We start from the raw sequence: 1,153,433 nt of genomic DNA on the forward strand, positions 1-1,153,433 counted from the left end.
GTGAGGTCGCCCTGGTGCGTCACAGGAACGGATATAGACGAGAAGTTGTGGTTTAAAAGTGCATTCTTTCTCTGTTGCAGCCTAGTTGTAAATTAAAAACCATGGGGGGAAGGGCCTTCTCCTATAAGGCACCAAAGCTATGGAATGCATTACCTGCGTCTATCAGGGATGCTGCTTCTATGGACTGTTTTAAGAAACTTCTTAAGACACATCTTTTTAGTCATGCTTTTAATGTATAAACTTATCTATTTTTTTTATTCTTTTTACTGTAATGCTTTATTGTTTGATTATTTTGTATGTATGCTGTAGCGCTTTGAGTTTGAGAAAGGCGCGTTATAAATAAAATTTATTATTATTATTATTATTAACAATAAACGTTGACAGCTGTCTTCTTACCTTACCTCGATTCACAACAGTAAGCTCATAATGATGATTTATAAATTGAGCTGTCATCTCGGATCTCAGTAGCATGTCAGTAGCAAGCCACGTAAAGATGTTTTTAACAGAGATGGCGATAGAGAGGCAAAAGCTACGTATTGCAGCTTTGAAGATGTAATAGGTGATTTCCTTCAAAAAAAGAAAAAAAAATTGTGATCATGGTTGAAAGTTTCCTCACATCCTGATAGCAATCACTATGTTAAGTGGTCTAAATGTATTTTTACAGTTGGGGTGCGCGAGGCAAAACCTAATGCAGGGTTAGTTGTAACACAGACAGTTTTAATTGTTGCACAAGGTTGAGCGTTTTAGTTTTTCCGGTATTTTTTTCACACTGCCAAAAGACGATCTCCCGCAAATTATTGGAAATGTATAATGTTTTTCCAGAGAGTTATAGATGAAAGAGTGTTTTGGTAGCGTGTAAGTAACTTTTTTGTATGTTTTTTTTTTTCGGTTTTTAAGTTGGGTATGTAAGATACCAAATCCAATGTCATATTAATCAGTGTCTTGTTGCCTAAAACATAGCATCATTTTGAAAAATGTCTGCAGATCTTAGCAACTTTTTTGGTGGGCTTGAAAATATTTTGACCCAGCAGGGTTAATTGTAACGCTTTGTTACAACTAACCCCTCAGCACTTGTGATATGAAAACCGCTAACGTTAAGGTTATTCTTGCCGTTGTTTTAAATAGGCTACACACAAATGATTGCTGGCTGCCAACAAAATAAACGTGCCTGTCTTATCAAAAATCGTGTGTCAAATTTATTTTTGTTCATATCTTTAGATTGAATAAGGTCATGTCAAAGATTAGCCTGACATTATCATACTCAATTCTAGTCAGAATTTGAGTCTGATACCGCTCCATTGAGCTATAATTATGAGGCGTGTCTCAACCGAGTGCCTCTGCACTCAATTGGATAGACCTACGACCAATCAGAGCAACGGAGTGTGTGACGTATGTTGAAATTACGTCTTTTGCAGCCTGACCTTTTCGCTACAATGACACTGATTATATTAAGTCTGAGTTAGCAAACGTACATCAACACCTACTATGTTTACAACATTTCGTTTATATCACAACATGAAGTATTTACTATCTCTTACCATTAGGTGAACTTCATCCACGACGATACCCATTACGTTGGCTTGAAAATATTGGAGCCTAGCATGTCCCTCCACATATTCAGCAACCACGATTCTGGCCTTCCTAAAAGAAGCTGGCAACGACCGCTAATTATATCCATCTCGTCATGCACGCCGAGTTGCATCGCCGTGATACCAATTTCAGTTGCGACCAACTTTTGCCGAATCCCTTGCTCGCGTTTCTCTGTTCCTCTTTTTAAATCAATGCTCTGTCGATATCTTTTAGAACAGACTCAATGTCAGAATTCACACATCTGAATTCTCCAGCGGCAGCAATTTCATTAAACAGATTAAACACACGCGCTCTTTGGTGACGTGGTTCATTACGTTACTGTTGATCATCTGTCCATCATCGTATAAAGCCCGCCCTGACAATTTGATTGGTTCGCCCAACTTTGGGTCTAGCATAGTAGCTCCTCAACGCAGAAACCCCAGACCGATCTTCCCGTTCTCAAAATGTTGTGGGCGGGGCTAAGATCGGCTGGCACCCAGGCTAGTCAAAGATTGAAATCATAATTAAATGAATGGCTAAAATCAGACTTTGATGCTCATTATCTCAGAATTTGATTTTGAAACTGTAGTATGATTATTACAGACTGGATCACATATAAAAAATGTTTTGTCATAATTGTGCTGCTTTTTCTCACATATTTAGACATTTGTATCCATTTATATAAATAATATCCACTGTATGTTACGATAGTTTGTCTGAATGTTACGATAGTTTGTGTTCTCTGTCAGTCAGCATGTGTGTTGATGCGTTAAATTCACGTCGGATGTATCGTATTTACGAGATTAATGTGCATGAACGCAACCACACAGCCCCAAATTTATGTTTCTTTGAGAAACATATGGGAACCAATAGAAGGTACGTTGTAGTTGATTGTAAAGAATATTAAAAATTAAACAGTGACTATAAGGCTGCGTTCGAAAAACTTAGGCCGCTGACTGTCTCATGAGGCAATGACTTCGGCAACATAAAGGAAGCTCTGGGAAACACATGTGGACAACCGTCATAGGCAATGAAATGGATAAACAAAGAGCGCCTTCGTGATAACTTATCTCATATTTGAAAATTAGAATAGTAATTTCTCGCTAGAAATTCAACCAAAAGTGAAAATATAACTTTATTTACACTAAATTTGTTCTCCAGACGCTTTCTTGGCCGCCATTTTATTTTTTCGAACTCGACCAGGTTTGACCAATCACATTCCCCGCACATGCCCATGCATATAATTGTGGGACAAGACGATGAAGGTATCTCAGGAGATCGGAAGTAAATAAAACATTAGATTCAGGCGTGCCTTGATGTCTTCGAATGTTGCCTCCGAAGGATGCAGCCTAAGTAATTCGGGTTTGTTGTGTGTTGAATACACATTTTGGCAATTGTAGTAGGTCAGTTTATAACATTGTGATATTTCAGTTTGGTGATTTGTGATTCAATTACCTTTAATCAAGTAACTTTCTAATGGATTATTTTTGTAATCGACAGTCGTGGGGAATAGCCCATGCTGGTATAAAAATGAGGCTTTATTTTAGCAGTAGTTGACAGAACATTTAAATGGAGAGTGTATGCATGCATTTCTCTGAGGGATTTCTCTCATTGTGCTCGGTGTTAGACGGCGACCTGCAGCTCTCGTGTTGCCCTTTAATGATGAACAGCAGCAGACTCTGTTCAGAGACACAGACGTTAATTAGCTTCAGCCTGCCCTTCACAACACCCAACCGTTGATTTACACACACAGACAAAATCCTGTCCTTACCAATTAGATTCTTGACCAGGAGGAGAAGATCGAGTTGACTACTAAATTCACTAAAGCAGATAAAATAAACGGAGCTGCTGGCTCACAGGCTCAGTATGGCAATAGCAAATAGATAAACCAGGTGCTTTGTTTTTCTTTGATTGGGATTTTGTCCACTTGCTTGGTTTTCTAATTTCTCAGGGTTGAGATAGAGTAGTATCATGTACTGTTGGTTAAAGGTCAGATATTCAAGGACAGATACAACAATTAAGAGTATGATCTGCAAATATTTCAGGAGGTACCAAACTTTTTTTTATCATGACTGTAAAATTTTTATTCAAAGCTTTAAAATGACATAAAAATCTATGTGTCATGAAGGTACAGTATTTGCACATGTCCACATCTTCTGAACATTGGTTCGGAACAAACCAAAAACTAAGGGCCAAATTTACTATCTTAGCCAATGCAAATGCATCTTTTGCCGTTAAAAAAACTACTGTCAGGATTTGCTAAAGACACACAGGGACAAATTTGCGCTGAAAAGGCATAGAGACATTTGTTTTTGCGAGTCTGACGTCATTGCATAGAGTTTCTTTTTTAGGCTTTATGGGAGGAGACTATTTAAATGAATTATGCAATATGATTTTATAGATTTACTAAGGTTTGCGCTTGTCAATTTACTGGTATTTTAACACCTAAATAAGCATGTCTTAAAGCAACACTATGTAGTTTCCATGTAAAAATGACTTACAGCTCCCCCATGTGGTTGAAAAGCGCAACAGTGCCTGGTATCAGACACTCTTCTGCAGGGAGGGGCGGAGCTGTGTGCTCTACCCTCCACTACCACTTTCAGATTGTGCTTGTAGCAGCTAGGAGGTTGCTCAGGTTGCATCAACAGTACAATTTGTCCAGTTAAAAGTTGTTCTATCACTGAAGTAATTTTAGAGACATTATTAAAAGGTAAAAAACTACATAGTGTTGCTTTAAAGGGATAGTTCTCCCAAAAATAAAAATTCGGTCATCATTTACTCGCTCTCATGTTGTTACAAACCTATATAAATTTCTTTGATGAACACAAAGGACGATATTTTATATTCTAATGACTTAATTTGCACTGCTCTTGGTTGTATTGGTCATTATGGAAAATAGATTTTTGCGGCTGCGTTCTTTAACATTAATCACCCGTAGAAATGTCCACTCCCGCTTCATTTTGTCTTTACAAATAAAAGAAAACAACATGCTGATTATAAATACATGAGCATAGGTAAATGATGAAAAAAAAATTTACATTTATTTTTTTGGGCCTCTGTTTTAATAAATAAATTTTAGATTTACTCTTACTTTTAGTGCAAACTTTGAGGAATAATCAATTATTGGAATTTGAGGAATAATCAATTGTTTGGAGATTGTTAATAGACGTTTCTGAGTGGTAAATTTGTGTTTTTTTAATATGGACCTGCAAAATGTAACTGTAACGTCAATAGCAGAAATTTTGCCTTAACGCTATATAGCATTAACTAGCATATAGCGCTAACTTAGCAGTCACAACTTTTAACACTGTAACAACATTGTACTTAATTTTATGTGTAATTTAATATTGGGGGGATTTATCTTGACTGTAACGTCACAGTTGGTGTTATGTTGAGATTGGCCTGTTGTTTTCAGATTATTTTGCATGTACAAAGTTTACATAAAAAGGAGGAAACAATCGTGTTTGAGGCTCACGATAAACCCTTTTACTGTTTGTACACAATAATCAGTGGTGTAGTCTACGTGATACGCAGGTATACGCCGTATACCCACTAGAAATTGTCAAGGATTTCCGTATACCCACTAAAAATAGCTTGAGGATGCGTAACAGCATGGTTTTCTGACATTTCAAACTTTTAGTCATAATTCAGATGTAAAGCACTGACCAGTAGCATGCTAGACTTGCTATTTTAGCGGGTTGAACTGCATATATATAATAGGCTATATATTTGGTGTGTTTGAATTCCTGCCGAACTGCGCGATCCGATTCGCGTATGAAATCAAATTACCATAGCGGCGCGAAAGTGACTGGGGAGCAGACTGGTGTGGCACCAGAAGAACCCACAGGCGAGTGACAGCAAAGTACCGCGAGAGCGATTGCATTTATCACATGGAGAAATCTGCTTTGAATCGCTCTCGCGGTACTTTGACATCACCAAAGGGTCTGCTTACCGCCAAATGAAGTCGAACCTGCAGTGTAGCTGCTCACGCGACACTGTAAACAAACAATCCATGTGAAGTGAACGAGTGCTGCAATATAAAATCCGGAGAGTTAACAACGCACATGTAAGTAAACAACATTTAAAACATCAGTCCAGTTTATTACTTTATCTGAAGGTAAGGCTCCAAATGCAATAAAATAAGCCCGTAATTATATCCTGATGGTTTTAGCTTTCAGCATGTTTGCTTGCGCTTCATAGTGTTAAACTTTCCTTCTCTGTGTTTATTTATATATCTACGTTCAAGATGTATATGATCTTAAACTTCTGTGAGGAAAATCATGTCTGCTTTGATGTTCAGTTCAGACTTGCAAATTAAAGATCATTTTCTTCACTTTGGTGTCTAATATTAGGCTACATGATGGTCTTGTAATAATAAAAGTAAAAGCCTATTTTCATTTTTAGACACTGCTTGTATTATATGCATAAAATAAGCTTTTATTTAAATGAGTATGCACATTAGAGTTAATTCATGGTAATCTTAAATGTGTATTAATTAAAAACATTTACACCATTAAATTACACATGGTAATGTTATCACTAGGTGTCATATAATAGCTATTGAAAGAGTGGATATTTTTTTCTCCTTCAATGCATGTGTTAGCAACGGATTGAAGATTGGAAACAGTTTATTTAATTTTAATTAACAGTTGAGTAACTTTTGGCCCCGAGTTAGATGTTGATTAACACTAAACCAGTCTAAAAATCCATCAAGTTTCCCCAGCTGTAAACCCATTGACTGTTAAAGTCTTTTTTTCTTATAATAAACTGACATGTTGATAACACATTCAGTTTATGTGTTTATGAGTACACTTTCAGAATGCTCTCAAGGCCTACGTGAAGATCCATACTGTATGCATCTGTAAGTGTGGTGGTGCTTATGGGGTGTCACGCTGGGACGAGTGGCATAAGGGTGAGAGGGAAAAATCACAGTATACTCACTACAAAAATCTAGACTACACCACTGACAATAATGACATGGCAACAGATGCTGGCACAGTTTGGCAACGGAAGTATGGCAAGAATCAGCAGTGAAGCAACACAGACAGAGAAAATTATTTTAAAAAGTTGACTTATCAACTTTTTCAACACAGCTACCAGATCCGTGTATACTATAGTGTAGTGGATAAAAGCCGTTAGCGGATGGCCAAAAATAAAGTGCCCAGATACATGTATACGTATTTTAGTATATTATATTGGTTCAACCAAACACAATTTTGATCCTGGGAAACCGTTTTAATAAACTTTCTAAGTTGCTTACACGTTAGAACCAATGGGGAATAACACCACTTCTGTTGCCAAAATGCACTTGCAGGCTATTTGATCACGTGGGCTGTAAAAGGGTCTATATGTCATTGCCATGGACAGAACTCTTGTTATTCATCTATGCCTATGTATTTGAAGAGTTTTGTTGCAAAACGAGATAACTCTGTTTTTTTTTAATTTTTCAGAAATCTTGTTTTTTGGTTGTGCATTCCAATTAATATCAATTCAACTGCAGTTGGTTTGTTTTGATTTAAACCTTCATAACTTAAAAATACAGCTAGGTAGCACCATAAAACAAAATAATGACATCATAACATAATAATAAACATGTTTTGACAAAAATGTTAAAAACGGAGTTATCTCGTTTTGCAACAAAACTCTTCATTTACATTCTACAGCACCTTTAACAAACTTCAATGTTGCACATGAAATTGTAAGGTTCTTTTTATTTGTGTTTTTGCAGTTGGGTCACAACAAGACTGATGATGGACACCGTGGTGATTTAGCAAATCTAAATTATTTGAGAAAAATCTGTGGCCTATGGCTTCTGGTTTTCATTAACAGGCGATCAAAAGGCATCCATCTTAATCCAGGCAACAGTCCTTCCAGCAGCACATTGGCTTCCTCAGTTTTTAACATGTTACCAACAACTACTTAATGCCGGTATGAACAAAAAAGTAATATTAATAATTTTATATACTATAGAATTATTATTGCTGAAAATGCAACTGGTTTATATTAAAAAATGACTTTTTTGGGATTTTACAGTGAATTAAAAACTTTACATTTGACAGATACTTCATATCTTTGGCGAACCCCATTTATCTGATATTATCATCTTTATATGTGGCATTTCAGTGGTAAAAAGTGAGGTACTTGGTCACAACCTCATATACAGGGCCCTTTGTGACATTTTGTCTCATATATTTACCTTTTAATGTTTAGACATTTCTTGAATTCATAGCAAACAATTTTGCCTTTATTGTTCCAATATTTATTGAGGGCCCTGTACATGTAAATTGATTTGTGACACAAAATTAAGGCATTATTAAAGTAAAATCAGAATTGAGTGCATTATGATAAAATATTCAAGCTGATGTGTCTGAGGGGGATTGTTATCAAAAGGCAAAGAGAGGACAGTATGTCCAGTGTTGCAAACATTTCATTAACTTAAGATAACTGGCTTGATAAGAATTCAAATTAAGCCATTAAAAGTCTATGCTGGTGACAGAGGCCTCATTTGTGTCTTATCCTCACTCCCTATATTTACTGTGTCTCTCGCCCCCTCGATCTATAAACCCTCTTCTCTTTATTTTTGATCTGACTCTGTTCTGAATATCAGCCTTTTGTCGTATCTACAATCTGAAAGCTATTAATCACGGACGCTTATCTTGTCATGCTTGTGCAAAATTGTTGTTTTCTGTGTCTGAATTATCTCTAGCAACAGTACTGACAGTATCCTTAGCAGAATTCAACGCAGGGTTACTGAGGTTTTATATTTAGATTTGTCGACATAGAGAGCTGTAAATATATGAGAATCCATTAAAAGTATGGACGGATTCGATTGCAGAATTCAGGCCGTTGGGCTGGAGTTCGGTTTAACCTTGTTTATGGTCTTATTTCTCTTCAGAAGTACAAAACAAATCTTTCTGATCAATGCTGTAGGATGCCGATACGTGTGCAGGCATGGAAATGTTGTGTGCGGGGAGGGAATTGCTCTGGATCTGGACTTGGAAAAGCTGGAGTGGTTCTGTTCGTGATGTGATTCCAGGATTTTTTCCTTTATATCTAGTGTAGTTGGGTAAGTGGGCATCAGTTTTGCCCATCTGCCTCGGTGGCTTTTTCCATTTATGTTTTTGTGTTTTTGTTTTTTTTGTACAGGGAATTTATTTTTAGCCCTTTTGACCTACTATCTATACATCCTTGATGGATTGAATCAGGGTGTAATAACAAAATAGTTCGCTATTTGTTTTGTGATCTGATAAAAGTTTGTAAAATCTATTTGAACTATATAAGAATATATTTAAAAACTAAAAATAATATAACCAGCATACACGTTTCACATTGTTTCTGTTGTTCGATACATTCACACATGCACTAACATTCATGTCCTGGTCTCTATGTTATCTGAATCTATTGAGAAAAAAAAACATGAAATTATTGCCAACCATTGCAATATGCATATTGTGATTATTTCGAATAAATACACATTTGCATATATTTTAAAAATGATTTTAAAACGTAGGCTTATGTCATTTTTTGTAACTGATCATATGGTTTAGAAATGTGTCCAGTAAACAGTAGGAAAACGCGATTTTGACGTGACAACATCAAAATAAGCATTTGCAGTATTTTTTTATTATTTAAGAAAACCTCCTTCTTATTCAACAACTACCCAAAATCCAATATAATCAGATGCAATCATAATCAAAAATAATATTTATTAAAATGTTAATTAAAAATTCTTTGGAATTTTTCTTTGTATGCATTTTACGCAAGTAGGTACATTTTATTTATATAGCACATTTAATGGAAAACACCACTGTTTTTCAATATTTTACTATGTTCTTACACTGCAAAAAATTAAGATGCTTTTTCTTGATGAGCAAAACGACCCAAGAAAATAAGTCTAGTTTTTAGATGAAAAATATCAAATCTAAGTGATTTTGTGCATAAAACAAGCAAAAATAAATAAATAAAATAAAAATCTGCCAATAGGGTAAGCAAAAAAAATCTTGAACATTTTCCTTAAACACTTAATAAAAAATAAAAAAAAGGAAAATTTGCTTACCCCTTTGGCAGATTGTTTTGCTTGTTGTATGCACAAAATCACCCAAAATTGATATTTTTGGTCTAAAAACTGTTAAACTTGTTTTGCTCATCAAGAAAAAGCATCTTAATTTAAGAATTTTTAGATATTTTTACTGATAACAAGTAAAAAAAATTAAGCATTTTTTTTAATTCTTTTTTGCAGTGTGCACTTAATCTTTGTTCAGCACGTCGTGAATGTGTTAGCATTTAGCCTTGCCCCATTCATTCCTTTGAATCCAAACCAGGATGAATTTAGAAGCCACCAAACACTTCCAAGTTTAAAGACTGTTACATGAGTAGTTACACGAGTAAGTATGGTGGCACAAAATGACTTAGTTTGCAGCACTTCGACCTCGGCGCGCAGTGACATCATCACTCCTGACTATTCCCCCTCTCGCCCAAACTTCTGTCAATATTACTGCGCTCAAGGTCGAAGTCCTGCAAACTAAGTGTTATTCCACCATACAATATAGCCTAGTTCTAATTTTTTATCTGCTTAAAAAATCTCCACGTTTTATTTTGTGCCACCATACTTACTCTTGTAACTACTCTTTAAATAGGGAAGACATGGAAGTGTTTGGTGGCTTCTGGATTTATCCCTGTTTGGATCCTAAAGAATGAATGGGGCTAGGCTAAATGCTAACACATTCACAATGCTTTGTACAAAGATTAACTGCACGCATTGAAAAAAGATAGGTATGTATCAACTCGTCCAAGTTGAGGCAAGAACACAGCAAAACACTAAAAAACAGTGGTGTTTTCCTTTAAACAAAGCTATCCAATGTGCAGAGTTAATGACAAAATAAAAACGGCAAAATAAACACACAAATATAATTATATAAAAATGCCAAGGAGAGATAGGTTTTCAACTTTAATTTAAAGATAGTAATAGAGGGTGCAAGGTGGATGTCCTGTGGCAAATGGTTTCATAAACAGGGGGCACCAACACAGATAAAACTCCCTTAGTTTTTAAACGAGAGCAAGAGAAAGATAAAAGAGCCGTGTCAGAAGATCTTAAAAGTCTGGTAGATGACAGAAGAGTTCAGATAAAATGGAGTTTGATCATTAAGAGCTATAAAAACAAACAGTACGATTTTAAATTGAATTCTAGGATGGATCGGGAGCCAATGAAGCGAAGCTAAGACAGAACATTAAGTGAAATGAGGATTTGTTTATACATCAAAATTTGATTGGATTTTGATCGTGGGCTGTGATATTATTGGTTGTCCATCAGCGCCTGTCTCATACTGCTTTCATTTTGCATTCTCACTTGCATTGATGTGAACATCTACTGTAGGACTATCTGGAGGTTTGGACAGATCTGGAAAACAATAAATGAACATCTATCATTGTGAGATGATATGTTGTTAGAGGTAATAATGAGATGTGGGCCTCCTGGAGAAATCTTTCTGTGGGTTTTGTTTTCAAAGTTTGCGTGTGCACAGGCACAGATTTTGTGTGTTTTTCAGAATATGAAACTTTAAATTCCTTGTTTGTTTTAGTTGTGTGTAAATGTGCATGATTTATAGGTGCACATGTGTTGTTAAGTTATCTGTGATATGTTAAATCAACTATAAAAAAAATCTAGTAGCTATTTAGTTTTGATAAATTCTCTTTAGACTAAAAGTTACATTATGTCTACACATTGCGCTTTTCATTTCAAAAATGATTTTCATGATCCTTTAATTGACAGTTTTAAGGGGATTTCCACTAGGAATTAATTTTATCTATTAGATATTTTTAAGGATGAAAGTGTCATTTGATTTATTCCTTCTGCATGTTGGCAAATTGAGTACAGGGAATTGTGTAACTGGTACCGAGCACTCCTAATGAGTTTTGGCTGGCGATGCCTTTTACCAGCACTCATCAGTTAATCAGTTTCAAATTTAATGAAAGTTTAATTGGTTTTGGAAGCAACAAAATTTTTCATCCACAGATATCTCCTGATTTATAAAGACGGTTTCAAACCAGTTAACATGCACTATAAATATGAGATTATTGAGCTCCTGCTGTGGTCATGTGGGAAACCAAATTTTTCTTCTGCCTCTTGAATTTATCATTTACCGTACTACTTACAAGTCTGATGTGTCTTTAAATAATTTATTATTGATTATGCTTTTTTCAATATACTGTAAACACAGCACAGTCACATGAAATTACGTACCTTTAGTCAAGTACATTTTTTTAATTCTTTTTAGTGATACTGTCACAAATTTCTGCGTTTTTCTGTTTGTGTCATTGTCACGTACACTCAAAAAAAGGTTTCAAGCTCTTCTTAGAAATTACTCATTAAAATTGTGTTAAATTAATTTAAAAATACCTCATTAAAAGCAAAAAGTATATATATATATATATATATTAAATTATTCTAACACAAAATGAATATGTACTATAATTTATTGATTTCTTTTTAATTGCATTAAACACAATTAGTTTGAGTTTCAGGTTCTGGAAAAAGAATACTGTTTTTTATCTCAACCTAATTGTTCATAATCATGTTCAGTCCACTTAATCATTTCATGTTGGGACAACATGAATGATTTTTGTTGCTATTACTAACTGGGCCGTGGATCTGTATTTCCCAGCATGCTTTTGGAGAGTAAAAGTGTTATTTTATGCATTTTTAGGTAAAGAGAAAGACTTAATAGTGTTTAATGTTCGTTTTATCTAATTGATTTAGGAGCGTTTGTGTTATATTTTTTCAAATTGTTTGGTTACCATCATGCAGAAGAGTGGCGCTTGTGGTTAAGTTGTGGATGTGACGTATTTCTCTCAATGAGAACTAACTTTGTTAATGCCTGTTTGGAGATCAGTCTCTTCTCACATGCTCATCCAAAGTATCATATGTTATTATTATTAGCATGCTAACATGCTCATGCTAATTAGTATTATATAAAAACTTTTATATAAAATAACTGAATGAGTTATTCAGACTACACTAAATTGAGTTATTTTGACTACACTAAATTGAGTTGAGGCAACTACACTTAATTGAGTACTGCCATCCACTTTAAATTGAGTTGGACAAACTCAATATATTTTAATTGTGTAAAGCAGTTTTTTATGAGTTAGGGGTACACATTCATAATGGATGGAAATCCTGCTCACAGTTTTAGTTAATCCAATGAATTATTGTTTTGCGTGAATTGGTTACTCAACTGTTTTGTCATATTTTCTTACCATTGTCGCTTCAGTTTAGGGTTAGATTTACATAAAATGACATCCTTACCCAAATCCAACTTTAACCCTAACACCAGGCGACAATGTTTTAAAATTTAGAAAATATAAAAAAATAAATAAGAATAAATAGTATAAACCAATACTTAAAGTGACATGCGAACGCAAACACCAAATCTAATGCGAAAATGGCTTGAATATAGGAAAAAGCAGTTGATACGTGACAATGACACATAAACAGAAATTCATGATACGATCACGAAAAAACGCGGAAATTCATGACAGTATCGTGAAAATGAATCAAAAAATTATGTGACTAGGTACATCATTTTGTGAGACTGGGTAGGTTAACAAGTAGTCCAAATGTATAAAATAAGTGTTCAAAATATTGGAAAATAACATAAATGGATGCTCACAACTGTGTTAGGGGCGGGGCCATGCTCGGTGGCTCCAGTGTGTCATCGAGCCACAGTTTTAGCCCCGCCCAAATGGATGCTCACAACTGTGCTAGGGGCGGGGCCATGCTCGGTGGCTCCAGTGTGTCATCGAGCCACAGTTTTAGCCCCGCCCAAACAATCCTGAACAGAAATGAAAAACAATTCTGGACTACATAGTTCACAGTCTTTGTAACGTTTTTCATCAATACATTTATAATGTGTTTAAAAACAATTCTCTGAAATAACTTTGCACAGACTTTAAATTTTATAGAGTTTAAATATAATATATATTATATATAATCATAATCAGCTTTTTTCTGTACTGGCCTTCACTTTGAGAGTGCATTTAATGCATCAAAATGCTGGCTAGGTAGGCAGCTCAGATTACAAAACATAGTTAATGTGTCCTAACACATCAGCAATATAAACCCTATCCACCGCCTCTATTTATCACAAAGCTTCAAATTGAAACTAGCCAGTTGTTCTTGTAAAGCGATTTTGACCTCTCATCTGTGTTTTTTTGGCATTGCTTACACTTTGTATTGTTACGTAAGATCTGATTTGGTCTTTATCTCATATGCGGGCAATAAATACACCGCTCTGTGCTGACAGACTCCTTCTATTGGCCTTTTCTCACTGGCTCATCAGAGTACAATAGCTCATTAGTGAAATAGCCCTTATCTTCCTCCTGGAGGGATTTCAGGATGTGTTTAGTGTATCATGTCTGACTTTAATTATGAGCAGAGCCCTCTCTCTTCACATTTAAAACTGTTAATTACAGTGTAACCCTCACAAAGGGCTGCAGACTCTTAGTAATCTTTTCTTTTTATAAGTCCCTTCTGCAGACAGCTTATTCCTTAATGATCACTTTTCAAAATCCTGATCGGAGTTTGTTGACTGCGCCAAGACAAGGAAAGCACACAGTTGATATTGAAGTGCGTAATTAAATGCTCCTCTGCCTTTGGAGTGACAGAGACGACACGGTGCTGGGTGTCCAAATGCTGGAGAAAGAATGGAAATTTTATTTGATTGGCATATTAGATGTTAGTTTAGGAATCTGAGACCAGGACTCATTGTGAATAACATTCTCAAATGACAGATAGACATTTACTGTAGGCTCCGTCCAAACTGCTGGTTTGCTGTCTACATTAAGGTTGCATCCTAACTGTCATGGAAACGTATACTGTGTTTTATTTATAAGCTCCCAATGCAATATGCAAAATGTAAGATGTTGGCCTACAGAAATGCACATCAGATGTGCATCAAACAGATAGATAAAAGATAGAAAAATAGCACCAAGGTGCCGGCTGGGACTGAGATTGGACCAGATATATAGTTTGCAAATTTAACCAAACTTTTTTTAAGTACAGTAGATGCAGTAGTGGCTTACAACTTTTGTAGCTCACATTTATAAGACCCTTATGCACCCAAAATACTGGAATGGGTCTTATTCAAGACAAAAAATTTGCCGGTCATTTAACCAGAAAAGCAAATTCCCATTGGACCTATAAAAATGTCTGGTCTACCCTTTTTTGTTATGGGAATTGGGGGGATCCTGTTTTTGCTGTGTATTTTTTCTACACTTTAAAAACTTTTTGTTGCACTTAAATTTCAACATAAATTTAATTTCATTTTAACTTTCTTGACTAGTGAGAAGTTGCTATAAATGATAAAATTGAAATAACTTTGTATAATTCATAGCAACTCCTCACTAGTCAAGAAAGTTAAAATGAATTGTAATTTCAAGTTTATTAAACGTAAAAATGTAAGTGCAACAAGGAAGGAACTTCATTGTCCCACCTGGGGAAATTTGTCTTGGCCATCGCCCATGCTGCAGTAATACAAAACATACACTAACTTTGACTGTCCCTGTCCCACAGGTGGGAAATTTGGCATTACATATTGCTTCATCTTAACCGGCAGTAATCTTGACAAACTATATATCATTTGAAAGCTCCCAGATTGAGGTTTTCATCACCGACTGAGAAAATGATTATGAGCCTTAGTAAATTTAACTTTAAATAATTAGTAAATTCTATTAAAAAGCGTCAAAAGTAAAAATAACACAAAAAATGTAAGTAATTCTAAATTAACACATTATTGAGTAAATTTAACTTAATTTTATCATTTAAATCCACCAAATTCGTAAGAAGGAAATTAACTTAATAATTTTGTGTTGAAACTACTTAAATTATTTAATTAAATATAACAACTAGGCCATGGACTTGTACTACCCAGCATGGTTTGCATGGGACTGCGTTTGGATAATAAAATTTGAAATTAAATACTATGTTATGTTAGCCTGACGTTGTCATACTCAATTCTAGTCAGAATTTGAGTCTGATACCGCTCCATTGAGCTAAAATTATGAGGCGTGTCTCATGCCTCTGCACTCAATTGGATAGACATACGACCAATCAGAGCAACGGAGCGTGTGACTTATGTTTATAGGTAGCATTAGCAAACGAGGAAACGCTGCTCCGTGCATTGGAGCTCCGTCGAGTTCATAATCTAAATCCTATTTTCTTACTATCTCGTTCCTATCTATATAATATAACGTACTAGTTTATCTTAGGAATACTTTACCGTGACGATTTTTGAACAGTATTAATAAGTAAAACGATCTATCACTAGTAAACACCTAGTGCTAGCATATAGCCCACTAGCATAAACAAACGTGCCGGTTGAAGTTAGCACTTGCTCACTGTCTGTTTACTGTAAATCTGCCTTTTTCGATCTAATGGCGGACTCATCCGATGTATGTTTTTCAGACCTTTCCTCACCAGAGCGGGAAGCTGTGGAGGAGTTGTGTCCCGGCATTAGCACCAGGCGGTACAGCATGCCTCACATCACCCTGGCTCCAGGCACCCGGAGACGACCGAGGCACGCAACGAGCGAGCACCCATCTCGATGCAGCTTCACGGACCGCTGTCTGGCGAACGGAGACGCCATCGCCCAGCATGAAAACGGTAAGACTCCGCTTGTCATTGTAACCTGCACTACTTGCCACATGTACAGTTTAGCTTCTTCCGTCAGCATAGAGGGGTTTACATGTGCTAAGTGTATTGAAGTAGTAAGTCTGACGGAGAAGGTTGCAGAACTAGAAGCGCGCATCCGAACGCTAGTTGAGGACAGTAAGACCGCTGATGTTAATGTTACAAACACTGTTTCGGGTGCGCCTAGTGTTAAGCGTAATACACATGGCTCGGTTCCGACTTCAGAGTCAAGGCGGCTGACTAACTGGGTGACTGTCAGGCGGCCTAGTCGCATTCGGCATCCAAATCACGTTCCTGTTTTAATATCAAACAGATTTTCTCCACTCAGCAATACACCGGCTGAGACATCTGTTAAAGGTGCCCTGGTTATTGGAGATTCTATACTCAGGAACGTTGGCATTGAGGCACCAGCCACCATAGTCGATTGTATACCGGGAGCCAGAGCGTCTGACATTAGATCCAAACTTAAAGTGCTGGCTAATGCTAACCGTAAGTTTTCTAAGATTGTTATTCACGCCGGCACAAATGACACCAGACTCCGCCAGTCGGAGATCACCAAAGATACTATTAAAGAGGTGTGTGAAATTCCAAAAACAATGTCAGACAATGTAATTTGCTCTGGTCCCCTCCCCGCCTACCGGGGGGATGAAACTTACAGTAGATTAGTGTCTCTTCATGGCTGGATGTCAAAGTGGTGCCCTCAGCATAACGTAGGGTTTATAGACAATTGGAAGCATTTCCGGGGAAGACCTGACCTGCTAAAGAGAGATGGCCTCCATCCGTCTCCGGAAGGAAGTGCTATACTCTCTAGAAATCTGACCAATAGTCTTACTTTTGATATTGTCTGACTATCCAGGGCCCAGGTCAGGAAACAGACAGATCGGCTTACCCATCAGTCTGTTAGCTGCCTTGACATGTCAAGATCACATATATCCCAGCACATAGAGCCTTTTTTAACAGAGTACCAACACATCTCGACTGTGTCTGTTCCTCGAACAAATAAATACAGAGCAACGTTTACCTCGTCTCGCACAAATCTTATTAACATAAAACTAGAACATAATACATTAACAGATGAAACTCAAATGTTAAAATTCGGCCTTCTTAACATTAGATCACTTACCAACAAAGAACCAATTATCAATGAAATAATTACTGACCAAAACTTAGATGCACTCTGTTTAACAGAAACCTGGCTTAAAGCAGACGATTACACCAGTTTAAACGAATCCACCCCACAAGACTATTATTATAAACATGTTCCTCGTCTAATAGGGAGAGGGGGTGGTGTAGCTACAATATACAATAAAATATTCAAAGTAAACCATAAATCCAACCTAAAATTTAATTCGTTTGAAATAATACTGTTAAATATGGAAATAACTGATCGCAACAACAAACGACTTTCGTTCATTTTAGCTACCATATATAGGCCTCCAGGCCACCACACAGATTTTCTTAAAGAAATAGCAGACTTCCTATCTGAGCTTACAGTCACTGTAGATAAAGCTCTTATCGTTGGTGATTTTAATATCCATGTGGATAATCCAAAAGATGCATTAGGACGTGCGTTTATGGATGTTCTAAATTCTCTCGGCATTAAACAAAACGTGTCAGGGCCCACGCATACTCGTAATCACACACTAGACTTAATTCTGTCACTCGGGCTCAATATTAATGACATCGAAATATCACCCCAGAGCGATGCCGTTTCAGACCATTACCTTGTGTCATGCACAATACTTCTAGATAGGACCGCTCAGTCTACAACATGCTACAGATTAGCCAGAACAATAATTTCCACCACTAAAGATAGCTTTATTAGCACTCTTCCAGACCTGTCCCAAATGAAACATGTAGCAGATAATCGTGAAGATCTAGATATTATAATAGAAAACCTGAACAACGTCTGCTCTAGCACGTTGGATGCCGTTGCTCCCATTCGAAAAAAGAGAATCAAAGAAAAACCGCCAGCTCCATGGTATGACCATCATACTGCAGCCCTTAAAAAAGTAGCTAGAAAAATGGAAAGAAACTACCGAAGCACAAAGTTAGAGGTATGGCGTTCAGCATGGAAAGAGAGTGTTCAACACTACAGACAGGCTATTAAAACTGCCAGATCTACCTATCTCAGTACGCTTATTAAAGAAAATCATAACAACCCTCGTTTTCTATTTAGCACAGTTGCGAAACTGACTAGAAACAAAGAACAAACAGAAACCAATAGTAAACTCCAACACAATAGTGACGACTTCATGAACTTCTTTACTAACAAAATTATGTTTATTAGGGAAAACATAGAAACTATGCAAGCAGCCATCACTCTACCCAATAGTACATTTTCCACTAGATTACCAAACGAACATCTTGAGTCATTTAATCCTACTACAATAGAAGAGCTCTCTAAACTAGTAACGTCATCCAAATCATCGTCCTGTATACTAGACCCCGTTCCCACAAAATTACTAAAAGAGGTATTTCATGTAGTGGCAGACACTGTACTTAATATCTTTAACTCATCTCTAGAATTAGGATACGTTCCAACAGCTTTCAAACTAGCAGTTATTAGACCGCTCATTAAAAAGCAAAACCTTGACCAGGGAGATCTTAATAACTTTAGACCAATCTCAAATCTACCTTTTCTTTCTAAAATATTAGAAAAAGTAGTGGCAAGCCAGCTACGCACATTCGTAGAAAATAATAATACATATGAAAAGTTCCAATCAGGATTCAGGCCCCACCATAGCACAGAGACAGCGCTGCTTAGAGTTACAAATGACCTCCTATTAACATCCGATCGTGGTGAAATCTCAATCCTTATATTACTAGACCTTAGTGCAGCCTTTGACACAATAGATCACACAATCTTACTCAATAGACTAGAAAACTATGTTGGCATCAGTGGTCAGGCGTTAGCCTGGTTCAGATCGTATCTAACCAATCGATATCACTTTGTTTATGTAAATGAGGAAGAGTCATATCACTCCCCCGTTAAATACGGCATACCTCAGGGATCAGTTCTAGGCCCTATCCTATTCTCGTTATATATGTTACCTCTAGGAGACATTATCAGGAAACATAACATAAGTTTTCACTGCTATGCGGATGATACCCAGCTTTACATCTCGTCGCATCCTAGCCAAACCCACCAGTTTGCTAAGCTAACAGACTGCATTAGTGATATTAGGGACTGGATGGCACAAAACTTTCTTATGCTAAACTCCAATAAAACAGAGATACTTATTATTGAACCGAATCGCTACAAACATAATATGTCAGATTACAAGTTGCCCATAGATGGCTGCACGGTGGTGCCATCTTCCACGGTTAAGAATTTAGGCGTAATGTTCGACAGCAATCTATCTTTTGATAGTCATATCGCCAACATCTGCCGCACAGCATTCTTCCATCTTAGAAATATCTCAAAAATACGCCATATGCTGTCTGCATCAGACGCAGAAAAGCTTATACATGCTTTTATGACCTCTAGAATAGACTATTGTAACTCGTTACTCGGGGGATGCCATGCAAATCAGGTAAACAAGCTACAGCTGGTTCAAAACGCCGCCGCAAGAGTGCTTACTCGATCTAAAAAGTATGACCACATCAGTCCAATTCTGGCATCTTTACACTGGCTACCAGTTAAATATCGTATACAATTTAAAATATTACTAATCACCTACAAAGCCTTAAATGGCCTAGCGCCTTCGTATATTAAAGAACTACTATCAGAATATAATCCATCACGTACACTGCGGTTACAAAATTCTATTCACTTAATTATCCCTAGAATATCAAGTGTGTCTAAAGGTGGTAGTCCTTTTACTACTTAGCCTCTAAGCTCTGGAATGATTTACCAAACAATGTTCGAGTATCAGACACAGTCGATCAATTTAAATCTAAACTTAAGACATTCTTCTTTAACAAAGCATTCACATAAAATGTCCAGTAAATGTACATTTCCCGCAGTAGTTAGTTTGTCCAGAACAAAGCACTCACATACCTCATATGGGTAATATACTTATGCCGCAATAGTTAGCCTGTCTGGAACCGAGCCGACTTGAACCACTATAATGTTTGACACTTGCATTGCATGCGAACGGCCCCTACGCTAATAGAATTCTGTTTTTCTCTCCCTGTCTCGTCCTCAACCACGAGGACCATGAGACAAACAGACCCAGTTCCGGTTGCTGTGAAGATCATTGCATCACTGATCCACTGGCTGTCCTTCAACGTGATGACCAGCCGATGCCCGACCAACGACCACCGGCTAAACCAGTTTAATTCGCTTACCCGCCTCCTATCCCTACCGTTTCTATATATATATATATATATATATATATATATATATATATATATATATTAATTCCTCCCAAGGGTTTTTGTCCTTCTAGGACTTTTTCCCATTGGGTTTATTTTCCTAGAGGGTTTTTAATCCCAGGGAGAGTCAGCCAACTTTGGCTTAACTTAGCACTTTACAGTATACGTTACTTTATTAATATGCTCGCTTGTACGGTTTAACCGCTTTCTCTACTTCTTATATTATCTATTGATTTTCTGTGTTCTCCTCTACATCTTCTCATGTAAAGCTGCTTTGCAACAATTAACACTTGTGAAAAGCGCTATATAAATAAAATTGAATTGAATTGAATGTTGAAATGGCGTCTTTAGAAGCCTGACCAAACTGCTAGTAATTTCGCTACAATGATACTAACATCATTGTAATTATACTAAGTCTGAGTTAGCGAAGGTACATCAACACCGCTATGTTTACAACATTTCATTTATATCACAACATGAAGTATTTACTAAGTCATACAGTAAGACTATCTCTTACCATTTGTACGTTAGGTAAACTTCATCCACGACGATACCCATTACGTTGGCTTGAAAAATATCGGAGCCTAGCATGTCCCTCCACTTATTCAGCAGTCACGATTCCAGGCTTCCGAAAAGAAGCTGGCAACGACCGCTAATTATATCCATCTCGTCGTGCACGCCGAGTTGCATCGCCGTGATACCCATTTCAGTTGCTTCTTTAACTTTGTCCTCCATAGGAAGGACGGCGAAAACATAAACAAATGCCTTGATCGCGTTTCTCTGTTCCTCTTTTTAAATCAATGCTCTGTCGATATCTTTTAGAACAGACTCAATGTCAGAATCCACACATCTGAATTCACCAGCGGCAGCCATTTCATTGTAAACAGATTGAACACACGCGCTCTTTGGTGACGTGGTTGATACGTTACTGTTGTTCATCTGTCCATCATCGTATAAAGCCCGCCCTCACAATTTGATTCGTCGGACGGTTTTGGTATTCGCATAGTAGCTCCTCAACGGTGAATCCCCAAACCGATCTTCCCGTTTTTCAAATTGTGGTGGGCGGGGCTAAGATCGGCTGGCACCCAGGCTAATGTTATGTGTTTTTAACCAAAAAGAAAGATGTTTTAGTGTTTAATGTTCAATTATCTTTCAGATTTAGAAGAGTTTCTGTTGTGAGTTTTGTGGTAACCCTAATTTAGAAGAGAGGTGCTTGTGTATAGACAATATTTCCTGTCTTCCAGCTACTCAGGTTCATTTGTTTTTGTTACAAATGGTGAGTTACATTACTGACACTCTCGTTTGGAAAAGCAAAAGTCTCTTAATAAAGTAAGAGTTGAAAATATTGGGTTTGCTTTATGTGTATGAATATTAATGAAAGTTAAGATAGAATAAGATATTTAAAAAACTATTAGATTAAACTTAATTTTAGTATGCAGAAAATAAACCATTTAATTGACCTGGTTGCACATAATACTTTTAGTGTACTGAACATAAAAAATAGTAAATTCTACTCAAAATAGTTTAGCTAAAATTATGAATATATTTAATCCAAAACTACTTAACTCTTTCCCTGCCAGCGTTTTTTAAAAAAGTTGCCAGCCAGCGCCAGCATTTTTCATGATTTTCACAAAAGTTTAATGCCTTCCAGAAAATGTTCTTCTTTAAATATATAAACAAACAATATATCAGATGAAAGAACAGACCCTCTGCTTTCAAAAAAAAAAAAAAAAACGTTTCATCCTACCTTCATTAGTTCTCTTGTGGTCACCTCTCAAGCGTGGGTGGGTTTCTTCAAAAACACCCAATTTTGAGCAAAAAGCTGAGATAATTTCATTTTTGCGAAGGACTTTTGATAGAGATCAGATGCAGAGTGATCTTTAAAACATACACGGAGTTCTTTCTCTTTCACGTGAGGCGCTACTTCCGGGTTGTATAAGTTGTGGAAGTGCGCCACCTGGTGGATAGTAGCGGTATTGCGGAAAGACGGAAAATCTCGTCATTGGCAGGGAAGCGTTTTCTCTTAATTGACGAGATATCTCGTCAATGGCGGCGAAAGAGTTAAAAAAGATAAGTACAACCAACTTAAAAAATATATCTGGATTTAGATAAATTTATTTTGTGCAACCCCTTGACATAATAAAATTAAGTAAATTCAACATACATTTTTTCAGTGCATTTTGCAAAAATAATGATATAGTACAAGTAATTTTCTAAAATGTCACTGGCCAACAGGTGGGCTCAAGGTGTTTTTACATATTATTAGATATCCTTTACACCAAAAATATCTTGAAAAACTATATATTGCTGGAAAGCTCTAAGAATGTAGTTTTCAAATTATAAGGTCATTTGATGATAGAAATTTAGTAGTGACAGCCATTGTGTTAAATGTCAGTCACCCCTTAAGAACATGAATTATTTTATTTGTGAAATCTCTACAACCTATATATCATTGGAAAGCTCTAAGAATTTAGGTTTTATATTTCTAAACCTTTTTTTTATAATTATGCAGTGACAGTAATTTATTAATTTTTGATTTTTGAGTATGCAGCAGTTGTATGCAGTTGACACCTAGTGGCCTTAGTTGGTAAAACCACAAAAAGTGTGACAAAAACCTCATTGTTTGTGATTTTAACTTGAAATTTGAGACTTATGGACTTATTTTCATAGCATTTTGGGAGTAAAACATTTTCATTTCTATGTGTTTTTAATATAAAATATGTACTTTATTGCATGATTAAAAAAATGTTTACTGCTATAACTACTTTTTAATTTAATATTTACAACTCCAGGCACTTAAAAAACTGTAAAAATCTGTAAAGAGTCTTCTTTAAAAATAGACCAAGATTTTGCTTCTAGACCAAAGAATGGCAGAGTAAAATTAATTTGAAGGTGCACCTTGAGGTCATGGCGAGTTTTTTCCTTTCTCGTGATAATTGTACGTTTTTGTATGATTTACTTTCGTACAAATTAATACACATAAGCCAATACATACACATTCTCATGAGATCAGACTGGGCTTTCTCATCCTTGTCACACTGTCTACTAGTTTGTCAAACTTAGTTGTCTGATAAGGTTGACAATACAGATCAAAATCATAGCTTTGTTGCAAGCCATGTTGTCTGGTTTCAGTTTCTAGCACCAACCACAAAGTGAATTTAATACACAGCACATCTATAACTTTAATGTCTTTTGCATCCATATTACAATCCAGTGGCATGACTTTCCTTAGACAGCATGTCCATCACACAGTATCTCTACCACACCACAACAAAGCATCATGCAGTCACACCAAGAGTTCTCACAGGAATCGGATACCGTCAGCTGGTGCCCAGCTACACAGGATGCCAATTACCTCGAGTGCACACAGCCGTACAAAGACACATATCGATCACACAGTTAAGATGTCAGATGTAGCCGGAGCGTCCCCAGAGGCTTTTGTTAACGACTGTGTTTGTTCTCCGGCTGTTTATTCATTGGTTAGCATCCCGGGATGGGGACATTGTGCATGTTGTTTGGTAAGTGGCATAGGTTAGCAACACAATCAATAAAAAAGCAGATTTGATTCCACGAGCCTCTTCTCATTCTCTTGAGAAAATCAAATTGGATTCAGAAAGACACGGCAGCGTTCGGATATTGAGATCTGATCAGATCTCTCTGCGTGCTGCTGCTCTCATTGATCGGCTTCTGCGAGTGCTCGAACCGGATGTCATCCCATTAGAAGGAAAACCGTGCATTCTTTACCGGAGAAATATGAGCGCGGACCTTTAAAGGTGATAAAGGTGATGCACGTCTTTCTAGTTGTCATTCTTATGCTGCGTTCCTTCTTTATATCTCCAGGAAACAAAACAATGGGGTGTTTTTAATTAAGTCCTGCGCTATGATATCAATGCTATCTCAAAGATCCAAGACGGTGAATTTCCGAGCAGTGGCGTTTATCCTGACAATCCCTATGGAAATAAAATGGAACGTCGTGTTAGAAAGAAACTATTTACTCTGAGGTGCAAAAGGTTTAATTAAAATTCTTCAACGATTTCCGGTCTGATGTATATTTGCTGGCCTCATGCTGAGTAACTGAACGCTTGTCCCACAAACAAAAGCTGTGAGTCTGAGGACGCTAACGCTTTTCTTTGAAACCATGGGCTGCGTCTAAAATGTAAAATGTTGCCTTCGGAGGCAGAATTCCAAGGCATCAAGGCAAGTCTGAATCCAATGTTTGCTTTACTTCCTGACTCCTGAGATACCTTAGTCATCTTGTTCCACATTTCCATGCGTGTGTGTGCGCGAGTAATGTGATTGGTCGAGCCTGGTCGAAAAATGAAATGGTGGCGAAGAAAGCGTCTGGATCACAAATTTAGTGTAAATAAACCTTTTACACCTTTCGATTGCATTTCTAGTGAGAAATTGGTATTGCAGTTTTTAAATATGGGATAAGTTATCACAAAAGCGCTCTCTGTTTATATTTAAGTTAACAGAATCCCATTACGCTGCCTATGAAGGCTGTCCGAATGCGTTTCCCATGCCACTGAAGTCAATAGCTGCGATTCCATTGCTCTTTAAAATTGCACAAATTGACATTGCAAATTGAAAATAAGGCCAGTGGAAAAACATACATTTTGCAAAAACTCCCATATATTGCAAAAAAACTTTTTACGCTCACATGAGGTGGTTTTTCAGGCAATTCGGAAGATATGTATTTCGCAAAACTGCCATGGAGAGATTTAGCTCAGGTGTATTAAGTAAGGGATAATGTAGAGGCAGCCGGTAGTTATCGGGTCTTGTATCACACTGAAGGGGCTTATTTACCAATAACTACCGGCTGCCTCTACATTATCCCGCTTATTACACGGCTACTTGCCACATAAGAAAAAAAACTGGACATGAATATGAATATTTGTTTTAAATTAACATTTTTATCCTTCCGCGAAACTTTGCACATATGCATAAAAAACGTAATACCTTGTTAAGATCCTCTGCTTCATACTTGTCTGTCTCCATTTTTTTCTTTTTTAGCCAGTCTTTGAGAAGTTTTAATGCCCATTCTGTATTTCTTTGAGTGTTGGCTTCGTAGCTGTCATGCTCTATTTTGTCAAGTTCAGTCTCAGTAAGGTCTTTGTGTCTTGTCGTTGTTCGTTCTTCTATCCACTGTTTAAATGTTTTGTTTTTTCCGTACATGTTAAAATGAATGTCAAAATTTTCCATTCTTAATTGTGGTTGTCCAGTGTTTGTCACAAGATGGCGCCAAACAGTAATCTTTGTTGGCGCGGAGGGATTTAAAACATACAAGTAGTACCGGCTATGTGTTATTACTTTGGAGCGATTATTATTTGAAAAGAACGAACCTGCAAATGTCTCAACTGACCAATCAGAATCAAGCATTCCAGAGAGCGTGTAATGAAGGGAGAGAATATGAGACTAATCATATTGTATATGTTGCATGGCATAATCCATTCATTCAAGAGACAGTGTCATTTTTAGGTGCATGTAGGTTTAACCATATTTATAGGTACCTGTATAGTGCCTATCCAGCAAGCAATTTTTGTGTTTAAAAGATGCCTAATAGCCATCCAAACACAGCCCAGATGTCGAAGCTAAAACAAAGCAAAATTTCAGTGAAGTCAGTGAAATTTGAATAGACGTCTAACCATAGCCCCAAAATCAATAAAATAAAGAAATAAAAAAATGAAACCAAACACCTAGCAATCACTGTTGACTTTGTCTACATTATGAAATATCATAGCTCACAAGAAGTGGGTTACTCATCTATAGTTACTGTAACCTACACTGTAAAAAATAATAGGCTGGATTTACTAATATAGTGCATCATTTTTGCATCCACATCCACTTGAAATTTTAAGCAATTGCATAAGTTGCCTAAAATTCCATTTGGATGCAAAAATTATGCACTACAATTTTAAGCAAATCCAGACATTATTTTTTTATTTTTCTCTATATTCATCTCTCCCTCACTTTTTCTTCTTTACCATCTACGACTTGTCTGCTGTCTTTTAACTTAATTTTGTGTTTGAGGTTAGTAGGGGTCTGTAATAAGGGTTGTTCTCCAGGGACGCCTGCATTTCAGTCTTTAATGAGAGAACCGGAGTAAGGCTTCATTACGCCTCGCCCTCAAGCCTCCACTTGTGTTCAGCCCACTCTCTGTGTCCAAATGTCAATGTCAGTATCCGTCCCATAGTTCGTGATCACAGATGCGAATGCCCTGGCTTATTGTTTATATACACTATGCCTTGAGGGCAATTGCCTGGCTATGATTTGTACAGTAAATGCTAGACTTTTAAAGTAAAGCGGTTATCCGATGGCATATAGCTATTTTGTTTGCACCATATGTTTAAGATCACACAAGTGACTGAACTTCTAAATAAATGCTTGAGTTTATGGGCCGTGTTTTGAAAGGATAGTCTCGGTGGAAATACGGAAACTGTAATGTTTTAAGAAAAAGTGTGATTTTTAGATTAAAATGATCCTCATTAAAATCATCCCCCTGGTTAAAAATCAAAGGAAAGAAATTTGCTGTCAAAATTTGTAGTTATGTCACCTCACACACACAAGCGTGCATCCACCTAACAGCCCGCGGCGAGAAATGTTTATTGCTTTCTTCAATTGAAGTTTCTCTGTGATCTTAGTCAACGCTCGATAAGCGTTGCCATTGGGCTTTGCTGTTGAAAATACATAATTCTTTACAGGAAGGAATTTTCCATGCTAACAGATAATTGTGGAAATGTAGACTTATACTGCGTCTGTCCAGTTGAACATGTACAGTGGTTTACAAAGTCATGTCCTAAATCAATAAGTGCTAAAGCCTATCTAGGCATTTTGATTTCAGACGCTGAGCACATGAGGCATGAAATCTTTGCAACTCTACATGATAAACTGGAATTGTTAATCAAGAGAAAAACAATGATGATGTCTCCATTTGCTTTGTCATTTAATCTTGTTGCCTTCTTACACAAAAAATGCAGCTAAAATAACACAAAATGTGCCTCTGTCCCAATATTTATGGAGCGGACTGTATGTATGTGTATGTAAATGAAGAAAAGCAGAAATCCTTCAGTCGGGCGGTCAGAGAGTCTATGGGCTTGTGTACAGAAGGAGCTTTGGGTGTCCAGCTGAACAACTGTGTGACATGATTTATATCCCGAGAAGCCAGTTTAACAAGCTGGCTACAACATTGGACTTTACTGTTCACTGTCCTCTATTTCTTTGTTGCAAAACAATGGCTCTTGTTGTATTGCACATATGTTGTGCTTTAATTTTGTTAATATGAAAATGTTTTATTTCTGGAGGTCAAATTGTAGAGCATGACACTTGTAAAACCGTGGTCATTCATTTCAGCATATATGTATGCATTATGCTGCGGTAACATTAGACTTTCAGCATACAAAATTGTGTGTATATGAGTGACAACCGGACATGACATCACTTGCTAAAGGTGTCACTGTCCATTTGGCAAAAAAAATATATTTTCATGAATATAAATGCTTTAAATATATTTCTTTAAAAAAAAAATCTAAATATACAAAAAATGGTTAAAAAAATATATGAAGAGTTTGGCTCCAAAACGCAATAAACGCCATTTTTGAAAAAAATGCGTTACTGCCAAAATCAGTATTATATCAGGTCAGTAGTTAAAAGTAAATTCTTAATTTTACGCAAAATCCAATATCCGCCGTGTTATTCTGTCATCTTTTCTCCCTTTTTTCCCAAAATGCGATAAACGCCACTCCTCCTTTTTTACAGAACGCAATAAATCCATTCCTGAAATTACAGCCCACCAGTCACGCGATGTAAACAAACAATGGCGGCGCGCTAATAAGTACATGGAGTCCTAGATTTCCTCATCTACTTTGTACTTCGTGATCAACAAACAAAACAAAATAATACTTTAATTGCATTGCTAAACCTGTGATGGTTTTCTGTGACGGGAAAGAAACGTAAGCCATCAGCATCTAACAGTTAAAAATTTCCGCGAGAGGCACTCGGATGCTTGTTCTCCCGACAGCATCAACCTTCTCATGCTAACACATTGACCCCAGAGGATCTTATGAAAACTTTACATTATTTTACTCAAAGTCAACGAAAATCGACCAGGACCAAAACATTTTACAGCTGATTGCTGTGAAAAATGTAAAGAGACGACGTCAAGTATAACCGCAGCAATGACAGTGTTCTTAAGTAAGTGTTTTGGTTAATGCCATTAATGTTTATTTTTTAATCATTGTATACCACTAGTCAACTAAATAAATATAAAATGGTAAAGATGAATGCTCATTTATACATTGATTTAATAGATTTATAGCATTTTGAAATTAAAAAACTGTCATGGATTTATTGCATTTTGTGGAAAAAAGAATTAGTTTTTATAATAAATCTTTGAAAATCAAGTTATGGATTTGAATTTTTTATGTTTTTATAACCTAAAGATGCTATGTGAAAGTTTGTAACAGAAAATAGTGGTTTTCATCTTGTCACTTTCTTGGTATAGAAAACACGTTTTTACCGAAATTTGTCAAAATTAATGGATTTATTGCGTTTTGGAACCAAACTCTTCATATGTACTGAAATGTTAAAAAAAATTCACCAATATATTTAATATCATGTATTTGTATATTTTGAAATATATTTTAAAAAGAAATATATTTAAAGCATTTATATTCATGTTGCATTGGAAGAAAAACTTATATATATTTTTTATATTTATAAAAAATATATATTTTCAACTGCAAAAGTAAACTGTAAAAAATAAAAAGTTGGTTCAACTTGGTAACACCTAAAAAATGTAAGTTTATTCAACTAAAATTTTTCCACTTAAAGTGATAATTTAAGTTGAATAAACTTAATTTTTTTAGGTGTTACAATTGAAGTAATTTGATCCAACTTTTCACTTTTTACAGTATATACTTATACATTTTTTTACTTATACATTTTATACAAACTATACTTTGGCCAGGCAAAGTATATATATATTTTTTTGCTGTGTATTTGTTGCCCCTGAAATTCATTTGGAAATATATATTAATATATGGTTAAGGTTATAACCTTATAAAATATTTTCAAGGTTAAAGTTTTTCTGTTATTTGAAATGGTCTTATCGATCATCTATTGGTCACACTTCTGCAAATGATGCTAAATTTACAGGTCAGAGTTCATCAAACCTGAATTTCGGAAAGCACGAAATGCTAAATATTTTCACAAGAGCTTGCGTTTCCAGTCTGCCAAAAGATAAAAAGGACAGCATGAACACAACATCAGTGTATCCCTTAATAATACATCCAAAATGTATGTATACATATATAAAAATATCAAATGCAAATGTGTCATTAATTTTGCAAGAATGCAACATTGATTAAATGCATTGAAACATTATAAATCTTAATTGTCAGTTTTATGTTTCAAGTTTCTAATACGCTGCGATTTTAAACTTGATTTGTAACCGTGCTTTATAAAAAGTGACCTTTAAAAGTTAAAATGCTACATTTATATGCAGGTTAAAGAAAACTCTCCCTAAAACAACTTACAACTACCTAACAACTCCAGCAGAAAGCATTTAGGAGGAGGAGAGAGGTTGTCAGTATGGGTATGTTCACCTGCGGGCGTATCAGTGGGTGTCGCGGCCCTGGCCGCACACAAACCAGGAGCCTGAATATTTATGAGAAGTGTTTGGAGAAACAGAGAGGTGCAGTGAACGAAAGTGAGGCAGACAGCTGTCGTCTTTCTTTTCCTGAGACATACCTGGACTTAATGGAGCAGTGGTGACAGCACACACACACAGGGTGAACATACAGAACACAACTAACACTGATGAGATACTTTTTAAAGTTATTTTAAAGTTTATTAAAATACTGGCCATGTGAAATGTCTGTTATTTCTAATAGACAGAATGTGCAATGACATTAAATCAAAAACAATATAAGATTTTAGCTCAAATCCCTACGTCTTGGTTAAAGTTTCAAATGAGATCTTAGCAATGTTCTAAACACTGCACAAATTTGCCTAGATTAAGTCTGCGGTCACAAATCTGCAATTTTTCCCATCAAATTTTTGGAAGCTGTTCTATCAACAATCAAATTGATTTATAGTAATGAACTTGTGTCAGAGTTAAAACCAAGACTGCAGATTAAGGGTTGAGTCTGAGTCAAGACCAAGTCCACAACCAGCTTTATCTGGACTCCGTCTTGACCAGGGCACGCAGAGACCTTTGGAGGGCCACATGGAAAATTACTTGCTGACACACAAATCAATATTTATTTAAATAAAAAGCAAAACAGAATAGAAAAAAAAAACATTTTAATCTAACATTTTTCTTTATTTTCCTCACAAATAGAGTGATACCAAAAAATCTATATAGACATGTGTGTCTAGGAGGCTGTTTACATTTGGCATTAACATGCGTTTTCATCGATCGGATCACAAGTGGACGATGTTAATGCCAGGTGTAAACGGTGTTCAAAACGTTTTGAGCTCGTCCCCTTTAACCACATGCAGAGGTAGTCGAAACTCCTTTTGATCCGTTTGCTTTTGTAGTGTAAACGCACGTGTGGTTGAATGTGTTCGAACAGCCTCACGCGACCACCTTCTCTCCGCCCATTTATCTAATCTGAGGTACTGAACACAATGTTTTACGTCTTTTCTGACTTCTAGCGCGAACACACGGTGAACAGTGCTATTTTCAGCCTGTCATTGATAAAACTAAAGTGGCTAATCTCCGCAGTTTCAATTTGCCAGCGCGTAAAAGTCGCGCAATCCTATTTCATCAATTGCGCTGAAAATTCAGAGAAAGCTCTAACATATACCTGTACAAAACACTGTGCAGCATGTTTGCTTGCTACACAAGCAGTGGACTCTGACATAATATTAGTTCGCGTCCATATAAACTCATCATTACTCCCGCTCGTGTTTAAATGACAGCGGAGGGACTCGCCCACCGTCTCACAGACCGCCCCCTCACAGTATTCAGGACAGAAGCGGTTGAAAGTGGACAAAAGAGACGGATTTAAATACCAGGTGTAAATGTGATGTGTCTCTCGTCCACTTGTGATCCGATCGATGAAAACACATCTAAATACTAAGTGTAAACATGCCTGGTTTTGACTACGACTTGAGTTGGACTCCACTACAATTCTGGTATAGACGGTTTCGGCAGTGACAACAGAAACAAATGGCTTTCGTTAAACAAACGTAACTTTCAGTAAACTCCACTAAGAATCAATAACAACAAAGTCATTTTAGAGCAGTTTATTTTTGATAACATGCAAAATACATTGGTTAAGGTTAAACCGTACTAGCAAGCGTACCCTAGGAGAAAAACCCTGTGGGCGAAAGTCCTAGGAGGGGAAAAACCCTTGGGAGAGAGCCCGACATAGCTGACTCTATAGAGGATATATTATATAATAGGTAAGATTTTTAACAATTTTATGGGGATTAAAACATAATATATATGTGTATATGCACGGATAAGTGGATTAGATGGGGGCAGCTGGTGGTTGTTGGTTTGACATCGGCTGGGCATCATGTTGAAGAAAGGCTAGTAGATCAGTGGCATGATGAGCTGGGTCTGTTAGTCCCATTGTCCTCGGGAACGAGGGCTAGCAGGGAAAGAGAAACAAAATCCTATTAGCGTAGGGGCTGTTCACATGTAATGCAAGTGTCACAAAGTATTGTGGTTTAATAGTTTCAACTATATAATCTATACAGTGTTAAATATAGATCAGCTGCCAAACCTTTCATCAAATAGCGGTAATCCATGATCGCCGTCTTCCCTCGTCGTTAGGAAACCAAAACATTTGTTGTATTCGACGAGGTATTTATTCATTTACGCGGAATTGCGTCACTATACAGCTGGATAGTAATGATAAAATTTTAATCTAAAGAACAACTCTGTGAGCATGAAAATACAGATAATGTAGCTTTAATTAAAAATCTGAATCAAATCAACATAAAATGATTTTGGTTCTAAGTTTCAAACAAACTATAGGAATTTTTCTTCCTCTCATGAATCTGCTTTCGGACACTTGAAAAATCGGACCATCCTAGTTTCCACACAGTTGAATCACAGCACTAGTTGTAAAGTTCTTCATATTTGTGTGTCTCTCTGTGTGTGAGTTGTTTCCCTGCTGCTTTCAGCACCCCAGATGCCGTAACACACTTTAGAAATGAGAGCGTTGTGTTCCTTCTAGTTGGAGAGGAAGCTGCCTGGGAAAGCCAGCGGCATCTGGACAATGCAGTCTCCAGGGTCCACTGCCTAGCAACATCCCCTGCCGCCGCCACGGTAACGAGCATCCCAAATGCAGAGTGACCAGGAGAAATAGTGCCCTGTGCAGATAACCACAGAGACTGATAAAAATAGGAAGACGGTACTGATAGTATAAATATGTGATCTGGAATAAGAGAGCAGTACAGCTGTCCCAGTTCTCATTTGAACAAAGACTACAGAACGGCATATGACTTTCTTAAGCCACACAACCAGAGAGCCATTAAAAAGCTGCTGTGATCCACATTAGCACGAGCATCTGTACACACACCTGTTCTCTACACACTAGATGATACATGAGAGCAAAATTAAACTGTGCACATTTCCATAATGGAGACGTTTTATACAATAGACAGTGGCCTCATAAAGTTTGTGGAGATTTTGGTTAAACTAAATGGATTACAAAAATAGACCCAAGTGTTATATTTCGAGTATTAATCGTCGCTAGAGCTTTTTTCAAAACTAACTTTGCTTTTCTGAGCGTCTTTATGATTTCAAACCAACACAGGTGATTTTTTTTAGTGGTTGTGTTATATAACGTTTAAAATAACTTTCATACATTTTCATAAAAGTATTGTTTAAGTTTCCAGAAACGTCTTCATTGTTAAAAACAGGAAGACATCAGGATGTTAAAGTGCCCCCTAATGTAGCATTGCCTTAAATTTAGCACGGCTAAAATGGTGCTGTTAAAAACTAATTGGTGTGATGTATTCCACATGGAAATTATATTAATAGTGAATGTTCTTCATTTTAACCTGGTGTTAATTGTTTTGCTAAAAGTGATAAGAGCTGGATTGCTCTGTAATGTACACAGGCCACTTTTAATGCAAACGTGATATGTTTAGACCCCAAAGTACAGTTTATGCACTCACATTTATATTTAGGCTTTTAGCAGACGCTTTTATCCAAAGAATAGGAAACAATAAAGTGAGTTTTTCAGTTTCTTTTTTTAACCCTTATAAGTCTATTGGAGTCAATCTTACCCCCAAGCCACTTTTCTTTAGTTAAAAAACATGGTTCCCTTCATCTCAGTGGAATGGATTTTGTGACATTTCCAGATTATCTGTCAATATTCATATAAAAAATTGGGCTTGATTCAGTCCAAAGATATGTACACTAGATGTGCCTTGGCTACGGCAGTTCATTGGACCGAATGTGTCAACTAGAGTTGCCATCTTGAAACCGGGGGACCCCGCATCAGCATCATTGTAGGCAATGGTGTAACAGAAATAAAATCATCATAAATGCGAATTTCTTCGTTTTCTTTTGGTTCATTTTAAACAGTCAGACGTGTATTTAGCGTGAGTCCAGAAAAAAATTAAAGTTTTCATATTATGAAAATCTACTTTTTCTAACTATAATGCATAGTGCTAGTAGGCCTAACATCCATACGCAGCACAAAAGTCCAGAATCGTCCAAGAATTAGAAGTACAGACGGAGATAGCAGCTTTACCTACATACTTCCTATGAGAAGACCCCTGTTCTAAGATGGCGGCGGTTTTGACGCATGCTTAGAACCCCAAGGCGACATCTAGTGTATATATCTATGGATTCGGTCATTCTAAAGATGTGTAAAAAAATGACCCCAAATGAAAATGAATGGGAAATGCAAAAAAAAAATATATATTTATTTGTCAAAAAAAATCTATGCATCTAGAACAAATCTGATAATTTCAACACAAAAACTAGGCCTGGTACTAGAGCACGAATGCAATATAAAAAAGATATGCTTAATCACACCAACACACAAACAGACACACACAAACAAACATACAAAGGTAAGACTGCCACAGAGAGCATTTTTTTACAGAATTTGTCAAAAAAAAAACAGCCACAGAGGCAAAACAAAAATGTAAATTGGTGGGCTCTAATGCTCACACAAGTGTGTGCACACACGCGCACACATACACACACACACGCGTGCACAAACACACACACACACACACACACACACAGGCTCACATACACACACAAAGTCCCAGTAAAACTTACACACACATAAAAACACGGACACACATGCACGCGCACATACATACACACACATACACATACACACACACACACACACACACACACACACGTGTGCACGCGCTCTGGTTTACATGATTTATGGGGACATTCCATAGACGTAATGCATTTTATACTGTACAAACTGTATATTCTATTCCCCTTACCCCAATCATCACAGACCCCAACCAACCCCAACCTTCAAATTTTCAAGAAACATCATTTTGTTGGATTTATAAAATTGTTTCCTCATGGGGACATCAAAATGTCCCCACAAGGTCACAAAAATACTGGTATTCCAACGTGATAATTACCCGGCCGTGCACACACACACACACACACACACACACACTTACATTCAGTCAAGTTTCTATGGCATTTTGTAAAAACAGACATTTCAAAATGCATCGAAAACTAAATAAAGTAGTGATGTTGAGCAGTTGGCCACATCCAGTGAAATGAATGGGTCTCTATGGGCCTCTGCTGTTCAAAATGATTTATTTCTTAAACTGTAATTCTTTTATGTTTTTTTTCTAAACACCTGATGGGCTGATTCAACACATAACATCTAGATCAGTGGTGGCTGGTGACTGCTCTTCCGAGGATGCGCTAATTCAAAATAAGTGATCAGGTTGTCACGTGTGTGGGTCCCTTTTCCAAAATATGTGTCCTGCGTGTGGAAAGATCCTGTGTGCATCACGTGTTTTGTCAAAGTAAGTGCCTGCTGCACACGCGTCAAAACCGTTTATGATAAAAGAGACGCTCACATTCCCTAAATACACGCAAGACACTCCCTAACAGTAAACTCTGATTACGCATGAGATTATGCGAGTATCTGGCAAACGCAAGCGTCTCTTTTCAAGTTCAAGTTCAAGGCAGCAGGCACTTATTTTGGCATGACACGTGATGCACACACGATCTCTCAAAGCGCAGAACACATATTTTGAAATGACGAACCACACACATGACAAGCTACATGCATGTTGTGACGAACTTCACATCGTGCGCTTCAAAAAAAGAAGTCACCAGGCGCCACTGATCTAGATCAATATCTAAAAAATTTTAATTAAATTTAGATCATAATATTATGTGATTTTTCACCGACATTTGATATTTTACAGGCAAGCTAATGGTGTTTTTAAGGAATTAAGTGGTAAATAGGTACAAAAGTACTTCATTTCTTCCGAAACACAGCATTAATGTAAAGATGGGAAGTAAACAAAAAATGATATATACTGTGTATAATTTGAAATGTATATATTTTTTGTAACCCCTCTTTTAAAGACACACTATGCAGTTATTTTACCTTAATATAACAGCTTCAAAGTTATTTCGGTGGTAAACAAAGTAATAGTAAGGCGAATCATCCTCCTGTTGAAGCTCGGGGAGGATGCCGCTACCAAAACCACCAATGCAAGCTTGAGAGAACCGCCCCTGACAAATCTAGCGAGAATCACGACTTGCTTTACGGCAACGACGTCACACACGTTAGGCTTGTTCGACTTCGTGTGGCGCTGCAAGAACCGACCGCCGGATGACGTCAAAGTACCGCGAGACTGATCCGAGACGGCACTTTGACATCATCCGGCGGTCGGTTCTTGCAGCGCTGCATGAAGTCGATCAAGCCCATAACAACAACTACACGCGCGAATTTGAGATGTGAGGCTAAACGATTTAAAAGTTAAAAAAGCGCGTCATTTTTACCCCCATGGAACTCTTATGTATACAGGATAATAGGGGCTTATGAGGGTTAAACTCAGCATTGGGTCAAAAAGGACAAACCCAGACGTTGAGTTAAATTAACAGAAAATATTATATTCGACCCAACATTTGGTTAAACAACCCAGAAGTTTGGCTTTTTGCCATAGATGCTATATTAAAGTTGTTCCCCTACAAGCCAATGATCGACTAGTTTTGGAGTAACTACATATTTTTCATATTTTTGTCATTGGAGCTCCAAATATCACTGCTTTTGGTAAATGAGCGTGTACATATTGGAGCTACAGTAATATTTCACAAATGAATCTCCATTATGGAGAAGTCAACGTGTGCCATTTTACAACAAATCTCTCTTTTTAGATCTACAGTATTTCCTCATAAAAACAATTCATTGCAGTGCATCATCTTTTTCTAAGGCTTTGGCCCAAAAGAAAATAAATGCAGTATTAATATAATTAATTATAACTGAAAGTCTCAAAATATGTGTTATAATTTCTGGAATGAGCTATAAATCTGCAAAGTTTCAACAATTATTAAATGTTGGTTCGAATAACCTTAACATCAGACTTATTTTTAAGCATAAATAAATGTTAATACAAAGCTGTGGTGTTTTTTACTTTTTGAAAGCATAAAAACCCAAAAGAGCCTTTTAGTCTGCATGTGGTGCTTCCAAGCTGTTTACCTGACACCTACACCCCTTATGTTAGCAGAATACATCATTATCCATTAGCCCAGTCCAGGCTTTTAATAGTTTAAACTGGCTCTCATCCACTTTAAATGAAACCCAAATGTGCTTACGTGTGTGTGTGCAAAAAAGGTTTTTACAAAAAATTTTTGGACATCACAACAGATGCACCACATTTTCTCTTACTATCATTCTGATGTTGATGGATTCAGATTAGTCTTGATGAGGGATTTGCATTCATTAGAGTCATAATTAGCATAATACATCTTAAACCATCTTTACATAAGAGCCTTCAGTTTATCCCTACGCCCTCTAAAAATGCACTTTCATCTAAGAGGACACTCACGAAATCTTTAAGTATAAAGCCAAGTACCATTCTCAACACTCACCACTTATATAATACATATAATGTTTGTAGATGTTTTTAAGCAGAAGATTTCCCCCATACATTATTTCTGATACGCTTAAAAACTACTGTAATTCCCATCGGTTATTCTTTTTTTTTTTGTTGCAATAATACATGTAAATGAGCAATCAAGATGTCTGCATTTTCGGATATTTAGTAGACATATACAGTCAGTAAGTATAAACTTACACTGTAAAAAAATTCAGTAGAAATTGCAATTGGGTTGCCGGTAACTTACCGTAGATTTAAATTTATGTTTTTACTGGCAACATTTTGTTTAAAGTTAATTGAACATTAAACATTTACAAGTCTTTGTCTTTATAGAGTAAAACTAAAAAAACAGCATCAAGCAAAACATTCTGGGAAACAAAATCTGAAGTAAAAAACAGAAAAAGGTTGATGATGATTTCTGGTTCCCAGAATGCTTTGCATGAGGCTGTTACTGTATAGTTTTATTCTGTAAAGATAAAGACTTATTAATATTTAAAATTTATTTAACTTTGAACAAACTATTGCCAGTAAATAACATAATTTTTTTACAGTGTATGTTTGCATCATACTAAATCATGCTAAACATGTTAGCATCATTGTAATATTGTAGCCCAGGTTTTGCCGCAGCAAGCGCCACCAAAGTCTCCACTAGGCGTCCATGTTTTTAACGCCTCCGTGCAGTTATTTTAGTCATGTAATGCTGCATTCACACCAGCCATGGTAGAGGCATCAAGTGCAAGTGATTTGAATGTTAAGTCAATGTGAAGACGCATTGACATGCATCTGGAGGTCTCACGGCGGCGAATGTGCCATTTAGCACAGCGCTGTAGACGCAAATTCCGCCTCATTTGTGCGCCTAGTTCGCGTGAATGACGCAAATTGAGCATTGCCACGGGAAACGCGCCAGTTTAAAAATTTTAACTTTGGAGGAAAAAACGCATTGCGTTAACCAATCAGGAACTTGCTGTAGTAGTGACGGGATTACAGGAAGCGAGCGGAGTCACAGAAGCCCCTCCCATGATGCAAATTTCTGTGTAAATGTCTCAATGACTACAATTTCACGCACGGCTTTCACGCAAAACTCAGAATGTTCAAGCGGCAAACTAGACGCGGTAGACGCAAATTTGACGCCTCAAATGCGGCTGGTGTGAACCCACAGTAAGACTAAAGTCCTATCTATTTAAATGAGGAAAGACAGATCTTTAAAATCACATGTTAAAATACAAAACATATTTCTGACTAACAATTACAGAGCCCCTCCTCCAGAGAATCATCAGTCTTTATCGATTGGTTCTTTTAATAAGAAGGCGGGATTTCCATCACCAGAATTGCCATCTTAAGTGTTGCATCATCCTCTTTTCATAGTAATAGCAGTGCTCAATCTTGTTGTATACAATATCGGTACATTCACACGGGACGAAAGCGTTAACGCTTGACGGAGGGTTTATCTGAAGCGTGGCCAACAGCCAATCAGGTTTTCCATAAACGTAATTGGCTGTTTTTTATCATAAGGCGATCCGATTGGCTGACGCAAGCATTGCTGCTTGAAAAGTTGAGAAATGTTTTCGAGAAACGGCAGCGACGCAGCGCCGACAGATCCACAATTCAGTTCAACAACGCATGACGTCACACGTTGAAAGTGAATAGAAAGAGTTAACGCATACGCCCCCATGTGAACGTACCATATCTTTGCCACCCCTCACATTTTCTTTAGAAAATATACCTATTTAGTTAAAAATTCGCTTTGATAAGCTTTAATCCATTGTTGGGTCAAAAAGGGACAAACTCAAATGTTTGGTTAAATTAATCTATGTCCATATTTTTAGACTGTACATATTTTTAGAGCATACATTAACATTACATCTATGCACTTTGCAGACGCTTTTATAAAGTGACTTACAGGGCATTACAAAGCATACATTATATTTCTATGTGCGTTTCCTGGAAATTAAACAAATGACCTTTGCTAATGCAATGCTCTACCAATTAAGCTACACGAACAACTTGTAATGATTTATAATTTGAGCAATAAGCTTCTATTTCGTGGAAAATGTGAGTTTGACATCATTCCATGTAAAGATATGTAAGGTCACCTGCGGTTTTACGTTTCAAACAGAGAAGCAGATAAAGAGGCAAAAGTTACGTATAGCAGCTTTAATAATGTGTGAGACTGTTTTCAAGCAGAAATAATGAATGAGACCCACTGGGGAATTATATCATGAGTGTCTTTGTGTACTATTGAAACTTGTAAGAGCTACAATTTCTTGGCATTTTCTCGTGCCTCGAGCTTATTTTATATTATATGTGTAAATGAGCATTTTGCCATTTGGACACGGTGGTTATTCTTAGCTGTTGACAGGAGATGCAGCGAGAACCCAGTTGGATGACTGGAGCAACACAATAATCTAATGGAGTATCCTGAGGCCAGTATACTGATACCACAAGGCCTTAGAAACATCATCATTTGTCACGGTGTCAGTAATTACAAATAAGTGAATCGAACAGAACGCTTGCATTGCTTTACAATAGAACCTCTTAACATGCTTTCCCTGGAGGTTGTTGTCATATTATTCTGCGGTAATGGTACACCATTATTTCAAAGTCTCATAAAAACACTACATCACTGTGAAGAGGATACAGACAGTCACTGCTCGGTCAACCACGCCTGGTGTCTTCAAAGCAATAAAAAACTGAGCTAAACTTCAATTGGATGTCAAAGGTTAGAAGCAAGCTTTATTACAGAAATGAGAGAAATGCCAACATGGACAGGTTGTGTGGCGTCTTGTCATTCTCTAAAACCATAAACAAACCAAGGGGCGACCCTCGGTCGCTCTTGTGAAGCCAACACGGAAGTCAAAAATTGCAATTCATCAACTGTGCACTAGAGACAGGGTCCAAAAGGAAGTCAATCCCATAGACCCCCATGTTAAAATGTTCAACTTTACAGCAGAAATAAATATGTTTACAGCCTGGCACAAAAAGTGTTTTTGGTCTGTAGGCTATAGTTAATTTAGATTTTTATAACCGTTTAAATTATATTAAGTCTTAAAGTTCTGCATAGTTAAGGGGGTGGCCACTTGGTGGCAGGCAGATTGCACTGCTGTCACTCCCGTCAAGCTATGCGGGCGTGGTTTCAGTAACCAGGCATCTTAGCTCCACCCACGTTCAACCTCTTTGCCCATTTTTGGTTTTCCGCAAGTGATGCGCTGCCAAGATGTCAACGGCAGGCTCCGCCCACTTTGGGCTTCAAAAATGCTCTTCAGAAACCTACAGGTGATGTCACAGACACTACGTCCTTATTTTTTACAGTCTAATGAACAAACATGTGCAAGTTAACTCTTTCCTCGCCATTGACGAGTTATCTCGTCAATTAAGAAAAAAAAATATTTTTATGTTAAATATGGGTATTCTTCTTTAAAAATATTTTTTTTTAGCAAAAAGCTGAAATAATTGCATTTTTGTGAAGGAATTTTGTTAGAGATCAGTTTCAGAATGATTATCAAAACAAGCACAGAGTTTAGAATTATAAATAACGTTTTGGCTTCAGTTTTTCATAAACTGGACAATCGCGGTATTGCAGATAAAGAGTTTATAAGCAGATAAAAAAAATATAAATAGGATGAAAAGTTTTTGTCCCGTTTTGTTTGTTTATTGTTTGTTTGAAAGCAGATGGTCTGTTCTTTCATTTGATATATGTGTATGTTTATATATTTTTTAAAGAAAATGTTCCTGGAAGGCATTTTGTAAAACTTGCGAAAATCACAAAAAAATGCTGGCATGCAACTTTTCCAAAAATGGCTGGTGGGGAATGAGTTTAAGAAAAGTACAAAACTAGACTACATTACACACTTTACTTGAAATGAGGACAAACATGAATACTGCCAGCGAAATTGTTGATGAATCTATATATCAATAATTTGGCATAATAGTAGGTCTGTACTGTCTTTGATTTGACAATATTTTTGTATTTCTTACACTGTACAGGTTCAGGAGTGGTAAATGTCTTGAATTACTGAATAAAGTAGTAGATTGGTTTTAGCTGAAAGGACACGGTTTTGGATCAGAGCTTGTATTGTCCTCTGAAACAGATCGGCTGTACAGCATCTCAGAGCACCTCATTCATCAAACTTTGTCTGTGGGGTGGGAAAAAGAAGTCTATGAATCACGCCGTACAAAGTTCGGAGGGGAAGCCGTTGCCCTTGATAACGGGCAAAATTTGTCAATCTCAAGACGTGTTTGTCCTCGATGGCATCAGTCACCACAAATAGAGATATTATATATTTGTATTGTTTGTCTTGTGTCAAATGTCATTCTGTACTTCTCATGAAAGACGCTGTCACTGAGGTCCTTTCATCGGGATCCCAGTATGACAAAAATGCTCATCAGAAAATCAGATGTAATGGAACAGGCATACTTGTTTATTTGAACTTTTCCTGGACTGGAACTTATAAAAACAACATGATCTCATGGAAAGTCGTTTCACGAAAAATTTGATTAATTTATTTGTGTCCATGGCACAAAATTGAGCACGATTGTTAAATCTGATCTTTAACAAAATTTCTTCACAAAAATGCATTATTTCAGCTTTTTGCTATAATTTTGTATTTTTAAAGAAAATGCCCATATTTAAGAGTTTATTAAAAACTATTCACGCCTGGAGTTGGGGTTAGAGTTGTCGAAAAGTGACAAAAAGTGATTCTAACCCCATCCCAAGCGACAATGTTAAGAAAAAAGAAAAAAACAATGCATAAAATGCCACGAAAAAGAAAGTCGTGCCACGGACACAAAAAACTATTTATAGAAATATGTGCGAGTGACATGAAAAAGACATTCATGCTCAAGCCACAAAAAAGCTGAATTTCGTGCCATGGACATGAATAGATTAATCACATTTTTTTTGTGACTTTAACACAACTTTCCATGAGATCAGTCTGATAAAAATATGCAAGTTGACTAAGAATAAATCAAGAAAATATTAGTTCTTTTAAGAAAACTTTGACTTAAAATGTTCTAGGGAGAGACAAAATGTATTAAGTGTACTGGTGTGCAGACCCCTATTTTATTTTATTTTATTTTATTTTATTTTATTTTATTTTATTTTATTTTATTTTATTTTTATTTTTATTTTTATTTTTATTTTTATTTTATTTTATTTTATTTTATTTTATTTTATTTTATTTTATTTTATTTTATTTTATTTTATTTTATTTTATTTTATTTGTTATTTCCTCATATCCACAATGTAAAAAATACTTTGCTGCCTTAAAATTTTTTGTTGAATCAACTCGGATTTACAAGTCATTTCAACTTACCATTATTTATCTTGACTAGAGATGACTTGTTATAACTACAGGTGAGTTGTTATAACTCATAAAATTAAGTTGAATTTTCTCAACTATATTTTATAAGTTGTGACAACTCATCTCTGTTGACATGACTTGTAAATCTAAGTTGACTTAACAAAAAATTTTAGGGCAGCAAAGTATTTTTTACAGTGCAGCACTGCGGTGGATATACAGGGCTGTTAACTAAAACCTTTGTGTAACAATAATTCATGATGTTGTTGTAATACTCATCACATTGTTTTACAGACTTAACATCCCAAAACTCTTTTCTGTCTGCACACAAAAACTTGTTTGTCAGTCAAACTTTTCTGTCTAATTGGATGGCTTATTTGCATGTGGCCTATTTGAAGTGAAAGTGACATGATTATTAAGTAGTTCCATATTTAAAATGTGACCTCTAACACACACACCTGGAGCATTGGGCAGCTATCAGCTTTAAGGACGACCTTCGGGTTACAAGCCCAACTCCCATACCATTATGCCACAACTGCCCCCAAAGTTTCAATGAGAGAAGCAGCCAATTTGCTCAATGTGGTGCTCGAACCCATGACCCTGAGATTAAGAGTCCGTCGACTTAGCTAGCCGTGCCTATGTTGTAGATAATAGATAGTCTCTCTGTTTCATTACAGAAGGCTGGTTTGGTCAATCGAGCCTATACCTCATAAGACTAGATGGCAAATGAAAAAGCATTGCTAGTTTATAAACAACCAGGCATTATTCATACTGTGTGTAAGAAAACAGCCTTACAACAACACCAAAGAATGGTTTTGCAAACACACTCATTCTCAAATTTACATTGAATGTTTGGGTCCCATTAGGCACCTGTGCTCCTGTCTGCAGCTGGAAAACAGACGCAGGCCTCCTTCCCATGATGCCCTGAACTGCAATGGATATTGATGATCCTCTGCCTCCGTGAAGCCTGGAGCCCTGGCACAGGAAAATCACAGTGATCTATGCAAGCCATAGATTATCAGTCACCACACAGAAATGATTTATAACACTAGATTTGTGTGCGTGCATGCATGTCTGTCCATATCTTAACAGAAGTGACCAAACGTTTCATAAAATAACTAGTTTTCCAAACTATGACTTTTACATATAACAGGATTTCAATACATTTTGCTGCAAAACTAATGAAATTTCTTTGTTGGGTAATTGTGTTGGCTTGCAGTTGAGTAAATCTTTTTTCTGTCGTTTCATTTTCAACCTAGGTTGTGGCTAAACTCACAAATTGAAAGCGAAGCAATTCACAAATTTACGTGTTGCTACTTTGAAGCAACAGAAAACGATTGTGCTCTATTGTCCAACTAAAACCTAGACTAAAGTCAATTTTAAGTGCATATTATTATTACTATTCTTGTGTACATAAAGATAAAAATGCCTAGATGTCATAATGGATACTCAGTGCATGTATCAAAATTACCTGTTTGATATAATCTCTCTGGAGAAGAGCAAAAAACTGAACGCTTTCAAAATAGCAAATCCCGTGGTGCAAGTAAAGAATACCCTGGCAAGTAATTTGTGCATTTATACTGTTTATAAGTTAAGTATTGTTTACAATGTTTGCATAATGGCTTAAAGAAAAAAGGGAAAAAATTGTTGGCAACTACATCAGCAACATGCACCATATACAAAAGTGTTCTTGTCACTTCATAATATTATTATTAAACTGACCTTTTTGGCGATGTCTTTTATTTTTTTCTGGGCTTGATTGGGAAAATCAAACTGCAGTCTATATATATATATATATATATATATATATATATATATATATATATATATATATGTGACAGTAACAAGCCTCCCGATTTTCATCAAAAATATCTAAATAAATGTGTTCAAGACAATCAAAGGACTTTCTGGTTTAGAACAACACATGGGTGATTTATGATCAAATTGTAATTTTAAAAGACTTTAAGAGAATAGACGCGCTTAGTCTTTATTCGCACCTGCTTACTAGTGAGCCACTAATCCTTGAAAGTTACCACCTAAAAAAGTATCCTATCCATCCGAAACATACTGAGAAACTTTGACAGAAGCAATACCATCTGGGTTTTTCTCATTTACTTTTTGCATACTGAGGTTTTGCACATACTGCTCATTTCACTGATACATACTGATATTTGCCTACTATATCATATGGAAATAGCCAATTTCAGATGCAGAACGAATGACTTCACAGATTGTTATCTCATTTTTCAATTTATATGAGTTTACACGTGACTAGAGATGGTGTTCACCTGGAAACCATTTTAACACACTTTAATAATTCTGCTTATCCACATGATGCAGTATATACTTATTTTTCATATATTTCATATCAATATGATTATTATTATATACAGTAAATGAGTGTATTAGTACCACTGAATTGGCCTAAACATATATATTTGTTGTCTTGGAACATGAGATAATCGTATTACAGTTTGTAAGTACACAAACAACAACAGACGTCTTAATTTATGATCTTTTCTGTGTTGTTTCTTATATTCAAAAGTTTTGTTTATGGTTTTAAGAAAGAGGACATATATATGTGACCCTGGACTACCAGCCATAAGTTGCACCGGTATATTTCCAGCAATAGCCAAAAATACATTTTTATGGTTGAAAATTATTTATTTTTATGCCAAATATCATTAGGATTTTAAGTAAAGATCATGTTTGGTGAGGATATTTTGTAAATTTTCAACCATAAATATATAAAAAAGTATTTATTATTAGTACACTGCAAAAATAATAATAAATCTTAGTATTTTTGTCTTGTTTTCAGTAAAAATATCTAAAAATTCTTAAATTAAGATGCTTTTTCTTGATGGGCAAAACGACCCAGGAGGGTGGGTTTAGTTTTTGGACAGAAAATGTCAAATTTGGGTGATTTTGTGCATAAAACAAGCAAAAAAAAAAAAAAAAAAAAAATCTGCCAATAGGGCAAGCAACAAAATCTTGAACATTTTTCTTAAACACTAAATTCAAGAAAAATTTGCTTACCCCATTGGCAGATTTTTTTTTGCTTGTTTTATGCACAAAATCACTTACTTCTAAAAACTAGACTTATTTTCTTGTTTTGCTCATCAAGAAAAAGAATCTTAATTTAAGAATTTTTAGATAGATTTTTTTCTTGAAAATAATTTTTGCAGTGTAATATGGTATGGACTTCGTTTGGACAATTTTAAATCATTTTCCTCCAGCCATTTTTTGAAAAGTTGCCCGTCAGTATTGCCACAAAATGCCTTCCAGGGAAATTTTCTTCTAAAATATATATAAACATACAAATATATTTAAAACCCTATGACCATATGCTTTCAAAAAAAAAAAAAAACAGTGGAAAAAAGTTTCATCATATCTATATCTTTCTCTGCTTATAAACTCTTAAATATAGGTATTTTTCTTTATAAATACAATTTTTGGCAAAAAGCTGAAATAATTGCCTTTTTGTAAAGATTCAGAACGATTATCAAAACATACACAGAGTTTAAAATTTGTAAATAACACTCTGGCTTCAGATTTTCCATTAATGGAACACGTTTTTTATGCAAATGTTTTCTCTTAATTAACAAGATAACTCGTCAATAGTGGGGAAAGAGTTAAATGTCATTTTCTCAATATAGATTTTTTTTCACCATCAACTTCCCGATATTCAAATAGTTGTATCTCAGCCAGATAATGTCCTATCCTAACAAACCATATATCAATGGAAAGCTTATTCATTAATCTTTATAGTATGTTTTTTTTTTTTTATAAATTGACTCTTATGATCGGATTTGTGGTCACATATGTCACATAATCTTTCCATGGTTAGATACCAAATGCAAGATAAATTTGCTTGGAAAAGACAGTAAAAACTAGAGTAAGCATTTAAGTACTGCATTTCTCTTTCCTTACAAAAGCCATTTAATTTTACTATCATTTACTATAGATGGTTTCAGCAGTAACAACATAAACATGCGGCTGTCGCAGTCCGCACGTAACTTCCGGTAAACTCCGCTAATAATAAATAACCACAAAGTACTTTAAACGTAGTTTATATATATAACAAGCAAAAAAAAAAAAAACAACACATAGATTACCTAGGAAACCAAAACATTTGTTATTTTCGACGAGGTATTTGTTCAAGAGATCAGTTTAGCAACTAGTCAGACCATTAAAAAAACGAAACTGGAAGTAACCGATGAAACTGTCTATACTATGCGGTTACATGGTTAGTTTTATTTTGCATTGTTTTACATCAATCTGAACTCGCCTGTAATTCATCGGTTGAGAATCAAAATTTTAACCAAAACGTCACCTCAATATTGTATGATTCTGGCCATCACAGTGTTTTACTGATTATTCTATTTCACACCACCTACAGTCTGCATTGACTGTGTCATAATAATGTATGAGGATGGTGTTGATATATTCATAAATCGAATGGCTATTTATGCCTAAGTCAGCCAGCTATTTCATGCTTTATATTAGCTAAGTATCATTTTGCTTTACTCGCTGTGTCGGAGCAGTAAAAGTAGCAACTGACCTATTAACAAGTAATGGGCTGTACGAAAGCAGTTTTCTGCAGGATGAACACTTATAAAGTCAAGAGTACGACTTAATTGAGAGCTTCTCCTGATGAATGTCCAGCTCTTATCAGCCCGCTGTTGTAACTGGTTACTGAGGCTTTATTGTTCTTGGATGTGTTGGTAATTAAGTCCTTGGAGGAGCTGTAAGTTCGAGATGGAAACGCTGAGGTCAGGATGAGGAACTTCTTGGGTTGTCTCTCTAAAACATGCCATGCCATTCTGCTTCCTTCATTTACGTGATATTAAGGGTGAGTGGGGCACAAACTAATGCGGGATTAATTGTAACACAGCTACTTTATATATTCATACAGCGCCGAACAATCTGTGCTTTTGGTCTTTTTCTCTTAGTGTCAGAAGATGATCTCCTGTGAATTTGTGAAAAATTTTGGCTAAGATAATGAACAAAGAGTGTTTTGGAAGTAAATTATTTCTTCATCTTATGTTTATTTTGATTTCTGAGTTTAGTGTGTAAGCCACTAAATCCAACCTTATATTTTTTATTCACTGTCTTGTTACCTAAAACATAACAGCATTTTGAAACATGTCAGCAACTCCTAACTGATAGTTGGGATTGAAAACATTTTTACGCAGTGTAAATACTATTCATCAAAATGATAACTGTTAATACAATATCAGTGGAAATAACTCACAATTATGATTTTTTTTGGTCTTGTTTGTGCAGCCCTTTTACAAAATCTATTTATATTCATTGATGCATAATACAAGGAGGAATAGATGAAGGATCATGGATGGATGAATGTGTGGATATCTATCTATTATAGACAGATTTATAAACAATATCACCTATAGTAGCCTATATAGACAAAAACACATATTTAATTATTTGTGTTTAAACTAAATTTTCTAGCAGGTTTTACAACAAATCCTCTGTTTGTTACAATTAACCCCACCTATGGGGTAAGTTGTCACGTTTGCACTCCTGTCACTTTTTTGTGTAATTATACAATAACAGTAGGTCCCACAAACAAACTTTAAAGGATTAGTCCATTTTCTTAAAATAAAAATCCAGATAATTTACTCACCACCATGTCATCCAGGGTGTTGATGTCTTTCTTTGTTCAGTCGAGAGGAAATTGTGTTTTTTGGAGGGAACATTGCAGAATTTTTCTAATTTTAATGGACTTTAATAGAACCCAACATTTAATACTTGGCTCAACACTTGGCAGTTTTTTTCAACGGAGTTTCAAAGGACTGTGAACGGTCCCAGGCGGGGCATGGGGGTCTTGTCTGGCGAAACGATTGTCATTTTTGACAGGAAAGATAGAAAATATATACTTTTAAACCACAACTTTTCGTCAAGGTCCAGTCCAGCGCGATCTAACGTAAATGCGTAATGACGTAGGGAGGTCACGTGTTACATATCTAAAACGCACATTTGCGGACCATTTTAAACAATAAACTGACACAAAGACATTAATTAGTATCAGTTGACATACAACAACGTAGGAACGGTCCTCTTTCAAGACGCTTGTAAACACTGGGGCGGAGTTTCGCGTTCGTCTTCTGTGACCTCTTGACTTCATGACGTATTGCGGTGACGTAGTGGGGTCAGCTGGCGCATCACGACCGGATCTACACGACGAGAAGTTGTGCTTTAAAAGTGTATGTTTGTTGTTTTTCTTGTCGAGAATGACAGTCGTTTCGCTGGACGGGACCCTTGTGCCTCGTTTGGGATTGTTTGTGGTCCTTTGAAACTCCGTTGAAAAACTGTTAAGTGTTGAATTGAGTATTGAATGTTGGGTTCTATTAAAGTCCATTAAAATGAGAAAAATTCTGCAATGTTTTCTTCAAAAAACATAATTTCTTCTCGACTGAACAAAGAAAGACATCAATATTTTGGATGACATGGTGGTGAGTAAATTATCTGGATTCTTCTTTTAAGAAAATGGAATATTCCTTTAAGTTTTCTTTTGAAGCAGAGATGTGTGTGTTGATTGTATAAAAAAATAATTTAAGTATTTTTTAAATGATTGAAACAAAACCAAAAAGCTTTACTTTGTGCGCCGCTCTCCCCTACACCAACAATATATTTTTTGTTAAGTGACAGCTTTTGCCTCATTTTAATCACCTTTCCCGTTTCAACAGCAAAGCAATGATGGATCTTATCAGGTTTCATTATGAGGAATATATAAAGGTGAGATTTAACCATTTTTATAACATCTACTAGTCATAGACCAGTAGTTTTTAAACTATTTCATTTTGCGCCTTTTGTGTGGGGTGCATCCCTTTGTGCCCCGCAAAGAAATTTTATAATACAAAACAACACTTAAACTTTAAATGTTAATTTAAAAAAAAAACGTATTTAATTATACTATACAGGAATTTCTGTATTAATGTTGGCCTTATTTCGCTGCACTGCAAAAAAAAATAAAAAAAAAATAACTTTCTTACACTGCAAAAAATGATTTTCAAGAAAAAAATCTTAGTATTTTGTCTTTTTTTCAGTAAAAATGTCTAAAAATTCTTAAATTAAGATGCTTTTTCTTGATGAGCAAAACGACCCAAGAAAATAAGTCTAGTTTTTAGACCAAAAATATCAAATTTAAGTGATTTTATGCATAAAACAAGCCAAAAAATCTGCCAATGGTGTAAGCAAATTTTTCATGAATTTAGTGTTTAAGAAAAATGTTCAAGATTTTTTTTTTTTTTTTGCTTACCCCATTGGCAGATTTTTTTTTTTTTTTTTTTTTTTTTGCTTATTTTATGCACAAAATCACTTAAATTTGATAGTTTTGGTCTAAAAACTAGACTTATTTATTTGGGTCATTTTGCTCATCAAGAAAAAGCATCTTAATTTAAGAATTTTTAGATATTTTTACTGAAAACAAGTCAAAATACTTTTTTTCTTGAAAATCATTTTTTTGCAGTGTACTTTTGTCTTGTTTTCATATCTAAAACTTCTTAAATTTAGATGTATTTTCTTGATGAGCCAAATGACCTAGGAAAATAAGTCAAATTTTTAGACAAAAAATATAAAAATTAAGTGAATTTGTGCTTAAACCAATCAAAAAATCTGCCAATGGAATAAGAAATTTTTCTTGAATTAAGTGTTTATGAAAAAAGTAAAAATTATTTAGAGGAAAATTTTCTTATTCCATTGGCAGATTTTTTTGCCAGTTTTAAGCACTAAATTACTTAAACTTTGTATTTTTTTGTCTAAAAACTAGACGTTTTTTCCTAGGTCATTTTGCTCATCAAGAAAATACATCTTAATTTAAGATTTTTTTTAGATATTTTTCCTGAAAACAAGACAAAAATACTAACTAAGAAAGTCGTTTTTTGCAGTGTGAAGTCTGATTTATGATCAATTAATTTCATAAAATACCCCCCCCCCAGAAACACATATACCCATAGATACAATTTGTAAATACTGTAATGGTATCTCCCGAGAGCTCGTCTCTGTCCTGCTCTTACACACAAAGCCTTTATTTACTTTAACTTCAGCCTCAACAGTTAAGCCTCAACACAAACGCTGTAACAACACGTTGTGCTGTATCCTTTGTGCTGGTTTGTCATTATGTTATTCAGAGAGCTCATGGGATTTGCCAGCGCCTCTGCTAAGAAGCCTTTGGCTGTCAAAATTCGCATTCAAAAGTGGAAAGTTTCATAACCAAGGGATTTTTTGAGACCTCACATTAGTCCAAAAACATCTTCAGCGAGACAGAGAGTGACAGAATATTTATCTAATGAAAGAAACATTTTTGACAGTCTTTGCTGGTGACCGATGAGATGTTGTTAAATTAGACAGGAGCACCTCAGGTGTGCTGGTGTTTGATAGCACTAGATATTACACGGGATGCTTTTAAGATTACTCTATTGGATCTTTGTTAGCTAGATACATATATAACTTTTAACTCAAACAAGTGATCCAGGCATTTTTTCACTGTGATTTCTTTCAGTACTTGGCACGTTTACACCTCATCTGGTTATTTTCAACCCAGCATTGGGTAAAAAAGGACAAACCCAATCCAATTGGTTGTAACTTAATGCTTCTTGTTTTAACCCAAAATTGGGGATCCAAATGAAACGTTTGGGTTTATTTTTCACCCAACACTGGGTTGAAAATAGCCCAAAATGATTTTTCATTAAGCATGCAGTTTTTCATAAAGCAGTTTTTATATACCGTAAGTTTTGGCTTTCAAAGGACAAAGAAAAACATAAGCATCCAAGTTTGTATACGAAGTTTTATACATATATGTAACATATGGGTAAAAACATGACTGACATACATTTTTTCTATCCATTTCAATGTTCACTGTAGATTTACTGACACAAAACAGTTAATTTATTTGATTTATTAGAGATGTTGCTCTCATCTTTTTGCTTTGATTTCAATATTCTGTCACAATCTGCATTTGTGGTGACTTTGATTGCAATATAGATGAGTGATTTTTCTGTGCCGCTCAGCTTAGCATTACGCATCAAAACCAAATGTAAGTCAGATACAAATCTTTCATATGTGAATGTCTCTCATCACAAACAAACTGTTTATCCTCAATTTGCTTGTTCTTCGTTCTTCCCATATTCATTGCTGCTTGGTTTCATTCATCACTATTCAGTTCTGTAATTCCATCCTTTCACACACTTTTCCATTTTGTTAAAATAATATATTTACATTGATCCATTGGCAGACACTTTTTTCAAAAAAGGTATACATTTTACTGTAAATAAGATCCCCCGTGGTGTTTTGCACAGCTATTGCAATGCTTTCTCAACTGAGCTTTTTGATAGAAGGTTCATTGAAACAGAAATAACACAAATAGAATGGAAGTATGTAGTAACAAAAGAGGTTAAACGCATGCTTTCCAAGTCCCGGGTCTGCTGAAGGCACTGACATATAAATGACAGGTTTATTGTCACATCAGAAAAACAGCTGCAGCCGTCAGAACGCTTGTCAAGAGCTTGCGTCTCCATCAGTGTGATCAAATTTCAGAGCTTTAAAAATTCACAGGAGATTCCCGAGTGGTTATTTTTCTCCCCTGAGAGATTGAGCTGTTTTGGGTACGTTGATGGTTTTGATTGATGTACACATACACAGACTCTCTATTACTTTAATTAAGAGGCGGGGCCAAACGCTTACAATCATTATGTCAATACTGGGTAACATACACAGTTCACAAATGTCACCAGCTCAGACCAATTTTGCTGCACATTTAGAAAAGCAATTTTACTATTTTATTTTAAATCATTTTATTGTTATGTAATTGGTTTGGATTGTTGTTGGATTGTCAAGAGTTGTTATCATTTATTATATTGTATACCTATCCACTATTATTATTATTATTATTATTATTACAGTAACTACTATTACTACTACAGTGCCGTCATCGTTGTCGTCATCGCCGTTATCGACATTATCGGCATCACCATTACCGTCATTATCGTCACTACTACTACCACTATCACCATTATCGGCATTATCGTCATCACTATTAGCATTATCGGCATTATCGCCACCACTATTATCACTATCCTTATTATCGTCATCACTATTATCATTACCGTCGCTACCGTCATCACTATTATCATTATCGTCACTATTGCCATTACAATTATCATTATCGTCACCATTGTCATTACTATTATCATTATCGTCCTTACTATTATCATTACCGTCATTACTATTATCATTATCATTATTATTTAATTACTATAGATCGTTTCAGCAGTAACAACATAAACAAGCGGGTGTCGCGGCCCACACGTAACTTCCGGTAAACTCCGCTAAGAGTAAATAACAACAAAGTTCTTTTAAACTTAGTTTACTTATATAACAAGCAAAAAATCTAAACATTTGTTAGTTTCGACGAGGCATTCGTTCAAGAGATCAGTTAAGCAACTAGTCAGACCATTAAAAAAACGAAACCGGAAGTAAGGTTCGGATCCAGACGTGTATCACGTGCGTCCGATGAAACCGTCTATTATCATTATTTTAATTCCTATTATTACTAATATTTTTATTTTATTACTATTATTAATACTATTATTATTATTATTATTTTATTACTATTATTATTATTATTATTATTATTATTATTATTATTATTATTATTATTATTATTATTTTATTACTATTATTATTACTATAATTACTATTATTACTATTATTATTATTATTATTATTATTATTATTATTATTATTATTATTGCATGACAAACAATAATGACTCAAGTCTGACCAAGTCAAGACCTAGACCATAAATAAAGTGCAAAGTCTGAGGCAACACGGCTGGATGTGGACTCGGCCTTGACTCGAACTCGACGTCGGGTCTCTGGTCTTGGTCTTATCTTAGTACAACACTGCTGAAAACCGAATTGTTTGTAATAAGTAACAGTGAAGTTGGTAATATTGCCAGCAACACCCAAAACATTGACTCCCATGTTCTGTCATTATATCACCTTAACTGTACCCACTCATTGTTTTAAATATAGAAACACAAATAAATCATTATGGGTAAAATTTGCAAACAGCGAGGCCATCATGCAGTCAGTGTAACAGACACTGATATCAACCACAGCATGATGAAACACCCTAAAATAATGAGGGTCTCTTAGCCTGTGCATCTACCTCCTCTGCTGATGATGTCGACATGTCCGACCGTTCACGCCCTGCGCACACAGTCTGCAAAGGGCAAGATGTCATTAAGACTCTCTGAATTTCACCCCCTGACATTAAGAGTTAAGGTTAAACCAGCACAATAGCAGAAACTGACAATGCACGCACAGGTTTTTAGAGGATGAGTATATCCCCGAACTGTTGCTATTAGTTTTGCTTCCTAGTTGTTGTTGTTTTTTTATTCATGTATATTCAATAATGACAATGTTCTGTGCTAATTGCAGGATTTGTTTTTCATTGCACTTTTGAGTTGAACTATTTGTGCCAAATGCATATACTGAGTTAATTTAAATTAATTGCTTTATAATAATTATCTGTGCAAGCATCACTGCTCTGGTTAAGTTGCTGCAAAGCAACATCCACCAGCAAGACCAGCACCAGTTAAAGGGACAGTTCACCCAAAAATTAAAATAATGTAATTAATGACTTACCCTCATGTCGTTCAAAACTCGTAAGTCCTTCGTTCATCTTCGGAACACAGTTTAAGATGTTTTAGATTTAGTCGGAGAGCTTGTTGACCCTTCATTGAAAATCTACATTTGGTATACTGTCCATGTCCAGAAAGGTAATAAAAACATCATCAAAGTAGTCCATGTGGCATCGGTGGGTCAGTTGGAATGTGTTGAAGCATCGAAAATACATTTTGGTCCAAAAATAACAAAAATTACTACTTTATTCAACATTGTCTTCTGTTCCGCGTCTGTTGTGGGGCGCATGCGTGAGACTAAAGTCGCGTGACTTCAGTGACGCGGAATACGTGTTATCCTCAGACATATTTTCGAATTTTTTTTTTTTCCAAACTTACAGCGTGCATCTCCCTCAGACTGTAAACGAAGCCCAGGCGCACCAAAAAAAAAAACAGCTGGGGCGCACCAGATAACACGTCAGACACGTCGTACGTCATCCGAGTCACTGCATTCACGTGACTTTGGTCTCGAGAAGACAATGCTGAATAAACTCATAATTTTTGTTGTTTTTTGGACCAAAATGTATGTTCGATGCTTCAACGAATTCTAACTGACCCACTGGTATCACATTGACTACTTTGATGATGTTTTTATTACCTTTCTGGACATGGACAGTATACCGTACGTAGATTTTCAATGAAGGGTCAACAAGCTCTCGGACTAAATCTAAAACATCTGTGTTCTGAAGATATACGGAGGTTTTACGAGTTTGGAACGACATGAGAGCGAGTCATTAATGACATTATTTTCATTTTTGGATGAACTATTCAAATTCATGTCGGTCTGTAGTTTTCAGCAGGTTCCCAGCCTCTACAGCTTTACAACATTAACTTGCAGGTCAGCAATATCAAATTCTTAACTAAACTAACCAACAAGCGGTGGGGTGTGGAGGTCTTCTGACCAGAAGAGGATTAAACTCTCCGTCTTTAATCTGCCCCCTTCTTCATTAAAATGACAAATAAAACCATAAGACGGGAGGATGTTGAGATCTTTTCTTCTGATGTAATTCCTCTTTTATTGGGTGGCTTAGCGTCTTCAGTCCGGGCTGCTCATTAGCTGGCTAAACCGCTGGAGCGAGATCTCAGCCTCATCAAATAATTGGTCTGAGGAGATAGCCGTCTCGCTGACAGATACACTCCTCACCAGGGCTCAAAGGGGGCTGGCGGAGAACAGGGAGATGAAGATGACAGGAACCGGTTGGCAGTTTGTCCCATCGTGTCAGGCGATTGCGAAGAGAGAGTGACCGTAACTGCCAGGGTTGGCAGAACAGATATCGAGAATCGTGACGTGATAAAATGAGATGTTGGCAGAGACGAACTGACACTAAAAACACTGGGAATCAATGTCAAACCATTGCTATCTAGTTCACATATGTTGTTCTTCACTGCATTATGACATGAACACTTGACTGGAGATGAGCTGTTACAACTTAGTTGAAATATGTTATTTTATAAGTAACAACTCATCTCTTGTCAAGATAAATAATAGTAAGTTAAGATGACTTGTAAATCAATTGTAAGTTGATTTAACCAAAAATGTATCTTTTGACAGCTCTAATTTTTTATCATTTTATTTTGGCAGCTATGGAAAATTAAGTGTCTCTGTCCAGTGTCACCCTCCGAAAAGGATTCATGTAGTTTTGTCACATGCAAATTTGTAAGTATACAGTATGTACATTAATGTTACGCTCCTGTATAGTTCTGTGGTAGAGCATTGCGTTAGCAGCGCAAAAGGTCATGGGTTCAAACCCAGGGAATACACATACTGATAAAAAATGTATACCTTGTAATGCACTGATTTTGGATAAAAGCATAAATGTTATGCAGAGTTCACACCAGACACGGTAGAGGCGGCAAGCGCAAGTGATTTACATGTTAAGTCAATGCAAAGACGCGATTAGGCATCCTGTGGCGCGGTACGCGCGAATTAAGCGTTGGCGCGGGAAATGCGCAAGGTGAAAAATGTGAACTTTGGCGGACTTCCGTGCCACGTTAACCAATCAGGACCATTGCTGTAGTAGTGACGTGAATACAGGAAGCGATCCGAGTCTCAGCAGCGTCGCAGAAGCCCCTCCCATGACGCGAATTTCCGAGTGAATGTCTCTATGACTAGAATTTCATTCGCGAATGAAGCAAGTAAACTCAAATGTTCATGCGTCCAACTACACGTGAACAGTGTTTTTTTGCCGCCTCTACCGCAGCTGGTGTGAATGCACCATTATGTTATACCTGTTCAAATGCACTGTTCAATTTCTTACCCAATCTCAAAAAAGTAAGGAACCTATATTCACGTAATAAAAAAAAATTGTGATACTTTCATCACAAATACTTTGTGATTACAAATTTCTGTTTATGTTTCATTGTCACGTATTAGGGTTAGATTTGGTGTTTGCGTTTGGATGTCACTTTAAGTATTGGTTTATATATATATTTTTTTTTACTTTTTCTAAATTTTAAACCATTGTCGCCTGGCGTTAGGGTTTGAGTTTGGTTTGGGTAAGGATGTCATTTTATGTAAATCTAACCCTAAACTGAAGTGACAATGGTAAGAAAATATGACGTATTCCTATATAGGAAAAAATTTGGAAATTCATGACAGTATCACGAAAAAGAATTAAAAAATTACATGACTATAGGTAAGTCATTTCGTGAGACTGGGCTGTCATTTTCATTTTCATTTTTACCCTAAAAAATGCTGTTATATTCAGCCCAGCTTTGGGTCAAAAATGAACAAACCCATAAATGTTGGGTTGCAGTTTAACCTATGCTGGGTTGTTATAAACCAATTTGTTGAGTCAAATATGAACATTTCCTGGGTTGATTTAACCCATCGGCTAGGTTTGTTTCTTTTTGACCCAATGCTGGGTTGAAAAAACTTTTAGTAAGCTTTATTTTTAAGAGTATAAATTGATTTTCCTCAAAAGAGGCTTTAAATCCCCACCAGCCCAACATGGCAACATTATAACTGCAATATCAGTTCGTCCAACCAATTGAAAATGGGATGAAATCAAACAATTCACCTGTAGTTTGGTTTTGACAGCCAACCCACGAGTCAAGCAGCCCACGGGGAAAAGTTCTGGTTCGCCCTGCGGCCATTGCATCCCTGGAAGTTGTGACAGAGCAAGAGAGAGGAAGTGACATCGTGAGGTGATGTGCTGCGTCCACATGTGTCTGACAGAGGAATGAGATACGTTGGGACACGATGACAAGAGAAAAAGGTTTGAAGGAGGTTCCAGGTGTGAAAGGTTAAGTAGATTCGCAGGGACATGCAGCCTCTCTCGAGTGCCGTTGTGGTTTTTTAGAGACGCACAGATATTACATGTCACTCATGCCGTGTCGTGCTGGGTCAGCGTTACGCCGCAGCGTGAGGGAATTTGACACCCTGTGGTGGTTAATTACCGAAGTGAATGAGAGAGGTCACCTTTCACTTCTTATCTTTAGGCCAAATATCCTTTCAACACGTGGGGCAAATCACTAGCTGTCAGGAAAGCCTTATTTGGTCTTTTTCTCACACTCCAGGGTTCTCATTTCTAAAATGCTGGGTAAAATACAATCATTTTTCAAAATCACGCACGTGTGATTCATAAAACGAATGTACGCATAGAAAACGTGCCTATATATGGCTTATATTTCCAAATACCTGCAACAATCGGACAAGCAAGTGTGCGTACCATCAGACCCTGACGTGGCCCTAAGCACTTTTCCAAGTCAAAGACTTTGCTGTGAATTTTTGCGTATGCAGACTTTACGATCAAATCTGTGCATACGCACGCTTTATAAATTATACATACAGTACAGTGATGCAACTGTAGGATTGGCTATTGGGGCTCAAAGTGGGCTAATAACTCTTTTGGCGCTTTTCCATTGCATAGTACCCCACGGTTTGGTTTGGGTTGGGTTGGGTCCGCTTACTTTTGGGAGCTTTTCCATTGGGTGCAGTACGTAGTACCTGATACTTTTTTCATACCTCCTCGGTTGGGGTTCCAAGCGATCCGACCTGATACCAAACGTATGCGAAAACACTGTAGATCACTGATTGGTCTGAGAGAATCGTCACTAACAGCGTCATCGCTATAATGTAAAGATTAGCTTTACCTTCATGCTAGCTCAAGTAAACATATTTGTGCTCTGCCATAAGTTCCCTAACTCACTTTTAGCGATGAAAAACATCCACAGGTTGAGAATCAGGAACACCATAACAGTATTTTTCTAGACTTAAAGTTTGTGGCTGCACATTCGCGATGCGCACGTCCGCATATGTGCTTAAATGCAACTTCAATGAGGCTCAGCGGAGCGCGTCGTCTGACGCCACGGATGTTTGTACTGCGAAGTGATACTAAACTCGATGGAAAAGCTAACCACGCCAAAGTAAGTGAGCTGACCCGACCTAAACCATGGGGTACTATGCAATGGAAAAGTGCCATTAGGCCATTCTGTATTAAATGTGCCAAAGAATGCATTGAAAGAATATGTTAAATTGTTCTTTGATATCCTCATAGAATGTATTTTTCTTTTTATTAACTCTTTCCCCACAATTGACGAGTTATCTCTTGGGCACTTATCCAAATTATGAAAAAACTTAAGTCAAAATGTTATTTACTATTTTTAAAGAAAAATATGCATATTTAAGAGTTTATAAGCAGAGAAAAAAATATAGACAGGAAGAAACTTTTTCTCCGTTTTGTTTGTTTGTTTATTGTTTGTTTGAAAGCAAAGGGTCTTTTTCCTGGAAGGCATTTTGTGATGCTGGCGGGCAACTTTTAAAACAATAACTGGCGGGGAATGAGTTAAGTGTAAAAATTATCCAGAAACGTTTTTACATGTCCATTTACAACCCTAGGAGTTGTCCTTTGAAATAAATGGTTTATTTTTGCCCTATTTGGAAGGGTCGTGAATAATAATGTTGAGCTCTGCTCTGCTCTAAAGCCCGGGATACACTGCACAATTATTGGCTGTCCCAGACAAAAGATTGCCATCGTAAAACTATCGTCGTGATTTCTGTGATCGTGGCTCTCCATCGGTGGTCCTATGTCGTACAGTGAGAGGGGTTCAAAGACGGCCGTTTTCCCGGTCTTGCGTCCAAAGATAGCCTACGATAGTTTTCTGGCAGTGTCAGAAATTCGGCATGATCACCGCACAGTGTGTTTGCTGCTACAACCTGTGCGCCGGTATTTGTTTACCACGAGCGTAAAATCGTGTTTAAAATCGTGCAGTGTATTATGGCTTAAGGCTCATGCCAGTAGCTCACATTAGTAAACAGACCTTATATGTTTGAACCTGTACGTAACCGTAACGTCAATAGAACTTAGCCTAAACGCTAGCATATAATACACATCTTTGTTTTTAGCATTTTAACAACTTTGTAATTAATTTAATGTGTCATTTAATGTTTGGGGTATACATCTCGACTGTGACGTCACAGTCGGTGTTATGTTGAGATTGGCCTGTTTTCCAGCAGTCTTTCACATGCAAGAGGTTTGCATATACATGAGGATACAAACAAACGCTCACGATATGTCATTACCATGTACAGAGCTCCTATTATTCATCTATGCCTAGATAAATAAAGTTTTTTATTCTATGGCAACTTTAAAGTGAATCATCAAATACTTTCACTTCAAATCTGCTTAATCCTGGCCTCAGTCTATTCAGAAATGCCAATTTGTTGTCAGAATCTGTTCATTGTGTTAATTTACAAGAAAACACGTCAGACACACTTACAATATTACTGTAGCTTCAATAATATCTGCACATTTTCCAGTAAAAGGACTTTCGCACATGATAAGCATGCAACCATGACACAACACAACAGCTACTTGAGTTTTCTCGTATTCAAAACCTCTCAATCCCACAAGCCTTCTCCAGACAATTATCATATTGCATTTAATCATTCCTAATTACCTCTCTCGGTGTATAATGGAGAAATCCAAATAAGTGGCAATTATTTTCTTTCTCTCCTATATGCCAACACAAATGGCTTTGTCTCTGTCAGACACACACATATTCAGCCAGCACAAAATGTGTGAAATTCCCTGGAATGCGGTAACATTTCTCCGGTCCAGTTATGTGACTCCGTCAGTGTGTCTTGCCTTTATTTCCTCTATAAAACTATTACAGTGAGGGACCATCATTCTACCATATAAACGTCTGCTTAGCACGTCTCTTTCCCCTTCAAAAATGTAATATTGGTATTTCAATGTAATGAATTCTTCAGTGTCATCCACAGAGCTCCTGGTGTAATAAAAGTGACATTTCAACACCTCCGATGCAATTTGCATTTGGCAAGACTCTATTGGAGGGTTGCTCCATCACAGGCTCTTATTACGCTGTCACATAATGAGCATGCTCCTGCAACTAGCTAATAAAACTAATGCTGAACTTCTGAATTTTGAATGATGTCATGAAACTCAGGCTGTTTCTCAATTCCAAGAACGCAAAGAACGGACTTGCGTTCTCGTGGAGATCGGTTATGCCAGGCGACCTCGGAAGATTGAACTCAGAAGGTAGCGAGAACACAGATCGCAGAATTAAGATGTGTGCGATCTTCCTGTTGGTCACCTGATCTCCGCCATTGTTTTGCCGCAATGACTTCTGGGGCGTAACGCGATTTCCGATCGCAAGTCTGCACTTTATGCATCCTCAATATCAAGAACACATCCGGGTACTTTCATGAGTCCTCTGTACTTACGTTCTTGTGGTAAAAATCAATGTACACAGTGCCCGAAAATAGTCCTCTAATATCATCTAACCATATCTGCCTAGAAAATCACAACTTTAAATTTTCTGTCGGTCTTAGCACACGATTTAACTACAGAAGAGTCAAGTTTTAAATGGAAAAAAATATAGAAACTCTTTGGTTATTTTTTAGCGTGATGCTAATGGTCTAATCAGATTCAATGGATTGTGCTAAGCTATGCTAACAGTGCTAGCGCCAGACCCGGAGATCAGCTGAATGGATTCGAAAACGGTAAAAATCAAATGTTTAACTATAGGGGAGCTGGAAAATGAGCATATTTTCAAAAAAAAGTGGAGTGTCCCTTTAAAAACCTGCCTTTTAATATGACGTGAGCGGAGTCAGCCGTTACTAGCAAAGTGTTATTATATGTTTCCCTAGTGAGAATAAAGATATAAAATATAGCAAGCTAAATTACAGACTTTTTCTTCATGCTAGATCTATGAAAAGAAAGCTGTTCGTTCTGTCCTGTCACCGCAAACTTCATGAAAGAATCTCTCATCATTTCCGGCAGCAGTAGAAAGTAAATCGCAACAGTTTGTTTCTAATTTGTCGAGTTCAGGGTATTTTTGTTACATGCACTCTGGGGGATTGCAGTAATGGGACAAATAGAGGCGGTGTGTATGAGCAATAAAGGAGAAAATGAGACCCTTCTTCACAACAACAGCATCAGTCTGCCCTCCAAGCACTTTTAGTAAACCGTCAACAGAACCATCAGAGAAATCGAAGACGTCCATATAAACATTCTGAGCGGACGTTTAAAGAAACTTTACTCTGGGTGAAGTCTAATGGGCTTTTGTTTACATCTCTAATTGACTTGAAACATTCGCAATGCTTTATAATTTTAGAGAAAAGAAAGTTTTAACCTTTGCAGAGAGACGCCTCATCACTCCTTCGTGGTTTCAAGAGTTCTCAGTTTTATTTAGGTATCAACTTTGTCTTAGATGTTAGAAAATTCATTGGAAAATAATGAAACTATTTGTGACACAATTACTGTACAGAAAGAGTGCAGAGCTGAAAAATTAAGGTGGATATCATAACTCGATTTGTTCTTAAAGTCACAATGAAATTGAAATAATCCAATCAGTTCTCGATGGAGGAATTCAAGTCCCCCCCTACCTTTTGTCTCATTTCAGAAGCCGTTTCACTCGGACATACGCCAGAGCAGGGAAAATAAGACACCGTAGCGATTGTGACTTTAATAAGAATTTGATTAGTAATGTTTAAAAATTCATATTGAAATCTCTTTCTCATCGCAGGCACACCTGTATTAGGGCATGTAAGTGAATTCACACAGTTTTCCTCTAAATCAAGTCGCAGTGGATCATTCCAGAGTTTTTCATCCCGGTCCACGTGAGTCTCGACTGTTGCCATGAAAACAGACCACTTGCTGTGCCTCTGTCAAAAAATGACTCGATTTGATCTCCCAAGGTTGAAAAACTCCCGCTGTTGGGTTTTGCACTGCAAGGACGTCAAAACGTACGCTTAAATAATGTCTGACTAACAAGAAAAAGAAACAAAGACCCATAAGCCTCTATTTCATTTTTGAACTTTCTAGATTGGCAATTCTACATTTCGAACCATAGTGATCTGCCATATCCGTCCAATAAGCATAAAAATACAAATTGCAGTCATTTGAAAATTTCTGTATTGCATGAATTGAAAGTACAAAAAATGCAGTATAAAGTTTAAAAAACTTAATTATGCAAGTTAATTCAACTTACTTTTTAAAAGTATTTTCAATGCGTGAAAGAAAATCTGACATTTTTCATGCTTAAGTGCTGTAAAACCTAACAGTTAAGTTAACTCAAACCATTTAATTAAACCAGTTGCATTAGACCATTTAAGTTTTAAAACACATACAATTAAGTACTGTGAACTTGAGTCATGTGCAATTATGCACTTATATTTAAGTAGTGTGAACTTAAATATAAGTGCATAACTGCATATGATTCAATTTGTTTAAGTTCACAGTACTCAAATGTATGTGTTTTAAAACAAATGCAACTGGTTTACTTAAATGGTTTGAGTTGAGTTAACTTTTAGGTTTTACAGTGTATAATTGGGTCCCCAGTGTTACTAACCTTGAAAACATGAAAAAGAACGACTCAGTAACTTAGATTTGGTAAACCATTCTCTGCAAGCATGTGAACGTGATGTTGGTAGCGAGTCTTATTACAATAATACCACCCCTTAATCTGCACTATCCAACCACAGCACTGCCATTTAGTGCAGAGAGAGAAAAAAAATAATTAACAGCACAATTGAGTTTCAATCTCAACAAACCACCATTATGGTGATCAGTATTTGCATTTCATCAGCTCATTTGCATTTTAAAGGACACACCAAAAACGGATAATTTTTGCTCACACCTACAAAGTGGAAATTTCAACATGCTATAATAAATTATCTATATAATATTTTAAGCTAAAACTTCACATACGCACTCTGGGGACTCCTAAGACTTATTTTATGTTTTTTAAAAAATCTAATGATATGACCCCTTTAAATTTTGACTTGTGATAAGTTGACATACTGTAACTTAGAAAAACAAGTTGAAATTGTTTAACTTAATTTGTTATGTCAACATTTCTCACTTCATGCCTACTTTCTGCAGAAGTCTTTACATCAGAAGATGCCTTAAAATGCAGCTTACTTAGGAAACTCAATCTTAATCTTTCAGGGTTTGAGAAACTAAAGAGTAATAAAGATTTTAAACTTACTATTAGTTTATTGAGATGATTTTGTTGACTGAGATTATTGTGTTTATAATCTGAGCGTGCAATAAGCAGATCTCTGATCAGAAAATAAACTCAACGCTGATACACTGTTACTTAAAAAATTAAGTTAAACAATTTCAATTTGATTTGATAGTATAGGTTGAATTGACTTGCAAAACCAAGTTGTTTTAACTTCATGCTTTATTTTATTTTTACAGTGTACAGATACCACGTCAAACAGACTGAATCATGGTCTGAAAATCACAGAGTCACATTTAAACCTTCTGTCACATCAGAGCGGTCGGTGTAAACCTGCTGTATAATGATGATCTATGATCTGTCAAAAGCTTTACTGATTTCCCGGGTTGTGCTCTAGTTACTTCCAGCACAGATTTTCCTCATCTTCTTTTCTTGGACGAAACGTACTGTTTCTCTGGACAACACATGATGAGTCGAAACAGTCCTCTGTTTGGACTTTATACATATAAATACAATATCAAAGTCATAGGACCTTGAGACCATAGCAAACGCTTTGAGGTTTGGACATCTCTGTAAATTATATCTGCTCTCCTAAAATCTCTTTAATCCGTTGGGTTTTATCAGGGATTTTATGTCCGTGAATGAAACGAATGACATCCAGGTCATTTTTTGTTCTTTATGGTGTTATTGCCCTTCCTACACATTATGCCAACTTAAACTATTTTACCGAGGTGTCAATGGAGGCTGTGAGCTGTGTTAGTCTGCCCTCTGGTGCCCATTAGATGCATTTAAGGTCGGTCAATGGGGTAAAGGAGCTGCTCACCAAGATGGTGCGAGGCTGCGTGCAGATCATTTGTTGCTTAAAAGTTTAAGGATGATCTTTTTTTACGGTTCCCATTTCTTTTAAGACAGTATAAAATGTTTAAAACAATTTGACTTTGATTATTTTCACTTTTTTACATGTGCATTTTTGGCAGACACTTATCCAAAGCAACATACAGTCCTTACGAAAATTAAGCATGGTTTTACTACAGTAAAAAAATAAACATGGAATACCACAGATAATCCATGTTTTCAGAACTATTGTTTTCAAAAACCACACTTAAATATGGTTATGGCTAATAGTAATCAATGCAAATCAAAACGTGGTTAATACACTTTTACCACAAAAAAAAAAAAAACATGGGAGTGCATACAATCTCTACACTTTATCAGTATATATGAAGAGTTTGGTTCCAAAATGCAATAAATCCATTTTGACACATTTCGGTAAAAACGTGTTTTCTATACCAAGAAAGTGACAAGATGAAAACCACTATTTTCTGTTACTAACTTTCACATAGCATCTTTAGGTTATAAAAACATAAAAAATTCAAATCCATAACTTGATTTTCAAATATTTATTATAAAGACGAATTCTTTTTTCCACAAAATGCAATAAGTCCATGAAAGTTTTTTTATTTCAAAATGCTATAAATCTATTAAATCAATCTATAAATGTGCATTCATCTTTACCATTTTATATTTATGTAGTTGATTAGTGGTATACAATGATTAAAAAATAAACATTAATGGCATTAACCAAAACACTTACTTTGTCATATTAAGATCACTGTCATTGCTGCGGTAATACTTGACGTCGTCTCTTTACATTTTCAAAGCGATCAGCTGTAAAATGTTTTGGTCCTGCTCGATTTTCGTTGACTTTGAGTAAAATAATGTAAAGTTATTCATAAGATCCTCTGGGGTCAATGTTTTAGCATGAGAACTTGATGCTGTCGGGAAAACAAGCACCCGAGTGCCTCTCACGGAAATTATTAGATGTTGATGGCTAACGTTTCTTTCCCGTCACAGAAAACCATCACAGGTTTAGCAATGCAATTAAAGTATTATTTTGTTTTGTTTGTTGATCACGAAGTACAAAGTAGATGAGGAAATCTAGGACTCTGTGTACTCAGCGCGCCGCCATTGTTTGTTTACATTGCGTGACTGGTGGGCTGTAATTTCAGGAATGGATTTATTGTGTTCTGTAAAAAAGGAGGAGTGGCGTTTATTGCATTTTGGGAAAAAAGGGAGAAAAGATGACAGAATAACATGGCGGGTATTGGATTTTGCGTAAAATTAAGAATTTACTTTTAACTACTGACCTGATATAATACTGATTTTGGCAGTAACTAATTATTTTCAAAAATGGCGTTTATCGCGTTTTGGAACCAAACTCTTCAAATGTTTCCTGAGAATTGAACCTTTAAACCTTGTGTTGCTATTGCAATGCAACAGAAACCGCAAAACATTTCTCATTAAACTTTGTTGGCTTATCAGCAGCATTGCGTTGAATTCAAATTCAAACCGAGCAAGGGAACCAAGTGTGAAAACAGCCTCCGAGTAACAGATCTGGGTCCACTGTCCGTCACATCAACGCTGAGAGTGAAGACATTCTGACAGCACCGCATGGCTGATTCCAGATCAGTGACAGGCCTGAGGGGCTCAACAGCTTTAACAGACACTTGAGAGATGGGCACTGGTTGTCACACGCAGACAGTGTGAAGTGACAGAGGTGAGGAAACGAGAAGAAATCGATGAAAGAGGAGAAAAAAGCCACCTCGAGTTTACACAAGCCCAATTAGAGGAGCGGCAACGAGCTGCTGACATTTGAAGGGAGAGTTACGTCTCCATGGCCGAGATCACCACAGCTCAGAAGTAATTACGAAGGGAGCAGAGATAGCAAGAGAGCGAGCGAGAGAACGAGAGAGAGAGAGAGAGGATATGAGTGGGAAGCTCTCTCTCTCCAGAGTCACCTTTTCTTTGTATTTTTGAGAATAAACATTGCAGTTAATTTATCATTAGCAGATTGCTGTCACTGATAGTGCTGACATATAATTTATGAAGCCAGAGAGATCTCTTTTTTCCCAAATGCTTGTCCTGGGTCAGATCTGCTCATCACCTCCTAATGGTTTCGGTTTTGGATAATTTATCCTCACAGGAGCTGTGGCATTATGGGATTTTTCAACTAATAGTCCCACATTACGCCCATGCGGTATGCTGATAGAGAACAAACGCAAATTATGTCTCTTTTAAAACACGGTTGTTTTTCCTAGACACCATTGAGATTAAATGGAGAGCAAATGGCTGCTTACTGTACATTTTCCAAAAGTGAAATGTTATTGCTCAAAGGTTGTGCTTGAGGTTTCATGTCTCAGTTGTGTTTCCTCAGAAAAAAATCCATTGCATCTAAAGAGTGTATATTAGTACCTCAGTGGTACATATTGGTAGCAAATGAATACATATCTGTACCTAAATGGTGCATATTATGACCTTTTTAAAGGGTACTGCCCCACTGTTTTCCAGAAATAACAACCAAATTGTTTGTTTGTGCAAGCACCATATTACGAATTCAATGTATGTGCCCTCTAGCAGCCAGAAGCATTTTAAAGAGGACATTTCCCAATACTTTTTTAAGATGTAAAATTAATCTTGGTGTCCATAGAGTACATAAAGTTTTAGCTCAAAATACCATATAGATAATTTATTATAACATGTTAAAATTAGGGCTGTCATGATTATGAAATTTGGCTGACAGTTAATTGTCTGATAAATTGTGACGATTATGACAATTAATTGACTATTTTATTGCTTTGACATTTAATTCTCATACATTTTTTTTATTTGTTTATAAAATAATTTTCACACATTGTTGTGATTGTTTAAATTAAATCTTTTTGCAAAGTTTACCTGGCAGAAAATATTAATACACATAACATATATTTAAAAGTAATCCGATACTGTTTTGTTTTGTACAGGGGCTGCAGCTCCCCCTTGTGTTTTTTAGAGAGATGTGCAATCATTGCGGTGATCTGAAATCATCACGATGAGGTCAAACAATCGCGATGAGATGATTATTTATTAATTGTGACAGCCCTAGTTAAATTTGCCACTTTGTAGGTGTGACCAAAAATGTGACGTTTTTGGGTGTGTCCTTTTAAATGCAAATGAACTGATCTCTGAACAAATGGCAGTGCCGTGGTTGAATAAAGCAGATTGGGGGGGGTGTTATCACCTTCTGACATCACAAGGGGAGGCAAATTTTAATGACCTATTTTTTCACATGCTTGCAGAGAATGGTTTACTAAAACTAAGTTACTGGGTTGATCTTATTCACATTTTCTAGGTTGGCACTGCAGGGACCCATTATAATGTCCTGTTTAAATTTAGACGCATTTTATTTTCTGCATTTGTAAATGTAGAAATAGTTTCATAAACTTTTGTGGTTTTAAAGATATTTTGGAGCATTTAACCCCACCATTACCCTTAACCCAAGCACCAAAAATGCAGCATGAAGTTAAAACAACTTGGTTTTGCAAACAAGTTGAAATGGTTTAACTTTATTATGTTAAGTTAAAGTAACTGATATGCTGATATGATATATTTTTTACAGTGTAGATCTCAAGAGAGATTTCAATAGTCTGAGAGATCTTAATGGCACAATAAAAAAATTCACCATTATATTAACGTTAATTTTATTTTTATTCTTACAGACTCTCAGCTATTGTCTCATTTATGTCTAGTTTCATTCTCCCAAAGAATATTTACATGTAATTTCAGCGACATACCAATAGAGTTCACAATTTTGGATGAAATCAACACATTTATGGTCTCTGCATTTGAAACTGGAATAAAAATAAAAAGCAATAAAAATTTGAGGAACAATAGCTTTCACTGCATAGCTGTCCTTATGAAGCAATATAGAGAATATTGTCAGGTAAGACCTTTCGTATTTTTACTCTTTCTGATGTAGCACTGAAGAAGGTCTCAAGAAAAGTTTAATTGGGAGGTCGAGCCTCCACCTTTAAATCTCTCTCTCTCTCTTTCTTCTCAAAAGCTGTCAGCATTGTCTGCCGAGAATAGCACTGAATGAGAGGTAAAGTGTCTATTTTGAGCAGCTGTGTGTTTTGTGTAGTTTTTTAAGAGATGGATATAGAGGTCATCTGAATAAAACAAAAAAAGAGACACAGACAGTGTCAGACGGAAAGTTTTTTTTATTATTTGTAAAGCCTTGGTGTAGCCTATACAGAGAACACATGCAGGTTAATGCAGATAATGTTTTTTTATTATTAAATATGTGTTAAATATCCACAGAGGAGTCATATAGTGTCATATTTAAAAATAGTGACAAATTATGCCATGGGCCTGTTGAATGCTTTATTCTGATTGGTCAAGAAATGTTTCATGGGTGTTGATTATTTTTTTGTTAAATGCAATCCTGACCTGTCAAATGTCTTAAAATAACCACCAGAGCAATGCCTGTGGTGACCGTGGTATAATAGGAATAATTTACTCCGGTTCTCTGAATTATTTGAAAATAATGCAGTGAAACTCTGCTTTGCGTTGTGCCGCATTAACATTTTGGTTGTGCATTATTTTCAAATAATGGAATGGCTCGTGGTCAGTTATTCCTTACATATATAATAATTTTGTGGGTTTAAATCCGATATAAATGCAGACGTGTAGATGACGTCAGCTCAGGGTTTTACAGCAGGCATGAGTCATGATGAAAAGATGATTCACGGTGGATCCTCTGGGCAGTCATAAGCTTGTGTGTGTGTGTGTGTGTGTGTGTGTAGTTTTGCAGGTATAAATCACATGATATTTTAGGTATCTGTGGCGTCTGGTATCTCACAGGCTTATTGGTTTAAAATGTGACAGGTAAAGCTGATATTTTCCTCCCTGAAGAAATCAGAAATGTGTAGTGTGTCTAGATTTGGTGGCTACTAAGCTATGTTACATTTATTACACCTCTGGAAATATGTGCATGTAAATGATGTGCCATCAAAATTATAAATGCTCTGGTAAAAATGTATCACTGAAAAAGAAAACATGACAGAGAAGAGGAGTTTCACATCTATCCAAAAACACTGAGACGTATGTTATAACATATACATCAAAACTTAGCTGCCAGCCAATCTGAATGTACAGTAAATGCAGTGGCGGTGACTTTTCTTCCGAGGGGTGCAAATTCAAAATATATGGTTGGAGTAGGGGTGGGCCGATCCAGTATTCAGTATCGATATTAGTCCGATATTGGCGAAAATGGCCAGATGGAATATTGTAGAAGTCGGGGAGTAAAATCCAATCCGATACCAACATGGACCTTAACTGTCATGGCAATTTGGCGTAAAGCACGACTTGCTGGGCAACATGCTGTAAAGGGCGACATAAGCAACATGAAGTAAAGCGCAGCGAGTAGAAACCGTAGCAAAAGCATAAGCAATGGATGAGACCTGTCCGTCTTTATCATGTCCGCTGTTTGGAGTTATTTTACAGCCAAGGAAGAAAAAAACAAAGCCGAGTGCAATATATGTAACATAAGTGTTTGAGAGATGACAGTGGTGCAGTTTGAAGGTCAGGCACTCACAGCAATCTCTTTATGTCTAATGGGACACTTGAACCAAATATTTTAGTTTACATTCCAAATCTCTTTTTATTCAGGAGTTGAAGAGTCGAACATTCAGACTTTGAGTTAAATTCATTTTAAAGGGTTAGTTTTATACATGTGATTTACAGTTCAACCCCAAATGTTACACTGTGGAAAAACAACACTGTAATAGTGTCTACTAGTGATGCATGGGGTGTCCCATAACCTGCGGGCCCCGCATGTAACCCGCGGGTCGGGTTGGGGCGAGCAAAGAAATTGTAACTTTACTGTGGGGCGGGTTGAGGCGGGTCATTAAAACCACAATAAAAAACCATGTATGTTGCTTCCAATTCCTTATAGCCTATATTAAATATGGAATATATATTTTCATGTTTTATTAGGTTCCTAATTACGTAGGCCTTTGTAGCAACGTAACTTCGGCAATGTAACTTGCGCAACGTAACTTGATATCCCCAAACCTTAGGCGTCACCTCACGGAAGCACCAAGTAGCTCTCGCTGCCAGCCACAAAACTCTTTGGTTATTTTTGAGCGTGATGCTAATGGTCTAATCTGATTCAATGGATTATGCTAAACTATGCTAAAAGTGGTACCGCCAGACCTGGAGATCGACTGAATGGATTCCAAAACGGTAAAAATTAAGTGTTAAACTCTAGGGGAGCTGAAAAATTTGCCTACTTTCAAAAAAAGTGGAGTGTCCCTTTAAAGCATATAAGTCTTTGTAATCGGAGTAGCTTTTAAAAAAACGTTTGTTTTTTACATTTGATCATAAGAATTATACTGTATGATGTTCTGATGAGATTCTAAAGGAAATAAAAGATTGTTAAAGGTGCAGTGTGTAGATGTTAGTGGCATCTAGCAGTGAGATTGTGAATTGCAACCAACGGCTCAGTCTACCCTTCACAGAAATGTATGGCTGCAACCTAATCTCACAAAGTTTCGTGGGATAGTCACGGAATTTTTTGCGCATTTTTCCGTGGCATTCTCACGGATCTCCGCATTTTTCCGTGGCCCTGCTACGGACTGTCTTTTTCCGTGGCATTCTCACGGATTGGTTACTCAACTGCTTTTTCCTATTTTCAAACCATTTTCGCTTCGTATTAGGGTTAGATTTGGTGTTTGCGTTAGTATGTCACTTTAACTATTGGTTTATACTATTCTTTCTGCTTTATTCTTTTATATTTTCTAAACTTTAAACAATTGTCGCCTGGTGTTGGGGTTAGAGTTGGGTTTGGGTAGGGATATCATTTTTTTATGTAAATCTAACCCTAAACCAAAGCGAAATGGTAAGAAAATAGGACAAAACAGTTGAGTAACCAATCCGTGAGAATGCCACGGAAAAAGACAGTCCGTAGCAGGGCCACAGAAAAATGCAGAGATCCATGAGAATGCCACGGAAAAATGCGAAAAAAAATTCTGTGACTATCCCATGGAAATTCATGAGATCAGGCTGATAGAGAAGCTACGGATGCCGCCACAGGACAAACATGTTGTCTTGGACAAAATACGGAACTAGCGACAAAAGTAGAGCAGTTTGTCCATTTAGGGCTACTGTAAAAACATGGCGGCACAAAATGGCGGGGGACCCGCAGTGTATGTAGATGAAAATGACTATACAGTTCATTATGTAAGGTCTTTATATACCACTGATAATATAATTATGTATATTATATTGCATTTCGGTCAAGAGATCCTTCTAAAAGTTAAACACTGCACCACCTTTAATAATTTATATTTGTGAATGTCATAATAAATTGCAAAATCAAGCAGAATTGGTAAATTATATTTTGCATCAGTTACTCATATTTATTCAATGTGAAAAAAATTTAAAAGCTGTCTTTAAAAGTCTTTTAAAAGTAATTTATTTAATTTTGATTGCAGTCTGACATGTTTTATTAAAATATATTCTTATGTATAAATCTTCCTTCTATGTTATGTGGAAATATGTATATGAAACTAATTTGTTGACTTGGCTTTTAATGGCTTTTGACTCACAAATGCAGACTCACAACCAAGTTTGTGAGTGAAATTTTTTTATTGAAATATGAAAACTGTGAGGCACAAATTGATAAATGAAAGGTAAATGGATGTATAGTATGTGACATAGCTCAGATCCTTTGATCTCTTAACGCAATGTAAAGAAAAAAAGATCCCGGCCCCCAGTTTGAAAACCACTGGCTTACTGTAGCTCTGATCTCTTGCCGTATGTCAAAAATTGTTTCTTATTTCTCCCAAGGAATCCTGAGTCTCATAAATATTTATTTATCAGTTGGCCGCCATTGGTTGTTTTGTTATCAAGCTGCTTGTAGTCTCTCTAACAGCAGTCTCTTCAGTTTGGTTAGCAGTGGATGAGGTTACTAATTGAAATGTGCATCTGTGGAGGACTGCGTGGTTTCCAGTGGCCGGGGTCGGCGTAATTGGATGGGTGGTTTGCTGTCAGGTCACAGCGCTGAAGGTCAGAAACACAGAGAGAGGTTGAAACCGACGACCCTGTTTAATGAGAACAGCGTGAGAGTCCGGATGGATCAGCGCTCAGACGCTCTGATGAGATCTGTAACCGATCTATTGTTTCACCTGCAACACAGACACATCTTCACACATACATCTGATCATGTAAATGTCAGCCCTGATGCGATGCTGTGTATGCAGTCTTTATTTTAAAAAAATTACATTTACATAAGTATTCAGACACTTTGCAACAACACTTGAAAGTTACAGCAGGTGTCTCCCATTTCCCCACCTCTCTTATGAAAGGCCTCACACAAAGCCATGAGATCAAAGCGAGAGCACTAAATGGACTTTATAGTGAGGTAAAAGTATAATAATATGATCTCTTTAGACCTTACACAAGAAGTAAAAAACAATTAAACTGCAGCATGAGACAGAAGCAAAACCACATTGACGTATATGTGAAAAAGATCTTATTCAGACGACCTATGAACCATGTTTTATAAAAACTTTTCATTCAACAGCATCAACACAGTGCATTACTCATATCTATCCTTTTCATCCATCCAAATGTACCTCAGCATGCCATGAGCGGCACAGAGAATCAGGCTTCCGTCTGCAAATGCATTAGCGCACACAATATCAGACACAGAACCAACGGCTCCATCTAATCCCAGCACGCATCTGTACGCCCGCCGCCAAAACCGGCTTTATGAAAAAGCAGTGAGAGGTGAACCAGCAGAGAACCCACGGGAAACACATCTGACACATTCAGCACAGCAAAGCATCATGGGATGTGGAAAATGCTGTTGGTTTTTCCTGTTTTTGTGGTAGATTTCACTTATGGAGATATTAGTGGATGTAGCTGACTTAAAAAGCTGACAAAAACCTACCCTAGAAATGTTTAGAGGTATATAAAGACAAGTAGCCAAGTCATTAATTTTCGATGTGAGCTGGTGGCCAGCTGCGGTGACCAGTGCCGCGTTGCGTTTTGGATGGGGTGGGTGTCGAGGACAGTTGAAGTCTGGTCAACTTTATGGTAATGAGCTATGATGCGGTTCAGTGGCAACCATTTAAAAAATGGGATTCCAGAAATATTTGGTTCCGACCACATAAGTTCCCAAGCAAAATAGAGGAGAAATGTCTCATATAAACTTGTCACTTAAACAACAACACAAAAGCCACACCACACAATTGACTTTTACTTGGTCTATTTTATTAGCAAGCGCAACTACAATTGTTAAGTTCTTAACTTTAAACTATTTGATAAAGTTAACTTATACCATAATTGTGGTCAGTCTGCACAAGGTCAACATGCTTGTTTGCATTGCAGCCCCTTTAAATAAAGTTTACAAGACCAAACATTGGATCGTCAGAGCGTCTACGAATCTTGAGTACAGGGTTGTTGCATTTAAACTTAAAGGTGGTGTGTGTAAATTTTAGCGGCATCTGGTGGTGAGATTGCGAATTGCAACCAACAGCTCACCCCTCAATTTCAAAACGCATATGGTAGGCACCACCATATCTTAGACAACGTAGGGACGTGTCACGCTCTGTAGAGCAGTTTTTTAGTTTAGGTCTACTTTGGAAACGTAAGGGGACGTTGACTTCCATGTAAGGGGACCCACGGTATGTATGTATGGTAAAACAATACAGTTCATTATGTAAGGTCTTTATACACTCACCTAAAGGATTATTAGGAACACCTGTTCAATTTCTCATTAATGCAATGGTGTAATGGTGTGGGGGATGTTTTCTTGGCACACTTTAGGCCCCATAGTGCCAATTGGGCATTGTTTAAATGCCACAGCCTACCTGCGCATTGTTTCTGACCTTGTCCATCCCTTTATGACCACCATGTACCCATCCTCTGATGGCTACTTCCAGCAGGATAATGCACCATGTCACAAAGCGTGAATCATTCAAATTGGTTTCTTGAACATGACAATCAGTTCACTGTATTAAAATGGCCCCCACAGTCACCAGATCTCAACCCAATAGAGCATCTTTGGGATGCTATCCTATCAATATGGGCCAACATTACTAAAGAATGCTTTCGGCACCTTGTTGAATCAATGCAACGTAGAATTAAGGCCGTTCTGTAGGCAAAAGGGGGTCAAACACAGTATAAGTATGGTGTTCCTAATAATCCTTTAGTTGAGTGTAGTTATGTATATTATATTGCATTTCTGTCAAGAGATTCTTCTAAAAGTTACACAATGCACCTTTAAAGGGATTTACCCAAAAAAGAAAGTTGTTCCAAACCTGTATAAATCTCTTTGTTCTGCTGAACACAAAGGAGGATATTTTGAGCAATGTTTGTAACCAAATTGATCATTGATCTCCATTTTTTCTATATGGAAGTCAATGGTGCCCCAAATCTGCTTTGTTATAAACTTTCATTAAAAGTATATTCCTTTGTTTATACAGGTTTGGAAAAACTTGAGGACGTGTAAATTAAATTTTTAGGTGAACTATCCCTTTAAATTAGTCATTTTGACTTTTGTTTTTCCAACAATACGCTTGTATAGCAGGACTGTACAGACTCACCGGACTCTGTAAATGTAGAAAAGGTAAAAGGTAATTTTTCGTCTGGGTGTTTCATAAGGTAATGCATAACCACGTGATTAACGTCATTTTCCTTTGTTTATGACTTGACATCCCCACCTATGAATTTTACATTACTGAGGTACATTTCCAGAACACATCTCCGTATGATGGGCTTTCAAGGTTTACTCACAAGGTTCTGATTGAGTCTTTTTTTTCATGTCCGTTCTCTGGTCTGTAGACTAGGAAAACATATAAATTGATTTTTGAGTTGGTTTAAAGCAGAAGCTCAAGGTAAGCATGATCCAGCCCTTGCTGCTATAACATTATTCTGCAAACAGCTTCATTCTCAGTTGACTGACATTCAAAAGTAGATATGTTTACTGACAAAAAAAAACTTAAAATATAAAACATAAATTATCAAATAGTTCATTACATTCATGTACGTGGCATTAAAACCTGTTTTGACAACACCGGGCCTCATTCACTAAGCATGCGTATGCACAAATTTGTGCGTGAGGAATTTCCTATAAATGTACTCATAAATTCAAGAAAACCTGAAACCACTCGTACGCAATAATCACATATGCTATAATCAAATACTAGGCTATAATTATAATGATGGAGATTTGTGGGATGCACATCCAGGGCACGAAGCTCCCAATCCACCTCATCCCAAAAATGCTCTATTGGGTTGAGATCTGGTGACTGTGGGGGCCATTTTAGTACAGTGAACTCATTGTCATGTTCAGGAAACCAATTTGAAACTAATCGAGCTTTGTGACATGGTGCATTATACTGCTGGAAGTAGCCATCAGAGGATGAGTACATGGTGGTCATAAAGGGATGGACATGGTCAGAAACAATGTTCAGGTCGGCTGTGGCATTTAAACAATGCCCAATTGGCACTAAGGGGCCTAAAGTGTGCCAAAAAAACATCCCCCACACCATTAAACCACCACCACCAGTCTGCACAGTGGTAACAAGGCATGATGTATCCATGTTCTCATTCTGTTTACGCCAAATTCTGACTCTACCATCTGAATGTCTCAACAGAAATCGAGACTCAATAAGACCAGGCAACATTTTTCTAGTCTTCAACTGTCCAATTTTGGTGAGCTCGTGCAAAATGTAGACTCTTTTTCCTATTTGTAGTGGAGCCGAGTGGTACCCGGTGGGTTCTTCTGCTGTTGTAGCCCATCTACCTCAAGGTTGTGCGTGTTGTGGCTTCACAAATGCTTTGCTGCATACCTCGGTTGTTACGAGTTGTTATTGCAGTCAAAGTTGCTCTTCTATCAGTTTGAATCAGTCGGCTCATTCTCCTCTGACCTCTAGCATCAACAAGGCATTTTCACCCACAGGACTGCCGCATACTGGATGTTTTTCCTTTTTCACACCATTCTTTGTAAACCCTAGAAATGGTTGTGCGTGAAAATCCCAGTAACTGAACAGATTGTGAAATACTCAGACCGGCCCGTCTGGCACCAACTACCATGCCACGCTCAAAATTGCTTTACTTTACTCTTTCCCATTCTGACATTCAGTTTGAAGTTCAGGAGATTGTCTTGACCAGGACCACACCCCTAAATGCATTGAAGCAACTGCCATGTGATTGGTTGATTCGATAATTGCATTAATAAGAAATTGAACAGGTGTTCCTAATAATCCTTTAGGTGAGTGTACATTACTATAGCCTACTTATTTTTTCTACACATTTAAAAAAGATACACGTAATGAAATCTTCAGAAAACCCTATTTAGGGACTGTCCACACGGAGACGCGTATCACTGTATACGCATAAATTTGTTATCGTATTGGCGTTTCATCCACACGGATCCGGCGTTTTGGGAGACTGAATCCGCTATTTTTTGAAACCGGGTCCTAAAGTGGATAAATCTGAAACCGACACCCTTGCGGTTTCGTCTGTACAGCCAATCCGTATATTTTGTGAAGCGAAAACGTCATCACATCACGTGTCGGAAGCGTCACACGTAACAGCAACAACAATAACGGCGGACTACGTGATTGTGTTCGTGCTACAGAAGCTACTAAAGCCTACTAGCTTTATTACAGCAAAATCTATTGCTTCTATGCAATTGTGGTGACCAACAAGCGATAATGGACAACACCATACGTTGGTTATGCGCATGCTCAAAGTCTTCTTCTGCGTGTATAGTGTATATCTGTGGCAGAAGTACAGCGCCCCATACTGGTCCGGCATATATACTACACCGCTTTCAGTCGGTTTCAGTGGTTTCGTGTTTACAGATTATTTTTTTAGAGCAAGGAAAAAAAATTATCGGATAGGGAATGCACCGGCTTCGTGTGGACATAGCCTTAATGACAGGTTTACATTGTGACAACTGACCCCACAAATACACAGGGTGACAACACGCCCCAAGTAAACTATATCCTTTTTTCTTCTTAAGCAATAACTGTGAAAAACTCTTTAGTAGCGAAAACAAATATTGCTAATGATAATACCTTGAGGAATATAAAGTGAAGGACTGAAGTACTGTGGAAAAATGTGACAACTAGCCCCGCCTAGTTCTATTTAAAAAAAGTAATAGTAATCACATTAGTGTGGTTTTATTTAAAATGCCATTTGTTCTTATCATTAATCTGTAATTTCCATCAACAAACTACAATAATGTGCTTCACTCAGGACCAGTTTAATTAAGTAAAAACTTGACCCATCAGATCATATGACCCATCCACCGCTGGCCCTTTCTCTCTACAGACCTGCTCTTTACGCACCAGAGAGACGTCACGCTAACACCGGTCTAACAGAGCTCATTAGAGACCACAATACTATGCCGACAGTTCGACAATTAAAGAACTTAATGTCCCACAGAGACTGTACTGAATGCCTGCTGGACGTGTACGTGGCCCGCTCTCTTTTTTAAAAATGCACCTTGCGAATTAACCTATTGCTAAACAACAGCGCTCTTTAGGGAAACGTTTTTTATAAAAGAACCAGACAATGGCAGACCTTTTGACAAAGCCGTGCTGTTAAGTTATCAGAGCGATTGCAAAAAGAAGCTCTTAAAAAAACGTGCACAAAGCAGCATTTTCCAGACATCTCTCTCATCTCCCGCCACCATGAGGAAGATCTGGATTCATCCACGGACGCCTCTCTATTGCTGTGGTCTCTCTGGAGGAAAATGTCTGAACAGATGTAGCGCTGTATGTCGGACGATAGAAAACTTGACATTTATGTTGATGAAAAGAGATTGAACTTAAAGAGGGATGTTAAGAAAACGTGGCATCACTCACGGAGTTCGGCATCTCATTAGCTCAGTCATATCTTGAAACAAATAAAGACCCTTAGCAATCTAATCACTGGTATAGCTGACAATTAAAGTAAATATTGACAAAAAATATATATACGCCTTTAAACTCACATGGACTTGAGCAGATCATCTCTCTCGGGTCCCATGTCCATCACTTATATAAGGAAATGAAAGTCAAAGAGCAAGCGAGTGATAGAATGAGATAAAGTTTTTGTTTGACGTGTTATTGATCTGCGAACTGTGGAAAATCCTTTTTCAAACAGCGTAAGCATCTCATTACAAAAAGAAACTCATTAAGGGTGTGAGGGAACTATACCGACTGCGAAGGACGGCTTTTGTTTTCGGGGCAGGCGACAATTAGCTCTCTCCCTTTGAAAACGCACTAATGAACGGCGGGCCCTGAGACACAATCTCTTTAAATCAAACCCAGACCTCATCTCGTTCCTCGCAGGCCAATTTGCTGAGCATATATTAGTATTTACTGTTCAATTCCACTTGAGCGAATTAAACAGCTGCAAAAACAGCAAGGAGGTTTAGTGAGCCTCACATTTTCCTCACAATTTAATTAATCACAGGATGAGGAATCGTGTTTCTCTGTGCCTCTCAGTCTCCAAGAAAGCCGAATATTAATCAGCTTCTACCCATCGCCTGTTTCTTTCATCCCGGTTTAGGAGATGATAGTTGCGGAAGAGCTTTAATCCCCAACCGACGAAGATACCGATCTGAGTTTTAATGCATTAGCGTAGCGACCACAGACAGAGGAACAGATTACTGGGCCGTCTTCACTTCTCTTTGACGAAGATTACGGCACGCTGTAATTTTTACAATACAATTAGTCGCTAATGATCCAGGATGAAAAGTTGCTCCGTTAGAACTTTGTCAAGATTAATGATCTTCAGCATGCGTTTCAAAACACTCCCGCCTCCTGGCTTTTTCAACATGTCTTTAGAAGTGCGGATCCTTTGAAATCCAAGAATTTAATAGTGGTTTCGATATGAGCATGTGATGAGAGATCACAGCTGGGTTCCTCACTCCTAAAGAGACGCTTCTATGGAGCCATTTACCAACGCTATCTCACATGGCAATTTATACGTATATTACGAGATGGCTAATTTGTATGATCACATTCATAACCGCTGTGACCTTGGGGTTAGGCCTGGGGTTTCTTTTTTTTATAATAATCATAGGGTGACCATACGTGCAATTTTTCCGGGACGTGTCCTGGCCAGGATTTCGTGTGCGTCTTCCGGAAGTCATGTTTGTCAACCGCATAAGTCATAGAAGTTCTCACAATTCAGTTAAAAACATCTATATATTTTATAATTGTAGTTTCATTCTTACCTTCTGAAATAGAACCTAAAATAATAAACCTCGATGACGTATGCCATCGACAAGTACGACTTCCGGAAGACACACCCGAAAATCCAGGTCAGGATGCGTCTCGGAAAAATGGCACGTATGGTCACCTTAAATAATCATATGTTTTTGTATGATTCACATTCATACAAATTAACCAATTCGTAAAATACATACATATTCTCGTGAGATCCTGCCGCGTTTACCAACCTGGTCTCACGATTTTCTGTGTTATAGTCACAGAATATTTAGCTAATTTATATGTGTCATTGTTACGGATCTCCGCATTTTTCCGTGTCCGTAACCCCAAACCCACACAAAAATGGTTTAAAAATAGGAAAAACAATTGAGTAACCAATACCTGAAACTGACACGGAAAAGAAAGTCCGTGGTACGGACACAGAAAAAAGCGGAGATCCATGACAATGACAATAACTTTTTGATCACAGAACTTTGTGAGATCATGTTGGCGTTTACACAACGACGTTTTTACAATTTAAAAATACTGTTTTATTACTTTTTTAATGCTTTTTAACACATTTAACCAGTAACTAGTAAACTTTACTAAAACCAGTAAAGTTTTTATGCGTTTGGCTGTTAATTTACACATTAAACGAAAACGTGAATCTGTGATAACGGTGACGCCATGCGCTTGTGTTAATTCATTCTATAGGCATGCGCGCGTATAACCGAAACAACAATGTACTTAAAATACTGAGTTTATTAACGCTTTTCCAACAAAGTTTACAATATTTTGCCGCTCTATAGTCCAGTCCTCTATAATCACTTTTTACTTCATCGTCAGTACTGTATAAACCAAACTATTTGATGCCTTTGCCATCTTGATTATTTGTATTTATCGCTCGGTAGACGGATGTGTATGTGCGCAGGTGCGTAGTGTTTCATTACATTGAACATTTTCAAATAAGCAACGTCATGTAAATTTAGCTTTAGATATCATTCGCTACTGCTTGGCCCTGTACTGTACTAAAATCATAAGGCAGTGAGTATTAATTTAATCCGACTGAATGTGATTATAAGATTTTGTTGCTATATTAGTAATGTTTCTAATATCATTTCATTTAAAAAATTGTGCTTTAAGATTAATTCATATATCAGAGGTGTCCAATTTGGCTTGACCATATTATTCAACTTAACAACCTGAACTGCATATAAAAATCTCTCATTCTACATCTGCAGAGTGCATGGAATTTAAGAGCATGTTAGTTCACTTCATATTCTCTTTGAATCATTATTGAATAAATGTAATACTGTTTAAATTGGGTAATTGGTCCTTTTGTAAAAATGGTTTTAATTATCTTACTTTTAAAAATTGGGTTGAGTCGTGGCACTGAATTTCACATTTAACATTCATCGTCATCTCCGTTTCAAAGCACCTCCTAAAAGGTAATATTTATTATTTTATTTAAACATTTTAGAAAAGGCTGGTAAAGGATAAAGCATTTTCAAAGTGAATTAATTGTTCCTGCTTAAAAAAGCGTGACTCAGTCAGTACAATTTTTAATTAAAGGCTAAATATTAACCTTTGACCCTACACTGTAAAAAAATCCTTACGTCCCTGCACTTACATTTTTAAAGGGTGTTTTGCAGGTTACATTTTTCAATGAATTTGTGCAATTTGCTTGTTGATAATAAACATTTAAACTGTTATTCATTGTATTTTATGTTGTTGGGTATCACAAAACCCGAAAAAGTATGAAAAAGTACAGCGGTTTGCAATGATTCTCCTTTCCCCCACAACGCACTGTATGACGTCACGCTGGGGAGAGAATTTACCAAAGCCACCTTGAGAGCATTGAGAATGACTATAGAAAGACGAGTAAAGTACAGATCTGATAGCGCAGATAATAGATAGATAGATAGACAGACAGACAGACAGACAGACAGATGGATAGGCTAGTATAGAGAGATAGGCAGACAGCCAGATAGCATAACGTTAGCATATCTTCATGTAGAAAGTAAACAAACAATTAACATACTCGTGCATGCTGGCTTGAGGGGGTCTATCCTGCCTGAAATGGGTGTAACTTTATGCGATCTTCAGCACAAACGGTTTTGGCAGCATGTCTCTAATCCTGGAAGCTGAGTGAGGCACATCACATCTGTTTGCGGGGACCAGCGACCCAAACGCACTCACTTTCTTACAGCCAGTAGCGGAATGGCAATTGAGAGAGTCGGGACATTCCCGGTGGGCCGATCTGATAATAGTTATACATTTTGAGTTAACACCGTCTGGCAGCGTGATGTGCGCCGGTTCCCGCAGCCCGCTGGTCAAACTGTGCAGCCTCTCTGCTCAACAAAGTATATAAAAGCGCTCAACCTGTTCGGCAGGTCCAAACATGTACAGGATTTATAAAAATACGGTGATCAATGAGCGGTTCCTCCTCAAATGGCATAGCCTGTCGTGATGTAAAAAGCCGCCGAACGCCTGTTTATTACAGTATGTATGCGGTCGGATCCGAGTGTGCTGCAGCTGCTGACTGCTGCTGCGTATAAAATGATCGTGTGATTCGTTATAATCGCATAAACAATATAACAAAGCATCCTTTTATTTCACAAAACAATATATTTGAGATATTATTTGATAGACTAGTAAGTGTGGATTAAGGATGTTTAAAAATCTCTAGCCTGGTGGTCAGGACATGAATGGATCAAATCAGCAGATTTACGAAGTTTTATTTATCTCCACATATATCATAAATAATAATTAGCATGGTAGCTTTGCAGTATAACACATTATATATTTCCTACGATGTATACTGTATATGATTTCCAAATTATATACGTAAGTATTAAAAAGCAATAAATGTCTCATCTATCTCTATGGCTCTGGCTGAGGCTTTCTCCACTTCTCCCCGTGACGTCATCGCAGAATTACGTAAAAAAAAAAACTTTAATAGCAAAAACGTAAAAAAGTGGTCTTTAAGACCATTTTTGAGACATTTTAAAAATTATACACATATCTTGAGTGATTTATGTACCCATTAACCGACAGTGGTGGTTAACCTGCAACACGCCCTTTAAGGTTATCCAACTTGACTTAAAAAAATCATTTCAACTTTCTTGACTAGTGAGGAGTTGGTATAAATAAAAAAATATAAAGTTGAATGAGCTTAAGTTATTATTAATTATGATATTATTAACTTTATATTTTATAATTTATAGCAACTTCTAACTAGTCAAAAATGACTTGTTTGATATGACTTATTATATAAAGTTTTTTTAAATTTAAAGTTTATTAAAGTGCAACAAGGAATTTTTACAGTGGTATAATAAAAAATATTTGAATCACAGGAGTAAAATGGGTTTATCTTTCAGGAACAATAATTTTCCTACCAATTATACAATCAGAACAGGATACTAAACTACTATTTCACTTTTACTAACAAATTTGCAAAGATTAGTTGGTTTAACTTAAAAAAGTAAGTTATTTTGCCTTAAAATCTAATCTCAGGGAAAGTCGTGTTATAGTCACACAAAATTTGATTAATTTATTCGTTTCTATGGCACGAAATTCCGCTTTTTTGTGCCTTAATGGTTTTTTTTTCGTGTCACCTGCATACATTTCTATAAATAGTTTATCGTGTCCGTTGCACGACTTTCTTTTTCGTTTTTTTATTTTATTTATTGTTTTCTCGTTTTTTCCTACCTTCTTACCGTTGTTGCTTGGGTTTGGGGTTATACGTAATATAAAATGACACGAAAAAGAAAGTCGTGCTACTGACACAAAAAACTATTTATAGAAATTTGTGCGGGTGACACGAAAAAGACATTCATGTGAAAAAAGCTGAATTTTGTGCCATGGACACAAATAAATTAATAAAATTTTTTGTGATAATACGACTTTCCGTGAGATCATGTTGAAATGATGTGTCACATGTAAAGTCAGCTTTGCTGTCCTCTCAGAGCAAGTCTTGTTTCTGTTGGTTATGGCTATTATGGCAAAAAAAAGTACATTCTTATTATTTGCCATATTTATATTTATGAGAAAATATTGCTAAATGACGACTATTGCTTGCTGGGGACTTTAGTAGGACAGTACAGTGTCTGATCATTAGATTCACCTGAAAACCTTCACCTGAGCTTCACTGAACTCCACAGGTACGGTACACAAAATTATTTATATGACACAGCATGCATGAAAATCTCCAGTCCTGATTAAATCAGCTCTTCATATGAAACAGCTCCAAGCAGAACTTATTGGCTTGATCTTATTTTGATTCGAGATGATGGAGTGAGCACAGAGATATTCATCAATATGAGAAGCCGGTAGACAAACAGTAATATCAGAGACTTCTACCTTAGCAGGTGCATTTATGCCATAATCACAGCAAACATTCACACCAGAAAACAGCCTGAAGGAAGAGAAAAGAAAATCAAAGGAGATCTCTTTAATATCTCAGTTGCGGGATTAAATATATCCAGGATAACTGTGCAAGTTTACGCTTGATCGCCTGCTATGAACACTAAGTTTGTTTGGATATTAAATATGAAGCCTGCATGCTAAATCACAACAGACTGTTGAGTTTGATGGACACAGCTTGAATTTTTTAATGGACGCTTATGGGATATTTACTGTCTAAAACCATAATGCCAGTCAGAAGGGATTGGACGGCTGTATGTAGAGTAGTTAAAAAATTTCCAGAAACCTTTGTAACACCTTTATTTTTAAGAACTGCTGTCAGAAATGTTGGTCTTTTTTGGGATTTTGATTTCATACAGTAAGTAGCTACATGTCATAAAAAACCTGCATTTCTCCATCAGAATGTAGGTCTGTGCTGTTTTCAGAAACCTGTTGGAGTATAAAGAGTCTGTGTGGTAAAGCCTAAGGGTAAACCAAACAACATCCACATTACAAAACTCCTTTTATCCTCCAACAACGCTTTTCTTTCCTTTTTACTTTGTTTTTCTTTGGTTTTCTTTTACACCTGAGTCGGGGAATCTCTCTCTGTTTCAGATTTTTATATATTTTTCACTTCAATTTGTTCCAGCTCATTTAGTTTTTCCTTCTTTTTCTGAAAGGTGCCTGAAGGAGCTTCGAGGAGCCAGACTGCTGAACAGAAAGCCACACCTGATCAAACTCTTACAAGAAAGTTGTCACACGCACACAAAAGCACACAGACTGAATCAAAGTTACACACTCATAGTTTGAATTCAAAGCCACACACACAGCAGCAGGATTCACTTATAAGCTTTAAGCATGTTTTTTTCCTTTTTGTGCTGGTCTGGTATAAGCTGGCCAATGACTGGTGAAGACAGCTAGACTAGTACCAAACCAACATTTAGCTGGTCTTTAAATAAATCTGATTGGGAACCGACCATGAATTTTCATTTAAAGTCATTTTTTAAATAATTGTGTCCGAGATAATCCCTGTAAATTGATTGGATATAAAAAAGTAGGTGTTTCATTCAAAAATGTAACTCGCAGCAGACTGTTGGAGGGGGCCGGGTTAATGGATGCTCGGCCCAAGCCGTCAATCTGACGTCATCAAAGAATAATCGCCATAATTAGATTTGCCTGAAGTTCATGATTTGAAAAAAAAATCCTTAATCCAGAATGAGATGTCCCTCAGGCATCCTGAGATGCGGGCAGAAACCATGGGGTCATCAGGGTGGAACAACAAGTGAAGTTGAGTGTCATCCGCATAGCAGTGGCAGGAAAAGCCATGTTTTCGAATGACAGAACCCAGGGATGTCATCTATATCGAAAAGAGCAGTGGTCCAAGCACGGAGCCTTGAGGCACCCCGGTAATCGAGAAGTTGGGGTTCGAAGACGTCACCTCTCCAGGATACCCTGAATGACCTACCTGAGAGGAACGACTTGAACCATAGAAGCGCTGTGTCAAAGACACCCATAGCCATGAGGGTCAACAGGAGGATGTGGTGATTGACCGTGCCAAAAGCGGCGGATAGATCCAGTAAGATCAGCGCAGAGATCCAGAAAATATAACTTTCAAACATGGTATGGAGCGTCACATTTTCGGCTGACGTCAAAGGTATTCAGGACAATCACAACATACAGATTAGCTGGCCAATCAGGGACACAGCGCTTTTAAATTGATGAGTTTTGTACAAAATCGTGCGTTTTAGGAAGACAGGGATATCTGGAGCTACAAAAATGTACAGTATGTGGAAAATAATGTGGTTTTTAGCAATGAAATAGGTGACATGTAATATTCACATTTTTAAACTGATATTTACACTCCCAGTCTGATGGTTTGTGTGATATTCTTGACTTGCTTGACATCTCTCATTTTGCATCCATACTTTGGGGTTTTCAGTGCTGTGAAAACTAGATTTTTGGAAGCCTACATCCTTGTGCTGTCACGGCAAGATTCTTTTGTGCTATGAGTAATGAATACTTACATGATGGAAAGTTATTCATATTGAAAAATCTGTTGTCCAGAGGGATTATTTCAGACAGCTCACATTTATTTTCAGTTCTAAACAAAAAATAACTTAAAAAACTTGTATTATTGTAGTAAATTCCCAAAATATTCAATAAAAAAACCACCACCACAAAACACCATAAATTAATCCATACAGTATGAACAGGCAGCCTGATTTCACAAGACTTTTATTTTACGAGTTGGGTAATTCATATAAATTTGTACGAAAATAATCTGATAAAAACATACGATTATCATAAAAAACAATAATGAAACCCCACCCCTAACACAAACGTCACGGTGCAAAAGCAAATCGTACAAAAATTATGAATGTGGTCGTACAAATTAATTTAAATTAGTCACCTCGTAAAATCCGTAAAAATAGCATGAGGAACAGAACAGATCAAAATGAATTATAATTTCTAAAAATAATCGCAGGAAATTTAATTCATGTCTGTGTTTAGAATAAAACATGGCATGCTAATGTGCTAATGTTACTTCAAATGAATTTGTACATTACAATGTGAATTGTACAAAAATATATTTGAAAGATACAACGCATGAAATCCAACCCATAACCGCAACATCACTGGGGCAAAAGCAGATCGTAGTAAAACGTACAGATGAGATTGGACAAATTTATTTAAATTATCCACCTTAAAATAGGTAAGTATTGCCATTAGATTGTGTCTGCACTAGGGTTTTACATAACCCAACAAACGGTGACATGCTGACATTGATACTTAAAAATAATATTTTAATATTAGACGTGCTGGCCTAAATAAAGTTTGAGAACACTCGTGCAAATAGTCCAACCATGTTTGAGTATATTCACACACAACTGAAAACCTTTCATTAAAACACATCGGACAGCCAGCAAAGGTTTCTTTAAAACAGTGTTCCTGAGATCAGTATAAGTGTCTCCAGGTAAGAGTCACTGTAGATTGGATCAAGCTCATAGAGACACTTTCGAGAAATGCTGTGGGACCGAGCGGCAGAGAGCCTTATTATTTCTTTCGCACCTCTAATTTACTCCCTTGCATTCAAAGCCTTGTCTCTTTAAGTACCTGTGTAATGGAGAACAGTTACATTGATGCATGCTGAAGAAAGACATCGACGCGCACAGGAAAGGCGTGAAATTAGTACGATTTCTCAGAGGGGTAGGGGACCAAGCCGCGTAAATTGCTCAGTTTCCAATGGTCGGAAAGCAATTTCCAACTTTCCGTGCCGCACAAGGCCTTCAGAGACCAGACCGGGACATTTTTCATAGCCAGAGCACTGCGAGGGCTGGCAGATTACATCTGGAGAGCTCTCGGCCGGTGTGAAGAGAAAGCAAGAGGTGAAGACTGGGTATCATATTTTGTGTGTCGCCTCAATTGTGGATTACAGTCGGTACAGCTACTGTTTAAATCTGAGACAATCTTCTTGGGAACAGAGAAAATGCCAAAGCACATTAGGAATTCATTTAGGGTTAAGGGCCGTGCACACTGAATCATAACTATAACTATAAAATTTGTTGCAAAAATTGCTCTAAATTAAATAGAATAGCAGAGTTCACACCACAACTATAATGATAAAGAAACACTGAACGATGCCGTTGGGACTTTCGAAGCAATTTTTCCAATTGATAAATGATAAACCATTGACAGCCAATCAATATATTCGAAGAGTTCAAGTATTTAAAATGGCCGACGACAGTATTGAAAAGCTCATCACTAAATTCCATTACATAAAATTACCTTAAATGTCTAGTGCTGTTGCAGTTAAAGTGAAATTGACTATAGTCCCTTTCACACATACAGTCTTTACTGGTAATTTACTGGTAAATTGCCGTTAACATGTCATGTGTGAACAGAACCTTTCCGGTAAATCAGTGCTCCCAATTTACCAGTAAGACAGGTTGTAAGATTACCAGTAATTTACCGGTAAACGCTGTGTGTGAACGAAAATTATAGGATTACCGGCATTTAGAACAGACGACGTCACCGTGCTGACAGCTTCGGGCCAATCATAGCGTTTTAATACAGATGACGCGTTTACCCCGCAGTGTTTACTGACATTTCCACACACACATGCTGCTTGAAAGTTGAGCACACCTGAAGTTTACGTCCACATTTCTTCACCAAAGTTGTTTAAAACAGCTTACCGCTGAATTGCCGACGTCCTTAGCACGCCCTCTGTGAAGCCTAAAGTGCAAACAGTACTGTTGTTAAAAACGCATTTTCGGTTTGATGTCGTCTCATTCAATGTTGTTTGGTCATGAGCAACTTCGCGACTGTTTACCACAGACGTGAAAACAACAAAATACGGACCGCGGTTATGAACGACGTGGATTGTTTACAAATACAACACTGAGCTCGCCGCGTGCTACAGGTACTTCCGCTTTCTCAACGAATTTACCGGTACTTTGATACTGATGTGTGAATGATGTCTTACTGGCAAAATAACGGAACGCCACTGCGTGTGTGAACAGCACATTTTTGTATTTACTGGTAAATTCATTCTGGTAAATCATGGTAATTTACCAGAATTACTGTGTGAAAGAGGCTTATGACTATTTGTTCTACTACATTAACTACACCAATAAATAAGATGAAAGTTTACACAAACTAGATTCACTGTTTAGAGATACACAGCATGCAAGGGTCATCTGCTGGTTATAGCCACTGTAAATGCAACAAGAAGAACATATTTACACTTTCAATTAAAGCAAAGTTTTTTTATTTATTTAAGGAAATCTACAATATTAGTTGCCATTGCCATAAAATCCAATTTTGCATGTTAAACTCTAAGAAATGTAGAAAAAGTAACACACAGGCAGCGGAAAACCATGGGGACAAGACCCACCCACATTTTAAGACCAATGATATTGGATCCACTCACTTTTTCTTTAATTTTGTGCATATTTCTGTTTACGGCATCAGTCAAATCTATTCCACTAGAGGAATGCCCTTATAAATTATACTCCTTCCCGCGTTTCAGCTACAACCTTAATTTACTTGCTACTGCTTTCTCAAAACCATTCCACTTTGGTAATTTAGAGTCGACCCATATAAATTAAACTTCTATTCTTTCGCCTGCTGCACTAGAGGTCTGAGCAGGATTGTTTTTCCGTCCCTGTCCCGCAAGGTTGTATTCCGCACCCCCTGCTCCAGCTTAAAATATCTGACCACTCTGTGTTCCCCACTATCTGATAATAATTATTTTTTCCCAACCCGACGGATTCTCTTAAATTTAGATCTCGTTTCCAAAATCTCACATTTATATTTCTCTAACTAAGAGAGAGAAAGATTGGGTAAAACAGGGTATACAAAAAATGTACCTTCATTTGTCTTGTCAAAAAAAATTAAGGTTGTACTGTCAGCAGAGTAGAGAAAAAGGGTCACTAAGAAAAATAAATGAAATATGATGTCAGGAAACCCGTTGGCTTATGCAGAATGAAATCATCTTTTAACCAAACTCTTTAATCTGCACAAAAGAATGTCCCACGACGACCGTCTTATGCTGCGTTCACACCAGCCGCGGTATAGGCGTCAACCGCGAGTGATTTCAATATTAAGTCAATGTAAAGACGCGTTTACATGCGTCTGGAGGTCTCACGGCGCGAAAGAGGCATTTAGCATAGCGCGGTAGGCGCGAATCCGCCTCGAATGAAGCAAATTGAGCATTGCCGCGGGAAACATGCAAGTTAAAAAATAGGAACTTTGGCGGATATTCGTGCCGCGGTAACCAATAAGAAGCTTCTCTAGTAGTCACGTGATTACAGGGAGCGAACAGAGTTGCAGAAGCCCCTCCCATGACGCGAATTTCCACGTGAATGTTTCGAATGACTAGAATTTTACGCGCGAATGAAGCGAGTAAACTCACATTTTAAGCGTCCAACTACACACGAATAGCGCGTTTTTGCCGCCTCTACCACGGCTGGTGTGAACGTACAGTTAGCATTTCTTCTCAAAAAACTGACTAAGATATGCTCTCTCTTTTAAGGTGCACTTATGGCAAAACCGGGTACATATTATCAGGTTCTGAGAGCAGAATTACTGTCAATGTTGATGTAACAGAGAAAAAAACATTTAAAAAGTCACATCACTAAGAATTCTAAACAATATTTGACATAAAAGAAAACCATATAGGCCTACTTTCTATAGACTTGCTATACTGACAATTTGATTAGGCTATATTTTGTACCGAACTACTTCATACATCCGTGCAAGAAAAGAATGACGTTGACTGACGAAGGTTTCAGTACCGAATAGCTCAGTCTGTATAGGTGGTCAGAAAAGCCGCCTTTCCACTGCACACTACATTCAGACACGATTGTCGGAGTTCGCCCCCTAGTGACAGTCATAATGAAGTTTCAGTTTAATGGTAACATGGGAAAGAAGCTCTTTTCATTTTTTTTACGCCCAAGATTATAATGCTTTTACAAAGTCCTGCTCTCACATTTCACAGTTATCATCTGCTGCTAGAGTCTTTAAAAGTGTCACAAAAACTGCACGCCTGTTTTAACCACCTAACTACGCACTCATTTCTCCATTCATGTATAATTTAATCTAATGTTTGCACCCACAGCGGTGAATTTTAAATAGTTACAGTACAACCATTAGATGCAGCGTTCACTTGAAATACGTCTGAGTCAGTTCTCCGAGGCATCTGATTTGATCAGGGAAACCAAACCTTAGTTACTGCTGTAATGGTGGTCAAAATGAAGAAAAGTTGCGGTGATATCGCCTATAATTCAGTGCAAGCACAACATCTATTAGGATATATTGAGCCCTGGGGAAAACAGAGATAGTGTAGGGATAGAGGGGTCAGATTGTACATCGTTGCCCCGTGCTGAGGATTCTGCGGTGGAATGTTCTGGAATCACTCAGGAGATTAAATGGAGAGTTCAGAGACCAAGGAAAGAGAGAGAGAGAGAGGCCATGCGAATCAACGTAGCCTCCGTTGACTTTACAAATGCGATTGGATCTGCAGCGAAATTAGATTACAGGCCTCTTATTTTATTACGCATTCTCCTCTTTATTGTATTATTTCAGAAAGAGTTGGAAACAAGTCTAATAGCTTTTTAAAACAGTTCCTGTCAGTGGCGCTTTAAGCTGCTGTTATTTACTATGAGCGTCTTGGCTGAGCCAATCGATCAGACGCCTTCATTTCAGCGTTCTGCTGTCATTCTCAGATGAGGTTGTGAAAGAGATTGAGGACATGGGACTAGAAACAGGACCAAGGTTTGCTGGCCACAAGATAGCATTGGGTTCCTCTCTGTCCGAGGCATGTGGATCTGTCTTTTTGTATGTAGCACGGGTGACGGATGCGTTTGTGAAAGAGATTGACATTCACAGAAAATAGACTTTAGCTTTTTAATATGAAACGGGTCTTCTTAAACGCTTTGGCAGGTAAGGTGATGCAAAATAACCGTAAGAGATCTGCAAAGATTTGTTTTTATTTTTTAATGCAGCACTGATCTCTGTTCACACTGAACACTCAGGAGACTGAAAACCAACAAACAGCTTCATTTATGAATTCTGAAAATATCAATCTCATGAAACCATGTCCAGGTAGTATTTCCACTCAAATGCAAAAAAATAAAGCATACATGAAAAACATTTTATTTACAAGTTCACATTAACATGTAATCAGATAAGATAATAACGCCTATCTGTCGTGCTTGGTGGAGGCCACCAAGTCCAGAATTTTATCCTGAAAACAGACTACTCACCCTCCTTAACTGGGTACCAGCCGAGAGTGAGGCGATGGGTTGAAGGAGGGATGCTATAAAAGGTAAAAGACTATATATACAGAACAATTTTTTTGTGATTGGTTGGATTGCATGACCATGCTCCTGCAAAACGTGGTTAAATAAATTTCATAAAAATAGTATTTGTTTTGGATTTTTTTTGGTATTGCAATATTTTGATAAAAATTAATTACATTTACAGCGGGGAAAATAAGTATTTGACACATCAGCATTTTTATCCATAAGGGGATTTCTAAGTGGGCTATTGACACAAAATGTCACTAGATGTAGCCATCAAGCCAAATATTGAATATATACAAAGAAATCAGAACATTTAAGTATACAAGTTGAGTCATAATAAATACACTGAAAATGTTTAAAATGGTTTGCAATGTAACACTTGAACTTTCGACGTGATTAGGTAATATGTAAGGTTGCGCTGGAACGTCACACGGCTAGTGCAAGATGAGAAGTTGTGGTTTTAAAGTACATATCGTTAGCCTCATAGCATAAAAGTCATTTTTTTCCAAATTGTGATATCTGCCTACTTTTACTGTCCTTCCACTGCATCATCCTGCCTTTCTGCCTATGTCCTTAGCCAAGCACAACATTTATTAGAATGCAAAAACACTATCCGCCTTAGCATAACAATGTGATTTCAAATTTTAAATATTGTGGGTTTTTTTTGTGTTTTCCAAAAACATTGAAATATGACTTAGGCAATTATGCTATAAGGCTAATGATATGTTTAAAAAAAATGCCGAAAACTACGATAATTTTGCTAAATAAGTCTCTTATGCCTCGGTTGGTATCATTTAGAGCCCTTTGAAGCTGCACTGAAACTTTAAACTGTTGAGGTCCACTAAAATCCATACGGAAAAAAATCCTGAAAAGTTTTCCTCAAAAAAACGTAATTTATTTTTGACTGAACAAAGAAAGACAAAAACATCTTGATCTGGATTTTTTTATGAAAGCGGAAAAATAATTTAAGGCAATGGACTGCTAATCCACTGTGCTCTGCATGTGTGGGTTCGAATGTCATTCTTGGGCTTAGTGGTTAGAAAGTTAGGCTGTAACTCTCTGGGGGATAGTGGTGTTCATTACTCACCAGGATGGGTTAAGTGCAAAAGTTACCATACATTGGCCTTTACGTCACTTTAACGGTATACAATTGATTCTTATTTCTTTACTCATTACAAAACCTCAAAGAAACAGTATTTTAAGTATTTGCAAAACTATATTTATTTATATATGTATAAGAAAGATATAATGTTGGTAGAATTGGTGAGATTATAAGCTGACCCCTTTTCTACCTCAGGTCCTCTCCAATGATTGACAGGAGACAAGCACAGTGACACCACACCAGAGAAAGTGTGTGTATGTGTGTTTCAGATGGTATTGACAGTGATGGAGTTATCCCAGAAGATGACTGTGTTTTTGCATTTGAATTGATGATGAGCCGTTGCTTTGACACAGACTTTGTCGGCCGACCAGGCTGTGTGTGTATGTGCAAGTTTGTCATTTGTCATTTTCACTGGGCAATCTGGGCACAAAGCTTGTGATGACGCTCAGACTTACAATAAGATTTCAGTGTTTTGTTTGGACATTATAAAACACATACTGTTAAAATTTATCTAAACCATGGGTGCCGGAAGCAAAAAAATAATACAAATTTGGGGGGTCCAAAATAATTACTTGAATATATGGTATTTTCTTGTATAAGTTGTATTGCGGTCTTTTAATAAATGGGCCGCTAATTTAGGTGTTTTCAACAATATCAAAATAGTTTTTGGTATCCCCAGATTGTGTCTGTAAGTCAAGGTTGTAGCTAAAAAGTGGAACAGAGTTTAATTTATTAAGGGATTCCTCTGGTGGAAAGCGATTTGACATGACATGAACAGACATGCACTAAATTTAAGAAAAAGTGAGTGTGTCTTGTCCCATTAACATATAATGGTTCCGACACCCATTATCTAAACAGAGAATGATAAACATCTAAGGACCATGTTGCTGGATTTTCGTTGGCTTCGAGTAAAATAATGGAAAGTTTTTCATAAGATCCGCGGGGGTCAATGTGTTAGCATGACAGAAACTTTTTTCTGTCTCCCATGTGCCTCTCACGTAAATTATTAGATGTTGATGGCTTACGTTTCTTCCCCGTCACAGACCAACAAAAGTATTATTTAGTTTTTGGTTGTTTGTTGATCACGAAGTACAAAGTAGATGAGGAAAACTAGGAGTTGGTGTGTATTCAAAGCGCCGCCATTGTTATTTACATTGCGTGGAATGATGCGCTGTGATTGGTTAAGCGGATTTATTGCACTCTGCAGAGAAGGGGGAGTGGCGTTTATCGCGTTTTGGGAAAAAGGGAGAAAAGATGACAGAATAACACAGCAAATATTGGATTTTGCGTAAAATTAAGAATTTACTTTTTAATACTGACCAGATACAGTACTGACTTTGACGGTAACTAAATATTTTTTTTTTAAAAATGCAGTTTATCGCGTTTTGGAACCAAACTTTTCATTTGTATATAGGTATAATACATTTTCATAGAAAATAGGATGTTTGCAGATATTGTTTGCTTGCAGACACCTGTCTGCTTCCCTGCCTATTTTCCTGTTCATCTCCCTCCGAACTTCATTTCCCATAATCCTCCATGCTTCCTCGCCTGTTCAACGTCTGCTATCATCCTCACCTGCCAGCAATCATCATCTCCTACCTTTTTACTCTTGTTCCCTTCTCTGTGGTCTGATCTTAGTGATATGTTGGCTGTAGTGTGTGTTTCGATGCCTGCGCTTTGTGTGATATAATTAAAGTTTTCATTATCGTTTCCTTGAGTCTCCAGTCGTCTCCTTCCACACGCATATGACTTTTTATAGATGGTCAAAAATTACATTCAAAACTGGCTTTTCCGTTTACCTGCATACCAGAAACCACATGGAGATGTGCAATTTTTAGTTTATGAGACCATTTCAGGTTTAAAACAAACTCATAACAGTAATATCTAATTATATTTTAATTACATCTTGTTATATTTTCACAGAATGTTTTTAACATTATGATTTTGTGTAGAAAACAGTAAATCATAAAAAATGGGTTTTCACCGAACGGATCACTTATTATCAGATTTAAGAAGCTCTCATGTGACAAGGTGGGCGGCCCTCTCACCCCTAAAATGCCTGTTTGTAAATAGACACTTGCCTAATTAAGTCTTCACGGTTTCTGCTTTATTGCACACAGATTGAATATTGCTTGCCGTAATTACGAATAAACTCCCATTATGAATGTGTTTCATGCCTTAATTTAATTACGTTTATTAATCAGTGCTGGAGAGCGAAAGAGTCGATGAGAAACGGCGAGAGGAGGGGGACTGGAAAGAGAATATGGCCTGATGGGTTGTTTATTTGTTCTGTCTTAGGTAGAGGGATATTGCATTGTGCTTTGCTGCCCATAATTGGATCTGATAATGATGAATTATGGAACATTTCCAGGAGATAAAACATCACCCAGGCGCTTATTTGAAGCCGAGGCAATATACATCAAAATGAGAGAAGCGGAATAGCCGTCCTCCCTCATCGAGCAGAGGTGGGGAGCCACGGTGGCCCTTCACCATCAATTTCATTTATTTCTTCTGAGGAGACGAGGAATTATGTCTATAAACAATCCAGCGGTACCTGCAGAAAGCCAGATTAGGGAAGAAATGTGGACTAGTTGTGTTTAAAGTAATGAGAGGGAAGGCTGTTTAGTAGATTTAGTACAAGGTCTGCCTATTAGCTCTTTTCTTAAAGGCCTTTTCACACCAAATGCATATATCTGGTGCAAATGTTTGAAATAAACCGATTTTAAAGTGACAGTGCAGTCCTGAGAAGTTCTTCAGCTGAAAAACTTTGGAAATTTGGTGAATAAGCAACACTAATGATGAAGATTTGATTCCAGAGGAACACACAGTGATGCAAAGTCATTTTGGATAAAAGCATCTGCAAAAAAACATAATGTGCTTGAGTAGATCAAAACTATTTCTTCATTAGCTAATGAATTATGTCAACCAGTACGATTTGGGCTTTTGGGATTTGCAATGCATTAGATAACAAAATATTGTAGCATTATTTTAAAGGCCACATATTAGATCAATTTTTACAAGATGTAAAATAAGTCTCAAATGTGCCTAGAATGTGTATTTTGAAGTTTTAGCTCAAAATACCCCACAGATAATTTGTTATAGCATGTCTAAAACTCTTTCACCGCCATTGACGAGTAATCTCATCAATTAAGAAAAAACATTTGCATAAAAACGTGTTCCTGATTCATTTTTATGTTAATCTGCAATACCGCGGTTATTCACTTACCCAATTTATGAAAAAACTAAAGCCAAAATGTTATTTACTAATTTTAAACTCTGTGTATGTTTTAATAAACATTCTGAATCTGATCTCTAACAAAATTCCTTCACAAAAATGCAATTATTTTAGCTTTTTGCTAAAACTTTTTTTTTATTTTAAGAAAAATACCCATATTTAAGAGTTTATACACTGAAAAAAAGATTCATTCAATTTACTCAATTTTTTAAGGTAAGTGGTTGCAATCAATTTATTAAAGCTACATTTAAACAGAAGTTTTTTATTTTATTTTACTATTTTCATTTTGTTTAAATGTAGCTTAAATAAATTGATTGCAACCACTTACCTTAAAAAAATGGAATAAATTGAATTAATCATTTTTTTCAGTGTAAGCAGAGAAAAATATAGATAGGATGAAAGTTTTTCCATTTTTGTTTGTTCATTGTTAGTTTAAAAGCAGAGCGTCTGTTCTTTCATTTGATATATTTGTATGTTTATATATTTTTAGAAGAAAATTTTCCTGGAATGTATTTTGTGAAAATCACAAAAAATGCTGGCGGGCAACTTTTCAAAAAATGGCTGGCAGGGAATGAGTTAAATGTCGCTGTTTTTATATGTAAACCTTTAAACTAGGGTGACCATACATGCCATTCTTCCCGGACGCGTCCTGGCCAGGATTTCGGGTTCGTCTTCCGGAAGTCGTATTTGTTGACCGCATACGTCATAGAGGATTATTATTATTATTATTACAGAAAAGCAACCGTTAAGGTAAGAATGAAACTACAATTGTATGTCTTATGTTTTTAACTGAATGGTGTATGCGGTCAACAAATACAACTTCCGGAAGACGCACCGAAATCCTGTCCAGGACGTGTCTGGGAAGAACGGCACGTATGGTCACCCTACCTTTAACTGCAAATAAGCTACTGCCCTCACTAACAGACAGTGACCACTTTTGGTTAAAAGTAGATCTGATTCCTGTGAATACAGTCTGAGACAATAATATATTTAGCTAACAATTATATATTTTGTGCTAACAAACACATTTAGCAAAGCATTTGGGTAAAATTAAGCAGTCAGTGAGTGGCTGTGGGCGGGGCTTTATCAGTGTGATGTCACATTAACAAAAGAATCAAAACGGCATGTCTAATGAGACTGCTTTGGTTTATTTCATTGTAGGGTTGTTGTGTTCACACAATGCCAACACATATTTATGTACAAACACCTTGTTAGAAGTGGATTTTGAATTGTATGTGCCCTTTAAAGGTGCAGTGTGTAATTTTTAGAAGCATTTCTTGACAGATATGCAAAATAATATACAAAACTATATTATCTGGGGTGTATAAAGACCTTTCATAATGAACCGTTATGTGTTTATTACCTTAGAATCAGACGTTTTTATCTACATACATGAGGGTCCCCTTACATGGAAGTCGCCATTTTGTGCCGCCATGTTTCTACAGAAGCCCAAACTTTTTTACTAAGTTGTCTCAGATGATGACATGGTTGTTCGGTGGCGGCTACCGTAGCTTCTCTATATGTTTCAAAAACGAGAGGTGAGCAGTGGACTGAGCCGTTGATTGTAATTCGCAACCTCACCACTAGATGCCACTAAAATTTACACACTGCACCTTTAAAGAAAGATAGCTCAAGCAAACTTAGAAAAAACAAAAGATACGCGGTTCAAAAGACAAACAGTAGGCTATTTAGCAGTCAGATTAAAAAATATCTTTCACAAGCCACCTGTAGTTGTTCGTATAAACTGTTGGTTAAGACATTAGATGTGTACTGTGATAAAAAAGCAGTAGGGGTGCTGGCCTAAAGGTAAGTTGTGCTTGTGTGTAAAGACTGCTTGTTTAACTTCTTTCCCTATTATGGTTATCGTTACACTGAGTCTGCTTTCACAGAAGTCTAGCGGTAATAAGAGGTTTAAAAGATGCTATTATAGAGAGAGAGAGATGGTAGAAACTGGTATAAAGAGTGCTAAGGTTTGACATTGGCATGATCATACTCAGTCAATATTAAAGATATCAAGTTTATATTTTTGCAGATTTTTCTTTACATTACAGTATGTAAGATGGTTTTATGTAAAAACAGAGCATCACAAATAAATGACATTAGCTGGCTTTTCACAAATGTTTAGTAATGAATATCATAAAGTTTTCCTTTTTGTGTTTCAAGCCCTGATCTGACCTTGCCATTTATTAAAAATGTCAAACTGTCTGTGACTAAAACTTGAAGCTTCCTGAACTTAGCTGTCATCTGACTCACAAAATCCTTACTGTTCAGTGCGTCCGAGGGGAAATCTAAAGAAGTTCATTTCACTTGACAAGTCGTTCATTTGGATGCCCTGCAACATCAAGACTCATTGAAACTCTGATCGGGTTTAGGTAACTAGTACGGCATAGTTGTGTAAAATTAAATGAAATATGTTAAATAAATACTTTAATAAACATACATGTTTACAAGCATTTATTTGTATAAGAGTCATTTAAATTCATTGAATAAATCAATTTATTATCTTCCAAACCTTTACATTTAGTTTATTCTGCAACATTCAAAATTAATATTAATATGATGTGGCTAATTTAGAAATATATTGAAGTGTGTCTTCTTGCTTGCTTGTGTGATTAGTAGTCATTATTGTGATAATGACAACATCACAATATCCAGACAAACAGATACAAGTCATTGATAAAAAAACACACAAAAAGAAATGTACCCATAGATTTGAAGTTTGGCATTTTCTCTGTGCTTTTTTTTCTAAGTTATGTGACATATCAGTGTACACCTGTCTGTCTGCAGATACAGTCAGAATGAAACCTACAGTATTGCATTTAACATATGCATATTAAATATATCTTACATTTTGAACAGATCTGGACCAAAAAAAACCCAAAGAACAAAAAAATCTAAAAAGTCTAAAGTGGTTTTAGTCCACTGTCTTCGTGAATCACGAGTAGCTAATCAAAGAAAATATAATTGTGAAAATAACAATTTGCATTCAAAGGGGACCAATCATAAAAATGTGATGTTTAAGTGCTATAATTGGGTCCCCAGTGCTTCTGTCAACCTAGAAAATGTGAAAAAGATCAACCCAGTGACTTAGTTTTGGTAAACCATTCTCTGCAAGCATGTGAAAAAATAGGTAATTGAAATTTGGCTCTCCTTGTGATGTCAGAAGGGGAAAATACAGCCCTTTAATCTACATTATCCAACCACAGCTCATTTGCATTTTAAAGGACACACCCAAAAACTGCACATTTTTGCTCACACCTACAAAGTGGCAATTTTAACATGCTATAATAAATTATCTATGGGGTATTTTGAGTTGAAACTTCACACACGCACTCTGCAGACCCCAAAGATCTTAAAAATGTCTTGTGAAATGTCCCGTTTAATGCATATACATGATACCTGCATCAGCCAGTTACATTTAAGAAAATCATGAACATGAATCTGTCTCTTTCATGAGCCTTGGCTTGAGATCTAATCCAATTTTTTAAATAGGATGTGTTCATTTTTTACACATTGTTTGTGTTATGCTTGTAACACATTACATGTCACTTTAACAGATGTTTCACACAAGTTGTGTTAAAAGTAACACAAAATGTGTTTTTCAATAATCACCCTTCTGGAAAAACCAGCATAACAGCAAGACCAGCATATGTTGTGTTTTGGTGCTGGTATGCTGGTACCACCAGCTAAACTAGCACCAAACCAGCATAGACCAGCATGGGACACTCATGACAGTAATTGTTTGTATAAGTGAAATAATCAAAGATATAATATCTGGTAAAGATAACATTTTGTTGTTGTTTTAAGATATGGTACTGTGTTAGTGAATTCATATAAGGGTTGTAGTTTTATTCATTTATCCTCAATAATCCTGAAGAGGGCAGCAAAGTAACATTTAGCTCTTACAGCACACTGCTGTAATTCATGGTGTTAGACTCTCCTCTACTGTTCAACCTAAAAATAACTACATTTTCACCAAAACCTAAAAAAGTTCATAATCTAGTTCACTATATACAAACTATTTTACTCGTGTCTGAAGTATTTTATTTTGTTGTTGTTATTTGTTTCATTATGATATATGTGCCCTGAAGCAAAAAACAGCACTGGTATATTTGTAGCAATAGCCAAACATACACTGCATGGGTAAAAATTATGGATTTTTTCAGGCCAAAATTCATTAGGATATTAAGTAAAGTTCATGTTCCATAAAGATATGTTGTTGATATGATATGTGTTGTTAGGACTTAATTTGGACAATTATTATCCTATTCTAACAAACCATACATCAATGGAATGCTTAGTTATGTAGTTTTCAGATAATGTATACATTTTAATTTCGAAAAAATTTACCCTTATGACTTGTTTTGTGGTCACATATTGTCTGCATGTGTTTGGAATTGAACACAGCTTTTGTACTTCCAACTGTATAAGTCAAAAGAAAAGTTTAAAATCACAACTGATATTATTTTTTTTCACGGAAAGAGTTTATGTTAATCCAGGACTAGGCCTTATTTTTATTAAGTCATTTATTAGGGGCAGTTTCCTGTACAGGGATTAGACTAGTCCTAGACTAAAATAAATGTAAGAGCTGTCCAAACTGAAAATAACTTGCACTAACATATCTTAAAATACATCAGTGCCCTTTGTTTTGCCTCAAAATGCACACAGGTAATGTTTTTAGTAAGGCATGTTTGGTAAAACTAATTATATTTCCCAATTAAACTAAGGCCTAGTCCGGTTTTAAACTAATCCCTGTCCGGGAAATCACCCCTTAAGGAGTTTTTACAAACATACCTTACAAAAAAACTGTGTGCATGTTAAGGCAAAACAATTTGGTATATGTTAAAATTAAACAGGACAAGGTGTTTTTAAATGAAAGCAGCTCAAACATGCATTTTAGTTTGGGACTAGGATAAGCCAACCCTATCTCACGGCGAATTCGTAATAATTCAAACGATTTAACCAAGTGGCTAAATCGTATGGAATCATACGAGCTGGCTCGTACGAAATCGTACGATTAGTTCATCGCATTTAACACAGCCCTGTGTTGCAGGGATTTCGTGCTAATTAATACGAATAGATTAAATCGTACTATACCATACGATTTGTTCATCGCATTCAAGAAGCGTGACCCGTAGCCAGAAAAAAAAACTCGGCGTGTGTCACAGGCAGGCAAGATAACTAGAAACGCTGGGGAATTCAGGTGCTGTAAATCCGGTGGACAGGACTCATCTCGTTATAGATCAAGATAATTTATAAAGATCTTTAAACGAAGGATTGGAATATCAGATAGTTGACATGGTAAGCAAGTTAGTTAATCTTTTTAATTAAAAAAAAGGAAAAACGAAATAAAACTAATAGCATACATTATTGTTGTTGCGGTGTGTCACGTGACAATCATGACCCGTCGCCATGGACACAAGGGGTCAGATAAAATATTTTTAACTTACGCGTGAAATGCTTGATTTTAAATATATATATATTTTCTAAGTACACAACAACAGCCCTAGTTTAGTAAAAAAAAATATTGAAACTATAAATAAATATTCTGCATCCATTTTAGGTGTGCTACTGTGGGTGGCTCCCGCACACCCGTGGCTACGCCCCTGCCGTGACCCAAATCTCGTTCGCACATCATCGCGATATTTATCATCTGTTTACAAACGTCGCCACATCTCAGTGAGTATACCATAAAGTGTCTGTTTGTTCGATATTAAATTCATTATATGTTCTTTTTTAATCCAGATCGGCTTCTAAATGTTCTCTGAGTTGTATTGGTCATCTATATTACATTATTTCTAAAAGCTAGTCACGTTATGTTAGTCACCATTATCATAACGTGACAGATCCTCGATCATTTTATTATATTCATATTTTTGGAATTAACAGTTAACTACCAATGTACTTCTACTGTGGTATTTTGTGTATTTGTGTGTATTTTGTTGTATTTAGTACACAAATCGTACCATGTTTTTACCGCAGTTAGTCTACTTCTACTGTGGTATTTTGTAGTACAGTAACAGCAAACCTTATGCTTTTACCACAGGTGTTCAGCCCTTTCATACATAGTTAAAAACAGTAACACCAACAACATGCTTTTAATACATTTGATGTACAATTCAGAAATGTTTAGACATTCAGATCTTTCTTTTTTGGTCAGTTTTATTCTATTGCCGTTTTATTTAATTATTTATCTTATTATATAGTCTTATGATAGTGGGCGGATCTTGGGGTTTGTTGTAAATAGTTATACACATACAATGTTTAGTAAATAAAGAATAAAAAAAAATCAAAAATTTGTAATTCACAATTTTTTTTGTCTTGCAGTTTCTTCACATACATCTCATACTCCTCCATCTACACGCTCCACAACATTTAAACCAACGGCTCTTTTAACAGCCATCACTTGCAAAAGCTCTCCTACTCACTCACTCACTCACTCTCCAACTCACTCTCCTACTAACTCACTCACTCTCCAACTCACTCACTCTTCTATAGGGCTGTGTAGAATGGTCGTCTGTGATTCTCATGCGTGTTTCATCGGTGAGGCCGGTTCCGTGGTTGGAGGTGGGTCGCCGTCGGCTGCTTTCGGATGGAGCGGCATTTATTACACAGAGAAGCTAGGCAAAATTGCATAGATTGTCGGAGTCGGTTTTCCTCGATTTTAAATCCGGTTTTGCCTAGCTTCTCTGTGAACTACGAGTCTGTGTGGTAAGTGCCGCTCCATCTGGGGGCGGCTGATGGCGATTTGCTTCTGGTCGCGGAGCCGGCTTTGCTGATGGGGCGCGCATGAGAATCGCAGATGATTATTTTGCATAGCCCTACTCTCCTACGCACACACACACACACACTCTCACTCTCCCCCCTCTCTCTGTTTGTCCCTCTTTCAATTTGTTTTGCCTATTTCTCTTTGCATTCTTTCTTTTCTTCAATATGGCATCTTCAGGTTTTGACCAGTTATGCCAGGAAGCTGCAACTATTTCAAAGCATCTTGAAATGAAAGCTGACAATGCTGAACTTGAAGCAGCTACCAGAGAGGCTGAAGAAATTCTACAAATGTTCAATCCTCCACTGGTAAAGTTCATTTTATTTCAGTTTTCTTCTTCATTTGGTTAATTTTTTATTTACACTTAAGCTGCTTTAATAAATGCATATTTTTATCTGTTCATAGATTTCCAAGTCCTTACTTTCAGTCACTGTTAGCATTTTATTTTAACATGTTTATTTCCAATTTTTTTCAGCTGAAAAAGAAGACCAAACGAGCGATTTCCTGGACTCAACAGACACAGTGAACTTTGCACTGCATTTCAAAGGTAATATTGGTTATATAAAATATCCGTATATCCACATAAATGGACTCAGGTCCGTAATAGTGCCAATATACATAATATAGTTTTATAAAATTGATTGTTGTCTGTTGTTACATCTGTAGCCAGCTCCTCAGCCGCAACAGCGAGAACCAGAGTTGAGATCAATGTACTGCTGAGAAAAGTGCAAGATCTGTTTAACCAAAATTATAGTAAGCGTATGTTCAAACACTTTTTAAGTCTTGATAACCTAATATACCTTGATGTATTCATGGCGTTATTATCAAATCAATAACTTATTTGTGTCCATCAACCATACGATTATGACACATTACCAAAATTACTATTTACAGCCGATACACTGGCTATTAACAGGATGGGAGAGTCACAATTGTCACACTGTGTTACAATGTGTAACATGTACATGCATGTGTTTGCCCGTGTCTTTCAGAGGATGCCGGAGGTACTGGAAGGCTCCCCTGGTAAATCAAGGCATGACAGTTAAAGTTGCAGGACTGCCCAACAGTCTCAAAAAGCCATCCTATTATGGAAGGAACCAGTTGGAGGCCATTTTGCAAGCTGCTGAGGAGATTTCATTTGAAATCAGTAAGTGAGATTAACAGTGGTTTTGATTCTCCAGCTGAGTTTCAGCAGATCATTTGGCTCTATGCAAAGTGGGAAAAATAAGTTAACTAAACAATAATACGGGCCTACATGTGAGTCTTTGTATAGTGCAGCACTGGGTGGGTTAAGTTTTGACCCATAATGAGTAAATATTGAAAAGAACAAATGCTGGATTGTTGTTATGCAACCATGGGGTATAATAACCCAGCAGTTGGGTTAAAACAACCCAGCATTGGGTCAATATTAACCCAGTAGTGTGTTCTGTCCAATATTTACCCAACATTTTTGAACCCAGCCATTTTTAGAGTGTGGGCCACTGTATTTCTCCATGTCTCCTCACCCCAACCAGTCGAGGCAAATGGCTCCCCATTCTAATCCATGGTTCTGCTCGAGGTTGCTACATATTAAAAGGAAGTTGCCATTGCACTCTCAGAAAAAAAGGTATAAAAGTTGTACCTTTTTGTCACTGGTACACTACCTTTTAAAAAGGTCCTAAAATGAACCATTTAGGTTGAGATATGTACCTATTAGGTACCAGCATGTAGCTTGGCGGTACCAATGTATACCTTTTAGGTACAAAAGTGTACTTTTTGAAAAGGTACTGCCCCAATGTCAACTTTTGTATCTTCATGTACCTTTTTTCTAAGAGTTTGTAGCCTAATAATATAAAGAGTACAGTATGGTCTAGACCTACTCTGTTTGAAAAGTGCTGTGTGAGGTAACTTTGTTATGAATTGGCACTTTAAAAATTAAATGTAATTCAATTGAAACAGATTCAGGTTATAGATTCTGTATGTGTCTATGACAGTTTGTAAGGGATGTAACACTATTTCTCAGTTGCAGTTTCCTCATTAAAGTGGACACATTTTCTAAAAAGGCACCTCTCCAGAATATCCTATAGCTGTTTAGTTGAATTTGACTAGTGATTGTGATGGCCCTTGGCAACAGTTGAATTTTATCTATAAAATTATATTTCTTCATTAATACTGCTGTGTGATGCAGAAAGACAAGTTATTAGTTATGTTTCTAAGTGTTTCTTTTTTTCCCTATACATTAATTAGATGTAGCACAATGCAACTCCACTGACAAAGCAGAAGGAATGTCAGAGGCGATGGACGCAGAAGGTACGCTCAGTTGTTTTTATTTTATCTTTAAATAAATATATAACTTAAACTTAAAAAGCATAGTTTACTGTTATTTACATCTTGCAAAATGGTCTATATGGTTGGTATTCTGATAATTTTACACTTTGAATTGGCTGTTGATATTTAGATGCAAACAATGAATGGTACTGTATCTGTATTTAACCTACAATTTACTAATTAACTATTGACAGTATAAATGTTGACACATTGCATTATGAATTTGTTATATAGATTCAAATGTTGTATTAAGAAAGTTGTTATTATGTTTTATGTTCTTTAGGTACAGAGCTGGAAGAAAATTCCTCTGAAACAGCCACTACTGTAGCTATCGTGATGACTGCAGATTAAGGTATCTTTTCAAATTGTGGTGATTTTTATGTCCCATTGTGAATAATAAGCTCTTCCTTATAGTAGACCAGGCCAAGTAGACCTGGTTTGGAGGCAGCAACATGTATAAAAACAGGTAGTTTCAACAGATTACAATACTTTAACAAGAACAGATATTGGAACAGAACCATAGACCAAAACATTTAATAAGGGAAACAATCCACTACACAGTGACACATCGTGACACATCAGCCTCCAAATTTTTCATTTAGGATCTAACAGCATTAAACTAGATTCACTTTGTAAGTCTTTCAAGGGGCAGTTTCCAGGCAAAACATGCAGAATACATAAACAGAGTTCTGTACATACATTTGGGATCTAATGTATAAAAACATCTTAAAGGGTGTTGTCCAGGACATTGTCTTAAATTACAAATATATAATAGAAGGATAGAAGGTGAGGACACCAACAATTGCTTTTAAAATGATGATGTTCCCGTGTACAAGCCTATGAATGGCTAGAACAGGCCAACCTACGACTGTATGAGTTATGGCATTACAGTTAGTTATGCTAAAGTGGTGGTGAGATTTTTTAAATTGATGATTCTTCTGAATCATGTTTGATTTACATACATTTCTGAAATGGAAAACCCAGAGTTTCCTTGTTTCCGCTTTCTGAAATGTGCCCCAGGAATTCTTCTTTGTTGACCTGCTTGTATCTTATGATTGAGCGTCAGCAATACCCACATTTTAATTTGGCAATAGTTACAAATGAATAAACTGCCTTTGAAATGTTACTTAAAATATGCTCATGAGTATTCATTTCAACTAACTGGCTTGACCTAAATATATTTGTTTTGATAGATGGAGGCAATTTGTGCTGTTTCTGCCGCGTCCTTTCGATGACAGGAAGAAGAATGCTTCAAAGAAGTGGCGTTCATGGTCACAGTGCACAGGGTGCCAATCATGGTCACACACTGCATGTGGTTTTAAAAAAACATGTGCCTTAAATGCCAGTGTCAAGACACCATGCAAAACAGCCTATGGCGCTGCATCAGTGATAGGAAACATGCTAGTTACACAAGATGTTTTATGTTTTAACTTTGAGCTGTTTTTACTTTGTTCATGACCCAATTCCTGCAAACACACACATTTTTTTATGTATTAGGTGCAAATTAATCTTTTTCATGCTAATTTCTTGTAATGATTACACTTACCGGTATAATAAAACAGATTTTTCATTCACTCTAATTTTTATTTATTGTTGTCATTTGTTGCCACCATAAGTGTGGTCCCTTTACCTGGGACATGTGGGGACCAATTAATATCTATTGTACTGAATTTAGGCCACAGGTTGTAAATGATAAGTAGCCTATTGTTTCATCTTTTATCAATGGTTCGGTATGGTTGGGTGTTGGCAAGGACCTCACCATACTTTTCAATACAGTGAGTCAAAGTTCGATTTCATGTTATGATTAAATACTTTAAATAACTTTCACTTCTTTCTCGCAGTCTTGCTGTCACTGAGGGGTATTTGGCAAATTGGATATCGAAAAGTTGGTTTATGTCAGAGCAGTAGTGATACTTGTGGATACTTTGATGTACAACTGAACAGTACAATTTAAACAACTTTAAATATAATAATAATAATAATAAATTTAATTTATAATGCACTTTATATTTAGAAAAATCTCAAAGTGCTACAGGATAATAATAAATAAGAGACAATAAAACAAGAAGGACAATGGTTGCTATAAACGATGATGGGGATGATAATGTTATGTGTATCTGCTTTATCAAAGTGATTTTCCTCCATCATACGGATAAAGTTGAAGCAAATCTCTATTACCACATATAATGTTATGAATGAACCATCATGACAGAAATATATATTTATATATGAATTGAAAGTAATACAAAAAAATTGAGACCAGAAACACATCATGAGTTAAAAAACTGGCTATGCTCAATTGTAAGGAATTTTTTGGAATGATTAAGTAATTTCACATTTTGTGTTAAAATTAGAGTGACAACACAAGTAACAAAATGTGGTGTTCCAATAATAAAACTGATTGTGTTGTTTTAACACATTTTTTAAAGTGTATTTATTACTCTATGCTGTAGCATTCATTAACAAAGTTTTAAATAATATATACTGTATACTACACTTTACTATAGTATGGGTATTTACTATAAATTACTTTAGTACTTTTATGTGGGCAGAATTTTTATGACTGGACACACCTGATCCACATACATTCATGGTAGGCTATAGTTTGCATACTGCTCAGGCCTGTCTTTCTGCTTAGAAAGAAGGAACATGAAACAATACATAGGCTTCCTATACTGTACACATAGCTGAAGCATTCAGTTTCTCAAAGTGACAGGTTTGGAAGGAGGGAAATGGTACTCTAATGGATAAACTAAATAGGCCTGTTTACAATTTTTAGTTGAGCTCAAAAGAAAACATTTAAACAAAAACAAATAGGCTACAAAAGATGCAAGAGAGCATACATTATGTAGCAAACATTGTGTATAATGTTTGCTAATTTGGGTTTTGACAACCAATAGGCCTAATAATCATCTACTAGCCTACAATCGGAGACGACTACCCATCAGACTATGGTCTTATTTATTAATGGTATGTTTTTAATTATCATAGCAGCATTAACATAAATAGATAGTCTATGCATATAAGCCCAAACAGAAATGCACAGTTTGTGTGTGTGGCCAACATCAGGTATTCATCAAGGTATGGGGTCTGTTTACACAGCCAGAAACAAACAAACAAACAAACAGCTTTATTTTATCTAACCCTAACCTTATTGAGCCTTCAAAGTGCTCTCTGACACTACACCTGAGATGGCTTGTGTACTTGAAATGAGAACATGAAAAGTTTGTTGTAGAGCTAAGCCAAATACATCTTTAGAAAGGTCTTGACCTGCAGAATAACATATGTCAGTATAAAGAATCCACATGGCACATGCTTTGAAATATGGACCTTTAAAGCATCACCTTTGTGCATTTTTGAAGGCTTATAATTAGGCAACAAAAGGGGCTATAGACATGGGACAAACTGTTAATGAGAGCTCTTGACCTCAGTTATAATGTCAATATAGTCAACAACTTGTCACTCTATCAAATATGGTTAAAATGTATTTAAACCTATTTAACAATTAAATATTTAAAATCTGATTGTATAAGTGTGTTAACAATCCCCCTAAACACCTTACTGTACTCTCAACTCACTATTTACAACCTCCAATTATAAGAAAAACACAAATGTTTTAAAAAAACTACAATTCCCTACATGTGTGCAATGCAGCTTGATACAAATCAGCACTAAAATTGTAGTTTTTCTGGTTTGCAAAGTAGGGCTGTAAAAACATATATCTACTGAATATATAAACACCTAGTTCAGACAAACTATTAATTATGCTGCATCTAGATGATCTACGTTAAGAAAATGTAAAAAAAGTTGTTTTTTAAAGATATTTAGGCAGAAACAGTGTTTTTTGCTAGATGGGATACAGCTACGCCATTTAGGGTTAAGTTTGGGATAGAATTCGGATGTAAACAGCAGATCTGTCTAGATGTGATACAACTTGTCTTAAATCGCGTGAAATGTTTGGTTTAGGGTTAGGTTTTGGGGATAGGATTAGGATAATAACAGCGCTCATCCGCGAGATTTTGCTGTTGCTGTATCCCCTCTAGCCACAACGCCGGAAACAGCAGAACACGCAAACCCCGCCTTCAACACAATGCACTTCTGTAACCTTCTGCTACCAAAAAACTAAGTTCTCAAAATCGAATTAGAAATTGTTCAAAATGATTATATTGTTGAGTTATCAAGTTTTTGTTTTCTGTAGGAAATGTTGAATTTAAAAAGAAAACACGTCATGCAAGCTACGTGGTTTCAGTAATGGCACCCTTATAGCAACCACCATAGCAACGAACTAACTATATAATACTAAATATAATGGGAAGAAAAAAGTATTAATCCACATCAACTTAGTTCGGGAGAATGTCAAGCCAATATAATGGTTATGTAAGAACATACTGTATGTGACAGTCTGTTTTGTGGATTATGACTGTAAAATCATTTTATAAGTCATTTATTAAGTTCATCACTATTCATTCATCTCTAAAGTGTGCTGTGACAATAGCTGAAATCATGACTATAACTCATTGTGGAAAACATTTTATTTTTTACAAACTTTTACAGTATTTGTTTCAAAGGATTCAAGATTCAATACTCTGTCATTTCAACTTAGCTCACAAAAACAAAACACCTTACACACATTGACCACATTTGTACATTACAGTAAATAAGTAACATCACAATGGTAAACACACAATTTTGTCCTCACACAGACTAGTGTGAATATGTGTGCTTAAAAACAGTACCTACGTTTAATAATAAATCAGATCTAGTAAAGCATCATGTTTGAACAAGTAAGGCGAACATTATATTACACCACCATAAAGGTTTCTATGATATGCTGCAACATATACTATACATTTTACATCTTTCTTTTTACCGAATACAATATCAGACTAGAAATTCAAAAAAAATCTGTAGTGCTAGTTATCCACATTGTCATCATTATCACTCTTATCATTGTATACCAGTGTCTGTATGCTTGGCATGGGGAGGGCCTGACACAAGTGGGGGTTGTCTGCAGGAACAAAGTCTGATACATGTGGGTGAAACATCACAATGGCTTGATGTAGTTTTCTTTCCAGCTGTTGGAATCGTTGAATGAGAGCAGCTTTTGCATGAGTCTTCATATGTAAGGCATCAATCCCTTTAGACTCCTCGAAACATCATCTTCTTCAATCTAGAACACAAAAGAAAACAAAATGCTATGTTATGTTACCAGGTGGTTTCTAATATGATTTGCAGGTAGTTAGTTTGTCAGATGGTTACTAGAGTGACTGCTGTGTGGTTACTAGGGTAAAGTAATTATACTTACAGTGTTATCAAAGCAGAAGTAGACATGCCAAGAGGGATCACATGATTCCTGAAAATCAATTGTCGCAGGTAAGAAGCTCATCTGCGGTGACTATTGAATGCTGTCTCAGTCTATTGTTGGAGCTGGCTACCTGCTTGGAGAGTCTAATGGCAATGCCCTGCCCATCTGAAGCAAAGCTAGGAAACAAGCATGCAGAAAAATTAATGTATTAGTTTGTATTATAGTCCTTTTTAAGTTCAAACCTAATGTCATATTGTATCTACTTATCCACTTATAGCACTATACCTGGATATATTCTTCTCTGGTGGAGGACGACTGCTCTCTCCCTTGATTCAGTTCTAGCCTTGCAGTTGGACTCTGAGCTCATGGTCCACATCTTTAAGGGTAGACTGGAAGTTTGAATCAGACTCTTGCCATCTTCTCCCAATACGGTAGTTTTTCTCAATGTTCAGCAGAGTCCTCAATTCTAATATCTACACATTACAAAAAGTACAGCACAAAAGTTCAGTAGCTAGCAAGCAGAAAGCATTACCGTGGTACACCTGACCAAACATATGTTACAAGTAAGGCCTTGGTGGTAATAGATTACTAATTACACCACATGAAGATTTGCAATAATGCTGCAATATTTTAATTTATAACCACTGGTGACAGTTTCCTTCAAAACTATGCCATTTCTATAATCACACGTTGAAGCACATCAGCAAGGCACTTAAAGGAAAACACCACTGTTTTTCAATATTTTACTACAGGGCTATTCAGATCTTACCCTGGAGGGCCAGAGCACTGCATAGTTAAGCTCCAACCCTGATCAAACACACCTGAGCAGGCTAATCAAGGTCTTCATGATCACCAGAAAATCACAGGTGTTTAATGGTACATAAACTCTGTAGTGCTCCAGCCCTCCAGGGTAAGATTTGAATAGCCTTGTTTTACTATGTTCTTACATCAACTAATACAAATTAATACATACCTATCTTTTTTCAATGCGTGCACTTTTAATCTTTGTACAGCGCTTTGTGAATGTATTAGCGTTTAGCCTAGCCCCATTCATATGGCTCCAAACAGGGATGAATTTAGAAGCCACCAAACACTTCCAGGTATTTAGACGAGCAAGTATAGTGGCACAAAATAAAACTTTTGGTTGGAGCCATAGGAATGAATGGGGCTAGGCTAAATGCCAACACATTCACGAAGTGCTTAACAAAGACTAAAAGTGCATGCATTGAATAAAGATAGGTATGTATTAATTCATCTAAGTTGAGCTAAGAACATATATTGAAAAACGGTGGTGTTTTACGTCTGTAATTACCAAAGTCTTACATAAAAACATTAAACTCTTACTTGAACTTGTAGAACTGAATCAGTCTGATGATGTAGTCCCTTTTCCATCTACAGACAGTGTCTGAAGAAAAGACCACATTACTACCACTCTAATAAAGTCATTCATTTCATGTTACTTCTGTTTCTTTGTTAATAGTATTCATGACATTCTTACAGTATTTAAGACTTTAACTTCAGTTCCTTACTTATTGGTTTCTGTTGGGCTAGCTTTTTTCCATCTCTCCATGTCTCCTTCAGAAATCAACACTATACAACAACAATAACAGAAAACAAGACACACATCAATCCTAAATGCACTTATAAATGGAATGTAATATTCTCCCATCTACAACTAATTGTTACCTGCTTCTTATGTGCATTGTTTACCTGGTGCCTCTCTGATGACAGATGAGATATCTTCTTGAGCAATATTTTCTCTGCTTTGTCTACTCTTTGCAGGAGCTGCACCTCTGAAAAGACAGTTTAATCTACTTATAGTATGCTTGCCATTTTGTGTGTGATCGACTTCACTCCAGAAAATATAAAAATGTATAAACAGTGAACCACCAGCACATAATTTTGAAAGGTTATACAGCAGTAGACACACCTAGGTCAGTTGATTTCCTCCGTCCATAATGCAAAAGGGCATCAGTCAGTAGGTCAAGGCGATGAGATGGAGTCATCTCCTTTGTGACTCTGGCAAATCTTTGGAGGAAAGACCACAGCCTTTCCATTCCTTCCCCATCTGTGAGCCCAAAACCATCAAGCCATCTGGTACTGTACTTAATCTATGATTAAAGCAAAGTGGTAAAATATCACATACTGTACACTGACACGAAGCATGATCCTACTGCTTATAGTGTGATCTTATGTTATTTTATCTTTTAATTTGTAAAAATAGCAAAGCTGTTCTTTTTATTACTTTATATTAATGTAATTATTATACAAATTAGGTAATCTGCATAAAAAGAAACAAAGGAAACCAATTTGGTTATAACAATCCTCTGCTTCTAGTGATTAGTTTGACCCAGACAGATTTGAGATAAACGGTTTCCACTGGATTGTCTTACACATTGCATCTCTGAAACAAGTTTAGACAAATGTCAGGTTGGAAAAATTAGATTAAAGATTATTTTTAGGCATTTCTGGCTAATTTCATCTTTGCAGTGCATAGACAAGAAAATGTGAGACCAAACAGGGAGTGAATGATGTGTGTTACATGTCCTGATATCCCTATAAAGTCAATGAATTACCTGGCAGGGCAATTTGTGTCCATAAACATGAAATGCTGGTAAGTCTAAGGAGATGTTGTGTGATATGCCCTCCCCTGATTTCTGATTGAACACAGTATGACATAATTTTGAGTTAAAGGTCTTTTCTCAAAACAATAATTCAGTTTTACACAGAAAAAAGGGTACTTACCTGCAAATGTGAGGCAACAGCACAGGCAATGTCTAAGACTACTCGCAGGTGTATTTTCTTGTCCTCACATCTTTGTAGTAGTGCATCAGTGACATACAGGGGATAGGCTAATCTATTTCAACACAAAAATGTGAATGATAAAACACTTTATACTGAAGAAAAGTGAAAAATAATTATACAATCTCCAGCATCACATTCAATACCTAAATACTCAATAAGGGCACTCAGAATAATTCTAAACATTTTTCATGTTTTCTTATATAAGTGAATATTATAAAATTGCTGAAAAGTTTCACAATTATATTTGGTGACTAAAAAAATTAATAAAATATGGCTTATGTTAGGGTCATGCTATTTTAGGCATTTTATGAATAGCTAGAATCAAACAGGGGAATTATCATTCATATATATAAACACAAACTTTGGTAGATTTACCATGTTAATAACTGTGGAAATGCATCATCACAGTCTGTGAAAAAAGACCATTATAATACAAAGAGCTTTTCAATTGGTAAATGCATGTGTACAAATAAATACCTCTTACAACAGCCTCATAAAGTCTCTGCATGACTAGTACTGAGTGATGCCTCTGAACGTTGACGTTTTTAATGAAAACTTTTGTGAAGCGATGCTGGCCTCTCTGTTTGTATAATCTTTACTTCACAGTATTTGCAGGTTTTGGAGGCACCGCCAATTTCTTTGTAGCGCTACACTGGCGTGTTCTGGATCCAGGTGCCTTGTGTGTGTCAGTGTGTGAGTGAGTGAGTTGGAGAGTGAGTGAGTGAGTGAGTGAGTGAGTGAGTGGGAGATATTTTTTAAATTCTTTATTTACTAAACATTGTATGTGTATAACTATTTACAACAAACCCCAAGATCCGCCCACTATCATAAGACTATATAATAAGATAAATAAATAAATAAAATTGCAATATAATAAAACTGACCAAAAAAAGAAAGATCTGAATGTCTAAACATTTCTGAATTGTACATCAATAGTATTAAAAGCATGGTGCTGTTGTTACTGTTTTTTACTATGTATGAAAGGGCTGAACTACTGTGCATAAGGTTTGCTGTTACTGTACTACAAAATACCACATTATAAGTAGACTAACTGCGGTAAAAACATGGTACGATTTGTGTACTACTACTAAATACACACAAAATACACACAAATACACAAAATACCACAGTAGAAGTACATTGGTAGTTAACTGTTAATTCCAAAAATATGAATATAATAAAATGATCGAGGATCTGTCACGTTATGATAACTGTGACTAACATAACGTGACTAGCTTTTAGAAATAATGTAATATAGATGACCAATACAACTCAGAGAACATTTAGAAGCCGATCTGGATTAAAAAAGAACATATAATGAATTTCATATCGAACAAACAGACACTTTATGGTATACTCACCGAGATGTGGCGACGTTTGTAAACAGATGATAAATATCGCGATGATGTGCGAACGAGAGTTGGGTCACGGCAGGGGCGTAGCCACCCACAGTAGCACACCTAAAATGGATGCAGAATATTTATTTATAGTTTCAATATTTTTTTTTTACTAAACTAGGGCTGTTGTTGTTTACTTAGAATATATATATATATATATTTTTAAAATCAAGCCTTTCACGCGTAAGTTAAAAATATTTTATCTGACCCCTTGTGTCCATGGCGACGGGTCATGATTGTCACGTGACACACCGCAACAACAATAATGTATGCTATTAGTTTTATTCCGTTTTTCCTTTTTTTTTTTTTAAATTAAAAATATTAACTAACTTGCTTACCATGTAAACTATCTGATATTGCAATCCTTTGTTTAAAGATCTTTATAAATTACCTTGATCTATAACGAGATGAGTCCTGTCCACCGGATTTACAGCACCTGAATTCCCCAGCGTTTCTGGTCATCTTGCCTGCCTGTGACACGCAGATTTTCAGGTGCACACCCAGAGGTTTTTTCTGGCTACGGGTCACGCTTCTTGAATGCGATGAACAAAATCGTATGGTATAGTACGATTTAATCTATTCGTATTAATTAGCACGAAATCCCTGCAACACATGGCTGTGTTAAATGCGATGAACTAATCGTACGATTTCGTACGAGCCAGCTCGTATGATTTCATACGATTTAGCCACTTGGTTAAATCGTATGAATTATTACGAATTCGCCGTGAGATAGGGTTGGATAAGCCCTGTCTGGGAAACCGCCCCATAAAAGTCCTCAAATTCACTGCATTACATTCTTGACATTGTGTCAAGATCAAAAAGTTAAAAATATAGTAGATACCTCCTAAAACAATTAAATGGCAAACAATTAAACTGTGTCAACATTGCTTATGCAGCTGCTAAATTATCACCCACCTTCTTTCTTTCATTTTGAGCATAATGAAAGCTTATTTGTAAACCCTTCTGTAAACCTGTCAAACGTTGTGTGAAATTAAAAAGTGTGTGTGTCAGCCTTCAAACAGATGACAGTTTTTACCATTTTTGATCATTCTGAGAGATTTCCACACCTACTGCCAAATTAAACCATGTTTTACACCCCCAAAACCCACAACTGTGTTAAAGGAATGATGGCAATCTGCTGAAGCGCCTTTCGTAATCCGCTGTTTAGTGTTGGTATAATGTAGACAAACTCAATAAACTCAAATGGAAAAGTGTAGAGAGTCATTAACATCCATTACGAGCTCAAATCAACACCAACACAAACCCTCAGAGGTCAAAAATCTACTCTGCAATAACAAGCACAAAAAACCCTGCTTCAAAGCAATTTGTGCCGTCGGTTTAGCAATACTGAATGTACCTCTGTTGTTACTGCAAATTTATAAATGAAATGATAATGTACACTCACATAAAGGATTATTATAACACCTGTTCAATTTCTCATTAATGCAATTATCTCTGCAAAGGTCTGAGTATTTCACAATCTGCACAGTTACTGGGATTTTCACGCACAAGCATTTCTAGGGTTTACAAAGAATGGTGTGAAAAGTGAAAAACAACCAGTATGCGGCAGTCCTGTGGGCGAAAATGCCTTGTTGATGCTAGAGGTCAGAGGAGAATGGGCCGACTGATTCAAGCTGATAGAAGAGCAACTTTGACTAAAATAACCACTCGGTACAACCGAGGTATGCAGCAAAGCATTTGTGAAGCCACAACACGCACAACCTTAAGGCGGATGGGCTACAACAGCAGAAGACCCCAACAGCAGAAGACCCTCATCTCCACTACAAATAGGAAAAAGAGGCTACAATTTGCACGAGCTCAACAAAATTGGACAGTTGAAGACTGAATAAAATGTTGCCTGGTTTGATGAGTCTCGATTTCTGTTGAGACATTCAGATTGTAGAGTCAGAATTTGGCGTAAACAGAATGAGAACATGGATCCATCATGCCTTGTTACCACTGTGCAGGCTGGTGTTGGTGGCTTAATGGTGTGGGGGGTGTTTTCTTGGCACATTTTAGGCCCCTTAGTGCCAATTGGGCATCGTTTAAATGCCACGGCCTACCTGAGCATTGTTTCTGACCATGTCCATCCCTTTATGAGCACCATGTACCCATCCTCTGATGGCTACTTCCAGCAGGATAATGCACCATGTCACAAAGCTCGAATAATTTGAAATTGGTTTCTTGAAAGTGACAATGAGTTCACTGTACTAAAATGGCCCCCACAGTCACCAGATCTCAACCCAATAGAGCATTTTTGGGATGTGGTGGAACGGGAGCTTCGTGCCCTGGATGTGCATCCCACAAATCTACATCAACTGCAAGATGCTATCCTATCAATATGGGCCAACATTTCTAAAGAATGCTTTCAGCACCTTGATGAATCAATGCCACATAGAATTAAGGCAGTTCTGAAAGCGAAAGGGGGTATTAGTATTAGTATGGTGTTCCTAATAATCCTTTAGGTGAGTGTATATTTATGTATGCAATATGCAATGGAAATGTTTGACACACACAAACATTTAAATGTGGCACTTAATTCTTTTTGTACACAAAAATATAAACAAATTGTATACAGCTATCAGTAAACTATACAAACAAAGTATAGCTTATTTTGCATTAATAAAAACAATTGTAAGGCAAAAAGAAAAACTAATGTCATATTTATGAATGTCTACATTGCATATTTCTAATACTGTTTGCTCCAGACAGATTTAGGATAATTTCTACCTCAACCCAGAAATAATGTCTGGAACATTTTACTAAATGCTTTTAATTTTATGTGGGAAATATCCTAAATCAGAGTTTTCGCAGCAAAAAGCACTTTTGAAACAATGCATTACACACCTTTGTCCAGCTGATGTCTCCAGCATGCATGCATAGCCTTTCTGAGTTATCATCCTGAAGTTTATGTTTTTTTGTTTGTTTGTTTTTTTGAGAGAGAATTTTCTAATCATATAATTTGGTTCAGTTTTCGAATTGTGCAATGTCAATCAAAAACCAAATACAGAATAAAAAGAAACATGTTAAGAACAAATTAGTTGAGACATAAACAGGCCATTTGTGGATTCAAGATGTTTATTTGGTGTACATTGAAAAATGAAAATTAGCAAACACAACCGGATTACCTAGAACAAGGTTTAATGCCTCCAGGCAACTTGGCTGTCCTAATTTCAGTTTTCTAAAAAAGAGAAATCTTTCTCTGCAGACTTCAACACAAAACTTACAGATGAAGACCTGAAACATCTTTCTGTAGTGTAGGAAAAACAATACCAAAACGTGTTAAGAAAACCAAAGCACTACATATTGTAAATACTCGGGCAGTATAAAGTTGATACACAACATTTTGTGTTAAAATAAGAATATCTGACAAAATATATTTTGTTTACAAAACTTTGTTACGTGAGACTACACTTAAAGCATCTGCTAAACGGTGCGTTTATATAATATCATACATGTCCATATTGCACGAGAATCGTCTGAAAACTTGGTCCTCCCTTTGGCACAGACAGAAAGTCGATCTGGTCTGTCTTGACCGGGAGCAGAAGCGAAGGATTGAATAGAAATCATACAAGCATATAAGGAGTACATGTAAGACTGAATAACACAATACTTGGTTTTGTAATGTCCTCTCCTTCTTCTTGTTCTGTCCATGCTTCGTTGTGTCCTGCACTGTGCTTTATCACATCATTTCACTGGTCCTTTGACTCATACAACAACTTGGCAGCCTGTGGAAAGACGGGCAACAGATGCGTAAACAACATAATGGAAACTTCAGCAACTTGCTTCAGAAAACAGTAACGTCGGGAGAAATAGGACTGGGCAAAATATTCATAATATAACTTGAGGCATTCAATAAAATTTGATAGTTTAAATTAAATTTAAATAGTTTAAATTATCCAAATGCACGCATTCACCCCGAACCTACTTTGTGCATGGCGGCGAGCCAGGTGGATGCGACTCGCTTGTCATCAGCGGTCTCCATGTTGAGCTGCTGAAGGTTTTGAGTTCCTGCTGGTTTGTACTGCAGCGTCATACCACTGGCACGGAGCGAACCACCTATAAGAGGTCAAAGATCAGTGGTAGGGTTCAAACAAACCATGACCAAAACTGAACAAACACCATGCAGTCCCTGGGATATATATACATAGATAGATAGATAAATGCATTTGTGTGTATTTTCTAAATTACAAATAAAGTTTAGGAATCAATGAGTGAATGTGATATATAAAACATTGATGCTCAAGATAACTGTGAAATATGGATATGAACATCTGACACGACTTTATGAAATGTCTAATTCTGATAGATAATTTATGTCTACTGTGGACAGATGCAGTGCTTAAAGGATTAGTTTACCCCAAAATGACCACTCACCCTCAAGCCACCATAGGTGATTTTAGCAAACAGTTACCGTATTTTTCGGACTATAAGCCGCGTTTTTTTCATAACTTGGCTGGTGCTGCGTCTTGTAGTCAGGTGCGCCTTGTAAGTCAGTATGAATTTATTTTGACATTTATGAGGCATGAGACAACTTTACCGTCTATAGCCGCGAGAGTCCGCTATATGCTGCTCCTGTATTTATGTAATTCAATGGATTCAGTGATGCAGAATGACGAGTCTGCGAACGCTAGTTGGCTTGTTCGGTTAATTTAGACTATTCAACCTTCCAGGTAAGTTCTGTATGCTATGGTTTATCGTTTAAATAACTGATAATATTACTTTAACGTACAGACATCTATTCAGCCTGCTGTTCGGTCTGCTATTGTTTAGTTGAATAACTCGCCTTTCCAGATTAAATGTCTGTTCTTCGGCTTGGATTTTGTGAAATAATTTTCTAAATAAACGCGACTTATGTGTGTTATTTTGTCTTAATGACGCATTTTTAATGATGCGGCTTATACTCCGGTGCGGCTTTAGTCCGGAAAATACGGTATATTAAAAAATATCCTGGATCTTTTCAGCTTTATAATGGCATTGGATAGTGCCCCATTTTAAACACCAAAAAGTGCATCCATCCATGAAAAATTAATCCATAGAGTTATAGAGACATAAATTTTTCCCATATACTTTTGGATTAGCGCAAAAAATAAGCTCGGTGTTTAACAAATGAAACTTACACTTTTTGTCCAACAAGTTAATCTTCACAGATGAATAAAAAAATTATGAAATTTTAAGTGTAAATGTGTTTACTAGAAATATAAAAAGCAGGATTTTGAATTCAAAAGTAATAAAAGTTGTGTTCATCTGTGAAGACTAACTTGTTGGACTATGGGGCGGTTTCCCGGACAGGGATTAAACTAGTCCTAGAGACTAAAAAAATGTAAGAGCTGTCCAAACTAAAAACAATTTTCACGGACATATCTTAAAATGCACCAGTGCCCTTTGTTTTGCTTCAAAAAGTAATTTTATTATGACATATGTTTGTTAAAACTAGTTATATTTCCTAATTAAACTAAGGCATAGTCATGGCTTAAGCTAATCCCTGTTTGGGAAACCACCCCAAAATGTGTAGTGTAATCTTTTTTTATTAAAGATTATGAGGGCAAGTTAATAAAAATTAAAAATACACAATAAGGCTCACAGATAAAAAACACAATATTACAAAAAAAAAAAATTATTTCAATTTTATTGTGACTTTAAAAATGGGGCACTATCCAAAAAGCTAGGATATTATTTAATATAACTCAGGCAGTGTTTGCCTAAAAAAAAGTCCTATACACTTAGGATGGCATTTTGGGTGAATTAATTCTTAATAAATATTTTTTAATCTTTTTTTAGTAAAAATTAGTAAAATTTACTAATCCATTCATCATCTGTCATGTACACTTATCCATTTGGCCAACTTACTTTTTTATCTTTTAAAAATCAAACTTTATACAATTTCAGATGTGGTAAAATCAAATATAATTTTGGTGCCAGAAGATGAACTATATGAGTGCTATAGCAAGTACAAAATGCATGATGGAAAACCTGTGAAAAATGTGATGTTTTGAAGAGAAAACTGAGGAATCTCAGGGTGCATGCAGCCTTTTAATGAGATTGTACAACTTATCTGGTCATATGTAATGATTGCATGCTGGGTAACTTAAATCATGTATACCAATAAACAACAAGGACAAAGTGAATGGCGCATACACTGGAAAAACAAAAGGAAAACACAAAAGACTGAGAGGAAGAGAGACGCTGACCTTCAGATATTTGACTGTCCAGCAAACTGGTGTAAGAGCATATATCTTTCTCTTAATGCACGAGAGAAACGTATAAGATAAAAAAATAAAAGAGAAGACGATAAGTGTTCATTTAAAGCTCAGGTATATATGCATGCATTAGATGTTAATGTACAATTTGTAGACTTTAATTTATTAAAGCACCTGTTTATTTGTCTTAAAGACCATTCAGTATCATGAAGTGCTTTAATGCACATATGGGTTAATTAACCATTACATAAACAGAAAAAAATATTTTGGTAATCCCCACTACTGTAAGTTTAGTAACAAACCCTACACTGGTTGATGGTGTAATATCCTATAAAGGACATCAAAGAAAGTGGCCATCATTTTAAAAAGCAGATTAAATGCTCAATACTTTTAAAGGCTGTCTATACATAAACATATAAGCTGCGTACAGTCGTGTTTGCTCACAATTAAACTATAATGTTAACAGCAACAAGCATTTAGTTAAAGCATAAATCTTTCTAGCATTTATAAATGAAGCCACATGACTACAGAAGCTTCATAAATTTTATCAAACCCACTGAAGCTTTAAATAAAAAAATAACTAAATTACAAGTAAATAACTACGCTCAGAATCCAAGCGGCTATGTGGAGGAAAACATAGATCAGATTCATGCTGAATCCTCACATTCAGTAGTAAAAGTCATTATTGATTAGAAAGTTACAGGAAGTGATGGGCGTCTGGGATCCATCAGCAGTCCATTACAAGTTATCACATTTTGATAATGATCCTCTGTGAATCACACAAGCTGCATGCATAGACACACACAGCACTGTATTTTAATTAGAAATGGGTCCAGATGGTTGAAAATCTAACCAAGCATTTGCTTTTTTGTAGATTTATTACTATTAATATTTTAGCAGCAATATTTTAAAGAGCACACATTTAGAAATGCCCAATGTGCACATTGGCAATACTAATGCCTCATCCCAATACAAATGTGTGGTCAGTGTTAAGTGCAAATGTGTAATCCCCTAGCAATTAAAGGACTAGAAGAAATAATATGATCTCACCTCCTGGGGTCGAACCTTCAGTCAAAACCTGCATGGTGGAAATGCGAGACAGCTCCACTTCAAAATGACTGTCGCCATCTAAGAAAAGATATCTGGGAGAAATAGACATAATCTTACATTTTTATGCTATATTACATTAAACAAACCCAGTTTGCTTGCATACCTGTGATTATTGGATAAACGGCAGACCATGGTCTCCGATTTCTCCGAGGAACCCACTTTGACCACGAATGTTCCACCTGCAATGCATACATTTTAAATGTTGTGTATTTGACAACACATATCACATATGCATACATTTAAATGTCCATTTTCTGCAGGAAAGTCAATGGCATTGCAACAGTAAACAGCTTCAAAGCTGAGGGAATCACAAGATATTTGTGTTTGATTGGGCCATTTGATTTTCATCATAATGTGCATTTGGGCGTGAGCCGAGTTAGTTTATTTGGTGTGTTTTGCACCTTCGGCTAAAGTCACGTCACCTTTTTTTAAGGCCAATTCAGCATGTCGAATCAGCTGTGGAGCTCGTCTGGGAGTCGGACCATTCTGATTGGCTGTTAGGCTTAGCCAACCAGTGCACAAGAAGAAAAACGGATGTCAAACGACGAAGTCAAGAGGAAATGCACAGATCTCAGTTTATAATCTCTCATTCTAATATGTGAATATTGCTTATGGATATAAGACACTACAGATATATCACAAAAGCGAGCGCTGGTTTGTTTATGTTTTCACTAGCTCTTCCGGTTTCCCGTTATAAGTAGTGAATTCCAATACGGAAAAAGATCTCATCTCAATCATATGCAGGTTCTACATGTCCACCGTTGTACCCAATTGTGCTACTTTTTGGCATTGCTTTGGTGTTTCCCTACTTTGTACCCTAAAGGACCTAAGCCAATTCTGAAGACATCACCAGGCTGTGTCAAGCAATGACATAATTCTTCAGAGTCCAGAACGAGGACAGCCTATTTTGGAGAAAGTAAAGGTGGATGTGATAAGACACGTTTACTTTAATAGGGTCTGAGGAGGATTTACATCTTATTTGAGACATGGCCCGAGGAGGAATGGGAGACAATTTACATTTTACTTTGAGACTTTGTGTGTCAAAACTAACGAATATATTTCCTATGACATGAAGGACCAATGAGAATGGGGCCCTGATCAGTGTTTTCTGGTATGTCATAGATCGTCCTTACACAGTTTATTAGTAAATTATTGATGAACAGCACATGGAAAACTTTTGCTTGGCAAAATAGTAAATCATGTGATTTCAAGGTGAATCTTTTAGCTGATCCTGCAAAATGCAAGAGGGGTTTAAAGTCTAATGCTATTTGCTTTTGTCTAAATGTAGATTTCAACGGCACACACCTACAAGAGGCCACCACATTGTTTTTCCAGCATTTAGAATTAAGCAAATCCTCAGAAAAAGGTTTATTCCTTAAAGCAGTGCTTCTCAATTATTTTCTGACACGCCCCCCCTAGGAAGAGGTAAACAGTTCGCGCTTCCCCAACTCTCCGCCGCGACTGTAAATAGTATAAATTGTCTATAAAATTACACATCTGCAAAACATTGTATCCTTATTAACATTGAGAAAACATAAAAAAGAAAACACAAAAAAAGAAATATCGATTAAATTACAACAAAGAATAACTTTATTAACATTGTTTTTAGTCTGTAACAGAAAAGACTTAAAATGCATCAATTTGCCTGAAATAAAAAAATCAATCCTTATTTAAAGTATAATATTTTTTGACCAATTGATACTGAAAAATTAAATATAATCAATAAATAATAATAAAAAACACAAGCGGCTTATCAGCGTGATTGGGGTGTAATGTCTTTAAAAATCACTTCCTGAAAAAGTATTTTCCCTGGGGTCTCGCGCCCCCCCTGGTGTCGCTTCGAGCCCCCCCTGGGGTCCTGCCCCACTATTTGAGAAGCACTGCCTTAAAGGAACATGTCAACTTTTGGGGACTTTAGCTCATTCACCGCATCCCCCAGAGCTAGACAAGTCCACACATAACCTTTTCATCGTGCGTCCTGTAAGGGCGCACTCACATTATCCAAACCAAACCAAACCATGCCCCAGCGCGATTGTCACCCCTCCCTACTCCCCCAGGTGCACGCACTCACACTGTACTTTGTATCGATCCGAGTCCGGGCGCGCTTTCGTCATTAAGATGCGATTGTTTTGAAAAAGCAGGAAGTAAAGCGCTCTCTTAACACTGGAACCCACCGCAATGTTAAGTCTGTGTTTTTTTATTCGGAGTCGTTTGGTGCGCGATTACGGACAGCCCTCTCACATGTTATCATATTGCTTAGTTGATCTGTCACGTGTGCAGCTCGGACATTCCCGTAACCCCGCTGCGCGAATCAAAAGGTTTTTACGGAGGCAGATGAAGGTGAGTGGGCGCGCAACTGACGTCTTCACCTTTTGAATCGCGCTCAGGCGCGATTGCGCTCACACCACAGCCTTCCGCGCCTGAGCCAAAGTGAACCGCGCTCCGGCCCACCTCTGCAACCCGGCCGCGGCGCGATTAACCAATCCGCGCCCGGGCGCGGAACAGAGCGATCACACTAGTCAAACAAACCAGGCTTTGGGGGTCAAACGCGCCCGAGTGCGGTTTGGTTTGGATAGTGTGAGTGCGCCCTAACTCTGTCTGACGCACGCACCGCCAGCCCAGCTCAGCACAAAGGCTGAAAGCAAACGGCTCCAGCTAGCACACTGTATACATACTGGGAACTACACTCTCAGAAGGCGAAGCACCGCTAATTGGGCGGAGTGATCAGCGCAACACTTGCGCAAACTCTCTATTCCTCACCAGGTGCAAATCACTCCGCCCAAGTAGCAGCGCCTCGCCCTCCGAGAACACAGTTCCCAGTATGTACACAGTTCAAATATGGCTGTGTCTCATATGACCATGTTATTTATACATGCTGTGACTATAAAAATCACAACATATACATAGGAAAATGTTGGTGTTATTTTGTCACTTATTGGGAGCAGTATGCCAGCTGAAGCCATCCACTTCCAGTCCCTGTGCCAAGCCAAGCCAGCGGCGGGTACGCAAGACAGAGTCACAGGACGCACGGAGATAAAAAAAAGGGTTATGTATGGAACCATCCAACTTCGGGGGATATAGTGAAGCCAAAGTCCCAAAAAGCCGGTGTGTTCCTTTAAGACTAGGCGTGTTGTAACATAAATACACTCTACATGGCCTCTACCGGCTTAAATGTTGTATAGCCTATGTATGAACTAAAAAGTTTGAGTATGCATTTGTCGAACCCACCGGCAGTGAGCACTTTAAGTTGTTTGTCGTAAAACTCCATCTCTTTCTGTGAGATGAGGCTGCATTCTGCGCACTGCCTCACCGGATCCACGAAACACATCCTAGGAAGAGCCACTTTCTGACTGCAGCATTTATCACAGAAACACCGGCCACAACGTCGACAGTGATGCTGACGAACAGAGTAAACGCTCATCAATGTCCACTTAAAACTACACAAAGCAGATCAATGTGACCATTTGTTCACAACCATAACCACAAAAATACTAAAAACACAATTTTACAGGAAAGGAAGCAAATGGGGTTTAAAGGGAAATGGGAAGTGCTGAAAGAAACAAATAAAACTGCTGAAACAGCACAAGAAGAGTTTCACACTGATACACCCAAACTGAGAAGAAGGGGGAAAAGTCTTTGCTTACCTTCCTGGTAATGAAGTCAAACTTAGCATCACAATGCATGCATCTCGGGCACTAACGGAACAAAGGATAAAAAAAATTATTGTGTTCTTTAAAGGGAACATATCATGAAAATCGACTTTTTAAGTGCTATAATTGGGTCCCCAGTGCTTCTATCAACTTAGAAAATGTGAAAAGATCAACCTAGTAACTTAGTTTTGGCTAACCATTCTCTGCAAGCATGTGGAAAAAATAGGTCATTGAAATTTGTCTCCCCTTGTGATGTCAGATGGGGATAATAACGCCCCTAAATCTGCACTATCCAACCACAGCACTGCCATTTAGTGCAGAGATAAACTAATTTGCATTTAAAGGGACACACCCAAAAACGGCACATTTTGGCTCACATCTACAAAGTGGCAATTTTAACGTTATAATAAATTATCTATATGATATTTTGAGTAAGAACTTAACATACGTACTCTAGGGACGTCAAATATTTATTTTACATCTTAAAAAGTCTTGTGAAATGTTTCATTTAAATACTCTTAAAACGGTGTATTAAATGGACTAACAGTCCATTACACGTATACATTTTATCAGCACATGTGTTCCCTGAGATTCGAACCTATGACCTTTGCTACGGCAATGCTTTACCAATTAAGCTACAGTAACATTTTAAAAAGCACAAGTCACTTGTATAACTTGGTAGGAATCAATAAAGTTTCAGAAAGTGTGGCAAAATACCCTAGAGACTTTAGCTAAATTTAGCTGTCATTTCTGGGCTTTGCAGCAAAAAAAAAAAAAAAAAAAAAAAACAAGGCCAAAAAGTAACTTTGGCTGACTGACTGACAACTAATGTGTTGGTAATGTAACCTCACAGCAATAACAGTAAGCTTTTAACAGTAAATTTAACAGTACACTAAATATCATCAGTTTAATCATCAACTAATATATAAAGGCATCATTAAGATCTGCTCCAAAAATATTTAAATACTATTCACTCATTTCAAAGTTTGTAAAGCATGGGTGTGTAGATTACAATGGATAGAAACCTATTAACCCGTACACTTGAACTGTATGTCTATTACTATAAATCTAGTGTGGTACTGGTTAAGTTATATAATTTTAACTATTTTCTTCATTGTTTGGAATGAAGTACACTGTCCTAATGTACACGAGAGGGCGTGGCCTGGCTATTTGACAGTCGCGTATTACGTCATCCAGATGCACACACATCTGCTGGTGAAAAGTTGAAAAGATTTAAGGTAACATTTTTGTATCAGTGTGATATTAACTTAAGTTTTCACTTTATAAATATAATCAAATGCATTTTGCATAAATTCTGTTCAAAAGTCTTACAATCTTATTTAAAACATCATCTGATTAACTTATAAAGATTTTGTGATAGCTCTTGTTGGCTTGAGCAAACAACGCCCAAACACAGAGAGAGACCAACCACAGTGACAGGATCATCATCTGTGATAAATATTCATTACCTCTTTATCCGGAACCCACTGCGGTTCGTCCAGCGCAAACGGGCTGTTGAAAGCTCCGTTTTCGGGTACCATACGGAGTCCACTCGGGCTCCGGACCAGCTTCTTTCCGTCAGGCAAAGCGGACATGTTTGTGTTTATGAGTGCGCACTGCGCAGCTGCTGCTGGACAGAAGAGAACAGACATCAACCTCACGTAGAAATTCAACATAAGAGTCCCTCATTTCATCATAAGGGTCCATTACTGTTTTTTATAATTAATAAAAATAAAATTATTATTATTATTACTATTATTATTATTATTATTATTATTATCATGATCATGATCATCATCATCATTATTTTTATTATTATTATTATTATTATTATTATATTTTTATTTACGTTTTATTATCTGTAAATACATTATGTAGTTACTGGAGGGCTGGGATAATAATAATAATAATACAAAAATATAACATTTCTTGTTATTGTTAATATTTTAATTATTTGTATCGTTATTATTATTATTATTATTATATTTTAGTTTTTTTTTTATTATCTGTAAATACATTATGTAGTTACTGGAGGGCTGGGATAATAATAATAATAATAATAATAATAATAATAATAATACAAAAATATAACGTTTCTTGTTATTGTTAATATTTTTATTATTTTTATCGTTATCGTTATTATTATTTTTATTATAATTATCATCACTATTATTATTATTACGAGTATTATTATTATTATAGACGGAACAGTGTGATATTTATTGTACAATTGGGTACAAGCTTTCATTATAGGTCATAATTAAAATTTTGTGTTTTTACTTTTTTGTGTGTGTTTTTAAAGCCTCCCCTGAAACAAAATATTATACAACGTGTATTTGAAAATTGACTGAAGTCTTTCAAAATTTTGGTTTTCAGGAATCTAATGTATGTTCCCAGCAGCGGTGTTCCCACAGTCAGCTGTGTGAATCTGAAACGCAATGGAAGAAGTGCCACCGTGGCCTTAAAAAGACAAACCTACAATTATCTCACCGTGAAACAGATTTTGTTTTATGTTTACGTACATTACAGTGTGTCGCACTCTTAATACACACTATCGTTGTTTGTCGTGTATTTATGTACATATGTATTAAGTTTATTTTATCAGGATCAGTATCTGATAAGCGTTCAATCTGGATCACCGCAGCAACAACGGCACGCGCAGAAGAGGAAAGCGCGAGGAAATCTTCAGGAAAAAGCCCCTTCTGCCCAAATCCAACATGTTCTCAAAATTTACTTCAATCCTGCAGCATGCTGTCGAAGCGGTGAGACATTTTAAAGCTATTTAAGACCACGTTAATAAACAATTTGGCTAAAAAGTGATGGAGTACGTTTAAGTCAGTCAGTTTGTGCGATGGCCTGCTAACGTTAGCCAAACAAACACATGAGCTAACAGAGAAAAACAAAACATTTATAAAGTCTGTAATTATATCCTGGTGTGTGTTTAAGCCTGTCTGTCCTTTTGAGTATGTTTTATTGTGTTTTTATAAACAGTCGGCTTCAAATGAGCTTGTGCCCTGTGTTGTTAGCCAGATGTGCTAACTATTGCGCAATTTGTGACTTGTTTAATTAAAATGTCTTCATGTATGTAAACCTTTTGCGTTTTTAAATTAATATAGTCAAATATGTCTACGCTTTTTACGGTTTTGTGACATATATTGAAAATACGATGTGAAACATAAGTTACACGATATTATTTCGTATTAGCCGGTTAGCATGCTAACAGCTTATTGTAGGATGTAAACAAACCAACCAGCTGTTTCTATGCTATACTCAGGCAAACCATAACTACAAATGTAATGTCATCTTATCATAACTGTAAACGTTAACATGTCAACAATATTGTTTCTCCCCTCAAAACGTCAAAACGGTGTATTTTATTTTAAGGTACATAACGTTACAATATACAGTAGGGTTCAAAGGACCACTTTGACATTTTGATGTATTTTTTTATTTATTTTAAGCTTGCTCCATCACTGCCCTTGCAAGAGGACTTTGTCTATCATTGGAAGGCCATTACACATTACTACATAGAGACCTCAGGTAAGAGATCATCTGTACATTTTCTGTAACTCCTTTGTCCCAGTGCTATGCTTAGTGATTAATGTTTTGTTCCCTTATGTTAATGAAAATGAATGATGGCATTTTGTTGAAGACCGTTGGAAAATACTTTGAAGTAATACAACAGGGAAAACACTACTGAAACCAATGCCATTGAAAGTGGATAAGATTGCTTTTGCATTCTCTAAATTTTTTTTATATAATTTGTTTATATTTATTGTTTTTATCTAGATGATAAAGCCCCAGTGACGGATACCAACATTCCCTCGCACCTGGAGCAGATGCTGGATATTCTGATTCAGGAGGAGAGGGAGAGAGAGTCAGGTGAAACAGGACCTTGTATGGAGTATCTTCTCCACCACAAAATCCTGGAGACGCTCTACACCCTGGGCAAAGCAGATGTGAGTCTTTGGTTGTTAGTTCACTGATTTGTTTGCAACTCTTTTCAGGTCAATTACAATAGAGATGCATAAAACCTAGTGAGTTTAGTACATGTGTAAGCACACATCTGACAGTACCATAGTATTTATTTGTTGAAAATCTCTACACGATTCACTTTGGTCTGTAATATCGTGTTCACTAAAAAAGACTGTCAACTTCTTTGATCCCTTTCGTAACAGCGAAAATGTAATTTTAAAGGCTTTTGCTCAAATGAAATTCAAGAGGTTTTAATAGGAGTATATTGGTAAAGTATTAAACCTCTACAGCATTTGTCTGCTATTGCTGAAATTTTAAAGGGGACATATAATGAAAATCAGACTTTTCCATGTTTAAGTGCTATCATTGGGTTCCCGGTACTTCTACAACTTAAAGAATGTGAAAAAGATCAACCAAGTAACTTAGTTTTGGTAAATCATGCTCTGCAAGCATGTCAGGTAATTGAAATTTGGCTCCCCTTGTGATGTCAGAAGGGGATAATACCGTCCCTTAATCTGCACTATCCAACCACAGCACTGCCATTAGCAGAGATCAGCTCATTTGCATTTTAAACACAAAAACGGCACATTTTTGTTTACAACAACAAATTGCCAATTTTAACATGCTATAATAAATTATATATATGGTATTTATGAGCTAAAACTTTATATATGTACTCTGGGAACACCAAAGATTTATTTGACATGTTTAAAAAGTCTTGTGAAATTTCCCCTTTAAAGGAATATTCCACTTTTATAAAAGAATTCTGATAATTTATTCACCCTCATGTCATCCAAGATGTTGATGTCTTTCTTTGTTCAGTCGAGAAGAAACCACGTTTTCCGAGGAAAACACTGCAGGATTTTTCTCATTCTAATGGACTCCAATAGAGCCCAACATTTAATACCCAACTCAACACCCAACGCTTTTTTCAAAGGAGTTTCAAAGGACCACAAACGATCCCAAACGAGGCACAAGGGTCTTATCTAGCAAAACGATTGTCATTTTTGACAAGAAAAATATCCACTTTTAAACCACAACTTCTCGACTAGATCCGGTCGTGATGCGCTAGCGTGACCCCACGCAATACGTCATGACGTCAAGAGGTCACAGAGGATGAACGCAAAACTCCGCCCAAGTGTTTACAAATGTGTTGAAAGATGACCGTTCCTACGTTGTTGTATGTCAACTGATACTAATTAATGTGTTTGTGTGAGTTTATTGTTTACAATGGTCCGCAAATGTGCGTTTTATATATGTAACACGTGACCTCCCTACGTCACTACGGATTTACGTCGCACTGGACCGGATCTAGACGAGAAGTTGTGGTTTAAAAGTGGATATTTTTATTTTTCTTGTCAAAAATGACAATCGCTTCACTAGATAAGACCCTTATGCCTCGTTTGGGATCGTTTATAGTCCTTTGAAACTCCGTTGAAAAAAACTGTTAAGTGTTGAGTTAAGTGTTAATTGTTGGTGTCTATTAAAGTTGATTAAAATGAGAAAAATCCTGCAATGTTTTCCTCACATAATTTCTTCTCGACTGAACAAAGAAAGACATCAACATTTTGGATGACATGGTGGTGAGTAAATTATCTGGATTTTTCTTTTAAGAAAATGGAATATTCCTTTAATGCTAGAGTACTGGTGGCTCACAACTCAGACCTATTCTCTATACTCTATACCTACTTTTGGCTCTGGAAGTTATTGCCCTATTTGGTGCAACCATAAATCTTGACCCAATGAGCTTTGTGAGATCCACCTGAAATTAAAGTGTAACACATGAGCCAGATATAGCACTAAAAAGTGCTTTAATGGCTATTGAAGGAAGAGTAATATATTCTCAGTTCTTCTGCTTTGACATGAGTATCAATAAAGTTTTTTTTTTCCCCTTTGTGTACTCTCCCTCAGTGCCCACCTGGAATGAAACAGCAGGTTCTGTGTTTCTACACCAAGTTGCTGGGTCGAATTCGCCAGCCACTCATGCCTCACATCAATGTGCACAGACCTGTACAGGTAAGCATAATCTTAGTTCTAAACTATTGCTGCATTACAAACTATCTTCGAATTGCTAGCATTGTACTTACTGTGCAATTGTAGCCTTCGAGTTACAAGCCCAACTCTCTAACCACTATGCCACGGCTGTGCCCAGTGCCCACTCTACCTATTATAATACTGCACAACACGGTTGCACGCTATTATGAACAATGATAGGGTCTCACCAAGCTTACCAGAGAGCCTGACAGTTTTATAATTCTGACTCTTTAATTTCTTGCATTTTATTCAACATTTTATATATAAAAACACAGAATAAACCTCTGGTTACATTTCACAGAAAATGGTTCGCCTGTGTGGGGAAGTTCTGGCTGCTCCTACAGAGAATGAAGAGATCCAGTTTCTGTGTACCGTCTGTGCCAAACTTAAACAGGACCCTTACCTCGTCAACTTCTTCCTGGAAGTGAGTGTTAGGTGATATGTGGTAGTTTGATGTTGTAAAACAGAAATTAAATCCACAGCTTAATATCATTAAGTTTGTTGCAAAGGATTCCATTTATTTGGAAAAGCCATTGGATCGAACGCAGTCCTGCGGTGCCTTAAAATGCTGATTACAGGGTTCCCATGGGTCCTTGAAATCCTTGAAAGTTTGTGAATTCGGGGGGGGGGGGGAATTCAAGGCCCTGGGAAGTTTTTGAAAATATACATACATAGATACAGGTCATTAAAAGTGCTTGAATCTATTTTTTGCAAGAAGTTTTCTGAAAAAAAAAATTCCCTGTATAGTGTAGGATAATATCATAAAAATTAGGGGTGGGCCGACACGGTATTCTGTATCGATATTAGTCAGATATTGGCGAGAATGGCCGGATCGAATATTGTAGAAGTCTAACAAATGTGTTATTAGCAGCTTAATTGATTAAAAGGGTGATAGAGATGGTATTGGATCAGTATCGTGAGATACTCAAGGTTGTGGTATTGACATCGGCATCATACATGAAAAAGGTATTGGCCCAGCCCTAATAAAAATTCTAGACTTTGTAAGCACACATGCAAAAATGTTCACTTTAAATTAGTGCTGGCAAAGATTAATCGCGATTAATCGCATACAAAATAAAAGTGATTATCGGTATAATATATGAGTGTGTGTTGTGTCTAATTATTATGTATAAATATATACACACACATTCATGTATGTATTTAAGAAAATTTACATGTTTATATATATTTATTTATATTTTTATATAATCTATATTAAATATAAATTTAAAAATGATATAATGATATATAAATAAAACAATTCTGAAATGAATATATGAATGTGTGTGTGGTTAAATATACATACTAATTAGACACAGTACACGCACATATATTATGCAAAAAATCACTTTTATTTTGTATGCGATTAATCGTGATTAATCTTTGCCCAGCACTACTTTAAATGCTTATATCTTCTTTATGCGAATGTTGATTCATACCAAAATGCTTTTTTGCATAGTTACATATGTAACTGTTGTTCCCTGAGAAGGGAACGAGATGCTGCGTCTCCCTTGCCATACTTCCTGCGTCCTTGTAATGCCGTCTTTGGCAATATTTTCGATAGCGATATACTTCCTGGCTCCCGCGTCAACCTGTCTTTGTCTTTAAGCCTCACCATTGGTTGAATTTGATATACACATTCAGATGCACTTACCCCTGGAGGCGTCCCCAAAGTGTCCCCACATTTAGTCCTTGAATTTGAGGGTATTGGTCCTGAAAAGTCCTTGAAAGGTCCTTGAATTTGAAGTTAACTAAGGTGTGGGACAGACAGCTTGCTAGGTTTTGAAACATAGCTTACATTTACCATTAACATTTTACAATCTATGTATTTGCATTGTAGAATAAGAACAAACGGCTGGAGGCTGTTAAAGATGATGGAGGGGATTTGGTGAAAGAGGATCCAACTTCTCCAGATACGGGACAGAATCAAATTCCCAGTCCTGTCAGGTCAGCACAGAAAGATGCAGCGTGTAAAGCCACCAGTCCATCAGCAGAATCTAGTCCGTCCTCTGTTCGCTCCAAGGTGGCAAACAATGACAACTACAACCTAGTCAGCTCTCTTCTCAACCTTACCAAGAGTCCGGTGAGTGCAACACATCACCTCCTGGTTGAACGACAGAAGCGATCCTGATGAATCTGTCTTGATTTGTGAAGATTGAACCTGTCTTTTTTTTAGGATGGTCGTATCGTGGTGAAGGCGTGCGAGGGTCTGATGCTCATAGTCAGCTTACCCGAACCAGCTGCAGCCGAATGCCTGACAGAAAACACAGAGCTCAGTCAACTCCTCACAGATCGACTGGCACAGTTTTACCGGGCCCTTCCCCAGTCCATGGATCCCCTTGACATCGAAACGGTGGAGTCTGTAAACTGGGGGTAAAGAAACAGCTATTCTAATCCAAAACCACATATTGCTTAAATTTCAATTAAAAGATTTGAGAGTGATCCTAAAATGGATAAATAGAAATAAAATGCCACTGAATGTTGATTTCTGTGGGAAGTTTTTCAGTGATATTCTTTGATATAACAAAAATCAATCGCAATATTTACCTGCATTTGTTTATACAAAGTATTGTAATATTTGAAAATTGTCCGGATAATGTCACGTATCACTTAATTGGGTGAACTAATTCACAAAAAAGCATTCACCCACCAAAGCAAAGTTATCACAAATATAACTGTATTTGATATATGACTATTTGATATATGGTCCTGCCCTTTGTGAAATCTGATCTGTATGTTTGTTTTATCTGTGTGTGTATGTGTAGGCTGGATGTATACAATTTAAAGGAAGATGCTGCTGCTTTTGCTGGCAAACGTGCGCTCATCTCCTTCCTGTCTTGGCTGGACTACTGCGACCAGCTCATCAAAGAGGCTCAAAAAGTAAAATCCCACAGAAGATGTTTCTGCTAATATTGAGAATTAACAATTAATTGATTATGCACGTGTGTATCATTCATGAAATCTTTTTATTTATGCCTCACCATAGACCGCAGCTGCAGTCCTGGCCCGGGCTGTGAGAGAGCGGTTCTTCGTTGCTGTAATGGAGCCTCAGCTAATGCAAACGTAAGTGACTAATCGTACTGTAAGTTTGTGTTGGCAGGTGAACTGGGGTCAACAGTAAATGTATTTGAGATCTCTCTTGTTTGCATACCTTTTTCACTGTAGGTCAGAGGTGGGTATTCTGACCTCCACAGCCCTGTTAAACAGGATCATAAGACAGGTGACATCAGAGGCATTGCTGCAGGAGATGGTGTACTTTTTGTTGGGAGAGGAGACAGGCCCAGAGACGCTGGCTGGCACCACCCAGCATCCCCTGAGACATAGACTCATCGAACACTGTGACCACCTGTCAGATGAGGTAATGCTGGCAGACATGACTGCATTGCCTGCTTGAATCAAATTATTATTACATTAAAGGAACAGTATGTAAGAAATTTCTATCAATTAATCATAAAATGGCCCTGATATGTCACTAGACATTGAGAGATCATTTTCATTTCAAATACTCACAACAGTGGTCTGGCCAGGATATTGTCTTTTAAAAAGTGGCGTTGCAGCCCTCAACTGATGTTTATGTTGTCATGTTGTGTATTGGCCACCAGTTGTGTGATTGCAGTACCAGTTTTAGCCACAAGTTTTGTTATTGCAGTACCAGTTTTGGCCACAATCCTACATACTGTTCCTTTAAAGGAAAACACCACCATTTTTCAATATTTTACTATGTTTTTACCTCAACTTAAGACGAGTTAATACATACCAATTTTTTCAATGCATGAACTTAATCTTTGTACAGTGCATTGTGAGTGTGTTAGCATTTAGCCTAGCCCCATTCATTCCTTAGGATCCAAACAGGGATGAATTTAGAAGCCACCAAACAATTCCATGTTTTCCCAATTAAAAGACTGCTACTTAAAGAGTGGTTACACGAGTAAGTATGGTGGCACAAAATAAAATGGGCGATTTTTTTTTTTTTTTAAAGTGGACAAAAACGAGAGCTATATTGTATGGCGAAAGTTTGAGCGAGAGAGGGGGTTTCAGGAAGTAATGTTATGATGATGTTACTGCGCGCAAACTAAGTGGGTGATTCCTACGAAAACTTGGTTTTAAAAATGTCAAGCATGAGAATGTAAAAATTGCTTAAATTTACTTTTTTTCCCACCAGACATTGAAAAACAAAGTCTGGAGTAAATGGGAACATTAATTTAAAAAACTTTTACTTATCATTTAACACTTTTTGTAACATAATTTAAAAAATTAGTCCTAAAAAATCTCATTACCGCAACAGTCAGAAAACATCAACACTGACATATTTTCAAAATGACATGACAAACCTGAAAGAACATAATTTGGAGATTCTGCACATGCATTTAAAATCAAAGTATTATGCTTCTATTAATTAAATTAACATTTAATAAGCATCTGTTGCGGTAATGATAATCAAAATGTCGTGTAAGCATTCTGACAAGACAATATTTCAAATTAACTGTAAAAAAATGATCTTACCTGGTAGCCATCTTGAAGTAACTGGTCCATGTGCTTGGTCACTCAAAATCAAACTTTATTAAAATTCTGTATGTGTGCTTAAACTGTTCTCAAAAAGTGTTGCGGAGGATGAGAACATCAGGCATGGACACATAATTTTCCTAATTTTTCTTCATTATTATTATACATGAATATTCAGTAAATATTTTTTCTGTCATCTAAAGTAGTCTAGCAAAACATCCATTTATTTTTTTTCTTAATATTTTTGTGTTAATTTGATTAAATTACAACATAACGCATGTTCAAACACAGCCGGACACATTGCGGTAATGAGAATTTCAGCAGAAAATGAGTATAATTGGAAATTGTATAAATCTTATGTTGAAATCACACATTGTGCAAGGTAGAACACAGTATTGTGTTAATTCTGATACTTTTTAATGTTACTATATTACACATTTTAAAGCTAAAATCATTAGTGCCGTGGTGTTTCAATGGTTTCGTGAGAATCACCCAAGTGCTCTTGCGCCATACAATAGTTATTGGTTTTTATCCGCTTAAAAAAATCGCCACGTTTTATTTTGTGCCATCATACTTACTCATGTAACTACTCATGTGACAGTCTTTAAATAGGGAAAACATGGAAGTGTTTGATGGCTTCTAAATTCATTCCTGTTTGGATCCTAAGGGATGAATAGGGCTAGGCTAAATGCTAACACATTCATAACGCACTGTACAAAGATTAAGTGCATGCATTTAAAAAAGATAATTAATTCATATAATTTGAGGTAAGAACTTAGTCAAATATTTAAAAATTGTGGTGTTTTCCTTTAACTCAAATTAGTAATCAAAAATCATTTAGATTTTCACAAACATGGAAACCTTGTTTTAAGCATAATGTCAAAAACAAATGATTTTATATGCATTTTTGAGCAATATATGAAGAAGAGATTTAATATCAAGTACGGATGCACCAATAAATCGGCTCCTTAATCGGTATGGGCGGATAAAAGCATTTTCCCCACTATCGGACATTGGCTGATTGTTTAAAAACAAACGATGATTGGAGAAGATTATTAGTTCCTGGCATTTTAAAGCAATTATTTTTTTATTTGGTCACAATGACGACAGAATTGCAATTTGTACACTTTGCACATTTAGGATTTCGTAACATAATTTGAAATGAGTAAATATAAACTATTGGGAATTGTCGGTAGATGACCCAGACATTTTGTATTGTGCATCGCTAATCTCAAGTAATGTTTTGTATTGTAATACTTTATTCAATATATCCAGTTTGAAGCGTCCAAGCGCTCGGAATGAGGATTACTAAACAAAACCATGCTTGCCATTGTTCATTCTAATAAGGAAAATGGGAGGAAATATCTGATATGGAATTATTTTTTAAACAAAAAGTTGCTTGAAATGCTTTTGTCATGGCATTTTAATACATGCATCCATTTACATTTATGCATTTAGCAGACACTTTAATCCAAAGTGAGTTACAATGCATTACAAGCTATACATTTTTATCAGCATGTGTGTTCCCTGTGTTCAAACCCATGAACGTTTGTGCTGCTAACACAATGCTCTACCACTGAGCTATTCAGGAGCACCATAATGAATCCATAACATAATTTTTATTATGCAACTAAAACCCATATCATAACCGTAGCATGCCAAACCAAATATTACCTTTTATACAGATTACAGATATATTGTTACAGTCTTTGCATTGTATGCTGATGATTTTGTGGTTCTGTCTGGTTCTAGATCAGCATCATGACACTAAGGCTCTTCGAGCATCTGCTACAGAAGCCATGCCAGCACATCCTGCAAAACCTGGTGCTGCGCTGCTTAGAGGAACGCAACTACATCGAGAACAAACAGCCGGAGGAACGAGAGGAGCGAGAGCACATGGAGAACGGCCAACCGCATGATGCCGTGTAAGAGCTCCCGTCCGCACTGCTGCTAAACTGCTCGATCCTTCTGATCGATCAACTGCATGGTCCTAAAACATGCTTGTTCAAGATCAATATTGTCAATGAATAAACCTGAAATGCAAGTTAAACCAAAGTGATATGTTGATGATGTAAAGTGTTGAATTTGGGAGGGATGCTGTGTAAAGATACCATTTGTAAAGGTGTTCATAGGTAATGGGAAAGTTGTATTAACGGTGTCATTTTTTATTTTCTTATTCCAGCTTTATATACAGATAATTATTAGTAAGCCATTGTTTGGTTAAGTGTACTGAGGCTGTGTGCTCTTGCTTTGTGTTGCATCTCAGTTTGGCTCAGTGTTTTGGGGGAGGAAACCATGTTAGTATAATTATGATACAGGAGGGGAACTTTTTTGTCAATTATTGTTGCAATTTCACTTGGTGTTTCTTGTGCCAAACCTTCACAGTAATTAAAGAACAAAACAATTTAAGCGAATTTGTGCTTGCCAATGGGGTGAGAAATTTTTCCTTGAATTAAATGTGTTTAAGAAAAAAGAAAACTTATTTCAAATTTCTCACCCCATTGGCAGATATTTTTGCTTGTTTTAAGCACAAATTCACTTAAATTGTATATTTTTTTTTGTCTAAAAACTTTCTTAGGTCCTTTTGCTCTTCAAGAAAAAGCATCTTAATTTAAAAAAAGTAGATATTTCTACTGAAAACAAGACAAAAATACTAAGTAAGAAAGTCATTTTTTGCCGTTTAATTGCCTAATAAAGCCCCTACACAATCCTTGGCGTAATAGACCGCCTGCTTTATAGATAATATAACACAATGAAGCACAAAATTTCCACTCATTCAGCAGATGCACGCAAAGTTAAAAAGAATGCACAGCCTTAAGTGGTTTACTGCTTTAGAAATTACAATAAATTTAAAGACATTCATGTTTAATAAATACTTAACTATAAAAATGTATTCATAAAACACAGGCTGTTTACATTGTCTTGCAATTTGGTGCGTTACCATAAAATCGTAGCATTTATCACCCAATTTTCAATGGTTTAGCATGATTTATATCAAATCTAATGTTCATAAAGATGAATATTCAAAAACAGGTCTGATTTATGAAAGTACACCAAACAACATGTATGCCTCATTAGAATCAATTGATTCAGTCACCATATTGTATTGCATCACAACAGTTATACTCATTTTATCTTTAATAGTTGTGCTGTAGGTTTGGTGTTTTTTATTTTTTAATGGGTCCCAATGTGTTCATGTTCTTACATTAAAGTGTAATTAAACTTTGTTGCAATGCGTCCTCAGAGACCTGGAAGAAGACCCTCTGTTCTCAGACCTTTCTCCTGATAACAGACTCTCAAGCCCTGATTGGTTGAGCTGCTCGCCGCCACAGAGCACAGAACACACGAGACCTGATGGGAAGACGGAGGTGCACAAAATAGTTAACAGGTACAACATTGTACACCTGTGCAAGTAAAATCAGTACGCACACATTTATTTTTACATACAGATAAGGGATGCATAACGATTAATCGCGATTAATCTATAGCAGAATAAAAGGTTTTGTTTACATCAAAGATGCGTGTGAACTGTGTATAATAACTTAATGCACACACATGCATGTATATATTTAAGAAATTTTTACATGTGTATATACATATATTTATGTATAATTTATAATATATATATATATATATATAATACTTAATATATACATTTCTTTTTCTTAAAATTATACATACACATAATTATTATACACAGTTCACACACATATATGATGTATACAAAAACTTTTATTCTGCTATAGATTATGTGCGAATAATCGTTACGCATCCCTAATACAAATTTTATTATTTTGTTATGAGTGATAACTTGTAGATAATTGTTTTATGTTCCTTGTAGTTTCCTGTGTTTGGTGCCTGATGAGGCAAAATCATCCAATCACGTCGAGGGCACAGGCTATGACACCTATCTGCGAGATGCACACAGACAGGTGAGGAGTTAATCTGTGCGTCATCATGGCTGTGGCTTCTGTCAATGGATATGTTTTAGGGATGCATAACGATTAATCGCAATTAATGTATAGCAGAATAAAAGTTTTTGTTTACATCATATATGTGTGTGAACTGTAAATAATAATAATTATGTTTATATAAATATGCAAACATGCATGTATAATTTTAAGAAAGAATATATATTTATATATTAAGAATTTATATATAATATAAATTATACATAAATATACAAATGTATATACACACGTAAACATTTCTGCAATATATACATGCATGTGTATGTATTTATCTATACAAGGTTGATATACACAATTCACACACATATATGTACATAAAAAAAATTCTGCTACGTATTAATCGCGATTAATCGCTATGCATCCCTACTATATATATATTCACACCAATATGCGAGTAAGGACTTAACCATAAAGTATAATCGCAATATTGCCAAAATCCTATTATAATCGCATTACGAGGGTCCATGTTTACGTGGCGATGTTTCCTGCCGCATTTGATGTCATTATTCCATTTTCATATTATTGTGTGACTGTATGTTGACAGTTTCGGGACTACTGTGGGGTTTGTCAGAAATGGGATTGGCGCAGCAGTCCTAAACCATTTGAGAAGTGTAATCTGGAAAGTAGTTTTTTTGAGGGACATTTTCTCAAAGTGCTGTTTGACAGAATGGGGCGTATCCTCGATCAGGTATGTGGACTTAAGACTTTTGCTCACTTTTTATAAATAAATAAATCACTACATTTGTATTTGTGAGATGCTTTTCAGATAAATTTCTCCCAAATTGTCATCACTGCAAAGGAAAAAATTATGTTCCTCTGTCTCTCCATCCAGCCGTACGATGTGAACCTTCAGGTGACGTCTGTGCTGTCTAAGCTGTCTTTGTTGCCTCATGCACATCTTCACGAGTATCTGCTCGATCCATACATTAATCTGGCGCCAGGCTGCAGATCTCTCTTCTCAGTTATTGTCAGGGTATGACAGCTCTCCTTCAGATTCAATCACTGCTTTATACACAAATAATGCTGCTCTGCAGTTTTAGTTTATTTTAATGCATTACTGAACTGGCTCTGTTGATTTTTATTTTTATGCAGCATCTAAATTATTTACTGTAACATTATGCGATTAGCAATATCACACTGGTATAGTGCATTTCATTAGTTGAACCTGTTTACATGGATTGTTGATCAGGTGGTTGCAGATCTGATGTTGAGAATCCACCGCATCCCTGATTTCACCTCAAAACTTCTGCTAGTGAGGAAGAGACTGCTAGGGCTGGAGCCAGAAGGCATGAGGTAATAACCCGCTGATCTTCATGTGTGTATTTGTAAAAACCTCATAGTGCCTGCAATGCACTATGCTACCATCAAAATGGAGTTTAAAGGGCACATATTTACCAATTTTTACAAGATGTACTTTAAGTCTCAGGTGTGCCTGGAATATGTCTGTGAAGTTTCAGCTCAAATACCCCACAGATCATTTGTTACAGCATGTCCAAAATAAAATGCCCCTATTTGGGTGGGAACAAAAAAGCACTGTTTTCATAAGTGTACTCTTCAATGCAAATGACATACAGCTCCTTACGCCCTTATCAAGAGACAGTGAGCGCTTTTAGTTAAAAATGGATCTGATTCCTGTGAATACATTCTGAGACAACAGTATGTTTAGCTTTATTAGTGCAACAACAAGCTAACAAACACATTTAGAAAAGCATTTGGGTAAAATTAACCAGTCAGTCAGTGGCTGTGAGCGGGGCTTTATCAGTGTGATGTCACATTAACAAGAGAATCAAAACAGCATGTCTTATGATACTGCTTTGGTTTAACGGGATTAAAAAATTGTAGGGTTGTTGTGTTCACATACTGCCAACACACTTTTATGTCCAATAACCTTTTAAAGTGGATTTTGCCTAATATGTGCCCTTTAACACCATGCAAAAGTGTCTTTGTTACAAAAGTATTTTTGCCATCTCCAAAAATCCAAAAGTCTCATTCCATTGACATTTTTCTATGGGTTCAATCCAGGATTAATCACAACATTATTGCAAATGATTTATTGTAAAATAGCATTTGATTGTGTATTCATTTGGGCATTTTTTAAATGTAAAATGTTATATACATCTATTTAATAAATACAATATTATGCAAAAGTCTTATGCTGAGTTTACATCAATCGCATTTCAGGTGTCAAAATCACGTCTACCGTGCGTGGTTTGCCGCTTGAACAATTTGGATGCATTCGTGCGTGTAGAGCGGGGTAGACGCGCGGAAAAAGCAAGCATTTGACGCGCATCAGAGGCAAACTCCGCTTCTTGTGGGAGGGGCAAGTGCTATGCGGTTGTCTGTTTGCAAGATGACTGATGTTGATTGTGCATTTATCGAGAGTTAGTTTGTATTTGGTAACTACTATAGGGGGAAAATAAACGGCGCGGGTCGATAAACGTCACGTGACTTAAGAGTGAAGTGTGTATTACAACTTATCAGGTTGCCCAAAGTCCTCACTGACACTCTTTCAAGCGAGGTCCTTTTTATTCCTGTCTCTATAGAAAACTTGTGTCGTATAGCTCCGGGTGACTGCTTATGGACAATATCAAGCGTTGGTTGAATGAGTGACTCCGGGCGGGGCTGCCACCACAGCAGCAAGCAGGCTCCTGATTGGTTAACGCTGCGCGAAATTCCGCCAAAGTTCAAATTTTTCAACTCGGCCGTCAGCCGCAAATTCGTGTGAACCACAAATGCACAAAAAGCACCATTCGCGCGTACCGCGCACAACGCTCAATTCGAGGCGGAAACACGTCTGCCGCGCCAAACGCCTCTTCCGGGCCGCGGGACCTCTTGACGCGCGTCAACACGTCTTCACATTGACTTAACATTGCAATCACTCGCGCTTCACGCCTCTACCGCGGTTGGTGTAAACGCAGCATTAGGCCGCCACCAGATTTTTTTAGCCTTTTTTTAGCAGCTTTAATTCCCATCCATATTTATTTGTTGTTCTCTATACACTGTAAAAAGTGAACAGGTGGAACAACTTTAAAAATATCTGGAAGTGAAACTAAAGTAAACTTTTAAGGTGAATTTTTTTTTTAGGTGTTACCAATTGAAGTAATTTTTTAAGTTGATCCAACTTTTCACTTTTTACATTGTTTTAAGATAAAACAAGAAAATGTTGGAAATATGCAAAAAAATGTAAAAAACAAATTTAAACAAAAATTCAGGATTTAGTGTTGACCTCTCTTGGCACTAACACTCTTTAAAATGTATGGAGGAGAATGACGTCATTACATTAGAATTAGAAATTAGGATTTCATTTAATTTAGGTTTAAGTATAAGGAGAGCTCACACTAAACACTTGACACTTTAGCTTATAATTGTATTATTTGTTTTAATACTGCATCTACATTTCTTATTTTCTGGACATAATATTTTCTATATCTTTTGAATACATTGCTCTGATGATGAGGTCATGTTTGTTTTACAGCATTGATCACATGACATTACTCGAGGGGGTCATTGTTCTGGAGGAGTTCTGCAAAGAGCTCGCAGCGATCGCGTTCGTCAAGTTCCACGCTTCCGCCTCCACTTCTCCCTGATGTGATCACGAAACATAAACTGATAATTAAACAGACAAAGGGGGAAACGAAAAAACCAAACCTCACTCATCCCTCAACGCAGAAGCCTGCCCGGCGCAGGACTGACATTCAAGAACTCTTCACGTGTGTTATCTTTGGGAGTTTTTCGTAATGGTGACTGAGCTCACTGTTCAGATACAGATACGGCGGAATGTTTCATGAAAAAAGATGAATGATTTGTGAACAGTTCTGCTTATGTAGCGCTCATACATAAAGAAAAAAATCGAACTAAAGTAAAAACAAATGCGATGCCAAAAAAATGAGTAGATAAAGTCATCTACTTAAATTTGATTGTAGTAATTGACATACAAGACATTTAAAAAGGCTTAGATAAATATTTTATTAATATTATTTGTCGTTTAGAGTATCAAAGATACTTGTCGTCTCTGTTCTTCTAAGATGAAGTCATTAGTACTGACATGAATGTCAAATGCAACAAATTTATTTGTGATTTAAAAAGACAATAACTCAGGATTCAAAGTCTTAGTTTTTAAACGATTGGAGAATCAGAAAGCGTTTTAAGCTCGTCCTCTGTTTCTTTATGTTGATGTTCGTAGCTGTTACTCTTCTTTTAATCCGAATCGAATGCAATGTGGACTCGTGATTCAAGCTGAATTTTACTGATGTGTCCTCGGAGAGCTCCTCATCCTCATCCATCAGTGTTCCTAAACCATTTTAGTTATTTAATATTTTTTGTTTCATGTGTGCCTTGGTATCAGCTATAAAGCTGTGTCCGACCTGTATCATCGTATTTATTATTAAGGTGACACTTTATAATAAGGTGTATTTTTTAACATTACTAAATGCATTAGCTATCCCAAACTAACAATAAGCAATACAGTTTTTGCCATTTATTAATGTTATAGTTAATGCCAGTACAATTTTCATGTTGATTTATTGTACATTAACTAATTTTTGGTTGTAATATTGTATTATTAAATAAAAAATTAGCAAAAACTAAGATTAATAAATGCTATAGATGTATTGTTCATTGTTAATTCATGGTAGCTAATCCATTAACTCTGATGTTAACAAATACAGCCTTATTGTAAAGTGTTACCGTTATTACTTTAAATTTACATAACAAGGATTAGTTTACACAAAAATCTAAGTTTACCCTCATGCATTTCCAATGCTGTATTAATCTCTTCTGTGCAACATGAAAGATGTTATGCAGAATATCCAGGTGCTGTTTTAAAGCTCAAAAAGCATCATATAAGTATTACAAAAGTAGTTATTATTAATATTTAGAGTCTTCTGAAGTCATACGATCACACCCAAATTTATAATCTTGACATTTAGTCCCAATGCTCAGACCTCCTCCTGACTACAATCTTGTTTCATAAAAGAAATAAAATATGGGTTTGGAAAGCAATGAGGGTCAACATTTTTCAATTTTCAGTTTGTCTAGCTCAGAGATGATCAGTTTGAGTTTAGCTGCTTTTTAAAGCGTTATGCATTTACATTATCAGACAGTGTGAAAATATACCAGCAATAGTGTTATTCATCAGGCGGCTCTCTGAAAGGGACAGACTGTCCCAAATGCACACTGTGTACATTTGGCAAAGATGGGGCACAGCTTGAAATATGCGTACTTGTCTTTTTTTTTAAGAGAGCCGGCTGCCTGGGCTTTCCTTTAAATAACTTGACATTGTGGCTTTTATGTAACAGTCTTTACAGGGTTTAAAATGTTTGGTAACATATATTTTTCTTAAACTTCAAACATCAGCTTGCATTTTCCATCCACAGTAAAAACATGTCAAGGTCTGCATTTACAGCCACAGAAATTGCACACTAATGTATATTTGTTCATGTGCATAAACTCTTTATTTTCTTTATAAACCAAAGGAGCATCATAGGAGAAGCATGTCTGTTTCATAAAGAAAAAAAGCAATGCATCTTTTTTTATTCTTGATCATGCACATTTTATACCGAGTTCTGAATGAATTTGGATCTGTGTATATAAAGATGTACAGTTATGACAGTAGCGATGTGTAAAATGCATGCAAGGTCATATGTTAATATGCAGACAAATGCCTATTTCCTCTTCTTTTTGCCTATTTATGGGGATATTTGTAATGCCTTATTTTAAAAGCAGTGAATGGTTGTATGACTGCTGTGGTCTTTGGGTTATGTAAGAAAAATACTGGTGTCCTTTTTTTAAGTTGCAAGGGAAGGTAATCTATTGGTTAAAAAAAGATGTTGGCCTTTTTCCTGCGAGCGTATCTAAAGTTTTGTTTCCTATATCTATGGATTTCATCTGCTTAGACCTTTCACTGTTCTGCTCGACAGATTTCTTCCCATCACTTGTACAGCTTTTGCTCACTCATTTTGAAATTACATATCACTGCCATGGTGTCACAATATGACACCTTTTAGATGCTAAACCGGCACTATTTTAGGGATGAGATGTGATGTGATCTCAGTTGCTTGATTCTGTTAGACCTGTAAATCTATGCCATGAGATTTGCTCTGTCCTGTGGATGTCCTTCCGTCCCAATTAAAACATTTGCTTTCTTCGTATATGTATTGAACTGGTTTTAATTGAAAAGATTTGTTCTGTTTTGAAGAGATTGCAAAATCTGGATCAGTTTTAAAACTCCCTCACATTCTTAAAAATAAAGGTGCTAGACAAAGAAAAAAACCCATGGAGAACATTTAACACCCATTCAGGGTTCCCACGGGTCCTTGAAATCCTTGAAAGTTTGTGAATCTTGGGGAAAAAATTCAAGGCCCTGCAGTTTTTGAAAATATACATACATAGATACAGGTCATTGAAAGGGCTTAAATCTATTTTATGCAAAAAGTTTTCTGGAAAAAAATCCATATTATTCCCCGTGTAGTGTAGGATAATATCATACAAATTCTAGACTTTGTAAGCACACATGCTAAACTGTTCGCTTTAAATGCTTATATCTTCTGTATGAGAATGTTGATTTATACCAAAATGCTTTTTTGCATAGTTGTATTTGACACATGAAAACGTTTTTGGTTACATATGTAACTCTTGTTCCCTGAGAAGGGAACGAGACGCTGCATCTCCCTTGCCATACTTCCTGCATCCCTCACTCTGGAAGTGGCTGGGTTATTTTTGACCCATGGTGGGTGGGTGTTGGACGGAGCGTGTGCTGAGTTGAAGGTTGACCAGATGCTGGGTTGTTTTAACCCAACTGCTGGGTTATTATACCCCATGGTTGCATAAGAACAGCCCAGCATTGGGTCATTTTTGGCCCAGCGCGTGTTCTGTCCGGTATTTACCCTTTGTGGGTCGGGGATAACCCAGCCAATTTTAGAGTGTTCCTGACTGCCGCGTCACCCTGTCTTTGTCTTTAAGCCTCACCATTGGTTGAATTTGATATACACATTCAGACACACTTACCCCTGGAGGCGTCCCCAAAGTGACACCACAGCGACGCAGTGCGAGTTCCCTTGAAAGGGAACTGTAACAATGTATCTTAAAAGGTAACACGATGTAACCTTGCTCTCACTTGAAATGTGTCCCCACATTTAGTCCTTGAATTTGAGGGTATTGGACCTCGAAAGTCCTTGAATTTGAAGTTAACTAAGGTGTGGGAACCTTGCCCATTGAAGCTTTCTGTTTCTCAAAAATGGTGGTTCTGTGGCATCATTGTGAAGAACCTTTATTTTTAAAGCACCTGTATTTTTAAAAGTTCAGATCAGATATAGCTTAAAGGATTTAGACTTGTAATAAAGGAAATTTTATTTTTTAACAACCTGCTCTGATTTGATTATAAATATGTTGTTGTTGTTTTTTCAACCCAGTCTTTAGTCAAAAAGGTACTAATCTTACCTGTTGGGTTGTAATTTAACCTATGATGGGTTGTTTCCTCTCATTGTTGGGTTAAATATAAACATTTTCTGGATGAATTTAACCCAACCACTGGGTTTGTCCCTTTCTGACCCAACGCAGGTAAAAAAATAACCCATCATATTTGTGACCCTGGACCACAAAACCAGTCATAAGAGTCAGTTTTATAAATTGAGATTTATACATTATCTCAACGCTATAAAGATAAACTTTCACTTGATGGAAAGGACAATATTTGGTCTAGTCGAGATACAACTATTTGAAAATCTGGAAACTGAGGGTTTAATGGAATAGTTCACCCAAAAAGAAAAATTCTGCCATCATTTACTCACTCTCATGTTAAAAACCTGTAAATATTTATTTCTTCTGATGAACACGAATGAAGAAAGTTTGAGGAATGTTTGTAACCAAACCATTTGTGGACCCCATTTACTTCCATATAGGAAAAAGATTAACCCTTGTGTGGTGTTCGGGTCTGTGGGACCCGTTTTTAATGTTTACTGTAAGAAAAATTATGTAATCAATTGTTGTTTCAACCTCAGATTCATTGGCCTTGGCTCATTTTCTATAAAGAACATAAAAATAATCAACTTTATAATTACTGTACATTGTGTACCCCCCCCCTACACAGTTATAGTACATATGTGGTGTTCGGGGCCACGGGACCCGGGGGTAATAAGAATGTGACAATTGAACATGCTCTGTAACTTTACTCTGTTTTTCTCCTATCTGGGACTCCTGTGAGTGCATGAGTGTGTTTGTATATATGACTGTACATATGTGATGGGTGCATGTCAGAGTTTTGTCCTTCTACTCTTGCTGTAATGCCGCAAGGATACAACATGTTATATATCATGCATGAACATTTGTTTGCCCACACTGTCCCAAAAACACTTTACCTTTTGTCTAACAGGAACCATTCTACATTTTACCATTATCTCCCTTACAAAAAATCCATAGTTTTACTGTAGTAAAAGAGTAGTAACCGTGGTTGTTTGGTACCATTAGTAAAACCATGGGTTTACCACAAAACCTATGGTGTGTGTGTGTGTGTGTGTGTGTGCGCGTGCGGCCGGGTCATTATCACGTTGTGGGGACCAATTGTCCCCAAAAAGATAGAAATACCAGTATTTTTGTGATCTTGTGGGGACATTTTGATGTCCCCATGAGGAAACAAGCTTATAAATCAAACAATCTTGAAAATGTGAAGTAGCAGAAGGGTTTCTGTGATGGTTGGGGTTACGGAATGGGGTAGGTAAGGGGAATAGAATATACAGTTTGTACAGTATAAAATGCATTACGTCTATGGAATGTCCCCACAAAACATGGAAACCAGAAACACGTGCGTGCGTGCGTGCGTGCGTGTGTGTACCTGGTATTTATCACATTGTGGGGACTAAATGTCCAACAAAGATGTGTGTGTGAGAGAGAGTAAATAATGGAGAAAGTAAAATATTATCCATGAATTCTCATCATTCTAAGTTGTGTTCAATAGCAACACATTGCACAACACATGTGTGTGGACATAAGATGGACACATTATATGTGTATAAAATGCAAGAAATGCATACGCAACACAACTACACAGTAAAATTTTGCTTCTTATGTGTTGTGTTGGCTGGCAGGAACAGGTTATATGTTCAGTGTGGATAATGTCTTATGATACGGCATCTGTTCAGTTGGGGCCTGTGCTGTGTAGACTGACAAAAATGTGTACAATTTCAAAAAGTTCAAAGAATATAACTTCAACAGTGATGAAAAACTTGGTTTCATTTATACTTATTTAAGATAAAATAGTTTTTCCCCCAATATCTGGATCATAATAGAATTTTCTTCTTTTATTTCATATTACCACAAAAAACGAATGGCACTTTAGTTTATAAATAGTCCTCTACAGTGGAAAATGACAAATATTAACCATGAATTCTGTCTATGTTACTTCCAATAAGGCTAAACTAAACATCTGTTAACAATATTACATACATTTGTATGACTGCATTGATTTAAGATACTAATAATGCTCTGGGTCCACCAGACCCACAAACATCGTCTAAGTAACAAAAATATGAACACCACACAAGGGTTAAATAAATGGGGTCCGCGAATGATTTGGTTACAAACATTCCTCAAAATACCTCTGTGTTTATCAGAACAAAAAAATCTAGGTTTGTAACAACATGAGAGCAAGTAAATGATGACAGATTTTTTATTTTTGGATGAACTATCCCTTTAAAGTCCAAAATGAAGTCCATAGCACTGCATCCACTCACAAAACAGTATATACACTCACCGGCCACTTTATTAGGTATACCTGTCCAACTGCGCATTTGTTAATGCAAATGTCTAATCAGCCAATCACATGGCAGCAACTCAATGCATTTAGGCATGTAGACATGAGCCTCTTTCACACAGGAATTCTGGTAAATTACCATGAATTTACCAGAATGAATTTACCAGTAAATACAAAAATGTGCTGTTCACACATGCAGTGACGTTCCGTCTTTTTACCAGTAAGACATCATTCACACATCAGTATCAAAATACCGGTAAACTCGGAGAGAAAGCGGAAGTTACCTGGGCGCGCGGCCGGCGAGCTCCGTCCGTGTCGTATTTGTAAACGGCGGGTTATGACTTAATATCCACGGTTCGTATTTTGTTGTTTTCACATCTGTGGCAAACGGTCGCGAAGTTGCTCGTGACCAAACAACATTGCGTTAGGCGGCGTCAAACGGAACCTGCGCGTTTGCACATTAGGCTTCACAGATGGTGTGCTAAGGATGTCGGCAAGTTGGCAATTGTTTTAAACAACTTTGGTGAAGAAATGTGGATGTTAACTTCAGGTGTGCTCGACTTTTAAGCAACATGTGTGTGGAAACGTCCGTAAACAGTCTGGGGGAAATTGCGTCACCTGTATAAAAAACTTTCTGATTGGCCCAATCTGTCAGCGCGGTCTGACGTTGTCCGTTCTAAATGCCGGTAATGCTATATTTTTCGTTCACACACAGCGCTTACCGGTAAATTACTGGTAATCTTACAACTTGTCTTACTGGTAAATTGGGAGCACTGATTTACCGGAAAGGTTCTGTTCACACATGACATGTTAACTGCAATTTACCAGTAAATACTGTATGTGTGAAAGGGACTATGGTCAAGACAATCTGCTGCAGTTTAAACCGAGAATGGGGAAGAAAGGTGATTTAAGTGACTTTGAAAGTGGCATGGTTGTTGGTGCCAGACGGGCTGGTCTGAGTATTTCAGAAACTGCTGATCTACTGGGATTTTCACACACAACCATCTCAAAGGTTTACAGAGAATGGTCTGAAAAAGAGAAAATATCCAGTGAGTGGCAGTTCTGTGGGCGCAAATGCCTTGTTGATGCTAGAGTTCAGAGAAGAGTGGCCAGCCTGGTTTGAGCTGATAGAAAGGCAACAGTAACTCAAATAACCACTCGTTACAACCGAGATATACAGAAGAGCATCTCTGAACGCACAACACGTTGAACCTTGAGGCGGATGGGCTACTGCAGCAGAAGAACACACCGGGTGCCACTCCTGAAACCAAGGCTACAATTCACACAGGCTCACCAAAATTGGACAATAGAAGATTGGAAAAATGTTGCCTGGTCTGATGAGTCTTGATTTGATGGTAGAGTCAGAATTTGGCGTCAACAACATGAAAGCATGGATCCATCTTCCCTTGTATCAACGGATCAGGCTGGTGGTGGTGGTGTAATGGTGTGGGGGATATTTTCTTGGCACACTTTGGGCCCATTAGTACCAATTGAGCATCCCATATATATACGTTAGGAAATTTACAAAATATCTTCGTGAAACATGATTATTATATAATATCCTAATAATTTTATTTTTCATTTAAAGAAAAATTAATAATTTGGACCCATACAATAACACATTTGAAGTGGATCAATAACGTTAATCAGGACAAGAATGGGTATTGATTTTAAGACAATCTTTAGGAAAGGTTTTGTTGGTCTACTTCAAATGTTGACTAGTGTATTTTTTGGCAAACATACCTGTGCTTTTGTAGCATAAAAACTTTGTTTACCTTGTTGTGTTGCGGTCATGCCGCAGGCGAAAGAAGTTAAAACACGAAATGTAGTTTAAATTATATGGACTCCAAATGAGCCAAGTGGAATGGATTTGAGGAAGCAGCAGCCTGGAAGTCAAGGCTGTAGCTAAAACGCGGAACGGAGTTTATTTTATTAAGGCATTCCTCAAGCGGAATGGATTTAACTCATGGCGCTCTGACAAGTGAACAGACATATGCCCTAAATTAGAGGAATATATTGGTCCAGGGTCACACTTTGAAGTGCAGGTGTGTATTTTAGATTCCGAAAATAATCCAATAATTACTAAGTAACGTTAGTATTATAGTACAGAATAACTGCTGTTTATGTGGCTAATAATTGTATCCTGTTAAAGATCAGTAAGCAGTAAGACTTTACCTCAGGACCCACCCGTCACGAGAACCCTGCAGCTTTATGGTGTTGAATGCGGATCTCTCTCTCTCTCTCTCTCTCTCTCTCTCTCTCTCTCTCTCTTTCTCTCGAACACACAGCATCAGGACCGGACGGTGTTCTCAAACATGCCTGTGCACGGTGAGTGATTGATTATACATCATCATCCAGCTTCTGTTATTTCCGGTAGCTCCTGGCATCACAGTTTTACTTCATGTTCAATAATTTAAGCTCTAACAAACAGGAATTTTGTTTTGTTAATAAGCGATTTCCATCTTTTCACCCAAATGACATATCGATTTACTAACCCTAACTCAGCTCGGCAAAGTACTTGGACCGTTTAATTAACACGAACCAGCAACTGCTTTTAATTCAGGGTCTTGTTTTCACAAAAAGTCCTGAAGAATTTATAATACTTCCTTTTATTAACCAGCAGATGGCGGTAGAGTAGACATATCTAACATGGTAGTGTAAGTCTGATATGCTACTATTGCAGGATTGCTTTATTAATATGATAGCATACGCACTAAATAAAATAATGCGGACAGTCAAATATTTAGCCTACTCATTTAAAAAGCACTGACATTAATAGGGAGTTCCTAGATGTTGAAACATGGCAGCCTGAAACTTAATGTTTTCCCATTAGCGGGCAGCAGAGTTGAGGCGCTGATACCATCCCAAAACTGTTCATCTGTGGTTTGGGCTTTGTGTAGGTCATAAAATTTTAATATGTAGTTTCACAATTTCTGTTTTCTCTGGTTGAAACACGGCACAATCTTTAGAAATGTCATATTTTTGAATCCCAGGGACATACTGGCATTTCTTTTCAAGCTTTTAGTTGTAAAACATTGCTCTGGAGCATAAAGTACAAATAAAATACACAATAAATACAATGGAGATATGTTAAATACACAATAATATGTGACCCAGTCGGTCATCATAGCTAAAGTCAGTTTTGTGATTAACCTTTTTAAACATAAAATCTTACATCATTAAAAAGAACATTTTGTGGATAATATAACCTTAAAATGGCTCAGTAAGATCATGTCAACGATTGAAATCATTTAGTGAAATTAAACTTGGATGCTTCAAATCTTTCATTAGATTATTAGAGAGACTTGGATTTCACAGACATCACATATAGCCTAGTATGTTCATATGTTCAATGTTAAAGGAATAGTCTACTCATTTTCAATATTGAAATATGTTGTTGCCTTGGCTGGGAGCTGTTGGGTCATCCCTCTGTCATCTGTGTGTGTGCACGTGGGCGCTGGAGCGCGCTGCGACGCTACGATAGCATTTAGCTTAGCCCCATTCATTCAATGGTACCATTTAGAGATAAAGTTAGAAGTGACCAAACACATCAATGTTTTTCCTATTTAAGACGAGTAGTTATACGAGCAAGTTTGGTGGTACAAAATAAAACATAGCGCTTTTCTAAGCGGATTTAAAAGAGGAACTATATTTTATGGCGTAATAGCACTTTTGGGAGTACTTCGACTCGCCTGAAAAGTCCGCTCCCCTTCTCACTCTCATAATGGGAGAGGGAGGGTGTTACTGCGCCGAGTCGAAGTACTCCCAAAAGTGCTATTACGCCATAAAATATAGTTCCTCTTTTAAATCCGCTTAGAAAATCGCTATGTTTTATTTTGTACCACCAAACTTGCTCGTATAACTACTCGTCTTAAATAGGAAAAACGTTGATGTGTTTGGTCACTTCTAACTTTATCTCTAAATGGTACCATTGAATGAATGGGGCTAAGCTAAATGCTATCGTAGCGTCGCAGGGCGCTCCAGCGCTTACGTGCACACACACAGATGACAGAGGGATGATTCAACAGTTCTTAGTTAAGGTAATAACATATTTTAATATTGAAAATGAGTAGACTATTCCTTTAAGTGTGATGGAGGTTTGAAAAATGTCTAGGTGGGTTTGTTTAGTAAAGCTCAGCATTTTCACATATTATAATGCTGTTGCTTTTAAGTCAATCAATATATCAGTCTGTTATTGACCAGCAGTCATGTTCTCATGTGCAGTGAGTGAACTGCTTGAAGAAGTGAAGTAAAAACAAGACATCAGTGAGTTCAGCCTTTCGTTTTAATTTTTCGTTTATTATAAATAAATCATTATAATTATATATTATAATTATATAATTTATAAAATATAATTTTTATAATGATCTAGTATACCAATTAAAATATTTAGGAATCCTTAAATGAAGTTTCACGCCATATTTAGACTTGTTTTCAGAGAATATTTCTCAAATCTCATTTAAATAAAAAAATATACTCTAAAAAATGCTGGGTTATTTTTTCAACCTATAGCGTTGGATCAAAAAGGGACGATCCCAACCCGCTGGTTTGTAATTTATCGCATGCCGGGTTGTTTCAACCCAAAACGCTGGGTTGTTTTAACCTACTGTATTGTTGGGTCAAATATAAACAATTTCTGGGTTGAAATAATCCAGCATTTTTTAAAAATATTTTAACATATGTGGTGAAGATTATGAAAATATTTTTGTAGTTTTGTTTTAGCAGTTTTTTTCCTCAGAAAAACACGTTTCAAGAGTAACAACATAAACAAGCGGCTGTCGCGGTCCGCGCGTAACTTCCGGTAAACTCCGCTAATAATAAATAACAACAAAGTACTTTAAACGTAGTTTATTTATATAACAAGCCAGTGCCTTGTGTTGTAAGCTAGTAGCGGTGTCTGTAAGTCAAAATTCCAAGTTGTTGTTGCGTGGATAATATACCAACAGAGTCACTGCTAGGTGCCTGATGTTAACATGCCAGTAGATGCGACGTATACGTTACTAGCCTTAGATTATAATTCATACATGTATCACAGTAACACTGCAAAAATAAAGACAGAAAAACAGATCCAACTAAAATCAAGTTTTATTTATATACAAACAATAAAGAACGCTTTAATAATTAAGGTTGTTGCAGTAGCGGACCAGCTCACCAATCAGGCTTTCTGCCTCCTGGATGAGCGCGCACCCTGTAATGTTTGTTAACCGGCAACCCGTCTATTGCACAGCTTCATTGGCATAAACCATTAGAAGCTCACAGGTTTACATAGTGTACGCTTAATGCATTTAAGTGCACCTATTTCATTGCTAAAAACAACATTATTTTGTGTATTTGGTATAATACAAAGTGTTTGCGTAGTTTATGGTTACATATAATACCGTAAATTTTCGTAACTCCAGATTTCACTCTCTTCACCTCTGACTTCAACCGGAAATGTGATGCTCCTTACCATGTTTGAAAGATTGGCTCGCAATGCAATGCTAACAGGAGTTAACTTACAGGCTGTGAGTCAAAGCAGGAGGAATTATGATAATGTCGGTCTTGTCTACATCACCAATACCAGGAAGTAAACTGTTGCCTACAATCCGTGTATGTTGTAGTCCGAGAAAAGAGATTTACGTTGGAGATGATAACTCGCGTCATAGTTTACTTTGAGGTTTGTACCTTTTGCATATCATTAACGTACTAATACAAACTTACACACCAAAGAAAATGTAAAATTGTGAATCGGACAGTAGGTGCTCTTTAAAACCCAATAATGACACCAGATCAGCCTTTTTATTATAAGTGGTAGGTCTGTCAGTGCCAAATCCTTAGAACCTAACTAATTGTGTGAGAAAACAAATCAGAAAACTGAATGTTTTGCATTACTCTCTTTGCTATATATACCAGAGCGTTATTTGTGACCCTGGACCACAAAACCAGTCATAAGTCGTATGGGTATATTTGTAGCAATAGCCAACAATACATTGTATGGGTCAAAATTATAGATTTTTAATGCCAAAAATCATTAGGATATTAAAGGCGGGGTGCATGATCTCTGAAAGCCAATGTTGATATTTGAAATCACCTAAACAAACACGCCCCTACCCCAATAGAATCTGGACCTTTTTGAAAGACCCACCCCCCACATACGCAACCCAGGCAACAATGTCAGTTAGTAGACACGCCCCTTACTGCTGATTGGCTATAAAGTGTGTTTTGGTAGTCGGCCCGACTCCCTTTTCCAAAGTGTTTTTCAAAAATCACGCCTTTAAGTAAAGATCATGTGCCTTGAAGATATTTTGTGAATTTCCTACTGAAGTGTATATATATAAAAAAAGTATTTATCATTAGTAATATGTGTTGCTTAGGACTTCATTTGGACAACTTTAAAGGCAATTTTCTCATTATTTAGATTTTTTGCATCCTCAGATATTGCAGATTTATAAATAGTTGCATCTCGGCCGAATATTGTCCTGTCCTAACAAACCATCAACGGAAAGCTTATTTATTCAACTTTCAGATGATCTATAAATCTCAATTACAAAAATTGACCATTGAGAGTGGTTTTGTGGTCCAGGGTCACATTTAATAAATATTTTCATGATATAGGCCACCAATTAGCATTGGCCAATTTTTTAAAGACACTATTTTCCAGACAGGACATCAGGATATGATGATAGTTATGATGTGTTTTTGATCTGTGTTTGCATCCATGTAGCTGTGCGGTCCATTCGAGAGACAGTAGCCCTGTTCATCCCGTAACTGCCCCGCCCTGCCTCTGCACCAGGGCAGCTTTTACCTGTTAGACTGCGGCATTAATGGCCTATCCTTGACAACCGGTACCGCGGTAACCCGAGTCTCCTCCTCCGCCTCCTCCCAGTCCGGACACCAGCATGCACACAGCGAGGGCACACTGGCTCAGCACTTTTGTGCATAAGTGTGCATAAGGCTGATGTGTGTGTGCACGTGGCCACGTGTGAATCTGAAATATTGATGAGTACACAGCCTCAGTCTGTCCTGGCGGGCCGTCCTGTGATCCGGAGTGTGTGAGAGTGATCGGGTGCGTGTGTGTTTCTCAGCAGTGATGGGAGACAGGAGTGTCGTGCAGCAGCAGAAACAACAGCCTCCTTACGATGGACTGTGCAACTACGCCCAAAAGATCACTTCCTGCTTCGGGCTCGATGGTAAGCGAGGTCTCGGACCGCGGGAGATCCGTCTCGTTGTCTTCTGGGGTGTGATTTATGTGTGTATCTCTGCAAGAGGCTTGATTTCTTTGTGTCCGCCTTTGATCCGCATGCATGTATCATTGTTTTCCTTTGTGAGAGAGTTGTCTCTTATTTCAGCACTGGAACTGATCCTGCATCAGTTGTGTGGGGTGAATCGAGGTAATTTGCTCTGCTGCAGAGAGCTTTATTCTCACTCTGGGACTTTGTCTTGGTCGTGGTGTATGTTTGTGCTAAGCTATTATACTGGTGGCTCCACTTCCCAGACGAATATATCGGACTATATACAGCACTTCAGCAAACTTCTCTATACAATGAGATAACAAGAGTGGGTATCCAGATGGAAATGAGTGAAGTAAAAAGATTAATGTAGATTGTAAGACATTGGTGTGTTATTTAGATTCTCATTTTCCTAAACATTGTTTGCTTTGTTTTCCAGTAGAGATACCTTTCAATTGACTTAAAGGCATAGTTCAACCAAAAATGAAATTCTGTCATCATTTGCTCGACCTCAAGCTGTTTCAAACCTGTATAAATTGCTTTATATAAATAAAGATATTTTAAAAACTGTTTGTAACCAAACAGATCCGGGGCACCATTCACTTCAATACTATAAATTTTTTTCTACAGTGAATGGTGCCCCAGATCTGCTTGGTTACAATTTTTTTTTTTAATAACTTATTTTATGTTCAGCAGAACAAATAAATGTATACATGTTTGAAACTACTTGAGGGTAAATAAATGCTAACAGAATTGTACGTTTTCGGTGTACTGTCCCTTTAAGAAGCAAAATTGTGCAAGATGTATTTTTCTAGAAGGACACCTCATTGGAAAACAGTTTTAAAAATGTAGCTGTAACATTGTTTAAAATATAACTTATTTAGCAATGGGCTTGTTTTACTTTTTAAGGTTTCTTTATTGGTGAATACAGGGAAGTGTGCAAGTTTATATTGATTGAAGGTAAAATATGGCTACACTAAAAATATCCTGGGTTATTTTCAACCCAGCGTTGTGTCAAAACGAGACGAACCCAACCCGCTGAGTTCAAATTTAACCTATGCTGGGTTGTTTTAACTCATTGTTAGGTCAAATATAAACATTTTCTATGTTAATTTAAAAGGGACATATCATGAAAATCAGATTTTTTCCAAGTTTAAGTGCTATAATTGGGTCCCCCGTGCTTCTAATGTAAAAAAGATCAACCCAGTAATTTAGTTTTTCTGCACGCATGTGAAAAAATAGGTCATTGAAATTTGGCTTCCCTTGTGATGTCAGAAGGGGATAATACTGCCCCTTAATCTGCACTATCCAACTCATTTGCATTTAAAAGGACACACCCAAAACAGCACATTTTTGCTCACACCTACAAAGTGTCAATTTTAACATGTTATAATAAATTATCTTTATGGTATTTTGAGCTAACACTTGCATACGTACTCTGGGGACACCAAAGATTTATTCGACATCTTAAAAAAGTCTTGTAAAATGTCCTCTTTAAACCAACGCTGGGTTTGTCCATTTTTAACCCAACATTTTTCAGATTGTAAGAAAAGATTTTCTTGCATTTTAAAATACACATGAAAATGAGGAGTGTCTGTGTATGTTTCGCTTTGTGTCATTATTCTGTGATATGAGCTAAAAACCGTGTCGTAATTATGCTTGTAGTCATTTAAATCACAGCAGAAGCTTCAGTATTTAAGAGCATGATAAATCTTCAGCCTGTTTTGCTCTTGTTGTGCCAGATTCAAGTTCAAGTCACATTTATGGTGTTATTGGATCTTAATTAGCAATATAGGCTACGTAGCACATTTCGTACACAGATGCGAAAAAGATGAAGTCACATTTTTCTTGTATTTGCTTTGCCTGCGGTTTAGCAAAAAAAGACATAATTTACTCCGCAGTTTATTATTCACCATTTCATGCTTATATCTGTCTCGAGCCTACTTTTAGATATTGGCCAGTGAAAATCACACAGTGGTCAATTACCGCTCACCATATTACTTATCACTTTTGGATACATTTAATGGTTAGTAGTGGCTTTAGTGCGATTGTGCTGTTTCTGTTATGAAGAAGAGTCTGATTTATGATTAATGAAGTCCTAAATCAGCAGAGAAGCAGCATTACAGACACATTCAATCTTGCGTTGAGTGCATGTTGTATGTTTACATACTGTATTTATATGTACATGCGCACACATACAGATACATGCATACTACATAGGCACACATATGGCTCGTACGCCTTTTATTTCTTTGCCTCCCTTACTTTTAAAGTCTACACAAACATTATTTTGCACATTTGTTAGTTTAAAGATTACAAACGTGAACTCTTAACCCATAACATAGTTCATATTTCTCCTAATCCTCCTCAATCTGTTCTGAAATCTATTTGTGAACGTCTCTGTCAGCATCTGGTGCACACAGTGAGTGTGTTTGATACTGTAAACTGCAGAGCTGTCTGATGAATCTGAACACAGAAAAACACTTCATGGGGTTTGACAGAGCAGCACATGTATATTAAATGTGATTCTGCACAATCTGTTCTCCACTGTAAAAAAAAAAATTGCACTTAAATTAACAAGTCATTTTAGTGATGCCTTGCTGTAACTTATAAAATAAAGTTGACATAACTAAACAAATTCAGCTTGATTTAATAAGTTACAGCAACTCACTACTTGTAAATTCTATTTGATTAAAAATGTAACTTAAAAATGTAAGTGCAAAAATATTTTTACAGTTTGAATAATATTAAAGGGGAAAGTTTAATTGGTAACCTAAACCTCAACTTAAATGTTTAAGTAAAATAAACAATTTACCAATTGAAGTAATTTTGTAAGGTGATACAACATTTCAGTTTTTACAGTGTATTAAATTTTTTTTAAGTCATTTCAACTTTCTGTAACCTATAAAATAAAGCTAAATTAGTTATATTTACTTTATTTATTATGTTACAGAAAATAATTACTAGTCAAGATAAAAAATCTAACTTAAAATCACTCAAAAATACCTAAAAAAAAAATGTAACTGCAAAAGAAAAGTTTTTACAGTGTATGGATACACCGATATATTGGCCAATTATCAATATCGGCAGATAAATTTCCCAGTATCAGACATTGGCTGATTGTCTAAAGAAGCTCATGACTAGTCAATATAAAAAATCTAACTTAAAATTACTTAATTACATTAAAAAAATGTACCTGCAAAAAAATGTACATTGTAGGGATACACCGATATATTGGGCAATAATCGGTATTAGCAGATAAATGCGTTTTCCCAGTATCAAACATTGGCTGATTGTCTAAAGAAACTCATGACTAGTCAAGATAAAAAAAATCTAACTTAAAATGATTTAAAAATACTTTTAAAAATAGATTACCGCAAAAAAAACTTTTTTTTTACATTGTAGGGATACACAGATATATTGGCCAATAATCGGTATCAGCAGATAAATGCATTTTTCCCATTATCAGACATTTTTAGGGGAAGATTATATCCTGACAATTAAAAGGGGCATGCAAAAAAAGCAAAACTACTGTATCAGTTGAAGTCATTAATCAAGGTATAGGCATGTAAATTTGGAATCGGTGCATCCCTAGAGAATACTTTGGGTTAATAATTGGATTATTATTATTATTATTATAATTATTATAATTTATTTATTTTATTATTATTATTATCAGCATTTTTTATATTTACAGTAAGTTGTAAGTACCTTAACACTTTTCAAGATATCAAATATAGGCTGCATGCCTGATTTTTATTACATTTTTTGTTGGCATTATCATCATCTTGTCTTTGTTACATTGGATTGATTTGTCTTCGTTACATTACATTTTATCTTTGTGATTTATCTTCCTCTTGGCTAAATTAGAAAATCCCATGATGCAAGATTAAAAGAAATGTTAGATTATTACTGGTCTTAATCTGCTTCTTTTAGTAAGTAAAACACAACTAAATTAAGCAAGGAAACTTGTTTTAAGTGCATTGCATTTGAATTGTATTTATAGCAACAAATGGTTCCCCATTCTCATATTGGATTATTAAGAACCAAAGTATTTTTAGTTGTGTTGGTAAACATCTCTCACCAAGAAGATTGTACAGCTCTGTTCAGGAGATAATCGTAAAGTAGACGTCAGGGTTAATCCTCTTATATGAAGCAAAGGAGCTCTGCAAGTCGCTTTTTGATATCGCACAGGGTTTAACTGTGGTATTCACCTGAAGCATTCAGAGCCACTGGTGTAGTGAATATACTCTTTCCTAAACGAGGACCTTTATATCTGGCAACCACACAGTTATAGGATAAGAGAGCATTTTATTTCTACGTGGTCTTGGCCATCGATTCAAAGGGGAGATTATTTGGAGTCTTCTGTGGACCCCAGCCATGCCCTCCCTTCGCTCTCTGAACAGCCTTGGGAAGCTCTGCGGTTCAGGACGCAGTCAGCAGGTGGACCGCAGTCGCATCAAACGCAGGAACTCGGTCAAGCGCATATCCATCATAGAAGACGGTCATGTGGCAGAAGTTCTGTACCTCATCCCAAAACAGTCTGTGAAGCAACAGCTGCCGTTCCTTAACCCTGATGACTTCTACCTGAGCGAGAGCCTGACATCGGGTATGAATGGTTAAGGATGCTGATGAAGGGTTACATTTTAATATCGGTGGCTAAGTTCATTGCTAGTTGACCTGCTTTAAGAACTGTTCTTTAAACACAAACATCAAACACTTTATAATATTGTGTGGTTAGTGGATGGGTTCGCATGAGGTAGTTGATTTTGGGTGTGCTCCAGTTCTGAATTTTGGAGATGGATTTTCACCCGTGGTCTGTTTAAAGTAGACAATTTGTACATTTGGAAGAATCTTGTGTTCTTTAGTTGTCTTGTGCCTCCAATGTCTCCAATGTTATCTCATTAATATTTATTGTGGTTTTAGCTTGCATTTATATTGTTCAACCTTACCTCAAGGCATTTTGTGGTGTAGTCACAAAATATTTAATGTATTTATTAGTGTTCATGGACAAGATTTTCCTCTTTTTTTTTCAAACACTACTTTATTTTTCATGTCATTTTATGTAGTTTTTTTCTTCTTTTTTTCTATTTTTAAATAATTGTAGCTTGGGGTTGTGGTTAGGATGTCATGTTAAGTATTTGGTTTCAAAATTTATTTCTTCTGATTTTTAAACTATTGTCACTTGGGGTTGGGGTTTGGGTTAGGATGTCTGAAATGTAACAGAAAGTCATTCTAACCCCAAGCGACAATAAAAAATAGAAAGATTTTGAGAAACCAATACATAAAATGACATGATAAAGAAATTTGTGCTGAGTGACACGAAAAAAAGAGGAAAATTGTGTATGAACACAAATAAATAAATCAAATATTTTGTGACTAAATGCCTGAAGATTGAGTTGTATTGTTCACATTTTGGTAGTCATTGTCAGGAACCAAATGGTGTCCTTTAAAAAGGTCCTATAATGTATCATGTTCATTTATGTATTCATTTGATACTCTTAGGTACTAATATAAACTTTTTTTCTTTGGGTGCAAAGGTGTACTTTTTGAAAGGGTACCGCCCCAGTAATAGCTAGGGATCATTTTTTGAGCATTTTTCTGACAGTGTACTCACAAAGGTTAAAGAAATCCCTGAATCAATCTGTTTTCAGAGGATTTTGTCTAAATCAGGTTTTATATTTTAGATGCTTTCTATATGTTAATGGTGTATGTTTTAGCAATTCTCCAAATGAACAAATACCTATGGTTATAAATGAGATCACTTCCCCAAACAGATGTTTAACAGCTGTGTTTTTATTCAGTAAAGATTGGTGTAGGCTAACCATTTGTGTAGGTGGGCTAAAGTAGGTTATGATCAGTCACTGAACATACACTAAAGATACAAATAGGATGAATGGATGGATTTATTTATGAATGCTTTTCAAGTGTTGCTGTGTCTGTGTGTTCATGAGTGAGAGCATTACGGTCATTAGATATTAGTACACACACGCCAAAATTTATTGAAAATCGAGTCATTGATTTGAAATATGAAAATCAATTTATGCCGACTTATCCTCTTATGTAATTGAAAACTTTTAGATGCTTAGGTAACCAAAAGGGGCTTTACTTTAGTATTACATATGAGATAAATCCTGAATGTCTGATTGACTTCATCCACAGTCTGTTATCTTAGACATGTTCTTCAGATTTGCAGGGATTTGCTTGTAAACTCTTGATATAATCTCCTACTCAGTTGAAGCACATGACATAGGTCTGTGGATAAGAAACTTGACTCATTTTTATGCTGAAGGGAGATGTTTTTGACATGTGTTGTCCACCCTGCTGAAAAAAAAAACAATAAAACCATTACAGAAAATTCTAATGGTGTCCATTAAAATACCTGGAACCATTAGCTTTTACTATTAAAACCACTACATTGTAGTGTGTTTTGGGCCATAATCCATTAGAACCAAAAAAATTCCCAATAAAACCAATAGAATTTCTGTGATATTGTTTTTTTTTAGCATGGGATGACATCCTTGTAGACCCATCATATGACAGGTACACATGTTTAACAGCATGATTAAGAAATTATGTAATCTGCAGAACGACAGTAGTGCATACTGTAAATCCAAGTGCACTTAGGTAACTAATAATGAGTTATGAGTTCACGTTTTCAGCACAAGCTGATATGTTCCCAGGGACCTTGAACGTTGACTGCTTAATTACACTTTAATTTCCATCATTTTCATTGGGCAAATAGCTTTTATTATTTTTGTTTGTTTGTTATGGCTAGCCTCCACGAAATTGCCTATCCTACCTTTGAAATGGTCTCTGTAACAAGTGGTGAAAGGAGTCTTCTTAATCATGGTCTACTCTGGCCCTGAGCGGATATACGTTAACAAATTTACCAACACTAATATGAATGTAAATTAAAATATACTGTGTTTTCTTTAAAGCTGAAACATTATCTAAGTTTAATCTTCATCACTTATCATAAACATTATCATTGAACATCACATTATTGCTAAATTGAAGATATTGTTATCGTAGAGTGCATTCAAGTATGTTTATTAGACTTAAAAAAATATTATCAAATTATATTTTTGAGTTGAATTAACTCCAAATTTTATAGCAACCAACTTAAATAATTATTTGTTAAGTTGAACCAACATTTTTTTACAGTACACAATTGAATCGCTTACTGTGAGTAAAAAGTGCCAACAATGCAAGGATCATGGAAAAAATACTTTGCTGCCTTAAATTTTTTGTTAAATCAACTCAGATTTACAAGTCATGTCAACAGAGATGAGTTGTCACAACTTATAAAATATAATTGAGAAAAGCCAACTTAATTTTATAAGTTATAACAACTCATCTCTAGTCAAGATAAATAATAGTAAGTTGAAATGACTTGGAAATCTGAGTTGATTCAACAAAAAATTTTAAGGCAGCAAAGTATTGTTTACAGTGCAACTTTCTTTGAGTCAAATAATATTTTTTGTCAAATCAACTCAAAATTTTAAGGCAACCGAGTAACATGCTTTTTTAAGTTATACCAACAAATCATTGTGTATACTGCAAAAAAGCGCAAGTGTTGCGTGCAAGTTAATTGGTTTTTGACTTGAAATTACACTGTAAAAAGTGAAAAGTTGGATCAACTAAAAAGCATCACAAGCACAGTACAATTTTCAGAATGTTGTATAATAAAATTGAGGGAAAAACAAAAATCAAACAAGCATAATAAATACTCATATACAAAATGACATATATTCACAGTAACATATATACATATACATATAAACAACTAAATAAATCAGAGAGAGTGAAAGGGAAAAAAGTAAAAAAAAATTTTTTTACTGTAGTTGGTATTTTTCATTTAAACGCATAAAGTAGGTTTTTATGTCTTACCAGTTGAAGAATTTCTTGAGAACTTTTTAAGTTTTCCAACTGTTCACTTACAGTGTATTTAACTTTATTTGTTAAATTAAAGTAAAACAAAAACTTATGCTGATATTATTTTTTACAGTGCAGAATATTCATCTTTTAAATATGCACCCAATCAAATCTGTGATGATAAGATATAGTACTTTATTACTTACAGAATATGTCTGTTTCAATGTCTAAGGGTGAAGCTGCCATAGTAGTTTCATATTCAGGTTACCTCAGGTCCAGTCTTCACCTCAGATGTCACATCAACAGATCGCACTTGTACAGTTTCTTAACTGATCTCAATGGGAAGGGCTGCATGGCTGAAATTTACAGTTACAATCTGATTGACTTGGACTACACTGAAAAAAATGATTCATTGAATTTAATCAATTTTTTTAAGGTAAGTGGTTGCAATCAATTTATTTAAGCTACATTTAAACAAAAGTTTTATATTTTATTATACGTTACTAATCTTTTTTGTTTAAATGTAGCTTAAATAAATTGATTGCAACCACTTACCTTAAAAAAATTGATTAAATTCAATGAATCATTTTTTTCAGTGTACTTAACTTCTGAGAACATTTCTGGATACACTGAAAAAAAATGATTCATTGAATTTAATAATTTTTTTAAGGTAAGTGGTTGCAATCAATTTATTTAAGCTACATTTAAACAAAAGTTTTATATTTATTTTACGTTACTAATATTTTTTGTTTAAATGTAGCTCAAATAAATTGATTGCAACCACTTACCTTAAAAAAATTGATTAAATTCAATGAATCATTTTTTTCAGAGTGTAAACTAGAAATCAACAAGCAGAACAGTATATTAAACTTATTCTGTATGTCTTTGAAATAATAATACTAATATACACTGAAAAGAAAGGATTCATTGAATTTGGTAGTTTTTTTGAGGTAAGTGGTTGCAATCAATTTGTTTAAGCTACATTTAAACAAAAAAGATTAGTAACGTAAAATAAAATATAAAAACTTTTGTTTAAATGTAGCTTAAATAAATTGATTGCAACCACTTACCTTAAAAATTTTTATTAAATTCAATAAATCATTTTTTTCAGTGTACTAATATCTCTTATGAACACCTTAGCACCCAAATAGAAACTTAACTGACCAACATCATGGCATTGAGTGTTGCACAACTTTTCATGTTTCGGTTACAGTGAGGTTATTCTGTGTGTTTCAGCTTTTGTCATTTGACAATGGTGGGTTACAGAATGCAAAGGAGGATGGGAGACTGCACAGAGTGATTAGAGACAAAAGAGGGGCGGTGGGGGTGACTCTAGAGGGGTTTATGGATGAGAGGGGTGGTTGTATAGGAGGAGGAGGAGACTTCAGGGGTGCATGTACACGCCGGACCGCCTCTGTCTTTTTAAGAGACGGGCTCTCATTTATGATATTCGGTTTCTTCTCTCATGCGCTGCACACATTAGTTTGGTGGATTTATCATTCAGCTTTGTTCTCGGCTCACTGCATTCGACACCAGCAGTGATTGTTGATTCATCTTTATTTATCACTGATGGTCATGGTCAAGAAGAAAGGTAATTGTGTGTGTGTTTAGAGTCTTTACTGAATCCTCTTTAGATCTGCTCATGGTCACGTTCAGCACTTTTTGGAGGAAATTGTGTATTATGTTCTATGTGAACATGCACTTTCATAATTTCATCTAAGTATTTAAACCAAAAGTCTTGCAACAGAGCGTTAAACAACATGTTGTTTGTTTGGTGCGTGCCGTTCTGACATTACTGTCAGTCCCAGACTAGATTTATTGTTTTATCTGCAGAGTTGCTGGTTTGATATTTAAGGTGATCTTGACTGTGAATGCTATACGTCTGCTAAATTCTTAGCTTGTGGCTACAATGCTGTAGGTTTTATTCGCTGTGTGTGATCTATTCATGCTTAATAATCACAGGAACTGTTATATAAGAGAAATAAAGCTTACCTCTTATGTTTACAGGTTATTGAAACAGCAGCATCAGTGCGATTATGCCGAGTTAAAGTTGTGTCTCCTGGTGTTGTTGTTGTTGTTTCGACCGTCTTGCAGTTTTAAATGGGACGCAAACCCATGAGGTAGACCCGGGCAGCCCGCAGCCGTAACCATAGCAACGCTAAAAGGAAGGTAGAGTCCATTGTTGGGTCTCATCTGCAGTGGCCCTTTCAGTTTAAACATCTCGTCCCTGCTGTGCTTGAGTTTGTTTTTCACTGCAAAGTGTGTAAAGGGATATTTTTTAGGGTCTTTGTCTAACAGACAATGAATGTTTATCCATGTTACATTGAATTTGAATGGCTTGACTTTCATTTAGTTGGGAAAATATTGTTTAATGGTAGATTTGTCATAACATAAGGCTTTCTAGTTTTAAGAATGTGATTTATTTTCGCTGCTTCATGCATGTTTTGTGCACTAAAATAACCAGAATATGAAACGGTACTTTGACTATCCTTTGCGATGATTAACTGTTTCAAAACCTAATTCAGCCACCTTTATATGTAGACATACACTCACCTTAAGGATTATTAGGAACACCATACTAATACTGTGTTTGACCCCCTTTCGCCTTCAGAACTCCCTTAAATCTATGTGGCATTGATTCAACAAGGTGCTGAAAGCATTCTTTATAAATGTTGGCCCATATTGATAGCATCTTGCAGTTGATGGAGATTTGTGGGATGCACATCCAGGGCATGAAGCTCCCGTTCCACCACATCCCAAGTATGCTCTATTGGGTTGAGATACAGTGAACTCATTGTCATGTTCAAGAAACCAATTTGAAATGATTCAAGCTTTGTGACATGGTGCATTATCTTGCTGGGAGTAGCCATTGGAGGATGGATACATGGTGGTCATAAAGGGATGGACATGGTCAGAAACAATACTCAGGTAGGCTGTGGCATTTAAACGATGCCCAATTGGCACTAAGGGGCCTAAAGTGTGCCAAGAAAACATCCCCCACACAATAACACCACCAACACCAGCCTGCACAGTGGTAACAAGGCATGATGGATCCGTGTTCTCATTCTGTTTACGCCAAATTCTGACTCTACCATCTGAATGTCTCAACAGAAATCGAGACTCATCAGATCAGGCAACATTTGTCCAGTCTTCAACTGTCCAATTTTGGTGAGCTCGTGCAAATTGTACCCTCTTTTTCTTATTTGTAGTGGAGATGAGTGGTACCCGGTGGGGTCTTCTGCTGTTGTAGCCCATCCGTCTCAAGGTTGTGCGTGTTGTGGCTTCACAAATGCTTTGCTGCATACCTCCGTTGTAACAAGTGGTTATTTCAGTCAAAGTTGCTCTTCTATCAGCTTGAATCAGTCGGCTCATTCTCCTCTGACCTCTAGCATCAACAAGGCATTTCCACCCACAGGACTGCCGCATACTGAATGTTTTTCCCTTTTCACACCATCTTTGTAAACCCTAGAAATGGTTGTGTGTGAAAAACCGGCCTGTCTGGCACCAACAACCATGCCATGCTCAAAATTGCTTAAATCACCTTTCTTTCCCATTCTGACATTCAGGTTGGAGTTCAGGAGATTGTCTTGACCAGGACCACACCCCTAAATGCATTGAAGCAACTGCCATGTGATTGGTTGATAAGATAATTGCATTAATGAGAAATTGAACAGGTGTTCCTAATATTCCTTTAGGTGAGTGTATATGTACATAAATGGTGCCTTATGGGACCACACAGCCTGATCTCTTTGTTAAAGGGTACTGCCATAATGACAGCTTGGGATCATTTGTTTTTGACAGTGTATGTATGTTTATGCATATTACAGTATTAGGTTGTTAACATAACAACAAAGCATTTATTAGGCACAAACTCACCAATAACAACAAAGCATTTATTAGGTACAGAACTGCTGTTTATGTAGTAAAGCAGCTCAGTAGGCTGTGAAACAGAGCACTGGTGTGAGTGATGAAATACTAGGCTTTCAATGCTGGAGGTTAACTGCTCTGAATTACTGTACTTAATCTTGTTGTCTTGACACTTCAATGTTTATTCAGCATAAAGCAGTTCTTGTGTGGAGGGAGATAAATCAGTCAAGAGGCAAAACATGCAAGTCATGCATAAAAGCTTTTAAAGGTGCAGTGTGTAAATTTTAGCAGCATCTAGTGGTGGGGTTGCAAATTGCAACGAACGGCTCAGTCCACTGCTCACCTCTTGCTTTTGAAACGCATAGAGAAGCTACAGTAGCCATCACCGGACAAACATGTTATCATCGGAGACAACTTAGTAAAAAAAGTTTGTCCGTTAAGGGCTTCTGTAGAAACATGGCGGCACAAAATGGCGACTTACATGTAAGGGGACCCCTGTGTATGTAGATAAAAACGTCTCATTCTAAGGTAATAAAAACATAATGGTTCATTATAAAAAGATCTTAATACACCACTGATAATATAGTTTTGTATATTATTTTGCATTTCTGTCAAGAGATCCTTTTAAAAATTACACACTGCACCTTTAAATCCATATGTAAAATTTAAATTAGAATTGAATCTGTTTTGGTTTGCTTTCATAGGATTCAGGTGTAAATTCCGTACAAGTTTTGTTGGCATGAGTTTTTTTTTTTTTTGCTGTTGTTGTTTTTGCACAGCTAATGTAATTTGATGCTATCCAGCCGTTTAAATCATGGTGTTGGTTAGTATTATGGTAAAACTTTGTTCATTTTTCTACATGAGTCAGCAGCTTATACAGGCTTTGGACTATGAGGGTGATTCTCACGAAAACTTGGTTTTAAAAATGTCAAGCATGAAAATTTAAAAATTGCATAAATTTACTTTTTTTCCCACCAGACATTGAAAAACAAAGTCTGGAGTAAATGGGAACATTCATTTAAAACTTTTACTTATCATTTAACACTTTTTGTAACATAATTTAAAAAATTAGTCCTAAAAAATCTCATTACCGCAACAGTCAGAAAACATCAACACTGACATATTTTCAAAATGACATGACTGTAATGGTTTTGTTCTGTGTTTACTTGTGTTCTGTGTATTTTTGTATTTTGGACTTTTATTTTGATACCCTGCTCTGTTCTGACTTTTATTTTGATATTCATCATGCCATGTCACAGTTCACACTTCCTGTCTGTCTGTATATAAGTCACTTCCTGTTCACCTGTTCCTGGCTGATTATTACATCGCCATCCTGTTTAGTATCTGCCTGTGCCTGTATCTGTATCTGTTTCTGTTAATCTGTATCTGCCTGTTTTTTGACCTGAGCCTGTTTATCTGGATTTTGCCTGTACTGCCGCCTGCCCTGACTCATTGCCTGTATTTTGGATTACGTTTGTTGGATTAACCCTGTTTGGATTTGGTTGCTGGCCCTTTATGGGATTTTACTTAATAAACACCTTTTGCATATGGATTCACACTTTCTCCGCTTTCATTAAAGCACCACGTTACAGAATATTCAGCCATAACCCGGATCCAGCGAAGGTTAGTAACTTCCCACCAGCAACATGAAACCCATTTTTGCCCTGCTTGCACTACGCCAGAACCACCGCCCCATTGAGGAGTATGTTAAGGATTTTTTGGACTTGAGTTACAAGGTACATTTTGATGACATTACTCTGAAGAACCTGTTCTATAATGCTTTGGACGAATGGTTGCGTTTATGTATGCCCCATGATATGTCTGCCTGGTCCCTGGAGAGTTATATTGACTTTGCCCTGCTGTTGTGTGGTTCTCCGTTCACTGTGGGTGTGGTGGATAATGAACCTGGGAATATTCACCACACACCTAGCCATGTTCTGCCCGTTCTGCCCAAACCTGTTAAAGTCATGCCTGATCACAAAATGGCCGCCACCATGCCTGCTCCCAAAATGGCCGCCACCCTGCCTGTCCCTAAAATGGCCGCCACCCTGCCTGTCCCTATAATGGCTGCCATCCTGCCTGTTCCCAAAATGGCCGCCATCCTGCCTGTCTCTGCACTCGCACCTGTTTTGGAGAGAGCTACTGTTATCCCTGCACCTGTATTTCAGAGAGCTATCATCACCACCACACCTGCACTCATGAGGGCTATTAGTCACCCAGCACCTGATGTCAAGATGGCCGCCATGCCTGAACCAACGACCACAGAGGTATGTTTCATTGACTCAATACTTTCTGAATTTGCCATAGCCCTGTGGTGCGTTTGGTCTGCCTTCTGCTCTGTTGTTCCCGAGGTTCCTCAAGGCCCTGAATCTGAACCATCCGATTCATCTGACCCATCCGTCTCATCTGATCTGCCCGTCTCATCTGATCTGCCCGTCTCATCTGATCTGCCCGTCTCATCTGATCTGCCCGTCTCATCTGATCTGCCCGTCTCATCTGATCTGCCCGTCTCATCTGATCTGCCCGTCTCATCTGATCTGCCCGTCTCATCTGATCTGCCCGTCTCATCTGATCTGCCCGTCTCATCTGACCTGCCCGTCTCATCTGACCTGCCTGATTCACCTGATCCGCCCGACTCCTCTGATTCTTCTGATTCATCTAATCCATCTGATTCATCTGATTCGTCTGTCCTGCCCGACTCATCTAATTCGTCTGTCCTGCCCGACTCATCTGATTCATCTGATTCATCTAATCCATCTGATTCATCTGATTCGTCTGTCCTGCCCGACTCATCTGATTCGTCTGTCCTGCCCGACTCATCTGATTCGTCTGTCCTGCCCGACTCATCTGATTCGTCTGTCCTGCCCGACTCATCTGATTCGTCTGTCCTGCCCGACTCATCTGATTCGTCTGTCCTGCCCGACTCATCTGATTCGTCTGTCCTGCCCGACTCATCTGATTCGTCTGTCCTGCCCGACTCATCTGATTCGTCTGTCCTGCCCGACTCACCTGTCTTGTCTGATTCACCTGGCTCAACTGACTATTCGGATTCATCTGGTCCACCACCTGGGACATCGCCACCCTGGGCTTTGGGAGCTTTCCCAAGTTTTTTTTTGGGGGGGGTAGTACCCGGACACAGGGAGGAGGCAGAGGACACCAAGGCGGAGGCCGAAGTGTGCTCGGACCCTTCCTTTCCCTGTGTTCCAGGTCTATTCCTGCCCCATGACCCAGGTCTATTCCTGCCCCATGACCCAGGTCCAAGCCTGCCCCATGACCCAGGTCCTAGCCTGCCCCATGACCCAGGTCCAAGCCTGCCCCATGACCCAGGTCCAAGCCTGCCCCATGACCCAGGTCCTAGCCTGCCCCATGACCCAGGTCCTAGCCTGCCCCATGACCCAGGACCTAGCCTGCCCCATGACCCAGGTCCTAGCCTGCCCCATGACCCAGGCCCTAACCTGCCCCATGACCCAGGCCCGCATCTGCCTCATGTTCCTGGACCATACTGGCCATATGACCCAGGACCTCTCCTGAACTGCCCTGCCTTCGCCAAGAGGTCCTGGCCCGCCCGCCCACCCTCTATTGGACTGTATGTTTTGTTTGTTGGGCTCCGGGAGTCGCCCTTTAGAGGGGGGGTTCTGTAATGGTTTTGTTCTGTGTTTACTTGTGTTCTGTGTATTTTTGTATTTTGGACTTTTATTTTGATACCCTGCTCTGTTCTGACTTTTATTTTGATATTCATCATGCCATGTCACAGTTCACATTTCCTGTCTGTCTGTATATAAGTCACTTCCTGTTCACCTGTTCCTGGCTGATTATTACATCGCCATCCTGTTTAGTATCTGCCTGTGCCTGTATCTGTATCTGTTTCTGTTAATCTGTATCTGCCTGTTTTTTGACCTGAGCCTGTTTATCTGGATTTTGCCTGTACTGCCGCCTGCCCTGACTCATTGCCTGTATTTTGGATTACGTTTGTTGGATTAACCCTGTTTGGATTTGGTTGCTGGCCCTTTATGGGATTTTACTTAATAAACACCTTTTGCATATGGATTCACACTTTCTCCGCTTTCATTAAAGCACCACGTTACAATGACAAACCTGAAAGAACATAATTTGGAGATTCTGCACATGCATTTAAAATCAAAGTATTATGCTTCTATTAATTAAATTAACATTTAATAAGCATCTGTTGCGGTAATGATAATCAAAATGTCGTGTAAGCATTCTGACAAGACAATATTTCAAATTAACTGTAAAAAATGATCTTACCTGGTAGCCATCTTGAAGTAACTGGTCCATGTGCTTGGTCACTCAAAATCAAACTTTATTAAAATTCTGTATGTGTGCTTAAACTGTTCTCAAAAAGTGTTGCGGAGGATGAGAACATCAGGCATGGACACATCATTTTCCTATTTTTTCTTCATTATTATTATACATGAATATTCAGTAAATATTTTTTCTGTCATCTAAAGTAGTCTAGCAAAACATCCATTTATTTTTTTTCTTAATATTTTTGTGTTAATTTGATTAAATTACAACATAACGCATGTTCAAACACAGCCGGACACATTGCGGTAATGAGAATTTCAGCAGAAAATAAGATAAAATTTCCAATTATAAATTCTTATGTTGAAATCACACATTGTGCAAAGTAGAACACAGTATTGTGTTAATTCTGATGCTTTTTAATGTTACTATATTACACATTTTAAAGCTAAAATCATTAGTGCCGTGGTATTTCAATGGTTTCATGAGAATCACCCATGAAGTCTTTGTCATTCATCCCCATAAATCTGTCCTGCTGTGATATCAGAAAGCAAAAGAGCTGTATTGAGTGTCTGTCTGTACTGCATTATGATTGTAAACTGAGCTGTTGACCGTCAGTAAAATAATCCACTGCAGTCTGGAGCATTTTAAAGATGTGTTTTTTTATTTTATATAGTGTTGTTGCTAAGAGATATGGCTTGGTAAAAAATTGGTAACACTTTGCAATAAGGTTGTATTTGGTAACATTGGTTAATGCATTAGCTAACAAGAATGAACAATATTCTTAGCTAATTGTAGAATGTTCATGTACAGCCTTTATTAACTTAAATACATGTTAATTTCTACATTTAATACATTTAAAATATCAATATCATCGATAAAACATTTCTGTAAATGCATCAGAATAAGCGGAGGTATATTCTTTATCCATTGTCCCTGGACAGAATAAGTCACCCTAAAAGAAAATATACTAAGTTAAAACACACAATTAAAAGTAAATAAAAAGTCACATAAACCATAAAACAAACTAACCAATAACTTAACATTATGTTAACATGAACAGTTGTATTGTATTGACATTAAGTACAACCTTTGTTTGATTTAATCGATCTGCAGTTTAAATAAACAATATTGATTTGAGAAATCCCTGACTTCATTTGCACAAGATGTAAATATTATCTGTACTTCCCATCTCTACTTAAAGATGGCGAAAGATGAGGCTTTATTACTTACTTTATTACTTACTTTATTACATTGCATTTACAATTTATTTGTAAATGCAATGTCCTGACAAAGGCTTTAAAGGCCTGTTTTTTTAACATGTTATGAATTTTGAAAATGGTTTTATTTCACGTCTCCAGTTGTTAATGAATTTCACTGTTATAATGTGCATTCTGCGTGTCGTATGTGCATATTTTTTGTTAAAATATTTGTTAAAGAGTACAAGATTTAGTTAAGTGTGATCGTTTCACAAACATCGTAAACATCGCTAATAATTAAATATGGATTCCATGTCTGCGAAACGATTTTTTTAAACTAAATATTGATAACTATTCAATCAAATTGAAACCAAATTGAATCAAAACCATATTGTGTAAATAGGAATCGAATCAAATCACCAATACCCAGTCTAAGGCAACTAAAGATCTCTAATGTTCAATGCTCACTTATTTGATTGTAAAGCGCTTATTGTCCAATCGCATATTAACCATATTTTAGAATAATGCATTTTAAATTCCAGTTGGTGATGCTGACAAAACAGAAATTTCACACTGTAACTTTAAGAAAATGTCCAATAAGCACATTTTCATAATAGAAGAAAGGAAAATAAATATTTATTTTATTTGTCTAATGTTGAGCACTTTCAAGAAATATGTAACAGGTGACGATTGCTAAATATGTTTCGAGTAAAATAATGCTTTAGTTGAGTCTGATCCATCCATTTCTTGTGCTTTGCTTTGGCTGGGACAGGACGGGGTAGTGGAGGATGGAGTGAATGTGGAAAGGGGGCAGGGGAAGTGAGTCTGCTCATTAATATTTATGGAGGTTGGCTTTAAAAAAGTCTGCGCCCTGTGAGGCTTGTATAATCCGACACATGCATACAAGAGTGCAGGGATTTGCTGTGTTTGATATGCAACACTTCAGGACATAATGACTTATATTATAATATATAAATTCCTAAAATGTATTCTTATACCTAAATTGTGTCATGGATAAGAATGATGTAGGGAAGTCTTTATATAATTAATGATATCAACATTCATGCCTTAATAAATCACAGAGATTTTGTGGAAGGGTTGAGTTGCAGATTTGTAGTTTTTTGGTTGTTCTGTCTCTTTAAATCTTAACAAGGGTGTTTTCTGCATCTTCATCAGAGGACATCACAACTAATGCAAAATTAATGAAACCAAATGTACATCACTAACAGTAAAAGCCTTGCATGTGTGTGAGTCTTCTGTGCTGGGATCAGTGCTGAACTCCAGGGGAATGAGAAATGTTCTTTCATACAGTTGTTCCCGGTGCATAATTGATAATCCAGTTTGGTAGACATTTGATCTCGGATGATATTTTTAAATATGGGAATTAAAGCTACAGGCCCAGATGGATTCTGTTGATTTTCTGTGCTTATTGTGGAAAGAAAACCTTCACAGAATCGATTTAAACATGGTAAAATGTGTTACACAGAACTGAGACTACTACACTTTTATTGGTAGATGAATGGATAATCAAATTGTATATGGACGAGAGAGAGAGAGAGAGAGAGAGAGAGAGAGAGAGAGAGAGAGAGAGAGAGAGAGAGAGAGAGAGAGAGTGAGAGAGAGAGTGTGTACAGCTGTATACAAAAACAACATAAAAATCAAACTTTTACTTTTCTATACAGTGGCCCACACACAAGAAACTCACCATCAGACAGAAAAGCCTTTGGTCCGCTGTGCTAAATGTGGAGAGGTGTGCAAAGGAGAAGTGTTACGAGTGCAGGCCAAACACTTTCACATCAAGTGCTTTACATGCAAAGGTGAGTAAATTAATATTGTGTATAGACAGTTTTAATAACATAAACAAACGGCTTTCGTGGAACAAACGTAACTTCCGGTAAACTTACACAAAGAATCAATAACAACAGAGTAGAGTCCTTTAAGATATAGTCACATCATTTTTTTATTCTTTTTCCTCATATTATCACGAATTTCCTTGTTTTATCGTGATCGTATAACGAATTCCTGTTTTTCGTGTGATTATCACGTATTGGTTACTCAACTGTTTTGTCTTATTTTCTTACCATTGTCACTTCGGTTTAGGGTTAGATTTACATAAAATTACATCCTTACCCAAACCCAACTCTAACCCTAACGCCAGGTGACAATGTTTTAAATTTAGAAATTATAAAAAAATTTATCCGAAGAAATAGTATAAACCCATATATAAAGTGACATTCTAATGCAAGCACCAAATGTAACCCTAAACCGAAGCGACAATGGTTTAAAAATAGAAAAAAAGCAGCTAAGTAATCAATACGTGATAATTACATGAAAACAGGAATTCGTTTTACGATCACAAAAAAACGTGGAAATTCGTGATAATATACACAAAAAAAAAAAAAAACGTGACTATAGCACGAAACCTCATGAGACTGGGTAGTTTATTTCTGATAACAACCTAAATGAACAGCAAGTTGATTTCCTTAATTCAAATCATAGCTAAAGCGTATCAAAAACTACACTGAGCTAACATTAATATGTAAAATGTGTACAATATCAATCTTAACTACAGATGCCAAACCGCCCTTCACATAGCAGTGATCCATACACGTCATCTCCCCTCTTCTTTTGGAAAATAAAGCACTTGTTATTTTCAACAAGGTATTCCAGGGACCGGAAGTTAAGTTCGGTCCAAATGCGTAACTATGACAATGAGCGTACATCCGATAAAATCGTCTATATATGTGGTCCATGTAATGTGGATAAAAATGATAAATCATTTTCAGTATCTGAAATGGTGTTAATGAATTCTTTTGTGTCTGGTTCGCTCAGAGATGAAAGTCAGTTTGTAGGAAATGTGTCAAAGGATATTGTTACCAAGTCGATTACTTATTCATTTATGCGTTAGATAAAATTATTCAGTGAATTTCACACTTTCAAAGGAGAAACTCTCATATGCGTGCCATGATGGATTTGTGTAGATATTCTCTTTATAATATTTCTTACTAAAACTTTAAAGATAAAAATATGATTTTACATATATATTTTTATTTATCCATCAAGCTGACACTTTTATGCAAATCTTAAAGGGGACATTTCACAAGACTTTTTTAAGATGTCAAATAAATCTTTGGTGTTCCCAGAGTACGTATGTGAAGTTTTAGCTCATATAGATCATTTATTATAACGTTAAAATTGCCACTTTGTAGGTGTAAGCAAAAATTTTGTGTGTCCTTTAAAATGCAACTGAGTTTATTTCTGCATTAAATGGCAATGCTGTAGTTGGATAATGCAGATTAAGGGGCGGTATTGTCCCCTTCTGACATCACAAGGGGAGCCAAATTTCAATGACCTATTTTTTCACATGCTTGTAGAGAATGGTTTACCAAAACTAAGTTCTTAGGTTGATCTTTTTCACATTTTCTAGGTTGATAGAAGCACTGGGGACCGAATCATAGCACTTAAACATGAAAAAAGTCAGATTTTCATGATATGTCCCCTTTAAAGTATATATTTTATCATTATATATATGAACCCACAACCTTGGTGTTGCAAGCACCATGCACTAGCATGTGTGGTCCATGAGTGTCACATATCTGGCTAAGACTAGTGTGCAAGGTTTACCGGCTTTTTATTGGGACCAGCATCTATCATTGTACTCATATGAACCCTGCAGATGTTTCTTAAAGTCATTTTATTTGAGCAGATTGTGAAGAACGGTGGGTAAGAGAGGAATTGCGCTGTCAATTACATAACAACACTGCAGAGCTGCTTCCAATACATACATGCACACATCTACTATAATCTCACATACTGTATTAGTCACAGCCAATGCTTGGGATAAGATCAGTATTGATTTTGCCAGTGCATTTTAGTTTTGTATTACAAACCCATATGGCAAAAAATATGTTTAAATATATTTCAAAATATGCAAAAAAATTGCCAAAAAATTAAATAAAAATATAATAAAATATATTTTGAAATATGTTTACAAAAATATATTTTTCACCCATACGTGGCCATTATTTGTATATTTTGAAATATATTTGAAGAAATAAATATATTTTAAAGCATTAAAAAAATATATTTAGCCCTCTGAATATTTAATTCCAATCAAATAATATATTCACGATGCATTGAAAGAAAAAACTTTGTTTTTGTTAAAAACCTACAAACATAACAGTTTTTAAAAGGTTAAAATTAAGTATAGTTTCAACTCCAAAAATAAACTTTATAAAATTAACTTGTATTTAGCATATATTTAAAATATTCTTTGTAATACATTTTTGCAATATGGGATGTAAAATTAGAAATATATTCAGTTGAGCATTACTTTCTACAAAATGTATTTAGCATATATTTAAAATATATTTTTGGCCAGATAATATATATTTTTTGCCTTATGGGAAGGGAGAAAGCCTTAGAGATTAAGAATGATATGAAGGTGAGTTGACAATGACGGGATTTTTATTTTAAGTAAATGAAACACAATGAGCACTAAAAGTGGCTCTGAAAGGCTGTTGTTTCAAAGAGCTGAGATTGGACATCTCAAGGTTTCTGTCCATTATGTTTTCTCAGGATCATCCTTGAGTCAATGTCCTTGACAGAGATTTATTCAGAGATAACTATTCCTAGTACGTCAATACTGTTACATTGTCTTGTTACAATAACAGAAACATTACAATTAACCCATTAGCCACTGATTTACAGTACATCATGTTTAAACTCATGTTAGGAAGGATATGTTGTAAAAAGTGACCATATATAGTATGTGGTCTGATGGTTTTTAAGTTTTTAAGCAGTTTGAAGTGGGGGTGTCAAAAGATTAATTGCGATTAATCGCATACATAATAAAGGTTTGTGTTTGCAATGCACTTTGCATAATATATTTGTATGTTTATTGTCTGTAACTATTGTTATGTGTATATAAATACACACATTTAAAAATAATTTTTTTTTTTAAATTATAGCTGTCAAAAGATTAATCACATACAAAATAAAAGTTTGAGTTTGCATAATATTTTTATGTGTACTGTATATATGTTAATACACACACACATGTATAAATGTAAGATTTTTTTATTCATGTATAATTAAAATTTTATTTTTATATAATATAAAAATAGCAAAATCTAAATAAATAAATAAAAATATATGTAAATGTGTCTTAAATACATATATGCATGTTTGTGTGTATTTATATATACAAAATAATTATACACCATGCACACACATTTATTATGCAAAAGTAAAAAAATGTTTTTGTCATGCATGTGTGTGTATTTATATATACAAAATAACAAAATCAAATTTTTATTTTGTATGCAGTTAATCGTAATTAATCTTTTGACAGCCTTAGTGAATAGATTACTGTATACCATGGTAGATGTGTTTTCACACTGCTTTCACGTTATTTGCATATGTGAGTGATAAAACGTATTGGTTTTTACGCAGTAACGTGAAGCATTTTTCCACTAATGTATTTGTATAGTAAACCGCCCACTCCTGCATTAATAAACTACTGAAAAGTACCAGCGTTAATGTGTGTGTGTTTTCATGTAGCATGCGGCTGCGATCTGGCTCAGGGAGGATTTTTCATGAAGAATGGAGAATACCTGTGCACCCTGGACTACCAGCGCATCCACGGCACCCGCTGTAACATCTGCGGAGAGTTCGTGGAGGGGGAGGTGGTGACGGCGCTCGGAAAGACCTACCATCCATCGTGCTTTGTGTGCACGATCTGCAAGTAAGAGCTCAAGGACACACTGTGGTTTACGGTTAGTCCAGCATTGGGAGGAGTTTTAAAGAAGGTCGTTTATTTTATGACCCATAGGAGGCCGTTTCCTGCTGGTGATAGAGTGACATTCAATGGCAAGGACTGTTTGTGCCAGTATTGTGCTGAGCCCATGTCTCCAGGTCCCACCAAAGAAATCACAGGACCCAGCAGTGAGTTAAACCATGCCAAACTAAAGAGCCATACCTATAAACTACAACAAAACTATGCATTTCAACAACTAAACACTGCCTCAAACTCTAAACTACACAGCCATATTTCTAAATTACCTACCATAAAACCCACTTCTTATTGTTTAAATCACTAGCGTAGCCAGGATTCACAATGTGGGTGGGCCCAGAGAAAATCAGGTGGGCCTTAACCCAAAATGCATCTGTTATCAAAATATACAAACACACAACTACACCAGCTTCAATATATCACCGTTTATTAAGAACAAAAGCCTGTATGGGCCCTATTTTAACAATCTAAGCGCAATGTGCAATAAACCAATAAGAGTCTCATCTCCTTTAAAAGCCAGTTGGTGGCGCCATCCCGATTCCATATTTTGGCAGAATTTGTAAATTAAAAAACTAAGCGGAGGAAGAAGACCACCAGTTTAAGATTGATATTAAAAAATTGAGTTGTTTGTATTTGTAATGAAATTGTTAGTTTTTGGTATTAAAACCTTTAAAAGTCGTTTTCTTTCAGTCATGGAAGTAAAAATAGCAGGCTTTTCATTGCTGTAAATGTATTGATAGCCCAGATGATCAGTCTTATCTCAAAGAATATTTTACAAATATGCAATAAAAGCTTTGTACTTTAAAAATACTTTAAATAGAAGCATAATTTGTTGGTATTTAAAGAGTTTCGTTGCAAAAAGAGATAATTCCGCTTTTTTCAGAAATCTAGTTTTTTGGTTGTGCATTCCAATTAATATGAATTCAACTGCAGTTGGTTTGTTTTGATTTAAACCTTCATAACTTAAAAAATACAGCTAAGTATCACTATAAAACAAAATAATAACCTGATAACATAATACTTTGACAAAAATGTTAAAAATGTAGTTATATTGTTTTGCAACGAAATTCTTAATTTAAACTTGTTAAAGTCGTTTTCTTTCAGTCATGGAAGTAAAAATAGCAGGCTTTTCGTTGCTGTAAATGTATTGATAGCCCAGATGATCAGTCTTATCTCAAAGAATATTTTACAAATATGCAATAAAAGCTTTGGACTTTAAAAATACTTTAAATAGAAGCCTAATTTGTTGGTATTTGAAGAGTTTCGTTGCAAAAATAGATACTTTCGCTTTTTTCAGAAATCTCGTTTTTTGGTTGTGCATTCCAATTAATATCAATTCAACTTCAGTTGGTTTGTTTTGATTTAAACCTTCATAACTTAAAAAATACAGCTAAGTAGCACCGTAAAACAAAATAATAACCTGATAACATAATAATTTGACAAAAATGTTAAAAATGTAGTTATATTGTTTTGCAACGAAATTCTTCATTTAAACTTTTTAAAGCCGTTTTCTTTCAGACATGGAAGTAAAATAGCAGGCTTATAATTGTTGTAAATGTATGGAAAGCATGATCGGTGTAATCTCAAAGAATAATTTACAAATATGCAAGAAAAGGTTTGTACTTTAAAAATGGTTCATTTGTAACGAACAGGATATCAATAATTTACAAACGTGCCGTTTCAGCACTAGAACAGCGCCGGGTGTTTTGAAATTTAAGCATTACATAAAAACGGTTCTCATCTCATCATATTCCAACATATTCACAGGTACAAAGTAATCATATATAATACATATGTGGGGTAGCATGAATTTTTTTTTAAATAAATGCCATATTTGCATTTGTTTAAAGCAAAACATTTAATTACTTACCAGGCTACAGGTGAAGCAGCTTTATGCGCCTTCTAACGTCTCATACTCGGTCCTCATTAAGTCAAGACACTCAAATAATAATGTTTTTAAACATTTTAAAATTTTAATCCTTTGATTTTTTCATATTTTAAACGTTTGTGTGCTGCTGCGCATCCATGTGATAAGCAAATGCGCGTTGTCGTCCCGTAGGCGCATATTACTAACGCGCTCATTAAATAACAAATAATAATGTTTTTAAACATTTTAACATTTTAATCCTTTGATTTTTTCATATTTTAAACGTTTGTGTGCTGCTGCGCATCCATGTGATAAGCAAATGCGCGTTGCCGTCCCGTAGGCGCATATTACTAACGCGCTCATTAAATAACAAAAGCAATATTGCTCCATTGACTTAAGAGCACGTTTTAGTTGGTCAGTGACAGTCTATTTTATTTGCTTCAAAATAGCAACTCACCAACAATGCGCCTGATCACAACTCGTTTTCAGACCAGAAGGCTTATGGGCGCAAAAGTGGGCGCAAATGTTATCGGCAAAGACTTTTCTTTTTTTAGCTGCTGAATCAACACCTCATGTTCAGAATCCTCAACGGTAATGTTAAAGGGTGCACCATCAAGCTGTAATAAATGATTCTCAGCGAAGGTCTTCGTGACCTTCATTCTAAGACAATGAAGCAGCGCAGCTCTCATTATTCCATACGTGTCAGCCTTAAACCGGGTGTTCATTTCCATGATCTGGGGTGTAGGAGGGGCGAGGAGGCTGTTCGAAATGCGCTACTTATTGCACTACTATTTACAAAATTATTATAATAGCAAACAAGAGTTTATTTTTTTTATTTTATAGGTCAAGTATAGTGATAATTGCAACATAATTTACTCATTAGGATAACTAATAGGCTTTACTGGATAGGCAGGTGGGTGGGCTTAGCTGACAGGTAGCTATGGGGGCCCACCCATAGCTACGCGACTGGTTTAAATGGTCAGTAGAATCAGGTCTGAGATTATACTGTTTAAGTTTCTTTTACTGGTCTGGTGTTTAATGTATTAGAGTCCTACATATAGAAGTTCCCAAATTGTGTTTGGAATGTACCTGCTGTCATTAAAGTTTTGTGATTTAAAACAGTAATTCATCTCCTGAGTGTAAAAATGGTTTTCTAAGAAAAAACAAAACAATTTCACAGTGACAAATCTATTTTCATTTGTTTAAACTAGGGCTGCCAATAGATTAATCGTGATTAATCACAATTAATCGCATTCAAAATAAATTACACTAACACTTTACTTCAAGGGTTGTAAATAAGACTGACATGACACCTTCATAATCATGACATGACACGTGGCATGAACATGAAAGAGATTTTATGCACATTTATCACAATTGTCATTAAGCGTCATTTGTTCAGTTATGTAATTATTTTTAATGCAAAGATGACATTGTTAAAATGTTCTTTGTTATGACCACTTGACATAAACCAATTCATCATAACTTGTCATAAATCTGTCATAAACGTGACATAGCAGAATAATTGTTAACATTACATTTAAATGTCATTTAAATGTCATTAACCCTAATAAGTCCCTCGGAGTCAATCTTACCCCTAAGCCACTTTTATTTAGTTGGTAAAAAAAAAATGGTTCCCTTCATCTCAGTGGAATACGATTTTGTGACTTTTCCAGATTATCTGTCAAGATTCAAAAAAAAAAAAAAACTGGGCTTGATTCGGTTGTTCTAAAGAGGTGTAAAAATTTACCAAAAGATGCCCTTTGGGGGTAAAAATTACCCCAATTGAAATGAATGGAAATGCAAACAAATATTTTTTACTTGTTATTCATCAAATAAAATCAATGCATCCAGAATAAATCTGAAAATTTTGACACAAAAAGGTGTGTGCATGCCCACACACATACACACACGCACAAACATGCACAAACACACAAACTCACACACACGCACGCACAAAGACACAGTAAAACTTACACACACACAAAGACACAGACACACACAAAAAGAAAAAGTCACAAACACGCACGCACGCGCGCACACAAACACACACACACGGACACACACACAGACACACACACACACACAGACAGACACCCTTACATTCAGTCAAATTTTGTGGCATTTTGTAAAAACAGACATTTCAAAATGCATCAAAAACTACAAAAAAATCTACTATTTGAAATTAATTTTATTTTTAATGACTTTTTTTATGTTTATATAAACATAAATTCACAAAATGTTTCACTAAAGTATTGATGTTGCGCAACGAAAACGGTTGCATTAAACCATTTAAGTTTTAAAACACATACATTTGAGTACTGTGAACTTAAACAAATTGAGTCATATGCAGTTATGCAGTTATATTTAAGTTCACACTACGTAAATATAAGTGCATAATTGCACATGACTCAAGTTCACAGTACTTAAATGTATGTGTTTTAAAACTTAAATGGTTTAAGGCAACCGGTTTCCTTAAATGGATTGAGTAAAGTTGACTTTTAGGTTTTACAGTGTAATGACAATACACATGTTTAATTGAATTTAATCAATTTTTTAAGGTAAGTGGTTGCAATCAATTTATTTAAGTTACATTGTGCCATGTCATGATTATAAATGTTTCATGTCAGTCTTATGAACACCCCTTCAAGTAAAGTGTTACCAAATTTTCTTACATACATGTATGTACTGTATATATACATAATCGCTATTAATCTTTTGACAGCTCAAGCTTTAATTCTTTTGTATGTGTGTCAGGTTGTGCGGGCTGTGGCAGGGATATTAAGAACGGTCAGGCTCTGTTGGCTCTGGAGCGTCAATGGCACTTGGGCTGTTTTAAATGTAAAGCTTGTGCCAAAGTACTGACTGGAGAGTACATCAGCAAGTAAGATACACACAGACAAGCAGATACATACACAAACTAACCAAATCTTTATCTGCACAAAATCATACACACGACTCTTTCTCTTTCTCTTTTCCAAAATTATATTATATATGATTATAACTTTAATACATTCTTCTATATTTAACATGAATTGCATAAGCAGTAACGTCGATATTCTGACACTGATACACAACCATTTTGTGGTTACCAAAATGATGAAAACATGTTCGTAAGAAAAATAAGAGCATTATTTTAATATATATATATATATATATATATATATATATATATATATATATATATATATATATATTTTTTTTTTTTTTTTTTTTTTTTTTTGCAGTAGTGTTCAGTATCTGTTTCTTTGCACTGCAGCGTCTCACTTGTTTGTACACTTGTTATGTTTATGTAAACAGGGATGGCGCCCCCTACTGTGAGAGAGATTATCAGGTCCTGTTCGGGGTGCAGTGTGAAGCCTGTCAGCAGTTCATCACTGGGAAAGTTTTGGAGGTATGAAACAAAGACACACACTGGAGTGTCAATGGTTTAAGATTCAGAGCTGGTAGTAAGCGAATTTAAAAGGCACATATTATGCAAAACTCACTTTTACAACCCTACAATAAAAACAATCCACATATTTTCTTAATCCACATTAAACCAAAGCAGCCTCATTAGACATGCTGTTTGATTCTCTTATTAATGTGACATCACACTGATCAAGACCCGCCCACAGCCACTGACTGACTGGTTAATTTTACCCAAAAGCTTTTCTAAATGTGTTTCTTAGCACATTTTAGCGCTAATGAAGCTAAAGATACTTTTCTGTCATACTGTATTAACAGTAATCAGATCTATTTTTAACCAAAAACGCTCACTATCTGTTGGTAAGGCTTGTTTGCATTTAAAGGTACACAGATGAAAACAGTGCTTTTTTGCTCCCACTCAAATAGAGGCATTTTGCTATAACAAATGATCTGTGGGGTATTTTGAGCTAAAACTTTACAGACACATTCTAGGCACACCTGACACTTATATTACATCTTGTAAAAATGGGCATAATATGTGTCCTTTAAACGTTGATAAGCCCAACTTCCTGTTTCAACAGGAATTACTGAAACACAGGAAATTGCATTAATCGGCTGATTTATTGTTTTTAAAGGCAAACCGATAAATTAGCGAACTGATAAATTAGTGTTCTTAAATAAAAGAATCCTATAGGAAGCAATAGGGACATAGTACACATATGTGATTATATGCAGTACAGTACACACCCAACACATCATCATACTACATTCCAAAAACAGTTTGTGACACAGATGTTAAATACATTTGATCGCAAGCTGATAACCGCTCAGAATTTCTCAACAGTTTTGCAACAAGAGGAAATTGAGAAAGTTTCATCAAGCTCTTAGACTCTGATGTTTAAGGAAGGGTTAATCTTTTTCTTACTGTTTGTTATGATGGGATGTATTTGTCAGCTGCTCTGAGTCTGGACAACAACAGACCTTAAGAATTTTGTGTCGTTTATTGTCCCAAGATACAACCTGATGTTTAGTAAGTCTCTTTAAAGACTCTGAAGTCTGTGTTTGATGTGTGTGTGCGCATGTTTGTTTGTGTGTGCGTGTGTGTGCGTGCGTGTGTGTGTACTAGTACAGCTTTCTTTGTGAGAACCAAATTTTGTAAGACCATTGAAGTGAGGACAAGGAGAGTTAAGTGAGCACATTTTGACTGGTCCTTACTTTCCGACACCCCTTTAATGGGATGTTTGAGGGTTAAGAGTTGGGTTTAGGGTTAGGTTTAGGGATTGTATTACGTTTGTGACATTGACATTTCTGTATTATATCTGATAAGCTTGAGCTTTATGATCAGTCATAAACTATGTATCATCTTCCATAATACATATGCAAAACATCAAGCCATTGGTTTCTTTCATAACGGATATTGAATTTATAGGACTTAATGCATGTGTGTGTTTGTTCCTCAGGCAGGAGACAAGCACTATCATCCCAGCTGTGCTCGCTGCAGCAGGTGTAATCAGATGTTTACAGAGGGAGAAGAGATGTATGTGCAAGGTGAGTCTGTATGTACATTAGAGAAAATGATATTCAACAACAAACAATTATTAAACAAAGATTGGACAAGTTTTGAAGTGTCTAAAAGGAGATGTTCACCTCCAAATAAAAATTTCCCCATATTGTAGTAAATATTTTACACCCTAAAACAATCCCAGGTGTATACAAGTTTCTTTTTTCCGCCAAACACAGTCAGAGGTATAATAAATAATTTTCAGCTTTATAATGGCATTGGATAGTGCCCCATTTTTACAGCTCCAAAAGTATGCGCATCCATCCATCAAAAACTAATCCATACAGTTAATACATTTCTTCTGAAGTAAAGCTATGGGTTTTTGTATTGTTGGGTCAGATGTCAGTCGTTCCCCTTACCTCAACTCTCTCATAAACGTGCATATGATCATTTAAAAAGTCTGAAATATCGATGTTTCCTTACAAAAACCCATTACTTCACCTCGAAGACATTTATTTGCATGGATTCGTTTTTGATGGATGGATGCACTTTTTGGAGCTTTTGAAAATGATATTATGCAGCTGAAGAGCCAGGATATAACTTCATCTGTTTTTGACTGAAAGAATAAATTGATGGTGAGTAAAATATGTGCTAATTTTCATTTCCGGGTGATCCTTTTCTTTGCAATTTAATTGATTTGAGTTTGCTAAAGCAGCCAGAGCATTCATTTCTCTGTAATGCATTATGCATATTGTCAGGGTGTGGTGGTGGATAGAACCCAATCGCAGACAGCTCGTAACTGAAAGACGTTTATTAAATCATAAATACCCTCGAGGGGGCAAACAATGACAATGACTACCAAAATAAACACGACAAGACAAAGCGCACACACGACATGGTATCATTAGATACACAATGAACCGGCACAAGACATAAGACACAATGGCTTTAAACAGGGAAAACTAAACTAGGGAACAATGACAAACATGTGAAGGGAATAAACCAGTCATGAATAATTAACAAGGAAACGAGGGGGCAGGGTCAAGACTTAAGACAGGAGAGCATGCGGTACACAAAGCATAAACACAGACCACATGACTCTCCACACAAAACAAGACAACAGTGAGGGCTGCCATGACCCTGTCACATGAGACACATAAGACATAAAGGGCTGACAGGACCATGACACATATAGCAATAAACATTATAAAAGTCGCTTTTAGCAAAAATGCAGCATGAAGTTAAAACAACTTGTTTTTGCAAATCAATTCAACATACTATATTAAGTTTGGACCTGGGAGTAGTTGACATAACTTATTGAAGCTGTTTCACTTAAATTTTTTAAGGTAAAGTTGCATAACAATTAGGGCTGTCAAGAGATGAATTGCGAAATAAAAGTTTGTGTTTGCATAATATATGTGTGTGTGTAATTATTATGTATATATAAATACACACATACATGTATAAATTTAAGAAAAAAATTATATATATATATATATATATATATATATATATATATATATATATATATATATATATATATATATATATATATATATATATATATATATATATATATATATTTATACATATACATTTATTTTTATTTTTTATTTGTTTGTTTAATAATATTTAATATAAAATCTAAAAAAAATACATACATGTTAATATTTCTTAAATACATGTGTATTTATATATTACACACAGTGAACACACACACACACATATATTATGCAAAAGCAAACTTTTATTTTGTATTCGTTTAATCGCGATTAATCTTTTGACAACCCTAATAAAAATATATGTTGATTTGACAAAAGCTGCGTTTTTTTTACATTGTAGGTATTTTTATTTAACAGTACAGCACTTGAAGGGTGCTTTCAGAAATTGCCCATTTTTATAATTGGCAATTATAATGGCATTATAACCTCCCTGCACTATAAAAAAGAGTCATATTAACATACATTTTTTTTACTTTAATTACATTTTTTGCAGAATTGGGTATACCAACATAATTTGGATTAAATTGATAAAAATTGTTATATTTTACAAAATAAAATTGCGGCGGGTCCGCAGAGTTAAATAATTTCAGCTTGTTTATAAGTTATGTCAAATACATACTAGACAAAAACTTACAATAGTACGTTTAATTGACTTGCATAACCACTTCGATTAAACTTGTACGCAGCACGTGGCATCTTGCTGTATGTTTGTTAACTTGGAAGCTTTGCGTTGCCATCTGCTTCGTTGTGTTCGCAGGATCGACAGTTTGGCATCCAAGCTGTAAACAGTCACCTAGAGCGGAGGACAGACCGAGGGTAAGAGAGTCTGTTCCTTGTCATGTTCACTGCTTAAAACGATGTCCTGTGATGTTCCTACTGTACCCGCTGAGAATCTCCTTTCTAAATATAAACATATCTCATTGTGAACGTCGTGGTTATTGTAGTGTATCCTTGGGTTGAAATCAGGATATTCTGCATTTTGTTCAATGTCAAATCCATGTGTCTTCTTCCACAGCTGTTGCCTGCGTCTTTAGCTCTCGTCAGCAAAACAGAAAGGCAGGTACTGTATTCACTGTTATAGCTGAGCCATGGCCTCGTATGACCATGTGCTGTCTCCTGACTCCATTACTGACAGTATACTGCAGTACTCGGACCACCTGCTCTCAGTTTTAGCCATAAACAACCATCATTCACATCTGGTTTGTTCAGTACTATCACAGATTTGGTTTTTAAAACCAGATATGTGCTTTCACGGCTGGATTCGTCCTGAGATGAGAGACCAGAACAGGTAGACTTAAATAGCCCACTTGTTTATACTGTTGCGAGTCTCAAATCAAGCCAAGTAGCTGTGATCACTCACCGTGTACGCCAGCATTTCAATGTGCTGTGTAATTTCAGACTTACATTAACTTACATTACGATCTTCCTGTCGTCTGAAACCTGACATTACCACGTCGAGTCTCATTCATTGTGTGGGAAGCAAATGAATGATTTCATGATGAAACATCAGATTTGTTATAAGAAGGGGGTGTCATCATTCAGCCTTGTGTCCTCAATAACATTTGTCATTGTTTACAGGTCATAAAAATGTATTGATTTAGATGCTCTAACACACTCTTACTGATTTTGGTGCATTGCTTTGTTCAATTCGTTATAACTTCTGAAAGTTATAATAGCGCTGATCAGCTGACTGTATTTCTAAGCCATGATTGGCTAACCTCTATTTCAATAAACAATGAATATCTTACTGTATCTATTGTCATGTACAGTGGACACCAAAAGTGCAATGCAACTTGTGAAAATGCCTAATTTCTACCTAACTCAACATCTTATTAAAGATAATTTTCATTACAGGCATTTCCTTAAAGGTGCGTTGTGTAACTTTTAGAAGGATCTTTTGACAGAAATGCAATATAATATACATAACTATATTAGTAGTGGTGTATTAAGACCTTACATAATGAACTGTATTGCTTTTATTACCTTGGCTTAGAATGAGCCATTTTTATCTACATACACAGCGGGTCCCATTACATGGCAGTTGCCATTTCGCGTCACCTATACGACAAAAAAGATATTTTCAAATATACAAAAATATATGTGCTGAAATATATTTTGAAATATGTTAACAAAAATGTATCTTAAAATATATTTGAAATTATTTTTTGTAGTATGAGAGGCTAAAAACATGGTGGCGTTTATATTCACACCGTATTAGAAAAACATTGTTTTTAGGTTTGAAAAAATTAAAATGAAAAATATAATTATAGTGTTTTTATACATGCACATAGATTTACTTGTACTTTATACATATTATACTATAAAAACGTAGATTTTGACAGGAAAAATCTATTTTGTGCTGTATGGTTTGTAAAATTAGAAATGTATTTGTTGCCTTTGAAATACTTTCTGAAATATATGGTTAAAAGTTAAAATAAATTTTTCAATATTTTTCATTATTTCAAAAACATTTTTGGCCAGAGAAATGCATTTTGATCCTTGAATTTTGGCCAGAGAAATGAGCTGTGTGGACTGAGCCGTTGGTTACAATTCACAATCTCACCTCTAGATGCCGCTAAAAATCTACACAGTGAAAATTTAATACTGCCAGGTGATTCTGGGCTGTTTGCTCTAAACTTCTGCTTCTTTTACAGCCGACACGCTCATCGTCTGAGAGTATATGTTCCCGACCTGGTTCAAGCATACCTGGCTCACCGGGTCACACTTTATATGTAAGTATATCAGTATAAATACACAATCTGCCCACAAAATTGGCCATTTTTCTCGCATTACGCATTCATTTTCATTTATACTTCAGATGTATTTACACATGTAGATCACTAGTAGGCAATGTCCACAGGCAGTATTAAAGTAAAAGCCGAAGAAGAGGTAACTTATGTACGTTGTTTGAGAAGTATCAGCAGTGATGGCTGTAAAATAAACAGCACCTTTGTTGCAGCTTGAGTTGTTAAATTTAGCTCCTCAACTTTGTCCATCTTTGTTTTTATCGTAAGCAGAAATGCATATACATATATATATATACATACATATAAATAGAAAATGAGACGCATATTTTTTTACCTGACGGGAGGGGCTTTAGCAGACCAATCACAGTGCTTACAGTCCACGTAGAACTGATTTGTTGTTACATTTTATTGAGAGGTGCAAGTAACGGCACGGGGTTAGCGTCTACGCGTAGGCTACGGCATACTATCGACGCAGGAGTGTAAATTGGGCTTTACAGTCCAAACGGTCTATTTTTGCATTTTTGTTTCTAACCCATACTTCTTGTGGAAACTGCACAGCTTTGTTTTGAGAGCTTATCTAGGTTGTGTGTTACATGTGCTGTGTAAACTTCTTTCTGTATATATGTGTGTGTTTCTTTCCTCCTAGGCAAAAGTAGACAATGAGATCCTTGATTACAGAGATTTAGCAGCCATTCCCAAAGTCAAAGCCATTTATGACATTGAGCGTCCAGATCTAATCAACTATGAGCCTCTTTATACCACATCACTGGATGAGTCGGAGGAGATGGAGAGTGTGGGAGAGGTAATGGGATGTCCAAAAAATAAATAAAATAGCATTTTTAGGTCTCACAGAGTCGACGCCGCTCCAGACAGAGGCAGTAAAATTTGTCTGTTTTAAGATAATTCATTTTGGCAAAATTCTGAGCTTTGCATTTGTTTGCTATCCCAGAATGCAATGCGGTGAGCTTGCATTGATGCAGAGTTTAGAGAAAGCCAAGTTTGTCCTTTCAATATTGACAGCGAGAATGGCTCTATTTAAATGTGTACTGTGTCATATATTATTTATGGATGTTACAAACTGCTTACAGTAGTCCACATTAATCATTTTCTCTCATATATTCAGTGGACACACGTGTACTTTATTTTCACATCATCTTCTGTTAACAGCTTCAGAGCTCCAGGAGAGAATGTTCACCCAAGCCAGATGACAGAGTAAGTTAGTCACATGATCTTTCATCTGTGCATTAATAGGCCATCAAATCTCTCATTTATACCTCCAATGTTTTATGTCTATTTTTTTATAATTTTTATGCATATTCTTATTGTAATCCAATAATTTGTATTTAAAATTAACATCACAATACTTTATTTTGTTAGATGTCAAATTCGCCTTCTTAGATGTTACATGTTTCTCTTATGTTATATTTTAAATGCTTTCTCGTTTATTTATTTAATCACGGACAGTGTACGTTAATAATATGTAAAATGTGCCAGATTTTGCCAGTATTGACTAATTTTTACTCGTAGTCCTTATTGCTTTGTATAAATGCATTCTGCATTCAGAAAAAGTAATAAATGTTTTGATTAGTGAAGTATGACCCCAGTTTGTTCATAGCATATTTTTTATTCAATAATCAATTGCAAATGTATTTGACAAATAACATCTTTTGTTTTGACTTGTTTATTTGTGTCTTGTTTCAGACCAGGTCACCTACACCGACTGATGTAAGTCAGATTTAGATTCAGTCAATTTGCTAATGTCTTAAAAATGTTATAAAGCACTTATTCTTTCTTATTCTTTAGGGCAATAGAGAATATAAAGAAAAAAACTACTTATACAACTCGGACATAACTAACTTAGTAAACCAAAATACATTTAAATTTTTAATAATTTTTTCATATTAAAAAACTAGAGTTTGACATCTAATTTTGTGTTAAACGTGAAAACTTATCATGTTATTTATCATGTAATGATAGTTTGAGTTGAGTTGAATTTGACAGTACACACTAAGTTGTTTAAATTATGCTTTAAATGTGTAAAATTACTTTGATAGTTCAATGAATAGCAGAAATGTAAAATCTCTAGCTTTAAAATGGATGTAAATGTTAACACCCACCCCCATACCGCAAAAAAAGTCTATTTTTAAATACATTTTTAAATATATTGAAATAATATACAAAAAAGGGCAAAAAAATATTTGCTGAAATATATTTTGGAATATGTTTACAAAAATATATTTTTCATCTATATATTTGTGGGCATTTTTTTGTATATTTTGAAATATATTTTTTTAAATAAATAAATTTTAAAGTTTAAAAAAATATTTAGCCCTCTATATATATTTTAATCCAAGAAAATATATTCATGATGCAATGGAAAAAAAACTTTCTTTGTACGAACACTTTTTTAAAGGTTCAAATTAAATATATTTTAAACTTCAAAAATATACTTATTTAACATATATTTCAAATATATATTTGGCAAAAAATACATTTTGCCACATGGGATGTAAAATTTGAAATGTATTTGGTTGCCCTTGAAATACATGTTTAAATACTTGTTGATATATGAAGGTAAAACTAAATACTGTATATGTCCAAATTCATTACTTTCTACAAAATGTATTTAGCATATATTTAAAATATATTTTTGGCCAGAGAAATGTGTTTTTTATGCCTGGTGGCACATTTGTATACAAGGCGTTACTGCAAAATAAAGATGCTAAGAAAGCTAATTTGCAGCAATGCCCATAGCACTATTTTGGTTCCCCAACAACCATTTAAAGGAACCATTTTGTTTTTTTGAAATGTTCTTAAAGGGATAGTTCACCCAAAAATGAAAATTCTGTCATCATTTACTTAACCTCATGTTGTTATAAACCTGTAGTCATTCTGTTGAACACAAAGGATGATATTTGTTATGAAGCAGGAAGCAAAGCACCATTGACTTCCATAGTAAGAAAACAATACTACTATTGATGTCAATACAGACAGTTTGGTCATAAACATTGCTCAAAATATCTTCGGCAGAAGAACGAAATGTTTGTTACAACATAAGGGCGAATAAATGATGACAACATTTTTAGTTTTGAGTGAACTATCCCTTTAAAGGTTATTTATGCAACAATACAGTCTGCCTAAAACATTTTAGGAACATTTATTAAGTGTGTAGCTTGAAATATTTGCTGTTTTTGTCTTTCAGGGTTATTATGATATGAGAGAACGCATTCTCCATAGGTCTACAAGTCAGGGCTCCATCGGCTCACCCATTTACAGCCGCTACAATTACACACCGGCCCTGTCCCGCTCACCACAACACTTCCACAGACCTGGTGAGTTACATCCTCACACATAAACACTAAAGTTAGTGTAGTTTGACGGGTTTGTGTGTTATAAATTCTTTCTCACCCCAGTATCCAGATTTAGTTATCCCAGATCCTCTCAAAAGCATTTTAACTCACCTAACCATTGACCTTGTTTCTGATTGGAGGCACTGAGCCGTCCAGCGGTCGGAGTTCTCCAGGTGCCAGCACCCCTCCTCTCTCTCTGACCCCTAAACATTTTCACCTGCCAGGTACTGTAGGTGTCTTCAAGTGGCCCTGTCAATGTCCAGCTGTCTGTCAATCTCAGCATGCACCTCAAAGCACATTTTCACAACACTTTGCTGTCTCTTTTACTGTATGTCTGCTTGTCTTTACCTCTGTCTTTCTGTCTTAAAGGAATATATAAAAAATTGTTGTGTAATGCATCTGAAAGCTGTTTTCAGACTCTCAGTGGTTTCATCAGTCTTCACAATATGACACATGTTGAATTGTAAATTTTAGTTTTAAAAGTGTGCTAAAATGTTTTTGGTCTAATATCTATGTGCAGTTTGTTTGTTAATGTCTTGATATTCTGTTGTTTCTGTTGATATTATATGTGCAATTTCTGAAAACGTGTAGTTATGCTAAGACAAACCTCACCAGTACTATTGCTCATGTTGTCGTTATTACGTTTTTATGCTTATGAGATTAATACTTAAAGTAGTGATGCACGATATTTAATTTATGCACTGTAAAAAATGCAGCATTTTGTCAAATCAACATATAGTTTTAGGTTACTTTAACTTATAAAACCTATTATTAACCTAATCTTTTAAGTTATATCAAGTTATTGCAAAAACTTAAAATAGTAGGTTGTTTGGTAACACTTTACTTGAAGGGGTGTTCATAAGACTGACATAACACCTTCATAATCATGACATGACATGTCTCATGAACATGAAGAAGATTTTATGCACATTTATGACAACTGTCATTAAGGGCCCTATTTTAACAATCTAAGCGCATAATCTAAAGCGCACAGCGCAATGTCTGAATGGGCGTGTCCGAATCCACTTTTGCAAATTTAACGACGGGAAAAATGGTTTGTGCGCCGAGCGCATGGTCGAAAAGGGTTGGTCCTTTTTTTAATGAGTAATGGGAGTATTTTGGGCATAACGTGCAATAAGCCAATGGGAGTCTCAGCTCTCATCCCCTTTAAAAGCCAGTTGCGCTGGCGCAATGTTTAATCCCTATTTAGATGACGGACTTTGTAAAGTGAAAAACTAAGTGGAGGAAGAAGATCCCCAGTTTAAGATTAATGTTAAATAATTGTGTTGTTTTCACTTGTATTGAAATTGTTATTTTTTCATTAAAACCTTTAAAACCCATTTTCTTTTAGTCATGAAAGTAAAAAAGCAGGCTTTTAATTTCTTTAAATGTATGGCTATCCAATATCATCAAAAAATTATTTACAAGTATGTAAGAAAAGGTTTGTAGTCTAAAAATACTTTATTTGTAACAAATAGGAGATAAAGAATTTACAAACGGCTCTCCTCACGTTTCAGCACTTGGACAGCGTCAGTTTTTTTTAAGCATTACTTAAAAATGTTTCTCATCTCACCATATCCACAGGTACAGAGTCATCATATACAATAAATCCGTGAGGTAGCATTTAAAAAAGCATTTAAAAACAGATTCATTTGTTTAAAGCAAAGCATTTATTTACTTACAGGCTGCAGGTGAAGCAGCTCTTTGTGCCTTAACGTCTCATAATAAGTCCTCATTTATCTCCAAGATACTCAATAATAATCTTTTACATTCAATCCTTTAATCTTTCATATTAAAAAAACGTTTTTGTGCTGCTGCGCATTCATGTGTGTGATTAGCAAACCCACGTTGTCGTCCCTTTTATAGCTCATATTACTAATGCGCTCTTTAAATAACAAAAAACATATTGCACCATTGACTTTAGACTTTAGAGCAGGTTTTTGTTGGTCAATGGCGTAGTCTATTTTAGTTGCCTCAAAATAGCAACACGCCAACAATGCACCTAAACACACCTCGTTTTCAGACCAGAATGCCCATGGGCGCAAAAGGGGGCGCAAATGCATTTGCTATTTAAACAATGTGGCGCTAAACGTGAAAATGATCATTGCGCAGGGTGGAAACTAGCAAAAGACACTTGTGTCGCGCATTATTGTAAATCATAACTTGTCATAACAACTTGACATTACCAATAAAACATAAATGATCATTTTTTTACCAGTGATACAAGTTGAATTTGTCATTAAAATGTCATTATACTCTAACAAATTCATGAATATTCTTCAGTTCATTATGTTTTTTTTATTCCTCCAGTGTTTAAGAAATAAAATCTAATAATCCAATAATAATAATTAAAATTGATAAAATTAAATTTTATTGCATTATCTCATAAAGTTAAGTATAATCTTTTTACGTGTCTGTTGCATTTTGTTAAGGTATTTATTTATTGACATTTTTACATTTTAATTTGAACCACTGCAGTTGAGGTCAAGAAAAATATTTATGTTGCTGTTATAAAATTATTTAACATTGTATTAACACTTTTGACTTTGACATTTTTATTACAAGTTCAATTTGTATCACTGTAGTTGAGGTCAAGAAAAATATTCATGATGCTGTTATAAAACTATTTGACAGAGTATTAACACTTAATGACTTTTTAATGTAATGTTAACCCATAAAGCTAGGTAGTTTCTTAAGTTTGATAATTATTCTGCTATGTCATGTTTTTTGACAAGTTATGATGTATTGGTTTATGTCAAGTTGTCTTAACAAAGACATTTCAAACAATGTCATCTTTGCATAAAAAAGACACAACTGAACAAATGACACTTAATGACAGTTGTTATAAATGTGCATAAAAGCTCCTCCATGTTCATGACACGTGGCATGTCATGATTATGAAGGTGTCATGTCATTTTTATCCACACCCCTTCAAGTAAATATGAATATGAATGCCTCTGTATGAATATACACAAAATTTTATTAATGACATTTTTAATATCAACGTGCCGATAGTACTTTGCATCTCTACTTTAACATGCTTTCATGTAACTGTTTGTGTCTTTCAGATCAAGGGATAAACATCTATAGAAAACCACCGATCTACAAACAATATGGTACAGTTCTTCAGACTCAGCACATTAACATTAAACAACAATTACATTTTGAGAGATTTTATAGCATTGCATTGTAAAAATCACATTTGGCTGAGTGCTTAAATGCCAATATTTATTACAACAATGATCTGCAACCTTTTTAATAGACCACTTTTAAAATGACAAAGTGTTTTATTATTGCAAACATTAATGCACAATAAGCTCTGTGTCATATATGCTTAAGTGTTCAATAAGGCTGTATGGTCTACTTAAAGGCGGAGTCCACGATGTTTGAAAGCCAATGTTGATATTTGAAATCACCTAAACAAACACGCCCCTACCCCAATAGAATCTGGACCTTCTGTTGATAGACCCGCCCCACACATACGCAACCCGGCAAGGATGTCGGTTAGTAGACACGCTCCTTACTGCTGATTGGCTATAAGTGTGTTTTGGTAGTCGGCCCGTCTCCTTTTCCAAAGCGTTTTTCAAACATCGTGGACTCCGCCTTTAATACTGACCGACTCATAACAGCAGGGCTTAAACGCTTAAACGGTTGCTCGTGTGTAAAGTGCTAAATAAGTAAAATAAAAATGAATAATCTTAACAAGTATGTGGTAAACAGCTTCGGGTGGCATAAATGTTTTGTTAAATAGGACAAACTAGTGAAAAGAGATTTGATCATGTTGAAAATATTTTCACCCTACTTATAGTATGTATGTCATTTTACCATATTTCTATGTTTTGTTTGTTTTTTATTTGGAAACTGTGAGTCGCTTCACCTCATTAATATCTGCTTGTGTGCTATTGAACCACGTCAATGTAAACATGTAAGTACTGTTTGAAGTCTTCTCAACTGAGCCTATTTCACTTTACATATGAATCGAACAATCTTCATTAACTCTTTCCCCGCCATTGACGAGATATCTCGTCAATCAAGAGAAAACGCTTCCTCGCCAATGACGAGTATTTCCGTCTTTCCGCAATACCGCTATTATCCACTAGGTGGTTCCGCAACTTTTTAAACCCGGAAGTATTGCCCTATGGCAAGCTGCTGCATGTCCGTGTCTGTTTTAAAGATCGCTCTGAATGGGATCTCTATGAAAAGTCCGTCACAAAAATAGAATTATCTCTGCTTTTTGCTCAAAATGTGGTGTTTTTGCAGAAACCTACCCATATTCAAAAGCTGATTACAAAATAACTACTCAAAGTAGGATGAAACGGGGGTTTTTTTGTTTGAAAGCAGAGGGTCTGTTCTTTCATTTGATATATTGTATGTTTATATATTTGAAGAAGAACATTTTCTGGAAGCCATTAAACTTTTGTGAAAATCATAAAAAATGCTGGCGCTGGCCGGCAACTTTTTTAAAAAACGCTGGCGGGGAAAGAGTTAAACATGACCTTTAAAGGGACACTCCACTTCTTTTGAAAATATGCTCACTTTCCAGCTCCCCTAGAGTTAAACATTTGATTTAACCAAAGACTTTCAATATTTTTCCTATTTTGACTCTTGCAACTTTTAATTTTCTGTCGGTCTTAGTACACAAGTTTTAAAAAGGAAAAATTTGTTATTTTTTAGCGCGAAGCTAATAGTCTAATCAGATTCAATGGATTATGCTAAGCTGTGCTAAAAGTGCTAGCGCCAGACCCGAAGATCAGCTGAATGGATTCCAAAGTGGTAAAAATCAAATGTTTAATTCTAGGGGAGCTGGAAATTGAGCATATTTTCAAAAAAGTGAAGTGTCCCTTTAACCCATAATCACCGATAATATCAAACCTTGCAAATATAGTTGTTGCAAGATAGACCTGTTCATATCTGCATAGTACTGCATAGTAACATATGAGTGCCTCCTTTAGTGTTTCCACAGTCATGGTTAACCAATTATGTTTAAGTATTTTTTACTGTATACAGTAAATATACTGTTTTCTCAGTGTATTTCATCTTTTGGATATTATGCTTTGTTAGTGCTTGTGTAAAGTAAAAGTTGCCCCCCGCCTCTCTCTTTAGGATATCATCACTGTATTCGCTTATCTTGTCAGAGACATTTGTACAATGAAAAGCAACCAATTATTCAATAATAATAAAAAATTGTACCTCACATATACATATACATGTTCAACAAGCACTGACAACATTAGGCTACATCTTAAACTGATGGCCATTCTTTACATTCATGATAGCCGTCCAGAGATACACACTGTATACTATAGCATACAGTACAGTGGTAAAAAAGTACGTGAACCTTTTGGAATTTCATAGTTTTCTGAATAAATTTGTCATTAAATGAGTATGACAAACATAATGTGTCTAAAAATAATAACAGAAAATAATTCTGATCTTTCATGTCTTTATTGAGAACAACCAAAATACCTCATAGTGCTTGTGGAAAAAGTATGTGAATCTGTGAGTAAATGACATCAAAAAAGCTAATTTGAGTCAGGTTGTAGCACACCTGGAGTCTTGTTAAGATAATACATTTGGAGGTGTGGACTACAGCTATTTTGACTGATAAAAATCCCTCAAACTTTTGGAGTTGCTCTGCACTAGCCATGCCTCGCTAAAAAAACTTTCAGAGGAGCTACAATCAAGAATTTTACAAAGTTATTTTAAAGACTTTAAAAATTCATCAGTCTACAAATGGAGACACGTTGGGTTGCTACTCTACCAAGAAGTGGGCGCCCAGTCAAAATATTACCAAGAGCCAACGAAGACTCATCATTGAGGTAAAAAAACAACCCCAAATGACAGCCGAAGATTTGAAGGCATCATTGGAACTTGCTAACATCTCTGTTCATAAGTCTACAATACATAAAACACTGAACAATCCATGGCAGGACACCTCTGCTTACTAAAAAATAACATTGCTGCATGCCTGAAGTTTGCAAAAGAGCACATTGACACTCCACTGTGGTATTGGCAAAATGTCTTGTGGACTGATGAAACAAAGTTTAAACTATTTGGAAAAAACACACAACCCTACATCTGGCATAGAGGGCACGGCATAATGAAAACATCATCCCAACTGGTAAAGTATGGTGGAGGAAACATCATGATTTGGGCCTCTGGGCCTGGCCAGCTTGCAATCATTGAGAGGAAGATGAATTCCCAAGTATATCAGACAATTCTTAAGGATAATGTGAGAATGTCTATACGTCAGCTGAAACTATGTAGCTGTGTAGCAACAGGACAATGACCCAAAACACATTAGCAAGTCCACAACAGAATGGCTTCAGAAAAACGAAATCCTTTTGAAGTGGCCAAGTCAGAGGCCAGACATCAACCCAATAGAGATGCTATGGATTGACTTGAAGAGGGCCATACATGAGACATCCATATAATATGACAGCGCTAAAGCAATTCTGCCAGGAAGAATGGGATAAAATTTCTCCTCAATGATGTGCAGGTCTGATCCACAGATACAGGTAACACAGTCTCACCCCATGTCGTCAATATTTGACGACACTTGACCATTCGTCAATATGTGACGCGGAGGGTATACCTTTCGCGTCATTTTTTGACGAACTGGGGACTTCAATACTATTACGTCCGTTGCATTCTCTTCTCCTATTTTCTTACCATTTTCGCGTCGGTTTAGGGTTAGATTACGCGAAATTAAACAGTGTACGCGAAATTAAACAGTTGTCACCTGGCGTTGGGGTTAGAAACAGTTGTCACCTGGCGTTGGGGTTAGAGTTAGGTTTGGGTAGGGATGTCATTATGTAAATCTAACCCTAAACCGACGCGAAAATGGTAAGAAAATAGGAGAAGAGAATGCAACGGACGTAATAGTATTGAAGTCCCCAGTTCGTCAAAAAATGACGCGAAAGGTATACCCTCCGCGTCACGTGTTGACGGGTGGTCGAGTGTCGTCAAGTGTTGACGACATGGGGTGAGACTGGGTTGTACAGGAAGCGCCTGGTTGAGGTTATTGCTGCCCATGGGGGGCCAACCAGTTATTAATTCTAATGCTGGATTCAAACCAAACGCGGTGGAAATGGCAAAAACGCACTATTAGCGTGTAGTTGGATGCTTGAACATTTTAAGTTTACTCACTTTGCGCGTGAAATTCTAGTCATTCGAGACATTCACACGCATTCACATCATGGGAGGGGCTTCTGCGACTCCACTCGTTTCCTATAATCACGTCACTTCTAGCGCAAGCTCCTGATTGGTTAACGTGGCGCTATTTTCTGCCAAATTTCAGATTTTTTCAACTCGCGCGTTTCCCGCGACAACGCTCAAGTTGCATCTTTTGCGCGTCATTGAGGCGGATTTGCACTGCTCAAAATGCATCATTTGCACTGCGAGACCTCCAGACGCATGTCAACACATCTTTACATTGACTTAACATTGAAATCATTCGCGCCAAACGTTCCATTCAATTTTTCCACTGCCATTTTGAATGTTAAACGAATTTGTTCAATAAAGACATGAAAGATCGGAATTTTTTGTGTTATTTTTTAACACATTATGTTTGTCAACACCCTTAGATGAATATCGGATCACAGATCACAAAAGGTTCACAAAAGGTTCACATACTTTTTCTTGCCACTGTAAATCCCACAGCCTATATTAACAATATCAGATATATGTTTTAAAGCCAGCGAAGGTTTCTCACATTGCTGCATGGCTTATTTTGACTAAGATATGGAAGCTGTGCACGTTTTCCGGCATGCCGGCATATAACCAATAATCTCCACTCGCCATAAAATTATCCTAAATAATGAATTTACATCATTTAAGTAGTGAGATAAGAATGTTTAGACGGGAGTGGGTGGTATGACCAAAGTATTCATCATAGTGGGATATACTGTATCACAATATAGTTGTTATTCTTGGAAATTTAGTTTAAAAACTTATATTTAATAACCACATGGCAAAATAAAGGTTTTTAAAGGTTTTCTCATGTGGATGCAATAGAAGAACCACTTTTGGTTTGTCAAAGATCCTTTTCTGTCAAAGCTTAAATGTTTGTGCACATGTGATTACACAAAGCACAAATTATATCTATTAAAACCATCCTTCACTTGACCTGTCATACCGCCCAGCCCTAGCAGATAATAAACAGCTTTAAACTCATGACCATTTGCCTCATATGGCTATGGTAGCATTTCTTTTGGTTTTGCCGCACCTGTCCTGATGGTCCGGCTCCACCCGTTTATTGATCTAGATTCAGCTGCTTTTGCAGCCCAGAGCAAGTCGGCTGATGACATCATCAAATCGGCCAAATTTCCCTCAGCGTACGCCCCGGGTCCAGACAACCCAGCAAAGACAGAGACCGACAACTGGTCCTTCCCCATCTCTCACGCTGTCTTAGGTACTGTGGTCAACCGTGATACATGATCTGTTTTCATAGTTCACCCAAAAATTTGAATGTTAGGATCAGTTACTGATCCTTATATCTGTATTCTTTAATTTTCTCTTTTTAAAAGGAGACCTTTGTAGAAAATAAACAATAAACAGTAAATTATGACACACACTTTGAAAAAATGCTGGGTTATTTTGTAGTGTTGGGTCACAAAAGGAATGAACCCAACTCATTGGGTTGTAATTTAACCTATGCTGGGTTGTTTTTCTGAATTAATTTAACGCTGGGTTGAAAATAAGTGCCTTTTTATTTTTGAGTGAACTATTTCATTAACCCCTGCTACCAAACCCAGACAAATTATCTAAGATTTGAGTCAACAGATGGCAGTAAAATACTTCTATTATTACCCCAGTTATTTTTTTAAATAGTTTATTTCTACACAAAAAGTTTTATTCGTGTGGATTGATATTAATATTCATAGTATGTCTAGTCCTGACTCTGAGATTGACTTCAAACATTTATGTCGTCTGTCTTCATGTAAATGTTTGTCTTTGCTTTCTATGATACACAAATTTCTTGCATGTTTATTTTAAATAGTGAATGTGTTGTAGACACAGAGCTATCATGAGGTATAACATCCTGATTTCATCCTGATTTTGTAATGAATGCATCATAGACTGGATTTGTAGTCCAGCTTTGGTGGCTCAGGTGTTTTTGTGTGTATGAACATGTCCAGTTAATGTGAATTGCTGTTGATATTTTTAGGGACAGACGGGAGGAGAAGATCGAGAGAAGAAGATGAGTTGGAGCAGCACAAACGCAGACAGCTTCAGGAGGAACATCTCAACAAAGTTAAGAGCTGTCTGTTGTAAAATAAAGGCAACGGCGTTCGATAATCATCCGGTTATTTACTGATGTTTACTGCCTGTGATTGTAGATCCAGTCTGGTTTAGGGAAAATGATTCTCAAGGAGGAGAAGGAGAAAGAGATGACCCGCGAGCATCACCCACGGAGCCAGTCAGCACAGCGCCACGACCCTGATCAATCTAATGCTAATGCAGGTGAACTGGACCTCAAGACATTAGATTTCACACTGTACTCCTATGGTGCTTCATGATGCCATAGGAGAACCATTTGAACCTAAATGGGTTTATAAAGATCCTTTAACATTCAGAACCAAAAATAGTACTTTTATCGCTGTGAAGAACCTTTTAAAGCCACAATATGTAAGATTTTCATATTAAAAAATCCAACACCACTCACTCAGTGTGACATATTTGATGCAGTTGTGTACTTACATTATCTCCAAAATTTCCAAGGAATTCTTGAAATTCCTGTTTTAAATAATGGCTCGTCCCATGTAATTGTCACCATTTTAGTGACTTAAGATCTCCACTACCCTCGGATTGGGGGCGTGCACACCAAAGCTTTACCTGCCGGCACATGTTTTCAATTGATTCTAATGGAAACTCTGCGTTTTTCAAATAAGCTAGCAGCTAGCGTTTTTTTTTCCGCGCTAAAAACCGGCGCTCGGCGGTTTTTCCACGCTCGGTGCTGAGCATCGAGAGTTGAAAGAGATTCAACTTCGAGTGAAAAGCTCCGCTCGTCAATGTCAGTTCTCACACGGCCATCCAATCACAATGGAGGAGGGGTGGGACATTACCACAGCAACCAACCGGCTCACAGCTCAAGTATTAGAGCTACCAAAGCGCTCGGCTGAAAAACAGCTGGCATTCGCATCCTCAAGGCGTTTTCAGACGCGTTTAAAAGTTTTGGTGTGTCCAGCCCCTTTCTGGTTATAGAAACAATGGCAACGCGAGTGGACAAATGTGGAAGAGGCGTTTAAACCGCATCTAACATGCAGTTATTGTGCCTTGCAGCTAATCCATTACAATGGCATTAAATAATGTCCAGGTAATAAAGCATTAATTCATTACCTCATCCTTGAACATGATTAGCGAATTCCAAACATCTCTGGATGGTGAAAACAATATCTCCCATCTACTTTCACTCTCTTTCATAACGTCATTAAGCGCGTTCGTTATTGCGTTATTGTGTAACAACGGCCTCTAGTGGTGAAAGCCTACATATTGTGGCTTTAAAGCAAAGCATCATTTGTAATAATTGTTTAAAGGGGACATATCATGAACATTTTCAAGTGCTGTAATTGGGACCCCAGTGCTTCTATTAACCTAGAAAATGTGAAAAAGATCAACCCAGTAACTTAGTTTTGGTAAACCACTCTCTGCAAACATGTAAAAATAGGTCATTGAAATTTGGCTCCCCTTGTGATGTCAGAATGATAAACATGTACTACATTCTAAACATTGCAGATTCACCCTCTAAAACGGGCTCATTGCCTGGATATGGACGAAATGGACTGCATCGGGTAAGATTTGTGTTCTGATGTCATCTGTGAGACTTATATTTCATTAATATAATCCATGGCAGAATATTGTTTGTTTATTCTGTCGCAGCCTCAGTCGACTGACTTCACTCAGTATAACAGTTACGGGGATGTTTGTGGTGGAGTGAGAGGTCAGTCTATCTATTTGTTGTAATGTTTTCTACAGTAATTGACTTAAATCATAAGAAAGTTTATAATGATAGCAGATTGCAATCAAATGTAGGTCTACACTCTCAGAATACATGCAACTTGGGCAGCACCCTTTTTTAAAGGTCCTAATATTGTATGTACCATTTAGGTACAGATTCTGTATGTATACATTTGGTATCAATATGTACCACTAAGGCATTCTTTATAGGTGCAAATGTGTGCATGTGACAGCTTTTGTATCTTTACATTCACATTTTAATAAAAACCTTGTACCTCTTTATTTTTATTTTTTTGCAGAATTTCAGGTATGTAGTACACATAATTTCCTCTTTAAATTAACAAATCCAAATACTATGATGCATGCATGCGATACTAAATTCTTACTGAAATCTTATTTGTAAATGATTTTAAAATGGTGGTCTAAAATGCATCCTTATACTAATACGTAATTTTCTTTGAGAATTTTTTATTTATTTCTGACATGACGTGTTTTGTTTCTAGTATGTGCAGGATTATCATCGTTCAACCACCAGAATGGATAGAGGAGTGTCGATGCCTAATATGCTGGAACCAAAAGCAAGTATCTAATATTTATAATTTTAATGCATGTAAGTCATTTTAGATGTTTTGCCATTTTGTTGTTAAGTCCTCCTGGGATGTTCATATTTACGTAGTGTTTATAATGTCAGGTGCATTTAAGTCACTTTTGTTTGCGCATGATGGCAGTGTACCCTCTTTCAATTTATTTACAAGAAAATACAGCAAGATTTATTACAGAAAATAAAAACCAAAGAATGCTCATCAAGTGTGTTTGGCCTTTTAATTTTTTTATTGTATATTGTAACATTGAATAATAATTTTTATATTGCAGTGGTATCATATTTTGTCAACTTTTTTGGTTGTAGATAAAAGGCCAGACAACCTTTAAAGGCGGGGTGCACGATTTTTGAGAAACGCTTTGACATAAAAGGGACGCACTCTCTGTGCATTCTTTGTTTTTTATTTTCTGTAATAAATCTTGCTGTATTTTCTACTAACCGATACTGCTGTCTGGGTTGCGTATGTGTGGGGCGAGTCTATCAACAGAAGGTCCAGATTATATTGGGGTAGGGGCGTGTTTGTTTAGGTGATTTCAAATAACAACATTGGCTTTCAGAGATCGTGCACAACAAATTATGCATCTAACTTGTAAAAATGTTTTTCGAGTTTTCTAGTGGTTACAAATTTTGAAAATTAAGTAGGCTATATCCGACAATTTATACATTAGCTTTTGCTCAAACTTTCACCATTCTTGAAACTCAGAGATATTCGATTTGCTATACTCCAGGCTGTATTTCGATAATTCAAAGCTTAACTTTTGCAGAATTGTGTATGACTTTTTGTTCAAAGGCATGTTTTTTTTTTTTTTTTAAAGATATATCCGTACGAAATGCTAATGATAACCAGCCGAAGTCGCTCGAAGCTGCCCAGAGATGTTGACAGAACTCGACTAGAGGTAACAGATTAAAATATGAGACACAAAACACCAAACCAATAATATAACTTACAGATATTGGTGTGGGATGAATTCAATGGAAATCTAAAAGTATTTTACTCATCATATTATTAATATAATGCATAAACTCCTCTTTTGGTGATTTATATTTTATTTACCTGTTTTGTAGCGCCATCTGGCTCCAGAGATGTTCTTTGAAATCTTTGGGATGGAAATTCAGGAATTCGACCGCTTACCTCTTTGGAAACGTAATGAACTGAAGAAGAAAGCCAAACTCTTTTAAGCAGGATATAATGCGTCTTCATGCATTTACATTATGTATCATGTATGTTTTAATCTCTCTTGTTCGCTCTCTATGGACGTCAAAGCTATAATCCAAAACTATAGCCGCAAAAAAAGTCAGTGCAGAAATATCATCATAGGATATGAGTTTGTTTTGATTGAAGGGTCTTAAAGGTGCAGTGTGTAATTTTTAGAAGGATCTCTTGACAGAAATGCAAAATAATACACAAAACTATATTATTAGGGGTGTATAAAGACCTTTTTATAATGAACCGTTATGTGTTTATTGCCTTAGAATGAGACGTTTTTATCTACATACACAGAGGGTCCCCTTACATGGAAGCCGCCATTTTGAGCAGCCATGTTTCAAGCCCTTAACAGACAAAATTTTTTACTAAGTTGTCTCCAACAATGACATGTTTGTCCGGCGGCGGCTACCGTAGCTTATCTATGTGTTTCAAAAGCAAGAGGTGAGCTGTGGACTGAGCCGTTGGTTGCAATTCACAACCTCACCACTAGATGCCGCTAAAATTTACACACTGCATCTTTAACATTTACTCAATAGTTTTGTCTCTTTCATTTCCCTGATCCAAAAATAAGTCTTCCTCATGTTCTTTGTTCTTGTAGGATATCTTAGTAAATTTTGCTCATGCAGGTAAGAATGTTGTCTTATAATCTGAATCATTGTAAGTTACACTGTCAGAAAAAAAATGGTCAGAAATGATCCCTAGCTATCACTGGGGCCGTTCCCCCTTCAAAATGTACACCTTTTTACTTAAAGAGTTCATATTAGGACCTCAAAGGTACATATTGGGATGTATTCATATCTGTACCTAAACGTGGAATGATATAGCATTGTTTGAAACTATGTTCATGTAACATAAAAGCTAGAGGGGCAGATTCAAATCTGCCCATATGGCTCTCTATTAGGGCTCGCTGCATTTCCATTTATTACCACAAATTTAAATGGGAAAAAATGTGGGGCGCTGTTGAGCTTGATTACCATACAAACAGTAGCCAACCAAGCTGTGCGCTCAACTTCCAAACATATTCATCTCATTTTACGTAGTCAATAAACTTTCAAATATTTTTGAAAAATATAAGACACATTTACGAGTTTATAAGAGTTCTATATTTTTAAGCGGATTAATATTTTGGTGGGGCACCGCCCCACTTGCCCATAAAGATGAACTGCGCCTGTATTAGGACCTGTTTTTTAAAGGGTTCTGCCCCAGTGACAACTTGGGACCATTTTGTGTATAGTCTGTTTAGTGTCCCACTACAAAATTTAGTTTTCTTCACTTTTCGTTCAGGAAAGGATTGTAGATGCTACGCTGTGTGTGCCTGTGTCTCTTTGTACCCGTTCATGTAAAAGTTTCATATGCTTTTTAACTTAATCCATATTGCCACTAATCCATATATTTACACTGTACTACTGTACCAGCCTCTGGATTTATTAAAGAAATAGTTTACACTGAAATGATAATTCTCATTGTTTACTTCCCTCAAATTATTTTTAAGATGAACCTTAAGGGGTGGTTCCTGGACAGGGCTTAAGCCTAGTCTAAAACTAAAATACTTGTTTGTAGCGAAATTAACTTGCACTTACATATCTCAAAATATATCCGTGCCATTGTTTTGTCTCAAGATGCACACCAGTAATGTTTTTAAGGTCTGTTTGTCCTAATATAAATAGGCCTAGTCCAGGTTTAATCTAGGAAACCGCCCCTAAGTGTTTTAGGATGAATAAACACCATATGGGCTTGAAAGGACATGAGGGAGAGTAAACAATGACAGGAGTTATATTTTGGGGGGAACAGTGCACTGTGTTGTTTGTACACCTCCAGTTGCATTATATGAACCCACCGGAGGTGCAGAAGTTACACAATTCATCTGTTAGCTGTTTGATTACTGCTGATCTTCTGTCTTATATATATTTAAATGACACAATACAAAGTTAAGGTAAAAAATGAACTGCATTTGACTTTAAAGGGTTTAAACTCGCACTGCCAACTGTTTTTCTGAATAACAGGAAATATTTTAACTTGGAAAAACCAAAAGTTATAGTTCCCAGCAGTTATAAAAGATATCTACATTAATCAAATCTGACAGATTACTGTATTGTGTTCAGTTGTTCATGCGCAGTTCATTGGAATTACGGGCATTGAATTTTTAGCAGGACCAAATCAAAACAGAAACTCGGATGGAAACATTCCCATTAAACACAAACAAGTAAAATGACAGGTTTGAATAAAAGAAATACATCCGCTTCCTCTGTCTTTCTCTCTCTCTCTCTCTTTCTTATACATGAGCATATAAACATAAACAATAAAAAAATCATACCGCACACTGCCAAAAATGGTCCCAAGTTGTAACTGGGCATGTACCCTTCATATATATATATATATATATATATATATATATATATATATATATATATATATATATATATATATATATATATATATATATATATATATACACACAAACACACGCACACACACCATTTAGGCACAGATATGTATACATTTGGTAACAATATGTATCTTTGATGTACTATTGTGAACTCTTTGGATGCAAGGATGTACTTTTTGAGGGGGTGCCACCCCAGTGACAGACCATTTTTTTACATTTTTCCTGACAGTATACTGAATCAAATTGTAAACTTTTTAACATATGGACATCGTTTCCTTTTTTAACAATAACAAGTGGCCATGGTGTAAATTGTAAATAATTGTACTATTTTAGTGTGGGAAGATTGCACAGGCACTAAATGTATCATTTTAATATCATGGTATTCAGGCTAAATGATGCGTATAGGAGCATCAAATGTTAATTTCACATTGATTTAAATCTTCAGCATGGCCTTATTCAATATTAAAGATAAACAATGTTATATTTTCACTGAATTTTCTTTACATAATTAGTGGTTCTTTTTTGTATAAATTTCACATATATTCAACATATACAAATGTTTCATAACACCATGAATCAGTAATACTTTTAGCCTTAGTAATTATATATTGTGAACAATATTATTCATATCAAAGATATTAGAAAACTATTTCCAGAAATTAAGGAAAAAGAGGATAAAAACAACAACAACAAAAATCAACAGAGAGGGTATGCATATATACTCAAAATAAAAAGGAGGAATTTAGGTCTTTGTAAATCTCCATATTTGCTTTGCGGTTTGAGAGTCTTTGTAAGTTTTCAAAATTAATCTTCATGTCAGCCTTGAAAGGGGGTGATATTGGATATCATTTCAGACCATTTACATTTGTTTATATGTTATTTACCAAGTAATATTATAAGATTTAACATAAACACATGACTCTTATACCTTTTTTTTGTCATAATAAAGAATAACATCTCTTTTCTCTATCTTAATTTGGATTCCACATAACATATTAAATAAACATTCCACATCAATCCAGAAAAAATTAAAGGTGTAGCGGAGGATTTTCTCGAATTTTAGAAAAGAACCGCCTTCTCCACTTTTTTAAAAAATGCAATTGCGCGACACTCCTGATTGACAACTAGGAGGACCAATAGTCTTGATGATCCACCTGGAAAAAGAAAATCCTCCGCAATACCTTTAACATACGTACAATCAAAAAAAGTATATATAGTTTCAGTATAAATTTTACAGAATACATTCAGAACGATCATTTTTATATTTTTTTTTAGGAAATGGTTTGTTGGATAAATTTTATGTATTATTTTAAAGTGTATTTCATTGACTTTATTATTGATACAATCTTTGTAAATCAATCTCCAATTAATATTTTCAAAATGGTCATTACAAAAGATTTAATGTTGAAATGTTGCAGGACAACGAATCAAACGTCTCAAAAAGGCATTATTACATTAACTGTCTGTACGTCCAACAAAATCTCGTTTTTAAAAGTTGATTGCTATATCAGTGGTTCTTTATTCTAAACCTGTGGAACCACAGCACGTCATGGGCAATTTTTATATCTGACATTTAACTAATATTTTAAACAAATTACTAATTTAAATCATCATCAGCGAAAAGATTCATAAAGTGAACAAGACCTATTGAGGACAGAAAATGACTTAAGTGTATATAAATAAATAAATTAATAAATACATAAATGTAGATATACGTAAATAAATACGTAAATACATAAATAAATGTAGATATATGTAAATAAATGAATAAATAAATGAATAAATGCAGAAAAAATCATAAATTAAATGAATAAATATATAAATGTAGAAATAAACAAATAATTAATTAAATGCATGAATAAATAATATAATGCAGACATTAATAAATAAATAAATCGTTTTTGCACCACTTCATTGGTTTCTACATTTATTTATGTATTTCTTAGGGCTGTCAAAAGATTAATCGCGATTAATCGCATCCAAAATAAAAGTTTGTGTTTACATAACATATGTGTGTGTACGATGTATAATTATTATTTATATATAAAAACACACCCAATCATGTATATCTTTAAGATTTTTTTTTATATTAATATATAAAATATTTATATTTATATATAATATAAATTATATAAATGTATATACAGTATATAAATGCAAATATTTCTTAAATATAACCCTAAATGTGTGTGTATTTATATATACATAATATTTACACACAGTACACACACATATGTTATGTAAACACAAACTTTTATTTTGGATGCGATTAATCGCGATTAATCTTTTGACAGCCCTAGTATTTCTACATTTATTTATTTTTACATTTATTTATGCATTTCTACATTTATTTTTTCATTCATTTAATTAATTACTTATTTATTTCTGCATTTATTTATTTAATTATTTAATTAATTATTTATTTATGCATTTATTCATTTATTCATTCATTCATTTATTTCCATTATGTTTACATTTTTTTTTTATTTACATACGTATTTCTACATTTATTTATTTATTTACGTATTTAAGTATTTATTCATTTATATACAGTCATACTTCGTCCTCCATACTGGAAGAGTTATACGGTTTTCGCAATATCCCTTTCCATCCTGCAGGTCTCTTGTAATAACATGAGCCATGCAGTTACAAATTTCCTAAACATATAGCTTTTTTTTCTGATGAGCAGATACTGAGTTTCTTCACTAGAGGGAAGCGTTTCTTTGTCATGCACTCAGTTCTCAAACATCAAGCTCTTAAGAAGATAAGAGCCTTGTCTAACGTTTGCAACTCTTTGCATTAAATCAGTGCAGCTCCCTGTGACCTCTTAGTCCTTATCAGTTGACCTTTGTGTAAAATACAAACACTTCAATTATGCATAAATTAGTGTGGTAAATCACAACTCATAAAGCTGTCATTAAGGTCAGGATAGACATTCGAGTTAATTAGTAAAAATGGCACCAGTAAATCACCATTAAACTGTCAAAAGCTAAATGAAACATTTAGCAACATTGTTAAGTGTTAGGAAATCTATCCGGTTCATTAAGACGACTTATCTCTATCATATATATCTTTACAAAACTTTAATATAGTGCATAAACACTCTTAATAAGAAAGGTTTGTAATGATATAATAGTGACCTACACATGATATGGTTTCAGGTACAGGTCATTTAGCAAGCAAAGCATTACTGAATGTTAGCTTATTCTTGTCCGACCCCTTCTTCTGTCAGCATTCACTCACCCACACATATATTATAAAAGTGCAGTGGGTGTGTTTGTGCCAGACACTAATCAATTTTGTGACTCCTGTGTGTCCTTGCAAGTTGGGCTATTGGTCCTGTTTTTAATTAAACGCACAGCTAATGTACCATGAGTCAGACTTGTAATAGTTTAGTCCATTTGGCTATCCCTTAAATTGATTTTCCATATTAAAATTACCCCATGATTTACTCATCCTCAACTCAAGAAATCCAAGACACACATGTCCATCATCTTTCGGACGAACACATTTGGAGGTAATTTATTAAGTGTCCTTGCTCTTCCAGGCTTTATAATGTAAACAGGGATCAGGGAACAACTTCTGACTTTAAACCCCAAACACAAGCCTTCACACATGTAATCCACACGGCTCCAAGGGGTTAATAAAGGGCTTCTGGCGGAGCCAGAGAGGTGTCCTGTGTGGCACTGGACCCCCCTGAAATCTGACTGGCTGCACCGGGTGCCACCCCAAATTTAATGCTACTTTCACTCAAGTAATTCACTTCCCGTTAATCTGTATGTTTATTTCGACGTCTAAGTTGCTTGAAGACATGACGTCACGGATACATGTCGTTCTTCCGCCATATTAGATTGAACAGAAACCCCCCCAAAAAAATTCACAGGCCACAAATTTTGTCCGAACTTCACGAAACTGGACGTACACTTGGACCAAGCCTCACAAAAGTTACTAGAAGGATTTTTGATTTTAGGCTCGTTTGCCTGTCAAAGCCCAAACAAAATCTGTGGCGTAGCCGGCAAAACAGAAAGCCGTTTATATCTGACGAATGCTTTCACGTATTGCAACCAAACTTTGTACATGAACTTGAATCTCAAATGTGAGGATGCACAAGATAAAAAAAACTAAAAACTTAATTAATTTCTAGTTCACTGATTTTTTTTAAATCCATATTTCAAACTTTATAAACTATAATAACTAGCTTCTGGTAACAATGCCATCTTGGACTCACATGGTTTACGAGAGTCACTGAACAACGTACCCATTGCAACCAAGGCTCACTACGTTAATTCTCTTGTGAATCGCGTGAGTCCAAGATACCGAAATATTACATATAGAGTTTGAAATATCGGAAGTCGTTTCCTGATCCCTGTTTTATATCGTTATAAAGCTTGGAAGAGCAAGGACATTTACTAAAATAACTCCAAATGTGTTTGTCTGAAAGATATTGGACATGTGTATCTTGAGAGTAAATCATGGGTTACTTTTGATATTTGGCTGGAGTATCGCTTTAAGGTCACAGAAAGTCTATTTGTTTCTCTCTCTCATTGTAAGATCTGAATGTGTTGTATGTTATCTGTCAGATGTTGACCCGGATAAACAACATCTCACAAGCAAACAGGTCATAAACAGTCATAAAGAGGAGAGGGTGATGGTTATTGTCCAGAGCAAACCAGTTCAACAGACACAACTTACTTAATTATCTGTGTGCATTCATTCTGTTCTGGCATTTCTGTGTCTCTCATTTTGCTTGCATAGCATTATTTTTCTTGCATACATGTAGGCCTATATAAAGGGTTAGAAGCAATGCTGTCTCTACTATTCATAAATGCATATGATTTATTCGTATATCTACACATAAAGTGTTGGGTCAAAAATAAACATTTTCTAGGTTGATTTAACCCGACGGCTGGGCTTGTCCCTTTTTGAACCAATGCTGGGTTGAAACATAACCCAGCATTTTTAAGGTTGTATCTTAATTCATGTAGAAGAGGTGTGATGGGTTTAGTAAATGTCTGTAAAGTAAAATGCTGTACAATTTGTGGAGTAGGCTATATGTACACTGAAAAGCAAATTTTCTTTATGCATTAAAGGGCAGTTTCCTGGGACAGGGCCAACTGTGGGTTCACAGCAGACGCGGGTTCAACGATTTGCGCGAGAAGTTAACATGCAAAGTCAATGCAAAGATGCGATCAGACAAATCCTCGCGCGGGGCGATGCGAATGACACGATATGGGTTGCGCGTTTGCTGTGAAAACACATGCTCAAGCGAAAAATTCGCATGACACGAAGTTAAATCTCACGAGTAATCTAGAGCGAGTAACATGATGCCCCGCGTTTGGTGTGCACGTAGCATAACTGTGCGTTCACAGCAGACACGTAAATCACTTGGCTTGCCGCCTTTTCCAGGTTAAGTCAATGGATAGACGCGAATAGGCATCCTGCGGCGCGGTAAGTGCAAATGGCACGGCGCGATTGATGCGGAACGCGCAACGTGGATGGAGCGTTCCGCGGGAATTGAGCGTTGCCGCGGGATACGCGAGAGTTGAGAAAATCTGAGCTTTGGCGGATATTCACGCTGCGTTAACCAAACAGTCGCTTGCTCTAGTAGTGACGTGATTACAGGAAGCGAGCAGAGTCGCAGAATCCCCTCCCATGACGCGAATTTCCGCGTGAATGTCTCGAATGACTAGAATGCGGCTTTCACGCACGAATGAAGCGAGTGAACTCAGTATGTTTAACTGTGGGTTCACACCAGACGTGAGTTCAACGATTTGCGCGAGTTGATTACATACAAAGTCAATGCAAAGACACAATCAGACACGTCGTCACATGGGGCGATACGAATGACGCGATATGGGCGGCGCATTTGTCGCGAAAACGCGCTATTCGCCTCAAACACGTCTTTGTCCATATTGAAAATATTCAACTCGAGCGGAAAATCCGCATGACACGAAATTAAATCCCGCGAGTAATCTAGAGCGAGTAACATGATGCCCCGTGTTTGGTGTGTACGTTGCATAAGTGTCCAACTACATGCAAATAACGCGTTTTTGTCGACTCTACCGCGTCTGGTGTGAACGCGCAGTTATCCGAGTCCCAAACTAAAAGGCATGTTTAAGATGCCTTAATTTAAACATAAATTAAAAAATATCAGTCCCATTGTTTTGTCTCAAGATGCACACCAGTAATGTTTTTATGTAAAGTATGTTTATAAGAGTCGGGCCGACTACCAAAACACACTTGTAGCCAATCAGCAGTAAGGGGCGTGTCTACTAACCAACATTCTTGCCGGGGTTGCGTATGTGTGGGGCGGGTCTATCAACAGAAGGTCCAGATTTTATTGGGGTAGGGGCGTGTATGTTTAGGTGATTTCAAATATCAACATTCTCTTTCAAACATTGTGCACTCCGCCTTTAAATGTCCTAATATAAGGTCTAGTCCTGAATTAATCTAAACCCTGTCTAAAGAACTGCCCCTTTATGTCTTAGTACATTTACCACAATTATTGAATTATATACACTGTGAGAAAAATGATAAAAAATGGTCCCAAGCTGTCACTGGGGCAGTACCCTTTAGCTATAGATACAGTATGTCTACATTTGGTACCAATACGTACATTTATAGTATTAGTATGCACTCTTGGGTACCAATATGAACTCTAGGTGCAGTGTACTTTTTGAAAGGGTACCCTATAGTGACAGCTATGGACCATTTTTTCTTAAGGTGTATATTGCTTCAGTGTCTCACTTCCAGCCAAAACATCATTAGACTTTAATGACAGCATTGAAAAATGTTTTCTATTTACGTAACCACACAAAGCCACACAATTTATTCCTGGACACAAAATTAATGTAAATGTCAGATTTCCTCATGTGCTTTTGACTGTCAATGAGGCCGAAAGAAAGATTTTATTATCTGAGCCGTCAGTTTCTTGAGTCAAAACACACAGAGCAAAACCCACGTCTGCCCAACTTCTCTATTCACAACTAACCCACTCAAACCTTTCCATTTACAGTCTTGTGAATGTGAAGTCTGAGAGCAGACAAAGAGTCTTATTTCACTCAATGGGACTCACACCACAATTGATTCCTCTATTATGTATTTTATCATATGTGAGTTATGTAACGGATTCACTTTCTGACAGCTGCTTCATGTTCATACTTGTTGATATTGCAGTCCTGAGATATGAGACTTTGTGTATACGGAAAATATATTTTAATAAAAACCTTTTAATTGGTTACTCGTGATTAATTATTATTGTATTAACTGTATTCCTTATCTTATACTCTTAAAAATAAAGGTGCTTAAAATGATCTTCACATTGATAACAAGAAGAACCATTTTTGGTTCCTCAAAGAACCATTTAGTCAAAGATGGTTCTTTTATGCCATCATGACGCGGTTTTATTTTTAAGAGGGCAATGTAATCTTTGACCTTGTCTTTATGAGCAACCCTGAGGTTAAATGATGAAACGGTTTGTTAGTATTATTGATTACTGTGGTAGCTGAGCATAAAAACAGCTGCTGGCTCAAATCAAACATAAACCCAGGACTAAATGTGCTCATAACTAGACTGGTCTTACTGTTAATATTATTATTTTACTTTCAAAAACACTAAACTTATTTTTTGGATGTTTAAACAGATGAAGGGTACAATGTAGACAGATTTGCAACATTTAATTGTAGCATTATAACATTTTTGTACATTTGAATTAAAAAGGACATTTCACAAGACTTCTTTAAGATGTAAAATAAATCGTTGGTGTCCCCAGAGTACATATGTGAAGTTTTAGCTCAATATAGATAATTTATTATAACATGTTAAAATTGCCACTTTGTAGGTGTTAGCAAAAGTGTGTCGTTTTGGGTGTGTCCTTTAACATGCAAATGAGCTGATCTCTGAACTAAATGGCAGTGCCGTGGTAGGAATTTGCAGATTAAGGGGGCCGTATTATCCCCTTCTGACATCATAAGGGGAGGCTAATTTCAATGAGCTATTTTTCACATGCTTGCAGAAAATGGTTCACCAAAACTAAGTTACTGGGTTGATCTTTTTTACATTTTCTAGGTTAATAAAAGAACTGACCAATTATAGCACTTAAACATGGAAATGGTCCGATTTCCATGATATGTCTCCTTTAATGAATGCAAGATTTTCCGTTTACGCTTGCTGTTGAGAACTGGGATCAAGATTGCTTTATCAAGGACTGAGTTTGGATCTGTTCCTCGCAATCGTACACTGTAAAAAATACTTTGCTGCCTTACAATTTTTCAGATATACAAGTCATGTCAACAGAAATGAGTTGTCGCAACTTATAAAATATAGTTGAGAAAAGTCAACTTAATTGTATAAGTTATAACAACTCATCTGTAGTTATAACAACTCATCTCTAGTCAAGATAAATAATAGGAAATTGAAATAACTTGTAAATCTGAGTGGATTCAACAAAAATTTTAAAGGCAGCAAAATATTTTTTACAGTGTATGAATTTTAAAGATGTGGATTACAGTGAATTAATAAAATGAACATCGTTTGTGATTTTAGGTTGTGTTTTGGTTTAATTATTATTGCATAGGGGAAACCGCCGTTTGTGTGTCATAAGAAACAAACTTATGGGATGAATTTCCTGCCAAATATATTGATGTTACGGATCAAAAAATAATATGCGAGAATGAAAACGTAAAAGCGCAAACTTTTAATTTAAAATGATAGTGCACAAAATTGAATAACGAATGGAAAGTTCTCCAAATTGCATACAAAATCACATTTTATATTACTCTTTTTTTTTACTTTCTAATATTTTCTTCTCAAATTAAGTTTTTTGTATGCTTGTGCTGTTTTTTCCCCTTGCTTTTATTTCCACATTCTGTGCTTGCTTTTCCAAAAGTTGCAGTTAGAGTTTCATGCAAATCCGGACTGGCTTTAGTGTCACCATTGGTCCACTAGTTTGATATTGACAGCTCCTCTAGCCAAACTGTAATAAATAAGTCAGAAAATACGACTGCAAACATATCATTATTATTTATGAATAGAAATACGTACAAATCTGTACGTCGGTAAAGCTGTTAATACGTAAATAATTAACGTATTAGTCCTGTCAACACGTCAATATTTAATTTTTAGTGTGTATTAAAACGTAAATAAATGTATGTGTGGTACAACAGATACACATGTATTCTCATGAGATCAAGTTGTTGAAGCAAGAGGATATGGGTTACACACCAGTTCTTTACCAAAAAAACATTCAGTCAAAGGTACCTGAATCATTTTTTTCTTACCTTTTTATCGTCTAAAGAACATTTTGTGAAACACACTTAAAAAAAAAGGTGCTTCTCAGTAGCATAGAAGAAACATATTTGGCTAAATGGTTCCCTAAAGAACCTTTAACATCTGAAAAACCTTTCTGTTTCAGGTGGTGAATAAAGATTCTTTAGATTATAAAAAGGTAAAGAAACTCCTCTTTAAAAAACCTTTGACTGAATGGTTCTTTGAGGAATCAAACGCACCTGTATTTTTACTTTGGATGTTAAAGGTTCTTTATGGAACCAAATAATTCTTAAATGGCATCTTAAAACACCTTTGTTTTTAAGATGTGGACTAAAAACCACTAAAAGGAGAGATCTTATGAACTATTGATTTTGTTTAATATATGTGATTAGACTTTTATTGCTTTAATGATGGCATCTTTAATTAGTAAGAGCGGACAAAGGGTGAGTAGTAAAAATACAAAGATCGTACTTTGACATGGGAGAAGGTTGGCCTGGTAACCCAAACATGGTTAATCCTCTGAGTCATCACATAAGTAAGACAGCTGACAGTGATATATTTCCTTCAGTCAGACGGGGTTAAGTCTCCGGGTCTGGTTCTCAAGCCTACTCGAGTCGACCTTAACAGTCTTTGTCCCTTAGCATCATGAGATAGCTCACTTCTATAAAAACACTTTTTTAATAAAAATAAAAATTAGATATTGAGAAGAAAAACAGTCTTCTAATCAGTCTCCTTACCTTTTCCCATATCGCAATGGCAAGCTTATAGATGGTTTTAGCAGTAGCAACATAAACACGCAGCTTTTGTGGTCATCATGTAACTTCCGGTAAACTCTGCGAAAAATAAATAACTAACAACAAAGTCCTTGTAAAGTAGTTTATTTATATAACAAGCAAAATAAACAAGTAGATTACATAGGAACCCAAAACATTTGTTATTTTTGACGAGGTATTTGTTTAAGAGTTCAGTTACAGCAACTAGTCAGACCATTAAACAAACAGAAACCGGAAGGAAAGTTCGGATCAGACGCTTATCGCGTCACCGCATGTGCGCCCGATGAAACTATAGTTATGATTTACCTGCTTAAGTTGAGCTGTCAGGGATGATTTTGTGGGAAATGTCAATTTGATTTCATTTTATTTTAACCCACTTAAAGATCAGTACATAAAATGACCTGTAACTGTATGTTTCGGATAGCAATAGAGATGAAAAGTTACAGATTGCAGCTTTAATACATACAAATATACGCTTCTTATACATGTAATGTAAGTATTTAATAAATTAAACTTTTCTCATCAAAATAAAATGACATTTTTACATAAAAAGATTAAAAGGGTCACTGGAAGTAGATAGGTTACAATGTGTGAACACGTTGCACATTTACACTAGCTACTGATACTTTATCTGTTTACAGTCATCTCTGTTTACGGATCTTATCAAAAACAAAGACACCTAGTTATCACCCAGTTTATACCCTGGTGAGAGGCATTTATGCAAAACCCGGTGAGGTAAAGAGCTGTGTATGGTTTAATGAGTCTTTTCACCCGTGTACAACACTGACCCCACTGATCTCATTAAGGTTGTGTATGTATTGCTCCTGACACGTCGGGCCATAGGATATCTCACCTTTTGCTTTTGTTTATCAGAACGTAACTGCAATGAATACTGTAATTCAGGTCAGATTAAGCAAGCATAACCTCAAAATCTAGTAAAACCGCAAATTATTAGCTGAGCTTCGGAGTGTTTCATTTGCAAAATATTTTGAGCACAATGTAAGCATTTCATGAGGTGGCAAAGGAAACTGTATAATCTGAATCATACAAAAAATGTATGATTTTTAGAAAAAAGCAAGAATGACGCTTTACCCAAATGCCCAGACTGATCTCATGGAAAGTCGTGTTATAGTCACGAAAAATGTGATTAAATTATTTGTGTCCATAGCACAAAATTCAGCTTTTACGTGCCTTGAGCAGGCCCGGATTAAGAGGACTTTGGGCCCTGGGGCTATAGCAACACCAAGGGCCCCCGTTCATCTGATTGCCAAGCCAGTCTTTTACAACAATACATATTTTTTATTCCTATTAATCAATGCATTTAATTAATGTTTTTCTTTATCATTATTTATTATTATTATTTTTGCACACTAAATAGTCCAGTCTATTAAACACAGTAACCCTTTTATTGGAAAAAAAAACATTTTATTGATAAAACATTTGTACCCCATGTAATGCATTTACTCCAGATATGAACTCAAAAACATAAAGGTTGACAAAATCATCAAAAACATCACTCATACCCATAACGAAAAGAGACGTTTCACAACGTCATGGCGCAAATTGTAGGTTTAATTTGATTGGGCGTATCAGTCAGGCACATTTTCCAATAACTTCTTGTTATTTTATTATACACAGATCAACCACCTATGGCTTGACAATCTCATTTCCTCCAGCCAATCACGGGCCCCCTAATCCCGCGGGCCCTGGGGCTTCAGCCTCACCTAGCGCTTATGTTAATCCGGCCCTGGACTTGAGCACAAATGTCTTTTTTTCGTGTCACTCTCACAAATTTCTGTAAATAGTTTTTGTGTCCGTGGCATAACTTTCTTTTCGTTTTTTTCCCTATTTTTTTCCCCCATTTTCTTACCATTGTCACTTGGGGTTTGGGGTTAGAATCACTTTCTCTTACATTGTTTTGACATCTTAACCCAAACCCCAACTTCAACACCAGGCGTGAATAGTTTTTAAAGCAGAAGAAAAACACGTAACCAATACATAAAAGTACATCCTAACCCAAATCTAAGCCCAACCTTAAGCAACAATGATTTAAAAACAGGGAAAACAATGAGAAAATAATACACAAAATGACACGAAAAGAAAGCCGTGCCACCGCCACGAAAAACTATTTGTGTGACACAAAAAAATACATTTGCGCTCAAGGCACGTAAAAAAGCTGAATTTCGTGCCATGGACACAAATAAATTAATCAAATTTTTCGTAACACGACTTTCTGTGAAATCATGTTGCAAATGCCATACCTAAACCCATCATCTCTTGGGCCAAAACGTACAAATGAGGTTGTACAAATGAATAAGAATTAGCAAACTCTGAAAATATTTGTGAATTGCTGTGAAACTGTGTTTGCAATTACAAAGATTTAAGATTGAAAATGGCTTCATTGCCATGATTAAAAAAAGGTCTTTACAATTATTATTATTATTATTATTATTATTAATAAATGATAATTAGCAAAGTTTATAAACATTTCATATGTTTACAAATACATGCCTATTAAAAAAGAAAATGTGAAAATATATTGATAAATAAATAATTAATAAATCTTTAATATAAGAATACTAATTAGATAATAAAATAGAGAATGCTGTCATTTTATAGAATCATAATGCTAGCAGTATACATGCCTGTCTATAACCCAAAAATATATGAAGAGTTTCGTTGCAAAACGAGAAAACTCAGTTTTTAACGTCAAAACATGTTTATTATTATGTTATCATGTTAATATTTTGTTTCATGGTGCTACTTAGCTGTATTTTTTAATTTATGTAGGTTTAAATAAAAACAAACCAACTGCAGTTGAATTGATATTAATTGGAATGCACAACCAAAAACCGAGATTTCTGGAAAAAAAACAGATTTATCTCGTTTTGCAACGAAACTCTTCATATACCATAACTTTAACAAAAAACAAAAACTCTGCTGAATTTCTGTATGCATACAAAGTAAGGTATCCTTTCTCCTGCAAAGTTACACAATATGAGCAAACATATAACCCAACTATACAAATGTATCATCTGATGTATATTCAAACATATACACATATGCTCCAGCACAAAATATCCCTTATACAAAACACAACAATTCTCAAAATTACATTTTTTTAACTCATGGTTGGACATATGGTCATTTTCTGGGTTTTATTTACCAAACCGTGTGTCGAAACAACCCAGCATTTTAAATATGTAGCTGCATTGGGGGTTGTAACCAAGATGGCCGCCGAGTAAACTGACTTGCTTTTGAGCGACTTTGACTGTAGTTTCCTCTGTAAAAAGGTTTCATTGTGGGTCGTCATGGAGAATTCGCCTTATGGTGCAGGAAGTGAGGGGATTTGTCCCTTTAGTGTTTGGACAGGGGTCCCTGCTGTGGGGACAAGCTGTGATACCAAACACCTTCAAAATGAAAGCTTCATTGCACCTAGAGCTGAATCTCAGGACAATGTTTTGAATGGCTGTCTGTGTAACATGTAAATGCAGGGCCTAGAAAACAAATTTCTTTGTTCAGTGGAGATTTATGAATGCAAAAACATTTTCAGTAAACTACTCAACCTTAATGTTTACTGGTTCGTACTGAATAGGTTCGTGAGAGTAAAACGTTTTATCAATGCAGATTTCTGCACAAACTAGATTAGCAAGATCGTATTCCCTTTTAGGAAAATAAAGGAAATCTCTATTTTAAGCTCTTGTCTACAGGTGCCTGACTTTTTTAAACCCCCATTGAAGGACAACAGAAAGGGAGAGTGAGATTTCAAGGTTTTCTTTATGCACCAAAATAAAGCAGATGGGATTGTAATAACATAAGGTGAACTGACATCATCTATCAATCTTGCTCTGTCCTATCTTTACATTAACCTATAATTACTTTTACAGAAAGAACCATGTTTACATTACTATTCTCTCTCCCACGCAACTGTCATGGCATTTTACTTTACCTTTGTTTGTATTTGTGACATAAGACTTTGTGAGATTAGGATAAAATCAATAAAACGTGCAAAACATGGCAGAGAAACATATCCATGTACCTCAGCTAGCTTAATGGGTACAACCACAAAATTGATTTATTTTTTTGCCAGGTGGATACTGAATGAACATTTAACTTAAATGCATTGTAAATCTACCCTATAATGCAATGAAAATTACTTTGGATTAAGGGTCTATAAAATGCATAAATGCAAATCCAGGACTTCACTTAATACTATAATTGATCGATGAGCTTTGTAGATAAAGATGTTTTTTAATACCACTGTTGTTGTCATAAACTTTGCTGTTCTCACGCATATTAAAAAAAGACTCCATCAATCCCGCATGTGTCTCTTTTTCTGTTTCAGAGATTAAACTCCATTGCAGATCCAAAATCTGCAATCAATCAAATGAAAAAAAAAAAACAGAATATTATTTTATTATCTACAATATGTCGCCCATATTTTTCGTAACCTTCACTATTTTCTTAACCTTTATTATTAAGTTTTATTTTTAAATACTTTGAATGTAACTACACCCTTGCCTCATTTAGTATACACGGATCTATGAATATGCGAATTAGTCCCTGCCTCTTCTCATTCGCACAGCTTAGACCATAAATAATCAGCTCTATTTACTTAAAGATATAATGCATAATTTTTGCGTCCCTCTTTTTAAGCAAGTTTCACATAAAATTTTAAGCAATTCCTTTAAAGATATTTAATCTTAAACTGCTTAAAATCCCATATAAAACTTACTTAAAAAATTGCAATTGCTTAAAATTTCATGTAAAACTTAGTTAAAAATGTGAGTGCAAAAATTATGCACTATATATATATATATAAATATATACTTTTTTTATTAAATCCAGCGTATTATTTTTTTGAGTATAGATATGAATATGCAAATTAGCCCCTGCCTCCATTCAATTGCACTAGGTCTGACCATAGATATATTTGTACAAAGATGCTGCATTCTTTTAAACTAAAAAAAAACTATTTTAGATTCAAAGTCTGCAATCAATCAAATGAAAAAAAAACAACAACAGAATAATTACTTTATTATCTATAATATGTCGCCAATAATTTTCTTAACCTTTATTATTACGTTTTATTTTTAAATACTTTGAATATAACTACATCCTTGCTTCATTTAGTATACACGGATCTATGAATATGCAATTTAATCCCTGCCTCTTTTCATTGGCACAGATCGGAACATAGATATGAATATGCAAATTAGCCCCTACCTCCATTCAATCGCATCAGCTCTGACCATAGATATATATGTACAAAGATGCTGCATTCTTTTAAACTAAAAAAAACTATTGTAGATTCAAAGTCTGCAATCAATCAAATGAAAAAAAAACAACAACAACAACAGAATAATTACTATTACTAATTAACCTTCACTAGTTTCTTAACCTTTATTATTAAGTTTTATTTTTAAATACTTTGAATGTAACTACTCCCATGCCCAGGGATGGGCAGTATTTCAAATACATGTATTTAAAATACGTATTTCAAATACAAAATAGTATTTTGTATTTTAAAGCCTTTGAAAAAAATGAAATGTAATTTGTATTTAAATACATTTAAGATGAGTATTTTTGTATTTTTAAAATACTCAAAATACTTTGAGCCAGTCAACCAGTCAGGGTGCTGTTTTCATGCATCAACTAGTTCAGACCAGACACCAGAGTTTAGGTAAGCAAACATATCTGTGCAGCTTTTAGTGGGCAATAATTGAAATTTTGGAGTGGGAAAAAAAGCAAGGGCGATTGAATTATTAGGTGTGATGTGATTTGTGTTATTATAACTATCGCGAAAGGAAATTCAATTTCACACTTGCACGTTGGCAGGCATTTGCACTTGCACGTTGCACGACTGAGACAGAGTGTGGAACGCTGACAAATAGGCCTACACTTTTGACTTAAAGGAAAACTACCATTTTCAATACTTTACTATGTTCCTACCTCAACCCAGACAAACTAATACATAACCATCCTTCCTCAGTGCATGGAGGAAGAGCACATAGTTTGCAGCACTTCGACCTTGGCGCGCAGTAACATTTTCACAGGAGTCATGATGTTACTACGCCAGAGGTCAAAGTGCCGCAAACCAAGCGCTCCTCTGCCATACAATATAGTTCTCATTTTTTATTCACTTAAAAACCACGTTTTATTTTGTGCCACCATACTTACTCGTGTAACTACTCATGTAAACAGTCTTTGAATGGGGAAAACATGGAAGTGTTTGGTGGCTTCTAAATTCTTCCCTGTTTAGATCCTAAGGAATAAATGGGACTAGGCTAAATGTAACACATTCATGACACACTGTGCAAATATGAAGTGCACATATTGAAAAAAGATAGGCATGTATTCATTCATCTAAGTTGAGGTAAGAACATAGTAAAATATTGAAAAACTGTGGTGCTTTCCTTTAAAGTCCCTTTCACACGTGACGCGGCAAGTGGTGGAAACAGCACACAGTTGCTGATTTCTTTTTAGCTTTATGCAGTTGAAGGCTTGTTTACACTTTTGCAATTCGCATGGCTCTACTCTACGGCGTGAACATGCGGGCTCCTCAGTAAACCTACTAGACTTTTAAGCTTGATGTGCTCTCCGTTGTATAATTCTGTAAATGACAGAGGGCGACTCGTGAGTAATTGTTCTCAAAACCATCAAAAAGCAGCGATGAGAGGAAGTAGTTTGCCGAATAATTTCAACACTTCAAACACTCGTCTCGTGAGAAGTAAATATGTGGATTTCTTCACATATAAACTGTTTAGGTTGTTGGTCGACGACACATGAAAAAGTTTTTTTGATGTTTTTATAAAACATCACTTTACTTGAAGGGGTGTTCATAAGGCTGACATGACACATTCATAATCATGACATGACACGTGTCATGAATATGAAGGAGATTTTATGCACATTTATGACAACTGCCATTAAGTGTCATTTGTTCAATTATGTCATTTTTATTGCAAATATGACATTGTTTGAAATGCCTTTGTAATGACAACTTGACATTAACAAATACATTATAACTTGTCAAGACAACTTGACATTAACCAAGACAACATAACTGACCACTTTTTACAAGTGATACAAATTGAATTTGTCATTAAGTGTTAATACTCTGTTAAATAGTTTTATAACAGCATCATGAATATTCTTCAGTTCATAGTGTTTATTTGGCCGAGTATTAATAATATTTGATATAGTATTAACACTTAATGACATTTAAATCACAGTTTAATGTAATGTTAACCTACAAAGCAATAGGTAGTTTCTTAACTTTGATAATTATTGTTTATGATTTAGAACAAGTTGTGTAGTATTGGTTTGTGTGTCAAGTTGTCAAAGATATCTCAAACAATGTCATCTTTGCATTAAAAATTACATAATTGAGTAAATGACACTTAATGGCAGTTGTCATAAATGTGCATAAAATCTTCTTCATGTTCATGACACATGTCATGTCATGATTATGAAGGTGTCATGTCAGTCTTATGCACACCCCTTCAAGTAAAGTGTTACCAAGTTTTTTTGTAGTTTTTTATTTCCTACAGGGCATGGGAAATCAAGAGGTACTTAAAATAAAATGAACGTTTTTTTAAGCAGTTGCTTAAAAAATCTTTTTGGCATTCAGAAATAGACCCAGATAGATTTCAGCCTAATAGGGATACTTGCACTGAATGAATCACCAATTTCACATGTATTTTGTGTATTTTCAAAATACAAAATACTGTATTTGTATTTAAATACATTTTTCCTCACAGTATTTTGTATTTGTATTTAAATACATTTTTCGACACAGTATTTTGTATTTGTATTTGAAATACATTTCCATGTATTTATGCCCATCTCTGCATGCCTCCTTTAGTATACACAGATCTATGAATATGCAAATTAGTCCCTGTCATTCGCACAGCTCGGGCCATAAATAATTAGCTCAATTTACTAAAAGATATAGTGCATAATTTTTGCCTCCCTGTTTTAAGCAAGTTTCACATGGAATTTTAAGCAATTCCTTAAAAGAAACTTAAGCTTAAACTGCTTAAAATTCCATATAAAATGTACTTGAAAAATTGCAATTGCTTAAATTGCTTAAAATTTCATGTAAAACTTACTTAAAAACGTGGGTGTAAAAATTATGCATATTATATATATATATTTTTTTTTTTTTAGTAAATCCAGCGTATTATTTTTTTGAGTGTAGATATGAATATGCAAATTAGCCCCTGTCTTCATTCAATCGCACCAGCTCTGACCATAGATATACATGTACAAAGATGATGTTAACTTTTTTGGTGTTGATGTTAACAAGTTAAAGCATTTACATTACACATATAAGCAACGGGTGCTCAAGGCGCAAAAGCAAAGCTGATCGTGTCAAGGCCAAACTAAAGTCAACTTTTCCCACGTACGCGAGGGTCCGTGCACAGTGTGCGTGATGCAATTTTCGTCATCAGGAGAGTGTCCGCGTACTGTACCCATACTGCCAGATTTTTTAAACCCTGCGTACATTGTACGCGTAGGTCGCTTATGCGCATACAGGCAGATGATGCATTGAATTTTGTCGCAATGCGCATGTGTCGAACGTCTGCGTACACTGCGCGCAAGTCAAATAAACTATACTTTGCAAGGCTGTGCCCTCGACTGTTTGCGTACATTCGCGTACACATAAAAACTATTCGAAGAAGACTATACTCCGGGCTTCAGACTCCCTGATCCATGATTGGTTGCAAGTTTGTAAGGTAGGAAACCGAGCTGATTTCAAACCACGGTTTTGAGGCTGTCTTTAGAAAACTTCAATTTTATAGAGAAAATACTCGGCAATGGTGTAAGATGATGAATTTGTCATAAAGCATATTAGACATTTAAACAACAATAAAACTAGATTTTCCACACAGGGGGACTTTAAGCATTAAAAGATCAACATCAGAGCAAATGAAATATCCCCTGTTCTGCTGGATCATCAAATGATCTTAGTCATTGAGCTATCAGTAACTAGAATGCTTGAGTACTTGTGTCCACATGTATGTGTAACAGACTGTGACCTTACAATGAAAACACATGTTGGGTAAAACTGCAGGAAGTTGATAAATGGGAACTCGACCCCATGACCTGAACCCTGCACCACCCTGCAGGTACACAGAGTCAGGTCGTCACAGCATTTTACTGCCTAACCCCACCCTATGAGGTCAGCGGTCCTTACCATCGACTAGATTAACCACCGCAGGGCAGGTGTACGGTACATTGAGTTAGAAACCTCATGCACACCGAAAAATCTGAATATCAAGCATCCTTAAATGTAAGAAATGTTATATTTTCTTAAGAAGCAAAATTACAGGAAATATTGAGATTTGTTTTCATAGAATGGCAAATACATTTTGTAGAAAGTAAAGCTTAATTAAATTTGAAATTTAACCTTTATATATTTCAAAATGTATTTCAGGGGCAACAAATACATTTCTAATTTTAAACATAAAATGTATAAGAAAATATAAAATTATAAGTTTATTTTTGCAGTCAAAAATATTTACTTTGAACCTTTTCAAACATGTTATGTTTACAGGTTTGTAACATGCAAAGTTTTCATCCTGAATTTAAATGCTTTAAAATATATTTATTTTTAAATATTATAAAATCTACAAAATATTGACAAAAATATATGCTTACAAAATACATTTCTCTAACAAATTATCGTCGCACACCTGAAGTAAATAGATAGGTGTGTGGGATAAGAGGACAGAAAGTCTCATAACATATATGAAAAGCAATTCCCGCACACTATCTGCTTGCTGAAAAATTTAATAAATGTTGCAACATTTATTACATTTTTAATAAATTGCTTTTCATAAAATAAATTTCTCTAAAAATATAAAAAAATATATTCATTACATATATTATTTGGCCATTTTTTTTTGTATATTTTGAGATATATATAAAATTATATTTTAAATATATGTTTTGCCTTAAAGGATCTTATGTTATTTAAATTAAATATATCTTGTTTTTATGATGTTTCAATATTTTAAATGGAAAAAAAACAGGATGAAAAAATCGAAATAAGAAAATTACAGTCTGATCTCATAGGAATTTGTATGTATTTTACGAGTTGGCTAATTTGTATAAATTTGCATGATGTGAATTGTACAAAAACGTGTGATTATTATAAGAAACAATTAATTCAACCCCACCCCTAAACCCAACATCACAGGGCAAAAGCAAATTAACAAAATTGAATTGAATTGAAAAAACATTCGAATGTGGTCGTACGAATTTGCCACCTCATAAAATAAGATTTGCCAGACACAAAATATTGATGTTGATGAGTTGTTTTTAACCCATGCTGGGTAAATATTAGACAGAACCCACTGCTGGGTTAAAAATGGCCCAATACTGGGTTTTTGTTGCCCAACCATGGGTTGTAATAACCCAGAATTTTTTATCATTATTTTGGATAATTAATTTGCAGTGTATAAATGCACAACATGCATTGTAACCTTAATCATAAAGGTCAGGTTGGGTTTGCCCACCATATCAGATAAAATAACGTAAGCTTTCCACACTGACGCCTAATGTCCATTGATAAATCAAACAAATGACCAGAATGACCAGACGCTGTAACAAAGAAATATGGCTGATGAAATGGGTTTTTTGGCCTGAGGATGTGCCACCGTTCTGACCTCTGTCTGGTTTATATTACTCTCTCAGGCCGTTGACCTTACAAATGAGTCACCTGCTGTCTGGACAACAGTCTGAGACTGACTGACCACTAAAGACAGACAAGAGGTTACAGGTGAGAACAGGAAATGTAGCAATTCTGTGGAGGAAATCACCAGACTGACAGATTTTGCAAGCTTCATATAATGTTTGAAGAATATCTTATATTTATTAGGTTTTACAGTTACATTATACCACGGGTCTGTTGAATGCTGCATTCTGATTGGCTGAGAAATGTTCTATGGGTGTTGATTATTTTTCTGTAAACCGCACACCTAACTTGTCAAATGTCTTAAAAATTGGCACCAGAGCAATGTTTGTGGTAACCGTGGTATAAGCGGAATGATTGACTCCGGTCCTTTGAATTATTTGAAAATAATGCACACCTGCGGCTTTGCGTCGTGCCGCATTACCACCTTGGTGTGCATTATTTTCTTATGATTCAAAGGACCGGAGTCAATTATTCCTTATAATCACAGTGATATGTTAGTTTGATGTTGTTTGAATGTTGTTTTTATTTTAAGTTTTATTTGTTCAGCACATAGCTCAATCAACCCTGGATTACGAAATTATGTAGCTATAGTCAAGTAAATTTGTAAGTCTTATGGGTGACACTGACATGTTTTTCCCGCCTTTTTGCGTGAACATGTCATGTATTTCTGTTTATGTGTTACCGTCATGTATTTGTTACGGTTGTCCTGTTTTCAAGCCATTGTCGCTTCGGTTCAGGGTTAGATTTGGTGTTTGCATTAGGATGTTACTTTAAGTATTGGTTTATATCTTTTTTCATGATTTATTTTTTATATTTTATGATTTTTAAACCATTGTCGCCACATAAATTTCTTTGTTCTGATGAACACGAAGGAATATATTTTGAGAAATGTTCCATTCGTGGACCCCATTCACTTCCATAGTAGGAAAAAAGAATACTATGGAAGAAAATGGGGTCCACGAATGCTTTGGTTACAAATATTTTGTAAAATATCTTCCTTTGTGTTCATCAGAACAAAAAATGGAAAACAGGTTTGTAACAACATGAGGGCGACTAAATGATGACAGAATTTTCGTTTTTGGGTGAACTATCCTAGAGTTGGGTTTGGATGTCATTTTATGTAAATCTAACCCTAAACCGAAGCACAATGGTAAGAAAATAATACAAAACAGTTGAGTAACAAACGCGTGACAGTGACACGTAAACAGAAATACGTGACATGTTCACGCAAAAAGGCGGAAAAACGTGTCGGTGTCACGGAAAACACTCACAAATTTATGTGACTATAGGTACGTAATTTCGTGATACTGGGTTGGGTCAACGGCAGTTGTGTTTAATTGTGTTTTATAAATAAATTGATTGATTGATTAAGGTATTTTGGCAGAAACTATCACTCTGGTAAATATTCACTTTTAAAATTGAAGACAATGCCATAGAAGAACATATTTGGGTTCCCCAAGAACCCTTTCAGTCAGAGGTTTCTATAAAAAAGCTCTCTTTTTATAGTCTGTAAAACCTTGTTACACTACAAAGAAGCTTTTGTGCAACAGAAATGGTGCATTTTCACCGCATAGTACAGCTCAGTATAGCTCACTTTTGAGGGATTTTCCACTGTGTAAAATACCTAAAATTGTACCTGGTACCTTTTTAGTATCACCTCGGTTGAGGTTCCAAGTGAGCTGTACCGATATTAACATGTGATGTGCAAATACTGCAGAGAGAACTGTCACTACCAGCATCATGCTAAATGCAAGATTAGATTACCTTCATATGTTATACAAGTGATGTCATCACCTGCGCTTTGTTGTACGAGTTTCCAAACTATTTTGTATTTTTTTTGCGAAAAACATCCACATGCCAAGAACATAATTTCCAAAACCATCTATATGCTCCATTGCTACTGTGTTTTGCGTTTGTTTGTTTCACGTTTATGATGATGTCACATCTAGTTATAGTATGCAACTATAATCCCACCCACTTTAAGCGGTACTAAACTCCAGTGGAAAAACAAACAAAGCCAAAGTAAAGCGAGCGGAGCCACGTCGTGCCGAAAGTCAGTAGAAAAAGCTCCAACAATATTTGGGTGAATCTTTTGACAAACATGAAAAATTCATCATGAAAATAAAGTGACAATGCAAAACAATGTTCATGATCCTAAAAACAGACTTATGTCCTTATGCAAAATAAAGATAATAACTTATTAAATTAAGATTTGCTTTATCTGGTCAAGACAAAAGTCTGCAAGATATACGATGCATTTTTTTGATGTGAATGATCAATGATCTCATCTTACTGGTAGACCTTGTAAAGAGAAGAACGTCAGGTTCATCAGCACGATAGATCAATAGTTTTTTCTCCACAGATGAGTACCTCATAATAATCAGTTAACCACAAATACATACAATTGATCAAATTTTAAATGAGTGAATGACTGTTAATGCTCATTGTATCGATCCCACCCGTTTATGTTTATTTAAGATTATGTTCTTCAGCAGACTGGCACCAGTGTTTAGTGGAGGACACTGGCCTGATGCCAACGGGCGCCGGTGCAGGAGAGACGCTCTGACGCCATCCTGCTGTGATCCTGTATTACTGTTTACATTGCGCTCCATGGGAAACGTCTGTCATACAGGCAGCGTGAGGTGTAAGCTGTAAGTCATACACACGCACACACATACGCTATAATCCCTGAACCATTAACTGCTGTGTGAGATGATGGATAGACTGAATCTAATGAAACATAATCAACTCCAGATGTGAAGCACTGAGTGTGTTTACTAATGACTCACAGAACTAACAATCTACCTAAACCAAAAACATTCAATTATACAGTCATGCGTTCCTCATACAGCAACAAAAAAGGCATTTTGGGGAGAGTATGACTGCGTAATTGTATTCAAGGTAACTTTAAGCATTTGTGAAATGTTTAATACACAATCAATGAATTTCCATGATGTAATGCACATATGCATGGAAATAATCACAGACTTATAATGATGTAAAACTAAAGGACTATAGCAGTGGTCTCAAATTGGGGAGCTGGCCCCCTTTGGGAGCATTAGATGGTGCCAGAGGGACCCAGTTTTAGGACATTTTTCAATTCATCATAAATGCTGTGCAATTAAAACTCAGAAAAATATAGCTACTAAAGGCACAACATTGTATAATTTAATGTTTTGTTTAATTCAAATTGTAAGTTTGTGATTGTTTTATGTCATGATTTTATTGTAGGGGCATGAAGGAATGCACGGGGTGGAAGCCGAAAAGTTTGAGAACCACTGGACTACTAGTAAGTAAGTACAGTAAAGTTTTTCACAGTAATTTTTTTTTAAAGTTTTACAAACAAAAGATCGTATAAATTGCTGTAGTACGTTTTTTTCAACATGATCTCACGGAAAGTCGTGTTATTGTCACAAAAAAATTTATTTTGATTCCCTTAATAGAAAAATAAGTTTCAATGGTTAAATGTTACACTTGATTCATTTCTCACTTCTAAGAGAAGTTGAACGTGCCGACTTAAATCCGGGTATAAAAACATAAATTCAATTTGACATTCATCACTCCTTTTCAAAATAATAAAATGTAGAGAACTCTGAGATCACACTCTTAAAAATAAAGGTTCATAAACCATTTTTGTTCCCCAAAAAAAATGTAAATAAAAAATTAATAAGCAAACATTTTTCCTTGACAAAAAAACGACTGATGTCACGGAAACTCATGTAATTGTCACAATTTTTGTGTCCATAGCATGAAATTCAATTTTTTTCATGCCTTGAGCACAAATGTCTTTTTTGTGTCACTTGCACAAATTTCTATAAATAGTTTTTCCTTGTCCGCAGCACAACTTTCTTTTTCGTTTCATTTTATGTACTGTCCACCTATTTTTAAATCATTGACGCTTGGGGTTGGGGTTAGATTTGGGGTTTGGGTTAGGATGTACTTTTATGTATTGGTTTCTACATGTTTTTCTTTCACTTTTACAACTATTCTCGCCTGGAGTTGGGGTTAGAGTTCGTTTGGGTTAGGATGTCTAAAAATTTAACAGAAAGTGATTCTAACCCCAACCCCAAGCGACAATGGTAAGAAAATAGGAAAAAACTATGAGAAAACAATACATAAAATGACACAAAAAGAAAGTGCCACGGCCATGAAAAACTTTTTATAGAAATTTGTGCGAATGACACGGAAAAGAAATTTGTGCGCAAGGCATGAAAAAAAGCTGAATTTTATGCTACGACAAATAAAATGAATCAATTTTTTTGTGACTATAACACAACTTATTGTTTCTTAGTAATTTTTTATTTAAATGTTTTTTGGGAACAAAAGGTTTATGTACCTTTATCTTTAAGAGTGTGATCTCAGAGTTCTCCTCATTTTATTATTTTGAACAGGAGTGATGAATGCCAAATTTAATTTACGTTTTAATATCCAAATTTGAGGCGGGATATTTAAATTCTTTCCAAAGTCAGTGTAACATTTAACCATTTAAACCTATTTTTCTATTAAGGACTGCATGTAAATTACTATAATTGGGCATCTGATAAAATTAGAATTTATATTTACAATTTTTTCTGTCTTGTAAAACAATACATTTAAGAATTCATTGATAACAATAAAACTTATATTTTAGCGTTTAAAAATACTACTGTGACTAAAGAGCTTACACATACTGCAATATTAGCATGACAAAAACATGAAACAAAAATTGGTAATCAATTCTGTAAGTTTAGGACAGCTGTGACACAAACCTTACAATGTGTGATGGTCTATTAAATTTGTTAAGCACTGTACATTTTCTTTAAAACAAATACTATTCTGCAGAAGTCTCTTTAAATCAACATCATTAAGACAATCCTGTCTGAGCTGGTTTCATGTGTAGTCAGTGATGTTTTGCATAACGGCAAGGCTATTCTGTATTACTTCGTTTTAAGAGGATGAGAAGAGATTTGCCTGTTTGTTTAGTTTCCCACCCAGACTGTAGGGTGAATTCAGGGTAAAGTATGACACTTTCCCTTTAATTTCCCTGACAGAAACTGTCCCACTTTACCTTAAATCACCCTATAGTCTCTCCATATGTTTTACTGACAGTAGTACATTAGCTAATGACTTATCTGCCATGCAGTAAGTGTGTGGATTGTAAAATTTTTCTGTTCTTGTTTTTTGTTGCAGTCTTTTAAGCCTATCAATCACTGTCACATGCCACAGGTCAGCACTGAGCTAATGGCAATGTCCTTATGGGATTTTATGAGCAGCCAAGCATCCAGAAAATGTTATCTCCTTGTAGGAATTTATGAGACATAATGGAAGAGTCAAAAACAAACATTAAGGTCCGTCTTCAAACACTCGGCTTTAGTGCAAAATCACAACAATAGATAAAAGATGAGCAGATAGCAAAGGATGAAAATGCACACGACAAACTTAGTAAGTCCTTTCTTTGTGTTTGCAGTTAAATCAGGAATTTTATAAATAAAGTGCTTGTCCTTTTTTATATACACATATATGGGTCAAACACAATACTGATATGGGCCTATTGATATCAGTATAGGTTATCATAAACAGAACATCAGAACTATCTACCACTTTTTGGTGTGGTTTCCCAGACAAAGTCAGGATACGCCTTATGACATTTAAGTCGTTTTTACAAACATACCTTACAAAAAAAAAAAACATTAGTGGTGTGCAGTGACTTCTCTTTTGAGGGGCGTGACCAAGCGCCTAATGCCTAAATCTGGTGACTTTTTAAGATTTACTTTTTAAAACCAAAATCAAAACAGAAACATCTTTTTATATTTATTTAGACCGGCATGCGAAACTTTGAGAGATCTGTCATCTCAGAGTTAAGTTACACTAAAACAGAAACAGACTGGATCAGACTTCCAGGCCACACAGGGGTTCACATAGGATGCCCTTTGACCTCTACATGTGACCTCAGATTCAGGACACAGCAGGCAGTAGGGTGGAGGTGAGGAGATGTGTCTATTGTTGCTAGTTTGAGCTATTTACGTTAACATTACAGTCACAGATGACAAGATGAGATCAGTTGTTAAATGCTACAGTTTACAAAAGACAATTTTTATTCAAATTTACTTTGCTTGTGTTTTAATGAATGAGTAATATATGCATAATATTTGTTTTCTGTACTTAACACAAAAATATAAAGCTGAAAAGTTGTTATTGCAAGTCCTTTCTTTGTGGCACTGTTTGATCAGTCGTTCTGTTTTTGGGAGGTGAGGTCATGACAGAAGAAGAATCCTAAAATGAAAGTCCAAAATCAGGACATGTGCCAACACGTCCTGGTTTTAGCTAAGGAGGTCCCAGCTCTTCATTGGCTCGTCCACTGAGACTCTGACACAGAAATCTAGAGAGAGACTTTTGACCCAAAGGACATGATGTTTTCTTCTATAACAAGCACTAAACACACAACCCTAGGAATACAATTTAATTGGATATTCCCTAAAGTTTGAGCAGGTCATGTTGTTTTGGTTCACTTATTTCTCAAAGGTGATAAATAAAATCTATTTCCCCAATTGAGTAAACAGCATAATGATGCTCTGTGCTGACTGGAGGAGCAGATGAAAAACTCAAAAGTTTTCACAAACTGAGACAGCAGAATTTGGCTATGCTGAAACACATTGATATTTCTGACTTGCATTGCATCATTTCTCAAAATATCTTCTTTTGTATTCATCAGAAAAAATAAATTCATACAGGTTTAGAACAACATGAAGATGAGAAAATTATGACAGAATATTCATCCTGTTTTATGTAATTGTAGTTTTATTTTCTAGTATTTCCCAAACATTCCTACTCTACATGTTTATACCTGGAGTGTAATTATTGTCTCATTTTGTTTTTGTCTCCCTCCGTGTGCTTTGTGAATTAGTACAGTACACTTTTTCCAGTGACCTCCCACCATAGTGAAACCTTGTGGTGCCGTTGTAGTATTATGATTAGCAAATATAAAATCTGTGTGTTTATGAGGCTTATCAAAAATTGTTGTTTATGACCTACTGGTAGGTTGCTTCGCAAATGAACTACAATTATAAGATTTCTGCTTTCTGTTTGAAACTGTTAGCAACCCCATTTATTCAGTACAGAAGAGCAAATATACACTGATAATTAATTATGTTTCAAGTTAAATGTAAGGACATTGGCAAATTCAATCAGATTCATACGAATTGTTGGGTTTTCTTGACATTTAATGGCATGTGACCCTTGGGAACACGGTAACATCTTTACCAAGCAAAGTTTACTAAAGACATCAATTGTTGTTTATATTTCTTTAAAATCTTTCTTATAATGAACTAAGGAGACATTTACACAACAATGTTTTCAACCGGGAAAGTGTTTATGTGGTTTGGCTGCATTTTGGGTTCCTAAAAAATGCAAACTTTTGAAGATAGGGTTTGAAATTGAAAGTTTTTGAAAATGACGTCTTGCCATCTTTGTGTAAACTATATAAAGGTGACATCACGTGCATGTGTTAATTCCAACATCACCTCACAGAAAGTTCTGTTATAGTCACAAAAAATTTGATTAAATTATTTGTTTCCATGGCACGAAATTCAGCTTTTTTGTGCTTTGACCACGAATGTTTTTTTTTTCGTGTCACTGGCACGAATTTCTCTAAATAGTTTTTCATGTCCGTGCCATGACTTTCTTTTTCGTGTCATTTTATGTATTGTTTTCCCATTTTTCCCCCCTATTTTTAAATCATTGTCGCTTGGGGTTGGGGTTAGATTTGGGGTTTGGGTAAGGATGTATTTTATGTACTGGTTTTCTTCCGCTTTTAAAACTATTCTCGTCTGGAGTTGGGTTTGAGTTAGGATATCTAAAAATGTAACAGAAAGTGATTCTAACCCCAACTACAAGCGACAATGATAAGAAAATAGTGAAAAACAATGACAAAACAATACAGAAAATGACACGAAAAAGAAAGTATAAACTATTTATAGCAGTAACAACATAAACAAGCAGCGTCCGTGGTCAACACATAACTTCTGTTAAACTCCGCTAAGAATAAATTACAACAAAGTACTTTAAACGTAGTTTATTTATATAACAAGCAAAATAAACAACACGTAGATTACCTAGGAAACCAAAACATTTTTTTCTTTTCGACAAAGTATTTGTTCAAGAGTTCAGTTTAGCAACTAGTCAGACCTTAAAAAAACTCAAACTGGAAGTAAAGTTCAGACCAGACACGTATCGCTTCACCGCACATACATGCAATGAAACGGTCTATAGAAATTAGTGAGAGTGACACGAAAAAGACATTCGTGCCTTTCAGGCACTGAATTTTGTGCCATGGACACAAATAAATGAATCAAATTTTTCATGACTATAACATAACTTTCCATGAGGTCAGTCTGGTTAATTCAGTCTATAACCAAAACAACAATGGCGGCCTACAGGACTATGTTTTTGCTACCCAAAATACTGATTTATTAATATTTCAACAAAGTTTGGCATTTTATAATCTAGGTTTACTTGTAGTAAATAATCCTACCTCATCATCCGTCTAAACGAAACTACTTGATGCTTTTGCCATCTTGATTGTGTGTATGTATTGCTCAGTATGAATGTGTATGTGCGCATGCGTGTAGTATTTCCTTACAAAGTAACACTGCCATCTAATGATCTGGTAGCGTGATACAGCTTTTTGTTGTTTTTGCTGTGTAAACGTGTATCTTTGACAACGTTGTACGTTAAACTTTTAAAAGACACAAAGAAAAGCGTTTGTGTTTTTTACTTCATTACGTAGCCTATAATCAGCCCAATCTATAACACTCCATTTCAGATGGGTTTTTTTTTGAAGAAGCGTTTTTCTCAAAGCTGATGGAAACGGGAGGAACTTGTCAAGCAATGTCAAACTGCATTCATCTTAATTAAGACACTTTATTGTCCCATGAGATGTGTTGTTTTCAGGTGACAAGCTCCATTAGAACTTGAGTTCAAGAGTCTGTGGCTTTCAAGCGGTCATCATAACAAGTTTTATGACCAGTGGATGGGCAAAAGCTCTCACGCGTGCTGAAGGAGATGCAGGAAGAGAGCAGAGAGGTGTCTGATTCTCCTCAGGGGAGATGAAAGTCACCTCCTGCTGGTTCTGAGCTTATTGTCTGCTGAAGTGTTATGGATGCAACCAGGAGTGTTGAAGCTTCAATAAAAACAGAGAGTGTTTCTTTGTCTGCACTTTTAAAAGGCAAAATATTCACCCATGACAGAGCAACAACATTCATTTTTTTTGTTCATTTTAAAAAACACAGACTGACTGTGTGCACAATTTTTTGTGGTACTTTAGATCTTTATTTCAGACAGAAGTCTTCGAGTGTGTTGAAGGAGATGTTAATCTCTCCTTCTCGATTTAGCATATTACCTCAGAGACACAGCTAGAATTCATCAACGCGAGGTGAAGCAGAATAATGTGGTTCTCTGAGGGACGGTCTTTATTTCCTCTGAGGATGACTTTATCCTGAGCTCTTGTGTGATGTGGAGGACAGGAAGACCATCTGCTGCTCTGTCAGCTCTTTGATGTGGCGACACCAGCACATAAACCTCATCCTAGCAGTTTAGGAGCAAAGCCTGTTATCTCTGTTTCCCATAAAACAAAACAACAAAACAAAGCAGGATGCAAAGTTAGTGTTGTCCTGTTTCCTAGTTTAGGGGTAAAGATTCACACTATTTGTTTTTTCTTCCAGTGTGCACGGTCATACTTATCTTTTGTATCTAAAAAAAATACATCTTATATAATGTATCTACAGACCTGAATTTTAGATATGGTGGTCTGGGGCAATAAATAACCATCTACCAACACCATAACAGACTAAAAACATGTAGGGGAGAGCGGGGCACAAAGTAACGCTTTTTTCATTCAAAAAATATTTAAGTTAGATTAATCTTTTTTTTCAGAATTAACACACACATTTCTGCTACAAATGAACACTTAAAGTTTGTTTGTGGGACCTACCGTTATAGTACAATTACACTGAAAGTGACAGGAGTGCAAATGTTGTAACAAACATAATTCAATCAAATTCTGTCTATATACTTAAAGTGGATATTGTTTATATATTTGCCTATGATAGATAGTTATTCATACATTCATTCATCCATGATTCTTCATCTAACCATCATTGTATTATGCATCGGTGCATGTAAATATTTTTTTGAAAGGGCCGCACAATTTAAACAAACAAAAAAAATCATTATTGTGAGTTATTTCCCGTGATATTGTATTAACAGTTATCATTTTGATAAATAATATTTGCATTGTTTTCATTTCATTATCATTGTATAGACCATTTCATCGGACGCATGTGCAGTGACGCGATACACATCTGGTCCAAACTTTACTTTCAGTTTTTTTTAATGGTCTGACTAGTTGCTAAACTGAACTCTTGAACAAACACCTCGTCGAAAATAACAAATGTTTTGGTTTCCTAGGTAATCTATGTGATGTTTATTTTGCTAAAACTACGTTTAAAGTACTTTGTTGTTATTTATTCTTAGTGGAGTTTACCGGAAGTTATGTGTTGACCAGGAAAGCCGCTTGCTGTTGTTACTGCTGAAACCGTCCATACCTGAGGCTTAATTGTAACACAGTGTGACAACTCCCGCTGTGTAAAATGTTTTCAATCCCAGCTATCAGTTACTAGGAGTTGCTGATATGTTTTTTTAAAATTGTGTTATGTTTTAGGTAATAAGAAAGTGATTAAAATAATATAAAGTTGGATTTGGTGACTTACATACCCAAATAAAAAAAATTTACTTCCATGCCTCCAAAACACTCTTTGTTTAATATCTTAACCAAAACTTTTCACAAATTTACATAAATCATCTTCTGACAGTAAGAAAAAAGACCAAAAGCACAGATTGCTTAGCCCTGTATGAATATGTAAAGTAGCCGTATTACAATTAACCCTGCGTTAGTTTGTGCCACGCTCACCCCATATCATCTTAGCAACTGCAAAGCAATGTCCTGGTGAGTGTTGTGCAGGCAAACCATGTAAAAAACTGTAGTATACATCATTATTTACTATGGTAAACTGTAGTGAAATTCCCAGACACAGTAGTGCACATTACAATAATAGACATTAAAGTAAACTACACTATAGTGTTGTAGTCAAGACCACCTAAACCGAGACCAAGTCATGACCAAGACCAAGACATGCCGAGACCGAGACAAGACCAAGACTTTAAAGGGTCGAGACCGAGTCAAGACCAAGACAGGCCGAGACCAAGTCAAGACCAAGACCAGTGCAAGTCACTGCATTAAAACACTTATGATAAAATGTGGAATATGCATATGATAAGGGACTTCTTGTCTGCATTCGTGTGTGCATTCATGTGTGTGTGTGTGTGTGTGTGTGTGTGTGTGTGTGTGTGTGTGTGTGTGTGTGCGTGTGTGTGTGTGCGCGTGCGTGCGTGCGTGCGTGCATTCGTGCGTGTGTGCGTGCGTGTGTGTATGCCATCAGTAAAGTTGATAAAAAAATAATCAAAGGCATTGCAGATATGTGGTAATTTATCTTTGTCTATAAGCAAATAAAGTGAACAAACACTAAAAAGCTGAAATCAACTTAACCCTTTATTCTGAACTGTCTTTCCATGGCTTGCCATCCACTTAACACAATGCAGGTTTTTTTAGTTATAAAATTAGAAAAACTGTCATTGGGAGAAACTTAAACAATGCTTAAACAATGCCAACATCATATTCCAAACCTGAATAAACCGCATAAAATTAATGATAAAAAATAAATTTGTGATGTGCACTGCAAAAAATTATTTTCAAGAAAAAATGTTCTTAGTATTTTTTGTCTTGTTTTCAGTAAAAATATCTAAAAATTCTTAAGTTGCTTTTTCTTGATGAGCAAAACTACCCAAGAAAATAAGTCTAGTTTTTAGACCAAAAATGTCAAATTTAAGTGATTTTGTGAATAAAACAAGCTAAAAAAAATCTGCCAATGGGGTAAGCAAAAAATCTTGAACCTTTTTCTTAAACACTTAATTCAAGAAAAATTCAAGAAAAATTTGCTTACCCCATTGGCAGATTTTTTTTGCTTGTTTTATGCACAAAATCACTTAAATTTGATATTTTTGCTTGAAAAAAATAGACTTATTTTCTTGGGTCGTTTGGTTCATCAAGAAAAAGCATCTTAATTTAAGAATTTTTAGATATTTTTACTAAAAAAAGACAAAAATACTAAGAATTTTTTTCTTGAAAATCATTTTTTGCAGTGTGCCATCAGTTGTGGTCTTGACCGGTCTTGAAATAAAATTCCGATTCCTCTTTGTCCGAGACGAGACCGAGTAAAAATGCGGTTGATTCCAAGACAAGATTCCAAAAAGTGGTCTTGAGACCGGTCTTGAGACCGAGACTGGTCTCGAGAACTACAACACTACTACACTATTTACTACAGTTTATTAATTTACTAGAATACTAGTAGTGATTTCTATAATATACCACAACAAAGTTTACTATAGTACATTTTTCATGTATGAAGCACCAGAAAGTGTTAAAAGTTGTTTAATATGACTTATAATTTGACTAGATAATGTTGAATGATAATTTATAAATAAGAATGAAAATATATTGGTATTGTGTTTTCTTGTGTTAAATAATACATTTTTTATTAAATGCTTCATTTATATTCTGACAGAGTATCAGTCAAGATCAGTTGTTATTAACAGAGTTAACATATGTATTAGGTTTTTTCAATGCTATCTCATGACAATTCATATGTATTTTACAAGGTGGCTAATTTATATGACCACATAGGGGAGGGGTTTGTTTTTTATGATAATTTTATGATTTTTTTGTGAGATCAGGTTATTTTAAGATTTAAGTGTAAGCACAAAAGTTGCAATGTTATTTGCATGTTATTTCCTCTTTATTATATTTCTTTCTATTTGTATTTGTAAATGCTACATGGAACCGTGACTAGACAATTCCCATGGAGTGAGCTGGGATTATGGCTGATCCTGGGAAGTAATCTGACCATTAAACGGAGCATTGACATGAGAATAGAGCTGCATCTTAGTTAATCCATTTCCTGCTATTCTTAAAAGGTTTAAAGGAAGTGGAAGAGAAACATCTGGAGGTTGTTAGAGCTTCATCCAGAGCAGAGGGGTTAGGAGACTCAGTCAGATGGGGCTCTTATGGCTCTGGTCGGGGAGAACACCACCTGTCTGGAGCTGTCGACAGCGGAGGGGTCATAGATGTGCATATAAGACTAACATAATACTTCACTTCCTCTCTAACAAACAACACATTTTCAAGTCTTACTATCATGAGAACACAAGTAAGCTTTGTGAAGACCCATGACAATGTGTGTTTGTGGTCATTGTAATCTCTTTGTGTGAATCTCTTTAGGAATGTTTTGGGTTCTGGAATTTGTGGCATCATGCTGAATATTGCAAAAAACTCTTAAAAAAAGCATAAATCATGATGTTCCTCTGCACATTATCCCACTTCACTATAATGACTATTTGGATATTTACATTTGACACACACACATTTTTATCCAAAGTGACTTACAATGCATTCAAGATATGTATTTTCAGTATTGGTGCATCCTAAATATCGGACCCAAAACCTTTAGTTTGCTACACTGTAAAAAAAGTTGGTTTAGCTTTAAAAAGTAAGTTACCCAACAATTTTTACACAACTTTTTTGAGTTAACTAATATTTTTAAGTTGAAATAACTAAAAATTTTAAAGTAACCTTAATGCAATGCTGTATCAATTGAGCTACATGAACACTGTTTTATCACAGCACTGGGTCAAAAAGGGACAAACCCAACTTATTGGGTTGTAATTTAACCGATGCAGGGCTGTGTTAATCCATTGTGGGGTCAAATATAAACATTTCCTCGGTTAATTTAACCCAACGACTTGGTTTGTCTCTTTTTGACCCAATGCTGGGTTGAAAGTAACGTTTTGTTTTTTAGGGTGCACCCCAATACAGAGATAAACAGATTTCCAATAAATATATTTTTAGAAGTAAACCCATACGGCAATATATAATATATTAAATATATTTCGAAAGATAAAACATTTTCTGAAATATATTTTGTATGGAGCCCCTAAGGGGACAAAATTAAATAAAGTTTAGATTTGCATGCGCACGTGAAACTATTGTGTGCTCACATGAAACTTTTCCGTGCGCACGTGAAACTATCGCTAACTACCACGTTTAGTGTCGCATGCTCACGTGAAACTTTTGCGGGCGCACGTGAAACTATAGCGTGCGCATGCGAAACTACACGCGATATTTTTACATATGCGCACGAAAGTTTCACGCGAAACTAAACTTAAAAAAAATCTGCACATGAAGGTTTTTTTGGAATATGTTTACAAAAATATATATTTTCACCAATATATTATTTGGCCATTTTTTGGATTTATTATTATTATTTTTTTTAAATAAATGTATGTTTAAGCATTTAAAATATATATTTAGCCCTCCATATATTTCAAACCAAGGAAATATATTCACGTTGCATTGGTTTGAATAGGTTTAAATATATTTTCATCTTTAAAAATATACTTAAAATAAATCAAATTAACTTGTATTTAGCATATATTTAAAATATATTTTGGCCAAGAATACATTTCTTGCCATATGGATCGTAAAAGTAAAAATGTATTTGCTTGCTCTTGAAATTTTAAAATATGATTTTAGCATATATTTCAAACATATTTTTGCCTTATTGGAATCTAGATTTACAAGATATTTTAAAATGTATTTTAGTTGTGTGTTAGTGTATCACTGCAATTGCATTGTTATAAACAGTACAAGCACTGTTGCATGATCTTATATACACATCTCATACTGATCTGGTTTTACTGTTTATGTGCTGGTTATTTTAACAGTGTTGGCCCAACTTTATGTCTCCCCCGATACACACAATCCCACAAACAAACACACATTTGGGGGAAGGGGTGTACATGTTCTTTGTCCTTCTGGTAACTGTACATATGAATGGATGCAGGCAGAGACAGGAACCCCTGAACTCATGAATATCAATGGCCTGACAAACAGGTCCTAGTGTTTATTAGAAGAAAGAACTGTGTGTGTTTTATAGCCATACACAAAATAACTCAAGAGTTTGGACACAGCTGACTACATTTATGTTTCTCATGATTTTATTAAAAACTTTAAAACATTTTAATGAACAAAGTATTGCATATATGTGCATTCAATTTTGCACTGGTAGTTTATATGTGTAAATGTAATCAATCATGTTTTGCTTACAGACTGTTTCACCATCTAAAGATTTGTTTGTTTGACTAAATGACTAGGTTTTAAGTATATAAGAATAGGTTGAGCAGTCCTGGCATGTGTGTGTATTTGGCAGTTTTTAGAGAGATCACCTAAAGCTTTTCTCATCATAGTGGTATGGCGTCTTTCAACCTCTGCTTGTCAACACATCCAATAAAAACTTCTCTCGACATACATCTATCTTATGAAAGGTTTTTCACGATTTTTCGTCTTGTTAAGCTTCGCTGAAATACAACAATAGCCGAGTGTCATTCTGTGTGCATGCAGAAATGACAGGGAATGAAACGGGCAGAGAGAGACTTGTAGCATTGCTGGAGGGGACATCTGTTGAAACTGGGTGAATTGTGACACAGATGACAGTGGGCAGTAATATGTGTTTGTAGTAGAGATTACCTCATTACTTAAAGAAAGAAGAGATCCCCTGTGCTTTCCCCTTCCTCCATACTGGTTTTAATTATCACCCGTCTGTTAGAAGGTCACTGTTTCCTCTTGTGGATTCAGTCTCTCTCTCTTTTCCTTTTCCCCCGCTTAAAAACCCTGTTTTTCAGGTCTGTTCCGGTAACATTGTATTAGAGATGTGACATTGACAAAGAGCAGTTAACAGCACACCATTAAACTTAACACAACAGCAAAGCAATATCAGCATAGTCCTGATACATCCAATGTAGAGAAAGCATTGATTTGTGTTATATACCAATAAACTTGTGATTTTAAACTTGTGATTTAGACTTAAGCACAAAATGTAATTTTAGGATTTTAAACATTAAAAATGAAAGGTAGTCTCATTTAAAGGGATAGTTCGACCAAAAATGTAAATTACCCCATGATTTATTCACCCTGAAGCCACCCTAGTTACCTAAGTCCATCCTTTTTCATACAAACACATATTCAGATATTTTTGAAAAAAGTCCAGGGGATAAATAAAGGCCTTTTAAAGGTAATTGATGCGATTTTGTAAGATAAATATACATATTTACAACTTTACAAATGAAAATAACTAGCTTCCGATAACGCCGCCGTGTGGATTACTTTTGCGATCGATGGATTTACATTTGTGGGACTTGAAGGAGCTGGACCCCATATTTATTTTTTATATATAAAGATTGGAAGAGCTAGGACATTTTCAAAAATATCTGAATATGTGTTTGTATGAAAAAGGATGGACATAGGTAACTCGGGTGATTTCGGGGTGACCGGGTGAGTAAATCATGGGGTATTTTTCATTTTTGGCTGAACTATCCTTTTAGAAATAAAGAATAATTCAGTACAATGACATTTTTTAAGGGAAATAAATATGTAAGATTATTTGAAAGCTTATAATCAGAAACATTAGGAACACTTTATAATCATGTACAAACTTGCCAGTTCATGTTGGTTTTATCTAGAAGAGAAAACAAATAATTTATTAACAATAACAAGTATTTATATAAATGACTTTAGATCGTAACACATGGACCGTGTGAACCCACATGAAAAATATTACAGTACACTTTAGTAAGTCATATATATTATATTATATTTCACTACATAAAAGTATAAAATACCGTAGGGGCGGTTTCCCGGACAGGGATTATCTTAAGCCAGGACTAATGCTGCGTTCACACCAGCCATAGAGGCCTCAAGCGCGAGTGATTTCGATGTTAAGTCAATGTAAAGACGCGTTGATGTGCGTCTGGAGGTCTCGCGGCGCAAATGGCACAAATTGAGCGTTGCCGCGGGAAACGCGCGAGTTGAAAAATGTGAACTTTGGCAGAAAAAACGCTCTGCGTTAACCAATCAGGAAGTTGCTCTAGTAGTGACGTGATTACAGGAAGCGAGCGGATTTGCAGAAGCCCCTCCCATGACGTGAATTTCCGTGTGAATGTCTTGATGACTAGAATTACACGCGCGATTGAAGCATGTACACTCAAAATGTTCAAGCGTCTAACTACGCGCAGTAGACGCAAATTTGATGCCTCAAATGCTTCTGGTGTGAACCCAACATAAGCCTTAAGCATAAGTCGCGTTTGAGGGGTCAAATTTGCATCTACCGCATTCTAGTCACCAAGACATTCACACGGAAATTCACGTCATGGGAGGGGCTACTGCGACTCCGCTTGCTTCCTGTAATCACGTCACTACTAGAGCAAGCTCCTAATTGGTTAATGCGGCGAATTTTCCACCAAAGTTCAAATTTTTCAACTTGTGCGTTTCCTGTGGCAACGCTCAATCCGCGCCATTAGCGTGAACTAGACGCGTGAATGAGGTGGACTCGTGTGTACCGCACTAAACGCCTCATTCGCGCCTCGAGACCTCCAGACACGCTTCAACGCGTCTTTACATTGACTTAACATTGAAATCACTCACTCTTGACGCCTCTAACGCAGATGGTGTGAACGCAGCATTAGTTTAATTAAAAAATATAACATGCCTTTCTAGAAACATTACTTGTGTGCATTTTGAGGCAAACTGATGCATTTTAAGATATGTTAGTGAAAATTGTTTTCAGTTTGGACAACTCTTAAATTTATTTTAGTCTAGGACTAGTCCAATCCCTGACTGGGAAACCGCCCCATAATTCACTACATAAAAATATACATTACAAAGTGTAACAATAACTATCATTCACTATACTAAACAGTTTAAGGGTTTACTAGGTTTGTGATCATGACCTGTGTGCTGAACCTGTTCACGTGCTGTATTGTTTTGCGAGTGATTCGAGTGTTTGACTTGATCTGACTGGGCAGCTGGTTGAACTGTGAAGTTGAATGCAAACACAAGGTTAAACTTGCTGGCCTTGACCCGATGTCAAAGAAATACAGCCTGACCCCTGATCTCTCTTCTTTTCTCTTTAATCTTGTCATTTGCTTGATGTTCATTGTCACAGATGTCACTTTGTCTAGCTCGCACAATTGCATCACAGCCATTATTAATGCACATGAACCAATAACTCACTCAAATATGAAGATTCTCAAAATATCTATTGTTTTTCACAAATGTATTGCTTGGCTTCAGAAGACATATATTAACCCAGTAAAGTCATTTAAATTTGATAAAAGATAGATGTGCTTTCTGGAGCTTCGCCATGTTGAGCATCTTTTAATAAATAAATACATTTAATAAGATGCCTTTTAATGAAAAATTCTGTTTGTGTTGAACTAAAGAAGTAAGTCATAATATACAACTTTAATGGAATGAGGATTTGGGTGAATTATACCTTTAACCAAGGCCTTCATAAATACTTAAAGGGCACCTATAGTCCGATTTACGTTTTTACATTTCCTTTGGTGTGTAAGTGTGAATTAATACATATTAACGATATGCAAAGGTGCAAACCCCAAAGTAAACGATGACGCAAGTTATTGTTTCCAACGTAAATCTTTTTTTTTTTGGACTACAACAAACACACGGATTGTAGGCAACAGTTTACTTTCTGTGCCTGATTCGTGGACAAGACCGACATTATCATAATTCCTCTCACTTTGACTCACAGCCTGTAAGTTAACTCCTGTCAGCATTGCATTGTGAGCGAATCTTTTAAACATGGTAAGGAGCGTCACATTCTCGGCTGATGTCAGAGGTATTCAGGACAACGTACAGATTAGCTGGCCAATCAGGGACACAGAGCTTTTCAAATCCGTGCGTTTCAGGAAGAAAGTGAAATCTGGGCTACAAAATGTACAGTATGTGGAAAATAACGTGTTTTTAACCATAAACCACACAAACACATTGTATTAAACCAAATACATAAAATAACGTTTTTAGCGATGAAATAGGTGCACTTTAAAAATTACAGACAAGCACGCCGGACCAGGGTTAAAGCTACTCATTAAGAGTTTTATATGTCTGCAAGAACCAAGAACTAAACGCCACCTTCCTCAAAAATGAGGACTTTTACCGAATATACTTAGAGCGTTTTGCATCTGAACTCGTCAATATGTTTTTGATGTGCCTAATTTGTATTAATTTGTAGAGATGTATGATTACTAGCCTAACCTAACGTCACTGGGGCAAAAGCACATTATCCAAATTAATACGAATTAGCCATCTTGTAAAAAAAACGTACAAACTGCCCAGCCTTGAGAATTCGTACATATTTTATGAGTTGGATAATTCGTATGAATTCGTACAAAGTGAATTGTACAAAAACATATAATTTTGATTTAAAAAAAACGAAACCTCCCCCCAAACCACGTCACAGGATCAAAAGCAAATTATACATAAATGCATTAATGCGGTCATACAAATTAATACCAACTAGCCACCTCATGAAATACGTATGAGATTACATTGAACTTTGTGCAGTAATAAAAGTTATGTAAGTTTACATTTTATACAGCCTTGAGCTACCATAGTGACGTACGTACAAAAAAATGTCCTACAAAATACACAATTTGTTGTAGTGGAGCAGTATGTGCATGTTTCCATGGTAATAAGACCAAGAAGTGAAGTAAATTGTAAGTAAAAGGTGATGAAATTCTAGATTCTTGAGTTAAGCTCCTTTCAACCCAGACTAGCAAAGATAAAACACATCCAGTGGGTCAAAGACCATCTGGTGTGAGTTTATTCAAGCCTAAACCCCATTGAAACTGCTGTGACATGACATTCCTTTGCTGTCCATCATCTGTTTTCTCCTGTAGTCCTTAACCTTATTCAGATAATCCCAAATCATTGACTGATGAGTTGTAAACAACAGAGCTTCAGTCTGGTGTATATGAGCCTTATCACGAATAAAAAGTCTACGGAAACCATTGGCATTTTATTAAATATTTATTTGGAGAGAAAAGTAAAATGCATAGCTGAAATGAATGTGGAAAGCAAAATTTTTATTGAGGTAAAGTATTGTGTTATTTAAAATGGTTGGTTTCATTTGTAGTATTTACACAGCATTTTTGGTAGAGAGGTTTTGTGATATTTTAAAGATATACAAAGATATACAAAGACTTATTTACATTGTACAGTTTCATCACATCAATAAAAGACACAATTTGAAGTACTCAAATGTTTGTCTTCTAAACACAAAATACAACAGAATCTCTCAAATCCTGTGACTTACAGATGTTCACCAATGTCAGTCTATGAAACACAAAAAGTCACTGATCCATTGTAGATACAGTGACTCAAGACAGCCTCCAAATTGTTTGGATCACAAATGCAATGGCAAAGTGAATTGCGTCTGGTTACAAGTTTAGTTAAACTGAGTCCCAAGTTTTCACTACACTAGAGTCATAACCTTAAGTGATGCCGGCTGAAAGCGTCTGATCTTCTTCTTCAGTGCTCTGGATGCTTTGATGCGACAGGCCGGGGGCTCTGAGCGTTGGGGTTGTTGCTGCAAAGAAAAGCCTGCAGCCGTGGGTCCCATGGCAGCCTGGGCCCACACCAGACCAACTTCATTTTCCTCTTCTTCCTCCAACAGGTCCTCCTCATCCAGTGAGAGGCTGCTGTCTGAATCCGTCGCCGTCTGAGAGCCCTGACTGGACTCGCTGTCTCCGAAACGATTCGTGGTGTAGTCGCTCATCTCACCATCGCTGCTCGCCGCAATAGTGGAGTGAAAGAGAGACGCGCATTCGGCAGAGTATTCGGAAAACTCAGATTCACAGCGAGGATGGTAGCGACCGGAGTTTGGAGCAGCTGGATATCTAGATTCCAAGTAACTGAGGTAAGAAGATGTGGAGTGAGAATGGCGGAGAGGTCGTTGGGGACCCCCCCACTGACCTGAATGGGGCCTTGCACTGATACTCCTTATCATGCCTGCTTTACGTGAGATTGGCATCTCTTTTGATCTTTGGGTGTTGAGGGTCGAGGTCAGTTGGATCTCAGAGGCTGAAGGCCACTTTCGGGAACTCTGTTTCTTTCTGTTGTGGTCCAGAGGAATGTGCACCGGTTCAGGGTAATGGATTTTATGAGACTTGTTGGCTTTGGAGGTTTGGCTCTGTTGGAAGTGAGGCTTGTTTTGGATGCAATGCGAGTTGCTCAGGCCATGACGACTGCAGTCCGAGCTCGAGTACATTTGGGACTCCTCCAGATTAGTCACTTTACCTTTGCATGAACTGGACTGCTTCACGTCAGCTCGGGTCTTGGTGCAGAACTCTCTTTCTCGAGACAAGTGTTTTTGCTGCTGTTTCTTTGTTAAAGGTTTCTCTGAACTCTTTTTCCTTAATTTTACAGATTTGGTTTTCTTGTCTGCCTGACGCACCTTCACCCTTTGGGACCCTGCAGGAACAAACTCTGCACGGACAAACTCTTCTGACTGTGGTGAGGAGCCAAAAGTCCTGTCTTCCTCTCGTCTGAGAGTAAAACTCGATCTCCTTTCTACTGACACCTTTGAGACCACAGATGATGACTCCGTTGAGTGTCCACCACCCTTGTCAGATTCAGCACTTGCTTTGGCTGTGGCATTACTTTGGGAAATACAATTTTGGTGAAGATCTCTAGGTGGTGCTGGGTTTGGGTCACTGTGCAATGGTTGAACCTTGACTACATCTGAATTGGACTCATTTAACTGCTGTTGACTGCTGTTTAGTGCTGTAGATGTCTTTTGAGTGTCCATTGTATTTTTTAAGGGCATTGTTAGCTGTTGAAGAGACCCCAGCAGTTGAGAATATCCATGGGTAATTTCCTGAGACCTGGGTCTTTGCTCAAGAGTACTTTTAATAGCATTATGGGCATCATTTCTTCTTATTTCACTTAACAGATTTATCTTACTGGAGCTTCGCTGCAGTAACTTGTTGATGTATACCACAGACTTAGAGTTTGTGGAGCCTTGGTTAGGGTCCTGGGTTACCTCTTCAAGTCCTACCCCAAGCTTTCCATCCTGTGCCTCAGCCACAACCGGACATCCCTGATCACCCGTAAGACTGAAGATGGGGCTTTGTAAGGCCACCGCGTGGAGAGGGCTTGGGTAACAGTACATCTCTGCCCCACTGCTCGACACCAGGTTACTTTGGTATTTGAGGTCTATCGAAGGATTGTGGAGGCTACCACAAAGGGTGGAGGTCTTCACATCAGTAGATCTTGAGGAGCCAATTCCAGGTGTGATCATCCGGTCAAGATCACCTGATAGACACAGAACATTTTTTTAGGATGTAATTTACATTTCAGAAGTTTACTGACAATCATTATACAATAACAAATTTTATTCTCACCAGTGGAAACAGGCCTTTGCCTGGCTCTTTCTGCACTAGCCGGCCCCATTCGTATGCAACTGCTACCCAACTTCACTCCTAGTGGTCGTGGGATGTCAGACTGGGCTGTGCTCTCATCAGCAGAACAACAGCGGGACACACCGGTCTGTCCAGAACCACTACGGCCACGTGTAGCATACGAAGTGGAGAGAAAGGGAAGCAGGTTGCTTTGGGAAGACGAGGAGAGACTTTCACTGTAAACGGAGGTGCATGAGTTGGACAGTGACCCTGAACCACCATCACTGAAATCGTAGAAACCTAAGGGTAGAAATAGACATATTAAGCACTTAATTTTTGTGGATTTCACTGATCACAATACGTTAACATGTACATAAAACATTATAAAGGGAAGTATGTGAACACATGGCTTTACTCACCTGAGCTGGGTCTGCTGTCACTCTCTAGGTGCTCAGTGGAGGCCTTACATACATCCAGTTTCAACTCATTGATTTGTTGATCCAGCTGCTGCAAGTGAGTCTTCAATCCCACATCTTGTTTGCGCAGACGGGTCTAAAGGTATGATGTACATTTATTAGTTCGGCCAAATATATCACCCTTTTATTATGGTACTTGATGCATTGTTAAGTAAGTTCATGTGCAGACTTATTTTTAAAGTGTGCACACTAGCAAAGGAGTGCTAATTTCCGACAAGAAAACACAACCACATAGGTGTAATCGCGATAGCAGCTTTTCAAACAAAACAGTCATTTGAGAACACAGTAAAGACACAAGGATAGATCAACAGTGTTAACTACGAATCTGTCAGGGGTTCCTAGCATGGTGCTAGCAACATCAAGATCATGGCTTTAAATATATGTGCACTCATAATCTGCTGAATTGATCCATATCTTTTCTTTGCTGGTAGATGTAATACGTACTCACGCTAGAAATACTAAACCAGGACATTTAAAACATATTTAAAGATTTGTAAGTAGGGCTGCATAACAATTAATCGCAACTAATCGTTTGCAAAATATGTTTTTGTTTACATCATGTATGTAACACACACACACACTGGTTTCCATGTTTTGTGGGGACATTCCATAGACGTAATGCATTTTATACTGCACAAACTGTATATTCTATTCCCCTTACCTACACCATTCCCTAACCCCAACCATCACAGAAACCCTTCTTGTACCTTAGATTTTCAAGAAACATCATTTAGTTTGATTTATAAGCTTGTTTCCTCATGGGGACATCAAAATGTCCCAACAAGGTCAAAAGATTAATCGCGATTAATCGCATACAAAATAAAAGTTTGTTTTTGCATATGTGTGTACTGCACTGTGTGTAATTATTTTGTATATATAAATACACACTCATGCATGTATGGTATTAAGAAACTTTTACATATATATTAATTGAGATTTTGATATATTTTATATTATATGGATTAAAAAATATGTACATACATAAAATTTGTATTAAATCTATACATGTATGTGTGTATCTATAAAACAATTACACACAATAAACACACAAACTTTTATTTGTATGCGAATAATCGCGATTAATCTTGTGTATATACATTTTTATATTTATATATAATTTTTTATTATTTATAAGTATAAAAAGTTAATATATACATACATTTTTTCTTAAAATTATGCATGCATGTGTGTGTGTGTGTGTGCGCGTGTATTTATATATACATAATTATTACCACACACACATATATATAATGTAAAAAAATTATATTTTGCAAACGATTAGTTGCGATTAATCGTGATGCAGACCCATTTGTAAGCGTATATAATGGACTGTAAGGTCAGTGATGCACACCAAAACTCACTTTTCTTGATGTACGTCGTGATTTGTTAGGTTTTTCTGCACCTCAGTTCAAATGAACCACGGGAGAACATGAATAACTGGACCGCTCTAGTCTAGACATTTACCAGCTGATATGACTCCTGCTGTTATACGACACAGACAAGAGGAGAAAATGCAAAGAGAGGAAGCGAATAAAGTAGAAAAGTGGTTGACTATTAACTAGGCAAGGATAAAGGGTAGCTTGGGGGAAGTGCTGTAAGGTTACTAATCTCTCTCCTGCAGAGGAACTTAAACTATTGTGTAAACCAAATGTATAGGAACAAGAGGAAATGTTTGACTGTAAACCAGCTTTGCAAATTATTTATTTTGGGTCATGGCTGTGATGTTCTAACAGAGATACATGCAAAATTAAAGTGATATCTTTTTACTTTTGCAGAATAGATAGTTACTGCTTAAGGAAACGAAGAAATAAGAAATCCAAATGGAAATAATGACCATGTTATCCAGAGAATTTTCCATTTGCAAAGCTGTCATTGAACGTGATTCGCTGAACGATGTCTTATGTGATTCCTTAAATACAATGCACAAACATATTCCAGGTCTCCTGTCTCAATGCAAGAACATCCCTTGGATCTTCCGATCGAAGTTACTTTGACCACAGAGCACAAAAAGGGTTCAACAAAAGTCCAGAAGGTTCAAACGGCTGCAGGGTCAAATCTGTGTCGCCGACCGGGCCACAGTTCCTCTGTTGCTATTCTCATTAAATTTGGTTAATCATCAGAAACCGAGTGCCCCCCCTGAGAGCTCTTGATTTATGGCCCCTCACTATAACCTCCAGCTGAGTCTCTGATTCAACACTTAAATCTCTCATGAAGGACACAGACAAACCATGCATACAATGAATAAACAGAAACATCTGGCAGATTTGTTTATATTCAAGAAAACTGATGATCACACTGAATTGTTTTCCTACAAAATCCACCAATCTTTGAATGTACTGTATGTTAATGAGATGGACATCAGCCATCTCCTCTGGCGAAAAACAACTGAAACCATTACAGAAGTTCTAATGGGTACAATGGGCATTACATTGTTTTTAATGGAAACTATAATGGTCTCTGTGGGTCTCTACTGGTAATGTGTTAATTGGATCCAGTTCAACACACTTTATAAAGAAACGTTGTAATGGTTTTTTAATGGTAAATAACTGATGATGGTGAATATAATGGAAAGCATTCGAGTTTGTATGTTGCATTTTATAAACAATATGTAAATTGCATTTAAATGCATGATGTAACGTTAGGTAATACGAAGTCTTACCAGCTGTTGTTTGAGTAGATTAAGTGTTGCCTCTAATCTCAGCTCCTCTGTGCTCACATTTTCATGTCTGGATACGTCGGACTCTTCTCCGTTCAGGTTCAGAGCCCAGTGTACCCTGGTACTCTGTTTGTCCCGGAGGAGATGAAGCTCCTGCAGTCCGGCCAGCGCTGCGTGCAGTCTCTCTCCAATTCTGACCCGGTCCATTCCTGCAGCTGACCCCAGTACACCCGATCCAGGTACTTTTCTAGCCAACATTATCAGACGACTTGTTCAGACATATCCAGAGAAACGAAGGGAAAAAATCAGATCCGAGCTTTACTGCGCGTCTTCGGAATGAACTGTTGTGTTTGGTCACAGGCAGCGTGACTCAGTTTACATTATTTGAGTGGGCGGGGTTAGGACAAACTACGCCTACAAATACAGCCCATTCTGTCTTCTGGATATAAACCCCGCCCGCTTCTCGCTGCGTGATTGGCTGAACGATATTACGAGGGGCGATCGATTAATTTACCAATCGTAGTTTGTTACAGGTTTGGCTCATGAATATTAATTAGGTTACGTGACTGGACCACAGACTGGACGCACTATAACGGTAAATATTCATGAGCTAAGTATTAACTTGAGGCCTGCTGTAATGCTTCTTATATTTCCCACAAAAAAATACTACATGTATTTTGTCAATTCAATTAAAAAATATACTTTAAGTTTTAACTATGGTAAAATGCAGTAACATGACTAGATTTTAGACAACACTGTATCATAGTGCATTTTAAACTATACTACAGTGTTTACCACACTTTATCATTTCACAAATAAAAATGCAATAAAATAGTGTAATATACATTAACATAGTGTAGTTATTACTATAGCCTAATAAAACAAAACTATTTTACAATTTAATACAGTTTACTATAGTACACATTACAGTGTATATATATCACTTACATTTAATTACACTGTACACCTTTATAATACAAATGTTAGAAATGTACATATTTTTACACTGCGTTTGGAGAACGAGCTACTCGCGCCCTCTGTTGGACATTAACTGTCATTACAAAACAATTAAAGACATCAAAATTATTTCTTACACTGAATATTAACCACAACTTCCACGAACAATTTAAACACAAAACAACTACAAAAATAGTGACTTGATACTGCTAAGGTACCATGGTTTCTTTGAAGTAAATATGGTATATTTACGAAAATACTATGGTATCTGTTTTATTGGCAGATTGTTTGCCATTTGTCCTTCCACATAAAAAATAAATATAAATAAATTTAAATAAATATGTTTTAAATATATTGTAAATATATTTAGTAGAAAATAAATCTTAGTTTAATATATTTTTTAATTTGAAAATATATTTAGTTTTAACCGTCATATTAACATATATTTCAAAATTTATTTTTAGGGGCAAAAAAAAGATATTTTTCCTGGCCAAAATATAATAGTAGGTATAAAATATAAAATTATAAGTATATTTGCATTTGACATATATATTTAATCTTTTCGAACCTGTTATGTTTACAGGTTTGTAAGTGTTTCTTCCAATAAGACATAAATATAAATGCTTTAAAATATATTTATATTTAAAATATATTTCAAAAAATGACCAAAACATATACTGGTGAAAAATAAATTTTTTATTAAAAAATAAATTTAAATAAATATGTTTTAAATATATGGTAAATACCTTTTGTAGAAAATAAAGCTTAATAAAATATATTTTTTAAATTAAAAAATATATTTAGTTTTAACCTTTCAAAATGTATTTTTATGGGCAACAAATACATTTTTATTTGGCCAAAAATATATTTTTTTCCTGGCCAAAATATAATGGTAGGTATAGAATATAAAATTATAAGTATATTTTGCAGTTCAAATATATATTTAATTTTTTCAAACCTGTTATGTTTACATGTTTGTTAGTGTTTCTTCTAATGAGACATAAATATAAATGCCTTAAAATATATTCTTTTTTTTAAATATATTTCAAAATATGCAAAAAATGACCAAAACATATACTGGTGAAAAAAAATTTAATTTCAAAATATATTTCAGTGCATATCATTTTTAACCCTTTTTTGACAATATATTTTTTTGCTCTATATTGGTAATTATTCAGTAAACTTCTGAATTGGCTTCCTTTAACTTTTATTTATAATATGAATGTTTTAAGTATAGAATATTGTTATACCTTGATTATATCTGTTGCCATAATATGAACAGAACTAAACATTGTTTGATTTGGAAAAAAAAACATTTATATTTGTTGTGTGCGTAGTGATCAATAACAATTAATTCAACAAAGTAATTCACACAAAAAGAATAGCAAAAGACCAAAGCAGGAGCAATAGTCCACGGGTGTTTTAAAAATCTATGTCTTGTTAAAGTCTCATGTAGGCTATACGGGAAAACGTTTGCTGTGGATGGGAGAACAGGGCATCAGATAGCATCACTGTCTTGAACCCTCATCACTGGTTATGGTGATGTGAGGTAAAGTCAGACTCTACCTCAGCTTCGGTCTTAGATGAGTTAACCTCTGTCAGTCACAGGATGTGGGAGAGGAAATGAGATGTGGAGAGATACATAAACTCTGAGAAAAACATAAATAAACCAAACAAACAGGCCTTTCTGTGCGTAAGCCAGACAGCTGACATCTGATCAAGATTAAATGTTTTATCACTGTTATGAAACGCCCAATTGTTTTACTTATTTTCAAGTCAACTGACTACACAAGTGAATCTCACAAACCACGGGGTGTTCACCAGCAGGTGGCGCAATGACTCAAGCAATTTTCAGTTGCACCATATAGTGATTAATTAAGGGTTTATTCCATATTTTAAATAATCATAAATGGTTATCTTTCATTTAAAGCGACTTGCATTGCATTGCTACATATTTTTACCAGTATATGTGTGAGCTGTGGGTTTGAACCTATGATCTTTTGTGCTACTCATGCAATGCTTTACCACTGAGCTATATAACAAACACTGTGGTTTTGTAGTCAAATGTGACTTTAGGGTCAACTTTCATAAGAACCACCCCTCCAATAAAACCTCAAATCTTGATGTGAAAAGAATGAAAATAAAATAAATCTCTGGTAAACACCTTGTTGAGTTTATATCATTTGTGCATGATAAGGATGTTTCCTAAAATGTTTACTCTGTGGAATGACATGTGGGAAAAGGGTCGTGGTCTGATGCTGAGGGTCCGGTGTCTGAGTCTTCTGCTTTGATCAGACTGTAACCCTGTGATGCTGCATGTGATGGGAATGATGTTTATCTTGGCTTGTCTTCGATCTATAGGGTAGATAGAGGTCCAGTGGATATAATAATGCTACATTGTCCCATCTGGACGTCCCTATGCCCTTATCCCCTTCAAAGCACTTCCATATAGTGATGTCATAACAGTTTCGAGTCACCAGTATTCCCCTCTGCTTTTAAGGACACTAGGGAGAGTGTGAATGAACGGCTTCATGCTGTTGTAGTGTCACATAACCATAACGTCATGTCAAAATGTTAGTGAGGACATCTGATAGATTTCCATTGTTTTCATTCCAGGCCAATGACATTTTCAATCCCTTAATCGGACCCCTAATTCTGTGAGGACATTTTAAAAAATTGAGAAAGAGAGAGAGAGAGAGAGAGAGAGAGCTCTCATTCATTCCTGTCCTCTTCTTTCAATAAACAGATTTCAATATCAGTCCTCTGTTTCAGTTTTATCTCCTTAATGCAAAGCTTTTATGTTTGATTTCTTTTAGTTTTCCATTTGTTATTTTTCATTTATCTCTATCTGTCTAACTCTCTCTCCTCTTCATGTTCACAAAAGCAACTACCTGAAAAGACACAAAAGCCTCCAAACACAACCATAGCGACAGACGAAGGTGCCACGGAGGGCTCTTAAAGGATCGGAAACTTTTAGAGAGCAGAAGAAAAAACACTCTGTGATAAGGTGTACCTGCATTCGTGTATCTACACAGGACAATAAAAGAGAGGCCACGAACAACAGGAAGTGTGTGGGGGGGTGACAGGTAAACAACAATCTGTTGTTATATGTGAGGTTCGGACAGGGACTGATACATAAACACAAAAAACAATCATGTGTATGTAGGCGTTCACAGGACTGGATCTGATATCATACACAAGGTATTCTGCTTTATGTGTGTGCGTGTGTGTAAAAGAGAAAGAGAGAGAGAGAGAGAGAGAGAGAGAGAGAGAGAGAGAGTCTGTCTTTGTGGATAGTTTTTGTTGTTTCTCCATCTACCAATTATTGCAACCCAGATGAAAAATGTATTATTAACTATTATTCATTAAAGGTGCAGTGTGTAATTTTTAGAAGGATCTCTTGACAGAAATGCAAAATAATATACAAAACTATATTATGAGGGGTGTATAAAGACCTTTCATAATGAACCGTAATGTGTTTATTACCTTAGAACAAGACCTTTTAATCTACATACAAAGAGGGTCCCCTTACAAGGAAGTTGTCATTTTGTGCCGCCATTTTTCTACAGAAGCCCTTAACGGACAATTTTTTTTTACTAAGTTGTCTCCGACGATGACATGTTTGTCCAGTGGCAGCTTCTCTATGTGTTTCAAAAGCAAGGGGTGAGCAGTGGACTAAGCGGTTGGTTGCAATTCTCAACCTCACCACTAGATGCTAAAATGTACACACTGCACCTTTAAGTATTAGATCTCTGATGTCCTAAAATCACTTAAAAGATATGAAAATTGACACAAATGAAATGATTGTTTACATTCAGAAAACTTACAGACAGTGTTGGGTAAAGTTACTTTTAAAAGTAATGCATTACAATATTAAGTTACTCCCCAAAAAAGTAACAGATTGCGTTACTTAGTTACTTTTCATGCAAAGTAATGCTTGCGTGACCTTTTTAGTTACTTTGCGTAACTTTTTCTTGGCTGAGGCTTGATCTCTTTCAGGCCTTTCAGGTGTTTTTATGACTGAAAAGTTCAGCATATAGAAAGTGCGTAATGTATAATGTGACTATGTCCAGTTTAATTCAGTACATAACTTTTACTCAAATTAATTAAACTACAAAAGTAACTTGCATTACTTTTTAAAAAAAGTAACTCAAATATTTATGTGTACATTTAAAAAGTAATGTGTTACTTTTCTCGTTACTTCAGAAAAATAATATTATTACGTATATGCACGTTACTTGTAATGCGTTAACCCCAGCACTGCTTATAGAGTAGTATAGCTGTAATAACTTCTAACTTTTTGCTGAAACTTATGAAATAATATTGAAATAAGTTCATTCAACTTTATTTTTTAAGTTAGATCAACAGTTGGTGACTTCTCTTCCGAGGGGCGCAAATTCAAAATATGTTTTCAGAGTGTCGTGTGTGTTGCTCGTCATGTCAAAATATGTGTTGGGTGTGTTATGTGAACCATGTTCATCATGCGTCATGTCAAAATACATGCCTGCTGCACATGCATCGAAAAGGGTTTATGATAAAAGAGATGCTCACATTCACAAAATACTCTGATGATTACACTGTAAAAAAAAACTTTGCTCCCTTAGAATTTTTTGTTGAGTCAACTCAGATTTACATGTCATGTCAACAGAGATGAGTTGTCACAACTTATAAAATTAAGTTGACTTTTCTCAACTATATTTTATAAGTTATAACAACTCACCTGTAGTTATAACAACTCATCTCTAGTCAAGATAAATAATAGTAAGTTGAAATGACTTGTAAGTCCGAGTTGATTCAACAAAAAACTTTAAGGCAGCAAAGTATTTTTTACAGTGTACACATGAGATTAAGAATGTGAGCATCACTTTTATCATAAACCCCTTCAAGCAGCAGACACCTATTTTGACAAGACGAGCCACACACGACAGACTAAATGAATGTTTTGACAAGCTTCGCATCGTGTGCCCTAAAAAAAAAAGATTTTAAAGTTGATTTTAAGTCAACAAGGAATTGAATGTGTGCGCTCTTATTGTAAATATGATCATTCATGCATTAACACACACTTCACCTTTAAGTTTCCATCTCATTGTTTAGTAGAAACAGTTACAATATTGATAAGATCTCACTTGTGTTTCTTCTTTCATATGGAATGCTAGTTATTTGTTGTGTGTGTGTACGTGTGTGTTTGGATGTTGTCATAAATGTGTGTGTATGTGTGTGTCTTTTGTCATGAGGGGTTTCCCATGCTGGTTGTCTGATTGAGTCTTGGAGCTTCATTCACTAACAAAACCACAGATATGGGATTTTCGACATCAAAGAAGATTTTCTCTTTACCTACAAACATCTCTCAATCCCTTCATGACTTTTGACAGACCCACGCACACTTTCCCACAGGAGAACATTCATTTATAAACCTCAGACAGAAGCACTTTATTTAACACTTAGTGTTCTTTCTGTTTATTTATAAAATACAGTAGTCCCATAATATATTTAGACATCTGAGCTAAAGTTAAAAATGTATGAATAAGATGAGAAAAGTTAGCCGAGAACACTGGGCTTCAATATGACAAAGGATAAACTTTACCACATTAATGTAAGACGTGCGCAGGTGTGGCCACCCACACAAAGACAAAATTTCAAAGTTTAATAAAAGATGAGAAGTATTATATTACATTTCTGAGACCATTTGTCTGATTTTATTAGTGTTATAAATGTCATACAAAAAAGAGAGGCATCCTTATAAAACATATATCTGTAAACCTGTCAATCTATTTCTGTGGTTAGGCCCTGCATTACCCACAATTCTCTTTGTGCTTAAAAAAGAACAAAGCCAACTGTCTTTGATATGTCAACATAAGCTATGGGCATAATATGTCAACATAAGCTATTATACCCAATGTATAATAATTAAAAAAACGAATGTGTGTGTGTGTGTATCTTTATGAACCCAAAAGCCGATAATCTAAAACATGTTTCTTTGCTATAGTCACCTCTAAAACATTATTTCCTTTTTGTTTATGTGTTACGACACTCTTTGGTTGGAAAGACAATGGTTTATATTCTATTATATGGTCTGTTATTATTGTGTGGTCTACTATTATAATATCAGCACAGTTGAGTAATGCGCTAGTAAAGTGTAATGATAAACTTCCTCTAATAACTGTCCTTCATTTTGTTCCTGTAACTTTCATTTGTGAAACATAAAAGGAGATGCAATATAAGCAGGATATAATTGTTGTTTATCACAAGTCCTATGATGAATACAATTAAATTTAAGTCATTATTCACTATTAGGGTGATCTATACGTTCACTGGGGTACTTGTGCCATCATTTTAATCATTTTGAGTGTGTTTAAGTTTGTTTTTAACAGTTCCTCGCATGAAAAAACAGTGAGGTATACTTTAGTATGTACTATAATAAACTGTAGTGAATTTATATACTTTAGAATATTATAAACTTTGCTAATGTATACAGTGTTCTTGTAGCTATTTAATAATTTGTTGTAGTATACATCATTGCTTACTATGGTAAGGATCAAAACACTGTAGTATCTATGAATTTAAAAACTAAAGATTACCTCAGAATTTTTCATTTGGGCTAAAATTCAGGGCTGCGTTCAGCCCCGACAAAAGCACAACGTGTATTAAACAGAAACGGTGATGCGTTGAACGCCCTGTTGTGATGACGTAAGAGTTGCAACTACGGTAGCTGAGAGGCCATTCTTTGTGTTCTTTTTTAAATGTTTCTGGGGACTGATGAAATCGTTATAAATGTGTGTTTAATACTGTAAAAGACCCTCAATTTTACAGTCACTGACCTTGCTGTCCAGAATGAATAAGACAACATTCCAACTTGAACCCATTGAGCGAGCTGTCTCTTTACTACCGCGTGGTTATATACATCTTGCCGCTGATTGGGCCGACATTTCTGACACACCCACCAAACAAGAGAAAACGCTTCTAAAACCTGTTGCATTCCGTTGCACACCGTTGCGATATACATGAAGGAAACGTCAGTGTGATTTGATGTGTTCAACTTCTCGCGGTGCTGCGCAGACCAATCCTCCTATGACATCAAAGTACCGCGAGATCGAGAGCAGACAGCTCCGAACATGCTCGTGTCGTGTTCTCGGTTCGCTCTCGCGGTACTTTGATGTCATAGGCTGATCGGTCATGATGTCACATGTAAAACAGCGCTGGAGCAATGAGCGTGATAAAAAGGGAGGGACATCAGTCAAATTACAAACACGATTATAACACTTAAAATAACATATCAAATCTTCAAGTTTTAATGACATGTATTTTTGGATAATCTTCGATGAGTTCATTTAGTGGTAGATTTATCAAGTCACCCAAATGGATCTCATGTGCTTGTGGTAACTTAGCCGTCGTAATTAGTTTCCCAGTAATTTTTTGAGTAGAAAATCTGCTTGCATGCAGCGATGAAACATTACAAAACGCATTGATCCGGGAGAGAAGCCCCTATCAGCCCGAAGGTAGCATCTCAAGAGCAGGTAAGCCTGATTGTTACGCCTGACGTGGCACATCTTTCTTGTGTTTTTATGTGGAAGCTGTTGTGCAAGCTCGTATGTGTTTATTGGCATTAGTTGAACAGATGTGTATTAGTTACATGACTTAAGAGAACCTACATACTGTAACACGTGATACACCACCATACCTCTCTGGCCAAAAAACAACATCATTTTTATAGATCTCTCTTTTTGACATGATCCTCTGGAGCAAGCACAAACGTGATTAACATAAACACATTGACGCTCATATATTTTTATTTGCAACTTTATGTATATGTGTTTACTGATCTCCACGCACACTCGCTGGTTTCATCAGAATCGTCACATAACTCAGGGGAGGAGAGATGCCTGCATGCAGCTGTCAGACGTTCAGAGATTTTTGGGAAGGGTTTTCCTGAAAGACTTCTTTTAGCTCTGAGAGATTATGTTTTAAGGGAGAGTATAAAAACGTCAAGGTCCATTCAAGAGTGATTTTCCTCCAGTGGGCTGTGTTCAGTGTTTCTTTGCTCAAAGAGAAGAGCTCTGTCTCCAGATAGCGAGAGAGCCGGGGAGCTTTAAGAGTCTGTTAAGTGTTGGTCCAGGCCGAATTCCATGCGCTGCCCTCGTAAAACGGTCACCTAATTAATGTTAACCTGTTTTTTAATGATGGAGTATCCCACAACTAACCACACTGCTTGGGAAATTTGAATGGCAGCCATTTCCAAAACCTGAGTTAAGGAGGAAAGGTGGAATTCCAAAGTAAAGGCCTTTAAAAACCCTTAAGTTAAACTGTCACCATTCCACAGGTGGGGCGTTTGGCATTACATATTTAAAACAACAATTTCTTAGTCTAAACCTACACTATAATCTTGACAAACTATATATCATTGGAAAGCTCTAAGAATGTCCATATTTTAAAACCTTTTTGCATTAATAATAACGCAGTGAGAGTAATTTATTAGTTTGTGACAAGATTATGCAGCTAACTGTTGACACCTAGTGGCCTTTGTTGGTAAAACCACTAAAAGTGTGACGAAACCTCGATTTTTGTGAGATTTGGATCAGATACGAGGGGCAACCTTCCGATCTCTCTGATGAGGCCGATACGTAAGTGATTTAAACTGCAATTCATCGACTGGCCGCTAGAGGCAGACTCCAAAAGGGAGTTAATTCCCATAGACCTCCAGGTTAAAATGGCCAACTTTTCAGTAGAAAATAATATGTTTACAGCCTGGTACAAAAATTGTTTTTGGTCTGTATAGCTAATTCTGCCCTTCATGACAACTGTGAAGGGGTGAATTTTTTTGTAACTCATCTGTTTAAATGACATTAGCCTATAACAGGGGTGGCGAACGTCGGTCCTGGAGAGCCGCAGTCCTGCAGAGTTTAGCTCCAGCTCTAATCAAACACACCTGAACAGGTAATCAAGGTCTAGAGCAGGGTTGTAACGGTATGAGATTTCCACGGTATGATAATCATCTCAGAAAATATCACGGTTTCACTGTTTGGCGGTATTAAACAATTATTATTATTATAATCATTAGCTATGACCCTTAAATGAATAAAAAACAGATAGGGGGTTTGAGTTGAACATATGGGTTATTATGTCAAACTTTTTTGAAAAAAAAAACACTTTTGAAAAAAATAAACATTGATTCTTAATTTATTACTATTTTTAATTTAATTTTTAAAAATAAAATAATGAAATACTTATTAAATTATCTCGGAGCTGCTCTGGATATATTCATTTGTTCACATCGTCATATACTGAGTGAAATAGTGAGTGAGTATAGTTTTTATTATATATCAACTATAATTAAGTATAATCAACTTAAACTGATCTGTAATATAAATCACTTAAATGGGCTTTAGTGTCTCCTTTTGCAGCCACTCTTCGTCCACATTTCTTGCAAACTGGATATCCATCTTAAAGAACAACCCTGCATTTGTTTTTTGGATACCCAAAGTATTTCCATATTGTAGATTTTAACTTTTTTTCTGGTGGGGCCAGTCAAGCCGAATTAAGTTGCGTGTGTGCAGTAGCGCAGGTGAGATCTGCTTTATTATTTGCTTATACACGGTTTTGGGAAAAAAATGTTTACGGTATGATAATCGTGAAAGTTAATATCATGGTATACCGTGCGCATCATCGCATCAAGAAATATCATTCAGCTCTTTAAAACGGGAGTTTTAAATGCAGATTAAAGCAAACTTCAGACACTGTGGATAAGTGCACTTTAAACACGTCATGTGTCTTTACGGGATCTTTACCGCATCTGTGTGAAAGCACGCACAGAAGCTTTTAATGTTTATTATTAGCCTATCTGTTATGGTCCCGCACATTACTTGTCTGGGAATTGAGGGACATGCAACATAATAGAAGGACAACAACTAGGGTATTCCAAATAAATTATTTATTTAATCATAGTTACAAAAATAACAGACGAAAGAACTAGACGGGGAGTCCTAAAACATAATGAGAACAGAAACTGTAAGCAAACTAGGACTCCCCGCTCCAAACTAACATAGCAAACAAAAACAGAAAGGTGAATGCATGTGGCTGTGCCAATGGCTTCGGCTGGCTGGCAGAGCTCCAAAAGATCCGCCTCCTGCACCTTTATAGCCTCGTTTCCCACCACAGCCAATAAGGAACTAAAGATGACAAACGAAATACAATTATTATGAATTTAAACAATATTTGGCGGACCCCCTACTAACACCATCAAAGACCCCCAAGGGGTCCCGGACCCCCTGTTGAAGACCTATGCTCTAAGAATAATGTTTATTCAGTGGAGATCACCTTGAGACCTAGTTGGCTCTTTTTGAAGATATCTGTCTGTGCTTTATAGGCTTCACACAGGTGTGGATATTTTTGCGTTGAGTTTTTTCCAGCTGTGGGCTTGAGCACCTGCACACTACAAACGGCTGCAGGGCGAGGGGTTTGATGGACAGTCGCTCATCCATCACAAAGATACAACAGGCGCTAATGGACATCCTCATACACATAGCTGTCTCCTTTCCATCAAAACCTGCAATACTTCACAAAACAAAAGGGAGGTGATCCTTAAAAGAAATGTAATTGAAATGTCCAAATAAGTTTGTACGTATTTTCATAACTACCTTAAAATGTAGTATATATCGTATTAAGAGTCACTCAAAGAGGCTTTTGCAGATTTTTGTATGATTTTGCATGCGTACAAGAAACTTTCAAAACTTTATTCGGATGAAAAAATCTTGAATTTTTGTGGTGAAGGACCCTTTACAGGCAAGATCAAAATGTATTTACAGCACAGCTTCTGAGCTCAGACTTAGGAAAGCAAAGACACACACATCTACTGTAGCCTACAAACGTTGTGTCATTCCTGTTTCCCGTCAAAGATTAAGGCCAGTGATTATTCCTGGAATAAATTAGTCTGTCAATAGTGATCCTATATTTAAAACGGTTTTTGTTTTGTTAATATTAATATGGACTGGCTTAATGGAGATCATGGCGATGGAACGATCCTAAATTCATGGCAGAAGTTAAGTTTGGCAAAGTACGACTGCTGCATTGAATGAATAGTTCAATCAAAAATATAAATTCAGCCATTATTTACTCAGAATTATATTGTTCAAAACCCCTATGCTGTTATTTATTATGTGAAACATAGTTAAGAAAATGCTTCATTTTAATAGCAGTTCAGTGCAACCATTTATGTATTGCATAATGACTGAATGATGTCATTGACGGTGTGTTGTAACCAAATGTGACTAGTTTGAGAATTCAATTTGAGAGCTGAAGAAATGGTACAAAGATTTTTATCTGTTCCTAGAGCAGCTTTATATAAATGTCTGTTTATATTAAATTCACCATACAATTTTTCATTTTCAAAGCGATTATGGTGCTTTAAACCCATACATTTGATCAGTATGCGTGTTTATCAAACCCACTGAGCTTATGAGTTTTTGGATATTGACAGATATAATCACTAAAACTTTGTGAAGATTTCCCTATGGGTTGAAACAATATGAGGGTAAGTAAATATTGACATCATTTTCATTTTTTGGTGAATAGACTCAGCAGCAAACCCCTAATAAAATTGGCATTGTAATTTTGCATTAAGCTTTGCAGTTTATTTAGATAGTGTCACCAAGATGTTTTTTCTTTGTATGTTATTGTCTTTGGATAGAAGTGACCGCTAGGGCTGTCACAATGATTAAATAATCGTCTCATCGCAATTGTTTGACCTCATTGCAATGATTTCAGATCACCGCAATGATTGCATCTCTCTCTAAAAAACACAAGGGGGCGCTGCAGCGCCTGTATAAACGAGACCATATCTAATGGCGCTCCTTGACAGACAGTGTAACAAGATACATTGCAAAGCCATTTAATACAATGGTAAAACAGCATTTTTTTTCAGTTTTTGAAAAATAAATTCATTAAACAGTCCTTCCAGAAAAACGCAGAGTTTTTTTGTGATTGTTGCGGGCAAAAATTCTCGATTTTGCGGCACGAATTTGCGGGAATTTGCGAAAATTGCGGAACTTGCGAAAACTGCGGAAACTTGCAAAAGCTGCAATGATGTTCACGTCACTTCATAACGTTCCCATGGCAATAAAGGACACGGCTGCGCTTTTGGGAAGTTAATGCAACATTTTTCAACTTTCTGCTAATATATATGTGACTTTTTGCTACGAAAATGCGGAGATTATGAAATCATGCAAGCCCCGCATATTTTGTGTGCGGAAATATGTCATTAATGCGGCGAAAGTGCGTCGTATTTGGAAAAAATGCAGCCCCGCATAAATATGCGGACTTTGGCTTGGCTGATTATGCAATATATCATGGGATCGCACAATCACGTTTTTCTGGAGGGACTGATTAAATAATTACTTTTAAATATGTTTTATGTGTATTAATATTTACTGGCAGGTAAACCTTGCAAAATATTTAATTTAAATAATCACAACAATGTGTGAAAATTATTTCATAAACAAACAAAAAATCTATGACAATGAAACGTCAAGGCACTAAAACAGACAATTAATCGTCACAATTTATTAGACAATTAACCGTCAGCCAAATTTCATAACCGTGATAGCCCTACACTGAAAAAAAATTTATTAATTTAATTTAATAAATTTTTTAAGGTAAGTGGTTGCAATCAATTTATTTAAGCTACATTTAAACAAAAGTTTTATATTTTATTTTAATTTACTAATCTTTTTTGTGTAAATGTAGCTTAAATAAATTGATTGCAACCACTTACCTTATAAAATGTATAAAATTCAATGAATCATTTTTTCAGGGTAGTGACCGCTTTAGATGCCAATTAATTTACCTATTAAATGGTTGACTTAGGTAAGGGGTATATAGTAAAAAAAGTGTGCATTCAAAAAGTGTTTCTACTGACAGACAGCTGGCAGGTGAAGTGATTTTGATATGGTGTTTATGGCTTAAGCGTGTGGCTGGACATGATGAGGTGCTGATTACCCACAGACAGACAGCAAACAGATCAAGCATTGAGAGACACTTTCATGTAGAGGAATAAAAGTCAAATGAGAAAATAAATGGTTAAGAGGTAAGGATGAACAGCAGAGAGAGGGGCAATGGTAGGACAGACAAGTGCAAATCATAACCTGACCAAAAGCATCTCTTTTCAGCTTGTGACGCAGAGCACCAGGGGTTTCGTTGCTCAGTACAGAACGGTCCACTGTTTATAGAGCCAAACACATAACTGGCCGATGGAAACACTTCTGTGGCACGCAAACCCTGACCCCGAATGGCCTCTGTTGGCTGATGCTATTAGTCTGCAATTTAGCTGATTAATTGAGAGCTGTCACTGGCTCTTAACCTTGGACCTGCAGACAGGTCCTACAACTTACCTGCCATTCATTTTTCAATACGGTTCCTCTTTGAAGTTAAGCAGAGATGATTATTAAAATCATTAAATATTTCAACTCAATACTTCATATGGATTCAAAAGAGAAATAGAACCCCTTAAAATGTATCTTCTAAAAAAATTTTTGTATCTGTTAATGTAAAAAATAATAGAGCTCTTTTATAAGGATTCACAACTGTGTCCATTTTTGTCAACACGGTTTGATATTAACAAAAGCTTTCTTTAAAATATCAGGTCCTCTCTCCATATCTGTCTGCTATTAGATCAACAAGATCACTGCACAGGACATTGGTCGCTTTTGTAAGTTTTATAGTATATTTATTAAAGACAAGAGCACCTATTTCATTGCTAAAAACAACGTTATTTTGTGTTTTTGGTATAGTACAATGTCTTCGTGTGGTTTATGGTAAAAAACAAACAAAATTTTTTTATAGCTCCAGATTTCACTCTCTTCCTTAAACTGTGTCCCAGATTGGCCAGATAATCTGTACTTTGTGATTGGTCTGAATACCTCTGACATCAGCCGGAAATGTGATGCTCCTTACATGTTTGAAAGATTCAGTCACAATGCAATGCTAACAGGAGTTAACTTTCAGCCTGTGAGTTCAAAGCGGGAGGATTCATGATAATGTCAGTTTTTACTACATCACCAATTCCAGGAAGTAACCTTTTGCCTACAATCCGTGTGTTTGTTGTTGTCCAAGAAAAGAAATTTACGTTGGAGACGATAACTCGCGTCATCATTTACTTTGGGGTATGTACCTTTTGCACATCATTAACATACTAATACACACCAAAGGATATGTAAAATTGTGAATCAGACCATTGGGTCTCTTAAAATTTTTTATAATGTTTTGCATTTGCGTTACAAATGTCAAAGAAATAGTTAGACGATTTCTCCATATTTGAGCACAAAATGGCTTCTGGATTTAGTGACTATTTTATCAATAATGTGTGGTGACGATTCAATAGATGAGACTGAAATTCATCTTGTTGTCTTAGTTAACTGAATGCTACTGTAGATTTTTTCAATATTTAGAGTAAATATCCAGTGCATTTCTGTCAGATTGTATTCAGTATGCAAAGCAAAGAATTTTTTTTTTAAAATATATAATCTGTATTGGCCGATAAAAGCAATTTTCACATTATCTGCTGCTAGTTTTAAAACTCAAAAGAGAACGCTAAAATGCAATTAATTTGAGCTCTGTGTATAAAACAATGTAAATAAACAACTACTTTAATGTTCAATAATAACGTCATTATATAAAATAATAACATTCAGAAAATGTTATCTACCGAATTTAGTTATTGCAAGTTAATATAACCACCATCAGTATCGACAAATAATTAGGTTCAATTTTTTATATCGGTGCATCACAGGCTTGTGCACAATGCAGAATTGAATTTAGAATGACTCCTTAATTCCAATTCAATTCTTGAATTTGAATTGATGTCAAAAGAAGGATCTAGAATTAAAGTTCGAATTTGAATTAAAGGAAGCAGAATTGCAATTCAATAAATATTCAAAGAAATTCATATACATATTATACAGTAAGTGAAGTGTTAAAAATGAAGCTTTTAGTATATGTCAGATTAGGGCTGGGCGGTATGACGGTATATTCCGTTACCGCGGAATAAAATGTCAGACGTAACCGATTTTTCTATTCCGCGTAATGCAAATAAGTGGGCGTGGCTAACTGAGTGTGACGGAGAAACATGTAAAATAGTTCACTTATAAAAAATGAACGAGTTATTTGTGTAATTTTTATAATAAGTGCCAGTGAATCCACCGCGGGTCACGCAGCGAGACTCTTTGTCTTGCTCGCTTTCGCACTCTCTCTCTCTCTCTCGCGCGCGCTCTCTCTCCTCATGCAGCAGCCGGCCGGTCTCTCGCGTGCAGAGGTCTCTCTAGGCAAGCGCAAGGAGCTGCGATGCCAAATAAAGAGTTCTTCTTACACATAATGCTAATAGTTGTAAAGTTTTCTGAACTTTAAGCAAACTAAGATAAAACTCGCGTCTATATCAGTGACACGTGCGCTGCAGGAGCGATGTAGTTTGACGCGCCATTTGCTTATACAAACATATTTGATCGGAATGACGAGAAAGAGACGCAAATGTTAAGGTCTAATAGAAAGTAAAGGGCGTCAAGACCTTAAAACAAACTTCATGATCATCACATCATAGCATCTGTCACATTTATAATATCTAGAGCTTCTTATCTCATATACAGGTATTTATCCTTTCTGTAGGTTTTTGCATATATTTATACCTGTTCATTTTACATATTGCATATGTTTAATGTAATGTATGCATAAATACAAAATACAATGAAGCCATACTATAGCTTCAATAGTCTATAAAATTAATAACTCAATTAACAAGATTCTGTCTAATCAGGACTTATCTCTTGTTATCTTCTGAGCATTTTCACCTTAACATTATTAACTTTAAATTGCTCATATTTTAAAACTGTGGTGAGCATTTAGTTAAAAGCTATAGTGAGTGGTGTATTTCTGTAAATTTTTATCATCAAAAAACAATATAAACTGAAAAACTTGTATACCGTGAAATATTCCATTCCGTGAAATAAAATGACTCATTCCGTGAAATAGATTTTTGGTAATTCCGCCCACCCCTATGTCAGATATGATTTCATTACATATTCTATAAATTATATTAGTTTGAACTACTTGTACAGATTACGTTAACAGGAAAGGTTTTCCCCAGCAATTAATGTTAAAAACTAGTCACATAACAAATAATTAAGTTTGATTTTTTTGTAATTGTAATTTTGTGGAACACGATGGAACATGACTTCATTTCCCAGAATGCTTTACTTTAACCAAGTATATAAAATGGCTGCCAAACAATTTTCCAAAGTACCTTTCCTAACACTGAATGTATGTGAGATTATTTCTGTTGTGTGACTGCGGAATTTCTTTGAATTGCCATGAATTTAATTCCACTTCCTGTCATTCGAATTCCAGTTCAAATTCAACTTCCTGTAGGGCGGAGTCAATTAAATTCAAATTCCAATTGATGAATTGAATGGAGGCCAATTCTGAAATTCTGAATTGTGCACAAGCCTGGTGCATCACATTTTTACAGTATTACTGGGTATTACTGGCAACTAGCTGCCAGTACCTTACACTGTAAAAAAATCTGTAGAAATTGCAGCTGGGTTGCCGGTAACTTACCGTAGATTTAAATTTATGGTTTTTACTGGCAACATTTTGTTCAAAGTTAAATGAACATTAAACATTTACAAGTCTTTGTCTTTACAGAGTAAAACTATAAAAACAGCATCAAGCTAAATATTCTGGGAAAAATCTGAAGCAAAAAAACAGAAAAAGGTTCCCAGAATGCTTTGCATGAGGCTGTTATCGTATAGTTTTATTCTGTAAAGATAAAGACTTGTTAATATTTAAAATCTATTTAACTTTGGACAAACTCTTGCCATTGGGTAACATAGATGTAAATCTACGGTAAATTACCGTAAACCAGCTGCAACAACGTTGTAATTTCTACGGAATTTTTTTACAGTGTACTGTAGATTTTACATTTATGTTATTTACTGGCAACATTTTGTTAAAGTTAAATGAAAATTTTCAGTCTTTATCTTCTACAGTAAGTTACTGGCAACCAGCTGCATAATTACAGCAATTTTTTTACGAGAGAGAGAGAGAGAGAGAGAGAGAGAGAGAGAGAGAGAGAGAGAAAGAGAGAGAAATGCAAAGAAGCATAGGTGAATATGTCTGAATTTGTTGAACAAATTAATCCAAATTTTTTTTATATTTTTTTCCCAGTAGTCAAGAATCAGTGCAGTATGATGAAGTTGTTTATGTATTTTGAATTCATGCAGACAGTGTTGACAGTCAGAGACACTCCAGACACGCAGTGTTAGCATGCACACAGTTGTGAGTAAATCTTGAACAGAACATTTGTCTTCATGCACGCCAGCCCCTGCTGATCTGACCAAAGATGTGCATCTGACATTTAACAAAACTGTCGACACAGAATAAATTCACTTTGGCATAGTGTTGCTGTCAAAATCATTCAAAGTTAAATATATTCGCTTACACAACCTAAAGTGATACAGTATGACTTCACTATCTAGGGATTACCCAGGGTCAGGTGCTTTGCTGCAACTGGTTTTCGTACTTTTCAGTATGCGCACAAATGATATAAAACTAATCTTCTAAAGTCTACATTATAATACAATAATATTATGTATAGTATATAATAATAACTTGGCATTTTAGACTTTGATAGCTTTTGTCACCCTTCAATATCCAGGATGTGTTTTGAACAGCATAAGGATGAGTAAATGGTTAATGCTGATAATATTTATGTTTAGGTAAATCATCTCTTAAATAATACTCCCATTATTAAATTAGATGTAAGTTTCCATCTCTGAATAAGGTAATGACAGTACACAGCTGACCACCCACAAATGTCATGGAAACTGTACTTCTCTTAACATCTGTGAATCTGTCATATAAATCTACACAGGGTTTGCTTGCATTGTTTACATGTGTCTTGCTTTCTTGCCAGGGTTGTAAATCTTTCAATGCTGTAAGCTTATGTTGACAATACAGGGCAAGTGGCTTATTCTGAAACTGAAATGCTTATGTTCTGTTTAACTTTATTAAACTGGATCAAGTATTTCAGTTTAATATCTGTGTTATGAAATTTTATTCTGAAGATAATAAAGTGGGTTGATTGCAATTTTAGTTTTGGTGCCTGTATTAAAAGATAACAACTGGCTATGCATGAGCCACAAAGTAGTAAGTAGCATCCCCAATATATTTACAGTAGAACCCCTTTAAAAGAAGTCCCTTTAAGGACGTTGTGCCACTATAGGCAGCCATGTTTGCAACATCTCCAGGCAAGCCTGAAGTCCTATCTACTTGAATGGGGAAAGACGGAAATTTAAAATCACGTGCTAAAATCACAATTAAACATCATATTTGTGCAAAAATATCGGTACAGCTAACTATCACGATATAGTGTATCGATATTTCAAACTCTAACATCGATTATTATTTTTTTAAACCCATCAAATACCTCTGTGTGCGTCAAATGACCTCCTCCGCCGCTGTAGTTGTCACTGTCCAGCTGTCTGCTATATACGGCCATTCGGCCGATGTCTCAGAAGTTAGCGGGAGTGATAAAATGGCAGAAAATGTAAAAACACTTGCAGCTTTCAAAGAGCAAACATTTTTTATAAAAAAAAAAGAAAAAGTATTGCAATGTATCGTAACATGCAACGTATCGCATTGTATGACCCATGTACCGTATCGTATCGGGAGGCCCTTGCCAATACCCAGCCCTAGTTGGTAATGCAAACGATATAATAAAAATGTAAACCGAAGCTTGTATGCACTGTAAGTCGATTTTGATTAAAGTGTATGTTGCAGGTTAACCACCACTGTCGATTAATGGGTACATAAATCACTCAAGATATGTGTATAATTTTTAAAATGTCTCAAAAATGGTCTTAAAGACCACTTTTTTACGTTTTTGGTATTAACGGTTTTTTTAACGCAATTCTGCGATGACGTCACGTTGGGGAGAAGTGGAGAAAGACTCAGCCAGAACCATAGAGATAGATGAGACATTTATTGCTGTTTAATACTTACGTATATAATTTGGAAATCATATATACATCGTAGGAAATATATAATGTGTTATACTGCAAAGTTACCTTGCTAATTATTATTTATGATATATGTGGAGATAAATAAAACTTCGCAAATCTGCTGATTTGATCCATTCATGTCCTGACCACCAGGCTAGAGATTTTTAAACATCCTTAATCCACACTTACTAGTCTATCAAATAATATCTCAAATATATTGTTTTGTGAAATAAAAGGATGCTTTGTTATATTGTTTATGCGATTATAACGAATCACACGATCATTTTATACGCAGCAGCAGTCAGCAGCTGCAGCACACTCGGATCCGACCGCATACATACTGTAATAAACAGGCGTTCGGCGGCTTTTTACATCACGACAGGCTAAGCCATTTGAGGAGGAACCGCTCATTGATCACTGTATTTTTATAAATCCTGTACATGTTTGGACCTGCAGAACAGGTTGAGCACTTTTATATACTTTATTGAGCAGAGAGGCTGCCTGCACAGTTTGACCAGCGGGCTGCGGGAACCGGCGCACATCACGCCGCCAGACGGTGTTGCTAATATAACTCGAAATGTATAACTATTATCAGATCGGCCCGGGAAAGTCCCGACTCTCTCGATTGCCATTCCGCTACTGGCTGTAAGATTGTGATTGCGTTTGGGTCGCTGGTCCGCGCGAACAGTGGTGTCGTGCTTCTCTCACATTCCAGGATTAGTGACATGCTGCCTAAACCGTTTGTGCTGAAGATCGCATAAAGTTACACCCATTTCAGGCAGGATCATGGACCCCCTCAAGCCAGCATGCACGAGTATGTTAATTGTTTGTTTACTTTCTACACGAAGATATGCTAACGTTATGCTATCTGGCTGTCTGCCTATCTCTCTATACTAGCCTATCCATCTGTCTGTCTGTCTATCTATCTGTCTATCTATCTGTCTATCTATCTATCTATCTATCTATCTATGTATGTATGTATGTATGTATGTATGTATGTATTTATCTATTATCTGCGCTATCAGAACTGTACTTTACTCGTCTTTCTATAGTCATTCTCAATGCTCTCAAGGCGGCTTTGGTCAATTCTCTCCCCAGCGTGACGTCATACAGTGCGTTGTGAGGGAAAGGAGAATCATTGCAAATTGCTGTACTTTTTCATACTTTTTCGGGTTTTGTGATACCCAACAACATAAAATACAATGGATAACAGTTTAAATGTTTATTATCAACAAGCAAATTGCACAAATTCGTTGAAAAATTTTACCTGCAAAACGCCCTTTAAAGCATCTGCCAAATGCATAAATGTACTGTACATGTAAACAGGGGCGCCGCTAGCAATTTTGGGCCCTATGAAAGAATAGGGGGTCAGGCCCTCACCATACCCATTTTGCACCAAACATACAATCCAACCTACTGTAGCTATTCAAAATCTTTGTCTGTAATTTAATAATACAGAACTATTTATTTTGCTATTGTTATGACCACAATTATCAGTATTTATAGACACCTACAATGTCTGCAGCTAATTGCAGATAATTTATTGTCCAATGTAAATTTAATTGAAAAATACAGTACATTAATCGAATATTCAGAGAAAATGCAACGTTCTTAAAGATTAAAGATAAATGTGACCATGCCTGTGAAAACCCAGCTGAAGTATTTATTTGTGATTTACTGTTTTCCACATAAACTCATCCTACATAATGTAAAGAACATTTTGTGAAAGTATAAACTTGATATCTTTAATATTGACTGAGTAATGTCATGTCAGCGATTGACATCATAGTGAAATTAATGCTTGAAATTAAACTGTGATGCTTTTTATTTCACAATAAGATTTGAGGCTTTAGTCTGATTTTCACATGCAGTCTCAGTGACATACTTGAGCTGTTACACACACAACATTGTAACATTTAAAAATGGCGAACAACAACAATGCATCTTTTCTATACCTTATGCCTCAAATAAGACTGGATCAACAATGCTTGACCAAAGCCTGTATTATAATTATTAGCATTATTTATAAGGTAAAGAACAAGTTACACACACCAGCAGCTTCAGTAAAGCAAAAATAACGACAGATCATTGAAACTGTGAACTTGAGAAAACAGCTATACTGTCATTAAATGATTCTTCAGACTGTTTTTTAATCAACGGGACTCTAAAATGAAATGAATGACAACTATAGCAGATTACAACATAGATTTCCATTGATTTCTTAAACCTGTTGCAAGGTTAGAAGCTTTATACATAACTGGACTAGTTTAGCCTTAGTTGCATTTCAGTTTTATCACAATCAACTCGATTCACGACTGCATAAAAATACTTCTTTGGCATATTGCGTTGCAAAACATTGGCGTGTGTAACCGATCGCATTTCTAGTTTATGTTAATTAGCTTATACGGGCTACGTTAATTAAAACAGCTTATAAGGGCTGACTTCGCGTTAGAATCATAACATAAAACAGGGAAGGTAAATCACCTTGTGTTTTTTTTAAACTGAGGTGAACAGAGCGAAGGCTTTACAGTGGAAAGAAAACTGCATTGTATTGCTCCAGCGTCACATTGTGTAAACTGCATTTATAGTAAGGAAGTGCACATATGCAGATATAATAGCAAATAGCAGTAAATACACACACCTTGCTCTCTTGTGAAGTTCACGCGCACTGTGAGACCGTGCTAACACGCAGAGTAAAGACGGGGGCGGAGCCAAGAGGGCTCAGCTTAAGGGGGTTGCGTTTGCAGCACAGTCCTTGGCTGGGGCCCTCAAAAGTTCATGGGCCCTTAGAATCGTCCTAATTTTTCCCCCCTTTACGGCGCCCCTGCATGTAAAGAATAATGAAAGTTATGGAAGTCCATGTGAATTGATCATCCAGATGCTGGAAGGTGTGTGACGTTTCAACCCTACCTAAAAGCATTTCACGGTATAGTCATGAAATGTTTGATTTATTTATTCGTGGTTATGGACATGATTTTCCTTACTGTAAAAATACTTTGCTGCCTTAATTTTTTTTGTTAAATCAACTCAGATTTGCAAGTCATGTGAAATGAGATGAGTTGTCACAACTGAGAGAAGTCAACTTAATTTTATAAGTTATAACAACTCACCTGTAGTTATAACAACTCATCTCTAGTCAAGATAAATAATAGTATGTTGAAATGGCTTGTAAATCCGAGTTGATTCAACAAAATTTTTTAAGGCGGCAACGTTTTTTTACAGTGCTCTTTTTTCGTGTCATTGAGCACAAGTTTCTTCTTTGTGTCATTTTATGTTTGTATTTTTTTCCTATTTTTAAATCCTGGTCACTTGGGGTTGGGTTAAATTTGGGGTTTGGGTTAGGATTTCATTTTATCTATTGGTTTCTAAAATGTTTTCTTCTGATTTCTATTTTTTCTCTATTTTTGCTAGGGGTAGAGTTGGGGTTTGGGTTAGGATGTCTGAAACGTAACAGAAAGTCGTTCTAACCCCAAGCAACAATGGTAAAAAAATTGGGAAATCGTGCTTTGGACGTGAAAAACTATTTATAGAAATTCGCGCTGAGACACGGAAAAGACATTCATGCTCAATGACACGAAAAAAGCAGAAAATCATGTCCATGAACCTAAACAGTCTCACGTAGATGCGTATAAATAGCACGAAGTGTAAAAATCGTGCAATACATACGCCAAATTCCACTTTGGCGTGCATGTGATATGCCAGTCCTTCCCATTCACTTAAACGGTGCATCTTTTTTGTCGTTTTATTTAGTTTATTTAGTTTCTCTAATTTTTCTGTTTTTTAAACCATTTTCGCTTGGGTTTAGGGTTAGATTTTAGATTTGCTTAATGAGGTTATTTAATTTACAGGTTTCTCCATGTTTTTGTCCATATTTAAACCATGGTCGCTTGGAGTTGGGGTTTGGGTTAGGACGTCATTTTTATATAACAAAAAGTTGTTCTAACCCTAAACCCAAGCGAAAATGGTAAAAAATTGCAAAAAAAATTGAGAAACCAATAAATAAAACAACAAAAAAGATGCACCGTTTAAAGGAATAGTCTACTCATTTTCAATATTAAAATATGTTATTACCTTAACTAAGAATTGTTGATACATCCCTCTATCATCTGTGTGCGTGCACGTATGCTGCAACGCGCGCTGCGACGCTTCGATAGCATTTAGCTTAGCCCCATTCATTCAATGGTACCATTTAGAGATAAAGTTAGAAGTGACCAAACACATCAACGTTTTTCCTATTTAAGACGAGTAGTTATACGAGCAAGTTTGGTGGTACAAAATAAAACGTAGCGCTTTTCTAAGCAGATTTAAAAGAGGAACTATATTTTATGGCGTAATAGCACTTTTGGGAGTACTTCGACTCGCCTGAAAAGTCCGCTCCCCTTCTCCCTCTCATAATGGGAGAGGGAGGGTGTTACTGCGCCGAGTCGTTGATGTGTTTGGTCACTTCTAACTTTATCTCTAAATGGTACCATTGAATGAATGGGGCTAAGCTAAATGCTATCGAAGCGTCACAGCGCGCTCCAGCGCTTACGTGCACGCACACATATGATAGAGGGATGTATCAACAATTCTTAGTTAAGGTAATAACATATTTTAATATTGAAAATGAGTAGACTATTCCTTTAAGTGAATGGGAAGGATTGGCAAATCATATGCACGCCAAAGTGGAATTTGGCGTATGTATTGCACGATTTTTACACTTCTTGCTATTTATACGCAACTCCGTGAGACTGGGCTGCCATGAACACAAATAAATAAATCAAATATTTTGTGACTATACCACAACATGCCATAAGATTGGGTTGGACGTTTACACCCGAGCAGCATTTTAAGGGTGGGTTTTAGGGCGCCACCAGGCCTGATGCTGAAAATGTGGGTTAGGTTAGGGTTCACATCTGCATGGTTCCTCTATGATAATGGTCAGTCACACAATTAAACTTTTTAATCACTGTCCAAAATGTGAAATAGCACCCTACAGTACTTGGCAGAAGTCAAATGCATTTTAGTAAATAAAGTTTCATGCCACTTCCTGAAAATTAAACTCATCACACTTTGGAAATAAATTTACACATGACCATGCAGTTGTCAGTTTATTAAAGATATATTTCAAGACTATGGTTTGCAAAACTCTCAGGCTTCACACATTTTTGATTTAGTCTAGTTTATAAAGGTTTTGGTTGGGGAGAATCTGCTAAAACAACAATCGTCATTTTTTTATTGGTACATTTAAAAAATAATATCTTATGGTCAATGTCACATCTCCATACAGCCATATGGAAACAATAGTCTCACAAATAGAGTGTTGGGATGCTTTGAATTTTTTTTTAAAGCAACACTATGTAGTTTTTTTTACCTTTAAATAATGTCTCTAAAATTATGTCAGTGATAGAACAACTTTTAACTGGACAAACTGTACTGTTGCTGCAACCTGAGCAGCCTCCTAGCTGCTACAAGCACACTCTGAAAGTGGTGGTGGAGGGTAGAGCACACAGCCCCGCCCCTCCCCCTGCCTGCAGAAGAGTGTCTGATACCAGGCACTGTTGCGCTTTTCAACCACATGGGGGAGCTGTAAGTCATTTTTACATGGAAACTACATAGTGTTGCTTTAAATCTCTTATCCTCCGTGCTCAGGCAGGTTTCCTATCCCTGAGGGAATTCTTGTGAGGTCTATCCCACATTCACGACCTCACCTACCTCCGCTGCTCTGGTACTATCAGATGTTTTTTTGATAAGGGTGGACTCTGTGTGCTGGGTATCTCCTGCTATCTTAGTCATCTGAGCTGTATAAACTTACCGCTGTGGGTCGGTGCGCAAGGCTTCACGTACGGTGCCCACGCTTGTGTTTGGGCACAGGTGCCAAGCGCCTCAACAAAGACTACAGATGCCAAGACCGTATAAGAACAAGGAAGTGAATAATGACTAAATGAAGGGAGGAGTCTGTTGATAAAAAATATATTTCTTCCAAAGCAAGAATGGGCATTGTTCTTTCAAAGGCCTGAAGATACAGGAATGCGTTAGCGATATCCTTACATGATCAAACAGACCTGCTGGGTTTCAGAATGGATGCTCTGTTATGATGAAGCTCGTGTCAGGCTTTTCTAGATGAATCTGTGGTTGAAGGTTTCATTTTACTAATTTTTTGAGGGTATTTTCCTGACGTGTGTTACAACAAGAGCAGACAAAGAAGCCAGGCACAGATCTTCTAGAAGCAAGGGTCGTCCATTAGCATAAATAAAATCAGACATGCTGTTGGTTTTAAGTATTGAAGTGTTGCTAGGTGTGCCATTTTCTGTTGTCATCCTTTTCTAAAGAATTATATAGTCAGCCACTAAATAGACACGCCTTTATCTGACCTTTTTGTCAACACTTAACTGCCAACCACTCTGATGTGTGTGCCAAATTTAAAGTTAATCCAAACACGCCAAGAGCCTTAAAAAAGCCTTAAATAAAAGTAAAGTTTGACGCGTTGCCATGGGAACAGCGTTCGAGATGTCAAAAATTCCTTCGCAATTTAGCATCTACAATGTCTCAGCATCATGTTGACCACTTCTGGTGTCAATCGAATGAATATTCTAGAAGGAGTATTTAAAAGTTCCCTGCATGGAACTGAAAGGCTTCAATATGCCTTTAAAATGAAAGTAAAGTTTGACACGTTGCCATGGTAACAGCATTCCAGATATCAAAAATCCCTTCGCAATTTATCATCTACAATGTCTCAGCATCATGTTGACCACTTTTGGTGTCAATCGAATGAATATCCAAGAAGGAGTATTTAAAAGAACATCGGATGGAACTGTCAAAAAAATCCACCTTTGTGACTGACACACTTCCTGGCGCCGGGTGGTGGCGCTATACCCGAGACTCACAATAGGCACATCGATCCGATCGGAATCTTCAGACGAACAAACACCCTGCATGTCATCACAATAAGACATTTTTTGCCTTAGATATTAGACACTTCCTGTTTCTCTGATTTCGCCATGACTTTGTCGCTTCGCCATGGCAGAACCGTTCGAGATATCAAAAATCCCTTCGCAATTTAGCAAGTACAATGTCTCGACATCATGATCACCACGTTTGGTGTCAATCCCATGAATCCCCTAGAAGGAGTATTCAAAAGTTCACCGCATGCATTTTTTAAACAATCCGAAATAGCCGACTTCCTGTTGGGCGGAGCTTAAATGTTAGAGGGCGAAAGTTGTTCGGGTCGATGAGATCTATATGTGTACCAACTCTCGTACATGTGCGTACATTTTTGCCCGATCTGTGCCCCAATGTTTGTTTTTGAATTACAGGGGGCGCTACAGAGCTCCCTTGCCACGCCCGTATTCCAGCCTTTGCATGAGCCTAGTGGCACGCGACTCTGACGTGTGTGCCAAATTTCAAGACTTTTCGAGTATGTTAAGGCTCCCAAATTAGCACAAGTGTTGAAAAAAAAAAAAATAATAATAATAAATATAGCTGCAAGCAGCAATGGCGGGCCCTCGCACGTTTTTTTACCGCTACACGGTGCGTCCGAGAAAACGATGCACGGTTGGCAAGGGTATCAAGTGGGTAAAATATCAGTGGGCTATTTAATGTTGTTTCTGAGCCATTTGGGGACTGTAGGTAAAAGAAACCCCACATTTTAGACAAACAGGTGCACTAGTGAGCCACTTAAGAGACACGCCTATGTCTGACCTTTTTGTCAACACTTAACAGCCGAAAACTCTGATGTGTGCAGAGATGTATAGTAACGAAGTAGAACTACTTCACTACTGTACTTAAGTACTAATAGGCAGTATCTGTACTCTACTGAAGTATTATTTTTTTCTCCTACTTCCACTTTTACTTCAGTACATATTTTCGATGAGTTTAATACTTTTACTCCAATACATTTTTTATGTGCTGCATAGTTACTCGTTACACTCAAATGTTACGAATCATTCCAAACCTACATTACACCTACATACACATTAGAAACACACACAGATTGTGGTCTAAACCAATAGGAGATAGTGAAGAGCGGACCCCTCCCTCCCTCTCACTCACAAATATGAGCCGCAGTTGTGGACAAATGTGAAGTGAAGAGAGAACCAAAGTGCACGAGAGAGACCGATAGAGAGAGAGAATTCGCGAGAAAGGGCGAGTGTGCGCGAAAGAAGGAAACCTAAATACATTGAAACATCTTGTACCTTTACCCATTACCATTACATCGACTAATATTTTATTAATTCTGAATTCTCTATTGCCATATTAGTTAAATTAATCTGAACATTCCTGTCCTTGTACTCCTGCTACAGCCAAAGCAATTGTGAGTGTCCTTTAGCTTAAACATTTGAAATAATATAAACAATATTATATTCAAACTTTTGACTGTTTTCTTTAATAACTACATTACACAATACTTGTACTTTTACTTTCAGTACTTGAGTAGTATATTTTAAAATAAACTACTTGCAATACTTAAGTACAAAACATGTTTAATACTTCAGTACTTCCACTTAAGTTGTGTGCTCACTTTTTTGATAGAGCACTTGTACTTTTACTCAAGTCTGGGTCCCTAGTACTTTATACATCTCTGGATGTGTGTGCCAAATTTAAAGTTCAACTAAGCACGCCAAGAGCCTTAAACATGCCTGAAATTAAAGTAAAGTTTGACACGTTGCCATGAGAACAGCATTCGAGATGTCTAAAATTCCTTCGCAATTTATCATCTACAATGTCTCGGCATCATGTTGACCACTTCTGGTGTCAATCGCATGAATCCCATACGAGGAGTATTGAAAGGTTCACAGCATGTAACTGTCAGCCTTAAATATGTGTAAAAATGAAAGTAAAGTTTGATGCATTGCCATGGGAACAGCGTTTGAGATATCATAATCCCTTCGCAATTTATCATCTACAATGTCTCGGCATCATGTTGACCACTTCTCGTGTCAATCGCATGAAAATCCTAGAAGGAGTATTTAAAATTTAACTGTATGAAAGGCTTAAATATGCCTTTAAAATGAAAGTAAAGTTTGACAGGTTGCCATGGGAACAGCGTTTGAGATATCAAAAATCCCTTCGCAATTTATCATCTACAATGTCTCGGCATCATGTTGACCACTTCTCGTGTAAATCGCATGAGAATCCTAGAAGGAGTATTTAAAAGTTAACTGTATGGAACTGAAAGGCTTAAATATGCCTTTAAAATGAAAGTAAAGTTTGACGCGTTGCCATGGGAACAGCGTTTGAGATATCAAAAATCCCTTCGCAATTTATCATCTACAATGTCTCGGCATCATGGTGACCACTTTTGGTGTCAATCGCATGAAAATCCTAGAAGGAGTATTTAAAAGAACATTGCATGGAACTTTCAAAAAAATCCAGCTTTGTGACTGACACACTTCCTGGCGCCTGGTGGTGGCGCTATACCCGAGACTCACAATAGGCACATCGATGCGATCGGAATCTTCAGACGAACAAACACCCCGCGTGTCATTACAATAAGACATTTTTTGCTTTAGATATTAGACACTTCCTGTTTCTCTGATTTCGCCACAACTTTGTCGGCTCGCCATGGCAGAACCGTTCGAGATATCAAAAATCCCTTCGCAATTTAGCAAGTCCAATGTCTCGACATCATGTTCACCACTTTTGGTGTCAATCGCATGCATCCTCTAGGAGGAGTATTCAAAAGTTCAACGCATGCATTTTTTAAACAATCCAAAATAGCTGACTTCCTGTTGGGCGGAGCTTAAATGTTAGAGGGCGAAAGTTGTTCGGGTCGATGAGATCTATATGCGTACCAACTCTCGTACATGTGCGTACATGTTTGCACGATCTGTGCATCAATGTTTTATTTTGCATTACAGGGGGCGCTACAGAGCCCCCGTGCCACGCCCGTGTTCCAGCCTTTGCCCGTTTGCAATGACGGACGACTCTGACGTCTGTGCCAAATTTCAAGAGTTTTCGAGTATGTTAAGGCACCCAAAATGCCCAAAAGTGTTAAAAAAAAAAAAAAAAAAAAAAAAATAATAAATATAGCTGCAAGCAGCGATGGCGGGCCCTCGCACGTTTATTTACCGCTACACGGTGCCTTCGAGAAAAACGATTCACGGTGGGCAAGTGCATCAAGCGGGTAAATATCTGTGGAGTATTTCATGTTGCTACTGACCTATTTAGGTACTGTAGGTAAAAGAAACCCCACATTTTAGACAATCGGGGGCGCTAATGAGCCACTAAAATAGACACGCCTTTATCTGACCTTTTTGTCAACACTTAACAGCCGACAACTCTCATGTGTGTGCCAAATTTAAAGTTAATCTAAGCACGCCAAGAGCCTTAAATATGCCTGAAATTAAAGTAAAGTTTGAAGCGTTGCCATGGCAACAGCGTTCGAGATGTCAAAAATTCCTTCGCAATTTAGCATCTACAATGTCTCAGCATCATGATGACCACTTTTAGTGTCAATCGCATAAACATTCTAGGAGGAGTATTTAAAAGAACATCACATGGAACTGTCAAAAAAATCAACCTTTGTGACTGCAACACTTCCTGGCGCCTGGTGGTGGCGCTATACCCGAGACTCACAATAGGCACATCGATGCGATCAGAATCTTCAGACGAACAAACACCCCGCATGGCATCACAATAAGATATTTTTTACCTTACATATTAGACACTTCCTGTTTCTCTGATTTCGCCATGAATTTGTCGCCTCGCCATGACAGAACCGTTCGAGATATTAAAAATCCCTTCACAATTTAGCAAGAACAATGTCTCGGCATCATGTTCACCACGTTTGGTGTCAATCCCATGAATCCCCTAGAAGGAGTATTCAAAAGTTCACCGTATGCATTTTTGAAACCATCCAAAATGGCCGACTTCCTGTTGGGCGGAGCTAATAGGTTTGATTGTGAAAATTGTTCGTGTCGATGGGATCTATATACGTACCAACTCTCGTACATGTGCGTACATGTTTGCCCGATTTGTGCACCAATAATTTTTTTGCATTATAGGGGGCGCTTCAGAGCCCTACTGCCACGGCCATGTTCCAGCGTTTGCCCGGTCCTAATGGCCGATGACTTTGAGGTCTGTGCCAAATTCCCGGTGTTTTCGAGCATGTTAAGGCACCCAAAGTGCATGCCAAGTGCTTAAATATGCCTGAAAATGAAAGTAAAATTTTACGTGTTGCCAATGGAGCAGCATTCGAGATATCAAAAATCCCTTCGCAATTTATCATCTACAATGTCTCAGCATCATGTTGACCACTTTTGGTGTCAATCGCATGAAAATCCTAGGAGGAGTATTTAAAAGTTCACCGCATGCAACTGTCAAAAAATCCACCTTTTGTGACTGTCACCCTTCCTGGCGCCTGGTGGTGGCGCTATACCCGAGACTCACAATAGGCACATCGATGCGATCGGAATCCTTGGCCGAACATACACACTGCGTTTCATCCCAATAAGACTTTTTTTGCTTTAGATATTAGACACTTCCTGTTTCTCTGAATTCGCCATAAATTTGTCGCCTCGCCATGGCAACACCGTTCGAGGTATCAAAAATCCCTTCGCAATTTAGCAAGTCCAATGTCTCAGCATCATCTTCACCACGTTTGGTGTCAATCGTATGAATTCCCTAGGAGAAGTATTTAAAAGTTCATGACTGACACACTTTCTGGCGCCTGGTGGTGGCGCTATACCCGGGAGTCACAATAGGCACATCGATGCGATCGGAATCATCAGACAAACAAACACCCCGCATGGCATCACAATAAGACATTTTTTGGCTTACATATTAGACACTTCCTGTTTCTCTAAATTCACCATGACTTTGTCACCTCGCCATGGCAGAACCGTTCGAAATATCAAAAATCCCTTCGCAATTTAGCAAGTACAATGTCTTGACATCATGATCACCACGTTTGGTGTCAATCCCATGAATCCCCTAGAAGGAGTATTTAAAAGTTCACCGCATGCATTTTTTAAACAATCCAAAATGGCAGACTTCCTGTTGGGCGGAGCTAAAATGTTAGAGGGCGAAAGTTGTTCGGGTCGATGAGATCTATATGCGTACCAACTCTCGTACATGTGCGTACATGTTTGCCCGATCTGTGCACCAATGTTTTTTTTTGCATTACAGGGGACGCTACAGAGCCCCTGTGCCACGCCCGTGTTCCAGCCTTTGCCCGTTCGCAATGACGGACGACTTTGACGTCTGTGCCAAATTTCAAGAGTTTTCGAGTATGTTTAGGCACCCAAAATGCCCAAAAGTGTTAAAAAAGATAAAAATTATAATAAAAAAAAAAAAAAAAATAATAAATCCTAAGAAAAACAATAGGGCTTCGCACCTTTCGGTGCAGGCCATTCTGGCCTGCTCCTCGGTGCTCGGGCCCTAATAAATTCGAGCAAAACCAATAGGGCTTCGCACCTTTCGGTGCAGGCCATTCTGGCCTGCTCCTCGGTGCTCGGGCCCTAATAATAAATTCGAGCAAAAACAATAGGGCTTCGCACCTTTCGGTGCAGGCCATTCTGGCCTGCTCCTCGGTGCTCGGGCCCTAATTACAGCTTAAGTTATTTACTTTTCATGCTCAAAAAAAGCTTTCCGTAGTCCGTACCTAACTGTGGTAAATGATGACAAAATCACGAGATATTTGCCAGGGTTACCTGCTGAACGTGCTGTCATAGCTTGGAATGCAAATGTAGTCAGCGCTCTGAGAAAATCGTTTTGTTACTTTCGTCCCGTTTTACTTTCAACCACAGTTTCCCCTACTATAGGTGTTGACGTTACTGCCTGTTACTGTGCGTTCACACCAGACGCGGATTGAGACAACTCTTAAACAGTTTGAGTTTACTCGCTCAATTTGAAATTCTAGTCATTAACGCGTAAATTCCCATTTCTTAGTGCCATTCCAGCATCTACAGCTTTATTCATGGGGAGAACCAGTTAATCCATACACAAGTTTTATTCAGACTTATAAGTTGATCCATACACAGGTTGGGGGAGAGACAATTTGGTATTTCCAATTTGCCTAACTTGCATGTTTTTGGCCTGTGGGAGGAAACTGGAGTACCCGGAGTAAACCCACACTGACACATGCAGAAACTCCACACAGAAAGGCCACCTGCCCTAGCTGGGGCTCGAACCGGGGACCTTCTTGTTGTGAGGCAGCAGTTCTACCCACTGAGCCACTGTGCCTTACATAGTTCAAATTGAGTAAATTTACCAGATTGTTCGACCTCCTCACTCACTTTCTTCCAAACAAGATCCATTTCATTTCTGTACAAGAGGATATCTTGTATAGCAAAGATGATTGTCCTCCATTGCTGTTTTGTTTTCTGCCTCTGCTCGCTTCGTGTAATCACGTCACTGCTAGAGCAAGCTCCTGATGGGTTAACGCAGCGCGGAAATTTGCCAAAGTTCAGATTTTTCAGCTTGCTCGGATCACACATCAACGCTCAATTTGTGCGTTCCGCACCATCCGCGCCGCAGGATGCCTATTCGCGTCTTTGCATTGACTTAAGGCCGCGGTATACTTTCTTCCACATCCGGCGTAAGCGCAGCTTTCAAAGTATACTCATCATGGCTATGCGCGGATTAGTGCTGCAACGGATCGCAGTGGATCCGTGATCATGGTTCGGCTCACATGTGATTCCCGGATTAATACGCAAATTTAAATAGGGAAATTTTATCATTTGAACATGTTTCAAAGGTTTGCAAATGTTAACATTTCAAGTGATTTTAAACAATTTAACTGCAAAAAGGCGCTAAAGTAAGCAGTTTAAACGCACAAACACATGTGTGGTTGAATGTGTCCGGTCCAGCTCCAGTCAGATGTGATCGTCCTTTAAAGATCAGCAGATTCAGAACTCTTGATGTGTAAACTTTAGAGAGTTGAGTCACTGTATCTCATTATGTAGTGTATTAAAATACATTTGGCTAATACAGCAATGAAAAACAACGTAACGTATTTATGTGGGACGACTATTTATGTTGCGCCGTTTGTAATTCGCCCTCTGCCTGTGTCTGTGTGTGTGTGCGCGCGTGCGTAAGGGCACTCAATACTGCGCACACGGAGAGACGCGTTTTATAGAGCAAGCGAACATAAAATCTTTCAGTTATTGACAGGGCACACAAACAAAATGATCTCCACAGTATTCTTTTTCTAATAAAAACATTTGTTTATGTCTAAATTGTGTGTGTAGATTAGAGTCAGAAACCAGTCTGTGCCTATTTGGTCTTAAAGAGACAGTAACCTCAATTAACCTACTTAAGTCTGTGTCATTAATGTTAATCAAATAACCCAAGACAAAGAGAAAATCACTTCTGAAACTCTAAAAAATAATAATTACATTTAATTAATACAATAAATACAGTGTTATTATTTAATTGATTCGATTTCTGTAACTAATGCTAATTTCAGATCTAACTTAATATGCAATTTTTTTCTTTTTTTAATAAATGTTTGCAATTTCTTTATTTGTTATTAGATTTTTCCCATCTTTTTTTACTGATCCAAAAAAACGATCCAATCCGTGCCTTAAAAACCGTAATGTGATCCGAACTAGGGCTGGGTATCGATTCAGATGTTCCTGATCGATTCAATTTCGATTCTCTGTTCGGTTTACCATTTCGATTCTCGGATCGATTTTTATACTCGATTTTTGATTCAACTCAATGAATATAGATTTAATACAAATACTATATTTATAAAAAAGAATGGTGAACATAAGTTTACAAGTGGGTAATTCATTAAAAAAAATTTATAGCCACAAACCTGTATATTAAACTCTTTTATTTTAGGTACACTTGGGTACATTAAAACAGAACCCATCTCTAACTTTACAATTATGTTAAATACAATACAATTTTGATGCAAGATGAAAAATGTATGCTGAAAAAAGTGAGGGCCCAGCCCTAATCCGAACCATGTGTTTTGTAATCCGTTGCACCCCTAGTGCGGATGGCTGTATTCATGTACGCAATACAAATTATTTCTTATTCAAATTATTAATATACCAGGTCGTGAGGGCAGCACAGATTTGGTGACATTTACAGTACATTAAAACATTTAGGATAGGTGAAGTAGCCGATCCACCATTGCAAACACAGTTAAGAACAAAAAACAAGAAAACAAAAAAACTGGAATTATTTTCACGCCCATGCTCTGTTGTACGCGGACTGTATGCGCACTGTTCACGTGGCCTCAAATTTTGGGCAGAACGTGGACAGCCGCCGACCCCCCTGGTGACATCCTTAGTATACCTTCGGCTTTACCTTCTAAACCACTCGCGATTGGCGCCTCTTCCACGTCTGGTGTGAAAGCACTACAAACCTGACAAATCTCCAAATCCTGTGCAAATGCAATTTTCTGCCTAGACGGTTTATTGATTTGCATGTAACGCATGCACATGCAATAATTATATTACAGTACTGACTATTGATGGATTGGAAACTATAGTAAGTCATTGATGATCAAGAGATTTCTTTCACTTCTGGTTCTGTTTTTTAGTTCTGGTAAATTTGGATCTTGTCTTCCAAGAATGAGTAGTCTGTCAAACCCAATGACAGCTTTGCAATGTACAGTAATATATTATGTCAGTCATATTTCCTCACTTGTAATCAGTATCAACTTGTGTAAATACATATTTGTTTTTCTTCTAATAGCTTATCATTTATTCATCGTGTTCATAATGAATCCCTTTCTCTCTCTCTTGGAGTCTGCGGTCTCATGCCTAATGCAAAAACATAATCAAAATGCAAATGTTAAAGTGAAAACTAATAACCAAAGACAAATATTAAGCATGTTTGGGGAGCGCAGGGCAGGGGCGGGTGGTTGTCACATACAAATAAATCACATGGAGAAGCCAATAAACCGCTGCTCAGCCAGTATGAATGCTTTCTTGTGCCACGAAATATTAGGCCGTGCAAGTAATCTGTTCAGACGACGGATGCTTGGAAAGCGAAGCGGGATCGATGGCCAACACGTGTCAAGCCGTCAGCTCCGCTGGCCCGTGAGACCGTCTGCGCATGATTGATGAAGGAAACCTGCGCAGAATTAATGTCGCGTGCAGTTACGATGCGCATGCGCTAATTTTGTGCTTTTAATTACAGTCTATACATTTTGTTTCTGTGGATCGAACCCTTGACCTTTGCATTGCTAATGCAATACTTTACTAGTTAACCTATGGGAACATTTATCTTAATAAAATCATAATTTATTTACACAATTAATTACACAATGCATAATTTATACAATATCCCTCTCTATTTATAGTACAGAATATATGTACCCATATGAAAAAGTACTGTAGTATACATTAGTATGTAAACTGTAGTATGCTATAGTAATAATTACTATATTTTACTCATTTATACTATAGTGTTCTGTAGTATTAAATATATTGAATTGATAAACTGTAAATACGATACTTTAATATTTATTATGGTAAGGTTAAAAACTACATATAGTTTACTATAGTAAATAATGCTAAAGTATACAGTATTTTACATGCGGGTAGCAGTAATGTAGGTCAAAGTGAAGGGCAAAGCCAAACCTTCTCACAATTTAGAGTTTGTGGACGGACATCTTGTACTGTATGTTTGCTCAGCAAATGTTAGCTTTAATAATTAAGATCAACACTTTTCCACATGCACTGTTTTTGCAGTCTTCTGTATTTTGACAAATTGCACAATGCAAACTTGTTTAACGTATGAAATAATTCATGCAGCTGCATTTTTTGTACGTTATATGGTTTGTGAGGAAAAGTGTATGTTTGTCATCTACAATGTCTGACACTATTCTTTCTCACAATTTGCAAAATAACTACTACCCAATGCAAGCAGGAGGATAAGTATATAAGTATGACATAATTTTAATTGTTTGTGTCTTGGTGAACTATGCTTGCAACCTCATCTTCCTCATCTGTCTCTCTCTCTCTCTCTCTCTCTCTCTCTCTCTCTCTCTGTCCTGTTTTTGCTCTACCAGTGAAAGGCTCTCCTGAGAGAGTGTGGCCGCAGCTTCTCACACATCTGATGAGAAATCTAATGGGTTGGCAAACACACTGATTACCAAGCCTGCTCTGCTGAGGTTGCCTGTTTGTGTGTTTCTGTACAGCAGACTCTTTTATGCAAACATTACAGTACATGCATTTTACTGTTTTGCTGGTGCAATGACTTGGTGCCATATGCTGGTCATATTGTTTTTGTTTCATTTTACAAAAGCATTCCTAAATCCGACTATCCATACAATTTATTAAAAGAGGAAAAATTATAATGAAAAACTAAAATGACTGCCATATGACCCTAATGGCATTTCTTCTTTAAAAAAAAACACCTCACCTGAGCATTAAAACTTTTTTGCAATATATAGAAGTTTATGCGGAATTGCCGTGTTTCCATTGGGCGCATTTTCTATGCACCAAAAGGAAAATTCTTGGCCGAAGTGGAATAAAATCAACCACTCAGCTGAATACCGAACAATTTTTTTTTTATTTTTCTAATTATTTTTCCAATTTTCTCACAAATTACATTTTCACAATATCCATTTTACTATATTTATTTCACGTTATTTAACAATGATTTTTTTTACATTCCAGCAGTCATAGGGCCTTTTTACACCTGGTCACTTCTCTAATCAGATAGCTGACTTGTTAAAACTGTTTTTACATTTGAACACATAAATGAGTCTTTGCTAAACGGATATTAATCCGATCTGTATGTTGAGCAATACGGTCGCGTGCCTGTGTGCGTGGTCAAGCACGAACAGAGAGAGAGAGAGAGACGCAGACAATATTGACAGGAGCATGACGGAGCAACAAGCTTTTGTTATAAACATTTTATTTCTCGTTTAATATAAGCATGTTTGTCTTATTTTATTACATACTGCTGATGCTCTTCATCGTTCTATGACATGAGATGAAGAGCTAAAGTCTCTTGTCTCTGTGCTTGTGCATTCAGGAGACAAATACCAGGATCGCCACCGCTGTATCTTTCTTATATGCTGCATGGTGTTCAGGATGTCTTAAAGGATAAATGAAACTTGTAGTGCTGTATGTTTTCACGTTTTTCTTTGACACTTTAACTCATTCCCCGCCAGCCTTTTTTGAAAAAATTGCCCCCCAGCATTTTTTTGTGATTTTCACAAAATGTCCTCCGGGAAAATTTTCTTCTATAAATTTATAAACATACAAATATGTCAAATGAATGTACAGACCCTCTGCTTTAAAAAAATAACAAAAAACAAAAAAAACACATTTTAAAGTTTAGAATGTTTAAAAATTAGTTTTTGCTTTTAGTTTTTTATAAATTGGGTAAGACCATCTAGTGGATAATAGCGGAATTACAGATTACCATAAAAATTCATGAAGAAAGCGGGCAGTAAAATGGGTCTCATTCAGTAATTATTGCGTACTTTTTTTGTATTTATATGCACATTTGAACTTCTCACAAAAACTTTCTGTCTAATTCACAACACATGCGTACGCACATGAGTTTGTTCTTATACTTGTTCTTACGTAACGTTAGTGAATTTGAAGTGTTCTACATGAGCGTGCACTAGGTTAATAATTTTCATAAAACACGCCCAAACCAGCTACATATAAAGGCTTTCCGCAGCGCTGTTTTTTAAACCATTTTCTCTTGGGTTTAGGGTTAGATTTCACATTTTTTAAGCAGGTTATTTAATATACAGGTTTCTCTATGTTTTTATCTATATTTAAGCCATGGTCGCTTGGAGTTGGGGTTAGAGTTGGGGTTTGGGTTAGGATGTCATTTTTATATAACAAAAAGTTGTTCTAACCCTAAACCCAAGCGAAAATGGTAAAAAAAAACAGAAAACAAATGAGAAAACAATAAATAAAACGTCACGAAACGATTCGCCATATAAGTGAATGGGAAGGACTGGCATATCATATGCACGCAAAATCGGAATTTGGCGTATCTATTGCACGATAATCACACTGCGTGTCATTTGTACGCTTTTTGGTGAGAATGGGTTGCGCAAAATACAGCGGCTATGAATAAACTTTACAAGCGAGCGTATTAATAATTGTAATTGTAGCACTCATACTTATGTAGGTTTACCACACTGAATATCCTCTTTCTTTAACTCTGAAGATAGTTATACGTAATTAACATAACAATAGCAACACAGGTCATGGGTTCATTTCCATTTAATGCACATTCCGATGAAATTTATATCCTCGATGTAGTGGCGAATAGTGGCGGCCAAAAACACATACATGTTAAAGCTAAAGTATTTTAACTAGAACTGAAAGTTGGATGAAGGGAACTCACATAAGATCTCTTTTGCTCTTTTGGCTCAGTGTGAGTAGTTTGGTTTGTTCAAGACCAGAATTTCATCAAGAGTCTGAAATTAAAAGTCTGTCTCAGGAAATGAAAAAAAGAAAACTTGTTGAAGACTGCTGAAGCAAACATGAGTTTGTCATGTACGTTTATTCAAACTCATTTACAATGTCATAGAGAGAGAGAGAGAAAGAGAGAGAGAGAGAATTGTGGATACTTCAGGATGTGATAAAATGAAACATTTTGATTATCATGACAATATTGTTATTTTTGGGTAAATGTTCAAAGGTTAAACTACATTAAAAAGTAACACACATGGATGTTTTGGGCTGTCACTCTTTTTGTCTCTTGCTCTGGTCTCTTCAAAGTCCTCTTTGAACAATATTTGCATTCATCAAGGAATTTTTGTGAGGATTAAAACCTTTAGGATTTTTTTCGGGAGGGGTGAAAGGGGCTCCCTTAATCTGGTTCACACAGTGTCTACCTTTGGTGTTGTGCTGGTCCATCTGAGCCAGGTTTGTATGGAGAGGTGACTCAAAGGATGGAGCGGTGGTGTAAGGAGGTGCATGTGGGGTATCGCACGTTGAAGCTTTGAGGATTAATGGGGTGACTTCTCTTCTGGAATGTTCAGTCGGCTGCCAAGAACCTCCCACTTCGTTGGACAGGTGCATGAAAGGGAAAAAAAGATTTACAGGGAAAAAATAAAAGGGAAAATAATGTCACTCCCACAGAGGCATGGACAGAGTACTTCAGTACACCCTTATATTTTATTAATACCTTTTAACCACGTCAAAGCAAACATAAACCGATCCGAAACCAAACAGACTGAAAGCGTAGTCATTATTTATAAAAACAAAAAGGTGGAAAGTTTCAATTCAGCTTTAATTTATTTGTCTTTGCTACAAATATTCAATATGCAAATGAAAGTGAACCCAATACAATTTTACAGTAAAGGTGGTTACAACTTAACCAGAAAGTATATTTTTGTTGTCCACATCCGCCCCACCTCTCACATGATGTAATTTGCGTCATCACGAGGGTCATCGACACACCCTGTCCGTGTGCAGCCCAATTTTTGAGACCGTTTTTTATGTGACCTACCGTAACATTCTTACAATGCTTATACTCAAACACTTAAGAATGCAAAGCCATTAAGAACCACACATTTAATGTTAAAATGCATTTTTGTATTAAGCCCTTTGCACAGACATTACGGAAAATATATGGAAAATGTGTTTGGGATTTGCCCAGGATTGTTCGATTTTTGGTTCATTCACACTGCTAATGATTTTCTGGAATCTGTGCGTGCATTCACAAACATGTTGTAAAGATCACGTAAAGACACGTGACTCGTCCTGCACTTGGTATTTTTTTTTCTCCGCAGCATCTTAAAATGTCCTTATTATCCATGATTTCTCTATCTGAAAACCTATGCACATGCATTTAGTTTATGATAAGATTATAAAGGGGCATGTTCGGAATGTTTTAGTATGCTAGTAATTGATCTCAGTTTCAAAGTGAATATTTGACGAGCTTCCTTAAGTCCAGTTTGCCGACGTTTCTCATTGTGAATGTTAATCTGCATGTAAATCCCTTCTTTTAAAGACCTGAACCATAACATCTTGTTGTGATGACATGCACGTCCTCACTACGGCACGCCCCTTACGTCATTATTTCTGTCTTTGTGTTCACACACAGCGCTTTCCGTAAATGTTACGGCTATGTTACTAGGTCCCCTTTTCGGGGGCGATCCCAAAACATTTATGGGACTTGTTTGTGTTCACACAAAAGTGCCTTTGCCAATTTTACAGAAATTTTCCGGGATCGAAGTGCTGTGTGAATGGGGTTTTACTGTGGTAGCAAACTTCATTATTCAAGATGGCGATTGAGTTACTTTTCCCACTGTCTGTATTATTAAGCATATGCAAAGCAGAAAGTAAAACTATCTACTTTATAATCTGTAGTATTTTAATACAATCTAAAGAGTGCATATTTGTGGTAAGGAAAGGGAATTTCTCTGCACATAATTTAAGTTTGGGAATGCAATGCTTGCCTGTGCATGTGCTAAAGTTTAAGGATTATATTGCAAAAAATCAAGATACACCACAGTCTTGACCTTGTAGGCAGATGACATTTTTACAGATGTGTCAGTAACTATTCAAAGTTTTCCATTTTAGTGTCATATAACATTGAGATCCTCCATCTTATTTCATTTTTTGAAGTCTAAATATCTTGCTTTCTTTTAAATCTTAAGGCGGTCCTCATTTGGGAAAGATAACAGATTATTGGGGCGTTGGGTTCTTGATAAGGAGCTTGTGAAATGAGACACTTTGTTTTGGATTCACTTCGTGTGAATGGAGCAGTTGTTTGAAGAAAAGGAGGAGTTAGTGCGAATTTAAACTAAAATCTATTGGTCCATTATAGTCCTGATAGCATAATAGCTTTCTGTAAACTCCATGAGCAGATTTGATATCAGATAAAAAGATGGCAGAAAAGATTTCATCGACAGAAATGACCTCGGGCTGAAGTGCCTGAAGATCCATCTCAAGAATCCATCAACACTTTCTTTGGTCTGAAGGTCCTTATCAGTACTGGTGTGACATATCTTGATCAGACCAAATAGTTTTCCTTCTAACCCCTGGGATCGGCTTGACCTTATCAACTTTAATGTCCACATGCATCTCCTGGTAGAGGTGAAGGCCTCGGGTTGTGTGCAGCTGACACTCCCTTGTTTTTTATTATTATGTAAATCTGTTATACACCATCCCCGAAGGTCCCACAGAAGCACATTTTTCTTTAAAGAAAATCAACTTTTATAAAATGTCAAATAAAATGCATCTCAGCACAAAGATCATCCCAAATCTCTATGCACACATATCTTTGTATGGCTCCTGTAAACAGTATGAAGGTTTGTGTTACTGATGTGCGCTCTGGATCAGGCAGGACCACCAAGAAAGACTTTGTTCTTCATCTGGGAAAGCAGTAGATGAAAACTCTCTCTCTCTCTTTTTAAATTACAGCACAACTGCACTTCATCAACAGAGACGCTACTGGAGCTCCTGTTGTCTACAAACAAAGCAACTTCAGTCGCAGTGAACGAATGAATCATCCAAGACCAAAATCCAAGGTTTATTTACTTATTTTCTTTGAGAGGTTTAATCGCAATAATCCTTTTTTATATTTACACATCTCTAACCCGTTATTTCTGATTAAATGATGGGAATTCTCACCATGGCTTTTACTATTGCATATAATTAGGGATTTGAACACACCCCTAAGAAAGTAAATTTACAGTAAACTTCAGCATTACAGTAAACTTCATACAGTCAGCCATCATACACTATTTACTTTGTAAGACTACTTTCAGACTGCAGTCAAAATCCAGTGTTTGTGACCCAGATCAGTCTCTTTGCCTGACAATGTGAACAGTCAACCCATTCTCATGATTTACGTATAAATAGCACGCAGTGTGTAAAGTCATGCAATACATACGCCAAATTCCAATTTTATGTGCATATGATACCCCAGTCCTTCCCGTTCACCTAACATGATGGCATATCTTTTCGTGATATTTTATGTATTGGTTTCTTAATTTTTTCTGTTTGGGGTTAGATTTGGGATTTGCTTTAGGATGTCATTTAATATAGAAAATAAGTTTATTTTTATTTATCAATGATTTATTAGTTTTTTCTTGTGAACATGAGTACCAGCGTTTACAATTACAGTTTTGTAAACTTTGTCCAGAGTAAATACTGGGACTAATAATGATACAAAATGTATAGAAGATGGTAAGAAATACAGTAAAATAAAAAAAAAAGATAAAAAGAGGGAAACAAATATTTTGAGGATAACATGCACAATAAGTTTACAATTTAAGTGAATTTATCCTTAAAACAAGCAAAAACATCTTTCAATGGGTTGAGAAATATTTTCTTGAATTAAGCGTTTAAGAAAAACGTAAACTTATTTTTAGATTTTTTTCTTACCCCATTGGCAGATATTTTTGCTTGTTTTAAGCACAAATTCACTTAAATGTGATTTTTTTTGTCTTAAAAACTAAACTTATTTTCTCAGGTAATTTTGCTCATCAAGAAAATACATCTTAATCATTTAAGAATTTTTAGATACTTGTACTGAAAACAAGACAAAAATACTAAGTAAAAAAGTCATTTTTTGCAGTGTAAATGTTTTTGTCTATTTTTTAACCATGGTCATTTGGAGTTTGGGTTAGAATTGGGATTTGGGTGGGTCATTTTATGTAACAAAACGTAATGTTTTATTACATAAAAAAACAGATGCATTTTCTGTGTTTTTTCCGTAATGTCTGTGTGATAAGAGCTTAAGTTTGATGCTCCTAATCTCAACATTAGATTATGAAACTAAACTGCAAAAAAAAAGATTTTCGAGAAAAAAATTCTTAGTATTTTTGTCTTGTTGTTAGTAAAAAAATATCTAAAAATTCTTAAATTAAGATACTTTTTCTTGATGAGCAAAACGACCCAAGAAAATAAGTCTAGTTTTTAGACCAAAAATATAAAATTTAAGTGATTTTGTGCATAACACAAGCAAAAAAAAATCTGCCAGTGGGGTAAGCAAAAAATTTTGAAAATTTTTCTTAAACACTAAATTCAAGGAAAATTCAAGAAGAATTAGCTTACCCCATTGGCAGATTTTTTTTTTTGCTTGTTTATGCACAAATTCACTTAAAGTTTATATTTTTGGTCTAAAAACTAGACTTATTTTCTTAGGTCGTTTTGCTCATCAAGAAAAAGCATCTTAATTTAAATTTTTTTAGATATTTTTACTGAAAAAAAGACAAAAATAAGATTTTTTTTCTTGAAAATCATTTTTTGCAGTATACACTGCAAAAAAAATGACTTTCTTACTTTAATATCTTTGTCTTTTTATAATTAAGATGAATTTTCTTGATGAGCAAAATGAACTAAAAAATAAGTCTAGTTAAAAAAATCAGTTAAGCGAATTTGTGCATAAAACAAGCAAACAAATCTGACAATGGGGTAAGACTTTTTTTTTAAAATAAGTTTAATTCAAGAAAAAAACTAGAAAATTGTTCTTACCCAATTGGCAGATTTTTTGCTTGTTTTAAAGAGCACCTATTGTCCGATTAACGTTTTTACATTTCCTTTGGTGTGTGAGTGTGTATTGGTAAATGTTAACGATATGCAAAATGTACAAACCCCAAAGTAAACGATGACGCGTGTTATTGTCTCCAACATAAACATTTTTTCTTGGACCACAAAAAACACACAGATTGTAGGCAACAGTTTACTTTCCGGGATTGGTGATGTAGACAAGACCGACATTATATAATTCCTCCCGCTTGGACTCACAACCTGTGTAAGTTAACTCCCGTTAGCAACCGAATCTTTCAAACATGGTAAGGAGCGGCACGTTTCCGTCTAACGTCAGAGGTATTCAGGCCAATCACAACGTACAGTTTAGCTGACCAATCAGGGACACAGAGCGTTCCAAATCTGCGTTTCAGGAAGAGCGTGAAATTTGGAGCTACAAAAATCTACGGTATGTGGAAAACAATGTTTTTAACCATAAACCAAGCGAACACATTGTGTTATACCAAATACACAAAATAATGTTTTTTAGCAATGAAATAGGTGCACTTTAATCACAAAATTACCTTAAATGTTAAATAGACTTATTTTCTTAGGTAATTTTGCTTATCAAGAAAATGCATCTTGACTTAAGATTTTTTTATATTTAGACTGAGAAAAAGACAAAAATACTAAGTAAGAAAGTCATTTTTTGCAGTGTGTGGCCTGGTTTTTACAGACAGGGTCACTAATTTGCATTACATTCACAGCAGCTGCCCCCTAATCTGCCCTTTCTCACTCAAAGAGGCTGCTGTGCCCTCGTCCCACGTCCTTACAATCTCCAAGCTTTTGTTATTTTCTGTATGTACTGTATATTTGGGTGTGTGGAGGCCGTGAGAGTGAGAAATGTGTGTCTTGTAGAGGTATTAAAGAAACAGTCATAAAGATTTTTTGAAAACCCTCCTTTTGTTTCTGTGACAAAGCTTGAAATGGGTACAGAATGACATGAGGGTGACTTTTGGGGCAAATTTGTCCCTTAATGAATATGTAAAGAAAGAAATTCACAAAGATCTGATTCAGAGTAGCGTTTCAGTCCACTTTTGACAAGCTTTGTAAATGCTTACACACACCCACACACACAGACACACACACACACACACATACTACAAAACATTCATCCTTCATCTCCACATCAGCCACTCCTATCAAAGTCTTAGCGCGGCTTGGAGTTTGAGGAAAAAAATGATTTAAATGAAAAAGAAGAATGTGGAAAGTGTGGGAATGAGGAACAGCAGAGCGGACACAAAGGCCCGCCGTGTGTCAGGAGAACTGACCCGATCCAACAAACACAAAAGAACCGCTGCAGTGAGAAATGGGCACAGGTCCTAAGCTACTGATACAGAACGAGAGGGGGGGGGGTGTATTTAACTGTTACAAACCATATGGGAAAGTCTGAGATTTGAAAATTGAATAGTTTTAGGAGGAGCTTATTTATCTATCGCTGTCAATCAAACACAAGGGTACATAAGCATCTGCTAACCTCACTCTTCCTCATTCAAATTCAGCACTTTTACAGGATTAGATGAAGAGCTGATGAATACGTTTGGCATCCTACTTTGTGTAAAAGAAGTGATGCACAAACATCTCAATATTTGACAGCTATTAGATGTTTTTTTGGATGGAATGTGGACTTGTTCAGACATAGTTTGTAACACTTACCATAGGAGTTGTTGACGGGAACACTGAGACAGAGAGAAAGAATGAGAGACTGAGATTAAAATGTTGTATAGATAGAGGAGCGAGCAACGCACCTGACGGCAACCCGATCCGCGTCTGGTTGGCATGGCGATGAGTCTGAGGGATGCTGGTAATGTTGACAGACACAGCGGCATTCGTCCACTATGTCACAACAATCGGACTGCCTTCAAAACAGCCACAGGTGTGCACAGAGGGGTCACCTGACCCCAAACTTGTTGACGAATAGCCCACCTACAGTACATTTCAGCCAGTGACATTGAGCAGCTGCATATCAGGATCCATCGAAATAAAATGCATACAATCATGATACAGCTTAAGTGAATCAATACAAAAACATATTTAGAATGGATACAGAATATATTAAACTAAATATGTGTAAATTGATTGCGTTTACATGCACAGAATGAGCAGATAACTATCAAAAATCTTTCTTGAACGTGGAAGTAAGTGATGCGACGTATTTCCTTTCCAGTTCGAGACTTCTGTTTTAATAGCCAGCCGGTAGAAACCAGTGTAGTGGGAGCAGAGCCGGCGCCAGACCATAACTAACAGGGGGCACTCGGCTTCCAACGGGGGGCACGCAATAGCAACAATAACTTGCAAAAACAAGACATTAAAACAACAAATACAGCAAGCACACACTCATACAACTAGTACAGACTGTCAGCTCATTTCCCGTATAAAGTGCAAAAGACCACAAACTATGCGCAAAACTATTGAACTTCGACCTCAGCGTGAGCACAAGCTGAGCTCCGCTGCGCTCGCGCTTGGCTCGACGCAACAACAAACCGCCCTCGCGCGGCGCAAGCCATTGAAATGAATGGCTTTCATAGTGCAGCGCACACTGCGTCCTAGCTTTAAAAAAGCCGCTTTACCATATTCACGTCGTAATGCTGTTTACGGTCTATAGCCACACTTCACATTTAAGCTTACGTAATTTAAAACAACGCTAACTTACCTTTAAAATAGCTGAAGACGGCGTGTAAGAACATTAAACTTCCTTATAACAGTGTCCTGTAGATTTGTAAATTCCACCTCGACCTCTATAATCTCTGAGTTTGAGCCAGTCTGTGTTTGCATGAAGATGAAGCAGGCGGTGCTGGTTCGTTCTAAATGTTCTAATATCCATATTTTACACGATCCATAAAATGCAGCAAAAAAACACGTTACTAGTATCAAGTCACAAATATGCTAAAGACGTAAGACGGGTGAGACGCGGCAATACATCCAATCAGAGAAACTAGTCTATTTTAATTAAAGAAATAGTCTACTCATTTTCAATATAAAAATATGTTATTACCTTAACTAAGAATTGTTGATACATCCCTCTATCATCTGTGTGCGTGCACGTAAGCACTGGAGCGCGCTGCGACGCTTCGATAGCATTTAGCTTAGCCCCATTCATTCAATGGTACCATTTAGAGATAAAGTTAGAAGTGACCAAACACATCAACGTTTTTCCTATTTAAGACGAGTAGTTATACGAGCAAGTCTGGTGGTACAAAACAAAACGTAGCGCCTTTCCAAGCGGACTCAAAAGAGGAACTATATTTTATGGCGTAATAGCACTTTTGGGAGTACTTCGACTCGCCTGAAAAGTCCGCTCCCCTTCTCCCTCTCATAATGGGAGAGGGAGGGTGTTACTGCGCCGAGTCGAAGTACTCCCAAAAGTGCTATTACGCCATAAAATGTAGCTCCTCTTTTAAATCCGCTTAGAAAAGCGCTACGTTTTATTTTGTATAACTACTCGTCTTAAATAGGAAAAACGTTGATGTGTTTGGTCACTTCTAACTTTATCTCTAAATGGTACCATTGAATGAATGGGGCTAAGCTAAATGCTATCGAAGTGTCGCAGCGCGCTCCAGCGCTTACGTGCACGCACACAGATGATAGAGGGATGTATCAACAATTCTTAGTTAAGGTAATAACATATTTTAATATTGAAAATGAGTAGACTATTCCTTTAAAGAAAACATATATCAACTATATTTTCCTCATTTGATTACATTACAAGTCATGAAACATTCAATGTTTAATTTATTTTAATTATTCTTGATATATATTAAAGTAATAAAAAACTTTGTAGGGGGGCACAACAACCTGTTCGGGGGGGGGGGCACTGCCCGCGAATGCCCCCCCCTTGACGCCGGCCCTGAGTGGGAGCACGCATAAAACATGATTTAAATAGTTAATATTTAAAACACTTGCCATGTATGAATGTATGAGGATAAAATTAAGAAGTGGCTTGATATATGAAGATCTATTCAGTCATTTCGTGTTGTTGATCGGAGGTGACGGGTCTTTAATGCGCAAATATAAAAGCACAGAGACATACCAGTATCTTTACAATGGGAAAGTCAGTCGAGTGTTTCTACATGGAATTTACCAAGACTTCGTGTTTTTAACTTTAACCGAGCTTCACGCGGTCCGACACAGTCAGCAGTATCTTTCTCATTTAACACATTGTAATTTATTTGAACAAACCCTAATAAACATATTAAACTACTACATGTATTGAGTATTGTTTTTGTTTATGAAAATATTATTACATCCCTCCTTACGCAGGTGGAGACATTAGCTTATGAAATTATTTGCTTACTTTTAAAGTATTTGCTTTTTGATTTAAAACATAACAAAAGTATGAACTATTACGAACTATTATAAACATTAAATAAGCAGATTATGTCGTATATATTCTGTACTGTAATCGCATTTTTGTAAAATATATAGTAGAAGAATAAAAAAATCTGCATATTTTTATCAGCATAATATTAGTTGTTTTTAAACAATTATTGTATTTATTGTTTACAGGTAGTTTCTATGAAAGGTTTTACTGGATGGATTTGTAAATACAGATCATGATTGCATGTGCACCACATACACATTCAGCTTTTGTGCCTGGGGTTAAAACAAATGTTTTGTAGATATTTACTGTGTTTGTATTAGCTATTATGGCAACCCCTAACTGCAAAAATTATGTCGGTCTTCCTGGATTTCATAATAAACATTAAACAGCCAATCAAAACGGCACACTTGTGTCCTTCGCAATAGACTACCATTAGCTTTAGTGACTCACCGGAAGTCATAAACCGGAAAGCTCAAAGATGGCGGCGCCCACATTTACGTCAAGAAACAGGTGGATAGAAAACTGTTTTCATGCGTTTACATGCAAATCAATAAAGCGTCTATGCTGAAAACTGTGTTTAAATGGGAGATTTGTCAGGTTTCTCGCAGGCAGTGACGTCACCACCTATAGTACCCAATAGTCGTTCAAAAAGCCGACGGCATATCTGTCTTAGGGGCGGTTCACATTTCGCATCTAATAGTGCATACACACCAAACGCGAGTTCAACGATTCGCGCGAGTAGATTACGTACAAAGTCAATGCAAAGACGCGATCACACGGGTATGCGCGCGGGGCAATACAAATGACGCGAATTGGCCATCGCAGTTGCCGCGAAAACATGCTTGCGGCATTCAAGAAAGTTTAAATGTTTTTAACTCGATGTGGTGTGTGGACATGCCTGGAAAAAACGAGCAAGTCGCACAGCGTGTGCGTCGCTTCCATTATGAGTGCGCATACGTCGCGCTTACATTTGAAATAAAGAACTTGAGCGTGCCAAAGTCGCGATATGTGAATCACCCCTTAAGCTATACTGTTATATATACTGACTTTTCGTGTCTGCAGAACCTGAAAATGTAACATAAGCTTTTATTTTCGCAGTTTGTCTGCCAACTGCTTTAGTCGAGCGGAGACTTTAATGTGTTATTTTATGGGCTTTTCACAATAAAAGAAAACCGTTTTACGCGTTTACATGACCCCACGTGTTATCAGTTTAAGCATAATCGGTTTAAGACTGTGCATGTAAACACACTCATTGATTTAACATTGAATATTTATTAAAATGACTTTGTTGGTGTGATTATAAAATGTATATCATATATATGGCAATGAAAAGAATAGTTTTGGAAAAGCATTATTATGTAAAATAATGGTAAAATACCGGCAGCACAGACGACAGCAATTTATTGCCATTTTTATGGTATTTATACTGTAAAATGACTTTGTAGATTATTACCGAAAATGTAATAAATTTAATAAATATTAAAGTGACGTAAGTGCTCAAATTCTTTACCTTTTTGGAAAACTTTATGTTAACTGTCAAATTAAGTGTGAGAGCTGTACAAATATCAATATGACCGATCTTTGGCATCTATTTAAGCAGTAATGTGTTAAACTGCTAGGAGAAATTTGTTTAAGATGATTTTTGGCGATGTCTCTATTAACTTCTGTCTGCAAAGAGCAGTTTCATCAATCATCAGTTTTCGCCTGCATAGTGACGAGTTTGTGTCCCAAGATATCTGTTGTGCTTCTACTGTATTTACCCAGAATGCATTGCTCCTGTGAACCAAAGCAGCAGGGCCAAGTTGAGACTTGTGATGGGTTTTGACAGTGTAGTGTAGCTTGCCAGGGAAAAGACTGAATGCCCACTTATGCCCTTTTAGTCTGGACAGTGTCCAGGGATCATTGATTTAATTGTATGTTTGTGTGTATGCCTGACACTTGAAATGTGTGGACGGAGTGTTTCACACTACAGCTCTGTTTTAAAACTTGGTCCCCTGCTTTACTGTCTGTTAGCTATTTAACTATCCTGAAACTTTATAAGTGACTGCTTTGGAGTGGAAGCAGCCATCTTAAGGGTCAGTTATGTACAGAATGCATGTTGGCTTCTTTCAGGATAGACAGTGTGTTTAATTTGATACAAATATTAAAGACTTTTGTCATTATTTCCTCACCATCATGTCATTCAAACCCCTGATGGCTTTCTTTGTTTTTCACTAAACCCTGTTTGTATTCTTTCATGACACTTGATATATACGGCACAAGTCAAGTGGAGTTATTTTACAATACTTCTGCATCCTTTTGAACCTTGAAAAGGCAGTCATCATCAATTTCTATTTAAAAAAAAATCTGTCTTTTAGTTGTAAAGAACAAAAAAGCCATCATGTGGGTTTAATTTTTGAGTGAACTAACACTTTAAATCAATAAATTTTAGTATCACTGTCAAAAGAAAATGGTTAAAATATGTACTCCAATGTAGAGGTCTTCTCGGGTCCAAAGAAATGTACCCGACCTGAATCACTTCATACCCGAACCTGACGGGCATAAATCTTTTTTTTTAAGAAAGACCGGACCCAAGACAAACCCAAGAAAATTTCAACCCAAATGTAAACGGCATCCAATTTGGGACGCTGCTCCATTTATTTTCCTTTGTTATCTGACGACACCAAGGTAACCGCTAAAATGTGCATTCAAAATTGATTGACAGGTGTGGCCCAATAAAAATTAACCTGCCGCCAGCCACACGGGGGGAACATGTTAATTTTAAATTACCCGAGCGGGTTCGGGTTTAAAAGCTTCATGTGTGTCTCAGACACGGGTGGGGTAATATCGGCAGCGGGTCTCAGGTTTTCAGATCCAAGTTGACCGGTAAAGACCTCTACCCCAAGGTACCCTACTGGGGCGGTAAAATGCAGCTTTGCACCTAAAGAGTTCATATTATAACCTTTGAGGTACATATTGGTACCAAAGAGAGCTTATGAGTACCTCAAAGATACGTAATGGTATATGTATCTGTATCTATTGGCTCATATATGACATTTTTAAAGGGTACTGCCCCAGTGACAACTTTGGCAAAATTGTAAATTTTATCTCATTTTCTGCTGAAATTCTCATTACCGCAATGTGTCCGGCTGTGTTTGAACATGCGTTATGTTGTAATTTAATCAAATTAACACAAAAATATTAAGAAAAAAAAATAAATGGATGTTTTGCTAGACTACTTTAGATGACAGAAAAAATATTTACTGAATATTCATGTATAATAATAATGAAGAAAAATTTGGAAAATGATGTGTCCATGCCTGATGTTCTCATCCTCCGCAACACTTTTTGAGAACAGTTTAAGCACACATATAGAATTTTAATAAAGTTTGATTTTGAGTGACCAAGCACATGGACCAGTTACTTCAAGATGGCTACCAGGTAAGATAATTTTTTTACAGTTAATTTGAAATATTGTCTTGTCAGAATGCTTACACGACATTTTGATTATCATTACCGCAACAGATGCTTATTAAATGTCAATTTAATTAATAGAAGCATAATACTTTGATTTTAAATGCATGTGCAGAATCTCCAAATTATGTTCTTTCAGGTTTGTCATGTCATTTTGAAAATATGTCAGTGTTGATGTTTTCTGACTGTTGCGGTAATGAGATTTTTTAGGACTAATTTTTTAAATTATGTTACAAAAAGTGTTAAATGATAAGTAAAAGTTTTTAAATTAATGTTCCCATTTACTCCACACTTTGTTTTTCAATGTCTGGTGGGAAAAAAAGTAAATTTAAGCAATTTTTACATTTTCATGCTTGACATTTTTAAAACCAAGTTTTCGTGAGAATCACCCATGTAGATGTCATGATACTGAATGAATATTACATTCTTATATGTAATCTTATACTTTTTGAACAAACCAACTTCTGCCTCTATCTGACTATCATCTAAAAGCACATGAGAGACTCAAATAAAGTTGACAGGAGATTCCAATATGATGTTGGAAAGACAGAGACAGCTGAGCTCTTGACTTTGTCCTTATGAGGTCTTCGTTCGAATAGGAAAATAAACTCGTTGTGCCAGGTGTCGACTTGTTTACACATCTTAGTTTGTTGTTGGAAGATCAGTTTTGTATTGACTGCAGTGGAAGGGAATTTAAAGTTTAACGCAGGTGCTGGAGTAATGAGAAACACATGACATGATACACACATACACACACAAACATAAATACATACAAAGTCCAGAATAAAAAAAAGAGAAAATACAATTCTGACATGTTTTCTTGTAAATCAGCATTTTTTTGATTCGACTCTTAATGGATTCTGCCAACAAAGCGGCATTTCTGAATGACCTGAGACGGGATAAGGCGGATTTGAAGCGAAAGTAACTGTACTAAAGTGAAATTGTGTTACCAATCATTTCATAAAATTGCATAAATATCCCGCATATTCCATGGCATTTTTTAAGAAAACGTCCTGCAAAATCGAGGATTTTTGCCCGCAACAATCACAAAAAACCTACGCATTTTTCTGGAAGGACCACTTGTAATAATGAATTGTTACTAATCTATAAAAATCTTTAAAAAAATTCACAATTCTCACAATTTATTAACGTATTGAAATCTCAGCAGTGTTTTGGTGTCTAGGAAAACAGCGAGTTATGTTGAAAACTATAAAGTGGGCCTTTCAAAAATGGACAAAAAATGGTCAAATAAGGCATCTATGATGTATATATATCTATGGTACAAGTTATCTTTGTATACATCTTTATCAAACCTCAGAAGACCCACTCAGAAACAACAACTCGAACACCTTATCAACCACAAAGTAATGTCCTGGCAACCAACCAAAACACCCTAGCAACACTGTGGCGAGATATTATTAATGTGCGAATAATTCGGAAATTCCCGAGCCTTTCTGCACAACCACTAACACGTTGAGACGCTTGCTCTCATCTTATCTTATCTCTATTTTGCAGCAGTAGACTTCTGAAGGAGGGTTCGAGTAGTAGCGCATGCCGTTTAAAGTCCTTAACTTGTCATCTTTGAAGCGTCAATAACTAATCCCCTCCTTTACGTTCCCTGCAGTGTTAAAAGCCAAGCGAGCGCCGTCTAATCTCGCACATCCAGTGCCAGATCTGCTAATCATAAATTACACATGGAGCGAAAGGAATGAGGTCAATCTGAGGTTATTGAGAAAAAAAAAGGTGTTGAGCTTCAGCCTGCAGGGATCATGCAGGACTGAAGAAAATTATGGGAAAACTGTATGTTTAAACATATAAAGTAGATGTGCACACACACGTGCACAAATAGTAAAAAAATTGTTTGAATAAAAGACACAAAAACGTATATTTATATAAAAGACTTCTTTATTTCTACTCATGAAGCAGTTTCAACATTATCTGTATTTCATTTCACGTGTGGACGTGACTAATCTGCAAGTCCAAACTCAGGCAATATTGGTGTTTGGTGTAAAAACTAAGACGAGGCTTCTAATATTCAGTTTAGATGCATTAAAAACTATCCACATATTAGCAAAGACAAACAAAAAATGTAACAGAACAACAAGGATGACTGTGACAAACATACAACTTGTACAACTTAGAAAAGCATACTTATTTAAGACGCACAAAGGACACATACATTGTATGTGTTAAATTATTATTATTATTCATTTTTGCTGTTGTTGTAAGGACATAAAAAAATCTAATAACTACATCATTCACATATTCAGCAGTCTGTTTAAATACCATATTTTTTCTACAAAGTGAATTTACATTGTTTTAAAGTACAAAGTGCAAAGACTATGGTTTCAGTCGTCGTTTTGGTGTGGGGGCGGGGTCAGCGGGACAGGAGGGCGAGCGATCTCAGAGGCGACTTTAGCCTTGTTTCTTTGCCAGGTTCTGCAAGTCACATCAATATGAACGTTACAGTGACAGATAATGGACAATGGGATTTAAATGCAATCTTTAGGTGCACTCACATTTACGCATTTTTGCTACTTAAAGGGACAGTTCACCCAAAATTATTTGTTCTGCTAAACACAAAGGAAGATATTTTTAGCAATGTTTGTAATTAAACAGTTTTTGACCATTATTTAGTATTTTTCTTTTCTACTATGGAAGTCAATGGTGCTCCTGTTTTCTGCTTGATAACAAATATCTTTGTGTTCAGCTAAACAGAGAAATCCATAGAGGATTGTAACAACTTGAGGGTGAGTAAATAATCACAAAACTTTCGTTTTTGGGTGAACTATTCTTTTACACTGCAAAAATGACTTTCTTACTTAGTATTTTTGCCTTGTTTTTAGTAGAAATATCAAAAAATTCTTAAATTAAGATGTATTTTGTTGATAAGCAAATGACATAAGAAAACAAGTCTAGTTTTTAGACAAAACATATCAAATTTAAGCAAATTTGTGCTTAAAACAACCAAAAATATCTGCCAATGAAATAAGACATTTTTTAACGGAATTTTTCTTGTATTAAGTAAATTCAAGAAAAAAATGTCTTATTCCATTGCCAGATATTTTTGCTTGTTTTTAAACTAAAACTAGACTTATTTTCTTATGTCATTTGCTTATCAAGAAAATACATCTTGATTTAAGAATGTTTAGATATTTCTACTAAAAACAAGACAAAAATACTAATTAAGCAAGTCAATTTTGGCAGTGCACTGCAAAAAATGATTTTCAAGAAAAAAAATTCTTAGTATTTTTGTCTTGTTTTCAGTAAAAAATATCTAAAAATTCTTACATTAAGATGCTTTTTCTTGATCAGCAAAACGACCCAAGAAAATAAGTCTAGTTTTTAGACCAAAAATATCAAATTCAAGTGATTTTGTGCATAAAACAAGCAAAAACAAAATCTGCCAATGGGGGTAAGCAAAAAAATCTTGAACATTTTTCTTAAACACTAAATTCAAGAAAAATTCAAGAAAAAATTGCTTACCCCATTGGCAGATGTTTTTGCTTGTTTTAAGCACAAATTCACTTAAATTTTATATTTTTTGTCTATAAACTACACTTATTTTCTAAGGTCGAATCTTAATTTAAGAATTTTTAGATATTTCTACTGAAAACAAGACAACAAAGTAAGAAAGTCATTTTATATGGACTAATAATAATGCATACGGATCTCATTTTGGGGGCATGTTTGTGCCACAATAAATGAGACATTACATGACTTACATTAATATACCATTACATGAATAGCATATTTTATGTGATATACACTTTTCTGTAACAGAAAAAGGGCAAAATTGACCAGAAATACTGATGACACATTTTGCAACCACAACTTTTTACATTTTTTTGTTGCCATTTTAAAACCAAGAGCTATAACAGATTACACACATTTGGTTTATTTTATTGCTGAAAGAGAGAGAGAGAGAGAGAGAGAGAGATGGACTGGAATGCATGTTGTGAATGTTAACAGGCTCAGACATTAACTTACCAGTTTGCTGGAGGTTGTGCCTTCACCTGTTTTTGCCCCTAAGTAAAAAAAGAGCAATGAGAAAGTTTTATGGGCAGATTCCCAATGCCAGATTTTACGGTCAGTTTACATGACAGCAATACCACACACTTTTACTACTGTACAATGTCATCACAACTTGCAGTACATACAGGTTATATACGTTTATACGATTTTGTAGCTGTAGGAACACATCTGTCAGCATCTACACCTAAGAAAAGCTCTGACGGAGGTTTAATGGCTGCACGATAAATCGTAGTTCACTGACATGCTAGGCAATATCGCATAGTTCACTGACAAGCTATGCAATATTGCATTCATAATCGCAGACAAATCTCGTGCGATAATGAATGCGATATTGTATAGCTTGCCAGTGAACTGCGGCTCTGTGTAGTAAATAAGGGTTTCGCGATTTCAATTTTTAAATTGAAGTATCGAAATTAAGTCACAACTTCGAACTTCGAGTTAAAAAATGTAATTGTCGATGCTGCTACGACCCCAAGTCACGTCAGGTCGCCTTGCCAAGCAGGAAAAAAAACTCATGTTGAGTGCTGCAAGTCAACCTCCTCTAACTTAGATAAAAAGATAGCATGGCAGATGCAGGAGACACTACGCGAGTGCACATCAGAACAACGTCTGTGCCAGGACCGGTCGTTTCTCTAGACTGATATCTGTTTAAGTTTCACAACAACTTATTTTACTTGCTTAAGAGTTATGAAAACAGCATTTAAACATGACTTATTGGGGTATAGTCTCACAATCTCGTCTGACGGTAATAAAACGTGTTTTTAAGGTGCAAAGTACTGACAGGAATGTTCATCTGACAGGAAGTATCGTTTATCAGGTATGTGCGTTTACCATATTTTTCCACTAGCAGCACAACTAACATGGCAGGGCATCTCTGGGTTCAAGTCAGATATTACATTTTATATAAAAGTCTAGTCTAAAAATGGCATAGCATTTTTTTGTGCTTTAAAGAAAATGTCAAAACTGAGAATCGAATCGAGTGTGACCTTCCTGTAGAATCGAAAATGTAATTTAATTGAGGATATAGAGAATCGCGACACCCCTAGTAGTAAATCAGCCCCACCAGGATTTCACGACTTTTTGGGTGATTTTTGCGATCAAAATGACTGAATTTGCAATCGATTTTTCTACCATAAATGCTTAAAATTAAATTAGTTTTCAAGTAAAAAATCAAGTTATGTATATAACCTTCATTGTGTACCTTTTTTCGCCGATGGACATTTTGGGCGAGTGGAATAATATTAACTTTTGGGGTGTGGATACGGGTCGGGATGGAAATCTATAGGCATGGGCGGACTGCGGGTCTAAAACCCATAACAATTTCCACTCGATTCCATACCGCTGATAGACAGCTGTTTTTAAACAGTCCTGTGCTTATTTGTGTTCACGGTCTGTCTGAAGACTAATAAAAGTTTCTATTATAGCGCGATTTGCGCATTCGAGTCAAATGTGCCGGGTAGATTACACAATTAAATTAAATGAATGCTGTTAACGGATAACGGGGTGTTGTGTTAAATATGGGTTTGTACCGTGAATTGTGTGTTCATGAGATTAACTATGGGGTGCAGGGTTGCTAGCCTATATAGCAGTGTGCGTACTAGATGTGCATGTGCGTTAGTAAAATAAGGCCAAACATGTTCACAAAGTTGTCTACCCCGTATCATGACAGAATATAGATCATTTTATTTCTTTTTTAATTTTTGCTATTATTTTTTAGAAATTATGCATAATCGCAAAAAAATAGGTTAGTTAGTTGTCTTACTGTTTAACTTACCCTCTTCCTTAGTAACTCCCAGACAACCCATCAGTTCCTGTAAAGACAAGGCCTTATCGTTGCTTATGTCACAGTACTCCACAAACTTCTTCACACACTTTTTGGGTTTGGATTTCTTGCGCAGAAAACGTTTGAAGGGTTTGATTTCTTTCTTCCCGATGTCGCCGCTGGAGTTTTTGTCAAGTTGGCTAAAATACCAGTGAACAACTCGTTCTTCCAGAGTATGACTGGGGTCTGGCTCCAACATCCTGAACAATGAGAACAAATGCGACATTTTCAGCCAATCACGCACTACTTTTAAATTCATTTTTAGCATTTCTGCACACTTAATCATTCACATAAGAGCGCAACATTTCATATTTTATGCAATAGCATATTTTTTCATAATTATTTAAAACAATGTTTGATGGATATGAATGAAGCTTGTTCTAAACTTTTTTCAGGAAAATCTAAATGTTGACTATGGGGGACGAGAATCACAATCTCAGTCAGTGAATGAACCGAGTAAATATTTTTCACTGAATGCACAAAAGCTTAATATCTAAATTTGTACCTGGCAGCCGAGGCGGGGTCAGTCACTGCATGCACCATGTCTGTGGACAATGCATCCAATACGCTTGTTAGAAACTCCGTCTTCTTTTCACCAGGACATCCTACAACAAAAATACACTTACATGACTTACATGATAAAAACATTGGTGCTGTTTCTAAAACACTTGCAAAACTGCTGATCTTTATGTTGAACTGTTATATTGTATAAAGTGTATGGTCTGAAAATGACACTTATTTTCAGTATTACACTATTTACAGTATTATTTCTGTACATAATGTAAAACTTGCAGCAACATACTGTATTTTAACAGTGGAAGTACCACATTTACAGTATTGTATTTTAACCAAATAAAGTAACACATTGTTGCGTCACATCATTTTTGCTGTGTACACAGATATACATTTACAGTAAAATACCGTTAGAAATTAACAGTTAATTTACAGTAAAGGGTTACAGTGAAATTCAAGGAAACTTGGAACGAGACCAGGGTGAGTATTAAAAGGATTTTTCTTTTCTTTTTTTTTGACGGCAAAATGAAAATCTTTTGTTTCTTCCTGGAGTTTATTAACATTAAGCAGCTGCTATATAAAATCATGTGAGAGAAAGATTAAAGGAAAACAAAGCTTTCATGTGAGATTTTTACCTTCAGGCAGTTATCAGTATAAAAAGCTATGAAACTTTATAAACAGCTGTTGTAAGTGAATTAGCTCATGTAACCGCAGCTCTGCTTCTCATTATTAAACTATATGTTATTTATTTTGTTAACAGTTCACTCTTATTGGAATGGCATAAAGCTGCATTTAATTTCTTATTTTAAATTCTTTAACACGTTTTCAATGTGTTCTGACAATAAGAGTACTGTGACAATACCATGGTACATAGATGTTGTTTTAATACGTTGTTACACAATAAAAAAAATCCTGGGTTATTATAACCCAGCGTTGGGTGAAAAGGGACGAAGCCAACACGTTGGGTTGTAATATAACTTATTAAGCAATAATGCTGGGCTGTTTTAAACCATTGTTGACTAAAATTGTAAAAAAAAAAATTGTAGTCATTTTGCATTTTTTTATCAATTAAACCTGTCAATCAATTACATTAAGTCACATAAATAAAGCAATTTTATAAGAATTAGTGCTTTACAATTGCACATTTTTGTGTTTTATAGTGTTTACACCATGGTACAAATTATTACCATATTTATATATCATGGTATTTACAGGCTACTTTTAAGAGAACCGCTGTGGTAAATGTTAGCCCTATAGGTGGCCCAATAAACATGGAGATGTAAAGTAAACAGACGTTTCACTGTTTTAAAACTAACCAAGTGTAAAAGTATGTCACGGCTTGTTGTCTTTTTTCCGCCCTGTTGTAAAAATCAGACCTCCTCTATCCTGTCTGAGGAATGACAGCTGTCAATCAAAAACAGAACCAGCCGTGCCAGCTGGGTTTATGATCACAGGTAAAATCCTGCAGTGTGGGAATTGTAATCCAAGTCCAACCAAACAATTGCAAAATTACAAATCAAAAGAAGAAAAACAACTACCGAACAAATACTTGTTTAATGTAATGTGATTTTAAAATATAAATTATGCAAAATACATGTTCATGGCCACTAAAAAATATATGTTACATTTATAAAGATGACATGAAAATATAAAACGACATGAAAAAATGTATGATGTTGATTTATGATTTTAAATATCTTTGCACTGAACATTAGCAATTAGTCTCATGAGCAAATAGTAGAGACAATTTTATTTTTAGTTTAATCAGATTGACTTTCTCAATTATTTCACTTTACTATTTTAAATGACTTGTGATGAGTTGCTGTAACTTATAAAACACGTTGAAATAGCTAAACTTCATTTGAAAAATTTAAATTTGTTCAAAAATTTCAAAAGTTAAAATTACTTGTAAGGGATCTTTAAGTGAGTGAACGCATGCACAGATTTCAGAAAATCATTGGCAGTGTGAATGAACCAAAAACAAACGATCACTGGCCAATTCTTGTTTTTGCTTTGTATTTTCCATAATTTCTGTGTAAAAAAAACTTATAAAATTAGGATAAACAGCTTCAACTAGTTTTTATTTGTTATGTCAACTATTCGGTCAAAACTAGTATTTTGAATTGACTTGCAAAACCAAGTTTTTTTAACCCCATGCTGCTGCATTTTGTGTTTTACGCAGAGTGAAGTCAACGTCCAACGTTCAAACTTTTTCGTCAGCTGCACCCCCTTGACCTAAATTATTTACTTGAAGTACCCCCCGAGATTTTGCACATTTGCATGTTTAACTTAAAAAGCAATTATTTTTAGTGCCACATAAAACGTATCTGTCCAGTTTACATGAGTTCTCAGTTTTCTGATATATTGGATTTTTATTGGATACATTTTAAACAAATTATATATATATATATATATATATATATATATATATATATATATATATATATATATATATATATATATATATATATATATATATATATATATATATATATATATATATATATATATATATATATATATATATATATATATATATATATATATATATATATATATATATATATATATATATATATATATTAGGGCTGTCAAAATTAACGCGTTAATAACGCGTTAACGCAAATTCCTTTTAACGCCACTAATTTTATTAACGGAGATTAACGCAACGCGCAATTTCTGTTTGACCCTTGGTCCAGCCCATAGTTGAATGAACAGAGACGCAGACAAATGTGACTCTCTCTAAATGAGTAAAAGGTTTTCATAGAAATAAGAACATTAAGCAAATCGTCTACCAAATCCAATGCTCTAAATGCTCGTTGGACATCTGATATGATCATTTATACGTCTGAGAGGTGTAACGTTACCGTCCTCCTAATGCTTAATCTAATACAAAAATGCGTCTCAATTCATTTTGGTTTCGCTTTTATGCATGACTTATAAAATAGACTGCAGGACTTGCTTGATGTTAAAAGAGTCATTAAGAGAGATAAAGTTCGGTACCTGATTAATGTTAAAGAGTTATTAAGAGCGACAAGACTCAAAAGCGATCCCCTCACGCTGACTGACTGATATCTGAAGCGCGTGCACACAGACGCGCGAGTGCGCGACCCGGATATATAGACATCTACACAAAATTACAGTTTTACAAATATCTGTTTTAATAAGAATTCACGCAGGTAGGATCTATAATCTGTTATGTATTAAGTAAATGTTTGGTTAACTGTTGGGTAAAAGTATCTGATGTGTAACATTATATTAGATCACTTAGATTTTAAGCAGTCTGTCTCAATGTCAATCAAACAAAAGTAAAAAAAGTTGAACATACATTGATGATGTTTTTGCTTTGTGTGTGCTAAATCTATTAGTTTTATCAGTGATTTTAAGGTATTGATGTGGTAATATAATGGATGGATGTGGACATTTTTGTGGTAATTTGACTTTTTCAACTTCAAACACGTGTAGTTCTGTCATATTTTGTTATATTTCAACAAATCATGCATTGTTCTATGTTTTAATAGAGAATGTCAAAATATGAACAACTATTTTTTTTTAAATTTGCTCATTCCGACTCAACTTGCCAGCACAGGTCACAAATGATGCAGCAGCAAACAAAAATGGAGAAAGAAAAACCTTCTGAAAGGGAAATTCATATACAAAACAATGGCTGGTGATTCTGTTAAAATGTAAACAGGCTGTTGTTAACATACATTTCCATAAAGCATCTATATATGTATATATGATTAGAACATTAAAAACCTGAAAAGTGTTAAATTAGGGTAAATTTAGAATGGATAAAAATGTGCGATTAATTTGCGATTAATCGCAGTTAACTCATGAAATCATGCGATTAATCTAGATTAATTTTTTTAATCTATTGACAGCCCTAATATATATATATATTTGTTAGTATTTAGATTTTTTTATTTAGAAATTATTTACATTTTATTATTGAATTGTAATTGTTTAATTTATTCATTAACTCACAAACCCCTACTATTCTCTAGCGAACCACCAGGGGTTTCCGAACCCCGAAACCCTGCCTTTAATTATAAATCATTATTATAAGCATAGTGGTAAGGTGATTAGAACTATAAATGAAGAGTTTGGTTCCAAAACGCAATAAATCCATTTTGACTAATTTGGGAGAAAGTGACAAGATGAAAACCACTATTTTCTATTACAAACTTTCACATAGCATCTTTAGGTTATAATAACATTAAACATTCAAATCCATAATTTGATTTTCAAAGATTTATTATAAAAACTGAATTTTTTTTTATCCGTGACTAGTTTTTTTCCAAAATGCTATAAATCTATTGAATCAAATGTGCATTCGCTGGCATCCCTAGGACGTTTGACAGCGATCAGCTGTAAAATGTTTGTCCCTGCTCGGTTTTCTTGACTTCAAATAAAATAATGCAAAGTTTTTCATAAGATCCGCTAGAGTCAGTGTGTTAGCATGACAGAAGCTTGATGCTGTCGTGTGAGAACAAGCAACATTTTTCCTTTGCCTGAGTTCCTCTCACGTAAATTATTCGATTTTGATGGCTTATGTTTCTTCCCCTCCACAGAAAACCACCACAGGTTTATGAATACCATCAAAAGTATTATTTTGTTTTTGTTTGTTTGTTGATCACAAAGTACACAATGAGGAAAAACTAGGATTCTGTGTTTATTCAAAGTGTTGCCATTATTGTTTACAATGCGTGGAATGGTGCGCTGTGATTGGTTAAGCAGATTTATTGCATTCTGCAGAGAAGGAGGACAGAATAACGCGGCGGATATCGGAATTTGCGCAAAATGAAGAATTTACATTTTAATACTGACCTTATACAATAGTGATTTCGGCAATAATTTTTTTTAAATGGCTTTATCGCGTTTTGAAACCAAACTCTTCAAATGTATAGGTACATACACAGGAGTAGTGAAGACAGAGGTTAAGGGAGTCTTGCAAACTCTTACAGCTACAACGTTCTTCTAAGATTCATCTAACCGGAAGAGAAAGTGTGTGTTTGTGTGTGTGTGTGTGTGAGAAGATTTGCATGGAGCTGTTTACAGTCATGCCCAGAGGTAACAGATGCTCTGGTGATAATAGCATACTGTGATGATGACTGTGAGCAGGTGTGTGTGTGTGTGTGTGTGTGTGTGTGTGTGTGTGTGTGTGTGTGTGTGTGTGTGTGTGTGTGAACAGGTAAACAGTCACGTGAGTTGATGTCCAACGCAGCACGTTTCTACAGATCTACGTGAGCTTCAGCTCTTTACCAAAGTCAGACACAATAAAATGTCTAACCCACCTGTTCATATGATTGCATGCATTCTTCTATAAAAACAACAAGGTTTAGGTAGTCTAGACCCTCCATAGAGCAATCTATTTATTTTTCAAGAGTATCTTATTTTGCGTTTAGGTTCCGAAACAAATATAATTTCTACTTTTTGTGTAAAATTGTCTTATGCAGGTTTAGTCTCGAGACACAAAAGGACCAATGAAATACAAAGTTATCGATGTGCGGCCATATTTGAATTAACTACGTTAATCTGTATGTTTTCATGGATGTGCAACTTATCACTTGCTAGATAAGCTCAAAATATTAATTGTTTACTCTTATAAACACGTTGCTTTATTTTAAAATACACTTATTATCCCACTGAAGTCCTTTGGATTACTTTAATGAAGGGTGTATGTGCTTTTTGGAGCTTTGCCATGTTGACCCCATATAAGAAGATAAAATGATTGCATTTTAATATAAAATTATCTGTTTGTATTCAACTGAAAAAAGATACATCACTTGGACTGTGTGAACATTGCAAGCGTGAATTACCGTCAACCTAAACCTGATTAAAATGTTAGCTGAGGAATCATCAAAGGCCGCGTGTCCCCGATTCATGCCCTCCATCTGATCACATTTCAGTATTGTAGAAACGCAGCTGTGAAAGTTTCAGAAAAACTTCTTGAGAAAAACTCCTGTGGTTTCGGCTTTGGATGTCTAAATGCCAGCAGCCTTCGGCCCCTATCGGTCCTCCACACACCACAATTAACCAGCCATGACCAGACAACTCCTCACACCTGAACACATGCTGCTACCAGACTTTACATTTTAACTCTCACAATAAACACAATAATAATTACTATAATCTAAACTATAACCCTAAAGAAAACATTTTGCATTTTGTAGTAAAAACTATTTTGTAATCGCTTGTAATAAAACATTTTTTATAATCTTTGGGGAAGGAAAGTTTTGTAATGACAAATTTGTCTTCAAAGTATAGCTTAGTTTTTTTTTAAACATGGTGTGGCCTGAAAGCTGCAATTTTTAACTTTTGCCTCTCTATCACTATCTCTGTTTGAAACGTAAAGTTGCAGGTTAGGTTACTTTACGTACATAGGATTAAGTCTAATCACATCAAATTGCCCTTTTTTGCAAATCTGACCTCACAGCTTTAATTATTATCATTATTATAAGCTTATAATTGTGAATCAGGGTAAGATATAACAGGGCTCCAGACTAACTTTCTTCACTAGGAGCACAGTGGCCCCCAACTGAAAATTTTAGGGCCGCAACCAGAAAATGTAGGGGCACACACCGTTAATTAACATGCTAACCAAATAATCACATTTCTACTAATTTCCACCGTATTACTAATAAATAATTTGATAATAGATGCAGAAAGTACAATGTGCTGTTTCAAATTCAATGTCACATCACAAAAAAAGGTAAAATTTACTGGTCGCACATGTGCAACTGGATGTAAAATTCAGTGGCAAAATCTCAAATTTTGGTGGCAAAATGCCACCATTTGGTTGCAGTCTGGAGCCCTGTATAAAGAGGCATACAGTACTTACTCAATAACAAATTTCTGTTTATTTTTAAACAAAAAGTTATAGTTTGCAGCTTTAATCAAGGTGCATTGTTTGCAGTGTTGGGGAAAGTTACTTTTAAAAGTAATGCATTACAATATCAAGTTACTCCCCAAAAAAGTAACTAATTGCGTTACTTATTTACTTTCCATGGAAAGTAATGCTTACAGTACTTTTAAGTTACTTTTGCGTTACTTTTTCTTACTTGGCTGATGATTGATCTCTTTGCAGGTGTTTTTATGATCACAAACCATCTCCGTTTCTGACTCAAACTGTTCACATAGTGCGTAATTCTGTGTTAATATGTTCAGTGTAATTCAGTACATTATTTTATTTTAAAATTGTATTAATTAAACTGAAAAAGAACTCGCATTACTTTTTTTAAAAAGTAACTCAAATATTAATGTGTACATTTATAAAGTAATGCGTTACTTTACTCGTTACTTTAGAAAAGTAATATTATTACGTGCGTTACCCCCAACACTGATTCTTTGTATACTAAATTAATTATATTTTCTATGCCCCAACCAAAGGGCAAACTTCCAGTCTCTTTCGTGAATCCAACACGGAAGTGACTTATACTGCAATTCATCGACTGGCCACTAGAGACACACTCCAAAAGGGAGTCAATCCCATAGACCCCCATGTTAAAACGTCTTAACTTTACATCTTAACTATATACTGTAGCTAATTTTACCCTTCATGACAACTGTAAGAGGGTGATATTTTTGTAACTAATCCGTTTAAATTATATTAAGACTCTTATTAAGGGATATTAAGGGCTCTATCTTACACCCGGCGCAATGCAGCGCAATACGTGACACAAGTGTCTTTCGCTAGTTTCCACCCTGCGCAATTATAATTTTCACGTTTAGCGCCACGTTGTTTAAATAGCAAATGCATTTGCGCCCCTTTTGCGCCCATGGGCGTTCTGGTCTAAAAAGCGAGGTGTGTTTAGGTGCATTGTTGGTGCGTTGCTTTTTTGAGGCAACTAAAATAGACTACGCCATTGACCAACAAAAACCTGCTCTAAAGTCAAAAGTCAATGGCGCAATATGTTTTTTGTTATTTAAAGAGCGCATTAGTAATATGTGCCTGTAAACGGGAGGACAACGCGGGTTTGCTTATCACATAGTACATGAATGCGCAGCAGCACAAAAACGTTTTTAAATATGAAAGATTAAAGGATTGAATGTAAAAGGTTAATATTGAGTCTCTTGGACATAATGAGGACTAATTATGAGACGTTAGAAGGCGCAAAGAGCTGCTTTCACCTTTTTTTAAATGCTACCTCACGGATTTATTGTATATGATGACTCTGTACCTGTGGATATGGTGAGATGAGAAACATTTTAAGTAATGCTTAAAAAATCTTGTGACACTGTCTTGCACTTGAAGCAATTGGTCACAAACCCACACACAGACAGACATTCTCACACCACCTGCTGTTTCAAAAAGCCTGTGTCACTACTTAATCTTAATTAAAGTACGTAGATAATCCTATTAGGAAAGGACTGGTCAGGTTTACTTCACAGTTGACCAAACAAAGGCAAAAAAGCATTTCTCTGATGTTTTAAGACAAACTGTAAAAAGAGTCATGATTTTGGATATGAATTTCGACTGCCATGGTATTCTGAATCTACCGCGAGTCTCTTGGACATCACACTCGTAATAGTTGTAAAGTTTTCTGAACTTTAAGCAAGCCAAGACAAAACTAACATTGTACGTTAACTTTCTACTCTCGCAAATCACTTACTGGGGGTACATACCGAATGCGAATTCAAGGATTTGCGCGAACAGATTACATACAAAGTCAATTCAAAGACACGAATAAAGGGTAACTCGTGCGGAGCGTTGTGAATGCCGCAAATTGTGCGGCCCAATTTCCGCGAAAACACGTGCTATTCGCACTGGATACCCGAGGTAATAATGAGCTTCTCCACATTGTTGTTTGTCAGTTTCAAATATGCGTACAATTTCTGTCAATGTCAATAGTTTATCGTTCATCAAAATTTGCCCAAAAAGTGAAACAATATTGTTCATTGTATCTTTACGGTTATAGTTGTGGTGTGAACTCCGCTTTTCTCTTTAATATTAAACGATTTTTAAAACCTATATTTTTATGGTTATATTATTTTTATAATGTGAATGGCCCTGAAAGTGCACCTATTTCATTTTGCTAAAAAACTACGTTATTTTTTGTATCTGGTATAATACAAAGTGTTCGCGTGGTTTATGGTTAAAAAAACACATTATTTTCCACACTCTCAACAAGATTTCACTCTTCCTGAAACGCACGGATTTGAAAAGCTCTGTGTTCCTGATGGCCAGTTAATCTGTACGTTGTGATTGGCCTGAATACCTCTGACGTCAGCCGGAAACGTGACGCTCCTTACCATGTTTGAAAGTTACGATCACAATGCAATGCTATGGCAAATTTGTATATTCCAAAAATAATATAAACATAAAGCTGAAAAATATCAAGCAACTTTCCTCGTGTTGGAAAAGGAAGTCGTGACTTCTGTTGTCTTTCTGCTTTTCTCCTGTTTTTCATCATGGCCACTCCTCCACACTCATCTCTCCCTGTCATCCGCCTTGGCTCGTGCTATCTATCGTAATCTATCTTCTCTACCTCCCTTTTCCACAGTGAGATGATCTGTTAACATCTGTTGTCTGTGTAGACAGTGGGGTCGTGGGAAACCTTGTGATGGTTTTGGACTGTAGATGCACACACACACATACCTGTCCATGCTTGAGTTCACATGCAGACACATAAAGACACACATACAAATACACACTTGGATCCGATATGCATACTACATTTTCTGCCTTAGGGATGGTGGCTGTAATGGTTTGTTTTTCTGCTGCTGTGCCTTTAAGACTTTAAGGTAAACACCCTCTTCATGTTAAATGAGACGCAGTGTTTTATACCAGGTTATGATTTGCTAAAGTATGTGTTCGATCTGAAATAGTTTACAATTTTTTTATAGCCTCTTTGTAAAGCCTGGACTACATTGTGTCAGATTCACAAAACAATCTGTTACTGTGTGTTCACACCGGACACGAATAAAGCAGAAAATCTCGTTATTCACGCGTAGTTGGTCGCTTGAACATTTTGAGTTAACTAGCTTTGTTTGCACTTCAATTTGGCATCATTCGTACGTGAAATTAAGACATGTATACGCTCAATTTACCGGTCTTTAGCTAGCTTGTAGTCTCAATATATATGCTAAAATTGAGTAAAGAGCGTCTTTTACAACTTACCAGATTGTACGGCCTCCTCACTCACTTTCTTTCAAGCAAGATCCTTTTTATTTCTGTTTCTATAAAAGTACGAAGATGTGTCGTACAGCTCCAGGTTTCCACATACAGCAATGATGATTTTGTCCTCTGTTGCTTTGTATTTCTACATCGTAATCACGTCACTACTAGAGCAAGCTCCTGATTGGTTAACGCAGTGCAAATATCCGTCAAAGTTCAGATTTTTCAACTCGTGCAATTCGTGTGAATCACGCGCTACACGGTTCAAACGCCCCTACATGCTCAATTCTCGCTGTGTCGTTTTGCGCGAATCGCATCATTCGTGCCACAGGATGTCTATCGCGTCTTTGCGTTGACTTAACATGTAAATCACTCGAGCTTAACACTTCATTCACGTCTGGTGTGAACGCACCATTAGTATCAGACTGAAATGATCATGGATCTTGTTAATAAACTCCAGTGACTTGTTTTTAACATTGAGATCCTTTGGAAGGATATGCAGAACAGACATTAATCTCTGCGACTGTTTCATGTTACAGACATCAGAAGTCTAAGCAAATGGTTACGTAAAAAGTCATTTGAGACGGATGCAGTTTTGGGTTTTGAAGGAAACGGGTCGCAATATTCAAGAAACAGTTCAGTGAACACTTGACTTTAAGTTACAATGTATGTTCACGGTACAAGTTGATTCAATTTAAATAAAGAGAAGCTTACCCTGCAGGTGTCTGCCTCTGTAATGGTCTTTCGATTTGATGGGATGGGCTCTGGCATTCCCATCACATTTTGGTTGTTCATATCTATAGTGAAAACGAGAGAGAATACAAAGCATTTTCCTTTTATGCGTTTCTTTATTCATAAGTTAAACAGCTATAAGAAATACACTAATGATTAGAAAAATATACCTGTGCGACATGGATGTTCACAATCATTTTGACAGGTACAGTTTAATATTACACAAAAAGAACATATGACATAATATTTACAAATTATTAAACCAAATAGCGTGTTTGTGACATCTGAACGTCTTGTCGTATCCTAAAACCGAAAGTAAACGAGTTTTCCCTGCGGAAGGTCTGCATTCGTTTAAAATGAGAAAATAAAATATTTCAAATCAATATTTAATGTTCCTTACTTTACTTATGAGGTAAATAAATAGCCGTGTAATAAGCAGGATGATGTATGACCAGCCGATTGTTATTGCAAAATAAGCCCCTTCAATGTGATACAAGACCCTTAGTAGTGTGCAGGGCCATCGCCTTATGCCAATACTCTCAAAAATGAAACTGCCATAGAAGAACCATTTTTGTCTGTATGGCTTCACAAAAAAATATTGTTATCTGTTTACATGTGTGTATATATATATATCTCCCAAGGGTTTTTTCCTCCTAGGACTTTTTTTATTTCCCCGGCTAAAAAGTCCAGGGTTTTTTTTCTCCTAGGGGTTTTTTTAACCCGGGGAGGCAGCCTTCTTGAGCTTAAACTTAGCATCCTCTTCTATACGTTACATTAGTAATACGCTCGCTTATAATGTTGATTCATAGCCGCAGCAAATTTAGCTGCTTATGCTATCGTGTATTATATTGTGCTATCTGTCGTTTTTCTGTGCTTTTTACGGCTTCTATTAATGTAAAGCTGCTTTGAAACAATAAACTATTGTGAAAAGCGCTATATAAATAAAATTGAATTTAATTGAATTATATATTTTTTATTGAAGCTAAGAAAGAAATTATTATTTTAAATACTTTTGACAAAAATGGTTCTTCTATGGCATCACTGTTTTGTAGCACCTTTATTTTTAAATGTCATTGCAAAATGGGAAAATATGAGCTAATTAATTAAAGGAATACTCCACTTTCATAAAAAATCCTGATAATTTCCTCACCGCATTTTCGCCAAAAATTTACTTTAAAACCATAACTCATCTTGCACTAGCCATGTGACATGGCAGCATGACCTTACATATTACGTAATCATGTTGAAAAGTCACGTGTTACATATGTGAAACGCTCACTTGCGGATCAGTTTAACTCTTTCCCACCATTGACGAGTTATTTTGTCAATTTAGAGAAAACATTTGCATAAAAAGTGTTCCTGATAAATTTTTACATTGATCTGTAATACCATGATTATCTACTAGATGTTTTGATAATCGTTTTGAATCTAGTTCCTATCAAAATTCCTTCACAAAAATGCTATTATTTCAGCTTTTTGCTAAAAAAACATATTTAAGAGTCTATAAGCAGAAAAAATATAGACATGATGAAACGTTTTTTTCCCATTTGTTTATTGTTTGTTTGAAAGCAGAGGGTCTGTTCTTTCATTTGATATATTTGTATTTTTAAATATTTTTAGAGGAAAATTTCCATGAAAGGCATTTTTTTTTAAACTTTTGTGAAAATCAACAATGTCAGAATGTTCCTCTTTTTCCACCCCGGTAAACACTGAAGCGTTAGTTTTGTATACGTCATGCGTGACCTTTCGACATGATTACGTAATACGTAAGGTCGCGCATCACACGGCTAGTGCAAGACGAGAAGGTTTTATTTAAAAGTACATATTTATTTTATTTTTGGGCGAAAATGATGATCGTATTGCCAGATAAGACCCTTATGCCTCAGTTGAGATCGTTTAGAGCCCTTTGAAGCTGCATTAAAAATGCAATTTTAGGTCCAATGAAGTCCACTAGCTATATGGAGAAAAATCCTGGTATTTTCTTCTCGACTAAACAAAAATGAAGACATAGACATCAGGGTTTCCCTCAGAAAATTTGTTAGTTAAGATGGTAGGGTTGGGCGAGTGGGCGGGGCAGAGAGCGTGGCAATCAAATGGGCGGGGCGTATGCGTCATGATGAAAATTAAAATATTTTTTTTAAAACACTCAAAAAAAAAACTTAATTTTGAAAAAAACTATTACCGAAAATGAACACATACTAGATCAGTGGTTTTTCAAACTGGGGGCAGCGAGATGGTGCAGGGGGGCCCCAGTTTTATGACATTTTATGAAATACATAAATTTATCATGTATTCTTTGTAATTAAACCTAAAAAAATAAGGCTACTAACCAAAAGTACTACTTTTTTGTATAATTTAATGTTTTTTTATTAAAATAAAACTTCAAATTTTCTTCGGAGGGCCGCAAAGGAATGCACCGTACACAAGTGGGGCCGCACGCTGAAAAAGTTTGGGAACCACTGTACTAGATTATTAATGAATTAAATGTTTAAATGGGAATAGCTGCGTGATGAAGTGAAACTAAAGGGTTAATAAACACAAACTAAAGCAGATGTTGTAGAACGTCTGGCAAATGATGTTAGATGGCGCAAAAATGTTAAAAACTGATTATTTCCCACTATTAATTACATTATCTTAAAGGAGTGTAACTAATGTAGCATGTAAATAATGCAAATAAATAAAGTGAGCAAGAGCGCTTAACAATTATATTTAATCAACAGGCACGTAAAACCTAGCTAGCAGGTTGCTCAAACAACAAAAATCACCAGTTAACTTACTTTAAATTTGCAAGAACTATAGACGAATACAATAACAGGCTTAAATAAACCCAAAACATAAGTCCACTTACAGTTCTCACGGACACGAGTTTTATCAAATGGCTATCCTCCAGACATGACGGACCACGTCTCATTTCGGCCGTGTGGCGTGCATGCACGCTCGCGGTGTGAAGCACGTCCGAGCTATTCTTCGAGATATTTTATCAACTGGCTAGTTATCCTCCAGACAGTGACGGTCCGGACCACGTCTTCCTCATATCGGCCGTGTGGCGCGTGTCCCCGCTCGCGGTGTGAAACGCGTATGTGCTATTGTCCGAGATGCACCTGACGGCCTTTTGTGCAGCAAATTTTTTTTTGGACGACCTAGTTAAGGCGGAAGGGTTTCCAAGCTTAGGCGGGCCGCCTGAACTGTAATGTGCTGTGGGAAACCCTGAGTAAATATCTGAATTTTTTCATGAAAGTGGAATATTCCTTGTTGAAATATTTATCCTTCAGTATTTAACGAAGGCATCTAGAGGAAAGCTTAAGAGAGTAAATGTGCCTCAGTCAATATGACGAGAGAGAGAGAGAGAGAGAGGGCTGATGGGAAGGCAGCACTTCCAAGCATGCTCTAATGCGCTGTCTGGCAAACTGCCTGGCTCTTTGTTAACTCAATACTACATTCGGTGATGGTCAGCAATCCACAGCAACACTCCATAGCACTCCTGTGATTCATTAAAGGTGTCCCTGCATCATTTGCCATTTCCACTGAGCCTGTGTCTCGAACCCCAGACTAACACGCTCAACCACATGAACAGATGTTTGATATCCAACAGTGATGGCCTGATCAGACTTGATCAGCGTGGTGGTGCGACCAACTCATTCAACACATAGAGGATCCTGGTAGCAGATGAATAACTTGATGCTATATTTAGACATTATAGGTACCTCTCTTTTTGACTAAGTGGTCTTGCTACCTTTCCGAACGACCTATGTTAAACGAGACCATATCAGATAGGGCCAAGCTTGGGCCCCTGAGGGACGGCAAAGCTCAATTTTGTACCCCACAGTAAAGGGAATAATGGGGCCCCGGGTGTATATTAGATGTACTGGCACCTACTGAACCATTTTAAAAGGCAAGTGGTGGGTTTTCCCTTTCAATACAAAAAAGAACTGCCTAAGTTGTATTTTGGCAACTAAAAATGGTGGGATTTGTTTCTTCAAGGCGCCAGAAGTATTTAGAAAAAGCTACGTTTAAGAGACTGAAATAAGATCTGTTTGTGCTGGCAGCAAAAAAAATTGACCTCAAATTGTTGGATTATGCCATAGATTTTTACGCAATAAGGTCCAGCTGAAACGGAAGAAATGCGTTACGTATGGTAAGCGTGTAGGAAATTGAGTAAACTGTTGTCACGCATTGTCACCTTGTAGATGTTCCAGGTATGGGCCGCCCAGTGTCCACCAGCACACACCAGCAGTATCCAGTCGAGGGATGACACTGTACTGGTTTGTAGAGGCCGCCGTGTGCGCAATCTGGCACGAACACAGCTTCGTTTTTATGCTGTCTTGCTTCTTCCTGTGCCGTCAGCTGTTCTTGGTCACATGAGGTCGCTGGGGTAAAATAAAACAGAGAGAATGAGTGAAATATTAAGGAGACATGATGTTAGTGTCAATTGTCAATGTTAAGAAGATGACTAATGTTTAAGAGTTCTCTGTTTACCCCTGGTATGAAATGGGACATTTAACAAGACTTTTTTAAGATGTCAAATAAATCTTTGGTGTCCCCAGAGTACGTATGCGAAGTTCTAGCTCAAAATACCATATAGATATTTTATTATAGCATGTTAAAGTTGCCACGTTGAGCAAAAATGTGCCGTTTTTGGGTGTCTCCTTTATAAATAAGCCCCTAAATGGCAGTGCCGTGGTTGGATAGTGCAGATTAAGGGGCGGTATTATCCCCTTCTGACATCACAAGGGGAGCCGAATTTCAATGATCTATTTTTTCACATGCTTGCAGAGGATCGTTTACCAAAACCATTTGGTAACCATTTTTTCACATTTTTTAGGTTGACTGAAGCACTGGGGACTTAATAATTGCATATAAACACAGAAAAAATCAGATTTTCATGATATGTCCCCTTTAAGATGCGTTTTTGAATGCGGATAAATTAAACACAGCTGTGATACTATTGCACACAGTGTTCACTGCACAAACCTGCATTTTATTTTATAAGTTACTTGCAATACAGCATAAGAAGGTGTTGCCTTGGTGCCTGATTTACAAAGATCAGCACTATTTTAATGAATGTTACATAAGCACCAACTGTAAGCAGTTGGTAAACAGAATAATGTTATTAGGAGGTGCTTGTGTAAATGATAATGGTATCACTCTGTATAAAAGCTTCTGCCAACATTTATACGTAAATATAAAAGCACTGTAATAGCAACAATGCTTTTAACAGGTGTAACTGATTCTCCCATTCGTATTGGGAAAACTGTGCTGTCTCCTTGCATACTTTGATTCCTGCGCACACAAACTTCAAATATATGCAATGATCAATAGCCCAAACACATGGAGCGCAAAACCTCGAGCTGTACATCAGGAAGCCATCATCTCAGGCTACAGCAAGCTTGATCAAATGCAAGCACGATTACCGTACGCAAGTTTATAAAATACATTACAAAGAAAAGCGTTATAGGATAACACGTTTTTCTCAACATCTCTGTGATAAAGGGATTATAGCTACTTTGACTGATAAAAACCATGTTTACTTTTCTTTAAAACACCAATGTGCAACAATACAATGTTTAATAACAACAACTATGTATACATCTCCAGTTTGTATAGATCATAAGAGTGTTAATTTTTTTCCATTATGTTTTTTTAAGAGTTCAACATTGACTTCATAACAAGTGATTGGCTTGATAACAAGCTATTTACTTGATAGTTTCTTGTGCAAGTATTGTTAGAGGTAAAACCACAAAAGTTGTGTACAAATGTATTTAGTTATAAACGGATACTGCTTCTGTTGATTCCGATCATTGTGCTTAAAAAACTTAACGGAGTAAATTTTTTTAACGTATTCATGCCTTGCATTTTTTGTACCAATCTGTACGAATTGAAGATATGACGTATCATGCCTTGTAGGACTATATTAGTGATTTAAAGAAAAATTAATGATTCCCATATGGCAAAAAATACATTTCTCTGGCCAAAAATATGTGTGAAATATATACTAAATACATTTTGTAGAAAGTAAAGCTTAATTAAATATATTTTTGAATTTAATAAATATATTTAGTTTTAACTTCATATATTAACATATATTTCAAAATGTATTTCAGGGGCAATAAATACATTTCTAATTTTACAACCCATATGGCAAAAATATATTTTTCCTGGCCAAAATATATAAGTTTCTATAAAATGTTAATCTATAAAATATCAAATTGTACATTTATTTTTGCAGTTGTAAATATATTTAATTTAAACCCTTTCAAACCTGTTATGTTTGCAGGTTTGTAAAGTTTTTCTTCCAATGCGACGTGAATATAAATCCTTTAAAATATATTTATTTTTAAAATATATATCAAAAAAATTAAAAAGTGGCCAAAAAATATATTAGTGAAAAATAAAATTTTGTAAACACATTTTAGCACATATATTTTTAGCCATTTTCTTTGTATATTTTGAAATATATTTGAAATTTTATTTAAAAATATTTATATTTGCAGTTTAGCCAAGAGGCTAATAACAAAACAGGTTTTATGTACAAATTGCACTGCTCTTATCTCAAAATTATGTCATATGTCTCTTCATATTTTAATTCAAATCAATTCAATTTTATTTAAATAGCGCTTTTCACAATTGTTAATTGTTTCAAAGCAGCTTCACATTAATAGATGCAGGAGAAAGCACAGAAAAATTGATGTGCAACATAAGCAGCAGAATAAATCGGCAAAGATTAAACAGTACTAGCAAGCATAGTAATATTGTAACGTATAGAAGAGGCTGCTAAGTTAAGCCAATGTCGGCTGACTCCCAAGGGTTGAAAAAAATCCTAGGAGAAAAACCCTCCTGGCTAACAATCCATGATTTTAACAATCCATGATTTCTAAAGTTATTTGTCCTGTGAAATTTTGTAAAATTTGCATCCTAGTACAAAACAAAAGGTTTAAAGCGCAGGCTCTGGACGTCCATCCCTCACAGCCTCGTTTTGGAATCAACATGGCGACAGGCTGAATAAGGCCTATGAAAAAAAGTCCCCAAAGAATCACACATAATCAAAACCATCAGCCTTCACTGTGCTGGTTTGACGTTTTAAATAGTTATAAATCAGGAGACATTTACAATCGAATTATTGTCACACACGCAAAATTAAGCTAATAAAGAAATAAACTCTATAATGTCATCAGAATTACTGGATTGTGATGTGCAGTTCAGCCCAGATGAATTTTATCAACATCGTGGCTGATTCCTTCATTGGATCAACATGTCAGGCAATCTCTAAGTATAAACACATTTGTGTGAAAACCCAGCTAAAGTCATTTTTTGCGATTTACTGTTTTCTACATAAACTCATCAAACATAATGTAAAAACCATTCTGTGAAAATATAAACTTGACATCTTTAATATTGACTGAATGAGGTCATTTTCGTTGATGCTCCAAATCTCATAATCTCATCTAGTGACTCGCATAACCTTGGTTTTATTAAAGAGTTTGAGTCTTTTTCCACACTACGTTTGTAATTATTCTTCATGCTAGTCAGTGCAGCGAACTCACTTTCACAAAAGTACATAGTCACAAAAGAAACGTCCTAAATTACAATGTGACTCTATGCAAGTGAGACCTACAGTTGTGGTGCAGGTGCGAAAGACAGTGTAATGCAAAGCATTTGTAAATACTGAATTAATGATTCAAATTGTTTCGACTATTTATTTTATATTGACACAAGCATTGTGCTCTTTGTACACAACCATCAACACACGTTAATGCCTGTGATAAATACATAACCATTGTTATGTGCTCACAAAATCATAGTCTCACGAGGATATTCGTGGCATTAGCCAACAACACATTGTATGGGTCAAAATTATAGATTTTTTATGACAGAAAATCATTAGGATATTAAAAAAATCATGTTCCATTAAGATATTTTGTAAATTTTCTATCGTAAATATATAAAAAATATATTTATCATTAGCAATAGGTGTTGCTACACTGCAAAAAATAACTTTCATATTAGTATGTTTTCAGTACAAATATCTAAAAATTCTTAAATCAATATACATTGTCAAAATAAACTTTACTTAAAAAATTCTAGTTTTAGACCAAAAATACAAAATGTAAGCGAATTTGTGCTTCAAACAAAAAAGAGTTTTTTTAACAATTCAAGAAAAACTTTACGGAGCCCCTAAGGGGACATGAAGCAAAACATTAAATAAAGTTTAGTTTCGCGTGCACACGTGCAACTATCGCGTGCTCACGTAACACTTTTGCATGCGCACGTGAAACTACCACGTTTAGTTTTGCGTGCTCACTAGAAACTTTCGCGTACGCACGTGAAACTATCGCGTGTGCAAGTGAAACTTTTGCTTTCATGTGCGCATGCGATAGTTTCATCCGCGCACGTGAAACTGAACTTAAAGAAAAATCTGCACATGAAAGTTTCACATGAGCACATGAAACCACACTGGAAAAATTATTTTCAAGAAAAAAAATTCTTAGTATTTTTGTCTTGTTTTCAATACAAATATCTAAAAATTCTCAAATCAAGATGCATTGTCAAAATAAACTTAGAAAATAAGTCTAGTTTTTGACCAAAAATACAAAATGTAAGCAAATTTGTGCTTCAAACAAGTAAAAAAAGTTTTTTTTAACAATTCAAGAAAAACTTTACGGAGCCCCTAAGGGGACATGAAGCAAAAATTAAATAAAGTTTAGTTTCGCGTGCACACGTGCAACTATCGCGTGCTCACGTAACACTTTGCGTACGCACGTGAAACTATCGAAAGTTTCACGTGCGCATGTGATAGTTTCATCCGCGCACGTGAAACTTAACTTAAAAAAAATCTGCACATAAAGATTTACATGAGCACATGAAACTACACTGCAAAAATGATTTTAGTATTTTTGTCTTGTTTTCAATAAAAATATCTAAAAATTCTTAAATTAAGATGCTTTTTCAAGAATGTTCAAGAATTTTTTTGCTTACCCCATTGGCAGATTGTTTTGCTTGTTTTTTACACAAAATCACTTAAATGTGATATCTCTGCTCCAAAAACCAGACCCATTTTCTTGGGTCGTTTTGCTCATCAAGAAAAAGCATCTTCATTTAAGAATTTTTAGATATTTTTACTGAAAACAAGACAAAAATACTGAAGAATTTTTTCTGGAAAACAATTTTTGCAGTGTAGGGGCTCGGTAAAACTTTCTTACCCCGTTGGCAGATGAATTTTTTGCTTGTTTTGAGCACAAATTCACTTAAATTAAAAAAAAATCTAAAAACTAAGCTTTATCTTATGTCATTAAGAAAATGCATATTCACTTAAGAATGTTTTGTATTATTGTTTTGTTTTTAGTACAAATATCTAAGTAAGAAAGTCATTATTTGCAGTGTAATGATGTCATTTAAACAACTTTAAAGGTGATTTTCTCAATATTTAGATTTTTTTGCACACGCAGATTTACAAATAGTTGTATCTCAGCCAAACATTGTCTTATCCTAACAAACCATTCATCAACGGAAAGCTTATTAAGATGATGTATAAATCTCAATTACAAAAATAGACCCTTATGACTGGTTTTGTGGTCCAGGATCACATTTTAGACTTAAATTGAAATAAAAGTTTATGTACCGCCATTTCCCCCCATTTTGGAAGAACTGCAAATTAATTGTCAACAGCCGTCTCATTTGTGTCTTTCTCATTTCGTTCTGACTTTCAGAAGACACACTTCAGATAAAGTTAATGCTAAAATTAAATCTGTAACAATTCCTGATCTCTGAATAAACGAACTCTAAACAAAAGCATTTTGCTCATAAGCCACTACCATATTCTTTTCTTATACTGTCAAATTCACTCTACTGGTAAGTTAAACAGAGAAAATGTGCTGGAAATGGACCAAGATTAGACATGATGTCAAAGTCTAAGTTTGTTTTAATACAATACATGAGAATAGTTAACATGTTATGATTTTCTGTCTTTTCCTAAATACCAAAATCACCCTACAGTATCTCAAATCATTCTTCTTAACATTTTGTGTTGTAAAACACTAACAGATGTTTGTTGGTAACTCACATTGTGTTTTGGTCCTGTTTTGTCGACTTCGAACCTGTTCTGTCCACAGTGTGGGATACTGAGCGATGATGTCTAAAACAAACACACAAATACACAAAGATTAACTTTACCTTAAACCCTAGTGAACTGTGTATGCATAAAGCATTGGGTTCATTTCTGAGTGGCATCACATACAATGCATACTGAAAGAACTAGTCGCTTTGGATAATGGATTAATATAAACAATAGCTTATTTCACATAATATGTATTTGGGCTGACCAATTAAACCTAAAAACTACCATGACCATACTGGAAGTCCAGCAAACGATCTCAGGTTGCTTTAAGATGTAAGGACAGGTGCATTATCATTAGCTCAATAATACTTACCTTCCTCATCTGCGGACGGCTGCGGCTCCATTACGACAGTGACCGAATCATCTGCATTTAAAATAGAGAAGAGTTTCGAAGAAACTACAATTACAAGAGTAAGCTAGACAGTCACATAACATCATGTAATAATGTGTTTGCACATTGCCCGGCCAGGACAGACTGAAGAGATAGAGAAAGGAAAAGTAAGATACATAAAGGAGGAGAATAAATTGAAGAACGCACAGGTAATAAGAGCTACAGAAAAAGTCAAATGAGGTGTAGTGGTTGTTGTAAAAAAATAACAGTTGAACAGTCCTTGACAGCATGAAACAGTTCAGCGATGTTCTGTACAGAATTCTGTAAATGCAAGAGCTCAAAGTTGTGCAAACTTTACTGGAGCCCTGTAAAATGAAACACTTGTTTAGTTTTGACTCTGAAGGTCCTGAGATCAGGAGAATGGGCATGCATGCAAACACACAAACACAAAAATTGCCAGATGCTTTGGCCGTAGGAATTTTAACGCTGAAAGCTGCAGGTGTGGTTAACCTCAGCAGGGTCACCATTAACTCATCAAAGGGCAAAGAAACTGCACCTTTATTTATTGTTGTGTTTCTCTCCTTTATAAATCAAAAATTGAGCCATTTTGGGACACAGCAGTTGTTGAATTATGCACTCCTGATAGTCAAAAATATTATTGTCAAACAAATCTGTCATTTAAAAAAAAAATATATCTTAAAGACATGTAAACTCTATAAAAATTTCAGTACTCAAAACTTTTGTGGAAACCGATTTTCGAAAAAGATTTCAGTAAACCAACTCAAAATCTTTAAATAAATAATATTTGGCTGCAGCAGGCGCAATGATATTACGCAGCGCCTGAAAATACTCCCCTTGGTTACTTTCAAAAGCAGGGGACTATTTGCGGGCTCTGCGTAATATCACTGCGCCTCCTGCAGCCACGTTACGGCAGCAAAGTCCTTGATTATTACGCCAAAATGAGAGTATAGCCATATCTAACTAGAAAATCACAACTTTTAATTTTCCGTCCGTCTGAGTACACGATGTGACTACAGAAGAGGCAAGTTTTAAATAGGAAAAATACAGAAACTCGTTGGTAATTTTTGAGCGTGATGCTAATGGTCTAATCAGATTCAATGGATTATGCTAAGCTATGCTAAAAGGGGTACTGCCAGACCCTAAGATCAGCTGAATGGATTCCAAAAACGTAAAAATTAGCCTATTTTAAAAAAAAAAGTGGAGTGTCCCTTTAACTGGCAGATTGAATGCCATAAACAGTCCCTTCAGAAAAACTCGATTGTGCGATCGCGCGATATATTGCATAATCAGCCAAAGTCCGCATATTTATGCGGGGCTGCATTTTTTCCAAATATGATGCACTTTTGCCGCATTAATTACATATTTCCGCGCACAAAATATGCGGGGCTTGCATGATTTCATAATCTCCGCATTTTCGTAGCAAAAAGTCACATATATTAGGAGAAAGTTGAAAAATGTTTCATTTACTTCCCAAAAGCGCAGCCGTGTCCTCTATTGCCATGGGAATGTTATGAAGTGACGTGATTATGTGACGTGAACATCATTGCAGCTTTTGCAAGTTTCCGCAGCTTTTGCAAGTTTCCGCAATTTTCGCAAATTCCCGCAATTCCATCGCATAAATTGCTTAAATATCTCGCATATTTCATCGCATTTTTTATGAAAACGTGCCGCAAAATCAAGGATTTTTGCCCGCAACAATCACAAAAAAACTCCGCGTTTTTCTGGAAGGACTGCATAAACCTCATCACAACCACCAAAAGTTTGTAATTATGTTCAGTGTTTGTTAAAATGAGACTCTGTTTGGAGGTTATAAATAAAAATTTTGAGTTAGCAAAGTTCTTTGACTCATTTTTTTTAGATTGTGGAACTTGTTCAACGTACATAAAACTTTTAAGTTGAATAAACTTACAACAGTTCACTCATTTTAAATTAGTATATTGTACTTTTCGGGTTCACAGTGAACAATAAACTTCATATCATCTAACATGTCTACTATGATCAACTGTAACGTGATAGCTAAAATATAAAATAAGACACATATAGATAGAAAATAAAATAAGAGTAAAATATGAGAAATAAAAATCTAGAAACTGGATGAATGAGGTTTGATTTCACTCATTGATTTCAATCTTTGACTTGATTTTAGTCAATATTAAATATATCAATGTTATATTTTCACTGAATGTTCTTCACATCATGTAGGATGCTCTCTGGTGTGCTAACAGAAAACTGTGAAGCTCTTCGATTTCATTTTAACGACCGTGAAAGGCAAAAGCTGTTATTATGGCGTCTCTCTGTTTAACGACTTGAACATACGGCCATTTACTTTCAGCCCCGAAGCAACTCCGGCGTTCTCAATTCACAAAGTATTAGAATGGCAAGCCATAACCCGCAGTTTGGACACGTCCAAGCACACACACATTAAATCAGTTAGGTCATTCAGCAAAACGGCTACTATTCGTGTCCTCCATATACAGTACTTAAAACCTAAAGGTGGATATTTTAAATGTAAGCACTGAATGTTACGGTTATATTTGTTTACATTAGTAAATGCATTAGCTAACAATGAGCAGTACAGTTTTTCAGCACTTATTAATCTTTGTTAATGTTAGTTAATACTACCAATACAATTGTTCATGTTAGTTCATTGTGCATTAACTATGTTAACAGTTACCACTTTTGAATTTATAAATATATTAGTAAAAATGCTGAAATAAACATGAACTAAGATGAATCATTGTTAGTTTATGTTAGCTAATGCATTAACCTACTGGAAAGTGCTTTTTTTCTAAAAAGCACTTTGAAGTTTCAGTATTTCAAGCATGTGATGCCCATTACATTGTAAAACTGTCAACCCTGTTACCTTTTTGAAGGCATAACTTAATAATATATTCTTATCCATCATTTATTTAGTGTAGCTTGTGATGACAGAACACAATTTATCAACATCTCATGAGTTCACATTAACGTGTAATCAGAATATATATATATATATATATGAAGAGTTTAGTTGCAAAACGAGATAAATCCATTTTTAACATTTTTGTCAAAACATGTTTATTACTATGTTATCATGTTATTATTTTGTTTTATGGTGCTACTTAGCTGTATTTTTTAAGTTATGAAGGTTTAAATCAAAACAAACCAACTGCAGTTGCATTGAAATTAATTGGAATGTACAACCAAAAAACAAGATTTCTGAACAATTAAAAAAACGGTGGTTATCTCGTTTTGCAATGAAACTCTTCATATATATATGGCAAGGGAGGTAAGGCTTTTGACGCAATTTTGCTGGTTTGAACCTGCTTTTTGCCAACCATGCTCTTCACATTGAAAAGGAATTTATTTTCAATAAAAATTAAGAAAAAGTCTAAGTGGAAAAATGGAAATAAAGTGCTAATGTTTATTAAGAAATAAAGTATTTATTGAGTAGGGAGGGCTTTTATTCAGAGCCGGCGCCAGACCATAACTAACAGGGGGGCACTCGGCTTCCAACGGGGGGCACGCAAAACAACAAATACAGCAAGCACACACTCATACAACTAACAGACTGTCAGCTCATTTCCCGTATAAAGTGCAAAAGACCACAAACTATGTGCAAAACTATTGAACTTCGACCGCGGCGTGAGCGCAAGCCATTGAAATGAATGGGTTTCATAGCGCAGCGCACACCGCGTCCTAGCTTTAAAAAAGCCGCTTTACCATAATCACGTCGTAATGCTGTTAACGGTCTATAGCCACACTTCACATTTAAGCTTACGTAATTTAAAACAACGCTAACTTACCTTTAAAATAGCTGAAGACGGCGTGTAAGAACATTAAACTTCCTTAAAACAGTGTCCTGTAGATTTGTAAATTCCACCTAGACCTCTATAATCTCTGAGTTTGAGCCAGTCTGTGTTTGCATGAAGATGAAGCAGGCGGTGCTGGTTCGTTCTAAATGTTCTAATATCCATATTTTACACGATCCATAAAATGCCGCGAAAAAACACGTTGCTAGTATCAAGTCACAAATATGCTAAAGACGTAAGATGGGTGAGATGCGGCAATACATCCAATCAGAGAAACTGGTCTATTTTAATTTAAGAACACATATATCAACTATATTTTCCTCATTTGATTACATTACAAGTGATGAAACATTCAATGTTTAATTTATTTTAATTATTCTTGATATATATTAAAGTAATAAAAAACTTTGCAGGGGGGCACAACAACCTGTTCGGGGGGGCACTGCCCGCGAATGCCCCCCCTTGACGCCGGCCCTGCTTTTATTCTTATATTTTTACTTAACAACATCTATCTTTAAGAAAATGTCTTTATCACACTACAACAAGCCCATGTGATAAAATGACCCAATTGCAAGTGAAGATTGTCTGGTGCTTTACTCCTAACATAATGAAACAAATAGTGATGTGAGGGCATTTACCTTCTTTTCCTGGTTCCTTCGGATTGATTTTTCCATTCCTGGGACCTGAATATCAACAGAAAAATCGCAGTTAAGGGCCGTTCACATTATAACGATAACTATAAAAATATATAGCAGAGTTCACACCACAACAATAATGATAAAGATACAATGAACAATACTTTGGGATCACTTTCCGAGTGTTTTTTCCCAACTGATTAATGATAAACCATTGATATCAAATCTATTTGAACTTCAAGCGCACGCACATTTAAATTGACAGATGACACTGTGAAGAAGCGCATTGCTGAGGTCCATAACATAAAATTACCTCAGGTATCCAGCGCTGATGCAGTTGCTGTGAAATTGACTACGTAATGCTTTTTATTCCACTACACTGACCACGTCAAAAGGTAAGATATTATACTATACAAACTACTAGATTCACTGTTTGGATTACGCAAATGTGACATGTTGAGGACATCTGCTGCTTACCAGCTGTGTAACATTTATACATTTAATGGCAATTACAAGCATTTTTATTAAAGGAAATAAGCAATATTAGTAATGCCTTTGTAAATAAATGATTTGCGCTAGTACTGTGCCCCGCAGGCGAATTAGCATGAAGTTATCGTTATTGTCCGGTAGTGTGGAAGCTAATAGTTGTCATTACCATGGGTTAACACCAGCCACGTTTGAGGCGTCAAAATCGTGTCTACCGTGCATAGTTTGCTGCTTGAACATTTTGAGTTTACTCGCTTCATTCGCACGTGAAATTCTTGTCATTCGCGTCATGGGAGGGGCTTTTCCGCCAAAGTTCACATTTTTCAAGAACAAGATGCGCAAATGAGACGGAATCAGGTCTACCGTGCTAAACGCTTCATTCGTGGCGCGAGACCTCCGGACGCGCGTCAACGCATCTTCACATTGACTTAACATTGAAATCACTCGCGCTTGATACCTTTACCGCGGCTGGTGTAAACGCAGTATTATAGTTATAGTTATCGTTATAATGTGAATGGCCCCTTACTTCTAACATAGCAACTGTACATCTCAAATTTCGTTTAAGACATGTGCAGGTCTTTGCCCATGTATAAAACCCTAAACAGCTCCCCCAGATCAGGGCAAGCCTGTCTTCCAGAAACACTTGATCATGTGCAAATTTTATTCCCAAAAAAGTGACTTACGTTTTTAATTTACGTTTTAGGCCTCTATGAGGGAACAGAATAACGTTATGAGGGCTGCAGGGGGTAGAAACCATATGACACTATCTTGAAGTAAAAGAGCAAGAATGTTTGAGCTCAGGCGCTTCGTCTGCCAAACGCACATTGGTTTTGCGATGCTCCCCCAGACCTAACTGATTAAACTGTTGCATGTGCAATTAAATCTAATTGGTCTTTTTTTAGTAAAGTTGTAGCTCTACAAAGCCAAGCCAACAATGTCATGATCCAAAAAGCCATGGCCTGCAGTGATAGGATCAATTTATGTGTGTATTGTGTGTGTGCGTGTGTGTGTTAGAGCATGTGGCTTTGGTTATGTGGTATTGTTATGCTGGAACATTTTTGTAGATTAGGATTAAGGACATTCTGGCATTGATTCATGCAGTGGTCCTCTAGCGTGGGGCTAGTTTTGAATCTCATTCAATTTCGTACTTTCAAGTCAACCATGTTGATGATACACAAGAACCAATGAGATTTGTGCTTTTTTTGTCCTTATATGGCACTGAGATCACAGTACACAAAGTCAATTCTCTTGTGCATCATGGTAACAACTGGACTTTTTGAGACTAAAGCAAACAGGACCGTTCAAAAGTTTATTCAGATTACATAATAAAAGTAAACTATGGAATAACAGTTATGTAACTATAAGAATTTTGTTGTGACTAAAAGCATTCGAAACAGATCAAAACTCTTAAACTTAATCATTGTGGACTTTGCTTACGACATGCAACCAAGATTATGTTGGATAGAAGTGGGTCACTCATAGCTGGACTATATATAACTTAGACGGTAAAGTGACAGCTATTGTTTGCTATTAAAGTGTTGTTTGAGTTTACAGCATGTGTAAGAATATTTTAAAGGAAGTTCTCTTTTGATTTATACTTCAGACAACATCTATTTGACTGGGGAGAATCTGGGTGCTCCGAAACCTGGCAAACCTCAGCGTAGTGTCATTAATGTTGGCATTACTGCGAGGTGGCATTACTGATGATATAAAAAATCTTTGCAACTGAAAAAGAAAACCTTAACCAGGCACACAATGGAACAAAGTCATAAACAACACATAGCAGAAGAAGGTACCTTGGCATTGAGGTTTCTTATTGGCTACTGCTGAGCCACTGATTGGTCGGCCACTTGGCGTTACACACCAGCAGTAACCGGTGTAACTGTGACACTGGATCTGTTCAAATGCAGAATCAAGAAGAAAAGAAAATATAATCCATAATGTGCTCATACAACATCTGTATCATTATCTATCTGAAGTATCCCTTACATGTCTTTCTGTCTGTCATCAGTGTTTCTGTCTGTCTGTCTGTCTGTCTGTCTGTGTTTCTGTATGTCTGTCTATCCATCTGTCTGTCAGTCTCTCATCTGTGTTTCTGTCTATCTATCTACCTTTCATCTGTGTTTCTGTCAGTCTGTCATCTGTGTTTCTGTCTGTCTGTCTATCCATTTTTCTGTCAGTCTGTCATCTGTCTTTCTGTCTGTCTGTCTGTCTGTCTGTCTGTCTGTCATCTTTGTTTCTGTATGTCTGTCTATCCATCTGTCTGTCAGTCTGTCATCTGTGTTTCTGTCTATCTATCTACCTTTCATCTGTGTTTCTGTCAGTCTGTCTATCCATCTGTCTGTCTGTCAGTCTGTCATCTGTGTTTCTGTATGTCTGTCTATCCATCTGTCTGCCAGTCTGTCATCTGTGTTTCTGTCTGTCTGTCTATCCATCTGTCTGTCAGTCTGACATCTGTGTTTCTGTCTGTCTGTCTGTCCATTTTTCTGTCATCTGTCTTTCTGTCTGTCTGTCTGTCTGTCTGTCTGTCTGTCTGTCTGTCTGTCTGTCATCTTTGTTTCTGTATGTCTGTCTATCCATCTGTCTGTCAGTCTGTCATCTGTGTTTCTGTCTATCTATCTACCTTTCATCTGTGTTTCTGTCTGTCTGTCTGTCTATCCATCTGTCTGTCTGTCAGTCTGTCATCTGTGTTTCTGTATGTCTGTCTATCCATCTGTCTGCCAGTCTGTCATCTGTGTTTCTGTCTGTCTGTCTATCCATCTGTCTGTCAGTCTGACATCTGTGTTTCTGTATGTCTGTCTATCCATCTGTCTGTCATCTGTGTTTCTGTCTGTCTGTCTATCTACCTTTCATCTATGTTTCTGTCTATCTACCTTTCATTTGTGTTTCTGTCTGTCTATCATCTGTGTTTCTGTCTGTCTGTCTGTCTGTGTCTGTCTGTCTGTCCGTCTGTCTGTCTGTCTGTCTGTCTGTCATCTGTGTTTCTGTGTATCCATCTGTCTGTCTGTCTATCATCTGTGTTTATGTCTGTCTGTCTGTCTGTCTGTCTGTCTGTCTGTCTGTCTGTCTGTCTGTCTATCTATCTACCTTTCATCTGTGTTTCTGTCAGTCTGTCATCTGTGTTTCTGTCTGTCTGTCTATCCATTTTTCTGTCAGTCTGTCATCTGTCTTTCTGTCTGTCTGTCTGTCTGTCATCTTTGTTTCTGTATGTCTGTCTATCCATCTGTCTGTCAGTCTGTCATCTGTGTTTCTGTCTAGCTATCTACCTTTCATCTGTGTTTCTGTCAGTCTGTCTATCCATCTGTCTGTCTGTCAGTCTGTCATCTGTGTTTCTGTATGTCTGTCTATCCATCTGTCTGCCAGTCTGTCATCTGTGTTTCTGTCTGTCTGTCTATCCATCTGTCTGTCAGTCTGACATCTGTGTTTCTGTCTGTCTGTCTGTCCATTTTTCTGTCATCTGTCTTTCTGTCTGTCTGTCTGTCTGTCTGTCTGTCTGTCTGTCTGTCTGTCTGTCTGTCATCTTTGTTTCTGTATGTCTGTCTATCCATCTGTCTGTCAGTCTGTCATCTGTGTTTCTGTCTATCTATCTACCTTTCATCTGTGTTTCTGTCTGTCTGTCTATCCATCTGTCTGTCTGTCAGTCTGTCATCTGTGTTTCTGTATGTCTGTCTATCCATCTGTCTGCCAGTCTGTCATCTGTGTTTCTGTCTGTCTGTCTATCCATCTGTCTGTCAGTCTGACATCTGTGTTTCTGTATGTCTGTCTATCCATCTGTCTGTCATCTGTGTTTCTGTCTGCCTGTCTATCTACCTTTCATCTATGTTTCTGTCTATCTACCTTTCATTTGTGTTTCTGTCTGTCTATCATCTGTGTTTCTGTCTGTCTGTCTGTCTGTGTCTGTCTGTCTGTCTGTCTGTCTGTCTGTCTGTCTGTCTGTCCGTCTCTCTGTCTGTCTGTCATCTGTGTTTCTGTGTATCCATCTGTCTGTCTGTCTATCATCTGTGTTTATGTCTGTCTGTCTGTCTGTCTGTCTGTCTGTCTGTCTGTCTGTCCATCCGTCTGTCTGTCTGTCTGTCTATCTACCTTTCATCTGTGTTTCTGTCTATCTACCTTTCATTTGTGTTTCTGTCTGTCTGTCTGTCTGTCTGTCTGTCTGTCTGTCTGTCTGTCTGTCATCTGTGTTTCTGTGTATCCATCTGTGTATCTGTCTGTCTGTCTGTCTATCATCTGTGTTTATGTCTGTCTGTCTGTCTGTCTGTCTGTCTGTCTGTCTGTCCATCCGTCTGTCTGTCTGTCTATCATCTGTGCTTTTGTCTGTCTGTCTGTCTGTCTGTCTGTCTGTCCATCCGTCTGTCTGTCTGTCTTTCATCTGTGCTTTTGTCTGTCTGTCTGTCTGCCTGTCTATCCATCTGTCAGTCTGTCTGTCTGTCTGTTATTGATGTTTCTGTCTGTCTGTCTGTCTGTCTGCCTGCCTGCCTGCCTGCCTCCCTGTCTGTCTATCAATCTAATTGTCATCAGTGTATCTGTATGTCTGCCTATCTAACTGTCATCGGTGTTTCTGTCCTGTCTGTCTGTATGTTCGTCCGTCCGCCGCCTGCCTGTCTGTCTGTCTGTCTGTCTGTCTGTCTGTCATCCGTCATCAGTTTATCTGTATTTCTGTCTATTTATCTGTCATGGGTGTTTCTGTCCTGTCTGTGTTTTTGTTTGTCTGTCTCTCTGTCTATCATCTGTGTTTCTGTCTGTCTGTCTGTCTCTCTCTCTCTCTGTCTGTCTGTCTGTCTGTCTGTCTATCATCTGTGTTTCTGTCTCTCTGTCTGCCTGTCTATCCATCTGTCTATCTATCTATCTATCTATCTATCTATCTATCTATCTATCTATCTATCTATCTATCTATCTATCTATCTATCTATCTATCTATCTATCTATCTATCTATCTATCTATCTATCTATCTATCTATCTATCTGTCATCTGTCATCAGTGTATCTGTATTTCTGTCTATCTATCTGTCATCTGTGTTTCTGTCCTGTCTGTCTGTATGTCCATCCATCCATCCACCCGCCTGCCCGTCCACCCGCCTTTCTGTCTGTCTATCATCTGTCTTGTCTGTCTGTCATCTGTGTTTCTGTCTGTCTGTCTATCTAACCTGTTATCAGTTTATCTCTCTGTCTGTCTGTCCATCTGTTATCAGTGTTTTTGTCCTGTCTGTCTGTCTCCCTGCCTTTTTATCTATATGTCTGTCTGTTTGTCTAACTGTCATCAGTGTATCTGTATGTGTGTCTGTCTATCTATCTGTCATCAGTGTTTCTATCCATCTATCATCCATCCATCCATCTATCTGTGTTTCTGTCAGTCTATCTGTCTGTCTCTCTATCTCTGTCAGTCTGTCTTTCCGTCCGTACGTCATATCTCTTACCTCACTGTAGGTTCCATCAGGGTTGCAGACGGGTACAAACACTTGTGGAAAGACTTTCTTGGCTTGCTGTTCTGTGTACCTCTTTTCTGCCACACACCTGGATGTATCTGTAGACACAGCACATGAAAATCCACCTGTAAGATGGCTTATAATCATCCCTGTTATCAGAATCAACATGAACTGTCTACCCAACATCTAGCTTGTGCTATGTAAGTGTTGGATGAGGTCAGCTGAAATGTACTACATCTGATGAATCATTCCTCCACAAATTCTGTCCTCAAACAATTCCTTTCTAAATATAACTCAAATTTCCCATCATTTCACTTCAGACACACAGTTTTGCAAATGTTGTTAGTGTGATATAAAAAACAGACCATCCGAAGAGAGGGCACATTAAATTCAAAGCGACAGGCAAATCTATCGCTGACTGATGTGGCGGTGGCGTTTCTTTCGGAGGAAAGGAATAATAATAGCAAAAAAATGAAGAAGGAAATCAAGTTTCTTCTTCAATAACATGTGACCTCTCAAACACACAGAATAATTCAAGATGTTCGGAAGCGGTGAAGCCATGTGTGCGGCTGGGATCTGGATCAATAATCCTACCGCAGGCATCAATGCAATTCTCTTCAAGTCCAGTGAAGGCTTATATCTCTCATATTTGTATGCGTATTTAGACATATATGTGTGTATGCATGTGTGTTGATATCGTTAACAAAGCTGGCCAGAGCACAGCCTCACAAGTCTTGAAAATGAATCTCTATGCAGACATATAGTCACTCTCTCCACTGCGCAAATCATTAAAACAGTCTCGTCTGAGATGACATGAGAGCACCAAAACAAACAAAACCAGACGAATGATTAAGAAAGGAGAAATGAAACAAGAGCAGACGGTTAAAGTCACGGATCAACAGAAGCAGACATTTCAAATTATACTTTTTAACTTTCTGAAAGACAAATAGTTCATTTTCGTGCAACCTGCAAATATAATGATTTATTTAAAACACGTCACATGCATTTTGACACAATTTTACGCTTTCCTTTGAAAATTAGACTCTTTTGTGTCTCTTGTCCTCTCTGTCATTTTTCTCCTCACACCCTTTTAATCTCAATGTAAGAATGACACATTGTGCTTGCTAGTAAAAAAGAATAAAAGAGAGAATAAATGAGGTCTGTAAGCAGAATAAAGCGACACTAAATGGCGAGGGAGTCTTCCTGCCGAGCCCAAAACAATAAGAGGGTTTGTGAGCTGTTTGACCTTTGACATCTTTGGGCACAGACAATATTTTGCTCCTCCCTTCACACATATGAATGCATGTACATATGTACATTTATTTTTACACAGACAAGATCCCTATCAAGATTTTTTGTTTTAAAAACTCCATGCATGTTTAAATGTATTTTCTTATATAAGTGGGGGTTAAATGCATCATGCGTTATACAAGTGGAAGTCTCCTTTATCCTCTCAAAGATTCATTTATCCCTGAATGGATTCAAACCCTGACCCTAACAGGGCATCAGCCCCGACCAGCAACAGATCACACGTGAATGGTGAACTCTGACCTTTGCATGGCCCTCGGTTGACCTCCAGCTGAGGGTCGCGGCACTTTGCGCGGAGAAACTCGCAGCGGGAACTGAAGGTTCGTCCGTCTGATGCGCACAACGGTTTGCGAGCAGCTCCGGCACAATCCATATTACATTCTCTGTCCTGTTCCACACGGAGAAACTATAAAGAGAAAGACAGAAAGAAGAGAGAAAGAGAGAGAGAGAGAAAGTTAGACTTCGACGTTAGCATACTTTCCAATGGCTGGGTATTGCAACCAATTTGGCGATTCGATTAAAATCTTTTATCGATTCAATCCACAATCGATTGGTTCTCAAAATTGTACTAAAAATTGTAATTTTGCTAACATGAAATTTATTCATGCAATCCATTACATTGTTACTCGTGCGTTTTCTTTCTGAATTGTACACATTCGCACAACAGACTTAATTTTTTACGAGGATAATCGCGGCATTTTGAAATCATTTTGTGTCTGTAAGCGTAAGGAAACGTGAACCTAGTCTTGAGTTGCGACTTCCCAATGTAACATCAAAATCTGTGACCCATTGAATTATATGACCATAGTAGGCGCTGTAGGGACAGTTGGGTTTACCCTTACAAAAATTAAACAGTTTTTTTGTGGTAAAAGTGTAGTAACATCTCAGGTTACGTAGGAAATCCTTGTTTTATGAGAAGGGTACGAGACGCTGCGTCTCCCTCGCCATACTTCCGGCGTGCCTGTACACTTTTTTGCCGCCATATTTATGCTTTCTGGCTTCCGAATATGACGTCACGCCTAACCATCGGCCGAATTTGATATACATTCTCAGACGCTGTAGGCATTCCCCATAGCGTCAGCTCTCTGACTCAGCGTGAAGTTCCCTTTTATGGTTTTTCGGTTGATGCCCAGCTGATGCCTGACCAACGATCACCGACAGAACCAGCTTAATCTCCGCTTAATCTCCTTATCCGTTTATATGTGTGTATATACATATATATCTCCCAAGGGTTTTTCCCTCCTAGGACTTTTTTTTATTTCCTCGGCTAAACAGCCCGGGTTTTTTTCTCCTAGGGGTTTTTTTACCCCGGGGAGGCAGCCTTCTTGGGCTTAACTTAGCTTCCTCTTCTAGACGTTACATTAGTATACGCTCGCTTATAATGTCGAGTCATAGCCGCAGCAAATTTGACTGCTTATGCTATCGGGTATTATGTTATGCTATCTGTCGTTTTTCTGTGCTTTTACTGCTTCTATTAATGTAAAGCTGCTTTGAAACAATTAAGTATTGTGAAAAGCGCTATATAAATAAAATAAATTGAATTGTATTGATTACTTCTATTACCATGTTTTTACTACACATACTATGGTTTAACTATGATTTTTGAAAACCATGGTTGTCAAAACCATGTTTTTTTGTGGTTACTATGGTTTTACTACAATAACCATGTTTTTTTGGATTTAACTGTCTTAAAACCATGGTACATTTTCGTAAGGGTAGGGTTAGGATTGGGGGAGGAATTAGGTTTACAAACACATCGTCCTGTAATAAGACGGTCACATAATCCAACAAGTCAGTACAACACCGGCCATGCACTTCAGATGTGCGCACACATAAGACTTATGAAACAGTGCGTGAGTAGCGCATTAAGATCTGTTTCGTGTCTACTTTGCTTGAAAGGCCTAAAACATGTGCAAATTATAAACTTTTTTGACGATTCAGCACTGGACCGATCACGCAAGTAACAGTTCACGCTTGCCCCGTGCCATCGGGCACTACTTAAAGGGATAGTGCACTCAAAAATTTCAATTATGTCATCATTTACCCTCCCTCATGTTGTTCCAAACCTGTATGATTTTTTTTGTTTTGCTGAATACAAATGAAAAAAAAAACAGATCAGGGGCACCATTCACTTCTATAATATTACATTTTCCTACTATGGAAGTCAATGGTGCCCTCTGATCAGATTTGTTACAAATATCTTTATTTGTGTTTAGCAGAAGAAAGACATTTATACATGATTGTTACAACATGAGGAAGAGTGAATGATGAAACAATTTAAATTTTTAGGTGAACTATCCCTTTAACGTCAAGTCATGTCTCTAAAGTAAAGCAACCACATTAAGAATTGATTCAGAGATTTCCCGAAATTATATTGTTTTGTTAAAGCAACACTATGTAGTTTTTTTTACCTTTAAATAATGTCTCTAAAATTATTTCAGTGATAGAACAACTTTTAACTGGACAAATTGTACTGTTGCTGCAACCTGAGCAGCCTCCTAGCTGCTACAAGCACACTCTGAAAGGGGCGGTGGAGGGTAGAGCACACAGCCCCGCCCCTCCCCCTTCCCGCAGAAGAGTGTCTGATACCAGGCACTGTTGCACTTTTCAACCACATGGGGGAGCTGTAAGTCATTTTTACATGGAAACTACATAGTGTTGCTTTAAAGTAAAGATCGATTAATTAATATTTTTTCAAGCCCTAATAACTATGCATACATATATACTGTATATTATATAAAATATTATTATGTATAAACATGTATTTAATGAATATTGTAAGTGTTATACATAAAGTATATACAAGAAAAACGTACTAAAATACTCTTATGGACAGCTATTAAGCGCAAAGGTAGCACAAAATAAATAATCTGAGTTTGCAGTTTGAAATGAAAGAGTTAAAAAAATAACTGGGAAGCACAAAATAAACTTTAAAAATACAACATTAATACATCTTTCTATAACAATGCATGTCACAATAACCACAACATTTTATGCATTTGGCAAACAGTGCATTCATGCTCCACATTTAGTCTTTTTTAGGCTACCTTTGATGTTCCTTCACATTCATAGACTGATTAATACACACACTAATACTCAAAACAAAACGCACACAGACACTCGCTGACCCCTCTGACACTCGAAGCCCATGCCAGGTCTTGTTTGTGAATGAGGGATTGTGGATGAATGACAGAAGTGCTGACGGCCTCTCGACTCGCACTTTTATCTGTCTGACACCCTCACACCTGCACAGGTACCGCCGCAAACAAAAAGCACGTGTGCGTACGAGTCCCACGCTCACGTCGCTTGAATGCACAAGAAAACGGTGTGTGTTTTACTCTTTGTGCACTGCAGAAAAGTGGAATGATATTGCAAACATCACCTCACCTACAGTCAAGGAAATTGACTTCCTTTGTGCTCTGGACATTACCTGCACAGGTGTGGATTTAATTTTACATTTGGCTAGCATGAAAAAGTCGAGCGATCTATTGTCACGACCTGGCGAATACAAATCCGACTTGAAAAGGTCCTGATAGATGCATGCTCACCTGTAGCCAATAAATCAGCCTCGGGAAAACAGCGAATGAAAGCGGTGTTGAAAGGAAACAGATTCTTCATATAAAACGGATGGGTAGGATCATTACCCACTCAAAAATTAGCACTGGATGACATCCTACAAATGACTTTGTGTGTGTATGTGTGTGTGTGAGGGCGCTTTGCACCTGGAAGATGGTTTTGGAGGGGGTTTAAAGATCAGCCCTTTGCCCCTGGCGATGGAAGACAGCGCTCCTGTCATCTCTGATCGTAAAACTAGAGCTGATGAAGGCTGGGGAAGTGTGTGTGTGAGAGAGAATAAGCTGGTTCAGACACATCGGATAAACGGCTGTGAGTGTGCATGGACTGAACTACTGTAATCTTGCTTTTTTCTTATTTTAATGAGTTCTGAGTCTTTTATTAAAGGGGTCATGTGATGCGATTTTATGTTTCCTTTGTATTTGTAGCATTTAAAGCTGTTCATGCATGTAGAAGATCCCTAAAGTCGCAAAGATTAAAGTCTTAAATATTCTTTCTAAAAGTGAAGGCTCATCCACGCCTTCATAAAACACCTCATTTAAACACATTCCCACATATCTACATCACTGTGTGGGAAGATTTGCATAACACCACCCAACTGTATACGCAAAGAAAACAAGCGCAACTTTTATTCTCGCTGTAGTATTGTTGCCTTCACGGCCATGCCGTGGAGATGCTGTGCTTTGGGAGTTGATATTCCAAATATGGTAAGGGGCGTAACTTTCCATCACACACTTGAGGTATTCAGTCAATCGCTGGATAGCTGGCCAATCAGTGCACGTCACATTTTACAGAGGGATGAGTTTTGTAAAAATCAACGTGTTTCAGAAAGGCGGGGCATAGAGGAGCAACGATAATGTACGCCAATATATTCATGAACATCAGCTGACGTCACTCACATCTCAAACTTGTCTTCCGCCATTTTGAAGTGGTCGCAAAAGAACTAGAAGCTATGCCTTCAATATGTTGTGCGCATCAAAAATTTTATTTTTACAACACTAAGAAGGCTCGACACAACATGATACTTTGCTTGAAGTATCACCTGTATCTCTACACGTGAACTCGAGCATTGAGAACATTGTTTGTGTAGACAGAGTTTACTAAAAAGAAAGTTTTGAACAACAGGTTGTTTTGGTGTCCGCTCGCTGCCATCTTGCCAGTCAAGAGTAAAGATGGATAGCTCCTAAAAGCATAGTTCCATATAAATGCACGGATAATTCGTTGTTTAGTCGCAAGTGAAAAACAATATTGACCTTCTAGTTGAAAAAGGAGCCTCATATGAGATTCATTCATTTGCATTTGGAAATCGATTCTTTATGTCTGGCAAAGATGATGACCGGACACCATAACAGCCAAAGTCAGTTGTTCAAAACCTTTCTTTTTAGTAAACTGTGTACACAAACAATGTACTCAATGCTCGCGTTCATGTGTAGAGATCCAGTGATGCTTCCAGCAAAGTTTCATGTAGTGTCGCGCCTTCTTACGGCGCATTCACACGGGGCGTCAGCGTTAACGCTTCCCATTCACTTTTAATTGGTGACTTCATGCGTTGCCGAACTGAATTGTGGATCCGTCGGCGCCGCGTCAGTGCCGTTGCTCGCGGCAGGAGTTGAACATTTCTCAACTTTTCAAGCGGCAACGCGTGCGTCAGCCAATCAGATCGCCTTATGCAAATTACCTAGACAGAGCCAGCCAATTACGTTTATGGAAGAACGGAGCATGTGTAGCGGCCACTGTGATTGGCTGTTGGCCACGCTTCAGACAAGCCTTCCGTTAAGCGTTAACGCTTACGCCCCGTGTGAATGCGCCGTAAGTGTTGTAAAAATAGTGGTAGTTCGGTAGCAGCGGCTGGAAGAACGCATCAGGGATCGAGTAGGCATCACACCCTAACCAAGGTATTTTTTTAAAGTAGCGTTTCTTTTTATGACAGTCGAGGTGCAAAATGTTGTCTTTCGTAGCCATTTCCCGTATCCGTAAGAATCATAGACAGTAAAAGATAAGAAATCCGATAATCGCAGCAAACTAGCCAATGCTTGTCAGTAACCTAATGGTACTCTGTAGGTACTCAAGATGGCGGCAGGCAACTGGAGTGACGTAAAAGGTCACATGAATGATATTCATAAATAAAACAATCTGAAGGGCTACTTTTTTGATATAGTCTACTCAAAACCTTTTTTGTTGTACTTGTTGATTTTATTTTATTTGTTAAATGTTTTATCATTGTTTAAAATGTTAACATACATAAAAGAAGCCAAGCTAATATAATAAATAAGTAATAAATAAATATTAAAATTGAGGCTATTAACTCTTTCGCCGCCACTGACGAGATAACTCGTCAATTAAGAAAAAACGCTTCCATGCCAATGACGAGAATTTCAGGCTTTCCGCAATACCGCTATTATCCACCAGGTTCCGCAACTTATACAACCCAGAAGTAGCGCCTCACGTGAAAGAGAAAGAGCTCTGTTTGTTTTAAAGATCGCTCTGCATCAGATCTCTATCAAAAGTCCTTCACAAAAATGGATTTATCTCAGCTTTTTGCTCAAAATGGGTGTATTTTTGAAGAAACCTACACATATTTGAGAGGTGATAAAAAGAGAACTAATGATAGGATGACATTTTTTTTTGTTATTTCATTTGATATATTGTTTGTTTATATATTTAAAGAAGAACATTTTCTGGAAGGCATTCAACTTTTATGAAAATCATGAAAAATGTTGGCGCTGGCTGGCAACTTTTTTTAGAAAACGTTGGCGGGGAAAGGGTTAAAGGGGAAATTTCAAAAATGTAAAATAAATATTTGGTGTCCCCAGTGTATGTATGTGAAGTTTAAGCTCAAAATACCATATAGATAATTTATTATAACATGTTAACATTTTCACTTTGTAGGTGTGAGCGAAATGTGCCGTTTTGGGGTGTGTCTTTTTAAATGCAAATGGCAGTGCTGAGGTTGGATGTGCAGATTAAGAGGCGGTATTATCCCCTTCTGACATCACAAGGAGAGCCAAAATTCAATGGTCTATTTTGAGAATGGTCTACCAAAAGTTACTGGGTTGGTCTTTTTCACATTTTATAGGTTATAGCACTTAAGCGTAAAAAAGTCAGCTTTTCATGATATGCCCCCTTTAATAAAATGTGCTTTGGTGGGCAACTCAGACTTGAAGACCACTGATGTACAGTATTTGGAAAATAATGAAATAGACCCTTTTTTTTGTAAAAGTGTAGTAACCATGTTTTTTTTAACTAATTCATCTTGCCAAAGAGTGTGCATTTTTTGTCATAGGCTATTCATGGACAAATGAGCAAATGGATGCTTTTTCAAACATAAAAAATGCTTTTAAAAGCACCAACAGATAATTCAGACAACATTAATGTCTGTCTCAATGTTATTTATTCAATTAAAGCAGACCCCATTTTTACAGTTTTATAACTGCGCAGCGTCATATTGCGATTTCCATTTAGTTTCAATAAATTTTGGACAGCTCTCTTCATCGACGGCCCCTTTTTTTATCCAGAATACTTATGAATGAATAAATGAAGATTAAGCTCAAAATAAGAGGGTCTCATGTTTATGACTGACAGACTGTTGCTGTCACTGAACCCCCGCCACCCCAAACTCTTATTCCCACCACACAATCTCTTTCTTTCCATCTCTCTCTTTGTCTCTGACAAGCACAGTCTTTCTCTCTCTGTTTTCACCCTGTTCGCTCTCTTGCCTTCTCTTTGTGTCTCTCTTACACACATGCACTTTTTTCCTTTCGATCGCCCTCTCGTTCTTCGCAGCTGTGACCCTGTGGCCCTTCCGCTTCGTCATTCTCAGCTCTTCTGTCAGGGAGCTCGCGGGAGGCCCGACAGAGATGTCAGGAAACATATTCTGCCCGGAGCGCCGTCGACCGAACCACAATCAGCATTTTATGGATCTTCGCACACCCGGTCAGCCCGAACTCAGCCAAGCGATCGCTGAAGAGCTCTCGCAGCCAACGTGGTTCAATTGGGTCACGGTTGGTGTCCGAAACACGGACAAAACCAACAAGACCACCACAGAGGACTCATCATCGCCAGTGAGTCAAAATTTCAGACAGGATTGTCCCAAACTAGACCCCACAAACCCAGACACAGCCAAATAATCACCAGCCGCAGCCAAACCGAGACACGTCCATTGAAAGATCGCCAGGGGAATCTTGAGCCACCCACGACAGCTGTCACACAATCAACCGCTGGTCGAAAAAACACAACAGCAACTCTAGCAAACCAGCAGAATCATTTTTTAACTATAGCTTAGATACATTCATGACAATTATCAACCTAGAGATTACTTAGTTAAGGCCCACTGCGGCACCTACATGAAAGTTTACCATTTGCAAGTGTTTTCATGCCTTGCTATTTAAATATTTAATCAAAGAAGATGCGAAACAGATGTCAATGTGCTACTCATGCACTGTTTGAGAAGATTTGTGTGTATGCACATCTGCAGCCCGCACGCGGAGAGCCGCATCTTAAGTCTGGTTTCGACAGTGCGCATATATTGACAATATTCATGTTTTCTTGCACTTTTATCTCAAAAATTATCCATGGTTATCTTCATAAACATAGTCAGTTACGTCTTAGGTAGCCTAAATAAAACACATGTGTAACAGTATATTGGATCCGCGTGCATTTGTTTGCGGCTTCTGAAATCGCATACTTTGTACCTACAGGAAAGTACATTGACCGTTATAACAGTAGGTACTGTATAGTATGGATAGAATTAATGAATTCGGATGTACTACATCCGCCATGTTGATACATCACGTAACCTCTTCAAAACCACAAGTTAAGGGCTCGTTATAGTCGTGCGTAAGTCCTACGGCGTAGCCGCGACGGCATAGGTTCCACGTCGTTTTTCATTTATACTATTGCGTCGTCGTCCGTGTCGATGTGCAAACAAACGCGCAGACCGCTGGTAGGCAGTATCCACGCATGTAACCACAGTAGCAGCGCGATCGTCAAAGAAGAAGCTCGGCAAGTTAACCCACAAACGAAGAAGAAACAGCAACTTGTGTATGATTTGAGAAGGCAATGATGGAAGTTGTTGCAGTTTGAGGTAAATCACTCCTCAACTTGGACCATCTTTGTTTTTACCGTCGCAAACGGAAATACCTATGACGCAGTTTTTTTAACTGACGAGGGGTGGGGTTGGGGGGTTTCTGGTGGACCAATCACACCGTTTGCGGTCCGCGTAGAACTGACGCGCTGTTAAAAATTTTGTGAGGTGCCCGTCAGGCTACGCACAGCTTCCCGCAGGCTACGGATAACCTACGGCGTAGCTACAGCATAGAGCCTATGCACGACTATAAATTGGGTCTTTTTTTTTAAATAAATAAATAAATTGGGCTTTAGTCGCTAACTGGAATGACATTAAACAAGAGTAATTTAACCACAAGGGACAGCTGTTTAATATATGTATTTGCATTTGAATTGAGCCGTGTTAACGTGTTCGGGCATTTTTGTATAAAACATCGCCGCTTCATTCAATTCAATTCAATTCAATTTTATTTATATAGCGCTTTTCACAAGTGTTAATTGTTGCAAAGCAGCTTTACATGAGAAGATGTAGAGGAGAACACAGAAAATCAATAGATAATATAAGAAGTAGAGAAAGCGGTTAAACCGTACAAGCGAGCATATTAATAAAGTAACGTATACTGTAAAGTGCTAAATTAAGCCAAAGTTGGCTGACTCTCCCTGGGATTAAAAACCCTCTAGGAAAAAAAACCCAATGGGAAAAGTCCTAGAAGGACAAAAACCCTTGGGAGGAATTAATATATATTTATATATATATATATAGAAACGGTAGGGATAGGAGGCGGGTAAGCGAATTAAACTGGTTTAGCCGGTGGTCGTTGGTCGGGCATCGGCTGGTCATCACGTTGAAGGACAGCCAGTGGATCAGTGATGCAATGATCTTCACAGCAACCGGAACTGGGTCTGTTTGTCTCATGGTCATCGTGGTTGAGGACGAGACAGGGAGAGAAAAACAGAATTCTATTAGCGTAGGGGCCGTTCGCATGCAATGCAAGTGTCAAACATTATAGTGGTTCAAGTCGGCTCGGTTCCAGACAGGCTAACTATTGCGGCATAAGTATATTACCCATATGAGGTATGTGAGTGCTTTGTTCTAGACAAACTAACTACTGCGGGAAATGTACATTTACTGGACATTTTATGTGAATGCTTTGTTAAAGAAGAATGTCTTAAGTTTAGATTTAAATTGATCATCTTCTTCTTCGTTGGATAACTCCTCTCCTGGGGGATCACGGGATAGCATCGAATGAACACTTCAGGAACTTGCCAGTCATCCGGGTAGTTTTCGCCTACTTTTTTAAAATATTATGAATTTGGACATACTACTCACCTCAACCTACTGCTTTTTGCCTACTATATAGTATGGAAGTAGGCAGTTTCAGTGAGCGACATCGAGCAACACGCACTCATGTTAGTGTAATAATACGGAGCCCCTAAGGGGACATGGAGAAAAAATTAAATAAGGTTTAGTTTTGCGTGCGTACGTGAAACTATCGCGTGCGCACGTGAAAATTAACTTTAGATTTTTTTACTTCAATGTCACCTTAGGGGCTCGGTATAATAATGTCCATATTTAGTATTTAAAATACTATTTCAGTGTCTGTATGTGTACAATATTAAAAGTGACATTTACAGCTGCCAAGCACCCCAAAGCAAAACCATTTTAGATAAAAGGGAAAGCAAGAAAGCAGAAAGAAACACAGAGGAGAGACAGACAGAGAAAAAATGACATTTATTTCAAGGACCCACCAGCGCACAAACTTGAAATCCTATTACCCCCTTTTGGCAGTAAGCATTGTGGGACTGAAAGCAGTGATCCGAGGGCCAAACTCCAGCAGAGAGTGCATTGTGGTCGACAGAGGACCGCATGGGGTCCGAGGGGCCCTTGAAGGATGAGAGGCCCTCCCAACCACAGATCCAGAGAGGCCCCTCCACACCTTGGCCGCGAAGGGTCAATGGGGCCCCGACGGAAAGCGAGAGAGAGGGCGCAGACGTGTGAAAGGGTCCCAACGGGGGCTTCCTGGGATTGGCTAGGCATAGTTAGTCTCCAGCATGGAAGAAAAGTGACAGCCTAGATCCAGTCTATTAACTCAATCAAAGAGCAAAGCCTTTAATTGCTGTGAAAAATCGGCAAGAAAAGGGAAATCCATGTGAAGCACCAGGAAAAAAAACACTCGTGCAGGTGCACGGTTTTGCGTATGAATACAGGCACCATTTCAGCAGGCCCTGTTATGATGTGACTGATATGAATGGATTTTAGGAGAGAAGTGTGGAAGGGGAGGAAAATCACAAACATTTTGGAAAATGACAAACAAAATTCATCTGATTCTACAATTTGCTTTTTTTCAGAGTGATAAGATGCACACTAAATTCCGACTTGACCTTTTTCAGACAATCCGAGACCACTAAAAACAAACCAGCTTCTCTTTGTGGCGTGCGCTGCATTGCTTAAAGTAGGAAACCTTGAGGTTTTGGAGTCACTGAAAGGAAATATGGAAAATGTGCTGCTATATGTGGCAGATTCAGAACAGTTTCTGCCGTGATGATTTTCGAAGGTACTTGGCACGGCTGAGTTATAAATCTACTGAGATCCTCTGTCAGTGTGGCCTTACATTGTTTCCTACGCCTTACTTCCTTATTACTTCACTGCGGCCGAGCAGACCAACTTTAAGAGTAATGAACTGATTTACTGACGTGTACTATAATATATGCATTTCTAATACCATATATCCAATGATTTCTAATATGCCATGCAGCTCAGTTTCAATCAATAGTATTTTTGGATCGGGAAGGAAGTTTTTAAAATGTATATTAAATATGTAATTATGTGACTGTGAAATCCAGGTTAAAGTCGCATAATCTATTTATGAGACTATTCAAAGTTTTACATTTTAATCTTTGACATGACCATACTCAGTCAATATTAAAGATATCAAGATTTTCACAGAATGGTCTTTATGTTAGAGAACAGTAAATCACAAAAAAAAAAAACACTTTAGATTAGTTTTACAGATATTTACTTAAAGGTGCCAAAGAATGCACGCAATCTGTTTGTCAATCAAATTTTTTTCTGATATCTAGATAGATGGTATGTAGCTTTATTAAGTGCAGACATTTTCCAGAGATGGTGTTACATGTCTATTCCCACCCCTAGGATTTGCCTTTAGAATCAAATGGTCGATTATTACCTTATTTGAAAGGTAATGAATAATAATTTTGAGCTCTGTTCTGATTGGCTGTTTCACAGAGCAGCTCCTTCAGTAGCTCTGTGTGTGTAAACAGACCTTATGTTTGATACGGATATGGATTTTGAGGAATAATCAATTGTTTAGAGATTGTTAATAGACATTTCTGAGTGATAAGTTTGTGTGTTTTTTTTTTCAGTATAGACCTGCAAAACGTAAATGTAATGCTGCGTTCACACCCAGCACCGGTAGAGGCGTCAAGCGCGAGTGATTTCAATTAGGGATGCACCGAAATTTCGGTCGGCGAAAATTTCGGCCGAAAATGGCATTATCGGTTTCGGCCCGATATAAGAAATCCAGCCGAAAATGTAAACCGAAAATGAATGTCAATCGCGCCCCTCCCATCTGTGCGCTAGCGCTTGGGTTTCACTCACGGAGATCAGTCGTCTCCCACCACTCCCCTTCGTGCTCAATAGTGCTGCATCGACGCGTCGACGTCATCGATTACGTCGACTACGCGACGCGTCACGCTGTTGACATTAATCTCGCGTAATGGCGGCTTCTGCTCCTGGCAGTGTTATCCATACATTTATTTGTTTGTGTGCGCCACAAAATCAACAATGGTCGCAACATTTACATTTTTATTTTCATTTAAAACGGCTTCATTTATTGTTGTGAGCGCTCGGTGGTGCCTCTCTTGTGCGCGCACTCTCTCTCTCTCTCTCTCTCTCGCTCTCTCTCTCTCTCTCTCTCTCTCTCTCTCTCTCTCTCTCTCTCTGTGTGAAGCCACGAGAGAGGGCCTCTCATACATGACACTGAGTGAAAGAATTAAAAGTTGGAAGTATTTTCCATGCGGATTCCTCTGTGTACTTGCATTTTCACGTAAACGTCAGATGTTACTGACAGAGAAGACGACTGATTCGAGTTTATCGTGAAAGGTTAGCAATGTTTTCCCACACACACTGATTCTCTATGTGCTTGTGCGCGAGCTCTCTCTCTCCTATGCCCGCACATGCCTTCTGTAGTAACTCTGTGTGATGGCAATTTTGTAATTTGCGCCGAATTGTCTGCGATGTCTCGTTTATAAATCAAGATTTTATTAACTTAGTAGTTAAAGTAACAGCTGGTTGGATTAAACACAAGGTTATTGGGTCATGTTTAGTCACTATTTTAATAGTCTTTGGGGTGGTTTCCTGGAGAGAGATTTGCTGAAGCCAGAACTAGACCTTAGTTTAATTAGGAATTATAATTAGTTTAAACAAACATGCCTTACTAAAACATTACTTGTGTGCATTTTGAGGACAAACTAAAGGCACTGATGTATTTAAAGATATGTCAGTGCAAGATGTTTTCAGTTTGGACAGCTCTTATATTTATTTTAGTCTAGGACTAGTCTAATCCCTGTCTGGGAAAACGCCACTATGGGGCAGTTTCCTGGACCAGGATTAGCTTAATCCAGGACTAGGCCTTAGTTTAATTAGGAAATATAACTAGTTTTAAAGAAAATGCCTTACTAAAAACATTACCTGTGTGCATCTTGAAGTAAAACAAAGGGCCCTGATGTATTTTAAGATCTGTAAGTGAAAGTTGTTCTCAGTTTGGAGAGCTCTTAAAAGTGTTTAAGTCTAGGACTAGTCTAATCCCTGTCCGGGAAACCGCCCCTATATGTCTGACAACAGAACAGATAATATGTGAAAATAGCATTCAGTTGTGTTAAAATGCTAATTTCAGACCTTATTAATGTATTTTTTATAAATGTTTGCAATTTCTTTATTGTTTATTAGATTTTTCCCACCTTTTTGCTGATCCAAAAAATAATCTGATCTGTGCCTCAAAAACTGTAATGTGATCCAAACTGTGAGTTTTTTTTATTCGTCACACACCCCTAGTAAAGTTAGTACACAGTGATAGCCATAAATGCAATTGTACTAATAACTGGCATAATAATTTATTTCGGTGTTTCGGTTTCGGTTTCTCGGCCTTGGTTTCCTTTTTTCGGTTTTCGGTTTCGGCCAAGAATTTTCAAGTCCCTCCCATGATGCCAATTTCTGCGTGAATGTCTCGATGACTAGAATTTCGTGCGCAAATTTAGTGAGTACATACAAAATGTTCAAGCGTCCAACTACGCGCGGCAGACGCGAATTTGACGCCTCAAACGCGTCTGGTGTGAACCCACAGTAACATCAATAGTAGAACTTCAACCTAAACGCAAGCATATAGCATTAACTACCATATAGCGCTAACTCAGCAGTCACAACTTTGTTTTTAGCATTTTAACAACATTGTGCTTTATTTAATGTTGGGGTCGTCCATCGTGACTGTAACGTCACCGTGTTATGTTGAGATGAGGTTTACATAAGAAGGATAAAACAATCATGTTTGAGGCTCACAAACTCTTATTATTCATTTATGCCTAAGTAAATACAGTTTTACATTCTATGGCACCTTCGAAGCACAGCATAGTTGCAGACCTCTGACCTCCGGGAACATGATGTAATGCTGAAATCTCATTGGTTGACCCATTTCTTCGTCGTGTAAAGGAGGGCGGGATTGGACACTGTGGTCGTTTTATGCAGCATGAATAACCGCGCTCAATGTAAAGGACTTAACAGGAATCTATAGTTTTTAATCTAGCGCATAATCGTGTCGAACATTCGCGCCATATATCTGTGACCAATGAGAAGAGACAAAGATGCTGTAACTCAAAGTTACACTACATCAAACTTTTGAACAGTGTGTTGCAAGTTTGGCTACATGTAAGGGCTCAATCCATGCAATGGACTAAAACATGTCACAAACTGACTAAAAAGTCAAAAAAATCTTATTATTTAGCCAATACTGTATGTTTTGCTGTAAATCTAGGGGACAGCAGTGGCAGCCGTGACTTTTTTTATCGAAGTTCTTCACAACATGTATGTAGCCCATCATGTGTGTTTTGACGCGTGCGCAGCAGGCACTTATTTTGACAAAACATGTGATGCATGTGGTTCACATGACGCAACAAACACATATTTTGAATTTACGCCCCTCGGATGAGCAGTCATGAGTTCAGAAATGAATCAAGATTAACATTAAAACACATTTTCTATTAAGGACTGCAACAAGTAAATAAGTGTAATTGGGCATCTGAATTAAAGTAAAAATGTGCTTTACTATTTTTTTCTGCCTTTCTTGTAAAACATTACATTTGAAAATGAATGCATAAGAACCATTATATTTCAGCATTAGATTATACTAGAGCTTACACATACTGCTGGATTAACCATAACAGAAACTAAAACTAATTTTGGTAATCACCTAAACTGTTTGTATAGGGTCTCTGTGGCACAAACATTACATTAGGTGGTGATGTAATAAATATATTTGAAACAATAAGACTATCAGATTGTCTCATTTAGATAGCAAAGTAAACATGCGTGAATGCAGATGAGGGTTTGCAGGGCACTTATGCATCTCTGCCTCCCACATTCCGCTCAGCTACGACTGTGTAAGGAGAGTGAGATGGGATGACCTCTGACCTCCAGGTTAACGACCACCAGACATTTGTTAACGTTTAGATGTACAGGCATCTCTTCTCAGCCTGTAAATAACGAGGAGAGGGCCGTCGGCCATAGCGTTTCTCCGTAAATCACCGCACTTAGGGTATGACACTGTGCATTCTTTCCCATAATCCACTTCGCTGGTGTTGGATCGATTTAGTCCTCAAATATTTTCGTATGGCACCGACCGAGCCTGTCAATGGACAGGTGAGTCACAGAGTTAGTATTTTAAACAGGGCTCTGCTATACAGTGAGACCACTACCTATATGCGTGAAATTATTACCATATTTACTTTCTCTCAAATAACCGCATATCATCTCTCTTCCGTCACGGGCAGCAGCAGGTGCCCATGAGACCTCATCATCACAGACCCTAATTCATGCCTGTGCCACATAGCTGCCATCCCAGAAGGCCGAGCTGAAGCAGACGCCAGCAAAGAAACATTGACAGCAGCTGTATCTTTGCCCGTGGTGCTAACAGCCTCCATCAGCACCAAGAAGGGAATGCCAGGTGAAAACTTTGGACTGGTGAAATCTCGGCATGGCAGAGCGCTGGTCTCAATACAGAGATTAAGAAAACAGCTCTCTGGAGGTTTCATATATAGCACTTTAGATATAAGTAAAATCATGCACAAACCATTTGCATTTATGCATTTGAGAGTTGCTTTTATCCAAAGCAACTTACATTGCATTTAAGGAATGCACAACCAGTTAAGCTACAGGAATACAACCCTTCACCAATTGATTGGTGCATATGTATTCAAAACGATTCTGTGTGACATAAAATAATATTTTTTTGCATATCGTCTGTCTTTTCAATGTAGCAAAGAACAAAAGTGCAAATGTTGACTGTGGCAAACCGTCCAAATAAACCGCAAAGCACCGTTTATTTTACATCACAGTTGTTGTAATTCCTGACAGGTGCGCAAATATTGACTATTGACCAACATTTATGAATTGGAAAGTGGGTTGTTTCCTGTCACTGTATAACTTATGGCATTCGATAGGGGTTAGTTGGACATAAATACCAGGACTTCGTAGTCCATCAAAGCTGCTTTGTATCCAAGCTTCGGACAAACCCACGTGTCTGTGGATCTCTCCGTAAAAACCGTGTCCCACTGGGGACGAGCTACACTCCCTCTCTCACTAAGTTAATGGGAAACGGCTTCCCGCAATCAGCAGCCATAACCCTGTGTACACAGGCAGGCGTCCATGAAGAGGCCAGCGGCCGCAGAGAGGAAAGAAAACCTCAAGAGGTTCACAGTGCTCAGCGGGCAGAGCCAAGCCCCTGTCACTTATGAGGGAAAGCGTGAGGTTGCACCTGTAGCTTTGTTTGCGTGTGAGTGTTTGTGATCATTCGAAAGACAGCTTGTGGATCTCTGGTTACCCTCCTAAAGAATTTAGGCTCTGAGTACACAAACACCTATCCAAATAGAATTCCCGTGATTACTCATCTCATCTTACTCCAGTATCTGAGTTTCTCACTTTACAACACAAATACTTAAGCTGCTATTAACCATCAAAATGCTCAACACACACTAAAATGTACAGTGAAGTTGTTATGATGGGAAGCTGATCTTAAAATGTATTTAATTATTAATAAAAATCACATTTTCAGATCAGAACATGAAACTCAAGCTATTAAATGCCTATTAGTTCTTATTGTGGCAAACATTTACAAAATATTAGGAAGCCAATAATTTATAATAATGATTTTTTTTTAAAACATTATTACATTACATAATCCTGTCTGTGAAATCCAGAGAAATCATGAGATTAGGAGCATTTCAATCATTGATTGCAAATAATCTTACCCAATATTAAAGATTTAAAAGTTATAATTTAACAAAATTGTTTTTACATTATGATTTAACAGTACATCACCAAACAATACGTTTTTAGACTGTCATATCATGCTTTCCAAATCACAATTTAGTTTACATTTAACCAGAAACAGGATTTATCAATAAGAGTGATAATAAAGTATTGCGGTGACTCACCGTAAGTGCGGAGAGTTTGTGCGCGTCTGCTGCGTGAAGCGCGCACAGCAGCAGCAGCACCAGCAGGACGGACACGCGCATCCTCAAACCTCTCCAGACGCACAAAATCCACACAAACTTTCTCCAAAGTAAAGTTGATTCCTTAAATCCCGTCTACTCGCAGATGTAAATGTTACTGGATACTGAATGTGTAGATTCGGTACCGCGTTTTCCCTGTGCGCAAAGTGTGCGTCATGAAGTGAAGCGCTCAGGCTCAGTTTGGACTCTCTGCACCCTACCCCTCTCCTCTTCCCCTCTTTCTCTTTCTCTCTCTCTGGCTGTGTGTGCGTCTCTCTCTCTCTCTCTCTCTCTCTCTCTCTCTCTCTCTCTCTCTCTCTCTCTCTCTCTCTCTCTCTCTGTGTGTGCGTGTTGGTCTTATCGGACTGTAGTCGGGAGGTGAGTTTGGGAGGAATCTCTTATAGATGCTGGTAGCTGAGGGACAGAAACCTTCTGTCGTCTTATCCGCTTTCTCTGTTCTTTTTTCATCAGCAGTGAATCGAAGGGAAAGACATAAACAATGGGCTTCTTTCTGGCACTGCTATTATAAATATAGTGGGCTATAAGATTTATAATAACTTTCAATAACTTGTTAAGAAATGCGTAATTTTTAACAGGACGCCACCTGGAGATGAACATGATCATGTTTTCTTAAATTGTATATGTTTAGAATAGTTAAGATCTAAAAGAAATAGCACAACCAGAAATGTTTTAAACATCTCAGGATATGATCTACTAAATTCTTCAGCTATATTCAAACAGATTTAAAACAATTTCCATTTTATCTGGAAACTTAAATGCTATAGCCACATAAAAACTTATACATCGAGGTTAATTTAAGCATAAATAGTCTCCTTCATGGTGTTATAACGTGATCGCAGGTGTTTAAATGCCTATAATAACCCATCTTATTTTCATCAGAATAGCCTATAATCACCATCACTAACATTCCCCTGCATCTCACCACACCAATGTGTGTGTTTTGAATTTCTTTAACCACTTTGGCTTGTTTGCACTAACATGCCAAAGTGGCTTTAACTAATTCAAAACAAACACTTTGAAATTGCGCAGCATTTCTCCTATTCACTTTCAGACAAATAAGTACACATGTGGCAGCAGTTATTGAAACTCATAACAGACTTCATTCCCACGACTGAGGAGACAAAACAACGCAACGTTCTTCTGCGTTGGATGGAGCAATACCAGATATGGGTGCAATTTAATCCTGTGTAATTCATCACTCCTCTTGTCAAGCTGACGAAATAACTCATTATAAAACACTTTTCATCAGACTTCATCAAAGACACCGACTGCACAACGTAACAGCGCACTGAGCGCATGTAAAGGATTTGGTAGAAAAGAAGCGTTTGCACCACCTACTGGACAGCTGTGGTACTACATTTTAAAAATTAAGCGCACAGCCGCAGCAAATATGATATGGTACACCAAAAAAACATGGTCATACGTTTACTACAATAAAACCATGGTTAATTTTCGTAAGGGATAACCGAGAGGTCAGATCCAACGATACAACAGGTGTTAATGTGCTGTTTTTACTTTTTATTATTTAACAACTTCATAGCTGTTGCATTTTCTATTGAATTATATCTTTACGTCGCATAATAAACATATTCACAATTCAAACTGTCACGTGAAAACCTTTACTTTTACAAAAGGCTTGTTCGACATCATGAGGCACCGCAAAAACTAACAGGCGGATGACGTCAAAATACCGCGAGAGCGATTTGAGAAATCATACGGAGTGGCCTGCTTTCAAATCACTCTCGCGGAACTTTGACGTCATTCACTTGTCTGTTCTTGTGGTGCTCGATGAAGTCGAAAAGCCTAAACACTGGCACAACGTTTCTGATTACTAATTGAATATTTTAATTAGGTAGTTTTTCAATTATCGTTTCATATCATTTTCTATGCATATATATCTGACACAAATTGTTGAAAGCATTCGATTAAAACAAAAAATTATTTTCAGTGTAGAGATATCTCAAACGGCTTTCTGAGCAACAGGCGCCCCCTTTAGGCGAATATATTTTGCAGCCAAGGTTTGTTGCAAAATAATAAAAAATATTACTGTTTCATATTAACGTATGATTAAAAAATAACATTATTAATCACATGCCTACCTTTTGTCAGTTTTCAAAATACTTTAAATACAACTGACTCAAAAAATTAATGAAATGAAAACAGTCTCACGATACTACTCCGCCAGTGGCCCACAATGCCATATGCGCGCCGCGGCTCTGTCACCGGAAGTACGTACAGTGGTCTTCCTTTCTTTCCTCCGTGCGTGGTCTGCCGGTTGCAGTGAGGTTTTTATCTGAGAAACCTATAATAAAGAATTAAACTTCATCATGTCTTATCCAGCTGAAGAGGAGGAGGCTAATGTAAGTTACTGCGAAGTTACTAAGCGAACGCGTGATGGATTTACGTGTGTAGATTAGCATGGTGCTAATGTTAAACATCTTTATCTTCGTTCGCCCATGTTGTTGTTTTATACGTGCTGTTAAATTTACCGTCTTCTCTCTTTTTTTGTGTGCAGTATGACCCTTATACCTACCCAAATGACTATGACTATCACACGGGTGAGTATCAGCAAAGTCCCTCCCTGTTATATCCAATACATTTGGTGTTCGATCGCCCCATTATTACATCTGTGGATGTGAAGTAACAGTCAGTGTGTACAGTATGATAACAGTTATCTATCTGAATATGTTGACAGATGGGTGTACGTACTGTACATTTGTAAATGTGATAAACATAACAAAATGAAAAGGAAAATTTTGGGGTTGATATTGAACAATTATAAACAAATAACGTAATGTATGTTACCCTGATAGCCAATGTATGACAGCTCTATGTATGTTCTTCAGGTGATCCTAAAGCTGATCTGGCTTATGAACGTCAGTATGAACACCAACAGACCTATCACGTGATCCCTGAGGTCATTAAGAACTTCCTGCAGTATTTTCATAAAACCATCTCTGATCTGATCGACCAGAAGGTTTACGAGCTGCAGGCCAACCGTGTGTCCAGCGAGAGCATCGAGCAGAAGATCTACGAGATCCAGGACGTTTATGAGAACAGGTGCAGATCCATTCAACAATATCCAAAAATGAACACAAGCGCACAACCATATGGCTACGTGGATTGTATTGTATTGTAATGTATAAAAATATTATTTCAGTCACTTCTTCTTTTATTAATTTTTAGCTGGAACAAGCTTACAGATCGCTTCTTTAAGACATCTCCATGGCCAGAGGCAGAAGCCATCGCTTCGCTGGTTGGTAATGGTGAGTGGAGTTAACTGAGTTTTGCTGAATTCAGTAATCTGAAACCCCCTGTATTGGCTAAGTAGTTTATGGAAAGGATTTTCGTTGTTAATATGGGCCTGTTGTTTTTATTTTGATACAGATGCAGTTTTCCTGATCCTCTATAAAGAGCTGTATTACAGGCACATCTACGCCAAAGTCAGCGTGAGTGTTACTTCTCATCTATCTTTACATACATGTTTCTTTGGGTCACTTTCATACATTCAGAGTTGTGTCTTTTATAAACAAGAAAAGTTTTGTAAGATTAGATTAAGTATCTGCCATGAAGGGCTGCATGATATTGAAGAAAAAAGCAACATGCAGTAGCTTGCTAAATAATAAAATCTGCAATAGCATAATGCTTTGAGTTTGTAAAGTCAGTTTAAATTACATATAATATTTGAAGAGTTCGGTTCCAAAACGCAATAAATCCATTTTGACTAATTTAGGTAAAAATGTGTTATCTATACCAAGAAAGTGACAAGATGAAAAGCACTATTTTCTGTTACAAACTTTCACATAACATTGTTAGGTTATATTAACATTAAATATTCAAATCCATAACTTGATTTTCAAGATTTATTATAAAAACTGATTATTTTCCTGCAAAATGCAATAAATCATGACAAGTTTTTTTCCAAAATGCAATAAATCTATTGAATCAATATAAAAGTTATTTTGCAAACAAGTAAGTAAGTTGAACTACATATGACCAGAGGTGGAAAGTAACGAATTACATTTACTCACGTTACTGTAATTGAGTAGTTTTTTTGTGTATTTTTACTTTTTTGAGTAGTTTTTAAAATCTGTACTTTTACTTTTACTTAAGTATGTTTTATTTAAAGTATTGTACTTCGCTACATTTTAAATCATATCCGTTACTGAGTAAAAAAATATTTTAAAAAGCAAGGTGATAAAGACGCGCAACGGATGTAAATGGGCGGTGCCCGGAGGAACGCGCAAAAAGAACCATGGAGACGGACGAGACAGGCGCGCGCTAATGCAGACCCGCCTTAGTTCAAATCTTATGAAAGAAACCCCTGGTCATATTTAAGCGACCACTTTCCACTGACGCGAAGCGAGTGTTTCATTTCTATGAAAGGTAGGATTCATGCTCTTAAGTACGAAATTGCACGACGCGTTTTTAATACCATGCGCATTATCTTCCGAGGTCTAGCAGCTTCCCGTCAAGTCAAACACAAATTCAAAACATCCTCGAGAATGCGCAGGTCATTAGACATTGCAGACAGAGAGAGAGAGAGAGAGAGCGAGAGAGAGAGAGAGAGAGAGAGAGAGAGAGAGAGAGAGAGAGAGAGAGAGAGAGAAGAATAAAGGTCGTCAGGGAAGTAAACGTGTCAAATGTATATAGACATGGCACTCATCTCATTATATTCTTATTTAAACTATATATAGTTTAATAAAATAATGTATGTTACCAGCAATACATCAATTACAACCTTACTATAGTGATTGTATTTACTAGCTGCTGACCACCTTTCACAAGTGCATAACTCACATGTAAAAATCATTAAATAATTACATAAATGTTTCTTACTTTAAAAAAGCTTTTTATTTTATTAACTTTTTGTTATTGCACTTTAATTGTAAAGATGTTCCTACAATTAAAAACAACTAGTTTGAGATGTATATTCCCTTGTCGTTTTTGAACTATACTAGAATCCTCCACCTCTTCCCGCTTTAAAAAAGTAACTTTTACTCTGAGTAAAGTTAAAATGACTTACTTTTTACTTTTACTTGAGTAGATTTTTAGACAAGTAACTTTACTTTTACTTGAGTACAATATTTTATTACTTTTTCCACCTCTGCATATGACATCCTCTGAACTTGGTCAATACTAATACCAATACCATATATATATATATATATATATATATATATATATATATATATATATATATATATATATATATATATACAGGTACTGGACCAAAAAATACATTCAGTCAGTTATCGCTCCCAAAATGAATTCAACATGTCATCATGTTAATGCTATAAATGAATTACAACAACAATAAAATGACATTTAAGAACTAGGGATGCTCCGATCCATCGGCAGCAGATCGGTATCGGACGATAACGGCATTAAATGACTCGATCGGTCCTCGTTAAATTTGCCGATCTCGTGAACCGATCTTTCTGTTTACTTTTGTCTGTCATGATATGGCTCCTCAATGCGGCTGCACGTAGAGACCATTTTTATGCAGTGAGAGCATTTTTATAACCCGTGGCTGATGAGCGACGTGTAGATTTGCATTTCTCTCTTTGCCTTTACAGAGATATGTGTATTTTCTAAGAGGACGCGGTCCGGTCTTAACATCGCGACCCGTCTTCACATCCCCATCAAACAGCGTATACAACACATATCTATCGTGGACAATTGCATCCTCATGTCAAAAGTTTATTATTTGCATGCATTTTAAAGTTTTGAGCGTTTAAACTTTAATTTTCCTCACAGCTGCTCTCGTCTGCATACACCCGCCGCGCGCACACACAGCAGCCTGTCATCAGTGCACGTGAACAGAGCGATCTCTGTCAAGTCTTAAAGCTGCAGTAACCTAATTCATCTCTCAATAAAATCACTCTCTGCTCTTCACTAAAGAACTGTTGTACTTCATACGAATGCGTGTATATTTAATTCATACAGTAAAGACTGTTAACTGTTTTATTTTCATTAGTTTTTACAGACATAAGACTTTTTAAAGGCATATTAAATTTCTCTTTGCAGAAGAAATATTTGTTGTGCTAATTTATTTGATTCTCTATTAAAACAATAATATACCTAATTACTGCAAGTAATATAACAAAGGCAACATCTGTGGTTTTACTTTATCTAGAAAAAATGTTAAAAGTTACAGTCATCAAAGAGCTTGCATATCAGCTTGAAAAATCGGTATTGGCATTGGTATCGGCCGATCACGAAGACAACAAATCGGTGATCGGTATCGGCCTGCAAAAATCCTGATCGGAGCATCCCTATTAAGAACATGAATATCACATTAGGTCACAAAATGTCCAAAATGACATTTCCCTTACATTAAACGTCCAAATATGCATTAAACTTTGCCATGTTATATTCATTTAGTTGACTAGTTGTATACACTGATTTAAAAAAAAAAATGACATTAATCAAAACACTTTGTCATATTAAGAACACAGTCATTGCTGCTGTCATCTTTGGGACGTCGTCGCTGAACTTTTTTGACAGCGATCAGCCGTAAAATGTTTTGGTCCTGCTCGATTTTCATTGGCTTCAAGTAAAATAATGGGAAGTTTTTCATAAGATGTGTTAGCATGACAGAAGCTTGATGCTGTCCTGTAAGATTAAGCAACAGCCGGCATTTTTCCTTTGCCTATCACATAAATTATTTGATTTTGATGGCTTACGTTTCTTCCCCACCATAGAAAACCACCACAGGTTTATCAATGCCATCAAAAGTATTATTTTGTTTATGTTTGTTTGTTGATCACGAAGTACAAAGTAGATGAGGAAAACTAGGATTCTGTGTGTATTCAAAGCGCTAACATTATTGTTCACAATGTGTTGAATGGTGCGCTGTGATTGGTTAAGCGGATTTATTGCATTCTGCAGGGAAGGAGGACTAGCATTTGTCGTGGTATGGGGATAAAGGGAGAAAAGTTGACAGAATAACACGGCAGATATCAGATTTAGCATAAAATTAAGAATTTACTTTTTTATACTGACCAGATACAATACTGATTTTGGCAGTAACTAATTTTGTTTTAAATCTGCGTTTATCATGTTTTGGAACCAAACTCTTCAAATATAAACACTGAAAATTATATAACCTGGCTTCAGCATATGTGTTTCACATACTTTTCTTTTGTTTCTCTACTATCTGCCTCAACCTAAAACTCTGACTATATATAAACATCTTTATTTGGTTATTGCATATCTTTGCAGTATGTACCTTTGTGTTATTTGCAATACTCTCAATATATCTTGCAGCCCTGCTGGCCTTGTATAAAGAAATAACTGTCTTGCGTCTGTCATGCTTGTAAACATTTTTTTTCTTCTTGTATAGGGAGGTCCAACTCTGGACCAGAGGTTTGAATCGTACTATAATTACTGCAACCTCTTCAACTACATCCTTAGTGAGTCCAAACACATCAATCGCATGTGATCCAGTATATTTATAATGGTCTAAATTGACATCAGATCAAATTGTCATTTGTTTTTCTCAGATGCTGATGGACCTGCACCATTGGAGCTTCCTAACCAGTGGCTGTGGGACATTATTGATGAGTTCATTTACCAGGTAAATGATTGAAGATGCTTATTGTTCTCTGTTCGGGACGTGCAGACCCGGACACAATTTGCAAACATTTTCTTGGAGGTGAAAATCTGTGTAACAAATTTAAACATTGTAAAAAGATGCTAATATCTTTTCCTGCTCTGCAGTTCCAGTCGTTTAGTCAGTATCGTTGTAAAACAGCCAAGAAAACCGAGGAGGAGATCGAGTTCCTGAGGAACAATCCCAAGATCTGGAACGTTCACAGTGTGCTGAATGTTCTTCACTCTCTGGTGGACAAGAGCAACATTAACCGGCAGCTGGAGGTGTACACCAGTGGAGGTGAAGGAGGGCAGATGTTTTGGAGTTTGGCTTTGGTGTTGGATGTCAGTTTGACGGTTGTGTTTGTGTTGTAGGTGACCCCGAGTCTGTGGCTGGGGAATATGGCCGTCACTCTCTATACAAGATGTTGGGTTATTTCAGTCTTGTGGGATTGCTGAGACTTCACTCTCTGCTGGGCGATTACTATCAGGCCATTAAGGTCCTGGAGAACATTGAACTCAACAAGAAGGTACTAAAATACCCAATGTTGGCTCAATAAGACATTTTCTGGCCGAAATGTGAAGGAATCTGCTATTTATAGAAACATCAAGTACAATATGAGGGTGATTCTCACGAAAACTTGGTTTTAAAAATGTCAAGCATGAAAATGTAAAAATTGCTTAAATTTACTTTTTTTCCCACCAGACATTGAAAAACAAAGTCTGGAGTAAATGGGAACATTAATTTAAAAACTTTTACTTATCATTTAACACTTTTTGTAACATAATTTAAAAAGTTAGTCCTAAAAAATCTCATTACCGCAACAGTCAGAAAACATCAACACTGACATATTTTCAAAATGACATGACAAACCTAAAAGAACATAATTTGGAGATTCTGCACATGCATTTAAAATCAAAGTATTATGCTTCTATTAATTTAATTAAATTAACATTTAATAAGCATCTGTTGCGGTAATGATAATCAAAATGTCGTGTAAGCATTCTGACAAGACAATATTTCAAATTAACTGTAAAAAAATGATCTTACCTGGTAGCCATCTTGAAGTAACTGGTCCATGTGCTTGGTCACTCAAAATCAAACTTTATTAAAATTCTGTATGTGTGCTTAAACTGTTCTCAAAAAGTGTTGCGGAGGATGAGAACATCAGGCATGGACACATCATTTTCCTAATTTTTCTTCATTATTATTATACATGAATATTCAGTAAATATTTTCTGTCATCTAAAGTAGTCTAGCAAAACATCCATTTATTTTTTTTCTTAATATTTTTGTGTTAATTTGATTAAATTACAACATAACGCATGTTCAAACACAGCCGGACACATTGCGGTAATGAGAATTTCAGCAGAAAATCAGATAAAATTTTCGATTATAAATTCTTATGTTGAAATCACACATTGTGCAAGGTAGAACACAGTATTGTGTTAATTCTGATGCTTTTTAATGTTACTATATTACACATTTTAAAGCTAAAATCATTAGTGCCGTGGTGTTTCAATGGTTTCGTGAGAATCACCCATGAATGTACCGTAGATAAACACATCGGCTGTATGTGTGTGTTTCAGAGCATGTACTCGCGCGTGCCCGAGTGTCAGATCACTACCTACTACTATGTGGGTTTCGCTTATCTGATGATGAGACGCTATCAGGATGCCATCCGCGTCTTCGCCAACATCCTGCTCTACATCCAGAGAACAAGAAACATGTTCCAAAGATCCACCTACAAATATGAGATGGTAAGTGTTTTAGTGCCGATATATCAATCTGACAGCCTTTAGTTGATGATCAGGGAATTTTGCATGTCCACAGAATCTGGGCATGAGAATATAAGGATAATATTATTGTTTCTCATGAAAAGTATGGCTGCAGCAACTAAATGATAATAATAAATTAAAATATTGTTCAGTCAATATCGATTAGTCGAAGATCTCGTCACACCGCTAGTGTGGAAGCATTTTATTGTCTGCGTCCAAATACTCACTCTTTCATTGTTTGTACTTGTCCACATGATTACTTAAATTATGTATATCCTGTATTTGGCTCAAGTGTGTTAGTTGGCGTGCCGCGTGAAGATTCAACCGTGCATCTAGAATTATTCACCCGATGGGACACACTTAGAAAGTATAAAAATGTCAATCCAGGAGGTAGTGTCAGCAATTTGCATTCGTTATTTATTTTGGCTACTTAAAATATATATTTTTAGGTGTTTTTTTTTTTAATAAAATGAACACACAAACACTCTGAAATTAAGATTATTATGTACACTTATCTGAACATTTTCAGAAGCAGAATTCTTTGCACCTGTATTTTGTGCATGCAGCTTTATTAAAGTTTATTGTTTATTCAGTAGTCCCTGAATAAACGACACAATTAATGTTGTTTCTAATTATGTGATGAAAGCAGAGATGTTCACAAGTCTCTGAGCTCGAGTCCAAGTCAAGTCTCGTTGTAACAAATTAAACCCTAATAACAAATAAAGAAATTATAAACATTTATAAAAAAACAAAGTTGCACATTAAGTAAGGTCTAAAATTAGCATTATGTACATAAATTAAATTAAATGGATAATAACACTGTCTTTATTGTACAAATTAAATATTATTATTATTATTATTTTTGAGCAATAGAAGTGATTTTCTGTTTGTCTTGGGTTGTTTGATTAACATAAATGACACAGACTTAAGTAGGTTAATTGAGGTTACTGTCTCTTTATTAAGAACAAATAAGCCCAGACTGGTTTCTGACTGGTTTCTTAAGACATAAACAAAAAAAAAATTATTAGAAAAAGAATACTGTGAGATCATTTTGCGTGTATGTGCCTTGTCAAGAAAAGTAAGATTTTATGTTGGCTTAACTTTTGAAACACTTCTCTCTGTATGTGAACTACTGAGTGCACTTAATCGCGTGCTCAAACACAGGCAGAGGGCGAATTCCAAACAGCGCTTCAGGAAGAAGATGCAGCAGTCGCTTCACATAAAAACGTTACGTTGTTTTTCATTGCTCTATTCAGCAAATGTATGTTAATTGACTACAGTATGACACAAAGTAGCGCAACTCTGGACCTGACTGGAGCTGGACCGGATACACTGAACCGCATGTGCGTACAGAAATCTGCTCATTGAGTGCCTTTTTGCGGTAAATTGTTTAACCATTTAAACAATTGCAAGCCTTAGAAACACGTTAATGATAAACTTACCCTATTTAAATTGCATATTAATCCGCAAATCGCATGCGAGTCGAACCGCGGATCCGTCACAGCACTACCCAAAGCTTCAGATGAATGCCACAGCAGCGGCTGCCTGCAGGTACAGTCGACATGTATGTTCGCGGCCGCGCGCGGAGCAGATACGTCACGTGTTACGTCGTGGGCAGGTTGTAGTTAACGGAGGGAGCTATGACAGCGAGCTCATCAGACGTTTCCTAAAAATAAACATTGTTCACGAGTCGCGCGCCTCGAGTCGAGTCTGAAGTCTTTGAGGGTCGAGTCTCAAGTCGAGTCTGAAGTCACTGTGTGTGCGACTTAAGTCGCACTCGAGTCCCCATCTCTGGATGAAAGCAGTTGCAGATGTTTTACAAAATGCATAACGATGTTTGCACCAATGAAATGTGCAACACTTATGTTTTACTTCCAAAATAGGTAACATCCATTTATTAACTAACGAGTAAAAGTTTGGTTTTAAGGGTTTTGTCTCATTATTTACATTCAGAACATAATGCATGATTGGATACGCGTAGCCTTGAACGCTGCTCCGAAGCGGTGTTTGAGATAGTGTGTGGGTTAAGGGCACTGCACTTTGCCAGTTAAGACATAGGACATTCTCGGGCACTTCCTTCCTCAAGTGGCAAAGACCGCACGTTTGGGTATTTGGACGCAGTAGTGTTAAAATTTTTTGCTTTTTTTGCTATTTTCAGTAATAGTTTCAGGTGCTGAACATTTGGTTCATCCCTAGTCTGTAACATCACTTTCACACTGCAACAACACAAGCTGCTGTGCAGTTATAAAGTCAGACGCATCTGCTCCAAGCAAAGACAAAGTCATTATTATTAAAGGGATAGTTCACCCAAAAATGAAAAATGTCATTAATGAATGTTCCAAACTCGTAGGACCTCCGTTCATCTTCGGAATACAGATAAAGATGTTTTATATTTAGTCCGAGAGCTTTCTGACCCTCCTCTGAAAATCTACATTGAAAGTTACATGACTGCAGTGACGCGGCTGACATGTTATCTGGTGTACCAAAGATGGGTTTTTTTTGTGCTCCCGTGCTTCGTTCTCTGAGGGAGACACATGCTGTTGAAAAAAAAACTTTGCAAACATGTTTGAGGATTACGTGTCATCCGCGTCACTGCAGTCACATGACTTTAATCTCGCGCATGCGCTTCACAACAGAAGTGGAAGAGAGACAATACTGAATAAAGTAATAATTTTTTTTATTTTTGGACCAAAATGTAATTTCGTTGCCTCAACACATTCTAACTGTTACACTGATGTCACACGGACTACTTTGATGATGTTTTCATTACCTTTCTGGACATGGACAGTATACCGTACATACATTTTCAATGGAGGGTCATCAAGCTCTCGGACTAAACACAAAACATCTTAAACTGCGCTTCAAAGACGAACGGAGGTCCCACGAGCCTGGAACGCCATGAGGGTGAGCCATTAAGGACATTATTTTCATTTTTGGGTGAACTATCCTTTTAAATGAAAAAATAAACGTTATTAACAAGAAATTCTGGACAGAAAACTAGGATCAGATTTAGCATTTCAATATAATCTAGACATGCATATCTTCAAATATATCAGTGCCATTGCTTTGTTTTAATATGCACACCAGTAATGTGTGTTTGTAAAAACGACTTAAATGGGTGATTCTCACGAAAACTTGGTTTTAAAAATGTCAAGCATGAAAATGTAAAAATTGCTTACATTTACTTTTTTTCCCACCAGACATTGAAAAACAAAGTCTGGAGTAAATGGGAACATTAATTTAAAAACTTTTACTTATCATTTAACACTTTTTGAACATAATTAAAAAAATTAGTCCTAAAAAATCTCATTACCGCAACAGTCAGAAAACATCAACACTGACATATTTTCAAAATGACATGACAAACCTGAAAGAACATAATTTGGAGATTCTGCACATGCATTTAAAATCAAAGTATTATGCTTCTATTAATTAAAATAACATTTAATAAGCATCTGTTGCGGTAATGATAATCAAAATGTCGTGTAAGCATTCTGACAAATTAACTGTAAAAAATTATCTTACCTGGTAGCCATCTTGAAGTAACTGGTCCATGTGCTTGGTCACTCAAAATCAAACTTTATTAAAATTCTGTATGTGTGCTTAAACTGTTCTCAAAAAGTGTTGCGGAGGATGAGAACATCAGGCATGGACACATAATTTTCCTAATTTTTCTTCATTATTATTATACATGAATATTCAGTAAATATTTTTTCTGTCATTTAAGTAGTCTAGCAAAACATCCATTTATTTTTTTTCTTAATATTTTTGTGTTAATTTGATTAAATTACAACATAACGCATGTTCAAACACAGCCGGACACATTGCGGTAATGAGAATTTCAGCAGAAAATGAGATAAAATTTCCAATTATAAGTTCTTATGTTGAAATCACACATTGTGCAAGGTAGAACACAGTATTGTGTTAATTCTGATGCTTTTTAATGTTACTATATTACACATTTTAAAGCTAAAATCATTAGTGCCGTGGTGTTTCAATGGTTTCGTGAGAATCACCCAAATGTTCTAATATCCCATCTGGGAGAATTGCTTAAATTCATGCAATCAGATCTTGTTTGTGATGTCACTCTTATTTGCTGTGATGTACAGATCAATAAACAGAACGAGCAGATGCACGGCCTGTTGGCTATTGCTCTCACCATGTACCCCATGCGCATCGATGAGAGCATCCACACGCAGCTCCGTGAGAAATATGGCGACAAAATGCTCCGCATGCAGAAAGGGTGAGAACTTGCACAGATAGCCTCATGTAATCGTGATAGTAAGAATTTTGTTAATTATTACTAAGACATTTTTTCTATCTCAGAGATCTTCAGGTGTTTGAGGAGTTGTTCAGTTTTGCATGCCCTAAGTTCCTGTCGCCTGTAGTTCCAAACTACGACAACGTTCATCCAAATTACCACAAAGAACCATTCCAGCAGCAACTGAAGGTGTTTGCCGAAGAAGTTCAGCAGCAGGCACAGCTCTCCACCATCCGCAGGTATTTGCATGGACAAACAAGATTTACACCGCGTGTGATTCAACTACAACAAACTAACATCTGTTTGTGTCGCAGTTTCCTGAAGCTCTACACCACTATGCCTGTGGCCAAGCTGGCCGGATTCCTCGACATGACCGAGCAGGAATTCCGTATCCAGCTGCTCGTCTTTAAACACAAGATGAAGAACCTGGTGTGGACCAGCGGCATCTCCGCTCTGGATGGAGAGTTTCAGTCGGCTTCTGAGGTCGACTTTTACATCGACAAGGTGTGGTTCAAGTTTTTATAAACTAGACTTGCAAAATTCATTCTTTAATTCATGAGATATACAGGGTTGCTATAGTCATGGAGTACTTGGAAATATCAGGGAATTTTTATATTGGATTTGAAAGCTGGAGGTCCTGAAATTGAAAACAATCTTACAATGTCATGGAAAATATTAGTATAATATAAAGTTAAAGGAATAGTCTACTCATTTTGAATATTAAAATATGTTATTACCTTAACTAAGAATTGTTGATACATCCCTCTATCATCTGTGTGCTTGCACGTAAGCGCTGGAGCGCGCTGCGACGCTTCGATAGCATTTAGCTTAGCCCCATTCATTCAATGGTACCATTTAGAGATAAAGTTAGAAGTGACCAAACACATCAACGTTTTTCCTATTTAAGACGAGTAGTTATACGAGCAAGTTTGGTGGTACAAAATAAAACGTAGCGCTTTTCTAAGCGGATTAAAAAGAGGAACTATATTTTATGGCGTAATAGCACTTTTGGGAGTACTTTGACTCGCCTGAAAAGTCCGCTCCCCTTCTCCCTCTCATAATGGGAGAGGGAGGGTGTTACTGCGCCGAGTCGAAGTACTCCCATAAGTGCTATTACGCCATAAAATATAGTTCCTCTTTTAAATCCGCTTAGAAAAGCGCTACGTTTTATTTTGTACCACCAAACTTGCTCGTATAACTACTCGTCTTAAATAGGAAAAACGTTGATGTGTTTGGTCACTTCTTACTTTATCTCTAAATGGTAGCATTGAATGAATGGGGCTAAGCTAAATGCTATCGAAGCGTCGCAGCGCGCTCCAGCGCTTACGTGCACGCACACAGATGATAGAGGGATGTATCAACAATTCTTAGATAATGTAATAACATATTTTAATATTGAAAATGAGTAGACTATTCCTTTAATGTACATTTCTTTTGTTATGCCTATGTTTCAAATATTGCATTGAGTACAATCTGTAAATATTCAAGTGCCAAAGTCATAACATTTTTATCGACTTACAGAGATTTACACCCGTATGTTTCTTCCATCAGGATATGATCCACATTGCGGACACCAAAGTTGCCCGTCGCTATGGAGATTTCTTTATCCGACAGATCCACAAGTTTGAGGAGGTACTCATACGCTATTACAGACCAGATTCATTGTATTTATCTTATAATTAAACCTTTCCCCATCATCGAAGAGTTGTCTCATTAATGAAGAGAAAATGCTTCCCTGTCAATGACCAGTTTTTACGGCAATCCATATTTCCGCTATTATCCACTAGGTGCCGCTCTTACCCAACTTATAAAACACTGAAGCGTACACTGATCCAAAAACAGTAAAACCCTCTCTGTATGTTTTGAGGATCGCTCTGAATCTGTTATATAACAAAAGTCCTTTACAAAAATTCAAATATCTCAGCTTTATGCTCAAAATTTGGTATTTAAACCCATATTTGAGAGGTAATAAACAGAAATCAAATGAAGAAATGATGAAAAAGTTTTAGTTTGAAAGCAGAGGGTTTGTTTTTTGTTTGATATATATTGTGTGGTTATATATTTAAAGAAGATTTTTTTCTAGAAGCAGGGTTCCCACAGGTCCTTGAAATCCTTGAAAGTTTGTGAATCTGGGGAAATTAATTTGGAAGTTTTTGAAAATATACATACAGTCTTGTTCAAAATAATAGCAGTACAATGTGACTAACCAGAATAATCAAGGTTTTTAGTATATTTTTTATTGCTACGTGGCAAACAAGTTACCAGTAGGTTCAGTAGATTCTCAGAAAACAAACAAGACCCAGCATTCATGATATGCACGCTCTTAAGGCTGTGCAATTGGGCAATTAGTTGAAAGGGGTGTGTTCAAAAAAATAGCAGTGTGGCATTCAATCACTGAGGTCATCAATTTTGTGAGGAAACAGGTGTGAATCAGGTGGCCCCTATTTAAGGATGAAGCCAACACTTGTTGAACATGCATTTGAAAGCTGAGAAAATGGGTCGTTCAAGACATTGTTCAGAAGAACAGCGTACTTTGATTAAAAAGTTGATTGGAGAGGGGAAAACCTATAAAGAGGTGCAAAAAATGATAGGCTGTTCAGCTAAAATGATCTCCAATGCCTTAAAATAGAGAGCAAAACCAGAGAGACGTGGAAGAAAACGGAAGACAACCATCAAAATGGATAGAAGAATAACCAGAATGGCAAAGGCTCAGCCAATGATCACCTCCAGGATGATCAAAGACAGTCTGGAGTTACCTGTAAGTACTGTGACAGTTAGAAGACGTCTGTGTGAAGCTAATCTATTTTCAAGAATCCCCCGCAAAGTCCCTCTGTTAAAAAAAAGGCATGTGCAGAAGAGGTTACAATTTGCCAAAGAACACATCAACTGGCCTAAAGAGAAATGGAGGAACATTTTGTGGACTGATGAGTAAGGGTGTCACGATTTCGATTTTAAATCGAAATCGATCGAAATTAAGTCATAACCTCGAACTTCGAATTAAAAAATGGGATCGTCGATGCTGCCACGCCCCCATTTCACGTCCGGTCGGCTTGCCAAGCGGGGGAAAATAAACTCTCAGAAGTGTCTTTAAAAACATCCATCCAGCGGAACGCGATTTATATTTTAAACACGAGGGATGTATTGCTTCAACTCCTTGAAATGCATATCATAAACAGGATTACTACCTAGTGATCTGCCTTCGGAGTTCGGACAGAGCGCAGCTCTCTGCACGTGCACGAGAGAGCCGCCAAGATGCAGCGGGTTATATTTTAAACAGAAGGTATAGTTTGCCTCAGCTCGCATGAAACGCATAAAACTGAACAAATATGTAAGGATTATTACTTTAGTCTATGTTTAGACTTTGGACAGATGCGAGAGCGCGTGCACCTGAGACAGAGAGAAGCGCAGCTGCTTATGACGCACCGGTTTTATTTCAGATAATAGGAGTCCAAGACGCGCGCATTATGTCTATCTGCGTGCAAGAAGGAATTCTCTCTCTACAAGCTCTCTCGCGTAAAGTAAAGCCCACAAACCCCCATGCGAGGAAAAGCACGCAATGTGCATGTTAATGTGAAACTATAATAATTATAATAATAATAATAAAGGCATATAATTTTTTGTCTTAAAAAATTCTTTTAAAAATCGAGAATCGAATTGAATTGTGACATCAGAATCGAAAATGTAATCGAATCTAGGATTTGGAGAATCGTGACACCCCTACTGATGAGAGTAAAATTGTTCTTTTTGGGTCCAAGGGCCACAGGCAGTTTGTGAGACGACCCCCAAACTCTGAATTCAAGCCACAGTACACAGTGAAGACAGTGAAGCATGGAGGTGCAAGCATCATGATATGGGCATGTTTCTCCTACTATGGTGTTGGGCCTATTTATCACATACCAGGGATCATGGATCAGTTTGCATATGTTAAAATACTTGAAGAGGTCATGTTGCCCTATGCTGAAGAGGACATGCCCTTGAAATGGTTGTTTCAACAAGACAATGACCCAAAACACACTAGTAAACGGGCAAAGTCTTGGTTCCAAACCAACAAAATTAATGTTATGGAGTGGCCAGACCAATCTCCAGACCTTAATCCAATTGAGAACTTGTGGGGTGATATCAAAAATGCTGTAAAACCAAGAAATGTGAATGAATTGTGGAATGATGTTAAAGAATCATGGAGTGGAATAACAGCTGAGAGGTGCCACAAGTTGGTTGACTCCATGCCACACAGATGTCAAGCAGTTTTAAAAAACTGTGGTCATACAACTAAATATTAGTTTAGTGATTCACAGGATTGCTAAATCCCAGAAAAAAAATGTTTGTACAAAATAGTTTTGAGTTTGTACAGTCAAAGGTAGACACTGCTATTTTTTTGAACACACCCCTTTCAACTAATTGCCCAATTGCACAGCCTTAAGAGCGTGCATATCATGAATGCTGGGTCTTGTTTGTTTTCTGAGAATCTACTGAACCTACTGGTAACTTGTTTGCCACGTAGCAATAAAAAATATACTAAAAACCTTGATTATTCTGGTTAGTCACATTGTACTGCTATTATTTTGAACAAGACTGTACATAGATTCAAGCACTTTCAATGATCTGTATCTATTTTATGCAAGAAGTTTTCTGGAAAAAATCCATATTTCCTGTGTAGTGTAGGATAATATCATCAAAATTCTAGACTTTTTAAGCACACGTGCTAAACTGTTTGCTTTAAATGCTTATATTTTCTGTATGCGAATGTTGATTCATATCAAAATGCTTTTTTGCATTTTTGTGTTTTACACATTAAAACGTCTCTGATTTTGATGTAGCTGTTAAGACGCTGTGTCTTCCTTGCCATACTTCCTGCGTCCCTGTAACGCCGTCTTTGGCAATATTTCAGATAGTGATATACTTCCTGACTCCCGCATCACCCTGTCTTTGTCGTTAAGCCTCACCATTGGTTGAATTTGATATATACATTCAGACACACTTACCCCTGGAGGCGTCCCCAAAGTGTCACCACAGTGATGCAGCGCAAGTTCCCTTGAAAGGGAACTGTAACAATGTATCTTTAAAGGTAACAAGTGTAACCTTGTTCTCACTTGAAATATGTCCCCACATTTAGTCCTTGAATTTGAGGGTATTAGACCTGGAAAGTCCTTGAAAGGTCCTTGAATTTCAAGTTAACTAAGGTGTGGGAACATCGTAGAAGGTATTAAACTTTTGTATAAAATCATAAAAAATGCTGCCGCTGACTGGAAACATTCTTAAAAACACTGGCGGGGAAACAGTTACCATAGCAGTATTTGCTTAGAAATATAGTGAATGGTGGTGTATATGACTGAAAATTTTGCTTTCACTCTTTGCAGTTGAACCGGACTCTGAAGAAAATGCCCCAGGCTGGCGCGTCTTCAACTACCAGCAGCTCCACATCACGTGCCACATAATACAAACCCCATTGGACCTGATCCTCACCCAGTCAGAAGAACCCACTTGATTAGACTCTGATATTTCCCTGAACTTCTCAACCAATCAGAAATCACCTCTGATATCGATACCAATCAGAAGCGGTTTCTGAAGTATGTTGTGTCATTCAGTTTATTTTGCTGACAAGCCAAGCAAAGTCCATGAAACTATTCTAAAGTTTTTTTTCTAAGTCAATAAAGTCTAATGTGGCTGAAATTTAGTTTGGAGTTGTCTTTTAAAAATGAACAAAATTGCATACATTTGCATGTTTGTGACCCTGTTTGTAAAATCTAAACTTCCATCATTGACATGACCTTACATAGAATGTAATTATATAGGATGATTTAATGTAGAAAACAGTACCTCACAAAAATAATTTTGGCTGGGTTTTATAGGCTTTTTCACATATTAGCAAAGATAGCCTTCATATAAATTTAAGGCTGTTGGGGAGTTGTGTTGTTGTAGATGTAGGAGCCATTTATATTCACCCTTAGTTTGGTTTATTTAGTTATTGCTTATTTTGGTCACTAGGGGGAGTACTGCACTGGTGTATCACGTCACTGGCAAGTAGATATATCTACAGGTGTGGTAATTAGTGAGCAGTGTTGCCAGATTCCCGCCCAATTGGGCGGTTTTGAATTTGATTGTGCGGGTAAAAATTGGCTTGGGCGGTTGTGCAAAAATTGGGCTGGTTGGGATCAGTTGGGCGGGTTTGAAACGTGCATTTTATAGGCTTATTATTTAACAAAAAACCCAAATGTGCATGTATTTCATGACGTTACTAAACACACGCCCACTGCATGTATTTGTGTTGACGACACGCCGATGATGAGTCCGCGTTTAGCCAATCACAAGTGATAGCAGCCAGCCAGCTCTCTCAGCGGGAAATCAAGATGTTACAGATAGGAGTTGGAGAGTGACCCGGGCCTGAAGCAAATGGATAATGCCTTTTAAATCGGAAAATAGCACTGCAAATTCTGCAACACGGACTCCGGATTGCAACGTATAAGTTGCTTGTCACACATCGGCCGTGTCTCAATGCGAATGCTGCAGTCTCCGGAGGTCGCATTTCTAGGCTCCATATACGTCATCGACTGTCTTGTTTTAGAATATTAACAGTTATAAAGTTGACTTTTATTCTTAGTTAATAGTAAATTGTTGTAATATGCTTATACCTTGCGAATGTAATGGTCAGTTAAATAAAATAAACCAGGCTTGATGACGTATGCACCCTGCATACGCGACCTCCGCAGGCTGCAGCTGGAGTGAGAAACGGACATCAATTACACGTGTTTGAGCCGTGGATGACTTATCGGAGCATTTCAGGTGAACAGAACCAAATGTTCGGCTGTCATTTAGTCAATTGTGGAACCATGAACTTCAGCCAGGCTGTACATAGTTCTGAAAAGTTCAGATGTTCACAGTGTTCTTCAGCTTCCTTGCAAGTTAACGCACAACCAACAGCCCATTATTATTGTTCTGCATTTACTGCTTAAGGTAAGCCTATTTACGATCTCTCTCTCACACACACCTATTCATCAAGAGTAAAAATACATTATTAATAATAATATAAATAGATAAAAAACGTTATTAACGAATTGGGTATTTGAATAATCATAAAACACTTAAATATACGCTGTAAAAGTGCATTGTGCGTGTGGGCGAGGGAGCATAATGTAGCTGTTGTGAACAAGTTATGTCATTTTGCTGGTGTGGTTCTGTTCTGGTGTCGCTAGCTATAGTATGTTGCATTAATTGTGTAAGTTAAAATAACTAAATGCTAATCAAATTAAACCAAAATGTTGATTTAAATATTTTGGGCGGTTTTTTGTGCGTTTGGGCGGGTTTTGGAACACTTTTGGGCTGGAAACCATCAACTCTATCTGGCAACACTGTTAGTGAGAAAGGTGTGGATGGTGGGGAACACACGGTTCTTACCATAGCCGTGAGTCTGCCACAACAATTTATTTATCAGCACAACAGCACTTTATCAATCAACACTGGGCAAAGAATGATTTTATGATATCTCTTTTGATATATTTATAATAAACGGGAACACCACCCAAAGAGAGCTAAAGAGTCTGGACTTCTTTCTGCTACGCGTTGAGAACACCATGCCATCCATGCTAAGGCTTAGAGGTTAGCCTCCACAACGTAAGAACCTATTCCCGATTGTTTGGATCTGGATATTGAAAGGATCACTTGTCATTGGATTGTTTACCAGTTGAGGAGCCTGTGAGTCTTAATCGAAACATCTGTAAGTATTCACGTTGTTATCTAGTCCAGACTGCAACCACGGAAAGCTGGTGGGTACACTTTCATATTTTCTGCGGATTGAATTGAAAAGTAAACTTGGACCTTTGAAATTAAATTGAAATACTGTTTCAGTGCTGTGGCTTTGTAATATTAGGCTACTTGTGCTGCTAGTTGAAAGTCCTGTGTTGTGAGTTCTATAGGCTGTCCCCACACAAGTAAGGTTATTGTGCTGTTTCATCGAGCGCTTGAATTTAATGCGCTTAACACACAATGAGTGCAGAGGAAGAACAATTGTTTGACAATGCCAAAGGCACTTTGGCGGTTACAGGTGAAAATAATTCTCCTGATAAACCTAGTTCGGTTGTTGATGACTTAGGGAAACGCACAAGAAAATTAACTGCTAAAGGACTTACAATGCTGTTTGAAAACCTGCAGAAAAACCGTAAATCCCAACTTGTGCAAGTTAATAAAACCAAGCAAAGGATTAATGAGCTTCTAACTGGAAAAGTGACATCTAAAACTGTGTCTGATGTGAAGAAATGTTTAAACAAATATACCATGTTGTGTAAAGAGTTTTTAGAAACTCAAACTACGTTGTTGGAAATGCCTATGCCAGACCTTGAATATGACAAAACAACAAAATTGGTTTGCACAGAAACTAAACGGAATGAATACATTTGAGAATGATGTGAAGCAATGGTTGGCTGATACTGCTGTGAAAAGGGATGATGAGACTCTTGATGTGCTTTCTATAATAAATTCTGATAGAAGGCCTGAAGATAGTATATCCAATGTTTCAAGTAAAGGGTCAAAACATAAAGGTCGCTCTTCTGTTCATTCAAAGGCTTCCAGTCTTAGTTCTGTACATCTAAAGGCAAAGGCTGAAAGGGCTGCACTTTTACAGTCTGCAGCAGCTTTGAGAAAAATGCATGATCTTGATGCTGAAGAAGCAGCCCTTCAAATTGAAAAGGCAAAACTGAGAAGGAAAAGAGAGCAACTTAGGGGTTGAGGCCAAGTTGGCTGCTGCTACAGCTAAACTGACTGTGTTTGAAAATGTATGTGGTGTTAAAGATGTGGATGAGTATGAAGAGGATAATGGAGAAGATGCTATGAATGCCTATCTGCATGCTCACTTGAAATCACAAACATCAAGTTTATTGAACACAGCTTCTGTCTCGCAACTTCCTAAAACTGTCTGTTTCCAACAGGACCATTCTCTGCCATTGACTGTACGACCTAAAGAAAGGCTGCATATTCCACAAGCCCAGCCTTCAGTAAGATCTAGTAACACTTTGTCCTCAGTGTCATATGTGCCATCTTGTTACAGGTCCGAAGTGCAGGGTAATGCCCCGGGACCCAGATCCACCAACGTTGCACCAGGACTTCAGCCGTCAACTTCACAAGGGAGTACAAGTATGCAATTACAGCCGCGTCCTCATTCTTGTCTTGACAATGTTCAACATCCTACTCTGTATGACCTTATGCAACAGCAAACTAACATCACTGCTCAGCTGGTTCAGAACCAAGCTTTAGCTTCTCTTCCTCCACGGGCTATCCCAGAGTTTGATGGTGATCCACTTAAATATGCTGCCTTCATTAGAGCTTTTGAACAAGCTATTGAAAAGAAAACTACAGATAAACAAGAATGTCTTTATTATCTCGATCAATACACCAGAGGGCAGCCAAGAGAACTTGTTCGGAGTTGCTATAACATGGTTTCTGGCCAGGGCTACGAGAGAGCAAAGAATCTATTAAAGGAACACTTTGGCAACGAAATGAAAATTGCTGTAGCTTATATAGAGAAGGCTATGACGTGGCCAACAATGAGAGTCGATGACACTAATGCTCTGCAGTCTTTTTCAATCTTTTTAAGGGATTGTTGCAATGTTATGGAAGATTTACAGCATATGGAGGAGATGAACGTTCCATCTAATCTTCGCCTTATAATGATGAAGTTGCCATATAAACTGAGGGAAAAATGGAGATCCGTTGCCTGCGAGCTACAGGAGCGTCGTGGTTACAGAGCTATGTTCCCAGACTTTGTGGCCTTCATTGAGCGTCAGGTAAAGATCCTGTCTGACCCTCTCTTTGGTGATCTACAGGGTATGCCGTCAGAACCTTACTTTAAATCTAAGGGCAGACATACTGGAAGAGGCCAAGCTACTGTTGCTGCTATTAATACTGCCTCAGGACCAACTACATCAGCAGCTTGGCACCAACAGGCTAGAGGCCCAGCTTCACAGAAAAACAATGAAGAATTGTGCTGTGTGTGTAAGAGCCAACATACGCTGGAGAAATGTTCACAGCTTTATGAGATGACGCACAGGGAAAAAATGGATGCTCTGAAAGTAGCCAGAGTGTGTTTCAGCTGTCTGATGAGAGGTCATATGAGCAGAGAATGTGACAAGCCTTCAACATGCGATATCTGTTTACGCAAACATCCAACTGTCCTACACAATGACTCTAAGGCTAAAATACAGGAAGTGTCAGTCAACAATGCCCTTGTGTCAATGGAGACATGTGGCCATACTGGGGCCGGAAGTGATGAAAGTGTTCTTTCTATTGTGCCTGTACAGGTGAAGGCTAAGTCCGGGAGCATGGTTGTGAACACCTATGCCTTTCTAGACCCTGGAAGTTCAGCCTCTTTCTGTACTCAACATCTCATGAGAAAACTGAATCTTTCAGGAGTCAAGACTAACATTCTTCTTCGTACCCTTGGTCAAGAGAGGTCTGTAGACACATTCTTGCTTACTGGTCTCGAGGTTTCCAGCTTGAATGAAGAAAACTTCCTGGACTTACCTGAAGTCTATACTCAGAGGACCATGCCTGTGAACAGGAATAATATTCTCACTCGACAGGACCTAGAGGGATGGAAATATCTTGAAGGCATTAATGTTCCCAGTCTTGAGGCAGAGGTGGAATTATTGATAGGCACCAATGCGCCAAAGCTCATGGAACCATGGGAAATAATAAATAGCCAAGGTGAAGGACCATATGCTGTAAGGACCCTTCTGGGGTGGGTCGTAAATGGTTCATTGAGAGGTGGTGAGCCGTGCAAGGGCAAGTTTGGCCGGCCTGCCGTCACTGCCAATAGGATCTCAGTCGCCAAGCTACATGACTTATTGGTTGCTCAATACAATCAGGAGTTTAATGAAAAATCAGATGATGTGTGTCTTTCCAGAGAGGATCAAAGGTTCATGCAGATAATGGAGTCCTCAATTCAGCTCGATGAAGGACATTATCGCTTTGACTTGCCTTTTAAGGCTGAAGATGTTATCCTGCCAAATAATTACAGCATTGCAGAGCAGCGTCTCCTAAGTCTTTATAGGAAGTTCAAGAGAAACAAAGATTATCATCAGGAGTACACAGCTTTCCTCTCTGAAGGCATTAAAAAGGGTCATGCTGAGCTTGTTCCACACCAGCAGTTGAGGCGAGCTGACGGCAAGGTGTGGTATATTCCTCATCACGGGGTATATCATCCGAAAAAGAAAACCCTTAGAGTTGTTTTTGACTGTGCTACTGTGTTTAAAGGAATTTCATTGAATTCACAGCTGTTGCAGGGGCCTTACCTCACAAGCACCTTACTCGGCGTACTTACCAGGTTTCGAGAGGAACGTGTAGCACTGATGGCAGACATCCAAGCCATGTTCCATCAGGTGAGGGTGTCTCCAGAACACACAGACTTTTTACGCTTCTTGTGGTATCCTGATGGCGATATGAGTCAAGCTCCAAGGCAATACCGGATGAGAGTTCACCTTTTTGGGGCCGTGTCTTCGCCCAGCTGTGCGAATTATGCGTTGAGGAGAATTGTGCAAGACTATGAAGACAACTTTGAACCTAGCGTTCTGAACACAATACTTCAAAATTTCTACATGGATGATTGTCTAAAGTCTGTGGCATCAGAGGACAAAGCCATAAAAATGGTGCATGAATTGACTGAAGCTTGTGCAAAGGGAGGATTTCGCCTGTTGAAATGGACAAGCAACAGCAGTTCGGTCTTGGCCAGTATTCCTGAGCTACAGCGTTCTAAGACCACTAGGGGGCTCGACCTGGATCAAAGGGAAAGTTCTGTTGAAACAGCTCTTGGTCTTCACTGGTGCATAGATGCAGACGTTCTGACCTTTAGGATAGCCATAAAAGAGCGTCCACATACAAGGCGTGGCATATTGTCTGTGGTGTCATCTATCTATGATCCTTTGGGTTTTCTTTCACCATTTACTTTACCTGTTAAAAGAATGCTGCAGGAGATGTGCAGGCTGAACATCAGCTGGGATGCTAGCATACTCGTCTCTTCTCAGAGCAGTGGTCTAAATGGCTGGCTAGTCTCCATCACATCACTAAATTTACAGTGGAACGGTGCATCAAGCCAAAGGATTTTGGAACACCTACTCATCTGCAGATGCATCACTTTTCCGACGCTAGTGAGTATGGCTACGGTACCGTATCATATCTGAGGATGGAAAATGAGAGAAATCATGTCAGTATTGCTTTTATTTTGGGCAAGGCCAGGGTCGCTCCTTTAAAGCAAACAACGATTCCTCGTCTTGAGTTGACTGCTGCTGTCCTGGCTGTCCGAGTGGACAAGATGCTGAAGAGGGAGTTGCAGCTGGATCTACGCCCATCAGTGTTCTGGACAGATAGCACAACTGTTTTGAAGTATATTGGAAATGAGACCAGAAGATTTCATACGTTCGTGGCAAACAGGGTGGCTGTAATCAGAAATGAAACGCATGTTGCACAGTGGAGACACATTGGTACAAGACTGAATCCAGCAGATGAAGCATCTAGAGGTTTAAGTGTTGAAGAATTCCTTGCATGTCAGCGGTGGCTGAAGGGACCAGAATTTCTCTTGAGGAGGGAAGCTGAATGGCCTAAGACTATCATGGAACGACCTTTGATTCCTGTGGATGACCCTGAGGTGAAGAAAGACCTGCTGGTGAATGCCTTTGTCTCCCATAGTCCACTGAATCCAACACAGGTGTTTTTAAATCACTTTTCAGATTTTAAGAAGCTGAGAATGTCTGTGGCATGGATGCTTAAACTTAGAAATGTGCTTTTAACATTGTCACAAAGGAGAAAGGTTCTTGAATCCTCTGAAAGAATTGGCCAGAACAATGGAGGCCGAAGAAACAATCACCTTTATGCCGAGATGCACCGGGAAAAATTGGCACTTCGTGGACAGTCACTGACAACAGGTGACCTCGAGAGGGCAGAAAGTGCCATTATCGGCTTTTTCCAGCAAGAGAGGTTTTCCGATGAGATTGCGGTTTTGAAAGATGGAGGAACCATTAAACGAAGCAGCGACCTCTACAAGCTGGATCCAGTGTTGGAGGACGGATTGCTGCGGGTAGGAGGAAGGCTCACTAGGGCTGCTATGCCTGAAGTGGAGAAACATCCTGTCATTCTTTCTAAAGAGCAACATGTGTTCAAACTCCTCTTAAAGCATATTCATCAACAGCTGGGTCATGCAGGTAGAAATCACATGCTGTCCTCTTTTAGGAAGCATTACTGGATTACCCATGCCAATTCTGCCTTGCAGGAAGGTCATCTCTGAGTGTGTAGTGTGTCGCCGCCTCCAAGGAAAGATGGGGGAACAGAAAATGGCTGACTTACCAGTAGAGAGGATTGTGCCAGATTTACCTGCTTTCACAAATGTGGGCGTTGACTACTTTGGGCCAATAGAGGTAAAGAAAGGCCGGGGCAGAGTGAAGCGCTACGGCGTTCTCTTTACCTGTTTGGCAAGTAGGGCAGTTCATCTCGAAGTTGCTTATGCTTTAGACACTGACTCCTGTATAAATGCCATTCGTCGTTTCATGTGTCGCAGGGGTCAGGTGACACATCTGATATCGGACAATGGCACCAACTTTATAGGAGCTGAAAGGGAGTTAAGGAAAGCCATTGCTGAATTAAACCATCAGAAGATTCAGCATGCCTTACTGCAGAGTGGTCTAACATGGTCCTTTAACCCTCCAGCTGGGTCTCACCATGGGGGGGTTTGGGAACGGCTTATTCGTCTTGTGAGAAAGGTCCTCTCTTCCACACTCAGACTTCAAATATTGGATGATGAGGGATTTCATACTATTCTTTGCGAAGTTGAAGCCATTCTTAATAGTCGTCCCATCACAAAGGCCTCTGATGATGCGAATGACCTTGAAGCCCTTACACCCAATCACATCCTGCTTTTAAAGTCAAAGTCTTACTTATCTTCTGGGCTCTTTTGTAAGGATGACCTGTACATGAAGAGAAGATGGAGGCAGGTACAGTTTTTATCAGACCTCTTTTGGAAGCGCTGGGTGAGGGAATACTTACCGCTACTCCAGGAGAGGCAGAAGTGGATAAGACCAAAAAGAAGCTTTTCCATTGGAGATATTGTGGTTGTAATGGATCCTGTTGCCCCACGAGGGTCTTGGTTGATGGGAAGAATTACACGGACTTATCCCGACAAGAAAGGCTTTGTCCGCTCAGTTCAGCTGAGGACAAAAACGGGTCAGCTGGACCGGCCTGTAACAAAGATCTGCCTATTGATGGAAGCCGAAGTGTCATAGATGAGGACCTGGCTAGATGACCTGAATACAGATGTCCTAGGCTTAAGGAGCCATTTTGAAAAAAAAAATCTCTTTAGTTTAAATTAGAGGATTTGGGTAATTGTGGTTTAAATAAATAGTCACAATTATGGGGCCGGGGTGTAGGAGCCATTTATATTCACCCTTAGTTTGGTTTATTTAGTTATTGCTTATTTTGGTCACTAGGGGGAGTATTGCACTGGGTGTATCACGTCACTGGGAAGTAGATATATCTACAGGTGTGGTAATTAGTGAGAAAGGTGTGGATGGTGGGGAACACACGGTTCTTACCGTAGCCGTGAGTCTGCCACAATAATTTATTTATCAGCACAACAGCACTTGATCAATCAACACTGGGCAAAGAATGATTTTATGATACCTCTTTTGATATATTTATAATAAACGGGAACACCACCCAAAGAGAGCTAAAGAGTCTGGACTTCTTTCTGCTACGCGTTGAGAACACCATGCCATCCATGCTAAGGCTTAGAGGTTAGCCTCCACAGTAGAGATGCCACAAGGTGGCAGCATGACACTTGCAATATAAGCAATGTTTGGGCTTCATAGTAATAATTTATTTACCCATATTTCAAAAACTATCAACCAGTTAAATTTTATGTAATGATAGCTGAAAAAAGTTAAGGTATTCATGTTTTATGGACATAAGACTGTTTTAACTCTTCTGATTTTCAGATTTCAGCTTAAAACCCTCTTTTATCTCATAATGCATTATATGGCTATTGATAATAAAAAAAATGCTAATTCATTGGTTTGTGATAACTGCTGAAACACAGCATTTCTCTTTGTTTCTGGTTTGGAAATCGTGAATCTAGCTGCATCCCTTCATCATCTACTTATACTATGCCCTAAAATAGTATCTACTGTTTTTGTGTTGGGGAAGTGCAGAACAACAAAGTTTGCACAAACTGGAACATACTAACACAAAACAGAAGTGACGACTGTTGCCTGATCCTTTAGAAAACACAAACATCAAAATATAACATCTCTGCATTAAAGCATTTCTTTATTCATTATTTGTCATGTAAAATGTTTACTCTATAGTGCACTTTATTGATTCAGTGACACATAATTTATTTAGTTTGTTAAAAACATGTGTTTTTGCAATTAAATTCCACCCTCTTGCAGTAAGTTGTTTGTTATATCAGCCGTTTGAATGTGCATGGATCTACACTTCAAGTGGCAGATTCTTAGTTACTAAAATGCATGTTTGAGCTGCCTTAATTAAAAACAACTTGTAATGACATATCTTCACCTATGTCAGTGCCATTGTTTTGTCTCAAGGTGCACACCAGTAATGTTTATCGTAAGCTGTGTTTGTAAAAACTACTTAAATGATACTAATACAGGGTTCCCACGGGTCCTTGAAATCCTTGAAAGTTTGTAAATCTGAGGGGGAAAAAATCAAGGCCCTGGGAAGTTTTTAGATACAGGTCATTCAAAGTGCTTGAATCTATTTTATGCAAGATATTTTCTGGGGGAAAAAAATCCATATTATTCCCTGTGTATTGTAGGATAATATCATAAAAATTCTAGACTTTTTTAGCACACAGGCAGGACTGTTCACTTTACATGCTTATATCTTCTGTATGTGAATGTTCATACCAAAATGCTTTTTTGCATAGTTGTGTTTGACACATAAAAACTTTACGTATGTTACTGTTACGTATCGGGTTACGTATGTAACTGTTGTTCCCTGAGAAGGGAACGAGACGCTGCATCTCCCTTGCTATACTTTCTGCGTCCCTGTAATGCCGTCTTTGGCAATATATCAGATAGCGATATACTTCCTGGCTTCCACGTCACCCTGTCTTTATCATTAAGCCTCACCATTGGTTGAATTTGATATACACGTTAAGACACACTTACCACTGGAGGCGTCCCCAAAGTGTCACCGCAGTGACGCAGCGCGAGTTCCCTCGAAAGGGAACTGTAACAATGTATCTTAAAAGGTAACACAATGTAACCTTGCTCTCACTTGAAATTTGAGGGTGTTCTACCTGGAAAGTCCTTGAAAGGTCCTTGAATTTAAAGTTAACTAAGGTGTGGGAACCCTGTATTACAATGAAAGGCCTGGTCCTGGATTAATCTAAACCCTGTCCTGGAAACTTGTTCACCTAGTAGTCCATCTTTATGGATACTAGCTGTGTCCCAAATGACATACTATGCACTATGTTCTCAACCGACTATGAATTTTACAATAGCTGTATCGTCCCACCAGACAGCAGACGATTCCAAGCCGGATCCGCACCGTAATGTTTTTTTTACTATCCATAAGTATAAGTCATTTCCCAGACAATGGCAAATGTAGTCAAACCCATAATACAATGCAAGTCAATAAAAATCAATTTGTACACGGTTAATTTAATGTCAGTTATTTGTTTTGCTTAGCAAGACTTCAGTAAGCGTACAATTTTGCTTACGTTGACCCGACGTCAAAATCCAACGTTGATCCGACGTCAAGACCCAACGTTGATCCGACGTCAAGACCCAACGTTGATCCGACGTCAAGACCCAACGTTGATCCGACGTCAAGACTCAACGTTGATCCGACGTCAAGGCCCAATGTTGATCCGACATCAAAATCCAACGCTGATCCGACGTCACATCCAAAGACCCGGGGCCTCATTTATAAAATGCTGCGTAAAAAACATCCCTCATTTGATCTTACGATCATTTAACAAAAATGCATATGTGTGATTCATAAATCGAACATACGTGCAGAAAACGCGCGTGCCCCTTTCAAATCTATAAATCGCAAAGGAACTTGAACTTGTGCGTGCAGCCGAGCAGTTACAGATCTCAGCCTTTAAACGATGCGTAATTAATGTCAGACATATAAAAGAGCGCTTGTCAATGTTTAAACCCAATTTCAAACAGCAAGAATGGCCTATATTTCCAAAAACCTGCGGCAATCAGACAAGTAAAAGTGCGTACGTCTGCTCAGACCCTGACGTGGCGCTAAGCACATTTCCACGTTAAAGACAGTTTGTATAAATATGGACTTTGCCGTGGATTTTTGCCTATGCACACTTTACGATCAAATCTGTGCGTAAGCTTGCTTTATAAATGAGGCCCCCAATGTTGATCCGACGTCAAGATCCAACGTTGATTTGTTTTCAAAATTTAATTTTGATCGATGTCATAATTTAACGTTGATCTGACGTCAAGACCCAACTTTGATCCGATGTCAAAATCCAACATTGATCCGACGTCAAGATCCAACGTTGATTTGTTTTCAAAATTTAATTTTGATCGATGTCAAAATTTAACATTGATCCGACCTCAAAACCCAATGTTGATCCGAAGTCAAAATCCAACGTTTATCCGACGTCAAGACCCCATGTTGTTCCGATGTCAAAATCCAACGTTGATCCGACGTCAAGACCCAAAGTTGATCTGTTGTCAAAATTTAATGTTGATCCAATGTCACAATTAACGTTGATCTGACGTCAAGACCCAACGTTAATTTGACATCAAAATCCAACATTGATCCGAAAAGGCCTACTCATTTCAACAAACTGTACTTTGATTTGCGACAATCTAGGATGCAAATTGGGATGCAGGGACAGTCTTTAATATCCTAGTACAACTGAGCATCAATACATACATGTGTGGTCACTATCTGAACTTTTGAATGTTTTAAATTTCCTTTTATTCAACATGATCCACAAAGATAATCCATTGACAGCCTTAACGCTGGTGAGCAGACAAAAATGACCAACAAAAGAAAACCTTACAAAAAGGGAATATAAAAAATAATGTCATACAGACAACATACTTTAAAGCTTAAAATAATCTGGTATAAAATAAGTTTAAAAATAAATACACTTACATAACCATTTACACTCAGTTTGGTAGGTCAGCATTTTTCTTTTTTTAAAAATATCTTTTATATTCTTCAGGTATTTCTTTACATAGATATCAAAAAACGTAAAGAAAAATAAAGACGTGGTATTTCCCCCTCTCGGCTGGCAGTGTTCTGTCAATAGCTGGCCAGAACCGTAATAGCTTGACTTTTATTTTTGACAGTTTGACTTTATTTGTTTCCTTTTATTAAAGTTCAAATTGAGTTCAGACATCTTGTGATTTGTTGTAACCTCACAAGCTTTAATGCCCTTGTTTAGTTTCACTGCCGTTTATTAAAAACACACGACGCGAGGTCTCCCAGTTCAAGTAAAAATGAAATGAGTGTTTTCGTTGCAGTCCATCTGACGTGAACCTCTGGCCTATGTACGTTCAGTGGAAACAGTGTTTGGTCTGATCACAGGCTTTTCTCAATGGTCCATGAAATAACTTTCTGTCCAAACATATTTTACCATCTTGAATGTAGTCATTGTTCAGATAGTTTTGGGGATGTTTTTTTAATATCTTTGAAAAGTATAATTCTTTGTCTTAAAGTCTTTTATCCCCCTTGTTTTCATATGATATGGGCTTTTCACACTTTGTCAATCCTTTTAGGGTAGCCCAGTTTAACATATTAATCGTGATGATAGACCGATACATCGCAGTGGCCGATATTAAAAATATCGACATTGGCCGATTTATATTTTCAATTAGCTAATAAATCTTTCTGTTCTTTAAATTTGTTGTTTGTAATGACACTCACATGTGAGTAAAATGACCAATCATTATTCACTTTTTAACGTGAAGTTACGTTGCGTTAAGCATGGGATACACTGCAGGATTTTTGTACTCATTACCTTATCACACTGTATGACATGGATCTTTTAAACTTGGGTATGACAAGCATGTTGACTGCACAATGATGACATCTATTGAATCGTAGTCTGTGACACACGTTAGCACAACGTCATTAGCATGCGCTAACGTAAGCATGTCGTAGCAGCAAACACACTGTGCGTTGATCATGCTGAATTTTGGACACTATGACAATTGTAATCGGTTTGAATGTTCAACCCGAATAAAAATGCTCCATGTAAACACCTCAATCGGAATAAAAAGAGCCAAACCGATTAAAAATCGAACAAAAAAAGCTTGTGTGCTTGTCGTTTATTAATTATGACCTGAAATAGACATACAGCGATTTTAGGAGGACGGATTGTATGCGTATCTTGAAACGGCACGAAATTATATTTGTGCAATGTTTGCATGTCAGATGATCAAATCTGATTTGAAGCTTGTGCCATAGAAACACATACATCAATCCGATCACACGTGTTCATGTAAATGCTTTGATAGGATTTATCAATCAAAATTATTTAATTCCGATGGAGGCAAAAGGCGTCCATGTAAACGTAGCTACTGTCTTTTGTCGCAAGACCGAAAAGTCCGTCCGTCTTTGAACCTCGCACAGTGTACAACATAGGACCACCGATTAAATCGCCATAATTGTTTCACGATGGCAATCTTTTGTCTAGGACAGCTAAAAATCGTACAATGTATCCCAGGTTTTACACACAACAACAAATTTCATTCAAACGGTACATTGCAAAAAATTATTTTCAAGAAAAAAAATGTCCCAGTACCCTTGTCTTGTTTTCAGCAAAAATATCTAAAAAAAAAAATATCTTAAACTAAGATGCTTTTTCTTGATGAGCAAAGCAACCCAAGAAAATAAGTCTAGTTTTTAGACCAAAAATATCAAACCCAAGCGACTTTGTGCATAAAACAAGCAAAACAATCTGCCAATTTTTTGAATTTGAATTTAGTGTTAAGAAAAAATTTCAAGATCTTTTTGCTTGCCCCATTGGCAGATTTTTTTGTTTGTTTGTTTGTTTGTTTTATGCACAAAATCGCCCAAATTTGATATTTTTGGTCCAAAAACTAGCATCTTAATTAAAGAAGTTTTAGATATTTTTACTGAAAACAAGACAAAAATATTAAGAATTTTTTTTCTTGAAAATCCTTTTTTGCAGTATATACACTAGTTTAGTTTTTAGACCAAAAATATCAAACCTAAGTGATTTTGTGCATAAAACAAGCAAAAAAATCTTCCAATAGGGTAAGAAAATTTTTCTTGAAATTTTCTAGAATTTAGTGATTAAGAAAAATGTTCAAGATTTTTTTGCTTACCCCATTGGCAGATTTTTTTGCTTGTGTCGTTTTTGGGTCATTTTTCTCATCAAGACAAAGCATCTTAATTTAAGAATTTTTTATATTTTTACTGAAAACAAGACAAAAATACTAAAAAACTTTTTTCTTGAAAATCATTTTTTGCAGTGTATCTGCCAATGGGGTGAGGAAATTTAGCTTGAATTAAGTGTTTAAGAGAAAAGAAATCTTATTTCAATATTTTTTTTTTCTCACCCCATTGGCAGATATTTGTGCTTGTTTGTTCACTTAAATCGTATATTTTTTGTCGTAAAACTAGACTTATTTTCTTAGGCCATTTTGTTCATGAAGAAAAAGCATCTTAATTTAAGAATTTTTAGATATTTCTACTGAAAACAAAACAAAAATACTAAGAAAGTCATTTTTTGCAGTGCTCACCGTTTTTCTCCCATCTCATTTGCTGTAATTACATTTGTGTTATATCGGCCACACTGCTTTCTCAATATCAGCATCAGCCATAAAAAAACCCAAATGTAATTTTTAAGCATTCTGCATTTACCTCAAAAGCTATAAACAGCATTCAAGAAACTGGCTAGAAAAAAGTGCACGAATATTTAATGAGCCACACTGCAAAAAATGATTTTCAAGAAAAAAATTCTTAGTATTTTTGTCTTGTTGTTATCAAAAATATCTAAAAATTCTTAAACCAAGATGCTTTTTCTTGATGACCAAAACGACCAAAGAAAACAAGTCTAGTTTTTAGACCAAAAATATCAAATTTAAGTGATTTTGTGCCTAAAACAAGCAAAAAAAATCTGCCAATGGGGTAGATACAAAAAAATCTTGAATATTTTTCTTAAACACTAAATTCAAGAAAAATTCAAGAAAAATTTGCCCACCACATTGGCAGATTTCTCGCCCGTTTTATGCACAAAATCACTTAAATTTTATATTTTTGGTCTAAAAACTAGACCCACCTTCCTGGGTTGTTTGGCTCATCAAGAAAAAGCATCCCAACTCAAGAACCCCCAGATATTTTTACTGAAAACAAAACAAAAATACTAAGAATCCTTCTCTTGAAAATCATTCCCTGCAGTGCAGGATTCAGTTCAGTTTACGATTGCTTGTTTGTTGCTAAACAAGTCACCTTATGAGTATAGCACCTCAATGTTTTATACCCAAGACTCTTGGCACAGAAATAAAAGTAGTGCTAACCCCCCACCTTTTCAGTTAAAAGTGCTGCTTGACCCAGGGTTAAAACGAAATTAACCCAGGGTTATTCGTAGTGTGAAAAGCCCTGAAGAGCAACTCTTAAAGCGGCTAAATTGTTCATTATTCATCATCACATTAGCGCCCTTTCAAACATTAAAAGATAACTAATAAATAAAAACTAGAGTCCGTGGTTGGCCTTCCACTGGTCTGAGCGTGCATTCGTTTCTTCATGTTTTGCAGTGTGAGTGTGGTCGAGTCTCTACAAAACAACCCTCACAAAATGAGTCCTCTGATGTCATTGGACGCTTCGAGTTCACACTTTTCTCACACCTGAACCCGACCTCCTCTCCACACAGCTTGCGGTGAAGAACGCCGAGCCAGGAGCGACGTGCACGCTTTTCTCAGACCAGCGAGGCCTCTGCTAGTCATAACTCCGTGATCTCTAACGGACTCTCAGAGAGAGTTTCGATGCCTTTGTTCTTGTGTAAAGGTGTCGATTTCGCGGATTCGGTTCGGGCGTTCCGCTCCGCATACAGTCCGCCGTCGGCGTGCAATGCTTCGAGGGAGCGAGCCAGCGCCCGTTGGTCGTCTTCAGGCAGGCTGTTGAGGTCGGAGGTCAAAAGCGTGCCCGTGCTGCCGTGGACCGCGTGGACGCCATCAGGACCCCTCAGCTCGATCGGGAGCTTGTGCTTGAAGCGAAGGGTCCCTCGACCGCCAACGACACGTTCGTCGTCTTCATCGTCCATGTCGCTCTGGATCAGCTGAGAGAGGAGAATTTGGGTGGATGGATGACGTGAGGTGGGAAGAAAAATAAAGATCATCATTACAAAACTCAGCACTTTTGAAGGGCACACAAAAAGAGAAACAGTGAAGAAAGCAGCTTGAGGAAACATCAGCAGGGTAACGTGACTCAGTTTGGAGAACACAGAAACTCGCTGAGGAAGAGGGGCGTAGAGGAAGAGCAAACACAGCACCCGGTCACATGGCCCACCTCTGTGACTGATGATCGGTCACCCTGGCTGGTTGACTTGGTGACCAGGCGAGCGGCAAACAGCTTTTTGAGTCTCATGTAGTCATCTAGGACCACGTTGAGCAGCGAGCCCTTGATTGGATGGCAGGATTGGTCACGTGACGTCTTATATACCAAATCTTGTAGCATGAACATGATCTCACTTCACAATAAATATCAGTTTCCCAAAATCTCAGTAGGTCTTGTTTTGAACAACATAACACCAGAAGTAATTGTGTATGCTCATTAAGACATAAACTTTACCATGAACAAATCTGATGTGTCTCATCTATAAAAACAATCCCATTTGCTAAGTATTTTCTATTAAAGAACACGTTTCGCTTTTTCTTATGTTCATCCGTGATGTCTATGCAGTGAACGTTCTCACCTTTATCGGCCCCTCTCTCATAATTTGTCCCAGCTTGGAAATGTTGTCGTACTCCTGAATAGCAGCTCGAAGATATCGGTCATCTTCTGGTTTGGAGGCCTGAGGCTCACGACCGAATGTACCCTATGGATGGGTAAGATATCAAGGTAAGTAAAAGATGATGTCACTAGATCGTTGTGATGTCATTTCATGATTTGTGTGTATTACATGTGTGCGAGCTGGGCTGTTCCACAGGTCTGTGATGTCACTCAGATCTTCAGGCAGGTCGTCCTCGTGATCTGCTTGTGCGGCTAACTCCAGATTCCTGCAGAAAGGATCCAGCCACACCGGATTTGCTCTACAAACACACGAGCACAGCAAGAGAAATCGTTTAGTAAAGCGTACCATTGGGCTGATCTATGCTAGACAATAACCAACACTGTTTTATAACATTTAACTCTTTCCCCACCAGCACTATGCCTTCCAGAAAATGGTCTTCTTTAAATACATAAACATACAATATATCAAATAAAAGAACAGACCCTCTGCTTTCAAAAAAATAAAAAAAATCATCCTTTCTTTTATTATTTTTATAATCTCTTAAATATGGGTAGGTTTCTTCAAAAATAAAAAAATTTGAGCAAAAAGTTAAAAGAATCTTATTTTTGTTTTTTGTTAGAGATCAGATTCAGAACGATGATCAAAACATACACAGAGTTTTTACTGTTTTTGGATCAGTGGATGCTTCAGTGTTTTATAAGTTAATTAAGAGCGTCACCTAGTGGATAATAGTGGATATATGGATTGCCGTAAAAACTCGTCATTGGCAGGGAAGCATTTTCTCTTAATTGATGAGATAACTTGTCGATGGCAGGGAAAGAGTTAAATGTTTTTAAAGCTGCAATCTTTAACTTTTGCCTCTCTAGCACCATTTCTTTTTGAAAATTGAGTTATTTTCTGTACGTGCGTTACTATTTTCAAACTGTTTTGGCCGAACACTCTTCACACAGCAAAAAATGATTTTCAAGAAAAAATTGTCTTAATATTTTTGTCTTGTTTTCAGTAAAAATATCTAAAAATTCTTAAATTACGATGCTTTTTTTGATGAGCAAAATGACCCAAGAAAATTAGTCTAGATTTTAGACCAACAATATCAATTTAAGTGATTTTGTGCATAAGACAAGTAGGAAGATCTGCCAATGGGGTAAACAAAAAATCTTGAAAATGTTTCTTAAACACTAAATTCAAAAAAATTGGCTTACCCCATTGGCAGATTTTTTTTGCTTGTTTTATGCACAAAATCGCTTGGGTTTGATATTTTTGGTCTAAAAACTAGACTTATTTTCTTGGGTCGTTTTGCTCATCAAGAAAAAGCATCTTAATTTAAGAATTTTTAGATATTTTTACTGAAAACAAGACAAAAATACTAAGAATTTTTTCTTGAAAATCATTTTTTGCAGTGCAGTGTCATTAAACTTTAAATGTTTCATGAAAATCAGTGCAAAAACATGACTTTCTTACTTAGTATTTTGTCTTGTTTTCAGTACAAATATCTAAAAATTCTTAAATTAAGATGCATTTTCTTGATGAGTAAACTTATAAGAAAACAAGCTTAGTTTTTTGGACAAAAACATAAAATTTAAATGAATATGTGCTTAATAGAAGCCAAAAAAAAAAAAAAAATGAGAATGCCAATGGGGTAAGAAAATAATTTTTTATTTTATTTTCTAGTTGTTTTTCTGCAGTCTGAAGTCTTGTAATCATATGCAAATGAACAGTGTGTGTAAAAATAAACTTAAACAAATGAGTTAATATCCGGGCAACTCATTACATACCTGGAGTCTGTCAGACTGTCAGAAAATAGTCAAAAAATGGCTGTCACTAGGGCAGTACCCTTTAAAAAGGACCCAATATTTACCATTTAGGTACACATTTGGTACCAGTATGTACCTCTGAGGTACTAATACGAATTGTTTAATACAAACTGTTAACTTTTTGAAAGGGTACTGGCCCAGTGAAATTTTTGACCTTTGACTGACAGTGTAGAATGTTTCAATAAGAAAAACACTGTCCCCACAATATAACTACAAACAGATGTGTGTCCATTTGTGTGTATCTGTTTGTATCTCTCACCCTTCGAATGTGTATTTGTTAGTGTTGGGCATATCCAGAATATCCATCATCCCCTGATTTCCTGCAGAGAGAGTGAAAAAAGACCAAACATGCTGATATGTTATGGCAATGACATAAACACAAAGCCAAATTTGTTTAAATGTTTGGTTTCTGTGAAACTCGTCTGCATATCCTGCTCGCTGAGGAATCAGATGTTCTCATCAGCTTACCTGTGGAGCCGGCAACAATTGCCTTCAACTTCCTCTTGTGCCTGTAAAAAACACAAACATGCAAACAAATGTTTACCAGAATACAGTCAAAGTTATGTATTTCATAAGGAAGTTAATACTTCCTAAATTATGATCTTCTTAAAGGGCGCATATTATGCAAAATCATACATAAATGTTTGGACATAAATGTGTGTTGGCAGTGTGTGAACACAACAATCCTACATTGAAAAAAATCCACCCTCTCCTTCTTTTTTAACCCCTATTAAACCAAAGCAGTCTCATTAGACATGCTGTTTTGGTTCTCTTGTTAATGTGATGTCACACTAACAAAGATCTGCCCTCGACCACTGACTGACTGGTTAAATTTATTAGGGATGCTCTGATCAGGATTTTTGCAGCCGATATCGAGTACTGATTTGTTGTCTTCATGATCGGCTGATACCAATGCCGATACCGATTCTTCAAGCTGATATGCAAGCTCTTTGATGACTGTAACTGTTAATGTTTTTTCCTAGATAAAGTAATACCACAGATGTTGTCTTTGTTAGTAAAATTGCAGTAATTTGGTATATTATTGTTTTAATACAGAATCAAATAAATAAGCACAACAAATATTTCTTCTGCAAAGAGATAATAAATATATCTTTAAAAAGGTTTACGTCTGTTAAAAGTTATGAAAATAAGACACTTCACCGTCTTTACTGTATGAATTAAATATACATGCAGTCATATAAAGTACAAAAGTTCTTCAGTCAAGAGCAGAGAGGGATTTTATTCAGAGATGAATTAGGTTACTGTAGCTTTAAGACGTGAGAGAGATCGCTCTGTTCACGTGCACTGATGACAAGAGCGGCTGTGAGTAAAACGAAACTTTAAAACGCATGCAAATAATAAACTTTCGGCAATGTCCGCGATTGATATGTGTTGTATATGCTGTTTGATGTGGATGTGAAGACGCATCGCGCTTTTAGGACCAGAGCGTGTCCTTTGCAGGTCGCACATGAGCCACAGGTTGTAAAAATGCTCGCACTGAGTAAAAATGGTCTCCAATTGCATCCGCATTTAGGAGCCCTATGATGACAAAAGTAAATTAAAAGATCGGTTCATGAGATCAGCAAATTTAGCGAGTACCAATCGAGTCATTTAATGCGATGATGGACCGATTCCGATCTATGGACGATCAATCGGAGCATCCCTAAATTTTACCCAAAAACTTTTCTAAATGTGTTTGTTAGCACATTGTAATGCTAATGCGGCTTATAATACTATTCACAGGAATAAAATCTATTTTTAACCAAAGCGAGAGTGAGGGGCTGTAGCTCATTTGCATTTAAAGGTACAGACACAAAAACTGCCCGTTTTTGCTCCCACACAAAAAGTGGCATTTTGGACATGCTATAATAAATGATCTTCATAGACACATTCCAGGCACACCTGAGACTTACATTACATCAGGTAAAAATGGACATAATATGTGCCCTTTAAATGAGTTATGTATATCAGAAGCAGGTTATGTATGTCTTAAGAAGTTATAAAGACCAAAGTAGTGAGTTAGAGAGGAAAGAGAGGATAATATGGCAAAAAATGACTTTCTCACTTCTTATTTTTGTCTTGTTTTCAGTAAAAATACAAAAAAAAAATCCTTAAATTAAAGGTATTGCTGTAGATTTTCTTTTTCTGGGTGGATCATCATTACGATTGGTCCTGCTATTTGTTAATCAGGAGTGTTACAAAATTGCATTTTTTTTAAAGTGGAGAAAAAAACACATTTAAGATGTATTTTCTTGATGATCAAAATGACCTAGAAAAATAAGTCTAGTTTTTAGACACAATTTAAGTGAACTTGTGCTTAAAACCTAATTCTTGAATTAAGTGTTTATGAAAAAAGTAAACTTATTGTTTTAAGCACTAATTTACTTTATAAGTTTATAATTTTTTGTCTAAAAACTAGACTTATTTTCCTAGGTCATATTGGTCATCAAGAAAATATATCTTAATTTAAGAATTTTTAGATATTTTTACTGAAAACAAGACAATACTAAGTGAGAAAGTTAAATTTTCAAGAAAAAAAAATTCTTAGTATTTTTGTCCTATTTCTTTGCAAAAATATCTAAAAATTCTTTTCTTGATGAGCAAAACGACCCAAGAAAACAAGTCCAGTTTTTAGACCAAAAATACCAAATGTAAGTGATTTTGTGCATAAAACAAGCAAAAAAAATGTGGGGTAAGCAAAAAATCTTGAACATTTTTCGTAAAGGAGCCATGGCATGAAAATCTGACTTTTTCCATGTTTAAGTGCTATAATTGGGTTCACAGTGCTTCTATCAACCTAGAAAATGTGAAAAAGATCAACCCAGTAACTTAGTCTAGGTAAACCAGTCTCTACAAGCACATGAAAAAATAGGTCGTTGAAATTTGGCTCTCCTTATGATGTCATAAGGAGCTCTTATTATAATAATACCACCCCTTAATCTGCACTATCCAATCACAGCACTGCCATTTAGTGCAGAGAAAAGCACAATTGAGTTTTAATTGCAACGAACCACCATCATTGTGAACAGTGTTTGAATTTAATCAGCTCATTTGCATTTTAATGGACACACCCAAAACGGCACATTTTTGCACACACCTACAGTGGCAATTTTAACATGCTATAATAAATTATTTATATGGTATTTTGAGCTAAAACTTCACATACAGTATGTGCTCTGGGGACACCAAAGATTTATTTTACATCTTAAAAAAAGTCTTGTGCCATGGCCCCTTTAAACACTAAATTCAAGAAAAAAATCAAGACAAATTTGCTTACCCCATTGGCAGGTTTTTTTGCTTGTTTTATGCACAAAATCACTTAAATGTGATATTTTTGGTCCAAAACGTATTTTGCTTAAGTCTTATTTTCAAGACTTATTTTCTTGGGTTGTTTTGCTCATCAATATAAAGCATCCTAATTTAAGAATTTTTAGATATTTTTTACTGAAAACAAGACAAAAATACTAAAAAAAAAAATCTTGAAAACTGTGTAAACACAGTTCATTCATAATCCCCTGTGAGTATGTAGGTCTAGGTGGTCTGGATCTGGCCTACTATCTAACATCCCAATTGTCAATGCTGCATGGGAATATAAACTTATGCTCCCTTCTGGCTGTACCACCAAGCTTTTGGAGTGTGGTAGTTTCTTGAGCACATGACCTCTGGCACAACTTAACCCAGGCCCTTTGGCACAAATCACCCCAAACCTACAAGTCTGAACAATTAGCACGATCCAGCCAGCCTGGTCTCACTGTTAATACGTAGTATTTACACGTAACTTTAAACCACAAAAAACGTATTTTTTGTACGTTTAAAAGATGCTAAAACGTACAATGTAGACGTATTTACAACATTTAAATGTAGCATTATTACGTTTTGACAGCTAATAAACGTAAAACATTTACGTATCTTTCATTCCATAAAGATTGCTGTATAATTTCTTTTTAACCATTTTAGCGATATGTTACCACCTTAACCTACCCCAAACCTTACCCTAAACCCAAACTCTTTTATACAAAATGTTTAAATACGTAATGTATTCTTTTAAAATTATGCAACGTAACTAACAGATATGTTTAGGAACATATTAGTAACAATATAGCATTCAAAGATAATTTAGGTGCTACAGTCCTACGCAAGACGTTACTGTTTAAAAAATCATAACAGACAGACAAGTGTAATCACAACAACTTATTTATTGTGAATATTAAAATCAGTACCAAAAGTAGTTAAAATGACGATGTGCTGCAGCCAAAGTCCTCTCTGGAGTATATGAAGTAAAGTAAAGAGAAGTATTAAAGTTATTAATCCAAGAGTTTGATCAGCGAGCGTTGATCCGGTGTCATGAGCAATCCAGTCCCCCCGAGCAATTCGGTCTCCCCTAGGACCCCGATTGGTATCTACACTAATGCCTGCTCAAAAATGTGTCATTGCAATATCTCGTCTGCATACGCGGCTAGTAAGCTAATTATGTTGTACAAAATAGAAACATTACATTTTTAAAAAATAAAATTTAACTAAAAAACAATATAATAAACTAATATTCATGTTGCAGAAACGTCAGTACTTTTGTGTCATCATCTGCTTTACAAAAACAATACTTTTATTTTTTGTAAATTATTAACATACCTTACGGAATATATATTTTTAAGAGTAAAAGTGTAGTAATCATGGCTTATAATTATGATTTAAATGTGTGATTCAACAGCGGGGTAAAGTTAGTTTTGTTTTGGATATCCGTGACACATTCAGTAATGAACGGAAATGAGCCCAAAATAAAACATAATTATAAAAAGAGCAAAGCTGATAATGTTTCACAACCTTCATTAACAATGGTTTCTGTCGATATAATAACCACTGACCCGCAGAAGCCCTCGCAGAAGCCGTCGCAATCTCAATTGTGCTGGAAAGCGCTCTCTTGGCGGAGCCGCAAGTAAGGGACCGTGGGGAAAGTGCAGGTTTTCTTGTTTGATAAGCGGTGTTTTTGTAATAGCTTTTTTGTAAAATATCCTATGAACAACAAACCAGTGTCATTCAGTACTGGAGGACAGGGGACATCTTTCACAACTTCTATTTTAACCCCTACTGGTGAAAAATGGAACTGCATGTCTAATATAAACCTTTTTTTTGTAATAACTTTGTCCATCGGCGAGACAGAGACATCAAACAACTGTTGTTCAGTACAGAGGGACAGGGGACAGCCCTCACAACTTATATCTTAACCCCTACTGGTAAAAATGGAACCGCATGTCCAACATCAACACCCCTCCCGTAACAGCGTTGTCCATCGACGAGACAGACACACAAAACAAGTGCCGTTCAGCACAGAGGGACAGGGGACATCTTTCAAAACTTCTATTTTAACCCCTACTGGTGAAAAATGGAATTGCATGTCTAACATTAACACTCTTTTTGTAATAGCGTTGTCCATCGGCGAGACAGACACATCAAACAAGTGTCGTTCAATACAGAGGGACAGGGGACATCTTTCACAACTTCTATTTTAACCCCTACTGGTGAAAAATGGAACTGCATGTCTAACATTAGCACTCTTTTTGTAATAGCTTTGTCCATCGGCGAGACAGACACATCAAACAAGTGTCGTTCAGTACAGAGGGACAGGGGACATCTTTCACAACTTCTATTTTAACCACTACTGGTGAAAAATGGAACTACATGTCTAATATAAACCTTTTTTTTTGTAATAACTTTGTCCATCGGCGAGACAGAGACATCAAACAAGTGTCGTTCAGTACAGAGGGACAGGGGACATCTTTCACAACTTCTATTTTAACCCATACTGGTGAAAAATGGAACTGCATGTCTAATATAAACCTTTTTTTTGTAATAACTTTGTCCATCGGCGAGACAGAGACACCAAACAAGTGTCACCCAGCACAGAGGGACAGGGGACATCTTTCACAACTTCTATTTTAACCCCTACTGGTGAAAAATGGAACTGCATGTCTAACATTAACACTCTTTTTGTAATAACTTTGTCCATCGGGGAGACATACACATCAAACAAGTGTCGTTCAGTACAGAGGGACAGGAGACATCTTTCACAACTTCTATTTTAACCCCTACTGGTGAAAAATGGAACTGCATGTCTAACATTAACACTCTTTTTGTAATAACTTTGTCCATCGGGGAGACATACACATCAAACAAGTGTCGTTCAGTACAGAGGGACAGCGGACATCTTTCACAACTTCTATTTTAACCCCTACTGGTGAAAAATGACATTGCATGTCTAACATTAACACTCTTTTTGTAATAGCGTTGTCCATCGGCGAGACATACACATCAAACAAGTGTCGTTCAGGACAGAGGGACAGGGGACATCTTTCACAACTTCTATTTTAACCCCTACTGGTGAAAAATGGAATTGCATGTCTAACATTAACACTCTTTTTGTAATAGCGTTGTCCATCGGCGAGACATACACATCAAACAAGTGTCGTTCAGGACAGAGGGACAGGGGACATCTTTCACAACTTCTATTTTAACCCCTTCTGGTGAAAAATGGAACTGCATGTCTAATATAAACCTTTTTTTGTAATAACTTTGTCCATTGGCGAGACAGAGACACCAAACAAGTGCCGTTCAGCACAGAGGGACAGGGGACATCTTTCACAACTTCTATTTTAACCCCTACTGGTGAAAAATGGAACTGCATGTCTAATATAAACCTTTTTTTTGTAATAACTTTGTCCATCGGCGAGACAGAGACATCAAACAACTGTCGTTCAGTACAGAGGGACAGGGGACATCTTTCACAACTTCTATTTTAACCCCTTCTGGTGAAAAATGGAACTACATGTCTAATATAAACCTTTTTTTGGTAATAACTTTGTCCATCGGCGAGACAGAGACATCAAACAACTGTCGTTCAGTACAGAGGGACAGGGGACATCTTTCACAACTTCTATTTTAACCCCTTCTGGTGAAAAATGGAACTACATGTCTAACATTAACACTCTTTTTGTAATAACTTTGTCCATCGGCGAGACAGAGACATCAAATAAGTGTCATTCAGCACAGAGGGACAGGGGACAGCTTTCACAATATCTCTTTTTAACCCCTACTGGTGAAAAATGGAATTGCATGTCTAACATTAACACTCTTTTTGTAATAGCGTTGTCCATCCGCAAGACAGACACACCAAACACGTGCCGCTCAGCACAGTGGGACAGGGGACAGTCCTCACAATATCTCTTTTTAACCCCTACTTGTGAAAGGAGGAACTGCATGTTTTACAATAACACTCTTTTTGTAATAGCTTTGTCCATCGGCGAGACAGACACATCAAACAAGTGTCATTCAGTACAGGGGGACAGGGGACATCTTTCACAACTTCTATTTTAACCCCTACTGGTGAAAAATGGAATTGCATGTCTAACATTAACTCTCTTTTTGTAATAACTTTGTCCATCGGCAAGACAGAGACATCAAATAAGTGTCATTCAGTACAGGGGGACAGGGGACACCTTTCACAACTTCTATTTTAACCCCTACTGGTGAAAAATGGAATTGCATGTCTAACATTAACACTCTTTTTGTAATAACTTTGTCCATCGGCGAGACAGAGACATCAAATAAGTGTCATTCAGCACAGAGGGACAGGAGACAGCTTTCACAATATCTCTTTTTAACCCCTACTGGTGAAAAATGGAATTGCATGTCCAACATTAACACTCTTTTTGTAATAGCGTTGTCCATCTGCAAGACAGACACATCAAACAAGTGTCGTTCAGTACAGAGGGACAGGGGACAGTTTTCACAATATCTCTTTTAACCCCTACTGGTGAAAAATGGAATTGCATGTCTTACATTAAAGGAATAGTCTACCCTTTTGCCATATTAAACAATGTTATTACCTCAACTTAGACGAAAAAAACATATCTATCTTTTTTCAATGCGTGCATTGTACAGTGCGTTGTGAATGTGTTAGCATTTAGCCTAGCCCCATTCATTCCTATGGTACCAAACAGAGAAGCCACTAAACACTTCCGTGTTTTCCCTATTTAAAGACTGTTACATGAGGAGTTATAGGCCTACAAGTAAGTATGGTGCCACAAAATAAAACTTTTTTTTGGTACCATAGGAATGAATGGGGCTAGGCTAAATGCTAACACATTCACAACACACTGTACAGTGTACACATTGAAAAAAGAGATGTATGTATTAATTCGTCTAGGTTGAGGTAATAACATAGTTTAATATGGCAAAAGGGTAGACTATTCCTTTAACACTCTTTTTGTAATAGCGTTGTCCATCGGCAAGACAGACGCATCAAACAAGTGTCATTCAGTACAGAGGGACAGGGGACATCTTTCACAACTTCTATTTTAACCCCTACTGGTGAAAATGGAACTGCATGTCTAACATCAACACTTGCATGTCTAACATTAACACTCCTTGCAATAGCCCTGTCCATCGGCAAGACAGAGACATCAAACAAGTGCTGCTCAGCACAGAGGGACAGGGGACATCCCCCACAACTTAAAATAGAAGTTGTGAAAGATGTCTCCTGTCCCTCTGTACTGAACAACACTTGTTTAATGTGTCTGTCTCGCCGATGGACAAAGCTATTACAAAAAGAGTGTTAATGTTAGACATGCAATTCCATTTTTCACCAGTAGGGGTTAAAATAGAAGTTGTGAAAGATGTCCCCTGTCCCTCTGTACTGAACAACACTTGTTTGATGTGTCTGTCTCACCGATGGACAACGCTATTACAAAAAGAGTGTTAATGTTAGACATGCAATTCCATTTTTCACCAGTAGGGGTTAAAATAGAAGCTGTGAAAGATGTCCCCTGTCCCTCTGTACTGAACAACACTTGTTTGATGTGTCTGTCTCCCTGATGGACAAAGTTATTACAAAAAGAGTGTTAATGTTAGACATGCAGTTCCATTTTTCACCAGTAGGGGTTAAAATAGAAGTTGTGAAAGATGTCCCCTGTCCCTCTGTCCTGAACGACACTTGTTTGATGTGTATGTCTCGCCGATGGACAACGCTATTATAAAAAGAGTGTACATGTGAGACATGCAATTCCATTTTTCACCAGTAGGGGTTAAAATAGAAGTTGAGAAAGATGTCCCCTGTCCCTCTGCACCGAACAACACCCGCTCGACGCGTCTGCCTCGCCGACGGACAACGCCACCACAAAAAGAGCGCTAATGTTAGACATGCAATTCCATTTTTCACCAGTAGGGGTTAAAATAGAAGTTGTGAAAGATGTCCCCTGTCCCTCTGTACTGAACGACACTTGTTTGATGTGTCTGTCTCGCCGATGGACAACGCTATTACAAAAAGAGTGTTAATGTTAGACATGCAATTCCATTTTTCACCAGTCGGGGTTAAAATAGAAGTTGTGAAAGATGTCCCCTGTCCCTCTGTACTGAACGACACTTGTTTGATGTGTCTGTCTCGCCGATGGACAACGCTATTACAAAAAGAGTGTTAATGTTAGACATGCAGTTCCATTTTTCACCAGTAGGGGTTAAAAAGAGATATTGTGAAAACTGTCCCCTGTCCCTCTGTACTGAATGACACTTGTTTGATGTGTCTGTCTCCCCAATGGACAAAGTTATTACAAAAAGATTGTTAATGTTAGACATGCAATTTCATTTTTCACCAGTAGGGGTTAAAATAGAAGTTGTTAAAGCTGTCCCCTGTCCTTCTGTGCTGAATGACACTTGTTTGATGTCTCTGTCTCGCCGATGGACAAAGTTATTACAAAAAAAAGGTTTATATTTGACATGCAGTTCCATTTTTCACCAGTAGGGGTTAAAATAGAAGTTGTGAAAGATGTCCCCTGTCCCTCTGTACTGAACGACACTTGTTTGATGTCTCTGTCTCGCCGATGGACAAAGTTATTACAAAAAAAAGGTTTATATTAGACATGCAATTCCATTTTTCGCCAGTAGGGGTTAAAATAGAAGTTGTGAAAGATGTCTCCTGTCCCTCTGTACTGAACGACACTTGTTTGATGTCTCTGTCTCGCCGATGGACAACGCTATTACAAAAAGAGTGTTAATGTTAGACATGCAATTCCATTTTTCACCAGTAGGGGTTAAAATAGAAGTTGTGAAAGATGTCCCCTGTCCCTCTGTACTGAACGACACTTGTTTGATGTCTCTGTCTCGCCGATGGACAAAGCTATTACAAAAAGAGTGTTAATGTTAGACATGCAGTTCCATTTTTCACCAGTAGGGGTTAAAATAGAAGTTGTGAAAGATGTCCCCTGTCCCTCTGTATTGAACGACACTTGTTTGATGTGTCTGTCTCGCCGATGGACAACGCTATTACAAAAAGAGTGTTAATGTTAGACATGCAATTCCATTTTTCACCAGTAGGGGTTAAAATAGAAGTTGTGAAAGATGTCCCCTGTCCCTCTGTACTGAACGACACTTGTTTGATGTCTCTGTCTCGCCGATGGACAAAGCTATTACAAAAAGAGTGTTAATGTTAGACATGCAGTTCCATTTTTCACCAGTAGGGGTTAAAATAGAAGTTGTGAAAGATGTCCCCTGTCCTCCAGTACTGAATGACACTGGTTTGTTGTTCATAGGATATTTTACAAAAAAGCTATTACAAAAACACCGCTTATCAAACAAGAAAACCTGCACTTTCCCCACGGTCCCTTACTTGCGGCTCCGCCAAGAGAGCGCTTTCCAGCACAATTGAGATTGCGACGGCTTCTGCGACGGCTTTTGCGGGTCAGTGGTTATTATATAGACAGAAACCATTGTTAATGAAGGTTGTGAAACATTATCAGCTTTGCTCTTTTTATAAATATGCTTTATTTTGGGCTCATTGCCGTTCAGTACCGAATGTGTCACGAATATCCAAAACAAAACTAACTTTACCCCGCTTGATTCAACTATGTAGTAATCATGTTTTGTATAAGTAATTAATGAGTAAGTAATTGTATGTAGACAGTCAAAAGTGGAAATGGTACAGTATAATAATCTAAATAATAAAATGACACAAGCAATGTGTAGATCAGATCTCCCACCTATAGCCTCATTTATATACTATATGAAACATATCATTTAAAAGACATCAATTGTAATTTTAACAACGTTCTAACTACATAAATCATAACGCGATGTTGTAGGAATTGTAATAAGGCGCTAAGAAAACTACCCACGAGGAGTTTTTTCAGCCAATGGAGTCGCGCGGGGTCCTAGGGGAGACCGAATTGCTCGGGGGGACCGAATTGCTCACGACACCGGCTTCCCTCTGTCACGGAGTGCTTTTTTCATTTTAAACGTACACCAACGGAAATGGAAATGACGCAAATATGTCACGTGGCACTCAAAGAGCCAATGAGCTTTTGATATCACTGCCGTAAAGCAATGTGTCGTAAAGCTTCTTGAGGCGGGATATTTGAATTCACATTAACGAACGCGCGATCTGACGTTACGGATGCTGATGAGAACGCGGATCAAAATCGCTGGATAAGGGGCTGAATTTGGATCTGTTCCTCGCAATCGTATGAATTTTAAAGATGTGGATTACAGCAAATGAATAAAAGTAACATCTTTTGTGAATTTATGTTGTATTTTTTTGTAATTATTGCTTAGTAGTAATAATAACGTATGCATAGAAGACAGGAGGAGAAAACGCGTTTTTGTGTGTCATGGCAAACAAAATAAATATAAATACAGAAATGCTATTCATTTTAGTTTTAAAATGTTAAATATTGTGAAATTCTCTGAATATCATAATCATTTCATTAGGTAAATGGGTAAACTGTCTTAAATAAATAAGTCAGAAAATATGACTGAAAACATGTCATTTTTATGAGTAAGAAACGCCAATGCCCGCGATTTTAATATTTATGAATAGGAATAATTTACGTACAAATTTGTACGTTTGTAAAGCTGTAAATACGTAAATAATTTACGTATAAGTCCTTTCAAAACGTTGATATTGTACGTTTCATTGTGTTTTAAACGTAAATAAATGTACGTATTGTACAACCACACTGAAACGTAAAAATACACACGTATTCTCATGAGATCACGTTGATCCAGCAGTTAAGAGCTAACATTATGCTAACTGCATAGACTCATTGTGTAGCCTGTTAAAGCACTAAAACATGTGCGAAATATTTTCAAATCTATCTATAATTGCTTAGACACTACAATCCAAAAACCTTAATCGTAGAAATTTTACTTTGAAAGGGAAAAAAAAACGTTTTTGGAGCTAAAATGTGCTTACCTCTCATACCACGTGTCTCTCTTTTTTTGAGGATAAGTAAAATTGATGGCTTTCAAAATTACTAGATCACATGACCAATTTCTTCTATGGTTTTCCAGAAACAAGGGGTGGAACTACTTCCCCCCTGGCACAAATTACCCCCCTCCCCCCTATTTAATATTGACTGAGTAAGGTCATGTCAAAGATTAAAAACAACATGAATTCAATGAATGAAATCAAACTCATGCTCCTCATCTTATATTTAGATTATGAGACTTTAACCTGGATTTCACAGACAGGTTCACATAATATACTTACCCCAATCTATTTAAATTCACATTTTTTTTACCACAAACTGAGTAAATCAAAACAGGTACTGTAACACTTACACTGTGCGGTAATACCAGTTCATCAAGAAAAACAACACGGCTGCAAGGAAGAGTAAAACTGCCAGGATGATAATGGCCATCTGAAAGAGAGAGACCATCATGCAGTGTGTTCATATCATACAATGTGTTTTATGAAATTTACCCTGAAATACAAACAAATACACACACACACCTGTAATGTGGTGAGGTCATCAGGTGCACGAGCAGTCACGGCAGGTTGAACGTCTAACACGTTGTAGTTTCTGAACAGATTCCTCAGCTGCTCCTTATTCTCATCGATCATTTGAATCACTCTGACCATCGTAAAAATCGATCGTAAAAACAACAAATGAACCGATGTTCACAGGTTGGATATTTTTATGATTGATACATCACTTACTTTTCCACATCCAGAATACGGTTGGTCTGCTTGTTCACCACATGAATCAGAACATCGGTTTGAGCGAAGTTAACCCTTCCCTTTTTATCAACATGAAACTACGAGAAAAAAAAACATTTGATTCACTCGTAGTGACAAAAAAAGAAGGTTAATTTACTATTAAAGTTGCACGCCAGCATTTTTGTGATATATAAACATACAAATATATCAAATGAAATAACAGACCCTGCTTTCAAACTAACAATTAACAAACAAACAAACAGGGGAAAACAAATTTTAACATATCTATGTTTTTCTCTGCTTATAAACTCTTAAATATGGGTTCTTTTCGTCAAAAAATACACTATTTTTAGCAAAAAGCTGAAATAATTGCATTTTTGTGAAGGAATTTTGAGATCACATTCAGAACGATTATCAAAACATACACAGAGTGTAAAATTAATTAAAAATATATATCTTTTTTTATAGATTGGGATAATATTACAGATCGCCATAAAAACTTATTAGGAACACGTTTTTTCATGCCAATGTTTTCTCTTAATTGATGAGATAACTCGTCAATGGTGGGGAAAGAGTTAAAAGTAAACTATATTTGACAGCACACACTGCAAAAAAAATGATTCTTAGTATTTTGTCTTGTTTCCAGTAAAAATATCTAAAACGACCCAAGAAAATAAGTCTAGTTTTTAGACCAAAAATATCAAATTTAATTGATTTTGTGCATAAAACAAGCAAAAAAATCTGCCAATCAAGAAAAAGCATCTTAATTTAAGAATTTTTTAGATATTTTTACTGAAAACAAGACAAAAATACTAAGAACATTTTTCTTAAAAATAATTTTTTGCAGGTTACTGCACTGCAAAAATTATTTTCAAGAAAAAAATTCTTAGTATTTTTGTCTTGTTCTCTGTAAAAATATAAAAAATTCTTAAATTAAGATGCTTTTTCTTAATGAGCAAAACGATCCAAGAAAATAAGTCTAGTTTTTAGACCAAAAATATCAAATTTAAGTGATATTGTGCATAAAACAAACAATCAAGAAAAAGCATCTTAATTTAAGAATTTTTTTAGATATTTTTACTGAAAACAAGACAAAAATACTAAGAACATTTTTCTTAAAAATAATTTTTTGCAGGTTACTGCACTGCAAAAAATGATTTTCAAGAAAAAAATTCTTAAATTAAGATGCTTTTTCCTAATGAGCAAAACGACCCAAGAAAATAAGTTTAGTTTTTAGACCAAAAATATCAAATTTAAGTGATTTTGTGCATAAAACAAACAGTTTTAAGCAAAGGGGTAAGCAAATTTTTCTTGAATTTAGTGTTTAAGAAATATGTTCAAGATTTTTTTGCTTACCCCATTGGCAGATTTTTTTGCTTGTTTTATGCATAAATTCACTTAAATGTGATATTTTTGGTCTAAAAACTAGACTTATTTTCTTGGGTCGTTTTTGTTCTTTAAGAAAAGCATCTTAATTTAAGAATTTTTTGATATTTTTACTGAAAACAAGACAAAAATGCGAAGAATTTTTTTTCTTGAAAATCAATTTTGCAGTGTGTCATTTGTGTCGCCAATCTTCCATTAAAATCAATGAGATTGCGTCGCTTTACTACGGCTAGTCGCTGCTAATCTGAATGCAGCTAAAGTGGTACAGTAGGACTACTTTAGGTGGATGAATCTCTGGTGATGTTTTTAAGTGTCTCACTGCTGTTATTGCCATATAATAGCATCATCCAATCAGATTTAAGGACCGGAGCTGACTGTTACGTACCTGCACATCATCAGTATTGACTATGGCTCCTGTGATGTTCGACAGTAAGTTTATAAACTCCTCCTGGAACAGCCGAACCCGCTCTGGTATCTCATTAATGACGATTTTCACCCGTTGGTCGTCTCTCAGGATGTAAATGCCCACTATAGCCACGTCACTGTGTCCGGCTAGATCTCTGGCCAACACCTCCACCACAAAATACCCCGGAGCGTACGACATAAACAAGTCGAACGTCCGGATTATTCCATCAGTCTCTCCTAAGAAAGAAACCAGTAACAAGTTTTTAAAATTTTGTTAAATAAATTGGCTACCCAAAAATAGAGGAAGTTACTCTGGATTTGCTATAGGGAGTTTCTAGATGGATGGGAGGGTGTTACATGATTTTTGCTATTGTTTTATTATCAGGCAAAAATCCTAAGCCTCGTTGCTAAGAGTAATAGCACATCAGTTCTCAAAAAGACACAAGATTTTAAGTTTAAACAGCTTGGTGTTGAAAGCACACACCGATGATAAAGACGCTTCCCATGTCTTCAGAGTCATTGGACTGAAGTTTGATGTAGCGGATGGACAGAATGTGATAAAGGACAATACTGTTGTTGCCAATGTCATTGTCAATCGCCTGTACCCGGATCAGATCAGAGCCCACCTTTGCATCTGCAGCCACACCTGACAGAGAGAACGGCACAAAATGAGCTCACAGAAACGCACATGTATGCCAGTGATGCCATAATTTAATATTAATCCTATTCAATTTCTTAACTTGAATTAAACTTGAATTTGAGAAAGCTAGCCTAAAAGGGATAGTTCATCCTGAAATAAAACGTTGTCGTTATTTACTCACCCTCATGTTGTTCCAACCCCCAATGTCTTTCTTTGTTTCACAACCCAAGTGTTGTTTTTGATTCACTGGTTACTATGAGATTGGATGGTGACTGAGATGTCACCATCCAAACCCATAGTAACCAGTAAATCAAAAAATATGCACTCCTATAGTAACCAGAAAAGCCTTCAAACAGATTCAAAAGTGTTAAATGACCAACTCGACTAGTGACAATATATATATTTAAAGTGTCTACTTTCTTGTTGTAAACATTGCTGCTTGTTTTAGTTGTTACACATTATTTCAAAGTAAGCATCCTAAAACTGACTAAACAACAGTTCAGACACCGAGAAGTGCACTTAAACAAAGCCACAAATCAACACTTATGGGTTATATTTTAGTTTGTTTTCACCAAATACTTTTGTATGCCTTCTGGACCCAAAACAACACTTAAATGACATGAGCATGCACTGTAAAAATACTTTGCTGCCTTTTTGTTGAATCAACTTGGATTTACAAGTCATTTCAACTTACTATTATTTATCTTGACTAGAGGTGAGTTGTTATAACTACAGGTGAGTTGTTATAACTTATAAAATTAAGACTTTTCTCAACTATATTTTATAAGTTGTGACAACTCATCTCTGTTGACATGACTTGTAAATCTGAGTTGATTTAACAAAAAAAATTAAGGCAGCAAAGTATTTTTTACAGTGTGAGTAAATAATGACTTATGTGACCCTGGACCACAAAACCTGTCATACACTAAGTTGCACGGGTATATTTGGTATACATTGTATGGGTAAAAAAACATCAAAAATGTATTTATCATTAGTAATATGTGTTGCTATGGACCTTATTTGGACAACTTTGAAGACGTATTTCTCTTTTTTGGCATCCTCAGAATTTCAAATAGTTGTCTCTCGGTCAAAATAGTGCAGCACATCATCTCCTATCCTAACAAACGGATTTATTAAGCTTTTAGATGATTTATTAATATAAATTTCCAAATTAACCCTTATGACTGGTTTTGTGGTCTAGGGTCTACCAAGGAGGATGAGGACAAGCTAAAATAAAAAAATAAAAACATCTCAAGATTAAAGTCATTATAATGTTAGATTTAACTAGTAGTTATTCCGAGAAAAAAGTCAAACCTTATTCTCATAGTATTATTGAATTTATTTTTATTATATTTCATTTATTCTTGAAATATTATGACCTTTATTCTTGTTAAATTGACTTTATTCTCAAAATATTATGACTTTTACTCTCAAAATATTATGACTTCATTCTCAAAATATTATGACTTTTATTCTCAAAATATTATGACTTTATTCTCGTTATAATACGACTTTTATTCTTGTTACATGACAACTTTATTTTCATTATATTGACTTTATTCTTAAAATATTATGACTTTTATTCTTGTTATATTGACTTTATACACAAAATATTACGTCTTTTATTCTTGTTATATTGACTTTATTCTCAAAATATTATGCCCTTTATTTTTTGTTATATTATGACTTTATTCTCGTTATATTGACTTTATTCTTAAAATATTACGACTTTTATTCTTGTTATATTATGACTTTATTTTCAAAATATTACGACTTTTATTCTTGTTATATTACAACTTTTATTCTCATTATATTGACTTTATTCTCAAAATATTACGCTTTTTATTATTTTTATATTGACTTTATTCTCGTTATATTACGTCTTTTATTCTTGTTATATTGACTTTATTCTCAAAATATTATGCTTTTTATTCTTGTTATATTACGACTTTATTCTCTTATATTACGTCTTTTATTCTTGTTATATTGACTTTATTCTCTTATATTACGTATTTTATTCTTGTTATATTGACTTTATCCTCTAAATTTTACGACTTTATTCTCATTATACTTACTTTATTCTTGAAATATTACTCCTTTATTCCCATAATTTTATTTTTTTTGCCTTTTTCCTCAAAAAACAAACAAACCAAACTACTAGTTAAATCTTGCATTATAAAGACTTCAATCTCAAGATGTTTTCATTTTTTATTTTAACTTGGCCTTATCCTCCTTGGTAAAGGTCGCATATACACAATGTGAATCCAGAAATACTTAAAATAGAAATTGATATGCACTTCATTATATTAACCTTAATTTATAGTGGAAGAACATTTTTCAAAACTCGAATATACTTTAAAGTTATTAGAATGAATCCAAACATAAAGAAGTCTTGACCAACAGAAACAGAATTTACCTGCTTTTGTTGAACAAACAACATCTGTTGTTTCCTAAAGAAATCTCTTTATTCCTCTTTACATTTATGCATCTGACAGATGCTTTATCTATACATTTTATCAACATGTGTGTTAACTGGAATTAAACCCATTTCCGCTCCTCTTCGTGTTAATCCATATTGATAATCCATATTTCAATTAAGATGACGATTGTCCAATTCAAGTTTTGGCTCAACCCTGACATGTTGTGCTCTTACCTGCTGTGTACTCCAGCTTGGTGAATCTGGGAGGCTGGTCATTGATGTCTTCCAGAAAGATTCTTACTTCCTGTAACGTGGGGTCACGGCTTGGGTCGAGAACTTGTGCCCGCTGTGACCTTTGAGCTCTTGGAGGAGACCAGTTGCGGTTGCTCGAGGCTTTAACAATGATGGAATACACGGGGATTTCTTCTCGATCCAGATCTTTCTTGACCCGTAAAACCCCGGCCACACTCAAACCAAAGTTCCCATCACTATCGCCCCCTAGAGCAAAATACGGTAGTGTGGTTAATGTGACGTTCACACGGTTCGGTTCCTCAAAAATCTGAATTTCAACACCTGCTGATGCAACTCGGTTGTGCAAACCGAGGAATTTATTGCAAACTGAATACGTAAATGTTCTAAGAAGAAAAAGTCTTGACCTTTTGTCTTGCCTTTGTCTGATTAAGGATGATGATTTGGTTTTAGGTATTTTATATTTTGTGTACATTTAATCTAGTCGGCTTTTACCTGCTATGAAATAGTAGACGATAGCATTAGAGCCCTCGTCTGCATCAACCGCACCGGTCACGTTACCCACAACCATCCCAGGAGACGAATGCTCGGGGACCGACAGGGACTGATATGGTAAACTTCCTCTCTGAAACACACGCAACACAAACATGAGTCATAAATGATGTGAAACTTCATCAACATCACATTTCATCACTTTAAAGTCTACGCAAATGGATTGGTTAAAACCATAACATAACAAGCTGTTATTGAACATTGGCATTGTTACCGGAGGTTTAAGGAAGACGGGTTCATTGTCGTCAATGTCAGACAGAGCCACTTGCAAAGGCTGCATGGTCTCATATGGAACCGGCTGCCCGAGATCATACGCCACCACGACGAGCTACACATTAGAGATAAACACACGCATTACTGTACACACACAGAGATAAACAATACATCCTGTTCATGTACAAGAATTACGTTTTTTGTCTTTTGAAGTTGCATTTTTTTAACTTTTAAAAGTTTCTTGTTTTTTTAAGGAGAGTGAAAAAGTGACCAGGGTTACAGAAGTTTTTCCCTTTAGTTTTCCTAAAGGCATTCAAAACAATTCCTCAGTAAAGGGTCCCATCCCATGAACCAAACAAGCTAAACAATATAAATGTGACCCTGGACTACAAAACCATGAGTCATAAGTCACACAGGTATATTTGTAGCAATAGCAAAAAATGTATTGTATGGGTCAAAATTATTGATTTTTATGTTTCAAAATTAATAGGATATTAAATGAAGATCATGTTCCACAATCCACACTGTAAAAAATGCATCATTTTTGTGAAATCAGTATATAATTTTACGTTACTTTAACCTAAAATATTAAGTTTAATCAATTTCAACTTGTTTTTATAAGTTATGTCAACTTATCACAGGTCAAAACTTTAAAGAGTAGGTTGAACTGACTTGCAAAAGTCAGTTGTTTTATTCATGCTACATTTTTTTTAGTGCGTAAAGATATTTTGGAAATTTCCTATAGTAAATATAACAAAAATGTATTTATCATTAGTAATATGTGTTGCTAAGGACTTTATTTGGATAACTTTAAAGGCAAATTTCTTAATATTTAGCAGTGGCGGCCGGTGACTTTTTTTCGAGGGCGCACGATGCGAAGTTCGTCACAACATGTAGGCTATGTACACTGCAAAAAATGACTTTCTTACTTAGTATTTTTTTCTTGTTTTAAGTATAAATATCTAAAAATTCTTAAATCAAGATGTGTTTTCTTGATCAGCAAAATGACCTAAGAAAATAAGTCTAGTTTTTAGACAACCAATATACAATTTAAGTGAATTTGTACTTAAAACTAGCAAAAATATCTGCCAATGGGGGTGAGAAAAAAAAGTAAATTTTTTTCTTAAAAATTTATTTCAAGAATAATTTTCTCACCCCATTGGCAGATATTTTTGCTTGTTTTAAACACAAATTCACTTAAATGTTGTGTTTTTTTTGTCGAAAAACTAGACTCATTTTCTAATTTTACTCATCAAGAAAATACATTTTTAATTTAAGATTTTTTTTAGAATCTTTCTACTGAGAACAAGAGAACTTAATAAAAATATTAAGTAAGAAAGTCATTTTTTGCAGTGTAGCCCGTCATGTGTGTGGTTCGTCATTTCAAAATATGTGTTTGGCCCATCGAGTGAACCTATGTGCATTGCATGTTTTGTCAAAGACGCTGCAGACGCGTCTAAAGGGTGCACTGCAAAAAATATTTTTCAAGAAAAAAATCTTAGTATTTTTGGTCTTGTTTTCATTAAAAATACAAAAAAAATTCTTAAATTAAGATGCTTTTTCTTGATGAGCAAAACGACCCAAGAAAATAAGTCTAGTTTTTAGACCAAAAATATCAAATTTAAGTGATTTTGTGCATAAAACAAGCAAAAAAAACTTTTTTAGTTTGACAAAACACGTGATGTACATGGTTCACATGACGCAACAAACACATATTTTGAAAACACGAGCAAAACACATGACACTCCGAACACATATTTTGAATTTGCAGTCACTGATATTTCAATTTTTTTACAACATCAGATTCTCAGAATCTGAAACAAGACTTGGTATCCTTTATAAAAGTCAGTACAACATGTGAAATCCAGGGTAAAGTCTCAATCTGATTATGAAATTAGGAGCATCAATTTATTTCAATCTTTGAAATGACCTTACTGAGTCAATATTAAAGATAAAAAGTTTATATTTTCCCAGAATGTTTTTTCATTATATAGGATAGCTTTTTATATAAAACAGTACATTTAATAGAAAGAAAGAAAATGGCATACTCACGCTGTACAGGGCTTGTTTCTCTCTATCCAGTTTAACCGCAGTGGTGATGACTCCTGTCACAGCATCAATATGAAAGTTTTCCCAGTCTCTATTTCCAGCTCCAGTCTGCAGAAAGCTGTACCGGACCTCTCCGTTCACTCCTTCATCCGCATCTGTAGCAAACACCTCATAGACCACCAGACCAGGAGGCTGTTCCTGCAAATCATTCACACAAACCATCATTTTGCACACTCGGGCAATGCAAAAAATGACTTATCTTGTTTTTATTACAAATATCAAAAATTTCTTAAATCAAGATGTATTTTCTTGATGAGCAAAATAGGTCTAGTTTTTTAGAAAAAAAATAAATAAAATTTAAGCGAATTTGTGCTTAAAACATGCAAAAAAATAAGTGTTTATGAAAAAAGTTAACTTATTTCAAGAAATTTTTTCTTATTCCATTGGCAGATTTTTTGCTTGTTTTAAGCACTAATTTACTTAAAGTTTATATAAAATTTGACTTATTTTCCTAGGTCATTATGCTCATCAAGACAATACAACTTAATTTAAGAATTTTGTGATCATTTTTCTGAAAACAAGACAAAAAGTACTTTTTTTTTTGCATTGTAGGGCTGCATGACATATCGTTTCAGCACCAACACTGCAATCTGCCATCTGCAGTAGTCACATCGAAAAACATGCAGAGCATTTTTTTAAATGAAACTATTTCGGATGCCTTTGCCTGTGTTACAATATTCGAAAAAGCGGTCAGACAGCAAAGAGAAATCACAGATTTAATAACATTTCACCTTGCAAAAGACTTTATTATGGATGAAAAAAGGTATATGTAATACCATCACACAACAATTTCGGCAAGTTGCCATCCAAGAGCGATATGAGAAATGCAAGGCAGAAGTTAATTCCGCTTAAATAGAGCTATTAAAGTGATTTAACCTCCCCCCCCCCCCAATGTCGTGCAGGCCTAATATTAGTCTCGTACTGAAGGACTGACACATAAAGCAAACAATCACGTTTCGCTTTGAGCCGCATCATGTTTGGGGAAGAGGAAATGTCTCCACAATAACAAACCAGTTTGCGATCATTAAATTTTTTATTTACGAACATCTATGACGTTCATAACAACAATAGCAGACACGTTAAAATATCTTTTTTAGATTAAACTACTTGCATCAAGCGAAACTGTTGGACATCTTTTAAAGACTTTATGCCACGCATACTTTTTTGGCATTGTGTTGTTTCCAGGCCGACCCTTAAAGAACCCAACACACACTTCTCCCTGAAATCCTGTAAAATTCAACCAATCAGAAGACAACTTGAAGCTGATGAAGTTTTTCCAGAAATGTGTGCAGTATGCATCAGCAGTTCAGCCAACGTGTCTATGGGTGTCAAACTGGCCTAATATATATAATATTAAATGCGTTTGACACAAGTTAAACCTCACACAAGCAGAAGTTATAAAATTGCTTTTAATGCATTTAAGAAGCATTTCCCTTTTAGTGTTCCTAAATCAAACACTAAAAATATAAGTTCTGTTAACAGCTCTGACTCACTTAACTTAAAAATAAAGTCACATAACATGCAATGTCTGCACAGATCCCTGCTGTATATTTAATCCGCAGGATATTCCTCCGTGAATCTAGGCAACCTAGAATCTAGTTGTACAATACACAGCATAAAAAAAGATAAATTTAGATAAACAATACCACACCTCTAGTATGTGCATGATCGTGCCATTGGCTGGTCGTACAAAGACAGGCCTGTTATCATTCACATCAATGACGGTGATCTGAAGACTGGTGGTGCCCCAGAGCGGGGGTCGTCCATGATCCGTCGCCACCACAGTCAAATTAAACCTCTCGAAACTCTGGAGCAATCGCAGCGATCGGATCAGCCCAGTGTCAGGATCGAGAGAAAACGCATCTGTGACAGAGAGAGAGAGAAATGAACGATTCATTATAACACAAACTGGGTTGTGAGAATTAAACTAAAAATATATATTTTAATTCCTAATCATTTCCAGAATTGAAATCAAAGCTCCTATTCTTAAATTTGGCCTCTCTATCGCCATCTCTGTTTGAAACAAACATTGCTGGTTACTTGATGTACTAATCTTTACATTTGGTTAAAAATACCTGACATTTCAATCCGACCCGACAAATTAACTTATAAATCATTATTGTAAGCGTATCGTTATAAGTCAGGATAAGGTAAGGATACAGTTTTAAAGGAAAACACCACAGTTTTTCTATATTTTACTATGTTCTTACCTCAACTTAGACAAACTAATATATACCTATATTTTTCCAATGCATGCACTTAATCATTGTAGCGTGTTATAAATGTGTTAGCATTTAGCCTAGCCCCATTCATTCCTATGATTACAAACAGTGATGAATTTAGAAGCCAAGAAACACTTCCATGTTTTCCATATTTAAAGACTGTTACATGAGTAGTTACATGAGTAAGTATGGCGCACAAAATAAAACTTTAGTTTGGAGCCATAGGAATGAATGGGGCTAGGCTAAATGCTAACACATTCAAGAAGCGCTGTACAAAGATTAAGCGCACGCATTGAATAAAGATAGGTATGTATTAATTCATCTAAGTTAAGGTAAAAACATAGTAAAATATAGAAAAATGGTGGTGTTTTCCTTTAAACACTATGTATGTTATTAATCAACGATTGATTTTAGTTTATTTTTCAAGCAAAAAAGTTATGAATTGCAGCTGCAAGCATTATGCAACCAATAAAGTATTTCTAGATATAAACAACTATTTATTTTAAAGTACATTTTATTTATTACATTTAATTTGATGATTTTTACTTTATCTGGGTGTCTAATTGCGCACTTTCCAGGTCTTAAGTTCTCCCTCGAGAACCCACATGCATGCATTTAGATCATAAACTAGCGCATGGTGTGCTGTGCTGTGTCGAATTATTTCAGTTTATGCAGATTATGACGAGCGCCCCTATGTCAAACAGCAATGCTAGGTGTTACGGCAATGTTACTAGGTCCCCTTTACAAAAACAATCCCAGTATCAATTCCAGGACGTGTTTGCGCTCACACAGAACGCACTCTGGCAATTGTTTGGCAATTTTCTAGGATCAACGCACTGTGTGAAAGGATTTATACCTGCTCCAGGGCCCTGCAGACTGTAGGTAAGTAATGCATTTTCGCCTTCGTCCAGGTCTGTGGCTGTTAGTGTGATCACTGATGTGCCAACAGGCTCATTCTCAAAAACACTCGTACTGAAAACCCTCTCTGAGAAACGTGGACGAAAGTCATTTACATCCATCACTGTCAATTGCACCTGAGAGAGAGACAGAGAGATGCGGAGGAGGCATCAAAACCTGTTTTTAAGATCAGATTTACTAAATGTGCTAAGCTCATGCAAAACTGCTTACATGAAACTGAAACTTCCTGTGCAAAAATGTATTTGTGCAGAACAGTTTTCATCTGAACACATGTGAAACGGCAAACCAGGCAAAATTAATATCTTCCAATAGTGGAACATTTCAGACAATTTCCCCGTTACAAAACCAGCATCAACCATTATTTTAAAGCTGCAATACGTAACTTTTGCCTCTCTATCGCCACCTCTGTTTACAGAGTAATTTTCTTTACATGTTGTGTTGTGCTGCGCCACTTTAGTCTACGCGGATGAATAATACTTATCTGTAAAATGTCATCAAATTCTAAGCCAGAGACAAACTATTTTGTCAGCCGAACCTCCTTGACCGATATGATTTACTTGAAGTCCACCTGAGATTTGGTATATTTAATAACTAAATACAGTGGTGGCCGGTGACTTCTCGTCACAACATGTATTTAGGCCATTGTGTGTGGCTCATCATGTCAAAATATGTGTTCGGTACGTCATGTAAACGTGCATCACGCATCATGCCAAAATACGTATGTGCTGCACATGCGTCAAAAGGGTTTATGATAAAAGAGACGCTCACGTCAAGTAAGTGTTAGATTAGTGTCTTGCGAGTATTTTGTGAACGTGATCTCTTTTCTCATAAACCCTTTTTACGCATGTGCAGCAGACACTTATTTTGACATGACGCATAATGCACACGGTTCACACGACGAAACAACATATTTTGAAATGACGAGTAACACACAAACACATATTTTAAATTTACGCCCCTCGGAAGAGAAGTCACCGGCCGCCACTGACTGAATAGCACATTTGCATGTTTAATTTACAACTTTAAAAACATTTATTTTTCATTAGTTTTAAAGTTTTTTATTAGTACTCTCTGACCTTCATCTTGTAATTTTCTTTTATACATAAAAAATATCTGTCATTTTGCATGAGTTTATAGACGTTTTCAGCAGTAACTACATAAAAAAGCGGCTGTCGTGGTCAACACGTAACTTCCGGTAAACTCCGCTAAGAATAAATAACAACAAAGTACTTTAAACGTAGCAACAAGCAAAATAAACAACACGTAGATTACCTATGAAACCAAAACATTTGTTATTTTTGACGAGGTATTTGTTCAAAAGTTCAGTTTAGCCACTAGTCAGACCATTAAAAAAAACGAAACCGGAAGTAAAGTTCGGAGTAGACACGTATCGCATCACCGCACGTGCGTTTGATGAATATAATTTTTTGATAGATTGCAATGGACAGTTACATAACACACAGATCAAACAAATAAAAGCTTTAGATTTTGTTTTTATTTTAAATGTTTATTTTAACTTTTTTATTTATATTTTATGATTTGTAATTAATTGCTTTTCATTAACTCACAACCCCCTGCAATGCCCTCACGAACCACCAGGGGTTTGCTAACCCCAGTTTGATGTTTAACAAACTACAAACCCTTCACCATCCGCAACACACACATGCAATATAGTAGACATGTCATCATCTTTCTGTTTATGGATGTAATCATGTATTAAGTAAAAAAAGTTAACGGGTAAAGAACATTGTTTTTTTATGTATTTATTCAACAACTGATTTTCGTTCATTTTTAAAAGGTTACGGATAACAGTTTTAAAGAGACTTTTTTGCAGCGTGTGCACTGAAAACAGACCAGTGGATGTGAAAGATATGATCGCCTACAGCTGATGGGATCTTCTTGTTGTTTTGCTTTTAAACTTCTCACTTCTTTATAATATCAAAGTCTCAGTATTAACAGAGGAAGTGTGAACTGAACGCTCAGCCACCTCACGCTTTTCACAGCTTGTGAAACCTTATTGGCACAGCTGATGGTTTCTTCATATCCTCCTTAAACAGGAACCGGAAGTAAAGGGAGTCTGTGCCAGGTCTTGTCTTGCTTAAATGTTTTTCTTTCTTTTTGAAGTTTGCACTTACTGTACTATCCTGTGAGCAGTTTGCACAACAAAGAAGTTCCCAATAGTTAACACCACATTGTGGTATAGCTCATGCGCACTCATCTTGTAAATATTCCTATTGCATCAATCATTTGACCAGTATGGCTTGTTTGTGTTTGTGGTGTACTAGCTATTATATCAGTACAGCAAAATCAAGTCGAACAATACAGTATTTCTGGTCTGCACCTGGACAGAGTTTTCTCGCCGGTTGTTGGGACTGCCGCCAGGGTTGTCTCTGGCGTACGCCGTGAGGGTGTAGCGGTCTTTGGTCTCTCTGTCTAGTCGAGACAAGATGTAGATGTCCCCCTGATAACATTAGCACATTGAATATTGTCAATTCAAGTGATTTGTTGCTTTACTGAAAGGCTTTGTATTCGTTTCGAATTTCATTTTCACATTTGCATACCGTAGTGGGTGTGATTCCAAACTTGCCCTCTCCGTCCACAAGTCCATATTCAATAACAGAAAACAGTCCAGAGTCTGCATCTGTTGCGCTCACGCTTACAATTATGGTCCCGAGCGCAACATCTTCAAATAATGACTTCTGCACACACACAAACACACACACAAGCATTTATCAAACTATCCAAAATGTATTTTCTCAAAAGCACACCATCAGCTTTAAAACTGAGTCTGACTCTCTCTTCTGTCTTTAATACCTGATACAAAGGCTGTTTAAAGACAGGGTTGTTGTCGTTGACATCTACGATGCGCAGATAGACAGGAAGTTCAACGAAGCGCGGAGGCGTGCCATGATCCTGAGCACGAACCGTGAAGTTCAACCACTGCACCTGTTCATAATCCACCGTACGATTGGCCACAATTTTGCCTGTAGATGGAAATCTGGTTTGTACTGAATTGTGATTTTGGAAAACACCCAAGCAGTTTTGCAGACAAACTTTTATTAGAGTTTGTTTAAAACTTATTTTGCGATGGATGACTTGGACCAAATAATAAAGAAAAATCAAGCAATACGAGCCCAGTAGAGATAGAAATATCTTCAATACTGTTTAAAAAGCTTTTCAAGAAATCTCAAGAAGCTGCTTGATAAAATACCAACTGTTCGGTTTTGCAAATTCTTGGCAAAGAGTGACAACTTTGAAGATGCTAAAATAAGATTGGCTGGTTTTAGTGAAAACATAAATCCTAATTCATACATAATTCATAGTATTGATAAATTTACTATTATTCTTAAATGTGGATAACAGGGTTCCCACACCTTAGTTAACTTCAAATTCAAGTACTTTTTAGCTCAATACACTCAAATTCAAAGACTAAATGTGGGGACACATTTCAAGTGAGAGGAAGGTTACATTCGTGTTACCTTTTAAGATACATTGTTACAGTTCCCTTCTGAGGGAACACGCGCTGCGTCACTGCAGTGACACTTTGGAGACGCCTCCAGGAGTAAGTGTGTCTGAATGTGTATATCAAATTCAACCAATGGTGAGGCTTAACAACAAGGTCAGGGTGACGCGGGAGCCAGGAAGTATATCGCTATCTGAAATATTGCCAAAGACGGCGTTACAGGGATGCAGGAAGTATGGCAAGGGAGACGCAGCGTCACGTTCCTTTCTCAGGGAACAAAAGTTACATACGTAACCCAAGACGTTTTCATGTGTCAAACACAACTATGCAAAAAAGTATTTTGGTATGAATCAACATTCGCATACAGAAGATATAAGCATTTAAAGCGAACAGTTTAGCACGTGTGCTTAAAAAAATTATTTTTATTTTATGAGATTGCGTCGCTCTGCTACTGCTGGTCGCTGGCCGTCTGAATGGGGCGTAAGTGCACGGAAGATGAATTGGGTGAACGACAGTGCTCCCACGGCAAGGTGCAAGTACTTTTATCCCTTAAAAGGAGAATTAACAGATAAATTAGGATATTATTTTAGCATTTATTTAATTAACATTTTACTTTTTTTAGATAAGTAGTGGAGATTTTTGCATGCCAAATTTGTCAAATACTAGGGATGCACCAAAATGAAAATTCTTATTATTATTATGCCAATTATTAGTACAATTGCATTTATGGCTATCACTGTGTACTAACTTTACTAGGGGTGTGTGACACATAAAAAAACTCACGGTTCGGATCACATTACAGTTTTTGAGGCACAGATCAGATTATTTTTCGGATCAGCAAAAAGCAGGTGGGAAAAATCTAATAAACAATAAAGAAATTGCAAACATTTACAAAAAAGAACAAAGTTGTACATTAATAAGGTCTGAAAACAGCATTAGGTACAGAAATCAAATTAAATGAATCATAACACAATACATTAAATATATTATTATTTTTAGAGCTATTTGTCTCTTTGTCATGGGTTGTTTGATTAACATTAATGACACAGACTTAAGTAGGTTAATCTGACTGTAATCTATACATACTTAAGACATAAACAAATGTTTTTATTAGAAAAAGAATAATGTGGAGATAATTTTGTTTATATGTGCCCTGTCAATAACAGAGAGATTTTATGTTTGCTTGTTTATTTTTAAACACGTTTCTCTCGTATGTGCACTATTGAGGGCACTTAAACTCACGCACACACAGAGACCGAGGGTGAATCCCAAACAGCGCAACAGCCGCTCCACATAAAAACGTTACGTTGTGTTTCGTTGCTTTATTCGCCAAATGGATGTTAATGGTTTACAGTATGAGACACATTAGCGTGACTCTCTCTAAAGTTTACACATCAAGACATGCTTAATCTTTGCAGACGCGTGCAAACAGCTCGACCGTGAGTGAAACCTGCTTGAGACGACTGATCACCGTGAGTGAAACCCAAGCGCTAGCGCACAGATGGGAGGGGCGCGGTTGACATTCATTTTCGGTTGACTTTTTCGGCTGGATTTTTAATTTCGGCCCGAAACCGATAATGCCATTTACGGCCGAAATTTTCGGCGACCTAAATTTCGGTGCACCCCTATCAAATACCAATAAAAATGACTAAAGTGAGATTTGTGAAAATAGGGCATTTTGATCAATGACTAATAACCTTTTCATTCACATTAAAGTGAGATTACTAAACGTAAACATAAGAGCCTGAAAAAAATGCTAATTTACAAGAAAACATGTCGGAAGCACTTGGAGGGTTTGGGTGTTTTTAAACTTTTGAACAGAAGTGTGCATAAAAAGAGGACATGAAAAACAATGTCCCCTATTGTTTTCCACTAAATTGAGTGCCTTTAGAAAGAAAGGTATACAGTATGGACATCTTATGAAATAACACTTCTACAGTGACCGATCAATCCGACTGCTATGTTTCCTATGTCATGCGATTGCGTATCTGTGAGCGTAACCTGTAGATGGATCTTCAAGTCGTATGTAGTCTCCACGTGGCAGGTGCAGCAGCTGATAGATGATCTGACCGTTTGGTCCTTTGTCGGGATCAATGGCCGTCACGGACAGCAGCGTGGTACCCGGCTGAGCACCTTCTAAAATGCTCTCCGAGAAGTTTGTCACCCCAAAGGGACGAAAGCGAGGAGCGTTATCATTGACGTCCAGTATATTGATGGTCAGTTTGGCTGTAAAGAGAGAGAACAATCACGGAAGAAGAATACGGTGGAAAAACACATGGATTATAGATAGTACAGATGTGATATTTTTACCGTTGGGGACACTGACAGACATGTCTATCACTTCACTGGCGTTGTCATGCACCGAAACTATGATCTCAAAAGTGGCTACCAGCTCTCTGTTCAAAGGGTTTCGTACAAACACAGCACCTTAAAAGCGAAAATAAACACTCATATTAATGGATACATAAACGTTAAATGAATGTGATTCTTACTTGTGAAAGCCTAGTTGACTCCCCTGTGACATAGTTTAAGCTTGAAATGAGTCGACTTTATGCTTGCCTAGTTGGGTAAGTACTACTTAGTTTGACTCTGGACCACAAAACCAGTCAATTTTTAAAATGTATTTATAATAAAAAATAAGCTTTCCATTGATGTATGGTTAGAATAGGACAATATTTGGCCACAATAAAGCTATTAGAAAATCTGTAATCTGAGGGTGCAAAAAATCTAAATATTGCGAAAATCGCCTTCAAAGTTGCCCAAATGATGCAATGTGTTGTTGGCTATTGCTACAAATATACCCATGTGACTTATGACCAGTTTTGTGGTCCAGGGTCACACATCACATATATTTATACTGATTTAGAAAATGACTTTGTGTAGGGTCTAAGCAAACCTGTGTGAAAGTCAATTCCAAACGATTCCTGCAGCCCATCCACCGGTTTATTCGCATCGTCCTTTGCTTCCACGGAGATGATGTAATACTCCAGGCGAGGTCGTAGGTCAGGGTCCTCAGCGGTCAGTGTGGCGACGACCTCTCCTGGCGGAGTGGACTCGTTAACGCTGATCGTCTGTACGGGGCGAATGAACTGAGGACGAGAGTCATTGACATCATCTAAAATGACGGTTAGTGTCGCTGTGCCTGTGAGGGAGGGTGTGCCACGGTCGGTCGCTATGACAACCAGACGGTACGAGCTGCGCTCCTCTCGGTCCAGCGTAGCGTTGCCGACCAGAACGGCACCGGAAAGAGCGTCAACGAGGAAACGGTCCTGAGCGCCGCTGTCTAACCGATACTGCAGCCAAGCATTGGACCCAGCATCAGCATCACTCGCTGAGAGCTGCGTCACCACCACACCTGTAAATATACAAAAAAAGTGAATACATATACAGTAGGTTTATAGTACTGAAGTAATATAAAAAATATTGGTAACACTTTACTTGAAGGGGTGTTCATAAGACTGACATGACACCTTTATAATCATGACATGACACTTGAATGAGATTTTATGCACATTTACGACAACAAGTGTCATTCGTTCAATTATGTCATTTTTAATGCAAAAATGACATTGTTTGAAATGTCTTTGTTATGACAACTTGACATTAACCAATACATCATAACTTGTCATAAATCTGTCAAAAACATGACATAGCAGAATAATTATCAAACTTAAGAAACTACCTTGCTTTATGGGTTAACATTACATTAAATGTCATTTGAATGCCATTACGTGTTAATATTATGTCAAATAATTTTAAATACCTTAACAAAATGCAACAGACACGTCAAAATATTATACTTAATTTTATGTATGTGCACAATACATAAACTGACAACTAACAGAACTTGTTCTTCTTCACACAGAGGTTTCAGAAATTTTCTGACATAAAAGAAAAAACAAAACATTTAATTTAATGTTATTAACTTTGCAACGATATGAACCCAACACTGCATGGGTTAACCCATTATTGTACTGTTTTCATTTAATTTTAGGTGAATCGGTCTCCAAATGCAATAAAATATAATTTTATCAATTTTAATTATTATTATTATTATTGATCGTTATTATTATTATTATTATTATATGATTGATTTTATTTGTTAAACACACGTAGGAAACTTAAAAAACATTATGAACTGAAAAATATTCATGACGGTGTTATAAAACTTTGAGTATTAACACTTAGTAATGACATTTTAATGACAAATTATATTTGTATCACTGTAGTTGAGGTCAAGAAAAATATTCATGACGCTCTTATAAAACTATTTGACAGAGTTTAACACTTAAGGACATTTTAATGACAAATTCAATTTGTATCACTGGAAAAAAGTGGTCAGTTATGTTGTCTTTGTAATGTCAAGTTGCCATGACAAGTTATGATGTATTGGTTAATGTCAAGTTGTCATAACAAAGACATCTCAAATTGTACGAATTACACTTAATGACAGTTGTCATAAACATGCCTAAAATCTCCTTCATGTTCATGGTTATGAACACCCCTTCAAGTAAAGTGTTACCAAAATATCTTTCTTTTGTAGTAAGCTTATTATTTGGTTTTTTTAAGAAATTTGCGAAATTGTAAATCTAAATTTTGCTACACGTACACACACATACATGGACACAACTTACGCAGGACCAAAATTGCGAAATTGATTCGAAAGGTATTTACATTTTTAAGTTGTATGCAGCTTGGCTATTTCTTTACCGTTTTGGGGTCCTTAAAAATGAAAAGCTTAATGGCAGGTTTCAGTGTGTACGTTTTTGAAAACTACACCTTTTCATCTCTATGTAAACTATGCAAATGTGAATATGGGATAATGGTGATGTCACGAGCATGTGCGAGTATAAACAAATGGCGACCTAAAGGACTGTGTTTGTGCTGCTCAAGATACTGAGTTTATTAACGCTTCTTATAACAAATTTACAAAATGTTTGGTGCGTTATAGTCCAGGGTCACTTGTAGTAATAACTGCTTGATGCTTTTGCCATATTGTTTGTTTTTATTTATCGCTCTGTAGACAAATGCGTATGTACGCAGTCACATCGGCATCTACTGGCCTGGCATGCACAATACAATGTTTTGAGTCGTCATTGTAGTCTTTTTTTACAGCGTTGTCATGTGTATGTAAAATTTTCGAAAAAGCAAAGAAATTGTTGTAGCCTATAGTCGAACTAAACATGCATGAACGACACTGGATTACATTGCAAATCGTCAGACCAAAATGGATTTGCAAACAACTGCTGCAAAGCTTTTCTCACAACTAACTTTACTTTTCTTCTTCACTTTTTAACCGTCGGACCCAAGGTGATTTTGTCATTTTATGAACTTTTTTATTTTTTTTGGTTTACAATTTCAAAACCAAACAAACTTCTTATTGTGAGATGTTTCTAGATCTCATTTCTTGTGCAAGTTTGTCATTCCAGGATTACACACACTTTCACTATTAAACTGTAATGACAACCAACAAATCAGACCAAACTAGTTCCCCTACCAGTTGATCCGCTTTTCATGTCCTCCTTGTGTTTCTCTCACCTGTTGGGCTGTTCTCAGGCAGGCGGACGGTAAAACTGGATGGACTGAAAACAGGCGGGTTGTCGTTCTTGTCAAGGATAGTGATGGTGAGAGGAACGCTGCTGTTTAATCCCCCCACATCCTCCCCGAGCAAAAAGAGCTCCACCCGCGGCTCCGTAAAAGCCTCCCTGTCCAAAACAGCACCCCCGCGCACTGACACCACGCCTGCGGATAGACCGACAAACAAAGAAAGTCAGAGAGAGAGAGAGATTGTTTGGGGGTGCAATATAAGTATAATATATAACATTAGATAGCCAAAGAAAAAGACAGAAAGTGAGAAGCAGAAAGTATAGTTTGTTGGTGTTGGTTGAAGTTAAAACAAAATAAAATATAGATTTGATCCGATTGTACTATATACATAAATATATATGCATTCTTGCATACATTGTATTTGTAATGTGTGCATTTGTGTATTCTTGAATCTTGAAAGAGAGAAAAAGTAGTATGACGCACGATGAAGGAATGAGGGAGGAAAATGTGTCATGAGTTTTGTGGGTGTAAAAAGGGCTGAGGGACTCTAATGCACATAAATCCTGCAGATGTTGTTTTTTGTAAGGTCGGACCTGTGAGAGGATCTGCAGAAAAGAGATCAACTCTGGATCCTATGAGACGATATCTAACCACTGCATTCTCCCCGATATCTTTGTCTTCTGCCAGAATAGGGCCGTTCAGAATCACCACAGTCGTGCCTGAGAGAGAGAGAGAGAGAGAGAGAGACAGAAGGAGAGATGCACTGCTGGTATGATAAGGTTCACAAAACAACAAATGATCTTGTAAACACATCCTTTTGAACCTTTTAAATGTCTAAAAACATTCACTTTTCACACCTGTCCTTAAAGGGAAACTTCACCCATTTGCATTAAGCTTTGTACCGTTAGAACCCCAGTCATGTTTTTGAATGGTCGTGCACCATTCCCTCAGTTTCCCCTGAGAGGGGAGAAATACTGATTTTAGTGAGGCACTTCCTTCTTTCAATGATGTAAAAATCGTCATTTTGCGTCATTGAAAGAAGGAAATCCTGTATCTCTATTGAGTGTGAAAGACTACAGACACTCATTCCTCATTTTTCCAAGGTGGGGGCTATGGGTGGGACCCACTCACGCTTCAGACCAATTACAGATAAGTGGGTGGGACTTACGAAAATATACGAACACAGACCGAAAAAAAACGACCAGCCGCCATCTTTATGCTAAGCTAAGCTAAACAGAAGTTGTGGAGCGAGCCAGAATTCATGTTACAATAACAGTGGAAGTTAATCAATATTACATGGAAGAGGGTGATTTTACAAGCGTGATGCTCTAATCCGCTGTTCATTGCACCTTTATGAGCCACAATACTGCAAAGAGCTGAGGCAGATGTAGGAACAGAAGCCCGAGGAGTAGGCCGGAGCCTGGGCGTCGGCTGGGTAGAGGAGCCCGGTGAAGAAGCAGCAACCATCGGCCTCTGCTGCGTAGAGAAGCTTGCCTGTTCTCTCGCTGTGTGGCTTCTTTATAACATTTCTGCATCAGATAAGGATATGGACGTTTGTTTGGTGAAGGTTTCTATGCAAGAGAGGAAGTTTGCGCGCGTTTGGAACGTTTATTTCACGGACATGTTTCGGTTTACGAGCAGACGCGCTGCGGAGTATATAAGCTTGGACGGACTCGCGCCGTTTGCTTTCGGTTTAACATTTCTGGATCAGATAAGGATATGGACGTTTGTTTTGTGAATGTTTCTGGTCGCGTGCTTATTTCAAAGACGTGTTTCGGCTTACGAGCACAAGCTCCAAGAGCTGAGGCAGCGCGTCTGTGGAGATATTGTGCAGGGGACGCGTTTGTGTGGAGGATGCAGGGACAAACGGACGTCTGACTAAAGTGAGTGTTTATATTTTCGTTGTTATACTAACGTGGCATTTATGTACACAATAGCATATCTGAGCGGTGTTTTATATGTCTATATTGTGAGAGCAGTGAGGCCAATAATAACACAAATGTAATTACAGTAAACGAGAGACAAAAAGAAAATTGGTAAAACTAAATAAACATTTAAATTGCATACACTTTTTTTTAAGTACTTGGAAAGACATTACTGCGGATCTGAAACCGCACGTTACTGTTTGAATAAGACTTTGCTACACACCAGACCAGAGTGTTATTGTGTGTAACACAATGTAACATCACGTTTAAAAGTAAATCATGATTGGTGTCTGTCAGACACAGTGGTGGTGGCTATTTTCTTTGTTTTACTAACGTGGCATTTATGTACATAATAGCATGTCTGAGCCGTGTTCCGAGTAATGGGAGTGGCTTGCAGAGCTGTGCATTGTGGTGCATAGTGGCAGTTGTAGTTTTTCATACAAATGTGCTCTAAAGTCACATTTTGTCTTTTCTCTGTCAAATAGGCACAAAATTCTACATTTATGTTACATTTTGACTACAAATATGACTCACTTTCCATAAAGATTAATGTTCCTATCGGTGAAATGGCCCTTTAAGAGAACGATCTTTGCACGATCTTGTATTTTTGACTCAGGATGTGGTTGTTAGTAAAACCGTCACAGTGCTGACTTGAAAACAAAGATGATATTTTTACCTGCAGGTGAGTTCTCACTGATTTCACCCCTGTAGCTGGTTTGACTGAAGATGGGTCTGTTGTCATTTACATCCAGGATGGTCACCACCAAGAGTTCTGCGTCCTGAGTGTAAAAAAGGTTTCTCATTAGAATCAGAGGAGTTAGACAGGACAAAGTGCTGAATAAGACAACACAAAATGTACGTAATGATCTTAAATAAACTAAAAATGGGAGCTAAACATTAGACACAGATTATACACAGATTGCATGCATGTGCCGTTCATGGAGTTGAGCAGAGATATGTTGTGTTATTTAACTGATGGGAGATGCAATGGTAATGTTATTCACCAAGTTTGCAATGCTTGTATTCAGTTGTGTAGGTTACCTAGGTATAACTGACAATGGGCCTTTGAATTATAAATAAATAATGCACACCCAAGTTGGTAATGCGGTACGAAGCAAAGTGCCGTTACACCGCGGATGTGCATTATTTTTGAATAATTCAAAGAACTGGAGTCAATTATTCCTCTTATAGCACGGTTACCACAGACATTGCTCTGGTGTCTATTTTTAAGACTTTTGACAAGTTAGGTGTGCGGTTTACAGAAGAATAATCAACATCCATTGAACATTTCTCAACCAATCAGAATACAGCATTCAAAAGCCCCGGGGTATAAGTAGTAATATTTACCTTGTGCACAATGCAGGGTTAAAAATGTAGTATATTTTTAACTTGTGTGAGATGCAGATGTTGTGTTATGTTGCATGGTGTTATTTTCCCTGCATGCAATGCAGATGTTGTGTTATGTTGTGTGATGCTGTTAACCCAGTGGGCGATCCAGATGTTGTGTTATGTTGCTAGGTGTTATTTACCTTACGGGCAAAGTTGTTGTGTGATGTTGTTTTACCGGTATGTTATTTACTCTGTGGGGAATGCATGCAGATGTTGTGTTATGTTGTGTAGTGTTATTGTTACCCTGCCGGCGATGCGCATGTTGTGTTATGTTGTGTAGTGTTATAATTACCCTACGGGCGATGCAGATGTTGTGTTATGTTGTGTAGTGTTATTATTACTCTGCGGGCGATGCAGATGTTGTGTTATGTTGTGTTATTATTACCCTTCTGGCGATGCGTATGTTGTGTAATGTTTTGTAGTGTTATTATTACCCTATAGGCAATGCAGATGTTGTGGTATGTTGCGTAGCGTTATTTACCCAGCAGGCAATGCAGATGTTGTGTTATGTTGTGTAGTGTTATGGTTACCCTGCCGGCGATGCGCATGTTGTGTTATGTTGTGTAGTGTTATTACCTTGTGGGCGATGCGGATGCTGTTCTATGTTGTGTAGTGTTATTATTACCCTGTGGGCGATGCAGATGTTTAGTTATCTTGTGTAGTGCTATTATTACCCTGCGGGCGATGCGGATGTTGTTCTATGTTGTGTAGTGTTATTATTACCCTGCGGGCGATGCGGATGTTGTTCTATGTTGTGTAGTGTTATTATTACCCTGCGGGCGATGCAGATGTTGTGTTATGTTGTGTAGTGTTATTATTACCCTGCGGGCGATGCGGATGTTGTTCTATGTTGTGTAGTGTTATTATTACCCTGCGGGCGATGCAGATGTTGTGTTATGTTGTGTAGTGTTATTATTACCCTGCGGGCGATGCGGATGTTGTTCTATGTTGTGTAGTGTTATTATTACCCTGCGGGCGATGCAGATGTTGTGTTATGTTGTGTAGTGTTATTATTACCCTGCGGGCGATGCGGATGTTGTTCTATGTTGTGTAGTGTTATTATTACCCTGCGGGCGATGCAGATGTTGTGTTATGTTGTGTAGTGTTATTATTACCCTGCGGGCGATGCAGATGTTGTGTTATGTTGTGTAGTGTTATTATTACCCTGCGGGCGATGCGGATGTTGTGTTATGTTGTGTAGTGTTATTATTACCCTGCGGGCGATGCAGATGTTGTGTTATGTTGTGTAGTGTTATTATTACCCTGCGGGCGATGCAGATGTTGTTCTATGTTGTGTAGTGTTATTATTACCCTGCGGGCGATGCAGATGTTGTGTTATGTTGTGTAGTGTTATTATTACCCTGCGGGCGATGCAGATGTTGTGTTATGTTGTGTAGTGTTATTATTACCCTGCAGATGATGCAGATGTTGTGTTATGTTGTGTAGTGTTATTATTACCCTGTGGGCGATGCAGATGTTGTGCTATGTTGTGTAGTGTTATTATTACCCTGCGGGCGATGCGGATGTTGTTCTATGTTGTGTAGTGTTATTATTACCCTGCGGGCGATGCAGATGTTGTGTTATGTTGTGTAGTTTATTATTACCCTGCGGGCGATGCAGATGTTGTGTTATGTTGTGTAGTGTTATTATTACCCTGCGGGTGATGCGGATGTTATTTTATGTTGTGTAGTGTTATTATTACCCTGCGGGCGATGCAGATGTTGTGTTATGTTGTGTAGTGTTACAATGCAGATGTTGTGTTATATTGTGTAGTGTTTTTATTACCCTGCGGGCGATGCAGATGTTGTGTTATGTTGTGTAGTGTTATTTACTCTGCAGGTAATGTAGATTTTGTGTTATATTGCATAGCGTTATTTACCCAGCAGGCGATGCAAATGTTGTGTTATGTTGCATGCTGTTACCCTGCAGGGAATGCGGATGTTGTGTTATATTGTGTTATTATTACTCTGTGGCGATGCAGATGTTGTGTTATGTTGTGTAGTGTTATTATTACCCTGCAGCCGATGCAGATGTTGTGTTATGTTGTGTAGTGTTACAATGCAGATGTTGTGTTATATTGTGTAGTGTTTTTATTACCCTGCGGGCGATGCAGATGTTGTGTTATAATGCGTGGTGTTATTTACTCTGCAGGTAATGTAGATTTTGTGTTATATTGCATAGCGTTATTTACCCAGCAGGCGATGCAAATGTTGTGTTATGTTGCATGCTGTTACCCTGCAGGGAATGCGGATGTTGTGTTATATTGTGTTATTATTACTCTGTGGCGATGCAGATGTTGTGTTATGTTGTGTAGTGTTATTATTACCCTGCGGGCGATGCAGATGTTGTGTTATGTTGTGTAGTGTTATTATTACCCTGCGGGCGATGCGGATGTTGTTCTATGTTGTGTAGTGTTATTATTACCCTGCAGCCGATACAGATGTTGTGTTACATTGTGTAGTGTTATTATTACCCTGCAGATGATGCAGGTGTTGTGTTATGTTGTGTAGTGTTATTATTACCCTGCAGATGATGCAGATGTTGTGTTATGTTGTGTAGTGTTATTATTACCCTGCGGCCGATGCAGATGTTGTGTTACGTTGTGTAGTGTTATTATTACCCTGCAGATGATGCAGATGTTGTGTTATGTTGTGTAGTGTTATTATTACCCTGCAGTCGATGCAGATGTTGTGTTATGTTGTGTAGTGTTATTATTACCCTGTGGGCGATGCGGATGTTGTGTTATGTTGTGTAGTGTTATTATTACCCTGCGGGCGATGTAGATGTTGTGTTATGTTGTGTAGTGTTATTATAACCCTGCGGGCGATGTAGATGTTGTGTTATGTTGTGTAGTGTTATTATTACCCTGCGGGCGATGCGGATGTTGTGTAGTGTTATTATTACCCTGCGGGCGATACACATGTTGTGTTATGTTGTGTAGTGTTATTATTACCCTGCGGGCGATGCGGATGTTGTGTAGTGTTATTATTACCCTGCGGGCGATACACATGTTGTGTTATGTTGTGTAGTGTTATTATTACCCTGCGGGCGATGCGAATGTTGTGTTATGTTGTGTAGTGTTATTATTACCCTGCGGGCGATGTAGATGTTGTGTTATGTTGTATAGTGTTATTATTACCCTGCGGGCGATGCAGATGTTGTGTTATGTTGTGTAGTGTTATTATTACCCTGCGGGCGATGCGGATGTTGTGTTATGTTGTGTAGTGTTAGTATTACCCTGCGGGCGATGCGGGGGTTTTCCGGGTTGTCTTTGACTGTGATGGTCAGCCTGTATTCGGCCACTCTCTCTCTGTCCAGTGGCCTGTTCACCTGAACCACACCTGACTAGATACAGAAGTACATCAGTCAGCACTAGCAAAACATTTACACAGCTTACACATTACTTCCTTAAAATCTCTCACCGTCTCATTAATGTAAAATGCTCCATCCGTGTTGCCAGCAGTGATGTTGTATGTAAGCAGAGCGTTCCGGCCGCTGTCAGAATCGTACGCCCGCACCTGCATAACGGAGGTTTGAACCGGAGCTCCCTCGCTCACGCTGGTGTTAAATGGTAAGTTGAGTATGACTGGGTCATTATCATTGATGTCCAACACCTGTATGCCCACCACCACCTGACGTGCACAAACAATCACATGAATTATGAGAAACACAAGCTGCAATCAATAGGAATATCTGTAAATGATGTGTGCGTACCGTGGCGCTCTGTGCTGGCGTTCCCAGATCTTTAGCAGTAATGGTGATGTTGTAGTAGGAGATCGTTTCTCTGTCAAGTTCAACGTCTCTCCTCACCCTCAACTCTCCTTCAACGGATGAAATAACAAACTCATCTGGAGACAAAAGAAAGAGAGAGAGCAAAAAAGAAAAAATGAGAGCAAGAGAGAGAGAGAGACAGGAAGTAACATAGAGAGATCAGACAAATTGCAGATCAAATTTCAAACAAAGCCATGTTTTTCATCACACACACACTTTTTAGGTCTCCTCCAGTGATGCTGTACTCCACTTTCCCATTGGATCCCGAGTCAGCATCCGTAGCTTTTATCGTCCAGACCCGCGGGCCCGGCTGACCCTCTGTGATTTCAACCGGTCCCTCAAACTGACGTGGGAAGATGGGCGCGTTATCGTTCACGTCCACCACATTGACCTGGACCTACAGTAAAGTGAAAAACACAATAGCAGTGCGTAGTTTGAAGGAGACGGGGGTCTTATGAATGCATGTGTATCTGATGTGAACTTACTGTTGTGCTGGATGTCAGTCTGAATTGAGGCACTGGACACTGATCTGTGGCCGTGACAGTCAGCACATAATGACCATTACTGATTTCATAATCCAGCTCCTTTATGACCACAATCTGACCCTGTGGACGCACACAGAGTAAACACACACACACATCCGTTGATAATGTCGGTCATTTTTAGGTACCTGACTACATTTGTGTCCGCATCACCGTTATATTTTAATGGGTAACATAAAATCAAGTATAAACAACCGAATAATCTACTGTACCCATGCAATGAAATGCTTTCGATGTCTATGAAGCTTTATTTTTAAAATGCTTTATGCAAATTCTTTGCTATGCAAGTTATAAAATATGTTTGCATGTTACAGAGCTTGCACAAATCATGCTTTTTACCCTTGTGTGGTTCATTATGTGGTTTGTTTGTTGATAAATATATATTCGTGACCTAGTCTGTGAAAACCAAGCTGAAGCCATTTAAAAGTCACGTTCTTCCTGATTTTTTAAATCCTAGTTAGTGTGTAATGTTGCTATAATAGCATAAATAATACCTGTAAAATGATAAAGCTCAAAGTTCACTTCCAGGCGATATACTTTCTTTCAAAGCCTATAGCGAACGGCCGGTTTGGACTACAACCCTCTACTTCCTGCTTTAATGACGTCAGAAGAACGTTTTTTTTACTAAACTTAGCCCACAGGAATACGTAAGTCGCCAGCTAAGCTAACGGCAAGCTAAGCTGCACAACACACTAAACAAACTACACAACCAGAACTCATTACATATTTCTAAAGGTGGGACTTCATAGAACAAGGAAGACATCAGCCTGTTTTTAGGACAGTGAAAACAGCGCTATACAGATAAGTCAATTGTGTGAAAGATACCACGTTTTTTACACGTGAAACATGAACACATGTTATATTGCACACTGTAAACACAATCAAAGCTTCAAAATCACAGAAAAAACGCGACCTTTAAAGTTTTCTACATAAAATCATCCTCTATACAGGGTTCCCACACCTTAGTTAACTTCAAATTCAAAGGCCTTTCAAGGACTTTTCAGGTCCAATACCCTCAAATAAAAAAAAAACTAAATGTGGGGACACATTTTAAGTGAGAGCAAGGTTACATTGTGCTACCTTTAAAGATACATTGTTACAGTTCCCTTTCGAGGGAACTCGTGCTGCGTCACTGCGGTGACACTTTGGGGACGCTTCCAGGGGTAAGTGTGTCTGAATGTGTATATCAAATTCAACCAATGGTGAGGTTTAACGACAAAGACAGGGTGACGCGGGAGTCAGGAAGTATATCGCTATCTGAAATATTGCCAAAGACGACGTTACAGGGACGCAGGAAGTATAGCAAGGGAGACGCAGCGTCTCGTTTCCTTCTCAAGGAAAAACAGTTACATACGTAATCACAGATGTTTTCATTTTCAAACACAACTATGCAAAAAAGCATTTTGGTATGAATCAACATTCGCATACAGAAGATATAAGCATTTAAGGCGAACAATTTTTATATTATCCTACACTACACTAGCCTGGCCCCGCCCTCCTACGTGTTTCCGCTAATTTTCATTTCGCTTCAATACTACGTCTAGGACTGCTCTGTAGAGTTTCGTTTTCTCCTGCAAAAATCTGCAGTCCAATCTGCGAACAGAGGGGGGTGGCTAAGAACGATGACGTTGAGGTCGTGCGTCAGTTTGAGTAGTTCAGTAATGGCAGCGGAGAAAGACGTGAGAAAATCTGTTCAGGCCATTGTTGCAAAACTGCCGAATATACAGAAGTTAAAGCCGGAGCAAGAACCAGGTTTGCTAAGTTTTGTTTGTCTGATTATTCTTAGTTTTTGTTTCCGGGCGGTTTCGGCGCATGATATACGTCACGACCACGCGTTAGCGATCGCCTATGGCAGATCCTGAGTGACTCTGGGCAGATCCAATAGTTTTTAACTAATCCACCGCCATTGACAAGTTATCTCATCAATTATGAGTTAATATTTAACTAATAAATATGCCTTTCTGGACGAATTTCAAAGTGAAAGTGTAATACCGCTTTTATACACTAGATGGCCAAACCGAATTTATCAAAAACGTAAGTTAAAAAGATTTAATGATTGATTTTAAATGCCTTTATGTTTGATAGTCATTCTGAGTCTGATCTCTAACATAAATTCCTTGACAAAAACGCAATTTTTTAAGCTTTTTGCTCAAAATGTTTTTGAAGAGAAATATCCATATTTCAGTGGTTAAATTAAGTGGAAAAAGTAAATATTTAATGAAACGTTTTTTCCCCATTTTGTTTGTTTGTTTATTGTTTGTTTGAAAGCAGATGGTGTGTTCTTTAATTTTGATATAATTTGTATGTTTATATATTTATAGAAGATAATTTTTCCTGCAAGGAATTTTGTGAAACTTTTGTTAAAATCACAAAAATGCAGGTGGGCAACTTTTCTCAAAAAGGCTGGCGGTGAATGAGTTAACTTCAACAGAAGACCCTCCTTAACGGAAGTAACGCTTTCCAATGGAGCGTGGCCAGACTCTCTGTACAAATGAAATGAATGTACGAGAGTCTGGTTGGACCAGGCTAACACTACACAGGGAATAATATGGATTTTTCCAGAAAACTTTCAGCACTTTCAATGACCTGTATCTATGTATGTATGTTTTCAAAAACTGCAGGGCCTTGAATTCCTCCCCACCAGATTCACAAACTTTCAAGGATTTCAAGGACCCGTGGGAACCCTGTATATAATGTATTGAGTATGAGAATGATATTTTACTGGGTAAGATCATGTCAAAGACTGAAATTAATCTAATAAATAGATTATGAGACTTTAGCCTGGATGAGACTTTAGACAGGGTCACATTTGTTTATCACTATATGAATACAGGAGGCGCCTGTCCCCCTATGTGTGCATGTATGGCAGTCACAGACCTTCAGGAAAATTTGATTTCTTAGAAGATGTTTACATTATGGACACTTTTATCCAAAGTGAGTTACACCACATTACAAGGTATACATTTCATCAGTATGTGTGTTTCCTGGGATCAAACCCATGACAGCACTGCTGATGCAATGCACTACAAATTGAGCCACAAGAACACTCTGTTCACTAAGTTGTCTCAACATCCTAAACCTCACCGTTATTTCACTGATTTGAAAGGTCTGTGCCAGGTTGCCCTTGGAAATGGCATAACGGATGGTCCCATTGAGTCCTTCATCGGGGTCGATGGCTGTAACCGTGGCGATGGTGGCCCCTACGGTGTTCGGCCCCTCTCTGAGCTCTGTTACGTACTCTTCCTCTGGAAACTCTGGAGCGTTGTCGTTCTCATCGATGATAAGAACCCACACAGTGGTGGATGTCTGTGGAAACCATGACAAAAGCAAGACGAAAATAAATTAAACCTGTGCATACTCAGTTTAGATTAAGCCAGGACCAGGCCTTCGTTTTATATATATTACAAAAAACATTGCTGGTGTGCATATTGAGACAAAACATCAGCAATTATATGTTCGGATTAGTTTAATTTTAGTTAAAACGGCTAAAACAAGCATTTTAGTGCACTTGGACTAGACTTAGGCGGTGACTTAGGGTTTTAAAGTTATGATTGGGGTGATCCAAAGCGGGAGAAAGGATTTTTTTAAGATAAAAAATAAATATTTGGTGTCCCCAGAGTGTGTATGTGAAGTTTTAGCTCAAAATACTTCACAGATAATTAATTATAACATGTTGAAATTGCCACTTTGTAGGCCTGAGCAAAAGTGTAAAAATGGCTTACCCAAACAAAGTTACTGGGTTGATACTGGGGACCGAATTATAGCACTTAAACATGGAAAAAGTCAGATTTTCACGCTATGACCCTTTTAAATTAAATAAATGCATTTTCCTGTTTGTTTTTTATAATAAATTCTATTTGTCGAGTTGGCAGCCAGTGTTACAGTCTCATGAAATCCTTTGCATGTTTTTCTTCTGAATCGACTGTAGATCAGTGTCACATAACCTTTATCTTACTGTATCTTGGTTTTGAACTGGTGTAGCTAGTTTGGGTATCATTTGCATAACCTGATGGTGTGTGATGGGAAGGGGGTCACTTGTGTGTGTTTGTGTGTTTCCTCGATTGATGCTATCAGTGATATCTGATCTACACTTTTACCAAGTCGATCTATGTCACAGCAAGAATCATTGAATAATTCCTGCGCTAAATTTGTGTTTGGTAAATTACAATAAAATTCTGAATACACTGTAAAAAAGATAAGATCAATAAGTCATGAAAACGTTTACGTTACTTTAACTTATCAAACTAACTTTCTGTTACAGCAACTCATCATCTAATTTACATTTAGACATTTTTGTGCTTTTATCCAAAGCAACTTACGCAATTTTAATAATATACGTTTCTTATAAGGAACACAGTAGTAAACAGTACCAATCTGATATTATAGGAAATCTTTGTATAAAGGCATGACTTTTATCTGTAAGGAACAATTTTATCTGTAAGGAACAATTGATGACGGACCGTTGAATTATTCGAAAATAATGCACACAGCACGGGTGTGCGTTATTTTTAAATATTTTAAAGGACTGATGTCAATTATTCCAGTTACACCACGGTCACCACCGATATTGCTAAGACATTGCTATGGTGTTTATTTAAAACATATTACAGGTTAGGTGTGTTTTTATCGAAAAATAATACATACCCGTGTAACATTTCTCAACCAATCACAATAAAGCATTCAACAGCCCGTGGAATAAGCTGCTAATAAATGCTTATGGAGCATTCGTACCAGACCTGAATGAAGCGTTAAACACAAGTGATTTACATGTTAAGTTAATTCTGTGGTGCGATTCGCACGAATGAGGTGGCGCAAATGCCGCGATTTTAGCGTTTAGGGCGTTTGACGTGTGTATCGCATGATTCGTGCAAGTTGAAAAATCTTAACTTGGGCATTAACCTATCAGGAGCTTGCTCTAGTAGTGACGTGATTACGACGTAGCAAGGGGAGGAAATACGAAAATAACAATAGAGGACAATATAATTGTCGCTGTATGTGGACACCCGGAGCTGTACGACACCTCTTTGTACTTTTACAGAAACAGTAATAAAAAGAATCTTGCTTGGAAAAAAGTAAGTTAATTGGTAAATTGTAAAAGAACGCACTTTACTAAATTTGATCTATACTGTATATTAAGCCGGCCAAGTGAGCATATTCACATGCAAATAACTCAAATTTCATGTGCAAGCGAGTTAACTCAAAATGTTTAAGCGTCCAACTACGCACGAATAGCGCAATTTATTTGCTTCATTCATGTCTGGTATGAACGCACAATTACAGTTCTGATGTATAACAGAAGGGATCAGAAAAGCTTTTAATTATATAAGTTAATAATCTATATTAGCAAAGAATAAACTTAGATAAACAATAAATGTACATAAGATTTAAATTGTACTTAATATTTTATTTTTACGTAATATTATAATGCTAAATATTATTTATATTATTTTATAGACATATAAAACAATTTATAGACAACAATTAATATATATATATATATATATATATTAGTGCATTCAATGCATGATTTAAAATGTTTAAAAAACAATTCACTACCTAAAAAACATTACTCATCTTTAATAATTTATATTATATTTAAAAATGCTGTAAAGAGTCTTCTTATTTGTGTGTTTAAAGGGAAGCAGTCTATATGTAGTAACCTACTGTAGGGTAGGAGGAGTGATGGAGGAGGAGGGAGGAGTGTGTGCCAGCTTCTGGTTTCTCAGTCTCACTTCAGAGGTGACTGTGAGATGTTTAACTTAATGTTAACGAGCTAACAAGTTAACATCACCCAGGAATAAGACACAATTACAACTCTGCCTTTACAGCTGGAGATATTGTCAGGAACTTTGGGAAAGTTACAGGAGATCAGGACTGATGGATGTATTTTCATCTCTGTGGCTTTGCGCTTATCTCTTTTTGGCTGTACAAGGTAAATATACTCTTGATTTTATTATTTGTTTTCTTGTGTCCCGTCACTACATTGTTTATTGTTGCTCTGCGTGCGCACGCGTCAGACGGAGTGTCGTCGCGTATCGCTGTTTTTACGTCTCTGAAAACGCGTCTGTTTAATCGCTGTTTGTAAAGACAAGAACGCTTCCTATGAGTTGTCTCTTTTCCGACATGTGTTGTCTTGTGAAATATTGCTTTCTTTAGGCTAACTCAGGCGTGTGTCAACTTGTTTCACTGAAAAAAACTTTTTACGCTACGTAAAAAAAACACGTAAGTTCAGTTTGTATTTACTAGGGTAAACTGCATGTAATTGCAATATATTATAGTAACGTACGCTTAATGTGTACAGTATTGCGCAACTTGTAGTAAATAAATAAAAGTATATTTAAATTTTTACTATGGTAAGGTTAAGAAACAGGAATCCAGGAATTAATTTACAATAGTAAATACTAAAGCATCCTACCATTATTTTTTCATGTGGGCTCTCTCAGACTTCAAACGATTGACTTCCACATCTGTTGCGACTTCAGGGAAACTTAATTTGTCATGTTTGCATGTTTGTTTCAAACATGTCATATTTCTATTACTGTAAACTATACTACAATATTATTAACATGTATTCAAAAAGAGTTAGATAAGTGCTAAACGGCATTTAATTATTAATAAATTGTTATTATAACTCAAGTAAACTTTAAACAGGCTCGTGCCTGTGCATTGGGGAGGCACGTACAGTTATAAAAACCTCAGCTATATTGATATTTTTGACATAAATGACCTTAGTGAGGTAAATTTTAGGGTAGATATGTACCTAGACAACACTTCGGATCGATGTAATTTCGCCTCACATCTGTCTCTTTTGCAAACTCCCGTGATGTGAGTCTGAGCTTGTATAAACAGCTTAGCTCATGAATATTAAATACGCAACGTGACGTGTGGACGATACGGCGGTGGGATTGGTGGGACGTAGTGGACGTTAAAGGCCTCATGAAATAAAATTAAACTTTTTACCTTGTAGTACAAATACGTTATGCTTAAGGATATATATATAACTGATGTTGCACAAAAACGCGGACAAAATTCGCATACAGAAAAAAATCTAAAATTTTTATGACGCTTCAGTAGAGAAGGCGTGGCTTATGTAGTAAGTCTTGTGATAGGATTATTTATAAATGGTTTCAGCAACATAAACAAGCGGCTGTCGTGGTCCGCACGTACCTTCCGGTAAACTCCGCTAAGAATAAATAACAACAAAAGTTCTTTAAACGTAGTTTATTTATATAACAAGCAAAAAAACACATAGATTACCTAGGAAACCAAAACATTTGTTATTTTCGATGAGGCATTTGTTCAAGAGATCAGTTTAGCAACTAGTCAGACCATTAAAAAAACTAAACCGGAAGTAAAGTTCGGATCCAGACGTGTATCGCATCAGCGCATGTACGTCCGATGAAGCCGTCTATACTGTCACCATACCTAATTAATATTTATTATAAACATCACATTATGCCATATGTATTTTTTATATAATTAAACTAGAGAAAATAAACTTTGTAAATTTGCTACTTAAAATCTCTCTTCAATCTTTGAATATTTTGGGTTTATTTTTATTGTTCTTTTGACCCTATTTTGACAGAATTCAAAGAAAAATATTTCAGATCAGTACAAAATAAATAGTGAGTATGTCAAGAGAGTGATCTATATTAAATACATAAAAATTATAAGGTTATAATAACATATCTTAAAAATAATGTTTCTGAACTCCTAAATTAGTTAATGTGGCATTGGCCTGTCCATCTAAGCAGAACCAGGCCAATTGAAAGACCCTTACAAAGCCTTGTAATGTCACCATAGCCCAATGTTGGTAACAAATAGTAACACTATGGTGCTTTAAGATTAACAGTGGCCTTAAGTAACTACCATATTTCTATAGATGGCATTTACTCGAGGGTGCTTCAGAAATAAAATGTTAACATTAGTCCACAACACAGCTCTAACAAACCCAGCTTCAGTTTGGAAATACAGTCGATAATCCACAAACGACAGCAGGCCCATCATATTGATTTGTGCCAGTTTTAAAGTATTTGAATCTAATGGTTTAAAGTGTAGCTGTTGTAGCCCAGTTTCCAACAGATCACCTTTGTAAACCAGAGGGTAATGATTTGTTCCCACCATCTCTACTTCCTCATCACAGTAAGGAGGAAAAGTCTGATATTTTTTCCTAACCAGGCCTAAGAAATCAGCAGATGTGTGAAACATGAACAGCATAGTGCATTTGGCATATTGTTAGAAAAGGTAAATAGAGACACAGGAATGATGCCAGATGAAATAGATGGATAGAGACAGGAGGGAGACGGTCCGGATATTGCTCCTGAATTACATTCCTCACCCCATGGTTTCTAAGTCCTTGTAAGGAGATAAATTCACATTGTCTTCTCAAACCGATTAACTGTAAACTGTTTAGGAGAGAAAAATAACAGAAGAGAAACAACTAATGCTCATCTTCAGTAATGAATTTAAACAATCTTCTTACCTCAATATCAAACTTCTGTCTGTAAACTCATAGTTATATAAATGAAAACGTAAATTGTTTGGCTTTTGGATTTTCAAAGGTTCATTTGTATTTTCTGTGCTAATAGCATCACTGAACAAAATTGCAATGTTGTTTTGTTTGTTTGATAAGAGTAAATGAGTCAAACTTCAAAATGTCCTTCATTATTTTTACCACTATCAGCCTACAAATTGCACACATCACAGCGTGTATTGCGTAATTTACTAGCATGCTCTGAGTCAGCAGACCCAGTTCAGCCCACAAATAATTCTGCAAAATATAATTGTTTTATCTTTTAAAAGATATTAAATGCCTGTAATTTAAACCTGAAACAAACTCTGTGGTTTCAGTATTGCCAAGAGGTCTTGATGAGGTGGTTTCAGGTGAGACGGGACGGTCCCTCACTGTTATCCTCTCCGTGGAGGGGGAGGTTTCTCGCTCCCCCATGGTTTTCATTAACACCGCTAATGAAGTTCTCACACAAACACTGATATACAGAGAAACTCTTAAGTTGAATACACATGGGAGGGAATGGGGGAGAAATTCTCACACCCCAGAATTAAAATAAATAATTCATAGCCCATGTTACAGTACATTGTATCTTATGGGGCTGCACAATATGAAATACGCAGAAAAAATCCATTTTAATTATATTAAGATATAAAAAATTTCTCTGCAACAAGCAAAAGCATTTGACTATACATCATTTTGAAGTTTACCCAATTAAAACAAACGTATTTTGATCATTTCAATATATTGCAAACCTCCAATCTAAAGTTTTCACAAATGCAAACACAAATTGTTCATTTTTGCGTTCGTTATTTCTTTAAATAGTTTCTATGGGTTTTAAACATAAAATGCATAATGCATAAAAATGCTTTTAGTCACTTTAGATAAAAGCATGTGTCACATGCATAAACAGAAATGCGATACTACTCTAGAAGTCTGATAAATTTAGTCACAGACCTTTGTGTTGACATCACAGACAGGTAAAATAAACACATTTCGAGACAGGTACCCTCAGGCTGAAGACATTTTATTGCCATTTCTCTCTACAAGTCACAGACTTTTAAAAGGAATGTTTGGGGTTTAGCTCTGTCAGGAGTATCTGTGGCATGCTTTTCACATTTTATCCTGTCTGGGGCTTGCTTTCCACAGATAAGCATTTTATCCTGTCCCTTAGTTTGTAACAACAAAACAAAAATTGTGAACAGTAATGCATTCACAATGAAGGTCTACGGTATTTAAGTTCTTTTCAACCCATTGTTGGGTCAAAAGGGACAAACCCAGTTGTTAGGTTAAATGAACCCAGGAAATGTTTATATTTGACCCTACAATGGGTTAAAACAACCCAGCATTTTGGATTGAAACAATTTAGCATAGGTTAAATTACAACCCCCCAAACTTCGTGAAAAATTATTGTTATACAGCCTAAAAAATACAAAAATTTTGTACGGATAAGAAATGCAAGATGCAAATTTCTGCATTTAAACCCACCTGAATGTCACACCAACCATTTTGGTTTGTGTTTACAAACTAATGCAAAAAATCAGAGGTCATCTACTTCATGCCACAGATCTAGTAAATTCATCCTAAACCTGCACCTTAATGCTTAGATCCCTATTTGTCTTGTAAACTATGTTGAATGGACTGACATTTTGTGTTTTTAAACAATTTACATGAGCCTAGCCTCCAAAACAATCCTAGCGTGCCTTTCACCCAAGCGTGACCTAGACCTTAAAAGGGGGGCGGTTATGTCCAGCGTGCCGGGTAGTTTGTATTACTAGTCACAACAAAGCAGCGTTAAGACCTTTGGCAGCAGCCTGCGAGCCGGAGCGGATTGGCAGTAAAGGGTGGGAAATGGAGCTCGGAGCCGGATAATTATGAACTGATTGGGAATATAAGGACGGATGAGGTTTATAGGGAATAATAGGACAGGATTTGAATTGTATTGTGTCTTCAAGAGCCAGAAGCAGACACACCGCCCCGAGCAGCTCGTAATCACACAGACGCTGTTTCCTATTGCTCTTCCTGAGAAACACACACACAATTTAGACTACCGAAGTCTGTAAGAGTATCTAAAGTAAACAGGCATTTGCACGATGCGCATGGATCTTAAATACACAAACATGTACATGTTAATGGAGAGTGACACAGACTCGTGAACAATCATACGTTCCAGCAAATGGTATCTGGGTCATTCATTCGTAAATATTTTTTTATAATACATAGATGAAAAACCGTTGTTTCCTGTTTATTTTGTCTTTTTGATAAACTTCCAGCTTTGCTGAAGGCATTTCGGTCACAGTTTACTATGAAACAGGGTTTGTATGCAATATGTTGTTAGTGTGTTGGTCTTTATTTGTCCATGACATGATAGGAAACAAGTCAACAATAAACCCGGTGCCCTATTCTATAAACACACACACATATATACACAATTAAATGACAAAACTGTATTCATAGGACAAATAATAAACCTGTTGCAGATGATGTTAGCAATTAATATCAAATTTAGTCCACCCCTTGTTTATATAAACATTGGTTTAGTGGCGGCCGGTGACGTATTTTTCGAGGGCGCACGATGTGAAGCCCGTCATGTGTGACTCTTCATGTCAAAATATGTGTTTGGCTCGTCATGTGAACCCATGTGCATCAAGCGTCATGACAAAATACGTGCCTGCTGCAGACGCTTCGAAGGTTTTTTGTAAGCGTCTCTTTTATCATTAACCCGTTCGACTGGGTGTGCCTCATACGTCTTGAAAAATGAAGCCTTTGGCTCTTTGATCGCCTTTGATCGCCCCCTGGTGGCTGGCTGCAGTACAAGTCATAAACCCCGCCCTCTCCATTCAAACGAATGTGACTCTGCTATAAAAAAATATTTACACTTCCAATAAAATTTTCAGAAAGATGGTTTTGGTCCTTAAAGGTAGTTGTTATCACCTGATATATGTTCAATTGTTCATTTTAGCTAGTAATATAGCGAGACGTGTCGTTATGATTGGCGTTGCTGAATTGGGCACACAAGCGTTTAGGTGGAAGTTTTATACTGCGGCTCCGCTCTGGCTCCACAGACGATTCCCTCTGCGCATGCCTTGGCACCAAACTTAAGTTTTTACGGAAAATGGCGCGACCATGGTGGGACATCTTTAGCTTCAATTCATTACAATAGAAGTAGGTGACGTGTGCAGCAGGCACGTTTTGCATGACACATGATGCGCATGGTTAACATGATGCAACGAACACATATTTTGACATGACGAGCAACACACGACACTCCAAACATATTTTGAATTTGCGCCCCTCGGAAGAGAAGTCACCGGCTGCCACTGCATTGGTTAGATTTAATTTGAGATTATTCGCTAAAATCTATAAATCCTTATGTAATGTATTTGCTTCTTTTAGTGTACAATTAAATTGTAAATTTCCAAAACAGTTTTAAATTTCGCGGCTACCCTCCCACCCAAACTTTGACACCACCACATAGCCACAGTAGTTACATTTTTCACAATCAACCTAAATGCCTTACTTATAGTTATCTCTGCACAACGGGTAAATGCTGGGTTATTTTCAAACCAGGTTGGGTCAAAAAGGGATGAGCCCAGGGTTGAAATTAACAACAATAGGTTAAAACAACCTAGCATTCGGGGGTTGTAACCACCCAGTATGGTTTACATTACAACCTAGCGGGCTGGGCTCGTACCTTTTTGACACAATGCTAGGTTGAAAATAACCCAGAATTTTTTGTAGTATATAGACAGTTTCAGCAGTAACAACATAAACAAGCGGCTTACGTAGACCACACGTAACTTCCGGTAAACTCCGCTAAGAATAATAACAACAAAGTCCTTTTAAAGTAGTTTATTTATATAACAAGCAAAATAAACATCACATAGATTACCTAGAAAACCAAAACAGTTATTATTTTCGACGAGGTATTTGTTCAAGAGTTCATTTAGCAACTAGTCCAATAAACAAACAGAAACCAGAAGTAAAGTTCAGACCAGACGCGTAATCGCGTCACCGCATGTGCATCCGATGAAACCATCTATAGGACATATTTTTAAACTCTGAATATTATAACCTTAAGTAAAATTGGTCAAATTTACAGTATGCAAGTGCTTCATTTCACTTTTCAATAATTTTCCATCTTCTCCTATCCATTTTTCTCCAGCGAGGGGTGAGCCCCATTCTCTAACTTTGTCTGCTCCCCATAAGCACTACGAGTGTCCTGTTGGGGCCAACATCACTTTAACATGTTCCCAGTCTGGATCCAAAACTCACCCGGAGAACAAACTTCATCACACCTGGCTCTTTACGTCTCACACTCAGGAGCACTGTCACAAGGGCCTACACCCGCGTGGGGCCGGTGCCACCAACCGCTCACTGGGTGTAGAATACAGTTGGGATGAGCATCTCTTCTCCATCAACCTGCAGAACATCAAGGCGAACGACCAGGGTAGATACTGCTGCCTGCTTTTGGACATCCAGACCAAGAAACACAAAATCGAGCTGGAGGCCCATAACTACATCTTACTGACTGTGATGTCAGGTAAGTGAACAAGTAGAGAGGTCAGGTTTGGCATTGACATATTTTTTGTTCCTCTGTGATTTTTACATTGCATGTTTCCACAGCTCGCAACGGCAGTCTGAAATGTTCAGAGTTGGTCCAGAATTCTTCAGAAGGTACGTTCAACATGATATAGCAACAAAATATCCACTGAAAGACCTATAGTATCTTCCAGCTGGTGTAAGAAACATATGCATGTGGTTTTTGTTTTGTTTTTTGTGTTATTTTGGCTGATCTGTGTTAAGAACGCAAAGCAGTAATATGAATGGGCTTCTGAAAGAGGGGATGATCACACCTGGAAACGCAAGGCATGCTACACTGCCTTTTTTGGTCACTTTAAAGAAAGAGCAGTGCGACGCGGCTTTTTATAGTGCTAGGCAACCACCGCGTCAATTGTCCCTTCAATGAAAGCGTGGTCAAAACAGGCAGAGGAAGTAAACTGTTACCTACAATCCGTGTGTTTGTTGTGGTCAAATAAAAGAGATTTAAGTTTGTAAAGATAACTCGCTTCATCTGGATACTTTGAGATTTGTACCGTTGCATATCGTTAACTTGTACCAACACACCAAAGGAAATGTAAAATCGTGAATAGGAAAATAGGTGCTCTTTAAGCATTTTTGCAATTATGGTTTGTTTTTTTCTTTCAGACGCTCTGGCTGAAGGTCTGGCTATAGCAGCCTGCATCGCTTTTATTCTGTGTCTCCCACTCATACTGATGCTGGTTTACAGACAAAGACAAGCAGTCCGGCAGAGCAGACGTGAGTACGCTCACACATTTACTCATGCATTACTCACACACTCATTCTGACCTACATTGTGTGTTCGATTGTGGTACACACATCCTACACAGTGCTGCATGAGTTGCAGATGGGTGAATGCAACAAGTGCACTAATTGTTTTATAGAGACTGAGTTTCCTTTCCCACTGTGACCCATTTCCTGTTCCTGTTTTTCCCAGGTGCACACGAGCTGGTGCGCATGGACAGGTGAGTGCCCAAAATCTCATGTGAACATGTTTACAGCACATTGTTATAATTTTTTTTAAATAAAAAATATCTGGTATTACCATAATACAGCAAATAAGATTTTGCATTGAAGTTTTTGTAATATATATTATTCTTGTTGATGTTTCAACTACAATTCCTATTATTGTACTACAACAAATATATGCAAAATGAATACAATCGAGTTCACGTCTATTCGTGTCTTTGCATTAACTTTGTATATAATCTACTCGTGCAAAACGTTGAATTCGAGTTTGCGTCTATTCACGGCTTTGCATTGATTTTGTATGTAATCTACTCACGCAAATCATTGAATTTGAGTTCGCATCTATTCGCAGCATTGCATTGACTTTGTATGTAATCTACTCACGCAAATCTTTGAATTCGAGTTTGCGTCTATTCGCGTCTTTGAATTGACTTTCTATGTAATCTACTCGCACAAATCATTGAATTGGAGTTTGCGTCTATTTGCGTCTTTGCATTGACTTTCTATGTAATCTACTCGCGTAAATCGTTGAATTTGAGTTTGGGTCTTTGCATTGACTTTGTATGTAATCTACTCATGCACATCGTTGAATTCAAGTTCACATCTATTTGTGTCTTTGCATTGACTTTGTATGTAATCTACTCGCGCAAATCATTGATTTCGAGTTCGCGACTATTCGCAGTTTTGCATTGACTTTGTATGTAATCTACTCGCGCAAATCATTGAATTTGAGTTTGCGTCTATTCGCATCTTTGCATTGACTTTGTATCTAATCAACTCGCGCAAATCGTTGAATTTGAGTTTGCGTCTATTCACGGCTTTGCATTGACTTTGTATGTAATCTACTTGCGCAAATCGTTGAATTTGAGTTTGCGTCTATTCACGGCTTTGCATTGACTTTGTATGTAAGCTACTCACACAAATCATTGATTTCGAGTTTGCGACTATTTCGCATCTTTGCATTGACTTTGTATGTAATCTACTCTCGCAAATCGTTGAATTCAAATTCGCGTCTATTCACGTCTTTGCATTGACTTCGTATGTAATCTACTCGCGCAAATCATTGAATTCGAGTTTGCGTCTATTCACGTCTTTGCATTGACTTTGTATGTAATCTACTCGTGCAAATCATTGAATTCAAGTTCACGTCAATTTGCGTCTTTGCATTGACTTTGTATGTAATCTACTCGCGCAAATCATTGATTTCGAGTTCGCGACTATTCGCGTCTTTGCATTGACTTTGTATGTAATCTACTCGTGCAAATCATTTAATTGGAGTTTGCGTCTATTCGCGTCTTTGCGTTAACTTTGTATGTAATCTACTCACGCACATTGTTGAATTCGAGTTCACATCTATTTGCGTCTTTGCATTGACTTTGTATGTAATCTACTTGCGCAAATCGTTGAATTCGAGTTTGCATCTATTCGCGTCTTTGCATTGACTTTGTATGTAATCTACTCGCGCAAATCGTTGAATTCGAGTTTGCGTCTATTCGCGTCTTTGCATTGACTTTGTATGTAATCTACTCGCGCAAATCGTTGAATTCGAGTTCGCGTCTATTCGTGTCTTTGCATTGACTTTGTATGTAATCTACTTGCGCAAATCATTGAATTCGAGTTTGCGTCTATTCGTGTCTTTGCATTAACTTTGTATGTAATCTACCCGTGCAAATCGTTGAATTCGAGTTCGTGTCTATTCGTGTCTTTGCATTAACTTTGTATGTAATCTACTTGCGCAAATCATTGAATTCGAGTTTGCGTCTATTCGCGTCTTTGCATTGACTTTGTATGTAATCTACCAGTGCAAATGGTTGAATTCGAGTTCGCGTCTATTCGCGTCTTTGCATTAACTTTGTATGTAATCTACTCGAGCAAATCGTTGAATTCGAGTTCGCGTCTATTTGCGTCTTTGCATTAACTTTGTATGTAATCTACTCACGCACATTGTTGAATTCGAGTTCACGTCTTTTCGCGTCTTTGCATTGACTTTGAATGTAATCTACTCGCGCAAATCGTTGAATTCGAGTTCGCATCTATTCACATCTTTGCATTAACTTTGTATGTAATCTACTCGCGCAAATCGTTGAATTCGAGTTCGCGTCTATTCGCGTCTTTGCATTGACTTTGTATGTAATCTACTCGCGCAAATAGTTGAATTCGAGTTTGCGTCTATTCGCATCTTTGCATTAACTTTGTTTGTAATCTACTCGCGCAAACCGTTGAATTCGAGTTTGCGTCTATTCGCGTCTTTGCATTGACTTTGTATGTAATCTACTCGCACAAATCGTTGAATTCGAGTTCGCGTCTATTCGCGTCTTTGCATTGACGTTGTATGTAATCTACTCGCACAAATCATTGAATTTGAGTGTGCGTCTATTCGCATCTTTGCATTAACTTGGTATGTAATCTATTCGCGCAAATCGTTGAATTCGAGTTTGCGTCTATTCGCGTCTTTGCATTAACTTTGTATGTAATCTACTCGCACAAATAGTTGAATTCGAGTTTGCGACTATTCGCGTCTTTGCATTAACTTTGTATGTAATCTACTCGCGCAAATCGTTGAATTCAAGTTCGCGTCTATTCGCGTCTTTGCATTGACTTTGTATGTAATCTACTCGCGCAAATCGTTGAATTTGAGTTTGCATCTATTAAACAGAAAATGCAGGAAATATGTACACAAAAAAAATCAGAACTAAATGTCTTCTTCAGGCATCAATCAGTATTTAGTGTGACCTGTTTTTAATACTACATACAAATTTCCTGTATTTTCTGGTTGTATTTTAATAAAGAAACTGAGAAATAATTATATATGACCACTTTTGTGCAGATCTTTGCACAGTACTGCATGCAAAAATTTGTTCTTTACAAATGTATGCATTACTTCACATATTTGTGTGAAAACCCATCTAAAATAATTTTTTTGTGATTTACTTTTTTATATAAAAGAATATAAAAACATAACATAGAGACCATTCAGTAAATATAATCTTGATATCTTTAAAGTTTCTGCATCTCGATGCTAATGTAAATCCTGGTTGGATAAGAATTTAAAGTTGGATATAAAGATGAAATCTGACGCATTTAGCTTCAGTGTTAAAACGGATGAAATAATTGCTGTCAATTTTGAAGTATGAACTATGAACTGAACTAGTTAATTTTAAAATTTGTAAACTGAACTTTGAACTAGTTAATGTAGAAAGTGAACTTTCCCAACACTGAAAAAACTTAGATATTATTATTGGTTCTTTATAGATGTTTACCGGAAGTTACGTTTATTCCACGAAAGCGTTTGTTTATGTTGTTACTGCTGAAACCGTCTATACTTTCCTTTACTCATATTTTCCCTCCTCCATCTCTCTCTAGTGCGCAGGGACATGAAAATGCAGTGTTTGCTGCCGATTCTCCCGAGCCTAAACTCCGGACCGTATCCCAAATAATGCGCCAGTCATCGGAAACAGGACGCCACCTCTTGTCAGACCCTGGAACTCCATTTTCCCCCACACAAGGAGATGTCTTCTTCTCTGTGCAGGGTAAGGCACACTAACTCTCACATAAAACTCTAACCCAACTAGACGGCTGTCACTTTTCACTAAGCTACAAGAAACATCTGGAGTCTAAACACACAAACAGAAACAAAATGTCTATGCTGCTTACACAAAAGCACACAAATACTACATGAAACAGTCATTTATTATTCAATTGCTTTACAAGGCTTGAGTAAGTACATGCTGTACACGAACACACAGCTCCTCTTATTTAACCTTTAGCTCAGCGGAATTTACAGAATGTCAGTTTCCCCTTTTCTCCCCCGTTTCTCAACACTCATTTCTGCTTCTCTGACGAGTGACGACAAACTGGATTCTGAGAAATTAAGTGTTTGTGTGTGTGCGACTTTCATGTGTGTTACATTACACACATGACCTATGGCACGTACATAAGCAGTTCTGTCTTACCAGTGATAAGACACAAAATAAGAATATCCGCAACCCATTTTAGTTCAGTGTGACACATTAAACAGGATTTTAAGATGGTATTTACAGGTATATTTAGATCAGGTATATAAATTAAGAGAGCCAATAGGGTCATGTTTTTAGTTTCATGTTGACTTAGAAGGTAATTCAAAAGTAATGTAGTGGTTTCAGTTTTCAATGCCACTTCGAAATCTGACATGCATTACATACATAACAACATATAAAGTACAATAACATTTTTTGGTAGCCATTTTAGACATTTTACTAACTATAAGTAACTACCAGTCAACACTTTATTGTGATGATCCTTTACAGACATTCAACGTAATATAACTCACTTTGTAAGTACATGTAAGCTTACTAACCCTTATCCAATCCCTAACAGTCTACTTATACACTAATGAGAGTTAGTTGTCATATAGTTACTCAGTTATCGCAATGTCTACATAACATTTATATTTATATAAATGCATTTGGGAAGTTTTATCCCAGTTCACTGGGTTCAAACTCATGACATTTGCGCTACTTACCCTATGCTCTACATTTGAACTATACAGGAGCATGTCTAGCTTGGATATAAATTGTGTAAAGTGAATCTTAACTATTTTTGGTGTAATAAACATTTATGTATTATACGCTTTCTTTTCCAGAACCCATTCCTGAGTCTCCAAACCTACTGCATGATTAAGTAATGTTCACTCCCAGGAACCCCTGGTGTTTCTTCCTTCTGTACACCATCATGCATCTATCTTCCTGTTCCCTGCGAGGATGATTAGGAGTGACCCCTAAAATCAGGAGATTTCTACTGCATTGGTGCCCATTATCTAGTGATGTTTTCTGGTAACAGGATTTCTGCCCAGCGATGTGAAGGACAATCCATAACTTGGTGCAACCATGATTCCAAGAGATGTTGAGGAGATTTGTGCTGGACGTGTTTAAAGCGTCACATTGTTTGTGGCTTTATACTTGCACTTAAACAATTATTCCTTTTTTGATCATCATCATGATCATAATTTTCTATCATTCTCTCTTCAATCTTTCTGTGCTGAAATATATGTTCATCCTCTATTTGATCCTCTGTCAGAGATGGATCTCGTTCTCCTGTGTACTCAGCAGCCACATTCACTCAAAAAAACTGTTAAACTGCAGTCAAATGACTTTAGATATAAACAAACGAATCCGCTATTTACACATACAACTTCTATCTTCTAATTCTACTACTAAAAGATGTGTTAAATTTGAAGGAAAGGCTGTATATGTGTGAAACTATGTAGTGCCTCAGCCTCCCTGTATCTCAGTGTCTCAAAACTCAGTATCTCAGTCTACCAGTAACTTAAGTGTCTCAGTTTCCCAATAACTCAGTGTCTCAGTCTCCCAGTAACTCAGTGTCTCAGTCTCCGAGTATATCTCAGTCTCCTAGTAACTCAGTGTCTCAGTCTCCTAGTAACTCAGTCTCCCAGTAACTCAGTCTCCCAGTAACTCAGTCTCCCAGTATCTCCCAGTAACTCAGTGTCTCAGTTTCCCAGTAACTCAGTGTCTCAATCTCCCCGTAACTCAGTGTCTCAGCTTCCCAGTAACTCAGTGTCTCAGTCTCCCAGTATCTCAGTCTCCCAGTAACTCAGTCTCTCAGTCCCCCTGTATCTTAGTGACTCAATACTCAGTATCTCAGTAACTCATTGACTCAGTCTCCATGTATTTCACTGTCTCAGTCCCTTTGTATCTCAGTCCCCCTGTATCTCAGTGCCTCAATCTCAGTATCTCAGTCTCCCAGTAACTCAGTGTCTCAGTCTTCCTGTTTTTAAATGTCTTAGTATCTCAGTCTCCCAGTAGCTCAGTGTCTCAGTTTCCTGTCTCAGTCCCCCTGTATCTCAGTCTCCCAGTATCTCAGTACCCCAGTAACTCATTATCTCAGTCTCCCTGTATTTCAGTGTCTCAGTACCTTTGTATCTCATGTATCTCAGTGCCTCAATCTCAGTCTCCCAGTAACTCAGTGTCTCAGTCTCCCTGCTTTTCAATGTCTTAGTATCTCAGTCTCCCAGTAGCTCAGTATCTCAGTTTCCTGTCTCAGTCCCCCTGTATCTCAGTCTCCCAGTATCTCAGTACCCCTGTATCTCAGTATCTCAGTCTCCCAGTAACTCATTGTCTCAGTCTCACTGTATTTCAGTGTCCCAGTCCCTTGTATCTCAGTCTCCCTGTATCTCATTCTCCCTGTATATCAATGTATTAATACTCAGTATCTCAGTCTCCCTGTATCTCAGTATCTCAATACTTAGTATCTCAGTATCCCTCAGTTATCCTTTACCACCGAAACGGTGCTGATATTGATGCTCAGCTAGGGATCATACTATTCATTTTGGGAACTTATTCTAACTATAAAGATAATTTAATTCAGTGTCTTTATTGAACGGGGATAGATTGAGCACCAGCACTGCATCAGTGGTAAAAAGATCTTACACCATCTCAGCTTGAGACCCGCTGAGAAAAGTGGGGCTGTTTTAAAGCCTCTCGTGGTGAGTGAGGATCTGTTGTGGTGCTTTTATCAGGTATGTAGCTTACAGTATATCATGCACTCTCACAGAGCTTGTGCAATTTCTTTTGGTAAATGTTTTATCAGTGACAATCAAACCAGTGTCACTCTTTACCGTGTATGGTTTAAGGGCCATATCGAGGATGCATAAAAGGAGATTTTGTATATTTTATATCATTTTTTACATGTGTGAATGTGTGTGCTTGTGCAGACAAGTGTGTTTTTTCACTTTCAGCTGGACTGTAATGTAGATTGAAAAAGCAAAGCACTGGTAAACTATTTCAAGAAACTTATAAGTTTAAATTCACTGCCATACAGAGTGCTAAAACTTTGCTTTTTTCTAAATGAATGAATGGAAGGGATGGATGGATTTTAGGTGAATGTTTGCAAATCTGCTTTGTAAATATGCTTATGAAAATGCCACTTTACCACTTTGTATATTTTAAGTTGTATATTCGAGATTGATTCTGTGTTCCTGTACAATGTTTAGACCATATATGTAGCTCAAGTGATAATGCTGTGCAATATGATAAAACTGCTGATACAATCAAAAATAATTAGCTTATATGTCTTTAAAAAAAAATAAAACTAAAGTTTAAGTTCTCGTGAAAGCTGTGAGTCCTTGAGCTTTGTTTAACATATGATCGTACTGATCCATGCAACACAGGAACTGTCTGAGACAAGTAACCGATAAGCAGTGGGGCCCTTTAAACCACCATGAGGAACTTAGACAGCAAAGGACCAAAAATCACAAATGATGAAATGGCGAGCTGCCTGTGAGGTTCTGAACATGTTTTTGAGAGTGCAACTTCCTGTTTCAAAAGTAAGGCAGATTGTGGTTTCCTGTTTTTGTTGCACATTGACTTTTAAAGGAGCAAATACAGTATTTTATGTGTAGTGTCAAAAAAAAAAAAAACTTTACAAATCTGTTTACAAGGGCCTGCAACAAATTAGCATGATAAGGAGCAGCAAAGAAAGAAAGTTTGGCCTTTAAAGGCGGAGTGCACAATGTTTGAAAAACGCTTTGGAAAAGGAGACGGGCCGACTACCAAAACACACTTATAGGCAATCAGCAGTAAGGAGCATGTCTAATAACCGACATTGTTGCCGGGTTGCGTATGTGTGGGGCGGGTCTTTTAAAAGAAGGTCCAGATTCTATTGAGGTAGGGGCGTGTTTGTTTAGGTGATTTCAAATATCAACATTGGCTTTCAAACATTGTGCACTCCGCCTTTAATATTAAAATACTCTTGTGTGTGATTGGTGTTTGATTTAATTGGTGTTTGTCTGACTTTACAGTAATAGTCAACCAAAATTTTACACTCTAAAAAATATTTAACCCAGGGCTGGGTAACTATAGGACAGAACACATTTCTGAGTTAAAATGCCCCAAATAATGGGTTGTTTTAACCCAACTGCTGGGTTATTGTTAATCAACCATGTTGAAACAACCAGTGTTTGCATTTCATCAGCTCAAGAATGCACAGTCGGCAACATCAAAGCTCCAAAAGTATCAAAACTGTTTATAAAAAAAATGCATGGCATAGAGGTGACGTTTCGAGCATGCAGGCGAGCACATCTTAAAAAAGTCTCATAAAATGTCCTCTTTAAACTGTTGTTGTAATTTTTAATAGGAGTCATGTATGAAAAAATATGGCAGAACATTAATATCGCTAAATCTCGTTGGTTCTTGCTGTCTTGAGACAAAACAAGCAAATGATAACTAGTGACAGAAGCAAGGATTAATGGGATTCAACGTTATCCACATGCAGCTGAATTGTATGTTGCCATGGATACGTGATAAATCGATCACTAAATAAGGACAAAATATTAATTGTTTTCTTTCACAAACATATTGTTTCACTTGAGAAGACATTTTTAAGTCATTTGGATTAGTCCACTTTCTTTGAGAAAGAGTCTAGATAGTTTACTCATGTCATCCAGAATGTCGATGTCTTTCTTTGTTCATTCGAGAAAGAAATGTGTTTTTTGGGGAAGGCATTGCAGCATTTTTCTCATTTTGGTGGACTTTGGTGGGCCCCAACACTTAGCAGTTTTGATGCAGTTTGGGATTGCAGTTTCGGGGGACTCTAGACGATCCCAAACGAGGCATAAGGGTCTTATCTAGCAAAAAGATTGTCAGTTTTGACAAGAAAAATAAAAAATATGCACTTTTAAACCACAACTTCTTGTCTTTCTACAGTCGTGTGATGCGCCAGCTTGACCTCACGTAATACGTCATCACGTCAAGAGGTCACGGATGATGTATGCGAAACTACGCCCCAGTGTTTACAAGTATGGAGAAAGAGGACCGTTCCGACGTTGTTGTATGTCGAATGATACTAATTAATGTCTTTGTGTCAGTTTATTGTTTAAAATGGTCCGCAAATGTGCAATTCATATATGTAACACGTGACCTTTCGACGTCATTACACAATTACGTGAGGTCACGCTGGCGCATCACAGGACTGGAGGAAGACGAGAAGTTGTGGTTTAAAAGTGCATATTTTTTTTTTATTACCATTTCGCTGGATAAGACCCTTATGTCTTGTTTGGGATCGTTTGGAGTCCTTTGACACTGCAGTTTTGAACTGCATTGGAGCTGTTGATTGTTGGGGTCCATTAAAGTCAATTAAAATGAGAAAAATCCTGGAATGTTTTCCTCAAAAAACATAATTTCTTCACGACTGAACAAAGAAAGACATCGACATTTTGAAAGACATTGTGGTGAGTAGATGATCTGGATTTTTTTAAAGAAAATGGACTAATCCTTTAATGATGGATGTACGTGCTTTTTGGATCTTCAACATGTTAAGCCCCATATAAGATGATAACCTGATGTCATTTTAGTATAAAATTATTTGTGTTGAAATGTAGAAATCTGGGATGGCATGAGCGTGAGTGAATGGTGGGAATTTTTATATTTGGGTGAACTATTCCTTTAAGACGCAGTGTGTGTACACTTACTGATAAAGACGGCGTTCCGTCATCCTCCACCGTCACACTTAGCGTGTACTGCTGTTGTTTCTCTCTGTCAGGAGGTGAAGGACGAGTCACTATCTCTCCTGTCATACGGTCCATTCTGAAGGTCAGGTCCTGGTTCCCGCCAGTGATGTAGTACGACAGCATGGCATTGGGTCCAATGTCACGGTCTGTCGCTATGACACGCAACACTGCGGTACCGCCCCCCACATTCTAAAACAGATACACATGGACAAAGCAAAAGAAAAAACATAAATCAAATTATTAAAGGGGATACATTATTCAAAATCCAATTTTATCCAAATATTTGGACATTTGGCAGTGTGTGAACACAACAATCCTACAATGAAAAAAAATCCATCCTCTCCTTCTTTAATAATCCCCAATTAACCAAAGTAGTCTCATTAAACATGCTGTTTTGATTCTCTCGTTAATGTGATGTCACACTGATAAAGCACCGCCCATGGTGCTGACTGACTTTATTATATTATTATATATATTATATTATTGTCTTAGACTGTATTCTAATAGTGCATTCCCTCCAGCCGCAGTAGAGGTGGCAAAAATGCGCTATTCGCGCGTAGTTGGACGCTTGAACATTTGAGTTCACTTGCTTCATTCGCGCGTGAAATTCTAGTCATTCGAGACATTCACGTGGAAATTCGCGTCATGGGAGGAGCTTCTGCGACTCTGCTCGCTTCCTGTAATCACGTCACTACTACAGCAATGTCCTGATTGGTTAAAACGGTGCGAAAATCCACCGAAGTTCAGATTTTTCAACTCGCGCGTTTTCCGTAGCAACACTCAATTTGCGGTAGACACGGAAAGCGTGAGTGATTTACATGTCAATGCAAAGACGCGATTAGGCATCCTGCGGTGCGGTACACGCGGTAAGCGCAAAGAAATAATAGTAGATAATAATAATAATTTCGAGGAGATTTGCATTTTTGATTAAATAATGAAGCTTACAGATAATTCATTTGTAGAAAATACTACAATATTTCAAAACAAATTACAGTTTTTCATTTCAACTTCATTGCCACTTTAAAGGTACACACATGAAAACAGCGCTTTTCTGCTCCTACCCAAATAGGGGCATTTTGTACATGGTATAACAAATGATCTGTGGGATATTTTGAGCTGAAACTTCACAGACAAAATGGGCATAATATATACCCTTTAACTAAAATATATGTAAGTGTATTATTTTGGAACAATAGTGAAGTCTGGAGGACCCTAAATCTCAGATTATGTCTTATGTTGGTGATCGGATGATTGTTTTCTTTTTGTATGGTCTTTAAATGTGTATGTAAATAATTGTTGTATTTTATTTTGCTTTTTAATTTCATTTTAATTTACATTTTTTTTGTCAACCCAAAGATGCAATAGATGCCATAATAAAAAGGTTCCCACCCCCTGTTTGTCTAAATAGTCTTGTTTGGTAGCCTGAAAGGTGATTCTGACCTCATTGACGCTGACGTTGTACCCGCGAGGGCTTTGCAGGACGGGAGGGTTGTCATTCACATCCATAATGTTCACTGTGAGTGAAAGATCGGTGAACCTCGCGGGGGAACCATTATCCATCGCCCGCACCTGATCCAAACACATAACATACACCGTTTCCATAGTGACTTATACCTTACACAAATTATGCAAAACCTAGTATATATTTACGTCTACAAGGAAATATGTTTAAAGTCACGCAACACACTGATCAATGGCAGATATTATCAGGCCTAAAAATAACGCTGTACTGGAAGTGTGTAAATAAAGATAGCTTTTAGCAAGAATTTTCTTAGTCAAATGAATTTATGGTAAACGAAGACTGCCACAGAACTATGATGGAAACTAATTTAATTTATACTTTCAGTGTTGTCTAATGAATATCTACAACTTCATTCAATTCTGCATGCTATCTTAAAAAAATACTTCTGTGATGTGATACATTTTAAGCTACAAAAAAATGCTGGGTTACTTCAATCCAGCGTTGGGTCAAAAATGGACGACTCTAAAACGTTGGGTTTCAATTGAACTTAAGCTGTTTCTCTCACTTTAAGAAGGTAACGGTCCACAGCTTCACGGTCCAGACGTGCGTTAACGTAAACCTCTCCATACGTGTTGTTGGCAGTGTTGATTTTAAACACATCTTGCATGTTCCCGGCAATTAAGGTAAAGTTTACCTGATGGAGAAAAGGAGTTAAATTAGGAATGATTGACAGCTGATTTGGGCATGTAGCTTGATTTCATTTTCACATGGATAACTTAATTATTAAGAAGTTAAAGGTGCAGTGTGTACATTTTAGCCGCATCTAATGGTGAGGTTGCGAATTGCAACCAACGGCTCAGTCCACTGCTCACCCCTCGCTTTTGAAACACACAGAGAAGCTACGGTAACTGCCACCGGAAAAACATGTTATCGACGGAGACAACTTAGTAAAAACGTTTGTCCGTTAAGGGCTTTTAAATAAATATGGCGGCACAAAATTGCGACTTCCACGTAAGGGGACCCTCATTGTATGTAGATAAAAACGTCTCATACTAAGGTAATAAAAACATAACGGTTCATTATAAAAAGGTCTTTATACACGCCTTATAATATAGTTTTGTATATTATTTAGCATTTCTGTCTATTTAAGATATCCTTTTAAAAATTACACACTGCACCTTTAAAAACATTCAAAATAGTTTGTGCAAAAAATTGTATACATCAGGTTTTGTAATTAATTCAAATAAACTAAAATACGGAGCAATGTATACAGTGACAAAATTACAGACGTCTGAGGAAATCACAAATTGAAAATGTGCATGCAGGCTACTTTGCATTTTATTGCGTATTATATTAATGTTTTTGATATGCATATAATGCTAAACCACAACCCTCATTATATACGGAAATAAAAACATAAATGTGTCTTTCTCACGAGTCCATTTTTTCCAGCATCTTTGTCCCGCGCCAGCACCACTGCCACTCTCTGACCAATGGGCGTGTCCTCTGGAACATTGACAGACAAATCAGAAGTGATGTCAAACTCTGGACTGTTGTCGTTCTCGTCGAGAATGGTGATTGACACCTGTCAAAAAAAAGGAAAAATACAGAGCTGATTCACAAAACAAATTTCTTGTTATGAAATTATCTTAAAAGAATAGCTTAACCAAAAATAAAAATTTTCATTATTTATTCACCCTCATGTTGTTACAAACCTGTATAAATTTCTTTGTTTTGATGACCAAACAGTTTATGAGCCACAATCACTTCCATAGTATTATTTTTTCCTACTATGGAAGTGAATGCGCCTTATGATCGATATGGTTACAAACATTACTCAAAATATCTTCCTTCATGTTCATCAGAAAAAAGAAATGTTTACAGGTTTATAACAACACGAGAGTGAGAAAATTACAAAATTTTCATTTTTGGGTGCCTTTAAATCTAAAAATTACCCACTCACCTTCTATAAGTTTACATCAGGTTGAAGAGTGGAAAAGAGAAAATAAACCTAATTTAATTATTAATGTATATATACATATATATTTTATTTTGACATAATCTTTAAATTAAACTGAGAGAAGATTGTAAACTCAGTATTACCACAGTAGACCCTCTCTTTGGTCCACCATCATCAGCCACAACGGTAAGAGTGTATAAATCGCTCTTCTCTCTGTCCAACAGCCCTGTAACAGTAATACGACCCTGCAAAGAACACACAATCCTTTATATATTGTACATGCACATATAAAACAGCACTCAAACACACGGTCTGTTTCCTCACCGTGACACTGTCGATCTTAAAGAGGGCCAGGGCAGCAGGTGAGGTATCGGGGTCAAAGCGATACGTCAGCTGGTTCAGGTTATCGGCTGACTGCGCCTGCACCTGGACCACCTCTGTCCCTAGTGCGATGTTCTCTTTCAGTGACACTTCATAACCGGCTGACAGAAACGCCACTGCCTCGTCCAGCTCGTTGAGTAAAGTGACGTAGACGGTGCAGTAACTGCGGTGAAACGGGGGTGACTGATCCGTGGCCGACACGTTTATAAGGTAGCTTATCTTGGTCTCATAGTCAAGGTAATCCACTGTAGTTACCAGACCCGTACTCATATCCACCTCAAATTTACGGTCAGAACCTGAGACCAGAGCGTATGCAACGGCGCCACCGTTCCCTACAGACAGAAAGATTAAAGAGATGGATTAGACAAACAAGGAAGATAGATAGATAGATAGATAGATAGATAGATAGATAGATAGATAGATAGATAGATAGATAGATAGATAGATAGATAGATAGATAGATAGATAGATAGATAGATAGATAGACAGACAGACAGACAGACAGACAGACAGACAGACAGACAGACAGAAATACAGAGGGCAGACAGACAAGCAGATAGACAGAAATACAGATGATAGACAGACAGAAATACAGATGACACACAGACAGGCGGATAGACAGACACATAGACAGACAGACAGACAGACAGACAGACAGACAGACAGAAATACATATGACAGACAGAAATACAGATAACAGACAGACAAACATACAGACAAGTGAATAGGCAGAAATACAAATGATAGACAGACAGACAGACAGAAATACAGATGACAGACAGAAAGATATAGATAAACAGACAGATAGATATATAGATACAGACAGACAGACAGGTGGATAGACAGACACATAAACAGACAGACAGAATAACAGATGACAGACAGACAGACAGACAGACAGGCGGATAGACAGAAATACAGATGATAAACAGACAGACAGAAATACAGATGACAGACAGACAGATAAAGATAAATAGATTAACAGACAGATCGATATATAGATACATTCAGACAGACAGGCAGACAGAAACATAGACAGATATAAAGATGACAGACAGACAGGTGGATAGACAAGACACATAAACAGATAGACAGAAATGCAGATGACAGACAGACAGACAGACAGACAGACAGACAGACAGGCTGATAGACAGAAATACAGATGATAAACAACAGATAGAAATACAGATGACAGACAGACAGACAGGCAGGCAGACAGGCAGATCGACAGAAATACAGATGATAGACAACAGACAGAAAGAGAGTCAGACAGACAGACACATAGACAGAAATACGGATGACAGATGGACAGACAGACAGGTGGATAGACAGACACATAAACAGACAGACAGAAATACAGATGACAGACAGACAGGCGGATAGACAGATGACAGACAGACAGACAGACAAACAGACAGACAGACAGACAGGTAGATAGACAGACACATAAACAGACAGACAGAAATACAGATGACAGACAGACAGACAGGCAGATAGACAGAAATACAGATGATAGACAACAGACAGACAGTTAGACAGACACATAAACAGAAATACAGATGACAGACAGACAGACAGACAGACATACAGGTGGATAGACAGACACATAAACAGACAGACAGAAATACAAATACAGTTAGACAGACACATAAACAGAAATACAGATGACAGACAGACAGACATACAGGTGGATAGACAGACACATAAACAGACAGACAGAAATACAAATACAGTTAGACAGACACATAAACAGAAATACAGATGACAGACAGACAGACATACAGGTGGATAGACAGACACATAAACAGAAATACAGATGACAGACAGACAGGCGGATGACAGAAATTCAGATGATAGACAGACAGACAGAAATACAGATGATAGACAGAAAGACAAACAAATAAAGAGGAGAGAGATAGAGAGAGTAGTAGACTAATTAAAAATATGACAATTTAAAGCAATGTATAATTTAATGTAGCTTGCTTATAACACTGACAGACTAAATCATATAGAACTAGAGTAAAGTGAACTCTACACAATGAGACCTGCAGAGATCCTGACACTCCTAACGCCTTCATGAGGAAGTGAAACAAGGAAGCAGTCATGGACACAAGCAGAAGTGTGGCACAAATGCCATGGTATAATTTTAAATTGAGCACATATAAACATAACCCATAAACATAAGAGGAAATAGTCCGAAATCAGCATGCTTTTGTTAGGTTTCTTTGTGTTGCTTGGTGTTCACTTGTCTAACACGGAAAACAATAACCAATACTATTTTATTACATATTTTGGGTTTTCTTTTCAAAAATATATTTACTGTGCATTGTCATATAAAGTATCAATCAAAGATTAGTTGGATTGCATCTGAAAAACAAGCCTGTAAAGCTCCACATTAAGTTGAGGGATGTGTTGGATTAAATGTGATGTATAAACAGTGTGTGTTGTTGTGTACCTGTGTCTGGGTCTGTAGCTCTGACCACCACAACAGAGGTTCCGATCCCAGCCGTCTCTCTGAGCCCGAGACGATTGTACTGGGATTGAGTAAAGACTGGGAACTCATCGTTCACATCCTCCACATACACAATCACCTACAAACACACAATGATTCATTTTTTTCTAGAATCTGAATGACAACACACACAGTGCTACACATTATATCAAAGATATTGGAAATAACAAGATTGAACACTTTTGTTACTACAAATAAGGCACAATGTAATGCTCAATATGGGCTCTCGAGACAGAAGTCCCGCCTCCCGCTTAAAAGAACCAATCATTAATCGATGAAGACTGCCGATTTACTGGAGGACGGGCTTTGTCGTGTACAGGGTCGTGTGAGGCGCTTGCCAATCTATATGGATGAGTAGTAGCTAAAAACAATCTTAAATTTTTTTTTAGCATAATTTTAGCTTAAGAAACAAAAGTTATGGTCGGAAATGTGTTGTTTAAAGGCGGGTGCATGATCTCTGAAAGCCAATTTTGACATTTCAATTTATGTAAACTAACACACCCCTACCCCAATAGAATCTGGACCTTTTTTTGATAGACCCGCCCCACACATATGCAACCCAGACAGGCAATGATGTTGGTTAGTAGACACGCCTCTTACTGCTGATTGCCTACAAGTGTGTTTTGGTACTCGGCTCGACTCTCTTTTCCAAAGTGTTTTTCAAAAATCATGCACGCTGCCTTTAACCGTGTTAGCACAAGATTTTAGAGATATCTGTCTGTACACAATCAAGTAGAAAGCACTTTATTCTTGCATGGCTAAAATAACTGTGCGGAGGCGTTGTGTTGCAACTTCCCTAAAGGGACATTTTAGGGAAGATTTTAAACCAAAATGTTGTTTAAAGGTGCAGTGTGTAAATTTTAGTGGTGAAGTGCTGGTGAATTGCAACCAACAGCTCAGCCCACTGCTTACCCCTCATTTTTTAATCACATAAAGAAGCTACGGTAGCCTCCACCGGACAAACATGTAATCGGAGACAACTTAGTAAAAAAAAGTTTGTCCATTAAGGGCTTCTGTAGAAACATGGCGGCACAAAATGGCGACTTCCATGTAAGGGGACCCACTGTATATGTAGATATAAACGTCTCATTCTAAGGTAATAATAACAAAACGGTTCATTATAAAAGGTCTTTATACACAACTGATAATATAGCTTTGTATATTATCTTGCATTTCTGTTAAGAGATCCTTCTAAAAATTACACAATGCACCTTTAAAGCTACAATTAACAAAGTACTTTAATTACATTAACAAATAAACTGGGGTAAGATTTAAAAAAAAAATAAGTTTACATTTTCTTAAAGGGGCCATTGCATGAAAATCAGACTTTTTCCATGTTTAAGTGCTATAATTGGGTCCCCAGTGCTTCTATCAACCTAAAAAATGTGAAAAAGATCAACCCAGTAACTCAGTTTTGGTAAATCATTCTCTGCAAGCACATGAAAAAATAGGTCGTTGAAATTTGGCTCTCCTTATGATGTCATAAGGAGCTCTTATTATAATAATACCTCCCCTTAATCTGCACTATCCAACCACAGCATTTAGTGCAGAGAAAATCACAATTGAGTTTTAATTGCAACAAACCACCATCATTGTGATCAATGTTTGAATTTCATCAGCTCATTTGCATTTTAAAGGACACACCCAAAACGGCACATTTTTGCACACACCTACAAAGTAGCAATTTAAACATGCTATAATAAATTATTTATATGGTGTTTTGAGCTAAAACTTCACATATGCGCTCTGGGGACACCAAAGATTTATTTGACATCTTAAAAAAGTCTTGTGCCATGGCCCCTTTAAATACTTATTTCAAGAAAAATGTAAGAAACATTTTCTTATCCCATTGGCAGATTTGTTTAGGTTGTTTTAAACACAAATTCACTTAAAGGTGCCGTGTGTAATTTTTAGAAGGATCTCTTGACAGAAATGCAAAATAATATACAAAACTATATTATCAGTGGTGTATAAAGACCTTTTTATAATGAACCGTTATGTGTTTATTGCCTTAAAGTGAGATGTTTTATCTACATACACCGAGGGCCCCCTTACATGGAAGCTGCCATTTTGTTACACCATGTTTCTACAGAAGCCCTTAACGGACAAACTTTTATACTAAGTTGTCTCCAACGATGACATGTTTGTCCAGTGGCGGCTACCGTGGCTTCTCTATGAGTTTCAAAAGCAAGAGGTGGGCAGTAGACTGAGCCATTGGTTGCAATTCACAACCTCACCACTAGATGCCGCTGAAATGTACACACTGCACCTTTAAATTATATCAAAAATGTCAAAATAATTATATAAAAGTCATTTTTGCAGTGTAGGTGTTATGTTTTAATGAAACCAATACATTTAACGCTAAATTTTAATTTAACCGTGTGAAACACACTTCTAGACACATAAAAATACACGTCTACAACTCTATTACTTGTACCCACACGTATCAACACACAAATACACACCCTGACAGAGCTGCGCATGCTGCCCTGGTCACTGTTGAAGGCCTCCACTTCCAGCACGTGTGAGCTTTGAGTCTCTCGGTCCAAAGCTTTGTCACCCCTGCTGATGACTCCAGACAGACGGTCCATGTTAAACTGACCACCGTTTCCTACAGAGAGCACACACAAATAACACATACTGGCCAATGAAAAACTTTTACACAGTCTCCATAAACTTGAGGTTCATAATCCTGATCATTTATGTTGCAGCACGCGTAACAGCAAACATCGCTAGAATCAAAGTGTGGAGTGCATCTAGACTCATCAAGGCTAGGGGCAAATAAAAAAATATATATATATATATATATATATATTTTACACACTTTAGTACACAAACTCCCATTTCCCTAGAAAATACTGATTTAAAGACACAATATTTAATGTAGAAGTTGCTATACAACAACACTGGCATAGCTTGATGATGTTGTAAAAAAAAAGTGGAATGATGAGAGTTGTTGTCTTCCCCTTTACTGTTAATAGGAACCGATCCGACAGTACTCACAAATCATGTAAATGGATCATGTATAATACATATGTTATAATGTAAGCACACATTGTGGGCTAATAAAAGCAACAACTGAATGGCATGATAGATGTTACTACAATATATAGATAGATACATCATCAGCGGCTGTTTCTATGGACCGCTGGAAGTAATTCGTCCTCCATATTGGAACGGTCAAAGTTGGTGTTGCCAAATCTGCAGTGATTACTTTAAAACTGGTGACGTGGATTGCTTTTCCTGTGAAATGAATGTTGAAAGATTCAGGTTGTCAATATTAAGGCAAGATTATGAAAAATTGCATTTGGGTTATGGTCATTGTTGTGCTAGATTCTGGCAAATCTGGCAATCCTGCCAAGATGGTCTGTGAACAGTGGAGAGCTAGCTGACTGTGTCTGCAACCGTAGGTCTACCCATGTTTCATCAAATGTTGTAGGCCCAGAAATATAATTATTAAACTTACACAATACATTAAGACAAAAGTGTTTGCTAACATCGTCATTTAAAGTTACTATAGTTTAATAAAGCAATAAACCCCAAGAAGCAGTGGTGTTACCAGTGCATTTTATAACAGCTAAGAGGCGTTGTTAGGCACGACGTGAAGCAGAGTGCCTAAAACCCCCTTAGCTGTTATAAAATGCACTGTAACCCCACTGCTTCGAGGGGTTTATTGGGTTTATAAAACGGTTACTTCATATGCATAACGTTAGCGGGTTTTTATAAAATAAAACACAAATAAGTTGTAATTATATTAGTACAAATATTACTCTTCCGCCAAACAAAGTAGTTCCTCAGAATCAAGTGTGACTGAAACAGAGCGCAGTTCCCAACCAACACAGATGCAGCAAAGATACAATGAAAATATGATTAAAGACGGTGGTGTTTATTTTATAAATCAACATTCATCTAAGTTATACATGAACATTTATATCGTATAACTGTTGAAGTGATGATCAAATATGCTTGTAAGCATGCTGAACCGCTTTCCCCGTCAGCGTTTTTTTTTAAGTTGCCACCCAGTTTTAGTTTAATGCCTTGCAGAAAAATTATCTTCTTTAAATAAACTTAAAATATCAAATGAAAGAACAGACCAAAACGTTTCATCCTACCTTCATTTGTTCTCTTATGACCTCTCAAATTTTTTAGCTAAAAGCGGAGATAATTCCATTTTTTGTGAATAACTTTTGTAAGATATCAGATTCAGAGCCATGAACAGTACTACACTGTGTTTTCATTGTTGAGTGAATGCGTCAGTGTTTAAGTTGGGTAAGATCGCCAACCTGTGGATAATAGTGGACGTATTAACTTGAGTTATAAACTCCTCAGACAACGTTTTCTCTTTATCGACGAGATGACTCAACAATATTTATTGACATTTATCTGGATATCGCCATTAATTGTGCAATTGTAGACAAATTAAAAATATGAATAAAGACTGTGGTGTTTATTTTCATAAATCAGTACGCAGCAACAGTGGCGCAGTGATACTTATGTAATCTGGTCTGAACCGTGGGGTTACCGGGGTATTTTTTCACGGCTTAGAACGCGTTTCAACCAATCATAATGAAGAACTGCCCGTTTTATAAAACAAATTAATATTACGTTAATATATATACAAAAACAACACATTTACACCTGTGAAATTGTTAGCCCATTTTTTCGGGAATATAAATATATTTGAGGATATAAATCTTTGCAGTGTTTAAGCTGCACAGTGACGTGGTATCCTGGAAAACTGTGAGTGAAATCTGCAACTGGACAGTTCCAAAATGGAGGACACGTCTACATGTGTGGAGGAGCCCAAATTACGGTGTTATATCTTTGGTTACTACTTCCGCATTTTGCATGCAAACTACTACTTCCGCATACGACACCGCACAGATTGATCAGCATATGACACAACACTATATTTTGTCATATATCATATTTGATATCATAGGCCAAACAGTTTGCGCTGTGCTACATGAAGTCAAACACAAATATAGTTTCTATGGCAGCAAAAGCATAAACCGAGGACAACCCGGATATGAAGGCATAAACAAGCGACCCCATAAACATGGGCGAACGTTGGATAAAATAGCTAATTCTCTGGATTCATATATTTTGGGATAATGCAAGTACACATGTGAAGAAAATATATCCTTTAAAGATGGCTGTTCTACTCTTTTGTGTATGTGTGTGTACACTGCTGTGTTAAAGTACAATCCTGGAAATGATCATGACATTGTCAAATGTGAAGTTGAACTTGTTACCCGAAAGGATCCTGTAGAGAACTCTACCATTCTCCCCTGCATCAGCGTCTGTGGCTTGTACCTGCAGACACACACAAACACATATGATGCTACATCATTCAGAGTGAAAGTAACACCTTACACACTTTACACAGGTGTAAACAACATTACGTGAGCAGCAAAAGTGTTTTTCACTGCATGCTTGAAGAAATACGGTTAGGGAAGGTGTATCATTGCTGCAGCACTAGCAAAAAACCACAGTCTGTTTGTTTAACTAGACAGAATGGTCCAGACATAACAACCTGTGTGTCAAATTATGTAAGATGGTGTAGTGTGAGCGAGCCCTTATTATTAAAATAAAAGCTGCAATCCGTAACTTTTAAAAAAAAGTTATTGAGTAAGTACATAAAAATCAACGTCTGAAACTTCTTGGGGGGCGTGAGATGGTGCCGAGGGGCACAAGTTTTATTAAATGTTATAAAATACAATAGTTTTATCTACCAACCACCAGCACTTAAAGGAATAGTCAATTTTCTTAAAAGAAAAATCCAGATAATTTACTCACCACCATGTCATCAAAATGTTGATGTCGTTCTTTGTTCAGTCGAGAAGAAATTATGTTTTTTGAGGAAAACATTGCAGGATTTTTCTCATTTTAATGGACTTTAATAGACACCAACAATTAACACTTAACAGTTTTTTTCAACGGAGTTTCAAAGGACTATAAACAATCCCAAACGAGGCATAAGGGTCTTATCTAGCAAAGCGATTGTCATTTTTGACAATAAAAATAAAAAATATGCTCTTTTAAACCACAACTTTTCGTCTTGATCCGGTCCAGCGCGACCTAACGTAAATGCGTAGTGATGTAGGGAGGTCACGTGTTACATATATAAAACGCACATTTGCGGACCATTTTAAACAATAAACTGACACAAAGACATTAATTAGTATCAGTTGACATACAAATTTCAACACACTTGTAAACACTGGTGCGGAGTTTCGCATTCGTCTTGTGACCTCTTGACGTCATGACGTATTGCGTGGGGTCACCTGGCGCATCACGACCAGATCTAGACGACAAGTTGTGGTTCAAAAGTGCATATTTGCCACTTTTCCCGTCAAAAATGACAATCGTTTTGCTAGATAAGACCCGTATGCCTCGTTTGGGATTGTTTATAGTCCTTTGAAACTCAGTTGAAAAAAACTGTTAACTTACGTGTTGAGTAAGTGTTAACTGTTGGTGTCTATTAAAGTCCATTAAAATGAGAAAAATCCTGCGATGTTCTCCCCAAAAAACATAATTTCTTCTCGACTGAACAAAGAAAGACATCAACATTTTGGATGACATGGTGGTGAGCAAACTATCTGGATTTTTCTTTTAAGAAAATGGAATATTCCTTTAATTGAATCTTTGTTTAATTCTAGATTTAAGTTTGAGATTGTCATGAATTTTCTTGGGGGGAGCAAAGGGTTGCACCCATGGATGCACCTTATACAAGGGGGTGCGTACGTCGAAACGTTTAAGAACCACTGCGTTACCCTGAATCACATCAGTAAGCTTATAGGCGGAATTGCACTGCAGATCTGAAAGCCCAAATCTGATTTGTTGCCTGTATTCGTTTTTATTGACGACCTGTTTAAAAGTGAGTCGTATCCGATATCAGAATTTACACTAAACACTTGGCAAAACAATTCAAGGTAGACTGACCCGGAACAGCTTAAACCACAGAGGAAATAAAACAAGACACAAAAACAAGACATAAAACTACATTACTCCACTAAGTGGAGCAATTTCTCCAAAGATGCGCTGCTGAAAAGAGTCATGTGATCGCGGGTGGTTTCCACCTGAACTCCTGTGCCAAATGGCGCACTCCGGACTAGTGAACTTCCTCAGAGCCCATACTTTAATGACAACATGTAGTGCAGACCATAGGGACCCTTGACGTGAGTCCATGAGGGTCGTTTTTTGGGACAGACTCAAGCGTCACGCCGGAAAAAGGAAGAGAAGTGATGTGGTGTTACTCCTCCCATCAGTCGTCGATTGCTCTTTCGCAAGGACTTCTGAGTTGGTAAAGTGTGTGGAGCCTGCAGCAGTGCGGGCTGTGCCGAAGGCCGGATCAAGGGTCCAAAGGGGGCGCTGATGAGCACACTTAAAATGGCAGATGGACCACCCGAACTCGTAGACAAAGTGAGCATGCGCAATTTATGACCACAAAACCAAAAGTCCACATGAAGTGCGCCATTTGGGACAGGGCCTGAGATGATGTCATATGCCAGTGTTGCATTTTCAATGACGGACGACATGTCTTGACATTGGAACTTTCGATCTGTCCGCCTACATCGTGGACGCGAATACATGCATCCGATTCATATCTGTTTTATTTCCACATATGAATGAGGCCTGAAACTGTTCGGAGAATATCAGAATCCATGCAATTTTTTTTTGCTTAAACATCTGTGTGTAATATCCGATCTGTTCCACTTGAGGAATAGAGTCACTTCAAGCAGGCAGTTATAATAATGATATATGAGGCCTAGTCCACACGGACACAGGTATTTTTATAACCAGAGTTTTTCCTCCCAAAAAATCCACACATGCTCGGTTTAAAAGAAATCTCCGTCCTCATAGAAAAGCAAAGACACGCCATCGTGCGCTGTCAAGAGGATGCCACATCAGCAGGGGGCGATATAACCCAAATCGTAAATTCAATTCAATTTTATTTATATAGCGCTTTTCACAATTGTTAATTGTTTCAAAGCAGCTTTACATGAATAGATGTAGGGGAAAACACAGAAAAATCAATAGATGATATAAGAAGCAGAATACAGTGGCTAATAATAAACCGTACAAGAAAGCGTAAAAGTAACGTATACAGGAAAGTGCTAAGTTAAGCCAATGTTGGCTGACTCTTCATGGGATGAAAAAACCCCTAGGAGAAAAACCCTGTGGGAAAACTCCTAGAAGGAGAAAAACCCTCGAGTGTTTTTTTTTAACTTGAGAGTAAAGCCACCTTGGCCAATCAGAAGCCTAACAAAACTGACGTCGCAAGGCAAAACCCCCGGTTTTACTGTCTACACCAGTGGTTTTCAAACTGGGGTCGGGGCCCCCAGGGGGGCTGCGAGATGGTGCTAGGGGTGCCTCAGTTTTATGACATTTTATGAAATACATTTATCATTTATCATGAATTCTGTGTAATTAAACCTAAAAAAAATAAGGCTACTAACCAAAAGCACTACTTTTTTGTATAATTTAATGTTCCCTTTCAGTCGGTCACAACGACGTCACGTCGTGACCGACGAATTGCGAAGCGGTTCCCAATTCGTCGGTCACGACGTGACGTCTCCGTTCCCTTCCTTCAGGGAACGAGGGTTACATACGTAACCGAGACGTTCCCTTTCAGTCGGTCACTACGACGTCACGTCGTGACAGACGAATTGCGAAGCAGTTCCCAATTCGTCGGTCACGACGTGACGTCTCCGTTCCCTTCCTTCAAGGAACGAGGGTTACATACGTAACCGAGACTTTTTTTAAATTAAAATGTTGATTTTTAGAACAGTTTTTTGTCACAAATTTTCTTTGGGGGGCCGCGAAGGAATGCACCGTACACAAGGGGGGCTGCACGCTGAAAAAGTTTGGGAACCACTGGTCTACACGGCAACACTGCAACTGGGGTTTCTTAATATCCTCACCCTGGCAGGGGTTTTCAAAAATGTTTGGTTTCAGGGCCCTGATACTGCGTTTTCATGTGGACGAACGGTCAAAACCTCATAAAAAAGTCCCCGTGTCCGTGTGGACTAGGCCTAAATTGAGCGGTTGGGTATGATTTTACAAGAAATGTAATTTTTATGCCGCTTGACTTCAACACGAGTAGAGAACAGCATTTAAAGTAACCTGCAATTTCATATTTCAAACAGAGATGGCGATAGAATGTATTTTTTGTTTTAAATGTAGTAATAATTCAAATTTACAGCTGCTCTACCAGATAATATAAATCAACTAACTTTCATCTTGCACAACATTATAGTATTTAGAAGCCAAGTGTGCATTTATTTACTTTTAGCGTCTTTGGACATTACTCATTATTTGCAACTAGGGGCGTAGAAATGACACAGTTCACTTTTCAATGGTTGTCATGACAACACCTGAATAACTTATCTTCACCAAAGCATGCGCACATCTTCAACAATGACAGAAATCTCTGAAACGTTCAACAACAATTGTTCCTGCATATATTTACGCATATAAATTTATCACGTCTTTACCACGCTTAATTCATTTGTATATTAGTCAAACCCTGACAGCCACACACACTGTGAATGTGACGGCCTCTCCTCAAGACTCATTAGCTTTATAAAAAGATGTTGAGAGGAGAAGAAAGCACCAGGGGATGAGGGGGGACGGGGGAATTTCTTAGAAACAGATGAATAGGGAAAGCAGATCGGACCATACCATCCCAAACACTGAGGGGTTTAAAACTTTCGTCCGAAAGTTTGGTTTAGATGTGCGAGTCAACGTTTATCTCACGAAACACACTCCTACTGTCCGCGGACTGAAACACACTCCTGAAATTAGGACAGGTTGAGCTTGGGTCTTTAATAGCACATCATTTGTGAGTTTTTGCATAAGCTTTGAACCTTCCAGCTGTCTTACATCCACAGTGTCCTGTCTGTCTCTCCATTGCTCTTGGTGACATTGTGATTAGAAGCGAGGGGGATCTTTGGAGGACTCAGACGTCGCATGCATCACTAAAGGTAAAGTTGAATCACAAACTTCAATCTGAAAATTTCTATCGTAAGTTGGTATAGCTAAATTTATTAGTTAGTTAAAACTGGTCATTGTTTGGTTGACCAGCTACCATTTTATAAAAAACTGACCAAATTAGAGATGCTTATAACCAGCCTAGACCAGCTTGAAACCAGATATCACGTGCCAAACAAACACACATTAATCTTTTAATTAAAAGAAAAAAAAGTTATGTGAGTCTAGAATTGCATTACTTTTTTCTGAAATATTATTTTTTTCAGATTTTAAACCATATGGATCAGGTTGTAAACATAATATTTTTTGTTTTATTACTCACTACAAATTTAACAAAGTGTATTTTAATGGAAGAACCAAAAACTGCCTGTCTGAACAGTCTTAATGTAATGCATTAAAATAAAAAAGCATAAAAAAGTGCATTAATGCATATTAAGCAGATTCGCATCACGGTGAGTAATGAAGTGTTTCTGTAACAATATTTCTCGTCTGAATGGCCTATTCAGTCTGTTTGTGGCATTTAAAATGAAGAATAATTTCATGTCTCAATGTTTTTCACTAAAGTGTTAGTCATACACTGTGTGCTTACAATTTAACATGCTGACATTTAAGAGCAGGGTGGCAGAGTAATTGTGTAAAAGTGTGTGTGTGTGTGTGTGTGTGTTTGATATGGATTGTGGGTTATTTTAACAGACCCAATTCAAAAACAAAAACAATTTAGTCGAACTTTCCATCTGGCTTAGTGGGGCATAAATGTTTCAAAAGCTAGACAGACGGACTCCCACATACTGTAATGATAGTGGCTCCCCGATGCCCGCAAATTATGAAAAAATCCTGGAAATCAATTATTTGAGAATGTGGGAGTTAGAGAGATCAGGAACAAACTATTTTTAACAAGACGAACACAGTGAGCAAAAAGACAAAGCAAGAAAGGGACAGAGAGTGAATTCTGATTGGTCGCTTATTCTGATAATTGTGGGCGGCTTACAATCAACCTCTTTTTTCTTTTCAGTACACTGTAGTGTTAATGACTGTGTTCAAAAAACAGGAAAATATTGCAATAATTTCATTTTCAGTACATTAAAGTGTACCCCTACTTAACAAGGGTTAATAATAATGTGGTTTTAGATGTCATACATTCATTAGGTGTCATTAGCTTCAATAAAATGCCACAGGGATGGCATATTTTTGAAGTTAGCGGGACACTGGTCCCCTCGCCAAAAAGCTTTTGGATTATCGAAAAAAAATGTGTGTTTGACAAAACGTTTATGACGCTTACACAGTTTGTCCAACAAGATAATCTTCACAGATAAAACAACTTTTATGAAAGGCTTAATGTGTTTACTAGGAATAAAGAGCTTATCTTATGTTGCATTCACACCAGCCACGGTAGAGGCATGAAGCGCGAGTGATTTCAATGTTAAGTCAATGTGAAGATGCGTTGACGCGCGTCTGGAGGTCTCGCGGCGCGAATGAGGCATTTAGTGCGACACGGTAGGCGCGATAAAAAAACTTTTTTTTAAAAAACGCGCCGCGTTAACCAATCAGGAGCTTGCTCTAGTAGTGACGTGATTACAGGAAGCGAGCAGAGTCGCAGAAGCCTATGGAAGGCCCTCCTATGACGCGTATTTCCACGTGAATGTCTCGATGACTACAATTTCACACGTGAATGAAGAGAGTAACCTCAAAATGTTCAAGCGGCAAACTAGACGCAGTAGACGCGATTTTGACGCCTCAAACGCAGCTGGTGTGAACCCACGGTTAGGCTACAAGCAAACCTCACCATGGTCTCTCGACATCAATGTCATCACCCCCAAGCTTTTGACAGCTCTTTCAAATTTTATTAAACAGATTTAAAAACATGTTTCCTGATAAGGAAATACTCTGTGGATGAATCTTTGTTGGGAATTGTGCCCATGTTATGTTGTTTTTGAGATCTTCATGCATGATGACATTTAAAGTCCCTAACGAAGTCTGAAGTCCCATGTAGCAACTTGTTAGCAACCACTCTTTTAACTTTAAGGGGAAATATCATGAAAATCTGACTTTTTTCATGTTTAAGTGCTATAATTGGGTCTCCAGTGCTTCTATGAACCTTAACTTAGTTTTGAATCATTCTCTGCAAGCATGTGAAAAAATAGCTCATTGATATTTGGCTCTCCTTGTGATGTCAGAAGGGGATAATACCGCCCCTTAATCTGTACTATCCAACCACAGCACTGCCATTTAGTGCAGAGATCAGCTCATTTGCATTTTAAAGGACACACCCAAAAACGCCAAATTTTTATTCACACCTACAAAGTGGCAATTTTGCCATGCTATAATAAATCACTATGATATTTTGAGCTAAAATCTCACATACATACTAACCAAAGATTTATGTTACATCTTAAAAAAAAAAGTCTTGTGAAATGTCCCCTTTAAAAAGTCACGAGTGGGGGTATTACTGGTCGTAGAATAAAACGTAAAAATATCTTGTGCTTGTGTGGACCCAAGATCTTATTTAAGGAGTTTAAACCATTCAAAAAACTCACGGACTAAGGGACGTTGGAACTGAAGGTGCTAAAATGCTAACTAAAATGCTTCTGGGTTTTGCCAACAAAAATATCTCATCCCTATGGCACTCTATAGCATGACTATTAGCTGTTTAAAAGAGCTACATTGCAAGCCCTATGTACCCCATGCACACCGTTTGACCTTTTTAAACTAAAAATGACAAAAAAAATATATAAGCACGAATGAAAACTGACTAACTGCAATGCATTTCAATGGATGTGGAAGCAGAGATTGTCAGAGTGTATTGGGTTGCTATGCGCACTGTGATTGGCTCATCGCGTTTGGGGGGCGTGGCTTAGCAATAGGTCAATTGAATTGAGGGAAGGAGCTTACTCAATCAAATGAGTTCAGTCAACTTATTAGGGTTTTCACTGAACCCTATTAAAGTCATAATTTAATAATTATATAATGATATGTATAATCATATAAATATATACATTATTATAGTTATTTTTATTTTCTGGGGGGGTTAAATGGTATAAAATGGCGTGACTCGAATTACTCATTTCTGAATGCAATGATTTATGAAAACATGCTCGCATAATTACGTGCGTTTACACAAAGTATGTTTCACTTCTTGGTTGCAATATTGTAGAGATGATAACGTACTGGATATACAGTATGTGTGCGTGAGAGGAAGAGTCTCTGTAATCTTTAATCGATGCGGCACATAACAAATCTAGAATACTTTGACCTTTTTTGACATTTCTTTAAAGAAACGCTCAGTCATTCTGACACTCGTGCAGAGAAACACTTTAAAGCTGAGTTTGTAAAGCTGGTTGATGGTAAAGAGATTAGCGGTGTGTGTAGGTGTGCTGTTATACACCACACGCCGCTACTGCATGCACACAAAAAAACATTTTATACAGTAGCTCTCAGAAGTTGTGCTTTCATAGCTCAAAGTACTTTAATACAGTGCTCGATTATCATCTGAGATGTTTCTGTAAAATTCAGCAGCTGAAATAAATGAGTATTGTTGACATACAGAACAAATGTAGAGATTGCACACAATATTAAGCTTTTAATAACACTATCCTGTTCTCAATATGAGACACTATTAAGCTCTCATCTTCGAACAAAGCTTAAGATATTTCAGATAATTTATTATCTATGCACAGGAATGATTCAAGATTTCTTAAAAAGATTGCGATTGTGATCTGTACACATACACACACTTATTTTCTAACCACATCCTGGCACAAAGCACGAACACAAAAAACGCTTTAACACCTACACCTTCAATACAAACACCAAGTATCTGAACCACATTTACTGTATCTCTTCCTGTTTTCATTTCCACAGACCCAAACCAACATGGACGTCTTTTCCAACCAGTCTCATCCTTTCTCTAATCTCTCACTTCCCATCTCGACAACTTCTCCACCTCTGGATCTTTATTACCCCCTCCCGACCATCATCATCATCGCGTGTCTCTTCGTCCTCTTCGCGGGCTGCCTGATCTTTCTGGCCGTGGGCTGCTCACCGGGAGGATCCTGGGGCGTGCACGGCGACTGCGGTTCGGGAGACGGTCTCTCGTGTGGACACGCGCTGTCCGGTGAGCCCGAGCTGAAGTTCTGGAAGCGTTTGGGTTCGATGCGACAGTCGTTTTCGTCCACACCGGCATTCAGAAGACCCGCTCACCCAAACGTAGCCCAAATCAGGAGGCCAGCAGGGCCACCCGCAGGGTCGAGGAGAAATGACTCCCATACGTACATTGCTATACCCTCTCTGCTGCAGTATGCAACCGAGATATAAACTCCTGTCTACTGCCTACATAGACAGCATCATACAGTAAAGGCTTACATGTATAAAGACTTTTTCCTGGCCAAATTTTGCTGAATGGATTTAAACATGGTAAAATGTACTACCTTTTATTTTTGCTACTTAAAGGAAAAGTTTACCCATATTCAGTGTTCGAATTATGTCAAAGATTATAGGGGGTAGCTAAGTCCCCCCACGTCATTATAGGGTCACAAAGTAAGATGTGATCCTGCATCAACATTTCTTGGATCAACATTTTAATCAATGAAACCCCAAATTACCCTTAAAGGGGCCATGGCATGAAAATCTGACTTTTTCCATGTTTAAGTGCTATGATTGGGTCCCCAGTGCTTCTATCAACCTAGAAAATGTGAAAAAGATCAACCCAGTAACTTAGTTTTGGTAAACCATTCTCTACAAACACATGAAAAAAAAGGCCGTTGAAATTTGGCTTTCCTTATGATGTCATAAGGAGCTCTTATTATAATAATACTGCCCCTTAAAGGCGCTCTAAGCGAATCTGTGTGACATCACTTCCTGTTGACGTTCGAATTGTTGTCAAACAAAACGGAGCGTAGCTAACTCCTCCCCTCCCCCTCCCTTCCGTGCTTTCTGAAAGAGTCATGAACGCGCCCAACCCCCACTCCCAAATCCTTCTTGTCGTTTATTGGCTGGAACACTTTGTTATGTTTCGTGGTGGTAGGTTTGACCACTTTGTTTTTATTGCAGTTTGCGAAGCCTGGGCTGTCTACAGAGACCGCGTTTTTTACAGTGTATTCAGAGGACAGGCAGCTAGCAGATAGTGAGATGATGTTTACTGTAAGAAACAAAAAAATTTATGGCCTAAAACGTGTGAATTCGCTTAGAGCACCTTTAATCTGCACTATCCAACCACAGCGCTGCCATTTAGAGCAGAGAAAAGCACAACTGAGTTTTAATTTCAACAAACCAACATCATTGTGATCACTGTTTGAATTTCATCAGCTCATTTGCATTTTAAAGGACACACCCAAAACGGCACATTTTTGCACACACCTACAAATTGGCAATTTTAACATGATATAATAAATGATTTATATGGTATTTTGAGCTAAAACTTCACATATGTGCTCTGGGGACACCAAAGATTTATTTGACATTTTAAAAAAGTCTTGTGCCATGGCCCCTTTAACTCAAACCCTAACCATTTTTTACCCCTCAAAATAGTGTGAAACCCAATCCTAAATCGAACAATCTGTCAATTCCTCCAAAAAACAGTGTGAGGTGCACTTGAGAGTTTACATTTATTTCAGACAAAAAAATCGTATGTATTAGTTTATTGCGAAATTGTGACAAATAATAGACAGTATCGCTTTGTGGCAGCGCAGCACAAGAATTGAATAAAAACAAGGGGACCCCCTAATTGATATTTTTGTGCTTTATATGGGGTCCCTCAATGCTAATAGGAGGTCAGGGACCACCCCAGCCCCCCTCAATTTGAACACTGTCTATATTTGAAGAGTTTCGTTGCAAAACGAGATAAATCAATTTTTTTTAACATTTTTGTCAAAACATGTTTATTATTATGTTATCATGTTATTATTTTGTTTTATGGTGCTACTTAGCTGTATTTTTTAAGTTATGAAGGTTAAATCAAAACAAACCAACTGCAGTTGCATTGAAATTAATTGGAATGCACAACGAGATTTCTGAACAATTAAAAAAACGGTGGTTATATCGTTTTGCAACGAAACTCTTAATTTATTCCAAATCTGGTACATTAGCACAATGCATGTCTCGTTTTTGTGTTAGTATGCATGTTTCTTCATGAAAACCAAAAAAAAGATTTAAAGTTAACAAAATTCAAATTCTGTGTTTAGATCAGCTGAAAATATTAAGCATTTTCTCTCACAAATGTATCACTTTGCTTCAGAAGACAAACAGTAGTTTTTAAAAGTTTTAGGCCACTATTAGATTTGTTGTTTTTGAATAGTATATAATTATCTCAGTCTCTTTATTACAATTCAACCAGTACATTTTTATGCAATATTATTTTGCAGGATCTCTTAAACCTAAATGAAGTGAAATCCTACTTTTAATCCAACTTCAGTTTTCTCGAAAGAGTTTAAGAGGTGTTTTATGCTAAGAGAGGCCAACTAAATATCGAATTTTACCTGAAGAAGACATTTAGTTCTGAAAATTGTGGGTTTTTTACATTTTGTGTAGATATTTCCTCGTTAAATGGATAGTTCACCCCAAAACGAAAATTCTGTCATAATTTACTCCCCCTCATGTTGTTGTTAACCTGTATGAGTTTTTTTTTGTTTTGATGAACACAGGGGAAGATATTTTGATAGATGATAAGCACATAGTTGGTACCCATTGAATTCCATCGTATTTGTTTTTCCTACTATGGAAGTCAATGGTTACAGTCAGCTGTGTGCTTACAATCGTTTGTTAGAATGTCTTCTTTTGTGTTCATTAGTGTAAAGAGGCTCATACGGGTTTAAAACAACATGAGGATGAATTTTCATTTTTGGGTGAACTATCCCTTTTAATCTTAATAAAGAGAATGAAAATTAAATATGGATGGCCATTAAAACTTTGCTAAAACGAAGTTGGTGGTGGCTTAAGACTTTTGCACAATAATGCATTTACTCTCTGGCATCATTTGGATTACTTTAATGAAGGATGTATGTGATGATAAAATTATTCGTTTGTGTTCAACTGAACAAAGGAAATAATTTACATCTGGGTTGAATTTTCATATTTGGGTGAACAAGTTTTTTTTTTATGAAATAAACCTAATTCAGAACATTCGCTGAGCTCAACACAATGCATTCTGGGATTGACATATCTGTAAAGGAAACATGGTATGATGCTGCCTCGGAAATGGGCAAGATGCCTAGTGGTTAGAAAGAGCGTTTGCATCGTGAGAACACCATTGAAGAAAAGCTATAGGCCAACACAATAGGTTACTTGAAGCGATAATGATCGAGCTGTGTACAGGAAGTGCTCATTTCATTCAACCTCAGCGGCAATCGAGACAAGATGTGACTCATCAGTGGAACCATACGATGACCGCAGCTCTTTAAACAGCTGGACGTTTTTAACAAGCCATGTGTTCAGAGAACAAGAAGCGATTCTGCTGACTTTGACTTTTTTATTATCTTTGAACTGTATCATCATCATGGTTACCCTTTCATATCATTTGTTGACAACCTAGAGATCACAGTGTTACCAGCACATTATGATGACACAACAAAAGAATATGGGTTGCAATTCTCGGGAATTTTGGAAATATTCCAATTTGGAAAATTTAAGAAATTAAAGGAAAATATTTGGAAAATTTGGCTGTACCACATACAACTGTCATGCAATCTGACTTATCTTTATCTGTATGCCACAATTCCCATATTTTCCTGTGTAATTTCTATGAAGTTTTCAAAATTCCCAGGATATAATTCAGCTCTGTGTTACTTTTTATACATTTCCTCATAGTCTTATCTTTTATTAACCTTGCTAGTAGTTCTTCATAACAGACGTAAAGATTTTGTTGAGTTTATGGAGTTTGATTGACAGGTAACCTGACCATAAAATCGATATTATGTGTCCCCCATTGCTATTCGCCATTTTGTCCGACAATCAAACTATAAAGTAGAGTTAAACCTGCTGCTCACTATGTGATTTAAAAAATTATTTGTGATTGTTGCTTGTCGTCACACTGTTCAAACATGATCCCATCTCAAGGTCACACAATGGGATCTCAGTTTCACACTGTACAATAAAGACTTTAAAAAAGAAACTCACACAAGTACAGTTGCCTATCTTTCATGGCCACACTGCGAGATTGCATTTCAAAACTTCTGACACTCAGAATATCATCAGATCTAAAATGATGTAATGCCATAATCACAGTTTCATCATTCACTACACCTGACAGAAACCAGCAGCGCTAACCACACGTTATGTCGTTTCTTATAGCAAGCACATTATAGGCTGCTGTTACAGTAGTTCAGGGTTTCCTAAACTCCTGGTGGTTCATGATGGAATTGCAGGGGTTCGTGAGTTAATTAAATCATAAAATGTAAATGAATAGTTAAAACAATTGATATAAAACACGTAATAACAAAAAAGATCATGTGATCATGGGTCATGTGACCATCATACAACACTATAAAATCAGAAAACTGCACTGTAAAAAAAATCTGTTGCTGGTAATTTACTGTAGATTTAAATTTATGTTATTTACTGGCAAGAGTTTGTTCAAAGTTAAATTCATTTTGGATATTAACGGGTCTTTGTCTTTACAGAAAAAAACTATACAATAACGGCCTCATGCGAAGCATTCTGGGAACCAGAAATCATCATCAACCTTTTTCTGTTTTTTGCTTCAGATTTTGTTTCCCAGAATGTTTTGCTTGATGCTGTTTTTTTAGTTTTACTTTGTAAAGACAAAGACTTGTAAATGTTTAATGTTCATTTAACTTTGAACAAAATGTTGCCAATAAAAAACATAAATTTAAATCTACAGTAAGTTACTGGCAACCCAGCTGCAATTATTACGGATTTTTTTTTACAGTGTGAGATACGTTTTTATGTACCAATTTAAAGAAAATTACCAAATGTATAACAAAGTAACAATAACGAACTAACATTCTATTAACTCATTCCCTGCCAGACATTTTTTTAAAAATCATTATTTTGTGATTCCCACAAAAGTTTCACAAAATGCCTTCCAGGAAATGTTCCTTCTACAATATATAAACATACAAATATATCAAATGAAAGAACAGGCCCTCTGCTTTCAAGCAAACAATAAACAAACAAGCAAAACGGGAAAAAAATGTTTCATGCTATCTATATTTTTTCTCTGCTATGGGTATTTTTCTTTAAAATATATAAATAATAATAGCATTTTTGTGAAGGAATTTTGTAAAAGATCAGATTCAGAATGATTATCAAAACATACACAGAGTTTAAAATCAGTAAATAATGTCTTGGATTCAGTTTTTCATAAACTGGGTAAGTGGCATCTAATCTCTGTATTGCAGGTTAACATAAATATATTGCAAATGTTTTCTCTTAACTGATGAGATAAATTGTCAATGGCAGGGAAAGAGTTAATAAAAACTTAAAAAATATATATATTTTAAAACATGTAAAACATGTAAATGTGCTATTAAGTTATTGAATAACCCCTGAGATCTTGAGTTAATATTTCAAGTAAATAATTTAAGACAAGGAGGTTCGGCTGATAAAAAAGTTTGAAAACCCCTGCAGTGGTTATGCTAACTAGAATGACTTACTAAACGTGACATTATGAATGCATACTGATAATAATTTCCAGTGAAGTGGGAGTGCTTTGGCTTATTTCAAACATAGCAAAAGGGGGCGGGTAAATGACATCACAGATGTATAACTAAATATTAAGGCATAACTAGAACAACTTCAATCTGCTACACCAACTTTTAAACCGTTAAACCATCATATACATGCATGTGTACCTGTAATATCCTGGTTCCGTTTGTGATGCTCTCCAGGACGCTGGCTTCATAGCTATTTTGAAGGAATATGGGCCTGTTGTCGTTGACATCCAGCACCTCCACATACACTGTAGCTGTCCCTGTCCTCCTGCTCCCAGCTGGACCATTATCTACAGGAAAAAACAACCAATCATCAATCAATCAATCAATCGTCTGAGCCAGAGACAACCATTCGAACATTGCAATTAATGGGCTGTAAAAAGCAATAAAAAGCATTAAATGGCACATATTATGCAAAATTCACTTTTACAAAGTTTTTGGACATAAATGTGTGTTGGCAGTGTGTGAACAAATCAACCCTACAATGAGAAAAATCCACCCTCTCTTTCTTTATTAATCCCCATTAAACCAAAGCAGACTTATTAGACATGCTGCTTTGATTCTCTTGTTAATGTGATGTCACACTGATCAAACCCCACCCAAGGCACCTTTTAACTGGTTCATTTTACTCAAAGGCTTTTCTAAATGTGTTTATTAGCACATTGCAGTGCTAATGTGGTTAAAGATACTATTGTCTTAGACTGTATTCACAGGAATCAGATCTATTTTTAACCGAAAATGCTGACTTTCTGTTGGTAAGCGAGTTATGAGATGTAGCTCATTTGCATTTAAAGGTACACACAGAGCTTTTGGGCCATTTTGGACACGCTTTACAAATGATCTGTGGGTATTTGAGCTGAAACTTCACAGATACATTCAAGACACACCTGAAACTTATATTACATCTTGTATAAATGTGCATAATATGTGCACTTTAAAAAGCATTTGAAGGGCTTTTACACATCTCTTAGGTCATAACATCTGTGGGCAAATGTTTTTGTGTGTTATCTGCTTGTTGACCCATGCAAATTATTTCCTATAGCTGTGCAAGTTTCATGTCTTTTTGTTATTTCATAATAAAACATTTTCAACTTCAATGTTTATGAAACAATGCTTAATAGCCATTTATTCATGATTTATTTTTGTTGATACATACAGGGACTAAACAGGGTACTGCGGTAAGCCAGTTTAATGGAGATGCAACTGGCTTCAATGTTTAAAAAATAGCAGCATGATGTTCTGGTCTAACGCTGATGTGCCAATGTTTGTCTAAATGTTGCCAAACCTTTGCATAGTAACATAAAACCACTGACACAACACCCTCATTATGACTCATATATTCACTGGTATTGAAGTTAGCCTTAAATAACCATAAGCTGTGCCAAAAAAACATCACATGCTAGCACTAAGACATAAAAGTTCAACTTAAAGCACTGAAATAATAACAAACAATTCTTTAGAAGCATTTATGTTATTTTTATCAACATACAGCATACGAACAGGTTTTATATGTAAAGTAGGCCTATAATTTTAAATAACATTAGTTAATGTATTATAAATGATTGTGCATTAACAACCAACAATAATGCATTTATCATTTCATATTTTAGCTTACTCTAAATGAGTTTATGCTGTAAAAGTTGCTAATTGTTCATGACTCTAAACTAGTTAACTAATGTAAACATATTAACCCTTAAAGTATAAAGTATGCCAAAAAATATTTTACATGAATTACATTGTTTGTGTGTAACTGATATATGTCCAAAATCAGATCTGAACAGTGATGCAATACTCGTTCATTTTTACTTCATTATCTCATTAAATTGCTACCAACATAGCAGCAGATTTTTAAAATGCTTTACAAATTCAACAGGAAACCACAATGGTTTGCATTTCACTCAATGTCATTTAGACAGGAAGCTGCAATACATGGTGAGACGTGTGCATGCACATGCCAATTGTTTTCAACTCACCAATCGCTTCAATCACAAGCCTGTACGAGGCCTGCGTCTCCCGATCCAAACCCACCACGGTCCGGACCACGCCGGTCCGAAATCCCACGCTGAACTTACCGTCTTGATTCCCTTCTGTTAGGAGACACAAACACAGACTGAGAGATCACACACATGTGATGACAAAATCTAGTAAGCTGTCTTCTAAAGATGCATTTGTATAAAAATAATTTGATATATTTATAAGAGGTGTCCATTTATTCTATAAAACCCATTAAGTTTAAATTTTCAGTATTTAAAAAAAATAAATAAATACTAATTTATGTTTTGCTATCTCAAACATGGCAGGCGAGGTAATTGTCCATACAAATTAGCCGTTTAAGGCAAAATAATAATATTAAAAATTTAAAATAAAATACTTTGGCGTTATTTTATGTTTGAAACCTTCCTATAAACACGTTTCATGAATATCAGTAGTTGTTGGGATGTTAGGACAAATTAAAAACTTTTGTCCAACAATTTGAATGTTCTCAATGTCAAGGTCCAACCGCAATCATGGGCCTTTTAGGTTAACAAGTACAAAACGGTAACCATGATAACATGTCATCCAGTTAATAAAAGGTGGTCTTTACGGCTAAATAAAAAAATGTGTAGTTTTCTTTTAAATACTGAAAAAATGGCTACTTTAATGTAATGGGTAGGCTGTTACACTTTCTGTAACAGGTGGTAAAACCAATGTACAACAAAAAAAATGCTATTTACTCAAATACACTTGAATTGTATTTAAACTAGGGGTGCACCGATAAATGCCGATATACACTAATAATACGTGGCCGATAACTAAATCACACAGCCGATATTATTCACAGCTATTTCATGTACTACAGTTTTTGATAAGTAAGTCCGTATCAATCGGAAATCACTGTTAGTTTGAGTAGTTTAGAGCATGCATTTGAAAAAGCAAACAATATTTTAAACATATTCTTTATTATCCTGAAAATACCTGAAAAGATTTGAAGAACAGCAATACAAATATATCCTAAAGCCATTTCCTAAAGCTGCGGCTGTGTCCCAATTCAAAGGCTGCGACCTTCTGAGGACGTATTTTAAGACTGATTGCGTCACAGCAGCACGACTTGAGGCTAGTAAGGCTGTCCCAAATCAAAGGATGCTTAGAATGAAGCCTCAAAATGCGTCCTTATTTCTCAGCGCTGTTAAGGATAGAATGAATGGATCCTTAACAGCCGAGGATATCCCAAGATTCATTGCGCGCCTGCAACGGCTGCATATAACGGCTGGATATTCTAAAATAAACAATTAAAACCTTTATTAAATAAAAGTGTTAAATAAATTTTTTCTTGTCACTGTTTTAGTATTATAAGTTAAGTTTTGTGTTAATATTATTCTTTTTATGATGCATATATTTCTACGGTTGATTAATTTAATATACTGTTAAATAGTTTAATCTACATCAACGTGTCATATTTTCTCAAATAAATTTTTTTTTTTTTGGTTCGCTATTTATTTTAATTAATAAGTCAGAAATGTCTCCGCTGTGTCCTGCTGACAGGCGTGGTGGATGCGTACAGCAGGTGACGCCAATTATGGGTCGTCCGAAGGTTAGACATGCAGTCTCATTCAGGGGCGTCATGCACCAATTTTTTTTAAGGGGGCACAGTGTCAACAGCTCACAGAAATTTGTGCAATTTTAAATCCATAAAGAATATAAACAACGAAAATGATATAAGCTATAGCCACGTGATTGATTTTAATGTTCAATAGACCCCTTCAAAGTTTGTAAACATTGAATGACTATCGGGTGCGCGCGCAGCATGGGGTCAAACTGTTCATACCATCCAGGCTTTATAATGTAATCTAACAGGGCTGAAAAATGATGACTTACCTCAAATGAAGTGAGCACTACAAACACAAGCCTTTTTGATCTTTGCATTGTTCCCATCTGCACGTTAATTGCTTGCAGCTGCAGATGTTGTATTTTTTTTGTTTTTGAGATTCTGCATGAATCGCAAAAACTTAACGGGAGACCTGTTGCGATTTTCACAGCCCACAACGTAAGTAGGCATTTTTGATGATACCGAATAATACGCAACTCTATCTGCTGTAATTACTTTTCTGACCCTGACATGCGCAGTGGAAACTGCCTGTGACGTGAATCGTGAAGGGGTCTATAATGATTTTAAAAAATATGTTTAGATAAAGTTATTAGAGGAACGGATTTTTGCATTAAATTTTACCTTATATGTGAGCATGTGAGATTCCGCGGCCGCGTGAACTCTGGCGAACTTTGGCGTTGTGCCAAGAAGATGAATCTCAACTAATATAACATTGAGACGGTCACATTTAAAACCATACATTTTCTACACAGAGGAGGTTAACTGCACATTACCGTACTGGGGTTTGGAAATGTTGTGAGCGTTTCTAACACGTTTTAATTCCTCAGATAGCCAAATGCAGCAGCAAGGCACCAACAGCATAGAGCTAGTAAGCGCGCCCAGACGCTGATGACGTCTGCGACTGCGCTGACTGCAGCGCCAGCTGCTGCCAGAATAAAAGTAATGTAACATAATCAAAACACTATCAAAACGGCGAAAATCTCCGAAAAGTGACAAGGATGCAGCACAGAATGTATAATATTGTGCATATTAAACAGATTAAAAGTCAAATAACAGATTAATGGACGCTTATTTGATTTTGAGGTTGGATGCAAATCATTGGCTCAAAAAAAACAAGGGGGAACGTGCCCCCTCAGTTTGAATGGGCATGACGCCTCTGGTCTCGTTTCAGTTCTCTTTGTGAACTTCTGAGGCTGCCACCTTGAAAGACCGAGTGCTCGCCTTTAAGGTCCCATGCTTATAAGGTCGCAGCCCTTGAATTGGGACACAGCTTGTGTGTCATAGCTGCGTGTGTAGTATGGTTCTTCGTCTACAGCACAAATTGAGTTTCTGCACGAGAGCCCCCTGGCTTTTGGATGTAGCGGCATTTTACCGTAATTCATTGAGAAGCATAGCAAGCATCTTCGGCCCATATATCGGTGCACCCCTAATTTAAAATGTATATTTATGCCTTTAATATCACAGGCAAGGGCTTAAATCAGCATCTTAGTAGAAGTCTGTTAAATGTAAATTCATTGCAGAGGTCAGGTGGTGCAACCAGAAACTCAAAGAATCAACTGCTATGAATGCCCCTAAGAAATAAAAAAGGGCTAAATAATTTTAATAAGCAAATAATTTCATAAGTAATTTTTTTTTTAAATAAATGCAAGCTAAGATTGACTATAATTATTATACTTTAAAAAAAATTATCGTCCTTACATTTATAATTCTCAAATGTTAGTTATGGTAAATATGTTTTAAACTATTTTCAGGACTATACTTTTAAATTACACTATCAAATCAATAAACAATCAGCGTGACACAGGAAGCACATTAAACTTATATCGCAATTAGACATTAATTGGTTGTACCACCTGACATTTTTTTAAACAGGGATAAAAATATTGTAAAAAAAAATTAAAATGTACTGAAATGTTGTTCAATAAACAAAACTTTTTGAACACATTGTTCCTAACTTAAAAATATGCATTATATCCATTTTTAATGATTTTTAAAAAATAGGTTTGTTTTATCATTGACCCCTGTAACACTTCTGACCTGTGATGAAATAGCTGAGCTCTGCATTCAGACCCGCATCATTATCAGTGCAGTTCAGTCTGACCACCACGTAATCACGTGGCACGCTCTCCTCTAGAGATATGTTGTAAACGCTTGGAAAAAAAGTTGGAGTTTCATCATTCACATCCAAAACTGCGAAAAAAGGAAAGAAAGAAAGAGAGCGAGCAGCTATCAGGGAAACCTTTGTGTTGTTTCAATCTGACTTCCATGAAATACAAAAGGTAGATTGTGGAAAACTATCCTGACCGCTATTTTTTATAGCCAAGGATGTAAAGCCAAAATTACATAGAAATGCATTAGAAAAATACAATGAAAGTGGCCCAAAGGACTCTATACTACAAATTTTGCTGAAGCCGTATTGTACATTGTGTTAAGAATAATCAAAATGTAAGTGATTACACAATTATGCATTAAGGTGTTAAATAAAGGGATTGGATTACTGAGGAAAAAGAACATTTAAATTGAATAATAGTCCCCATATACTAACTGTTAATACGCTATATGTAACCCAGCATGTGATTGACTGTTTTCTGCATAAAATGCATCCATCAAGAACGTGATGTGAAAATATAACCTTGATATCTTTAAAATCAATCAATGAAATCAAACATCGATGCTCCAAATCTTATCATTAAATTAAGAGACTTAAGAGACACAGATTTTACAGACAGGGTCACAAAGAGCGGCCAAGCTTTGTGTTTCATAAAGTGAGTTTGCAGGACACAGGTTGGTTCTTTAGATCTGTACCTGTGATAGTGAGAGTGCTTGTGGAAGTTCGTGGAAACTGGCCCGCATCATACGCGATGATCCTCAGATAATACTGGCCAATCTGCTCGCGGTCCAGCACAGCCGTGGAAACCAGTATACCTGTGGTGATGTTGAGCCTAAAGTCCAGTCGTGGCGTTGCCACCTGTAGCGCCATGGTAACCGCTCCATTATCACCCTCATCAGGGTCCTGTACCTGCACCTGTGAGAGGAAAACAGCAGGGGGCAGCAGAGCATCAGATGACCAGTTGGAATACAAAGACAGAATGACTTTATATATTAATTCATCTGAATTATAAGATCATGTGACAAAATATAGTGTGCATACTACACACCATTTCTTATACATATTTTAAAAAATACTAGGCTATACATCTTGCAAAATATGCAGTATGATAAAAATTTAGTTCAAAAGAACCCCTCTTGCGCTAAAATGCTTGTTTTTGCTCTGAAATAGTTAATCAGTGATATCATATTCATGCTCTGTGAAGATCATTTCAACCATTCATATACTAACCCTAAAAACAGAAGATCCAATAGGAAGCCCCTCAGGTACTTCGGCTACAAATGGGAGATTGAGAAAGGCCGGATCGTTGTCATTGAGGTCCAGAAGGTTGACGTACACCGTAGCGCTCGCTGAAGAACGCAGTGGAGGAGTCCCACCTGAGGGAGGCAACACAACGATAAAAATACTTGAATACATACCCGCATACAGAAAAGACTTCATTATATATCCACTGAGGGGGAAGCATTCGTAAATCTGAGATGTCACTTTAAATTGTGACTCACGGCTGTGATGACTAAAACAGACTTTTAACAAAACAGACAAAACTACACTAGCTGTACGCCAAAACCTAGTGTGCTGCAGCTGCCTTCTAAGGTACTGTACTTCATACACAAATGCAGGTTCTTTAAGCAATAAAAAAAGTTAGTGATTTAAAACATTCAAAATAAACAACATATAAATTGCACTCTTCACATGATTTATTTGACACTTTTATAGAAAGTGACCTGCATTGTGTACATTTTACCTGTACGTATGGGTGTTTCCTGGGATCGAACCTGTGACCTTTGTGCTGCTAATGCAAATGCTCTAAACTGACTTTATAATCTAAAAGACAGAAATATACATAATATACAACTCCTCCTAATCTATTATTAATGACACTATTTCATAATGCTACTTCATTTATCATCTGTCATCTTGGAGTAATGCTTTTTATATGAATTTATTGCAATGCATTCTGGGAATGTTGCATTACAACCAGCTAAAAATAAGTTATTTTAGAAGACAGTATAATTATCTTTATAAGTATTTTTTGAATCAGTGTTTACTCTTAAAAATAAAGGTGTCACGCATTGCCAGAAAAACATTTTTGGCTGAATGGCTCCTCATTGATCCTAAAATAAAATAAAATAAAACATAAAACCATCTCAATATTAAAGTCATTAAAATGCAAGAATAAAGTCATTATTTCATGAAAAATGTCAGAATAAATATAAGCTTGAGAATAAAGTCGTTATTTAACGAGAATAAAGTTGTTATTTAACTGTCTTAATGCAGTAAACAAAGTAAAGAAAAAGCCTAAACTGAAAATATTGACTTCATTCTCGAAATTTTACAACTTTATTCTCGTTAAATAACTACTTTATTCTCGTTAAAAACTATATTATTGTCTTTAAATAACAACTTTATTCTTGTTAAAAACGACTTTATTCTTGTTAAAAAACGACTTTATTCTCTTTAAAAACGACTTTATTCTCGTTACATAACGACGTTATTCTCAAATAACACATTTATTTTAATTAAAAAATTACTTTATTCTCTTTAAATAACAACGTTATTTTTGTTAAATAACAACGTTATTTTTGTTAAATAACAACGTTATTCTCATTAAATAACAAATTTATTTTCATTAAAAACGACTTTATTCTTGTTAAATAACATCTTTATTTTCGTTAAAAACGACTTTATTCTCGTTAAAAAACGACTTTATTCTCTTAACGACTTTATTCTCGTTAAAAAATGACTTTATTCTCTTTAAAAACGACTTTATTCTCGTTACATAACGACGTTATTCTCATTAAATAACACATTTATTTTAATTAAAAAATTACTTTATTCTCTTTAAATAACGACGTTATTCTTGTTAAATAACATCTTTATTCTCGTTAAAAACGACTTTATTCTCGTTAAAAAACTACTTAATTCTTTAAATAACGACTTTATTCTCGTTAAAAAACGACTTTATTCTCGTTAAAAACGACTTTTTTCTCTTTAAATAACAACGTTATTCTTGTTAAATAACGACGTTATTCTTGTTAAATAACGACGTTATTCTTGTTAAATAACGACGTTATTCTTGTTAAATAACGACGTTATTCTTGTTAAATAACGACGTTATTCTCATTAAATAACGAATTTATTTTCATTAAAAAACACTTTATTTTCATTAAATAACGACTTTATTTTCTAAGTTATATTTATTTTGACTTTTTTCTCTTTAAATAATGAATTTATTCTTATATTTTAATGACTTTAATCTCAAGATGGTTTTATTTTTAATTGTAGCTTGGTCCTAATCCTCCTTGGTATTTAACCTTCTAAGACCAGAGGCACGGTCAAGCTCACACCGGTGCCCAACGTTTTGCTACGGTTTCCGGATTGAACGACATGTTTCCTGGAAACGGTGTGCAACGATGTGCAACAGGTTTGAGATGCGTTTTCTCTTGTTTCGTGGGTGTGTCAGAAATATCGGCCCAATCTCTGACGTCAGCCGGAAATGTGACGCACCTTATCGTATTATGAAGATCAGCTCGTCTCTACTACCTTATCAATACAAGCCAAATCTGATTCAGCAAAAGCATCGGAAAGCTGATCGATCAACTTTGCCAGTGCAGCTTGAGCAAACCGTAACAGATTGGCAAGGTAAGGATACTAAAACATAAAACCATGTGATCATACAAACAACTAGCACTACTCTTCACTGCAATAATTTGTGTTTGAATCATGGTTTAGTCAGAAGTAAATTCTTTAAATATGAAAACATAGACAACTTACAGGTTGTGAGTCAGAAGCGGGCAGAATTATGATAATGACCGTCGTGTCCACATCAACGGGCCGAGGAAGTAAACTGTTGCCTACAATCCGTGTGTTTGTTGTAGTCCAAAAAAATGACGATAACTCCATCATTGTTTACTTTGGAATTTGTACATTTTGCATATAGCTAAAATGTACTACCACACACTTACACACTAAAGGAAATGTAAAATCGTGAATTGTAGGTGCTCTTTAACATCCAAAGAACCTTTCTGCATTTCAAACAAGGTTGCAAGCAATTTATTTTTAAAAGTGATCACATTCTGATGCTTTAAAATGCTTCCTACGTAGGCAGCTCACTAAATTTTGGATGAGAACTGGATACACAAGAAAGAAAACGAATAGTAGGACAGACTTAAAGTCTTTATTATAACCTCGGACAAAGAGAGTGATGCATTATGGGACAGATGAGAATTACTTACGATCTGTAGCAGAGACAATGATGGTTCTCATAAGTTGTGCGGCTCTGGTGTCTCGACTCTCTCTGTCCAGGACGGCCCCGCTGGTGCGGATCTTACCGGTATTACGATTGATAGTGTAGAACGGGTTCTCTGGATTTATAGAGTACACTACCGTCCCATTATCACCATAATCAGGGTCCAGTGCCAACACCTGAGAGAGAGACAGAGAGATGGAAATGAGTCCTTAGGCACAACACAGAATCCTATGGTGCAACAGAATTAAATCACATCAACCTTTCCCGACAGAACGGCATGATGGGAGATTTATGCACGGGGCGGTCACTACTGTCTAAACCTCTGGCTGTATTTTTAAAGGGCCAATCAATTATTCACTGTGCTAAAAGAGAAGCACTAAAAATCACTTAATTGGTCATTAGAGAACAGAGGTCTTTCATTATTAAAATATGAAGGGCTAGACTTCTCTCGATTAGAGAGAGTTTAAAGCAATGATGGAGAGCACGGGTCTAACGTAAAGTTTATCTAGGGATGATATTTCTCTCTCGTACAGACGTGCTAAGCACAGGCATGTTTACTCGCACTATTAATTAAACTTATTACACAGCATTCTAAAATGCTCGATTCTGATTGGTCAGTTGCGACATTCCAACGTCTTGTCTTATCTTAAAGCCGAAAGTAAACGTTTTCCTCGCGGGAAGGTTTGCATTCATTAAAAATGAGCAATTGAAATATTTCAATTCAATATTTAATGTCCCTTACCCTACTAATGAGGTAAATAGCCGTGTAATAAGAACAGACTCTCACGGAAAGTCGCATTACAGTCACGCAAAATTTCTTATTCGTGACTTTCTATAAATAGTTTCTCGTGTCCATGGCACGACTTTCTTTTTCGTGTCATTTTATGTATTGTTTTCTCATAGATTTTTCCCATTTTCTTGCCATTGTCGCATGGGGGTGGGGTTAGAATCACTTTCTGTTACATTTTTAGACACCCAAACCCAACTCTAACCCCAACTCCAGGCGAGAATAGTTTTAAAAGCGGAATAAAAACATGTAGAAACCAATACATAAAAGTACATCCTAACACAAACCCCAAATCTAACCTGAACCCCAAGCGACAATGATTTAAAAATAGAAAAAACTATAAGAAAGCAATACATAAAATGAAAGAACAGAAAAAGATAGTCTTCCCACGGACACAAGAAACTATTTATAGAAATTTGTGCGAGTGTCACGAAAAAGATATTCTTGCTCAAGGCACGAAAAAGCTGAATTTTGTGCCATGGACACAAATAAATTAATCAAATTTTGCGTTACTATAACACAACTTTCCGTGAGATCATGTTGAAATAGAGGGATAATGTACAGGCGGCTATTGTGAAATTATTTAAGACCACACTCTCGGGGCTTATACTGTATCTGAAATAAAAACTGCTAGAAATTATACCTTACTTATAGCATGGGCGGTTAAATGCGTCATTCTGAATGGGTGTGCATTATTTTTTAGTAAACACACACCAATAAAGTAGTTCCAGGTCTGTCATCCACATTACATTTCCATATCACTACGCCAAGTTTGACTGAAATGACAAACTGACTTAATTTCAACGAATAAAGCATAAATATGCGTGTGGTAGTGAAAGAAATACATTTTAAAATAAATCGACAGAAGTTTATTTGTGAGAGAACAATTCCTTTAAAGGTGCCATTTGTAATAATTGAGGTAAAAGATTTTAGAAAATTAGCTACACGCATCAAAAGAATGAGAAGAAATAAGGGCAAAGATGTCATTAAAAAAATGACAAGGTATAGTGCTGCAGAAATATCAATCTGAATTAGCATGCTAAATTACTAGCTACAGCCCGACTGGTGTTGTAATACCAGTTTCGACCATGGGAGGCGGTATGCGGGCCACACACATAACCGCCAGCCAAACTGCAATACACGAATAAGTCGCGTGTGTGGGAGTACAGCCCTCTACTACTACCGCTGCGTCCGAAGCTGACTTGTTGACTTAAGAAGCATGAAGGCAGCTCAGAGAAATGCAATTCGGACAGCCATGGATTCGGACATGCCTTCCTGCCTTGCAATAGGGTTTTCGGACGTATTTTAGTTCAGGGAAGAGAGCGGAAGAATGGCTGAAGCAAGAGACATTTACCGCTACCACAACCATTCGCTGCAGGGAACAACGCGCTCGGAATCACAAATAAAATCTGATAAATAAAGGAACCGAACCAGAGTAAATACTGGCACTGCTTTTCATCGCTGGAGACAACTAATGGACATGAAAGAAATTAGGTTCGACTCCGAAATGACAACATTCTTTCGATTGGTAAGTAAGATGCTGTTAGTATTTCGCTAGAAGTTCACTTATAATAGGCATTGCGATAACCTATGCTCAGCTTGTACATGAACTACGGCTTTGTGCAGTAAATGTGGCTCCATCTGAAAGCAGCTAATGGCGATTCACTTTTAATCAAGAAACCGGCTTCACTGACGAGAAGCGCAATGACTATCGCATGCAAATTATCGCGCATCCTTAGCTGTTAGCGTTTAATAGTTAGCTCTACCCACAGATCCGATCCGGTTTTCACCCGTTATCTACCAAGCTGATGCTGAAATGTAACATTAGCTAAGAAGCTTGAAATGTCTTCGATGATAATGAACACCAAATGGACGCACGAAACGTAGCGAAAAAAAATGCAATTTTAATGAGACCGAATGTTTTTTTTTTGTGACTGAATGTTTTTTTTGTGACTAATGATAACATAGTTGCTAATGTAAATCAAACTTGATATATGCTGCTAAATTTGCAGCTGCTAAATTAAAATAGACTAACTCACTTTCTGGAGGTATACTGCCCCCGTCTGTTTGGAGTGTGGAGTATGAATTGATTTTTTTTTGGCGGATATTTTAAATGGTCCCTTTAAAGAGATGATTATGCCAGTGTGTTTAAACACTCTTTAAAAAATGAATATGCTAAGAAGTGTTCTTCCAGGCATTGGCAAATAAAGAGAGCAATATTTGGTTCACCAATGAACCTTTTTACCATAACTTATTTTTCATAGTCTGTACTATAAATAATGTGCAATAATTTGTGCAACAAAAGGGTTACATGGATGTTGAAGATTCTTTATGGAAGCATACAGCAAAGTAACTTTTAGGAAAATGTATTTTAAAGACTGCAAATAAGTGAAGTAATTTGAGAGTAGGAGTGTCACACATTCCATAAGACTAAAAATTTGAGGATTTACAAGTGTTTTCATTCATCTCTCTTTCCTTCGCAGTGTCCAGCTGGGTAATGAAGTATGCACTTGACTCATGGCTACATTTTAATAAGTCGTCTTCTAATGAAGTCCAGTACTGGTTTAATGGACAAACAGCTGTATATTTAGCAAATACTATCAACCAGGATAAAACCACTAAACACTAACATGCAGATGGGGCAGTCTAATGGTTAGAGAGTCAAACTGACCACCTTTAACATGAACAATTGAACCTGCTTTTCCATCAGAGAGCTTACAAAACTGGACTGTAAAAAAGATTTGTTGGTTCAACTTAAAAAACGAAGCTCCTGGTTGCCTGAGTTAAACAACTTAAAAATATTTTTTAAATAAAAATGCATAAATAGGGGAAAACCGTGGCGAAAGTAACATGGGCCAAAAGTAACAAAGCAATTTTCTCTGAGCCCTGACTACATTTGCAATCCAAACTATGACAGGATCTTTAGCACGCAACCATTGACAGCGCTGATAAATATTGCATTATCTCATCACCGTTTTGCCTGTGTAGGTCTTGAAAGCTGTTTTAATCATGATAAGAAAAATTCCTAAAGTGGTCATTTTTTTATAACGTGTTGTGTTTCTGGTTTCATGTGTTAAAGTACTGATCAATCTACAAGTTATTTAGTGCTCTAACACATCCTGAAGTTTGACTTCTCAGAGTTTTTCAAAATAAAAGTTCCTGTCGGGATGAAAGTAACACTGATTTATTTTGTCTCGCTGATAATACTATTGCATTTTGTTGAAAATTATATTATGCTAATTTGTTTATTTTGATTTTAGTGTTCATACTGTTACAAAATGTTTTATTCTCAACAATTCAAGTGTGTACGGTCGGGTTCCTTTTGAAACATTTCATGAAAATTTTAATTTAAAATGAAAATGTAATTTCATACTTTTTTGCAAAGATAGACGTTAAAATATGTTTGCAGTTACATATTAACAAGCTCACAGTTATGTGTATGTACTAAAAACAAGTGTGACACAAAAATCTATATTTTTCTGTTGTGTTACTTTCGTCCCAGTAACAATGCGCTACTCATGTTCAAAGTGAAATTATACTGAAGTGGTTTTACATTTGTTCACAATTTCACCCGGTATTGATAGACCACACTTGTGAGTTACTGACTACAGCAAAAATATATTTCTGTCTAAAACATTAGCTTTTAAAATACAGTAAAATTGTACTTTTGCCCCTGCTCTCCCCTACTGATCAATTTACAGGTAACTTAGTGCTCTAAGACATCCTTGAGGTTTGAAAGTAAATTGGGTTTCAATGTCAGGAGTTCCTGTCTAATATTGTTGAATTATGTTGAAAATTATATTATGCTAATTTGATTGGACTTAATTTTCATAGTGTTCATACTGTTGAAAAAATGTTTTATTCTAAACTATTTAAGTTTTTACTGTCAGGTTGCTTTTGAAACATTTGATGAAAACGAAATTTAAAATGAAAATGTATTTTCATTATTTTTTGCAAAGATAAACGTTAAAATATGTTTGCAGTTACATATTAACAAGGTCATAGTCAAGTAAGGGATAATGTAGAGGCAGCCAGTAGTTATCGGGAAATAAGCCCCGACAGTGTGATCAGGACCCGACGCGAAGTGGAGGGTCTTGTATCACACTGAAGGGGCTTATTTACCCGATAACTACCGGCTGCCTCTACATTATCCCGCTTATTACACGGCTACTTGCCACATGAGAAAAAAAACTGGACATGAATATGAATTTGAAACATTTTATTGGCATATTTGTTTTAAATTAAAATTAATGTCAAAATTTTCCATTCTTAATTGTGGTTGTCCAGTGTTTGTCACAAGATGGCGCCAAACAGTAATCTTTAATTTAAAACATACAAGTAGTACCGGCTATGCGTTATTACTTTGGAGCGGTTATTATTTGAAAAGAACGAACCTGCAAATGTCTCAACTGACCAATCAGAATCAAGCATTCCAGAGAGCCGTGTAATAAGTATATTTAAAATCTTGTTCTGTTGTGTTACGTTTGACCCACCTGTTTGTTACTTTCGTCCCAGCTGTCAGGGTCAAAAGTAACAATGCACTACTTATTGTATGTTCAAAGTGAAATTATACTAAAGTTGTTATACATGTTTTTAACATTTCACCTGGTATTGATAGACCACACTTGTGCCTAAAACATTATCTTTTAAAATGACGGTTTTCTAAAAAATTTTTACTTTCGCCCCTGCTCTCCCCTACTGTATGTTGTGTCAACTTACTTTTTAAAGTTAAACCAACTTTTTTTACAGGCTGTAAACCCAAACGTCTAGAAACACTGTAAAGCATGAGTTTCGGAAAGCTCTTGCCATCTTTTTTCAGCGATTTTTTTTAACTCAAGCCAGAGATGGTGTGACTGAAATTAAGGTGTGAAATAATTTATTCATTCACCAGCCATACAGTACAGCGAGCTCAGACAAACGTCTCAAGGACACAGAGGTGAGCGCCCACTTTGAATTCAGCTGCCAAACTCCAGCCGATCAAAGGAAGGGACAGAGGGGTTTTCTCCAGCCGAAAAGGAAATGGGTACTTACTCCTCTGGGTACAGAGGGGATTTGACTGAAAGAGAAACTGTAAGACATTACGACTCAGAAAATCAATAGTGTTAACTATGTTTACTTGCTGACTTTTGGATTTGGGACTGTCCTTTTAATCATTCAATCTGTATTTTACCTTTTTGGCATCTCTACAGACTCTGTATTCGAAGTGAATAACACACCGTAGTCTGTTTCTTATGCAAATCTGTCATGTGACTTCAGAAGAGATGCAATATACTGAATGAGTTGTGTGGATGCCTTTTGAAGCTTTTTCCCATCTTACAGCTTCACAACTAAATTGTCATTTTATGTAACAGAGACGACATTATTTAAAATTACTTTGGGCTTCAAAGAAATGTCAACAGCACGTCGTATTGTAACAGCATGAAGGTCAATAAACAATAACAGAATTGTTATTCTAGGTGAACTGTTTTATAAAAAAAAATAATATATATATATATATATATATATATATATATATATATATATATATATATATATATAAATCTACATCTAAAAAGCATCAGAAATGAATCATCTAAAAGCATCAGAAATGAATTAGCAATGCACTGATATCTGTGCCTATACCAATATTCGATTACTTTGAATGACATCTACCCATACCGATTGGGTATTACCAATAGTTTTGCTTTTACTCCCTGTTTCAAAGTGTTATTATTTCGAAAAGGTAAAAAATTATGGCCATTTTTTTAAGTAGATTTGAAGGGTTCAGATCATTCGATCAGTACACTTACAGTAATGACATCCGTGTCGATGGGACTCATCTCCACGACGTTTGCTTGATACGGCTCATCCCGCCACATGGGAGCGTTATCGTTTATGTCAAGTATAGTGATGTTCACCTGCAAGGACAAATACTGTTATCATATTATGCTTACAACATGCAGTAAAACAACAAACAAGATCGGTCCTGGGCGGATCTGCAACGGATCCAGACTGGAGCTGCAGACTTCGGAGTGGTTCAGTTACGGATCTCCCCCGGAGCTTAATCAGGGTTCCCACACCTTAGTTAACTTCAAATTCAAGGACCTTTCAAGGACTTTCCAGGTCCAATACCCACAATTCAAGGACTAAATGTGGGAACACATTTCAAGTGAGAGTAAGGTTACATTGTGTTACCTTTTATGATACATTGTTACAGTTCCCTTTCAAGGGAACTCGCACTGCATCACTGCGGTGACACTTTGGGGACGCCTCCAGGAGTAAGTGCATCTGAATGTGTATATCAAATTCAACTAATAGTGGGCTTAACGACAAAGACAGGGTGATGCGGGAGCCAGGAAGTATATCGCTATCTGAAATATTGCCAAAGACGGCGCTACAGGGACGCAGGAAGTATGACAAGGGAGACGCAGCGTCTCGTTCCCTTCTCAGGGAACAAAAGTTCCATACGTAACCAGAGACGTTTTCATGTCTCAAACACAACTATGCAAAAAAGCATTTTGGTATAAATCAACATTCGCATACAGAAGATATAAGCATTTAAAGAGAGTGCTTAAAAAGTCTAGAATTTTGATGATATTATCTTCACTACACAGGGAATAATATGGATTTTTTCAAGAATTTTTTTTTGCATAAAATAGATTCACGCACTTTCAATGACCTGTATCTATGTATGTATATTTTCAAAAACTTCCCAGGGCCTTGAATTTTTTCCCCCAGATTCACAAACTTTCAAGGACCTGTGGGACCCCTATTATTGCTATCAGGGGAGCTTGTGGGGCAGACTCGAACCTACAGCTCTTACATGTCCTGTGGATGTACACCGTCCAATGCACCATAGCTATGAAATGATATTCTGTGGTCATTTATTCACCCCATCATATGAAGTTTCAATTCGAGAGCTACAATGAAGAGCAAGATTTATTTAACGGTGCTCTTTACCCGCATTGTTCGACTTGAAAGGACCTAAAATATAGCACAGACTCCTTTATATGACTTTTTTTATAGTGTCTTTTTTCATTTCAGAGCCTGACTGATCCGGTCCTCATGCACTTTCATTATACGTAAAATACTTTCTATTCTTAAAAAAATCCTTGTGTTCAGAAGAAAGAAACTCATTGGGGTTTGGAATAAAATGAGGGTGAATAAATGATGACAGACTGAACTACTCCTTTAATTGTAAAATCTGGGTTGTAAAGAGAGAGCGAGTCTTGAAGTCTCAAGCTGAGACGTCTGTCGGTCTTTACCGTAGCGATGCCAGTCTTCTGCAGCGGCCCGACCCCTCCATCCACGGCTCTTACAATCAGAATATATTCAGACTTCATCTCTCGATCGAGCAGAGCTGTGGTGGTGATTTCTCCTACAAATTCACACATAATACACCTGTTACAGCTTGCTGCACAAGACTGCACCACAAATAAGCCTCTGAATCTTTCAAAGATTTCCTGGTAAAATTTTGGCAAACCCAGTCATTAGTTTTTCTTTTAAAGCACATGTATTGACTAATGCCAATTGTAGGACAGGTGGACAAGTTTGGTTTTGGAGCTGGACCATAAAACAATAAAAAACACATTCTGTGTCTATTTTTGAGAGACGTGTTGTCTCTCTCCACAGGGGTCACGGATACACAGGAACTGATCTGTATTTCACCCCCTCTCTCTTCTCCTTTAAGGTTTTGGTTACTGGAAATATACTAAACACATGTAACATTGGATATATCATATGTTGTGATGCTACAAAGGTTTCATCTTCATGTTTGGTGTTGTTTTAAAGGTCATGGTGCGATGGTTAAAAAGGTCTAATTTCTATAATGCTAAGAGAAAGTATATCAAAGTTTAAAACTTAAGACATAATCTGTACTCCTGTGATGGGTGTCAACTCATGAGGAGATCTAGATTACAGATGGTTAACAGTCCCATTTGGTGCTCCTTCAGGTCACGAGAACCGACCAACCAAATCCTGTTTTGAGATTTTATTATTCTTTGTCTCATTCTGTGTATATAAGGTGGCTTGGCAAGAGACTCTGGGAAGTATTCTTTAGCAAGAATCTTCCCCACACTTTGGGTGTGTGTATTCAGACATTATGGAAGTATTCTTTAGAAAGAAACTTCCCCACACTTTGGGTGTGTGTATTCAAACATCATGTAAGAAATCTTTAACAAGAATCTTTCTGAACCATTTTGGGTATATTATATTCATAATGGAAGTACTCTGTAGCCAGAGTGCCTATTGCCAGGTATGACTTTGTAACTTTTGCAACTGTTGATCATTTTAATTAATTGGAATTGAATCAAATTCTGTATGATATTGTTTAATTTATGTTTGAAGCTGAAACCTGCCTGGTATAATAAATTGTTACATTTGGCATATTCTAAATGGGTCAGTAATTCTTAATTCAAACATTATATATGTATAACTGAAATTAGATGTTGATGCTTACACTTAAGTTGTCTCAGTTAAAGTTAGACTGGAGAATGCCTTGGTTTAAGTTAGACTGGAACTACCTCAACTTAGACTTGAATGGAGAAACCTCAACTTTATATAACTGAAATGGAGAAACCTTAGTTAAAGTTAGACTGGAGAATGCCTTAGTTTAAGTTAGACTGGACCTTCCTCAACTTAGACTTGAATGGAGAAATCTCAACTTTTAACTAAATTGGAGAAACCACTTTTTAAGGCTGAATAAATTAAAACTTAAATTAGACTGGATATCCTCAATTTAAGTTTATAGTAATGTATTCACATTCTATATTTATATTATAACCGTGATAAAATAACTATTGTTAAACTATGATCAGCAGTATTAATATTTTATTATTTAATATTAGAGTCAGATTACAAAACAGAGACAATTCTGTCAAAAGCGCCGAGAAAGGATAAGACACGCTGATAACTTCGCCCACGCCATTGGATACCGTCGTTGGGCTGATGGGTGGTACCTTACAGCTTGGTGACCCCGACGTGATGACGTATACCACGGGACGTGATGACGTAGTACACCCGAACAAGTGACGTGGTACTCCAGGAAGCCTTCCAGCGCGACATTTCAACCATAACAGAGTACTCCATTCATCGCAAAATAGGAGGTTTAAACGTCTACTTTTCTGTCTGCAGCTGTGTTGGTAAGTTGATTTTATTTGCCTATTAGAAATGTTGAGGGTAAGCATAAACGCACCCGTATGTTGTAGAATGGGACGTTAAACTCCCATTGAAAGTCCGGAGAAATCCGGTTAGGCATGAACATTAGAATAACAACACAGCTGTCAGAAAAATAATTATTTTGCGGATAAAGAAATAATATATTTACTCGCGCTTCGAATCAAACATCGTCTCCTGTGTTTACACTCAGTAGGAGTGAATATTACATGGACTAATGACTAAATGTTATCGTGGTACATTACGCAAAGTCGTAAATTTGAGTCTAAAAGTGGAAACATCGCCGTGGCGATTATGTATTTGCGTTGTGGAACGACCTCGCAACTATATCTGAAACCCGTAAAGTAAGTTATTAGCGAATATCCGTGAATAATAAAAGTCCAGTCGGATGAGATGAGAAAACTCCGTGCCCAAGTCAATGCGTCCATGTATGTAAACAAACCTGCGCAAAACAGGCGATAATAACTCTGTTAATGGAAATACACAGCATGACAACAGCAGTGTAGATGAGAATAAATTCCCTTTGTTAGCAAATTAAAGATCTTTTGTTTGTTAAAGCAACAAAAGATAAATTTAAAATGGATTAACATCTTCCAAATTTTATTCTGGTTCTCAAATAAGGGTAAGCATTGAATTAATACAGTAATAACTACATTTAAACTCCCTGGATGAGATTTTATGTTGTTCACAGTACATGTGCAACATTTAAAGAAACAAACTCATTCTAAGCAAGAATTAACTTAATTAAAGGGATGTTGTTTAAACTACAGTGTAAGTTAAGGTGTTTGCATATGAGAAGTGAATTTCAGGTTTACATGATTGATATGACAAGAGCAAATGTTCATATTAATCTTTATAGGATCATTAAATGCAGTAAACTATACAGTTTACATACTATACATGCTGAGTTAAGGAGATAATTGTAATTATGTTGAATGAAGGAGAGATGGAAGTGTAAATGATTGAAGGCAGCATTGTTGGGGTTAGAGGTACAGTGCATACAGAGTGGAACTAAATGTTGGATATTAAGCAAATAGGGAGATAAGTGTAGATAAAATGGAACCAGGAAGGTTTGTTACAATTCCTTTATTAATGCAGGATTTATCATTATGTAAATAAGGTAAATTGAGCTAAAGCTTTGACTGATGCACAGCAAGATAATGATGAAACTGCTAAAATGGTCAATAAAACAGATGTGATCTTATCTCACTGAGAAAGTTTCACCACTGAGATCAAAGGGCTTTAACCCCCTCTCAGAAAAGATCTGCTGTTTCTCCTTGTTTCAAGGGAAATATGTTAGCTTGGTTGTAACAAATAAAATACATCATTATTTTCTGTGAATCAATCAAAGTGATTTAAGGCCATAATTAACATCATTATATACAGTACAGTGTAGTCATCAGTGTTAAAAGTTCTAGGCTTAGTTTTTTCTCTATGATATTGTGGAAATTGTTATTGAGCAATTTGTTGTCTAATTGTCTAAAGATTGTGAAAGTCATAAAATTAGATATTATAGCTGAGTCCTAAAGTCACAGCAGGAATACAGAATTCCTGTTTAAATTGAATCAGTCAGAGCTAAAAGTCTTTTTACACTTCTGTATCTGTATGTCTTCAGGTTAAAAGTTTATGACTTCAAAATCTAAAGCAAAATTTGTGCCTTACGCTCTATTCATTGATTACTTTTCATATTCAAAGAATCACATCTAAAGAAGAGTTAATGAGACCTCAGCTAAAACATGAGAAAATTGTGCCCAATTCCAGAGGGTCACAAAAAACCCCAGCTGAGCAATGAGTTAAGCTCTGTACCCAGCATGTGCTGTGGTTTATTGCATCCTAAAAACAACAGAGAACTGTTGCTGTTAGTGGACATGTTAATGCAGCTGCTACTGCAGGGTCAATTCACAGAAATGTGTTCTCAATTTTGCAAAAGTACCATCATTCTAGAAGCCCTTGAGACCAGTTATAACATTTATTTTAATTAATATTATTTTTAATATAATGTAATTTATATTATAATGACATTATAATATATATTATATTATAATGGCCAGACAGGCCTCATATGGTGAAAAATGATGCATTACATGCATTTCAAACTTACATGATTAAGACCCACAAAAAGGCCCAGGGAATATTTAGATTCAGATTTATTTGGTCCACTATCTCGTGCCAAAACGGGGGTATGTGTATGTTTTTGCTTGTTGTTCGTTTTGTTGTTTATTGTTGTTTGTTGTTGTTTAGTGTTGTTTGTTTGTTGTTGTTGTTTGGCTTTGTTTTTTGCTTTGCAGGAACACTGATAATATCATGGCACAAGATAGCAAACCAAACAACTCTTTTATAAATTTGAAACATCAATTTAAACTGAATCTGATCAGTCAATGTACTTTTATAGTTGGTTGAAACTGTGGGAAATTTTTAATCATCAGATATTACAGTCCTACAGGTCACAGAGATTGAAAAGTTTAATAGTGTGTACCATAAACAGACATCACAGCAGTTAAACATGTGAGCTGACGGTACTGAGAACAACTCAGAGTAAAGCCATTTAAGTTTAAGATTAAAATTAAAGTTAATCCAGAAATTTCCCCAGCAAAAATGGGACTTCTTATGCTCACAGTTTAAATGCAAGTGCAGTTTATGGTGCTATACACACTCAGACTGAAACAACATAGTCAAACATAACAGAAAATTCCCAACTTAATCTGGCCTCTGAAATTAATTTGCAGAAAATAATGATACAAATCTTCTTAGCAGGAAGAATGTACAACCCAAAGCATTGCTGTCATTGACAGCTGTGTGGTAGTGACATCATTGTAAACTAAAGATGATGTCATTTCTTAATGCAAATTGCCCAAAAGTTTAGAAATGAATGTTTCTTTTCTGTTATCTTAACTTTTTTCCTTTCAGGTGGATTACTATGACTCCTTAAGAGTCCTGACACTAGAGACGTGTCTGAGCCCAAATACAGGCACAAACCTAAAATGCAGGAGGTGGGTGTGATAATGCTTTGAGGGGTCATACACATCTCAGAGTAATAAACTACTATATTCATTATATGACCTCCCGATGTAGCATCGGAACTAAAATTGTGCAACACAGATTACTTTAGGTTAGAATCCACCCACTTCTAGGCATGAACATATAATGCACATATTTTCACCATTGCAACAACATAACACTGCGACCTGATATAAGTTTTAAAACTATCCAGGCTTAAAACATCACACATATGTATGATAAATGACTTAGAATCCAAACTCTAGAGTTTGTCATACATGCAAACCCATTTAGCATCTCACACATAGGAGAGAAAATTAAAGGTCAACTTATGATTTTAATTTCATGGTAATATAAACTATTGGGTCAATTTTCTCTTGAACTACATGAAACATTTCAGTGTGCATGGAACATATGTATGGTTATAGTCACACATCAATTGTTTTGTCTCTGATTGTACAAATACAGGTAAAATACGAACTATTAATTGATTACATAAGACTTTCAGATTAAAATAAGTAAGTGAAGAATGAAATGGTTAGCATGGCTGCAGACATGTCTAAAAATTTCAAACTTTACAAAATGGTTATATTTGAAGTGCTGGCACTTCTACTGATCAATCACATAAATCAGACACCTTACCATTGAATGTGACTAAACCAACATATATGTACAGAATTATTTGACAACATGCAAAGAATTATTGACAATGGATAAATAAGAAATTCAGAAATTATTTGATTTAAGTTTAAGTTGTCTGGGTATGTTTTAAGTTACTTCATTGAAATCTTGATTTAAGTTTAAGTTGTCTAGGTATGTTTTAAGTACTTAATTGAATTCTTAGATATACATGGTTAACTTGCATTTCAAGGTTTTGAATAATTCTATTATTATTAAAATTATAAATATATCATATTATATATACTTTAGTATAAATATCTGTATTTTATATACATATAATTTACATTTATTTGTATTATATTTGAATGGTATTGTTATTATATGCTTTAATGATGTATACCACTGGTAAATATGCTAGTTAAATTAACTTTTGCCACTCTCCCTTTAAAATACACAGATTATATCAAAATTCCACTCTATGTTCAATATGCATAGTAGTGAAGAGTTTGGTAATGGGATCACCTTTTGGGACAAATTATTTTGAAAAAAGGAAAGGAGACCTTATTTACCATTCGCACCAATATCATGAAACATCTAATAATGTCATGTGTTATTGTAATCATTCACAACTATTTCCTTCCAAGGAAAGTCAAGTTCATCAGTGTTCAGTCATTTCATGGTCATGTGTATTATATTCCAATTCCCTCTCATACAGTGGTGCATTCTCAGTGTGAGGAATTCCTTCACCTACGGAGGTCTGACTTTTCTATTTAAAAACACCTTCTGCCAATAGGTAACAGAGGACTGTTCAAAAGGTCAGGAAAATATCCAGGGGAGGACCCCATTAGAGACAGATGCTTCTAAATGTTGAGAGGAGACAGCTTCCATGAACAGAGCACATGCGTTTGGCTGACACAATGGACTTTGTACAACAAATTTCAACCAGATCCATTTGGGAGATTATCTAACTACGAGAACCACAGAGATTCTGTCCATCACAGACACCTGTTCAGCACAGTTAAGTTCCTGCTTTGATATCTGCAGGCATTGTTTAACATTACAGGTGTTCATCTTGAAAAGACTGTTACATTTACAAAGGACGTATGGAGACCCAAGAAGTCCACCCAAAATGACCCCTTGGGTACTCTGACAGTTTCCCAATGGTCAGGGGAGGAGATGTAGGACAGGTGGACAAGTTTTGGATTTGGAGCTGGACCATAAAACAATAAAAAACACATTCTGTGTCTATTTTTGAGAGACGTGTTGTCTCTCTCCACAGGGGTCACGGATACACAGGAACTGATCTGTATTTCACCCCCTCTCTCTTCTCCTTTAAGGTTTTGGTTACTGGAAATATACTAAACACATGTAACATTGAATATATCATATGTTATGATGCTACAAAGGTTTCATCTTCATGTTTGGTGTTGTTTTAAAGGTCATGGTGCGATGGTTAAAAAGGTCTAATTTCTATAATGTTAAGAGAAAGTATATCAAAGTTTAAAACTTAAGACACAGTCTGTACTCCTGTGATGGGTGTCAACTCATGAGGAGATCTAGATTACAGATGGTTAACAGTCCCATTTGGTGCTCCTTCAGGTCACGAGAACCGACCAACCAAATCCTGTTTTGAGATTTTATTATTCTTTGTCTCATTCTGTGTATATAAGGTGGCTTGGCAAGAGACTCTGGGAAGTATTCTTTAGCAAGAATCTTCCCCACACTTTGGGTGTGTGTATTCAGACATTATGGAAGTATTCTTTAGCAAGAAACTTTCCCACACTTTGGGTGTGTGTATTCAAACATCATGTAAGAAATCTTTAACAAGAATCTTTCTGAACCATTTTGGGTATATTATATTCATAATGGAAGTACTCTGTAGCCAGAGTGTCTATTGCCAGGTATGACTTTGTAATTTTTGCAACTGTTGATCATTTTAATTAATTGGAATTGAATCAAATTCTGTATGATATTGTTTAATTTATGTTTGAAGCTGAAACCTGCCTGGTATAATAAATTGTTACATTTGGCATATTCTAAATGGGTCAGTAATTCTTAATTCAAACATTATATGTATAACTGAAATTAGATGTTGATGCTTACACTTAAGTTGTCTCAGTTAAAGTTAGACTGGAGAATGCCTTGGTTTAAGTTAGACTGGAACTACCTCAACTTAGACTTGAATGGAGAAACCTCAACTTTATATAACTGAAATGGAGAAACCTTAGTTAAAGTTAGACTGGAGAATGCCTTAGTTTAAGTTAGACTGGACCTTCCTCAACTTAGACTTGAATGGAGAAACCTCAACTTTTAACTAAATTGGAGAAACCTCTTCTTAAGGCTGAGTAAGTATAAACTTAAATTAGACTGGATATCCTCAATTTAAGTTTATAGTAATGTATCCGCATTCTATATTTATATTATAACCATGATAAAATAACTACTGTTAAACTATGATCAGCAATACTAATATATTATTATTTAATATTGGAGTCAGATTACAAAACAGAGACAATTCTGTCAAAAGCGCCGAGAAAGGATAAGACACGCTGATAACTTCGCCCACGCCATTGGATACCGTCGTTGGGCTGATGGGTGGTACCTTACACAATAATCTACAGATCTACAGTTTTGAAGGATTTGATTCGAGAAATGTGCAGGTGATGATGTGTGCTGCGGTTCACCTGATCGAGTGTTGAGTCTGAACTGTGAGCTTCCCTGAAGGGAATAGATGAGTGAAGCCTGACCGAATTCCCGAGACGCATCCAGATCCGTGGCGTTAACGAACAACACCGTCGCTCCTGACAGAGAGAAAGAGAAACATAGAGAAAAGTTTGTGCAATGAGGCATAAACACAAACAAAAGATGTGGGATTTAAAAACAGGCAGCGAATCTTGTTCAATTCTTGGAATATGATATAAATTGACCAGGAATTTATTTCATTGAAATTTTTATAAATTCAACACAGTCACATAACAGTGGAATTATTATTAGTTTATCATAACTATCAAAAGATAATCTCGAAATTGATGCCTATACTGTATTCCCTGATTTCGTTACACTGCAAAAAATTACTTTGTTACTTAGTATTTTCCTCTTGTTTTCAGTAAAAATATCTTAAATTAAGATGTATTTTCTTGATAGATAAACAAAATGACCTAGGAAAATATGTCTAGTTTTTAGACAAAAAATATAAAAAGTGAATTTGTGCTTAAATCAAGCAAAAAAATCTGCAAATGAAATTTTTTCTTTAATTAAGTGTTTATGTAGAAAGTAAACTTACTTCAAGAAAATGTTTCTTATTCCATTGACAGATTTTTTTAGCTTGTTTTGAGCACTAATTTACTTAAAGTTTATATTTTTTGTCTAAAAACTTAGACTTCCTAGGTTATTTTGCTCTTCAAGAAAATACATCTTAATTTAAGAATTTTTAGATATTTTTTCTGAAAACAAGACAAAAATACTAAGTAAGAAAGTTATTTTTTGCAGTGTAAAATGGACATTTTTTGAAAAACTGAAATCTATGTTTAAAGGAATAGTCCATTTTGAAAAATCCAGACAATTCACTCACCACCATGCCACCCAAAATGTTGACGTCTTTGCTCAGTCGAAAAGAAATTTTTTTTTTTTTTGAGGAAAACATTCCAGGATTTTTCTCATTTTAATGGACTTTAATGGACACCAACACTTAACACTTAACTCAACACGTAAAAATTTTTTTCAACGAAGTTTCAAAGGACTATAAACGATCCCAAACGAGGCATAAGGGTCTAGTGAAATGATTGTCATTTTTGACAAGAAAAATAAAAATATGCACTTTCAAACCACAACTTTTCGTTAGGTCTGGTCCAGCGTGACCTAACGTAAATGAGTAGTGACGTAGAGAGGTCACGTGTTACATATATAAAACACACATTTGCGGACCATTTTAAACAATAAACTGCCACAAAGACATTAATTAGTATCATTCAACATACAACAACGTCGGAACGGTCCTCTTTCAACACATTTGTAAACACTGGGGCGGAGTTTCGCGTTCGTCCTCTGTGACCTCTTGACGTCATGATGTATTGCGTGTGGTCACGCTGACGCTTTCAGGACCGGAGGAATATGAGAAGTTGTAGTTTAAAAGTGCATATTTTTTATTTGTCTTGTCAAAAATAACAATCGTTTCGCTAGATAAGACCCTTATGCCTCGCTTGGGATCGTTTATAGTCCTTTGATACTGTTACGTGTTGAGTTAAGTGTTAAGTGTTGGTGTCCATTAAAGTCCATTAAAATGAGAAAAATCCTGCAATGTTTTCCCTCAAAAAACATAATTTCTTCTCGACTGAACAAAGAAAGACATCAACATTTTGGATGACATGGTGGTGAGTAAATTATCTGGATTTTTCTTTTAAGAAAATTGACTATTCCTTTAAGTGTTATGATTTGGTCCCGAGTTCTTCTATCAACCTAGAAAATGTGAATAAGATCAACCCAGTAACTTTGTTTTGGTAAACCATTCTCCACAAGCATGTGAAAAAATAGGTCATTAAATGTGGCTCCCCTTGTGATGTCAGAAGGGGATAATACCCCCCCAATCTGCACTATCGAACCACGGCACTGCCATTTAGTGCAGAGATCAGCTCATTTGCATTTTAAAGGACACGTGGCAATTTTAACATGCTATATTAAATTATCTATATTGTTTTTTTGAGCTAGAACTTCACATATATACTCTGGGGACACCAAAGATTTACTTGACATTTTAAATAAAGTCTTGTGAAATGTCCCCTTTAAACCAAACTATTATTTTTTAAAGATTTTATTGGGACAAGTGTCACCCCCATTTTATTCCAGACCCCAATTACTTTCTTCTTCAAATTCTTTGTGGGTTGTACTAGAATCAACATTTTATTATATCCCATCTATGCAGTATAAAGTCAGCTATGTGGTTAAATAAACGCATAAATATGGTGCTTTTCCATTGCATAGTACCCCACGGTTTGGTTTGGGTCGGGTCAGCTTACTTTTGAGGGCTTTTCACTGGGTGCAGTACGTAGTACCCGTTTCTTTTTTTAGTACCACCTCGGTTGGGGTTCAAAGCGAGCCGAGCTGATACCAAAATGTGACGTGAAAACACTGTAGATCACAGATTGGTCTGAGAGAATCGTCACTACCAGCGTCAGTGCTATAATGTAAAAGATTAGCTTTACCTTCATGCTAGCTTGCGCTGTCTCGAGCAAACCTGTTGTCATCTGTGCTTTGCTGTAAGTTCCCAAACTCCCTTTAGCGATGAAAAACATCCACCGTTTGGTAATCAGGAACACCATAACAGTTTTTTTCAGACTTGCAGTTTGTGGCAGCACATTCGCGACGTGCACGTCTGCATATTTGCTTAAATGTAACTTAAATGAGGCTCAGCGGAGCGCGTCGACTGACGCCACGAGTGCTTATACAGAAACTGTCATGTGATACAGAGGTAGTGATAAACGCGATGTGCAAACATCTATTTGTGGTGGTCAATTTTAATTTTGTGGCAGACTGAGAAATAAATAAATGTATGGGAATGTACAACGACGCTCTCACTTGCATGATGTCACAGCAGTAGGCAGAGCAAATAGAATGACACGCCTATAATCCCTCCCACTCCGAAGTGATACTAAACTCGATGGAAAGCTAACCAAGCCAAAAGTGAGCTGACCCAAACTGCAGGGTACTATGCAATGGAAAAGCACCATGTAATGCATCTACGCTGTGTGCATACTTATTGCTATTTTCCAGCATTATGTCACCCCTAAATGTCATAAAATTGAAACAGACTTCAGGTAAATTTGTTGCTGGAAATTGCTGTCAGCTCCTTTACGGTTAAGAATAAAGCCCTAGCCCGAATGAGGAATAACAACACAGTATTTGTCTTGGGAGCTTGTTGCTCTGTGGTTTTGGTTTTAAATGGTCAAAACTGAATCAAAACTCGATCATCAAACCATGTCTGTGTCAAAACACCAGGAAAACACTTATTTGAACAAAACACTACATTGGGGTGGAACAGAAGCCGTACACAGCCGGCTGAACACTGTAAATCATCACTGACAGGTATTGAGCTGTGTTCTCGCTAGGTTTTGTGGATTGTACATGTGCTACCCCCCGATCATATAATAGCAAACATACCTGCATTGATATTTTCAGGTATGTTGATGATGTAAGACGAAAGGCTGAAATCGGGAGGGTTGTCGTTCTGGTCCTGTGGAGGGAAAGAGGAAGGGAGGGGTGTCAGCATTTTAGGGAGTATATAAAAACATTTAAATATTAACTCATTAATTTTCCACAGGGAACAAACTGCTCTTAGTTGTAATTGGATGAATTGATGGAGTGCTTTTGCGTCTTAATGGAAACTCACAGGCTGTGGCGATATGAAATTATTTAATATACGCAGTCTCACCACTTGCGTTCAGTTTAACGTTTAGTGATAACACACACACATGCACGCTCTCTAAGCTGGATGTGTCAAATCCCTGCTGTTTTCCAGATGAAATGTGTCTAATTGTAATCATTATAAAAGAGCAAAGAAATGTCAGAGAGAAATTATCCGTGGATTAACCGTCTCAGCCGGTGGACCTGAGAGAAAACCACTGAATCCAAAATTAACACGCAGATCACAATCTCAAAATACTGAGAACATGTGTGGTAACATTTAATTTTTTTGAGTTTAAAGGTTAGGGGTCAGATTTACTCAGTGTTCGAATTATGTCACCTAGCTATAATTATACACGGCAAAAAATGATTTTTCAAGAAAAAAAATCTTAGTATTTTCGTCTTGTTTTCAGTAAAAATATCGAAAATTCTTAAATAAGAATTTCTTTCTTGATGAGCAAAACGACCCAAGAAAACAAGTCCAGTCCCTAGACCAAAAACATCAAATCCAAGTGATTTTGTGCATAAAACAAGCAAAAAAATCGGTCAATGGGGTAAGCTATTTTTTCTTGAATTTTTTTTAATTTAGTGTTTAAGAGAAAATGTTCAAGATTTTTTTTTGCTTACCCCATTGGCAGATTTTTTGCTTGATTTATGCACAAAATCACTTAAATTTGATACTTTTGGTCTAAAAACTAGACTTATTTTCTTGAGTCGTTTTGCTCATCAAGAAAAAGCATCTTAATTTAAGAATTTTTAAATATTTTTACTGAAAACAAGACAAAAATACTAAGATTTTTTTTTTTTGAAAATAATTTTTTGCAGTATAGGGGTCCGGGACTACCCCAGTCCCCCCTCAATTCGAACACTGGATTTACTAAACAGGGCAAATTAGGCATTACATTAATAACTCTTTCCCAAACAAATAAAGGTAGGATACAACTTTTTTGTTTGAAAGGCTCTGTTCTTTCATTTGATATATTGTATGTTTATATATTTAGAGAAGAATATTTTCTGAAAGGAATTGAATTTTTGTGAAAATCATAAAAAATGCTGTCAGGGAAATAGTTAAAGCCCCCGTGAACAGGAAGTCGTGACTGACTTTACTTCTGTGTTGTGACGTATTTTCGAGTGAAATGGAATATTACAGTGGGTGTGTCTTGTGTTTCCACTGTGAATTGATTGGATATTGAAAAGTAGGCGTTGCATTCAGAAATGGAACTTGCAGCAGACTAACAATTGGTTGGGGTGTGGTTAACTGATGCTCCGCCCAAGCTGTCTAGCTGACATCATCAGAGAAGGAAATTACATTTTCAGATTTTAATTGAAGTTTATGACGGCACATCAATAAAAAAGACCCATATGGATAAATAGTTTATAATCAACACTGCACTATTCTAAAAAAAAAGATTTGTCAGTTTTGATTTCATGGGGACTTTAAGTTATAGGCAACTGGTGCTCTACAAACAGCAACATATCAATGAAAAGAAGATACAATACAAAAAAAATTTAGTACTTACAAACACCTCAATGGTGATAGGTACAGTGCTGTTGAGGGATGGGTTACCCCCATCTTTAGCCATCAGAGTCAAGTAGATCATACCACCAGGTATCTGTTCATAATCCAGAGGACGGTTCACAGTGATGACTGAGAAGATGGAGATGTGACACGAATCACATTAATACCAGAAAAAAGAAACACATGCAACAGCACATTCCCTATACAAGACAGCCATCTATAATCCATTTATGAAACACCAGAGGTCACAAAGGCATTTCGAAAGGTATTTTCACGCTTTAAGGTGTTAAACCTAAATCCGATTCCCCGCCAAATCACTTACTGTACGGGACAGGACACGGTGCATAATGTCTAATGTGACCGTGAACAGCCTGTGAAATCATCTTATGAGAAAAGATTTGAACACACACCTGCATAGCCCTCGATGACAGTGATGCTGAAATAGGACCTGAACTGAGAGGCGTAGATGATGGAGTACGTCAAGATGTTATTAGGAGGAGAGTCCTCGTCCGTTGCCTGATAGAGAAATACAGATATAAAGTTTGTTACAATTGATATTTCATATATAGATAATGTAGCATGCTGGTTCGATATTGGTTTGAATCCTAGGATAAACCATGAGCCATAACCATTGTGCATAGGAATTTGAAAGAAAGCATTTTATACTTAAAGAAATAATTTGCACAGAAATTAAAATTACACTATGTCTATATTAACTCATCCTCATGTCATTAGACACTTTTTTACACTTTAACTTAAAGGGGTGTTCATAAGACTGACATGACACCCCCACCATCATGACATAACACGTGTGTTCACGAACATGAAGGAGATTTTATGGATGTTTATGATAACTGTCATTAAGTGTCATTCATTTAATTATGAAATTTTTTATGCAAAGACGACATTGTTTGAGATGACAACTTGACATTAACCAATGCATCATAACTTGTCATGATAACTTGACATTACCAAGACAACATAACTGATCACTTTTTACCAGTGATACTAATTGAATTTGTTATTAAAAATGTAATTAAGTGTTAATACTCTGTCATATAGTTTTATAACAGCATCATAAATATTTTTCTTAACCTCAACTACAGTGCTACAAATATAATTTGTCTTTAAAATGTCATTAAGTGTTAATACTCTGTCATATAGTTTTATAATAGCATCATAAATATTTTTCTTGACCTCAACTAAAGTGGTACAAATATAATTTGTCGTTAAAACATCATTAAGTGTTAATACTCTGTCAAATAGTGTTATAACAGCGTCATGAATATTTTTCTTGACCTCAGCTACAGTTGTACAAGTATAATTTGTCATTAAAATGTCATTAAGTGTTAATACTCTGTCATATAGTTTTATAACAGCGTCATGAATATTTTTCTTGACCTCAACTACAGTGGTACAAATATAGTTTGTCATTAAAATGTTATTAAGTGTTAATACTCTGTCATATAGTTTTATAACAGCATCATAAATATTTTTCTTGACCTCAACTACAGTGCTACAAATATAATTTGTCATTAAAATGTCATTAAGTGTTAATACTCTGTCAAATAGTGTTATAACAGCGTCATGAATATTTTTCTTGACCTCAGCTACAGTTGTACAAGTATAATTTGTCATTAAAATGTCATTAAGTGTTAATACTCTGTCATATAGTTTTATAACAGCGTCATGAATATTTTTCTTGACCTCAACTACAGTGGTACAAATATAGTTTGTCATTAAAATGTTATTAAGTGTTAATACTCTGTCATATAGTTTTATAACAGCATCATAAATATTTTTCTTGACCTCAACTACAGTGCTACAAATATAATTTGTCATTAAAATGTCATTAAGTGTTAATACTCTGTCAAATAGTGTTATAACAGCGTCATGAATATTTTTCTTGACCTCAGCTACAGTTGTACAAGTATAATTTGTCATTAAAATGTCATTAAGTGTTAATACTCTGTCATATAGTTTTATAACAGCGTCATGAATATTTTTCTTGACCTCAACTACAGTGGTACAAATATAGTTTGTCATTAAAATGTTATTAAGTGTTAATACTCTGTCATATAGTTTTATAACAGCATCATAAATATTTTTCTTGACCTCAACTACAGTGCTACAAATATAATTTGTCATTAAAATGTCATTAAGTGTTAATACTCTGTCAAATAGTGTTATAACAGCGTCATTAATATTTTTCTTGACCTCAACTACAGTGCTACAAATATAATTTGTCATTAAAATGTCATTAAGTGTTAATACTCTGTCATATAGTTTTATAACAGCATCATAAATATTTTTCTTGACCTCAACTACAGTGATACAAATATAATTAGTCATTAAAATGTCATTAAGTGTTAATACTTTGTCAAATAGTGTTATAACAGCGTCATTAATATTTTTCTTGACCTCAACTACAGTGCTACAAATATAATTTGTCATTAAAATGTCATTAAGTGTTAATACTTTGTCAAATAGTGTTATAACAGCGTCATTAATATTTTTCTTGACCTCAACTACAGTGCTACAAATATAATTTGTCATTAAAATGTCATTAAGTGTTAATACTCGGTCATATAGTTTTATAACAGCATCATAAATATTTTTCTTGACCTCAACTACAGTGCTACAAATATAATTTGTCATTAAAATGTCATTAAGTGTTAATACTCTGTCAAATAGTGTTATAACTGCGTCATGAATATTTTTCTTGACCTCAACTACAGTGCTACAAATATAATTTGTCATTAAAATGTTATTAAGTGTTAATACTCTGTCATATAGTTTTATAACAGCGTCATTAATATTTTTCTTGACCTCAACTACAGTGCTACAAATATAATTTGTCATTAAAATGTCATTAAGTGTTAATACTTTGTCAAATAGTGTTATAACAGCGTCATTAAAATTTTTCTTGACCTCAACTACAGTGCTACAAATATAATTTGTCATTAAATGTCATTAAGTGTGAATAGTTTTATAACAGCATACACAATACACACATACACAATACACAATTTTAACAGCATGAATATTTTTCAGCTCATAATGGTATTTTTTAAGTTTCCTTAATGTGTTTAACAAATAAAATCATTCAATAATAATAATAATAATAATAATAATAATAAAATTATTATTATTATTATTATTATTATTATTATTATTATTATTATTATTATTATTATTATTATTATTAATTATTATTATTATTTCTATTACTATTATTATTATTATATTTGTTAGTTATTGTTACTATTATTATTATTATACACCTAAAATGTAATGAAAACAGTACAATAATGGGTTAAGCCATGCAGTGTTGGGGCCATATTGCTGCAAAGTTAATTACATTAAATTAAATTGATTAAATATTTTGTTAGTTGTCAGAAAATTTCAGAACCCTCTGTGTGAGGAAGAACAAGTTCTGTTAGTTGTCAGTTTTTATGTATTGTGCACATACATAAAGTTAAGTATAATCTTTTGTCTGTGGCATTTTGTTAAGGTATTTATTTATTATTTGACAGAGTATTAACAATGACATTTAAATGACAGTTTAATATAATGTTAAACCATACAGCTAGGTAGTTTCTTAAGTTTGATAATTATTCTGCTATGTCATGTTATTGACAGATTTATGACAAGTTATGATGGTATTGGTTTATGTCAAGTTGTCAAAACAAAGACATTTCAAACAATGTCATTTTTGCATTAAAAACGACATAATAGAACTTAATGACAATGACAATTCCAAAATATCTCGTGTCATGTCATGATTATGTAGGTGTCGTGTCAGTCTTATGAACACCCTTTCAAGTAAAGTGTTACTGTCCTCCCACAAAGCTATCATAGGGTTTCAGGAGGCATACTGTAGCACACAAGCCATATAAAATTGTTTTTATTTGAATTGCTTTTATTGTAACTTGAAAACCTGCAATATTTCTTCTCCTGTGTTCAGTGAAAGCCAGTGAAACAAATTTGGAACAACACGACGGTGAGAAAGTAATGACAGACTTTTCAGGTTTCAAGTGAATGAACTGTCTGTCTTGCAAAGAGTTGCATTTTGTGTTTTGAGACAATAATAAAATAACTCTAGGTATACAGTGTAGTTGAGACATATGGTATATAACAGCTTGCAAAAACCATTTGAAGTAACACATACACACACACACACACACACACACACACACATACGCACACGCTGCCACCTGCTGGTCAGGCAACTCTGTGCAATATTTGCCTGTCAAACTGTCAGTCACAATGAAGATTAAAGCAGACGGCTGATATTAGTGCTGCTGTGTTCACACATAGAGAAAATTAAACACAATGTCCAGGAGTCACGGCTCAGGTCATGGACATAAAAAGATTTTAAAACTGTACTGTACGTTTCTTACCCTTGCTCGAATGACCTGCTGCGGAGCCTGTTCGTTCTCCATAAGTGAACCCATGTACGCCTCCTTCTGGAAGATCGGCGCATTGTCATTTACATCCAGTACGTTAATGCGGAGACGACCCGTGGTCTCCTCCCCACCTCCATCACGGGCCAATATCGTTAAAGTAAAGCGTCTCATGAGCTCGTAATCCAACCGACCTCTCAGAGTCACCCAGCCCGTCTCGGAATCCATTGAGAACCTGGAGGAGGAGTTAACAGGTGGCACTGACTTTCAACCAACCAATGAAAAACAACAAAACATGTTTAGCTAATTCAATTAAAGGCAGAGTCCATGATGTTTGGCCAATGCCAATGTTGATATTTGAAATCACCTAAACAAACACGCCCCTACCCCAATAGAATCTGGACCTTCTGTTGATAGACCCGCCCCACACATACGCAACCCGGCATTTGATTTGATTTGTTTGGCTATAAGTGTGTTTTGGTAGTCGGCCCGTCTCCTTTTCCAAAGCGTTTTTCAAACATCGTGGACTCCGCCTTTAAATGACTTGCAAGGTATTTAAGTCTACAATGTAGCATAAAGTTAAAACAACTTGGTTCTGCAAGTCAATCCAACCTACTATTTTAAGTTTTAACCCATGATAAGTTGACATAACTTATATAAAAAAAAAGGAAATTGTTTAACTTAATTTGTTAGGTTAAAGTAACATAAAAATAAATGTTGATTTGACAAAAATGAGGCATTTTTTATTCAATAAACCCTTTTTCAGTTAGTAATCATTGTGACTTTTTGTGGCCCGAGTTTAGATGGAGGCAAAAAGATAACTGGCCGCTTCACTAACACTAGTAAGCTAAGTTTTGTTAGTTTTTAAAGAGCACTAATGGTCCGATTCATGATTTTACATTTCCTTTGGTGTGTAAGTATGTGTTAGTACATGTTAATGATATGCAAAAGGTACAAACCCTATAGTAAACGATGACGCGAGTTAACATCTCCAACGTAAATCTCTTTTCTTGGACTACAACAAACACACGGATTGTAGGCAATAGTTTACTTCCTGGGATTTATGATGTATTATAAAACGGTTAGTTGCAATCCTTGATTCTGATTGGTCAATAGGTGTGCTTTATTCACGATAAAACACTGCTATGACCGCTCCACCCAACGGTTTTATTTAATATCACTGCGCCCTTAGCAACACCCTTAGCAACACATAAACATATAATGAGACAAAGTCTAAGAACAGTTTGTTGTTTTTATTTGAGCTTTCATGTTGTTGTTCGCAGTCAGGGACTATTTTTTCTAGTGGAAGGAATGCTTTTAATGATTTAACTTCATGAAAGTTGCACTAATATTTTTTTTACGCGTCGTGCCTAACAACGCCCTTCAGCCGTTACTTATTCACGATACAGCACAGCCTCTCGTACCTTATTGCTTACGTAAAGACTGACATTATCGTAATTCCTCCTGCTTTGGACTCACAGCTTGCAAGTTAACTCCTGTCAGCATTGCATTGTGAGCGAATCTTTTAAACACGGGTAGGAGCGTCATATTTTCCAGATTTGACACCTACACAACGATCACATAGAGAAACTGGCCTAGGGTTCCCACTCGTCAAATGTCCAATTCCCTGATTTTCCTCTGACTAAAAAGGTACATTTCCATGACCTATGTCCGGGATGCCATGAGCCTGGATAATGTAGTGTACACCTTTTGTTTATAAAAACTATAAAATGCGTAAAATTAATAAACAGTGCCAATAAACAGCTGTTTAAATTGTGGTAAATCCTTACGTCACAATTTAAACAAGGGAATTACATTTTGATAAATAGACACTAAAATTTAAAGCAACAAACAAAAATCCCTGATATTTAATATTCAAAAAAATATATATAAAATTCCCTGAGTTTCAATGTCTGGAAAAGACCTCTTAAAATGACCCGTGGGAACCCTGACGGCCGTTTTTAGTAAAGAGAAACTAAGGAACTATAAATCATTACATGTCTATAAATATGTGCTAAAGAGGTACATACATGATATGAAGTGTGTGCTGCAAACACAAGTATTTTTAATAAATGTTTCTGTTCATTCCGCTCATTTTATTGCGTTTTCCCACAGTTGTCGTTGTTTTTTTTTTTGTCTGACACTGGCAGCAGGTATGCAATAAAATTTCAAATCAGAACCTGTACTAATTCAACAAGATGACATTTTTCGTTTCTTGTGTAGCTGACTCTGTTCTGATTCTTATTGGCCGCCCCCAGTTTTCCTTTAGTTTTGCATCCAGCTAGCGCTGTGACGTAATTGTGACATAGGCTTTAAAAGAGGTTTGAAATAATTTTAGAGACATTATTTAAAGGTAAGAAAACTACATAGGGTTGCTTTAACATATAAACTCATTTCAAACAGGTATTGTCTATAAAAATCAATGAAACTATTTAACTTTGTATCACACTTCTTATATTACAACACAGTCTCACGGGAAGTCGTGTTGTGGTGGCGAGAGGTTTTGATTGATTTGTTCGTGTTTGGTGGCGCGAGTTTCCGCTGTTTTTCGTGTCTCTGGAGGCGGGTGTCTTTTTCGTCCTTCCCAGCGCGGGTTTCTGTCGGTGGCTGTTCGTGTCTGTGGCACGACTTTCTTTGTCGTGTCATTTTATATTTTGTTTTCTCATCGTTGTTTCCTATTTTTGGATCATTGTCGCTTGGGGTTAGGGTTGGATCCGGGGTTTGCATTAGGATGTTATTTTTTGCATTGGTTTCTACATGTTTTTCGTCCACTTTTAAAACTATTCTCGCCTGGAGTTGGGGTTAGAGCCGGGGTTTGGGTTAGGAAGTCGCAGAAAGTGAATGTAACCCAAACCCCAAGCGACAATGGTCAAAAAATTGAAAACAACGATGAGAAAACAAAATATAAAATGACACGATAAAGAAAGTCGTGCCACAGACACGAACAGCCATTGATAGAAATTCGTGCTGGGAAGGACGAAAAGACACCAGTCTCCAGAGACACGAAAAACAGCGGAAATTCGTGTCATCAAACACAAACAAATGAATCCAAACTTTCGTTACTATAACACGACTTGCCGTGAGACTGGGTTGTATATTACTGTACGTAAATAACATTTACATGTACACATTTGGCAGACACTTGTATGTATTTTAGCAGCATGGGTGTTTTCTGGATTCAAACGTATATCTAAAGGAACAGGCAATAAAGAAAGACATGCAAATTCAAAAAGATGTGGATTAAATTAATTAAAGGGAATTAATGAATTAAACAGAACGTTGTATCAATGTGAAAGGTCACAGTATGTTAATGAATGAAAATCTCACTGGTCTGGCTCATCGCTGAAGTAATACCGGATCACTCCAAATGTGCCAATGTCATTATCCGTAGCCTGCAGAGAGTGAGAGAGAGAGAGAGAGAGAGAGAGAGAGAGAGAGAGAGAGAGAGAGAGAGATATTCATGATCTTTCTGTACGTGACTATGTGGTTGTGTGTGTATTTGATGGAAGTCATTAAGCAGTGTTTTAATATTGAGATGAGAGCATTTGCATCCCCTGTCCAACCCTGCAAAGTGCTCAGTTCTGCACGATTAACACACACACACACACACACACACACACACACACAGAGACACGCACACACACACACACACTTTTAGGAAGTACCATAAGGGGAGGAACTCTCCTCAAACCAGATGGGCTGGCGTGAACTGGTCACCCTGTCCTCTACCCTAAAACAACAAAAGCTTTGGTTCACCTTACGCTGCTTTTAAAATTCCCTCCTGATCATTTTGTGCCAAATCATCAGACCTGCACTATAAACAGAGCTACTGTTTTAAAGTCAATGAGAAAAAGGCATGTACATACTTTGCATGGCATCAGCACCCATGATCAGTGGGGTTTAAAGGTTTGCTTCATTCTGGGAATGCGACATTAATAATTGAGTATCTTCAGAAGCAGTGTAATTTTGCTATTTAGGACCACCATCGTTCTTAAAAAAATAAAGGCTCTTAAAGGGATAGTTTGGCCAAAAATGAAAATGACCCCACGGTTTACAAACAGAGTTAGATTTGTCCATCCTTTATCATACGAACACATATTGAGACATTTTAGAAAATGTCCTAGCTCTTTTAATTTTTGATTTAATCTTGGATGAATATGGGGTCTCTTTCAAGCCCAAAGAATGTGCATCCATCCCAGAGTCCTGCATGGGTCCATTTTTGGAGAGCCGCTCCCACCCGTACCTGCAAAGTTCAGCACAAGATCCCATAATATCAAAATTAAATCCATACCCGCCTGGACCTGTTAATACAGTATTTGGCCCGTTACCCGACTTGTACCCGCACACGCATAAATCACACACGCTAAAATCATTCCAATTGAAGTGCTTTATTTTTTATCTCGTACCTCTCTCAACATTACAACAGCGTTATGAAATTAAGTAGCCTACCAACGACACCTAAATAGGCTATGGAACCTGATAACTATACACAAATAGACCTATTAATGAAAAAAGAACAAGAAAAAATACAACCTACCTGGGTGATTCTCACGAAACCATTGAAACACCACGGCACTTATGATTTTAGCTTTAAAATGTGTAATATAGTAACATTAAAAAGCATCAGAATTAACACAATACTGTGTTCTACCTTGCACAATGTGTGATTTCAACATAAGAATTTATAATTGTAAATTTTATCTCATTTTCTGCTGAAATTCTCATTACCGCAATGTGTCCGGCTGTGTTTGAACATGCGTGATGTTGTAATTTAATCAAATGAACACAAAAATATTAAGAAAAAAAATAAATGGATGTTTTGCTAGACTACTTTAGATGACAGAAAAAATATTTACTGAATATTCATGTATAATAATAATGAAGAAAAATTAGGAAAATGATGTGTCCATGCCTGATGTTCTCATCCTCCGCAACACTTTTTGAGAACAGTTTAAGCACACATACAGAATTTTAATAAAGTTTGATTTTGAGTGACCAAGCACATGGACCAGTTACTTCAAGATGGCTACCAGGTAAGATAATTTTTTTACAGTTAATTTGAAATATTGTCTTGTCAGACATTTTGATTATCATTACCGCAACAGATGCTTATTAAATGTTAATTTAATTAATAGAAGTATAATACTTTGATTTTAAATGCATGTGCAGAATCTCCAAATTATGTTCTTTCAGGTTTGTCATGTCATTTTGGAAATATGTCAGTGTTGATGTTTTCTGACTGTTGCGGTAATGAGATTTTTTAGGACTAATTTTTTAAATTATGTTACAAAAAGTGTAAAATGATAAGTAAAAGTTTTTAAATTAATGTTCCCATTTACTCCAGACTTTGTTTTTCAATGTCTGGTGGGAAAAAAAGTAAATTTAAGCAATTTTTACATTTTCATGCTTGACAGTTTTAAAACCAAGTTTTCGTGAGAATCACTCGCCTACACAACCCCTGCTGTGCTCCTAAGTCTCGTCTCGAAATGCTTTCTAAGAGAAGACGTTCCCAGTTTCCGGCTATCAACGGCAAAACTTTATGCAACTCCTGCAACGCTCGCTTCAACTAGGCTACAAACAAAGGCTATCAACAAAGGTCGCGCACTGTCACAGTGGTGGTGACGTGATGGGTCTAATGTCATATGTTGCGTGTGTAATGGTAATTTAGACATACAAATATTGCACATATTTTCATTCGCGCCCGCATCCCGCCCATGAATTTTAGGAATGTCACAATCCACCCATTTTAGACACTTTTATGTACCCAAGGGTACCCGACCCGTTGCAGGACTCCGATCCATCCTTCCCAAAAGTAATTCACATGGCTCCAAAGGGATAAATAAAGGCCTGCTGAGGGTAATCAATTCAATGTTGCAAGATAATTATCCATATTTAAAATTTTACAAAACAAAAATATCTAGCTTTCGGTAAACGCCGCCATCTTATGCCAGGTACACACCAAAAGATTTTTTACATCTTATAAGATTTTCAAAATGTGATAGACCACAAACATAAGTATAAAAAATCCGTTTTGATCCTACTGTATAGTGTGTGCCAGGATGTGTCAATGACAGCACACCACACACAAACAGATTTTCAACCAGAGTCTCGACTGTGAACACAGGAAATCTCGCAAAATCTTGCGAGACTTCAGAATAAGCATGGCGGACGATATGCAGAAAGAAATTTCAATGATAGTGTTTGGAATGATTTTGACAAAAAATTCAAGGGAAAAAATGAAAAAGATTTGGTTGAAGTCGTGAAGACAGCGGGAACATGATCTGTACAAGTTCACTTCACTTTGTGCTGCACCATGACTGCTTCCTTCTTCCATCATCTCGCTTTCTGATTGGATATTGTTTTGTTTCACCTGTTAATCTCCAGAGCGTGCACGCGTTTGTCCTCGGGGTTCCCCCCATACATCATGATTTCTGATTGTAAATAATAAACATGTTTAATCCGACGTACTACCGATCAGGTTTTTGGACACTCTTAACATTCCTCACACCAAGGGAAAATCTGATAAGATAATCTGTAGAACCATCAAGATAATCGGGACATAGCTAGGATTGTCGGAAGGGGGGACATCAGCCCAAAATCAGCCCGATTATCTTTTGGTGTGAACACAGCATTAGACTCCTTTGCATTCAGGACAGAGTATCAGCGTAATGCACACACTTTTTGTTGTGACGTATGACGAATTTAGAAAAACAATTGTTTAGGTTATAAAAAGATAAGAAAGAAATTGTTCTTTGAGGAATTTTTTTTCTATGGCATTGGTGTGAAAGCACCTTTATTTGTGTGTGTGTGTGTGTAATATCATCCTTGGAATAAGCTGTAAATATTCAAACTATTTATTTTCATCAGTGCACATCATATAAAGTTATTGCCACAGTAAAAATGAATTCCTCTCCTGTGTAGCACTAAAAAATATAATGAGGTGTTTCTAAAAACTGTTTTGATGAATGCTTATTATTGTGTCTAGTTATCACCCCCCTCACTTTCAAAATGACAATACAGTTCATAACACAAGAACATGTGTAGATACCTCAGTGATGTAATACACAACAGTATGAGCAGTTTGTGTGTGTGCGTGTCTAAATGAAGTTATTAAATGCTGAAGGGTAACAGATTTAAAATCTCTCTTGCGTCTTTATGCAAATTAATACAAAAGGAAAAAACAAGCCATCACAGAATCAACAGCACAGCTGTGCATGTGTGTGTGTGAAAAAAACTAAATATGACAAGTGATGCTGCTTCATCCCTTAAACACACACGCAGTTTAACATCTGTTAGGATCATGATATAGAGAAAAATAGTTGTTTTTTGTAAAAACCATAATTCATCACAGTGATGTGCAGGTGTGTTGTTGTTGTTGGACCGCTCTCTCATCTATGCTCATTTCTGCACAGTTTAGGACCTTTCATCTTTCTGTACTTCAATAATGATTTTATATAATTGCATTTTGGTCAAGGGCTTTAAACAAACGTTTTTTATGTGTTTTTGTCACATTTTAGTATGTGAGGACTTTGGACATTGCATGGACTGCAATTCAATATTTCCATAATTCTATTAGTGGAAATAGATTTAAAGGGTTATTCACCCAAAAATTAAAACTACTACATGATTTATTCTCACTCAAGCCATCCTCAATGTATTTGATTATCATTTTTCAGATGAACACAATCAGAGTTATATTAGAAAATGTTCTGGCTGTTCTAAGCTTTATGATGCTTAAACCCAATTAAGTCCATCCATCACAGAAGTAATTCCCAGGGGGTTAATAAAGGCAATCGATGTGATTTTGTGAGAAAAATATTTAAAACTTAAATAGTAGCGTACGACACCGTGGCATAGTGCACTCTTATCATGGGTTCACACCAGCCGTGTTTGAGGCGTCAAATTCGCGTCTCCCACATCTAGTTTGCCGCTTGAACATTTTGAGTTTACTCGCTTCATTCGCACGTGAAATTCTAGTCATCAACATATTCACACGGAAATTTGCGTTATGGGAGGGGTTTCTGTGACTCCGCTCACTTCCTGTAATCACATCACTACTAGAGCACGCTCCTAATTGGTTAACACGGCACGTTTTTCCACCAAAGTAAAAAATGTTTAACTAGAAGGGCGAATGAGGCGGAATCGCACCTATCGCGGCGCGCTAAACGCCTCATTCGCACCACGAGACCTCCAGACGCGCGTCAACGCATCTTTACATTGAAATCATCGCGCTTAATGCCTCTACCGCGGCTGGTGTGAACGCAGCATTAGAAGGGATGTCTTAAAAACACAAAACATATCTGTGTTATTATTGGAACACATTTTGTGTTACTTTTAACACAAAATCCACACAAAATGTCACAAAATGTGTTTCATTGCTTAAAAAACAATGTTTTTTTGTGTATTTAGTATAATACAATGTCTTTGCGGGGTTTATGGTTAAAAACACATCACTTTTCACAAACCATACATTTTTGTAGCTCCAGATTTCCCTCTCTTCCTGAAACGCATGGATTTGAAAAGCGCTGTGTCCCTGATTAGCCTGCTAATCTGTGCGTTGTGATTGGCCTGAATACCTCTGACGTCAGCCGGAAATGTGACGCTCCTTACCATGTTTGAAAGATTTGCGCAACAACGCAGTGCTAACAGGAGTTAACTTATTAACTATGATAATGTTAGGTCTTGTCTACATCTCCAATCCTAGGAAGTGAACAGTTGTATGTATTTTTGTATTTTGAAAAGTTGACTGACCTTTTAAATCAAGTTGTCTTATTTCATTGTGCTTTGGCTTTACTGCATACACTCTGTTAGAAATAGACATAGGGCTAGGTCTTAAAAAAAATCTAGCCTATAGAATACATTTCTTTGCTGTCGGTAGCCTATGGGCTACTCCGTTTCTGCCACTCTGTTGAATATGCAACAGGTAGGGGAGGGGCTAACGAGAGCACTATTTAGCTACCGGAATGGAACCACTGATCTCTACAACGGTAACTTGAAAAAGTATCTTTAATATTTAAATCAGATAATTTAGCGCATTATTACATTAAACGTAATAATATAAAACATAATACCATGAAACAAAATAATATTTATAAAAACATCCCAAAAATATCCCCTGCAATCTTTTCTTACACTGACCTCATTATTTATTCAATAACAACAGCCAATGGCAAGTCTCCAGCAGCAATACGTTTATATGTAGTTTTAGACGTTCTGTATGGTACATAAATAAGATGGTTATACAGTAGGTATACAGTATTGAAGGTTTATTGATCACTTGATCCTTATTCCTTCAGCGCAGCAGTTTAATAATCTAACTTCTGTGGTTCTGTGACATCATCAGCTCATTCAGGTCATGAGGTCATCAGGTCTGCATTTAATATGGTCTGGGCTAAGCCCCGAATGTCCTTCAAAGCTGGAAACGCCTCTGCTTTAGGGTATGTACCTTTTGCATATCGTTCACATGTACTAATACACACCTACACACCAAAGGAAATGTAAAATCGTGAATCAGACCATTGGTGCTCTTTAAAATGACACATAATGAGTAAAAAGCATAACACAAATTTTTGAACACATCCTTTCTTAAGGGCTCGTTATAGTCGTGCGTAGGTCCTACGGCGTAGCCGCGACGGCGTAGGTTCCGCGTCGGTTTTCATTTATACTTTTGCGTCGTCGTCCGCGTCGACGTGCAAACACGCGTGCAGGCCGCTGGTAGGCAGTAACCATGCGTGTAACCACAATAGCAGCGCGAACGCCAAAGAAGAAGAAGCTTTGCAAGTTAAGCCACAAACGAAGAAGAAAAAGCAACTTTTAAATGTAAATGACCAGCAATGATAAATGTAAATAAACAGCGACTTTTGTTGCAGTTTGAGTTAAATCACTCCTCAACTTAGCCATTCTTTGTTTTCACCGTCGCAAACGGAAATACCTATGACACAGGTTTTTTTTACCTAAGGGGAGGGGTTCTGGTGGACCAATCCGCGTAGAACTGACGCGCTGTTAAAAATATTGCGAGGTGACGTAACTACGGCGTAGAACCTACGCACGACTATAAATAGCCCTTTAGAGTGTGACGAACTCTGGTTCAAACAGATAGGTCTGGAAAAAATGTAAAATCCTCTTGTCTAATATCGAAAAATATGTAAGGAATAATTGACGACGGGCCATTGAATTATAAGAAAATAATGCACACCAAGGTGGTAATGCGGCACAACGCGAAGCGGAGTGCCGTTACACCGCAGGTGTGCATTATTTTCAAATAATTCAAAGGACCGGAGTCAATTATTCCTCTTATACCACGGTTACCACAAACATTGCTCAGGTGCCTATTTTTAAGACATTTGAAAAGATAGGTGTGCGGTTTACAGAAAAATAATCAACACCCATAGAACATTTCTCAGCCAATCAGAATGCAGCATTCAACAGACCCGTGGTATAAATTCTTTTAAACCCCGTTTTAGATTTCTATTTCGTGTTTTGTTTTGCTTTTCATGTTTGCCACTACGCAACTACACTCGCGTGTTGTGGGTATTTTGGCAGAATCTTTATTTGTGTTTGTTGAATTTGCTGAAATCCCATTTGATGTGTGGGTGTTTGAACCCTAAAGCTCAAATATACAGACTGTAATAGGCTCTATAACAAAATGAATTATCTGGACCTGTTTTGATTCAAATGAGATTTCAATCGTAATGCTCATAAACAGCTTTACTTAAATGCATTGGTTATACAGATCTTAAAACCAATCTCTCTCTCTCTCTCTTTCTCTCTCTCTCTGTGATGGATAATAGTCGGGTGTTGGTAATGGAGTTTCAGTTGACTGGTGCTGTTGGTGTACAGGGTCACATAGTTGTGTGAGTGTGTGCTGCTGTCAGGGCCACTATTAAAAGCCATGATTCAAACGTGCCCTGATGATGACCTCACCCAGTGAATTCAGCCAACATGCCGAGTTTGACCAGGACATAGCTTTATCTATAATGTACACTGCGTCTACTTCTATACTATATATAGGTTAGTATGCGAAAATTAGCGTGGAAAATGAATAGTATGTTTGGAACCTACAATTAATAAACATTAGGGATGCTCCGATCGATCGGCCGCCGATCGGTATCGGCCAATAATGGCATTAAATGACTCGATCGGTGCTCGCTAAATCTGCCGATCTCATAAACCGATCTTTCTGTTTACTTTTGTCATCAAAAGGATCCTGAATGCGGCGGCAATTAAAGACATTTTTTACGTAGCGCGAGCATTTTTTACAACCTGTTGCTCATGTGCAGCGTGCAGATTTGTATGTCTCTCTTTGCCTTTACAGAGATATGCATATTTACCGGAGGACGCGCTCCGGTAAACAGCGCGAGGCGTCTTCACATCCCCATCAAACAGCGTATACAACACATATCTATCACGGACAATTGCATCCTCATGCCAAAAGTTTCTTATTTGCATGCGTCTTAAAGTTTTGAGCGTTTAAACTTTTATTTTCCTCACAGCTGCTTGTCTGCGTTCAGCCGCCGCCCACACACACAGCAGCCTGTCATCAGTGCACGTGAACAGAGCGATCTCTCCCTAACGTCTTAAAGCTGCAGTAACCTAATTCATCTCTCAATAAAATCACTCTCTGCTCTTGACTGAAGAATTTTTATACTTCATACGAATGCGTGTATATTTAATTAATACAGTAAAGTCTATGAAGTGTTTTATTTTCAGTACTTTAAGGAGACATAAGCCTTTATAAAGCCATATTAAATTTCTCTTTGCAGAAGAAATATTTGTTGTGCTTATTTATTTGAGTCTCTATTAAAACAATAATATACCTAATTACTGCAAGTAATATAACAAAGGCAACATCCGTGGTATTATTTTATTTAGAAAGATTGTAACAGTTACAGTCATCAAAGAGCTTGAATATCAGCTTTAAAAAAATCGGTATCGGCCGATCACGAAGATTACAAATCGGTGATCGGTATCGGCTGCAAAAATCCTGATCGGAGCATCCCTAATAAACATGTGAGAAACACTATTTTAACGATCTGAAACGCAAAGCGCAAGTGACTTTGTGGGCGGATCTTGGGCGCTGTTGCTATTTTCCCGGCGGGAGAAATAACTCTTGCGCCAGGCGCAAATCAATAAGAGGTTGGTCTGAAGAAGGTTCATTATTCATAGGTGTGGTTTGGGCGTAACGTCAAATAAACCAATCAGAACATCATCCAACATTCCCTTTAAACGCAATTGAGCAAGTTCCATGGCGGGTTGCTATTATTATGACGGATTTACCAGGCACACGTCAGGAGCGGTTCACAGCATAATGGATCTGTCTGTACACAGGACCTGACGCCAGCAGAGGACATCGCTGCGTCCACCTCACCGCTGAAAGGGTTTGGGGGCTTTGAAATCGGACCCAAGAAACGCAAGCAGTCCAACCACAAAGTACACTTACAAATCAAGTTCACATACATTAAGGTTTCTTATGAAAACATTTTAATAATTATTTATATAAAATAAACATAATACAGCCACACAACAAACTTATGAAAATATTTTAATTGTTATTTGCATGATAATTTTTTAACGCAGCCACACAATAAATAAAAACTCAGCACAATGATTTCCCTTATCTCATCTGTTAATATTTTTTATTGTAACAATTTATGATTTGCAAAAATAACTGTTACATCTGTGTAGATTAGATAAGCAAAGTCTGTGCGCGTTGTGCACGCTTATGGTCAAGCATGCGCCCTTAAAATAGCATAATGAACCACGCGCAACGCGCCACTGACTTTAGATTAGTTTTTTTGGTCAGTGGCGCAATTGTTTTTTGAAACTGCAAAATAGCATCAGGGATGGTTTGCGTCAGAGCACGCCTCCTTTTTTGCGCTGAACCGCCCTTTCCCTAGTTTGCCGACGTGCGTCTGTGGAGGGAAAAACCCGCTGTGTGCCGGTGCAAAATACGAATGATACATGCGTCACTGACAAAGTCAATTGCACTTGGTGCAAGATAGGGCCCTTGATCTACTGCTTCCATAGGCATTGGATGGAAACTTTTTTTATCTCATATAAGCCACCAAATTTAAAAACCAAATAAAAACAGAAAACTGTAAGCTGGGCAGCTTTATTTAAGTATAAGTGACTAGGTACACTCTGAAAAATGCTGGGTTTTCAACCCAGCACTGGGTCAAAAAGGGATGAGCCAAGCCGTTGAGCTAAATTATCCCAGAACATGTTTATATTTGACCCAACAATGGGTTAAAACAACCCAGCATTGTTTTAAATTACAACTCAACGAGCTGTGTTCGTTTCTTTTTGACCCAACGCTGGGTTGAAAATAACCCAGCATTTGTCTTTCTATTCATGTCCTCTTCCATAAACTTATTTTCCTCACAATTTCTCTTTCTTTCTCTCTCAGTGTGATTGACAGTCCCATATGTGCAGTGATGACAGTGCCGGGGCTCAGGGTGTTAGCGTGACAACAGTCACTATGATGACAGGGGACTTAATGCAGGCCAGGTAAGATAGACAGGGATCAGAACGGAGAGAGGATGGTCGAGATGATAGTCATCTCACTCTTCCGTTCCTCGTGCCTTCTGCAGACACACAAATGCAAACTCCTTACCTTCACCAAAGATAAACACAAAAACACTAAACTAAAGTCAGCGGGCAGGGGAACCGAGACGGGCCTGAACGTGCACCTGCTATTTTTGACCGAACCCTGAAAGGACGATTGTCTCTAACTGACGGATGTCATACAACATTTCCGTGTGGTTGAAAGCGAGAGTGAGGGAAACCTTCAATTTTCCATCAATAAAGGTCCACATATGACAGACAAGATAAACGGTGACTTTGAGATCAATGGCAGCTATATTTATCAGAACACTTTTGAAGGAAAACCTAATGCACTATGCATTATTTCCAACCAATTTTTTTCAAGATAATCACAAGTCATTCTCAATCCAAATGAACAAAAGCAACGTCAGACAGTTATGTAATTTTACCAATAATCAATAAATGCATTAGAGAAAACTATATTAACTCTTTTCCTGCCATTGACGAGTTATCTCGTCAATTAAGAAAAAAACATTTGTATGAAAAAATGTGTTCCTGGTGAGTTTTTATGGTAATCTGTAATACCGCAATTATTCACTCTTACCCAATTTAAAAAGTAATTATTTATTAATTTTAAAAAATCCTTCAAAAAAATATTATTTCAGCTTTATGCTAAAAAATAGTTTGTAAAGAAAAATACCCATATATAACATAGATAGATAGGATGAAAGTTTTTTTTCCCTGTTTTGTTTGTTTGTTTATTTGAAGCAGAGGGTCTGTTCTTTCATTTTATATATTTGTATGTTTATATTTTTTAAAGAAAATTTTCCTGCAAGGCATTTTGTAAAACTTTTGTGAAAATCACAAAAAAAATGCTGGAATGATTTAAAGAGAAATAGCAACATATAAAATTTTTCTCTCAAACATATTGTTGCACTTCAGAATATAGTCATACATTTACCTATTGAAGGCATTTTGATTATTTTAATCAGGGATGTATGTGCTTTTTTTGGGGGGGTTCTCGGAGGGTTGCCATGTGGCAAGAACATAAAGAATGGAATTTTAATATGAAATTAGTTTGTGTGTTCATCTGAAAATAGGAAGACAAAAACATGACAAAATGTTTTTCAAAAAGAGAATTTTCATATTTGGATACATTATTTCTTTAAGTACTAAAGTGCTAAGAGCCGATTCTCCCTATACACAGGGTACGCAAGCTGCGTAGGGCCCCAAACCACTAGGGGGCCCCCTTGCTCTTTACTTCAAGCGGCACTGCACAGACCAATTGGCGAGTGACATCATTGTGCCGTGAGATATACGCATTAATAATCAAAATATTTCATATGCGTTAAAGAAATAAACACATTCATACATGCAAGCTTTTAAAAACAATGCACATTGCTAACTTCTAGGGCTCTATCTTACACCCGGCGCAATGCGCGACGCATGTGTCTTTTGCTAGTTTCCATCCTGCGCAATTATAATTTTCACGTTTAGCGCTGCGTTGTTTAAATAGCAAATGCATTTGCGCTCCCTTTTGCGCCCATGGGCGTTCTGGTCTGAAAACGAGGTGTGTTCAGGCGCATTGTTGGCGTGTTGCTCTTTTGAGGCAACTAAAATAGACTACGCCATTGACCAACAAAAACCTGGTCTAAAGTCTACAGTCAATGGCGCAATATGTTTTTTGTTATTTAAAAAACGCATTGGTAATATGCGCCTAAACGGGACAACGTGGGTTTGCTTATCACACACATGAATGCGCAGCAGCACAAAAACGCTTTTAAATATGAAAGATTAAAGGATTGAATGTAAAAGATTATTATTGAGTCTCTTGGACATAAATGAGGACTTATTATGAGACGTTAGAAGGCACAAAGAGCTGCTTCACCTGCAGCCTGGTAAGTAAATAAATGCTTTGCTTAAAACAAATGCATCTGTTTTTAAATGTTTTATTTAAATGCTACCTCACGGATTTATTGTATATGATGACTCTGTACCTGTGGATATGGTGAGATGAGAAACATTTTTAAGTAATGCTTAAAAAAAACTGACGCTGTCCAAGTGCTGAACCTTGCAGAGATGCGTTTGTAAATTATTTATCTCCTGTTTGTTACAAATAAAGTATTTTTACAGTACAAACTTTTTCTTACATACCTGTAAATAATTTTTTGATGATAATGGATAGCCATACATTTAAATAAATTAAAAGCCTGCTTTTTTACTTTCATGACTAAAAGAAAACGGGTTTTAAAGGTTTTAATGAAAAAATAACAATTTCAAATTCAAAGTGTAAAACAACACAATTATTTAACATTAATCTTAAACTGGGAATCTTCTTCCTTTTTCAATTTACAAAGTCCGTCATCTAAATAGGTATTAGACATAGCGCCAGCGCAACTGGCTTTTAAAGGGGATGAGAGCTGAGAATCTCATTGGTTTATTGCACGTTACGCCCAAAATACTCCCATTAATCATTAAAAAAATAGGACCAACCCTTTTCGACCATGCGCTCGGCGCACAAACCATTTTTCCCGTCGTTAAATTAGCAAAAGTGAATTCGGACACGCCCATTTAGACATTGCGTTGTGCGCTTTAGACAATGCGCTTAATATAGGGCCCCTAATGCTTGCATATTTAGAGAATTAGTGATGCATTTTGGTATGTTTACTACTGGAGTAAACTATATTGATCATGCCTTAGTTTTTAAGCAAATTGACAAGTTGTTTATTATAGTTTTCTAATAGCTATTTTGGTTTTATTTTATTCATAGTTTTCCATTTGTTTCCTTGATGTTCTGCATCTCTTAAAGAATATATTTGGCAAAGACCTTGTTCTCTTAATACCAATATGTGTCAATGGTATAAATAGGAAGTATTCTGATAAGTGTCACAGTAATGTAAATGTACAGCCAAAAGGTAATACAATGTGTTTTAGTTAACATTTTGTTTATAGCTACATTAAAGCAGAGACCGTGAATAGGTTTTTATGACAGGACGCCTCACAAAGTTGCTTAAGGCCCCCCGAAGTCTAGGATCGGCTTTGCCTATAAACATATTTACTGGGTGAGAAACAACTACACACACTTGTGTGTTTGTGAGAGACAGAGAAAAAGTATTAGTATCGGTCAGATTCTCTTACTAAGCTGTTTAGATTGGTTAATGACACATTAATCCAACTGAGCGATCTGCCAAAACACACGGGTGTAAACAGTCTTCACCCTGAGGGTTTTACTAATCTACAAAGATTAGCTAAAGTAAATATGTCACCAGAAGTTAGTTCATTATGACTAAACATTGCTTTATAGACGTGATCAAAGGAAAAAGGAACCACCTTTGAGCATATCCAAAAAAAACATTTTCTTTTGGCATAAAGGTTTGAATTATACTGAGCGAAGATACTTCATGTGTCCTCTTAAACCAAATGACTTAAAGTCGCCATAAACGGAAGTAGCCGTGATGTATATCCAAGTGAAATGGGATAAAATGTACGTAGGCTGGGACTTGATTTCGTCCATCGAGAACTGATTGAATTGTTTCCCTGGAAGAAACAAGTATCCCATTGCCCCTCCCTCGCACCATTTCTCGTGACAGGAAGTAAAGAGAGGTCGTTTCGAGGAGGGGGGGATTAGCGTTATTAATAAAAGACTATGTGTGCACATGAATAAAAAAAATAATTGCACAGATAAATAATTTAGATAAACACTACAATATTAGATATAAAAATATGAATTGTAAATTTTGATTTCACAACTTTAAAAACATACTTAACTCGTCAATGACGGGGAAAGAGTTATCTCGTCAATTAAGAAAAAACATTTCCCTGCCAATGACACTTTCCTGACAAGTTTTTTACAGTAATCTGTAATTCTGCTATTATCCACCAGATGGCACTCTTACCCAATTTATAAAAAACTGAAGCTAAAACGAATATAATTAATTTTAAACTCTGTGTACGTTTTCATAATCTTTCTGAATCTGATCTCTAACAAAATTCCTTTAAAAAAGGCAATTATTTCAGCTTTTTGCTCAATATTTTGTATTTTTGAAAAAAATATATTTGAGAGGTTATAAAAAAAGAACAAATGAAGATAAGATGAAATGTTTTTTCCCCCATTTTGTTTGTTTGTTTGAAAGCATAGGGTCTGTTCTTTCATTTGATATATTTGTATGTTTATATATTTATAGAAGAACATTTTCCTAGAAGGCATTTTGTGAAACTTTTGAGAAAATCAGAAAAAATCTTTCTGTATAATTTACCCAAAAATTTACTATTATTTACTCATCCTCAGGTTTTTATAAACCAGTATTAATTTATTTGTTCTGCTGAACACAAAAGATAATATTTTGAGCAATGTTTGTAATCAAACTTTTTTTGAGCACCACTGACTTCCATAGTATTTTTCTTTCCTAGTATAGAAGTCAATGGTGCTTCTCTTTCCAAATTGATTACAAATATCTTCCTTTGTGTTTATCAGAACAACAAAATTTATTCGGATTTAGTCTGGAACAACTTAGGGTGATTAAATAATGACAGAATTTTTATTTTTGGGTGAACTATCCCTTAAATGTTAATTTTTTAGCAATAAAAAAATCCTAAAGGTTTAGAGATTTGGGATTAGAGAAGGGGGAAGAAGATATAGTTTGTACAGTATAAAAAACCATATGGGAAGTCCCTGTAAACCCTATATATAAGTGTGTTTGTGTGTGTGTGCGCGCGCATGTGTGTGTGTTTTATGCTCTTGTACATAAAAACATGGCAAACACACTTGCATGTAAATGTACAATATTATATTTAAAACCTTTTTTAAGGAACATCTTCCACATTCAAATTACAGTAACAATATCTAATACACACAGATTAAATTATATTAGTAAAGACATCCCGCAGATTTTCAGTGTTTTCATATCAAGCCCAATGGTTGTTTGATCCTCTAACCCCAATAGCCACAAAAAAGTTTCTATAAAAGAAGCACAGATTAATCTCACCCATATTTCTTAATGGACTAGTTTAACCAAAGCCATCTGACAGAATATTTTTCAGTCTAACAGGATTAAATCAGACAGCTGTGTGATGATGGGACATGACGGTTGGCATGAAGTTTGAACGAGTCTGCCAGAAGTCTGGTGTGAGGATCTAAAGCCAGAGATGAAATGTTCATCAGCATTCAGTCGCCTTTTTAATAAGTGGGCAGAAGAAATGGCTGCAATTCAAACTAAATACTATCTGCACTAACAAGAGGAATATATTTTTAATACAGGGAAAGATCAGGAAAGACAAGTGCGGCCCTGGGGCGATGTGCGAGCCTTATCAACCGTTTACTGAATAAACCTATTACAGCAATTAGATAAACACACACACACACAGATGAACGTCTTAACAGACTGGAGGATGATGATAAGAAAATGAGTACAACAGTGATTTAAAAAGAAAGTAAGAAAGGAAAGAGGAAACGGATCAAAATAAAGTGCTGTGCATGGAGAAAGAGATTGATCAGCTTGCCATTCAGATTTGGCCAAAAACTAAAAAAAATTAGAGAAGAGAGAGAGAGAGAGAGAGAGAGAGAGAGAGAGAGAGAGAGAGAGAGAGAGAGAGAGAGAGAGAGAGAGAGAGAGAGAGACTGTATTTAGCCAGAAGCTATATTTTCAAACAGACCATCATCACCAGCTGTCCTCCCTTTTTCTGTTCTTCATGATTAAAAGAGTAAAAATAACTGAAGGGAAACAGCGGAGGAGAGATAAAAACTCAAAGACAGAATTTTGACCGTATTTGTTAAACTACAGACCCTTTATTAACTGTTATGGCACCACTAAGTGTTAAGTGAATGCCATCTAATGCATAATAACTGAATATTGACATTTACGTATTTGTCATTTGACTTGTCAGTGCATTAAGTTACAAGTTATACATTTCTTTTTATCAGTATGTGTGTTCCCTGGGTAAAAAAAGACTGTAAAAAAAGATGGGACATCGCTTCTTTCCATTGTTATGAATTGAAGGCAAAAATGTCCGACAATGGGCGCTGACATGTTACGCAAAAACATCAGTTTGGAGCCAGGGTATATGCACAGAAGGAAGCCAGAGGCGGGGCCAAGGTATCAGACTTCCACCCAAACGCTTGCGCGCCCAATTTAACCACGCCTCATTGGACTACTTTGATAAAATAAGGTAAGTTAACTCTTTCCCCGCCAGCGTTTTTAAAAAAAAAGTTGCCAGCCAGTGCTAGCATTTTTCATGATTTTCACAAAAGTTTAATGCCTTCCAGAAAATGTTCTTTTTTGAATATATAAACCATAGACTGTAAAAAAGATGGACGTCACGACGTCACCTCCCTCCATTGTAATGAATTGAAGCCAAAAATGTCCGACCATAGTCGCCACCATGTTACGTAAAAACGTCAGTTTGGAGCCAAGGCATGCGCAGAAGGAATCATCCGCGGAGCCGGGCGCGGTATCAAACTTCCGATTCAACTACGCCAATCATAACGACACGTCCCGTTTCTAAAGCATCAAATTATCACAAAAATAAACACTTATATATCTTCTTCTTCCTTTATTTCTTAACGCCATTCCAGCATCTATGGCTATATTCATGGCGAGAACCAGGTAATCCAAACACAAGTTTTTTCATACAGAAGTTGGGGGAGGGACAATATGGTATTTCCAATTTGCCTAACTTGCATGTTTTTGGCCTGTGGGAGGAAACCGGAGTAGCCGGAATAAACCCATGCGGAGAACATGCAAACTCCACACAAAAAGGCCACCTGACCTAGCCGGGGCACGAACCGGTAACCTTCTTGCTGTGAGGCAACAGTGCTACCCACTGAGCCACTGTGCTGCCCCCTGAACATATATCAGCGTGATAACAGCTTGAAAGGACCAAAACCATCTTTTGGAAACTTTTATTGGAAGTGTAAATAATTTTTTTATTTAGAGCAGAATTCAATTTGTTTGAATGGAGAGGGAGTGGTTTATGACTTGTACTGCAGCCAGCCACCAGGGGGCGATCAAAGAGCCAGCGGCTTCACTTTTCAAAACTTATGAGGCACACCTGATATAAACATACAATATATCAAATGAAAGAACAGACCCTCTGCTTTCAAAAAAAGTTAATCCTACCTTCATTAGCTTTCTTTTATCACCTTTCAAATACAGGTAGGTTTCTTCAAAAACAACAAATTTTGAGCATGGAAAACACTGATTTTTGACCATTTTTGTGAAGGATTTTTGTTAGAGATCAGATTCAGAGTGATCCTCAAAACATACATGGACATACAGCTGTTTGCATTAGGGCAATACTTCCGGGTTTTATAAGTTGCGGAAAAGCACCAACTGGTGGATAATTGCGGTATTACAGATTGCTGGAAATACTCGTCATTTGCAGCAAAGCGTTTTATCTTAATTAATGAGTTAACAATGGCGGGGAAAGAGTTACTAATTTTGTCGATATGTGAAATAACACAGAAATCGAAGATGAACAGATAGTTCTATCTGTCTATTCATCCACCCAAATGCATGTGCGGCCAATTTAACCACGCCCCTTGAACATCTCATTTGACTGGCTTGACAAAAATAAGGTAAGTTAACTCTTTCCCCGCCAGCGGTTTTTTTTTTAAGTTGCCAGCCAGAAGCAGCATTTTTCATGATTTTTACAAAATTTTAATGCCTTCCAGAAAATTGGTCTTCTTTAAATATATAAACATACAATATATCAAATGAAAGAACAGACCCTCTGCTTTAAAAAAAAGGTTTCATCCTACCTTCATTAGCTTTCTTTTATCACCTTTCAAATACAAGTAGGTTTCTTCAAAAACACCAAATTTTGAGCATGGAAAACACCAAATTTTGACCGTTTTTGTGAAGGATTTTGTTAGAGATCAGATTCAGAGCAATCCTCAAAACATACATGGAGATACAGCTGTTTGCATTAGGGCAATACTTCCGGGATTTATAAGTTGTGGAAGAGCGCCAACCGGTGGATAATTGCGTATTACGGATTGCTGGAAATACTCGTCATTGGCAGTGAAACGTTTTCTCTTAATTGATGAGTTAACTCGTCAATGGCGGGGAAAGAGTTACTAATTTTCATACTTGGATGGGAGACCTCCCGGGAAAACCAGGTTGACGCTTGTAGAGGTATTAGTAAGATTAGCAGGGGGTGCTCACCCTGTGTTATGTATGGGTCCTAACACCCCAATATCCTATTAACTAAATACCGTGCTCCTGTATAGTTCATTGCTAAAGCTGGTAAAGTGGTAAATACTGTCAAAAAGCACTGTCATACGGTTCGGATGAAACGTTAAACCAAGGTCTTGACTCTCTGTGGTCGTTAAAAATCACAGGATCTCTTCTGAAAAATAGTAGGGGTGTGCCCATGCATCCAGGCCAAACTTGCCATTGGCTTACTAATAATCCCCATATATACTGATTGGCTATATCACTCTGTCTCCTCTCCACTAATAAGCTGGTGTGTGGTGAGCGTTCTGGCGCAATATGGCTGCCGTCGCATCATCCAGGTGGATGCTGCACAATGGTGGTGGTTGAGAAGATTCCCCGTTTCATATGTTAACAGTCCTTCCAGAAAAACGCTGAGTTTTTTGTGATTGTTGCGGGCAAAAATTCTTGATCTTGAGGCACGTTTTCTTAAAAAATGTGATGGAATATGCGGGATATTTATGCAATTTTATGCAATGAAATTGCGGGAACTTGCAAAAACTGCGAGAACTTGCAAAAAAATTTCAGCTTTTGCAGCTTTTGATTGATGTTCATGTCACATAATCACGTCACGGCAACAGGGGACATGGCTGCGCTTGTGTGAAGTAAATGCAACATTTTTCAACTTTCTGCAAAGATATAGGCCCTATGTGACTTTTTGCTACGAAAATGCGGGGATTATGAAATCATGCAAGCCCCGCGTATTTTGCTCATGGAACTCTGCAATTTATGTTGCGAAAGTGCGGCTAATTTGAAAAAATGTGGCCCCCGCATAAATATGCAGACTTTGGCTGATTATACGGACTACCGGCACATCCGGGAACTTGACTGTAAATTTCGTCACCGCCCCTTTTCGGGGGATAAAAAAGCAGCGCTTCCATTGGCTTCCATTCAAGGTAGCGGAACAAAGCAACGTTTTTACACAGCCGGCAGGCGTAAATAACTTATGAAATCACTCAGATTAAACATGTCGAGTATTTATCTGTCCATCCTGCCTGCCATAGAGTGCGAAAGATACATCAACACATTCCACCTGGTCAACATAAAAACATGTCCCCTTCATTCTCACAGCGTCAAATTTGTGTAACAACGCCATCCAGTGATTGCTGGAAATATCGCTAAGCCAGTTAGTTGTATGGCTGGACGGAAAAGTGCACTCATTACTCTAAATATAAAGACATAATAAATAAATACAAAGTAACTTTCAAATACGAAGTAAAATCATTCACTTGCTTCCCTGTTGACTCGATGAGGTACGAGTAAATGTCCGGGTAAGACACCTCTGGCCAATAGGGAGCGTTGTTACACAAATTTGATGCTGGGAGAATGAAAGAGACATGTTTCCACATTGACCAAATCAAATATGTTAATTTATCTTTCGCGCTTTATGGCAGGCAGGGTGGACAGATAATTACTCAACATGTTTAATCTGAGTGATTTCATAAGTTATTTGCGCCTGCCGGCTGTGTGCGAAGCTTGCTTTGTTCCGCTGTTTTGAATGGAAGCCTATGGAAGGTCTAGTCTGATTTCCCCCAAAAGTGGGCGTGAACCTGTTCAGAGACATTCTATGACGTTGCGCCGGTTGTGCGTATGCGTTGAATCATGCAATCGCATAATCACGTTTTTCTGGAGGGACTGTGTTTTGCGGACTTCTTAGTATGCTAGATCCACAAGCAGCACTGGACCGCATATCAAGCAAGACAAGCATTGGTTCTTGTGTGTCTCGACACATACAGTACTGTATGTCAACTAGTCACGAGAAACAATCGTTTTACCTATACGGATCTGGAGCATAGTTTTTTCCATTAATGTTTTGATGTTTTATGAAATGCTTTTAACTCCAAAATTATGAATTGTGTTTGTTTAGTGCTGGTCTATTGTGTATCTGTTCTCATTTATTTCAGACAAGGCGGCCATAAACAACAAGTAGAAACAAGATGGACTGCTGGTCACTTCACATGTTTACACACGGTCCAAGTAAGCAGTTATTTATCCAAGATGCCAGATGGTTGAGAGAAATATTACAGCAAACTCTAAACTGTCAAGTCGGAAAAGAATGTGAGAGCAAACAAAATAAAGCAGTAACACAAATACACAGAAAACATTTCATGAACCAACACCTTCACCGCAAGCACATACAGACTCAAAGGGACAGAAATCCATTAGTGCTATAATAGCTTAGGGAAAAAGTATGAATGCAAGTGAAAATAATAAATAGGAAGCGGATAAATGCAAACAAACTGCGTCCAAAAGCTCGACTGAAAACAAAGAAGCAATTTGGAAGATATGGACTGACCTCATCTCATGAGACACATACAAACTAAATCACTATAAATATTTATAATGATAACCGCTACCATCATTGATAAATATTAAACAATGCCTGTATGTGTGTGTGTGTGTGTGTGTGTGTGTGTGTGTGTGTGTGTGTGTGTGTGTGTCTGCGTGTGTGTGTGTGTGTGTGTGTGTGTGTCTGCTTGTGTGTGTGTGTGTGTGTGTGTGTGTGTGTCTGCTGTAAGAATGCAGAAGAGGCATAACCTACAATTTCATGAAAATTCAGTATGAAAGTATTTTTCTGCTGTATATAAATATTGAAACAAAAAAAGTATTTGGACACATTAAAGGCGGGCGTACACGGTGCGATTTTTGCTGTCGTAGGAGCTCGCATGCGATTTTTTTCTCGGGAGCAAATCGTTCGTGCTCGTATGGTCGCGGCTCGCACCCCGTGAGAGGAATTACGAGCCGAGCCGAGCCGAGCACCTTACGACCTCCCAATAATTTTTAAACATGTCAAAAAAGTTCGGGAGCTGTCGGTATAAATTCGTAGTGTTGGTGCGAGTGAACGAGACGATCTGGCAAAGCACTTGAAGTTGACCAATCAGAATGTACAAAACACAGAAGAAGAAAGACAAATGTGGCACTGCTACCTCAAATCTGGACGACAACTCTATAGCTGGCTATATGTTTCGCGCACACACTCCGGTGACCGGACATCATGACAAATATGACAGGTCCTTTCAGTGACGACCTCTTGATCAGCTTCTTTGCCTGAAAAACCTGTTATACGTGTTTTTGTGATGTCCGGTCACAGCTTTGGATGTGTGCGGAAACAGGAGAGAGTGTAGATTAAGCTATAAAACGAGGGCTACTTTTTGATATTAAAACTTTTTTGTTTTACTTTGTAATACTGTTGATTTTTCTTTACTTGTTAATATGTTTATCATTATTTACAATCTAAACATAAAATAAGCCAACTAAAATATGTAATAAATAAATATAAAAATTATTACTCCGTGCAGAGACCACTGGTTTAAACAGTACAGGATGGACAAAGAATGTCGCAATTTTGTGTAATCCAAGCTGTGCCAAAGTCGCTGTAGTACAGTTTCATAATAAATGAATGGATATTAAAAGGGCTGGCGTGACAGAGAATAAAAAGCAACAGAATGTCCATGTTTAATAGGCTATAAGATATGCATTTATTGTTTTACACTTTTTACTCATATAATAAATGCAAAATAAATTGTCAATGAACAAGAGACTATATTAAACATGATGATCATACGCGGAGACGACGTTTTCCAGATTATTATGGAGCTTCTGCTTTAACAAGAGCTTAAACGTTTTTGTTCGGTGTTTTTTACCCATATATATATTTTTTTACATATTTTCGACCAAAGGAACATGATATAGCCCAATGTACGTTGTTATGGTAGCCTAAGCTTGTTCTGAAATGATGAGAATATTTAAATGACTAAAAATGTAGGCTATCTCTGAAACTTTATTTAAATAATGATTAATTTGTTTTCATACTGGTATTGCTATGTATTAATTTACATAGGCCTACTTTGAAAATGCCATATATTAATATGCAATGCCTTCTGTATGGCATTTATTTTGTACATTTACATGAGCACAAATGCTGCGTGCTCACTTTTACTTCAAGACCCCGCATTGACCGAGGGTCCGCGTACATTTGCACTAGACAATGCAAACAAGCCTAGACAATGTGCTTAATATTACATTAAATGATTTTCGTTTTACAAATTAATATTTGGCTGTAGATGTATTGTCTAAATAATTTAATCATAAAGGGAAAGACGTGTTACGTTATCTTACCTTGCGTTTTACCTCAATTGCTCCTCATTCTGCATTTACAAATAAATAAATATGCCCACTGAATTTGTTTTTAAACGGTCATATTTATAAAAAAGCAACAATATATGTAACATTAATAATACCAATATAGATATTTACTTGGCACTACAATCATGATATATTAAGAAGATAAAACGTCTCGGTTACGGATGTAACCCTCGTTCCCTGAAGGAGGGAACGGAGACGTCACGTCGTGACCGACGAATTGGGAGCTCGCTTAGAGAGACCAATCTGCTTCGAATACTACTAAAACGCCAATGAACTTGGCATTGAGATATTTGCATAATGCTGGCGCCGCCCCGCCAGGTGCGTATATAAGGCGCACGTGCAAATAGGGAAATCAGCTTCTGTTCGCTGAGAAAGCCGGAAGGTGACCGGCCTAAACAGCAGGTGGCAGCACCTGTGGCGACGGGACGTGACGTCTCCGTTCCCTCCTTCAGGGAACGAGGGTTACATCCGTAACCGAGACGTTCCCTTTCAGTCGGTCACTACGACGTCACGTCGTGACCGACGAATTGGGAAACCCTACTAAAACGCCACTAGGGGCTGACCTCTTCCAGTGTCTGCATAAAGCCCTCCGGTTCCACTTAAGGATAGGAGAATTAGGTTTTAAGGCAGAAGGCCGGGCACTAGATGTTCCTTTAACCCACAGTAGTGCCAGCGACTGGGAAGCGCCCTATCTGAGCGGTATAGGGACGCTGCGGAAGCCACCGCCCCGTTAAGGGCTATTGGTGGGCGAAAGTCAACCGTAGTTGAGGTAAATGACAGCCGTGGCTGTGTAAGCAAAGCAGTGCTCTGCTAAGGGAAACGTGGGCTGGTAGGATTAACCCCACGGAATAATACTCACAAAGGAACCCGTTGGGACACAATGTGGGGCCCTGGCCAAACACGTAGGTTCGTAAGAATACAACTAGTGAAAGGCTGACAGCCAATGCTCCGCAACAAAGGCTGTCAAGGCAGTGGAGGGAGCAAATCAAACCATTACGCATTTTTGCTCTGTTAGCCTTCCATACTGAAAACTCAATTTGGAGCCTCAGTCGGAGGCTGCAAGCCGACTTGCGAGTCTGCTCTCCGTGTCCTCCCTGGTGAGGACAGAACACGAGAGGATACAGGCTCGATACGAACATTGTAGAATCTAATGAACGTATTAGGTGTCGCCCAACCAGCAGCTCTACAGATGTCTGTTAGCGAGGAACCACGAGCTAATGCCCAAGATGAGGCAACACTCCGAGTGGAGTGCGCTCTCAAATTAAAGGGGCAAGGAATGCCCTGCAAATTGTAAGCCAGGGCGATAGTATCAACTATCCAATGAGACATCCTCTGCTTAGTGACAGCTTTCCCTTTCTGCTGGCCACCATAACAAACAAAGAGCTGGTCTGAGGTCCTGAAGCTTTGCGTGCGGACCACGTAGAATCGCAGTGCGCGTACGGGGCACAACAAAGCCTCGGTTGGGTTTGCCTGCTCCAAAGGCAACGCTTGCAAGCTCACCACCTTATCTCTGAAGGGAGTGGTGGGAACTTTGGGCACGTAGCCTGGTCTGGGTCTTCAGTGAGACAGCAGGACCAAACTAAAAGCACGAATCGTCAACAGAGAATGCATGTAAATCTCCTACTCTCTTCATGGAGGCCAATGCTAGCAGGGTCAGAGCTTTCATTGATAAAAACTTCAGACTCGCAAACTGCAAAGGCTAAATCGGAGACCTGAGGGCTTCAGCACCATGGACAGGTCTCAGGAAAAAAGAGGGAGGGCGCGAGGGTTTTAGCCTGCGAGCGCCTCTTTAAAATGTAATAATTAAATCATGCTGGCCAACTGATCTGCCGTAGATAAGTGAGTGATGAGCAGAAATAGCGGCGATATCAATTTTAATGGCGGAGGGACAGCCTACCATCTAACCCATGTTAAAGATATAAAGCATAATGTTAAAGGGCATTCTCTGGGTCCTCGCGTTGCGAAGAGCACCGGGTGACGAAAAGGTTTCATTAAGCGCGTAAGCCCGTCCTGTGGACGGTGCTCGAACCGCGTCGATGGTGTTAGATACCGCTTGCGATAAATCACCTAAACCTTGCGCGCGCTCAACGACCGTACATGGATATCCACAGGTCGGGGCGCGAGTGCCAAATGTGCCCCTTCCTAAGAAAGAAAGTCCTTCCTCAGGGGAATCGGCCAGGGAGGGCTGTCGCGAGGAGCATTAACTATGAAACCAATTCTTGGTCGTCCAGTACGGACGATTAATAAAAGGCTCTCCTCGTCCTGCCTGACTTTGCACAGTGTCTGCGCAATAAAGCTCACTGGAAGGAATGCGTATTTACGCACCCCCCGCGGTCAGCTGTGTGCCAACGCATCCACGCCGAGGCTGCCCTCGGTTAGTGAAAAAAAAAAAGGCGACAGTGGGTATCGTCCGGCGACGCAAACAGATCTATCTACGCACAACCGAACTTCTTCCAAATTAGCTGGACCGTCTGGGGGTGGAGTCGCCATTCGCCGGGGGCGCAGCTCGGAAGCGCGTACCGCTGTATTGAGCGATCCCGGGATGTAAATGGCACGAAGGGACCTCAGATGCTTCTGACTCCAAAAGAGGAGATGACGAGCGAGATGCGACAGGTGACGAGAGCGCAAAACCGCCTTAACGGTAAATAACGCAACAGTCGCAAAGTTATCGGTGTCGACAAATACATCCTTCCCTCGCATCTCCATAGCGGAGCGTACAAGTCCCAGATATACAGCGCACCGCTCGCGGCAGTTGGGGTGCTATGCACACCCCAGACTGCAAGCCCGTCATACGTGGCTGAACATCCCGTGCTTAGGGCATCGCATGCTACAGAATGCCAGGAGACCCCTCAGAGGCATATCTTGTTCTATCAGAAATGCTGGGTCTACTACGGGGAAATTTAAATGACACGCAGGTGTAGTGTTTACACAATGTATGCCGGTGCGCCACGCTCTCCTCGAGACTCGATCGTAAAGCCAAACTGAAGCGGTCTCATATGACGCAGCTCGAACAGTGTCACGGCTGCAGCATGCTGTCATATGTCCAGGAGCTTCTGAAATTGTATCAGAGGGACCGCGTACTTCCCTCGAATTAAACCGAGGCAAGTCAGAACTGACTAGTTGCGCGCTCTTGTAAAACACGCCAATTAGTTGATCGAGTCTAATTCCATACTGAGAAAAAGGATCCTCTGCACGGGGCAAAGTTGCTCTTTCCCAGTCGACCTGATGACTTAAACGAGCGAGATGCCGAAGCATTAACTCTCTGTGTTCGCGCACGTCTGCCAAGAACGGGCTATTATAAGTCAACGTAAATAAAGCAGAATGCGAACAACGCTCTCTCTCTCTGATATTTTAATGCCGTGACTACCACTTTCATGGAGACACGGAGAGAGAGAGACAGCTCGAATGGTGTACTTAATATTAATATGCCCACCCCACGACGCAGAGCGAAAAAACGGTCTAAGGCGAGGGGAGATGGACACAAAAGTACACGTCTTACAGGTCTAAAGCTGCAACCGATCTGAATATTGAAATACGAGCCTCGGCGTTATCATCCAAAAAAGACCACCTCCGTAGAGCCGGGCGTAAATCAAATCGATCGTAACCCACCGCGTTTTTCGGGTACTATGAGATAAAGGCTGGAAAAACCTATCATCATATCATCATCTCGGTAAGAGGGACCGGCTCGATAATCCTTCGCCAGCAGGACATCGACTTATGCACGCAGTACATGTGCATCGGATACTTTCACTATAGTGAAACGAAAGCCCGAGAATTTCGGGGTTGTGCCGGTAATTGTATTTCGTAACCGAGGCGGATCGTGCGTAAAACCCAACGAAACGGGCTGGGAACTGAAGCCAAGCACCCAGGCACCGTACGAGGAGAATTAACGACACTACCAAAGTACCCGCGGTGGGGCAGCGAAGCGAGACAGGTGAGACTGCCGGTGCGTCTGCCGTGACAGCATAAGCATCACAGTATGTGTGTGTGTGACACTGACCTGAGCCCGCTGAGGGAAACGGTCGTCCGGTCTCCTCAGCTGAGGACGCAGACACCGAAGGGGTTGCTGGTGGTCCGGTCTCCTGAGTGGAGGGCTCGGACTCCTCAGAACACCCGCTGGCGATAGAGGAGAGGTAGGGTGAGCTGGTGTGTGCCCGCTCACGGCTCTCTCGATCCTCTGGAGACCTGGAGAGGGAAGAGGAATGCACTCTGTGTGTGGTTAGTGGGCACCGGCTAAACAGCCGGTGGAACATATGCAAACCAAGAATTTTCCACCCGACCCTCTATCGGGGGAAGGAGCGAATCACCGTCTCCTGAAGAGTGATCCTCTGCCAATCCAGGTCGCCCGCTTACTGGCCACTTAAACTCCCGATCTCACGGGAAGCGGCTAAGCGGGCGGGGCGAGCTGCTGACGACCGGTTCCCCCGCGCTGCCGAGATGGGGTCCGAAGAGGGGAACGGAGGTGGTCGCCGCAGGACGCCGACGGCGAGAGGCAGACTGAGGAACCGGCGTGGTGGTTTTTACCAAGGGCAGCTCTCCTTCGCCGGGGCATGACCACAGAGATCGCCTCAGTCTGCGCAGCGGAGCTGTACGACTCCACGGCCTCGCCGAAGAGGCCGGTCTGTGAGACAGGAGCATTCAAGAAGTTGTTCTCGCCTGCGTCCGTCAGCCAGACACAGCCAAAGGTGGCGATCTTGAACCACTGTCGTGAACATCGCACGACTGAAGGTCGCGGCTTCCCTCGTAAATCCTTGGTGAACCCGTAGCAACGTTAATGCGTGCAGGGCTGAAGCCGCCTCTCCGCATGCCTGACGGACAGCGCCCGTAACCGGACGACTATCTACAAACACGGGAGGGAAGGGTTGGGTGGTCCCTCCAGGAACGCAGCTGCATCGCAACCCCCCGCTCCACTGGAGGGTCCCTGCCCTTAGCGGCTCCATTGGTGAGGGAGGTGAGGGGTGAAAGCTGAAGCTGAACGGCCGGATGGCCGCAAACCACGTCAGCTCTTCGTGCCGTCGGAAAGAAAGGCACAGGAGCAGAGGACCGAGAGGCCCGAGCAGCTCCGAAATACCAATCACGTGGGCGGTACGGTTCGGGCGGAGAGGGGTTAACCCCTCCAACTCTACCGTTACCGCCGCTCGAGCGGGCACGGCCGCCATCTCCGGAACGACTCCACTTCGGAGGAAAATTGGACACCCCTCTGATGCTGCAGAAGTGAACGGGACCAGAAGGAGGTCCAATGGATTCGGCAGACATCGTAGAACACGACTCTGCCGTCTCCACCGGAACCTCAACCGGCTGAGGATGAAAGGCCGTAGGTGGAGGACGCATCCTCCGTCCTCCTCAGCGTAGTGATGCGAAGAGCGTCATGCGAGCGCTTGACAGCCGCACCATGGCGGTGTCAGCACTGCAAAGACGCGGACAGCATTCCCGTAGAAACGTCAGTCGTCTCCGCAATCCAAGAGGGTTATGCTCTCACAGAGAGAACAAAAACTCTCCACGAGCGCAGCCTCAGAGTGCTTGATGCCCAAGCATGAAGACAGCGCTCGTGACCGTAACTGGAACCCTTATACCTCTCACATCCAAGATCGCACGGACGAAAAGCAATCCTGAAAAGGACGCTGATCTCCGAATATACGAGAGAGTGGCTGTCTTTAAAAAGACACAGAGCTCTCACGTATCACTCTTTTAGGGAAATCACTCTTTAGGTGCTCAGCTGATGATGCGCACAGGGAAAGGCAACGCACACACTAAACTCAAAACAAAAAATATGCAGAGCAGTGGAATACTGCGAGCGTCCGCTGTGTTAGTACTGCTTGTCAATCAACTTCAGCAACCGTTCCCAGAAGAGCAGATAGTAGCTTCTCAGTCAGATAAAGCCGGCTTTCGAAGCGAAAAAAGCTGATTTCCCTATTTGCACGTGCGCCTTATATACGCACCTGGCGGGGCGGCGCCAGCATTATGCAAATATCTCAATGCCAAGTTCATTGGCGTTTTAGTAGTATTCGAAGCAGATTGGTCTCTCTAAGCGAGCTCCCAATTCGTCGGTCACGACGTGACGTCGTAGTGACCGACTGAAAGGGAACCGCATATGCGCTAGCAAGAAAAACCACTGCCAGAGAAATTCCTTCACCGCCACAGCACTAGACCTATATTGCAATTTCGGAATGCATAAACAGAAATACAGAAAAACAGAAACAGTTTTCTGCACAAAAGCCAATATCTTTGCCGTATTCTTCTTGTTTTATTTTTTGTACATTCTGCCACTCACAGGTGCGAAATTGCTTACGTCAGAATTCCTCAAGTCCTACAGTAAAATCTTGTCGTGTGTGACTGCGTACGAATTATTTTCGCATAAACCCACTCGTGTCGTATGCGAGAGCTCACGACGTTCCGACCGTCAGAATTCGCACCGTGTACGCCCAGCTTAAGCCCTGCTCATACATGCATCAATGCCTTTACATTAGATAAGCCAAAATTAAAGCAAATGACTGTAAAGAAAAGGGTTACAAATGTTCAAAATAAATGCATTTAAATTATATCTTATGTATTAAATCTTTTTCACAGTTCATGTGAACCATTTCTTTTTAACTTTGTATAGTCAAAAAACCCTACATGAAACTTTTGTGAAAATGTTCCTTTGGTGGCCCTGTGTAGAGCACCTTTATTTTTAGAAGTGTAAAAAATGACTTTAACAGCCTTTATGAATGACAAGTTGCTTAAAACTAACTACAAAAAAATTCTGAGAAAAGCATCTATTGTAAAAATGTCACCTGATTTGATACTTTTTATACTTTTTATTTACCGCATTGACATTTATATATTTTCAAATGCAGTTTAATCATCCAAATACCATTTCAGAAGCCATTGTATATGTTGCTACTCAGAAAAATGAATCTAGTTTAAAGATATTTTACTATTTTCACTACAAAACATTCATACTGTATGAAAAGACCTGTACCAATGTTAAAGGTGCAGTGTGTAAATTTTAGCGGCATCTGGTGGTGAGGTTGCAAATTGCAACCAACGGCTCAGTCCACTGCTCACCCCTCACTTTTGAAACGCCTATATAAGCTACGGTAGCCGCCACGAAAAACATGTCATTGTCGGAGGCAACTTAGTAAAAAACTTTGTCCGTTAAGGGCTTCTGTTGAAACATGGCGGCACAAAATGGCGACTTCCACGTAAGGGACCCTCGGTGTATGTAGATAAAAACGTCTCATTCTAATGTAAAAAAACATAATGGTTCATTATAAAAAAGGTCTTTATATACCACTAATGATATAGATTTGTAAATTATTTTGCAATTCTGTCAAGAGACCCTTCTAAAAATTACACACTGCACCTTTAAGCTCACTAAATACCTATATGCTCTGCTAAATGATATCAAATTAAAGGTCACATAACACAGTGTTTCTGCACATCTCATGTTAAAGGAGTACCTATAGAGTAGTATTGCATTCTTCATATCTCTGAAAACTCTTAGTTTTATCAGATTTATAAAAGACAGATCAGCTGCTACTTTCCCAACATATGTTTGTGTTGTTTACATTATATGCACTTACGCAACAATCACCAATAAAACAAAGAGGCTGTTTACACTTGGTATTAAGATGTGTTTTCATCGATCGGATCACAAGTGGACGAGAGAGACACATTACGTTTACACCTGGTATTTAAATCCGTCTCTTTTGTCCACTTTCGACCGCTTCTGTGCTGAAAACGGTGAGGGGGTGGTCTGTGAGACGGTGGGCGAGTCTCTCTGCTGTCATTCAAACCCGAGCGGGAGTAATTATGAGTTTATATGGACGCAAACTAATATTATGTCGGAGTGCACTGCTTGTTTAGCAAGTAAACATGCTGCACAGAGTTTTGTTCGTGTGTATGTAAGAGCTTTCTCTGAATTTTCAGCGCAATTGATGAAATAGGATCGCGCAACTTTCACACGCTTTCAAAACGAAACTACGGAGATCAGCCGCTTAGTTTTATCAATGAAAAAACTAGCGCTGTTCACCGTATGTTCACGCCAGAAGTCAAAAAAGACGTAAAACTTGTGTTTAATACCTCAGATTAGATAAATGGGCGGAGAGAAGGCGGTGGCGTGTGGCTGTTCGAACGCATTCAACCACATGTGCATTCCGCAACTCCAAAGCGATCCGATCGAAAGTGGTTTCGACTACCTCTGGATGTGGTTGAAAGTGGTCGAAAGTGGACGAGCTCAAAACGTTTTGAACACCGTTTACACCTGGCATTAACGTCGTCCACTTGTGATCTGATCGACGAAAACGCATGTTAATGCCAAGTGTAAACAGCCTCAAAGACATTTGATGCAGTTTTACTTCACGCCTGCAACTCATGACCTGGATGGGACCACCCCATTTCAACAAAATCCAGCGTTAAACAAACACAAACGCACAACTCTGCTGCTACCCCGGATAAACAAAGTTTATCCATTGTTTCCATAAGGCTGGCCTCATTGGGAAGCTAAACCAGCTTACATTTTCTCACAAACAACAAAAAAGTTATTTGGTGATATTGATTTCGTGTCAGCTCTTGGTTGGTGTGTGTTTATGTGCGCGCTATTCCGATTAAAATGCCTATATAAGGACTTCCACTGTACTTCCGAAACTGAAATTGCCCATCTCCACCTACATCAGATCTTTTCTGCCCTCGATCTGAACCTCGTCTCTTACAGATACACACAAACACATAAAACACACATACAGCTGTGTTAATCTACAGTAACACACATACAGTCTACTGGCTGTAGGGCTGCTGTATCCTAATGAAATCTTATAATAAGTGACCAATAGGCTTTATGCCCAGCTGCACAACTTCCTGAACTTCAGCCAGCTCCTTGTTTCCTGTCTGCCATTATTGGACAAACTGATTATTCCAGGTGTGTCTAATTATTGTTGAGGTCAGGCAATTTTTATGATAATATCCTACACTACACAGGGAATAATATTGATTTTTTTCCAGAAAACTTTCAGCACTTTCAATGACCTGTATCTATGTATGTATATTTTCAAAAACTTCCTAGGGCCTTGAATCTTCCTCCCAGATTCACAAACTTTCAAGGATTTAAGGACTTGTGGGAACCCTGTAAATAACACTAAAAGTGGTTTACTGTCTTGTAATCATATTTGGGAAAATAAATATAGAGACTGGACCGCTGGACGCTTTGTTTGTATGTAACTCTGTTTAATGGCATCGTGTAGCACGAGTGTTTAGTGACTGCTTAATAATTAATACTAATCGGTGATACCCGTATGGCAGTGAATGTGTTGGATCGCACCTGCTTTAGTAGCTGACTGAATAATGGCACGCTGTGAAAGGTAATGAACGGCACTGAGCCGTGAATCTACTGCTGATTTTACAGGCTTTGGTCTTTCCTTTACTGCGGGATCTCAGCACATACCCACTTCACCTAATGAAATAAAAGACAGATTTTATGACGATGTTAAACAGACAGACAGCAGGGATTTCAATATTAAGATTAATACGAGCAGGTGATAAGTGGTCATTAAGGGTTAAGGAGGCTATTTATGTGTCTGAAAGTGTTCAGAGCTTCATGACACTCAATAAGATTTTCCTTGTTCTTTTTAAGTTAATGATAAGAGGTTAAAACCGTCCCTTTGTCTGAAATCGTGTACTGTGACAGTGCATACACTGAATTAGTTGAAGTACTTACTTATCGACAAAGTGAGTGCATGCATACTACATACACCATGTTTGCATCGTCATGAGACCTTTATGTTCAATGATATAAGAGAACGGACATTAAAGTAATTTACTCAGGTACAAAAATAATTGTTTTTATACATGTATCACTTCAACTTCAAAAGAGGTGCCCTAGCAATTTTCTGGTATTTTTAATAAAATTCTCAGAACACAAGTGGGTGATTCTCACTAAATCCAGACTTAGAAGGTGTCCAGCATCAGATTTTTTTTAAAAAGCCCTTGAAGCCAATTTTTTGCACATATAAGATTAAGGTCTGAACTTACTATAACCATTATTTTTAGAGAATTTAAAAAGATTTCCTATAGAATTATTTACATTTTAGATTATCATTATCAAAAATTATCATTACCGCAACATGATTACATTAAATATATGCATTTACAAACTCATGTTTCGGTTATGAGAACTAAAAAGTTGTCTAGGTACTATGACAAACAAAATTTCAACTTTTATCTGGACAACAATTTTTTTTTTGAAAATGTTAGTTCATTGAGGGCTTAACCAATGATTGAAAATTGATGCGGAGGATGAGAATTTTTTTTCTTGGACACATTTATATTCCTTATTATTGCCTCTACATTTACCAATGATCACCAAATACCACATGTTTCTTGACTGTAAATGTTTATAGTATAACATGCACTGAAGCTTTTTATTTTTTAGATTTTTTATGATAAATATTTCCATGTCAAAGAACCCAAATCCTGTCATGGACACGTTGCGGTAATGAAAATTTGCCCCTAAAATGTGGAAAAAACAACAAAATTGGTTTGTATGATGTCATTTGAAATCATGTTTGGAGCTGTATGCTTCTTATTTTGATACTCTTACTTTGCATTTACTTTTTTATCAAAATGTTTCATGACACCTCTTAAGTCTAATTTCGCGAGAATCACCTAAATGTTAATGCACTGGAGATTTTAATTATCCATACGATGTAAGTCATTAAAAATCTTAATCTGAAGAAGAAAAGCAAACATTGAGAACTTTTTTAGATGAATTATTTAAATGGTTCAGATTCAAAACCCTCTAAGTGTGTCTGGCGTGTTTTCTTGTAGATTATTATTTTTATCAGGCTCTTATGCTTATGTGCATAATATTCATTTTATGGCAATGAAAATATTATTAGTCAGTAATTTAAATGCCTTATTTTCACAAATGCCACTTTATTCATTTGGTCATCGTTATTTCCTTCAACTTTTCCTTCAACATGATGCCCAGCCGATGCGCGACCAACGACTACCGGCTGAACCAGTTTAATCCGCTTACCCACTTCCATCCCTACCGTGTTTATATATATATAAATATATATTCATTTCTCCCAAGGGTTTTTGTCCTTCTAGGAGTTTTTCCCACTTGGTTTTCTCCTTGGGGGGTTTACATTATTACTACGCTCGTTTGTACGGTTTATCCTTAGCCGCTATATTCTACTTCTTATATTATCTATTGATTTTCTGTGTTCTCCCCTACATGTACTCATATAAAGCTGCTTTGCAACAATTAACAATTGTGAAAAGCGCTATATAAATAAAATGTAATTGAATTGAATTGAATTATTTAACAGATTTGACTGCCTTTCGCTGCAAAACCCTCTAAGTGCATACAAGACTTTTTAGCAAAAAATTCACTTTCTTGGACAAGACATACTAAATAGTCACAAAATCACTAAAGATGCAACTAGAAATGTTACAAATGATGAAAGTCATAATGTAAAAACTTAACTACAAATTAGGAGGAGATGTAATCCATGTCACTGCCACATTCAGGTTGTATTCAGGTCCAAGTCATAAGAGATCCCAGTTTGAATTTGATCCAATGTCATTTCACATTCATCTTCCATGCACTTTGTGGACTTTGCTTAAAGAGCACCTATGATCCGATTCACGATTTTACATTTCCATTGGTGTGTAAGTGTGTATTAGTACATGTTAACGATATGCAAAAGGTACAAACCCCAAAGTAAACAATGAGGCGAGTTATCATTTCCAAAGTATATCTCTTTTCTTGGAGTACAACAAACACATGGATTGTAGACAACAGTTTACTTCTTGGGCCAGTTGATGTGGACAAGACCAACATTATCATAATTCATCCCACTTTGACTCACAGCCTGTAAGTTAACTCCTGTTAGCATTGCATTGTGCTCAAATCTTTCAAACATGATAAGGAGTGTTACATTTCCGGGTGATGTCAGAGTTATACAGACCAATCACAACGTACAGATTAGCTGGCCAATCAATGTCACAACGTTTTTCAAATGGATGAGTTTTGTACAAAACCAGTGTGTTTCAGGAAGGGAGGTTATCTGGGGCTAAAACAATGTATGTTATGTGGAAAATAACATGTTTTGTGAACCATAAACCACGTGTATTATACCAAATACACAAAATAACATAGTTTTTAACAATGAAATAGGTGCACTTTAAAAACCAATAAAGTGGCATTTAATGGATTCTGCCAACAAACCTTTTTTCTTAAATAGCTTGGATTAAGCACAATTGAAGATATCTTATGAACGTACAGTATAACACATGTCCAAAGCATTCAGTTAATATTATTATCTCATTTTTGACTTAGGTGGCATTCAGCGGCTTTTGCATCTGAGCTCTTAATTTCTTTATCATAATGAATAAAGCGATGTGGGCGTGGCAATATGTTACTTAAAGGTGCAATGTGTACATTTTAGCCGCATCTAGTGGTGATGTTGTGAATTGCAACCAATGGATTACACTGCTTACCCCTCGCTTTTGAAACACATAGAAAAGCTACGGTAGCAGTCACCGGACAAATATGTTATCGTCGTAGACAACTTAGTAAAAAAGGTTTGTCCGTTAAGGGCTTCTGTAGAAACATGGCGGCACAAAATGGCGACTTCCATGTAAGGGGACCCTCGTGTATGTAAATAAAAACGTCTCATACTAAGGTAATAAACACATAACGGTTCATTATGAAAGGTCTTTTTACACCCTTGATAATATAGTTTCTGTCAAGATATCCTTCTAAAAATTACACACTGCACCTTTAAGACTCGTTCTTTAGTTATAGGAGAAGGTGACTTCAAACTGTCGTTTCACACCATCATGACCCACAATCCAGCGACTGAAGAATCTAAGCTCTTTGGGCTGGGTTCCCAGGCACAGATTAAGTTGAAAGTCTGACTAAAAGCGGCATTTAAAGGAACAATCAGCTTTGACAGTTTGATCTTTCTCAGTACTCAACTCTGGAAACCACTCGAAGAAAAATGCACGTAATTCAAAAAGCTTGAGAAACCCTGAATTACCAACTAATGCAAGGTTTCTTGAGCTTTTATGAACAAAGGACCTTTTTCATAACCCTAAATAACAATCCTGGTTAAAGCACTGTTAATGACACATGAATCAAGCTGCCCACATTCTCCATTAACTTCCTAAAATCTCAACAAAAGGTTTGGATATACTTTTGTGACAAACCCTTCATTTATTACACTTTATACACTGGCATGTGGTTTTATGTGTAATTGTTCTTCATGAATTAGATTTTTTAAATTGAGTCCTTGATTACTTGAAACTCCAGTTTAAGAAGCTAATATTTCTGCAAATAAAGCAGACTTAAACATTGAAATAAAATTTAAAGTAATCATAAGAAAGATCATCCATCCATCATAATAAGCAAGAGCTGACAGCTATCTGACAGGTATGTAATTGTCTATGTTGAAACATATGGATGCATGTGTGTGTTAGTGTGTATCTGTGTGTGACAATCATTTTCTTTTGCTACATTCAGTTACAGGCGACACATTTGCAGCATCTGTTAAAAAAACATTAATTCTGGCTATCACACACACAAAAACTAAACAGAGATTTCTCTCTTGCTGGCTGTGAGGCAACATAATGTAGACAGTTTTCTGAAAAATGGTGCGCTTTGGACTTTGGACAAAATATATCAAAGGTTTTGTACAGTGTAATAAAAATAAAAAAAGAAGATGAATAAAGATATGATATGTTATTCAGATATATATATATATATATATATATAAATAGACAAACAGACAGACAGACAGACAGACAGATAGCCAGAAAGACAGACAGACAGATAGCCAGAAAGACAGATGATAGGTAGGTAGACAAACAAACAAACAGATAGATAGAAAGATAAAAAGATGGACAGACATAGATAAAAGACAGACAGACCACACAGGCAGATATACATAGTTAGACACACACAGACAGACAAAACAGATGATAGGTAGGTAGACAAACAAACAAAAAGATAAACAGACAGATAAAAAAAAGACAGATAGATAAAAAGATAGACAGACAGAAAGACCACACAGGCAGATAGACATAGAGACGTAGTCAGTCAGACAGACAGACAGACAGACAGACAGACAGAAAGATAGACATACAGAAAGACAGACTGAAAGACAGACTGACCATACAGGCAATTAGACATAGAGACAGACAGATAGACAGACAAACAGATAGACATACAAAAAGACAGACAGACCTGCATAGAGACATAGTTAGACAGACGGGCAGGCAGGCAGACAGACAGATAGCCAGAAAGACAGATGATAAGTAGGTAGACAGACAGATAGATAGACAGAAAGACAGATAAAAAGATAGACAGACAGATAAAAAGATAGACAGACCACACAGGCAGATAGAAATAGAGATATAGTAAGACAGACAGACAGACAGACCAAACAGATGATGGGTAGATAGGTAGAAAAACAAACAAACAAACAAAAAGATAGACAGACATATAAAAGATAGACAGACAGAAAAATAGACAGACATAGAGACAGATAGATAGATAGATAGACAGACAGACAGACAGACTGACAACACAGGCAAATAGACATAGAGACAGACAGATAGACAGACAGACAAACAAACAGATATAAAAGAAAGACAGACATACATAAAGACATGCAGACAAACAGACAGACAGACAGACAGACAGACAGACAGATGATAGGTAGGTAGACAAACAAACAGATATATATACAGATGGATAAAAAGATAGACAGAGAGATGGATAAAAACACAGACAGACAGATAGATAAAAAGACAGAAAGACCACAGAGGCAGACAAACAAAGAGAGTTAGACAGACAGACAGACAGACAGACAAAACGGACAAACAGATGATAGGTAGGTAGACAAACAAACAAAAAGATAGACAGACAGACAGATAAAAGATAGACAGACCGATAGATAAATATACATACATACATACAGACTGACCACACAGGCAGATAGACATAGAGACGTAGTTAGACAGACAGACAGAAAGAAAGAAAGATAGACATGCAGAAGGAGACATAGAGACTGACCACACAGGCAGACAGACATAGAGACATCGATAGACAGATAAAAGATAGACAGACCGATAGATAAATATACATACATACATACAGACTGACCACACAGGCAGATAGACATAGAGACGTAGTTAGACAGACAGACAGAAAGAAAGAAAGATAGACATGCAGAAGGAGACATAGAGACTGACCACACAGGCAGACAGACATAGAGACATCGATAGACAGATAAAAGATAGACAGACCGATAGATAAATATACATACATACATACAGACTGACCACACAGGCAGATAGACATAGAGACGTAGTTAGACAGACAGACAGAAAGAAAGAAAGATAGACATGCAGAAGGAGACATAGAGACTGACCACACAGACAGACAGACATACTGATCACACAGGCAATTAGACAGAGACAGACAGATAAACAGATAGAAAGATAGACATACAGAAAGACAGACAGACATACAGACTGACCATACAGACAGATATACAGAAAGAAAGACAGACAGAAGACAGACATAGAGACAGACATACTGATCACACAGGCAAATAGACAGAGACAGACAGATAGACAAACAGGTAGAAAGACAGCCATATAGAAAGACAGACAGACATTCAGACTGACCACACAGGCAGACAGACATAGAGACAGAGATAGACAGACAGACAGACAGACAGACAGATAGGAAGATAGACATACAGAAAGACAGACAGACAGACAGATAAACAGATAGAAAGATAGACATACAGAAAGACAGACAGACATACAGACTGACCATACAGACAGATATACAGAAAGAAAGACAGACAGAAGACAGACATAGAGACAGACATACTGATCACACAGGCAAATAGACAGAGACAGACAGATAGACAAACAGGTAGAAAGACAGCCATATAGAAAGACAGACAGACATTCAGACTGACCACACAGGCAGACAGACATAGAGACAGAGATAGACAGACAGACAGACAGACAGACAGATAGGAAGATAGACATACAGAAAGACAGACAGACAGACAGACATAGAGACAGATAGATAGACAGACAGACAGAAATATAGACATACAGAAAGACAAATAGACAGACAGACATAATGATCACACAGGCAAATAGACAGAGACAGACAGAGAGACAGACAAACAAACAGATAGAAAGATAGACATACAGAAAGATAGACAGACATACAGATTGACCACACAAGCAATTAGACATAGAGACAGAGATAGACAGACAGACAGTCTGTGGTAACCGTGGAATAAGCAAAATATATTGACTCCGGTCCTTTGAATTATTTGAAATTATACCATGGGGCTGTTGGAATGTTGGCTGAGAAATGTTTTATGGTTGTTGATTATTTTTCTGTAAACCGCACACCTAACCTGTCTAATGTCTTAAAAATAGGCATGGAGCAATGTTTGTGGTAACCGTGGTATAAGCAGAATAATTGACTCTTGTCCTTTGAATTATTTGAAAATAATGCACACTCCACTTTGTGTCGTGCCGCATTACCACCTTGGGTATGCATTATTTTCTTATAATTCAATGGCCCGTCGTCCATTATTCCTTACATATTTAAAGCTTCAGTGCAGACAGAGATCAGCAATTAGCTGCGTTGAAGAACATAACTTTAAACTCTACATTAAACGTTTGTAGTTTCCGCAGCAGCAGAAATGATGTCTGGAACTAAAAGAAGAGAACTAAAATATCAGAAATCAAGAAAAGAAATGAATAAAAACACAAGGTTGCTGCACATAACTGTCTGTCTCAGCATGACCCCAGGGCATTGTGGGTAAAGTTACCACTCTATTGACTTTAAAGGCTGTTACATGTAATAAGTGAACCTGTGACAAATAGCAGACATCATTCATTGACACAACCGATGCACTGACCACAACCACACATGGACGGAGAGAGAGGCAGAGCTGTGAACCAGGTCGAGATCTAGCAACACACTTCTGGATACAATTCAGCTTTTTTTAGCTCATAAGTATACAGCCATGGCCACATGTTAATTTTTTATGCTTTTGATATAAGGATTTGTTTTATATATTTTTGGAAAGGTTCTCAAATGACCTTATATTTCTCTAGACAAACGTCATTGTTTTAAAGTATTCTTTGCATGAGTTGTTGAAGAGACCTTGGACTAATCTTCATATAAATGTCATCAGAATACACAAGCACTGATCTAGAATTAGTTTTAATGATTAGTATCAGTGCACACTTACAGTATTTCTGGAGTTCTCCGTGTATCCACAGCTGGATTGTGTATTGATCAATATTGATTTCCATAACGTCCAGCAGAGCGAGTGTGAGGGACGAACTGATAATACATTGAATTTATGATCTGCGTACGGCTGCGATTTATTTTGCGTAAAATGACCTTCAGCGCTCGAGACATGCTGTCTGTGTGCATGCTGAAATCAAATAAATGACTGTGATTCAGAAAAATGGCTGCAGATGAGACGTGATGGGGTGTGGCATGACTATGTATCATCGCAGCTTTGCCACCAGAAACACATGATTGAAAATTAAAGTTTCCAAGTCAACCTAGAGTTAAAGTCCGTTTAAAATCATTTCAGAAAATTGTTTTTAACACAGTATAAATGTTAGATATGAATTGCTGAAATACATTACAAACACTGTGAACTATGTAATTGTGGAGTTGCACCATTAAACAGTTTTTGTGTTCAGGATTATTTGGGCTGGCTAAAGTGGTGGCCCAATGATGCACTGGAGCCACTAAGCATGGCTCCTCCCCTTAGACAAATTCGAGCAACCATTAACCCAAATAAAATCAATCTTACCCCCAAGCCACTTTTCTTTAGTTAAAAAAACATGGTTCCCTTTATCTCAGTGGAATAATATTTTGTGACTTTTCCAGACTATCGGTCAATATTTATATACAATTTTTTTTTTTTTACTTAAATAGACCCTTGGGGGTAAAAATGATCCCAACTGAAAATGAATGGGAAATATTTTTTCCCAAAAAAATATTTTTTTTCATTTTATTTGTCAAAAAAATCAATGCATCCAGAATAAATCTGAAAATTTCAACACAGAAAAGTAGGCCTGGTACTAGAGCACAAATGCAATATAGAAAAGACATGCTCAATCACACCCACACACACTTAAATTCAGTCAAATTTCTGTGGCATCTTGTAAAAACAAAAAATTTCAAAATGCATCGAAAACTAAAAAAAAAGTTCTACAATTTGAAATAATATTTATTTTTAATGTCCTTTCTAATGTTTCTATATTAATAAATTCATAAAATTCTCACTAAAGTAGTGATGTGAGCAGTTGGCCACATCCAGTTAAATGAATTTCCTAAACTGTAATTCCTATGTTTTTTTCTAAACACCTGATGGCCGAATTCAACACATAACATCTTGATCAACAACTAAAAACTATTTAAATCAAATTTAGATCATAATGTATGTGAAAATTTTGATATTTTATAGGCAAGCTAATGGTGTAGTTGAGAAATTTAGTGGTAAACAGATAGAAAAGTACTTCATATCTCCCAAAACCCAGCATTAATGTATAGATTGGAAGTAAACAAAAAATAATATATTATTTGTATCATTAAAAATGTATATACTTTTTGTAATCACTCTTTTAATCACTCCCGCGGAACTATAACGTATCCAGACAAATCGGGGCTTATGAGGGTTAAGGTTGTAGCCGTATTTGAAAGTTGGGAAAGACCCCAGCAGCTTTCCCGCAAATGGGCGTGGTTTCAGCATCAAAACCGGACACGCCCCCAGCGTTTGAAAGCAAAAAACCCTCCCCTTATTTTATTTACATGCCATTTTATTAATTATTCAAATTTGGCTGGGTGGTTAAAGTCACATTTTTCTGTGGTGTGACAAACTCAAACACATTTAATTAAAGAGTTTACCTGTATTCGAACCAGAGATGTCCCAGTATCTGTGCTCTCAAGTAAACTGATGTTATAAAGAGCCTGGCTGAATATGGGCCTGTTGTCGTTCTCATTGATGAGGTCGATGAAGACTCGGGCGAAACCCACATGCTCAGAAAGAGATTCATTGGCATACAGCTGGAAAAGAGAGCACACGTATCACTTCAGACATCACGACATTCTACTTTATGTATCAACATTGGAACGGTGTACAGATTCATTCAGATAAATTAGAGCAGATGTTTGCAAACAAAAAGCATTATTTATTGGTTGAGGTAGCACCTGACTGAAGGAACCGCTTGTGTTTGCCTGCGAATGTGTTGTGTTTTTGTAATGTTGTACTAGATTGCAGTCATTTGTCAGTTCAGCTAGTAACTCCATCGCTGGAGGGATCGGCTTTAGTCAGTTAAACTAAATCAACCGTAAAAACACAGCCGAACCGCACCGACACGACAGCACCGCTCAATCTGTACGTACAGTATTTACAATGTAATATTTCATTCGCTACATTCCAAATCTGTTTTTAATTTCCATACAAACAATAATCTGGCATGACGATCTATTCTCAGACTATTCTAAATGATCAAATAAAATGGGTACAGATCCATCGCACTTGGGAATTGAGAAAGATTTCTGAAATTCATGTTTAATGCGAGTCTCGTATGAAATTCTCACAGTGAAGATAAAGAGACTCCCCGAATCCAAGGACAGATTTGAAAACTTGTCCCCTAAATATTCTGCAAAAAATGACTATTTGGTTTCATGAATAAATATAGATAATACATTTGCAGACAATCATATTTTTTGCTTTATATAAACTGTCAGAAAAAAGCAGTATGCTTTAAAAATGTCCCGATATGTACCATTAAGCTACAGATATGTATACATTTGGTAACAATATGTACTATTGAGGTACTAATATGAACTCTAGTTGCAAATGTGTACATTTTTAAAGGGTAACACCCTAGTAACAGCTAGTCACCATTTTTTGAAAAAAAAAACTTTTTATGACATATAATAGTTAAAAACACAATTATTAATTTAAACGATAAATACAATCTAAAATGACTTAATGCATTTATGCCTATTTAATGCACATGTACTTGATTACGCACATTTCTTTCTACTTTTACACACTGATAAAAAATTGCACGTAAAAAACATACATGCAACAAAAATATAGTTTCCTTTTTAAATTTACACATAAATACAATATACCCATTTAAGATCACACAGGAAAAAATAAGCAGGATTTGGCAACGGAAGAGTACATCTTAATCAGCTAATGTGTGTGTGTTTACTGGACTTACAGAAAAGCTGTAACTCCTGATAGTTTCGTAGTCCAGCGGGACAGCCACACGCACACGAATGTCGGCTCTGCCCTGAACCGAGGTGGGAGAGATGGTGAAGTGCTCCGAGTTATTTCCCGTCAGGACCACCTGAAACATGCTGTTCACTCCCTGGAAAGATAAAACACATAAACCAAACTGAGAAATAGGGGCTGACAGATCTATAAGATAAAAAAAATCACAAATCTGTTTTATTTTTCTAATGCCACATCCTCACCAGAGCTTTAACCATCTGATCTGATCAGCTTTAATCATCGTTCTAAAAAAAGTCTATAAACACAGTGTCGTCTCAAGAAATATTTGCGTATGCACAAAACCACTGAAACCGACTTAAATCGATGTAGTTTACATGCCAGACCAACATGTGGCACTGTAATTCTAGCACAGAGAAAGACTTAAAATGGAGAAGAAGACTTGGAGCATGCACATAAACCTGGTTGTTGGCCATATAGTCATTTGTTGTTCACCACAGAAGCAGAAGATTTTGCTTTAGTAAAACTAATAGCTTCACTAACTTCTGCATTGTTGTTGTTGGTGCCGTTACGTGACGTAGCGGTGTCTGACTAGGGTCAAGATGTGGGGTGATGGCATCATTGTATCACAAAATATACGAATTTGCTGTACACACAAAACCGCAAGGGTGTCGTGTTCAGATTGATCCACTCTGGGACACAGTTTTTAAAAAAATTAGTGGTATATTTCAGGCTCCCAAAACGATGAATCCGTCTGGACGACATGCAGATACAATACAAAATCTTTACGTATGTGGCTAAACGCATCTCGAAAGGCTCTCTGTTTTCTCCAGGAAGATGGAAAGCTAATGTAAATTTCTAATTTAACTTACAGATATTTAGGTGTTTTTTGTGAGAGAAAAAACCCTAAATAAGCATTTTAGAAGATATCTCAACAGTAGCTGTGTTTCCATTATAGCAAAGTGAAAATGTGGCCAAAGGAAACCGCAATTTTACATAATCCCCTATATCGCAAAAACGATGTTAGGCTCAGTTGAGGTGGTTTTTCAGGCAATCCGAAAAATGAATATATCAGATATATTTTTGGAATTACTTATTTCAAGACAACAAAATTCAGTTTTAGTTGTATTACATCGGTTAATGGAAACGCCGTAATTTCGCAATAGTTTTTGTCGACGTTTAGAAAATAACGCTAAGGTTTTGCGCAAAACTTGGAAATGCAAAATGTCTCAAAGCGTGTCACAAATTTGTTAAATTTAAGAAACTTTGACTTTAGACCACGGTATACTTTTTTCGCGTCTGTCCACCTTTCCTTGTATATGAAGAAAAATAGCGGATGCACCATTGCAAAAAAAGTTTAGAACAAACAACAAGAAAACAAAGAACATAAAATCAAACATTATGGTGACAAAAATGTTTCTGTTCTTAAAATAAGTGAAAATAAAAAATAAAAAAGATAGTGTGTGTGCGAATGCTTTCTATTGCCTTTGTGTAATTGTTTGTAGTGGAGTGTCCTATCTAAATATTTTCTCACGCATGCATTGTCATAGGCGGAATGTCCGCGCGGACGGCCTCAGACCCTCCTGATGACGAAAATGACGTCATGCGGATGGCGCGTATACGCAGACATCCCTAGGATACCTCCGGCTTTACACGCTGCAAAAAATGATTTTCAAGAAAAAAAATTCTTAGTATTTTTGTCTTGTTTTCAGTAAAAAATACCTAAAAATTCTTAAATTTAGATGCATTTTCTGGATGAGCAAAATGAACCAAGAAATAAGTCTAGTTTTTAGACCAAAAATATCAAATTTAAGTGATTTTGTGCATAAAACAAGTCAAAAAAATCTGCCAATGGGGTAAGCACATTTTTCTTTAATTTTTCTTGAATCTAGTGTTTAAGAAAAATGTTCAAGAGTTCTTTGCTTATCCCATTGGCAGATTTTTTTACTTGTTTTATGCACAAAATCACTTAAATTTGATCTTTTTGGTCTAAAAACTAGACTTATTTTCTTGGGTCGTTTTGCTCATCAAGAAAAAGCATCTTAACTTAATAATCTTTAGATACTTTTACTGAAAACAAGACAAAAATACTAAGATTTTTTTTTTCTTGAAAATCATTTTTTGCAGTGCAGTTTAAAGTTCTTTGAAACACCAAAAATGTTTTTCTATGGTTTAAAAGCAATGAACCCTCTTAAAACCATTTATTTAAAATATTTTAAGTGTTTATTCTTTTTTTATTTATTTTTATAGCCTAAATACAAATAATTTGGTTGCCCAAAGTCCTTCACAATACCTTTTTTCATACCCGACCCGGAATGACCAAATCACTTTTTACCCGAACCTGATGTGCATAAATCTTTTTTTTTTTTTTAAAGAAAGACCCAAATAAATTGTTTTAACCTGAATGGATCCGAATGTAAACGGCACCGATGTGTGTGCAGTCTGCAGCCCTGCACGCACCAGTCAGGCATAAAAAAAAACCTAGGTGGCCTCGCGACCAATTTGGGCCGCTGCTTCATTTATTTTCATTTTTATCTCACAACGACACCAAAGTAACTGCTAAAATGTACATTTATAGTTGATTGACAGGTCTGGCTTAAAGAAAATGAACTTACCGCCAGCCACACGATATTGCAAGCGTTCTTGGCAAACATAGAGTTGTTGGAAAAGGTCTCGATGGACACATGCAAGATAGTTTGGGTCTTCTCTGATCCATTTGGCAAAAACACATCCATTTTTAATTACCCGAGACCCGATGCCGCTAATATTATACCTGATCCATGCCCGAGGCAAACATGAAACTTTTATCCGGTCTGACCTCTACTTCACAAGTCAAAAAGCTTTATTGTCATTTCAACTATACAGTATATAAAGCAGTAGTGAAATGAACTAAACTACATAAAACAACACAGAGCTAATGAATAAAAAGCTAAATTATTAACCTAACCAAAAATATAAAAAATCCAAGATGGCGGCATGGCAGTACGGTAGCAAGCAGCGGCCAAAACTGTCCTATTCATGTCTTTAACCTGACTTTTCAGTTTTGACAAAATGTTTAAAAGAAGTAAAAATAGTAGGCTAGTAACAAATAACATTTAACAGCAAAATTTCCACATAAGTCACCAAAAAGCTGTCACGAAAGATCAAACTCAAGATTCCCTGAAGCCAAATACAGTACCACTCTATATAGAAATAGAGTCATTGTTGACACTTTAATGAAACAATATTGAGTACTCTATTAAGGATCAGGAAGTATGAAAGCAACTTTCGAGCAATGGCTGTTTCTCAATTTCAAGAACGCAAAGAACGAACTTGCTTTCTCGTGGAGATCGGTCCTGCCAGGCGACCTCGGAAGAACAAACTTAGAAGGTCGCGAGAACACAGAACGCACCTGTTGGTCACCTGACCTCCGCCATTGTTTTGCCGCAATGACTTCTGGGGCGTAAAGCGATTTCAGCGTGCAAACATGCACTCGATGCATCCTCGATATCAAGAACACATTCTGGTATTTTCATGCATCCTCTGTATTTGCGTTCTTGAGAATTGGAATTGAACTTCGACGGTCAATGATGACGTAGAGCGAGAACACGAGGACGCAAGATCGCTGAAGAATGCATATTGAGAAACAGCCAGTTTTTATCCTCTGGGTAGAACCAAACAAACATTCATTATGACAGATATTTTATCATATGAATTTAAATAAATCTGTACCTTTCAAATGGCAGTGTAACAGAATGTTCAACAGTAATTATATATGTCTTAAAAGTGTTGCTTTACATGTGGAAAGATCATAAGGGAGATGACTAGTAGTGCTTCATTACTATCATCTCTCTTCTGTTAGAGACCAATGAGGATATATAGAAGCATGTAACTCTTTTATGACTCATAAAACATAGTAAAAACGCACACTTATTAAACAAAATGTGTGTGTGTGTGTGTACGCGCATATGAGCTGAAAGCTACAATGTTAAACCAAATTGCTGAGAGTTGCGAGCTGTCACAACAATTTATGTTGAGAAGAAATATGTGAAATAGTTTAAACTGATCGCCAGACAAACACAGCCCACACAAACACACGGACATAACCACGTACACAAACACACACAACAAAGCAATATTGTTGAGCGTGGCGAGAAGAAAGTGATTGATTATTGTGTGTGTTTACTCGCTGCTTATCTCTACTAAGTCCACACTTATCTGTCGCTACAATCACTCCATCTCTTCTTGTCTCCCTCTCTCTTTCTATTTTTTGGCGTAATCTCTTTCTCTCACTCAGAAAAAAGAGAAGATGGGTTTAGGGTTTACACTTATCAGATCACACCACACACATGCATTAAAGGCCTGTACACTTACAAACCCTGTATACTTTCTAGTGTCTCTGATTTAAACTCAAGGTGTTACATTTGGTATAATAAACGGATATAAAAGGTATAAAGCGGAGCGTCTGTTCTTTCATTTGATATATTTTATGTTTATTTAAAGAAGATAATTTTTCTGAAAGCCATTAAACTAAAACTGGGTTGCAAGTGAACTTAATGTACAGAAAAATAGCTTTATGCATTCAAATATGCACTGTATTTTAATCATTACTGTTTTCAAATGTTATCAGAAACATTTTCACATGAAGTGATGTTTTTTCTGTCTTTAATGTTCACAAACAGTAAAGATATATAGCATACACATCCTAGCAGTGTTGTATGAATTTAATACACCGACACATTTAAACGTAAAACAGTTTTTTTTATTGTTAGACAGGGTAAATCTTAAAGTCGCAATGAAATTGACATGAAAAACTACATATATTTTTTTAATATTGTGGTATTATTAACAAATGACTTATCTGGGAGCTTCATTGCTTTAAAAAAAATTTGTGTGTGCTTATAATCTTTAATCAAAAGTGCAAATCTCCCCCCCTCCTCAAAACGATCTCTCTTCACTTCCGGTCAAAAGTATGGCAGGTGGGCGGGGTCCGGCGAGAAGATCGCAGCGATTAGCAATTAGCAACACGACTCAACTTCAAACGATCCAATCAGATCTCGATGGACAAATTTCATCACAAAAGCCGTTTCATTCGGATATACGTCACCACGGGGAAAATAAGGCAATCGCTACTTCCGTTTCATGGCGACTTTAAGTCAAGTTGCAGTTTTCTTCTATAATATTTGTCAGTCAAAATGAAATTACTGAAAGAACTGAGTTTCACGTTGTAGTTTTTTTTACGTTTGATGTTTTCAAAGTAATTTAAGAGTAAAGTAGATTACTTTTTGCATAATCAAGTTGCATAAACAAGTAGTAATTAGTCATTTGTAGTGGATTACTTTTTTAGTAACTTACCCAACACTAATATTATGTGTTTAGTTGATAAACAGTGTGGAAAATATGCCTTGATAACTAAACTAGATTTTTATGAGGGCTGCACAATAGCGAAGGAAAATTAGATAATTTTGTTGATAATGCTATACGATATGCAATATGATAATATTTTGTAGGTTGTAAAATCTGTTTTGATGAGATTAAAATTTATTTGAAAAATGTGCATTTTTTTATTTACATAATTTCTGACAAAAAGGTATTAAAGGTGCAGTGTGTAATTTTTAGAAGGATCTTTTGACAGAAATGCAAAATAATATACAAAACTATATTATCAGGGGTGTATAAAGACCTTTCATAATGAACCGTTATGTGTTTATTGCCTTAGAACAAGACTTTTTATCTACATACACCGAGGCAGGGCCGTGCAGAGACCTTTTGAGGGGCAGGTGCTCAAAGTATATAAAAGGGCACATTCCTCACTGACACGCAAGCACACAATTAAAAACAAATAATAAAGTAATACAGAATAGAAGATGATTTTAAGTCTAACGTTTTTCTTTATTTTCCTTGCAAAGTGAGACGGAAAAATCTATAGACTGAGTTTTATATCTATTTATGCATTTGGCAGCCGCTTTTATCCAAAATGACTTACAGTGCATTACATTTTGTGTTTGTGTCAACAGTATATGCAGTTTTCAAAATTATATGATATTATATATTGCATTGTGACATTAAGATATTATTACGTTTACAGGCTTGTGTTTTTGTTGTCATATTTAAAATATAATTCTATTCTAATCCTGCTCGAAATTTGTATACAAAGACAGTAGCCTACATATTTAAGTTTTGAATCGTGTTGTGTTTTTGCACACTTTGATGCCTTGATGACAGGGCAATAAAATAATGACATTCATCTCTCCTTTCATTCATTTCATGAAGCCTCTAGTACTTTCTTAATTTTCAGGTAAAAAAAAACTGGTTGCAAAGCTGAATAGATTTTGACTGAGTTACGAGTATGAATAAATTACCCAACATCAGCTCCCATTGTCTTTTATCAAAGGCGAGTCCAGGAATCGTAAATTCAATATGATACAAAAATTAAGAGTTTTTTTAACGTATTCATCGGATCTTGCTCTTCCAACAAACTCCGCGTGACAAGTGGATGACATTAGAACAGCGCGAGAGCGATTTGAAATCAAACTCCTCCGTATGATTTCCCGAATATTTCTCGCGGTACTTTGATGTCATGTGCGTTTCGGTTCTTGCATTGCTGCGTGAAGTTGAGCACACCTAAAAACTCGAGACAGCTACCTGTATGAACCCCGGCAGAGAACGTCCCTGCCTTTGCTTCATCCATTGTTTTTATATGGGAAGAATGTTTTATTTTCAGCGTGAGAAATACAAGGTGTGAACTGGCTGAAATACGTGTGGAGCCCTGTTTGCATCTTACGTTCTAGAGATGTTAATACACAAAGACAGCAATAAACAAAAGCTGTGCATGCTCTCCTCACGTTGTTCTTGTAAAATAATAATAATATAACAAGCATACCACTTCGGTTCAATGCCGGCTCGAGGGGGATCCTCCCTGCCTATACTGCGCACCGTGTCGTGCACGTGTGAGCGCTGCTACCGCTGTGAGCTAGATCGTCCCTAAAGAGATTGTCCAATGAAATGTCAATACGTCATCATGTGACTAATTTTATTTGCGGCTAAATTATTTTTTATTAATTTTACTAATAGTTAGATTGGGCAGGCCTTCACAAAAGGGCATTTAATTACAAAAAATGCCTTGACAAAAAGGGCACTTTTGGTCACCCCCCCCCCCCCTCTGCACGTGCCTGCACCGAGGGTCCCCTTACATGGAAGTCGCCATTTTGTGCTGCCATTTTTTTTACAGAAGCCCTTAAAGAACAATTTTTTGCTAAGTTGTCTCCAACGATGACATGTTTGTCCTTCTCTATGTGTTTCAAAAGCGAGGGGTGAGCCGTGGACTAAGCCGTTAGTTGCAAGTAGCAACCTCACCACTAGATGCCGCTAAAATTTACACACTGCACCTTTAAATGTGTAGCATTGAATATATGTATAGCATTGACTATACATAACTTTACAGTATTAACATTATATAGTAATAGCAAAGCATCACGATATACACATTTGCTGCATATTTTCAGTATTTCGATATATCTTTCAGCCCCAATTTTTATTATATTTTATTTTAATTTGTTGAATATACTAATGGCTATTTCAGTCAAAAAGCTGTCACTTTTACAGATACCTTCAAAATGTTTACCATATCCCTACTGAAAAATTAAGGTGTTAATTTAAGGTTGCAGTAGCTGCAAAGCTGGTCAAGCTGGTGGGTCAGCTGGTCTTCCAGCCTGACCAGCTAAGTCTAGCTAGACCAGTTTAAAAAGTGGCCAAAACACAGCTAGACCAGCTTGCTACACCAGCAAAAGCAGGTAAAACCAAGCTGGGAGACCAGCTAAAACCAGCTTACCAGCTTATGCTGGTCTTAGCTAGATTTTCCAGTAGGGATATGTTTACATTTGGTATCAATATGTACCCCTAAGGTACTAATATGAACTAATCAGGTGTAAAGGTATACTTTTTGAAAGGGTACCACCACAGTGACAGCTCAGGATCTTTTTTGACCACTTTTTCTCGATGTTTTTAAAAAATATATTTTCAGAAGTATAAACACATGATATTACCAAAAACCTAAATAAAATAGAATATCTAATATTTTATATATTAAATAATTGTTTTATATTTTAAATTGTATACTAATATTTTACATAACCATTATATATGTATATATATAATGTACTATGTTTAATGAAGGACAGAAACAAACACAAACAATCACACACATACAGGCGAATTCCATTTGCGGACGAAGCCATTTGTAACCACAACGTGGGGAATTGATCCGGACAGAGAAAATAGTTTCAGAGTTCAATAAACATTTAACCGGAGGTGTTTCCAAACCGTGGAAAATACAAGCAGGAGGAACAAGAAAATAAGAGAGAGAGAGAGAGAGAGAGAGAGAGAGAGAGAGAGAGAGAGAGAGAGCTCGAACAATAACTGAAGTGCGATTTTTTAGTTTCACACTAAACGGACAAACACTCCGGGTTAATCTGTGATATTCACTTCTTTTATGTATCCCGTTTATGAAAATCTCTCCATCACGTTGATCTTCAGGCTGGACGCTGTAATCGAGGAGGTGACTGAAGAGCCAGAAGGCTCGCTGCAAGTTATCTGTCCGAATAAATAGATTAAAGGAGAGAAACAGAGGTATAAAGCTCAAACCCTCGAAGACAAACATAATCAAGAGACTCAAACATACTTTTCTAAATCACCCTGTTTTATGATGTGCAAAAGATCATAAACGCAATGCTACAAATGCAAATGTCATCATCATGAGACGACGAAGAAAATTTTTCTTAATAGATAAAAGTTTGTTGTTGAACGACTTGTGTAGCTGCTGGCTGATTGACACGATCATGAATCACGAGCTGAGCATTCTGATCTAAACTAAAGTGATCCTAACTTTAATGCTAATGAGAAGACGCAGACTGCAATTGCTGACATAATACTTCATTATCTCTTAATGATCATCAGTTTAAAAGCACACTGGATGAGATCTTGTAATGAGTATGTAAGTGATTTTATAGCTTTAAAGGTAATGTGTGTTATTTTTTGATGTTAAAATACTTTCTTTATTCCCAGCTTTATTCCCAAAGTAAGCCATTTGGAGCTTGAGTATTCAGAAAAATATAAACACTGACTCTATCAAAAGCTTTGTGTCCGACGAACCAAAACCTAGCAATATTAGCTCAACCAATGGTTATCTTTAGATCAGGACTGTTATGCTGAACAATGGTAGACGGGGAAGTGTTCAGAAGACAAAACATTCATTTTGCAACTTCATTTGTGTTCAAAAAATCATTTAGCATATTATTTTTGGTGACTCAAATAGAGAATGTTTTCTTGTAACGAACCAATGTTCACCCAACTATATATTTTAAAACAGTACATATCATCTCAAATCCAAACTTAAACCAAAACTAACCAGACCACTTTTATTATCACCCAGCTCTGTGTACTAGAGACAGGATGATCTGTTTGTCATCTTCACTATGATGACAACAATAGACAACTTATCCAGCACACATCTTTATCCATAATCCAAACAACTTACTGCCAAGCCACCCAAGAGATAAGCAAACGTCACGTTTGTGTTTTTAAAAGCCTCGAAACGCAATCCGAAGCGACACCAAGAACGACGCTCTCTAGATCGATGGAGGAATTACATCGGCGGTTAAAGTAAGCGTCTTGTTTTTGTTTGGAGCGCTTAGAGAGCCATTGTGGCTGATGGGGGCTATTTAAAGAGCCATCCAATATGCAGGGATGTCAGCGCTCACTGGCTATAAGCGTAATTGCCCGTCCATTTGCTCGAACCACTACAGAGAAGATAAAAGCCGCCTGTCACACACACATCAGCAGGAAAGTTTGAAGATGAACCATGCGGAAAAACTTTGAAAACACATAGTAAGGAATTCTAGTATTTGCGAGTCTTATTAGTGTGGTGTTTGGACACATAGATTGACATACTGTATATGTTAATAAATGTAGTAGTATAATGCACTGAGGCTTACAGCCCTGTGAATGGCACACTTTTAAGTTCAACTAAGGTAATCATTTTTTCAATTTTAATTAAATTCACGTAAGGGTGATTCTTGCGAAATTAGACTTATTATAAACATTTTGATAAAAAAGTAAATGCTATCAAAATAATTTCTTCATGTACTAGTTTGCACATGATTTCAAATGGCATCATACAAACAAATTTTGTTGTTTTTTCCACATTTAAGGGAAAAAAATCATTACCGCAACATGTCCATGACTGGATTTGGGTTATTTGACATGGAAATATTTATAATTAAAAAATCTAAAAAATAAAGAGCTTCAGTGCATGTTATACTATAAACATTTACAGTAAAGAAACATGTGGTATTTGGTGATCATTGGTAAATGTAGAGACAATAATAAGGAATATAAATGTGTTCAAGAAAAAAAATGCTCATCCTACGCAACAATTTTCAATCATTGTTTAAGCCCTCAAGGAACTAACATTTTCAAAAAAAAAAATTGTCGGAAAGGACATAATTGACTGTGACACTCAAGATGGCAACCAGGTAAGCAGTTCTTATTTTTTCTCTCCAGATAAAAGTTGAAATTTTGTTTCACGTAGTACCACGTAGTACAACTTTTTAGTTCTCATTACCGAAACATGAGTTTGTAAATGCATATATTTAATGTAATATCATGTTGCGGTAATGATAATTTTTGATAATGACAAATCTAAAAAAAATTTAATAATTTTATAGGAAATATTTTTTAAATCCTCTAAAAATAATGGTTATAGTAAATTCAGTCCTTAATCTTATATGTGCAAAAAAAACTTCAAGGGCTTTTTAAAAATTCTGATGCTGGACACTTTCTAAATCTGGATTTTGTGAGAATCACCCATAAATGTGTTTAGTCTGATAATTGAATTGGCTAACCCAGCGGTGTGTTCTGTCCAATATTAACCGAGCATGGGTTAAAAATAACACAGCACTTTTTAGAGTGTACTTGATCTAAAAAAAAAATATATATATATATATATATATATATAGTATATAGTAAATAGTAAAGGATATAGAGCTAGAGCCCACTTACAGTACCCATCTATCGTCAGGAACTCAGAATAAACACATCGCTTTAACCTCAAAAGCCTCCTCAAACACATGAACACAGAGACTGAAGTGCTTATTAAACTCTGGAAGACTTTTGTTCATCTTGCATTAGGATCAAAGTCAAACCTCATTGTGATCACTGGTCTGCTATCTCAGATGTGTTGGCTCGCTGTCTCCAATGCGCTGGTGGTAAAAGAGCAGCAAAAATGCTTGTAATATGTAACAGGTGCCATGTTGTGGTTCCCATCTGTCTTTTTTGTCAATTTAATGTGCAGGAATAAAAAAAAGATTATTGAATGGCATCGTGAAGCACCTTTATTTAGTACTAGGAGACGCTTATTAGAAGCAATAAACATAGACTGAGATGCAGTCTCATTTTGCTTTTAATTTCAATTTTTCAAATATATATGAATGAAAATGTAAATTGTTTTCCTTCCTATTAATTATGGCATTGGAGTTTTATTGTCTTGGATGAGTTTTGGAAAAAAATCCAAAGACCAATTTTGTCTATTACTATGGATGGTTATCAGTATTTAATAGGGCTGTTAAAAAAACACCAAAAAACAGCTTGGGCGCACCATATAACACGTCAGCCGCGTCACTGCAGTCACGTGACTTTAGTCTCGCGCCTGCAAGCTATAATTAAGCTATTACGTAGCTATTATACACATTTTTCTCAGGACGTTCTTGTGACCCAGTGGCAACTTGTCCATGACTTGTCGCGACCCAGTGGTTGGGAACTCTGGATTAAAAACTTGAAAAGTGTTTAGTTAAGGTAAATTTAGAACAGATACAAATGTGAGTGTAGGAGCTAAATCTATTATTTTAAGTTACTGAAGTTATTCGATCCCGGAATACTGGTTGACACGCATTCTTGCGTTGATGTTATTGTTGTTTACTTCTCATTATATGTCTCCATGAAAAACGAGGCCATTCTTCTGTTGCATCATCATATATTGTTTAATTGCTCCACTTAATACACATATAATATCCATTTTAGCATTAAATATAAACACTGCGATGCAAACGTATACACTCATCAATTTGCGCTGTTGCAGTCAAAAACCTTTTGCCCTTCCGGGTCAAACCACCTGCCCATAACAATAAGAAGGTCACCTTTATGCAAAATGTAAATGGTCACAGCGCCACACACTGGTCAAAGTAGATAGCACAATTTGGCTCCTACAGTGAGATTAATTTGCGATTAATCGCGAGTTAGCTCATGACATACATATTTTAATCTATTGACAGCAGTATATAATGATGCTCCACTAATCTCTAAAGGGTAAAGTAAGGGTACTTTGATATAAGGGAGAGTAATATAATTTTGATATGCCAATCAAAAGTGACAGGGCAGTTTAAGTGTTTGAGGTAAAGTCTTGTGGTCATACCTTCACACCTCGCAAAAGAACCTCAATCTCCTTATTTTTTTCATCTCTATTCCTCTTCCCTTGCAAGACTCTTCCTTCCACATTCTTTTAAAAACGTACAAAACCGTTCAAAAGTTTTAAAGCAATTACTTTAACGTTTCCTACGATTCTAAAATTTTTTCAAATTGAGGTCGTATGCTTAAATGTTTGGAATATAATAATATTAATATATAAAATATTAAAGATTAATCGCGATTAATCACATACAAAATAAAAGTGTGTGTTTGCATAATATATGTGTGAATGTGTACTGTGTGTAATTATTATGAATAAATAAATACATACATTTAAGGAAAAAATTATTTTTGTGTAATTTTTAAAAAATACATAAACATAATACAGTACACATAATATAATATATATGGAGTCCTGTAGTAAAACTGCAAGAGAAGTGAAGCTTTCCAGCTGACTTGAAAAATTGTTATTCACATACGGTATGAATTAGAAATGTGCTGACTATAATACGTGTCTCTCATCCAACGTAACGATCAAATGTATTGCGTTGACAATGTCAAAAACTGCTTACAGATGTTAAAAAAAATTAACATGGAGTTATGAGAGGACGCTGCTGACTGGAGCACTTTCAAAGCATTGACTGACAGCGGCCGAGCAAGATTTTACAGGTGAGAAAGCTTGACACCTGACCGATGGACATTATTTCCTCAGATGGCAGCACGGACAGAAGATCTTAACGGCAGAAAATGTCACGTTCACGATGACCAAACAGCGGCGTTTACAATCAGCTTCTTTTCCTCAGAAGAATTTTTAGAAAAAGCAACACAGACACTTCTCTGTCTGAATAATTTATAGGTGTCAAGAATGAAATCATGTGTAAAGAAAAGCAATTCTTGCAAAACCTTTTCCAACAGAGGCTGAAGTGCTTGTGTGTGTATGTGTACAGTTTCTCACCTCATCTTTGTCCTCCACCTGTATGTAGAGAGGCAGAGCGAAACCGACCTGAGCAAGCTCTGTGATGAGGACACGATATTCCGAGCTGTTAAATCTGGGCGGATTATCGTTTATATCGATCAGCAGGATGGTGAAGGTGGTCATGACTGTGGCAGATGAGGGCGTGCGGTCGTCATTCAGTTCTGTAGCCTAAAAAGAAACAAAAAAGCTATTTAATCCAATGGTTTACAATATATTTTTAACTCACGTTGTCAATTTATAAAAAAGCCAGGCAAAAGCAACTCGTACAATACAACAGAATTCTTACATTTTACGAGTTGGCTAATTCATATTAATTCGTACGAAGTAAATCGTCCAAAACATTTGATTATCATAAAAAAATGAAACCCCACCCCTAACCCCAACGTCATAGGAGCAAAAGCAAATCGTATGATACAATAGAATTTGTACATATTTTATGAGTTGGCTAATTCATATTAATTCATATGAAGTGAATTGTATAAAAACATACGATTAACACAAAAAAAACCCACCCCTAACCCCAACGTCATAAGGCCAAAAGCTAATCGTACGAAACAATATAATTTGTACATATTTTATGAGTTGGTTAATTCGTATTAATTCATATAAACTGAATTGTACAAAAACATACGATTATCATAAAGAAAATGAAACCCCACTCCTAACCCCAACGTCACGGGGCAAAAGCAAATCGAAGGATACAATAGAATTTGTACGTATTTTACTAGTTGGGTAACTCATATTAATTTGTAAAGTGTATCGTACAAAAACATACAATTATCATAAAACATCCCTAACCCAAACGTCATAGAGGCAAAAGCAAATCGTAGGATACAATAGAATTCGTACACATTTTCTGAGTTAGCTAATTCGTATTAATTCATACAAAGTGAATCGTGCAAAACTTACAATTATCATAAAAAAAACAATGAAACCCCACCCCTAACCCCAAAGTCATGGGGCAAAAGCAAATCGAAGGATACAATAGAATTTGTACGTATTTTACTAGTTGGCGAATTCGTATTAATTTGTACGAAGTGAATCATACCAAAACATACAATTATCACAACCCCCCCCCCCAAACCCAACGTCATAGGGAGAAAAGCAAATTGTGCGATACAATAGAATTCATACGTATTTTATAAGTTGGCTTATTCATATTAATTTGTATGAAGTTAATTAGCTGGCCAATCAGGGACACAGAGCTTTTCAAATCCCTGTGTTTCAGGGAGACAGTGAAATCTGGAGCTACAAAAATGTACGGTATGGGGAAAATAATTTTAACCATAAACCACGCGAACAAATTGTATTATACCAAATTCACAAAATAAGTTGTTTTTAGCAATGAATTAGGTGCACTTTAATGCCTTCCAGAATTTATTTCTTTAAATATATAAATACACACTTTATTAAATAAAAAACAGAAAAAAAAAACGTTTCATCCTACGTATATTCATTTGTTCTCTTTTTTACCTCTCAAATATGGGTAGGTTTCTTAAAAAAATACTAAATTTTGATTTTGCGTTCATAATTGCATTTTTGTAAAGGACTTTTGTTAAAGATCACATTCAGAACGATGATCAAAACATACACAGTTTTTACTGTTTTTGGATCAAGTGCATGCTTTGGTGTTTTATAGGTTGGGTAAGAGTGCCATCTAGTGGATAATAGCGGAAATATGGATTGCCGTAAAAACTCGTCATTGGAAGGGAAGCATTTTCTCTTAATTGACGTAGTAACTTAGTAACTTTACAATGGTGGGGATAGAGTTAATTATTTATTACTGTCAATTTTGTTGGTCGTCCATAAAGTTTCCAAGTTCTTGACATACCCCATACGCCAAACACAATTATTCCTGAGAGTAAAGACACCAGATGTTTATCCACCACAGTCACACAAGCATTATTCGAAGTATGCCAGTAAAGTTCAGTATTGTCTGCACTGTAACCTTAAATGAACCCGCATCAAAACGGAGAAAAAACAAGGTACTCAAATGCCTCTAGTGGACACAAAGATGCAGCAAAATTGTACCAGACACAACGTATTTCAAGTTCTGCAGAAATGTAGAGGTACGTAATTCCAACGAGCCTGTGTTGTAAGAAGCCGATACACAGCTTGTTTTTGGGAAACTGGCTTCTTTTTAATTCTGTCAACAGAGGGTTGAATTAAAATGAGTGGAAGTATAATTTACAGAATAGCAATGGAGATATGTAATTTGTTCAACACTGGTTTTGCAAGCAATTTAATTTAGCAGGCAATGAGTTTAGTATTTCTGTAGCACTTATGTGGAAAAACATCTGAAGAATTTTCAGGAATGGATTTTAAGATAGTAAAATGTGTTAAACTGAGCTGGGAGGATTCACCTCTTATTGAAATATAAAACAACAATTAAATTGTTAGATAAAAAACTTTACCTTGCAAAAACACGCAAGAAAAGACAACTATGAAAGTCTATGGTCACTTACTGCTGTGTGTTTACCATCATTTCTCAAAATATCTTCTTTTGTGTTCATCAGAAAAAAAGAAATTCATACAGTTTAGAACAACATGAGGACGAGTAAATGATGAAAGAATTTTTATTTTACAGTGAACTATCCCTTTAAAGACGCTAGTGTTAATTTCGTCAGACGAGATGAGACGAAATATGTTCGTCAACGACCTTTTTTTCCATGACTAAGACGAAACGATGACGAGACTGCGCCAATGTTCAAAAACGCTGACTAAGACTAAATTAACATGCATTTTTGTTGACGAAAAAAGACGGGACTAAAATGTTTTGCATAAAATAAAAACTTAATTTTCGTCTACAATCGTCTCTACTACGTTTTATGCAATGGGGTCATATTTAAATGTGAATTCATTCATAAAGACTGCGTGCTCTTATTATGAAACTGCGCGTCTGTCATAACCCCAGACAAGCTCGCGCTGCTGAAATCTCCATGCTAAGTGTTCACAATATAACATCCATTAGCAGTTTTAGTCCACAAACGTATTACATATGAGAAATATTGATATTTCTCCGTTGTTTCCATCGGATTTTATCGGATCAAATAATCTTCATATGTTTTTTCAACAATTGCACGCACACGCAGCGCGATTCTAATATGGAAAAGGCATACGCGATCAGGTCAGTAAGAGTCTCATGTGTAAAAAGTTTAGTGTTATGCAGCATTGTGTTGATGTTTTTGTGTCGTATTCTCGTGCACCTGTTGTCTTCAGTAACTTAGATGGCTTGTCTTTCTGATCCACATTCGCTATTTACCAACATTGTTGATGTACGTAACATTATTCAAGTATTCTGAATGTACAATATATTGTGAGGACAAAAGCTTATTATTAGTAACTGATCGCTGTCTGGGTGCTATCGCCCATCACTGAATGAATGGTGACGCAATTTACACGCGATAGAGATACGTCACGGCCATTAACAAAGTTGCATTCAACAAAAATCATTCAACAAGTGTATTTTGTCAGGTGATTATGACAATTAACCAATATTTGACTAAAATTAAACTAAAATAACAAGACTTTTAGTTGACTAAAACTAGACTAAAATGACGAGACTTTTAGTCGACTAAAACTTGACTAAGATACCTTGATTTGTCTTTTGACTAAAACTAGACTAAAATGATGAGACTTTTAGTCGACTAAAACTTGACTAACAAAAAAAGATATGCGCAAGACTAAGACTAAGACTAAATTAAAAATAGGTGACAAAATTAACACTAAAAGACGCAAAATAAAAATTGTCTATATTTAGAATTATGGATATAGAATGCAAGTTTTTCGCTTATTTTGTTCAAAAGCATGATCAACGTAAGTCTACATATTATAATAACAAGGAACTATGCTTCTAACCACAGATGAAGAACAAGTTTGCGATGCAGCTAGCGAATATTCGTTTAAACTATGGTGTCAGGAAACACCAAATCGTTAAACTTTGTCAGTAATGACAAAACAATGACAGTAGTTGGCTAACGATGCTTTTGGGAAACGTACCCCAGACCGATAAACAAAGACAGATAGCAAGTTAACTTTGGACAAGGCGCGTAAATGTGGCTTTTAACAGAATCTCATGAAAATCATTCAAATCAATTTGTATAAAAAGAATCAAAGCCGATTCTGAAAAAGCACCTGTTTTCTTGTTTCCCACAAGTAGGAGACAAGAAACGAGAGAAAAGACAGATGTGATAATAAAGGAAGAGTGGCAGTAAGTCGCGTTAACGTTTAGACCTCAATCTCTTCCATTTGTTCATTGCTGCCTCTTTATTAAATCAGAGGGGAAGATTCTGGGAGAAATCCCACAGGTCTGCAGTAAGTGGGGGCACACAGAGGCCGCCGGAGCACGACGGACCCAGACAATAAGATTTAGGATGAACAAGTCTTATCGACGGGAAACAATTGTTCACCCTCACTTTCTTTCTCTCTCTCTCTTACTCTTTTTGTGCGAGTCGGAAACAGAGAAAAATGAAAAGGAATAATAGTGTTTTGTGACGGAGGGATGAATTGGGGATGGAGGTGGGCCGACGCTGCAGGTCAGGTTAATCATTGAATCGCGTCGTTTAACACCCTGTTGCCCATCGCGTCCTAAAATGAATGCACTGACCTCCAGTCAAATGTACTCGGGCTTATCCAAGCTCTGTGAAGTTGAGAAATTAGTTTTATTACTTTCCACTCAAAATCAATATTGCCACCAATGAGAGAGAGAGAGAGATAGAAAAAGTAAAAAGATGGGGTGAAATAGAAAAGGCAGAGAGTGGAGAAGGAGAAACAGATAATGAAAATCTATAACTTATGAATAGTTTGGATGGTTTCTTGCTATTGCTTTGTTTTGAGATGCAATTTTTGAGGCAAACATTGATTTCAATTTAGAAACTATATATGTGGTTTATAACGGCAAACTGAACAGAGGAATCTAAAACATGTTTTTGAATCTGTCAGGATGGGAATATATATAATATTACACACACGCAGCGAAAGAGAGACTAATAACAGTAAACATTTAGATGTAAATACTGTAGACTCTTAAAGGGGCCATGGCACAAGACTTTTTTAAGATGTCAAATAAATCTTTGGTGTTCCCAGAGTCCATATGTGAAGTTTTAGCTCAAAATACCATGTAAATAATTTATTATGTTAAAATTGCCACTTTGTAGGTGTGTCCAAAAATGTGCCGTTTTGGGTGTGTCCTTTAAAATGCAAATGAGCAGATGAAATTCAAACACTTATTACAATGATGGTGGTTTGTTGCAATTAAAACTCAATTGTGCTTTTCTCTGCACTAAATGGCAGTTCTGTGGTTGGATAGTGCAGATTAAGGGGTGGTATTATAATAAGAAGTGCTCCTTATGACATCACAAGGAGAGCCACATTTCAACAACCTATTTTTTCATCTGCTTTAGAGAATGTTTTACCAAAACTAAGTTACTGGGTTGATCTTTTTCACATTTTCTAGGTTGATAGAAGCACTGGGGACCCAATCATAGCACTTTAACATGGAAAAAGTCAGATTTTCATGCCATTGCCCCTTTAAAAATAAGGTGCTACATGATGCCATAGATCAGGGGTCTTTTCTAACTACTTCAAGGGCCAGATTTTAAATTTGTAAATATGATTCGGACCAACTTTTACCACTATTTTTACCTTATATACATATTTTACTTTGATGCATTAAAATATTTTAAAGATATATAGGCTAAACCGCCTTTAGTTGTACACTACATCCAGACACGACGGCCGGAGTTCGCCCCCTAGTGGCAGTCGTAATGAAATTTCAGTTTAATCATAAATCTGTGTCAAGAGCCTTTAATCTACGTATGTATTTATACTTATTAATCATTTTTAAAATGTGTTACTGATAAAGTTAAACAAAAAAATTAAAATTTTCACCATGCACACAGTGTTTTGATTGGAACACATTGAAATACATCACTTCCGGTCAGTGTGTCACATGCGGTTTAGTTGCACAAGTTTACTTTTTTATGCATCCAAAGCTCAAATTGGATCCGATAATTATGCAACCCTAGATCATAAATATAAAATGGTTAGCATCACACGCAGCCCATTTCTCTTTCCAGTTTTTCGGTCGCCATTTGTCATGCTTTCGTAGATATTTCACCTGTTTGCAAAAAAATTACTAATTATGTCCTTGGGAATGTTTGCTAAAGCTATACACATTGGGGCGATTTCCCGGACAAGGATTAGACTAGTCCTAGACTTAAACACTTTTAAGAGCTCTCCAAACTGAAAACAACTTGCACCGACATATCTTAAAATAAAACAGTGCCCTTTGTTTTACCTCAAATTGCACACAGGTAATGTTTTTAGTAAGGCATGTTTGTTAAAACTAGTTATATTTCCTAATTAAACTAAGGCCTAGTCCTGGATTAAGCTAATCCTGGTCCGGGAAACCGCCCCATAAAGTTTTAAAATCCTAAAATTTAAGTTTTAAAACACATACATTCGAGTACTGTGAACTTCAGTCATGTGCAATTATGCACTTATATTTAAGGAGTGTGAACCTAAATATAAGTGCATAACTGCATATGACTCAATTTTTTTAAGTTCACAGTACTCAAATGTATGTTTTAAAACTTAAATGGTTTAATGCAACCGGTTTCCTTAAATGGTTTGAGTTAAGTTAACTTTTTGGGTTTTACAGAAGTGTAGTTCAGTTTTTACGCATACGCGAGGGTCCGTGTAAAGGGAGCGTGATGCAAATGTTTTAACTGTGCATACTTATATGTGCACGTACAGGAGAATGTAATATGTAGCCAAGGATAGGCATTGCATTTTCTCACAATGCACATGCGTCAAATGTCTGTGTACAAGTCAAATAAACATGCACGTATTTCCCTGTAAAAACAACAAACTATAATCTAGGCTTTAATTTGAATTATTTTAATAGTTATAAACATATCAGTCCTTAGTTTATTTCTTCTCTATTTTTGCTCAATTTTTTTCCTCTGTATCCTTATTTACCCTCAAGAGGTGACAAAGTGTGTGTGTGTATGTGAGAAAGAGAAAGAAAGAAAGAAAGAAAGAAAGAAAGAAAGATAGAAAGAAAGAAAGAAAGAAAGAAGTCCTTTGCTAAAGTGAGATGGAGAAGCAGGAACAAAGTATTTTCCATCGCTCAGGTCTATAGGGACATAAAAACACACACGCACTCCTCCAGCGTTTGGCCCTGGAACTGTCAGCGGGGCACACGGATAACGATGACATGAAACACACACTTTCTATCACATGGTCACTCATTCCCACAGGCTGAAGAACAGCCATCGCACAACAAAAACAACAGCAAATACACAAAGACTACACACCAAGAATCATCCCTACTCATCTTAAATATATTTAAGAAAAACTTTATAATAAATGTATTATATAAAATGTATGCATTTAGCAGAGGCTGTAATTTAAAGCGACTTACAGGGCATTTAATGCCTATGTTTTGTTATGGGTATGTTCTCTGGGTATCGAACCCACGGCCTTTGCATTGCTAATGCAATGCTCAATTATTTGTGCAGCAGGAACACCTAATAACATTCATGAATTTAATATTTAATGATATTTAACAGACTGTTAATAAAGGTCACAACTGGTTTTGCAGGCTTGAGTTTGTACTCTCACACACAACATACTATAGTAAGAAAATTGTGCATCCAGATACTCTGCATTGTTTTTATTAATATCATAACTGTTTACAGAAAAAAATCTAATATTATTATAATGCAAAAAAGAAAAGAAAAATTGACATACAAATACAACCAGTAAATAAAGAGTTTAATTTGATGTAGTTTGGGTCAAAGTTTCAAAGTGGTAAAACTTCAATGTTCACATCTAACATTTCATCTGTCAACTTTTATCTACAATTTTTTTAGGCCATAATACTAAAAATATTGGAAATAAAATAGAGATAAGACATTGCTATTACTATGAATAGGCGACAATGCAAATGCTCATTATGGTCGCTCTGGCGACGGAAGTCCCGCCTTTTAGTTAAAATGAACCAATCATCAATCAATAAAGATGGATTGATGATTATCTGGGAGAGGAATCATGTGAGGCGTATAAATGAATTCAATTCCAGCATAATTTCAGTTAATGCTCTGCATTGATAAAGCATTAAAAAAATTCATGTCTGTATAATACTTAATAGTATATGAGCACTAATCACTTTTTATTAGTTTTAATCCGGCCGTAGTTAAGCATGTTTATGTAATAGGCATTTAAAGATGAATTTAAGCTCTTGGGTCAGAGATCTCTTCACACACTGATCCTTATGTGTTCAATGTGAATAAATGGCTCGATAAATTACAGTCAAACTCTGCAAACATCTACTCTAAAAATCAATACCCCATTTGGCAGAGTTCCCAATGTTGTACAGTACAGCAGAGAGGTGAAGCAAAACTCCTGCACTGAAAACCTGATGGGATTCATCTTGACATAAGTCTGAGATTTTACTATTCATTTTAACTGGCTTTAGTAATGCATTTATAGAGTTTAATCTTACACATGTTCAAGTTTATAAAGTCTTGTCATAAACATTTTTAAAAATCTTAAATGGACTAAATTAAAAGAAACTTGCATGTTTTTAAAATGTATAGATTCTATGTATGCATTAATTGTGTCAATGGGACTATCCTGGTCAAATAAAAAAATAAATGTTTTAAGAGCCAAAGAATGGACACACCATCTAACAACTAGACTTAATGGTTAAGAAAAATACAACCCACGAAATGCGTATAAATAGCACAATTTATTTTTATTTTATGTGCATATGATACGCCAATCTTCCCATTTACTTAATACGGCACATCTTTTCACTTCGCTTTATATATGTTTTTAACCATTGTCGGTTTAGTTTGGGTTTAGATTTGAGATTTGCTTTAGGATGTCATTTAATGTATAGGTTTCTTCATGTTTTTGTCTATTTTTAAACCATGGTCGCTTGGAGTTGGGGTTAGAATTGGGGATTGGATTAGGATGTCATTTTTGTAACAAAAAATTGTTTTAACCCCAAAACCAAGCAACAACAATAGTTAAAAAACTGAGAAAAGAAAATAATATATAAAAAATGACATGTTAAGATGCGGCGTATTACTTGAACGGGAAGAATTGGCGTATCATATGGAAGCAAAATTGCATATTTTTGCACGACTTTTCACACTCTATTTATACGCATTTCATGAAAATGGGCTGGAAAAATTACATATTTTAAAAACATATTGTAATTATCTTTAAGTATACAACAGTGCTCTGAATTAAAGCATCTGTCAAATGCATAAATGTACTCTTCATTGTTATATTGTTAACTCAAAGTAATGACTTGCATTAATGTAATGTTCCTGTAGCTCATTTGGTAAAGCGGTGCAATAGCACGGATTCGATCCTTAAAAAACACATTGACTGATAAAATGACTAAAACTGATTGAATGTATACACTTAATATTGTGTATAATATTGAGTTGGTTAAACCCGTGCTTGTGTAAATATTGGACAGAACCAATTGTAAGGTTGTAAATAAACGCATGGCGAGTTGTTTTAACCTAAATGCTGAGTTGTTGTAGAGTACCAACAAACCAACATAGGATTAAAAGTTGATTCTGTCCAATATTTACCCAACCACAGGTTAAACCAACCCAAAAATCTTTATAGTGTACCTTGTAATGCACTGTGAGTCGCATTGGTTAAGCATCTGCCAAATGCATACACGTAAATGTAAAAAAAAACGCAATAAGAGATTCATGATTCGTAAGAGTATTTTGTAGATCAGGCAACATGTGTGTTATCTATACATTGTCTTTGCACCCAGTCTCTCTCATCACCTGATTCAGTATGAAAACTTTAAATCATAATTTTTATTTCTGTGGTACTGTAGATTCATGAGCAATGCTGGAAATGCTGTCAGAGTATTTCATTATGTCATTCGATTGAAAAATGTAGATGTTAAAAAACCATCAACCATTAAAATTATTTGGTTTCAGTAATTTAAAAAAATGAAACTGATTGATTTCCAACTCTACCAGGAGCTCAGAACTGAACAAATGATTAAGGCTCAAACAGACTTTGGGGAAATGAAAGAGGTTTGAGTCGCACCTTTACTGTAATAGTGAATCCAGATGAGTAAAGCGGGTTTTCCCGGTCCAGCTGTCCGCTAACAGTGAGAGATCCACTGATGTAATCCAATGCAAACATGCTGTTGGTGTTCCCTGATGAACAGAATAAAACAGACAAGATCATTTAACCATTTATTTAACCTGTAACTCAGTTGGCAGAGCATTGCATTAGCAACACAAAATGTTGTGGGTTCGACTCCCAGAAAACACACATACCGATGAAACATACAGTATAAGCTTGAGTGCCCGTCATTGGATAAGATTATATACATATAGTATTTTATATAAATTGTTAAACTGTGATACTACAGGATCAAAAGTTTTTATTCAAGCTCTGATTCGTAAACACCAGAGGTGCCTAAACTAGGGCCAAGGTTGTTTCACTTTAAGTGCGCTATTTGCAAGAAGAGGCAACTGATATCAGTGATGACCCGCTGGCTTGGGGCGAAACAATGAGGCAAGATATTCTCTCTTGGTCACTCAAGGATGTAAAAAAGTATCGATCTGTGCTAACAGTACACCATCAGAACGCGTTTTTAGCGCGGCTGGAAACATTATAACCCCAAAAAGGTTCCTCACTTGTTGTTTCACGGATGGTAGTGCTACAATAAACACACACATACAGTAGGCGCTGATCCCATGGGGGCTCTGGTACTCGGATCGAGCAGCCACCGAAATGGCCAAACACATTCATTCAGTTGGTTCACATTTACTTTACATTTCGCATCTAAAACCACCCCTGAAAACATGACCGGGCCACTTTCCTCCTCTTCAAAGCGTTTGGGCTCTCCACAGCATCTTTATTGACACAGATGTTCATTTTTCTAATTAAACATTTTCTAAAAAAAAAAAATTCATTTGTACATTTTAATTGAAATTAAATGCAAGAAATTAAAGTGAATAAAAGGAAATTTTAAAATGATTGGCAAAATCATTATTTTTAACTTTGAAAATAAAACTGCATTAGTTATGCATAAACTAATTATTGTTTGCTTATTTCTTTTTTAAATATTAGAAAATTATAAATTAGGAGAATCAGGGCAACTTTAATTTTAAAGGTCACATTCTTTCTGATCCCATTTTTAAACCCTAGTTAGTGTGTAATGTTGCTATAATAGCATAAATAATACCTGCGCTGTAAAAAATACTTTTTTACTTAAATTTTTTTGTTAAATCAACTCAGATTTACAAGTCATGTCAACAGAGATGAGTTGTCACAACTTATAAAATATAGTTGAGAAAAGTCAACTTAAATTTATAAGGTTATAACAACTTACCTGTAGTTTAGTATAACAACTCTCTAGTCAAGATAAATAATAGTGAGTTGAAATGACTTGTAAACCCGAGTTGATTCAACAAAAAATTTTAAGGCAGCAAAGTATTTTTTACAGTGTGTAAAATGATAAAGCTTAAAGTTTACTGCCAGGCGATATATTTTCTTTAACAGATTACACCAATATAACACCATAACATTTACTTCCGGCCGCGGCTCTCAGTCAGGTTTGATTTTTGGCCCTTGGTAGGAAAAAGTTTGTGCACCCCTGGTATACACAGACTTCATTATTTGACACACTGGTAAATGTACAGTCTTACTATTAAGAGTGATGAAACCTCAAAAACTTTTCAGTTCACACTTCAGCGAATAGGTCAACAAAAATCCTCCTCTAAACAGCAGATGTCAAATAAATTCCTCGTCTGTAATGTCACGAAACAGCAGGCTTCCAACTAAGCAAACAGCGGTCCTGTTAATTAATCCATTAATCCTGCTACTGTAGTTTAACCCTGCTGGTTTTAGGTAACAGTGCTCAGAAGAAATATCCAAAAATTGGGTACAATGCAATGTTAATCTGTGGTCTTTCATTGTTATATCGCCTCTTTAAACTGCTCATCTCATTAATGGTAACACTTCATATCGATAGACCTTTTACAAACTCTAAGCAAAGTCACTTTTAGGGAAGTCGCGCCACTCGGCAGCCATCTTTGGAACGTCTCCAGGCAGACTACAGTCCTATCTTGAATACTTATTGAATAGCCACTGAATGTTTCACTAAATTGTCCTGTTGTTCCCCCATCTTTTTCTCTCTCTATCCATTTCTCACAGCTGTTGTGTGTCTGTTCACTGCACACAAGTGAAGTCCAGCAGATGGACCGCAAGGCCAGAATGATCTATATCTCCTTCTCTTGACTTTCATTTGTATTCAGAGACAGCTTCATTTCTTAATTTATAAAATCATTTACTACTTAAGATCACTGCTCCATCCATCCTTTCTTCATTTTCCTACCACTATTCCTAAAGCTCTTTTCCTCCTCTTGATCTCTCAATTCATCCACCTCTAAATTCCCACATCCCCATCATTTCATTCATCCCCATTGGCAGGCACTCAAACTCTCATTCTTCAATCAGGCCCATCTCATCTTGGGTGTTCGCTATTGTTATGCTAAATTGAACGCAGTCACATCACGGCAGCGTCTGTATTGGATTGAGACGGAGCTTGTTGCGCATGCATGAGCGACTCGGAGCCGCCCCACAGAGATAGACGTGATTTCTACACTCAAAAAGCAATCTGAACCACATGCGTAATGGAAATCAAACAATGGGAATACCCAGATTGATTGAGAGCGCTTGAACCGAGCCTACGCTTGTGTGTCTGCAATCCTGAATATATTGACTCCTCTGGGCATCGGCAGCCAATTAGAACGCTCGCTTTTAATTCACTTTCCCAAACTGCCCAGCGAGAGATCAAACGGGCAGCCGCGAGTCGTGCCGACCCAATTGATTCATTAAAATTAGCATGTTTGCCTGTTCACTGGAGTCTGACCACTGACAGCAGGTTGATTTGAAAATGATAATAATCCTTATCTGGCAATGCAAATCTATTTCTTAAAGGAAAATGCAGAGTCATTCTGAAGGAGCTGTGAGGAGGCAATATTTATAGGCTTAGTTTTATGAGGGTTACAGGATCAAAGAATAGTGATGAGTTGAAAAATTATGGACTTTATGGAAATATATTTTCACCAATGACTCAATGAAATGTCGAACGGTCACAAAGGTTAGACTGTGTGACTACATTAACACAAAACTTTTCTAAAAAATGACATTTTTGTCATTATTTACTCACCTTAGTGTCATCACATTTGTTTTTTAGACAATTCATAGCGACCAGAAAAAAAATAAATGAAGTACTATATCTTAAGAGTAGTCTATATGACCCAACAGTTAATTCTGTCCAATATTTACCCAACCATGGGTTAAACTAACCCAACAAGTAAGTGATGAAGATTCTTAACCATCTTTACCCTGTAAAATGCTGTCAATCTTAACTCTGCTGGGTAATTTTTAACCCAATGCTGGGTAAATATTGGACAGAACATATGTTGGGTTTTAAATAAACCTATGCTGGGTTGTTTCAACGCAAAGCAGGGATGTTTCAACTCATGGTTGAGTTAACAACAATCCAACATGCACTCTAAAAATGGCTGGGTTATTTTTGACTCATAATGGGTAAATAGTGGACAGAACACATTCTGGGTTAAAAATGATCCAATGTTGTGTTGTTGTTATGCAACCATGGGGTATAATCACCCAGCAGTTGGGTTAAAACAACCCAGCATTGGGTCAATTTTAACCCAGTGGTGTATTCTGTCCCATATTTACCCAGCACTGGGTTAAAATTACCCAGCAAAAGTGGGGTTATCTTCAACCCAGCTTAGGGTCAAAAAGAAACTCAGTAACTGGGTTAAATCAAAGCATGAGATGTTTATATTTGACCCAACAATGTGTTAAAACAACCTAGCTCTTTGGTTAAATTGGTTAATTACAACACAATGGATTAGGTTCATTTTTTAGACCCAATGATAATTGAAAATAACCCTCAATCTATTATTAACAATGTAACAAAAAAATAAATAAATCGGACTGTTTTCTTTTCATTTTTTAAAGAGTATAGGGGCGCTAGTGACCCAATGTATCTAGTTTTAAGCGATTAATTATTAATATATAACATATATTTAATATATATTATACACATTGTAAAAACAAGTCTTTGTCTTTACATATTAAAACTATAAAATAAGCATTCTGGGAACCAGAAATCCTCATCAACCTTTTTATTTTTTTCCTTCAGATTTGGATTCCCAGAATGCTTTGCATGAGGCTGTCATTTTAGTTGTATTCTGTAAAGATAAAGACTTGTTAATGTTTATTACACGGCTCTCTGGAATGCTTGATTCTGATTGGTCAGTTGAGACATTTGCAGGTTCGTTCTTTTCAAATAATAACCGCTCCAAAGTAATAACGCATAGCCGGACTGTATGAGTAAAATCGCTCCGCGCCATATAAAGATTAATAAAGATTACTGTTTGGCGCCATCTTGTGACAAACACTGGAACATTTTGACATTAGTTTTAACATGTACGGAAAAAACAAAACATTTAAACAGTGGATAGAAGAACGAACAACGACAAGACACAGAGAGCTTACTGAGACTGAACTTGACATAGAGCATGACAGCTACGAAGCAAACACCAAAAAAAAATACAGAATGGGCATTAAAACTTCTCAAAGAAAAAAATGGAGACAGACAAGTATGAAGCAGAGGATCTTAATAAGGTATTACGATCATTTTATGCATCTGTGCAAAGTACCGCAGAAGGATAAAAATGTTAATTTAAAACAAATATGCCAATAAAATGTTTCAAATTCAAATTCATGTCCAGTTTTTTTCTTGAGTGGCAAGTAGCCGTGTAATAAGCGGGATAATGTAGAGGCAGCCGGTAGTTATTGGGAAATAAGCCCCTTCAGTGTGATACAAGACCCTCCGCTTCGCGTCGGGTCCTGATCACACTGTCGGGGCTTATTTCCCAATAACGGCTGCCTCTACATTATCCCTGTAACACCCGCCACTCATTCATCCAATGCCCAGAGGGCGCCATCGCCCGAATATTGACTGTGCTCTTACTCTCTGTCTACTTCCTGTGTTTCACTGTCTTAAGCCCCTGTTTGAGTCTAAGATGGCGCGAAGTATTGCCAGCTCACCACTGTCTCTACCAAGCGTTTTTGTCATTGCCTTCTGTGCTAACTACGTGTATGATTACTGCCTGTTTTTTTACTTGTTCTCTTGGATTGTGATTTGGACTTGTTTGTTGTACGGACTGCCTATTTGTTATCGATCTACTGCCTGCCTTTATCGACCACGATTCTCTGCCTTACCCATTGTTTATACTGTGTGTTCCTAATAAACTCTGCATATGGATTCTACCACTCCTCCGAGTCATTCACCGTTACAGAATACTTTGCCTGACCAGAATCCAGCGGAGATGTCACAACTACAGGCCGCGTTCGCTTATCAGAACGAGATGATTGCCGATTTTCAAACCCAGCTCTCGACACTACGGGCCGCGAACGACCATCTCACACGGTACATCCATTCTCTACCCACCAATCAACCTGAGACGGTAAGATTATCATTACCGGATAAGTTTGATGGAAAAGCGGAGAAATGCAAAGGGTTTATACGACAGTGCACGTTATATTTTGATAACCAACCAGAGGCCTTTGCACATGATAATACCAAGTGCTCATTCATGATGTCATTGTTTACCGGAAAGGCTTTAGAGTGGGCCGCGGCTGTATGGGACCAGGATGAAACGCTACGTACCTCATTTACTTACTTCTGTAAACAACTCCGTGAAGTTTTTGAGTATCCAGCTGGTGGACGCGACGAATCGATGCAGCTAGTGAATATCAGCCAAGGTAACCGCACTGCTTCTGAATATGCTGTTGACTTTCGCACGATCGCAGCACAGAGTGGATGGAATGAGACGGTGTTAAAGCCGATGTTTAAGCGGGGTCTTCACCCAAGGATTCAGTCAGAGATTGCGTGTAAGGATATTGACATGGATTTGCATCAACTAATTTCTATGGCCATTCGCATTGATAACCTCCTTCGTAACAGCCCCACAAGCCATTTGACCATGTTAACATCTGCATCTGCTTTGAGTCCATCTGAAGCCGCTGAACCTATGCAAATTGGATTCACGAAACCATCCATGGAGGAACGGGAACGGCGACGCGTTAACAGGCTCTGTTATTACTGCGGTCAGGCCGGACATCAGTGCCGTTTTTGCCCAAATAAACCCTCTTCAAGCAAAGTGAGTATTAATTTCACTAATCTGCTTCATAGATGCTTTACCCTACTGTTAACCCTCTCTTACGCAAGCTCTACCCAATGTGTTTCAGCGTTAATAGATTCTGGATCTGCATTAAATCTGCTTCACCATGAATTGGTTCATCAACTTCATATCCCTCTAGTGCCTTGTATACCACCTATTAATATCACTGCTATCAATAGCCAACCCATTGGAGACGGTATTACCCATCAGACAATTCCCATTACAGTCAAGATTGGTCTATTCCACACTGAAACCATCTCATTTTATGTCACTAACAGACCTCAAAATCCAGTTGTTCTAGGAAATCCATGGCTTGCTATCCATGACCCACAAATTTCATGGACCTCCAGAGAGCTGACTAGGTGGTCGTCTTACTGTCAAAATAATTGTTTACAAGGTCAAATTCACTATTCATGTCTCACCACAAGTATTGAAAGCCCTGTAACCAATGAATCAGTCTATATTCCCACAGAATACCAGGGATTCAGTGAAGTCTTCAGCAAAACTAAGGCCACTAAACTGCCTCCACATCGCCCCTGGGACTGTGCCATAGACCTTCTACCCAACACTTCACCACCTAAAAGTAAGGTTTATCCATTAACCATACCAGAAACACAGGCAATGGAACAATACATTGAAGAGGCTCTCGCATCAGGTTTCATCCAACCGTCCAAATCACCAGCGGCCTCGGGATTCTTTTTTGTAGAAAAAAAGGATGGAGGCCTTCGTCCCTGCATAGATTATCGTGGTCTGAACTCTGTAACAGTCAAGAACAGTTATCCACTGCCACTAGTCCCCTCTGCATTAGAACAACTACGTGAAGCCACAATCTTCACCAAACTTGACCTCCGTAGTGCATATAATTTAATCAGGATCAGGGAAGGGGACGAGTGGAAGACGGCATTTGTGACCACTAGAGGGCACTATGAATACTCTGTGATGCCGTATGGTCTTTGTAATGCACCGTCTGTATTCCAGTCATTCATAAATGAAATATTCAGAGACATTCTTAATCACTATGTCATAGCATACATTGATGACATTTTGATTTTTTCAAAGACACGTGAGCAACACATTCAACATGTGAAGGATGTTTATCTCGTTTATTGGCAAACCAATTATATGTGAAGGCGGAGAAGTGTGAATTTCATGTATCCAACACTAATTTTCTAGGTTACAAGATTAGCCACCATGGAGTAGATATGGATATAAAGAAAGTTGAGGCAGTTACTGAATGGCCACGTCCTAACACAATCAAAGAACTACAGCGATTTCTAGGATTCGTCAATTTCTACAGAAGGTTCATCAGGAACTACAGCTCGATTGCAGCCCCGCTCACATCATTACTAAAGGGTAACCCCAAGACAATACTGTGGACACCCCAAGCCCAGTCAGCATTTGACAGATTAAAGACCAGCTTCACCACTGCTCCAATACTAAAACATCCAGACCCTGAAAAGCCATTTATTGTGGAGGTGGACGCTTCGGATGTGGGCATCGGAGCAGTATTATCTCAGAGGCATGGCATTCCAGGTAAAACTTATCCATGTGCTTTCTTTTCTAGAAAATTAACAACAGCAGAAAAGAACTATGATGTGGGGAACAAGGAACTACTTTCCATTAAAGAGGCCTTGGCTGAATGGAGACACTGGTTGGAGGGAGCCCGCTGTCCATTTCAGGTGATCACGGACCATAAAAATCTGGAGTACATTAAGAGTGCAAAACGTTTAAATCAAAGGCAAGCCAGATGGTCATTATTTTTCACGAGATTTCAATTCACAGTAACATATCGTCCGGGAAGCAAGAATGGTAAAGCAGACGCCCTATCAAGAAGATATGAATCTGAGGAAAAGGTCACCTGTCAGGGGCCTATATTACCACCGTCAGTGATTGTGGCACCGATCCGTTGGGACATCATGGAGGAGATTCAGAGACAACAACAGAATGAACCAACACCGCCTGGATGCCCACCAGCACGGCAATATGTTCCTAAGGCCCTTCGTCAACGCGTCATGCAGTGGGTACACACATCTTTGAGCTCTGGACATCCGGGTATTCAAAGAACGGAAGAACTGGTGCGTAATTCATTTTGGTGGACAAATTTATCTAATGACATCTCTATGTATGTTCAGGCTTGCAGTGTATGTGCCCGATCCAAAACACCACGAAAACTTCCAGCTGGTCTTCTGGAACCACTACCCATCCCGCAGCGGCCATGGTCTCATGTGGCAGTGGATTTTGTCACAGATCTTCCTAGTTCTGAGGGCTACACTACTATTCTGGTAATCTGTGACCGATTCTCTAAAGCCTGTCGTTTTGTACCATTAAAGGGCCTACCTACAGCCATGGAAACGGCACAAGCATTATTTCAGCATGTTTTTCGAAATTATGGTATACCAGAGGATATAGTCTCTGACAGGGGCCCACAATTTACATCTCGTGTGTGGCAAGCATTTTGCAAGCACTTGGACATTAATGTGAGCTTAACATCAGGGTATCACCCCCAAGCCAATGGCCAAGTGGAAAGAGTTAACCAAGAATTAGGACGCTATCTGAGGTCATACTGTAGCCAAGAACAGGAACGTTGGGCTGAATTTCTTCCTTGGGCAGAATACGCTAGGAACTCATTAACTCATTCATCTACAGGTCTCACCCCCTTTCAGTGTGTACTAGGATTCCAACCACCCATGTTCCCTTGGTTTGGTGAACCATCTGAAGTTCCTGCGGTGGACGATTGGGTCAGAAGAAGCGAGAGGGTGTGGGAGAGCGCCCATGTGAGGTTACAAAGAGCAATCAGAACTCAGAAGATTAAAGCAGACCGCAGGAGGCGTCCCCATCCCAACTATCAACCGGGTCAGAAAGTATGGCTATCCACAAGAGATCTACGGTTGCGGCTACCCAGCAAAAAACTCAGTCCACGGTATGTAGGCCCCTTTCGTATTTTGCAACAAATAAATCCAGTTACATACAGATTGGAGTTGCCTGCTCATTATCGCATTTCTCCTTCGTTCCATGTGTCATTGTTGAAACCTGCTCACCCGGCTCCTGGGACTGCCACTGAGGAGAGAGAACCGCCCCCGCCACTGGATGTTGATGGAGCTCCGGCTTACCTGGTAAGGGATATCATGGATTCCAGAAGGCGGGGGGGCCGGCTACAATACTTAGTGGACTGGGAGGGCTACGGTCCTGAAGAAAGATCTTGGGTACCCGCTAGGAACATTTTGGACCCATCTTTGACCCGGGACTTCCACCGTGCTCATCCCAATCGTCCAGCACCACGACCAAGGGGACGACCACGAGGAACACCTGGAGGTGTTCCTAGGGGAGGGGATTCTGTAACACCCGCCACTCATTCATCCAATGCCCAGAGGGCGCCATCGCCCGAATATTGACTGTGCTCTTACTCTCTGTCTACTTCCTGTGTTTCACTGTCTTAAGCCCCTGTTTGAGTCTAAGATGGCGCGAAGTATTGCCAGCTCACCACTGTCTCTACCAAGCGTTTTTGTCATTGCCTTCTGTGCTAACTACGTGTATGATTACTGCCTGTTTTTGACCTTGTTCTCTTGGATTGTGATTTGGACTTGTTTGTTGTACGGACTGCCTATTTGTTATCGATCTACTGCCTGCCTTTATCGACCACGATTCTCTGCCTTACCCATTGTTTATACTGTGTGTTCCTAATAAACTCTGCATATGGATTCTACCACTCCTCCGAGTCATTCACCGTTACAATCCCTTACTTAATGTTCATTTAACTATGAACAAACAGTTGCCAGTAAATAACATAGATTTAAATCTACAATAACTTAATGGCAAACATCTGCCAGTAATACTGTAATTACTACAGAAATTTGTAACAGTGCAGCACAATTATGTTAATTATGAAAGAATGTTTTTATTCTGGTGACTGAAATTATTTAATTAAAAATGTTACAGTGCATAAAAAATCAGTGTGCAATTTTTATGTGGCATATTTTTGCATCTGTATGACTAAAAAGACCAAAATATAATGAAATAAGCTTTATCATTTTGTAATTGTTAATAAAATATTTAGACATTTTTATAGTAATGGTGTCATTTAGAGATCCATCTGTGTTAGATATGCATTCTGGGTTGCTAAAGACCTCAATACAATGTAAGTGAAAGTTGGATCAACTTAAAGAAATTACTTTAATGGGTAACACTTAAAAAAGTTGAAGTCAACTCAATTTTTCTCACTTTAAGGTGAATCAACTTAAAAAAAAAAACTTTTTAAATTAAAGGGATAGTTCACCCAAAAAATAAAATTCTGTCATCATTTACTCACTCTCATGTTTGTGGGCCTATTTATTTCCATAGTATTTCTTTTTCCTACTATGGAAGTCAATGGGGTCCATGAACGGTTTGCTTACAAACATTCCTCAAAATATCTTTCTTCATGTGCATCAGAACAAATAAATTTTTAAGGGTTTGTAACAACATGAGATTGAGTAAATGATGAACTATTCCTTTAATTATTAATATTTTAAGTTAATACAACTTTCACTTTTTACAGTATGTATTACTGTTTGGCAAATTTAGGTGTTAAATAGAAAAACACTAATTTTAGTAAACAATGAGCTAATTTTAGATGGGTCAACTATTCTTTTGACTATAAGGGCTATGGCAGTTCATGTGTATAAAAAAAGGTTAAACCGAGAGCTGTTTTTACATTAGTGTCAGATAAACAGTCTCTTCAGAAGAGCCGAATGATGATGCGTTCTGGCTGACAGAACAAAACTCTTCCCCACAGACACTGACATCTCATCAACACACAAAGGTGACAGCAGAGAGAATCCTCTCTGTTTGAGAAATCAAGCTCGACTGAAGTTGATGGAGAGAATAAAGAGAAGAGTTTGAGTGAGTGGAGCTCTGTGTGAGATGAGATATCTCAGCCACTTTAATCCCACTGAAAGCCATCAGCTAAGAGAGTTCAGCCATAGCAGTCACACCAAACACTGCCCTATACTGTTTAATACACATCAGATGCTGGGGATACTTCTCGTTTCACACTGTAATGGAATGGATATAAAATCTATTAAAACATTTAATTTATCCAAACCATGAAATTTAATTTAACACTATTGTAAGTCAATATTTATTATACTGCACGTCGGTACTTTTGTAAGTGAAACTGACTTATTATATACCCACCTACCTACCTATCTATCTATATCTGCCACTATATTTTTGTATCTTCCAAGCAGTCAACCTTGTTGATGTATGTCAGGGCTAGTCCACTGGCGGCAAGCGGGCCAAAAGCGGCCCTCCAATCATCTTTATACAGCCCACCCTCATTACTGGTCATTTTTGTCTGATTTAAAATCAGCGTGGTTACTTTAACCTTCTAAGACCCGAGCTTTGATTTGTCTTTTTTTTTCAGATTTCTTCCAGCTATTTTGGGGTTAGGAAGAACCAATAAATATAATAACCAAATATTTTCCTTTGAACATGAAGGATTGTAATTGTCCATGTTTGTGTACAATAGGTTCCAGTTTCACAGAATTAAGTTTTATGGTGCCAACAACAAAGAAATTTGATGTCCACATAACTGACATTCATAGATTTAAAGGGCCCATGGCATGAAAATCTGACCTTTTCCATGTTTAAGTGCTATGATTGGGTCCCCAGTGCTTCTATCAGCCTTGAAAATGTGAAAAAGATCAACCCGGTAACTTAGTTTTGGTAAACCATTCTCTATACAAGCACATGAAAAAATAGGTCGTTGAAATTTGGCTCTCCTTGTGATGTCATAAGGAGCTCTTATTATAATAATACCGCCCCTTGGTCTGCTCTACCCAACCACAACACTGCCATTTAGTGCAGAGAAAAGCACAATTGAGTTTTAATTGCAACAAACCACCATCATTGTGATCAGTGTTTGAATTTCATCAGCTCATTTTGCATTTTAAAGAACACACCCAAAACGGCACATTTTTGCACACACCTACAAAGTGGAAATTTTAACATGCTATAATAAATTATTTATATGGTATTTCGAGCTAAAACTTTAGATATGTGCTCTGGGGACACCAAAGATTTATTTGACATCTTAAAAAAGTCTTGTGTCATGGCCCCTTTAAGGCTCTTGCGCACAAATTAATTTTCTTTCCCATGTTGACACAGATTTACGATTAAACTGAAATTTTATTACGACTGCCAGTAGGGGGCGAACTCCAGCAGTTGTGTCCGAATGAAGAGTACAATGGAAAAGTGGTTTAGCCTATTTATCTTACAAATTTTTTTTTAAAAATCATGCAATTTTAGTCATTTTATTACGACTGCCAGTAGGGGGCGAACTCCAGCAGTTGTGTCCGAATGAAGAGTACAATGGAAAAGTGGTTTAGCCTATTTATCTTACAATTTTTTTTTAAAAATCATGCAATTTTAGTCATTTTATTACGACTGCCAGTAGGGGGCGAACTCCAGCAGTTGTGTCCGAATGAAGAGTACAATGGAAAAGTGGTTTAGCCTATTTATCTTACAATTTTTTTTTAAAAAATCATGCAATTTTAGTCATTTTATTACGACTGCCAGTAGGGGGCGAACTCCAGCAGTTGTGTCCGAATGAAGAGTACAATGGAAAAGTGGTTTAGCCTATTTATCTTACAAATTTTTTTAAAAAATCATGCAATTTTAGTCATTAAGAGAAGACTGGCTATATGTTGTGAATACTTGAAATGTAACAATTTATGAAAGTTAAACAGTTATAAACAAAATACATTATTTACACTTGTTAAACTTACATTTGGCTCTTGCAATGTTTAACTTAAATTATTTTAAAAACATAAAAAAAAGAAAATACGGGTTTTAATATATGACCTATAACAAAAAGTAACAAAAACAACATAAGTTATAACATATATAAAAATATATACATAATAGGTAAAAGTAAAAATATATAAAAGGTAAAAATAGGTGTTAAAGTTTGGCCCGCATCATATTTACATTTTTAAAACATGTAGTTGAAGACCCCTGATGTATGTACACTTCATTTTTAAATGTACCCCTATATGTACAATTACTTAGTCATTTTATCAAGCAGGTTTTCTTCATTATTTAGTCCAAATCATGCACTGCAAAATCTTTAACTATAAGTATTTTTAGTGCAAGAAATTAATATTTTTTTTGTTTTTAAAAATAACTTTACACCTTCAGACTAAAAACTACTGTAAAAAGGGTTATAAGATCATGAGAATCATTTTAGTGATGTGATCCTAAACTACACTGTAAACAATTTCTGTAGAAATTACAGTATTACTGTGTATTACTGGCAACTAGCTGCCAATAACTTACTGTAGATTTTACATTTTTGTTATTTACTGAAAACAGTTTTTTCAAAGTTAAATGAACATGAAACATTTTCAGTCTTTATCTTCTACAGTAAGTTACTGGCAACCAGCTGCATAATTACAGCAAATTTTTTACAGTGTACTATCACAAACTGTACAGTACCACTGTAAAATAAATATAAACAGTAATATTTCCATTTTTTTTTTTACAAATAACAGTATAATATTGTAGCGTATTTATGCTAAGGACTACTGTAGTTTTTACAGTAATTTGACTGTTTGACTGTAGCAACTACTGTATAATTGTTGCCAGTAAGTTACTATTAAAGCACCACTAAAGAGTTTTTGCTCTTTGCTCCCCCTACAGGTTGGAAGCAGAATTGCCCATTACCACTGTCGTAAATAATTTAGCCTACTGCAGCAAAGCTGGCTCTGATTGGATTGTAGGTCTGCCGTAAAGCAAGTTTTTGTAGTTTTCACTCGAACTACAGGATGGTTGGACCTGATGGTTGGAAACTTCTTTAGTGCGGTTTTGGATAGAGGGCTGCAAAGCGAATGTGGAAATGCCGTTCACCCTGTTTCGAGGGGATGAATGATTGAAACTTTTTAGGAAACGTTATTTTAAGGTAAAAAAACTCTTTAGTGTTGCTTTAATATGAACATTTTACAATATGGTAGTGTATATAAACAAAAATGCCTTTTTTTAGGAAAGCTTCTGGTCTTATTGTACATGATTTTATTTTGCAATTTTTACATTTAGAATGTTTATAGAAACAACAACTTAGATAAAGTTATATTTACCCCTTTATATTTTAACTCCCTGGGGTCTAAAAACGCAGCCCGAATTTTGACGTGTTTTCTCCTTATCAGAATCAACTTAAAATACTCCATCATTAATAATCATACACTTACGTGTTTGACATCATTTGAAACTGTGAAGGGTCTTCTTTAATTTGTGTACATTCACAATAACATCAAATCTTTGTGTTTTTGTCAAATAAAGAAAAGGTGCGCATTCAGACATTTCTGTCTCTGTCAGCTGTCTCTTAAAACACGTTACAAAAATCAACTCCGCGAATACTCGTCACACAAACATGATACACATATCCAAAGAAAGACTGAAGTGTCTACTTTTAATCAAGCTAATTATAACCAAAAACAAATATTGCCTGTTTATATAATCTGTATTAAAGTAACAAGAGTACTGTTTTTCCTGGCTGACTTTATTATCTCTAATGCGGTCACGCCCACAGGCGGTACCCGCTATTCACTTTGTCATGAACAGACGAACAGTTCAAACAATGACAAACAAAGTGTAAAGTTTTATCAGATTTAAAAACTTTAGGAATGTGAGGAATATCTTCATTTATGTCTGGACACATCTTAATCTCCCTCAAACCATGTATCTCTATTCTGGACCCGCACATTAAACTATTTTAAAGTATTTGTGTTACCATAAGATTTTACCTATTAAATTTACATATTTAATGTCAATGAGCAATGACTATCATTTAACTTTTTGTGTTGTTCGACATTTCCATGTAATACATGACATGCGTAGTTAAAAAGGCTTTCCTGAAATATTCCTCATCTAAACACTAAACCCTGCTTATGTTCACACGCTGCCTTCCAGACAGCACTTGTTTACCTTCTGTATGTGAAGGAGCTGTAAAATCAATTAAAGTCACAGTCCATCATCTGTATGTCTGAGCTCAGCTGAAGCACTAAATGCTAAAGAAGAAGGAGAACGATACTTCACTGCCCTCAGCTTCTGTTCGAGTGTCGTCTGCTATCTCCCGGTTTCAGACTGATTTACTACAAGAGCCGAGCACCAGCCTTGATCTTAGCCGTACTAACAGAGCGACACAAATTAGCTCACGGATACGGGTTAGGAAACCTGCGCGGCAGATAGCACGCTTTGTCGCATCTATCAATTCAGTCAGGCACCAAATTAGTGGAGAAGCAGTGAATTAGTGAATTATTTCATTAGGCTGTCAACGAGCAGGCAAGGAATGGAGGCGAGGGAAATTTCAAACAAACATTGTGACTTTAAAAAAAGTGTGCAACCCTTAATATCCTTGTCAAAATGTCTTTTGATTTATATTCTCCACCCTTTCTTTGTTTTTCAGTCTAAATAAGACATTAATGAACTGGAGAAGAATGCCAAAACCTATGCTTTTTTATTGAATTTTATAACATTTTAATTTAACCTAAGCCACATCCCCCCTTCAATACAGCCAACAGCTTGGGTTATGTATTATCACATTGAAACAGCTCAAATGCATGACAAATAACCAATTGTTTCCTCTTGGATCTTTTCTACCCCAATGCCTTAGTTCCCACGTGCACACACACACTTACAGCTTCATAAAGCTCTCCCACTGTATATCTACTGTAATAGTGCCGGCGCTTAGCGCGCTTGTGTAATAAAAGAGGGCAGCGTGTGGGCATGTTGACAGAGTCTGGGGCACAAGAGATTAACCTCAAGCCAGACCTGTCAGTAGTCACTGCATACTGGGCCAATGCCAGTCCATTGTTGGCCGGAGAATGGGGTGGCTGTGAGGCCACTGAAGGTGAGGGAGGGAGCGCAACCCTTTGGGTAATTATGGAGGATTGAGGCCAATAGGTGGAGAGCTGCTGAGGAGACAAATTGAGTCCTAGCAGATGTGACTGTGTGCGTTTGTGGTTGTGCAGGAATGACGGGGCTACACAAACACACACAAACATAAACACACTCTCTCAAGTATTGTATGTTACAAAGGTGAGGTGCATGTATTACACATGCAGATGAACTAAATGTTTATATTACTGGAATTTGTAAATCATCTAAAGCCGCATTTTCACTGCACACGACATACAGACACGATTGTCGGAGTCCACCCCCTAGTGGCACTCGTAAAGAAGTTTCAGTTTAATCGTATATAGGAGAGAAGCTTATTACAGCGCAAGAGCCTTCATTCCAATATTTACCATAGTTGAATAAATAAATGAACGCAAATGAATGAAAGAATAAACAGCTATGTATCTATAAACAAAGACTGCCAATATTTTTTCGAGAGAACATATGGAGACAAGATTAAAATAACATATACATATTAAATTAATAATACATTACTTGTCAGTAATAAATAGTTTTTATTAAGGATTCAAATGTTACTGATAAAGTTAAACAAATATGATTAATAATTTTCACCTCACACACAGTTGTTGATTGGAATACACTGAAATAGATCACTTCCGGTCGGCATATCGCATGCGATGTAGTCGCACAAGTTCAAATTTTTTAACGTATCCGACGCTCAAAACGGATACGAAAATTACGCATCCGCAGATGGTCGCCACCTCAGGCAGCCCCTTTCCGACTCTCTATAAGAAATGAATGACTTCCGGTTTATTGGCCGTCGTTTGCAGTGTTGTGGAAAGTTACTTTTAAAAGTAATGGATTACAATATTAAGTTACTCCCCAAAAAAGTAACTAATTGTGTTACTTAGTTACTTTTCATGGAAAGTAATGCTTACGTTACTTTTAAGTTACTTTTTCTTACTTGGCTGAGGCTTGATCTCTTTCAGGCCTTGCAGGTGTTTTTTATGATCGCAAAAATGTCAAGCTCTGGCCTGCAATCTCCATTTCTGACTCAAACTGTTCCCGCTCAGTTCTACGTTAATATGTTCAGTTAAATTCCGTACATTATTTTATTTTTTATTAAACTGAAAACTAACTTGCATTACTTTTTTTTTAAGTAACTCAAATAAGAATGTGTATATTTATAAAGTAATGCGTTACTTTACTCGTAACTTCAGAAAAGTAATATTATTACGTAATGCGCGTTACTTGTAATCCGTTACCCCCAACACTGGTCGTTTGTTGTGTGCAGTGAAAAGGCGGCTTGACTGTCAAATATCAAAGTTGGTAGAGCCTCATGTAAGCAGTGTGAAAGTCACATGCTCGAATCCAGAAAGTACATATACAAATTAAAAATAAACCTTTAATGCTCTTGAATTTGGTTATTAACAAAGAAATTTATAAAGGTTTGTAACAACATAAGAGTAAGTAAATGAAGACAGAATTAAAATTTTTGTGTAAACTATCCCTTTAATGACCGAACATGCAATATGATACATGCGCTTAACTTTAAAACCTAAAGGAGAACACCGTTTTTCAATACTGCACGCAGAGGTCAAAGTGCTGCAAACTAAGTGCTCTTCTGCCATACAATAACGTTCTCATTTTTTATTTGCTTAAAAAGTCCCCACGTTTTATTTTGTGCCACCATACTTATTCGTGTAACTACTCATGTAACAGTCTTTAACAGTGATGGGAATAATGGCGTTATAAGTAATTGGCGTTAGTAACTGCGTTATTTTTTTCAGTAACGAGTAATCAAATAAATTACTGTTTTCCCCGTTATAACGCAGTTATCGTTACTGACATTAAAATGCTGCGCGTTACTAAAATTGATCTCACTGTAGTGATATTCACCCGTGTATGCTCACTCTCTCAGCCAAACACTGTTGTTCTCTTGTGTGTGTGTTGGGAGAAACATAACTAATGCTGATTGGTGTGTCTGTGTGTTAGAGGGGGTGGGAGAACCACATAGCTGATGGTGATTGGCTTAGTTTCCATCGTTAGCCAACCAGAGGCAGAGTTCACAAACAGGCACGCCCACTCGCACAGTCCGAGTCTGAGCGAGCGAGCAGTGTAAAAAAGTCTGAGCAACTTTGTCACTTTGTCTCTAGATTTAGCAACTTTCTATCACTTTAGCGACTTTATAGGACAAATCTAGCTATCTTTTCTGACGTGGTTGGAGACATTTGTAGACTGACATGAAAATACGCGTCGATTTCTCTTCTCAACGAGCTGCGGTGCTGCTACTGACTGTGCCCCATCTCAAAGCACTGACATGCAGCCCGGTCATCGCGCATCAATCACTCCGAAAACACTGGCGACAGGGTGATGACAAGTACAACAAGCTCAAAGGTAGCGATCGCAAACACGAAGTATAAAGCACTACTTTTCCATTGTTGAGGTGAAAGGCAATAATGTTTGTGTAATGTGCAACTTATGCCCAGGAAGAAAAAGTCTCTCCACGTCTGTGGCAAGTAATTCTGATCTAATAAAGCACCTCAAATCGTCACATGCTGCCAAAAAAATAGTGATTTCTCTTTAGTATTCATTTTAGTCATTTAACATATTTAATTTGTAAGGGGTATTCAAGTTATTTGAAATATTCGATTTTTTTAAGTAACGCAGTAATTACTTTTCCTGGTAATTAATTACTTTTATAATAATGTAACGCAGTTAACTCAGTTACTATTTTTGAGAAGTAATTAGTAACTATAACTAATTACTTTTTTAAAGTAACGTTCCCAACACTGGTCTTTAAATAGGGAAAACATGGAAGTGTTTGGTGTCTTCTAAATTCATTCCTGTTTGGATCCTAAGGAATGAATGGGGCTAGGCTAAATGCTAACACATTCACGACGCGCAATACAAAGATTAAGTGCACGCATTGATGAAAGAGAGGTATGTATTAATTTGTCTAAGTTGAGGTAAGAACATAGTAAAATATTGAAAAATGGTGGTGTTTTCCTGTAACTATATGTTATTTTTAGCTGCTTGCACAAACGTTTCTTTTTATTGGAGGACAGACACATTCATTCATTTGTGAGATACAAGGGCAATAATCTGCCATATTCACAAAACGAAAGCTGAATATCTGTGACAGCTGGTACCGTTTGTCTTATTGTGACCCTTCCCCTGACTGCTCACGGTCCAATCAGATTAAGGGAGAGTACTGATTGACAGTTGCTCTGAGACTGGTCATCTACGAGAGCTCAAAGCAGCCATGATGGCTCTAAATTGCTTTGTGTGCTTCAGTGGCTTGACCAAACTGCCAATATACAGCGACAGCCGTCGACTATACGGACCACTGCGCCGTCACCTGTCACCCACACCTGTGGACGACGAGACTTCTTCACAATACAGATACACACAAGCACGCATATATTTCTAAATCTTTCATCCAGTACATGTATGAACAATGTATATCTAAACACAGTACCTGTTTCTCTTCTTCTCTATGTAGGCATTTTTTGGGCATAAGGAGTTGACAAAGACACCAGACTTTATAATAAGAGAAATCTGAAATCTGCCACTTTCCAAGAGGAAATCCTCCTTAATAACACTGAATTTAAAGCATGATAAAATATTGTGTTTGTGCATGTGTAAGTAAAGCAGCAATCCCTGACCAACAGTAAACACTTATTGAAATTCTGCTCACCTCTCTCTCTCTCTCTCTCGTGGAAAGAGATGAAAGGAGAGGGAGATTCAAACATGTGTAGCCATTATAAGAGAAAGACGAGCGAATAATCTGATGTGTGCGATCGGGTGTTTGATGAGACAAACACAAGCACACACACATTTACACTATATGTCAAAGTTTAATCACCGTGAACCACCGCGCAGCGCTTTCACAACACGACAATACGAAAGCAGCAGAAAAGCAGCAGTGTTGTGGGCCATAATTTGAGGGTTTGGGATTGGTGCCGAGTTTAGATGATTAAATGATTGCGATTCCTGCAGGCTAATGCGCTGTGTTATGAGAGCGTCTATTTAATGAGAATAATTTCCTAGCATTAGGAAAGATATCATAACCTCAGTCTCAAGTGACATTCGGATAAATCCGGCCCACACATACATGAAGGCATGGAGAACAATGCAGAATCAAATGAGCTGATACTTATGACAATATAACAATTATGCTTTTAAACAGGTCAACACACATACACACTACCAACATACATACTGTATTACACAACATGTGCACACATATTACACAAACACCCACACACGCTGATTTACACCTGTCATCCGTTTGTGTGTTTTCTTTTGTTATACGATGATAGCGGTCAACCACACCAGCAATCCTACATAATGCAAAATTTAATCTATAGGTTCTCCTCCGAAGGATTAAAAACAATAGGTTTGATTTAACCGAATACAATGATTTTAAAGAATAATACTTTCATCTTTAGACAAATGAATGAACAACACAGAGAAAAACACAGAATTCATTCAAGCAACTTGAGCTGAATTATTATAACCCTTTGGGCCTTATCTTGCACCCAGCGCAATTGACTTTGTCAGTGACGCATGTATCATTTCGTATTTTGCACGGGCACAAAGCGGGTTTTAACCTCCACAGACGCACGTCGGCAAACTAGGGAATAATCTTGCGCTCCCTGGGCGGTTCAGCGCAAAAAAGGAGGCGTGCTCCGGCGCAACCCATCTCTGATGCTATTTTGCAGTTTCAAAAAACAATTGCGCTACTAACCAAAAAAAACTAGTCTAAAGTCAGTGGCACGTTGCGCGTAGTTCATTATGCTATTTTAAGGGCGCATGCTTGACCATAATGTATAGCGTGCACAACGCGCATTGCTAATCTAATCTACACAGATGCAACAGTTATTTTTGCAAATCATAATACAATAAAAAATATAAGATAAGGGAACTCATTAAATCATAAATTGTTACAATAAAAAAATATTAATACATGAGATAAGGGAAATCATTGTGGTGAGCATTGTGGTGATAGTTTTTATTTATTTTTGTGTGGCTGCGTTAAACAATTATCATGCAAATAACGATTAAAATATTTTCATAAGTTTGTTGTGTGGCTGTATTACGTTTATTTTATCTAAATAATAATTAAAATGTTTTCATAAGAAACCTTAATGTATATGAACTTGATTTGTAAGTGTACTTTGAGGTTGGACCTTGCTTGCGTTTCTTGGGTCCGATTTCAAAGCCCCCAAACCCTTTCAGCGGTGAGGGTGGACGCAGCGATCTCCTCCTGTGTGCCATGGAACTTGCGCCCTTTTGCGTTTAAAGGGAATGTTGGATAGCGTTCTGATTGGTTTATTTGACGTTACGCCCAAACCACACCTATGAATAATGAACCTACTTCAGACCAACCCCTTATTGATATGCGCCTGGCGCAAGACTCATTTCTCCCGCCGGGAAAATAGCAACAGCGCCCAAGATCCGCCCACAAAGTCACATGCGCTTTGCGCTTCGCACTTGCGTTTCAGATCGTTAAAATAGGGCCCTTTATCTATTAAAAGGGACATTTCAAAACACTTTTATTAAGATATCAAATAAATCTTTGGTGTCCCCAGAGTACGTATGTGAAGTTTTAGCTCCATAAAACTTCTATAAAATACCATCTAGATAATTTATTATAACACATTAAAATGGACACTTTGTAGGTGTGAGTAAAAATCTGCCGTTTTTGGATGTGTCCTTTAGATCAGGGGCGTTGCTAGATATAAAGCTCTACTGGGCCACAGGCCCCCCATTTTTTTTACTTTTTTCTTGAAAGCCTGTGGTGTCCATAAGTGTGCAACACTTCTATACAATTTCCTTTGCTTAACCCACTATTCCTACACTGCAACAAGTACTGGGAAAAATAAACATGTATTTAAAAATATTTAAGGATTATAAGTCTTCATATGCTTAACATTATTAACATGTTTAGAGGCATAAAATGTTTGGAAATAATGACAGCAGAGAAAATATTTTGATGCACATTTGCATTTTACATAGCAATGATTAATAACTATATATATATTATATATTAAAAAAAATATATTTTTCGTTTTATGACTGCTACTAAAATAACTTATCTTAGTTACTGCTAACTGTTTATGTAATGTCTTAGAGCTAGTGAATTAAATATTAATTTTATATCTGAAAATACAGAACAGTATAACACATACATATTGATTTGCTCAGCAACAATGCAATTCCATAGACTTGACTGAGGTTTTCCTGAGATTTTTCCTCCAATGTTTAAGACCTGACTGGGTAAAGATGAAATTTGTCTTACCTCCTTAAACTCATCATCTCTCATTTTTGCTTCCCTTTCCCTGCTTTTCACAAACATTTCTGATGCCCATCACATGAGCCAATAACGAGTAAAAAAAAATCTTAGTATTATTTAGAAACTTACTTTAGTCTCGTCATGTTTTTTTTAGTCCCGTCATGTTTTCATAAGCCAACTTAATCGCGTAGCTTATCTGGGCTTTTGTTTGCGTCTGCGCGTGTCTGAATAGACGCACAGGGACATGAATTGGTGCGTGCACGCGTCAGTGCGACTGCTGCGCCGCTTTTTCAAACGAGAATTGGGTAACTACATTGCATATAGATCCATTGTGCCTCGGTTATATCTGAAAATTAATACGCAAGTTAACTGCTAAAATGTAAAGTTGAGATTTACACTGGGGCACAGAAGATTTACAGTGGGGCACGTGCCCCAGTAAAAGGGGTCTAGCGACGCCCCTGCTTTAGATGCAAATGAGCTGATCTAAATGGCATTGATGTGGTTGGATAGTGCAGATTAAAGGGACAATGTGTAATGTTTTAAGTATTTTATTAGTCAACATCAATGTCTTTATTCATAAATATGTCCTCATTGGTGTCAAATTACCTCCGACTTTTCTTTGTAAGCTTAGAATTTTTTCTCTTTATTTACATTGAACGGGTAAGTCCTAGAAGGCTTCCATGTCATTTCGCCATATTGAAAAACTAATAGCACAGAGGGACTATAAGCACTAGCCTACCAAAACACGTTTTCATTCAGAACACATGAACCAGCTGAAACCGAGAAGGAGATCAGTGATTAGATAACGGCTACCATAGTTGAAATACGCATTTGAAAAAGCGAGGCGCTAGAGAGCACTATTCGTTTGAATGCAAAATACAATTTCACCACTAGGTAGGGGAAAATCCTACTTATTGTCCCTTTAAGGGGTGACATCACAAGGGGAGCCAAATTCCAATGACCCAATTATAGCACTTAAACATGGAAAAGTCAGATTTTCATGATATGTCCCCTGTATCAATTTCCAATTCTGAAACTAGGGGTGTAAGGATACATCGTTGGATTCTGCTTGCTATGCTTCTCAATGAATTATGGCTTGCTATGCTTTTTTGAAATGCATGTTATAAACGATTGAAACAGTAATTTTAGATTGATAAGGACTTTCTAAATAGCCATAGTATATAAAATAGTTGTGCATAGTATTGTGATTCAGAATCAATATCAGGCAGGTATTATAGTGTGTATCGCGAAATATCAGAAACAAAAGTGGTTTTTACGATGAACACATTTGCTGCAACCCAAACCCGAGTACGATTGTTCCCGGCACCCTCATAAGCATTGGTTTCACATTAAGTTGATCCTATCAAACCCTGGTGCACTTGCATTCATCTTACTTTACCACCAATGTGCACGTTCAAAAGGATAGAAAAACACAAATCACCGTTTTTTTTTATTCTGGTGTTATTTTGCACAGCAAAGTAAGCGGTGGCTGGGTATATGTGCATCGGAATGGTAATCATGCATTGTAAAAACTAATGATGTCATCATTGGATAAATAGTACGCATAGGTACATATTAAGTTACATATTACACCTTTTTAAAGGGTACTTTGTCTGTAACAGATTGGAACCATTTTTTCTGACAGTGTATTAAACAAAACATCATTAAAGACAACCATACTGTAGCTCATTTAATTTCAACCTTACCCGAGTAGAACTATCATCATTAAAACTTAAACTGTCATAACATTAGATGCTCGTAGTTTGAGTAAAAAATGAAAACCATTTTGGTTTTGAAATAATTCTCTAATCTACAGTATGTAGTCTAGAATTTATAAGATCATCATCAAGCTATAAAGACAGATGCAAAATAAAAAAGAGGCATGTAAGCAATATACTGAGTAGTACAATTAAAATTATCCTAAAAAATATATCACATGCTATTATAATCAACAACAACTTTTCTAACACGCATACACAAATAAATCAACAAACATTTACAGAAAACACAAAGTATTTCCTTGCTCTTTATAAAAATGGTTCCAACTGGGGTAGACCCTTCAAAAATGCGTACAGATATGTATACACTAATATTACCTCTTTAGGTACAAAGGTGTACTTTTTAAAAAGGTACCAGCTAGGGAACAATTTTTGGCCATTTTTTTCTGACAGTGTATGCCTACACGACATAATCCAATCAATGCACTCGGATAACAAAGGCAAGATTCAGATTAGCAACAATATCTAATGATTATACAATCAAAAATGAGAACAACACCTATGGCTCACACATCTATCACGCATGTCATGTCATGGCATCACAATTTAGCAACCATACAAAAGACAACTATATATTTTTTAAAGACTAGCAACATTAAAACTTTGATATAGAAATGAGTATTGGCTGTTTACCAACGTCAAACATAACCTATCCACTTCTTCACAATAACAAGTTTTACTGATTGCATCCACCTGTACCATGTGAGTGTCTTCAATGCATTGACAATATATTAAATGTCAGTGCAGCAGTCAATAAAGCTTTGTGGAATCTGAGAGTCGGTGAGGAAGAATCATTAGGAAACGATTCTGTTCCTTAACAATTATTTCAGCAATTTTGTGAAAGAAAAACAGACCGTGTTTTAAAAGCAATTCTTAATGCATTCACAACCCTCAGCAGCCTGCTGTGAAACAATGAGATTTTAACAGAACAGTAAGAGCTAATCAGAAACAATCGGTTTTATATGATTCTTAGTGTAGACATCCATTCACATTTCCACAATTATTCCATCTAACCACACTGTTGTCTTTGTTATCTCTTATAAACTCATATAGGGTTATTTGTGAGGCAGGCGTCTAAAGGCACCTTCAATGTAAATGCACACATGAGTGACATAAAAATCACAAAAGTTGTGTCCACAAAGACTTTCAAGCACAGGAAACAATTGCTGCGTCCGAAACCGCCTACTACATACTATATAGTACGCGAAAAACAGTAGGCGAGGCGAGTAGTATGTCCGAATACATAGTATTCGAAAAACAGTATGCGAAAAGTACCCGGATGACCTACTACTTCCGGTTAGATTTTGCAGTGTGCATACGATGGACGCTTCACTATCCCATGATGCCCCGGACGAGGAGTTATCCAACGAAGAAGAAGAGGCACGCGGCTGTTTTCGCGCTGAAATGACACGACGTGATGACGACGTATGTCACGTGATGTAACAACATGGCGGATGTAGTATGTCCGAATCTCATTCATACTACCAGGATTCATACTATACAGTACCTACTGTTTTAACGCCAAGTAAGTAGGTACTTCATCTAATTCAGTACCTACTATACAGTATGCGGTTTCGGACGCAGCCAAGGACTCTTCAGCTGATTGTTCAGTCATGCACATCTGATAGAATATAAGACAAGTGCGTATGTGCTTTCATGAAAAGGACAATGCTTAAAGGGTACAGCCAAAAATCTAAATTTGCTGTTTATTTACTCACCCTCAGGCCATCCGATATGTTGGTGGCATTTTTTCTTCAGTAATACAATAAAGATTTTTTTTTTACAGAAACCCCAGTGCTCTGTGATTCATATTCAATGTCAATGGGTCTCATTCACTAATAATTGCGTACGTTTTTCGTATTTATACACACACTTGAACTTCTCGCAAAAACTTTCCGCCTATTTTACAACACGTGCATACGCACATGAATTTGTTCTTATACTTGTTCCTATGGTAGTGAATTTGGAGTGTTCTACGTGAGCGGCCGCATGCACGAGGTGGGTAATTTGCATAAAACACGCCCAAACCAGCTCCATATATGCATTCGTAAATCACAAGCAATACATTTCTTGGTACCTAAATAACCTAAAAAGTTCATAAATTTATACGATTTTTTAAAGTTGCATTCATGCCTTATAGTAATTATGGTATGATTGTCTACTTTTCCCTATTATGATGTATATCCGATTGACACGATTTTTGAAATGAGAAAAAACGTAGGGCCAGACTTGATTTCGTCCATCGAGAACTGATTAGATAGTTGGCTAATCGATGCAATCTTTTTTCCTCGGAGAAACTCCGATAGCCCCGCCCTCGGGCCATTCCTCATAACAGGAAGTAAAGAGAGGTTGTTTCGAGGAGGGGAGGAGATTAACGCTTTTGATTAAAGACTTTGAGGCACATGAATAAAAAAAAGTGCACAGCTGAATAACTTATAATAAACACTGCAATTTTACATATATAAAATAAGAATTGTAATTTTTACAACTTACCTTCTAGTCAGCTATCCATATACTTCGCCTCTACTGTTTTACGAATACTATGAATTCCGACCTATACTCACCTCACATACTGATTTTACTATAAAGTGAAAATAGGCTATTTCTGGTCCAATGATTGAGTTTATTTTAAAATCATTAATTCAATTAAATTTTATTTATATAGTGCTTTTCACAATTGGTAATTGTTTCAAAGCAGCTTTACATTAATAGCAGCAAGAAAAAACACAGAAAAATCGACAGATAGCACAACATAATACAGATAGCATAAACAGCAGAATTTGCTGCGGTTACGAATCAACATTATAAGTGAGCATATTACTAATGTAACGTATAGAAGAGGGTGCTAAGTTAAGCTAATGAAGGCTGACTCTATGGGTTGGAAAACCCCCTAGGAGAAAAAAGCAGGGAGAAAAAAAGTCCTAGGAGGAAAAAAACCCTTGGGAGATATATATATCCTAAAAATCCTATTAGCGTAGGGGGCGTTCACATGTAATGCAAGTGCCACACAGTGATGTGGATTAAGTCAGCTCAGTTCCAGACAGGCTAACTATTGCGGCATAAGTATATTACACATAGTTGAGGATTTAGTAAATTTGTGGGCCCAGGGCAAATCATGTACGGGGCCCCCTATCTGATCTTTAAAACAGTAACAGAAACTTGTTTGACTAAGGCCAGAAGCCCCACTATTCGTCATTAATACTAACATACAGTGGCAAACGGTTCTGTATGACATACTATGCTCAAGACCATGGGAAACGCCAAATTGCAACCCGACCCTACGTGCCAAATTAAGACTCAACGTCTAATAATTCAAAGTTTCAACATATTTCTTAAGAATATTAATAAAATGTACCATGCTTTGAAGTAGGGGTGACCCCGAATAGTCGAAGATTCGATGCATCGATAGGAGAAGCCTGATTCGACTACCAATCTCACAGTCGAATCGTCGCCGATGTGTTATGAAATGAGGATCATTCAATTTTGGCCGTATAAGGGTGCACACATTATCTGATTTCATATATAACAGCTTTCTCACAATATATTAATATACAGCATATTATGATAATGCTGCAAATAATATGTGAAGAAGCAGCTTTCAATAAATATTTTTTAAATGCGTTAATAAATCCAACAATCCCTGTGACAGGGCTACACGTCCATAAGAGGTTTCTATGTTAATAAACCATTGCCTCTTTGTTTCTACATTTTAAAGACAAAGCTGGCAATTCTGGCTATACTTTCGTTCTTTTAATAATTTCTTTATTTTATTTTATTTTATTTATAAATCACTCTGGGTTATCTGATTTATCTATTTGGCTTGTGTTTTGTTTCCGTGAACTTCAGGCATATTGCACATATTTGTTCTGCACCTTGTTACTTCTGACCTTATTTTATTTTAAAAAATTATTTATTATAAACATAAATTCTGATCTAAGTCCGTAAAATTCAAGATTTAAGTCCGTAAATTTTGGATTGCTTTACGTTGTATCGATGTTGCGCTTTTGCGTGCTGGCCATGCTGGCGCATGCAATTTAGCCAAACGCGCTAGGTGCTCTGCGTCTCATATTTAGGAGTTCATCAAACTAAGTATAAAAAACGGATGTTATTCGACGGGTATAAGTTTTAAAATGTATTTAAAACAGCGTGGTTATCTTGTCAAAAGTTTAACTACAAAAGAGGTAAGCCGTTTCTTTAAATTTCCAACCCAGTCTCACCCCATGTCGTCAATATTTGACGACACTTGACCATTCGTCAATATGTGACGCGGAGGGTATACCGAACGAACTGGGGACTTCAATAATATTACGTCAGTTGCATTCTCTTCTCCTATTTTCTTACCATTTTCGCGTCGGTTTAGGGTTAGATTTACATAATGACATCCCTACCCAAACCTAACTCTAACCCCAACGCCAGGTGACAACTGTTTCTAACCCCAACGCCAGGTGACAACTGTTTAATTTCGCGTACACTGTTTAATTTTGCGTAATCTAACCCTAAACCGACGCGAAAATGGTAAGAAAATAGGAGAAGAGAATGCAACGGACGTAATAGTATTGAAGTCCCCAGTTCGTCAAAAAATGACGCGAAAGGTATACCCTCCGCGTCACATATTGACGAATGGTCAAGTGTCGTCAAATATTGACGACATGGGGTGAGACTGTGTTAAAATTTCAGTGATGACACAGAAAATATCTGCACTGAACCTATATTTATGCCTGACACGACTGTCTTTCTTGTGATTTAATATTATGGTCGGTGTTCACTTTCAAATGATAGAAAAAAGATTCCTGAAATAAATAATATAAGAATCATCAGGTGTTTCTCTACCTTAAGTGAATAGAGATGATAAAAGTCAAAGTAAGCAAGCAGTATTTCTGTGCTAAATAATAATGCGTAGTGTCTATAAAATCATTCATTTCAGTGTTTTTCTTGTTACAAATTAACGTTTAATGAATTGTATATAAAGCTTAGTTTTTATCATTTAGCCTAACAATCACAAATTACAGTGGGGCAAAAAAGTATTTAGTCAACCACCAATTGTGCAAGTTCTCCCACTTAAAAAGATGAGAGAGGCCTGTAATTTTCATCATAGGTACACTTTAACTATGAGAGACAAAATGAGGAAAAAAATCCAGAAAATCACATTGTCTGATTTTTTAAGAATTTATTTGCAATTTATGGTGGAAAATAAGTATTTGGTCAACAACAAAAAAGCAAGATTTCTTTCTCTCACAGACCTGTAACTTCTTCTTTAAGAGGATCCTCTGTCCTCCACTTGTTACCTGTATTAATGGCACCTGTTTGAACTTGTTAGCAGTATAAAAGACACCTGTCCACAACCTACAACAGTCAGAATGCAAACTCAACTATGGCCAAGACCAAAGAGCTGTCAAAGGACACCAGAAACAAAATTGTAGACCTGCACCAGGCTGGGAAGACTGAATCTGCAATAGGTAAGCAGCTTGGTGTGAAGAAATCAACTGTGAGAGGAATTATTAGAAAATGAAAGACATACAAGAACACTGATAATCTCCCTCGATCTGGGGCTCCACGCAAGATCTCATCCCGTAGGGTAAAAATTATCACCAGAATGGTGAGCAAAAATCCCAGAACCACACGGGGGGACCTAGTGAATGACCTGCAGAGAGCTGGGACCAAAGTAACAAAGGCTACCATCAGTAACACACTATGCAGCCAGGGACTCAATTCCTGCAGTGCCAGATGTGTGCACCTGCTTAAGCCAGTACATGTCCGGACCCGTCTGAAGTTTGCTAGAGAGCATTTGGATGATCCAGAAGAAGAGTGGGAGAATGTCATATGGTCAGATGAAACCAAAACATAACTTTTTGGTAGAAACTCAACTTCTTGTGTTTGGAGGAGAAAGATGCTGAGTTGCATCCAAAGAACACCATACCTACTGTGAAGCATGGGGGTGGAAACCTCATGCTTTGGGTCTGTTTTTTTGCAAAGGGACCAGGACAACTGATCCGAGTTAAGGAAAGAATGAATGGGGCCATGTATCGTGAGATTTTGACTCAAAACCTCCTTTCGTCAGCAAGGGCATTGAAGATGAAACGTGGCTGGATCTTTCAGTATGGCAGTGATCCCAAACATACCGCCCGGGCAAAGAAGGAGTGGTTTCGTAAGAATAATTTCAAGGTCCTGGAGTGGCCTAGCCAGTCTCCAGATCTCAACCCCATAGAAAATCTTTGGAGGGAGTTGAAATTCCGTGTTGCCCAGCGACAGCCCCAAAACATCACTGCTCTAGAGGAGATCTGCATGGAGGAATGGGCCAAACTACCAGCAACAATATGTAAAAACCTTGTGGAGACTTACAGAAAACGTTTGATCTCTGTCATTGCCAACAAAGGGTATATAACAAAGTATTGACATAAACTTTTGTTATTGACCAAATACTTATTTTTCACCATGATTTGCAGGTGGATTCTTAAAAAAGTCGGACAATGTGATTTTCTGGATTTTTTTTCTCATTTTGTCTCTCATAGTTGACGTGTGCCTTTGACAAAAATTACAGGCCTCTCTCATCTTTTTAAGTGTGAGAACTTGAACAATTGGTAGCTGACTAAATACTTTTTTGCCCCACTGTATATGTCATTTGTCAGTTATTAGGTCATGACTGCTTTAAAGTGCTAAATCTCCAAATTAATAAATATTATTAATGTAGCCGGGGTTTCCAAGGCAGGATCACATTTGTTATTTTTTTAGGATTAAGTTATTGAAATGTTTTTTTATATATATCTTTGTGTGATGTTCTGTAGATTGTGACTTTAAAATGTTATGAGAAATGATTAAACAAATGTTTATGCTGCCTTGCATTTTACCTTAAAAAAAATATAAAAATGCATCGTCAGTTTTGTCTTTGTTCATCACTTGAAAGACAGTTTTGGTTACTTTTTCAGAAAGTTGTTTATGTGTGCTGCTTGTGAAAGAAAATAAAAGTTACCCATTTGTACCTGGTCTGGTCCCGTCCCGTCCCAACCCATGCACATACACATAGATGATTCGACTATCTGTCGACTATAGAAAGATTCAACATTTCTGATTCAAATATGTAAATCCTTAGTCGAGGACACCCCTAACACTAATACTTCGCATACTGATTTTTATATACTATAAAGTGAAAGTAGGCTATTTCGGGCCCAATGATTGAGTATATTTTAAAATCATTACATTATGTCGTCCAACCTAAATTAGTTGAGAACTGCATATTTTTTCCCAAAACATAAATGTAACCAGATTTCATGAAAATCATCGGGTATGAACTAGTATTTGGTTTCCAGCTGCAAAGGGCCAAAGCATAGTCCAGCTGTCATGTCAGTACATTGTCTCGGTATGAATAAATAATAAAATGTGTTCTGTGTCTGTTCCAAGAACCAAAGGAGTGACCCATCCGGTCAAACATCACACACACTCATTCAACATACACACCACCGGACTCATCTGAAATGAAAGAGCCTCACACACACACATATATATTTCTTGATCAACTGGGGCTTATTGTAACCCAGGTCACAGGGTTGACTATTGATCTGAAGCTCAAGGCTCAAGGGGAATAATCAAACCCCGAGAGATAGATTGGAAACTTTGATCTCTCTGCTCAGAGTGTCAAGCGCATTCTTTAAACAAGATCCACAGATGATCTGACTTATTCAACCTTTCGTCTCAGCCCATGAATGCGTTTAAGGACATAAGAACTGTGCTGGGTTACGGGAATAAATAGTTGGAAATATATTTAATCTTTAAGTAAACTAGATTTGCATTTCCCAAAGGAACTGCCAGTACTGGCAAGGCAGCTGAAAACTATGTTAAAGTTTCTGAAAGTTTTCCTTTTTTTAAAAAGAGAGAAAGAGAGAAAAACAGTTCAGTAAAGCAATATAACAGTGATATTTGCTGTAATGTGAATCAATATGAGATTTTCACAATGTAATTTTGAAAAAGTAAACACGAACGAATAAAATATATACTGTAGCACGTTTGCAGCTGAAATGTGATTTAGGCTGAATTAATAACTACACTTTAAGGCATGTCAACACAGCTTTGCATTGTAATGATGTTTCTGAATCTCAGTTCTTTCCACTTCAGTAGATGACCACCATAAGCTCAGGGAATGACAAGATCTTATTAAGATCAGCCTGAGATGGCAAAATAAGGGATGTAAGCTGCTCTTTATTTCTTCATGTCACACCACATCTTTGCAGGTGGATTTCACAGGTCACGCTGTTGTGAGCAGCATTGTGCATGAACAGGTAATGGCTTTTTAAGTACTTTGCTAGACAGTGAGAGAGTAACTGTAGTAAGCGTTCAGTGGCTATACACTATAATAGTATACCATTGTTACAACTGGATTTCAGCAATGCATAATATACACATTTTGCACACAATTTTCTGTATGATCTAATACTTGAAAATTTTGCGAAAGGCCAATGTAAAACAGTGGATGATGCACAAAATTATGTATCTCTCAATGCAATGCATTGAATGAGGATCTTATTTCAATCAGGTGAATAAATGGTATGATAAACATGCAATCTGTATTTTTGTAATTTGACATTTGCTCACATTAAAGTATATCTCAGCGTTACAAAGATCCGGTACTCCACATAAAAATGGACTCTGGATATAAGCCTTGGTGCCCATAAATCACTCTGGGATAACTTTCCATGAGGTTTCCATGGTAACGTTTGGCTTCAGTGTCCGGAATAACAAGGCTATGTAGATCTTTTTTCCCTTTTGGGAGCTCCGAATCTAAAAAAGCTCACATCCACTTCTAAAAGACTGGGGTGATTTAATGAGGCTTTAACTTTGGACCTTTAAAGCCACCGTAGCTGGAGGGGCTGAGCTGGATCTGTGAGTACCGCGGTTCATGAACCCTACTGGGCTAAAACTTAGGACACAGTTTTCCCTGGGCACTTTATAATGGATTCAACAGGCATGAGGGCTTGTTGAAGACCTTCATAAGTGTCGCTCACATATCAATACTAAATCCTAACACACACACAAACCCACAGTAATGTACAAAATTGTAGGTAGTGCAGCTGTACGCCCTTAAAAAATAAAGATGCTTTTTGGCTCTCTGGGTCCATAAAGAACCTTTATTTTTATTAAAGGGATAGTTTGGCCAAAAATGGTATTAAACCCATGATTTACTCAGCCTGAAGCCATCTGAGATGCATATGTCCAATTTGTCAAAAATGTGCATCCATTTACAAAATCCATTTACAAAATAAAACCAAACGGCTCCACGATAATAAACAAAGGCCTTCTTAGCGTAATCTGCGTGGTGTTGTTGTAAAAATATCCAAATTTAAAACTTTATAAACGAAAATAACTAGCTTCTGGTAGCGTACGCAGTTTACGGAGGTTTCTCTGCTGCTGATCTGTGCACCCGTCCTCCGCATTTGTCATACGTCACTAAGAAAAGTGCGTACACTACGCTGATACTCTCTCCTGAATACAGAGGAGTCTAAGATGGCGGCGTTACTGAAAGCTAGTTATTTTCGTTTATAAAGTTTTAAATTTGGATATTTTAAAAAAATGGCGGTGTTACTGAAAGCTAGTTATTTTCAATTATAAAGTTTAAATTTGGATATTTAAAAAAAAAATGGCGGCGTTACTGAAAGCTTGTTATTTTCATTTATAAAGTTTTAAATGTGGATATTTTAAAAAAATGGCGGCGTTACTGAAAGCTAGTTATTTTCGTTAATAAAGTTTTAAATTTGGATATTTAAAAAAAATGGCGGCGTTACTGAAAGCTAGTTATTTTCGTTTATAAAGTTTTAAATTTGGATATTTAAAAAAAAAATGGCGGCGTTACTGAAAGCTAGTTATTTTCATTTATAAAGTTTTAAATTTGGATATTTAAAAAAAAAATGGCGGCGTTACTGAAAGCTAGTTATTTTCGTTTATAAAGTTTTAAATTTGGATATTTAAAAAAAAAATGGTGGCGTTACTGAAAGCTAGTTATTTTCGTTTATAAAGTTTTAAATTTGGATATTTAAAAAAATGCCGGCGTTACTGAAAGCTAGTTATTTTCATTTATAAAGTTTTAAATTTGGATATTTAAAAAAAAAATGGCGGCGTTACTGAAAGCTAGTTATTTTCGTTTATAAAGTTTTAAATTTGGATATTTAAAAAAAAATGGTGGCGTTACTGAAAGCTAGTTATTTTCGTTTATAAAGTTTTAAATTTGGATATTTAAAAAAATGCCGGCGTTACTGAAAGCTAGTTATTTTCGTTTATAAAGTTTTAAATTTGGATATTTAAAAAAAATGGCGGCATTACTGAAAGCTATTTTTTTTCATTTATAAAGTTTTAAATTTGGATATTTAAAAAAAAATGGCGGCGTTACTGAAAGCTAGTTATTTTAATTTATAAAGTTTTAAATTTAGATATTTCTACAACAAAACGGCACGGATTACCCTCAGAATGCCTTTGTTTATCATCGTGGAGCCTTTTGGATTTATTTTGTGAAGGATGGATGCACAATTTTTGGACTTGAAGGAGAGTGTACCCCGTAACTTTACATTTGATTAACTAAAAGATCTAAAACATTTTCTATGTGAAAAACAATGGACATATGCATCTCGGACAGGTTGGGGGTGAGTAAATCCTGGGTTTTTATTTCATTTCTGGCAAAAGAATCCCTTTAAGTATAAGTATAATTTTTGTTACACTTCCCAAATCCCATTTTGGACCAAGACAGCAGGTCACACGCAGGTCTGTTCCTGTAGCTCACATGACAGAGCACAAAGGTATCGCTTCCCAAAGAAAACATATACATTGGATAGACTGTAAACGAATGAATATGAATGCACAGTAAACGTCTCTATGATCAAAACAGCATTACAGTTGTATGACTGTATGGAAAGATTCAGGCCTGGCAATAAAGGAGTAATTTGACAGTAAATAATAACATCAATGCCACTGTGATCAGACCTCTGGGGGAAAGGGAGAGAGACTTAGTGAGAGACATAGAGAGAGAGGATTCAGTAATCTGTAGTCTCTAGATCATTAACACACATCACCCTGCAATTAAAACCTCATTTATCTTAATTACTCAACTAATGGGACGAGACCCTGCAGACACACGCGAACACTCACACACTTCCCCAAAGGACGTCCACAATGACATTCGCACACACACACATGAGTAAATATGTGTGAAAACCCATCAATAACGCTCACACGCGCACATCAGTCTGTCTCTATACACTATACACACGTTTCTGATGCAACGTGCTGTTATCTCTACTACTTATTATTTCATTACTTGCTGAATGATGAAGAATGAACCTGTACATTTTTTACATCACCGGCGACGATGTGTTTATGTATTTGAGATTTGATTGTGATTATTAAAACAAAAAACTTTTTTAAATTTTTGTTAATGAAGATTATACTTTTAATAAATTTTTTTACAAGGTGCAGTAAAAACTTCAGTTGTTTTGTTGAATGTTATCTAAATCAAACAGCTGATCTCTAATGGTATGGGCACACCAAAAGCGAATATGAGCATCGTGTTATTCGCTCTAGATTACTTGTATTTCTCGCGTTAATGAAAACAATGCTCTCCTCCATTTTCTGATACAACCAGACATGTCAATAAGCTCTTCACTTATTGGCTGACACTTCATACAAATTTTACACTCGACTTTAAAAATGTTTAAAGGGGTCATATTATGCGATTTTTTTTTAAAGATGTAAAATAAGTATATGGTGTCCCCAGAGAACATATGTGAAGTTTAAGCTCAAAATACCCCACATATAAGTTACTATAACATGTTAAAATTGCCACTTTGTAGGCGTGAGCAAAAATGTGCCGTTTTTGGGTGTGTCCTTTAAAATGCAAATAAGTTGATGAAATGCAAACACTGATTACAATAATAGTGGTTTGTTGAAATTGAAACTTTATTGTGCTGTCAATTATTTTCTCTCTCTCTGCACCAAATAGCAGTGTCGTGGTTGGATAGTGCAGATTAAGGGGTGGTATTATTGTAATTAGCCTTTCTACCTACATCACAAAACAGGTGAAATCAGAATGGTTTAGCAAAACTAAGGGCCTGTTTACACGAGAACGCTCGAGGGTGAAAACGTAAAAATATTTTATCGGATGTGCCTTTCGTTTACACGGCGACAGCGTTTTGGGGGCTTAAAAACGCCAAAAAAGTGAAACCACCCTTCAGAGTGGAAATCTTAAAAATGATCTACCGTCGTGTTCTCGTCTAAAGAGTAAAAACGCAAAAGTCTGCTCACGGTGGCTCTCGTCGCGTACGCGTTTACGTCACAGGCATGCGCCAGTTCAGGAAAATAACAACAAACATGTCAGATTATTTCCATACACACCTTCAAGTTGCCATAGCAGCTCTGATAAATATACAAGTCTTTCCAGCAGTTGTACGAATTATTCACAGCAAGTATTACTGATCAGAGAAGGCGCATTAATTACCTCAGTGAAACTGTTGATGCGCCAATTCGTCGGAGGCAAACCGGTCGGCTTTGGATGAGACCTGGGCTGTTTCTCAATATGCGTTCTTCAGCGATCTTGCATTCTCGTGTCCTTGCTCTACGTCATCATTAACAGTTGAAGTTCATTCCAATTCTCAAGAACGCAAGTTGCCACCTAGCCGCCTGGAGTGCATACTACATCAAATATCACACACTTTTGCGTCACCATATGCACGCAGATTTCCCCCTCCAAATGCTCGTATAAACGCGGAATAAAAAGTGATAACGCAACGCCACTTTTGCGGTTTCTTTTCAGATCGTTTCCATGTAAACGTAGCCTAAGTTAATGGGTTGTTATAAATTAGAAGAAAACACTCCTCACCTGCCAATGACGAGTTTTTATGGCAATCCATATTTCCACTATTATCAATCAGGTGGCGCTCTTACCCAACTTATAAAACACTAAAGTATCCACTGATCCAAAAACATTAAAAACTTTGTGTATGATTTGATCATCGTTCTGAATCAGATCTCTAACACAATTCCTTTACAAAAATGCAATTATCTCAACCATTTGCTCAAAATTGGGTATTTTTGAAGAAACCTACCCATATTTGGTGTCGATTAAAAAGAGAATTTTTTTTCATTTGATATAATGTATTTTTATATATTTAAAGAAAATTTTCTTAAAGGCATTAAACTTTTGTAAAAATCATAAAAAAATGTTGGCGCTGGCTAGTAACTTTTTTATAAACGCTGGCGGTAAAAAAGTGAAAACTTGCACAGATTGCGAGGTGAGTATTGCACCATTATTGCGGAAATTTGTGTCTATTCGCAACTTTGCATTTTTACTGGTTCTTAATTCATTACTTCCGGTTTTGTGGTGAAAAATCCTAAATCCAAGTTGTCTGGAACGTAGCATTTGTATATAATCTACTTGCGCAAATCATTACATTCGCTGCTGGTGTGCACACACCATTAAAACGGCATGCCCTCTTTAAAAAGCCCCGCCCTCCAAAATCATGGCTAAAATAAAGACTCTTGTTGTTTATAAAACGTGGTGCTGTCAGATGTGAGATTTCCTATGACACTTATTTCAATGACATCTGTCAGTTGGTAGAAACAATTTATGTGTGACATTCAAAATAATAGCTTATGGCACTTTTACGTTTTATGTTTGATAAACCTGTTTTAAATCTATTTGAAGTTAAATGCCAGTATACGCTCTGCAGGCTTGCATAGTCATTAGACAAATTTCATGAATCTCTAATCAAAACTAAGTTCTGCATTGTACAATACTGACTTTTAGGAGACACAAAATGAGATTGCCGTGTGTTGCAGTCGTGTGTAACGTCCTAACCTAACTTCTCATTTTAAAATGAAATATGCTAGAGAGCGGCATCTTCTTGTTCCCTTGCTTCTTTGATTTTTCCCTTTGGATTCACACACAACGACTATGAGAGCGCAAGCAATATGAATTCTAATAAAGCAATTACCATTATGAATGATAACCGGGGATATTCGGCTGATCTAGGGTCAGGGCCCGTGCGATAGCTCTCATGATTACTGAGAATGAAATCAGGTTAAAATAGCAGAGCTCGGCTAGCCTGCGGGAATGTTTAACCCACATCAGGGATCTCTGTCCTATTGATTAGACCATTAGACTAGAAATGCTTGGGGGAAATTTACACAATCCTCTCACCATACGAAACCTTTGCATTAATGTGCCACGATTTCACTTCAAACCCATCAGATTTCTCCTAAATGTCCATCTGAATAAAACTGTGTGGGGGATATTTGGGGAGCTGCATTGCTCCTGTATTGCATCTCAAAAATAATGTAATTACGCCTTTCTGCTCAAAAAATTTTTTAAGAGGCCTTTGGGACGGAGCTAGAAAATTAACCAGGTACCCAACATTACCCAAACTAACATTTATGGACACCTAAGTTATACTTTAAAAGGTTTAAATTGCATGCATTACAAAAAGCTAAAGTTTTTGAAGTTTTACAGAATTAACAAACACTTTTAGTAATTACTTAACCATTCAACTAAGTTTGTCACATTAAATATGAACCAGAAAGTTTGTTTCACTTGTTCATTTTTATTATTGTTATTTAGCTTGCTTGAAACGTCATTTTGAATCAATTGCTACTGATTTTGATATTCTGTATAATGCATTTTACTTATGTCTAACCATGTGTTCACACCAGCCGCATTTGAGGCGTCAAATTTGCATTTACATTTTGAGTTTACTCAAAGCCGCACGTAAAATTCTAGTCATCAAAACATTCACACGGAAATTCGTGTCATGAGAGGGGCTCACTTTCTGTAATCACGTCGCTACAAGAGCAAGCTCCTGATTGGTTAACGTGCGCATTTTTCCACCAAAATTCAAAATTTTTCCAAATTTGCACCATTCACAAAGCTCAATGCGCAAATGTGGTGGAATAGCGTCTACCGCAGTGCGCTAAGCGCCTCATTCACGCTGCGAGACCTCCAGACGCGCATCAACGCGTCTTCACATTGGCTTAACATTGAAATCACTCACGCTTGACACCTCTACCGCGGCTGGTCAGAACACAGCATAAACGTGGGTTCACACCAGCCACGTTTTTAGTAAGACGTGTTTGTTAAAACTAGTTATATTTCCTAATTAAATTAAGACCTAGTCCTGGCTTAAACTAATCTCTGCCCGGGAAACCACCCCGTTGAATTTACTCGTTTTATTCGCGCGTGAAAGCTGCACATGAAATTCTAGTCATCAAGACATTCACGCAGAAATTCGCGTCATGGGAGTGGCTTCTGCAACCCCGCTCACTTCCTGTAATCACGTCACTACTAGAGCAAGCTCCTGATTGGTTAATGCGGCGCGGTTTTCTGAAAAAGTTCCAATTTTTCAACTTGCGTGTTTCCAGAAGCAATGCTCAATTCGTGTCTGGTTCGCGCAAATGAGGCGGAATCACATCTACCGCGCCGTGCTAAACGTCTTTTTCGCACCGGGAGACCTCCAGACACGCGTCAACGCGTCTTTACATTGACTTAACATTCAAATCACTCGCACTTGACGCCTCTACCGCAGCTGGTCTGAACACAACATAACCGTGTGTTCACACCAACCGCGTTTGAGGTGTCAAATTCGCGTCTACCCCGTCTAGTTTGCCGCTTGAACATTTTGGGTTTACTCGTTTCAATCGCACATGAAAGCCGCGCATGAAATTCTAGTCATCGAGACATTCACCCGGAAATTCGCGTCATGGGAGGGGCTTCTGCAACTCCGCTCACTTCCTGTAACCACGTCACTAGACGAGCAAGGTCCTGATTTGTTTTTCCGCCAGATTTTTCAACTCACGTGTTTCCTGCGGCAACGCTCAATTAGCGCCATTTGCGCGAACTAGACGTGTGGATGAGATGGAATTGTGTCTACTGCACCGCGCTAAACGCCTCTAGAACTCCAGACGTGCGTCTTTACATTGACTTAACATTGAAATCACTCGGTCTTGACACCTCTACCGCGGCTGGTATAAACGCAGCATAACACATCAAGATTTTTTTTTGGGGGGGTGCATTTATATACCACTACAGCACACAAAAACCCCATTCAACAGACAGAGAGAACCCTACAGCTACAGAAGGCCCTCGAATGACAATCGTACATTTTAAATATATCAGAGAAAACACATGGCGTAATACTCATGGTGTCTAACTCTTTTTTTCTCCGCTTTACCCCCCCCCCCCCCTTTCTCTCTCTGTCTGTCTCATGTTGATAGCAATGAAAGTGATCTACGAAGGAGGCCAAACATATACACAATGTCGTGGGAAGGTTTGTCCTGCTGTGCTAAGCTCATGTATGGACTGAACCGACAAAAGGTTTTATATATATATATATATATATATATACACACACACACAAACATACATATTATCCTTTAAGACGTATAGCATAGACTAGCGTCTCTCCGAATGGCTGAATTGGAGCATGTAAACAAAACACTGAATGCGAAACAAAAGTGATAATAAATGCACAGTCCTTCTTCCTCTGAGAAGAGTTTTAGTTGTTTGGGGTTTCATGTTAAATGCGAACAAGAAAAATTATGTGCAGTTATGTGTTCAGTCAAAATCCCAATCATGGTAGCACTAGATTCTGTATGACTGACCTGATACGATTGTGTATCCAATTCCACGCGGTCGACCCAAGTCCTGATCGATCGCCCTGAGCTTACGGACTTCATAACCCTGTAGATAGACACACATGCGCAAGCAAACATTCAATAAGACAGAAACAGAATGTGCAAACATCATGATAAACATTTTCATGCATTTGCGAACCCAATGCACTTCTTTCTACAAAATATAAAACCACAAGTAATTTCTTTTGAATGAAATGTCCCAATATTGCTGCACTAACTACAATATACTATAAAATGTCATATATTAAGACACATACAGTAAACGTATCTTAAAGGTGGGGTGGATGATTTTTGAAAAACACTTTGGAAAAGGGAGTTGGGTACCAAAGGGAGTACCAAAACACACTAGCCAATCGTTGCCTGGGTTGCATATGTGCTGGGCGGGTCTATCATCAGAAGGTCCAGATTCTATTGGGGTAGGGGCGTGATTGTTTAGGTGATTTCAATTGTCAACATTTGCTTTCAAAGATCATGCACCCTCCTTTAAAGTCTGTGTAAATTCATTTAGGAGGATTGTTTCTAAACACATTATAAATGTATTGCTGAACCACATTATAAAAACTGAACAAATGTGGAGTTTTCACCATTTTACCCAAACACAATAATAACTAAAGTGCATTAGCATCAGTAGGTCGCCCACTCAGTCGCAAGCATCCATTTAGGTTGTAGCGGTTTCTGAAAGTCGAGAGAGATGTCAGTAAATGGTGCTTTTGATTTTAAGTCCAAAAAAGTCCCTCCATCCTTCACTGAAGTAATCCACATGGGTCCAGGTGGCTAACAAATGCCTTCTGAGGGCAATCAATGTGATTTGGTAAAATATCAATAACTAAAACTTTACAAACTAAAACAACTAGCTTTTGGTAATGAACATGCGCTCATGAGTTTTTTGAAATAGGATGTAACATCTCGTCTTTTTTGTCTCATCTCCACTATGTCCCATTTGCTACATCCCACATCATACGATCCTCGATTGTCTTCAGAGGGCCTTTATTAAGCCTCTGGAGCCATGTGAATTACTTCTGATGATGGATGGATGGATATTTTTGGAATTCAATTCAAAAGCACCATTTACTACCATTATAAAGCTTGGACTAGCCAGGACATTTTCTAATATAACTCTGATTGTGTTTGTCTGAAAAAATGTAATCATATACATCAAGAAATGCTTGAGGATGAAGTAATCATGAAGTAATTTACATTTTTGGCTAAACTATCCCTTTAATATTCCTGTGGATGTAATGGCCCAATTATAATCCTATGGACAATTATGTTTACCATTTTATTATTAAAGGTGCAGTGTGTAAATTTTAGCGGCATCTAGTGGTGAGGTTGCGAATTACAACCAATGGCTCAGTCCACTCCTCACCCCTTGCTTTTGAAATGCATAGAGAAGCTACGGTAGCCGCCACCGGAAAAACACGTCATCGTCGGAGACAACTTAGTAAAAAAAGTTTGTCCATTAAGGGCTTCTGTAGAAACATGGCGGCACAAAATGGTGACTTCCACGTGAGGGAACCCTCGATGTATGTAGATAAAAAGAAATCATTCTAAGGTAATAAAAACATAACGGTTCATTATAAAAAGGTCTTTATACACCACTGATAATATAGTTTTGTATATTATTTTGCATTTCTGTCAAGAGATCCTTATAAAAATTACACATTGCACCTTTAAATGTTTCCTTATTTATATATAAATTTTTATATCTCTCTACAGTTCATAGTCTCTACAGTTTTTGCTAAGATGTATAGCTGCTTTGAAAAAATGCAAAGTTGTGAAAAGTGCTATGGAAATAAATGTAAATTAAAATGTTTAGCCATAAATCCATTAAAACCGAAACTGATACAAACTCTTTCTCTACAGTTCTGCAAAGAACAGAAAGCAATTTTGTTGCTGTATTCAATCACCCTACACATCAGCCATCCCAAAATCAGTCTACAGTAAATGAAGATGCAGAGTTATTCATAGGACAATGTTTCTGAATGAATGGTTTTCTTGCTACAAAGTACAGATCTTTCCAAGTGAACAAACTTTTTTCCTGCTGTTTACAAAGTCTCAGGCTATAACAGAGACAGGTGGGATTTTTCTGTGATCTCCCATGTAGGACATTTTTTCAGAAGGCATCACTTTTAATGATAACGTTGGATAATTAAGAAACAATGCAGTGTTTGAAAAATTATTATTAGGGGGCGTGCACACCGAAGCATTTTTATGTGGACGAAAACGCCTGGCAAATGCCGAATGCCAGCTTTTTTAGCTGAGCGCTTTGTTTATCAGTTGTTGAACGATGCGCCGGTTGGTGATTGTGATATTGGTCCCACCCAGGCCCGGTACTAGGCTTGCTGGACTGGGGGGGCAGTCAGGATTTTTGGGTGGGCAGCCATTTCTCGACTAAAATGATTCATACACTAAAATTATGGATGTTTCAATCCAATATTACTTTGCATGTCTTATAATAAAAGGCCATTTATATGTCATTTTCTAATTTTAAAAGTGGATGCAATTAGATGAATGATTTATAATGTTATAATGATTACACTAGTTTGACACATTTAGTCACAGTTAATGAAATCAGGCAAGCAGGTGATATGAATAAAAAGCTGTACATATAGCTATATTTTATTAATGTTTACACTGCATTTAATCTATTATTACACTTATAGATAAATTAAAGCCATTCTTATACCTACCTACCCAACATATGCCTTTCTTCTAAATAAACACTAGTTAGGCACTTTATTTCCACTTCTCAAACATTTTCTTTATTAAAAATAATGTATTTTCAATGTGATTTATGTGATAAGATGTATTGTCATTAATTCCTGACCCTATCATACATGCTGCTGCACCAACCTCAAATATCACAACAAAGCACAATGCTTTAAATAATATATTTTGAAACATCATGTAAGCAATTTGACATGCATGACAAATTCGTCAAAGGTTATCCTGTTTGCCTATAACAGCACCAGACAAAAGCACAAGCCCTAAAATACTGTACTTGTGATTTGCGACGAGACCAAAGATAAATCACACTGTTTTGTTCATAACACAGCAAATTAGATATTATAATAAAACGCAACATTATAAAATACAACGTTTTACCTTACAATGATGTTGCGGAGTGAAAGCTCCTCTTGAACTTAAAAGTCTCTAGATTTTTGTGTATGAAGTTTTTCTCAAACGCGAGCTGAATGAGCTGACGAATGACGATGACAAAACCGCTAAAATTTGATTTTAAAACTGCACGCGATGCTCAGCTGTTACAATACTGTATATTTACTGTATAACCATCTTATATCATTTATATCTACTATATAGTATGCTACAACCAAACTGCATATTCTAATTTTAATAAACAGAACTACGTCTAAAACAAACACATTAAATGCTTAACTTTTTTAAATTCACCCTTTTGGTTTAATTAAGACAAGTCAAGTGTCCCTCATCTGAGAAATAGCATATATGTACCACAAAAGTTTACTTAAAGGTGTTGTGTGTAGATTTTAGAGTAGTTTGTGCGTTTAGGGCAGGGGTGTCAAACATGCGGCCCGCATGATGATTTATACAGTTTTAATAAATATTAAATACATATTTTAAAAACCCTTTCAGGCGGGTGTCTAGTTCGTTTTTAATATGAGAGACTTGCGGAAAGCAGCAAAACGCAGAACATAGACTAAACACGGTGCCCAAAAATCTTGCCGTTTTATTGTTACCGCTCCGCTAAAGATCCACTTATTCCGGTGATCCACTTTGTGTTTTCCCGATCGCTCCGCAGCATCTCTGTGTCCTCTCTCTGCCTGGAGAGCGAAGACGACAGTTTTCGAAGTTCGTTGCATTAACAGGTAGATTCATTATGTAGTTGTTAAACCGCAGAATTAGAAAAGTTTGTTTATGTACTTATTCCGTTAATGTGTTTTAAAAATGCTAACAACTTAGCAAGCAAACAACAACAAAATATCCACATTCTTAGTATTAACGTTACAATACATGTCTAATCGATTTAATGTTCCCGATCAGATCTAAGTTAATATAAACACTAAATTTGCTGTTGTTGGCACACTTTGTAGACAAAAAATACAAAAAACACCAATGCCTTCACAAAATAACGACAGAGAACGGAAAGAGAAGGCTGCTAAAGGCAGTTCAACATTCCAAACATGGATTCAAAGCTCCATCAACATATTGAATATTTAATAGATTGTCCGACTTTAATTCTTGTTATTATATTTCCCATTATAATCACATGCTAGTAATATAACACATCATATTTATAATACTTTATTAAAACCATAATAATAGTACCACCCCCCATAGTGCCATTTTTGGTTGGGGCCACTGCCCCATCTAGCATTTTCACTTTCTAAATGACTGTTCTCATTACAAATATATTCCAAAGAAAAGTGAATGGTTTATAAATAATTTTGGCATTTAAAGCAAAATAAGTTAAATTAAAGCTTTTTAACCTAAGGGCCAGTGGGTTTTGTACAGATGTACATTTGTGTGTATAGTATGTACAGTATGAGTGTGACCTTATGAAATGTAGTTTTCACAGAGCTGTGTGTTTCTCTAGTTTTCTTGCTAAACAAACTAATTAATTGGTTTGTTTGGTTAATTTTCACACAGTTATCAGCACACTAAGGATTAAAAAACCTTAAGGTTTAAGGTTTCGTGGCGTTATTTACCATCCGGCCCTCAGCCTAAAATGAGTTTGACACCCCTGGTTTAAGGCTACTGGAGAAACATGACAGCGACTTCCATGTAAGTGGAGATAAAAACTTCTCATTCTAAGGTAATAAAACAATACAGCTCATTATGTAAGGTATTGAAACACCACTGATAATATAGTTACAGTATGTATATTTTATTGTATATATTGTATATTAAAAATCACACAATGCACCTTTTCATGTAAACTTAAATAATCAAAAATATCAAAACACGGACCGGTTTTCAATCCAGATCCAAGAGACGTAACGTGGGTTTGCCACTTTCAAAACCAATGAATGAAATTACACGTAAAAAAACAACAAACAGAGAAATATTCAAGAATTAGAAAACTCTTTGATCCTGAATGAAGACACTTAAAGAGAGAGAAAGAGCGTAAGCATTCGCCATTGATCCAGCTAATAGTGTCTGAGAGCTGTTTATGCTTCATTTCTGCCAACACTCCTCCACCATCACTGCACACAATCAATTACAGCACGTTTACCCACAGAACGACAGAAGAGCCGAAGAAATGGGCGACAAAAGTTAAGAGTGACTGGACGCGGGGATGAAGTGTGGCTGAAGTAATTTGCCGGCTATTCTCCCGCCGTAGCGCAAGTGGGATGTTCAATCATGCACGGACATCTCTCTCTCTCTCTCATCCCTAAACATTTCTCCAGCAGCCGCCGTGTCCGTCCTCCATCTCTCCTGTCTCTTCTCTTCCACCATCTCAGATCAAGCGCTTGACAGCCAAATTGTGTTTGGGCCTAAAAAGCCTTTAAATGTCACCCTGACAAAAGAAAACGGCAAACAACGGCGCAAAAGATCTCCGCTTCTTCTGCCAAACATCATCTTGCTCTCCCTTTTACCCTTTGTCAAACTTTTGCCCATTTGGCAGGTGAATATGTGTAGGTAAACGCAGCGCAGGACGTGTGTTCTTGTAGGGTTTAACGTTTGGACCATTAGCATCTGTAGTTTGCAAATAGTGGCCACTGATGGCCTTCTTTGCTGCTTAAGTTGCATTACACGTTGAGAAAATAATATCTTTGTAAGCGAAAGTTTCTAAAGCTCAATTGGCAGAGCTTTGCGTTAGCAGCTTAAAGGTGCAGTGTGTAAATTTTAGCGGCATCTAGTGGTGAGGTTGCAAATTGCAACCGATGGCTCAGTCCACTGCTCACCCCTCACTTTTGAAACGCCTAGAGAAGCTACGGTAGCTGCCACGAAAAACATTTAATTGTCGGAGACAACTTAGTAAAAAACTTTGTCCGTTAAGGGCTTTTGTAGAAACATGGCGGCACAAAATGGCGACTTCCACATAAGGGACCCTCAGTGTATGTAGATAAAAAAGTATAATTCTAAGAAAACATAACGGTTCATTATAAAAAGGTCTTTATACACCACTAATGATATAGATTTGTATATTCTTTTGCATTTCTATCAAGAGACCCTTCTAAAAATTACACACTGCACCTTTAAAGGGATAGATCACCTTAAAATGAAAAATCTGTCTTCATTTACTCATCCTCATGTTGTTTTAAACCTGTATAAATTTCTTTTTTCTGATGAACACGATAGAAGATATTTTGAGAAATGGAACACACAGCAGATAGTGACCATTGACTTCCATAGTAGGAAAAAATATTTTGGAAGTATTGTGATAAATGATGAAGAAACTATTTTGATAAATAATGTTAAGCACACAGTTGACAGTACCCATTAATTTCCATCATTTTTTATTCCTACTATGGAAGTCAATGGTCACTATCTGCTGTGTGTTTACCAGTCCCTCCGGAAAAACGCGATTTTGCAATTGCATGACTTAACGCATCAGCCAAAGTCCACATATTTATGCGGGGGACGCATTTTTAAAAATACGCCTCACTTTTGCAGCATAAATTGAAGATTTCTGTGCACAAAATATGCGGGGCTTGCATGGTATCATAACCCACGCATTTTCGTAGCAAAAATCACATATATTTTAGCTAAGTTGAAAAATTTTGCATTTACCTCACACAAGCGCAGCCATGTCCCCTGTTGCCATGGGAACGTTATGAAGTGATGTGATTATGTGACATGAACATCATTGAAAAGCTGCAAAAGTTTTTGCAAGTTCCCGCAAATACATTGCATAAAATTACATAAATATCCTGCATATTCCATTGCATTTTTTAGGAAAACGTGCCGCAAGATCAAGAATTTTTGCCCGCAACAATCACATGAAAAACTTTTTCTGGAAGGACTGGTTTACCATCATTTCTCAAAATATCTTCTTTGTGTTAATCAGAAAAAAGAAATTCATACAGGTTTAGAACAACATGAGGATGAGTAAATGATGACAGAATTATTTTAAAGTGAACTATCACTTAAAATATCATAGGATTGATACATAAATGTGTACAGTATCTTGAATGCACTGATTGCATTGAGTGTTTTTAACCCATTGCTGGGCAAATATAAACACTTTTTGGGTTAATTTAACCCAACAGCTGTGGTTGCACCATTTATACCCAACGCTGGATTATTACAGAACCACACAGACCAACAAATAACCTTTAAGGAACCTTATTATAAAGCGTGTCATCAGTTAATTAGTACGGTCATACTTCATTTTCCTGAGGATGAATAGAAAAAATAATAACCACGATGAGAGAGAAAGAACAAGAGAGAGAAAGAGGCTAAAATGTGCTAAACGGTATGTTTTGACAGATGACCCACAACAGCGGCGTGTGTTTGATATCTGTTTACGTGTAAATGTCAGGAGCCTTGAGAACTCTCCACACCCACTCAGTCACTTCGCCTGCGGCCCGCTGACTGAGCTGACACGTACTCCGTCTGCGCATGTGTGTGTGTGTGCGAGAGAAGATAAGGTTTAAGCGCTCGGCGTGTGGCTAAATGTACCTGTCAACATCATTTTATATGAACACGCTGTATTGAGGGCACACGTGTTTAGAACGACTAATTCTCATCGCGACGGCCTTTTGTTTCCGAGTGCCTTCCCACAACTTAAAGCAAGGACGGACTGGAGAAGATAAAGGAAATGAAATGCCAAAATTAATCGTGTCCACCAGGAGCTTGATGCCGGCCGTCAGATTTAGACAGGACAACTAGTCAGGACATCACTTTCTCACAGGACATCACTTTCTCACTTTTACTGACCTTCTTAGAGATGGCTGATATATCTGTGTCACAAGACTTTGCTTCGAACATAATCGTAAGGTAACATGCGTGCAGAATGGATGAAAGAGAGACAAAAGGAATAAAAAGAAAGAAAAAAGAGAAAGTTTACACAAAAAAAGATAGTTCTCTAAACACACCTGAAGCTATGCAGTTATTTTGAATCAAGATCGCTCGTGTGGGAGTGTGATATAGCTCTATATCATCACGGCTGTGATTAGGCCAGAGGCACGAGGCCGTAGGCCCAGTGCTGGAGGCAATCACAGCCGTGATGATATAGAGCTATATCGCACGACTCCGATAGCGATATTGCTTTTATACAACAGTTCGACGGCACACGTTTGAAAAAACGAAAACTAGAAAACAACAACGGAGTTATTTTAAAAGCCTCTTTGTTTGAGAACTACTTCTTCCGCCACGGATTTGAGGGCTGCCAGAATGACAGGTAACACTTTCGCTGCTTTGAATCTCATAATAACTCAATGGACGGATAGGCGTTTCTTTATATTAACGTTTCTTGGTCACAAAGTGTAGTTTTAAGATTAGTTCAGTCGAGAATGTATCTGTATTATATTTAAATCTACAGTCGATTAGTAAAGATAGCGGCTGTTTGAACGTTTGCTTAGTGAGATTCGGTACGTATGAGAACCAAAGCATGAGTGGACGTCAGTGTTCACTCGCCCCGCTGACCACCGCCCTCTCTGGGCTACATCTTTGACAGGGATTCCCTGGCTCTGATATTCGCCTTGATTGTTTTTGATGGTCAAAATGAGATCAAATCAGCAGTATTTGGTGTCATGATAAAACTATTACTTGTTTTTTATTCATATTTAGTGTCTTTTGTGTTGTTATTGTTTTGGCGCGAGGTAAAAGTTAATAAAACTATACTTATATAATGTTACTATTAGTTTCCCATTTACTCTTAACGCGATACGAGCACTCGATTATTATTAAACTTTGTTCTTGTCAGTACTATATAAAAATGTTTTTTATAAGTGTCAGAGAGATGTTTTTGCATGCTGCTTATAAATATACCAGTGGCGATATCTCATAACATGTTTTTATAGTCACGTCGCCATTAAATAAATGATCAATGTCCACATTTAAAAGCTGCGGTGCTTACCTGCAGTTCCACTGTGTTTTCGCGTTCTGATAAGAAATATAGCTCCAGAAGAAAAACTGAGTGTTTACATTCCTCTTTCCAAGTGTTCACACGATGTGACAAGACATTAATCCCATTAAGTTTAACGTAACATCCAAGAGCGCTGATCTTTAACGGAATAATAACTTCCGATTGGGATTTACCAACTGATTTATAAGCTAGTGAACTAATGAGACACACGGAGAGTGTTTAAAAACAGCACGTCTGTGTTTTTCCATTCAGAGATGAGCCTGTTTAGGACCTTCATTCACTAGGTGGCGGAATGATACGAAAGGTGAAGCGGTTACTGTGCCGTTATCAGTACAATATTGCATAGCTCTTAGCCAATCAGATTCGAGAACCAGAAAGAACTGTTGTATAAAACAAGATATATGACAATGGCGGTATATATCAATACACTTTTTAAACCCAGTGTTTGGTCAAAAAGGGACGAGCCCAGTTGTTAGGTTAAATTAACCCAGTAAATGTTTATATTTGAACCAACATTGGGTTAAAACAACCCAGCACAGGTTAAATTACAACCCGACGGGTTGGGTTCATCGCTTTTTGACCCAATGCTGGGTTTAAAATAACCAAACATTTTAAGAGTGGAACGTTATGTTTTCTGTAAATATTTGCTGCTTTGTTTAAAATAATATGAAGTCCACTTTTACAAGGTGTTTGGACATAAATGTGTGTTGGCAGTGTGTGAACTTAACCACTCTACAATTAAAAAAATCTATTCACCCCTCTTTTTTAATCCCCATTTTAATCCCCATTAAACCAACGTAGTCTCACTAGACATGCTGTTTTGTCTTAGCAATGTGATGTCACACTGATAAGCCCCACCCATTTCCGCTGACTGACAATCTTGTGTTACTATAGTTTCTGCTTTCAGTGAGCACAGATGACAACAGTGGAAAAGCCCCCAAAAGTAAGCTAAACCAAACCAAACCGTGGGGTAATGGAAAAGTCCCATTACAGTATATTACATATTGGAAAGATGGGCATAATATGTGCCCTTTAAGTTTAAGATGTTTTATTTCAAAAGATCAAGATCAGTTTAATTTCAAACTCTTTAACACTAATCTTTTTCTGCCTTCAACGCTTTACTTTTTCTTTTAGGATATATTGATCTTGTTAAAAAATATTGGCCCCTGACATACAATCGCTTTAATGTAGTTATCCACTTTATGTTAATACATTAAAGGACAAGTTGGGTATTTTACACTTAAAGCCTTGTTTTCAGATTGTTATGATGAAATACAGTAGAACGGTTTTGACTGAAATTTGGACATATGATGCTGCCCCGAGAATTTTCAGGTGTTTGTTCTATCACCTCCCACCTTTACAATGGGTGTATAGGTGCACAGGAACAATCCTTCCTAAAATGCATTAAACTTTCGTTTACAAAGATGTGAAACTCACCGAGTGGTCAGGGGTGTTCACTGATATGCTCACACAAAAATCGCTGCAAAAGATGCTTTCCAACATGTGTATTAGCATTCGTTGTAAACTTGTGGACATATTTTTTCAAACGCCTCACACGTGTATATTCTTCCGTTGAGAGCTTGAATAATAGACACTCCAGACCAGTTGGTGGCGATAATCCGCCTTTGTCAATTGCAAGAATACAAACAACGTTCCCGGCGCGGAGTAATACCGTACCTCACAGCACATCTAATACAAGTCAATGGAGTTGGACAAAAACTACGATAAAACCTGTTCTCGGGCCAGCATCATATGTCAAAATTTCAGTAAAAAAAAGTTCTATTTCATCATAAACAATCTGAAAACAAGGCTTTAAGTGTAAAATAACAAACTTGTCCTTTAAAGTTTAGCTAACACTTTTTTTATCCCATTGCATGGCTAGTTTAAAGCTATGTTTTAAACACAAAACACTGTTCTGTAGACAGATGTATTGGAAAATAATGAAATACATTTTAAGGAAAAACACAAGCGATGAAACGAAAACGCAAATATCTGCACAAGCCCTACGGCAATGAATACACAAACAAAAGAATAAATGGCCAGTGGTAATTGTATCCTTAAATCTAGGTTAAAATGACCTTTACATACTAAACAGGTGAGAGTATAAAACTAACATAATTATAGGAGTAATCCACAGAGAGTTCACAGGTGTAATGATTGCTTCTTTTATAATTATAGTCTTATTTACTCAACGCATCTCCATTTTTCAGTCAATCTCTCTCTATTTCTGTCTCATTCCCCCAATGTTTTGTTTCATATACTGAAACTTATAATTTATGACTTTTACATTAAAAATGTACATGTAGTTAATGTTTCTCTGAATATCATGGTTGTGTCTTAAATCCTAACAATGTAACCAAACATTCCTAAAATGCTGTCTAGGCGAACAGCTGCATAAAGGCGCTACGCGGTTCGTATATGGTTTAATAAAGATCCTTTAACATTTATAAAAAATGGCTTTATAGACTATGAAAGGGTAGAAAGAAATGCTTTTTAAATAAACTGACCTGAAGGTTTTGTGGGGGACCCAAAAAGTGTTTGTCTACGGCATTGCTGTGAATAACTCTTTATAGTATCTTTTTTTTAGGTTTTGAAAATCATACTAGAAATTGTTTTCTGAAATTATAAAGAAGTTACCATGTCATGCTTCTCCCCAAAATGTATGTGGCATAAACAAAATAAACATTTGTAAGTAACCTCTCCTCCCTCAAAACACATTAAGGAAATAAAACTAATTTAATTTAAATAAAAATACTTCAATATTTTTGAAAATTAAGGAAAAACATTTCCCCTACCAATGACACTTTTTTGCCGAGTTTTTTCCAAGCATGCCGCACAAGCCCTGAAAAGGCTGGTCCTAGTATGGGTCATAAACCCCGCCTCCCCCATGTTATTCAATGGGACTTAAAACCAACTAAACAATTTAATTACACTTCAATTATCTTTTTTCCGAAGCTGTTTCTGTCACTTACTGTAGTTTTTATCACGCTGATGTAAATTCAAGTGTTTATTTTCAGTAAGTCATTTAATGCTATAAAAACGGTGGTGTCACGTCATGATTGACAGCTGTTATATTCGCATTCTGCGAGAGCGAGGGCGGGGCCTTAATTTCGCATCTTTACTTCCTGCTCACTACTGCACAGGACTGGTCCTGAAATCGCTATTGCACATACTCAAGACCCAAGATGTCTGCGCCGTATCGGGACACTGCCGGCTTCACTTTTCACCAATGGAAGAGAGCGAACGGGCAGCATCCATCTTTTTTACAGTCTATGATATAACGGTAATCTGCAATTATGCTATTATCAACTAGATGGCCAATTTAAAAATGCAATTATTTCAGCTTTTTGCTTAAAATGTAGTATTTTCGAAGAACCCTACCCATATTTAAGAGGTTTTAAAAAGAGAACAAATGAAGATAGGATGATACATTTTTCCCGTTTTGTTTGTTTGTTTAAAAGCTGAGGATCTGTTCTTTCAATTTAAATATATTGCATGTTTATATATTAGCGCCGGGACTTTAACGCCTTAATTAAGATGAATTAATTACACAAAAAATAACGTGTTTTTTATGCATTTTGATCACACTTATTTTTGCACCGCGGAACGTTTCTCACTGGATGAGTTTCGGCGGACCGATTATTCTGGAGCACCAACTAGCGTTCATGACTTCAGACAACAACAAACCACAGTGAACACATGAACGAAGAAGCTGATGAGACCGCTTTGGTTGGCCCCGTGGATGGGAAATTTTGTTATAAAAAACGAACGGATGGAAGCATCGATAAGAGCATTGCTGTGTGCAAGCTATGCAACAAGGAATTCGCATATCACCGCAGCACATCGAGCCTCAAGTATCATCTCAATGCAAAACATATAGTAGCTAGCGTGGACGTTAGCCCGAATCCTAGTACAACGACTTGGTTGAACAAAAATAAACAATATTTTGTTGCTTAAGCTTATGTATTCAGTCATTATTCAATGGTATACTAAAAATCCATGTGAAAAAATAACTTTTCAATGTTCTCAGGTCAAATATTTATGTGCGATTAAAATGTGATTAATTTTGATTAATTAATTACAAAGCCTCTAATTAATTACATTAATTTTTTTAATCGAGTCCCGGCCCTAATATTTATAGAAGAAATGTTTCCTTGTAGGCATTTTGTGAAAATCACAAAAAATGCTGGCATGCCAATTTTTAAAAAAGGCTGGCAGGGAATGAGTTAATATTAATAAAATTGTGTTCTCAGTTTGTGACACCACAGAAAAATGTTATATAAAACACCCAGACAAATCTGAATTATTAAAAAAGTAAATGACTTCAAAATCTGTGGAAAATATGCAGGATTCTCTGTTCTCAATTTTCAAATACTGCTACAACCTGAATGGATGCTTGTGATTGTGTTAGGGGCGGAGCCATGCTCGGTGGCTCCGGCGTGTCATTGAGACACCGTTTTAGTCCCGCCCAAATAATCCTGTACACAAGAAATGTGGAAAAACTCCACAATTCACTACCACAGGTCACAGTCTTTGTAATGTCTTTCAGCAATACATTTCTAAATAATATTGCAAATGATGCCTTTTCCCTGCATTTTAAAATAAGCTGAACACTGAACATGTTTTTATGTACTAAAGAGTAGGAAGCCATTTGTGTGTGTACCTACTTAATTATATTTTTGGACAAATATGTACACATATATGTATATGTGTGTGCGTGTGTGTGTACTGACTGGTGGTGCGTTCTCCATTATATTAGTGCTGTAGGGGAGGTTGGTGAAGATGGGGTCCATGTCCTGAACATCAGTGATGGTAATCGCCAAATTAGCCAGACTAGAGAGAGGACGACGTTTATCCTGGTCCTATTACAGAGAAAAACAGATACACATCTTTTGTAGCTGCTAAATAGACAAAAAAGATCCACAATAAATTTACACTCTACAGCTAATGCTTCTTTTACCGTGGCATTAACCGTGAGCTGATAGGCGGTTGTGGTCTCATAGTCCAACGCTCTTGTCACGGTGACGATCCCTCTGGCCCCGTCGATGGAGAAGAACGCAGAGGGCGGCTGAAAGGAGAAAAGCACGCTGCCACCCGTACCTTGATCCGGGTCTGTGGCGTTCACAGTAAGCACCGACGTTCCCACCGGAGTGTTCTGCACAAACACAGAGTCAACCAAGAGAGATTATTCTCTACATCATAAATATACAATAATGTTCACTTCTTTGGCATCAAGGGGAAATGTAGTTATGTATAAAAAATAATTTAAAGGGATTGTCCACCCAAAAATAAAAACGTTGTCAACATTTATTCACACTCTCTGTTCCAAACCGGGTATAAACTTCTTTCTGCTAAACACAAAGGTATTTTGCGCAATGTTTGTAACCAAACAGCTTTGGAGCACTATTGACTTTCATAGTATTTCTTTCCTACTATGGAAGTCAGTGTTGCTTAAAAACGGCTTGCTTACAAACAGTGCTCAACATATCAACATATACAGGTTTGGAACAACGTGAGGTGAATAAATGATAACAAATTTTTATTTTTGGGTGAACTATTTCTTTAACCAACACACATATAAACGATGTGCAATAAATAGCACAATAAACCAGTCCAGTCCCAGCAAATAAAGAAAGGGCTTAAACCCATCGGAAAGATCCGTCTTGAGAGAAAGAAGTTGTACTCCAGCAAGCACTCAGACCTTATCTCTTTCAATAAAACAGAAGAGATCTATCCTTTGAAAAGAAAGGATTAGAAAAGATTCAGACAAACTATTGAAGAGGAAGAAAGCATGAGAAGTATAAGAAGGAAAAAAGATAAAAGTGAAAGAGAAAAGAGGATTAGACAGAAGGAACGAAGATAGATGTGGACAGTGAACTCCTCTCATCCTGATAACAACCTCTCAAACTCTTCCCGTCCACACTAAAGTTCGCGATCGCCACAAACAAACTAACTAAAACATAAGAGTGTTCAGTTTTTAAATGACAAATTATATATAGAGAGGATCAAAGATATATTTGAGGATATTTACCAGCTAAACAAAACACATTGATCTGAATATAGAGTTAAAATATAATGGTTTGAGGATAAACCGACGAATATAAAATAGGAAGAATGAAAGAAGAAAAGGAATGCATGAGTGAGAGAGAAGGCATATCTAATGGTATTAAAAACTGCAAATACAGCAGGGACTCCCCGGCCTCTTTTAACTGCAGTATGTTAGAGGAGATTATTCCCAAAGCTGAAAGTCTGAGAGAGGGAGACGTTCAGAGGGTTCTAGTTATTAGCTTTCTGGCCCCTGTGAACACCGTGGCACAGAGAAAACTCAGTTTACACAAAACAGTCTTGCCAAGAGAAAAAACAGATGTGGAGCGATATCCAGAATAAGATGTAAAGCATGAATTAAGATGTGGAGTGAGATGTGAAGTGTGCTTCATTGAGCTTTGGGACGCAATGTGGAGTGAGAATTAAAGGGGGGGTTCAATGGTATTTCAAGCATGCTGACTTATCAACACAGTTATAGAGTTGTTTCCTCATGCTAAACGTAGGCAAAGTGTCAAAAAAGCAGTTGGACGTGTTACAGAGTATTTCTGTGCCGAATGCACTTCACCAGGGTTCGTACAAGTTTCCGAAAGTTTTTTTTCGATTACAGGTCCAACTGATGTTTCAGAGGTTTTCTATACGTATCACTTCTTTATATGGGCACTTCTCCCGGAAAACCCTGCCCACCCGTCAATCAGAGGGAGACGCTAGAACTTACAAACATTCACATCACGCGACAGCTTTGTTTAATTTCAAAACTCAACAATGGCACGAATGAAGAAGTGTGTTTTTTGGATGTAAGGAGAAGAAATCCAGCCTTATGAAAACAATGGATATAGTTTATTATCTGGGGTAGCAGCGGAGTTTTGCGTGTGTGTTTGATGCACTAGATTTTCACGAGTTGTATGCGGTAAGTAAGACTTCTGTCTTATGTTGGAAATAGACGCGTGCATATTATATAAATGACACGAACATGTAGTAAATCATAAGTTATAAGTGTTGTATAGTGTTGCATGACTCGTACTCGCTCCACCCGCGGAGTAACTCCTCCTTCTTCATTTTTTCGTACGTTATTCGATTCCGTAAAGCTAATCTTTCTTTTATAAATCTGATTAAACTAAAGACTCTTCGGAGACATAAAGGATATCATACTACTCTATAGATTAACATCAGAAATGCAGAAACAGCGTGTGTTACGTGAGCTTTAAAGTGATCTTCAGATTGAGATTAAGAGTGGGATTAAGAGTGAGATGTGGAGTGAGATTCAGAGTGAGATGTGGGGTGAGATTCAAAGTGAGATGTAAAGTGTGCTTCATTGAGCTGTGGGATGAGATGTTGAGTGAGATTCAGAGGAAGATGTGAAGTGTGCTTCATTGAACTGTGGGACGAGATGTGGAGTGAGATTCAAAGTGATCTTCAGATTGAGATTTAGAGTGGGATTAAGAGTAAAATGTGGGGTGAGATTCAGAGTGAGATGTAAAGTGTGCTTCATTGAACTGTAGGATGAGATGTGGAGTGAGATTCAGAGTAAGATGTAAAGTGAGATTTAGAGAGATCTTCAGATTGAGATTGAGAGATCTTCAGATTGAGATATAGACTGGGATTAAGAGTGAGATGTGGAGTGAGATTCAGAGTGAGACGTGGAGTGAGATTCAAAATGATCTTCAGACTAGATTTAGAGTGGGATTAAGAGTGAGATGTGGGGTGTGCTTCATTGAGCTGTGGGATGAGAGGTGGAGTGAGATTCAGAGTAAAATGTGGAGTGAGATTCAGAGTGAGACGTGGAGTGAGATTCAGAAAGATCTTCAGATTGATATTTAGAGTGGGATTAAGAGTGAGATGTGGAGTGAGATTCAGAGTGATCTTCATGTTGAGATTTAGAGTGGGATTAAGAGTGAGATGTGGGGTGAGATGCATCCAGCTGTGGGATGAGATGTTGAGTGAGATTCAGAGTAAGTTGTGATGTGTGCTTCATTGAACTGTGGGACGAGAGTGGAGTGAGATTCAAAGTGATCTACAAATTGAGATTAAGAGTGAGATGTGGAGTGAGATTCAAAGTGATCTACAGATTGAGATTAAGAGTAGGATTAAGAGTGAGATGTGGAGTGAGACTCAGAGTGAGATTCAAAGTGATCTTCAAATGAGATTTACAGTGGGATTAAGAGTGAGATGTGGGGTGAGATTCAGGGTGAGATGTAAAGTGTGCTTTATTGAACTGTGGGACGAGACGTGGAGTGAGATTCAAAGTGACCTACAGATTGAGATTAAGAGTAGGATTAAGAGTGAGATGTGGAGTGAGACTCAGAGTGAGATTAAGAGTGGGATTAAGATTGAGATTCAGAGTGAATGTGAAGTGAGATTTAGATTGAGATGTGAAGTGTGCTTCATTGAACTGTAGGATGAGATGTGGAGTAAGATTCAAAGTGATCTTCAGATTGAGATTTGAAGTGGGATTTAAAGTAAATTTAGGAGTGAAATTCAGAGTGAGATGTGGGACGAGATGTGGAGTGAGATTTAAAGTGATCTTCAGATTGAGATTAAGAGTGGGATTAAGATTGAGATTCAGAGTGAATGTGGAGTGAGATTTAGATTGAGATGTGAAGTGTGCTTCATTGAACTGTGGGATGAGATATGGAGTGAGATTCAAAGTGATTTTCAAATTAAGATTTGGAGTGGGATTTAAAGTAAATTAAGGAGTGAAATTCAGAGTGTGATGTGGAGTGAGATTCAGAGTTGGTAGCAATGAACTCTAAAGCAATGCACATCCACTGTTTTACATTCTTAAGCTTTATAATTACTATTATCTCCTATAAGCTCATTAACTCATCTGAAGAATTCAGATTAAGAGTCTCTCTGCGGATATTTTGGATCACATGGGCATTCCTATTTTCATTTGTCTGCTCTTTTTTCTATCATATTTAATCCTCTCCTTATCATCACAAGTCCAGTATCAACATTAAGAAGCATAAATGATATCCTCTACACAGAGCAGACAATTATATTCAGTGCTTTACTAAAGCGGTTAAAATTACTGAAGCCTTTAACCAAGAAAATGTGAGATGATCCCAGGTAGAACTATATCATTCATTCAAAGCTCTGTTATACACAAGATTCATACAATACAAATCTAAACGGGATACCAAAGTAATATTCTAAGAACACAACTCACATAAAACACAAACCACGCACACGTATGTGTGCATATTACATATCTAATATATAAATATCATCATAATTATGCCACTCCCTCGTAGTATTTACAGTAGATGTGGTTGTTTATGTTTTCAATAAGACAGTAAATGCGATTAAGTAGTGCAGTTTTCACAGGCAAGATATCAACATTTGCTGTTATCACAAATCTCTTTCACACAGTTTGACTATGCAGCAGATGTGCTGTCATTATGCACAAATCAGTAATGACAGCGTTTGCATAACCTGATGTTTTCCTTCACAACTAATAAAAAGAAACATGACTTAATGAATTGAGCTGTACAAAATGCAATTTTATGAATTATTCTAATTACTCTCCATGCATCTCAACCTTTACCATCCTCACGACAACCAGCATGCATCTTGCTTTCTGCCCGTTGTGCATCAGAATTAACAATGATTATGCTGTTTAAACACATCTGGTATGTTTCTCACTTGCAAGGCCCCAAAAGTGTAACTTTACATAACATAACGCAGATGTCAGTTAAAACCACAGAACCTCTACAGCAGCTCATTGAGTTCAGTTTATGGAGTAAATCCAGTAGCCCTCAGAGGTCTGGACTGACTCTACATTGACTGCTTCACTGACCATTAGCTTGTGCATTCAACAATCTCCATCGGGATAATTACTTCGACTCAACTGAGAGATATTAGCAAATCTACCCATTCATGCTCTTTTTGCTACATCTTCGACTTTAAACCTGCTACTTTTGAATTGGCTTATGGCATCTACCAGCCGGAGCTAACTGGATCGTGCTAACAAGACAAACCTTCACCTCCTTCAATTTCTGTGTTACCTGCAGGTTCCAACAGAATTAGTATCATTTAAAATCTTTATAAACTAAAAACAAAGTTAGCCAGCTATTGTTTTACATTTCATGCAATATATAGAAGTTGATTTTGCCGCTTTTCTGCCTCTAGCACTGGCAAAGGGGGGCTGATTGAAGCCAGACAAAGGTCTTTTAGGGCGAGCGGAGGAGTGAATAGCTATTCGGAGGAAAGTTAAAGTTTAACACAGGTTTAGCATGAGTACTAGTGTATCGCTTTTCATTGATTGGGAGGGTTAATAGAGACATTGTGTTATAGATCAGGTGAGGTACAGAGTCTACAGCACGTACCTTCTAAAAAGTGAGGTTGGCTGCAAGGCTAATTTACAGGGCCGGCATGGCACGGTGGCGGTCTCACGCCGCGCGCTAGCCTAAAGCCGTAAAACCCCTGCAGGGTACAAGCAGAGCTGGTCGACGGTTGCCAACAATACCGCACTGATTACAGCTACGCCCGCTAAAAGACCGGACTCAAACGCCCACTTCAGCAGCTACAGACCTCATGATTACACCTCTGGTTCTCTCCATTCCTTTCAATGTTCACTCTGCTTTTGGCTTTCTTTTGTTCTTTCCATTTTTCTATTCATTTTCTTTGTGATGTCACACTTCTTATTTGAGTTACACTAATTCTTGCTCGCTGCTCCACAATCGAGTTCAAGTTTTGCTGCGAGTTTGCCCTTCAAAAGAATTAAGCAGGGTTAGAAAGAAACATTTTCACAAATTATAACACAAACTATACATCAGGCGAGAAAATTATTATGTAAATGAAAGCACCCCTCTGTTTAAAATCTGCTCACTTAATGCAGCGCAAATAAGACACAATTGAATAAACATCTGTTTGATGATGTAGCTATAACAAGATACATTACATCACACTAAAGGTGCAGTGTGTACATTTTAGCAGCATCTAGTGGTGAGGTTGCGAATTGCAACCAACGGCTCAGTCCACTGCTCACCCCTCACTTTCGAAACCCATAGAGAAGCTACAGTAGCCGCCACCGGAAAAACATGTTATCGACGGAGACAACTTAGTAAAAAAAAGTTTGTCCATTAAGACATGGTGGCGCAAAATGGCGACTTTCATGTAAGGGGACCCTTGGTGTATGTAGATAAAAATACGGTAAAAATTCTACGGTAATAAAAACATAACGGCTCATTATAAAAAGGTCTGTATACACCCCTGATAATATAGTTTTGTATACTATTTTGCATTTCTGTCAAGAGATCCTTTTAAAAACTACACACGGCAGCTTTAACAAAGAAAATCTTGCTATTAAAGGGACATTCCACTTTTTTTGAAAATATGCTCATTTTCCAGCTCCCCTAGAGTTAAACATTTGATTTTTGCCGTTTTGGAATCCATTCAGCTGATCTCTGGGTCTGGCTGGCACTTTTGGCATGGCTTGGCATAATCTATAGACCGTTTCAGCAGTAACAACATAAACAAGCGGCTGTCGCGGTCCGCACGTAACTTCCGGTAAACTCCGCTAATAATAAATAACCACAAAGTACTTTAAACGTAGTTTATTTATATAACAAGCAAAAAAACAACACATATATTACCTAGGAAACCAAAACATTTGTTATTTTCGACGAGGCATTTGTTCAAGAGATCAGTTTAGCAACTAGTCAGACCATTAAAAAAACGAAACTGGAAGTAAGGTTCGGATCCAGACGTGTATCACGTGGGTCCGATGAAACCGTCTGTGACATGCAGTGCCCGAAAACAGTCCCCTGCTATTGAAAGTAACCAAGGGGACTATTTTCGGGCACTGCCTGATATCACTACGCCTGCTGCAGCCATGTTACAACAACAAAGCTGATTATTTCGCCAGTTTGAGAGTATAGTTCCTAGCCATATCGGCCTAGAAAATCGCAACTTTTAATTTTCCATCAGTCTTAGTACACGATGTATCTACAGAAGAGTTAAGTTTTAAATAGAAAAAATATCGAAACACTTTGGTTATTTTTTAAGCACGATGCTAATGGTCTAATCAGATTCAATGGATTATGCTAAGCTATGGTTAAAGTGCTAGCGTCAGACCCGGAGATCAGCTAAATTGATTCCAAACTGGTAAAAATCAAATGTTTAACTCTAGGGAACTGGAAAATTAGCATTTTTTTTTTTAAGTGGAATGTCCCTTTAAAAAAAGTTGCAGTTTCTGTCAGGCCAGACATTTGAGGTATTATTCATCTCTGTAACACAGACTGTGTAGATCGAGTTATGTGCAAAAGTTCAAATCTCCCTAATAATCCCCCTACAGCACTACTGAAAATGTCTATGATTTGGCACGACAAGCAATACTAATATATTACAGCGACTTTCATTTACGACAAACGCACACTGATTTATTCCACTCTATTTGACAATAAAAAACGGATTCATTTACTAAATTCCATACTTGGATTTCCCATCAGTATCTTATGATCCACCATCATCCATCAGAGCGAGAGATACCCCATAAATCAAAGCTGAAATGAGCTAATCAATTATTCAACACCTTATCCAACCTGAACACAAACACAACGCCCTTCAAACCAACATTACAGTCATACAGACCTCTGAGAGTGTGAGTTAATCAAGAAGGTCCAAGATAACTGGAGAAATTTGTTAACATGCCCATCCATCTCAATAACAGCTGCTTGGCTGGCGCATGCATCATTTGAGTAACCAGTGTTTTAGACTCATTTTGGCCATTTAGTTTGTATACCTGACTCTGCAACTGGTTTCTCTGAGTTTTATAATCCACACCAGTATGTCTTGCCCCACTGGTCAGAGTTTACATCGGGGGGGTGTACAGAGCCCACCGTGACCCAAAACTGCACCGTCAAATAGAAAACAATCACATCATTAACTTTCCCGACGACACTACATTTATGGCGCTTATCAACGGGAATGAAACAGCTTAAGGCCTGGTGCGTGGACAACAATCCCTTAACATCAGCAGAATAAACGAGTTGATTGTGGAATTCAGATGGCTCAGAGGAGATCACAACCTCACTTCAGCGGTTAATCTTCGAAAACAACACAGTTTCCTCTTGTAGACCTTGCTCGTGAAGTGGCACTAAAGGAAGCTAAACTCTTTTATTGGTAGACCACAGTTTACATTTAAGTTTGCCAGAAGATAAAAGGCCAGATTTACTACCAGATTGCGCCAGCGCAAACTATCATTTTGACGCTTAATAACGTCTGTTGGGATTTACTAAAGACACGCAGTGGATAATTAGCGTTGAAAAGGTGTGGACTAGTTATTTTTGCGACTGATCTTATTGCATTTCTAGGAGTTTACTTTTCAGACACAAAATGTATGGGAGGAGATTATTTAAATGATATTGCGTGTGATATTACTAGTATTTGCGCCACAATTTAACACTGAAAAAAGCACGTCTTAAATCATTTTGCGCTTGAAATGGTTGAAATTTGTAGCTGATGGCAGAGGCATCAGAGATAGCGTGGTACAAGGCAGAGGATTTTTTTACATCTAACAGTTTACTTGGAATGCCAGAGGAACATATTATTAAATTGCTGGAGGAAATAAAAGAGGAGTCACTAGGATAAGTCACACAATCAGGTGTTTCAAAACGTATTGTAAACCTTCACTTTTCAGTGTTGTATGGCTTTGTTAGCTGAGATGTCCGTGGTGCTGAACTCATGATTTTAGCTTTAAAATCTGTAATATAGTAACATTAAAAAGCATCAGAATTAATACAATACTGTGTTCTACCTTGCACAATGTGTGATTTCAACATAAGAATTTATAATTGGAAATTTTGTCTCATTTTCTGCTGAAATTCTCATTACCGCAATGTGTCCGGCTGTGTTTGAACATGCGTTATGTTGTAATGTAATCAAATGAACACAAAAATATTAAGAAAAATAAATGGATGTTTTGCTAGACTACTTTAGATGACAGAAAAAAATATTTACTTAATATTCATGTATAATAATAATGAAGAAAAATTTGGAAAATTATGTGTCCATGCCTGATGTTCTCATCCTCCGCAACACTTTTTGAGAACATACAGAGTTTTAATAAAGTTTGATTTTGAGTGGCCAAGCACATGGACCAGTTACTTCAAGATGGCTACCAGGTAAGATCATTTTTTTTACAGTTAATTTGAAATATTGTCTTGTCAGAATGCTTACACGACATTTTGATTATCATTACCGCAACAGATGCTTATTAAATGTTAATTTAATTAATAGAAGCATAATACTTTGATTTTAAATGCATGTGCAGAATCTCCAAATTATGTTCTTTCAGGTTTGTCATGTCATTTTGAAAATATGTCAGTGTTGATGTTTTCTGACTGTTGCGGTAATGATATTTTTTAGGACTAATTTTTTTAATTATGTTACAAAAAGTGTTATATGATAAGTAAAAGTTTTTAAATTAATGTTCCCATTTACTCCAGACTTTGTTTTTCAATGTCTGGTAGGAAAAAAGTAAATTTAAGCAATTTTTACATTTTCATGCTTGACATTTTTAAAACCAAGTTTTCGTGAGAATCACCCAGATACAGTGGTGCGGAGCGGGCTGGCCAAATAATTTCATACATGCGGGACACGTGTGTTGGAAAAAACCTTGACCTGCACATAAAAAGTACTGGCCATTTTGACTATTTTTTCTAACAGTGTAGTTGGTCAGACTAGATCTTAAAGAGCACCTATTTAATTGCTAAAAACTACTTTATCTTGTGTATTTGGTATAATACAATGTGTTTATGTGGTTTACGATTAAAAAACACATTATTTTCCACATACTGTACATTTTTGTAGCTCCAGATAACCCTCTCTTCCTGAAACGCACAGATTTTGTACAAAACTCATTGATTTGAAAAGCTCTGTGTCCCTGATTGGCCAGCTAATCTGTACGTTGTGATTGGCCTGAATACCTTTGACGTCAGTCGGGAATGTGACGCTCCTTGCCATGTTTGTAAGATTCGGTCACAATGCAATGCTAACAGGAGTTAACTTACAGACTGTGAGTCAAAGCGGGAGGAATTATGATAACGTCGGTCTTGTCCACGTCAACAACCCCAGGAAGTAAACTGTTGACTACAATCCGTGTGTTTGTTGTAGTCCAAAAAAAGAGATTTACGTTGGAGAGATAACTCGTGTCATCTTTTGCATATGGTTAACATCTACTAATACACACTTACACACCAAAGGAAATGTAAAATCGTGAATCGGACCATAGGTGCTCTTTAAAACAAGGTCTTAATTTAACACATTTATGCAATTGATTATTTATTGGATAAGTGTGCATTATTGAACATTATTTTCTTTGTACGCAGCTATGCTTCTAAAGCTTTGCCGATACAAATGTACAGTTTATGTCATGACAATAAAGCACACTTAAATAGAAAACTGAAAATGGAGAGAGTGAAAAAGCGAGTGAAGGGTGAGTAATGAAGCAGAAGAAGAGTCTCTTTCTTCATCTGATTGAAATTTAATGGGAGGGGCCGCACACCTCCATCTTTTTTGATCCATCTCTCCCCAAACTATGAATCAAAGCTTTCAATAAAGAGCACACACAATGACAGACTGGAAATCTTGAGATTGGCATAATGCTGATGGAGTCGGTGCCTTATTGCCTTCCACTAGAAGATACAATATATAGACAGAAGTCTTGAGACAACCCCTTCTAACGTACAGGTTTGACTACTTTAGTAGGGTTTGACTAATCGTAATGCTACAGCATATATTTATATTCTAGAGAATTGTGTGCTTCTTATTTAATAGCAACAGTTTTGGCAGAGCACCTTTAATATTCAAACATGACCTATGCACAAAGCAAGGTTCAAAAGGAAATTACTAACCCCATTCACACAGCACTTTGGTCCCAGAAAATTTCTGTAAAATTGGAAGAGAGGCTTTGGTGCGAACACAAACACATCCCATAAATATTCTGGGATTGCTCCCGTAAAGATGACCTAGTAACATTCCTGGAAAGCCCCCAGTGTGAGCAAGATGCAGAAACAATGGGCCGTAAGGGGCGTGCCGTAGTGAGCATGTACGTGTTATATAAACAAGAAGTTATGGGTGACCTCTTTGACAAAGGGATTTAAATGCATTCACGACAAGAAATGTCTGCAAACTGGACTAAAGCAGAGTTCACTATCCACGCTAAAGCTGAGATCATTTACCAGAATGACAGTGCATGCCCATGGTTTCTCGAGCAAACTTCAGACGCTGTGGAAAAAACCTACCAAGTGCAGGACTTTAAATATGTCACGTGTCTTTACGGTATGTGTGTGAATGCATTCTGGAAAATCATTGGCAGTGTTTATTAACCAAAATTAAATGATTCCAGACAAATCCCGGACACATTTTCAGTGCATTTTCCGTAATCTCTGTGTGAAAAGGGCTACTGATTCAGTCTGGTGTGCATAATGCCCTCACCTGAACACCTTTGGTATGACTTGCATGCTTTAAGCCAAACACTCATCACCTAACCCATCATTGACTTACACTGCAAAAAATGATTTTTAAGAAAAACATTTCTTAATATTTTTGTCTTGTTTTCAGTAAAAATATCTAAAAAGTCTTAAATTAATATGCTTTTTCTTGATGAGCAAAACAACCCCATTGGCAGATTTTTTTATTTATTTTTTTGCTTGTTTTATGCACAAAATCACTTAAATTTTATCTTTTTGGTCTAAAGACTAGACTTATTTTCTTGGGTCGTTTTTGCTCATCAAGAAAAAGCATCTTAATTTAAGAATTTTTTTGATATTTTTACTGAAAACAAGACAAAAATATTAAGAATATTTTTTCTTGAAAATCATTTTTTGCAGTGTATATATTTATTTATGTAATCTTAACACTATTCCAACATCTATGGTTTAATTCACAGCATGAACAGGTAATCTATACACAAATGTGTTTATGGGTTGTTTATACAGTCATTTCGGAACAGAAAAAGGCCCTTTAAAAAGGGCAACAAAGATGGAAACTATATTCTTAAAATGGTATTTTATGGTAGACCATTAATATTTGCTTTGAGTGAAATACTGGAATAGATAAACATGTTTTGTTTATATAACTGTACATTATGGTCCCTGATATGTAAACTGATGCTGTGTAAACACTAGGGGTGTCCTCGACTAAGGATTTACATATTCGAATCAGAATTGTCGAATCTTTCCATAGTCGACCGATAGTCGAATCATCTATGTTTGTGTGCATGGGTTGGGAGGGGGCCAGACCAGGTACAAATTGGTAACTTTTATTTTCTTTCACAAGTAGCACACATAAACAAAACCAAAACTGTCTTTCAAGTGATGAACGAAGACAAAACTGACGATGCATTTATATATTTATTTTTTTAAGGTAAAATATATAAGGCAACATTTGTTTATTTATTCCTCATAACATTTTAAAGCCACGATCTACAGAACATCACACAAAAATACATTTTGATAACTAAACCTAAAAAAATAACAAAGGTGATTCTGCCTTGGAAACCCCGGCTACAATTAAGTGTTTTTATTTAATTTGGAGATATAGCGCGTCAAAGCAGTCATGACCAAAATAAACCCGACAAATGAGAAATGACAAATAATTTGTGATTGTGACTGTAAATGATAAAACCTAATCTTTATTTACAATTCATTAAACGTTAATTTATAACATGAAAAACACTGAAATTAATGATTTTATAGACACTACGTTATTATTTAGCACAGAAATACCTGCTTGCTTGCTCTGACTTTGATCATCTCTATATTCACTTTAGATACAGAAAGACCGGATGATATAATTTATTTCAGGAATCTCTTTGCTATCATTTGAAAGTGAACACCAACCATAATATTAAATCACAAGAAAGACATTCGTGTCAGGCAGAAATAGGTTCGGTGCAGATAGTTTCCGTTTCATCACCGAAATTGTAAAAAACGGCTTACCTATTTTGTAGTTATACTTTTGACAAGATAACCAAAATGTATGATAAATACATTTTAAAAACTTATACCCGTCAAAATTGTTTAGTTTGATGAACTTCTAAATATGAGACGCAGATCACCTAGCCCGTTCGGCTAAATTACATGCGCAAGCATGGCCAGCACGCAATAGCGCAACATCGATACAACGAAAAGCAATCCAAAATTTACAGACTTAAATTAGATCATAATTTACGTTTATAATAGATACATTTTTTTAATAAAATAAGGTCAGAAGTAACAAAGTGCAGAACAAATTTGCAAATTGCCTCAAGTGCACAGAAACAAAACACAAGCCAAATAGTTAAATCAGATAACCCAGAGTGATTTATAAATAAAATAAAATATTAAAAGAATAGAAAAGTATAGCCATAATATAATTGCCAGCTTTGTCTTTTAAATGTAGAAACAGAGAGGCAATGGTTTATTAACGAAGAAACCTCTGTGTAGCCCGGTCACAGGGGATGTTGGATTTATTAACGCATTTTAAAAATATTTATTGAAAGCTGTTACTTCACATACTATTTGCAGCATTATCATAATATGCTGTATATTAATATATTGTGAGAAAGCTGTTATATGTGAAATCAGATAATGTGTGCACCCATATACGGCCAAAATTGAATGATCCTCATAACACAACTGCGACAATTCGACTGTGAGATTGGTAGTCGAATCAGGCTTCTCCTATCGATGCATCGAATCTTCGACTATTCGGGGTCACCCCTAGTAAACACCAAAAGTGAATTATTTGTACATCTGTTAAAAAATAAAATTGGGGAAATAATGCAATGTGGAATAGTTATGCAGGTTGGGAACATTTGCTATGATAGTCCCTATAATATAGTAAAGCAAAACTGCAAAAATGAACATGGTATAGCAACAAAACAACAAATGTATTTGTGTGTGGATAGAAGCGGTAAAAGCTCAACCAGCACACACATAGCTCATGGATGACAGGCTGTTGAAAAGTCTGTGCTGTGTATTTAAAAGGGACATATCATGAAAATCATGAAGACTTTTCCCATCATAGACTGTAAAAAAGATGGACGACGCGACGTCGACCATTGTAATGAATTGAGGCCAAAAATGTCAGACCGTGTTACGTAAAAACGTCAGTTTGGAGCCAAGGCATGCGCAGAAGGAATCGTCCATGGAGCCAGACGCGGAGCCGCGGTATCAAACTTCCGCCCAAATGCTCGCACGACCAATTCAACCACGCCAATCATAACGACACGCCCCGTTTCTATAGCATTAAATTACTAGCTAAAATGAAACGTACCTCAATAATGAACACTTGAACATATATCAGCGTGATAACAACTACTTGAAAGGACCAAAACCATCTTTCGGAAACTTTTATTGGAAGTGTACATATTTTTTTTATTTAGAGCAGAGTCCAATTCGTTTCAATGGAGAGGGCGGGGTTTATGACTTGTTTTGCTGCCAGCCACCGGGGGGATCAAAGAGCCAGAGGCTTCACTTTTTAAGGCTTATGAGGCACACCCGTTTCCCATGTTTAAGTGCTATAATTAGGAGCTTAGTGCTTGTATCAATCGAAAAAATGTGAAAAAGATCAAGCCAGTAACTTAGTTTTGGTAAACCATTCTGTGCAAGCATGTGAACAAATAGATAATTGAAATTTGGCTCCTCTTGTGATGTCAGAAGGGGATAATACCACCCTTAATCTGCACTATCCAACCACGGCACTGCTATTTAGTACAGAGATCAGCTCATTTGCATTTTAAAATGACACACCCAAAAATGCCACATTTTTGCTCACACCTACAAGATTCAATTTTAACATGCTGTAATAAATTATCTGTGGGGTATTTTGAGCTAAACCTTCACATACGTACTCTAGGGACACCAAAGATTTATTTGACATCTTAAAAAGGGTCTGGTGAAATGTCCCCTTTAAGACAATCAGAAAAAAGCCATAGACTTAAAGAGAAAGAGAGACTGAGACAGAGAGCTAATGCACACAGAGAGTGAAGTTGAAAGAGTAGCATTTGGATACCTCATGGTGAGAACACAAGGACACCACGTTGAAAAACCTCTCCGTCTCCAATTGCTGTGTCTCCAACCTTCACACTCTTTTATTTCCTCATTCATTCAGTTTTTAAGCCTCAGTGGGAGAGAGGCACGGTCACACACACACACACACCACACAAACACTACGGTAAGGACAGGAGTATGATGGTATTAAAAATTCTGCCATGATTTTGTTTCGCACCTGTGTGACTTTCTGTCTTCTGTAGAACAGAAAATGAAAGTTTAGAAGACTGTCCCATGGTGCCACTTTATTCAACTTTGGTCCTGGTGTCCCACAGCACCGCATGCTTTCTGTGCGTCCCTTTAGCTGACACACCCAGTTCGGGTATAATGGGTCTTATAATAATAAGCCTTTCTTGCACATGAGCTGAATCAGGGCTATTAAAAAAGACAAAAATGTTCTTGTCCACAGTGTACTGTCATTATAGAGGAAAGATCCATGTGAAAAATCTTCAAAATAATTCTTTCAATGTTCTAGAGAAGAAAGTCAATTGGATTTGGGTAGATGTGAGAGTGAGTATACGTTTACATTAGTGCATTTTCATTTAAAAACGCATTAGTCCTCCTACGCTTATACCTAGATGGCATACACACAGGTGCCAAAGGATGCATTATAATAATTGTGCAAAAATTATCCAGAGGCAGTTTTACATGTCCATTTACAACCTGTTTAGAATGAAATGGTCTTTTATTACCTTATTTGAAAGGATCATGAATAATAATGTGGAGCTCTGCTCTGATTGGCTTTTCTCAGAGCAGCTCCTTCAGTAGCTCTGTGTGTGTGTAAACAGATCTTGTACCCTATACACCCGGCGCAATGCAGCGCAAGGCACGACGCAATTGTCTTTTGCTAGTTTGAACCCGGCGCATTTATCATTTTCACATTTAGCACCACGTTGTTTAAATAGCAAATCCATTTGGGCCCAATTTTGCACACATGGGCGTTCTGGTCTGAAATCGATGTGTGAGGCAACTAAAATAGACTACGCCATTGACCAACTAAAACCTGGTCTAAAGTCAATGGTGCAATGTTGTTTTTGTTATTTAATGAGCGCGTTAGTAATATGCACCTATAAATAGGGTGGCAACGCACGTTTGCTTATCACACACATGGATGCGCAGCAGAACACAAATGCTTTTAAATATGAAGAATTAAAGAAGTAAAATGTAAAAGATTATTATTAAGTCTCTTGGACATAAATAGGGCCGATTATGAGACGTTAAAAGGCGTAAAGAGCTGCTTAACCTGTAGCCTGGTAAGTAATAAATGTTTTGCTTTAAACAAATGCAAATATTGCATCTATTTTAAAATGTTTTTTGTTTTTTAATTTAAATGCTACCCTACGTATTTATTGTATGTGATGACTTAGTATCTGTGGATAGTTGAGAACTTATGGAGCTGTCCGAATGCTGAAACGTCTCCACATGTTTGTAAATCTTTATCTCCTTTTTGTTACAAATAAAGTATTTTTACAATACAAGCCTTTTCTGGCATATTTGCTAATTATTCTTTATGATTACAAATCATGTAGGCTGTCCATACATTTATGGCAATTAAAAGCCAGGCTAATTTTACTTCAGTGACTGAAAGAAATTGTATTAAGGTTTTAATAGAAAAAATAAAATAACAATTTCAATACAAATGAAAACAAAAAAAAATATTTAACATCAATCTTAAAATGTTCGTCTTCTTCCTCCGCTTAGTTTTTTAGATTACAAATTCCCCCATTTAAATAGTGAATCAGAATGGCGCTAGTGCAACTTTAAAGGGGATGAGAGCTGAGACTCTCATGGGTTTATTGCACCTTACGCCCAAAGCACACGCATTACTCATTACAAGAATAGGAACAACCCTTTTAGACTATGCTTGCTGCACAAACCATTTTCCCGTAGTTAAATTAGCAAAAGGATTCGGACACGCCCGTTTAGACCGTGCGCTTTAGACCAGGGGTTTTCAAACTTTTTGTGTGTGTGGACCACTATTTGTAATCAAGAATTTTCGCGGACCACCTCATAATAAAATATGTCTACACAAAGTCCTGAATTTATCTGCTCTTCTAAATAGGCTTACTAGCACTAAAACTATAACTGGTCATCACATCAGTACAACAGATTCTTAAAACATATTCTTTAAAAAAATATATATTTATAAAATATATTCTTTTATATTTTAATTTGCCTTTACACGGACCACCTGCAGTACCCTCACGGACCACTAGGGGGAATGGCCGCTTTAGACAATGCGCTTAGATTGTTAAAATAAGGCCTCTTAATTTTATGCTCGTGCAAACTAATTTCGTGTGTTTTTATTTGCACCGACAGGCGGATTATGTCAACGTACCACGAGAGTGAATCACACGTGGAGGTCTAATTTCGAATCGCTCTCGCTGTACTTTGATGTCATCGAACACCTACTGCAACAACTCCTCCCTCCAACACAAAGAACCAGTCTGCGTCACCACCAGTGCCGCCGGTGTTTGGCTTACGTGGGTTAAAATGTCAGTTTATGCAAATAGCCACCCACATGTAAACGTAGCCTTAATGTGTAATTTAATGTTGTGGGCGTACATCACAACTGTAACGTCACAGTTGGTGTTATGTTGAGATTGGTCTGTTTTCCAGCTGTCTTTAGCATGCACAATATTTACATAAGGAGAAAACAATCGTGTTTGAGGCTCACAATAATTCATTACCATGTACAGAACTCTTTTTATTTCTCTATGCCTAGATAAGTTTTACATACTACAGCACCTTTAAAATGCCCTGTTAAAATGAAACTGCGCTAGTGTAAACATAGTGAATGATGGCAGAATCTTCATCTTAGAAGGAACTGTTCCCTAAAAAGGTTTAATTTATCCTTCACCCCTGCTGAAAAAACAGCATCAAACCAGCATGGACCAGCATGGGAATTATGCTGGTCTATGCTGGTTTGATGCTGGTGGTCACCAGCATACCAGCACCAAAACACAATATATGCTGGTATTGCTGGTATGACCAGCATGGGATGCTGGTGCTAATGTTGGTTTGGTGCTGGTTTAACTGGTGCTAATGCTGGTGCTGATGCTGGTTAAGCTGGTGTTCACTAGCAAACCAGCACCAAAACACAATATATGCTGGTATTGCTGGTATGCTGTTTTTTTCAGCAGGGACAAACAATAAAAAATAACGAAATGGCATATAGACACTGTTTTCCCACTCTCGACGTGTCCCCTATATCTCAAGATCCCATTTGTCAGCCACTATCAATTTCATTTTGAGATGCATTGTGTTTTTAATAGAATTAAATGCAAATGGGCAGCGAGCCGATTAACATACAAAAAAGGGCATAGCGCTGGGGAGAAGCACATTCTGGTTTCATTTACATAATATTGTTGCATTTGGCCATCCTAATCCCTTCAATTATCAATAAATGTGAATGTGTTTATTTCATTTTTTAACAACTAATCTGATCATTGTGCACATGCACAGACTCAAATTAGCACAGGTCACTGGGGATTGTTTTGTGTGTGAGAAAACATTTATTTACTTAATTTCATCCGCTTATGCATTCAAATGCTACATCAGCAGGTGTTACTGTGTGTGTGTGGGTTATGTGGGCTTTTTGGGGTGTGGTCTATCTTTTGTCTATTAGATGAAGGTCTTGTCAGAGTTGTCTGTATCATCCTGATTTAACTCACTGTAATGGAGATTCAGTGTGGCCATGGAGAAAATTGCTAATTATAGGACACTTTTCACCACTGCTTTCACTCTTGATGATCTACCGCTGTGGATTTTATTGCTTGAAACAATGAAAACATGGGTGCATTGCAACGTTTACACTACAATGTTATCAGAAGAGTGAAGTTTTCTGTGCATTGCGATCTCAAAAGCACAGTTTAACAACAGACTAAAGCTTTTGGAGGGTACAAACATACTTTTCCACATCATTACATCTTTGTGGCTCAAGACGAAAGGTTTGAGCCAACCCAGACAGCAGACGACGGATCTGGTCCAGAGTTGTCTGCTATCTGGAAAGAGCTTATGAAAAATAATCTAGGAAAGAAAAGTCACTCTAAAGAATTGTAAATGGCTTAAGGGCTCGTTATAGTTGTGCGTAGGTCCTACGGTGTAGCCGCGACGGCGTAGGTTCCACGTCCGTTTTCATTTATACTTTTGCGTATATGTGCAAACACACACGCAGACCGCTGGTAGGCAGTATCCACGCGTGTAACCACAGTAGCAGCGCGACCGTCAAAGAAGAAGCTGCTTAGCAAGTTAACCCACAAACGAAGAAGAAACAGCAACTTGTTGTGTATGATTTGAGAAGACCAGCAATGATGGAAGTAAATAAACAGCGACTTATGTTGCAGTTTAAGTTAAATCAATCCTCAAATTGGCCCATCTTTGTTTTCACCATTGCAAACGGAAATACCTATGAAGCAGTTTTTTTACCTGACGGGAGGGGTTTTGGTGGACCAATCACAGCACTTGCAGTCCGCGTAGAACTGACGCGCTGTTAAAAATTTTGCAAGGTGCATGTCAGGCTACGTAGTGCCATGGACAGGCTACAGATAACCTATGGCGTAGAGCTTAAGCACGACTATAAATTGGGCTTTACAGCAGTGATATAAAATGGAAAACAAATGTAGATAAAGTGTTTTGATTTTTAGATTTTTCAATAGATTAAAAATAATTTTAAAGATGACTTTAAAGGGGTCATAGCGTGACTTTTTCCACGTTTAAGTGCTATAATTGGGTCCCCAGTGCTTTTATCAATCTAGAAAATGTGAAAAAGATCAACCTAGTAACTTAGTTTTGGTAAAACAGTCTCTGCAAGCATGTGAAAAAATAGCTAATTGAAATTTGGGTCCCCTTGTGATGTCAGACTCTTATTATAATAATACCGCCCCTTAATCTGCACTCCAACCACGGTACTGCCATTTAGTGCAGAGATAAAGAGAGAAAATAATTAAAAGCACAATTGATTTTCAATGGCAACAAACCATCATAATTGTGATCAGTGTTTAAATTTCATCAGCTCCTTTGCATTTTAAAGGACACACCCAAAAACGGTACATATTTGGCACTCCTGGGACACCAAATACTTATTTTACATCTTTAAAAAAATCTCATAATATGACCCCTTTAAGATTACTTTAGATGATGTTGCATATAACCAATGCTTATTGCTACTAATGTATTCTAGTTTTATCATGTAAAAGAACTTTAAAACATCTTGTTTTGTGTCTCAAACTATGTCTCCAGGGTTCCCACACCTTAGTTAACTTCAAATTCAAGGACCTTTCAAGGACTTTCCAGGTCCAATACCCTCAAATTTAAGGACTAAACGTGGGGACACATTTCAAGTGAGAGCAAGTTACATCGTGTTACCTTTTAAGATACATTGTTACAGTTTCCTTTCGAGGGAACTCGTGCTGCGTCACTGCAGTGACACTTTGGGGACGCCTCCAGGGGTAAGTGCGTCTGAATGTGTATATCAAATTCAACCAATGGTGAGGCTTAACGACAAAGACAGGGTGACGCGGGAGCCAGGAAGTATATCGCTATCTGAAATATTGCCAAAGATGGCGTTACAGGGACGCAGGAAGTATGGCAAGGGAGACGCAGCGTCTCGTTCCCTTCTCAGGGAACAACAGTTACATACGTAACCCGAAACATCTATGTATGTATATTTTCAAAAACTTCCCAGGGCCTTGAATTTTTTCCCCCAGATTCACAAACTTTCAAGGATTTCAAGGGTCGATGGGAACCCTGTGTCTCAGATTTGCCAAGATTCCTAGAATCAAAATTCGAAGCTTTCACAATTATGATCTCAAACTTTTATATAATTTCCCTCCAAAAAGCTTTAATTTTTTGCAGATTATAATATTTTACTCTTACTCTATGACAACAATCTCTATTACATATGAAAGAATAATGTGTGCGTGCATGCGTGGCCGAGCGTCAGTCTGCAATCTTTCCATAAAGCTTTGGAGCATGTTAGATAGAGCACCTCTCAATATTTAGCACAAGATTTATGAGTGAAATAAAAGCAAACACAAGCTTGTTTAAATCTGACTCTTGTCATGTTTAAGTCCTATAATTGGTGCTTGTATCAACCTAGAAAATGTGTAAAAGATCAACACGGTAACTTAGTTTTGGTAAACCATTCTCTGCGAGCACATGAAAAAAGCCTTTTTAATTTGGCTCCCCTTGTGATGTCAGAAGGGGATAATGCCGCCCCTTAATCTGCACTATCCAACCACGGCACTGCCATTTAGTGCAGAGATCAGCTCAGTTGCATGTAAAAGGATACACCCAAAAATGGCACATTTTTGCTTACACCTACAAAGTACCAATTTTAACATGCCATAATAAATTATATATATGGTATTTTGAGCTAAAACTTTACATACTTACACTGGGGACACCAAAGATTTATTTGACATCTTAAAAAAAGTCTATAAAATGTCCCCTTTAATATTCAAGCTTAACTAATGTCCTTCTAAAGAGATAGAGAGAGAAAGTGGTGATTTCTAAAAAGTGTTGTATGTCTGAAATTGCTCATAAAATCAGACTGTTGTTCAACTAACATCTCTACTTCTTACCTTTAATTATATTTTGTGTAAATCATTCAGATATCACATAGATTTTCTCAATGCTATCAGATCAAATGTATCACACGCCACCTATACAAACAACAGTGAATCTATAGAGAACATTGATTTAAGTGCAAACTTATCTGTTCATTATCTTGTGAAATCTAGATGTATATTGCACACATCAAAAATGATCAATGATTATGACAATGTTGGAAAATAAAATATTGTTTAGTATCTTTACTTGTACATGGAGAAACAACTTGACAAGACAGTGTCTGTTTCAATTTGGTTTGGCTCTTACGGTCTTGTAACCAGCTGTTGTCTTCTGCATGTTAATTTCAAAACATGTTTATAAAATGTGCAGACTCACGTTGTTAACTAGGTTGTCACAAGTTATTAGGCAATACTTCATGATAGTGTAGTCAATGAAGAGGGGGAGATAAAGTGCTATGGGCAGATATGTGTTAATTTTCCTTTAAAATGAACAGAACATTTTCTGTGCTGTTGCTTTACCCATTCAAACTTTAAAATATGTAAATTATGCATCGGCTTAATAAGAAAGCACAAATTGTAACATTATATCAAAAGCAATATGGAACAAAATGCCACAACCTATTATATGTCTTACGATTTTTATTAATAAGACCAGCAACTTGCTGTTATTGTAATTGTCAAACTCTTTTCCCCAACCAGCTGTTCATTTAACAAAAACACTTGTATGTAAATTAAATTTGTTTTTGTTTTTTTGACTACGTTTAGGGCTGACAGTCTCAGTCTCCATTCCCTTCATTGTTTAAAAATTCAAGTCAAAAGTCATGTTTCACAGCACAAAGTCATATACACTCACCTAAAGGATTATTAGGAACACCATACTAATACTGTGTTTGACCTCCTTCAGAACTGCCTTAATTCTACGTGGCATTGATTCAACAAGGTGCTGAAAGCATTCTTTAGAAATGTTGGCCCAGATTGATAGGATAGCATCTTGCAGTTCATTTGTGGGATGCACATCCAGGGCACGAAGCTCCCGTTCCACCACATCCCAAAGATGCTCTATTGGGTTGAGATCTGGTGACTGTGGGGGCCATTTTAGTACAGTGAACTCATTGTCATGTTCAAGAAACCAATTTGAAATGATTGGAGCTTTTTGACATGGTGCATTATCCTGCTGGAAGTAGCCATCAGAGGATGGGTACATGGTGGTCATAAAGGGATGGACATGGTCAGAAACAATGTTCAGGTAGGCCGTGGCATTTAAACAATGCCCAATTGGCACTAAGGGGCCGAAACTCAACAGAAATCGAGACTCATCAGACCAGGCAACATTTTTCCAGTCTTCAACTGTCAAATTTTGGTGAGCTCGTGCAAATTGTAGCCCTTTTTCCTATTTGTAGTGGAGATGAGTGGTACCCGGTGGGGTCTTCTGCTGTTGTAGTCCATCCGCCTCAAGGTTGTGCGTGTTGTGGCTTCACAAATGCTTTGCTGCATACCTCGGTTGTAACGAGTGGTTATTTCAGTCAAAGTTGCTCTTCTATCAGCTTGAATCAGTCGAAGAAAGAAATGGCTGTGTGTAAAAATCCAAGTAACTGAGCAGATTGTGAAATACTGAGACTGGCCCGTCTGGCACCAACAACCATGCCACGCTCAAAATTGTGTAAATCACCTTTCTTCCCCATTCTGACATTCAGTTTGCAGTTCAGAAGATTGTCTTAACCAGGACCACACCCCTAAATGCATTGAAGTAACTGCCATGTGATTGGTTGATAAGATAATTGCATTTATGAGAAATTAAACGGGTGTTCCTAATAATCCTTTAGGTGAGTGTAAGTCATATAACAACATTAAAGGTGAGTAAATGATGATTTTTTTTTGTGAAATTATAATTTGAGCCAAGACTCCCCTGATTTTTACCAAGTGGTTGATGTCCTCAGGGCAACATTATGTCAACTAATCAGATTTCAGAAATAATAAGAAATACGTTTGTTTCAAGTTTAAGTTTACAAACAGGATTAACTGCTTCTAGCCCAGTGATCTCCAACATGGTGCCCAGGTTGCCCGCACAGTGTCTGCGAGTTGCCCCCCTAAGCATAAAATAAAATTAAAAATAATAAAATAAATAAAATAAAAAAGCTACTTATAGTGCATCACAAGGCATACATTTTATCAGTATGTGTGTTTCCTGGGTTAACCTTTTACGCTGATCTAAACAGGAGCATATTTAACTCCACATTGAACTGTTCACACATCATATGGTTTGAGTTTATTCTCTCTCTCACGTACCACATGTGTCACAGACCTACTATCTCTCGCACACCATCTCTAGAGGATGAGAGTAAAGACAGAGTGAATGAGGAAAAGGGTGCATGACTCAATTATACATCAAAGGACTTATACTGTGAACATGAGCAAGAGAGAGAGAGAGACGGATTGAAATACTCCACTGAAACCATATGGAATTTTTTATGGCTTGCCTCAGTCGCCTTTAGTTTTCTCACCAGGTGCTTATGATAAAAAAATATTTGTGCTTAAGTTTCTTTCATTAACATGTTTTCTGTAGCTGCTTTGAAATAATGCACTTTGGGAAAAGCGCTATACAGAAATAAAATTGAATTGAAATACACACTAAATTTCACAGCCCAATAAAGTTGTGTTTCCAAACACCATACAAATTCTATACAGTAGGTTTTCTTGGAGGAAACTTGAAGTTTAAATGAGAAAATGCAAATCACTTACAAACTTAAATAATAATTCACAAATAAATCCAATAACCACCCAAAGAGTTTCAGTATACTGTAAATGACACTACAATACAACCAGAACAGACAGTACAAATGTATAATGTAAGGCTGGTTATTTAAAAAAAAGAGTTTTTAAAAGTTTGATTTCCATCTATGTTGGCTGTGAATACAAAAGTAGTATCCAAAGCTGCGCGTACTCGTAACTCTTCAGCTCCGCCCACTGCACGCCTTTAAGTGTTTGACCTTTTCCGCCAAAAATCGGAAAGCTGTTCTTTGTTTTATAAATCTGACAAACTGATAGACTCTTTTAACATTAAGATTAACATTAGATTGGCAAAAACGTCTTGTGTTATGTCAGCTTTAAGATAATTAACCAGTGCAAATGCTTGATTATATTTTTTTAAATAGTTGAAAAGATGCAAAACAGTAAAACCATTGTTAAAAATATAGCCAGAAACACATTTGAGTGAAAACTTGTTGCTTTGATTGATTCAAAAAGCAGATGCATGAGACTCAATGGGCCCTATTTTAACAATCTAAGCGCACAGCGTGTCCGAATCCACTTTTGCTAATTTAAAGACGGACAAAATGGTTTGTGCGCCGAGCGCATGGTAGAAAAGGGTTGGTCCTATTTTTTTTATGAGTAATGGGAGTATTTTAGGGGTAACGTGCAATAAACCAATGAGAGTCTCATTTCTCATCGCCTTTAAAAGCCAGTTGCGCCGCCGCTTAAAGTCTAATCCCTATTTAGATGACGGACTTTGTACTGAAAAACTAAGCGGAGGAAGAAGATCCCCAGTTTAAGATTAATGTTAAATAATTGTGTTGTTTTACACTTGTATTGAAAGTGTTATTTTTTAAATTAAAACTTTTAAAAGCCGTTTTCTTTTAGTCATGGAAGTAAAAATAACAGGCTTTTAATTTCTTTAAATGTATCAATCCAATATCATCAAAAAATAATTTACAAGTATGTAAGAAAAAATTTGTACTCTAAAAATACTTAATTTGTAACAAACAGGAAATAAAAAATTTACAAACGGCTCTCCGCATGTTTCAGCACTTGGACAGCGTCATGAGTTTTTTTAAGCATTACTTAAAAATGTTTCTCATCTCACCATATTCACAGGTACCGAGTCATCATATACAATAAATCCGTGAGGTAGAATAAAAAAAAACATTTAAAAACAGATGCATTTGTTTAAAGCAAAGCATGTATTTACTTACCAGGCTGCAGGTGAAGCAGCTCTTTACGCCTTCTTACTTCTCATAGTCGGTCCTCATTTGTGTCCAGGTGACTCAGTAGTAATCTTTTACATTTGAATGCATTAATTTTTCATATTTGAAGGCTTTTTTGTGGTGCTGCTCATCCATGTGTGTGATACGCAAGCCCGCGTTGTCGTCCCGTTTGTGGGCGCATATTACTAATGCGCTCATTAAATAACAAAAACAATATTGCGCCATAGACTTTAGAGCAGGTTTTAGTTGGTCAATGGCGTAGTCTATTTTATTTGCCTCAAAATAGCAATGCGCCAACAATGCGCCTGAACACACCTCGTTTTCAGACCAGAACGCCCATGGGCGCAAAATTGGCGCAAATGCATTTGCTACTTAAACAACATAACGCTAAACGTGAAAATGATAATTGCGTCTGGTTGAAACTAGCAAAAGACACTTGCGTCGCGCATTGCGCTGGGTGTATGATAGAGCCCAATATCTCTCTCTTTATCTATCCCTCTCTCTCTGATTTGAACTGACAGATGAGATTAGAATTTTAAAATCACAAACACAAATCAGAGCTGCTCTTTATGCTCAGACAGATACAGCTGAGAGAAAAGAGAGAGAAAGAAAGGGAGAGAGACATATTGGAATATTGACGGACAGGACGCAGGCGTTGTTAGTATTACTCACTGAAGTGTAAATGATGTGTGCTAAACTCCATCAAGATGACTTTGCATCTGTTGTATCTCTCTAAACAGCCATAAACACACACACAAACATACAACACAAACATAATCATACATACATCTTCACACACCTGCCCTTTTAAAACCTTTATACACATTAACATACAGACAAACAACCTCAGCAAAGCGCACACATGCTCACTTACAAACTTAATCAACTACTTATCTTGTAAAAGTAATTATTTAAAAAGATTTTACATTTACATTGTTGCTTTAATCCAGCATGATTTACAGCACATTCAAGATATACAGTACATCTTTATATACTGTACATGCCTAACTGGTACATTGTGCTGCCAATCTAAACAGTAGACATGCAAAGACAGCTTACTGGAGTTTCTGGAAAATCTTTCTCCCTTTCATGACTATGTGTGTGTTCGTGAAAGATTTTGGTAAAAATGACAGAAATAAAGGCTTTGGTTTACCGCTTCAGCAGTGAATTCAGTAATGACCAGCTTGGCAGGCCAATTCAAGTCCCTGCTTTACATTTGGCAGGCAGGTTTTCAAATAGATCAAGAGTCCATATCATCAATGTCCACCACAAATCTCCATTCCCTGCTGCTTCAGTTTTCTCTAAACAAACAATAAATTGAAAGTGGGCACACACATGCACTTTGTCTTCTAGACGTTTGGCAGGTTAGGGAGGAAAATATTCAATTTAGAAATTTTATCATTTTGCCTTACAGACCTGAGCTCACCCTTTAAAATATTTATTAATGTCATCGCTGTTTCCCAAAAAAGTTATTCAACTTTATTAGATATAACAACCATTTGTTATATCATACACACATCATCTCACTCAGCAATCAAAATCCTAAGTGAGCCCATTGTTGCCAACTTGGCAACTTTGTCGATTGGCCATTTAGTGACTTTTCAGTCCCCTTTACCGTTTTTTTTTTTTTACAAAAAAAGAGTCAAGCATCAAATCTAGCGACATTTTGGATGAGCCATAGCTTAAGATCTAAATGCTTTTCGTGTGGCCTGTACTGCCCCGTGAGCGTGAGGTCATGCATAAACATGAACATAGCTCAGTTGCAATTTGTGACAGTTCAAAGTGTAAGAGAAACATGAAACAGATTTAAAGTGCCAAATGAAAATACGACATGACATCACTTACAGTATATGCTAATAATGTAATGATGTAATCTAGCGACATTTAGTGACTTTCCAAGAAGGTTTTAGCAACTTATTATTAAAAATAGTTAGCAACACTGAGTGAACCTCCTCTTCAAAGATTATTACTTTTTTTTGGCATTAAATGTTGTTAGCGCAAATTTCAAACGATAGCAATCTAAAGTAATTACTTTGCCTTGTACAATAACTCAATACAAAACCATTATCCAAAATTCAGGGGAGCATCGGAAATTGACAAGCCAATCTCAGAATGCATTGCAAGAAGTTGAGGAAATGTTTAATGCAATCATAGGAAGTTTCAATGCAATCCTATGGCAACTCTTACATATTTCACGAGGTGGCTAATTCATATTAATTAGTTCGACCACACTCGTATTGTTTGTACAATTTGCATTCGCCTCAAATTAAGGTTAGGGGTGGGGTTTCATTATTGATTTTTTTATGGTAATCGTGCGCTTTTTCATACAGATAAGCCAACTCATAAAATTCCTACGGTTAATCAGGATAAAATATCTATTTATGGTTCAGTACAGCAACATCAACATCATGTGTTCGATTTCCAGGGACAAAACTGATTCAAAGTTATTTAAGTCTAAAAGCGAGGGCTATTGAATAAAAAAGTTTTTACGATGCATCTCCATGCTAATGTGAACGATTGCATTGATGCACAAAAACAAATAATTGATTATTATTAAACAAGCAGTGTCCCCTCTCTATCTCTACAAATAATCAACATTCACTATTAAAACATAAATATAACCAACACCAATTCACTTTTACTATGATGCATGGCATTATAAAGAGTGAATCCAACAACTGTAGCACCTAAAAAACTGCTCAACCTGAATGTTAAGCACTTGTGAGACTGATTAAGAAGACACACAAATCTGATCTGACCACAACTGACTGCTTACTGCTTACGCATGGCTCTGCACATTATTGCAAGCAAGTATGTTTTGTCTGAACTGCAGCCAAATTAGTCAATCAAATATCAGAGTAACTGTGCTACACACCAACACAGACACACAACACTCGCTCATACAAATCTTTTATTAGCCAATCAAAAACTCGTTTTTGTAGTGCCAGCCAAACAGATGCTCATAAATGAGACCTGAGAGAGAGAGAAAGAGATTTTTAAAAGCCAAACCTCATTCACATTTTCTTCCACCCTCACCACTGATCTCAATTTGTGTTCCCCACACTTAAAAACACAAGACGGGCCCTGTAATAATAATAATTATAATAATTCGTTACATTTATATAGCGCTTTTCTCAGTGCTCAAAGCGCTTTACATATGAATGGGGGAATCTCCTCAACCACCACCAATGTGCAGCATCCACCTGGATGATGTGACGGCAGCCATATTGAGCCAGAACGCCCACCACACACCAGCTTATTAGTGGTGAGGAGACAGAGTGATGTAGCCAATTAGTATGAGGGATGATTAGTAGGCCAATGGGCAAGTTTGGCCAGGATGCCGGGGCACACCCCTACTCTTTTTCGAAGGACATCCTGGGATTTTTAATGACCATAGAGAGTCAGGACCTCGTTTTAACGTCTCATCCCAAGGACGGTGCTTTTTTGACAGTATAGTGTCCCCGTCACTATACTGGGGTGTTAGGACCCACACAGACCACAGGGTGAGCACCCCCTGCTGGTCTCACTAACACCTCTAACACCAGCAACCTGGTTTTCCCAGGTGGTCTCCCATCCAAGTACTGACCAGGCTCAGCCCTGCTTAGCTTCAGTGGGCAAGCTGTCTTGGGCTACAGAGTGATATGGCTGCTGTTTAATTTCTCAGTATTAAGAAGGCATATATGTTCTGGCTTTGCCAAGTATAAGATTTGAACATAGAGAGTAACAATTGGCTTTGGTGAGAAACTGGAACAAGCTACAGTACTAGCCGTCCAGTAACTTTATTTGAAAAAACAAAGTTTTGGTAAATAATGACCCAATTTTCTTTTTTAATAAGATCAATGAGTTGCTGTAGTTTGTTACTGTTACTAATCACAGAAATGCAAGTTTTGACCCTTCATCCACTACAGTCAAGACTTTAGCTGATGATACAAAAGGTCAATATTCTGCACAGAGAAAAGTTTCAATGTTTTACACTGACATGAAATTAAATGAATTTTTATTTGAGAAAGTGGTGATCTTTATTAATGCTAATCTCTTACATGCACGATGTGATGTATTCAGACTATAACACACAGCATTATATTAATGGCTGTTATTAATCATCTGCTATCATTACATTATTATTAATCATCTGCATATTACATAAAAACAGCAAAATGATTTCCTACAGGATTTCTTCAATCTTCAGCATGGAAAATCCTCTTACAATCCAATAATGCTGCAGAATTCCCCTTAACTATCCTCTATCCTTCATTTTCTCTACTCCTTTCCCTTCCTCATCTGTCCTCTTATCATTCCTCTCCTCTTTTGCATATTCCTCTCTTTTTCCTCTTCTTCCCTTTTTCTTCTTCAACTTCTCCTCTTTCTCCCACTACTCTTTCTCCCTTCTCTCTTCTCCTCTTTCTCACTTATCTCCTCTCCTCTTTCTCACTTCTCCCCTCTCCTCTCCTCTCATCTCTTCCTTCCACCTTCTCTCCTCTCCTCTTTCCCCCTTCTCTCCCCTCTCCTCCTTCTAACCTCTCCTCTTCCCCCCTTCTCTCATCTCCTCTTTCCCCCTTCTCTCAATCCTCTGTCTCCCTTCTCCCCTCTCCTCTTTCTCCATTCTCTACTCTGCTCTTCCCCCTTCTCCCCTCTCCTCTTTCCCCCTTCTCTCCTCTCCTCTTTCTCACTTCTCTTCTCTCCTCTGCTCTTTCCCCCTTCTCTCATCTCCTCTTTCCCCCTTCTCTCCCCTCCTCTTTCTCCCCTCTCCTCTTTCTCCCTGCTCTCCTCTCCTCTTTCCCCCCATCTCTCCATCCTCTTTCTCCCTTCTCCCCTCTCCTGTTTCTACATTCTCTACTCTCCTCTTCCCCCTTCTCCCCTCTCCTCTTTCTCCCTTCTCCCCTCTCCTCCCCTCTCCTCTTTCCCCCTTCTCTCCCCTCTCCTCTTTCCCCCTTCTCTCCTCTCCTCTTTCTTACTTCTCTTCTCTCCTCTGCTCTTTTCCCCTTCTCTCATCTCCTCTTTCCCCCTTCTCTCCCCTCCTCTTTCTCCCCTCTCCTCTTTCTCCCTGCTCTCCTCTCCTCTTTCCCCCCTTCTCCCCTCTCCTCTTTCTCCCTTCTCCCCTCTCATCTCATCTCCTCTTTCCCCCTTCTCCCCTCTCCTTTTTCCCCTTCTCTCCCCTCTCCTCTTTCCCCCTTCTCTCCCCTCTCCTCTTTACCCCTTCTCCCCTCTCCCCCTTCTCTTCTCTCCTCTCCTCTTTCTCCCTTCTCTTTTCTCCTATATCCCCCTTCTCCCATCTCCTCTATCCCCCTTCTCCCCTCTCCTCTTCTTCCCTTCTCTCCACCTTCTCCCCCTCCTCTTTCCCCCTTCTTCTCTTACCTCTTTCTCCCTTCTCTCCTCTTTCTCCCTTCTCCCCTCTCCTCTTTCCTGCTTCTCTCCTCTTCTCTTTCCTCCTTGTCTCCACTCCTCTTTCTCCCTTCTCTCCTCTCCTCTTTCCCCCCTTCTCCCCTCTCCTCTTTCTCCCTTCTCTCCTCTCCTCTCCACATTCTCCCCTCTCCTCTTTCTCCCTCCTCTCCTCTCCTCTCCTCTCCTCTTTCCCCTTCTCCCCTCACCTCTTTCTCCCTTCTCCTCTTTCCTCCTTCTCTCCTCTTCTCTTTCCCCCTTGTCTCCTCTCCTCTTTCTCCCCTCTCTCTGCTCCTCTTTATCCCTTCTCTCCTCTCCTCTTTCTCTCTTCTCCTCTCTCCACTTTCTCCCTTCTCTCCACTCCTCTTTCTTACTTCTCTCCACTTTATCTCTCTTATTCTCTACTCTTTCCTTCTACCATCTCCTATCCTCTTTTTCTCTTCTCTTGTCTTCTCTCCACTTTTTATCCTCTCCTCTCATCTTTTTCCCTTCTCTCCTCTCCCCTTTTTCTTTCCTCTCCTTTTTTCCTCCTGTCCTTTTCTCTCCTCTCCTCATTTTCCTTTCTCCCCATGTTCTTTCCCATCCTCTCTTCTTTTTCTCTCCTCTCCAGCAATACAGCTGCAAATTTCACCACATATTCATTCATTGCCACATTTACACAGAGCTGTACATTTAACAAGCTCTTTACAACTGTCACAGGCGATGTTGTTTCACCTGCTCCACTTCCATATAATATCACAGTTACTGCCCAACAAATTACATCAACAATTACAGGACACACACACACACACACACATTCTCTTTCCTTCAGCTTGTGATACTTCTTATGATTTGATAATGAAGAGCAGCGGGGATAGACACTTTCTCAACATCCTCGAAAAATTGTCAGCCAATCAAATATCAGAAATTCGAATGCCACAATGACTGACAGACATTTCTGATTAGAAACAAGACAATGAGCATGGGCCATGCCCCTTTTTGTTTCCTGTTCAATAAACCTAGTGCTCTTAAAGATTTCACATTTTATACTTTTTAAAAAAGTCCGTAACAGTCCGTAACGGCATCTTTATGTCAATTAACAAGAGAAGCCAAAACCATTTATTTATATTCCCTAAATATCTCTTTTCTTCACCTCACACTATTTCTCCCTCTCTCTTTCTTTCTTTCTTTCTTGCTCTCTGCTGCTCTCTGTACTGTCAGGATAATCCCTGATTGGTGGAGTACAGTTTGAATGACAGTTAGATGGAGTGATGCTGCCATGCGTTTTCTCAAACTCAGAGAGGTGAGCAGAGGTCAGTGAAGGTAATGAGGCCATCAAAATGCAAAAAATATAGAGACTTAACAGGAAGAAAAGTAGTGAGGGGTTTTTGGAAGACTAGTTCACCAAACTTCATGTGAGGGTGGGTAAATAACTACATTTTTAATCAATTTTGAAGTTTTTTGTTCATAATCAATTTTGAAGTTTTTGTAAAAAATACAAATTTGTTTTTTGAAGACAAAAAATCAGCATTTTTGTCAAATCAACATATATTTTAGACCGGGGGTCTCCAACCTTTTTGTGAGCAAGGGCTACCACAATGGATAAAACAATCTGTTTTGAGTAGGCTTTTTGATATAGTCTACTCAAAACGTTTATTGTTTTTTCTTGATTTTATTTTACTTGTTTATATGTTTTATCAAAATGTTAACATACATAAAAGAATCCAAGCAAATATAAAATATGTAATAAATAAATATTAAAATTAAGGCCATTAATAGAATGTGCGTTGGTGGGCAACTCACAGACTCACAGACAGGCAATGTGGTGCCCTGCGGCACCAGGTTTGAGACCACTGTTATAGACGTTTTCATTGGATGCACGCGTGTTGTCGCAGTTACCCACCTCAATTTCCGGTTTGTATTTATTTATCAATCTAGCTTGTGGCTAAACAAAATCTTGTTCGAAAATAAAATGCTGAAAACAGTAAATCACTTATAACAACTTTAGTTGGGTTTTCACAGGCAGGGTCACATATAGGGAAAAAGTGGATTATACTCTCAGAAAAAAGGATACAAGAAGGTACAAAAGTTGTCACTGGGGTGGTATCTTTTCAACTGTACCTAAATGGTGCATATTGGTACCTCAGGGATTCATATCTACCGAAATGCTACATATTAGGACCTTTTAAAAAGGTACCACCCCAGTAACAACTTTTGTACCTTGTTTCTGAGACTGTACACAAAGTAAATATTATAAAATACTTTGGCAATAAAAAATATCAAGAATGTAATGATCTAATTACCACATGCACTGCAAATAATGCAAACCAAGCCGTGCAAGCAAAATGTCAAGAGGTAATGAGAATTTAGGAGGTAATTTTCTTTATGGTCATAAAAATCATGTCATAAAGCAACAAAAAATAAATTTTACACTCTTTAAAGTGCTGGGTTGTTTTTACAGTGCAATGATCCAATAATGCTCCTCTCATTTATTTATTTTCCTGATTTTATGGTTAAATCTCGATATGTTTTTATGACATTCACCACTATTTTGTAAAAACTACAATATGAACCTTACTAGATGACTATGTGTTCCTCAAACAGGGTTAGTTAACTTCAAATTCAAGGACCTTTCAAGGACTTTCCACGTCCAATACCCTCAAATTCAAGAACTCATGTGGGGACACATTTCAAGTGAGAGCAAGGTTACATCGTGTTACATTTTAGGATACATTGTTACAGCTCCCTTTTGAGGGAACTTGCGCTGGGTCACTGCGGTGAGACTTTGGGGACGCCTCCAGGGGTAAGTGCGTCTGAATGTGTATATCAAATTCAACCAATGGTGAGGCTTAAAGACAAAGACAGGGTGACGCGGGAGTCAGGAAGTATATCGCTATCTGAAATATTGCAAAAGACGGCGTTACAGGGACGCAGGAAGTATGGCAAGGGAGACGCAGCGTCTCGTTCCCTTCTAAGGGATCAACAGTTACATACGTAACACGAGACGTTTGTGTCAAACACAATTATGCAAAAAGCATTTTGGTATGAATTAACATTCACATACAGAAGATATAAAGCGAACAGTTTAGCACGTGTGCTTAAAAAGTCTAGAATTTTAATGATATTATCCTACACTACACAGGAAATAAAATTGATTTTTTTCCAGAAAACTTCTTGCATAAATAGATTCAAGCACTTTCAATGACCTGTATCTATGTATGTATGTTTTCAAAAACTTCCCAGAGCCTTGAATTTTCTCCCCAGATTCACAAACTTTCAAAGATTTCAAGGAACCCTCCTCAAAGAAAATTTACACTATAGACCTACAAGCCAAAACATTATACATCAGGTCTGATAAAGAACTATAAGTAACCGGGCAGTCATGATGGTCTACCTGTGCTCCTTATTCATCCTCATTCATCCACAGCAGCTAAATACAGCGCTCTCTTCTTCTCTTTCTTCTATCTCTCTCTTCACTATTAACTCAAAGTGACATGATGAATAGAGAATAAACTGTGCCTTTGAAGATTTGCTGTGAGGAGTGTAGGATGTATAGACACACAATATAAACACAGACCGATGCGTGAGGAGGGGGAGTGGAGGATTAGAGAGAGGGACAGATCAGAGAGATGATGGGTAGAGGTGTGCCCATCTCAGATGGAGGAAAGGAAGGCTGTATACTTAAATGTGATGATAAAGAGAGCGAGCATTGAAGAGATTTCCTATGACAGTCTTTGAATTTCAAACACATACAGTAACATACGACCTTAAATGCATTCCTGAAACATCCTATCACATCACCACCGACCTTATGTATGACGTTATTATATACAATCTGAGCGTGATCCATCGGTGTGCTACTTAAAAATTAAAAAAGTAATATAAAAATCACTTAGAAATGCATCATGTGTGTTTGTGTTATATTACCTCTGGTATCTGAATGGCATAGGGCTGGTTGTGAAATGTTGGAGCGTTATCATTTACATCTCCAATCTGTATGTTGACTGTATCCTTGACCACCTAAAAAAAAAAAAATTAGAGTTAATTAACAGTATATTTGTATAAAGACAATAAGTGTTTGTGCGCAAAATGTGTGTTTACACAAAAATTCATGGTACGACTAAGTTTGGCATAACTCGCTTTGCTTTCCACTGCAGTTTAGTATCGCTTCAAAATGAGTGGGATTATAGACTTATCATTATATTTGTGCCGTCTCTACTGCCATGATCGTAATTGTGACACAAACAAACCAACAACACAGAAGCAATGGAGCATATCGATATAATGATGTTCTTGATTCTCAGCATGTGGATGTGTTTTACTGCTTAAAAATACAAGATAGTTTGGAAACTTGTACAACAAAGTGCTGACAACGACATCACAATGACGCTGATAGTGACTCTATCCGATCAATCAGTTATCTTTGGTGTTTACACGTCACAATTTAATATTGGTCAGATTAAATAAAAAAAGTACCAAAAGTGAGCCATACCAAGCGTGGCGTGAGGTAGAGGTCTTCACGGGTCCACTTAGATCTGAAATCCGACCTGAGACCTGAGCGGGTTTGGGTCTAAAAGTTTCACGTACAGGTCGCGTATAACATTAGCGGCATCGGGTAAAATTATCTCGGGTAATTTAAAATGAATGTGTATTTGCCATACGGACCCGAGAAGACCCAAACTATCATGCGTGCGTGCATCGAGTCATGTTCCCAAGCCAAAATAGTTTGCTTTTATGGGGTAAGTTCCTATTTAGATAAGTTTGTAAATGAGAGTAATGTCTGTCCAACTCACCCCCTGACTGTCACTGACAAAGAATTCCACCTGCATCTCTGATTTGGTCTGAAAAGAAAAGGCAGAAGGCACCAGCATTATATCAACTGCTTCACACTTCAGTTGTACACACATTTATTTCTGCCTTCTTTTTTATACCTCTCTGTCAAGAGGCTGTCTCAGCCACACGACCCCTGTCGTCTCCTGTACAGCGAAGTACCGCATGGCCTCTTCACCCAACACACCGAAAATCAGCGGCTCGCCGTCTGGATCCACCGCCTGCAGCTGGGTAATGGATGTACCTGAACACACACACAGTGACAGACAATATTATAATAAACCACAGATAAATACAGTGGTGTCCGGTGACTTCTTTTTTCGAGAGCACCCGATGCAAAGTTCATCACAACATGCATGTAGCCCGTCATTTGTGTGGTTTGTAATTTCAAAATATGTGCAAAATATGTGTCGAGTGATCCTGTGTGCATCACGTGTTTTGTCAAAATATGTGATAATGATAAAAGAGACGCTCGCGTGTGCCAGATACTCGCATAATCTCATGCATAATCAGAGTTTAGTGTTAAGGGAGTGTCTTTCGTGTATTTTGTGAATGTGAGCTTCTCTTTTATCATAAACGGTTTTGACGCGTGTGCAGCAGGCACTTATTTTGACAAAACATGTGATGCACATGGTTCACATGGCGCAACAAACACATATTTTGAAAACACAAGCAACACGCATGACACTTCCAACACTTATTTTGAATTTGCGCCCCTGGGAAGAGCAGTCACGAGCCGCCACTGGATAAATAATTTTACAGTAAAATGGCTCAGTTAATGAAAATTGATATTTTTCTCTATTTTTTTAAATAAAAGATTTTGCTAAACAATTAAATAGCACAACATTCAAAACTTTAAAAAGTGATATAAACTTTATTTTGCTTATGTTGTCATTTTTTTAAAGTATAAAACTCAACCTATATTTGGCAAAAAAACCCTCTGTCAATTGTATTTTTCTAAGCATGCGTTTATAGGGCAACAACATACTAAAAACCTTTGAGCTTGCGTTTTTGAAAAGTTTCATGTACAGATTTCAATGTAATCAAAACAATCCCTGTTCAAATTGATCTGCAAAAAGGACTAAAAACACTTTATTACACATGCAAGGCACATAGCTGATTATATCACATGATATCTGAACACAAAATATGCATGCACATTTTACCATTTTCACAAATTTGCTTTATTGTAGTTTACATTGAAATAATAAGAGATCATTTTGAACAACTGCACCTTGAAACCAGTTTTCAAAAGTGTATGTTTTCAGGTTTCCTGAAAAGCCATTGTTGAGTAAGAGAATGGACAAAATGCAATAAAATTTTACTTTTTTTGTTAAAAATGGTATCTTTCACTGTAAAAAATTTGTACCGTGGGTTCACACCAGCCACGTTTGAGGCGTCAAAATCGCATTTACCGCGCCTAGTTTGCCGCTTGAACAGTTTGAGTTTCATTCGCGCATGAAAGCCGTGCATGACATTCTAGTCATCGAGACATTCACGCTGAAAATTGCGTCATGGGAGGGGCTTTTGCGACTCCGCTCACTTTCTGTAATCACGTCACTACTAAAGCAAGCTCCTGATTGGTTAACGCAGCACATTTTTCCGCCAAAGTTTAAAATTTTCAACTCTCGCATTGCCACGTCATTGAGACGCGCGAATGAGGTGGAATCGCGTCTACCGCGCAGCGCTAAACGCCTCATTCGCGCCGCAAGACCTCCAGACGCATGTGAATGTATCTTCACATTGACTTAACATTGAAATCACTTGCGCTTGACGCCTCTACCGCGACTGGTGTGAACGCAGCATAAGGAATTTAAGTTTTAAGTTCATTTAAAGTAATTTTAGAGAATTGTTTCTAAACACATTATAAATGTTATATATGTATTGCTAGAAGAAAAGCAGGTTGCCTGAGGAAGATCAGTCGATCAAAACTTTGTAACGCAACCATTATTAATTTGTTCAGCAAGCAGATAGTGTGCAGGAATTGCTTTTCTTGTATGTTACGAGACTTTTTGTCACGCACCTATCCATTCACTTCAGGTGTGTGACGCTAATTTGTTTGACGAATGTATTGCTGAAACACGTTACAAAGGCTGCGAACTATGTAGCACTGAATTGTGAAGTTTGTCATTTATTTTATATATTATTTATTATCATTTGGGCGGGGCTAAAACGGTGGCTCAATGACACACTTTTTGGGTGGACTATTTCTTTAAAAGGGATTTCATTCAATGCCAAAATACATTTTAATCTCTTAAATATCTTATTCCATCTTTTCAATCGAATCAATTTCTAAATAGCGAAAAAGCTATTTATTTACTCTCCCCCTCCAATCTCTATTTGAAAACAGTCTCAATAATGTGTGATGAAGCCCTTATGACAATGTCAACATTTAGCTCATCTGAGCTCTTCATACAGGGTCTGTGTGTGTGCAGTAACAGGTGTGTGTTTATGAGGACACCTGGCGAATCGCCCCTGGCTCATTCCAGCTTCAGTCGTGGTGCCAGACGCCTAATGCCGCGGATCCAATATTAATGAGTAAGACCAACAAAGAGATCAAGATGAATCCCTTCCGTAGTCAAACACACGCATACATAAAAGCACTCACAGACACGAGTGGCTAGACATTTTGTCCACTGGTCACGCGTAAGAGGAAAATATTATCATATCCAGACTTATCCAGCAACCACAAAGGTCAGTAACTTACACCATGGTCTTCAACAGGGGGTCTGGGGAGGTCCATGGTGGTATTACTGGGTACCTCCAAATATAGTTTGAATGCAAAATATTTTGTTTTTGAAAAAATACTATTAGGTTAATAATAAAACATTAAAACATGATTAAAATGAGAACCATAACCTTCCCATAATAAAATCCATTTAGTCTAATTTTGTTACATGTACTGGGGGTCCCTGCTCCTCCTCTCCATCCATTTAAGAGGTCCCTGGCCCGAAAAAGGTTAAAGACCTCTCACTTAGACAATAAAACACACACACGCATCTTTATGAATACACAATACTGTTTGACTCGGAGGTGAAACGCCTCTAATTAATACAAGGATTTATGAACAGCTCTTACTGTTTATAATGAGATTTATGCAAATTCTGCTGCTTTCAGTGTGAGTTATAATTTAGTTGAAGACGGTGTAAATTAAGCATTTTACGTTACACTCATTAATAATAAAGACTTCTGCCTCTTTCTCTCTCATTTTTAGGAATGGAGGGATTTATCGTGTGCGGTCAGGACAGGAGATTGCTGGATAAGAAATGGCTGCTGAAAGTCTGTGTTGTGTCACCGAGCACAAGAGGATTGTGGGACATATTGAGGATTTAAAATAAGGGTGACTATCTGTGGCCCCTTTCAGAAACCTGTGTGTGTGTGTGTGTGCATGTGTTAAAATGCAAGTGTAAGCATGCATGTGTGTAAGACCGGCTCTCTCCGCTCCTCTCAGGCTGACGGATGATGCTATTTAGCCTTCAGTGAGGGCAGTATTATGCTTATGACTGATACACTGCACATTAACACAACCCACAGCGGAGAGGACAGACATGAGAAATGGGCCACCGGGCTCATCTATCTCTCTCTCGGTCACAGACCGTCTTTGTAAGTGTGCAGAATGTTTTATTTTAGAGAATCTAACTCATGTTGATGGTACAACACTGACCAAAGCAGACAAACAGAAGCACACCTGAAGAAAATAACATTAAGTCAAGTCAGCACTTTATCCTGTACCCCAAAAACCATTCAGTGACCAGGAGCTGTCTTAACCAGACTGTAATGTTAAGTGATGGTCTGAAGAAATGTGCTGCTTGTTACATAAAGCTGCTGTATTAATATGAACACTCTATAAAGTGCTGGTTTATTTTTTTTTAATCCAGGGTTGGGTCAATATTAGGCAGAACACATCGCTAGGTTAATATGAACCAATGTTGGGTTCTTTAAAGGGGACATATCATGAAAATCAGACTCTTTCCATGTTTAAGTGCTATAATTGGGTCCACAGTGCTTTTATCAACCTAGACAATGTGAAAAAGATCAACCCGGTAACTTTCAAATTTATGAAAGCATGTGAAAAAATAGGTCATTGAAATGTGGCTCCCCTTGTGATGTCAGAAGGGGATAATGCCTCCCCTTAATCTGCACTATCCAACTAGGCACTGCCATTAAGTGCAGAGATCAGCTCATTTGCATTTAAAATGACACACCCAAAAACGGCACATTTTTGCCCACACCTACAAAGTAGCAATTTTAACATGTATAATATATTATCTATATGGTATTTTGAGCCAGAACTTCACTCTGGGGACAGCAAAGATTTGTTTGACATCCTTGTTTCACATCAAAAAAAGTCTTGTGAAATGTCCCCTTTAAACCCATGGTCGAGTAACAACAAACCAGCAATTGGGTTAAAACAACATCATTTTAACCCCTCAGTGTTTTCTGTCTAATAGTGACCCAGCCCTGGGTTAAAAACAACCCAGAACTTTTTAGATTGTACTAGTATGATGTCACCTTGTGTACTATGTGTACTGTCCAGAAAAATCACCTTTAATGGACAGTACAATATAAAAAAAATGTGATAACATGCTAAATATTGTGATATGCAATATGCAAATATGCTTTATGCTTGTAAAATAATTTAAACTGAAATTTTTTATAAAGCAACACTCTCACAAGTCTCTCTGCATCGACCAAAGTCTTATATTGACTACTGTATACATAACTTTTTGAAGCATTAAAAATGTTCAGTTATTGCAAACCTTTCCTATATGCATATTGCAATATGTACGTATGCAATGTTTAAATAGTTTCAATATATTGATCTAGACAAAAGGAAAGAAGAAAAGACGGAAAAAAGCAACAAACGAAGCAAGGAAGAAATTAAAAGAACAAGAGAAAACAACAGAGACAGGAAAGGAAAGGAAACAGGAAGAAGAAAGAAAAGGGAAAAGAACAGGAAGGAGAAAGAAAAAAGAACAGGAAGAAGAAAGGAAAGGGAAAGAACAGGAACAGGAAATGGAAAATAACAAGAAGAAGAAAGGAAAAGGAAAAGAACAGGAACAGAAAAGGGAAGGTAAATGGAACAGGAAAGGGAAAATAACAGGAACAGGAAAGGGAAATGGAAAATAACAGGAAGAAGAAAGGAAAGGGAAAAGAACAGGAAGGAGAAAGGAAAGGGAAAGAACAGGAACAGGAACAGGAAAATAACAGGAAGAAGAAAGGAAAAGGAAAAGAACAGGAACAAGAAAGGAAAATGAAATGGAACAAGAAAGGGAAAAGAACAGGAACAGGAAAGGGAAATGGAAAATAACAGGAAGAAGAAAGGAAAGGGAAAAGAACAGGAAGAAGAAAAAAAAGGAAAAAGAACAGGAAGAAGAAAGGAAAGGGAAAGAACAGGAACAGGAAAGGAAAATAAAATAGAACAGGAAAGGGAAAAGAACAGGAAGGAGAAAAGAAAGGAAAAAGAACAGGAAGGAGAAAAGAAAGGAAAAAGAACAGGAAGAAAAAAGGAAAGGGAAAGAACAGGAACAGGAAAGGGAAATGGAAATAAAAGAACAGAAGAAAGAAATAGGAAAAGAACAGAGACAAAAAGGAAAGGGAAAGAAGAAAGGAAGAAGAAAGGAAAGGGAAAAGAACAGGAAGGAGAAATGAAAGGGAAAGAGCAGGAACAGGAAAGGGAAATGGAAAATAAAAGAAAGAAGAAAGAAATAGGAAAAGAACAGGAACAGAAAACGGAAGGTAAATGGAACAGGAAAGAGAAAAGAACAGGAAAGGGAAATGGAAAATAACAGGAAAAAGAAAGGAAAGGGAAAAGAACAGGAAGGAGAAAAGAAAGGAAAAAGAACAGGAAGAAGAAAGGAAAGGGAAAGAACAGGAACAGGAAAGGGAAATGAAATGGAACAGGAAAGGGAAAAGAACAGAGAGAAAAAGGAAAGGGAAAGAACAGGAACAGAAAAGGGAAATGGAAAATAACAGGAAGAAGAAAGGAAAGCGGAAAGAACAGGAAGGAGAAAGGAAAGGGAAAGAACAGGAACAGGAAAAGAACAGGAAGAGAAAAGGAAAGGGAAAAGTACAGGAAGAAGAATGGAAAGGGAAAAAACAGGAACAGGAAAGGAAAGAAAATGGAAATGGAACAGGAAAGGGAAAAGAACAGGAACAGGAAGAAGAAATGAAAGGGACAAGAATGGGAACAGGAAACAGAAATGGAAAGGGAAAATAGCAGGAAAATAAAAGGAAAAGTACAAGAAAAAGAATGGAAATGGAAAAAAACAGGAACATGAGAGGAAAGAAAATGCAAATGGAACTGGAACAGGAGAGGGAAAAGAACAGGAACAGGTAGAAAAAACGAAAGGGAAAAGAATGGGAACAGGAAAGGGAAAAGAACAGAAATAAGAAAGGAAAGGGAAAAGAACAGGAACAGAAAAATATGACTTAAAATGGTTAAGACTGTTTAAATTTAAAGTGGAGATATCGTGATGATAGGCATCATAATAAATGTACTGTGAAGGTAGCATGGTACAGTTCGTACTATAATAGTACTTCAATATGCACTGTACCATGGTACTGAATAGAGCAGTATTAAGCTACTCCATGATTAAAAGTAATTCTTTATTAGCACATGTATCAAATAAACTACACATTTTAATGCAATCGTACAAATTGAAGATTTGTGTATAAGTGTGTGTGTGTGTGTGTGTGTGTGTGTGTGTGTGTGTGTGTGCGTGCGTGCGCGCGCGTGCGTGCGTGCGTGTGTGTATGTTAGAAACAGAGGAGAGAAAACTGAGATGTTAAATGAATGAAATAAAGACAGAGTGAGTATGAGATGTGATTGTGTAGAGATGCTGGCAGTCAAGTGTTTTATGGTGCTCGTGGTCATTTAAAGAGGAGACCGCCGGGTCCAGTAAATCACCTCACAGAGGGCATCCATCCCTGCTCAGATCTATAGACTTTCAGCTCCTGTGACTACACTAAAGCTCCTCTGGTGTCCCACAGGGACCTGGGGTCAGCACACCACCATCACACCCATAACTTCATTGCTATCAGCTGTCATGTTGTACTGCAATACACACGTGCACGTACACACATACAATTCAGACAAATAAAATCATGTACACAGTGGAAAGACAGAAAGAATTGAATTACAAATATCTGGTTCGGATCTCTGTAATAGCACTGACTTTAAATGGACAGAAGAAAGAGACCTTTAGTATGGACTCTTGTATCTCATTTTTCAATTTTTTTAAGGTAAAGACCAGTATAGCAGCATCTTATGCGTCTTATCTCGAGCTTCAGAAGAGATCTTAGGGTGCATTTACACAGCCACAAAACAATCTGAATCTATTCTCAGACACAGAAACATTTGTTTCTTTAAATTTCTCTTAAAGGTGCAGTGTGTACATTTTAGTGGCATCCAGTGGTGAGGTTGCGAATTGCGACCAAAGGCTCAGTTCACTGCTCACCTCTTGCTTTTGAAACACATAGAGAAGCTACGGTAGCCGCCACCGGACAAACATGTCATCGCCAGAGACAACTTAGTAAAAAAGTTTGTCCGTTAAGGGCTTCTGTAAAAACATGGTGGCACAAAATGGCGACTTCCATGTACCCTCTGTGTATGTAGATAAAAACGTCTCATTCTAAGGTAATAAACATTTCATTATGAAAGGTCTTTATACACCCCTGATAATATAGTTTTGTATATTATTTTGCATTTCTGTCAAGAGATAATTTTAAAAATTACACACTGCACCTTTAAGTTTACAATAAACTCCAGCAGGAGAAATTCTCAAATGTGTTTTTCCAGGGGTTCCCTTACAGGGGCGCCATATTTCACAGGGAGGTGCGGGATCCAATATGCTTTGAAAAATAAATAATTTTATAAAAAATATATTTTTAAAAGATTTTAGAAATCATATGCTTACAATGCCAAGATAAGGTCGTTAAAATATTCTCTTATGTGAAATTTTGCTCACTCCATCTCAAAGTAACGGCAAAATCAAAAGGAAAGATGGATGTCGAGGGTTGGGGGGAACTAAGGTCATATATGTATGTGGGGGGGGGGGGGGAGTTTGGGAACCACTGGTCTTGTTAATATTAAACAGATAGCAAATTAAGACTCGCTGAACTATCTTGTTTCTGAAATGTTCCTCTTAAAAGAAAGAAATTATTAACCTACAGTATTAATCTTTCCTTGGCATCTTTGTCTTTAAATCAATCCTTAAGAACATCGTCTTCTGAAAGCTGAGCAAACAAGAAACCTAAAACCACATTAGCACTGTGTGGGGACGCCCATTTTTTACCATTATCTTATTATTGCGCAGCATGATTAATAATAACATGACATGAACATAAAGAGCAGTCACATAGGAAAGCGCTCTCCTACATTATCTTACAATCCACTTTCACTTACTAACCGCCACAATAACACAGATATCATCAGTCTTAGCCCTGTCTAAAGCGATGCCCCGCGCATGCACGACCGACGAACCGCACGTTTTTCGCGACCGCATGATTCACAGCCTCAGATTCATTACCCATTGTGTTAATGGCGGGTGTTTCATTAATAGGGTTGTACTGTAAATCAAAGGGCCCGTTAATTGGCTTTATGTCATAATCTGGGTCTAAAGCTGTTCTTCATCCGTGTGACCGTAATGTCTTAACGCCTGAGTTTCCTCTCCACTAATGAGCACAGGCACTGAAGCACAGGGGCTCTAATTTGTTTATAAGGCTATTGAAAAAGGTTAGTCCCCCCTCCAAAGCATGAATTATGGTACCCTCCCTAATGTGTTTGGAGATGAGGTAAATACCATGAGTTGGAGATGGAGGGGAGAATAGGTGAAGCGGCATGAATGATTCATTTAAATGGAGTTCTCTCCAGGTGCGATCTGTGCTAATCTGTTTCTCTTCGTGTTATGTGCGAGCATATTTCAGTGCATTATTTGACATGCAATCCAGAGTTTATCTATTTTGATAGACCCCCAAGCAGTCAACATAATCTAATCTGACCAAACCCCCTTCAGTGAGTGACTACGCCCCAAACATAAATGATTTTTAAATGTCAGAGTCACTCAGATTTCTGTGAGCCCACTCCACACCCCACCTCAGCAGTTTCCCACACATATACACAGACGTGTACCACCTTGCTGTCTAGCACATAACATGTTTTTATTGATCATTTTAGCTTTGAATGAAATATATGGACTGCATAACGTTTCTCTAACCTAGTATGGATATTTTTTCTTTCCATTGAGCTCAAAATGCAATGCATTCTGGGATTGCCTTTGGGTTATTTTCAACCCAGCGTTGGGTCAAAAAGGGACAAACCGAATTTAACATGTGCTGGGTTGTTTCAGCTTAAAATACTGGGTTATTTTAACATTTATTAAACATACACATTTTCCCTAAATTTAACCCTTTCTGACCCAACCCTGGGTTGAAAAGGACCCAGCAAATCTTGATGCTCAATTCTGATTTGTTGCCTGTATCCGATTTTACATCCTCTTTTAAAAGCCTCTCGTATCCAATGTCACTTGGCAAAACAATTCAAAGTAGACATAATGACCCAGAACTTGAACCAGGAGGATGTTAAATGTTACGATATGCAATGATTATAAAGATTATAATGATTGATTTCTGTATATACATAAAACTTCAACATTGCACCACTTAGCGATGCCGTCGTCCTCCATTGCGCTGCTAAGAAGAGTCATATCCAATCATTCAGCTTACATTGCCGACGCGAATGCATGTATCCAATTTATTTTCACGTATGAATGAGACCTGAAACCGATCGGAGAATATAGGAATTTGTGCGCATTTTACCTGCTTACGTGTGCGTGGGTCATATTCGATGCCGGGTAAGGGAAAAAATCGGAATTGATTCATTTTAAACATGCAATGTAAATGTGGCCTTATATTCTGTCAAAAATAAGTTATCTTAAAGCTCACATAACACACGCTGTTTCTGCATTTCTGATGTTAATCTGGAGTACAGTAGTATGACATCCTTTATATCTCCGAAGAGTCTTTAGTTTAATCAGATTTATAAAAGAAATATTAGCTTTACCGATTCTTTCCAATAACGTACGAAAAAATTAAGAAGGAGGAGTTACTACCGCGGGAGGAGCGAGTACGAGTCATGCAACACTTTATACAACACTGTTTAACTTATGATTCACTACATGTTCGTGTCATATATATATATATATATATATATTATATGCACGTGCCTATTTGCAACATAAGACAGAAGTCTTACTTACCGCATGCAACTCATGACCCAGGTGGGACTTTTCAATGAAATCCAGTGCATCAAACACACAAAACTCTGCTGCTACCCCAGATAATAAACTATATCCATTGTTTTCATAAGGCTGACTTTCTTCTCCTTACATCCAAAAACACACTTCTTCTTTCGTGCCATTGTTGAGTTTTGGAATTAAACAAGCTTGTCACGTGATGTGATGCTTGTAAGTTCTAGCATCTCCCGCTGATTGACGGGTGGGCGGGGTTTTCCGGGGTAAGTGCTCATAAAAAGAAATGATACGTATAGTAACCCCTGAAACGTCAGCTGGACCAGTAATCGAAAAAAAACTTTTCGAAACCTGTACGAACCCTGGCGAAGTGCATTCGGCACAGAAATACTGTAACACGCCCAACTGCTTTTTTGACACTTTGCCTACATTTAGCATGAGGAAACAACTCTTAAACAGTGTTAATAAGTCAGAATGCATGAAATACCATTAAACCACCCCTTTAAAGGTGTTGTGGGTAGATTTTAATGGCATTTAGCGGTGAGATTGCAAATTGCAACCAACGGCTCAGTCCACAGCTTACCCCTTACTTTCAAAACGCATAGAAAAGCTACGGTATCTGCCACAGGTCAAACATGTCATCGTCTGAGACAACGTACAGTAGTGACGAAACGCACTCTGTAAAGCAGTTTGTCTGTTTAATAGTTATGTATATTATATAGCATTTTTTGTCAAGGCATCCCCCTAAAGCTTACACAGTGCACCTTTAAAAGACATCAAGATTTTATGAGTACGCTTTCAGAAAAATGCTTAAAATGGACCCAAGCAGTCACTGGAGCAGTACCCTTTAAAAAAGCCCTAATATGTACCATTTAGAGACAGAAATGTATACATTTGGTACAAATATGTACCTCTGAGGTATTCATATGAACTCAGGTGCAAAGCTGAAACCCCAGTGACAGCTATAGGGATAATTTTCTTCTGAGTGATATGCATGAATATACTATACTATAAAGCTAACATGCATGGATTAAAAGCAACAAAAGTGCAATGACTCATGGCAAGACGTTTATATTTATGCATTTGGCAGATTTATCTAAGCAACTTCCATTCAAGCTATACAATTTTTATCAGTATGTATGTTTCCTAGGAATTTTTATCACACCTTGGCACTGCTAGGGTAATGCTTTACCAAATGAGCAACAGGAACACTAGGTTTTGATACAGGTATTGAATTTTCATGTCTATTATGTTTTTTTCTGTATCCATTGTGTTTAACGCTATAGTGCCGTCAACATCTCTCTTGCCATTCTGTCTGCATTTACATATAGAGAGAGCTCCTGTGTATGAGAAAGATTGCTGTGTGTGTGTGTTTCACGGCGTTACATTAGGGGATATCCAGACACCTCATTTCCATCGAGAAAGCCCTCAGGAGAGCTATCAAACTCTGCTGATAAAGGCTGTATGAATTAGTGCGACAAATTCACACAAACACAGGGTTAAGTGCTAGATTGGAAAATTGAGGAAAACGCAAAAACAAAAGATCAACTCGCAATGAAAAACAGTAAAAACAGTTATAGGGTGCTGCTGGCGATGCAGGTGCTTGGGTAGGATACTCGCAATTCTGGACGTAATTCATTTTTAAGAATTAAATGAAGGGGTGTTAAAAGGGATAAACATACTTCTGCCCAACTGAAACTCCACACAAAAGGTCACAATTTACACTAACGGCGCATTCACACGGGGCGTCAGCGTTAACGCTTCCCATTCACTTTTAATGGGTGACGTCATGCGTTGCCGAACTGAATTGTGGATCCGTCAGCGCCGCGTCAGTGCCGTTACTCGCGGCCAAAGTTGAACATTTCTCAACTTTTCAAGCGGCAACGCGTGCGTCAGCCAATCAGATCGGCTTATGCAAATTACCTAGACAGAGCCAGCCAATTACGTTTATGGAAGAACGGAGCATGTGTAGCGGCCACTGTGATTGGCTGTTAGCGACACTTCAGACAAGCCTTCCGTTAAGCGTTAACGCTTACGCCCCGTGTGAATGCGCCGTAAGAGCGATGCAACTGAAAATTTTCCTCAGTCACATGCATGGATTAAACTCATTCCCTGCCATTGATGAGTTCTCTCGTCAATTAAGAGAAAACATTTGCATTAAAAAAAACTTTTTTGGCATTTTTTGCTATTTTTAGGGTAATCTGTAATACCATGATTATCCACTAGATGGTGCCAAATTTATTAAAAAAAAAAAACTGAAGCATGAATGTTTTGATAATCGTTCTGAATCTTTTCTCTACCGAAATTCCTTCACAAAAATGCAATTATTTCAGGTTTTGGCAAAACAAATTGTATTTTTGAAGAAAAATACCCATATTTATAACAGTTTATAAACAGAATTTTTTCCCGTTTTGTTTGTTTGTTTGAAAGCAGAGGGTCTGTTTTTTCATTTGATATATTTGTATGTTTATATATTTTTAGAATTTTTTTTTCCTGGAAGGCATGTTGGCAAGCAACTTTCCAAAAAAAGACTGGCGGGGAATGAGTTAAAAAGGCCCTTCGAAAGAAACTCCAGTTATTTGTGTTCTTATGCAAAATACATCCCATATCACAGAAAAAAATGCAACCTGCTTCTAAAATATAATTTGCTAGTCACCATTATGATCTCTAATGCTACGTTTAGACCAGCCGCGGTAGAGGCATCAAACGTAAGTGATTTCAATGTTAAATCAATGTGGTCAATGGGGGTCTCGCGGCGCGAAAATTTGAACTTTGGGAAAAACGCGCTGCGTTAACCAATCAGGAGCTTGCTCTAATAGTGGCGTGATTACAGCAAGCGAGTGGAGTCGCAGAAGCCCCTCCCATGACCAATTTCCGCGTGAATGTCTCGATGACTAGAATTTTACGCTCGGCTTTCACGCGTGAATGAAGCGAGTAAACTCAAAATCTTCAAGCAGCAAACTAGACGCGGTAGACGCAATTTTGACGCCACAAACGCGGCTGATGTGAACCCACGGTAAGAGTATCGAGCATGAGCATTGCCTTACAATTGTCAATATTTGTAAGAACATAAAATATTTCTCAAATATGTTCCTTTAAAAATAAGAAACACGTGACATGTATGCATATGCATATACATCATGATATTACTAAATTAATTCAATTTCAAAAAAGGTCTCTCTGTTCCTTTCTCTCTCTCTCTCATTTTAGTGAAGTACATTAATATCAGAGTTGATGGCTGAACAGGAAACTGATGGAGGTTTAAGTCCAAATCTAAGTGACTCTTGTATTATAACACACACACAGACCTTGGACCAGTGTGCATTACACCAGCTGATTTATAGTTAAATCTGTCACGCTTCAGGAGAGTGTACCCTTTGCCTCTTTCATCACCTCAAAGCTTGACAATACACATACAAGCATGCACAAACACAAACAACACTGCACATGCTCATACATACACAATACATTATAATACTACAGAATTACATGACATAACCACAAATACATTATAAAATTGAAAGGATTTGTTTGCACAAAGAAAACAAGCACACAGAAGTACAGCTCAGATATGTCTCTTTTTCTGAAATCATTTAGATTTACATAAATTTAGATAAAGCATTTGGCCGACAATTTAATCCAAAGCAATTTACAGTACATTGCATTAGAAGGTATACATTTTTTTTGCACCTTTTGCACTGCTATCCCAATCCCCTACCCACTGTGCTGTTGGTCCAAATACAATATCATTCGGATTCTGCTCTGGTTCTGTCATCTTGGCTTGAAAACACCTCAGCTTAAAGCAGTGTTTCTCAAACTTTTTCTGCAATTCCCCACTTTGGAGGTAGGGAAGGGTTCCGAGCCCCACCTGTCCCCAATCGCCCCAAAAAAATGTTAATCAACTAGGCTTCAAGTTTAACTGTTGAAATGTATATAGTCACATCATATTTTAAAACATTACAGCATTAAACACCTGCAAAAAGAAAATAAACATGCAATGTTTTATCATTTTGCATGAAGTAAAACTTTGTGACCAAATTTCCTCCCGTTTGTCACGCCCCACTTGTAATGTTCCTATTCCCCACCAGTGGGGCCCGCCCCACACTGTGAGAAATGCTGGCTTAAAGGGATAGTTCAGCCAAAAATGAAAAGTCTGTCATCAATTGCACACTTTCAGGTTGATACAAACCTGCATGCATTTCTTTGTTCTATTGAACACTAAGGAAGATATTTTAAGGAACCCACTTCTTGGGTCCAAACAAAAGTACCTGACCCAAAATGACCCGGATCACTTTTTACCTGAACCCGATGTGCATGAATAATTTTTTTAAAGAAAGACCCGACCGGAGACGAACCCAAGAAAATTACACCAGAGTCTGACCCGAACCAACTTTTTGTAACCCGAGTGTAAACAGCACCGACTTGTTTACAGTCTGCATCCACACACGCACCAGTCAGAGAGAAAGAAACATCGGTGGCCTCCCATTAAATTTGACCCACCGCTCCATTTATTTTCCTTTTTTATCTGACGACGACACACAGGTAACTACTAAAATGTGCATTCAAAATTGATTGACAGGTCTGTCTCAACAAAAATTAACCTCCCGCCAGCCACACAATGTCGCAAGCGCTCTTTGCAAACAGAGGAGGGGTTTGCACACATGCAAGATAGTTCGTGTCCTTCTCGGTAAAAACACATTCATTTTAAATCAGATGTTTACTATTTGGGTAGCTAGCTATTTCACCGTCAAACTCTACTCAGTCAGCCACTTGAACCACCTTAGATCAACTTTAACTTAGACTCTACCACCTAGTTTTCCTTGATTTGCCCAGTAGAGAGCATCCAGGATGAGGTAAGAGTAGATAGATCTGGTAGATAATGATCGGTTACGTCTGAGTAGTGTTCCTGTGTCTCATCTGTCAATTCCTAGAATGAGTACATGAGACAATGTGTGTAACTGCTAAATAATTACACCCTTTCATACACACACACACACACACGTTACACAAACTAAAAGAAGAGATGCACAATCTGAAAGACCGCGAAACATGAACATGCACCTTTATCCAGGTCCCATTTAGCTGTCAGAAGGATGAAGCATTTAAAAGCCAATCGTATACCTCACGTCAACCACTTTTTTCGCTCTTTCTATCTTCCCCTCTCATCCTTTTCTTTCATTCTGTATTTAAGTGTGTCTGGAGGTGAGGTGGAATGAGGGGATGTTTTAGGAGCGTTTGCTCAGCAGGCAGTCACCAAAACGGTCCGCCTGATTCAAAAGTCACTCTGATTACAAATCTGAGAAAGCGCTACATTATACAGACTCTGGTAAGAGACATCTTACTGTCTAATGAATTTTCTGCCTCAGTCTACTACCTCAGTTCTCGGTAATGTTTCCCTTAAGCATCAATATTGTCTTTTCAAATTTCTTAGATGCAAATATACAATTTATTATAAGAGAACAAGGTTATAAATGTATGAAATCAATGTGGATATTTTAGCTTAGATATTTTAGCGGACCCTGAAATTTGGCGGACGCAAAAATTTTAAATACGATTTTTTTCTGACATTTGAAACTCAAACATACAGTATATAATATATCTTTACTATGCAATATTTAATTAACTGTCCTCTCATAAAGCATTTAGGTAGGTACGAGCCTTCAAAAATTATTCTAGTGCACATCCATTACTTAAAAATGCTTTAACCTGATGTAGTTGTCTATTGCTAATATCCAATATAAAAAATACATAATTGAATATAATGGTCTAATTATGCACCTACTAAAATTACTTTTTGTATTAAGACCTTTCATAATGAACCGTTATGTGTTTATTGCCTTAGAATGAGATGTTTTATCTACATACACAGAGGGTCCCCTTACATGGAAGCCGGCATTTTGTGCAGCCATGTTTCTACAGAAGCCCTTAATGGACAAACTTTTTTGCTAAGCTGTCTCCAACAATGACATGTTTGTCCGATGGCGGCTACCGTAGCTTCTCTATGTGTTTCAAAAGCAAGAGGTGAGCAGTGGACTGAGCTGTTGGTTGCAATTCACAACCTCACCACCTGATGCCGCTAAAATGTACACACTGCACCTTTAAGGGAAATCATCTTGTCTCAGTTACCAAAAATTATGAAAATAATGCAAGGTTTTTCCTGCATTGAGAATTTGGAGGCGGAAGCCTCCACCAAATTGTTTTCTTTTGTTAACTGTAGATGAACACATTGGGCCCTATTTTAACGATCTAAGCGCATTGTCTAAAGCGCACAGCGCAACGTCTAAATGGGCGTGTCCGAATCCACTTTTGCTCATTTAACGACGGGAAAAATGGTTTGTGCGCCGACCGCATGGTCGAAAAGGGTTGGTCCAATTTTTTTAATGAGTAATGGGAGTATTTTGGGCGTAACGTGCAATAAACCCATTTTCTTTTAGTCATGGAAGTAAAAAATCAGGCTTTTAATTGCTTTAAATGTGTGGCTATCCAATATCATCAAAAAATAATTTACAAGTATGTAAGAAAAGGTTTGTACTCTAAAAATACTTTATTTGTAACAAACAGGAGATAAAGAATTTACAAACGGCTCTCCGCAAGTTTCAGCACTTTGACAGCGTCATGAGTTTGTTTTAAGCATTACTTAAAAATGTTTCTCATCTCACCATATCCACAGGTACAGAGTCATCATATACAATAAATTTGTAAGGTAGCATTTAAAAAAAACATTTAAAAACAGAGACATTTGTTTAAAGCAAAGCATTTATTTACTTACCAGGCTACAGGTGAAGCAGCTCTTTACGCCTTCTAACACCTCATAATCGATCCTCATTTATGTCCAAGAGAATCAATAATAATCTTTTACATTCAATCCTTTAATCTTCTATATTTAAAAGCGTTTTGTGCTGCTGCGCATTCATGTATGTGTTAAGCAAACCCGCGTTTACTAATGCGCTCTTTAAATAACAAAAAAACATATTGCGCCATTGACTTTAGACTAGCTTTTAATTGATCAATGGCGTAGTCTGTTTTAGTTGCCTCAAAATAGCAACGCACCAACAATGCGCCTGAACACACCTCGTTTTCAGACCAGAACGCCCATGGGCGCAATAAGGGACGCAAATGCATTTGCTATTTAAACAAGGTGGCGCTAAACGTGAAAATTATAATTGCGCAGGGTGGAAACTAGCAAAAGACACTTGCGTTGTGCATTGCACTGGGTGTAAGATAGAGCCCATTAGCTGCTATTTAATTTATGTAAAACTTTATAAATAATTGTCATTTTATTTAATCATTTCATTATGAAACACTAAAAAGGTGTCGCTTGTAAAGTGTGTTGTCGCGCCAAGGTACACATGCATGCGTGCCTCAGGACAGCGTCTCCTTCTCATTTAGAGCCAGAAATCCCTGTAATGTATCTTAAAAAGCAACAAAATTATGCAACTGTGCAGATTTTAGTGCTTATAGAGCAGTTATTGTGTCAGGAGTGAATTGATAATGCTTTAAAACGTAGGGAGATTTGGGAACAGAGCCGCTATCACTCTCGGCATACGCACACATATATAGTTTTTATCATGTGATAAGTTTTCTGCACTGATGTTGACCTCTTGGAACTGTGCATTATCTGAAGTGGAGTTAAATCAAAAGTTAGATAACTCCGATGAGTGTTTTCACTCACAGGTGCAGTCATTTCATGCCTCTCGATCTTTGCAGCCATCCCTCCTCGCTCGCTCGCCTCATACTTTTCTACTCCCGTTCACTTAAACGACAAACACTCGGAGCGAACTAATGGCGACTGCAAAGCTGCCCGTCATTCACGGTCGCCGTCTCAACAGTGGAAAAATGCTGGGTTATTTTCAACCTCAGAGCAGCATTTTGGGTTGAAACAACCCAGCATAAGTTAAATTACATCCCAAGTGATCTGGTTTGTCCCACTTTTGCCCCATTTTTAGATGTGCAAAGAAAAAATAAAAAGGTATATATTGTGCATCGTCAATATTTGGGTTTTGAGTTATCAAATTTTAGGTATATCACCCATCCCATGCCCATAATGCAACCATGATGATGCCTTAAAATGCTGTCTATGTACGTCTCTCACTAGGTTTTGAGATGGAGCCTTTATCTATCACTTCTGGCTCTCATTCGTTACCCGTGGCTGCACTGCTGACAGTCAGGTCATGAGGGCAACCACAGGACCAGGAGGACAGAGAATTCAGGAGTCTTCAGGTCCAAGAAGTCAACAGCTACTAAACAGATGAACATATGTGTTTGTGGACCTGCATCTTTCCACACACTTCAAGAGATTCTGTGACGTCTGGTGCGTTTGATGTTACGGCTATAAATGAAGTCATTATCTGTTATGCTCATTAGCTTCAGGTCCTAATTAGCAAAACATTAATATTGGCTTTGATAGAGACAATAGCTCAGGCAAATTGGCAATTGACCTTCTCAGGCAATATTGAGTGAGGTAATGAAAAAAGAGATGGGGAAAATTAGAAAGAAAAACAGAGAAAATGACGGGTGAAAAACAGAGGAAAATTATAGCCTATATAAAACCAAATTGTTTAGAGTTGACTTAACTGAAATGTTTCTTACACTCAGTAACATGTTGATCCTAAAGCGTATGCTTAAAAGCTTCAAATTATTTTGTAGACTAATATACTGTATAGGACAGGTAAGTCCAAGGAGGCTTTCATGTCGTTCCACCGTATTGATAAACTATAATAGTAGAGAGGGACAAAAAGCACTAGCCTACCAACACGTTTCCACAATCATTTAGAACACGTAAACCAGCTGAAACGGACAAGGAGATCAGTGATTACATAACGCCTACTGTAGTAGTTGCAACACGCATTTGGAAAAACGAGGCGCTAGAGAGCACTGTTCGTTTGAATGCAAAATACAATTTCACCACTAGATGGGGGTAAATCCTACTTATTGTCCCTTTAATAGATGAAAACTTAGGGGCTGCCCACACGGAGACGCGTATCACTGTATACGTATACATTTGTTATCGTATTGGCGTTTCATCCACACGGATCCGGCGTTTTGGGAGACTGAATCCGTTATATTTTGAAACCGGGTCCTAAAGTGGATAAATCTGAAACCGACACCCTTGCGGTTTCGTCTGTACAGCCAATCCGTATATTTTGTGAAGTGGAAACGTCATCACATCACGTGTCGGAAGCGTCACACGTAACAGCAACAACAATAACGGCGGACTACGTGATTGTGTTCGTGCTACTGAAGCTACTAAAGCCTACTAGCTTTATTAAAGCAAAATCTATTGCTTCTATGCAATTGTGGTGACCAACAAGCGATAATGGACAACACCATACGTTGGTTATGCGCATGCTCAAAGTCTTCTTCTCCGTGTATAGTGTATATCTGTGGCAGAATTACAGCGCCCCATACTGGTCCGGCATATATACTACACCGCTTTCAGTCGGTTTTTAGTGGTTTTGTGTTTACGGATTATTTTTTTAGAGCAAGGAAAAAAAAATGATCGGATAGGGAATGCACCGGCTTCGTGTGGACATAGCCTTAGTCAATACTGCCATGAGTACATTTTTTCAACTTTATATAAAAAACAAGGGGTGGACAAATTAATAGTAACACCAGGGATGTTTGCCTTTAATACAGCTGCAACCTTAACACAACAGATTCATATAACTTTTGATATAACTTTAGTGTCCAGTCGAATGTTGTACCAGGCCATCAGACCATATTTTAATTGTTTCATAGAAGATGGAGTAGGAAACTAGCTTCTCACTAAGGCTAGAAGTATATTTAAGTTTTTACGCATATACATGAAGGTCTGCTTACTAAATGTGCACCACCTGATTTCTGTAACCGCACGTACTTATACGCGTAGATCACGCATGCACATACAAGTAAATGGAGAGTTTCGTTGCAAAACGAGATAAATTCATTTTTTAACATTTTTGTCAAAACATGTTTATTATTATGTTATCATGTTATTATTTAGTTTTATGGTGCTACTTAGCTGTATTTTTAAGTTTTTAAATCAAAACAAACCAACTGCAGTTGCATTGAAATTAATTGGAATGCACAACCAAAAAACGAGATTTCTGAACAATTAAAAAAACGGTGGTTATCTCATTTTGCAACGAAACTCTTCAAATGTAGTATGTAGCCTAAGAAATGCATTGCATTGTGTCGCAATGTGCATGCATTGAACATCTGTGTACATGTAAAGTAGGAGTAAAATAAACTATGCTTTGCAAGGCTGTGCATTCAACTGTGCTCGTTTGTTCACGTACTGTACATGTAAAAAAACAGACTATACTAAAGGCTTAACTGTGGAGACTGTTGATCTTGAAACACAAAGTACTGTAGTCAGGCTGTTAGGGGGCATGTACACCAAACCGTTTAAATGCAGCTGAAAACGCCAGGTGGATGCCAACTGTGGGGGCTTGCCAGCATTTTTTCAGCTAAGCTTTGTTTATCAGTCGTTGAACAATGCGCTGGTTGGTTGTTGTAATATTTGTCCCGCCCCTCCTCAACTGTGATTGGATGGCAGAGTGAAAAGTGACATTAACGAGCTAAGTGTTTCACCCAACGTTAAACATTTTTCAACCCTCGGCGCTCAGCGCACAGCATGAAAAAATGCCCAGCGCACATGCTTCTATTGGAAACAATTAAAAACATACGCTGACTGCCAGCGTAAACGCCTTGGTGTACACGTACGTCCCCTTAAGGTTACAGACACTTGTGTTAAATGTTGTCTTTTTTGGAAATTTGACAATCTGGTGGTACTTTTTAAAAAGGTCCTGAAATGTTAAGGTAAATATACCTGTACATTTGGTACCAGACACTATCTTTGAGATACCGTTGCAATAAAATTATGCAGTCTTTTGTACCTAATATATTGATACTATTATGAACTCTTAAAGGGACACTCCACTTTTTTTGAAAATATGCTCATTTTCTGATTAAATATCTGATTCTTACCGTTTTGGAATCCATTCAGCTGATCTCCGGGTCTGGCGGTACCACTTTTAACATAGCTTAGCATAATCCATTGAATCTGAATAGACCATTAGCATTGCGCTAAAAAATAACCAAAGAGTTTGGATATTTTTCCTATTTAAAACTTCTGTAGTTACATAGTGTACTGAGACCGACGTAAATTTAAAAAAATGCAATTTTCTAGGCAGATATGGCTAGGAACTATACTCTTATTTCGGATGAGATTGAGAGTATAGTTCCTCACCATATCTGCCTAGAAAATCCAACTTTTAATTTTCCATCGGTTTTAGTACACGATGTAAAAATTAGCATATTTAGAGTGTCCCTTTAAGTTGCAAACATTAAGTTGCAATTTTTTTTTTACAAAAAAATTCAGGTATATCACGACTACTTTAGCTACGTGCACTAGCAACGGTAGAGTAACACAATCTCACTCATTCCAATGGAAGCTCCGTGACACAAGCAAAGTGAAGTGTGGGTGTCCAGCGAAAAATTAAACTTTATGCAAATGATAAGTGACTTTCGGGAGGGCTACCAATAAAGCCCCCAACCACCGTTAAGTGACTGTGTTGCCCGTATCTTTCAAGGAGGGCACATCATGTCGCTGGACGCAACCCATTCAGTCACCAACGGTCATTGTCTCTCACGTCACCGAAAATCGTCTCGTTTCATTAAGGGCCCACCTATGAGCTGGCTAATGATTGTCTCGTATCTTGTGTTGACATCAACAGCGGCCAGTCAGTTTTTAAGGGTGACTGAGGTCCCCTGTCTGGACCCGCCCTGCAACCAGCTGGGAATATGAGAAATAAATAGAGAGAAGAAAGCCTGTTAAATGTCAAACACTCTCTCCGGTCAGAGATAAGAGGGAGAGCCGTAATTATAACAAACTCCCATTCCCACCAGCCACCTCTCTTCTCATCTACTCCTACAACACACAAACACCTATGCAGGTTGAAATTCAATGCGGAAAGGCACTGCATTGGTAGATACTGTCAGATTGAGGACATAATTGCTTGGTCTTTGCGAGCTTAACCTGAATCACAATAAGAATCAGAGAGCAGAGGCAAGAGAGGAGCGGGGCACAAGAATGAAGCAAAGATAAACACAAGAAAAACAAAGAGAGAGAGCGAAAGAAGATTTGGGCAACGTGGTGACTCTCAACGGAGACATGAGGACTGTGAATTAATCCCAGCAGACGACTCTGCTTCAAATGCCATCATAACGGTGAAGGACACGATAACCTTTCAGTGCACGCAAAATCCTTCTGACGGCCCTCTCCTAAACCACAAGTCACTCGCACTTTAACCCTCTCATTATCAGAGGGGTGCAAATATTCATGAATGTGGGAAAGCAACACGACAGGCACAAAGACACACACGCGCGGGTGAGCCCCCACGCGGGAGGTTGTTGGCGACCGGGCAGAGCGGGTCACTGATGTGAGACATCAATTTCCAGGTAGGCTGCTCTCAGCGGCTTCTGCAGGTATCAGCCGACACACACCTGCCTCTGATAAGCACCTGCTGCAAAATGATCTCAACAACATACATTATTCACATGCACACACGTGCACACACACACACAGATATGGTCCATGCACACTTACACAGTGGTAGGTTACCATTACTTGATTTATGGTTTATATCCAGACCATAAGTATTTTTTATTTTTTGCTTTAGCTGACGACAAACGGACAAACCAATGAGATAAATAAAAACTAATACATAAATAATAATAAACAACAGCTTTAGAACTTTAAATAGTGGGCAGGGTACTCTAGGTGGTTACCAAGACATTTATGGCCTCTTATACACTGCATATAAATTCGGTTGTCACTTCATCTTTTAATGCTTAATCCTGTTATGCGCACACGTAGTTCAGTAATTTACGAGACAGACAACCGAATGAACTCCCGCAAAATGCTGGTAGTGACAAGTGCATTTACAGAATCTCTGCATAGTGTGTACATAACCGAACTGTATTTAAATGTGCATCATAGACATGACAGGTCTATGTCTTCTGTTTGCGTGGTGTAGAAAATGACAGAGGAACGAGTGTTTGCTTACTGGTGTTGCCAGACCTTGCATGAAAAAACTGCAAACAAGAAAAATCCACTAATAAACCAAAATAAATCCAAATGCTTTACATTCACACTTTAATAACACCAAAAAACGTAATCCCTGTGAGAGCCAAAGGCCATAAACGATTAAGCGTCACAACGGTATGCAAATACATAAAAAACAATGATCAAAACATATACATTTTGAACTGTTTGCCCTAAGGGAATATTTCCGGGTTTTATAAGTTGGGTAAGAGTGCCACCTCGTGGATAATAGCGGAAATACGGATTGCCACAAAAACTCGTCAATGGCGGGGAAAGAGTTAAGAGTCCATGCTGTATAATTTAACTCTTTCACTGACAGCGTTTTTTAAAAAGTTGCCAGCCAGCGCCAGCGTTTTTCATGATTTTCACCAAAGTTGAATGCCTTCCAGAAAATGTTCTTCTTTAAATATATAAACATACCAAATGAAAGAACAGACCTTCTGTTTTCAAACAAAAAAAACATCCTACCTTCAGTGGTTCTTTTGTAATCAGCTTTTGAATATGGGTAGGTTTCTGCAAAAACACCACATTTTGAGCAAAAAGCAAAGATAATTCCATTTTTGTGACAGACTTTTCATAGAGTTCCCATTCAGCGCGATCTTTAAAACAAACACGGACATGCAACCGCTTGCCATAGGGCAATACTTCCGGGTTTAAAAAGTTAAAAAATAGCGGTATTGCGGAAAGACGGAAAATCTCGTCATGGGCAGGGAAGCGTTTTCTGTTAATTGACGAGATATCTCGTCAATGGCGGTGAAAGAGTTAATCTCCATGTCGTTTTTTCTCTACTTTCGCCTGCTGAGCTCCTACGACACAGCACAGTAAACAAATCTGTTAGGCTATGAAAGCAATTGTTTAATTAAAAGGCACCAGAATACAAGAAAAAGCATCTACTCCAGTAAATGTTTTGGACCCATGAGCATTTGTTTGGTTTCTGATGGCTATGCTTATTACTGGTCGTAAATGAATACGTTCTGTAATTCAAGATCGTCAGCACAACAATCGTGATCAGATCTAATGTTCAATATATTGCCAAGTCTTTGCTCATACGCACATTTCTGTAAGTGTGATGTAATAGAGCAGTGCAATACAGTTTCAAATAGCTGTCTTGTATTTCTTTAGAGGTGTTACCTTACACACCTGTAGCTTCATTAAAGGCAGATCAATAAGATCACATACACACTAACCGGCTCCACACAAAGTACTAAAGGCCCTGTTTACACCTGCTATTAAGATGCGTTTTGTCTGATAAGAAAACAAGTGGGTGATGCTTGATATAGGTGTTCACAGCAATGCCATAGAAGAACCTTTTCTGGTTCCTCAAAGAACATGAAGTAATACACACTTACACACCAAAGTAAATGTAAAACCATGAATCAGACCATAGGTGCTCTTTAACACGAACACAGTGTTCGGCACGCTCTTTAATATCATGATAAAACGAGAGTGGCAGGCTTCCGCCTCTATAAGTTTTGTTGTATTTTGAGCTTGTAAAACTTTCAGTTTATTTCCTCCATTGTTTAATAACAACACAAGCAGCGATACACTACATAAAATAAGTGTGCATTGATTTAAACTAATGATGCACCGATGTATCGGCCGCCGATATGTATCGGCCGATTTTTTATGAATTTAAAACCATCTGCATATCGGCAATAGCACGAGAAAGGCCGATACCGATTGTTTATTAATTAACTGCATTAAGAAATCCATTATATGTAAAAATGAGCTAATGTTGTTAATAAAATAAATGCTGAATTGCAAAAACCACCTTTGAAGGTTGTTATGCTGTCTTATTATATTTGTTTTAGCTTAATTTGTGCCTCTCTTATTATGTTGGTCAGTTGAATGTTAATTAGATCAAATCCATGTTTAGTAAAAATAATTTGATGCAGAAATAAACTAGCTTAAAGACCAACTGTATAGTATTGTATACAAGTGTTTAATATCGGTATCGGCACCGGTATCGGCCAGAAGTTGTCTGTTTAAAACGGTATCGGCCCAAAAAAATCCTATCGGTGCATCCCTAATTTAAACCCATCATTTTTCCAGCTCGTGTTATAAGGACTCACCCATACACTATTCCATCAACATAATCAGGACAGAAGCGGTTAAAAGTGGACAAAAAGACACCAGGTGTGAGTGGGAATGTGTCCCTCTTGTCCACTTGTGATATGATTGACCAAAACGCATATTAATATCAGGTGTAAACCAGCATGCCTGGACAATAATATACATAAACCAACTATTACAACACACAAACACTTTTATATGTCACAATAACTTAATGCTTTTGTCTACACTGAATGTGCAGAGTTTGCAAGCCATTAATAGGTTTACTTCTTAATAATAATATATGTACAAATAAAATAATAAAAATCAACATCTAACTTAACAAAAGTGTAAGGTTAGGACGGGACGTCCTGTTTATCCAAGCAATGGAAGAAAGTTATGGTAACACCACTTCAACGTCATACAAGGACACGTTGTTTCTGAAGTGTCTGATCAGTTTTAAAATCAGGGTTCGGGCGGTAACTTTGTCTTTGGTCTGAGTGCGCACACTGTGTCTGTAATGTGAGTTTATTACTGCAGGAGTTTGTGTGAGCACTTCCAAATGACCCCAATCAATTACACATTACAGCTGGCATCAGAAATAAGCAATGCCCTTATAAATCACAAGACAATGATGGGGTCACCGTGAGGGAGAGAGAAAGAAAGATGGGTAGAGTTTCTAAAGGCCACTTGTACTTGTAAACACCCTAATATTTTATGCATTACTTTTAACCCAACACTATTAAATGTGTGTAAAATTGTGTTAACTATGTTGGAGAAGCGTTAATCAACTCATCACAAACACAATCCTTTAGGCCTCCATTGTTGCCGTATCGCACAGGCCTATACACTGAAATAACACATGCTCATGATGTCACTTTTATCACAGATTTACGTTTATGTAGTTTAAAGGCAGGGAATCTTATTTTGAAAAATGCTAACGGTAGCCAACTAGCATTGAAATCACGATCCCACCCTCCATTAAAATAGCCATCCAAAGTCATGCATCCTCCAAAACACATGAACACGCACAGATCAGACGGTCACATGTCATGTCTCATTCACCAGTGAGAAAACTTTGCAGTACAAAGTGAATAACATTACCAAAATAACCAACATAAACAACTGGTTTACATCAGAATTAGTTAAAGCACACTTTCGGTTGTGTAGACGTAGTAACTATATCGTTACGCTAATCTGTCAACGAGCAACACAATGTTTCATCAAAGTAGAATATCTGAATCCATCTCAATACAAACATATCGCGTCCCTACCTTACCAAAATAAACAGTGCAATGACCCTTTCAGACCCTTTGCCTCCTGCAGCTGTTAGCATCTTGTGGTAAAGCAGTAAAGTTACCGATGTTAATTTGGGTTTTTGTTATTTGCTGATCCAGGCAGTTTTTGCTGTTGTTGTTTTAAAAGATGTCTTTCGTTTTGTGGCCTCTGTGCAGGTTGTCAATTCAGCAGGAAAGTTTGCCGTTCTCCCTCTGTTTACGCACGTGAACGCGGCGATGAAGTATGGTGTCTGCGTGAACAGGCTGCGTGGTGGCATTCAAATTACGCTTACGGATGAGCGACAAAATAAGCAATGTCCGTTCGGACCGAGATCTATGATTGGTTGAAAATGTTTGGGTCCTACACCTTTCACAGATGACATAAATTTCTACAAATACATTTAAACAACTTAAAGTAATTGCTATCAGGATGTGAGGAGACTTTTAACCAGCATAACTAAAAATGTTTTTGGATCAAATCAGATACCCTACAAGATGTCATTAACAAACACTTCCACTTTGTAAACTATCTCCAAAAGTTTGTGTTTTCAGTACTACCCATGCCATTGTCATGTAAACGAGCAGCCAAATCCCAAAAACGGCCCTATAAACAACAAGCCCAAATTTTTCTCTCCACTATAACCATCCTATTTGTACAAAAATATTCCTCCCTCTTTTCCCACAATTGACAAGTTAACTCATCAAAACGCTTCCCTTCCAATGAGAAGTTTTTACGGCAATCCGTATTTCTGCTTTTATCCACCAGGTGGGGCTCTTACCCAACTTATAAAACCCGGAAGCAACCCCTTAGGGCAAACAGTAAGAACTCTGTGTATGTTTTGATCATCGCTCTGAATCTAATCTCTAACAAAAGTCCTTCACAAAAATGCAATTATCTCAGCTTTTTGCTCAAAATGTTTGTATTTTAAAGAAACCCATATTTGAGAGGTGATAAAAGGTAACAAATGAAGGTAGGTTGGAACCTAATGTTTTAACAGATGGGGTGTTCTTTCATTTGATATATTGTGTGTTTATATATTTAAAGAAGAACATTTTCTTGAAGGCATTAAACTTTTGTGAAAATCATAAAAAGCTAGCGCTGACTGGCATCTTTTAAAAAAAACGTTGGCAGGGAAAGAGTTAATGCTTTTGACACAAATGGAATAAAATACTGACACTGTATTCTGTGAAACAAACAAGTGTGCCACACAAAACAACTTGTCACATCTACGTTTATAAACAGATCTCATAAATAAGCTCGGCTCACACGAACACATCATTCAGCAGTCAAAAAAATCACTCGGCTCATCACCAACAAAAGTTAAGTTTCCCAAACACACGGCACTGTTTAAACCAGCTTATAAATGAGATTAGCACACACGGTACCTGAGGCTGTGACAACTGAAATAATTGCTCCGAGCATTAAGAAATAAACTGTTTAACCAGGCCACTCATTTAACTGTCAATCAGCCACTCATTTACATTTAAGAGAGCAGAGAGCTTTCTCCTGAGGAATATTTCTTCAATTCAACTACATTCAATAAAGTTTTAGAGCGATTGTCTTTCCAACAGGTATGAATCATCTCTTTTTGAATTCAGCTACTTTACGAGAGGCTTTGAAAGTCATTCCACACCGACGGCCTTTCTGCTCATTTCTATATGGACTTTCTAAATGACTGAACTGAATTCAGTTGAGAAATTCTTGAGTGGAAATGGAGCCGAATGCAATCTCGCTCATTCAACACGTCATTCATTTTGGCTGTGAAAGTATTACCAATCAGTTGTATTTTAAAACAGGTAAAAGACACCCAGGGCTGCTGTGAATGATACAGAAGCAGTAAACCACAGGAGGTGTACAGTACTGCAATTTTACCATGGTAAGGGGTGTACTTAGTATCAAAATGATGTAGAGTGCTTAAAATCTCCCTAATTATGGTTAAATACATTTATGCAGTTGGCAGACTATTTTATCCAAAATGACTTAGAGTGCATTTAAAGGGGTCATGACATTAGAAATCGATTTTGCTTTGATCTGTTGGCATATAACAGGTCTTGGTTTCATTAAAACATTCTGTAAGTTTTAGAGCTTAAAACGCCCTCCTTAACAAAAGCAATTATCTAATCGTACTCCAGAAAAATTTTTATGAAAAATGGCTGCATTAAAGGAGAAACATCCAAATCAGACTGTTTCAAGCTGAGGATGAAAACAGGGTGGAAAAGTCATAAATTACTTAAATTGGTATGTTTTAGCAAAAAAAAATACTTGAGTAATATTTAAGTACACCCCAGAGAACATAATAAAATAAAAAGAAACATGCCATGACCCCTTTTAAGGTAAACACTATCAGTATACATGTACCATGGGGATTGACACCACAACCTTTTTTTGTTCAGATAACACAGTCATCTACCAATTGAGGTACAGGAACAATATTATCCAAAACTTTTGTAGACAAACTTTATGTTGGCTTGACAAAGCCTGGCCTGAACGTTTAAAACAGGTTGACAGAAACTTAACATAAGTTTAGTTTAGTCGCCTACCTGGCTGTAAACATGAGTTAGCATGAGGCTAACATGTTTTAACATGACGCTAGCATAATGCTAACATGATTTAATATGAAGCTAGCATGAAGCTAGCATGATTTAGCATGAAGGTAGCATGAAGCTAGCATGATGCTAACATGATTTAGTGCAGGGCTATACCCTGTAAGGCCGAGCAGTGCATAATTTAGCTCCAACCCTAATCTAACTTAACCACCTATGATTGTTTAGTGATCATGAAGTCTTTATTAGCTTGCTCAGGTGTGTTTGATCAGGGTTGGATCTAAACTGTGCAGTGCTCGGCCCTCCAAGATAAGATTTGAATAGCCCTGATTTAGCATGAAGTTAGCATGAAGTTAGGATGAAGCTAGCATGATTTAACATGAAATTAGCATGATTTAACATAAAGTTAGCCTGAAGCTAACATGATTTAGCATGAAGCTAGCATGATGCTAACATGATTAATCATGAAGCTAGCATGATTTAGCATTAAGCTAACATCATTTAACATGAAGTTAATATGAAGTTAACATGATTTAGAATGAAGCTAGTGTGATGCTTACATGATTTACCATGAAGTTAGCATGAAGCTAACATGATCTAGCATGAAGCTAACATCATTTAACATGAAGTTAGTATGAAGTTAACATGATTTAGAATGAAGCTAGTGCGATGCTTACATGATTTAACATGAAGTTAGCATGAAGCTAACATGATTTAGCATGAAGCTAGCATGATGCAAAGATGATTAAGCTTTGGCTTTGTCAAGCCAACATAATTAAAAAATAAAAAATACAGGCTACTAATTAACAGATAACTGATATCAATACAACATGCATTCCTATTTTTGTCACAGGAAAAGAGTCTAATGCTGCGTTTACACCAGCTGCGGTAGAGAAGTCAAGCGCACGTGATTTCAATGTTAAGTCAATGTGAAGACGCGTTGATGTGAGTCTGGAGGTTTAGCGGCGCGGATGAGGCGTAGACGCAATTGCACCTCGTTCGCGCGAATGGCGCATCAACATCAGCCATCTTGCAAACAGACAACCGCATAGCACTTGCCCCTCCCACAGGAAGCGGATTTTGCCTCTCACGCATGTCAAATGCTTGAATTTTCCACGCGTCTACTTCGCTCTAGACGCGCAAATGCATTCAAACTGTTCAATCTGCAAACTAGGCGCGGTTCACGCGATTTTGACGCCTCAAATGCGGTTGGTGTAAACGCAGTATAAGGGCCAGATTTACAGCTTACGGTTGCAATAACATTTCACAAGTAAGATTGAACAATCATTTTGGTTATTTTACGTTATTATTTATAATATTATGTCAATGTTCAGGAGGAACTTGTACTCTCTCTCATGATCTCTCGCTGTTTTTTCTTCACATTTGAAGGTTTCCCAGTGATGCAGGCATGAGGAGGCAATGGGAAGTTGCTATAAAACGGGAGGGTTTTGTTGTGACAGACTCGTCAAAGCTCTGTAGCAAAGAGTATAGATAGAAGAACAAAAGGGGGAAACTCTGATTCGTTTTTGGCAACAGCAACTAGATGGCGCTTCAGTAGCGCGGCCGCCATTTAGGAATGAAAATTCTCACATCCAATTCATTCTCAATTCATTCATATTACAGTAAAATTAATTTAATACCTAATTACATAAAATACCTAATTACGTAAAAATTACATAAAAATTGTGTACTAAAGTACTTTTTACTTAAGTAAAAAAGCAGATGTTTAATGTACTTAAATATTAAATATAGACCAAAAACTTGAAATTATGAAATGTAGTGGAGTAAAAATTATGATAATATGCTTTGTAATATAAGTTTTCCAAAATAAACATTGATAAAATACAGATACTTGAAAATTTACTTGTATGTAGAAAGTAAAACACTTAAGTAGTGTCTGCCTCTGTGAATATGCCATACTTAAAGAGCATAATACAAAATATTTTAGCATGAAAGCAGTATTTTTCAATTTGTGACAGCGTCCTGTATCATAACTACATGTTTGCCGCTTATAACAACTCAAACCATGTGAAAATCCGGTAAAAATTAGGGGAGTTATGATGACTCCTCATTAGAAATGAATGCAAGGGAGCGCACTGGAGACCCATCCAAGATGGCGGCCGCGCGATACGTCAGCTCCAATAGGCAGCTCAGTCTACGAGGTGTCTACGTATTTAATGTCTATGATTTACACCTCCTAAACAGCAACACACATTTGTGTTTGGTTAGTGTTACTTGTAAACTGTGTTAATTCTGTTAATATGATGTCATGTGTAAAACGTGAAACGTGTTCTGGTTAATTTGAGAAATGTCTCCATATGGGATCACGAGCACTCAGTGAAGTGCTTGCAGTTTAAGCACGTGCTGGTGTGTTAAAAGATACATTACAGGCCATCTGTTCAAGACAAACATTCGATTTCACAAATAAAATTGTTCAATTCAAATTCTAAAGACTGCATTTAACGCTTTTGAATTTGGAGCGTTTATTTATTCAGCAGACATCTGAAAGTATGCCACATCTGCTTTGCCTTTGTGTTTTCTTTCTTTAATGTTTTTTGTTAATGTTTTTATAATTGTAGGGCTTTAGTGAAACTCTAACTGCCAACATGTGGGTGTGCAAAAAACTCTCATCTATAACATAAAAAAGTTTTATCCTATTTATTTTAAAATGTGAAATGTGAAGTCAAGATAAAGAACTTGCTATTAAAGGGTGTTGCTATAATGTATATACGTAGGTAATAACATTTACAAAAGCCACAAAAACACAATCACGCAAGGGATATTCAATAGTCACACAAAGTGACCTATCACAACATCACAGTGACTCATCTTAACAAAGACGAAACCTAATAACACCTATCAGAGATCACTCAGCAGCTAGAAATCTGCCAAGTGAGAATAATGAAGTATCAAACTCTTAACACTTGTCTGAAAATCCTGAACACAGGACACAGTTATGCATGACCAATACATTATATTTAAATAATAATGATTATTATTTAAATATTTTTCAGTTCAGTTTAGTTTATAGACTAATCTGAATAATATATGTTGTGGATTTTTTAGTGATTACAAAAAATAATTTTCAGCAGAGGGTTCCATTGCCAAAAGATGACTTTATTGCATACAACAATAAGGCCGAGTTGGTGGCCAAGCAACTAAAGAGTCTTTTTCAGAATGCAACCTAATATACAGTTCTCTAAAAGTTGAAACCCCTCCCATGTAGTTGTTTTTAGCATGTTTTTATGTTTGACAGGTGTGGTAACTTCATTCCTTCCAAATGTCAGCCTATGCATTTTTAGCTCTGCTCTCAGTTACCATATTTTAAACCCTGCATACATTGCAGTCTTTAAGACTGCTAGTCTTCAGCTTACAAACATGAGACATACATACTTGCAAAACACATTTAAATCTGAATACCATGTACACCAAAGATATAGTTCTGAATTAAAAAATCTTCTTCATTCCACCCTTTGAGACTTTCACAAGTCTCACCCAAAGTGCAACTTCATAATCCAGTTCAATTAAGTTAAGCTAATTAATGGCTTAACTAAGCCATCTTTCCCTTACCAATGACTAAATCATGCTGCCGCACTTTGGTGTAGTGTGGAACAAACATCCTCTCCTTGGAGAAGTAAAAGAACCTGCTCCCTAATTTAACATGCTTTCATGATCATGAAATATACTTGTGTGATTATGTTATTGTTGCTGTAAAATTAGAACTCATAAAAATATTCATATTCATCATAAGAGTGGAAATGAGTCAATACCTTTTCAATACTTATTATCTTTTTCTGATGTAGTATTACCATTTTCCAACTTTTGCAAAACCCATTTTTGATGCACTTTGTAATTTCTTATATGAAGTAACTTTTCATCTTGATATTTCAACATTAACATTTGTTTCAAAATAGTAAGTACACAGTCAAATAACAATCCATCCAATTAAAATCCTTACCCTCTGATAATTTGCATCATTTACCTTATACCTTTGATAATATTCATCCTTTAACCTATACCTTTAATCATTTGCATCATTTAACCTATGAATCATTTGACATACCAAAATATATCTTTGATAATTTGACAAACCAATCACCCATTTTCCTAATTTTAAATCACACCAATTCCACATTAAGATTCTTTCTTCCTGTATTTGTTGCAGTTTCTATCCTAAACTCTTAAGCTTATTAATAGCTTCAATGAATACCTATTTTGATGTTGTATTGTTAGCATAACATTAATCTCCATACAATAAAACTATACCCCTTTGTAGTATCTCATTGTTTTTCTAAAATTGTTAAAACATCATTAGTTAAATTTAATAAACCTTTGTTGATTATAGTAGATATAATTTAGTAATTCTAGATTAAATCAATATTTATTCTAACCATGATTTTATCTCATCTCTTGCTTAAATTGTAACATATGGTAATACCAAACCAATTTAGGGATAAACTATTTTAGTTTTATCATTTGTTTTCTCTGTATTTTGTTCAATATACTTCAATATAATAATGATGATTTCTTAAATTAACCTTAGTCTTGTACATATATATTTCTTCTCTAATTGCAAAACCACCATAAGTTATCATTTCCCATCAAATCAAAATTAAACCAAAAGAATTCTGCTAACATTACTGTTTGATCTTCATATGTCCAGTGCTATGATCTGATTCCCACATTCTTTTTACTGTATACTAGCATTGTCCACCCTTTCCATACCTAAAGTCAAAATTATTAAGGATTTATAATAGCTTTTGGAATTTTATATTTGATTTGTTCAAGTTCTATGTTATAGAATATTCCCTTTAAATATCCCTCATCTTTAGTTCCATCAGGTTTACTGTAGCATTCATAATCTTTAGTATTTTTTTTTTCCTATTCTGCCTTTTTTCTATTTTAATGCTTTTATTAACTTTCCAAAATTGAGACTATTTACCAAAATATGCCCTATAAAATGGATATTTAAACCAGAATTTGTCAATTTGTTAAATTGAACACCCCTATAATATCATGTTGACTTTTGATTATTATTACCTTTCGTAATTCAGAGCATAATAAGCAATTGTTCATACCAATTTCTCTTAGCTTTGAAAATTACCCATTTGTACTATTCATTATGTTTTTTGTTGTTTCCCATAAAATGTCCAAAATATATATATATTTTTTTTTTCCTTCCGTTGACGTCCTTTTTCTTCTTTTGATGTCCTTGTCTACTTGTTGTTTTGGTTTCTTTAGTATTCAATCTAGATTTTGTTCCTCCTGAGATTATTGTAGAATAACTTCTCACTGGTGTTACTGGTCCTCGCTGAAGTGTTACTGATCCTTGCTGATAGGTGAAAAGTTAATTGAAGAGAAGTTTGATTATTGACTGCAGCTGTGTGAATTTACAATATGTTGCTGATAATTGTCAAACTGGTTATTAGCTTTATTTTTCAATTTCCATGACTAATTCCTTGAAGTTTTCCTTGTGTGTCCTTTACACATTACCAGCAACTTTGTCCCTGTGTATTGCTTGTGAACTCCACTGCTTTGCACTCATTGCTTGTTGCTCCTGAAAGTCTCTCCTCATTTACATATTTTCTTAACTTTGTTGCCGTTGCTTGATCTGCCTCGAGTGGTCATTACTAAGTTCTTTATTTGTTTGTAGACTTGAATTGCTTTTCATTTTTCTATTGTTGTCTTCTGTCTCATGTCTTTTATTATTTTCTTTTCCTCACTTCTCAACTTCATTATTGTGTTTAAGTTCTCCTCTGCTCCTCAGCTCTCCTTTTCTGTATCGTGTTTTTGGTTCTCCTTTTCTCCTCAGCTCTCATCTTCAGTATCGTGTTTTTGTTGTCCTCCTCTCCGACTGGTATATTCGGAATGCTGTGCAATGGCTCAGATGACATCAGATGTGCTCCTTCCCCCTGGCCTGCTGTTAGGGCTGCTCTCCCTGGTCCTTGTTTTATGTCACTCTCTCCTGAAGACCCTCAGATACACTAGATCCCATGGCATAATATGGCATTTTATCTCCATCTCCTCATCAGGCTCCTTTTCTTTTTTCCTGCACACAAATAGCTTATGCATACAGTTAGTTTTATCACATAAGATCTCATCTTTATTTGTAATTGTTCCAAAAGCTCCATCTGCAGTCGTTCCAGAGGCTGTCCTTTTTTGGGGATGAATTTTTGTTATCACATATAGTATAGCGCAGACATTGGTATTGGCATTGGTATTGGCATTGGTCGACCAATAAGCATTCCATGCAGTGTTAGTTGAAGTCTTTCACTCGTTATTGCAAGAGACAAAGCATCCAGTCAGTTCAGTTTCATGCTTTCCCATGTTTTGCTGAGTTTAACCTTGAAGGGATGGTATACTTTTTATGATTAAGGATGGTAAACACTAGTTTTTCCTTTATTCTTTACTGTTGCAGTTCACTTTATAGTTTTTAATGAATGCTGATCCATTATATAAATGATTCCTAATAGTATTTCAAATTTAAGGATTACTTCTTCTATCATTATTATTTTTTTATCATTATTTTTGGCACAAACTTTACCTGTCGCACAGAAATTTAACCAGTATTGCAATTAAATATGGAGACCCATACTCAAATATGAAGAACAATACCCATTTTTTTTCTCATTTGAATCTTTAATATTAATTTGTTATTTTATATCTCTGTTTTTAATTTGAAATTAAAACCACCCATCTGGAAAGGTAACATTTTACTGTATTATAGAATGATTTATCCCCAATGTGTACATTAGATGTCTTGAATGTCTTTCTTTGTCCCCTTTTCAGTGCCACAAATTCTTCATACTGTAACATCCTGCTTGTTGTTCTTCTTTTCTATCTTCTAATTAAGGCTTTTGTATTAACACTAGGAGCAATACTTCTGTATGGCATTCTGAGGCTTCTTTAGCTTCCAAATCTGCTGTGTTGTTACCATTGATAAAATTATCATTCAATTTATCATTCAGTTTAATATTTTATGATTGCCATTTACTTTGATAATGTTTAATGCAGAAATTAAACCCCACTTATTCATACATTGATTATGTATACCCTCATTCTTTTGGAAGCCTCTTTGTTCCCATACCGAATTGGATATTGTTTAGTTTCCCAAAAAACAAACAAATATTTCTTCTGTTTGAAAACTCAAATATATAAAGCAAATATCAATTACAGTATTTGTCATCTGGGAAAACATTTGTTAGCAATGTGGATCTGGATATCAACTGTTTAGTCTTACAATAGCATTAATTGGATACTTCAATTAGTACTTTGTTCTCTACATCTTTTAACAATTAATACATCTTCTTAATCTTGCATGTTGTTATCATCTGCATTTATTGTTTTTATGAAAACTATTTCCTGACAAATGATTGACTATAACATATAATTCTAATGTGATTCTTAAACATTATGGAGATCCACTGGCTTTATATAGTTTTTTTTTCCCATCATATCCCATAAATCCTTTTCTTCACAATCTTTTCCAGTATACAAGAGACCTGTGGAAATAAGTCAGTTACATTAAGTCATTATTCTATTAACTGATTTTCAACCATACTCTTTACTAATTCTTGTTTACCTTCCTCTGATGTTATATCAATTTCTTGTCATATAATTTATTTTGCCACTTTTTAAGTTGAATATCTTTCTCATGATCATATTATAATACAATGAAATTCCCACTTTGATAACTTTGCATTAGAAATTTGTGCTTCAATACATTTTCCAATTTATTCATTGTTTGTTGTACATCACTATTTATTATACATTTGCTTTGATTCAGTTAATATCACTTTAATATCATGTCTTACTTACTTTATATCTATATTCCCTATACCCTTCTGGAAAACACAAATTCCAATGGCTTAACCCAAATTATGCATATTTTGTTTAACAAGTAAACAGTAAACAGGAGTGTGATTTTGATATGAGAATAGATATGGTCATGGTTTTGTTTATTGTGTATAGACATACATTGAATTACCACTACTTGTCCAGAGAATCATATTATTAACAACTCTTCTGGACCTTAAACTGGACCTTGAAAGGCTGCTGTCACCCTCCCCCCTTCACTCACAGAGCTGGTACATGGACATAGCGAAAGTCTCTCTTAGCGTGGCCAGGCTTTTTGTTGTCCTCAGCATGTTTTCTTTGTCTCTCCCAGTTCAAGTTGTTTTCTTTCTGGGATGGTGATGCTGCAAAGTCATTTATGATGGGTACAGGATTCTGGCTTTTTGGAGGAATTGCTGAAAGTAGCTGAACACAAGAGTCATCACTGTTATTCACTTTGCATTTCAAAACAGTGTTGTCATTCCAGGGTCTCCTTCTGGATTTCCCTCAGTCTCTTTTTTATTGTCTCTGAACAAAACTGGATTCTCTGTGTCTCCCAGTTTTCTCTTTGTGCTTTTAGAGTCCAAGCAGTGGCTGCCACACTGCTATGATATGTTCAAAAATAGTCCCTCCTCATGTAACGTTAGTCCACAGGTCAAAGCTTTCTTTCATTTCTCCATTGCCACAACTTAGTCCTTTTCCCAACCCCATGAATGCTTGAGGGTAAGTGATCAGCCTCCCAAGGTCCTTAATACCTTTATTAAACTTAAAAATTGTAAGGCCAGTAGCCTAAGCCATCATTTATCTTTTTCCCCATATCCACATTACTCCATCAGATGACAACTCCTCTTTACTCTCCCTCTCTACTCTCTTCTAATTTTACTTCATTAATTCTTTCTAATGTTTTTCCTATTTTTATTTCTTATTTTTCATTAATCTCTTTTTACCTCATCTTTTTTCACCTCTGTGTGTAAACAATGCCTTTTGTCTTTTTACTCTACACTCTTTACTCTCATACTTTTTCTGATAATAATTCAATTTCTTTCATTTAGGATATTTCCTCATTTGTAAGATTCACTCCCAAACCTGTTTAATTTTCCTATTCTATAACTACTGATCATTTCATTTACATTTTACCTATAATTTCCACAGTGCCCTTGAGTACTGGAAATCAACCTTCTACAGTATGCATGATAAATATAGATTAACATTTAACACACTTTCTTTTTGTTCCATTATCAACTTCCTTTAACATTTTTCTAATCTATATATGTTCCCCTTTATTCATGAATAATGCCAATGCTTTTCTTCTTTAAATCCATCCTTCTTTTCTTTCTTTTGATTTAATATAGGTTTATTTACAATATCCATTTCTTTACACATTGCAACATCAAATGTTCCCTTCATGACAATTTCTTCAACACATTCTTTATCAGATCTCTGCCCAATAGATATTTCCACAAGAATAACAACTATGACTTTACTCTACACCTGTTACTTCTCCATTCAATCTTTTCTATCATATTTAGCAATTTTTTAACTTTTTAACATTAAAAAATTAACAAATAAAAACACTTTTATTCCAGTTAACTTTCAAGCTAAGTAAACGTCAAGCTTACCATTTTCTCTCCAATATTACTTTTTCTACACTGCAAATGTTTTTCAAGCAGTTCCTTCTTAATTAATGTTTCTCCCTTCAATTCAATTTGTTTTATTTGTCAGGTAATACTATTTTTTCCCTTTACAATAGTCTTAAACACAAATATTTTTTCATTGGATTAAGATATACAATATAGATGTAAAAACCTCCTTTCAACCTATATATACCATTTACCTATAATTTTACCTATAATCTTTTATTACTTTATTATATAAATAATATATTATTATTATTATTATTATTATTATTATTATTCTTTTACTTATATTAACCGGTATTTCACTTCACTGCTAGCTCTTTCATCCACAGCACTCAGTCAGGCCTGCACTCACTCTATTTATAACATACACCCAGTCATTCACACTTTAAACATGACACCACTTGTTTTTCACTGTTGAGGATCCTTTCCACTTTTACTCACAAGTCAAACTTTTTATCATGCATTAGGGTGGTATCCACAGAATAATATTTTATTCGTTCAGACCTCTATTATATAAACATATATAAAGAGCTGTTTTCATAAAAAATAATTCTGCCCTTGCAGACCCCTATCCACTTTATAACACTTTTGTTTCATGCTCTGTTTATTTATTTTTTATCCATACACTCTAAAATATGCAGCATTTATGTTAAATCAACATATACATTTTTTGTTACCCTAACCTAACAAAGTAACACATTAATGGCTTGAAAAACCAAAGTACTTTTCCTTTTGCTATCATTATTTTACAGTGTATCCGCTTACTTCATAAGCATTTTTAATAGTCTGTTCCAGTCTACCTGTATCCGTCAAGGCCCTCTTACAGAATAAACACAGATTATTTAATTTTATCCTTTTTTTCCATAAGCATTTTTAATAGTCTGTTCCAGTCTACCTGTATCCGTCAAGGCCCTCTTACAGAGTAAACACAGATTATTTAATTTTATCTTATTTTTTTTTCATACACTGTAAATAAAATGCAGTATTGATGTCAAATCAACATATGCTTAAATACTTAACCTAACAAATTGAAACATGGATTTGCTTCCAAAACCATGTTACTTTTTCTTCATACAAATTATTCATTTACAGTGTATCAGCTTATTACATCTAATCAATAGCCCTCTTGCAATAAGCATTTTTTATAATCTGTTACAGTCTATTTTATTCGTCAAAGGCCCTTCGTCAAAGGCCTTTTATATGTTTAAAAATAAACACAGATTATATATTTCATTGCCCCTCAGCAATTTAACTTTTTATTGCCCCTTAGCAATATAACAATCTGTTCCAGGTTAATGCTAAAACAAGGCTTACTTAGCAAAACCACAGATTACACCCGAGCTCAGGCTGTTTAATCCCTTCTTCATCATAAAAATATCACACCATGCATCAAAATCCTTGGAAATGGAACCCTTTTTATCTTATATTAATCTTAGTTCTTATATTGGAAGAGCATTGTGAAAGTCTTTTCACCATGAGCCAACCCAGATGAGCAACACAACAGTACACCAGTAAATAAGCAAAAACTGCTCACCTGGTCCTGTGTATGCTGCTCATCCAAACCCAGCCCACAGCGGTCATCCACCTCCATGCTCCTTTCCAGTCCCTGTTCGGGCGCCAAATGTTGTGGATTTTTTAGTGATTACAAAAAATAATTTTCAGCAGAGGGTTCCATTGCCAAAAGATGACTTTATTGCATACAACAATAAGGCCGAGTTGGTGGCCAAGCAACTAAAGAGTCTTTTTCAGAATTCAACCTAATATACAGTTCTCTAAAAGTTGAAACCCCTCCCATGTAGTTGTTTTTAGCATGTTTTTATGTTTGACAGGTGTGGTAACTTCATTCCTTCCAAATGTCAGCCTATGCATTTTTAGCTCTGCTCTCAGTTACCATATTTTAAACCCTGCATACATTGCAGTCTTTAAGACTGCTAGTCTTCAGCTTACAAACATGAGACATACATACTTGCAAAACACATTTAAATCTGAATACCATGTACACCAAAGATATAGTTCTGAATTAAAAAATCTTCTTCATATATAAACGGTGCGAACACTCGGCCAGACCTCGCGTTCCACCCAAAAAAAGAGCTTAAATGCACTACGTCACCAGTGACCAGAATCGTGCAAGTTATATTATTGTACTACTGTGTTATATTGTATTATTTTGCAATATATTATGTTGTTACGTGTTATATTATATTACATCACTTCTTTTTATTCAAAACACAATATAATTACTATGAAAATTAACAAAGAAACAGTTTATGTCATATATATTCTGTTCTGTACTTTGCTTTTGTAAAACATCTTTGTAATAGCAACATAATATTTACAAATACTTGTGGTTTACAAATAAACCATCATAAAATTTTGTTTGGTAACATGTTTTAACAAATTTATGATTCAAAGTTCAGTTTTAGCTGTTTCTGAACATTTATTTTATTTACTTGGAGTCGCTCTAAAAGGTTTTACTCGTTTTACCATGTTTTATCATGGTAAAACAGCATCATATGGCTATAGGTACATGATATGCTGACAGTACTTTAAACCAGTGGTTCTCAAACTGGGGTCCGAGGCCCCCAGGGGGGCCGCGAGACGGTGCCAGGGGGGCCCCAGTTTTATGACATTTTATAAAATACAGTAATTTAACAAAAATTTTGTGTAATTAAACAAACAAAAAATAAGCCTACTAACCAACATCACTTCTTTGTATAATTTAATATGTTTTGTTTAATTAAAATGTTACATTTTAGAACTGTTTTTGTCATAAATTTTCTTTGGGGGGGGCCGCGAAGGAATGCACCGTATAAAAGGGGGGCCGCACGCAGAAAAAAATTGAAAACCACTGCTTTAAACTGTAAATTTTTACAGACATAAAATAAGCAATAATGTGTCTAAAACACAGTTTAAGTAGTTATTTTTATGATCTTTGACACTTTTGCAAAACTCATAAACTACGGTCTATAGTGGAAGATCCGCCTACACTGTAAAAATTCCTTGTTGAACTTTATTTTTTATAAGTTTTAATCAATTTGAAATTATAATTAACTTCAACTTTATTGACTAGTGAGGAGTTGCTATAAATTATAAAAATAAAGTTAAAACTAAAGCTAATTCAACATTATTTTTATAGTTTAAAGCAACTACTCATTAGTCAAGAAAGTTGAAATGAATAGTAAATTCAAGTTGATTAAACTTAAAAATGTAAGTGCAACTGGTTTACTGGTTTGAGATCAGCAAGATTTTAGGGCTGATTCTGAATGAGAACCAGGACACGAAACCAGCCATGGAAGAAAATGGGTATCATTGTTCAAATCAAGAACCAAAGGTGTTGGAACAAACCTTTGAAGTACCCTTAAGACAGTGGTTCTCAAACTTTTTCAGTTGTGCAGCCCCCTTTGTGTACGGTGCATTCCTTCGCGGAACCCCAAAGAAAATTTATGTCAAAAAACAGTTCTAAAATTTTACATTTTTATTAAACAAAACATTAAATTATACAAAGTAGTGCTGTTGGTAAGTAGCCTTATTTTTTTAGGTTTAATTACACAGAATTCATAATAAATTAATGTATTTTATAAAATGTCATAAAACTGGGGCCCCCCTGGCACCATCTCGCAGCCCCCAGTTTGAGAACCACTGCCTTAAGATTCTTGATTGGCAGTACAAGAACCAGACTGTCTATTTTAATAAATTATCAAATAAAACACTTTATTATCTACAGTTCCTGTAGTATACACATTCATTGTGTTAAATCTAAACACTAGGCCTATCATTTATACTATTATTTATGTTATTGTACAAAAATTGTAATTAAATGGAATTAAATTAAAAAAGCATCATTGAATCCATTAATAATTTCACATCGTATCTTGGCAAAGTGGCTTGTCAGAGGCATGACATTTTTAAAAACTCTTGTAATAAGCACCTTGTGCCAACATGACCACAAGCTCTGAACTTGCAGGATCATGCCTGTAAACATTCAAGCTCCAGTTCCTCTAAACAGTCATCTGTGGGCCACTAATGAAGTCTTCAAACTTTGCAAAGTGGTAGCAGCAGATTGCTGTTAAACTAACATTATAATTATCTGCAGTATGCCCTTTATTCACCAGGACGCACAAGACTGAAGTATTTTGTCATTTAAACAGATGAATGCTCATGCTACAGTTAGCTCATTGACAAATTAGTCTAATTAAGCCACTTGCCAATGTGTGAGCGAGCAGACAGAGGCGTCTCAGTGGACGTTTTACACAAAGGAGGAGAGACTCATAAACTGGCTGGATGATAAACTAGCACAGTGAGACACAAACAGAAAACACAAACATGCCACAGCATTGGTGACCGAGATTTTTCCTTTATAACTTTATGTGCATATGAACATGCATGTAGTAACAGTAACGGCGCAATATTTACACTATCAAACACTTCAGTCATGAGACGCTGTTATTTACATGTTCTTATACCTCCTCGCTCTTTCCCTGGCAGAGTTTTTTTTAGTGTTGCAAGGGCGCGCCAGCATTTTTAATGATTTTAACAAAAATTTTATGCCTTCCAGAAAATTTCTTCTTTAAATATAGACGGTTTCAGCAGTTACAACATAAACAAGCGGCTTTCGTGGTCAACACTCAACTTCCGGTAAACTCCGCTAAGAATAAATAACAACAGAGTCCTTTCAAAGTAGTTTATTTATATAACAAGCAAAATAAACAACACATAGATTACCTAGGACAGGGGTTTTCAAACTGGGGGGCGGGGCCCCCAGGGATGCCGCGAGATGGTGCCAGGGGGGCCCCAGTTTTATGACATTTTATAAAATACATTAATTTATCGTGAATTCTGTGTAATTAAACATAAAAAATAAGGCTACTAACCAAAAGCACTACTTTTTTGTATAATTTAATATGTGTTTTAGTAAAATGTTGAGTTTTTTGTCACAAATTTTCTTTGGGGGGCCGCGAAGGAATGCACCATACACAAGGGGGGCTGCACGCTCAAAAAGTTTGGGAACCACTGACCTAGGAAACCAAAACATTTGTTATTTTCGATGAGGTAAGAGTTCAGTTTCAGCAATTAGTCAGACCATTAAATAAAAAGAAACCAGAAGTAAAGTTCTGACCAGACGCTTATTGCGTCACCGCATGTGCGTCCCATGAAGCCATCTATATAAACATATAATATATCAAATGAAAAAGAAAGACTCTCTGCTTTCAAATAAAACCGTTTTTATCATTTTATCACCTCTCAAATATTGGTATTTTGGGTACAACAATTTTAAGCAAAAAGCTGAGATAATTGCATTTTAAAGGACTTTTGGTAGAGATTAGATTCAAAGTGATGATCAAAACATACACATTGTTTTTACTGTTTTTGGATCAGTGGATGCTACAGTGTTTTATAAGTTGGATAAGAGTGCTACCTGATGGATAATAATTGAAATATGGATTGTCGTAAAAACTTGTTATGGACGTAACGTAATGGGTGAAGTTGAAAGAGACAAAATATCTTGATTCTTAACGTAGTCACACCCACATTTTATTAGTAATCACAGGGTTTCCCGCAACACATTTCAGTTAAGGCGGCCCGCCTAAGCTTGGAAACCCTACCACCTTAACTAGATCATCAAAAAAAAAAAAAAAAATGCTGCACAAAAGGCCATCAAGTGCATCTCGGAAAATAGTGCGTACGCGCATCACACTGCGAGCAGGGATGTGCGCCACATGGCCGAAATGAGAAAGACGTGGTCCCGACCGCTCTTGCTCACTTTATTTATGTGCATTATTTACATGCTACAGTAGTTACACTCCTTTAAGATAAAGTAATTAATAGTGTGAAATAATCAGTTTCTACAATTTTTGCGCTATCTATCATCGTTCGCCAGACGTTCTACAACATCTGCTTTAGTTTGTGTTTATTAACCCTTTAGTTTCACTTCATCACACAGCTATTCCCGTTAGAGGTAATAACATTTAATTCATTAATAATCTAGTATGTGTTCATTTTTGTCATAATTTCTTCAAAATTAAGTTTTATTTGAGTGTTTTAAATACAAATATTTTAATTTTCATCATGACGCATACGCCCCGCCCTTTTGCTTGCCAAACCCTCAGCCCCGCCCACCCGTCCGACCCTATTTTAATTTTTTCATTCATTGTTAGTTATTGTCTTTCATTTATTGTCATTTTATTTATTGTTATTATGTTACAAGAGATCTAACTGTTTCATTTTGTAATATTAAATAAATTGTTTTAAAAAAACTCGTTCTTGGGAGGGAAGCATTTTCTCTTAATTGACAAGTTAACTCGTCAATGGCAAGAAAAGAGTTAAAGTCGCCGCACACTAGAAGATAATCAGGCCGAATTTGGGCAGATTTTCCCTCTTACAACAATCCTGATCGCGTTGGTGGTTGTACCGATCTTATTTTTTTATTTTATTAGATTTTTCTGTGGTGTGTTTGAAGTGATTGAATCTGCTCGGAAACATGTTGGGGCTGCTCTGATCCCATGTTGAATATTTACAATCAGAAATCCTGTTGTGTGGGGGGAAGCCAGGGTACAAACGTGTACGCACGCTGCAGATTGATGCATGAAATGATAACCAATCAGAAGGCAAGCTGATCAAAAAGATTTTCACAAAAACATTTAGATGATTATTTTATGTCATCTAATTTAGTATTTCAATAGATCATTCTGTGCAAACATTTTGCCACTAAATTGATCCGACAACAAGTATAAAGCATGCAAAAACGCTTACACATGTAAATGTGTACAAACACTGATACTGTCAGCATGATGTGATTATATGCATACACGCACCATCCGGTGAAAAGTCTGTTAAACCATCAACATGTGCATGTGCATGTGTGGGTTAACATGCGTTTATTTGTGTAAGTGTGTGTGTTTGTGTTGGAGTATGCCAGCGTCTCTGTGTGTGTTCTGGAAGTCCTCCAGTGAGAGGACATCTGCGCTACTAATAAACTATAACTCTGACAAATTGTCACTGTCCAATCATCCGCCCTCTCCATGAATAAGCCATCAGAGTCATCCAATCAGACATGGCTGACAGCTCTGGCCACCAATCAGAGTCAGGCAGGACAGCGAGGACACACACAGGGCACGCTGACACTGCCGCAGGTGGAAATGAACCCTGACTGAACCAATGCTGGTCTGGGAACAGCATCTCACATCCTAATTTATCTCAATAATCAAAAATTTATCTGACAGCATATACAGTGACAGAAGCCAAAGAGAGAGAAAGAGAGAGAGAGAGAGAGAGAGAGAGAGAGTGAAAAAAAGAGGTAGAGTCATATCATAACTCAATGGTATCAGTGGCTCATCACGTCAAAATATGTGTTCTCGGCATCATGTGAATCTATGTGCATCACGCATCATGTCAAAATACATGCCTGCTGCAGACGCATCAAAGGGGTTTATAATTAAAGAGACGCTCACGTTTGCCAGGTACTCGCTTAATCTCACGTGTAATCAGAGTTTAGTGTTAAAGGCGGGGTGCATGATTAAAAAAAAAAACACTATGGAAAAGGGAGTTGGGCTGAGTACAAAACACACTTGTAGCCAGTCAGCAGTAAGGGTCGTGTCTCCTCACCGACATCGTTGCCTGGGTTGTGTATGTGTGGGGTGGGTCTATCAAAAGAAGGTCCAGATTCTATTGGGTTAGGGGCGTGTTTGTTTAGGTGATTTCAAATGTTAACATTGGCTTTCAGAGATCATGCACCCCGCCTTTAAGTTAGTGTCTTGTGAGTATTTTGTCATAAACCCTTTCAACGCGTGTGCAGCAGGCATGTATGTATTTTTACATGACGCATGATCAATTCAATCAAATGTACACTCTAAAAACTGTTGGGTTATTTGTTTTACCCAACAGGTGGGTTAAACATATTGGGTTGTTGTGTTGGGTTATTCGTAGCTTTTATTGGGTTATTTCTATAACAACCCAGACAGATGGGTTAAAATCGGGCTCACGTCACGCATTTTGAATTTCAATGGTCAACAGGTGCCACTGCTGAATGCGGACAGACACGAGAGGTACGTTTTAAAATATATATCTCTGTGTAATGTTTTATTTGCTACAAAGTGTCTTTAAGCTCTACACACAGTAAACTATCAGCCACGTTTTCTACAAATACTTGTACAAAAACGCTGTTGTCTAGTTTTTGTCCGTTACACGTGTTCCATTCATTAACTGTTACCGATGCCAACACGCGTTTTTAAGCCATCATAAACATAGAAAAACATCGCAAGTTATTTCAATACTAAACAGCACCAACAGCATGATCCCTTACGAAAATGAATCATGTCTTTTTTTAGTAGTATAACGTTAGTTTCATGGCGTATTGATTGCCATATTGCTTTAACCATGGCTTCTAACAGACAATGTTTTTTGGTTTAAAGTGTAGTAAAAACCGTTTTTTAACTTTTGTAAGGGATGCAACCGGCTGTTTTTTGCTCCAAATATTTTTTTAGCCGGTCTGTTATAGAAACAGAGCTGTAATATAAATGTGCTTCTGAATGAAAATGTCTTCAGAAATGACTCGATGGCATTTTATTGTCGTTTTACCTCAGTATAATCCCCTGATAAAGCGCTGTTTAATCCTGCACGTCTATTACTGTTTACGGTTACCCCGGTAACGGTTGAATTTGCAATTCAGCGCCATCTACTGTCAAAGTAGAGTATTTATTCAGCGTGCCAGATGTGTTTGCTTTGAGATTTAATACATTATTCTTTTCTTTAAATGTAGACATTCTTGGAGATGTTGCATTAAAAACCCTTCAAAATGGCCAGCAAGATGGTTCAGCCTTCCTACAGTACCAAGAGCCAAAGCAAACATTTATTAATTTTCAACATGTAAGTATCATTTATGACACTTGTTTTTTTTAACCTGTTTATGTGTGCATATTTACATTGTGAAAATTCTGTCTTAAGGTCAGAAAACAAACATAATTCAGTATTTGGAGGAGAAGGTATGACGAAGACCCCGTGTCCTGCTATGGGATGACTTCGACTAATCACAAGTCTTTGTTCTTGTGGGGAGGCATGGCCCTGGAGCAAGACCCGCAGTTGACACATGCTTTAATATTCCCAAGCCTGTCACTACTGTTAGGTAGTTTCTGTAACACACAATACATTTTGTACCAGGTAATGTTTCCTTAACACACTGTCACCTGCTTAAAGGGATAGTTCCCCCCAAAATAAAAATTATGTCATAATTTTCTTCCTCTCCTGTTGTTACAAACCTGTATACATTTCTTTGTTCTGATGACCACAAAGGAAGATATTTTGAGGAATGTTTGAAACCAAGCAGATCATGAGCCCCATTGACTGTCATAGTAGGAAAAAAGAATACTATGAAAGTGAATGGGGCTCATGATCAGTTTGATTTCCAACATTCTTTGAAATATGTTCCTTTGTGGTCATAAAAATAAAGACTTTTATACATGTTTAACAACATGAGAGGATGAAAATGATGACAAAATGTGTGAACTATCCTTTTAAGCAGTTTTTACTTGGATAAGATGGAGTATTTGTTCTGTTCTTATATGTTTTTGTATATTTATGTATGTATATATGTATGTGTGTATGTATCTATTTATGCTTCTATACATGTATGTATTAATACATTTAAGTGCAGGTGCAAATGACTAAATGGAAATAAAGCATTATAAATGTATTTATAAGTTTTGTATTATTTATTTATAAAGCAAATAATAGTAATAAATATTAAATAATAATAATAATAATAATAATGGGGTTAAAACAGCATTGCAAAAAATAACCCAACAAATTGGTTATTTCATAACCCAACTAATTGGGTAAAACTTTCTACCCAATGCATTGGGTTAAAATAACCCAACAATGGGTCGGTGCTATAGTAACCCACCATTGGGTTATTTATTGGGTTATTTTTAACCCAACTGTTTTTAGTGAGTAAAGGTTAAAATTTCAAAAAAAATTGCAGATTACTTGCATTCTCTTTTTTGAGGACCAAGTCTAAAATTTCTGGTTTTCTTTCATTTTGAAAGAATATTTGGGGGATAATTGCAAAAATGTCAATGTGGTGTAACCGGTCTGTGTCAATTGGTGTAACTAGTATTTTTTTATGAAAATGTAAATATATTCAGAAGAAATATGGAATAAAATATATAAATCTAGTTAAGTATAATATGATTTTTTTACATACATTTTTACATCATTTGTCAAAGATTATTTAGAAAACAAATATTACAAAAATGCATTAAACTTTGCATTTAGAAATAACTAATAAAATGATATTTTAAAATGATTTTTTTAAGATTATGCTTACATGCCATCATCAAGGTGGATAAAATATTTAATATTTCTCATTCTTTGGCGGCTACACCATTTGACATTTTTAGGTCCATTCAGTCTTAACTTTCATAAAAATGGTGCAAATGTATTTTTATTGCACAAAATCAACATAAATGCACTGTGCATTGAAATAAACCTGATGAATGCTTTTAAAACAAGGTTTTTACAAAGATTTTTGAATTTCTCATCTTGCCAAACCATTTTTGTCACTGACCCTATGGTTTAGCACAATCTGCTTTTACATCACATTTATAGCGCATTTTTCATCAGTGTTGTTATGTTTAAGGGCTTCACTATTGTTTTTATTTAGTAATCGTACATTTTGGTATTATTTACATTGCACAAATTTATCTAAACTTTTTTAAATGGTTATACCTTTTCCAGCCTGATTTAACAAGAATTCGTAAATATTTTACAAGTTGGCTAAATCGTATGAATTCATACGAAAATAATTGTGCAAAAATGTAAAATTTTAATAAAACAATAAACCCCACCCCTAACCCCAATGTCACAGGGACAAAGGCAAATGGTACAAAACGAATGTGGTGTAATGGAATGTGCTACGAATGTGATTGTACAAATTAATACGAATTAGCCACCTTGTTTAATATCCACAAATTTTCATAAGATAGCGTTGAAAATCGCATGTGAACAGGTTACAAGTTCAATACTTTGCTTAAAACCATGCATGCTCTTAACCAGAATATATGAAGAATGTCAATACGATGGTCCTAGACAAGCACTGTAATGAGTATTAATTTATTACATGCACAGATGTGAGCTCTTCTGAAATTGAGCGTAAGTGTTTTGCGGTTCAGAGACCCTCCTATCAGCGAGGACGGCCCATAGATCTATTTTAAATCCAACTCACGACAACACTGCAAGGTGATGAAAACCCTGACACTCTCAAATTGCACTGTCAATCATCAGAGCCCCTAAAAATGCTGAGAAAAATACATGCGCAGACGGTATAGTAGTGACCAAGCACACATACGACAAATTAGATCATCATCTCTTAATATTGATGTGATCATTTATATCGCCATCTGTCTATAGTCTAACCCAAGCTGTCATTGGGGCATGCAACATTTAAAGTGTACCTCTGAGGTACTCTTTAGGTGTAAAGGTGTACTTTTTGAAAGGATAAAATGAACCTTCAAGATGCCATTTGTGTGGAAGAATGGGCCAGAATCACTCCTGAGTAAGGCAGACGACTGGTCTCTCCATACAAGAGGCGTCTAAAAGCTGTAATCACCAACAAAGGCTTTTCTACAAAGTATTAAATAAAGTGTGTTCAATACTTATTCCCTGTGTCATTTCACTTTATTTATTATGACTCAACTTGTATACTTAAATGTTCTGATTTATTTGTATGAATTCAATATTTGGCTTGATGGCTACATCTGGTGAAAAATTTGTGTCAATAGCCTACTTAGACATCCCCTTACTGATTAAAACGCTGATGTGTCAAATACTTATTTTTCCCGCTGTATGTGCATCATGTGTTTTGTTAAAAAAAGTGCCTGCTGCAGACGCATCTAAAGGGTTTATGATGAAAGAGGCACTCGCGTTTGCCAGATACTCGCATAATCTCATGCTTAATCAGAGTTTACTGTTAAGGGAGTGTCTAGCGTGTATTTTGTGAACGTGAGCGTCTCTATTATCACGTGTGGAGCAGGCACTTATTTAGACAAAAAGGGGATGCACATGGTTCACATGATGCAACAAACACAAATTTTGAAAACACGAGCAACACACATGACACTCCAAACACTTATTTTGAATTAGCGCCCCTCGGAAGGGCAGTCACCATCCGCTACTGGCAAAAGGACCATTTTTTTGACAGTGTGTCTGTTAGCTTTAAAGGTGTTTATATGCTAATTTTCACGTAATTATTGACATGCACTGATGCACACTTAAATTGCATGATCTTAAAAATCCAAATAAATAAAAATGTTGCATGGCAGATTTCTGTCCAGTCAAATCTTATTACAGTGAAAACGTCCCTGTCACAAATGCCACCTACAACCAATTAGCAAGTAGTAAATCATTTATGGATTTGATGAAAGTACAGCTTAAAATTAGCATTTACAAAAAAAAAATAAGCATGGGCCAGCAAAACATAAAGTACAATAGTGCTAGTAAAATCCCTTACTAGGCCTAAAATACAGCAAAAGTCCTTTACGCTAGTGAATATACAGTACAGTAATTCCTAAAAAAGCATTTATATTCAGTTCATGACAACAGAGAAGTAAATAAAGAACAGCAGGTCAAAGTAGCGATGGAGGCACAGAAAGCATCTTTTGATACCAAGAGATCGCAAGGTTAAAAAAGCATGCATGATCTTTCACCTTTAGACTGAAGCAGGTGAAAGAAGCAATCTGGGACAGGAGGAGTATGAATAAAGAATGAAAAGGTGAAGAAACTGTAAATGTGTGAACCATTTTAGACGGTAAAGAGGAATAAACACACGTTTTTGACAGGCCACTTCATGATAAAACGTTTCTAGCAAACCGATCCGTGTGGACAGATGTATCGATTCATAAGCCAAACACTTCCATGCAACATGATTCAAACCGATTTTTACACTAGTTACAAATATGGTTAACCGCTATCATTCTGTACACTCTATGTCAGTGTTTGGGACAGAGAACAAGAGAACCCAAGCGCAGACAATATCGGGAGTGAACATTTATTACATCAAACATGAAACAAAAGCCCATGAGGGGGCAAAACTACATAAAACATGATTATACAATACACTGACACAACTTGATTAACAAGACTAAACTAAATGAACAATAAGAACAGCATAACATGACACATGTGAACACAATGAACCAGCACAAGACAAGAGACAAGAGGAGGTTAAATAGGGGAACTAAACGAGGGCAACACAGGTGAGAGGGATAACCAATAATGAATAATTAACAAGGAGAACAAGGGGACGGGGACTAGGAACGACACACCAGAGGCACATGACCCAATACACAAGGCCACGAGCCTCCACATAAAACAAGAGACTGTCAGAAATATAAAAACAAATATAAAACAAGACTCTTATGGCAGAGTCCTGACACTCTATTACATTTACATTAATGCATTTGGCAGACGCTACCTGGTTTCAAACCTATGATCTTTACTTACTACCTGTTACTCCGCCTATACCTCAATAAATATTGACACGCAACTATTAGTGTGCACGTAGTATGAACTGTTGTTTACACGAGAAAGTGACACAGACACATGAAGCAATGCTGAAATACGGAGAGGCATGTGTGCCAAAAGAGAGAAATTGTATGATATACATTCAATACCATTGTGATAAGCCACACTAAATGTTTTTGGTCACACCACCCGTAATTCTTTTGCTACGTATTAACCAGCTCACACACTAAAGCAACAGGACAACCTAAAATCAAACCAAACATGGTCCATAACTGCTGAATTAAACTGGAAAAAGTGCATTTTTATAATGCATTCACAGGCACATCCACAAAAAAACAGAAATAGCAGTGCAAGTACAGTATACGCGCACACGCACGTGTGTGTGTGTGTGTGTGTGTGTGACACTCACCTACTGGTGTGTTCTCATAGATGAGCAGGTACGACTGGAAGAAATAATTCTGGAAACGAGGAGGCTGATTAGAGGCTGGAAGAGAGAAAGAGAGACATTAGAAACCAAACAGACATTGATTAACACATTAAATGAACATTTTCAAAGCGCACCCTTCTCCAATCAATACCTAGTGCCAGGACGCTTGTGTGTGTCTGTCTGTGAATTAACAGTGATACCTGGACAATCCTGAACTTTTAAAATAGATGTTCACCGATGGTTCTTAGTAGCACCTTGACCCAAAAACCCTCTGATGATCGATGACCTATTTTGACGCATAGCATTCTTTTTATTCTTACTGCATATAAATCTCTGCATGAATATCTCAGTATGTGGTTTTGGACGTAGGTTATGAATTCGACATACTACTTGACCTCGCCTACTGCTTTTCACCTAATATATAGTAGGAAAGTATGTGGTTTGAGACGCAGGGTCTATCTTGTTAGGCTACAGGCCGAAGTATTCTATTTTCTACGCAAACGCGAGGGTCCATGTACAGTGCGCTCGACAAAATTTTCCTCATCAGAAGATTGCGCGGTGCACAGAAAAAGAGCCGTTGACTTAATTTTTAAATACGTCTGCTGAAAAAATGGACGCCGTTTCAAACACAAGCATTTAAATTGTTAGACTAAAGGTCGAAGTATGGTCCATTTATAAACCAAACGTGAGGGTCCACGTACAGTGCGCCTGACACAATTTTTGTCAGTGCAGGGCATGCAGAAAAAGAGGCGTTGACCTAAAGTTTTAACACGTCAGAAAATAAGCAAATTTAATTCACACTACCCAAATTCATACTATATAGAGCGTATTGTTTTTAGTACTTCATCTAATTCAGTATGTACTATCACAGTATGCGGTTTTGGACAAAGGGTATGAATATTGACATACTACTTGCCTCGTCTACTTCTTTTCGCTTAATATATAGTAGGGAAGTAGGCGGTTTTGGACGCAGTGTCTATCTTGTTAGACTAAAGGCTGTAGTATGGTCCATTTTTATGCTTATTCAAGGGTCCACGTACAGTGCGTTTGACACAATTTATGTCATCAGAAGAGTGCGCGGCGCAAAGGAGAAGAGGCGTCAACTTAATTTTTTAACACGTCAGAAAATGTGCACATTTCATATACACTACCAATATTCATACTATATAGAGCATACTGTTTTAACGGACAATGAGTAGGTACTTCATATAATTCAGTACGTACTATCACAGTATGCGGTTTTTGATGCAGGGTATGAATTCGGACATACTACTTGCCTCACCTACTGCTTTCGTCTAATATATAGTCGGGAAGTAAGCCGTTTCGGACGCAGCTTGTATCTTGTTAGACTAAAGGCCAGAGTATGGTCCATTTTTACGCCTATGCGAGGGTCCACGTACAGTGCGCTTGACACAATTTATGTCATCAGAAGAGTACGGGGTGCACAGAAAAAGAGATGTTGATTTCATTCATACTACCCATATTCATACTATAATGCGCGTCCTGTTTTAACAGTCTAGGTAAGTACTTAGTTTAATTCAGTACGTACTGTCACAGTATGTGGTTTTAGATGCAGGGAATGAATTCGGATACTACTCGCCTCGCCTACTGCTTAGGGAAGGGAAGTATGGTCCATTTTTACACGTACGCAATGTACACTGTACATGTAGGTCATGCATATGTCTACAGGAGTATGTAGCCCAGGAGATGCACTGCATTTTGTCACAAAGCGCATGTGTGGAATGTCTGCGTACACGTACAAGTCAAATAAACTATACTTTGCAAGGTTGTGTATTTAACCGTAACAGACTATACTCCGGGCTTTAAGAAACTGCCTCATCTCCTGTACTCAATACTGTACTACAACACGTCAGTCAATGTGTGTATGATGTCTTTCCCCAGTGTATGTTTGTGTGTGTTCTCATTCAAGGGTCAGAAGACTGAAACTGATATGTTAAAAAGATCAAGAAGGCTTAAACACAGAGATAACACACACTAGAGAAAGTGTACTTGTATGTGTGTGCATGTGTTTGAAGTACTGATGTTTGATGAAGTGACTCTTCTTTATACACTGAGAGAACGAGCCAGTGAGAGAGAGATGCAAAGCGGAAAATGAGAGCCATCGACTGCGTATCTGCCAATACGTGCTAACCAGAACCACGTCAGTCTGTGTTAATTACTGGAGCGCTTCAGAATGGCAACAGAGATTAAAACGCTTGGTTTTAGGGGTGCGACGAACTGTATCACAGATTTAATGAGAGATCCTGCCAACAGCAAAGACTGCCGCATCTGTCCCGGCTTCTGCTTGAGATTTTACACTCTGTGATGATAAAATTAATAATCATATCATTATTGTTGCTTAATGAAATTTCCGTTGACCCCCCTGCATTGAAATTAAATCGTAATGACTAGCTTTTAATTGAATTTTAACACTTTGAGGCCAGTTTCATTCATCTTGCGACACATATTCATATAGATTTTAACAGCATACAACAACAGACTGAAGTACTCACTGACTGTTAAAAAAAATAAGATTTGGCTTTAGTAACTCCAAATAATTCAAACAGATTATAGTTTATGGTTTGAGTTGGATGCAAATTAATTACCATTTGGATGTAAATGCGATCCTCCTGTAAATGAGATTTTATAATGATCAAGTTTGTAATAGTTCTCAAAGGCACACTACTGAAAAACGTGTTATAAATAATGCCTGTTTAAAATATTCAATCTGGCAACCCACAAATCCCACATTGCTGTATGTGCTTGCGACTGCGGTTTTGTTGTGGGCACAATCTTAATAGCTGATGTCAAACTATCAAACCTTGTGAATTTCTGTGCATGACATTGATTGAAGATCTTTTGAGTGAACAGGTTGGACAGAATCCCTCATGTCATATCGAATCTTTTCACACAACCATCATCATATATTATTAAAAAAAACTTCACCTTATTTACCCTCACTTTAAAATATCCTGCAGTCGTCGCATTTCTTTGTTATTTAAAAACTTTTATGTTTGCAAATTTGGGGTTGAGGTCTGGACTAGTAAGAAAACTGACTAAATGTCCTTATGACAGCTCTTGGAAAGGTTTATAAAGCATAATGATGACTTTGTAGATACAGTGGTGGGCATCATCAGGAGATTTAGGTCAATTTTCTTACTGGTCCCCTCAAAGTCCCTCAATCCTATCGAGCAAAATTGGGGCAAGTTGGAAAAAAATGACATGACACTTTCCTAATCATGACATGCCATGTGTCATGAACATGAAGAATATTTTATGCATGTTTATGACAACTGTCATTAAGTGTCACTTACTTTTAATGCAAAGATGAAATTTTTTGAGATGTCTTTGTTATGACAACTTGACATAAACCAATACATCATAACTTGTCATAAATCTGTCATAAACATGACATAGCAGAATAATTATCCAACTTAAGAAACTACCTAGCTGTATGGTTTTTAACATTACATTAAACTGTCATTAAGTGTTAATTCTCTGTCATATAGTTTTATAACAGCATCATGAATATTTTTCTTGATCTCAACTACAGTGGTACAAACTGAATTTGTAATTTAAATGTCATTTAGTGTTAATACAATGACAAATAATTTTAAATACCTTAACAAAATGCAACAGATATGTCAAAAGATTATACTTAACTTTATGTATGTGCACAATACATAAAAACTGATAACAACAAAACTTGTTCTTCCTCACAGAGAGGGTTCTGAAATCTTCTGACATAGAAGAAAAAACAAAACATTTAATTTAATGTAATTAACTGTTTTTGCAGCGATATGGACCCGATGCCGCATGGCTTAACCCTTTATTGTACTGTTTTCATTTAATTCATGTGAATCTGTCTTCAAATGCAATAAAATATAATTTTATAGCTTTTAATTATTATTATTATTATTATTATTATTATTATTATTATTATTATTATTATTATTATTATTATTATTATTATTATTATTATTATTATTATTATTATTATTATTATTATTATTGGATGATTGATATTATTTCTCTAACACCTGGAGGAAACTTAAAAAAACATTATGAACTGAAGAATATTCACAACGTTGTTATAAAACTATCTGACAGAGTATTAACACTTAATGACATTTTAATGACAAATTATACTTGGACCACTGTAGCTGAGGTCAAGAAAAATATTCATGATGCTGTTATGAAACTATATGACAGAGTATTAACACTTAATGACATTTTAATGACAAATTATATTTGTATCACTGTAGATGAGGTCAGGAAAAAAATTCATGATGCTGTTATAAAACTATTTGACAGAGTATTAACACTTAATGACATTTTAATAACAAATTATATTTGTATCACTGTAGTTGAGGTCAAGAAAAATATTAATGACGTTGTAATAAAACTATTTGACAGAGTATTAACACTTAATGACATTTAAATGACAAATTATATTTATAACACTGTAGTTGAGGTAAAAAAAAATTCATGATGTTGTTATAAAACTATATGATAGAGTATTAACACTTAATAACATTTTAATGACAAATTATATTTGTATCACTGTAGTTGAGGTCAAGAAAAATATTAATGACGTTGTTATAAAACTATATGACAGAGTATTAACACTTAATGACATTTTAATACAAATTATATTTGTATCACTGTAGTTGAGGTCAGGAAAAATATTCATGATGCTGTTATAAAACTATTTGACAGAGTATTAACACTTAATGACATTTTAATGACAAATTATATTTGTATCACTGTAGTTGAGGTCAGGAAAAATATTCATGATGCTGTTATAAAACTATTTGACAGAGTATTAACACTTAATAACATTTTAATGACAAATTATATTTGTAGCACTGTAGTTGAGGTCAAGAAAAATATTCATGATGCTGTTATAAAACTATATGACAGAGTATTAACACTTCGTGACATTTTAATGACAAATTCAATTTGTACCACTGTAGTTGAGGTCAAGAAAAATATTCATGACGCTGTTATAAAACTATTTGACAGAGTATTAACACTTAATGACATTTTAATGATAATTTAAAGTTGTATCACGTGTAAGAAGTGGTCAGTTATGTTGACTTGGTTGTGTCAAGTTTTCATGACAAGTTATGATGTATTGGTGTATGTCAAGTTGTCATAACAAAGACATCTCAAACAGTGTCATCGTTGCATAACATGACATAATTGAACAAACGACACTTAATGACAGTTGTCATAAACGTGCATAAAATCTCTTTTGATGTTCATGGCACGTGTCGTGTCATGATTATGAAGGTGTCATTTCAGTCTTATGAACACCCCTTCAAGTAAAGTGTTACCAAAACTTGTACATTCAAAGGTAAGCATTTACACTAATTCACAATAAGCTTATAATAATCATTTATAATTTAAGCTGTCATGTTGGATTTTGCAGTAAATGTCAGTTGTTTGTGAACAAACGCAATTGTTCATTAAGAGGCAACAGATCTGGATTACAGCTTTAAAAAGTTTTTCTGGTGTTGAACTGCAGCTCTATGCTGTGGGTTGCCAGATTGAATATCTGAAACATGCATTATTTAATACAAATATTTTTTTGCTAGTGTACCACTAAGAACTTGATCATAATACAATCTAATTTACATAAGGATCACATTTGCATCCAAATAGTCATTCATTTCCACAGAACTCAAACCCTAAACTACAAACTATAATCTGAATGTAAATCGTCCCTCACTTACTCTCAAATTGTATTTTTAAGTAATCCATCAGAATGTCTAGGTTGTTTTGGTTCATGCAATGGAAATACAAATACGAGTATAATAGAAATACTTCACACATATAAAGTGGATGGAGACCAGTAGCTGTCATTGGCCAGAAAGCTCCCGACTACGACTAATTTTATTAACCAGGAGGCAAGTTTATCAGTTAATAGCATCTTACATTTTGTTTGGATCCTCAAACAAAGCTTTTGCATTGCTTTAGAGAAACTGGAATTTTGTCCTTTCTCAAGCTTGACTCTTATTGTACTGAAAAGAGAAGTGTTGTGTGAACTATCCCTTTAAGCTCTCACTCTTTGATAAGAGATGTTTGAGATTCAACTCTGAGTTGTTCAGGGCTGAGCAGGGATCAAACCCCCTACCTAATTTACCTCCATTACAAAGAGAGAGAGAGCGAGGGGGATGAGAATCATGAAGTGTGTAAATGATTGAGAGAGTTTCGACAGAGGAAAAGGACACAGTCAGTAAGTGGAAGTGAATTATAAACTCTTGTGGGCTGATGTTAACTGGCAGCGACACCGTGTTGTTAAACGTGCCGTGGTAGATTGGAGGTGTCCAGCATTCGTTTCAGACATCAGTCACGGCACACACACACACACACAGCCGTGTGAGAGCAGTGATGGAGTGAGATGTCAGAGAAAAGATAGGACGAGTGGGCACAAATGTAGGAAAACAGGAAGGATAAAGTAGGAAATAAATGATAGCTGAGAAAGCTAAAAATAAGGAAAACAGATAAGTTCACCCAGCTCTTGGCACAATCCGAGTTTGAATCACTTGAGCTTTTGATATAAACCTGATTTAGTTAAACATCAGAGTGTGTTGTGTGTTGTTTGGTATGATATGATGTATGTATGTGTGTGTGTGTGTGTGTGTGTGTGTGTGTGTGTGTGTGTGTGTGTGTGTGTGTGTGTGTGTGTGTGTGTGTGTGTGTGTGTGTGTGTGTGTGTGTGTGTGTGTGTGTGTGTGTGTGTGTGTGTGTGTGTGTGTGTGTGTGTGTGTGTGTGTGTGCAGTAAATTACCTTCACAAACACTATGTAGCAGCAACAAGACGAGAAGCAACTTGACTAGACTCATCCTGCCTCCAGAACCTTCACACCACGACATCTTCAACACCTGTGATACACAAACATAACATAAAGACAATATAAAGACACAACTAAGATGTATGAAATTATGGTTTCTATACAAAAGTTGCTCCAAACCTGTATACATTTCTTTGTTTTGATGAAATGACATTTGTTTTGAGCAATATTTGTGATCAAGCGTTTTTGTAGCACCACTGATTTCTATAATAGGAAAAAAATACAGTGGAAGTCAATGATGCTCAAAAACTGTTACAAACATTGGCAAAAATATCTTCCTTTAATTTCAGAAGAACAAAATATTTTAAATGATAACAGAATTTTTATTTTTGGATGAACTATCCCTGTAAGGCTTTTTATACTCGGTACTCTGTTTATTAATGAGTAAAGATTACAGTAAAATGTTGTCTGAGCAATGGCAGACAAAGATTTGTAAAATCAAATAGGTTTGTTGATGCTAATGGTGCAGAAGTGATACACTGTACATTTAACTCTTTCCCCGCCGTTGACGAGTTATCTCGTCAATTATGAGAAAACATTTGCATTAAAAAAAGGTTTTCCAGATGAGTTTTTATGTTAATCAGTAATGCCGCAATTATCCACTAGATGGTGCTCTTACCCAATTTATAAAAAACTGAAGCAAAAAAATTATTTACTCATTTTAAACTCTGTGTATGTTTTGATAATCGTTCTGAATCTGATCTCTAACAAAATCCCTTCACTGCAATTATTTCAGCTTTTTGCTAAAAAAAAATATTTTTAAAGAAAAATACCTATATTTAAGAGTTTATAAGCAGAGAAAAAATATAGATAGGATGAAAAAAAAAATTCCCCATTTTGTTTGTTTGTTTATTGTTTGTTTAAAAGCAGAGTGTCTGTTCTTTACAGAGCCGCTAAGGGAACATGGAGCAAAAATTAAATAAAAGTTTAGTTTCGCGTGCGCACATGAAACTTTCGCTTTCATGTGCGCATGCGATAGTTTCAGGTGAGCACGCAAAACTAAACTTAAAAAAAATTCTGCACATGAAACTAGATTTTTTTACTCCAATGTCACCTTAGGGGCTTGGTAGTTCTTTCATTTGATATATTTGTATGTTTATATATTTTTAGAAGAAATTTTTCATGGAAGGCATTTTGTTAAATTTTTGTGAATATCACAAAAAATGCTGGCGGGCAACTTTTCAAAAAAAGGCTGGCGGGGAATGAGTTAAAGGGGTCATATAATGCTTTTTTATGTTGTCCTTTGGAGAGTTAAAAGCTGTTTGTGCATACAAAGATTAAAGTCTCAAACCCAAAAAGATATTTTTTCCTAAAAGTGAAGGCTCATCCACGCCTTGCTAAAATGCCTCATTTAAACATGCCCCCACATATCTACCTCACTGTGTGGGAAGATTTACATAACACCGTGCAAATGTATACACAGCGTAACTTTTATTCTCGCTGTGTGGGAGCGGATATTTCAAATATGATAAGGTGCGTAACATTTCCGTCAGATGCTTGAGGTATTCGGCCAACAACAAGAGCACACTGCGCTATTCAGAACGATGAGCTTTTTAAAAAAAATGACGGTTCACAAAAAGGCGGGCATAGAGGAGCAACAATAATGTACGCTATATGGAAAATAATGTGTTTTTGAACCTTAAACCGCGTAAACGCATTGCATTACACCAAATGCACAAAATAATGTTATTTTTAGCAATGTCACACAACCCCTTTAAGCATCACTCTTGTACTGTACATGGAAGGTCGACCCCGTGATTAAAGCTTATCATTAAAAATTCTTCAACAACAAAATTAAAACAAAGCACAGCTGGAAATCCACATGTACGGTTCAATCCATCTCTCTAAATCAATAATGCATGATGAGAGTTGGGATGTCTCCAGGTTAATCTCATTTCATTGCCTGCAATGTCAACATATGATATGCAAATACAATCACTGGCAAAACAGTTAGACACTACGGTGAGGAAAGTCTCAAAATTTGTACACAGATGTTATTGATATATGTACAGTTATGGGGCGTTCACACTATGATCATAACTATAACTGTAACTATATTAGCGTCCACACATGGACGAAAATATTAAATGTATGTTAAAATTGTAGCAAATGTTTTATTTTGATACCAAGACTGAAACACCAATATGAAATGATGTAATTATCAGTGTTGGGGAAAGTTACTTTTAAAAGTAATGCATTACAATATTAAGTTACTCCCAAAAAAAGTAACTAACTGCATTACTTAGTTACTTTTCATGGAAAGTAATGTTTACGTTACTTTTTAGTTACTTTTGCGTTACTTTTTCTTGGCTGATGCTTGATCTTTTTCAGGCCTTGTAGGTGTTTTTATGACTGAAAAGTTCTGCATTCAGAAATTGCATATTTCATCACAAAAATGTCGAGCATTGGCCTGCCATCTCAGCTTCTGACTCAAACTGTTCCCACACAGGCGTGTACGCATAGAGCGCATAATGTGACTACATTTAGTTTAATTTAGTACATCATTTTTTTATCGAATTAATTGAACTAAAAAAGTAACTTGCATTACTTTTTTTAAAAAGTAACTTAAATATTATTCTGTATATTTAAAAAGTAATGTGTTACTTTACTCTTTACTTCAGTAAAGTAATATTATTACGTAATACACGTTACTTAAAATGCGTTACCCCTACAACTGGTAATTATTACATGGTTGTATGTTTATTATTACAATTATTACAATGTGACTTAAGAAAATGTATTACACGGCTCTCTAAAATGTTACCGTGTCATTCCCAGGTTAGTTCTTTTCAGATAATTACCACTTAAAACTAATAACAGACATAACCCGAATGCTCCAAATTATTTTGACCGGTACAGTTTAATATTACACAAAATGTAATAAAAATATGTCTTTTAATAACATACATGACATTATATTTATAAATAATTAAACCAAATAGTGTGTTTGTGACCTTTTAATGTCTTGTCTTATCTTAACTCTTTCACCGCCATTGACGAGATATCTCGTCAATTAAGAGAAAACGCTTCCCCGCCAATGACGAGATTTTCAGTCGTTCCACAATACCGCTATTATCCACCAGGTGGTGCACTTCCGCAACTTTTTAAACCCGGAAGTATTGCCCTATGGCAAGCGCCTGCATGTCCGTGTCTGTTTTAAAGATCGTTCTGAATGGGATCTCTATGAAAAGTCAGTCACAAAAATGGAATTATCTCTGCTTTTTGCTCAAAATGTGGTGTTTTTGCAGAAACCTACCCATATTCAAAAGCTGATTACAAAAGAACTACTCAAGGTAGGATGAAACATTTTTTTTTTTGTGTTTGAAAGCAGAGGGTCTGTTCTTTCATTTGGTATATTGTATGTTTACATATTTAAAGAAGAACATTTTCTGGAAGGCATTAAACTTTGGTGAAAATCATGAAAAACGCTGGCGCTGGCTGGCAACTTTTTTTAAAAATGCTGACGATGAAAGATTAAAACCGATAGTAGATGTGTTTTCCTCACGAAAGGTCTGTATTCATTAAAAATGAGCAAATAAAATATTTCAAAACAGTATTTAATGTTCCTTACTTTACTTATGAGGTAAATAGCCATGTAATAAGCAGGATAATGTACAGGCAGCCGGTTGTTATCGCAAAATAAGCCCCTCCGCTTTGTGTCGGGTCCTGATCATTTTATCTGATTATTTCTGCATAAAACAACCTGCTGCCAATAAATTATCCTTATTATCTAATAAAATTTTGCAAAAAAACTAAAAAAAAACATTTCAATTAAAGATAATAACATTTTGCCAGAATAATTAGTGAATGGAAAACTTTCAGTGTGAACAATGTAAATTTGGTTGATTTTCATTCAGTTCAGTTTTGGCCCAAATGAATGTCTGTGTTTGGTTCTTAAAGAGAATAAATGTAAGCGCCATTGAAAATAACTCAGCAGAGCAACTGGCAGCAGTTCATGTGTCAAACAAGTCTTAATTAAAAGACCAAAAACATCTCTTGCTAGCTTTTATTTTCACACACCCGGTTAAACAAGAAAGCTGGTGTTTCAGTGAGATTTTATGTGACTTTTGCTTTGATAGCTAAGCAGCAGCAGCAATAAAAGATGTTAAATGTTTATCATATCGCTGTTCGAAGCGCAAACGCAACGTTTGTCAAAGTAATCGCAAACTTACATCGCATATCAACCAGCCTTATGCTGCTCAGCGCTTCTCCTTCTCAAAAAATATTGCAAGCTAAAAGCGCTTTCAGATACGTGAAGCCCTGAACAGACGATACTGCTTGAGGGGAGAGGTATTATATAGACAGCATTAATGATTAATACGCATATAATTTATGCATTAAAATGAAGAATAGTTTCACACCGGCTCTAGCAAAAGGGAGGGATGCTCCGTGAGGAATTCCCACAGAGTATAGTTGTCACACTAGGCACTAATAGAGACGCGTGTGCTGCTAATCATTTCGCTGGCATCTCTTTCCATCGCGGAGGAAAAATAAATGAATGAAATAAAAACGTGTCCCTGAGTAAGAGGAGTGAAGATGATATTTACAAGAGGACCGATGTGATGTGCGACTTAATTACAGAGACGACTGTAAGGTCGAAATTAATGATGTATAATCACGGAAAGCATAACCTCTGTTAAATTAAGCTAATTACCGAGCTGGGATTGGTTGAGCTTGTTTGTTTTGCTGGTATTTACTGTTAACGCTGTGCCGTTAAAGATGTCCGCAGGGACAGAGATAAGACAATGATTCTCTTCTCATCCAAGGAAATGGATCTTAAAGTTTGGCCCAGATTCTTTGGATATAAATCCCTAATAAGAACAGAACGGCTGCATGCAACATAGACATCTTGGATGAGTGATATGCAAACTGTTAGTTTATATTTAGCAATAGGTAATTTTCCATTAAATAAAACAACTGATTGTGAAATGGTGTAAGGGTGTGTTGGCAGAGCACTGTTAATATGATCTACCTTTTCAATGACAATTCATTATTCAGAGGTTCAACCTCACCATGACACAGCAAATTTCTATCTATCTATCTATCCATCCATCTATCATCCATCCATCCATCCATCTATGTTTCTGGCTGGCTGTCTATCTATTTATATACTTTGTCTATCTATGTTTCTATCTGTCTGTCTGTATGTCTGTCTGTCTGTCTGTCTGTCTGTCTGTCTGTCTGTCTGTCTGTCTGTCTGTCTGTCTGTCTGTCTGTCTGTCTGTCTGTCTGTTAATATGCTTTATCTATCTATGTTTCTGCCTGTCTGTCTGTCTGTCTGTCTATTAATATGCTTTATCTATCTATGTTTCTGCCTGTCTGTCTGTCTGTCTGTCTATTAATATGCTTTATCTATCTATGTTTCTGTCTGTCTGTCTGTCTATTTATATACTTTGTCTATCTATGTTTCTGTCCGTCTGTCTGTCTATTTATATACTTTGTCTATCTATGTTTCTGTCTGTCTGTCTGTCTGTCTGTCTATTTATATACTTTGTCGATCTATGTTTCTGTCCTTCTGTCCATCTGTCTGTCTGTCTATTTATATACTTTGTCTATGTATGTTTCTGTATGTCTGTCTGTCTGTCTGTCTATCTATACAGTACACTTTATCTATCTATGTTTCTGTCTTTCTGTCTGTCTGTCTGTCTGTCTATCTATACAGTATACTTTATCTATATATGGGGCTGTTTACACTTGGTATTAAGATGTGTTTTCATCGATCGGATCACAAGTGGACGAGAGAGACACATGACGTTTACACTTGGTATTTAAATCCGTCTCTTTTGTCCACTTTCGACCGCTTCTGTGCTGAATACTATGGGTGGTCTGTGAGACTGTGGGCGAGTCTCTCTGCTGTCATTCAAACCCGAGCGGGAGTAATTATGAGTTTATATGGACGCAAACTAATAATATGTCGGAGTGCACTGCTTGTTTAGCAAGTAAACATCCTGCACAGTGTTTTGTACATGAGTATGTAAGAGCTTTCTTTGAATTTTCAGCGCAATTGATGAAATAGGATCGCGCAACTTTCACACGCTTTCAAAACGAAACTACGGAGATCAGCCGCTTAGTTTTATCAACGAAAGGCTAAAAATAGCGCTGTTCACCGAATGTTCACGCCAGAAGTAAAAAAAGGACGTAAAACCTATGTTTAATACCTCAGATTAGATAAATGGGCGGAGAGAAGGCGGTCGCGTGTGGCTGTTCAAACGCATTCAACTACATGTGCGTTCCGCAACTCCAAAGCGATCCGATTAAAAGTGGTTTCGACCACCTCTGGATGTGGTTGAAAGTGGTCGAAAGTGGACGAGCTCAAAACGTTTTGAACATCGTTTACACCTGGCATTAATGTCGTCCACTTGTAATCCGATCGACGAAAACACATGTTAATGCCAAGTGTAAACAGCCTTTATCAAACTTCATCTATCTATGTTTCTGTCTGTCTGTCTATCTATTTATATACTTTATCTATGTATGTTTCTGTCTGTCTGTCTGTCTGTCTATCTATCTATACAGTATACTTTATCTATATATGTTTCTGTCTGTCTGTCTGTCTGTCTGTCTATCTATTTATATACTTTATCTATCTATGTGTCTGTCTGTCTTTCTGTCTGTCTATATACTGTATCAATCTATGTTTCTTTCTGTCTGTCTGTCTGTCTGTCTATCTATTTATTTACTTTATCTATCTATGTTTCTGTCTGTCTATATACTGTATCAATCTATGTTTCTGTCTGTCTGTCTGTCTGTCTATCTATTTATTTACTTTATCTATCTATGTCTCTGTCTGTCTGTCTGTCTGTCTGTCTGTCTATCTATTTATTTACTTTATCTATCTATGTTTCTGTCTGTCTGTATGTCTGCCTGTCTATCTATTTATTTACTTTGTCTATCTATGTTTCTATCTGTCTGTCTGCCTGTCTATCTATCTATATACTTTATCTATCTTTGTTTCTGTCTGTCTGTCTGTCTGTCTATTTGTTTGTTTATTTGTTTGTATAGTGTATCTCTGTCTGTCTGTATACTGTATCGATCTATGTTTCTGTCTTTCTGTCTGTATTGTTTATATGTCTGTCTGTCTGTCTATTTATCAATCTATCTGTTTGTCTATTTTTCATCTGAGTTTCTGTATGTATGTATGTCTGTCTGTCTGTCTATCTACTTTATCCATCTATATACTGTATTAATCTATATACTGTATCCATATCTACTGTATCCATCTGTGTTTCTATCTGTCTGTTTGTTTATTTGTTTATATAGTGTATCTCTGTCTGTCTGTATACTGTATCAATCTATGTTTCTGTCTGTCTGTCTGTATAGTGTATATGTCTGTCTGTCTGTCTATTTATCAATCTATCTGTTTGTCTATTTTTCATCTGAGTTTCTGTATGTATGTATGTATGTCTGTCTGTCTGTCTATCTACTGTATCCATCTATATACTGTATTAATCTATATACTGTATCCATATCTACTGTATCCATCTGTGTTTCTATCTGTCTGTATATCTATCTTTATACTGTATCTATCTATGTTTCTGTCTGTTTGTCTATATACTGGATATATCTATGTTTCAGTTAGTTAGTCAGTCAGTCAGTCTATATATGTCTTTCCAACCGTCTGTCTATCTATTTATAAATGTGTATGTTTATTTATCGTGTGTTTCTGTCTATGTTTCTGTCTATCTGTCTCTCTACATAAGTCTGTTTGTTTGTCTCTCTGTCTGTCTGCCGCTCTCATAATCTGTATATTTAGCAACATATTTTACTTAAAGTTAATGACAGTTAAGTAAATTACAGTTAGAGTAGACAGCACAAGTTTTCCCTGCAGACTCGGTAACGGAGAACATGCTCTGAAAAAAACACGAATATTTCAACGAAATGAAATGAGCGGGCTGCATATTCTAATGTTTTGGTTTGCATGGCAGTCCCTTGTGTGGAATTTGAGTTACAACCTTGGCAGTGAATTGAATTTCGAGAGAAACAGAAGAGAGAAAAAAAGAACGGGAGAAACAGTCACATTTGTTTTCATTTGGCGTCTTGCAGTTTCCTGGGTGATATAATAAACAGAGTTCCCAAGCGTCATACCGACTCAAACCTTCTCACAGCCCACCGTACAGCAGAAGATATAGCTGTGAAAAAGTGCTGCCAGACTGCGCTCAATCCACCTGCGACTGCTCTGGAAACATCCACCTGCTTATCTTATACTCAGCTAAAGCTACTTTGAGAATAAACTGACAGTTTTGGAATAATGTATGAGAATTGATGTAATATAGCTTTAAATTTAATATAGCCTAACATTACAAACAAGGCAAGATGATGCATATAGATACAGATCACAAAAATCTTTTGTTAGACGATGCATATGTAGCAGGTTCATGCATACAGAAGCGCTACAAATGCATTCGTAGAAATGCATACATTTGCATACAAAGTAAACACACTAAATACTGCAGAAATATTAAGTATGCTTTTTCCACACATAGAGAGAATGGTAGTCAGCAATGTGTGACGAATAAACTGAAGTGTGCTCGATCAATGATCTGGAGAAATCCTAGAATGTCCTGTAAAGTTACACACATAAACTGGGTCTGAATTAGCTGTTTGATCAGGGTTCGAGTTATTCGGTCTCCAGGAGCAAGGCTAAAAACCCTTGCTCTGGAAAACTGCATGTGATGTCACTAAACATCCACCTAATAAAACCCTACAGGACCTTTGTGAAAATCCCTTTCATAAACAATATAAGTAGATTCATTTCAGACACCTGCATAAGAGACTGACAGACGCAAGAGCACACAGATATTACAGACCCCCATCAAATATGACGTTAATGCACAATGAACTAACATGAATAATTGTACTATTATTAACAAAGATTCGTCACCCGTGATAATATCAGAGCCGTTAATATTTGGCCCGTTACCCGACCTGTACCCGCAAACGCATAAATCACACACGCTGAAATCATTCCAACTAAAGTAAATTAAATATAAGTATACAGTTAAGTATTAAGTTAAGCCAATGGACTCTTCCAGGGGATGAAAAAAACCCTAGGAGAAAAACCCTCCTGGCTAGTCCAGGGGGAAAACTCCTAGTAGGAGAAAAACCCCTGAGAGAGATACATATATATTTATATATATCAGTGGCGGCTCGTGACTGCACTTCCGAGGATGCGCTAATTCATAATAAGTGTTCGGATTGTCATGTGTGTGGTTCCCTTTTCCAGGATATGTGTCATGCCTGTGGGGGGGTCCTGTGTGCATCGCGTGTTTTGTCAAAATAGGTGCCTGCTGGGGACGCGTCAAAACCGTTTATGATAAAAGAGACGCGAGCGTCTCCTTTCAAATTCAAGTTCAGGGCAGGAGGCACTTATTTTGGCATGACACGTGATGCACACACGATCTCTCAAAGCGCAGAACACATATTTTGAAATGACGAACCACACACATGACAAGCTACATACATGTTGTGACGAACTTCGCATCGTGCGCTTCAAAAAAAGAAGTCACCAGCCGCCACTGAAATATATAAATACTATATAAATACCTACACACACCCCTGCTGTGCTCCTAAGTCTCGTCTTGAAATGCTTTCTAAGAGAAGACATTCCCAGCTTCCGGCTATCACCTGCAAACTTTGTGCAACTCCTACTACGCTCGCTCCAACTAGGCTACGAGAAGCATCCACCAAGGTCGCGCACTGTCGCAGTGGTGGTGACGTGATGGGTCAAATGTCATATGTCCTATTGCACATAATTTTCATTCGTCACAATCCACCCGTTTTAGACACTTTTGCAGGACTCTGCTATGTGCATCACGCGTCATGTCAAAATACGTTTCTGCTGCAGACGCTTCAAAGGGGTTTATGATAAAAGAGATGCTCCCGTTTGCCAGATACTCGCCTAATCTCATGTATAATCAAAGTTTAGTGTTAAGTTAGTGTCTTGCGAGTATTTTATGACTGTGTGTGTCTCTTTTTATCATAAACCCTTTGAACGCGTGTGCAGCAGGCACGTATTTTGACATGCCCCAGGATGCAAATGGTTAACATGACACACATTTTGACATGGCAAGCAACACACAACACTCCAAACATATGTTTTGAATTTGCGCCCTTCGGAAGAAAAGTCACCGGCCGCCGCTGATTTTTATGTTAGCTAATGTATTTACTAATCTTAACAAAAACAACCATCTCTAGGCCACAGATTCTGAATGGGGTTTTTTTGTTTGCTTGTTTAAAACCACTCATGTTTAACAAAGGTAATTGAAAAAAGAAAACGCTATTCATTTTCAAAAGGCTTTCAAGCAGTAAATTGGTTGATTACAGTTTAAAAACCTTGTTTTTATTGTATCGTGCAAAAATGAAAAAGGCTTCCAATCAATAAAAAGGTTACTCGGCCCCAGCGGTGATGCATAATTCAACTCAGCAAATATTTGTCCATTTCATTATTTAAAAATAATTTTACTAATGAGAAACCTACTGGGGCATGGGGTCTACAGTTCACAGAGCAACTACACATTACAGCCAATCGCCGGACCACAGCTATTACTGTTGTACCTGATGCGATAGACATACGTGCATTAAGACAGATGTGCACCTCTCCTCCAGAGGATGCTCTCTTCTTTGTGCAGGTATAATAATATCCTCACAGGTCCAGAAAGAAAGCAGTGAGGAAAGCTGTGCAGCAGACGGCAAGACGCCGGGTCACCACGGCCCTTTGGCAGGAAGAGAGTGTGTCTGATCCCACCTGGACCGAACAAGCGGCGAGTGAACAACTCTTCATTTTGATATCCTACACTCCAGTATATGCCTTATATTCCCCATTTGATATTTACGATGAACTTTCAACATAAACTTTTAACAAAGCCTTTCTGAAGTCAATGAGCCTCGGTCACCACGTCGCCTTGGCACAAACATGCAATTCTGCTCATTAGTTCACATACTTAGTTTACATGCCTTCCCTGATTAAACTTTTTGTCATACTAAATATTAATGTGCATTTCACAAGACAAAATGAAAATAAATTTTAATCTGCTGTTTAAAAGTACCACTCAGGTCGTAATATTGTCAATGTGTTGCCTCTTTGAGCGTCAATGAATGTTTGTAGGCTTTCATGATGGTTATGTATGAGTCTCTGGTTTGTCCTGAGCAGTGAAGCTGCCCATTGCTCTTGACCAAAATGGTCCTGGTAATGCAACTTTAGCTTCCCAGCATGCACTGTATATTTGAAATTTTCCCACATTGACTATACAGTATGATTAAGCTTTGCCACCCGGACTCACACACAACATCCACAAAACCCTGCAGTCTTAGATGTCTTTAATACACAAGGAAGCACAACCTACCAGTGAGGTAAACTTTTCATCATTTCTGCAAATGCACTATAAAAAGTAAAGGTTAACTTGTAAGTGTAAATCTTGAAGAATGTAAATTTAAAAAAGCTTACACTTACAAGTGTTACCAACTAAAGTAATTTTTTTAAGATCAAACTTAAAGGCAGGATAGGCAGGAATTATCTAAAAAACTTTTTTACAAATTAATTTAAACTGTCTTTATATACCAATACATCATTAAAATGTAAGTACTCTGAAAAAGAGAGTATAAAACTCGAGTTTCTGTAGAACTTTCATGTTTTCAGCTCATTATTTCCATTCGGGACGAAACAAATGATTGGCTTGCGCGACTAACACTATCTCTCGCGACCATGGCACCACCCCTGTTGCTACGGGATGCCCACACATGCACACACACGATTGATTTGAACGTGCACGAGGCACTCTAGGAAGAGCAAAAGTACGGCAGAGAAAGAGCATTCAGAACTCACGTTACCTGCATATGCAGTCAGCGAAGGCAAACGAGGCAAAATAAGGAATAAACGAAGAAATCAAACGAGAGTAAATATCGCGTGGCTTTTTGTCAACAGTGCGGTAATGGTATAGCGGAATCTTCCACGAAATTCACCTTCATCACAATGTAACTGATGGTAATAAAAAAACTTTTAAACACCCACTGCTATGATTGGACAGCTTCATTCCCCGTCATTACATGTGGGGAAATGTTTTAAAAACAATAAAGTGTAAAAATAACAGCCGAACAGCCACAAAAGATTGTAAAGGGTGCTAAAGATGATACACATAAATGACAATACGTATAGTAAAGAAGAAACAAAACTTTAAACTCGACGTGACTAAATTACCGTAAACAACACAGTAAGCGTGCATCGGAATCTAAACTGCGGCTGATAAATCCTTATCAATAACTTTGTATATTCCTATTGTGTGAGGTTGCTCTGACATACACGTAACGTTACATACCACAGTTATATGATAAAAAAGCTTTGTTGAGTGTTTGACCTTTCAAACGCAACTTGCCTACATTACCGTATACAACACAGTAAGCGGGCATCATAATCTAAATTGCGGCTGGTAAGTCCTTCCTTATCACTAACTTTGCATATTTCTACCGTTAAATTACAATCGTATTGTTAAGTGTTGTACCTTTATTAATTGTCTAATGTTTTTAGTAAATTAAAACAGTCAAACATACGTGTTTAGACATGGATGTTACAACAGGACATATCAAGCGATCTCTTCTAACAAAGCAATAGTGAAACGCAGTAACTTAAATAAAGTAAAATGTCTTACTTGCTGTGTCATTTTCGTCAAATCCAATATTAGTGGTGCTTTTATCACAGTCTCTCTGCAAATCCAGCATCGGCTTGCTTCTTTACAAATAAATCCGTGTACACAAAGTAAACAAACACTCCCCATGTGAGCTGGAACTTCTTCAAAAACAAGCTTTATCCACACATTCCTAATGTTATGTTCCGAGCCTCCTAATTAAAGTATTTAGCTTCTGTGTTGTTCCCACGCAGTTCTTCCACAACCCAAGACTCCGTTTCCATGGTGACTCTATCATAACAGATCAACGCTTCAAAATAAGAGTCTCTCAGAAAAAATTATTTCAAAGTCATTTTGGTTACATTTGGCTATCTTTAAAGACATGTTTACTGATTGTTGAGACACACGGGTGTCACGCGAAGCTGTGGGCAGGGTTACAAAAGTGGTCGCTGTATTTGGATTCGAGGAGGAGCTTCAATTCTACTTTGACGTCATATTTCTCCGAGTTCCCCACTCGGGTGTAATACTGGCTTGGTGCCAAAAACTGTTATATTTCAGTAGCACGGACGTTTTCAGTTCTGAAACTTGCAGGATGTTCATTTAACTATGATGACCTCTTATATAACAAATTATCAAGTTAAAATTGAGTATTTGATTCACCGCTTCTTTAATAATAGAGACTATAGGTCAAAGCAGTGGCACACAGACAAAAGGAAATTTAAAAATGAAAATAAAACTGCATTAGTTATGCATAAACAGATTAATGTTTGCTTATTTATTTTAAAATATTAGAAAATTATAAATAAGGAGAATCGGGCAACTTTCATTTTAATATAACACAGCAACGTTTACTTTCGGCACACGGCCCTCAGTTTGATTTTTGGCCCTTGGTAGGAAAAAGTTTGGGCACCCCTGGTCTAGCTAGAATTGGCTGGTCAAGCTGGAAGACCAGCTGACCCACCAGCTTGACCAGCTTTGCCAAGCTGGGACGACCAGCTTAAACCAGCTACTGCCACCTTAAACCATCTACCAGCTTATGCTGGTTTTAGCTGGATTTGTCAGTAGAGACCTATGCTAAGTTGTTTCAACCCACTGTTGGGTCAAATATAAAAATGTTCAGGGTTAATTTAACCCAATGGCTGGGTTTGTCCCTTAATGACCCAAGGCTGGTTTGAAATTAACCAGTCTTTTTTAGAGTGTCCAAGGTTTATATAAACTGGTATAGCTACATTGAACACATTTTAGGCAACACATTATATAATGTATGTTACTGTAGGCCTGATCTGAAACAGAGAATGCATCTATCTGACAAATAATATTGAAATGCTCGCAGGCAAGCAGTTCTGTAGATCTTCGTAGAGCATATGAGCTTTCTCGTAATGCTGTACACATCCAGGTACTGAGACATTAAACGTGACTTACACTTCATTTAACACGGTAAGCAAACTCAAATGTGCTGATGGAATTATAGGAGTTTGTCATATCACCTCTGTAGCATCATGAGCTTTCAAAGCTGAAATTTCAGCATACTCCATCTCGAGTACAGCATTAAATGCCCCTTCAGACTGAACAAGGCAATATGCTATGAATTACCAGCACCCATCGAAAGCATAATTTATGTGAACACACTGCAATGTTTTAGTACCATTTGCTGAAGAAATTCTGCAAATGAGGAAACAACAGGGTCATTCATGCAATTCGATCGTGGTTCACACTGGGCGACAATGAGATAAAATGTGACCCTGGTATATTTGTAGCAATAGCCAACCATACATTGTATATTGCATGCGTCAGAATTATTTAATGATAATACCTTTTATGCCAAAAATCATCACGTAAAGATCATGTTCCATGAAGACATTTTTGTACAAATCCTACCGTAAATATATCAAAATGCAGGGCTTGACAGATTTCCGCTGTTGGGTAAGACAACCAATCTTACTAGCCACTTTGGCAGGTTGATTTTTTTTTTTGTAATTTTCTTAAAAGTTATGTGAAATGATAAACAATGTATAATGCAACACTGGGAAACTACAACTCCCATGAGCCCTCCCTGCACCCAGCGTACAGTAGGGCCTATTTACCATAGAGAGCTCGATCGCTGATGGATTTCTGAATGCACCAGACGCAGTTTGAGCGCATATACGCACACTTCTGGAAAGACAAAACATTTGCATGGAAGTGATTGAAGAGATTTAAAGTGTGTGCACACTCTCTGGGCAAGAACGAAGAGAAATTCATAGCGCATACCTGAATGCACACGTTCTTGTTTTGTCCGAAGTCAAGGGAAACCCGCAAGCGGAGAGGTTTGCACATCATAATGTTATCATCATAAACAAATAGTTGTATATCGAACAAATATTATAAGATTTCAGATTATGTATAAATGTCAATTTCAAATAATTGATCCTTATGACTGGTTTTGTGGTCCAGGGTCGGTAGTCCAAATCGGTAGTGTGGGTTAATTATTCGCGCGAGAATATTAAGGCAATGCAAAGACGCAAATAAACGTAATTTGCGTGGGGCGATGTGAATGACGCACACGCTATTTGCCTACAACCCGCCATCAAGTTGAAAAATTTCATTTTATGCTGCGTACACACCAAACGCGAAGCATCGCGTTCCTCACTTTAGATTACTCATGGGCCTTAAATTCGTGTCATGCAAATTTTTTTGCTTAAGTTGAACACTTTCAACTTGCGCGAAGACACGTTTGAGGTGAATAGCGCATGTTTCCTTATATCACGCCGCCCAATTCACGTCACTTGCATCACCCTGCGCAAGTTCGCGGCTATTGTCCTGCAGTGCTGTTAACTCTTTCCCCGCCATTGATGAGTTATCTTGTCAATTAAGAGAAAACATTTGCATAAAATAATGTGTTCCTGATAAGTTTTTATGGTAGTCTTTAATACTGCGATTATCCACTAGATGGCACTCTTACCCAATTTATGAAAAATCTGAAGCCAAAACGTTATTTACTCATTTTAAACTCTGTGTTATAATTTGATAATCATTCTGAATCTGATCTCTGGCAAAATTCCTTTACAAAAAATCCAATTATTTCACATTTTTGCTAAAAAATATGTATTTTTTAAGAAAAATGCCCATATTTAAGAGTTTATAAAAGAAAAAATATAGATAGGATGAACTTTTTTTCCCCTGTTTTGTTTGTTTATTGTTTGTTTGAAAGCAGAGGGTCTGTTCTTATATTTGATATATTTGTATGTTAACATATTTATAGAAGAAAATTTTCATTGTAAATTTTCCTAGAAATATATATTTTTAGAAGTAATTTTTTCATTTACGTCAAATAGAGAGAATTGCAATTAACTCTTTTCCCGCCAGCGTTTTTAAAAAAAAGTTGCCAGTCAACGCCAGCATTTTTCATGATTTTCACAAAAGTTTATTGCCTTCCAGAAAATGTTCTTCTTTAAATATATAAACATACAATATATCAAATGAAAGAACAGACCCTCTGCTTTAAAAAAAAAAAAGTTGTATCCTACCTTCATCAGTTCTCTTTTTATCACCTCTCAAATATGGGTAGCTTTCTTCAAAAACACCCAATTTTGAGCAAAAAGCTGAGATAATTCAATTTTTGTGAAGGACTTTTGATAGAGATCAGATTTAGAGCGATCTTTAAAACATACACGGAGTTCTTTGTATTTCACGTGAGGTGCTACTTCCGGGTTGTATAAGTTGCGGAAGTGGATAACAGCGGTATTGCGGAAAACCTAGTGGATAACAGTGGTATTGCGGAAAACCGGGAATTCTCGTCATTGGCAGGGAAGCGTTTTCTCTTAATTGACGAGTTATCTCGTCAATAACGCGAAAGAGTTTTAAAACGTTTTTTTTTTCCCTTCTTTTTAACATCTCACTGTTCCTGTCACCTACGCATAGAGTAATGTAAAAACACTTGAATGAGCTAGAAATGAACCGTAAACCGTAGTTTAAAAACCGAGGTACGTATTGAACCGTGGACTAACTGTACAGTATTGTTACATCCCTGCATAGTACAAAATAAACTGATCAAACATAGATGAACTAATTAGAAAATTCCTCAAATACATGGCTTAAAAAAGACTTTACATCTCAAAGTCACACAAGCTCTGATCATGAATATCAATTAAAATGTCAAGACAGAGATCTGATGTACTGAATTTCTATTCAGCGGCATCACATGTTCAAAACTTTGTTTTAAAATAACATGAACAAACAATGACAGAATAATTTTTGTGTAAACTTTTCCTTTACCTTGTAGAAAGACAGCCTGTTATTTAAGCTTTACGGTTCATCCGCCGTCTCTCCCATAATGTCCATTCTTTCCATCTGTCTGCGTTTCATTTTTACAATGTCACTATTTCTCTCCGCTCTCTAATTTCTGTCTCTGTCTACCTTTCTTGTGTCCTCTCTGTTCTTCTTCTACTCTTACTAATCTCTCATTCATCTCTCTGTCATTCATCAGATCTGCCTCTCTGTCTTTTCTCCCTCCAGTTGTAGTGACATGCTTGTCTTCTCTATTGATTTGCCTCTTACTTCTCACTCCGCCTCAGAGACCACCTGAAGTATCAGAGGGCAAATACACCTCGGTTTCTCCACAACCACTTTTGCCCAGGTGTGAAACGAGGTGTTTTTTGAACAACCTGATGTGAAACATAAGCAGCACAACAACATGCAAGTAGACCTTACTGACAATAAAATACAACACGCCTGAAGCAAAGGTACACAAGTGCATTTCAGTCTCTAGTACAGTATTTGAAAAACAACAGTATAACACTAAAATATATTTAAAGGTTTTGGTTCCACGCGAGATAACTCCGTTTTAAAAATGTTTAAAAAATCTTGCATTCCAATTAATATCAATTAAACTGCAGTTGGTTTGTTTTGATTTAAGCCTAGAAAAATACAGCTAAGTAGCACAACAAAAACATGATAACATAATAATAAACATGTTTTGACAAAATATTTTAAAAGAATATTTTGAGTTATCTCGTTTTAGAACCAAACTCTTAAATTGTATGTATATGCAAAACAGAGCAGAAGCATCTTTATAATAGGACTTATAAATAAATATTAGCAGAGCTCAACAATGACCTAATAAAGAAATGTTTTCTTACCCCATTGGCATATTTTTTTTTTTTTTTTTTTTGCTTGTTTTAAGCACAAATTCAATTAAATTTAATATTTTTTTGTCTAAAAACTAGACTTATTTTTTTAAGTAATTTTGCTCATCAAGAAAATGCATCTTAATTTAAGAATTTTTAGATATTTGTGCTGAAAACAAGATAAAAATACTAAGTAATAAAGTCATTTTTAGTGGACGACCAATATGGTTTTTTTTGGCCGATATTAAAGGAATATTCCATTTTCTTAAAAGAAAAATCCAGATAATTTACTCACCACCATGTCATCCAAAATGTTGATGTCTTTCTTTGTTCAGTCAAGAAGAAATTATGTTTTTTGAGGAAAACATTGCAGGATTTTTCTCATTTTAATGGACTTTAATAGAACCCAACATTTAATACTTAACTCAACACTTAACAGTTTTTTTCAACAGAGTTTCAAAGGACTATAAACAATCCCAAACGAGGCATAAGGGTCTTATCTAGCGAAACGATTGTCATTTTTGACAAGAAAAGTAACAAATATACACTTTTAAAGCACAATTTCTCATCGAGATCCGGTCCAGCACGACCTAACGTAAATGCGTAGTGACGTAGGGAGGTCACGTGTTACATATATAAAACGCACATTTGCGGACCATTTTAAACAATAAACTGCCACAAATACATTAATTAGTATCAGTTGACATACAACAACGTCGGAACGGTCCTCTTTCAACACATTTGTAAACACTGGGGCGGAGTTTCGCGTTCGTCCTCTGTGACCTCTTGACGTGATGACGTATTGTGTCGGGTCACGCTAGCACATTGCGCCCAGCTCTAGACTAGAAGTTGTGCTTTAAAAGTGTATATTTGTCATTTTTATTGTCAAAAATGACAATCGTTTTGCTAGATAAGACCCTTATGCCTTGTTTGGGATTGTTTATATTCCTTTAAGAAACCTGTATGGACGATTGGCCAATATGAGCCGATATAATGTAATTACAGTAAAAAAGAGACAAACAGAAAATTGGTGGAACTACATAAACATTTGTAATGCATAACATTTATAAATATATCCTTTTAAAGTACTTAAAAACATATTTGCAAGACATAATTAATATGAATCTCATGGTACTGTTTGAATGAGTGTGTTGAACTAGTGTCATGTTAAAAGACTTTGGCATTTATCAGACTTTGGCTTTACATTGAGTTACACTGATTGTCTTTTCACTACTAACAACAAATGTAAGTAATAGAGAAATTTACTGGCCAATTGAAAAGATCAGCCGATGCAGATAATAAAAACACTCGAAATATCGCAATATATTATCACTACACTCTAAAAAACAAACTGTGCTAAATAGCACTAAAAGTGGATCTTGACTCGTAATCATAGAGGAACCATTTTTAGTCCCATATGCACCTATGAAGAACCATACGAGGGTCATATAACACCACTATACTGTAGCACCACATATGGTTCTACATAGCAAAATATGGTTCTACACAGGTGCTACACAGGTACTTCATTGGTGCTATATGGCACTTAAATTGGTTCCTCTATGATTACAAGCCAAGAACCAATTTTAGTGCTATTTAGCACAGTTTGTTAGAGTTATTTTTTGCAGTGTGCTCTATGCTCGGGACGGTTAACAGGACTGTTGAACTGTTGCATCATTTGTGTGTTTTTAGGCCTTGCCATTTCGAATATTCAAGCAAAAAATATACAAAAGAGATCTCAATAGGCTACTCATGCTGTTTGAAAACTTTTGTGTGTGCAAATCCAAAGCATGTGTACAGAAAACAGCATCTCAGCAACTAGCAGGAGCAGAGCGACATGATCTCATTCATTTCAATGAAAGCTTGGTGACTTCTGGCGACACGAGTGACAGTGACCATTGGCGACAGCAAGTGGGCATCCAGCAATGCAAGTTGAGGAAAGTTTAACTTTAAGTTAATTATGAGCGACATGCGCTGCAGCTCCCCCTTGTGTTTTTAGAGAGATATGCAATCATTGCGGTGATCTGAAATCATCGCGATGAGGTCAAACAATCGCGATGAGACGATTATTTAATCATTGTGACAGCCCTTGCGATCTTTAGGATTACCTTGATAAAACTGAAGTGGCTGCTCTCCGCATTTTCATTTGTTTAATTTTGCACGCGTTTGAAAGTTATGCAAGCTAATAACATCAAATGCTCTGACATATCAGAGAAAGCTCTTAAATGTACAAAACGTACATGTTCAATAACAATACAAGCAGCGGACTCTGACATAATATTAGTTTGCATCATTTTAAATCCGTAATTTCTCCCCCTCGGGTTTAAATGACAGCAGAGGGACTCACCGACAGACCATCCCCTGAGAAAATCGGGCCAGAAGTGGTCGTAAGTGGACAAAAGAGACAGATTAAAATATCAGGTGTAAACGTGAATGTGTCTCTCTTGTCCACTTGTGATTCTATCGACCAAAACGCATCTAAATACCAGCAATAAACAGCCCCATAAAAAATAGGTTATACTTAGATCCTGTATTTGATCAGACATGAATTTTTGTAGTTTTGACCTGAATTGTTTAAGTATCACAATTCTACATCATGTAATATTGGCTCCGATTCACAAAGTCCTGTCGCATGCTACAATCGCTTAAATGAATGAATACAAGCCGCTTGAATGATGACGACCTGTATCTTTGTAGGATATTTGACTTTCCACAACACCATTTGGATTATTGGCTGATAATAATGGAGTTTAATTGGTCATTATTCACAATTAACAGTACAATAAAGAACTCTATAACCCAATGAAGCCATCTGCTGACTGTAATATCACTACTACATCAATTAACTGCAAAAATGCTATCATGTAAATGGGTTGTAATTCTTGATAAAAATGGTTGATGACTGTTTGTGATAAAGGACATTATGTAGAGAGTTTTTAAGGGCAGTTAAACCAGAATACAGCACATCTTCGGCCTCTCACCTCGCTTTCCTTTTGGTGTCCTTCCATTAAACTGCCTACATTATAAACAGTAAGATAAGAAAACTCAACATCAGATAGTCGAATAATTCACTTAATCCACCATAGCCCCATCACTTTAATATGAGCTTTCTGGTTCTTCCCAAAGCACTGACCTTTCATTATCTAATCAGCCAACTATAAAATAATAATAATATAACATGGATGTATGGTGTCACAATATATCTGTTATGTTGCATACACCAAATGCGAAGCATTGCGTTCCTCGCTCTAGATTACTTGCTGGATTTAACTTTGTTTCATGCTAATTTTACTATCTCCCATAGTTTTTTTCCTCCTAGGACTTTTTTCCCTCATGGATAAAAAGTCGGGAGTTTTTATTCTTAGGGGTTTTTCAACCCCAGGGAAGTCAGCCGACTTTGGCGTTACTTCGCACCCTCTTGTATACGATACATTATTAATACGCTCGCTTGTTAAGTTTATTCATAGCCGCTGTATTTTGCTACTTATATTGTCTGTCGATTTTTCTGTGTTTCCCCTGCTTCTTTTACTGTAAAGCTGCTTTTAAACAATTACCAATTGTGAAAAGCGCTATATAAATAAAATTGAATTGAATATTCTACTCCTGCCAATCGTTGAATTCGCGTTTGGTGTTTACGCCCTATTACGATGGTAGGCTATGTTGTGCTGTGACTTGTGATCCTTCTCCAAATCCCCTTACCCTTCATTGCACCCCATATGATTTCCTTTCCAGTAAAAAGCTTTAAATGCCCAAAAAATAACACACACCCAAGTTAGAATGACATTTTGGTTGATTTTTCAATTCTTCAAAGTTCTTTGCCCTACACGTCTCTCCAGCTCTCTGGTGGCACAGTGGGTAAGATTGTCGGCTGGGTCTGGAAATTTTTCTGTATGGAGTTTGCATGTTCTCCCTGTATCATTGTGGATTTAGTCTGGGCGCTCCGGTTTCCTTCCACAGTACAAAGACATGCAGGTTAGATGAACTGGAGTTGCCAAATTGTCCTTCCCCAACCAGTTAACCAGTTCTTATCATGAATATAGCCATAGCTGCAAGAATTGCATTAAGAAATAACCAAACAATCTCTCTCTTAACACCGGTGCCATTTGGTGACTCACTTTAGCACAGGCGGACCAATAGTTCTAGGTCAGTACTTTAAAGCATAACTAAACCCCTGGTCAGAGCCTGACTCCAACCATTGGCCATATTTGAAAAATGCAAGAAAAGTGGGCAGACCCCAACGTAAATAGAGGGGATGAACTGAGCTCATACCAAGGGTGTGGTGAGCTTGAACCTGCTTACGTAGGATCGTACCACTTACGTCACGCGTTACCGCAACATCCAATAGGAGAATTCAACTGCAGTAGCCACCGTTCAACCTGAAGAGGGCAGCACTCAGACGTTTTTACACCATATGGGTGATTCTCACGAAACCATTGAAACACCACGGCACTAATGATTTTAGCTTTAAAATGTGTAATATAGTAACATTAAAAAGCATCAGAATTAACACAATACTGTGTTCTACCTTGCACAACGTGTGATTTCAACATAAGAATTTATAATTGGAAATTTTATCTCATTTTCTGCTGAAATTCTCATTACCGCAATGTGTCCGGCTGTGTTTGAACATGCGTTATGTTGTAATTTAATCAAATTAACACAAAAATATTAAGAAAAAAAATAAATGGATGTTTTGCTAGACTACTTTAGATGACAGAAAAAATATTTACTGAATATTCATGTATAATAATAATGAAGAAAAATTAGGAAAATGATGTGTCCATGCCTGATGTTCTCATCCTCCGCAACACTTTTTGAGAACAGTTTAAGCACACATACAGAATTTTAATAAAGTTTGATTTTGAGTGACCAAGCACATGGACCAGTTACTTCAAGATGGCTACCAGGTAAGATCATTTTTTACAGTTAATTTGAAATATTGTCTTGTCAGAATGCTTACACGACATTTTGATTATCATTACCGCAACAGATGCTTATTAAATGTTAATTTAATTAATAGAAGCATAATACTTTGATTTTAAATGCATGTGCAGAATCTCCAAATTATGTTCTTTCAGGTTTGTCATGTCATTTTGAAAATATGTCAGTGTTGATGTTTTCTGACTGTTGCGGTAATGAGATTTTTTAGGACTAATTTTTAAAATTATGTTACAAAAAGTGTTAAATGATAAGTAAAAGTTTTTAAATTAATGTTCCCATTTACTCCAGACTTTGTTTTTCAATATCTGGTGGGGAAAAAAAGTAAATTTAAGCAATTTTTACATTTTCATGCATGACATTTTTAAAACCAAGTTTTCGTGAGAATCACCCATATATTGTAGCATTGAAACACTTTATACCCAAATGTCAAAAAAGTAACTCAAATCAATGAACAGCACTAATAAAGCCCCATTCTTCTAAAAAAGTTAGTTTAGGGTTTAGTTATACTTTAAGTGTGTAAAAGAGAGATGGATTGCATTTGTGTGTGTTACTCTGAACTAAACGCTTACTGCCAGACTGCCAACTTGCAATACAGCGAGAAACTGCCAGACAACACACATCTGCCTCACCTGAAACAATGTCCGACTGTGTCTCATATCACGTCTGTGTGTGTGTGTCATGTGTCAATATGGCTTTGTTGTGTCTCGCAGTTGAGGGTGAATAATGTGTTTGTATTTGTGTATTTATTCGTGAGAGCGTGCGTGGTGTATGCCTGCAGAGATGGTAATTACTGCAACAGGATGGGGTCCCAGTGAGACGCTGTGCCGCGGTTCATTCCGTCACAACCACCCAAACACATCTCCTCTAGACACAACTGTGTGAGGTCCGTCTTTCTCTGTCTGTGTGCTTGCCTTATTTTCTCTCTTTCTCTCTCTCTCTATGAGTAAATTTATTCCAGCGGGTCTCCTAGAGAGAGAGCACAGCGCTGGCTAGCGTGCACACGTGTGCATCTCAGTGTTAAGCTGAAACAGAGCAGAAGTCCTTCGGTAACCATTAGTGACATCCCTTCAAACCAACCCACCTTAAAGAAACAACAAGACAGTCTGACAAGAATTCATAACTGCTTAGTTATTTGGTAATGATTGCAAACATTTTTCAAACCATTCTCAGTCTCTGTGCCTTGATCTGCTGATAACATGGCAACCCTTCAACACTTTACAAACACCTACTACAGTACTAAGTGACTTACTATAACAATAAAAAAGCATGTTTTCTTTTTCATGCATTGTTTACTAATCCGTAAATACTTGTTTTTTAAAATTAGCAATGTATAATACAAATATTGATGCTCTTATAAAAGCACTGGTGATTTGCAAGTCTGTTTGGATAAAAGCATTTGTCAAATAAATAAATGGAAATGTAACTTCAATTTTAAGAGGAATGCAGTATTTCACAATTTTTTCTTAGTTGTAGCATTTTTTTTCTTTGTCTTTATCATAAACATTACATGTATTTCAGCTGTGTCTGCTTATTATTCATGACAAGTTGTGGCAATTTACACCTAATCAGATGCTTAGGGCTAGTCGATATTGACCCAAATTCATATCTCAGTAATTTGTGATGTTTGATAAATTTCTCAATGTGTATATGCAAGTCAAAGCTTCATGTGGGACATCCAGGGTGCGATTTGCTGGGAGGGTATAGAGGGATTATCCCCCCTCAGGTCTTTATATCCCTACCTCTAATTATTTAATTTTCATCCCCCCATGATTAATGGTCATCAAACGACCATATAAACGGTCTAAAATAAAGATAATTTAATATAACGCCACGCATTAGTGCAAACAGCATTAAAATCAGGAATGGAGTATTACTGTCAGCGCCTTAAACAGTGCGTCTAGGTTAAGCCATGATCCTTTTTAATCCAATAAATGTCGGCAAGCACCAATTGTTTATTTCAGCGTGAAAACAGCCAAATAATAAATGAATAGGATTCCAAGAATCATATCATCGTATTTTACAGGACCGTCACAAAACAAATCCAAAAAAACCAAAAAGACAGCAGAAACTGTCGTGGTTAGAATCGAGAGGAACTCCCAGGATAACACAGGAAAGCAAAAAAGAGGTCAAAGGTCTGTCATCAAACAGACTATTTTCTAAGTCTGTAGTCTTGTCTAAGTAGGCATATAGACGGTTTCATCGGACGCACGTGCAGTGACTGGTCGGAACTTTACTTCCGGTTTCAGTTTTTTTGTCCTGACTAGTTGCTAAACTGAACTCTTGAACAAATACCTCGTTGAAAATAACAAATATTTTGGTTTACTAGGTGTGTTGTTTATTTTAGTTCCCACACAGCAAAAGGACTCCGTGGCGGGTCAGTCGCGGAGGTATTGCGGCTTCCGGAACGGACCCGGGTCGGCGTCCACTTGCGCGCAGTGACGGATCCGCAATGAAGGCGGATCGCGGACCCGCCGTGGCCTCGGGCTGCATAAGCTCCACATCCGTGGCGCAAATTCATTCATATATCCGCCGCGGACCCGCAACTGACTCATTAAAAGTCTGAAATAAGCTCCGGGACGGATCCGCAACGGATGCAGACCGGAGCTACTGCCTCCGGAGCGGTTCCGTTACGAATCCGCTCCGGAGCTTATTGCTATCAGGACCGGGTCCGTTTTGGACCCGTTTATCTCACTTTCAAATTCAAAATCCCTTCTTACTGTAGGATAAAATAGGATAAACTAAACTAAAGGATAAAACCAAAACTATTACTAGGCCTGGCTACTGCAGCAATATAGAACCTTAAATCTGCATTGTCTTGTATTTTTAACCTAACAATATTGTAAATAGGCCTAACAGAAAAGTTTCACTAAAATATATCAATTTAATGTACAAAAGTAATTACTACTCAATGAAAATATAAAATTGCCATTTACATTTATGGACAGTTATAGCATATTCTGTTTTTGTTTAAAAATATTATTTTTGGGGTCAAAACCTAATTTAGTGCTTTATAGGCCCAGGTCAATGCAAACATAAAATACTTGATCTATTAGGCTACAACTTCAATGAAATGCTGCACTATGCACAGCTAAAACATCTGACAATAAATAACTGGAGAAAGACAAGTTGTACAACAAAAATGTTTTTTTATTATTTAATCATTTCTCCCATTACACGTCTCCTTGTTGCCCGATCTGTTGCCAGGTTGAACACAGCACCTGTAATCAAACAGAAAGATGTTTATGGTATGTAGCATCCAAAGTCAAGTATGCTTATCATAATAACACCACCGAATGAAGTAAAAGTACAGTTTTTTCACTAGAAATGTACTTGAGTAAATGTATCCTTAAAAATCACTTTAAACGTACTAGTTACCCAAAACTGTAAATGGAATTCGTTACACACCTCTGGTTAAATCACCCTGTTAACAGATGCTCAAAATAACAGACGAGAAGATTGTCTTTACCAACAACACAGTCGCTTTGACTGACACCTGCATTCATTTAGTCACTGACTGACACCTGCATTCATTTAGTCACTGATTAGGTCACATGATGGCATCTTGCAGTGTGACCGTGAGTCTGAACCGAGTCAAACAATGAGTAAATTGCCAAAGATTAATTTTCATTATAAAGAAGATGGCAGATACACTACACCAAAATTGCCAACATGTAAACTTAATAATGCACAGCTAGGGCTAAACCATTATCCACGAGTGAACATGCTAAAGTTTTCCTAATATCAATGTCATTCCAATCATTAGTATACAGGATGATTAAAAAAAATGTTTACTGGCAAAATTATATCAATAAATCAATACTTACTCAAAAGAGGGTTCAGCTGAACCGTGTCCCAGCAAGAAAATCTCGATTGACAGGTGTGCATCGTTTAACTGTTCAGTAAAGGCGCGTCCGAGGATCCGATATGGGTCCGTTCAGGATCCGCTGTTTGACAGTAGAATTTACCGCGCTCGCGGAGGCGGAGCTGATCCTCTGCGCGGCTCCAAAACGAATGTGACAGTCACGCGGGTTTGGCGACTTGAACGCGGATCCGCATAGGAGTCTCCTGCTGTGTGGGTTGATATATAAATAAACTACGTTTAAAGTACTTTGTTGTTATTTATTCTTAGCGGAGTTTACCGGAAGTTACGTGAGGACCACGAAAGACGCTTGTTTATGTTGTTACTGCTGAAAGCGTCTATATAGCCTATTATAGATATATTGAGAGTACTTAGTGCATTGCTTTTTTCTATCAAATATTATGATTATAAATAGTGTTTTTGTTTCATGTCTGCAAAGCTTAAAGAAGAAATGCATACTGGCATGTAGGGGTGCGCGGGGCAAAAACTAACGCGGGTTAGTTGTAACACGGACTGTTTGAATTGTTGCACAGGGATTTGTTTTTTTTCGTATTGGTTTCACGCTGCCAAAAGACGATCTCCCACAAATTATTGGAAATGTATAATGTTTTTCCAGAGAGTTATTGATGAACAAGTGTTTTGGTGGCATGTAAGTAAATTTTTTCATCATAGCTTTTATTTGGTTTCTAAGTTGGGTGTGTTAGATACCAAATCCAATGTTATGTCATATTAATCAGTGTCTAAAGCACAGCATAGTTTTGAAATATTTCTGCAGCTCTTAACAACTTTTTTGGTGGGCTTGAAAATATTTTGACCCAGCGGAGTTAAATGAAAACTGCTAATGTTAGCGTAATTCTTGCTGTTGTTTTAAGTAGGCTAAACACAAATGATTGCTGGCTGCCAACAAAATAAATGTGTCTGTCTTATCAAAAATCATGTGTCAAATTTTTTTTTGTTCATATCTTTAACTCTTTCCCCGCCATTGACGAGATATCTCGTCAATTAAGAGAAAACGCTTCCCCCGCCAATGACGAGTATTTCCGTCTTTCCGCAATACCGCTATTATCCCTTCCGCAACTTTTTAAACCCGGAAGTATTGCCCTATGGCCTGCTGCATGTCCGTGTCTGTTTTAAAGATCGCTCTGAATGGGATCTCTATGAAAAGTCCGTCACAAAAATGGAATTATCTCTGCTTTTTGCTCAAAATGTGGTGTTTTTGTAGAAACCTACCCATATTCAAAAGCTGATTACAAAAGAACTACTCAAGGTAGGATGAAACGGGTTTTTTTGTTTGAAAGCAGAGGGTCTGTTTTTTCATTTGGTATATATGTTTATATATTTGAAGAAGAACATTTTCTGGAAGGCATTAAACTTTTGTGAAAATCATGAAAAACGCTGGCGCTGGCAACTTTTTTTAAAAACGCTGGCGGTGAAAGAGTTAATATTAATTGAATAAGGTCACATCAACTAATGAAATCATAATGAAATGAATGGCTAAAATCAGACTTTGATGCTCATTATATCAGAGTTTGATTTTGAAACTGTAGTATGATTATTACAGACTGGGTCACATATAAAAAATGTTTTGTCATAATTGTGCTTTTTCTGGACATATTTAGACATTTCTATTCTATCCATTAATAATTGAACTATTGTTAGAAAAGGGCTGGATGAAAGAATACAGTGTGGATACCTGTCTATTATAGACAGATATATAAACAATATCCACTTCAGGTAGACAAAATAGTATTGAAATATTTGCCTGCAAACTTAATTTTTAGCAAGTGTTACAACTAACCCCCTGCCTGTTACATTTAACCCCACATATGGGGTAAGTTGTAACGTTTGCACTTCTGTCACATTTGGTGTAATTGTCCAAGAATGGTAATAGAAACAAACTTCAAATGTTCATTTCTAGTAGAGATGTGTGTGTTGCTTGTGTAAAAATATAATGAATCAAACTCAAATATTTTTTGAATGATTGAGCCAAAACCAAAAAGCGTTAGGTTGTGCCCCGCTCTCCCCTACAGTTCAGGTTACGTAATTGTTTTATTAAGTTTCTGTTACGGAGGATCAAAGAAGTACTCTACCAATAGACGTTAGAGATCATGTGATTCATAATGTATGATTTTTTCGTAACAATCACCTTTGTTTAAACAGTGTATGATAAAAATTTAATTCAAAGACAGGGTATACAGCTGCAAATACGTGAGCTGGTTGGAAAGCTTACATATTACGTCTGGCAAAGCGTCTGCTGCAAAGAAGTAGGGTCATATCAGACCATACCAATAAAACAAACCAATATATTATCTGTTATATAAATATATTACATAAACATACATTTCTGTGCAAATGAATACGAATTTGCCAACTCAAAACAATTATAAATTTTCATGATGTCAGGCTGGATATAGACAGTACTGTCTCATCCCGTACCCCGCTGGGAAAATTACTGATATATTACCAAAACTTGATATACCACCCAGACCTCCGAGCGTTCATAAAATGTATGACAAATGCGTTTACAATAATGCACATACAGTGGAAGTCTGACAAGTAATTGGACACATGAATAAATGTTTACACTATAACGGCCACAGTTTCAAAGGTATAACCATGAAACGGAAACTCTAGAGCAAACAATATATCTGAATGCAATACAGTACAGTAAAATAAAACATGCTCACAAAAAGAAAGTCATGCAGAAAATGAGCACATTTAAGTATTGAACTGTTTGTGTTGACTGTGTATCAGAGGTTTGACTCTGAAACTTTGAGGCGGGCAAGACAAGCTCACAGTGCAGACAAAAACAGAAATCAATAACCTGTCAGATGAGACCAAACCTGGAGAAGGACTGATATTATTTCTCTCTTTTTTCCTGTCTGTCTCATCCCTCTCTCAACTGAGAATTTGTTTTAGTTTCCCATATTATTGCATTGCAAAGTGTCGAAATACAGAAAGAGTGAAGAAGAGAGATGGTGGAGCGGTCCACTGCTACAATAAACTCATCAGGAGGAGCTTTCAGCTTGGTTGACAGCAGACGAGTGAAACAATACAAACTAAAAAGAAAAAGCATAACTGTACCTCCATCCAACTTCAGTGCCTATACCTCTCAAACAAACACTGTCTGATATAAACCTCATCTTTGTCTTATACTGTATGCAAGAGCTCCTGAAACAACGACAACTTTGTGCATGTGCGTACTTGACAAGCTCATCCGGATTGTGTTGGGGTTTGATGGCTTTGGTTTATTGCTGACTATTGCCATTCGTCAGATGTCATTCCTCATTTCAACATAAACTTGTGAAATAAAGAGAGGGAAAATAATATGAAGACACTAGCTAAGTTTACATGCAACCAAATAATCCGTATTGATGGGTTAACCGGATTGAAAAGCCTTCATGTAAACACATTAATCAATACAATTGAGATTGATCAGATGCAAATTTCGATCATATTGAAAGGGGTGGTGTAGTCCGATCCGATCATCAGGAGAAAATTATGCATGTAAACGATTCTTAGTATTTTTCTCAATCGGATGCAAAAATAAATTGTGCACATGCGCAGAACAATTGTGTTCAAATTCACGTCTTATAATTCTCGTCACACAAACACGCAATGGCAACACACATTTAAAGGGTAATGGGGTCACACGCTGTACATTCTGCAGCGTTCATGTGTACTTACATAACATTATGCTACATAAAGCCATTAAATAAAGTTGTGCGTTTCGAAAAATTAGTTTTCATACCTATATCTAAAAACTTCTTAAAGGGATAGTTCACCCAAAAATAATGTCATTAATGACTCACCCTCATGTTGTTCCGAACTCGAAGACCTCCGTTCATCTTTGGAAACACAGTTGAAGATGTTTAATCGCGTTGCTCGCTCTAGATTACTCGCAGGATTTAAAAAATTTTCGCTCAAGTTGAATATTTTCACGTGACTACAGTGACGCGATGACGTGTTATCCTCTGACATGTTTGCGAAGTTTTTTTTTCAAACTTACAGCGTGCGTCTTCCTCAGATTGTAAACGAAGCCTGGGCACACACAAAAAAAACTGCTGGGGCGCACCAGATAACACGTCAGCCGCGTCGTACGTCATCCGCGTCATCCGGAAGAGAAGACAATGCTGAATAAAGTGTTCATTTTTTTATTTTTGGACCGAAATGTATTTTTGATGCTTCAACACATTCAAACTGACCCACTGATGTCACATGGACTACTTTGATGATGTTTTTTTACCTTTCTGGACATGGACAGTATACCGTATGTAGATTTTCAATGAAGGGTCAGAAAGCTCGGGGACCAAATCTAAAACATCTTAACTGTGTTCCGAAGATAAAAATCAATAAATAAATAAAAAAACTGTGTTCCGATGATGAACGGAGGTCTTACGAGTTTGGAATGACATGAGGGTGAGTCATTAATGACATTATTATCATTTTTGAGTGAACTATCCCTTTAAGAACAACTTTCTCCAACTCAACTTTGACTTTTATCAAGAGATAAAGCGAGAACTCGATGAGAGATGCTGTCTGCAACGTGGCGTGGTCAGGTCCTCTGCTTTTTTCAAGTTCAAATTTGGGCTACTGTTTGAACCGTTTCCACCGCTTGTTTTTTTTCTGCAGGTGTTTGTCATCACTGTTAAGTTTGTTGATATTTTTTATTGCAGTGTGAACACAACACCTGTGATTTCTAACTTTCTAAATCCAACACGCACAGAATCTCAATGTTTTTGTCTGATCAATGTGAATAAGTTTTTAGATCCACAGGTCACAAACTCCCTGTATATATCAGGAGCCCTAATAGAGCAATTGAACAGAGAGACACACAGTCAGATGAGATGTTTGGATCTGTATAGACGTCATTGTATCTGCTGTGGTCAGAGCTTCATATTGCAGTTACCTCAGCAACAGAACACAGCAAGCAACATGAACTCAAATTGACACTCCTGAAACACCACACTTCTACAACCGGCACATTTTAGAGTGACCTTTTATTGGGGCCAGCCTAAGGCACACCTGTGCAATAATCATGCGGTCTAATCAGCATCTTAATATGCCACACCTGTAAGGTGGATGAATTATCTTTGACATTCTCACAGGGTTTCCAGAAAAGTGTACGAAAAACATCAGACGTTCAGCCAACAGTCTGTGGGCGTGACGTCTGAGGCTGAGACAGTGGTGAGGGTAACCACCGACTTTCATAGTAGGAAAAACAAATACTAATGGCAGACAATGGGTACCGTGAACTTTGTGCTTACCATCATTTGTCAAAATGTCTTATTTTGTATTCAACAGAATAAAGTAACTTAATTTTCTGTTCACTACAGAAACATAAGCAATGATGTTCATGATGAAGAGATCAAAAGAATCTTTAAAGGAGTTCACTTTTGACTCTTCTCACTGTTTACACACATACACACACAATCCTTAAACGCATTCAGTACATAAATACTAACAAGAAGGATTTGTCATGTTGTAAAGCTAACAGTGAATAGGGTATTATGACCGGCCTCTGTCTGATTATTTATGAGCCGGGCTGTAATTGAACACTGCAAATCCTCCAGCTTTGAGTTATGGGTGAACACGAGAGGGCATTCGAAACGTTATTCATATGCTCCTCTCTATAACGCTCTCCATAAACTTTACAGGTTCTTACCTAATTTAAATCATTTACATTACGCAGATATTTGTGCATTTGGCAGACACTTTTATCCAAAGCAACTTACGGTGCATTAAAGGTATACATTTTTTTATCCCTATGCATGTTCCCTGGGTTATATTGCATTGTGCATCCTCGAATAAAATGTCACAGGTATATATATATATATATATATATATATATATATATATATATATATATATATATATATATATATATATATATAAGCAGCTATTTTATTTTACATGTAGATTCCCATGTTGATCACGTGACCAGCCAAGAACTATAACATTTGCAAGTTTGCAAAACATAGCTGTTACATATAAATTTAAAATGCAACAAAAAACAACAGACCCAAAGTTACCAGCCTATTCCAGATCAGCATTAGTGTGCAATGCGCTAAAGAACGAGACCAGGTTAGAAACAAAAAGTTGATGAAACAAACAATTGCAAAAACATCAGGACCTTGAACTCTTTATGTATATTGAATAGGATACTCAGACTTTGAGGTCTGTGCATGGCTGGCGCCCTGATGTTTGTTATCGCCATAAAGCTCGCAACCAGCTGTCATCCGTTTATCCTCTCTGACCGAACAAACAGCTTTTTTTCTGAGCACAATGACACATTCACATCTGTGATCAATTAAATCTCAATCGCACATAACAGGGAGAGACGCTCTACTTCAAAACAATATACTGAGATCAGTAAGGTCAAAACCATCAAGAACGCTATTGCCACTTCACTCGCTCACTCTTTCTCTCTCTCTCTCTCTCTCTCTCTCTTTATCAGCCTGTGACTTTTCTAATAATTTAGTGAGATATACGGTAAAGGTGCACTCATGCCAACCTTAAGGCTTGCAAAATTACAGACCCTAAACTGATATCAAATGTCATTGCATAGGTCAGAGTTCACTACACTTAACTTTGGTACTAAATGAAAGACATGTCCTATTTACTTTTTAAGCAATGTTCACTGTCAGTAAAAATAAACGGTTAAAAATGGACCCTAGCTGGGACAGTACCCTTTAAAAAGTTCCTATATGTACCATTTATGGATAGATATGCATTTGATACCAATATGTACCTTTGAGGTACAGGTACAAAGGTGTGCTGGGGACCATTTTTTCTGACAGTACTCACAATACATTTTGAGCTCTACAAAGACTAGCATACTACATACTATTCTATTTTAGAGGTACAGTATACATTATATATAGTGTGTACAGTATGCACTTTTACAGAAAATGTACAGAAAACAAGATATGTATTCAAAATTATGTAGTATTCAGTACACCCAGGTGCAAAAGTAGTACACTTCCATAGTGTACTTAAAGTGCTTTATTTTCACACACTAATTTTTGTACTTAATATACTAAAAAAATCATTTTTAGTTCTTCTTAAGATCATCTAAGTGTACTTCACTGTCCTATTTTGAGACACCATGAATATGAACTAAAATGTGCTTAAAATGTATTTAAAAAATGTATTTATGTACCACTTGTAGTAAACTTGAACCCATATTTGTATGAATTTTTTTTATACAGAGATAGTATGTTAAAAGTGCATTTTAGTTCATATTCATGGGGTCTCAAAATAGCAAAGTGAAGTACACTAAGATAATCTTAAGATCATCTTAAGAAGTACTAAAGATGAATTTTTTGTATATTATGTACAAAATTAGTTTGCGAAAATAAAGCATTTTGTGTACTACATTTCACCTGGATATTACAACGAGGTACACTGCGTTGGTAACTATACCCTAAGTTTGCCTTTACCTATGTCTTGTGCAACAACTAAACCAGAAGTGGTATTATTATTAACATATTAACAGCTCGTTTCTGACAAAATAACATTTTATTCAAAATTTTATTTAAAGGTGAAATAGCCAAATTTACTGAATAAAAAACTGGACTCCACCTGCTGAATTATATGCGCTGTAACAAATTTATATCACCACAAATTTAGCATAATTTACTTATTTTCAACCCAGAGTTAGGTCAAAAAGGAACAAACACAGGGATTGTTTTAAATTAACCTAGAAAATGTTTATATTTGATCCAACAATGGGTTGAAAACAACCCAACACATGTTAAATTACAGCGCAACATCTGGGTTTGTCCCTTTTTGACCCAACGCTGGTTGAAAATAACCCAGCAATTTTTTGGGGTATACTATTTAAAATATTCATCCATATTGCAAATGTTTTAGATTTTTTTAAAAGCATATAAATCTACATTTTTTAGTGGCCAATGCCAAACCTAGAGGAAAGGATGACTAGTCAATGTTTATTTAAATATAGAAATTAAGATATACATATAATAATCAGTAATATAAGCTAATCAGTCAAGCGAATATAACTCAGTCACTAATGTGCAAGTATGCAGTATGTTATTCCAAACACAGCCAATATGTATGGGAGGGTCATGTCCAAAATCCTCTCTCCTTCTTTTCTTTATTCTCTGACCTCTGTGTTCTGCCTGACTGACCCCACTGATTTAATGACCTTGCACAGACTGGACAATCGGATAAAAAAGGTGAAGGGAGAAAGCGGGAGCAAAAGATAAGAGAGAAAGCGAATCAAACGCTAAACAGAGAGAGTTGCTGCTTACATATTGTATATTCACAGATCAAAATTCTCCATTTTATTTCTCAGTTTCATCTTTTATTTCCATCATCTCTTCGTTCCTTCTCCGTAGCTTTAAAGTGTCACTGTATCTGCAATTCATTTCTCACTCCCTCTCTGATACACCCTTTCATTTCAGCCTGTCACTCAAAATACCTGTCCCATCCCGAGCTTTCATTTCGAATGATCATTCCTCTCTCTATCTCTCTCTTTTTCGTCTGTACTCGTTTCGGAGTGGATTTGAAAAGAGTGACAGACACGCCGAGTGAGAAACTGTGGCAGTAAAGCCAGCAGATTCAATATCAAAGAGAAACACTTGTGCACACAAACACACACATGCGTATCTCCAATGTGCATTCATCATTTTTATTATTCTAACAAAGTTAATGTAACCAAATTCCTTTACTGCTGACATTCTGCATAAAGTGCCATCAGAAAACCTGTTAACCACAATTACTTTACCCTACACACTAAAAGCATAGTGAGCTTACTGACTTTGTACTGCTGTCTACTTCAAGGGCAGCATCCAAAATTAAATCCCAAAATGTAATAAAAACTCAATATGTGCATGAAATAAATAGTAATGCTGCATGAATATTTGGTCAGGTGCTCAGCCTTTATGATGCCAAAATGTTGCCTACAGAGCCCAAGTGTCAAAGACATGAAAAGTTGTTCCAGTTTTTTCCAAAAGTGATCAACAGACATGAAACGATAATGAATTGTTTACAGTGTGTCAAAAAGTTTACCTGAGCTCACCTGAAATGTTTAAAAGGCCAACAGATCTCACCTGAACAGAGAGATAATGAGAGCAGCATTTGCATTAAACTTAAATTAAGCTCCGATTAAGTTTATTTATGACACATCTGTAAATTGGTAAACTCAGACCACAACTATGAACATCTGCAATTATGTGTTTGGATAAATTCTGTAGTAATAACTCGAACATATGACAGCCACATCTCCAGTTCTCCTTATATATCAAAGTATGGAAATGAAGATAAAAGGGTGTAATAATTCACTTAACCAAAGAATGACAGCCATAACCCCCTCCAAAATGTCAGACCCTTGCAATCTACAGTATAATGGAGGGAAACAATTTAACAAATGACAATAACCTCAGGTGATCCCTCTAGTCTAGAGAGTTAGTTACAGTAGATGCAGAGACGATCAGATCGGTTTTTAATACTGTTAAAAACACTTATCAACCAAACTTGCTGACATAATAGAATAATAACATATCGATGAACACAATGTAAACTGATAATCACATTTAAAAAGCATGATAAAAACACTGCCAATTGTGGCAACCTATCGCACGCTCAGGTGACACATGAATTAATAACAGCACGCGCAGCAGGCGCGCGCAGTGCTACCCGATCCACGGGCGAGCAACCACACGGAACAAGAAAGCCCAAAAGCTTAATTAAACTATAAAATACTAGTATGAAGACAACACTGGTTGTAACTCGAACATAAGGCACTAACTGGTTATGATTAGGGTTATGATACACAATGGTTACTGCCAGCCCTGACTTATCGTTATCGTTCAATCTGTCTCAAGTCTCTGACTAGAAATCTTAAAAAAAAAATACATAAAATCCTACTTTAGTCTAATGCTCGAATAGAAACTAAAACGATCAATGCAAAGGTGTGCATTAAAAATAGTTGAAGCATTGTTGTCAAGACACATGTTTGAGAATTTTACACGGGTCTATTTGAGACTGAAGTATTGTTATCTTCTTTAACAGAGGTTATTAGAGTTATCTGTCGTAGTTTTGCAGTCTGTAGTTGTTTTATGTTTGAAAATGAGAGCTCTTACCTGCTGCTGCCTCCTTATCAATCCGGGCCGAGCGCGCGTGACGACCGAGCGCTGGTCCTGCTGCTGAGAGAGTGCTGATGCTCCGACTACTTTACACCTCTCTCTCTCTCTCTCTCTCTCTCTCTCTCTCTCTCTCTCTCTCTCTCTCTCTCTTTCTCTCTCTCTCCATACACACACACAAACACTTTGCAGTTTCAAATTTAAGACAAGCTGAATGTTGCATGACTGAGCATCATCCAGTGTCGCTTATTAACCACAGATGTTTAAAAAATCTATATAGATTTTATATATACGTTGACAACAAATTATCTACAAGATCTATACACATCAACAAAAAATCTAAAAAAAAAAAATCGTATTTTCTGATTTAGCCTACTGCTACATACAGTTTGCAGTTTGATATTCATATGGTTTTAAAAATGAATTTGGAATAAACTGTTTAAAATATATGTTCATTTAAACGAAACCATATTGTTTTTTAAAATACCATATTGGTCATTTACTATATTACATTCTAATACAGATGACTTTTCTATACTATACCGCATATTATACTATTTCAGAAGAGATAGAGCAGCGTCACCATGAGTCTGTATTATGTTGCTCTGCTGCCACCGTCAGGACTTTTATAACATCGCAGGCGTGTTTCTGAGGGAGTGTCCTAAATCAGACAACATGATCATTATCACCTTGTTGCACTTATAATCTGATTTATAGAGACCAGTCTGTCACATTCATGTATTTTCTAGGACTGTACGTTTGTGCATATACTCATAATAGATTGCCTATAGTAATATACTTTGTTTTCTTGATTTACTAGTATCTTCAGCATACCTCTATAAATATGTAGTATGTTGAATTAACAAATGTTCCGTACTTTAAACTCACATATTTAATATTTAGATATCTTTGAGTTGTTAGAAACTGCTATGTTGTTAAAAAGGAAAAATTTCTGTGTCAACTAAAAACAAAATAAAAAATACATGATTGAATCACACCATTGTGTTTGTAAGACACCATTCATTTTAAAACTGCTTTAAAACAATATTGCGATAGTATTGTGTTTCTACATTGTTACTTCATTTACTTAGTGCTGCCAACTTCATATTATTGTTTTGCTTCTGTGAAACTAAAAATAAGATGCCTTTTTTACTTTTTATATTTTGCATTTTAAGCATCTTAACAAAACAAAATAGGCCAACATAAACACAAATTTAAGTCCTCACAGACTGAGAAATTCATATTATTGATACTATAATAAAAAAGAAATAAACCACCATACAAGACAATAATTCAATTTTTTTAATAAAAATAAAATATATATTCATGCAGCCATAAACAATGTATAGGGGATTAAACAAAATCACACTTATTAAACAAATCACGTAGTTCTTGGCCTTAGCGCATCTCATAATTTTCAGTATACATGTCAAGCTCTTTTTTAAAAACATTAAACTGGGGTGCTGTTTTCAGAACTTTACATTGGTGAATAAAGTATTTTAATATGAGAAGTAACGATCAACAAAGTCTACACTTTTATGCTCCAGATGAACACAAATTTCAACATGTCCCAAGTAATAGATGGAAAAAAATAGTTATTCTTTGTTTAATCCAATGACATCAGTCCAAAATGAATTAACCAGATAACAATGAAGAAATAAGTGTTAACAGTTTCTACGTCCTTATTACAAAATTGACATATATTACAGTCCAAATTCAATCTTAATTTCAGAAATTCCTTAGCAGGATAATTATCGTAATTTTTGTAAAGTGCACTTCTTTATATTTTGGTGGAAGAGGAAATAACAAATATTTGCATCTAAATTCAATAACTGATTTCCTATTTAGATGTTGAAAATATTGTTCCTTCTGCATAAGACAATTTCTTAAAAAAAACCTATAAATTGCCTAATTTAAGATCCAAAATCTTGGAAATGATAGTCAGTTTGCAGCAGTAGTCAAGATATTAAAAAAAATTAGGGCTGTCAAAAGATTAATCGCGATTAATCGCATCCAAAATAAAAGTTTGTGTTTACATAACATATGTGTGTGTACTGTGTCTAAATATTATGTATATATAAATACCGACACATTCAGGTATATATTTAAGAAATATTTGCATTTAAATACTGTATATACATTTATATAATTTATATTATATATGAATATAAATATTTTATATATAAATATAATAATTTTTTCTTAAATATATACATAATTGGGTGTGTTTTTATATATGAATAATAATTATACACCATACACACACATTTGTTATGTTAACACAAACTTTTATTTTGGATGCGATTAATCGCGATTAATCTTTTGACAGCCCTAAAAAAAATAAATGCTTTAAAATAATTATTACAAAACTTTTATCGAATGAAGTTTACATTCTTTATAATAATGATAAACCTAAAGCATTAACTACACAATATAGTACACATTCTCTAAATGTAAATTTTATTGGGATTTTTTTCTAATTCTACATTTCTAACTAAATACATTTTAGATCTGTTACAGTATTTATGAAAGTTTAAGTTGCTATCTATCCTTTGAAATGTAATTTATGCTTTTTGCTTTAAGATTAAATATTTAATTTTACTTTTTGCATTGTAAATGTATAATACTTCTCAAAACTTCGAATTTAGAGTCTGGTCTGGATTGTGGTGTATAAACACAAGATGGCAGCAGTAATCCATCATGAAACACATCTCTCTTTCTCTGGACCACTAGCATGGAGGCATCTGTGACATACAGGTAGTGAAAAGTATGCAGGATTTCCATAAGTATTATCCATACTTTGTATGGTATGCCATAATGTAAATGCTAGAAGCAGTTTTGCACCAAGTTTGCGTTTTTATCTTAACTATAATATATATTCTATATATAAGCCATCGCAGCACCCTCTACTGGTCTACATGTCGTACATCATCATTATTACATTTTCCTGGGTCCTACTGCTTCTCAAGCATCAAACCTTACAATAGTAGTAAATACTATTCAACACTATACTTCAGAATACGACAGTATACATTAACAAAAGTGTAATAATTACTATATACAGTGTCTCACATTTTACTATAAAAAAGTATACAGCATCTTTTTATATAATTATTTTTATATATTTTTTAAGTTTAATACACTAGTTTCCGAGATGAAATTGCTTTTTTTGGAAATGTACTAATTTCGCATTTTAAGCCCCAAAAATAAAAAAGCGCGATTGTGGTTTAATTTCCATAAGTATGTTTAAGTATGTTTAAGTATGTAACTTATGTACACACATGCGTCAAACGGTCGCGTCACATGCCATATAGCGTCGCGTAATAAAAGGGCACGGACGCGTATAACGCGTTGCCTTAAAAAACGTTAATTTGGAATTCAATCGACGCAAGAACCAAACTTTAAAACTACGCAGACAAACGTGAAAGTCACATGTGGGCAGTCCCTGATTCTTTATTACTGCGTTTTTCCGCTTGTTGCGTCCTCCAGCTGTTTTTGATCGCAGGAACGCGCCCTCTGCGCTCGGCACAGCCAGATTACACGCGAAAACGGCCACGCCTGTTGCAAAAAGAGGAGAAGATTACGGAGTAAAAGCAGAAATATTTCGCTGCAGTTGAGAGAAACTTTCCGGATAGAAAATGTCTGGAGTGGCATCAGCACTCGCCAAACAGAGGGCACTGGCTGCTGGTTTCGGCACGAATGGCAACGCCGTGAAATATATGAACCAGAACTTTGAGACTCTCAGAAGTGAGTGTCTGAGCCGAGGTGAGCTCTTCTGTGATCCCACATTCACAGCTGCACCAGAATCTCTGGGCTTTAACGAACTCGGTCCACGATCGTCTAAAACCAGAGGTATACAGTGGAAAAGACCAGGGGTGAGTTCCTGTTACATCAATTTACACAAAGTTGCTAAAATGATTTTTTATTTAGCCATTTTTGGTTCCCCAAATAACTTTTTCCACAAATAAAACGTCACAGACCCTCTTGTGCAATGTAAAGGTTCTGGTGATGTTGATGGTTCTTTGTGGAGCCTGGCAAAGAATCTTCTAGGACAATTTATTTTTAAGAGCTATTTTTAAGAGAGGTTTTACCACATTGATGTACTAAAGATATTTGTCTAGCTGCATTAGTCCATAAAAAAACTCCAACATCTACAGAAGGCTTTTATTGCATGTGGAAAAGCCTATAAAAAAGCAGGTAACTATGGCGTAGGAACTATTGTGAATTTTAGGAAGATTCCAATTTGGCAAGACATGCCAGCACGTGAATCATCATGTTAGTATTTGGACATCCCAGTCGGTTCAAACATTCAGATGCTTAAGATGCTTGACTCCCTTAAATCTTAAACAAGCAAACCGTTTCAGGAAATAGTTGAATGTTGCGTTGTTTCTGCAGGAACTGACATCCAAGCCTGAGTTTATTGTTGGAGGGGCTACAAGAACAGATATTTGCCAAGGAGCTTTAGGTGAGTGTTTCTAGCACTACTCCCTTGCATTTTAGTTAATACAGCGTGCCATCATGTGTGTCACTTTAAAAAGTGTCTGCTAAATAAAGACACAAACTTTCTGAATCTCCCTCAGCCGTTAGTCAGGAAACTGTGGTTGATTTTTACACCCTCGTGATGACTTACCATTGCGCCGAACTTTATAACTAGCAATGCATCTTAAGATCAGAGAAGTCATTGTGCTTCCTTTGGGTGAAATTCCACAGATGCTGTTTTCAGCCCACAGATTATAAATGTTGTTTGTTTTTGTTACTTGCAATGAATCAGTTCAGCCACATAGAGAAATCTTCTGTCTGTGTTACTAATGATGACGGTTGCGTAACAACAAAAATGTATTACTGCAACCTTTGCTTCACTACGGTGCTTATTTTATCGTGGAGAGACATCAGATAGACTGAATTTACTTCAGTATTGAAGTGTGTATGTAAAAGTGTGAATTATGAATGAAAAGAGGAAGCGGGTAACTTGGCAACACTTTCAGTGTAGTGGCACATGATCTAATCAGGGAAACTCTGCTAACTCTATAAAAGATGATTCATAAGACTGAAAAAAGCTAAACGTTATAGGCGTTTTTAAACTCGAATCTGGGAAGGACAATCTGAAAGGCGCTTATGTGGAGTCAAACTTTGTAAATACTGAATTAAATATTTTTTATAGCCAGAACACAGAGCAGACCTACAGTAGAGGAGTAGAGGATATAATATCATGCTATTTAAAGGCGCAGTGTGTAAATTTTAGCGGCATCTAGTGGTGAGGTTTCAAATTGCAACCAACGGCTTATTCCACAGCTCATCCCATCAATTTTGAAATGCATAGAGAAGCTATGGTAGCCACCACTGGACAAACACGTCATTGTCAGAGACAACTTGGTAAACAAAGTTTGTCCGTTAAGGGCTTCTGTAGAACTATGGCGACACAAAATGGCGGCTTCCATGTAAGGGGACCCTCTGTGTGTATGTAGATAAAAACTGCTAATTTAAAGGTAATAAAAACAGAAAGGTCTTTATACACCACTGATATTATAGTTATGTAGATTATATTGCATTTCTGTCAAGGGATTCTTCTAAAAGTTACACACTGCACCTTTAAAGGTGCAGTGTGAAAATTTTAGCGGCATCTAGTGGTGAGGTTGCGAATTGCAACCAACGCCTTACTCCACGGCTTACCCCTTACTTTTGAAACACATAAATAAGATGCGATAGCCGCCACAGGACAAAATCATGTCAACTTAGTAAAAAAAGTTTGTCTGCTAAAGGCTTCTGTAGAAACATGGCGGCAAAAATGGTGACTTCCATGTAAGGGAACCCTTGGTGTATGTAGATAAAAACGTCTCATTCTAAGGTAATAAAAACATAATGGTTCATTAGGTGAGGTCTTTATACACCACTAGTAATATAGTTATGTATATTATATTGCATTTCTGTCAAGAGATCCTCCTAGAAGTTACAATACACACTGCACCTTTAAATGATTGTCTTTATGTTTTGCTCCTAACTTTGTATCTTTTATGTTGTTGTTCGTTAAAGTCCAATTGTGGGGAAAGTCAGGTTTTATTGTTGTTTATATGTCTGTGGTGTTTTTAATATGCTTTAAGACAAGCCATGTGTAAATTCATTATTCAACACTATTCTTAAGTATTTTCTCCATAAAATTGGAGAGCGTCTCATTCCTGCGGTTTTCAATTGCCTTGGTTTCCCACGTCACAAACACGAAACCAATCACATCGACACAGTTAAACGCGTGTATCAGTAGTTCTTCGCAGTTATGTGTCTGAAAATGCTGAATGTGGCATCTATTTACATGTATATCTAAGGTATGAGGAGGTGCGAAAGAATATAGGCGGGGACTAATTTGCATATTCATCGATACACGTATACTGTGACGGGTTAAACTTTTATATATGCTAATATGATGCTCAAAGTTGAGTTTTAACTGATAAAATTATTGATTACAGGGAGACTATGCACTAGGGTGGTCCTTATGGGTCAGTTTTTTTTTTTAAATTTTCAACTCTTACCCCCTAAAAGTGTTAGGATATTAATAAAAAGACACTGTGCAAATTTTTGAATTGTTCCTACAATATTCATAGGTTGCTCAAAGACATATTTTGCAAAAACTGTACCATTTAAAAAATGCACAAAACACACAAAACTTGCTTCTTGGAGGATAACTTTGTTCCAGTTATTTTAGTCTCTTCTGATCCTATTGTGCTTCATTCACATTGAAGCTTTCTTGCTTTGTAAGACATATCACAACTAATACAAGAGTTTTAATTGATGGAGCATGCTCAAATAAGTCCACCGCTGCCATAAGTATATATTATTAAACAATTATACATGCTAGCACAACGTATCACATAAAACGCCAATGTGTTACACTTGAAACGTCTTGGGCAACCTCTAAATATTATTGATATTAAAAAAATTGCCCAATTTTTTTATTTAAACATATTGGTGGGGTGAGAGCATGAACTTTTAGAAGTTGGAAAAAAAGGACCACCCTACTATGCGCTAATATATCGGCCTACAGTATAATTGTTTTTGGCAGATAAAAGCATTTTTCCCACTAACAGACATCAGCTGATTGTTTAAAAACAGCCGATGATCAGGGCATGCAGATTATATCATGACAATCTTATATCCTCCAGTTTGTACGGTCTGCATTTCTACAGGGAGTGCAGAATTATTAGGCAAGTTGTATTTTTGAGGATTACTTTTGTTATTGTACAACTACAGTGCTCTTGGTCAATTCAAAATGTTAACAAACCCTCAAACCTGAACATTTAAGTAGTAAAAGTGAAATTTTGGCTTTATTAAGAGAATATTTCTATGTACATCATTATTAGGCAACTATTAGTGTGCAGAATTATTAGGCAACTAAATGAAAAACAAAGATTTTACCATCTCACTTGTTTTTTTTTTCACTTGTTAAAGTGAGAATAATAAACAGACTCTATATTTACAAAAAAAATAATAAAACAATAAAAAATAAAAAAAGATATAGACTCAGTGACCAGTATAGCCACCCTTCTTTTCGATAACAGTCACAAGCCTTCCATTCACGGATTCAGTCCGTTTCTTGATCTGATCTGAACCAACATTTTGTGCAGACGCAACCACAGCCCCCCAGACACTGTTCAGAGAGGTGTACTGTTTACCTTCACTGAAAATGTCCTGTTTAAGAAGGGATCAAAAGGTCTTAATAGGGTTTAAGTCAGGTGAATAAGGGGGCCATGTCATTAGTTTTTCATCTCTAAGGCCTTTACAGGCCAGCCATGCAGTGGAGTACTTGTGATGTATGTGCTGAAGCGTTGTCTTACAAAATAATCAGTCTTCTTGAAAGATGCAAACTTTTTCCTGTGCCACTGCTTGAAGAAAGTGTCTTCTACATTACAGGCAGGCAGGCACAGACAGGTATTATTAAACATGAGCTTGTTGGACCTTTTTTTAGGTTGAAAATGGAAATAAAAAACAACTCTCAGACCTACTGCCAATTTTTAGAAGACACTTTCTTCGAGCAGTGGTGCAGGAGGAAGTCTGCATCTTTCAGGAAGACTTTTTTGTGCGGGACAACGCTTCAGCGCATGCATCGGGGTGCTCCGCTGCATGGCTGGCCAGTAAAGGCCTTAAAGGTGAAAAACGAATGACATGGCCCCTTCTTCACCTGACTTAAACCCTATTGAGACCTTTTGATCCCTTCTTAAGCAGGACATTTTCAGTGAAGGTAAACAGTACACCTCTCTGAACAGTGTCTGGGAGGCTGTGGTTGCGTCAGCACAAAATGTTGGTTCAGACCAGATCAAGAAACTGACTGAATCCGTGAATGGAAGGCTTGTGACTGTTATCGAAAAGAAGGGTGGCTGTGCTGGTCACTGAGTCTATATCTTTTTTATTTTTTATTGTTTTATGATTTTTTTTGTGGGTGTAGGGTTTGTTTGTTGTTCTCACTTTAACAGGTGAAAAAAAAACACGTGAGATGGCAAAATCCCTGTTTTTCACCCAGTTGCCCAATAATTCTGCACACCAATAGCTGCCCAACAATGATGTACATAGAAACACTCCCTCAACAAAGCCAAAACTTCACTTTTGCTACTTGGGTGTTCGGGTTTGGGGGTTTGTTGGCATTTTGAGTTGACCAAGAGCACTGTGGTTGCACAACAACAAAAGCAATCCTCAAAAATACAACTTGCCTAATAATTCTGCACTCCCTGTATTATAAAACTATTTGCATCTATCGGTATCAGCAGATGACATCATTCTTATTACTCGATTATCGTACCACAGAAATTTGGTATCGATGCATCCTTTAGTCATGATACAGTATGTTTGTATTTTTTTATGTTAAAACGTTCACATCTTTTGTCTTATGCCAGGTGATTGTTGGCTCTTAGCAGCTATTGCCTCCCTAACCCTCAATGAAGACGTTCTGGGTCGTGTCGTACCATCCAACCAAGGCTTTGGGAATGACTATGCTGGTATTTTTCACTTTCAGGTAAACAAGTTTTTAGTTTAGTTGTCATGTGTACAGACTTATGTATAGTTATATGTACAGTCAATGACAGATTGTTGACATGCCGTATAAAAAGTTAAATAAAATAGAATTAAGAGGATACAGATATAAGGTGGTTTCCCAGATAGGACTTATCTTAGTCCCACACTATAAGGCATGTTTGAGCTGGCTTAATTTAAAAATATCTTGCACTGACAGATCTTAACATATAAGCACCATTTTTTTTTTTGCCTTAAGATGCACACAAGTACTGTTTTTTACTACTTAAAGGTCCTTATATAACACAGTAGTGGGTTTCCATCCAAACGTAAACCCAATCTTTTCAAAATTTGCAACAATAAAGAAAAACAAACCAATGCGAATTAGATGCGTTTCCATCAAGTTGTTCGAGCAAATAACCTTGTAACCAACAGAAAATAAAACAAGGCATGCTTAGAAAATTGAGACATATGATTTGTCAAGTTATTAATTTACTAGTAGTGCAGTTTGTAATGACCAAACTGAGAAAAGAAGAAATAGATAATTTTTGATGCAGGCGCTAGCAGCAAGGGCATTGCGACGACGTTGAGCGGCAAAGGCAACGTCAGCTAGATGATCAGTCACGAGGGTTTAATGTTCGCTGGGTTTAAATGGGTTTCCATCTCCCATTATTCACATTTAATCTTTTTTCGCATAGGTGAAAAAACAAAGGTAAAGCATAATAAACATTCAATTTTTATTCATGCATTTATCTATTTATGCATTTTTATTTGAAATGTGGCCTTTCCATCACTCAGTTATTATGCGATACTTAAAAATGTTCATAAAATCATTGTGATGGAAACCCAGCTAATGTGGTTGCTTGCCAAGTTTGTATGTTATACAATCACGCAACTATTTCCCTTTAGTTGAGGGGGGGGTTTAAACGCAATGTCAGTTTGTCTCACCAATATCGTGCAGGCCTAATTGTAATGTAAGGTATGTGTGCATGTAAAGTACAGATCCTAGATGTAAAAAGCGCAGTAACAGTATGTGAACAGACAAAAATATCAAATTAATTAACAGGTTCATATGAAAGCTCAGTAAACTTTTTTAATCTAAACAAAATGTGAAATAGACAAACATGAGTTTTTCAATATTTTTTTATAATCGGTATTCTAACTGTGTACCAGTACCATATTGTATGTACAACTGAAGTGAAAAAGTGAAGTGATTTTCAAGTGCGGTAACCCATAGTTAAAGTTAGATATTCAAAGTTAGGTTAAATAGTTTGAAGAAATGTAGGCCTTGCTAGGAGTTTGCTACTTGTTAGGATGTTCTGACTACTTGTTAGGGCCTTACTGAGCAGTTGCTATGGTATTCTAGATGATTGCAAAGTAGTTAATAGATACATGTACAGACAGACCTTGCCCAAGTTTGTCCATTTGCCAATGTATCTTGATATGGACGTGTAACGCATTGTTTCAAATCACTCAATGTCCTCTGTATGCATTTTTTTAAAGAGAAACTTTGGCTCCGGTTTTTGGGATGGTGGAATGTTTTGGTCAGTACAGGAAGTAACTGACTCATAATGCTGCACAATTTATCCCAGAGGAAGAGCCCTCCCAATATCTGTGTGTGCGCTTAGCTTTACATTGTTTTCAAACCTCAGAGTAGTCAGGCATATCTGACAGTGCTTGAAATCTTACTTTTTGGCTCTTGTGTTTTCCTCTTTAAATATTGTGTTTGTTATTTGCTGGCAGTTGTGGCAGTATGGGGAATGGGTCGATGTGGTGGTGGATGACCGCCTGCCATCTAGAGATGGAGAACTGCTGTTTGTTCATTCAGCAACCGGCTCAGAGTTCTGGAGCGCCCTGCTGGAGAAGGCGTATGCCAAGTGAGTCATAACATCTCCTTTTTGTGGCTTTGAAATTTGGTCTTGCCTTACAACCACAATTACATCAACTTTACATTCTTTCAGTCCGTGTAAGTGCAGTAAAGTTTATTTTGTTTGAGATTTAAGTATACTGTACACTGAAACACATGCTGTTTTACCTAAGGCTGGTCTCACACTACAGGATTTTTAAAATCCTGGCTGATCTACACACGTCAGGATAATCGTGACAGTTTTTCTTCTAAAATTTTAAATAGGCTCGCACTGCGTGTTTTCCAGATAGCAGATGACTCTGGGCCGTATCCGCACCTAGAGACGTCTGTTGTCTGGACGATTCTCCTCGGCTCATGTTTTTGAGGGAGCAATCATGTCTTCACGTTATTTACGCTTTTTTATGTTTCCACACTTCCAAAAGCAGTTTCTCCATCTCCTCTGTCCAAAATTATTTCAAATAGTCTGTCTATCACCTCCGTCTCTTGACATGATCATCCCGACTTAAAATCTTTTATATTAAACATGTTTTTTTATAGGGTCGACCAGATCAAGAGGTTAAAGATTATTATTGGTAAACGTCACACATAACATGATAATCTGAGCCAAATAACGGAAACGATTGAGTTCCGGGAGGGAAAAATCAGGGCACTGCACAAAAAATGATTTAAAAAAATCACATTTTAGTGAATATGTGCCTAAAGCAAGCAAAAAATCTGCCAATGGGGTAAGAAAAAAAATCTAGAAATAAGTTTACTTTTTCTTAATCACTTAATTAAACAAAATTGAAGAAAAGTTTTGTTATCCCACTGCCAGATTTTTTAAGCACAAATCCACCTAAATAGTATTTTTTTTGTCTAAAAACTAGACTTATTTTCTCAGGTCATTTTGCTCATTGAGAAAATTAATTTTGATTAAGTATATTTGTGTTGTTTTCAGTAAAATAATAAAAAAATTCTTAAAGGAATAGTTGATACATCCCTCTATCATCTGTGTGCGTGCACGTAAGCGCTGGAGCGCGCTGCGACGCTTCGAAAGCATTTAGCTTAGCCCCATTCATTCAATGGTACCAATCAGAGATAAAGTTAGAAGTGACCAAACACATCAACGTTTTTCCTATTTAAGACAAGTAGTTATACAAGCAAGTTTGGTGGTACAAAATAAAACGTAGCGCTTTTCTAAGCGGATTTAAAAGAGGAACTATATTTTATGGCGTAATAGCACTTTTGTGAGTACTTCGACTCGCCGCAGTAACACCCTCCCTCTCCCATTATAAGAGGGAGAAGGGGAGCGGACTTTTCAGGCGAGTCGAAGTACTCCCAAAAGTGCTATTGCGCCATAAAATATAGTTACTCTTTTAGAAAAGCGCTACGTTTTATTTTGTACCACCAAACTTGTTTGTATAACTACTCGTCTTAAATAGGAAAAACGTTGATGTGTTTGGTCACTTCTAACTTTGGTACCATTGAATGAATGGGGCTAAGCTAAATGCTTTCGAAGTGTCCCAGCGCGCTCCAGCACTTACGTGCCCGCACACAGATGATAGAGGGATGTATCAACAATTCTTAGTTAAGGTAATAACATATTTTAATATTGAAAATGAGTAGACTATTCTTTTAAAGGAGATATTTCAAAAGACTTTTTCAAGATGTCAAATAAATCTTTGTTGTCCCCAGAGTACGTATGTGAAGTTCTAGCTCAAAATACCATATAGATAATATATTACAACATGTTAAAATTGACACTTTGTAGGTGTGAGCAAAAATGTGTCGCTTTTGCGTGTGTCCTTTTAAATGCAAATGAGCTGATCTCTGCACTTAATGGCAGTACTGTGGTTGGATAGAGCAGAATAAGGAGCATTATTATCCTCTTCTGACATCACAAGGGGAGCAACATTTTTCACATGCTTGAAGAGATTGGTTTACCAAGACTACTGGGTTGATCTTTTTCACGTTTTCAAGGTTGGTACAAGCACTGGGGACCCATTTATAGCACTTTAAGGGGACATATCATAAAAATCCATAAAAATCCAAAAAAAAATGTTTAAGTAAGAAAGTCATTTTTTTGCATTGGGTAAATTCAGGGTAAAATCCTGTATTGTAAGATCCGGCTTAAAATGTTTGTGCCAGACAATTTCAGATGAATATATTATTAAAAGGTAAATAATTCAGTTGCTTATTTTTAAATCCTGAATATGTATACCTTTTAAAAGTATAATTAATGTTATTTTGCATTACAAACAGAGTAACCATTAATAATAATAGTATGTTCAGTATGTTATATATTGTTATACAAATTATTGTTAATCCTATCAGTGGTAAGTCATGAGGACACATATTTCTGTCACACTAATGGAAACAATCACTATCTTTTACTCTATGTAGGATCTGATGTGACATTGTTTTTTGTTCCTCAGGGTTAATGGATGCTATGAAGCTTTGTCTGGAGGTTCAACCACTGAGGGCTTTGAGGATTTCACCGGAGGAATTGCTGAAATGTACGAGTTGAAACAAGCTCCATCCAACATGTTTCAAATCATCAAGAAAGCCTTGGATTGTGGAGCGCTGTTGGGCTGCTCCATAGATGTATGAGCATTTTGTGTATTCTGTCTATATACATATGAAGAGTTTCGTTGCAAAACGACATAACTCCGTTTTTAACATTTTTGTCAAAACTTGTTTATTATTATGTTATCATGTTATTATTTTGTTTTATGGTGCTACTTAGCTGTATTTTTTAATGAAGGTTTAAATCAAAACAAACCAACTGCAGTTGAATTGATATTATTTGGAATGCACAACCAAAAAACGAGACTTCTGAAAAATTAAGAAAATGGAGTTATCTCGTTTTGCAACGAAACTTTTCATACAGTTGAAAGAAAAAGTATGTGAACCCTTTGGGCTTACTTGGATTTCTTCATAAATTAGTCATAAAATGTGTTCTGATCTTCATCTAAGTCACAACAATAGAGAAACACAGTCTGCTTAAACTTATACCGCACAAACATTATAAGTTTTCATGTTTTTATTGAACACAACATGTAAACATTCATAGTGCAGGGTGGAAAAACTATGTGAAACCCTAGGCTAATGACTTCTCCAAGAGCTAATTGGAGCCAGGAGTCAGCCAATATATGATGAGATTGGATGTGTTGTTTAAAGCTGCCCTGTCCAACAAAAAACACACACCAGTTTTGAGTTTGCCCTTCTGAAGAAGCATTGTCTGATGTGAACCATGCTTCGCACAAAAGAGCTCTCAGAAGACCTACGATCAAGAATTGTTAACTTCCATAAAGCTGGAAAGGGCTACAAAAGTATATCTAAAAGCCTTGATGTCCATGTGTCCACGGTAAGACAGATTGTCTACAAATGGAGAAAGTTCAGCACTGTTGCTACACTCCCTAGGTGTGGTCATCCTGTAAAGATGACTGCAAGAGCACAGCGTGGAATGCTCAATGAGGTGAAGAAGAATCCTAGAGTGTCAGCTACAGAAATCTCTGGCACATGCTAACATTTTTGTTGACAAATCTACAATAAGGAAAACATTAAAAAAGAATAGACTTCATGGGAGGACACCACGGATGAAGCCACTGCTGTCCAAAAAAAACATTGCAGCACGTTTGAAGTTTGCAAAAGAGCACATGGATGTTCCACAGCACTACTGGCAAAACCTTCTGTGGACAGATAAAACCAAAATTGAGTTATTTTCAAGTTTATCAAGACATTTTGCAGGAAAACTTAAGACCATTTGTCCGCCAACTGAAGCTTAACAGAGGATGGACGATGCAACAGGACAACGGCCCAAAGCATAGAAGTAAATCAACAACAGAATGGCTTCAACAGAAGAAAATACGCCTGACCTCAACCCGATTGAGATGCTGTGGCATGACCTCAATAGAGCGATTCACACCAGACATCCCAAGAATATTGCTGAACTGAAACACTTTTGTAAAGAAGAATGGTCCAAAATTTCTCCTGACTGTTGTGCAGGTCTGATCGGCAACTATAGGAAACGTTTGGTTGAGGTTATTGCTGCCAAAGGAGGGTCAACCAGTTATTAAACCCAAAGGTTCACAAACCTTTTTCACCCTGCACTATGAATGTTTACATGTTGTGTTCAATAAAAATATGAAAACGTATAATGTTTGTGCGGTATTAGTTTAAGCAGACTGTGTTTCTCTATTGTTGTGACTTAGATGAAGATCAAAACACATTTTATGACCAATTTATGAAGAAATCCAAGTAAGCCCAAAGGGTTCACATACTTTTTCTTTCATCTGTATATTCTGCCGAATATAAAAATTCAGTGGTTATTGATCACGTTATTCCAAAACTTATAGTATACTGTACTATACCAAACAGGTGAACTATACCTTTCAGAAAGATGTGAATATTAACAGTTTTTCTCTGTTCTTACAGATCACCAGCGCTGCAGACTCTGAGGCCATCACTCATCAGAAGCTTGTGAAGGGTCATGCTTACTCTCTTACTGGAGCGATTGAGGTTATTCACCTGTGTGTCTTCTGTGCAAAAACTGGCCCGAATTCAAATGCATTTTCTTGATTGTATAATTGCAGGAACATTTGGTGTCCAAAGTAAAAAAAAAAATCTTAATATAGTATATTTTTTATTATGTGGTACTTGTTGTCATGGATGTGTTACAGACCATAACAGTATAATATTTTCTTTAAAAAATGTCTTCTATAGCTGAAAATTATGATTTCCTATTGGTAACGAAGTTTGACGGTAACAGAATTGACCATCACACTGATTTTTTTGCGCATTTTGAAGTATCGCATTAGAAGCGAGTGATAGAAATGGTAAATTCCAAATACAAATCCCTTATTTCGCAAAGATGTTTTTAAGCTCGCTTGAGGTGGTTTTTGAGTTACGTGAAAAAGAGTAAAACGCATTTGCCGAATAAATTCTGATGTAGCGAACGTGAAACCCACATTGTCTATCAGCTGGCGTTTGTCTTTACCATACATGGGGCTCGACGTTGTCACAATGCCCTTGCTGTTAGTGCCTGGATCAAAAATTGCATTTCTTTTTCTGTGCACAGCATTCAGTTTGGCAATTACAAACTGCACTGCTAGTACATTTATAACTTTAAATAAATTTACTGCAATCATGTCTCAATTTTCTAAGCATGCCTTGTTTTATTTACTGTTGGTTAATATGTTACCAATACCACCGTCATCCACTCAAACAACGTGATGGAAACGCACCTAATTTGCATTTGTTTGTTTTTCTTTTTATGCAAATTTAAAAAGATTCACTTCACATTTTAATGGAAACCCAGTAATTGGCACAACAGGAAATCATGATTTTCAGCTATATAAGAAACTGCAAGGAAAAATTATATTGTTATGGCCTGTTGCACCTTGTGTTCCATGAGTACCAGATTATTAAAATAATAAAAGATATAATAATTTGAAAAAAAGAAGAAAAAACTTCCTATACGCAATAAATCGATTTTGACTAATTTTGGCTAATTTGACTAATAACGTGTTTTCTATTCCAAGAAAGTGACAAGATGAAAACCACTATTTTCTGTTACAAACTTTACATAGCATTTTAGGTTATAAAACATAAAAAATTCAAATACATAATTTGATTTTCAAAGATTTATTATAAAAAAGGATTTTTCCACAAAATGCAATAAACCATGAAGTTTATTTTCAAAATGCTATAAATCTGTTGAATCAATATATAAATGTGCATTCATCTTTGCCATGTTATATTCATTTAGTTGACCAGTGGTATACACTGATAAAAAATAACATTAATGGCATTAACCAAAACACTTACTTTGTAATATTAAGAACACTGTCATTGCTGCGGTAATACTTGGGATGTCGTCGCTTAACATTTTTCACAGCGATCAGCTGTAAAATGTTTTGGTCCTGCTCGGTTTTCTTTGGCTTCGCGTAAAATAAAAGTTTTTCATAAGATCCCCTGGGGTCAATGTGTTAGCATGACAGAAGCTTGATGCTGTCGGGAGAACAAGCAACAGCCGGCATTTTTCCCTCTCCCGAGTGCCTCTCACGTAAATTATTAGATGTTGATGGCTTATGTTTCTTTCTCGTCACAGAAAACCACCACAGGGTTATCCATGCCATTAAAGTATTATTTTGTTTTTGTCTGTTTGTTGATCACAAAGTACAAGGTGAGGAAAACTAGGATTTCGTGTGTATTCAATGCGACGCCATTGTTTTTTATAATGCGTGGAATTGTGCGCTGTGATTTGTTGAGCAGATTTATTGCATTTTGCAGAAAAGGAGGAGTGGCGTTTATTGCGTTTTGGGAAAAAAGGGAGAAATGATGACAGAATAACACGGCGGATATTGGATTTTGCGTAAAATTAAGAATTTACTTTTAAATACTGATCTGATGTAATACTGAATTTGGCAGTAACTCATTTTTGGGAGTAACTCATTTTTTTTTTAATGGCGTTTATCGCATTTTGGAACCAAACTCTTCAAATATACCCGCATTTATATAATGCCCCACATGTTAACTTTATTGTGCATGATGCTCATGTTCTGATGGTGATGTTTTGGACTTGTCAGGTTAATTATAGAGGCCGGAAGGAGAAGCTGGTCCGGGTTCGAAATCCTTGGGGTCAAGTGGAATGGACAGGGGCTTGGAGTGACAAGTAAATATTTACCAATCAAACAACACAACATAAAATATATAAAATGTACTCTATATTATTCTGTTACATGAGCTTGCAAAGTGTTTATTGTATCATCATATAATTGTATGATATTTTAGAGGTTGCTGGATGCTGATGTTACATTTGTGCATATCAACACATATTAGCATGGTGTATATTATTTTGTAACTTATTATTGAATCAAATCTATTCTAATACACCTTTAGCTCTTCTGAGTGGAATGCAGTCGATTCATCTGAACGTGGAAACGTCAAAGCAGAAGATGGAGAATTCTGGTAAAGAGTTTGTGTATGATGTATTGTTTGAAGTATAATGTTACTTTAGCAGCATTAATTCTTTCTTCACTTCCTGTTTGTACGTGTCCAGGATGTCATTTTCAGATTTCGTGAGACATTATTCTCGTTTAGAGGTGTGCACTTTGACCCCAGACACACTGACAACTGACTCTGTCAAACACTGGAGCACGAGTAAGTTCGACGGCAGCTGGAGAAGAGGCTCAACGGCTGGTGGATGCAGGAATCATCCTTGTAAGTAACTACAAAACAATTAAGTAACTTTAGTGCTGAAGTGTGTCATTTATAGCGCCACTAGTGGCACCAAATGGAATTGCACTCTTTTTTTGAAATGGCCAAAATGGGTCACGCATTATAGCAATTGGGTTTGGGGTGGGACTGTGACATCTTCCAAAGTATTTAAACACAAGTGGCCTATAATAACCTTTAAACATCAAGGTTTTCTTTTTTTGTATTCATTTTTATTGAACATTGTACAACATAAGTTACCCCAGCTCCAAGGGTGCTTTCATGTGTGTTCTTTCAAAACAAATAAGACACCGAAGAGAAAAAATAATAATAAATTAATTTAAAGGAAAAGGAGGGTCAGCAGGTTGCAATATTAATATTTTTGATAATTGAATTGTCCATATTAGTCTTTCAAAGGACGTCTCTTATAATCTCAACTTTTTCATTGGTTTACAGCAACTTCAAAAACAATGCACTGTAACCTGGTGCTGTTATATTCAGCTGATATTTACTGGTCGTTCACAGACACATTCTGGATGAATCCTCAGTTTAAGATCAAACTGAATGAGGAAGACGACGATCCTGATGATAACGAAGTGGGCTGCAGTGTCGTCATCGGTCTGATCCAGAAGAATCGGCGCAAAATGCGAAAGGCCGGAGAGGACATGCACACCATCGGCTATGCCATCTACGAGGTGGGATTGCTAAGATACTGTGCTGTATTTTGGTATTTATAGCACCGTATAACCTGTAATTGGGGCTGCTTATAATGTTGAAATTTTTCCATCTCTTCCAGGTTCCTCCTCAGGTGAGCAAAATGGACTCGCTCCAGAATTATCATATAGACACGTGGCCTCTTTGGGCACTAAAGCAGAACATCTAATAAACCACCTAACAACACCCTTACAACGCCAAAGCAATGGCCTAGAAACCATCAAGACAAAGCAAAATATTAGACAACACACTCAATATGGCAGTGTCTTGTGCATTTTTCTTTAAAAAAAAGTTGATTCTGGTTTGTGATCACTTCATTGCAGTTTCACGGACAGAAGGATGTTCATCTGGATAAGAACTATTTCTTGAGCCACGCTCAGAAAGCTCGATCTGAGACTTTCATCAATCTGAGAGAGGTCAGCACCCGCTTTAAACTTCCTCCTGGAGAATATCTCATCGTTCCTTCCACCTTTGAGCCGAACAAGAACGGAGACTTCTGTGTGCGCGTGTTTTCGGAGAAACAGTCTGAAGTGCAGTAAGGCATCGCTTTGTAATAATAAAACATACAATTTATAATACAATATGCATTTTTTGCACTAAAACAATATATTTATACAGTTAAAAGTGAGTTTTTTTATGTGTTCCAAAATTTTCATTAAAGTCCCTGTAAAGTCAGATATTAACCATTTCCCCGCAATTGACGAGTTATCTCATCAGAAAACGCTTCCCTGCCAATGACGAGTTTTTACGGCATTCCACATTTCCGCTATTATCCACTATGAGGCTGTTTACTCTTGGCATTAACATGCGTTTTCATCGGTCGAATCACAAGTGGACGACGTTAATGCCAGGTGTAAACGGTGTTCAAAACGTTTTGAACGCATCCACTTTCGACCACATTTAGAGGTAGTCGAAGCCCCATTCGATCGGATTGCTTTTGCTTGTGTAAACGCACATGTGGTTGAATGTGTTCGAACAGCCACACGGACCGCCTTCTCTTCGCCAATTTATCTAATCTGTGCTACTAAACACAAGTTTTACATCTTTTCTGACTTCTGGTTTGAAGATACGGTGAACAGCGCTATTTTTAGCCTTTTATTGATACAACTAAAGCGGCTGATCTCCGTAGTTTCGTTTTGAAAGCGTGTGAAAGTTGCGCAATCTTATTTCATCAATTGCGCTGAAAATTCAGAGAAGGCTCTAAAATATACACGAACAAAACACTGTGCAGCATGTTTACTTGCTAAATAAGCAGCGGACTCCGATATAATATTTGCGTCCATATAAACTAATAATTACTCCCGTTCGCATTTGAATGACAGCGGAGAGACTCGCCCACCGTCTCAACAGACCACCCCCTGACAGTATTCAGGACAGAAGTGGTCAAAAGAGACGAATTTAAATACCAGGTGTAAATGTAATGTGTGTCTCTCGTCCACTTGTGATCCGATCGGTGAAAACACATCTTAAAGGAATAGTCTACTCATTTTCAATATTAAAATATGTTATTACCTTAACTAAGAATTGTTGATACATCCCTCTATCATCTGTGTGCGTGCACGTAAGCGCTGGAGCGCTCTGCGACGCTTCGATAGCATTTAGCTTAGCCCCATTCATTCAATGGTACCATTTAGAGATAAAGTTAGAAGTGACCTAACACATCAACGTTTTTCCTATTTAAGACGAGTAGTTATACGAGCAAGTTTGGTGGTACAAAATAAAACGTAGCGCTTTTCTAAGCAGATTTAAAAGAGGAACTATATTTTATGGCGTAATAGCCCTTTTGGGAGTACTTCGACTCGGCGCAGTAACACCCTCCCTCTCCCATTATGAGAGTGAGAAGGGGAGCGGACTTTTCAGGCGAGTCGAAGTACTCCCAAAAGTGCTATTACGCCATAAAATATAGTTCCTCTTTAAAATCCGCTTAGAAAAGCTCTATGTTTTATTTTGTACCACCAAACTTGCTCGTATAACTACTCGTCTTAAATAGGAAAAACGTTGATGTGTTATTAACACATTAAAAGTTATTTAACACCCAACCAAATTTGATTCATAGAATAAAAACAGCAAGTAAATAAAATAATTTAGAAAAATCTTTGCTGTCTGCGCTGAAACCACGCCCACTCGCTGGAAAGCTGCCATCTTTCTTAACTTTTAAATACAGCTATAACCTAAATGGATGCTTCCAATTGTGTTTTAACCCTGCCAAAATAATCCTGTACTCAGAAATGGTGAACTATTTAACAATCTAACTCTGCAATTCAGTACTACATACTGTTTTTGATTTGTTTCAGAAACAGATTTCTAACATGAGTTATGTGATTAAAAACAATTTTTAAGATTGACTTTACAGGGAGTTTAATGTATTGAACAAGCATTTTGGTTTTAAAAACATATTAAACCATTTTTCTTTCATTTTGCTTTTGGGTTAAAATATGATCCAGTTAAAAATTGTATGTAATTCATAAACTAGTTAACTTACTAAGTTACCTCTTCTTGCGTGTCTTTCTTTCAGACAATGTGATGATCCTGTGGAGGCAGATTTTGAAGATGTAAGATGAAATCTATGTGTCTCTTACAATGCTATTGTTAACTACAGTATATTATTGTGGATAACACTGATCTGTTCTGTGACTTCAGGAGACGGTGTCTGAAGATGAGGTTGATTCTGGATTTAGAGGGCTATTTACCAAACTCGCAGGAGAGGTAAGTTAAAGTAGGCTATATCTGAGCATGCACAATGCTGATTTATTACTTTACATGATAAACATGAACCATGTTTGACCGATTATCATTAATATATCAAATCTATTTGTGTTTGTTCTTGTCTAAGGACATGGAGATTTCTGCCTTTGAGATGCGGACGATTCTCAACAAAATAGTTTCAAAACGTGAGTTATTATTATTATTTTTTTTAATATTATGAAAACAAAACAATTAAATTTCTAAAGATATTTAGCAAGATGTTTCTTCTTACAGGGACGGATATTAAAACAGATGGTTTTAGTTTGGATACATGCAGGATCATGGTGAACCTCATGGATGTATCCTTTAATGGTCCAGAAGTGTGGTTTTATATTTTTTGACATGCAGGCCTGGTTTTGCAGACAATGCTTAGGCCTAGTCCCAGACTAAAATTTGAGCTGTCTTAACTGAAAACAACTTACCCTAACATATCTTAAAATATATCTGTGCCATTGTTTTAGATGCACCTAAATCAAATTTATAAAAGCCTAAGCCTAATCTAAACCTTGTCTATGAAACCGGGCTGCAGTTTCTTTCAGGTTATTAGTAAATAAAAGTCATCTACAGTATTTCTATCCATCTCAACTATTTTGTCTTAACTCGGATGCAGGAAAGTGGCAATGGTAAACTGGGGTTAGCGGAGTTTGCCACTTTGTGGAAGAAAATTCAAAAATATCTGGTAAATTAATCTTAAAAACACAAACTCACAAATGCTACTTGTTTGCATTGTTTTTCATGACCTTATATCTTCTTTATTCTCTTTTTAGATCATTTACAAGAAGAATGACATGGACGGATCTGGCTGCATGAGTACACCAGAGATGCGAATGGCTTTGAAGGAAACAGGTGATCTTTGACTCTCATTCAGACTTTTAGTATGTTTTTAAATGAATGAAGGATTTACAAAAATAGCTGTAATAGAAGTAGTTTATCTGGGTTTTTTTTAACTGGTTTTGTTGGTGATCCCCGCACAGGATTCTCTTTAAATGACAGCATTCATCAACTTTTGGCTGCGCGCTTTGGTGAAGCAGACCTGACTATTGACTTTGATAACTTTGTGGCCTGTGTGATGCGTCTGGAGATGATGTTTAGTAAGTACACATGTAAATAGGTTTACAACAATGTATTCAAAAGTCTTGACTTTGATTGGTTAATACAATGATGTTGATTCATTCTGTAAATTGCATGGCTATACAATAAGTTTATTGACCACATTATATTATTAATAATTTTGTGGTCGAGAGCCCATTACTGCTTATGTAATGTGATGTTTGATTCCATTGACAAAAATGTATTACCATTGGCAAAACCAATGTTTTTTTTTTGTAGCAAAATCCATGGTTATTTTGTGGTAACCATGTAGTAAAACCATGGTTAATTTCCGTAAGGGTTATCAATCAAGCACTAACAGCATTTTGTTCTCTTTTGTAGAAGTGTTCAAGAAGATTGACATAGACAACAGTGGTTTCATTGAGTTGAACTTTACTCAGGTAATGTCTCACAATCTAACCAGTATATCTCAGTTCTCTGTATTTTTTAGCTGAGCATTTGCTTGATTTTTTTTTCTTCCTTGCAGTGGCTGATGTTTGCTATGATTTAAAGGACCAGAGGATTTCAAATAGTACTTTTATTATGTCGGTTAACTCACATGACAGTAATATACACACATGCTTTATTTGTATTGTGGACCAATTTGTAAACGTGTCTACGGTTGTTGCTAGAGAGATATAAGAAATGTTGACTGTTGTTTTAATTGATGTTCACTTACATGTTAATGCTGTGCTTGCAAGGCATTATAATTCTTATTCATAGAGATTTAAACAAAATCCTTTCCTGTAAAGGGAAACAGGCAAACACTTTAACATTTTCCACAGAAAATGTATAAGTAGATGTTTTCAAATTCGTATTTATCTATGTTCAAATTATTTCAATATATATGGACTGACATATTTCATTCCTTTCTGTTTATATTTATAACTTAGTAATTAAACATTTTTATACTAACATTCAAATAATGAAGTGTACTTTAGTATAGTATACTGTAGTAAATACAGTCGCTTACTGTAGAATATTATAGTAATTGCTACACTGTAAAACATGGTTCTCAAACTTTTTCAGCGTGCGGCCTCCTTTGTGTACGGTGCATTTCTTTGCGGCCCCCCCAAAGAAAATTTATGACAAAGAACAGTTCTAAAACTTCACATTTTAATTAAACAAAACATTAAATTATACAAAGTAATGCTGCCTTATTTTTTTTAGGTTTAATTTCACAGAATTCATGATAAATTAATATATTTTATAAAATGTCAAAACTGGGGGGCCCCGGACCCCAGTTTGAGAACCACTGCTGTAAAACATGGCTGTAGTTATGCAGCTGTTAGCCAGTAACTTACTGTAGATATAAATTGATGTTGTTTGCTGGCAACAGTTTGTTTAAAGTTAAATGAACATTAAACATTGGCGGGTTTTTGTCTTTACAGAATAAAACTATAAAATAACTAACAGCCTCATGCTAAGCATTCTGGGAACCAGAAATCCTTATCAACCTTTTTTAAATGTTTTTTTCCTTCAGATTTTGGTTCCCAGAATGCTTTGCATGAAGCTGTTATTTGAGTTTTATTCTATAAACATAAAGACTTGTTGATGTTTGGTGTTCATTTGGCTTTGAATAGGCTGTTTCCAGTAAATGGCATACATTTAAATCTACAGTAAGTTGCTTGTAAACAGCTACCAGTAATACTGTAATTTCTACAGGATTTTTTTACAGTGTACATTAATGTATTCTATAGTATTCTGTTGTATTAACTATAGTAAATTGATAAACTGTAATACTTCGGTATATTTACTATGGTAAAGTTCGAGGCTACTATAGCTATTTTAATAGAGATCACTATACTACATTTGAGGTCAAATTATAATTTGAAACCAAGTCTAGTGCCACCTTGCAAGCACGGCTATCACCTATTTTTATATAAATGTATACTTTATAAATGTGTTACTGTACAGTTTTGTCTCTGTGGAGACATAAATAAAGTTTTCCGTGTTTAATTCTATAACGCACGCGTCCGCTACTTTAGCTGAAGTGCACTTGTCGCTATTATTGATGTGTGTGTTGCTCCGCCTCTTCTGGACTAAAACATAACACACACTCACACTGAAGCTTTACTCGAGCACAGCTGATTTTTAATCAAATATAACGGTATATAAATCACATATCAACTCACAGAAGAGACGAACAGAAGCGCAGTTTGCAAGGCAAGTTGATGGTCTCTTATGTTTCTCTGTGTGTTTTGGTGTTTATGAGGCTTAAATCTGCTCGCGTCGGCCTGCTGTTATTCTGCTGCTTAAAGCACTTTAGTCCGTGTCTTATCTGTATGACACATTTGGGATCAAAAACTTGAGCTTAAATCCTTTGCTGCAGTGTCACGTTTCTCTAAAATGAATGTAATAATGAAATGAATCGCCGTGATTTGTGGATGTTTAATACAGCGTGCCCGCTCGCGACGGGATGTTTTGCATTCCATTCATTGTGGTAAAGAGTATCGTTAGTGCACTAAACTTTGGGAATCGCTATTAAAAATGTTTTTAGACTGTTAAATGTGAGATTAGATATGTGAAACTGTGCTAGACATTACTGTTTCTCCCCCATATGAACAAATGCTGCAGTATGCTTCAGTATTTACTGGAACTGTTACAGTAATTGTAGTGTGCAGTATACTGTAGTAATAACTAGACTTTGTTAATGTATACTGTAATATTCTGTAGTATTATATATAATATATATATATATATATATATATATATATATATGTAAATAGTGTATTTTTAATTATTTACTATGATAAAGTTTAAAACAGCAGTATGTAGGAATTATGTAGTTCAGTATGTAGTGCATTTGTATTTAAAGCAGTTTCTCTGCATTGCATTTACATAAATTTTGACATTGACAACACTGTTTGTTTTGAAAGAGAGTGAAGAAGAAGTATGTTTCATCAAACTAAGTATGAACCAGCAAAACTTAATGAAAAAAAAGCCAAAATGCAAATTGTGTTCATTTTGAACAGTAGGGACCAAAAGTGATGTTCAACAGTACATATATATTTTTGAAGATGTATTAAATATGTGAGAATTTGAGCTTTGAGAAGAATTAAGGGTGCTTAGCAAAGCACAACACACAACAAGGCAGAGCGGGGCACAACAAAGTAACGCTTTTTGACTTAGTTAGATTAATTTTTTTTACACAATCAACACACACACATCTCTGCTACAAATGAACACTTAACGTTTGTTTGTGGGTCCTACAGTTATCGTACAATTACACCGAAAGTGACAGGAGTGCAAATGTGACAGCTTACACCATAGGTTGGGTTAATAATAACAAACAGAGGGTTTGTTGTAACACCTGCTAGAAAATGTAGTTTAAACACAAATAATTCAATCAAATTCTGTCTATATATACTAAAGGTGGATATTGTTTATATATCTCTCTATAATAGATAGATATCCACACATTTATCCATCCATGATCCTTCATCTAACCATCCTTGTATTATGCATCAATGCATATAGATTTTTTGGGCTGAACAGTTAAGACAAAAAATATCATAATTGTGAGTTATTTCCCCGATATTGTATTAACAGTTATAAGGTTGATGAATAGTTACAGTTTTTATTTCATTATCATTGTATACTGAGGCTTAATTGTAACACTGTGTTACACAGTGAACACTCTTTGTTTAATATCTTAACCAAAACACATAAAACCTTTTCACAAAGTCACAGGAGGTCATCTTCTGATAGTAAGAGAAAAAGACCAAAAGCACAGATAGCTCAGTGCTGTATAAATATGTAATGTAGCTGTCTTACAATTAGTTTGTGCCCCGCTCACCCCTACGAAACATTTAAAGTCAAGACCCAGATTAGCTATTTAAACAAGATCTGATCAACTAAATATTAATATCTGAAAAAATTGTAGCCAATGTATGCTTTAAAACTTCTGAACTTTTTATTTTTCTGTGCATTTTTGTATATTCAAATAAAACAAGTATTTCCTTTTTGGCAAATCATTACCTTAACCAGGTTTAGTTTCCTCCATTCTGTGCAATGCACCTCATATTTGTGATCATTCAAATAAAATATTGTACAAATCTGCCCTCCAGATATCACTTTTGGCCACAACTGTATGTACTGTTTTATTAAAAAAGTCAAATGTCAATGTAATATAAAATATATTGATATCATTTTGTAAAAGTAGTACCTTAACCAGGTTTATTTTTCTTCATTCGGTGACCTACCCCTCAAATTTTGATGGTTTAATTAATACTAAAGGTGCATTAAGGGAAATATTTTACAAATCTGGCCTTCGGATATCACTTTTGGCCACTACTGTATGTACTGTTTTATAAAAAGAAGCCAAAATCTATATAATATAAAATATATTGACATATATGTAGGATTATTGTATAATTTTATGCTGCATGTCTATATTTAATAGATGACATTTTGAAATTATTATTTTTTATACATAACAAAAGACATCTGTAATGTAAGATCCCACAAAACTTAATATACAGTCAGGTCCATAAATATTGGAACAGAGGCACATAAAGGGGTTTTTCTTTATCTTGGAGAGGATAATGCGATCATCAATTACTGTTATCCTATATAGACGTACAAGATTTTTATGTTGCTGAGCTCACCAGTGTGTTGTTTTTTTTAATCAGGATGTACCAAATTGTTGATGTGGCCACTCTTAATGTTTCTGCTATCTCTCTGATGGATTTGTTGTGTTTTTGAAACCTAAATATGGTCTGTATCACTTGCATGAACATGTCCCTGAATCGAATGATTTGGGTTCACAGCCACAGCTTTCAAATGCAATTGCCACACTTAAAATCAACTCCAGACCTTTAACATCTGTCATTCATGAGGAAATTATACAACAAATAGACAATACCTGTCCATAAAACAGCTTGTAAGCCAACTGTCCCATTACTTTTGACCCCTTTAAAAAGGGGGAGCTACATATTAAACGGCTGTAATTCCTAAATCCTTCATCCAATTTGGATGTGAATACCCTCAAAATAAAGCTGAGAGTGTGCACAATATTCATAATATGACAGTAACTGGAATACATTTTTGTAAACAGCTAAAATAACACAAAATGTGCCTCTGTCCCAATATTTATGGACCTGACTGTATATATATATTGCCTTTGACATGATGAGAATGTAGTAAAGTATTATTTTACAGTAAAGATTACATGTTGTGCGTTTTTGATAAATCGTCTCTGTATTAGTTTTGCTATTTATACCCACACCAGCATGTGTTCCTATGGAGGAATCTCAGCACACATCAGTGCTAACAGACTGAAAGCAGAGGGCAGGGGCTCTTTCGAGCAGGCCATACATTTCCAGAACCAGGATTTTGAAGCCCTCAGACAGGAGTGTTTGGAAGGAGGTTACCTGTTTGAAGATCCATGCTTTCCCGCTGAGCCTCCGTCTCTTGGTTTCAAAGAACTTGCACCGTATTCATCTAAAACCCGTGATGTGGTGTGGATGCGTCCAACGGTGAGGAGAATATAATGTGTGATGTCATTGATCCATCAATAATTATTAGACTAAAACTTTATAGAAAAAAATGTTAATTGCACATTATGCTTTTGGTGTGTGTTTTTATTCAATAGTTAATTCAAGGTGTGATCAGTTTGTGGTTGATCATATAATTGCAGGTACATCATGAGTTCGTGTTGTCTGAATTAGTCAACTTTGTTATTGTTAAACTCTGTTACCAAGGTAAAGCAACACAGTTGATCGGATGTGACAGAACTGGCAGTCATGCACAGAAAATCTCTCTCGCTCTCTCTCTCTCTCTCTCTCTACACTATTGTTTCCTCATTCTTATGTAAACCTTGTGCGTTCAAAAGACCTCATGATGTATGCCCCAACATTAAATTACACATTACATTAAGTACAATGCTAAAAACAAAGTTGTGAATGCTGAGTTAACGCTATATGCTAGTTATGCTATATGCTAGCGCTGGGGTCTCCAACGTGGTGCCCTGCCCACACAGAGTGTGAGGTGCCCGCCAAAGCACATTCTATTAATAGTCTCAATTGTAATATTTATTTATTACATTTTTATATTAGCTTGGCTTGGTTTACGTATGTTGACATTTTAGACAATACTAAAACATATCAACAAGTAAAATAAGATAAAATCAACAAGTAAAACAAAACAGTTTTGAGTAGACTATATTAAAAAGTAAAGATTTGCCCACAAAAAGGTTGGAGACCCCTGTGCTAGCGTTTAGGCAGAAGTTTTACTATTGATGTTACAGTTACGTTTTGCAGGTCCATACTGAGAAAAACACAAACTTACCACTCAGAGACGTCCATTAACAATCTCCAAACAATTGACTATTGCTCAAATTCCATATCTTTGTCAGGCTCAAACATAAGATCTGTTTACACAAACACAGAGCTACTGAAATGAGCCGCTCTTTGAAACAGCCAATCAGAGCAGAGCTCAACATTATTATTTATGAACCTTTCAAATAAGGTAATAATAGACCATTTCATTCTAAAGGCAAAACCTAGGGTTGTAAATGGACATGTAAAACATGTCTCTGGATCATTTTTGCACTTAATAAAGCCACATACCTTCTATTTATATATCAGAGAACAGGGTAACATGCTGTATCAATGCATACTTTGGCACCTTAACTTGCATAAACTAAATTCTGAAGATTTTCTGAATGTTTTTTATTCATATAGTGAACATTAAACTAGTAATGCTTCTTTACATTTTCTATACACAGAACTCCAATTCATTTTATTTTCCTGATCTCTTTTTATTGACAGGGTATATCGGCCCTAACTATTAGCTTTTTTTAAACTATCGACCGATAGTGTGAAAACTTTAGACTGTAAAAAATATGTACAGTATTGTTCAAAATAATAGCAGTACAATGTGACTAACCAGAATAATCAAGGTTTTTAGTATATTTTTTTATTGCTACGTGGCAAACAAGTTACCAGTAGGTTCAGTAGATTCTCAGAAAACAAATGAGACCCAGCATTCATGATATGCACGCTCTTAAGGCTGTGCAATTGGGCAATTAGTTGAACTTGAAAGGGGTGTGTTCAAAAAAATAGCAGTGTGGCATTCAATCACTGAGGTCATCAATTTTGTGAAGAAACAGGTGTGAATCAGGTGGCCCCTATTTAAGGATGAAGCCAACACTTGTTGAACATGCATTTGAAAGCTGAGGAAAATGGGTCGTTCAAGACATTGTTCAGAAGAACAGCGTACTTTGATTAAAAAGTTGATTGGAGAGGGGAAAACTTATAAAGAGCTGCAAAAAATGATAGGCTGTTCAGATAAAATGATCTCCAATGCCTTAAAATGGAGAGCAAAACCAGAGAGACGTGGAAGAAAACGGAAGACAACCATCAAAATGGATAGAAGAATAACCAGAATGGCAAAGGCTCAGCCAATGATCACCTCCAGGATGATCAAAGACAGTCTGGAGTTACCTGTAAGTACTGTGACAGTTAGAAGACGTCTGTGTGAAGCTAATCTATTTTCAAGAATCCCCCGCAAAGTCCCTCTGTTAAAAAAAAGGCATGTGCAGAAGAGGTTACAATTTGCCAAAGAACACATCAACGGGCCTAAAGAGAAATGGAGGAACATTTTGTGGACTGATGAGAGTAAAATTGTTCTTTTTGGGTCCAAGGGCCACAGGCAGTTTGTGAGACGACTCCCAAACTCTGAATTCAAGCCACAGTACACAGTGAAGACAGTGAAGCATGGAGGTGCAAGCATCATGATATGGGCATGTTTCTCCTACTATGGTGTTGGGCCTATTTATTGCATACCAGGGATCATGGATCAGTTTGCATATGTTAAAATACTTGAAGAGGTCATGTTGCCCTATGCTGAAGAGGACATGCCCTTGAAATGGTTGTTTCAACAAGACAATGACCCAAAACACACTAGTAAACGGGCAAAGTCTTGGTTCCAAACCAACAAAATTAATGTTATGGAGTGGCCAGCCCAAAACTTGTGGGGTGATATCAAAAATGCTGTTTCTGAAGCAAAACCAAGAAATGTGAATGAATTGTGGAATGTTGTTAAAGAATCATGGAGTGGAATAACAGCTGAGAGGTGCCACAAGTTGGTTGACTCCATGCCACACAGATGTCAAGCAGTTTTAAAAACTGTGGTCATACAACTAAATATTAGTTTAGTGATTCACAGGATTGCTAAATCCCAGAAAAAAAAATGTTTGTACAAAATAGTTTTGAGTTTGTACAGTCAAAGGTAGACACTGCTATTTTTTTGAACACACCCCTTTCAACTAATTGCCCAATTGCACAGCCTTAAGAGTGTGCATATCATGAATGCTGGGTCTTGTTTGTTTTCTGAGAATCTACTGAACCTACTGGTAACTTGTTTGCCACGTAGCAATAAAAAATATACTAAAAACCTTGATTATTCTGGTTAGTCACATTGTACTGCTATTATTTTGAACAATACTGTACGTAGTGTCCGCGACGTCACCCATAGGTTTGTGAAGAGCTTTCTTGGAGCTTTCTTGGTCGTGGTCACTAAACATTAATCGCGTATAACCTGAAATGGGTAAAGAAGTGGGTCGTGGATGAAGCTGAGGTGACTGGTTGCTAAAACCACGCCTAGCTCAACTCTAAATTAAACGAATGTGTTACAAAAAAGTTCACCCCCACACAGGGAAAAATTAGCTATAAAGACTAAAAACACTTTTTGTACCAAGCTGTAAAAATTATTTTGTGCTGTAAAGTTGGGCATTTTAACATGGGGGTCTATGGGAATTGACTCCCTTTTGGTGCCTCCTCTAGCGGCCAGTCGATGAATTGCAGTCACTTCCGTATTGGCTTCATTACTGTGGGTTCACACCAGCCACGTTTGAGGCATCAAAGTTGTGTCTACCGCATCTAGTTTGCCGCTTGAACATGTTGAGTTTACTCGCGTCATTCGAAATTCTAGTCATCAAGACATTCACGCGAAAATTTGCGTCATGGGAGGGGCTTCTGCGACTCCGCTCACTTCCTGTAATCATGTCACTACTAGAGCAAGCTCCTGGTTGGTTACACGCGGGGCGTTTTTCCACCAAAGATCAAATTTTTCAACTCGCGCACTTCCTGCGGCAATGCTCAATTTGCGGCATTCGCGCGCACTAGACTCACAAATGAGTTGGAATTGCATCTACCGCACTAAACACCTCATTCGTTCCACGAGACCTCCAGACGCGCGTCAACGCGTCTTCACATTGACTTAACATTGAAATCACTCGTGCTTAAGGTTGCCCCTCGGTGAAAACATCTCTAGAAAATATTATATTGTTATGGCCTGTAACATCTTGTGATCCATGACAACCAAATTATTAAAAGAAGTAAAAATATAAAAACAGGAAAATATGGACTTTGGAGACCAAATGTACCTGCAATTATATAATCATCCATGTGTGTTCACTGGGAATCAAACACACTGCAAACACAATGCTCTACCAGGAACAGTATTTTTAAAAAGTTCAAAGGTGGAGTGTGTATTTTGTCACAGCTCATTTTAACCATTCTTCCCTTCAGGAATTTTTAGGAAAACAGAGCCATAGCCATGTGCAGACATATAGTGCAACAGCGCTTAGGGAAAGTGTCCTTTCCTTATCTTTCTGCCCTCCCTCCTCTATTTTTGATTTATGTCTCTCTACAACACTCGTAAATAAAGGCAAAACGGCCAAAAAAATAACTTACTGTATAAATAAGAAACACAAAAACATGTGTCACATCAGTGGTTGATTTACACATTGATATAAAACATTTTTTATCTTACTCCACCTCTGAAAATATTTGCTTTTTGGCTGACATTTCCAAGCCCTCTTTCAGACACTTCCTCTAACCAGTACAACTATTCAGTTTCCAAATATATTAAATTTCACTCTAGTTTTTCCCATGAATATCCTGTTTTACTTGAAAATATTTAGGCAAACATTAAGTAGCATGGCTCTCACTGTGGCCCCCTCAGCCCTACTTAAGTTCAACATGAGAATCGACTCATATTTACCCGAGCCGACCCCACCCTTCACCGCAGCTGTTGACACTTAAAAAAAAATCACATACACTTGGATCACAAAGATACTCAGCCACACTTAGTCATACAGCATATGATCAAACTAAAGCCCTCAAGGGTGCTTTTATTCAGACCAGTCATTATTGTTACCGTTTTGAGCATAAAGTTGGCGTGGCAGAAGTCTGTATGTATCTGTAAGCTGAGAATAGGTTTTGCACAGAGAAAACAAAGACGTTTGGGTTGCCCTATCCTCATTTAACCCCTCTAATCTCTTCTTTCCCACAGGAGTTCTGTGATGATCCACAGTTTATTTTGGGCGGAGCTACGAGGACAGACATCTGTCAGGGAGCTCTGGGTATGTGGTCTTGTTTAACATACATGATCGGTTTATTTCCTGCAGGTTTTATATTATATAGCAGCAATCTCAAAGCGTGAGTCATGAGAGAGCAGCTAATATATCTGGCCTCGGGTGTGCCTGCTTCTGACTCATATGCTTCCTACTGACCTTGAGTCAGTGCATGCTTGTAATCATGCCAACTTTTAACTTTGAATGTAAATGTAAGGGGTTTGACTCAAAGTATCTGGCTACTCAAAGTATCTGGACGCTTAAGATGTATTTGTAGGAACGTCATTGAATTAGGTGGCAAAATATCAAACCCAATGCCATCTGCAAGATGCTAGATTTTCTTAAAGGGATACTTCACCCAAAAATGAAAATTCTGTCATCCTTTACTCATCATCATGTTTGTCTAAACCTGTATGAGTTTCTTTATTCTGTTGAACACAAATTAAGATATTTTGATGAATGATGATAAGCACACAGCTGATGGTACCCATTGACTTCCGTAGTAGGAAATAAATACTATGGAAGTCAGTGGGTGCTATAAACTGTGTGGTTACCATCAAATTTTCTTTTTTTAATTACAGATACTTTAAGTCTATTGAGTAGAGAAAAAATACTTCACCACTGCAAAAAATGACTTTCTTACTTTTTATTTTTGTCTTGTTTTCAGTTAAAATATCTACAAATTCTTAAATTACGATGTATTTTCTTGATGGGCAAAATTACCCAGGAAAATAAGTCTAGTGTTTAGACCAAAAAATATAAACTTTAAGTAAATTAGTGCTTTAAACAAGCAAAAAAATCTGCCAATGGAATAAGAAAAAAATTCTTGAAATAATAATAATAATACATTTTATTTAAAGGCATCTTTTATGGCACTCAAGGACACCTTACAAAAACTTAGTAGAAGGTTTAGAAGACAAGTTGAGTGTCGTCGGAATAGCAGTGAAATTGAATATCATATTTCCTAAAAATGCTACCAATTGGTAGAAGATAAATAATAAACAGAAGGGGCCCTAAAACCGAACCCTGGGGAACACCAGTGACAACATTAGTAGGCTTTGATTTAAACTGTTTAAGTTGTACAAATTGAATACGATCTGTGAGATAAGAATGAAACCAGTTTAAAGCTGAACCAGTGATTCCAATAGATTCCAGTCTGTTCAAGAGTAAGGGATGTGAAATGGTGTCAAATGCTGCGCTAAGGTCAAGAAGGATTAGTATTGTTAAAAGACCAGCATCAGCATCCAGTAATAAATAATTTGAATTCTTGACAAGTGCAGTTTCAACACCGTGAAGAGCACGAAACCCTGATTGAAACTGCTCATACAAGTTATTAGAAGACAAATGTTCCTGGAGCTGTAGAGCAACAATTTTTTCCAGAATTTTCGACATAAATGGCAAATTGGAAATAGGTTGGAAGTTATCAAAATTCTTTGTGTCTGTCCCAGGTTTCTTAAGAGTAGGTGTTATAACAGCAGTTTAAAGTGCTGCAGGGACAGTACCAAATACGTTTACTTTTTTCATAAACACTTAATTCAAGAAATTTTTTCTTATTCCATTGGCAGATTTTTTTGCTTGTTTTGAGCACGGATTCTCTTAGATTTTGTATTTCTTTGTCTAAAAACTGGACTTATTTTCCTGGGTCATTTTGCTCATCAAAAAAAAGCATCTTAATTAAAAAAATTTTAGATATTTTTACTGAAAACAAGACAAAAATACTAAATAAGGAAGTCAACACAAGGAAGTGTACACTGCAAAAAATAATTTTCAAGAAAAAAATTATTTTATAAAATTGTTTTTGTCTTGTTTTCAGTAAAAATATCTAAAAATTCTCAAATACTTCACCACTGCAAAAAATGACTTTCTTACTTAGTATTTTTGTCTTGTTTTCAGTTAAAATATCTAAAAATTCTTAAATTACGATGTATTTTCTTGATGAGCAAAATGACCCAAGAAAATATAATATTTAAGTGATTTTGTGCACAAAACAAGCAAAAAAATCCTTCAATGGGGTAAGCTAATTTTTCTTGAATTTTTCTTGAATTTAGTGTGAAAAATGTTCACAATTTTTTTGCTTACCCCATTGGCAGATTTTTTTTGCTTGTTTTATGCACAAAATCATTTAAATTTGATATTTTTTTGTCTAAAAACTAGACTTATTTTTTTAGGTCATTTTGCTCGTTTATTTTTACTGAAAACAAGACAAAAATACTAATAATTTTTTTTCTTGAAAATCATTTTTTTGCAGTGTACTGTCCACTTCTGCATATTAAAGGCATAGTTCACCCAAAAATTTATTTTGATGAACACAAAAAAAGATTAATGATAAGCACACATCTGCTGTCACCATTGACTTCCATAGTAGGAAAACAAATAATATAAAAGTATTGTAATTAATGATGGAGAAGATATTTTGATAAATGATGTTAAGCACATAGTTGACAGTGCCTGTTGAATTCCATTGTATTTGTTTTTCCTACTATGGAAGTGAATGGTTACCATCAGCTGTGTGCTTTCCATCATTTATCAAGTTATCTTCTTTTGTGTTTATTAGAAAAAAGAAATTCATGCAGGTTTAGTACAACATGAGGATGACAAACATAACATTTTTGGGTGAACTATCCTTTTATACTATTATAACCAGAAAGTGGTATCCGTTTTCAAGACAATCTATTGTTTTGTAATTTAAAACCTACTAAACGTTCCTTTTTGTTTTCTAAGAAAAGTGTGCTTGTGCTTTCTTCAAAATAGATGCCGTTTGGTTTAATATTTTGTTACAAATCCAATTACATTTACACATGTTTTTCTGCAGCAAATTAGTTTGCCCCATAGAGGACAGCTTGTGTAAAAAACTATCCAATTCATTCAGCCTACTGCTGGCCCACTTTTACAGTTTGGTGGTTATGGAAAATTCCTCTGCTCTGAGCTGGAGATGGGAACGGGATGGTAAACAGGAATGGGTTCACACATTCAAAATAAACCCCACCTCCCTCTCTCTGTCCCCCTGCTGGATGTAGATGATAGTTAGACTTCTGTATCTTATTAAAAAGCAACAGATGAATATTTGTTGGCTTTAGAGAGTCTTTAATTCATGAAATGTATACAGTATCAGTGTTTAAAGTGCCCATCTGTTTTATATTTAATTTTTTTGTCAGGTGACTGTTGGCTTCTGGCTGCTATAGCTTCACTCACTCTTAATGAACAGCTTTTACACAGAGTTGTTCCTCACGGACAGAGCTTTCAAGATGGATATGCTGGGATTTTCCACTTCCAGGTTTTGTAAAATAGCCAGTGTGCACCACCAGTTCAGACACTTGACTGAATTTGTATTATATATGATGATTCTAAAGGAATGGTTCACCCACAATTATGTACAGTATATGACTGCCTTTATTCAGTTGAACACACATAATTACATTTCAAATGCAATTGTGTTATCTTATTATGGGGGTCAACGTGGTGAAGCTCCAAAAAGCACAAACATCCATCATTAAAGTAATACAGATGCCTTCAATGGGTTAATATTAACTGTATGTCTCCTGAAGTGTAATGATAGGTTTATGAGAGAAATATTAATATTTAGTTTATTTGTTGGCAGTGTTGGGTAAGTTACTCAAAAAAGTAAATAATTACTACACTGCAAAAAAATTATTAGATTCTTAGTATTTTTGTCTTGTTTTCAGTAAAAATATTAAAAAATTCTTAAATTAAGATGTATTTTCTTGATGAGCAAAATTTTTTTGTCTAGTTTTTAGACCAAAAATATAAAATTAAGTGATTGTGTGCAAAAAACAAGCAAAAAAAATCTGCCAATGGGGTTAGCAAATTTTTCTTGAATTTAGTGTTTAAAAAAAAGTTTAAGATTTTTTTTGCTTACCCCATTTGCAGATTTTTTTGCTTGTTTTATGCACGAAATCACTTATATTTGATATTTTTGGTCTAAAAACTAGACTTATTTTCTTGGGTCGTTTTGCTCATCAAGAAAAGGCATCTTAATTTAAGAATTTTTGATATTTTTACTGAAAACAAGACAAAAATAGTAATACTAAGAAATGTTTTTATTGAAAATCATTTTTTGCAGTGTAGTTACTAATTACATCTTTAATCATGATAATTGTACAAATTACTTATAATTAATTACTTTCAAAATCCTATTTAGTAAATGGTACAAAGATAGACTCGAATAAATCATATAAAAAAACATAAATCATTCTGGTCACACTTTATAAGGTCCAATTCTCACTATTTACTAACTATTAACTACTTTTGCCTCAATATTCTCCTAATAACAGCTTATTAATACTTAGTAAAATAGTTGTTAAGTTTAAGTATTAGTAAGAATTGGGTAGTATTATGGATGTAGAATAAGACATCAGACATAGAATCAGGCATTAATATGTGCTTTTTAATTATTAATAAACAGCCAATATCTCAATAATATTAATGCTAATAACCAACCAGTTTTCAAGGAAAAAGTAATTAAATTACAGTAACTAATTACTTAGTAACTAGTTACACCCAACACTGTTTGTTAGCTTAACTGCGGGTTCACACCAGATGCGTTTGAGGCGTCAAATGCGCGTCTAACGCGCGTAGTTGGATGCTTGAACATTTTAAATGTATTCATTCACGCGTCAAAGCCGTGCGTCAAATTCTAGTCATTGAGACATTCACGCTCCTGATTGGTTAACGTGGCGAGTTTTACCGCCAAAGTTCAGATTTTTCAAATCGCGCGCTTCTCGCTGCAACACTTAATTTGGGGCATTTGGAATCATTCGCAAATGAGGCGGAATCACCTGTACCGTGCCGCGCTAAACGCCTCTTTCGCGCCAACGCGTCTTTACATTGACTTAACAATAAAATCACTCGCGCTTGACGTCTCTACCGCTGCTGGTGTGAACGCAGCATAATACTACGTACACACTAAACGTGGGGCATCGCGTTACTCGCTATATATATATTACTCGCGGGATTTAACTTCGTGTCATGCAAATTTTTTGCTCGAGTTGAATAATTTCAACTTGGGCGAAGACGCGTTTGAGGCGAATAGCGCACATTTTTGCAGCAAACGCGCTGCCCATATTGCGTCATACGCATCGCCCCACGCAAGGATGCGTCTAATTGTGTCTTTGCATTGACTTTGTATGTAATCTATTTGCGCAAATCGTTGAACTTGCATCTGGTTTGAACCCAGACTAAGAGTTATTTAGAGAGTTATTTTAGTTTTATTTTAAATATATTATATTTTATTGTTTTTTATATTTTATATAGCCTTTATTTTATTTTATTTTATTTTATTATTTATTTTTTGTAGTTTCGCTATAATCTTTTGATATTTTATTAGATTTTGTAACTTATATTGCTGTGTCATTTATTCAGTTTTAGTTTTTCTTTTCACTTAATAATTTTAGTGCTACAACCCAAGCTTTACTGCAAACATAACTGACCACCGTATATCCACGGCGGTCGATTCATTACGTCTGTTTTCGGCTATTCTGCAGTTCTGGCAGTTTGGCGAGTGGGTGGACATTGTGATTGACGATCGACTGCCGGTCAAAGATGGAGAGCTCATGTTTGTCCACTCAGCAGAGGGAAATGAATTCTGGAGTGCCTTGGTTGAAAAAGCCTACGCTAAGTATGTCCTGACATTTATTTTTTGCAGATAAACCAAATATTACTCGAAGTGATAACGGTGTGCTTGTTTATGTTCTGCCAGGTTAAACGGCTCCTATGAAGCTCTTTCTGGAGGTTCCACCACGGAGGGTTTTGAGGATTTCACCGGTGGCGTCTCCGAGATGTACGAGCTCCGGAAAGCTCCGAAAGATCTCTACAGAATCATCGGCAAAGCCCTGGAGCGAGGCTCACTGCTGGGCTGCTCCATTGATGTGAGAAGTCATATTTCAGCCAAAATTTCAAATGATCATTTTTCACTTCCACATATGTTTCTTTAAACAAGTATGATTGTGTACCAGATCACCAGTTCCTTCGACATGGAAGCGGTGACTTTTAAGAAGCTTGTCAAAGGTCATGCTTACTCTGTGACTGCTCTCAAACAGGTAATCCTCCATCGCATATATGCCTATGAGTCTTTATGTCTTCATGCACAGCATCTCTCTCCGATCTAACAGGTGGAGTATAGGGGTCGTACAGAGAGGCTCATCCGTATCCGTAACCCTTGGGGTCAGGTGGAATGGACAGGCGCCTGGAGTGACAAGTGAGTAAAAGTCTCAGTGGGTGATTCTCACGAAAACTTGGTTTTAAACATGTCAAGCATGAAAATGTAAAAATTGCTTACATTTACTTCTTTTCCCACCAGACATTGAAAAACAAAGTCTGGAGTAAATGGGAACATTAATTAAAACGTTTACTTATCATTTAACACTTTTTGTAACATAATTTAAAAAATTAGTCCTAAAAAATCTCATTACCGCAACAGTCAGAAAACATCAACACTGACATATTTTCAAAATGACATGACAAACCTGAAAGAACATAATTTGGAGATTCTGCACATGCATTTAAAATCAAAGTATTATGCTTCTATTAATTAAATTAACATTTAATAAGCATCTGTTGCGGTAATGATAATCAAAATGTCGTGTAAGCATTCTGACAAGACAATATTTCAAATTAACTGTAAAAAAATGATCTTACCTGGTAGCCATCTTGAAGTAACTGGTCCATGTGCTTGGTCACTCAAAATCAAACTTTATTAAATTCTGTATGTGTGCTTAAACTGTTCTCAAAAAGTGTTGCGGAGGATGAGAACATCAGGCATGGACACATCATTTTCCTAATTTTTCTTTATTATTAATATTCATGAATATTCAATAAATATTTTTTCTGTCATCTAAAGTAGTCTAGCAAAACATCCATTTATTTTTTTTCTTAATATTTTTGTGTTAATTTGATTAAATTACAACATAACGCATGTTCAAACACAGCCGGACACATTGCGGTAATGAGAATTTCAGCAGAAAATTAGATAAAATTTACAATTATAAATTCTTATGTTGAAATCACACATTGTGCAAGGTAGAACACAGTATTGTGTTAATTCTGATGCTTTTTAATGTTACTGTATTACACATTTTAAAGCTAAAATCATTAGTGCCGTGGTGTTTCAATGGTTTCGTGAGAATCACCCCAGTTCAGCCTGCATATGAGAGTAAACTGAGATCAGTACAATGTGATTCCTCCACAACTCCCCTGAATGGGATGAGATAGATCCGTCTGAGAAAGATGATCTGCATTTACAGATGGAGGACGGAGAGTTTTGGTAAGTGCTTAATACATCTATAGACCAACAAGATTATTTCAGATCATAAAGTATGACTCCCTTTTCCCGCAGGATGTCGTTTAGTGAGTTTTTGCGGCAGTATTCCAGGTTGGAGATCTGTAATCTGTCTCCTGATGCCCTGAGCAATGATGAACTGAGCCACTGGAACACCATCAAGTTTCACGGCACCTGGAGGAGAGGTAGCACTGCAGGAGGCTGTCGAAATCATCCCAGTAAGTGCACTAATGGCCCTTTACCATTGCATAGTACCCCACGGTTTGGTCTGGGTCAAGTCGGGTCAGCTCACCTCACTTTGGCTTGATTAGCTTTTCCATCGAGTTTAGTAACACTTCAAAGTGGGAGGGATTATAGGCATGTCGTTATATTTGCTCTGCCTACTGCTGTGACATCATACAAGTGAGTTAATTCAACCAAAAATAATGTTGTCTCATGTTGTTACAAATCTGTATACATTTTTTTCCTTCCACGAAGGAAGATATTTTGAAAAATGTTTGTTACCAAACTGATCATGAGCCCCATTCACTTCCATAGTAGGAAAAAAATACTATGGACCGTGTCTAATCCTACACTAAACAAGGTTGTTTTGGTTTAATGTGGCGTTCACAGGCAAACATATGTCACAGTCATACAGTAGTATCTGAGCCACAGCACTTATGTGTTTCCGTCTTATTTGCAGACACGTTCTGGATTAATCCGCAGTATAAAATCACTCTAATGGAGGAAGACGATGATCCAGAGGACGAAGAGGTGGCCTGCAGCTTCCTGGTGGCTTTAATGCAGAAAGACCGCAGACGCTATCGTCGGCAAGGGCAGGACATGCACACCATCGGCTTTGCGATCTATGAGGTAAAGGGCGAGGGATTCTAATGATGTTTTTGCTTACAACATTTAAAGAAGATATAAACTGATGGATAGCAGAATGAAAAAATAGGAAAGTAAGATAAACAAGGTACACTCACCTAAAGGATTATTAGGAACACTATACTAATACTGTGTTTGACCCCCTTTCACCTTCAAAACTGCCTTAATGCTACGTGGCATTGATTCAACAAGGTGCTGAAAGCATAAACATAAGTGTTGCCCCATATTAATAGGATAGGATTAATAGGAGATTTGTGGGATGCACATCCAGGGCACGAAGCTCCCGTTCCACCACATCCCGAAGATGCTCTATTGGGTTGAGATCTGGTGACTGTGGGGGCCATTTTAGTACAGTGAACTCATTGTCATGTTCAAGAAACCAATTTGAAATGATTCGAGCTTTGTGACATGGTGCATTATCCTGCTGGAAGTAGCCATCAGAGGATGGATACATGGTGGTCATAAAGGGATGGACATGGTCAGGTAGGCCGTGGCATTTAAACGACGCCCAATCGGCACTAAAGGGCCTGAAGTGTGCCAAGAAAACATCCCACACACACCATTACATCATTGCATTAATGAGAAATTGAACCTAATAATCTTTTAGGTGAGTGTATTTCTAAAATTTGCAGTGGCAGCTCGCTTTTCCGAGGGGCGCAAATTCAAAAAAAGTGTTCGGAGTGTCATGTGTGTTGCTCGTGTTTTCAAAATGTGTGTTTGTTGTTTTGTCAAAATAAGTGCATGCTGCACACGCGTCAAAACCGTTTATGATAAAAGAGACGCTCACGTTCAGAAAAATACAAGAAAGACTCCCTTAACAGTAAACTGTAATTACGCATGAGATTATGTGAGTATCTGGCAAACGCGAGCGTCTCTTTTATCATAAACCCTTTAGACGTGTCTGCAGCAGGCGCTTAATTTGACAAGACACGTGATACACATAGGTTCACTCGACGCGCCGAACACATATTTTGAAATTACGAACCACACAAATGACCGGCTACTTACATGATGTGACGAAGAAAGAAGTCACCGGCCGCCACTGACTACCTGTATACACTCTTGGAAAAAAATGGTACAAAAGCTGTCACTTGGATGGTACCATTATTAATTATAGATGGGTACCACTATGTACCTTAATGTACCTTTGTGGTATACCTATATGCCCTTTTGAGTTACTTTTTGAAAGGGTACCACGTCAGGGACAGCTTTTTCTGAGAGTGTACAGTTTAGCAGACATTATAGAGAGCTATGTATTAACAGTACAGATTAAAATGGGATGATAATAACTACACCAATGTTGATATTTCTCCTCTTCTTACACCCCTGCAGATTCCTGAAGAGGTATGGATCCATATCATCAATTACTACGTTTAATAGGTTTTCTTACAGCATTAAGCCTTGTGTACTTCCGTATACAAGTGATTTACTGTATTTATTTTTGTTCACAGTAATCTGAATGTTAGTTCATTAAAACTATACTTGTTAATTTAGCCGTTGTATACACACACTGGAACAGCATTTGTTTTTTTTTACAGATGTCTTTTTCATCTATCTGCAGTACGCAGGTTGTCAGAACGTACATCTTAAAAAGGACTTCTTCTTGGCACACTCTTCGTGCGCTCGATCCGAGACCTTTATTAACCTGCGAGAGGTGAGCACTCGTCTACGCCTGCCGCCTGGTGAATACATCGTCGTTCCCTCCACCTTCGAGCCTAGCAAAGAGGCGGATTTTGTCCTACGAGTCTTCACAGAAAAACAATCACAGACAGAGGAGTGTAAATGTGTGGTTGTGGTAATGTCTTGTCTGGTTATAAGAAAGCCCAAAAATGAGAATTCTGTCATTATCTAGTTCTATTTTTCCATACATCTCCAGATCAAATGGGTTTATTGTTATATTCAATGATGATAGAGTGAATTTAATGTGATCCTTTGAAGGCTCCTTGTATGGTGGCATGGAGGGGACCTTTGTGAAAAATGTTAAATAAAAAACTTTTGTTAACAAAGGTCCCCTCCATGCAAACTTATTTTTGAGCTTATTTGTTTATTCTGTTATTAAGTTAAATCTGTTTTCTCTTAAAAGGGAGTTGGATGATGAGATTTCAGCAGACTTGGAGGATGAAGTGAGTTTCTGAGGCTAAATAGATACAAGTTACAAATCTTGAGACCAGTGGCTTGAGACTCTTAGGCAAACATGGCTTGTTTGGTTTTCTTTCAGGAGGAGATTTCAGAGGATGATATCGATGACTCTTTTAAGGCAATGTTTGCTCAACTGGCTGGAGAGGTGGGTGAATATTTGGCAAAAATTCAATTGAAAAAGCTAATGTAGAGTTTACAGTATTTAGGGCTTTATAAGAAGTGTCCATTAACTCTTGAGTTACTTGTAAATTATGATTTTTATGTCTGTTTTAGGATATGGAGATATCTGTTCGTGAACTAAAGACCATTCTGAATCGAGTCGTGTCCAGACGTAATTAAAACAAATCTTCTGTTCAGTTCTATTGAAATGATCCTGTGTATTATTATTGATTTAAATGAACTGTGTTTTTTCCTCTTAGACAAGGACATCAAGACAGATGGGTTCAGCATGGAGTCCTGTAGAACTATGGTCAACCTTTTGGACGTATCCTTCAGTATTTACAAAATCGTTCCAGGTTTAGTCAAAACTTAAAGGCACAATATGTCATTTTTGGTCGCTAAACAACAATAATGGTGTAGCTTGATGATGTTGTGAGAGCGTGGAATGATAGGAGTTGAAGTCTTCACCTTTAGTGTCGATCCGACACGACTCTATGGACAGGACTCACAAAATATGTTTATGGATGATGTATGGCAGCAAAAGCGAAAACTGTGAATAACCTGGACATGACACCATTGACAAGCAACCCTATGAACAGGGATTTAACGCTTTTTAAAAACTTTGCATACTCTGAGAATTTAGGATAATGTAAGCAGACTTGGATATACAGTATAGAGCTCCTGCAGTTGACGTCACGCAGCCTAAACTCCGCCTGTTTAGCAGGCAGTCTTAACTAGACAATTTTAAACCAGAATGTTTATACTTTACAAACCTTACTATTTCAACATGTTGTATAAGGGTTTCATGTTTACTAGTAACCCTAAAATAACATAAATATAACACAAAATGTGGAAAATAACTGCTGATACACGTTAAAAGGCATTATAGGGATCAGTTATGCTTCATCTATTACGTTTTGGATATCTATATCTTTTGAATTAACGTGTGCAATGAACTCTTTTGCCATGAAACTCCTGCTGGTGCCATTCATTTTATATTTGCTCCTGGCTTGCATTGCCTGCCAGTGTGGTGGTGTAAACAGAATGGGTCATGTCATGTCCAGACCTCTATTAATACAAAAATCGTACATATTGTGCCTTTAAGTGCTATTACTACACTGCAAAAAATGACTTTCTTACTTAGTATTTTTGTCTTGTTTTCAGTACAAATATAAAAAAAACTCTTAAATCAAAATATTTTGTTAATAAGCCAAATGACCTAAGAAAATAAGTAGTTTTTAGACAAAAAAATATAAAATTTAAGTGAATTTGTGCTAAAACAAGCAAAAATAAATCTGCCAATGGGGTAAGAAAAGTTTTCTTGAATTAAGCGTTTAATAAAAGATTCAAGATTTTTTTTGCTTGTTTGTTTGTTTTCAGCAAAAATTCATTTAAATTTGATGTTTTTTGTCTAAAAACTAGACTTATTTTCTAGGGTAATTTTGCTTATTAAGAAAATCCATCTAAATTTAAGAGCTTATAGAAATTTGTACTGAAAACAAGATAAAAATACTAAGTAAAAAAGACTTTTTTTGCAGTGATAATGAACTAAATGATGATTGTACGTTATTTTGTGCGGTAATTGACAACATGTCCTGTGATCAGTCAACCTGTCTTTGTTTTTATTCCTGACTCTGTGCTTCTTCAGAAAGATGGAAGTGCCCGGTTGGGATTAGTAGAGTTTCAGATCCTTTGGAACAAAATTAGAAAGTTGCTGGTTAGTGACTTTGTTTTTTTGCATTTTAGTCCATTTGAAGCATTGTTTTATTTTCCCTCTGAAACGTTAATAGATACTGTTCAGTAACATTTCATACCTTTTTCTAAACACAGGGGATCTTCAGAGAATTTGACATTGATAAATCAGGGAATATGAGCTCCTATGAGATGCGTCTTGCAGTGGAATCAGCAGGTAAGCGAAGCCCCTGTGATCCTGACTTGCCCACAAACAAATCAATAAATGATAAAATGACAATGTGACCTGATGCATCTCGCTTGTCTTCTCAGCAGGCTTCAAGCTTAACAACAGACTGCACCAGATTCTAGTAGCCAGATACGCGGAGAACGAAGTCGTCGATTTTGATAACTTCATCTGTTGCATGATCAAACTGGAGTGCATGTTCAGTATGTTTCGATTTGTCACACATAGTGCCTAACAATTTTTTAAACTTATACTCTTTATTTCTGCATGGTCTATATAATCTTGTACTTCCTTGTAGAATCTTTCCAGCTGTTGGACAGAGAGGGAACCGGAGAGGCTGAGATGAACTTATCAGAGGTGATCTATCTTCATTTCTTCAATTTTAAATTAAATAAATTGAGCCTTATTTATCAATCTAAAGTGGAACGAGTGCAGAAATTATATTACCAAACACCTCATTCACAACTCAAAAACTTGGGTTCACAAAGTCAAACCTAGCATAACAATTGATTGCCCCTGGTCACATCCATATTGATAAATGCCCCGTTTGCTGTCGTGCACTCGTTTCATAAATGAAGCCGATTGTCTACACAACAACTTGCTTATCACTTGTTTCTTGTTTATCAGAGTGGCTCTTCATGGCGATGTGCGGTTGAGCATTCCCGGCGCAAGAATGTGCTGCCAAGTGCCTCAAGACTAAACTCTTCATGCAACGATCCCACTTTAACGATAATGGTTAGAAAAAAGTGCCACTGTTTTTTTTAAGTATTTGTTTTAATTTAAATAGAAAATATTGCTACTGCACAATAGAGAATAACACTGTATGTACGTCTGCTGTCTGAAGAGGACCTATATTCGCTGCTAACTGTTAACATGTCTGAGGAAAATCACATACGTGCCAGGCATATGTAACAAACATCATTTAACAAGTTTTGCATTTTTTCCTTAAGGAAAACTAGCCTTTGTTTCTTAAAGGTTAACTGCTGATAGTGCCACAGGAAATGCAACTAATAAGAACCACTTTACAGCATTGCATGTTTTCCTAACAGGTAAACTTATGCATCCTATTAAAAAGCCTTAGATGCAGAATGCAACAATTGTATAGGCTGTATGTCAGTATTGTCACTGATCTCATGTAAGCAAAGCACTTCTAATATAGCTTAAGAATAAAATCTTATAACTTTTGTTGAGTGTTTTATGTTCTGAAAAGGATAAGCACTACACGACAATCATAAGTAAGCCATTGCTTCAGGAAACCTTTAAATCATTATTTTTCCAATGTCCGTTTGTGAGAAAAATGCTTTTATCTACCAATTGTAGGCCAACATATCAGTGCATCCCTAATAACAATCTACATTTTAATGAATTACTAAAGCAAATATAGTAATAATACATTTTATTTTAAACAGTCACAATAGCAGACTTCTTGATGGGCAAAGTACAAGTCTTGTTATATTACAGACAAAACATTATGATAGAAAAAGGTACATTTGGGATTTGCCAGAATATAGAAACAAGGATCTACACTAATCGTTGAGCAATAGCTATCAGTTTCGAATATTCCCCCTCCATTTTGCGCAGATGTGTCGGTAAAGGAGCTTTGATTCTAGTCCCAGTGGGGTTTCCATTATCTTCAATTAAAACAACATTATTTGAGTCGAAACGTGGTGTCATACGTGCTCCAGGCATCTTTTGACCCACTATGAGAGCTTTTTTCTTCTGTCCTTTAATAGCCAGTAAGACTTTGTCTCCCACTTTACCGACTCCATTCTTGGTGTAAACGTGAATAACTTTTGGTGGACGGTGGTGTTGGGCATTTCCAAGAGCGCTGTTATCGACCACTCTCACTCGAGTTAACTTCTGAATGGCAGCCACAGCCGCAGAGACACTGGAATGAGATTAGATAATATAATAGTGCTTCTTCAAATATATACATGCAAGATAAATAGCATTATAGCTTGGAGTAATATGACAGTAAGGCAATAAATTCAACATGATATGGTTAAACCAAATTTGTTAATGTAATGTTTATAATATATTATAAATGACTATGACTTAACCATATGCTGAGAACAAAACATTTGATCCTACAATGTGTAGCTTCAATCTACCAAACCCCAAGTTTTTGAGTCATCAGCCTTAAAAATGTCCTTATGTTTTATAGTACACTCTCAAGAATGATGAAGTCGAAATTAACACAAGACAGAATATTTACCTGAAAGCTCTTTGCTGTATCAGCTTGGGAAGAATCATCCCAGATAGCGACAAGGCCATATTGACCTGAGAAGAAAACAAAAAGCCAAAATGTTCTTAGAAACGCGTTTTAATTTATTTCGAACAGCAATAATGAAATCTGACACCTTTAAATTATCTATCTCAGACAGTTTTAAATGCTTGCAGCGAATTAACGTGAGCATCTATTTTACTACTTGCCAAAATGTTATTGTAATTGGTGTAAAATATAACAAAATAATAAAAAAAATACCTGTTTAGATCATTCACACCACACCAATGTCACGCACAACTCTATTGCACGTCATAACAAGGCGACTTGATTTCTTTTAGTAGGCATGCGTGGAAACTAACGGATCATTAGCGATACCTACAGGCCTGGCGGTGCTATTGACATCAGTACCCGGCTAAAATAAACAAAATCTTGATCACATATGTTGTTCGTATAAAATAAAAACAATAAGAACATAGAGGATACAACTAAAATAAAAGGTCCTATGAGTAGATATTGACGTTATTTCTTTTAGTTGACTTCCGTGGAAACGAACTGATCATTAGCATCACCTGCAGGGCTGGCGGTGCTATTGACATCAGTAACCCTCTTAAAATAAAACAAAATCTTAAACTGTTACATGTGTTGTTCGTATAAAATTTAAAACAATAAAAACACAGAAAATTAGACTAAAATGAAATTTCCTATACGTAGATATATCTTTAGATTATTTATAAGAATGTAGTCATGGATATGTATTACATTGCACAGTGTTTTATTAATTTCTGTATGCATCACAAACATTTATTTCCGCAAGTATGTGTAGATTTTTTAATTTATATCATCCATAACTTACATTCTGGTGACGTTTTGAAATCAACAGCTAGAGGTCATTAGTGGACTAGAAATGTTCATTAAATGCTTAGGGGCGGTTTCCCGGACAGGGATTAGTCTAGTCCTAGACTAAAATAAATGTAAGAGCTGTCCAAACTGAAAACATATTGCAGTGACATATCTTAAAATACATCAGTGCCCTTTGTTTTGCCTCAAAATCCACACAAGTAATGTTTTTAGTAAGGTATGTTTGTTAAAAATAGTTATATTTCCTAATTTAAATAAGGCCTAGTCTTGGTTTAAGCTAATCCCTGTCCGGGAAACCACCCCATAGTGTTCGGGTTAGTTTTAAATATTTAACCACGATAAGTGTAGTTACAATCAATGACACGCAGATAATTTGTTTCAACGTTCATCATAGAAATTGAATAAACAGGTTAGATTTTTTTTAGTTAGGGTTAAATGTTGAGACTACAGTAAATTGTTGTGCTTGAAGCTACAGTTACTGTATAAAAAAGCCACGCCCCTTCACATCCGGGACTTTCTGGAAAAAAACACCTCAAACTGTCAAGAGCGTGAAAAGCACAAGCGATTTCATTATCTTAATCATCTTCTAAGATTAGGTTAAACCTTATAGTTGTGGCACGCTTATTTAAAGCCTTTGAAAAAGTACTTTATAATTAGCCGTACTGCTAAAGTTTGAGGTGACGGGCAGTGTCAGTTCGCGGCTGTCACACAGGCACGCGCGCGCACACATACACCGAAACAGTTTCGAGCACGAGACGCGCGCTCGCGTTTGGGCAGCGGGAGCTCGCCCGGGTCCCAGTCAGTCAGAACCGACCGTAGTCCCTATCGGAGTAGTGACGGACAGAAACGGTAAGAAACTGGATCTAAAGGAACCATCTTTGATGAAAGTCCAGTCAGGTCACTGAATCTAAACGCGTGAATTAAGAGAAATAGCATTGAGTGACATTTACTCACTTTATGCCGTTGAGGACATGCTAGCAAGCTAACAGCTAACTTCAGTCACTTATGCTGAATGTAACTTTGCTTATTTCATGTTTTTTTATATTTCACCCAACTTTGTTGAATGGATACCTGATGCGTTTAACTACCGTAGCCCTTTTGGTATTTAGTGACATTCGGGAAAAAAGTACTTGAACTTAATCTGGCACGCAGCTGAATGAGTGTTGGTTTATATTTAGCACCTCAGCTGAAATATCAATGCAAATATAGATTTTATTTATAGATCAGTTTACATTAAATGTAACTGAAACTTCCGATAGGGCGACTACAAGTTTATATTTACCCATTAATACATACAAAGGCAACGATGATGCCAAATACAAACAACACAATGTGCTGGTAACAGATAAAACCTTGTATCAAGTTCAGTAAGGCTCAGATGTTTGCCATGTCGTTTGCTTATGTAAAACAAATTGTTTATTGTGTATGAGATCTTTCAGAGAACGAATACAAAGAGATGAATCTGAAAGTATTTTAAGAATCAATCTAAAACCATAGGCACGTTTTAAACCTTGCCAAACTTGTGCCCCATGCCTGTGATATTTCTCTGCTTTGTCACATTTTATTACGAGCCCTGTGTTGTGGTTTGTGTGTCTGGTGTTCTTCATCTCTGAGGCCGGACACATATGACTAAAGCCTCTATTTGTGGGTGTATGGTGATAGTGTGTAAGGGCAGGCTTATCTAACATGCATTGTTTAGCCTGCATTTGTAATGTTTTATGAAATAACACACTGGGATGGCTGAAGTCCTGCTTAAAGCGACAGTTCATTCAAAATTGAAAAAATGAAAATATTATATATACATTTCTTTGTTCTGCTTAAGAATGTTTGTGACAAAGCAGATCTGGGGCACCATTGACTTTCATTGTAGGAAAAAAATACTATGTAAGTGAATGGTGCCCCAGATCTGTTCGCACTTGCCGAGTCTAACAGTCCTGCGTTGTTAAAACTCTACTGATGTCAGAGCAATGTACTATTCATTTTCAGGAGAAAAAGTAGTACACTTCCATAATATACTTAAAGTGCTCTATTGTCGCACGCTAAATTTGTACTTAATATGCTAAAAAAAGTAATCTTTAGTACTTCTTAAGATGTTGTTAAGATTATCTAAGTGTACTTATTTGTGCTGTTTTGAGACACCATGAATGTGAAAAAAAAGGCACTTTTAACATTATATCTCTGTATTAAAAAATATTTATTTAACACTTGTATTAAACTTGAACCCAACTTTCATACAAAGATGGGTTCAAGTTTACTACAATTGGTAAAATACATTTTTATCACATTTTTGTTCATATTTATGGTGTCTCAAAATAGCACAGTGAAGTACACTAAGATGTTCTTAAGATTATCTTAAGAAGTACTAAAGAGAAGAATTTTTAGTATATTATGTACAAAATTAGTGCGCGAAAATAGAACACTTTAAGTACACTATGGAAGTGTACTTCTTTTTCACCCGGGGTGTTATGTCAAAAGTGGTATGATTGTATTGTATAGTGCATTGTGTTCCTGTAACTCAATTGGTAGCGCATTGCATTAACAGCGCAAAAGGTCATGGGTGTCCTTCACATCTGCTGAAAAAACGTATACCTTGTAGTGCCAAAAAATCGCTTAAGATAAAAGTGTCCGCCAAATGGATACATATACATAGGCCATCTTTCAAATAGTCCAGTGATTACTACAATGTCTTTTTATAACATTTTGTCTTCTGCAGAATACTACAGGTAGAAGATTGAATCTTATTTGGCTGTGGAGCTGCTGCTGACATGGGGACACCAGGATCAGGTCGGAAACGTGCCCCGATTAAAGACCGTTTCTCAGCTGAGGATGAAGCTCTGAGCAGCATAGCCAGAGAGGTTTGTAACCCTTGTCTATTTTACCTTGTGCCTAGCGGTTTACCGTGACCACAGTGAAGAGTATATCCATAAGAGAAAGTTTGGTCATTCCAAACTGATAAGAAACTATTTTTGCTTTATGGATGTTACATTTTCATTCAAAAATGTAAAATTCTTAGAGATTGAATTTATTATCAATATGTTGAACCATCTGTTTTTATTTTCCCAAACCCATGTTGATTCTAGACATGAGAAAAATATCAGTCATTACTCATGTTTTCTATTTTAGATAAGGGAAATATATTGGGGGTGGTTTTCCCTGACAGGGTTTAGGCTAATCCAGGACTAGGATTAATAATAATATTAATATTAGGTCATTATTACTATTAGGTCATTTAAGACGTTTTTACAAACATACCTTGCAAAAACACTACAGGTGTGCATCTTGAGACAAAACAATGTCACCGATATATGTTAAAATTAGTCAGGACAAGGTGTTTTTAAATTAAAGCAGCTCAAAGTCTTGGACTAGGATAAACCCTGTATTGTGTTATGGATGTGACAAAAAAGGACAAGTTTTACTTACTTTTAAAGGATTTTTATGAATTAAGATGCACAATCCAGACGCAATAATACCCAACAAATGGAAAAGGGATGGGTCTTCAAAGAGCATTTTATATTTATTTTAATTTTCATGTGCGCATTTATGAGGAAGATGAGGAAGAATGTTATGGACGTGACATTTCTCAGTTATGGATATGACAATTCTAGAAAGCTGCACTTACCTAACAACCTAAAGGGGTGGTTTTCCGGACAGGGATTAGCTTAAGCCAGGACTAGGGCTTAGTTTAATTAGGAAAAATAACTAGTTTTAACAAACATTACTTGTGTGCATTGTGATGCAAAACAAAGGGCACTGATGTATTTTAAGATATGTCAGTGCAAGTTGTTTTCAGTTTGGAAAGCTCTTAAAAAAAATGTTTAGTCTAGGACTAATCTAATCCATGTTCGGGAAACCGCCCCATAATGTTAAAAAACTTAAACAGAGACCTCGAATTGGTATTTAAGACACTAGGGGCTAGATTTACTAAAAGGGGGCAAATAAAAAAACAGCCGTTTATATGCCTTTTTTGTCCATATCTTTCACTGCGTATCTTTAGTAAATCCTGACAGTATTATCAAAGGATGCGTTTGTGCTGGCGCAAGCTGGTAGTAAATCTGGCCCTTAACATTGACATCCAAGTTATCAGTACTGTTAAAAACTTGGATATAAAACCTGGCAGCATGGAATTGCTTTAAGACTTTGGAAAATCTTGGTCTTCCATTGCGGAAAGAAAACACGTTTAAATCATTGCAAACGTTAGGGCGAGTAAATCACTAAAAATAAATTGCACCTGTTTCTGTGACCCTAGAGCAGTGTTTCTCAAACGTTTTCGGCGTATGGCCCCCCCTTGTGTACTGTGCATCCTTAAGTGGCACGCCCAAAGAAAATTCATGAGATAATACATTCCAAAAGTTAAAATTTGAATTAAACAAAACATTTTAAATTATACAATGTATTGCTGTTGGTTAGTAGGCTTATTTTTCCTTAGGTTTAATTACACAGAATTTATGATTAATTAATGTATTTTATAAAATGTCATAAAACTCTCCCCTCAAGCCCCCAGTTTGAGAACCACTGCCCTTGAGGATGTAAACACCATGCAGGTCTCAGTACCATGGGCTGCATTTTTTAAAATCAGAAATGCTCTCCTGTCAGTCATTGTGTGTGTTTAGGCTGCTGACATATCTTTGGAGGGTGGGGTTGCAAAGAAAATGGCATTTGGTTGACACAGTAGGGACGGTCTTATTTATTGACCAGTTTGGTGTAACCTGAGAAATGACAATGGCGCTTTTAACGTTGTCACCAGTGTGTCATCATAACGTCTTCGATTGTGATTGATTTTAGGTAACAATCAAGAATAAAAGAACCTGTAGTGGACATCTAATCTAACATCTAAATAGCTAAGCTCCATTGATGTCCATACCGCCTTGGACTGTATTGTATTGTCAGTCATTGCTCTGTTGTGATGTGTCAATATGTAGACGTTCAGGTTCTGCCAGTTGGAGCTGCAGCTGATGAAGTTTGACTTAAAGATTCATCGGGGAGCAGCCAGTATGGACTTGTCTTAGATATTTTAGCGGCACACATGTGTGAGCCCATCACTCGCATGAGCAGAAAGCTTTCACTTCTACCGCAGCTGTGCTCGGGAAGTCTTCCTGCTGAAATTAAGTTGACCCAAATTTATAATTATCAAGCCCTCATGTAACTAAATATGATGACCTGAGTAATCGTATTGTTTCTATATTGCTCAGTGGGAGAGCATTATGTTAACAGTGCAAAAGGTCATGGATTTAAACCAAGGCTTTGAATTGGTTCACGGAACGAAAATGAAAACCAGAAACTTTATATGTTTTGCAAGCAACAGAAACTAAACTTTAAAAAAATATATGTTCCGGAGCAGAATCGTTTATTTAAAATAATAGTAATACCGTTATTTTCCGTTCTTTGACAAGATTTCTGTGCAATATGACTGTTAAGTTTACTTCTGGTCATCGGAGAAATGAGAAGCTTGCCACCAGCAAGTAGCCTACTCAAGCCCAAGTCTCTAATGTTCAATCATGAGAGGTAAATATTGTAGGCTACCAAGTATCTCAAGAGGTTTTTATTTCATACTAATTAGTGGTGTAACGGATCGCAGTTGATCCGTGAACCATACAGATCACGACTTACGGTTCGGCTCGCATGCGATTCGCCGATTAATACCCAAATTAAATAGAAAGTTGATAATTAGCACGTGTTTTAAAGGCTTGCAAAAGTGATTTTAAACAATTTAATCGCAAAAAGGCGCTAAAGTGAGTTGCGCTACTGTGTCTCATACTGTAGTCCATTAAAATACATTTGCCGAAAAAAGCACTGAAAAACAACGTAATTTTCACTTTATGTGGGGTAATGTTTATGCTGCATCTTCTTCCCGAAGCGCCGTTTGGAATTCGTCCTCCCTCTGTGTGTGTGCTCATGTTAAAGTGCACTCAAAAGTGCATACACGGAGAGACGCGTTTCAAAAAGCAAGCGAACAATCTTTTTGTTCTTGACAGGACACATACAAACAAAATGATCTCGAAATACTAAATAATAAAATAATAAAAACATTTCTTTAAGTTGCTTGCCAATAAACGACATGGCAGAAATTGTCCTTGTCTTAATTCATGTACAATGCTGAAACAAATGTAGGCATGTCAGAATTACAGTTATGCCGCGTACATAGCCTTTTTTAATGTTTGATGACAAGATAAAGGCTTAAGGAAAATTATGTACACTAATAATTTAAGTTTAATGTACTAATGATCAGCCTACTTATTTGTATATCCCACAGCTGACATGAAACATTATTAATCGGTTCGGGAACTTTATTTTGTTGTTTCTAATCGGTTCAGGAACATCAATTTTAGGGTTGAACCGAAAACCAGAAACGTTCAAATACTGTTTCTGTTCGGAACGAACCAATTAGGAAAAAATCTGGTTCAAAGCCCTGGTTTAAACCCAGGAAAACACACATACTGATAAAAATGCATACCTTGTAAAGTCACCTTGGATAGAAGTGCCTGCAAAAATACATACATTTAAATCTATTGCTGAGCCTTATCATGAGACGTCAAGTTAGAAAGACAAGGAATGAGTCAGAGACAAGTGTTTTACTAGAAAAGGAAAATTACTTGCTACTAAATTTTTGTATGCGGAAAACGCAGATGTGTGCACTTTTCGACAGGAAAGTATCTGTCTAACAAACGTTGAATTTACCTAACCGCCTCAGGGACAGCTCGCCTCATCCAAATAGTGCTCTTGATGTTTTAAGTTGTGTGTTATTGCTATTCATAAGACATTTTTTGGTTCCTGCGTTAAGAAATTATCTACAGAGTGCATAAAATGTAAACTTGTACTGCATCTACCACACAAAGTTTGATTTAAATACTTTATCGCAGCATTCCCGTGTTGGGTGAAATACAAAATCAACAGCAAGTTGCTGACACATTCGATAAAACACATTTTCCAGCCAATTGTTTGCTCAATATTGAGCGTGTGGTCTCATGTGAGAAGCTGTGAAGGAAGTGGAAGACAGTTGTTTCCCGTCAGTACTCCTGAATCTGTCACTGAAATAACAAATTCATGCTGTAATCTCTCCATGCCTAAATGTGGACATTATAAAGAGGGAACAGAGAAATCTAAAACTACTTGGCGTGTGTTTTTATACAGAAGTGAAACTGTGACTGCTGCGGATGATTTATACAGGCATCATAATTCTTTAAAAGTGAGCTGATGCACTGTTCACTTACATAATCTAAAATTCAGTGAGTCAGTTAAATGTGTTTTAAAGCTTACAGAAGCTGAATTACGAGCTCATCCATTACATTAGTGCATAAGCTATTAGCTCTACCGTATGGGCTGACATCATCCGGAAGTGCACACGCTCCACCCAGTCAGTCCAAAGATTATGAATCGTGCTCCACCTATGACAGAACGCACATAAAACTTTTGAAACACACAAACTTGGCTCCACCTCTCATAGGTCTACGTATTAATTGTTAAAAGAAAGTTAAATGCAAGCCTGGAATTTGATTTGGGGGTGTTTTTTGGTGACATTTGATCTCTTGTGGAGATCACGTTTGTTACTGCTAGTCCTGTCAAGAGCGATTTGATTTATGGTCCATTAGCCACAAAATGACAGAAGATGCCTGTGTATGTAGGACAAGGTGTGATATTTCTTTTGCTATTACTGGTAGCTTCTGCATGACCCTGTAATGTCCACTTGGGGTGCGTGAATTTTACATTGCGATATGCAAGTTTTATGATGCTGTATGCATGATTTTTATGTTGCATGTAATAAAAAGCAGCCGGTGAAGTGTAATTTGCTTATGAGGTTACACCTAATCTACACTGGAAACAAAAAGCATGCTTTTATCCAATGCATCTTGCAGTGCATTCAATCCATGCATTTTTTCAATATGTGTGTTACATTGGAATCAAACCATGATTGTTGCATTGCTAATGCAATGCTTTACAACCAAGTGCATGATGTTTTAACTAGTTAAATAACAAACTATGGCAATATGGTCACTTTGCATTTTATTGTGACCTCTTATGTGAATTATTATATATAGACAGTTCATGTCACCTCATAGGTGTGTTAGTCAGACTATAAGGCGGTTGTTCAGCAAAATACAGTATGACTGTATCTGTATAAATGGCTGTTTGTTGGAGGGTGTGTGTATGTGTAGCGTGAACCCCCGCTCAGATTTCGTGTTGCTGTCTCATGATTGAGGATCTGCTGGTCTATAGATAGAGTCTGAGACACTGGGTTCAGCTGAGCCGCTCTGGTGAGCAGGTCAAACTGTCAGACGGCTCAACAGGTGCCGAGTAAAAGAGCCAGGTTTGAATCCCACACACATACAGAGCTTACCCTCCGTGCCCTCTCGGTTTGTATTTAAATACATTTGTGCAGTCAGTTGATATAATTTGCATAATTATTTTCAATATTATACGTGATGATTTATTGTGTACGGAATTGGGAAATGTAGATCAGATTGCTTGTTTGTATCACATGAGGAATGTAAGTAAGTGAGATGTATGTGTTTACCTGGACTCTAGTGAGCTCTGTGTTTTATAGTGAGGGGGAGAGGTGTTGATCTTAAATTAGACACCGCTGAATCATGTTTGTTGTTTTTTGCAGACGGTTAAAGGTGATGTTTGTGATTTCAGCCGTTTGGGTTTGAGGCCTTCCTTTTAAGTTAACAAAGATAACGACCCAACCAGGGCTTATTTTTATCATCTGTATGTATTGCTGTTGTTTTCCCATCATTGTATGTAGTCAAACGGAAACTATTTTTATTATTTTAATAGTCTCATAAGCTTTTTATTTATAGGACCATTAAGAGAGAAAGATTGGCAATAGTATTCGAACAAGAATTCACGTCAGATTTGAATACTTGACCTTTGAGTCATTTGAAAAAAGCGTTATTCACTGTGCCACGTCTCTGACGTCTTTTTGCATTATGTGAACTTTAAACTTCATTCTGACAAACCTTATATCTCAATACCAGTATGGGCAACAGTGAAGAAAGTAGCATTAGTATTTTTTTTTAAGAACTATTGAGGTAATATTAAAAGTAATTTAATTTCAGTGCTTCATCTTTAGATTCAGGTAAGTTAATGATGGTCGTCTTCTTCATGTCAGGATAATACCTCACACTAATATACAGACAAAGCGGATGAATTGAGTAACTACCGGTGTTGTAGAAAGATATGCAGTCTGGTTATACATTGTCATTTCAACCTGCAATTTTCTTTTGGGATTATTAAGAAAGTAAGCCTTAATAGATAGATGTGTGTGATATTCCTGCTGACCTGTCTGTCTATTCAGTCATTTTGTTTTTATGTGTTTTATAGAGATAAAAATGGAAAAGAAAGATTGGCGTTCGAGTTTTATATCATGTCTCTAAAGTACTGGTTGTTTTCATATTGTTATATGCATTGTCTGTGACTTGTACAGTGTTTTATTGGCCCATCATAATCCTATGTTGGACCATGTCATGATCAGCCCTCATTTACACGAACAGGTTAGAAACTGAAAATGACAATTGCTGTTTTACATTTGCTATATAATAAGTGGCTATATTGAATGCATTATACATGCATCTTTTAAGATGTTTCCTCTCACGTACAGGCGGAGGCCAGGCTTGCCGCGAAGAGAGCTGCTCGTGCGGAGGCCCGGGATATCCGGATGAAAGAACTGGAGCGGCAACAGAAAGAGGTGACTACTGTGAACATATAAAAGACAAATACAGACACTTCAGCTGCCAAAAAAGCTTGTTTTCAGCGTAACAGCCACAGAAATCTTTACTGCGATTCTGGTCCAAAGTTAATTTAGAAGCACGTCTGTGTGTTTAATAAACCTCATTCCTTTATTTTAGCCTGCAGATTGATTGGTTAATAATTCACTGATATGTGAACTCCGGCTTTGTTCCAAAAGCTAATGAGCCGTCTAAGTATCCAGACAGTATTTTAAGGCACTTTTCTGATTCAAAAGCTGTTAGGCAGCAAAATTATACTTTCTAAGATGCCTTCTTTTGGCCAATCTGTAATGCATTATGGCTTGTATAGTGGATATGTGGAATAGGCAACTACATGATGCGTTGTGCCAACTAGGGATGGGCAGTATGACCAAAAATCCATTTCACAGAATGAGTAATTTTATTTCACAGTAGCCATATATTTCACAGTATACATGTTTTTCAGTTTATATTGTTTTTGGAATATAAAAATTTGCAGACATTTGCAACTCACTATAGCTTTTACTTTAATACGCATCACAGTTTTAAAATATGGGAGAGTTAAAGGAACAGTATGTAAGAAATGTATATCAATTAATCATAAAATGGCCCTGATATATCACTAGACATTAAGAAATCATGTTCATTTCAAATACTTTTATCACTGACAACAGTGGTCTGGCCAGGGTCTTGTCAATTAAAAAGTGGAGTTGCAGCCCTCAACTGATGTTTATGTTGTCATTTTGTGTATTGGCCACCAGTTGTGTGATTGCAGTACCAGTTTTAGCCACAAGTTTTGTGATTGCAATACCAGTTTTGGCCACAATCCTACATACTGTTCCTTTAAAGCTGTTAAAGTAAAAATGCCAGGAAGATGGTAACAGATTAAGTCTTGATAGACAGAGTCTTGTTTTTAATTGAGTTATTAATTTTATAGACTATTGAAGCTATAGTATGCATTCATTGTTTTTTGTATTCATGCATACAGTACATTAAAAATAGGTGATATGTAAAATAAACAGGTATGAATATACCGGTATGCACAAACCTACAGGCAGGATAAATACCTGTATATGAGAGACAGAGCTCTAGATATATAGATATTTAAATATGACAGGTGCTATGACCGTGGAGTTTTAAGGAGGTTTTGAGGCCCTTTACTTTCTATTAGACCTTAACCTTGTTACGTCTCTCTCGTCTTTCTGATCAAAGATGTTTGTACTATAAGCAAATGGTGTGTCGAACTACATCGCTGCAGCTGCGCACGTGTCACTGATATAAACGCAAGTTTTGTCTTAGCTTGCTTAAAGTTTAAAAAACGTTACAACTATTAGCATTGTGTGCAAGAAGAGCTTTCTTAATTCGATCTCGAGAGATCTCACGCGATAGACTGCTGCTGCATGAGCACAGAGAGACAAAAAAAGAGCGAGCGAGAGAGACCCACTGTGTATTCACTGGTGCTTATGAAATTACACAAATAACTCATGAAATAATTCACTTATAACAAATGAACATGTTTCTTCATCATACTCAGTCTAACATGCGGGAGTGCAGATTTAGCCACGCCCACTGAAATAGAAAAATCTGTTATGTCTGACATTTTATTTCACGTTATGGAATATACCGCCATACCGCCCAGCCCTATGCCAAGCTTACTGAAACATAAAAAGCACAAGTGAAATGTTGATCTGTTTAACAGTTTTATTAGATCAAAAATATAAATACATTTTTAAACAATATTTGAAGAGTTTGGTTCCAAAACGCGATAAACGCCATTTTTGAAAAAAATGAGTTACTGCCAAAATTATATCAGGTCAGTAGTTAAAAGTAAATTCTTAATTTTACGCAAAATCCAATATCCGCCGTGTTATTCTGTCATATTTTCTCCCTTTTTTCCCAAAATGCGATAAACGCCACTCCTCCTTTTTTACAGAACGCAATAAATCCATTCCTGAAATTTCAGCCCACCTGTCACGCAATGTAAACAAACATGGCGGCGCGCTTAGTACACAGAGTCCTAGTTTTCCTCATCTACTTCGTGTGATCAACAAACAAAACAAAATTATACTTTAATTGCATTGCTAAACCTGTGGTGGTTTTTGTGCCGGGAAAGAAACGTAAGCCATCAACATCTAATAATTTCCGCGAGAGGCACTCGGTTGCTTGTTCTCCCGACAGCATCATCATCATCATTTAGTTTTATTTGAGCATCTAATACATAAAATCAACAAAATAACAAATTTCATTACAATACAAATAAAAAAAAAGAAAGACAAAAAAAAGAGAGAAATAAAGAAAAAATAGAAATGATGCATCAAGCATCAAGCTTCCCATGCACATTGACGCCAGAGGATCTTATGAAAAACTTTACATTATTTTACTCAAAGTCAACGAAAATCGAGCAGGACCAAAACATTTTACAGCTGATCGCTGTGAAAAATGTAAAGAGACGACGTCAAGTATAACCGCAGCAATGACAGTGTTCTTAATATAACAAAGTAAGTGTTTTGGTTAATGCCATTAATGTTTATTTTTTAATCATTGTATACAACTAGTCAACTAAATAAATATAAAATGGTAAAGATGAATGCACATTTATACATTGATTTTATAGATTTATAGCATTTTGAAATAAAAAACTATCATGGATTTATTGTGGAAAAAATCATTTTTTTATAATAAATCTTTGAAAATCAAGCTATGGATTTGAATTTTTTATGTTTTTATAACCTAAAGATGCTATGTGAAAGTTTGTAACAGAAATAGTGCTTTTCATCTGGTCACTTTCTTGGTATAGAAAACATGTTTTTAACGAAATTTGTCAAAATGGACTTATTGCGTTTTGGAACCAAACTCTTCATTTGTATGTGTATTTGGAGCATTGCATTTTTTGTTTGGCATCCTCGATTAAAGGAACGGTTCATCCAATTATAAAAAATTTACTTTCATGCCAACTCTCATGATTTCACATCGATTTTAATCCTTGACATGACCTTAATAAGTCAATATTAAAGATATCAAGGTTATATTGTCACAAAATGTAGTTGACATTTTAAATGTATGATGGTTTTTATGTAGAAAGCAACCCGATTCAGCAGATCAGGAGGTGTAAGATTCGATCTGTAAATCTCATGTCTGTAAAAAATATCGGAACTGATCGAGGTCCAAGTGGCTTTTTGCACCTGGTCACTTCATGCGTTTTTCTCAGATCATAAAAAGACCAGGTTTAAATGCCCTCTGAAACGTTTTCGAGGCGAATATAAATCCGATCGCTCAAACCACTTCAGGAGGGGGAAGTGTAAATACATCTGGTTAGCCGGCAAAGAGCCAAACAAACAAAGACGACACGTTTGTTGCTTTATGGAGCGACACCAGTGGATAAAAAAACTTTCTAGAAGCAATAAAAACTCGAATGATATTAAACAAAGAAATGAAACCTTGAGAGAGAGTTTTGTGAACGCTTTTTCCTGTCATGGGCCTGTACGTTGAATTTACCTGCCGTCACTCTCCTGCTGCTCTGAACTGCGTGCTCTAGTTTATGCTGAGCAAGGGGACGCGCGTCCCCTGCCCAACATACCCGAGGGAAAATCGGGTAAATTTGGGCCAAAAATCCTGTAGCAGGAGCACAACCTGATAGGTTTTCAAACAGTGTCTATTTTATAAGAAGTTCCCTAATGTTTCAAAGATGATCTCTGCTTTCTTTTAAAGCCATGGAGCCAAAGCTGAATGACAGTATTGTTCTTAAATTTTTTTTAGAGTAAATTACTTGTCTGTTCTAAATATTTTTGCTTAACAAAAGAAACTACATGTACAAACACATCATGTCACAACCCAAAATAGACGCTCTCTGTTCCTTGAAACACATTTTAGCTAGCTGACTAACTAAGCACGTAAATGGAAACAGACCTGTAAGGATTCAGTGTGTTTTCAATAGTTGTAGACAGATGTGAATGATTTGGCTGTGTTAGCTGGATCTGTCAGTCTTTTCTTTTCAATCTTTCATTATTTTTGCGTTTGCAAATGGTCTTTACACTTCTGGTTTTAAAAATGTGCTTCACAAGTAGATACAGGACTGTCAGTATGCGTCATTTCATCTTTGTATCACCTTTTTCTTTTGTGCAAATGCCTTTCACTTTCATAAATATTCACAAGCACTTTGCAAATCACCAAACAGTCTTCTATGTCACATTGAGTTGCAATAGAAGTCTTTGTGTTTTTGTTGTGGCTGTCTTTCTCTCTCACAGCAGTCTTACCATCACCACTCCTCCTCTAGCAGGAAATGGGGGCAAATCCACCAATGGATGGTATGAGAAAGATTAGGCTAGTTTGGACTTGCATGTACTTTTGCTTGAACTAATAATAAGCGTTTAGATGGGAGTGTGTTGTAGATGTTTTCTCTGACATTTAATGATATATCTGAATTGACTGTGTGGTTAAAGGCATGTTTTAAATATGACTTATGCTTTTATGTTAATTAAAACCATCTTGTGATCATGCTGTGTCTTTGGACTATTGTATTTGGATAGTTTTGAATTTTTGTATTTTACACATAATCCATTATGCCCAGAGTATAGTTTCTTTTTTACACGTACATGCACGGTCGAGGTGCAGACATTTAAAGCATGCGCATTGCGACAAAATGCAATGCATCTCCGGGATACATACTAGATTCATGTAGGCACATGCTCAACCTACGCGTAAATAGGCACGGTTACAAAAATCTGGTGGTGCGCGTACAGTGTGCGCATACTATTCTGATAACGAAATTTGTAGGGCTGCAAAACAATTCATCGTGACTAATCGTTTGCACAATAAAAGTTTTTGTTTACATAATATATTTGTGTGTACTGTGTATAATAATTATTTATATATAAATACACACATATGCATGTATAATTTTAAGAAAAAAATATATTTATATATTAAGTATTTGTAATTATATACAATATAAATTATATTTAAATATAAAAATGTATATACGTATATATTTATTTAAAATATATTTGCATGTGTGTGTATTTATATATACATAATTATTATACACAGTACACACGCATACATAAAACAAAACTTTTTATTCTGCAAACGATTAGTCTCGATTACTCGTTTGCAGCCCTACAAATTTGCATCGTGCGGCATGGTATTAAAACAGAACTATGCTTCTAGATTTAGGTTTAGTCTTTACTCATTTTGATGTGTTGAAATATGCAGTTTATTGGGAGATCATAAACATTTAAAAGCTCACAGTTTTTCTGTGACAAATGTCTGAAATATTGTTGGGTTCTCTTTCTTAAAATGAAGTCAGTGTTTGTTACAAGTGTTGAATTCATAAACAAGATTTCAGTATTTGCATTTTGTCTGATTTAAAGTAGCTTTCACTAGTGCTGCCTCACGATTAGTCGCGACTAATTGTTTGCAGAATAAAAGTTTTTGTTTACATAATATATGTGTTTGTGTACTGTGTATAATAATTATGTTTATATAAATACATACACATAAATGTATAATTTTAAGAAAAAATATATTTATATAATAAATATTTATATTTATATACAATATATATTATATATAAATATAAACATGTATATACACATGCAAATGTTTCTTAATTATATACATGCATGTGTGTATGTGTATTTATACATAATTATTATACACAAAACACCCACATATATTATGTAAACAAAAACTTTTATTCTGCAAACGATTAGTCGCGACTAATCGTGAAGCAGCACTAGCTTTCACAGCAGCTTTATAGGGCAAGAAGAAACAAATATTGGTTGACTATTTGTAAACGACCAATTTTGGAAAAACATTTTTGGTGATGCACCGAAATGAAAATTCTAGACCGAAATTGAAAAGTCTTGGTGCACTTTGCTGAAAACTCAAAATGATTTAATTTTAGGAAGTTGAAATCTTGGTACATTCCTAATATTTACTTCATAATCCAAGATTCTCATTTGCGTGATGATTTTTCAGAGCATTATTGAAATTAGAAACAACATTTTTATGGTAAACGCAGTATTGTGATCGCCACATTAATTGTAATGCACTTATTATTTGGACATTCACTGTCCTATACCTGATGCATTACCTGCTTATCTTAGTGCATTATTTTGTTTAAGCTATATTTATTCATTTTTTTTACTAACTGCATGCAATGTTTTGAATTGGATTTCCAATGCATGTAGAAAATTAAATCACAAATTTTAAGCAAATGCATACATTTTGTGATATAAGTGTACAAGCTATATGTCCCAGTCTTAATAGGCCTGTTGCTGATAAATTAATAAAATGGTATGCTCTGCGTTTTTGTAGATCATAAGTAGGGCTGTCACAATGATTAAATAATCGTTTCATCGCGATTGTTTGGCCCCATCTCGTTGATTTCAGATCACCACAATGATTGCACATCTCTCTAAAAAACACAAGGGGGAGCTGCAGCTCAGAGACCGTTTCGGATTACTTTTAAATGTGTGTTATGTGTATTAATAGTATTTATGGCCAGATAAACCTTGCAAAAGATTTAATTTAAATAATCACAACAATGTGTGAAATTATTTCATAAACAAAGAAAAAATGTATGAGAATTAATTGTCAAACTAATAAAACAGACAATTATTCATCATAATCGTCAAAGCCCTAAAACAGGCAATTAATCTTCACAATTTATTAGGCAATTAACAGTCAGCCAAATTTCATAATCGTGACAGCCTTAATCATAAGCATGTGTTAAGTGTGCAGGTGAAGTCTAACCGTGAAAACCGTCTTAACATATGAAGCGCTTTATTGTCTCCTGTATCAACTTCATTTCATTATTTCAGGCTGATGCAGATAAAGCCCGACATGGTCATCATTCCAGTAGCCATAGTCGACGGGTCTGTATCTCCTCATCTTTCTTTCTGTCTGCTTTTTCCTCTCATTTTTCTGTCTTATTTTAATTTCATCCTCATTTTTCATGAACAGGCATTGAATGATGACACGGCATCGGTCCGCAGTGTCGGAAGTTACAGGGTGTGTGATGGACTTTCATTAGCTGGAGTTGTTCATCAGTGTAGTTTTTTGTGATTTTATTAGTTGCTTGTTGGGCATATTAATGTAAAGTATAATTAAAACATTTGATCATATTTATATTGAGGTAACATCTCATTCGGCAAATTGATAAACTCGAGTACACTGCTTCGTCATGCCATGGAAATTTCAAGTGAATGTTTGCCTGTTGGATTTCTCTCTACTTTTAAAGTCAAATTCATCTTCTCTAAGAGACCTGAATAGTTCGTCTCATCGCTCCAGTCGGGTCAGTTCCTCCAGGAGAAGAGACTTGGTGGTACGTCACTGTGTGGGTTTTAATGTTTGTGTGTTTTTCAGCAGGCATTATGCGACTGTGTGTGTGTTTTAGTGACATTGTCAGTTAATTTCTTTTTATGGTTTTACTACGAGGCATGACCACTACGTTAGATAATATACTAACTTTATTTGCTCTTATAATTGATATTTAAAGGAATAGTCTACTCATTTTCAATATTAAAATATGTTATTACCTTAACGAAGAATTGTTGATACATCCCTCTATCATCTGTGTGCGTGCACTTAAGCGCTGGAGCGCGCTGCGACGCTTCGATAGCATTTAGCTTAGCCCCATTCATTCAATGCTACCATTTAGAGATAAAGCTAGAAGTGACCAAACACACCAACGTTTTTACTATTTAAGACGAGTAGTTATACGAGCAAGTTTGGTGGTACAAAATAAAACGTAGCGCTTTTCTAAGCGGATTTAAAAGAGGAACTTTATTTTATGGCGTAATAGCACTTTTGGGAGTACTTCGACTCGCCTGAAAAGTCCGCTCCCCTTCTCACTCTCATAATGGGAGAGGGAGGGTGTTACTGCACCGAGTCGAAGTACTCCCATAAGTGCCACTACGCCACAAAACACAGTTCCTCCTTTAAATCCGCCCAGAAAAGCGCCACGTTTTATTTTGTACCACCAAACTTGCTCGTATAACTACTCGTCTTAAATAGTAAAAACGTTGATGTGTTTGTTCACTTCTAACTTTATCTCTAAATGGTACCATTGAATGAATGGGGCCAAGCCCAATGCCATCGAAGCGTCGCAGCGCGCCCCAGCGCCCACGTGCAAACACACAGACGACAGAGGGATGTATCAACGGTTCTTAGTTGGGGTGGTAACATATTTTGGTGTTGAAAATGAGTAGACTATTCCTTTAACATAAAAATAAAGTTCTCTAACCCACATTTGATTTGCATGCCGGTTGGAATACAGAATAGATTCAGTGCAGAATGTTTGTGACTGGTGCAGTCGAGTGGTTTTCGATGTTTTTGAAGCTTTCTCTAACACCGTAGCTTTAACACAGACAGATAGGCTTGTTTGGTCTGACAGTTTGGTTTGATCTGTTGTAATCCAACCTTAATAGTGCACATGGCGTGGGTTTCTCGGTTTTGATATCCAGGATAGATGTGGGTTGACTGTTGTTTTCTCTGCAGTCTGGTGTCTCCAGTAGTTCATCTTTGAAGAGCTCCTACTCCACTGTATGTATCAATGTGGTCATCCAACATGTTTGTAATGCTCATGTTTGATCGTGATGTAAAAAAAGAGTCAGTCTTCGGCCAGGATTCATGTTAATGCTCTTCTTTTTCAGAGCTCTGTATATAATGACCTTCACAAAAAACCTGTTGGCAGTAGCTCCAAAAAGGACCTTCTGGTCAGTGCTGATAAATAATCTGCTTCCTAGTTTTTGCATCATTATAAACAGATAATTATAAACTTGCTTCAAGCACCAAACTTATGGCCACGTTGGAATCCTTCAGACATCTGTGTTTACTTTATACTGCTGTGTACCATTCCCTTAGACTGGATTGTATCATGACCAAAGGAACTACAGCAGCTTAAAAAACTCCAAGCCTATATCCTCTTCCATCTCTACGTATACGCCACGGGTTTGTCTGCTTATAATCCTTTCAGATGATTGCAAAACTCTACTCGCGTGTTCAGAAAGCATATTTACAAAGTGAATTTGGACCTTGTGTCATAAAGAATCAGCATTGCAATATCTGTTGCTTGTTGGACCCACAGACTCCAGTAGTATCCAGCAGCAGTACCACAGGTCTGACGCGCAGCTATAGTGTGGTCAGTCTGATCTTAATCTGTTATGTGCTCACATGTGCTTTAATCATGCAGGCATAAGGTTTTGATGTAAAAGCCTCTCCTACATCAGCTGTTTTTTAAATGATCTCTAGTAGTTTTCATCTAAACTGGAACAGGGTTAGTTTGTATTTCTGCTTTCATGTAATATATGAAGAGCTCAGGTGTAAAACCCTATCTATCTACCGCTATTTCTTAACGTCCTGAGGTCAGGATTAAAGGCATAGTTCACCAAAAAATTAAAGTTTTGTCATCATTTACTCATTCTAATGTTGTTCCACACCTGCTGAACACTAATTAAGATATTTTGCTAAATATTTGTAAGCAAGCAGATCTCGGACATTATTTACTTCCGAAGTATTATTTTTTGATATGGGAAGTGATGGCAGATTTTACTGGTAATGTTTTTAAGGCACTCCTGTCTTTGTCCACAGGCATCTATATGTGATGATGGTCAGTACAGTTCATATAGTTCCAGAGCAGTAAGTGAGACCAGACTGAAAAGCTTTTGTACTGAAATAATAATCATATCATCCCAGCTTTAGCTCAGCGGTCAGTATTTTTCTCCACAGCCCTCTGAATGCAGCTGGTACTCTTCTTGTGCCAGTTCCACCCGCAGCAGTCCTGTGGTGAGCGTCGCATGTGTCCACTAAAACAGCGCAGTACTGCAGCATATCACAGCAGCTGCTCACGCATGTGTTGTTTCTGAAACGCCAGCGTGTGTTTATCACTGATCTATATAAATGACTGGATTGCGCATGACGTCACAACTGTGAAGCCACCGCGCCGCCATGTTGGTATACCCAAACATTCCATTAAATCAATGGACGCGATCAGATTTTAATGATAAAACATCACTTTACAAGTCTTCGTTTTTATATCTGAAGTTACCCTGTACATTATTACAACACAAACGTCCTAAGCATGTACATAGTTATTTACTGAAAGTTGTACATTTTAGTTTTTAATCAGTTATTATACATTCATCTTCATTACAGTATCAGATCCGCAGACAGACTGCAGCATATTTAGTATTAATGACAAACGTGCTCATTCTGAAATCTAAATAAATAATCATACTTTGTACCGTATGTGCATGCAATAATTTGCTGGTTTTATGTTATCTAAACTTACAAGTTACCTAAACTTATTTATAAAATAACGCTGACCGTGTAGCTGAATGTCAAAAAAACTTTATTTATACCCGTGTCATTAATAGAACGCAGCAGACACACTCACCTTAACGGTTTTTTATAAATCCATTTTCCTGCCCGATTAAAACATAAACATTGCAAATAACACCAGAATTAACAGTTAATTTACGTACACATATCCTAAAAATAATCTTGCGTGACTGATACGCTGTAAAGCGGGTGAATTTAAAACATGATTTTGAATGGAAGTCAATGACACCGTCTGCCGGTTGGGTATACCAAGATGGCGGCTCGAACTCTGCGCTGGCTTCACCTCACGCTGTTACGTTAAGCGTTCTATGCGCAATCCAGTCATTTATATAGATCAGTGGTGTTTATATATACTGCGAACGAGTGTTTCCATTCAAATAATTAGCTCACCCTAGTCAGCATGGATAAAACCATAGAAATTAAACGTCATGTGTTGAATTTATTTTGATTGTCTCCTAACAGTGTTTTGTGTGCAGAGACAACTTACAAATACGCCATTGCAGGTTGACTTCCTAAGGGGCAGTTCACATTTTACGTCTAAAACCGTGAGCGCGCCGCTTCTCCTCCTTCTTTCCAATGTGCTGTTGATGCAGCATTCTGAAAAGTTTTTTAACTGGCTGCGGTGCCACCACACCTGGAAAAAATAATGCAATGCACTGTGGGCATGTCGCAATTGCGTCGCTCACTATTTGAGCACGCTTACATAACGTATTTGTGCTTGCAAGAGATGCAAAATGTGAATCGCCCCTAAAGGTGTAAAGATTTCAAATATTGCTCTATGTAATATTGTGACTCATCCAATGGCATGTGTTTAAGGACTTCTATTTGTGCTGTGGACATCAATGATGTCTAAGATCGTGTGGCTTGTTTGTGGACAGATGTGCTTTTACTTTATAGGCTAAAGACCCCAAGGAGCTTATTAGGGTTGGAGGATTAGTCCATTTGCTTAAAAGGATCCAGATAATTTACTCACCACCTTGTCATCCAAAGTGTTGGTGTCTTTCTTTGTTCGGTCGGGAGGTGGTTGTGTTGTTTGGGGAGAACATTCCAGGATTTTTCTCATTTTAATGGACCCCAACACGTAACAGATTGGGGCTTTGTCCACACGAAGCCGGTGCATTCCCTATCCGATCATTTTTTTTCTTGTTCTAAAAAAATAATCCGTAAACACGGCGTTGTCTCAAGAAATATCTGCGCACACACGAAACCACTGAAACCGACTGAAAGCGGTGTAGTATATATGCCAGACCTGTATGGGGCGCTGTACTTCTGCCACAGATATACACTATACACGGAGAAGAAGACTTTGAGCATGTGCATAACCAACGTATGGTGTTGTCCATTATTGCTTGTTACTCACCACAATTGCATAGAGGCAATAGATTTTGCTGTAATAAAGCTAGTAGGCTTAGTAGCTTCTGTAGCACAAACACAATCACGTAGTCCACCGTTATTGTTGTTGCTGTAACGTGTGACGCTTCCGACACGTGATGTGATGACGTTTTCGCTTCACAAAATATACGGATTGGCTGTACACACGAAACCGCAAGGGTGTCGATTTCAGATTTATCCACTTTAGGACCCGGTTTTAAAAAATAGCGGTTTCAGTCTCCCAAAACGCCGGATCCATGTGGATGAAACGCCAATACGATAAAAAATGTATACGTATACAGTGATACACGTCTCCATGTGGACAGCCCCTAAACTTGCAGTTTCAACACAGTTTCAAAGGACTCTAAACGATCCCAAACGAGGCATAAGGGTCTTATCTATTGAGGCGTTTGTCGTTTTTGACCGGAGAAATAAAAAATATGCACTTTTAAATAGGGATGGGTATTGTTTGGTGTTTTTTCGATACCGGTGCCAAAATGATACTTTTAAAACGGTTCCGGTGCCTAAACGGTGCCTAAAGCGGTACTTTGAAAAAAAGAGTCACAGAAAGATGGTAGATGAAAGTACAGCATAAACACAATGAAAATTCTTCTCTGTTTGTCATTTGTTTATTAATGATTTGCCTAAAGCACCATCATATTTTAAGACCTGCATTCTTGATTTCTTTTTTATGAAATTTTTGATTTGTGAATTAAATAAAATCTTCTCAACACTCCACTTTGAGCTCAGGAAAATGTTCTATGATTGGTTGTTAATAATCTGTTCAATGATTGGTTAAAGCCTACGCGGCTGCCGCTCACAAAAAGATAAAGGGCGAGTTCTAATCGAAAGTGATCCTCCCTATGTCCTATTCCCTTCGAAGATCAGATATCTTGAACTCTAGAGAAAGTTGCGCAATTGTGTCTCATAGTGTGGCTAATTAAACACACTTGGCAAATAGAGCAATAAAATACAGCGTCTTTTTCTCTTTATTTGGATCGACTGTTCATGCGAAATCCTCTTTGTGAAGTGCCCTTCAATGGCGCAAAACGGCATTTGGAATTCACCCAAATTATTTTCTTATCGGCTTGTAAAACCATTCACGCTTTGACGCTTTCTGCTTGTCTCCGATGAACTTGACACTCGTGACTGCCGTGGCCCATCTCAGGCCAATATCAGCCGAAGTACTAATAAAAACATTAGTGAGGTAATACGTTTTAGCAAATTCTCTGAAGAAATTTTACCATATAAAATATAAAATAAGATGCCGTCAGATCAATTGCGGCATTCACACGCTCCTCTGAGGATCTCATTTTCCAAATTGTTCTTTTAAGTCAGAATATAAAAATAACCTGGACATATATTCTTACAAAATTTGTTCGATTTGTATTATTAGGGATGTGCAGATGAGGATTTTTTCACATTTTAAACTTATTAAACACAGCGCATATTTTAAATGAAAATATATTTGGCAAAGAAGTTTAAAAGTTGGCTATTTAATCTTTAACATTAGGTTATTTAATATTTCCATTTATTAATAAAATTAATTTTTAAAATGTTTGTTAATTATTACTCTTAACGAAAAACTCAACTCCAATAAAATAGTAGCTCCAATGACAAACTTGCTTATATTGCTTGTTTATTTATAAAACGAATTCGACGGATGGTATCTGCGTTAAAACACAAATAAATGAAAGATTTAATTGACATAATTTTCATTACTACGAATGCTTATTTGTTCATTATTTTTTTTTTTTAAAACAGAACAACAATAAAAATGTAAAATGACTCGCTTATATTAAATAAAACGTTTAACAAAAACGAATAGGCGGAAAACATTTTACCCGACCTATAACATAAATAAATCTATCCTTAGATTTTTCAAAACAAATAATTTTTTTATCAATATAAAACTACAATAATGTAAAATATGAACAAACTCACCTAAGTTAAGCGAAGAAATCAAACTTGAATTAATCCTCTGTATTATCAAATCTTTCCGACTTTCACATTCACGTGAATTTTGTAAGTGAGGAAATTATTTACACCATATGAGTGCAGTATAATTTAACTAGTGATTGTGCTGTGCTTGTGTGATTATGCTTTTTGCGCTACAGAGAGCAAAATACTTCAGTCAACCGTTCATGCATTAAGAGGCACCGAAATCTGTGTTCTGATTCGGTCCGGTAGGTACCGCCCATATAGGCTTCGGTGCCATAATGGCACCGCGTTTCGGTACCCAGCCCTACTTTTAAACCACAACTTCTCGTCTATCTCTGGTCGTGTGGCGCGCCAATGCGCCTCACGTAATTGCGTAATGCCATGGAAAGGTCACGTGTTACATATATGAAACGCACATTTCGCATTCATCATCCATGACCTCTTGACATAATGGCGTATTACGTGGGGTCTCGCTGGCGCGTTACGGGACCAGAGATAGACGAGAAGTTGTGTTTTAAAAGTGCATCTTTTTTGTTTTTCTTGTCGGGGATGACGGTCGTTTCGCTGGATGGGACCCTTGTGCCTCGTTTGGGCTTGTTTAGATTCCTTTGAAACTCTTTTGAAACTGCAAGTGTTGGGGTCCATTAAAGTCTATTAAAATTTGAAAAATCGTGGAATGTTTTCCTCGGAAAACGTGATTTCTTCTCGGCTGAACAAGGAGGGACGTCAATATTTTGGTAGGCTATCTGGATTTTTTTTAGAAAATGGACTAATCCTTTAAGGTGTGCCCCTAAATTTTCTGCTCTCGCTCCTAAAATGTTCAGTTGGGTTCTACAGTGCTCCTAGTAAAAAAAGTTAGTCTGGAACCCTGCATTAAAACAACATCTTGGTAAAGTCTGGAAACCACCCACTTTAAGCATTACTCGCATTTTCCTCTCTAAATCTAGTTATTTTTGCATTTCCTTTGGGTGCTTCTAGTGGCACACGCTTCCTCTTTAAACACTCACACAGAACAATGAATCTAAAATCATTGCAAATGCAAATTGATACTTGTTAGAATCTTTTGGGTACTGCTGGGGTGTTTGTTGTCTGAAGGTGTGGCAGAAAGGCAGATGGTGCCTTTGTTACTTGTGTGGTGCTTTTGCCAAAACATCTTTTGTATCATGTTGACATTAGCTAAGTTTCCATCCACTTGTCAATCGAATTATCTGAAGTTCGGTCAAAAAACTTATGCGAATAAAGCTGGTGAAAGTGTGTTTCCATCCAACGGCTTTAAAGCGAACAAAAACCTGTGCGTAATGACGTCACATGCTGGTTTGCGATCAAATTGGTATATCGAATTGATTTGAGACATTTGCAGGTGTTTCCATTCATTTTCGCACTGAATCGCACAATATTCAAGCAAACATTTGCGAACAAAGTTTTGCTAGACAAATTTGCGGCATTTCACAAGTTATAAGTGCTTATGTGCCAGCTGAGCTGATAGTGGCATATCAAGCTATAATAATAAGAAAATTACGTTAACATCAAATTGCTATGATGATGCAGATGCATGTAAATGCCCAACGACAACGGAGGCATTAACGTGAAATGATAGTCCGGATCAATTCTTAACGTAAATGAGAGCGAAAAAATATCTTTAGAGTTGTTAATAAGCCAATAAAGCTACGAGGGTTCTTTGGCCGAGGATCCATCTCATCAAGGTCGAATTTGCTTTTATTTTCCCTCCGGCACCGTTGCGAGATAACTCTCTTTTTTGAAACACGTATCACTGTTTGAGCGCCTCATTTACTCCAGAGGACGTCCCACGTCTTGTCATAACCATTGTTGGACATTTCCTTCGCCAGTTCCTGATAAATTATGGCATTTCTTAGATTTTTGCTATCTAAAATAGAGCTGTAATCGAACCCGAAAGTATATTTAGATTGACAGCTTTTTAAAAGCCCGAACCCATTTACAGCCATACATTATTTAAATTTGCGCACGCAAACAGCTTTTATCAAGAATGAGTAATTTACACAGGTTTTAACATTATTTATTAATGACTAACTGGGCTACACGTCACTTGGAAGTTGAAACAAAGAAAAAAAATAAGTCATCTGTAAGATCGTAACATCTCGTTCTAAATAGGCATATGCAATACATTATAGGCCAACATGCAAATAAAAACAATTATTTCTTAACGAATTAAATTAAGATAATACATTCTGAATAAGATGGTTATTTGGGAATAACGAAATTAGGATAAAGGTTCTGTGGTATTTGCTTCGGCACTTTCTTTACATTAATGCCAACATTAGTCTATATCCTCTGTTTAAATTATGTATTTAAGACTAAGTAATATTTAGTTATAAATTAAAAACCCTTTACTCACCAAGATTAGGCATTTTTGTTGAGGAAATTATCAAATCCACTGTAAATTACCGTGCAAAGGCGGAGCACGAGCCCGTGTAAAATGTTAGAAATGAAGCCCGAATCCGACCGAACCCATCGGGTTCGGGCAAAGATCTTCAGCTCTATGCTAAATTAAATTTAAAATGAATCTCGTCTCGTCGTTTGTCCACTTACATCTGACTTTGTTGACACACGCCATTTGTGCCACCAGAGCGGAAATGACCTAAAACTTTATCTTCTTGTTTTGTGTGTGGGTTGCAACCATAAAAGGACCTAAACCTTAATCGCAAATCATTATTTATTCGGCAAATAACGTTTCCATCAGCGTTTATCGCATAAGCCATATATCGATCAAGATAAAATCCGATGAGATCGAACGTATTTCTTTTGAGTCGATATTCATGAAATTCAATCGAATTTTACTGTTTCCATAACGCATTTTTCATTCGATATCACTTAATTCGGATAAAAACATGTGGATGGAAACATGGCTACTGTCTGATGACTTGTAATTTTACTAATACTGTTTTTGAAATCATTTATTTAGTTTTTATCCAAAACTCCTTTGCTGTGCGTTTTGCTTCTGCCTAAAAATCACGCTGTATTTTAAAATGTTTTAGTCATCATCTGATGACGATTCATCCAACACTATGCCCCAAGGCCGCCGTCAACGTGGGAGAAGTGATAGTGTGGTGAGCAAGAATATAAACTGTGACCTTGATCAGACAACACAACTGCAGATTTTGCTATCAATAGATCAGTAATATAACACAAATCCAACTGTTCATTTGCACATTTCCATTCTTTTCTTTCTTTCTCTTGTGATCTGTGACATCTGTGTGTACTGTAGTCATCTGATTTCTCTGAGCTCTCCGAGACGGCGGCTGATTATTTCAGCCGCTCTAATCGCAGGGGCAGCATTGTGTCTGATCTCGATGATCTGAGTATCCCTGATCTGGACAGTGTAAGTTAAGATCGCATTAGTTACTGCATGAAGTCTAACAGTGTGATGTGAGCACTAAAGAACATTGGAAGTTATTACAATTATTTGACTTTGCATGGTTTGATATAGCGATTAGGACAGCAAGATATAGCGAATTCACCAGGATACCGTAACGGTTCATATCGCAACACACATTGCAATGGTTTGCAATAACTGAATAATTTAATACTTCAAAAAGTTGTGCATAGAGTTTTAAGTCAATGTAGATAGTAGAGAGACTGGTCAGACATAGAGAGAGAGATGGTTTCTTTTCCCAAAAAGAATGTAAATTTTCCCTTTTTTTTTTAAATATATATTTTATTAGTTTACATGGAAATCAATAAATCAGCTATTTAGAAAACTGCATTTATGTAGTATTCTGAGATTTGTCAGATTTCTCGCAGACTCTGACGTCACCGCCTGTAGCACATATAGTCGCTCAAAAAGCTGGCGGGAAATCTGTCTTAAGCTATACTGTTGTATCTCTTCTCACGTCTGCAGAACCTGTAAATGTAACATGAGCTTTTATTTTCTTCATGAGTCGAGCGCAGACTTTTAAGCGTTACTTTGCTCTTCCGCATGTGACGTTTATCTTTCACATTCGGAGACATGCACACATGAACAAAACTTTTCCTGATTAAAGAAAACCGCTTTACGCTTTTACATGTCCCCACCAGTGATGCCACAGTTACTTTGAAAAAGTAATTTGATTACTGATTACTCCTTTAAAAAGTAACTAAGTTACTTTACAGATTACTTGATTTTAAAAGTAACTAAGTTAGATTACAAGTTACTTTGTTAGTTACATTCCAGTAGCTGCCAACACCCCCACTGCCTCAACATTAAAAATGACAACCGGTTTTGCCAACACTCACCTTATTGGAAGTGCATTTTTAACAGTAACGTCAACAATGTATCTCCTGACATTTTAAGTTGAACTGTTGTGTTTTAAAAAACTAATATATATATATATATATATATATATGTATAGAGTCTTTCTTGACTTCACTTAACATAAATAGGGAAGAGCAGGGGCCATTTTCAGAAAAACTTAATTTTAAAAGCTAATGTTTTAGAAAGAGATATATTTTTGCTGTGGTCAATAACTCACAAGTGTGGTCTATCAAAACCAGCTGGAATTTTGAACAAATGTAAAACGACTTCTGTGTAATTTCACTTTAAACAAGAGTAGTGAATTGTTACACAATAGATTTTTGTGTTACACTTGTTTTTATTAAATATGATTATGACCTCTTTAATATGTAACTGCAAACTTATTTTGTCATTTATGTTTGTAAAAAATAATTAAATTACATTTTTATTTTAAATTTCAGTTTTATCAAATGTTTCAAAAGAAACCAACAGTACAAACTTAAATTGCTGAGACAAAAAAATTCAATAGTTTGAACACTATGAAAATAAAATTAAATCAAATTAGAATAATATCAATTTTTTAACATATTATACACAGTATTATCAGCGGGACAAAACTAACAAGTGTTCCTTTTGACCCGACAGGATCTACTCACAAAATAAAAGTAAGTCTTCAGGATGTTATATAGTAAATACCTTGTAGATTTATCAGTATTGTAACACATGAAACGAGAAACACAACGCGTTGTAAGAAAAAAAGACCGCTTTTGGAATATACTTATCATGGTTGAAAACACAGTTCTGGATCTACACGTGGAAATCGGTGAGTAAATAACGCAATATTTGACAACTCTTCAGAGGTTATGTGCTAATATGCTGTCATAGTGAGATGCAGATGTTATTATCAGGGCTCGGAGAAAATCGCTTTGTTACTTTCGTTCTTCAACTCTCCCACACTTACTGGTTTTGCACTGAAGTCCAGCTTTTGTTGTTTGGGTAGTGGATGACCTCCTGCTCACTGCTTCTCACCACCGGGTGGGACTTGCTCTTAAGTTTGACTGTCTGTGCCGTGCCGCGACTCCAAATGTTTTTTTTTTTTTAATTTGACGTAGTGTTTTTGTAGCTGCATCTCTTTTTTTCTCTCTATTGTACGTTGTTTACGTTTGTGTCGCTTACACGTGACCTGAGTTGTCCTCGTGCTGAAAACGTGACTTGTCGCACACCTGACTTCACTTCCCGAGACGCAAGAAGAAATATACAAGAAAATATATATTTAACTAAGGAAAATTTCAAAAATAGTAACGCACAGTGACTTGGATAAGTAACTTTAATCTGATTACTGGTTTAGAAATATTAACGCGTTAGATTACTCGTTACTAAAAAAAGTGGTCAAATTAGAGTAACGCGTTACTGGCATCACTGGTCCCCACACATATCAGTTTATTAACGCACTCATTGATTCAAATTGTATTCTCTAGGTGTCTTATTGTACCATGTACAAATCTGTAGAAACATTTCACACTAAAACTATACAATATAACACACAATATACATAGTACACTATACATTACAATATACACAATGTACTGTACAATATACAGTATGCATTAATACACTATTATACTGAGGGTTGCATTTAATATTTTTGTGAATGTTTTTTTTATTTAACATCAAACATCACTATATATATTTATATATAGTCATACTGTATATATTTAATCTAGTCCATAATTTAGTTAACCTTACCTTCCAACAAGTACAACAAGCTTATTCACACGGGATTGCTTTATCGTAACACTGGAAGAATATTCCTTTATATTTGTAGTCATGAGCACGTCTTGTGTTTTTGTCTGAACCCTGTCAATGTTTGGTTTTAAAGCAAAGACTTTTGATTAAGTGTCGTCAGAGCCCTGACTCTGAATGTTTGGGGTTGGAATGTGTGAAGGTAAGCGTTGTGTGGCATGACGTGGTTTGAAATCATGCTTCTAAAACAACTGTTTGTTTTATTCACCTTATTCTTTCTCTTATTTTTAGGATGAAGCCAAAACCCAGTTGATAACTGTTTAAGATACATCTAGTTTGTTTCTAAAGATGACTGATTAAACTAATTATAGTGTTTCTTTTTTTTCAGCTGGATGAGAAATGTGAGAAGCAGTTTGTAGACTACAGTCGGGTAAGAGGAAAAGAAAAGTTTGTCTTTACCTAATTCCCCTTGTAAAGTGTGTTCAGATTATTACTTTATATTATACCACGGGTCTGTTGAATGCTGCATTCTGATTGGCTGAGAAATGTTCTATGGGTGTTGATTATTTTTCTGTAAACCGCACACCTATCTTTTCAAATGTCTTAAAAATAGGCACCGGAGTAATGTTTGTGGTAACCGTGGTATAAGTCCTTTGAATTATTTGAAAATAATGCACACCTGCGGTGTAACGGCACTCCGCTTCGCGTCGTGCCGCATTACCACCTTGGTGTGCATTATTTTCTTATAATTCAATGGCCCGTCTTCAATTATTCCTTACATAACTCGCTTATGTTAAATTAATTCTGCTTTTATTAAGAGACATTCTGTTTCTGGTGTCTATATAAAATGCCCTTTATAAATTTCAACAGAGCTTCAATAATTTCCCCTAATCAATAGGGCTGGGTATTGGCAGGGGCCTCACGATACGATACATATCGCGGTACATGTACCTTGATGCGATGTATTACGATACTATACAATATGTTGCTTGTTGCGATACATTGCAATACTTTTTCTTTTCTTTATTATCAAAAATGTAAAAAATGTGAGTTTAATTTTTTTACAAAACTTTTTTTAAGCCAAAGTGCTTCCACACGTCGGCTTTGAAAGCTGTAGGCGTTTTAAATTTTCTGCCATTTTCTCACTCACGCTAACTTCTGAGACATTGGCCGAATGCGACAACTACAGCAGCGGTGGAGGAGGTCGTTTGATGCACACAGAGGGATTTGATGGGGTTTTAAAATCGATAGTAGAGATTAAAATATCGATACACTATTGGGAAAAATTATCACGATAGTTAGTTGTATCGATATTTTTGCACAGCCCTACTAATCAATCTAAGATGCCGCCTTTCCATTGCACATGACACGTGACAGCCGATAAACCAGAAGTCATTTATTTACTATGAAGGGTCGTACAAGGGATGTATGGGGTGCGATCATCTGTAAACGTGATATTGTTGATGCGATATGAGCTTTTGATGTGTCAATAAAAATCTAACTTGTGCAACTAGGCCACATGCAACCCACAGACCCAACCGGGAGTGATGCATTTTAACATATTCAAATCAAAACACTGTGTACAAGATGAAAATTATTTCTTTTTTTTATTATTAATTACTGATTAAAGTAAAAATCTTGTATCCATATGAAGAGTTTAGATACAAATGCTGCTAAACGCCACCTCCGTTAAAAATTAGACAATTACTTTACCCCAGTGCTACTCAAATAGTGGGGCGGGACCCCCAGGGGGGGCTCGAAGCGACACCAGGGGGGGCGCGTGAGACCCCGGGGAAAATACTTTTTCAGGAAGTGATTTTTTTGCACCGTCACTTTAAGACATTACACCCCAAACACGCTGATAAGCCGCTTGAGTTTTTTATTATTACTTATTGATTATATTTAATTTCATTATTCAGTATCAAATGGTCAAAAAAATACTTCAGGCAAATTGATGCATTTTAAGTCTTTTCTGTTACAGACTAAAAAAACAATGTTAATAAAGTTATTCTTTGTTGTAAGTTGATTGATATTTCTTTTTTGTGTTTTCTTTAATGTTAATAAGGATACAATGCTTTGCAAATGTGTCATTTTATAGACAAATTATACTATTTACAGTCGCAGCGGAGAGTTGGGGGGGCGCGAAATGTTTACTTCTTCCTGGGGGGGGGGGGGCGTGACAGAAAATAATTGAGAAGCACTGCTTTACCCGAATGCTCTCAACTTGTACTTATGCGCTCTGCAAATACTTGCGCATCAAATCCGCTTAATCCCGCCCTTAGGTCATTCAGAAATACTGGCCAAATCTATTAAAAGTGTGATAAAAATACTAATTTACAACAAATCATGCCAGACGCACTTAGAGCGTATAGCATCTGAGCTCTTTCCAAACTTATTGCTAGTCTTATGTCGTGCACGCATAGCTGTTTGTTGTTATGCCACTATGGTAAATATTCATTGAACACATTCTCTTGCACTGCTTTACTGGAATGAGCTTTTTTCCCATGTTGGCACGGATTTAAGATCAAACCAAAAGTTAATTATGACTGCCACTAGGGGGCGAAATCCGACAGTCGTGTCCGAATGTTGTGTGCAGAGGAAAGGCGGCCTAATCTTTTGTTCGGTGTTTATAGGTTTTTATTTACTTGCAAACCAATAGTAATGATTACGTAAACACATTATGAGTATTTTTCGATATCATTATTATGTATAGATAACCTTTGTTGTTGTTTAATTTTTAATGTAATATTTTTATTTAATTTAATTTTCATTGTCATGATTATAGATATAGATATTTTAACCCAATATTGGATACCAAAGAATGTGATATTAATAGTAATTAAAGTAAACAGAAAATTTTAAGTCACTAATATAATATTAAGTTGGGTTGATGTGAATTAAAAGTGACGTTAACTGAATGACTGAATAAAATGTATGTGTATTAAACATTCAAAGTATCCAGCCTAAACAAAATAGGAACGCAGCTACTTGTATAACATTTAAGTGGTAGGCAAAATTGTGTAATTGTGAATGTCTTATTGTCATTTATGTTGTAGCCGTCATCTCGAAATGCCACCCCGTCCCTGTCAGCAGCTGCTCTGGCATCTCTAGGAGGAAGTTCTTCTAGACGAGGCAGTGGAGATGCTGGAAGCCTCATTATGGATGCTGAGTCTTCTTTCAGTGAATTAAAGGTAATGATGTTTGTTCACTGCATAAGAGATGCTCTTACAAACACAAAAACACAGCCATCATTTATTTACTGAAAGATTTAATGCAGACTGTTTAATGAGGATTGCTGGATGATCTGCAAGTCTTCAGTGACAGTTTTGCTGAGGTTGGATATAAAACGAACACAATATCAAAATGACATGATCTTTTTGCACATTTCTCAATCTGATATTAATCTTAGCTTGTTTATAGAACTGACTCATATAAGTAATAGACCTGTGCAATACAATATGTCAAGTTTTGCTTAACGATAAGTGTTTTAAAACTGTCATCGAGCAGCAAAGAGATTGAAAACCGGTCTGGAATGCCATGAAGTACACAAAAGTACACAAAAGCTAAATATCCACACTCTTGGAATGTTGCCTATCCTATCAATTTAGAGGAATGTTGTAAAATTTGTGTGATTTCCGATGGAATGCATTAGTTTATTTTCCAGTATTACTTCTCTCCTTGTTAATGCATTCATTACTCGTCTGTCTTTTTGTGTTTGTGTTTTCATTACTCGTCTGCCTTTGTTAGCCTCTCGCCGTCTCCTTACATTTGTGTAATTGTACGATCAGAGGTCATCGCTCTGACCTTTCTTGAATGCCAAACCTTTCCCATGATTCATTCCTCCATCTCAACAGGACATCTATGATCTAAAGGACCAGATTCAGGATGTAGAGGGCCGATACATGCAGGGTCTTAAAGAGCTGAAGGTAGAGGGTCCTGAGCTCACCGCATGCCTTCCCTCATCCTCCACTAACCCACCAAACTCTTAGCACTCTTCAGTCTGAATGCATGAGTCTTGCATGAGTCTTTCAATCACTACATTAGCTCTATAAACAGTCACGTTCAGCTCACGAGTGTTGCCTGGAGATGTGGACTTTGCGTGGAAGTCCTGACTGACTCCCCACTGCTGTTTAAGGAGACGATGGAGATGTGTGTTATTAAAGTTCAGCCTTTTATCTGCACATTTCAGCTGAAGTCTTATGTATACTGATAAATCTACATCTGATTCACACTCACCTAAAGGATTATTAGGAACACATGTTAAATTTCTCATTAATGCAATTATCTAATCAACCAATCACATGGCAGCTGCTTCAGTGCATTTAGGGGTGTGGTCCTGGTCAAGACAATCTCCTGAACTCCAAACTAGATGTCAGAATGGGAAAGAAAGGTGATTTAAGTAATTTTGAGCGTGGGATGGTTGTTGGTGCCAGACGGGCCGATCTGAGTATCTGCTCAGTTACTGGGATTTTCACGCACAACCATTTCTAGGGTTTACAAAGAATGGTGTGAAAAGAGAAAAACATCCAGTATGCGGCAGTCCTGTGGGCGAAAATGCCTTGTTGATGCTAGAAGTCAGAGGAGAATGAGCCGACTGATTCAAGCTGATAGAAGAGCAACTTTGACTGAAATAACCACTCGTTACAACCGAGGTATGCAGCAAAGCATTTGTGAAGCCACAACACGCACAACCTTGAGGCGGATGGGCTACAACAGCAGAAGACCCCACCGGGTACCACTCATCTCCACTACAAATAGAAAAAAGAGGCTACAATTTGCACGAGCTCACCAAAATTGGACAGTTGAAGACTGTAAAAATGTTGCCTGGTCTGATGAGTCTCAATCTCTGTTGAGACATTCAGATGGTAGAGTAAGAATTTGGTGTAAACTGAATGAGAACATGGATCCATCATGCCTTGTTACCATTGTGCAGGCTGGTGGTGGTGAAATGGTTTGGGGGATGTTTTCTTGGCACACCTTAGGCCCTTTAGTGCCAATTGGGCATTGTTTAAATGCCACGGCCTACCTGAGCATTGTTTCTGAATCATTTCAAATTGGTTTCTTGAACATGACAATGAGTTCACCATACTAAAATGGCCCCCACAGTCACCAGATCTCAACCCAATAGAGCATCTTTGGGAGAGCTTCGTGCCCTGGATGTGCATCCCACAAATCTCCATCAACTGCAAGATGCTATCCTATCTACCTATGCTATCCATATGGGCCAACATTTCTAAAGAATGCTTTCAGCACCTTGTTGAATCAATGCCACGTAGAATTAAGGCAGTTCTGAAGGCGAAAGGGGGTCAAACACAGTATTAGTATGGTGTTCCTAATAATCCTTTAGGTGAGGGTATATTATAGCATAAAAATGTTAGTATTTTGCCAACATTACTCAGAAAATGTTATATTTACAGTACAACGTTTGTTTCCAGGTGGATCATTTCAGAGATGGTGCAAGTTACTATATCTTTTTGGCTATGATTTTTTTCCATGCACAAATTAGACAGCAATACAAAAAGTTTATTCTGAATAACGTTGTTGTTTTGTATCTTCTGTAATAGTGTGCATTTCACATTTGACTCTAATCTTAAGTGCAGTGCTCGGTGTGTGGTTTGTTGTTGGCCATTATAATATTTTTGTAGCATGTTGGGCATCAATTCCAGTTGTTTTGTGTTAAGGTGTTTTCCTTCCTGTTATCAGGATTCTCTGTCAGACGTGGACGAGAAGTACAAAAAGGCCATGGTTTCTAACGCGCAGCTGGACAATGAAAAGTCAAACCTCATCTACCAGGTGGACACACTTAAAGACGTCATCGAGGAGATGGAGGAACAAATGTCAGAGCTGCGCAGGGAAAACGAGGAGAAATCAAAGGTGCTTTTATTGATCACATGATCTCGCTTTTTTGCCAAGGATCTCCCCTATTCATACCAATAGTAGTGACACGTTATGGGTAATATCATCGTAATGGAATAAAATCACTTTCACTTTAAAAATGACTCACTGTCACGTTATATGTTCTAGTGGTGAAAACGTTTATCGTAGCGCTTGTTTTGGGTGTTTGTGTTATAAATAAACCCACAATGTGCTTAAACTGCTGAAACTCTGCAAAGCCTGCAGTTCAGTCTTCATGTTTTTGCTTAAACGATCGTTGCGCCTGGTTATTGTCATCTTTCGGTTGGCATAGTAAAAGTAAAGCACTAATGTAAACATAATGTGGGTTTCCATTGAACCATGAAGCGAATCTTTTCAAAATGCGAAATAAAGATAAAAACAAACCAATGGGAATAGGGGCATTTCTTTATTCTGCAAATGCGTTTCCATTTCCCATCATCCGCATTTACTCTTTTTCGCAAGTCAAAATTTTTTGAAATTTGTGCATAAAATCAGTGTGATGGAAAAACATTTGTTGGCTGTGCTTTCTAGACAAGCATCATGTGTTTTTTTTGTTTTTCATTGACAGGACTTAGAGAGGCAGAAGCACACATGTTCGGTCCTACAGCACAAACAGGAGGAGCTAAAGGAGGGCATCCGTCAGCGAGATGAACTCATAGAGGTAAAACCCAAAAGAGAAATGCTTTATCTGGAACACATAATAAAAACTTCACATTTTAAAAGATTTAGTAGAGTAGGTCAAAATAAAGCTGGAAAGAATTTCTTCCACACTCCTCTTGTCTTCCTCCTTCATTTGTTCTGTGTCATTGCTTCATTTTTTCTATCTTGTCCTATTTCTCCGCCTCTGCTTTATAATACACTGCTTCAGGAGAACCAGAAAAATCTGCAAAATCTAGATAACCTCACGAGGGAGGTTTTTGATCTGCAGGAAACTGTTAACTGGAAGGACAAAAAGATTGCGGTAGGATGGTTCAGGAGATGCTGTTTGACTTGATTTTTTTGGGAATGAACTGCATTCACTGATGGTCCTAATGGAATGAAATGCACATCCATCTATTATACATACATTAACACCACTTTTGTCAGACTGACATGCTTTGAATGCATATATGATCTATATGCGACTTATGTTATGTGCATGTAAGCATTTAAAGCGGTCATGTAATGGAAAATCAGATTTTCCTTTTAGAGTTGTTGGAAGTCTTTGTGTCAACTCCAGATTTTGGCATGTATTATTTTGTTAACCTATCAATCACTTGGTAATAGAGAGACTGTTGTTGAAGGATAAGGAGAGTAAAAACTACATTTTAGAAGTGTATTATATGTACTGGTATGTATTAAAATGCATGGTATGACCCCTTTATGGGTGATTCTCACGAAAACTTGGTTTTAAAAATGTCAAGCATGAAAATGTAAAAATTGCTTAAATTTACTTTTTTCCCACCAGACATTGAAAAACAAAGTCTGGAGTAAATGGGAACATTAATTTAAAAACTTTTACTTATCATTTAACACTTTTTGTAACATAATTTAAAAAATTAGTCCTAAAAAATCTCATTACCGCAACAGTCAGAAAACATCAACACATTTTCAAAATGACATGACAAACCTGAAAGAACATAATTTGGAGATTCTGCACATGCATTTAAAATCAAAGTATTATGCTTCTATTAATTAAATTAACATTTAATAAGCATCTGTTGTGGTAATGATAATCAAAATGTCGTGTAAGCATTCTGACAAGACAATATTTCAGATTAACTGTAAAAAAATGATCTTACCTGGTAGCCATCTTGAAGTAACTGGTCCATGTGCTTGGTCACTCAAAATCAAACTTTATTAACATTCTGTATGTGTGCTTAAACTGTTCTCAAAAAGTGTTGCGGAGGTTGAGGACATCAGGCATGGACACATAATTTTCCTAATTTTTCTTCATTATTATTATACATGAATATTCAGTAAATATTTTTTCTGTCATCTAAAGTAGTCTAGCAAAACATCCATTTTTTTTTTCTTTATATATTTGTGTTAATTTGATTAAATTACAACATAACGCATGTTCAAACACAGCCGGACACATTGCGGTAATGAGAATTTCAGCAGAAAATGAGATGAAATGTACAATTATAAATTCTTATGTTGAAATCACACATTGTGGAAGGTAGAACACAGTATTGTGTTAATTCTGATGCTTTTTAATGTTACTATATTACACATTTTAAAGCTAAAATCATTAGTGCCGTGGTGTTTCAATGGTTTCGTGAGAATCACCCTTATAGAAAAAAGATAGACTGTTAAAAGATGGACGACTTGTCTCCATAGACTTCCATTGTAAAGAAACTAATTTGAATGCCTTTATTGTCATTGCATGTAACATGCAACGAAATTTAGTGTCTTGAACAGACTGTATACATCAACATCACTTAAAACAACAAGTAGATAAATATATAAACATAAAATCCTAAAACCAATTAAAATGTGTCAATTAATTCTATTATTATTAAAATTACTATAAAGTAATTGAAAATGGGGGGAATTCAGTCCTCGCATGGCAGTTGGATAAAAACTATCCCTGAATCTAGATGTCTTTAGAGCTCAAAAGCTTCCAGATGGCAGTAAGGCAAACAGATCATGGAAGGGATGTGTCCTGTCCTTAAAGTAAAGCCAAAATATCCAAAAATGGCTGCTGACTTCATTTAGAGCCAGAGTCTCCGCAGAAGGGATCGTGAGGTGGACCTGCGGTAATGAGGCCCGCCCACTTTCCCATTTGACTCAATCATAACTATTAGAAAAACAAATTCCTATCATGAAAAGAAATAAAGAACAGGGAAAATATACTTGAAGTGATTTTTAAGTCAAATTTGTTTACATGGAGAGGATGAAGTTTATGACCAATACTGCAGCCAGCCACCAGAGGGCAATGGAAATGTTTTGGCTTCACATATGTGCCAAACCTGCCTGAAATCCCATGGTTATGCCAATTTCAGTTGTTGTACTGCAGTTCCATCTGCTGGTTACCCCTAAGCCTTAGCCCATTAGAAGTGCCAAAAGTAGTATTTATGTGTGGCATGAATATATATTACGTATATATACTCATCGCATGAAATACAAACTAATATATAAAGGATTGCTATAGTAGTGTTTTGTGTGCGCGCTACCCTGCCTTCCTTCTTCACTACTCATTCATCAGCACAATCTGCTTTCTACCCAACCATCTCAACATGACCAATGCCACTGTTCATTCTGTGTATTTGCTGCTGTCTTTCTCTCTGTACTGCTTTCTTCATCCCTCCTTCTCTCTTTTTCCTGCCCTGTGTGTGGCCAGGCCTTAGAGAGACAGAAAGAATACTTTGATTGCATTAGGAATGAAAGAGATGAGCTCAGATGTGAAGTGGCTGACCTCAAGGGGAAAAGCCGAATGGGAGAGGTACGTCCTTTATGTGGTCTCGCACCAGATTAAAGATTGAGATCAGAACTGAAGTGATTGGTTTTTGTAACGGTGGGCCTTTCACCTGATCTCGACTCTCTCGTGAACACGCGTACGGGTGTATAACATTTGAAACATACACGATTCCCATCGCTTCACCTCTAATATTTAATGACTGTATGGATTAGTTATCGAGGATGGCTGCGCTTTTGATGCTTTAAAAATGTGGCACCATCCAAAGCCATTATAAAGCTGAAAAAGCCATGATATTATTTATCATAACTCCAACTGTTTTTGACTGAAAGAAGAAAGTCATATACACCTAGGATTGTGTAAAATATGAAGTTATTTTTATTTTGGGGTGATTGGAGGGATAGTTCGGCCAAAAACGATATTGGGCCCATTATTTGCTCACCCCCGGGCTGTCCGGGTTGCATGTGTCCATCGTTTTTCAGGCAGGCACATTTTCGGATATTTTAGAAAATATTTTAGATCTTTCTGTTGATTAAATGTAATGTTACGGGGTCCAGCAATAGTCCATGACCTTCAAGTCCAAAAAAGTGCGTCCATCCTTCACAAATTAAATCCAAACGGCTCCAGGATGATAAACAAAGGTCTTCTGTGGGTAATCCGTGCGGTGTTGTTGTAGAAAAATCCATATTTAAAATTGTATTAACGTAATTAACTAGCTTCCGGTAGCGCCGCCATCTTAGACTCAGGAGAGAGTATTAGCGTAGTGTACGCACTTTTCTTAGTGACGTATGACAAATTCGGAGGGCGGGGGACAGAGCAGCAACAGAGAAACCGCTGTATGCTGCGTAAGCGCTCATCCTGAATGCGGATGACTCTAAGATGGCGGCGCTACTGGAAGGTAGTTAATTACGTTAATAACATTTTAAATATGGATATTTCTACAACAACACCGCACGGATTGCCCTCGGAGGACCTTTGTTTGTCATCCTGGAGCCGTTTGGATTTGGTTTGTCAGGGGTGGACGCACTTTTTTTGGACTTGAGGGTCTTGGACTGTGGCTGGACCCCGTGGCATTGCATTTGATGAACAGAAGGATCTAAAATATTTTCTAAAATATCTGAAAATGTGTTTGTCTGAAAAACGATGGACATATGCAACTCGGACAGCTTGGGGGTGAGTGGATCATGGGTTTGATATCGTTTTTGGCCGAACTATCCCTTTAAGTCAGAAGAGTGACAATCATGTTTACCTGCTGTCTAGATGGACTCTGTCAACTTACAAGAGATTTTTTACTGTAGTGTAAATTGATTGGCTGATTGTATTTTCTGTCTCTCACAGAAACACGGCCTTGTCATCATACCAGAGGACATGCCTAACGGAGACATAGGCCACGTATCCCCTACCTCAGGTATCACCGTGGTAACACAGGAGGCAGCGCAGGTGCTGGAGTCTGCTGGAGATGGACCTTTGGGTGAGCTTGCAAATATATATTATCATGCATGTTTACTGCAGTCTGCACTGCAGCATTGACATGGTAACACATCTTTTCTGTGTGTATACTCCAGATGTAAGACTACGAAAGCTCGCTGATGAAAAAGATGAACTATTGGCACAGGTATGAATGATAAATACTTCAGTTTTGTATTCTTTTTTTTATATTTAAACACATCACTACACATTATATCAGAATAACAGTTTGAGGAAAAATTCATTAACATGAACCTGAGAATACATAGTGTTAAAGGGACACTCCACTTTTTTTGAAAATATGCTCGTTTTGGAATCCATTCAGCTGATCTCTGGGTCTGGCGGTACCACTTTTAGCATAGCTTAGCATAATCCATTGAATCTGATTAGATCAGTGCTTCTCAAATAGTGGGGCGGGACCCCCAGGGGGGGCGTGAAATGTTTACTTCTTCCTAGGGGGGGGGGGCGTGACAGAAATTAATTGAGAAGCACTGGATTAGACCATTAGTATCGTGCCTAAAAAAATAACCAAAGAGATATTTTTCCTATTTAAAACTTGACTTTTCTGTAGTTTTGTGGTGCAGTGTCACATTTTATCTCATAGATTTTCTGTGTTTTACATTTTTAAGAATCTCAAAACTTGCCAGAAAAAATCCACATTTAAATGGCTGAAATTTCTTATTTTCAATGTTATGACTTTTGTGCCCCACTGCCTAACATGAATTTAGGATGAATGAAGATGTGTTGAGGTAACATCTCTGCTTTATTAGATCAGAAAGCTAAAGATGCAGCTGGACGAAGAGAGACAGAAACACTCAAAGGTCGACAGCGTTTTCACAGAGGGAGAACGAATGGAGAACGGCACAGACCTGCATATCATTGAGATGCAAAGTATGACTTACACACACACATGTTGTGTTTCCATGTTTTATGAGGACTTTCAATAAACGTAATGACTTTTATACTGTACGAACTGTATATTATATCCAGTGGCGGCCGATGCAAAGCTCATCACAACATGTATGTAGCGGCAGATATGTGTGGCTCGCCATGTCAAAATATGTGTTCGGCGCCTCATGTAAACTTATGTGCATCACGCATGATGTCAAAATACAAGCCTGCTGCAGACACTTTAAAGGGGTTTATGATAAAAGAGACCCTCCTGTTACAGATACTCGCGTAATCTCATGAGTTTAGTGTTAATTTAGTGTCTTTCGTGAGTATTTTGTGATGGTGAGCATCTTTTTTTATCATAAACCCTTTCGACGTGTGTGCACCAGGCACATATTTTGGCATGATGCATATGGTTCACATGATGCAATGAACACATATTTTGACATCACAAGCAACACAATCATTTCAGGCTAATCAGCCTTACTTTACAGATTGAAATTAAATCAATTTGATTTAACTGACTTAAAATCAGTTTTGACGAAAAAAACTAGTCTAAATAGTTTATGCAACTGGCCACAGAGGACCACAATAACACACATTAACTCAAACACCTGTCATTGTTTCCTATAGGGGATGCTAACAGACAGATAAGTGAATACAAATTCAAGCTCTCAAAGGCTGAACAGGAAATGGCAACAATGGAACAAAACGTAAGTATTAAATAACTGTTTATACAAATTATGCGTTCGTTTTAACACATTTTATTTCTGTGAATAAAGCACACAGAGACTTCCGTCTCTCTGTTAAATTCATTGACCGTTAAATCGAGTTTTGTTTGTATTTGGCAGGTCAACAGACTGGAAGGGCAGGTGGCAAGATATAAAGCATCAGCGGATAATGCAGAAAAAGTAGAAGATGAACTAAAAGCAGAGAAAAGAAAACTTCAAAGGGAGGTAAGAATCCAACGCTGAAAAACTAGCTGTTTACACTAGAGGTATTCACGCTCCACTTACATTCAAAAAACAAAGAGGGCCGAACCGAGCGGGTTCGGGTCTTAAAGGGAACATATAATGAAAATCTGACTTTTAGTGCTATAATTGGGTCCCCAGTGCTTCTATCAGCCTAGAAAATGTGTAAAAGATCAACCCAGTAACTTAGTTTTGGTAAACCATTCTCTGCAAGCATGTGAAAAAATAGGTCATTGAAATTTGGCTCCCATGTGATGTCAGAAGGGGATAATAACGCCCCTTAATCTGCACTATCCAACCACGGTACGGCCATTTTGTGCAGAGATCAGCGCATTTGCATTTTAAAGCAGGGCTTTGAACCAGATTTTTTTTCCAATTGGTTCATTCCGAACAGAAACAGTATTTTAACATTTCTGGTTTTCGGTTCAACCCTAAAATTGATGTTCCTGAACTGGTTAGAATAAAAAATAAAGTTCCTGAACCGTTCCATGTCAGCTGTGGGACATACAAATAAGTAGGCTGATCATTAGGACATTAAACTTAAATTATTAGTCTACATCAGGGGTCTCCAACCTTTTTTTATTGGAGAGCTACTTTCTAAAAAATAAAGTGGTCGAGAGCTACTTGTGTCACGTTATACCTAAATTAGTGAGTTCATAGACATCTGTCTATTAACTCACTGATTTGAACTCTTTCACCACCAGCATTTAAAAAAAAAGTTGCCAGCCAGTGCCAGCATTTTTTTTATTTTCACAAAATTGTAACACCTTCCAGAAAATGCTTTTCTTTAAACATAAACATATGATACATCAAATGAAAGAACAGATTCTTTTAAAAAACTTTCATGTTGTCTTTATTTATACTTTTTTATCACCTCTTATATGGGTAGGATTCGTCCAAAAATACCACATTTTGAATAAAAAAATCAATTATTAAAGATCAGATTTAGAAAGATGATCCAAACATAGAGTATTTACTGCTTTTGGATTCATAATAGGGATGTGCATGTACAGTCTTGTTCAAAACAATAGCAGTACAACGTGACTAACCAGAATAATCAAGGCTCTTAATATATATTTTTTATTGCTACGTGGCAAACAAGCCACCAGCAGGTTCAGCAGACTCCCAGAAAACAAACAAGACCCAGCATTCATGATATACACGCTCTTAAGGCTGTGCAATTGGGCAATTAGTTGAATTAGTTGAAAGGGGTGTGTTCAAAAAAACAGCAGTGTGGCATTCAATAACTGAGGTCATCAATTTTGTGAAGAAACAGGTGTGAATCAGGTGGCCCCTATTTAAGGATGAAGCCAACACTTGTTGAACATGCATTTGAAAGCTGAGGAAAATGGGTTGTTCAAGACATTGTTCAGAAGAACAGCGTACTTTGATTAAAAAGTTGATTGGAGAGGGGAAAACCTATAAAGAGGTGGAAAAAATGATAGGCTGTTCAGCTAAAATGATCTCCAGTGCCTTAAAATGGAGAGCAAAACCAGAGAGATGTGGAAGAAAACGGAAGACATCCATCAAAATGGATAGAAGAATAACCAGAATGGCAAAGGCTCAGCCAATGATCACCTCCAGGATGATGAAAGACATTCTGGAGTTACCTGTAAGTACTGTGACAGTTAGAAGACGTCTGTGTGAAGCTATTTTCAAGAATCCCCCGCAAAGTCCCTCTGTTAAAAAAAAGGCATGTGCAGAAGAGGTTACAATTTGCCAAAGAACACATCAACTGGCCTAAAGAGAAATGGAGGAACATTTTGTGGACTGATGAGAGTAAAATTGTTCTTTTTGGGTCCAAGGGCCACAGGCAGTTTGTGAGACGACCCCCAAACTCTGAATTCAAGCTACAGTACACAGTGAAGACAGTGAAGCATGGAGGTGCAAGCATCATGATATGGGCATGTTTCTCCTACTATGGTGTTGGGCCTATTTATCGCATACCAGGGATCATGGATCAGTTTGCATATGTTAAAATACTTGAAGAGGTCATGTTGCCCTATGCTGAAGAGGACATGCCCTTGAAATGGTTGTTTCAACAAGACAATGACCCAAAACACACTAGTAAACGGGCAAAGTCTTGGTTCCAAACCAACAAAATTAATGTTATGGAGTGGCCAGCCCAATCTCCAGACCTTAATCCAATTGAGAACTTGTGGGGTGATATCAAAAATGCTGTTTCTGAAGCAAAACCAAGAAATGTGAATGAATTGTGGAATGTTGTTAAAGAATCATGGAGTGGAATAACAGCTGAGAGGTGCCACAAGTTGGTTGACTCCATGCCACACAGATGTCAAGCAGTTTTAAAAAACTGTGGTCATACAACTAAATATTAGTTTAGTGATTCACAGGATTGCTAAATCCCAGAAAAAAAATGTTTGTACAAATTAGTTTTGAGTTTGTACAGTCAAAGGTAGACACTGCTATTTTTTTGAACACACCCCTTTCAACTAATACCCAAATTGCACATCCTTAAGAGCGTGCATATCATGAATGCTGGGTCTCGTTTGTTTTCTGAGAATCTACTGAACATACTGATAACTTATTTGCCACGTAGCAATAAAAAGTATACTAAAAACCTTGATTATTCTGGTTAGTCACATTGTACTGCTATTATTTTGAACAAGACTGTATGTCACGTATGGCTCTCTGGTATCTCTTGACATTTGATGTTTAAATATGAGATGATATTGTGTGTATTTTTGTTTTATCAAAAATGACAGCATCCATTTTAACCATAGTGCCTCGACTCGAGATGTGCGCGGATCGTCCGGCGCGGGTACGCGGACTTATCTGTTTGTTTTTTAATCATACATGTTAAATTACTGATGTCATATGATACGCCGGTCTACACAGCTCAACGCGACGTCAAACACGTACCCAGTCTTTACCACAGGCATTTGTAACACTAACAAGACATCCAAATGCGCCATAACCACAGAAAATAAATAAATAAATAAACCCACGAGCGAGCTACCTGCAATTAGCTCGCGAGCGACGTGTTGGAGACCCCTGGTCTACATCATTTTCCTTAAGTCTCTATCTTGTCATCAAACATTAAAAAAGGCTACATTATGTTAGCGGCATAACTGTAATTCTGACATGCCTACATTTGTTTCAGCATTATACATGAATTAAGACAAGGACAATAATTTCTGCCATGTCATTTATTGGCAAACAACTTAAACAAATGTTTTTATAAGAAAAAAGAATACTGTGTTTTTTCGAGACCATTTTGTTTGTATGTGTCCTTTCAAGAACAGAAAGATTGTTCGCTTGCTTTTTGAAACGCGTCTCTCCGTGTTTGCACTTTTGAGGACGAATTCCAAACGGCGCTTCGGGAAGAAGATGCAGCATAAACAGTCGCTCCACATAAAGTGAAAATTACATTGTTTTTCAGTGCTTTATTCGCAAAATGTATTTTAATGGACTACAGTATGAGACACAGTAGCGCAACTCACTCTCAAGTTTATACATCAAGAGTTCTGATCTTTAAAGGGCATAGGGATAATCACGTTTGATTGGAGTGAAACCGGACACATTCAACCGCATGTGCGTACAGAAAATTGCTCACTTTAGTTAAATTATTTAAAATCACTTCAGTGTTAACATTTGCAAGCCTTTGAAACACGTGCTAATGGTCAACTTTCACCCTACTTAAATTTCCGTATTAATCCGCGAATCGCATGCAAGCCGAATCATGGGTCGTGATCTGTACGGATCAACTACGATCTGTATTAGTATTAAAAAAAAACATCTTGAGATACTTGTTAGGCTACAATATTTACCTCTTATGATTGAGCATTAGAGATTGGGCTTGAGTAGGCTACTTACTTGTGGCAAGCTTCTCATTTCTCAGATAAGTCAACGACGACCAAAGTGAACTTCACCGAGTATTGCACAGAAATCTTGTCAAAGAACAAAAAAAATAACGGTATTAACCGGTTGCCATTATTTTAACTCTTTCCCCGCCATTGACGAGTTATCTCGTCAATTATGAGTTAATATTTAGCTGATAAATATGCCTTTCTGGACGAATTTCAAAGTGAAAGTGTAATACCGCTTTTATCCACTAGAATTTAGCCAAACCGAATTTATCAAAAACGGAATTTAAAAAGATTTAATGATTTATTTTACATGCCTTTATGTTTGATAGTCATTCTGAGTCTGATCTCTAACATAAATTCCTTTACAAAAACGTAATTTTTTAAAGCTTTTTGCTCAAAATGTTGTATTTTTGAAGAGAAATATCCATATTTCAGTGGTTAAATTATTTGGAAAAAGTAAATATATAATGAAACGTTTTTTCCCCATTTTGTTTGTTTGTTTGAAAGCAGAGGGTGTGTTCTTTCATTTGATTTATGTTTATATATTTATAGAAGATAATTTTTCCTGCAAGGAATTTTGTGAAAATTTTGTTAAAATCACAAAAATGCGGGTGGGCAACTTTTCTCAAAAAGGCTGGCGGTGAATGAGTTAAATAAACGTTTCTGTTCCAGAACATATATTTTTGGAAAGTTTCTGGTTTTGTTTCTGTTCCTTGCAAAACATCAAAAGTTTCTGGTTTTCGTTTTCATCCCGTGAACCGGTTCAAAGCCTTGATTTAAAGGACACAAAGTGACAATTTTGACATGCTATAATAAATTATCTATATGGTAATTTGAGCAAGAACGTCACATATGTACTCTAGGGATTTATTTGACATCTTAAAAAAGTCTTGTGAAATGTCAAATTTTACATGTGCCTCAGACACAGGTTGGGTATAATATTAAAATGGGTAATTTAAAAGAATGTGTTTTTGCCAAATGGACCCAAGAAGACCCAAACTATCTTACGTGTGTGCATTGAGTCCTTTTCCAAACACTCCTCTGTTACCGAGAGCACTTGCGACATTGCGTGGCTGGCGGTAGGTTAATTTTCATTAAAAAAAAAACATTTTGATTGCACATTTTAGCGATTACATTGGTGTCGTTTGGTTGGGTCGGGTCTTTCTTTAAAATAAAAGAATAAAGGGTTCACGTCAGGTTTGGGTAAAAAAGAAATTTGGGTCATTTGGGATCGGGTACATTTCTTTGACCCGAGAAGACCTCTAGCTCACACAGTCACTTTCTCTATGAATAATAGTAATAGTAAGAGTCATTTTTCTCACATGGATCTCTTGTTCACTTGTCTAGCTCCGTACAGCCCTGGACAAGATTGAAGAGATGGAAATGACCAACAGCCATCTGGTAAAGCGTCTGGAAAAGATGAAAGCAAACAGAACTGCTCTTCTGTCGCAGCAGTGAAGAGACTCTTCTCCCAGCACTTGTCTAACACCTGACAGTAGGAAAACAAAACTAAAACCAAAACGTTTCTTTACCTCTCACGGTGAAGTACTCATTCACACCACATTAAGGCGACATGGCCATTTTCTCTGTTCTGAAAACGAGGACGTTGTACTTATTCTGGTTTTGTTGTTTTGAAAGCTTTGTACATGCTGTCAGGGGACCGGGTGCTTTTTCCCCTTTTGTAAGTTGCACGAGTATAAAAGCGCTTTTAAATCGCACGACTACAGGACCCTCGACATCCATGTAAACACTTACACAGCAATGTGCCTTCACAGGAGTACGAGGGTTATATGAATTATAACACTATACAGGAAAAATGATTTCTACCGGTACAAAACATTGTGTTTAATAAAGGGTACAGCCACCAGTTGAAAATATAAAACCGATCATGTCTGAAATGCTTTTTTTGTTTGTTTTTCCAAATATTTAAAATATTTCTTTAAATGCAGTATGAATGGACGGGTGATTCGCTCGCAGGGCACATTGAATTTTGTTAGCATTGAAGTGCTTTGTCACATCGGACTACATCATTTTTACACTAAATGCTAAGATTTTAGTCATTCTCAGTACGAGACCGGCGTTTCTACTGTGAGATTCAGATCCGTCTCAGATGCCTTCGATGTATTCAGATTTGGTGCCGCATTTTAATCACACTAGAGACTACGACTGTCTGACACTTCATGAGCACAGTGATTGTGACTAAAGCAACTGCAAAGTATACTGTAAATAAACTACACAATTTACAACCCTAACACTTCTGCATTCTCGTATTTGTGTTTGGACATACAGAGGAAACTTTTGTGTACATTTATTGTTATGTTTCATGTTGTCAGTGAATTGGATAGAGTAAACCATATACAGGAGGAAAAATCTGTTATTCAGGGTTCCCACATCAAATTCCCTGACTTTTCCTAAATTTTTATGACTTATATGTCTGGGATGCCATGAGACTGGATAATGTAATGTACACCATGAATTTATAAAAATGTAGCTTAAATGCATGAAATGAATAAACAGTGCCAACAAACAGCTGTTTAAATTGTAGTTTCACTTGAAATTGGCGGAGACTTGGACCGGGAAATGGTTTTTTCACAAGTTAACAAGCAGATACAATTTTGATAAATGGAAACTAAAGTTTAAAGCAACAAAAAATTTCATGATTTGGACAAAAAATAATAAATTCCTCGACTTTAAATGTCTGGAAAATACCTTTTTAAAATTCCATGATATTCCAGAAATTCCATGAGCTCTGGGAACCTTGTAGTGCTGCCTCACGATTAGTCGCGACTAATCGTTTGCAGAATTCAAGTTTTTGTTTACATAATATATGTTGATGTACTGTGTATAATAATTATGTATAAATTCAAACACACACATGCATGTATATATTTAAGAAATATTTGCATGTGTATATAAAGTTTTATATTTTTATATAATTTATATTATATATAAATATTTATTATATAAATATATTTTTTTCTTTAAATTATACATGCATGTGTATGTATTTATTTATACATAATTATTATACATAGTACACCAACATATATTATGTAAACAAAAACTTTTATTCTGCAAGCGATTAGTCGCGACTAATCGTGAGGCAGCACTAGAACCTTGGTTATGATGAAGCATGTTATAAAAAAGATTGAAGGGAGGTGTTGCATAGACATCAGAATGCTTTTGAACTTTAATACATACATTTTTAATAGATTCACAGAAGGAATGTATCGACCTATAATCGGTATCAGCAGATAAAATCATTTTTCCCACTATCTGTCAAAAACAGCAGATGATCAGAGCAGATATATCCTCACTATCAAAAGCGGTGGAAAAACCAGGGTTCCCACAGGTCCTTGAAAGTTTTTGAATATGGAGGAAAAATTCAAGGCTCTGGAAATAGTGATGCACCGATGTATCGGCCGATTTTTGCGGAATTTGAAATCATCGGCAATAGCACGAGAGAGGCCTATACCGATTGTTTATTAATTAACCGCATAAAGGCAACGACTTGCATGTCTGTTGTTCAATTAAAATTATTTAATGTTCTGGTGTGCACTATACTTAAGCACCGACAGAATACCTTTGTTGAGCTGGCTCAAATGTCTTGGACAATAAAAGAAACAAACTGGACTTTAGTGGGGGGAAAGAAGTCCAACTTTTTTGAAGTAGCAATATTTATATGGTCAGTTAAATGTTAATTAGATCCAATCCATGTTCAGTAAAAATAACTTGATGCAGGAATAAACTAGCTAATAGACCAACTGTATAGTATTGTATATAAGTGTTTAATATCGGTATTGGCCAGAAGTTGTCTGTTTAAATCTGTATCGGCCCAAAAAAATCCTATCGGTGCATCCCTACCTGGAAAGTTTTTGAAAATATACATACATAGATAGAGGTCATTGAAAGTGCTTGAATCTATTTTATGCTATAAAAAATCCATATTATTCCCTGTGTAGTGTAGGATAAAAATGTTGATTCATACCTAAATGCTTTTTTGCATAGTTGTGTTTGACACATGTGTCTGTGGTTACGTATGTAACTGTTGTTTCCTGAGAAGGGAACGAGACGCTCCGTCTCCCTTTCCATACTACCTGAGTCCCTGTAACGCCGTCTTTGGCAATATTTCAGATGGTGATATACTTCCTGGTTATCGTGTCACCCTGTCTTTGTCGTTAAGCCTCACCATTGGTTGAATTTGATATACACATTTGATAGACGCACTTACCCCTGGACGTGTCCCCAAAGTGTCACTGCAGTGACGCACCGCGAGTTCCCTCAAAAGGGAACTGTAACAATGTATCTTAAAAGGTAACACGATGTAACCTTGCTCTCACTTGAAATGTGTCCCCACATTTAGTCTTTAAATTGAAAGGTTATTGACCTGGAAAGTGCTGTGTGATTATTTTGAATAGGATGACAATGACAACAAAGTTGTAGTTTGTACAATGTGCACTTTTAGGATTTTATGACATAAAAAGCAAAACTATCAGTAGATGTCATTCTATGGCCGGATTTACAAAAGGTGCAAATGCACAGATCCACACAAAGTCCATATTTATAAAAACTGGAAAAAAAACATTGAAAAGTGCTTAGTGTCACATCAGGGTCTGAGCGGACGTACGCACTTTTGCTTGTCTGATTGCTGCAGGGTTTTAGGAAATATGAGTCTTTCTTGATGCTCATAAGGATTTAAACATTGACAGGTGCTCTTTTATATGTTAATGGCATTTTGAAACTGTTTAGCTGTGCACATTTTCAAGATCATTTGCGATTTATAGATTTCACATCAAAACCATAGACTGTGATTTAGAAATGCATGTTTGTTTTATGAATCGGACGTACGAACTTGAGAAATAATCGTGAGATCAAATTTACTGCTTACACATCCGTGGAAAAATCTCAATTGAAAACAGGCAGTGTAAATGCAGCCCAATTAATCAAATATCGGCACGGAAATTTTGTATCGGTGCCTCTCTAGTTTTGAAAAGATTTAGTCTGTTGTCAATAATAAGAAAATTTTTATTTTTTATGTCAAATAATATACACAAATAGTACAAATATACACAAATAAAGAAGGTCTGTTTGGTTTCATCTTCACAAGTGTTTTCAAAAGCAGCATTTGAACTATTATACAGAAACTTCAGCATCTTTCAAACACTTTGTAAAGATCTGGCAGACTGGCGATCTGGAGGACGCTGCCGTCTTCACTGAAGTGTTTTGGAGGACTGAAGAGAGTACGCAACGCTTTAAACAGCACATGCTCCACCTTCCACTGCCAGCTCATTTCTGCATCCTAAAAACAATAAAGTCATTTATTTAAAAAACGTTTTAGTTTCAGTCAGACACATCTCAATGAATTGACTTCATTTACACTGTGATGAATTAATAACAGAATTGACAACGTTTGGTAAGGACATTAACACAAACTTAGAAATTAACAGTAAAGAGGATGATAACTAGGTACCAAACAGTACAGTGAGTTAGCGTAGGCTTTTTGCCGAATGTCACATGAACTAACCAGAAAACAGGTCTGGATCCACTTGGTTGTAAAGTGTTAACAGCAGTATGAACTGATAGCGATATTTATACACTTTTACGGTATTCAGCTAACCTAGCTAGTTGTTTTTATTTTAAGGCTGTCAAAAATGGTTAATTGCATACAACAAAATAAAAGTTTGAGTTTGCGTGTGTGTGTGTGTACTGTGAATAATTATAAGTATATCATTTACATATTTTTATTAGTGCTGGGCAAAGATTAATCGCGATTAATCGCATACAAAATAAAAGTGATTATTGGTATAATATATGAGTGTGTGCTGTGTCTAATTATTATGTATAAATATATACACACACATTCATGTATGCATTTAAGAAACATTTACATGTTTATATATATTTATTTATATTTCTATATAATCTATATTAAATATAAATTTTAAAAAATGATATATAAATAAAACAATTCTGAAATGAATATATGAATGTGTGTGTGGTTAAATATACATAATAATTAGACGCAGTACACGCACATATATTATGCAAAAAAAAAACTTTTATTTTGTATGCGATTAATCGCGATTAATCTTTGCCCAGCACTAATTTTTATATTATAAATTAAACAAATTTGTATTTACACATAAATTGTTTCATAAATGTATACATGTATGTGTATTTATATATACATAAAAATTGCACACAAGGTACACAAATACATATTATGCAAGCGCAAACTTTTTTTTTTATGAAATTAATCGTTTAACAGCCTTATTTTATTTGTAGCATTTTATTCTATTTTAGTATTCAAATGTCAGTGAGAATAAGAAAAATAATACAACTATAAAATATCAATCTGCTTATGCGATGGACATCGATTATGCTTATTTTTCCAAAAGGCATTTTGAGTCTTTGTGACCATGCACCACAAAATGAGAAGTGCTCTTGGTTATAAGGATCAACTGGGATTTATATATTATCTGAAAGCTGAATAAATAGGCTTTCCATTAATTTATGGTTTGTTAGGATAGGACAATATTTGGCCGAGATAACAACTATTTGAAATCTGGGATCTGAGGATGCAAAAAATCGAAATATTGAGAAAATCACCTTTAACCCTTTAACTGGCGCAGCCCTTTTTGAGTGGGGGGTTGGTGAAAAGGTGATATACACCTTTAAATTAATATAACTCTGGCCTTTTTTTTGTCTAGAAGCCTAATTTTGGTAATTTTTTGTTTTAAAGAAGACATTTTTTAGGAAAGTGTCTGGAGGTGAAAATATTCATTTTTTTAAAGCAGTTTACATTTATTTGTAATATATAAAAATGCAATATAGTATTATTTTTAATACATAAAATTGTCTAAAAAATTGAGGTTTGTGCTGGTTTGCTGCATACTTGTGTCACAAATGAATAAATTACAGTTACTGCATTATTATTACTGCTAAAAGGTTTTAAAATATGAAAACTAAATTCTTAGACCTTTCCAACAATATATAGTTTGTCGTGATAGATTAACATTTACATAGAAAATATTGAAATAAATGTAGGTGTCCCGCTCACGGGACAGCGCCAATTAACGGGTTAAAGTTGTCCAAATGAAGTCCTTAGCAACACATATTACTAATAATAATAAAAAATATTTACGGTAGGAAATTGACTAAATATCTTCATGAAACATGATCTTTACTTAATATCCTAATGATTTTTGTTATAAAAATATTGATCATTTTGACCAATACAATGTATTGTTTACTACTGCTACAAATTGCATACCCATGCGACTTATGACTGGTTTTGACATATCATAAAGCACATGTGGTCTCATTTATAAAGTGTGCGTTCGCACAAAACAGGACTGGAAACGTTTGTGTATGCCAGTTCCCACGCAAAGGTTGTGATCTATAAAAAAAAAACAACTTTAAGGGAGATTTCACTTAAAGGGTGGGATCTGAGGATGATTCATGTATGCACACTTGCAGGTGATCTGTGATTTATAAAGGGAACATTGCTTGGTTTTATAAGTCTTAATATTTTTTGACGTTTGCCATTTTTGGCTATTGTGCATACATAGCCTTTTATTAAGGATCCTACGCAGAGTTTTATAAATGAGACCCCTGAACCTAAAGTGATGTGACCTGTCTTGCAGAATACGAAAGTTTGTTTTTCATACCCCCATTGCATTATGAATCTGAACACAGCTCTTCCTTTTTTTTATCTGTGTATTGTCTAACCTACCTGAGGTTCTTCTGCATCTGATTCCAGTGTGTAAAGTTTCCTGATGGAGTAAAAGTGACTACACTCAACAGCAAAGTCATGGAAACACTCCTTCTCCCGATCCCAGTTCACCTGCGTCATACATCACAAACTTCAGTCATCTTGGATTTTATTTTTCTAAATGAATGCCCATTGTGTGTGAAATACAGACCTCAGTGGCTAAACGCAGAATAAACATAGGAAGTCCCTCCATTGCGGGAATATAATTATCAAGCAACATTGGAAGACCAACCAGTTTTCCTTCCTATAATAAAACAATCAAAAGCCAAACTGTTATTAATAAACAATTATAAAACACCAATGTGTTACGCATAATGCTTTTATATTTACTTAACTCACAGCCTTTAGTCTTAAAGGAACAGTATGTAGGATTGTGGCCAAAACAGGTATTGCAATCACAAAACTTGTGGCTAAAACTGGTACTGCAATCACACAACTGTTGGCCAATACACAAAATGACAACATAAACCTCAGTTGAGGGCTGCAACTTTTTAAATGGCAATATCCTGGACATACCCCTGTTGTCAGTGATATAAGCATTTGAAATGAAAAAAATGTCTTAATGTCTAGTGACATATCAGGGCAATTTTATGATTACTTGATATAAATTTCTTACATACTGCTCCTTTAATGTTTAATTATGTGTAGGTCTTATCACTCACATCGTCTATTTCCAGGGAAAAATATTCCTCCATCATTTCCGATTTCTGTTTGAGGAAATCTACGATATACTGAGCCAGTCCTTCTTTTGGACCGTCTTCCTCCGTCCAGCCGCTTTCCTCTGAGTCCAGAGCCAACATGGCCAGATCATACAGCGGAGCTGGATTCTGACATTTAATTTCATTTATTAATAAAAAATAGTTAACATGCAATTTTAAAATCAACTGTGTTAAATGTTTTTTGTTTGTTCAAGTGAAAAACTACATGCAATGATTTAAAAACTGTATAAAAACATAAAAAAAAAAAACAGACCGACAATCGAAGGACCCCAAAGTTACCAAAATCGTAGATCAAAATTTGGTAAAACAGCTCCTGACTGAAATTGTAGAACAAACAATAATAATAAATAAATATTACAGCTTTATTAAATATTACTAAAACCTTTAGAAGTTGATGAAAAACTTCTTAACCTGATTTTGGTTGTGTTCAGTAGGTAAAGTTTTGTCTGATGCTGCACTAAAGTCCATTGAGGATTTACAGAGCCCACAAACGAATGATTCTGCAGAAGCTCCTGTAAACCTGTGAAGAAAAACACAAAACAAATCCCATGAATAGGGCTGGGTATTGGCAAGGGCCTTACGATACGATACGTATCACGATACATGGATCATGCATGTTGTGATACATTGCAATAGTTTTTTTTTATTATCAAAAATGTAAAAAATAGAGCTGAATTTTTTCACAGCCAAAGTGCTTCCACACGTCTGCTTTGAAAGCTGCAGGTTTTTTTATTTTCTGCCATTTTCTCACTCCCGCTGACTTCTGAGACATTGGCCGAATATGACAGACAACTGGACAGCGACAACTACAGCAGCGGGGGACGAGGTTGTTTGACGCACAAAGAGGGATTTGATGGGTTGTTAAAAATATCAATAGTAGAGATTGAAATATCGAGACACTATCGGGGGAAAATGTATCACGATAGTTAGCTGTATCGATATTTTACCCATGAACACTCAATTACACACAAAATATATAAAAAGAATGACACGTTCTCTCCTTTGTTGACATATTTCTTACTGAGACAGGAAATGAGACAAGTGCCTTCAAAATAGACAAGTGCCTTTATATTAGAGTTGTTTTAATTAATAAGTAAAACTAGATATTAAAGTTTGAGGACAAACTTTATGTTGGCTTGACAAAGCGTAGCCTGAACAATTAAAACGGTTTGACAGAAGTTTAGTTTAGTAGGCTATCTGGCTGTTAGTATGTTCAAGTATGAAGCTAGCATGATTTAACATGGTGTTAGCATGATTATCATTAAGCTAGCATGAAGCTAACATGATTTAGCGTGAAGTTAACAAGATTTAGCATGAAACTAGCATGATTTAGCATGAAACTAGCATGATTTAGCATGAAGCTAGCATGATGCTAACATGAATTAGCATGATGCTAACATGAATTAGCATGATTTGGCGTGAAGTTAACAAGATTTAGCATGAAACTAGCATGATTTAGCATGAAACTAGCATGATTTAGCATGAAGCTAGCATGATGCTAACATGAATTAGCATGATGCTAACATGAATTAGCATGATGCTAACATGAATTAGCATGATTTAGCGTGAAGTTAACAAGATTTAGCATGAAACTAGCATGATTTAGCATGAAGCTAGCATGATGCTAACATGAATTAGCATGATGCTAACATGAATTAGCATGATGCTAACATGAATTAGCATGATGCTAACATGAATTAGCATGATGCTAACATGAATTAGCATGATGCTAACATGAATAAGCATGATGCTAATAGGGTGGCCATTCGTGCCAGTTCCGCCGGACACGTCCCGAACATGTTTTCGGGTTCGTTCTGCGGAAGTCGCGTTGGTCGACGGCATACGTTATCAAGGTTTAATATTTCAGGTTTGATTTCAGAAAAGCAACCGTTACATTTCAAGGTAAGAATGAAACTACAATGATTCTATGTCTTAAAAGAAATAAATCTTAATTTTCTAATGTATTTTAACTGAAATGTGAGAACCTCGATGACGTATGCGCGCGACTTCCGGAGAACGAACCTGAAAACATGCTCGGGACGTGTCCGGCAGAACTGGCACGAATGGCCACCCTAGATGCTAACATGAATTAGCATGAAGCTAGCATGATGCTAACATGAATTAGCATGAAGTTAGCATGATGCTAACGTTAATTAGCATTAAGTTAGAATGATGCTAACATGAATTAGCATGAAGTTAGCATGATCCTAACATGAATTAGCATGAAGCTAACATGAATTAATCACACAAAGACATATTATGCAAAATCCACTTTTACAAGGTGTTTGAATGTAAATGTGTGTTGGCAGTGTGTGAACACAACAACCCTACAGTGTAAAAAATCCACCCACTCTTTTTTTAATTCCTGTTAAACCAAAGCAGTAACATTATGCGAATGCGAATTCAATGATTTGCGCGAGTAGATTACATACAAAGACGAAAAAAGACGCGAACTTGCATGGGGCGATGCAGAAGACGCAAATTGGGTGAAAATATTCAACTCGAGCGAAAAACTCGCATGACACGAAGTTCAATCCAACGAGTAATCTAGAGCGAGTAATGCGATGCTTCGCGTTTAATGTGCACGGAGCATGCTGCTTTGAATCTCTTGTTAATGTGATGTCACACTGATCAAGCTCCGCCCCACGGCCACTGACTGACTGGTTAATTTTACTCGCAAGCTTTTCTAAATGTGTTTATTAGCACATTGTAACGCTAACAACGCTGCATTCACATGAATCCGATCTATTTTTAGCCGAAAACGCTCACTATCTGTTAGCCAGGGAGTGAGGAGCTGTACTAGCTCTTTTGCATTTAAAGGTACAGACATGAAAACAGCACTTTTGGGGCATTTTGGACATGCTATTGCTAAACAGATGGTCTGTGAGTTTTTTTTTTAGGTGAAACGTCACACACTCTAGGCACACCTGAGACTTATATTACGTCTTGTTTAGATTTTGACCTTTGTGAGTTTGCTGCTCTATATCTTCTCGAAGCTCCTTCACGCTGGTCAGGTTGATGATGCGTCTCCTGGGAAGAGCGGCTGCCGTCAAATCCTCCTTCTTCTTGTCAACATGTGGCCTTTTCCTGAAACATCAGACAAACAACAGGTTTATCCTCTGTACTTCTTAAGAGACTACATGAAAAAAATAATAGTAAAGAGGGGTTGTAGAGGAAACCAGAGCAAGATGTCAATATAGTATAGTGCTTATTATAGTAGGGATGCACGATATATCGGCCGACATATCGTTATCGGCCGATAACTGCTTATTTTTAATATTATCGGTTATTGGTTTGATAGCAAAATTAGGCCGATAAATGAAAGCTGATAAATTATGGATTATTTTGGTTTGTTGAACTACTTCACGTGCTCATTGCTGGCCATGTGGAGTTTTGATTGGTGCTTTCTGTGACATAGCACGAAGATGACACGTGTTGCGGGCTTAAGAAGAGTATGCTAGTCTAACGCAAAGACAAGATGTCCGCGGTCTGCGAGTTTTTCATTGTGAAAATAATATGAATATTTATCGGCCTATAGATATCGGTTATCGCCCCCCCAAATTTAAAGAGTTATCGGTTATCGGCCAAAATTTCCATATTGGTGCATCCCTATATTATAGTTTATATATTATTATTTTAGATTATTGTATTATATAATTATAGCAACTTCAAACATAAATGCAAGCAGTCATTTGTTAATATAGCCAATGTATGTTATTGAAAAGCATCAGCTAAGATAAAATAAATAGTGATGCACCGATGTATCGGCCGCCGATATTTATCGGCCGATTTTTGATGAATTTGAAACCATCGGCATATCGGCAATAGCACGAGAAAGGCAGATACCGATTGTTTATTAATTAACTGCATAAAGAAATCCATTATATGGAAAAAATGAGTTAATGTTGTTAATAAAATAAATGCTGAATAGCAAAAACCACCTTTGAAGGTTGTCATGTTGTCGTCTTATATTTGTTTTAGCTTCATTTGTGCCTCTCTTATTATGTTGGTCAGTTGTATGTTAATTAGATCCAATCCATGTTCAGTAAAAATAATTTGATGCAGAAATAAACTAGCTAATAGACCAACTGTATAGTATTGTATACAAGTGTTTGATATCGGTATCGGCTAGAAGTTGTCTGTTTAAATTGGTATCGGTCCAAAAAAATCCTATCGTGCATCCCAACAAATAAACACCAAATTATCAAATTTTCTGTGCTCAAATCTTCATCACCAAGGGGAGCAATGCTAACAATTGCTTGCTTCACAAAAAAACAAACAAATCACATAGTTGTTCTTTTGTAGTCATGTATAAAACCAGATACAAGAAATACTCAAGTTAAAAAGTATGAGCCTTCTCTTCATTTCACCTGGGTGGTGCATCTTCAGCAGGACCTTGACCATCTGTCTGAGGATTATCATTGACGGACGGCTCCAGAACCTCGACAGCGTCCAGCAGTTCTGTATCGTCGGGCTCTTTAACGTCTTCAGTAGCGGTCGGAGGGCTGGATGTTTTCTCTAATCTGCTCTGAGCAGCAGTGGAGGAGACTGACGGCTGAAGAAAAGCATCCAGCTTCTGGGCCTTGCTGTCCGTGCGGACCATCTGATGGGCGTAAACGCGCTCCTGGGAATCTGCTGAAGAACTCGAGGCTTTCACCACGCTGGTGGACGCAGAAAGTCCGGGAAGCAGAGTCTGCCGATAAAGCAAGTCAGTCAAATAGTCAAAATATGTGTGAACCGTTAAATTCAAAGATTTACCTGCGTGAAGTACGTGCGTGAGGAATTTGAGCCGAGAAGTTTACTCTCGATGTGCTTTTGAACGCTCTCGATGATGCAGTCCTCGTGTAAGAAGTGAACCTCATGTTTGGTGGGGTGAACATTCACGTCAATGTTCTGGGGTGCGATCTCCAAACTTTAAAACAGGGAAATGTATAATTCAGCATCTTTTATGGTCAATCCTTTCTCCTTTTAGGTAACACTTTACAATAAGGCTGTATTTAAGTAAATGCATGAGCTAACATAAACTAGTAACAATAAGCCATAGGTTAATAAATGCTGATAAACTGTATCAATGTTAGTTAATACAATTGTTCATGTTAGTTAATTGTGCATTTAAAAATGACTTTTGAAATTAACTTTTGATTTAAAATGCATTATTAAATGCTGAAGAAGAATTGTTAGTTCATGTTAGCTAATGCATTTACTTAAATACAACCTTACTGTAGTGTTACTTAATAGGATACTAATGTTAAAGGCGGGGTGCATGATCTCTGAAAGCCGATGTTGACTTTTGAATTCACCTAAACAAACACGCGTCTACCCCATTAGAATCTGGACCTTCTTTTGATAGACCCGCCCCACACATACGCAACCCAGGCGACGATATTGGTTGGTAGACACGCCCCTTACTGCTGATTGGCTACAAGTGTGTTTTGGTACTCGGCCCGACTTCCTTTTCCAAAGTGTTTTTCAAAAATCATGCACTCCGCCTTCAACAATACAACCTCATTGTAAAGTGTTACTGAATATTTTCATATGATCATATTACATTTACCTAAGATAAAGAAAGGGATGAGTGTTTTTGGGAAGATAGGCACTGTAGACAGTTTCAATAGATTTCTTTAAGGCACTCGACTCCACCAGACGATCTAGAAAACAGCAAATTGTCAGTTTACATACAAAGTATTATACAAGCCAAGCAACAGTGATTTATCAAATTGAACACAATACTTATATATACTGTAAAAAGTGAAAGTTGGATCTACTTAGTTGGTAACATTTAAAAAAAGTATGTCTTGTCAACTTAATTCTTTTAACTTTAAGTAAAACATTTTAGGTGAGATGTTTTTTAAAATGAGTTCAATTGGAAACACCAAAAATATTAAAAGTGAACATATTATGAAAATTTGACTTTTTCCATGTTTAAGTGCTATAATTGGGTCCCCTATCAACCTAGAAAATGTGAAAAAGATCAACCCAGTAACTTAGTTTTGATAAACCATTTTCTGCAAGCATGTGAAAAAAACAGGTCATTGAAATTTTGCTCCCCTTGTGATGTCAGAAGGGGATAATACCGCCCCTTAATCTGCACTATCCAGCCACGGCACTGCCATTTAGTGCAGAGATCAACTCATTTGCATTTTAAAGGACACCCAAAATCGGCACATTTTTGCTCACACCTACAGAGTGTCAATTTTAACATGCTGTAATAAATGATCCAGATGGGTGATTCTCACGAAAACTTGGTTTTAAAAATGTCAAGCATGAAAATGTAAAAATTGCTTAAATTTACTTTTTTCCCACCAGACATTGAAAAACAAAGTCTGGAGTAAATGGGAACATTAATTTAAAAACTTTTACTTACCATTTAACACTTTTTGTAACATAATTTTAAAAATTTGTCCTAAAAAATCTCATTACCGCAACAGTCAGAAAACATCAACACTGACATATTTTCAAAATGACATGACGAACCTGAAAGAACATAATTTGGAGATTCTGCACATGCATTTAAAATCAAAGTATTATGCTTCTATTAATTAAATTAACATTTAATAAGCATCTGTTGCGGTAATGATAATCAAAATGTCGTGTAAGCATTCTGACAAGACAATATTTCAAATTAACTGTAAAAAAAATGATCTTACCTGGTAGCCATCTTGAAGTAACTGGTCCATGTGCTTGGTCACTCAAAATCAAACTTTATTTAAATTCTGTATGTGTGCTTAAACTGTTCTCAAAAAGTGTTGCGGAGGATGAGAACATCAGGCATGGACACATCATTTTCCTAATTTGTCTTCATTATTATTATACATGAATATTCAGTAAATATTTTTTCTGTCATCTAAAGTAGTCTAAAACATCCATTCATTTTTTTTATAATATTTTTGTGTTAATTTGATTAACTTACAACATAACGCATGTTCAAACACAGCCGGACACATTGCGGTAATGAGAATTTCAGCAGAAAATGAGATAAAATTTACAATTATAAATTCTTATGTTGAAATCACACATTGTGCAAGGTAGAACACAGTATTGTGTTAATTCTGATGCTTTTTAATGTTACTATATTACACATTTTAAAGCTAAAATCATTAGTGCCGTGGTGTTTCAATGGTTTCGTGAGAATCACCCAGATGGTATTTTGAGCTAAAACTTCACATACATACTCTGGGGGACAACAAAGATTTATTTTTACATCTAAAAAAAGTCTTGTGAAATGTCCCCTTTAAGCTTTTTGAGAAAAAAAAATATTTTTTAGGTGTTACCAACTGAAGTATTTTTAAGTTAATCCAACTTTCACTTTTAACAGTGTATGGTTTTGTTCATATGGTCTTGTGCTGTGCATTTCTACTTAAATTGGAACTGATGTTTCAAATGCACAGATGAATGAAGGTCAAGACGATGTTTAAATGCATTTTAAAACTACCGCGAGAGGAATAAATGCAAAACACATACGGTTTATGAAAAGGATGAGGATGCATTTCTTGACAGAGTAGTTGGCGTTGGAGATGTAGCCCTTCAGTTTAAAAGCAAGCTTTTGATCCTCACACTCAACTTCAATCAGCTCTCTGAAATAAATAATCACATTTAAGGCTCAGTTACACTGTAGGTCTTAATGCTCAGTTATTTTTGCGCTGACACATTATCATTTCAATGCAACTGCAATCAGTCCTGTGTGAAACGTATATGGCCCTAAAGTGACCCGCATGCGCAGAAGAAGACGTGACGTCAAACATGATGCTGCTCGTAAAAGTCATGGCCGTTTACTGAAGTCACATTAAAATACATCAGATGTATCCGATTAAGGACCACATATGTGTTGTTTAGACTGTCATAAGAAAATCAGATATGGGTCACAAAAATATTTTGCAGTGTGAACGTAGTGTAACATTCAATTAGTGTTTTTTTTTGTTGAGTTAGAAAAGCTCAAACATATGACGTAGAGCTGAGATTTGGCAGGCACGGTCCACATAAGCCCCCCTTTGAATCATAAAAAATGGGATGCACTGTCTGGTGGATTTGATGGACAAAATCCCATCAAATGCACCATTTTCAGTGTCATCAACTTATCAAGTACCTGCTCACAGCCACACCGAATACTGTGCGAATATTGTCCAACACAGAGGCGTTTGGAAGGGTCTTCACATCTGAAACCATTTCACCTTGCTATCAAAATGGAAATTAATAATCATTAACACACAACTTATTACAAAATACAATTTATTTAAAATGTGCATGCTGAATGTAAAGATCTGTTTTTCACCTTCTTGACAGCAAAACTTTTCCCGGAGTTGTGAATGGCATATCTGGTATGGCATAAAATACAATCATATGCTGTAATATATGACTATAAAACCATTTTTTTTTCTGTAATGCGTCACAAACAAACCTGCTCACAACCTCAACGATTCTGGAATATTCCTCACTGGGGCTCTTCAGAGCTTTCCGTCGAGTTGACACGTTATAAAACAGATCCTCTACCTAAAAACAAAATTAAAAGACTAAGATGACTCTTATGGGAAACCTTAAGATTACTGAGTTCACATGAAAAAAGCAGTAAAGTCAAACATACAGAAACCAACGTCCCCTGATTTCCAGCGCAGGGTTTAGGTGAAGACTTTAGTTTCCCATCACAGTAATTGGCCCTTTAAATAAAACCAAATAAATATTTTCATCACAGTAAAATCTTATTTTTTCATATAATTAATTGGTAAAAAATACACGAATTGTTTATGGTTTTATATTTATTATACAAGTCTATCTGACCAGAAATATAAAACATAAATAAATTACCTGTAGGCACATTTTGCATCAGCAGTTTTTGTGGTTATTGTGACATGTGCTACATGACTGATACTGGCAAGAGCCTGTAAAAGTGGCAGGAAATTGATCAGAAGATCAAATAAATTAGCTGATATAATGTTTTTAAGACATTTATTTATATCTTCTGCTTGGGTGTAAATATAAATAATTTACATAATTTACACAGATTACACTATAATAATCAAGCAACATTTTGGGGCAGTTTCCCAGACAGGGTTAAGATTAATCCAGGACTAGGCCTTATATTAGGACATTTAAGTAGTTTTTACAAACAAACCTTAATAAAAAAAACCTTACAGGTGTGCATCTTAAGACAAAACAACAGCACTGATATATGTTAGATATGTCAATGCAATGTGTTTTTACATTTAGGCAGCTCAAACATGCATTTAAAATCCGGGACTAGGATAAGCCCTGTCTGGGAAACCGCCTCTCACACAGAGCACAGATCCCATAAAATTTCCATAAAATTGCCTTATGGGTGAAATTGATTCCAGGATCAATCCCGGGATGGGGACCTAGTAACATTGCCGGGATCAGTGCCGGAAAGTTTCCTGTGTAAACTAAAGCCAAGAACAATGCCGTAGGTGTCACAGACTGTCAGTTTAAATCCGATTTTTGTGCATATCCGATTTGAATGATTGACTGTCCACACTGTGCATCACAACTGTTGTGTGTCCTGAAGCGCTTTTATTTTGTTTTCTGGATTGGTTTCTACAGCAATTACATTGCATAGAGGTGTGACAGTATGACCCACATAGAGGTCTGATCTCGTCATAACCAGAATAGTCTGGGATTACATGAAATACAGATAGCATAAGACTGAGATAGCATAAGATCAGATGTTGCAAAATCTTCAAGACACCTGGAACAGAGGTTTTTTTTTTGCACAGTAGTGTTTGTATATATACATATAGATGGCACATACCTCCCCTCTGAATCCATATGTCGCAATCGATGTCAGATCCTCAAAAGTCTGAAGCTTGCTGGTTGTAAAACGTTCACAAACTATTTCTAAATCTTCTTTCTGTGAAAACAAAAACACAGTGAGCTTCCTACAAGAAACGTGACATTTATAAACCCTCCATATCAGGGTGATTCTCACGAAACCATTGAAACACCACGGCACTAATGATTTTAGCTTTAAAATGTGTAATATAGTAACATTAAAAAGCATCAGAATAAACACAATACTGTGTTCTACCTTGCACAATGTGTGATTTCAACATAAGAATTTATAATTGTAAATTTTATCTCATTTTCTCCTGAAATTCTCATTACCGCAATGTGTTCGGCTGTGTTTGAACATGCGTTTTGTTGTCATTTAATCAAATTAACACAAAAATATTAAGAAAAAAAATAAATGGATGTTTTGCTAGACTACTTTAGATGACAGAAAAATATTTACTGAATATTCATGTATAATAATAATGAAGAAAAATTAGGGAATTGATGTGTCCATGCCTGATGTTCTCATCCTCCGCAACACTTTTTGAGAACAGTTTAAGCACACATACAGAATTTTAATAAAGTTTGATTTTGAGTGACCAAGCACATGGACCAGTTACTACAAGATGGCTACCAGGTAAGATCATTTTTTTTACAGTTAATTTGAAATATTGTCTTGTCAGAATGCTTACACGACATTTTGATTATCATTACCGCGACAGATGCTTATTAAATGTTAATTTAATTAATAGAAGCATAATACTTTGATTTTAAATGCATGTGCAGAATCTCCAAATTATGTTCTTTGTTTGTCATGTCATTTTGAAAATATGTCAGAGTTGATGTTATCTGACTGTTGTGGTAATGAGATTTTTTAGGACTAATTTTTTTAATTATGTTACAAAGTGTTAAATGATAAGTAAAAGTTTTTAAATTAATGTTCCCATTTACTCCAGACTTTGTTTTTCAATGTCTGGTGGGAAAAAAAGTAAATTTAAGCAATTTTTACATTTTCATGCTTGACATGTTTAAAACCAAGTTTTCGTGAGAATCACCCATCAGCATTAAGTGATGGCGGTACCCTGATGCCGGAACCGTTGTCCTGGATGACAATGAGCTTCAGCCCGCCCTCTTTAACTGTAATTTGAATATTTGTGGCCTTTGCATCCAAACTGAGAAATAAAAACACAAAATTGCACAAATTTATTAAATTTACACATACATGCATGTGTAAAAAGTGATGACAACTTTTACTGGATAATGACAAAAAAATCCAATGTTGTTTTTTCCATAATAAAGAGATTCGAGGAGATTAGAGATCAATAAACATGAGTGACAGCAATCAAAAGTAATCACTAAACTATCATCAGTCCTTATTGCCCACATAAAAATACTGTAAAAACTACAATAGAGCACACTGTTGTAAATTATAATATACTGTAGTATTATAAAAGTACTATAGTATAGTATAAATGCTATAGTTTACTATAGTATTCTGTAATATTAAGTACAGTACACTACTAAACTGTGAGAAATACTGTTGTATACTTTAGTATTTACTGTAGTATGATTAAATAATAGACTTTACTACAGTTTTTTTATGTGGGCAGTAATCAAAATATTGATGAACGTGACACATGTAATTAATTACAGTGAAAGTATTCACCAGTTCTCCATCATTTCTTTGATGGCATTGGCAGGCCGCTGGATGATTTCTCCCGCCGCGATGCGGTTCACTACAGTCTCGTCGAGTCTGCGGATCACTCCAGCCATCATAAACACTAACTCATTCACAAAACTAACAAATAACACAAACGCATTCACGTCAATGTTCTTCTTCTTCTTCTAGGGTTTTATGGCGGTTGGCAAACCAACTTAAAAGGTGCATTCCCGCCACCTACTGGAAAGGAGTGTGAAGCGCATATTTGAAAGGAAGATTTAAACTTAACCTACTCTGTCAAAAAAAAAAAAAAAAAAAAAAAAAAAAAAACAAAATATAAATTTAAGAGTTTACACAGAAGTGAATTTTACATCCTATTAAATAATACTGTTTCCTTTAAAAATATAATTAACTCATGATATATTTTTGATTGCTTAGCACCTTTCCCTAGTAGAACTTGAAGTGTCATCTCATTAATCTCAATATTTCTTAAAGCTTGTTTTAACTTGAAACGCTCTCTTTCATAAGCTTCACATTCTATGAGCACATGTCCTACAGTTTCAGCTAATCCACATTTATCACAATTTCCATTGTCATGCTTACCAATTCTTTGAAGACATTTATTTAATAAACAATGTCCTAAACGCATTCTTGTGACTAATACATCCTCTTTCCTATTTCCGAATCTTCTTCTCACTGAACCAACTTCTCTTTGAATACCGTAAAAATGTCTACCTTTTATTTCTTCATTCCATTCCTTCTGCCAAATTTCCTGTATTTGTTTTGCTATTATCACTTTAATTTCTGTCTTACTTAATGCCACTTCAATATCCTTTTGTGAATGTTTTAATGCCTGCTTGGCCAAATTATCAGCCTCTTCATTTCCTTCCACCCCCATATGCGATGGAATCCATACAAAATTGACCAATAATCCATACTGTCGTGATCTGTAAAGACTCTGCATTACTTCAAAAATCATGTCCTGCCTTGCTGATGATGTTCCACTTGCCAAGCTATACAAAACTGAAAGAGAATCTGTACAAATCACTGTCCTTGTTGGTTGTATTTCTTCTATCCACTGTAGTGCTAGACATATTGCTATTATTTCTGCTGTGAATACAGAAATATGATCTGAAGTTCTTTTTGATATTCTGATATTAAAGAGTGGTATATATACTGCTACTGCTGTTTTCCCGGATTCTGGATCTTTTGAACCATCAGTATATATTTGTACTGCACTATAATACGTTTGGTCTATGTATTGCTGTATATCTAGACTATTTAAGCCATCATTCTGCCTTTCTTTACTCAATTGAGTATCTATTAAAGGCATTGGGAAAAGCCAAGGGGGGATTGCTGAACTATTTACAGTGGATGCAACATTTAATTCATTTAACCCCATCTTCTGGGCCTCCTCACTGGCCGTCCATCCAAAACTCGATATCTTTTTAATTCCATGTTCCCAACATTCCTGCAACACCATTTTAATTGGATGACGATCCGAATGTCCCTTAATACTTATCCAATATCTCATTTTTAACTTAAGTCTACGAATTTTTTGAGGCATTTCCCCCATCTCTACTTGCACTGCCGGTATTGGAGAGGATCTAAAAGCTCCACAACAAATTCGCAAAGCCTGCGACTGAATTGTCTCTAGCTTTACAAGTTGAGCTTTAGATGCAGTACAATATACCATACTGCCGTAATCTATTGCTGATCTTATTGTGGCACAATAAACTGTCTTAAGGGACTGACAACATGCTCCCCAATCGATTCCTGCTAAACACCTCATGACATTTAAAGCTTTTTTGCATTTGTCTACAAGCTTCTGGATATGCATTATGAAATTCAATTTAACATCCATCCATACACCTAAAAAACGCACAACTGCTGTTTGCTTCACTTCTTGTCCATACAATTTAATGCTAATGATAGGGTTACTTTTCTTTTTTGTAAAACAAATTACTTGAGTTTTGTCTACTGAAAACCGAAAACCCCATTCACGTCAGTGTTTGTTTATCGTCCTCCACATGTAGCATGAACTCCAGGCGCCAATGAGAAGCCCCTCCTACCGAGCGCTGTGATTGGTTAGCAGAAGAACTACATCCGTCGACGTCACGCCTGAAGTGACGTTGACAAGCCTGTAAATCAACGCAAATAATTAATAAAGTAAAAAATATACAAATATACAATAAAAATAAGGATAAAAATAAAATGCAAAATATATATATATATATATATTTTTTTTCATTTAAAAAATCCTTGAATTGATATTACGTGTAGGCAACATCTTTTATGTTTTGTATTTTTATCATTATTTAATTAATAATTTATTTATTTATTGTAGTTTTTAAAATAATGTAACCTGTCAAATAATTGTTAAACGAAGCAAACATATTTGTTTGCCTCGATCAACGGCTGATTTGCAGCTCGTGCCGTTGTAGAGAAATGCGTGCTGCTGTCATTTGAAGTGGTTAAGCGGACAATCCCACGGCTTTATTTGAAATGTAAACAGTAATAAACTTTCCACCTCTGAAACAACCTCGAAGAGAAGTTTTTCACTTTTTGAGACTCCCAACTCGGGTACATACAAACGTAACACACTTGGACATGTTTGGGTCTAAATCTCGTTGCTTTTACATTATTTTGACCAGCAGGTGTCGCTAGCGTGCTTCGTTTCTCCCATCACTAGAAGGCACTGAAACTGAAGTTCACATGCAGCCAGGTTCAAACAGGACATTCTGTTTTTAAGCAACAAGATGATCAAGTTCAAAGACGATTTTCCCCCAGAAGAGGAATAATTCGCCTTAGGAAAACATGCTGTGTCTTGCTTCAAAAAAGCTGACAAACACTCAGTCATTTAAGAAACAGACTAAAATGCAACCATGTAATTATTGTCTTAATCTTTTTATGTTTAAAGAAATTATGGGCTTAGCTTTACAACATCAAACAGGATGTAAATTGATAAAATTATGAAACGTTTATGCCTTTGGCTACATTATGATTTGCACTTTATCAGTGCCACCCCACATGACTTGGGGTCTTTCAACACTAATGTTAGTAAGTTTATGTGCTTTTGTACCAGAAAATAAAATCACATTTTCTGTTCTGAGGTATTTAGTATTGTTGCACCCTACAATAATGCTTTTTTTACTTTCATTTTAATTGTTGTGATCAGTTCTGAGAGATGAGGGATGGATAATAAAAACTAGTTTCTCAACTAATTTCTCAACCTTCAGTGCACTGCAAAAAATGATTTTAAGAAAAAATTTTCTTAGTATTTTTGCCTTGTTTTCAGTAAAAAATATCAAAAAATTCTTAAATTAAGATGATTTTCCTTGATGAACAAAACGACCCAAGAAAATAAGTCTAGTTTTTATACCAAAAATATCAAATTTAAGTGATTTTGTGCATAAAACATGCACAAAAATCTGCCAATGGGGTAAGCGAAAAAAAATCTTGAACATTTTTCTTAAACACTAAATTCAAGAAAAATTCAACAAAAATGTGCTTACCCCATTGGCAGATTATTTATTTTTTTTTGCCTGTTTTATGCACAAAATCACTTAAATTTGATATTTTTGGTATAAAAACTAGACTTATTTTCTTCATAAAGAAAAAGCATCTTAATTTAAAAAATTTTAGATATTTTTAGACAAAAATACTAAGAATTTATTTTCTTAAAAATCATTTTTTGCAATGCGTACACCGCAAAAAATGACTTTCTTATATTTAAAAATTACTTTCTTATTTAGTATTTTTGTCTTGTTTTGAGTACAAATATCTAAAAATTCCTTAATAAAAATGCATTTTTTTGATGACCAACATAAGAAAATAAGTCTAGTTTTAGACAAAAAAAATATAAAATTTCAGTGAATTTGTGCATAAAACAAGCAAAAAAATCTGCCAATGGGTAAGCAAAAAAAAGTTAACTTTTTTCTTCAACACTTAAGACAAATTTACTTATCTCATTGGCAGTTTTTTACTTGTTTTATGCACAAATTCACTTAAATTTGGTATTTTTTGTCTAAAAATTAGCTCATCAGGAAAATGCATCCTGATTTAAGAATCGTTAGATATTTGTACTGAAAAAAAGACAAAAATACTAAATAAGAAAGTCATTTTTTGCAGTGTACAGGTGTCTACATATCTTCTCGTTCAGTCTTTCTGCAGCTGGAAAAATGTGTCTTAAACACGTGTACCTGTAGGTATGTAAGGAATTTTCTTTCTTTGTTTTTTCATATTTTAGATGCAATGTAATACCTGAAACCCACAGGGCTTGGCTTTAAGTCATTCTCTTAAACATTTGCCCATGTTTGCTGTATGTTTGCTGGGCCAAAGTCAACATTACATTGAGCCTACACACTTAATAATGAATAAACAGGTCTGACCAACAACAATTCACAAGAAACATTCTCTGTCAGGTCTTTATCACATTGTTCATGCTTTCACAAAAGCCTGTTTCTCAGTAAAGGTCCTAGCTTTTATGCTTCTTGCTTTTATGAGCTATGGATTCATTTTTCCTTACAAAAGGGACATTAATGGATTTCTGCTCGTACAGATCATGGGATAGCCAATAGTCCTTTAGGCTAAAAATATACGTTCTCATTTCCCCGTTTCTACGATATTTCTGTCTGTATCCAAAACAACTCAAAACAAAGTCTCAGTCAATGTCAATACCTGTCAGGTTAATAATGCACAGTGCATATTTCTATAACCAGTGCTTCAAGCAACCTAAACTTGTTTATACACAGAAGAATATAAAACCTGAGAAGGGAAATGCCATATCTTGTTATTTAAGGAGGTGTGGTCTGAAAACGAAGGTGAATCTGTCAATCCCTACCTCTTTCTTTATGTTATGTGTTTGCAATATACATCGGCAATACACTTATTCTATTGTTCGTGTAATGAACTAATGATAATATTGATTGAACTACAGTATGTGTTCCCCATGACTTTTTGACCACTGCACTAAACAAATTTTTAACCAAATTTAATTTTTGATCCTCTTTATAATTATGCATACAAACACACATCACATACATTAAAAAAAACATTTAAATATACATTTAAATAGCCATTGTTTTTAAATTTAGCAGCACTGTTACTATTTGCACAAGTAGGAATAGGTAGAGGTAGATTTTCCAAACACAAAACTGGTCACACTTGTAACACAGCTAGTCTGAACCTGCTGTTTTACTTACAATACGGTGGTAAGCATTTCCTTTTTCACATCCACAGTTTATGTGACATGTAATTGCAACATTTGTTAAATAATAAAAACACAAAAGAAGTCTGACATTATTGAACTATCTAGGGATGAACATTAAATGCAAACTGTCAAAGTAATACAATGAGCAGCACACACAGCCAACATTACTTGTACAATCTGTCTATGCTGAAATGAACATTTGTGTAACACATGCATACAGTATTGCATACAGTACAGTTTATTTATTGGACCCTACATATGCTGCATATTCTGAAGACTTGCCAGTTGTCATGTTTTTATGATTTAATTGATAGTTGGCCTTATATATTGGGGCTGCTGATGTGTCAACCTGTAACATGTTAAGGAATTTGTGTACATGGCTTGGGTTGCAAAGTTTCTGGTAAACTTTTCCTGGTAAATTAATCTGGGGGATTTTGGAAATATTCCAAACTTAACAGGAACTTATGGAAATCTTTGGAAATGTATAAACTATATCATGTAAAAACATAAATAAAAATTTTGTTTGTTCATAGGCAGACATGCATGCAAGATAATACGAATTTCGAAGAATCCTGATACTTACATCAAGCCATGGATTTATTTAATAAAGATGACCTCCCATTAGGCTTTGACTTGCCTGTAAACATTTATTCTACTTTGTAAAAAAAACCCTACACTGCAATATTTATCAAATACTGCTATCCATTAAAAAAATCTAAGTATCTATTTCAGTAAGTATCAACCAGCAAGCTCCACTATCTGATATTTCTTTTTTGCTTATCCCAACTATCTGTGTGACAACTTAAACTGCTTATAGAAAGGTGTGAAGATAATATACACAACCGCTTCGTATTTACTTTGTTTCATAACAAGGGTATGATTTTCATGCATGTGCCAGTGTTGCCGTGCAACAGCGATCACACCTGAAATCACATCAGACCTCATTGTTTTTCATGACAGAAGGGCATTAATGTGGCTTTAATTTCTGAAAGAACATTAATTGACCATAACTCCCTATAGTGCAAAAAAGACACACTCCCAAAAACCACAGAGGCGCTCCAAAGTGTCTTTGAAATTTACATAGAAGCCACCGAACCTTATCACCACAAAAATATTTGTATCTATATAGTGTAGTGTAGTGTAGTGTAGTGTAGTGTAGTGTAGTATAGTATAGTATAGTATAGTGTAGTGTAGTGTAGTGTAGTGTAGAGTAGAGTAGTGTAGAGTAGTATAGTATAGTGTAGTGTAGTGTAGTGTAGTGTAGTGTAGAGTAGTGTAGAGTAGTGTAGTGTAGTGTAGTGTAGTGTAGTGTAGTGTAGTGTAGTGTAGTGTAGTGTAGTGTAGAGTAGAGTAGAGTAGTGTAGAGTAGTGTAGAGTAGTGTAGTGTAGTGTAGTTTAGTTTAGTTTAGTTTAGTTTAGTTTAGTTTTTAGTTTAGTTTAGTTTAGTTTAGTTTAGTTTAGTGTAGTGTAGTGTAGTGTAGTGTAGTGTAGTGTAGTGTAGTGTAGTGTAGTATAATATAGTGTAGTGTAGTGTAGTGTAGTGTAGTGTAGTGTAGTGTAGTGTAGTGTAGTGTAGTATAATATAGTGTAGTGTAGTGTAGTGTAGTGTAGTGTAGTGTAGTGTAGTGTAGTGTAGTGTAGAGTAGTGTAGTGTAGTGTAGTGTAGTGTAGTGTAGAGTAGTGTAGTTTAGTTTAGTTTAGTTTAGTTTAGTTTAGTTTAGTTTAGTTTAGTTTAGTTTAGTTTAGTTTAGTTTAGTTTAGTGTAGTGTAGTGTAGTGTAGTGTAGTGTAGTGTAGTGTAGTGTAGTGTAGTGTAGTATAATGTAGTGTAGTGTAGTGTAGTGTAGTGTAGTGTAGTGTAGTGTAGAGTAGAGTAGAGTAGAGTAGAGTAGAGTAGTGTAGAGTAGTGTAGTGTAGTGTAGTTTAGTTTAGTTTAGTTTAGTTTAGTTTAGTTTAGTTTAGTGTAGTGTAGTGTAGTGTAGTGTAGTGTAGTGTAGTGTAGTGTAGTGTAGTGTAGTGTAGTATAATGTAGTGTAGTGTAGTGTAGTGTAGTGTAGTGTAGTGTAGTGTAGTGTAGAGTAGAGTAGAGTAGAGTAGAGTAGAGTAGTGTAGAGTAGTGTAGTGTAGTGTAGTTTAGTTTAGTTTAGTTTAGTTTAGTTTAGTGTAGTGTAGTGTAGTGTAGTGTAGTGTAGTGTAGTGTAGTGTAGTGTAGTGTAGTGTAGTGTAGTGTAGAGTAGAGTAGAGTAGTGTAGAGTAGTGTAGTGTAGTGTAGTGTAGTGTAGTGTAGTGTAGTGTAGTGTAGTGTAGTGTAGTGTAGTTTAGTTTAGTTTAGTTTAGTTTAGTTTAGTTTAGTTTAGTTTAGTTTAGTGTAGTGTAGTGTAGTGTAGTGTAGTGTAGTGTAGTGTAGTGTAGTGTAGTGTAGTGTAGAGTAGTGTAGTGTAGTGTAGTGTAGTGTAGTGTAGTGTAGTGTAGTGTAGTGTAGTGTAGTTTAGTTTAGTTTAGTGTAGTGTAGTGTAGTGTAGTGTAGTGTAGTGTAGTGTAGTGTAGTGTAGTGTAGTGTAGTGTAGTGTAGTGTAGTGTAGTGTAGAGTAGAGTAGAGTAGAGTAGAGTAGAGTAGTGTAGAGTAGTGTAGTGTAGTGTAGTGTAGTGTAGTGTAGTGTAGTTTAGTTTAGTTTAGTTTAGTTTAGTTTAGTTTAGTTTAGTTTAGTTTAGTTTAGTTTAGTTTAGTGTAGTGTAGTGTAGTGTAGTGTAGTGTAGTGTAGTGTAGTGTAGTGTAGTGTAGTGTAGTGTAGTGTAGAGTAGAGTAGAGTAGTGTAGAGTAGTGTAGTGTAGTGTAGTGTAGTGTAGTGTAGTGTAGTGTAGAGTAGTGTAGAGTAGTGTAGTGTAGTGTAGTGTAGTGTAGTGTAGTGTAGTGTAGTGTAGTGTAGTGTAGAGTAGAGTAGAGTAGTGTAGAGTAGTGTAGAGTAGTGTAGTGTAGTGTAGTTTAGTTTAGTTTAGTTTAGTTTAGTTTAGTTTTTAGTTTAGTTTAGTTTAGTTTAGTTTAGTGTAGTGTAGTGTAGTGTAGTGTAGTGTAGTGTAGTGTAGTGTAGTGTAGTGTAGTGTAGTATAATATAGTGTAGTGTAGTGTAGTGTAGTGTAGTGTAGTGTAGTGTAGTGTAGTGTAGTGTAGTATAATATAGTGTAGTGTAGTGTAGTGTAGTGTAGTGTAGTGTAGTGTAGTGTAGTGTAGTGTAGTGTAGTGTAGAGTAGTGTAGTGTAGTGTAGTGTAGTGTAGAGTAGTGTAGTTTAGTTTAGTTTAGTTTAGTTTAGTTTAGTTTAGTTTAGTTTAGTTTAGTTTAGTTTAGTTTAGTTTAGTTTAGTTTAGTTTAGTTTAGTTTAGTGTAGTGTAGTGTAGTGTAGTGTAGTGTAGTGTAGTGTAGTGTAGTGTAGTATAATGTAGTGTAGTGTAGTGTAGTGTAGTGTAGTGTAGTGTAGTGTAGAGTAGAGTAGAGTAGAGTAGAGTAGAGTAGTGTAGAGTAGTGTAGTGTAGTGTAGTTTAGTTTAGTTTAGTTTAGTTTAGTTTAGTGTAGTGTAGTGTAGTGTAGTGTAGTGTAGTGTAGTGTAGTGTAGTGTAGTGTAGTGTAGTGTAGTGTAGAGTAGAGTAGAGTAGTGTAGAGTAGTGTAGTGTAGTGTAGTGTAGTGTAGTGTAGTGTAGTGTAGTGTAGTGTAGTGTAGTGTAGTTTAGTTTAGTTTAGTTTAGTTTAGTTTAGTTTAGTTTAGTTTAGTTTAGTTTAGTTTAGTTTAGTTTAGTTTAGTTTAGTGTAGTGTAGTGTAGTGTAGTGTAGTGTAGTGTAGTGTAGTGTAGTATAATATAGTGTAGTGTAGTGTAGTGTAGTGTAGTGTAGTGTAGTGTAGTGTAGTGTAGTGTAGTGTAGTGTAGTTTAGTTTAGTTTAGTTTAGTTTAGTTTAGTTTAGTTTAGTGTAGTGTAGTGTAGTGTAGTGTAGTGTAGTGTAGTGTAGTGTAGTGTAGTGTAGTGTAGTGTAGTGTAGAGTAGAGTAGAGTAGAGTAGAGTAGAGTAGAGTAGTGTAGAGTAGTGTAGTGTAGTGTAGTGTAGTGTAGTGTAGTGTAGTTTAGTTTAGTTTAGTTTAGTTTAGTTTAGTTTAGTTTAGTTTAGTTTAGTTTAGTTTAGTTTAGTTTAGTGTAGTGTAGTGTAGTGTAGTGTAGTGTAGTGTAGTGTAGTGTAGTGTAGTGTAGTGTAGTGTAGAGTAGTGTAGTGTAGTGTAGTGTAGTGTAGTGTAGTGTAGTGTAGTGTAGTGTAGTGTAGTGTAGTGTAGTGTAGTGTAGTTTAGTTTAGTTTAGTTTAGTTTAGTTTAGTTTAGTTTAGTTTAGTTTAGTTTAGTTTAGTTTAGTTTAGTTTAGTTTAGTGTAGTGTAGTGTAGTGTAGTGTAGTGTAGTGTAGTGTAGTGTAGTGTAGAGTAGTGTAGTGTAGTGTAGTGTAGTGTAGTAGTGTAGTGTAGAGTAGTATAGTATATAGTGTATAGTATATAGTATATAGTGTAGTATAGTATAGAGTAGTATAGTAGGGGTGAGTGGGCCACAAACTAATGCAGGGTTAATTGTAAGACGGCTACTTTACATATTTATACAGGGACGAGCAATCTGTGCTTTTGATCATTTTCTTTTCCTGTCTGAAGATCTTCTGTGAATTTGTGAAAAGTTTTGATGTGTTTTCATTAAGATATTGAACAAAGAGTGTTTTGAAAGCATGCAAGTACATTTCTTCATTTTATGTTTTTTTTTTTCAATTTCTGAGTTGGGTGTGTAAATCAACAAATCCAACCATATATTGTTTCCTAAAACATAACACCGACATGTCAGCAACTCCTAGTAACTGATAGCTGAGATTGAAAACATTTTTACACAGCGGGGTTACAATGAAGCCTCAGGTATACAATGATGAAATGAATGCAATGTAAATACTATTAATCAAAATGATAACTGTTAATACAATATCAGGGGAAATAACTCACAATTATGTTTTTTTGTCTTAATTGGTCAGCCCTTTCAATAAAATCTATTTATATGCATTGATGCATAATACAAGGATGGTTAGATGAAGGTGTAAATATCTATCTATTATTTGCAGATATATAAACAACATCCACCTTTAGTATATAGACAGAATTTTAATAAATGATTTGTGTTTAAACTCAATGTTTTAGCAGGTGTCACAACAAATCCTCTTTTTGTTACAATGAACCCCACCTATGGGATAAGTTGTAACGTTTGCACTCCTGTCACTTTCGGTGTAATTGTACGATAACGATAGGTCCCACAAACAAACATTAAGTGTTCATTTGTAGCAGAGATGTGTGTGTTGATTGTGCCAAAAAATTATTAATCTAACTCAAATATTTTTTGAATGATAGCCAAAGCCAAAAACCGTTACTTTGTTCCCCGCTCTCCCCCATATAGTATAGTAAGTTTTAAATACTAAAATGTATACAATTTATAACTATAAATTATGCAGTAGTTATTAAAGGCTGAACATGTAACATGGTACAAACACTAACTAAATTCATAGTAAAATAAATGCTTAGGCAGCTGTTTAAATGATTAACATGAATTAACTGAAAATGCTCCCCCCGAAAGTTCATTTAAAACGTGAATTCATCAGTATAAGCTATCAATCACAGTAAACACATATGACTTGTCTTTTTAATATGCAGTTTTCTCTTCTAAGTAGAAATTTGAGGTCTACAGGATATGATGTCATTTCACAAGTGCAAGACTGAACAATCCAGCATTGTTTCAACAGATACCGCCTAAAGCATACAATGCATGTTGCGTTATGAGTACAGAGGTTCCTGACCTCATACCTATGAACATTCCAAGTACAAAAGTCACAGCTGCTTCACCTCCCTTTCCCATGTGTTTGTGCCTGTATTTTACACTGTTTGCTGCATGATACACATGCATATCTTAGTTAAATTTCCTATTGTCAGAGAAGCTACTCATTTTACTCATGAAGTTGTAACCATACTGGTCCGAAAAACGTATGCCAAAATGAAAACGATCCTGCAAAGGGAACTCCTTTAAAGAGGGATCATATACATTCCTGACTTCCCCACCCTTTGTTTTCGTTGGAAGGGCAAAGGGGTCATTTCAAATTATAAAGCAATGATGTCACTGCAGATAGCAAAGTAAGGCAAATGCATATGTAGATATGGAAATGTGTGACAAATGCTGTCTGATGCTACGTGCTTTCTGCACTCAAATAATATGCAAATAATGTGCCAGACAGCAGCAAGGCCCATGCAAATGACAACATTTCATATTATTTGCATGCACAAGACAGGTAGGGCTATATGCACCACTAATGCTTATAGAAATAGAGCTGTATTTGTGGTCAGTGCCATTCACACTAAAGCACATCAGGAAAACCTGACACTTTTACACATCTTCAGGTCAACTCCAGGCATCCACTATTGGCCATGCGTAGGAAAATTTTAGGAATTCTATAATAGGGAACTTAAAGGTCCCATGTCTTAAGACTTTTTTAAGATGTTAAATAAATCTTTGATGTCCCCAAAGTACGCATGCGAAGTTCTAGCTCAAAATACCCCACAGATAATTTTTTATAACATGTTAAAATTTAAAAAAAATGTGCCGTTTTTGGGTGTGCACTTTAAAATGCAAATGAGCTGATCTCTGCACTAAATGACAGTGCCGTGGTTGGATAGTGCAGATTAAGGGGCAGTATTTTCCCCCTCTGACATCACAAGGGGAGCCAAATTTCAACAACCTATTTTTTCACATGCTTGCAGAGAATGGTTTACCAAAACTAAGTTACTGGGTTGATCTTTTTCACATTTTCTAGCTTAATAGAAGCACTAGGGACCAAGTTATAGACCAGATTTTCATGATATGTAAGAGTATTTTCATATTTAGTTCATTTTAAAAGAATCAAAGCCAGTTCAGTTAAACCAGAAAAGGTTCACCAGAAAAGAAAAGATCAAAACTTTGGATCTACGGTATTATAGTTTAACTAGCAAATACCAAAATGTGTTTATACAGTAGCTAGAGCTAGTCAGTAAATCAGATATCTAAATGTAACACAATTTAATTGAAAATTAATAGCTGTGATGCTCTTTCTTCTACATTCTGCTAGCCAGTTTTTTTGTCATCATACAGAATTACTGTACCACTAAAAAGTTTGGACACATTACTATTTTTAATGATTTTAAAAGAAACCTCTTATGATTTTTTTAAGGATTTTTGATTAACAGCTTATGATGAAAATAAAATTCAAAGATTGTGCTCCTCCCAATTTAAAAATACTTTGCTGCTTATGTTGTCCATCGATTTTTCTGTATTTTCTCCTGCATTTACGAATGTAAAGCTACTTTGAAACAATTAAACAATTGTGAAAAGCGCTAGATAAATAAAATTGAATTGAATAGATTGAAAAAATTGAATTAAAATATATACAGCCGCACGCAAGCTGCAACCTTATGTCTGAATGATGTCACTGTACATTTCTGAAAGAGATTCTGTTGCAAAGAAGAGTAAAATCTGACCATATCGATATAGATGGTGTATTGTCTCATCCCATATCCCGCTGGGTAAAAACAAAACTCGATATACCACCCAGCCCTAGATAGTATTCTTTTGTCAGTTTCAGAATAAACGTCATCAACATCCATCTAAAAGTAGCCTATGTTTGTATGTTTATGTAATAAATATACTTATTTTTATTGCATGTCTCATTTAAAGAAATAGTTCACACGTTCTCATGTATTTACTCAACCTCATCACATCTCATGACTTTATTTCTTCAGTTGGACACAAACAAAAATCATTTTATATTAAGATGCTGTCATGTAATGATGTGCAAATATGGTGGCACATTGAGTCATTGGTTCTGCTGTGTCTTATGATGAAACATGCATATGACAGTAAGTCACAAGACATGCGAGAGCCAATGAGATTCAACGTTTCCCCCATATGAATTTGAATTTACTACGCTGATCTGTATGTTTCCATGGATGCACAACATATAAAAGCTCAAAATATTAATCATTAATTTCTCACAAATGTGTTGTTTTGAGACAAATATAGAGCCATTGGATGCTTTAATAATGGATGTTAGTGCACATATAAAAATAAATATGTAAAATAAAAATAAAATATATATTTGTTTATGATCAACTGAAATTGGAAATCATTTACCTCTGAGATGGCATAAGGGTGAATTGTTCATATTTGGGTAAACTGTTGCTTTATAAGTGGTTGTTGATAGAGGAGGTTTGCTCACGCAGGTTGTCTGCGGTCTTTAGAGATTCAACTCTGTTCTAGTCAAACATGTTTAACTCTGGGCTATTAACATCTATTGTGAAATCTATTGTGTATTGTGTACTCTTCTGTTGTGTCTACTTCTTACAATAGCTTGTTTCAGGTTTTGTGAAATTTTCCCTCTCACAATGTAAGTCAAATAACACAGACTTTCTAACAAAAGCGGGCAATATATCATATACAGAAGGTACAAAAGCTGTGGATCGTTGTCTAAATATTATATTAGGCATAATGGACTGTGGAAAATGTCAGGTGAGCAGAAACCTACTATATAAATGTGCGGCATTTTGCTAGATCTGAATGAACTGGATTTCAAAAATATTATATATTGTTACTGAATCAACCTGACTACATTGGGTTACACAAACAAGGACATTTTAAACGTTAGATCAGACTGTATAGAGACATGTGAAACAAGCATTTTGCAATGTTTACTGTTGAATGTTAAAGTTCACCTATTTCATTTCTAAAACACAACGTAATTTTGTGTATTTGGTATAATACAATGTGTTCGCGTGGTTTATAAAAAAAACATTATTTTTCCACATATCATGCATTTTTGCAGCTACACATTTCACTCTCTTCCTGAAACGCACGGATTTTAAAAGCTCTGTGTCCGTGATTGGCCAGCTAATCTGTGCGTTGTGATTAGCCTGAATACCTCTGATGTCAGCCGGAAATGTGACGCTCCTTATCATGTTTGAAAGATTCGCTCATAATGCAATGCTAACAGGAGTTAACTTACAGGCTGTGAGTCCAAGCGGGAGGAATTATGATAAAGTCGTTCTTGACAACATCAACAGGCCCAGGAAGTAAACTGTTTCCTACAATCCGTGTGTTTGTTGTAGTCCAAGAAAAGAGATTTACATTGGAGATGTTAACTCGCGTAATCGTTTACTTTGGGGTTTGTACCTTGCATATCATTAACATGTACTACACACTTACACACCGAAGGAAGTGTAAAAATGTGAATCGGACAATAGGTGCTCTTTAAAAATGATCAAATTGAAAGAAGAAATGTATGTTGTGTTGTGAGGTAATGGTGAAAATATATATACTGGTAATATCAGATATAGTAATATAAAACTAGCTGTGTTAAACATGATCAGTTTTGCCACATATTTGTAAATAATACCAAATGAAAAGATAAAGCAGCCATACTCAGAAACATAATATATTTTAAACACTCGCTAGAGTAATTTTAGAAATGTGTGTGTGTATATATATATATATATATATATATATATATATATATATATATATATATAGAATAAGGCTGGAAGATTTATCAAATGTTTTGAAATATCACATAATCACATACATAACTTTCTGTTTTTAAATATATTTTTATATAATTTAAACAGATTTACCATTAAGCAGATTTAACATTATTTCACAATACTGCCAATTGCCTCCCTGCTGAAAAAAAACAATAAAACTATTAAAGAAAATTCTAAAACCGAAATTAGCTTTTACCATTTAAAACTACACTTTAGTGTGTTTTGGGCCATATTCCATTAGAACCAATACATAGAACCAATAGAACCAATACCATTAGAGACCAACAAAAACCAATACACTGTAGTGTGTTTTGGGCCATATTCTATTAGAACCAATACAATTCCCAATAAAACCATTAGAATTTCTGTAATGGTGTCTATCGCGTCACCATGCAAGCTATAATATATCGCGATGTTCGTCACTTGTGGATCACAGACCATGTTTTTTGGGTGACGTAGCCTACTGTATGTCCTGCCAACACACACACATTCTCAGAACGATGTGTAATTTATATCCAGGTCAAGTCACTGTGAACATCTTCGTTAAATATTGACCAGGACTGACAATTATTAACCTTCAAAACATAATACTACATTAAAGAGATCAACCGTCGTGCATTCTGCTCGGAAGTTCGCAAAAATGTAAAGTTGTTTTATAAGCAAGACTACATTATACATAAACAGGTTTTGTCTGAGCTTTTGTGGCGTGTGTGTGCGTGTGCGTGCGTGAGTGCGCGCGCGCGTGTGTTGGCCGTCATGCCTCAGCCACAGCCAGAGTGAAAGTCAAGCCTCTGTCGTTATGACGGGCAAATATCGATGAAAGGATTATTATACAGGAAATCCAAAGGATAGCTGCACTTTAGAGTTGTAAGTCGACTTTAAATACTTGTGGGCAAACTTCATCCGTCATTGTATTTACTTATGTACTTTATATGCGCTTTGCTGTAAGTTTGCGAAACTTTAAAGAGCATCAAGATTCACGACGCCACAGTATCCAAGAGGCGCGTCGATAGGAAGAAAACGCGATATACTGAAACTATTTTTAAAATGGAGTTATAATGTTATATTTAAATCATTACAATGAAAGGAGTGGGTGGGTTTATTTGGTAAATGGTGGGCTTTGTGTTTTTCGTAACACACCCAGATGTTGTTGAAGCAGATGTGATGAGCTCGACACTTTTTTAGATTCGGAGATTCATTTTGACCGATTAATGTTTAAACCAAATCAAAGCGTTTTCAAAATCAACTAAAAAGTATTAAACGTGATATATTTGTTAACATCTGGTTGACATTTCAAAACCAAATTTGCGAGATACAGTCCCTTACTATTTTAACCAAGTACACGAGTGTTAAACTTAAAGAAACAGTCACAATATTGTCTTAGTTTAGTTTTTGTTTTTTGGAAATTTTTTGACCTGTGTATGTGTGCATTTGTTTGTGAACATTCATTTTTAAAAGTCAAAGTTAAGATGTATTACTAGATATGCTTTTCTTGCTAAAAAATACAGTAGACATTATAATGGTTTCCATTGTAAAATACCATTATGAACCTTTACCATTAAAACTATTACAAAATTCCTTTATGTAGTTTTGTGTGTTTGTATTGGTTCCCATTTGACAGATTTGCTTTATTTGTTTATTTATGTGGATGCTAGTCTTTCTAGGGTCTTCAACACTTAAAATACATACATTACACATATAAACATATAAAAACACGTAAAATCCACATATAACAGCCCACAAACAAAACCCAATTAAACATTATAAGTAAAGACAAAATGAGACTTTATAGTTTCCATTAAAACTAATACGATTCCCATTATAACCGTAATTCTATGGTTTATTTCAGCATAGTTGTGGGTGATCTTAATATGCGTAAGAAAATATTTGCCTATTACATTTCTATATTTATATTGTATATCTAGGCCTATAAAATATGTGTTCTCACATTTCCCTATTTGGTTTCCACATGTTGGTGTGCTTAAAAATATAGGGTCGCCCTCATGTGGAATAGATGTGTATTACCTTTGTTATCTGAAATTATTTGAATTTTGATGTCATTGGTACAGGTGTAAATATGCCTCATCGGTCGCAGTGTTCCTCTGCTGGGGACAACCCCCTGGACCCCAACTACCTGCCCCCTCATTACCGCGAGGAGTACCGGATAGCTATTGATGCACTGGTTGATGCCGACCTTGAAGGCTACTATGGATTTTTACAGGAAGCAAATATGGTCGGTTTCTTGTCGCAAACAGAGATCGAGTATATCAAATGCACGGTGCGGACGCCGCATCCGACGGTTCAGCCAGACAGGAGATACATGGTCGAAGATGCAGACGGCTCTTCTGACACTTACTGGCCGGTTCATTCGGACCATGACGCTCCAAGCCTGGACTTGGGCTGGCCACAGCATTCTAGATTTGCTGGACCCACAGAGGTCACTACGCTGGTCAACCCATCTGATCCGGAGATGCCCAGTATTAAGGAGCAAGTGCGCAGAATGATTAAGAGTGCACAAGAAGTATGTTTACTTGTTCTGTCAAGTGTATTACACACTTTATTGTGCCATGTTGCTCAACCGCTGCTCGTAACACAATCAGTTTTCATTTAAAATGTCATGAATGTTTATTAGTTAAAGGGTTATAAATGTTTGCTTTTACACTAACATCGGTTAAAATCAAGTTGCTTTGTGAAATTATAATGGAATATACTTTCTGCAAATTCAATAACAAGCAATGCAACATATATGTTTTAAATTGTTTTAAAGATGCTCAGTATGTTAAAGCCATTAATAATGGTTGTATTATTTGTCCAAAATAATACTACAATTGCATGCTCTACTGTGCACACTAATGCCTTTTTTGTGTACTTTACAATGCATGATTCTGTACTCTCAAAAGAAGTTTTTTGTGCATTATGCATTGCATTGCGTAAGATCTAATACTAGCACTGTTTTTTTATTTTTTGCCACAGGTTGTTGCTGTGGTGATGGACATGTTTACAGATGTTGATATCTTCTTCGATATTCTTACTGCAGCGATGCGTGGTGTGGCTGTTTACATTCTTCTTGATGAACTGAATGCACACCATTTTGTTTCAATGGTGAACAACTGTAGGGTGAATCTGGATGAAATAAAAGTAGGTACTTTACAAATGTGTTAAACACGTTTTTCTCAGTAATGCAGTTCTGAAGAAGAATATTTTGTTTGGGGATATACGAGTTGCATAAGCACGTCAGCAGTATCAGCATGTATTGTGTTTTGCAATGGGTGTCTGGTTGATACTTGAGAACACTTGTTATTGTGCTTGGCATGTATTCTGAGCTAGCTGCTGTGGTAATGGGTGTTCACATAATGTGCGAGTTTGCAAGAGATTTTGGGTAAAAAGCATACCAAGAACCTAAAAGTTATTTGATTTTTGGTGAAAACTAGGGCTGCATAATGATTAATCGCAACTAATCGTTGCGATTTCCATCTAATGTAGCCATCAAGCCAAATATTGAATTCATACAAAGAAATCAGAACATTTAAGTATACAAGTTGAGTCATAATAATAAAGTGAAATGAAACAGGGTATTTCATTGTATGAAGGTTGCAATTTCAGAGTTTGTTTCAAATGTATTAACACTTTCTTTTTTTTACTTGCAGTGCATGAGAGTAAGAACTGTGTGTGGCAGTACTTATTTCTGCCACACAGGCAAGTCTTTCAAAGGTCAGATGATGGATCGCTTCATACTGGTTGATTGCAGGGCAGTTTTAACTGGAAACTATAGGTAAGTGTGCTTTTTCTTTACATTTTTAAAATAAACTATGCTTTCTTCTGTACATTTTGATGATAATTAGCAGTGTCTTTTCATCTTAGATCTTTACTTTGGTCATTCAATGTATACTAGTTAAAACATCTTTCTAACTTTTTGTTGCAGCTTCATGTGGTCTTTTGAGAAGATACATCGCTGCCTAGCGCATCTGTTTCTCGGACAGCTTGTGACCACCTTTGATGAAGAGTTTCGAATTCTGTTTGCCCACTCGGAGCCGCTGGTCGTCGAAGACATTTTGGCAAATATGTCACAGTACAGCAATGTAAATGAAAGCCATCTAAACATGGATAACGCCCACATGTTGAAGAGAGAATATCCACCTGTTCATCCTGAATGGGTTGATCATTCTGCAGAAAAACATATGAATGTAGGACACCAAATATTTCCCTTTAGAAACCCTGAACCATATGGAGCAGAGAAAAATCCCTCCACTCAGAGGCACATGAACATGCATGCAGTTCAACAATTTCGAGGAGACCAACCATTTATAGAGCATGGAAGACCAATGAGAGGACCATTTGAAATGGCTGGATTCAAAAGGCATGGCTATCCAGATGTACCAGAATATGAATACATGCCCCCTCAAAACCAGCCAACAATCCGGGGCAAACAGTTAATGGAGGGAGTTGTTCCCAAGGGCAGCCACTTTGCAAGGGAACCAGGTCTTTACCAGGGATCTGGATTACAGCCTGATTATGACATGTATGGCAGATTCAGAGACCAAGGCTACCCCATGGATCAGTTTTCAGAGGCTGGCTATCCTCATGAGGTAGACGTGGCTGAACTACCGGGTGCTTATGACCATGTCCAAAGATTCTTGCGGTCTCAATCTCCTATGGAGGAAGGACCTGGTGCCGGAAATTTAGTTCCACCTGCGCAGTCTAATGTCAGAAGACATAGCATGGGTCAGTCTTATGCTTGTCAGACGTCCCCCACAGCACCAAACCAACCAGACCAGAAACGTCTCTTCAATGCAAATCGCAAATCACAGGATGTGAGCCAGAAGCAGGGGCTGCGAGATTGGAGGATTAGCTCATACCTTAGTGCATTTGATGATGGAGAAGATCCTGATCTTTCTGAACTTGAAGGATCCGACCTTTGTGATAACGTTCCATGTTTTGTTCAGGAAGGGCCTGGTGGCCCCGTTGGTGCCAAAAGCAGACCTGGAAACACTGAGTTTAACACAATGCCTTCATCTAGGAACAATCCACCTTTTATTCAGATTCAAAACAGCTCCCCTCCGCCTTACAGTTTAGCTGACCATCCACCAGGCTTACCTGAGAATTTTAAAATAACACCAACAACAACTTCAGAGTCATCTTGTACCACTGAGGGGGACAAAGTGGAGGAGACACATTATAAAAAGCCAAAAGAGACCAACCGGTTTGGTGAGGAGTTTCTCAGGAGCAAACCTGTTCACAATGTCCAGAGGAGTTCCAGACTAAGACACTCATTGATATTCAGTTCAAATTTGGAGTTGAACACTTCAGATGATTCAAAAGATATCTTAGGAGAAAAAGATGGAGATGAGGCTTCAAAACTTTCAGCTCGTGTGTCACATATCTTGGATAAAAGGAGGGGTAGTGCAAGGGAGCCATTTCAGTGGAGGAGTTTTATAAAGCCAACCACAGTTGATGACCAAGCCATGGAGTCTGCACACTCTGAGACTTCACTGAATAAAATTGGGGTCAGTAATGTTGACAAAGGCCTTTTGCAAGAGGAAAAACCACCAGAGACTGTGCAATCAGCAGTTTTAGAAGTACAAAGTGAAAAAGATGAGTCGCAAATAAGGCCAAAGTCATCCTCATTCGTAGATATGAATGACCCAGACTCCAGATTGAGATATTTCAAAGAGTTAGCAGCTAAACGCAAAGCTGAATTTGCAGCAGTCACAACTTCTCAAAGCAAGCCAAAGATGTTAGATGTACCTGACAAACCCTCAATGAGTGATGAAGTAGACAAGGCAAAAGACAAGGCCGTTGTCACGATACCAGTGATTCCAAAAACTAAATGTGAGGAATCTGGTGCAGACATTCCAGAAACTGTTAAATCGGCCATTCAGGATGAGAAAAGCAGAAGAAATGAGTCAAACGAATTGCAAAGATCATTTTCATTCTTAGATATGAATGACCCAGACTCTAGATTCAGATATTTTAAAGAGTTAGCAGCTAAACGCAAAGCTGAACTTGCAGCAGACAAAACTTCTCAAAGCAAGCCAGAAAAAGCCCCAAAGATGTCTGATGCACCTGAGAAGCCCTCAATGAGTGATGCAGAAAAAAGGGCAGCTCTCACGACACAAGAGATTCAAGACACCAAATGTGAGGAATCTGGTGCAGACATTCCAGATAGAGTTCAATCGGCCGTTCAGGATGAAAGAAGCAGAAGAAATAAGTCAAATGAATGGCAAAGATCATTTTCATTCTTAGATATGAATGACCCAGACTGTAGATTTAGATATTTCAAAGAATTAGCAGCTAAACGCAAAGCCGAACTTGCAACAGTCACAACGTCTCAAAGCAAGCCAGAGAAAGCCCCAAAGACATCTGATGCACCTGAAAAGCCCTCAATGAGTGATGTGGAAAAAAAGGCAGCTCTCACGACACAAGAGATTCAAGACACCAAATGTGAGGAATCTAGTCAAGACATTCTGCATAGAGCCACAGATGCTGAAAAAATTAGATTAAAGAAAAAACTTGCAGAAGAGTCTGCCTTATCTATAAATTCTTTTCAAAAAGAACCAGTTATGGAGACAAACACAGAATCTAAAAATCAGTCATCCTCTGTCTGTACACAACAGCCGATATGTGTTTTGTCTGGAAAGTCTTTGCATCCTGTTACAAAAAATGTTGAGTCCCTCTCTGTACCTGCTCCATTTAAAGCCAGTTCCTCACAAAAACAAGTAGGTTCTGTTGAATTAAAAACTGCTTCAACAGAATCTATGCACACCCAAAATCACATTCCAGAAGAATTAAGCCCCTCACATGTTGATTTAACAGATAGTTGTTCCTCTGTAAAACTTTCACAGACAACGTGCTTGTCACCACTAACATCAGCAAAGGAGGCAGAGTGTTTCCAGCAGCCAACTGTAACAGAGGCAGATTCCTTACAAGGGCCTGCGACATCGGGGGTTCATTCTTCCAAAATCCCTACTGCAACAGAGAAAGCCCAAAAACACACTGCAACAGAGGCAGAGTCTTTTCAACAGCCAACTTCAAGGGGGGCACACTCTTATCAACAGCCCACTGAACAAGAAAGTGCATCTTTACAATGTATTGCTGCAATTGATAAAGACCACTCTGAAAAGTCTTTTGTAATGAAAGCAGAGTCATCCCAACAACTCCCTGCAACAGAACCAGCTAAACCTGCTGAATTGCACACTACTACTGTAACAGAGACAGACCTTTTACAACAACCCAATACAAAACTAAATGAATCATTGCAACACCCCTCTGCAACAAAGACTGTCTCTTTCCACCAGCCTAGCGCAGTAGAAAGTAAACATGCTGAGCAATCCATTCAAACAGAGGCAGAGTCTTTCCAACCCTCCATTATAGCAAAGACAGACTCTACACAACAGCCCAATGCATTAGGGGTACAATCTTCCAAAATCCAACCTGCAGAAAAGGAACATTCCCAAAAACCTACGGCAACAGAGACAGAATCTGTTCTACTGTCCACATATGCAGAAACAGACTCTTTACAACAGGCCACTGCTGCAGTAAATGAATCTTTGCAACACCCCGCTGTAACAGAAGCAGACTCTTCCCAACAGCCCATTGCATTGGGGGTGCAATCTTCTAAAATCCACAGTGCAACAGAAAATGAACATGTCCATAAACTTTCTGCAACAGAAAATAAAGATCCACAAAAACCCACTGCAATGGAGGTAGATTCTTCCCAACACCCTTTTGCAAAAGATCCAAAACAACTTACTGTAACAGGAAATGAAGATATGCAAAAACCTGCTGCAGCTCAGCCACAATCTGTCCAAAACCCACCTGCATCAGAAAATAAAGATGCACAAAAACCTGCTGCAGCTGAGGCACAATCTGTCCAAAACCCACCTCCACCAGAAAATGAAGATGCCAAAAAACCTGCTGCAGCTGAGGTGCAATCTGTCCAAAACCCACCTGCAACAGAAAATAAAGATGCCCAAAAACCTGCTGCAGCTGAAGCGCAATCTGTCCAAATCCCACCTGTATCAGAAAATAAAGATACCCCAAAACCTGCTGCAGCTGAGACACAATCTGTCCAAAACCTATCGGCACCAGAAAATAAAGATGCCCAAAAACCTGCTGCAGCTGAATCGCAATCTGTCCAAAACCCACCTGCAACAGAAAATAAAGATCCCCAAAAACCTGCTGCAGCTGAGACACAATCTGTCCAAAACCCACCTGCAACAGAAAATGAGGATGCCCCAAAACCCACTGCAATGGTGGCAGACTCTTCTCAACACCTCCCTACAACAAACAATGAACAAAAACTTTCTTCTGAACCCTCCACTGCCAAAGGGGAAGACTTCCAAGAATCTAATCCAGGAAGAGGGGACTCTTCCCAACAGCCTACAACAACAAGTAATGTACCTTTCCAACACCCCACTGACTCTTTAAAACAGCCAACCAAATCAAGCGAAGACTCTTCCCAAAGTCCTGCTGAAACAGGCACAGATTCTGTAATGGTAACAGAAAAGGAATCTTCCCAAAACCCCACCCCAGTGGTGTTAGACACTTCCAAACATCCTATTGCAACAGAGACACCAGCCTCTGTGTGTGTATCTGCATCTCCAATCAAAGTCACGTTATCTCCTCAGACTATCTCCTTTACTGACACCACTCCAGCAGATAGTCACATATTGTTCAAGAAAGGCGTAGTGGGTATGTCTACAACAGAGACTAATTTGGATCACAATTTATTGATACCAGCAGTGAGCACTCTGCAAAATAGTGAAGTCAGCACCCCTCAACAGAGTCCAAAAGATGGTGAATCATCTCCTAAGGTTGTCCTGCCCATTACAACTTCAACAGAACCAAGCCCATCAGAAGGAAGTAGCTCATCTAAAACTGAGCAAAAGGATGATAACTCTGGCCAGGACATTACCAAACAAGGATCCATCCCAGCTACTGACATTACTCCAGGAGATAACATGCTATCTCAAAATATCACCACAGACTCAGGTTCATCACCTGAGCATTCCCAAACGGACACTTTCTCTGATGTAGCCAAACCTTGTGCACACACTGATGATAGCAAAATGGAACTACATTCCTCCCTGGAGCAAACACCAGACAAACCATCAGAGCCATGCCTGAACTCAACAGGGCTTGACGCAAGTTGTTTAAATGATCCAAAACCTAAGGATGAACACCAAACACAAAATAACTCTTCAGCTAGACCTGAGGGTCTTGAGTTAGCTGAGGTTTCCACAGCACTGGACCCTGTCCAAATTGATGAAACCAAACTAGCAGCGGTGTCTGAACAATCAGAAAGCAGTTTGACACCAAACAGTGTAGAAAATGCAATAAGTCAGACCAATGTTACAGAAAATCTCAAACTTTCCACACATCAGTCATCTACTGCTGGTGTTCTCTCGTGTAGCAACCTTAGAGATGATACTAAAGTTCTTTTAGAGCAAATTTCAGCAAAGAACCAAAGCAGATCATCCCAGTCCAAACAGACTCCAGCCAATGAAGAGAAAAAGGAAGGGGTTAGGTCTGTAGAGCAACAGCTTTCAACTTTTCCAGTAGGGACCTGGTCATCCAAAGCTTCGCCAGAAGAGCGGGAAATGTTACTAAAAAAGATGGAACAAATGCGAAAAGAAAGAAAAGTCTACAGCCGTTTTGAGGTAATTCATGCACTGTCAGAAAAAAATGGTCAAAATATGTTCCCCATAAAATATGTCACTAGGGCTGTACCCTTTCAAAAGGTCAACACTGCACTTAAAGGGACAGTTTCCTGGACATGTTTTAGATTAATCCAAGCATAGGCCTTAGTTATATTAGGACATTTAAGTAGTTTTTACAAGGATACCTTACAAAAAAACAATACTGGTGTGCATCTTGAGGTAAAACAATGGCAATGATATATTTTAAGATATGTCAGTACAAGATGTTTTTAAATGAAGACAGATCAAACTAGGGCTGGCACAATGATCAAATAATCGTCTCATCGCGATTGTTTGACCTCATCGTGATCACCGCAATGATTGCACATCTCTCTAAAAAACACAAAGGGGTGCTGCAGCACCTGCATAAACGAGACAGTATTCAATGCAGTGAAAAAACAGCATTTAAAGAAATGCTGCAAAACTTTGATAAGCAGTATGAACTGCCACGTAAAACATACATTTCCAAAACAGCAATTCCAAATTTAGGGAAGTAAAGGATGCTATTCTTAAGGATCTGTAAGGAATTTATTTTTTTGCAGGCACTACAGACATGTGGTCCAGTACTAATATGACCTTAGTAGGATTTGCTACTATTTAAGGCCTGTTCTGGTATAATCAGTTTATTTTGATTGCACTTTTATTTTCAGACACTTTATTGTGTTTATTTCTTATGAAGAATTTTTCGTTTTTGAAAGATATATTCATTAATAATTACTTTAATTTGTGTTATGTGTATTAATATTTACTGCCTGGTAAACCTTGCTAAATATTTAATTTAATAATCACAACAATGCGTGAAAATAATTTCATGAACAAACAAAAAATTATGAGAATTAAATGCCAGAGCAATAAAACAGACAATTAATCTCCATAATCGCCAAAGCCCTAAAACAGACAATTAATCGTCACAATTTATGAGACAATTAACCGGCAGCCAAATTTCATAATCTTGACAGCTCTAGATCAAACATGCATTTTAGTTTGGGATTAGGATAAACCCTGTCCTGGAAACCTCCCCAAAGAGTTTTTTATAGTTTATATTAGTTTATTATATTATATTAATGTCTCAAAGGTACATATTGGTACCAAATGTATACATATTAGGCCCCTTTTAGGACCCAGTGACAGCTGCGGTACATATTTTGACCATTTTTTCTAACAGTGTAGATTTAGTGTGTTCTTTTTGTGTTTATAAAAGTGTGAAGGAGGACACTTTGTAGTTGTGATGAAGAAATACTAATAGACTGATTTAGTTTGATTTAATGGGTTTTAATATTATTGTGAAAGTTCAGAACATCTATCAAAGTCAAGTTGAATGTACAGTTCCTACAATTCCTTAAGATAATATCTGTATGTTGTGTTTAGAGGCCTCATGTTAACGTGGGATTAAACCTTATGGACGAGTGGCTCGAACAAGAAGAGGGAAGCAATTTTGCCTTGTTTTCCCTCGGTCTTACCTCATAACTGTGAACCTGCACAAACTTGTGTTTTTTGATGTGTTACTATAACAAATGTTGCTCCCTAACTGCAAGACTTGACTTGATGTCTGTCAAGATTGTAGATCTTGCGTCATGCCTGAACTCCTGAACAGATCATTGATCTAAATTAATGACAGAAGACCAAAAAACTAACCCTACCTGCTGGATAAGATTCAGATAGGGTTTCCTATGTATATATAGTTGTAATCAATTTCTAAACCGTTTGTAATTATCTGGATTTTATGCATATTCTATCTATATTCTGATATGGATATTATCATGATCTGACAAAGATACATTTGCTTGACAAACAAGAACAGGGAAGTAATTATTAAGCAGAACAAGACACGGCTGTAACCACAATAGACATTGAGAGAGGACATGCGCCCCCCCAAATAATCAGAAACTTTGATCTTATTGTTCTTAATATCTGAATGTTTTAGTTCATGTTCAAGATGTGTTTAACAAGAAGTACTACTAAATGTGAACTATAAGTGATATGTCACTATAAAATATTGGGTGGGATTTTTGTTGAATAAATCTATTTATGTCTTAAAATAAAACTTTAAGAGCCTTTTGTATACAAATCCAGATAATTCTCGAGACTTCACAAACGATCTAATCATAAAACAATATTTTGTATTTCCAATTTACTGTGTAAATACATAGTATGTTTTTTCTTTATCACTGATTTGACAAAAATATAATGTTAAACATTATGGTGAAATGTGCTTATATGTTTAATAAACATTAGCTGATGTATAAATTGTGATGTAAGATTTAGTATAGACGAATGCAACACTAGTCTAGTTTATCTGTATCAGAAATGGTCTTACTGCCAACTTTACTCAACAGATTAAAAATGTGCAATATTGTAAGTTTAAGATGAGATTTTTGAGTTTTTTTAAATTGCTAAATGTGCATGTTATAGGCATTGTTTATGTGGGACAGCATCTGTTTCTGACGAATGTCCTTAACCAGATTTGACGAAGATCAATACTGTCTCAAAAATCTGTTAAGGTTTATTACACTGACATGAAAATAAAAAGTTTATGAAAAAAACAGAAAAGTTATTTATTAGTATCCTGATATCTGTGTGAGAAGTCAAAGTTACACAATATCTGTTTTTGTGCACATCTCCAAACTTATTCTTTGTTATCATACAAAATATCCATAGCACTGTTGCATTGTTTCAACCCATAGCTGATGGGTCAAACATAATTTAAACCAATGGTTAGGTTTGTTCTAGTTAAAACAACAGCCGTGTGGATTTTACCCTTTGGTATTGATATGAATCTTTTGAATGAGATCATAATTCATTTCTGCTATATATTGTAGCAGTCAAATATTATTAATGTTACATTACAACATAGAGAAATTGGGTAACTTGCTTTCAGCGAGATTGATGTCTCTTGTTTAATCCTTTTCTTGAAACTTACCTAACTTCACGAGACCATTGATCTGCTCAGTCATGCTGCAAAATAATGAAGCATGCAGTCAAGCTTAAATTCTGCTTTACAAAATGTTATCAAATGTTATAAAACTAGTGAAAGAAAATGAATAGCATGCATGATGTCACAAAAAAAAAAAAACAGTGGGACCTTTGTTAAGACTTGGACTTTAATAAGACTGTGGCAAATGATCAGTTTAGTCTAATCTCTGGCTATTCTCCTCATAAATCTGAATGTGTTCCCTTTGCTTTTACTGAAGGTTGCTGAGAGCTTGCTGTGTTTCTTTAACAACAGAACGGGACCTCAAGACTTCAGGCATGCCAGCCGTTTTAAAGAAAGTTTACCACATAGCTGCTTTTTTCTGGTATGCTTTTCTCATTCAGGCTATTTATGCAAAGGAGATTTCGGATCTGCCACCTGGATTATTCGTCTACGGTGGACCCTGGAAATATCTTACATTTTTAAATCTGGTAAAATGAATCTAGGATGTTTGAAATCTTTTAAGCATCTCTGTTGAATGACACTTTTGCATGTTTGTTTCTTAGGTCATACAGATGCTGTTTTTTGGATTGGGATCCATAAATGACCTCCAACCTGTCGGAAAAGACTTGAAAGTATCACCTCTCTGTCTCTGCAAGGATCTGCTCTTTTCTGTCTTTGTGTTTCCAGTTGGGATGGTACGTGCGGTCCAAACCCTTTGTGTTTGTGTGTGGCTTTTAAAAATGTTTAAGATTATACTGTACTAAACAACAGGCAAACATATACCATTTAACCAAATAGGCCTTAAGAAAAACTGGACTGAATGTCCAAAATTACTGTTAATTCTGTTATCAGAACATCATTTTACATGAAATTAATAATTTTTGTAAATTATATGTTATCTGAAATATAATAATTATTTAGTTTAATTTTTTATAAAAGTTGCAGGTGTTTATGTTATAATATATTCATGTGCATGCTGTCCTCTAGTGGTGGTTACTGGTAAAACATTTCTTCAATTAATAAATGTTCTTCAAATTAATAAATGTCAGTTCCTTAATCTTGAATGCAGTATTATTTTGACATAATAATATTTGCCTGTTTTCCCCTTTTTATTAAGTTTGTAGTGGTACTGTTTTGGGTGATCTATGCCTATGATCGACAGCTGGTCTATCCGGCTTCAATGGACACACTTTTCCCTTCATGGCTGAACCATGCTATGGTTGGTCTTATAATAGTTTTTATAGTGTGTGTTATCAATGTGGAATATATGAATTCAACAAAAAGATGTGTTTTATTTGTAGCACACTGCTGTTCTCCCAATATTATTGGGTGAGATCTACCTGGAGCCACATATCTATCCTAAAACAAAACACGGATTAGCTGCTTTGGGAATCGCTGGTCTTGCTTACTTAGGATGGTGAGTTTATGTGTTTTGTTTGATCTGCAAAAACGAATAATGACTACTTAAGCCATATTATTGGCACATATTTAAAGTCTTATCATTGTTTTTTCTTTAGGGTCATTTGGGTGCATCAGACTGTGGGAATCTGGGTTTATCCATTATTGGGGATGTTTAACAGTGCAGGCTTGACTGTTTTCTTTTTTTATAACATGATTGTGGTGTCACTGTTGTACTTACTGGGACAAACTTTAAACCAAAAGTTTTGGAGTGAGAAAAGAGGAATCAATTTCTGAAAATATGTTTAAGTTTTTTATTGTAACATTTGTAACATTTTTGTTTTACTTTAACTTAACAATTAATTGTAGAAAGAGAAACAAAATTCAACATGTATTGCACATGTTTCAGGAAAGATCTGAGCATCCTCATCATGATGTACTTGTTCTGTATCTGAACCCATTAGTGATGTTACTCTGCTTTGATGCTGGACCTGGACCTGTTCATTAATATTCATTCATTAATGCAGGAAATAAGATCAAGATAATTTCTTAATCACTTTTAACAGTTAGTGTGTGTATATGTATATTTCTGTGCTGTTGTTGCTACCTTCTTGAAGGAGGTTCCACCTCAAGCTCTATACCTTGTGCCTTACATTTCAAGCATGTGCCTGACTGAAAAGATTATTAAAAGATAAAGTAGTTTAATGAAGGTGAACACATCCTCACTGGGAAATATATGGCTGATTTTTAAATCTGTTTTAAAAGTTATATCACAGTATAATTCGGTCTTACCAGTATAGCAATGACAATTACGACGAATAAAAACAAAAAAATAACCTGTAGGTGGAAAACAGTTCAATAAGGATTAAATTAAGCATTTTTGTATGCACATTACATATGATTAGATTTATGTACTATATACGAGGTCAAGAAAACGTATGTGAAACCCTAGAAATGAACTGATTTTCAGTTCACAGAAATCACAGGGAAAATTCAAAATGGCCGACTTCCTGTGAGGTTTAGAGCTTGGTTCCAAGAGACTTTTTTGTAGGTCTTAAGGTGATAGATGACCCTACCAAATTTCGTATCTGTACGTTTTCCTAGCGGGAGAGCTGTTCTCTTGAAATTTTGCAGATGCCGCTATCGAGTCATTTCTACACACCCACTTCTGACACCTATACCACATGTAAAGTTTAATGAGTTTTCGAGCATGTTTAGGCCCTCAAAAATGCGATTCGTTTCGGAGAAGAAGAAACTGAGCAAAAACAATAGGGCTTTGCACCCACAGTGCAGGCCATCCCTACTGAAAAATCCAGCTAAGACCAGCATAAGCTGGTTTTAGCTGGTCCCCAGCTTGGTTTTAGCTGGTTTTGCTGGTGTAGGAAGCTGGTTTTGCTGGTGTAGCAAGCTGGTCTAGCATTTTAAGCTGGTCTAGCTGGACTTAGCTGGTCATGCTGGAATATCAGCTTGCCCACCAGCATGACCAGCTTTGTCAGGCTGGGAGGACCAGCGTAAACCACCTTAAACCAGCTAAAACCAGCTACCAGCTTATGCTGGTTTTAGCTGGATTTTTCAGTAGGGATTCTGGCCTGCTCCTCGGTGCTCGGGCCCTAAATATTGCTCCTCAAGAATTAGCTTTACGACACATTGCTTTATGCTGGGTACACACCCACCCAAAGATAATCGGGCAGATTTTGAGCCCATTTCCCCCCTTCCGATTATCCTGATGGTTCTACAGATTATCTTATCAGATTTTCCCTTGGTGTGAGGTGTGTTAAGGGTGTCCGAAATCATTGAAATTTCTTCCTGCATATCGTCCGCCATGCTTATATTATGAAGTATCCGTGATAGATTTTGCAAGATTTCCTGTGTTCACAGTCGGAACTGTATTTCTGATGTCATGTACCGGACCCTACTTTCATCTTTTAGTAAAAGGTAGGCCTATACAACACAGTCATCATAAAAGAAACAGATTTGACATAAATTAATCCACCTTTTAAATCCTAAAATTACAAACACAAGCTATGTGTTTAAAATGAAAAAAAAACAAACAGGTAAACTTACCTTCAGATCATCGGACATGATTGTTTTTTTAATTTTTTGTTTTTACCAGAGTCATGCAATCCGGGACTACAGGTTTAGATATCAGCAAATGATAAAGCTAAACAAGAAACAACAGTCATGAGCTTTCTTCATACTGATACTTAAAAACGTACAATAATTCACAAGTCTGTCTCTTAACCTGGCACAATTGATGCAGTTTTTTAAATGAAAAAATCTTCAGTTACTCAAGATTATACTTATAAGGGTGGTTTCCCAAACAGGGATTAGTTTAAGCCAGGACTATTTAATTACATGATGTATGACCACATGACCATATATAAGAAATTTATTTGTGAGAAATGAGAAAACAAAACAAAACCCATGAGTCATATTACTTCAGGTAACTGAACATTACATTTGCAAGTCATGAGCATATTACAACAATGTATGGATAATACTAAGAATAAGAGTTAACTTTATAATTGTTAATATTCTTGATGTACCTCGTGATTATCCCAAACTCCTTCAGATAACAACCTCCTATAAAATGTTTTTGCAGATTTTGTCTTTACACCCTTGTTTGAGATTAAAAAAATTACCTCTGAAAGGTTTGTCAGTTGTTTCCAGTGGAAAGTGAAAGAGAAAGTATGGTCTCTAACAGTAGGTTTGAGGCCATTTTTTTAACTTGCACCTTCTTATGAACAGAAAACAAAAATGAATGAACATCTTATACTTGATGTATATCACAGTCTGTAAAAAGATTTTTTGTTTAAACACATGGTAGAAAGAAAAATATAAAAATATAATAGATTAATCACTTAAAGCATGTTAAGCAATTATTTTCATTATAAGTTATCTAAAATGTATCAAAGATAATATTACTCTTAAAAAGACTTTGATTTCTTTTTATTCTTTGATGCTCAAAATGTACAGGCAACAAATAATGACAAATGATAACAACAAAAAAGATAGAAAACCGAACAACCAGAGGGGAAATATAAATTAAATGTGTTAATCACAGAGGCGGACACTACTTAAGTATTTTAAGTAAATTTTCCAAGCATCTGTGCTTTATCAGAGTGTTTGTCTTGGGGTAAAAAATTACTTTACTAAAACATTTTTCACTACATTCTAAAGCATATAATCATACTGTGTATTCCTTTTATATTGAATATTAAAATTGATTTAATACCTAATTACATAAAAATTGTAGTAAAGTTATGAAAGTACTTTTTACTTAAGTAAAAAAATATTAGATGTGTAATGTACTTAAATATTAAATATAAACCAAAAACTTTGTTCTCAGACATTTTGATAATAAAGTGTTTTCAAACACTTAGATTTATGAATGTGGAACTTAGCAAGTAGCAATATCAGATTAATAATAAAAAAAATCTTTTTTAGATTTATCATAATCTACTAAACCTAGGCCTACCACATTCTTCCAAAACAACTCACATTCATTATAACATATCATTTCATTCCTAATAAATTCCAAAACATCTTGCCAAAACATCTTAGTAAATGGACAATATCAAAAAAGATTAAATACAGTTTCATTAGAATTGCAACCTGAGGAAATAAAAAAACACTTTGGTTCGATTATTTCCACGTTTATGTGTTTGCCAAAATGTGGTGTGCATGCTGCCCTCTTTCGGTGTTCATTGGTAAAGCTTTTTTAAAGACCCCTCTTCAAGTCAGATTATTATTTTTAGGACAGAATCCCTTTTCATTTACTGTTTTCCCCTATTTTTGTTAAGTTTGTAGTTGTACTATTTTTGGATGATTTTTGCTTATGATCGACAGCTTCAACATCTATCCAGCTTCAGAGGACATTTTATATATTTTGGCAAACATGAAAACAATTGCTGAGATCTCTTCAGCTTCTCTTATATGTGAGATTGCTGTGACCGGAAAAATAAAATCAAACAGGAGACCTAAGTAAGTAAATCCGCTTGGTTCATCATTCCACTGGAGTCTTCCAGGACAGATCATCCAGATGTTGGATCATCCCTGTAGATAAGGAAAAAGTTTGGAGCAATTCATCACGTTTTACAGGTTTGGATTTTCAGCACATGTTTCCTTGAGTGCCAATAACCAGTAAAGAAGAGAAATTGTTCTCATTGTTTCCTATCACATGTAGGCTACATGTGGGTTAGGTGTTTTCTGAAAGACACGTGCCTTCTCAAGTTGAACTTCCTCTCAGATCTCTGTATTCTTTGATATGATGAAGAGTGTTTGGATCAGCATCCACCAGCCCAACAGAAAGAAGTCTGGTCACGAGGAGAAGCTCCTGTTCATTCATCCTCCACTGAAAAACAAACAGATCTATTAATACATCTTTCATTTTAGATCAAATATATACAAAAAATATATAGGCCTACCTTATTTATGTAGAACAGGTTTTTTTCTGAAACACCTTTGGTGGTTTTCTGTGTTGTAAATATGACATTCATTGTAAGTAATACATTAAAGACAACATTCCTCATTTAGATACATAAATAGATTGGCTTTCTGTTCTGAAATGATCGTATTTAAACAAGCTGCTGTGGTTTACTGGTTATGTTATCTATCTTCTGTCAATCAGATTTGGGTCTTGCAAGGTGGATGAACAAGTTTGATTCAGGAAAAATACTTTTTATCAGACTAGCACATGATTTAAGCAGCGTTATGTAAAAACAGTGCACTTCTGAAATGAGTGAACTCCCTCTCCACCTGCTTTTGTTCGTTTAATATAATAGCATATAATCAAGTGCAATTTGTTGCTGACATTTAAATCCAGATGAACCAGTTATAAGTACATTATTTTCTCTTACCTGATTTAGACCATTTGACATGCACATTATAATGCCAATGAGGCCCAAAACAATCTGTAGGTAAAGCAAAAAAAATCATGTTTTACTATATTGAAAGTTTTTGTTGTTGTAGTTTATGTTTTTTTTTACTACTGTTATTGGCTAGGAACAAAGATATACATGTTTGTCACTATTGGGGCTTGTTGTCACACAATATGGGAAAAGTTGCCAACTGGGAACTTGCTAATAAAAACTAAAATAATGCTAATATTTAATAATTTTTGGGAAAAGCTAAACAGTAAATCAATATACAAACTCTAAATGTAGCTAACATACAGAAATAACAAACCAACTAAAACCACCTCAATAAAATAGGCTTGTTCGACTTCATGCGGCGCCGCGAGAATCCAGAGCCGGATGACGTCGAAGTACCGCGAGAGCGATTCGCGAAATCATACAGAGGAGTCTGCTTTAAAATCGCTCTCGCGGAACTTTGACGTCATCGGACTGTCGGTTCTTGCAGCGCCGCCGCATGAAGTCGAACAAGCCAATTGTTTAAAACTGCAGCATATAAAACATGTGACAACCTGACCTGGCTTAACACTTATGAAAAAAATTCTTGTTTTAAGAACAAAGTTCAATCGTCTAGCTTATTTAATCATTCAACAGACAAAAATATGACAATACTTTACATTGTTTGGATAAAAGAGTGAATAAATGTGAAGGTAAATTTAATTTTAGAGGACAGAATTCCCAAAAAGCAGACACTTTCCTGTGTGACTGCTAGCCCCAGTCATTATAAAGTTGCATATATTGTACACATTTATTGTCCTTATATATGAAAGCAGGTAAACTTACCCCCATTAAGTACAACATCGTGGTGTGTTTTTCCTGCTGTGTTTGTTTCTTGAGTGTTGTGATTTATAAAATGCAGTTGTACGGTCAGGTGCCTGCAAACAGAACCAGGTCTACAGGTTTATCAGCATGTGTAAATAACCTTTTACACCACTAAGCGACGAAGATACACAATTGAAAACTATGTGCTCACACTGGAAACTTATAGTGACGCACAGCTCTGTGTCTATTGACGCTGTTTTTAGTAACATTTAACCCTCAGTGTTTTTCTTTTAGTTACTGATAGAGTCATCAGACGTAAAGACACAATGTTAAGTGTTATTTCTGAAGCCTTGTATTCATTGCAAAATTCATTTACTTTAAAGAGCATGAGATTGACGCACAATACATTACGTTAACAGTCAAAATTACTCTGAAAAAAATCCCTTACTGTAAGTTCAACAAAGTACATGCTTTTAAGAAGAACAAATACATTTTTTAAAGAATTATCTATAGATAACATTTACATAGATATATGACCCTGTATGTGAAATTCATGCTAAAGTCTCATAATCTAATGATGGTATTTAAAGAATCAAATTTAGATTTTACATTTATTTAAATATTTGACCTGATCTTACTCAGGCAATATTAAAGATATCAAGATTATATTTTCACTGAATGTTCTTCACATAATGTTGGGTGATTTTATGTAGAAAGCATGATGACTGTCTGGTTTTGAACTGGGAATATTGTCATGACAACCATTTGGAAAAACCATTTGGAGCCGCTTAAGTTTATTTTTTAGAAATTAGATGAAAGGTTTTTAGAGATTAAAAAGGAATTGTATTCCCAAAGATGGCCATCTGAAAAACTTATTTCCATATATAATGAGAACTAATTAACCGTTTATATATTACATTTACATTTTTATCACAATATATATATATATATATATATATATATATATATATATAAAATATATATATAATATATTATATATATTATACTATATATTTTAGAATATGTATACAATCTTGCATGTGATCATTATATGTAACCCTATTTGTAAAAACCCCAGCACAAGTCATTTAATTTTGTTAATTACTTATTTCTAAAATCGCCCTGCACAATATTCGCTGTGAAAGGTCTTGTCAAAGATTAAAATCAATATAAAATCAATTATTAAAATCGAACGTTGATTTTTGTCATTAGATTATAAGACTTTATTCTGGATTTCAGGGGTCGCATACTGTATTATTAGGCTTTATGTTTGACTTTATGTGGCACCACAAGAACCGACAGCCGGATGACGTCAAAGTTCCGCGAGAGCGATGTAAAAGCAAACTCCTCCGTATGATTTCGCGAATCGCTCTCGCGGTACTTTGACGTCATTTGCCTGTCGATTCTTAAAGCGCAGCATGAAGTCGAACAAGCTTATTATTAAACATCTTCATTCAAGTCACCTAAAATGATCGTATTGTGCATCACCACAAGGGGGAGCCAAACTACAGGTAGAAATATTTTTTATACAAAAACATAAATTAATCCCAAACTGCTGTAAATTAAACTAAACTACTTTAAGTTTCAGCTGCAACATTAACTCGGTTTCTAACAATGTGCTGCAGTTTTTGAACTGAACAAAACTTACAATGGCTTAAAATGACTATCATGTGATCCTTCAGCCAGACAATAAACAATAAAGGGCTTGAACATTGGAGGGATTTAAAATAAAATCACTTAAATTATAATAATTTGCAAAGATGGTAAAGACAATAAAGATAAAAACGAGTAAATTATGCACTGCTTTGTTGTGCAATATTTGACCTTCTGTCTGCCTATCAAATGTATTTATTTGATCATGCCACAAACGAAACACAATTTTAAAGTTGTGAACAGCAAAGTTTAAAAGGACCACTTATTATTTCGTAATCGACTGTTTAACCCTTTAATTTATTCGCTATTGTTTGAATGAAATACAAAAATGCCTAGATAAGTTAGACAAAAACTTAATTCAAATTAAATTAAACCAAATAGCAGTAAAAAAGTAATATTAAAAAAGGAGTAAATAAAAGTACACAATGTTATTAAGTTTTTAAAATAAGACATATATAAGCACAAATTAAAATAATAAGAACATGATAAGGTGCATTTTATTAAACACGTCGTATTCTTTTACACACTAGTCAAAGCACATTTTAATTTTCTTTAACTACATGGAAAATGACTAAATATGACTAAAGATAAAACAATCGTGTTTCCGGTGCAAGTTTTTTCCTCTTCAGCATGCTTCCTCTTGCCAAATGCATTTTGATTGGTCAGCGGGAGGCCATGTAACCAATCACAGCGCGCCTACCATGGAGGAAGGAATAAATGCAAGATGGCTCCTCATATAAAACCAGCTGCCTGGCTTCTCTTTTGTGATCAACAAAATTACTTTCCCCCCGTTATTCGATTAAAATACCGTCTTTGGGGAAGTGCTGAGGGTTGAATTCTTTAGTGCGCGGGTGCGGGTGTTACTCGGCGTCTTCGGGCGCTGTGGGAGAAATTTAGTAAGCGAGCGGGGCGATTTTGAGGCGGTGCGGGAGAGAGATTAGGCCTGTCGGCTCACGCAACCATCAGCAGCGCGAGCCCGAACCTGAACCCGAAACACCCGTGCCCGGATCTAAAACCGGACACCCGAACCGCTCGCATGGCCGTTTCAAGGTTGGTTAAGCTTGCTGCTGGCCCAGTGTCTTTTCCACTGAGTTCGTCTCATTTTTATTTTTTAATATGTGACAAATATCAGCCAGATATGCTGCTATTAACTGTATTTATGTGTTTGAGTGTTTAATGTAAATGTGTGTCAGGTTAGCCGTTAGTAACGTTTAACCGGTGTTTGAATTTCTTAACTGTCAGTTGTGCCGTTAAAAACGGCTAACTTATGTGTTTTTGAATGGTAACGATATAAGTTTGTTAGATATGTGCAGTTAATACCCGTTAGTAAGTGTTCTTCCAATATTAATGAATATATTATTGCATACTGCAAAGAACAGAATATCATCCCAAATTTAACACGCCCAAAACATGGTGTCATCTGTGGGATGTTGCTATCTTCTGCAGTTTATCGCCTATTAGCGGTATTTTGTCTTGTATGTTATGAAATCATCTGCATCAACGAGGCTTTTTTAGCCTGGTAAGTCTCTAGTTAATGTGTAAATCCAGTGATGATTAGTGGACTAACCCCACGCAATGTCATCCATCTGAAGGTTAGTTAGCATCTAAAACCAGTATTCATTTCTCTTTATCCATCATTTCAGTTCCTGCAGTAGATTATGTGCTGTTTGTAATGTGCTGAAGGGAAGCTAGTTGAAAATGGACTATTTTTTTAATCTAGTGTGCATGTGGTTAGCTACTGTGACAATTTCAATGACCACTTTATCGGAAGTGTCGAAAATGAAGTCTGTCAGATATGCTTAACCCATGCATCCATTATATATGCTCCGGACTAATGAATATGGATGTCAAGTGTTGGTAGATGTTGCATGGGCATGTTATAATCAGGTGTACATTATGTGAAATGGGCAGACATGGTCATTTTCATTAGGAGTGTTAAGTTTAGGTTAACCACAGGTGTTCTCTCACTGTGTCCAGGCTGGAACGTCTCTTCATCTTACTGGATACAGGGACGACTCCTGTGACCAGAAAAGCAGCTGCACAGCAGCTGGGAGATGTTGTGAAGCTTCATCCACATGAACTTAATAACTTGCTGGCAAAAGTGAGTATTTAGTGTTAGGATATCGCTTATGGAGGCATCTGGGAAATCATGAAGGGATGTAAAGCCAAATGTTTAGTTTCCATCCTGTCTTTTTGACATTTGCTTTCATTTATCGCATGGTGCCCTTTCGATGCTTTGGTCAATAGAATGGCAGCAAAAAACTGGTAGAAGTGTTTATTTCTAAAATCGCCCTGCACAATATTAGCTGCGAAAGGTCTTGTCAAAGATTAAAATCAATATAAAATCAATTATTAAAATCATTTTTAGTGAAAGTGTCATGTAAATTTTTTGGGTTTTCATTAAATTAAAATCTTGTCTATCATCTCTGAAAATATCTTAGCAAAATTAACTTTTCAAGTGATTTATAGTGACAAGCTAAAAAGACTGTGTCTTTAATGTTCCAGCTGGACAGTGTAGGTGCAACACGCAGTCGCTCATTGTTTTTCCTCTTTTAACACTACAACGACAGTTCACCTATCAAAATAAATCACATAAAATGCAAACCCACCAGTCCGGTGTAGACTATGGCACCCAAAGTTTTATTTTTCAATACAAAGTTTTAAAATCCCAGTAGCCTGGCTAACACCAGACCAGTCTCATAGAGAATGAGATGGGGTCTGGGAACCATATGCTAATTTTCTTGTATTTGAGGTGTGGTTTACGAATGCCCAGAGCCGTTTATTGGGCACTACGAATGTCTATCAAATGCGTCTGTACATAGCTCATAGCCAATCGTTTCAATTATACCAGATGACTTATGTAGAGCGACATGAATTCAAACGTAAACAACTGATATCGGTACTATCATAGACATTATATACGTAGACACCTCATGACGTGCTGGAACGCATCAAGCACCGGCGCCATATTGGATGGGTCTCCTCACTGTACGCTAGCATCAGTCAATGGGAGTTAACGGAAAGAAAGCCATACTATGGCCGTATTTTGGGCAGCTTACGGTTGCAATAACCGGCGCAGTATTGATTCCAGATCACATGGGATTACATATCACAAGTAAGATTGAACAATCATTTTGGTTATTTTACGTTATTATTTATAATATTATGTCAATGTTCAGCAGGAACTGGTACTTTCTCTCATGATCTCTCGCTGTTTTTTCTTCACATTTGAAGGTTTCCCAGTGATACAGGCATGAGGAGGCAATGGGAAGTTGCTTTAAAACGGGAGGGTTTTGTTGTCACAGAGTCGTCAAAGCTCATAGAAGAACAAGAGGGGAAACTCTGATTTGTTTTTGGAAACAGCCACTAGACGGCGCTTCAGTAGCGCGACCGCCATAGGAATGAAAATTCTCACAGCCAAATCATTCTCAATTCATTCATATTAAAATTTATTTAATTCGTAATTACATAAAATACCCAAATACGTAAAAATTACATAAACATTTTGTACTAAAGTATATTTTACTTAAGTAAAAGTAAAAAAAGTAGATGTTTCATGTACTTAAATATTAAATATAAACCAAACAATTGTAATTATGAAATGTAGTGGAGTAAAAATTATTATAATATGCTTTGGAATATAAGTTTTCCAAAATAAACATTGATAAAATACAGATACTTGAAAATTTACTTGTATGTAGAAAGTAAAACACTTAAGTAGTGTCTGCCTCTGTCAATATGCCATACTTAAAGAGCATAATACTAAGTATTTTAGGATGAAAGCAGTATTTTTTAATGTGTGGCAGCGTCCTGTATCATAACTAAATCTCTGCCGCTTATAACAACTCAAACCGTGTGAAAATCCGGTAAAAATTAGGGGAGTTATAATTATTCCTCATTAGAAATGAATGCAAGGGAGCGCACTGGAGACCCATTCAAGATGGCGGCCGCCCGATACGTCAGCTCCAATAGGCAGCTCAGTCTAGGTGTCGAGGTGTCTACGTATATAATGTCTATGGGTACTATGCGCACAGCTGAAAGCTATGCATCTAAACCAGTAGCTGTATATTGATATTGAAAAGCAACACAATTTAGTGGCACTGTGACAACCACAGTACAGGAATAATGACAATATGATATCAATAAATACCAATTACCATTTATAAGTTAAATGGACTTCGTTGACGATGATGCCTAGCAGGTTGGTCCTATAAAACTCTGTGGCTATCATGTCTTGCCATATCCAAACATCCTTCTTGGATATGAAATTGTTTTACGCCAAAAGTTGTTCTTTTTTTATTTTAATAAACTTGCGTTAGAAACTACTTTTAACACTATCTAAGGCTGCAAAAGTAACTTTGCGTCTGTTCCACGTTGGATAAACAAACTGCTTCGGTGTGTCGCATAGACGTCGTCATCGTCCTGCTGCCCCCTCTCCGTTCTGTGATTGGTTCCCTATTTCAGGGGCAAAAAGGTCCATAGTTTCCATGTTAAACTTGCAGCGTGAATAAATTCGTGTGCAAGGCAGCATGGGGAAACCCAGGCTAAGATCCCAGAGCACATGAGAACAACTAGTCTAAACGAGTAGCTGCTTACTACAATGATAAACATAATCGCCTCAGTCTGATCAATCCTGGTAACTTCAGTGCCCTAAATGATGTTATAATGAACTATTTCACATCCAGAGATGGGAGGAGTCCCCGATGAAGTTACTAGTCATGTTATTGTCATGCTGCTATTGGGGTAGCTTGCACTGTGCTTGCGATTCTAAATGTAAGCTGCAAAGTAAAATAGTCGCGCCATCTAAACATACAATAGGTGATCAAAAGTTAATGCCCATGATAAACAATGTAAAACTTCTCTAGAACTAACTGTAAAATACAATAAAAGGGAATAGATGCGGTTCAGATAATATAATAACATCGTTGTATTCCTTCGGGGTCAAACTGACCATTTTGTATTTCTAACAACATAAGTCTTTTACCACATTAAAGTGACCTTTACTTGTAATACTTGACTGTTGTGCTTCTATTTTCATTCCTCTCTTTAAATCCGATAGACAGTTTTGGAAAGTTATTTCATATGGTATCAAAATCTAAAATTGATCACATTTCACAGTGTGATGGATTTTCCCAGAACGCATCACATATTGAGGTGGTTTCCAGAACAGGGATTATCTAAGGCCAGGACTAGACCTTAGTTTAATTAGGAAATATAGCTAGTTTGAACAAACATGCCTTACTAAAAACATTACTTGTGTGCATTTTGAGGCAAAACAACGGGGAGTGATGTATTTTAAGATATTTCAGTACCAGTTGTTTTCAGTTTGGACAGCTCTTACATTTATTTTAGTCTAGTCTAATCCCCGTCCAGGAAACCACCCCATAGACACTGGATATTAAAAATACAAGCAAATTTACAGTGCAGGTGATCTATAATTGGATATAATAAATAAGTCTTGCATTTGAGTAAACAAATCATTAGACCAGCAAACCTACCTACAATGGCAATTGGTATTTACATACTGCTTTGCGTTTTTACAATGGTGCTAAACCATTTAGTACACTGTTAATACCATCGTAGTGTCTTTTGAGTAAGGGAAAATGTATGGGCAGCCGGTTATTATCGCAGAATTCACACTGAAGGGAATTATTTCACGATAACAACCGGCTGCCTGTACGTTATCATGCTTATTACACAGCTATTTAGCTTCTACGTTAAGTATGAAATATTAAATATTGATTTGAAATATTTTATTTGCTCTTTTTTAAGAATCCAGACTTTTTTCCCTGAATGTCACAAGCACGCTATTTGGTTTAATCCTTTGTGTAAATACAATGTTATATATGTTAATAAAACACATATTTATATTTCATTTTTGTGTAATATTAAACTGTACCTGTCAAAATGATTTGCAGCATCTTCGTGACTGTGTGTTATTAGTTTTGAGCAGTTGTTATCTGGGAATATCAGACATGCAAATGTCACTACTGGCCAATCAGAATCAAGCATTTAATAATGTTAATGATATAACACCTCCTACATCAAACAATTTCATGTTTATTCAGATGAGGTTATGGCAGTGCTTCTCAATTATTTTTTGTCACGCCCCCCCTAGGAAGAAGTAAACATTTCGCGCCCCCCAACTCTCTGCTGCGACTGTAAATAGTATAATTTGTCTTTAAAATTACACATCTGCAAAACATTATCCAAAACAATATCCTTATTAACATTAAAGAAAACACAAAAAAAGAAATATCAATCAACTTACAACAAAGAATAACTTTATTAACATTGTTTTTTTTAGTCTGTAACAGAAAAGACTAAAAATGCATCAATTTGCCTGAAATAAAATAAAAAAAATCCTTATTTACAGTACATTTTTGACCATTTGATACTGAAAATTTAAATTAAATATAATCAATAACTAATAATAAAAAACTCAAGCGGCTTATCAGTGTGATTGGGGTGTAATGTCTTTAAGTGACGGTGCAAAAAATCCACTTCCTGAAAAAGTATTTTCCCCGGGTCTCGCGCCCCCCCCTGGTGTCGCTTCGAGCCCGCCCCACTATTTGAGAAGCACTGGGTTATGGTCACTGTAGTTACTACTCAGCTTGGGGGTGTTATGGAAGGTCATGTGGTCTGGGTGCAAACTTACGAAACCTATTGCAACAAGACTTTCAATTATACCATTTATGTATATAATTAAAGGAGAAAATAGTTAAGGTGAGGATTTTGAACTTTGCAATAACAAGCCAGCTGGAAAGGGCTTTAGTATTCATGAGTGAACGGTTAAAAGTGGTGAACCCGACAGAGGGTGCATAGGAAAGTTAGCTTTTAAGTTAAAGGTGTGGACTTTTTTCCTTGCCTTTACTAGGTATTTAAACCTGTTATCGAGTTGCAGCCCTCTAATAGTTCATCTGGTTTCTTTACTCTCAACCCAAAAAGGTTTTAACATACTTGAGGAGTCCCAACTGGGATACACGAATCGCTGCAGGTCAGGCTGTAGAAGCAATAGTGAAGAATATTCCGGAATGGAATCCGACTCCAAAGCCGAAAGAAGGTGAGCTGACATGTTCTTGGATTGCATAACTAGAGATTTTGAGGTGTTGGGATTTTCTATAAAAGATTTTTACCAGATGCAACATTGCTGCAGGACCTGGTTCAATCATCGTATGGCTTTAAAAGCTATTTTCCTATCCGATTGTGTTTTGCTAATGGAATGCTTTTTGCTACGTTGTCCTCTTCAGAGGTGTCTGCAGAAGACATGTCTCCAGAGGAAAGCTCCTCAGACAGGCTGAGTTTCTACCGGTTTGATATTTCCCGTCTGCTCAAGCACGGCGCGTCCCTGCTGGGCTCTGCAGGTGCAGAGTTTGAACTTCAGGATGATAAGTCAGGTATTATTATTAGATCTCTCGCTCGTGTAGTAACTCACGGTGTTGGTAATGCTTTTAGAGATATATTTGATCAATCATAAGCAGTGATGCATGCTTTTGCAAACTATTAAACCTTTGTCATATTATAACCATGCATAGTAGATAAAGCGACTAGCATTTAAACCTTTTATCTTGGGATTGCTAGCGCATGCTTTACCAGTGTAGAGAATGAAACACTTAAGGTGTGTCATTTATTTGCATGTCTGTAAGGAAAGAACTAATTTAAATGGCAGTTATTTGTATGTTTTATCCTTGTACAAACATGCATGTTGTGAACATACTCTCCATCTACCTTTAAAACCATAATAAACTTTTACATGTCCCGCTCCATGCGTTCTACAGACATAAAAAGTATTTGTGTATGTCATTAGAGACTTATGGTCTTGCAATCTGGCCTTCAGGTGAGATGGATCCCAAAGAGCGTTTGGCCCGGCAGAGAAAGCAGTTACAGAAGAAGTTGGGATTGGATATGGGTGCGGCCATCGGCATGGACACAGAAGAGCTTTTTAATGACGAAGACCTGGAGGACGCCTGCGCCTCCAGTGCCACCAGAACACAGCCCAATAAAAGCATGGGATGCTCTTTCTCACGCAACCAAATGGTGAGTTGTGCTAGAATGGCATTTGAAAGACACAGATGGGTCACAGATCGAGTGTGCTTTCCATTTACATTTTTGGAAACCTTGAGTGTTGAATTAGCTGAGTTGAAAGGCTCACATTTGAAGAAGGTAGACAGATTGCAGTTCACACCTGATATCAACATGCATCTTGTGTATCTGATCGTCAAGTGGGAATGATTTCAGGCTCTGTGTAGAATTGCATATTGATGATTAAGAGCCCGTCCACACAAAGATGCGTTTACCTGTTTAAAAAAATTAATTGTATTGTATTGGCATTTCATCCACAAGCATCTTTTTGGTGTTTTGGGAGCCTGAAATTGCAATAAAAAAACAGCCAATGTGTAGCAGCCAATCCCTATATTATCCGTTGTGAATTAAGCTTGAGCTACAAGCACTATGATGCATGCGTTGAATGACTGTGGTTTCAGTTTTGTCCATGTTTAATGTATCTGCCCCTATACAAATAAGCATAAATAAATATTTTGTCATATGATGTCCTCACTCCACATCTCGACCCTAGTCAGACACCGCTACACCACGTAACGGCGCCAACAACAACAATGGCGGACTTCAATACATGCTTGTTTTCGTGCTGCAGAAGGTAGTGAGCCTATTAGTTTTACTAAAGCAAAATCTTGTGCTCCTTTGGTACTACGTTGAGTAACAAATGATTATGGACAACAGCAAGGTTTATGCACATGCAACGATTAATCGCATACAAAATACAAGTTTCTGTTTATACACAGTACATACACACACACACGGGTGATTCTCACGAAATCCAGACTTGGGTGTCCACCATCAGATTTTTTAAAAAGCCCTTGACGCCAATTTTTTTGCACACATAAGATTAAGATCTGAACTTACTATAACCATTATTTTTAGAGGATTTAAAAATATTTCCTATAGAAATATTTACATTTTAGATTACCATTATCAAAAGTTATCATTACCGCAACATGATATTACATTAAATATATGCATATAAAAAAATCCTGTTTCGGTAATGAGAACTAAAAAGTTGTCTAGGTACTATAACAAACAAAATTTTAACTTCTATCTGGAGAGAAAAAATAAGAACTGATTACCTGGTAGCCATCTTGAGTGTCACAGTCAATTATGTCCCTTCCAACACATTTTTTTAAATGTTAGTTCCTTGAGGGCTTAAACAATGATTGAAAATTGTTGTGGAGGATGAGAAAATTGGTCTTGGACACATTTATATTCCTTATTATTGTCTCTACATTTATCAATGATCACCAAATACCACATGTTTCTTTACTGTAAATGTTTATAGTATAACATACACTGAAGCTTTTTATTTTTTAATAATTATTTTCATGTCAAACAACCCAAATCCAGTTATGTTCACGTTGAGGTAATGAAAATGTTGTTCTTAAATGTGGAAAAACAACAAAGTTGGCTTGTATGATGTCATTTGAAATCATGTGCAAAATAGTACATGAAGCATGGCCCCAGACTGAAAATTTTAGGGGCGCAACCAGAAAATTTGGGGGCACACACCGTAAATTAACATGCTAAACAAATAATCATATTTCTTCTATTTCCACTTTATTACTAATAAATACTTTGATGATAGATGCTGAAAGTACAATGTGCTGTTTCAAATTCAGTGTCACATCACAAAAAAAGGTCAAATATACTGGTCGGACATGTGCGACTGGATGTAAGATTTTGGTGGCAAAATGCGACCATTTGGTGGCAGTCTGGAGCCCTGTGAAGAGATGTTTGTAACTGTATGCTGCTTCTTTTGATACTCTTACTTTGCATTTGCTTTTTTATCAAAATATTTCATTTAATTTCGCGAGAATCACCCACACACACATTATGCAATTATATATTCTAAAATATATACATGAATTCTTTGTGTATTTAGATATACACAATATTACACACAGTACATGCACACATGTTACACAAACTTTTATTTTGTATGCGATTAATCACAATTAATTGTTGACAGCCCTACTCCAAGTAGTCTTCTCCATTTTTAGTATGTCTCTGTGGAAGAATAACAACGACACATACTGGTCTGGCATGTGTACTACATCAATCTGAACAGTTTTAAGTGGTTTTGTGCGTACGCATATATATCTTTAGATGACGCTATGTTTGCAGACTTTATTAGAACAAGGAAAAAGAAGGTGCCATTACAAGGTGTTATATTATTGTTAAATTCTCAACTAGACTTTTTTGGCCTGATTCTTTAATGTAGCTGTGTATGAGTTAAGTTATGGCATTACTGTCTTTTCTCTTTTAGCCGGCAGCAGAATTAATCGATTCAGAGTTTCGCCCAGGCATGAGCAATCGACAAAGGAACAAGGCCAAGAGGATGGCCAAACTGGTGGCAAAGCAGAGATCCAGAGACATGGACCCCAATGAGAAGAGGTAAGGCTCAGATGAAAATAGATTTTTTTGTATTTGACACGTGCATCAGTCTATTTCCATTATGTTGTTCTACTACAGTAATGACAGTTTTGAGGGAGAACCAGAGGAGAAACGACGGAAAACCACAAACGTAGTTATTGAGCAGCCAGCGACGGACAGCAAGGTCCTGATTGACAATGTTCCTGATAACTCCAGTTTATGTGAGGAGGTGTGCGACTCATTCTCTCACTTCATTTTTCTTTCACACATTGCCCCGTACACTGTTTGTTCCTAATGTTTGTCGTCATTTTTTTTGCAGACTCAGGAATGGCCTCTGGAAAGCTTCTGTGATGAGCTTTGTAATGATCTCTTCAACCCCTCGTGGGAGGTACGGCAAAAATGCATCATTGCTGAAAAAGCCCAAACTTTTATTGCTTTTTTTAGCCTGCTGCAGCAGAAATCAGTCTGTGCTGACTTTTTTGTTTGAGAAGATCTGTAATATAGCGCACAAGTTGTGTCCTTGTTTGAGGTATGAAGTAATTAATGTAACACTGCATGCTTTTGTGCATTCAGATTCGTCACGGTGCGGGCACAGGTCTGAGGGAAGTGCTGAAGTGTCATGGTGCAGGTGGAGGAAAGATGGTCGGCAGTACAACAGAGCAGGTGTTTGTTAGCTCACTGGATGTGATCGAAGGTCATGGGTTTAATTTACTTCAGTATCTGATGTTTGATTCTTCATTGTCAGATGGAGCGGCAGCATCAAGACTGGCTGGAGGACCTGGTCATCCGGCTTTTGTGTGTCTTTGCTCTGGACAGGTTCGGAGACTTTGTGTCAGATGAGGTTTGTTATCTGCCTCTTAACTAATAAGATCCTGTCAGTAAAGCCCTGCTGCCCCCTACTGGTTAAACATAATAAATTTTTGCACATTGTTTGTTTATTAGTGTCATTGTTGTTTGTTTTATCAGCATGTCAACATTTTACAGATGATTATTTAAAATAAATAAATATACTTTAAAATGCATTCTGTTGTCCTGTGAGGAACCTATATTTTTCTTGCTCTGCATATGAGACGTTCTGTACACACAACGAACATGCAATCTCAACTTGAATGTCATGTGACACACCAGCCAAACACCATGATCATGTCAAACCCATGACCAAGAATTAACAACTTTTGTTGCTCTATATGGTTTGAACAGCAGATACAAATAATGATGTATTCTTACCTGCCCAGGTGGTCGCACCTGTCAGGGAGACGTGTGCTCAGACTCTGGGTGTGGCCTTGAGGCACATGACAGACAGCGGTGTTGCCATGACTGTAAATATTCTGCTCAAGCTGCTAACTGAAGACCAGTGGGAAGTTCGACACGGAGGCCTGCTGGGCATCAAATATGCTCTCGCCGTCAGACAGGTGCAGGATCTCTTTAAATTTGATTATAAATGTTATATTGGAAACGTATTGTAATTACAAACTATAATTGATCTTTAGAATATGATCTCGGAGATGCTGCCTCGGGTTCTTCCTGCTATTACAGAAGGCCTGCGGGATCTGGACGACGATGTTCGTGCCGTAGCAGCGGCAGCTTTAATCCCAGTTGTGGATGGGCTGGTTCAGCTGCAGCCCGCTAAGGTCTGCAGTCAAAGGCTGATGTCAATTTGTAAAGAGTGCTGGTTTATGAAAGTTAAAATATATTTGTTGTATAGGTTCCCTTCATTGTCCACACGCTTTGGAATGCTCTTCTGGAGCTGGACGATCTCACAGCTTCAACAAACAGCATCATGACCCTTTTGTCGTCTCTGCTCACGTATCCACAGGTTCGCCAGTGCAGGTGAGATGTACATTTTAGTAATTTAGCAGATGCTTTTCTCAAAAAAAGTGTAGACAAAAGAGATGTTTCTTTCGATGGCTAATGACGACTCAAAGCCTGTGTTTTAATTAATTAATTTATATTTGCTTTCTAGTGCACAACAATCACTGACAGTATTAGTACCTCGCGTGTGGCCGTTCCTGAGACACACAATTGCATCGGTTCGCCGGGCTGCACTAGAGACCCTGTTTACACTTCTGTCTAAAGCTGACCAGGTTGGGTAATCTGCCTATTTATTCTCTGCATACACCTTACAGGAACTGTTAAAGGAGTAGTCCTTTTTCTTAAAAAAGTCCAGATGGTTTGCTCACCACCATGTCATCCAGAACGTTGATGTCTTTCTTTGTTCCATCGGGAAGAAATTGTTTTTTTGAGGAAAAATTCCAGGATTTTTCTCATTTTAATGGACTTCAATGGGTCCCAACACTTATTAGTTTTAATGTAGTATAAAAATGCAGTTTGAAATGATTCCAAACGATCCCAAACGAGGCTTAAGGGTCGTATCTTGCGAAACGATTGTCATTTTTGGCAAGAAAAAAAAGCACTTTTAAAGCACAACTTCTCTTCTTCCTCCGGTCGTGTGGCACGCCAGCGCGACCTCAGGTAATTGCGTAATTACGGCGAAAGGTCACGTGTTACATATATGAAACGCACATTTGCAGACCATTTTAAACAATAAACCGACACAAGGACATTATTTAGGATCGTTCGACATACAACAACGTCATAAACGGTCCTCTTTCTCCATACTTGTAAACCCTGGGGAGAAGTTTCGATACGTCATCCGTGACCTCTTGACGTGATGACGTATTACGTGAGGTCGCGCTGGCACGTCACACGACCGGAGATAGATGAGAAAAACATAATTTCTTCTCGGCTGAACAAAGAAAGACATACAAATTTGGATGAAATGGTGGTGAGTAAATTATCTAGATTTTTTTTTAGAAAATGGACGCATCCTTTAATGTGTTGCATCAACAAACATAACATGAATAAAGTCTATTTACCTGTGCATTCACTGCAGACGAAAAATTATAAATGTATAATATTCCAGTTCAAAGGACAATCTAAACATCAGTTGTATTCTGATCTGTTGTTTGCTCTGATTTGTCATTGACCTGTAGAGTTGTGCAGTATGGCTAAATCCCATCATGCAGGACATGCTAAGGCACATCTTTCAGTCGTGCATCCTGGAAAGCAATCAGGAGATCCTGGAGCTAATTCAGAAGGTACAGCCTGCTAAATCTCACCCCGTCCTGTTCTTCTGAATGTTTTAAGCGGTTGATATGGTAATCGGTCGTTTAAATATGTTAATGGTGTTTTGCAGGTGTGGAGGGAGTTGTTGCGACAGGCCCCACACCAGTATGTGGTAGCAGCCAGCTGTCCCTGGATGGGTGCCTGGCTCTGTTTGATGATGCAAGCAGCACACATCCCAATAGACCCCAACATGCTCCTGGAAGTAAAAGCCCGTTCAAAGGTAAGAGTGGAGGTCAATATACAATTTTCAATCAAGAATAGATTGTTTTAGTACTATCAGATAGACTATCTGTCTTAGGCCCTGTCCAAATGTACATGGGTATTTTCAAAACCGTGCCTTTTTTATGTGGTTTAGCCATTCGTCCAAATGCAGTATCAGGTGCCTGAAACCGAACTTTTATAAAAAAAAAAAAATCCTGCCAGGGTGATTTTTTTGTGTGAATAGTTTTTGGCTTGTGACATGCTACCAAAACACACTTGTAGCCAATCATCAGTAAGGGGCGTGTCTACTAACCCAGTGGTTCCCAAACTTTTTCATTACACAGAATTCATGATAAATCAATGTATTTCATAAAATGTCATAAAACTGGGGCCCCCGTGGCACCATCTCGTGACCCCCAGTTTGAAAACTACTGTACTAACCAACATCGTTGCCTGGGTTGCGTATGGGTGGGTCTATCAAAAGAAGGTCTAGATTTTATTGGGGTAGGGGAGTGTTTGTTTAGGTGATTTCAAATGTCAACATTGGCTTTCAAAGATCATGAACCCCACCTTTAAAGTACATCAGTTGTGTTAACGTTGTGCAGTATTGATTTTAAGGCTCCACCTTGGCTTCAAATGACATCATTGGCACAAGATGTGCTTATTTTAGTCTTTGCATCCATCCTACAACCTTCACACTTCCCTTTATTTGTCTGCAGGAAAAGGCCTCTGGGAAAAGCAGGCAGGGATCTGTTCCAGTCAAAGAGACAGTCCAGGAGTACATTGGTGGAGCAGATACAATCACCGAAGACCCCGCCACACGAGACTATGTGGTGACCCGTGCGCGTCTTATGACTGCAAAGTATGGGGTGGAGGATCAATAATAGTCTTAGTTGTGCCATATGCAAATCCGACTAATGTTTCTTTTTCTCCTCTTAGGCTGTTGGGGGCACTGTGTAATTGCATCTGTGACCCACGGTTGAACAGCTCCTCTCAGGAACTCCGTCCTGCTGAATCCCTGGCTCAGCTTTTACTGTTCCACCTCAATTCTAAATCAGCCCTGCAGCGGATTGCGGTTGCCATGGTGATATGCGAGTGGGCAACCCTGCAGAAAGTGAGTTCGAGAGGGTCGTCATTGGGTTATTTTTGAAACCCGTTATTGACCAGGGTTCCCACAGGTCCTAGGGAACGAGACGCTGCGTCTCCCTTGCCATACTTCCTGCATCCCTGTAACGCCGTATTTGGCAATATTTCAGAGAGCGACATACTTCCTAGCTCCCGTGTCACCCTGTCTTTGTCGTTAAGCCTCACCATTGGTTGAATTTGATATACACATTCAGATGCACTTACCCCTGGAGGCGTCCCCAAAGTGTCACTGCAGTGACGCAGCGTGTGTTCCCTCAAAAGGGAATTGTAACAATGTATCTTAAAAGGTAACACAATGTAACTTTGCTCTCACTCAAAATGTTTCCCCACATTTAGTCTTTGAATTTGAGGTTATTGGACCTGGAAAGTCCTTGAAAGGTCCTTGAATTTGTATTATTTACAACCTTGAAGTTAAATAAGGTGTGGGAACCCTGATTGACGTGCTTTTCTTGGTTGCAGGAATGCGAGCTGTTGTCTAGCGTGGTTCAGCCCCGGCTGCTGACCATCCTGTCCGAACAGCTGTACTACGATGAGATTGCCATTCCTTTCACACGCATGCAGAATGAATGCAAACAGCTTATAGCGCTGCTGGCTGATGCCCACATCGACGTGAGCGAGCGAATGAACTGTACGGTGTTCACCATCGATCAGGCCAATGAGCTGGTTAGTAAGAGTCTAACGGGATTCATAGCTCAGTTTCTAACCTAGTTAGCTACCTAGGCAGACAGCATTTATGGATTGGCTTAGATAATTGGCTTTGAGAAAGTAGTTTAATAACCATCCTCTGATTTCCCATAGGTGACCACTATCTTCTCCGAATGCACGTCTACTTTGAACCTGAAGTCACGTCAGTTCCAGCCGCTGGACAGCAAAAGGCTGCAGGCTCGTTCGACCGTGTGCGAGACCAGCGCCGAGTGGCAGCAGCTACAGCTGAGGGTTCACACCTTCGCGGCCTGCGCCGTCGTGGGTCTAGCAATGCTTCCGGACAAACTCAACCCTGTGGTCAGACCCCTAATGGAGGCGGTCCGTCGTGAAGAGAACACGCTCGTCCAGGGTTACGCAGCCTCCAGCATCGCGCGCCTGTTGCAGCTGTGCTCCAGCAGATCTCCCTGCCCTAATGGCAAGATCTTGAAGAATCTCTGCAGCTCTGTGTGTGCAGATCCGATGCTCACTCCCAACGCTGCCTGTCCCGTCCCACCGGCCAGCACACCGGCTGTGCAAGAGGGCAGTAAAGGTAAGAAGTTTTAACAATATTATCCTAAACATGCATATAACTATTTGCATGTGCTAATATTCATAATCTTTACATGCTTATGCGCTGTCTTGCAGCTTCTGTTGCGGAGAAGGACGCCACGCATCATGTGGTAAATAAAACGAAGGGAATTATAACACTTTACCGCCACCAAAAAGCAGCTTTTGCCATCACCAGTAAGAGGGGACCCACGCCCAAAGCCCCTAAAACCAACAACGGTGACCTGCCTATCGGAAGCAATGTGGCCACGGAAACGGATGAGGTACATTGTTGTTGTTGTGGCTGTTATCAGTGCTCTTTACAATATACAAAACATGCTAATATTCTTTTTATAACATTAATGTAGAGCAAAAAGCCATGTCTTATCCAAAGGAGAGGGGCAGAGTTCTCCTTAACAACAATCGCCAGGCATTTCGGTCAGGAGCTGACCAGCGCTTTGCCCTATCTGTGGGATTCAATGACCGGCCCGCTCAGGACTGTGCTGAACGCTCAGGGATTTGGTGCGTCTCTTTTTATACACGGTTCTTTTGTGTGAGAAGCGTTTATGGGTAGGATGCATGTTGTTATCGGGTGCATTGCATGGACATCCTGCACATCCTGTTTTTGCTCATCGTATTACATCCTTCATATATCCATATAGTCTTTAGTTTTATCAGATTTATAAAAGACAGAACAGCTATACCGATTCCTAATGCATTAGCCTAAGCTCCTGGAAATGTATCGTGTGTGGCGTGAGTCACGAGCAAGCATCACACACAAAACATTATCCGACTATCTCTGGATAACTTGTAATGTAAACGACAAGAACATGTAGTGAATCATATGCACTTATGTGCCGATTGCCAACAAAACAGACAGTTGATACAGTTTTACTTACTGCCTGTAACTTATGAACTGGTTGGGGCCGCCTAATTTTAACTAAATTAAGTGTTAAACCAACACAAACGCACAACTCTGCTGCTACCACGGATAAACAAAATATGCCCATTGTTTCCATAGTGCTGGGTTTATTGTGAGGGAAAATTTTAAGCTTGTTCTGCTTCCTAAACAACAACAAAACTTTGATTTCGTGTCAGCTCTTGGTTGGTGGGTGCATGCGCCATTTCTGTTAAAGTTTTGGAATATCTGGAATATATATTTTAAAATGTCTTTTCTGGACATTTGGATTTTTTTCTCCAAGTCATGAAATATCAGGGATTGTTGTTTGTTGCTTTACATTTTGATACATGCACTGCAAAAAATTTATTTTCAAGAAAAAAAATTCTTAGTATTTTTGTCTTGTTTTCAGTAAAAATATAAAACAAAATCTTAAATTAAGATGCTTTTTCTTGATGAGCAAAACGACCCAAGAAATATAAAATTTAAGTGAATTTGTGCATAAAACAATCCAAAAAAATCTGCCAATGGGGTAAGCAAATTTTCTTGAATTTTTCTTGAAATTTTTTTTGCTTACCCCATTGGCAGATTTTTTTGCTTATGCACAAAATCACTATAATTTGATATTTATGGTCGAAAAACTAGACTTATTTTCTTGGGTTGTTTTGCTCATCAAGAAAAACCATCTTAATTTAAGATTTTGTTTTATTTTTACTGAAAACAAGACAAAATACTAAGAAATGGTTTTTCTTGAAAATCATTTTTTGCAGTGTGGAAATTCAATCCGCTTGTTTACTTGTGATGCAAGTAGAGCTGCAAATATCGATTTTTTTTCATCCGATTAATCTATTGATTATTTTCGATTAGTCGAATAGTCAGATTTTTTATTTATATATATTCACCTACAAATATCTAACATTTGCCATTAATGCCAACATTTTATTTAAGCATTTTCTCAATTAAACACAAACAAAAATTTTCAACATGAAAAATAAAGTGGCAGTGCAAAGGAAAATATTTCAAATCACATAAAAACAAGTCCAACATAAATTCAGTCTAACATAAACCGTGCAAAAGTGGCATGATTCACCTTTAACAATAAAATAGGCATATATTAATAATTTAATTTAAATAAGTAGAAAAGTTCAATGTTAAAGTTGATGCTTATTCAGTTTGATTTATTTTTATTTTAAAGTTCCGGGTAAAAAAACAAGTTAAGCTAAAATAAAATGATCTTCTAATATTTTACACATTTATGGCAGAAATACCTAACAAGACGAGCTTCTGTAATATTTGCGCAAAAAAAAGTTAATTAGGAACTCCGCACTGCCAGCTGGCTTTCTGTGCACGCAGCTCTCAGTGTGACCGTAACTTATTATTTCATAACTTTTTTATAATATAAAAACATGCTCTTTATTTACTGTTTCAACATACTGCCCAGACGAGAGGCGATGTCAGTCGTGCGTCTCGTAGCTCGTATTAAATAAGATGTAAAAGCAGCTGTATTAAGCACAATGGTAAAACACCCGATTATATTGCAGAAATCATTCACCCTTATACAGCACCTAGATCTCTTAGGTCTAACGATCTATCTCTTCTCTGTGTCCCTCGCTCAAGGCTTAAATCTAAAGGGGATAGAGCTTTTGCTACGGTTGCGCCCGTTCTCTGGAACCAGCTTCCACTCAGTATAAAAAACGCATCATCTATTGGGGTTTTTAAAAAACAACTTAAAACTCATCTCTATCGTAAGGCCTTTCCTGCTGAGTCTTAATTATTTTTTTTTTCTTTCTTTCTGCTTTCATGGTTTTATTTTACTTATTATGATGTGCTTTTTTATTATTTATTGTGTATTGACTTCCTGTTATGTATCTGTACAGCACTTTGGTCAGCTAGAGCTGAATTTAAATGTGCTTTATAAATAAACTTACTTTACTTTTACTTTACAATAGATATGGCCTGCATGTCATGATTGTATGTCATGGAAATTCAGCTTTTTAGTCAGGGAATTTGACATTTGACTTGTAGTGGGAACCCTGGGTTCCGTATAGGAAATGTGTACAAACCCTGGCAAAGTGCATTCGGCACCGAAATACTTCATGCATCTAACTGCTATTTTTTGATACTTTGCCTAGATTTAAGACAAACAATCCAACTTTTAAAATGTGTTAATAAGTCAGAATGCATGAAATAGCTAGTCTAAAAACACGTGAAAATCTGCAAAATTTGCATGGTCCCAGCTAATATTTCATGTGTTCCTCATTTTGTGTTGCAGATTCCAGCCAGCTCTTGAAGCAGGGAGACTCTGTTGCTCAAGACCTTGTGAATTCTCTTCAGGTGCTAGAAGTCACAGCAGGAGCCATGACCCAAGACCTGATTCCTGTAGTACGTACATGAACAAAACACATCCAAATAACATCTTAAATTGAAAGCTACGTTACTGTTGGAAGTTACAGTGGGTTTTCTTTTTTGATGTTATCACATGCTTCCACCAGTTATCACGTCTAAATTTCCTGTTTGGTCTCTTTGTAGTTAATGGAGCAGCTTCCTCTCCTCTGCACCTGTCTGCAGCATCCATACACCGCTGTACGTCACATGGCCGCTCGCTGTGTGGGCGTGCTCAGTAAGATCGCTACCATGGAAACTATGAATGTGTTTTTGGAGCATGTGCTGCCCTGGTTGGGTGCTATAGATGACAACACTAAGCAAGAGGGAGCTATTGAAGCTTTGGCTTGTATCCTGTTTTAACGCACATGAACATTTTATTTATTACTGTTTGATCTTACGACTTTGATAAGACAGATGTGTTTAGATCACAGGTATTATGCACCACCTTAACATGGTATTCAGGTTTAATGGAGCAGTTGGATGTGGATATCGTTCCCTACATCGTGCTGCTGGTGGTTCCTGTGCTGGGCCGTATGAGTGACCCCTCTGACAGCGTGAGATTCATGGCCACGCAGTGCTTTGCTACGCTGATTAGACTGTTGCCACTCGAGGTGAGAGATTATTAAACTGCGGTGTTATACAGATGAGTTATATTTCATTAGGGCTGCAACAACTAATCGATGAAATCGATAATGACATTCGTTGTCAACTAATTTCATCATCGATTCGTTGGTCTGTGACGTCACATGCTACCGCACCACCGTCTGACAGCAGGGACACCCGTCCGTTTTGTACGGCTCAAGCTGTGCCCTTGTAACTAAAGTCAAGTCGATTAATCGAAAATAATCGACAGATTAATCGAAAAAAAAAGTGACAGATTAAAGGCGGAGTCCATGATGTTTGAAAGCCAATGTTGATATTTGAAATCACCCAAACAAACACGCCCCTACCCCAATAGAATCTGGACCTTCTGTTGATAGACCCGCCCCACACATACGCAACCCGGCATTTGATTTGATTTGATTGGCTATAAGTGTGTTTTGGTAGTCGGCCGTTTCCTTTTCCAAAGCGTTTTTCAAACATCGTGGACTCCGCCTTTAATAATAAAAAATAAAATAATCGACAGATTAATCGAAAATAATCGCCCGATTAATAAAAAAGAAATAATCGCCCGATTAATAAAAAAGAAATAATCGCCCGATTAATAAAAAAGAAATAATCGACAGATTAATAATAAAAAAATAATCGCCCGATTAATAAATAAAAAAAATTATCGCCCGATTAATAAAAAAAAAAAAAATTAGCGCCCGATTAAAAAAAAAAAATAATCGCCCGATTAATAAAAAAGAAATAATAATAATAACAATAATAATAATCGACTGATTAATCAATTGTGAAAATAGTTTTTTTAATTATCTTGTTCTCATTCAGGCTGGAATTCCAGACCCTCCTTCTATGTCTGAGGATCTGATTCGGCAGAAGGCCAGAGAGCGGCACTTCCTCGAACAGCTGCTGGATGGAAGGAAACTGGAGAATTATAAGATTCCTGTACCTATCAAAGCAGAGCTCCGGAAATACCAGCAGGTGTGTGGAGCACTTCCTCTCTAATCCTGAACATCAGCTGGCTTTGGCTGTTTTATTCTCAAGTCCTTGCTGTTTTCTCATGCAGGATGGTGTGAACTGGCTGGCATTTCTTAACAAGTACAAGCTTCATGGCATTTTGTGTGACGACATGGGTCTGGGAAAGACCCTGCAGTCCATCTGTATACTGGCTGGAGATCATTTCCTCAGGTACAAACCAAAATTAGCTTCATCCATTATCACATTGCTTCAGATCAATTGCTATGATGTATATGTGACATTCGAACTTTTGGTTCATTGTGTGCAGGGCTCAGGAGTACTGCAAGACAAAGGCACCCGACTGTTGTCCTTTACCTTCTATAGTGGTGTGTCCACCCACCTTGACGGGTCACTGGGTGGATGAGGTTGGCAAGTTTTGCTCTAAAGAGTATCTCAGTCCTTTGCACTATACTGGACCCCCAACAGAAAGAGCACGGTATGACTTCAAGTACTCAGGAGATTGTTCACAAAATTAAAATGTTTTGTCAGATTAAATTTAGCTAAATGTTCATTTACTTGTGTTAAATGTTCAGGTTACAGCACCAGGTCAAGAAACACAATCTAGTTGTTGCCTCATATGATGTTGTTAGGAATGACATTGAATTTTTCAGGTAACAGCCCATTTCCCCGTTTATCATTCAGACAACTGCTTTTTCATTGCACGTGAAATGATATCTTTCTCCTCTCGTACAGGGACATTAAATTTAATTACTGTATCCTTGATGAGGGTCACGTTATTAAAAATGGGAAGACCAAACTCTCCAAGGCCATCAAGCAGTTGAGTGCCAACTATCGAATAATCCTCTCAGGAACGCCCATTCAGGTGACCCCTAAAACCATTCACACAGTTTGATTTTGGTTCTCATGAAATGTCTGACAGTCGTGTTAACGCTTAATGCTTTTCTTTGTAGAACAATGTTTTGGAGTTGTGGTCGCTCTTTGATTTTCTGATGCCGGGCTTTCTGGGTACAGAGCGTCAGTTTGCCGCCCGCTACGGGAAGCCAATCCTTGCCAGTCGAGATGCTAAAAGTTCTTCACGTGAACAGGAAGCAGGTGTGATGCTCACTTCTGTCTTTTCTTTGTACTTGAAAGAAATAGGGCTACAACAATTAATCGATAAAATAATCGATTAGGGCTACAACAATTCATCGATAAAATAACCGATTAAGAAATTTGATTTCAACAAATTCCATTATCAGTTAGTTGGTCTGTGACGTCACATGCTCCCGCATCAAAAATAATATTTTCGTAAAACTATAATAATGGGAAAATCTAATTGAGTAAATATTTAGGTTTTTATCCGATTAATTGGGGAAAAAAATCTTCCGATTAATCATCGATTATGAAAATAATTGTTTTTTCAGCCCTAGAAAATAAGTCATTAATTAGAATATAATTCTTAATTCACATGAACAGGGTTGATATTTTATACATTTAAATGGTTATGTATGTTATATAATTGGGGTGTGTTTGTCTCAGGTGTGTTAGCAATGGAGGCTCTGCATAGACAAGTTCTGCCCTTCCTTCTGAGGAGAATGAAGGATGATGTTCTTCAAGATTTACCACCCAAAATCATTCAAGATTACTATTGCAACCTCAGTCCTCTACAGGTACGAAGTGCATGTGGTCAAAAAATTTAATTTTTTTATCTCTACTGATACAGAAAATGTAACGCATCATTTTCACCCATGTCTGTTCAGGTTCAACTGTACGAGGACTTCGCCAAGTCTCGTGCTAAGGTGAACGTGGACGATGTGATTTCCACGCCCTCGGCACCTGAGGAAGAAGAGAAGCCCAAACTGAAGGCCACTGGACACGTCTTCCAGGTCTGATGTTACAAGTTGTATGAGACGTGGAAACGCTCCTGTCAGACAGACTGTGTGATGATGATGATTTTCTGTCGGTTCTTTTAGGCTCTGCAGTATCTGAGGAAGCTCTGTAATCACCCAGCGCTTGTGTTGACCCCTCAACATCCAGAGTACAAACACATCACAGATCAACTGGCCAATCAACACTCCAGCCTTAGAGACATCCAGCATGCTCCCAAACTGTCTGCTCTTAAACAGGTCTGTCTTGTTTTTTAAAGCCCTGCGTTGCACACATTTTTTTCAGTTTGTTTTTACACCCTAAGCATTCACACAAACAAGAAAAATAGCAAAGATAAGGATTAAAAGCAGGTCATACCAAGAGCTATGTTTTTTGTTAAACTGTTCATTTGAAGTATTTTTTTAACGTGTATCACGTGACCGTAATATTGTGTATTTCTAATATAGTGTCATGTTCTCTGCCGTAGCTCTTGTTGGACTGTGGATTGGGTTCTGCAGGAGCGTCTGATGGTGGCACAGAGGCTGTGGTCGCCCAGCATCGTGTTCTCATCTTCTGCCAGCTGAAGAGCATGTTAGACATTGTGGAGCAGGATCTCCTGAAAGCACAGCTGCCCACCGTCACCTACCTCAGACTGGATGGAGGCGTTCAGGCCGGCCTCAGACACTCCATAGTCTCCAGGTGATTAATTTGCTTAACATTCATTCATGTATGCAAACACACTCTTCTACAGTTAAGTTCCTCCAATGTTACTTCTTGAATGTAATTGCATCATTACTCTCCGGCAGGTTCAATAATGACCCTTCCATAGATGTCCTACTGCTCACTACTCACGTGGGTGGGCTGGGATTGAATTTGACGGGTGCCGATACCGTGGTGTTTGTGGAGCATGACTGGAACCCCATGAGAGACCTGCAGGCCATGGATCGAGCTCACAGAATAGGACAGGTAGCCTACACAAGACTGGATAGACATGGTGTTCAATTTTAAATATCAGTGCTGACTGATAAATTTGTATGTTAAGGCAATTAATAGATTGTCCTACTCGGGGGTTCCCATGGGTCATGGAATTTCTGAATATCATGGGATTTAAAAAGGGCTATTCCAGACATTTAGGGGCGGTTTCCCAGACAGGGTTTAAGACTAGTCCCAGACTAACTTAAATGTTAGTGTTGTCTTGACCGAAAACAACTTGCTCTGACATATCTTAAAATATATCAGTGCGAGTGTTTTGTCTTAAGATGCACACCAGTAGTGTTTTTATAAATTTTGCTTTTAAAAAATGACTTAAACCAGGGCTAAGCCTTAGTTAAATAGGATATTTAAGATAATCCCCGTCGGGGAAACCACCCCTGAAAGTCTAGGAATTTTATAATTTTTGTCCTGACGGGTCATGGAATTTCTGGAATATCTTTGACTTTAAATGTCTGGAATAGACCTTTTAAAATTCCGAGAATTTTATAATTTTGTTTTCCCCACGGGTCATGGAATTTTAAAAGGTCCATTCCAGACATTAAAAGTTTTGGCATTTTACCCTTTATTTTTTTGTCCCTGCGGGTCATGGAATTTCGGGAATATTTTGGAATTTTAAAAGGTCTATTCCAGACATTAAAAGTCACGGAATTTTATAATTTTTTTGTCCCCACGGGTCATGATATTTCTAGAATATCGTAATTCCCTGACTTTCAATATATGGAATTTTAAAAGGTCTATTCCAGGCTTTTTGTCCCCACGGGTCATGGAATTTCTGGAATATCATGGAATTTTATAGGGTCTGCTCCAGACATTGAAAGTCAGGGAATTTTAATTTTGTTGTCCCTACGGGTCATGGAATTTCTGGAATATCATGGAATTTTAAAAGGTCTATTCCAGACATGGAAAGTCAGAATTGTATAATTTTGTTGTCCCCAGGGGTCATGGAATTTCGTGGAATTTGTAAAGGTCCATTCCAGGCATTGAAAGTCTGTAAATTTTATTTTAAAAAAATTGTCCCCATGGGTCATGGAATTTCTGGAATATCTTGTAATTTTCAAAGGTCTATTCCAGACATGAAAAGGGGAATTTTATACATTTTTGTTCCCACGGGTCATGACATTTCTGGAATATCATAATTCCCTGACTTTCAATATATGGAATTTTAAAAGGTCTATTTCAGACATTTTGGGGCAGTTTTCGGACAGGGATGAGCTTAATCCAGGACTAGGCCTCAGTTTAATTAGAAAATATAACTAGTTTTAACAAACATGCCTTACTCAAAACATTAGTCTAACTTAAATATCTTAAAATACATCAGTGACCTTTGTTTTGCCTCAAAATGCACCCAAGTAATGTTTTCAGTTTGGACAGCTCTTAAAAATGTTTTAGTCTAGTACTAGTCTAATCCCTGTTCAAGAAACCGCCCCATAGTCCCCATGGGTTATGGAATTTCTGGAATATCATGGAATTTTAAAAGGTCTATTCCAGACATTGAAAGTCAGAGAATTTTGTATATTTTTTTGTCCCCAGGGGTCATGGAATTTCATGGAATTTTAAAAGGTCCATTCCAGACAGAAGTTTCATGACCCCTGGGGACAATAAAATTCTCTGACTTTCAAAGGTCCATTCCAGACATTGAAAGTCTGGGAATTTTATATAAAATTTGTCCCCACGGGTCATGATATTTCTAGAATATCATAATTCCCTGACTTTCAATGTCTGGAGCAGACCTTTTACAATTCCATGATATTCCAGAAATTCCATGACCCGTGGGGACAAAAAGCCTGGAATATCATGGAATTTTGAAAGGTCTGCTCCAGACATTGAAAGTCAGGGAATTTTAATTTTTTTGTCCCCACGTGTCATGGAATATCATGGAATTTTGAAAGGTCTGCTCCAGACATTGAAAGTCAGGGAATTATGATATTCTAGAAATATCATACAATTCCCTGACTTTCAGTGTCTTAAATAGACCTTTTAAAATTCCAATTCATGGAGCCTCCACTGATTTCAAATGAGAAATCTCTAATATTCCAACTAAAATTTAAAAAGTGACAATCAAAACAGATGTTTATTGGCAGTGTTTATTTTTTTTCACACATTAAGGCTAAAACATTGTTATAAATCCACGGTGTACACAACATTATCAGACTCATGGCATCTCGGACATAAAAGCTGCATTTTCTCGACCTTAGTCAGTTAAAGTCAGGAAAAAGTCAGGAAATTTGACATTTGGCTTTGAGTGGGAATGCTGCCTACTTAATTATTTACATTTCAGAAAAAACGTTATTTTTTTAAAACATTTTTGAATGATTAAAAAAAATGTAAACTGAAAAATACTTTTTCAATGTTTATGTACGTGTTATAGAAACGTGTTGTCAATGTGTATCGTCTCATCACGCGGGGCACCCTGGAGGAAAAGATCATGGGTCTGCAGAAGTTTAAAATGACCATCGCTAATACAGTCATCAGTCAGGATAACGCCAGTCTGCAGAGCATGGGCACAGAACAACTGCTCAACCTCTTCACACTAGACAAGGTCAGTTTTTACCCATCCACCACACAATAACCTTCCACCATAAACATCTGTCATTCATACTGACGCTGCTTTGTGTTGATGTTCAGAATGAAAAGGCAGAGAAGAGCGAGTCGTCCTCGGGTAAATCCGGTATCAAGTCTGTTCTGGATGGACTGGGTGACCTGTGGGACCAACAGCAGTACGAGAACGAATACGATCTGGATAGCTTCATGCATTCACTCAAATGAGACTCAGAAACACTCCAGTCCAACTCTCATTAGTCTTAAAATTCTTCTAGCATCCTTTTATGAGATCTTTGCTCAAAAATACCCGTTATTAATTTGTCTGTGGAAGAAGTCTTAAAGCTAATCTTAAAAAAAGTGTTGTACATGCATCTCTATGTGTATCAGTTATAACATTTAAACCTCAGGTTTTTCACAAACCACCATCAGTATCGGTGATGACAGTATTCACAACTGAATGAAGAAAAGCTGTCGGTCATGAACTGCAATGCACAGAATCTGCTTCAGTTGTCTTACAGATAAGCAAAGGACGGTGTAATGTTTCATTCGGCCCACTAGGGGGAGCTTAACCGTTATAGGAATAAGAAGGGCTTCAGACACATTGAAAATGTCTTACGTGCACTGACTGTGATCTATAGGTACAGGTGCAAGAGCAAAAGGACACAGTCCTGAAACTTTGTAGAGTTTTAAAAGGAAAAAATAGGACTTGTAAATATTTCTGTTATTTGCCTTTTTTGGGTAAGCTGATAGAATTTTAATAAATTCTAATGAGCTCTTTAATTTGTCTTGTGTTAATGATTTAATGATTTGTGACCCTGGACCACAGAACCAGTCATAAATTGGTATATTATTTGTAGCAATAGACAACCATACATTGTATGGGTCAAGATTTATTTTAATTTTTGCTAAAAATCATTAGGATATGAAGTAAAGATCATGTTTCATGAAGGTATTTTGTAAATTTACTACCATAAATGTATTAAAATTGTATTTGTTTTGCTAAGCACTTAATTTGGACAACTTTAAGGAGGGCATACCATGAAAATCAGACTTTTTTCATGTTTAAGTGCTATAATTGGGTCCCCTGTGCTTTTGTCAAACTAGAAAATGTGAATAAGATCCAACCCAGTAACTTACTTTTTCATATGCTTGAAGAGAATGGTTTACCTAAACTACAGGGTTCCCACGGGTCCTTGAAATCTTTGAAAGTTTGTGAATCTGGGGGAAAAATTCAAGGCCCTGGGAAGTTTTTGAAAAATATACATACATACATGGATACAGGTCATTGAAAGTGCTTGAATCTATTTTATGCAAGAAGTTTTCTGGAAAAAATCTATATTATTCCCTGTGTAGTGTAGGATAAAAATCCTAGACTTTTTAAGCACACGTGCTAAACTGTTCGCTTTAAATGCTTATAGCTTCTGTATGCAAATGTTGATTCATACCAAAATGCTTTTTTGCATAGTTGTGTTTGACACATGAAAACGTCTCTGGCTACATATGTAACTGTTGTTCCCTGAGAAGGGAACGAGACGCTGCGTCTCCTTGCCATACTTCCTGCGTCTCTGTAATGCTGTCTTTGGCAATATTTCAGATAGCAATATACTTCCTGACTCCTGCGTCACCCTGTCTTTGTCTTTAAGCCTCACCATTGGTTGAATTTGATATACGGGTGATTCTCACGAAAACTTGGTTTTAAAAATGTCAAGCATGAAAATGTAAAAATTGCTTCAATTTCCTTTTTTTCCCACTTAATTGAAAAACAAAGTCTGGAGTAAATGGGAACATTAATTTAAAAACTTTTACTTATCATTTAACACTTTTTGTAACAATTTAAAAAATTAGTCCTAAAAAATCTCATTACCGCAACAGTCAGAAAACATCAACACTGACATATTTTCAAAATGACATGACAAACCTGATAGAACATAATTTGGAGGTTCTGCACATGCATTTAAAATCAAAGTATTATGCTTCTATTAATTAAATTAACATTTAATAAGCATCTGTTGCGGTAATGATAATCAAAATGTCGTGTAAGCATTCTGACAAGACAATATTTCAAATTAACTGTAAAAAAATGATCTTACCTGGTAGCCATCTTGAAGTAACTGGTCCATGTGCTTGGTCACTCAAAATCAAACTTTATTAAAATTCTGTATGTGTGCTTAAACTGTTCTCAAAAAGTGTTGCGGAGGATGAGAACATCAGGCATGGACACATCATTTTCCTAAATTTTCTTCATTATTATTATACATGAATATTCAGTAAATATTTTTTCTGTCATCTAAAGTAGTCTAGCAAAACATCCATTTATTTTTTTTCTTAATATTTTTGTGTTAATTTGATTAAATTACAACATAACGCATGTTCAAACACAGCCGGACACATTGCGGTAATGAGAATTTCAGCAGAAAATGAGATAAAATTTACAATTATAAATTCTTATGTTGAAATCACACATTGTGCAAGGTAGAACACAGTATTGTGTTAATTCTGATGCTTTTTAATGTTACTATATTACACATTTTAAAGCTAAAATCATTAGTGCCGTGGTGTTTCAATGGTTTCGTGAGAATCACCCATACACATTCAGACGCACTTACCCCTGGAGGCGTCCCCAAAGTGTCACAGCAGTGACGCAGCGCAAGTTCCCTCGAAAGGGAACTGTAACAATGTATCTTTAAACGTAACACGATGTAACCTTGCTCTCACTTGAAATGTGTTCCCACAAGTCCTTAAATTTGAGGGTATTGGACCTGGAAAGTTCTTGAAAGGTCCTTGAATTTGAAGTTACTAAGGTGTGGGAACCCTTAAACTAGGTTTTTGAAATTTGTCTGCCATTGTGATGTCAGAAGGGGATCTTATAATAATAATACCGCCCCCTTATCTGCACTATCCAACCACAACACTGCTATTTAGTGCAGAAAGGGAGAGAGAAAATTATTGACAGCACTATTTATTTTCAATTTCAACAAACTATTATGGTGATCAGTGTTTGCATTTCATCCGCTCATTTGCATGTTGATGGACACACCCAACAACGTCACATTTTGCTCACGCCTACAAAGTGGTAATTTTAACATGCTATAATAAATTATCTGTGAGGTATTTTGAGCTAAAACCTCACATACATACTCTGGGGACACCAAAGATTTATTTTATGTCTTTAAAAGTTTGTGAAATGTTGCCTTTAAAGGGGATTTCTTTTTCAATATTTTGATTCTTTTGCAGCCTATAGGATTCCAGATTTTCAAATAGTTGTATCTCAGCTTTCCATTGATGTATAGTTTGTTACAATATTTGGCCTATTTATTCAGCTATTGTAGAAATCTCAATTTTAAAAAATTGGTCCTTATGACGTGGTCCAGGGTAACATTTGATCATTGATGTGTGTTATGGTTATTGCTGCTGTGTGAATTTAAGCTGATCTGTATTTATTTTATGAAATATGTTCCCATTTCTATTGGACAGTTTTGTTATTGGACAATAATTCTGGTAAGAATAGCATGCATTTGGATATAACGTGTAATTGAATTATATAACCCATACGGCAAAAATTACATTTTGTTTGGCCAAAAATATGTTTTAAATATATGCTAAATACATTTTGTAGAAAGTAAAACTTAAAAATATTTATGGATTTCAAAAATTCCTTCATATATTAACATACATTTCAATATGTATTTCAGGGGCAACAAATACATTCGTAATTTTTCAACCTATACGGCAAAAATATATTTTTCCTGCCCAAAATATAAAAGTTTGTATAAAATGTATATATTTGCAGTAGAATATATAAATTTTTATCTTGTCAAACATGTTATGTTTATGCATTTTTCCAAAGATTTTCTTCAAATGGCACATATACTTAAAAGCATGTAAATTCATTTATTTTTAAAATATACAAAAAAGGCCAAAAATATATTGGTGAAAAATACATTGTAAACATATTTCAAAATATATTTCAGTGCATATTTTTTGTATATTTGAAAAATATTTTATTTTGCCTTGTGCCTAAAATCAAGACCATTAAGAGGATTTTATTGAAATCTTAACAAATATCCTTCATGTAAACAACGCTCACTTACCATCATTCTTCATAAAATGTTTTCACCGGCAAGTTGTAATATAAGATGTGTGATGAAAGAGTTCAGCATTATAAACTTGTCTGTCTATAGTTTATATGAGTCTGATCTCATATAAACGTATTTGATCAGATGTTACTGTGCGCAGGGGTTATTGCACTTCATGTGTTTACCAGCTTTCAATCATCTGACAAATTAAGACAATGTTTCACAGTTTCATACAACTACATTTAATAAGATTTTCATTCAAGTACAGAAAAGAGAAAATATGAAGGTGGAAAACCTAGTAAGCATTAGCAGCACTGCTTTCATTTGATTTAAAATTCTTTAATCACAGTTTTACTGCAAATTTAGACAAGCAGAGGTCAAAGTTAACAATCTCAAAGTCTTGCAAAGATGGAAGGGAAATTAAGTAAATTAAATCTTACACTTGGGAGAAAGGTAGCGAGGTTACCCTAGGTTTATATTTTAATAAAATGACAAATGGAGCAAAAAGTGTGGCAGAAGAGAAAAACCACAAGACAATGATCCAGCTACAGCTATGTGTATATATATTCAACTGGTTTGTGACTCGTACAGCAGTATATGCAATGCAAAATGCTATAAGTGAAAAATTGACAATGACATTTTTAGGTTTTTGTTTTGATGAGCATCTACTCCATTCTCTTTACTTAATAAAAAGCATTGTCATGATGCCCCCAACACAAATCACTGCAAAGAAAATATGATCAAACCACTTTGCTAAATACATGAGAGATAGATACATGTAGATAAATCTGACAACGGTTCATTAAATGATGTCTTGAGCCAGGTTTCATCACAACAACCTCACATTTGCTCCATTTTGCCATCGTTTTTATTGCCCATTTATTTCTTCCACTTTTAATCTTATTATATTACCACAAAGAGACAAAATTGTGTTAATGTTTGTGTGCATTCTTTTCCATACTTCGCATATGTAAGCGACGTCTGAGAGTTAACAAGCATTGCATTTCAAAAATCTAGACATTTTTGTAACAATTTTACAAAGTTTTCAGCTTAAAAAAACAAACAAAAAAGAATTTAAGAATTAGCGCCATAAAAATTAATTTATTCCAAGTAAAAATACAAAATAATATCAAACAACATTGACCAGATATGAAAGTCTAGCCCCAGAAATGACTGAGGAATAAGTGTCTAAAGAAACCAACCACAAAATAAAAAAATAATAATGGAAAATACGTAAATATGTCTTTTTTTGTTGAAAAAAAAATCTTTAAAAATAATGAAAAAATTTCTCAGTACAAAGGCTACATTACTACTGGAAGGTACGAGCATGTCGATTAAATACACAGTAGAAAATGATTTTAGTGAATCACAATGCTTGCAATGAAAATAAGATTTATGCCTCTTTTTCATTTTTTTTTCTTTTTTACAAACGGTACAAACAGTATTGCACATTACAACAAAGATATTAGCCTTAAAAAAAGAGACTAATTCAAGTCTTGGGTGAGAAGGCAACCACAACACCGTTGCATCCCGGGGCTTTCATTACTGTGAAATATTAACTTTAATTCTCTTTCAAAAAAATTATGGTTAACAAATTTGGGCATGTGCGCATTATAAAACAAAGGGGGGAAAATTATATAAAAAAATTATTCTTCTACTCTGGTCAACATACATACTGAAGGACTGATTGTAAATATACAAAAAACATAAGTAGTACGTTTATTCGACTTTAAGCACCCGACGAAGGCATGTTGACCATATAGCATATACATATAATATTTGTATGTATAAATACAAATAAGATCTGATGTTTGTTTGTGAAACACTGTGATGTCGTGAGGATCATCTCTACTTCAGATTCCTACAGTATTGTATTAAAATAACACAGCTCAAACTCCTTCAGTTGTTTTTGTTTTTAGTTTTTTTCCAAAAATAAAATTAAAAGCAAACAAGCATGACAAAAATAAAATTAACTATATATAGATATGTTAAATCATTTGTTTTCTCCTTAGCAGAATTAAATTAATATATTCTTTATTTGAATAAACTTACTTAGAAAATATCGATCTCTCTCCTATTTCAAAATTGAGGTATTGCAAAAGATCAGGTCAGTCAGAAAGCACACACATATTTCTCTATTAAACAAAAATAAAGATGAAAAATAAACGCTGACTGCTCAACCATCCAGATACAAAGAGTAGTGCATAACAAATATTATCTATTACAGAACGTAGAAAAAAATCTGGGCTGGGAAGGATACATTTCACAAAGACACCCAGAATTCAACCTTAATCATCATCATCGCCACTACCCACAATCTATACAAAAGTAGTTTTTTTTTAACTCTCAGGACTTAAAATGATGCTTACGAAACGAGGATTTGAGACGCAATGAGTCCGTCTTCTTTACCAAACCTCCATAAGTCATCTTATATAATACTCTTCCTCCTCACCCCAGACACGAGCGTCTCTCCGTCCACGCCCACCCTTCTTAATTGTTTAATAAATCATCATGATTCGACTTCAAGCTTTGCAGGATAATCTGAATATAAATGCAGCGGTCACACAAAGTCATGTGCAGCTCATAAAACGCAGATTATTAATTGGAGAGCCAGTGTTTGAGTCATTCACCTCACCAGACAACAGTATCGAGATGAACAGTTGGTCATTTCTATCGGGAAAAGCACTCTTTGGTTCCTGATCTGTCGTTGGACTTGCAAAAGTGTGAGAGAACTTATACGTATATATGCGTACATACGCTAGCTACGAAGTGTCACAGGACTCCCGTGTTAGACATCGATAACAGTTAAAGCAAATCACAGTTCTAGGCGTCATAATCGAACTACATACGGTATAAAAAATTGCACAACTCTATGAACAATCACTGCAAAAATACTTCACCTGTTATAGCGTTATCATACATACAAATGCGGTTCTTTTCTGTGTTTCTGTCGTGATCGGTTTGTGCTCCGCGTCGAATTCAGCATGCGGTTCTGGGGAGCAAACGCAAACCCGCCTGCCGTTCGTCTGTGCCTGTACACTTTAATCTGAATAATGGGTATGAATTCATACCACGGATTTAGCAGCATGAGCTATTGCAGCATAACTTGTACATAACACTAAAACTCTGTCGTAAAAAAATAAAAAGCACAAATTGAGCGAACTGAAGAGCTGCATGCATGAGGTATTACTATTAATATAACTGTGAGTGATGTTTTACTGTAAAGTTGGTGTTTTTACACTTGATAAAGTGATTTTACCTTTGGTAACTCTTCTTCTTCTTCTTCTAAGGGGAACACCTTTTTTTTTACAATAAGTGCATGCTCCTTAAAAAAAACACCTGACATGTTTTACCTATGCTTATATAGATAAATAGACAATAAAAAATATATCCTTTTTGTAAATGTATGTTTTATATATATATATATAGTCTAAAGTTGCCTGTATGGAGCACTAACCATCCGACAAAAAAAAAAAAAGAGATTCGGAGCACAACATCCTTACAAGCGTTAACATCGACTGTTGATCACGTACGTACGTTTGTGCCAAAGTGCAACTTTTGAGCACGCAGACTCAAAATGTGTATTTTCCAAATGTTCATAAGCATTATGGGATTTGTGACTAAAACTGATAAGATGATCCAGATGTGTGTTTGAAGAGTTACTGGTCGAATGGGCGGAGAGACGGATCGGGTTGACATCAGCTCCAGCGGAAGGAAACGTGCCGAGGTCGGTCTCCGCCCTCCTTCACCAGCGGTTTGTGAAACTCGCGGCCGGCGCGGGAGTGAATGCTCGCCCAGCAGTACTCACAGTAATACTGCAGACACGTGACGTTGGCACAGAAAAACGGCGCGAACTTGCCTCCGCACCGAGCGCCCTGACATTCGTCGCACATCTGATCGTCCAGAACGTACGGCTTAACTTCCACCTGAGGAGAGACGGAGGGATCGTGAAGCCTCATGAAGACCACCAGATATGATTATTAGATTATTTTTTTATAAATCACACGCTCCAATTTGATTGGTTGCTTTTACTGTATGTACATTTTATGGTGACATCGCTGCAAAAAATGATTTTCAAAAAAATTCTTAAATTAAGATGCTTTTTCCCGATGAGCAAAACGATCCAAGAAAACAAGTCTAGTTTTCAGACGAAAAATATCAAATTTAACTTTAGTGATTTTGTGCATAAAACAAGCAAAACAAATCTGCCAATGGGGTAAGACAATTTTTCTTGAATTTAGTGTTTAAGAAAAAATTTTAAGATTATTTGCTTACCCAATTGGCAGATTATTTTGCTTGATTTTTTTGTCTAATTTTTAGACCAAAAATACCAAAATTAAGTGATTTTGTGCATAAAACAAGCAAAAAATTCTGCCAATGGGGTAAGCAATTTTTTCTTACATTTTTCTTGACTTTAGTGTTCAAGAACATTTTCAAGATTTTTTTGCGTACCCCATTGGCAGATTATTTTGCTTATTTTTGGTCTAAAAACTAGACTTAAAAACATCACATTTAAGTGATTTTGTGCATAAAACAAGCAAAAAAATTCCAATGGGGTAAGAAAATTTTTCTTAAATTTAGTGTTTAAGAAAAATTTTCAAGATTATTTGCTTACCCCATTGGCAGATTATTTTGCTTGATTTTTAGTGTAATTTTTAGACCAAAATTACCAAAATTAAGTGATTTTGTGCATAAAACAAGCAAAAAATTCTGCCAATGGTGTAAGCAATTTTTTCTTACATTTTTCTTGACTTTAGTGTTCAAGAACATTTTCAAGATTTTTTGCGTACCCCATTGGCAGATTATTTTGCTTATTTTTGGTCTAAAAACTAGACTTAAAAACATCACATTTAAGTGATTTTGTGCATAAAACAAGCAAAAAAAAATTCCAATGGGGTAAGAAAATTTTTCTTAAATTTAGTGTTTAAGAGAAATTTTCAAGATTATTTGCTTACCCCATTGGCAGATTATTTTGCTTGATTTTTAGTGTAATTTTTAGACCAAAAATACCAAAATTAAGTGATTTTGTGCATAAAACAAGCAAAAAATTCTGCCAATGGTGTAAGCAATTTTTTCTTAAATTTTTCTTGACTTTAGTGTTCAAGAACATTTTCAAGATTTTTTGCGTACCCCATTGGCAGATTATTTTGCTTATTTTTGGTCTAAAAACTAGACTTAAAAACATCACATTTAAGTGATTTTGGGCATAAAACAAGCAAAAAAAAAATGCCAATGGGGTAAGCAAATTTGTCTTGAATTTAGTGTTTAAGAAAAATTTTCAAGATTATTTGCTTGCCCATTGGCAGATTATTTTGCTTGATTTTTAGTCTAATTTTTAGACCAAAAACACCAAAATTAAGTGATTTTGTGCATAAAACAAGCAAAAAATTCTGCCAATGGGGTAAGCAAATTTTTCTTACATTTTTCTTGACTTTAGTGTTCAAGAACATTTTCAAGATTTTTTGCGTACCCCATTGGCAGATTATTTTGCTTATTTTTGGTCTAAAAACTAGACTACAAAACATCACATTGAAGTGATTTTGTGCATAAAAAAAGCAAAAAAAACTGCCAATGGGGTAAGCCAATTTTTCTTGAATTTACTGTTTAAGAAAATTTTCAAGAGTTTTTTTTACCCCATTGGCAGATTATTTTGCTTGTTTTTAGTCTAGTTTTTAGACCAAAAATATCAAATTTAAGTGATTTTGTGCATAAACAAGCAAAAAAATATGCCAATGGGGTAAGACAATTTTTCTTGAATTTAGTGTTTAAGAAAAATTTTCAACATTTTTGCGTACCCCATTGGCAGATTATTTGGCTTATTTTTGGTCTAAAAACTAGACTTAAAAACATCACATTTAAGTGATTTTGTGCATAAAACAAGCAAAAAAAAATTCCAATGGGGTAAGAAAATTTTTCTTAAATTTAGTGTTTAAGAGAAATTTTCAAGATTATTTGCTTACCCCATTGGCAGATTATTTTGCTTGATTTTTAGTGTAATTTTTAGACCAAAAATACCAAAATTAAGTGATTTTGTGCATAAAACAAGCAAAAAATTCTGCCAATGGTGTAAGCAATTTTTTCTTACATTTTTCTTGACTTTAGTGTTCAAGAACATTTTCAAGATTTTTTGCGTACCCCATTGGCAGATTATTTTGCTTATTTTTGGTCTAAAAACTAGACTTAAAAACATCACATTTAAGTGATTTTGGGCATAAAACAAGCAAAAAAAAAATGCCAATGGGGTAAGCAAATTTGTCTTGAATTTAGTGTTTAAGAAAAATTTTCAAGATTATTTGCTTGCCCATTGGCAGATTATTTTGCTTGATTTTTAGTCTTATTTTTAGACCAAAAATACCAAAATTAAGTGATTTTGTGCATAAAACAAGCAAAAAAAATCTGCCAATGGGGTAAGACAATTTTTCTTGAATTTAGTGTTTAAGAAAAATTTTCAAGATTATTTGCTTACCCCATTGACAGATTATTTTGCTTGATTTTTAGTCTAATTTTTAGACCAAAAATACCAAAATTAAGTGATTTTGTGCATAAAACAAGCAAAAAATTCTGCCAATGGGGTAAGCAAAAAAATCTTAAACATTTTTCTTAAACACTAAATTCAAGAAAAATTGGCTTACCTCATTGGCAGTTTTTATTTGCTTGTTTTCTGCACAAAATCACCTAAATTTGATATTTTTGGTCTAAAAACTAGACTTATTTTCTTTGGTTGTCCTGCTCATCAAGAAAAAACATCCCAATCTAAGAATTCCTAGACATTTTTACTGAAAACAAGACAAAAACACCAAGAATTTTTTTTCTCGAAAATCATTTTTGCAATGTTTACTTATATGATCGCAAAGGCATACCTGTCAACATTTGGGATCTGCATTACCGGAGGTCAGAGATTAAAAATACGGAAAATTATTTAAACAGGACTGTGGTGGGATAGAATGTTAAAATACGGGAAAATCCTGGAAAAATGTGAGGGTTGACAGGTATGCAAATGCAAATGTGTACTGTGTAAGGTTATTATTGAAAATCTCTTTCCGTGCGTGATCTCATGAGCCGACTCACCCGTTTGTCAATGTCGTTATGTTGGAGTTGAACAAATCTGGCGCTGATGGCAGCGATGTAGCTCTGCTGATTGGAGAAGGCCACCCGGCCCGCCCCTTTAGGGTATTTGAGTTCTGGGTCTGTATCAATGCCAGCGTAACACACACCTCCATAGAGTCGGTCCATAATCATAGCCAGCTCCACTAAACACAAAAACACACAGAGCTTTATCCACAATCGCTTCATTACAATTTACATTGAAGCATTTGGCAGACACTTTCATTTAAAGAGAATTACAGGGTATTCAATCTATACAGTTTTTATCTGTATGTGTGGGGATCTCAAACTTGTCTTCCGCTATTTTAAGTACCTGAAGTGGTCGCAAAAGAATTAGAAGCTATGCCTTCAATATGTTGTGAGCATCAAAATCTCTATTTTTACAACACTAAGAAGGCTCGACACAACATGATACTTTGCTCGAAGTATCACATATGTCTCTACACATGAACTCGAGCATTGAGATTGTTTGTGTACTGACTTTGGCTGTTTTGGTGTCCGCTCACCGCCATCTTGCCAGTCCTAGTTGAAAAAGGAGCCTCATATAAGATTCATTCTTTAGCATTCAGAAATCGATTCTGGCAAAGATGGCGAGAGGACACCAAAACAGCCAAAGTCAGTTGTTCAAAACCTTTCTTTTTAGTAAACTCTGTATTCACAAACAATGTTCTCAATCCAGGTGATACTTTAAAAAGGTGCGACACAACATGAAACTTTGATCAGTGTTGTAAAAATGGTGATAGTTCGGTAGCAGCAGACAGCGGCTGGAAGAACGCATCAGGGATCGAGTAGGCATCACACCCTAACGATTATATTTTTTGAAAGTAGCATTTCTTTTCATGACAGTCAAGGTGCAAAATGTTATCTTTCATAGCCATTCACCGTATCTGTACGAATCATAGACAGTAAAAGATAAAAAAATCCGTAAATCGTAGCAAGCTAGCTAATGCTTGTCAGTAGCCTACTGGTACTTGGTAGGTACTCAAGGTGGCGGCAGTAAGCTGGAAAAAGAGCAGATGACGTAAAAGGTCACATGACTGATATTCATGTATATGTAGAATTTCTCAAAAATATCACATTTTGAGCAATACGCTGAGATAATTCAGTTTTTGTGAAGGACTTTTGTTAGAGATCAAATGCAGAGGGATTCCTTAAAACTTACACGGACATACAGCTGCTTGCCCTAGGGTGATACTTCCGGGTTTTATAAGTTGCGGGAGAGCGATACCTGGTGGATAATAGCGGTATTGCGGAAAGCCGGAAATACTTGTCATTGGCAGGGACGCCAATGGAGGCGAAAGAGTTAATGACATTAAAATAGGAATTTCTATGGATTTACAAATCCTTAGGAACTTTTGGGAAATTCAATTCAATTTCAATTCAATTCAAAATGATTACACTGTGAAAGTGTTTTTTTGGATATTTTATTACAAAAATCCTACATATTGTGGCTTAAAGGGAAACAAACTTTTAGCATAGTTTAGCACAATCTATAAAATCTAATTAGTTCATTAGCATTGCGCCTAAAAAAGTAACCAAAGAGTTTTCAATATTTTCCTATTTAAAACTTGACTCTTCTGTAGTTACATCGTGGATGTGACAACATGGATGTAATGGATTCCAAAAGGGTAACAATCAAATGTTTTACTCTAGGGGAGTTGGAAAATTAGCATATTTTCAAAAAAAGTGGAGTGTCCCTTTAAGCCCGGAATACACTGCAGGATTTTTACATTCCTATAAGATCATTACCTTATGGACAGTTTAAACTTGGGTAGAAAAGCATGTAGACTGTACAATCATGACACCTATTAAATCGGAGGCTTTGACAGCTGCGTCACACGTTAGCGCAACATCACCAGCATGCGCTAGTCGTAAATAGATACTGGCAAAACGAGCCACCAATGTAGGTATCACAAAGAAAAACAAGAGATCATTACCTGCACGAAGAGGCCGAGGAACGCCTCCTACAAAGATGGTCTTGCGTGGGTCCAAAGGCTGAGAACCATCCATCACAAAGTCACTGTCGCTCAGGTTCCACGGGCGAATCTGAACCTGAGAAAGAGAGGAACGACTCAACGAAATTCAACACCATATGTCTTGGTCATTTACTTCAGGCGCGGAAATGTAAAAGAATCTTAAAAATCGTTTAATCTGAAGGTGTGAGTGTAAATGTTTGAAACTATTCTAGACAAAAATATAATTGTGCCAACATATTAATTTCTTTCATTAGAAAACAAAAACAAAAAAAAAATGTATAACAGACTAAATAATGAAAAAAATTAAGTCAGTGAAAACCTACCTTAAAGGAACAGTATGTAGGATTGTGGCCAAAACTGGTATTGCAATCACAAAACTTGTGGCTAAAACTGGTACTGCAATCACACAGCTAGTGGCCAATACACAACACGACAACATAAACATCAGTTGAGGGCTGCAACTCCACTTTTTAATTGACAATGTCCTGGCCAGACCACTGTTGTCAGTGTTATAAGTATTTGAAATGAAAATGATTTCTTAATGTCTAGTGACATATAGGGCCATTTTATGATTAATTGATATAAATTTCTTACATACTGTTCCTTTAAGTCATTTTTTTGTTTATGATTTGCTGTTTAAGTCAGGTCATGTCAAAGATTGAAATCAATGTAAAAATTTATTTCATTTCTCTGTTTGACTGGGTTGTGGTTTGATCACTTACTGGTTTATCTTTAATAGTTGGACTGGAGACACACAGGTAAAGTTTCCCGTCCTCCTCAATGCAGGCGTCAATAAGAGCCTGAACTGAACTCTCCTCCTGAAAGAGCAGAAACGCGTAACCTGCAGAAAAACACAAAGCATGAGAGATGAGACTGTAAACGTTAACAAAGATTGTACAATGACAGACTGGAAGATGACATTAGTTTACAGTTTTGTCATTTGCATTTGACAACCTTTAGATGACGTTTAAAGGTGATTGAACAGAGTATTTATCCTTGTTCTGTGATGTGACATGTAGACACATTTTTTTTGTTTGGGTCTGTAATGCTTTAGAAGCTTCCTAAAAACCTCTCTCAGATAGCTCTATTAGGGTGAGGGATTTTAAACAAGTAGTTTTGCACCTATTTGGCTCCCCCTACTGGCTTAACTTGCAATCTCATTACCGATTGGCTGACTTTGCTGCCACTCAGAAAATGTAGCCAATTATTTTAAAGTGAAGGGGCAGTTAGATGCCTGTGATGTCATAAGCATCAGTTTTTCAGATTGGGCCGTTTTCAGGTTGACATTTCTAAAAGAGGAATTTCTATGAGACTGAGATGTTTAGCATGTTTAGCACTTTTTGTATGTCGTGAATGCGGGTAGACTACCATTATTCAACAACGACAAAGTAAAAATGGTTTTTCATTCTCTGTCCCTTTAAATGAACTGATCAGAGAATTGTTTTGATCTGGTTTACATCTATATTCAGTTCTGTACTATAGTTATAAACGGATCGCCTGAGGTAGATCTTAATACCCCATCTTAAACAAATCACTCACATTTCATTTTTACTGCCACAATGACTTAGGGAATGAAATTTTAGGGAATTTTGCTATAGGCACCAAAAACATTGTTTGGTGGTGTGTGATCAAATTCAAAAAACAAAGTAAAAGACTGATGATGGATAGATGTGGACAGTGTGAAAGGAAGCAATGTGATGTTTGTCTGTGGATTTATGATGTCACTCACTTTCAGACTGACTGAATAAGTGTTTTTTACAGGACATCACTCGGTCCAATAGATATAGACATAGATAGGTAGAAATAGACAGACAGACAAATAAATAGAGAGAGACAGACAGAGACAGACATAGATAGAGAGACATAGATAGATAGAGACAGAAATAGATAGACAGAGACAGACAGACAGAGACAGAAATAAATAAATAGATAGAGACAGACAGACAGAGACAGTAATAGATAAAGACAGACAGACAGAAATAAATAGATAGAGACAGACAGAAATAGATAGACAGGAGAGAGAGAGAGAGAGACTCTTTGTTTTTGAAATTAGAGATGCACCGATATATCGGCCAGTGATGATCGGTATCGGACAATAAAAGCAATTTTTACACTATTGGTTGAACAGGAAAATGCTATGAATTTGAGCTCTGTGTATAGAAAATGCAAAGAAACAAATGTAATGTTTAATATTAATGATCATTATATGAATAACTAAATTCTGGATATCTCTGAATGTTGTTCAGTGCAAGTTAATGTAACCACAAAACGTCTCGGTTACTATCGTAACCTCGGTTCCCTGAGAGAACGTGAACGAGACATTGCGTCAGTTAGCTGACGCTATGGGAATTGATCCTTCAATCACGATTACCCTGAAGCCTTATTGCACAACGCCAGTGCAGTTGAAACTCGCGCTGGCCAATGACGCTCAAGACGGCAAAGGAGGCGTGGCCTTCTTACTATAATAGCAGCCGTCTTGAGCGAATATCTTCAGTAAAAACGACTGAACGAGCGTACAGCCTACGAAGCCGTGAGCACGGCAGCTAACGCAATGTCTCGTTCACGTTCTCTCAGGGAACCGAGGTTACGATAGTAACCGAGACGTTCCCTGTCGAGAACGTTCTCTCGACATTGCGTCAGTTAGCTGACGCTATGGGAGATTGTATAGAACCGCGCCGTGCATACGGCAAGATAGGCCAAGCATAACGAAGCAAACAGCATGCAACAATCTCAAATGACCAGCCGATAGCGGCATATCGTACTAAGCACCAGCCAAAAACCATAACAGAGCCAGTAGCGTGCTAGCGTAACACCACATTAAGCGGGTAAGAAGTAAACGCTAAAGAATTAAACAACATACCTAGCGAGCGGACGGCGTCCGGCGCACAAGTTGTAGAAGAGTTTAGATCATTGGACTGGCGGCAGTGAACACAGCACTCTTGCAGTCATATGTTGACTTGCCCAACGGGCGGACGAGATCCGGCGTTGAAGTTGTAAAATATAATCCACATGCAGTATTCATATGACTCAGCATCCAGGGAGCGGGTGATTCCCGGCGTCAGAAATGCAAGTGATAATCCACAAAAACCAATACATGGTGGAATTCTCGTGGTAAATAAATCGAATACTCAGCGGGCGAGCAGCGTCCGGCGCTAAGGTATTCTCAAGTCGGCGTCGCCGTAGCGCCGCCCCTCACACACGACCTGATAGAAACCATCAGGTATGTCAGACACTGGAGGTAGAGGGCGTGTTTACCGAGAGCACTCGGGAAGCCAATGAGGAGACATCCAGATTGTAAAACCTAGCAAAGGTGTTCTGAGACGACCAGCCAGCTGCCAAGCATAAATCCTGAATAGATGCGCCTTTATACCAAGCCCATGACGATGCAATAGCCCTCGTAGAATGGGCTTTAATATCCAAAGGGCAACGCACTCCTTGGCTAGAGTATGCCAGTGAAATAGCATCAACCACCCAGTGCGACAGTCTTTGCTTGGAAACTGGGCGTCCTTTGGCGCTGCCTCCAAAACAAACAAACAGCTGTTCCGCTGTCCGGAACGGCGCCGAGCGATCAATATAAGCTTTTAGCGCTCTTACCGGGCAAAGCTCACTCTGTACGATCGCGTTAGTAGTCGCCGCGTCATCCGAGGAGAAGGCGGGGATAGAAATAACCTGCGCTCTAAATGGCGTGGATAGCGATTTAGGCACATAACCCGCTTTGGGTTTTAACGTGACATTACAGTCCCCTGGTCCAAATTGTAAGCATTCAGCGTTCACAGAGAGTGCATGCAGATCTCCTATGCGCTTAGCTGAAGCCAAAGCCAGCAGAAGCACAGTTTTTAGAGAGAGCTCCTTCAAACCTACCGTTAGAATAGGCTCAAACGGAGGAAGAGTTAGTGCTTTCAGGACCAAGGCCAGGTCCCAAGACGGTACGGTGGGTGGGCGAGAAGGTCTGAGGCGCCGTGCACCCCGTAAAAACTTCGCTATGAGCTCGTGTTTGCCCACCGAGCGCCCCCCAATCTCAGCATGAAAAGCTGCGATGGCAGCAACATATACTTTAAGGGTGGAGGTCATGCTTCCCGTATCCATTCTGTGCTGTAAAAAGGATAGAATAGCTGACACGGAGCAGTTCACCGGGTCAAACTCTTTTTCTTTACACCACGCCGTGAATACCGACCACTTAAGGGCATATAACCGTCTTGTAGCGGGGGCACGCGATTGCATCAGCGTATCGAGCACACTCTGCGGCAGCGCCGCGTCTGTTAGCGGTTCCCACACACCTTCCACGCGTGAAGTTTCCACTTCTCGGGGCTGGGGTGCCAGATTGATCCGTTCGCCTGAGAGAGCAGGTCTCGTCTCAACGGGATCGGCCACGGGGGAGCCGTTGACAGTTCCAACAGGTCGGGAAACCACGGCTGGTTCGGCCAGTACGGGGCGATTAGTGTCACTGATGCTCTTTCCTCTCTGATCTTGTGTAAAACTGACGGCAGCAGTTTTATGGGGGGAAACGCATATTTGCTGGCTCTCGGCCACGGCAACGACAGCGCTTCTCCGCCCAGAGGAGAGCTCGTCAACGAGAAGAACAGCGGGCAGTGTGTGTTTTCCTCGGACGCAAACAGATCCACTTCTGCTTTCCCGAACTGACTCCAGATCAGCTCGATAGATAGGGGGTTCAATCTCCATTCCCCTTGGGGAATGCCGTTCCTCGACAGCATATCCGCTCCGCAGTTCATGCTGCCCGGTACATGCGTCGCTTTTATTGAAAGGAGATGACGATCCGCCCACAACAGTATCGTTTCTGCCTGTCTGAACAGCGGCCTGGAGCGCACTCCTCCCTGGCGATTTATGTATGAAACCACCGTAGTGTTGTCCGTCCGGACGAGAACGTGATGGCCCCCGATCAGCGTCGCAAAGCTCTGCAGTGTTAACAGGACGGCTTTGAGCTCTAGACGGTTTATATGCCATAACCGCTCCGTCTCCGACCAGGAGCCCGAAGCCGGGATGCCATCGCACAGGGCTCCCCAGCCCGTTAACGACGCGTCCGTCGTGACTACTTTCCGTCTCGTAACCAGCCCGAGTGGAGCACCCCCGCTGAACAGGTTGGGATCGAACCAGGGTCTCAGCGCTCGCATACATCCGTTCGTAACTGTAATGCGCGCTCGTCCCGATATCCACGCCCTGTTGGGCACTCTGGAACGTAACCACAGCTGTAACGGGCGCATATACAGCAGACCGAGTGGGCAAACCGGGGAGGCTGCCGCCATCAAGCCTAAAAGTCTCTGAAATCGTTTCAGTGACACAGTGCATCCGTGGCTGAATACATTCAGAGCAGACGTCAGATCTCGTTTGCGCTCCTCTGATAAGAAAGCCTTCATTGAGACCGAGTCGAGACGTACGCCTAGAAACGCGATCTCCTGCGTTGGAGATAGAGCGCACTTCTGCAAATTCACACGTAGACCGAGGCTGTCTAAATGCGAAAGTACTGCGTCTCTGTGGCTGATGAGCACCTCTCTGGATTGTGCTAAGATCAGCCAATCGTCCAGATAATTCAGGATGCGAATGCCGCTCGCTCTCAGCGGGGACAGCGCCATGTCTATACATTTCGTGAATGTGCGCGGGGCGAGCGCTAGACCGACCGGGAGGACCGTGAACTGGTAAGCAGCATCCTTGAATGCAAATCTCAGAAAGCGCCTGTGGTGCGGGGCAATCTGAATGTGAAAATAAGCATCCTTTAGGTCCACTGAAATAAACCAGTCCCCGGGCCGAATGTGGGCGAGGATCTGTTTCAGTGTAGTCATTTTGAAAGCACGTTTGTGTAATGCTTTGTTGATTAGTCTCAAATCCAAGATCGGTCTGAGACCGCCGTCTTTTTTCGGGACGACAAAGTACCGGCTGTAAAAACCGCTCTCTCTCTCTCTTGCATCGGAACTGACTCTATCGCTCGTTTGGCGAGGAGATTGCAGTTTTCCTGATACAATATCGACTCGTCTTGAGCCCGGACCGTTGACGCTATCACGCCGTTGAAATGGGGAGGTCTGCGTCGAAACTGTAGAGAGTATCCTTTCTGAATAATGTTCAGCATAATGTTCAGATATGTTGGGAATGGCACGCCATGCATCTAAGTGCAGTGATAGCGGTTGAATGACAGAATGATCGGACCGCTCGGTGCCGCCGAGCGTCTCGTGCGTGACGGGTAGCTCGGTTCTCGGGGGCTGCGCGTTGCTCGTCGGATCGCTGCTCGGGGGCGAGGGACCCAGCGGGACTAATGGAGACCTCTCCGCTCTGTGCAGCGTTTGTGTTACGGGCACAAGAGAGGATGGCCGGGGGGCGGCTGACACCGCGATAGACAACGGGCTTCTGTGCGGCTCGTTGAGACCGTGCATTAACCCTTCCCGTCCCCGCTTTCTCTGCGACCCCCGCGTCGCGGGGGGGTTCGAAAGCGGGGAGGGTGCGCTGTGCGTGTTTATATGAGGGTGGGAGCTGCCCTGGGGCGAGCGACCCGAAACCGAAACCAGATGAGGAGGAAAACGCTCTTTTTGTGAAAAAGTAACATTTTTTATTGCATTTAACACAAAAACATTTAAAGAAGCAGTCTCTGCGTCGCCCGCAACAGCCAGGGGGACGCTCGACGAGACTTTTGTTCTCTTGGCGGCGGGCTCGCCGCTCGGCGTTCTCTCTCTCACACCACTCACGTCAGGAACGCGGCTTCGCCCCGGACTGCGGTCCCCCTGGACCCGGTTTCTTCCGACGCTTCCTGGTGGATTCGTGCCAGGGGCTCTTATGACGCACCACCGGTTCAGGTCTCACTGTCGGGGGCGGTGCCGCGGGGGTTGCACTGCCGGCCGGCGTGGCGCAGACTCGGAGCGGTGTCTCGGCGGCGGCGGTCCCGCCGGCGCATGAGACATAGGGCGGCGAGGAAGAAAGTGACTCATGGCTTTAGAGCTCTTCACCGCCTCCGAGAATCGCTCCGTGATGGTGCCCACGGCGTCACCGAACAAGCCAGATGGGGAAACGGGAGCGTTAAGCAGCGTCTTCCTGTCGGCTTCCTTGAGATCCGTGAGATTTAACCACAGCTGGCGCTGCATCACCACCATGAAGCCCATGCTGCGTCCGATGGCTTGCGCCGACTTTTTGGTGGCTTTCAGCGCGAAATCCGTTGCCGCCCTCAGATCCCTGAAGGTATTCAGGTCCGTGCTGCCCTCGTCCAGCGCCTTTAGAGCCCTCGCCTGGAAAATCTGGAGGACTGCCATGGTGTGCAGTGAAGACAGAGCCTCTCCTGACGCGGCGTAGGCTTTATCAGCCAGGTGCGCCGTCGTGCGGCATGCCTTAGAGGGTAGTGAAGCCTCACCACCCAAGGAGGAGGACGACGGGCAGAGATGGGCCGCCACGGCTTCCTCGACGGGGGGGATGTGCAGGTATCCACGGGCTTCCGCCCCGTCTACTTTAGAAAATAGCTCAGACCCGCCGGCGCGAGCGCGGACGCCCTGGGGGGTCGCCCACGCTTTGGTGACCTCATCGTGCAGGTCTGGGAGGAAAGGGGCACTTTTCCTCGGAGCGGCGGCGCGGCGGCCCGAGTCAAAGTACCAAGAATCGAGTTTGCTCCTTTGGGGTTCTTGTGGGGAACTCCACTCGATCTCTAGATCCTGCACGGCCTTAGAGAGAATGCGCACCAGCTCTTCGTGAAAGGATGGGGGGTGGGCGTCAGCCTCCGACGCGGCAGGCGGAGATTGGTCCCAATCTCCGTCAGACGCCGTCAGCGACATCTCATCCTCCTCTGCGGGGACCCCAAAGGAGACAGACTCGGCAGCTCCGGGTTCAGGACGCAGGCTCTCGGCGACGAACTGAACCGGAGAGCGATGGGGAGGGGAAGCGCGGCGCTCCGGCACGTGCTCGGTCTCCGTCGGTGGCTGAGCCCCCACCAGCGGCACCTTGGCGGCAGTGGGAGGCTGCAGCGAGGAGCTTTCGAGAGCGATGTTGAGCCGAGTCCTGAGCACCCTCATTGGAAGCTCATCACAATGAGGGCACTCAGACCCAACCAACGCCGTCTCTGCGTGGAGAAGCCCCAGACATACAATACACACTTTGTGCGAATCGGGCGGGTCGATAGGACCTCCGCACCGAGAGCACATTCGCGACATCTGGATCGCTAAGAGGGACGTCCGTCTTATCCGCGTACTCAACAGATATCTTCGTTGCAGGGTAAAACTTGCTCGTGAAGGAGAAAATACTGAAGATATTCGCTCAAGACGGCTGCTATTATAGTAAGAAGGCCACGCCTCCTTTGCCGTCTTGAGCGTCATTGGCCAGCGCGAGTTTCAACTGCACTGGCGTTGTGCAATAAGGCTTCAGGGTAATCGTGATTGAAGGATCAATTCCCATAGCGTCAGCTAACTGACGCAATGTCGAGAGAACGTTCTCGACAGGGAACTATCGGTTTTGGCAGATATCAGTCTGAATTAATGTAATATAGATGCATCTCTAGTTTAAATCATTCAGTAGTAAACAGAAATGTCTAGGTTAGGTTATTAATATCACAAAAAAGTTATCATCAGTTATTTTGACGATGCATTGACCCAAACAACTTGCAGTGTATTTAAGTTAAGATTATTTACATTAAACCATGCTTTCTCTTTTTCACATTATCTCCTCAAAAAAGACACTGAACCCCAATTGAACATGTTTACACCACAGCACTGAACTGAACTCAGTCAGTCCCGCTATGAGTCAACACGCTATACACAACACCGGATGGAAAAATTATCAGCATCTTCCATTCACTCATTCTTATGAGCGTTTTATATGAGCCGGATATACAGCAGCCATTCCTGATCTATAAAATCACCATATACACTTCATTATACAGACCAGAATAATAATGAAATACTAATAACAAAGAGACACATTTAAGTGCTTGAACGTCACTGCAGTAATAAAAATAACAAACCAATTTACATTTATCCAACTTTATTACACGGCTCTCTGGAATGCTTGATTCTGATTGGTCAGTTGAGACATTTGCAGGTTCGTTCTTTTCAAATAATACCCGCTCCAAAGTAATAACGCATAGCCGGACTACTTGTATGTTTAAAATCCCTCCGCGCCAACAAAGATTACTGTTTGGCGCCATCTTGTGACAAACACTGGACAACCACAATTAAGAATGGAACATTTTTAACATGTACGGAAAAAACAAAACATTTAAACAGTGGATAGAAGAACGAACAACGACAAGACACAGAGAGCTTACTGAGACTGAACTTGACAAAATAGAGCATGACAGCTACGAAGCCAACACAAAAAAAACAGAATGGGCATTAAAACTTCTCAAAGACTAGCTAAAAGAGAAAAAAATGGAGACAGACAAGTATGAAGCAGAGGATCTTAATAAGGTATTATGATCATTTTATGAATCTGTGCAAAGTTTCGTGGAAGGATAAAAATGTTAATTTAAAACAAATATGCCAATAAAATGTTTCAAATTCATATTCATGTCCAGTTTTTTCCTTATGTGGCAAGTAGCCGTGTAATAAGGGGGATAATGTAGAGGCAGCCGGTAGTTATTGGGAAATAAGCCCCTTCAGTGTGATACAAGACCCTCCGCTTCGCGTCGGGTCCTGATCACACTGTCGGGGCTTATTTCCCGATAACTACCGACTGCCTCTACATTATTCCTTACATAATTTTCATTTGAAGAGGTTGTGTAGGATTAAAGTGATTTTCCGAGTTGAATGGAATGCGGCATAAAAGCAAACCTTGGTTCAGTTCAATTTTTTGTAATTTTATATGCAGATCTAAGGTGGTTTGAAATTTTGCAATGCTATTTAATACTGTAGCATCAATACATTTATAAGTTTAGATTAAGAGTGTAAATTTGTGGCTTGTGTATGTATAAACTAGAAAAACGACAATTTGCCCATATTAAATCCCAATTAAAGGTGCTATGTGCAACTTTTAGAAGGATCTCTTGACATAAAAGCAATATAATATACATAACTATATTATCAGAAAATATTAAATTCAAGCGAAAAATTAATGCTACATCAAAAATATCCTCATAAATACAGATAAAGGCGTGATTGCATTATAATGAGATAACCTAATACTATATTCAAACTAAATTTCCCTAATTGTCCAAAAAAACATCACTAAAGAAGTAAATAACAGTGAAACTGGCAATATTAAAGATGACATATCATGTTTAAATGCTATAATTGGGTTCCCAGTGCTTCTATCGTGCATAATGTGAAAAAGATCAACCCAATAACGTAGTTTTGGTAAAAATTCTCTGCAAGCATCTGAAAAAATAGGTCATTGAAATTTAGCTCCTCTTGTGATGTCAGAAGGGGATAATACCGCCCCTAATCTGCACTATCCAACCACAGCACTGCCATTTAGTGCAGAGATCAGCTCATTTGCATTTTAAAGGACACATTCAAAAACAAACAAACAAAGTGGCAATAGTAACATGTTATAATAAATTATCTATATGACATTTTGAGCTAAAACTTCACATATGGACTCTAGGAACACATACGTTTATTTTACATCTTTAAAAAGTCCCCATTAATAAACCAAGGTCATGTTAAGTTAAACGTGACAGCTCCTTTACAAAACTTACTCATAAACTCAAAAGCTAAATGATGCAGCCTGCAGCAGGCCTAACACGTGAGCTCTCACCATAGGTCTTTCTACTAAATACACTAGAGTCTCCATCCCACAAATAAACCTATAGGTACAATTTCAATATAGTTATAGAGAAATATAGTCAGTACTGCAGCTTTCATGATACAGTATATGAACCTATGCCCTGACCCATCCAAACAAACTCTTAATCATTGCTTCAAGGTATTCTTATGAGTGTGTATGTGTGTTACGTGATGAAATGCAGTTGGTCTCTCCCCGCAGGTGTGTATCTGTAAGTACTTGTCTGTGTGCGTCTGTGCAAGCTACAGCAACACAACACCTGAAGGCCTTTTGACTGATAAAGACCAAAGTGACGCACAAAACAGCTTCCAGATTCTCAGAGATTGCAAACACTGACCAGCATTCGGTACTTGATGAGATTACCAGTTAACTAAGCAAAATGCTGGTTAGAAACGCGGTTTAATTTCCTGTAATATCATGCATAAATATGCCGATGTGCATGCATTTTGCTTTTTTATATAATTTTTAGTCGAGCACCCTGAAGCACCCTTTTGCTTTCTTTTAGTAAATTATGTGTGAACACGATTCTGACAGAGTCTTAAATATTATGTATTTAATGAACTAGACATAGATTATAAAGAAACATTTAGGGAGTTAAATGCTTATCCACTGTGATGACGGTGTGACTCAACAGCTATTTTGCAGCCGCCTACTCTCGGTTTCTGTTTAAGTGACATCTTAAAGGTTTCATGGGGGCGTCGTGCGATTTCTGATGTGTTAAACGCTTACAGCTGTGTTGTGTGCCGCAGGAGAGATGATGTCATGATGTCATTACCTTTAGGTGGAAAATAAGATTTGCTTTCTGCTTTATGTGGCCAGTCCACCACCAGGTGTCCGTACCGACGAAAACTGTTGGTGATCTCATCTGGAAAAAAGTAAATAAAAAGAAATGCATATCATTGCTCAGATCATGAAACAAGTCGTGTGTGTATTACGTACCTTCATCGATATCCGGTGGCAGTCCACCAACGAACACCTTCCTGGAGTAACGCTCCATCCTCTCTCCGTTCTGACAGCGGGATGGGGAGCTCAGGCCAGGGTTGAGCGTCTGATCGCCGTGACCATCATCCAGAAAGCCGTCCTCAAACGGAAACAGCGAAGAACGACCTGAAGCAGGAAACAAGAAGAAACAAAAAGAAAGAGGAAAGATGGAAATGCACAAGATTGAAAATGAAAGCGTGTAGAGGAAGAGAGAGAGAAAACAAGCCAAGAGAAAAGAAAGTCATTAATGCAATTAATGTCAAAGCCGAGATAAAACAGAAATCCAGTAAAACATTACATAAATAAAAAACAAGGATGTAATTTAATTGATATGATCAGGTGAAGTTTTTATCCAAAAATAGGTGATGAGAGGTCATTTTGGAGATGGGCTCCATGCACACGGACACAGCATTAGTCCAACACTCTTAATGGGAATTAAGCTCACATGATTGAGATGTTTGTTAAAATATAATACTTAACACAACACACAACATTAAAAACTGATCTACTACAGCGTGAACTGCTGCAGCCGTCATGCATTTAGTAATGAGTGCATTTACATGCAAAAATAACCCGAAAACTCAAAAAACGCCTTATTATAGAAACCCATTTACATGCAAATAAATAAACAGGCTATTATACAGGATTTGGAGACCAAGCTGATCTGGGGCACCATTGACTTCAATAATAGGATAATAAACTAATACTATGGAAGTCAATGGTGCCCCAGACCTGTTTGGTTATAACCATTTTCAAAAAGCTGAATATATATATATATATATATATATATATATATATATATATATATATATATATATATATATATATATATATATATATATATATATATATATATATATATATATATATATATATATATATATATATGTTTGGAACAGCTTGTGGATGTGTAAATGATGAGATAAGTACATTTTTGGGTGAACTTCAGACTTAGAGCATGTAAACGCACTCGATGCTGACGAAAGATCATGACGATTTGCGATCATTTTCCAAATGAATCCCCAGATTGTTAACCACAGTGTTAAAAAATCAACGGCAAAATTACTCTCATGACACGTCTGCCATGACACCCGAAACACCCAGAATTTTATAATTCAGCTTGATTTAAATCCCCATCATTTTTTCAAGCACAATACATGTAAAAGGTGACAGGTTACCTCTTCTGCGACCATAACTCCTGGCTGCTCGAGAGTACAGACAAAGAGAGGAAGAGAAAGAAAAAGAGAGCGTCAGTACCAGACAGAAAAAAGAATGAAAGACAGACATGGGTTTTGTGGGCAGACCGTGGGAATCGTCACCATGGCAAGTTGGCAACAGTTAACGCACTGGACCTGACCATCAATGATCTCTACATGTATGTTTAAACAACAATGATGTAATGAAAAATAAAAATGTTTCCTTCGTGTTTACTAAAAAAATTTCACATACATGTGACAAAAAGATGGATCAAAAAATGACTAAATTCACTGTATTATGTATGCCAGGCCACTACATATGCATTCTTATGTGTAAACACAAAGATATTTTATATTACCAAGATGCGTCACTTGGTTGATCACAAGACTGGGAGATCACTGGTAGATTGCAACACTAGGAGATCGCAAAACTGGGAGATCACAATGGTCAATATGGCTGCTCTAGTCCCACCCTTCAGTAAAAAGAGCCAATCGTCAACCGTTTAAGAATGACATTCTCTGGGGAGGGAAGGACTTTGCGCGTGCGAATTATGTGACACGTCTTGCTTTTCGCACAGTGACGTGACTTCCTTGAAAAGACTTTAGTAAATACAAACATAAATACAAACAGTCAAGATGGCGAAAGCCTCAAGCAGTTTTGCTTAAATATAAAAAAAATTAAAATGTATAAAAATGTTGTAAACTTTGTTAATAAAATCAGTATATTGGGTATAGCATAAACACACATCCTGTAGGCTGCCATTGTTGTTTTGGTTATACTCATGCATACCTATAGACTGAATTAACCGAGGGGCAATCTCTACCGTGAAGCCAACATGGAAGTGACTAAAACTGCAATTCATCGACTGGCCACTAGAGACTGGCTCCAAAAGGGAGTCAATTTCATAAACCTCCATGTTAAAATGGAGCTACTGTAGGTGGGCGTGGTTTCAGCAACCATCCACTTCAGCTCCACCCACATCCCGCCTCTTTACCCATTTTCGGTAACTGCAAGTGATGCACGGTGATGCAATAGAGACAGAGCGCAGTTATGCAAATTTGAAAACCACGCCCACCGGGGGGGAAAGCAAGTCAACCGTCTCCATTGACTTTGTATTGCGAGAAGCCGCCTCCTTTTCATTTCTGGCTTATAACAAAAAACTGAATAATCCCTAAAAGCTGCTTTGTGACAATATGTACAGCTAACAAGCCAAAGAAACCAGAAATAAGTTTTTATAAGCTGTCGAGCCGTAAAACCCAGTCCCCAAGGAGAACAAAGTGGATCGCCGACCACGTTTCCCCCCAGTGGACGCAGTTCTACTAATAGAAGTACTATGAAAAGTTGCCTGTATCCATTTTTGTGTCTTTAAGCGCTCGTTTTTTGGGGTCGACAGCTTATAAAAACTTATTTACAGATTAAACTTAAAAACAGAATAATACCTAAAAGCTGCTGTGTGACAAGGTGTACATCTAACACGCCAAAAAAATAAATAAATACGTTTTTATAAGCTGTTGACTTCAAAAAACGAGCGTTTAGACACAGAAATGGAAACAGGCAACCCCTCACAGCACTCCCACTAGCAAAACTGCGTCCAACAGGGGGAAACGCAGTCGGCGATCCACTTTATTCTCCTTAAAGACTGGGTTTTATGGCTCGACAGCTTATAATTTCTGGTTTCTTTGGCTTGTTAGCTGTACATATTGTCACAAAGCAGCTTTTAGGCATTATTCAGTTTTTTGTTATAAGCCAGAAATGACAAGGAGGCGGCCTCTTGCAATACAAAGTCAATGGAGACAGTTGGATTGCTTTCCCCCCCGGTGGGCGTGGTTTTCAGGTTATGACGCGCTGCGCTCTGTCTCTATGCCAAGATGGCGACGGCAAGCCCTACCAACTATTGGCTTCAAAAAAGCTCTTCACAAACCTATGGGAGACGTCATGAACACTACGTTCATATTTTTTACAGTCTATGCAATTAACACAAGTGCATGATGCCACAGTTATCACAAATTCACACTCATGTAGTTTACCCAGACGGAAAGTCGCTGTTGACAAAAACTTGCACATAAAAACATAAAACTTTATTGTTTATGGTGAAATCTCAGGCCCATTAGTAACTCGTCAATTAAGAGAAAACGCTTCCCTGCCAATGACGAGAATTTCCGGCTTTCCGCAATACCGCTATTATCCACCAGATGGCAAATTCCGCAAATTATGCAACCCGGAAGTAACGTCTCGCGTGAAAGAACTCCGTGTAGGTTTTAAAGATCGCTCTGAATGTGATCTCTATCAAAAGTCCTTCACAAAAATTGAATTATCTTTTTGAAGAAACCTACCCATATTTGAGAGGTGATAAAAAGAGAACTAATGAAGGTAGAATGAAATGTTTTTTTTTTGTTTGGAAGCAAAGGGTCTGTTCTTTTTAATTTGATATATTGTTTGTATATATTATATATTTAAAGAAGAACATTTTCTGGAAGGCATTAAACTTTTGTGAAAATCATGAAAAATGCTGGCGCTGGCTGGCAACTTTTTTTAAAAACACTGGCGTGGAAAGAGTTAATTATTTGGTAGATGACCTATATCACACACAAGCATTTTTTCTGGATGACTTTAAATGTAAAGTGCATGATTTCAAAACAATGTTTTAGCAGCTGAAACAATGATTTGATAGAGTAAATAATCCTTTATGTATTTCTGTTAAATAAATTCACTTTAAGTGAAAGCATACGACTAAAGGGGGAGGTATCGTACACCGGAAGTGCACATTAAATAGCGCGAGCTTAGACAGATAGCCTCAACTTCAAAATGCAATATATACATTAGCAACCGATGTTAATCTTTAATGATTTGGGACAAATATGATGTCATTTAATGTGAGTGGCGCGACAGGGATTTGAGCAACTCCTGAGTCATAGCTGGGCACCGCGGACAGGCGCCACCTGTCGGCGCTGGTGTGCGTATACTCATAGAAAACAATGTGTTCTATTTTTTTAGAACCGAGCGGCGCTGCGCGTCCGGTGTGCGACCCCCGTAACTCTCAGAACTAAAAAATATTAGCGACTGAGATCTGGGCCGACCCAATTTCAACCAATAGTTCAGTAGCTGCGTTGCAATTCAAAGGGTAATGAAACAAAATTGACAAAATGTAAAATTTGGCCAATGGAAACGCAACAATTTCGCTAAACTCCCATTTATGGCAAAATGTTTTTACACTTGCATGATGTGGTTTTTCAGGTAATTCGGAAAACCTGTATTTCGTAAAACTGCAATTTTCAGGTCACCTGATTCAAGTAAGTCACATAATTATTATTTGAATATGACGAGGTACTAAAACCTCCCAGAAACACCTTGATATGTGTCTGCTCTCAAGTATAAAAGGCTTTCCATGCCATTAATGTTTGGATAATACTCTTACGTCTCCTTCGGTTAAAATAATGCCTAGTGCGGTGGATGTGATATTAGTAAACCTACCAACATCAGTCAACGTGGCGTTTGAAATGACTTCTCACGAGAGGAAAAACAACGTTTCAGATGCATTTCATCAATTATTGGAAACGCCGTAATTTCACAAGTCTTTTGTCGACAATTAGAAAATAATGCTGAGGTTTTGCGCAATTCTGCAATGGAAACTCAACTACTGCTGTACGAGAGCTCAACCATCCATTGTCCTCCTGAAACGTGATGAACTAAAATTGAACTAAAGTCTCACGAGGGGAAGCTCTTTCAAAACCCCATCCTGAAAATGACAGATCTGCTTTTTTAATTCCAACTGTGTGACAGTTGGACGGAAACATTGTCTCACTTCTTGAGTTTTCATTAAAACCGTCTCTGTGTACCGTCTCAGACACAATGTGACGGACAGAAACCTCTAACTGGTGCTATCAGGGGGTCTTAAACTCTTAGCAACAATGAAAGCAGAGAGTTACTATTTGTCTGCAAACCCCCACCTGACTTTAGGTCAAAATTAAAGTGACTGATCTAATACAGTTTCTCTTTCCGTTAAAGAATAAGCACTGTCGCATTTTACGAGCATTCGAGAGCAATTATTTGAAGTCCCTCAGGCTGATATTGAATGCAAGTCACGGCATATCACACACAACTTTGAGAACTCTAGAAATGACACTAGGATAGTGCGAAAGAACCGTAAGTCTGGGTCAAAAAACAAACACAGGGCGTCTTCTAAACAGGGTGCGAGATTAACACCCGTCAAAACGTTTCGTACAGTGGTGGGTAGTTTGTTTTTGCTCATCTGTCAGCCACCGTGTGTTATAATGATGTAATGTCATAACTTGTGGTTGATTCGTGCTTGAACCAACAGGAATGATTATAATATAAAAAACAGGTAAACGTCGATGCAACTGTGAACATAAAGGTAATTGAGATGCAATGCCACAGTCGTGGGTTCTCATAAAATGTCATAGTAACATAAATTTACAATTAAGTACTGATGCACCGATGTATCGGCTGAGGATATTGGTCGATTTTGGATGAAATTGAAACCATTGGCATATCGGCAATAGCACGAGAAAGGCTGATGCTGATTGTTTATTAATTAACTGCGTGAAGGCAATAAGTTGCATATCTGTTGCATTTTTTATAATTATCAAAATTAAAGGTGCAGTGTGTACATTTTAGAAGGATTGCAATATGCAGCAATGCAATATAATATAGATAACTACATTATCAGTGGTGTATAAAGACCTTATATAATGAACTGTATTGTTTTTATTACCTTAAAATGAGCGGTTTTATGTACATACACTGCGGGTCCCCCTAGATGTAAGCCGCCATTTTGCGCCACCATGTTTCTACAAAAGCCCTAAACAGAAAAACTGTTCTACAGAGATTTCTCAGATGATTACATGTCTGTCCTGTGACGGCTATCGTAGCTTCTCTACGTGCTTCAAAAGGGAGGAGTGCAATTTGCAACCTCACCACTAGATGCTGCTAAAATCTACACAGTGTACCTTTAAATACTTCCCAAAATAAAATAAAATCTGTAGGCTACAAATTATAGTTTGTCAGATGTGCGATGGGAATTTTTTTTAAATCACATCGTTAATCACGTGAGAGATTACTCATTCACGCGAGCCATGCGGTCTGGAAAATTTCTGGCCTTTTTTGGCAATCTCGAAAAATTTTATCTTACTTTGTGCCTCACTTAATATGTGGTCAGCTAAAATGTTAAATAGATCCAATTCATGTTCAGTTAAAATTATTTGATACAGAAATACCGTACTTTTCGAACTATAAGCCGCATCGGAGTATAAGCCGCATCATTCAAAAATGCGTCATTAAGACAAAATAACATATATAAGTCACAGTGGACTATACGTCGCGTTTATTTAGAAAATTATTTCACAAAATCCAAGCCGACGAACAGACATTTAATCTGGAAATGCAAGTTATTCAACTAAACAATAGCAGACAGAACAGCAGACTGAATAGATGTCTGTACATTAAAGTAATATTATCAGTTATTTAAACGATAAACCATAGCATACACAACTTACCTGGAAGGTTGAATAGGCTAAATTAACCGAACAAGCCAACTAGCGTGAAGTTCGCATACTCGTCATTCCACAATTCACTGAATTACATAAATGAAGAGTTTCGTTGCAAAACGAGATAACCACCGTTTTTTTTAATTATTCAGAAATCTCGTTTTTTGGTTGTGCATTCCAATTAATTTCAATGCAATTGATTTAAACCTTCATAACTTAAAAAATACAGCTAAGTAGCACCATAAAACAAAATAATAACAGATAACATAATAATAAACATGTTTTGTCAAAAATGTTAAAAAATGGATTTATCTCGTTTTGCAACGAAACGTTGCATCGAAGCAGCATATGGCAAACTCTCGCGGCTGTAGACGGTAATGATGTCTCTTGCCTCATTAATGTCAAAATTAATTCATACTGACACACCTGACTATAAGACGCAGCACCAGCCAAATTATGGAAAAAAACACGGCTTATAGACCGAAAAATACGGTAAACTAGCTAATAGGTGAACTATTGTACTGTATAGTATACAAGTGTTTCATATCAGTATCAGCATCAGCCAATAGTTGTCTGTTTAAATTGGTATTGCGCCCCCCCAAAATCCTATTGGTGCATCCCTACAATTAAGTCATCATTTTTGGATTATGCGACTAATCTGTTCATCTCAATTTTTTTCCAAATCCCACACGGCTTTAATTTTCCAGGACTTTACTTGCTCGGAGAAACTTTAGACTTTAAGTGAGTTCATTCAAACAGACGTGGAAACTATTCTTCCTGTTAAATAGTCGAAATGATAGGTTTAAAGATGGTCACAACCCTGCTGGCCTCCCACCCCACTGCGTCCATAAACCACACGCCAGACCTTAAACATCTCGCTCGAAGCTTTCAGTGGTCTGTAAATGAGAGACAGATATCTACTACAACCGTCAGATTAATAAGCACACTGAAGATATCTGTGTGACCCTGGTCAAAATGCTTCTGGTGTTTCCTTCCTTTTATGTTTGCTCTTCTGGACGGACGCCAACTGCTGAGGCGGACCGTGAGCGTATATAAGCTTTCAGGTTTGCTAATCATAGCAGGCCAGGTGCTCATGTGTACGCTTTGGTGGCACCACAGAGCGTTTGGGCTTACAAGGCACCAGTGGTCGATCAATATGGGCTTTTAACATTGATCGGGAGATGGTGGGATAATGGCCAATACGATGCGGATCAGATCATACAGTGGGGTTTTTAAAAATGCAAAACTAAAAAAAGATTCAGAACTATTTAAGGTGGTAATTTATACAAGATATATGACAAAAGCCAACACTGTTCAATTGAAGTAAAAGCATGTGCAGATTAAAGCTACGAGAGTATTTTTTAAATGTCTTATACTTACTGTTCAGTGGTAAAATATGTTCGGCTACTGGATGGTGAAAGTTCAGTCCCATGCGACCTATGAAGAGATAGAGAACACATCCCATGATCAGACAACATTCGTATGAGTTTTTGTTCAATACTGGTGTTTAACTAACATGAATGCTTAAAAAAAAAAAACGTGTATTATTAAATAAAAAAGTCTTATTTTTATACAGTTTTTTCTATATGCCAATACCATACAGAGGCGGTATTACATAAAGGGAAATTTTCATTCTAGTGAGCATTTGTTTAAACCAAAACCTACGATTATGAGTGCATGGTGAGCCTTTTATATCCTTGATTCCTTTTTATGTTTATTTTAAAGTAATAGTTCACCCAAACATGAAAGTTAGCCCATATTTTTGTCTTGTGACGGTTTCATTACAACTCATATGATGACAAGTCACAAGACATAAGAACCAATCATCATCAGTAACACTTTACATAAGGTTGCATTTGTTAACAGTTACTTAATGCATTAGCTAACATAAACTACCAATAGTACTACAGCATTGTATATTAATTTAGGCATTTACGAATACATTAATAAAAATCAAGCACTGTATCTGATAACATTAATTAATGCGCCATGAACTAACATAAATAACTGTATTGACATTAAAGGGATAGTTCGGCCAAAAATGAAATTAAACCCATGATTTACTCACCCCCAAGCCGTCCGAGATGCACACGTCCATAATTTTTTTAAACGACCACATTTTCAGTTATTATAGAAAATGTCTCAGATCGTTAAGAGTAAAGTTGCATAAAATCTGCATATATCCTTCCTCAAAGAAATCCAAACGGGTCCAGGATGATAAACAAAGACCTTCTGAGGGTAATCCGCGCAGTGTTGTTGTAGAAATATCCATATTTAAAACTTTATAAACGAAAATAACTATCTTCCGGTAGCGCCGCCATCTTAGACTCCTCTGTATTCCGGAGAGAGTATTAGCGTAGTGTACGCACTTTTTCTTAGTGACGTATGACAAATGCGGAGGGCGGAGCACAGAGCAGCAGCAGCAGAAACCTCCGAAAACTGCGTACGCTCTCATCTTGAATGCGTACGCGACTAAGATTGCGGCGTTATCGGAAGCTAGTTATTTTCATTTATAAAGTGTTAAATATGGATATTTCTACAACAACACCGTGCGGATTACCCTCAGACGATCTTTGTTTATCATCCTGGAGCCGTTTGGATTTCTTTGGGGAAGGATATATGCAAATTTTTTTATACTTGAAGGACGTGGACCCTTTAACTTTACTGTTAATGACTGGAAGATGAAAGACATTTTCTAAAAAAACTGAAAATGTGTTTGTCTGAAAAATGATGGACATTTGCATCTTGGACGGCTTGGGGTGAGTAAATCATGGGTTTAATACACTGATCTATATAAATGACTGGATTGCGCATGACGTCACACTTGTGAAGCCACCGCGCCGCCATGTTGGTATACCCAAACGTTCTATTAAATCAATGGACGTTATCAGATTTTAATGATAAAACATCACTTTACTCGTCTTTGTTTTTATATGTGAAGTTACCCTGTACATTATTACAACACAAACGTCCAAAGCATGTAAATAGTTATTTACTGAAAGTTGTACATTTTGCGTTTTAATCAGTTATTATACATTCATCTTTATTACAGTATCAGATCAAAACACACCGCAGCATATTTAGTATTAATGACATTAAACGTGCTCATTCTGAAATCTAAATAAATAATCATACTTTGTACCATATGTGCATGCAATAATTTGCTAGTTTTGTAATTATGTTGTAAACTTACAAGTTACCTAAACTTATTTAGAGAAATAACGCTGACCGTCACAGTGTAGCTGAATGTCAAAAAAAACTTTATTTATACCCGTGTCATTAACAGAACGCAGCAGACACACTCACCTTAACGGTTTTTATAAATCCATTATCCTGCCTGATTAAAACATAAACATTGCAAATAACACCAGAATTAACAAATAATTAACGTACACATATCCTAAAAATTAACCTTGTGTAACTGATACGCTGTAAAGGGGGTACATTTTGATCATGATTTTGAATGGAAGTCAATGACGCTCTCTGCCGGTTGGGTATACCAAGATGGCGGCTCGAACTCTGCGCTGGCTTCACCTCACGCAGTTACGTCAAGCTTTTTATGCGCAATCCAGTCATTTATATAGATCAGTGGTTTAATATCATTTTTGGCCGAAGTATCCCTTTAACAAGAATTAATACATGCTAAAAACTACATTGTTTATTCATGTTAGTTAAAGGGACACTCCGCTTTTTTTGAAAATGGGCTCATTTTCCAGCTCCCCTACAGTTAAAAATGTTACTTTTACCGTTTTGAAAACCATTCAGCCGAAAGTTGCTATTTTTTTAGGCAGATATGGTTATGAACTATACTCTCGGCGTAATAATCAAGGACTTTGCTGCTGTAACATGGTTGCAGCAGGTGCAATGATATTACGCAACGCCTGAAAATAGCCTTTCAATAGTAACTTTCAATAGCAGGGGACTATTTTCGGGCGCTGTGTAATATCATTGCGCCTGCTGCAGCCATGTTACAGCAGCAAAGTCACTGATTATTACGCCAGAATGAGAGTATAGTTCCTAGACATATCTGGCTAGATAATCACAACTTTTAATTTTCCGTCTCTCTTAATACATGATGTAACTACAGAAGAGTCAAGTTTTTAATAGGAAAAATATTGAAACCCTTTAGGTTATTTTTTAGCGCAATGCTAATGGTCTAATCAGATTCAATGGATTATGCTAAGCTATGCTAAAAGTGCTAGCGCCAGACCCGGAGATCAGCTGAATGGATTCCAAAATGGTAAAAATCAAATGTTTAACCCTTGAGGAGCTGTAAAGTGGAGTGTCCCTTGAACGCATTTACTAATGTTTACAACCTCAGTGTAAAGTGTTACCTCATCGTCTTACCAACGTTAAGCCAATTTAGATCATACGCAACTTACAGTGTCTTTTACATTAAAACGTCACTAATTAAGCAAAAAAAAAGCTCAGTTTTCTTTTACAAACGTATCGTTTTGCTTTAAAGGGACACTTCACCCATTTGCATTAAGCTGTGTATAGTTAGAAACCCAGTCATGTTTTTGAATGGTCGTGCATTATTCCCTCTGTTTCCCCTGAGACAGGAGAAATACAGATTTCAGTGTTGCACTTCCTTCTTTCAATGAGGTAAAAATCATCATTTTGCATCATTGAAAGAAGCAAGTCCTATATCTTTGTAGAGGGGGAGAGACTACAAACACTCCTTTTCTCGGTCAAATATGCACCAAATTTGGACATTTCGACTTCAAATATGATCCACTTTTAATAAAGATGAATGTTTCTACGGGTGAAATGCTCCTTTAAAAGACATATATTAACCCACTGGATTCCTTTTCTGATGATGGATGGGCTTCAAACATTACAAGGAAGGCATATACAACTAGGTTGGCAGTAAGATGAGTAAATTTTAGGGTGAACTATTCCTTTAAATGTATGTCTGCTGTAAATTAAGTCTATTTTCAGGAGTACACCAGCACAGAGATGCACAGATACCAGACAGCTATCGCAAGGTTGATTTCATAATGTCTTGAACTTGCTCTCCATAAGCTAATAACACTTTGCTGTAACTAACTCTGTAACTTCTTGTCAGCTGTCCGTATTAGAGTATTAGTAGACTGTCTGCTTAATATCACTTTATTGTGATGATCCCTCAACAGACATTCAACTGACTTTGCAACTACATGTAAACTTACTCTACTAACCCTAACGCCTTCACTAACCCGACTCCCAACAGCCTATTGATACTTTAATCTAATGAGAATTAGTTGGCAAGTTATTTATAGTTAGTAGAATGTCAAAATAAAATGTAATCTGACTTTCACGGAAACTATACAGTCATTCTCCTGGCGCAGGATACAGAATGTACATCACATGCATGTATTTGTGTATTTTTCATCACAAACAAACATGAGATCCAGGTTATGTTCAAGGTGCTATAGTAGTTAAACATGTATACAAACTAAATATCTTCCACCTCTAGACCACACACACATAAATGCAGTCAGTAATGTGCATGTGTATGAAGCAGCTGTTGATGTACTTTAAGAAACAGAGCTCTAATGTGGCGGCATTAGCAGTTTTGGTTATAAATGACAGCAGAGCCCTGGTGAGATTCCAGGGAACAAGCCGCGACCGGCTCGTACTCAAATCCTGATCACACATCTACATTCCCAGAGTCCCTCTGCCCTACGGTTATTCCACAGATGCCAAATATTGCCGAGAAATTTGCGCAACGTTGTGTTTCGACAGGTATACGGCCCTGGGAGACCGCAGGACGAATGCGGCAAATGCTTCTCGGTTTGCATGTGCTGTTAGGATTAGTGTGCTATATATAGCATCACTGGTGAGAAACAGCAGCCGGGCTGAGAGCGATTCACTCACACGTTCACCTTTTCGTGGCTTTCCTAAAAAATTCAAATGAATGTAACAACAGCTCAACTGTCAGCGCATGTGTCAACCGTAGCACAGGCAAATGAATGATAATAATAATAATAATGATGATAATGATGACGATGAAGAGCTGCTAAATTGATTTGTAAATAACGCCTCATTACGATTTTATTTTAAAATATTAACACAATTGAAGAGACCCATGATTCATCTGTTTAAGAGTACAATGACTGGCACGGCACACACACTTCTTAAAGGTCACTGCTGACTCATTTGAACCAAATTACATTAACAGACATTAAAACACCAACCTATACTTCATCATCACCACTTGTTTTCTTGTAGGGCTGCACGATATTAAAAAAGCACATTATGGATGTGACATTTGCAGTCAAAACTTGTAATATAATTTCTTAGAAAATGCATTTATTACCAATATATTGAATATTTTCGAAAAGTCTATACTCATGTTTTTTATTTTAGATGAGGGAAACATGCATGCGCAATGGTTGTGACAAACATACTTTTAGGAATTCTGTAAATTAAAATGCACAAACTAGAAGAAATAATGTCCAAAAAAATGAAATAAATTAATTAAATTAATATTTGAAGAGTTTCGTTGCAAAACGAGATAACCACCGTTTTTTTTAATTGTTCAGAAATCTCGTTTTTTGGTTGTGCATTCCAATTAATTTCAATTCAGCTGCAGTTGATTTGTTTTGATTTAAACCTTCATAACCTAAAAAATACAGCTAAGTAGCACCATAAAACAAAATAATAACTTGATAACATAATAATAAACATGTTTTGACAAAAATGTAAAGAAATGGATTTATCTCGTTTTGCAACGAAACTCTCCATTTATTTCAAGTTTTGCATGCACATTTATAAGAAAGAAACAGCTTGTGTATGTGACAATTTTGAAATTTGCACTTACTTAACTATGAAACGTAATTAAAAAAATACTTTAAAAACTTTAACCGAGACTTTGCATGGGTAATCTCTAAACCACCACATATTTACATCTGAGATATCAGTATGGTTATATGCTTTGGGTAAAAATTTTACTTTTTATAATAAGGTTGACATTTGCATAGAATTGCCCATATGCAAAAACACGTGACCAAATTATTATTATTTTTAGCTATTGCAAATAATTGTGATTTTCAATATTCCCATATGCGCGATGCGGTATTTCCACAATTTTCGGTATATCGTGCGTCGTTGTTTTCTAGCAAACCTTAATACTACTTTTAGCAAGGTAAAGTACCAATTTCGTATTGTGATTATTCCATATATGCAAAAACGTTCTAAAGCATGCGATAAACAGTATGCAATATGGTAATACCATTTTCTCTTTGCTAAATTTTGACTATACATGACCAAATTTTTTATTTTTTAGTTAATGCAAATTATTGCGATATAAATATTCCCATATGCACATCTGCACATGTCAAAGCATGCACAAATGCCAATTTTCTCTTTGCTAAACTTTGTATACTACAGAGCCCCTAAGGGGACATGGAGAAAAATTAAATAAAGTTTTCATGTGATCACGTGAAACTTTCATGTGCTCAAGTGAAACTTTCATGTGCTCACGCAAAATCTTCATGTGCAGATTTCTTTTAAAGTTTCGTTTCGCGTACTCACATGAAACAATAGCGCGAAAGTTTCACGTGAGCGCGCGATAGTTTCAGATGAGCATGCGAAACTAAACTTTATTAAAAATTCTGCACATGAAGGTTTTGCGTGAGCACATGAAAGTTTCACGTAAGCAAATGAAACTACACTTTAGAATTTTTTACTCCAATGTCACTTTAGGGGCTCGGTAGTATACTATATACATGACCAAAAATTTTTTTTTTGTTATTGCAAATTATTGCAATATAAATATTCCCATGTGCTCGCCTGCTGTATTTCCGAGATTTTCTGTATATTGTGCTGCATTGTTTTCTAGCAAAGTACCAACCAACTTTGTATTGTGTTTATTGCCCATATGCAAAAACTTGCTAAATCATGCGATAAACAGTATGCAATATCTCGTAATACCATTTTCTCTTTGCTAAACTTTGACTATACATGACCAAATTTTTTTTTTATTGCAAATTATTGCGATATAAATATTCCCACGTGCACGCCTACGGTATTTCCGTGGTTTGCGGTATATTGTGCTGCATTGTTTTCTAGCAAACCTACCTTGCTGAAGATTGTAGTTAAAGTACCAACTTTGTATTGTGTTTATTGCCCATATGCAAAAACTTGCTAAATCATGCAATAAACAGTATGCAATAGGGTAATAGCATTTCCTCTTTGCTAAACTTTGACTATACATGACCAATTTTTTTTTTATTTCTTTTTTTATTGCGATATAAATACTCCCTTATGGCCGTCTGCGTTATTTCCGCGGTTTTCGGTATATTGTACTGCTTTGTAGTAAACCTACATTAACTACAATCTTCAGCAAGGTAAAGTACCAACTTTGTAATGTGTTTACTGCCCATATGCAAAAACTTGCTAAATCATGTGATAAAACAGTATGCAATATGGTAATCCATTTTCTCTTTGCTAATCTTTGACTATAAATAACCTTTAAGTATTAAAATCTTGTTTGATATCTGTTTTCTGTGATTTCGGTATACTCTTCAGCCCTATTTTCTAGAAAACCTAACTTTAGCTTGCTGAAGATATCAAGTTTGCTGAAGATATGTGTTGAGGCTACATAAACTGTGAATGCACTTACATGACAACTTACACATCAAATTCAACTAGGAATTACAGTGTTTTTTTCACAACCCAAATCTCAGGTAATACAGCACTGAAAACATCCTGTTGGCATTTCCGTATAGGATGCAAATCACACGCTTCCTTTTCCCTTTTGGCTGTTTGATCTGGCCTGAACGCTGGAAGCAAATGTCAATGTCTTTTCTTTCAGCATGAAAGTGGCTTTCTAGTCTTGTTATGACAGAAACACGTACACCATCTTTCCCAGCACGCTAGCTTGAAATAAAGGTTACGAACTCCTGAAGGCTTGGACCTTGGAGCGTTCATATCACTATCCACAACACGGCAAGTAGAACTGAAGCAATGGTGTCAACGTTCACAAACCCTGTTAAATTCATGTCAGCAGTCGGATGCTAAAGATAAAACATAAAATTAAAGTGCAGAGTCTTTGAAACACCAGCGACCGTCACACACCTTGAGTTTCCCATGACTAATAGATTTGGGGAAAGACAAACATTATGAACTATTAAAAGAAAACGAAGCTGATAAACTCTTGAGGAAAATGGGTCTCACATGTGTGAACCTCAGGCTAAAGTCTCAATCTAATTACGAGATTCGAAGCATTAAAGTTTGATTATAATTATTGATTTTTAATCTTTGACATGATCTTATTCAGTCAATATTAAAGATATCAAGGTTATTTTTCACAGAATGTCCTTTACATTATGTAGGAGGATTTTATGTAGAAAAAAGTAATCACAAAAAAATTACTTAAGCTGGGATCACATTTCTTATCAAATGATGAACATTTAAAGGTTTGATGGCATGTTGATATCAAACTGAACTTGCATGTTGTAGAAACGATTGTGAAATGAAATTTGTTTTAGCCTTACAAATAATTTTTTTTGTGTCTTCTGGGTCTTAACATACGGAAATGTGACCCATGACTGTCTATAAGACATTTTTATTAAGGTCAAAGTTTAAATGCAAACTAGCCCATGGTTGACAAACTTCTTGCAACATGATCTTAGCTGATCTTTCAACTTGGGTCTGTGAAAACTGGGTCAAAATGAGCTCAGACTGAACCAAACAGATCTCAGGTCATTCTGTCAAACATGCCCTGGTGCTAATTGTAAGAAACCTGTTTGTCCAGATAGGAAGACACGGTTTCCTAAAATAATAATAAAAACTCCTTGTCATCCGCTAAATAACTGTAATCATTAGCACTGAGTTTTTGACTCGAGTGAAATCGGAATGTTACTGCTACTGTCTGCACCGTATCAGTCAAGTATTGGTTGATTTTTTTTGTATCTTTTACATGTAGGAAACAACTGATTTGTTTTCAACCTTCGGTCAGAATTACACAAGATAGATTATGTGAGAAACTTATATGCATAAACAAATCTTAACATTTTAGTGATTGTGTGTGATAAATCCCATGCCGGTTCACTGATTTGTATGTAAATGTTTCTTTAAAAAGCGTTTTTTTAATAGTTATCAGCTTATTGAGTGCATGTAAACACACTCAGAAATGTGTGCGAAAACAAAACATCAATTAGTTTGAAACTGAATCAGGATTAATGTGGACTCACAAGTGTGAAAACTGAACTGACTTTACCTCACGACCACAAACCTGTAATGCTACGTACACACCAAATGCAGGGCATCGCGTTACTCGCTCTAGATAACTCGCAGGATTTAGAATAGCGCGTGTTTTCACGGCAAACGCACTGCCCATATAGTGTCATTCGCATCTCCCCACGCGAGGACGCGTCTGATCGCGTCTTTGCATTGACCTTGTATATAATCTACCCGCCTAAATCGTTGAACTCGCGTCTGGTGTAAACCCACGGTAACTGTCTAGCTAAAAACCCAACAAATGTCAATTTCAGCTGTAGCCTAGATTGAGACTTAAATGGGGTGATATATATTTTTTATTAATTTCTATTTCATTTAATTTAGGCATTAAAACCTGAAAGTGGGCGTAAACCTGCACTGTAAAATGCTAAAACAACTTGGTTTTGCAAGTCAATTCAACCTAGTATTTTAAATTTTAACTTAAAAAAATTGACATAACTTATAAAAACAAGTTGAAATTGTTTCACTTAAAGGTAGGGTAACAGATTTGATCCTGAAACATTTTTAGTTATGCTGGTTAAAAGTCTGTAGAAATTTATGCCATCTGTAAAAGGCGTAGGACCAAAAAATGTTCAACCAATCATAGATCTCGGACCGAACGGATGTTGTCTTTTTTGTCCCTCATCCGTAAGCGTAATTTGAATGCCCACCATGCAGCGAGTCCACGCAGACACCATACGTCATTGGCGCGTTCACGTGCGCTCACCTCCTGTCTGTAAACAGCGAGAATTGACAACCTGTACAGGAGCCACAAAACAAAAGGCATCTTTTATAACAACAACAGCAAAAACTGCCTAGATCAGCAAAGAGCAAAAACCCAAATTAACATCGCTAACTTTACTGCTTTACCACAAGATGAAACAGCTGCAGGAGGCAAAGAGTCTGAAAGGGTCGTTGCACTGTTTATTTTGGTAAGGTAGGTACATGATATGTTTTTATTGAGATGGATTCAGATATTCTACTTTGATGAAACATTGTGTTGCTTATGAAATTTGTGTTCGTTTACGGATTAGCGTAACGATATAGTTACTACGTCTACACAACCGAAAGTGTGCTTAAACTAATTCTGATGTAAACCAATTGTTTATGTTGGTTATTTTGGAAGTGTTATTCACTTTGTACTGCAAAGTTTGAGTGTGACAATGAGATGTGACCGTCTGATCTGTGTGTGTTCATGTGTTTTGAAAGAGGCGTGACTTTGGATGGCGATTTGACTTGAGGGTGGGGTCGTGATTTCATTGCTAGGCGGCTACCGTAACCTTTTTTCAAAATGTGTTACCCTACCTTTAATTTGTCAAGTTAAAGTAACATTAAAATGCATGTTGATTTGATAAAAATGTTGCATTTATTTTACACTGGGAAATTATCAAAGTCTTCCTAAAAAATAAACACTTCAGCCACTTGACAAAACAGGTTTGACAAATCTTTAACAAATCTTATCAACAGTTCTGATGTTAATAATAGAAACTTTATGGCTTTCTTTTTTACGACTGGGTGAGACAAGTTTTTGCTATAACAAGAAAATAAGGCTGGTCTTATAAGAATGTTTTTAAAGATTTACAAAATCAATCAGAGTCAAAGATGAAGTCTTGAGTTTTGAATGAGTTTTTGTTAGCGCATAAAATCCAGAACAAATGGCTTCCCTATGATATGACCCATTTAAAAACATCACCAGAGAGTTAAAAGAAGCAAAAGAAAGAAAACATATACACATTCAAATGTCTTAAAGCAGTAAGTGCTCTTGATCTGAATGTAATTTTTAGAGGTAGACCGATTAATCGTTTTTGTCGATTAATCGGCACCAAGTTAATTGGTGGAATAATCGTCTATCGGCAAAAAAACTATGCTGATTGTTTTTCCGAGTGTGTCTGTTGCTTCATATCATTATTAAGTAATTAGTTTGCTGAATAGATGCTGCATTAGCAGAGAAACAACAGCAGGAAGTTAAGTTTGTCATCAAGGCAATAATATTAGTAGTTTTATGCAGCTGTCGGCTAGGTTAAAATATCCAACAAATCAAAACTCTTTTATTATCACTACAATACATTTTTGTTATTTTGATTAGATAATCATTAAGTGTTAAAACAGAAACAAGTACAAGACTACACATATAATTTATTTTAAATTTACCAGTGAGTACTTCACAGAAGTATTAACTTCAATACTTATTAATAAATTATTATTTATTTTATTTAACACATTTTCATGGTTCAGTACTGTTGTTTTATTACTTTTGTAATACATTTCAGCACTGTTTCACTTTGAGTTTTTTTTATCCAGTATCCATTTTAAAACTATCGGTCGATTAATCGGTAATCGGCAAGTAGGGACCAACTTAAAATACACCATCAGTCGACCTCTAGTTATTTCTGCCCAAAAAACCTTGGCATGAGTAGACAATGTCATAGGATTGCGTGGAGTCAGCGCTTTATTTACATGCATCAGAAGTGAGCTGTTTGCCAGGGTTTCTTGTAGTCAATCCAGATTCACTACTTTTTATTTCAACAAGCCATCACCCCAGAATTCAATACTCCAACTGATTCATTTTCATATACAAACCCTCAACCATGACAATCTCAACAGCCTGTCTCAATCCAACAGGCACGTGATGAGAAAAACAGGTCGACGCATGAGAACGTGACAAGGCCCCTGATGTTGCTCTCCATGCATCCAGCACATAAAAACAATCTCTCTCTCTCTCTCCCACTGTTCATCACATTCAAACACTTCCATTGTCTGAGAGAGGAAAGCCATCTCTCGTGATATCCCTTGAGACTACAGTGTGATCTTTAAACATCATAAAAGAAATTTCCCCATCAACCTTTCTTTTCAGCAAATGGTTTCCTAAAGACTTATGCTCTTCTGAAAACAAATTTAAAAGTACACTTGGTATTGAAGAAACGCTCAATACAAGTTCAATATTACAGACAGGACTGTTAATGTTGAAAACAATACTGCCTGGTCCATCAGTTATTTTCCAACAAAGGTAAAGGAAAAGGTAAATTATAAAGTATACCATATATTTGGCTTTGCAAATTAAATCTTTTTGTATTAAAAAAAAAAACACTTGAATCTGAGCTGCTCCATTTTGAGGTAGACGACAGCTGTATGAAGTTATCCAAAACCCCTTTCGTTGTGCAAAAGTCATCACGCTACTGGCATTACGACATCATGGAAAAATAGGTTAACTTGCATTAAACCTGAAAAGTTACTTTAACATCAACTTCAGGTTACAGATATAGGTGTAAATGGAAATCAAAACTTTATGTGATCTGATCACTCAAATCACATTTGTAGGAAGTCAGAAATACAATAATGTGTTCTGATGTATCCCACCAGTAAATGCCATTAAAGGACCACTACTCGCATAGCATATCATCATTGTATCTAGACAAGACTTTTAAACTTTAAACTTAAACCTGACTTTTCCCAGACAGGGATTAGCTTAAACCAGGACTAGGTTTTAGTTAAAGGATTAGTCAATTTTCTTAAATAAAATCGAGATAATTTACTCACCACCATGTCATCCAAAATGTTGATGTCTTTCTTTGTTCAGTAGAGAAGAAATTATGTTTTTGAGGAAAACATTCCAGGATTTTTCTCAATTTAATGGACTTTAATGGACCCCAACAAGTAACAGTTTAAAAATGCAGTTTCAACTGAGTTTCAAAGGACTCTAAAATAAAAAATATGCACTTTTAAACTACAACTTATTGACTGAACAAAGTAAGACACAACATTTTGAATGACATGGTGGTGAGTAAATTATCTGGATTTTTTTTAAAGAAAATTGACTAATCCTTTAAATTAGGACATTTAAAAGCATAAATTATAAATAAACATTACTGATGTGCATCTTGAGACACAATTGCACTGATATATTTTAAGATATGTTGTTTTCGATCAAGACAACATTAACATTTAAGTCAATCTGGGACTTGGCCTAAGTCCTGTCTGGGAACGATACGCCGATACATATATACAGTACATGATACCTGATGTTAACATGCATACAGAAAACCACTTGACAACATGAACATCCTGTCCTAAGTGGTCACAGGAAACACAACTAATGCACGTTCATGTCAGTGTAAATTCCAGTCTGTTTCGGCTGTGTGACAGCGGGCTGGTATAAACTGACTAACAGGTGAGATATCTTGTGATCTCTCAAGGTATCACATTTGGTTTTGAATCTCTGTGTGTGTGTTTATGAAAGAAAAGGTCAGATCTGACACTGCACATTGTGTATTGATGTGAACTCATTGAACATTGTGTAAAAAATGCAAATATTTTGCATGTAAGCCAATGGTTCTTTCAAAATGGTTAACAGAAGATGTATTTACATCTTACAGTGTTATACTGGTAGAAAAATGCACTGAAAACAATAATAATGATATCAAGCAAAGCCAAATGTTTTGGTGAATGAAACCAACAGAACATAAAACATTAACGTACTATATGAATACCTCCAAAATATATTAATGATAGTCATTGGTGGACCGGCGACAGGGTGCCGTTTACCTTTGTCATGGTCGGTCCTAATCATGTCCATTAGGGAATTCTCCAAAGTTTGCAAATTAAATGGGTCGAAGGGTCGATTCCTTTCCTAAAAGACAAAATTGGAGGGGTCAGAATTTAAAGATGAGCTAGTCACAAATATCACAGAGCATGCCTTAAAAAAGGAGAATACGTTCTCCTATTCCAGTTAATATGCGGAGAGATGTAAACCATGTGTAGGTTGACTTCCCACTATGTGTAACACTACTGGATCAGCTCAACTTTTGCACCATGGCAGCACCATCTCCTATTTAAAGGGGGCAAGACTTTTTTAAGATGTTTTTGGTCTCCCCAGAGTACGTATGTGAAGTTAAAGCTCAAAATACCATATAGATAATTTTTTATAAGATGTTAAAATTGCCACTTTGTAGGTGTGAGCAAATTTGGGTGTGTTCTTTAAAATACAAATTCTGAACTAAATGGCAGTGCCGTGATTTGATAGTGCAGATTAAGGGGCGGTAATATTATAACAAGATCCCCTTCTGACATCACAAGGTGAGCCAAATTTCAATATGTCACCTATTTTTTCACATGCTTGAAGAGAATGGTTTACCAAAACTGAGTTACTAGGTATTTTCACATTTTCTAGGTTGATAAAATCACTGGGGACCCAATTATAGCACTTACACATGAAAAAAGTCAGATTTTCATGATGTGTCCTCTTTAATGACAAATGCTGTGAATTTATACTCTTGCTGTGCTGGTTGAGTATTGATCATGCTGGTATTTTTGCACGGTCATCAGCATTAGTTCTTGCCCTCTGACAGTCAAACACAACACAGAAACCCAATGAGACGGACAGCCTAACATGGACTCCATTAAAGAGAACGAACAGGGGAATAAAGGCGAAAAGTGAGCGAACGAGTGGAAGTGTGTGGATGAATACGGCAGTGGACAGAGGCCAGCAGAGGAAAGCGCCACATTGTTTGCACATCGAGCCCATTGTCACGCAACCGGCAGAGCATTCAAAAGGCGATATTTCCCCTCTCGCGTTCCAGATAAAAATCTGCCCGCTTGGTAAAATCATGAGCAGTCAAAACGCTGAGCTTTTCACTTCAGTCACTATCAGACACAAGGCACACATATCTCAGCATTAAACAGCTACGCACACACATGCCACTTGTGCTTTGGCCGAGGTTTGGATAAAAGCGTTTGCCAAATATGTAAGGAATAATTGACGACGGGCCATTGAATTATAAGAAAATAATGCACACCCAAGGTGGTAATGCGGCACGATGCGAAGCGGGTGTGCATTATTTTCATGGAGGAATTCAAGAACTGGAGTAATTTATTCCTCTTGGTTACCACATTGCTCTGGTGCCTATTTTTAAGACATTTGACAAGTTAGGTGAGCGGTTATAAAAAAATAATGCATACCCACAGAACATTTCTCAACCAATCAGAATACAGCATAATATATAATAGGTATAATAGAATTTAAACATCTAATGAGTAGAACTACATAATATGTTCCCGTACTTGTTGTTAGATTAACCATTTCTATACAATATTATTTTATGAAAATTGGCATTTGATTACACTCTAAAATGGATCAAAAATGGGTCAAAAATGGACGAGTGTGGCCGATAGGTTTAATCCATTAATATTTGACCAAACAATGGGTTAAAACATCCCAGCGTAAATAAATTACAACCCAATGGGCAGGGTTCGTCCCCTTTTGCGCCAGCACTGGGTTGAAAATAACCCAGCATTTCTAAGAGTGTACAGATGAAAACATAGGCACCACCGGAAAGTGGAACATATACTTAATAAATGGAGGGAGGTGTGTGTTTCCTATCATTTCCTCATGAAAAAACACATCTTGATGAAAGCACAAAATATGTTGCCTACATGAAAGATTTATTACTGTGCTTTTGTAAGTTGGTATTACTTCTGAGAAGATGACATGCATCATGCATAGCTTTTCTTTACCAAAACCCTATCCAAAAATGTAAAGTGCTGCGATAAAACGGGTAGAAATGTGCAGGAATAGATATTTGATCGGTTTATTAAATAGGCTCTTGTTTGTTTTATGAGTAAATCTGCTGTTTTAAATAATATAGACGCTAGTAAAATAAGGATCAACTGACATTCCTACCAGCTAACAGGCCTTAGGGAATGTTGCTCAGGACAAATACATTGCCACACTATATCATAATGGCTATATCATATAGCTAAACATCACAACTTTAAAAGGCACAAGACAATTTAAATAAAAAAAAATATTTTTGGTCTCCCAGACATTTGTTTACTACATAAATTAATTAAAATAAAATCCTTCCGTGCCTGCATCTTTCAGTGTTTTTGTAAAAAAAAAAAATGTATGACTTAACACCATTAAGTAAAATTTCAGACATGCTAAAACATATAAAACATAAATGTGAATGACTCAGCAAAACATTCATAAACATTAATCCTGCCAATTATAGAGGCAAACCTTTTAATGTAACACGAAAATGAATCTTTCGAGTCTTTTAAGCTTAATCATATAAATGTCCTCTATGTGAGAATGTCACTGTCAACAGAATCGCTACAATGTTTCTGTTCATGACAGCACAGCAGGCCCCGCCCCTTCGTCCAACAACAACCAATCAGATTCGAGTGGTGTTCCCTTTAAACGCCCCTAGAGGAGCTTCAGATGAGCCTGTGATTAGAATTTGAACCTTTCCACCTTACTATAACATTTATAGGTAGGGCTGGTTGAATAATTGTAACAAATTAACACAATTTTATTTTTAAATAAGAGATAGGCCTATACATTGTAAGAAATATACATGAACAATTAATGAATATTTCTGCAAATTATACTCATACTGAGTATAATAAATAGACGTTTTATAATAAATAAATCTATGCAAATCTGTATAAATCATTATATATGTATATACTGTCAAAGTGAATTAATTTACGATTTATTTCAATACAAGGGTAAAATTAATACACAGGGACATTTAAGCATTTTTCCTCAAGGACACAACAGCCAAAATGCCAAATGTTTGCGCAAAATATTCAAATCTAATTTACAAAAATATAAATTCCAGGTATGATCTTTAAATGACAACATGCATTATTTCATACAATCTCACCTGAAATGGCAGCAAGTTGTTGCTGTTGTCGGTTCTAAAGGGTTCTGGAGGCTCAGAGATCATCCATGGTTTTTGCAGGGCTCCGGGTCTCTGATATTTCGGGGGTGCGATGACATTACTCGGGAAGGGTTTCTTGGTTGGGGACAAGTGGTTGAGCGGAGACGGGACGCCGAGCCCGATCGCTCTCCGCGGGTCTCTGCCGCTCCAGGGATTCGCCGCGGAGCTCCACACGGCGTTCTGATGGTTGTTCCAGGCGGATGAAGAGGAGGACGACGCGGACACTTTATTTATGAGGGTCTGGTGACTGTAGGGGGTTCTCTGGTTGACATTCACTGGAGATCTTCTCATCTGCGGGGAAAAATTACCACCGTATACCGGGTTGACGTGATGGGGAAAGTTTTGGAAAAGCATCGTGCCGTTCACCGAGGCAATCCCTTGGAAAAAGCTCTCGTCTACGGTGTTGGTGGACCAAGTGCTGCCGAACGACGGTGATAGAGAGGATCCGACGGACTCCTGGTGGAAACCCAAACCCGGCAATACTGGAGACTCCATGGCGACCCGCTCGTGGTTCTGCTCGTCCGGGATCGGCAGGTCGGAGGGGGTCGGGGTGGATGGAGACTCTGTATTTGACGGGTCTTGATGCTGGTGAGACTGAGCTTTGCTTTTGTCCATCAGTAAATCATCCTGCATGTTTTGAGCTGAAACAGATGATCAGTTATTATTGAGGAGACTGATCGGAATAGGATTAATATTATTGAACCCCATCTATCAGCAGCGGTATCTCTCTGTACTCCCGTTTAATTCTCCCCTCACTCATGTGTCCGAATACGAATGAAGGGGAAATGCTTGGAGGTCACCGATATTCACCAATTTTCGCCACGTCTCGTTTTTCTCTCACCGGAACTCCAGACAGAAATGAGAAACTGATTCTTGTTCCTGTTTTTTATCACAAGCCCCGCCCCCACATTTACATACGTCAATAAATACAGCTGCGTCCTTCAGCAAGGTTAAAGTGAACCACTTATCGAGTTTAAATACACAGTGCCATTTTTGAATTACTCAAATACTTGAGGTAAAGAGGCGGAACTTAATGAAACACTGAGAATAACTTTTAGTCAGGGTGCAAGAAATACCGTAAATTGCACAGAAAATACATGCATAGTTCTAAGCATAAGTTTATGTTGAGGTGTTTTGACATGGATGGTGTACAGAAGTACATGGCACAGCTCAGCAACGAGGTTATATTTGCTGCAGGATCTTGGGTTACACCCAGCACTGCCGCACAAAACATCTACGCAACATAAATCCCATGCAACAGCACCATGGCTTATATGCCTGTATTACAACTAAAGCAACTGGGAATTCCCAGAAAAATTCCAGTCCTGTTTCATAATATTGTTCGTTTGTTTTGGTAAATCTTATTTTGTATTTACTTAGCCTACTATTTGGGTACTTGCTATCTAAAACAGATCAATAAGAGGTTTTACTAAACATTTAAAAAAGTGCAAGTATTCCAACATACCTCTTAATGGTCGGAGTCCAAAACAACAAAAAAACATTCCCACGAAAAACAGGCCATGGCATGCGACAGTTTCATCGACTTTAATGAATAAATGAACTCAATGCCTAAACAAATTTTAATCAATAACAATCGTATAAAGCAAAGAGCGATTCTTTCAAAGATCCTGTCTGTTAATCCTTAATTTGCTGCAGTAGATCTGCATATTCAAGGTCATTACAGAAAAGCACTACAGCAGCACACGATGTCCAAATAGTGCTTTAAATTAATATAAAGTAAAACGATACAACGCATGCATATACATTATAATCCGTTTCAAAAAATGCAACGGGGTACTGGGAAAGGAATCAAATCCCAGCCCTTTAATCCGCCGCACACAACTCGTACTATATAAAACACACACATAACATGCATCTGATGGGTTGAATTTCTTTCTTTTCCTTCTTTCTTTTTCGTCTTGTACATGAATAAGACTTTACCTTATCGTTCACCTTTTGGGATTCTGTAAATAAGGCTATTTCTGTTTGTCTCGCCTGGGTTTTGATATGACAGATGAGCTGCCCTTCTGCAGTCGCCTAAACAGCTGATTGACTGCGACGCATGCCTGGTGTACGGAGGGATTATGGGAATTGTAGTTTTCCGGTTGCAAGCACCTAAACTATTAATGTATGGCATATTTAATATTATAATATAAGCAAAACACAGTTTCGGTTTTCCCATGGTGTGTGGTGAGGGTAAGGGATGAATAAAAATGCATTCTAATTTAATTCTAATGCAATGTAGCCTACATGAAAAGAATGACATTTTTTCTTAAAACAAATGAAACAGATATAAGCAAACAGTTAAATTCCCTACCTATGGATTACATGCCATGTAAAATGAATGAAACCCTCAGTGCTCACAGATTTGGTTATTATTTTGTGCCATGTAAATAAAGTAGCCACATTAAAATGTACAGTGTAGTCAATTTTACTGAACTAGGTTGACTTACCGCAGTACGAGGTGTTCTGAAGCCAAATATGTATCTTCATGTTGTTCAAGCAAGCAGGCGTAGTCCCTCTTGCACTGGGCTGCCTGCCTGTTAGACATAAATGTAATATTTTTGGCTAGATGCGATAAAGACTACATTTCCCAGAATGCATCTTGGTCCTGCGAGAGAAGCGCTCGCCCACATGCGCGGTGTCGCGTCCTTTCGCGCAGTCAATGGAGTCGTTGCGTGTTTCTGGAAATGCAAACATTTATGATAATTCATAAATAGGGCAGATTATTATAATAATAGTTTATTTTAGTCATCTTTAAGCGGATACCTGCAATTGTTTGTCGTCAGTAAGCGTCTCGTGTTTTGCGTGCAGTACGGTGTGCAGATTCACCGCGGCCTGACGATTAATCCGCTATTAGTATTAATACTTATTATAGTTTAGTTATTATTTATTAATATAGGGTGTGCACTTATGCAAATATGGCAGAAGAGGGAGCGGTCGTGATGCAGCAGATCGTAGATAGGTGAGTATAAAACTGAATGTAAACAAACGACTAATATAAGCAACACGTCAACATGCCAGTAAATATAGAAATGTTTTTTCGATATTGATATTCTTAACGATGTATAGATGTTGTTAACGAACTATTGTGGTGATTGATGAGAGATTTTTGGCATAGTCGAACCATTTGTGCTCCAGGTCAGGAGAGACGCTTGTTAGCTAGCTAGCCGCGAGCTGACGTCACTAATTGTGGGCGTGACTTGCTTTGACTCAGTCTTTTTATAGTTTTTATATTTATTTATTTACTTTGTGCCTTTCATGTTCTGTCGCTTGAAATATTTTCTGCATCTATGCCTCGGGTTCAACTTTGACCTTCACACATTCCTTGGTATTATTGTTTGCAACATGCTGTAACAATGCCATGTTTGTCAATCATATTGTGTGTTTGTATAAAATAGCCTTTTTGGGTAGGTTAGTGAGTGTAAAAAAAGTATGCATTATGTAAGGAATAATTCTCTGCGAGCCGTTGAATTATTCGAAACCAATGCACTCCCAAGGTGGTATTGCGGCACAAGTTAATTAATCTGCTTATACCATGGTTACCACAGACATTTGTAAGACATTGTTCTGGTGGTTAAGACATTTGACAAGTCAGGTGTGTGTATGTCGAAAAATAATGCATACTTGTGAAACATTGGAATTGAGTCACTCAAAACAGGCAGTGTAAATGCGGCCTATGATTTCATCATACGTGTCACATGCAGACTTATGGCTGTACTTTCGAAACATATATTTAAATATGATTTTCAGTGCAGTGACTTGCCTCGTTCACTTTCATAGTATGTTATTGTAAATGTTGTAAAGGGGGTAAGAGTTATAAACTGTGTGTTTTCATGTGTTATCATAAGACCACACCTGCTCAGGTCTGTGAACAGATATAAAGCTTTAAAATTAGCAATAGTCTTTGTCTTGTGTGTGCACATGGCTTGTGTGATGTTGATCTGTAATATCATGAGCACAATGAAACTGAAGGTTTACCTAGTAAATGACACTGTTGTTCTAGGGAGTTTTTACAGATTGGTTTTTGAGGAAATTTCAGAAAGTAGATTAGCAATACTCTCTAGAGTTGTCACAATGATTAAATAATCGTCTCATAGCAATTGTCTGACCTTATCACGATGATTTCAGATCACCGCAATGATTGCACATCTCTCTAAAAAACACAAGGGGGAGCTGCAGCACCTGTATAAACCAGATAGTATCAGATAACTTTTAAATAGTATTCCTTTTTAAATATGTGTTATGTGTATTAATATTCACTGCCAGGTTAAACTTCGCAAAATATTTTTTTCAAATAATCACAATAGTGTGTGAAATTTTTCATAAACAAACATTAAAATGTATGAGAATTATATCAAGGCAATAAAACAAGCTAATCGTCATGATCGTCAAAGCCCTAAACTAGGCAATTGATCGTCAAAGCTCTAAACCAGGCAATTAATCGTCGTAATCGGTACAATTTATTAGACAATTAACCGTCAGCCAAATGTCTTAATTGTAACAGCCCTAATACTCTCTCTGCTCTTCCAAATAATCACAGGTTTTCATTAAATATAAATACCTATACAAGTTTCAGAAATGTATCCATAGTCACTTTATAAAGCTGAGCTGTTTTGTGTCCTGACCTTGTACTTGTTTTTCCACTGAACAGACTCCTGTTTGCCAGAGGGCAAAATGCTCACAAAATAAACCAGATAACTGTATTGTATGTAGGTGCTGGTTTGACATGAGTGATCAGGTCTGTCCTTTCACTCGAAAACAAGATTTACATTACAGTGCCAGTGTTTCCCATACATTGATCTATTTGTGGTGGCCCACCACAGAATCAACACTGGCCCCCACAAATAGAATTTTCATAATTCCCATTTACATTTTTATTTCACCATTTAAAACGGCTTAAAATATAATTTGATAAATAATATAGATCAAATACAGATACAGATTAAAGAGTAGAAGTGAAACATATTTCAGGTGCCAACACTAGATCAAATGCAAACACGACATGATGACGTCACATATATGCTAATTAGCGGGGGACGTCATCACCACCACAGTCTCCTCAAAATCCTGTGGGAAACACTGAGTGCATTACAAGCTAAACGTTTTTATCATTTTTATTGGAAATACGGATTGCCGGAAAAACTTGTCACTGACCGTTTTTTCTTAATTGACGAGTTAAGTGCTTGCCAAGGCATACACCCATATTGCTCTTTTGTAAACCTAATTTATACTTCTATGTAGATTGTACGGCGTAGCCTACGCATGGATGTGATCCCTAATATTTAGCCTATGGCGTAGACAGCAAGCAAGGTGCTCTTCTTCGGCTTTTGCCTTGATACTGTAACATCCCTGTGGACATTTCCTACTAGAGATCGTGCAGACTATTTATGACAAAAAAAATGACTGTACTGCAAAAAAAATTTCTTTCTTAATATTTTTGTCTTGTTATCATTACAAATTTTTAAAAATTCTTAAATCAAGATGTATTTTTTTGATGAGCAAAATTTAAAAAAAAAAATTTTTAGACGAAAGAATTACAATTTAAGTGAATTTGTGCTTAAAACAAGCAAAAAAAATCAAGCTAATTTTTCTTGAATTAAGTGTTTTAGAAAAAATATTTTTTTCAGGGTTCCCACGGGTCCTTGAAATCCTTGAACGTTTGTGAATCTGGGGAAAAAATTAATGGCCCTGGAAAGTTTTTGAAAATATGCATATGAAGAGTTTCGTTGCAAACGAGATAAATCAATTTTTTAACATTTTTGTCAAAACATGTTTATTATTATGTTATCATGTTATTATTTTGTTTTATGGTGCTACTTAGCTGTATTTTTTAAGTTTTAAAGGTTTAAATCAAAACAAACCAACTGCAGTTGAATTGAAATTAATTGGAATGCACAACCAAAAAACGAGATTTCTGAACAATTAAAAAAACGGTGGTTATCTCGTTTTGCAACGAAACTCTTCATATAGAGATACAGGTAATTGAAAGTGCTTGAATCTATTTTATGCATAAAAATCCATATTATTCCCTGTGTAGTGTAGAATAAAAATTCTAGACTTTTTAGGCACACGTGCTAAACTGTTCACTTTAAATGCTTATATCTTCTGTATGCGAATGTTGATTCATACCAAAATGCTTTTTTGCATAGTTGTGTTTGACACATGAAAATGTCTCGGGTTATGTATGTAACTGTTGTTCCCTGAGAAGGGAATGAGACACTGCGTTTCCTTTGCCATACTTCCTGTGTCACTGTAACGCCGTTTTTGGCAATATTTCAGATAGCGATATACTTTCTGGCTCCCGGGTCACCCTGTATTTGTCGTTAAGCCTCACCATTGGTTGAATTTGATATACACATTCGGACGCACTTACCCCTGGAGGCGTCTCCAAAGTGTCACCGCAGTGACGCAGCGCGAGTTCCCTCAAAAGGGAACTGTAACTGTATCTTAAAAGCTAACACAATTTAACCTTGCTCTCACTTGAAATGTGTCCCCACTAAATAGTCCTTGAATTTGGGGGTATTGGACCTGGAAAGTCCTTGAAAAGTCTTTGAATTTGAAGTTAACTAAGGTGTGGGAACTCTGTTTTTCTTACTGCATTGGCAAATTATTTTGCTTATTTTCATAGGTCATTTTGCTCATCAAGAAAATGCATCTTGATTTAAGAATCTTGATATTTGTACTGACAACATGATAAAAATACTAAGTAATAAACTAATTTTTTTGCTGTGTGCAAACTGGAATGAAACCGAGATCAAGGAGCTTCCCACTATCAGCAACAAAACTGAAATGGTTTTCCAGCTTAATGTAACGGTACGCAATGTTCATGTTTTTCTGATCCAATCATAAACTAGTGCAAGCATAGTTTCTCGAGAGAGAAATTGCAGATAATAAACAATCTTGTGATGGTGTGGAAAATATTCCACCAAGTGCACAATTACATTACACGTCAAGCCCTGAAAATGTAATTGTATTAAAAGGAAACTCTTTGACTTCTGCCAGTCTTCTGCGCTAATGGCAAGTTGCTAGACAATTGTTATGATGAAAGCTCCTCTCATCTGCCTGAAATGTGCCGCTAACTCGCATTTCCTGCATCCGTCTCCAATGTCCGTCATTGAGACGATCACCCTCACAGGTCTGTGTGGAAACAGATAGTCGTACTCCAGCACACGGCTCTATCAGACGCTCGCACACGGCAAACAGAGGTCTTATCACGGCCCGCCACCCGCGGCCGCTCCCTCTGCAATGCAGCTCCTCGTTTCTTGAAAAGACGAGGTCATGCTTAAATCCTGTCTGACCTTTACGTGGCAGACTCTCTATCATGCTTTTGTTCTCGTTTGTATTCAGAAAGCCAGCTTCATTTATTTTGGCTGTTTTTTACACCTTACTTTCTCTACCTTTTGTCTTTCTCACCGAGTGTGGGACAGGTTCCCACGTCAGCATGGATAAAACAAGCTGTCCTGTTTAATGTGTGCCTGAATCCGGTTGGAATATGTTTTCCACCATAATTTGGACCTTTGTTAGTATCGTTTTACTGACACTGTGAGTGATGTTGCGGATGGTTGCTAGGGTGTTGCTGTGTGGTTGCCAAGAAGTTGGTACGTGGTTAATAAGGTGTTCTTGGCACCGAGATCAAAGAACCCACTGCCAAGTCTTAGTGATATTTTGGTCCCTAGATGAGGATCTGGACCAATTTCAGTAAGGGTGCTCCGACTGATCGGGCGGCGATCATTATCGGCGGAGATAAACGTTTTTTGAAGTTTGATCGGTGGTCTCTATAAAGGCTGATCAGAAGAGCCGATTGTATGATGCGAGACTTGAGACCCATTTTTCTGTCCAACTCAATCACAAATACACAAACCAAGTTGCCACACTCCTTTTTAATAGTATTTAATAGCAACTTAAGGGGAAATATCACAAAAACTGACTTTTCCATGTTTAGGTGATATAATTGTGTCCCCAGTGCTTCTATCAACCTAGAAAATGTGAACAGGAACAACCCAGTAACTTAGTTTTGGTAAACCATTCCCTGCAAGCATATGGGTGATTCTCACGAAATCCAGACTTAAATGGTGTCCAGCATTAGAGTTTATAAAAAAGCCATTGAAGCCAATTTTTAAAAAATATTTCCTATAGAATTATTTACTTTTTTAGATTTGCATTATTAAAAATTATCATTACCGCAACATGATATTACTTTAAATATATGCTACAAACTCATGTTTCGGTAATGAGAACTAAAAAGTTGTCTAGGTGTATGACAAACAAAATTTCAACTTTTATCTGGAGAGAAAAAATAAGAACTGCTTACCTGGTATCCATCTTGAGTGTCACAGTCAATTATGTCCCTTCCAACAATTTTTTTTAAAATGTTAGTTCATTGAGGGCTTAAACAATGATTGAAAATTGTTGCGGAGGATGAGAGAATTTTTCTTGGACACATTTATATTCTTTATTATTGTCTCTTCATTTACCAATGATCACTAAATACTAGGGATGTAACGATTCAATCACGATTCAATCGCGGTCCTTATTAAAAATGCCTGTCTGAAATAGATTCTGAATCGCAAGGCTGCGATTCTTTGTTTTATGCACAGCTTGTGCCTGTATTACGGCATTTGGTCAGTAGGAAGTCCTTATCAATCTAAAATCATTATGAGTCGGAGTCGTTTATAACGTGCATTTGAAAAAGCAACACTCGTTAAACAAAATCATTCAAAATATTATTTATCATCATGAAAATACCTGAAACAATTTGAAGAACAGCGTATAAATATTCATGTGTAGACATTTCCTGGAATAGCGTTTGTAATGCTACTTTTTGTGTGGCACAAAGGGAGTTTCTGCACGGGAGCGCCCCCTGGCATTCGGATGTGCCGAGATTTCACCGTATTTCATTCAAATTCATTCATTGAGAAAACGCGCATTTGCACGATGAATCGTTACACCCCTACTAAATACCACATGTTTCTTTACTGTAAATGTTTATAGTATAACATGCACTGAAGCTTTTTATTTTTTAGATTTTTTAAATTATAAATATTCCATGTCAAAGAACCATTGGACACATTGCGGTAATGAAAAATTTCCCCTTATATGTGGAAAATTGGTTTGTATGATGTCATTTGAAATCATGTGCAAAATAGTACATGAAGAGATTTTGATACTCTTACTTTGCATTTACTTTTTTATCAAAATGTTTTATGACACCTCATAAGTCTAATTTTGCGAGAATCACCCATATGGAAAAAATAGGTCATTAAAATTTGGCTCCCCTGTGATGTTAGAAGGGGATAATACCGGCCCTTAATCTTTACTAACCAACCACGGCACTGCCATTTAGTGCTGAGATCAGCTCATTTGCATTTAAAAGGACACACCCAAAAACGGCACATTTTTGATCAAACCTACAAAGTGTCAATTTTAACATGTTATAATAAATTATTTATGTGGTATTTTGAGCTAAAACTTCACATATGTAATCTGGGGACACCAAAGACTTATTTGACATCTGAAAAAGTATTGTAAATGTCTGCTTTAAAGTAAGGCCCTAGTCCACACATACACGGGTATTTTTATAAACAGAGTGTTCCCTCCTTCTTTTTTAAAAATATCCGCGAACACGCGAAACACTTAAGTGTTTGGCAACTTTGGATCAAACCCATGACGTTCGCATTACGAACCAGTTAAGCCACAGAAACATAAATCAGTATTTATCATTATTTGCTTTATCCTCTGCATGATTTAACTAAAAACGTCGTGGTTTCTCAGATATTTTAGCACAGTGGTTCTCAAACTGGGGTCCGGGGCCCCCAGGGGGGCCGTGAGATGGTGCCAGGGGGGCCCCAGTTTTATGACATTTTTATAAAATACATTAATTTATCATGAATTCTGTAAAATAAAACCTAAAAAAAATAAGGCAGCACTACTTTTATGTAATTTAATGTTTTGTTTAATTAAAATGTGAAGTTTTAGAACTGTTTTTTGTCATAAAATTTTCTTTGGGGGGGCCGCGAAGGAATGCACCGTACACAAAGGGGGCCGCACGCTGAAAAAGTTTGAGAACCACTGTTTTAGCATGTAAATTAAATATTAAATTTTGTAAATATCTAACTTGCATTACTGCACCGAAGCAGAAATGTGTTTTTATGTCCATCTGCTTTTCAGAAACGCTCCTAATTGGGTGTAGCATATGAATTTCATCTTCCTGTCCGATTCATACATTGGTGGTGAAACGTGATCTTCTGGATGGATCTTGTGACTCTGACCGCAGGGAAAGAGAGCATGTGTGTTTATGAATCAGCAGTAGGCCACCACAGACCCCTCCTCAAAGTACAAATATAGATCTCAAATTCAAGATGAGTGGCTTCACTGGAAGCACAGGGACTGAAATAACATGAGCTCTGATGTAGCTGGTGCTGATCTCATTAAAGTCTCACTGACCTGTTATTTACACACGTCACACCATAGTTCAGTTTTAGCCCAAACGCAGGTAGATATATATATTTTTTTTTTTTTACGGACGCACACACGTTGTCATGGTTGCGCATCTGTCTAACTAGTTGCTAAACTGAGATCTGGAACAAATCCTTGGTTGAAAATAAAAATGTTTTGTTAGATATGGAGAGACTTGAGGATGGATCACCACAAACGCAACATTACTGGGCTTCATTGTTCTGAGAGAAAGATTTACTTCCTGTTTTCTTCAAAAAAAATGACGAAAGCGTGCTTGGATCGAACAAAATACAGTGCGAGTGCAAGTTTGTGGGGACAATCGCCGCCATGCCAAATGTAAGTGCGCCCTAACATCGTCCGTTAGTGTATACGATAATATTGTTGTCGTTATAGCTATCTTTTTAGTTATCATTCTTGGTGCCCCCTATTTGTATTTCTTTTTGTCAGGATGTGCTAGAAACAGGACGGATCTCAGCGATACCTCTGATGCTGGGCTCCCTGCTGATGTAACTTTCTCCCGCTAGCTGTTGGCTGGAAGATCTTTCAGTTTCCCACAGTCATGTGACCGCGGTCAGATGAATAAGCTCATTGTGCTGAGGGTTTAATGCCTGTTTAAATGCAGTCTGACCTGTGTAGCAATGAGAACATGACCATGCTGGAGAACTTCTTTGTGTATTACTATTTGCATAAACTTACGGATTGGAATAAACCTCTCGTATGTTATAACCCCAGATTATCCTTACAACCACCAAGCAAGTGCCTAAAACATGATGCATAGAGCATTTAAACCACCTTAGCAACTGCATTGCAGCTACATAATATCCTTTGGGTTTGCATACTGTAGGTCTTTTACCAATTATTAACCCTCACATCTCATCTTGTGCAGTAGTAGCCAGTGGAAGGGCTTTATTGTTCAGGAGATTTAAACTATTATTAGGGTTATCAGGTCCAAAGACCCCCTTGCCAGATTGTTTTACTGTGTCGAGTAACCGGGCTCCAAACAGGTAAAAAGAGGTGAGCAGTATCGACTTTCTGACGCGGTGATGCGATCTCATGGACATTAGAGACATATTTTTGCAAGATCTAAAGCAGTAATGGAAATCTATAGGTCAAGAAGACAGTTTGCTGGGAAACAATGAAGGATTTTTGCAGCATTGTTCCTGGAATATAATGGAAAATGTTTGCCAGGATATTTTGAGAATGTTAAATATTGGCATAAATGGTGCTGAAACCTAATTCAGTTTGAACAGAGTCTGAATATTTATTTATTGTGGTTATACAAATAGTCAAAATATTATTAGCCCTGATGCTTGATAAGTGATAAGGGTTAAAAGATTAAATAAAACTTTTATTTGCCTACATTTCAAGTCAGAATGATATATGTAAACCCTTGGGGGCTATATGAAATGTGTGTGCCGATACCGATACTTAGAATGACTATCAATTCCGATACCAGATACTGATATTTTTGCTTCAAATTGTGTCTTGACATCCGAGTGTATAAATTGCAATTCTGTTGACATGTTTCCATCACAATGATTTTATGCGCATTTTGAAGTATTGTATCAAAAATTAGTGATGGAAACGCCAAATTTAAAATAAAAATCCCTTGATTTACAAAAAGTAATTAATTGATTTATGCAAAAAAGACTAAATGTGAATAATGGGAGATGGAAAAGCAGTTGCCAAATAATTCTGCCGTAGCGAGCTAACGTCAAACTTGCATGACTGATCGTCTAGCTGTTTTCGCTGTCGTTGTCTTTACCATATATGGGGCTTGACGTCTTCACAATGCCCTTGCTGTTAGGGCCTACATCAAAAATGTTGTATTCCTTCTTCTGTGCAAGAAGTTTCACAATTACAAGCTGCACTGCTAATAAATGAATAACTTGCCCCATCATGACTACATGTACTCCTGTCTCCATTATCCAAGCATGCCTTGTTTTATTTATTGTTGGTTACAAATACCACCATCATTTGCTCAAACAACTTGATTGAAGGTACCTAATTCGCATGTGTTTGTTTTTCTTTTTTGTGCAAATTTTGAAAAGATTCACTTCACGTTTGGATGGAAACCCAGCTATTGTCACCCAATTCAAAATAATCACACAGCATAAAGATTTCTGAATGCCACCCCTTTCGATTGTGAGGATATAATATACTCTGATCGTCGGGTGTTTTTAAACAATTGTGGGAGAAATTGCTTTTATCTTCAGATCCCTATCGCATTTTTCGGTCTATAAGCCGCGTTTTTTTTCATAACCTGGCTGGTGCAGCGTCTTATTCTAAGGAGCGCCTTGTAAGTCAGTATGAAATTTTGACATTTATGAGGCAAGAGACAACATTACCGTCTACAGCCATTATGCTGCTTCAATATTTATGTAATTCAATGGATTCAGTGATGTGGAATGACGAGTCTGCGAACTTCACGCTAGTTGGCTTGTTCGGTTAATTTAACCTATTCAACCTTTCAGGTAAGTTCTGTATGCTATGATTTATTGTTTAGATGTCTGTACGTTAAAGTAATATTATCAGCTATCTATTCAGTCTGCTGTTCTGTCTGCTATTGTTTAGTTGAATAACTTGCCTTTCCAGATTAAATGTTCTTCTTCGGCTTGGATTTTGTGAAATAATTTTCTAAATAAATGCGACGTATAGTCCACTGTGACTTATATATATTATTTCGTCTTAATGACGCATTTTTGAATGATGCGGTTTATACTCCCGTGCGGCTTATAGTCCGGAAAGTACGGTATTACATTGCATTGGCAAATCTTTACTGTAAAGTAAACTATTATTGTTCAGTTATTAGCAAATAAAGCTGCAGTCTCTAACTTTTGCCTCTCCGTCGCCATCTCTGTTTGAAGCATTCAATTGCAGGTTACTTTACATATTTTTCTTTACGTGGGATCTGACATTTCTTGTGAAATCGGACATGACCGCTCAAAACATTATTTTAAGCTTATTCTTGTAAATTGTGTTAAAGGGGAGGTCACACTACACTTTTCGTTTCATTGCTTTCCATTCATACCAGAAATGCAAGCTTGATATAAAACAAGGCTGTCCGTGAAGTGACGCCTGTGACTTCTAGCATCTCCGGCTCTCGCTCTCCCGCTGATTGACGTGTGGCGTGCTTTTCCAGGAGAAATGCCCATAAAGTAATGATGCGTAACGTCTACCCATAATACAAAAGATGTACCCAAAAACTTTCCGAAACTTGTACGAACCCAGGCGAGGTGAGAATTCTCTGCCACACGTCCAATTGCTTTTTTGGCAATTTGCCTATTTGTAGCACGAAGATTTAAACTCTTAAAATGTATTAATAAGTCGGAATGCATGAAATGCTGTTAAACCCGCATTTTAAGGAGACATTTATGTACTTTCTCTGCTTATTTTCAACCCAAGAAGTTACATATTGCTGCTTTAAAATATTTATTTTTGATATGGAATTAGTTTGAGAATAAATAACACATGATCGTAAACCAGAATTTTTGGCCCTTCAGAACAAATGGAAACCTCTTCATCCTATTGTAAGCTAATATCGCATGTGTGTTTTATTGCAGATAACATAACATGTGTGTGAAACCTTACTCTTGTACAGTAAAGGGAAACAAGCCTACATCAGATAGTGTTTCACATCACAATTTGTTTCACCTCCTTTATAAGCTGATAATCTGGTTGTCTGAGCTTGACGGTACACCTTAATGAAGACCGCTCTTAAGCATGTTGTGTGCTTGCAGGAGGGGGAATGATGGATTGTGTTTCACAGGATTGATTGTGTTTCTTGTGGCTGTCATGATGAAGGCAGGGTTACAGGAACAGGAGAACATGGAGAGCTGTCGCAGCCCATAGCTCTCCTCCTGTGGAGATCTCCAGGCCGGCTTGTGCTGCTCTCGTTTCATCCAACGAATCCAAATTCAGTCTACATTTGTGATGCTTGCTTTTTTTAAGAAGAGAATCAGACTTGATCTAGTTTGGATCTTTACATTGATCTAAAGGTCCTGTCCTTGTTCATATATCACTCAGATAGTCACAGGAGATCCATGATCAAGGGCACATCGCTGTTCTCGGTCACCTGAGCGGTCCTGCATCCCTCATGTTTAATTCAAAAGATGCAGAATGGAAAAACTCGCACAGGAACCTGAGAGAAGGGCCGACGGTCTCCGTCTCTCCTCCTGCAAAACATTGACATGGATCATTTACAGGCTCTTCATTAGACATTGCCGCAGTGATGCTGGACACCGTCTCCATCCTTCTGCAGTCTACATATGGCACATTAACACTGGTTCCAATACCATTAAACTTAAAGACAGCTTGCCTTTAGGATACAGAAAATGATGTTTAGTTTCTGTTCGGATGTGATCGGGTTTAATAGAGTTTTATGACCAAACAATGACATCATACAGTTTGTCGACCTACATTACTTTGTTTTCTCTTGCTCTTCTCTGTCGTCAGTAAAGTTGGCCTATAAAAATAAATCGGGCATCTGTATTGAATTTTTTCTTTTTTATTTATATTTTGTAAAATTACTTAAACACATACAGGTTGAGATGATGCTCTCATGTGTGCATTTGTGTGTCTGTTTCAGGAGTTGTTGGGTGTGTTTCGCCACGGATGAAGACGACCGTACTGCCGAGTGGGTGCGTCCGTGCCGATGTCGCGGTTCCACTAAGTGGGTTCACCAGTCGTGTCTGCAACGCTGGGTGGATGAAAAACAGAGAGGCAACAGCACAGCACGCGTCACCTGCCCACAATGCAACGCGGAGTACCTCATTGTGTTCCCTAAGCTCGGTATGACAAAATATATGACACATTGCGTCAATTTAGTTCATGTTTAGACATAAGGGCTGCTAAAGTTGGATTTTTAATTAGGACTGCAGCTATCGATTATTTTTGTAATCGATTAATCTAGCACTTTTTCAATCGATTAATCGATTAATCAGATACAAATTTGGTGTGTATTTTTAGACAACCAAAACAAATAATGCATAATGAAAATGAGGCAGAATTTTTGCCTCTAGGAATTTTTTTAAATCGAGTTAATCGAGTAACTCGATGAATCGTTTCAGCCCTATTTTTAATGTTAAAGGGTGGGTGCATGATCTGTGAAAGCCAATTTTGATATTTGAAATCACCTAAACACCTAAAAAACCAAACACGCGTCTACCCCAATAGAATCTGGACCTTCTTTTGATAGACCCGCTCCATTTTCAAAAATCATGCACCCCGCCTTTATGACTTCTGTTATCCAAACTTTGTGCATCCTGGTCAGCCCAACGATGGCTATGTTTACATGCAATCCGACTGAATTTAATCGGATTGCAGGTTACGACAGTACAGTTTACATGCACCATAAACATTGCAATCTTATTAAAATGTTCATTTATATGTACATACTATATAATCCGATCCAAACGTCTGCGCAGGCGCACAGCCAGGGTTGCCAGATTTGCATATCAAAACCAGCCCAATGGACATTCAAAATTAGCCCAAAAGCATCCCAATGACAATTCACAGCCCAAATACCCACAGAAAAAAATCAACTTGCTAAATAGTTTGAAAAGAGGCCAAATCTGAAAAGGACTTGGCAACCCAGCGCACAGCATCTCTCGTCAAGTTCACGCTTTTTCTTTGGATGAATGTAGAAAGTCATAGTTGAGTTAAAGAAAGTTGTTCATTGCCTTAATAATGTGTGTTGCCATTGCCTTGCATGTTTCTGTGACAAGAATCATGTGATGCGTAAAAATGAGGTAATATAAGACGTGAAATTGAGCACAACTCTTCTGCGCATGTGCACAAGGTATTTTTGCATCTGATTGGAAAAAACTATGATTTACACGTTTATATGCATACTTTTCTTTTAATGATCAGATCACAGGACTACACCACCCCTTTCAATACGATCGAAATTTGCACCCGATTGACCTCAATCTCATTCAAACAATTATTTGGTGGCATGTAAACATACCTATAAGAAACATCAATTAATTCAGTAGGAAAAGTTTGGGTGGGACATTAGTGAACTTGGGGTGTTACCCACTGAGACCGCAGACGACTCCGGGCCGGCCCAAAGTTTTCTGCTCTCTGGTTATCCAAAAATGATGAAAAACTACTACTAAATGACCATCTCTAACATTGATTTTGCAATTTTACATAAAAATAGACATTATCAAGACTTAACGTAGATTTAAAATTAAAATATTTGTGACCCAGCTCAAGTCATTTTTTTGTGATTTACTGTTTTCTATATAAAATGATCTTGCATAATGTAAAGAACATATGGAAATATAATTGCAAACATCTTTGATGCTTTAAATCTCACTCTTTGATTGAGACCTGAAAGGGGCACAATTACGGTGTTGTGTAAATATTTGATATATCTTTTAGCCCTGGGTCATAACCAGCAGTTCACATCCACATACTGCACATCACATCTGACATTCTGGAGATGTTTGACATACTTTCACTTTCACATTGTGAATAATGCAATGCTTTTGTGAAGCCCAAATGATCCTGTAACAATGAAACACGACTGCAGTCATTGTGATGAACTGATGTGCATGAAAATGTTTTTGCACTTTGTACGTCAATCCCAATTCAAGCGAATCCCTCTTTTGATCATGACAATTGGGATTTAGTTGTAAATCTTCTGCTCTTGAAACTAAATGTCAGTTTTCATCCTCTTGTATTTCTGATCTTATGTAAATCGATCGGGTCAATGAGTGCATCTTCACTTCGACTGCTTCTCCTGAGGCCCAGACCGTCATCATCCCATACTCTCTTTTTTTTCCATAGCAATGGGTTTATTCTGGGATACGGTTGTCAGGGTGATGGTAGCCAGCTGTAATATTGCACCAATCATATTCCCTGTTCAACTTTCAAACTTTAGGAGTGAGAGACAGAAGGTAGAGATGAGGAAAAAGAGAGATAGACAAAGAGAAGTTTTCCAGTTTTATCAAGGTTATGAAAGGCTCAGATTTTGCCTGCTTTTGATCTAAATTGAATGCGATCTAAGAAAATCACAACTTACAACTTGACAACTAGCTGGTCACAACAAACCTAGTGCAAACATGGAAGTGGACATGCATGAACAATAGTTTTTAAGCTCCTGTATAGCTCAGTGGTAAAGCATTGCATTGGTAGCACAAATATGTATAATCGTAAATATGTAAAAATGTAAATTAATTGAAGAGAGCTTCTTTTAAATGCTTCAGTTTTTATTATTAGATATTAGTTAATAAAGCTATTTATAACAAGATTGTTGTTATACATCATAAGTTATTTCAGACTGTGATTTAATCTCACAGTAAACACATTTACATTAAAGAAAGAAAGCAGAATATGTTTTTCTCTGTGGGAAAATCATCCCTGCGTAAAAGAAATAGATTTGGAGTTGACAGACATCATTGGACAGCTCGTCCTCTCACATGACACAGACAGGACATTGTGTTCAGATTTTACCTTTGTTGTAGTGCAATACCGTGTACTTCACACTGTTTCATTCCTTCAAGTCATATTTCATCCCATTCCAAGATCAGTTTTGGTTTTGCAGGTCGTCATGTAGGTTATAAAAAGCTAAATGATGGGTGTGTTTACATGCACAAAATAAGCAGATATCTGGGTCAATGACGTGACGTTAATTATTTTGTGTCCGGTTCAATTAAATGTAAAAGGGTTAAAATTTCAAAATAAATTTGCAGATTACTTGCATGCATTTTTTTTTAGTTTAAATTTCTGGTTTTATTTCATTTTGAAAGAATATTTTGGGGATAATTGCAAAAATGTCAATTGGTGTAACTAGTATTTTTTCAAATGAAAATATAAATATATTCATAAAAAATGTGGAATAAAATATAATCATCTAGTTAAGTGTAATATGATTTTTTTTACATCATTTGTCAAATATTATTTAGAAAACAGAGCTGTTTTCAGCATATGTCAGGACAAATATTACAAAAACTCATTAAAATTTACATTTAGAAGTAACTAATAAAATTACATTTTTTGATTTTTTTTATGATTACGCTTACATGCCATCAAGGTGGATAAAATATATTTAATATTTCTTATTCTTTGGTGCAATTGGCGGTTACACCATTTGACATTTTCAGGTCCATTCAGTCTTAACTTTCATAAAAATGGTGCGAATGTAATTTTTTTATTGCATAAAATCAACATAAATACACTTTGTGCATTGAAAAACCTGGTGCATGCTTTTAAAATAAGCTTTTTAAAAAGATGTTTAAATTTCTCATCTTGCCAAATCGTTTTTTGTCACTGACCTGTCAAAAATCTGCTTATTATAGAAACCTGTTTTCATGCGTTTACATGCAAATTAATAAACTGGCTACACAGAAAACTGCTTTTACATGGGATGCAGTTTATGCAATTAATTTGAACCTAAAATGTTACGTTTTTGACTTATAGTTGACACAACTTCGTTTTTTTACAGTGTAGTCATTTAAAAAGCCGGCGAGAAATCTGTTAATTTTTGAGTCAACTGCATGAGTCGAAAGCAGACTTTGTTACATTTCTTTACACTTAAGTGGGCTTTATACTTCTGCATTGATTGTACGGCATAGCCTACGCAGAAACTCGAACCCTACGCAATAGCCTACGCATCGCCTGACTTGCACCTCTCCCAAAATGTAACAGCGCGTCAAAGCTACGTGGACCACAAGCGGTGTGATCGGTATGCTAGAACCCCTCCCGCCAGGTCAAAAAGATCTGCATCACATTTCCTTATACGGATTTCCACTTTTACACGCGGAGACATGCGCACATACCGTAAACAAATTTGTGAGAAAGCCGGTTAAAAAGTTCACCCAAAAATGAAAATTATTTCATCTTTTTTTCACTCTCTTGTTGTTACAAACCTGTATAAATGTCTTTGTTCTGGTGAACACAAAGGAAGATATTTTGAGAAATGTTTGTAACCAAAACAATCATGAGCCCAATTCATTTTTCCTACTATGGAAGTAAATGGATTGGATTTGAATTTTTTGGGTGAACTATCCCTTTAAGATGTTTACCTGCAATGCAAAATGGAGGTAATAGGCAGAAATCTACCTGTGCCAATTAGATTTTGCTTTAGCCCTTTTCCCAATAAAATAAAATAGTTTATGCGTTTACGTGACTTTACACATTATCAGTTTACTAAGCGAAATCTGAGTAATGTCTTTTTGTCAATTAAATCATTTTAATTTCATATTTTAACTCATCATTTTAATTTCCATTTTTAACCCATTTAGCACTTTCTATTATGGCCAGACAGTAATTTAGATGAACTTAATTTTCACACATTGATCTAAAAATATGAAGATAAACATCTGTCTTTGGTTCCTAACACAAATGTTCAGCTCGACTCTTCAAGATGTTTCTGAAACCAGTATGATGACATCACATTGAAGTGGTTTTATGCAGCTTGGCATTGTAAAGAGTTTGTGCAGAACAGTAAGTTCTTGTTCCCTGGCGGAGACGTTGAGCTGGAGAGGCAAAACACTGCCGAATTACATTCCTGCTGAGTGGAGTTTCAATTTGAATCCTCTTAATAATTGAATTTGTAGCCAACGGCAGAGATGGTCGGGTTTGTCCTGTTGCCAGATACCCATTAGATATATAACCCGCTCAACTTCAGGCTTCACACCACAGAACAGTAACCCGATTGTTTCACAGGTACAAATCCTCATTTCAGCCTACAATCTAACGAAAATTAATAACACATTCAGATCACATTTTACCCAGTAATGGAGGAAACTGTTTTAAAGAGCGCCTATTTCATTGCTAAAAAACAACGTTATTTTGTGTATTTGGTATAATACAATGTGTTTGCGTGTTTTATGGTTTAAAAAACACATTATTTTTCACTTACCGTACATTTTTGTAGTTCCAACTATTCTGTCGTCCTCAAATGCATTGATTTTGTACAAAGCTCATCGATGTGAAAAGCTCTGTGTCCCTGATTGGCCAGCTTATCTGTACGTTACGATTTGGCCTGAATACCTCTGACGTCAGCCGGAAATGTGAAGCTCATTAGCATGTTTGAAAGATTTGGTTACTGACAGGAGTTAACTTACAGGCTGTGAGTCCGAAGCGGGAGGAATTATGATAATGTCGGTCTTGTGTCCACATCACCAATCCCAGGAAGTAAACTGTTGCCTACAATCCGTGTGTTTGTTGTTGTCCAAGAAAAGAGATTTACGTTGGAGACGATAACTCGCGTCATCGTTTACTTTGGGATTTGTACCTTTTGCATATTGTTAACATGTATTAATACGCACTTACACACCAAAGGAAATGTAAAATCGTGAATCAGAAAATAGGTGCTCTTTAAAAAATAAAACCATAAATCCGTAGTTTAATCCTAAATTTGTGCTGGAGTTTTGAAGTGTTTTGAAGAGCTACAGTTTAATTTACAATAATGGATTAAAACCCAAGTCTCTTTTGGGAAGTCGTTTCACTAGGCGGCCATGTTTGCAAGTTATTTCCATAGATATACATTGGTGTGAAAAAGTGTTGGCCCCCCTAATTTTTTTTGCATGTCACACTTTAATGTTTCAGGTCATGAAAAAATGTAAATATTAATCAAAGATAATAATTTAATAAAATATAAAGATAATAATACGCAAGTCATATTGGAACGGCCAGTGTTGCCAAGTCTACGGTTTTCTGCGTAACCCAATTACTTTAAAACTTTTGACGTTGATTGTTTTTCCACACGTCACAGTGGAAGATTTTGTTCATCAGTGTTAATATTAATACCATTTTATTAATACAAGTACAGTTTTGCTATTTTGGAAAATATCATTGGGATAGATTTGATTGTTATGCAAATCTGGCAACCCTGCCAAGCAGGTGCGCAACTACTTGAGAGCAAGCTGACTCTGCGCCCACGACCGTAGTATTACACATGCATATAATTATCAAATGTTACATGCTGTTGTGAAGACCCAAACATTATAAGTGCTTACAAAATACACCAAGACGAACGTGTTACATAACACAGCATTAAAAAATTACTGTATTTAAAAAAAAATCTGTGAAAAGTTATCCCATATTTTTGGGCAAATATAAATCTCTGCACCATTATATGGAGCAGTCGAATGACGTATCTATGTAATCATATCTATGCTTACTTTAATCAAGTCCTATCTACGTGAATGGGGAAGGACAGATATCTCTAAACATATTTCTGACCAACATTTCAACCTGAAATTAACTGTACCAAAACATTTCTTTGGTTTAGATTGCACTAAAAACACCTCAAAATTCAAAGTCGTTTCAGCTACTGGTTGAAAAGCCCCTTCCCATTTTTTTAACTGGAAGGCGGTCCAAACGTTACCAGAGCGGCCATACTGAGCGTTGCATTGTCGCCTACTCATAGTAATAATAATAGTGCTTAATTTTTTTATTTAGTGACTTTGTTAAATGCTTTGTGAATAATAAAGGTAGAAATGACAGAGTTTTAAAAGTCAGTCCATTTGAGATTGAAAGTGGAAAAAACCTCTTTATTCTCTTGAAAGATTTTCCAGACATCCTCAGCGGTGGATGATATTTATAGGTGCTGGTTGTCTGCGATAAATGTTTGATGATTTCCTCATGAATGTCACTCCAGGGTGCTTCCTCATTGCTTTCATGACTGATTCAAAGAATATTTCATACAGCTGAGGTCAGTCAGACCTTTATATCCAGATCATTTAACAACTCGTTATAGTAAAAACCTGTGCCATATGAGACTTTTTAAACTTTTTAAAGTGTTCATCACAGTCTGGGGACTTATTTTGCTATTTTTTATTTTCTTAACTAACAATGATTAATTCCAAAGAGGATTTATGTTAAATACCGCATTCTGCCCCCTGCTGGACAGACAGAAACTCACATTTCATATATTTGGCAGATGCTTTTATACAAAACAACTTACAGTGCATTCAACCTTTTATGTGTTTGTTCTTTGGGATCTGAACCCACAAACTTTTGCGATGCTAATTCAATGCTTTACCATTTGAGCTACAGGGACACGCACTAAATCTCACAGAGAGATAAGTCATCATTTGATTAATTCTCTCTCTCTCTCTCTCTCTCTCTCTCTCTCTCTCTCTCTCTCTCTCTCTCTCTCTCTATAGGGCCTGTGGTCTATGTTCTGGATCTGGCAGACCGGCTGATCTCAAAGGCCTGCCCGTTTGCTGCTGCTGGTATCATGGTGGGATCCATTTACTGGACGGCCGTCACATACGGGGCTGTTACTGTTATGCAGGTTGGACACATGATCACTTACAGATAATGATGTTCATTTCAGTTAATTTTCCTGACCGACAACCGCAGCTTGTTAACTGAACATTAATCGTTAACTGATAAGATTTTAATATTAGATTGTAGGAATGTCTTGATTCCCAGCCCGGTCTCCTGAGGATGCGTATAGATATAGCACGAAGTGTAAAACTCGTGCAATACATATGATACGCAAGTCCTTCCCATTCACTTAAAGGTGCTTTAAGCGAATTCACGCGTTTTAGACCATAAAACATTTTTGTTACATACAGCAAACATCTCCTCAATATCTGCTTGCTACCTGACCACTGATCAAACTGTAAAAAAACGCAATCTCTGTAGACAGCCCAGGCTCCACAAATGGCAATAACAACACAGTGGCCAAACCTAGCACCACGAAACATAACAAAGTGTTCCAGCCAATAAACGACAAGAAGGGTTTGGGGTGGGGGTTGGGCGCGTTCATGAAAGCACGGAAGGGAGAGGGAGGGGGAGGAGTTAGCTACGCTCCGTTTGTTTGAAAACAGTTCAAACATCAACAAAAAGTGACGTCGCACAGATTCGCTTAGAGCGCCTTTAAACGGTGCATCTTTTTTTGTCGTTTTATTTATTGGTTTTTTTTGCTATTTTTTTATCATTTTCGCTTGGGTTTAGGGTTAGAACAACTTTTTGTTATATAAAAATGACATCCTAACCCAAACCCCAACTCTAACCCCAACTCCAAACGACCATGGCTTAAATATGGACAAAAACATAGAGAAACCTGTATATTAAATAACCTCATTAAGCAAATCTAAAATCTAACCCTAAACCCAAGCGAAAATGGTTTAAAAAACAGAAAAAAATTGAGAAACCAATAAATAAAACGACAAAAAAGATGCCCCGTTTAAGTGAATGGGAAGGACTTGCGTATCATATGCACGCCAAAGTGGAATTTGGCGTATGTATTGCACGAGTTTTACACATGCTATTTATACGCATCCTCAGGAGACTGGGTATTGATTCCCCAAAGCCTTGATTTAGTTACATTTTCTATTCTAAGGTCATGGTTAGATTATTAATTTTTACTAAAGAACAGGTTGTTTTACAATTTTTAGACTAGACATTTATGAAATATAATATCTGACCTTGAACCCGGAGATGCCCTGCCATGTTAGTCGTGCTGCCAGTGGAAAAATATGGTACACGCACATACCTGATAAAATGTTTTTTTCATTTGTTATATTGGATGTTTATATATTTAAAGAAGAATGTTTTCTGGAAGGCATTAAACTTTGTGAAAATCATACAAATTATGGCTGACAATTTTGTTTTTAAATGCTGGCGGGGAAAGAGTTAATATCCAAAGAGAGATCTTCTACCACAGTGGCCATTTCTAAAGTAGAACACATTTTAAAAAGTTTTGTTTTTGCGACTTCTTTGTGCAAAAAGAGAGATATATTTATGGTCAGGGTTTAGGACGGAGGCGATCAGCGAAGGTCAGTCCGGACGAACGTGAGATGGAGACGGACTGCGTCATCTTGCGCACACACGCGTGTCTTCCAAACCAAATGATTACATTACCAGACCATCAGGGCAGCAATAATTCACGTCATTTATAGGCCATTCACAAATTAAGGATAGAAAAGTGACGAAATGTCTGTAGGCACGTGTCGACAGGCACTGTGCGTTAACATTTTTTTTTCTTTTAACAGATAATATTAATCAGTCATAAATTCTTACCTTCAATTATCTGGTAAATATGTACATCCATCATTAAAGGATTAGTCCATTAAAAAAAAAATCCAGATATTTACTCACCACCATGTCATCCAAAATGTTGATGTCTTTCTTTGTTTTTTGAGGAAAACATTCCAGGATTTTTTTCATTTTAATAGACTTAAATGGACCCCAACACATAACGGTTTTAATGCAGTTTAAAATTGCAGTTTCAAAGGACTCTAAATGATCTCAAACGAGGCATAAGGCTTCGCTTATCTAGCGAAACGATTGTCATTTTTGGCAAAAAAAAGCACTTTTAAAACAACTTCTCATCTTCCTCCGGTCCTGTGATGCGCAAGCGCAACCACGCGTAATACGTCATCACGTCAAGAGGTCACGGATGACGTATCGAAACTACGCCCAAGTTTGGAGAAAGAGGACCGTTCAGACGTTGTTGTATGTCAAATGATACTAATTAATATCAATTTTGGTTGTTGGGGTCCATTAAAATGAGAAAAATCCTTGAATGTTTTCCTCAAAAGACATTCTTTGTTCAGTAGAGAAGAAATTAAGACATCAACATTTTGGTTGACATGGTGGTGAGTAATTATCTGGATTCTTTTTTAAGAAAATGAACTAATCCTTTAAAGCTCAACGCTTACATATATACACTACATTTGTTCATTCTCGTTCTCTGTCTGTCAGGTTGTGGGTCATAAGGAAGGTCTCGATGTGATGGAACGAGCCGATCCTCTCTTCCTGCTGATCGGCCTGCCCACCATCCCAGTCATGCTAATTCTGGGCAAGATGATTCGCTGGGAAGATTACGTGCTCCGCCTTTGGAGGAAATACTCCAATAAGCTTCAGATCCTCAACAGTATCTTCCCAGGTAGGATGGTGGTCGATATTGTGTGGATAATAAATGTGTATATGATGGTGGCCATGGCCAAATCTGTTGTCACATGTAGGTATCGGCTGTCCGGTCCCCAGGATCCCGGCGGAGGCCAGTCCCTTGGCTGATCATGTGTCAGCTACACGGATCCTGTGCGGAGCCCTCGTGTTCCCCACCATCGCCACCATCGTGGGAAAACTGATGTTCAGCAGCGTCAACTCCAACCTTCAGAGGACAATTCTGGTATAAGGACCTCAGAAAATATGTTACCATGACTGTGAAATCCAGGATAGTCTAATAATCTAATTTTATTTTTTATTAATTTATATTAGTAATCACAAAAAAAATACTTGAGCTGGGTTATCACATGCAGGGTGAAATAAATGTATTCCTGTGATACATGCACATGCATTATCATCTCTCTCTTTGTCTCTGGGTGGCATCGCATTTGTGGCCATTAAAGGGATGTTTAAAGTTTACTTCAAACAACAACAATATCTCCGACAAGCTCATCGCAAGATCCTTAATTTTCCCGAGGTGGAAGAAGCCTGATCATCGAGCATCCATCTATTGTTATTGGGATTCAGACGGCTTTAAGAGACACAGCTGTGGTGCATTACAATATTTTCACAGACTCCTCCCTGAGATTGTGACGTGGGTTTTGAATGTGATCAGAAATTCAGCTGCATTTTTCTGTGTGATACCAGATTTGGGGAGTCGTGTGCTACTCATTTTATGAGGTTTGGTGTTTTAAGAAAATAACTGCAAGATGTTTTTTTTATTATTATAAAGTGGTTGTTTTTATAACCGATTGGACGGATTGGAAATGCTCAATGTATGACCCCACGTAACCAGACATGAAGCACTTTTGCTGATGTGTTTTTTTTCTTCTCATTAACAGTTAGTCTAATAAATGCATTATGCTGTAATATTAATGCAGACAGAAATGGGTCAATCAGATATTTGCTTTTGCAAAAAAATAAACTATTTTATGTGGCTGTTGTTGGATAACTCATATGTAAAAATGTCCAGGCTTTAGATTAAACTCAAAAGATAGATTTGCAATAAAGCAGATTTAAAAATTGACCATTTTTTGGCATTGTGACATTTTCATGGCATTAGAATTTTTATTCAGTAGCCTACAACAGATACACAATTTATGTTTACAATTGTGCTGTACCATTTTTCATCTTTTATGTAATGTTATGATAATGAGGAACGCGATTATTTGAATACTTTACAGAATGTAGTTTGAGGTGACAATGTGTTAATGTTGTGTCACAATGCAAAAAAATAAAGGTCTTAAAAATAAGCTTCATTTTCTTCCAAATACTTTATTTTTGATGCCACAATAAAAATATCACCTGGACTTTTCTTTATAATTTTGTGAATATTGTCCTGCTTTCACATAATGCAACTGATAATCCAATTGTGTTAATTTTGTGTTATTGATATAAGTTTAAGGGAATCACAATTTTATCATTTAAATATAAATGAATAGTTAAGAGTTTACTTTGTTCATTGCTCTTCACAAATGAACAATCAAACACCATTCAGAATGGCCACAAGTTTTTTTAGACTTTGCTTCGCTGAATGATCACTTCATTATTAAAATATTTTGGCACCTAATGCATCATAATTGTTGCTATCAACACTGATTTACTGAAAAAAATATCTTTTTTAGAGATAGTGGCCTTTTTATTACACCAATACAATGCGTCTTTTTAAAGACCATGTGGTACAGGTGTATTTGGGTGAACATGCCAAATGTTGGATTTTTATTTTTTCCTTTTGTTTGACATCTCTCTCTCTTGTGACTGTGATATATCTGATAATATATTGAAAGCAGTATGGAAATGCATAGTATACATAACTTTGTTTTTAAAGGTCATTAGTTGCGGTACACTACAGTGAGTTGGTTATATGTATGTGATGATGAGCGATCCTCATCGAGTGATTTATTCTATAATTTACTTTTTCACATATGACTTATTTGTTCATACAGGTAAAGCACAGATTATTGATAGCAAATGCTTAAAGGTGTTACTATAGAGTATTTCTGAACGAGTTGAACGACTTGGCAGTGTATAAATGTGATTTTACATTTTTCATCATTATGATTTGAAATCAAGTATGTTTATAGGTTGTTCTGCATAAGTTTTTTTTTTGTTTTCAAAGCATAATGCCAAATACAGATCATATATGTTGTATAAATGGATGCGTTGTACAGATACAGATTCTGAATTTATAGCTTACTGGTTAATTTATGTAAATAAATGTATTTTTTCCAATGCTTAACTGTTTGTATGTATTTTCAAGTAGCTCTAGTTTCACAACGTTCAGGCTGGGAGGTTAAAGCTGAATGCGATTCTGCTTGGTGCAATCTGTGACTTGCATAATTTTTAATGTCCAGTCACTGCAAAACAGACTTCTCTGGGTATGATTGTGAAAGCATAACTGCGTGAGTTGTATCCTTTATGTACAAACTGAAGAATGTCAAAATGATTTTTTTTATGGTAAGAAGTACAGCACAGATACTGCCAATAGACTAATCGCTGTTGATGAATACTATATAGTTTTAAATTCAGCCAATATTTTACTTCTAATATTAAATAATTTCCTGTCTCTTTTTAGCTTTCACAATAGGACACTATCCAATTCTATTATAAAGACCCCAAAATGTGCATCCATCCATCAAAAACAAATCCATATGGTTATGAAATGTCTTCTCCTCAGTGATGGGTTTTATGTAACATTTGGGTCAGAGGTCAGCCTTCTGAACTCTCTCATGAACGAGTCCTGTTGTAGTTTATAAAGTTTAAAAGTCAGCCCACAGCACAGAGACAGCTCTGCTGAGGGTTTACAACGACATTCTTCTGGCTTCAGACTCTAGTGATACTGTTGCTCTCCTGCTGTTGGACCGTATGGCTGCATTTGATACAGTCGACCACCAAATCTTAGGGTCTCAACTGGAGGACTGTGTGGGTATTAAGGGGCTAGCCCTAGAATGGCTCCTCTGTCGTGTGGAGTTCCTCAAGGGTCTGTCCTTGGGCCGCTACTTTTTTCAATGTACTTGCTGCCTCTTGGGTCAATTTTCAGAAATATGTTTCTTTCCAAAACCCAATGGGTTCACTTTGTAAGACATTTAATAACTGTAAGGATTAGTTTTTGATAAATGGATGTGCTTTAAAAATAGGGCACTATCCAATGCTATTATAAAGCTGAAATAGAGCCAGATTATTATAGACTGTTTGGCTGAAAGTAAAGTGTCATATACAGCTAAGTTGGTTTGTGGGTGAGTAAAACGTGGGCTAATTATTATATTTTGCCTTAAAGGCGGAGTGCACAATGTTTGAAAGCCAATGTTGATATTTGAAATCACCTAAACAAACACGCCCCTACCCCAATAGAATCGGGACCTTCTTTTAAAAGACCCGCCCCACACATACGCAACCCGGCAAGGATGTCCGTTAATAGACACGCTCCTTACTGCTGATTGGCTATAAGTGTGTTTTGGTAGTCGGCCCGTCTCCTTTTCCAAATCGTTTTTCAAACATTGTGCACTCCACCTTTAACTATTTTCTTTACGTTGTATATTTAGTTAAAATCCTGGTTATCTTTGGAAATCTCTTGGTAATGTTTAACAGTTTAAAACAGTCTGATATCGAAAAGAAAAATGTGAAAACAGAAGCGAGGTACAATTGTTTATTTATAATAAAACAGAAAACACACAACGCCTTTGCATCAGTACCAATCCCAATTTTCCTGTTGCACAAAAAACTGCTAATAAATGAACGCAATACAATCAGTATGAGATTTTTAACTATTGTTTCTACCTCATAACAGCTGCTCGGTACTTACAGGCCCAATTCTGTTGTAAAGATGAAATATTTTGATTACAATAAAATTGTAAACCTTGTCAATAACATCCAAGCATTCACGTCATGTGTGACGTTTGTGAACCTCTGGCCTATAATATTTCTTTAATGTTAACTACAGGAGATCGTGATAATCCACAAGCATCTGTATTATAGTTACAGACCAAACTCTAAGCTGATTCTAGAACAGTTAAAGGGATTGAGGGTGTACATGTGAAATGCATCTTTGGGATTTAAAGGAACAGCTCACTGAAACGTATGCCGTTTCAAACCCATATAACTCCTCTATGTTGTTTTTCCATACATGCAATCGCTGCTACTAAACCATAAGCAAATCTCAAGGAATTAAAGGCATTAAAGACAAAAACGTCATATGGGTTTGAAACAAACATTGGGATGAATAAAATAAGCTATTTCTCAACTTTAAAACAGAAGCCCAAAACAATGCATCAAGACCCCTGAATAAATCTATTATAGTGGTTAACCCCAAAACTTGTCGAAGAGGCTGATACTGAATATTCATTTTGCTGGGCAGGAATATCTAATGGAGGTTAAAGCATGATCATTACATTTCTAAAAAATGCAGCATTACGGTCGGTTTGATACGCCTGAGTAAGTCCAGAAGAAATCTTAGCGGTAGAAACACAAGCGTGGGTGAAGGTTTGGCCCATCCGGGCTAACGGACACCTGAGAAATGAGGACAGATGAATTACAAGACCAGCGTAGACTACGCATCTACACACCAACATGATGTTCCTGTTGTTTTACTGCAGTAAATTACACAGCAGACACTTCACAGGAAATAAACTTCAAGATGAAGTTTTAACCGTGTTCAGAAAAATGCCCAGTTAAGACACTAGTCGTAGGTCCTGTAAATCACATTATTGCTTGCGAAAGTGCATAATCACAAGACATCTGTAATAAACCCAGTTAAAGGGAATTAAAAGGTAAGGTAGACTCCAGACTCGGGTCTGTTTCTCCTATCCCTTTAAAATCTAAATGTGTCTTGTTTAATGTATATATATATATCGGTATTCAAGCACGATTTCTGCACAAATATCTCCAAAAATCATATGGGCCTCATTCAAGAAACACGAGCTGAATAAATGGGATGGGGCGATTTTAAGGACATAGTTCAGGGTTCCCACACCTTAGTTAACTTCAATGACCTTTCAAGGACTTTCCAGGTCCAATATCCTCAAATTCAAGGACTAAATGTGCGGACACATTTCAAGTGAGAGCAAGGTTACATTGTGTTACCTTTTAAGATACATTGTTACAATTCCCTTTCGAGGGAACTCGCGCTGCGTCACTGCGGTGACACTTTGGGGACGCCTCCAGGGGTAAGTGCGTCTGAATGTGTATATCAAATTCAACCAATAGTGAAGCTGAACGACAAAGACAGGTTTACGCGGGAGCCAGGAAGTATATCGCTATCTGAAATATTGTCAAAGATGGCGTTACAGAGATGCAGGAAGTATCGCAAGAGAGACGCAGCGTCTCGTTGCCTTCTCAGGAAACAACAGTTACATACGTAACCCGAGACGTTTTCATGTATCAAACACAACTATGCAAAAAAGCATTTTGGTATGAATCAACATTCACATACAGAAGATATAAGCATTTAAAGTGAACAGTTTAGCACGTGTGCTTAAAAAGTCTAGAATTTTATGATATTATCCTACACTACACAGGGAATAATTTGGATTTTTTTCCAGAAAACTTCTTGCATAAAATAGATTCAAGCACTTTCAATGACCTGTATCTATGTATGCATGTTTTCAAAAACTTCCCAGGGCCTGGAATTATTTCCCCCAGATTCACAAACTTTCAAGGATTTTAAAGACCCGTGGGAACCCTCATATTAGGACATTTATTTAGTTTTTAAAAACAATACCGGTGTGCGTCTTGAGACAAAGCAATGGCATGATATATGTTAAGATATGTCAGTGCAAGATGTTATGCATTCTCATGCATTTTAATCTGGAACTAAGATATACCCTGTCCGGGAAACCATCCCTATGCGAATTATGGAAAAATAGTTTAACAAACAAATTACACAAATATGCTTGTGTTTGATGAATAAGGCCCAATAACCAAGAGTCTTCAGTTAAGCTTAAATGATGATATTTTCGTTATTTTCTCGAATCTGGGCAAAGCAACTTAAAATAAATAAACAAATGCTATTAAAACTGGTTTATTATGATATTCCTTCAACCACAAATAAAAATTAAAATCAAATCAAAAAAATCAACCGCCTTGAATTTACAACACAATCCTTAAGATAAAACTCTGTCAACATGCACTAAAAACAACAACAACTCTTCAAAGCAACTCTTTTAAATTAAACTTAAAAAAACACATGGTGTCAGAAAACCTGATCACGGATTAAAATCATTTTAAGGCCTATATTTATCTTCAAAGAGACATGACGTGATATAAACATGGTGCATGAACGCTTTCAGCGATGATTTGACTAAAAAGAGGTGACACCGAGAACTGAAGCGTCATCGTGACCAGCATCTAACTCCTATATTATAATAGGGGCACACATTTTCTGACAGAAGCAATACGATTTTTCCTCTGTCTCCACATCATGGTTTTTATCTATTATTTCAGAGGACGCAGAACACCCTTAAATCGCCAACAACAATATAACGGCCCTGCCTGCTCACATACACACACGTTCATATACACACACATACATACACACAAACGTTCATTCATACACACACGCACGCACGCAGACAGACGGACGAACAGTGATGTTTCTGGCTTCAGATGTTTGGGGTCTCTGGCGGTCTCATGATGCCGATCACAGTTTGGCAGCCATGAAGTTGATGTGAGGTTTGGAGAGAGGGAACAGCGGTAAACTCCTTTTGAAATCGGTCATATCCTCAACCAGCAATGGCTGAAACACAACAACACAACAAGTGAAGATGAGCATCATACAATAAAAACTTTACATTTACGCCTATGTTGCAGGTGCTTTTCTCCAAAGCGACTTACAGTGCATTCAAGGTATATGTGAGAATTAGGGATGAATAACGATTAATCATGATTAATCTATAGCAGAATAAAAGTTTTTTTACATCATATATATTATATATGTGTCTGTGTGTGTGAACTGTGTATAATAACTTTGTATAGATAAATGCACACACATGCATGTATATATTTAAGAAATGTTTACATGTGTATATACATTTGTATATTTATGTATAATTTATATTATATATAAATACTTAATATATACATTTTTTCCCTTAAAATTATACATGCATGTGCGCATATTTATATATACATAATTATACACAGTTCACACACATATATGATGTAAACAATTTTTTTATTCTGCTATAGATTGATCGCGATTAATCATTATGCATCCCTAGTGAGAACCGAGTTCATGACCTTTTGCATAGCTAATGCAATGTTATACTAACTGAGCTATACCTTGACTGTTAACTATAGACACATGACAGGTGTATTGTACCTGAGGAAGTGAAGGTGCAGGAGCCAGGTTGACATCATTCTGAGCAGGAAACTCACCCACCAGTGGACCTGCAGTTAAACACCAAAAAGTACCAAAAAATAAATCTGTCTTGGTACATCAATCGGTTCAATCAGGTGGTCGATACTTACAGGAGTCCATCTCTCTGGACAGCACATGCACGGACACTTTGTGTCTTCTGGGTGCATCAATGGCCAACAGGTCCTGGAGAAAACAAACACCATTAACTTATGTGACCAGAAGAGAAAGAGGAGAGATACTTGCTTTACATTTATTTCTTTATCAACATTTATCACTGCACTTGCGAAGCACCACTTCAAATTGTCAATATTTTTATGTTTCCAGTTTAATATGTAAAGCCATTTATATAAAAGTAAGCCACTTTTTAAACACTATGGTGCTTTTAAAAATTGCTATTAAATCATTCAAATTTAAGCTTCTTTTAAGCCGCCTTTCCACTGCACACGACATTCAGACACGATTGTCAGAGTTCGCCCCCTAGTGGCAGTCGTAATGAAGTTTCAGTTTAATCGTAACATGGGAGAGAAGCTCATTACAGCGCAAGAGGCTTCAATTCCAATATTTACCAGAGTGGAATAAATAAATGAATGCAAATGAATGAAATAATAAACAGCTATGCATATATAAACAAAGACTGCCAATATTTATTTTGGAGAGAACATATGGAGGCAAGATTAAAATAATGTATACCTATTAAATTAATAATATATTACTTATTACATTAATCAATCGTTTTTTAAGGATTCAAATGTTACTGATAAAGTTAAACAAAAAGAACTCATAATTTCGACCTCACACACGGTTTTTGATTGAAATACACTGGAATACATCACTTTTGGTCGGCATATCGCATGCGGTGTGGTCGCACAAGTTCAATTTTTTTAACAGATCCAATGCTCAAAACGGATCCGAAAATTACGCATCCACAGACGGTTGGCACGTCCCACAGCCCCTTTGTGACTCTCAATAGGAAATGAACGACTTCTGGTTTATCTACCGTTGTTTTTCGTGTACAGTTGAAAAGTGGCTTTAGACTACCTGTTAAGTAGCAACATTACGTCTTGCGACAACAACAAAGTGGCACAATCCACCATTTTTTCAAAAAAGAATCACTTCTTAAATCGTTTAAAAAAAATATATAAAATCGCTAATTCAAGTCGCTTTTTAAAAATCATTAAAATTGCTTCTTAAAAATTTATAAAATAGCATTTTAAAAATTCATAAAATCGCTTGTTTAAATCGTTTCTTAAAAAAAATCCTAAAATCGCTTATTCAAGTTGCTTCTTAAATATCATTAAAATTGCGTCTTAAAAATTTATAAAATAGCATTTTAAAAATTCATAAAAAAATCGCTTGTTTAAATAGCTTCTTAAAAAAAATATCATAAAATCACTAATTCAAGTCGCTTCTTAAAAATCTTTTAAAAATTGCTTCTTAAAAATGAATAACATCGCTTGTTCAAATCGCTTCTTAAATTTTTTTAAAATAAAAATCACTAATTCAAGTCGCTTCTTAAAAATTATTTAAATTGCTTCTTAAAAATTCATAAAATAGCATTTTAAAAATTCATAAAAATCACTTGTTCAAATCACTTCTTAAAAAAATTCATAAAAATCGCTTGTTCAAACTGCTTCTTAAAAAAAAATCATAAAATCGCTAATTCAAGTCGCTTCTTAAAAATCACTTAAAAATTGTATCTTAAAAATTCATAAAATAGCATTTAAAAAATTCATAAAAATCGCTTGTTCAAATTGCTTCTTAAAAAATATCATAAAATCACTAATTCAAGTCGCTTCTTAAAAATCTTTTAACAATTGCTTCTTAAAAATGAATAAAATCGCTTGTTCAAATCGCTTCTTAAATTTTTAAAAATAAAAATCACCAATTCAAGTCGCTTCTTAAAAATGATTTAAATTGCTTCTTAAAATTTCATTAAACAGCATTTTACAAATTCATAGAATCGCTTGTTCAAATCGCTTCTTAAAAAGAAATCATAAATTAGCATTAAAAAAATTCATAAAAATCGCTTGTTCAAACCGCTTCTTAAAAAAAAAATCCATAAAATCGCAAATTCAAGTCGGTTCTTAAAAATCACTTAAAAATTGCATCTTAAAAATTCATAAAATAGCATTTTAAAAAATTCATAAAAATCGCTAATTCAAGTCGCTTCTAACAAATGATTAAAATCACTTCTTAAAGCACTTCTTAGAAAGCGCATTCAAAACTTTAGTGCTATTCTTTTGCTGCCTTGCAAGCACTGAAAATGCAAGTTAAGTTGTGATTATAATGCAAAATAAGCATTTGTTTCAAAATGTGACCAAGTAATAAATGAATCCCCACTTGCCCTGAAAAACTGCATAATTTGTTCTTTAGTCAGCGTCTTCAGATAAGCCACTTCAATGTTATCTAGATCCAAAGAGAAAAGATGATTAGACAAAGGAAGTTCTTCATTGCTGGACACTATCAGGAGTTCATAAGGTCTGCTTCATTAAAGCGGTGAATCTCACCCCTGTCAAAATTATACTGCTGAGAAATGATCTCGCCCCAGTACTTGGCACACTCTGCGGCCAGTTTCTTAGGTTTGTCCAGACGGCGGATGGCCAAAGCCTGAATGTGTTTCTGAAACGCTTCCTCTTCCATCTCATCTATGCTCTTCTCCATAGTTTTGAGAAAGGCCTCCACGCGAGACTCCAGGTAATGAGGAGCTTTCTCAGACTGGATGATGAATCGCAAACCCTGCACACCGTTGGCCCTGCGAGGGCCGCTGAACACTATGTAACCTGGCCGGATAAATGGACACGAAAGGATCCCATAATTTAAAAGAAATGTAATTTTAAGGTTTTCATAACAATGTTTGTGTGTCATACTTTACCGAGTTGTTCTTTGGTGCGAAGCGTGTTAAAGCACGGCTCTGAGATGATCTGACAGAAGAGCTCAAGCATCATGTTCTCATGAGTGTTCTGCATGTCCGTCTGATAGTAAATCTCAATCCCACAGTTATTATGAACCTCGTTCCTCTGCTGGTAAACAAACCAACCACCTGATAACCACAGAGAACTGGACTTAAACACAAGAACCGTGACAAACACACACACATACACAAACAAACACAAATATCATGGACCTTATGAAATATATAGTCAAGTCAAACTTATTTATCCCATCAGTAGATTAACTGACCACATGGTGACATAAAAAATGCGTTTGCATGAAGCGTCAATAGTTTTGTCAAGGGTGACCCGTGTCAAGAATACAAAATGGTGAGTGTTAACACATTGTGTATTTGGTGTACAGCTTGCATGATGTTAATCGCATACCATCAGGAACCTGCACCTCCCTGTAGCGAATCAGCTGGCTCGGTAGGAGGGGCTTGGTGTGAGCATGCTCAATGAGAGTGTCCTCCAGCATCTGCATCATGCCCAGAGCAGACTGAGAAAACAAACAGACAATCAATCAATCACTATAGACCTGCTAACATCCAAACTTTGGATGGAACATTCGTCCTTAAAATGGTTATCAAATCAACCTGTTTGGTGATGTTGCCATGCAGCAGGGCTTCAATGTGTAACCGTGACAACAGCTGAGGTATGAACGCCTTGAGGCGAGGCAGCGTCACGTCTGAAAAACAATCACATTCTCAGCACTACTATCATTAACAGCATGAACATTGCTCATTGCCAAATTCACTGAGCAGATGGGATTATCTCACCATCCAGAGCATCTTTGAGTTCATCTTTGGTCCAGGCCACCTCTGTCATGAGCAGACGCAGGTAATACATGGCGTGCTGGTGGGGCTGCTCGGCACGGAAGTTATTCAGAGACCTCATATACTGCAAATCATACGAACAACAGTGCATTTTTTTATTATAAATAATACAATTATTTGTAAAATGGCAAACAGGGCAACTGTCTGTACAAGTTAGCAGTTTAAGACTAAATTATAAAAAAAACTCAAAATAAAATACTTTTGCATTATTTTATGTTTGAAACTGGATTCCAGGAATATCAGTAGTTGTTGGGATGTTGAGATAACTGAAAAACTTTTGTCCAACAATTTGGATGTTTTCAAATCTCTAGGTGGTACAACCACAATTATAAAGTTGTTAACAAGTATAAATAGTAAACATGATATCACATCATCCAGTAAACCCAGGTGGTCTTTATGGCTGAATGAAACGAATGTCGATTTCTTCCAAATCCTGAAAAAATAGCAACTTTAATGTAATGGGTAGCCTGGTAGACTTTCGGTGTCAGGTGGTACAACCAATGTAAAACAAGAACAGTGCTATTTTATATTAATTGTATTTAAAAAGTATATTTATGAATTTGAGATCGCAGGCAAAAGCTTATATCAACATCCAAGGAGAAGTAGAAGTTAAAATGTAAATTTATTGCTGCGGTCAGGTGGTGCAACCAAAAAGTCAAAGGGTACTGCTATTAGGGCTGTGACGATTAATCGCGTTTCCCATTAACAAGACCTGTCTGAAATCGATTCTAAATCGCAAGACTGCGATTCTGTGTTTCATGCACAGCTTGTGCGTTTACTACGGCATTTGGTCAGTAGGAAGTCCTTATCAATCTAAAATAATTAAGTTGAGTCGTTTATAACGTGCATTTAAAAAAGCAACACTCGTTAAACAAAATCATTCAAAATATTTGTATTATCATGTAAATACCTGAAACAATTTGAAAAACACTGTTTGTTATGGTACTACGTCTATGGCACAAATAACGTTTCTGCACAGGAGCGCCCTCTGGCTTTTGGATGTGATGGCATTTCATCGCAATTCACTTAAATTCATTCGTTGAGAAAATGCGCATTTGTACGTTTAATCATCACAGCCCTAACTGCTATGAAAACGTAAAAATCATTAAGCTGAATTATTTTAATAAGCTAATAATTTAGCTAATAATTTTAGTTTTAATAAATGCAAACTATGGTTTTTCAATAATTGTTATACTTTTTTTAAATTACTGTTCTTAAATGACACTATGAAATAAACAATCAGCATGACACAGGGGCGCATTAATGTATTTGGCAAATAGACAATGATTGGTTGTAACACCTGACATTTTTTTTTTTGAATGGGGATACCAAAAATATTGTAAGAAACAATCATTAAAATGTACTGAAATGTGGTTCAATAAACATTGTTCCTGACTCAAAAGAATAAAAATAGTTTTTAGGAGCTTGTTTTGTCATTGGCCCTTAGGCAGATACAGTTGAAGAAAGATAACTATTTTTCAGTTTTTTGGTTTTCTCCATAAATTGGTCATGCGAGCCGTGCTTTGCCAAAAAGAGATCTCAAAAGACGTATGACTAAAGGTGGCTGATATGGAAAGGGTTTATTAAAGACTTTAGATATTCACAGTCAGACAATTTGTCTATAAAATGGAGATGCTAATGTGGCAACTCTCGATAGAAGTGGACGCCCAGCCAGGATCACTTCAAAGGCACAAAGCTGAATAAAGCTCAATGAGGTAAAAAACTTAAAGGATTCATTGAAGCTGGTTAACATCTCCGTTCATGAGTCAACCACACTTAAAACATTGAACAGGCATGGTATTCATGTAAGACAGGGATCTCCAACCTTTTTGTGAGCAAGAACTACCACAATGGATGAAACAATCTGGAGGGCTACTTTTTAGATATAGTCTACTTACAGACACACTATGCAGTTATTTTACCTTAATATAACAGCTTCAAAGTTATTTCGGTGGTAAACAAAGTCATAGTAAGGCGAATCATCCTCCTGTTGAAGCTCGGGGAGGACGCCGCTACCAAAACCAGCAATGCAAGCTTGAGAGAACCGCCCCTGACAAATCTCGCAAGAATCACGACTTGCTTTACGGCAACGACGTCACACACGTTAGGCTTGTTCGACTTCGTGTGGCGCTGCAAGAACCGACCGCCGGATGACGCCAAAGTACCGCGAGAATGATCCGAGATGGCACTTTGACGTCATCCGGCTGTCGGTTCTTGTAGCACTGCATGAAGTCGATCAAGCCTATAACAACAACTGCACGCGCAAATTTGAGAAGTGAGGCTAAACGATTTAAAAGTTAAGAAAGCGCGTTCAGAAGAGAGTAGGAAAAGGAAAAGAGAATCTGACCCCGGACAAGAGTCCCACTCGGTCAGGTTTTTACTCGTTGGCGTGAGCTAAAAGACAGCACTGGAGGGATGCTGATCTGGCGATCTTGTTGATGGACTAGTAAGTAAATCTCTCATTTGTAAACTTGTTTGCGGTCTTTTTTGTATGTTGTTGCGCTTGCTTGTAGTATGTCATGCCATTATCATGACAACAGTTGTCAATATCTCACATAATTATCAGGACATAAATAAGCCTAGAGGTTGTAAATAGTGTAAACATGCACAATTTGCAAACTATTATGATAAATAGCAATAATCATGTATAGTGACATTATAACGAACAATGTTATGAGATAATGCAACGTACACAATTACGTTGTCATGGCATTTTGTAATGTTTACTTGTGATTTTGCTGCAATCATGTAAAAACGTTATAAGCTAGCAAACGCAGTACTTTATTATTATATGCACTCTAAACTTGGAATAAACTTCTTATTATCCTATTACCATCATCTGTACTTTAGTAGACTATGCAGTAGCCTAATATTTGTATGAAATTGTGAAACATTATCTTTGGAGTACTAGAGTGGGAAATTACGACAGTTGCAAGTATTCTCCAGCGACTCTAGGGGTCTCTGTTTGACAAAAACGCAGAATTGCATAGAGCGGCTTTAAACCTTTTTTGTTTTACCTGTTAATTTTATTTTATTTTACTTGTTGATAGGTTTTATCATTGTTTAAAATGTAAACATGCATAAAAGAAGCCAAGCTAATATAAAAAATATTTAAATAAATATTAAAATTGAGGCTATTAATGGAATGTGCTTTGGCGGGCAAGTCACAGACTCTGTGCGGGCAACGTGGTGCCCACGGGCACAATGTTGGAGACCACAAAGGAAGCCACTGCTCTCCAAAAAAATAACATTGCAGCAAGCCTAAGTTTGCCAATGACCACATTGGCACTCCACAACACTACTGGGAAACGTGGACGGATGAAACAAAAATAAAATTGTTTAGGAAAAAAATAGAAAAACCAGGAAATTTAAATGGTTCACTTTTTTGCAACTTTATCTGATGTTTTAGATCAGTGATCTCCAACATGGTGCCCACGGCTTATTTTATGCATGTTAACATTTTAAACAATGATTATGATGATGAACACAAAAAAATCAAGTAAAACAAAAAAGTTTTGAGTAGACTATATTAAAAAAAAGTAGCCCTCCAGATTAGCCCTTGCTCACAAAAAGGTTGTAGATCTCTGGTTAAGATAGACAAACATGGAAAAATGCATTAATGCAACATAAATAAAAACTAGATCCTAACTCATAGTTCAAAGCATATTCAAATTCACCAGAATACTGAAAAATTTGAGAGGAAAGGATTTCTAGAAATCTATCACAACATCTGATATGGGTTTCGGTCTTACCGCTTCCTTAATGATATCAAAGCGTCTCTCGTCGATCTCGAACGTGGCCATTTTCTCCATAATCTTCTTTAGCAGGATGTGCTGTTTGTCATTATAACCCTTCACTGACAACTAACACACAAAAAACACAGACAGCAATGAACTTTCATGACAATGAGCAAATTACCTAATAAAAACAGAGACCCGAATGCTGATTGTACTCAAAAACAAATCTCTTCATATCACATTTGACTCATCATCATAAAATGTCAATTCACAGAAACTTCCCTAGACAAACACACAACATATCGCCACAGAAATCTTGAACACAAAGACAAACAGCAAGATTGCTCGAGTTGCACAAAGACAACCATCATGCAGTGAATGTGTATGTAGGAGTCGGATGAAAGGGTTCAAACAGAGAGTGCATGCGTTTTTATTAATCACACAGCGATGGAGATCACTTTAACGCGGTCCTGTCATCACAATCGATACAATCCTCAACTTTGATGTTTACTAGGCTAGTTTAAGTGTCTCCCCCACCACTCAGCAAAAGCAGATTTAAACCAGGCAAAAGCAAACCTGCAAACTCCAAAGCCTCAAGCTCCACCCTCTTCCAAGAACCACGCCTCTCTCACAGAAAAGGGTGGGGCTAATCTCCATACTTACAAGGATGGCATTCATTGCTGAGGATATGTCATAGACCAACCCTGCCAGGCGGGCTGCATATGTATACTCTCTCAAATCATCCTTCAACAATCTGAGAAACAGGTATGTCATGTTGCAGTGCAGCGGGTCTGCATATAGGTAGCGACTACCAGCATGGAAGAAGGGGGGAAAACAAACAAATGGAGAGATGTTTGCATGGTAAGTTTTTTTTAAACATGACAAAGATACTGGATTGAAAGGGACCACAGACAGAGTATGAATATGCAGCCTCAGCTCCGGCGCTAATCTACGCCTACAAACCGAAAGAATAAGAGGATCTGCTATGTAGAGACACAAACACAGGTATATTTCTGCGTGAAGTCGGACCGAGTTTCTCACACGAGGAGAATGTTGGGTGGCAGTGGCGAGAATACTTACATACATCCCATAGACGGTATTTTGGAGGTCATAGTTCAAGCCGGCTAGCTCGGCTGCATATGCATACTCGTTCAAGGAGTCCTTGAGCAGCTCAAGGTACAAATACGCCATGTTACAATGCAACGGGTCCACGTATGCAAACGGGCTGTGGAGAAAATGCAAATGATGATTTCATTCAAAATTAAAGGTGTCAAACGATTAATCGCATACAAAATAAAAGTTTGTGTTTGCATAATGTGTGTGCACGGCTTAATTATTATACACGCACGTAAATACACAAAATGTTTCTTAAATATGTACATGAATGTTTGTGTGTATATTTATATTTTATATAATATAATAAATAAAAATTATATACAAATAAAATGATTTATAAATAATTATAAATACAGTGCACACAAATTTTGCAAACACAAGCTTTAATTTTGTATGCGATTAATCACGATTTATCATTTGACAGCCCTAATCAAAATTTATCAAGGATAAAAATATTTTTTCAATAACTCAAACTAAAAAAAATAGGCTGATACATCAGTATTGATGTAAATTTAATATAATACAATTATTTTAACTGTGAAATGCAAGACCTTTGCAGTCTGACCAGAAAAAGCTCATATATATACTGAAAACAACAAAGGCAGCAAATTGTATTTAATCTGTAAAAGAAAAGTAACAAGCTATGCATGTGATATCAAGTAGGACTGCAACAATTAATCGATAAAATCGATTATGAAAATAGTTGGGAACAAATTTCATTAACAATTAGTTGGTCTGTTGGGCTTTTCTTCATACAATGCAAGCTGCAAAATTTCCTCATCAGCATATCCCTGAAGATTACAACTCAATATGCATTGTTTATTTATATTTTGACATTTTAAGATGTTTTAATATTGTTAAACTGCAAAAACTTAATTTTTTTATTTAAGGCTTAAAATATTAAAATCAAAAAGATTATATTAGTAAACTCAACGTGTGGCTTTTGTACTTTTAAAAGTACACTTCTACTTGTGAATTCCCCAATTTAGGGTTCGATTTAGCAATGAGTAAAAATCGAATTGAGTAGATACTTAGTTTTTTATCCGATTAGTCGATTAAATCAAAATGGTTCGATTAATCGATTATGAAAATAATCGTTAGTCGCAGCCCGAATATAAAGTCTAAAAGTAATGCTTCTAAAAGCAAGTACAAAACGCAAATGTGTGAAAATGGTGCCTTCATGTGTATTAAACATAAGTGTTTTTAGTCATTTTTCACTTGCGTGAACTGGGATCGTTTCAACAACAGAAGGCTGGGATGATTCTCGAAAAATAAGACTTATGGAGGTGTCATGACACATTTTGATTAAAAAAGTAAATGCAAAGTATGAGTATCAAAATAAGAGGCATACATTTACAAACATCTCTTCACGTACACATTGTTTTTCCACATGTAAGGGGAAAATTTTCATTACCGTAAGGTGTCGATGACTGGATTTGGGTTCTTTGAGATGGAAATATTTATTTTAAAAAAATTATTGATATTATTGATAATTATTGACACTTATGATGGCTACCAGGTAAGCAGTTTTTATTTTTCTCTCCAAATAAAAGTTGAAATTTTGTTTGTCACAGTACGTAGACAACTTTTTAGTTCTCATTACCGAAACATGAGTCTGTAAATGCATATATTTAATGTAATATAATGTTGCGGTAATGATAATCTAAAAAAGTTGAAATAATTCTATAGGAAATATATTTAAATCCTCTAAAAATAATGGTTATAGTAAGTTCAGACCTTAATCTTATATGTGCAAAAAAATGGCTTCAATGGCTTTAAAAAAAAATCTGATGCTGGACACCTTTTAAGTCTGGATTTCGAGAGTATCACCCAAAGGCGATATCATGCACAGCTCTTTCATGTATTATGGCTCTTTGATCAGTATGAAGTCTTTATCAATCTAAAATTACTGTGAGTTTGAGTCTTTCATAACATGCATTTAAAAAAGTAACACTCGTCAAACAATCATTATACATCTTCTTTATTAAATCCCTGAAAAGGTTTCATGACAGCGATTTAAATATGCTCATACGCATTTTGTAGAGCTGTGTGTGTAAATGATACTTCTTTGGGGGGTGAATATTGAGTTTCTGCACGAGAGCGCCATCTGGCTTTTGGATTCATTGAGAAGCATAGCAAGCAGAATCGCACGATTTATTGTCCCAGCCCTACAACAACGCTGTCATTTGTACGCCAAAACACTTCGGCAATGTCAAATCTGACACTGGCTGAAATGTTGTGAAACAAGTATGTATTGCATCTACAGCACTACATACCAACACATACTCAAAGTGATCACATTGATGGTGATAAACTCTGGGAACCTACCTGAAGAACTCAAAGTTTAAGCAAGCCTTGGGCAGGAAAAACTTGTCATCCTGTTTAAACCAAATTTTGCTCATTGCTGTGTTCTAAGGAAAGACACAAGAGAAAAACAGCTGGAAACGTGTTCAACATTTGACCTGAAGTCACTTTTGAAAATTGACAAATAATCAAGAAACAATAATGAACCTTGATCAAAGTGGGGACGGAAGGGGGATCCTTTTCAAGAGGATAGATCTCAAAATTGGTTGGAATAAATTCATTCTTCATTGGCAGTTTGAACTTTCCATTGAGGTCTGCGCCTTGCCATTTCTGAAACACAGTCAACTCTCAAAACTTAAACTCAGATTAGACAAAAAACCCTGAACAAACCCACATAGTTAGAAATTCACTGAAAAAAAACAATAGATCTCACCTTAAGGGCCTCATCAGAAATGGCTTCCTGTTTATATTGAGTCCCATACCACTCTTCTGTCTTGTCAGTCTGTCCTTCAAATGATTTGGAGACAACAGCAACCCTAAAAAAAAGAAAAACATACGATAAAATCACTTCATCAAACACAGAACATCATCTCTCATAGAGGAAAAATGAGCCAAGCATCTCCAGACCTCAGTAAGTAGATTGATTGATGTCATGACCACAATGCCCAAAGATTTTTCAGAAAGATGCTAAATAAACTAAGCTCTAGATCAATGATTTTTTTCTAGACGATTTAAATCAATAGAGCACTGTTGGTACAATGACCTGCTAATCTTGACTCAACTGCATCAATCAATTGCATAATAGAGCCTAAAATAGGTTTCGTTTAAAAGCCTCAGCACCGTTTCCAAAATTAGTCCATCACACACAGACTGCTAAAGGTGTAACAATAAAGCCCAGAGTATAGTCTGTTTTTTTAAGTGTAGGTGAATGTACGTGCATGGTTCAATGCACAGCCTTGCAAAGTATAGTTTATTTGACAGACATTCGATGCATGCGCATCTCCTGGGCTGCATACTATATTCTCCTGTACATGCATGCGCAACCTATGCATTCAAATCTGGCAGTGCACACAAATTATGGTCGCCAGTTTCTTTCAATGAGGCGTTTCTAAATCTGGTTGTCATAAACAACAAGTAACGTCCACTCCAGTAACTGACAAGAGAAGGAAGACGTGAACTCCACTGCTTCGCTCCCGAAAATCGCTCATCATCAAGTTAATGGCTGGACACGTCTATCCGGTCACTGACGGTCACTTTCGCTCGTGTCACCGGAAGTCGCAAAGTTTTCATTGAAATAAATGAGATTGCATTGATCTACTACTGCCAGTCCCTAGCGGTCTGAAGGGGGCGTAAGACTAATGCTGCGTTCACATCAGCCGTGGTAGAGGCGTCAAGCGCAAGTGATTACAATGTTAAGTCAACGTAAAGACGCGTTGACACGCATCTGGAGGTCTTGCGGCGCAAATGAGGTGTTTAGCATGGCGCAGTAGCTGCGATTCCGGCTCGTTCGCGCGTATGGCGTGAATTGAGCGTTGCCGCGGCAAAAGCGCGAGTTAAAGAATTTGAACTTTAGCAGAAAAACACGCCACGTTAACCAATCAGGACCTTGCTCTAGTAGTGACGTTATTACAGAAAGTGCGCAGAAGCCCCTCCCATGACGTGAATTTCTGCACGAATGTCTTGATGACTAGAATTTCACACGCGAATGAAGCAAGTAAACTCAAAATGTTCAAGCGGCAAACTAGACACGGTAGATGCGAATTTGACGCCTCAAACGTGGCTGGTGTGAACCCACGGTAAAGGCCCAGGTTTGCTTTCTTTGCTTAATTTTTACTCATTTTAGTCAAGTGATGTAATAATTTCTCAGTAACAGGTTTGAACTAAGCTGAGATAATGACAGGACAGGGAAACTCTACAAGCGTAATGCTGGAATATATCGGTGTTCCTTCTTCCCGAAACGGGTGACGGTCAAAAATTGAGATGCGGTCTGAACAGAGGGGCGCTGTGCTTTCTAAGATGGAAAGGAAATTGAATTTGAAAAGCTTTTTCATTTTAGTTAGAAGCTGAAATGGGATTCTTCCAACAAACACAGTAAGAAGACACCATCTCAAAGCACTCTTCAAAAACTGATATAAAAGACTGTAACCAATTTGAGCCCCAAGCAGCAATACATGAAAGGCACCGAGGTTTGCTTTCCAAGCATTCAAATACGAAGCTCCTTCTGTGGCTCTTTGATGGATCAATGTAATCTGATCCCCAGGTGAAATGAAACGTCTTTCAGGTCAAAGGAGTTTATCCACAGCGATGGTTTTTGGTGCTGCCAATGAACTGCCAAAATTACCATGACATAAGCCACTTTCACAGACAATTTCCAAAGCAAATTCCACATCTACTTCTTTCAGTGACTAAGCTTTGATTCAAAGGCCCACATACTTGGAAAATGTAAAAATTTGGTTATTTTTAGATGTTCTTCTAAGAAAAATGGGGTGCAGAACTCACTGCAACGAATTTGGGGTATTGCGGGATGTGGCTGTGTATAAAGTTACTAAGCATCATTAATAATATTTATGTGATTAAAGAAAACTACTGGATGCATAAGAGGTGGGTAGTAACGAATTACATTTACTTCGTTACATTTACTTGAGTAATTTTTTTGGGTAACTAGTACTTTTAGAGTAAATTTAAGGATGGGTACTTTTTACTCCTACTCAAGTACATTTCTAATGAAAAAATTGTACTTTTACTTCGCTACATTCGGTGGCGTTACTACGCTACTTTCAAATGGTAATAATTAATGAATATATTTTATTTTTATTAAGTTTATATGGCTTGTTCGAAAGTCTCGCGAGACGTTAGAGAGGCAGCGTGTGTTGCGAGGGGTGGCTACGTTTCACCCTTTAGCGCGCGTAGATGAAAGAAGATGACTGAAGCGGAGGATGACCTATGCAAGCTATCGGAGGCAGATCACGCGTGGCCTCAAGTTTGGTCTATGTTTACACTACAAAAGGTCAAAAAAAATAGTTTCATAATGCAATGTATGCTTTGTGCACCAAAACGAACTGACATCTCAGCATACAGGAATTCAAGCTCCAACATGAAACAACACGGTGGTAGGTGTCACTTTCTGCAGTGCCTTATTATATTATTTCACGCACTGTTTTTGTCATATGCGCTCTTGTGCAAGCAATGAAAATTACTCTAACCTTACAAACAACACACGTTCACATCTGTACATTTCCATATCATTTCCTCATAACTCTAAACAAATTGAACAGCGTGTTAAGTCTTGCATTAATAATACGGGAGAACCGGGGCAAAAGTAACGCTGGACGAAAGTAACAAAGCGATTTTCTAAGAGGACTGATGCCATTTACATCCCAAACTATGACAGCATCTTTGCAACCCTTGACAGAGCTGACAAATATCGCGTTATTTACTCACCATTTTCCGGGTGTAGATCCAGAAAGGTGTTTTCAACCATAAGTAAATTCCAAAAGCGGTCATTGTTTTCTTATAACGCGTTGTGTTTCTCGTTTCATCAATCTTCGGGTTATTTAGTGCTCTAACACATCCTGAAGTTTGACTTCTCAAGAGTTTTTTAAAATAAAAGTAAATCGGGTTTAAATGTGAGGAGATCCTGTCGGGACGAAAGTAACACTTACTTTTGTACCATTTATATTATTCAAATTTAATTTAATTTAATTTTCATATTGTTCAAACTGTTGAATTTAAGTTTGTACTGTTGGTTGCTTTTGAAACATTTGATAAAACTGAAATTTAAAATGAAAATATAATTTCATTATTTTTTACAAAGATAAATTACAAAATATGTTTGCAGTTACATATTAAAGAGGTCATAGTCATGTATAGTTAATAAAAACAGGTGTAACGCGAAAATCTGCATTGTTTTGTTGTGTTAAAAAAAGTAGCAATTCACCACTTATGTTCGAAGTGAAATTGTGCTAGTCGTTTTGCATTTGTTCGGGATTCCACCTGGTGTTGGTGGACCACGCTTGTGAGTTGCTGACCACAGCAAAGATATATCTCTGTCTGAAACATTATCTTTAAAAATGTAAAAAACGTAAAAAAAAAAAATTCTGAAAAATTGTACTTTTCGCCTGTTCTCCCTTACACATAACCGGACACCTTACTTAAATGTAGAAAATACATACGAATAAAAACTGGATTGTATTTTATTTAATTCCTTCCTAAAGAATCTATATACTTATAAAAATAAAAGAATAAAGTATGTTTTTAAAGAAACATGTTTTATATATTATAATAAATGTAGAGTTGATTTGAAAAAACAGATAAGTTCCATTTGAAATTCTAAAATAAGCATTTTATCAAGCTCCTTATGTTCATTAATTGCACATTAATGGCAATGAAAATAACCTTTTCATATAAAAACATGATAACAAACAGACACACACATTCTTTTTTTCTTACTGTAAGCTTGTTTAAAGGCAGATGCAGCCAAATTTTGTTGTGAACTTGAAAATAAATACACAGTTAACTGTCAGAAAACAGTCAGTGTGTGTTTAAGATTTTTTTTAATGACACGTTATGTGATGTTGGAGGACTGAGATATACTGCTTTACTTTAACCTAGGTTTATAAGTAGTATATAAGCAGAACAATAAGACTTTTAAAGAGAGGTTTGTGAAAGCCCTCCAAGTAGTCTGAAATTCAGGGATTTTACGCTTCTTTTCAATCAGATCGGAAGTAACGAGTAACTAACTACTTGAGTAGTTTTTTCATCTAATACTTTTTTACTCTTACTCAAGTAAATAATTAGATTGTTACTTTTACTTTTACTTGAGTACATTTTTGTATAAGTACTTGTACTTTTACTTGAGTACAGATTTTGGGTACTCTACCCACCTCTGTGCATTACAGAAATGCAAAGCCTTGCATGTGCGTTTATGCTCACCTGACGTTCTCTGGTCTCAGTTTATCAAGCACCATCTCAATGAGGTCTGGCCTGAACTCCTCCAGCAAATATTCGGCAGCTAACACCTCCTCCAGCGGATAGTACTGGCATACAAAGAAGAAGATTTCAGCTTCAGACACATAATCAGGGTGTGTTTGTTTATTATATCTGATCGCTTTCTAAAATTTTAAACTAACAAACACGTGCCTCGAGTAATAATTGGATAATGGGAGCTAAAATGTGTGTTCATGTCTGTACCTTTAAATACAAATGAGCTACTGCTCCTCAATCCCTTACCAAAAAGACGTTTTAATTTAAAATGCATCGGATTTCGGTGAATAGTCCGAGATCATAATATCTTACTATTGAGATATGGAGGGCAGCATACAACTAGGGTTGGAAACTATGGTAATGCAGGACTCTTAATCAGTGGGCATGGGCGGGGCTTTATCAGTGTGACATCACATTAACAAGAGATGTGTAATGAAGGAGTGGGTGGATTTTTTCATTGAAGATTGGTTATGCTCACAAACTGCCAGCACGCATTTATGTCCTAACTTTGCATAATAGGTGCCCTTTAACTTTTATCTCAGTGAATGTAGCCAAATACATTTATTTTAAAGGAATATTCCATTTTCTTAAAAGAAAAATCCAGATAATTTACTCACCACCATGTCATCCAAAATGTTGATGTCTTTCTTTGTTCAGTCGAGAAGAAATTATGTTTTTTGAGGAAAACATTGCAGGATTTTTCTCGTTTTGATGGAGTTTGGTAGAGCCCAACATTTGATACTTAACTCAGTTTCAAAGGACTATAAACGATCGCAAACGAGGCATAAGGGTCTTATCTAGCGAAACGATTGTCATTTTTGACAAGAAAAATAAAAAATATCCACTTTTAAACCACAACTTCTCATCTAAATCCGGTCGTGATGCGATAGCGTGACCCGACGCAATACGTCATGACGTCAAGAGGTCACAGAGGACGAACGCGAAACTCCGCCCCAGTGTTTACAAGTGTTGAGAAAGAGGACCGTTCCTACGTTGTTGTATGTCAACTGATACTAATTAATGTCTTTGTGTCAGTTTATTGTTTACAATGGTCCGCAAATGTGGGTTTCATATATGTAACACGTGACCTCCCTACGTCACTACGCATTTACGTTAGGTCGCACTGGACCGGACCTAGACGAAAAGTTGTGGTTTATAGACCTTTGAAACTCCGTTGAAAAGTGTTGAGTTAAGTATTAAATATTGGGCTCTATTAAAGTCCATTAAAATGAGAAAAATCCTGGAATGTTTTCCTCAAAACACATAATTTCTTCTCGACTGAACAAAGAAAGACAATAACATTTTGGATGACATGGTGGTGAGTAAATTATCTAGATTTTTCTTTTAAGACAATTGAATATTCCTTTAAGTTTACATGGTAAATACAGTGGGATGTGTTAAAGCAACACTATGTAGTTTCTATGTAAAAATGACTTACAGCTCCCCCATGTGGTTAAAAAGCGCAACAGTGCCTGGTATCAGACACTCTTCTGCAGGCAGAGGGAGGGGTGGGGCTGTGTGCTCTACCCTCCACCGCCACTTTCAGAGTGTGCTTGTAGCAGCTAGGAGGCTGCTCAGATTGCAGCAACAGTACAATTTGTCCAGTTAAAAGTTGTTCTATCACTAAAATAATTTTAGAGACATTATTTAAAGGTAAAAAAACTACATAGTGTTGCTTTAAAAGTCTGTTTATAGTCAATGAATAGCTGCAAGAGTCAAATAATTATACAAGCATATAATATTAACTCGTTAATGGCGGGGAAAGAGTTCTCGTCATTTAAGAGAAAACATTTGCATTAAAAAAACTGCAATACTGCGATTATCCACCTACTCAATTTATGAAAAAAAAAAATCCTGAAGCCAAAATGTTATTTACTAATTTTAAACTCCGTGTATGTTTTGATAATCATTCTGAATCTGATCTCTAACAAAATTGCTTGACAAAAATGCCATTATTTCAGCTTTTGGCTTAAAAAATATTTATAAAAAGGAAAATACCCATATTTAGGAGTTTATAAGCAGAGAAAAAAAAATAGATAGTATGCAACGTTTTTCCAATTTTCTTTGCTTCTTTGAAAGTAGAGGGTCTGTTCTTTTATTTGATATATTTGTATGTTTATATATTTTTAGAAGAAAATTTTCCTGAAAGGCATTTTTGAAACTTTTGTGAAAATCACAAAAAAATGCTGGCGGGACACTTTACAAAAAAATGGCTGGCGGGGAATGAGTTAAACGCAAGTTTTGATTACATTTGTCATATTCATAATATGTGTTTTGTAGATGAATATTTTGTGTACTTTACATTTGAAAGTATATTACAATATTAATGTTGTTATAATCTGCGTGACCAATTTCTTTAATGATAATTTGATGGCAAAAGAGACTAGGGAGCAGTAAACACAACATAGCGACCCTGTTAATCGGAATCCAGTCTAATCATCATAGACACCTACGTGCAGTAATCCGGCCACTTTAGATGTGTATCCACGTGGACGCTCCTTATCCTTGAATCTAAATGCCACAGTGTTCAAATCCTGTCAAAAAAAAAAAAAGAGAAAAAGATCAATACTGTCCTTCCCAAGACTGGATTTACACTGCAAATCTTTATGCCCAATTCACTTTTTTTGCAGACCTGCTTACATCATCTTTTAAAAAGAGACTCGTATTTGATATCTGCATTTACATTAAACACTTGGCAAAACAATTTAAGGTAGACATACTGACCCAAACCACAGAGGAAGTAAAATGCCGCAATATGCAATGGACACAGACAAAATGGTTATACAATATTAGAGGTTTATTTCTGCAGCAAGACATAAAACTTTACATTACACCACTAAGAGGAGCTGTCGTCCTCAATTGCACTGCAAAGAAGAGTCATGTGATCACTGGTGGTGTCAACCTGAGTTCACAACATTTGCCAGCATCGCATTTTCAATGACGCACGACACTTGAGATGTCTTGACATGGGAATATCCGTTCGGTCCGCTTACATTGGGAATGCGAAAGCATGTATCCAATTTATTTCCACATGAGGCCGATCAGAGAATATCAAAATCTAAGTGCTTTTTCCTGCTTACACTTACCGATTTGTGCCACTTGAGGAAAAAAAATCAGAATCGAGTCACTTCAAACAGGCAGTGTAAATGCAACTAGGGGTGTGCAAAAAAATCGATTCACATTTGAATCGCGATTCAAGCATTGCCGATTCATAGAATTCCAAAAATCGATTCATATATATATATTTTTTAACGTCGTGTTACTATCGTCCTGAAATGAGTTTATCTCAGTATTCCCATAGATGGCGCGTCAAAGTCACACTGACGCCTGCACACTCTTGTCACAGTGTTTCCCCACACATTGCTGTGCAGCGCTGCCCAGGTTAACAAGTGCCCAAGTATATCTGGCATCAAATTTTGTCTTTTTTGTTTTTCCGTGATGATGCCACTGTTTAATAATGACATTTTGTGTGCGACATAATGAGTTCGGTGTGCGTTCACGTGCTCTGTTTCTCAGTGAATTGGAATGCGACGCGAACAAGCTCGTGTCACATTGTATCCTTCATGTTTCTGAACTTGAGCAAAGTTTTACCATTAGAGGACTTCACGGAGCACCCGCGGCCCATATGGTTCCGGGTTTGTATTTGAAATGGTCAGTCGGGTCCGGGTCAGTCATAGTTAATTACTCCGAGTCCCGAGTCTGATTAATATTGTGTGTAAAACCCGAGTCGAACGGAGAGTGGCCGTGAGCGCTACCGCGCTAAAGCTAGCTCTTTTCTATTATTATTAATAAACCATATATTTTCTAAAACATATTGCAATGAACGAGCAAAGCTCAAGCTGACTCAAGATTTACAAAACGCAAAGCTGTAATGTAAAGTCCCCTGTCACTGGGACAGCAAGTAGACTTTTGAATCTGAAATAATGAGTGGATTTAGCTTTTTTTTAATCGACAAGAGAGAAATAGAAAGAGAGGCACTTTTCCTGCTTCTGCTCTATCTAATAGAAATAATAACCATTATAACACCAGTCACATTTCTAATATATAGACCTGCACTGTCTATCATTAATATGCTATATTATTGTATTTAATAGAGTTTAATAAAAGGGGTCATCTAATTGCTTCATATCAGTTTTTATTTTTGCATAAAGACATAAAGTAATATCAAACTACATTTAATTTGTTGTGTTTATTTTCTTTAAAATTGTATATCTACTACAATCACATTCGACAAAAAAAAATTCTCACTTGGATTTAAAAATGAAACCCAAAATTGAAAAAGCTGTCATGACTACATTTACATACTGTGAATCGTTTTTTAATCGAAAATCGATTCTGAATCGAATCTTGAGCCTAAAAATCGGAATCGAATCGGATCGTGAAATTTTCTGAATCGTGCACCCCTAAATGCAACCCAACGTGTCTTCTGGTTACATCATATCAGAGTTGACTAGTATGTTTGAGATCAAACTTCATCCCAGCTATCATGAAAATATTCATAGCAAAGAAAGTTAAAATGACCAAGATGTTTACCGTCCGTCTGATGCACCAAATCACTTTTTTTCAATCTGGAAAGCTCCAATCTGACTGGTTTATTTTATATTAACTTTCGGGTAGTAGTCTTTTTTTATGGCGTGTTATTATTACCAAGATAACACAAACCTTATTGCAACTCATTGCCTTACATGCAAATCAGATGCTATCTTTGAGTTTAAGACGTTTGCTCCTTCAATGTAATCCAGACCTTTTGCCACTATGTCTGTCTACATGATACTGGAATGATCTTTTCAAAGCTATTTTAACATTTGATCATACCTTACACTCCTGAAAGACCCATTCCTGAGGTCCCTCTGTCCGCAGCTTCTGAATATACTGGAACATGTGAAAAATGATGTCGTCCACATGCACTGGAGACACAAGAACAACAGCTCAAGCCACAAAAAACACAAGCAAACACATACACACATCCTCAAGATCCTTACACAGTCCCTCTTCTGTCAGGTCCACATTAATAATAAAAAACATGAACCCTTTGGCTCCTTCTTTCTGACCGCCGACCAACGTGTTCACCCATCCTAAAGAGAAACAGAGCGAATGTGTGAACATATATTCATTATATAACTAGATCATCATCCATTTAATCATCAAGTTTAATCATTTATAACTTTGATTGATTGTTTTTATTAGGGATGCACCGAATCCAGGATTCGGTTTCGGATTCGGCCGAATACTGGGCTTTTTGGCGGGGTTCGGGTTCGGCCGAATCCTAGATTTTTTTTCCACCGAACCGAACCCTAGGCTTGCGCTACGCTGGTCGACGTCACGCAGCCGTTGATTACACACATCGGGTGCTGACGTGGAGATGAGCTTTTTCTTTCGGTCAGCTGGACACACCAAAACTTTTAAACACGGCTGAAAACGCCTTGAGGACCCCAAATGCCAGCTGTTTTTCAGCCGAGCGCTTGGTAGCTGTGATGCTTCAGCTGTGAGCCGGTTGGTTGCTGTGGTAATGTCCCGCCCCTCCTCCACTGTAATTGGACGGCCGTGTGAAGACTGTGACATTGACGAGCGGAGCTTCTCACTCAAAGTTAAATATAGTTTTCAGCGCGGAGCTGCTTGCTTATTGGAAAAACGAGCGTGTCGCAACGCATCGCTTTCATTATGCATAGGCTTATGGTAATTGTCAAAATAGTTTTTCCAACTTGTCATCCTGGCATAATGTACAGTTAAAATTAAATAAAATGAAAAATACACTGCTGTGGACGTTTTTTACTTCATTAATGTGTTTTACTGTGTTGGAATAAGGATGCGAGTAGGATTCGGTATTCGGTTTCGGATTCGGCCGAATCTTAAGCGGTGGATTCGGGATTCGGCCGAACCTAAAAAATCTGGATTCGGTGCATCCCTACTTTTTATAGACAAATTCTCTCACCTTTAGATTTGAGCTCAGACAAAAGACTTCCTGGACCTTCATGTCCAATCAGATGGCCTAAATAATGACCGGGGTTTGACTTGTAGTACTTCTGCAGGTCTGGGATGGGGAAGGTCACATACAGGTTTCTTATGTCCTTAATAGGCACGACTTTATAAAATTGCTGTGGATAGACAGGATGGAAAATATTACAAACCAAAGACAATGCAGGAGCCAAAAAGTGCTGTTTTAAACTCCTTTCTAACAAAACGTTGAAGCTAGATAATTGCAATAAATTACTAGAGTTCGCTATTAACACAAACACGTCCTGGGGACATAGCAACATTTCCGGGACCAGTGCCGGAATGTGCCATATATGAAAAAATGCAGAAACAATAGCGTTACGGGTGTGTCATAGATGATGCATGTGTCATTGCAATGACATAATTATTGCGCAACTCTTTGACAGAGGACTTTAAATGCAGATTATAAAACGGCCAGTTCTGGTTCTTCATTCTGATTGGTTGAAACGCGTTCTCAGCTGTGATAAAACTCACCGGTAAACCCACGGCTCAAACCGTATTACATAGCTTGTATCACTGCGCCACTGTTGTTGTGTACTGTAGAAAATAACTGTCAAAATGTCGGATTTTGTTGTCAATTTTGATTTATTGGGTGGGCTAATTATATTATATTGTATTAATTATAATCCTCAACAATTGAACAATTAATGGCGATATCCAGATAAGTGTCAATAAATATTGTTGAGTTTTCTTGTTAATGCTTCCGTGAGGAGTAGTTGTACCGTATATTATCCACTGGGTGGCGATCACTGATCAGTGGTGGCGATCTTACACAACATAAACACTGATGCTTTCACTCAACACTTTAAAACTCAAGTGTATTTTTTGATCAGCGATCTGAATCGGATCTCTAACAAAAGTCATTCACAGAAATGGAATTATCCCAACATTTTGCTCAAAATTTGAGAGGATAAAAGAACAATTGAAGGTAGGGTGAAACGTTTTTATTTTGTTGTTTGAAAGCAGAGGGTCTGTTCTTTCATTTGATATATTGTATGTTTATATATCTAAAGAAGAACATTTTTCTGGAAGGCATTAATGTTTAACTAAAGCTGGGTGGCAACTCTTTTAAAAAACGCTGGCAGGGAAAGTGTTAAGCATGCTTCCAAGCATATTTGATCCACACGTCAACAGTTGCACGGTATAAATGTTAATGTATAAATTAGATGAATGTTGATTTATGAAAATAAACACCACAGTCTTAATGAATCATATTTTCATTGTGTCTTTGCTCCGTCTGTTTTGCTTGGGAACCGCTCTGTTGCAGACACACTTGAGTCTGAGGAACTACTTTGTTTGGCGGAAGACTAATATCTGTACTAATATAATTACAACTTATTTGCTGTGTTTTATTATATGAAATCCTGCTATACATAATTTGAAGCAACCGTTTTATAAACGCAGTGGGCCCCGCGAAGCGGTGGGTTACCAGTGCATTTTATAACGGCTAAGGGGGTTTTAGGCACTCCGCTTCGCGTCGTGCCTAACAACGCCCCTTAGCCGTTATAAAATGCACTGGTAACCCACTGCTTCTTGGGGCTTATTGCTTTATCAACATTCACAAAAAAGTCTGCAAACTGGATTGAACTCAATCTCCGTGCCGAAATTAAGCAGAGTTCGGCAGCTTAATGGAACGGTGCGCAAAGCACTAGTTTATAATAGAATCAGAAAAGGCATGGGCATGGTTTCTCGAGAGATATTGCAGGTCATTTGCAAACTTAAAGGGACACTACCGACCGATACCGACACCGATTTAAACAGACAACTTCTGGCCGATACCGATATTAAACACGTGTATACAATACTATACAGTTGGTCTATTAGCTAGCTTATTTCTGCATCAAATTATTTTTACTAAACATGGATTGGATCTAATTAACATTCAACTGACCATAATAAGAGAGGCACAAATTAAGCTAAAACAAATATAATAAGACAGCATAACAACCTTCAAAGGTGGTTTTTGCTATTCAGCATTTATTTTATTAATAACATTAACTCATTTTTTACATATAATGGATTTATTTATGCAGTTAATTAATAAACAATCGATATCTGCCTTTCTCGTGCTATTGCCGATATGCCGATGGTTTCAAATTCTTCAAAAATCGGCCGATAAATATCGGTGGCCGATACATCGGTGCATCACTAGTTAGAACCCCAGTCATGTTTTTGAATGGTCGTGCATCATTCCCTCAGTTTCCCCTGAGATGGGAGAAATTCAGATTTCAGTGTTGCACTTACTTCTTTCAATGATGTATAATTTGTCATTTTGCGTCAATGAAAGAAGGAACTGCTGTATCTTTGTCAAGGGTGAAAGACACTCATTCCTCATTTTTCCAAGGTGGGACCCATGGGTGGGACCCACTCAAACTAAAGACCTATTACAGATCAGTGGGTGGGACTTACGAAAATATACGAACATCAGCCGCCATCTTCATGCTAAGTTAAGCTAACAGATGATGTGGAGCGAGCCAGACTTCATGTCACAATAATAGCGGAAGGTAATCGATATGATATGGAAGAGGGTCAGGGTTTCCCGCAGAAAATTTGTTAGTTAAGGTGGTAGGAGTGGGCGGTGCAGAGGGCGTGGCAATCAAAGGGGCGGGGCGTATGTGTCATGATGAAAATTAAAATATTTTTATTTAAAACACTCAAAACTTAATTTTGAAGAAACTATGACAGAAAATGAACACACAGTAGATTATTAATGAATTAAATGTTTTTAACAGATACCTCTAATGGGAATAGCTGCGTGATGAAGTGAAACTAAAGGGTTAATATAAACACAAACTAAAGCAGATGTTGTAGAACGTCAGGTGAACGATGATAGATGGCGCAAAAATTGTAAAATCTGATTATTTCCCACTATTAATTACATTATCTTAAAGGAGTGTAACTACTGTAAAGTGAGCAAGAGTGCTCAACAATTATATCTAATCAACACAGGCACGTGAAACCTACCTATCAGGTTGCTCAAACAACAAAATCACCAGCTAACTTACTTTAAATTTGGCAGAACTATAGACTAATACAATAACCCAAAACATAAGTCCACTTACAGTTCTCACGGACACGTGTTTTATCAACTGGCTATCCTCCAGACATGACGGACCACGTCTTTATCTCATTTAGGCCGTGTAGCACGCGTGCACACTCGCGGTGTGAAGCGCCTATGCACTATTCTCCGAGATGTTTTATCAACTGGCTAGTTACCCTCCAGACAGTGACAGTCCGTCCCAGGTCGCGGTGTGAAGCGCGTACGCGCTATTCGCCGATGCACTTGACGGCCTTTTGTGCAGCGAATTTTTTTTTTTTTTTGGACGACCTAGTTAAGGCGGTAGGGTTTCAAAGCTAAGGCGGGCCGCCTGAACTGACATGTGCTGCGGGAAACCTTGAGGGTGATTTCGCAACCGTGATGCTCTAATCCGCTGTTCATGGCACCTTTATGAGCCACAATACAGCAAAGAGCTGAGGCAGGTGCTTCGGCTGCGTAAAGGAGCCCGGGGAAGACGCCGCAACCCTCGGCCTCTGCTGCGTAGAGAAGCCCAGACTGGCTAGAGCTTGGACGGACTAGTAGTGCCTGTACTCTCGCTGTGTGCTTTCTGTATAACATTTCCGCATTAGATCAGAATATGGACGTTTGTTTGGTGAATGGTCCCGGGCAAGAGAGGTACTTTGCGCATGTTTATTTCACAGACGTGTAAAATAAACAGCTTACAAGCACAAGCGCTGAGCCGGGAATTCTGTGTAGTATTCATATTGTGCGGTGGACGCGTTTGTGTGCAGGATGGGGCATTGTCTTCTTTGGGAATATACATGTTTGGCCAAGCACTCTCAAAAATATATCAGAAACTAAATGAAGCTACTACCCAAGCTTCGTACCGTATATGGACAGCGGTGTCCTGGATACATATTTTAGAATCCTAAACTGGAAGCGACAGCCAAAGCCTGCAGGAATAAACAGATTTCTGACTATAAAGTGAGTGTTTCTATTTTCTTTGTTATACTAACGTGGCGTTTATGTACACAAAAGCATATCTGAGCGGTGTTCCGATTGGTGGGATTGGCTTGCAGAGCTGTGCATTGTGGGAGTTGTAGTTTTCCATACAAATGTGCCCTAAAGTCACATTCTGTCTTTTCTCGGTCAAATAGGCACAACGTTTGACTACAAATATGACCCACTTTCAATAAAGATGAATGTTGCTATGGCCCTTTAAGACACTGTGAAAAAAATCCACCAAGTGCACAATAACATTACAAGTCACACCCTAATGCCAGAACAAGTTTGAATTGCGGAAAATCACCGGCAGTGTAAATGAATCAAAACGATCCCGGGATAAATCCCACACATATTATCCATATATTTACCAGAGTATTCCCAGACCTATTGATTTATCCAAAAACGGGTGTAAGGTGCAAAGAGATGTTTTTAGGGTGTAGGATAACAATAGTAGGGTTAGGATGTGAGTTTTTAAGGGTGTAGGGGTCAAGAGCTCACCCTCAAATGTTCTTCCTGAAAAGGGTGTGTGGGGAATTCTGGGACAGGCACGATCTTGTTTTCCACCTCTCCAAAAAGCTGCACAACCATAGACGTCAGGTCATCCAGCGTTTCTGTCAAAGGTGTGTCAAACACATATTTAAACTTTAAATTAAATAAACACAACAGAGAACAAGACAGCACTCATAAAACATTCAATCTCATACTAAGAGTGAAATTTAAAATCTAGCATGTGTTGTGAAGAGCTCACAGACCATCAGCATTATTTGGCATTTATGGTGTAGTAGTGTTATTATTTAAATTTTTTTTATGTTTCAACACCAAGCACAGAATTGTATGCAAGAGAAGGAAATTTCTCCAAGACTGTCCAGAGTAAAATTGCACATTGACTATCTCCAGGGATTATCTGACATATGAAATTGAATCAAAGGTAATGTAGTTTCCACAGCTGTATTCATGACTGCTGACTGACCTCTGCCCAGCACACACAGTCCCATCAGGTTGGATGAGTAATAGGTGGAGTGAAACTTGAGTAGTTCCTCACGGATGTCAATACCCTGTTGAGACGGCCTTGTCTCAAGGGTTAACTTATTGCCTAAAAAAGACATTTAATTTACAGTCATTAGTGCTTAAATGTATGTTCGATAGGTGTTTAACAACTAATAAGCGCAGACAAACCTAATGCTGCGTTCACACCAGCCGCGGTAGAGGCATCAAGCGCTAGTGATTTCAATGTTAAGTTAATGTGAAGACGCGTTGACGCGTGTCTGGAGGTCTCGCGGCGCGAATGAGGCGTTAAGGCACGTCTAGTGCGAGTTGAAAAATTTGAACTTTAAAATACGCCGCGTTAACCAATCAGGAGCTTGCTCTAGTAGTGACGTGATTACAGGAAGCGAGCGGAGTCGCAGAAGCAGCTCCCATGATGCGAATGTCCGCGTGAATGTCTCGATTTACTAGAATTTCACGTGCAAATGAAGCGAGTAAACAAAATGTTCAAGCGGCAAACTAGACACGGTAGACGTGAATTTGACGCCTCAAAGCGCCTGGTGTGAACCCACAGTAACACATGTGGACAAAAAGCCACAGAAAGCCATTTTGATTGGATGGGGCTTCAACAATACTTAAAGGGATAGTTCAATCAAAAATAAATAATTTACTTACCGTCAAGTTGTTACAAACCTGTATAAATGTGTTTGTTCTGATGAACACAAAAGAAGATATTTTGAGCAATGTTTTTAACCTACAGTTTTTGAGCACCATTGACTTCCATTGTATTTTTTCCCTTCTATGGAAGTCAATGGTGCTCCTGCTTGATTACACATGTGTTCAGCAGAATAAAGAATTTAATACAGATTTGTAACAAATTGAGGGGTGTGTAAATGAGCATAAAGGACAAAATAAAAACAGTGATGGTACATTCACAAGGGGTGTAAGCGTTAATGCTTCTCATGCACTTTCAATGGGTGACGTAAAGCGTTGCCGAACTGAATTGTGGATCCATCGACGTCGCGTCACTGCCGTTGCTCGCGGTAGAAGTTGAATATTTATCCACTTTTAAAGCAGCGGCAACGCGTGCATCAGCCAATCACATCGCCTTATGCAAATAACCTAGACCGAGCCAGCCAATTACATTTATGGAAGACTGGAGCATGTACTGCGGCCACTGTGATTGGCTGTTGGCCACGCTTCAGACAAGCCTTCCGTCAAGCGTTAACACTTTCGCCCAGTGTGAATGTACCGTAAAGGACAAAATATTTTTGGGTGAACTATCCCTTTAAGCTTTCATAAGGGGTGGGGTTTGAGCACCAATGAACACAGATGCATTAGGTACCAATACTCAAATTAAATAAACATCTGATTTACTGACAAATTAAGCCTTATATAACTCCAGGCCGCCACCATCTGGCTATTCTGGGCACCGATAAATCTCAAGGTAGATTAAGGTAAATCAATCTAGACATTATCCTCTGTGGAGGGGTGTGCTACAAGATAAAGTAGAGAGACTTTTATCGATCAAATAAATAGAGAGAAGACATAAACTAACTAAAATCAAACTAAAGAAAGGACATTATGACAGGAACAGGTGTAAACCTTTTCATACCAGTGCCAAATTTACTAAAGGGGTGATTGGGGTTCCCAGTAGCTTTCTCCAGCTGAAACAGCCGCCAAGCGTCATTCATGACGTTCTTCTCGTGTTCAGAGTCCACTGCGTTCACCTCTCTGTCCTTACAGCTCTCATCAAACAGAGGACAGAGAAAGAACTGAGCAAACCTGCGAGGAGAAATTCAAACAACATATGAAGCACAAGGGTGAAAGGTCTTTAACAATATTCAAATGTGTGGTTTAAATACATTGTCTAGAGGGAGACCAGACGTTGCTTGAACCTACAGCTGTGAAATGATTTGCATGTTTAAGTTTTCAATTTTATATATTCAAATTGGCATATACGCTTTTGTCCAAGCTTAACTGCCATGCAAACGAAGATGGAGTTAATAGTGCTAAAGAACGCATTCAGAACAACGGAAGGCCAACCAGTACAAAAACTAGCACTGAATTATCAAATTTGGTTTTGGCGAATATTAAAAAATGTTTTACCTTTGTTGCAAATTTATAGACAACATCCTACTGTTACAATCCTATTGGGGAAAATATTCAAAAAAAAAAAAAATTGTGGCTAACGTGACAAAAGAATAATGCCACATAAAAAATATTAAAACCTTCTAGATCCGTTGATACACAAAGGTTTGTCAATCATTGGGAGTAGGTATCTGTTGACCAATGAGAGCTTTAGAGGTGGGGTTTAGATTAGAAATACAAACTGCATTCTTATTTGATTTTAGACTTAAGGGATGTTTACATTATAACTGTAACTATAAAAAAATATGTTTTTAAAAATAGTTTTGTATTAAAGATATAATGGACGACATCGTTGGGAGCATTTTTTTCTGACTAATTTTAAATAAACCATTAACAGCCAATCAAATCCATTCCAACTTCAAGTGCACGTGCATTTAAAAAGACAGATGACACTGCGGAGAAGCTCATTGCTGAGGTCTATAACATAAAATTAAAAGTTAAATAAAAATAAATGGAAATATGCAATATTAATGCCATTGAAGGTAAATTATATCCGCGAGTACTGTGCCTCGCAAGCGAATTAGCATAAAGTTATCGTTCGGTGGTGGGGACGCTAATATAGTTATTAGGGTTGCGCAAAAATATCGATACAGGTAACTATTGTGATTTTTAGTGATACACCATAGTGTATCGATATTTCAAATCACTACTACCGATATTTAAAAAAAAAAAATCCTCCGCCGTTGCTGTAGTTGTCGCTGTCCAGTTGTCTGTCATATACGGCCTATGTCTCAGAAGTTAACGGGAGTGAAAAAATGGCAGAAAATTTAAAAAACACCTGCAGCTTTCGTGTGGACACACTTTGGCTTAAAAAAAAAGTGAAAGAAATCTTCTACATTTTTAACATTTTTGATAAAAAAGAAAAAGCATTGCAATGTATCGCAACATGCAACGTATTGTATCTGATCGCGATACATTGTATCATGACCCATGTATCGCGATAAGTATCGTACCCGTGAGGCCCTTGCCAATATCCAACCCTAATAGTTATCATTATCGCTATAATGTGAGTGGGCTTTTAACCAGCTATATTTTTTACACCCCTTTCAGTGCATTTATACCGCAATACCGCATGTGTGCATACCGCGGCATGAAACATTTGCATATCATGATATGCACATGTGCGGTATTAAGGTTTATTTGGATTGAATGAGCAATTTAATTTTAATACTTCAAAAAGTAGTGTCCGGTCAAAGTTTTAGGTCTATGCAGATAATATAGTATCTGGCATGCAGATGTTAGTTGGGATATGCATGTGTGTGCAACCGTGCACGATAGTGGTGATATTTATTTGATCATATTTTTGTTTGTTTGTTTACATTTTTAAAATGTCTGATTTGTTTTATGCAACAGTAAAACATGACTGTTCACTTGCAAAAGTTGTTGTAATCCCTGAAATATGTTGGTTGTATAATTTTTTTAAAAATATATTTTAAAACCACTTAATTTGATTGTAGAAAAATAAATAATATATAATACTGCATTATTTAGCATGCCATTGCATTGTTTTCGATATTGCACATTTGTACTACTGTGCAAGCACTCCAGTCAGACTTCCTTTTTAAAGCTAGCAATATTTTTCATTACAATACGAGTCAAGTTGTTCAGATTAATCATGAAAGTTTCAATGAGCAGGTGGTGTTCTGATCCACAATAGCATTTAGTGTATGGGGTAACGCTCCTGTATCCTAAAACAGAGCAACTTGATTCCTCCTAGACGTGTAACTCCACACCAAAAGACAGCGTGACACCTGAAGGACCGAAGACGGCCGCCCTTTGGTAAGTTCAAATATAGGGCTCTCATTGTTTTTCAGCAAGTAAAACAGGTCGGCATTGCAGATGACCGTTTAATAATTCACACATTTTTTTGGATTATTTACCTGTCCAATGCACCTTGCAGGTGCTCATGGGAAACATCAAAGTAGTAATTTGTGTGTTCTCCGCTGGTGAAGGCGTTGGAACTGCCAGCATGCTCGCTGAGGAATTGGCTGTACTCGTTCTCTTTGGGGTACTTTTCTGTGCCTAGAAACAGCATGTGCTCGCAAAAGTGAGCTAAACCTGAAATGTTTTCAGGATCTGATAGGGAACCTGCAAGACAAAAAGAGGAGATGATCAATAAAAATGCACACACAGAGAGACAAATAACTTGACAAACTTGCACGCCGAGTTGTCTGCTTCACTTGATGGTACAGGTTCAGACATATTCAAGACGCTTAATCAAATCCTTATATTTACACAAAGGTCAGTATGACGGTATGCTATTGTATTTGAAATAATTGCTGCACGGCATTAAAGGGAAACACAGTATGCGCTAACTTGCAGGACATTGCAACGTTCAATAGGGCTGTGGAATTAATCGTTTTCAATGATTGATTCAAACAACTAAAAACAATATAATCGTGGTAAAACAATTATTGTGCGATTAAAATAAAAGTTGCATGCTGCTGGACCGATGTGTTTGTAAGGCGCTTTGAAGACACCACTGCTTTGTAGTCTATTGCAAGACTTACTTAATAAAATGTGTTAAATAAAAAAAAGAGCATTTATTTGTGCAAGAGCAGTATGTGAATGATCAACATCTCTTACTGACCACCTGCATTACGATGGCAGCTGATGTAAATACAGTGAATATTTACTATAGTGTCTAAACAAACGGATCCTGTTTCACTGCAAAATAAAAATGACAGTGTGGACATTCAAGCCTAAAGATTGGATTAAAAAAATCTGAATTGTGTACATTGACAAACAAAGCCAGATGGAGGAAGGGAACACAACAGACCTCATTTGGTTATTGTGTTCATGTTTGCAAAAGTCTTCTTTAAAGTGTGTAACAAAGATAACGACGACCACATTTGCTTTTCCCCTGACAAACACATCCGTACCAACATTCATTTCAACACATAGATGGTGCATCAAGTAGGGCTGTCAAAAGATTAATCGCGATTAATCGCATACAAAATAAAAGTTTGGGACAAGGGTAACCGCCAAGGCCGTTTATGGAAGGTAGGAAGCACGGAAGTGATTGATAGACAGACAGACATACTAAAACAGGCCGATCAATTCTGTTAAATGTGCTTCTTGATGGCCAATAATGGAGGCTTAGATGTCCTTCAGGTTAGTAATAAATAGCAAGCATTTCATTGAGCAATAACTTTAGTGCACTGATATATGAAGCCAACATTCTGGAATGGGGAGAAGCATAAATTACAACTCATAATAAAGACGGACTCATCAGATTTTTCCTTTATACCTATGTGGACATCCAGTGCAGCTGATGATTTGTCAGTGGTGGGGTCACTGATCAGAACAGCTTTCAGGCCATTAGTGAACTCGAGTCCTCGATATTCTCGCTTGTCTTCTGGGGAGCGAATAATGTTACTCACAACCCTCTTCACAGCTGTATCACTCATTCTGACGGTCACTGTCGAGACACCTCTGAAAAATATATAACAAATATACAGATTAACATGAGTTTTGACTTCACACACACACACACACACAAAACTAAAGCAAACAGACTGCTGTTAGGTTAATCTAATTAGTTTAAAATATGAATTAGCTTGTGTAGTTTAGTGATTTAGTATAGGTTAGTTTAAAATATGAATTAGCTTGTATAGTTTAGTGATTTAGTATAGGTTCAGTCCATTATATTGTGTACATGTAACGCTTCAGGTTTAAGTTCAGGTTCATATTAAGTTCACGGTTAGCACAACAGTCTATTAACTGTTAGTTAATTTCGGCGCTTTAGGATTAGTGTTGGTTTGGTCCAATTAAAAGCGGCCGTCTTTCAGCGTCTTTGTGTGTTTGTTACATCGACTTACTGTTATATTTTTAGCTCCATGAACCCAAACGACGCCCAAATTTAAAGAATAAGAAAGACGATTGATTATGGAATGTCGAAAGCGTCCCGCGATGAAGCTAGCTAAAAGCGTGTGTACAGCACACGAGCCCGGCGCGAGCGTACCGAGCCGCCCGCACAGCAAACAAAGCACAACGAAAAACTTATTCAAAAGCACACGTTAAATACTTACCTAATACTTCGAAGAAAAACTGAGGGAAATTTCATAAAACCGAAGGATATATCTCTGTAAGCGCTTGCCGGTTAACACATTTCATCATACTTCATTGCTGGATAACAAAACTCTCATGAAGACGTCAGGGCGCCATGATTTCTGCAGACACGACCAATCAATTTCAGAATATGACAAATATACTTTTAGTTACATTTCGTAAATTTACATTCGATATCATTTTCGATTAACTTCACAATATATACATACAAATACAATGTTAGTATCTAAGAAAAACTTTTGTGTACCTTTCTGTTTTCCTAAAGTAGTTGGAATTGCTTAGTCACGCCTTACCTACGTCTGACATTACGAAACAGGCCACACCCACAGCTTTACTGGGGAGTATTTAAAGAAAACACGATTCCAGCTGTCAGTCGTTCTTTCAATTGTTAAAATAAACGAACTAATAAAGTTTTAAAAATGTAATCTTAAAACTCTTAACTGTTTATTTAATACATTACTATTTTAATATCATTATCGTGGTTAAATATTTGAATATATCACGAAAACAACGTTATTGCATAACTTCTATGTCAGCTGACATTGAAGTAAATTAAAATGAAAAATTGTTTTATATTGCATTTACAAATGTGAAGTCTGTGCTGTTGTTTTTTGTAATTTGGATACTTTTTACTGTCCTGTGCTTCGCACTTGATTGTAAATTGATTAAAAAAACTTTTTAAAAAAAATAAAAGTATGCTTATTGTAATGAAGCAGAGGAGAAAAATAACATGCGACAGAGCATTACTACCTGATTCATGTGTCATGATCAACTCTCGGAATTACGACGTGTAGACCCGTCCTCCAGTTGGCTCGCCGTGATCGTATAGTGGTTAGTACTCTGCGTTGTGGCCGCAGCAACCCCGGTTCGAATCCGGGTCACGGCATTTTTTGACTTTATCAAATCTTTACATGTTTAATTCAAAATAGACGTTGACGAAAACACCATGCAGATAGTATTTATTGTCTGCGTTTACATAAAGGAAATTAAAAAGTCGATTTGAATCTCAGCTTTTTAAGTATCTCAGGCTATTATTTGACACTTCGTAGGTTATAAAATTTGGAACAATGATGTTTGTTTCAGAGAACTTAGAAATGTAATAACCATGGCCGTGTACACAGCAAAATTTGGGAGGCGTAAACTGTATTTACACAAAACAAAATCATACAGTTCCTAAATTTTCCACTAGGGAGTGGTATTGTAACTTTATATAGCTAAAGTTCTTAAAATAAGTCAAGCCACTCGACATCCGTATTTGCAGCGCCCCCGGGCGGCTTTTTCGGTCATACAAGACAAAGTCCTATCTATTTAAATGGGGGGAAATAGATTTCTTTAAATTCACCTGCTAAGGTCACAATTAAACAACAGTAATCAGACCAACAATTAAACCTGACATTAATTATACCGTTACGTTTAATTCTTAACCTGCATATTACGCAAAAAACACATTTTCCAAGTTGTTTCAGCAACTACTCTTGCCTAAAGATGGGCAAATACGTCACATTACGGAGTATTTAGCGATTGATGATTGGCCCTTCTATACTTCTCCTTCGCTATGCTGAGCGCACTTTTCCCCAATCACAATAACAGAACTGTGTTGTCAAGTAAAATTTATAGTCTTTGGTACAACATCTCCACTAAATAATAACCATTTCATGAAATCGGTGATTGTTTCACATTGAATCGGCCCTTGAGATTTATCTTTCTGATATTAAACCAACTGCATAATTTGTGTATGTGTGTGAGTGTGACATTGTTGGTCAGGTTTAATAATCATCCTGACGGGGGTCACGGTCCTGTTGGTCGATGTTTGACTCGTGTTGCTCCTCCTTCATAACCTGACATCGCCGCTTTAAAACTCTTTGAAATTCGCAGTCACTTGCAGTTTGACATGAGCAGAACTCCATTAAACTCATTTAATAATTTAGGATTATTAAACATGGAGACGGTTCCCATACACACACGTCAATCTAGAAGCGACAAGAGGGAAACGATAGCAGTGGTGGGAGGCGGTTTGGTGAGAATCAATCTTTATGACTTGATTACATATTTTATAATGCTCTCATATATAGTCTGTATTTAAGCAGTCAATGACCTCACAGTATGATGAAAAATTACCCAAAAAGGCAAACAAGGATAACTTAAAAACTTTTTTTTATATAACTGAATCTCTATTATTATCAGTATAGTACAGTTGTATATTTTTGCTACAGTACAACAGACACGATGAAAAAGTTAATCATCCACAGAGTGATTTTGAAACTCGGTAAACAAGCTCCAATATATCAGTTATATTGACATGAACGTCCTGAGTTTTACCTTGATCAAATTACAAAATATAATACTTTATGTCTTAAGAATTAAAAAGAATCCAGTTATGTGTGTGAAATATATAATCACAATATCTGAAGACCCCTTACTCACAGTTTCTAATATAATCAAATTATAAATATAATTTTATTACAGCTTGGCATAACTAAATATGTATAATTGTAAAAAAGTAATTTTTCATAATAAAATCTTTTTAGGCAGGCTTATTTTTAATACTGTATTTTGCTTCTTTTTTATTTTTAACTGAATGTAAATTGCCTATTTTGAAATGTATGTTTTATTATTTGTATCAGTGGCAGCCGGTGACTTCTCTTCCAAGGGGCACGAATTCAAAATATGTGTTCGGAGTGTCGTGTGTGCCTCCTCATGTCAAAATATGTGTTCATTGCGTCATGTGAACCATGTATATATATTTTGCGGTCCGAGTTGTGGGCGGGTTAGTTGAAAACGTTGGTCGGGTGTGGGTTGTTTATTGAACCGTGCATCACACGCGTTGAAAGGGTTTATTATCAAAAAGATCCTCATGTTTACAAAAAAAAAACGTAAACTCTGATTACACATGAGATTAAGGAAGGATCTGGAAAACGTGAGCGTCTCTTTTATCATAAACCCCTTTGAAGCGTCTGCAGCAGGCACTTCTTTTTTGACATGATACGTGCTGCACATAAGTTTACATGCCATGCCGAACACATATTTTGACATGACGAGCCACACACGACGGACTAAATACATGTTGTGATGAGCTTTGCATCGTGCGCCCTTGAAAAAGAAGTCACCGGCCCCTCTGATTTGTAAGGTGTCCTTGAGTGCCATGAAAGGTGCCTTTAAATAAATAAAAAATATTATTATAAAAATTGTATTAAAATTAAAAATCAAACACCAAGGAATATCATATTTTAATACTTATTTCAAAAATTTTAAGTCATCTTGAGGTCTTTTTGAAAATTTGGCTTCTAGTGGCCCCCAGCCCCTAGTTGAGAAACATAAAAAATAACCATCATTTTGCTACAAAAAACATCGATAAACCATGCATGGTTACTGTAGTAATACCACAGTTTTGCCAATGGTAATCAAAACACACAAAAGTACTTTTTAAAGCTTCTTCATTATCTAATGCAGTGATTCCCAAACTTTTAACACCAAGTACCACTTTAGAAAATATTTGGCTCTCCAAAAACCAACATATTGATTAACTCTGAACTTGGGGCTTGAGACGAGCTTTGGGTTCGAGCTCCCTTTGAGGAGCAAGTTTGTTTACCATTTAATTGTAAAGACTTACTGGGCAGGCAAACTCATGAATTTACATTTTAATTTAGTGATTCATCTGCATACTACACTTTAAATACCACTGACAGTGCGTATGCATAAGAAAAAAATGACAATATAGCCCTGGGCCATTACTTGCTAAGCATAAACCTTTATATTATTACATAAAATACTATAAATTGTTGCCATTTTCATAACATGACGTGTGTTTTTGTAGTAGTCTCAATTTAATCCTCTTAATTTAGGTTGGATCTTTGAACGTCTGCTTCTTCGCAAAACGAGGTTTTGATGTTACACTGTATGAATCTCGAGAAGGTACAGTATGGTCGACTATAGACATGCAATGATTTAAAGCTGGATCTTTAGGAATACACATATAATCTTGGAAAGATTTACACCATTAAAGAAACCATATGGTACCTGTATTTAATTAAACTGTGAATTTTAACTGTTATCCTTATAGATATTCGTCAAGCCAAAGTTGTGAGGGGTCGAAGCATAAACTTGGCCCTGTCCCACAGGGGGCGCCAAGCCTTAAAGCATGTGGGAATAGAAGATAAGGTGGGTTAAGTCCAATTATAGGGCCTAATTCTGAATTTACATTCTTTCAACAGCACATCAAGGATTTTTATTAGCAGTGTTACCACACAGCTGACTAAGAATCAAAAAAATTACGCGGAGGTAAATGAGGAACTAAATAAGTATGACCATATGAAACTAGGTCAAATGACTATGACTATCTTCATGATTTGTTTTTTTTTTTTACAAAACAGATCTGAAATATTGCATAAACTAAACCCTGAGTTAACAACTTGTTTTTAAATCACAGTCTGTGACATTAAAGGGCACATTTCACAAGACTTTTTTTTAAATGTCAAATAAATCTTTGGTGTCCCTAGAGTATGTATGTGAAGTTTTAGCTCAAAATACACCACAGATAATTTATTATATAACGTGTTAAAATTGTCTCATTTTGTAGATGTGAGCAAAAATGTGCCGTTTTTGGGTGTGTCCTTTTAGGACAGTGTCGTGGTTGGTAGTGCAGATTAAGGAGTGGTATTATCCCCTTCTGACATCACAAGGGGAGCCAGATTTCAATTACCTATTTTTTAAATGCTTTCAGAGAATGGTTTTAAAGCCATTTCTGGATCATTTTTGCACTTAATAAAGCCACATACTTTCTATGTAGATATCAAAGAACAATTTAACAGATTATTTCAATGCATTCTTTAGCACTCTTTAACTTTGAGTAAATCACTTTGTACTGTTTGAAATAACGCTACAAATGTCAGATCATGACAATGCTGCTTAAAGGGAAAAGTAATGCTATTTGAACCCTTTAACCTTAAAACTATGACCTGTTATATAATCTGTTTTTGTTCCCACAAGCATTTTTTTGCCAATTTAAAATATCTTCAGCAGTATGTTTTTTTCTTCTAGATAGTCTCCAAAGGCATTCCAATGCACGCTCGTATGATCCACAATGTGAACGGAAAGCGTTCCTCTATACCCTACGGCAAGAAAGGACAGGTGACCTGAGACCTACATGCATAAATATGCTCTGAGAGTAATTGCAACATGTCACCCTATAGATGCTTAACTCATACGCTATTTACAATTATGGGTTCGTTTACCTACTAGTCAAGAACATTTACACACGTCTGTTTAAAACGAGTAATGAGTAATGCAACAATCTGTGTCATGGTGCTTTTGTAAGCTAGACTTTAGACTCTCTGTATCATGTCTGTAACATTATATATAACATTACTATATCCAAGATCTGGAATGTCAGTAATTCATCCTTTCAGACTATAAAGATCCCAGATAATCCAGAACACACACAGAGATTAAAAATCGTCATATTTCTTCTGCTTACAAACTCTAACCACCTTAAATGTGTCTGATCAGTGTTTTTTTTTTTTTAGTACATTCTGTCTGTAGACAGAGCAAACCTCAACAAAGAGCTGCTGACAGGTACATCTTCACTTAACCAATTTCACTGTACTTCTCGACACCTGTAAAGGGTCATATTCCCACATTAATCAAAATAATTAGGATCTTTGTGGTGTGATGATATTTTTAGAGCATTTAAACAGAGTAAATATATACCAATAGTAATCATAATAACTTATTTGTAAGCATGCATTTTGTTTTCCTATGTAAATTCTGTACATTAGGGCTGCAGAATGAATCAAAAATCTAATCAGGATTACAATTATGGGTGCAACAATTATTTACATTGTTTTACGACCACCCTTCATACCTTGTCCTATAAACATATGACATGCTGTGTGAGTTTTTATGATACAGTAACTTATTAAATAAAGCTATATCTCTGAAACCTGGCAGTGTTGCTGGCCAAACATCTTTAAATGGCAAAACAGTAAAAATGTTGCCTCATAATCTTTTGATCTAAACGCATGCTCTATGTTTGAAGTAAGTTAAGGGGAGAAAAAAATATAATTGTGCCAATAAAAAACATGAGCTTTGTCTAATTTTTTTTTAAATAGATGATTTGGACTGAATAATAAAGAAAAAGCAGCCAGTAATAACCCTGAATGTGAAGGTTTTTGATGTTACTTTAAAGGCATCTCAGGCTGAGACTTTACTTGATAATATTGATATTTCAGGAGTTTGTTTTGGAGGTTTATAATAAGGATATGCTAACTTTCACAGAAAGTTCAAACTTTTTAAAGGTGCACTGTGTACATTTTAGGAGGATCTATTGACAGAAATGCAATATAATAAACATATCTATATTTCCTAGAAAGGGTGGCGTAAACGGTGGACTGAGCTGTTGGTTGCACTTTGCAGCATTACCACTTTGATGCCGCTAAAAATTACACAGTGCTCCTTTAAAACACTTCTATGTAGAGGCCTTCACGTGTCCACTTAAAGGGATAGTTCACCCAAAAATGAAAATGCTTTCATCATTTACTCACTCTCATGTAGTTACAAACCCCACATAAATTTCTTTGTTCTGATAAACATGAAGATATTTTGAGAAATGTTTGTAACCAAACCGTCTGTGGACCCCATTTACTTCCATAGTAGGAAAAAAGAATACTATGGAAGTAAATGGGGTCCACGAATGGTTTGGTTACAAACATTTCTCAAAATATCTTCCTTTTTGTTCATCAGAACAAAGACATTTATAAAGGTTTGTAACTACATGAGAGTGAGTAAATGATGACAGGATTTTCATTTTTGGGTGAACTATCCCTTTAAATTCAAAAACCCAAGGTCCGACCAAAGCGGTTTGAGTCTAAAAGTTTCACGTGCCTTAGACATGGTTCGAGTACAATTTAAGTGGCATCTGTCTGACTAGTGGGTGCGGGGCTGCAGACTGCAAACACGTCAGTGCTGTTTACATTCGGGTCCAGTTGGGTTAAAAAAATTGCCACTGGGTCGGACTTGGGTCTGATTTTCTCAGGTTTGTCTTGGGTCAGGTCTTTCTTTAAAAAAAAAAAAAGATTTATGCACATTGGGTTCTGGTAAAAAGTGATTCCGGTCATTCCGAGTCGGACCGATAAGACCTCTATTTCTATGTAAAATCTAATAATCAACAACAATGGGCTTGTTAAGTCATGACGTAAGAAATACTGTTTCCATTAGAAAATATTATTTGAAGAGGCATTTATGAGCACTATTTATTCATATCACACATTAAACTAAAAATTTTACAAACTCACAGTGTACAACGCAGTCTCCACGCTTACAGATTGACTAATTAAGCAATATTAACTCTTTCCCCACCATGGAATTATCTCGTCAATTAAAGGCGCAAAAAGAGGATGTTTCCGCCGACTGAGAATCCAAAGACCGTTACTGAGTTTTATAAATAAGCCAACCCATCCTCACCCCATGTCGTCAATATTTGACGACACTTGACCATTCGTCAATATGTGACGGGGAGGGTATACCTTTCGCGTCATTTTTTGACGAACTGGGGACTTCAATACTATTACGTCCATTGCATTCTCTTTCCTATTTTCTTACCATTTTCGCGTCGGTTTAGGGTTAGATTTACATAATGACATCCCTACCCAAACCTAACTCTAACCCCAATGCCAGGTGACAACTGTTTAATTTCGCGTACACTGTTTAATTTTGCGTAATCTAACCCTAAACCGACGCGAAAATGGTAAGAAAATAGGAAAGAGAATGCAACGGACGTAATAGTATTGAAGTCCCCAGTTCGTCAAAAAATGACGCGAAAGGTATACCCTCCCCGTCACATATTGACGAATGGTCAAGTGTCGTCAAATATTGACGACATGGGGTGAGGATGTGTTGCAATAAGCGCATGCGTAAGAACAGCCTCCCTCCTTCACAGCTCATTTCTAGGGAACACCTTCCAAAACTTGTGCAGGAGTATTTGAACACGAGTGTTTGTTTATCACCGGCATATGCTGTGTCGCATCAGTGGATTCATTATGTGAAATGATATGATAACAAACACATAAGACGTAAAGTTAGATCAGTCAACGCTACTCCCATTTCAACTAGGATGTAGCAGACTGGTCACTGCCTTACAACTACAGTACAAGAACAACGTCGATATACCTGAATAACAGTACAACAATAATTTTTCCAAAAAGAAAGAATAATCACTTTTACCTGTCGAGGAAAATTTTTGCAAACTGCACGTCTGTCTTGACACCTCTGTTTCTTCATTGCTCTCCAGCGTTGAAATGTTTCTCCAAGAACAACTCTGGTTGGATTACTTTCTTCTGACATTTTTCTCCTCTGCTCAGCAACTAAAAAAGTCTTTCTTTTGCGTCCTTCTTCGGGTTTCTTCTCTTCCATGGTGCAAATTTGAGGAGGAAAGCAGGAGCGACAATGAAAACAAATCGAAACTAAAGACGGAGTTTCATGCGCATGCATCACTCGTGTAAAGTTACTGGAGCGAGCACGTCTCTCACAAGGAACGTAATGGCAGTGATTGACAAGCCAGAGGGCCAATCGTTGACGCGATGATTGTGTCAACGATTGGCTGATGTTTTTAAGGCCCTACCGTATGCACAGATGACATATATTAATATTATTACTTTCAGTGCACCTAATAAATAGTCTTTTATCATTTAGTAAAGACAGTTTCAAGTAATATTGCAAAAATGTATTAAACAAACATCCTCTTTTCCACTTTTAAGAGAAAACATTTGCATAAAAAAATCTTGTTCCTGATGAGGTTTTATGTTAAATGTAATTTTGATGTGAATGTTTTGATTAAGTTGTAAGTATTTTAGGATGTGTTGGTTTTTATAATGTAATGTTTTAATATTGTGTATACCTGCCTGGGGAGTGCAGATCGAAAATAGCTTTTGCTAACTCTGGTACAAAACATCTGTTCGAAAGATTATTGTTCTTTGTACATTGTCCCTGACAAATAAACATACTAAATAAAAATAAAAATAAATCTGCAATACCGCAGTTATCCAGTATTAACTTACCCAATTTATCAAAAACTGAAGCAAAAACGTTATTTATTAATTTTAAACTCTGTGTATGTTTTGATAATCGTTCTGAATCTGATCTTTAACAAAATTCCTTCACAAAAATGCAATTATTTCAGCTTTTTGCTAAATTTTTTTTTAAAGAAAAATACCCATATTTAATAGTTTATAAGCAGAGACAAAATATAGATACGATGAAACTTTTTCCTGTTTTGTTTGTTTGTTTATTGTTTGTTTGAAAGCAGAGGGTCTGTTCTTTCATTTTAAATATATTTGTATGTTTATATATTTTTAGACGAAAAATTTTCTAGAAGGAAACTTTTCTGAAAATCACAAAAAATGTTGGCGGGCAACTTTTCAAAAAATGGCTGGCGGGGAATGAGTTAATAATTCATAAAAAAATCCATGTCCATGAGTCCATGTCTGGCAATCTTGGGTAACACTTTATTTTACAGTGTCTTTGTTACATTGTTACACACGCTACATGTAATTATTATAGTAATAACAGTTAATTATGCATAATTACATGCAACTAACCCTAAACCACACCCTAATCCTAACCCTAACCCTATAGTAAGTACATGTTGTTAATGATTATTACTTAGTACTTAAGTGTATAATTACGCTATAACAGTGATGCCTTAAAATAAAGTGTGAGCCAATCTTGTATTTTGTTATGGAGAAAAAAAATAGGATCAGGTTTGCATTATGATACAAATGTATGTTAGCATGTTTTGTTATTTGCTTATGGCATTTGAAAACGGTTAGACCCAGAAGCGATGCATGATGTTAGACTTAACAAGCCCACAATCTCAATTACACTATCAAGGGGATTAATCGACAATTTGTGTCATATTGTGCAGCCCTACTGTGCATGCAAAGTTTTTTTTAAATGTAAATGTGTTTAACGGTTGTTGATCTTATTAAGCGAAATAAACACAGAATTAAATCAATGTGTCACAGCGGCAGAGGCGTATCCAAACACTACATTGAACTTCAATCACAAACTGCACGACTGGAGTCCAGAGAAAGGAACAATGACCTTTTTTGGGTAAACAGTTTCCTCTTTCTATCTGACTGTCTCTCTTTTAATGGTGTGCAATGGTAATATTTTAAGAACAAAATAATAAACCTTACTTATGAAAGCTTTCTCTCTTCCATTTTTGTCTGTAGAAATTTTGGGAAAGAAATGCACAAGTTTTTGAATTATATATAAAGCTTTCTATTTTTGTTTTTTGGCAAAAAATAGCTTGCAAGTTTGGAACAATGTAAGTGTTAAACATGAAAGTATTGTTTGGTTAAATTATTATTATCACTTTTTCAATTCAAGTTTTTTTTTTACAAATGTTTCTTTCATTGCCAATAGACCTGACGGTCAGAAAAAGGAGACCCAAGCAGATCTGATGGTGGGATGCGATGGTGCTTTCTCCGCTGTCAGAAAGCAGTTCCTGCGACAAAGCCGCTTCAATTACAGCCAGACGTATATTCCTCATGGCTACATGGAGCTCACCATGCCCCCCAAAGATGGAGATGTAAGCATCACCGAAATCTTATCAGAAAAATGTGCCTTTCTTTTGTCTGATTACTCATCTGATTTCTCTCTCCTTTAAGTTTGCGATGGAGCCCAATTATTTGCACATTTGGCCCAGAAACACTTTCATGATGATCGCCCTGCCCAACTTGGTAAGATTATGTCATAATTTCCTGCAGAATTTGCCAACTTATTATGTGATTGAAACTTTTACACAATCTAACCACTGGTATTCCCCAAAACTTCCAGCGGGTATGTTTGTATTATTTTGGATATATCAGGGGTTTTCGAAATCCAGTTAAAGGTTAATGGAATAGTTTAGCATTGACCTCCAATGCAACAGAATATTTATTATGTTTTGTTTTGGTAATACACTGTAGTTACTGTTGCTTTGATGTTTTTCATATTTAGGACAAGACGTTCACGTGCACCCTCTTCATGCCCTTTGAGGAGTTTGACAAGATTCGTTCCGGTGATGAGGTCATTCGGTTTTTCCAGATATACTTCCCTGACTCAGTTCCTCTAATAGGCGTGTGAGTACACTTCTCTCTCTCTCTTTTATCACTCGTTCTGCTTCAAGGTTTCTCAGGTCTGAAGCATCACTTATTAAGGTGTGAAATTGAAGTCTTGTGGAGGTTATGAGAGGACTGAGTTTGCAGTTCTGAGAACAGCGAGTGATTTTAAACAAGTGCTGAATGTGCTGTTCGCTATCTGAGACTCCACTGAAGATTTGTAGTTCTCATTTCTTTTCCAAAGATTTACAACAGTTGTAGAAATGATTGAACAGTTCTTACAGCCATTTTTGACACTAGGGCTGTCACGATTATGAAATTTGGCTGACGGTTAATTGCCTAATGAATTGTGGCAATTATGATGATTAATTTCCTGTTTTATTGTATTTATTAGTACTGGACCATTAAAAAAATAATCTTACAGATCCTTAAGAATAGCATTCTAAATTTCCACAAATTTGGAATTGCTGTTTTGAAAATATATGTTTTACTTGGCAGTTCATACTGCCTATCAAAGGTTTGCAGCATTTCTTTAAATGTTGTTTTTTCCACTTTATTGACTGGCTTTGCAATTTATCACGTTACAGTGTCAGTTAAGGAGCCATCTTATACAGTCTCGTTTATACAGGCGCTGCAGCTCCCCCTTGTGTTTTTAGGGAGATGTGCAATCATTGCGGTGATCTGAAATCATCACGATGAGGTCAAACAATTGCGATGAGACGATTATTTATTCATTGTGACAGCCCTATTTGACACTCAGCACTTAGGCCTTGTCCACACAGCCACGGGTATTTTTATAAACGTGACTTTTTTATGCGGTTCGGTCGTGGTGAGGTTTTTTAGAAACCCCGGTTGCAGTGTTGTCGTGTAGACAGCTACAACCGGGGTTTTTGCTTCTGATTAAGGCTTCTGATTGGCCAACATGGCTTTACGATTAGAGTTATATCACCACCTGCTGGTGTGCATGCTCTTGACAGCGTGAGATTATGTGCTTTTGCATGTTCATGTTACCAATACTGCTTATTATATATACATAACCTACCCATCACAGAAAACGTACATTTTCAAAAACCATCATTCTGTATGATTTATATGCTGCTTCCATCATGGAGCCCTAAAAATGTCCAAAGAAAGTCAAAATTAGTTGGTAATAGGCTACTATATTTGTTTTGTGGAGACGTCTTGATCCCTAGAATAAAGTTTGACTTTTTTTTATTTGTGTGTTTTTGACTTTCAGTGAGGCTCTGAAGAGGGATTTCTTCAGACTGCCGGCTCAGGCTATGGTCTCAGTGAAATGTACCCCGTATCATCTGCTTGATAAATGTGTCCTGATGGGAGATGCCGCTCACGCCGTGGTTCCGTTCTATGGTCAAGGCATGAATGCAGTAATTTTGAGGTTTATTTGTACAGAAATATTGCAACAGGTGTGCATGTTTACCTCTTTATCTATCTTTATAATATGTTAACAGGATTTATAAATATACACATAGGTGTTTTCATAGTTAAAAAAAAAACTCTAATATAAACCTTAAATATAAAACTCAAGTTATGATCAAGAAGTTGATAATGATTTTCTAATTTTTTTTGCTAAAAGGGACAAATAATGCAAGTTTTTATCTTTGTTTCATAGGGCTTTGAGGATTGTTTAGTATTTGATGAAATTATGGACCAACTAAATGAAAACTTTGGTAAGACTGAAAACCGTGTCAAAATATTTCATTTGAAATGATAATTATTAATAATTCTCACTCAAGGATTAAGGGCTATCTTTCAAATCTCAAACCCCTGTTTTTACATTGTCAAAAAAAATTGTTCACAGTCATTGTCACTGGGATAGTACCAAAAAAGTACACTTTTGCACCTAAAGAGCTCATTTTAGTACCTCAAAGGTACTTTGGTACCAAATGTACACATAACTCTATCTAAATTGTACATATTCACACATTTTTGAAGGGTACTGCAGTGTTTTGTCTCAAGATCCACACCGGTAATGTTTTTTACAAGTCACATTTATAAAAGTGTTAGTTTTGTTATGTTTCCCTGTCTTGTCCTGCCCTTGTGTTTGCCATTGTGTCTTGTCGGTTATTGTTGCTAGTGATGTGTAACTTCCCTGTTTTGTTTTGTGCCATGCAATAAATTCACGTTTCCTTTTTTTGATTTATTAAATTTATCTGTATTTAACTCTTTCCCCGCCAGCATTTTTCATGATTTTCACAAAAGTTTAATGCCTCCTGGAAAATGCTCTTCTTTAAATATATAAACATACAATATATTAAATGAAAAAACAGACCCTCTGCTTTCAATAAAAAAAAAACTTTCAACCTACCTTCATCAGTTATCATTTTATCACCTCTCAAATATGGGTAGGTTTAATCAAAAACACCAACATTTTGAGCAAAATGCTGAGATAATTCCATTTTTTGCAAATGATTTATGTTAGCGATCAGATTCAGAGCGATCCCGAAAACTTAGACGGACATACAGCTGTTTGACCTAGGGCGATACTTCTGGGTTTTATAAGTTGCGGAAAATAGCTAGGGGATAATAGCGGTATTGCGGATTGACGAGATAACTTGTCAATGGTGGGGAAAGAGTTAAATCCATTTCAAGCTCGTTTCATATTTGGTGGTCATAACGCAGTGGCGGCCGGTGACTTCGATTTTTGAATGCGCACGATGCGAAGATCATCACAACATGTATTTAGCCCATCATGTGTGTGGCTCGTGTGCGTCATGCGTCTCCTCAAAATAAGTGCCTGCTGCACACGCGTCTAAAGGTTTATGATAAAAAAGATGCTCGCGTTTGCCAGATACTCGCTTAAATGCATGTGTAATCAGAGTTTATTGTTAAGTTAGTGTATTTTGTCTTAAATCCTTTCAATGCGTGTTCAGCATGCATTTATTTTGACAAGACACATGATGCACGTGGTTAACATGACACAACCAACTCATATTTTGAAATGACGAGCAACACACACGACACTCCAAAAACATATTTTGAATCCACGCCCCTCAGAAGAGAAGTCACCGACTGCCTGTCGTAACGTGCAGTCCATGAAATGAGCTTGAGATGGATGTAAATGCAGATAACTTTAATAAATAATAAAAAAAGAAACATGAATCCAAGGCATGGCATGACAATGAACAAAAACATAAAGAACCCTTACAATGATAAAAATATAAATACACTACAGAGCATTGGAATGACATTTTGGAAATGTTTACTCTTTTTTTTTTTTTTTTTAATAAACCCGCAGCCGCTGTTCTCCAGGAATACACAAGAGTCCGTGTACCTGATGATCATGCTATCTGTGACCTTGCCATGTACAACTATATTGAGGTATTTCATGACTTTATCAGCTGTCTCTTTACAGTCAGATGACTTCCGGTAGTTGTAATGTGGAATATTTAACTTCCAGTTTCTGCTCATTAAAAATGACATACAAGTCACAGTAAAACAAGGGTCAAACTCATCAGTGATATAGCCACACATACACACACAAATGTGAATTTTTTTTGTCTAAATGTTCTTTTAAGTTGGTTTTTGTTGTCAAATTGTAAGGTGCTTAAACTAACTTTTAAATAACTTTGGTCTGACAAAACATTCTGAAGGTTTTAAGGTTGTAAATCAATACGCATTTATACAGCATTTAGGGTTTGGGAGATTTCATATATTGGGATAGACAGTAAAGCCGAAGGCAGTATTTAATGTTCTATGTGCTTTGTTTGAGATGAGAGCGCACGTAAACTCCAAATATTTCTTGTTCCGGAAGTACCTGGACAATGTTCTTCACTTCATCATGCCGAAAACAATCATTCCTCTTTACACAATGGTAATGTCTTATTTTATCTGGTTTAAGTTTGGTTACTGTCCAGTGATTCACATGTGTGATCTTTTAACTCTTAGGTCACATTCACCAGGACACGATACCATGAAGCTGTAAAGCGCTGGCATTGGCAGAATAAGGTATTAAAGACAGTCGTGATCAAATACATATGAAGGGCTAATAATTAACTCTTTCCCCGCATATTTATTAATTTCACAAAAGTTTGATTCCTTCCAGGACATACAATATATCAAATGAAAGAACAGGCCCTTTGCTTTTAAACAAACAAAAAAAAAACCTGTTTCATACAATCTTCAGTTGTTCTTGTTTTATCACCTCTCAAATATGGGTTTGTTTCTTTAAATTTTGAGCAAAAAGCTGAAATAATTGCACTTTTGTAAAGGACTGATCCGATGATTAAACATAGGTCCTGTCCCAAATGGCGCACTTCATTTGGACTTTCTGTCTCGTGGCCTTAAATTGTGCATGCTCGCTTAGTCTACGAGTCTGTAGGACGTCCCATCTGTCATTTTTAGCATCAGCACCCATGATGTGCAAAGGTCATAGTCGAAGCCCACACTACTGCAGGCTCCACACTTTACCAACTCAGAAGTCGTTGCGAAAGAGCAATCAGACAACGGATGGGAGGATTTTACACCACTTCTCTTCCTATTTCCGGCGTGACGCTCAAATCTGTCCCAAAATACGACTTGCGTCAAGGGTCCCTTAGGTCTGCACTACATGATGTCATCAAAGTGTGGACTCTAAGGAAGTCCACAAGTCCAGATTGTGCCATTTGGGACAGGGCCATACACACAGTTTTTACTGCTTTTGGATCCATAGATGCTGCCTTGTGTTATAAGTTGGATAAGAGCCCCACCTAGTGGATAATAGTGGTAATATGGATTGCTTTAAAAAAAGGGAAGTGATTTCTCTTAACTCTTTCACCGCCATTGACTAGATATCTCGTCAATTAAGAGAAAACGCTTTCCCGCCAATGACGAGATTTTCCGTCTTTCCGCAATACCGCTATTATTATTAGCCCTTCTGCAACTTTTTAAACCCGGAAGTATTGCCCTATGACAAGCTGCTGCATTTCCGTGTCTGTTTTAAAGATCGCTCCGAATGGGATCTCTATGAAAAGTCTTTTTGCTCAAAATGTGGTGTTTTTGCAGAAATCTACCCATATTCAAAAGCTGATTACAAAAGAACTACTGAAGATGTTCTTTCATTTGGTATATTGTATGTTTATATATTTAAAGAAGAACATTTTCTGGAAGGCATTAAACTTTTGTGAAAATCATGAAAAACACTGGCGCTGGAAACTTTTTTTTAAAACACTGGCGGTGAAAGAGTTAAAGGATTAGTCCATTTTCTTAAAAAAAAATCCAGATATTTACTCACCACCATGTCATCCAAAGTGTCTTTCCTTGTTCAGTCAAGAACAAACCATGTTCCTTGAGGAAAACATTCCAGGATCCTTCTCATTTTAATGGACTTTGATGGACACCGACACTTAACACTTAACTCAACACTTAACACTTAACTCAACACTTAACACTTAACTCAACACTTAACAGTTTTTTTCAACAGAGTTTCAAAAGACTCTAAACGATCCCAAACGAGGCATAAGGGTCTTATCTAACGAAACGATTGTCATTTTGACAAGAAAAATTAAAATATGCACTTTTGGACCACAACTTCTCGTCTATCTCAGGTCCTGTGACGCGCCGGCCAACCTCACGTAATTGCGTAATGCCATGGAAAGGTCAAGGGTTACATATATGAAACACACATTTGCGGACCATTTTAAACAATAAACTGACAAAAAGACATTTATTAGTATCATTCCACATACAACAACGTCGGAACGGTCCTCTTTCTCCACACTTGTCAACAATGGGGCGTAGTTTTGCAGTCGTCATCCGTGACCTCTTGATGTGATGACGTATTGCGTGAGGTCGCCCTGCGCATCATGACAGGAATAGACGAGAAGTTTTGGGTTTAAAAGTGCATATTTTTTAGTTTTCTTGTCAAAAATGACAATCGTTTCGCTAGATAAGCGTTTCGCTTATGCTTCGTTTGGGATCGTTAAGAGTCCTTTGAAACTCCGTTGAAAAAAAACTGTTAAGTGTTGGTGTCAATTAAAATGAGAAAATCCTGTTTTGCTCAAAAAACATAATTTGTTCTCGACTGAACAAAGAAAGTCATCAACATTTTGGATGATATGGTGGTGAGTAAATATCTGGATTTTTTTTTTAAGAAAATTGACTAATCCTTTAATTAACAAGATAACTCGTCAATGGTGAGAAAAGAGTTAAAAAGCGAAAAGAGTATTTGGAGTTTGATATCCTGTTTGCCATATTTACTGCAGAAATAATTTCACATGCCTAAATATAAGTGTCACTGTCCCTTTGGTATAAAGGCACCGCATTTGATTGGTGCATTTTGATTGGTTGAAAAACGTTTATCCCATTACAAACTTACTGGAAATCTTAAATATTCTGAAGACTCACAAGTTGATCTATGTGTAAAAGTATCGTTGATCTGCAGGTGATCACTCGAGGTCTGTGGCTGTGTGCGATTGCGTCCACTGCAGGCGGGACGTTTCTCTTGATCAGATACTCTAAAAAACTCCCCAGCATCACCGCAGAGCAGCTGTGGACGCGTTTACTTGCTTTAAAGGAATTCTAGGAGGATCACAACGCCCAGGAAACCAATGATGAGCCAATTTACTTTGATACAGGACAAAAGAAGATCAAATTTAAAGTCTTTAATAGAATATATAAATACTAATTAAGCTCTATCAACAGCATTTGTGGCATACACTTAAAAATAAAAGGTGCCTAAAAGGTTCTTCAAAGTGATGCCATAGAAGAACCATTTTTGGTTCCTCAAGAACCAATGGTTCCTTGAAGAACTATCTTTTTATATCTTTTTACAATCTCAAGAACCTTTTTCTCTACAAAGAACTTTTTGTGAATCAGAAATGTTTTTCAGATGTAAAAGGTTCTTTATGGAACCATTCAGCTGAAAATGGTTCTTCTATGGCATCATGAAGCATCTTTATTTTGAAGAATATAATGTTGGTTATCACAGACAAAGGGTTTTAAAAGCAGAAAGGTAATTAAGATTTTTTCTATGTTTAAGTGCTATAATTGGGTCCCCAGTGCTTCTATCCAGTGTTGGGGAAAGTTACTTTTAAAAGTAATGCATTACAATATTAAGTTACTCCCAAAAAAAGTAACTAATTGCATTACTTAGTTACTTTTCATGGTAAGTAATGCTTGCGTTACTTTTAGTTACTTTTGCGTTACTTTTTCTTGGCTAAAGCTTGATCTCTTTCAGGCCTTGCAGGTGTTTTTATGACTGAAAAGTTCTGCATTCAGAAATTGCATATTTCATCACAAAAATGTTTAGCTCTGGCCTGCCATCTCAGTTTCTGACTCAAACTGTTTCCACACAGGCACAGAGAGTGCATACGTTTAGTTTAATTCAGTACATATTTTTTAATCAAATTACTTAAACTAAAAAAGTAACTTGAGTTACTTTTTTGAAAAAGTCACTCAAATATTAATGTGTACATTTAAAAAGTAATGCGTTACTTTACTCGTTACTTCAGAAAAGTAATATTATTACGTAACTCAAGTTACTTGTAATGCGTTACCCCCAACAGTGCTTCTATCAACCTAGAAAAAACAACAACCCAGTAAATTAGTTTTGGTAAACCATTCTCTGCAAGCATGTAAAAAATAGGTCATTCAGATTTAGACTATTTTGTCACTTAGATAGCAAGTCTTATTACAATAATAGTGTCTCTTAATCTGCACTGTCCACCACGGCACAGCCATTTAATGCAGAGAGAAAGCGAAAAAAATTATTTAAAGCAAAATTGAGTTTCAATTTCAGCAAACCACCATTATGGTGATCAGTGTTTGCATTTCATCAGCTCATTTGCATTTTAAAGGACACACCCACAAACGGCACATACACTGTCAGAAATAAAGGTACAAAACTGTACCTTTTCTGTCACTGGGGCTGTACCCTTTCAAAAAATACAGCTTTCCACCTATGTATTTCATTTTAGTACCTCAGATGTACTGGGACCAAAGAGAGCTTATTAGTACCTCAAAAATACATATTAGTATCTCAAAGGTACATATTGGTACTAAATGTTTACATATCTGTACCTAATGGTCCATACAATTACCTTTCTAAAGGGTGCTGCCCCACTTTAACAATAGCCTCTTTCACACAGTAATTCTGGTAAATTACCATGAATTTACCAGAATTAATTTACCAGTAAATACAAAAATGTGCTGTTCACACACGCAGTGGCGTTCCGTTATTTTACCAGTAAGACATCATTCACACATCAGTATCAAAATACCGGTAAATTTGTTGAGAAAGCGGAAGTATCTGTAGCACGCGGCGAGCTCAGTGTTGTATTTGTTAACAATCCACGTCGTTCATATCCACGGTCCGTATTTTGCTGTTTTCACGTCTGTGGTAAACAGTCGCGAAGTTGCTCATGACCAAACAACATTGAATGAGACGACGTCAAACCGAAAATGCGTTTTTAACAACAGTACTGTTTGCACGTTAGGCTTCACAGAGGGCGTGCTAAGGACGTCTGCAATTCGGCGGTAAGCTGTCTCAAACAACTTTGGTGAAGAAATGTGGACGTAAACTTCAGGTGTGCTGAACTTTCAAGCAGCATGTGTGTGGAAACGTCTGTAAACAGTGCGGGGGTAAACGCGTCATCTGTATTAAAACGCTATGATTGGCCCAAAGCTGTCAGCACGGTCTGACGTCGTCCCTTCTAAATGCCGGTAATCCTATAATTTTCGTTCACACATAGCGCTTACCGGTAAAGTACTGGTAATCTTACAACCTGTCTTACTGGTAAATTGGGGGCACTGATTTACCGGAAAGGTTCTGTTCACACATGATCTGTTAACTGCAATTTACCAGTAAATTACCAGTAAAGACTGTATGTGTGAAAGGGACTAATGTAGGTCCTTAAGGTACAATAATCTACCCAAAATTGTATTCTGTTTTGTATTCCTGTAAAGGTACCAAACGGAAACTTACAGCCCCAGTGACAGAAAAGTGCAGTTTTGTACCTTTACTTCTGACAGTGTATTTATGTTTTTTACCATACTGTAAAGACTTACTTTAATAAATAAAGTATTAATCTACAGTATATTTGTCACAAATGCTGTTGATCTTGTATTGAACCAAAAATATTGCTTTTAAATGGATAACCAATTTGAATGACAGCAAATGATTGTGGGATGAAAAGAAAAGATGTTTAATTCTGAGAAGGTGTCAGATCTGCATTTACTCATCACATCTGTTTGGGGGTTTTGTAATTCAGGGATTTTAAACTGAGCACACTGTAAATAATTTCTTTAATTTAAAATATTAGTGTTTTTGTATTGTCTATTTACAATTCAACATATTGCAGAATAATAAAATTAGTTGGTAACAGCAGATGTTGTATGTACTCTTCTTACAGTAAAACATTTAGTCTTTTATTTCTTTAGAAGGAAAAAATGTCCTTGGTGGTATTGTATTGTAATGTAAAATCACAGAATAATCCTCGTTCTCATTTGACCTACAAATCCTCACTGACTCATAATCCATGAATGTGAGATACTGTACCAGTCAAATGACAAATCAGTCTTAATTATCTGGCACGTTTGAGGGAGTGAATGTGCATTTACTAGTCCAGTTCAAAAGACCCCAGTCCCAAGCCTAGTATATACTGGTCTCTTACTAAGGCCCAGGTGTCTCTTTCGAAGTAAGTATGTGGCACATACAGTTTTCTTATGAAACACAAGTTGTCTTCCTCCAGGGGGCGTTCTGGACCAAACTAACAGGTGAGGTACATTGAACAACATTGTCTCCTATGAGAGTCCTTGTACTAACCCTGTGTTCCTAATCTACTTAAGCACCCCAGCTAATGTATTCTGCTCACAGAGTTTACAATCTAGATGTGGATTATCTCACAGTGATGTCGATGAAGGTTAAAGTTTCAGAGAAGTACTTTCCATGAAAGACCAACAACAGATATATGCAAACGCAACAATAAATACATCAAATGCATATAACAAAATGGACATCTTGCATAAGTGTGATGTCTGCAAACATCAGCACTATTCTTGATTCGCAACACGCAGGAAGGGTCAAAGCGGTCTGACTTTAATTACATTGACTTCTGGTACGTCATGGTATTCAGATGTGATGTCCAGAGGATGAGCCTCATTGCTGGTGATGATGAATACGATGGAGGACGAGCTAAAGGTCACCCTCTTTTTGGGCCGGTCAGCTCGACTCTGTGACATCACTATAGGGCGTACAGGATGTTCGATGCGGGCGAGGGGGCGTTCCTTAATGCTTTGCTGCAGACTGGCCAGCCGTGAACACAACAGCTGCAACATGCACCTACGAAACTGACCAGAAAAAGGAGATACGCCTCAATGATATTTGCATTCAGTCCATAGAAAATAACTCCACATTCATAATGTAATGTCAAGTAAAAGTAATGAAACTATATTGTGTCACTTAAAATGCAAAAAAAGTTTTAAAATAAAACACAGCTAAACATTTGCTTAACATTGACTACCAACGACACATCCTGACCTTTCTGCTCATGAAAGCATAGATGAGGGGATTGTACGCGGTGCTGGATTTGGCGAAGAGGGATGGAATGATGGCCACCGTAGGAGAGACAACACTTTTCTTGCCGAATGCCTCCAACATTGAGACCACAGCGTAGGGCGTCCAGCACACCAGAAAACAAGAAATCATCATCAGGAACATCACTGCCACTTTCTTCTCATACCGCAGAATCTTAATCGTCTGAACCGTCTGCAGGTCCTGAACAGAGCGAAGCTGTAGAGGAAAACAGAGGAGATGCTGTGAAATGCGTCACAGAAGACGTAAAACATAAAATCGGCTTTGTCCGAAATCCTTTGGAATTTGATTGGTTGAGCCGGGTTGAGTTAGAAAAAATTAAATGCCGACCAACAAAGCGGCTGGAGCACAAATTTAGTGTAAATTTTTAACTTTTTACACCTTTTGATCGCATTTCTAGCAAGAAATTAGTATTATAGTTTTCAAATATGGGATAAGTTATCACAAAGGCGATCTCTGTTTATACTTCAAACAAAATATAATTACGCTGCCTATGAAGGCTGTCCAAATGCATTATAAAAATATTTGTAATGATATTCGGGTCGCGGTCGGACGGGTCGTTTAAAATAAAGATGCCAATTAACTATTTTAAACAATTACTACTTTTCAAAAATGCGGGCCAGGGAGCGGGTCGGGTACAATATTTATTTTTTATTTTTTAGTGGTCTGAGTTAGTTGAAAACGTCGGTCGGGAGCAGGTTGTTTATACATTGACCTGTGCATCACTGGTCCGTACCATGGACTTTCTTTTCCATGTCAGGTTCACGTATTGGTTTACTTAATTGTTTTTCCTATTTTCGTACCATTTTCACATGGGTTTGGGGTTAGAACGACTTTCTCTTACATAAAATGTCATCCTAACCCAACTCTAACCCTAACGTCAGATGACAATTGTTTAAAAATCTGGAAAAAAATAGTATAAACGATAATTAGAATGACAACCCAACTCTAACCCTAACGTCAGGCGACAATTGTTTAAAGATCCGGAAAAAATTGTATAAACCAATAGTTAAAGGGACATCCTAACCCAAACCTCAAATCTAACCCCAAACCCACACTGTTAAACCTAATAAATTAACTCAAACCATTTATGGAAACCGATTGTCTTAAACCATTTCAGTTTTAAAACACATAAATTTGAGTACTGTGAACTTGAGTCATGTGCAATTATACACTTATATTTAAGTAGTGTGAACTTAAATATTAGTGCATAATGGCATATGACTCAATTTGTTCACAGTACTCAAATGTATGTGTTTTAAAACTTAAATGGTTTAATGCAACGTTTAATGCAACCGGTTTACTTAAATGGTTTGAGTTGAGTTAACTTTTAGGTTTTACAGTGCACACGACAATGGTTTAAAAATAGGGAAAACAATTGAGTAACCAACACATGAAACTGACACCGAAAAGAAAGTCCGTGGTACGGACACGGAAAAATGTGGAGATCCGTGACAATGACACAGATAAATGAGCAAAATATTCCGTGACTATACCACGGAAATTTGTGAGATCATGTTGTTGGTTCTTATTGGTAGTCGCTCCAGAAAGTTTGCATAAAGTTAAGCTTTTCCCAACTTTGTTGTGCGACTGGATACGCCCATCCGGTTGCCAACGGTCATTTTCGCTCGTGTCGCCGGATGCAGCCAAGCTTTCATTGAAATCAATGAGATTGCATCGCTTTGCTAATGCTGGTCACTGCTAATGCGGCTTGAGTCATTGCCTCATGAGGCAGCGAGGCAACACATCAACTGCCTTCAGTTTCGGAAGTAGCCATCATGTTCCTGTAGCTCAACTGGTACGACATTGCATTAGCACCACAAAGGTCATAGGTTAGATCCAGAGGAACACACACTGTGTAGCTTGAGTAAAGCACTGAATAAATGCATCTGCCGTATGCACTAAATGCAAAAATGTTTGTGTGAACAATAAACCGTTCGGTTAACCGGTTCACAAGGTTTTAAATCCTTCTACATCGTTCAGACTAAAATGAAACTGTTCCTTTGTCAAGCGTATATGGAAATTTTACTACTAAATTATTCCAGTGAGTTTATCCCAGTGCATTATGGGATTGCATTCTTCACGACATATTCATGTGGCGCTCCAAAATTCTTTTAATAAGTGTTGCACATGACCAAAGACCGTATATTTCCATTCATTACGCGGTCATATCCCAGATTATACGAATGATTTCCTGTAATATCCCTTTAAAAGCATCATGCCCTTTAAAGCAATTACACTTTCTGTTTAATTAAACTCAATATTGGCTCTGATTAATGGATTCGCTCATTATCATTACACAGCAGCTGTTCAAGGACGGCAGTAAAATGTGCTGAGTCTCACTGAGTAGCTCTGAAATTGACAAAAACAAAATTGGGTCAGCACACGCTGATGCGGTTGTGTTGTTGTGAACTCAACGCTTCTGCTTGTAATTATTTTTGCTAAAGTTGACTTAACTGTAAAGATGACTTTCTAAACCTTATGTAATGGCCATTATTATTATTATAGCCAGAAGTTGATGTCCACATGCTGTGCATCAATTTAAAGGGATGGTTCACCCAAAAATAAAACGATGAAATGATGTTTCCAGCGTATGACTTAGCATCTCTGTCGTCTCATCTCTACTACGTCTCTAGATATTTTAGTTTGTGAAGTTTGTAATATGGCTATTTTTCATACAAAATCACATTGATGGCTCTCAAAAGGTTTTAATTAACCCCTTGGAGCCTTGTGGATTACTTCTATAAAGAGTGGATGGACTTTTGGGGGTTTCAAATCAGAAGCACCATTTACTACCATTATAAAGCTTGGAACAGCCAGAGCATTTTCTAAAATAACTCTGATTGTGTTCGTCTGAAAAAAATATATCATATACATCGAGGATGGCTTGAGGGTGAGTAAATCATGCGGTGATTTCATTTTTGACTGAATTATCCCTTTAAGTTCTCATTTGCTGACACACTTTCAGAAAAATGGTACAAAAGCTGTCACTAGGACAGTACATGTCCTAATGGAACCACACACACACATACACAATCACCTGTATTGATTTACCGATTCAGTAATCTGTTTGCAGATTCAATTATTCATTCATAGGTTTGTTTGAATAATCATTAGGATGTGTATAGATGGGATTAGTGTTACAGAGAATATCTGAGAGGGCGCAGATCACATTACAAGTAACTGAGTCACAATAGCGGGTGAACGATTTTCAGAGCCCGTTGTAAATGCTTCAATTGAAAATACAGAAAGGTTTAGGGTATGTGTGTGTGTGTGTGTTAGTGTTCTGCAGGGGAACAAGCCGTTCCTTAAACTTTCCCTCAAGGGGGCGTGGTTTCAGCGCAGACAGTAGACACGCGAAACAGGAGTTCGTTATACGATCACAAAAAAACGCGGAAATTCGTAATAATATCACAAAAAAAGAATCAAAAATTTACGTGACTATATAACGAAATTTCGTGAGACGGGGCCCCACGTACATTTACGTTTTAATACACACTGAAATGTATAATATTGTTGTGTTGACAGGACTAATACGTTAATTATTTACGTACTTACAGCTTTCCAGACATAGAGATTTGTACGTGTTCCTATTCATAAATATTAATTTCGCAGGCATTGGTGTTTCTTACTCATGTTGATGACATGTTTTCAGTCGTATTTTCGGACTTATTTATTTAAGACAGTTTACTTATTGACCTCATGAAATGTTCATGACTTTCACAGAATTACATGTTAAATAAGACTACACTTTAAAACTTTAAAATTAATAACATGTCTGTGATCATTTAACCATTTTATAATATTTAGTTTGTTTGCTATGACACACAAAAGGCATTTTCTCCTATGCAGTTGTCACGTTCCTATCTGTGTCCATTGCATGTTTTGAGTTTCACCTTCCTAGATTAGTTATCCTCTGTTAGTTAGTTATCATCCTCTGTTCATCTGTCTAATTGTCAACACCTGTTTATCATTAATTATCTAGTTTAGAGCCCTATTTAAGTTGTGCTTGTTTCAGTCTTCCTTGTCCGGTCTCAGTTGTGTTAGTTAGCAAAGTGTGTTCATGCTGTCTTGTGAATTCATCCTGCTTTTGAAAGTAAAGTTTATATGTTATTTGGAAACTACTTGTCTTCTTCTTCTTACCACACACACGTATGTGACAGCAGTCTTCTCATGCAATAATCATCACACCAAAACACAACATAAATTCACAAAAGATTCACTGTAATCCACATCTTTAAAATAAATACGATTATGAGGAATAGATCCAATTTTAGCCCTATATCCAGCAATTTTGAACGAACGACCCTAAATGTCAAATCTCGCGTTTGCTATTAATTCAAATATTGCGCCTCAAAAAGCTTTACAACACATTGCTTTACGGCAGTGATATCAAACGCTTATTGGCTCTTGTGTTTGCTACGTCACAGATTTGTGAAATTGCCGTCTTTCAGTCGATGTACTTTTAAAATTTGAAATGCACACCTTGACAGAGAGAAGATGGATTAACTTTATCATGGATTCATAACTTTAATACTTTTCTGTACCTCATATACTCTTGAGAGCACCACGGCTGCAGCACATCCTCATTTTATCTATTGGTACTGCTTTTGAAATTGTGCAATAAATAAGTTATTGTGCTTATACTTGTCTGTCTGTTATGTTTTTTATTTCTAAGTAACAGTACATGATTTTAACAAACTGTTTCGGTTAGGACTGTATTAGTGGCTTAAAATATGTTTAAAAATGCTATATTGTTATGTACGTACGTTGCATAATATAAAGAATATATTATTTTGGTATACATTTTTTGGGGGTTTAGGGTAGGGTGGTAACGTTATCAGTAACATAGTTAAAGGAAAATTATACAGCAATCTTTATGGTATGAAAGATGTGTTAATTTTTTACTTTTTGTAAAAACATAATAATTCTACAATTTAAAAAATACTTTTCTGCCTTAAAAAAATTTGTTGAATCAACTCGGATTTACAAGTTATTTCAACTTACAATTATTAATCTTGACTAGAAATTAGTTGTTATATCTACAGGTGAGTTTTCTCAACTATATTTTATAAGTTGTGACAACTCATCTCTGTTGAAATCTGAATTGATTTAACAAAAAATTTTAAGGCAGAAAATTGTTTTTTACAGTGTATGATTATGTTGCAAATACGTTTACATTGTACACTTCAGCATCTATTTAATCGTACAAAAATACTATTAACAGTGAGACCAGGCTGTAATAACACATTTTTTGGTGGTGTAACAAACATATTTAATATCACTTTACATGAACTTTAATTTTTTTTTATAAAAACCATGCAGCCCGACAAAAGACCTTTTAGGAACCGACTGTATGAGTAAATTATTTTAACAAGGAATAACTTTTGAGTGCTTAACCTTCCATTTCTCACATATTCAATTACAGACAGAGCATTTTTACTACAGTTTTACCACCAGTCTGAAATATTATCCCAACATGTCTGCTCTCTCCCAGCTGGGCGGTACGCTCAATGAAATGTCATGCACTGAAACCGTGCTGATAAAAACGGCAAGCTATTTATGTGCACAATCACGTCTCAATTTATTTACAGAAGGCACCTTCAGACAAAAGGCTTTGAGTTAAAATGTTCCCTCATACAGCAGAGCGTAACCCTCTGCACTATTAAATCATGTTTGTAAAAGAACAAGAGAGGATGATTACAGGGAAAATAATTATGTGCAACATACAAATGATGTGACCCAGCCCAAAAAAGCTTTTGAAAGTAAAAATAATTGAGAAGCCCTTAGCCAGGCTGGTAAAATGTGTCATTATATTTTGGGTTGCTTTAAAGTGCATCTTGGATGATCTCATGCACAGGATTAGTTTACCTATGAGAGACATGTGCATTTGCCAAATATTTGGCATAAACAGTGGTGTATAATTTTGCTACCTCCGCCTAAAAGGTTACAATTTATCCAATCCCAAATGTTTAAATGACTACATTTGATCCCCTTAAGCCCGCTTATACAGTAAATGTTAGTAAAGCCATCAACATGGAAATATATGCAGTCACGAATGAATATATCTGGGATATTTTCACCGCTCAGTTCCAGTAAATGGTCTTATTATTTGAGTTGGGAAGACATTTTGAGATCTTAAATGTGTAGTAGGATTTTATCTTAAAAAAGAAAATTCACTTACCCATGATATATTAACATGCTGTTTAGTTAAGTAGCTAACTTGATTTTGGAAAAAGTTGCTGCAGATACAACTGACATACTAAGATAAGACTCCTGAAAAATGCAAAAGTATATTAAGCTTTTAATAAAATCATCTTACCATTCTTACTGTATACAAGATGTTTCCATAACAGTAGGCCATGACACCCACAGGGACGAAGAAACATCCAAGAAGAAAGAAGAGAATAAAGGAGGCGTCATTGGGATCTTTGGAAGCCCAGTCGAGAGAGCAGCCCAGCTGATGCACCTCCAACGTGTAACGGTTCCACCCCAGGAGAGGAGCACCGGTCCAGGCTAAAGAGTACAGCCAGATGTGTGTGATGGCCCTCCAGGCCCAAGGGAAGTCAATGACCTTGGCATGAACCACACGGATGTAGCGTTCATACGCCAGGCCGGAGAGAGTCATGATAGACACGATACCTTGAGGGATGGAAAAGAAAACTGGAAAAAATTATGTGATGAATTCAAAGTCACAACGTTTGTTTTAATTAGGGATGCTTAATGATTAATCGCGATTAATCTATAGCAGAATTAAAGTTTTTGTTTACATCATATAAGTGTGTGAACTGTGTATAAAAATTATGTGTATATATAAATATGCACACATGCATGTAATTTTAAGAAGAAAAAATATTTATATATTAAGTATTTAAATATAATATAAATTATACATAAATATACAAATGTATATCCACATGTAAACATTTCTTAAACATATCCATGCATGTGTGTGCATTTATCTATACAAAGTTATTATACACAGTTCACACAAATATATGATGTAAACAAAAACTTTTATTCTGCTATAGATTAATCACGATTAATCGTTATGCATCCCTAGTTTTAATTCATCAAACTAAGTTAAAGTCAGTGTAAAGTCATTTCATTTTCTAAAAAAATAAAAAGTTTTCCTCTTTCAAATGTTTTTCCTTCCTTTATCCAAAAATGTTTTTTCTCTTTCAAAAGGGTTTTTCCATAATCATTTTTTCTTTTTCAAAATTTGTATTTTTTTGGCAATTTTTTTTCTGGCAATTTTTCCAACAATACCAACTTTGGGCACCAGGCGTCACCAGAAGAATAAAATCTTGTGCTTTAAACGCTTTCTATTTGGATAATATGTGTGATTATTTAACCCTTTCCCCGCCAGCGTTTTTGCCAGCCTTTCAGAAAATTTTCTTTTGTAAATATAAAAACATACAATATATCAAATGAAAGAACAAACTCTCTGCAAAAGTTGGTGTTGCATGCTTATTGTTAGCTAGCAAGCTTTTTTCCCTTGTGTGTGTCTTTTGAAGAAAAAAATATTTAAAAACAAAATAAAAATTAAAACTGCAAGCAGTGATGGAAGGGCCCTCGCACACCTGACACCGCCACGCCGTGGCATAAGAATTAAAGGGAACAGTAGTAAATAGGCATTTAAGCATGTAAACATAGGTGAACCATTTGAAAGTGTAGTATAATGTGCCACATTTCCTGTTGCTAATTACAAATGACAGCGAGGTAGCATCGTGTAAGATAGCATGAGAAAGAGAGAGAGAGAGAGTGAGTGAGCGAGTGTGTGTGAGTATGAGTGACTACATGTAAATATTGGCACGTAGATGTGTTCTGTCCAGGACTCTTATCAATCATGTGAAGTTTGGGACAAATCCGACATTGCATTATCATTGTAAACATGTTACTTCCTGTTACCAGCTGGTGGTGCTATGACCGTAACTGACTATTGGCATCATAAGTGACTATCAGTGATGGGAGTAACGCGTTACTGTAACTCCACTATTTTTTTAAATCAAGTAACGAAATTACAATTACTGAAATTTAAATGAGTTCGTTACTCGCGTTACTCTATTTTGTAAAAAATAGACAAGACATATCTGACGTCGCAGGACCGTAGTTGGCGGCGCAATGATTAATTACACTTCATCATAGCTGACAGTGCATATAGAATGAACATGAAAAATCTAAACGGGACAACATACCTTTGTTTAAAAATTGTGCGCAAGTCATAATCCATCCGGTCTCATGTTTGTAAATTATCTTCACCAAGCAATCGCAGTATGACATCAACTTGCATTTGTAGTCCACAAAGGTAATAAATCTAAGAAATGTTCATATATTCTTAGATGTTTACATCGGCTTCATGGAAGAGAACGATCCGCGATTGTTGTTTCCACTAAAATATTCACACTGCGCTGTACACCCGTGTTAAAACTCCATAGTATGTGTGAGCTCGCTTTTAGTTTTAGTTTCAGTCTCTCCGTATCCGAACAAAAAATCCACTCGCTCTGTGTCCGTCTGACAAAACAATCCACTCGCTCTGTGTCCGTCCGACAAAACAATCCACGTAGCCTACTCCGTTTTCTGAATAAATATCTTCCTTTAATCCTGTGTATCATTTAAATCCAACAGAAAACAAACAATATATGACCAAAGAGCGCAGTCCCTGCGGCAAGCTTCACAAGCTGTGTTCCAATTCAAGGGCTGCACCCTACTAAGCATGCAATAAAAGGTGAGCACTCGGCCATTCAAGGCGCTCAGAAGTTCGCGAAGAGAACTGAAATGAGACGGTCTAACCTTCGGAGGACCCATAATTTGCCTCATCTGCTGCACGCGCATCGTGCCTGTCAGCAGGACACAGCGGAGACGTTTCTAACTTAATAAAATAAATATGAAATCAGAAAAATTATAATTTATTTTACAAAATTTGACATGTTGACACAATTGTCTCCAAATTTTTAAAGAGACACTACACAATTTTAACACATTTTATATTTTTGTAAACATGCAGAATATTTGTCTAAATGGTCTAAATGATATACATAAATAAACTAAGTTTACATATTAAGATAATTTCTAACAAAAATATTCAAAGGTTGAATCTAAAGCAAAATAGGCTCCTACAGTATGTGATATATTAGAGTCTTACGTGTAAAATAGCCCATCCATATCATTTTACTGTTTGACTGTTCAGTACTGTTCATATTTACATTTAAAAAGCAGACATAAAAGTAACTTAAAAGTTACTTTTCTAAGTAACTAATTACTTTTGATATACAGTAACCGGTAGAGTAATTCAGTTACTTTTAAAAGAAGTAATTAGTAACTGTAACGAATTACTAATTTTTTAGTAACTTGCCCAACACTGGTGACTATTGACATGTAGATGTGTTCAGTCCAGGACTCTTATTAATCATGTAAAGTTAGGGAAAGATCGGTCATTGCATAATCAGTGTAAACATGTCACTTCCTGTTGTCAGCTGGTGGCGCTATAACCATAAGTGACTATTGACATGTAGATGTATTCAGTCCAGGACTCTTATTAATCATGTGAAGTTTGGGACAGATCAGACATTGCATAATCAGTGTAAACATGTCACTTCCTGTTGTCAGCTGGTGGAGCTATAACCATAAGTGACTATTGACATGTAGATGTGTTCAGTCCAGGACTCTTATTAATAATGTGAAGTAAGGGAAAGATCAGACATTGCATAATCAGTGTAAACATGTCACTTCCTGTTGCCAGCTGGTGGCGCTATAACCATAAGTGACTATTGACATGTAGATGTGTTCAGTCCAGGACTCTTATTAATAATGTGAGGTAAGGGAAAGATCAGACATTGCATAATCAGTGTAAACATGTCACTTCCTGTTGCCAGCTGGTGGAGCTATAACCATAAGTGACTATTGACATGTAGATGTGTTCAGTCCAGGACTCTTATTAATAAAGTGAAGTAAGGGAAAGATTGGACATTGCATAATCAGTGTAAACATGTCACTTCCTGTTGCCAGCTGGTGGCGCTATAACCATAAGTGACTATTGACATGTAGATGTGTTCAGTCCAGGACTCTTATTAATCATGTGAAGTTTGGGACAGATCAGACATTGGATAATCATTGTAAACATGTCACTTCCTGTTGCCAGCTGGTGGCGCTATAACCATAAGTGACTATTGACATGTAGATGTGTTCAGGTCATGAATCTTAGCAATCATGTGAAGTTTGGGACAGATCGGACACTGTATGCCTGAGTTCCAGCAACCTGTTTCATAGCGAAACATCAAACTTTGGCTGGCCGAAATAGACACAAATTTTAATATAGAATCAAATCCTTCGCAATTTAGCATCACAAAGGCCTTAAGATGAGACTCGCCAAATATGATGATGATCCGACGAAAACTGTAGGAGGAGTTAGTTAAAGTATGACTGCTGGAAATGAGAAAAACTGAGCCAAAATCTGAGAAATAATTCAAAATAGCTGACTTCCTGTTTGGTTTAGGGCATTGCTCCAGGATACTTTTTTGTTTGGCTTGTAATAATACATGAGCATACCGAAATTCGTACATGTAAGTTAAACACAGTCCAAGGGCTGCTTCATTCAATATTTGAAAGTGGCGCTAAAACATGTTCCTTCAGGTTGCCAGCTGGTGGCGCTATGGCTATAAATGAAAATTGTTATGTAGATGTGTTCAGGTCAGGACTCTTAGCAATAATGTGAAATTTGGGACAGATCGGACATTGTATGCATGAGTTCCAGCAACTTCCTGTTTCATTGGAAAACATCAAACTTTGTCGGGCCAGAACCGACACAAATTTTTACGTAGAGTCAAATCCTTCGCAATTTAGCATCACAAAGGCCTTAAGATGACACTCACCAAATATGAAGATGATCCGACGAAAACTGTAGGAGGAGTTAGTTAAAGTATGACGTCTGGAAATGACAAAAACTGCGCCCAAATCACAAAAATAACTCCGAATAGCTGACTTCCTGTTTGGTTTACGGCTTCGCTCCAAGAGACTTTTTTGTAGGTCTTGTCATGCTACAGACGCATACCGAATTTCGTAATTGTACGTCAAACACAGTCCGAGGGCTGCTTCGTTGAAAATTTGTAGGTGGCGCTATAGAGCCATTTTCTAACGCATAATTCTAAAGCCTACACCACATGTAAATTTTCATCACTCTTGACATCTGTGCAAAATTTCATGAGTTTTCGAGTATGTTTAGGCCCTCTAAAGTCCCGCTGAAGTCGGAGAAAAAGAAAAAAAATAATAATTAAAACTGCAAGCAGCGATGGAAGGGCCCTCGCACTCATGTGCACCGCCACTCTATGGCCTTAGTAAAGCAATAAAACAGGGGGATTGAAATTTCCGTGGATAAATATAGGTGGATATTCAAAAGAACTTTGAAGTGCCACTACTCCTTTATGCAGCAGGTGGCGCTATGATTGTAATTGATTGTTGTAACATTGATGTGTTGAGGCCAGGACCCTTGTCAAACGTATGATGTCTGTGACAGGTCGGACATTGCATGTCTGAGTAACAACAGCTTTCTCATGGCGAAAAATCAAACTTTGACAGACCACAACGGACACGCCCCTTTAACGAAATGTCAAGATCTTCACAATTTATCATTGTGAAGTCCCTAAGTTCAGACTGACCAAATATGATGATGATCTGAATACATTTCAATGAGCAGTTAATCCCAGTGTAAAACATGTCATTTCCTGCTTCCAGCAGGTGGCGCTATAACTTTTACTGAATATTGCCATGTTGATGTGTTCAGGACAGGACAATTATCAAACTTGTGAAGCGTGGGTCAGATTGGACATTTTAAACCTGAGTTAGAACAACTTCCTGTTTCATTGAGAAACACAGAAATTTGGCAAGCTGCCACATACACACCCTCCATTGAAACGTCAAGATCTCCGCAATTTAGCATTGCAAAGCCCTTTAGATGACACTCACCAAATATGATGATTATCTGATTAAATTTATAGGAGGAGTTTGTTAAAATACGAAGGCCAGAAATGGCAAAATTTGCACTCAAATTACAGAGAAAATTAAAAATGGCTGACTTCCTGTGGGGTTTAGAGCTTTGCTCCAAGAGACTTTTTTGTAGGTCTTGGGGTGATACATGATCCTACCACATTTCGTATCTATGCGATTAACGTAGCGGGGGGGCTGCTCTATTGAATTTTTGTAGGTGGCGCTATAGAGCCATTTTAACACCCCAAGTTCTGAAGCCTATATCACATGAAAATATTCGCCACTTTTGACACATGTGCAATGTTTCATGACTTTTTGAGCTTGTTTAGGCTGTCAAAAAGGGGATTCATTTAGCGATACTTTGCGAGGCCGCAACGGACACGCCCTTTAACGAAAAATCAAGGTCGATGCTATTTATCATCACACAAGGTCTTGAGATTAGACTGATGAAATATGATGTTGATATGGTTAAATCTCTAAGAGCACTAAGTCACAGCATAAAAGGTGGTATTTCCTGCTGCCTCTAGGTGGCGCTATGACTGATACTGAATTATGCCATGTTGATGTGTTCAGGCCGGGACCCTTATGAAACGTGTGAAGTTGGGGGCAGATCGGACTATGTATGTCTGAATTACAACAGCTTCCTGTTTCATGGCGAAATATCACACTTTGCCAGGCTGCCACGGACACGCCCTTCAACGAAAAATCAAGATCTTCGCAATTTATCACGGCAAAGGGCTTAACATCAGTCTGACCAAATATGATGATGATTTGATTAAATCTCTAAGAGCAGTAAATCACAGCGTAAAACATGGTATTTCCTCCTACCTCTAGGTGGCGCTATGAGTGAAGTTGAATATTGGCATTGAAATGTGTTCAGGCCAAGACACTTATCAAACGTATGAAGCGTGGGGCAGATTGGACATTGTATGCCTGAGTTAGAGCCACTTCCTGTTTCATGGCGAAAATGCAGAAATTTGTCAGGCCGCCACGGACACACCCTCTGACGAAAAGTCAAGATCTCCGCAATTTAACATCGCAAAGGCCTTTAGATGAGATTGACCAAATATGACGATGATCGGATTAAATCTGTAGGAGGAGTTCGTTAAAGTATGAAGCCTGGAAATGACCAAATTTGCACAAAAATCAAGGCAAAAATTCAAAATGGCGGACTTCCTGTTGGGTTTAGAGCTTCGCTCCAAGAGACTTTTTTGTAGGTCTTGGGGTGATAGATGATCCTACCAAATTTCGTATCTGTACGTTTTTCGTAGCGGGGGGGGCTGTTCTCTTGAAATTTTGCAGGTGGCGCTATCGAGCCATTTCTACACGCCCACTTTTAGCGCCTATACCACATGTAAATTTTCGCCACTTCTGACATGTGTGCAAAATTTCATGAGTTTTCGAGCATGTTTCGCCCCTCAAAAATGCTATTCACTTTGGAGAAGAAGAAGAATAAATAATAATTAAAGCTGCAAGCAGCGATGGAAGGGCCCTCGCACACATGTGCACCGCCACCCTATGGCCTTAGTAAAGCATTGAACCATGGGGATTTAAATTTAAGTGGGTAAATATAGGTGGATATTTAAAGGAACTTTGATGTGCCACACCTCTTGTGTGCAGCAGGTGGCGCTATGACTGTACCTGATTATTATTATATTGACGTGTTCAGGCCGGGACCCTTATCAAACGTGTGAAGTCTGGGGCAGATCGAACAATGTGTGTCTGAATTACAACAACTTCCTGTTTCATGGTGAAACATCACACTTTGCCAGGCTGCCACGGACACGCCCTTCAACGAAAAGTCAAGATCTTTGCAATTTATTACGGCAAAGGGCTTAACATCAGTCTGACCAAATATTATGATGATTTGATTAAATCTCTAAGAGCAGTAAATCACAGCGTAAAACATGGCATTTCCTGCTACCTCTAGGTGGCGCTATGACTGAAGCTGAATATTGGCATTAAAATGTGTTCAGGTCAAGACCCTTATCAAACATGTGAAGCGTGGGGCAGATTGGACATTGTATGCCTTAGTTATAACAACTTCCTGTTTCATGGCGAAAATGCCGAATTTTGTCAGGCCGCCACGGACACACCCTCCAACGAAAAGTCAAGATCTCCGCAATTTAGCATCGCAAAGGCCTTTAGATGAGACAGACCAAATATGATAATGATCGGATTAAATCGCTAGGAGGAGTTCGTTAAAGTACGACGCTTGAAAATGTCAAAAAATGACAGAGAAAATTCAAAATGGCCGACTTCCTGTGGGGTTTAGAGCTTAGCTCCAAGAGACTTTTTTGTAGGTCTTGGGGTGCTAGATGATCCTACCAAATTTCGTATCTGTACGTTTTTCGTAGTGGGGGGGCTGTTCTCTTGAAATTTTGCAGGTGGCGCTATCGAGCCATTTCTACACGCCCACTTCTGACGCCTATATTACATGTAAATTTTCGCCACTTCTGACGCGTGTGCAAATTTTCATGAGTTTTCGGGTATGTTTAGGCCCTCAAAAACGCGATCCATTTCGGAGAAGAAGAAGAAGAAGAAGAAAAATAATAATAATTAAAGCTGCAAGCAGCGATGGAAGGGCCCTCGCACGCATGTGCACCGCTACCCTATGGCATTAGTAAAGCAGTGAACCAGGGGGATATGAATTAAAGTGGGTAAATACAGGTGGATATTCAAAGGGAAACTGATGTGCCACACCGCCTGTGTGCAGCAGGTGGTGCTATGACTGAAGCTGAATATTGGCATTGAAATGTGTTCAGGCCAAGAACCTTATCAAACATGTGAAGTCTGGGGCAGATCGAACAATGTATGTCTGAATTACAACAGCTTCCTGTTTCATGGCGAAACATCACACTTTGCCAGGCCACCACGGACACGCCCTTCAACGAAAAGTCAAGATATTCACAATTTATCACCGCAGAGGGCTTTACATCAATCTAACCAAATATGATGATGATTTGATTAAATCTCTAAGAGCAGTAAATCATAGTGTAAAACATGGTATTTCCTGCTACCTCTAGGTGGCGCTATGACTGAAGCTGAATATTGGCATTGAAATGTGTTCAGGCCAAGACCCTAATCAAACATGTGAAGCGTGGGGCAGATTGGACATTGTATACCTGAGTTAGAGCCACTTCCTGTTTCATGGCGAAAACGCAGAAATTTGGCAGCCCGCCACGGACACACCCTCCAACGAAAAGTCAAGATCTCTGCAATTTAGCATCGCAAAGGCCTTTAGATAAGACCGACCAAATATGACGATGATCGGATTAAATCTGTAGGAGGAGTTTGTTGCAGTATGAAGCCTGGAAATGACCAAATTTGCACAAAAATCAAGGCAAAAATTCAAAATGGCTGACTTCCTGTGGGGTTTAGAGCTTCGCTCCAAGAGACTTTTTTGTAGGTCTTGGGGTGATAGATGATCCTACCAAATTTCGTATCTGTACATTTTTCGTAGCGGGGGGGCTGTTCGCTTGAAATTTTGCAGGTGGCGCTATCGAGCCATTTCTACACGCCCACTTCTGGCGCCTATGCCACATGTAAATTTTCGCCACTTCTGACATGTGTGCAACGTTTTATGACTTTTTGGGCTTGTTTAGCCTGTCAAAAATGCGATTCATTTACCGATACTTTGCGAGGCCGCCACGGACACGCCCTTTAATGAAAAGTCAAGGTCGTTGCTTTTTATCATCACACAAGGTCTTGAGATTACACTGGTGAAATATGATGTTGATATGGTTAAATATCTAAGAGCAGTAAATCACAGCGTAAAACATGGTATTTCCTGCTGCCTCTAGGTGGCGCTATGAGTGTTACTGAATTATGCCATGTTGATGTGTTCAGGCCTGGACCCTTATCAAACGTGTGAAGTCAGGGGCAGATCGGACATTGTATGCCTGAGTTATAACAACTTCCTGTTTCATGGCGAAACATCACACTTTGCCAGGCCGCCACGGACACGCCCTTCAACGAAAAGTCAAGATCTTCGCAATTTATCAAGGAAAAGGGCTTAACATCAGTCAGACCAAATATGATGATGATTTGATTAAATCTCTAAGAGCAGTAAATCAGAGCATAAAACATGGTATTTCCTCCTACCTCTAGGTGGCGCTATGAGTGAAGTTGAATATTGGCATTGAAATGTGTTCAGGCCAAGACCCTTATCAAACGTATGAAGCGTGGGGCAGATTGGACATTGTATGCCTGAGTTAGAGCCACTTCCTGTTTCATGGCGAAAATGCCGAAATTTGTCAGGCCGCCACGGACACACCCTCTGACGAAAAGTCAAGATCTCCGCAATTTAACATCGCAAAGGCCTTTAGATGAGATTGACCAAATATGACGATGATCGGATTAAATCTGTAGGAGGAGTTCGTTAAAGTATGAAGGCTGGAAATGACCAAATTTGCACAAAAATCAAGGCAAAAATTCAAAATGGCGGACTTCCTGTTGGGTTTAGAGCTTCGCTCCAAGAGACTTTTTTGTAGGTCTTGGGGTGATAGATGATCCTACCAAATTTCGTATCTGTACGTTTTTCGTAGTGGGGGGGCTGTTCTCTTGAAATTTTGCAGGTGGCGCTATCGAGCCATTTCTACACGCCCACTTCTGGCGCCTATGCCACATGTAAATTTTCGCCACTCCTGACATGTGTGCAAAATTTCATGAGTTTTCGAGCATGTTTCGCCCCTCAAAAATGCGATTCACTTTGGAGAAGAAGAAGAATAAATAATAATAATAATAATAATAAACGGAGCAAAAACAATAGGGTCCTCACACCCCGGTGTGCTCGGGCCCTAATTAAAGCTGCAAGCAGCGATGGAAGGGCCCTCGCACGCATGTGCACCGCTACCCTATGGCATTAGTAAAGCAGTAAACCAGGGGCATACGAATTAAAGTGGGAAAATATAGGTGGATATTCAAAGGAAAGTTAATGTGCCACACCGCATGTGTGCAGCAGGTGGCGCTATGACTGTACCTGCTAATTGTTATATTGATGTGTTCCGGCCGGGACCCCTAACAAATGTGTGAAGTCTGGAGCAGATCAAACAATGTATGCCTGAATTACAACAGCTTCCTGTTTCATGGCGAAACATCACACTTTGCCAGGCTGCCACGGACACGCCCTTCCACGAAAAGTCAAGATATTCACAATTTATCATCGCAAAGGGCTTAAGGTCAGTCTGACCAGATATGATGATGATTTTATTAAATCTCTAAGAGCAGTAAATCACAGCGTAAAACAAGGCATTTCCTGCTACCTCTAGGTGGCGCTAGGACTGAAGCTGAATATTGGCATTGAAATGTGTTCAGGTCAAGACTCTTATCAAACGTGTGAAGTGTGGGGCAGATTGGACATTGTATGCCTTAGTTATAACAACTTCCTGTTTCATGGCGAAAACGCTGAACTTTGTCAGGCCGCCATGGACACACCCTCCAACGAAAAGTCAAAAGCTCCGCAATTTAACATCGCAAAGGCCTTTAGATCAGATTGACCAAATATGATGACGATCTGATAAAATCTGTAGGAGGAGTTCGTTAAAGTACGAAGCCTGGAAATGACAAAATTTGCACAAAAATCACAGCAAAAATTCAAAATGGCAGACTTCCTGTGGGGTTTAGAGCTTAGCTTCAAGAGACTTTTTTGTAAGTTTTGGGGTGATAGATGATCCTACCAAATTTCGTATCTGTATGTTTTTCGTAGTGGGGGGCTGTTCTCTTGAAATTTTGCAGGTGGCGCTATCGAGCCATTTTTAGACGCCCACTTCTGACGCCTATACTACATGTAAATTTTCGCCACTTCTGACGCGTGTGCAAATTTTCATGAGTTTTCGAGTATGTTTAGCCCCTCAAAAATGCGATCCATTTCGGAGAAGAAGAATAAGAATAATAATAATAATAATAATAAACGGAGCAAAAACAATAGGGTCCTCACACCCTGGTGTGCTCGGGCCCTAATAATAATAATAATAATAATAATAATAATAATAATAATAAACCGAGCAAAAACAATAGGGTCCTCGCACCCTGGTGTGCTCGGGCCCTAATAATAACTCCTTGAAGAACAATAGGGTCCTCACACCCCGGTGTGCTCGGGCCCTAAAAATTGAAAGATTTTTTTAAAAGAGAGGAAAACATTTTTTATTGAAAAAGAAAAAAAAATTAAAGGTGAAAAAAAACTTTAAAAGAGTTTTTAACACAAACCTTTTGTCTCATACAACCTGACCTATTTAATGTCATACATTTTTAGTTCATGGCAGATTTTTTTGTTGTTTTTAAGCCACAAGATTTGTAATCAGAACATTTTAAAGTTATAAAAACACACTGTTAAAGATTAGTGTAGAAATTACAGCTGGTTGCCAGTAACTTACTGTATATTTTACATTTATGTTATTCACTGGCAACAAAGTTCAAAGTTAAAAAAACATGAAACATTTTCAGTCCTTATCTTCTATAAGTTACTGGCAAACAGCTGCTTAATAACAGCAATTTTTAACAGTGTGGCAGCTGTTTGGCAGTAATTTACTGTAGATTTAAATTGATGTTATTTACTGGCAACAGTTTGTTTAAAGTTAAACGAACATTAAACATCAACAAGTCTTTATCTTTACAGAATAAAACTATAAAAACACAACATCATGCAAAGCATTAAAATCTGAAGAAAAAAATAAAAAGGTTGCTGGGGATTTATGGTTTTCAGAATGCTTTGTATTAGGCTGTTATTTATAGTTTTATTCTGTAAATACATATACTTGTTGTTTAATGTTCATTTAACTTTAAACAATCTGTTGCCAGTAAATAACATCAATTTATATCTACAGTAAGTTACTGGCAAACAGCTGCATAACTACAGCATTTTTTTTACAGTGCAATACCAAAATCTTTCTTGATGATTGTGATTATGGTGCATTTCAAAGGTTAAATCATCTCATTTCATCTGTTCCTCTGGATAGTTCTGGTCCATTTAAGCATCATTAACTGGCTGACTGAGTTTATCTGTGCCAGATGGGTATTTTTTAGTAAATGTGTCAGCGGCTTACACCTGGGGCTGTTTACTTCTTTTTGCCTTTAGGTGTAAAGTTGTTGAAATAATATGGCATAAATGTTTGTATCACTGTGAACCTGTGTCAGTCTGATATAAATCATTTGAAAACCAGTAAACATGATTTATTTAACATGCATCTAAAGCATATGGGTCTTTAAATAACCTAAATTCATTTGCCATTAGAAACAATAAGATATTGATCACATGAAATCATTTCCCAAAGGAAACACAAATTAGATATTTAATATATTGATTGTTTCTCAACAAACTAAGACTTTTGCTTTGGTCTCCTGCCTCTCGTGTTTTAAGAAAACACGTCCATAATCCCATTTAAAGAAAAACACCACAGTTTTTCAATATTTTACTATGTTCTTACCTCAACTTAGACGAATTCATACCTATCTTTATTCAATGCGTGCACTTTTAATCTTTTGTACAGCGCCTCGTGAATGTCTTAGCATTTAGCTTAGCCCCATTCATTCCTTAGGATCCAAACAGAGATGAATTTTGAAGCCACCAAACAAGATTAAAAGTGTACGCATTGAAAAAAATGTATGTATTAATTAATCTAAGTTGATGTATAAGAATATAGTAAAATATTGAAAAACGGTGGTGTTTTCCTTTAAGATTCACACTGTAAAAAAAATCCGTAGAAATTGCAGCTGAGTTGCCGGCAATCCACCGCAGACCCAAACCCATGCCATCCACTGGCAACATTTTGTTCAAAGCCAAATGAACACTCAACACTCACAAGTCTTTGTCTCTACAGAGTAAAACCAAAAAACAGCATCAAGCAAAACATTCTGGGAAACAAAATCTGAAGCAAAAAACAGAAAAAGGTTGATGATGATTTCTGGTACCCAGAATGCTTTGCATGAGGCTGTTATTGTACAGTTTCACTCTGTAAAGACAAAGACCTGTCAATATTCTAAATCCATTCAACTTTGAACAAACCCCTGCCAGCAAACAACACAAATGTAAATCCACGGCAAATCACCGGCAACCCAGCCGCAATAACATTGAAATTTTTACGGACTTTTTTTACAGTGCAGAAGAAATCTTAACAATGATCGGATTTGCCAAAGCCTCCAAATAAAATGCACAATTTCTATATGAATGATCTGAGCAGTAGAATATAAATTTATTTTTCAACAATTTTGAACAATATTTTGAATTTTTAGAAAAACATATGAGAAAAAGTCGATAAAACATCATTCTTGATGTAAGAAAGACAACCAGTAACATTTTTTCTTTGAATTCACACATTGCTCACTTAAAATGTAAATACATTTTAAACTTTAAGTAATTTTGTATGAAAACCTAAAGCGTTTATAGATCAATTTGAATACATACATGATATCTAAACCCATATAAAGAAATGCTGTTAGTATTAAATATAGTAAATTGTAGTAAAATGCAGTATACATTAACAAAGTCTAGTAATTAGTCTACTATAATACACTATAGTATTTGGCAGTATTAACTACATATATAGTGCAGTAAATACTTTACTATACTTTAATATTTACTATGGTAAAGTAAAAAAATCACTAAAAGCTTATATTAGGAATTTACTACACTGTTAAAGATTTCTGTAGAAATTACAGTACTGGCAGCTGGTTGCCAGTAACTTACTGTATATTTTACATTTATGTTATTCACTGGCAACAGTTTGTTCAAAGTTAAATGAACATGAAACATTTTCAGTGTTTATCTTCTACAGTAAGTTACTGGCAAACAGCTGCTTAATTACAGCAATTTTTAACAGTGTGGCAGCTGTTTGGCAGTAATTTACTGTAGATTTAAATTGATGTTATTTACTGGCAACAGTTTGTTTAAAGTTGAACAAACATTAAACATCAACAAGTCTAAAATAATAGCCTCATGCAAAGAATTCTGGAAACCAAAATCTGAAGAAAAAAATAAAAAGGTTGATGGGGATTTATGGTTTCCAGAATGCCTTGTATAAGGCTGTTATTTATAGTTTTATTCTGTAAATACAAATACTTGTTGTTTAATGTTAATTTAACTTTAAACAATCTGTTGCCAGTAAATAACATCAATTTAAATCTACAGTAAGTTACTGACAAACAGCTGGATAACTACATTTTTTTACAGTGTACTTTACTAGTATGTACTTAATTACAGTATTAGTATTTTTACGTAAAAGAAACCTCACCGAATAAACTGTTGCTGAATCCATCCCAAACACACGTGGCAGAATTAAAAATCCATCTTCTCTTGACGCACGAGACGAATGTGAAATTAATCCCGATGACGGACACCAGCAGATCACTTAGACTTATATTCACTATCAGTAGATTAGTTGGTGTTCGTAGTCTCTTGAATCTGTAGTAAAGAATAATGACGATTATATTATTACAGAATCCCAGGACGCCGATAGATCCGATAGTAAATGTCAAGAGTGTGTAAGTTCCCTCGGTGAAAGTATAATTGTAGTTCTCCAGATGAGTCTCAGTCGATGTTTCGTTAGCAGAATTCATTTTTCTAAGTTAAAAACATGATGACAGAATCTCCTGTTGATCAGTGACCCGATTCACAAACGAAAGCAGGACAGTCGAGTACTGATTGTAGTTCAGTGTGTCAGTATGGCTAAGATCTCCACGGCACGCACTTCTCTCACGCGCATCCACATCAGGAGAAATGAATGAAAGTTGCTTCTGGAAGCGCACGAGACGTCACGCGGCTGCGTTATGAATGACATTGATGAGATGACCGAGCACAGAACAATAATGTGATCCGGTGTTATGAAGACAACTGACATTAACTGTGATATTCTGTATGTTATATGCTGTTATGAGCACTAATGACGTTAAAGGGACACTTAACACAAATATGACATTTTGTCATCTTTACCCAAGTTGTCAGGTTTGTAACCTCTATACAATTTTTGGTCTGCTGAACACAAAGAATGATATTTGAAATGAAGCAGGAAACAGAAGCACCACTGACTTAGTAGGAAAAAAATACTCATGACACTAATGATGTTAAAGGTGCCAAAGAATTCATTGAAATAATCTGTTAAATCTACATAGAAGGTGTGTGGCTTTAATAAGTGCAAAAATTATCCAGAGACGGTTGTACATGTCCATTTACAGATTTGTCCCAGAATGAAATGGTCTATTATTACCTTATTTGAAGGGTCATGAATAATAATGTTAAGCTCTGCTCTGATTGGCCAACATGATCTCACAAAAAATGATTTTCAAGAAAAAAATGTCTTAGTATTTTTGTCTTGTTTTCAGTAAAAATATCTAAAAATTCTTCAATTAAAATGCTTTTTCTTGAGTGATTTAAGTGATTTTGTGCATAAAACAAGCAAAAAAGCAAAAAAAATTGAACATTTTTCTTAAACACTAAATTCAAGAACTTTCAGGAAAAATTTGCTTACCCCGTTGGCAGATTTTTTTTGCTTGTTTTTTTTTTGTGTGTTGTTTGGTTTTATTTCCACAACAAACTCTTGGATTACTGTATAGATCATTAAATGAACATGTGAATGTGCAAACTGTACAATTATTTCACCAGTTCTATGACAAGACTTTGATCTTAATGTATAAGTTTAAGGGGACATTTCACAAGACCTTTTTAAGGCCTTATTTATGGTTAGACATTTCCCTTCATTTGCACCCTTCGTTTACACTCAAACGGAGAACTCGCCTTTGAAACCGACTCATTTTAAAAACTCCGGCCAGAGTGTAAATTTGGAAAATCTTCGGTTGCACGGTTGCATGTAAATTGAGACAAACCGATGTTTCGGCAGCCAATGTCACAGTATGCGCCAGCGCTCGCACCTACGCCAAAAGTGTGATCTTGTTCAAAAGAGGAACAGGAAGTGATTCGTTGCTGTTTTCGGGTTTATGATTGGCTTACGTGGGCTTGAGCTTCTCGTTACACTGCCACCTAGAGGTTTGGCATGCTCTTGACGGGATATATATATACGTATGTGTCAATTAACACTTTTCTGAAAACTGACATGTTTGCACAAAGTTGGTTTTGAAAACGGAGAGGTTGAAATGTAAACGTAGTCTAGGTGTCAAAAAAAGAGTAAAAAGTGAAGTTTAAGCTTAAAAATAGGATAGATAATTTATCATAGCATGTTAAAATTGCAATTTTTGGGTGTGTCCTTTTAAATGCAAATAAGTTTATGAAATGCAAACACTGATTGCCATGATGGTGGTTTGTTGAAATTGAAACTCAATTGTGCTGTCAATGATTTTCTCTTTTTTTTCTCTGCACTAAATGTCAGTGCCGTGGTTGGATAGTGCAGATTAAGGGGTGGTATTATTATAATAAGATCCCCTTCTGACATCACAAGGGGAGCCAAATTTCATTGACCTATTTTTTCATGTGCTTGCAGAGAATGGTTTACCAAAACTAAGTTACTGGGTTGTTTTATTCACATTTTCTAGGTTCATGTAAGCACTGGAGACCCAATTATAGCTCTTAAACATGAGAAAAGTCAGATTTTCATGATATGTCCCCTTTGAGGACGGCTGACTGTGTGCTCTTCCCTACGGTGTTTTTTGTGTTTTTCTTCATTCTATATAAAAACACAGGCAGCAAGATGTAAAACGAATTATGAAAATTTAATTAGTGTTTCTTCTGTAGCTCTTTCCTGGGGAATAAAAGATTTCTTATAATGTAGATCTGTTGCGTCACAAAAGCAGGAATAATATTTTCCTGATTATTTTAAATATTTAAACCAAGATACTGTTTTCATCATTAATTTATAAATTTAGACATAATCTTATAAGAAATTATATTTTCTGACATTTATAGATCCACTAGAGCTACATAAAAAGATTTGATTTATTTCCAAGCTTGTAAAATGTATCTGAAATCATGAGCACCAAAGAAACCAAAACAGTCCACTACAGCTCTCAAATCTCAGAAACAGTTTGACGTCAGTGAAGTCAAGTGGCATTAGCTCTGAAATGTATCTTTGGTTGTGCAGCATGTTTGATTATTTTTAATTGAGCAAATACTGCATTTTCCATCTGTTAGTAACACAATGCTTTAGTGTTATATAAGTCACGTGGACTACTTTATGGGATCTTTCATTATTTTGGAAGCTTGGACATCTCCAGCTACCATCTGCTTCTGTTATGTAGAAAAGAGCACCTGGTTTCATTGTAAAATAAACAAACTGCATGTGACTTTTTATATGTCAGTAACAGATGCTTGTCCTCATGTGAAGCTCTTTAAAGGCTGAATTTCGCTGTGTTTTCTGTGATTACCTAGAGAAGACTTTCTTCCCCTCATGTGAGTCACATCTCGGGAAACTGGGTCATTACATCCATGCATCTATATTCTCTCTCTCTTTCTCTCTCTGTCAGTCCGTCTCTTAATAAGACATTGTTTCTACAGCACATATACCTGAAGTTTAGATCTCTATTGGTAAAACTGCGCACTAGCCTCCTTCTTTTTTCTCCTCCAGACTTTTACTGTTAGATTATGGCCTTCAGATCAGATCTAAGATCAAAGCTGGTTTCAAAGGAGTTGTTTGGCACAAAAGTATGAATGCTGTCTGTATTCAAGCACAACATTTGTTTAATTCTTATTTGAACATTATGACCCAGTCTGTGAAAACCCTATGGTGAAAAGGAATTTTTTTTCTATTTTACTTAAAATCATTTTGTGAACATTCTGTAAAACTAATGGGCTTAGATCATTAAAATAGGTCCCAAAGTCTGTTTACACACACACAAAGCTACTGAAGGAGCAGCCAATCAGAGCAGAGCTCAACAGTATTATTCATGACCCTTTCAGATAAATTAATAATAGCCAATTCCATTCTGGGGGTTTGTACATGGACAAGGACAAACCTTCTATGTAGATATCAGAGAACAATTTAACATTTTATTTCAATGCATTTTTGGCACCTTTAATACTGTTAGATTAGATATGTGGTTTGATTTTTACATTCACTTGTGTCTAGACACTTTATTTCTCACACTGAGCGATCACAACAACCTTAAGGCATGCAGAGCTCCCGGGTTTTCAATTTATTCCCTCCTTTAGATTGGGTTTTTAGTAGGACACTGAATAAATAAAACCCTTCACGGTTTACCGTCTGCTTATACAGTCGATATGTCTTTATAAAATGGACTGAAATGCATTGCATCAGCACCATGACTGATGAAATGGGTTGTAATTTGAATAAGCAAATAGCTGTCACCTAACACGACAATACAATGCAAAATATAACCCTTGCCTCAGGCAATTTTCTCAGCTTGTCTGCTTAAATATTTCAAATCAAATGTGAAGGGAAACAGAGGCGGTTATCAGCCAACCATGAGGTTTATCTCTACCATCCCATCGGAGCTAAATTTGTCTACCCTGAATCCATTTCTTATCTGTTGATGAACTTTTACTAAAAGTGACCTCTTTTACTAAAAGTAAAAGTGGTCACGTTTTATTTCTTAGGTCAAGGATAAAACGTGACCACTTTTCAGAGATTTAGTCTTTGATAACTGTTGATTTGTTGCTGACATGCTGTAGTGTGCCAAACTACTGATTCATCTTGCAGTAGGCTAGTGTAGTGGTTCCCAAACTTTTTCAGCGTGCGGCCCCCCCTTGTGTACGGTGCATTCCTTCGCGGCCCCCCAAAGAAAATTTGTGACTAAAAACTGTTCTAAAACTCAACATTTTAATAAAAAAAAAAACATTAAATTATACAAAAAGTAGTGCTTTTAGTTAGCCTTATGTTTTTAGGTTTAATTACACAGAATTCATGATAAATTAATGTATTTCATAAAATGTCATAAAACTGGGGCCCCCTCTGGCACCATCCCGCGGCCCCCAGTTTGAAAACCACTGGGCTAGTGCAAGATATTATAGCAAGATCCTTTAAAATTTTAACTTTAAATTTAAGAGTTTTGCTTTAAAATATTGATATATATTGAAACGGAAGGGTGAAGACCACAATTCCCATTCTTCCACGCTCTGCCACAGCATCATCAAGCTTTGCAAATGTTGAATTTTAGCAAAATCTAGCAGTAAAAATTACACATTGTGCTTTTATATAGCCAAATGTCTAACACTTTGCAACTTTGGTGTCACTACTAAAACCTTAAAGGAAAACCCCACAGTTTTTCAATATTTTACTATGTTCTTACCTCAACTTAGATTAATAAATACATACATATCTTTTCTCAGTGCTTCCCCTTAATCGTTGTACAGCACGTCGTGAATGTGTTAGCATTTAGCCTAGCCCCATTCATTCCTTAGGATCCAAACAGGGATGAATTTAGAAGCCACTAAATTTATCCCTGTATGGTGAGACACAATAAACCGTGCCGATATTAAAAGCTGATAAAAATAAGAACTATATTGTGAAATCATCACGTTTGATTTTTGCCACCATATGTAACTACTCTCTATATATGTAACTCTATAAAACTATAAGTCTATAAATAGGGAAAACATGGAAGTGTTTGGTGGCTTCTAAATTCATCCCTGTTTGGATCGGGGCTAGGCTAAATGCTAGCACATTCACAACGCGTTGTTCATTGATTAAGGTGAAGCATTGAGAAAAGATAGGTATTAATTTGTCTAAGTTGAGGTAAGAACAAAATATTGAAAAATGGTGGGGTTTTCCTTTGAGGCACATATTATACAAAATACACTTTTGGATTTAAATGTGTTTTGGCAGTGTTTTCAATTGTTTCCAATGGAAGCTTGGCGTTTTTCAGATAAGGGGGCGTGCACACCAAAGGTTTTACGCCCACGGCCGGCGCATGTTTTCAATTGTTTCCAATGGAAGCTCTGAGTTTTTCAAATAAGCCAGCAGCTAGCGGGTTTCTTCCGCGCTGAAAACTGACACCCGGCATTTTTTCCGCGCTCAGCGCTGAGCGCCAAGATTTGAAAAATATTCAACTTTGGGTAAAAAGCTCCGCTCATCAATATCAGTTCTCACGCAGCCGTCCAATCACAGTGAATGAGGGGCGGGACAAGTATCACAGCAACCAACCGTCTCACAACTGACTTATCAGAGCTACCAAAGCGCTTAGCTGAAGAAAGCTGGCACTCAGCTGAAAAAAAGCTGGCATTTGGCGTCCTTCAGGCGTTTTCAGACGCGTAAAAAAGTTTTGGTGTTTCCCGCCCCTAATGCAGCTAAAGATACTATTGTCTCAGACTATACTCACAGAAATCAGATCTATTTTTAACCAAAAGCGCTTACTGTCTGTTGGTAAGAGAATGAAGTGCTGTAGCTCATTTGCATTTAAAGGTACAGGCATGAAAACAGCGTTTTTGCTTCCACCCATATAGGTGCATTTTGGACATGCTATAATAAATGATCTCTGGGGTATTATTAGCTGAAACTTCATAGACACACACAGGCACACCTGAGACTTATATTACATCTTGTAAAAATGGGAATAATAGGTGCCCTTTAAAGAAATAGTTCAATGATATATCAGGGCTCCAGACTGCCACCAAATGTTACATCCAGTTGCACATGTGCGACCAGCAAATTTGACCTTTTTTTTGTGATATGACACTGAATTTGAAACAGCACATTTTTCTGCATCTATAATTAAAGTATTTATTAGTAATACAGTGGAAATTAGTAGAAATGTGAATATTTGGTTAGCATGTTGATTTAAGATGTGTGCCCCTAAATTTTCTGGTTGCGCCCCTAAAATTTTCAGTTGGGGGCCACTGTGCTCCTAGTGAAAAAAGTTAGTCTGGAGCCCTGTATATACTGTACACGCACAAAGCTCCAGATTTTCAAAAGCAGTATACTGTGAGGAAAAAAATGCTCCCAAGCTGTCACTGGGGTATACTTTTAATAAAAGGTAGCATTTAGGTATATACTGTATATACATTTGGTACCAGTATGTATCTTTAAGGTACTAATATGAACTTTTTGCTTGTGTTTTTGACACAATTTCTTGGGCACATGGATTTAAATAGAGACATTTTTCTTTTTTCTTGAGGTCATGCTTGTTTTTAAGAGTATGGTGTCCTTGTGTCTACTTTTGTAATAGTGTGGGTGAATGTCAGCCAGCTCTTCAATACAGAGTAAATAAAACACGAAAGGTTGTTATCATGTCTTTTTTGAAACAGAAAATAAATAGTTGTTGCCATGAAATCTGGTGGATGAGCTACTTTGACTTTTTTCGTCGAACGCTGACACAATGAAAAGCAAAGAGCATATTTAGGTGAACTCTCCCTTTCAAGTACTTTCTCCAAATCAGTTTACAGTCTATGCACATACAACTATGAAACAATGTAGCACCATTTGACTTCCTATCAGGTTTGTTTGATATCCTTCTGAGTAACATTTGCTCAGGATGTCACCCGATCTCATTTTTTATTCTTCTCTCACCTCTGTATCTGCTCGGCTAACATGAAAATCCTTTACAGGATCCTCAGGGATGGTGTCAATCCAGCACATGTCTCATTGCATCCATTAGCACCTGCGTCAACCCCATCCGCACACAATGTCCCGACAGGTCAAAGCACTCTGTGCTGTTGTGATTAACCCTTCAATGCCTTATGACACTGTGGACCACAGAGTTTTGGAAATTTACAGCAATTTCTTTTTCGAAGTGCATCACTGTGTTTTATTTATTCTGAATGAAATAGCATCGCTTGTGTGGATGCATACACATTTCAGAGCTTCCTTATTGTTTTCATATCTAAAAATATGACAATTTTGTTTTAACACAACACATACACTTCCACTGCTCGTCTTTGTGTTTGTGCAGGATTAAAGTGTTTCTGTCCTCTTATCTACCCTGACACGATGTGCTATTGAAGCGTGTCTATTCCACAGGGATGCTCCACTAACCCTCTGTTAAATGAAAAGCATATTAAACATCACAGACTGACAGGAACTTGTTTACATTCCCAACAATGGAGCAGATGACTGGAATGATCCATGCTGAATACCTGAGGAGCAAATTCACAAAGAGTGTTGGGTGACAAAATCTCCACAGATCAAAACTAATTCAGTTCTCAACTTTAGACACCGACATGAGGTGTATCTTTTGAATGAACTTTATTGCACTTATAGGTTTGCTTTTGCAAGACCTTTCAAATGCATTCCTTTCCTCTGCGCCACGGCTATTTTTGAACACGCTAACAGGTCCTGGGTGGGCGGATCCTTTAAGACTGACAGATCCGTGACCTGAAAACCGAAATTTGTTTTGTTTGCGAAGATGCACACAGTGATGTAGGTTGGCACACATGAGGATGATAAAAGCATACACGTTAGAGCACAGGATTATGGTGCGAGAGGGTCATGATATCCAGCAGCACCTCTGGCGCATAAATTTTTTTTGTAAAAGTCAAGTAAATGTCAGGCAAACAGCAGAAGAGATTCACAGTCATGGGCTTTGTGTTCAGGTGAACCGTCATCTTATGATATTTCTCTGATTACTCATGTAACTAGCATGATGTGCTACTATATTTATTCGTGGAGATATAAACACACGCACACATATAAAAGCTATCTTAACCCTTATGTTATGTTGCACTGTAAAACATGAAAGCCTTATGAAAATAGGTTGGATGACACGTCTACCATAGCCTGATGTGGTCTGTACGCATACTTTTAAACTTGGGGTTTCGGGTAGTAACCCGAGCACAACAAGAACTACAAAAATTTGCTTTAGCCTACGGCATATGTCACTTCCTCCACTTCCTGATTTTTTTGTCCTGGCCAAAGCAACAACTAAGAAAAGAAAACCCAAGTTTTGTCGGAGGAGACCAGAAAGAGAAAACGGGGGAGTGACAGAATAATGAAAGAAGAAGAAGGATGAGGATCAATATTGGGCCAGCGTTCGCTCGCTGGCGTGAACTAAAGGAGGAGAGGAGGTTTCTGACTGATGCTGACTTGGCCCTCATGGTTTTGGACTAGTAAGTAATGTTATATTGCTTGCATATATATATGCGATCTTTTGGCGTTTAAAATAAAATAAAACCCATGAAATTTTATTCATATGATATGACATGCTGGAAGGCACACTTTGTGACCTAAAGAGTTGTCTTCTTTTCCTTTGCGACAGTTGCCTGCGGCGCTTGTGGCCTCTAGGGGCGCTAGACGTGAAAAATACATGTCTAGCACTCCCTAGTGGCCAAAAAGTTCTGCGGTGTGCCTTTAAATTTTTAAAAAACTCAACAATACACCATGGTCAAATTCAACACCCTTTCATCAATTTGTTTTGCATAAATCAGTTAATAAACCTCAGTCCTTATCAAAACTGGATTTTAACTCTTTAATTGCCAAGTTCATAAATTATGTCACACACACAAAATGGCCGATTTTTAATATACATATATACATATAGTCTTGTGCATGTCGAAGATTAGGAATAACATTGGCTTTGATGCATTTTTAGTTTTTGTGTCAGATTTTATTTTTTTCTCCCTCTTTTTAATGTTTTTTCCCTTCCATTATAACAACATTTTTTGATTGCAAAGCCATGACACCATATAATCATGCATTCTTGATTGTTGGTGGTTTTCCCTGTTGGGGAATATTACTGTTGATTACCAGGTGGCACCATTAAAGTGGAAAATCAGACTTTTCCCACGTTTAAGTGCTATAATTGGGTTTCCAGAGCTTCTATCAACCTAGAAAATGTAAAAAGATCAACCCAGTAACTTAGTTTTGGTAAACCATTCTCTGCAAGCACATGAAAAAAATTGTTCATTGAAATTTGGCTCCTCTTGTGATGTCAGAAGGGGATAATACCGCCCCTTAATCTGCACTATCCAACCACGGCATTGCCATTTAGTGCAGAGATCAACTCATTTGCATTTTAAAGGACACACCCAAAAACTGCAATTTTTTGCTCACACCTACAAAGCGGCAAATTTAACATGTTATTATAAATTATATATATGGTATTTTGAACTAGAACTTCACATACGTACTATGGGGACACCAAAGATTTATTTTACATGCTAAAAAAGTCTTGTGAAATGTCCCCATTAACCATTTAGATAGGCGTGTGCAAAAACAAAACTTAGTTTCTGGCTTGTATATGGAGTTATATGGAGTATAACAGCATATTATTGTGTGTGTGTTTGTGTGTTACTAATCTTTGACATGCCCAAGACTGTGATAAAAGGTAAAAAAATCCCCAAATCAGTGACATCATTTATAAACTTGGCAAGTAAAGAGTTATAATCCTGAAATTTTTGTAAACATTTAATAGTTTTGGTCAGGACTGAGGTTAATTATGCAAAAAAATATTTTTCTGATACATTTTTACAGTAGCTTAATTTAGTGGATGTTTTTATCCCGAACATAACGAAACCGAAAGTGAATTTAAACAATGCACAAGGGTTAACTTTTTTTCAGAATGCAAAACTAAATGCACAAATAAAAAACGAATTATCCTGTCTGTCTTAACATGTACAGTACATGTCAATAGTTTCTGACAGAATTTGATTAATATGTTCATATGCAGATGTTATTTAATGCATGAGTCCCTGATCTATTTTTGTCTTACTGTTTGACATTCTCATCCTTGTCATTCATTTGTTTTCTTTCCTCCCAGCGCAACATCAAAGATTGAACCCTTTCATAATTACACTAGGATCTGCAACAGAGCACCATTAGGATGCAGAAGACGTCTTGACATTAGGATGGTAATCCATACCGAGCTTCTGTCAGATTCAGTCCCCTCTGAAGGCACTGTGGAAATGATTTTCCTGCTCAGCCTGTTGGGATTCTGCTGACTTCCGATCTGTCGGAGAGCATAATAATGAGGAATTTGCATGGACCCGTTGGGTGACCTGTCCTTTCTGCACTAACAAAGAAGAAATATTCTGACTGAGGTTGCTCATACCATGTACAGTCATACCTGTCAAGTTTTGGATTGAAAAATAAGGGAAATTTTCCACCGCGAGCAGTCCCACCAACCCAACCAAGCTCCAGTAGCCTATCCCCTACTACATTATATATATATATATATATATATATATATATACACGTCCATCTGTCTGTTTTTTTCGTTGTCACTCATCATCTGACCTCAAACACTAACCTCGTGAAAGTTATCGCGAGGTTAGTGACAGAGCTCAGATTGGGAATGCATTTTTTTCATTGGTAATTACTATCACAGCAAAACCCTCTTAATTCAGGGGTGTCAAACTCATTTTAGCCTGAGGGCTGGATGGAAGAGCACGTAGTTTACAGCACTTCGACCTTGGGCGCAGTAATATTGACAAAGTTTGAGCGAGAGGGGGAGTGGTCAGGAGTGATGATGTCACTGTGCACTGCAAAGCAAGCAAGCGAAGTGCTGCAAACTAAGTGCTCTTCTGCCATACAATATAGTTCTCATTTTTATCCACTTCACAAAAATCACCTGTTTGAATCCTAAAGAATGAATGGGTCTAGGCTAAATGCTTACACATTCACAATACGCTGTACAAAGATTAAGTGCACGCATTGAAAAAGACAGGTATGTATTAATTTGTCTGAGTACTTGAGGTAAAAACATAGTAAAATATTGAAAAACTGGGGTGTTTTCCTTTAAGAGTTTAAGAAAGCTTTAACAGATTGACATTGAATGTGGCTTTAAATGGAAAACTTGCTATCTACACTAGTTCTCAAATCTCATTCCTGCTTCACAATATCCAAATTTGTCACATTGTGATTTGTGAATGTCTCTGTTGGATATTTCCTAGGTTTGTGTTTTGCATAAACACTCTTTGAATCTGAAATAATATAATTGCCACGAGAGTCCAATCAGCTTCCCCGAAACCTAGTTTCACAAATTACACACAGAATTGTGGAGCACGGTGATGCAGTAAACCTTAAAAGAGTTTGACATAAGAAAGACTGTAACACTGTAAAAAATGCAGCATTTTTGTCAAATCAACATAGATTTTTATGTTACTTTAACTTAACAAATGAAACCATTTCAACTTGTGTTTATAAGTTATGTCAAAACAAGTTTTTTTTAACATGCTTTTTTTACAGTTTAGTGATGGAGAAAATCATATCAGCCATATAACTCATCAAAATGCATCACTAAAAATTAAGGCTAACTTGTTTATGTACAGTGATAGAAGTGGTAGAAGTTGAATAAAATTAACATCTTATACATTTATGCATTTGACAGACACTTTTATCCAATGAGACTTTAATCTGCAGTCCAATTTTTTCATCAGTATGTGTGATTGATCTCACGGAAAGTCGTATCAAAGTCAAGAAAAATTTGTTACATTTTTAGACATCCTAACTCAAACCCCAACTCCAGACGAGAACAGTTTTAAAAGCGGAAGAAAAACATTTAGAAACCAATACATAAAAGTACATCTATAACCCACCCCAAGCGACAACGATTTAAAAACAGGGGGAAAAAGAGAAAACAATCCCTAAAATGACATGAAAAAAAGTTATGCCACGGACACAAAAAACGATTCATAGAAATTTGTGCAAGTGACATGAAAAAGACACCTGTGCCCAAGGCACGAATAAAGCCGAATTTCGTGCCATGGACACAAATAAATTAATCGAATTTTTCGTGACCATAACACGACTTTCCGTGAGATCATGTGGCGAGTACTTTAGGATGAAACCCATGATCTTTGCTTTGCTAACGTACAGTGCTTCACCAATTGAGCTACAGGATCAGCATAATGAAGCTGCACTCACTAAAAAAGTCAATGCTTTTGATCTTTTTAAAATTAAAATCCACGAAAATTCATAAATACACTGAAAAAACGATTCATTCAATTTACTAAATGTTTTTAAGGTAAGTGGTTGCAATCAATTTATTTAAAGCAGTGGTTCTCAAACTTTTTCAACGTGCGGCCCCCCTTGTGTGCGGTGCATTCCTTTGCGGCCCCCCAAAGAAAATGTATGCCAAAAACAGTGCTAAAACTTAACATTTTAATAAAAAAAAAACATTAAATTATACAAAGTAGTGGTTAGTAGCCTAATTTTGTTAGGTTTAATTACAGAGGATTCATGATAAATTAATGTATTTTATAAAACTGGGGCCCCCCGGCACCATCTCGCAGCCCCCAGTTTGAGAACCACTGATTTAAAGGAATAGTCTACCCTTTTGCCATATTAAACTATGTTATTACCTCAACCTAGACAAATGAATACATACCTATCTTTTTTCAATGCGTGCACTGTACAGCGCGTTGTGAATGTGTTAGCATTTAGCCTCGCCCCATTCATATGGTACCAGTGCATGCATTGATAAAAGATAGATATGTATTAATTCGTCTAAGTTGAGGTAATAACATAGTTTAATATGGCAAAAGGGTAGACTATTCCTTTAAGCTACATTTAAACAAAAGTTTTTTATTCTATTTTATTTTACTAATTGTTTTTGTTTAAATGTAGCTTTAATAAATTGATTGCAACCACTTACCTTAAAAAACTTAGTAAATTAAATTAATAATTTTTTTCAGTGTACATTTTGTGTTACTTTTAACACAAAATCAGCACAAAATGACACATAATGTGTTAAAAGCTTAACGCACAAAGATGTGTAAATCCTTTCTAAGAGTGTAGATAAAACTATAAGCTGAAGAGGGTGGTGTACACACACATAGGCACAAATTGGAAAAATATTAGGCAGAAGTAAACTAAACCGAGATTTAGAGTAAAGTAGCATTACAGCTGAAACCAAAACAAGCCCATGCAGCATTCCGGTGAAAAGGTGCATTTTTATCGGAGAGAAACAGCCATCAGTCCTCAAAAGCTCAATCTCTCTCCAGACTGCAGCCAGGCAGAGGATTTACTATAGACTTGGACTTAAAGAGGGATTTTTGAAAAAGAAAGTGCTTAAACTGCTAAGCAGATGTGCAGCACAACTCTCAGTCAGTAAAGACTGTTCCTCAAATAAAAAAAAAGGATTTTTATATCTGTTATATTTCTTACAGTATGTAGCTTCTGTATAGCTCTGTAGTAGTGCATTGCATCATGGGTTCAAACCCCAGAAACACACATACAGTCTGAAGTTTGCGAGTGCGTGTCTAAAACTGGAGTGGAACGCACCCCAGAACTCCAAACTGAATGTCAGAATGTGAAAGAAAGGTGATTTAAGCAATTTGAGTCTGAGTATTTTACAATCTGCTCAGTTACTGGGATTTCCACGCACAACCATTTCTAGGGTTTATTCAAGCTGATAGAAGAGCAACTTTGACTGAAATAATCACTCGTTACAACTGAGGTATGCAGCAAAGCATTTGTGAAGCCACAACACGCACAACCTTGAGGCGGACAGTAGATCTCCACTACAAATAGGAAAAAAGGCTACAATTTGCACAAGATCACCAAAATTGGACAGTTGAAGACTGGAAAAATGTTGCCTGGTCTGATGAGTCTCAATTTCTGTTGAGACATTCAAATGGTAGAGTCAGAATTTGGCGTAAACAGAATGAGAACATTCTGCATCGTTTAAATGCCACAGCCTACCTGAGCATTGTTTCTAACCATGTCCATCCCTTTATGACCACCATGTACTCATCCTCTGATGGCTACTTCCAGCAGGATAATGCACCATGTCACAAAGCTTGAATCATTTCAAGTTGGATTCTTGAACATGAGAATGAGTTCACTGTACTAAAATGGCCCCCACAGTCACCAGATCTCAACCCAATAGAGCATCTTTAGGATGTGGTGGAACGAGAGTTCCCACAAATCTCCATCAACTCCAAGATGCTATCCTATCAATATGGGCCAACATTTCTAAAGAATGCTTTCGGCAGCTTGTTGAATCAATGCCACGTAGAATTAAGGCAGTTCTGAAGGCGAAAGGAGGTCAAACACAGTATTAGTATGGTGTTCCTTTAGGTGAGTGTAGTTAATAGCATGCATACACTGTACAGAAATGAATCTTATGTACGCCTGATATTCACATACATGATGGCACTAACACGTACAATTACTTTTCTGCCCAAATGCTGTAAACATGGAATATTGCAAATGTCATTCTGTATATGTCACAAAGATGTGGAGCAATGAGTGTTTGCAAAGGGATGTCTGGAAGTCTGGAAGGAATGGGATATTTATAGATATTTACAAGCTGATCTGTAATGACATAAACATGGGTGGCATTGGATGGTTGGGGTCATTCACGTTTTCCTTTTTTGGAGAAAACTATACTTTTTTTGATAATAGATACTCTTTTAATGTTCTGTTTTCTCATGAGTCTTATGAGTGCTATTTGGAAATACAGGCCTTATAAATTTAAAATCTAAATGACAGGCGATAAATTTAAAACCAATCCGTATCCGTGGCGTGCTATATTACATGTTAAAAAATTATTTTGAAATCGATCACAAAGGTAAGATGCAGTCTCAAAATGCTTTAAAAGCCACAGAAGAACCATTTTAGTTCCTTAAGAACCATTTATTTCACAACATTTTATAATCTAAAGAACCTTTTTTCAGTAAAAAGAACCATTTTCGGATGTTAAAGATTTTTGATGGAATCATTCAGATTCTTTTATGGCTTTTTGAAGCACTTTTATTTTTTTAAGAATGTGATAGATGAATTTTCATGTGATCTGTTGTGTGTTGTATTTTACAAATCAAGCATGTAGGCTGAATTTTAGGATGCATATTTAATTCTGTTGTTTTACAGTACCTTGATGTATTTTTAAATTCTGTTTGTTATCAGCCCCGAGACATCAAATGACCTTCAGAAACAACAACAACAACATGAAACATCTGAGTTTTTTGATGTAACATTAATATTCAAATATCTAATTTAATTTACATGTGAATACAAGATTAGGAAATGAATTATTTTATTTATTGTTAAAGATGTCATGAGTTGTATTGGTCAATAAGCATTCAGATTGTTATCTGTTAGATGTTACAGATGATAATAAGTCCTATGGTGCACTGCAGCTTTTGTTTGGATATTAAAACTAGTGAGAAGAAGCCACAACCAAATTCACTCAAACTGAAAACATACTACTGTTGGTACAAAATGCCAAACTTTTGCTTGTGTGTATTATGGGAAAGTGCATTTAGGGCCCTATTTTAATGATCAAAGCGCATGGTCTATGGCACAAGTTCACTTAAGGTGTGTCTGAATCCACTTTTGCTAGTTTAACGACTGGAAAAATGGTCTATGCGCCTGGCACACAGTCTAAAAGGGTTGTTCCTATTCTCACCTTTAAATTAAAATAACTCTAGATTTTTTTTATTTAGAAGCCTAATCTTGGTGTTATTTTAAAGAAGACATTTTAAAGTTTTCACAAGTGTCTGGAGGTCAAATATTCAATAAAAAATAGTTATAACAGTGTATTTTTATTGTAATAAATAAAATAATGCAATAAAATATAAACATTTTATAAATAAAATTATCAAAAAAATGAGGTTTGTGTCACACTTTAAGTGGTTTTGCTAACAACGGCCACTAGCTGTCAACGGTTTGCTGCATACTCTCTAATAAATTACTGTTACGGAATTATTTCTGCTAAAAGATTTTAAAATATGAAAACTACAGTCTTAGACCTTTCCAACAATACAGTATAGTTTGTTGTGATATATTAAAATTTACATGCAAAATATTAAAGTAAACTCAGTTAAGTTAAAGCAACACTAAAGAGTTTTTGCTCTTTGCTCCCCCTACAGGTTGGAAGCAGAATTGTTCATTACCACTGTTGTAAAAAATTAAGCCTACTGCAGCAAAGCTGGCTCTGATTGGATTGTAGGTCTGCTGTAAAGCAAGTTTTTGTAATTTTCACTCAAACTTTAAAAAAAAAATTCTTTAGTGCGGTTTTGGCCGATAGAGGGCTGCCAAGCGAATGTGAAAGTGCCGTTCACCCTGTTTCGAGTGGATGAACCACTGAAACTTTTTTGGAAATGTTATTTTAAGGTAAAAAAAAACTCTTTAGTGTTGCTTTAAGCGATTAAGGCTAAAAAAATTTATATCAAAATGCAAGACTGATGTGACGAGACTGACAGGTTAGGTTCCATTTGCAACTCTTTATTGATGTTCTCAAACAGCAAACAGTAGTAAACAAAGGGCACATCCAAGTAATCATAAACATATAACAGACCAGGTTCGGGGCAGGCGGCTATCAGTCATAAACGATATTCAGTCCAAGATCGGGGCAGGCAGGAAGCAGTCGTAATCGTAATCCAGTCCAAGTTCGGGGCAGGCGGCAGGAATCAATAAACCAAGAGACAGTCCAAAATAACACCAGGAAATCAAACACGGGTACACACAGGGAAAACGCTCAGAAATGCTGCTAGGGCAAACAAGACTTCGCAAAGTTCAGGTGGCAGAGTCCCAGGTTAAATAGACCCGCTGATACGCTGCAGCTGGTGTGTAATCAGCGGGTCACAGTGCATGATGGGGAATGTAGTCAGTATTCGGGTAAATGGGAAGTACCGGGAGCGTTGGCGCTGACATCCGTCACAACTGAAATACTGCATGATTGGGTGAATTTAAAGGATAATGTTATATAACAGCTGTGACAGCTGGCTGATCTGTGTGTTTTGTATTTTAGGCTTTAAATAGGATGATGTGACTAAACATCATTCATTCCCAAAATACAGAATTCACTTTCTTCAGTTGCTATGGGGACATGCAGTTTTATTATAGCAGTCACTCTTTAAAAATAAAAATGGCAAACGTTTTTTGTAAATAGAAGATCAAACAAAAAATTAATAAAATAAAATTAGTTCCTTCATCTTTTGTTTAAAAAAAGTTCACAGAGAAAAGGCAACTTTATTATTCTTGTTTTTATCTTCTAATATTCTGCTGTATTTAAAGGGAGATTTTATTAAATATTTGAATAAATTATTATTAAAAACAGCTGGTTAATAAAAGCATTTATAACGTATGAGACATTAATGTGGTGCTTGTTTATATAAAATACAGCACAGTCACATTGTTCACCTGTGGCATTGTCATGCAAATGAAGCATGGTGGTATTAAGTGAATTATTTGTTACGATCATTATATTTAGAATGTGACCCATTTTCCATCCTCGCAGCATAACAGTGGAACTTATTTATTGCCGAAAGAGTCAAATAAGTCTGAAATAAAAATGAAAAGGGAATTTGTGTTCTCCAGGGCCCTGCTGGTGAAGAAATCTTGAGTTAATATATGCACATAATAAGCTAGGCTACCATTCCTAAGAATAAAGCAGAATTGATTTATTTTCTGTTGTCATCCAGTATACATCAATGCTTGCTACAGAGTTTACCACGGTGCAATTTAAGAAGAGCAAAATAAGTCTTGATGAGGTCATGGATGCCCTTCACTTAAAATATTGTTACACTCTAAAAAGTTTGCTGTAATTTTGCAGCTGGTTGCCAGTAACTTACTGTAGAGGATAAAGTCAAAAAAAATGTCATGTTCATTTAACTTTGAACAAAATGTTGCCAGTAAATAACATAAATGTAAAATCTACAGTAAGTTACTGGCAGCTAGTTGCCAGTAATAACCATTAATACTGTAATTTCTACAGACATTTTTTACAGTGTACATGAGCTTGTAAATAATGGCAAACATGGATTAGATCTGAGTAATATTCCTCATTGCTCTACTTTAATCTATGTACTTGATGTAATAATAAGCCACAAGAAAACAAAACAAGGAGTTGTTTTAAAACCTTCTGTATAGCCCCAACATGCTATTGGTGGGAAATGCTTATAGAAAAGTGACTGAAAACTAGACAAACAAATCTCAACACAAATCTGTGGTTTGACTTCACTCTCAGAAATAAAGATAAAAAGCTGTCACTGGGGCAGTACCTTTTAAAAAGGTCCTAATATGTACAATTTAGGTACAAATATATGCCTTAGGTACGAAAATGTACACTACAAAAAAAAAGACTTTCTTACCTATTATTTTTGTCTTGTTTTCAGTAGAAATATCTAAAAAATCTTAAATCAAGATGCTTTTTTGATGAGCAAAATGTCATAAGAAAATAAGTCTACATTGCAAAAAATGATTTTCAAGAAAAAAATTCTTAGTATTTTTGTCTTGTTTTCAGAAGAAATATAAAAAAATTCTTAAATTAAGATGCTTTTTCTTGATGAGCAAAATGACCCAAGAAAATAAGTCTAGTGTTTACGCCAAAAAATTTAAATTTAAATGATTTTGTGCATAAAACAAGCAAACATCTCCCAATGGGGTAAGCAAAAAAATCTTAAACACTAAATTCAAGAAAAATTCAAGAAAACATTTGCTTACCCCATTGGCAGATTTTTTTTGCTTGTTTTATGCACAAAATCACTTAAATTTGATATTTTTGGTCTAAAAACTAGACTTATTTTCTTAGGTAATTTTGCTCATCAAGAGAAAAAATATTGATTTAAGAACTTTTAGATATTTCTACTGAAAACAAAACAAAAATACTAAGTATGAAAGTCATTTTTTGCACTGTGTCTTTGAACAACCAATATGCACTCTTTATGAAAGGGTACTCTCCAAGTGACAGCTTTTGTACCTTTTTTCTGAGAGTGTTGAAGCTCAATTTGTGTCTCAGGATCGAGTACCACCTTCAGAAACAAGCCAAACTTACCATCATACTTATCAAGACAGGATGACAGGTGAACAGAGAGAATCTTAGTCCAATGTCATGCATACTACAAGAAACCCAGGGATAAGAGCAAGGATTTTCTTTGAACAGCTCTTTACTTGCCCCTCATTTAATGAATCCTCCTGATCCTGTCCACAACTCCACGAAATTGGCAGTGAAATTATAAAGAAAGAAAACATTTTTCTTGCAGTATAGAGGGATGAGCAGTTTGATGTTTTCTCGCAGACAGGCTGTCATTTCATGCTCAAGGTGAGGTGATGAGACTGTGACGATGAAAAATAAAGAAAATTAAAGCTGCAAGCAGCGATGGAAGGGCCCTCGCACGCATGTGCACCGCCACCCTATGGCATTAGTTAAGCAGTGAACCAGGGGGATATGAATTAAAGTGGGTAAATATAGGTGGATATTCAAAGGACAAAAAATGTGCCACACCGCCTGTGTGCAGAAGGTGGCGCTATGACTGTACCTGATTATTGTAATATAGACATGTTCAGGCCGGGACCCTTATCAAACTTGTGAAGTCGGGGGCAGATCGGATAATGTATGTCTGAATTACAACAGCTTCCTGTTTCATGGCGAAATATCACAATTTGCCAGGCTGCCACGGACACGCCCTTCAACGAAAAGTCAAGATCTTTGCAATTTATCATCAAAAAGGGCTTAACATCAGTCTGACCAAATATGATGATGATTTGATTAAATCTCAAAGAGCAGTAAATCACAGCGTAAAACATGGCATTTCCTGCTACCGCTAGGTGGCGCTATGACTGAAGCTGAATATTGGCATTGAAATGTGTTCAGGCCAAGACCCTTATCAAACTTGTGAAGTGTGTGGCAGATTGGACATTGTATGCCTTAGTTAGAACAACTTCCTGTTTATGGCGAAAACGCTGAACTTTGTCAGGCCGCCACAGACACACCCTCCAACGAAAAGTCAAAAGCTCCGCAATTTAACATTGCAAAGGCCTTTAGATGAGATTGACCAAATATGATGACGATCTGATAAAATCTCTAGGAGGAGTTCGTTAAAGTACGACGCTTGGAAATGACAAAAAATGACAGAGAAAATTAAAAATGGCTGACTTCCTGTGGGGTTTAGAGCTTAGCTCCAAGAGACTTTTTTGAAGGTCTTGGGGTCATAGATGACCCTACCAAATTTCGTATCTGTACGTTTTTCGTAGTGGGGGGGCTGTTCTCTTGAAATTTTGCAGGTGGCGCTATCGAGCCATTTCTACACGCCCACTTATGTCGCCTATACTACATGTAAATTTTCGCCACTTCTGACGTGTGTGCAAATTTTCATGAGTTTTCGGGTATGTTTAGGCCCTCAAAAATGCAATCCATTTCGGAGAAGAAGAAGAAGAAGAAGAAGAAGAAGAAGAAGAAGAAGAAAAATAATAATAATTAAAGCTGCAAGCAGCGATGGAAGGGCCCTCGCACGCATGTGCACCGCTACCCTATGGCATTAGTAAAACAGTAAACCAGGGGGGTATAAATTAAAGTGGGTAAATACAGGTGGATATTCAAAGGGAAAATGATGTGCCACACCGCCTGTGTGCAGCAGGTGGCGCTATGATGGTACCTGATTATTGTTATATTGACGTGTTCAGGCCGGGACCCTTATCAAGCGTGTGAAGTCTGGAGCAGATCGGATAATGTATGCCTGAATTACAACAGCTTCCTGTTTCATGTCAAAACATCACACTTTGCCAGGCCGCCACGGACACGCCCTTCAACGAAAAGTCAAGATCTTCGCAATTTATCACGGCAAAGGGCTTAACATCAGTCTGACCAAATATGATGATGATTTTATTAAATCTCTAAGAGCAGTAAATCACAACGCAAAACATGGCATTTCCTGCTACCTCTAGGTGGCGCTATGACTGAAGCTGAATATTGGCATTGAAATGTGTTCAGGCCAAGACCCTTATCAAACATGTGAAGCATGTGGGGCAGATTGGACATTGTATCCCTGAGTTATAACAACTTCCTGTTTCATGGCGAAAATGCCTAACTTTGTCAGGCCGCCACGGACACACCCTCCAACGAAAAGTCAAGATCTCCGCAATTTAACATCACAAAGGCCTTTAGATGAGATTGACCAAATATGATGATGATCGGATTAAATCTCTAGGAGGAGTTCGTTAAAGTACGACGCTTGGCAATGTGAAAAAATGACAGAGAAAATTCAAAATGGCTGACTTCCTGTGGGGTTAAGAGCTTAGTTCCAAGAGACTTTTTTGTAGGTCTTGGGGTGATAGACGATCCTACCAAAATTCGTATCTGTATGTTTTTCGTAGCGGGGGGGCTGTTCTCTTGAAATTTTGCAGGTGGCGCTATCGAGCCATTTCAACACGGCCACTTCTGCCGCCTATACCACATGTAAATTTTCACCACTTCTGACGGGTGTGCAAAATTTCATGAGTTTTTGAGCATGTTTAGGCCTTCAAAAATGCGATTCATTTCGGAAAATAATAATAATAATAATAATAATTAAAGCTGCAAGCAGCGATGGAAGGGCCCTCGCACGCATGTGCACCGCTACCCTATGGCATTAGTAAAGCAGTGAACCAGGGGGATATGAATTAAAGTGGGTAAATACAGGTGGATATTCAAAGGGAAACTGATGTGCCACACCGCCTGTGTGCAGCAGGTGGTGCTATGACTGAAGCTGAATATTGGCATTGAAATGTGTTCAGGCCAAGAACCTTATCAAACATGTGAAGTCTGGGGCAGATCGAACAATGTATGTCTGAATTACAACAGCTTCCTGTTTCATGGCGAAACATCACACTTTGCCAGGCCGCCACGGACACGCCCTTCAACGAAAAGTCAAGATATTCACAATTTATCACCGCAGAGGGCTTTACATCAATCTAACCAAATATGATGATGATTTGATTAAATCTCTAAGAGCAGTAAATCATAGCGTAAAACATGGTATTTCCTGCTACCTCTAGATGGCGCTATGACTGAAGCTGAATATTGGCATTGAAATGTGTTCAGGCCAAGACCCTAATCAAACATGTGAAGCGTGGGGCAGATTGGACATTGTATACCTGAGTTAGAGCCACTTCCTGTTTCATGGCGAAAACGCAGAAATTTGGCAGCCCGCCACGGACACACCCTCCAACGAAAAGTCAAGATCTCTGCAATTTAGCATCGCAAAGGCCTTTAGATAAGACCGACCAAATATGACGATGATCGGATTAAATCTGTAGGAGGAGTTTCTTGCAGTATGAAGCCTGGAAATGACCAAATTTGCACAAAAATCAAGGCAAAAATTCAAAATGGCTGACTTCCTGTGGGGTTTAGAGCTTCGCTCCAAGAGACTTTTTTGTAGGTCTTGGGGTGATAGATGATCCTACCAAATTTCGTATCTGTACATTTTTCGTAGCGGGGGGGCTGTTCGCTTGAAATTTTGCAGGTGGCGCTATCGAGCCATTTCTACACGCCCACTTCTGGCGCCTATGCCACATGTAAATTTTCGCCACTTCTGACATGTGTGCAACGTTTTATGACTTTTTGGGCTTGTTTAGCCTGTCAAAAATGCGATTCATTTACCGATACTTTGCAAGGCCGCCACGGACACGCCCTTTAATGAAAAGTCAAGGTCGTTGCTTTTTATCATCACACAAGGTCTTGAGATTACACTGGTGAAATATGATGTTGATATGGTTAAATATCTAAGAGCAGTAAATCACAGCGTAAAACATGGTATTTCCTGCTGCCTCTAGGTGGCGCTATGAGTGTTACTGAATTATGCCATGTTGATGTGTTCAGGCCTGGACCCTTATCAAATGTGTGAAGTCAGGGGCAGATCGGACATTGTATGCCTGAGTTATAACAACTTCCTGTTTCATGGCGAAACATCACACTTTGCCAGGCCGCCACGGACACGCCCTTCAACGAAAAGTCAAGATCTTCGCAATTTATCAAGGAAAAGGGCTTAACATCAGTCAGACCAAATATGATGATGATTTGATTAAATCTCTAAGAGCAGTAAATCAGAGCATAAAACATGGTATTTCCTCCTACCTCTAGGTGGCGCTATGAGTGAAGTTGAATATTGGCATTGAAATGTGTTCAGGCCAAGACCCTTATCAAACGTATGAAGCGTGGGGCAGATTGGACATTGAATGCCTGAGTTAGAACCACTTCCTGTTTCATGGCGAAAATGCCGAAATTTGTCAGGCCGCCACGGACACACCCTCCGACGAAAAGTCAAGATCTCCGCAATTTAACATCGCAAAGGCCTTTAGATGAGATTGACCAAATATGACGATGATCGGATTAAATCTGTAGGAGGAGTTCGTTAAAGTATGAAGGCTGGAAATGACCAAATTTGCACAAAAATCAAGGCAAAAATTCAAAATGGCGGACTTCCTGTTGGGTTTAGAGCTTCACTCCAAGAGACTTTTTTGTAGGTCTTGGGGTGATAGATGATCCTACCAAATTTCGTATCTGTACGTTTTTCGTAGCGGGGGGCTGTTCTCTTGAAATTTTGCAGGTGGCGCTATCGAGCCATTTCTACACGCCCACTTCTGGTGCCTATGCCACATGTAAATTTTCGCCACTCCTGACATGTGTGCAAAATTTCATGAGTTTTCGAGCATGTTTCGCCCCTCAAAAATGCGATTCACTTTGGAGAAGAAGAAGAATAAATAATAATTAAAGCTGCAAGCAGCAATGGAAGGGCCCTCGCACGCATGTGCACCACCACCCTATGGCATTAGTTAAGCAGTGAACCAGGGGGATATGAATTAAAGTGGGTAAATATAGGTGGATATTCAAAGGACAAAAAATGTGCCACACCGCCTGTGTGCAGCACGTGGCGCTATGACTGTTCCTGATTATTGTTATATTGACGTGTTCAGGCCGGGACCCTTAACAAACGTGTGAAGTCGGGGGCAGATCGGATAATGTATGCCTGAATTACAATAGCTTCCTGTTTCATGGCGAAATATCACACTTTGCCAGGCTGCCATGGACACGCCCTTCAAGGAAAAGTCAAGATCTTCTCAATTTATCACGGCAAAGGGCTTAACATTAGTCTGACCAAATATGATGATGATTTGATTAAATCTCTAAGAGCAGTAAATCACAGAATAAAACATGGCACTTCCTGCTACCTCTAGGTGGCGCTATGACTGAAGCTGAATATTGGCATTGAAATGTGTTCAGGCCAAGACTCGCATCAAGCGTGTGAAGTGTGTGGCAGATTGGACATTGTATGACTGAGTTATAACAACTTCCTGTTTCATGGCGAAAACGCTGAACTTTGTCAGGTCGCCACGGACACACCCTCCAACGAAAAGTCAAGATCTCCGCAATTTAGCATCGCAAAGGCCTTTAGATGATACCTACCAAATATAATGATGATCGGATTAAATCTCTAGGAGGAGTTCGTTAAAGTACGACGCTTGGAAATGTCAAAAAATGCCAGAGAAAATTCTAAATGGCCGACTTCCTGTGGGGTTTAGAGCTTAGCTCCAAGAGACTTTTTTGAAGGTCTTGGGGTGATAGATGACCCTACCAAATTTCGTATCTGTAAGTTTTTCGTAGTGGGGGGGCTGTTCTCTTGAAATTTTGCAGGTGGCGCTATCGAGCCATTTTTACACGCCCACTTCAGACACCTATACTACATGTAAATTTTCGCCACTTCTGACGCGTGTGCAAATTTTCATGAGTTTTCGGGTATGTTTAGGCCCTCAAAAATGTGATCCATTTCGGAGAAGAAGAAGAAGAAGAAGAAGAAGAAGAAGAAAAATAATAATAAACGGAGCAAAAACAATAGGGCTTTGCACCCACGGTGCAGGCCATTCTGGCCTGCTCCTCGGTGCTCGGGCCCTAATAATAATAATAAACGGAGCAAAAACAATAGGGTCCTCACACTTGTGTGCTCGGGCCCTAATAATAATAATAATAATAATAAACGAAGCAAAAACAATAGGGCTTTGCACCCACGGTGCAGGCCATTCTGGCCTGCTCCTCGGTGCTCGGGCCCTAATAATAAACGGAGCAAAAACAATAGGGTCCTCACACCCTGGTGTGCTCGGGCCCTAACAAGATAATCATTATCAGGTCATCTGAGGTCTGCTGCATTGACGCTTTTTTATGTGATAAAGATAGATCAGTTAGGAATTGAATATAAAGTATTTCTCTTCAAGTTCACAGTAATCCCAGCAGAGTAACCACAGATGTTGTGTTGTTCATTACATTAGCTATAGACAGGAACTGATAAATTAAGCCAGAAGGTATGAACTTTATGCTGTGTTTTTGTTAAAACAAATGTTACTTGGTTTGATATTTTTGTTATATATTACAAAGTTTATTGATTCATTTGGTACTACTTTTTAAATGCTCAGTATATATATCCGAAGTCCCTGCTCCTTTTCCCTAAAGAAGTCCTTGGCCTAAGAAAGATGAAAGTCGTTTGCTCTAGATTACAGCAAAAGATCCTCTAATGCTTACACCTAGACCACTCAACTGAGATTGAAACTGGACAATTTGTATGTGGTTGCCATGGAGACATGGAGTAAAAAAACACTTTACAGATAACAGGAAACTCAGGGCTTTTATTATGAAGTCTATCACTGATTTGTATATATCTGTAGGCTAAGTAATGAACAGTTCAGCAATTGTGAAATGACTTTGATGCTCCTAATTTCATTATTACATTTTGAGACTTTAGCCTGGATTTCACAGACAGGGTTACAAGTGAATATTGAAGATGAACAGAATGAGATGTTAGAGTTTATCTTAATATTATTTTTCTAAATACAGTTTAATAAATTCACATGTTTAAACAAATGAAACACTATTAGAACCTGACGAGTTAGCGGTGATGTAGTGTTTTGTGCCACACGATGGCGCTGTTGTCTTAAACAAAGCAGTCTACAGTTGCGTCCAGTCCACATTTGTTACTGTTGAGAGTTTAAATAAAACTAAAATATATACATATTGCAATATAAAAAAAGTAATTAAACAACAAAAAACAAAAACAAAAAAAAATTCAAGGGGACATTTCACAAGACTTTTTTAAGATGTCAAATAAATATTTGGTGTCCCCAAAGTACGTATGTGAAGTTCTTGCTCAAAATATCATATAGTCAAGTAAGGGATAATGTAGAGGCAGCCGGTAGTTATTGGGAAATAAGCCCCGACAGTGTGATCAGGACCCGACGCGAAGCGGAGGGTCTTGTATCACACTGAAGGGGCTTATTTCCCAATAACTACCGGCTGCCTCTACATTATCCCGCTTAGTACACGGCTACTTGCCACATAAGAAAAAAACTGGACATGAATATGAATTTTAAACATTTTATTGGCATATTTGTTTTAAATTAACATTTTTATCCTTCCGCGAAACTTTGCACAGATGCATAAAATGATCGTAATACCTTATTAGGATCCGCTGCTTCATACTTGTCTGTCTCCATTTTTTCTCTTTTAGCCAGTCTTTGAGAAGTTTTAATGCCCATTCTGTATTTTTTGTGTGTTGGCTTCGTAGCTGTCATGCTCTATTTTGTCAAGTTCAGTCTCAGTAAGCTGTCTGTGTCTTGTCGTGGTTGTCGAGTGTTTGTCACAAGATGGCGCCAAACAGACAGTAATTTTTATTGATCTTTATTGGCGCGGAGCGATTTTACTCGTGCAAGTAGTCCGGCTATGCGTTATTAATTTGGAGCGGTTATTATTCGAAAAGAACGAACCTGCAAATGTCTCAACTGACCAATCAGAATCAAGCATTCCAGAGAGCCGTGTAATAATTTATTATAACATGTTTGCCACCTTGTAGGTGTGAGCAATAGCGATTGTTTCCTTCTCTACCACAGTACTAAATGTGTTGTGTTATTTCTCAACTAATTAAAAGTCTTGGCTTCTGTGGAGCTGATCTCGCCTCTACAGGCATGTGACAGATACCGGACAGCTACTGATGTCTAATGATTTACTGGCACGCAATGTGGTCAGCAACTAGGAGGCTAAATTAGCAGGTTGCATGCAAAGTTTTGACTTTGAGCCAAATGAAAGAATATTGTTTATTCTTTCTTTCTTTTCAAACCCATACGTTTCCCCCCGGGAAGCACATAATCAGATAATCTCATTAGTCTAAACAAAACATTTCAAAGAATGTCAAAATCTTTGGCCACATAGTTTCAAAGAAGATTAATTATGTGCCACGCAGAGTTTCATTGTATGAACCACAGCACATAATCTGACGGAGAATTAAAGCCACCTAAGGCACTCAGAGTATATAAATTATAAAGTTGTATTTTAAGAAGCTCATAGACTGTCTCCATGTGTTTTTGTCAAATGTTTCATTAAGGATTGGACACTGTTTGAAGATAAACCTCGGCACCAATACAAAAACATGTCTTCAGGTACTGCACTAAAATAAAAAATCCCTTTCATTAAATGCTACTTTAATTTGATCAATCTTATCTTATTTCAGACTCAAACACCCATTCATCTCCAGCGGAGAGGGTTTTTAAAACCTTGCCATAACCAGCATCACCTGCCTCCAATAGAAAACACAACCTACATCACATAGCCAATTACTGAGTCCACCTTAAACATACTATTAAAAGATGTAGAGAGTGGGAGAAAGTTTAAAAACAGAAAAATACACACATTTGGGCAAGGACATTTATAAAACAGTGGGCAGGAATATAAAAAGGTGCAGAAATTAATTGGGTTGTCCATATTTTACCCAATCAAGCATTTTTTTAAATGCATCTAATACGATATAAGATAAGGATCCTTAAACAATATGCTCTAATATATTCTTATATTTTTGATTAGAGCTGTGCAAAAATATCGATACAGCTAACTATCGTGATGCTAATTTTTTTTAACATTTTTTATAAAAAAGTATTGCAATGTATCACAACATGCAACGTATTTAATTGTATCGTTATACATTGTATCATGACCCATGTACCTTGATACATTTTGTATCGGGAGGCCCTTGCCAATACCCGGGTGATTCTCTGGAGTAAATGGGAACATTAATAACTTATCATTTAACACTTTTTGTAACTTAATTTAAAAAATTAGTCCTAAAAATCTCATTACCGCAACAGTCAGAAAACATCAACACTGACATATTTTCAAAATGACATGACAAACCTGAAAGAACATAATTTGGAGATTCTGCACATGCATTTAAAATCAAAGTATTATGTTTCTATTAATTAAATTAACATTTAATAAGCATCTATTGCGGTAATGATAATCAAAATGTCGTGTAAGCATTCTGACAAGACAATATTTCAAATTAACTGTAAAAAAATGATCTTACCTGGTAGCCATCTTGAAGTAACTCGTCCATGTGCTTGGTCACTCAAAATCAAACTTTATTAAAATTCTGTATGTGTGCATAAACTGTTCTCAAAAAGTGTTGCGGAGGATGAGAACATCAGGCATGGACACATCATTTTCCTAATTTTTCTTCATTATTATTATACATGAATATTCAATAAATATATTTTCTGTCATCTAAAGTAGTCTAGCAAAACATCCTTTTTTTCTTAATATTTTTGTGTTAATTTGATTAAATTACAACATAACGCATGTTCAAACACAGCCGGACACATTGCGGTAATGAGAATTTCAGCAGAAAATGAGATAAAATTTACAATTATAAATTCTTATGTTGAAATCACACATTGTGCAAGGTAGAACACAGTATTGTGTTAATTCTGATGCTTTTTAATGTTACTATATTACACATTTTAAAGCTAAAGTCATTAGTGCCGTGGTGTTTCAATGGTTTCGTGAGAATCACCCACCCAGCCCTATTTTTTATATATTACATTCATTTGTATATATGTTTTTACTCGCATTATTTTTAACTATGTTCTAAGTGTTGCTCTTGTATTTCAATGCATGCACTGGAAGCTTTATGTACTACTAAAAATAAAAAAATCATTGTGCATTCAAGCACACTTTTGAATGTACTATAATTCGGATGTAAGTGGATTGTGTCTGTAAATTAGGGCTGCGCAATTAATTGTTTTTGAATAAAAAAAACAGGATAATCGAGGTTAAACAATTATTTTGCAATTATAAAATATAAATTGCATGCTGCTGGACCAATGTGTTAGTAAGGCACTTCGAAGGCGACACTGGTTTCACAAGATGACTTAAAATGAATGAAAATTGGACAAAACAAGCATTAAAATAAGCTAAAACATTCAAAAATATTTTTTTTGGGCCATTTTAGTAGCGAATATACATTTGTCTAGTCATTCCAAGCTCTAGGTAATTTTATTTGGAAAAAAATAAGTAAGTGCGAGGCCTTTAAATATTGTTGTGGGCAACTAGGGGGGCTTGAAGTGAAAAAGCCATATTGCATCTCTTACTAAATAAGAAGGTTAAATAAATGCATGGTTTCATGTCACTGAGTAATCGTGTTAAACAGTCGTGCATATGATTTTTACCAAAGTAACCGTGATTATTATTTTGCCCATAATTGAGCATCCCTACTGTAAATCCAAACACAGGAACAGCGGCAACAGATCTGAATGAAATATCTTTGCTTTTTATATGTCGATATTTCTAATCAGTGTAAATATAAGATTTCAGTCCACTCGCCTCAACTGCATGTGCAAAATATTTCTACTTCTAGAGCAGATAATGTGTTTTCCATCTTAAACTGGATTCACCAGAAACTGACCTCGGTGTCAAGGAGGTTCAAGCCCAAAGTCAAGGGTCAGCCGCCTGCTCTTCTTTCCATCTGCTCGGATCACATTCCTCAGGCTGGGAAGATCAATAAATGACAAAGGTCAAGGTCTTTCTAGTAATAAATTATTATTTTCATTGCACTGTTGATATTTGCACGTCGAATACATACAAACAGTCTATATTTGGTAAAAATTCTTAAAAATACAAAAATACAAACTTATATCCAAACATTTTTATCAGCATGTGGGAATTCAAACCTACAGTGTTAAATGTTTATGTAGACACGACCGTATTACTGGCAGCCAGATTTACTGTAAATTGGTGTTATTTACTGGAAACAGTTTGTTCAAAGTTAAATGAACATTAAACATTAACAGTATAAACTGGATGAAGGTGCCAGAAAGTCTTGTGCAATACTACATTAAACCCACAGAGGGCACATGGGTTACAAATACAAATATTTGAAGCCTTAATAAAAAGAAACATATAGTGACTCCAAAAAATATAGTGCACCAAGCTGTACATCATATATAGCTTTATCTATCAAGATTGTTTATAGAGTACTCCATCCCTTAACATGCATTTTAGCTTGTTAATTCAAAAGCACTTTTTTCGGGATACACTCATCAGCATCATATTTGTAATTGCTCTCTGGTGTTATTAAATGAATGGTGCGTGCTGAAGACTTTAAGGCAAAACCTCTGCCATAAATGGGTCTGTTTAGCCGTACAGATCACAGCGTCTGCCGCAGGTTTGTTAAATTGACTGAATGTGTGAAAGCTCGTCTAAACAAAGTCACATACTGGCAGCAGTTTCAAGGAAACCTACAGTAGATTCATATACATACAGTTAATGCAACAAACCAGTTAAAGCTTGGGACAAGAATGCTCAAAAAGTGCTGAAAAGAGTCATCTGTTAATACATTTACAGTCTGTTTTGGAAAAGTTTCTTCATGGTCCAGTGTTTCTTGTGTTGCTCGTGTGTAGCTTAGGGGCCGGAGACCTCCAGGACCCCCCCAGAAGGTTCTCAGAAAATGTAAAGAGATTAAAAACAAAACAAAAGTCTGTGTGCAGCAAATTATTCAAAAAATGTATAATATCACATTACAGTCTATCTAAAACCGTTTAGATGCCTCTTAAAAAATATGGATATATATTTAAAGAAATGGGGCCCTTGCTAAAGGTTCATCATATGTGGGAGTCCCTACCATCAAAAAGCTGGAAAAAACCTGGCTTATGGTGTTATTGAGACTCTAACATGCCCGTGAAAAATCAATATTATAGTGGGGTGACAGGGGCTAAAGCACAGGGTTGGCAAACAACAGGTCGCTGGATTGGCCTGTAAGAAAGTCAACCATTGAGCAAGGCACTTAACCTCAGGTTGGCCCAAGACGATCTGATGCATGCTTTGTGTTTTCACATTGCTAATAGTGTCTTTGCAATGTTATGATATTTAAGAGATACAAATATTTTCATCTCGATTAAATTGATTTAATTTCACTATAATTTCAAAATCAAAGTATTATGCATCTCTAATATTTTTACATTTGTATTACATGTATGCATTTGGCAGATGCTTTAATTCAAAGAAGCTGACCCTGCACCACAAAACCAGTCAAATTTTTAAGATTAAGATTTAAACATCATTTGAATAAATAAGCTTTCCATTAATTTATTCTTTGTTGGGATAGGACAATATTTGGCTGAAATAAACTATTTGAAAATCTGTAATCTGAGGATGCAAAAAATTTAATTATTGAGAAAATTGAAGTCCTTAGCAACACATATTGCTAATGATAAATACATTTGTATATATTTATGGTAGAAAATGTATAAAAAAATTTTCATGGTACACAATCTTTACTTAATATCTTAATGATTTTTGCCATTAAAAAAATGATAATGTTGACCCATACAATTTATTGTTGGCTATTGTTACATACATACCCATGCAACTTAAAACTGGTTTTGTAGTCCAAGGTCACATATGTGTAGCCTACTCTGGGAGATGAACCCATGACCTTTTGTGCTACTAATGCAATGCTACAGAAGCTAGGAACTTGCAATGCAAAGCACTATATTTTCATTTGGTTTGCATTTTCTGAAACTTTGCTTTGATTGGTTACTGTGCACTGCTTTATATCAGACCCTATACAGGATTGCATGTAATAAATCATGTATTTCATTTACAGTATGTTGTCAGTTT

General features: G+C 36.9%; 21 protein-coding genes, 4 long non-coding RNA genes and 1 other non-coding gene across 61 annotated transcripts; 14 read left to right on the top strand and 12 right to left on the bottom strand.

The window, feature by feature from the left end:
* Positions 1-101,580: 101,580 nt before the first annotated feature.
* On the top strand, positions 101,581-103,743 carry LOC129454328 (uncharacterized). The gene is made up of 2 exons (XR_012372241.1): positions 101,581-102,343; positions 102,992-103,743. It is a non-coding gene; the product is annotated as an uncharacterized lncRNA (long non-coding RNA).
* Positions 103,744-110,251: 6,508 nt separating this feature from the next.
* LOC129430182 (uncharacterized) lies at positions 110,252-114,339 on the bottom strand. 2 transcript variants are annotated; one of them, XR_012372243.1, is made up of 10 exons: positions 114,325-114,339; positions 113,788-113,899; positions 113,619-113,699; positions 112,973-113,153; positions 112,753-112,835; positions 112,572-112,632; positions 112,387-112,447; positions 111,328-111,508; positions 111,043-111,218; positions 110,252-110,907 (listed from the first exon to the last, which is right to left on the bottom strand). It is a non-coding gene; the product is annotated as an uncharacterized lncRNA (long non-coding RNA). The 2 variants fall into 2 exon arrangements; XR_012372242.1 differs by having other exon boundaries at positions 111,328-111,515.
* Positions 114,340-118,304: 3,965 nt separating this feature from the next.
* zfyve21 (zinc finger, FYVE domain containing 21) lies at positions 118,305-127,854 on the bottom strand. 2 transcript variants are annotated; one of them, XM_055170128.2, is made up of 8 exons: positions 127,674-127,854; positions 126,199-126,249; positions 125,783-125,951; positions 122,658-122,733; positions 122,495-122,586; positions 121,436-121,486; positions 119,173-119,303; positions 118,305-118,972 (listed from the first exon to the last, which is right to left on the bottom strand). In XM_055170128.2, the coding sequence occupies exons 1-8, from the start codon at positions 127,797-127,799 to the stop codon at positions 118,937-118,939; spliced, it is 732 nt and encodes a 243-aa protein (XP_055026103.1). In that variant the 5' UTR covers positions 127,800-127,854; the 3' UTR covers positions 118,305-118,936. The 2 variants fall into 2 exon arrangements, with proteins under 2 accessions (XP_055026103.1, XP_055026104.1); XM_055170129.2 differs by lacking the exon at positions 121,436-121,486 and having other exon boundaries at positions 127,674-127,851.
* Positions 127,855-128,606: 752 nt separating this feature from the next.
* Positions 128,607-146,833, top strand: fhip2a (FHF complex subunit HOOK interacting protein 2). Its single transcript, XM_055170122.2, has 17 exons — positions 128,607-128,966; positions 129,666-129,744; positions 129,994-130,163; positions 132,091-132,195; positions 132,515-132,637; positions 134,054-134,296; positions 134,390-134,586; positions 134,979-135,093; positions 135,200-135,276; positions 135,379-135,571; positions 138,469-138,641; positions 139,961-140,104; positions 140,558-140,648; positions 141,232-141,375; positions 141,520-141,660; positions 141,877-141,980; positions 144,163-146,833. Exons 1-17 carry the CDS (start codon positions 128,922-128,924, stop codon positions 144,272-144,274), a joined length of 2,256 nt encoding a protein of 751 aa, XP_055026097.1. The 5' UTR covers positions 128,607-128,921; the 3' UTR covers positions 144,275-146,833.
* A 5,811-nt stretch (positions 146,834-152,644) lies between these two features.
* ablim1a (actin binding LIM protein 1a) lies at positions 152,645-210,026 on the top strand. 15 transcript variants are annotated; one of them, XM_055170123.2, is made up of 25 exons: positions 152,716-152,760; positions 157,497-157,601; positions 176,530-176,664; positions 180,410-180,593; positions 180,681-180,793; positions 185,266-185,392; positions 185,809-185,902; positions 187,377-187,464; positions 189,677-189,735; positions 191,574-191,651; positions 192,313-192,468; positions 192,834-192,878; positions 193,368-193,391; positions 194,869-194,998; positions 195,157-195,240; positions 198,085-198,132; positions 203,283-203,429; positions 204,186-204,271; positions 204,358-204,481; positions 205,754-205,809; positions 205,898-205,958; positions 206,275-206,282; positions 206,479-206,553; positions 207,392-207,472; positions 207,642-210,026. In XM_055170123.2, the coding sequence occupies exons 1-25, from the start codon at positions 152,748-152,750 to the stop codon at positions 207,753-207,755; spliced, it is 2,235 nt and encodes a 744-aa protein (XP_055026098.2). In that variant the 5' UTR covers positions 152,716-152,747; the 3' UTR covers positions 207,756-210,026. The 15 variants fall into 15 exon arrangements, 1 of the variants encoding a protein (XP_055026098.2); XR_008635052.2 differs by adding an exon at positions 189,935-189,979 and having other exon boundaries at positions 205,898-206,557; positions 207,642-207,674; XR_012372245.1 differs by lacking the exon at positions 207,642-210,026 and adding an exon at positions 189,935-189,979 and having other exon boundaries at positions 152,714-152,760; positions 157,500-157,601; positions 205,898-206,553.
* A 40,952-nt stretch (positions 210,027-250,978) lies between these two features.
* dact2 (dishevelled-binding antagonist of beta-catenin 2) lies at positions 250,979-256,877 on the bottom strand. The gene is made up of 4 exons (XM_055170121.2): positions 256,451-256,877; positions 253,735-253,867; positions 253,319-253,615; positions 250,979-253,229 (listed from the first exon to the last, which is right to left on the bottom strand). Exons 1-4 carry the CDS (start codon positions 256,703-256,705, stop codon positions 251,389-251,391), a joined length of 2,526 nt encoding a protein of 841 aa, XP_055026096.2. The 5' UTR covers positions 256,706-256,877; the 3' UTR covers positions 250,979-251,388.
* Positions 256,878-310,506: 53,629 nt separating this feature from the next.
* smoc2 (SPARC related modular calcium binding 2) lies at positions 310,507-367,504 on the bottom strand. 3 transcript variants are annotated; one of them, XM_073873574.1, is made up of 13 exons: positions 367,486-367,504; positions 348,191-348,353; positions 346,631-346,737; positions 343,013-343,112; positions 340,734-340,778; positions 336,266-336,349; positions 335,899-335,970; positions 330,022-330,208; positions 325,824-325,906; positions 314,982-315,081; positions 314,429-314,676; positions 312,610-312,647; positions 310,507-311,058 (listed from the first exon to the last, which is right to left on the bottom strand). In XM_073873574.1, exons 2-13 carry the CDS (start codon positions 348,318-348,320, stop codon positions 311,035-311,037), a joined length of 1,218 nt encoding a protein of 405 aa, XP_073729675.1. In that variant the 5' UTR covers positions 348,321-348,353; positions 367,486-367,504; the 3' UTR covers positions 310,507-311,034. The 3 variants fall into 3 exon arrangements, with proteins under 3 accessions (XP_073729675.1, XP_055026101.2, XP_055026102.2); XM_055170126.2 differs by lacking the exon at positions 367,486-367,504 and adding an exon at positions 365,309-365,621; XM_055170127.2 differs by lacking the exon at positions 367,486-367,504 and adding an exon at positions 365,309-365,619 and having other exon boundaries at positions 336,266-336,316.
* An 88-nt stretch (positions 367,505-367,592) lies between these two features.
* On the top strand, positions 367,593-384,692 carry eif3s6ip (eukaryotic translation initiation factor 3, subunit 6 interacting protein). Its single transcript, XM_055170124.2, has 15 exons — positions 367,593-367,746; positions 367,902-367,944; positions 368,233-368,446; positions 368,573-368,652; positions 368,774-368,835; positions 372,735-372,804; positions 372,895-372,968; positions 373,112-373,283; positions 373,358-373,512; positions 374,573-374,743; positions 378,871-379,004; positions 379,088-379,261; positions 379,337-379,526; positions 380,574-380,654; positions 384,380-384,692. Exons 1-15 carry the CDS (start codon positions 367,714-367,716, stop codon positions 384,455-384,457), a joined length of 1,731 nt encoding a protein of 576 aa, XP_055026099.1. The 5' UTR covers positions 367,593-367,713; the 3' UTR covers positions 384,458-384,692.
* A 15,685-nt stretch (positions 384,693-400,377) lies between these two features.
* On the bottom strand, positions 400,378-786,470 carry cdh23 (cadherin-related 23). 3 transcript variants are annotated; one of them, XM_073873573.1, is made up of 69 exons: positions 786,351-786,470; positions 749,657-749,750; positions 742,843-742,917; positions 690,340-690,482; positions 690,202-690,249; positions 689,336-689,428; positions 654,378-654,572; positions 654,151-654,279; positions 640,372-640,450; positions 599,588-599,700; positions 589,472-589,660; positions 576,068-576,217; positions 574,737-574,895; positions 533,208-533,272; positions 529,878-530,115; positions 525,885-525,990; positions 525,476-525,603; positions 523,713-523,785; positions 520,244-520,360; positions 512,033-512,145; positions 510,578-510,685; positions 503,988-504,177; positions 500,983-501,128; positions 500,448-500,667; positions 499,680-499,832; positions 496,030-496,143; positions 494,198-494,346; positions 479,654-479,714; positions 476,864-477,009; positions 474,342-474,477; positions 471,830-472,218; positions 471,649-471,750; positions 471,509-471,511; positions 470,981-471,130; positions 470,111-470,239; positions 469,524-469,652; positions 468,045-468,272; positions 447,607-447,828; positions 444,466-444,585; positions 444,197-444,377; positions 443,924-444,057; positions 443,632-443,841; positions 443,447-443,554; positions 439,497-439,599; positions 437,489-437,614; positions 436,887-437,090; positions 434,245-434,703; positions 433,659-433,775; positions 433,350-433,574; positions 430,700-430,869; positions 430,447-430,584; positions 430,227-430,346; positions 427,824-428,001; positions 426,397-426,608; positions 424,689-424,883; positions 422,638-422,751; positions 422,367-422,496; positions 421,857-422,120; positions 419,048-419,209; positions 418,544-418,800; positions 416,773-416,870; positions 416,566-416,686; positions 416,394-416,473; positions 404,259-404,299; positions 404,050-404,110; positions 402,145-402,274; positions 401,938-402,060; positions 401,532-401,642; positions 400,378-401,301 (listed from the first exon to the last, which is right to left on the bottom strand). In XM_073873573.1, exons 2-69 carry the CDS (start codon positions 749,739-749,741, stop codon positions 400,966-400,968), a joined length of 10,101 nt encoding a protein of 3,366 aa, XP_073729674.1. In that variant the 5' UTR covers positions 749,742-749,750; positions 786,351-786,470; the 3' UTR covers positions 400,378-400,965. The 3 variants fall into 3 exon arrangements, with proteins under 3 accessions (XP_073729674.1, XP_073729673.1, XP_055027053.1); XM_073873572.1 differs by lacking the exons at positions 401,532-401,642; positions 471,509-471,511; positions 471,649-471,750; ... (29 more) ...; positions 749,657-749,750; positions 786,351-786,470 and having other exon boundaries at positions 470,981-471,106; XM_055171078.2 differs by lacking the exons at positions 437,489-437,614; positions 439,497-439,599; positions 443,447-443,554; ... (40 more) ...; positions 749,657-749,750; positions 786,351-786,470 and having other exon boundaries at positions 436,846-436,984.
* vsir (V-set immunoregulatory receptor) lies at positions 450,236-463,892 on the top strand. Its single transcript, XM_073873571.1, has 7 exons — positions 450,236-450,454; positions 457,197-457,574; positions 457,658-457,708; positions 458,240-458,350; positions 458,550-458,577; positions 461,945-462,111; positions 463,203-463,892. The coding sequence occupies exons 1-7, from the start codon at positions 450,400-450,402 to the stop codon at positions 463,238-463,240; spliced, it is 828 nt and encodes a 275-aa protein (XP_073729672.1). The 5' UTR covers positions 450,236-450,399; the 3' UTR covers positions 463,241-463,892.
* Positions 727,169-730,953, bottom strand: LOC141368834 (uncharacterized). The gene is made up of 2 exons (XR_012372257.1): positions 730,456-730,953; positions 727,169-727,707 (listed from the first exon to the last, which is right to left on the bottom strand). It is a non-coding gene; the product is annotated as an uncharacterized lncRNA (long non-coding RNA).
* On the bottom strand, positions 775,509-776,458 carry LOC141368873 (uncharacterized). The gene is made up of 2 exons (XR_012372312.1): positions 776,207-776,458; positions 775,509-775,600 (listed from the first exon to the last, which is right to left on the bottom strand). It is a non-coding gene; the product is annotated as an uncharacterized lncRNA (long non-coding RNA).
* A 3,196-nt stretch (positions 786,471-789,666) lies between the features above and the next one.
* On the top strand, positions 789,667-810,920 carry capn2a (calpain 2, (m/II) large subunit a). The gene is made up of 21 exons (XM_055169735.2): positions 789,667-790,225; positions 790,746-790,815; positions 795,227-795,345; positions 797,085-797,218; positions 799,623-799,791; positions 801,625-801,708; positions 803,778-803,863; positions 804,091-804,159; positions 804,251-804,411; positions 804,931-805,100; positions 805,202-805,213; positions 805,443-805,654; positions 807,635-807,671; positions 807,760-807,825; positions 807,953-808,010; positions 808,099-808,163; positions 808,475-808,543; positions 808,632-808,710; positions 808,839-808,955; positions 809,296-809,354; positions 809,441-810,920. The coding sequence occupies exons 1-21, from the start codon at positions 789,989-789,991 to the stop codon at positions 809,462-809,464; spliced, it is 2,097 nt and encodes a 698-aa protein (XP_055025710.2). The 5' UTR covers positions 789,667-789,988; the 3' UTR covers positions 809,465-810,920.
* Positions 810,921-810,971: 51 nt separating this feature from the next.
* Positions 810,972-832,878, top strand: capn1a (calpain 1, (mu/I) large subunit a). The gene is made up of 22 exons (XM_073873575.1): positions 810,972-811,119; positions 814,187-814,433; positions 819,256-819,325; positions 822,472-822,590; positions 824,818-824,951; positions 825,033-825,201; positions 825,289-825,372; positions 825,445-825,526; positions 826,517-826,595; positions 826,668-826,828; positions 827,293-827,462; positions 828,810-828,821; positions 829,039-829,250; positions 829,561-829,600; positions 829,696-829,761; positions 829,890-829,947; positions 830,036-830,100; positions 831,424-831,492; positions 831,606-831,684; positions 831,783-831,896; positions 831,992-832,050; positions 832,323-832,878. The coding sequence occupies exons 2-22, from the start codon at positions 814,188-814,190 to the stop codon at positions 832,347-832,349; spliced, it is 2,115 nt and encodes a 704-aa protein (XP_073729676.1). The 5' UTR covers positions 810,972-811,119; position 814,187; the 3' UTR covers positions 832,350-832,878.
* Positions 832,879-833,076: 198 nt separating this feature from the next.
* Positions 833,077-834,326, bottom strand: mrpl14 (mitochondrial ribosomal protein L14). Its single transcript, XM_055169736.2, has 3 exons — positions 834,179-834,326; positions 833,909-833,973; positions 833,077-833,581 (listed from the first exon to the last, which is right to left on the bottom strand). Exons 2-3 carry the CDS (start codon positions 833,965-833,967, stop codon positions 833,215-833,217), a joined length of 426 nt encoding a protein of 141 aa, XP_055025711.2. The 5' UTR covers positions 833,968-833,973; positions 834,179-834,326; the 3' UTR covers positions 833,077-833,214.
* A 966-nt stretch (positions 834,327-835,292) lies between these two features.
* Positions 835,293-882,833, top strand: lrrfip2 (leucine rich repeat (in FLII) interacting protein 2). Of its 12 annotated transcripts, XM_055170136.2 has the most exons (28): positions 835,294-835,627; positions 837,492-837,633; positions 844,374-844,460; positions 848,724-848,783; positions 851,304-851,357; positions 851,446-851,493; positions 851,723-851,806; positions 852,982-853,026; positions 853,137-853,199; positions 853,348-853,434; positions 853,571-853,624; positions 854,074-854,121; positions 854,212-854,268; positions 861,150-861,221; positions 861,380-861,493; positions 864,516-864,557; positions 867,184-867,318; positions 867,982-868,053; positions 869,831-870,001; positions 870,591-870,683; positions 870,891-870,983; positions 873,348-873,449; positions 874,761-874,893; positions 874,988-875,037; positions 875,660-875,780; positions 876,414-876,493; positions 876,632-876,736; positions 881,929-882,833. In XM_055170136.2, exons 2-28 carry the CDS (start codon positions 837,544-837,546, stop codon positions 882,037-882,039), a joined length of 2,271 nt encoding a protein of 756 aa, XP_055026111.1. In that variant the 5' UTR covers positions 835,294-835,627; positions 837,492-837,543; the 3' UTR covers positions 882,040-882,833. The 12 variants fall into 12 exon arrangements, with proteins under 12 accessions (XP_073729682.1, XP_055026111.1, XP_073729681.1 ...); XM_073873581.1 differs by lacking the exon at positions 870,891-870,983 and having other exon boundaries at positions 835,293-835,627; XM_073873580.1 differs by lacking the exon at positions 867,982-868,053.
* Positions 882,834-885,585: 2,752 nt separating this feature from the next.
* Positions 885,586-902,637, bottom strand: mlh1 (mutL homolog 1, colon cancer, nonpolyposis type 2 (E. coli)). 2 transcript variants are annotated; one of them, XM_073873577.1, is made up of 20 exons: positions 902,509-902,637; positions 900,518-900,668; positions 899,933-900,023; positions 898,832-898,930; positions 897,874-897,947; positions 897,653-897,725; positions 897,470-897,561; positions 897,344-897,386; positions 897,158-897,246; positions 896,536-896,648; positions 894,629-894,722; positions 893,833-893,986; positions 893,445-893,767; positions 892,037-892,161; positions 889,486-889,594; positions 889,328-889,391; positions 889,018-889,182; positions 888,507-888,599; positions 888,317-888,427; positions 885,586-885,880 (listed from the first exon to the last, which is right to left on the bottom strand). In XM_073873577.1, exons 2-20 carry the CDS (start codon positions 900,625-900,627, stop codon positions 885,728-885,730), a joined length of 2,175 nt encoding a protein of 724 aa, XP_073729678.1. In that variant the 5' UTR covers positions 900,628-900,668; positions 902,509-902,637; the 3' UTR covers positions 885,586-885,727. The 2 variants fall into 2 exon arrangements, with proteins under 2 accessions (XP_073729678.1, XP_073729677.1); XM_073873576.1 differs by having other exon boundaries at positions 900,518-900,680; positions 902,521-902,625.
* Positions 902,638-915,949: 13,312 nt separating this feature from the next.
* fam83ha (family with sequence similarity 83 member Ha) lies at positions 915,950-927,584 on the top strand. The gene is made up of 6 exons (XM_055169917.2): positions 915,950-916,204; positions 917,407-917,858; positions 918,311-918,475; positions 918,985-919,109; positions 919,260-924,996; positions 926,406-927,584. The coding sequence occupies exons 2-6, from the start codon at positions 917,415-917,417 to the stop codon at positions 926,415-926,417; spliced, it is 6,483 nt and encodes a 2,160-aa protein (XP_055025892.2). The 5' UTR covers positions 915,950-916,204; positions 917,407-917,414; the 3' UTR covers positions 926,418-927,584.
* A 386-nt stretch (positions 927,585-927,970) lies between these two features.
* Positions 927,971-930,011, top strand: LOC129416839 (androgen-dependent TFPI-regulating protein). The gene is made up of 5 exons (XM_055171261.2): positions 927,971-928,437; positions 928,513-928,644; positions 929,067-929,168; positions 929,251-929,366; positions 929,467-930,011. Exons 1-5 carry the CDS (start codon positions 928,285-928,287, stop codon positions 929,642-929,644), a joined length of 681 nt encoding a protein of 226 aa, XP_055027236.2. The 5' UTR covers positions 927,971-928,284; the 3' UTR covers positions 929,645-930,011.
* Positions 930,012-937,377: 7,366 nt separating this feature from the next.
* On the top strand, positions 937,378-963,844 carry btaf1 (BTAF1 RNA polymerase II, B-TFIID transcription factor-associated). The gene is made up of 38 exons (XM_055170197.2): positions 937,378-937,725; positions 938,653-938,776; positions 943,624-943,738; positions 943,926-944,072; positions 944,513-944,712; positions 947,012-947,139; positions 947,218-947,347; positions 947,438-947,506; positions 947,692-947,781; positions 947,864-947,959; positions 948,354-948,530; positions 948,609-948,749; positions 948,824-948,948; positions 949,082-949,202; positions 950,112-950,216; positions 950,315-950,464; positions 951,165-951,307; positions 951,385-951,559; positions 952,051-952,254; positions 952,390-952,825; positions 952,921-953,105; positions 953,190-953,343; positions 955,992-956,101; positions 956,249-956,450; positions 956,567-956,715; positions 957,536-957,688; positions 957,774-957,895; positions 957,993-958,160; positions 958,258-958,335; positions 958,418-958,547; positions 958,636-958,777; positions 959,204-959,334; positions 959,425-959,550; positions 959,638-959,790; positions 960,018-960,229; positions 960,337-960,496; positions 962,892-963,062; positions 963,149-963,844. Exons 1-38 carry the CDS (start codon positions 937,712-937,714, stop codon positions 963,287-963,289), a joined length of 5,577 nt encoding a protein of 1,858 aa, XP_055026172.2. The 5' UTR covers positions 937,378-937,711; the 3' UTR covers positions 963,290-963,844.
* Positions 963,845-968,213: 4,369 nt separating this feature from the next.
* cpeb3 (cytoplasmic polyadenylation element binding protein 3) lies at positions 968,214-1,015,439 on the bottom strand. The gene is given in 13 exon segments (XM_055171043.2): positions 968,214-971,066; positions 974,209-974,390; positions 976,182-976,296; positions 976,943-977,061; positions 987,697-987,786; positions 987,861-988,028; positions 989,081-989,104; positions 995,984-996,040; positions 1,009,352-1,009,436; positions 1,012,474-1,013,171; positions 1,014,984-1,015,038; positions 1,015,040-1,015,214; positions 1,015,300-1,015,439. Coding segments are annotated over 12 exon segments (1,863 nt in total). The 5' UTR covers positions 1,015,082-1,015,214; positions 1,015,300-1,015,439; the 3' UTR covers positions 968,214-970,838.
* On the top strand, positions 1,015,354-1,040,141 carry marchf5 (membrane-associated ring finger (C3HC4) 5). Its single transcript, XM_073873584.1, has 6 exons — positions 1,015,354-1,015,495; positions 1,027,577-1,027,779; positions 1,035,111-1,035,241; positions 1,037,662-1,037,845; positions 1,037,925-1,038,087; positions 1,038,280-1,040,141. The coding sequence occupies exons 1-6, from the start codon at positions 1,015,452-1,015,454 to the stop codon at positions 1,038,398-1,038,400; spliced, it is 846 nt and encodes a 281-aa protein (XP_073729685.1). The 5' UTR covers positions 1,015,354-1,015,451; the 3' UTR covers positions 1,038,401-1,040,141.
* Positions 1,040,142-1,041,539: 1,398 nt separating this feature from the next.
* Positions 1,041,540-1,078,724, bottom strand: ide (insulin-degrading enzyme). 3 transcript variants are annotated; one of them, XM_055171042.2, is made up of 26 exons: positions 1,078,618-1,078,724; positions 1,078,331-1,078,471; positions 1,077,550-1,077,734; positions 1,076,180-1,076,387; positions 1,073,764-1,073,933; positions 1,072,135-1,072,257; positions 1,071,663-1,071,775; positions 1,067,100-1,067,262; positions 1,066,150-1,066,242; positions 1,065,983-1,066,074; positions 1,063,621-1,063,701; positions 1,061,117-1,061,220; positions 1,056,618-1,056,720; positions 1,056,392-1,056,514; positions 1,056,209-1,056,291; positions 1,053,845-1,053,989; positions 1,052,780-1,052,890; positions 1,048,971-1,049,091; positions 1,048,788-1,048,879; positions 1,048,579-1,048,690; positions 1,048,134-1,048,301; positions 1,047,769-1,048,041; positions 1,047,606-1,047,667; positions 1,045,372-1,045,444; positions 1,045,223-1,045,290; positions 1,041,540-1,044,637 (listed from the first exon to the last, which is right to left on the bottom strand). In XM_055171042.2, the coding sequence occupies exons 2-26, from the start codon at positions 1,078,363-1,078,365 to the stop codon at positions 1,044,542-1,044,544; spliced, it is 2,997 nt and encodes a 998-aa protein (XP_055027017.1). In that variant the 5' UTR covers positions 1,078,366-1,078,471; positions 1,078,618-1,078,724; the 3' UTR covers positions 1,041,540-1,044,541. The 3 variants fall into 3 exon arrangements, with proteins under 3 accessions (XP_055027017.1, XP_055027016.1, XP_073729686.1); XM_055171041.2 differs by lacking the exons at positions 1,053,845-1,053,989; positions 1,078,618-1,078,724 and adding an exon at positions 1,053,428-1,053,572 and having other exon boundaries at positions 1,078,331-1,078,597; XM_073873585.1 differs by lacking the exon at positions 1,078,618-1,078,724 and having other exon boundaries at positions 1,078,331-1,078,595.
* Positions 1,078,725-1,079,184: 460 nt separating this feature from the next.
* On the top strand, positions 1,079,185-1,079,256 carry trnah-gug (transfer RNA histidin (anticodon GUG)). Its single transcript has one exon. It is a non-coding gene; the product is annotated as a tRNA-His (tRNA).
* Positions 1,079,257-1,080,227: 971 nt separating this feature from the next.
* kmo (kynurenine 3-monooxygenase) lies at positions 1,080,228-1,096,430 on the top strand. Its single transcript, XM_055170904.2, has 15 exons — positions 1,080,228-1,080,387; positions 1,082,213-1,082,282; positions 1,082,431-1,082,528; positions 1,083,408-1,083,497; positions 1,083,893-1,083,941; positions 1,088,387-1,088,474; positions 1,088,790-1,088,955; positions 1,089,035-1,089,106; positions 1,089,366-1,089,487; positions 1,090,704-1,090,851; positions 1,091,097-1,091,154; positions 1,092,723-1,092,805; positions 1,093,197-1,093,298; positions 1,093,373-1,093,432; positions 1,095,846-1,096,430. Exons 1-15 carry the CDS (start codon positions 1,080,262-1,080,264, stop codon positions 1,095,984-1,095,986), a joined length of 1,473 nt encoding a protein of 490 aa, XP_055026879.2. The 5' UTR covers positions 1,080,228-1,080,261; the 3' UTR covers positions 1,095,987-1,096,430.
* A 2,260-nt stretch (positions 1,096,431-1,098,690) lies between these two features.
* Positions 1,098,691-1,128,511, bottom strand: opn3 (opsin 3). Of its 2 annotated transcripts, XM_055171244.2 has the most exons (5): positions 1,128,380-1,128,511; positions 1,121,204-1,121,373; positions 1,106,317-1,106,636; positions 1,099,941-1,100,192; positions 1,098,691-1,099,750 (listed from the first exon to the last, which is right to left on the bottom strand). In XM_055171244.2, the coding sequence occupies exons 1-5, from the start codon at positions 1,128,400-1,128,402 to the stop codon at positions 1,099,484-1,099,486; spliced, it is 1,032 nt and encodes a 343-aa protein (XP_055027219.2). In that variant the 5' UTR covers positions 1,128,403-1,128,511; the 3' UTR covers positions 1,098,691-1,099,483. The 2 variants fall into 2 exon arrangements, with proteins under 2 accessions (XP_055027219.2, XP_055027218.2); XM_055171243.2 differs by lacking the exon at positions 1,128,380-1,128,511 and having other exon boundaries at positions 1,121,204-1,121,931.
* Between the last annotated feature and the right edge of the window lie 24,922 nt (positions 1,128,512-1,153,433).

The sequence above is a fragment of the Misgurnus anguillicaudatus genome, chromosome 11, assembly GCF_027580225.2.
Source record: "Misgurnus anguillicaudatus chromosome 11, ASM2758022v2, whole genome shotgun sequence".
NCBI classification, from domain to species: domain Eukaryota; kingdom Metazoa; phylum Chordata; class Actinopteri; order Cypriniformes; family Cobitidae; genus Misgurnus; species Misgurnus anguillicaudatus.

Bases quoted from the DNA above. Each gene is read 5' to 3' on its own strand.
- zfyve21 (XM_055170128.2), bottom strand. From the start codon at position 127,799: ATGTCCGCTTTGCCTGACGGAAAGAAGCTGGTCCGGAGCCCGAGTGGA. The intron at 126,250-127,673 runs GTAATGAATATT...TTGTTCCGTTAG, and splicing joins AGTGGGTTCCGGATAAAGAG to TGCCCGAGATGCATGCATTG. The intron at 122,587-122,657 runs GTATGCAAGCAA...TATTTCTCCCAG, and splicing joins CGTTTATCCAATAATCACAG to ATATCTTTTCTTAGATGGCG.
- fhip2a (XM_055170122.2), top strand. From the start codon at position 128,922: ATGTTCTCAAAATTTACTTCAATCCTGCAGCATGCTGTCGAAGCG. The intron at 128,967-129,665 runs GTGAGACATTTT...ATTTATTTTAAG, and splicing joins TGCAGCATGCTGTCGAAGCG to CTTGCTCCATCACTGCCCTT. The intron at 134,587-134,978 runs GTAAAGAAACAG...GTGTATGTGTAG, and splicing joins GTGGAGTCTGTAAACTGGGG to GCTGGATGTATACAATTTAA.
- ablim1a (XM_055170123.2), top strand. The intron at 185,903-187,376 runs GTATGAAACAAA...TTTGTTCCTCAG, and splicing joins TCACTGGGAAAGTTTTGGAG to GCAGGAGACAAGCACTATCA. The intron at 192,879-193,367 runs GTAAGTTAGTCA...GTCTTGTTTCAG, and splicing joins CACCCAAGCCAGATGACAGA to ACCAGGTCACCTACACCGAC.
- dact2 (XM_055170121.2), bottom strand. From the start codon at position 256,705: ATGTTGGCTAGAAAAGTACCTGGATCGGGTGTACTGGGGTCAGCTGCA. The intron at 253,616-253,734 runs GTGAGTAAAGCC...TTCTACCCTTAG, and splicing joins TGACAGCAGACCCAGCTCAG to GTTTCTACGATTTCAGTGAT. The intron at 253,230-253,318 runs GTGAGAATAAAA...TGTGTCTATCAG, and splicing joins GCAAAGGCCTGTTTCCACTG to GTGATCTTGACCGGATGATC.
- smoc2 (XM_055170126.2), bottom strand. From the start codon at position 365,389: ATGCGCGTGTCCGTCCTGCTGGTGCTGCTGCTGCTGTGCGCGCTTCAC. The intron at 335,971-336,265 runs GTAAGTATTATT...TGTTTGTTTTAG, and splicing joins GCCGTCCGCAGATGAGGAAG to ACATCATCGCTCAGTATCCC. The intron at 312,648-314,428 runs GTAAGTTAAACA...TTTTTTACTTAG, and splicing joins GGGAGTTACTAAGGAAGAGG to GGGCAAAAACAGGTGAAGGC.
- eif3s6ip (XM_055170124.2), top strand. From the start codon at position 367,714: ATGTCTTATCCAGCTGAAGAGGAGGAGGCTAAT. The intron at 372,969-373,111 runs GTAAATGATTGA...CCTGCTCTGCAG, and splicing joins TTGATGAGTTCATTTACCAG to TTCCAGTCGTTTAGTCAGTA. The intron at 374,744-378,870 runs GTAAGTGTTTTA...TGTGATGTACAG, and splicing joins CCACCTACAAATATGAGATG to ATCAATAAACAGAACGAGCA.
- vsir (XM_073873571.1), top strand. From the start codon at position 450,400: ATGGATGTATTTTCATCTCTGTGGCTTTGCGCTTATCTCTTTTTGGCT. The intron at 457,575-457,657 runs GTAAGTGAACAA...ATGTTTCCACAG, and splicing joins CTTACTGACTGTGATGTCAG to CTCGCAACGGCAGTCTGAAA. The intron at 458,578-461,944 runs GTGAGTGCCCAA...ATCTCTCTCTAG, and splicing joins GAGCTGGTGCGCATGGACAG to TGCGCAGGGACATGAAAATG.
- cdh23 (XM_073873573.1), bottom strand. From the start codon at position 749,741: ATGTCGTGGTGTGAAGGTTCTGGAGGCAGGATGAGTCTAGTCAAGTTG. The intron at 640,451-654,150 runs GTCAGTACACAC...GTCTATCTACAG, and splicing joins TAATGGAGAACGCACCACCA to GGTTATGAAGTCCGTAAGCT. The intron at 520,361-523,712 runs GTATGTTTGCTA...TCTCTCTGTCAG, and splicing joins ACCTGAAAATATCAATGCAG to GAGCGACGGTGTTGTTCGTT.
- capn2a (XM_055169735.2), top strand. From the start codon at position 789,989: ATGTCTGGAGTGGCATCAGCACTCGCCAAACAGAGGGCACTGGCTGCT. The intron at 790,816-795,226 runs GTGAGTGTTTCT...GTCTTATGCCAG, and splicing joins TATTTGCCAAGGAGCTTTAG to GTGATTGTTGGCTCTTAGCA. The intron at 799,792-801,624 runs GTATGAGCATTT...CTGTTCTTACAG, and splicing joins TGTTGGGCTGCTCCATAGAT to ATCACCAGCGCTGCAGACTC.
- capn1a (XM_073873575.1), top strand. From the start codon at position 814,188: ATGTGTTCCTATGGAGGAATCTCAGCACACATCAGTGCTAACAGACTG. The intron at 822,591-824,817 runs GTTTTGTAAAAT...GCTATTCTGCAG, and splicing joins CTGGGATTTTCCACTTCCAG to TTCTGGCAGTTTGGCGAGTG. The intron at 831,493-831,605 runs GTTAGTGACTTT...TTCTAAACACAG, and splicing joins ACAAAATTAGAAAGTTGCTG to GGGATCTTCAGAGAATTTGA.
- mrpl14 (XM_055169736.2), bottom strand. From the start codon at position 833,967: ATGGCCTTGTCGCTATCTGGGATGATTCTTCCCAAGCTGATACAGCAA. The intron at 833,582-833,908 runs GTAAATATTCTG...ATCTCATTCCAG, and splicing joins ATACAGCAAAGAGCTTTCAG to TGTCTCTGCGGCTGTGGCTG.
- lrrfip2 (XM_055170136.2), top strand. From the start codon at position 837,544: ATGGGGACACCAGGATCAGGTCGGAAACGTGCCCCGATTAAAGACCGT. The intron at 851,807-852,981 runs GTACGTCACTGT...TTTTCTCTGCAG, and splicing joins CCAGGAGAAGAGACTTGGTG to TCTGGTGTCTCCAGTAGTTC. The intron at 853,200-853,347 runs GTCAGTGCTGAT...CCATTCCCTTAG, and splicing joins GCTCCAAAAAGGACCTTCTG to ACTGGATTGTATCATGACCA.
- mlh1 (XM_073873577.1), bottom strand. From the start codon at position 900,627: ATGATGGCTGGAGTGATCCGCAGACTCGACGAGACTGTAGTGAACCGC. The intron at 889,183-889,327 runs GTCTGTTTTTTT...ATTAAATGTCAG, and splicing joins TTGGGGTCCTTCGATTGTCG to AATCCAGCTCCGCTGTATGA. The intron at 888,428-888,506 runs GTCTGTATTTCA...TGTATGACGCAG, and splicing joins TTCTGCGTTTAGCCACTGAG to GTGAACTGGGATCGGGAGAA.
- fam83ha (XM_055169917.2), top strand. From the start codon at position 917,415: ATGCCTCATCGGTCGCAGTGTTCCTCTGCTGGGGACAACCCCCTGGAC. The intron at 917,859-918,310 runs GTATGTTTACTT...TTTTTGCCACAG, and splicing joins TGATTAAGAGTGCACAAGAA to GTTGTTGCTGTGGTGATGGA. The intron at 919,110-919,259 runs GTAAGTGTGCTT...TTTTTGTTGCAG, and splicing joins GTTTTAACTGGAAACTATAG to CTTCATGTGGTCTTTTGAGA.
- LOC129416839 (XM_055171261.2), top strand. From the start codon at position 928,285: ATGCCAGCCGTTTTAAAGAAAGTTTACCACATAGCTGCTTTTTTCTGG. The intron at 928,438-928,512 runs GTAAAATGAATC...TTTGTTTCTTAG, and splicing joins ATCTTACATTTTTAAATCTG to GTCATACAGATGCTGTTTTT. The intron at 928,645-929,066 runs GTACGTGCGGTC...CTTTTTATTAAG, and splicing joins TTGTGTTTCCAGTTGGGATG to TTTGTAGTGGTACTGTTTTG.
- btaf1 (XM_055170197.2), top strand. The intron at 948,750-948,823 runs GTCTGCAGTCAA...TTTGTTGTATAG, and splicing joins TTCAGCTGCAGCCCGCTAAG to GTTCCCTTCATTGTCCACAC. The intron at 958,161-958,257 runs GTATGACTTCAA...TTAAATGTTCAG, and splicing joins CCCCCAACAGAAAGAGCACG to GTTACAGCACCAGGTCAAGA.
- marchf5 (XM_073873584.1), top strand. From the start codon at position 1,015,452: ATGGCAGAAGAGGGAGCGGTCGTGATGCAGCAGATCGTAGATAG. The intron at 1,035,242-1,037,661 runs GTTGGACACATG...TCTGTCTGTCAG, and splicing joins GGGCTGTTACTGTTATGCAG to GTTGTGGGTCATAAGGAAGG. The intron at 1,038,088-1,038,279 runs TCTGGTATAAGG...TCTCTCTTTGTC, and splicing joins TCCAACCTTCAGAGGACAAT to TCTGGGTGGCATCGCATTTG.
- ide (XM_055171042.2), bottom strand. From the start codon at position 1,078,365: ATGAAATTTCCCTCAGTTTTTCTTCGAAGTATTAG. The intron at 1,056,515-1,056,617 runs GTGAGATCTATT...ACTGTGTTTCAG, and splicing joins TTTCTGATGAGGCCCTTAAG to AAATGGCAAGGCGCAGACCT. The intron at 1,048,880-1,048,970 runs GTGAGATAATCC...ATTGTTTTTCAG, and splicing joins ACTCAAAGATGCTCTGGATG to ACGTGACGCTGCCTCGCCTC.
- kmo (XM_055170904.2), top strand. From the start codon at position 1,080,262: ATGAGCAGAACTCCATTAAACTCATTTAATAATTTAGGATTATTAAAC. The intron at 1,089,488-1,090,703 runs GTGAGTACACTT...TTTGACTTTCAG, and splicing joins TCAGTTCCTCTAATAGGCGT to TGAGGCTCTGAAGAGGGATT. The intron at 1,092,806-1,093,196 runs GTATTTCATGAC...GCTTTGTTTGAG, and splicing joins CCATGTACAACTATATTGAG to ATGAGAGCGCACGTAAACTC.
- opn3 (XM_055171243.2), bottom strand. From the start codon at position 1,121,528: ATGAATTCTGCTAACGAAACATCGACTGAGACTCATCTGGAGAACTAC. The intron at 1,106,637-1,121,203 runs GTGAGGTTTCTT...CCATCCCTCAAG, and splicing joins ATTCAGCAACAGTTTATTCG to GTATCGTGTCTATCATGACT. The intron at 1,100,193-1,106,316 runs GTAAGATGATTT...TTTCCTCTACAG, and splicing joins TCTTGTATACAGTAAGAATG to CTTCGCTCTGTTCAGGACCT.